The sequence below is a fragment of the Schistocerca serialis genome, chromosome 11 (assembly GCF_023864345.2).
Source record: "Schistocerca serialis cubense isolate TAMUIC-IGC-003099 chromosome 11, iqSchSeri2.2, whole genome shotgun sequence".
Taxonomy (NCBI): domain Eukaryota; kingdom Metazoa; phylum Arthropoda; class Insecta; order Orthoptera; family Acrididae; genus Schistocerca; species Schistocerca serialis.
The window spans coordinates 173,611,654-174,687,424 of record NC_064648.1 but is presented as its reverse complement, the minus strand read 5'-3'; the positions used below and the strand labels follow the sequence as shown (position 1 = coordinate 174,687,424).

Here is a 1,075,771-nt window from a genome sequence, read left to right as displayed (position 1 = left end):
GGCTGAAACTGGTACAGCTGTCTGTCTGAGAAACCAGGCTGTGAGTTCTGTTTGCAGACTTTTTTATTTCTTGGCAGGGAGTAGGCGGGGGCGCGAGGCTGCACTTGCCCCTTGCAGGCTGTGGCTTAATGGGATGGTATTTAAAATACCCCTGGGAATTATTTGTTCAGGTTTAATTCTCTCGAGAAGTCTCCAGTGGTTGTGTAAGTTACTGTATTTTCTGATATGAGAGTGGTGGAAACCCTGGAGGGAAACCAGTGTTTCTACTCACTTAGCCTCTTTATGAAAGGTACTTGCTGGGTGTGATACCACACACACACAAAGATACTTAAAAAGGAAATACTAACACTGATATCAACCTAAAGAGTGTTCTGAACACTGCAGTGATCTTCTAGGAACCTTTCATACTGTGGTTGGTATGGTATTGCCTTCCTCTGATCTCTGAACTGATTTGCCCTGCCAGTTGTAATAGGGGGGCCCACAGTATGGTGTTGACTTTGACCCATGGTGCAGCTCAGTATTTTTCAAATTGTCAGAGGTGAAAGACGTGATAAGTGACAACTAGAAACTGTAGATCTTGTGGGGAACTAACCTAAGACTTTTAGATCCGTAGTATGGCACTTTATTACTGACAAGGATACTACATAGCAGTTGGAGGACGAGGAGATTAATGTTTAACGTCCTGTCGACAACGAGGTCATTAGAGACGGAGCGCAAGCTCGGGTGAAGGAAGGATGGGGAAGGAAATCGACCGTGCCCTTTCAAAGGAACCATCCCGGCATTTGCCTGAAGCGATTTAGGGAAATCACGGAAAACCTAAATCAGGATGGCCGGAGACGGGATTGAACCGTCGTCCTCCCGAATGCGAGTCCAGTGTGCTAACAACTGCGCCACCTCGCTCGGTAGCAGTTGGATTTTCTGTATTTGCGGTAGATGAAGTTCAAAGTTGAAATCTCATTCGTACAAAAGAGTGGGATGCAACACTCAGAACTTCTCGAGAAAACCGGCTTTGTAATTATTCCTTGTGATTTAATACCTGAAAGTAACATCAGTTGTGTGACGGGCAGTGTGGCCTTTGTACGATGTCTGTGTCTTTAAATGAAGACACGTTTTCGGCATGCATTTACACGAAGGGTAAAAGACATAAAGATGAAAACCATAATTTGTTATGTTTTTCATTAATTGAAACAAACTTTAATAACAATCCCTTATAGAAGGTGGGCAATTAAGAATTTATCTTTGCAATCAAAACTAAAATTCTGCCTCTGGTACGTAATTAAAAATAAGTAGATGTTTCCCATATTCAACCAGAACAATAAGAATGAATGCGTGACCAAAACGAGACTCGAACCGGCAATTACGATTCTCGAGCACTACCAATTTTTTTTGCATCTTTATGCAGTTTATGCTTCACAGAAATGCTCTTTGAATATGTACCTTCATTTAAAAATTTGCACCAGGTGGAAATTGAACGTAGACCACCCACTTGCAGACGAACATTCTACCACGTAGCCACATTGCCAGTCGAAAAATCGAACCACAGTTCAGGGGAGGTGTGGACAAATAGCAGCCCTCCGACGCTTTTTGTGCAGCCTACTGAGACAGCAGAATTTTTATGTAACAATTCATACCTTTTCTGAAATGAAATGCAAAGTTAACTAATTTATGCAATCATGTTAGAAGGTACAGCCCTTGGCTGATCTCCGCTTTCAAAAACTGGTGTTCGAATCAGATCTGTTGCCCATCTGTGCTTTAGGGCAGTAAAGACACTCGGAAAACGTAAGGGGGGTAGGACGTCAAACGGGCCGACTTGGAGCAGGGGAGGCATCATAGGACATTTTAATTTCCAGTGTCTATACCTTTACAAATAAATTCATAAAACTCGAAAACATAACAAAATAATTTTTTTTTTGCGTGTGAAAATTCATCATTTTTTCAGTTACTAATGGCTGCATTTGTTGCTACAGGTACACTTTTCTTCATAAGCTAGAGAGATTCTTCGATGAATTTTGCACCGCATACATACCATACTCACAGGTGCATGAAACTCTAGAATTTATTTAATTTATGAAAAAACGAATGAGCTGTTGTATTTTAAACTTCGTGTTTAGAAAAAAAAAACACAAATTTTTGTGTTAATTACCTCAATTTTTACCACAGTTTTTAATAGATTTGGAAAATTCTAGAGTTTCATACACCGTTAAGTATGGTTTGTTTGCTGTGCAAAATTAATCGAAGAATCTCTCTTATTTATGAAGAAAAGTGTACCTATAGCAATAAATGCTGGCATTAGTAAGTGGAAAAAAGTGATGAAATTTCACATCTAAAAAAATTATTTCGTTATGTTTTACAACTTCCACTGCTAAGAGTGTTAATTCTGAATCCTTCCTGATCATGCTGGCAAAGTTTTATGAATTTATTTGTAAAAGTATAGACAGTGGAAATTGAAATGTCCTGTGGTGCCTCTCCTGCTCCAAGTCAGTCTGTTTGACGTCCTACCCACCTTAAAAACTTCAAATCAGTTTTCTGCAGAATTTTTGAGAGTTGCATCTTGCGGCTTTAAATACAAAAATCCAGTTGTCGAGACACACAAACAGTTCAGGAGTCGGCGACACTTGTCACGCAGAGGGAACAGGCGAAGACAGCTCGTCCTCACGGTGGACACCTCCCTCTTTCAGACGCAGTTCTCGCGCCTGGAGCAGGAGCACGAGAGCCTGACCAAGCGGCACGGCGAGGCGCTGGCGGAGGTGCGCTCGGGCGCCGCACGGCTCAAGGAGAAGCAGCGTGACGTCGACCGCCTCTCCCAGGACAGGGAGCTGCTGCAGGTGCGGTGCGCCACGCCCACTGCCGAGCCGAATAACTCCCTCCCCCACACTTCTCCACACATTATGTTCACTAGCTACGTGCATCGCTGACTCCTGCACGTGATGTCACCTCCCCACCTACCGCCCATTCGTCATCTCGGTCGTTCCCAACCTCTGGAAATCCGGCAGAGAACTCCCCCTCTCTGACTGACACCTCCTCTCATACCTACACGCCTCTCCCCCCTCCCCCCCCCCCCCCCCCCCACCTCTCATTGTCATTGTGACTAGTGTCTGTTCCCTGACTCATTTTTCTGTTTCTCCGTCTCTCCTGGTAATTCCCATCACGTGTCATTCTAATGTCTACTGAGCAACCCTCAGTTTGTGGGTTGCTTTTCCATTAATAGTCCACATCTCACTGCCACAGTATTGCTAATACACGTGGATTGCGGACATCCCTTTCCACACACACATACACCGTCAGGACCTAATTGTGAAAATTCTATTTAGATTACCAAAAGCACTGTAGGACATTTTTACTTCTTGATTTTGCAGCTCCCTACAGTCATTTTCACTAACTACTCTAAATACCAAACCTCTTGACTGGTTGTATAACTCGGTTGTTACTTGTCATCCAAAACATTACTACCACCTGCTTAATGGTTTGGTGGTCAACCATGTGATTCTGAGTAGTGTGGTTTTGACAAATCTTTAGTGCATTTCTGGAGGTGTGTGTCACTTCGTGTGTACGACAGGTCGTGTTATTCCCACAAGACGTATTCTGTCGTGTTTAGATCAGTCGAATTTGGTGACCGAGGCATCGATATTAATTCACTATCGTGCTTCACAAACCAGTATAGCCCAATTCTGGCCTTTTGATACAGTCGGTCAATCTGCGGAAGATGCCATCGCCGTTGAGGAAGGTGGCGGGCGTGAAGGGATGCAGGTGGTCCACAGTTCCCAGCTATCACAGTCTTTGATTACTACTGTAGGCCTCACGGAAGTCCAGGTGAATATCTCCCGTAGCATAATACTGCCCCCGATCGTCCGTGTCCGTAGTACGGCCGTGTTTTGAGCAGTTATATTCCTGGATGACAGTGTAGCCAGATGAGACAGTCGACCTGGTGTGACGAGAAATGTGATTTGTGATTCATCTGACCAGGCAACACGTTTCCATTGATCTGCAGTACAATCTGAGTGATCCGCTGTCCTCTGCAATTGTAATAGACAATTTCATCAGTGTGACCGGAGTGGTGTGCCTTGACAAACACTGTACTCTGAAGTCAGATCTGCCAGAAGATCGCCGCCTATCCTGCTTTGCTGAGTGGACGAGCCTCCGACGTCCATTTTGTGTGATGAAATGTGTACATCAGACACCTTTTCGGCTATCCGTACCCACTATTCTCCACCCAATTTCCACTGCTACTTTCAACAGTACCATGTGATTAGCCACCCAGCTTCACTGTTTCCTATGTGCTCATTCTGAAGTGCTGGGCCATAATGACCAGCCTTCTTTCGAGATTGTTCATGCCAGTGGGTTTTTGCATTTGTGACCCGTATCGTCACTAGAATAATTCTGCGTTCTTCTCTGCTGCACTTACATTTTTTCCATACTGTGTCACATGGGTGCAGCACGACTGTGTGGCATTTGATCTGGTGACGGGTAGTGGTCATAATGCTTTGCTTCATCAGCGTATTTTAGTCTTATTATAATTGGTATTAAGTACAACTTTCATACTTGGTGTATTAAATCTTTCTCTTTGTAGCCAAACTGTGTCTGTAATAGAGAGAGACAGTAAAATACCATTAGTTTTGTGGTGATGGTTCAGATATGTTCCATTAACACACACTGCTTCTTCACTTTCCCTGTTACAGAACATCACAGTTTCCTGTATGACTGTCGTGAATAGTTTTGACGTTACAGAATCTCCTTTCCTGACTCTGAACTAAACACTGAATTTTCCACTGTTCTAATGAAGTGAAATGGAAGCTCTAATTGTTACCTTTCACATATTCTGACTCTTAAGATTTCAGTCTGGTTTCTGTACAAGTTGTAGATCTAATTTTTCGCTCCCTGTCTCATTTTCCTGATAATTTTAGGATTTCAAATACTGTATATCGAGTCAACACTGTTAAAGATTTTTTTCTGAATCCCATACATGTAGATTTGGATTTCTTCAGTCTATCTTATTAAGACAAGCTATAGAATCGTTACTGTCCACATGTTCCTACAATTCACATGAACTGAAATTAATTTTCTCTGTGGTTACCTTTTACTTGTCTTTCTATTCTTCAGTGAATAATTGTTGTCAGCATTTTGCAGCCACTGCATAATAAACTTACAGTTTGCTAATACTCTTTACTTGTCAGTACATTTTGTCCTTGGAATTTGAATTATTACATTCTTCTTGAAGTTTTGCAGATATTTCACCTGCCTCGTGCCAGGTGTTACGGTTGGCTATCCCGAGCACCTCAGTAATTCTGTAGGGATGCTTTCTATTCCAGGGACTTTGTTTCACCACAGATGTTCCAGTGCTCTGTCGAGTTCTTCTCACAGTGTCGTATCTCCCATATTATCGTCTGCACCTCTGTCCTCTACTCTTTTTGTAATATTGTCATCCGCTTTGAGTCCCATATATCCCTCCCTTCTTTGCGTGGTTCTGAATTGCTGTCTGACCTCTTGATGCTCATATAGCTGCTTCTCTTTCTCTGTAGGCATCTATGTTTCCCATAAACATTTGTGTTTCTATAGTCTTGCATTTACGTCCTAATCACCCATTTTCCCATTCTGAATTTTGTCAGTCACATTTTTTGGATTTCAGTACTTGCCTTTGCCTACTTTCTTGGCTGCATTTTCAAATCTATTCCTTTCATTCAGTTAACCTGGTATCTAGTGTGTGACTCAAGGGTTTCTCCTGGGTGTTGTTTGTTTGCCTTGTTGATCTTGAGCTGCCTTCACTATTTCATCTCTGAAAGGTATGCAGTTGCCTGTGAGGAACTATTGCAGACAGTCATTGCCTAATGCTCACTTTGAAACTGTCAATGATCTCTGGTTCTTCAAATTTATCTAGTTCCTGACTTCTTAATTTCTTACATTTTTATAAATTTGTCAGATGTGTTCTGCAGGTCCTAACAAATAAATTATGGTTGGACTCCACAAATTCTCCCTGAAATGTTTTGTTGTTAAAAATCTGATTTCTAAATATGTGGCACACAATTACATAATCTACCGGAAATAATCCATTGTCTACGTATCTACCATGTGTACAATCTTATTGCATGGTTCTTAAACCCAAGTGTTTGCAATCACTTTACTTCTCATTCCATTCCTTCAGTCAGCCAGCCAGTTTCCTCCCACTATTATTTCTGTTTTACCTTTTCATACTATAGAATTAAAATCTACAATCAAAATTAAATTTGTAGCTCTATTTTTGAACTTGATACTTTCTCTAAACTAATGACAAATTTTTCAGTAATTTGGCACACTTTGTGTGTGTGTGTGTGTGTGTGTGTGTGTGTGTGAGAGAGAGAGAGAGAGAGAGAGAGAGAGAGAGAGAGAGAGAATGCATTCTGTTGTGCATGATGGATTTGTATCTTGGTTGTGATAAACCGTTCACTATGCTATTCATAGCAGCTTACCCACATTCTTATTTTCTCATTCATTATTACACCTACTTTTCCATTAACCCTATTTGATTTTGTATTTATAATTCTGTACTCGCCTGACCAGAAGTTCCGTTCCCCATGTCACTCCACTTCTTTAGTTCCCACTTCACCTAACTTCAACCTATTCATTTCCCTTTTTAAATTCTCTAACTTACCTACCAAGTTACAGGATCTGTCATTTCACTCTCAGACCTGTTAACACCAGTTTTGTTTTTCCTGATGAGTAGCCCCTTCTGTAGGTCCCGATTGTGGCTATTTTACCTCCAGAATATTTTACTTGAGAGAATGCTATCATCATAAAGCCGTGCTGGAGATGCATATTGCCACAAAAAAATAACAGCTTTAGTTACCCCTTTTTTCAGCTGTTTGCAGTATCAGCACAGCAAGGCTATATTGGCTGATGTTACAAGACCAGATCTCTCAATTGTTCAGTGTGTGTCGCCTGCAACTACTGAAATGGCTGCCACTCCTCTTCAGGAACTGTTGTTTAATCTGGCCTCTCCACAGATACACCTGTAACGTGGTTGCCCCAGCTGTACAACTATCTGCTACAAACTCCTCCTCGCTCTATTCCTGCCAATCTTGTGTTTGACAGCTCATTGTGGGAAGCAATTTCTTGCCAGATAGGAATAGCTGAGTCACCCTCTATTTTCTTTTAACACCAGTAAACCCTGTTGTCTTCACTCGAGCTTCCATATATAAAACAACTTCAAACCTCTAATTACTTTACAGATGAGTTAAGGCAGGGATTGACAAATAGCAGCCCATGGGCAACCTACTGACAGTTTTTTTGTGGCCCGCTAAGACTCAAAATTTTTATGTTGCAGTTATACCTTTTCTGAAATGAAAAGTTAACTAATGTATACAACCGTTTTAAAAGGTGCAGCCCTCTGTTAACCTTTGCTTCCACAAAGTGGCCCCAGAGCCAATACTAATATTCGCTTCTGAGAGTTAAGGTGTTGAATGATGAATTTGTTTGTGTGGCCATCCTCAACAGCAAGCACAGAAATATTTGTTTTGTAAATATAAAACGTCCTATCAGTAATAGAAGGTGTTTCTTATTTACAAAACAAATATAAGGTGTTAAATATTTGACATTAAGCAAGGAACCATTTGAAAAAGTTTTGAAATTATCTGTAAAGTTTGTTTGACGTTGCTAAGTGCTTTCCGGGTCAAATGCTGGATGAATATAATCTGGGAATATGTGCACAGTGAGTTACAATGGCTTGAGACAAATACAGAAAATCTAACTGTAATTACTTGTTTTACTGTGTTAGACCTGTAACCTGCAGTTTATCTTTTAATGAGTGATTACCGTATTTACTCGAATCCAAGCCGCACTTTTTTTCCGGTTTTTGTAATCCAAAAAACCGCCTGCGTCTTACAATCGAGTGCAAAGCAAGCGGAGGTTCTTAAAAATGTTGGTAGGTGCCGCCACAACTAACTTCTGCCGTCGAATATATGTAGCGCTACACAGGCATGCTTTACAGGCTCAAAGATAAATACTGGCACCAAAACCTCTGCGTCAGTAAATAAATTAAAAAAAAAAGGTGGAAGACGAGCTTTTTTTTCTCCGCCCCGAGTTTCGACCACTGCATTTTCATACATTATCCAACGAAGTAAATACAAATTTCGTATTGTTCATCTTCGAATGTAGCAGAATTTCAATTTAATACGAAAATCCAACTGGTAAGATTGTTTGGGATGTTTGTCAATATGACCAACTCTACGTTCAGAATTTTTTCCTACCTGCGAGAAGAGGTGGTTGCTAATAGGAACCTGATGAAATGTGAATCACATGCAGTATTCTTTTCACCATAAGAATAATACGAATATGAACAGTTTGCCATGTATTCTTTCGTGTTTGCTGCTATCTTATTTAAATTCTGTCTGCCCAATAAACTACAAAACTAGAGTGAGACAACAGCAACGCGGAAGAATATACGTATCGTGTCATGTTTATATTCGTATTATCCTTATGCGTAATAGTGATACTGTCAGAAATGAAGCACGGTAACTGACTAGATTTTTAAATCTAAGATGACTAATCTCTGTGCAGAATTTCATGTACTAAAGAAGCGGCCGCAAAGATTTTCAAACGGAGAAAAATTTTCGCTAAACTCTCATTCAGAACATCCTCTATCATTTGGTTCTTGTTGATCGTTATCAAAGAAAGCAGCAGTGTAAGTAACAACAAATAGCAGTCTCTTGCCATTGTTTCGCTAATGAGACGATTGCTCTCTCTCTCTCTCTCTCTCTCTCTCTCTCTCTCTCTCTCTCTCTCTCTCTCTCTCTTTTTTTTTTTTACTGTAAGCGGCGGTAGCGCGCACAAAAGCGAGCGGCGACAGGCCGTAAACACGCACTATCAGAATGCGACAAACAATTCATGACACAGTACAGTAACGCATTTTCAGCTTAGAGTGACGTAAACACGTATAACAAAGAAAACGGCACTTATCAGATCAAAATTAAAATAAGGAAATCGATTCAAACCAGACGAAGCACGTGAAAAAGGAAGGGTACCCATATAAATACGGACGGGGCGCCTGACGCATAGCAATGGCTACCTGGTAAAGCTTAACTGCTGAGCTTACGACTCGAACCGAACTACTGTAGCTGTATCGTCATTCATTCGACCAAAATTGTGTCTCATATTACAATGGATCAACTTTGTTTCGATTTGGAGGTGCGGCCTAAAACTTTTCTCTCCCCTTGAATTTCGAGTCTCAAATTTCAGGTGCGGCTTAGATTCGGGAAATTTTTTTTTTCCTTTATTTCAAGTATCATTTTTCAGGTGCGGCTTAGATTCGAGTGCGGCTTAGATTCGAGGAAATACGGTATAGCAGCATTTTGGCAAATAATTGTCTGAAATACTGGAAATCAAATTTGGTTGCCCCTGGGAGTCATTAGGTAGGCAACCTGTACAGCATGGACCGGGTTATTCATCATAATATTTTCTAAGTACCTGAAGGATTTACTGCATTCCCAATGATATTTTGAAGAAAGTATCACATTTGCTGATTCTCTTCACTTTAGAAAGTGGCCCCAGAGCCAATACTGTGTGAACAGTATTAGTTAAGAAAAGTAATGTCATTATGCCAGCACTACTTGCTCGCCTGCACACTCAATTGTCTCTCCTACTACTATTATCCCTCTTGTTATGATTTGTCTGCTGCTTCTAAGTATAAATATTGAAAAGCTACTAGTCTGGTTTCTTTTTTTAAAAAAAAGTTGAGAATTACTGACTTAATGAGACTGTATTGTAGAAGACAGATATGTGAGATATTTGCTGCAGCTATAGAGACATGTCATTGCTGAGTAGCACTGTCCAAACTTTTGCCAAGTGTCACATTATGCAGCAGTTTTCCCTGTGTAGCAGTGTTTGGCTGGCACAATCTGTTTTACATCTTTATCAAAACAACTGCGATCACTAATTTTATTCATTTGTTGATTTAAACTGTTTTTTCATTTCTAATCCATTTGTGCATCATTTTAATCATTGTATGAACTTTTCTGTTCACAATAAGTATTGTTCAGTATTTGACAGTGAACTTTGTTATAAAAGTGTAGGATGAATAAATAACAGAAGATAAAGAACAACTGCATATAACTTTGCAGCTGCTGTTTGTGTGTGGCTGCCTGCATATTTAGTTTCACCACTTGTGCTGCTAGTTGCTCCGCGGTGGCTTCGGCTGATGGATGCTGTCGGTGAGAAGTATTTGTGCCCGTTACAGAACCAGTGGCTCAGCTTGCCCCTCTCTGCTTGTCCCTGCACCGTTGTCTCGACTGTTACTGATATTTGCTCACGTGGAAACCTCACTAAAGCCGGTTTGCAACAGTACGTAAAGTTTTGAGCGCTTGTGATGGATTCTTATTGCCTACGTTTTCATCTGTGAAAATCTTATGTAATCACAGTTCCGGTGACAGCGTGTAGTGCCGAACGAGAGCGTCCTTTAATTCTGCCTTCTTTGCTACGTCTTGCAATGGCACGTCCATTTGTGTCGCAATGAAGACGTAAGTGGTGCATGGAAGTTTACGGAGCCGTAACACGTGTATAGACTGTTCAATTATAAATTCCTGGCCAACTGATGTACGTAAAGTTTTGAGCGCTTGTGATGGATTCTTATTGCCTACGTTTTCACCTGTGAAAAACTTACGTAATCACAGTTCTGGTGACAGCGTGTAGTGCCGAACGAGAGCTTCCTTTAATTCACTGTAGCTTTGCCGTGATAAGGTTATATCAGTTTTCTTAGTCGCTCCTAAATCCAGATGCTAAACCTCAATATTAAATCTGTCAGTGTTATTGAACACCCAATGTTGATTAAATATGCATTCAGCTTGAATGAACCAAAGCTGAGGTCAAGTTGACCAGAATGCGTATATACTCCCTTGTTTCGTATTTATATCTGTTGAGTGGTTTTGTGGTGAAATGTCGTGGATGGTGATCTGTGGTAAAGTGGTAAGCCTTATTCTGTTCCGATTCCTGTTTCCAGCACTTGCATCATTTGATCCATTGCTTCTGATGGCGCATTTCCCTTTGGTGCTCTATTTTTTCCCCTGAGATCAAGGATCACCACTATGGGAACTCTTGTATTATTATCGTGTTTTCAGTAAACGTTGTTCAATATTCTATAATGCATTCATTATGCGTGCATAGGATGAACAGAAGATAAACGACAATTGTGAATAATCAGTCACTGTGCAGACAGTGACAAAGACACTTATTTTCGTCCATGACGGTTTCGTTCAATTATTGCAGTGCATTGTATTCTGATGTAAGTGCAAATTATTAAATACTTTCCACCATTTTATATTTTTGTCTGTGTTATTTCTATTACTTATTTTGCTGGAATGTTGTTTTATTTGTAAAACCTCCTTTCGTTTCAGTCTTCTTCTGTGTTATTTTGTCCTTCGTGTGAGAAAAATTTGTTATTAATGTGTGTTGGGCGGATTACTATCCAGAAACAAGTATATCTTGTAACAAAAAATAAATTTTTGAGACTGATTCACAGCCTCTGTAAATAGATTATTTTCTCTTATTTTTAACTGATCGATGAATATTTTTACATGTTAAAATATTTCAAGATGTAAAAAAAAAAACTTAAATCACTTGGGCAAACATTCCAAATGAAAAATAATAAAACAATTTATAAAATAAGAGCAAATAATAAAGTTAACAGAAACAAAATGATTAAAATTATGCAACACTCGCACGCACACTCTCTCTCTCTCTCTCTCTCTCTCTCTCTCTCTCTCTCTCTCTCTCTCCCCCTCCCCCCCCCCCCCCCCTCTCGCCACCACCCTCCCCCCTACTGAATAGGGGATTTAAAAAGTTAATACTTGCTTGTATACTATATTCAAGATGCTAAGACTATTTAATTGAATATTTGTCCATAAAATTGAAGGAGTTTGAGAAAATAGTTTTTCACGGCAATAGTGTTGGATAAGTGTTTCTCAGTTTTCTTGCTGTGTTACATTTGTTTGTGTACTTTTGCACTGAACAACTTCCACTGTCCTCAACGTCAGGACTTAACTGTTGTTCAATTGGACCACACGGTACCCTCGTATGTAGGTGCCGAATTATGCAAAGGAGACGTGACAAAGTTATGGAACATTTGTATGCTAGCAGAGATTGTGTCAGTGTTTGCAGTGGAAAAAACACTGATAGCAGTACTGGTTCCATTTGGCACTGTTGCCGACATTCTTTAGTCGTAGGCCTCTGCACAATCTCTGGTAGCGCACGGAAGTTCTGGAAGTTGGTGATGTCTTCGCGACATAATTCTGGCACGTAGCATACCTAACAGCCAACTGAAATGTAATCACTTGACGACAGTGACGGAGGAAATCTTCGGAGAGCTCGAGATTGCGAAATACGAGAACTGTGAGAAAGTAACTGTCTGAGAGTTTTTTTGACGGTCCACTCTGTTTCCACAGGAGCGTCTGGCCCAGTGTGAGCACCGGCGGGAGGCGGGCGAGGGGGTGGGCCCCGCCCCGCGAGCCGCCCCCTCGGAGCGGGGCGCGCCGCAGCGCCAGCTGTCGACGCGGTCCACGGCGAGCGCGCGCGGCGGTGCGGACCGGCAGGCGCCCGGCGGCGGCGTGGGCGCCAAGCCGCCCCCGGCGCCGTCTCCGTCTGCCGCCGTGCCAGTTGTCGCTGCTGCAGATAAGGTCGGGTCTCGTGTCGGCTAATAAGCCGTGTCTGCCCGCCCCTCGTGTAACGACGCCGACTGACTGTTTGCCGCAGACAGATTGTTAGAGTATCCCAATCTCGTATTAGTTAAGAAAAGTAATGTAGAAGTAGATTTTGTTTTACGTGTTCTTACAGTAACTGATCCATATACCGAGTTAGACTGGAATTGCTCCAGAATTCCAGGGCTATACCAGATTATACTGTGTGTCCCACAAATTTCACTGTTAGAACTTCAATAACTCGAAGAAAAGTAACAAAAATTGTGAATTTTTAAGCCACTCAGATGGTCACGATGTTATTGTTGGTGTTTGACTGTTGAAAGCGTTCAAAATGTCCTGCATCCGTGTCACAGGTATGTGCGAGATGAACAGTCTTGTAGTTTTCGACATATCTCTCGTGGTGACAACTTCCTCCGTACTTAGTGGAACTCTTTTTTATTCCACACATTAATTCTTTATGTTCCGTGCATCTACTTTTGTTAAGAAAATGAGTGTGACACATACAGAAATGTCTATCAAACTTACTTCTGTTAGTGTGATGTATTAATTGTAATCCCTATATATAAAATCAATATCCTGACTGGCTGACTCATCAACCCAAACGGCTCAAGTATAGAAACTTGGAGAAGATGTGGGACTTGTACTGTAGGCTTCGTTTAAAATGGGATTTTTCCAAATTAAAACCCTAAGGGAGTGAAATAGGGGATGAGATTTTTTATCAAGTATTTTTAAAGCAAAATCTATGAAAATTGAAATTTGGATTCTCAGTTACAAATTTAAAAGATACGTGTTTTGGTGCTTCTGTAGATTCCATCCCTGAGGAAGTTCAATAGGCGATGAAAATTTTTGAGGAAATGCATCGTTACATTAAAAGAATTTTTAAAACTAAATTTGTGAAAATTGGTGTGTCGCTTCTTGGTTAGATATAAAGAAATATTTTTCAGGGGATGAAAGTTGCCGTGGAAATAACGCCACAAGAACACCGAAGATACGAGTGACAGAAATTGTGGACTCAGGCCAGCAGAATTTCTTCTTGGTCAGAAGTACATTAGGAAAAGACCATGCCTATATGGCCTTAATTAGACTGAAAAGTTTAGAAAGTGTCGTAGTTTTTGAGCCATATAAAAATTCATTCAAATAAAAATAAAAAAATCTTTGCAGGCCATATAGTCCGTGGAAGTGAAGCAGTGGGTGCTGAGATAGTTACACGTAAAAAGTAAAGCTGTCCACGCACACCAAACTCTGTCTGACATTAGGTATTGATGGAAGAGGAAGTTGTGTTAACTGCCGGGGGGAGAGGGAGCGGGGAGGCGGGGGGGGGGGGGGGGGGGCTGGTTGGCCATGTGTGTGACCACAAATCTCAGGAATTGTAATCCGATGTTTACACACTAATCCACATTCTCTGAGGCTGGCTAAATCAGTACCGTATTTACTCGAATTTAAGCCACACTTTTTTTCTGGTTTTTGTAATCCAAAAAAGTGCCTATGGCTTAGAATCGAGTGCAAAGTAAGCGGAAGTTCTGAAAAATGTTGGTAGGTGCCGCCACATCTAACTTCTGCCGTCGAATATATGTAGCGCTACACAGGCATGCTTTGCAGGCACAAAGATAAATACTGGTGCCAAAACCTCTGCGTCAGTAAATAAATTAAAAAAAAAAAAAAGGTGGAAGACGAGCTTTTTTTCTCCACCCCGCCACTGCATTTTCATACATTATCCAACGAAGTAAATACAAATTCCGTATTGTTCATCTTCGAATGTAGCAGCATTTCAATGTACTACGAAAATCCGACTGCCAAGACTGTTTGGGGTGTTTGGCAATATGGCCAACTCTATGTTCTGAATTTTTTCCTTCCTATGAGAAGAGATGGTTGCTAATAGGAACTTTTATGTATTGTGAATCACATGCAGTATTCTCTTCACCCTAAGAATAATACGAATATAAACAATTTGCCATGTATTGTTTCGTGTTTGCTGCTATCTCATTTACATCCTGTCTGCCTAATAAACTACGAAACTTGAGTGAGAGAACAGCAAAGGAGGAAGAATATACGTATCGTGTCGTGTTTATATTCGTATTATTCTTATGCCTAATAGTGATACAGTCAGAAATGAAGCACGGCAACTGACTAGCTTTTTAAATCTAAGATGACTAATTTCTGTGCAGAATGATATGTACTAAAGAAGCGTCTGCAAAGATTTTCAAAAGGAGAAAAATTTCTGCTTAACTCTCGTTCAGAACTTCTATCATACGCAGTATATTATTTGGTTCTTGTTGATCATTATCAAAGAAAGCAGCAGTGTAAGTAACAACAAATAGCAGTCTCATGCCATTGTTTCGCTATTGAGACGATTCCTCTTTTTTATTTTATTTATTTATTTTTTTTTTATTGTAAGCGGCAGTAGCGTGCACAAAAGCAAGCCATGCCGCGAGCGGCGACAGGCCGTAAACACTCATTATCAGAATGCGACAAACAGTGCATGACACAGTACAATAATGCATTTTCAACTTAGAGTGATGTAAACACCTATAACAAAGAGAATGGCACTTATCAGATCAAAGAAAAATAAGCAATCAATACAAACCAGACGAAGCACGTGAAAAAGGAAGGGTACCTGTATAAATACGGACGGAGCGGCTGACACGTAGCAATGGCTACCTGGTAAAGCTTAACTGCTAACCTTACGACTCGAACCAAACTACTGTAGCTGTATTGTCATTCATTCGACCTAAATTGTGTCTCATATTACAGTGGACCAACTTTGTTCTGAATTAGAGGTGCGGCCTAAAGCTTTTCTCTCCCCTTGAATTTCGAGTCTCAAATTTCAGGTGCGGCTTAGATTCGAGCAAATACGGTATTCATGTTTGAAGACAGATGCCACTGCTAATGTAAAGTGACTTTCACAGTCAAGTTCCGTCATTCGTTAGGCGATACTAAAATGAAGATGGCACTGGTTCCTGATTTTGTTTGGATTTGGTAGCCATTTCAGTAAATAGCCTTATGTGGATTTGACTGAAACCGAAAAAGTGCATATTGTTCAGTGATAATCGTTTTGCCTTTCGATGGGAAAAATTTGAAATGATAAAAGAAAAATTAGATTGTATTCTTGGTGATCCTTTGCTCTCGGTGACAACATTTACGTATCAGTTCAGTGAATTTAAACGTCGTTGAACATTCACCGTTTTAGATGAGTCATCGAGGATGCCCTGCAGGTGTGACGGCCGAAGAAAATCCCCACAGTGGGATTCTTTCTAACGGCCAAACAAACCTGTACGACGTGGCAGAGGCCATAAGTATGTCATTGTTGACAGTAGTTAATATTTTACACAATAAGCTCGATGTGAAAATTGTCTATGCAGAGGGTGCCCTGATTGCTGACACTGAATGAGAAGTGTGTGAGGCTTTCAAGTTGGAAGCTGAGTTTGCAGCTACGGAGCCATTTAACTTGTTGCGATGTATATATATCCATCACAACTGCGGGAACAACGTATACATATACCAGGAGTACAAATGTCAGATCGGAACATGAATATGTGACTCGGTCAGAAGCACTGCAGGAAGTTGTTAGTCGTACTAATAAACTGCATTGATATTGCTTATAGGTGGAATAAGTAGCTTTCTCAGTTGTTTTGTGCCCCTGTTGTTGGGATTGCAAAACGGGGATTTTTTATGAAACGGTCTGGAGGTGTGCAGTTGTGCATTATCAGATGTGGAAGTGTTACTAATGAAAAGTTGAACTCTAGATGAATTTGATTTTCCACTGTTGTCAATCCTGGTCTGTCTCTGTCAAAGGCGAAAAAGTTGTCGTTCACATTTCCCACATTCACCTTCCAGGAGTGCAACTGATGATGGTGATGAGAAAGAAGAGGATGATGGTAGACAGCTCCCCTCTGTGCCAGTGAAATAGAAGAAATGGTGAACACAGTGTAGCACGAGGCACGCCCCACCACTCACCTGCCGTGGAGTCGGCAGCAAAATAGTTCAGCCAGATCTGAAGAACTTTGTGTCGGGTTGTCACTGTTGATGAAACGTGGCCCTGTAAACTGAGAAACGATTGGGACGATGTGCTGTTCCCTGTGAATCTGCCCTATGGAAGGCGAAGGCTCTCCCTTCAGCTGGAGAATCTGTGGGGACCCTATTTTGGGATGTGAATTGTGCTGTAATCGTATATTTCTCAGAAAAAGGGAACAAGAGCACAGAACAATGTAACAGTGAGATATTAGACCACTTTAACATGAGATTTAGCGCAGAAGGAAGTGCAGTTTAACCAACATTACGTGCCAGTAGGTGCATCTGGAGTTGTTGATGCAAAATTTCACCAATTGTGACACGGATTGCAACCACACCTCCTGTATTCACCTGACCTGGCTCTTCACAGTTTCTTCTCAGTTACAAATATGAATAAATCGCTCACAGGTGAAAATAATTGGCTCAAATTGAGCTGGTCATCGTTGGCTCAAAATGAAGGATTCATTGTTGAGACAGAGGAATGCTTTTGAAAGCTTGATAATTTCTATTTTTGGGAAGGGTAAAAAAAAAAAAAAAAAAAAAAAAAAAAAAAAAAAAAAAAAACTATGTTGTTCTGAATAGTGTATAACTCTAAAAGGAACCTGCCAAAAAAGAAATAATTTATTTTAAAATATTGCTTCCACATTCATAACACAGGTACTGATTTAATGACTATTGTAAGCTCCACATTTGGTAGTATGGATTGATGGGACTTTATGGTAAGATTCAGCCCCTCAATTCAACCTGGTATAAAGAAAAAGGAGGTAACAGATGGCGTGTTGGTATGAGAAGGGTTCACCAAGAGGCCCCTGTGACAGTAACTTTTGGTAGAATGCCCACCCTCCTCACGTCAATAGCAAGCACGGATTGTCGTGAGGGAAAAACTGACGGTTAGCTCAAAACATGGTTGAAAGAGAGGCATTGACTGGGGTTTTTGTGATACCGTGAATGGAAAAAAGTTTTATGACATAAAGTTATCGTCCTCTTGTCTAAATAACGCATTTTGAGACAAGATTAGAACAAAGAGACAAGGAAGAGTAGAAAGTACAATAAAGGAACAAGTAAGAGTCTAGGACAGCAGTAGTCAACATTTGAAATGTAGTGTCACAGGGAGCCCCAAATGCTGTTGGCTACTCTGGACTGTTGTATCTGAAACTAAATTCAATTTCCTGACATGGAATTAGATCTTATCAGATTTGATGTTCAATAATTGCTAAATTAACTTTTCCAAACTCCAGCACATTGCAACTTACATCATTGTTACGTGTGTCATCCCACATTTGTAGTTCTGGATCTTTCTTGGCATATATGTATATGCTTAAAATAGGATTACATTGAAGAATAAATAATTTTTTGGACATAGGAGGAGGTACTTCATATCTAAACTAAGTAGTTATTGAATCACAATTGTATTAGCCATTTTTTTTGTAAGCGGGCGACATACATAAATAAGAACTGGGTAAACATTCCTACAAATTCACTCGCTTAACACAATTCTGGTTTACATAATGCATCGCTAATTAAGCTGAAGAGAACGTGAGCCTTAAGATGTTATCAAAGGTCCTCTTTGTTCAGACTAGGTTGTTTGTACTTGGAAGGCGCACCCAGTGCATCCCACTTGCCATTCATAATTTTTGCAAAGACTGCAACAGAGAGAAACGCCCAATAGAAAAGCATAAGTTTGAGGGTGAGGCCCAGTGAACTTTCACTCGAGACATCTTCAATCTCTGGTGTGATGACATCTGGAATTTCTGCCGGCTCTAGACTCGTCAGTGAACACCAGTGGTCGCTGTCCCCCTCTCTATTCCAGTCATCAGTTCGGTCGCCGTTCACCGACAGATTTGGGAGCGCAGCGCTGACTCCTCTGTTGTGATTGTCTTGCTCCACAGTTTGCACTTTTAGGTTGCAGTCTCTCTTTCTAATGACCATTTTGGAAAAAATTGTTTTAATCAGCTTCTCTTTATCAACATACGTAGTCCTGGAAGAAACATAAAATAGCGATTTTTATTGGCTGCGTTCTTTTGTGTCTGCAAATGGTGGAGAATCACACACAACATTGAACATGTGTGGAGAATGTAACATAGAATACGTGGGGAAAATTTTAGGTCGAGTAAGTAGTACAAAAGTCAGAAATAAAGAAACAGTGATTAACTATTTCAAAATATATAAAAAAACTAATGGAAACAATGGGCAGTAATACAGGATGAGTGGCAGTTGACTGGAGGGGAAAAAATCTTGTAATACCTCTGGAAAAATAAATTAACAAGAAGCTGGATTCGAAATTTAGAAATGTAAAACATGAAAAGAGCAGAAAGAGAGATTTTCATAGGAAAAGTGTTGAATATTGAATGATCCAAGGACATAAGCAGTTGGAGGACAGATGTGGAATATTCAGAAAAAGGAGTGAGAAAGTAGTGAGAGTGACTGCAAGGTGTGGGTCGGTTAACTTGGGGGAGGGCAGGGGGTGTCACGAGTAAGTGCTGGGACCATTACTGTTTCTTATATAAATAAACAAAATGCCTTCAAATATGACAGGTGATTCTAAAATATTTCTGTTTGCTGATGATACTAATTAGCTAGAGAACGATGTCGAGTGCGACAGGTTTGTGGTTTGTAGAAAATAAATTGATGCCAAATGGCAGTAAGATTCAGTTTTTGTGGTTTCTGACACACAATTTAACTAAAACTGACATTTTGAGTGCACTGAATGGGTATATAATTAATGAGACTAAAAAACCCAAGCTGTCACGGAAAACTCACGTTAAGGTTTTTGTTCAGAAACTACACAAGAATTTAAAAAATTGTAGCAGTAATCCTTGCACTTTAGAGTCTGAATCGGAGGATTTCCTCATAGCTCACTCCTATTCTGTTGAGGAATTTCTGAAAAAATAAAGCAGAATCCCTTGTTGTGTTGTCGGTTACGCTAATATGCGAACGCTGTTCAAAAAGTGTCCAACTTTTGTTTATAAAATCAGTCTTTATTCAGATACAGTTGTTTGACACTAGCAACCTCGAAAGTAGTTGCCTCCAGCTTCTACACACCTCTCCCAACGCTTCTGCTGCTGCCGGAAGCATCGCCGGAAAGCCTCTTTCAGTACGGTGCGCAGCTGCCTTGTTGAATTCTGCATAATGTCTTCCTCGTTCTGCAATCTGGTCCTTTTTGAAGTCTCTTTCAGCTGAGAAAAAAAGCCAGAAGAGACTCTGTGCTAGATCAGGGGAATAGGAAGGCCGAAAAACTGCAGCCGTGTCATGTTTGGCAAAGAACCTCTGAATGACGAGTGGGTGCATTGTCGTGGTGAAGCTGCCATCTGCCCAGTGTGCCCAAGTTTGGCTGTTTGCACGTCACTGCTTCACAGTGGCAACACAAAACTCTTGGCAATGCTCGTTGATATCAGTGCCTTCTGGGGCTTACTCGTGGTGGACCACAGCACTCGAGTCGAGAAAGGTGGTCAGCACGATTTTCACATTGCTGCAGCCTGATCCATATTTGGATGTCGGGTACGACAGACGGTTCGATTGCGATGACTGGTTCTGGGTTGTATTTGTAAAACCGAGACGCATCACCATTGACAACTGGTTTTTAGATCTCTGAATGAAGTTGCTTTTGCTCAGTTGTTGACTTCGAGACGAATTTTGTCGAGGTCCTCCTGAGGGCTAAATGTTCTCATTAAAGTGAAGTGAATGGATCCAGTACTAACTTCAACACTGTCTACAAGTTCTCTGGTGGTGATTCATTTATCCCGCATCACCGGGGTCGTCACGTGATCAGTAACGACCTCATTGGCAAATATTGTGGGCCTACCTGAATGTGCTTCACTCTCCACTGACGAGTGGCCACCTTTGAACTGGTTGTACCACTCCTTTAACTGTGTGGTACCCACTTTTTCATCCCCAAACACTGACACATCTTGCAGATTGTTTCAACTTGAGAATCACTCAGCTGAAAACAAAATTTGCTGCAATAACATTGTTCCACTTTTTCCGTCATTTTTCCCACAGCACAAAATCTGAGGACTATCAGTTACTCATATTTTTTTGTCAATGGCTTGCCAGTGACTGCTTGTTTCCACAGTCGTGGAAAAAATCTGTTGTTTGCCTTACGTATGCCTACACACGTAGAAACTGCATACGCCCCGATACCATTGCCGGTTTCAGCAATAAAATATAAGGTCGGATACTTGTAGCACAGCTCTCGAATACTCGGCAGCTTGCCGACTGCATAGGATTTGTGTAAATTTTATTTTATTTATTATTAACTTTTCTGCTGTAATTTCATTTACTGACTCGTTCCGTTACCACAGAGAATGGCTCCTCATCAATGTGGTCCTACAAAATTAGACATGTTACTAAAAATAAATGAATAAAATGAAATAAACAAAAGAATTTTGGAGGAAAAGAAACATAAAAAAGTAAGAATTGAATTTGTCACACGGTCCATAGTAGACCAAATGGAAAGACAGAAAAAGTAAAATACACGTGATTTCGCGGCACCTTCATTATCTGTGCAGAGCTGGTAGAGATCAGAAGTGAGCTCCAGATGTTTGCCTTAGACTCACCAGTGGGTTATGTTACATGGTCTCCGAGCTTGCTGCCTCTGTAATGGCAGCTCGAACTGCCAATCTCTGCCAGTGCCCGTTTAACCAAAAGCTCATCATCTGAGTCTGTTGTCAGGCACTAATGGACTATACTGGTGTATAAAGGAGAGCAAGTACACAAGTTTGCAAGCCCAACTGAGGGTTCACTGCATTGTTGCTACATAAGAAACTGTTGGATGTGACGATTATTATACAGGAGTCCCAGGAGGTATGATCTGTATGCGGGGATATGACAGAAATGGTAATTTGAAGTGAAAAACTTCATACTGACGTACGCCCTATTCTGAATGGTTTCCTTTTAATGTTACTTTTGTATGTTTTCTTGAATAACATGAAAATTGCAACATGTAGCAAAAACATTGTACAGTACAGAATTAAACTACATCAAATTTCCTGTAAAAAAGTTCCTATTAATTTTTTCTCTAGGACAAAGATAGTGAGCCAATATTAAAGATTTTGTGTGACACACATGCACTGTAGTTTAAGTTGTTTTTGTAGGCCAGTTGAGGGTAGTTTCCTAACTTGATACACCACAAGTGCTCATCATCAAATTGTTCACCTTGACATCCTGCAGTGACAGATCGGTTAGTAGTGAATATTGTTCTGTGTATATATATGCATTTATATCTAAAAACAAAGATGATGTGACTTACCAAACGAAAGTGCTGGCAGGTCGATAGACACACAAACAAACACAAACATACACACAAAATTCTAGTTTTCGCAACCAACGGTTGCTTCATCAGGAAAGAGGGGAGGAAAGGGAAAGACGAAAGGATGTGGGTTTTAAGGGAGAGGGTAAGGAGTCATTCCAATCCCGGGAGCGGAAAGACTTACCTTAGGGGGAAAAAAGGACGGGTATACACTCGCACACACACATATATCCATCCACACATATACAAACACAAGCAGACATATTCAAAGACGAAGAGTTTGGGCAGAGATGTCAGTCGAGGCGGAAGTGCAGAGGCAAAGATGTTGTTGAATGACAGGTGAGGTATGAGTGGCGGCAACTTGAAATTAGCGGAGATTGAGGCCTGGTGGATAACGGGAAGAGAGGATATATTGAAGAGCAAGTTCCCATCTCCGGAGTTCGGATAGGTCGGTGTTAGTGGGAAGTATCCAAATAACCCGGACGGTGTTACACTGTGCCGAGATGTGCTGGCCGTGCACCAAGGCATGTTTAGCCACAGGATGATCCTCATTACCAACAAACACTGTCTGCCTGTGTCCGTTCATGCAAATGGACACACACACACACACACACACACACACACACACACACACACACACACACACACTACTAGATTGGTGATCCCTTGATGTCTCCAAATGTAGACCATCTGCTGATACCTTCTTTTAGCCAAATTGTGCCAGAAGTTTCTTTTTTCCCTGATTATATTCAACAGTTCCTCACTAATTACATAATCTATCCATCTCAGTCTTCAGGATTCTTCTGTAGCACAGCATTTCAAAAGCTTCTGTTCTGTTCTTGTATGTACTAGTTATTGGCCATGTTTCACTTCCACATTACACTTTGTAACAGGTACAGCCCAGTATATTGATTGATTTACTTCAAAAACTAGCAGTTACATGAAGAACAGAAACTGATTATTGACTAGATTTAATTAAACATTATATATTGTCTAGTCTGAGGTTCAAAAGCATAATGTGTGAATAGAGTTCCTCAAAAATGTAGTATTGTATTTCTGTGTATATTTTTGCAGCAGTCGAGTGTGGAGATGAGGGCAGTTGCTACAAAAATACATTTGCTCGGTGGGAAGCTGTACAATAATACAGAGGAGGAGCTTCAGAAGCAGACGTAGTAGGGAGTAAGAACTAAATAATGAAAGTACTGGCTGATGGTGACACAGAGGTGGTGAAGCATGTTTGGGCTTCAGAAAGAACTATTATGTGCGTAATTGATGAACCCAAATTCCCATAATCTTGATTAACTTGGTCGTTTGAGCAGGTCAGTAATCCGTTTCTTCCTGTTCAAGTTTTCTTACCAGCAGGAGTGGTGTGAGAATAAATGAGATGCAGTGTTGGCCTTCTTCAGTGGGTAGCTTGACCCACACTGTCATTAAAGAAGATACACAGAGAAGTATCGGCCGGTGACTGTTTCACTCAAATCTCTTGTGTGGTGAGCGGTGCCTGTTTGAGTCTAACTAGCACCTCCTCGGAGTGTGTACTGTTGCACGATGTGTGTGAGCTGCCTTGTTTACGAGGCTCGCAGGAGTTTGTGCAAATAAGAGATAACCCTGGCAGATGCGTTTATCTCGGAAAAGGGAGTCTCATTATGTCAGGTGTGTTGTGGCTGGTCCTTTGTTTACTGCTGTGAGTTGCCTCCACAGGCACTTTATTTAGCCGTGCCTAGCGCCTCACTGGCTGTGGGCGAAGGCTCAGGGAGACAGAGTAATTCAGAATATTCCTTACTGAGGCGTGCAGCAGTGCTATACTTGCAACACAGCTACATAATTAACAAACACAAAAATGTTCGTGTTGGAAGTGCCATCCGTATACGTGTGAAGTGGCTACCTCTTTACATCAATTGATCTCCAGAATGAGATTTTTACTCTGCAGCGGAGTGTGCGCCGATCTGAAACTTCCTGGCAGATTAAAACTGTGTGCCAGACCGAGACTCGAACCCGCGAGCAAGTGCTTCTGTGTAGTTTGGAAGGTAGGAGAGGAGGTACTGGCAGAAATGAGCTGTGAGGTCAGGGCGTGAGTCGTGCTCGGGTAGCTCAGATGCTAGAGCACTTGCCTGCGAAAGGCAAAGGTCCCGAGTTTGAGTCTCTGTCTGGCACACAGTTTTAATCTGCCGGGAAGTTTCAGGTCGATTGATATGTCCAACTGAGATGGAGATGAACAGCAACAAGGAGATCATCAAACAAAGACCAACCCGTTTTCTGAAGGTCATTAATTACTGAGAAACAGGTTTTCAACTTTTTAAAAATATAACTCCATGTGAAATTTTCTCCCCTTCCCTCCCCTCCCCTCCCCTTGCCTATCCCCAACAGAGTATCAGATCTACCTAAGAGAAATTCAGTGGTATAACTTCTTTGTAGGTCTGACAAGCAATTACAGAGGAAAAATACATTGAATATGTAAGTTTGTGTTGTTCTCACCACTATTTGAATGGCACACTATCCGGAAGTTAACATTTAATTTAAATGTGTTATATGTTGTGAAAAAACCAGTAAACCCCAAATTCCTTAAATAACAAAACTCCTGTGTACAATACAGCTTTAAATGTGTGATTACTTTACAATAGTTGGGTAAATGGTGGCTTTTAAGAGTGTAAATGCGTAAAAGTTTAGAAAAGATTTGAAATCAGGGTTAAAGTATGTTGGAAGTTGCAGAGTGCTCTCATTGTGAAACACCAGATGTATACAAACTGAGTAATGTGCATTCTGTTTTAAGCAAAAGCTAGTTTTCCACACATTTCAGTGTTCATAATGTCATATCTCCCGAACTGTGTGTCGAACGGTATATAACTTTGCGTGTACATTCGGATGTGTCAGTGGATACAGTCTGCAAACTGTGTTGCAAATTGAGTTGGTAGTAACGAAGTAGTAAATTAAAACGTTACGTCTGGTGATGAAGTCTACTGCACGAACAGCAAAAATGTAGTAAGCGATAGATTTTCTTCATTTTTTGGGGAGTGTCAGCGAGATGTTTTGTAAAGGTATGAAATTATTTGTAAACTTTGATGTTAGTTCCCGAGTGCCCTCATTCTGAAATACCGAACGAATGTCGTCTGCATACTTGGACACCGTCAGTTACTCCGTATCGTGACGTGTAGTTTCCGAATGTAATACTCGTCTTATTGTGTTAAACTTTTAATGTAAGATTATATCTGTTAACCAGTAGAATACGACAGTATTTTAAATTTTTGAATCCGGGCAGCAATCGTGCATAGTACTGAAAATAGAATTTTTGTTCCCCCTACGCTCCAACTGCAGTCAGCCACAGTGCTAACAGCTCCGGAAGCACAACTCACAACTCACAAGGAACGCCGCGTCGTCAGCTCGGCCGGACGTGCACAGGCAGCATTACTGACAGCTGAAATAGTGGAAACTCGAACTGCCTCGCTACACTCTGGTTCGTTGTGTACCTAATATGTATGACTTGGGCATTACAGAATGGAATGTGTATTCAATATTTCACAACCATTACGTTAAAAGGAAACCAGTGATACAGATTCTGTCTCTGCAGAATGGATTCTGTAGTAAATTGCACCTTATAGAATGCATTACACATTCGGTCGTCTCCTACTTTATTAATGAAATGACGAAAGAACAGATTCTAAAATAACCACAGCAGGATTATCAGCATTTTAAACTGTGTTGCATTGTAGTCGAGATAGTGAGATAAGTAAACTAAAATTTCCATTACGGAACAAGTTGTGCTCTGAAGTACTTGCTGCACTGTAGACAGCTTCACATCAGAGTAAATGGCCCATGAAAATTATAAAATAAGTTTACTCTCAACTCTCATTTGTTTTTATTCCAGTGTTCCACCGTCACTGACAGTGCCCTCAGACCTCGGGTCGCTGGATGTGGTTGCCAGCTCGACAACTAGCGAATCCATTATTTTGTCTCTTAACAACCTTTTTCTGATGATCTCCTTGCAGTTTGTCAGTGTGATGTACGCACTTCACAACTGGCAATGGTAATTTTGTCTGTCGCTTCTCGGATCAGTCTTTCGGTGTGTGCTACTTTAAATGAAGTATTTTCGTCTGTCACATATCTCTTCACTTGTGCCCCAGCCAGTTCCCTCAGATTACAGTGGGGTGACGAAAGTCGTGGGATCACAGTAAGCGCGTGCACAGTTGACAGTAACATTGTGTACACAAGGTATAAAAGGACAGTACCTAGGTAGTTCATGTGAAAAGGTTTCTGACACGATTTTGACCACGCGACGGAAGTTAACAGACTTTGAACGTGGAATTGTGGTCGGATCTAGACACACGGGACATCCTGTTTCGGAAATCGGCGAGAAATTTGACATTACAAGATCCACAGTTTCGAGAGTGTGCTGAGAATACAACTGCTTGTAATAATCCCAGAAATCAATGTGGGACGCAGACGAATGTATCTGTTAGGCCCGTCAGGTGAAATTTGACATCAAGGGGGTGTGGCAGCAGACAGGTGACACAGGTGCCTGCACTAACAGCACAACTTCACCTGCGGCACCTCTCCTGGGCTCCTTCAAGACTGCGGCCCGATCAGATGAGTCCCTATTTCAGTTGGTGAGAGCTGATTGTACGGTTTGAGTGTGGGGCGGAACACGTGAAGCCACAGACCCAGGTTGTCAGTCAGACACTGTACGAGCTGGTGGTGGCTCCATAATGGTGTATGCTTGGTTTACACGGAATGGACTGAATCCTCTGGTTATGTTCAGCTACTGGGAGACCATTCGTAGACGTCCACAGGTCGCGGTCTAGTGGTTAGCGTCGCTGCCTCTGGATCGCGGGGTCCCAGGCTCGATTCCCAGCCGGTTCGGAGGTATTCTTCACCCGGGTACCGGGTGTTTGCGTCGTTCTCGTCACTTCGTCACCACTCGGGAAAATGGCGAGACTGGACAGGGAACAGGATTGGGAATTTGCACGGGCACTGATAACCGCACTTTTGAGCACCGCACAAAGTAAAATTGTCATCAATAGTAATAATCATCATCATCATTTGCAGTCATTCGTGAATTTCATGTTCCAAAACGATGATGGAATTTTTGTGGATGACAGTGCACCACAGTTGTTCACGATCAGTTTGAAGAACATTCTGGACAATTCGAGTGAACGATTTGGCTGCCCGGATCGCCGGACACGAATCTTGTCGAACATTTTTGAGACAGAATTGAGAGGTCAGTTTGTGCACAAAATCCTGCACTGGCAACATTTTTGCAATTGTGGACGCCTATAGAGGCAGCACGGCCCAGTATTACTGCAGAGGACTTCACTACGCCGGGCAAAAGGAGGTCCGACACGATATTAGGAGGTATCGCGTGACTTTTTGTCACCTCAGTGTATAATGGCAGTGATGAAAAGGTACTTGCGTCACCCTTTGATCTTGTTGCAGAGCTGTGGAATCAGTTTCGTGTTTTTTACTACTGGCTTCAAAATCTTAACGAGCCCCATCTGCCCTGCTCAGTATGTATAATATTATTAGTTTGCAGCCGTGGAACAAGGCCACTTTCTTGTATTTGTGGTGGGAAGCCTTTAAAAATAACAGTGTGATAGCTTGTACTGTCCATAACAATGACAGAGCTTGGATGCAAAGAAGGCAATAGCTAATTCTGAAGCCGTTCTCAAAATATATCTCCATTCATTTTGGAATAGTAGTCACAAGTGTTTTCCAGTTTTGATGGGAATACACGCTTACTTTAAGGCACGAATCCGGTAGCAGCAAAACTGGCGTGATATATTATAAGGTGCCCTCCTTTTCCCACTGGGATTTTTAAGCCGTCTTTTCCCTCTGTTGTTTGCCAAATAAAATTTTTTTGTGTGGTTTTGACTTACCTGAGCTTCGTCCAAGTAATACACAAGTACGTCACTTCGGTCCATAAAAATTTTCTGTCTGTCATTAGATGTTACGTATTTAAATCTGACGTTCTTCAATATTGTTTGCATTGATCTTTCACTTCCTTCAGACTCTGTATTACGCAAACAGTATATCGTGGCAGTTAGTCGTGACTGTAAACAGACTAGAACTCGGATTGCTCGAGGGGAGAAGAGTGGTGTGGTGGGGTTAGCCCTGCCCCTCTCGAAGGGATGCTATCCTACGTCCACGTTCTGTGCTTCCGTGAAAGCAGAACTGACATAACAGTGATAGAGATCGCCAATTCCTTTCGTTGCAGTCAGAGACGCATTCGAATCGCTTTATGCTCCAAGATTAGTCTCTCCACTCGTTTCAAAATAAGATCACAAGCAAATGAAATGAGTGTACGGCATTGTTGGCCGGGAGGCCCCAACCGGGGAAGTTTGGCCGCCGAGTGAGAGTCGTATTGCAGTCTACGCCACATTGAGCAACTCGTGTGCCGGTGATGAGGACGAGACGATGATGAGGACAACACAACACCCAGTCCACGAATGGAGAAAGATCTCTGAAATGGCCAGGAATCGTACCTGGGCCCACTGCACGGATGGCGAGCACGTTACCACCCAGCTAAGCAGATGGACAGAACAGAAGCAATCCACAACACAAAGCATTTGGTAGTGCCTACAGCGCAATTGTTTGCTGTGGTTGGCAGTGGTAGTTCAGGCCCGACCTCTACAGGTATCTTACGCAACCGTAGTTCAAAACACTCCCTCCCTAAAACTGCCACGATGCAGTGTCCGTATAGTAGCTTCATACACAACAGTGAGCAGTTTTGCACGGATACTGTAAGCAGGGTGAAGTGTATGTAGGCTGCAGTAATTGTGCAGGATGAAGAGGCTTTCTAAGCATAGACAGCTACGGAGGGCTGCACCGAACCTGTCTGTGGACCGAAGGTAATAGAAGTAGCATCGAGGAGAACAGTAGCAACTACCACTACTACTAAAAGCTGGTTTGTGAAATGTACAGTGACATCCAGTCCTTTTAAGTGACACTGGAACTGTCGTATAACTACCGAGTAAAGATTTTTTCCTCCCGATTCATTGGCACGAATATTTACCGCACCATACCTCATAGTTACGGACCAGAAAAATTTGCATTTTGCGATAAATGCGAATTCTCTCTCAATATGCAAAAAATGAGAGACTTCTTGATAGACGCTATTCAATAGCAATTTGTATCCACGTGAACTATTTTACCAGCGATAGTTTGAAGTAGCTTTACTTTCTCCATATAAATCTCTGTCCGAACAGGCCTCGGAAGGCCCAACAGTACTGACCGGCCACCGTGTCATCCTCGGCCTACGGGTGACAGTGTTTGCGGATACGGAGGAGCACGAGGTCAGCACACCGCTCTCCCGGCCGTATGTCAGTTTACGGGATCGGAGCCCCTACTTCCCATTCGAGTAGCTGCTCAGTTTGCCTCACGAGGGCCGAGTGCACCCCGCTTGCCGACAGCGCTCGGCAGACTGGACGCTCACTCGTCAGAGTGCTAGCCCAGCCCGACAGCGCTCAGCTTCGGTAATCTGACGGGAACCGGTGTTATCACCGCGGCAGCGCCGTTGGCACTTTCTCCGTATAAATATTGAGAATGAAGCCTATTTTCAGTTACTAGTATTGTACACCATCTGGCAAAACCCAGTTTGGGGAGACAATGTGCGTAAGAACCTGTTCGCAAAATAAAAAGTGTGCGAATGCGACAGTGTATCCGTGTGCTCGATGATATGGGACGATGCCAATTGTGGACAGTTGAATGGTCTATTTAAGAACACACCGTGTAATGCAGTGTAGTTGTACTCAGCCGTGGGACCTAGCATTTTACAACAAAGAAATGTTTGTCTGTTAGCTAACACTCAAAAGATGTTATATTGCGGACACTTTAAACTGGCAAGTTAGCTGGCAGTTGTTTTGAACTGTGATCACATCCAACACGACCAGAGTTTGGGCCTAAAGTACTGTTTGTTAACAGTACCCTGTGCTAACCTCAACAAGAAGTCGCACAGTATCCATCCCCGAATGACTTGTTGTTTTCTTTTCTAATGTTGAAATAAGTGAGGTGACTGACTGTGGTCTATCACAGATTTGGATTACCACCACCCTTCTGACACCAGAAGAGGTTGCTCATCCCTGTAACAGTGTGTCATTTCTGCTGTAGGCTGCTGAACTGCTATAGAAATGTGCGTCTTGTTCCCTTACTTCTGACTTCTGACCCTCCCCCGTGTGTTGGTCGGTCAAAATTGTGGTTTGTTTACACTCGTGGCCATCTGCCACTGTAGTCTATAGTGCCCGCACTCTGCACTATAACAAATGGAAACTAAATCTGTGTACCTGTTTTTGACTGCGCTGAAATTCTTCCCGTAACATAAAATAATAGAATTACTGTACGTTCGGTTCTACTTCTATAGTAAGTACCTTGTCAGTTCAGTCTGCACTGTTGTCAAGAAAGAGTTGCACAGCTATGAATACCCCCAAAAGGTCAAAATGAAGTCTGCAGATTTTGTGATCATCGAATTGGGCGGGAAAAGACGAGTAATGTCCAGGAACACCTTAATTCGGCAACACATTCAGTTCACTGGCAGGAAAATGCTGCCACTTTCCAACAGAACAATCATTCTTGAATGCTGAAATACTGCCAAATGAAGAAGACAATGGCCATTTCGAAACAAAAGGTTGTTGAAGTTTTTGCAGATCCAAACAGTCCAGTCAGTAAGTTATCAGCACTTTTTTTAACAGTCAGTTTCAAAGAATGAAGCCTTTGTTCGTCTTCATTCGTGTAGCGTGAGAACCTTTTATACTAGTGCATCTAATCATTAAAAAATGTGAATTTTGCCACAAATATATTCTACATTTTCCAGTCCCTACAGTCATATTAGACAGAAATAAGCTGCCAGCTGTTGCGACCGAGCAGTTCTAGGCGCTTCAGTCTGGAACCGCGATGCTGCTACGGTCGCAGGTTCGAATCCTGCCTCGGGCACGGATGTGTGTGATGTCCTTAGGTTAGTTAGGTTTAAGTAGTTCTAAGTCTAGGGGACTGATGACCTCAGATGTTAAGTCCTATAGTGGTCAGAGCCATTTGAATCATTTTGAAAAGAAATAAACAACAAATTGAACAGTTTTACTCATTAATATTACTGAAGAGTAGTTGCTGACACACACATTTCATTGTTAGGCTGGCAAAAATATTTTTCCACTTAAAGTGGTTAATCCCTAAGGTTAGGAGTGATGAGAGGAAAGGATGCCACGAAAGGCATAACTGTGGAATTTCAACCACCCTCGGTACAGATATGACTTGGTGTCTAGAGGAGGAAAAAAGGAAAGGCTGTGCATTTTACTGTGTAGCACTGAAATGCCTCTGAGAAGTTCCACCAAACTTGGTGTGCGTGTGATACTTGCAAACAGTTTTCATGCATTGTATAGAGTGCCCAGAAATTAATTATCAGTTTGGTGAAATAATTATTGTATTCTTATTATTTACAGTAGCACTCGTTTATCGGATGTCACATTCGACACGAGCACCATTCACATTGTGATGCAACTCCCACTGCCATGCTTATTGTTCTGCTAGACATCAAGGTTTGCGGTGGGGGACACTGTAACGCGTGTGGCAAACTTGTACTCAATGCCAACCGCCACGGGTTTAGAAAACATTAATCGTGGAAAGCCCAACTCGCACTTCTCTCACATGGCATACTGAAAGCTTTGGATCGAGGCATTTGGGTACGTGCTGTATTTCTGGATTTCCGAAAAGCATTTGACTCGGCACCACACCTACACTTATTGTCAAAAGTACACTCGTATGTGCTATCAAGTGAAAATTGTGACTGGATTGGGGACTTTTTTGTGGGGAACATAGCATGTTGTCTCTGATGGAGAGTCGTCTTCAGATGTAGAAGTAACTTCCAGTTTGCCCCAGGGGAGTGTGGTGGGATCCTTGCTCTTCGTATTGTATATTCGTGACCTTGCAGAAAATATTAATAGAAATTCCAAACATTTTGCAGATGATGCAGTTATCTATGAAGAAGTACTATCTCAAAGATCTCGATAAGATTTCAACGAGGTGCAGAGATTGGCAACTTGCTCTAAATTTTGATAAATGTAAAATTGTGGACTTCACAAAATGAAAAAAATGTAGTATCTTATGTCTATAATACCACCGAGTCAATGTTGGAATCGGCCAACTCGTGCAAATACCTGAGTGTAACACTTTGTAGGGATATGAAATGGAGTGCACATATAGGTTCAGTAGTTGGTAAAGCAGGTGGTAGACTTTGGTTTATTGGTGGAAGACTGGGGAAGTGCAGTTAGTCCACGAAGGACAGTGGCAGTTTGCAGAGTGTCGATGTAGATGTTCTGGGTCTATATACGCTGCCTGACAAAATCTGCGAATCACTCAGTAGTAAAAGAGGAAACGAAATGAAACTTCATGGGCTGGGAGAGAGAGGGGCTGTGATGTTTTTACGGGGCATTCAGAATGGTATCAAACTTACAAACAGCTCGGCAGTACGAGCCTGCTTAGCCGTATAATGTAGCACCCGTCTGGCGTGGATGCGGGCGATGATTTGCCCGTGAATGGTGTCGTGAAACCGTTACACCCCCTCCTGAGGTAAGCTGGCCGACAACTGTTGCAACTGGTCCACGAGATCCTAGATATTGGCACTGAAATGGAATTGACACCCGAGCAGCTCCCACACGTGTTCTGTCGGGGGCAGATCTGGGTGTCTGAGTACCTCGACGTGGGGCAGACACTTCGTAGAGACAGGTACCGTGTGTAGACGAGTACTGTCCTGTTAAAAAGTGGCACCACGATACTCTCGCACGAGAGACGACGGGTGAGGACCCGGGGCGTCTGTCACGCACCGTTTTGCTACCGCAGTACCCCCGATTGCTACCGGCCGCGATCTGAAGTCGCACTCGACGGCCCCCCCGTGCCGCGACACGAGGAGTAATTCTGCCGTATCTCTCCAAAACGGGGTAAGGGCGAGACCTCTCCCCAGGTGACCGCCATATTCTCTGATGACGGTCGTCCAGGGTAATGCTGAACTGCAGTTTGTTGCCGAGCACAGTGCAACGCCATTTTGTGACAGTCGGTGCCTGCCGGTTACGACTCCACTCCGAATGTATCCGTCCGTGGTGTGGTGTTAACGGCAACCCGTGCGTGGGATCGTAATTCCCTAGTCCGTTTGTTGCCGGTCTCTGACTCGAGACAGTGGGTGGCACAGAATGCCGCAGGGAGACAGTTACTCGTCATCGGTCGAAAGGCGCAGGTGTGCAGCGGTTACGTATTGCTCGGTGCGCAGAACGGCTGCCCCCCTCTGTGGCAGTCGGGTGCGGTCGACCGGAGCCTCGGCAAATGTCTCTGTCCTCACGTTCCCGTGTCGTGCGGTCAGACTTCGGAACACTGCGATATCTGCGTGTCCTGCAAATACGGGTACTGCACGACTCGACTGACTGGTCTAATGGTGACCTGACGTGAGGACCTTCCGAACTGTCTGGTACTGATAATGCCGTCTCACACGAGTATGTGCCACCTCTGTGTCCTCCACAGTGCCCACCCGGCATCCGACTTTGTTCGTGCCCTTTATAAGCCCTTCCGGGCGTGGTAAGAACACTAAACGAGAACAGCACCTGTGCACTCTAGAGGCCGTTCTACCTCAACAGAGAACTGTAACTCTAATTGTTTACATACTCACTGACAGTCTGTATGTGAACAAAGATCTGTAGACGCCCGACGGTGTCTTCTCGGTCTACTTCTTTAACATTAACATTGTTGACAGACACTGAGGAATTCGGCAATTTCTGTGGTGGAAGACTAAATCCGTAATGCTTCTATAGCCACACCAGACCAAGTGATTTAATTTTGAAGTACCCTTCCAGATGATGTGACGTCTACTGAGAGGAGAAGAAGTGTGTCATCCTTAATGTTCTCGTAATATGTGTGAGGATAAGAAAATAACGTTTACAAAAACCAACACTTCTGTTTCTGTCGATAAATGTGCACCGACTCTACTAATTCTTTAAGTGCTCCACACTTACCATTGTATGGCAGTAAGAGATCACGGAACCTCCACGCTGGCATTGTAGTGAGAGGTGTGGATCAGTACCGACGGTGGGTAACTCATAAACGTATCTGCTTCATCATTGGGAGCTCCACATAGTACTGTACGAAGGGACGATATTCATTTTATATCTTACTTTGTGGTTAAACAAAAAGAGGAAATGCTATATTGCTGTTCTGCAGCTAGTATTTACATATTCGAATACCAGTTTTCAGCTTCTGAGGCCGTTGTCGGCTGAGAACTGAATGTTTCCGTATACTGTTACGTCCCGGATTACCCTCGTAAGTGCACTTTGTCTGGCATTCTGACACACCACGAAACCCCGAGACTCCTTCCAGTACTTCGAACCATCCGTAAAGCTGACGTACGCGCTCGCCGTACTTGTACGTGTGACGTAACCGCCAGTTTCGGTTTTCCTGCAGCAGTCGAAGCCGTCGACGCCGCAGATCAACCCTATGGCAGTGCTGAGCCGAGAGAGGGTGGCGCAGCCGGCGGCCGCGGCTCCTCCCCCGCTGCAGCACGAAGGTGACGGGGAGGCGGAGGCGGACAACGAAGAGCGGGAGCACGCGCCGGCTGCCGACACCCGGCCGCGACACGAAGAGGTGAGCCAGTCCTCGACGAACTAACCTTATTTTCTCACTTATTCGTTTATATTTTGTAGTCTTACTGCGGATCGTGTCGTACATTACAAGTTGTATCGTAGCTTTACGAATTATTATAAAAGTTGAGTTTTGTACTGGACAAAATAATACTTGTCAGGGCAGTGGTTGGTTCTTAGCTTTATTTCTGGAGGAGCCCAAGTTCATATTACAACACATATAATAGATTTGTTCACTTCATTATAGCTGAGTAGTTTTAGGCGCTTCAGTCTCGAACCACGCAGCTGCTGCGGTCGCAGGCTCTAATCCTGCCTCGGGCACGGATGTGTGTGTTGTCCTTAGGTTAGTTTGGTTTAAGTAGTTCTAACAAGGGTACCTCCCCATCGCACCCCCCCTCACATTTAGTTATAAGTTGGCACAGTGGATAGGCCTTGAAAAACTGAACACACATCAATCGAGAAAACAGGAAGAAGTTGTGTGGAACTATGAAAAAAATAAGCAAAATATACAAACTGAGTAGTCCATGTGGGAGATAGGCAACATCAAGGAGAGTCATAACAGGGTCAACCAATTTCTTTAAATTTCAGGAATGGTTATTAAAAACACAGTTTAAATTAAAGTTTCATGCTGTACAGAAGTAAATTTACTATAAGAAAGTCTTACCTAGTGGCTGTAGGCTCGGGTGTGGTGAACAGTTATGGCGCCTACACTACCCACAGTACGGCCGGCAAGTATCTTGCAGTACGGGCTCAATTCTTCTCCTTCACGTCGTTCAGTTCTACGTACGTTAGTCCGACAACTCACAGCTGTGCCGTAAGCTGTTTGCAGTCTCCACCTGAGGCATTTCTCTACAAATTTGCAGGCAATGCTTCTCGTGCTCCACAAGGGTGTTGCCTCAGTCACAGCTGCCTACAGACCGTGTGACTGACTTCCCGTGCTCGCTCTAGGTAGTGCGCCAATTTGCCTTTGCCACGTTTTCCACTCTCAGGAGCCACTCTCGTTTTAAACAAAAGCACACTGGCTTTTACATAACACCAATTTCTTATATTGTTCCTAAGTGTGACCATTCTTAAACTGTCAAATTTACATTAACTTGAGCAATTTATACACACAAATATTTTTAAATATGAAAGGTCATCAGAAAATTATCTAACATAATAAACGATTTACATACCATTTTACATACATTACTCACGTGCAATGCAGTCTACAGTATAGTACACTTTTCTACATAGACAGAAAATATAGTACCAATATGTGAAAATAAAAAGCAAAAACAATTATAAAAAAATTAAATGAACTGTAAACAAATATTGTTATAACTGACAACACGATACTCCCTGTCTGCCTCTCGCGGTGGTCATTTCTGCATTACTTAGGGGTGTCTCGGTACTTCTGATGAGGTCGTGTGTAACAGTATACGCGAGCTTTCAGAGGTACTAGATCCTTCCTCGAGGACAGCAGGAGGTTAAAGAGCAAGTACGTGTCACTAGGACCCCAGTCTATCAACCTCTCCTCCACAAAGGAACTAATATTTCTAACAGTTGGGATCGTGTATATATTTTTCTTTCGTACGTTTCTGTCAGCAGTACTGACGTTTCTGCCGTAGGTAAGGACTGGCCGACAATTCTGTCTCATAAAAATGGCTCCGTGTGACATTTGTTGATAAAAATATGTTTAGGTGATGCCTGACCGTAGAATGTACGTCGGAGAGATCAGTATTGAGAAATAGTAGTTATTCATTCTCTCATATTTTTTTGTTTCAAAGCCCTCCCTGAAGGTCATGTTGGTGTCTGTATTGACTGAAAAGTAACTCGGTCGCTTAAATAAGTTTTATTTTATTTCTTTTCTCTTCTTTTATTTTTTATGCCTTATTTTTTGAGGCAAGTGACCAATATAAATTTTGAACAGTATTATAAAGGATTGTTCCACTACTTTCCTGTACCTTGTGTTTCTTGCTTTTCAGCAGTGCATACAATTATAAAAGAATGGCCCTGATTAAAGTGTTACTATTGATGTCATGCCATCTTGAATACAGTGATTTAATTTTTTTGCAAATCTATCATGCCAGGAGGAACATAACATTTTGTACATTTTTAAGACAAAATATTTAGTTGATGCTTTCTTGTTATTGGTCAGTGACCATATGATGAACCGTGTGGTTGATATTGGTAGTTTTTGAAGAAGAGTGGCACCGTGGACCCACCAAATGTCGGTGGGCTAACATGTGTTCACAGACTGTCAAATTCGACCAGACTGAACTGGCTGGCTGTGAATAAATATTATTGCAGTGGCTTTTGGTTGTTAAATGGTGACACTCTTACAATACATTGAACTTGTGTTTCACTGTCTACAGAAAATAATTTATTTTATTCAAGCAGCAGATTATTTTTGTCACGACATTCCTCAGCTTCTGTTGTTTCTTATTTATTTATTTATTTGTTTACATTTGAACTGAGTCACTGTGGATTAACTGTTAACAGTGAATATTGTTCATCATTTTTAGCTATTGCGGGCCTGCCAGATTTGCTGTCCTGCCAGTTTCTCCTGAGCCATCACTCTGTGTCTTCTTCAGGTCCTCTGACAGAGCCCAACTTCATCGAAATGTTGAGTTCTTATCCCAGTTTAAAACAACATCAGTTTCCACCATTTGTCTAAATTCATCCATATTCATGATTTTTTTCCTTTGTGGTACTGACTACTATAAGATCTTTTTCACATTCATGGAAACATCCCTATCTTTTCACCTTAGCCCATGTGAAGTTCTAGATTTTCTTTGTTAGGCGACCGTCAGACATTCAGAAGATGTCCCCTTAGAACTACTTTTTCTGTGTAATCAGTTAGTGTCACAGGCTCGGTCTTTCTGTAGATTTCCACACGTTACCTTATAACGTTCACTGTGATGATAAAAGTCGTGGGATATCGATATACGAGTATATAGACGGTGGTAGTGTTGCATACGTAAAGTACAAAAGGGCAGTGCATCGGTGGAAGCTTCATTTATTTTCAGGTGATTCGTGTGAAAAGGCTTCCGATGCGATTACGACTGCATTAACAGACTTCGAAAGCGGAACGATAGTCGAACTTTGACGCGCGGGTCATTCTGTTTCGGAAATTGTCAGAAAATTCCGTATTCTGGGATACAGAGTGACAATACGAAATTTCAGGCATCGACTCTCACCACAGACAGAACAGTAGCCGACGGTCTTCGTGTTATGACTGAGAATAGCAACATTTCTGTAGAGTTATCAGTGCTCACAGACAAGCAACACTGCGTCAAATAAGACAGATATCAATGCGGAAATATGACGAATGTATCCGTCAGAACAGTACGACAAAATTTATTGTTAATGGGTAGTAGCAGCAGACGAGCGGCCCAGGTGCCTTTGCTAGCAGCGCGACGCAAACTGTTGTGCCTCTCCCGGGCACGTGACCGTATTGGTTGGATCGTAGATGACTGGAAAACCGTGGCCCGGTCAGACGAGTGCCGATTTCAGTCGATAAGAGTTGATGTGAGGGTCAGTGTGTGGGGCAGACACCTCGAAGCCGTGGAAATGGGTTGTCAGTGAGGCACTTTGTAACTTGGTGGTGGCTCCTTAACGGTGTGGGTTGTGTTTACACGGAATGGACTGTGTCCTCTGGTCCAAGTCAACCAATCATTGGCTGGAGATGGTTGTATTTGACTATTATTTGCAGCCATTCATGAAGATCGTATTCCTAACAACAGTGGAATTTTTTTGGATTTCAGTCCGTTGTCACCAGGTCACAATTGTAAAAGATTGATACAAAGGACATTGTGGACAATTTGAGTGAATGATTTGGCCATCCGTATCGGTGGACGTGAATCCCGTCGAACGTGAAGGGACGATCGAGAGGTCAGTTCTTTTACAAAATCCTGCACCAGTAACACTTCTGCAATTGTGGATTGCTAAGAGACAGGACGGCTCAATTTTCTGCACAGGGCTTTCAGTGACTTGTCGATTGCACACCACTTTGAGAGTATTACGCCAGACAAAAGAAGATCCGGAACTGTATTGGGAGGTATCCCGTGACTTTTTTCACCTCAGTGTATGTGCCCAGTAAATCCATCTCTTGGCTGAAATTTTCCTTAATATCCTGTGTGCTCTTCTGACTAGCATATCAACTAGTTCCCACGTATTTATAGTCAAAGTTTCTGAAGCGTGTAATCCTTCTGGTCCGACAATTGTACCACAGTGTCCAATGCTCAGCTACTTCTTATTAAGGAATTTGTTCATCGGTTGATATGCTCGGCCCATTTTCCAGATCCAATGGTTGATAGCTTAGCTTCCTGTTCTTAGCCATTCTGTCGGATTACCTCACACACATATATCTAAATTTCATCGCATGCTTAATCTTGCCTCCATTTAAAATAATCCATTTTGGTCTATCATTGACTTTTGTCTTCCCAAATGAGACCTGTAATCTTACTTTCTCGACCAGTCGATCAGTCTTTACGATTGACGAGTTAATATTGTTGCCAAAATGGCTGTCATCCACATAGGCTAAGCTATCAATTTACAGCCCTAGTACGAACTGGTCACCATTCCTCTTTTTTCGGCCGAGTGTCCTCCTCCGTTCTCCGAGACACAGTTAAAAAGGAGTGGGGACGGTCAATCACCTCATCCGTCGCCAGTCTTTACTTCGAAGTGGTCGGAGATCTCGCCGACCAATTTCATTTTTCGTAGTGTGTCGGCCGGTCTGCCGAATCAGATTTCTGGCTTGTCGTCCACCTCAGATTGTTCTGGGACATTCAGTTATGACTCACAGTCGACAGAGTAGTACACTTTTTTAAAATTGAGGAATACACCCACACAGTCATACCTACCAGTAGTCTTGTAGATGCTGCTGTTTTACGGGTTGAAACTTGCTCTGGGCAAAAACAGCCTTCCAGAAGTCAGCCTTGTAATCACCAATCTATTTATGTTCTTTTTTAATTTTCTGTGAGTGCTCAGGATAAATTCAGCTCACGAGTACTTTTCGAAAGATGCTCGCGGTAACGGACCGGTGTGACAGAGTTGTCGATATCGGACAGGGGCCGGCGCTGGCAGCGCCGCCGGACGAGGGGACAAACGTGGGGGCGGCGCCCCCGCTGGGGCCGGCGGACCACGCCGTGGGGCCGGCACCGCCCCAGCAGAAGGACGGGGAGCGGCAGAAGGACGGGGGCGGGGCCCGCGAGCGGGAGGAGGCGGCGGAAGCGGAGGCGGAGGCGGAGGCGGGCCGCCACTACGACGTGCCGCAGGGCGTCGTGCCCGCCCCGCACGGCTACGTCCTGCAGAGGGAGGTGAGCCCGGCCCGGCACCGCCACTGCTTTCCTTTCACTCTGTTCCCACCTCCGTCCTGCGAAAGCCTTCGGGCGTGGCACTTTTAGTGTTGCCCGTTGCTTATTTCAGAGTTAAGATTTATTTCAACCGTGTACTACTAAAAATATTATTCTGTTTTCTCGTCAGTTGCTCAGTGGACTGTGAATACAGAAATCTCAGACTTCTTTTCTTTATTCTGCCGTACGTGTGGAAGCCGGTGATTGAGCACAGTATTATTCAATCCGTATATTGAGGAATCAGTAAACGACATCAAAGAAAAATTTGGAGTAGAAATTAAAATCTGTGGAGAAGAAATTGAGGTTTGCTGATGACATTGTAATTGTGTCAGAGACAGCAAAGTAGTTGGAAGAGCAGTTGAACAGAATGGACACTGAAACTTCCTGGCAGATTAAAACTGTGTGCCAGACCGAGACTCGAACTCCGGACCTTTGCCTTTCACAGGCAAGTGCTCCGCCGAAAGGCAAAGGTCTCGAGTTCGAGTCTCGGTCCCGCACACAGTTTTAATCCTCCAGGAAGTTTCATATCAGCGCACACTCCGCTGTAGAGTGAAAATTTCATTCTGGAAACATCCCCCAGGCCGTGGCTAAGCCATGTCTCCGCAATATCCTTTCTTTCAGGAGTGCTAATTCTGCAAGGTTCGCAGGAGAGCTTCTGTAAAGTTTGGAAGGTAGGAGACGAGGTACTGGCAGAAGTAAAGCTGTGAGGATGGGGAGTGAGTCGTGCTTGGGTAGCTCAGTTGGTAGAGCACTTGCCCGCAAAAGGCAAAGGTCCCGAGTTCGAGTCTCGGTCCAGCACACAGTTTTAATCTGCCAGGAAGTTACATATCAGTGCACACTCTGCTGCAGAGTGAAAATCTCATTCTGGATTATTCTGTTTGCTCGTCAGTTGCTCAGTGGACTGTGGATACAGAAATCTTAGACTACTTTTCTTTATTCTGCGGAAGCCAGTGATTGAGCACAGTAGTATTCAATCCATATATTGAGGAATCAGTAAACGACACAAAAGAAAAATTTGGAGTAGAAATTAAAATCCGTGGAGAAGAAATAAAAATTTGAGGTTCGCTGATGACATTGTAATTCTGTCAGAGACGGCAAAGTAGTTGGAAGAGCAGTTGAACAGAATGGACATTGTCTCGAAAGAAGGATTTAAGATGAACAACAAAAGCAACATGAGAATAATGGAATGTAGGCAAATTAAATCTGGCGATGTTGAGGAGTTTTGCTGTTTGGGGAGCAAAATAACTGACGTCACTCGAAGTAGAGAGGGTACAAAATGTGGAATGGCGATAGCGAGGAAAACGTTTCTGAATACGAGGAATTTATTAACATCAAATGTAGACGTTAGTCTTATAATTAAATGTTTCCCTGAGACATTTAAGTCTCTTTATTTATTATGTACCGTCACAATCGAAGCAGACGAAATGAATTAAAATTTGTGCTGCGGCCGGTACTCGAACCCGGGTCTTCCCGCCTGTTAGGCAGAAATGCTAACCGTTACACCACTGCAGTACTACAGTCACCGTTGCTGCACGAACTACCTGAGCCGAGTGTCCTCCCCGACGCAAACTTCAATTCATTGTTCCCTTGCATTTTGTCACCACTGCCAGGGCTCTCCGATATTGGCAAGCACCCCAGCATTGTACGTAATGGGACATCCTTCTACCACTGGTGATCTTACAGATCTTATAATTAAATGTTTCCCTTAAGTCTCAGGGTACAGAAAACTTCGTTCCTCTAATGCTTGTGGGAAAAACTCTCAATTTAATGCTGGAGAAATTGTTTACCCTCACAAGATTCACCAGCGTTACATACTGTGTCATTGTGAGGGCATTAACAGCGAATGCCTTACTGCACCCTGGCATCTCCTTCGGGAATGTAGTGAAAGATTTTAATGAAGAGCAAACTGTGATTAAATTTTAAACCGTGATGTGTAACAAAATATACAGCAGTGGAAAATCCAGGATGTAATAATGAGAATACCGTGAAAAGGAGAGATTGCTACTCACCGTACAGAGGAGACGTCGAATCGTAAATGTGCGCGACGAAAAGACGGCGAGACGAGTGATGTTTTGGCCGCAAGGCCTCCTTCTGAGTTAGTCGACGTACACACACAATCTGGGTGTGGGGGATGAGGAGGGGGTGGGGGGTCCTCCTCCCCCCCCCCCCCCCCCAGCTTCCTTCTGAACCCCTCACCACCATCACCCACCCAGATCACTTTTCCCCACCCTGTGTGTACAAAACTGGCCAAAAGCTTACTTGTCTAACAGTCTTTCTGTTGTGCACGTTTGCAACTCTACATCTCCACTGTACGGTGAGTAGCAATCTATCCTTTTTGTAATATTGTCAAAATAAGCAGATGCAGTTTTGCGAGTGGGACGACACACGTGCAGTCTCACTGCTGAATCACTTGTGTGGCATACTGTCACGTTATGCGTGCCTCAAAACTAAGCCTACAGAATTAACATTTCAAGGTTTTTCCAATCTCTCTCTCTCTCTCTCTCTCTCTCTCTCTGTCTCTGTGTCTCTGTGTGTGTGATTTCAGCCATATAGCCACACGAGGTAACTAAGTGTTTTCCGTTTCTCTGTTGAAGGAGCCGGCAGCGGGTGAGGACGAGAACGACGAGGGTGGCGGGGTGGGCATACACCCCCTGGCGAGGGCCGGCTACCCCTGGCGGCCGCCCTTCATGGTGGGCCCGGGCCCGCAGCCCAGGAGACCGCAGGCGCAGGCGCAGCCGGCCCCACGCGGCCTGCGGTGAGTGGGGCGGCACGCCCCCGCGTCGGCACGGCGTGACTTGCCACTCCCCTCCCCTGCCGCCCTCCCGTCCTTCCCCCGACCCCCGTACACCCCGCTCGGCCGTCCGATGTCCGGCACGACGCGGTACCGTTTCCCGACCTCCTGTGTAGCCCGGGCAGAGGGAGGCGACCCTCAAATTGAGTTAAGATTTTTCTAAAAAAGAGTTTAGTGGAGGGTGCAACAATTCCGGGTCGAGGCTGTGGGGAGGAGGTCATTGAAAGGTTTTAGAAAATTGGAAAAGGATTAGTTATTAAAAAAAAAATTAAGCAATTCTATTTTTTTGAAAATACTTCCCTTTAAACGAGAATAGATTTTTGCGTTTGTTGAAACTGGTACTCGGAGCAGTGATGTCCGACACGTCAGAACCCGGTGTTTTATAATGTTCTGCTGCTTTGCCTGGTGATGTAAAAGTGATTCCACACATTTTATCTTCAATTTTTGGTAAATAAAAGAAATCACTAGGTCCTAGGTCAGGGTTGTACGTTGGAGGACCTGTGGTGCTGATTTTTAGGCAAGCAGATACTCAGTTGTTAGTTTTGCTGTATGTGTTGCTGCACTGCCATGCTGGATTTTCTTTTACTTCTTGTCCTTCTCCTTCTTCTTCATGCATTTTTCCCCTTACTAGCTCTCTCAAAAATTTATGGTGGACATATATTTGTACCAATCGGCCGTAACGGTACACCTGTCTTTTAATTCTATACTACTGAGCTGGCGTGACCATTTTCTTTTTTTCCCCAGGATCTTAACAGTGAATCCAAGATTCATCACCAGTATATTTGCTGGCGTGCAATATTTACACAGTTTTGGATTTGATTCGTGCCACTACTCAGTATTGCTCTAGTAAATTCATCGGATGTCTGTCGGTCTCCTTTGCACATTGCTCAAACTGCAGCAGAATTTTTGTCAGTAATGACACTTCCTGGTCGTCTGTCACGAAATTCGTCACTGAAAAAAAGAAAAAAAAAAAAAAAAAAAAAAAAGAAGAAAGAAAGAAATATCTCTTCTCCTTGTTCTTGTTCTTCTTCTTCTTTTAATTTGCTGTGCCAAGTATAAATGGTTGCCTTAATTGGGGCCAGTTTGCCAGGTGCGTTTCTTAGCTGATCTACACATTGTTTAGGCATTACTGATGATTTTAAAATCTTGAGAAATTGTAGCCCAGTAATATTCCCTAGTTGCATTCGTGTTTCATTGCACACAGAATCTTTAAATGATAATAAATAACATACTGTTAGAGTGAATCGACCAGACTACATTTCGATCAACTCGCGCAACGTTAGAAAGTAGCTGTCAGATACAAACAAATTTCATTTGTTTTTACATTGTCAGGGTCTCCCTTGTAAGTGGTAGCAGTATTTGTAGTGAAATGTCATTTGTATGTTATTCACTAAAATTTGTGATCACTTAAATATCCTAGTCTGAAAGCTTCACATTGTAGTTAAAAATGTTATTTATGCAGACAGGGCATAACGCTTTAGAAAAACACCATGAACTCTTTAGAAAATGTGTTTATTGTACCGGGCTACAGTTCCCGATTAATTCATTTTCAGAGTTCTGTATTTTACAAAGAATTAGGTGTGCAAATATTATCGACGCACGAACTCGCCGAGTTTTCATTTTGCAGTCTCTTGCCGTACAAAATGCACGCGAGGGTGCACTCGGGTCCCGTCGTAGCCAATCGCCTTACAGTTCTGATCCTCGCTACCCTGTATCTCGTGCCTTTTACAGCACAAAAGTTTCCAGGTTGTATATGACTCACAAAGACAACACAGACCTGTGTCCTCACAATTCTGTTCATTCGGTTGCTTCACTATTACAAATATTCATATGTCACATACTCAGCACACACGTGCTTTCTTCATCCAAATAATAACATAAATGCAACTGACATTATTTAAAAAAAAAAAGAAAAGAAAAGAGAGAGAAACATAATACCACTGAAAACAAAGTGTTTTACATAAAACCATGTTTCTTATTGCTGAAAAGATAGATATACTATCAAAGTCCTTTACAGTTAGTTAGCTGACACTTATGTGCTTGACAAGAAGTTACTGGCTCATGTAAGCTTTAAATACTGTATTCTAGTTATTTTTCATCTCTCTTAAAGTCTGACATACTTTAGACTGAAGTTTACACTACTGTTAGCTATCATCATACGGAGATGTAGCACGAAGTTTTGTTCCATTCAGTAAAATTCAAATGTTGCATTTCATTTTACAACATTGTACTCAGTATTTTGTCGCCTGTGCGGTAGTGACACTTCTCGAGTGAAGCTGCCGGCTGGCACACGCCAGACCACCTGTTGCAGCTGAGGCTTTACTCGTTGCCTGTACAAAGCTACTAGCTGTCACGAAATTTCTGTAGGGGAGACGTAGGGCACGACGCCACGAGAGGCGGTGGCGTTTTGTCGATAAACGGTTAATACATTCCTGGAGGTTAGTGTGAAGATGCAACGCAATTAAAAGAAAAGTTGTGTCTCCATTACTGAACTGGCTTTGACATAGATGTGATCTCTCCACAAATGCATTATCTCTATCGCACGCAGATTAATAATCTGTTGCTGCTTTCCTCGAAGTGTCGTATTTATATAATTTAAAGTCTCCTGGTACGAGTGAGAGGTGCCGTGCGCGCACAGCGGGGATAGGCCCGCCGGGTGTCCTATCCGTGCCCTGCGGGACGCTGTGGTAAACAGCTCTGTTATGTTGCTTTACGAAAGAAACGATGATTCAGTATTTTTTAATTAGCGTTTCTGTTTGTTAATTAATATATAATTTAAATAGAGTAAATTTCTGCTACCGAGATTCGAACCGGCTACTTTGCGATTACAGGACCTCGACCCGACGTATTTGGCTACCACCGACAATTCTATTTATTGATTTTAAATGTTTTGTGTTTAATAGTAACGGGAAACCTTCTAACATTTAATGGCAATTTTTTTTGAGAGAGAAAATGGAAGATGCCGGAGCATTCCCTTATTTCCATTATTTGGCAAAAGTGGCCTACATTTCTACCTTTATCACAGTTAGGGTTTTTCAATATTCTGTATTTTCTTCAGAGTTTTAACAGTTTCAATTAATGGTAATGACAGGTAGAAGTCTGTAAAAAGGTGCAATAAAACTTCGAATTTGTACTTCTGTTTGTTGCATTATAGCCTGTCAGTGGACCTTTCACTCAACAATTCTAATTATGACCGAGGTTTTTCTTTATTTCTTACCAGTAGAGTGTTTTTTCTTAGCTGTCTTCACTTATAATGGGGGTGAGGTGTCTTATCTTTTTCACCTTGGGCAACTTTTAGTTCGTTGATAAAAAAATTAGTAGTCTCTTTTCACCTGGAGGAACTGTAAGTGGTGGCTCACAAAATGAAGACCAACTAAGTATCGCAACTTTGGTAACACCTCTTTTATTTGTGGGACTGCTGTATCCTTTTGTGCGGGAATAGTGCTTCTGCACGAGACGTAAGTCTTTTATGGGACTAGCGAGACATTTCAGAGTAAGGAACACTATTATGGGACTTCTGAGCTGTTTTTGCAGCTGTTTGTATGCCACACCACCTGGAAGTTGAAAACTAGTGCTTGTAGTTTTAGTGATCTGAGAAAGACATTTAGCGTTATTTATATCCTGGTGTCTCAACGGTGCACGTTTTTGTCAAGAGCGACATAAGCATCACGTAATGTTTGCCTCTGTGCACAGTGGAGTAAACTTCCAGGTTGTTCACCATTCCAACAACAACAACAGCAAAAAAATCTCCATATTCTGTGTATTTTTATTTTGTAACTTCTCGTTAGGCTTACAAAATACTTACATCACTGAATTTGTCTTGTACAGATCTGCTGCTGTTGCAGAAAAAAATATAATAGATCAGTTAAGAAACCAAACGTTTTGCCCGTCTCTCGGCGATTAATGAAGCGGCTCGCCAGTTGCTCGGTAAAAAGAGATTACAGGTATTTGTATAGAGTCAAAAGTCTGTTTGGTGCGGCAAAAGAATCTAGTGCCTACAGTGGAAAGGTGGTTGTAGTTGTAGCGTTGGGGATAGAAGTGGGGCTGTAGGGGAATTGTGCATCACAGTTGGTACGAAGAGTTGCACCTTCCACATCTTGTTACTTAAATGTAAGGCTGCAGCGTCTTGCTGCCCTCTGCCCTCTGCCCTCCCCGCACATTCCGTACGGCCGGTGGCTGCTCCCTTCTGGCAATGCACACCGGCCCCAGGTGTATGTTTCCCTTCCTAGAGCTGCAGCTGCCTCTTTGCATTTTGTCTTCCTGTCACTGTCTGCCAACTCCTTCCTACTGTTTCAGACTTTTTAGGTGTGAATTATGCTTTAAAAACTGTTCATATGGTGTTCAGTGTTATGTCTTTCATATACAAGTAGCTGTTCTTAGGCTAGGATTCAGAGCTGAAAGAAATATTTATGTGTGTGAAGTAGAGTTTATATGTATAAGAAAAATATGGTTGTCAAATATCTGGGTAAAAAGAAAAAAATAAATTTTATTCTCAATGTTTTACAACATGTTTCATTATTTTTTTTGCCCAAGGTCATGGATATTAGATTGCAGTGGGTCACTATTGAGGATCTGAAGTACCTATTGCCCAAATGAGAAAAATATTGTGCAAATCGAATCAGAAAAGGCAATTGTTCCCTATATAGGACAGATTCCTCGCAAAAAAAGTGAGGAAAAGTCCGTATAAACTGAAGCGTCAAAATGGTTCATCGTTCGAATTAGAACTCGGAACCACGAGATGGCTCGCACTCGTCGGGTCGCAGTGTGTGCCGGCGCATCCCCGAGAGGTCCGTCGGTGGAGTGTTGTCGCATTAGGAATGCGTGCTGCTGTGTAACCTCTTGTCCGGGGTGTCTCCGCAGGTCACTATCGAGAGGATCTGTGCGGGGAATGGTGGAGACGAAACAGAACTGATCTTTCACAATTATCCACCTGACACTGTACACATTGTCCACAGAATACCGTGGCCGGTAGACGAAACAGGTGGCAGGGCACGCTCGGAGAGAGCGGTAGGGACGGGGGTCGCGAGAAGGCGACGTGAGAGAGCTGCCGAGCACCGGAGGGGAAGCGCCATTCTGAACTGTCAGGTAGGTCCCCTCCACACACACACTTGTACGGTGACCGTTCGAAAAGGTCCGTCACCTCTACTTTGGTCAGTACCTCAAAACAGTTCCAAAAATGTAGCAGTTTATTTTCGGTTAGCGTGTTAATTTGTAACTTTCAGATGAGCGTCACGAGTGGTGATTTTTGAGTAAAACTTACACATTTTTCTGGTCTCCATTTTAAAGTTTGTTTCTTTTAGCAAACTGTAACAGAGTTTACAGTGTCACACCTCACTGACGTGTCGTACGGATGCAGTTGTGAGAGAATTCTGAAACGGTGGCATATTAAGTTTATTAAGTGAGGCACTGAGGAATAGTAACATTAGTATCTTGTGAAAAAGCACATCTTCAATACAAAACAATCGTGTAGTGTATTTACATACGCTGTTCCGAACCCGTAACATTTTTCATTTCGCCGTCTATAGGTGACCGTCTTCAAATTACGTTCTTTCACCGAAAAAGTCCATAGTTAGTGGAATGACACAGTAAATAATAAGTTTTGCATAATAACCGTATGGCAAAATACTCTCCTATCTCAAACTGTTTACGAAATACGAAGAATGTTGCGGATATTTCGTTCGGGCTTTGTCACCGGCGTGGCACGACCGCAAATGACTGTGCTACATCGGATCGGTTGTCTCTAGATTGGTGGGAGGTAGAGACCTCCACCCGAGTCTAAAGAAAACTGCAATACATTATCTAAATTTTGTACGCAGTAATGATTACGAAATATGTACTGAATGCAAAATCGTAGGGACCCCCATTTTTGATCTGAACTTTCTCGAATTTTACAGTGTCTTACTTCCACACAAGTGTCACAATAACTACAGCCATTAACAAAATGACGGGCACGTAATCTCGAACCTGACACGTAAAACGACAAGTAAAGTGAGAACAAAATTTTCTTACCGAATATTTTCTGTAAAATGGGCGGAGAAGGATTGCGAGGCGCACACCTCGATTCTGTCGTCGCCGACTGGCTGAAAGGCGGCAGACAGTGTCGGCATTCCCTTCCGAAGAAACGAGCGAACTGGCCGGGCGCTTCAGTGGAAAACTGGTCGCTGCGCGTCGCCCACCGTGGCCCGTGTGGTCTCTGCCTGCGGTCTGTCCAAAAAGGCAAACGTGGCGGGCACTTCTGATACGGACACACCGTGTAACTGTGAGGAACCACTCGACGCTATCGGAGTCCGTTTAAGAATACGGCCACGCGTGCAACTTTTCCAGTGGCATTTTAGCTGAAAACGAGTGGTAGAAATAAAAGTGCAGCTCGTAAGTGAGGGTGGCCGGTCGGTACCGGAATTGGTGCCGCCACTGCGCCGGCGTGGTGCACCTTCTGGGTCACACGCGGCAGAATGCGCACTGGCCGGTCGACACTTCTGTGCAGCAGTTTCGGCTACTCGAGTGAATACTGACCGGCAGTTTTTCACACCTGACCAGAATGTTCCAGTGTCGATGTGCGACGTGGATTGTGTGGGCACTGAGCTGTTAATCCTGGAGGTATAAAAATGTCCGTTTATTTACGATAAAAGGTGCCGAGGCTATAAAAAACGAGTAATAAAGGTGGAGCTGTGCCTAACTATTAATGTGGCCCTTTTGGTGGAGAGTTGGAGAAATGGAGCTGGAAGGGAGATATAAAGTCGATTGGTATGAAAACGTCAAACGACGTTTTATTTTTTATTTCACATATATTTACAAACAACTTCCTCTTCGTGTTCCAGGTAGGACAACTATTTAAAATTTTACTCTGTAAAATAGTCTTGCCGAGGTACCGATTTGTATATAGAGCAGAAACTGTGCACAAAGTGGTCTCTGGCAAATTTTTCAATTGTGCTGCCTTTGGTTCCTCGTGCAGGTCTACCGTGTCACTGCCCTTGAAGTTGAAACTATTGACAATTGTCACATAGTTACAAGGTTTGCCACTTGTTGTTTTAAGTACTGAAATCAACTAATTCGACACTCACAGCTATCGGAGAATGCAAAATCTTCCATTTATTTCCTAAAATGACAAAATGCACATTCAGTAAAATTCTGTTCTTTAATAACCTTTAGTTAAAAATGCTTTTTGAGGTATCAGGTTTCTTGCCAAAAAAGGTCTCGGAGTTTTGACATAGGGTAAATGTGTCGTCAGCTGTTAACACGAATGGAAGAGGTGTGAAGGCAGTGCAGAACTGAATTGGTGTGTAACGAAACACTATCCCTCGTTTTTCTCGAGAAGTTGCCTCGCTGGTGATTGCATTTGGCCATCCGACTCTCGACAACGACCAGTTTTTCCTGCTGTTTGTGGCCGGCACAGTTGCCGAAATTCCTGTCGCGTTTTCTGCAGCTCGAATCGGACTGGAAAAAACACTGCTCTCTTGTGTGTCCTCCCGTACTGAGGCGTTTGTTTGCCCCGGTGACCAGCAGAGCTGCCAGCATACGTCTTCAGTATCTGCTCGATGCAATTAACCATTTTTTGAAAAACTGTTCTTATTTCCAAGTACAATGTAGAAAGTGTCGGTGTCACTCCTGAAAGCAGGTAATATGTATTCCTGGAAACAGAATCCAATTAAAGCCAACAAAAACAAATTGTCGTGACACTTGACTTCCATCTATTTATCAGAGGAGGTCGTCGAGAGTTCATTTCAGTTCTGCCTAGGCTGTGCGTGCTGCCTAAGATTCACAAAGGAGATGCGCTTTCACTACCTGTCGAGAACAATTGTGGAGTGGCCACCTACGATTTGTTCGAATACTCCTTTAGACGGATCCGTCGTCAGCAAGCGTCCGTACCGTATTCGTAAATCTGTTGATTTTATCGGCAGACGTAACGAGTTTTGAGAGGGTTGCCCTTTTACGAAAGTTCCTCTCTACATCACGTCGGCATCAGGTTTAGGGCCGACACAACAGTCTTGTACGAATACAAACTCTCCTCGATGTGCTCATCCTTTAACAACAAACTTTTTAACAATCTCACGATGTTGCCGTGTGGAGTCTTTTGTCTTCCACGGTAGAGAATCATTTTATGGAACATTTCGAGGAACGGGCAATCCACTTGAGAGTTTTGAAAGGGACAGCAATTTGGTGATACATTGGCAATACGTTTGTAGTTTGGACTCACAGTGTGGACAGTCTGTGAAACCACCTTCGACGTCTCAACCCCTCGCATATTTCGAGATCTTATCGGCAGGCACAGTGGTTTCCAGTTGGGTGCTGCACAGAATCCTCTCATTTGAAATATTTGTGCCCCGTGTACCTCACACTGGTTTACATTCGATCCGGTATCGACGAGGTCAGCTTTTGCCGCAGTCCGCGGACTTGCGGCAGAAGTGCGTGTGTTGTAGCCTCACGTGCGCTGTGACAACCGGGTACACCACGTGTGTGCCATGTGGTTTTAAGTAGCAGAGGTGCATTTCCACCAATGCACTCCTGAAGACAGCCAGACGACTCCATGCCGAAATAACGTGGTGGCAAGTCGTTGACATGTGGCAGCTCGGCTGAATTCTTGCAACCTATAATAAGTATTTTTGGTAAGTAGCAAGTAGTTTAAGTCTGAACACTTCCTTAGTGGATAATCTAAAGCCGATAAAAAAAAAAATAAAAAAACACAGGAAGACAGAACTTGAATTATTCCTTTACGAATATTAGTTCCATTATGCAAAAGTACTACTACTGTTCCACTACACAACACTTATTATTACTTAACAGATCATACTAGCACAGTAGTGATCGAAACACTGGTTGAAATTGTTTGGCAGATCCTGAATTTCTGGCTGTGGCAAAGAGGACCGATTGGGGGAGAAATTGCTAGCGAGATAGCTGGTGGTAGATTGTGCTTCTGTGGAGTCTGATCAAAATATGATTGTTTTTAGTGTTGTTTAAAACATTTGGGTTGTGTGTATTTTGTTCAAAAGGGTCAACTGGAATAGTATGCTAACACGCATTCTCTCTCTCTCTCTCTCTCTCTCTCTCTGTCTCTGTCTGTCTCTCTCATATCTATGTTTTTTGCATTGCTTATCATGGACAGAAATTGAGGTTGGTTGGTAATGCTGCTTCTTCATTTCCAACACTATAAAAAATATGCGGCTGGATTCAGATATAGCAGAATTTCATTAGAAGGTGATCCATACGAAGGACATTGGAAAACTGCAGTGTGAAATGAAAGTGAAAGGTGCACGATATGGCATTTGATGATCAGCGGCTTTAGATGTAGGAAATAACGGAGACCAGATACAAATAAGAAGAAAAAAGTGTAGTCCATTTTACATGGAGAATTAATCGTGATCTTCCTGCAAGATGATGCCGCAAATACTGAATGGTATAAGAAATGTTCTGCTCAGTTGTTAGTTTCTTATTCACTTAATGTATGCGTTGTGAAATGTTGTAATGATGTAGAAATGTCAGATTGTCGATTATTATTATTATTATTATTATTATTATCATTATTATTTTTATTTCTTTCCTTTCTCAGACATTATGTCTGGTTAAAAATGGAAAGTGTCGCGGACCTTGATCAAGCGTGACTTCCTTTTAACTGTACGGTATATGTTACATTGCATTTAGGAACTTTCGGCTAATTGAACATGTATCAATAATTACATATTTCTGTAGTTATTATTATTATTATTATTATTATTATTATTATTAATATTTGCATTTAAATATGACTTTGTGGTCATTTTTTCCAGACAACTTTACACAATAAAAAAGTGTATTTAGTTTGCTAACAGTAATAAGTATGTGCTACTTTGATACTAAATAAGCTGCAAGTTTCTGAATAACAATACATCTACAGAATACGAGGATATGCCTGGAAGGAACTTTTTCACATTACTTTAAGAATTTGGGTAAGTGAACAAAGATTTTTGGTAGCAGCATTATGAACCTCTTTCGGAGATAAAGTGAATTTTAATGACGAGTAAAGGCGGTTGCTTTCTCTTTTAGTATTGTAATTATGAATGACTTTTGTCCTTCTGAACTATGAAAGATTTATCAACAGCGAAGTTCATGTTAATAAATATGTACTGCAAAGCTGCTGCTAAAATCCCTGACTCGTTAAGCAGGAGTGTAGAATACGATTGAGGGTGAGCAATACATTTTATTCTTACTGAACACACTTTTTTGTCACAAAAGTTTTCTTACTTAAATATTTGTTATCCCACAATGCAATTCCATACGAATTTATCACTGTTGTCGTCATTATAATCGTCAGTAATCGTGGATTCATTTGTAGACCTGTTCTTCCAAACACATGTAGCTGCAGTTCATCAACTGTCATGATGATATAGTTTGTCCTCTGCCTCACTTATACCAACCATTTGACTCTTTCATTCATTACAGGTAGTGGTTCAGATCCCGAGGCACTTCCACCAGGTGACAGCGGTACTTGCAGCCGTTGGAACTTCGTTTGTGCATTGCTGCTGTTTCATTACACAATGTGAGCTTTTGTGTCTGGTAATTCCACCCTCAGCAATTTTTTGTTTATCGGCACGAGGCTCTGGTCTGAGATGTGTTTCTGTGCCCTACGTTTAATCTCCTAATTCTGGAGACATTGTGAGGCAGCAGTTTCAAACTGAAACAGCCCAGCAAGCCGAACTGTTCCTACGTATCTGAGCTACAGTCAATTTGTGGAGTCGTCAGATCGTCGAGTCACTGCAACATTTGTTGTGGATCGTGTAGTGGGAAAGAGTAGGTGTTTCTTACTTTATTTAGCAGTCCCTACAACTTTTCTGTTCTCAGTCATTTTTCTGTTACATTGAGTTGTTTTTATGGTTTCGAATTCTTGTGGCTTCTCTGTACATCCTGTCATATTAGTGATTGGATTTTGATAAAACTGTGGTATCTGAGCAACAGATTTGTAGGTGGCCCGGACCCGGTGCACGATCTGCTACTTCAGATTTACCCACGTTTCCCACACAGTAGTTGCTCTCGTGTTCCCTAACCCAATTGCTGTCAGTTCTGTTTGTAGTTCCTACGTACAATTGACGACATTTGCGAGGGATTTTTTTTATACTCGCGCTGTGGTGACTGTCACTCATTCTCAGTGTTTCAGTATTTACCCACCTCTCTCGTCAGTTTCCACACACTATCAGTACCATTCTTCTCAGTTCTCTCCCCGTGCGATAGGAGACTATTTCTGCGAACGGGAAGAAAATTTCCCCTTCAGTTTGTTCTTCTTCGGTCGAAGTTCCTGATCTTTTAGGACGTAGTGCCGCGAATACGATCGAACACAGTGCTACGCTATTTGTCGGCACTCTGCGGTTCCCAGTCGCGGCACCGCTTTAAAACGCAACTGTTTGTCGATCTGATGGAATTACAGTTTCCTGGACTGACAGATTGAAGAAGGGGAAAAATGGGCCGGAGATGTGTATTGAAGCTCGTATTAGGGAGGGCATCGGACTAGCCTAGTCCGTGTAGTTGTGGTAGCCACAGTGCTTCAGTGGTGTAGTGGTTAGCACAGCTGCCTAGTAAGTGGGAGGCCCGGGTTCGAGTCCCAGCAGTGGCACAAATTTTAATTCATCGCTTCAGCTTCTGTCCGTACCGAGAACAAAGTTGGAACCTTTCGTGTCATCTCGACGAGAGCTTACACGTGGGACAGTAATTCTCTAGGCCGGCTACAGCTAGTCTCCGGCCAATAATGCAGTACGATACAGAATGTTGTGGGACGTCCATTATTTGTTCTCAGACGGTAGCTGCACGTGTGGAGGTGTCAGTGTGCCGTGATCCCCCCTCACGGTGCCCGGACGAGGTCATCCGTTATCCCGACAGTGAGTAGGCACAGTCTTGTAGTCCTCTGCGGCGATCGTTCACCGTCTGGTGCTGTTCGCGCCCCTCGTATACCATACTGGGCCCGTTAACGACAGTTAACATAAAAAATACTAATGCACTGTGTCGTTTGTTGTACTTATCACCGAAAATTACAGGTCTAATAATTTACACGGGTACTGACCGTGTGTACGTGTACAAAGTTTCACCGACGTCGGTCCTCGTCTTCTGCGTGCTCCACTTTTTCTGTCGATCAGTGTGTGCTGTACACAGGGGACCGGGTGTGAGGCCTACGAGAAAGACGGGTCGTGGTGCGTACGTCACACCACGTGTCACTGCAGGTTTCGAGAGTGCCGGCAGCCATCTACGACGGGTCGAATAATCCTTGACCTTGTGTTTAAATGCGTGCAAGTTCTTGATAGCACGTGACAGAATTAAAATCTTTAGTTGTACCTTTTCCATTAAACACCGATTCCAGTGGACCCTGCCACAAGCCGAGCATTCCCGACGAGCTGACTGGTGTGGCGTCACAAGTTTGTTAGGGAGCCTGTGTATCTCGTCAGTCCTGACTGCTCGTTAGCGGCTGTGAACGATTAGATTTGTATTGTTGTTGTAGTCTTCAGTCCTGAGACTAGTTTGATGCAGCTCTCCATGCTACTCTATCCCGTGCAAGTTTCTTCATCTCCCAGTACCTACTGCAGCCTACATCCTTCTGAATCTGCTTAGTGTATTCATCTCTTGGTCTCCCTCTACGATTTTTACCCTCCACGCTGCCCTCCACTACTAAACTGGTGATCCCTTGATGTCTCAGAACATGTCCTACCAACCGATCCCTTCTTCTAGTCAAGTTGTGCCACAAACTTCTCTTCTCCCCAATCCTATTCAATACTTCCTCATTAGTTATGTGATCTACCCATCTAATCTTCAGCATTCTTCCGTAGCACCACATTTCGAAAGCTGCTTCTTGTCCAAACTATTTTTCGTCCATGTTTCACTTCCATACATGGCTACACTCCATACAAATACTTTCAGAAACGACTTCCTGACACTTAAATCTATACTCGCTGTTAACAAATTTCTCTTCTTCAGAAATGCTTTCCTTGCCATTGCCAGTCTACATTTTATATCCTCTCTACTTCGACCATCATCAGTTTTTATGCTCCCCAAATAGCAGAACTCCTTTACTACTTCAAGCGTCTCATTTCCTAATCTAATTCCCTCAGCATCACCCGACTTAATTCGACTACATTCCATTATCCTTATTTTGCTTTTGTTGATGTTCATCTTATATCCTCCTTTCAAGACACTGTCCATTCTGTTCAACTGCTCTTCCAAGTCCTTTGCTGTCTCTGACAGAATTACTCTGTCATCGGCGAACATCAAAGTTTTTATTTCTTCTCCACGGATTTCAATACCTACTCTGAATTTTTCTTTTATTTCCTTTACGGCTTGCTGAATATACAGATTGAACAACATCGGGCATAGGCTACAACCCTGTCTCACTCCCTTCCCAACCACTGCTTCCCTTTCATACCCCTCGACTCTCATAACTGCCATCTGGTTTCTGTACAAATTGTAAATAGCTGTTCGCTCCCTGTATTTTACCCCTGCCACCTTCAGAATTTGAAAGAGAATATTCCAGTCAACATTGTCAAAAGCCTTCTCTAAGTCTACAAATGCTAGGAATGTAGGTTTGCCTTCCCTTAATCTAGCTTCTAAGATAAGTCGTAGGGTCAGTATTGCCTCACGATTTGTATTAAAAAATGAAAAAAGGATTGGCACACTGCTGCAGTGACTTTTATTTTCATTTTTGGTATGTGTTTCATTGCTCATGCCACCATCATCAGGTGGATTAAGATACTTTTACATCATTAAATTTGTATGTGACAAACACATTTGTTCATATGGTATCTATTTATCGGACAACACTGTGACGGGGTCGTTGCGTGTCATCTTGCACACGTCTGGGCAAATATATGCGATGTACACTGCTAGAGCAAATTGCACTCGTTTTTAAGTTTTATCCATCCGTAGATTCCTTTTATGAGGATATTGTGTATGTCACGGTATTGCACGAAAGAAGAAAAGATACATAATTCCGTAGGTAATAGTATTTACATAATAACAGTTGTAGTGTGACAAGGATGGGAAAGAAGAGGTAGCTGGCTGTGGTGTTTCATAGGAACCGTACTGAAATTTCCCTGAAGTAATTCAGGGGAACCAAAGAAAGTCTACATGCTGATAGTGAGTCAGAGACCGGAGGCTCCACGCTCCCAAATATGAGGCCATTCTAACTACAGCGAAAACCCGTTTGCTTTATCCCTAGGGTACAATACATTTTTGAAATTATTTCATATTATAAATGCAAAGCAGAAAACTGCAGATGCTCCACAGTACCAATCTACCGGCTAACTATAGAACCACTACTTTAATTCTCTCATGTAATAATTATGAAGTTGCTCTAAGAAACAGCAACAGAAAAATCAATCAGTAGTTATTTAATGGTGTAAAAACCTGGAACTACACTGTTCATTCATTCCTTATTACCAGTCAGCACACACACTATACACACATTATGTCATAATGTAACACTACACACACTATCCGAGCACAGGACGCTAGTGACAATGTTTGGTTTGCATTGTGTGTGCCAAAGCTTTCTGTTTGATTCCCTGAAAAACTGAGTCTGCGTCCGTCCGTATAGAGTGAGATGTTGAGCTCACAAAGGTGGTAAGGTGTTAGTGTTATATACACCGTAGAGCTCTGTGGTAAAGTATTCCAGAAAGGAAGAAAAAGAAAAAGCAGTATGGTGCAAAAGTCGGTTGTCGAGATAGAGGTGTTTTGTTATTATTATTATTTACTCATTATATATAAAAACAAAGATGAGGTGACTTACCGAACGAAAGCGCTGGCAGGTCGATAGACACACAAACAAACACAAATATACACACAAAATTCAAGCTTTCGCAACAAACTGTTGCCTCATCAGGAAAAGGGAAGGAGAGGGGAAGACGAAAGGAAGTGGGTTTTAAGGGAGAGGGTAAGGAGTCATTCCAATCCCGGGAGCGGAAAGACTTACATTAGGGGGAAAAAAGGACAGGTATACACTCGCGCACACACGCACATATCCATCCGCACATACAGACACAAGCAGACATATTTAAAGGCCATTGTCATTCTCAGATCGTTCCTGCGGGACATCTCAGTTGTCGAGAATAAATGTCGACAGTGATGGTTACACCTCGGGGAAGCAATTCGTAGTACACACTCCGTCATCATTCCACCAGATGCGTAACATTATCTTTTGTGGATGCACGCAGGCCTCTGTAAGGGTAGTTGCTGCTTTCTTTGGGCTCTTCCTTTCTTTTCTGTATATTATCATAAAGACACCATTCCGCGTCACCAGTAAAGATACAGGATAGAAATGGTCGGTGTTGTTCACGAGTCAATTGATGACTAGCAAGCAGAGATGCATATGGTGGCCACTGCTATATTTTTGTGATTGCCGTAGAGCGTGTGGTACTCGTGGGTGCAAATGTCACCCAATGGTGGGATGATCGCAGTTCATCACATTTGCCAGTTTTTCGGTATACTGATGTGCACTGTCGTGGATTAATGCGTTTAAACGATCTTCGTCAAATCTCTAAAGTCTTCCTGAACATAGAGTGTTAGTAACGTTGAAACGATGCTCCATAAACCAATAAAAACATTTTCTTGCTGTGCTCTGTCCATACAGAGTGCGAATGTTCCCGGCTGCCTCTGCTGCTGTCACCCCTACCCATCCAATGAACTTGAACAGTAGGATGTGTCAGAAATATTCACGTCCCTCCACTCGCCACTCTAGCATGCACAGCTCCACTTACTATGCCCAAATGACAATATGAAAACTCGAGTAGCAACATTGAACTACAAATAACAACTAGCAATTGACAAATAAAGCCGAAGGGACTGGAATACCGACAGGCAAAACAAAATGGTAAAGACTTATGGACCGACCTAATATTAGCATATTCAGTGCTGAACTGGCATACATTTTTAGTACCTTACACTTAGCCACTCACACGAGCTTTGTGACCGGCATACACACTATATTGGAAGCAGCTATGACTATGGTCTGACAATGGACTAAGGTCTGAAGGTGGTTGCCATTCAAATAAAAACAAACTTCTTTGCAGCTTCGATAGTTTCATAAATTTGTTGAATTATAATTATTGTTATTATTATTATTATTTCTTTTAGTAATCTCTCTGATTTCTTTAGTAACTTATTGTACAGTTTTATTCCTTGGTAGAAAATGCTAACTTGAGATTTGTGTACTCTTTTGTAGCAAATGTAAGTTCAGTCTGTATCTAGTTCCATCCTCATATAAACAGCTGTTTGTGCAGTAATTATTAAGGTAATTCTGACATGTACAACAGATTGGTTAATGTATCGATGTGGTGTAGCTAGAGTCGCCAATACTTCGAAGAGGTATCTCCAGTGAGCCCAGTTACTGTTTTGGTTGTTATTCTGATGGTCTGTTTCTGTAGTCTGAAAACTGTGTTCATATCTTGTGCATTTGTTTCCCAGAAAAGAATTCTGTAGTTAAAAACTGAGTATGCATGTGAATACTGTGTAACTAAAAGACGCTCATGACATGACACAAAGGGCATAATGTGCTGATAACATCCTGTCTAAAGTATCTATGTGTGCGCATGCCATTTCAACTGAGAATAGGCAGCTGTTCGTACACATTTTATGTTTGCTATGAAGTGTGTAGAGGTACAATCTACTTTAAATTGAACAGTGACTTCAAACAGAAATTCCTAGCACTTGTTTTCTTTATGCTGAATTTAACTTAATGGCATGATCACTAATGGTAATCCTCCTTGAGCGTTTCATTTGCTTTCCCTGTAAGAAATTGTCAGTAAGTTTAGTACTGCTGTCATCAGCGGAAATACTTTATTTCCTCAAGATTTAAGTCATTATTATTATTATTATTTCTTTACTTTCTCAGACATTAAGTCTGGTTAAAAATGGAAAGTGATGCGGACCTTGATCAAGCGTCACTTCCTTTTAACTGTATGGTATGTGTTATATTGCATTTAGGAACTTTCGGGTAATTGAACATGTATCAATAATTACAGATTTCTGTAGTTGTATATATAAGTTTGGATGTAGCTGTATTGCATTGATGTACTGGTGGATATTGTGTGGTATGACTCCTGTAGTTGATAGTATAATTGGTATAATGTCAACTTTATCCTGATGCCACATGTCCTTGACTTCCTCAGCCAGTTGGATGTATTTTTCAATTTTTTCTCCTGTTTTCTTCTGTATATTTGTCGTATTGGGTATGGATATTTCGATTAGTTGTGTTAATTTCTTCTTTTTATTGGTGAGTATGATGTCAGATTTGTTATGTGGTGTTGTTTTATCTGTTATAATGGTTCTGTTCCAGTATAATTTGTATTCATCATTCTCCAGTACATTTTGTGGTGCACACTTGTATGTGGGAACGTGTTGTTTTATAAGTTTATGTTGTTAGGCAAGCTGTTGATGTATTATTTTTGCGACATTGTCTTGTCTTCTGGGGTATTCTGTATTTGCTAGTATTGTACATCCGCTTGTGATGTGATCTACTGTTTCTATTTGTTGTTTGCAAAGTCTGCATTTATCCGTTGTGGTATTGGGATCTTTAATAATATGCTTGCTGTAATATCTGGTGTTTATTGTTTGATCCTGTATTGCAATCATGAATCCTTCCGTCTCACTGTATATATTGCCTTTTCTTAGCCATGTGTCGGATGCGTCTTGATCGATGTGTGGCTGTGTTAGATGATACGGGTGCTTGCCATGTAGTGTTTTCTTTTTCCAATTTATTTTCCTCGTGTCTCTTGATGTTATGTGATCTAAAGGGTTGTAAAAGTGGTTATGAAGTTGCAGTGGTGTAGTCGAAGTATTTATATAAGTGATTGCCTTGTGTATTTTGCTAGTTTCTGCTCGTTCTATAAAGTATTTTCTTAAATTGTCTACCTGTCCATAATGTAGGTTTTTTTATGTCGATAAATCCCTTCCCTCCTTCCTTTCTGCTTAATGTGAATCTTTCTGTTGCTGAATGTATGTGATGTATTCTATATTTGTGGCATTGTGATCGTGTAAGTGTATTGAGAGCTTCTAGGTCTGTGTTACTCCATTTCACTACTCCGAATGAGTAGGTCAATATTGGTATAGCATAAATATTTATAGCTTTTGTCTTGTTTCTTGCTGTCAATTCTGTTTTCAGTATTTTTGTTAGTCTTTGTCTATATTTTTCTTTTAGTTCTTCTTTGATATTTGTATTATCTATTCCTATTTTTTGTCTGTATCCTAGATATTTATAGGCATCTGTTTTTTCCATCGCTTCTATGCAGTCGCTGTGGTTATCCAGTATGTAATCTTCTTGTTTAGTATGTTTTCCCTTGACTATGCTATTTTTCTTACATTTGCCTGTTCCAAAAGCCATATTTATATCATTGCTGAATACTTCTGTTATCTTTAGTAATTGGTTGAGTTGTTGATTTGTTGCTGCCAGTAGTTTTAGATCGTCCATGTATAGCAAATGTGTGATTTTGTGTGGGTATGCTCCAGTAATATTGCATCCATAATTTGTATTATTTAGCATGTTGGATAGTGGGTTCAGAGCAAGGCAGAACCAGAAAGGACTTAATGAGTCTCCTTGGTATATTCCACGCTTAATCTGTATTGGTTGTGATGTGATATTATTTGAATTTGTTTGGATATTAAGTGGGGTTTTCCAATTTTTCATTACTATGTTTAGGAACTGTATCAATTTAGGATCCACTTTGTATATTTCCAGTATTTGTAGTAACCATGAGTGGGGTACACTATCAAAAGCTTTTTGGTAATCAATGCATGCATAGTGTAGTGACCTTTGTTTAGTTTTAGCTTGATATGTCACCTCTGCATCTTTTATCAGTTGCTCTTTACATCCTCGTGCTCCTTTGCAGCAGCCTTTTTGTTCTTCATTTATAATTTTGTTCTGTGTTGTATGTGTCACTAGTTTCTGTTTAATGACTGAAGTTAATATTTTGTATATTGTTGGTAGGCATGTTATGGGGCGATATTTAGCTGGGTTTGCTGTGTCTGCTTGATCTTTAGGTTTCAGATAAGTTATTCCATGTGTAAGTGTATCAGGGAATGTGTATGGGTCTGCAATGTAACTGTTAAATAATTTATGTCTAAAAAGAAAGATGATGAAACTTACCAAACAAAAGCGCTGGCAGGTCGATAGACACACAAACAAACACAAACATACACACAAAATTCTAGCTTTCGCAACCAATGGTTGCCTCGTCAGGAAAGAGGGAAGGAGAAGGAAAGACAAAAGGATATGGGTTTTAAGGGAGAGGGTAAGGAGTCATTCCAATCCCGGGAGCGGAAAGACTTACCTTAGGGGGAAAAAAGGACAGGTATACACTCGCACACACACACATATCCATCCACACATACACAGACACAAGCAGACATTTGTAAAGGCAAATGTCTGCTTGTGTCTGTGTATGTGTGGATGGATATGTGTGTGTGTGCGAGTGTATACCTGTCCTTTTTTCCCCCTAAGGTAAGTCTTTCCGCTCCCGGGATTGGAATGACTCCTTACCCTCTCCCTTAAAACCCATATCCTTTTGTCTTTCCTTCTCCTTCCCTCTTTCCTGACGAGGCAACCATTGGTTGCGAAAGCTAGAATTTTGTGTGTATGTTTGTGTTTGTTTGTGTGTCTATCGACCTGCCAGCGCTTTTGTTTGGTAAGTTTCATCATCTTTCTTTTTAGACATATTTTTCCCACGTGGAATGTTTCCCTCTATTATATTCATATGTTAAATAATTTAGTTAGATGTGAATGTGTTGAGGTGAACTTCTTTAGCCAGAAATTTGCTATTTTATCTTTTCCAGGGGCTTTCCAATTGTGAGTAGAATTAATTGTTTGGGTGACTTCATGTTGCAAAATTATCACTTCAGGCATTTGTGGTATCATCGTGGATGTGTCTGTCTGTTTCTGCTTGTATCCACCGTGCATGCCTGTTATGTTGTACCGGGTTTGACCATATGTTGCTCCAGAAGTGTTCCATGTCTGTTATGTTTGGTGGATTGTCTATTTTAATGTGTGTGTTATCTATTGTCTGGTAAAATTTCTTTTGGTTTGTGTTGAATGTTGGGTTTTGTTTCCTTCTATTTTCACTTTTTTTGCATCTTCTAAGTCGTTTGGCCAATGCTTGTAATTTCTGCTTCTTTTCATCAAATTGCTCTATCGCTTCTTGTTGTGAGATTTTACCTAATCTTTTTCGTTTTTTTCTGACATTTCATTTCTTATAAATTGTGTTAGCTGTCCGATGTCTTTTCTCAGTTTTTCTATTCTGATCTGTAGCCTGTGTTGCCATGCTGGTTTTGTGGGTTTCTTCTGTGTGTTGGTTGGTTCTGATCTCTGCCTAGTGTGTATATTTAGTGTAGTGAGTGCTCCTATATATACCAGTAGTTGTAACTCTTCCATAGTTGTGTTTTCATTTATTTTGTTGTGTATGATTGCGTTGATAGTTTTTATTGTTGTTTCGACTTGTGGGTTATTTGGCGGTCTTTGCAAGAATGGTCTAATGTCTGTATTTGTGTCTTTGTATTCTATATATGTCAGCTGAAATTTTTCTTCTATATCTAACATGTGTGTCACTTTGTGTTCTATTTGTGCTTGTTCTGGTGGCTGTCTTAAGATTTCGTTTTCCTCTGATTGTTTAATTGATGCGTGTTGTTCTTTGTTTGCTCTGGGATGTTTGAGTCCATTACTGTATGTTCTTCTTCTTCTGATTGCACATTATTTCGTTCCAGTATTTGTTGTACTTGTTGTTTGATGTTTTCTAATTCTGACTGGGGTATCCTGCTATTTTTGATTATTACACGGATCTGATCAGCTAGTCGTTGTTCCGTTAAAAATTTTAATTCTGGGTATCTGGTAATAAATGTTGTGTATACTTGTGATCTGTATCCAGTTGTGTTGGTTCCTAGGTTTGTTGCTTGGTAATAACAGAACATGAGGTGTCGATTAACTTCATCTGACCATCTCATCCTCTGTCTTTGTTTTCCTTCTAGGGTGGTTGCAGGAGGCATATCCTGCAAAACACCTCTATTTGGATTTAAATCATTTTCCAGTTGGCTAGCAGTGTCGTTACCATTGTGGGCGGGCATAGGGTTCAAGCGTCGTCCCCGACCATGACCGCGCTTGTCCGAGGCTTCTTTAGTTCTGTCCTGAACCAACTAATCACACTAAAAGGGGGGTTAGCCCTATTAGTGGTTTGTTCTTTTCGTCGCCTTTTACGACTGGCAGAACATACCGGAGGCCGATTCTTTTCCCGGGCCTCCACGGGGTTGTTTTTTCAGATATAATTTTACTTTATATTGATTATGTCATTAAATTATATACATTTCCCTTCAATAAATGGTCATTTACATACTTTTACATTGTATGTGTGTCTAGTGTCATACCATTTTCCACGTATACATTATTGCAATCTGCCATGATTCTTAGCTTCATAAGATATTAACAGAAAACTACTTCGTGTTCTTAAGTCATTTGTGATGGCAATTATACATTTTACACGTAATGTAATGTAATATTAGCAAAAATTGATGATATTAATGGTGATGATGATAACAAACATTTGTACAAAGTAAACATAATCTTCTGAATTATTTACATTATGTGCAATATCACAATGATCTAACTACACTTCTTTATACTTTGTTCAGTATAGTTTCAAAAGCAACTAAACAGCTGTAGCCCAGAAGTTTAACAAACTTCTGTCATGGTCTTGCGCTCCCAGTGCTTGCATCAGATTGGTGACATCCTGTGTTGTTATTATTATTATTATTATTATTATTATTATTATTATTGTTTCTTTACTTTCTCAGACGTTAAGTCTGGTTAAAAATGGAAAGTGACGCAGACCTTGATCAAGCGTCACTTCCTTTTAACTGTATGGTATGTGTTATATTGCATTTAGGAACTTTCGGGTAATTGAACATGTATCAATAATTACAGATGTCTATAGTTGTATATATAAGTTTGGATGTAGCTGTATTGCATTGATGTACTGGTGGATATTGTGTGGTATGACTCCTGTAGTTGATAGTATAATTGGTATAATGTCAACTTTATCCTGATGCCACATGTCCTTGACTTCCTCAGCCAGTTGGATGTATTTTTCAATTTTTTCTCCTGTTTTCTTCTGTATATTTGTTGTATTGGGTATGGATATTTCGATTAGTTGTGTTAATTTCTTTTCTTAGCCACATGTCGGATGCGTCTTGATCGATGTGTGGTTGTGTTAGATGATACGGGTGCTTGCCATGTTTTCTTTTTCCAGTTTACTTTCTTTGTATCTGTTGGTGTTATGTGATGCGGCAAGTTTCACGAGATCCCCACCAGTTTACGAAATATAGTGAAGTGGTACAAAGAATTCGGGGATGACGATCAGACAATGCCAAACATTCCGGCCAACTGGGCAATTCGGAACAGACAGTGGACATGATTTCTCAGTCCCACTAAGTCTATTTATTGAGATAGTGCAGGCAGTGTGGAAAATCCTTGGTAGGTGATTAAAACTGAAGTCATTCAAACTGCAGTGCCTCAAAGCTTAGAAGCCTCAATGACAAATTGTCTGTCTGAAGTTCTGCACTGGTGCACTGCGCTTTTTCAGAAATCACGACTTCACAAGCAAATTGGTCTTCAGTGATGGAGCCACTTTCCATTTTTTGGGAAAGATTAACAGGTACAACTCTCGCATACGGGAGACAGAGATTCTGCATGCAACTGTCGGACACGTCTGGGATTCCGAGAAAGTTAACGACTTCTGCGCCCTGTCCTACAAAACAGTCAATGGCCCCTCCTCCTCCACTGACAGAACTGTCGACGGTATCATCTGTTTTGACACGCTACATCATCTTTCTGGGATTGCGTCATTAAGGAAGCAATACATATCTGTACAGCTGATAATCTCATCAATGAGGATGCAGGATTTCAACTGAGCACAGCCTGGAACCCTTCATTGGCTGCCATGAAATTGCACTGTGAAAATCGAGATTCTTCGATAACAGACCCGTCGTAGCACTGCCCTAGTACGGCTGTTGGTGAGTAATGTCTGGCTGCACTGTTGACAAACGCAGCGTACAGCACACGTGCGGGAGAGCTGCTCTGTGCTTTTTGGCGGAGGTAGTTAGAATACGGCAAATCACTGTGCACGCGCGATTTCCGCGGATGCGCATTCTTCCCGTGTGTTCTAAAAACGGGGGGGGGGGGGGGGGGGGGGGGTCGGTGTGCGATTATCATCAGTCGTACCTAGCCACGAGCGACGTGGAACGACCTGAAGATGTTGGACAGTTGCTCCGAGGAAATATTGTGGAATTTGCACAACGTGATCAGGCAGCGAGCTCGTGAAGACTGTTTACGACACATCCGCCGGGAAAGCTTGAAGAGTCACATTGTTAAAAACCTTTGAGAGTTCTCTCTCACATCCTGTATTGTCTGTTATATTGTTCTTGACCATTTGTCTGTACAGATTTTTTGAAATGTTTCATGTATTTTATACTTACCCTGTGTTACTGAATGAAAATAGGTGAGGTATCTCAAAAACAGGGATACAGACTAGTTTTACCTATATTTACTTCCAGGGGCAAAATTCCAAGTACTGCCAGTAGACAGTTAGAATGTAGAAAAAGCAATTTGTTAGTCTCATTGTCCCCACTACAGTTGAGTGCGAGTAACCTGCCCTGATGCTCCTCCCTCTTGAGAAAAGTTCCAATAGCTTTGTTTCTGCATGCAGTAAGGGAAGTTTCCCTATTTTTTATGTGCTGCACATCTGAACTCGGATTGTTGAGGTTTTTCTGTAGCAGTCATCACTCTGTAAGGCTTACAGCGTATCCACCTTGCCTGCCTACCTACGCATTCCTATCAGAGGCTGTAATAGGGTGGGAATATCGGTACGAATCCCTGTTAGCCATTCGACAGTGTTTTCTTTGAAATTGGTACCAGATATGTTTCTTTCCCATTTCACGATAAATGTGCACATTTACTAGGCTTGTGACAATTGATATTTCTGTGGCAACTTTCTGGTACCAGTTTACTCCCGGTGTCAAGTCATAACTGTAACTCGTCTTCCAGTCTGCCAAAACAACAAAAGTTTTGCATTTATTATATTCTGTTGCATTTTTAAAATTATGTTTATTTTTCTAGCTGGTTCTTCATTCTTGAAATATTTTTAATGGGGGACATGTTTGTACATACCATCAGCTGCTGTGTAAACTTAAATGAAACGTACTATTAAGTTTATAATAGAGGGAAACATTCCACGTAGGAAATATATATCTAAAAACAAAGATGATGTGACTTACCAAATGAAAGTGTTGGCAGGTCGACACACACACAAACAAACACAAACATACACACAAAATTCAAGCTTTCGCAACAAACTGTTGCCTCATCAGGAAAGAGGGAAGGAGAGGGAAAGACGAAAGGATGTGGGTTTTAAGGGAGAGGGTAAGGAGTCATTCCAATCCCGGGAGCGGAAAGACTTACCTTAGGGGGAAAAAAGGACGGGTATACACTCGCGCGCACACACACACATATCCATCCACACATATACAGACACACAGACTGTGTGTGTGTGTGTGTGTGTGTGTGCGCGCGTGCGCGTGATGAGGCAACAGTTCGTTGCGAAAGCTTGAATTTTGTGTGTATGCTTGTGTGTCTGTCGACCTGCCAGCACTTTCATTTGGTAAGTACTATTAAGTTTCATTTATGTGGACTGTCTTCTGATACAATATGTTGCATATGTGCAATTAGGAACATACTAGACAAAAAGTCATTTTGGCATGTATGCAATGGATTATAGGAATCTTTATAACTTTTCTACAATTTGATATTGACGGCATTGTGTGTTTTGTTTGTAATTATCAGGTACTAGACTATGCTTCACAGGCTAATAGCACGTTTCAGTACAGACACACAGGAATTACAGACCTCGGTTGTGAGTGGACATCGATTGAAATCGACAGGGAAAGCTGAAAATTTGTGCCGGACTGGGATCCGAACCTGGGTCTCCTGGTTACCGGGCAATTGTTCTGGTCAGTGAAGTTTGTACAGCAACAGGTGGTGTATACTGTACAGACACGTCCCTCGTTAAACGCCGTTCTGTGCTGAGGCGAGTGCAGATGCACCTAGGAGGGATAAACCGTGTCGTCACGTTGTCTGACTAGCTACGTGGTTACATCAGGCCGTCGAGACAGACGGGCCACGGGTCACGCCAGTTCGAGCACAACAGTTCCACCCAAATTCTTCACCAGAAAAAACTGAACTATTTTTTTTTTTTTTTTTTAATCCTGGACTGAATGAACCTTTTTTCTCGTAGAAGCACTTCAGTTAAATTTTCAACAGTGTCGTAAGCTCAGACGTGCAGAATCGGAAACGCGACACGAGTGACGGGTCGCCGTGTGCCGCAGGCCCCGAGACGGGAGGCGCGAGGAAGCGGAGGAGGAGCCGCTGCAGCAGCAGCAGGAGGAGGAGGACGAGGACGCCGGGGGCGGCGGGGGCGGTGACTACCTGCAGGAGCCGGTGCGGGGGGGCCGCGGCCCGCCCCCGGGCGGGAACGTCGACGCCGCCGTGGACGGGCCGCGGGACGACCCCGCCGCCCTGGAGGAGGGGGAGGAGGAAGGTGCGTACACAGCGGCTCGCGTGCTGCCAGTCGGCAAAATTGCGACACCTTGGAGGCGGCGTGTGGTACGGTACTCGTTTGTGATCCATTTCCAGTGGCCTCACTGAGAGCGGAATGTTAACTACCTTTTCCTTTTCGAGATTTTCAAATGTGACGTTTAACAAAATTAACGACAAACTAAAGAGGGTCTACCTTGTTCCGAGATAACAATTTTTGCTTTGTTTATTCCAGAAATGAGTTTCACCACGGCTGTGCCGACCTCAGTGGGATATTTTCATTTACGGTTTCCGAAAAATATACGTACAAATTGGATGTAGGTAGCATTTAGATCATATATATAGTTCACTTTTTTTTCTTTGTGTGTGCTCTGTAACTGCCAGCAGAAATCAGCCACAAGTATGAATTAATAGAGCTTGACATCTGCAAAGCAGGGATGTTAGGATGACGTCTGACTTGAATATTTTTTTTGGAATACAACCTAGCTTACCATTCGTGTAGCTGATGTATCATTACTTCCACTTCTTGTTTGTCTAATAAAAGTAAAATTTTGTGAGGTTTTGATTTGGAAAACTATTTTGTGTCATTTGCTATTGATTATGCTGGGAATTTTTAAAAAGATTTGCTTCTTTTCCTTGTGCTCTCTGGTGAATTCTGGATGATACTGCATTGCTATCGGCTGTCGCTTAGACACACTTTTCACTGCACGTTCACATTTCAGATAAGCCTCAACATTTGTTTGTTTAACAATTTTGTTTTCGATTGGCAGCCACCGAGTTTTCACACGCGAGTTTTATTGTGTGTCGAGTGTTTCTCTGAAGTACTAAATAGTATCCTCAGAGTACTGTTTGATCACTGATGACTTTCTGTGTGTTGTTTGATAATGTATTCAATAATACTCTGTTGCAGAGTACTGCTTGATGATTGATAACTTCCTTGCTCTATGTGATAGCCATTTGGATGTGGTAATTTTCTTATATTGTTAATAAGAAGTGCAGAGATAAGTAGTAGATTTTAAAACCTTGAGGTCTGTTTCTATGCCACTAGAGTGATGTTGTTTTCAATTATATCTACAGGTCATTTCAAACATAAAACACCACCACAATTGGTAGGCAAATAAAAAGCAAGTACAGCTTAGGACAGGTCAACTACAGCAACAGTAAGAAATGGGGCATATGCTACTATTTCACTAGAACACATAGTGTCAGGATTGTATTCTAAACAAAAATTCAGTTCAGACATTGCCCTTATATTGCTGTGTTGCAAATGACACGCTGTATTACTGGTGGCTGATTTCTTTTGGAAGCAACAGAGCACACACAATGTAACAAAAATAATAAAATACACGTGTAATCAAAACGATGATATTAGATATCACTGTATTCCTAACCTACACAAAATTTGCATGCATATATTTTCAGAAACAAAAAAGAAGAAAACTGACTGAGGTTGAGGTTGCCACAACTGTGATGAAACTCGTTTCGGGATTAAATGAAGCAAAAATTGTGTTCTTGCAAGTAGGTGGACTCTCTTTAATTTAATGTTATTTATTATTAGTTAAAACTTCCAGCTGAGAGACTGTGGTCGATCTGTAAAAATACTTCGTCTTGACGTTTCATTGCTAACTGCGGGCAACATTTTTCGACGTGAGTCGACGACTGACAGCCGGGCCGTTGAGGTCCCATTTATGTAGAGGACAGCACTGTACTATTATTTTCTGCTAGCTCTGGAACTGAGCTTAAAATTTTATTATGGTGATTCAACAAAAGCAGCACCATCTTGCAGAAACTTTCCTTGTAGTTAAACCTTCATCTAAAAATTACCACAGTCTTTATTTTAATATGTCTGTGGCATCAGATATTTTGTTCATCTCTAATCACTGTTTGCCCAATACCATATTCTGCATTTTCTCTGTTTCCATCTCCAGCTGCAGTTTTATGACTCCATATAAGTAGGCTATTTACAATTTGTACAGAAACCAGATGGCAGTTATAAGAGTCGAGGGACATGAAAGGGAAGCAGTGGTTGGGAAGGGAGTGAGACAGGGTTGTAGCCTCTCCCCGATTTTATTCAGTCTGTATATTGAGCAAGCAGTAAAGGAAACAAAAGAAAAGTACGGAGTTTGAATTATAATCCACGGAGAAGAAGTAAAAATTTTGAGGTTCGCCGATGACATTGTAATTCTGTCAGAGACAGAAAAGGACTTGGAAGAGCAGTTGAACGGAATGGACAGTGTCTTGAAAGGAGGATATAAGATGAACATCAACAAAAGCAAAACGAGGATAATGAAATGTAGTCGAATTAAGTCGGGTGATGCTGAGGGAATTAGATTAGGAAATGAGACACTTAAAGTAGTAAAGGAGTTTTGCTATTTAGGGAGTAAAATAACTGATGATGGTCGAAGTAGAGAGGATATAAAATGTAGACTGGCAATGCCAAGGAAATCGTTTCTGAAGAAGAGAAATTTGTTAACATCGAGTATAGATTTAAGTGTCAGGAAGTCGTATAGAGTGTAGCCATGTATGGAAGTGATACATGGACGATAAATAGTTTGGACAAGAAGAGAATAGAAGCTTTCAAAATGTGGTGCTGCAGAAGAATGCTGAAGATTAGATGGGTAGATCACATAACTAATGAGGAGGTATTGAATAGAATTGTGGAGAAGAGAAGTTTATGGCACAACTTGACTAGAAGAAGGGATCAGTTGGTAGGACATGTTCTGAGGCATCAAGGGATCACCAATTTGGCGTGGAGGGTAAAAATCGTAGAGGGAGACCAAGAGATGAATACACTAAGCAGTTTCAGAAGGATGTAGGCTGCAGTAGGTACTGGGAGATGAAGAAGCTTGCGTAATTTTACGAACAAAACATCAGTATTTCCCACCGAGACTGATGTTGCACAACATTTTACGGGAAATCGAGTGACAGAATTATTTTGATGGATACGGAACAATTTCTTCTGTTCTCAGTGATAGAGGGACTACTTCCCTTAGTGAAACCGTATGAAGATTAATTGTTTATTCACCCAACAACTGTTTTACAGAGATAAGAAATCTCCACGTAATCTGACAACAAGATATAGTTAAAAGTTAATAAACTTGCAGGCATATAATTACTTACTGGTATAGCTAATTTCAAAACTTACGTTGCACTATTCGTTCACTCGTCATTGTGAGCCTCTGACGTATGGACCGTGGTGATACCCCTGCCTCTCTATTGTATGTGTCTGAAAAACAGTCTCCGGATGAGCCTACCTACCTGTGCTGGTAGCTTATCCCTCTGTAATCGGCAAATGCAAGTTTGCCACACTTCTAAAGCTGAGGCGAGTTCATGCAGATATGTGACATTGCCGGTCATGCGTGCTCGCATTTACACCCATATCTACGCCAACGAATGGTCGATTGTTCAAAATGTGTACGTGCACATTAATGGTAGGTGAATGAATCCCAGAGGATTTATAGTAGTGCCATGAGCCATGAGTGTTGAAGTATGTTTAAAGATATTAATGATTTATTAGTATAATTGTCAGAGAGTAATGACTTTAAGGTATGGATTCTATGTTACTGGGCCTCCGTCGACCCCTAAACACACACACACACACACACACACACACACACACACACACACACACACACAGAGAGAGAGAGAGAGAGAGAGAGAGAGAGAGAGAGAGAGATATGTCTAATAAAATATGCATATATTATTTAATGTCTGAAATGTCTGGGGAGGCGCTACATTTTCACGTAAACTGAAAGGTTTAATATTGTTTGTCATTAAAAATAAGTAGCACAAAATAAATATCAATTCCATGTGGTGCGCCAGAAACTATCACAGACTGCAGCGGATAATCTTCGAATCCAAAGCTCCACATGTTCACGAATGTGCGGAAGTTGACATCCTAACGAGCACTCGAAATCAATCACCAATCAGCCTGGAAAATGTGTCAAGTCCCTCACCTGTGTGGCCAACTTTCCACTCAAAGTTCAAACTTCTGAATGTTACCTGTAGTAACTCTAAAATTAGAAGGAAGATCAACATTGGCTGTAATTTTGATATTTGTTAACAGCAAAATCGATTTTCGATCACATATTGATCATTTTCAGTGCTGGAAGTGAAACATTTCACATAGCGATCAGTGAATAAGAAACGAGAGACCACAAATACACCTGAGTATAAACCGTTGGTAAGAACGTACCTTTAGCGTACAAATTAAATCTCATCGGCTCTGGTGTCTGGTTATTAGCAGAAACAGAAGCTATGAAACGATCACAATAACTGAAGCTGCTGTTTACATTCACCTATACGTCAGATCTCGGTGTGACAGGGACTTGGAACACCCTCTATGTGACGTGTCACATGAAGACTTAAAATTACTTTATTTGGCAAGAGATTACCACAAAATACCAAATGTGCACTTGCAAATCATTAATTGAATATTTCAAATTTAAAATTGTACATTAAAAATGCATATGAACAAGGGAGGGGAAATGCACATCTTGCCAACATAACACTGGCGTGTTATTTTCAAAACAACTTAAAAAAAACGTGCAAGAATAAAAATCAACAGGTAAATTATAAGGTGTCAGATTGCAGGACTAGTAAAAAAGAAAAACATACAAATAACACTACATCAAATATAACAGAATTTGTTATACCACAGTAACCGCCATCTGGCGTGGGAAGTCAGAGGTGCAAAGTTCTTAATGTACGTAAAATATTACATTGAAACCAAGAAATCAAATACATAAATAGTGGTGATTGTACAATATGCCACAATTTAACAGGCCAAAATGTCAAGAAACACAATATTCTTTATAATTTTTTTTATTTTCTAAAATTTTTTTAGAGTGCAGACTAACAATTTTTTATCGTATTTAACGGCATGATGATACCCACATCTCATTCGTCCCATTTAGACACGTTAACTCATTATAACTCTATGGAGTCACCAGTCAGTGTAGTAACTCTGATCCTGCCCCTCTGAGTGTCTCCAGCAAACTCACTGTGAGCATTTAGACCCTCTTGTGCTGTCTCAGTGATTTCAGATTCTAATGAACGAACACTTTTAATGAAAGTGACCACCATTAAGATTTAACAATAACAACAAGTATAAACAGCACACCTAAAGAAGTGCCTTACTCTGCTGGTAACTTTATGGTGTCACATGACAGTGTAAATATAACCAAACATGAATTATCAATTAAAATGTAAATTGTACACATAAATAGAAATCCGCTAATAAAACAGAAAAAGTGGACAACTCCCTACACACTATTAATTGGCATGTCAGGATTATACATTACTTGCACAATTTTTGAATTTTTTATCTTCTTTATTCGTGGCTGTTTTAATAATCAGTAAAATAGGCTCCAAACTGATTTAATCTTTAAACTTACATTATGTTATGTGAGTGGTTTTTTAAATCAGAATAGCCCTTCTCCTAGTCATTTTCCAATGTCGACATATATTACTTTCCTCGATGGTTCTTCCGGAACCACTTCATTCGTTGTCTTATCGGTCCACCTAATTTTCAACATCCTTCTATATCACCATATTTCAAACACTTCAGTACTCTACTTTTCTGTTTTCCCGCAGTTCACGATTCACTTTCAGACAATAGTGTGCTCCAAATGTACGTTTTTAGAAATTTCATCTGCAAATTAAGACCAGTGTTCAAAGCAAGTAGACTTTTCTTGTCCAGGAGTGCCCTCGTTGCCTGTGCTAGTCTGCTTTCTGTGCCCTACTTACTTTGTCCCACACTTATCACTTTGCTTCCAAGAATTGCTACACTTCTTGTACTTCGTGATCCCTAATTTTATGTTAAGTTTATCACCAGTCTCATTTCTGCCACCCCTCATTACTTTCCTCTTTACTCAGTTTATTCCCAGTTCACAGTGTGTGCTAGTTAGACTGTTCGCTTCATTGAATAATGCCTCCAATTTTCCATCACTTTCACTGAGTGCAGAAGTGACGTCTGCAAATCTTATCACTGATATCCTTTCTCCCTCAATTTCAGTCCCACTCGAGTTCTGTCAGAGCACAGGAATAGTGTACGGGCACCTCGTACTGTACGTAAGCGTGGCGGAGCCCGAGTGCTGGCACACGTGTGTACTCGTGCTTTAATTAAATTTGCTATAATTTTTGTTATTGGCAAGTTTGTAAAGAGTGACACTCTGTGCTGCTAGCTGACATGTTGAGCTACAGTTCAATGCTGTAGCTTAAAGAGTATTGCTTTATTAATTTTTAATTTATATTCAATAATAATCATAATTGCAAATGCGTGTATGTACTGTAATAAGTGTTGTGTAATCATCAATTGGACTGCAATTAACTAACCTAACCATTGCAATCTATTTGCTGCCTTTTGTTGTCACGTACAGTGATCGAAAGCTGTGGAACGGAATTTCGAGATTATTCTTTCGACCGTAATTTGATCTCCACTAAGTGTCCACTATTGTAGTCCCTTCATTTCCAGTGCTGGCTTCTGAACAGATGTGTTACCCCTTCTACAATGTGCAAATCTGTGTCCATTCCAAGATGCTGTGTGTCATCTAAACCTACCAGTACCAGATGTCAGCTTTGTTCCGTATCATAATGATAATGTGGCTTATAAAGTCATATGCACACAAACTGGACACTGGTAGCATTGGTTTTGTGCCTGTATTAAATTTTGGAATGAAGATTGTGGTGACAGAGTGAAATCTACATCTACATCTACATTTATGCTCCTCAAGCCACCCAACAATGTGTGGCAGAGGGCACTTTACGTGCCACTGTCATTACCTCCCTTTCCTGTTCCACTCGCGTACGGTTCGCGGGAAGAACGACTGTCTGAAAGCCTCCGTGCGCACTCCAATCTCTCTAATTTTACATTTGTGATCTCTTTGGGAGGTTTAAGTAGGAGGAAGCAATATATTCGATACCTCATCCAGAAACGCACCCTCTCCAAACCTGGACAGCGAGCTACACCGCGATGCAGAGCGCCTCTCTTGCAGAGTCTGCCACTCGAGTTTGCTAAACATCTCCATAACGCTATCACGCTTACCAAGTAACCCTGTGACGAAACGCGCCGCTCTTCTTTGGATCTTCTCTATCTCCTCCGCCAACCCGACCTGGTACGGACCCCACACTGGTGAACAATACTCGAGTATAGGTCGAACGAGTGTTTTGTAAGCCACCTCCTTTGTTGACGGACTACATTTTGTAAGGACTCTCCCAATGAATCTCAACCTGGCACCCGCCTTACCAACAATTAATTTTATATGATCATTCCACTTCAAATCGTTCCGCACGCATATTCCCAGATATTTTACAGAAGTAACTGCTACCAGTGTTTGTTCTGCTATCATATAATCATACAATAAAGGATCCTTCTTTCTATGTATTCGCAATACATTACATTTGTCTATGTTAAGGGTCAGTTGCCACTCCCTGCACCAAGTGCCTATCCGCTGCAGATCTTCCTGTAGTTCGCTGCAATTTTCTAATGCTGCAACTTCTCTGTATACTACAGTATCATCCGCGGAAAGCCGCACGTAACTTCCGACACTATCTACTAGGTCATTTATATGTATTGTGAAAAGCAATGGTCCCATAACACTCCCCTGTGGCACGCCAGAGGTTACTTTAACGTCTGTAGACGTCTCTCCATTGATAACAACATGCTGTGTTCTGTTTGCTAAAAACTCTTCAATCCAGCCACACAGCTGGTCTGATATTCCGTAGGCTCTTACTTTGTTTATCAGGCGACAGTGCGGAACTGTATCGAACGCCTTCCGGAAGTCGAGGAAAATGGCATCTACCTGGGAGCCCGTATCTAATATTTTCTGGGTCTCGTGAACAAATAAAGCGAGTTGGGTCTTGCACGATCTCTGTTTCCGGAATCCGTGTTGATTCCTACAGAGTAGATTCTGGGTTTCCAGAAATGACATGATACACGTGCAAAAAACATGTTCTTAAATTCTACAAATCTATGTTTGGCTGAAAGACGGTGAAATGATATCGGAAGCTATGCTTAATCTGTTGGTGCAGCCACTCTCTAACCTCTGTCCAGTTGCCGCTGTCTGTTCTCTTCTTCTTCTTCTTCTTCTTCTTCTTGGCGTTTTGTCATTTTACAGTCTCTTCGTAATGGAGGTGGTGTGCAGATCGGGAAGTAGAGAGGAGGCTAGAGTTTTGCATCACATACGTAGGGCATACAGTTTTCTAGTAACACGTATTTATTTTGGCATACCCAAAAAAAAGTAATTATTTTTTAAAAGGTACATGTTTTCAAATAGTTTACTAGACCATCTTACTCGCTTCAAAATACTCTCCTTTACAACTAATACATTTGTCCCACCGGTGTTTCCAAAGTTCGAAACATTTTTTGTTTTTTTTCTTGACTACTTCAGTGTTGCCAAATTGGAGTCCTTTCTTGCCCATTTTCATGTGTAGAAATAAGAAATAGTCACACAGAGCCAGGTCAGGTGTGTAAGGTGCATGGGGCAGTGGAACTGTGCCATTTTTAGCCTTAAACCGTCTAGCAGAGAGGTGTGTGTGTGTGTGTGTGTGTGTGTGTGTGTGTAGGGGCGTTGTTGTGGTGGAAGAACCAGTCTTTTCATTCCCAAATCTTCCATTAAAATTCGTTGAACTAAGCTCCAAGACAACCACTAATCTGTGACAGTTGATCAGTTATGTCGACAGTCTGTGAGCACGAGCCCTTGGAATTTTTCCAATATTTTCGTCGATTCGGGCAGTTGACGGATGTACAGAACGAGGGTTGTCATCAATCGACATGTTTCTATTTTTAAATCGATCAAACCAGTCGTACACTTGAGTTTTTCTCATAACGTCATCTCGGTAAGCTGTTTTTGACATGAAAACAGTTTCAGCAGCATTTTTACCGAACAGAGAACAAAATTTCACATCTACAGGTTGTTCACCTATACTTACCACCATAAAAAATGAAACAAGGACAACACAGCACTAGCAAAAAGAATCACTGTGGGTGAACAGAACGAGCCAGGTTGACGACACAGCGGCACTGAACTGGCAGTGAGCTGTGTGATACATGCCTAACAGCAGAAATGCGTGCTACATGAGCTCCTCACACGGCAATTTTTTTTTTTTTTTACACACTCTTACTCAAAAAGTATATTGTGCTATGACAGTGTGTTTTGCCTTCTATTTCTTGCCAACCACTTATTTAACAATGAAAACAATCAATTATTGACAAAATTATTTAACTGGATAGATAAAAAGTCTACTCACCAAGTGGCAGCAGAACACACACACGTAAAAGACGGTTGTAATTGGCAAGCTTTTGGAGCCAGTGGCTCTTCTTCAGGCAGAAGGTTGTAGGGGAAGGAATGAAGGAAAAGGACTGGAGAGGTCTAGAAAAGGGGTAGATATTGGGAAAGTCACCCAGAACTGCGGTCAGGGGAGAGTTACCGTACAGGATGAGAAGGGAAGACTGATTGTCGGGCACTGCCTACTTTATGTAGTATGTACCAGGTATGCTTTAACTGTCCTTTTAAACGTGTTGGTTTTCATCACCTCTTTTGGCTCCATGGACAATTTATTTTACTGTCTGATTCTATAGTAAAAAAACATTGTTTAAGACTTTTTCTTAATTCTTTTTCCAGTATACATTAATTACACCCGGTTTTCCTTCCACGGTAGCAAATATGGTTGTTAGAGTAATAGATTGATAGAAGTACTCAGACGGTGCAGTCGGAATCCCCGACTCTTCGAGCAGTTTTGTTAAATCGACCTGATTATTTTTTCAGCCCCTTTCTATAGTTTTAATATTGTGGCCAAATATTTTGCACTGACTCTCTGCAAAATGATACTGCAGCTGAGGACCGCGCTTATATAATACGTGAGAGAAACTGGCATTAAGTGACAGCTGCCGGCTTCTCATTCGAGAGCAGCAACGGAAACAAAAATATTACCGTTTCAGAAGATGACGACATGGACCACATCGACTACAACGAGGGTGCCCAGCAGCGACAGGGCGCGAGGGGCGGCGCGGGGCGAGCGGGGGCGCAGCACGCGGGGGCGGCCGTCGCCGGCGTGCGCGAGCCGCCGCTGCCCGTGGGACCCCGCGACTCCGTCATGGTCAACCCGAAGAAGTAGGCGACTGCGACTGTGGAGGTGACGGAGGACGTCTTCACGTTTCTGACTGCTAGCCTGAAGAGTGTGAAATGAGTTTCTGAATATTTTTATAGAACTATTCCGTGTGTTAAGCTGGTTGTGTGTAACTGGTCCGTGTTAAGATAACTGTGAAATTGATTCTGTGTAAAATCAGTTCTTCTATTTTCCGAGAAAGAGTTTGTCACAGTGCGGGTTGTTGCGGGAGAGGTTCGGTACGGCCAGCCGACCCTCCCGCAGGTGACGGTGGGAACGGTGGCATACGGACTCCGCGCTGCTCTCTAGTTAGCCTCTGGTGGGTTGTGAGGTGTCTCACACATCACGCTTTTGTACTCGAGTGGTTTCTTTCGCTTCGGTATAAAATTTTCTCGGCGTCCGAGCTGGGTCACGCTCGAACCGATACTGGATCTTTCCGTGTGTATTCGGCATCCTCACCTCCTGACGAACACGGTGAAGGACGTATTCGAAGGCTCGAATCAGAAGTGGTGTGGCTGTAACACTGAGAAGACTTCGTGGAGGATTCTGTCACTGTCAGCTTCGGAGCTGAATCGTTTCGTCAGCGTTTGCGAGCTACACTGGAAAGAAGTGCCAATATAGAAGTAATTATCTGTGGGTGTTCCTGTCCATTCTGCAGCTGGTATTTCAATGATTTCACGTATTAAGTGAATTTCTTGTTAATCCAGCACGGAAGACCCTAATTTTTAACTGAATCCTCCATCTGTACGTGTTTCTTTCTCTTAAGAAAACAACAAAAGGGGCAGCAACAGTTGACACTATTTCTCATTTTGTACTGTTTTTTGACACATCTACAATTTTTGTGTCTTATAGCTTATAAGTTTGTGTCAAACATTTCACAATTTTGAGCAAATTAAAGGATTTGAGCTCAGAAACTAGCCCTTATTGAGTCTTTGAGTTGTGCAAATGGGAGTAAGTAAGCCATTAATATTGGTGTGTGTCCTGGGCAGATGTTTTTGTTACTTACCTTCTTCCCTGGATTACTTACTACCTTACATTTCTACTCTAAACTGTTTTTCTTGTTACAGGGATAACTTTTTAACTAACTTTTTGGGCTTCGAGCTCTTGTGTACCAGCCAGACAAACATATTTGAGTTGTACCTGTGCACAAAATCTTACCTCTGTGCCACTGACATTAACGAAAATAGATTCCGACATTTGTTACCGTCTTCCAAAGAGGGAACGTCATAATGGGTGTTGCACTCTGGTGGCATCTTCTAGGGTTCGGTTCTTTACTCAGACGAGTGTCTACGATGACAATCAGTTGTTCTGACTGTATGTGCTGCTAAGCAATGTTACCTCAAATCCTGTTCACCCATCTCTCTCCTGTGTTTTGTGCAATTTCGAATATTTCTTGTCACTCTCTCACATGTCTTTCTAAAGAACCCTCAGAACTGTACAGAATTCCATTAGAAATACTGCTTTTGCTACTTATTTCACTTATTGTTGCTCCAGCTTATCACTATAGCTTATCTGATCAAAGCCGTAGGTACTTCGAGTAAAGGTACTCTTAACTGGCAGGCTTTCCAGCGAGTGAAAGTAATTGTAGGTGGTGCTCTCAATGGACCACGAACTACTTTATCTCTTACTGGAGTTCAAAAAATGAGATGACTTTGTGGGAAAATCATTAACAATGGGAACATGATGCACTGGTCCTCTTAGATTTTCTCTGTACTTACTAGAATTGAAGCTGAGTGTTTGAACATCAATTTCATAAAGCAGTATGATGCAACTGTCAAAACAATTCAAAAAATTACTTTGGAGATTATAAGATTTTGAGCCCAGTCGAGTATAAAATGCACTGTCTGCTTACACTAATGCGACCACCTGTCGAAAGTCGACTGCGAGACGTGCGGGAAAAGAGTCGGTCAGGTTCTGGAAGGCACCGACAGGAATGTGCAACCGTACCGACTCCAGTGCCGTGTCCAGCTGTTGGCGCGAACAGCCCGAGTGAGGTACTCCCACAAGTTGTCAATTGGGTTTAAATCCAGGGAGTTTGGTGGCCACGGGAGTACGGTAAGCTCGCGTCGGTGCTCTCTGGACCAGGTAGGTACTCTGCGAGCTGTGTGACACGTCGCACTGTCCTGCCGGTAGATGCTGTCGTGCCGAGGAAACCCTAAGTGCACGTAACGGTGACGAGGTTAGGTGGACACTTGGGTCAACCCGTTGCGCCACGAAAACATTCCCCAGACTGTAATACTGCGTCCTCCGGCCCGACCCTCGGGACGATTGTTGCTCGGTGTTTGTGTTCAAACATTTCACTCTGTATATGCTTACGGCCATCTGTTGGAGCGTAAAACGTGATTTACCTGAAAAGACTACCTGTCGCCACGCAGTGGGCGTCCAGTTTTAGTGCTAACGGCGAACGGTCACCGAGGAGATACTGTGGGTAGCCCTTCGGTTCGTCTGGGCAATCAATACCTCGACATATAATCAAAAAGATTTCGGGCTAGCAGCCGGTCGTCGTCAGCTCCCATCCGCGATATTTCGACTGGACAACTGCCGGCCATCCTCAGGTGAGCAATCGAAGACTGACGAAGACGGCTTCCATCCCGTAATACATAGCGTGCAGCGTGCGTGCGTCAAAATCGTGTGGACAGACAAACACCGCCCACCAGCAGCGCCCTCGCTGGTGGAACTGCAGAACTCGGCTGTCTTCGGCATTGTCAATTGCCGCGGCCAACGGAGTACTCTGACGTCTTCGTCTGGAGCAGATCTTAGAGATGACTGGGTTCCACGCATTATCTTGCTGGTAGCCATTGTGGCGGTTGATAAGATTGTCTGTCATGTGAATTTCCACCGATTCTTTTATGACGGAGTCTCAAAAGGATGTCGCTGTGGCCAAAATTGTTGTCTTGTCACACTCCATTCGTCAGTCTTCGATGGATCACCTGAGGGTGGCTGGCAGTTGTCCGGTCGAAATATCGCGGATGGGAGCTGACGACGACCGGCTGCTAGCCCGAAATCTTTTTGAATATTTAGTTCGCCGGGAAAACTTTAAATTTCACAATTCCTCGACAGTTGTACGTCTGTTCACCCGTACACATTTCTGCAGCTCTGTAACGCCCCTGTCATCTGTGGCCCACAGCGCACCACACCTGCTTCGGTGCCAGTTGCGGTTATCACAGTTTTACCTCACTCGGTATACTTTAACCGCAGCGGTATGCGAACAGTTCACGTACTTAGCCATTTTGGAAATGCTTCCACCCTCGGCCCGAAAGCTGATAATCGTGTTCTTTTGGATGTCGGATACGTTGCTCTGTTTCTGCATGACGATGACGACTGTACTATTTTCCTGTGCTGCCGCCTGCTGTCTCCGAGTGGTTACTGCACGTTAATATCGAGCGTAGGCTGTGGTCGCATTGGTGTGACTGGACCGTGTATTTCTAGCTAATTAACGTAACTTCTGGTAGTTTGTATATCTCCTGATTGTGAAGGTGCTGGTTTGAATCTGATTAGTACCACTGCTTTTTATTTAGTAAATTCACTGTTTATTAACAGTTGGGAATATTAAGAAATATGGAATCCTACTTTTTAATAGAAGAAAAAATTTGATGTTAATTTCATGATGGTATGAAAAGAGAAATATTCACGACAGTTGTACTTTATTTCCTATTTGATGTTTCACAGATTCAGTATTTCTCAATTAATATTTCAAATTGTTGATAAATACGGTATTTAACAAAAGAAAAAAAGCAATGGTACTAATTGGATTCAAACCAGCAGCTTCAAAATTAGAAGACATATATGCTATCAGAGACTACGTTAATTGGCCAGAAATACTGGTCACAGAAAAATAAATTGAAGTTTGATAGACAGATGTGAAATACTCATTTAACCGTAGGACATTTCACATACATCTACGAATCTCTAATTTATTTTCATATGATCAGTAATTAATAATAAAAGTACATTATTTTTGTTAGCAAATTATGACTGACTATTCTTACTTAACATTTCCATTTGATGATAAATCTTGTTTTTCTTCATCTTTTTCTCGCATCTATGTCTCGCAGCGGCACAGGATCGGCCCGGCTATTAAAGGATTCCGCGCGGTCGCTATCGCGGGTGGCCGGATGACATTCTTGTCACTACCCCCTTACCCCCTTGATGGAATGTGTGTTCCTCATCTGTCTGTGTGTAGTTATTCGTGTGAAAGTGAGCAAAAGTCTTCTAAATGTTTGCAAATTGTGTAACTGAGGAGCAACACGGATACTGGGCCAGTATCCTACGGGGGTTGGAAACAGCCTAAAAGCCAGATTTGGCCAGCCGGACTCGCCGACCCTCGCCGTCAGTCCGCCGGGTGGACTCCTTCCTGGGCTGAAACAACACCTCCCCGTACCAGATGTGGTGCTCTAACGTGCACAGCTATCTTAGAGCATTGCATTTGATGATAAACGTGGAGTTTAAATAAAACTGAAAAGTACAGTGCTGTTAATCAGATTTGAACTATTGACTACGCGATTAGAAGACTTGGACGCTACACACTCGGATACTGGAGAATAAACCTTCCTTCGAGCATGGCACCCTCTCCAGGGGGATGAGCTGAATTGTGTCTCACTGATTGCACTGCTTATTCACTTGTTTTGTCATAAGATCTCACTACTTAAACACATTATAAATGGTGTCTAGCTTCGCAGAAAGACGTTTGTGACATAAAATCACAACAATAGAAATATTGTTCTGTTCTCTCATTACTACTGTAGGGCTTCGTAGTAAATGAAGAATTCTGTTGCAATCGGAGGAAAATGTTATGCTCTGCCTTAAATGGAATGGCTTTTGACTGGAGATCCATCTGAATTCCTGAGGTGTCTAGACTTCTTTGAACCGAGTGAGGTGAAACTAATGCGTCAGGTAGTTGTTTTGGGAATGCTTTCCTTCTATACAGTTTTCATCTTTGCCAAAATATATTACTTGGGCATTGGTTCTACTCATGGGTACCGTTGCAGAAAATATTACTATCTCCGACGGGGCACGTTTAGTCCGACATTGTAATGGACGAGTGTTCTCACTGCTTTGGCAGAGCTTTAGGTCGAGGGAACTTTATCACATTTTGTCTTTTTTTTCTTTCCACTAAAGCGACGGTCATTTCCGTCAGTTCCTGGCAAACATCAGCTCCGTCAGCAAAATCTTCATCTCCAGAACCATCTCAAATTTAAGGTTCGCAGGAGAGCTTCTGTAAAGTTTGGAAGGTAGGAGACGAGGTACTGGCAGAAGTAAAGCTGTGAGTACCGGGCGTGAGTTGTGCTTCGATAGCTCAGATGGTAGAGCACTTGCCCGCGAAAGGCAAAGGTCCCGAGTTCGAGTCTCGGTCGGGCACACAGTTTTAATCTGCCAGGAAGTTTCATATCAGCGCACACTCCGCTGCAGAGTGGAAATCTCATTCTGGCGTCTCAAATTTCATTATTATCCCCTTCAAACATCCTTTGGATTTCTTCAACACGTCTTCTGTGGAGTAGATTGTGTGTCTTGGTCCAACCTGCCACAGTCGAGTATAGCCCACCTAAAATACTAAAATTGCTATAAAATTCCACAATCGTATCCAGTGTATCAGTTTTGTACCCGATATTCGGACAACCTAACAATCAATCAGCGGTCCAAAAAAGAAAATAAATGCATTCTGCTTTTAAAGTAGCTCTGTACTTCTTACAAATGAGGGTGAAATCTAATTAAATGTGCTGTCGAAATGAAACTGGAATGGGTCCAGTGCGTCAGATTCAGTAGTCACCACATATATCAACAATGCAGTTCTTCTGATTCCGAAGCAAATGACAGTGGAAAGGGTTCGCAGCAGTGAATCTGGAAGCAACACGATGTCACTGCTGTCTGTCATTAACGAGTAATTGACAGAAAATTAAGACAGCCACCAATTTGATCAGCTGTGTCTGACGGAATGTTTTTTTGGAGAATTGTGTCGTACTGCTTTAGGAAATGTGGTGGCCGGTTAGTGACCGTCTGAGCCGGTAACTACGAATAAAATTGAAAAGGGCTGGTGTGTTAGACCTGCTGGTAAATTACAAAAGTCGTTGAAAGTGGCGTTCATTATGCTGCTCACATAATCGAATAAAATACTGCATGTTCTTAAACGTGTGTTGGAATTTTTAGTGAGGAGCTGATATGACACTCTGTTAGAATTTCTTTCTGCAATAAGGGGACAATTAGTTTCGTAAGTACCGTAGGAAACAATCAAATGAGGAGAAATCGAGAGGTGAATGGTGCCGCACCTCCTTTAAACGTCTTTGAAATTACTTGTCTGTGAAAGTGAAACTCTCCAGAAAGTTGTGGCACCGGCTTCTGAGCCGCAGCATTGCCATGCTGAAACCACAGGTGTTGTGTCTTGTCTTCAAGCATATTGTTGCACTGATAGCAGTAATGCTGCTACAGTACTTTGTATTTATCGTTTGGGAATACAGGGTGTACATAAAGTCTGGGAACACTTTCAATTATTTACTGCACAAGAACATTGTACAGATGTCATACATATTGCTTTTTGAAGAGAAACTGTGAAAGTTTTTTTTTTTTTTTTTACAAACATAAAATATGTGAACCACAAGTGACTTGGCAGATGACAGTACAGTAATATAATTCTTGCCATACCCGTCCCAGCATGGCATCGGTGACTGTGGCAGTCGCTTCCCCTATTCTCTCCCGGAGCTCTGCTACATCACATGGTCGAGGCGATACACACACCAGATCTTAAACGTATCCCCACAGAAAAAAGTTGCACCGAGTGAGATCTGGTGGTCGGGGAGACCATTTCGTGAAACAGCTGTCCCCTTTGGCTCGTTCCGCACCTGAACTCGCCACGTTTGCGACTAGCGCTGACTGTCGGCAAATTACCAAAGTACGCAGTGGCGGTATATGTGGAAAAAAAGCTTTCAGGTTTTCTCTTCAAAATGAAATATGCACAATAGCTGTACAGTGTTTGGTTCTTGTGCAACAAATAACTGAAAGTGTTCCCGGACTTCGTGTACACCGTGTAGTAGTTCTTAAAATCTGGCCTTCTCGCCTACAAATAAACGGCTGTAGTACCGAAGCAGAACTTCTGCATCAGTTACGTCTCAACTGTATGCAAGACAAAATGACAAACCTGTATTCCTCCCTTCCGCGGGCCTCAAACTACTGACCACACGGGTCAACTTTTCGCATCCCTCTCTTTCTCTCGGAGCAGTGACAAGTTGGGACAGAAATATTTGCTACGGCGGCCAGTCCCAATACATTTGTAGTACACAGTCTTACTTAATCTGTAAACTTTATGAAATAACTGGCTCCTGATGTCTAGCACAGATATTCCAGTTTCTTACTGTGAGTCATCCCCTTAAGTTGCTGACATTAATGTAAAACTCTACAAGAAATCTGCTTAAATTTTACTGAGTTAGCACAGAAGACAGACATAAATGCACACAAAAGCTTCTGTTGTGGCAACTGTGGGCAGCTGTTAGCTGTAGGTGGTACTTACTAAAAGACAACACACACTGAAACTTGATGCACAGAATGGAAACGTCATTGCTTCTCGAGCTCTACCGGATAAACAATCATCTGGAAATTGATTTCAGGCATACAGACAGAGAAATGCCTTGAGTCATCAACTGTCCGTGTACTCCCATGTACGTCAGTTACTTACCTTGAGACCACAGATAATTTCGGCCAAAAATTCTTGAATCAGCATTACAAGAGTGACACTTTTAAGAGTAATTCTGACATTAGGTAAGAAAGTGCGTTAACAATCAAAAATGTTGTTGCAGTGCTGTGTGTCTGATAAGACAACAATTTGCCTAACAGCCTGAAGGTACTCTGAATGCTAAGCACCCTCCAGCATTTACTATCTCATAGCATGCCTATGGACAGTGCCTCACTGCTCTAACTTTTGTAACCCCTGGCAGGAACTTTCTAATTATTACACTTTTTTCTGATAGTCAGTTTCATGTTCCATGGATCATTTTGACAATAAATTGTAATTATGTGGAATGAGTCATTTTACATTCACATCACAAACTAATTGGTAAATGTTGCAACATGCTTTTTTAAAAAGAAAAGAAAAAAAAGATAGACACACAGATGTGAGTTAGTAATTCCTGGCCACCACCTTTTACACATTACAATAATAGAAATTCTTCTGTGGACAGGGTGGGTTATCAATGAGAAACATTTTCAATTTATTTTCAAATTTTAGTTTCCTATTTGTCAGTGATCAAAAATGTAACAGTTGTTTACAAGCTGATCACGGGTGGGCACCATGTTACTCTCGCAGCATGTCTTCGAGCACTGAAGACGTCCTTTCTTAAGTACGAGTTACCCCAGAACATTATTCTGTATGACATTATTGAGTGAAAATATGTCCTGTTACCGATTTGTCTCTCCACAAGAATTGCAATGATTCAGAGTGCAAATGTGGCTGAACTGAGTAATTTTAGGAATTCCAAAGTCTGCTTCCTCTAGTTTCAATGTTCACCAATGTGGAAACCTAAAAATTTTGAAGTTTCCATCTTACTTACTGTTTTTTTCAACATGCAGGAAAAGCTAGATTGTTACTTATCATAAAAGAGACACATTAAGTGCAGCTGAATGTGTCCTACATTGTTGATATTCCTACATGGATTTCCCTGTGCTTGCTTTCTTGAACATGTGTTAGTCTTACCACTGGTCTAGTACCTCTAGAAGTGCACAAGTGAGCGTATTGTGTCTTTTTAAAATTGAGAATGAGACCATATGCAAAAAACCAGACAGTGCCACTTCTTAAGAATATTGTTTACCCTTTCCTCTGTTTCAGCTGTCCCATTTACTGAATATGCACTTACACAGCCGGGCAACATCATTACGAGTCTTAATATTTGTACTGTCGTCAGATACTTTCGAGGGGGGGAATTTGAAATTATGACATTGTAAGGGACTTCTGAGGGCTCTGTACTTACCAGTTTTCACAACAGTCTCAATCTTCAAGGAACTGGTATTCTGTTTGTAAAATATAGCCTTATTTCTTCACTCTAGCTTATTTTTATTCCTTTTGTTATTTTAAACATATTTAAGTTATTATTTGCTGTTCAAATAAGTAATTGTATTGAATCCTGCAAGTTTATTTTGTACGAATACTTGTTTGTTTGTCGGAATACGTTATTTTGTACCGCTTCTGTACTTAAAGTGTGGCAGCACCTCGAGCATACGTGTTGATGTAATGTGTGAATCACATTTAGACTTTGTCTTGTGGTCTTTTTTATACTGGCTTGTACCTTTTCAGTGTTATGTAGCGGTTTAATAAAAAAATTACTCTCTTCTAACTTGTGCGTTTTATTCCTCTCAGAAAATATAAAAGTCCTAGTGTGAAAGATCAACAACCAATGATGGCAGAAGCATCTTTTGCATTGACATTTGTATGCTTCTGAAAGTTCCAGGGAGAAAAATTTGTGGAAAGAAATCAGCATTTAGATAAATGGCACTTCTCAAAAGTGAGAACTAATCATAAAAAATATGACTGCCTCAAGTAATAGTCTTTTGCAGTATCATAATCATTTGTTTATTAATTCATTCATTCTTTTATTCACTCATTGATTCATCCATTCACTCATTCATTCCCACGTAAGGTTCCTCGAAGCTAACCACGAATGAGAGCATTTAGGAGTATGGAATGACGCAAATTATTCATTGACAGGCAGCTGCAGTTACCGGAGGCTATTTCTGTGAAGTAGACCAACAACAAACTGTGACCAGTGTTGTTCTGCTGTCACAGTTATTAGTGGGAGTTTCTTTGAGATTACTTTACGTATGTATTTGTATATTAAGAGAAATATGGCAACTTCAGAAATAACCAGTACTCCTGCTGTTACACTTCTAGGCTTGTATTTGTATCCCATGCTTTGTGTGGCCTGGTAAAAGCACGTGCCTAGAAACCAAAAGGTTACGGGATAGAATCCCAGTCAGACTGTGGAATATCTCACTCTGTCTTTAACGTAGTCTTCACCTCGTGATAAAATTCTGCGGAACTCGGTGCCGTTTTCGTGAATTCGATATTGATTGTGACCACTTAATCTTTTGAAAATAGATAGCTTCAGACAAAAACTGCTTTGTTAACTGTAGCCTAAAATTCTATATAATAAGAGTGACACACGCTGAAGGTGGTGTGGGGGTGAATTGGGAGGGGCTGGCAGGAAGAGGAGGAAACTGTCGGACGGAGGGTCCGGGGACACCGTGTTGCCCGAGACCGAGTCCGGGACGATTACGGAGGCAGAGGTTGTGTCGTAAGGATAGTAGCTCAGAGGAGCTGGTACGGAGGGAAGGATCCAAAGGGCTCAGGTTGTGAAGCAGATGATGAAATTGAACGTGTTGTGCTCAGCTGCGTGTTGGTCCACTTTGTTCCTGACTACTGTTTGCCAGTGACCACTCATTCTGATGGACAGTCATACCAACATACGAGGCTTTGGACCAGAGATGGTATATGACGTGGCTGCTTTCACAGGTGGTCTGGCCTCTGATAGGGTAATTATCCCCCTCAGTTTCAGTCGATCCATTGTCCCCAAACCCTCCACGTGACAGTTGCCTCTTCCGCTGTTCTGTCACCCCCTCCCAATTCAGATCCCAACATTGCCTTCAGAGTGTGCCACATCCTACCAGCCCTATAATTATACCTACCACCACTCCCTCCCTCATTCCTAGCCAGTAGACTGGCAGCCTCCCTCTGACTCGCTAGCCAGCCAACCACCTCGACCCACCCCACCCGACAGCTAGTCCACCAGTGAAAAAATGGCATTAGCACTATTAATCAGTGTGTGTCTGTGTGTGTGAGAGGTCAACAAGGTCAAGCGATAAGTGTATTAATAGTACAAAACTGTTGCGTCCTTGAGCCCCCCGGTTCGTGATGTACCCGTGTCCGGTTAATGGCTGACGCTACAGATCAGTTTCCATACAGATGAATTTATTTATGAAAATAGAAAGTACAGTCACCAACAAACTTGACATACTCACATACTTCTTTACCCTTAACCCAAATGAATACAGACTCATTTACAGATATTTTTCTCTTATTACGAGTATACAAAGACAATGCAGAAGGCGACATATAAGCAGATTTACCAAAGTCGTTATTAGCAAGTTCTGCCATATGGTAGGTACGATAGGCAATACTGTCTCTATCGACAAAACTTTCGAGTCCAGGAACACTACGTACTCCTGTACCTCCACGTACAATGGCTGCAGTGAACCAACCATTACCACGATCGAAAGTATCATTAATATCAGTACTAAAATTAAGTCTACAACCACAGAAAACACAAGGTCCGTCGACAAGTGCAGTAGCAGCAACACTCTTAACTGGAATGCAGTTCTTCTCGTCTCCAGCAGTTGTGGCGAACTCGATGTTCTCAATGGTTTTATAAACTGTCTGTTTAGAACAGCGACGAAATCTCCTTTAAGGCATCGTGGCGCGCGCGTGTTTTAGGCTAGCAAATCAAAGGATAGTTCTTCTTTGTTTTGTATGTGCCTACTGACAACTTGACCTTCTGCTTTTTGGTGAGTGGTCTTCTCTAATACAGAAATATTTACATTATGCAAGAACTTTCCTGCAAATTGTAAAGCTGACAAACCTTGTCTCACAGAACTACTACATTTACCCCACCTTCCAAAATCCCCTCCCACCACCACCACACAGAATCCAGAACCTCCCCCCAGGGGGTCCACAACTCCTTTGTGGATATGTGTGTAGCGAGCACGGGACCCCGAGCTAATGTGGCCTTCCTTCCTTTCCGGGCTGCGTACCTTCCCTTTCCGCATCCTTCTCCATCCTCCACCTTCGCTCCCCCCCCCCCCCCCACCCCTCACCTCTGGCTCTTTCCTTCCCTTTCTTCCCCTCTGGGAGTATGGTTTGTGCCTACGTCCGGAGATGGACGCTCGTAAATGTACCGCATTCTTCGCCTTCCTTGCTTGTATGTCTTCATCCTTCCTTTGTCCTTCCCTTTTCCTTACCTCTTCTCTTTACCCTTTTCTCCGTTGCAGCGTTTGAGACCTCTCTTCTTTCCTTTCCCTTTCTCTTTCTTCCTCCCTGTGCGTGTCTGAAGGCCGACCCACGCCTTTTTGTGCGTAGCCGGTGACGGAGTAACGCGTAATTCCCCGCCCTGGGTAGACAGGTAGGACACGTACGTACCCCCAGGTAATGGCCAGGCCCAGGGAGGGGTGATTACCCGAGCTGATACCTTCCGAAAGTGCCGATTGGTCCCTCCGTCCGTTTGTCGGGAGGTGTGACCTGAGGTGTGAACAATCACCTAAGGCGGGAGTGCCCTCAGAGAGGACCCCCACAAGGGAGGAGCGCGCCATCGGAGACGCCGGTAATCGTGGGGGATTCTTCCGCAATGGTTTCCTCACCATCCACTATGTCTGCTCACAAACGTAAGTTCACTGAGTCTCAGCCACAGTCAGTTCTTCCATCGTTGCCGCAGTTCCTTGTTGTTTCTTGGTCTGACGAAGGTCACGACTTCTCCACGGTCAACCCTTTCATTATTCAGAAAGGTGTCGACGCAATTGCAGGTCCTGTAAAGTCTTGTTCCTGATTACGGAATGGCACCTTGTTGTTAGAAGCAGTCAGTGCCGTCCAGGCACAAAAATTGCTGCGTACTTCACTGCTCCACACCTTCCCTGACCGGGTGGAACCGCACCGTACTTTAAATTCCTCGCGTGGAGTCGTTTATACACGCTCCCTCGATGGATTGTCTGACGAAGAAATTCAGCAGTACCTGTCTGACCAGGGCATACATAACAGCTGTTCATAGGGTTATGAAAAGGGTTGACACGAACATCATTCCAACCCGCACTGTCTTCTTGACATTTGACAAAGTTCAACTCCCATCGAAAATCAAAGCAGGCTATGAGATAATTTCCGTTTGCCCTTACGTCCCGAACCCTACGCGTTGCTACCGGTGTCAGCAGTTCAATCACACTGGCCAGTCCTGTTCCAATCCGGCCAAATGTGTTACGTGTGGCAAGGATGCCCATGAGGGTGCTTGTCCATCTCTGTCCCCTCGCTGCATCAACTGTATGGGTGACCACGCTGCTTCCTCTCGAGATTGCCCTGTTTTGAAGGACGAAAAGCTCATCCAGGAAATCAGAGTGAAGGAAAAGGTGCGACCTTTGCTGCTCGAAAATTATTCGCCAGTCGACAGATTACCGTGCCTCAGACAGGAAAATACAGCACTGTCCTTGCTTCTCCTCAGCCAACAAAGGAGGCGGCCACGCAGACTTTCGACCTCACCTTTAGTGCCACGGTCGTCAGATCTGCCAGCGCAAAGATCGCCCGTTCAACCTCACCACTTTCGCCTGCCCACTCTCTGGCTCACCCTTCGTCGGGTTCTGCTAAATCTCGAGCCCAAAAGTCAGACACCAAGACTTCGAAAAAAGAGCATACTCGTGAAGAGTTTTTACGTACCGCAACTTCCCAACCGTCGGTTCCTCCTTCATCTAAACATCTTACTTTCAAGAAGGCTACAAAGAAACCCAGTTCATCTCCTTCTCCGCCAAGGCGTGTCCCATCTACAGCACCACCTAGCGGAAATCGCCCTCGGCCGTCTTCTATGTCGCCGAGGCGCACTGCTGGCGGCCGATCACCCGGCCGATCGCTGGTGGCAGGAGCTGCTCCTGAACAACCTATGGATCAGGATCTTCTGCCTTCGGCTGAATGCCACTCCATGCTGTCGGTCGCAAGCTCTGAGCAGTCGTTGAGTTGACAGCAACTTTGGTCACAATCCTCCATTTTCTGTTCACCCTATGTCCATTATCCACTGGAATATCCGCGGCATTCGAGCCGATCGGGATGAATTGTCGATCCTCTTAAGATCCTACTCGCCGGTCATCTTCTGTCTTCAGGAAACAAAGCTGCGTCCCCAAGACCGCTTTGTTCTCCCTCATTTTCAGTCCGTCCGATATGATCTCCCCTCTGTTGAAGGCACTCCAGCCCATGGAGGACTCATGATTCTTCTCCATGGTACTCTCCACTATCACCCAATCCACTTAAACACTTCCTTCCAAGCTGTCGCCGTCCGTCATTCCCTTTCTGGATACACGTTCTCTCTTTGTACTGTATACATTCCATCGTCCACACCAATGGCACGAGCTGATCTCCTTCATCTTCTTGGTCAGCTTCCACCCTCCTATTTGCTGGTTGGGGACTTCAATGCCCACCACCCGCTTTGGGGATCTCCACATCCTTGTCCACGTGGCTCACTATTGCTAGACGTCTTCCACCAAGCGGATCTAGTTTGCCTCAACACTGGGGTCCCTACATTTTTGTCTGCCTCCACGACAAATTTCTCTCATTTGGACCTTGCGGTCGGTACTGTTCCGCTAGCTCGGCGCTCCGAATGGTTCGACCTTGATGATACACACTCGAGTGACCACTTCCCATGTTTCCTTAGACTGCAGCCTCAACTGCCACATATGCGGCCGCGACGCTGGAAGTTTGCCCAAGCCGATTGGACACTTTTTTCGTCTCTAGCGACATTCGATGACCGTCACTTTCCCAGTGTCGACGATGAGGTCACACATATTACTGACGTTATTCTTACAGCTGCGGAACATTCAATACCACGCACCTCCGAATTGCCCCGGCACACCCCAGTTCATTGGTGGAACGAGGCATGCCGTGACGCAATACGTGAGCGGCGACGTGCTCTTCGCATTTTCCGCCACCATCCTACTTTGGCCAACTGTATCCGCTATAAGCAGTTCCGTGCGCGATGCCGTCGCGTCATCCGCGATAGCAAGAAGGCAAGCTGGTAATTCTTTATTAGCTCATTGAACACATTCACTCCCTCCTCGGAAGTTCGGAGTCGGCTTCGACGGTTCTCAGGCGCGCCTAGTTTCTCCCCGGTCTCTGGGCTCACTGTCACGCATGATACATTAGTGGACCCCGTCGCAATTTCTAACTCATTGGATCAGCACTTTGCTGAGATTTCGAGCTCTTCAAATTACCCGCCAGCGTTTCTCCCGAAGAAACGTGCAGCGGAAGTGCGACATCTTGCTTTCTCCTCTCAAAATCACGAAAGCTACAATACTGTTTTCTCCATGCGGGAACTCCAACATGCCCTCTCTTCTTCTCGCTCCTCCGCCCCAGGACCGGATGGTATCCATGTCCAAATGTTGCTGCATTTATCCACCCATAGTCTGCGTTTCCTCCTTCGCCTTTATAATCGAATTTGGACCGACAGTACTTTTCCCAGACAATGGCGGGAAGTTATCGTCGTTCCCGTTCCGAAACCTGGAAAGGACAAACATCTCCCCTCTAGCTATCGCCCCATTTCTCTCACGAGTAGTGTCTGTAAGGTTTTAGAGCGTATGGTGAATTACCGTTTAGCTTGGTGGCTGGAATCCCGCAGTCTTTTAACACCTGCCCAATGCGGATTCCGAAAGCATCGTTCTGCAGTTGACCATCTTGTTGCTCTCTCCACTTATATCATGAACAATTTTCTCCGGAAACGCCAAACGGTAGCAATATTTTTTGATCTGGAGAGAGCATACGATACCTGTTGGAGGACAGGCATCCTCCGCACACTGTTCTCTTGGGGCTTTCGAAGCCGGCTGCCCCTTTTTTTTCGCGAATTTATGGCGGAGCGCACATTTAGGGTGCGAGTGAACACTACTCTCTCCCGTACTTTCTCTCAAGAAAACTGGGTGCTGTAATGGATCTGGGAGATGTTATTTTTTTACCGTATTTGTCGATACTGAATTGAAAATGTTTTCTTATATTTTTGTCAGAATTTATTATAATTTGTCTTATTATATGTTAATTTACTTCTGTTTTTGAGAGTAAAAGCATATTGATTACTATTAGAAAATGTATCGAAGAATAGCAAAGAAACTGATTGTGTAAAATATCTTTGACGTTGGAGTAGTCTTTGACCATAGTCAGTCCGAGTCGGAAGCTAACTCTTGGTGTGTGTTGACGGAAGAACAATGTGAAGGTCGCCGTCATAAATAATTTTGAATTATGTTAGTATTATTTTTGTATTAACTAAAAAGAAGAAACTACATTTGAAGAAACTGTATTTGAAACACCAAAATGAGAGAAACACGCTGAACCACGTCATTTTCTGCAGCCGACAACGATGCATTGTGGAATCATACATAGACAACTGAAGCCAAGACTTATATTTGCTTGCAGACGTCTAATGGAAAAGGTACTGTCACGAAATATGGCAAATTTAAGTTTATAAAAAAATAGTGACCTTATTTTCAACTTGTGTAATAGCCGGGAAGCCATATTTCAGTACCCCAGGGCTCCGTGCTGAGTGTTGTACTGTTTGCCATCGCCATAAGTCCAATTATGGATTGTCTCCTTCCTGATGTCTCGGGCTCCCTCTTTGTGGACGATTTTGCGATCTACTACAGCTCTCAACGGACCAGCCTTCTTGAACGACGTCTTCAAGGATGTCTCGATCGCCTCCTCTCTTGGAGCATCGAAACCGGCTTCCGTTTTTCTCCCAGTAAGACCGTTTGTGTTAATTTTTGGCGACGAAAGGAGTTTCTTCCATCCTCCTTACATCTAGGACCTGTCAACCTTCCGTTTTCAGACGTCGCTAAATTCTTGGGTCTTACGTTTGACAGAAAACTGTGCTGGTCCTCCCACGTTTCCTATCTTTCGGCTCGCTGTCTGCGATCCCCCAACACCCTCCGTGTCCTGAATGGTACCTCCTGGGGAGCGGACCGAGTGGTCCTTCTCCGCCTCTATCGCACCTTAGTGCGCTCGAAATTGGACTATGGAAGCATAGTCTACTCCTCTGCTCGGCCGTCTATTCTTCGGCATCTCGACTCTATCCACCACCGTGGTTTACGTTTAGTGTCTGGAGCTTTTTACACCAGCCCTGTGGAAAGCCTTTATGCTGAGACTGCTGAACCTCTGCTGCCCAATCGGCGAGCAGTCCTTCTGAGTCGTTATGCTAGCCATCTGTCTTCTATGCCTGCTAATCCAGCCCATGACATTTTTTTCGACGCCTCCTTTGATGTAAGGTATGCAGGCCGCCCCTCCTCCCTACTACCACCGGGAGTCCGCTTCCGTCAACTGCTCCATTCTCTTTCCTTCCGCTATCCTAAAACCTTCTTGACAACTTGGGGTACAGCACCGCCTTGGCTCCGTCCCCGGATCTGCCTGCTCCGTGACCTTTGTCGATTTCCCAAGGATGGTACCCCTTCACTTGTTTATCATCGGGCATTTGCTGCTCTATGTGCACAAATGACGGACGCCACATTTATTTACACCGACGGCTCAAAAACATCGTTAGGTGTAGGGAGTGCCTATATTGTTGGCGACACCCCAAATCACTTTCGGCTTCCCGACCAGACTTCGGTTTATACTGTGGAGCTTTACGCTGTTCTCCAGGCTGTCCACTACATCCGCCGCCATCAGCGGATACAATACGTTATCTGCTCAAATTCCTCAGCTCTCTCCTCAGTCTCCAAGCTCTTTATCCTGTGCACCCTCTGGTCCACCGGATTCAGGACTGTCTGCGCTTGCTCCACCTGGGGGGCGTCTCGGTGGCATTCCTCTGGCTCCCGGGACACGTTGGTATCTGTGGAAATGAGACGGCCGATATTGCAGCCAAGGCTGCAGTCTCTCTTCTTCGGCCAGCTATTCGATCGATTCCCTTCGCCGATCTACGGAGTGTTTTATGTTGTCGTGTTGTTCATTTATGGCACGCGCATTTCTCGACACTTCCCCATAATAAATTGCGGAACGTGAAAGCTCTTCCTTGTGCTTGGACCTCTTCCTCCCGAACGCGTTGTGGGGAGGAGGTAATTTTAACTAGACTCTGGATAGGGCACTGTCTTTTTAGCCATCGACATCTTTTAAGCGGCGATCCTCCCCCACTCTGTCCCCACTGCTCTCAGCTGTGGACGGTAAGACACCTTTTAATTGAGTGCCCCTATTTTGATCCGTTACGCTCCCGTCTACAGCTATCGCCTGATATATCATCGATTTTAGCAGATGACACGCGCTCAGCCTATCGCGTTCTCGAGTTTATTAGTGCCAGTGAAATGACATCAGTCATTTGAAGCTTTTTTTGGGGACACCCAACCCCTTTCTGTAGTGGATTTTTAAGCCTTCCTTCTGCTTTTAGTTCCTCGAATTTTATGACTTTCGTTCCCATTGCTGCTGGTTTCCATTTTCGGTTTTTTACTGTTTCCTAAATCTCGGACCGGGCACTAATGACCATAGCAGTTTTGCGCCCTAAAACCAAAACAAAAAAAAAAAGTCCAGAACCTAAACAGACTCGAAACACAATCATGAACCTTTCCTCCGGAAACCTTAGCCCCACAGAAATTTCAGCCCTTTCCAAAGGCCTCACCTTTTACCCCACTCCCAAATTTAATCATGCAGGACTTATTAAAGGCCTTCTCTCCTTCTCCCAGTCCCTACAGTGGAAACACTTTTTCCTCCACCAACCCTACCCCAGATTGAGCCCTGTTAACTTTCCAGAATTTCTTATCCTCCAACCTTGCATCACCGTCGTTCCCCAAATCCCTCAACATGCCAGCTAACCTTACACCCACAGTGCACCATCTAATAGCTGATCCTGCCCTTATAATACTACCTGCGGACAAAGGCTCTGCCACTGTTGTTTTGAACTGCAAGGATTACTTGGCAGAAGGACACCGCCAGCTTTCAGATACTTCCACCTACAAACCTTGCCACACTGACCCCATTCCAGTAATCCAGCAGGATCTCCAATCGCTACTCAGATCCTTAGGCCCATCCCAGAATCTCTGCCCAGAGTCCACCTCTCTGTTCACCCCTACCATTCCCCACACTCCTGCCTTCTACACGCTTCCTAAAGTCCGTAAGCCCAACCACCCAGGAAGCCCCATCGTGGCCGGTTACCGCGCCCTCACTGAGAGAATCTCTGCGCTTGCAGACTGACATCTGCGACCTATTACCCGGAACCTACCCTTCTGTACAAAAGATACCAACCATTTTTCCTCTACTGTCTCTCCACGGTTCCTGTACCTTTACCACACGGTGCCCTGCTTGTCACTATTGATGCCACCCCCGTTACACTACAACCTCCTTCGCAGTCTCCGTGACCGACTATATCCTCACCCACAATTTCTTCTCCTTTGGAGGCGTTACCTACAAACAAACCCGGGGTTCGGCCACGGGCACCTGTGTGGCACCACTCTGTCCCAACCTACTCGTGCGCTATCGAGAGGAATCCTTCCTAAACACCCAGGATCCTAAACCACTCGCACAGTTCATATATTCATTGATGACATCTTTGTGATCTGAATTGAAGGTGAGGACACCTTACCCACATTCCTCCAGAACCTCAACAACTTCTGCCCCATTTGCTGCACCTTGTCCTACTCAACCCAACAAAGCATCTTCCTAGATGTTGACCTCCACCTCAAAGATGGATACATCAGTACCTCTGTCCACATCAAACCTACGAACCAGCAGCAATACTTCCACTTCGACAGCTGCCGCCTGTTCCGTACCGAGAAGTCCCTTCTGTACAACCTAGCCACGCGTGCTTGTCACATCTGCACTGACTAGCATTCCCTCTCAAAATATAGCGAGGGTCTCACTGATACCTTCACAGACCATTATAATCCTCCCAACCTGATGCAAAAATAAATCTCCTGTGCCTTTTCTTTCCGGTCTCCAACCACCTCCTGAAGTCTCTCTGTCCAGCCACATAGGAGCACTCCCCTTGTAACTCAGTACCACCCAGGACTGGAGCAACAGGGTTTAAACTACCTCTCATCACACCCTGAAATGAGAAATGTCCTGCCCACTCTCCTTCTCACACCTAGCACAGTGGTATTCCGCTGTCCACCAAACCTACACAATATCCTTGTCCCTCTCTACATGTACCCTGCTCTCAATCCCTTTATTTTGTGGCTCATACCCCTGTAATAGACCTAGATGCAAGACCTGTCCCATACCTCCTTCCACCACCACCTAATCCAGTCAAGTCACAAACATCATCTACCCCATCAAAGAGGCAGGGCTACCTGTGAAACCTGTCACGTAATCTACAAGCTAAGGTGCAACCACTGTGCTGGATTCTATGTGGGCACGACAACCAGCAAGTTGTCTGTCCTCACGAATGTGACGGAGGAGGAAATGGACGACCCCGTCGCTGAGCGTGCTGTCCGACACGACATCCCTCATTTCGATGACTGCTTCACAGCCTGTGCCGTATGGAACCTTCCCGTCACCACCAGCTTTTCTGAATTGTGCAGGTGGGAACTCTCCCTTCAGTATATCCTTCTTTCCTGTAACCCTCCTGGCAGTGTGTAACGTAACTACGCCACTGTGTGCGAGAGCCTTTAGAAAACTGAAAGCACCTTCAGCACGACAATGCCAGACACACACAAGTGATGCAACATCTAGAACAATACGACGCCTCGGGTTCCCTGTTCGTCAGTCATCTTCTGTACGGTCCTGACTTGTCCCAATTCAATTTTCATCTATTTTGAAAACTTAAAAACACCTTCGAGGACTTCACTTCGATAGTGATGGAGTGGTGCAAGCAGACACGAGGTTGTAGCTCCGACAGCAAAGTCAAACATTCTACAGTTGCCAGGGTGACTGTGTTGAGAAATAAATATGTAGACATGAAGAATAAAGATGGAGAATGTTAGTAAAGTTTGTTTCATATAAAAATCTTTAAGAGATTTCACATAAAAAATTTGGAGGCTTTACTTTTGAGAGTGCTGTTGCATGTAGGTACATATGGGAGACATTCAATAAGTAGCACAAACTTCGGCTAGTTTCAGTTGAAAAACTGAAGAATTTCATGTGGGACATCGTGAAATATTCTCGCTTCAGCTCTTATAATTTTGCGAGTGCTGACAGACGGGGAAGCTATACGTAGTCTCCAAAATGACGTCTGTAAGAGAGGTGCGTTCCGAGCAGAGAGCTGTCATCGAGTTTATTTAGCCAGATCTTCATAGGTCCTTGCAGAACGTCTAGAGAGACCTGGCGTCAAACGAAAGCACTGCGAGTCGTCAGTCGGATCGCGCAAACCTGTCCGGTCACCTGCATTCCGGCGGCCACAGTCAGCTGCGACTCCTGCAGTGCTGGAACGTGCGGACACTCTCGCTCGAGCCGATCGACAGATCACCGCCAGACACCTCACTGCACAACTGGTCGCCTCTGTTGGCAGTCCTGGCACATTCGTCTACCAGTTGAGCTACTCAAAGGTGTGTACCTGCTGGGTTCCTTGGTGCTTAGCAGAAGACCGTAGAAAGCAACAGAGGATGCAATTGCTTGCATGTTATGTGATGGTCTTTTGGCTTAACATCATCACAGGTGACGAAACATGGGTTCATCGCTCCAAACCAGAAACGAAACGGCAATCCACAGAGTGGTACCAGCCCACCTCACCTCCGAAGAAAATGTGCAGAGCCACGCTCTCGGTCAGCAAAGTAATGGTGACAGTCTTCCAGGACTCTGAAGGTGTTAACCTGTTTAAAGTCCTGCCTCACGATGCAACAATCGACTTTGAGGTGTACTGTACTACCGTCAGGAATTTGAAGTAGGGCGTTAGTTGCCACAAAATTGCAAACAAACTCCTCCTTCTCCACGACAGTGTGCGGCGTCACAAGAGTCTGTGCACCTCGGAGCAGCTCACAAAGCTTCATTGCACAGTCATTCCCCGTCCACCGTACAGGTAGTATCTCTCCACTTCCGACTCGAATGTGTTTGGCCCAATGGAGGATGCAGTCCGCAGCAAGTAGTACGGGGATGACGCGATGTTATTGGTGCCGGAAGATGTTGGCTCCGATATCAACCTGTACAGTGGTAACCTGCAGACATTCGGGCTCTTCCTGTAAGACGGCATAAGGCCTTCGCACTGAAGAGAGGTCATCTTGAAAACTAGGGTTTTGTAGCCAAAAGAGTGGAGAATGATATGGTGCATTGGATTCCTGGATAAAACCAACTTGCTTTCAGGGGAAAAAAGTGATGCATTACTTATTAAATGCCCCTTGTAGGAATAGGACTCTCTTCTTTATTTTTTATTATTATTTTTTTAATTATCAGTTCATTCTACCAAAGAGGGACATTATGGTAGCAAAGAGTAACTGCTATTCAGTTGGACAGTTTTTTGAAAATACAGTGAGGCTAAAACAATATACGAGGGTTGGAACTCACATAATAAACTATTTATTTACAACCTATACAAAAGAGTTACATGCTTGCACCTGTTACTGTCCTTCAAAGTAGTCTCCAGCATTGTGTAGAACCTGAAACTTCCTGGCAGATTAAAACTGTGCGCCGGACCGAGACTCAAACTCAGGACCTTTGCCTTTCGTGGACAAGTGCTCTACCGACTGAGCTACCCAAGCACGACTCACGCCCCGTCCTCACAGCTTTACTTCTGCCAGTACCTCGTCTCCTACCTTCCAAACTTTACAGAAGCTCTCCTGCGAACCTCCGCTGTAGAGTGAAAATTTCATTCTAGAAACATCCCCCAGGCTGTGACTAAGCCATGTCTCCGCAATATCCTTTCTTTCAGGAGTGCTGGTTCTGCAAGGTTTGCAGGGGAGCTTCTGTAAAGTTTGGAAGGTAGGAGACGAGGTACTGGCAGAAGTAAAGCTCTGAGGACGGGGCGTGAGTCGTGCTTGGGTAGCTCAGTTGGTAGAGCACTTGCCTGCGAAAGGCAAAGGTCCCGATTTCGAGTCTCGGTCCGGCACACAGTTTTAATTTGCCAGGAAGTTTCATATCAGCGCACACTCTGCTGTAGAGTGAAAATTTCATTCTATTGTGTAGAACCTGTTGGCAGTGACATGGAAGGCATAGTATACCATTATCAGAGCCTGTTCTGTTGATGGCGCTAATGGAGCGGTCTAAAGTTACAGTTGTAATTCATAGTGTAATTAATTTTGCTCACTGACATGTTTTGCATTCAATTTCAAAATAAAACCATGGTACCAGTCATTGTTTGGGTATCAGACTGGAAAGTTACAGTTTTAAGACACCCCAACCTTAAAATTAATAGCTGTGATCAATATTATTTTCAACAAGTTCCTTCACTTCCTACATCATCATGGATCAGTCCAATATAATGTTATTACTAGACTTAACTTCCAAATGATACAAGTCATGCTTTTAAGAGGAGCCTTCACGATGGCCTTTGTGTTTGTCTGATTTAAATTTATTTCTTGTCTCGTATCAAAGACTGAAACACTGTCAAAAACTGGTGCTTCTACCTTGTCACTCAGTTAAAATACACCATGGCACATACAGGCGTTAATAAAATCTTGGCATTTAAATATCTGATCAAAGAGAGAGCCAAATTCCTAAGTGCATGTTGTAATTACAGTGTCAGCATATATGCAGATCGGTAATGCATCACTTCAGATAAAGAAAAATAACAATTTGTTCCGTTTATACGTAAGTAATACTTTAATAGTTCAGTTGTAATTTCTGTTGTCAGGAAAGATACCCCTAAGCAAACGATGTCAACTTGTTTTCAAGAGGCGTTTTCACTGTTTTCCACACTTGATTTTCTGAATTATACCCGTTGTTAAAAGCTTTGGCAAGTAAGGTAATTTGTTGATCTCCACTGAATCTTAAATAGTATTTTAAAACGGGCAAATAAGTAAAGCACTCATAAAATTAATAGTAAACAATTTAAAGGTCAGCTTGTCAAACTTCCAAAACACACTCGAATTTAGGAATTTCATAGCAGAACTGTCACTGCTTTTTCTCGCTAGATTAGGAACACTTAATTATGTTGATGTGTACATATCTAGAACATCCAATATAAAAGACTTATGAGGGCGCAGAACGAAACACATTTTCATCCATGTTTTGACACTTCGTTTTTTGCCAAATTCAGATTTGGCGGACACCAGTGATCTCTGGCGGACACTCAATGATATGATCTTTGGCCGGCACGCGCTAGAGCCATCTATCGGTCGGTCCGGTAGAACAGCATCTCTCATTTCGCTAGCTTTAGACGCCTGTCAGTTGCTACGGACACTTTTATAGACGTTCCTATTAACATGGTTGTGTTTTGACTGTCCTTACGTTACATTCGATCTGTGCATGTTAATAAAACCATTTATGTTCACTTTCAAGCCGTAACCGCGTGTTTATTTCAAGTTCGATAACAACAGGTTACGGGCACAGTCACCAGCAGTTTATTTGAAGTGAATAAAGAACTACGTTTTTTTCGTCACATCAGATCGCAGATACAGAACGCCGATATCATGTCCGTGCTAATTCGTTGCCGTTAATTGAAAGACTGAAAGAAAGAGAAAATTACAATACATGACAATTTGCAATGAAAACTTATTTACAGCACGTAAAGTTGTGGCAGTGTATAACAGACGAGATCAAAGATGAAGCCAAGATATGCACTGCAAGGGCCAAAATAATCTTATCAGTTGATCCTGCTATTTATGTGCATCTGCAGAGCACGTCATCCGCAAAAGAAGCGTGGGATAAATTAAAACAAATTTACGAGGATTCAGGACTTTATCGAAGAATAGGCTTGTTGAGAACGCTTTTAACAACACGATTAGAACTGTTCGTCTGTGGAAGAATATGTGTCGAGAATAATTTCAGCGTCAAATAGATTGAATGATCTTAACTATGAAGTGAAAGACGACTGGGTGCTTACTTTCCGTAAGCAAAATAGTGCAACAGGGTCACTCAATCATTTTTGACAATAGACGCGGTCGCATTCGAAATACAGAGACGAAATTGATAGTTACAGCATCGTTAATCAAAGGAATGTATAGGCTGGTCCAACCACGTGATCGCAGTGTAGAAACAAAATGTGCGTTCTTGTTTATTGTTGTGAATCTATGGCATAGAAGATTAGGCCACCTACACTCAGATGCGATGGAAGAATTGCGAAACGGTTGGGCTAATGGCATCAAATATAAAGGAGCCGTCGACACTCCGTGTGTTACGTCTATAGAAGGTAAGCAAACTAGGTTTTCGTTTCCTCACTACACTTCTAGAGCTAAAAGAATTTTGCAGTTAGTGCATTCAGATTTGTGTGGTCCAATGCACTTCGATTGGCGGAGCTAAATATTTTCTAACTCTGATCGATGATTTCTCTAGAAATTTTTTTTGGTATATTGTCAGCAATAAATACCAAGTACCTGACATTATATGCAATTTTGAAAAGTTCATAGAGAATCAGACAGCCGAAAGGCTTTTTATCTCGCAAACTGATAATGGAAAATAATATGTAAACAAAAGACTGATGAAATTTGTAAGGGAAGGAGTTAAACATGAAACCACTATTCCATACACTGCAGAACAAAATGGTGTTGCAGAAAGGTCCAATGGAACAATCGCAGAAAAGGCAAAATGGTATGTTATTTGAAGCGAAATTGCCTTCGAATTTTTGGGGAGAAGCAGTTTCCACTGCAGTTTATCTCATTGAAGGTCATCAACAAAAGCTTTGAACAACATAACGCCAGAGGAAGCTTTTTCAGGAAAGAAACCTGTCCTCTGACATCTAAGATTATTGGGCAATAAGGCATTTCTCCGCATACCAAAAACCATTAGGCACAAATGGGACAAGAAATATGTTCATTATATACTCGTCGAATACTGTGAAGACATCAAGGCATTCTGGTTGTTCTATCCGGTTCAACAAAGAATCATTAAATCCAGAGATGTGATATTTAAAGAAGTAATAATTCAAGAGAATAATAACAAGCCAGGAACATGTGATCATTTGCTGGAACCAAATCAAATATCTATTCTGTTCGCAAATAAGGAGGAGAACATTACTATTCAAGATGCCTCAAGGGACAACAGATCAGATAACAGCATTTCAGAAGAAACAGGCTCAGTCGAAATAGAAGAAGAATCTGAACTGCCTCAACGAGTGCTCAAGATCTTCCAGAATACCCATACCAAAGAAGATGGATGATTATGTGGCCTATTGTACTAAAGAAGATTCACAAGAATCAGAACCATCAACTTTGGAAGAAGCTTTGCAATCCAAGGATTCAGAGAAATGGTTTCAAGCAATAGAAAAAGAATTGAAGTCACATGCGGAAAATAAAACTTGGGAATCAGCTATCCTGCCTCAAGGCAAAAAAGCGATTGATGCTAGGTGGGTCTTTAAGATAAAAAGAGACTTAGAAGGACAGATAATTCGCCATAAAGCTCGACTTGTAGTTGAGGAATGTTCACAAGTTATGAAGAAACATACTCACCAGTGATACAATACAATTCACTCAGATATTTGTTTAGTCTAGCTGCTAAATACGACGTGGACATTGATCATTGTGATGTGGTGACAGCGTTTTTGCAAGGTGATTTTATGTTAAAATTCACACAGTTGACTACGTCACAAAAACAGTCAAATATGAAGGCATTAAGAGACTCAAGAAAGCAGTGTATTGGCTTAAACAGGGAAGTCGCTGTTGGAATGTCAAATTGGACAAAGTTCTACTAACTTTAAATTTCAGCAGGTCCACTGCTGATCCATGTCTTTATCACAGAAACCAAGTAAGTGATATATTAATTGAAGCTGTTTACGTAAATCACATGGTGATATTTTGTAACAATATGCAACAGAAAATTGCATTTAAAGAACAACTAAAATAACAACTTAAGCTAAAGGACCTCGGAGAAGTATCCAATTGTCTAGGGGTCAGAGTGACAAGAGATTATAAGCTTGGACTATTGTGGATGGATAAGACTGATTATATAAATCAGATTTTACAGAAGTATAAAGTGGAAGACTGTAATCCAGTATCCACTCCGCATGACAATAACCAAGTATCAACTCATGAAATGTGCCCAAAAACAGAGAGAGAAAGATATGCCATCTAGGAAGTTCCATATAAAGAAGCCGTAGGTAGCTTAATGTATGCACAACTAGGTACTAGACAAGATGTACTGTACGCAATTAGAGTTGTGAGTCAGTTTAATAATAACCCTGGAATATCCCACTGGCAAGCTGTAAAGCGAATCCTAAGGTATATAAAGGGAACTAATGTCTTCAAGCTACAGTTTTCCAAAGAAGATCATGGCATCACAGGTTACACTGATGCTGGGGACATAGGAGATAGAAAATCAACCACTGGTTTTTTACTTATGTCACGAGGTGCAGCAATTTCATGGAATAGTAAAAAACGACCAACAGTAGCCTTCTCGACGACAGAAGCAGAATATATGGCTTTAACTTCTACATGCCAGGAACCACTTTGGCTGCAACGTCTGCAAAGAGAGATATCCCCCTTTCCCAAAAGAGGGCTTGATAAGATTGTTTTGTGACAACAAAGGTGCAATTGATCTGTCAAAGACAAGTGGGTACAAAGGTCGCACTAAACACATTGAGATCAGGCGTCCTTTCATCACGGAAAAGATAGATAGAGGAGAAATCACAGTGGAGCAAATTTCCACAAATGGAATGCTTGCACCTATGATGGCGAAGCCACTGCCGAGAACCAGACATCAGCAACTGACACAAGAATTTGGACTCTGAGACTGAAGTACTGAGAGACATCACTTCTAGTGGGGGTGTTCGAATTCAGAATCGATGCCTCTGCTACATACACTCCAAGAAATGGAAAAAAGAACACATTGACACTGGTGTGTCATACCCACCATACTTGCTCCGGACACTGCGAGAGGGCTGTACAAGCAATGATCACACGCACGGCACAGCGGACACACCAGGAACTGCGGTGTTGGCCGTCGAATGGCGCTAGCTGCGCAGCATTTGTGCACCGCCGCCGTCAGTGTCAGCCAGTTTGCCGTGGCATACGGAGCTCCATCGCAGTCTTTAACATTGGTAGCATGCCGCGACAGCGTGGACGTGAACCGTATGTGCAGTTGACGGACTTTGAGCGAGGGCGTATAGTGGGCATGCGGGAGGCCGGGTGGACGTACCGCCGAATTGCTCAACACGTGGGGCGTGAGGTCTCCACAGTACATCGATGTTGTCGCCAGTGGTCGGCGGAAGGTGCACGTGCCCGTCGACCTGGGACCGGACCGCAGCGACGCACGGATGCACGCCAAGACCGTAGGATCCTACACAGTGCCGTAGGGGACCGCACCGCCACTTCCCAGCAAATTAGGGACACTGTTGCTCCTGGGGTATCGGCGAGGACCATTCGCAGCCCTCTCCATGAAGCTGGGCTACGGTCCCGCACACTGTTAGGCCGTCTTCCGCTCACGCCCCAACATCGTGCAGCCCGCCTCCAGTGGTGTCGCGACAGGCGTGAATGGAGGGACGAATGGAGACGTGTCGTCTTCAGCGATGAGAGTCGCTTCTGCCTTGGTGCCAATGATGGTCGTATGCGTGTTTGGCGCCGTGCAGGTGAGCGCCACAATCAGGACTGCATACGACCGAGGCACACAGGGCCAACACCCGGCATCATGGTGTGGGGAGCGATCTCCTACACTGGCCGTACACCACTGGTGATCGTCGAGGGGACACTGATTAGTGCACGGTACATCCAAACCGTCATCGAACCCATCGTTCTACCATTCCTAGACCGGCAAGGGAACTTGCTGTTCCAACAGGACAATGCACGTCCGCATGTATCTCGTGCCACCCAATGTGCTCTAGAAGGTGTAAGTCAACTACCCTGGCCAGCAAGATCTCCGGATCTGTCCCCCATTGAGCATGTTTGGGACTGGATGAAGCGTCGTCTCACGCGGTCTGCACGTCCAGCACGAACGCTGGTCCAACTGAGGCGCCAGGTGGAAATGGCATGGCAAGCCGTTCCACAGGACTACATCCAGCATCTCTACGATCGTCTCCATGGGAGAATAGCAGCCTGCATTGCTGCGAAAGGTGGATATACACTGTACTAGTGCCGACATTGTGCATGCTCTGTTGCCTGTGTCTATGTGCCTGTGGTTCTGTCAGTGTGATCATGTGATGTATCTGACCCCAGGAATGTGTCAATAAAGTTTCCCCTTCCTGGGACAATGAATTCACGGTGTTCTTATTTCAATTTCCAGGAGTGTATTTATCTTTACCACAGTTGCTACAGACACATTTATAGATGTTACTATTAACATGGTTGTGTTTTGTCTCCCCTTGTGTTACATTCGTTCTGTGCATGTTAATAAAAACATTTATGGAAGGTAGGAGACGAGGTACTGGCAGAATTGAAGCTGTGAGGACGGGGCGTGAGTCGTGCTTGGGTATCTCAGATGGCAGAGCACTTGCCCGCAAAAGGCAAAGGTCCCGAGTTCGAGTCTCGGTCTGGCACACAGTTTTAATCTGCCAGGAAGTATCAAAAACATTTATGTTCACTTTCAAACCGTAGACGAGTGTTTATTTCAATTTCGATAACAACACTTACCACAGAATTTTTCTGTCTCAGTGGAGTTTTTAATGTCATTTTAGATGACAGGGCAATTGCCTGTGAGGATGTTTTTCGTAGGACGATTTTCAAATGTTTTTACACGTGATGGGCACATACACAGTGTGACAGCTTATATAAGTGATTATTTGAGTCGAAATTTATACGAAAATGACATTTATTGGTCTCAAACTGTTTGCAGCTTGCAGGTATAACTTTCACTTCAGAGAAGGAAGACAGAAGTGCAACAACACAAAAAAGTGTGGGTCCGAATAAAAATCATTACTTAGTACACAAAGGAACTCTCACACATTATACAAGAAGGTTGAGGAAGAGGAATCTTCATTTTATATTTTTGAAAGTCGAAGCATCAGTTTTTTATTTGTTGCATCAAACTGCACCCAGAATTACTAAAAGAAATGCAGTGTTACGATCTGCCACCACAATGCGTGAAAAACTGGTTTGTTTAAGTTTAAGATTCGCTGTCACTCCAGTGCAAATATTTGGGCAATAGTCATATCTCCCTCAATACCTTTGCTTTCAAGATTTGTAGGTTTTCTTTACCTCTTCTATGTGGCTTTTAATAGTTGCAGTGCCTTATTTGTACTGGGGACTACCAGTGAAACAACATACGCATTGACCGCTGATGCCTGCAACACTGTTTCACACCACTACCAGAGAGCTACTTAGCAATTAATAAGCTTGTCACAAACATACATTTAAACAAACAACTTGCAGTGTCTGAAGGTTTCAAACCATTTCTTTACGAATCGCTACAAATGCCTAACAATATACAAATAAATTCCACCTACTAATCAGTATGATTCTACCCACAGTACTTTTTCACTTCAAGTTACAGATATATTGCTTGCATGTCATAGCTAAATGTTAAATACCACACCAGTATGTATAAAAATCCACTTTATAAATGTAGTAAAGGGCAAGTAATTAGTATGTTCATGAAATACAATTCATATTGCCTCACTGTATGAATTACTCTTTCATCATTTATTATGAGGTTTAACAAAAGAAATAACAAGACAATTTTATAATATATAATAAACAAAAAGCGACTGATATTAACCACTAAAATTACAATGAAACAAAATACAGAGATCTCCAGATGGCAATGTATTGGGAGAAAATGAGCTTGGGGATCATGTGATCAACAATGAACAGATGTCAAAACTTTCTTGTTGAGGATCCTTGGTGGTGCCGTGACGTGATGTGATGGGATGGAATGCCCAGTGTGGATGCCGCCATTTGAAATGCACTGCAGAATGTTTTGATGGGACAGATGTGATGTGATGTAATGGCCAGTTTGAATTGGCCTTTAGGATCTACTGAGTGTTTGCCAGACGTCAGAGACAGATAAAGATAACAAATTGACCCACATTGTCTGCTTGTGAGAGCACTTTCCAAAGTGTGAAGTATAAAACAAGTTTCTGGTACATGAAAGAAATTGGGAGTGTGTCACAACTACTCCCAATTCCCTACTGCCCATGAACCCACAGATACCACCGTCCCACCCTTGACTCCTAGCTTTGGTACTTGAACGACCTATCACAGCACAAAATATAAAACAAGTACTTCATGGAAAACACAACACATCCCCTGGTCACGACCATATTCTCTATCAACAAATAAAAGAATACCCTGTTTCCTTTCTCATCGCCCTTGCAGTTCTGTACAACACTACCCTCTCCACAGGCTACTATCACAATGTGTACAAAACCTCCAAAATCCTACTTTTTCTCAAACTGAACAAACCACCCACTGATACCTCCTCATACCACCCCATCTGCCACAGTTCAATGTTTAGCAAGGCCTTCCAATCCATCATCTCTCAATGTATCCACTGCCATCGGCACCAACACCATCTACTTCCTCTTACTCGGTGTGGTTTCTGTCCCTCCTTCTCTGTCAATGATAAATTCCTGAACCTCACCCATTTCCTATCATGCAGCTCAACGACCATAAATCCACCATCTTTGTCTCCCATGACCTAGAGAACTATGCAAACATGTATGGCATTCCGATTTCCTATTCAAACACTAGACTTACATAGTTGCAACCAACTATGTCTGCCTTATTGCATTCTTCTTCTGCAGTCACCCATCCTGCATCATTATTACCTATAACAATTCCAGGACCTTTCAGCCCTCCCCTTATATCTTATACACTGCCAGTACAACCAGACCACCTTCTCCCATTCACCTGCTTCAGTATGCTGATGACACTGCTTTCCTCGCCTTCTACAGCATACTCTAGAAATCCCAATGATCCCACGAAATCCGCCTCAATCAGTTTATCTCCTGATGTAACCAATGACTCCTTAAAATTAACCCCTTCAAAATCCAGGCAATAATTACAGGATGCAGCACCCACATCTTCTGTCTTCACGACTTCTACCCCACCATTTACAACCGTCCTGTCCAGCTAACACACTCAAATACCTTGGACTAAACTTCAACTGACAACTGTTGTGGAAACCTCACCTACTAATCATCCAACAGAGAGCCCACAATAGAAGAAAACTACTAAAACTATTAGCTGGCTGAATATGGGGTCTACACACCTCCACTGACGTTCACACGTACAAATCCCTGATCTGCCCCATTCTTTGGTACGCAAATGTTGCACAGATATCTGTCCGACCCAAGTTCTATAAGTGTCTCCAGGTCCTTGAACACCGTGCTTTGTGCCTCGTTTTTCACATCCGCTTACCTTTCCCTGCAAGAATCCTTTACCAACTCATCAAATTTCCACGTCTCCTCACTCACTTTGAACACGAATAACCTGCATAATACGCAAACTCGACCCCAACAATCCTAATATTCACCCTCTCGTTTCCAATCGTAGCGTGCTGCTGCACAATTATCAGCACAACTTCTGCGTCCTCTCCTAAAGAAATTTCGACTGTCTTCCTCTCCCAGACCACAAACTCCACTGTGACATACACATCCTACCAACTCTGAATCGACCCCACCCTCTCCATCCCGCCCAAGGGCTCCTTGCTTGCCTCTCCCCGTTCCATATGGCCTCCTTCCCCACTACCTCTCGCACCCCACCTCCTTTTTCTGCAAATCTTCCAATACCAGCTACTCCACTCTCCTTGCTCATATGTCATCACCACCATTCTCCCGTCTCGCTCCATACCCACCTTGCTTTTCATCAACAATCTGCCATTCCAGGACAGGTCCTTTTCCAGTTTTAGTGTTCAGTGTTTTTTTCAAATGTTAATGTTGTTGAAGGTTTTTTTCCTTTAACTGTGCTGCTTACCCATATTCTTTCACTGTTTTTTTAATTATTCGTAAAGACAGCATTATTTATTACATTTTCCCACTAATATCACCTTTTAAAAGTAATTTTATATTCTTGGTAAATATGTCTCCTTGTTTTGTGTTTAGCATCTAGGTTAGGGAATAATGTCTACCGGCTGAAACGTGGGTTGACTGTACAACTGTCAGTCCACCTCCCCTTTCACAGTAGTTGAGGTAGGATGAAATAATAAATAAGGAAAAGAAAGAAAGTACTGCGCCACTCAGGACTCGCATTGTCACTCAGTAAAGCAATATAGATTAAACTTTATTAGCCATTAAGCATGTCTTCCATGGAATTGGCATCGTCAGTGCAAATTCTACATTAACGTAAGTACATTTACATGCAAACACATGACTTTACAAATACCGTGAACCAGGTTTATGCTGGCCCAATATTTGCCTATCTTTTTGTATATACCAGTACAAAGAAAATTTTTCGGGTATTTGCAAAGTCTCATACCACCAATCATGTGGTTATTAAACAAAATATCCGGATAAGTGCGAAGAGGACTCGTGCACTGAAGTTTCTGTGTGAATTTAGTTGTGTATATGGATAGTTTATGCATGCGGTGGATCCAGAATTTCAACGATTTTTGCTTGTTGTGGATACTTCCAAGGTATAAAAATATGCGACATAGATGGCCGTGTCTTTTGATTACACTGACATAGAAGATTAAAAGTTTTTACACCACTAAAACACCGTGGGCGTCAGCTTGCTTTCTCCAGTCAAATCGATCAACGTTCTCACTCACGAAATAAATACTGTGGGAAACAGAAGATTTTAGAGCGAATTGAAGGGGTCTGCTGAAGAAGGTGCTGACCAAAAGGAGGGTATTTTGAGTTGCTGCGTATTATATGTTTGATGAAACTGAAAGTCAGGAACAAAATTTCAGAGAGGCAAAACAAATTAGTAGATAGCAGAGATTTCTTTCTGGTGGTACATGTGGGAAAAGTGTTGCCAACATGGGATGCATTCGTAAACACATCAGACAGTGTGATCAGACTAATCCTTACTAAATTAAGCGTTAAGTTCATCATATTTTTCCTGTTTCTGTGAAGTGCATTTTCCGTCTAGCTCAGCCACCGCCTGCTATGTAAGTGACATTCCGGCAATCGTCGTTCGAAACGAAATCGGCGGTTACCTTCTTGTCTTTATGTCAGGTAAATCTGATGTGAAGATCTCACACACACCTCCATCTCATAATTTATTGTGTTTTAGTTATGCTTTGAACAGATTGGAACTGATATTACAGAATTTCTTAAATGTGTTCTACAAAGTGCATGCAGTAGTGAATGTTTGAGAACTGTATACTTTAGTTATGTTCATTCAATAATCAGTTATGGTATTATTTTCTGGGGAAACAGTGCTTAGAATTTACAAACAGTGTTTAAAATGCAAGAGAGAGCAGTAAGAATTATAACAAAAAGCAGTAAGCGGGACCATTGCGGAGAACTTTTCAAAATGTTAGAAATTCTAACTGTTCCTTTTGAATTTATATTCCAAACCACAGTGTACATCAAGAAAAATATAGAAAATTATAGTACAAATATCAGTTTTCATAACTATAGTACAAGTCACTGTCTTCACCTAGACAGGAAGAATAAACACAAGACTCAAAATAGCTTCTTGCATGAAGGTGTAAAAGTGTATAATAAACTGCCGCAGAAAATAAAAGAAGCAGATAAAATGTACCGCTTTAGGAAAAATCTTAAATTGTTTTTGCAGGAACACTGCTTTTACGCTATAAGCGAATTCCTTAGTAGAAAATGATTGTAAAAAACTTTTGTTTCATAATATTTTGATAAGGAGCAAAAATGATTGTAAATAACTTATATGTCACAATGTTTAACTACGTGTAACAACAAACTGTATAAATAGATGAATATACGCAACTGACAACATCTATACATTTTAAAATGTCCACGGATGGCTTATTAAATAAATAAAAGTGTACAAGTTTATCTTACATACTGAAATGCATTGTAAACGGCGCCAAATTCGAAGGGTTTATGAAAAACGAAAACGACTGAGTCGACCAAATCAGACAGACGAAATATGCATCTGGCACAGGTTACAAAAATACAAACAAGTTGAACAATTTATTCATTACTAAAGGAATGCGAAAAGCTTTCTTGTAAATTTTCATATTCCAGGGAAAGCACGAAGCAGTTTACGTAATTTGCTTACGCTTAGCACCTAATAACAGCAACGGTGATTTGCATGTCGACGACGTTATTAACGCCGAAAACTGTGTCGTAAGCCATTATGTTTTGTTGTAAGCTTAATTTAAATTGCCGATGGTCACGCGATTCGATTATAGCTTTGGCCGGCATCTATTCATACGAACATCGTTGCCAACGTAACGGCGTGTAAGTCAGCTAAGTCAATATGGCGTTCAGTGTAGTGTTTGTGTTGGTATCGTGAAGTACCAACAGCTGTGAACTTGTTTCTCGTTTAATATATTCCTCGCCCCGCCAGCAAATAATGATGTTTGCTGGCTATGATGCGTTGCGGTGATTGTGGGTAACGAACGAACACTTCTTCAGACGTAAAGTGTAGCTAGGTGTTCGTTAGCGCGTGACGTGTGTGCAGAGCTACTATTTCGTGGTAAGTACTAGTGTGTAAAGTGCTAACAAAACAGTGTGTTGAATGGAACATAGATCAAGGCACTGGTTCCTTGGGAGGTTCAAACACGAGTCAAGACTGAGTATGCAAGAAGATAACACGAAGTCAGCCCTTCGTCTTCAAAGCCCATGTTGTAGTCTGTTTACTAAACGTGCTGCGAGAGCGGTCATTCTCTCTTTAGTTGTAATTTCTTAAGTGCATATAATAATGGGTATGATGCAGCTTCAGTAAGATGAACTGCATATTTTCAATGTCGTTTTTAATACAACCGGAAACACTTGTAGTAAATGATTTAACTTTGCTCCGGCATGTAGCCGTGTATAAGTTTCTCTGCAGCCTTTCTTCAGTTACACATTCTAAGTAATGTTTATTGTGAATGTGATTTGTATTCATAATAGTTATACCCCACTGATCATGTACATAAGACGGATTTCGTCAGTTGTATACAGAAAAAGTAACTACATACGGATTCAAAAATAAGTGACACGTGCGTACAGTAATATAGGGTCGACAGAAGCGACCGATCCCACGCGCCGGCTTTGACCCGTGACGTAAAGGTGTTGTCGTGTGTGACGTCATGACGGCGCGGAGTTTGGTTTGAGTGTGGCTGTCTCCAGTTCTGTTTTATCTTATTTTATTTACTTTTCTGATCTTTTCGTTCTATCTCGTGAGATTTTTTTTTTTTTAATTTAAAAACACTTATTACTTATTTTAATTATGTTTCCTCCTATTTCTGTTTTAGTTTATTATATTTATCTTTCTGATCTGTTCGTTCTGTCCCGTGAGATTTTTTTTTAAAAAGACAAAAAACACTAATCAGCTACTGAAGCATCTTTATCTCCTATGGGTTGCAGGGGTTACGACCCCTGGGGAGGTGGGTGGGTATTCATGCAGGGCTGCCTTCACTTACACGTTTGCCCCCCCCCGACCCCCCCCCCCCCCCCCACCCAAAACACCCCATTTCCCGCGCTTGTCCCGTTAGTGTCATTAGGCTTCTTGTGGAAAGTGGGTGTGTTTGTTTTTGTTTCCGCCATATTTGTGACGTCATGGGTCAAAGTAGACGGGTGGGATCGGACGCTTCCGTATTTCCCTACTTACTGTAATACATAATATTTAAGTACTTTTAGATATTTGCATATGTGACAAGTATGTGTAACTCACTATACAGTATTAATAACTCACTTGAGAAATTAAGGGAATGAAGATATTCAACCCCATATACTAGGCTACTTATGGAGTATGTCACTTCCAATTCAACGAAAAAATTCAGAAGGGCCACTTATGTTTTGCATGTTGGTGCTAATTGTTAATTTAACATTTCGTTTTTAACGTAATCTTTACTGTGCGGTATGATGTGCCTTACCACGGTTTGCGCGGCACCCCCGTCGGAGGGTCGAGTCCCCCGGGGCAGAGAGAGAGAGAGGGGGGGTCCCATAGAAACTTACCACAATTTTCCAAAAAGCAATCTTTCACTGTCACCGTGTAATAATTTTTTTCTGTGGAGATAATGCTTTAACAGTATTTTTGAATATGTCCTTTTCCAGTGCTTCATTAATGTCTTTGGGTAATTTATTATATAGCTCTAAATCCTGGTTTTCTTCTTTCTGGGTGTGACATTTACTGTTTCTTGTGTTATGTTTGTGTATAGAGGTATTTGTGGCATATCTGTTTTCTGTGATTGGGAAAAGATATTTGTACGGAGTATAGTTAAGGCCAGTAGCTGTTTAAATTATTCCAGGCACTGATTTGTTTGCTATCATAATTGTATGTTGTCTCCACTTCAGTTAGTTACCTAGTACATCTGCAAAAGCTATGTGTTGTTTACACAGCTTACCGATTCACATTTTATATTTAGTTTAGTGTTTGTTATTATTTTTGATTCTATAGAAATTTGGGAAATACGGAAGCGTCCGATCCCGCCCGTCTGCTTTGATCCATGACGTCACAGATATGCCGGAAACGACCATAAACAACGATTCCAATATGGCGCATATGAAGTCGTTATGTACACATTGTGAGGACGAAAATACATCGAAAAACAAACACACACACTTTCCACAAGAAGCGTAATGACACTAACGGGACAAGCGCGGGAAATGGGGTGTTTTGGGTTAGGGCAAACTAAATATAAACTAATTTAGACACCCACCCACATACAAAACAACACAAAAAGACGAAAAAAACCGACATCACAAAACTCCCCAAATACCACTAAACAGTATCATCTGGAATCGGACACTTCCCTTGGCCTATATAGCTCAAAAACATCTCCTGATACCAACATACACAGCCACACATCGGGATCGAACACTTCCCTTGACCTGCGCACTTAATTTTATCCGTCGTATCCATTCCTGAACAAAAACAACCGATTAATTTTACTACAATTACCACACGATGTACAGCGAACACTAAATTAACCTTCACACAAAATCGTTATCTCACTGAAACGAATTCCACTACAAACACAGCCGACACTCGAACAATTCTGGATAATGAGCAAAAGCAAACTGAGCCCATTACACCACACGAACGAAAACCCTGAACATACCACCAGAGAGCACAACAAACCACAACATGACGACATCTAGAAACACGCCACACTCAAACCAAACTCCGCGCCGTCATGACGTCACACACGACAACACCCTTATGTCACGGGTCAAAGCCGACGCGTGGGATCGGACGCTTCTGTCGACCCGAAATTTGTATGGTTTTTCTTTATCTTAAATGTTACTTTATTTTCATCTGACCACTATGGTAGAGATAGCCACCGAAAGCCCGAGAACTTTACTCAAATTCAGGAGGCCTGAAAACCGAGATGATTTTATTCAGACATGCTGCTAGAAAAGACTCTGAGGACACCTGATGACGATGGCAGAGATAGCTATCAAAAGCTCAAGAATTAATCAAATTGATGCAGCTTGAAAACTGAGAAGATTTTATTCAAATTCTCCAATCATAATGTACAAATCATAAGCAATAAATTCTGGTCAGAGTTCACATCTGCCCCTGGAAATGTCTCACAGTTTAAAACATGGTTCCAAGATGTATGTCTCACCGTTATATAATCAATGTAAAACCTACCATTGTGTCAGTCTTATCCACGTATGTAACATACGTCGAAATCCACATACATACTCCACCAGCCACTTCATTGTACCATTACTGATCGTTTTCTGTCCTGATTCACTTATAAATGAAGTCCATTCATTGTCTAAGTGGGGTGGTAAAATTTGTGCTCATCCTCTTTTGTGATTGTTGAACCAAGTGTTAACAATGATTGAATCGTGCTCTAAGTAAAATTCTACTGGGTGGTTGCCCCCTTTACTCCTTCCTATCAGTTGATATTCTCCTACTATTTTTCCTTCTCTTTTTCTTCCTTCTACTGAGTGGCAGTCACGCTTCGCAATTAAATTTTCCTGTTTCTAAACCACCTGAATATTTTATTTATTTATTTATTTTTTTTTTCAATCATTCATTCTTTCAATCTCTTTATGTGAAGAGCTAGTTGACATGTAAACTACTACCTGTTGTGGATGTTGGCTTTGTGTATATCTTGGCTACGATAATGTGTTCACTGTGCTGCTTATGGTAGCTTATCCACATGTCTCTTTTCTTATTCCTTATTAGACCTACTCTTTCAGTACCTCCATTTGATTCTGTATTTATAACCCTGTACTTACCTGACGAGAAGTCCTGTTCATCCCAGCAGTGAGCTTCATTAATTCCCACTATATCTGATTTCAACCTGTCCACTTCCCTTCACAAATTTTCTACCCTACCTACCCAATTAAGATGTCTTTATCATTCCACGGTCCTACCTGTAGAATGCTGAAAAGGCTGCAGCCCCCCCAACAGGAACCACAGGTTGGCCTGACCTCTCCGCAAATACTCCATTGTGAATGCACCTGCTGTATGGCTACCTGTATCTTTGAGCCACGCATTGTTTAAGGTTCGTATGGAGACCAAACTTGGTACACTTATGAAGCAGAACCGGGAAATAAGTACTATGGAGAAAAGATGCCTCTAGAAGTGTACAGAAGGGAATAATAAATGAAATATGATGTTCGTGAAAGTCTAAGGTTAAGTATGATTTTTGTTGATGTGCTATACTAAATCAGGGAAATACGGAAGCGTCCAATCCCGCCCGTCTGCTTTGACCCATGACGTCACAAATATGGCAGAAATAACCATAAACCACGATTCCAATATGGCGCATATAAAGTCGTTACGTACACATTATGAGGACAAAAATACATCAAAAAACAAACACACACACCTTCCACAAAAAGCCTAATGACACTAACGGGACAAGCACGGGAAATGGGGTGTTTTTGGGTGGGGGCAAACTAAATATAGACAAATTTAGACACCGACCCCCATACAAAACCACACAAAACGACGAAAAAAACCGACATCACAAAACTCCCCAAATACCACTAAACACAATCTCACCTGGAATCGGACACTTCCCTTGACCTATATAGCTCAACAGCTGCTCTAGATCCCATAAATTAGGATCAAACACTTCCCTTGGCCTATACAGCTCAAAAACATCTCCCGATACCAATACCGAGATACACAGCCACACATTGGGATCGAACGCTTCCCTTGACCTACACACTGTTAATTTTATCCATCATATCCATTCCTGAACAAAAACAACAACCGATTAATTTTACTAAAATTAGCACACACATACAACAAACAACACTAAATTAACCTTCACACAAAATCGTTAACTCACTGAAACAAATTCCACTACAGACACAGCTGACACACTAACAATTAATGTATAATGAGCAAAAGCAAACTGAGCCCATAACACCACACAAACGAAAACCCTGAACATACCACCAGAGAGCACAACTAACTACAACACGACGACATCTACAAACATGCCACACTCACGAACCAAACTCCGCGCCGTAATGACGTCACACACGACAACACCCTTACGTTACGGGTCACAGCCGACGTGTGGGATCGGACGCTTCTGTCGACCCTAAATCAGTGGTGTTTACTTGTTAGAATACTAATGTAAAGGTGATCTCTTGTGAAATGCAATTTGATAAATACTGTTGACAAGGGACACGAATGTCCTCGAGAGTTGGTCAATGGCTACAGGGATCAGACATTTGTCCAACACAATTCATATCTGACTATACGTCAAAACAAAGGTAGGCTACTGTGGTATTTTGCTGCATCATTTAGAACTGTGTGTGAATTCTGACTACAGTATCTGCTGTGGTATAGCCAAATAATTTCCATCCAAACTGATCTACAGCCAAGTTAAGTGAGAGTCCTCTGTGTAAATGGCAGTACTCCTAGAAGCTACTGATTGCAGACTCTGCAGTTTCCTCAACTCTCTATCCTTTCCAAGAAGCTATATACATAGATGAGGAAATTTCAAAATTTTGTTTTCAACTGGCATCGTGGTGTTTCTTTGGTTCAGTATCCTTTCAGTGCTTGGGGATGTTGTCGGAATTGATTCAATCTAGCACATTTTTCAAATTAGATTTTGTGCATCATTTTTATTATTGCATATTCTACATTTTCTGACATCAGCATCAGAAGTCACTGAATCACAATCAATCGGTGATTTTTAGGAACTCGGAGAGTGGCAGGGTTTCTTCTCTTCATTTCATGTCACAAAAATTTTTATACCACGTGTGAGAATGACACGGTTAATACGATAAATAGGAGTACCGGTTATTATGGAATACGAAACACATAATCGAGGTGCTGACAATTCACCACTGATATGGGATTATTCGGCGTGACTGCTCCTTATGCTCATTTTTCGAAAGTGGCTTTTTTGTATTGTTACAGAATTTGCTGCATTAACAATGCCTTTAAAGAAACGTAAGGCAATTGGTCAAGTGCATCCGGCAGCAAAAAAAAAGAAACAACAACGCAGACGAGAAAGGGACGCAAGACTAGCAATGCTGCACCAGAGAGCTTCTTCAGCCAGAGCGTCCGGGACCGAGAAACTGTGTGAGGCCAGATTGCTCTACATACACAGCTCATTCTTTTTCCCTTTTCTAATGGAAGACAGGAATAAATACAAACCTGGACAGTTCTGGGTATTCAGTTACATTTAACAATTTGAATGCTGTTCTCGTGAATATGTGTAATTGAAGTTTCTTTGCTCGTACATTACAAACATAGCCTAGTCAGTTTACTTTCCTTTCTAATAGAAGATTCAAAAAAATAAATAGTTACTCTGATGCCGGTATATAAGCACCGACACGTACGCAAGTGAGTAGAGTGGCATTCGTGTCTTTCCAACGTGCTTGTGGAAATGTGAATGACGGTGATGTTATTACCAAATGCGTTCAAACGGGGTCAGTGTGCTGGGATTCCTTTCTCGGCTGCCGAAGGACAAACACGTGGAAACATCGGTCGGGGAATGAAGAACGTATACGGGGCAGTAGGTCTGTCGAAAACCAGTGTGCCGGAACGGTGCGCAGAATTCCGTGCCGGTCACGATTCGACACGAGATGTCGATTGTTCTGGGAGGCCCGAGCTGGCAGTTGATGGTGTGGTTAGGACAGTCAGTCACATAACCACTATGTGCTAGGAAAGGACCTCGTCATCAGCTTCAGTGGTGTGCAACACATTATCTGGCAGAGTTAATCTGCTGTAAGATCTGCAACCGGCGGATACCCCGGGCACCGAATTCCGAACCAAAAGCAGACTGGATGGCTGTTTTCCTGAAGCAGCCGATGTGTTTCAGTGTTGAAGATAACACATTCTTTGAGTGCATTGTTGCAGGCAGTCAAAGTCTGTACTGCCTGTGGGAACCAGAGGTCAAAAGCTTTGACTACCGCAGTGGTGTTAACCGTCATCCCCCTCCCTCCCCCCTCTTCCCACCCGGCGGGTCTGAGGTTAAGAATCGGCCCGAGGTATTCCTGCCTGTCATAAGAGGCAACTAAAACGAGTTTCACACGTTTTGGCCTTTATGTGATGGTCCCCTGTAGGGTTTGACCTCCATGCTTCAAAATTTTCCCGGAGAGCGCAAGCCAATTGGGGAAGGGCACCTTACACGGTGCATCGTGTCTGTAGTGCTTTGAGGTCTTTAGCCCACTCTCTTGTCATCGCATTTCAGTCCAGCTCATTCTCCACCTCTTGGGCGATGGCACCTTCCTGGGTGCATTTTCCACCGTGACACTGTACAGTGTCACTTTTTGCGTCAACGATGACCGTGGACGAGCACCCGATATCCGGCACGGTAGCCAGTCCGTTGTGGTGGGGCCGCCCTGTACCCTGGCCATCCTGCCACGTGGTCTTTGCTGCGGCTGTGTGGCGCCCGTCGGGAGGGCCCCTGGCCGGAGTGGGTGACATGCCGTGAAGCGTAGTGAATCGTCTCGTGCTGGTGGTGAAACACCAGCAGTCTCTAACCATTCACGAGCTCAGTTCAACGCACAGAAGTACAACCCCAAATCATTCCCCTCCCTGGTCACACCACGGGAGGAACGTCAGGCTGATTATGGCAGCAGATCTTATTTGCCCCGGTACCTTCTATGTTCGAGAGCTGATGGGGAATCTTTTGTGGTGATGAAGCCTCAGTTTTTTTGTTGAGCATTTAGAGGACAAGTTTGGGGAGGTGGAGGGATTGTCCAAAACGAGATCTGAGTCAGTCTTGATCAAAACAGCATCCTCTGCCCAGTCACGGACGTTACTCGCTTGTGACAAGCTGGGGGATGTTTCTGTCACCATCACGCCCCATAAGAGTTTAAATGTGGTCCAGGGTATCCTATTTCACAGGGACCTTCTTTTGCAATCTGATGATGAGCTGCACGCCAATTTAGAGCGGCGAGGTGTACATTTCGTCCGGCGTGACCACCAGGGTCCGAGGGATAGTCGGGTTGCTGCCAGTGCCTTCATCTTAGCCTTTGAGGGTGACACATTGCCCAAGAAGGTCTAGGTGGTGACCTACCGCTGCGATGTAAAGCCCTGCATCCCTCCCCCGCTGCGGTGCTTTAAGTGCTGGCAGTTTGGCCATATGTCTTCCCGCTGTACTTACAGCATCACGTGTCGAGGTTGCAGGCGTCCGTCACATCCCAGTACTCCGTGTGCCCCGCCTCCTGTCTGTGTCAACTGCGGAGAGCACCATTCGTCTTGCCTGCCAGATTGCAGGATTCTCCAGAAAGAAAGGAAAATCGTGGAGTACAAGATCCTGGACCGACTGACCTACACTGAGGCTAAGAGAAAATTTGAATGCTTGTATCCTGTACCTATGACATCGTCTTACGCCACCACTATAACAGTTGTGGCACCGTCAGCTCTGCCGACCCCAATCACCTCTCTCAGAGCCGGAACACTACATTTCCCTCTTTGCTGCTCCTGCACCACCTACTTCGGGAACAACCACCTCCCTCCCCGACCATCGTGGACATCCGTCCCCACTTCTAAGCCGGAGAAGCCTAAGTTTTCTTCGGCATCTCTCGCCAGGAAGGGGTCCCTCGGGTCACTCCCTTCCCAGGTTTCTGCTAGTGGAAAAGATGACACCCGCCAGTGGCTGAAGAGTCCTAAAGCAGCTGGTCGTAGGGCTTCACGCTCGTCCTCAGTGCCGGAGACTGAGCCAGTGAAGTCCTCCTAGCCAGGGAAACCCCAGGAGCAGCGAGAGAAATCTAAAAAGAAAACCCTTAAGACCGAGGAAATTGTGGTGGCACCCACACCACCACTACCTGCAAGCTCTGCAGCTGAGGATGGGGTGGAGATTTTGGTGTCCGCTAAGGACCTAGATCTCGCCAGACCCTCGGACACGACGGATACAGACTGCTCGGGCAATAAATCGGTGGCCGCCGGTGACTCTGAGACGTAAACTGCCTCATCGAATGTCCCGTGTCTTCCCAGTCCCACGATGTGATCCGCCTGTGAAATTGCGGCGGTTTTTTCCACTGCCTGGCTGAGCTGTTAAGCTTTACACCTGCTGTCTGCACTGCCCTCCAGGAAGCCTGGTTCCCGGCAATGCGGACCCCTGCCCTCCGTGGTTATAAGGGATATTACAGGAACCGTAGCAACTGTAATAGAGCGTCAGGTGGAGTTTGTGTTTATGTCCTAAACTCAGTCTGTAGTGACACCCTGCCCCTTCAAACCCCTCTTGAAGCTGTGCCTGTCAGAATAAGGATGATGCAGGAAATAACTGTCTGCAATGTATATCTTCCTCCAGATGGTGCAATACCCCTGAATGTATTGGCTGCACTGGCTGATCAACTCCCTAAACCTTTCCTACTTTTGAGAGATTTTAACACCCATAGCCCCTTGTGGGGTGGCACCTTGCTTACTGGCCGAGGTAGAGATGTCGAAACTTTACCCAGTTCGACCTCTGCCTCTTAAATACTGGGCCGCCACACGTTTCAGTGTGGCTCGTGGTAGTTACTCGGCCATTGATTTGTCAATTTGCAGCCCAGGACTTCTCCCATCTATATACTGGAGAGCACAATACGACCTGTGTGGCAGTGACCACTTCCCCATCTTCCTGTCATTGCCCCTGCATCAGGTGCATGGACGCCTGCCCAGATGGGCTTCAAACAAGGTGGACTGGGAAACTTTCACCTCTGCTGTCACCGTCGAATCTCCTCCACGTGGTAACATTGCTGTGATGGTTGAGCAGGTGACTACAACAATTGTTTCTGCACCAGGAAACACAATCCTTCGCTCTTTAGGGTGACCCCGGGCAAGGCAGTCCCTTGGTGGTCATCGGAAGTCGCTGAAGCTCCCTGGAGCACCTCATAGCCTTTAAACCACTCCGTGCCCGCATTCGCCATCTTATCAGATGACAGAAGCGGGAGTGTTAGGAGAGATATGTCTTGACCATTGTGTGCCATACGTCACCTTCCCAAATCTGAGCAAAGATCTAACGTATTTTCGGGTACCAGACCGCAACAGGTGTTCCCGATGTTACCATAAATGGCATGTTATCTACCGACGCAAATGCGATTGCCGAGCATTTTGCTCGAGCCTCTGCATCGGAGAATTACCGTCTAGCCTTTTGCACTCTCGAACGGCGGCTGGAAGGGAAAGTCCTCTCATTCACTGCATGCCACGGTGAATCCTGTAACACCCCATTTACAAAGTGGGAGCTCCTCAGTGCTCTTGCTCATTTCCCCGGCACAGCTCCCGGGCCTGATCGGATCCACAGCTCATCTGACTACAAGTGACATATCCTCGTCATCTTCAATCGGATCTGGTGCAATGGCTTCGTTCCATCGCAATGGGGGGGGGGGGGGAGGCGAGGGGGAGGGGCACCATAATTCTGTTGCTGAAACCAGGAAGAAAACCACTTGATGTGGATAGCTTTCGGCCCATCAGGCTGACCAACGTTCTTTGTAAGCTGCTGGAATGTATGGTCTGTCAGCGGTTGGGTTGGGTCCCGGAGTCACATGGCCTACTGGCTCCGTGTCAGAGCGGCTTCCGCCAGTGTCACTCTACCACTGATAATCTTGTTCCCCTCGAGTCTGCCATCCGAACAGCCTTTTCCCGATGCCGAGACCTGGTTGACATCTTTTTGACTTAACATAAAGCAGAACAGAAGAGAACCGAAGCATTTGAGATGTGGTGCTATAGACGAATGTTGAAAATTAGGTGGACTGATACGGTAAGGAATGAGGTGGTTCTACGCAGGATCGGAGAGGAAAGGAATATGTGGAAAACACTGATAAGGAGAAGGGACAGGATGATAGGACATCTGCTAAGACATGAGGGAATGACTTCCATAGTACTAGAGGGAGCTGTAGAGGGCAAAAAGTGTAGCGGAAGACAGAGATTGGAATACGTCAAGCAAATAATTGAGGACGTAGGTTGCAAGTGCTACTCTGAGATGAAGAGGTTAGCGCAGCAAAGGAATTCGTGGCGGGCTGCATCAAACCGGTCAGTAGACTGATGGGGAAAAAAAAAAAAAAAAAAAAAAGCATACGACACGACCTGGTGACATCATATCCTTGCCACATTGTAAGAGTGTTGTCTCTGTGGCCCGCTCTCGATTTTTATCCAAAACTACCTGTCACTCCGTACTTTCCGTGTCCAAGTTGGTGCCTCCCATAGTTCCATCCATATCCAGGAGAATGGAGTCCTGCAGGGCTCTGTATTGAGTGTCTCTCTATTTTCAGTGGCCATTAACGGTCTAGCAGCAGCTGTCGGGCCCTCCCTCTCACCTTCTCTGTTGCAGACGAATTCTGCACTTCGTACTGCTGCTCCAGTACTGGTGATGCCGAGTGTCACCTACAGGGAGCCGTACACGACGTGCAGTCACGGGCTGTAGCCCGCGGCTTCCAGTTTTCCACCGTGAAGACGTGTGTCGTGCATTTCTGTCGGCGTCGTACCGTTCGTCCGAAACCGGCACTTTACCTTAATGACGATCCACTCACTGTAGTGGAGACGTATCGATTCTTAGGTCCGGTTTTCGACACTAGTTTGACTCGGTTTCCTCACCTTCGTCAATTTAAACGGAAGTGTTGGCAGCACCTCAGTGCCCTCCGCTGCCCGAGCAACACCGACTGGGGCTCAGACCGCTCCACGCTGCTGCAGCTCTACAGAGACCTCGTTCAATCCCGCCTCGACTACGGGAGTGTTATTTACGGTTCGGTGGCACCCTCGGCATTGCATTTGCTCGACGCATTGCACTGTCGCGGAGTTCGACTAGCGACAGGAACCTTTAGGACGAGTCCGGTAACGAGCGTACTGGTGGATGCCGGAGTCCCTCTGTTGAAGATCAGACGTGCACAATTGCTTGCCAGTTATGCTGCACACATTCGTAGCTCTCCTGAACATCTTAATTACTGTCTTCTTGTCCCAACGACGGCTGTTCACCTACCGCATAGCCGGCCCAGGTCAGGGCTGACGATTGCAGTTCACGTGCGATCGCTTCTGTCCGAACCGGACTCCTTGCCCGTACCACCTCTCCTCGAGGTCCATTCCCGTACACCTCTGTGGTGTAGCTGTAGGCCGTAGCTTAGCCTGGACCTTTTGTGTGGCCCTGAGGACTCCGTTAACCTGCAGCTCTCCGCTGTCACTTCTTTTCGATTCTCGAAGTGTTCCGGGGCTCTGAAGTGGTTTACACCTACGGCTCGATGACTGACGGTAATGTTGGCTAGCCTTTGTCCACAGAGGCCGTATTGAACAGCATTCCTTGCCCGATGGCTGCAGTGTATTCACTGCAGAGGTGGTGGCCGTATCTCGTGCACTTCAGTATATCCGTTCGTGATGCGAGGAATTGTTTCTTCTGTGTACTGGCTCTTTGAGCAGCCTACGAGCTATCGACCGGTGCTACCCTCGCCATCCTTTAGTGGCGTCCGTCCGGGAGTCCGTCTGTGCCCTGCACCGGTCCTGTCGTTTAGTGGTGTTTGTGTGGATCCTGGGACACGTCGGAACCCGGGAAATTAACTTGCCGACAGGCTGGCCGAACGGGCTACACCGAAACTACTTCTGGAGATGGGCATATCCGAAGCTCACCTGCGTTCTGTCTTACACCGCAGGGTTTTTCGGCTTTGGGAGATGGAATGCTATAACAGTACGCACAACAAACTGCGTGTCATTAAGGAGACTACGAATGTGTGAAAGTCTTCCGTGCGGGCCTCTCGCAGGGAATCGGTTGTCTTCTGCCGGCTCTGCATTGGCCACGCTTGGGCGACCCACGGTTACCTCTTGCACTGTGAAGACCCACCTCAGTATCATTGCGGTGCCCGGTTGACAGTGGCCCATATTATTTTGCACTGCCCTAGACATCATCTTCGGTTACCGGACTGGTTATCACTAATTTTAGCACACTACACCCTATCGGCTGATTTGGTTAAATGTTTTATACGTGAGGGTGGGTTTTATCATTTGATCTAAGTTTTTGCGCATGTCCTTTGCCCCTCTGTGTTCTCCACACCAGTGCTTTTAGACTAGATATTTTAATGTTTCGTCTAGTGGCTGGCTTCTCCTTTTTATTCTCGTGGTTGGCCAGGCACGGTCATCTGCTGTCATGTTTTTATCCCTTCTACCTGTTTCTTGTGCGTCTCTGTGGTTTTCTTGTCCTCTTTTGCTCCTTTTAGTGTTCGTTGCCCTTCCTTTGTTCTTGTGGTTTTCCTTTCTTTCCATTTTGTGTTAAATGTCTCTTCTGTTTTATTCTCACACTTGTGGCGTTGTTTTAGCAGGAAAAAGGGACCGATGACCTTGTAGTTTGGTCCCTTCTCCCCTCTTTTTAAGCGACTGACCAACCAACCAACCAACCAACCAGCCAGCCATCATTGCCTTGTCCCGAGAAGTGAAAGAGCCAGCGATCTGCTGGAAAGGTGATGCTCACATTTTTCCTCGATTTCCAGGGCTTATTGGAATTGATCTCATCATCACTGGGGAACATTACCGCACAACACTAAAAAAGTTACGGCACGCAATTGACACGCGAAACATCCAGGAAAACTGCAATGAGGGGTGTTGCTGTTTCATGATAACGCACGTCCCATTTCGTGAATGTCGTAACACAGAAGTTTAGTCAATTCAGGTGGGAGACACTGGGAGCACCTGCCATATCCTTTCTTGTAAAAATAAAATTTTTGTTTGAAAAAAAATGTTTTGGGCTTTATCCAAAACAGTAGCTACTTTCCAGATATGCGTGATACATGCTAGACACTGCAAATACCTGGAGTGACATTCATCCTGCTCTCTCAGTTGAGTGGCTGGAGTGAGTGAAAGTGGGTGTGAATTTTTTACCAACTTTAACACTTCAACGCGCGTGAGTTCCACGAGTGACAGTATCCGATAAAATTTTGTGTTCGTCCTAGCAGAAGCGCGCCTGTGACCTACGGTAAATTGGAGACAGAGCTTTCGGTGAGCCTCCTGTCGAGCCTGTTTTAATCGGCAGGAGGTGTTTAGAGGGGGCTGGGAAATTAGTCGATTGCGAGGAGGAGACCCTACGGAGATGACAGTCTCTTCTCGGTCACTGTTATTACGAGTGCTACACGTGCCACCATCGGACAACTAGCACACGGTCTGAAGATGCTGTATCAATTGGATGTGTTCACATTTGTTTCAAAGGAACATTTACAAATATTGACACACCTTTAGTGCACGATCTCAGTCGATGCTGGCGTTGCGTACTCCAGAGCGAAAGCAGAATCGTGCTTGTGTGTGCTACTATTGCAAAGTCTGTGCTGAAGGTGGTGAAGAATTGTGGCAAAACTTCATCACTGCAGCTGAAATAAGGGTGTGTTGTTACGACTGAGAAATGGAACTGAGTCACACAGAGTGGTCGCTACACAGTCACCCCAAAACCGGGCGCACTTGCGAGACTCGCCACGGTGCACACTTCTACTAGCCGGAGAGGTACGGCAGTCGCCGAAGTTTACTACGGACAGTCTCTGACCTGACTGACGAGGGACCGTGCATTCGAAAGAAAAGGAAATAACTTGTTAGGCGTGAAAGCTTTGTCGGGCTAATGTCGGGTCACAGTGGCTGTTTCCAACTGTGAAAGGCATTTTTATGACACTCCTTACGCGTTACAGTCCAGACCTCACACTTTGCAACTTTTTCCTGTACCACAGTGCTTAAAATGACCTGTTTGGCTGCTGCAGATGTGCTCGTCAAGTCGCGAGTTGAGGGCTACATCATTGTGGCCCGATGTGTCTGCTTGCACTAAGTAGTCTGTGTTTGGGACCGTATGTGGACAGGAGTTATCGGAGCTGCCTGTCGCACTATCTGACAAATATTTACGGAGTGCTTTCTGTGACGGATCGTCCCTTCACTCTAAAATTTGTTGCAACTGAGATGAACATTATCTTAGGCCTAAAAATTAGTTTCTGAGTTTGGAGCTTCTCTGTGAATTTAGAATTGTTACAGATCTGCAGAGATAGTTTTACATCAGTAGTTTCTGGTCCATTTTAGGTAACTCATGCCAAAAGTTACTGTCTCTTTCATATTCTACCACCCAATCAGTGGTGTAGTCAGGATTTGAAAGAAGTGGGGGCTCGTAATTAATATATGGTACTCAGTTTAGAAAAAGAAACCGTATCAGTTTATTTGCTTGTGTGACTTACATGGTAAGGGTTGCTGGAGGGGAGGGGAGGGGGGGGGGGGGCGAGATAGGCCATCTCTCATAGCCCCAGACACATCTTGAAGGAGAAGGGAAAAATGCTGCAGATGTCAAGGAATTATGTTGTTTAGTGTCTGTTCTAGGCAACAGTTCTGAACAGAGCAGAGGGACTTTTTTTGGTCACAGCTCCGAGAGCTGTCTGTCTCGAGAGTCGGCTGATCGTGTGATGTGATTTGATTAGTGAGGCATCTTTGTCAATGGCGGTTCGGCCTATTCTCTTGTGAACCAGTTGAGTATTGTCGCGTCAGCTGAAAGGTGGCAAACAAGAAAGGCAGCCTCTGTGTAAAATTTATTACTCGTGTTTGGGGCTTGGGGAACCTTGTACAACTATCAATTACATTTTTTGACAAAACATAAGACTGTAGTTTCTCACTCGCTTATGTAGATACGTTAAGACTGCTACTGGCAGAACATGTAAAGAAGATATTCCTTATGTGGAGGCCCGAGTCGACTCGTCGATAGAGCTGTAAGAAAACTCAGACAGGGAGCGTGACGAGTTAACTCATCCACAGTAGCCAAAGGTTCGATGGATGTCATTTTGATAACGAAACCCTGGCTGTGAAAGCTTTAGAGGCGATTGAAAAGTGGACCACATCTTGGAGGGGTGACATCTGTGATGAGGAGTATACTGGAGCCACCAGAATTTTAATTTGTGGACTCTGGATGGAAGTAGAGTTTTTAGAAAATGAGTGCCAGTGTATGTTGGACTTCCCTCACATATCTGTCTGTAGAATTTATCAATGAAAGTAATGAATTTTTGAGTTTTCTCTTGCCGCTGCTTACAAGGAGAGGTCCCCAGTGGTGGGAGCAACTTCTTGAAAAAATCCCTGCATTGATGTAGGTTAAGGTTCAAGGAATCTCACCCTGGTGGGCCCTCTTTTGGAATTTACCAGAAAATTTTGGAATTTTGTGAGACACTCAGTACTTTTAAGTATAGTAACAATTTACAGACTGGTTGCGTAATGTAATGATTAAGGTACTGACCTCACTTGCAAAAGGTTTCCGGTTTGAATCTTTTCAGGTTATTTGCATTTTTTTATTTTTAAATCTTTGTTGAAATGACTTTGATGATTATTTTTATTCAGTTAATCAGTTTAAATGTAATTTTTTTCTGTTCATTTGTCGCATCATGTCAGTCGTCATATGAAATACATTATTTGCTCTCATTTTACTTCCAATCATTCTTTTTTCACTTGGAATTTTTGTGCTTGTGAATTTAATTATTTTTGTTTCTCTATCATAATGTTTAAGCATTTGAAAATGCTGGTCCGCCAGTTAAAAAGATGACAGATGAAATATTCTATTTATATTAACTGTGCAGAGGTGTCAACAATGTATTTTTCGTTTCAAGATGTACGTCTTTTTTTATGGCAATCAGCATACAAACATTTAAAACAAATTATTATTGCACTATGGACAAAATAGCATGGATGATGATTTAAACTAAAGCAGAGATTATAAATAAAATGAGATTCAAGTGAAACGAGAAATAAAAGTTACGAATGCAATAATACGGGCAAAAATGTCAGATGATAAAATGGAAGCAATTAAACTGAAGTTAATACGTAACGATAATCAAAATCTAATGAAGTAGGATTCGAAGTGGATAAAGACTGATAGGAAGAAAAATGAGAGCAAATGATGTATTTCATAGGACAATCATATTGTGTAACGAATGAATGGAAAAAAATTACATTTAAACCAATTGATTGAATAAAAATAATCAGCAAAGTCATTTCAATAAAGATTTCAAAATAAAAAATGCAAAGAACGTGAAAAGATTCAAACCGGAAACCTTTTGCAAGTGAGGTCAGTACCTTAATCATTACATTACGCAACCAGTGTGTAAATTGTTACCATTTTTATATCTCTAGAGCATCATGTGAAATTCCGACATTTTTGTGTCGGTCGATCACAAATGAGGCCCCACAAGGGTGAATGGCTGCAGGGTGGTATTCTCGGGACCCTAACCTGTGTCACCGTATAGATAACTTGGAAAAGTCGAGCCCACCCCCGGTGCCTTCTCCTCATTAGTTGACAGTATTTGACTTACGGTGTTACGACCATTACAGTGCCACCACAGGTGGGGCTGTGGCCAGACACGGACTGCACTCCGTGGACGTCGGACGGTACCCCGATGCTGCGGCCGCCGACGGAGACCCGGGGCTGCTGGGACGACGGGGCGGAGGTGCGGTGTGACGCGTGGGGGCGGCCGCCGCAGCCCGGCTGGGAGCGCGAGAGCGGCACTGGCCTTTACTCGTTCGTGGACTCCTTCAGCCAGGTGAGCAGGTCTATCCTGTTTAGGTTGCTACTGCTTTGAGCAGCGGAACGTGCCGTGGCTAGTCTGGCCACTTAAATAACTTCGGTCCCATCTGTTGCTTATCACCGAGAAATGTGTCACTTTCATTTTTCTTATACTTTGTGTATAATAGACCTCTAATGATTAAAAATAGAATCAGATTCACATGAAAACATTTCAGATAGTCGTAGAACAGTTTTCAACTTTAGACTATTTTAGTAACTTAACACTATGAAACAGCTGCATTTTATTGCTGTGAAACACACTCCCTTGAAAAATTTAAGGTTATATTTAGCAGGGGAACAAGTTGCATCTTGGGTTTTGAACACTGTGATTTTGCTATTGGTAACCTTTTACCTTTTGTGGCTGCACATGAAAATCATGTTTTGATGTGCAATGTGTAAGACTGTACATGCAATGTAAGAATTGATCCTCCCGTGTTTCCGCTCATTGGATAATGCTGGGACTTCAGATGTGGTAAGAGTGTGATACACTTCTTTTTTGCCAAAACAAAATGTTTGCCTTTGTTCTGTGCCCAAGGCACATTTTGGCCCTTTCATATCTTTTTCAGCAAGTCTGAGTTTTGTTTACTATGTGGAAATGGGTGGTTCAATTTGAAAAGTCAAACTTTTGTTGTAGTGGAGAAATTATGCTTTCACTACCATTATTACTGCTATATTGTAGGCTTTGCTTTTTGTTTTTGCACAGACAATTTTTACTTATTTGCCTGATCGGCCTATCAATTGCGAGGTGGGTGTAGGTAAAATGAAAGATGAACCTGACTGTGGCAATGTAAATCAGGTGCAGCTGATTGCTTGTTGTAATTTTGTTGTCACATCTGTTATCATATTTACTGTAGTCTTCCCTCGACCATGCTTTAAACAAATAACTTTTCCATCTAAATAAACTGCTTGTTGTGAGGGGGTATTACAGGCCAGTGAGTCGCCAGTCACACAGCGCGTGGGTCGAGTATAGATTTCTGGAGTCCTGAACATACTGAAGACTGGGTGCGTGTGCAGAAATGGAGCTGATGGCTTCCTCTGCTGTTCGAAGTTTGCTCATAATTGAGAGTATCCCCTAATGAGTTAATCCCATCTCACACAGAGTAAGATTCTCCGTAAGTTAGCTAGGTGGCGCATACGGCTGCCGGCAAGCATGTGGGGTGACAGCCACATCGTGCACTTGAACCTCTCACAAGGTGTAAGATTCGGTGCAGACGGGTGCAGATGCTAGCTTGCTGGCTTGACACCTTGAACAGTAGGGCACGTGAGTCGGCCCAAACTGCAGTCTTTCTCAAACAACTGTAAAGAAACAATTTGGTAAAAAAGTTTGATTCTCATAGGTCTCATACCTTCGTTCATCAGCTTCACAATGAACTGCCTACTATTTTGTCAATTATAATATTTAGTGTGATATTTTAGGATTAAGTAAGAATTTGGGAAACTTTGAATTTGCGTTTGGTTTATGTTAGCTCGTATGTTTCTGCATGTCAAATATACTGAATTTTTCTTTAAACTTTGAAGCATAGTGCTATCTATTACCTGTCTCGAGAAAATAGGTCGTAAATAAAGCACTTGTCCTGAACACTCGCACCAGCAAAGAAGCCAGAATGGAAAAAAAAAAGAGAGATTTTGGCAAATGTCAGAACGCAAAGAGTCATATGTTTAATACACGAAACTTCCATATATATCGTGATATTCGAGCGGGTACAGATTTTTTTTAGTGAGATGTGTATATTTCAGTAGAGTCACTAGCTGTTGCAACAAGAATTACTGTGGGTTTGGAAAAACGAATGTGAGGAAGTTTCCACTTTATTTTTATACCAGTAAAGGGCATCTTCATAAACTATTGAGACCTCTTGCCATCAGTTCTGTTTTACGACTCTGCTCCAATTTCAACTGCGTCAAAATGTTAGTGACACGTATATTACAAACTCTGCTGTGTTTTGGCAAAAGAATCAGATTTGAACACTGTATTGAGGAAACTTAACTTATTACTCACAACTAGCCACTCGTAATGTATCTCTGAAGGAAATGAAAGGAAATAAGAAATGTAGCGAAAATAAATCGATACTTCTGTTGACATTTTAATGAAATCCTGTACCCCAGTGTGTTTTTAATAGTGAATGATGTGGCTTGACACTGGCCAAAGAATTTCGTTTTTGTATCTCAGTGATCTGTGAAGTATGAACTCCCAATCCCAAACCCTTGCCACAGGCATTGTATCTCTGTGGAAGACCCGGGTGCAAGACCTGCGCAATCCACTCGCCCGGCATTTTGTACTCCAGTCTTGTCGCAAGCTTCTCCTACCCGTCAGAGACCGGCCCACCTGTCAAAGTAGCCGTGTCGTTTAGCAGCTCTTCTGCAATTATTGCACAGGCTTTTTATCTTTTCATGTTGGTGGGAGTACCAGCCAGCTGTCCACCAGAATGAACAGCCAGAATGTGGCCAACGGCAATGTGTACTGCCCTGTAAAACACAGTGCAGCTGAACATAACGTGCTCAAAGGATTCTTGGAATTACTGCAACCATTTGGCTTTTGTTCTATTCTTCAATTTTTTTATTACTATTCCGTTACCAGTTTTGAACCGCCTAGCAATTTATCAGCAGATGGTATATATTTATTAATTGTCTGGATGTTGATGTAGACAGTATTGTGGAAAACATAATGAACATTTTTCAGTGACAGTAATTGCACTACACTTTACACACTCGGCCACATGTAACACCTAGGGAATGTTCTCCTCTCCCCGCCCCTGCAGGCTCCTGTCGCTGCACACGGCAGTCTCGTGCGGCCACCATTTAGTCCCCGCACGCTCCGCCAGGCAGTGCCGACTTCTCAGCCTCCAACTGTAATCTGCTATCTCCCTCCCTCTTTCTCGCCTCACTCCGTATCAATCTTCTCGTTCGGCACAACAGTTGCAATCTGGCTGTGGTGGCCGGAGGTGCGTGAGGTTGAAATATGTTCACTATTTTTATATATACTCGAATTTAGCATATTTCGTGACAGTACTCACTTTTCCGTGGATGTTTACCATATTTACTCGAATCTAAGCCCCACTCCAATCTATGCTGCACCTGAAAAATGAGACTCGAAATAGAGGAAAAAAAATTTTCCCGAATCTAAGCCGCACCTCAAATTTGAGACTCGAAATTCGAGGCGAGAGAAAAGTTTTAGGCCGCAACTCCAAATCGGAACAAAGTTGGTTCATTGTAATATGAGACACAATTTAGGTCGAATGAATGACGATACAGCTACAGTAGTTTGGTTCAAGTCGTAAGATAGCAGTTAAGCTTTACCAGGTAGCCATTGCTATGTGTCAGGTGCTCCGTCCGTACTTATACGGGTACCCTTCCTTTTTCACATGCTTAGTCTGGTTTGAATTGATTGCTTATTTTTCTTTGATCTGATAAGTACCTTTCTCTTTGTTATAGGTGTTTACGTCACTCTAAGTTGAAAATGCATTACTGTACTGTGTCATGCATTGTTTGTCGCATTCTGATGAGTGTTTACGACCTGTCACCACTCGCGGCACGGCTTGCTTTTGTGCGCGCTACCGCCGCTTACGATAAAAAAAAAACGAGAGAGTAATCGTCTCATTAGCGATACAATGGCAAGAGACTGCTATTTGCTGTTACCTACACTCCTGCTTCCTTTGATAATGATCAACAAGAACCAAATAATAGACTGCGTATGATAAAAGATGTTCTGAACGAGAGTTTAGTGAAAATTTTTCTCCGTTTGAAAATATTTGCAGACGCCTCTTTAGTACATTACATTGTGCACAGAAATTAGAGTCATCTTAGATTTAAAAATGTAGTCAATTGCCGTGCTTCATTTCTGACTGTATCACTATTAGGCATGGGAATAATACGAATATAAACATGACACGGTATGTGTATTCTTCTGCGTTTGCTGTTGTCTCACTCCAGTTTCGTTATTTATTAGGCAGACAGGATTTAGCGGCAAACACGAAAGAATAGATGGCAAAATGTTTGTATTCGTATTATTCTCATGGTGAAGAGAATACTGCATGTGATTCACAATTCATAAAAGTTCCTATTAGCAACCATCTCTTCTCACAGGTAGGAAAAAATTCAGAACATAGAGTTGGCCATATTGACAAACATCCCTAACAGTCTTGCCAGTCGGATTTTCGTAGTACATCGAAATGCTGCTACATTCGAAGATGAACAATGCGGAATTTGTATTTACTTTGTTGGATAATGTATGTAAATGCAGTGGTCAAAACTCGGGGCGGAGAAAAAAAGCTCGTCTTCCACTTTTTTTTTAAATTTATTTACTCACGCAGAGGTTTTGGCGCCAGTATTTATCTTTGTGCCTGCAAAGCGTGCTACATATATTCGACGGCAGAAGTTAGTTGTGGCGGCACCTACCAACATTTTTCAGAACTTCTCCTTACTTTGCACTCGATTCTAAGCTGCAGGCAGTTTTTTGGATTACAAAAACTGATAAAAAGTGCGGCTTAGAGTCGAGTAAATACGGTATAAGATGATATTTGACTTTTTTGTGTTGGCTTCAGTCGTCTAGTGAAAGTATGATTCCATAATGCCGTTTCGTCGGCTGCGGAAATGTCCTGGTTCAATGCGTTTGCCTCAGTTTTGGTGCTTCAAATACCATTTTCCCGAATGTGCTTCCATCTCAATCTTTATATAAAAAAGTAGTGCAATAACTCATTTTTTTATAACGGGGACCTGTACATTGTTCCACCGTCACACACAGAGTGTTCGCTGCCAACTGACTACGGTCAAAGACAACTCTACCGTATCTTCCTTCGCCGTCGGCGTTGTCGTGGTTACCGTGAGACACCGTTATACCAAGAGGAAAGGCGCGTCGATCTTAGAGCATGAGATATGATGACCTTAAGCCATTGACAACACACAACGGTCACGTTAGCACCTGATTCCAGAATAGCTGCAGTAGTTAAGATCTACGAACTATCCCCTGTTGACCAGGTCCCCAAAACTTAACTCGTAACGAGATCCCTTCAAAGCAAATTGTCATAACCATTGTCTATAAAGGCTTCATACAACGAGAATAAATGTTACAATTTATGGAATAATAACAGATACGACCAAACTGTCTTGTCTCTTCTGCTTTATTTAACATAACTTCGTTCACAGTTTCATTTCGCATTCAACACTCATTCACCGAAACCCTTTGATGAACAGTTTTGGTTGCTTAACACCAACAGTCAATGATAATGATACAGCTTTTCTCCTTTTTATAAATTGAAGCCCGCTCTCCGTGATATAATAAAAAAAAAACGGTCTCAATACCGCATCCCTCGTGAGACGCGAATAGACTTATCCTGGAATTGACCGCCCTGTAGGTGTACTCAATTTAATGACCACACTTCACTGTCGGCTATTTCGCGTAACTGAATGTCCATTTGTTAATCTGATTTTACACTGTAGCTATTTAAAATTCGCCCCTATATTTTTCACAACGCACAATTAGCACTTCGTTACTTGTTTTCTTTTTTTTTCTTCTAAGAGTAAACGGAAAAAAAAGACGCCGTATCATCGGCTTAGTCGATATAAAGCAAAACACCTTAATATGCCCAATTTTACCTCTTCATATAGGATCGGCTACCTTACTCATTAATTTATTACATATTATTTCCAATAACGCTAAGCAGGTATCGCCGTTATATTTTAATTGTATTCAAAAGCATGTTACTACTATTATGACCGACCAAATCATAACAAATTGCGCGGCGTGCATTTTTAACGATAACTTTACGCTATTCAAGTTCCGTTATAGCTGTCTTGACTCGTAATGTTACACGGCCCCCCAGACTGTGATGTCTTGAAGAGGGTTCCAGACAGAACAGGCCTTTTTTTTTTTTTTTTTTTTTTTGTGTGTGTGTGTGTGTGTGTGTGTGTGTGTGTGTGTGTGTGTGTGTGTGTGTGTGTGTGTGTACTGTGACAGGAGAGGGTATTTGTTTCGGCGAATACACTCACTCTCAGATTCACTCAACAAGTCAGTACATACATTCTACAATATTTAAGTTGAGTTAATGGGCCTAGGCAAAATGCCCTTAACTAAATTTCACATTTGTTTATAGGTTGTCTTAGAAACACTTCACACTAATCACTTCATATTCACACCACATTTTTTTTCTGGGATGAAGCCCTCAGTTCTTCAACCGACTGTGCAAGGCAGGGATCACAGCCGGGTTCGACAATTGGCATCCTAGGCCAAAACCCTTATCAGGCCACTTGTTTAACCAGAGAGGATTTGGTCCTTTTCTTTTCCTCTTAATTCCACTTTTAAATCATCCATCCTCGCTGTTCGGTGAGACGATAAATCGTATTTCAGCGTCGTCATTGTTGCTGATACCAAGAAGGTATCTCATGGAAACCGTCGGTACATTCTTTAATTTTCCTTGTAAGTTAGTATAAGTACGTATTTATCCACTGGTGCTTTTATTTAGTCCACTGAGTGTAGTCTTGGTATCATTCAGTGTTTCTTGAATCTATATTTTGCTCATTATTGATAATACTTCTTCAGGTCTATGTGAGGGAACAAGCCTTTAATTACATCAGTATCACAATCTGCCAGGCGGTAGCTCCCCTCATGAGGTATTTTCATTATTTTATATGGACCTGTATATAAATATTGCCATTTCTTATTCAGTCTTTTCCTGGTTGATGCTTTTGGGTGATTTCTCAATAAAATTTCTTCCCCTACATCATATGTGACTACTTTCTTCACATTTTTATCAAAACGGGTTTTTCTCAATTGTGCTCGATGCTTCAGGTTTTCGTAGACCTTCTTCACCATATCTTCTTTCTTGGTAATCTTTTGTTCTATTGCAGGTAATTTCTTCATCCATTCTGGCACAATACTTTCACCAAATACTATTTGGTTAGGTGAATAACCTGTCGATAAGTGTGGTAAGTCATTATACACTTTCTCCAATTCATAAATCCAATCGATCCATTTATAATGTTGTTTGGGTATGTACGTCCGTAAAAATCGTTTCAACTCTCGGAAGATTATCTCAACCGGATTTCCACAAGGGTAAAATCTTGAGATGTAAATGTGCTGGATTCCTTGTTCTTTCATAGTGTCTCTCCATACTTTGCTTGTATAATAAGCAGCATTGTCTGTCAAGATCATTATAGGTTTGCCAAGCTCAGTTATATAGTTGTTGATAAATTTGCGTAACATGGGTCGAACGTGGAGATTTTTCAAAGGATATAATTTCACATATTTTGAAAAGAGATCATAGAAAGCCAATACATATTTGAACCGTCCACGTGTCATGGGACATGGCCCACAGACGTCACATGACACCAACATTAAAGGTTGTTGTGGGATGATAGGATGTAATTCTATCTTCCGACAATAGTTTATGGGTTTCGCCTTCTGACATATTTTGCACTTCTTAATAATATTTGTAGCTATACGTCCCAAATTTGGATGATAGCAGTATTGTGCTATTTTGGCTGTACATTTAGCGGAACCAAAATGACCCCAATTCAAGAGAGTGTACCATACTAGTGATTCTAAATATTTATTTGGAACACAAACTTTCCAAACATCTTCTTCATCCTTCCTCCGATACAATATTCCGGATTTTAATTGATACTGTTCTTGAGAGTGACTTAGCGTTTTGCTTTCAACAGCATGCCTAATGGCTTTCCACAACTTATCATCTTCTTGCAGTTGTGGAAGACTTCGAGATAGCTGTGAAATCTGCCTCTCACAATATTGCCTTGATAAATTCATGACTTTAAAGTCAATAGTCCGTTCTTCACACTCGTCGTCATTCTTTCTTTTCGGTAATCTTGAAAGAGCATCGGCTATGATGTTGTCTTTCCCTCTGATGTATTTGAGCGTAATATCATATTCTTGCAGTAGCAAGGCCCACCGGGTTAAACGTGAATGGAACATCCTTCCTGTTAAAATAAAAGATAAAGCTTTGTGGTCGCAGAATACAATGATCTTCTTTCCATATACAAAATAGCGAAACTTTCTAAGTGACCAGACCACGGCCAGTACTTCCAATTCAGTAGTACAATATGCACGTTCACAGCTAGAGAGTGTTCTGCTGGCAAACCCAATTATCTTGATGGTACTGATATCTTCTGGATTGTCCATCTGGAAAAGAGTGGCACCCAATCCTGTTTCAGAAGCATCCGCAGCAATATAAAAATCTTGATCAAGTCTTCGATGATGTAACAGTGGAGCATTAGTCAAAGCATTGCGGATGTTATCAATAGCTTGCGTGCATTCGGAATTCCACTCCCACATGACATTTTTTCTTAACAACCGTAAGAAACAGTCTTGGCTTCCTAACTGATTGGGTAAAAATTGTCGAAAAAAATGAAACTAAGCCGATAAATGACTTTAATTCCGTTCTATTCTTTGGATAAGCACATCTGTTAATCGCATCCATCTTTTTAGGATTTGGTTTTATCCCTTCAGGAGTGATTATATGTCCAAGAAATTTCAATTGGTTATGAGCAAACTTGGATTTGCTCAAATTTACAGTAACTCCGTATTCCAAAAATTTCGCAAAAACTCTTCTTAATAAGTCCAAATGTTCCTCCCAAGTTTCAGAAGCAATTAGCAAATCATCCACATATAAAGTAACTTCATTCAAAAGGTCTCTGCCCAGCACGGTATCTAATGCCGATATGAAAACACCACCGCTTATTTTCAACCCAAATGGCATGACAGTAAACTGGTAACTTCGGCCCAGAAAAACGAATGCAGTATATTTCCTAGATTCTTTCGATATTCTAGTTTGCCAATATGAACTACGCATATCCAAAGAAGTTAAGAAGCGGGCACCATAAAACTTTTGTACTAACTCTTCTAGGTTCTCCGGTCGCGTTTGTACAGGTATAATGATCTTATTGATCTCTCTGGCATCCAACACCAATCTGATGTCACCATTGGGTTTAATTACCGCCACAAGAGGGTTACAATATTCAGAATCTGAGGGCTCAATAATACCCCATTCTAACATTTTATTGATTTCCTTTCTGACTACTTCTTTCTTTGTCCATGGGATAGAATAGGAAGTACGACAAAAGGGTTTATGTGCATACGTCTTTATATGGTATTCAAAGTCTTTTATTATACCCGGACGTTTACTAAAAATTGACTGATATGCTTCCAACAAGTAGTACAGTTCATCCCTTTGGATAACAGATAAATATTCTGATTCTAACACCTTTTCCTGCAATGACATTTTATCCATCATTTCTTCAGAACATTCAATACGGCATATATCATACACATTTTCATCATCAATACTGACATATTTTACTATTAGATTCATACACAATTGATTTGGAATTACTCGGCCCTTTCTCAAGGTGGCTGTCAAAACATTACCATTTGAATTAAATATACGTTCACCTTTCTCTAAATTAATGATTGCACCGGTCTCACATAAAAAATCCAAACCCCAGATACATGGTACTGTCATTTTAGGAACAACCAGGAATGTACTTTCTATTTGAGCCCCCTGTATTGTAACGTCAACACGTACCTGTTTCACAACTTTTTGCATTTTTGCGCTGAACGCGCCAGACACGGTACATCCTGTGATAGGAAAAGTGGGCATTTTTACCCCTCGGCTTATCTGTTTTAAACAGTCCAACGTCATGACACTAATAGTTGCTCCAGTATCAATTAATATTTCAACATCAACATTATTTATACTTGTTGGAATTATTGCCTGTAAAATTTGTCCACATTTATTAGAAACTTCAGGTTTTTCTTTAATTAACTCATTCCTTATATCCTGATCTACCTCAGGGACCCCCCATGAACCATGGACCTTGCCGTTGGTGGGGAGGCTTGTGTGCCTCAGCGATACAGATAGCCGTACCGTAGGTGCAACCACAACGGAGGGGTATCTGTTGAGAGGCCAGACAAACGTGTGGTTCCTGAAGAGGGGCAGCAGCCTTTTCAGTAGTTGCAAGGGCAACAGTCTGGATGATTGACTGATCTGGCCTTGTAACAATAACCAAAACGGCCTTGCTGTGCTGGTACTGCGAACGGCTGAAAGCAAGGGGAAACTACAGCCGTAATTTTTCCCGAGGGCATGCAGCTTTACTGTATGATTACATGATGATGGCGTCCTCTTGGGTAAAATATTCCGGAGGTAAAATAGTCCCCCAGTCGGATCTCCGGGCGGGGACTACTCAAGAGGATGTCGTTATCAGTAGAAAGAAAACTGGCGTTCTACGGATCGGAGCGTGGAATGTCAGATCCCTTAATCGGGCAGGTAGGTTAGAAAATTTAAAAAGGGAAATGGATAGGTTGAAGTTAGATATAGTGGGAATTAGTGAAGTTCGGTGGCAGGAGGAACAAGACTTCTGGTCAGGTGACTACAGGGTTATAAACACAAAATCAAATAGGGGTAATGCAGGAGTAGGTTTAATAATGAACAGGAAAATAGGAATGCGGGTAAGTTACTACAAACAGCATAGTGAACGCATTATTGTGGCCAAGATAGATACGAAGCCCACACCTACTACAGTAGTACAAGTTTATATGCCAACTAGCTCTGCAGATGACGAAGAAATTGAAGAAATGTATGATGAAATAAAAGAAATTATTCAGATTGTGAAGGGAGACGAAAATTTAATAGTCATGGGTGACTGGAATTCGAGTGTAGGAAAAGGGAGAGAAGGAAACATAGTAGGTGAATATGGATTGGGGGACAGAAATGAAAGAGGAAGCCGCCTTGTAGAATTTTGCACAGAGCACAACATAATCATAACTAACACTTGGTTTAAGAACCATGAAAGAAGGTTGTATACATGGAAGAACCCTGGAGATACTAAAAGGTATCAGATAGATTATATAATGGTAAGACAGAGATTTAGGAACCAGGTTTTAAATTGTAAGACATTTCCAGGGGCAGATGTGGACTCAGACCACAATCTATTGGTTATGACCTGTAGATTAAAACTGAAGAAACTGCAAAAAGGTGGGAATTTAAGGAGATGGGACCTGGATAAACTAAAAGAACCAGAGGTTGTACAGAGATTCAGGGAGAGCATAAGGGAGCAATTGACAGGAATGGGTGAAATAAATACAGTAGAAGAAGAATGGGCAGCTTTGAGAGATGGAGTAGTGAAGACAGCAGAGGATCAAGTAGGTAAAAAGACGAGGGCTAGTAGAAATCCTTGGGTAACAGAAGAAATACTGAATTTAATTGATGAAAGGAGAAAATATAAAAATGCAGTAAGTGAAACAGGCAAAAAGGAATACAAACGTCTCAAAAATGAGATCGACAGGAAGTGCAAAATGGCTAAGCAGGGATGGCTAGAGGACAAATGTAAGGATGTAGAGGCCTATCTCACTAGGGGTAAGATAGATACCGCCTACAGGAAAATTAAAGAGACCTTTGGAGATAAGAGAACGACTTGTATGAATATCAAGAGCTCAGATGGAAACCCAGTTCTAAGCAAAGAAGGGAAAGCAGAAAGGTGGAAGGAGTATATAGAGGGTCTATACAAGGGCGATGTACTTGAGGACAATATTATGGAAATGGAAGAGGATGTAGATGAAGATGAAATGGGAGATATGATACTGCGTGAAGAGTTTGACAGAGCACTGAAAGACCTGAGTCGAAACAAGGCCCCCGGAGTAGACAATATTCCATTGGAACTACTGACGGCCGTGGGAGAGCCAGTCCTCACAAAACTCTACCATCTGGTGAGCAAGATGTATGAAACAGGCGAAATACCCTCAGACTTCAAGAAGAATATAATAATTCCAATCCCAAAGAAAGCAGGTGTTGACAGATGTGAAAATTACCGAACTATCAGCTTAATAAGTCACAGCTGCAAAATACTAACACGAATTCTTTACAGACGAATGGGAAAAACTAGTAGAAGCCAACCTCGGGGAAGATCAGTTTGGATTCCGTAGAAACACTGGAACACGTGAGGCAATACTGACCTTACGACTTATCTTAGAAGAAAGATTAAGGAAAGGCAAACCTACATTTCTAGCATTTGTAGACTTAGAGAAAGCTTTTGACAATGTTGACTGGAATACTCTCTTTCAAATTCTAAAGGTGGCAGGGGTAAAATACAGGGAGCGAAAGGCTATTTACAATTTGTACAGAAACCAGAAGGCAGTTATAAGAGTCGAGGGACATGAAAGGGAAGCAGTGGTTGGGAAGGGAGTAAGACAGGGTTGTAGCCTCTCCCCGATGTTGTTCAATCTGTATATTGAGCAAGCAGTGAAGGAAACAAAAGAAAAAATCGGAGTAGGTATTAAAATTCATGGAGAAGAAATAAAAACTTTGAGGTTCGCCGATGACATTGTAATTCTGTCAGAGACAGCAAAGGACTTGGAAGAGCAGTTGAATGGAATGGACAGTGTCTTGAAAGGAGGATATAAGATGAACATCAACAAAAGCAAAACAAGGATAATGGAATGTAGTCTAATTAAGTCGGGTGATGCTGAGGGAATTAGATTAGGAAATGAGGCACTTAAAGTAGTAAAGGAGTTTTGCTATTTGGGGACCATAATAACTGATGATGGTCGAAGTAGAGAGGATATAAAATGTAGGCTGGCAATGGCAAGGAAAGCGTTTCTGAAGAAGAGGAATTTGTTAACATCCAGTATTGATTTAAGTGTCAGGAAGTCATTTCTGAAAGTATTTGTATGGAGTGTAGCCATGTATGGAAGTGAAACATGGACGATAAATAGTTTGGACAAGAAGAGAATAGAAGCTTTCGAAATGTGGTGCTACAGAAGAATGCTGAAGATTAGATGGGTAGATCACATAACTAATGAGGAAGTATTGAATAGGATTGGGGAGAAGAGAAGTTTGTGGCACAACTTGACCAGAAGAAGGGATCGGTTGGTAGGACATGTTCTGAGGCATCAAGGGATCACCAATTTAGTATTGGAGGGCAGCGTGGAGGGTAAAAATCGTAGAGGGAGACCAAGAGATGAATACACTAAGCAGATTCAGAAGGATGTAGGTTGCAGTAGGTACTGGGAGATGAAAAAGCTTGCACAGGATAGAGTAGCATGGAGAGCTGCATCAAACCAGTCTCAGGACTGAAGACCACAACAACAACAACCTCAGGGAGTCACACCTAGTGATACGTGGCTGGCGACCACGGGGCCCCGAGCTGAGTCCTGGCATTGCTTCCACTTACTTATGCCAGGCTCCTCACTCTTATCTTTCCTATCTGGCCACCCTCGGCCAGCTCTTGTTCTTTTCCGACCCTGACACTATTAGGTTTCGAGGGCTAGGGGTCTTTCATTTTCCAACCTATACTTCTCATGCAGCGTCTGACCCGGAGCGGGCGGCTGCAAAAGGCGTCTGTATCCCATGTTAGGGGCGGCCTCCAGAACTGCGGAAGGCAACGGAATACCACCGCAGATTATCTTCCCTGCATAATGCAGTCTCCATTTTATGCACAAAAAATGGCTTCCTCTCATGTTAAATCAGTGTCCGGAGGTAAAATAGTCCACCATTCGGATCTCCGGGGGGGACAACTTGAAAGGAGGCAAAAAATCAAAACGAGAATTGGTATCTGGAATGTCAGAACTCTGCTACAAGCAGGAAAATTAGAAAACCTTAAAAGAGAGATGGAAAAGAATCATATGGACCTCATAGGATTTGCTGAAGTAAGATGGAATGGACATGGAGAGTTGCAGTCAGATGAATATGTATTCTACTACTCAGGAGGAGAAGTAAAAGGAATTAATGGAGTAGGAATGATTATGACAAAGGAATTGGCTAAATGTGTGGAATATGTAGACTATGCAAATGACCGGGTTATTGGTGTAAGGCTGAAAGGAGCACAAAAAGATTTACTGATTGTCCAGGTGTATATGCCAACTTCAGAACATGATGACCAAATTGTAGAGGAAACGTACAATGTAATAGAGAGAATAATGGACGAAAATAAAAAATGCTGCAAAATAGTAATGGGAGACTGGAACGCCATTGTGGGAGAAGGGAAAGAGGGAAACATAGTAGGCAGTCATGGTCTTGGAAAGAGAAATGACAGAGGTGAATGGTTAATTGACTTCTGCAGGGAAAGGCAGCTGATAGTGGCAAACACATGGTTCAAGAACCATAAGAGGAGGCTCTACACTTGGAAATCACCAGGGGATAAATATAGAAACCAAATCGATTTTATACTGGTAGAAGAAAGATACAGGAATGGAATCAAGAAGGTGCACACATTACCAGGTGCAGATATTAATAGTGACCACAACTTACTTATGGCAGAAATAGAAATAAGAATGAAAAAACTGAAAAAGGCGACAATGGTGAAGAAATGGGATCTAGAGAAGATAAGGTCCAACAAAGAACAAATTACAGAAATGCTGTCTTGGGACTTTCTAAACACATTACGAGACAAAGAAGCACCTGATAATGCCAACGAGTACTGGAATATGCTGAAAGAAGGAATCATTAAAGCAGGACAGCAAAATATAGGATATGTAAAAGGGAAAAGGTCAAAAAAACCATGGGTCACACAAGAAATGATTTCCAAGATGGAGGAGAGAAGAAAATTGAAAAACAAGAACACTGAAGATGCAAGAAAGATATACCGAAGGTTAAATAACGCACTGCGAAGAGAAACAGAGCAGGCTAGGAAAAAATGGCTAAAAGAGGAATGTGATGAAATTGAAGAACTGGACAGGAAAGGAAGATACGACTTACTATACAACAGAGTAAAGACTATGACACGGGAACAAAACAGAGCAGGAAGTGCTACTATGGAAATTTTGAGTAAAGACGAAGAGGTAGTGTATAAATATCGTGACGATGTTCTCCAGAGATGGGAAGAATATATAAAAGAGCTATATGACACAAATAGCAAACCAGAAACTCTGGAACTTGAATCACACAACAGTGTAAGTGATGAAGAGAAAGGACCGACCATCATAATGGAAGAAGTAAAGTCTGCCATTGATGCAATGAAAAATGGCAAAGCAGTAGGTACAGATACAATACCGGGAGAAATACTAAAATGCTTGAACCACAATGGAATAAGAGAAATATTGAGGTTATGTAATAAAATATATGACAGTGGTGAATGGCCTGAGGACTTTTTGACAACAGTAATGATTCCATTGCCGAAAAAACAAGGAACCAAGAAATGCAGCGAGCACAGGACAATCAGCCTCATTTCACATGCAGCCAAAGTGATGTTAAGAATAATTAATAAAAGACTTGAAAAAGTAATAGAGGAGAATCTCGGCGAGGAGCAGTTTGGCTTTAGACGGAATACGGGCACCAGAGATGCAATAGGGCTCCTACGAATCTTAGGAGAAAGGTTTATTGAAAAAGGAAGAGACCTATATATGTGCTTCATCGATTTAGAAAAGGCATTTGACAATGTGGTGTGGGACAAGCTGGCGACTATTATGAGGGAAAAGAGAGTGGACTGGAAAACCAGAAGACTTATAAACTCATTGTACCTTAATCAAAAAGTTTCAGTTAAAGTGAGAGGAGAAAGTACAAACTGGATCAGACTAGGGAAAGGAGTAAGACAAGGATGCTGTTTATCACCTACTCTTTTCAACCTGTACTTGGAAAATATGATTGACCAATGCTCATTAGATGACAAAGGAGTAGAAATTGGAGGAAGAAGAGTAGGGTGCTTGAGATTTGCTGATGACATGGTCCTTCTAGCCACAGGGGAAAAAGAATTACAGGATTTGGTGGACACCATTGCAACTAACGGAAAAAAATATGGAATGAAAATTAACACAAATAAAACAAAAGTATTGGCAATAGGAGGAAATAAGGAACTAAAAATTGTGCTGAATGGAGAAAAACTAGAACAGGTGCAAAATTTTAAGTATCTTGGAAGCAGGATAGACACCGACTGGAAGTGCACCACAGAAATTAAAACAAGGATAGCAATGGCAAAAGAGGCGTTTTATAAGAAAAGGAGAATCTTCTGCAGCGGTATGGACAGAGAACTCAGAAAGAGACTCATAAAATGTCTTGTATGGAGTGTTCTTCTATATGGCGCTGAAACATGGACTATGAGGAAAAAAGACAGAGAAAGGCTGGAGGCTTTTGAGATCTGGACATGGCGGAAGATGGAAGGAATAAGTTGGATGGACAGAGTAAAAAATGAAGAGGTACTGAGAAGAGTGGGAGAGAAAAGGCAGTTACTAGATGTAATAAAGAGAAGAAAAAGAAATTGGATTGGGCATATATTAAGAAAGAATGACGGACTGATAAAAACAGTTTTAGAAGGTTATGTAGAAGGGAAAAGGAAGCGAGGAAGGAAGAGATTCCAGATACTGGATGACATGATGGACGGTACAACATACAGCAGCCTTAAGAAGGAAGCAATGGATCGCAGAAAATGGAGAGGCAAAGGACCTGCTAATATAGCAGATAACTGATGATGATATATCCTGATCATTATTGTACCTTAATACTCTCACTTCAAATTGATGCCTGCCTTCCTTCTCCTTTCCAGTCATCCTAGGAAGGCATTTGGTGACTGGTATTAGTTTAATCTATCTCGTTGAGTCATCGGTGGGGGTTCATGAACTTCCACAATCCGTACAGTATGATCCGAGTTATGGTATTCACCCCGTCGCACATTGGAGGCTCCTTCGCCCATTGGTATAACTCCTTGTGCTGGATGAGGACTCGAGGCATTTGTTCCATCCCGCCGATGAACATTATGCTTCGAATTATCTTCCCAAGGTCGAATACAATTGGGTTCATCACTTGGGTACCTGTTACTCTTATTAATATCACTACTATGCACATTTGCGTCACCATATCGAGGTTTACCTCTAGCACAGTAAGTATCTCTTCTATATTTATTATAATCATTGTTTTTATTGCAACCATAGGATGAAGATTGTCCACGCTCCTGTGATGCGGGTTTGACCTGGTTTTCGGTATTATTATTATCATACGTTAAATTATTATTATAATTATTCGTATTACTATGAGTGTGAGTCGACATTTGATTACTACTCATTTGTCTTGCGTCTTCCATAATCATATCTATAGAGTCAATCACCGACAAGAATTGTTCTACATCGTGGTCAGGAACATTTATTAACTTTTCACGTATATTTATGGGCAACCTTCCCTTCAAAATTCTGATCACTTCCTTGTGAGAAATTGGATCACTCCAATAACGTGTCTTATTTATGTACTTTTCAAAATATTGCCTTAAAGTACTCCTTTCACTGTTAAAATACTCAGGTTGGTAAACCTCTTTTCTTAATTTCTCTTGTTTACTCGACGACCAGTATTTAGTCAAAAAAAGTTGTTCGAACTCAGCGCAAGTATGGCAACTTTCACATACTTCGGCGGCCCATAATGCGGCTTCTCCGGTAATTTTGGATACTATAAATTGAAGTCGGTCGTGTTCTGACCAGCTACGCTGAAATATTCTTTTGAAATTATTGATAAAGATTTTCGGATGCAGGTTGTTCTTTTCAGTGGAGAATGTTGGGAATTGTCTACTTTTAAAAATGCTGTTCTCCACCTTTAAAGAAGACAAATATCCTCGCTGACCAAAAGAATCATCATCTTTACCAACCGAATCATCAACTTCCCAATGCAATTTTTCACCACAATTATACTTCGTATTATCACATGTTCGGTTGTTTTTCGACCTATTCTCCGAACGTTCGTCCTCTGTCAACAAATTTTGTGATGACTTTCGTTCTAACTCCGCCAATTTATGATTGGTTTCCTTTTGCCATTTAGGTAACTCATCAACTATTTTCTCTTTTATTTTCTGAATTTCGCTAGTGAAGAGCTTAATTAATTCATCATTTCTACTTAGGTGCTCATTGATATTTTCATTTGGCTGGGATCCAATAGTAGTCTTAACCTTGTCTACAATTTCATTTCCTTTTATTTCTATCCATTCAGTTAGATCTTCGTCAAGTCTTTTAGTTTGATCTACTAAATACTTGTCAATCTCCTTACGAGCATCAGACTCAAACTCGACTATTTGTTTCGAAAGCTCTTCTATCTGTGCGCTAGCATTGAAACAGCTGCTTTCACACTTAACCATCCTATTGAACAGGCCATCATAACTCTTCGAAACTACCTCATATTTCTTTTCTACGTCATGAAGTTTTCGCATTAAATTATTATATTGCCTTTCTTAGGTGTTAGAAAACTCTACATCTAGTTCTCCAAACTTCACATTTAATTGAGTCTCCCAGTCTGCCTTTAATTCTTTCTTTGTATTTTCCAGTTTATAATCAAAGGTGTTCAGTTTGCTTTCCAAAGAATCCATTTTAACTTCTAATGAACCAAATTTGGCCTCAAATTTTTCATTTAACTTTTGATTGTCCTCTTTTAATTGCTTATTATCTTTTTCTAGTGAACAAAGTCTTCCATTCATTACACCCATTTGAGTATTTATTGATACCAGCATATCAAACATTTTTTGATTAATATTTCCATTTTGAGGATAAACTTGCTGATCTACTTCCGAAACCTCAAGATCTTTATTTTCTCCCACGCTGCTTACCTTACTTATCATTGTATTTCAATCTCCTAACGGCTCTAAATCAATAACTGTATTATTATCTGTACATGTCTCCTGTCCCACATTGAGCTCATGGGATGCATCATCCCTATCCTCTTCGCTTTCCTCTCTCTCTCTACTCATTACTCTACTCAACTGCACATTATCATGTATTCTTTTCGTTCGTTTTGACATGATTATTCACTACCAAGACATACACTTATTTTCACTATGTATTTATATATATTTATCTACCGAAATCACAAGTCTCAGCTTCCTTTTTTTTTATAATTATACAGTTATTTTAATCATACCTGGTAGTATCGCTCACTTTTAGCGATTATTGAAGAATACCTCTTTCATTGGACAGACTCACTGGCTACTACAATATTTTCCAACTCTAGGGTTCGTGAATCCGGATGACAGTCGACTCGATGCAGCAATCATCCTCGATCGAGCCGCACGTTGTGGCGCCACTTCTACCGTATCTTCCTTCGCCGTCGGCGTTGTCGTGGTTACCGTGAGACACCGTTATACCAAGAGGAAAGGGCATCGATCTTAGAGCATGAGATATGATGACCTTAAGCCATTGACAACACATAACGGTCACGGTAGCACCTGATTCCAGAATAGCTGCAGTAGTTAAGATCTACGAACTATCCCCTGTTGACCAGGTCCCCAACACTTAACTCGTAACGAGATCCCTTCAAAGCAAATTGTCATAACGATCGTCTATAAAGGCTTCGTACAACGAGAATAAATGTTACGGTTTATGGAATAATAACAGATACGACCAAACTGTCTTGTCTCTTCTGCTTTATTTAACATAACTTCGTTCACAGTTTCATTTCGCATTCACCACTCATTCACCGCCCCCTGCGGGTTCGGGGGTAAGAATAGGCCCGCGGTATTCCTGCCTGTCGTAAGAGGCGACTAAAAGGAGTCTCCAACGTTTCGGCCTTCTGTGATGGTCCCCTCTTGGGTTTGACCTATTTTTTTTTTCCAAATTTCCGTTGTTAGTGCGTGCCATTTGGGGAAGGACACCTTACGTGGTGTTTTTCTATTGGTCCATCTTGCTCCACCATCTTGCATGTTACCTATTGTCGTGTGGGGGGGGGACTACGCCCAACATCTTCTGGGTTGTCTCCTTCTCGCCTTCTGCGCACTCTTCTTCTTAGCGCCCACGACAACTGTGGACCCTTTCAACACCTAAAATCCAGCACGGTAGCCAGTCCGTTGTGGTGGGGTCGTCATGTACCCTCTTGGTGGTAGCCCCCTGACCACGCAGGGATTGCACTACAGATGCCAGAGCTGTTTCCTCCCCATGCATGCCAAGGAGTTTGTGCCCATCTTGTCTGGGGCACGGGGACTCCGGGCAACGGGATATCGGCCAGGTACCCGTTGCTTTGGCTGGGTGGCGCCCTTGGGGAGAGCCCTCGTTCGGAGTAGGTGGCATCTGGGTGGATGTGGCGCAATGAAGCGCAATAAATCACACCAAGCTGGTGGTCGCACGGCCACCAGCGTCTCTAAGCAAGGTAGAGTCGACTTCGATGCTGCGCAATATGACCCTCAGACGTTCCCCTCGTTGGCTGCGCCATGGGAGGGACGCCGATCTAGTGCCAAGCGGGAGCCTTACGTACCACAATACCTTGTCTGCAGCAGGACTGATGGTGACTCCTTTCTTCCGACGAAGCGTATGTTTTTTGTGGAACACCTGGAGGATAAGTTTGGGGAAGTGGCAGGGTTGTCAAAAATGAGGAATGGGCCCATCCTCCTCAAGACGTCCTCCCCAGCCCAGTCACGAGCATTGCTCTTGTGTGATAAGCTGGGTGACGTCCCTGTTACCGTCACTCCCCACAGTAGCTTAAATATGGTCCAGGGGATTATTTACCATCGTGACCTCTTGTTGCAATCCGATGACGAGCTGAGAGCCGATTTGGAACGACGTGGTGTGCATTTTGTCCGTCGTGTCCATCGAGGACCCAAGACAAACAGGGTAGCCACCGGTGCCTTTATCTTGGCCTTCGAGGGTGATGTCTTGCCCGAGAAGGTCAAGGTGATGGTTTACCGTTGTGACGTCAAGCCATACGTGCCTCCCCCGATGCGGTGCTTCCAGTGCTGGAAGTTTGGGCATATGTCCTCCCTTTGCCCATCCAGCGCTACATGTCGAGATTGCGGACGCCCCTCTCATCCTGATTCTCCATGTGCGCCCCCGCCTGTATGTGTCAACTGTGGGGAGCACCACTCTCCATGCTCGCCGGATTGCCCCGTTCTTCATAAGGAGCGGAAGATAATGGAATTTAAGACCCTGGACCGGCTTACTTATCGAGAGGCTAAACAGAAATATGAAAGGTTGTATCCTGCTTCCATTCGAACATCATATGCTGCAGCCACGTTATCGTCGCCCACGCGAGCGACGGTTGTCGCTTCATCTGTGCCGCCTTCAGTGGGCCCTCGGGGCCATGTATCTCTGTCTGCCCCCCTCGTGCCTGGGGGCAAGCCTTCCTCTGTTGCCCCCTTAGCAGTTGGGGGCAAACCCTCTTCTGTCGCTCCCCCCACGCTTACTTCGGGAGTGACATCTGCTCCACAACCGGGAGGCTCGATTCCTCCCCCTCCTTCTCCGCCGGCGTTGCCTCCGCCAGTTCCTCTCTCGCGGAAGGGGTCCCTCGGGGCTCTCCCTTCCTCCGTTTCTTCTCTTTCCCTGCCAGATGTCAGCCAGTGGCTGAAGGTTCCGCCACCTGCTGGTCGTAGGGCTTCTGTGTCGTCGTCAGCCTCCGACGCTCCTTCAGAGAAGCTCTCCCAGCCCTCTCACCCTAAGGGCCGACGTGAGAAGAAGGAACGGCATGTGTCCAAGAAGGACGTTCCGGCGGTTTCAGCACCGCCTGCTGTACATAGTCCTGGCTCCGGGGATGAGGTGGAGATCCTCGCCTCTGCCGCGGATCTCGCCCTCACGGAACCCTTGGGGGTTGACGAGGTGGTCCGTGTTTTAACCACATCCATCATTTCAGCGGCCGAGGCTGCCATCCCCCGATCTTCTGGCCTCCCTCGGAGGAAGGCTGTACCCTGGTGGGCGCCGGAGATTGCCGAGGCTATTCGCGACCATCGGCGGGCTCTCCAGCGTCATAGGCGGCACCCGTCTCTCGAGACCCTCATCGCCTTTAAGAGGCTCCTTGCCTTGGCCCGTCGTCTTATTGCACGGCGTAAGCAGGAGTGCTGGGAGAGGTATGTTTCATCCTTGGGCTCCCATGTCTCCCCCTCACTCGTGTGGTCCCGAATCCGGCGGATTTATGGATACCAGACCCCTATGGGTGTCCCTGGGCTCTCCTTGGACGGCGCTGTCTGCACGGACGCTGCCGCCATTGCTGAACGGCTTGCCGCGCACTTTGCTCAGAGCTCTGCGACTGCATCCTATCCCCCCGCCTTTCGCTCTCTCAAGGAGCGAGCCGAGCGGACGCTGTTCTCATTCCACACGCGTCGTTCTGAAACATACAATGCTCCTTTCAGCGAGAGGGAATTCCTCGCTGCCCTCGCCGATTGCCCTGATACAGCACCAGGCCCAGACTGTATCCACGCGCAGATGCTGAAGCATCTCTCCAGGGACTGCCAGAGACACATTCTCGCGATATTTAATCGCATTTGGAGCGAAGGCGTGTTCCCGTCGCAATGGCGAGAGGGTGTTATTGTCCCCATCTTGAAGCCCGGTGCGGACCCACTGGTGGTGGACAGCTATCGTCCCATTACCCTCACCAACGGTTTGTGCAAATTACTCGAACGTATGGTGGGGCGGCGTTTGTGTTGGGTCCTTGAGTCGCGCGGTCTCCTCGCTCCATCCCAGGGTGGCTTCCGTCGGGGCCGGTCTGCAGTGGACAATTTGGTGCGGCTGGAATCTGCTGTCCGTACGGCTTTTGCCCGACGTCAGCATCTCGTTGCTGTCTTTTTCGATCTGCGGAAGGCGTATGACACCACATGGAGGCATCACATCCTCGCCACGTTGTATGAGTGGGGTCTTCGTGGTCGGCTCCCGGCTTTTCTTCAAACCTTTCTATTGCACCGCTCTTTCCGGGTGCAAGTCGGTGCCGCCTCTAGTTCTTCTTATACGCAGGAAAATGGGATCCCGCAGGGCTCGGTGTTGAGTGTGTCCTTATTTCTAGTGGCCATTAATGGTCTGGCTGCAGCCGTGGGGTCGTCGGTGTCTCCTTCTTTGTATGCCGACGACTTCTGCATCTCATTTAGCTCCACGACTACGGGAGTCGCCGAACGCAGGCTGCAGGTAGCCGTTCGGAAGGCAGCATCATGGGCTCTGACTCACGGTTTTCAGTTCTCTGCAGCCAAGACTCGAGTTATGCACTTCCGCAGGCGTCGGACGGTCCACCCTCATCCTGAACTTTACCTCGACGGCCACGTGCTTGAAGTGGTGGACACTTGCCGCTTCTTGGGACTCGTGTTTGATTCCCGGCTCACATGGGTTCCTCATGTTACTCAGCTGAAGCAAAAATGCTGGCGGCACCTCAACGCCCTCCGCTGCCTTAGCCACACGTCTTGGGGTGCAGATTGCTGCACGCTGCTGCGATTGTACAGAGCCCTTGTGCAGTCCCGGCTTGATTATGGGTGCCTGGCCTATGGGTCTGCATCACCCTCAGTGTTGAAGTTGTTATACCCCATACACCACTGTGGGGTTCGGCTTGCAACTGGCGCTTTTCGCACCAGCCCCGTGGATAGTCTACTGGTGGAGGCCGGGGTTCCCCCGCTGCGGATTCGCCGCCATCGCCTGCTCGCCGACTATGCTGTCCACGTGCATTGCTCGCCAGGCCATCCCAATCGTCGCCTGCTTTTCCCTGCCATGGTCCTCCATCTGCCCGAACGGCGACCTAGGTCTGGGCTTTCCGTCGCTGTCCGCGTTCGGTCCCTGCTGTCGGAATTGGGTTTATTCCCTCTTCCGCCTCCCTTCCGGGTCCGTGCACCTACGCCTCCCTGGTGTTTGTCCCGGCCGTCCGTCCGTCTGGACTTGGCACAGGGACCCAAGGACTCGGTTCCGCCTGTGGCCCTCCGTCGCCGTTTTCTTGCGCTCCTCGCCTCATTTTCGGACTGTGAGACTGTCTACACTGATGGTTCCCTGGTTGATGGTCGCACTGCCTACTCTTTTGCTCATGCTGCCCATGTTGAGCAGCGCTCCTTGCCGGCTGGCTGCAGTATTTTTACTGCAGAGCTGGTGGCCATATTGCGCGCTCTTGAGCATATGCGTTTCTGCTCAGGTAGGTCCATCGTGATCTGCAGTGACTCCCTGAGCAGCCTTCAGGCCATCGACCGCTGCTATCCCTCCTCTCCTCTGGTGTCCTCCATTCAGGAGTCTGTTTCCGCCATTGCCCGTTCTGGTCGTTCAGTGGTCTTGGTTTGGACGCCCGGTCATGTTGGCATCCCAGGGAACGAACGTGTAGACAGGCTGGCCAAAGGGGCGATCGACGCCCCGGCTTTGGAGATCGGCCTTACGGCTCGCGACCAGCAGCTGGTGTTGCGCCGTAAGCTGATTGGGATGTGGGCTGCTGAGTGGCGTGGCATGACAGCCCCGAATAAACTGCGGGCTGTCAAGGGGACGACCGATGTGTGGCGTTCCTCCCTGCGGGCTTCTCGCAGGGACTCGGTAGTCCTGTGTCGGCTGCGCATCAGCCATACATACCTGACGCACGGCCATCTGTTGCGTCAGGAGGATCCCCCCTTGTGTCGGTGTGGGTCCCGGCTGACGGTCGGCCACATTTTGCTGGAGTGTCCTCCACTGCGCACACTCCGGCAATCTTTTAATCTCCCGGGCACTTTGGCTTTGGTTTTATCCGACGATGCCTCCATGGCTGACAATGTTTTACATTTTATCCGTAGTAGTCCTTTTTATGGTTCGATTTAGGGAGGTCCTGCGCCTTTCCCTTTCTGTGTCTTTTGTCCTTGTGTCTGTTGCTGTTCTGGTGTGCCGTCAGATGGTTGACTCCCTTTTTTTTTTCTCGTGGTCAGTCACCCAGTCTCCGGCCATCCTCCTTTCTTCTGTTTCTTTCTGTCTGGTGTTCCTCTGTCCTGTTCTTGTCTGTAGTGTTTGTTGCTGCATTTGTGTTCTTTTAGCGCCTGGGGGGACGTCTCCTCCCCCTTTTGTTTTTACCTGCTCCGTAGATTTTCGGCTCGCCTGATTTTGGAATGGGGGACTGATGACCTTCGCTGTTTAGTCCCCCCTTAAACATCCCAACAACCACCACCACCACTCATTCACCGAAACCCTTTGATGAACAGTTTTGGTTGCATAACACCAACAGTCAATGATAATGATACAGCTTTTCTCCTTTTTATAAATTGAAGCCCGCTCTCCGTGATATAATAAAAAAAAACCGGTCTCAATACCACGTGCCTCGTGAGACGCGAATAGACTTATCTTGGAATTGACCGCCCTGTAGGTGTACTCAATTTAATGACCACACGTCACTGTCGGCTATTTCGCGTAACTGAATGTCCATTTGTTAATCTGATTTTACACTGTAGCTATTTAAAATTCGCCCCTATATTTTTCACAATGCACAATTAGCACTTCGTTACTTGTTTTTTTTTTTTTTTTTTTTTTTTTTTTTTTTTTTTTTTTTTTTTTTTTCCCCCCCCTCTAAGAGTAAACAGAAAAAAAAAAGACGCCGTATCATCGGCTTAGTCGATATAAAGCAAAACACCTTAATATGCCCAATTTTACCTCTTCATATAGGATTGGCTACCTTACTCATTAATTTATTACATATTATTTCCAATAACGCTAAGCAGGTATCGCCGTTATATTTTAATTGTATTCAAAAGCATGTTACTACTATTATGACCGACCAAATCAAAACAAATCGCGCGGCGTGCGTTTTTAACGATAACTTTACGCTATTCAAGTTCCGTTACAGCTGTCTTGACTCGTAATGTTACACAACTCCAGCGTCAAAGACATTTCACACGAGCTTCCACTTGTAACCAGTCTCTTTGACATTATTCGTCACATCTACTAATATTAATCAATACGCTGTCACTCTCGAGCATATAAGCAAATTAGCATAAAATAAGGCAAATTACAATTCACAAAAAATATTCTGACAAAAATATAAAAGAACATTTACGACCTTCCTCATTAGATTTGGTATCGACGAATCTGGTAGAAAATAACACATCTCCTAGATCCATCACAAGGTGTGGCTGCTTGTCTGCCTCTTCGTGTTTTTTCCTTTCTTTCCTGAAGAACGCTTTGGCCGAAAGTTCAATGTGTAACAGTCTTTTTCATTTTCCCTGTCGTCAATTCGATGTGTCATCTTTACGTTGTTGTCGGTGTTGCGGATGTTATGGTCTTCAGTCATAAGACTTGTTTGAGGTAGCTCTGCATGCTACTCAATCCTATGCAAACCTCCTCAACTCTGAATAGCTACTGCAGCCTACATGCTTCTGAACTTGCTTACTGTATTCATCTCTTGGTCTCCCTCTACAATTTTTACCCCCCACATTTCCCACCAGTACCAAACTGGTGGTCCCTTGATGTCTCGGTATGTGTCCTATCAACCTATTCCTTGTTTTGGTCAACTTGTGCCACAAATTTCTTTTCTCCCCAGTTTATTCAGTACCTCAACATCAGTTATGTGATCTACCCATTTAATCTTCAGTATTCTTTTGTAGCACCACATTTCAAAAACTTCTCTCTTTTTGTCTAAACTGTTTATCGTCCACGTTTCACTTCCCTACATTACTACACTCTAGAAAAATACCTTCAAAAAAGACTTTCTGACACTTAAATCGATATTCGATGTTAACATATTTTTTTTCTACAGAAATGTTTTTTTTGCCATTCCCAGTCTCCATTTTATATCCTCTGCTTCAGCCATCGTCAGTTATTTTGCTGCCCATATAACAGGACTCAGTTACTACTTCAATTGTGTGATTTCCCAGTCTAATTCTTTCACCACCACTTGACTTAATTCACCCACATTACATTTTCGTTCTTTTGCTTTTGTCGATGTCCATCTTGTGTCATCCTTTCACGACAATGCCCATTCCATTTGGTTGCTCTTCCGAGACCTTTGTTGTGTCTGACACATTTACAGTGTCATCGGCAAACCTCAGAATTTTTATTTCTATTCCCTGGACCTTAATTCCTACTAAAAAATTTTCTTTTGTTTCCTTTCCTGCTTGTTCACTGTACAGATTGAATAATGTCAGGGATACACAACTACCGTGCCTCACTCGCTACTCGACCAATGCTTCCCTCTCGTGCCCATCGACCCTTATTACTACTGTCTCGTATCTGTACAAGTTGCAAATAGCCTTTCGCTCCCTGTATTTTCAGGGTTACCACAAGTCAGGGAAATCGGGGAAATATCAGAGAAATTTGGAAAAAAACATTGGAATAGTCTCATCTTTGTCTCGGTAGACGGAACGGTTTGTTTACTGAGGTGTCGTACATCATCGCTGGCTGGGTGCAGCTGATTAGCTGATTACGTGCACACTTCCCTACTCTCTCATTCCTACTGCTTCTCCCCTTCCACCGTTCCCATCAGCTTGCAGTCGGTGCTGCCACCACATCCTACAGCTAGCCTAGCAGCTGCTGACGAGAGGCAGGGAGGCGTGAGGAGTGGTTCCTTTCGATCTGATTCTCAGAGACCGTCGACGCAGCGGCCGGAGACGGCGGTCGTGTGTGCACGAGTTGTGACTGTGTGAATGTGTGTATGCTCTCATTTTCTGACAAAGGCTATGGCTGAAAATTTAGTCGTGAGACTTTGATTGTCTTTTCTATGTTCTTTTTGCGGCTCAGCAATCGTCTTTACAATGAGTTGTTACCTATCCTCATTAGCATTGATTCTCGGAGTATTTCTGCAAGTTATCTGTTGCACTGATTGATCACTGCAGCCTTATTTCATGGATACAGTGTTTGCGACACGTGAATAGGTGGCCGCACGAGTGGACTTCCACGACGGGCCAAAATCGCAGGCCATTTCTGCCGGTATCTCTAACAGATGGGGCCTGCCGATCTGAAGCCCACTGTTTCCCACAAATGTGAAAACACTGCCCGTCTGATCTAGTCTCGCCGATCTGCCTGCGGGCTGGGTCTGTTCGCGTGTGGGATAATGCGGATGATTTTTGTGGTTTATCCGAGAACCTGGGGTTGTGGTGCTCCTTGGCAGGCCACGGGCAGCGGATTTCAGGAATTGTGACTGCCTCACCACAAGTACATTGTACAGTGCGGTGTTTTATAGACATTTATTCTAGTACATTTTTGCTCTTTCAAAATAATTTATGTTTGAGAAAGTATGGACGATAAGAAGAAAAAATTGTGGTAGTTTCTGACGGTGTGTACGCTATCTACTCATATGTTTCTCGAAAGGAAAATCACACAATATCTATAAAATAATAGATGTAACGCAGTGACGAATAACCGACAATAACGAATATAGTAGAAAGTATGGACGATAAGAAGAAAAAATTGTGGTAGTTTCGGACGGTGTGTACGCTATCTACTCATATGTTTCTCGAAAGAAAAATCGCACAATATCTATAAAATAATAGATGTAACGCGGTGACGAATAACCGACAATAATGAATATAGTAGAACCAATATTTTAATGCTGGTCACCTATAATGTTGGTGTACACAACTCTGCCCTGCTTTGTACACTTGTTTTGAGAGGCCTATTTTTTTTTTTCTGAGGTTATTTTTGAAGTCGGTGAAGGAATTTTAAATCTGTCTTGCGACTCCAAGGAAATGCTTATTTTGTCACCAGAAGAATTTTTATTTTATTGAAATAAAATAACAGTGGTTTTAATGACTCACACGTACCATTTGACTTTCTTTCTCCATCTAAAAACAGTTCATTACAAAAGATGTTGGTGTGGGTGCTCACTCACACGGGAGAGAAATATGGAGGTCCTTACATTTTTTTGTCAAATTGTGTCTTTACTGACCCTTGAGATCTCAAAATTTGTCAGGGAAAAAATGCTAAAACTTGTCTTGAAATCGGGGCGATTTCAGGGAAATTTTCTGACAACCCTATTTTATACCTACCACCTCCAGAATTTCAAAAAGTGTGTTCCAGTCAACATTGTCAGAAGCCTACAAATGCAAAATGTAGGTTTGCCTTTCCTTAACCTATCTTCTAAGATAAGTTGTAGGGTCAGTATTGCCTCGCGTGTGCGTACATTTCTCCAAAATCCAAACTGATCTTCCCCGAGGTCACCTTCTACCAGTTTTTTCGTTCATCTGTAAGGAATTCGTGTTAGCATTTTGCATCCATGACTTATTAAACTGGTAGTAAAGTATTTTTCATAGTTGACAGCAACTGCTTTCTTTGGAGTTGGAATTATTAGATTCTTCTTGAAATCTGAGGTATTTCGCCCCTCTCGTACATCTTGCTCACCAGATGGTAGAGTTTTGTTAGGCCTGGCTCTCCCAAGGCTATCAGTAGTTCTAATGGAATGTTGTCTACTGCCAGGGCCACAGTATTATATATCCCATCTCATCTACGTCCACTTCCATTTCTATAATAATGTTTCCAAGTCCATCTCCCTTGTATAGACCCTCTATATCCTTCCACTTTTCAGTTTTCCCTTCTTAGCTTAGGACTGGTTTTCCATCTGAGCTCTTGATAGTCATACAGCTGTTTCTCCTTTCTCCAAAGATCCCTTTACTTTTCTTGTAGGCTGTATCTATTTTTCCCCTAGTGAAATATGCTTCTAAATCCTTAAATTTGTTCTGTAGCTATTCCTTCTTAGCCATTTTGCTCTTACTGTCAGTCAGATTTTCTAGATGTTTGTATTCCTTTTTGCCTGCTTCATGCACTCCATTTTTTATAATTTCGCCTTTCATCAATTAAATTCAGTATCTCTTGTGTTATCCAAGGATTCCTACATGATTTTGCCTTTTTACCTATTTCACCCTCTGCTGCCTTCCCCATTTCAGCTCTTAAAGCTATCCCTTCGTCTTCTGCTGTATTCCTTTTCCCCTGTCGTAGTCAACCATTGCGTAATGCTGCCTCTGAAGCTGTCAGCAACCTCTGGTTCTTTGCGTTTAACCATGTCCTTATGTTCGTACCTTTTTTCCAATTTCTTCAATTTTAATCTACAGTTCATAAGCAATAAATTGTGGTCAGAGTCCACATCTGCCCCTGGAAATCACTTACAATGTAAAACCTGCTTTCTAAATCTCTGTCTAACCATTATATATTCAGTCAGATACCTTTTGGTGTCTCCAGGTCTCATCCACATATGTAATCTTCTTTTATTATTCTTAAACCGAGCATTAGTGACAATTAAAGTATGTTCTATACAAAATCCTACCAGACGGCTTCCTCTTTCATTCGTTTCCCACTGTCCATATTTACCTACTGTTTCTCCGTCTCTTCCTTTTCCTGCTATCGAATTCCGGTCCCCCACGACTATTAAATTTTTGTCTCCCTTAACTATCTGAGCAATTCCTTTCATCTCATCACACACTTCTTCAATCTCTTTGTCTGTGGAACTAGTTGGCATTTAAACACGTACTTCTATGGTGGATGGTGGCTTTGTGTGTATCTCGGTGACAACAGCGCATTCCCTATGCTGTTCGTATTAGCTTACCGCGTTCCTATTGTTTTTATTCATTATTAAACCTACTCCTGCATTACCCCTATTTGATTTTGTCTTTGTAACCCCGTGTTCACCTGACGAGAAGTCCCGTACAACCTGCCACCGATCTTCACTAATACCCACGGTATCTAAGTTTACATTGATATTTGCAAGTGTATGTTGTATGACTGTTGCAGACCTGTGTAGGTATCTGATATAGGGAGTATATGACGGCCAGTCCTACTGAGGGGTTTTTTTTTTTTTTTTTTTTTTTTTTTTTTTTTTTTTTTTTTTTTTTTTTTTTTTTTTAAAAATGTTGAACCATGATTTATTTTCAAAGAATATTCTTAAGAATTTATGTTATTTAGTAGTGATTCATCAACACATTTAATAACACTATGTAAGCATGGAAGTAGTTGCTAGGGAGTAACTGATGAAATCATAACCAAATTCCTTTTAACAAATGGGAATTTTATTCACTTTAATAGTGCCTAGAAGCATTTTTTAAAAGAAACAGATTTAAAATTATAATCAGAAGGCACCTTCTAAATATCAAAGTTAGAATTTATTCAGAGGCAGAAAAAAAAAAGTTTTGGCTGTATGAGCTTTCGGGCAGAGAATCTTGCCGCTCCCTTTTGACACGGCCGTAGTTATGACTGCTCACAACGGCCTCTGAAAGACTACACTGGTGCAAATCTGCAACACACCAGATAACTTTAAACTAAGAGTTTTAACAATTGACACAAGCACACAAACTATGCACCCCCGTATGAGGGATGGAAATGGTACAAAACACTAACAATTAAAATATTAACCTTGCCACTGAAGGTGCAACTTGATTTTAACTTCTAAGAAAAGTCTTACTGTGAAAGGGTGGCAACTTTATATACTAAAAAGATCGTTTGAATAAAAGCCCATGATAAACAATCTTATATAAAATTCTACAAGGTTGGCCAAACAACAGATGCTCCACAGTACACAGATACCTCCTCTGAAGATCATAGACAATAATATCAAAGTTTCCAAAGATCAAAACATATTTCATGTATTAGGCCGTTGCACTCCAAGCAATAAATTTGTTAACACAGCAAATCCAACAAACATGGCAGAGGCAGCTACTAACGTACGGTAGATCAATAGGAAGATTACCGAACTACCCGAACTGCAGGTTCCTCTAACCCGCCCCTACTCCACAAGGGAAAAACGGACCACCCAATTTATAAACAACCTCCTTCTCGCGGGTGGGCAAACGAAGAATGGTGGGACGACCCCAAAGCAAAACGGCTGGTGAACTCACCAAGAAAACAAGTAGAATTTAAGAAGAGTAAATCAAACAAGATATCACCAATCACTTAACTTCTAATAAAGTGCGGTTTCTCGAAGACCTGGCTCAGCACCCCCAAATCGTTGTCCCGAACCGTCCGCTGCCAGCCGCTTCAACGGACGCAGGAAGGCGCGCCAATCTCCTGTCTCACGGCGTCATAGCTCGCACCGGCCAGACTGATGTCGTGGGTTGACTCCTGTTGCTCTCGTTTTGACCGCAAAGTCACTACCCCTCACTATACGGTGCGGCCCACTGGACTCACGTGGTGACCTCACGTGCACCGACGCTCAAGGCGGACAAGTCATCTTGTGTCTCAGTGCGCGACCGACCAACCGATCGATCCAACCGCCAATGACCGTTGCCTGAGCAAACTCAAGCAGACTGGCGGCCTAAAGCACAGACTCAGATGCAGGAACTAAGCCCCGACCGGGCGACCACTCACTTAGTTCTCTTACTGGCGGAGTGGAAAGATTCTCATTTGATCCGAACGACAGACATACTAGCACTCCGAACAACAGACAGACACTAACTGCCTAACAGATGCAGACAAGAGACAGACTAGCAAGCTGGGGACAAGAGACTGACCCATTGGAGAGCTCATAGTGCCCCTTAAATGCATGTGAACAGGCAGCCTTTCCCCTTTCCCACCAGAGGGAGACACCAAAGCTGTGATTGCCACAGTGACGCCGCCGTCAGAAACGGAGGGTGACTGCTTACACTACGTGCTACGGCGCGCTCTTCAAAACAGCAATTTTTACCACGGTTAAAATATGTTTTTACGAAACAGTATGTTTGAAACCTGCAGCAAAAGTGTGCAGCAAAAAGTGAATATACCCTCCTCATCTTGTTAAATGAACCCAATATTCCACAGTAATGGTGAATATGTGAATGTATGCAAAACTGTGTAAGATGTGAGACTTTATTTATTGTGCGGTTCTAGATATATTTGTGCACATTGCTTCCAGATACCCAAATACCACTCTGGTCAGCACTGTCCCCCTCCTGTCAGTTTGATTTTGCTCGCACATTCCACACGTAAATTTATATAAGGGCTGTGTCGCTGACGGTAGCTCGTGTTGGACAGTCGATGCAGGTCCTGGGCAGCCGTACTGCGGACGACGCGGTGGGTATCGGTGCGGATGAAGTGCCCCCGGATGCGTCTCCTGTCGGATTGCTGGCGGTGCCGTACCCCGTGGCCGACTCCGTGGGGCTGCAGGAGCTGCAGAACGCAATGGGGGCCACGGACGAGGAGATGGCCATCCTGCAACAGCTGGGGGGCGAGGGGCCCATCTGGGTACCTGGCAAGGGCGAGGCTTCGGACCTGCTGTCTGCACCCAAGGTAACCTGACTGCTTTGATTGTGTAGCACGCATGCACTTTGTGTGTGTGTGTGTGTGTGTGTGTGTGTGTGTGTGTGTGTGTGTGTGTGTGTGCGCGCGCGCGCGGCTATGACAAATGAGACCTTGCCAGAGGACTCACTGTTTTTGTTGTGTGGGAATATTTTATTTTATGGTTAGTCAGTCAAAGCAGTCACCACTAATTTCTGCAATAATTGGTTTGTTTTCTGTTTGGCAAAATTTCGTAAAAGGTTTTGTTTAAGCAAATTTATTTTTCTCTCGCTTTAACATCAGTACTAAGGAATTCTAATTTTCTAAAATAAATACATAAATAGTTTATCAACTAAATTTAAGAAAATTCTGTTCTAATACTGTTTTGTTAACAGACTTGTCAGATCACACTGTATTCATCTTCTGTTTACAAAGAATTGCTGTAGCCAACTCATCAGCACAATATTTATCATTTGCAGGGATGAGAAATTCTGACCTTTCCTTTACATTACAATAGAGACCTGGTTTGCAATGAACAGAGAACAGATATTGTGTTGTTCCTGCCATAAGGCCCAAAGGAAATTGTAACAATGTGGATGCCACCTTCTGGTGGTTGCTGACTGTCAGTTAGAAGGTGCTCATCCTCATGTGAAAAAGCTGGTATTGCATTGTCACGGACAAAGAATACATATGTGTAAATAAATTGCTACATAAATGCCATAAATACACCGAAATAGGGACCGATGGCCTTTGTAGTCTGGTCCCTTCGATCCTCACAAACCGACCGACCGACACCAAAATACCGATATTTACCTTTTGTTGCTAAGGTGGGAAAGACAGCTATTCTACCAGCAGTAATGTGCAGCTTTAAAATTTTCAGTTACGTTATTGAAATGTGATGATGTAAACTAGATTAAAACCGTGTTGTTTTGACAGCACGTTAATACTGAGCTTAATATAAAACAACAGTTCTATTCACAGTGTTACAGTGTGAAATATTTTCTTATTTTTAAATTTTGTGTAGCAATGCGCATTAAACAGGATGTTTGTCTTCCGTTTCATATTGTCAACAAGTCTACACTACAAGTGTAGGAATCTTAAAGAGATGCCGTGTATCGATGTCTTTTGTGATGTGATTCTGACAAAACTTCAGCTGAACTGTGTTAAATTAATTCATCTGTGTACGTGGGTATGGAGTGGAAACTGATTGACACAGAATGTTGTATTAATTATGAAGGCAGTAAAAAGGATAGTGGCAACTGAGATGAAAACATCAGGGAAGTAAGCAATAAATTGTGACAAAGGCGTATGAGCAGCTTGCACACCCACTCTTATTCTTCATTGTTTGCTCCTAAAACAGAAGTTAATGCATCACGGACAGTGCTGGAATTGCCACTATTTCGAAATTGTATACACTTTTTTCATTTTGATTATATTTCATTACACGCTTTACTCCATTAGTGTTTATCATTATGATGTCACTCAGTTGAAATACACTCTAAGACAAAAAAAGGACACATCACAAAGAAATTATCCGAATGGGATGGATATCAGTAGGTGTTATGTATATGTACAGACAAATAATTACAGTTTCAGAAAAATTGGATGATTATTTAAGAGAAAGAGCTTCACAAATTGAGCAAGTCAATAACGCACTGGCCCACCTCCGACCTTGGGTAATCAATTATTTAGCTCGGTATAGATTGACACAAATGTTGGACGACCTGAGCGATATGGTGCCAAATTCTTTCCAATTGCTGTGTCAGATTGTCAGAATCTCAAGCTGGTCGGAGGACCCTGCCCCTAATGCCCCGAACGTTCCCAATTGCGGAAAGATAAGGCAATCTTGCCGGCCGATGTAGGGTTTGGCAAGCAGGAGAAACTCTCGCCGTGTGCGAACGGGCATTATCTTGCTGAAATGTTAGCTGGGATGGCTTGCCTTTGGGGGCAAGAAAACAGGCTGTAGAATATCGTCGACATACCGCTTTGTTGTAAGGGTGCCACAAATGGCGACCAAACGGGTCCTGCTGTGAAAAGTAATGGCACTTTGGAGCATTAATCGTTGTTGTTGGGCAACAGTGAGGTTGATATACCAGTGCAGTCCTGGATGTCTCCACATACATCTTCGTGGTCATTGGGGCTCAGTTTGAAGCGGTACTCATTGTCGGAGGCAGTTCTACTCCAGTGAGTGAGATTCCGGGCCGAGTGTGCTCGATACGACTGCAGATGGGCTGCTCGGTGTACAGCAGAAGTCAGTGGTAATCGGCACAAGGGGTGCTCTGAGTTCAGACCACTTTCTGTGACCTGCCTATCAGTTATCCTCGAAGCACGAGTTGCAAGTCCGATTGACGATAATGACGAATCTGGGGCCGAGAGTGCCTCGCTGACGATTGCTCAGTCCTCGTATTCTGTCATCTCTGTAGGTCGACTGCTTCTTTCTCGATGCTGTCTGACCCCGGTTCATACACGGCTGCCCACACTGTCGAATAGTATCCTCGCTCCCGTTTAAATGTCGAGTGATTGGCTGATTACTCCAATTGGCATCTGTGACCCTCTTCTTCTCTTCTCTGAAATGCTGGCATCTGCATACATTGTAGTTAACTGTAGTTAAAATCTTCTGGGTTATTAGGCCGCGTCATATATATATATTGTTCGTGCTCCTATCTGCCTATGAAATGTGTTGTTAAAATACAGTGCCTGACAAAAAAAAAAGCACTCTGAAAGGGAGAAGGAAACAAAATGAAATGAAATGTAACAGAAATAATGGAAGCTAAAGAAATGAATTAAAATTAGTACCACGGCCGGGATTCAAACCCAGTTCTCCTTGCTTACTAGGCAGATATGCTAGCCACCACACCAGCACAGCTGCAAGGATGGCCCTAGTCCAATGGCCTCCCTAACACGAGCTTCAGTTCATACCTTCTGCTTGCTTTCCCCTTTTTAGATCATCACTATTGCCGAGGCTCTTCAGTATACCACGTGAGTGTTGCACATAATGGGGGAAATCGTGCCTCGAGCGTAGCTGATCTATAGGTCTCGTACAATTAAATTTTCTTTGAGACCTGGGTTTGAGTCCTGGCCACAGCACAAATTTTAATTCATTTCTCCATCTTCCATCACCATTGTAAATAAAGACGAGACTAAAGTGTCTTGAGGAAAATTTAATTGTATCAGAAACTTAGCGGATTTAGAGGGTATGTGGTGTGATTTTGGCAATTGCAAATTTGATTCAGATATACGAGCAGCTTGGCAATATGAACCCACTTACCAGTATGGTGTTCCACCACCTACACACAGCTGTCTGAAATTCCGTCTCAAAACAGGTAGTAGTAAACATTCCAGAATTCGAACCAAGAACACGAGTAACTTAGAAGTACATATCCTTAGAGTAGTGAGGCATCTGAAATCGCTTAATAAAATAAAGTCTTGTGCTCCAGCCGGTATACCAATTAGGTTCGTTTCAGAGTACGCTGATGCATTAGCTCCATACTTAACAATCCTATACAACCGTTTGCTCGACAAAAGATCCGTACCCAAAGACTGGAAAGTTGTACAGGTCACACCAATATTCAAGAAAGGTATTAGGAATAATCCACTAAATTACAGGCCCACATTGTTAACGTCGATATGCAGCAGGATTTTGGAACATATATTGTGTTCAAACATTATGAATTATCTTGAAGAAAACTGTCTATTGGCACACAGTCAACATAAGTTTAGAAAACATCGTTCTTGTGAAACACAACTAGCTCTTTACCTGCATGAAGCGCTGAGTGTTATTGAGATGGGATTTCAGATTGATTCTGGATTTCTGGAAGGCTTTTGACACTGTACTACACAAGCGGCTTGTAGTGAAATTATGTGCTTTTGGAATATCGCATCAGTTATGTGACTGGATTCGTGATTTCCTGTCAGAGAGGTCACAGTTCGTAGTAATTGACGGAAAGTCATCGAGTAAAACAGAAGTGATTTCTGGCGTTCCCCAAGGTAGTGTTACAGGCCATTTGATGTTCCTTATCTATGTAAACGATTTGGGAGACAATCTGAGCAGTCATCTTAGGTTGTTTGCAGATGGTGGTGCCATTTATTGCCTAATAAAGTCAGAAGAAGATCAAAACAAATTGCAAAACAATTCAGAAAAGATACCTGTATGGTGTGAAAACTGGCAATTTACCCTCTGTGAGGTCCTCCAGAACAATGCTAAAATGAATCTGTTAAACCTCTGTTACATGATAAATCAATCAAATCCGAAGGTCATAAATTCGACTAGAGACCTAGGAATTACAGTTGTGAACAATTTAAATTGGAAAGGACATATAAAAAATGCTTAAGCGAAAGTGAACCAGAGACTGCATTTTATTGGCAGAACACTTAAAAAATGTGACAGATCTACTCAAGAGGCTGCCTGCAATATGCTTGTCCGTCCTCTTCTAGAATACTGCTGCGCGTTGTGGGTTCCTTACCAGGTAGAACTAACGGAGTATGTCGAGCAAGTTCACATTTCGTATCGTCGAGAAATAGGGGAGAGTGTGTCACGGACACGATACAGGATTTGGGCTGGACATCTTTAAAACAAAGGCATTTCTTATTCCGGAAAGATTTTTTCGTGGAATTGTAGTCACCAGCTTTCTCCTCAAAATGCAAAAATATTTTATTGATGCTGACCTACATAGGGAGATATGATTACCTTAATAAAATAAGAGGAATCAGAATTCACACGGAAAGTTGTAAGTGCTAGTTTTTTCTGTGCACTGTTCGAGAGTGGAATAATAGAGAATTATTGTGAAGGTGGTTCGGTGGACCGTCTGCCAGGCACAGAAGTGTGGTTTACAGAGTACCTGTGTAGATGCAGGTGCGCTAGACACAGACACCGATTCTGTTGAAAATGGGCTAAGGAAGCTGTTTTATCCCAACCTGAGGGAAGCTGTCTGACAACTGTTCTAATTATATTTTAATATCCCAAATACTGTCACTGGGACCAAATTGACATCCAATATGGTCTCATACGTGTTCTATTGGAGTCGGACATGGGGATGTTAATGACCACGGGAGTATCCCAACGTCACACAGACAATTCAAAAAGTTATGTTTCATTGCCACATTGAAAAGTGTTTCCACAACTGTCACACAAGATGTAATATGTGACGATTTAGGATGTATTTGACATACCATTGTGCTGTCGGGTTCCCTCGATCGCTAGCGGCTGTGACGCGAAGTCGTACCCGACGGCTCCCCGGACTGTGACACCGGGAGCAACGACACTGTCTCTCTCCTAAACATCAGAAGAACGGGACCTCGCCTCGGGTCACCACTGTACTTGCCAACAGTGGGCATTTGGGCTAGTGCAGAATCGTAATTCATCTGTAGCTATGGTGTGACGACAGTCGTCAGTAGTCGATACGAAAACCCGTAACCTTTCGCCCTGTGAAGTTTCATTTCATTCCCCCTCTTCTGGGTGCTTCAGTGTCTATCAGGTGGCATATTTGAATTTTGTCGCTCAGCTAGCAAAGATAACGGTGTGACCGAAAAGTGTGTCGCACTACATCGTGTGGTCTTTACTCCAGGTAGAGGAGGAGGAGGAGGAGGAAGAGGCGGACATTGTGGACCTGGACTGCCAGCGGAGCACCCCAGACGTGTCGTCCGTAGGAGTCTCCTGCGGGGGCGGCGAGGGTGCGGCTGAGGCAGCGGTGCGTACCAGCGGGGCTCCGGCGGAAGTCGGCGAATCGGTTCCGGACGCCTCCGGCCGGCACGCCGTGTCTGCGCCTAGAGCTGCCGCACCTGCTGCGAAGGTTTCTGCTAAAGTAAGGATACTGGCAGCTCTCCGCACTAGTCTGTCCCGGGCTTGCCGCCTCGTCTCTGCCTAACTACTGCAGCCTATGCCTACTTTGAACCCGTCTCCTTACACAATTCTTATCCCCACACTTCCATCTATTACCAAATTGACAATTTCTTGACACACAGGGGCTCATCCCATCCGAAATTTGTTACTTCCTTGTTCGATTCGGCACCCCTGTGAGTTCCTCGATCTACCGATCTGATCCTGAGCATTCTCTTGTAGCACCTCTTATATCTCGCCCGAACTGATTATCATTCACACTTCACTTCCGTGCGAGACTACACTCCCCATAAATACACTACTGGCCATTAAAATTATTACACCATTAAGATGGTGTGCTACAGACGCGAAATTTAACCGACTGGAAGAAGATGCTGTGATATGCAAATGATTGGCTTTTCAGAGCACTCACACAAGGTTGGCGCCGGTGGCGACACCTACAACGTGCTCACACGAGTAAAGTTTCCAACTGATTTCTCATACACAAACAGCAGTTGACCGGTGTTGCCTGGTGAAATGTTGTTGTGATGCCTCGTGTAAGGAGGAGAAATGCGTACCATCAAGTTTCCGACTTTGATAAAGGTCGGATTGTGGCCTATCACGATTGCAGTTTATCGTATCGCAACATTGCTGCTTCCGTCGATCGAGATCCAATGACTGTTGGCAGAATATGGAATCGGTGGGTTCAGGAAGATAATATGGAACTCCGTGCTGGATCCCGGCGGCCTCGTATCACTAGCAGTCAAGATGACAGGCATCTTATCAGCACAGCTGTAACGGATCGTGCAGCCACGTCTCAATCCCCGAGTCAACAGACGGCGGCGTTTGCAAGACAACAACCATCTGCACGAACAGTTCGACGACGTTTGCAGCAACACGGACTATCAGCTCAGAGACCGTGGCTGCGGTTACCCCTGACGCTGCATCAGCGACAGGAGCGCCTGTGATGGTGTACTCGATGACGAACCTGGGCGCACAAATGGCAAAATGTCATTTTTTCAGATGAATCCAGGTTCTATTTACAGCATCACGATGGTCACCTCCGTGTTTGGCGACATCGTGGTGAATGCACGTTGGAAGCGTGTATTCGTCATCGCCATACTGGCGTATCACCCGGCGTGATGGTATGGGGTGCCATTGGTTACACGTCTCGGTCACCTCTTGTTCGCATTGACGGCACTTTGAACAGTGGATGTTACATTTGAGATGCGTTACGACCCGTGCCTCTACCCTCCATTCGATCCCTGCGAAACCCTACATTTCAGGAGGATAATGCACGACCGCATGTTGCAGGTCCTGTAGGGGCCTTTCTGGATACAGAATATGTTTGACTGATGCTCTGGCCAGCACGTTCTCCAGATCTCTCACCAACAGAAAACGTCTCGTCAATGATGGCCGAGCAACTGGCTCATCACAATACGCCAGTCACTACTCTCGATGAACTGTGGTATCGTGTTGAAGCTGCATGGGCAGCTGTACCTGTACACGGCATCCGAGCTCTGTTTGACTCAATGCCCAGGCGTATCGAGGCCGTTATTACGGCCAGAGGTGGTGGTTCTGGGTACTGATTTCTCTGGATCTACGCACCCAAATTGTGTGAAAGTTTTTACTTCTGTCGATACTCGTAACGTGTTCTCGAGGTACTACCCGAACTGTTCAACTGATGTTCCGAGTCATTTGCCATCTCGGACAGAAGTAATATGTTGTCAGAAAACCTCGGGGTTTTTATTTCCTGTCCATGATCTTTAATTCCCTTCTCAAATTGCTTGTTGTTTTTGGGTGGATGCGGGAAGGGGGACGGCGCATCATTGTCGCACTCCCTCTATAACCGATGCTTCCCTTTGATTCTTTGTAACTGTCTGAAGGAGCACTGCACTGTTCTTCTGAAGAACACAGGCACTGCAATATTGTATTTATCCGGAAGCATCAGCAAGCGTCATTCACCTAAAATGTCTCCCGTGTACAGGAATATACGTAACGGATGTATGGGTAGACGAGTGGGAAATTTGGTTTCGAGTCCTGGTCCGGCACAAATTGTCATTGTCATCATCTGTAATTCTGTCAGAGACAGTTAAGGACTTGGAAGAGCAGTTGAATGGAATGGACAGTGTCTTGAAAGGAGGATATAAGATGAACATCAACAAAAGCAAAACAAGGATAATGGAATGTAGTCTAATTAAGTCGGGTGATGCTGAGGGAATTAGATTAGGAAATGAGGCACTTAAAGTAGTAAAGGAGTTTTGCTATTTGGGGAGCAAAATAACTGATGATGGTCGAAGTAGAGAGGATATAAAATGTAGGCTGGCAATGGCAAGGAAAGCGTTTCTGAAGAAGAGAAATTTGTTAACATCCAGTATTGATTTAAGTGTCAGGAAGTCATTTCTGAAAGTATTTGTATGGAGTGTAGCCATGTATGGAAGTGAAACATGGACGATAAATAGTTTGGACAAGAAGAGAATAGAAGCTTTCGAAATGTGGTGCTACAGAAGAATGCTGAAGATTAGATGGGTAGATCACATAACTAATGAGGAAGTATTGAATAGGATTGGGGAGAAGAGAAGTTTGTGGCACAACTTGACCAGAAGAAGGGATCGGTTGGTAGGACATGTTCGGAGGCATCAAGGGATCACCAATTTAGTATTGGAGGGCAGCGTGGAGGGTAAAAATCGTAGAGGGAGACCAAGAGATGAATACACTAAGCAGATTCAGAAGGATGTAGGCTGCAGTAGGTACTGGGAGATGAAAAAGCTTGCACAGGATAGAGTAGCATGGAGAGCTGCATCAAACCAGTCTCAGGACTGAAGACCACAACAACAACAACATCATCTGTTATACAGCTAATGGTTATCTGTATTTGTAACTGTGAATACATTCCACCTACTTTGTAACTGCAGTCTGGTTTCTGTACAAGTTGTAGATAACTTTTGCTCTTTGTATTTTATCTTTTTTTTCCTAAGCATTCCAGAGATTGGAGATGTACCAGGTGATCAAAAAGTCAGTATAAATTTGAAAACTGAATAAATCAAGGAATAATGTAGATAGAGAGGTATAAATGGCATGTGGTTTTATTAGGAAAAAAAAAAAAAAAAGGTTCACAAAATGTCCGACAGATGGCGCTTCATCTGATCAGAACAGCAATAATTAGCGTAACAAAGGAAGACAAAGCAAAGATGATGTTCTTTACAGGAAATGCTCAATATGTCCACCATCATTCCTCAACAACAGCTGTAGTCGAGGAATAATGTTGTGAACAGCACTGTAAAGCATGTCCGGAGCTATGGTGAGGCATTGGCGTGTTGGATGTTGTCTTTCGGCATCCCTAGAGATGTCGGTCGATCACGATACACTTGCGACTTCAGGTAACCCCAAAGCCAATAATCGCACGGACTGAGGTCTGGGGACCTGGGAGGCCGAGCATGACGAAAGTGGCGGCTGAGCACACGATCGTCACCAAACGACGTGCAAGAGATCTTTCACGCGTCTAGCAATACTTTTTTTTTCATAATAAAACCCCATGTCATTCCAAGCATGTGTGTCAATTTTTATCTCTCTATCTACATTACTCCATGGTTTATTTTCTTTTCAAATTTATACTGACTTTTTGATAATCTAATAAGTGTTACTGTTAACTGTTCAGATATTGTGGGAACAATAGCTTTGGTTTTACACCATCGACAGTATTACAGGCAGAGTGAGTTGGTGCAGTTGTTATTACACTGGACTCACATTAGGGAGGACGGCAGTTCGAGCTTGCATCCGGCAATCCTGGTTTAGGTTTTCTGCGATTTCCGTAAATCGCTTCAGGCAAATCCCGGGGTGGTCCCTTTGACAGGGCACGGCTGACTTCCTTCCCCACCCTTCTGTAATCCGATGGGACCGATGACTTACTGTTTGATCCCTCTTCTGACCAACAGAATTGCAACTGTTCTTAGCCGCACCCGTTCCCGTTGACTGCCGAATCGTGTCCTCACCTTAAATCCATCAGGTAGCCAAAAATGGAATCACAGAGTGCGAGATACAAAATGTGTAATGACATCTTATCTGCAATTATTTGATGTTATTGATTTTTGAGTACACTCTAACAAAAGGTTAGATTCCTCTGGTCAGTGCCGATATTAATTTAGCCCGAGGTACACAAAATCCCATTTTGTACTGTCTTGCCTTCCTGAAAGTAAAAATTAAAAGTTTTCCAACGTAAACATTTATTTATTTTAACATGCCATACACAGATGTAGAATTTCTTTGCTCATGAGGACTTAGTCAATTTAGCACACTAACGGGTCCAACTGTATTTGTCTCCCGCCAGTAAAAATTATCTCCCTGCACCCCTCTGCCTTCGCACTTTTCGTCCGGTTCTCATACCTCGATACGTCTGTCTGGTAGATGTGCCGGATGTCTAAATGCTGAACTCCGGCAGGAGACTCTCGAATGGACGGATAAATTTTGCCTCCTCAGAAGTTAGACAGATAAATCTGTAAGATGGATATAGAAGCAAGGATTGCACAAAGCAAAAGGGCATACTATAAAAAGAAACAGTAGCTGACAGAAAAAATATTCAAGAATATCCGTGTCGGAAGCACAATTCTCTGTCGGTGCTATTACGGGAGACTTTTGAAGACGAGAAGCGTAAATCGAATAGGGAAAGAGGAAGACGCGCAGTGATTCAGTGGGAACAAGAATTGATTAACAGTGTTGTGGATTCAGTAGAGAGAACCAGTAGCGCACGTTTTAAATTATTTGCAAAGTTTGTTGAAGGTCACCAGTCCTCTCATTATCAAACACTGGATACGTATAGTTTGGATAATGTGCATGCCACGAGTTTCGCCACTTAGAGGTGTACGCACAGTTTGTAATTGCATTACTTGTGTTATTGTGGTAAACATGTAGTGTAAGATTATGCACTGAAGGGAGTAGATTACAATAGCATTTTAAAATTTTAAATTCGTGGAGTAGTGAAATTATATATTGAAAATCAAATTTTTGTTGGTGCTGGAAGCTGTTAGGCATCCTGCCACTTGGGCAGTGCACTGGGTCAACCATTAAGTGATGTAGACGGTTTGTGACATATTACGGGAATCAGTGCTGGAAACTGTAGTTCAAGGGAAGCTCGAGGGGAGGGACCGCAAGAGCAGCTACTGGTGAGGATATCCTACTCAGTTGAGTTTTTTTTCTTTCTTTTTAGCTGGAGGGGGGGACAAAGTGACACAACATACCAAAGCCTGACAAATCAAGTGTGGGGAGACAGTTGCTGTGATTTTTTTTTTTTTAGGGGAAACGGGGAGGGGGGGGGGGGCATAGGGGGCGTGTCAAACGGCAGTTTGCTCTTGCTCTTCTGACACTAGACGTGTAACTACTGGTTTGGCATTACAGTCACTTCCAGCAGCTATGTTACGTGCAGGAAGTGTACTGTCAGATCACCATTGTTGGCAGCAGCTCGATACGAAACACTTGTGGCTCGAAGACAACTAACTTCCGCCAGCTCTAGCTGATCTGGAACTACAGGGACACTGTTCAGGATGGTGTGAACAAACTTGAGCAAACTCTGCACAGTAAATAACGTGTGATGCAACGGCTGTGAGAGGTTGTCTGGCATGTGGAGAACTGCATTGAGCTATAACAACAATATTTAAAGTTGAAATGGCCTTCAGTTTCTAAAGAAAAGTTACAGTTTAGGAAATCTCTTGCTTGTCCCAGTATTCTAGTATTTGCTGCCATTTGGGAAAGTAAGTTTTTTTTTAGAATGAAATTTTCACTCTACAGTGGAGTGTGCGCTGATATGAAACTTCCAGGCAGATTAAAACTGTGTGCCGGACCGACACTTGAACTCGGGACCTTTGCCATTCACAGGCAAGTGCTCTACCAACTGAGCTACCCAAGCACGACTCACGCCCTGTCCTCACAGCTTTAATTCCGCCAGTACCTCGTCTCCTACCTTTCAAACTTTACAGAAGCTCTCCTGCGAACCTTGCAGAACTAGCACTCCTGGAAGAAACGATATTGTGGAGACATGGCCTAGCCACAGCCTGGGGGGTGTTTCTAGAATGAAATTTTCACTCAACAGCATAGTGTGCGCTGATATGAAACTTCCTGGCAAATTAAAACTGTGTGCCTGACCGAGACTTGAACTCGGGACCTTTGCCGTTCGCGAGCAAGGTTCTCAGGAGAGCTTCTGTGAAGTTTGGAAGGTAGGAGAAGAGGTACTGGCAGAATTAAAGCTGTGAGTACTGGGCGTGAGTCGTGCTTGGGTAGCTCAGCTGGTAGAGCACTTGCCTGCAAATGGCAAAGGTCCCGAGCTCGAGTCTCGGTCCGGCACACAGTTTTAATCTGCCTGGAAGTTTCAAGTTTTTTTTGTCTTATTTTTGCAAATTTCATATAATTTTACCAACCGACAGTAGCAGATTCCCGTACCGTACTGTCGGACCGAACGGCCGTCGTGCAATTTCAGAGGAAGAGGCAGCGCCGGACGCGGCCGGCAAAAGCGGCCGGCAGCGGCGGGGAGAACCTGCTGGCGGCGTACGAGGAGAAGGAGATGGTGTGCCCGTCCTGCCACCGCTTCTTCCTGGGCATCTCCGCCCTCCAGCAGCACGTGCGAGTGGCGCACGACGGCCGTGTCGACCCCGTCAAGAGTGAGTGCCCTCGTCCGCATCTGCGGACGCGTTTAGTCGTTTGACTGCACGCACGACTGCAGTAGTGAGAAACTAAAGTTTCGAACACAATATCTACCTCTTTACCCACGACACACTCCACGAGCCATAATATGGTGCGCAGCAGAGGATATCTTGTAACTCCGCTAGTCACTGTCTTTCTCATTATGCTCGCAAATGGCACGAGGTAAAGACCTCAACTTCAACCCTAATTTTTCTTACGTCACCTATTCGGTATCTGTGCAGTGTATATATTGGAGACAGGATTGTTCTTCATTCTGTTGGAAATGTCAGTTCTCCAAACTCCCTCAAAAGTGTTTTACAAAAACAGTGTCTTCTTACCTTCAGGAGTTCCCATTTGAGGTTGTGGAGCTTTTCTGTAATACTCGTGTCTCAGTCACGTGGCACGCCTCTGCATTGCTTCGATGTCTCTGGGGTTCGGAACACTCGAACACTTCTCGAGAATGGGTTGCACGAGTGCCCTGTCGCGGCCCCCTTTCTAGAGGAGACTTCCCTCAAATTCTCTTAACAGATCCGAGTCGATCGTCTGCCTTCCCTAAAACAGTTCCGTTCCGTTCCGTGTCGCTTTGCAGTTCTACACCTAGACGTTTAATCGGCGCGATTTACGAGTGTCGCACCACTTTTGCTCTATTCGAACACTGTAATTTCCGGGTTTGCAGCCGAGATATTGTCATTGTTCACCTTCTGTGAGATTTTGGAGACCTCCTTCGTCGTCTTTGCCGGGTGTCGATTGCAGATTTCGTCAGTCGCCGTTTGTTCTTAAAACTGTGTGGCTGTGTGAGTTGTTGGATTATAATTCCGTGTTGCGGTCAAAAAATTCTTTTAATTCATAGGAGGGGTTGGTAACAAGCCATTTATATAATGTTTTTCTAAATTCACACTCTGGAAGGTCTTGTACCGTCTGTGGAAGCTTATTAAATAATTAATGCCCTAGTAGCTCGTAGCTATTGATCGACTTTTTGATAATCTATGGTGTGAGATTGTATAGTGTTATTTTTTCTTGCGTTGTAACCGTGAATATTATATCTACATTTTATTTCATGTAGATTATATTTTGTATAGTTTAACACTTGGTGTATATATACAAATTTATAACAGTCATTATTTTGCAATCAGAGAACAATGGCTTACAATGGGCTTTATGCTGAGAACATGTAATGACTTTCTCCTGCAGAAGTAATATGTTTTGAACACTGCTCGAGTTTCACCAGAGGATAAGTCCGTACGACATAATATGAACTGAATATTTTTGACGTAATTTTTAACGTACTCGGAAACACTTTTAGTAAATGGTTCTATTCAACATTGGCACTTAGCCACGTATGATTCTGTCTGTAATCTTTTGTTCAATTGTACACCATAAAGTTTATCTCAAATGTGATTTGTGCTACACATAACATGCCAACTGGGAGCCCCGGTTTTCTCCCGTGATTTGTGAATGTAAAGTCTGGGCTGTTCACTTCAGTTGTGACGCAACAAATTGAGCCCTTCTAAGTTTTGATGGAACACTCTCTCTCTCTCTCTCTCTCTCTCTCTCTCTCTCTCTCTCTCTCTCTCTGTGAGTGTGTGTGTGTGTGTGGGGGGGGGGGGGGGGGGGGCGGTGCACACACGGGCTCGTGGGTGCTCGCGGTGGTGTACGCACTGGTGCAGGTAGGAGCGGAGTGCACTTGTGCATGAGCGCTAATGTGTGTGCGTGCACCATTTGTGAGATAGGAAGAGAGCTAAATGCCTGCATGGTTTCTATTTCAGGAGAAGGACCATATTTTAGCAGTCACTTTCATTGTGACTGTCTGTGACTCTGCTCTTTGACTCAGTGCCTCCTCTTTGTGGTGAGGATTAATTAATTGGCTCTGAGCACTATGGGACTCAACTGCTGAGGTCATTAGTCCCTAGAACTTAGAACTAGTTAAACCTAACTAACCTAAGGACATCACAAACATCCATGCCCGAGGCAGGATTCGAACCTGCGACCGTAGCGGTCTTGCGGTTCCAGACTGGAGAGCCTTTAACCGCACGGCCACTTCGGCCGGCTTTGTGGTGAGGAGCAAAACGTAACCTTACCATATTGGTGTTATTCCATCTGGCTTTTTCCATTCTTTTAAAGCCAAGGACTGCAATCATAATTGTAGAAATGATACATGCTTTTTTTTTTTATTAATTAATACAGAGTATCTGGCACTACACAAATGTACAGGGTCTTTACGACCTGGGACAGCTGGGAGCTCCGGGAAAAACCCGGGAATTTTTTCATCCAGAAGAAAACTGGGAAAAATGTGGGAATTTTGAGAATTCCAGGAATTTTTCATTGTTTCAGTTTTCAGTTAATTTTTTGTAATTTTGACTGGTAAGAACCGATACTCTAACAAAGGATATTACTGTATCCTGCTACTGCAGAGTAATACTGCAGCAATAAAACATGAACTGGGGGGAAAAAACGAAAATGAAACTTAAATTGCAAAGGAAATGGGCCACATACAACAACAAAAACACAGTGCTCATTCAAGCGTCTGCCAACAGCAAAATGTGTGAAAACCTTTAGGGATACTACGCAATGCTTTGTAACAACAAATTGCTTTCAATGATCATGACGTCACGACTGTTTACATTTAGATTCGTTTCCTGATGTTGTTTGTGATTCCAAATGAAACTAAATTTGTCTTCATTAAATTAAGAATTTTCTAATTTTTTTGTACTGAGTAATTTTAGAAGTCCATCTAATTACAAAATGGAAACAGGAAAGTAAAATATTGGAATATAATGTAAAAGTTTTACAGTAAACCTATTTTGTTGAGAAACCTTACTCACACAGTAAGGTACTTACTCCTTCTTTACTCGCTACACTGACAGAAATAAGTAGTATCGGCTACAGTAAACAATACGTGAACTAGATTTAGAATGCTTTAAACATTATTTCTCGAGAAGTGTTAGTGATCTAACTGAATAAAGTGCAAATTATTGAACGATCAGTTGTGCATTACGAACTTGAGCTACATTTTGTCAGGAAGGAAAAATCACTGTTCCACGGTCAGCGGCCCGTCCGAGTGCGTTGCGGCCTCCGCGCTGGGTACGCCTGCCGACTCGCCGCCCCGGCTGGTCTGCCCGCACTGCCGCGAACTGCTGGTCGGGAGGGACGCGCTGGTGGCTCACGTCGCTGAGGACCACCCGGGCAGGTGAGGCGCCGAGGCTGGGGGGGCTGTCGACCGAACGGATAGTTTACGGACAGGGTGTAACTGGAGAGAGGCGGAGGTAGCGGTAACGAGGTTAAAGACAGTTGCGACCCCGTGTAGGGGTTGCCGACTCTCGGACTGGAAATCCCTACTGTTTCTCGGGATGAAATCCAAAGAACCTTTCTGGGGTTGCCAGGTGCAATAAAGGAGTAAATATTCCTTCATTTATTCCTTCAGATACGTGACGTAGCCCTGTGCTGACGTCTGTGTCTTCTCGTAAGTGGATTGCCACTCTTGGTGTGGAAAGTGAAGTGCAGCCTGTCAGGAGTTCTACCGGGAGACGGCAGTGGGCGCTGTACTCGTGTATTGTCTGTGCCCAGACCGGAACGGTGTCGTCGGGCTCCCGGACCCTCGCCAGTGCCGACCGGTACCGGAGGTCATCTCGTACCGTCTGTGGCTACGCATCGGTGGTAACCTCGTCGGGCAGTACCGAAATAATCTCGGACACGAGCTATTACTATACGGTACTCGGAGAACCGAATACGAACGACACGAATGCCGTCGATCCTACTCGTCGACGACTCTGTCTCGGTGAAGTGGAGTATCTGTGGTCTCGAGGAGAGGCTCTGCTTTCTGACGTCGTTTGCCACGGCCGAATCATTTCTGCTCTTTACGAGTTGTCAATGACCTTCCATTCTGCCCGTGTCAAAATGTTTGTGCCTCGCAGCTGACTCGTGTTGATACCAATGCTGGGCTGTAGGAACTGAGAAAATTTCACTTTCCCATTCCCTTACTTTCTCAATACATAATGTAATACTCGGAAGCAAAATGACAAGTGGTGGATGAAGCGAGGGGAGCATAAGAAATCAGAGTAGCGTAGGCAAAGATAGGACGTTCTACAATAGAAATCAAACATACGAATTAATATGAGAAATAAATTTCTGAGAATGTATGTCTGGGGCACATCCCCTCCACCTCCAGCCCCCCTCCCTCCTGCCCCTTCCATATCTATTTCCTCCTCCCTCTCTTTCTGTCCATCACCCCTGCTTCGACTCTGAGTTTTCTTTATTGAAACTTTCATTGAGAACTAAAGTTGATTAAAATTAGTGGATAAATTTGTTGGGATCATTGGTAACACGGTATGAGAGAGACCTATCCAGGTGCTGGGTCTGTGAGGATACTATCTTCAGTGACAATATTTTGCATAGTTTTAATTTGCGAACAGGTAGGATTACAAAGTTTTGGATGACTCGAATACCACAGTAGCAGCTTCCTGACAGATTAAAACTGTGTACCGGACCGAGACTCGAACTCGGGACCTTTGCCTTTTGCGGGCAACTGCTCTACCATCTGATACCTTCCAAACATTACAGAAGCTCTCCTGCGAACGCTGCAGAACTAGCACTCCTGAAAGAAAGGATATTGTGGAGACATGGCTTAGCCACAGCCTGGGGGGTGTTTCCAGAATGATATTTTCACTCTGCAGCGGAGTGTGCACTGATATGAAACTGCAAGGTTCACAGGAGAGCTTCTGTTAAGTTTGTAAGGTAGGAGACGAGGTACTGGTGGAATTAAAACTGTGAGGACGGGTCGTGAGTCGTTCTTGGGTAGCTCAGTTGGGAGAGCACTTGCTCATGAAGGGCGAAGGTCTCGAGTTCGAGTCTCGGTCCGGCACGCAGTTTTAATCTGCCAGGAAGTTTCATATCAGTGCACACTCTGCTGCAGAGTGAAAATCTCATTCTGACCACAGTAGCAGTGTAATCATTAGCCGATAAGCCCTAAGAACAGCTTTTCTACTTTCTGTTAGAACTGCTTGCAAGGAAGAAAATAAAACAGCACATTGTTGTGTATACATTTTTTTAAGAGTTGTGTATATGGAAAAAGAATATATGTGGGGGAGAAACAATTTGTCTAATGGTTTAAATGCCATGCTATCGTAATTAAAACTGAATGTGAGAAAGAAAACAAAACTGCAGTTTTCACAGCATTTCTCACAATCTATTTTAACAGAAAACTCGTGCATTTTTGTTTTAAAGAATATATGGCTTTCATCTACATGAGTGTTTGTTAGAGTATTGTGGAAAAATTTGAAGCAAATTGAGGAAGAACTTTTTGATATATTTGGGGATGACATCTCCACTTTACATCTATATTGATGCTACTGTATAAAGACAATATCACCAAAAAACTGGAAATGTTCTCGACCGATGTACACCAAAATTTTTACACGATGACGGAAGTAGGGTATATGTAATTTACAAAAAATGTCAAAATTTGCTTGACTGACTAACTTCAGATTTTTACATGATTAATAAATGTTCAGATGGATGTAGGTTGTATATTTTCTTAAACAAAAGTGTACTTATTTTCTCTTAAAACCAACTGTGAGAAAGAATATGCTGTGCTGTGAATGTGTGTAGTTTCATTTTTTTTCTCGCAGTCCACTTTAACACAAAACGGGAAAGTTGTATTTATGGCTTTACATATTTATCAGCTTACGATTAGAATATTACTGCAGGATCTGAATCATTGGAAACTTCATAATCCTATCTATTTGCAGATTGAAACTGTGCAAAGTACTGCCATTGAAGCTACTATGCTCACAGGACTGAGACGGTATATTTAAAGGACAAGGAAGGAAATCATGGAAAACCTAAATCTGGATAGTAAGATGTGGATTTGAACCGTCGTCCTCCAGAATGAGTGTCCAGTAGGCTACTTTGCTCGAATCACAGGGTTAGCGGCAGGAGATGCCTCTCATACTACTGACGATTCCGACCAGTTTACCCATTCATTTTAAGCGACTTCTGTTCCCAATCAAGATTTTGTTCGCAATGGGAATAAAAAAAGGCTCAATGTCAGAGAGAGCAGGAAAGAGGAAATGGATTGAGAGGGTTGATTGGACAGGGGAAAATTGGACACAGATAGGAGCAAGAAGGAGGTGGACAGAGAGAGTGAAGAGAGAGAGAGGGAGTGGGGTGGGGGTTGGGTGGGTGGGGGGGAGGAGAGAGAGAGAGAGAGAGAGAGAGAGAGAGAGAGAGAGAGAGAGAGAGAGAGAGAGAGAGTTAGTTAGTTGTGAAGCATTGTTGGATTCAGTAGTATTACAGATATTTACATCTTATGTATATTTTAAAAAAATGTGTAGGCCATGTCTGTCCAAATGTTTATTAGAGCATACTGTGTGAAAAACAGGAGTAAATTCGTCAAGAAATTGTCTAGATTTTAGGTAACAACATTAAACATCTTATCTTTATATAGTAGTATAGATTACTGAACGATGGTGAAAGTTTAGTGGCTCTGTAAGATTAGAAGTGTGGAGATTCTCCCAGGGAAGGAAGGAGGGTGGGGAATGTTGACTTGCAGAAGAAACAAGGTGTCAGGGTGTGTGAGTAGACACCAGGGAATAACTTCCATGCTAGAGGATCTGCAAAGAGCAAAAACTGTAGGGGAGTGAGACATCGGAACGGAGCGGACTTGTCTCCCATTGCTGACTATGCCCTTTGATGCTCTACTGTTCTTCAGACCTCAAAATGATATTCCATGAAACAAAAGTCATCTCAGTGTTTCCTACCTCTGGATTTACTCGTCGAAATATTGTGAATAAAAAGAAATTGACAGCTTGGTGGAGCACACAGAAGCACACTGTTAATGAATCACTAAGAAAACAATTTATGTGTAATATTTACTTTAAGCTATGTTCCACAGCTTTGATGAAAAGCTTTATTAAATATACAATTAAAAAGTGTGTATAAAACTAGTTGATACAGCACAGTTTTCTATCAGATTTTTGAGGGTACATAGAAATTTCGTACAGTTTTTATGTTTTGCCACTCTGTTGATATTTCATCTTCTTCAGATCTGCTACTCTTTCCTCTATTCCCCATTCTCTTTCTTCTGACAGGTCTAGTATACTCGGTGCCAGAATTTTTTCTCAGCACATCGCAGCAAAATCAGTCTTGCCGTGTTTCAGCGCGGTGCCGACCGACTTCGCCACGTTGACGGCGCCGCCGAACGGCAGCAGTGAATCGGTGGGACTGAAGACGCACATCTCGACAGCTCTCGGAGGGCTGCTGGACCGAGCCCTCAACAACCGGCCGGAGAAGGGACCCGGCTCAGGGTAGGTAGAGCAGTGCATCACTCCACGTGTGTACACACTTCCGCATTGCCCACACAATCAACTGTATGGTTCGAGATGCGTAAATTTGATTATTGCAGTAGATGTGTAGCGTGTGTCGTTTGTTCAGTAAGCATTTCAATCACATTGCATTTTTAAGTGTGGATTTCTATTTATCATCACATTCCCATATCACTTGTTTCAATACGCTGTTGCTATTGGTAGATGTGGTGCCATTATTCCCCAAAAAATGCTTCATCCATAGCTGAAAAAATATGTTTGTGTGTACACCCATCAGCCATTCTTGACAAAATAATTACACATTTCTTTATGCAATATGATCCTACTGTGCAGTGAAATATACTTCTATTTTAGTAGAGAGTTGTCGACACAAACATATGCGTAACTGTACTCTTTACCTTTTGTCAAAACTTTGTTTTTCTTTTCATATTTATATGAGATGATGATGTTGATGAAAATAATGCATGAAATTCAGTATTGGTGATCCTGACTTAGAAAAAATTGAAGGAAGACAATGTGAGAGAAATGACAATGTGTCACTCCCTATAATTCTATAAATTCTGCTTTTGGTCAGTGGCTTTTTATCCACTAAAATTCTTCTTCTTCTTCTCTTCTCCTCAAACAACAATATTGTCCCATTCATAGTAGTTCCCTCTGGCAGCTGTACACTCGTGAAGTCATTTTTCCCAGTCTCGGTAGCAGCGCTGAAAGGCTTCAACTGCCAGAGCCTTCAACATGTAGGTCACATTCTTTCGAATATTCTGCAGAGTGCCAAAATTACATCAGGACTCAGATCAGGTGAAGAGGGTGGCTGTGGAACAGCAGCAATGCCTTTCGAGGTAAAAAATTCTGTGATAGAAGTAACCGTGTGACACGGAGTGTTGTCACGTTGTAGCACGCACTCGTCTGAAATGTCCGGTCTCACTGGTTCCCCACTTTTCCCAATTCTTTCGAGAACATCTTTCTAAAACACCTGGTTGACAGTTCGACCTGGAGGAACGAATTCTTGTGCACAGTACCTCTGCTATCAAAAAATCAAATCGGCATTGTCGTTATCTTTGAGGGTTTCCCTGAACGAGATTCGTCTTCAACCTATTCTTGCCCTTCCAAAAATAATTTTTGCCAGTGGAAACTTCTGCTCTTGATAAGGAATGTTTCCCATAGGCCTGTTTCAACTTATCAGAGGTCATACTTTCTGATTCCCCAAATTTAACACAATTTTGATGGCATAACATTGCTGTAAATTCCACAGTCCCTTTATCGTAATGCACAACAAAAAACAACGTCACTGGTGGCACTCTCAAAAATCTCGTGAGGATCGTGCGGAACTGAAGCTCGGATCGATTTTCTGGCACGGATCGGCACACCGGTCTGTGCTGACAGATCGCTCTCAGCATTGTTAGTCTCGTTACTTTTTTCATGCACCTCGTATTTGCTTAGTGATAAAAATTGTTCAGCTGGGGCATAATGTAAAACCGAAGTGACTAGCCGGTAGCTGTAACTGACAGTTTCTTCGTGCCGAAAATGATTGCCCTCGCCAGTTCGCAGCCTAGTTGCTGCTGGACAATCCGACCTAGGCCTAGAGTCTGTCGGTATAGTCCACTTTGTCACCACAATCCTTCTCGTCTTAGAAAATATCTTCACATCACAATACACTTGTTTGTCAGTACTGTGTTGAGGCTGTTTTGACAAGAATTTGAAGTAAATAGGGCTCCATTTGATGAATGAGAAAGTATTTTTTGGAATATGAGAATGAGAATGTAGTAACATTCACAAAGAAATGATTTGCAGGTCAGAAATCCTGTTTGATAAATGAGGTGGTCATTGTTGAAACTTTTGTCCTCACCCCTCCCACTTCCTCCAGAATGCTGGTCAGTGGCTATGTTGTAAAATAAGTAATTGAAAGGTTTGCTGCAAAAAACAGGCAAGTCACAAAATACACATTCTGAGAAAACTGAAAAGCAAAGTTTGACATCTTCAGAAGGTGTGTATTTTGAGAAATTATATAAGACAATGTTACTGACTTATAGCCCTGTATTTTATGTGCAATATATAAAATTTTGAAATTAAAAATACACACATGTTGTTGTTATGGTCTTCAGTCCAGAGACTGGTTTGATGCAGCTCTCTATCCTGTGCAAGCTTCTTCATCTCCCAGTACCTACTGCAACCTACATCCTTCTGAATCTGCTTAGTGTATTCATCTCTTGGTCTCCCTCTACGATTTTTACCCTCCACGCTGCCCTCCAATACTAAATTGGTGGTCCCTTGCCGCCTCAGAACATGTCCTACCAACCGATCCCTTCTTCTAGTCAAGTTGTGCCACAAACTCCTCTTCTCCCCAATCCTCTTCAATACCTCCTCCTTAGTTATGTGCTCTACCCATCTAATCTTCAACATTCTTCTGTAGCACCACATTTCGAAAGCTTCTATTTTCTTCTTGTCTAACCTATTTATAGTCCACGTTTCACTTCCATAGATGGCTACACTCCATACAAATACTTTCAGAAACGACTTCCTGACACTTAAATCTATACTCGATGTTAACAAATTTCACTTCTTCGGAAACGCTTTCCTTGTCATTGCCAGTCTACATTTTATATCATCTCTTCTTTGACCATCATCAGTTATGTTGCTTCCCAAGTAGCAAAACTGCTTTACTACTGCAAATGTCTCATTTCCTAATCTAATTCCCTCAGCATCACCTGATTTAATTCAACTACATTCCATTATCCTCGTTTTGCTTTTGTTGATGTTTATCTTATACCCTCCTTTCAAGACACTGTCCATTCCGTTCAACTGCTCTTCCAAGTCCTTTGCTGTCTCCGACAGAATTACAATGTCATCGGCGACCCTCAACATTTTTATTTCTTCTCCATGAATTTTAATACCTACTCCTAATGTTTCTTTTGTTTCCTTTACTGCTTGCTCAATATACGTATTGAACAACATCGGGGAGAGGCTACAATTCTGTCTCACTGCTTTCCCAACCGCGGCTTCCCTTTCATGTCCCTTGACTCTTATAACTGCCATCTGGTTTCTGTACAAATTGTAAATAGTCTTTCGCTCCCTGTATTTTACCCCTGCCACCTTCAGAATTTGAAAGAGGGTATTCCAGTCAACATAGTCAAAAGCTTTCTCTAAGTCTACAAATGCTAGAAACATAGGTTTGCCTTTCGTTAATCTTTCTTCTAATAATCTAATAAATCAAAATTGCAATTATAAATATTTGAACTTGTGTGGTTTTTGCACCAAAGACTTTAATTGTTCTTGTGAAAAAGGACAAACTTGGTACATACTAAAAGGGGTGTAAACGATCGGTTCTTTTTACGTAAGTGTGCACTCAGGTAAGATCTGTGATTGCAGTGACTCCGCCAGCCACCACCGTCGGAGCCGACAGACACCAGTCGTGCCGCCGAAGCCGACGGCCCCGCGATCCGAACCCGAGACCGAGGCCGGGTCGTCGTCGTCGGGCCGGCCGCGACGCGTGTACGACACGGAGCTCGCCAGGCGGGTGTGGCAGCAGCTGAGTTCGAGGCAGCCCCCCACCGAGTTGGAGCTGCAGCGCGCGACCGCGAGTGCCGACGGCAAGTTCGTCCTGTACCCCTACGTCTGCTTCTACTGCGAGTGCCGGTGAGTGGTTCTGCGGGGATACCTAGCTGTCGTGTGCGTTCGAAAAGATTCGAAACTACGGGGGACCCGAACTCTGTCGGGCGTGTATCGGAGATAGTGTCTGAGTGACTCACAGTCTGTGATGGCTTTTTACAGAGTAATTGCATTTTGTTTGACCTCTCACCTCCCTTTATCTCCGTACCTGCACAGCACCGAATGTTCCCAAAGTGTCGAAAGTACGTGCCGTTCCATCTGCTCGCGGCACTCTTCGACGGCAGTACTGCCCGCCTTACCTCTTCGCACTCGAGCTCGCGTTCGTTACTGCTCGGTTCCGTCTCCGGTTTGTTTTTCCAGCTAATAGTGACGAACGGCAGTGTGGGTAGGTTTACCGGTGGTCGGTGTGCACCTCGTGTACGTCTTCGCAGAATGCGCAGGGTAAGCCGTGCCGAGTTGTTCCCACACCGCTCTGCCTTTGCACCGGCTGAGGGTCATCGTGTTGTATTTTTTGGTACACAAACAAAAGATAACTGGGCCGACAAACTGGCTAAATAAGAATCACATTTTTACTTTGTAACGAGTCACAGGAATGTGGATTCTTATACCAAAATATGCAGAAAATATCCCCGAATGACCTCCATAATTTTGCCGGTGAAGTGACACAGTTTCAGAGACTTTACTGGTCTCGTACCAATACGATTTTATGTAGGGGAAGGCGGGGCAATATGGGGAAGCTAACTTTAAACCCTTACAAAAGGGTCAAAAATAAACAAATTCAAGTAGATTTCATTATCATAAGTTTACTTAACCATTGAATTACAATAGCATGCAAAGAAACCTGCAAACTTGTTACATTTAGTTAGAAATATCTCGATTTGAAACATTAACTACCAATTCCCCATCTTGCCCCCATATGCGGGGTAAGATGGGGAACTAGCATGAATTCATCTCTAAAGCTTAAATAAGGACTGGAATAACAATATCATGTGACGATAAGGTTTCGAAACGTGGTTCTGCAAATTGTAGGATCAGGTATTACGTTTTATTTAGGCCTCTTACTTTCACATAGTACACAAGTGTGGACAGCCTCGTCATCATCACTTTCTATCCCTGCACAAGTGTCGTGGGCCCAGTGTCCGCAGCTAATACACTGTATCCAGCCTCCTTCAGAGAGGTCATAGCAGTATAAACATTATTCACTCTCTTCCTTGTTGTCATTCGACCTCAGTTTATTATCCCTTGAGCATGAAGGGGTGGTTAAGACGTCAGTAACGTTTGTCTCTTTTACGTTGTCATTATGTCCTTTTGATGGTATCCCAGGTTTATTAAACGTCTTTGAGAAGAGTTTTTGTTTACATGCAGCACGTTTGGGGACTCCTATTCGTTTAATTTCTTCAGATAGTTCACTCCTATAAGGAGATTCAGTTAAAACAATGGGTTTTCCACGCCTGTTAGATGGTTTCCTTTTGGTTTTTTTATCAACCTTTGGAATAGCTAACACCATTTCAGGGCTGGTAACCTGAAAGTTAGATGAAACAGAGGCTTGACCATCAGTTGTTAATTGTTCAGGTGTTTTACATATTGACAACATCCCTGGTATTTGGTCTTCCGTTTCTGTAATTTCAGATGTGTGAGCTTTATGAATGTCTGTAGTTGAACAGGGAGGTAATCACTTTCCTGAAACACATTTCTGTTTACAGGCCAAATGTCTGTTTTCCAAAACCTGTTCACTGCTGTGGACATTATAGCTGAATGGCTCTGAGCACTATGGGACTTAACATCTGAGGTCATCAGTCCCCTAGACTTAGAACGACTTACACCTAACTAACCTAAGGACACCACACACATCCATACCCGAAGCAGGATTCGAACCTGCGACCGTAGCGGTCACGCGGTTCCAGACTGAAGCACCTAGAACCGCACGGCCACACCGGCCGCCGTAGCTGAATGAATGAAGGCTTTGCCGAATAAACTTCATATTATAATTTACGTGTTCAAAACCCGCAGCGAGGTAAACACATGAGACGATAAGAACGTAATGGTTCGACAAATAGTAGGAGCAAGACGGGGAAGTTCCGCATCTTGCACCCTACCATGCTGTTAGGTTATGTTATGTCTACATGATCACTATTTAGTGAACATTGACTACTGACACAGCAGTTTACTGTTAATAAGACGTACTGTTCAGTGCTATATATGCAGTCTGGACAAATGTTCACGAAAGACATGTTTTAGGATCTCGAAAGGTGTAAAACATTGCAAATCAGTATAACAATTGTACGTACCTTGCAAAGCTCACAGAAACCGCTGCGAAACTAAGGTTCAGCAATGTCGACACACTGAGACCTGTGTATTGAACATGTTGGCGTAGCTATCCACAGATGGCAGCACTCTAACTGTAGCTTATAGCCCTTCCATGTCTTACCCCACCTCCCCGTCTTGCCCCGCCTTCCCCTATATAGACTGAAGCGGTGCCTCCTCGGGGGACTCCGCCTTAACGTAACACTGTCCGTGTGGGCGAGGAGGTTTGCGTGTTCTGGATCCAGAGGGCTGTGCCGACAGTAGTGTTGCTACCGGCGGGGTCACGCTTGCCGGATAGGCCGAAGTGGAGGAGCCGGACGAGGTGTGTCCCACGACGACTTATCGATTCTGTTTCCTGTCCTGTCCTATCCTGAGTCCTTTCTTTTTCCTTGCCATTTTCAATTCCCTACAACACAGGGCAGGGCTCTAGAGGCACAGTGAAGCCAATCTCCCTGAGGGAGTAAACCCGGTACAAACCTGGGTCCTCCAGGTTGGGGATTGAACGTGGTGCTGACGCCCTTGTATCTGAAAAAATCTCATTGTTCGGCAACCGATTCGCAGAGAGAAGTGGACTGTCTCAGACTTACGACAACCGAGGCACGTCAGATGGCAACAATTTTGGTGTATAGGAACACTGATTGTGAGAAGAATCTTTCAGGCGAGAGCCAGTAGGGAGCTCGAGGAGGAATTATCGACAGACCGAATTGGTGTTACAGCAGTGCGAGAGGTAAGATGGGAACAGACGGAGGTTCTCGGAGAAAGAGGAAAACGGAAAAGAAACTGACGGTCTGACGAGGAGACGTCAAAGGCGCTAGATGATAGAAACGGACCTCGACAAAGAATGTTACGGAGACCTTAACGAAATAATGTGGCAATGTTTTAAGAGAAGAGAAGGGTAGCTAAGAATTTAGTGTGGATTAAAAAGAGAATAGAGGAAAGGGAAAGGATGGATGAAATACAGAAGAACTTTGAAAATAAGCAGAGGAGGAAATTCTTTTATAGGGTGGGATAAATAAAGAGGATATCAGCCAAGGATGGATGTACTGAAAGATGAGTCAGGAAATTTGATAGTTGGAAAGGAAAAATAATAGAAACATTGGCACAACATTTTGAAGTGTTACTGCCAAACAGACACATTATCAGTGAAGAGAGAAGTGTAGGGGCTAGAGAAGAAACTGAAGAAGAACAAGAGGTGGATGGAGATGGTGATGCAGTGGACACAGAACCACCATCTATAGAAGAGTTAAGAGTAATTATAAAGTGTCTCGGGAATAACAGAGCTCCCGGACACGACCCTGTAATGGGGTAGATGATAAAACACGGAGGTGGAATATTAGTTTGGAGGATACGTAAAATAATTACAATGGCCTGGGAAACAGAGAAAATACCAGAGGACTGGACATTAGCAACCATCTACCCTATACATAAGAAAGGATCATGCGTGCAGTGTAAGAACTACCGAAGAATATCTCTGCTCAGTATTGTCTGTAAAATCCTTTCTATGGCTGTAACGAGGAGTGTAAGTAGAAGAGCAGAAAAGATTCTAGGCGAGTTGTTGCTGTTGTCGTTGTCGTTGTCGTTGTCGTTGTCTTCAGTCCTGAGACTGGTTTGATGCAGCTCTCCATGCTACTCTATCCTGTGCAAGCTTCTTCATCTTCCAGTACCTACTGCAGCCTACATCCTTCTGAATCTGCTTAGTGTATTCATCTCTTGGTCTCCCTCTACGATTTTTATCCTCCACGCTGCCCTCCAATACTAAATTGGTGATCCCTTGATGCCTCAGGACATGTCCTACCAACCGATTCCTTCTTCTTGTCAAGTTGTGCCACAAACTCCTCTTCTCCCCAGTTCTATTCAATACCTCATTAGTTATGTGATCTGCCCATCTAATCTTCAGCATTCTTATGTAGCACCACATTTCGAAAGCTTCTATTCTCTTCTTGTCCAAACTATTTATTGTCCATGTTTCACTTCCATACATGGCTACTCTCCACACAAATACTTTCAGAAACGACATCCTGACACTTAAATCTATACTCGATGTTACCAAATTTCTCTTTTTCAGAAACGCTTTCCTTGCCATTGCCAGTCTACATTTTATATCCTCTGTACTTCGACCATCATCAGTTATTTTGCTCCCCAAATAGCAAAACTCCTTTACTACTTTAAGTGTCTCATTTCCTAATCTAATTCCCTCAGCATCACCTGATTTAACTCAACTACATTCCATTATCCTCATTTTACTTTTGTTGATGTTCATCTTATATCCTCCTATCAAGACACTGTCCATTCAGTTCAACTGCTCTTCCAAGTCCTTTGCCGTCTCTGACAGAATTACAATGTCATCGGCGAACCTCAAAGTTTTTATTTCTTCTCCGTGGATTTTAATTCCTACTCCAAACTTTTCTTTTGTTTCCTTTACTGCTTGCTCAATATACAGATTGAATAACATCGGGGAGAGGCTACAACCCTGTCTCACTCCCTTCCTAACCACTGCTTCTCTTTCATGCCCCTCGACTCGTATAACTGCCATCTGGTTTCTGTACAAATTGTAAATAGCCTTTTGCTCCCTGTATTTTACCCCTGCCATCTTTAGAATTTGAAAGAGAGTATTCCAGTCAACATTGTCAAAAGCTTTCTCTAAGTCTACAAATGCTAGAAAAGTAGGTTTGCATTTCCTTAATCTTTCTTCTAAGATAAGTTGTAAGGAATCGAAACTGATCTTCCCCGAGGTCGATTTCTACCAGTTTTTCCATTCGTCTGTAAAGAATTCGCGTTAGTATTTTGCAGCTGTAACTTATTAAACTGATAGGTCGGAAATTTTCACATCTGTCAACACCTGCTTTCTTTGGGATTGGAATTATTATATTCTTCTTGAAGTCTGAGGGCATTTCGCTTCTCTCGTACATCTTGCTCACAAGATGGTAGAGTTTTTTCAGGACTGGCTCTCCCAAGGCTGTCAGTAGTTCTAATGGAATGTTGTCTACTCCCGGGGCCTTGTTTCGACTCAGGTCTTTCAGTGCTCTGTCAAACTCTTCACGCAGTATCGTATCTTCCATTTCATCTTCACCTACATCCTCTTCCATTTCCATAATATTGTCCTCAAGTACATCGCCCTTGTATAGACCCTCTATATACTCCTTCCACCTTTCTGCTTTCCCTTCTTTGCTTAGAACTGGGTTTCCATCTGAGCTCTTGATGTTCATACAAGTGGTTCTCTTTTCCCCAAAGATCTCTTTAATTTTCTTGTATGCAGTATCCATCTTACCCTAGTGAGATAAGCCTCTACATCCTTACATTTGTCCTCTAGCCACTTTACAGTACATATGATGCTGGAGAAGTCTTACGAATATAACGTAAGATTAGTACTTCTCTTTATAGACTAGGCCTGTGACAGAGTTAAAAGATCAGCACTATGGAAGACAATGCGGACATTCAAATTTCCTGAGAAGCTAATAATATTAACAAAGATGACCCTGGAAAACAGCAAAAGCCAGGTTAAAGTTCGGGGATGTCTGTCGAGATCGTTCCGGCGGGTGGAGGAATGAGATGGGGAGATCCGTTACCTCGGTACTGTTCGACCTGGTATTAGAGAATGGAGTAAGATCAGTAACCACAAATACAGGAGGCATATTTACAATAGACTTCTGCAAATTTTAGCCTATGCAGACGATGTAGTAATAAGTGAGATGTAGTAATAAGTGATAGAAGTACGGAGGCATTCACATCGTCCTTCAAAGAGTTGGGAGCTGCTGTCGAGAACTTCGGTTTAGAAACTAGTGAGACAAAATCTAAGTATATGGTAACTGAGAGAGATAGAAGAAACACAGATGATCTACAGTTAGAAGGATACAACTTTGAAAGAGTAGATAGGTTTATTTATCTCGGCTCAGCAATAACATCAGAAAACAAAGTGGAGGCAGATATAACGAACTGAATCGAGGCTGCCGACAGATCGTATAGAGCACTGTATACAGTGCTCCAAAGTAAGAACCATTGTAGGAAACTAAAGCTGACACTCTACAATACAGTGATCAAACCAGTTCTCGTGTATGGCGGCGAGGCACGGGTTCTGGCAGAAGTTTTGGGGAAGAAACTGAATATATGGGAAAGGATAGTGCTGAGGAAGATTTTTGGTCCTGTAAAAGGAGGAGAGATATGGATAATTAGGACTAATGAAGAAATAAGGGCTCTGTACAAGGAACCTGATTTGGTAACCTCAATCAAAATGGGAAGGCTAAGATGGTTAGGAGATGTCCAGTGTATGACAGAAGAAACGCTCCCAAACAAGAAGACGGTGATGGGACATCCTGGTAGTAGAAGGAGAGGACGATCACGTGTGAGACGGCCGGATGTGGAAGGTGACCCGAGAGCAGTGGGAGCGAGAAGGTGGCACAGGCGTGCCGAAGGCAGAGACGATTGGAAATCTGCGATTGAGGAGGCCGAGGTCCTCGGAGGACCGTAGTGTGACGGAGTCAGTCAGTCGGACTGAAGCGGCGAGCCTCGGTACAAATTTTCACTCTCTGCTTCAGTCTGTATACGTAAAATCGTATTTTTGTGAGACAAGTAAAGTCTCTGAAACTGTGTCACTTCATTTGTATAAGTGCCTGCTCCTGAGTTTCAGGCCGGAGGCCCCATTTACGTTCGATGCTGTGGTGCTATTCCAGAACGTGCAGAGCCTCAGTAAATCTCTTTGTGTGTAAGGATGAATTCAAAGTAGACTGGCACGGCAGTGAGAATTTGGGCCGAGGAGGAAGGAGTTCCGGGCTGATCCGTGCAGTCGCGTGAACGGCTGTGCCGAGGTGACTCGGTGGCTAGCAAACCTGCCTAGTAAACGGGAGAGCTGGATTCGATTCTCGATCTTGGTACAAATTTTAACTCACCGCTTCAGTATGTATGCATAAAATCTCCATAATTTTGTCTGTAGATTTGGAGTTGACCCTGTATACCTAGCTTGTCTAAACTGTTAGTGCCTTCCTTCCTCATACCGAGCGAGGTGGCGCAGTGGTTAGCACACTGGACTCGTATTCGGGAGGACGACGGTTCAATCCCGCGTCTGGCCATCCTTATTTAGGTTTTCCGTGATTTCCCATAATCACTCCAGGCAAATGCCGGGATGGTTCCTTTGAAAGGGCACGGCCTACTTCCTCCCCCGTCCTTCCCTAATCCGATGAGACCGATGACCTCGCTGTTTGGTCTCTTGCCCCCAAACAATCCAATCCACAACCAGAAATCACAGGGAATGAGATCAGGTGATCGTGCCAGCCGAGCATTTGGAAATGATTGACTGATAATTTGATTGTTTCCGTATGTGTTTTGGAGAAGCAGGTGAACTTTGTGAGCAACAAGCAGTTGGGCCGCACCTCGCCCAAAAACTGTCGAGTTCGGTGCGTCTGTCTCCTGTAGGGTGGGTATGACGTGCTAGCGAAGCGTATCACAGTAACGCCGGCCGGTCACACTGCACGTCTCTGACACTCGAGCACCGACCTGTTCGAAAAAGAACGGGCCGACGGTGAATGTAGCCGTGAAGCTGCGCCGTAGGGTGACACATTCACTGTACAGAGGAACTTCGTGCACAGTGACCGGAGGTGAAAATCCCCACACTCGGCAGTTGTGTGTGTTCACCTCACCTGTCGGAGAAAAACGAGCTTCGTCTGTCCGTAAGACAGTCTGGGGCCAGCCCTCGTCAACTTCAATCCTCGCGATAAACTGGAGAGCGAATTCGAAACGTCGTCGTGCGTCCTGTGGTGCGAACTGCCGTACAGTACGGATCTCGTACGAACGACGTTTGACAGAGGTCGGAAGCATATTCCGTACAGTGGACCACGGGACGTTCTACTGTCGTGACACGGCACGCGCACTGCCCGACGATCGGGAATTGCACGCACTGTCGTCTGCCGTAGCGACGGCGATTTCGTCGACCACCTGTGGTGTGACCGGTCGTCGGCCTATTCCCGGAGCGACTGCCAGCTTTCAGAGTTGATTCGAATGTCTACGTCGTGCTCCAAATGGCACGTGGAGAAAGAGGGCTCTTACGTAATCCTTTCAGCTGGTGATATTCCCGAAGTGCAGCTGCAGTATTACTGTTGTTTTGATAATAGAACTTCACCGATAATGCCCTGCTCCTTTCATCCGAGCTCATGGCGACAAGTGCTCTGCGACTGTTCAGGTGTGTGTGAGACTGTGAATCACGATGACTGACCGCGGCACCTGGTGGCTGTAGTTAGGAACTGGACAGTGGCGCTATGGCGCGTGGCAATTGTGCAACCTATACTGTGGACATTAATGCTACCAAGTTTGGTCCTCGTACGGTAATTAGTTTCCATTTTATAACATGTTAAATACGAAAAGTTTAATTATAACCACCTGGTATTTTACTTTTGGAAGATGATAGTCCCACTTTCTCCTTTTTTTGGTTCCGATACACTTTTTTACTGATCCTAGTTCACATATTCCTGAGTGTCAGAACAGTGATATAGCCAAAGACTTTTTGCCCTGTATTCTGTGATAACACGTGAGTGCAGTCCAGTGCATCAGTGTGCGTGGTAATCGCGTTCCTCGATGACTGTTTGTGTGCTTATCCCACAGTTGTGATAATGTTTTATTGCAGATTCTCCCTTTTCTAACTATTAACAACTTGTAATTTGTTCTCAGTAATTGGAACAGTACTTCTGTGTTTGCGTCAACTTAGAACAGCTAGAAGTTTGATAGAGCTTATTACTGTTTGTCAGTGATTGATTTTACAGACGACAGCGTTACTGAGTTCTGTAGGGTGCTAGAAAAGTACAATCAGTAATGTATTCCTCTTGGTGATGTTCAACAGTTTGGTTTCATTTCTTATCAACACACAGAAATAATTCTGGAGGGAACCGGTCCAGAAGAAAATCTAAATCATTTTCTTTTACTGACAGTATTAAGTGAGTTGAAAATTGACCGCGGTAATGCTACAGAGTTATAGATTCTTTGCATTTACTTGAAGATAAGATGACGGGGGAAATGAAAAAATATTTTAGGGGTATCTGGATGGCAATTTGTGCTCGAATTGTCTCCTGGTGGTAAAACATGAGCCACATGAGTAATTGTGTATACCAAATGAAAATATTTCACCTAATTGTAACAGAGTACTTTAGGTTACCCAATTTGTAAAAAATTTTTGAAAATATGGGTAGATAATGTGCAAATCGAGCAATACTGAGGCCAGTATCTCTAGCCTGTGTGAGAAAAGTTTTCATATTCTTTGATAGAATATTGATTTGGAAAACTGATGTATTATGATGTGACCTTTCAGTTAGAAGCACTAGCACAGAAAGTTTAGGGTAATTGTTGTGTACATAGTTCCGTGTAGTCAACGTGTACACAACTTTCCCACTAGAGCGCGCCCCGCTAAGCACAACAGCACAGGTGCAGCGCTCATCCGTCTCCGCACTACGAGATGGCGCTGTCTTAGAGACGGACCAAATTCTGCTTCCGCCGATCCGCGTATTAATATGTCTCGCAGCCAATGAGATTGCTGCTAACGTAGAACCTTTTCTCCTCACGGATCACACTCGCGCAGTGATACCTCGACGTGCGAGGTATTATAACGAGTGTACAGATCTCCGATTAGTCAGTCTGCATTACTCTGCAGTCAAGTTTCAGTCTGTGCCTAATAAGATTATCATATTACTGTACATAGCCATGAAGAGAAATGTATAGACACTTTGTCAAGTATCAGAGATATGTGAGAATAAGATGAACGTACCAAGACCAAAGGAATTTCAGATTGTCAGTTGTAAATATGCTTGTTATTATTTTAATAAATGTGTGTGAAAATTAATAAAGTTCTGTTTAAAGTTGGTCACCGTCAATCTGCTACTCTACGCGTGCAAGTGGCATTTCTATTGCCTGACCTAACGGCAGAAGATAAACATGCCACGGTAGACCACGAGACCTATTGCTGACACTCGCCTAGAGCGACAAGTCAAATAATCCGATGGTGTGTGTACAGTACACACACCACAGTAATAAATATGTTAAATAGTAATAAGATGGCCCAAGGTGTTTTGTGTTTCATATATTTCAGCCATAATTATTGCATTACCATTATTTAAGTATTGCAGGAGCCACAAATTTCACCGGTTGCATGCAAATTAAATAAACGAACGAATGAATAAATAAATAAAAAGTAACAGAACTTTCCGGTTGTGCCTCAGGTTCGAGCAGCAGAGTGTTCGCAACAGGCACATGGTGCAGGCACACAAGAACGATATCATCACCTCCAAGGCGACGCAGTTGGAGCCCGACGCCAACCCGGATGACGTATCTGCCAGTGAAGACTCCGACCACAGTGAGTGTCTCTTCTGTAGGCTTTACGTTGTCGCAACTGTCCGTTCCCGTCGCTTCACCGTGTTCTCACCTTTGTTTCGGCATAACTGCCACCTCCCGACTGTAGACGATCTGCCGCAGCAATTCCTTCCTTCGACCGTCTTTTCGGCTACAATTTCTGGTGACGGGTCATGCCCTAAAATGTGGTCCACGATTCTCTTTTTTCATTTTTCTTTATTATACAATTTTTCATTTACTGGCTACGAGACACATCCATTTTTTACTGTGTAATCCTGCATGACGTACGGTCTCCCGTAACACGACATTTCAGTGAAATGTAATCTTTTCATTTCTGCCACCCCAGTTGTCCGTATTTCACCCCTGGACACAATTGTTCTCCGAACAGCTTTTCATGCGATGTCTCAGATTTTCTCAGTGCGGACTATTAAGTGTTCAGCTTACTTGTCGTCGGTGTCAGATTGACAGATTTAAGTGCTGTAGGTGCCGGGCTAGTACTCGCGCGGGTGACCGTCCGGTCTGCCGAGCGCTGTCGGCGAGCGGGGTGCGCTCGGCCCTCGTGAGGCAAACTGCTGAGCTACTCGACTGAGAAGTAGCGGCTCTGCTCTCGTAAACTGACGTATGGCCGGGAGAGCGGTGTGCTGACCACGTGCCCACATTAAAAGGTGAACCGGATTCGTGAAAGCCAGGTGTGTACTGCATTCTGTGTGAATGTGTCGTGTCTTACACGGGACGTACTGTTAGAACAATTTTGGAGAAACGTGAGGAACGTCAGTGACAGACATGATTAAAATAATTGATCAAATAGACTGTTCCCAAATATTACCTCAGATGTTGATATTGGTTCAGGGGTACAATGCCAGTTTTAGGGACAGTGCACCAAAATAAAGGTGTCAGGAAGCCTAATAAACTGGGACTGAAGTTCCACTTTAGATAAGGCGTAGGGTCCGGTACTAAGTTTATTAAGATTGTAGTACCTGTAACAGCTCGCCATGTGGCATCTGACCTTGTTGTCAAAATATTGTGCGTAAAATGAAAACAACATGACCGAACATCAGGAAACACACCAATAATTAGCTTTTCACGAATTAGTTTCCCGATCTTAAAGTATATATTTTCAGATATTTGCTACTGTTACTTTTTATAGAATGTCAGTGTTCTCTGTGCAGTCGTCGCTACGACATCTCTCTCGCATCTTCCTCCTTCATTAATTTTATTTCCGAGATAGCAAAATTTGGGCACCTCTAAAAGTTTCTCTCGTCGAAGTCGACTCTTTGGGTGTGTGGCGTGCCCGTCTGCTCCATTCGCTGCTAGCTGAGTATTATATTTGTATGTGTTCATTTTGTAACGTGTAGTGCTGTCTGTGACAGACACATCCCAAATTGAAAATATAATGTGATTGGATAGATAAAAAATCTATATGCCAAGTGGTGGCAGAAGAACACGTGTGCAGAGGTATTTAAATTAGCGAGCTTTCAGAGCCAGTGGCTCCTTCTGAGAGGAGGGAAAGGATGAGGGGTGTAGGTAAAGTACCGGACAGGTTCAGTGTAGTGGGACTTTGAATTTCGCAGCGCTACACTCGTTCCCTCAGATAAAAATTATACCGTCGGAGCGGTATGAGCGCTCGACGGCAGAGAAAATACTAAAATTGTAATTCTTTTTTTTTGTTTTTCTATCTGTTTCTTTATTGTCTCTCGAGAACGGAAGCTTAATGCGGACGTGATCTGATGAAGACGTAAAAAACTTATTAGCTAGTCTTCATCTGATTTTAATGTGTAGACATATTGTGGAAGTTATGAAATTCGGAGGATGGAAGTAGCAAAGTAAATTAAATTTCATTCAGTATCAAGATGATTTTCATTTGTATAAATTAGTGATTCCTGGACGATTGCAAGATTTCGGAGCAGACTTTTCACGCAGAAATGAAGTAGGAGATTTTTGAAGACCTGGAAGCCGCACGAAAGAAGACATGGTAAAGGATGAACTCTTCTTTTCCGAATCACGAAGTCTGATAGCTATTCTGTAATACGAAGCCGATTTACATTTCATTCTTTCACTTTTTCACGGTCATTTATGATTTTAAAACCCCTTTTTTTTTTTTTTATTCACCATTTCTTCCCACATTTTCAACCTTTTCTTTTTCTTTTTTCTCATTTTCTTTTGTATTAACCACTACATCAGGTCACGGGGACAGTTCGGAAAAGTCACCCGGAGCCCCAGGTCAGGGGAGACTTGTCGGACAGGATGAGAAGGAAACACTATTTCCACTGGCCACTTCACAACCGGTGCTATCCGGATCATGCCATCCGCCACCAGTTTTTCTTAACTACGCAGACGGGAGTTATCCCCGTGACGCGTCCTTCGCTCTCGTAATTGTCCCAGCAGCAGTCTCGGGTAGTGCAGTGTCCCACACCCACCAGCTGACAGTTTCCCCTGCTCCGTCCTCTCAGCTTCTCCCAGATCCCGGCCCACACCACCACTATCCAGCTGTTCTGACAACTGTATACCTTGTGCCTAGTACGTGCCTAGCTGTGCACCTGCCACCTCTCTCTCTCTCTCTCTCTCTCTCTCTCTCTCTCTCTCTCTCTCTCTCTCTTGCATTCCTAGCCGCCTAAGTGGTTGCCTGCCTGTTAGCCACCCACCCTCAACCTCTCTACCTACCCCACTTGGAACAACCCCCACCACAACCTAGCCCGGCTGTCGAAATACGACACTGGCTCTGTGCATCCACATAGCACTGTGTAGATGTCTGCTTGTGCACCCTTCTGTGTGTGTGTGTGTGTGTGTGTGTGTGTGTGTGTGTGTGTGTGTGTGTGTGTGTTTTACTCTAGTTCAGAAAAGGACTACTCCAAAAACTAGCAAGTTTTCCTTCTGTAGGTGCCCCGGTGGTCCCGGTCGCCTAGGGTGGACTGGAGGCCGAGCGGTGACCTCTCCAGTTGTCAGGATGTTAGTAAATGGCTGTGGACGCATCAGAAATGCCAAAGAAACATTATTAATTCATAAGACCTTTATTCCTGCCTATTATAATGTGGCTCGGTGATATCGACGACCTTCCCGAGTCCTCGCAGACTCGTAGCAATGACACCAGCTCCGGGCCGCACAGTCTTGCTAGCGCAGCGCCACGTGCTGTGACGTAGCGAAGAAATGTCCTTACTTCGTACTTCGGCCGCGCGTGGCTGGTGGCGCCCGGCTCGGCTACGGACAGCAGGAGGCTCTGGGTTGGAGTCCCGGCGCTGTCGGCACGAGAGGCGTTCTTGTAGTGCGGTGTGTACTCTGTCCCACCCCGTCTTCTTCCCTGCTCCTCCTGGTGGCTCTTTCGCAGTGGACAGGTGGAACGGGCTGCAGTCTCCCGGCGTCGTCGGCTCACCCGGTTGTGACGGCGGACGCCTAGGGCCTAGGCCCCGCACGATCTCGACGACGGCTCATCGGTGTGGTCGGCATCGGCGACGAGCGAGTCTGCCGCGATGTCTGCTAATCTTGGGTCAGTGATTGACAGCGGCAGCAGAGAGGACCAGAGCTGGTACTGTCCCCTCACGTCTGCTGCTGGATGGGCCGCCTTTACTGCAACGTCTCCTTAATAAAGATTAAACATTAACGTGTCGATCACCGAGCTGAGCGCTATGCAGCGCTACACATCTAACTGCAAGTCTGACTGCGAGTGCCGTGTTGCTATCAGAGCGCGCGTATTTAAAGGAAGCACGAGCGACGTTCTGACGTCGTGCTCGTTTGTAACGAACGCATTCGTTCCACTTATACTGCCGATTCATCTGTCGTACTCGCCCCTTAGGTGTTCTTGCGACAGAGTTACTTGTTGTTGCGGCAGACTTACGCATAGTTGTGAAATGCAGTACAGCTGACGCTATACCTCTGTCTTTCACTCTACAGAAGTCTCCGTCTTAACACAAATCCCGCGTGCTAAGCAATTGTCTCTCGCCTGTTGTGTGTAATCAGGCCATTGCCCCTGCGTGACGACACATTCTGATACATGTGCAATCCTCTTGGCTTACCTACTGCCTCAGGCTCTCGGCATAGGCAACGAAACTTTGACAATATTCCACGTTTCCAACTTTTTACTATTCCGCGACACTACATTTCTTTTTGTGTGTGCCTATTGTCACCTCGACACTTCTGTTTTTCACTGAACTGTCACGTTTAACCCAAACTTATTATATTTAACCCAAAATTATTTGCATTCTACCAGAACATTTTGACAACATTCGAGAATGAGCCTATTGTTCTCCGTACTCACCTGCAGGAGTGCCGACTTTAACCACAATCCTCGCCTCATTTGCAACTGTGATAATTTGTTCGCAACAGTAATATTTAACTGTTGTAGGGTCAGAAAACTGTGACGTAAATTTTAAAAATGGAATAAAAATAAACCTGAGGCTCAGTTTGACACGGGCTCGTCTCTTTTGAGAACACTTTCCAGATTGGAGTGACACGACTAGAAAGTATCGTTCGTCTAAAATTCTTATTCTCCTTTCCTACCTTCTTTTTGGAGAGGGTCAAGTAAATACAGTGACATCAAATTCACAGTGCACCGTAGGCAACTTCAGAAGTTGAATTTCCTTATCCACTAAGTGCGGTAAACTTTCCAAAAGACATTCTTAGGAACTGAAGTATGGCCATGGGTGTTCCTGTAGCCTTGCTTTACTAAATTCTTCGTATGCTGTGGTACTATATGAAGTTCTAATTACTGTTTTCCATCCATTCAATTACAGAAACCTTAGTCTATATCACAGACGTATTTTGTGATACTGGATTTATCGTAGTGTGTTACGGAACCGATTTAGAACAATCGCACACCTGTTTGGTAATTATTCGAGAGTGCTCCTAAACCACTCTCCGTAGTGTGTGACATTCGTCTCAGAATAATGATCTGAATCTTCTTTTTGCCCAGTAAAACATAAGCCAGGGTTTTGTCAAACCTGTCTTTGATGTCAGTGTGGCACATTATAACCCTTTTTGCATAATCAGGCTGTGTTTGAATTCCTCTTTTTCAGTGTATTCCACTCCAGAATACGCAACTATGATAATTGTATACATTTTCTGTTGCATAAGGCTTGCCTCGTTGCCACCGTAGATGGCACTGACGAACGGAAGTTCCTCTGACCGTGTGCCATGTGTCCCTTTTGTGTTGAAGGGTGTGTGATTCACACAGTGTACTGTAAGAAGCTGTATTTGTGTGAGGAACAAGCTGAGACAGTGCTTGTGAATGGCAAAGCAGATGGTAACGCTCGAGATCCAGGACCCGATTCTCCGTCACCCTACAGATTTGTCTGTCCGAAAGGATTCGCGATCACACAAACACCCAAAAAGCGCTCGAAATGTTTGATGTGGTCCGTGTCTGTGAGGGTACGTATTTTGGTACAGCTGTGCCGCCTCTAGACTATTTCTGTACACTCGGCCGTACCCACCTTTCGGCATCTCGGCGTGTTCCTGACGTTGGTACTGGACTGTTCAGCTGCTTGCAGTACGCTGCGTCAATCTGCAACACCCGAGGAACGTACGACACTCGGTAAGATCAACTTTTGTTCGACATCACCATTTGTGGTGGCAACGGTGCATTTCGGGACACACATTCGTAGGACCTCTTCCCTCCATTTTTGGTCAGGAATCTGTCCCTGCAGTTTTGTTAATGTGCACCCTGTATTTTCTCCAGATTCATTTCGCTATACATTACTTAATACGGAGACACGGATAAGTTCTCTTTACTGGCTGTGGTGTGGAACTACTTGTGCCCAACTCTTTTGCAGCCTCGGAGTATGCGTACGCACAACAGAGACTTTACACGAGTCCGTAAATAATGCACAGTTTCGCAACTGTACAAGGCAACTAATTATATTACAAGGACTGTCTTGCTTGAGTATGCAATGAGTAGCAGCACTGTTGTTTCCTGTGTGATGGAATTGCCTATGTAAACACTGCAGCAGTGAACATTGAAGTTGAAGTACTGTTCAGAGGTCCTGCAATGTTGCACCTGTGAGCACATGAAGCATAAAGACATGAAAGCAAATAAATTAAACACGTGATATTAGTGTTTATGTAAATTTGTGTGTGTGAAAATGTGTGAAAGGGAAAAATGGTGTTTGCATTTACACTTTTTGTTGTGTTACACGTATCACCATTAGGCGAATTGTGGCACTCTTCATCTGCTATTATTACCACAAAATGCCTAATTGTTTTCGTAATTGTGGAGCTCTGCTGACCTGCTTTCTGATGGCCTCACCCTCTGTGCTCGGCGACCGAATGTACTCCTGTCGACCGCAGAAGCTGAGTAGACACCACACGAACATTTGTGCATATGTCTCTCAGTTTCTTTCTCTGTAATGAGAAAGTAAATGATGGTGCACTGCTTGCAACTACGAGGGCTATTCGGAAAATAAGGAACATTTCCATTTGACGTCGCTAGGCGCGTGCCGATTGCGTATATTTTGGTATGTGTGTGCTCGGCAGCTCAGCCGGCATCTGTCTGTGACAGCAGGAATGTCTCTGCGTGTCTGATTTGTTCAGTATTCAAATTTGAAATGTGCGCTGCAGTTGAAAATCCTGCCAGTTGTGAGGTGCGGTCTGTGATACAGTTTTTGTTGGCAAAAAACCTAAAACCTGCAGAAATTTATCATGAAATGTGCGGAAACAACATACTGAGTGAATTTTCTGTCCGAGAATGGTGAGAGAGAGAGAGAGAGAGAGAGAGAGAGAGAGAGAGAGTGTCTGTGTGTGTGTGTGTGTGTGTGTGTGTGTGTGTGTGTGTGTACTGCTGACACAGGCCTTAATGGCTGAAAGCTTTAATTGTGTGAATCTTTCTGTTGTGCCTATCGCGACTCAGCATCTCCGCTATATGGTGAGTAGCAACTTCCCTTCTCTGGTATTGTTAATTGAAAATGAATGTTTGTTTGTACGTTTGTCCTCTCGTTCCTAGACCATTCGTCTGATTGCACTGAAACTTTGGTGAGTTGTTCTCTGTACACGTGGAAAGGCTCCTAGCCGGCCCAAGACAAGAGCACGAGGCGTAGTTCAGGAGATATGGTGTCATAAACAGTGAGATGGAACTACGTGAAAACACCCAGGTTTATGCGTCAACTTTTTCAGAATGACAGCACTTAGTATTTGGCAACAAACTTTACATAATTTATAATTTTGAAGATTTATGAAAATTTATCTCTCTGTCACCCCCACAAAATGACAAAAGGAAGAAAGGTTATCGTTTATTACATTTGTCATTCATGCCGTAAAACTGCTGCATCGGGCATGCTGTTTTAATGTATTACTTTGCTACTACTAACTGTATTTGTAGCACGTTTTGCTTACAGTATCCAATATATCGCTAAATGTGCTGACAAATATAGTTAAAATGTGGCAAATATGGTTCAGAAAACATAATGTCATACACGTTAAGATGGGTGAGAAATTGCCACAGCTATTTGCAACACATTTTGCAAATGTATTTAAAAAAAGTATATAAATATATGTGTCGAAATTTCAAATCAGTCGACTAAGGGATTTTCTACATTTGTGGTTAATCAGATTCACATTTTCTATTTCTTTGTTCCTAAAAGCAAACTTCGGAAAAGATTCCGACAAGTACGCCATTAGGGTTCCGTCACTTGCACTTTCCGGTACAGTTCACATTTGGAATGACCGTCAGCAGTGTGCAGGGACAGTCATTACACGAGTGTGTGGACTAAATATAGAAAAATCCGTGCTTCTGGCACAGACAGTTGTACAGTTGTACGTGCCTCGGTCACCCGTCAGGAAACTGTCTGACTTATTTGTGAACACACCAGGTGGGAAAACCAAAAATATTATGTATCCAAAAGTACTTTAGTAAGCAGATTATAAAACCGAATACATTTTTTTCTTTCCGTGGCATCGGAACATGTGCCGGTAGATATTATTTCACGGATGAAAATGTTTCCACAAAAACTAATTATACTGTTATCACTAGTAATCTAAAAACTATACATTTAACAATGAAATCTAGTAGAATAAAGCACGAATAAGACTTTAGAAATTTCCATTATTGACAGTACACATCTGCTGTGTAGAACAGAAAAAAATGAGGAAAAAGGAATTATTTAAGGAACGGATCCGTTCCATCTGTAGCGGGACTTTGAATTTCGCCGCGCTACACTCGTTCCCTCGGATATAAATTATACCGTCACAGCTGTACGAGCGCTCGACGGCAGAGAAAATATTTATAAGAAAATGAAGGTACTAAAATTGTAACTCTTTTTGTTTTGTACCAGCTTTTGTCTTTGAGAGTGGAAGCTTAACTTAATTATTACCTAGTCTCGGTCGGATTAAGACGAAAAAACTTATTGATGTGCAGATGTATTGTGGAAGTTTATACGAAATTTGGGAGGATGGAAGTAGCAACGTAAAATAAATTGCATTCAGTACCAAGACGATTTAATTTGTATACATTAGTAATTCCTGGACAATGAAATTTATTGCAAAATTTCGGAGTAGCTATGACTTTTCACGCAGAAATGAAGCAGGAGATTTTTGGAGAACAAGACCTCGACGCCGCACGAGAGAAGACGTGTTAACACGGTAAAGGATGAACTCTCATCTACGCCATTTCCCCCTGTTAATCACATTTTGTTATTCTCTGTTCTTTTTCAAATAATTTTCCTAGTGGAAATTGGTTTGACTTTTGCTCAGAAACGCCACAAGGACCACCCCAACAATAGCTTTACCGAATCACGAAGTCCGATAACTTTGATGTAATACGAAGTCCGACTTGCATTTCGTTCTTTCCCTTTCTCACGGTCATTAACAATTTTTAAAACCCCCTTTTTATTCACCATTTCTTCCCACATTTTTAATCTTTTCTTTTCTTCTCTTCTCTTTTTCATTAACCACTACACATCTCACTGTCGCAGGGTGCATCTGTTTTCAGATGCTGTTCGCGATCGCAGTTCAGAAGTTTGCGGTGTAACCGTTTCAGACTGCGGCACCGGCTTCGGCACGTCACGAGGACTACCCGCGCGCAGCGTAGCGGAACGCGGCAGGCCGGATCCCCTGCCGCGGGAGTCATCGCCCGCGCTGCACGGGGGCCGCGACGGGGGAGTCTCCGCACCCGCGTCTCCGTCCGGCGAGGAGACTGTAAAGCAGAAGGCGATGGCGGCTCTGCGCGAGCTCGGCGTGTGGGACCGCCGGCGCAGGGGCTGCCGGGACCAGAGTGTGGGCGTGGGCGGGGGCGGGGGCAGGGGGAGAGGGAGAGGCAGGGGTAGGGGTAGGGGAAGGGGCAGGGGGAGGGGGAGGGGGAGAGGCCGCGGCCGGCAAGCGCTGCGGGACGAGTGGGGGCCGCAGTTCTCTCCGGCACCGGCAACCGCCGCAGAGTGCACCGTTGACACACCGACGCTGGTGAGTTCTCGCCACACCTCTGTCTCGTCTTTTCTCACTTCCGCACTGCTGAAGCGTCTCGTATAGGAATCCCGTCCTGGCTGCAATTAACAGGGCACAAATACTCAGAGATAACTGGGAAATCCGGGGAAAACTCGGGAATTTTTTCGTGTGTGAAAAACCCCAGAATTTTTTAGAATTCTGGGAATTTTTGGTTTTCAGTTAAATTAGAGAATAACACAAAAATGAAACTATAGCTGCAAAGAAAATGCACGATTTACAAGAGCAAAACACAGTGCACATGTAAGTGTCTGCCGACAGCAAAACGTGTCGGAGACTTTCGGGAGAAGAGTGTGAAATACTTCAAATGCGAACTGCTTTCGGTGAGGATGTCATCACAGTTGTTTACATTTGTAACAGATCTTTGAAAAATATTGGAGTTTTGGTTTGACAAATGTTACTTTCGAAGCAAATTTCCTTTTATACGAGATGAATTATGTTATGTGACAGAATGTGTGATGAATTTCTTAAATCTCAGAGCATTTGACTCTCATTCAAAACTTAACGCATTGAGGACCAGATACTTAGAAATATTTTGTCCCCAGGAAGCCAGCCATTTGTGCCATTATTTAAAATTTCGCAAGCACATTTGTGTTTGATATATTTCCGAAGGGCAACGTGCCCTTAAAAATGACCAGGCTTTAAGGTTCATTTTTCATATTTGTTTAGTTTCTTCGTAGACTACAAATTGTGCAATAACGGTGGCAAAAAGTATAATTATTCTTAAAAAAAAAAAAAAAAAAAAAAAAAATTGTGGGTCGAATTCTGGAGTAATTTCACACACAATTGGCTTTTCAATGGAATAGTCGAATTGCTCTACAGGACGTGTATTTGGCCAGGTAATCTGCAAAATTTTTGGTGCACGACAGTGAAATTTGTAATTGTACTCGTTAGAAATATTCACCTGCTGCAATTGAAGCTGTGCTCTTAGGATCCTGCTCAACCACACCCTCAGGGAAAGAAGTTAATAATTTTTGACAGCCAATATTATATATAACTATACTGTATGTAAATTAATTTAAACTATTAACTTTTCCTGTTAGTGTGTTTCCGTTACTGACCAGTGATGTTGCTATTGGCTGACTACAACACGTGTCCTTAGCTCTGAATATATGCTTTCATTATCTGCCAAAATAGCTTTGCACAAGCTACGAGGGGTGAAAGTGCGTCGCAGTCTCGATTTCAGTGTTTCGGAAGCTATCGCACTCTACTAGATGGAATATGTGTTTGTACTTTTGTGATATGAAAATATACAGTGGACAGTGTTGCCGCACATCTGAGGTCTTTCCAAAACGCTTTGTTCATTTGCTGAGTTTTGTTTTCTAAATTGCCAGGAAGTTCTATGGCAGTGTATAAGACCTTAAGCATTCAAAAGACTGATAATTTTTAAAATCCTGAGGGAAAGTATACTGTCAGTTAACACAAAAAAAATGTGTTTTCACCTGAAGTACAGTGTATTTTCATGCAGAAGAAACTGCATTTTTAATGGGGGAATCTGTGAAAAATACAGGATTTTTTTTTGCATTGTCCGCTAATGCAGGCACATTGTTAATTAAAATCTTGTTAAATAACTGACAAAGTTCAGATACAATTGTGTCAGAAATTTTTGGACATAGACTTGATTAAAGTTACTTGCAGGACAAGGAACCCACAACATTTTTTACTAACACTACTCATTGTAGAATGTCAAAAGCGGAAACAGTACTCACCTTTCTGTTCGGTGCCATAGTTGCTGCTGGTGCTGTTGTTGTTGTCGTTGTTGTTGTTGTTTTAGCTCATTGTCCTAAAAAAAATAACAGGATACGATCTTGCCGAGAGGTTTCTCAGGTCTCGTAAGTGTTACTCTTCTTCTACCAGTCACCACAGTATAAACATAAACCACAGCTACATTTATATCAACAGAATGTGATTCTGATAAATTCTTAATCGTGGGTAATATGTGAGGTGTTCAATAAGTAATGCAACATATTTTTTTCTGAAAGTAGTTCGGTTTTATTCGGTTCAATGCGACGGCCTTCCACCACTGTACTGGGTGGGGACGTATGCCCACACAGTACCACTCTACTGGTAGACATCGGAGCTGACATCGTGTCACATCAATATCTTCCCCACCATCTGTGTACTCCTCGCTGCAGAGTGCATCCTTTATTGGGCCAAACAGAAGTTGTGAGATCCGGGCTGTAAAGTGGATGAATAGGAACAGTCCAATGAAGCTTTGTGGGCTCCTTCAGGTGCACGAACTTGTGAGGCCTTGTGTTGCCACAGATAAAGTTTGTTTGCATTTTTGTGGCAACAAACATGCTGAATTCATTTCTTCAGTTTCCTGAAAGTAGCAGAACACACTTCAGAGCTGAGGAAGGACAGAATAACCTCTTCGAAGTCCCAGTCCAGTTGCACTGTGAGGTGTTTGTCATCCGTCGATCACCTCGAATGAGTGTGTCCGCACATTCTGACATTGCAGGAGTCAAAGTTGTGTGCGGCTGCATGACAGGAGGGAGATGGGACAGTTTTGTGTGACCTTCATTCTGATTACGATACGCACCTCACCCGCCAACTCACCGTGCTTTCGTGCGGCTGCCCGACACGTGGGAGATTGGACAGGTTTGCACGACCTTCCTCATTATAACAGACGCCTCGCTTGAAAAATCGCCGTGCTTTTGTTTGTTGTCAGCCCTCTGTACACATTCTGCAAGTACCAGTAAATATCTGCCGTGCCCCGGTCTTCTGCCAAAATAAAAATCAGTGACAGCCTTATGCTGGGAAAGCACCTCTGTTACGGCAGCTGTATTGACGGCTACATATAGAACGACCACCTATTGGAACCTCGTGCAAGTATAGGGGCTGAAGTGGGAATATTCCACGACGTCGCACAATAAATTCTGCATTTTTTCAACTGAAATTGGTTGAGAAAAAGATATGTTGCATTATTTATTGAACACTCATCATGTTTATGTAGAATAAACACATCAAGATATAATTAAATGCTCATAAGTTTGAATATTAGATAGTTTTTGGAATGTTTTAGAATAAAAGATAATAAATAACGTGACATAAAAGAATACAGGTCTCCAGACACGGATATTAGTTGATACTCTCACATAAAAAACATACGTTGGTAAAGCTACAAAATATAACAGGAGTAGGCGATGTACAATTCACTGTTGCTCTATTGCCATCTACAATACTTCAGTGTTACATAGGTATAGTATCATTATAGTCTGTACAGTAAAACATAAAGGAAGATATGAATGACCTACTAGTTTGTAAGTTTGTTTATAAGTGAATAGTAAGTGCATAGAAATTAAAGTGGAAAATATTAATTAAGAGACACTCCAACTGTACCACCGTGTACTTTACAGGTCAGTAAATATGTCATTGCTCAACAGTGGCAAGAACAACTCCGACTTTAGAGATTTAAGCACAGAATATGATTTAGTGAAAACTAATGTATAGTAGCTTTCCGTAATGCCGAATTACTCTTCTTTCAGCCAATAGTATCACTATTCCACGTTCAGTGCATTGATATCTAGATAACGAGTTGCAGGGGGCGGGCAAAAATGTGGAAATAGCAAAAACACAACACATTAGCATGCCTGATATGGTGTAGGAAACTCACTGGCATTCAAAGCAGCTTCCAGTCATCTCAGAATGGATAAATACAGGTCATGTTTGGTTTTCAAGGAGATCTTATACCATTCTTTCTCCAAAATAGTGGCAAGTTAATGTAATAATGGGTAAATGGATATCAGAAAGGCTCAATAATATTTAGATCTTCTGACTGGTGGTCTAGGGAAAAGTGACAATACTAAAAAATGTTAACCGTGTTAAAAATGGCTCAGTTATCTCAGAATACAGCATACAATTAGGAAACAAACATTGTACGAGGGTGATCTAAAAAGTTCTCAGAAAGGAATAGGAAAAAAGTTCTCACACGTGGTGCATATGTTCCGTGACAACTTGGAAATCCGGGAAAAACCTCAGAATTTTTTCATCCAGGAAAAAAAAATTGGGAAAAACCTGGGAATTTTTCATTGTATTGGTTTTCAGTTAAATTTTTGTACTTTTTACTGGTAAGAACTGATACTCTAACAAAGAATTTTGCTTTAGTTCATTACTGCAATATAATACTGCAGCAATAAAACATAAATGAGGAAAAAATACAGATAAAACTTACGTTGCAAAGAAAATGCACCATTTATAGCAACAAAACACAGCTCGCACACAAGCGTCTGCCAACAGCAAAATATGTCAAAGGGGGACGAAGACTAGGGAATACTTCATAACGACAAACTGCTTCCGATGACTGTTACGTCACAACGGTTAACATTAGGTTTGTTCGAGCAGTTGCCAGCGGGCTTGTGTGCGTGTGCAGTTTAGTCGAGTACGAGCAGTAGCTTTTCCCGCTTCTGGCTACTTCAAGTGTGACTGTTGGCTGTATCTGAGGTAACTAGACACGAGCTGTGTCAGCAGTAGCAACAGGCAGCCAGATGCTCCCCGGAAACATTTTTCTGGTGCACCCAAGCTGCCAGATTTGCGCGTGCGCCGAACAGTCTGAATTGTAGTGGGATGAGGGGTAGTCTCCACATGAGCCGTGTTTACTGTATTTACTCGAATCTAAGCCGCACCTGAAAAATGAGACTCAATATCAAGGAAAAAAAAAATTCCCGAATCTAAGCCGCACCTGAAATTTGGGACTCGAAATTCAAGGGGAGAGAAACGTTTTAGGCCGCACCCCCAAATTGAAACAAAGTTGGTGCATTGTAATATGAGACACAATTTAGGTTGAATGAATGACGATACAGCTACAGTAGTTAGGTTCGAGTAGTAAGCTTAGCTGTTAAGCTTTACCAGGTAGCCATTGCCATGCATCAGGCACTCCGTCCGTATTTATACAGGTACCCTTCCTTTTTCACATGCTTTGTCTGGTTTGAATCGATTGCTTATTTTTCTTTTATCTGATAAGTGCCATTCTCTTTGTTATAGGTGTTTACGTCAGTCTAAGGTGAAAATGCATTACTGTACTGTGCCATGCATTGTTTGTTGCATTCTGATAATGAGTATTTCCAGCCTGTCACCACTCGCGGCATGGTTTGCTTTTGTGCACGCTACCACGGGTTACAATAAAAAAAAAAGGGGGGGGGGGAATTGTCTCATAAGCGAAACAATGGCAAAGAGACTGCTATTTGTTGTTACTTACACTGCAGCTTTCTTTGATAATGATCAACAAGAACCAATAATAGAGTGCGTATGATAGAACATATTCTGAACGAGAGTTTAGCGAAAATTTTTCTCCGTTTGAAAATCTCTGCAGACGCCTCTTTAATACATTACATTCTGCACAGAAATTAGTCATCTTAGATTTAAAAATCTAGTCAATTGCCGTATCACTATTAGGCATAAGAATAATACAAATATAAACTTGCATGATATGTATATTCGTCCGTGTTTGCTGTTGTCTCACTCTAGTTTCATAGTTTATTAGGCAGACAGGATTTAAATGAGACAGCAGCAAACACGAAAGAATACATGGCAAAATATTTATATTCGTATTATTTTTATGGTGAAGAGAATACGGCATGTGATTCACAATTCATAAAAGTTCCTGTTAGCAACCATCTCTTATCACAGATAGGAAAAAATTCAGAACGTAGAGTTGGCCATATTGATAAACATCCCAAACAGTCCTGCCAGTCGGATTTTCATAGTACATTGAAATGCTGCTATATTCGAAGATGAACAATATGGAATTTGTATTTACTTCGTTGGCTCATATATGAAAATGCAGTGGTCGAAACTCGGGGTGGAGAAAAAAAGCTCGTCTTCCATCTTTTTTTAATTTATTTTTGGCGCTAGTATTTTTCTTTGTGCTGCTAAGTATGCCTGTGTAGCACTACATATATTCGACGGCAGAAGTTATTTGTGGCGGCACCTACCAACATTTTTAGAACTACCGCTAACTTTGCACTCGATTCTAAGCCGCTGGCGGTTTTTTGGATTACTAAAACCGGAAAAAAAGTGCAGCTTAGATTCGAGTAAATACGGTACTCAACTGCTAAACAATGAACGAAATGCAGCGTAATTAACCACAGCAACACAAGAAAAATAGCCAAGTGAAGATGCACTCACCTCTTCCTCGATGCTCAGGGGATCCCGCGTGGTATCGAGGCTGTCGGGCAGCTCACACTTGTGCAGAAACTGATGTTGACTACATCACGTGTCCTGTGCTCTGAATCACTATGTTTACATGCGACACATCTTCCAAAAGACAAAAACCGACTTTCGGAAGCCATTTTTTGCTCTCGTGTGTACACATTAAGGTCTGAAGTGGATTTGCTAGTGCAGCTAACAACAGCGCCTGGAAAACAGCTGTTACAATTTCTGATTTTGTCAGTACAGTCGCTATTTCTCTTCAGTTAGACTAGTTGTAAATAGTTAGTCTAACATTCCTGCTTATCGTTCGCTGTACAAAAGGCCCCTACATCCGTATTACCCAAAAATTTTTAAAAATAAGACAAAACCTGACAGCCCAAGCACATTTCAAAGCCAGTTGCATTTACACGGGAGCGGAAATCGATTGCGAGATTGGAAAACTGGCAACCGGAAGGTTTCCAGAATCGATTCTGAAATGTTTAAATGACCACCCAGGAGCAGTACTGGGAGATCGGTTTACGAAATCCAGTTTGGGGAGCCTATGTAAATGCGATGAATATCTACTATCATCGGCTGGCGAGATCTCGCGATATATGATTGGATTACAAAAGCGCCTCGCGATCTCAATTTCAATGCTTCTGAAAGTAACATTCTGTGTTTGGTGGACTTCGACTATATACTTCTGGAATACGAAAATATGCAGTGTACATGTTGGTTCCCCTTAAAAATTCTTTTCAAAAAGCATTTTTTTTTCTGGGGTTCATTTCCTAAATTGGTGGGAGGCTCTATGCCGGTGTGTAAAACCTTAACCATTCAAAGGATTGAAAAGTTTTACCATCCCGAGGGGAAAGTATATTGCCACTTGACACGGAAAAGTGTATTTTTTAACTGGGAAAAACCTGGGATTTTTTTTTTCCTTGTCTGTGTGTACACCCTGTGACATCACTGTAGCATTTTTTATTTTTCAATGTAGTCTCCTGGTACATTAATGCACTTGATCCAGCGATGTTCCAGTGTCTCGATCCCATGTCGAAAATGAGTTTCCTCCAGGCCTGCAAAATAGTTGTCAACTCTGGCTATCAATTCTTCGTTTGAAGTGAATCTTCGTCCACCAAGAAAAAGTTTCAGTTTTGGGAAGAGATGGAAGTCTGACGGAGCCATACCAGGCGAATAAGGTGGGTGTGGCAACAATTCATATCTCAGTTCATGTAATTTTGCTGTGGCGATGGCACATGTATGGGGGTGTGCATTGTCTTGATGGAAGATGACTTTCTTCCTTGCTAAACCTGACCCTTTTTTGGTTTTTTGTTGCAGTTTGTCCAGGAGGTTAGCATAGTATTCTCCAGTGGAGACATAATGTACAAACAGAATCCCCTTCGCATCCCGGAACACTGAAGCCGTGACCTTTCTCACCGAAGGAATTGTCTTTGCTTGTCCTAAAACGTCAACATCAAGAGTTGCAGCACCCTTCTTGCAGATAATTTTTTCATTTATAATTCTTCAGTTAAAATGTGACGACATCTGGCAAGCGTGAGCAATTTCATGCACTTTCAATTGGCAATCCTCCGTGATCATTTTGCGCACTTTAGTAATGATTTCTGGAACAGTGACACGCCGACCACTACAGGGATCATCATCTAAGCTCCCCTGACCAAATTTAAATTCATTTGTCCACTTAGCAACAGTTGAATATGAGGGAGCAGAGTCCCCCAGTGTATTCTGGAAATCGGCACGAATGTCCTTTGCTTTCATACATTTCTTTACGAAATACTTAATCACTGCTTGAATCTCAATTATTTTTTAAAATTTTTTAAAATTTTTTCCATCTTCGCGAAACGCTACATGGGAACAACAGAGCCACGTCACCGCCATAGCTCTCTTCCGAGAGCACTGATGTAGCACATGTTTACAGGCAACAGTCCAATGAATATCACACGAACAATTAGTTGCACTAGCGATGACCTCTCGAGGTGATTCCAAGAACTTTTCAAACCACTCTCTTACCACGAGGTGGACCTGATCAGCCCATTGTTGTTGTTGTTGTTGTTGTTGTCTTCAGTCCTGAGACTGGTTTGATGCAGCTTTCCATGCTACTCTATCCTGTGCAAGCTTCTTCATCTCCCAGTACCTACTGCAGCCTACATCCTTCTGAATCTGCTTAGTGTATTCATCTCTTGGTCACCCTCTACGATTTTTACCCTCCAAATTGCACTGCAATGCTAAATTGGTGATCGCTTGATGCCTCAGAACATGTCCTACCAACCGATCCCTCCTTCTACTCAAGTTGTGCCACAAACTCCTCTTCTCCCCAATTCTATTCAATACCTCTTCATTAGTTATGTGATCTATCCATCTAATCTTCAGCATTCTTCAGTAGCACCACATTTCGAAAGCTTCTGTTTTCTTCTTGTCCAAACTATTTATCATCCATGTTTCACTTCCATACATGGCTACACTCCATACAAGTACTTTCAGCCCATATCATTACATAATTTGTGGCTGTAGTGTGACCTTGCTGAGTAACCATCGGGTCCACAAATTACCACGATATGGCTGCCCAAATCGTCAGCATACCCCCACCGTCTTTCACTCTTGGGACAGGAACTTGCCCAGAAGTTGGAAATAGTGCAAAACGAGACTCCTCTGACCAAATAACAGACTTCCATTGCTCTGTCATCGAGGTATTCCGGCTTCGGCATCACGTCTCCCTGTTACGGGTATTTGCGTCACCGACGAGTGGTCGTGGGATTGCAGTTCTCTCTGCACTTCACAGTTTACAGAGCTCCCTCCGTATCGGTTTGGTGCCGACACAATTCGAGAGTGCGACATTCGGTTCTGCAGTGACTTTTGCAGCTGTCGCTGTCTTATTTTTTGCCACAATCCTCTCGGGAGACTGTCCGTCACAATCACTCGGCACACACTTCCACCTGCATTGTGATGTAGCGGATGATGTTTTTCCACTTTTCCTGTACGGGGGATAAATCTTCATACGGTGCCTCTCGAAACACCGAACACTTTGTCTACCTCGGTTACAGAAGCACCGGCAATCTGCCGACGTTTGAATTCACTTAGGTGTGACACGACGCTATCACAACTACACGGGACACTGTTCTTACCATGACTTAAACTTAAAATGTATTGAGAACACTGCACGTGCTGTTCGTGGTCAAATACAACAGCGTAACCTGCAGGCTTAACTAGCATATGCATTTGTATTGCAGTGAGCATTTCTCACTGTGTTTCTGTATTTTTGTCTAACCGATATACATCAGAGAAGTTATGAAGCTGGAGTTTCTCCTGTGGGCAACTTGAAATTCAATCAGAAAGAATACGTATTCACCATATAGCAGATGTACAGGGTGTTACAAAAAGGTACGGCCAAACTTTCAGGAAACATTCCTCACACACAAATAAAGAAAAGATGTTATGTGGACATGTGTCCAGAAACGCTTAATTTCCATGTTAGAGCTCATTTTAGTTTCGTCAGTATGTACTGTACTTCCTCGATTCACTGCCAGTTGGCCCAATTGTAGAAAGGTAATGACTTCGGTGCTTGTGTTGACATGCGACTCATTGCTCTACAGTACTAGCATCGAGCACATCAGTACGTAGCATCAACAGGTTAGTGTTCATCACGAACGTGGTTTTGCAGTCAGTGCAATGTTTACAAATGCGGAGTTGGCAGATGCCCATTCGATGTACGGATTAGCACGGGGCAATAGCCGTGGCGCGGTACGTTTGTGTCCCGACAGGAAGACGTTCGAAGCAATCGATCGGCGTCTTAGGGAGCACGAAACATTCCAGCCTGTGACTCGCGACTGGGGAAGATCTAGAACGACGAGGACACCTGCAATGGATGAGGCAATTCTTCGTGCAGTTGACGATAACCCTAATGTCAGCGTCAGAGAAGTTGCTGCTGTACAAGGTAACGTTGACCAAGTCACTGTATGGAGAGTGTGCTACGGGAGAACCAGTTGTTTCCGTACCGTGTACAGCGTGTGCAGGCACTATCAGCAGCTGATTGGCCTCCACGGGTACACTTCTGCGAATGGTTCATCCGACAATGTGTCAATCCTCATTTCAGTGCAAATGTTCTCTTTACGGATGAGGCTTCATTCCGATGTGATCAAATTGTAAATTTTCACAATCGACACGTGTGGGCTGACGAGAATCCGCACACAATTGTGCAATCACGTCATCGACACAGATTTTCTGTGAACGTTTGGGCAGGCATTGTTGGTGATGTCTCGATTGGGCCCCATGTTCTTCGACCTACGCTCAGTGGAGCACGTTATCACGATTTCATACGGGATACTCTACCTGTGCTGCTAGAACATGTGCCTTTACAAGTACGACACAACATGTGGTTCATGCACGATGGAGCTCCTGCACATTTCAGTCGAAGTGTTCGTACGCTTCTCAACAACACAACAACAGATTCGGTGACCGATAGATTGGTAGAGGCGGACCAATTCCATAGCCTGCACGCTCTCCTGACCTCAACCCTCTTGACTTTCATTAATGGGGCATTTGAAAGCTCTTGTCTACGCAACCCCGGTACCAAATGTAGAGACTCTTCGTGCTCGTATTGTGGACGGCTGTGATACAATACGCCATTCTCCAGGGCTGCATCAGCGCATCAGGGATTCCGTGCGACGGAGGGTGGATGCACGTATCCTCGCTAACGGAGGACATTTTGAACATTTCCTGTAACAAAGTGTTTGAAGTCAAGCTGGTATGTTCTGTTGCTGTGTGTTTCCATTATGTGATTAATGTGATTTGAAGAGACGTAATAAAATGAGCTCTAACATGGAAAGTAAGCGTTTCCGGACACATGTCCACGTAACATATTTTCTTTCTTTGTGTGTGAGGAATGTTACCTTAAAGTTTGGCCGTACCTGTTTGTAACACCGTGTATAAGGTGAAAGAAACCAAAGCTACCTGCATTCAGAAGTGTCGTATCTCTTCCTGCCGTTGAACTATAGGAGGACCATTACGGTACAGACTGTCTTTGATAATTTTGTAAAGTTTGGCCTTCCTTCACAATGTTTTAAAAGCAAAGTTGCAACACCCTCCAACCGAGCTGCCCACTGTTCACATGAATTTTGTTACGGCAGTTCGTGTCGAAGTCTGCTTCCGGTCTTTCTACAACACCGTCGTAACATTCACACGCCGGTGCTGCGTGAGCCTGAACGTTGTGGAAATTTAAGTCTACCCTCATGTGGTTTATCTGGGCTAAATTCTGGAGTATGGCACATAACAGCTTGTGCGAAATAATTCAGAGGTATGTAACAAATGATTCAGAGGTATGTAGCAGCATAAGATTTGTGCAGTCATTGTAGTTTGAACTGTGCCACTTTGGCATCTAGCTGTAGCAGTTGTCATCAGAGTTCCTAAGCCTGTTGCAAAATTGCTAATGCCCAGTGTATGGGAGCTCAGTATTAGAGTGTACAGTAAAATCTGATAAAATCTATGATCTAAAACTCTCACAGATTGCTATACGGATTCCAACTTAAATGAGATGAACAGCTCCATTTTCGACACGTATCACTCTTCTTATTTGTCACCATTATCGTTGTCTTGCTTCCTCCACAGACTTGCAACAACTCTGAATTCTGAGTTAAGAACTGCAGCTAAAAAGGTTTCACGATGCTCTCGGCAATTTGTTTTGGCTAGTATCAGCCTCTTCAGTTTATCGCAAGAGGGTATCAGTAAGTTCAGTTTATCATGTTTGTACACAAACTGAAGACAGAACTATTAGATTTACTTTTGGAGTAGATACGACATAAATAACAAATATGCTGTAACATAAAACAAACACGATTGTGAGGTTTTTTGTTTATCCTTTCTAACTAAAACATAGAATGAAAGAATATTTCAAAATAATTATTTAACTTTAGAAAATCAGTTTACAAAATCTTAAATTGTCATGATCTGAATGATTACTAGAGACCTGAAAAAATTCACATTTTGCAATAAATGTAAATATGAAGTTGAATTCTGCATCAGAATCTGAAAATGCAAAATTATTCAATGAATGCATAGCAAATAATATCACAATAAAATCGCAGATAGTTTGAAGTAGCTTTATTTTCTGTGTATAAATATAAAAAATATGACCAAGTTTCGGTTACTGGCATTGCATATCAATTTGGAAAAGAATACAGTTAAGAACTCTATTTGCGAAACAAAAAGCGCACGAGCCACTGATGTATCTGTATGCTCAGTGCTTAAGTGTTGCATCAGTTGTGGGGAGTTGAATGGTTTCTGTGAAACTGTAAAGCAACATAGAACTCAGCCATGGGAACTAGTATCTTATGACAAAAAAACTTGTACATTTATCTGCTAGCCACAGTTAAAAAGTCTATATAACGCAGACGCTTTTAACGTGGCAGTTTTAGGTGATGAGCGTTTCGAACTGTCGCACGAAGTGCCCGTAGAGGTCGGGCGTGAACTGCACCGTTTACGACACCGCCAATCTCTACAATCTTTCGTGGTGGAGCCGTTATCGAATGTTTTGTGTTACCTGTGGCTCGTCGTTTCCCCTTTGTATTTTGAAACGACCAAAGAGACTAATACTGGGCCGTCACGAAGTTTGATTACGATCTTCACAACACCCGAACGGGTCAACAGTTGCTACGACTGTGTGTCGTTTGTACTTTTGTAGAGGCGGTGTAGGCTGGCTGCCCTGTGACACACAGGCACGGCTATTTTCCTCGCACCTCTCCTCTCCCACCTGTCACTCTTAATCCTAGTTTGCTTACACTCTTAGCCGATTGTCAGTCTATAGCGTACACTTTCTGCACTATAGCAACTGAGAAACAAAAACTACATATTTCGGCCACACGGAAAGTCCTTACATAATGGTGGAATACAGTTTTTTTGGTCCTACTTCTATCTGTAGCATTGTCAGCAGCAGTCGGTCGGATGGCTACGAATACCCAAAAAAGGTCAAAATCAATATTCTGCCGATGCTGTAATTACTAAATTGGGTGGGAACAGAAAAATAATGTCAAGAGACGTCTTAAGCAGTGAAGAACTTTGTTTACTGGTGGGAAAGTGATGCTTCGTCTCAACAGAGTGAGTCATCTGTTGGAAGCTTATATAGAGCCAGAAGAAGAAAATGAGCAAAGACCATTTCGGAAGGAAAAAACTTTTGAACCTTTTGCAAAAGCAAACTCCAGTCATAAAAGTTCCCAAATCGCCAATTCTTTTAACAGTCAATTTCGAAGCCCTGGCCGGCCGGAGTGGCCGTGCGGTTGTAGGTGCTACAGTCTGGAACCGAGCGACCGCTACGGTTGCAGGTTTGAATCCTGCCTCGCGCACGGATGTGTGTGATGTCCTTAGGTTAGTTAGGTTTAAGTAGTTCTAAGTTCTAGGGGACTGATGACCTCAGATGTTAAGTCCCATAGTGCTCAGAGCCATTCAAACCATTTTTCAAAGCCCTGTCTCCATATATGTGAAGTATTTTTCTTCTTGTCGGTTTAGGCTTTCGTGTAGCTATTGGCTTGCTCATTGTAGCTGAAGCAGAGTCGGAACACTTCACGAGATCTGTCACTCCACATAAATCTGACGTATTTATCTTTTTCTTTCTTGACTTCTTCACATTCTGCAGCCATTATTGGAGCAAAAGGAGGTAACTTCTTTTTATATCACGAAAAAGCACATCCACTGCTTGCCTTGTAGAAACACATACTTCTTCGAACGAGTATAATGTGCGAAATACGCCTCGAAAGCTCGACGCGACCGTCGAGGTTACAATATATTTCATTTGTCACAAAATCATCTCGTCTTTTGTTTTCGTTCTCGGAGAGTGCGGTTGCCCTCTGACTGTTAATTCACCGCCGAGCCGTGACACCGAAACGTAAAAAGCCCGCCCACAGCAGGTGAAGCCATTTACAATTCGCCACAGGGTGGTTACGTTTTCTCGTATTCCACACCTCCCTGCACACAGTGTATGTTCCACGAAGTACTCCCTACTTAATGTTATTCTGTCACGATCGTGTTTCCTCGCACTACACGAGGAACGTGGAATATCGTCTGCTTAAACAGCATGTAACACTTCCCACATAGTGTGACAGCGTTTTAAATTTGTATGGCCAATCATTTATGAACAAACAAAAATTAGACGCAAATTTCAACATAAATCAATGCAATATTTTCAGCTCCCTAGTGACTACCAGTTGTTAACTTATAGGGTAGTTATAATCTAAATTTTGCTACTTGAGCCAGTCTAGATGGAAAACTATTTACTGCTTGGGTACCCAACTGAACAGCAGTGATGTTCAGAATGTGCACTTCAGGATTTGTGTTGTTACTAGTCTAAGTGTCGTGACTTGCCGTTTGCCAGCAGTACGATCGAAACACGAGCGTCAGTGTGTGTTACGGTTGCACTCGGGTCTGGACGAGTTGAGCAGAGTTTTAATCACAAAGCTGTTTTATCAAAACAGCGCTAGTGCTGCTACTCTTCACGAGTATCGACGTGTGGAAAGGAATACGGAGAGGTCCACTTTCCACACCGGGGCGGAAGAATGTGACTCGAAAGTTCGAATTAACTGGCAGTTTGTGAATTAACCCGCCCCCCTGCCCCCGGAGAGACCAACGGCCAGTTACGCCCCAAATTGTAGAAGAAGTTACCGTCGCTGTAGCCGATAATTCTGGACACACTGTGCGAACTCGACACAGTGCACGAGCTGTTACGACATTTGAACAAGCTGTTACGACACTCGAGCATTCTGTGGCCCACCGTTCAAAAAACTGCAAACAGTTGTGGAATGCTACCTCTAGTGCGGTTCGAGTCTGTCGCGGCTGCAGATAGGCGACACATTGAGCGACGTTTGTAACCCGTAAGGAGCTGCCTCTGGGTGTGACGCAAACTTTCATTGGCTCCTGTGATTTCACAACACTACTAGCAGTGGTTCTCTCGGGATGGGGTTTGTGGGAACAGAACAGACCGGCAGCACCGTGGGAACAGAGTCGGTGGTGGGATGTTGCTTAACCTGACACGAAGTATACACTGTAGGAAACGAGTTAAATGGTTTGATCCATGGGGATGAAATCAATACTGTGCACATTAAATATTCTTGTTTCAGTTGAATATATGTAGGATTTAACCAGAAATGAAGTTCAGTAAAACAAAGGGTACTTTATTGCAACATATTTAAAATTATTCAAGAGGGGGAAGCTTTACATTCATTTTACTTTTCTTTATAAGTTGATGGTTTGGTGTATTGTTGATCTTAGTCATTCCCTTATTTGCATAAAGTGATGAATTTTATTATTTTGTATGCATCCTGTGGAACTGGTGGTTTGTGAGTTAATCCGTACACCCATTTTTTCTACTTCTTACATTTACTCACATCTTCTTGATGACAAAATGCTACACAATGAACAACTACTGTGATGTAATAACATCTTTCCCAAAAGCTCGTGACAAAAAAAGTAAACAGAGAGAGATATTTTACATACAAAGAAATTACAAACAAAGATTTCTGTACTGGGTGTTTATAACTGAACTTTCACTACTCGACAGACCCCCGTGAAAAACAAGTGACGAGAGGGTGACATTTGTTAACTGCAGACCGTGTTACAGGTAAGGAGGAAATCCGGGTCCGTCAGAGATTTTCGATTGACATTTACGTCGTGTGGACCGGTTTCTTATGTGTCGGTTGCACTGTGTGTTGTGCCTGCACTTACTCATTTCCTTTCTTTCAGGTGGGAACTGACCGACTCACATCTCCAAAGCGGGAGATCGAGGCCGTATTTGTTGAAGAAGCAGCTCCGGTAAGTACAGATGTATCCTGTGGAAGCCATCATTTACAGCACAGTGGAAGGTGATTCGTACCAGCTGTGCTATTACGCTCAGAAATATTAGATTAGACTCAGTTTTGTTCCGTAGACCCAAAAGTGAGACGTTTCTTGTGGGTGTGGAACATGTGGGATGGTTAAAAAGTTTTTAGTTTAGTCTTAACTTAGTCCACCAATGCAACAATGACCTGAAAACTAGTCAGATAGTAAACTTAAAAATAGTCATAACAAGTTACTTACAGTCCGTATTCTGCTTCCGAATCTTATCGACAGTAGTTTTGCTTTCGTAAAAAGTGGAAAGTGTAATGCTCTGTCTACCGTGTGGATTTTTAATGAAAATCAGACACAGTTGTGTCTTAACTGTAAATACCTCAAATCCCGCCCCCGCCCCTGCCCCCCTACGTGCAGCCACCCGAGGCTCGCACTCGCGGCTAGGACTCGCAGCTTCCATTATGGAGTGAACATCTCGAGGGACTCTTGCAGGATGGTCAGTGGTGCTGCTTTTATTTTTTTGGTACAGATGAGAAAGGGAACACTTAGTTTGTGACTGCTATTTCCTTACTGATTTTTTTTTTCTACACTAAAATATTAATACAATACGCTGTTTAAATTTGTATTCTCTGTTCAAATAAATGTGACTTGTGCAGCTTTTTAAATTGAAATCTCAGACATCTTCGTCCTCTGCATTGGTCTCTTCCTCATCTCTACCACCTAATATTGCACGGATGTTCCTAGAAATTCGCAAGAAGAATATGGTACTGAAATTTAATGTTATATTTATATATAAGAAGAAGATAATCAGTGACATTATAATTAACTGTAGTCCAAAATTCAGACTTACCAGGAAAACTTTAAAAAATGTGAAATGTGTGCAGCAGAAATTTCAGTGTGATGTTTTTAAGCTGTGGTACAGTTTAAGACAAGGAAACAATGCACCACAAGGGAATTATCCAAATGGATGGAAATAGGCAGGTGCTATATACGTGTACAGTCAAACAAATAATTATAGTTGCAGAAAAATTGGACGTTTGGTCTACCTCTGGCTCTTACACGAGGAGTTATTCAGAGTTCTCGGACGTCCTGAAGCATATCGTGCCAAATTCTGTCCAGTTGGTGCATTAGATCATCAAAATCCTGAGCTGCTTGGAGGGCCCTGCCCGTAATGTCCAAACATAGCCAACTGGGGAGAAATCCGGTGACGTTGGTGTCCAGGGTAGGGTTCGGCAAGCACAAAGGCGAGCAGTAGAAACTTTTGCCACTTGCGGGCGGGTGTTATCTTGCTGAAATGTAAGCCCAGAATGACTTGCCACGAAGGGCAACAAAATGGGCCGTAGAATATTACTGACCTACTGCTGTGTTGTAAGGGTGCTGCAAATGACGACCAAAGGTGTCCTGCTATGAAAAGAAACGTCACCCCAGATCATTACTTCCAGTTGTTGGGCCGTACGACGGGCGACAGTCAGGTCGGTAACCCACCGATGTCTGGGGTGTCTCCGAACATGTCATTGGTCTAGAATCTCGTCGACTGTAGTAGAATAGTCTTGAGCAACGAGTCCCACTTCAAACTGAGCACCACTGACGGTTGAGAAAGTGCCTGCCCACACACGGTGAGAGTTTTTACTGCTTATCTTCCTGTTTGCCAAACCTTAACCTGGACAGCAAGGTGACCAGATATCTCTCAAGGAGAGAACGTTTGAAGCGCAGTGGGCCAGGTCATCGAGCCATCTCGGGAATTTGACGATCCGATGCACCGATGCGAATAATTCCTTTGTGGTACATCGTTTTTTATTATTTTTATTTATTTATTTATTTTTATTGAAACCACTGTTCTTATTAAAGTCAAACTCAGGATTACATAGTTTCATATATCTCTGAACAATTTTATGAATATAATAGAGGGAAAGATTCCACGTGGGAAAAATATATTTAAAAACAAAGATGATGTAACTTACCAAACGAAAGCGTTGGTATGTTGATAGACAACCACACACACACACACACACACACACACACACACACACACACACACACACACACAAAATTCAAGCTTTTGCAACCCACGGTTCCTTCATCAGGAAAGAGGGAAGGAGAGGGAAAGACGAAAGGATGTGGGTTTTAAGGGAGAGGGTAGGGAGTCATTCCAATCCCGGGAGCGGAAAGACTTACCTTAGGGGGAAAAAAGGACAGGTATACACTCGCACACACACCCATATCCAACCGCACATACACAGACACAAGCAGACATTTGTAAAGGCAAAGAGTTTCGGCAGAGATGTCAGTCGAGGCAGAAGTACAGAGGCAAAGATGTTGTTAAATGACAGGTGAGGTATGAGTGGCGGCAACTTGAAATTAGTGGAGGTTGAGGCTTGGTGGGTAACGGGAGGAGAGAATATGTTGAAGGGCAAGTTCCCATCTCCGGAGTTCTGACAGATTGGTGTTAGTGGGAAGTATCCAGATAACCCGGACGGTGTAACACTGTGCCAAGATGTGCTGGCCGTGCACCAAGGCATGTTTAGCCACAGGGTGATCCTCATTACCAACAAACACTGTCTGCCTGTGTCCATTCATGCGAATGGACAGTTTGTTGCTGGTCATTCCCACATAGAATGCGTCACAGTGTAGGAAGGTCAGTTGGTAAATCACGTGGGTGCTTTCATACGTGGCTCTGCCTTTGATCGTGTACACCTTCCGGGTTACAGGACTGGAGTAAGTGGTGGTGGGAGGGTGCACAGGACAGGTTTTACACCGGGGGTGGTTACAAGGGTAGGAGCCAGAGGGTAGGGAAGGTGGTTTGGGGATTTCATAGGGATGAACTAACAGGTTACGAAGGTTAGGTGGACGGCGGAAAGACACTCTTGGTGGAGTGGGGAGGATTTCATGAAGGATGGATCTCATTTCAGGGCAGGATTTGAGGAAGTCGTATCCCTGCTGGAGAGCCACATTCAGAGTCTGGTCCAGTCCCGGAAAATATCCTGTCACAAGTGGGGCACTTTTGGGGTTCTTCTGTGGGAGGTTCTGGGTTTGAGAATCCGTTTTCCGTATTGCATCGAGGGAGGAAGATTGGGGGTCAACGTCTAGGATGACGGCAGTTCAAATTCCCGTCCGGCCTTATCTAGATTTTCTACAGTTTCCCTATACTGACTGGACGAGATACCGGCATAATCCTACAAAAATTATGCATTCGATTTCCTTTGACGTTTTTGTCATGCGCCTCATCTGTAATGTTCTTTTTACTGGTGAGGTGTTAAGCACGGATCTGTGTTTCTTCCTTCCCTCCGTCTTCTCTTTTAATCTGGCAGGAGGCCCGATAAAATGACATACGTATTTAATTGTATCGACGAATATCAGGTTTTGGATTGTCGACTCGTTGCTGGAGATTTTGAGCGTATTTAAATTGCAATGTTGTATTACGTTAATAGACTAGAGGTGAAAGATTAATCCTCTTTTCATTGCACAGTTTGAACGTGATTCGTCATTCGATTAATCCCGTTTTGTGTCAAAGAGTTTGTTACATCTTCGTATCGAGTGACCGCTGCTGCTGCGAGGGAGATGTGACGTATCGGATGTTCGTTCTCGCACACGAGCGGACTTGAGAGTGCAGATCTGTGTGTATAGTAAAGAAAATAAAATTGTAAGAGAAATTAAAATCTGAAAACTGTAATTCAACTATTTACTCTTCTTTTATTACGCGTCCATTTCCATTTGAATTATCAGCATATAGTTATTTTAATTATTATTATTAAATACATCCCAAACTTTGTACCACGAATAATCCGATGTAAATGAGACTCGCTATATACTGACGTAGGTAAATATGTTAGTGAAAAATACTAGTGTAATCGAGAAGTATTACGCCGACAGTAGGATACGAAAAGTAGCCGTGTAGTAAAGTCGGGTCGGTCGGTCGGTTTCGGGGAGGGGACCGAACACCGAGCTATTCGTTCCCGTCGGATTAGGGAAGGAAGTTGGGCGTGCCCTTTCGGCATTTGTCTGAAGCGATTTAGGGAAATCGTGGAAAACCTAATTCGGGATGGCCGGATGTGTGTTTGAACCGTCATCCTCCCAAATGCGAGTCCAGTGTGCTGAGTGAAGATGTAGCAGCTGTGGCAGCTTTCTTTCTGATTTAATTGATTAAGTGTAACTGGGACAAGCACAATAAAAATAAACAGTGGAGTGATAGTTTAACAGAGTACACAGATGAACGCGTTTCGTGTCCGTGTAGGTTCTCCTCCCCGATTAGACGTAGGGAGCGAGTGAGTGGATGAATGACTGGCGGACTGAGTTGGCTGTTCCCAGACACTGGCACCACTGCTGATGCACTTCACTCAGCCTACTGCACATACCTTTGCAGCTGAAATTACTGTCACACCTGGCAGTATCTCACCTCTTTCTGCACAGTGTATTGTCATTCCTACTTGTGGCTGCCTCAGTCTGGGTCACGTCATATTGAGCCCCTCCGATTACCTGACGGCGAAACTCGTTCCTCGTCAGCTGAGCTATCTGTTTCTCCCCTCCGACAGTTCCCTTTGTACTCCTCCGTTTGTTTTTTCTCCGTTCTCACTGTAGTACCGACTTACATCTGCCGTAAGTTCACGGCGTTCTGTACATTCCTGCTTTTTTACGAATTCGGTGAACGTCTTTGGCTGCCTTTGAATGTGCCTTTATCTGCTTGTAGGTTTGTCTACTACAGTAATTTACCTCTTTCTTTTCCTATATAGCCAGTCACATCCTTAACGGACAGTATAATGATCTCAAATTTTGCAGGTGGCTTGTGATATTACTGATCGTAATATGCTGTAGAAACTCCTATTGCTTGCTCAGTATAACACATTGGTGCTCGGAACAATTTTAAATAATGAAGATGGCACTTTGGATGTTTAAATTTTTGGTATTATACATTTATTTTCACAGTGACCACCTAGCTGCTACTGAGCTCCATTACTTTCACAAAATATGTCAGCCACATACGTAGCGTCACAAAGTCTAGCGTCAGTAGACGAGTGTCACTGAAAGTAGCTTTTGTGACGATTTGAATGCGTGTGTTTGTATGTAAATATATCTAGTGGCGACTGACTGTGCTTGTTAATTACTGAATGACTGTTGCGAACTGTAAGAACATTACTGAATGCGTGCTTAACAGCAACTGAAAGTACTTTACAGTGGCTCACTATTAAAACGCTTAGTGTCTGTACAGATGTAACTCCATAAAGACTAAATGGAGACCAACAGGAGTGTAGTTTACAGAGCCAGTTTATACTTGAGTATAATTTGTTTTACATAATATTGAAATATAGAAGAATTACATTTTTAATAATGATGTGTTGTCTGTCCCTTTGTTGCCTGTCAGTACTTCTAAATTCCACCCCTTTCTATCCTTGTTTATTCTGTTTACACACTCATTTTTCACTTCACTGGGCTGAAGGTGCGTGCAAGTATAAACACTTTGATTTCTAGATCTCCTTTGTTGTTCAAAGGCTAAGTTTATATAATCTTTGGTGACAGCCGAAGGTTTTCTTTGGACAGACTGTATTTGCTTTTCCTTACTGTTGTACAGTTGTTAGGTTAGCAATTTTTTGTGTTTTCTAGTGTAGGTATGATGGTTAGGTCCTGTTTTATTGTCATGCACCCATTTTTGCTAAATCTGTGATCTACACACTCTCACCTGACTTAGGTAGACATTATGATTGTATTACCCTATAACAAATGTAGCAGTTACTTAGGTTGGGGTGTGGGGTACCCAACATGTCAATTACTGTGGGCATCAAATTATGTTGAGCCAAATCTGGGTATCTGATATGCTGCACGTTGTAGACAAAACATTCGAGTGTGGTCACGACACGATTTAAGTATGTATATGCAAAAATGAGAGCAACTCTGTTTACTTCTTTTCAGTTTCTGCACAAGTGTGAGCTGCCCGACAGCCTCGATACCACGCGGGATCCCCTGAGCATCGAGGAAGAGGTGAGTGCATCTTCACTTGGCTGTTTTTCTCGTGTTGCTGTGGTTAATTACGCTGCATTCTGTTCATTGTTCAGCAGTTGAGTACCGTATTTACTCGAATCTAAGCTGCACTTTTTTTCCGGTTTTTGTAATCCAAAAAACTGCCTGCGGCTTAGAATCGAGTGCAAAGGAAGCGGAAGTTCTGAAAAATGTTGATAGGTGCCTTCACAACTAACTTCTGCCGTCAAATATATGTAGCGCTACACAGGCATGCTTTGCAGACACAACAATAAATACTGGCGCCAAAACCTCTGTGTCAGTAAATAAATTAAAAGAAAAGGTAGAAGAATGTAAACATTATGCCGTGTATTCTTTCGTGTTTGCCGCTATCTCATTTAAATCCTGTCTGCCTAATAAACTACGAAACTGAAGTGAGACAACAGCAAATGCGGAAGAATATACATATTGTGTCATGTTTGTATTTGTATTATTCTTATGCCTAATAGTGATACAGTCAGAAATGAAGCACGACAACTGACTAGATTTTTTAAATCTGAGATGACTAATTTCTGTGCAGAATGTAATGTACTAAAGAGGCGTCTGCAAAGATTTTCAAATGGAGAAAAATTAAAGCTGAACTTTCGTTCAGAACAACTTCTATCAAACGCAGTCTATCATTTGGTTCTTGTTGATCATTTATCAAAGAAAGCAGCAGTGTAAGTAACAACAAATAGCAGTCTCTTGCCATTGTTTCGCTTAAGAGACAATTCCTCTCTCTCTCTCTCTCTCTCTCTCTCTCTCTCTCTCTCTCTCTATTGGAATCCCCTGTAGCACACACAAAAGCAAACCGTGCCACGAGTGGCAACAGGTCATAAACAGTCATTATCGGAATGCAACAAACAATGTGTGACGCAGTGCAGTAATGCATTTTCGACTTAGAGTGACGTAAACACCTATAACAAAGAGAACGGCACTTATCAGATCAAAGCAAAATAAGCAATTGATTGTGTCCGCACACTACTCCTCTTGCCGCTGGCGGTCAAAATTCTAGTTTGTCTACGCTCGTGCTGTGTGTTAGCACGTAGTGTCCACACGCTACAGTATAACGATTGGGAAAGAAACCCCGTCATGTATTTCAGCTGTGCTACAATTCCTCCCCTAACCTTTGAATAGAGTTATTTTCTGTTCCGAGTGGCTTGTCGGTTTTGTCTGCAGCAGTGTCAGGTGTGGGTCGTGTGACTATGACGGTTCACAAAATGTCGACCTTAATATTCTGCAGATGTTTTAATTATTGAATTGTCCGGGAAAAGAAAAATAATGTTACAAACACATTAGTTAAGAGAACAACTCTGTTGACTGGTGGGAAAATGCTGCCGCTCCGTAACAGATTGTCATTTGTTGAAAGTATGAATACAGCCAAAAGAAAAAACAAAACCTGATGAAATTTCGGCAAAAGCATATGTTCCAATCAACAGTCGATTGTTTTAACAGTCGATTGTAATTGTCTTCACTTGTGTAGTGTGGCAACCTATTAAATTTGTCCATCAAATCATTTACTACTACTACACTTACTACTACTACTACTACTACTACTAATAATAATAATAATAATAATAATAATAATAATAATACATGGATGATCTAAAACTACTGGCAGCAATAAATCGACAACTCAACCAATTACTAAAGATAACAGAAGTATTCAGCAATGATATAAATATGGCTTTTGGGACAGACAAATGTAAGAAAAATAGCATAGTCAAGGGAAAACACACTAAACAAGAAGATTACATATTGGATAACCACAGCGACTGCATAGAAGCGATGGAAAAAACAGATGCTTATAAATATCTAGGATACAGACAAAAATAGGAATAGATAATACAAATATTAAAGAAGAACTAAAAGAAAAATATAGACAAAGACGAACAAAAATACTGAAAACAGAATTGACAGCAAGAAACAAGACAAAAGCTCTAAATACTTATGCTATACCAATATTGACCTACTCATTTGGAGTAGTGAAGTGGAGTAATACAGACCTAGAAGCACTCAACACACTTACACAATCACAATGCCACAAATATAGAATACATCACATACATTCAGCAACAGAAAGATTCACATTAAGCAGAAAGGAAGGAAGAAGGGGATTTATCGACATAAAAAACCTACATTATGGACAGGTAGACAATTTAAGAAAATTCTTTCTAGAACGAGCAGAAACTAGCAAAATACACAAGGCAATCACTCATATAAATACATCGGCTACACCACTGCAATTTCATAACCACTTCTACTACCCTTTAGATCACATAACATCAACAGATACGAAGAAAGTAAATTGGAAAAAGAAAACGCTACATGGCAAGCACCCGTATCATCTAACACAGCCACACATCGATCAAGACGCATCCAACACACGGCTAAGAAAAGGCAATATATACAGTGAGATGGAAGGATTCATGATTGCAATACAGGATCAAACAATAAACACCAGATATTACAGCAAGCATATTATTAAAGATCCCAATACCACAACAGATAAATGCAGACTTTGCAAACAACAAATAGAAACAGTAGATCACATCACAAGCGGATGTACAATAGTAGCAAATACAGAATACCCCAGAAGACATGACAATGTAGCAAAAATAATACATCAACAGCTTGCCTTACAACATAAACTTATGAAACAACACGTTCCCACGTACGAGTATGCACCACAAAATGTACTGGAGAATGATGAATACAAATTATACTGGAACAGAACCATTATAACAGATAAAACAACAACACATAGCAAACCTGAAATCATACTCACCAATAAAAAGAAGAAATTAACACAACTAATCGAAATATCCATACCCAATACAACAAATATACAGAAGAAAACAGGAGAAAAAAATTGAAAAATACATCCAACTGGCTGAGGAAGTCAAGGACATGTGGCATCAGGATAAAGTTGACATTATAACAATTACACTATCAACTACAGGAGTCATACCACACAATATCCACCAGTACATCAATGTATATACAACTACAGAAATATGTAATTATATATCTAAAAACAAAGATGATGTGTCTTACCAAATGAAAGTGCTGGCAGGTTTTTGGTTATGGTTTGGAAGTGGGTTACGTATTATAGAGTATATATAGGTGGGATAAAATTGTATTACGGTAAAAAGGGGAAGGTGAATACAAAGTAAGACTACTGGTAAAAACAGAAATAGAAAATAAAGAGAAAGTAAGACGACAGGAAAGATTTCGAGATGCAACAGCGACAATAACATACGTAATTGTTGGGTTCAAATTAATGATATGGTTATAATAGAGGGAAACATTCCACGTAGGAAATATATATCTAAAAACAAATTACGTGGAATGTTTCCCTCTATTATAACCATATCATTAATTTGAACCCAACAATTACGTTTGTTATTGTCGCTGTTGCATCTCGAAATCTTTCCTGTCGTCTTACTTTCTCTTTATTTTCTATTTCTGTTTTTACCAGTAGTCTTACTTTGTATTCACCTTCCCCTTTTTACCGTAATACAATTTTATCCCGCCTATATATACTCTATAATACGTAACCCACTTCCAAACTATAACCAAAAACCTGCCAGCACTTTCATTTGGTAAGTCACATCATCTTTGTTTTTAGATATATATTTCCTACGTGGAATGTTTCCCTCTATTATAACCATATCAGAAATATGTAATTATTGATACATGTTCAATTACCCGAAAGTTCCTAAATGCGATGTAACACATACCGTACAGTTAAAAGGAAGTCACGCTTGATCAAGGTCCGCATCAGTTTCCATTCTTAACCAGACATAATGTCTGACACTGGAAAGAGAAATAATAATAATAATAAATAAATAAATAAAAGTTAATAAAGAAATAAAAAATAAATAAATAATAATAAATAAGTAAATAAATAAATAAATAATAGATGCAAATTTTACCAAAAATAGATTCTACATTTTCCAGTCCCTAATTATTACTCTGTAACAAGCCACTGGAGATGAAAATACTCAGAGGATATCTCTAAATAACCTTCAAAATTTTGTCAGTGGGGTTTAGGTGGAACCTAGATCATCAGTTATAATTAGTTGCAGATCCTGTGTTGCCTATGCTAGATAATTGTAGAACAGCCTTTTGTGTGACTTCTTCTTTCTTTCTTTCTTCTCCCCACCCTCCCCTGTCCCCCCTCCCTCATGGGGTTATTTTGTAGGTTATTTTGAATGCCAAAATAGACTCATAAAATGGATGCTATTATTAATGCTTTCTATATAGCTTGAGGCATTGTAGGACATTTGAAATATTAAACTCCCATGCGGAAAGTGTCTGCTTATCGATAGCCAATTCGCAAGTAAATAGTTTGGAACTATAGCAAACAAGAAACAGTATTATTTACTACTTTAAAAATAGGGGACTTTGAGCACCCATCACTGTTTGTGATCAGTTATTTGGCATATTTACTAGTACTGAGAAACTGACTCCTGACGTACGGAATTTTATTTCGGCTTCAGTGTTTAAGAAATAGGATAAAGTGGCAGTTGTCTTAGGAAGCGATGATATTTATTTAAAGGAAAATTGTAGGAGGGATGATTTAATTCAAATATTATGGGGAAATTAAACTCGGAAAGAGAGCAAGAGAAAAATGATCGTCTGTCTGCCTCTGTACGAGCCCGAATTTCTGTTACCTTATCTCCGTGATCTTTACACAGAATGTATGTCAGTGCCAGTAAAATCGTTCTGCAGTCAGCTGCAAATGCCAGTTCTCTAAATTTTGTCACTAGTGTTCCTCGAAAAGAACATCACTTTCCCTCCAGGGATTTCCACTCCAGTTCCCGAACGATCTCCATAATATTTGCATGTCGATCGAATGAAGTGATAACAGACCTAGCATCCTGCCTCTGAATTGCTTCAATATTTTCCTTTAATACGACCTGGTGGGGACCCCAAACACTCCAGCAGTTCTCGAAAATGGTTTGTACTAGTGTCCTATACACTGTCTCCTTGACGGGTGGACCACACTTTCCTAAAATTATCCCAATAAGCTAAAGTCAACCATTCATCCTCTACTACCATCCTTATTTGCTCATTCCTTTTCATTGTGTTCCGTAAGGTTACAACTAAATATATAATCGACGTGCTGTGTTTTAACATTATGAGATTCTTTTTTCTATTCATCTGCATTTACTTACATTTTTCTACATTTAAAGCGAGCTGCCGTCCATCACGTAACTAGAAATTTTTCCGAGGTCATCTCGTATCCTCGTACAGTTCCTCACTGAAGATACTGTCCCGTATACCACAGCATCGACAGGAAACAGCTGCAGATTTGCAGCTCACCCTGTCTATCAGATCACTTAAGTAAAATCGAATAGTGGAAAATCCGGTACAAGCTGACAGTCGGTCTGTCGACCGAGTAGCCCGGAGTGGAGCTGCGACTACGGCCGGGTGCCGGAGGTCGGGAAATGGCTCGCGTATCTCGCTGCAGACAAATATCTGCGGGCTCTCGACAACCGCGTGACCTGCGGACGCGAGCTAGTGCCAGACGGCAGTGCGGTGCCGTTACTGTACGGGCTGCCCACAGGCGGTGACAGTGGTTCTCGTTAGCACCCGGTAGCATTAATCCTGCGAACGTAATATTTGTAATCGGCACCGAACCCGGACACGCGATATACCGGCTCGGTGCAAAAACGGTCTCCGAACGAGTCGTGTCGCAGGCCGCGGGGCGGCAACTCGCGGGATACGCGCGTCGTGTCGGAACGGTCGCGGTCCGACGCGCGGGGGCCCGGCTCTGTATATACTACACTGGCAGATGCTTGTCTGCTCTTTGTAGCAAAAAATACGTTCCCAGCCTTCTCGATGGATTTATTAATTTGAGTAACGGTCGTCACTACAGTGACATTTTGATCACTAATCCCTATTTCTATACTGACACCTCCAGTAATGTGTATGACATAATATCTCCTGAAATGCGCCTCATATTTTGCAGGTACATTCAGTTATATATGCAGATACTGTCTGAAAAGTATTATGGGAGTGGGATTGGTACTAAAAAAGAATAATAAAATAAAAAAATATGTCTGATGCCGCAGTTTTATTGCACGAACAGCAAAAATGTAGTAAGCGATAAACTTTTTTCTTTTCATTTTGTGTGGTGTGTCAGTGAGAAGTAGTTTTGTAAATTATGTTTAAAGTGTGTTGGAAGTTAGTAAGTAGTCTTACTGTGAAATACTGGCTGAATCGAGTCTGGGTATTTGCACACCACTAGTTATGCTGCCTCGAGGCAGGCTGACAGTTTCTGTAATACTTGGCCTATTCTGTTAAACATTTAACATAAGAAGTGTGGATTATGATAACATTTAAAATTTTTTAATTTGGCCAGTAATCGTATGAAATATTGGAAATCAAATTTTTGTTGTCCCCGGAATGCACTAGATATGCAGCTGCAAGTGGTACCGTGTTCCAGCTTCTGGGACAATCACTCGGCAATACAGATACGTCGCTGGCCGATACACACAGTCGACTCCGAACACGGAGCCCTCGTGTCCCAAAAAACTGTTCTGATCATTAGTACAAACTGTAACAAAGCGAGGTAACATTATTATTTGCACTTTTAATCAATTCTGGATTGTATATTACAATTGTCAGTCACTTCTGCAGTGGCCGTATTTGATGCTGTGCACGTCCTCTGGCATTCGTGGGCTGCTCTCCAGCATTTAAATGATTAATGGAAAATCTCATATAAAGATGTGAAACAAATACTAACAAAGAGATAGAGGGGCTGGCCAGTACTTACCTCAGCTCAGTACAGCTGATAGACACACAAAAAACAGAACAGAAAATTTACGTTCCTAGCTTTCGGAACTTTGTTCCTTCGTCAGGGTGGAGAGAGGGGAAAGAAAGGGAAGAAGGGAAAGTGGATTCAGTAACTCACAACCAGGGTTATGAAGCAACAGGGAAAGGTTTTACCTTTTTACCTTTCCCTGTTGCTTCATAACCTGGGTTGTGAGTAACTGAATCCACTTTTCCTGCACGCACGCGCGCGCGCGCGCCCACACACACACACACACACACACACACACACACACACACACAGTGTGCTGATGTTAGTCATACTTCAACAGCATGAATGCAATTAGTGCATGCATCAAAGCTTAGACTGCCATTAGATAGAAAGACAGAAATCTCCATGTCATGACCATAGTTTTTACATATACATTCACTGAAGAATCACAGTGATCAAAATTAATTTCATTAAATGATTTTTTGTTATTGGCTTGTTACAGGGTGGTGCACTTGGTAATGATCCTCTTCCCATTTGTGATCTGCAGAGAATTAAGAAAGAGGTATGTGGCTGCTAACATCAAGTTCTGTTAATTCTTTGCTTGCCTCACAATCAGTAATGTTGCTGGTTGCTACTTAGCTTCGAGATACCTGCGCGGATGTCAGTGTTGATAATGTTGTCTGTGACGAGTACGTTCCTCACTCGACACACGACACTGTTTGTGCCTTTTGTATACCCTGCCGGGCCTGGTAGCAACACTAATGCACTCTAGTGGCTGTTCTTCCTGTCACAGAGGATTGCAGCTTTTAATCATTTGCAGACCCTCCAATGGTGCACAAGCGGACGAAGTTACTAATGTAGACACGAGCCGTGTCTTCCAACTGCTTCACATTTGGTCATGCAGTGTAGTTTCCAATTCTAAATGAACAACAGAAAAGCACACAGACATTCACCAAGTGAAACGTCCATTGAGATTTATGTTCTTTGCATTTAAGGGTACTGAGATACTTTTAACCACTGGCATCCATTTCTGAAATGATTTTTTTAAATTGGACCAAAGAATGTGTTTTTTTAACATTTTTTTATGTGACTGCACTGAAGCATCATATGAGAATAAGTCAATTATTATCCTTAATTTAGTTATAGTTTTGTTTATTTTGATAGTACTGTAGTTTTCGTCGATGACGCTTACTTTATTTGTTGTTATATCTTTGCAATTTTCAAGCTGCTATGTTAGTTTCTTTATAACTGTCGTGCTGTTAATCGTGGCTGCTCCGCTGTCTGTTTGCACCAAAGAAGTGCAACGTTCAGTGATCCATCTTTTGTTGTCAGAAGGCGTGTCAGCGACCGAAATTCATTGAAGACTTTCGGTACAGTAGGGTAACAGTGTTTAGCCACAACGGAGTGTCCACGAACGGATTGAAAAATTCCGAAATGATTGCACAGGGATTACGCACGATGAAGGAGCCGGACGACCGTTTACCACCACAAACGAAGAAACCACTGAGCATTCACACGAAATGATTCTTTTAGACAGATGATTAACTGTTGACACACATCGTCTGCAAATTAGTCAACGGTTCTGCCTACAAAATCATCCACAACAGACTTGGGTTTCGTAAAATTTGTGCAAGATGGGTCCCAAAACAACTCACACAGTTGCATAAATAAATGCACTTAGAAATCTGCAAAAAACATTTGGATCGCTACGGTAACTTCTTAGACGGGATTGTTACTCGTGTCAGAACACGGACCCGTCATTACGAGCAGGAGAGTAAATGGCAGGATATGGAAGGAAAACTGATGCTTACGGTATTTTGGGACGTATGAGGTCCAATGCTGGAACATTAAGGAGAGAGAGAGACAACAATAAACAATGTACGAGGGCAGTTCAATAAGTAATGCAACACTTTTTTTTCTGAAACAGGGGTTGTTTTATTCAGCATTGAAATACACCAGGTTATTCCCCAATCTTTTAGCTACACAACACTATTTTTCAACGTAATCTTCATTCAATGCTACGGCCTTACGCCACCTCGAAATGAGGGCCTGTATGCCTGCACGGTACCATTCCACTGGTCGATGTCGGAGCCAACGTCGTACTGCATCAATAACTTCTTCATCATCCGCGTAGTGCCTCCCATGGATTGCGTCCTTCATTGGGCCAAACATATGGAAATCCGACGGTGCGAGATCGGGGCTGTAGGGTACATGAGGAAGAACAGTCCACTGAAGTTTTGTGAGCTCCTCTCGGGTGCGAAGACTTGTGTGAGGTCTTGCGTTGTCATGAAGAAGGAGAAGTTTGTTCAGATTTTTGTGCCTACGAACACGCTGAAGTCGTTTCTTCAATTTCTGAAGAGTTGCACAATACACTTCAGAGTTGATCGTTTGACCATGGGGAAGGACATCGAACAGAATAACCCCTTCAGCGTTCCAGAAGACTGTAACCATGACTTTACCGGCTGAGGGTATGGCTTTAAACTTTTTCTCGGTAGGGGAGTGGGTGTGGCGCCACTCCATTGATTGCCGTTTTGTTTCAGGTTCAAAGTGATGAACCCATGTTTCATCACCTGTAACAATCTTTGACAAGAAATTGTCACCCTCAGCCACATGACGAGCAAGCAATTCCGCACAGATGGTTCTCCTTTGCTCTTTATGGTTTTCGGTTAGACAACGAGGGACCCAGCGGGAACAAACCTTTGAATATCCCAACTGGTGAACAATTGTGACAGCACTACCAACAGAGATGTCAAGTTGAGCACTGAGTTGTTTGATGGTGATCCGTCGATCATCTCGAACGAGTGCGTTCGCACGCTCCGCCATTGCAGGAGTCACAGCTGTGCACGGCCGGCCCGCACGCGGGAGATCAGACAGTCTTGCTTGACCTTGCGGCGATGATGACACACGCTTTGCCCAACGACTCACCGTGCTTTTGTCCACTGCCAGATCACCGTAGACATTCTGCAAGCACCTATGAATATCTGAGATGCCCTGGTTTTCCGCCAAAAGAAACTCGATCACTGCCCGTTGTTTGCAACGCACATCCGTTACAGACGCCATTTTAACAGCTCCGTACAGCGCTGCCACCTGTCGGAAATCAATGAAACTATGCGAGACGAAGCAGGAATGTTTGAAAATATTCCACAAGAAATTTCCGGTTTTTTCAACCAAAATTGGCCGAGAAAAAAAATGTGTTGCATTACTTATTGAACTGCCCTCGTACATTACAGTAAGATGCTTACTGCCAGGCTGAAGCCTGCAATTCGAAGAAATGCCAAGGATTACTGTCACTGCTGCCCACACTGCTGAAACGCTCCAGAAACTCAAATCTGAAGTACTGGATCATCCTCCGTATAGTCCTGATCCTGCCCCCTTCTGACTATCACCCGTTCGGTCCATTCAAACAGGCATTAAGGGGCCGTCGATTTGCCGCGGACGAAGCAGTGATCAGCTGAGAACCTTCTTCTGTGACATCATCAGGAAGCTCGTTCAATGATGGACCGAATACATTGAAATATGAGGAGAGTATGTCGAAAAATGATGTTCTTGTAAGTTTCCTATTTGATTACAAAAAAATTTTGTAACTACTTTGCGGATGATAATTGACTTACCCTCATATTTGCGTAGTTTTCATACAGGACCTGCAGTGTGTCTCTCAGCTTAAGTAAACTACGCTGAGATGACAAAAGTCATGGGAGACCTCTTAATGTGGTGTAGGACCTCTTCGTGTCTGCCACAGGGCAACATTTCACGGATTCGGCAAGTCATCAGAAGTCCCGCGCGGAAATACTGAGCCGTGCTGGCTCTGTAGTCGTCCATAATTACGAAAAGTGTAGCAGCTGCAGGATTTTGTGTGTAAACTGACCTCTCAGTTGTGCCCCGTAAATGTTTGACGGGATTCGCATCGGGCGATCTGGGTAGCCGAAGCGTTCGCCCAAATTCTCCTCGACTCGCCTCGATCGCAAACAGTTGTGGCCTGGTCACGTAGTGCTCGGCCATTTGTAAAAATTCCATTGTCGTTTTGGAACGTGAAGTCCGTAAATGGCTGCAGATGGTCTACAAGTAGTTCAGTCGGACCAGAGGACTCTGTGCATTCCGTGTAAACACGGCCCACGACATTACGGAGCCACCACCGGCTCGCACCGGTGCCTCGTCGACAACTCGGGCCCACGGCGTCGTGAGGTCTTCGCCTCAATCTGACGCTACCGTCAGCTCTTACCGACTGAAATTGGGACTCGTGTGATTAGGCCACCATTTTCTAGTCTTCTACGATCCGAACGATACGGTCACGAGCCCGGGAAAGGTGCTGCAGGCGATGTCGTGCTGTTTACAGAGGCACTCGTGTCAGTCGTCTGTCGCCGTAGCCCACCGCTGCCAAAGTTCGCCACAGTGTCCTAACAGGTACATTCGTTGTACGCCCCGCATTTGTTTCTGCAGTTATTTGACACAGTACGGCTTGTCTGTTAACACTGACAACACTGCGCAAATGCCGCTGCTGTCAGTCGTTACGTAAAGGCTATCAGCCACTGCATTGTCTGTGGTGAGAGGTAGTATCTGAAATTTGGTATTCTCGGCACTCTCTCGACACTGTGGATCTCGGAATATTGAACTGCGTAACGATTTTCAAAATGGAATGCCCCGTGCGTCTAGCCACAACTACCGTACTGTGTTCCGAGACTGTCGGTTTGTGTCGTGTGGTCGTAATCGCGTGAGAAACCTCTTCGTGTGAATCACCCGAGTACAAATGACAACTCCACTCGTGCACAACTCTTTTATACCTTATACTACTGTCATCTGTATATCTGCATATTGCTATCCTGTGACTTTTTTCACGTCAGTTTGTATTCCGATGCAGTGTCGGCTCGTTTTAGAGTATGACGTAGAAAGTAATTTTGCGTCATTTTTGTTCACATTTTGTAACACATTCCCAAAATTTGAGAGATCTTAATGTGAATGATTAACATCATTAAATTTCATGTAGTAAAATCCATTCTGTGTATGTAGTACCCTTCATTCCACGTCAGGATTGCTTGGGAAAAGAAACTAACTGCTCACCCACCAATGCAGATTTTTACCATTTAAAGAAGTTTTGAATTGGATGTGTTTTTTCTCTGTGTATAGTATCTCCTGCCCCTTTCCTTGGAAATGAGAACCAAAAATTGTGTGGAAATATGTGGAAAAATGCACTTATAGCTTCAGTTAACAGTAACTATTTTCCTTTTTCCAGGTTCTTGAAGAAGATCCAGTAGCAGTCTCAGGGTTCGGTGTCCTTATTAAACAGGACCCAGACTTATATTTAGGAGTGGATGCAACTGAGAATAAAGTAAGTTTTCACATATTTATGAGATTTTCCCAAAGAACTGTAATTGGGGAATGTAATTATTACTGCTTGCATAATGACACACCTGCCTCCACGGTAGCTTTGAGTGGCAGACACACCGGGTAACTCCGACAGACTCAGTAGGGTACAGCTTTGGCTTTCTGAAGCTGTGGACTGCTGGGTGTCACGGGTCCTTCGGGACTGTAAGCTTTGGATATGCTTTAGTAACAAATATACAGAGCTGTGGAACATTGTGTTTCCCAGTAGCAGAGATTTTTTTCTTAAGTAAGAAAGGAGTAGAAAATGTGAAGAATGTTTTGAAAAGAACAAATGGGAATTTTGAGAAGACTAACATGTTCTTATTGACTTCCATTCGTTTTGTCACTTTCCGATGGTGGAACAGTTTGTTAGCTTTAGGGTAAAATCCATGAATCTTTGACCTGATGATTGTGAACTCACCTTCTCGGCACTCGTATTCACTCGATCTCAAAGAATTTGAACACATCTAGGACGCTAATAGGCACCAGATCCGTCCCCACAAACCATCAGCCTGTAATTTCGAGGTACTGTGTGACCTATGTATAGACATTTAGTGCCACAGTACTCTGGAAACTTATTGTGACTTGCCGAATCCGTACCACGCAAAACCACTGCCGAAGTGTAGTCCAGAGTTGGACAAGCGTGCTACAAAAGGAGATGGTGATAATGTTTTGGACCGTCAGTGTACAGTTATATTGCTAGTCTCATTCAGATCACCAACAAAGGTTGCAGACAAATGTATTTCGCAGAAAAGTTGATCCCTTCGAGTCGGCCAAGAGCCGTCTGACATGACACAACTAATGAAATCGTCACTTTGAAAAAGAAGCTCGTGATAAGGTGGGGGATGGGTTGCCAGTCTTTCTTACTGTGCTGCACTGGTTCCGAGAGGCAAATCAGACGACAACACGAGCAGACACTACAGGGTTATTAAAGTCTACCCACAGGCAACGAGTAGCCCCAAATCAGCTTCACAACAATTGCCGTATCAACTCTTTGGTGCAAGAAAAAGAGGTGAGAAATTGAATGAAAACTCTCCGCTAAGGATGTTTCCATTTTACAGTGAACAAAAATGGGTTCAGACTGCTTGGAGCACAGAGCTTTTTGCTTCTGTTTACCAAAATGCATTGCAAGTATCTGATACCTCTGTGTTAAGGTGCTCTGTTTAGCCTCCACAAGGACAACTTTAGTGAGCAGAAGCCTAAAAGCGTGGTTCCCATCTTTGTAGATGGTGCTAGCCCCTCTTTTTCTCCCACCTTCTTGCAGCTAAGATCCCAGCAGTGACTGGAATACCCCAGTGAGTTAGAAGACAGCTGGCTGTTCCCTCTGCCTGTTGCATTGTAAAGAGGCTCTCTCCCTAGATTCGTCACGCAGCTACCTCTCCCATTTCTCAGCCGGGGTCGGGGATTCAATTGCAGCCCGTGCGATGTGCCCCATTGGCCTAAACTGTTCGAGAGCCCCTTCTGGACAGTGTCTCAGAATGCCCCGCACACGGAGCGGCACTGCCAGGGGTAGATGGCCACGTATTGTTCCACGGTCTTATCCTCGCTCACAGACACACTACTCGTTGCCAAAAGATTGACTATTTACACTCCGATGCTCACTTCCTTATCTGTATATACTACTAGATGTATCCAAAAGAAAGCCAACAGATACTGAACCAAATTGGGCAGCAGCCTGATATGTGCCGGAGTGGAATCCAAATTTGGTCGGATCGCTTTGCGTCAGACTCCACCCCACTGTCGACCTGTCTGTGGCAGAGTCTTCCGAACGCAGTCGGGCCTACGCGCTCTGTGAAAGTTTGTCACAGCCGTCTGCCGAGGGTCGTGCAGCACTCCGATAGATCGGTGGCACCGTCGTCGACATCGGTACGTGGCCTGAGGTTTTCCTCTATCAGAGAACAGGAAAACGTAACCTTTCGACCTTTAAATCATTAATGTGCACACTGTCTTCGTACAAGCTAAACAATCGTACATAGTTATGCACCATTTTTGCAATACGTTGCGCATATGCGCATCTTCGTGACGTGAGGCGTGTTCAGAAAGTAAGTGTGCAGGACTTTTATATTTGTTTCAAAATAAAGTATTTGAAAAAATATAACAGGATACTGTTGATTATTTTTCCAATCCCAATCAAAGCACTCAGTGAGCCCCGTCACAAACTTTGTAACGCTCTCCTCGAAAAATTCTGCCGCCAGCTCCTTCCCCACTTCAGAATGTCTTTCTGAACCTGCTCGTCAATTGAAAATTTAATTCCACTCGTGTGTGCCTTCGTGTAGGTGAAAGGACGATAATCTGAAGCTCAGGTGGCTGAAGCCGTGTGAGGATGGGCGCTATCGTGCAGCGAGTGTACTCGTCTCGTCGGCGTCCCTCACTCCTTGTTTTCAATGTGCTCCTTTTGAGATTTGTTTTTTAGGGTCTCAGAATATCACTGTGCATTGATGGTCTCACTCTGAGGCAGAAATTTGACCAAAATGTTGCCTTTTCAGTCCCAAAACACAGAGGAGACTGTGGTGTTTCTTTGCCCAAAATTGTGGTTTTGAATTTTCTGGGAGATGGGAAATTCGTGTGATGCCACAGTGATGACTGTCTTTTTGCCTAAGGTGTGCAATGAGCTGCCCACATTTCATATCCAGTCAAGCTCAGAAAATCCTCATCTTCCAGTTCAAGTCACTTGAGAAACTCACAGGCGTTATTGACTCGATTTGTCTCGTACTGCTCTGTCAGCTGTTTTTGGGAGCCATCTTGCACACAGCTTCTGGTGTCCCAGTGTTTCTGTGAGCGTCTCGTACAAGAGAGTTGTGAAAATGTCACAAGATACTTCATCCACAGTCAGTGGCTGGTATTCGTGAACAGTTTGCTCAATTTTTTGCACAGACGCGTCAGTCGAGTGGAAGGTCTTCCGTTGCTTCATTTGTCGTGGACATTTATTCTGCCTCCACTAAACTCCTTATCGCACTGACACACATTTTTTCTTTTCATAACAACTTCACCAGAAACTGTTTTGATTTGTGAAAAAATTTCGGTCGGTGTTATTCCTTCTGCGAGAAGGCGGGGTTTCTTACCGACATCTTTCGTGCAACTGGACACCGAAACGTGAGTTTGCGAACTATCGCATTCCTGCGGTCCTCACTGTGGTCAGAGGATCTCCCCCCGCCCCATCCCTTTACCACTCAGTACTGCCAGCCCTCAAAAAACAAAAAAACCACAGCCCGTTACGGTGCCCTGTACAAAGGCAGCACATCGCTGTTGCAGATTAACCCAGATGTGTACGATGGTGCTGATCAAATTGGCCTTGCCCTATGAGACACATCTGGCTGATATACACCAGTCCACACTCTCGAGGAAGCTCATATATACCCTTTTTACTGGGGCCAAGATGGTTTTGGACAGGAGCTAACAAATTCCCCAGTTTTGCTGGAGGGTGAAAGACATTTAATGCTGTGTATTTGAGGACTGTGCAGATATACGGACAAAGTATTGGACAGCAAGAAAGTTGTGATAGTGGGTACTCCGGCTCCTTCATTTTGTTCCCTCAGCTCGACTCATCTTTGCTGCGGTACACGATAAATTCGTTTTTCAGAATAGCCATTATATAAGGAAACAGTTGTAAAGTGTTGCAGCTCGTACAACAGGCTATCGAGATTGGACGTGATGCGTGCTGTGGGAGTCAGGGTGCACACTGCTACATTTTCTATGGAGGTGACAACTTGTAGAGGGTTTATCGAACCACCTTCACAACTCTCTATTATTCCAATCTCGTATAGCGCCCGGAAAGAACGAACACCTATATCTTTCCGTACGAGCTCTGATTTCCCTTATTTATATCTTTGTGATCGTTCTGCCCTATGTAGGTCGGTTTCAACAAAATATTTTCGCATTCGGAGGAGAAAGTTGGTGATTGGAATTTCATGAGAAGATTCCATCGCAATGAAAAACGCCTTTCTTTTAATGATGTTCATCCCAAATCCTGTATCATTTCTGTGACACTCTCTCCCATATTTCATGATAATACAAAATGTGCTGCCCTTCTTTGATCTTTTTCGATGTACTCAGTCAGTCCTATCTGGTAAGGATCCCACACCGCGCAGCAGTATTCTAAAAGAGGACGGACAAGCGTAGTGTAGGCAGTCTCCTTAGTAGGTCTGTTACATTTTCTAAGTGTCCTGTCAATAAAACGCAGCCTTTGGTTAGCCTTCCTCGCAACATTTTCTATGTGTTCTTTCCAATTTAAGTTGTTCATAATGGTAATACCTAGATATTTAGTTGAATTTACAGCTTTAAGATTAGACTGATTTATTGTGTAACCGAAGTTTAAGGAGTTCCTTTTAGCACTCGTGTGGATGACCTCACACTTTTCGTTATTTAGGGTCAACTGCCACTTTTCACACCATTCAGATATTTTTTCTAAACCGTTTTGCAGTTTGTTTTGATCTTCTGACGACTTTATTAGTCGATAAATGACAGCGTCATCTGCAAACAACCGAAGATGGCTGCTCAGATTGTCTGCCAAATTGTTTATATAGATAAGGAACAGTAAAGGGCCTATAACACTACCTTGGGGAAGGCCTGAAATCACTTCTGTTGACTTTCCCTTCTACCAAAATGTCCAGGAAGGGTGACGTGCATCTCTCTGCCTCCGTCGTCACATTCAGAATGCATTGCATCTGCACGGCCAGGCTGTAGTGAAATGACTGCCGTTAATCCTAGCATTTCCGAAATGCTGCTGTGGCAACCGCTTCACTGGTTGTACAGTGTGTGGAAGACCACAGTCTCGCACAAAAATGACGCTTATCCACACTTCCAAATGGTCGGAGGGTCGGAATGACATCGTCGTGCTAAAGCCTCTCGTAGCATTTGCTGGAGACGGTACAGATAACGGAACCTGCAGGCCTCACCTCCTCAAAGCCCCGTGATAAACAGTGCCGTCGACACGCACCACACATCCGGGTTTCTAGAACGAAATGGTACTTATCGACACGCGTGCAAATTTTCCGTTGCTGTATTCTTCAGTTCGGTGATTGGCGTGTCCTCGGAGATGGACGTGGGCTTCATCTGCGCACAGAATGTTTTGTGGCCATTTATTGTCTACTTCCGTGCAAGCGAGAAATTCCAGAATGAATGTTTGAGTTGCTGGCAGGTCAGCAAGAAGCGTATCTTGAATAGTCGATTTCGTGTGGATAGCAGTGCAGGGTGTATCGTAGAATGTTATGCACTGCACTCGTAAGTGTCTCCAACGTTTACGTAATTCCCCGTGCACTCCCCACTCGACCCCTTCTGCAGTGCCGTGCCATATCTGCGACAGATGTCAGATGAACTGCTTTCCTCGCTTGCCACACTGCACTTCAGAAGAGCTTATATTTTCAAATTTTGTAATAATTTTCTGTAGACCCATGGCAGACATTGGACCAGTGCCTTTTTTCACACCCTCGAGTGTCCGGAACTTCTGCAGGGCTATCGACGCACTGTCACTGTTCTTCTAAAGGAGCTTTACCAGTAGCACGGGCTCCTTCGTGAAGATAATTTATTTTGTGCGTCTCGGATACGAATTGAGGAATTGCCATTTGTCGTGTGTCTGTTGGTGTGCGTATTCTGACACTTATAGCTCCGTGTATTGGCCAGATTTTCATAAACTTTTATTTGTATTTATTTATTTTATGTTTTCCCCTCTCTCCATTTCCCAACGTGTCAATAATATGGTTTTAAAATTTGATGTTATTCTGATCAGTTGTTCTCTTTCTACTGCGTTTTAAAACTGAAGCTTTAATTATGGACACCCTGCATAATACAAGTGGAAAAGTGTGGGCTTTTCTTTAAAATAGTTTTGTTCTCAGATATTGTTTTTATATTGGCCCATGTAAGGCAAAAATAAGTTAGTTAGTAATTTAGTTATATATTTGCACAGCAGAATTAGCTTTTGAAATTTTCGTCCCTTTGCTAATGTAAAACGGGACTTGTTCCACGGTCTTAAATATTTTCTTAGCACAGCAGATGTATCAGCTGTCACTAAGAGCTGTTAACAGAGGGAGTAAAATCTGAGTTTCTCTCGTGGAACCAACTTTAAATCCAGATTGAACTGTTTGGATCTGCATTTTTCCAAGTACGTTCTGAACCATTAGAGTGAAATGTGCTATACCGTGGTAAATTCACATCTGTTTTCTTCCTGTGACTCCCTCAGAATCATATTTTTTTTCCTGTGTTTAAATATGTATAATTGTATATCTTTAGTTTGGTGAAGTAACTAAATCCTTTTTGATAAAAGTCTTAATTTATTGACCTAATTCTTTTCTTCATGTGACTTTATATGATTATTTTAGGTCTACTCAAATTTCTGATAGGAACAACAGTGCTTCATTCGAAGAAAGTTGTCTACAAAATATTGCCCGTGACGAGCTGGCGACGGAAGTCGACACACTTCATCACTTGCCGTGTTCCGACACAAAGAATTGTCTCGCCAGAGGATAATTCCTTCTGCAGTACAGATTGTATTAGCGTGATGGACAGTAGCTTTTCTGTCTCCAGCCGCAGTTCGTGCCTGCAGAGCTTTTCACCAAATACAGCCTCCTAATGCGTGTACTCATTCACATTGATAAGGTAGAGTTACTGTTACTCGTCTGTAGCTACTGTGTGAAGTTTTTCTCACTGCACTCGAGGATGTAAAACACAAGACAGGACATCATTGCAATATTTGTAATGGTGTGGTTTGTTGTGTGTGGTGAATCTACCACTCATTGCAACAATAAGAAAATATATTTATATTGTCGAACTCTAGTTTTGTATCGAGTGTTTGATTTTGTTATCTTTGTTTTGTGGGCAATAATATGATGATATTAGAATAATGGTTACCACGAATGCTTGAGCTCTTAACCCCTAGCTTGCATGTGCGCGCATAGAGGGTGAATTGAATTAAACTGGAACATTTATTTGAGAAAAACACTGTACTGCCCAAATTAAGTCCCAGGACATTTCCTGGGTGCTTTCGGTAAATAAAATATGTTTCTTGTATTACATGAAGTATAATAATAATTCTTTCTTTCTCAACTCATGTGGTAAGTCTCACCTGACACGCTGTTCTGGGTGACTTTTTCCGAAATGTGTCCCTTTTTTTAGACCTCTCGTGTCCTTTCTCGTCACCCTTCTTCTTTCCCTTTCAGTCCTTCTGCCTGAAGGAGGAGTCACTGGCTCTGAAAGCTTGCTTAATTATAACCTTCTTTTATGTGTGTTTTCTGCTGCCACTCGGTGAGTAGATTTTTCGTCTATTCCATTACATTATATTGTCAAAAATTGTTTTCATTGTTAAATAAACAAATGAGTACTAATTCGTGCTATAAGCTCCTCACATATTTGGATTTCGTCTGGTCAAATAACCCGTTTTTCTTGCATAAATTATGTAATTGGTTTCATTTCCTCAACAACATTATGATGAGTTGTATTGAAGATGTGTAGAGACCACATTTAGTTAAGTTCACCCTTATTTGGTGCTGCATGTTGTAACACCTCCGATTTATGTATCCTGCTCGATCGGGATCTGAATAGCAGCCCAAATAAATATTAATTAATGTGACCGTGTACCTAATGGGGCTGGCAATCGGATTTGACTGCTATGGATTTGACTGCTATGGAGTTGTTACATTCCATTTTGTCCTTCTCGAATGCTGTAATAATGAAATGTCTGGTGACAAGAAGAACGCCAACACAGCTTCATTAATCAAGAACCTATATTCATCTCTAAAACACAAGAAAAAGGAGACAGCCACTGCCTTCGTCATAGATAATTAATTACGGCTAATCTCAGCACAGGCCTCTTCGTTATTCATTATTGTCACACACAAATGCAATCACTGCAATCCAACACTGCAATCCAAATGATGCCGGCGCGGTAGATGCGAAACCATAAATATCGGCACAGAAATATCACTGATTACTCTTGTAATTGTAAGTCTTCACTTTCTCGTATTATTCTAACACAAAGGGGTTAAACCGCGGCAATGGCCACTCCCTTTGTCGGTCAGCCTCGTATTACCGCAACAGACCTCCACACGGCTCGGTCCGCAACCTGAGAACTCACTCCTCTCTACTCTCGCTCTCGCAACCCGACACTATCGATTGTTTGCCCTTTCGACTTGTGCCGAGTGCAAACGGACCCCTTACAATGTGCATCCAATACAGTGAAATAAATTGATTGATACTTAAACAAGTACGGAAAAAATAGTGTTAGGTTTATGTTTTCTTTTTTTAAAATTACATTCGTTGTAACTGTTATCGACATTGAATGTTTCGAAGGTATCTTTGAAACTAATCTTGTTATTGCTCACTTTAAGCTGTAAATGTTATTTGTAAAGTATTTCTGTACAAACAGTTTAATTTTGCAAAAGATTTTGCACTAATAGGACTGATTTTTGTAATTTTCTTCTTTATGTAGAATGAGTAAATTGGTTGTTACATTATTATGGATATTATGGGCATTACTTGAGTAAAATTAAGGTTTTATACAAAGTGATTCTTATACAATCAGTAAATTTCTGACAGCTCAAGACACACAGCCTTCCTCGGCCTTGTCCCAAATCCTGACACATACTCACAAGAAAGCCAAAGACTTCCCAGCACCAGCCAAAAGTTCTGAAGATGGCTTGCACATAAGCCGAAACTGGTTAATAAAGAAGTGTTATTGCGATCGCAACTGCTTATTTTAATTTAAATTCCTTCACTTTACCATCCTATCAGCTGCAGTTACCTTTACTTACTACAGGGTGTAATGTTAATAAACATTAGATTTTGCACGTCTGTATTTCTGAAACTAATAAACATATACAGTGAATTTTGTTTTTTGATAAACAGGAAACAGAAAAAGTTTTTTTCATATCTTTTTATAGGATTTCAATATGCAACCCTTGAGATGTACGGCAAATGTCAGTGCAATATTCAAATTGTTCCCACACAGCAGGGAGCATGTCTCGAGTTACAGCTTCCACAGCTGCTGTTATGTGATCTCTCACTTCATTGATTGTTGTTGGTAATGGAGGCACATAAACAAAGTTTTTATAAACCCCCACAGGAAATAATCACATACAGTCAGGCCTGGTGACCAGAGACCAGTAATGTAAGACTGAATCATTTGGTCCAGTGCGATCGATACATCATTCGGTAATCATTTGATTTAAAAATTCCTGCACATGCCAGTGTCCCATCCTGTTGGTAAATGAAGTAGTTTAAATCAGTTACCAACTGTAGGAAAAGAAAGTACGAACGGATTTCTGCGGACTCCTTGTGAAACTACGGCGGACGTGTTCGATGTCTGTGTCGGACACTCTGGGACCGCCCAGCAAATTGCCTTTACACAAAAACCCTGTTTCTTGCAATTGTTTGTGCCATCGTCTAATGCTTCATGCTGTAGGAGGATCCACACCGTAGCCGGTACAAGGGTCATGCCGAACAGTTACTATTGACCCGCGCTGCGCAAAACGTGGAACACAAAACACTTTCTGTTGTTCCGACACCATTTTTACTAGAACCGAAATGGGCTCACACAGCTGCTACCTAGTGGGAACCGTGTAAAAGTCGAGAGTTTGCTCTTTCTGACAGTACGTTGTTCACACACGTCTCAAATAACACAATAGTTATGAATTTTTTAAATCGGATGATTCTTTTTGATGCACCCTGTATATTGGCAGAGCATTTTCACAAAGCACAACACAAACTGCGCACAGGTGATATCAAACAAAGGAAGTCAAACTCTGACGTTCAAATTCTGAGGAACTGGAGATTTTTACACATACCTGCTCTCCTCTGCAGTTCAGCAGGCACTGTGTGTCAGGTTGCTCCTGACATCTATGTTGCCATATGCTAAGCAGTCAAGGATTCTATTCACCCAAGTGAGATAATGTCAACATAGTTCACACAATCTAAAATTATGAAAACGATCTTGGACATTGTAGCATATATTGCATGATCACTGAAGATTTATTTGGTCTTGTGACACATTTCTAAAGTGACTGTGATAGTGTGGAGTAATTACAGCTACATTTGAAAAATGTCACGAGAATAATGCAATCCACTGCATATTTTTAATTATAGATTATTAACAGAATAAGTTCTTAATTGTATTGTCATATTCATTTACTTTCAAGGAAATTTTTGTACTTCTATATTAAAAAAACAATACAAAATAAAATAAGCAAACAATGAATTAGAAACTAAGATTCAAGACCCTGCACCAAGTCAACCAAATCATTTGAAACGTGTGTTGCAACACATGATGATGATTATTTCAACTGACTGAATATACTCAGGTAAGCAGTTTGTATAATCCGTATCGGCTTGTTGCCACAGCTGCACCATTTTAATCTGCAAAGTTGTTTGACATTACTTTTTTATCCTTTATTCTTAATCCTACTCATTCTCCAAATGTACGAGAGGATGATTTTGTCACAGCATATAGTAATGCTGGTGTTCACTTTTTCAGTTATATGTAAATAGTGTTCAGTTAACTTTTTTCCTCGATTTTTCTCAGTGGCGGCTTGTGATGGCAAAGTGACATCACTGTCATCAGATTTGCCTCGTCTTTCACAACCTCTTCAGCTGTTGTAATTGTTTCTTAGACCAACACGGTATTTATTAATTTAGGTATTTAATTTGAGATGAGGTGTCTTTTATTCGGTACATGGAAAATACTTTCTCCCTACACAAATTCGGCCATAGTGGGATATTAATGTATTAATATTATTTCCTAAATCTAATGTAACACATCTGACCAACTAATGGATTGTTTTGCTGCAATCTGTTCCAGTGAAGAAGGCATTCCACTAGGCACCCATTTATTATGAGAAATGGGTGCTCTTAACTGTTCGAGTCACTCGGTTCAGTCAAATTTATCAAAAAATTATAGTTGCTCACACAGGTACTGTTTTAAAAAATGTTCACGCAGGCAAGTGCTCAATCAGCTGTAAGCACAAAAGGCACATTCCTGGTTCTCTCTGTGACGGCTTCTGTGTTAGACTTGAAACTTTGATATCCACGTGTTTCCAGAATGAAGTGTGTCGTTGCACTTTACCATTTGACTTATGTAATTGCCATTAACAGTTGGAAACAGGATTGGCAACCTATTACAGCATAATGCTGAAAACCCCTCAAAATAATGAAGATCCGTTGTACTTAACATGTGCAATAGTTACACAATGCTTCCATCCACAACTCCAAGGCACTGTGGGAAGATCCACTTGTCAACAAGCCCCTTTCCAATTTGTAGCTATTCATTAGTTTGCTGTGGAAACTGAAACAACAGAAAACATTCATTAATATTTCTCCTAAGAAATGAGTGCCTGGATAAATGTTTCTCAATTTTCTTTTTGTTCCCGATACATTTATCACGTCTCGTGTCGTCAACATCAGGAGTCAACAATCATACTGCCACAGCCATACGAGGGTCATTCGCAACCACACAGATTTGCCACTGCTTCACTGTGAATTTGCAGTGTACGCACGTGCGATGCGTTTCACTTACCACTAGATGTGAGTGACATTTATGTGAATGATGAGTAACAAATGCGGGCATTAATTTTATTTGTCATTTATGAATAACAAATATTATTCGAAACATTACTCAATACATGAATAAAAACACTTATTTGTGATATTCGGATAAAATGTGTTAAGAAATCCGATGCCATTTATTACTCCAATTCATTGTCATTTATTATATGAATGTACTTTTTGTTTCTTTTGTATTAGTTTTCAGAACAACTTCTTTTTCCAAACATGTCAGCAGAAACTTACTTCAATTTTTCGAGGTTAACTGTTGTTACACTAAAGAAAATACAGTCTACACATGTAATGGACTCCCGAATTCGACTTTAATTGTAATAACGATATACGGTTTCCAATTCGCAATCTTCCTGAGTGGAAACTGAGAAATTAAAAATTCCACTGTAGTTTTTGGCAGATAATTTGGTGTGACTACACTTTGACACTTGTCAAATCACATTTGAAATAAAATTTTCCACATCATAATGTCATCTGAAACTCATTACCCGATTTCTTTGGCAATGTAAGTCTCTCCGGTCACGGATAGCAATAAAGGTGAACTACTTGTTTTTAAATCGTGAGTAAAACATTTCCGATGTTCACTGTACAAAAGTCGCAGGTGTTCTGTAATATTTTAAACTCCTACGTACTCGAACCCAGTACCTCTTCGGAAATTTTTGAATCTCAAAGCTCGACGTAACTGCACAGATCGATGTCGAATTGAAAAAACTATTCCGTATTCTAATAGCGAGCTTACTCGGTGTTAATCCTAAAACTGGACACCCAACAGCATTCTGTAGACGTTTTAGGAAACACCGGATTAAAAGTCCGATGAAGCTGTCATAAGGAATGACTTAGTTTGTGCTCAGTTTACTCACTTTGTAGGATTATTTTGTGGAGATGCACATACACGATAGTGTTAGCAGTCTAAGAAAGGGGTCGGAAGATCGGTCTGTAACGCACTCGGCAGCACGTTTGCACGACATCGAGGCTGAGGGAACCGATAAGATGACGACAGGGCATTGCAGCCTCCACACAGGGCAGCTGTGACAGCCGGGTGGCTTCGCACAGCCAGCTGTGAGCCGTCTGTCTCTGGAGAATGTGTACGGCTGCCTTCAGTGTTCACTCACTTGTCAGAGCAGGCAGACCTTGCAAGCATGCTGAAACAAAATTCGCAATGACTTTAGACAGTTTGTAGGACTCGAGGCAATTTCTGGTTCTGGAGTGATGTAATATGTGTTCAAATTTATTGCTATCTCTTTCTGGCACGTAGTTTTGTAAAACACAGTGCGCTTTTATTATGGCAATTGCAAGTTGTTCTCAAACATTCTTCGGGTGGTCAAAAGTACTCCATTTATTCGACAGAGAACTAAACGCACATTCTATAAACCGCTTAGTCTGAAGTAGTCGGTAGTTGACGATTCTTTTGTTGTTCGTAAGGATGCATTAAATTTTCAGATAAAGCAAATGCCTCGTCTCTGACAAAGATGTCCTGCATCCGTACTCTGTTGTTTGATTTGGGGCATTTGTCTAAGTGGGTGTTTCGTGCAAAATTGATTGTAAAAAAAAAAAAAAAAAAAAAAAAAAAAAAAAAAAAAAAAAAAAAAAAAAAAAATGGCGAGTCACATCATTTGCAATATGGTCCAACATCTACTGTAAGTAAGTCAACTTGTAATCCGCATCACATAAAGCCAGTAAAACAGTGGAAAAAGAATTTTTTATAATTATAGTAGAGTGAACCGGAATAACGTGGCATTGCCCTCGTCACGCGGAAAAAAGACAAGACATATTCCACATCCACCTCACTCGGCTGCCTCAGCCAGGCTGTCCAGTGTGTTACAGCTACGTAACTGCTCACACCGTCGGCCCAATGTATTCTTGTTTTATTTGTTACATTGTAAATTAAGTAAAGCCGTGCTCCATTGGAAGGTCGGTTCGAATACTACAGTGGTTTACGATGCATAGTGACATCCTCCTACGTCTGAATAGACTTGTTCCACCAATTAGAAGGATATGTACATCTCAACATTTCCTCTGAAATACGGTAAACTTGACTCTGCGTTATTGCCATTGTTCTAGGCGAAAGAAGCGACAAGTAAAAGAGGAAATCATAGGACTGACTGCAGATAGAACCAAAAGCTTTAGTTTTGTGACCTGGAATTTAAGCCACAAAGCCACATTTCTAAACGAACAATTAATAACTTATTTATCACACAAACTGCAATGAGCCAAGAAAACAAATACTGATTCTTACAAGAAGCAAACAAAGAAAATAAGGTGGCATTCTGTTATTCATTTTTACGCTCGTCGGTTGGTCGGTTGGCTGATTTGGTGTCAGGGAATCACAGAAACCCTAAATCAGGATGGCCGGATTTGGGTTTAAACCGTTGTCCTCCCGAATGCGATTCCAGTGTGCTAACCATTGCGCCACCTTGCTCGGTCGTTTTTAAACTACAAATAATTTATTGGCAACTAAATTTGTATCAGTGAGCTACTTATTTGAATAAGTAGGTAGGTAGAAATTTATTTGAATGATACCCTTTCGTGCTCACCACTGCACATTACGCTTCCTTTCTCTCTCTCTCTGTACATATTATTAATTGTAACAAATGATATTCATTTGCTCAATTTCCTAGCGAAATGTGATAGTATAGCTGGACTGAGGTTTCTTTCGTTACTTACAAACACAGTCTACAATTATAATCTGTTGTCACACTCATCAACATAAATCTCTAATTTGTTCTGATCAGAATATGTCTGAATGTCGGTGCAATTTTTGCAGCTGACTGAAAGCGAGCATTATTTCATCAGATATTGCAAATACACTTCTCGGGTTGTCTGTCAGATGGTATTGTGTAAATCCCACAGTACTTCATAGAAGCAACTGCTCGACACGTTCAGCTGACGGTAGTTGCTGCGGTCACTGCTGCAAGATGCGACCGATAACGACCGCGACTCGTCGTCGAAATTTTTTACAGCAGGAGTAGGCGATACGAGAGTGAGAGAAGAAGCTCGCAGTTAGAGGAAAGCGGCAATCCTAGTGACCCCTGCTGGGAGCCACACAAAGACCTTCTGCAAGCGGTGACTGTGTTGCCGGATGGCCCCGTGTTCAAAAGATGAATTAAATCTCAGCAGTGCATTGTGTCCAAGTTCTCGTTCTCCCTGTTTCGATTTAATGGCAGCTAGTGCTGGATTCCAGGTGGCACTTAATTGAACACCTGCATCCCCATCGATAAGATTGTCCACCGTACAAATATGTATGGCATTCTCGACAACACAGTCCCAGAAAGATGATGCTAGGGATGACATTTCCGTATTTTTGTATAACGTGCAATACCCGAGTCCAGGAGATGCACCGCTACTTGTGACGTCCGTTGAGATTCGTTACGTCACATACAAAAAAATTATTACTATATATATTTTAATTTTTTTAAAATTTATCAGCATGCTTCTTTCTCTCGGGGATATTGTCTTTTCTTATCACTTTTACTTAAGTGCATAAGTAAACATGAAACGGGTTCTTGAAGGGCCTCAGTTATTCGTGCACCAACTTAAGATTTTGAACGTGATGACTAAAATATAGTTGCCGTTAACTGAATTGAATGAAATTTTGTTAATTTCTATTTATTGATTGCAAAGCAAGGCTTAGAATTTCGATTGTTGCCGTGGAGGGGCCAGGATAAAACTTACTGAACTCGTGGAATCTGTATAGTTTAAAAACATGAACTTTAACTTAAATTAATTATCTGTTGCAATTTAAAAAGGGTCTAATAACGAAATCTATCGCATTTACAGTTACTGTTAACACTGAAAAATAAATTAATACTTCGGCGCGTAATGGCCGACCAGAGGCTGCATAGGAAGATGAGCTTCTCGCAGCGCAAATTGCTGAAGAAATGCTTATTAAAAATAGTTAGCCACTGCGAGCATTTGAGGTGACAACTATTACAAAGAAATTCATTTTGTAATAAAAATAAATTTATTTAAGCAGAAATACGAATAACTTACATAAAATATGTGTAGCCGCTCAATGGCTCGTGATGACTGGGTGTTGTGTGATGTCCTTAGGTTAGTTGGGTTTAAGTAGTTCTAAGTTCTAGGGGACTGATGACCATAGATGGCAAGTCCCATAGCGCTCAGAGCCATTTGAACCATTTTTCGCTCAATGGCTGCCTTCCGTATAGCGAAACAAAACAGTGTGTCTACCACAAAATACGTCCTTCCCCCTCGGGCGTAAAATCGCGTCTCTTTCGATCCTTTTTTATTTTCATATACATTAAATAAAGATGCTATCGCTGCATATCAGTTGTTTCAAGAACATTAACTATATCTTTTACACTAATTATATTGATAAAATACGTAAATTATGATTTACAACCGTCAGATACTGCTGATTTGTCATGTTGCGCCAGGTGTGTATGACAAAGGTGTTCAAGGTGACGCGACATTTTTGCATAGTTCAGCACATCTCCCAAACAAAAGTTTTTCACGTTGGCAGAGCACCTTACACATGCCGTGTTTCCTAAGGTCAGTGTCATCTTTCAGTGAGCACAATAAAATCATCAATTTTGCTGGTGGCCAAAGAAACACTTGATGTGCCTTCTGAGGATTCTATTCTTTAGGACATGCTGCCAAAATAGGACAAGAATGCTGCTGCAATGGGTGCCGCCTCATCTTCATTTACATCCCTGCTTTGAATTTGCTCGGAATGGAATGCGTAGCGTATCTGTCTATCAGAATAGCCACTCTGTTGGAATACCGTTCTTAGGTGGTGTAGCTCACCTTGTTAGATTGTTGGCATCTGAGACCACACGTGCTGTACGTACCAAAGAGTGTAAATCACTACTGCATTGTGCACGGTGATGACAACTTGTGGTCATCGGTTTGTGACAGACACTAGGTCCCAGTGTACTGTCGACTTTTGTTCTGACAGTGACATCATTTTCCACTTCCATTATGAACTGCATATTCGGATGCCAGAGAAACACAGATAATGTCTCTATTCCGTGAGGACACTCCGTAACTATCGTCTACATACCGTCAGAAGCAGGAAGGTTTGAGACTTGCTGGCGGCAGTCGTCCGTAAAATAGTTAGCCACCGCGGGAGATGGGGGACTTCCCGTTGCAACACCATCCACTTGTTCGAAATACTGGTCATCGAATAAGAAATAAGTTGAGACAAGCACACGTTCAAACAATGCCACAATGTCCTCCTCGAACTAGCTGCCGATACGCTCTAACAATTTCCGCAGAGGTACTTTCGTAAATAGAGATACGAGATTCGACGGTTGTAGCTTAAGTGCATTCAGACATCCTATGGAGTCTTCTGAATTCTGGATATGGTGGCCACACTTGCCTATGAGAGGTCCCAACATCATAGTAAGACGTTTGGCCAGAAAATAGGTAGCAGCTCCAATGTTGCTCACTATTGGGTGGAGTCGAGTCCCATCTTTGGTAGGCTGTACAGTGTCGGGGGGGACTGCAGCATGTTGGCGTAAGCTCTTAATGACTTCAGAAGGAATAGAACTCTCCGTGAGAAAGTCTAGTGTTTTTCTCTGGGTCTCATGAGTCGGATTCTCTCTCAGCTCGCAATAAGTGCGATCGTCGAGCAGCGCCCGAATCTTGCTGATGTATTCACCTCGTGAGAGAAAGACGGCGGCATTCCCCTTGCCAGCAGGTAATGTCCACTTTCAAGTCTCACAGAGCCTTCCTTCCTGCTGAGCTGATGTTAAACCTTCTCTGTGCAGCTCGTGTTAAAATTCGGCAGGTGTCCCTCCTACAACAACACTAGGAAGCTCCAAAATTGCCTGTTCTATGGCAGCTACGACACCTCGGGTCGGAGCTGTCCGTGATGCTGGTGCGTAGTTCAAACCTTTCTCGAGCACTGCAACTGCTGCATCGTGCAGGAGACTATCCCCTTCTTGCGGCTGGGTCTCGGGACGAGTATACTGTGACATTGGCAAACCTTGGCTTGTTGGTTTGACCAGTGAGCTAGTGCCCAGGTGGCGCTATCCACTCAGTCCCAGGATGCAGCTGAGAGTTTCCAAGATATCTTCAGATAAAGCGATAGTAATTTCATGGACACCGTGTGCAGTTCCCACTCCGTATAAAGTACTCTCTCTCTCTCACTAGTACTGCACTTGCCCATCATTTAATTCTAATGACAGCTGCGGAGTCAATACGATGTTTAAATTTAGCAAACACTGGGACAGTTTACATGTCACGGCATCTCAATAACAACGCCATAGTGCACTGCACTCCGTGTCTCTTATTATGTAAGTTGTCAAACTCGCGTATGTCACTGACCATTGGGCAGACGTGGCGAGCTGTGCGAGAACGTTGAGTCGAACACCGTCGCCGTGTAGACGCCTGGGGCAACCTGATAAATGAGAGGTAGCAAAGCTGGATTCGGGGCATCGCATGTTTACGAAAAAACGGAAATTTTATCTCCAGTGTCATCTTTCTGGGACCGTGTTGTGAACATGACCATACATATTCACACATCTTATGAACGGGGATGCAGGTTTCAATTAAGTGCCACCTGGAATCCAGCACTGGCTGCGATTAAATCGAAAAGGGAAAACAAGAACTTCCGATTCGCGATTCGGCGCAACGCACTGCTGTGATTATAGTTGAATTCTTTTATCTTGGCGGCTCGCGCACACCCGCCCAGACGCGGGAGATTCCTGCGTTGCCAGTTGTACGCGCCAAGAGAAGCAGCGCCATAGTATAGTATAGTATGCTAACTTACGTTTAGGGGGGAGTGCGCAGTTTATGAAGTAAAGCCACCACGGCCGCATTAACCCTTTCGCTGCTACAGAGACGTGCTCCCCGCATTTTGTCATCACTGCACTGCTCGCCTGTGCAGACACACGGTGTTCCGACTGCTTAGACACACTTATCATTCGACTTCACAAAAACTATTTGGCCCAAAAATTTGATTTTTACACATCTTCTTGGCTGATACCTTCCCCCCATAAATGACTTAATTTTGTTTTGATGATCTACGCAGTTATAGTGCAGCATTAAATGTAGTAAACCGTTGCACGAAATTTTGAAGAGTTTGCAGAGGTAAAAGTCCATAGCGTATACTTTCCGTATGGTCGATTTTAGTTGCCACAATGTTGAGAATGAAATGTGGACAAGATACCTAAATTTCACATAAAATTTACTGTATAACAATATCTCATTTAAGTACCAGATAGGTGTCGTATGTAATATTGAGAAATATTCCATCTTTCGCGACTGTAAAAAAAGTTTTATTTACACCGGGCGCGTTTGGCTTTATTTTAAAGGACTTCAATCAATGAAAGGTATGGCACATACACAATGGTACTCATGTTCTCTTTCTTGTTTTTGTTCCACAGTCGCAGTTTTACCAATGCTATTGAAATATATTCCTCTTCTGCAACTGTAATAAGCGTCTTATTTAGACCAGACGCGTTTTTCTCTTTTGAAGCATCTTGAGTGACAGTATTTTGTCTCCTCCATTGCCAAGTCACCTTTCGTAGTTTTGTGCTGTGGTAACACAATATTCAACGTTTGTGTCGGCTGATCAGTGTTTTAGTAAAATAGATGCTGTTTGTGTGTGCCACACACAAAAGTTATATTTCACATAGCTCAGAGCACTTCTCTGATAGACAGTATATTCAAGTCCTTGTGATTGACTGAAGTGCTTTAAAATAAAGTCAAACGCGCCTGGTGTAAATAAAACTTTTGTTACAGTCGCGAAAGATGGAATATTTCTCAATATTACATACGACACCTATGTGGTACTTAAATGAGATATTGTTATACAGTAAATTTTATATGAAATTTAGGTATCTTGTCCACATTTCATTCTCAACATTGTGGCAGCTAAAATCGACGATATGAAAGTATACGCTACGGACTTTTACCTCTGCAAACTCTTCAAAATTTCGTGCAACGGTTTACTACATTTAATGCTGCACAATAACTGCGTTTAACATCGGAACAAAATTAAGTCATTTATGGGGAAGGTATCAGTCAAGAAAATGTGTAAAAATCAAATTTTTGGGCCAAATAGTTTTTGTGAAATTGAATGATAAAGTGTGTCAAAGCAGTCGGAACACCGTGTGTCTGCACAGGCGAGCAGTGCAGTGATGAATGCGGGGAGCACGTGTCTGCAGCAGCGAAAGGGTTAATGAAGAGACAAAGCACTAGAAATTTCAAAATTAATTGCATTCAAACGAATATAAATCATAAAGTAAGGCACTTTGATATTGTTTTTAATGCCTTGAGGACTATAACACGTCACGCAAAATACTGACGAACACTGTTGGTATTACTATGAATTACTCACGCTTCGTCGAAGTACAATAGGAAATAAACAATTATCGCTGTTCTTTATTGCAAAAAAGCGGTTCGTGAGAATGATACAAACACCTTTCCTTGCTATCGCCTGAATTAGGAGGCTTATTGGTTGTTTGGTTTAATTAATTAATAGAATATGAAGCAACTGGTATAAACAATGCTTTTTCCAAACTTTCTATAAAAAAAGTCTGCTATCAAGACATTGGTTTTGTTCAATTACTTTATTTGTGACTGAACGTTTCTAAAACTGAAGACACTCGTCCGTGCTCTGCACTGCAGTCGAGCTCTGGCAACATTGTTCTCTGTTCATTGGCTGACTGTGTTTTGTGACGTCAGATGCACAGAACGAACCTAAACTCGGCCGCCGTCGTAAATGACGCGCACTTTAGTCACTGCCCGCAGCTCACGCGTGGATCACTTCTCTGCAGCTCCCAGCAGGAGTCACTACAAACCCCACTTTCCTTCATGTGTGTGCATCTTCCTGTGCACGTGTATTGCCCACTTCCGGCCTGTTAAATTTCGACACTGGCACATAATTATCAGCAGTTGCGTCTTGCAGCAATGACATCAGCAAATACCACCACCTGAATATGTTGAGCAGTTGCACTGATGAAATAGTGTGGAATTTGCCCAATAAGATCTAGTGTCGAACCTGAGAAGTTTTGTTTGTTTTCGAATCCTGCCTCGGGCATGAGTGTGCGTAATGTCCTTAGGTTAGTTAGGTTTAAGTAGTTCTAAGTTCTGGGGGACTGATGACCTCAGAAGTTAAATCCCATAGTGCTCAGAGCCATTTTTTGTTTGTTTGTTTTGTTTTGCTTTGAGGTACAAAAAACAACTAGGATCACATGCGCCCAAGTTAAACTTACAAAACACGAACACAGAGAGGAGTTAAATGACTACGTCAGTCCCAATGGACAGAATAGGAGACAGCTAAAAACAGGCACGTGGAAAAAGGGCTAAAAAACACCAGACAGAAATGGAGATCCAGAACTAAAAATTAAATGGCCTTCGCCATATTCCTTTGGCGGACAAAAGGTAAAACACGTTCGACATGTAAGACATTCGCTGTTGTTGCTGTGTTCTTCAGTCCAGAGACTGGTTTGATGCAGCTCTCCATGCTACTCTATCCTGTGCAAGCATCTTAATCTCCCAGTACTTACTGTAACCTACATCCTTCTGAATCTGCTTAGTGTATTCATCTCTTGGTCTCCCTATACGATTTTTACCCTCCACGCTGCCCTCCAATACTAAATTGGTGATCCCTTGATGCCTCAGAATATGTCCTACCAAGCGATCCCTTCTTCTAGTCAAGTTGTGCCACAAATTTCTCTTCTCCCCAACTCTATTCTATATCTCCTCATTAGTTATGTGATTTACCCATTTAATCCTCAGCATTCTTCTGTAACACCACATTTCGAAAGCTTCTATTCTCTTCTTGTCTAAACCATTTATCGTCCACATTTCACTTCCGTACATGGCTACACTCCATACAAATACTTTCAGAAACGACATCCTGACAGTTAAATCTATACTCGATTTTAACAAATTTCTCTTCTCCAGAAACGCTTTCCTTGCCATTGCCAGTCTACATTTTCTATCCTCTCTACTTCGACCATCATCAGTTATTTTGCTCCCCAAATAACAAAACTCATTTACTACTTTAAGCGTCTCATTTCCTCATCTAATTCCCGCAACATCACCCGATTTAATTCGACTGCATTCCATTATTCTCGTTTTGCTTTTGTTGATATTCATCTTATATCCTCCTTTCAAGACACTGTCCATTCCGTTCAGCTGCTGTTCCAGGTCCTTTGCTGTCTCTGACAGAATTACAATGTCATCGGCGAACCTCATTTGCTAAAACGGCTGATAAATCAGACGGTAAACCCAAGCTGGAAAGTAAATTGTTAAAAAAAGGACATCCCACCAGGAAGTGGCGGACAGTTGAAACTTGGGCGCAATGTGTACAAAGTGGTGGGATAGTGCCATTTAGCAAATGACGATGGCTAAAAAGGCAGTGCCCAATAGGCAGCCGAATTAAAATAATCTCCCAGCAGGAGGGCCGGGAGCAGGTCGTCCAAGGCGCTGGGAGAGGCTTAATAAGCTGGAGCTTATTCCTGTGAAAAGAGGACCATTGGCGATGCCAAAGGGGGGGGGGGGACACCACCTCCTGACAGAAGCAACGCAGAGATCATCGAAGGCAATGTAGTTGGGATGAGGTACGAGGACTGCAGCCTCGGCAGCAGCCTCATTTCCTGACAGACCAACATGACCAGGAACCCACAGAAACATCACACTGGTTCCACCAAGAGTGAGCGAGTCACAGTTTTCCTGGACCCACTGCGCTATGGGATGGGCGGTGTAGAGCGCAAAAAAACTTTGGGGGGCACTGAATGACTCTGAGCAGAGGTCACAATTGGAAAGGCTGCGTCGCCGGATGTACTCCGTGGCCTGGTACAAGGCGAAGAGCTCGGCTGTAAATACTGAGGAGTGTGCCTTGACTTGCCATTCTATATTCACAAAGATGCAAAGCTGGTACTTTTTGCAGATGGTACAAGTATAGCTATCACACCTGACAGTCAAGAATTAACTGGTGAAACTGTAAACGATGTTTTTCAGAAAATCATTAAGTGGTTCTCTGCAAATGGGCTCTCATTAAACTTTGACAAAACACAGTATATACAGTTCCCCACAGTAAATGGAATGACACCATTAATAAATATAGACTTCGATCAGAAATCGGTAGCTAAGGTAGAATATTCCAAATTTCTAGGTGTATGCATTGATGAGGTGTTGAACTGGAGAAAACACACTGAGGATCTGCTAAAACGTTTGAGTTCATCTACTTATGCTATTAGGGTCATTGCAAATTTTGGTGATATACATCTGAGTAAATTAGCTTACCACGTCTATTTTCATTCTCTGCTTTCGTATGGCATCATATTCTGGGGTAACTCATCATTGAGTAAAAGAGTGTTCATTGCACATAAGCGTGTAATCAGAATAATTGCTGAAGTTCATCCAAGATCATCCTGCAGACAATTGTTCAAAGAGCTGGAAATCTTCACTGTAGCGTCACAATATATATATTCACTTATGAATTTTGGTATTAAGAATCCGAACGAATTCAAAAGTAATAGCAGTGTACATGGCTACAACACTAGGATAAAGGATGATCTTCACTACTCGAGGTTAAATCTAACTTTGGCTCAGAAGGAGGTAAATTATGCTGCAACAAAAGTCTTTGGTCACTTACCTAATAGCATAAAAACTCTGACAGATAGCCATGTAGCATTTAGAGGAAATTAAAAGAATTTCTTAGTGGCAACTCCTTATACTCATTAGATGAATTTTTGTATATAGTAAGTGCGTAGTTTCCCCATGACCCACCAAAGAAAAGAGTATTATGTGTCACTTAATATTTGGTGTAATGTAATATCTTGTGTAGACACCTTTTATTAACCTGACACATTCCACATCATTACGAAGTGTCGTATTCATGATCTATGGAACAAGTACTAATCTAATCTAATCGAAAGACACAGGTCACAATGACGAAGTCACACCCGACCCCACGGCCAGTCCGAGAGCCGTCAGTGTAGACAAAGCTACTATCGCGAAATTATGTGCGAAGGACGGGAGACTGGAGGCGATAGACCGAGGCTGGAGTAGTGTCCTAAGGAAGAAGCTGAGAAGTGTATTTCCGTTGGCAAAGCCTGAAAAGTCTCATCAGAAGTGTGTGGTCTCAGCTCTCTGAGACAGCAGACGTGTGTGCAAGTTGCGTTTATGTGAGTGTGTGTGTGTGTGTGTGTGTGTGTGTGTGCGTACACTGCTGGCAAAGGCCTTAATGGCCGAAAGCTTTAACTGTGTGAATCTTTTTGTTGTGCCTATCGCGACTCAGCATCTCCGCTATACGGTGAGTAGCAACTTTCCTTCTCCGGTATTGTTTCATCAGAAATTCTTTTATACAAATATGATGTTCCACAGTAAAATGAAGACCTTCAATAATAGTAAGTATTCGACTGTCAATTTAATTTTCATCATACTGTGATCACTCTTGGTGAATCAAATTGACAGCTAAAAATAAAATCTAATACTAATGCATTCGTTCGCTTGCCTGGCTAATTAGTGGTGTTTCGCTGTGAGGAAGCTGTGCCGTGTCTGCGTCTCGTTACCCGCGAGCGAGTCCGTCATTAATGGGAGACTGAGCGCCGCATGTTACCGACTGATTGGACTGCCATTCGCGTGTATAACGAGTGATGTAGGCTAGCAGTATTCGCATGGATTCACCTTGTTGTAGCGGGACTTTGAATTTCGCCGCGCTACACCCGTTCCCTCAGACATAAATTATACCGTCGCAGTGGTATGAGCGCTCGACGGCAGAGAAAATACTAAAATTGTAACTCTTTTTTTTCGATCAGTTTTTTTATTGTCTCCCGAGAGCGGAAGCTTATTGCAGACGTCATCTGATTAAGACGAAAAAACTTATTAATGTGTAGACAATTGTGGAGGTTGTTATGAAATTCGGAGGATGGAGAGAAGCAACTAAAATAAATTGCATTTAATATCAAGACGGTTTTGCATACATTACAAATTCCTGAACAATGAAACTTATTGCAAGATTTCGGAGCAGACGTTTCACGCAGAAATGAAGGAGATTTTTGAAGACTTGGACGCCGCACGAAAGAAGACATGTTAACCTGGTAAAGGATGAACTCTTATCTACGCCATTTCCCCCTGTTAGTTACATTTGTTATTCTCTGTCTTTTTTCAAATAATTTTTGTAGTGGAAATTGGTTTGACTTTTGCTCAGAAACGCCACAAGGACTACCCCAGCAATAGCTTTTCCGAATCACGAAGTCCGATAACTTTTCTGTAATACGAAGTCCGATTTGCATTTCATTCTCTCCCTTTTTCACGGTCATTTACGATTTTAAAACCCCCCTTTTGTTCACCATTTCTTCCCACATTTTCAACCTTTTCTTTTTCTTTTCTTCTCATTTTCTTTTTTTTATTAAACACTACATTGTGGATGCAGTGCTCTGGCGTGTTGTTGGCGGAATTATGTTACGTAGATACAATAGTCACGGAACATCACTACTCTACCAGAGATTATGTCAATGCAGGGTGTACATAAAGTCCAGGAACACTTTCAATTATTTATTGCACAAGAACTAAACATTGTGCCGCTGTCATGCATATTGCACTTTGAAGAGAAACTGTGAAAGTGTTTTTTACAAACATTCGATATGCGACCCACGAGTGTCCCAGCAGATGTCAATACGGTAATGGAATTCTTGCCATACCCAACGTCGACTGCGGCAGTCGCTTCGCGTAGTCTCTCCCGGAGCTCTTCTGCTACATCACGTGGTACAGGCGGTACATACACCAGATCTTTAAAGTGTCCCCAAAGCTGTTCGTGAAACAGCTGCCCCCTTCCGTAGCACGGCCAATTTGTCGATGTGGCAGCTGCATGTTCAGGTAGCCGTGAAGTTCACGTTGAAAATGGGGTGGAGCACCATCCTACTGAAAGATGAATGGAGAGTCCGATTGAATTTGAGGCATCAGCCATTGCAGCAACATGTCCAAGTAGGAATATCCAGTGACAATGCTCTCGGCGAAGAAGAATGGCCCATACAATTTTCGACGTTGACAAGGCACAAAAAACATTTACCTTTGGGCAATTTGTTATGCCGGTGGTAAATAAATGGCCTTCCTTGTTGGTGGATTCTTAGCGTACTTGGTTCTAAATTTTGTCAAATTCCAACACAACTTGTTTTTGTCGAACTCCAACACACGGAAAACTCGCTCCACAACCGAACTCGCCACGTTTGCGACTAGCGCTGACTATTGGCATATAACCAAACTATGCTGTGGCGGTATACACGAAAAAAAAAATCTTTCAGAGATTTCTCTTCAAAATGGCGTATGTATGATATCTGTACAATGTTTGTTTCTTTCCAATAAATAATTAAAAGTGTTCCCGGGCTTTATGTACAACCCTGTACTAGTGATGGATGAACTTCAGCAGTGATGCTAGTTCCATTAGATGGTGGATCACTCATCTTATTTGTGTCTAGGTTTTCAGGACTGCACACCTGTTTTCGAGGACCACCAATGCTGCTGCCAGTCCCCAGTTTGAAGTAGTTGCACATTTCCCAACAAATTGAATTCATTCACTCTCTCTATTTTCTGGCTCTCTATTAGAATATTGCTTTGGATTGGGTTTCCTCTTTTCAAAGCCACGATTTGTATATTCTGTAGTGATTGTTATGTTATAGCTCTTGGCAGTTATATTCAGGGCTCGTTCAAGAAAATTTTTCCACACAGCGACTCATCATTTGGTACCCTCCTCCCTCCCACTTTTCACTCGTTAGAGTCTGTTTTCACTAACAATTGTGATACGTACTGTACAGATATCTCACGTTTGTGGTGGCTTGTGTTTTAAGCCAACCCTGATCATATTTAAATTATAAATTGATTTTTGAAGGATGTCCTCGCTGTCAGCTATAAGAAGTAGGCTGTCAGCAGAAAAAAGTTGTCATCAGATGCTGGGTGAAGCATATCTTTAAATTTCTTGCACTGAATACCTGGCCTGCCCAGGACTCTATTTTAGCTCCAAAGGAAGAAGCAGTGCTATGCATTGATCATCTAATGGTGACTAACTAGCTGTTTGTTTTTGCTTCATAGAAATGGGTAACTTAATATCTCATTCGCTATGACCTTACTTCCCGAAAACTTTTTCAGGATATCTGAACACAGTTCATCTCAGGGGTGAAATTGATATTAGTTTGTGTACTATTAATATGATCAAAGAATGGCGAAGATACGTGATACAAATTGACCAGATCATAAAAGTGTTGTCAACATAATAAGAGGTGCAAAACTGGTGAAGGGGAGCTGAATTTAACCTATTTTCTTCAAAATTTTCCATAAAGAAATTATCAGCTATTGAAGAGATGGAAAACACACAAGTCTCAGTCATTTAATGAAATTTACCTCTACACAAAAAATTGTATGCCATTATAGCTAAAAGCGGAAGAAATATGATTAAGTCAGAAACAAAGCAGATCTACAAGAAGAAAGACTTTCAAACAGACCACCAGGAGACATACATTTGCAAATGGTCAACAACGTGGATCTTAACATGTGGAATTTTGTATGAGAACGTTACTGGTGCCAAAAGTTGGTGCAAATGGCAATTTGTGAAAGGAGCACAACAGAAACTGCCTTCTTGCACTCAAGTTTGGATCGTGATATGTGACTACCCCACTACTATCTCCTGTATTGTGCAGCTATTGCATTGTGAAACAGCCTCATTTAGTGCCAACATCAACCGATGGATCGAGAACAGTCTTCAGAACAAAGAAACACACAGTGCATACCCGCCCCACCTGTTGGCCTGCCTCTCGATCGCCTTGTGTGTAATGTTGGTGCACTCTGACTTTGCAATATATTCAGTGTGATGTCTTGCCTAGTGCAACTTTAGACCAAAGCAATAAATCGATGAGTTACACATTCGTATTGTTTTTGTTGTTGTCTTCAGTCCTGAGACTGGTTTGATGCAGCTCTCCATGCTACTCTATCCTGTGCAAGCTTCTTCATCTCCCAGTACCTACTGCAATCATCTTAGTGCATTCATCTCTTGGTCTCCCTCTACGATTTTTACCCTCCATGCTGCCCTCCAATGCAAAATTTGTGATCCCTCGATGCCTCAGAACATGTCCTACCAACCGGTCCCTTCTTCTCATCAAGTTGTGCCAAAAACTCCTCTTCTCCCCAATTCTCTTCAATACCTCTTCATTAGTTATGTGATCTACCCATCTAATCTTCAGCATTCTTCTGTAGCACCACATTTCGAAAGCTTCTATTCTCTTCTTGTCTAAACTATTTATCGTCCATGTTTCACTTCCATACATGGCTACACTCTATATAAATACTTTCAGAAACGACTTCCTGACACTTAAATCTATGCTCGATGTTAACAAATTTCTCTTCTTGAGAAACGCTTTCCTTGCCATTGCCAGTCTACATTTTATATCCTCTCTACTTCGACCATCATCAGTTATTTTGCTCCCCAAATAGCAAAACTCCTTTACTACTTTAAGTGTCTCATTTCCTAATCTAATTCACTCAGCATCACCCGACTACATTCCATTATCCTCGTTTTGCTTTTGTTGATGTTCATCTTATATCCTCCTTTCAAGATACTGTCCATTCCGTTCAACTGCTCTTCCAAGTCCTTTGCTGTCTCTGACAGAATTACAATGTCATCGGCGAACCTCAAAGTTTTTATTTCTTCTCCATGGATTTTAATACCTACTCCGAATTTTTCTTTTGTTTCCTTTATTGCTTGCTCAATATACAGATTGAATAACATCGGGGAGAGGCTACAACCCTGTTTTACTCCCATCCCAACCACTGCTTCCCTTTCATGTCCCTCGACTCTTATAACTGCCATCTGGTTTCTGTACAAATTGTAAATAGCCTTTCGCTCCCTGTATTTTACCCCTGCCATCTTTAGAATTTGAAAGAGAGTATTCCAGTCAACATTGTCGAAAGCTTTCTCTAAGCCTGCAAATGTTGGAAACGTAGGTTTGCCTTTCCTTAATCTTCCTTCTAAGATAAGTCGTAAGGTCACATATTCGTATACATTCGTATACATTAGCCAAATAAAATGAATTTTAGCCATACGATCCGGAGCGGTGTGACCACAGGCGAGAATGTGTATGTCATACTTTTTTTCATCTTTTCCACAGCTGTATTGGGCGCACGTTGCTACAGAAAAAACTGAAAACTGAATGTGACGACATACAATGGGAGAGGATTGACGAATAAGAGAAGAGGGAAACAATGATTATACTGCACCGGAAGTCTGAAGGATCTTTCAGTGTAACGCATCATTTCCTATCCGCCCACGTGTGCTAGCCCTGTCCAGTATTGTAGGGCCTGGAGCTGATCGGCTACTCAGTCCTCAATCCTCTTAAACAGGTTGCGAAGCGGTGACGAATTCGGGAAATATAGGAATCGGCCGGCAGCCCTCGTGTGGTTGAAGGAATTTGTGGGCCGGCAGAGACTGAGTTTGTGTTTTCAGGTGATTAGAATTTTGGAACTGTGAAGTTAGTGATCGTTCATGTCCATTGAAGTTATTTTTCTGGTTCAGAAAACTTACACAGCATTTCGGAAGTACATTCCCTAGCATGGGCATTTATTTCTGCATAGTCACTTTGCTTTTTTTGCGTGTGAGTGCTGCAGACTGGTAAAAAGTAGCCCCTGTTCAGAATGTGGAGACATTAGCTCGCTGGAGGTAGTATTAGAAAAAAGTGACCGACTTGGCGAGGGCTAGTTGACAACAGTGAACTTCCTTTGTTTCCATGAAAATCTGAGAGTGACGTTTTATATGCTTATTTCACTGTTGTCTTTTAACTGTATTCGTGTTATTTTTTGTTGTGATTATCGGTGAGTGTTAGTAATAACCAGTTGAATGTGGAGTATTGAATCGTCAGGGATGCACATATTCCAGCACAGTGGTCACAACTTGGAATCTTATCCGAAAGTTAGGTAGCTACAAGCCTTTAAATCGACTTTGCAGTTATGAGAAGTATAACCAGAGTCTAATATATACAGTCGTGACACTCCCGCTGATTTTTGTTATACACTGCGACAACAGCGCCCCAAGCGGTGGAGAAGCTACGCTGCTGAATACGGTATTCAGTAAATGTAAACAGTATCGTTTATATTAATTTTTAACATGGTTTTTACGAAAGGCAGCGTATGTAGTGCAATCAGTTGCAGTAATAATAGGAAGGAGACACCACATTCGTCGTTCTTCAGGTTTTCCTAAGAACCCTGAGAGAAATGAAACATCACATTAGAGCGCTCTTTATTTACGATGTTTTTTCTAAACTGTATTGAATTACTGAATTTGTTTTTCTTTTTTAGGAACAAGAAATAGTTATTAAAAAGTGGAAGACAGGACCTGCTGCAAAAAGATGTCCTTTATTTGCACAATAACGTGATGTTTTGTGCGTTACATTTCGAGTCAAACCAGTTCATGAGTGCGGAAAAGAAGACATTGCTATGGAATGCAGTTCCTACGTTATTTGACGTGCCGAATAAGCCACAACTAGTGACGATGAAGTGAAAGTTGCCATACAAACGTGAAAGTGTTACTGCAAAAACAATAAAACTGTTTCCTGACACAGAAGAAACAGCTACAACAAGTGTTCCTACACGAGAGACATATATAAAATCACTAACAACGGAATCTGCAATACAGACATCTTTTGGAGATGAAATGCTTAGATTACGTGAAATTATTCGCGTGCTGGAAAATCGTGTGAAATGTAAAAACGTGCAAATCATTAGACTTCGTACAAAATTACTATGTGACAAGGAAAGTGCCAATTGTAAGAATAAACTGCAACCACAACGTCACAGGACAAAAGGACAAGCTCATTTTAAAAATTATTGGTTCCAATTACTTGAAAAAAGATGCTCTCGATTTATTGATAAGTGAAATCACATACCACTGAATGGAAAACGTGGTGCGAGATGGAAAGATGAAACTAAATTATTTGCACTTAATTTGTTGTATTATAGTACTCAGGCATATAGCTTTTTATCACACTGTTTTAGCCTTCCATCATTACATACCTTATAAAGGTATGTGGAAGATATACAATTAAATTGTGCGATAAATAATAACATATTTCATCTGTTAAAGCAGAAAGTGCAGCAGTTACCAGAAACTGATATAATTGTTAATTTGTCTGTGGGTGAGATGTCACTAAAGGAAAATTTGATATATGACAGCTCTAGAGATCGTGTTATTGGATTTGAAGACATGGGTTTCATATGTACATCTGTCGTTGCCAATACTACATTAGTTATAATGATTAACGGGATATTGTCAAATTTTAAACAGCCATTAGTATATTATTTATCCAAAAGACCAGTAGTAGCCACCCACCTGATGTGCATGTTTTTTTAAGTTGTGAAAAACTCACAGAAATTGGTTTGGTTGTAAAAACATGTGTGACTGACCAAGGCTCGAATTTTGTGGAGTGGAGGCACAGACTGGGTATCGCACCAGTTAATCCATGCTTAGTACATGAAGGGAGTGAGATCTACTTTTTTAATGACACCCCACATTTGATAAAAAGAATACCTAATAATTTATTCAGGTATAACATTATCCACACAACAGATGAAGGATGGATTGCCACTGCTTCATGGAAGGACATTTGTCAGTTGTACTCAAGTGATTGGGAAAGGATGTACAATTTGGCCCCCAAGCTCACTAAAAGAGCTGTCAGCGTTTTTAAAAATGAAGGTAAGCACTGCAGTTCGTGTGTTGAGTCATACAGTAACAACAGGCATTGAGACACTTGTTACTTGTGGCACCATATCATCATCTGCAACTGTTACTGCAGATATCCGCCAAAAAGTAAACGATATTTTTGACATATTTAATGCATATAGTGTTAAAGGGCCTGTATCCTTAAGGAACTGCATTACAAGTGCCTCAAAACATTTGGAAATATTAAAGACACTGAAGCCATGGATACAACATGGAAATTTGTAGATGTTGATGGGAAAGATTTTTCATCTAGGATTAAGTGTGTTAAAGAACTTCTGGGTAACATAAGCGCTTTGAACATGTTTGTTGATGATGTTTTGGATGGAACCAATATTAACACACAAAATTAATCAAGATCCACTGGAAAACGTTTTCTCAGTGATAAGGCATAAAGGTGGCTTTTGTAGCAACCCATCACCACGACAGTTTTGTCGTGCATTCAATAATTGTGCTTTAAGCACACTGTTGGACATCAGTGACTCGAGTTCTGTGATCAGACTACCAAAAGTGGAAGTCCGAACAGATCTCGGAGACGCAAACAGCATGAGGTATGTGTTTGGTTATGTATTAAAGAATCTGCTTACAGTTCATGACTGTTATAAATGTAGGTCAGTACTTGTACATGGCAGCCAAGACTTAGATGCAAATGACAAAAAGTTTATTGTCATTTTAAAAGTTATGAAGGCAACTTTGGAGCCCTATTCATTTGTACAGAAGATGTCAAAAATTTTTAACTCATTGTGAGACTAAGATGACTTCTACTTTTGATGAATATGCTCACATAAGTAATTGTGGTGCTTTCTTTGTGAACATGTTGATGGACATCCCCAATTTTCCACCTGGGTGCTGTGCTGAAACCAAGCTGCTGTTAATAAGACTGTTTGTGAAAGTGAGGCTCTTTTACATTATTCAATTCAGGAATCAAGACTTAGTCTGTAGGAGCAAGAGAAGAAATAAAAAAGTGATGAAGCTGGCTCATTTAGGTTGCTAAAGTGTTAGGACTGACTAAGTCATTTAATTTTATTTTCGGTAAATGTATAAATGGGGTATAATAAAGTTTTAAAACAGTCATGCTTTTTATTGAGATAACCTGATACCACAAAGAATAACATGGAAATTGTATTTTTGGGAGCAGGCTTCCTGTAAAACAGAACTTAATGAAAAGGGATATGTCGCTTCATTTTTACACAAGGAAGAGCATCTATATACTTCATATGTGGGATATACAGTGTGCATTCTCTTACTTGCAGTGGAATAAGTGTGATTGTATGCTACTTCTTAATTATTTCTTCAAGAATATCTTGCAGCTTATGTCACTTCTATCAATAGTTTGTGCTCTGTTTACTTATATTTCACGATCATTTATGTCTCTCGCTGTTCTCCTAACACTTGTGACGCAAAAATATACTATTTTGTAAATTACGTACAAAACGATTTAAAAACAAACATTATTTTTACGTCGCATCTGCCGTCAGAGGAAGGCGAGCTTTCTGGCCGCTAGGGGCGCTAGTGTCACTTGAACTGTCAAATGGTAACAAATTTCACAGCAGTGAGAGTCGCGACTGTATATATTAGACTGTGGTATAACCCTGTCTCACGGTTTAATGTTAGGGCTACTGATAAAATATCGATATTTTCCCAAGAAATATTGATATATACCAGTTTTTTCACCTATATATCTATATAAAATGGCAATACCGAGTGCCGATATTTTTATTTTACTTTTTTTTTCACAAGTTTCGATAAATATTTGAAGTTCTCCTGAAATCGTAGCAAAACATAATTTTACTTTCTCTCTGTGAAGGAGTCTTACCACTTTTTAATTTTTTTTTTTAAATTTGATCACATCCAATCTTTCCCTTTGAGTTTTTTAAGCACATACAGATGGCGCAAAGAAGAAGTCTGATTACACTGGGGGGGGGGGGGCGGGGGGGGGGCAATGTGAATGGAATAACAATATATACGATGTGAAGAAGTAGCACACAATTTTTAACGCAACTGGTAAGCTATTTCTTCACATCGGCATTCTTCAAAAACAGTTGCTGTAACCAATGAACCAAAGTCTAAGTGACAAGACTGGTCTTTGTGGTGGGTGGAGACGTGTGTTGGGAAATGCTGACGTAATCGGCACTCGACGCTACCAACAGAAACTGCAACATTTAACTTCGCTATGCAATTTTGACACTACAGCTGCTAGATTGCTGGCGTTTGCAGAAATGGAATAAAAAATAACATGGACGTCGACATGAAGTGTTCCAAAAAAATCCGATAGGTGAGGAAACCGAATCACAGACCCATCAGACATCTTTTATTGTGTCACATGCAGTCACCACTGCTCTCAAAGTGGTTATAATCAAGTGTGAAAATGCATCATTCTCCTATCAGCTCTTGCTCTAAAGAGGGTAAACAGGCTGTTAGCCTGTTTATGTACAGAATATCACAATATCTAATAATAAATTAATACTTAAATATATTTAAATATATATATATATATATATATATATATATATATATATATATATATATATATATATATGGGTAGAAGGAAGGATCCTCAAAATTACAGACCAATATCCTTAACATCAGTTTGTTGCAGGATTCTCATTTCGAATATAATGAATTTCCTCGATACAGAGAAGTCGCTGTCCATGCATCAGCATGGCTTTAGAAAGCATCGCTCCTGCTAAATGCAACTCGCCCTTTTTTCACATGATATCTTGCGAACCGTGGATGAAGGGTATCAGACGGATGCCATATTCCTTGACTTCCGGAAAGCGTTTTACTTGGTGCCCCACTGCAGACTCCTAACTAAGGTACGAGCATATGGGATTGGTTCCCAAGTATGTGAGTGGCTCGAAGACTTCTTAAGTATTCTTAAGTAATAGAACCCAGTACGTTGTCCTCGTTGGTGAGTGTTCATCGGAGGTGAGGGTATCATCTGGAGTGCCCCAGGGAAGTGTGGTAGGTCCGAGGTTGATTTCTATCTACATAAATGATTTTTTGGATAGGGTGGATAGCAATGTGCGGCTGTTTGCTGATGCTGTGGTGTACAGGAAGGTGTCGTCGTTGAGTGACTGTAGGAAGATACAAGATGACTTGGACAGGATTTGTGACTGTTGTAAAGAATGGCAGCTAACTCTAAATATTGATAAATGTAAATTAATGCAGATGAATAGGAAAAAGAATCCCGTAATGTTTGAATACTCCATTAGTAGTGTAGCGCTCGACACAGTCACGTCGATTAAATATTTGGGCGTAACACTGCAGAGCGATATGAGGTGGGACAAGCATGTAATGGCAGTTGTGGGGAAGGCGGATAGTCGTCATCGATTCATTGGTAGAATTTTGGGAAGATGTGGTTCATCTGTAAAGGAGACCGCTTATAAAACACTAATACGACCTATTCCCGAGTGCTGCTCGAGGGTTTGGGATCCCTATCAGGAGGACATAGAAGCAATTCAGGGGCGGGCTGATAGATTTGTTACTGGTAGGTTTGATCACCTCGCGAGTGTTACGGAAATGCTTCAGGAACTCGGGTGGGTGTCTCTAGAGGAAAGGAGGCGTTCTTTTCGTGAATCGCTACTGAGGAAATTTAGAGAAGCAGCATTTGAGGCTGACTGCAGTGCAATTTTACTGCCGCCAACTTACATTTCGCAGAAAGACTACAAAGATAAGATAAGAGAGATTTGGGCTCGTGCAGAGGCATATAGGCAGTCATTCTTCCCTCGTTCTGTTTGGGAGTGGAACGGGAAGGGAAGATGCTAGTTGCGGTACGAGGTACCCTCCGCCACGCACCGTATGGTGAATTGCGGAGTATGTATGTAGATGCAGATATTTGTTAATGGTAACTGGACCGTCTACATATTCTATTGTATGTGGAGATAAATGGTGAAGAGTTATGCAGCATTTAATTACTAAAATACATTTGGGAATTATACTGCCCTTGACAGGTGTATGGGTATATTTAGATGTTTATGTTACGGACTTTCAGTCATAGCAGTTGCATTTTCAAATGGAATACATCACTAACTTGAACATACTTTTTTTAAATAGCAGCTGCTATTTTTGATAGTACTTGTGGACAAGAGGCTGTAAACATGTCGTTTTGTGATGCTGTGAAGTAGCTGAGATGTTGTTGAGCCCCGTGCTGATGGTGCAACACACGTAACTAGGTCACGTGCCACATGCTAAACTCTGCGTCAGCACGATGCAGCTAGCCAGCTGGGAAATTGTTGTCACCTTGCTGACCATGTTCCTGTGCCATGTCTGAGCAATATAAAGTGTTTACTATAATACCACATTTCTCTGGGATGCCACCAGCCTGCAACTCTGCTATAACCATCTGCCACCCACCACCCTGCGCTGAAGCTAGTCCACCACCACAGTGTCGGCCTCGCAATGTACAGTGTACCAGGGATGAATAAATAAATCACACATCAATGACACATTTATTTTTATACGAACAGCGAATATATTACACACATTTTCCAATATCAATCATCGATTAACTGTGGCAGAAATACTTTAGAAATCTCGTCATTTGGAACTTTCGTAGTTTGATCTATCTTGTCCATGGTTGCATGTTACCAAAGGACTGGTTATTAGGTTCTATCATCACTGGAAATGAATGTTTTCCAATTCCTATACAGTATCAGAAAAAGCATGTTGTAATATGTCAACAGTAGGGTAATTCAGGGGTTTCTCATAACTTCACAGCACAGCTGACATTCCACAAATCTGCCACTCATGTGAACTTATCCTTCAGGTGTTTAAAGAGTTCAATATGTATCCCACTGTCCTTTTACTTTTTTCTGAGGAAGTACTACCATTCGAATAATTGTGCCAGAGAAGCCGAAGGTAATCTGAGGTAATATGAGAACATCTGTACACTGAATAATTTCCAGCACCAACTTCATAAATCTGGAAGAAAACACGTGATCATTACTGTGAACTACAGAATCTATCAAACTGTATCGCACAAACTCTAAGTGGTCACTCTGTCACTGTGGACCTCACGTCGTTATAGTGATGTTAAGCCTTAGTTTTTCTGTATTTGGACGACGTTCCCTGCATTCTGCTCTATTCTGAATTAGGCTACTGACCTCTTGATGTTAAACAGTTTCATCACAACTGGGCAAAGAATGTTAGTTCATCTAATGCTTATCGTTTAGAATAAATTATGAAATAAATCTGTATCTCTGAATATGCGGATCTAATGCTACAAAACTAATTGGATCAGAAATCAAACTGTAGTGGTTTTATTCATCATGGTTCAAACTGTATTAGTAGCTTTGACAGAGGGCATGTCAGGTTAAATCTTCTCTAAATCTTGATCAGCATTTTATAATTCAAATCCAGAATCTTGATAACTGTCTTTAGATGAAGATGGGTTATTTATATAAGTTCACTTTGGTGAGTATGGCCACAACAGTGATGGTAGAGTATTAAAAGGACACTTCTGCTTCCAGAGCCTAAACTTATACCAGAAATATGTTAAAAAATCGAGTCTTACTTCAATCATAATCTTTCAAATATTTATTATTTGATTTGGCATATCATTCAAAACATTGAGATATATATCGCATACCAAATTGGACTTGGCAATGTATGATACCACGACAGATCTAAATTATAAGCGTTAATACAGGTTTTTGTAAAATTTTCATAAATACCTATGGGTTTAGCGTGGTAGGGTTGCCGAATCCAATGATGCACGCTACACCACGTGTAATAAACACCATTTTTATTTCTCGTAAGCACACTTTACATTCTGAATTCTCGGTACACGTCCGTACACTTACACGCGCGACCACAGACTGGGGCAAAGAGCTTGCCAAAAACAAAGATATTACCCGCGACTTGGTCGATAGTCGCCACATTAGCCCCCCCCCCCCCTAGAGTGTGGAGCACAAACATAAATATTGGGGCATACATGTAAAGGGAACACCCAGGGGGGAGGGAGAGGGTGTTTAATCAGAAACCATACCTTACATTACATTAAATTAGTAATTGAAGTCTTCGAGCCAGCGAGGGGGGCGGATGGTCCTGCCTGACCGGGTGAATCCTCGTACAGCAGTTGAGGGATCTGGGGAGGGGATGGTGGGTTGTGAGGGGCCAGGATAGCGAATCTGAATGCCTGTGGCGGTACGTAGGACTTTGACCGTTGATGGGTCAGTACCAACAGGCAAGGGGACAGACTGGAGGAGATGAATGTGAGTTAAGTTGTCACTGGGGAAGCTGGCTTGTTCGTAGAAGATGTACACATTACCCGGCTGCATAACAAAAAACACATTAGAGCTGCAAATAAGATCTGTGTTGACATTCACTACCACTTCCTTATACGGGTTGACAGAATCTCCACACGAGTCGTCATCGGTGACATCACACGCTCTGAGGCTGGTCCCTGATACGTCACTGAATCCTAACAGGGGAGAGGCGAGGGGCTGCCTGTAGGAGGGTAAGTCATCACACGCATCACTCTGCATAGGAATGTCACACGCACCTGTAGCACTGTCACACGACTGGGAGTGGGGAACGTCACACGTGTGGGAATGGGCGTCGCTCATCCATGGACTGTCGGTAGATGCCTCATGCGAGGTGGGTGCAGCAGGGGATGGGGTCTGACTGGGTGGGGTATCGGGCAGTTCTCCCAGAGTCCATGCAGGTTTGAGGCGGCAGACGGATACCGTTTGAGGCGTGCTGTTAATGAGCACTTCGAACGTGTTGGTACGCCGTGATATGACTCTGTGCGGGCCCGTATATGGAGGTCTGAGTGCCGGTCGGATGGTGTCATCACGCACCATGACATGAGTGCACGACGCCAAGTCCTTATGCAGAAATATGGGAGGGGGCGTGTGTGGTCGAGGAGGCGGCACGCGGATGTTAGCAATTAGCTCCTTGACCTGCCCGACGAATGTCGAGTCGCAGATTTGATCTGGAGGAAGTGAAGGCTCGACTAACTCTGCTGGGAGTGTGAGGGGTTCTCCATACAGTACCTCTGCCAGGGATGCGCCAAGGTCCTCTTTGTACGCGGCCCGAACGCCTAACATTACCCATGGTAAGGCATCGGCCCACTCACCTCCGTGGCACATCAGGGAAGCTTTAAGCGTTCGGTGCCAGCGTTCCACAAGCCCATTGCTCTGGGGGTGGTATGCTGTAGTTCTAAATCGTTTCACCCCACACAGTTCACAAAGCTGTCGGAAGAGGGCAGACTCGAACTGGCGGCCCTGATCGGTGGTGACAGAGACTGGGCAGCCGAAGCGCGAGATCCACATTAACAGCAGGGCTTGGGCCACTGCATCGGCTGTGATAGTAGTGAGAGGAATTACCTCTACCCAGCGGGTAAACCTGTCAATTGCGGACAGTATGTAACGGAAGGGGCCTGAGGGGGGTAAGGGCCCGACGATATCGATGTGTATGTGCTGGAATCTTCTTTTTGCCACATCGAACGTACCCATGGGGGGCTGTGCATGACGTCCCACTTTTGCGCGCTGACAAGCCACACATGCTCGTGCCCAACTGCGACACTGTTTTATCACCCCGGGCCAAACAAAACGTTCAGATACCAGACGTGTGGAGGCGCGAATGCCAGGGTGTGCCAAGTTGTGGATACTATTAAATATGTCCCGGCGGAGAGGTGCAGGAATCACTGGGCGTATGCGTCCCGTTGAAATGTCACACCAGATGGGTGATGAAAACCCAGGAAGTGTCCGTAACTCTAGTTTGAGTCCTGTTTTGATATCGGAACGCAATGCTGCGAGTTCAGTATCCTCTGTCTGCAATTTAGGGAGCTCACTGAGGTCCAGTTGTGAAGATAAAACCGACACCCGAGACAGAAAATCAGCGACGACATTGTCTGCGCCTCTGACGTAACGTATGTCATTCATAAACTGACATATAAGGTCCATATGCCTAAAACGTCTCGGGGATGAGTCCTTACCTGGGTTACGGAAAGCGTAAACCAATGGCTCGTGGTCGGTAAATACCACGAGATGGCGATCTTCGATATCGTCTTGGAAATATTTGATAGCAGCGTAAATAGCAAACAGTTCCCGGTCGAAGGTCGACCATTTACGTTGGGAAGCGGTCAGTTTGTGGGAGAAAAATCTGAGCGGCTGTACAACAGAACCCACAGATTGCTGAAGTACTGCCCCCACTGCTGTATCACTTGCGTCTGTAGTAAGCGAGATGGGAGCATCAGGAATGGGGTGAGCAAGCGTAACAGCTGTCTGTAAGGCTGACTTTAGATTATCAAATGCGCGACGCATATCTGGAGTCCACGTGACCGCCCGAGACCCTGATGTGTTTTTTCCTGCGAGGGCATCCGTCAGTGGGGCTTGTATGTCGGCGGCGCGGGGAATATGTTTACGGTAGTAATTTACCGTTCCAAGGAAGCGGCGGAGGCCCTGAAAATCTTTGGGCAAAGGCACCGTACTAATGGCCTCCACCCGTTCAGTTAGGGGGCGGATGCCGTCGCCAGAAACTCTGTGGCCCAGAAAAGTGACACTGGTGCGGCGGAGTTGTGACTTAGTATTGTTCACTGTGATACCGTTTGCTTTTAATAGTTGGAACACTGTATTTAAATGTTGTTCATGTTCCTCGAGGGAGGAAGAAAAAATTAACAAGTCGTCCAGGTACGCATATGCAAAGTCCAGTTTTCCAACCAGCAAGTCGATGAACAGTTGCCACGTCTGTGCAGCATTTTTAAGGCCGAATGGCATAAACAAATACTCGAACAACCCAAACGGGGTGATGATAGCGGTCTTTTCAACGTCCTCAGGTGCCATTGGCAATTGGTGGTACGCCTTATGACAATCGACTACACTGAAAATTTGTGCCCCATGCAGCTGGGAAGCAAAGTCTTGAATATTTGGGACGGGATAATTATCTAAAATTGTTCTGGCGTTAAGCGCCCGATAGTCACCGCAGAGGCGGAAAGTGTCATCTTTCTTGGGCACCAAATGAATGGGTGACGACCAACAACTAGAAGAAGGGCGGATAGTCTTATTATCTAAAAGTTCCTGAACAATAGCTTTAGCGTGTTTAAGTTTTTCTGGATTTAAACGCCTAGCCTTTGCACGTACCGGTGGGCCTTCTGTGGTATTTAGTCTGTGGACAGTACCGTTATTGATCGCGAACACCGATGGGGATGCTGGACCCGCACCCATTGCACTGTGACTAACCTGTAATGCACACGTGTGTGTGTCCAAGGCCGGCAGTTCAGCAGCAGTGGCGGTGATCCACTGGTAGTCCTTGTCGAAGAGCTCGGTGGAGTACCTGGTAGCGTCGCGGGTACAGCTTCCGTCCGGCAGTAGAAATGTCACGCGGCGTCGGCTGCAGGTGCGAGGAAGTGGTGCGGGGGTTGGGGGCGTGGCCGTGTGCGACAGCTGGGCGGTCTGCTTACGCGCGTCCGTGAGCTTGGCTTGCACGGCGGCGATGCGTAAGCGGAGGGCCCCATTGCTGTCCCGAAGTTCGTCGTTGTGTGATCTAAGAGAAAGCACTGCAACAGCAGTTTCCGCTAGCTCACACAGCAGAATGGCGCTTTCGGATGAGAGGGGTAAGATATCTGAACCGGTGGTACGGTCTCCCGAGTTAAAGGTTAGTGTACCTCGTTGTAGGTTGGGTGACAGTGCGTGGGCTAAGAGAAAATCTACCCCAAGCACGGGTTCATACACATCCGCGATAACGAAAGTCCACTGTAAGGGCGTATTAATGTCCTGCAGTTTAAGGCTTAAATTCGTTATTCCATGAGAGCGGATCAGGGAATTATTGGCGGCTCGAAACGGGGGGCAAGGCTGAAGCTCGAATTTAATACCTGCGGACAAAGGTATCACGCTAACCTCGGCCCCCGTGTCGACTAGAAATGAAAGGCAAGACACTGCATCTTTCACGTACAAGCGTCCTGGCGCGTGAGGAGAAGAAGTATTTAGTGATAGGCGTCTGTGCGGTGCAACGCGGCCCATAGCGCCTGAATTGGGTCGCGTTATTAGTTTGGGAACGCGCATGGAGAACGACATTTCTTAGCCGCGTCGCCAAAGCGGGAGTGGAAATAACACCAAGCGGGGCGGCGCGTGGCGTCGCCCGTCGCGCTGGTTGAGGTCGAAGCAGCAGTGGAGGGGGACTTGTTTGTAGTTCCCTCCGATGGCGACACTGCAGTAGTGCTGGTAGGAGAGGAGTTACTGCGGCGGTTGCCAGGCGGCGTTGTCTCCGCGCGCATGCGTGGAGCGAGTCGTGCGCACTATGTACTGCAGGATGGGAACTGCCACGCAGGTGTGCCAACCCCTGAGGCCTGAGGGCACCCTGGGGGGGTATGCGGGGGGGGGGGGGCAGAATGTTGTAAACCTGGTCTGCGATCTTCAGTTTGGCATCTAGTGGGGCCGAAGTTACATGTAGAAGGTGAAGTTGAACTTGCGGGGGAAGTTTCAGCAACCAGATGGTCCAAAGTGTAATGTCCGGCATGTGATGCGTGTCAATCATGGCGCGGAGATGACGCCAGAGTTGCGACGGGGACCTGGATCCCAGCGATTCCTGACTGATGAGGCGGATAGCTTCCTCTGTCGATGTGGATAGTCGCTCGAGGATGGTGCGTCGGGCGAACGCATATTTGTCCGTAGTGGGGGGCGACGCCACAATGTCGCAGATCAGATCCAGTTCGTCATGGAGGTGACACAGTAAGCATAGGAACTTCGAATTGTCGTCGGCGACGCCGTGTAGCTGCAGGACGTGGTCGACCAAGGCAAACCATGTGCGTGGGTGATCCTTGCGAAGGGGTGGTAGCTTCGGCCAACGGGTGGGAAAGTCTTGACATAAATGTTTATCAGAAACTGTCTCTCCCTGTCCATAGTTCTGCAACGTAATTGTCTCGGGTGCAGTAGCGGTGCACCAGCTTCCGCCACTGTCAGTGGCACGCGGCACGGTAAGCGCGGCTGGCTCGACCTTGGTCGAGAAATCAACGAATCGAGCGGTCGACGGAGTAACGCCGACGGGCGTAGAATGGACCGGCGCGGTAGAATCGACCGTAGTCGACCGATGTGCGGCGAACGACGGAATACAGTTTCCGGGCCCCTCCCCTACAGGTGCATTAAAATAGTTAAAATCACCTAATGTTTGTGGAACACACGCGGCAGGAACGGCGTGTGCCGTCGGAAACACTCGTAAAGCGGACGCTGGTGGTGTAGGGGGGGTTGGTGCAAAATCCGGAGTTCCGGCAGAAATATGAACTCTCCTGTCTTGAGCGTCCGGCTCGATTTGTACAGTCACTGATTCGGGTGGAAAATTCACACTTGCACTTGGGAAACGTGTGAACATAGTCACTGGGGTTTGAGCACATTGCGTCGGCTGTTGAGCACTCAGAACACGTGGCTGTGGAATTGTACAAACATTGCCCTGTTGAGTACAGCTAGTCGATGTGTTCGGAAACTGCGTAGAACTATTGCGGACGCCCGGTGGATAATTGTAAAACCATGCCGAAGCGTCCGTTGGAACACTTAGTTGGCACGTGTTTGGTGTAGCAGGCGGCAAGCGATCCATTGTGTACTGCTCGATGGTATAAGATTTCGTTGTAGCACTCGCGAACAAAATTCGGGGTCACCAGTATGGGTTTAGTGTGGTAGGGTTGCCGAATCCAATGATGCACGCTACACCACTTGTAATAAACACCATTTTTATTTCTCGTAAGCACACATATACAGTTGTTTACATTCTGAATTCTCGGTACACGTCCGTACACTTACACGCGCGACCACAGACTGGGGCAAAGAGCTTGCCAAAAACAAAGATATTACCCGCGACTTGGTCGATAGTCGCCACATACCAAATGACAATAAAACCTCAGTTTTAAGATATGAATCATAATATTTACCAAGATGTTTTGTATTAAATTTTTGTCAAACTAATTTAGCATTAATAATATCACACTCACTCAGTTTATTATATAATTGATCTTTGATGGAAGACCTAATTCTTCAAATTTTTTCCAACTACCCATGTAATCACAAGGAAAAGCTCCCTTTTTTAATTACTAAATTTATTGGAAAAATTTTCAATTATTTGTCATTTGATCCTTTCATAAATTTGATGAAAGTTTGTTGACACATGAAGCCATAAATTTAACTGTATTGATAAATCTCATTCTCAATTTTTTAACAACTCTAATATATCTATCAACATTATTTGGTATTAAATGTATTTCTTTTTTGTCGTAACTGAGATCTTTCATGAACAAATGAGAATGATACCCTGATAAATTGTGTAAATAATTAATGAAAAACTTGTATGGTTTAGTTTTAAATTACAATCATTACATGGATTTTTTTATTTTCCAGTTAAATGATCATGATGATCACCAATTTATTCTTTGTGAATAATGACATTTACATAATGAATTTGATTTTGTTATATTAAGTCTTGATTGTTCCTCAGAAGTTAATGGCTCGGTTTCTTCACTTTAGAATATAAATTACCAATTTCTTCAACTGCTTTTTCCATAGATTCAATAATTTTTTTCACAGTTTAGTTCTTGATATACAACTAGATTTCTTATAAATTCCATTGATATAGGTAAAGTAATACCAGGAACCATGTGGTTCATATTTTTGATGTTTCATTGTATGACTTTTCTGGATCAGGTTGACAACTAACTATTTTTAAAGTAGTCTGTCAAAATCAACATAAATAAGGAATAGTACTTTAATTGTATGTGAAAAATTTTTGAAACTTATATGTGAAATTTTACTTCATAATTCAAATTTTGATGACTTATTAACCGAACAATGTGGAATGTGACCACCTAATTTTACCTTACTATCAAATTGCAGTAAACACATATCATAAATAAATTTCATTCCTTTATGTTTTCAGATCTGAGTGAAGTAGAAATAAATTTGTAATCCAACAATAATATTAATTTTTCATTTTCAAAATATAATACATTAATATGCTTCTCTTGTTAATATTTAGTTATTTTTAATAGATATACTTGATATTTTCTGTCAAATGAAAAAACATTAATAGATACATTAATTTTAGTCTCTGTTTCTGGAATAATGTTGACCTCAATTGAAAATTTAAATTTTTCAATGTTCTGATCAATATTGGGCCCTACATCTTTATATTTACTAATCATTTGTCGATCTTTGATGATGATGATATTGGTTTGTGGGCGCTCAACGATGTGGTTATCAGCACTGCACACCTCCCAATCTTTTCACTTTCCATTCTCACCTTTTTCTAAATTATGATGAAATGATATGGACAAGACAAACAGCTAGTTGCCAGCTGGGAATCGTACCCAGGACTCTTTTGTGATCCAGAGGTAGCAACGCTAACCACTTGCTGAGCTTTATTCATAGGATATTTACCACAAAAGTTTTTGATCACTGTTTTTAACATTGATACCAGCTTTCTTTTCCTTTATTTTTTCTGTAAATTGGAGTTAAGAGTAAACTCTTGATGGGTTATTCTGATATTCATGCTATCATTTCTGTTTTCCATCGATACAAAATCTCGATTATCGATACTGATTCACGTGCTACAAGTCCGACATCTTGTATTAAGTGCATTATGTTTACATGTATGCTCCGCTATTACACCTCTGATGCAAGTGAAGCTACAAGGCGATAAATCATAAGCTATCAACTGTCATATAAAAGCGTTTCACACGATTTTCACAACACACAACTGATGCAAAACTATCTGCATCCTGTACAGGCTGTGATGTCATACATAACTAACAACAAGGAAAACCAGCAGAAGACATCAGTGACATGGATTTCTGGCCATCCTCAGCCCCCTCCACCCCCCCCCCCCCCCCCGCCCTCCACCCAAATGCCACACCAACCACTACAGTAACAGACAATGGACAAAAGGTTTTAGGTTAATTTAGTTTAAGACATTTTATTTTAAGTAACATTTCTCTGTATGTATGTATGTATGTACGTATGTGTGTATGTATAAATGCCTGGACATGTTCAAAACGTGTTGTATTATGTTAGATTGAACATAAAACAAATAAAAGTGATAGGGTGCAGAAATGTAGACACTATGACCGAAAATAACTATTGAAAAGACTGCTACTCCTCTTCAGGAACCACACGTATGTCTCACATTTCAACAGATAGCCCTCTGCTGTGGTCCCACCTGCAGTATGGCTATCTCTATTGCTGAGGCACAGAAGCCACCTAACCAATGTCAAGGTGCACAATTCATGGGGGAGAGTGCCACAGCTCCCTTTTGGTATATGTCTGTAAACTGAGATTATCGATTTCTAAACGTCACAAATTTTAACACTTTTTAGTTTTGATGTAATCTGAAGATTGGTTGATCACTGTCATTTAATGGAAAAAACTTTATATTTAAGACACCAAACACGATTGTGATTATCCATTTAAATAGATTAAATTTCTAGAAATTAAATAATTTTTACACCCACTGGTACAGTTTCAATTGTATTTATTAATTTTACACACACACACACACACACACACACACACACACACAACTGGATACACAAACAGATCACAGATACTTCAATAATTACACTCGTAATTTGGCAATAACATTAGGTATTTTGGCAATAAAATCTGACATTCGGCAACACAAACCAAAACATTGTATCAAAATAAGTGGTCAGTTTCTAGTGCTCTGAAATGTGGGAAAAAACCACAAATGGGCATTTATAAGAAGAGGAACAACACCAAAAATGGAACAGGAGCACGACATGTAGTAAATCGTGCACCTAGTCTGTAAGTACAGTTCAAAAATATTACTATATTTTAGCAAAAGCCAACCACCATTATTGTTTATAACCTATAGATACATTGACCAAAACTGTAAACTAAATAGGAAAAATATGTACATATTCCAGGCCACTGAAGATCCCTTGCAGAAAATAAAGGCGATGCGCATATGGCATGAAAATTATGTTTCATTCAGTTGAAGTAGTATGGTCCATGAAGTAAAAATTATCAATATACCGTAACATCAAATAAAATGTGTCCTCCGCACTACAATGCAGGTGCAAACTTCGCTGAATTCTGTTAAAGACAATCTAGGTGTAAGGACACTAGGGTATATAAAATCCCGTGTCAGAGTGGGAAATAGTACAGTGGCCAGATGTTGCTGAACACACATGTCACACCAGACTGGGTCAGTTGTAAAAGTCTGCTGTGGCTGAACACTTTGTTGATATGGGACACAGCATGCTCTACAGACAGACGAAGGTCCCTTTGCCCACTTCCATGTGCTGGCACTCCATCATTAGAGAAGCACTTGAAGTTCGCATAAGTAACGACCTTGTCATCCCCCATGAACCATGGACCTTGCTGTTGGTGGGGAGGCTTGCATGCCTCAGCGATACAGATGGCCGTACCGTAGGTGCAACCACAACGGAGGGGTATCTGTTGAGAGGCCAGACAAACGTGTGGTTCCTGAAGAGGGGCAGCAGACGTTTCAGCAGTTGCAGGGGCAACAGTCTGGATGATTGACTGATCTGGCCTTGCAACACTAACCAAAACGGCCTTGCTGTGCTGGTACTGCGAACAGCTGTAAGCAAGGGGAAACTACAGCGGTAATTTTTCCCGAGGGCATGCAGCTTTACTGTATGGTTAAATGATGATGGCGTCCTCTTGGGTAAAATATTCCGGAGGTAAAATAGTCCCCCATTCGGATCTCCAGGCGGGGACTACTCAAGAGGACGTCGTTATCAGGAGAAAGAAAATTGGCATTCTATGGATCGGAGCATGGAATGTCAGATCCCTTAATCGGGCAGGTAGGTTAGAACATTTAAAAAGGGAAATGGATAGGTTAAAGTTAGATATAGTGGGAATTAGTGACGTTCGGTGGCAGGAGGAACAAGACTTTTGGTCAGGTGAATACAGGGTTATAAATCAAATAGGGGTAATGCAGGAGTAGGTTTAATAATGAATAAAAAAATAGGAATGCGGGTAAGCTACCAAAAACAGCATAGTGAACATATTATTGTGGCCAAGATAGACACGAAGCCCACGCCTACTACAGTAGTACAAGTTTATATGCCAACTAGCTCTGCAGATGATGAAGAAATTGATGAAATGTATGATGAGATGAAAGAAATTATTCAGGTAGTGAAGGGAGACGAAAATTTAATAGTCTTGGGTGACTGGAATTCGAGAGTAGGAAAAGGGAGAGAAGGAAACATAGTGGGTGAATATGGATTGGGGGAGAGAAATGAAAGAGGGCTGTCTGGTAGAATTTTGCACAGAGCATAACTTAATCATAGCTAACACTTGGTTCAAGAATCATAAAAGAAGTTTGTATACATGGAATAATCCTGGAGATACTAGAAGGTATCAGATAGATTATATAATGGTAAGACAGAGATTTAGGAACCAGGTTTTAAATTGTAAGACATTTACAGGGACAGATGTGGACTCTGACCACAGTCCATTGGTTACGAACTGTAGATTAAATCTGAAGGAACTGCAAAAAGGTGGGAATTTAAGGAGATGGGACCTGGATAAACTGACTAAACCAGAGGTTGTACAGAGTTTCAGGGAGAGCATAAGGGAACAATTGACAGGAATGGGGGAAAGAAATACAGTAGAAGAAGAATGGGTAGCTCTGAGGGATGAAGTAGTAAAGGTAGCAGAGGATCAAGTAGGTAAAAAGACGAGGGCTAGTAGAAATCCTTGGGTAACAGAAGAAATATTGAATTTAATTGATAAAAGGAGAAAATATAAAAATGCAGTAAATGAAGCAGGCAAAAAGGAATACAAACATCTCAAAAATGAGATCGACACGAAGTGCAAAATGGCTAAGCGGGAGGAGGGGGGGGGGGGCTAGAGGACAAATGTAAAGATGTAGAGGCTTATCTCACTAGGGGTAAGATAGACACTGCTTACAGGAAAATTAAAGTGACCTTTGGAGAAAAGGGAGCCACTTGTATGAATATCAAGAGCTCAGACGGAAACCCAGTTCTAAGCAAAGAAGGGAAAGCAGAAAGGTGGAAGGAGTATATAGAGGGTCTATACAGGGGCGATGTACTTGAGGACAATAGTATGGAAATGGAAGAGGATGTAGATGAAGACGAAATGGGAGATATGATACTGCGTGAAGAGTTTCACAGAGCACTGAAAGACCTGAGTCGAAACGAGGCTCTGGGAGTAGACACCATTCCATTGGGAGAGCCAGTCCTGACAAAACTCTACCGTCTAGTGAGCAAGATGTATGACACAGGTGAAATACCCTCAGACTTCAAGGAGAATATAATAATTCCAATCCCAAAGAAAGCATGTGTTGACAGATGTGAAAATTACCGAACTATCAGTTTAATAAGTCACAGCTGCAAAATACTAACGCGAATTCTTTACAGACGAGTGGAAAAACTGGTAGAAGCCGAACTCGGCGAAGATCAGTTTGGATTCCGCAGAAATGTTGGAACACATGAGGCAATACTGGCCCTACAACTTATCTTAGAAAATAGATTGAGGAAAGACAAACCTACATTTCTAGCATTTGTAGACTTAGAGAAAGCTTTTGACAATGTTGACTGGAATACTCTCTTTCAAATTCTAAAGGTGGCAGGGGTAAAATAGAGGCAGCGAAAGGCTATTTACAGTTTGTACAGAAACTGAGATGGCAGTTATAAGAGTTGAGGGGCATGAAAGGGAAGCAGTGGTTGGGAGGGGAGTGAGACAGGGTTGTAGCCTCTCCCCAATGTTATTCAATCTTTATATTGAGCAAGCAGTAAAGGAAACAAAAGGAAAATTCGGAGTAGGTATTAAAATCCATGGAGAAGAAATAAAAACGTTGAGGTTCACCGATGACATTGTATTTCTGTTAGAGACAGCAAAGGACTTGGAAGAGCAGTTGAACGGAATGGACAGTGTCTTGAAAGGAGGATATAAGATGAACATCAACAAAAGCAAAACGAGGATAATGGAATGTAGTCGAATTAAGTCGGTTGATGCTGAGGGAATTAGATTAGGAAATGAGACACTTGAAGTAGTAAAGAAGTTTTGCTATTTGGGGAGCAAAATAACTGATGATGGTCGAAGTAGAGAGGATATAAAATGTAGACTGGCAATGGCAAGGAAAGCGTTTCTCAAGAAGAGAAATTTGTTAACATCGAGTATAGATTTAAGTGTCAGGAAGTCGTTTCTGAAAGCGTTTGTATGGAGTGTAGCTATGTATGGAAGTGAAACATGCACGATATATAGTTTGGACAAGAAGAGAATAGAAACTTTCGAAATGTGGTGCTACAGAAGAATGCTGAAGATTACATGTTTAGATCACATAACTAATGAGGAGGTATTGAATATAATTGGGGAGAAGAGGAGTTCGTGGCACAACTTGACAAGAAGAAGGGACCGGTTGGTAGGACATGTTCTGAGGCATCAAGGGATCACAAATTTAGCATTGGAGGGGAGCATGGAGGGTAAAAATCGTAGATGGAGACCAAGAGATGAATACACTAAGCATATTCAGAAGGATGTATGTTGCAGTAGGTACTGGGAGATGAAGAAACTTGCACAGGATAGGGTAGCATGGAGAGCTGCATCAAACCAGTCTCAGGACTGACAACGATTTCGAGTCAACACAGATGGGGAATCAAAGTCAGCTACTTTAGTTTCCATGTACCGTAAGTAAGTTAAGGCATCAATACCTCAACAATTTTTCCTCAACTTTACGCAGAAATTCTGATCACAAATTTTTTCCTGTTGAACTACTGCAGATCTGCTACGTGATAAACTTGCCATTAAATCTTAAATATTATAAACAGTTCTTTTTGCAGATGGCACTAGTATTGTTATCAATCCAAGCATATGTACTGAAACAGAGGTAATGGTAAACTGAGTTCTTAAAAATGTTATTGACTCTTTTTTTGGCAAATGGTCTCACCCTCACTTTTAAAAAGACAGCATTTTAAGTTTTGCACATCTAGGGGTACTACCCGAACGATAAATGTAACTCATGCTGACGAAATAATAAAAAGGGTCGAAACTTCAAATTCTGAGGTGCCTATATTTAAATTAAAAAAACACATTTTTGAACTCCTAAAACAACTTAGTTCACCCACATTTGTGCTTAGAATTATTGTAAATCTTGGGGAGAGACTAATGACTAAATTGAGATTTCTGCATATTTTCACTTACTGCAGTCATATTGAATAATGTTCTTGGATAAGTCATCTTTAAGGAAGAAAGTATTCATTACGCAAATCGTTCTGTTAGAATAATATATGTTGCTCACCCACGATCATCTTGTAGACATCTCTTTAAGGAGTTGGGTATTCTGCCTTCTGTGTCACAGTGTACTTATTCCATTAAGACGTTTGTTGTAAGTAGTCTACTGCAGTGCAAAAGGAACAATGATGAGCATAATTACAATACCAGAAGGAAAAATGACATTTATTATTACGCATTAAGGTTGCTTTAGCGCAAAAAGTGGTCACAATGCTGCAACAAAAATTTTTGATCGCTTACCTAGTGATATAAAATATCTGACATACAGGAAAGTAAAATTTAAAACAAATGGAAGGTTTCTCCTTGACAACTCCTTCTGTTACGTAGAAGAATTTCTATTACTGTAACGTATAAAAGGTTGCCAGTAGCAATTACTAACTCACATCTGTATATCTCTTTTCTCTTTGTAAGATCAGAAGTCCGCAGCTCGTGGTCGTGCGGTAGCGTTCTCGCTTCCCGCTCCCGGGTTCCCGGCCTCGATTCCCGGCGGGGTCAGGGATTTTCTCTGCCTCGTGATGGCTGGGTGTTGTGTGCTGTCCTTAGTTTAGTTAGGTTTAAGTAGTTCTAAGTTCTAGGGGACTGATGACCATAGATGTTAAGTCCCATAGTGCTCAGAGCCATTGGAACCGTTTTGTAAGATCAAAATAAAAAAAAACCGCATAAATGTTCGTACTGTAACTGTATGTATAAATTAATTTGCGACGTGAATGTAAAATGATCCATGGAACATGCACCTATACCAAACAAACTAACTTACATTAACACATTAAAGCTGTACTTACCGCACATAGTCGCTGCTGGAGTGCTCTTCGTGACTTTCATCAGCCCGATTGTTATACTTGCCCTGCCTCTTGCTTCAAAAGGACGCCTGTGAAGTTTACCACTCCTCTGGTCTGAGAAACACAGCCAAAATCACGTCATTTTGGCATTATTCAGCTCAAAATTTATGAAAAAGCACAATGATTCCCACGTTAACAGCAACGTAGACCACCAATGTGGCTGCAGATAGCATGTGACTCCCTTTTAGCCAGTGTATGATGACAAGTATTGGGGGTAAAAAGATTGCCATATTTTTCAAGGCAACATGTCATACTGCCATCTGTCAGCGACTTTAACCAACAGCGCAGCATCCAAATGGAGTTTACTTTATTTTGCAATTAGAAGTTTATAGGGAAAATGTTGGAAGTAACAAACTCTAACTGTATAAATTTCTTAAGTCTACCTGGTTAATAAAACTGCTATAAGTGTGCGTACTTCTTCACTGCCTATGACAAGTTATTTTACACAGAATGTAAACGTGTAGCATTATATGGAAGATTGTTATTTTTCCATAATATTTGATATAGTACATGGCATATCTATTGCTTGTCAATGCATTTGTATTATCAAACATTTTTATATTTTGGTTTAGAAGTTTGTTAAAAAAATTATTCTGCTACTATTTGTAGGTTTTAGACATAAACTGAACCATATACTTTTTTATGTTTAAAGTATTCCTGTATTAATACACGTTCTTATTCTCTTACTGGTTCCAAGAAGGTAATAGGAATTGTTGATCAAAGAAAATTTAGTCGGTCTAAAACGAATAAAGATATTGATTTAGTTCAAAAACAGACGAGTTGGAAGAAGGCCAGCAAGTAGTTTAATGATACAAAAACTACTTTTATGCGATTGCCCAAAAAGAAGTACACTATACCTGAGGAAGCAGCAAAAAAAAAAAAAGAGAGCAAGACCAACACTTTTGAGTAAAGATCTTCAAGAAGAGCTGGTTTAATGTGTTCTTGCTATGGACGGTTCTTTCTTCATGCTTACTGGCAATGTCTTGTGAAGAATGGCTATACAACTGGCAGAGGGAGATAACATTGAACACCCTTTCATAGACGAAATTGCTGCGAAAATGTGGGTAGATCTTAAACGACACAAGACCAAACTGTCATAAATAAGTCTTACAGGAATATCCTATAGCAGAGCTCTTTTGTTCAGCAAAGAGAACACACAGCAATTCTATAACTTTGTGGAAGATGTTATAGTATACCTACTTTGCAACTAGATTATATTATCTCCAATTTAATACACATGATATGTTTAGTGCTTTTATGATTATTTGTTCTTAGGATCCAATTTTAGCATCTATTTTTAGAACTAGCTGATTGTTAAACTTTTAAAAATGTATCTCATAATATCTTTTGGTTTCCTCTTACTAAAATGTAAATGGTGCATAACATTATACAAAAAATGTTACATGCTTTGAAAACATTCTTTTTACTCTTTTTCTATTTGTTAAATAAAAACGAAATTTGGGGGGGGGGGGGGGAGGCTCTATCCTCTGTAAACGTCATGCTGCTCATTCACTCACAGCAATTTAAGCTGTAGTCTTACTTCCTGCCTAACCACACATACGGAAATCGAGACATAGTCGAAAAAGACCTTCAAATATTTGTGACAAGTGAGAATACAAATATCATCGGTGGGGCTCAGAATACGTTACAAACACAGAGAAAAAAAAAGAATTGCATACAATGAGTGGCGAACCTGTGACTATGGCTACACTGAACATACAGCAGTAGTCTCAAAGCAACTGCCTATATTTGGATCTCCTGACGACTTTTTCAATCGATGCATCGTTAATTGATATTTGATTATAAGAAACCCTACCAATAGCGATATGTTTGTGATACATCGCCAATGCGCCAAAAGCAACTTCAGTAAGAAAACGAATATGAACATGCGTGTAGATGAAGCTTAGCACTTCTCGATTGGCCTTCCAGTTCTGATTTTTCGTTGGTTAGACCTTAGATGACGTAGTGGGGATAGTTTAAAACTCTGTATCGTTTCTGTTTTCGTTTTGAAAGTTTTATGCTCGGACGTTCATTGTTGAAGTTAGTTGCCTCTAAGCTTTATATAGTTTTTTTCTTCTCAGGTAATATATTTTAAATAAGATCATTGTGCATCTAGAAACTACTTTATACCGCAAGAAATCCAGAAGACTTGCTTGCTTAGGAATGCTAAAGAATGAAACCATAGTAAAACAATTTCTCAGTAACTGCTTTTCGAAGAAGAAACTTCTGTTATTATGGATACTCGCATTTCAGGGTATTAGTAAATAAACATAGAAACATTATGATCCAGTATTTTTAATTGTCGTTACAATTCGACAAAAGGAATTAAAATAAAAGTAAAAAAAATCAGTTGCAGTGAGGATATACCACTTACTGAGCAACATGCAACATTGCGACAGACAGGCGAAATGTTTTGTAGATTACACAGGCCAGAAATTTTCGAATCGTTTTTTTTCTTCCCTAAATAAGAAATCTGTACACATAGGTTGCTATGGACTGAAACAGTTTTCCAAAAGCATTCAAAACAAAATCCATTTCCAGAAAGCACTGTGAATGTATGATACGAGATACAAGGCGAAAACATGGCGTCACAGGTCATCAGCCAAACAATAAGCCAATCACGCGCTATTTCTCTTTCTCTCTCTCTCTCTCTCTCTCTCTCTCTCTCTCTCTCTGTGTGTGTGTGTGTGTGTGTGTGTGTGTGTAGGCTCTCTAGCAGAGCCAGCGTTGTCTGTTAAACGATCTTTTGAAATGCTTACTTTTCATTATTTTAATTTTTATGGTTTATTGAATTTTGGCAATTGATTCCGCAATTACGATTTTGAGCAGCCTATATGCCAGTCTGTCCAGCCGTGGGTTTCCCCAACTTCGTTACACTGCAGCTGCGTAAATCAACTTAGGTTATGCCCCCAAATTAATCCCCTGAAGTATTGCCATATTGACTGCTTTGCATCCTACATTGTGCTCATAGATTAGTGAAAACTAGTACAGTTTACTTCTTAGCTCAGGTGAGGGCAGTGGGGTTTTATAAGGTGTTAAGTAGAGAAAATTGTGTCAATCGAAACAGAAGGAGGTTGGTTGCGGGCTTATTAATTGAACTCTGAAAGGGCTATGTAGAATATCTAACGTAACTTTTGTGTCTGAATTGGGATGTGTCTAAAAGTGAAAATCACGACAAAAAAAATGAAGGTGGTGTCATCTACAAGACAGACGATTTTGAGTACGTTGGCGAAATCAGCTACAACTGGTGTCTCTTTAGATGATAAGGCTCACATTGCTGAAATTAAATTGGCAGGATTCGTGACAGACCACAATCTTCCTTTCAGTGTTGTAGATCACGGGAGGGCATAGTTAAGAGTTGCTTTCCTGATTCCAAAATCGCTGACATTATACGTATGCGATGCACTAAATGTTCCCAGATTGTAAAGGATGTATAAAACTGTAAGTAAATTTTGGAAATTTATGAAGTTTTTAATCATGATCAATATGACGAGGCAAGTAAAAGCCTTTACTCTAACCTAATAATTTAATTTTCTGAGTGCACTGTTTCTGAAAAAAGTATTATAGCATTTGCTTCTGATGATTGTAATTCTATGTGGGGGTCGCGAAACTCTGTTGCTATTGAAAAATGACCTGTACTAATTATTCTCAGATGTATATGTCACTTGCTTGACAGTGAAGTTTGTAAAGGTCTTCCTAGATGTTGTGAAGACCTAGTTTGGAACATTCATTAGCATTTTAAAGCTAGTGCTAAGAAACAGGCACAACTGCATGAATTTTAAAGTTTTTGGATATTAAAATTAATGAATTGTTGCATCCATCAAAGACAAGATGGCTATCTTTTCAGGCCATCGTAGAGAGAATTTTATAACAATGGAATTCTTAGCATCTCTAATTTGATTACAAATACCTAGAGGAGATGCTGGTTGCAGCAGAATAAATTCGCAAATGCCACAACAACATTTTTAAAAAATTATTTTATTTATTTTTGGTCTATGTTTTTCCGAGATTCACAGATTTAAATACGTATTTCCAGAGTGGTAAAGTTTTTATTATTGACTTACGTGAAAAGATGGTAGAATGGTACAGGGAAATGCTGCTTAGGTACATGGACTGGCAGTATGTCATAACCAATAAATTGATTGAAGCTGACACCAACAGCAGGTCAAAGTTTCCAAACGTATTTAGGAACTGAATTTCTGAAGGCAATTGAGAAACAAGAAATGTGTACTGAAAGGGATGCAGTGAGAGACTTTTATTGCAGATGTAGAGATTTCATGCTGATACGATGTTCAGCACTGAAAAAGAGATATAACTCATGATGATTTACTGCCAATGCTTGCAGTTTTGACATCTAGAAGGGCTCTTTCAAACAAAGGAAGGAAAAACAACCCTCCCTTAAACCACTTACGTCAAAATTGCCAACAATACTCTCTCTAGATGATGACAAGCATCTAGAACAAATCGATGATGACTGGAGGAATCATCCTATTGTAAAAATAGACCAAAATGTTGAGAACTGCTCAGAAGTGGACGTATTTTGGGGGAGCATACTCAACATAAAAACTTTATTTGGCGATGGAGAATCCCCAGTCCTGCCAGAGTTTGTGTTCTCATGGTTATCCCTTCCACATTCAAATGCTGAATGCAAAAGAGTTTTCATTAAGAGGAGTCTTATAAAAATGAAAAATAGGAATCTGCTCATTACTTCCATGGTGAATGGATGTTTGCTCTTGCCTGTCAGTGTGTGACGGGCAGTAGCTGAAGCAAAAATTTCGTTCCTACTGGAAATATGCTCAAGTAGCATAAAGAAAACGCATTTGTATTCGCAGCCATCCGCTTTCAGTTCTTCTGTTCCTGATCCTCCAGAGGAGGATTATGATGATGATGGTAATGTATTTCATTTTTAGGTCTTCTTCCAACGTAAGCAAACAATGAAGTATTTTTTATATAATTTTATGAACCATATTTAACTGTTATAACTCGTTTCATAATAAGAAAAATTAAAAATCAGCATCATTAAAATGTGAAGAAGTGAACGTGAAATAATCGGACACGCGTATTTTTATGTGATAAGCCCTGGCCGAGGCAAGCCACAAGTTCTTCCCAATGCACTGCAACAATCATAATTGCACTCTAATTACGTTATTCTTGACAATAGGCATGTAAGTGAGAAAAAGTTTAGAAAAGGATTGAAACTATGTTTAAAGCTTGTTGGAAGTAGCTTTCATTATGAAATAGTGAATGATTATAGGGCAGGTAAATTGCGCACCATTTTCAGAAAAAGCGCGTTTTTGACGCATCTAATAATTCCTGACATCGTATCTCCTGTTCTACTTGCTGTACAGTGATGTTATGTTGCAAATGTATTCTGTGATGTATGTACCGTATTTACTCGAATCTAAGCCGCACTTTTTTTTCGGTTTTTGTAATCCAAAAAACCGCATGCCGCTTAGAATCGAGTGCAAAGTACGTGGAAGTTCTGAAAAATGTTGGTAGGTGTCGCCACAACTAACTTCTGCCGTCGAATATATGTAGCGCTACACAGGCATGCATTGCAGGCACAAACATAAATATTGGCGCCAAAACCTCTGCGTCAGAAAAAAAATTAAAAAAAAAACGGTGGAAGACGAGCTTTTTTCTCCGTCCCGAGTTTCGACCACTGCATTTTCATACATTATTCAACGAAGTAAATACAAATTCCATATTGTTCATCATTGAATGTAGCAGTATTTCAATGTACTACGAAAATCCGACTGGCAAGACTGTTTGGGATGTTTGTCAATATGGCCAACTCTACGTTCTTAATTTTTGCCTACCTGTGAGAAGAGATGGTTGCTAATAGGAACTTTTATGAATTGTGAATCACATGCAGTATTCTCTTCACCATAAGAATAATACGAATATAAACATTTTGCCATGTATTCTTTCGTGTTTGCTGCTATCTCATTTAAATCCTGTCTGTCTAATAAACTAGAGTGAGACAACACCAAACGCAAAAGAATATACATATCATGTCATGTTTATATTCGTATTATTCTTATGCCTAATAGTGATACAGTCCAGATATGAAGCACGGCAATTGAATAGATTTTTAAATCTAAGATGACTCTAATTTCTGTGCAGAATGTAATGTACTACAGAGGCGTCTGCAAAGATTTTCAAACGGGGAAAAATTTTCGCTAAACTCTCGTTCAGAACATCTTCTATCATACGCAGTCTATTATTTGGTTCTTGTTGATCAATATCAAAGACAGCAGCAGTGTAAGTAACAACAAATAGCAGTCTCTTGCCATTGTTTTGCTTCTGGGACAATTCCTCTCTTTTTTTTAATGTAAGCCGCGGTAGCGCGCACAAAAGCAAGCCATGCCGCGAGCGGCGACAGGTCGTAAACACGCACTATCAGAATGTGACAAACAATGCAAGACACAGTACAGTAATGCATTTTCAGCTTAGAGTGACGTAAACACCTATAACAAAGAGAACGGCACTTATCAGATCAAAGAAAAATAAGCAATCAATTCAAACCAGACGAAGCACGTGAAAAAGGAAGGTTACCCGTATAAATACGGACGGAGCGCCTGACGCATAGCAATGGCTACCTGGTAAAGCTTAACTGCTAAGCTTACGACTCGAACCAAACCACTGTAGCTGTATCGTCATTCATTCGACCTAAAATGTGTCTCATATTACAATGGACCAACTTTGTTTCGTTTTGGAGGTGCGGCCTAAGACTTTTCTCTCCCCTTGAATTTCGAGTCTCAAATTTCAGGTGCGGCTTAGATTCGGGAAATTTTTTTTTCCTTGATTTCGAGTCTCATTTTTCACGTGCGGCTTAGATTCGAGTGCGGCTTACATTTGAGTAGATACGGTAGATGCTGTCTGCAAAGTGTGTTGCAAACAGCGTAAATAGTAAAGAAGAAAAAAATTAAAACATCATGGCGAATGCTGAAGTTTGACCACATGAGCACCGAAAGTTTAGTAAGCGATAAACTTTTTTCCCTCCATAATTTTGTGACGGCTGTCAGCGAGAAAATGTTCAGTAGGGGTTTGAAGTTACATAGGAAGTTTGTTGGAAGCCCCTAAAGGTCAGTTTATACTGTCCGTGACGGCGGCGCCGTGTCAAGGTACAGTCACACTGTCTGTCGCGTCACAACACGTCAAGTCTAATCACGTGATTTCAACTCGCACTGCTGCCCTCAACTTATCTTTTCGCGTGAATTGCAATCTTCGCGAGATGATTTTTGACTTTTTATGCGCGAAGTGCATATACAGTGTGTTAACTGTAAGACGGCAGAGTTGTGAGGGGAGTGCGGGGAGAGGAGGAAGCGTTGGCCGGCGACGGGGAGGAGCCCGTTGGCGGGGGGGGGGGGGGGGGGGGGAGGAGGACAAGGCACGCCTACCAGTTGCAGTGCTGGCACTACAAATTACACGAAAGGCTTGGAAGTAAAACTTGCTTTAAATGTTGTTCGTAAACGAAACTGAAATCGTCATGTACAATGAAATCTATATATATATAAATGAATGTATGTATATGTTTGTCTACTGTGCGCTCACAAACCGTTCATTCGATTGCAATGAAACTTTGGTGAGTTGTTCTCCGAACACCCGGCATGCGTAGCGCAATTAATTAGGTAATGGTTTGACCCAAGTTCGATTCCCGCTGCTCGCGATTTTTTTTTTATTTTATTTCATTCCCCACAATGTTAAACTATTAATTATAAAATTTAAGTATACTTAAACAGGTCATATAGTATAACGTAACTGTCAATCTCTATATATAAAAATGAATGTATGTATGTCTGCCCTCTGTGCGTTCCCAAACCATTCATCCGATTGCGATGATATTTTGGTGATTTGTTCTCCGTACGCCCACGAAGGTTCCTAACCGAAAAAAAAAGAAATAAGACACATTCTTGAGGAGATATGACGTCATAAACAATGAGATGCCACCGCAGGAAAATACCCAGATTTATGCCTCCACTATTTGATGAGGATGATTCTTGGGAAATTGTTTGAATCTTCCAGTGCTACGCATGCTTTGTCCTGTGTATGTAGCAGCTCTCACTGAAGATTTGTAAATGGGGTGAAGCAATTTTTTCTGCTCCCTTTCCCTTTCGCAGCATTCAATCACACGCAATATAATTTTGCGAGCATCGTTACGTAATACTGGTTTCCTTCTAACCGCAGGCCTACCTGTAGGGGTTGCTGGCGACTCCCGAGATGGGCCAGCAACTGCCTCTTCACTCATTTTGATAATGTTTAGCACAAGTGCACAATAAAAACACGCAGAACAGTACAGCGCAAAACAATAACGAAGCAGACGACAATGGCTACCTCTTACAATACAGTCAGCAACGTAATGTTGGCAGCAGTCGAAACTGCGTGCCTACCGAAGCCTCCCGACGTTTACCGACTTCTACCGATTCAGGACTAGGGAGAGGTCTGCCATCTAAAAGTTTACACACTGTACACAATTTGGTAGCTTATATGCGTGGATGCTGGAGTCCACATTTGTACGAAAATGACATTTATTGGACACAAACAATGGAAAATCCAGGATGAAATGTAACAATATCGTGATAAGGAAAGTTGCTACTCACCATACGCTGGGAATGCTGAGTCGGAGGTAGGCACAACAAAAGGGCCTCAGATGCCTTAGACTGCAGTTCTGTGTGTGTGAGTTGCGTTTGCGCGAGTGTGTATGTGTTTGTCGAAGGCCTTACTCGCTGAAAGCTATATATGTGAGAGTCTTTTTCTTGTGTCTGTTTGTGACTCAGCATCTCCGCTATATAGTGAGTAGTAACTTTCCTTTTCACAATATTAATTTATTGGACTCAGATGGTTTACAGCTTGCAGGGACAGCTTGTATATTAGAGAAGGGAGACAGAAGTGCATAACAACACAAAGAAAGAGTGTGTGTCCGAAAAAATGTCATTACGTGGCACAGAAGGGGAATTTCCCAGATTACACAAGGAGTTTGAGGAGGAGGATTTTTGGAAAGCGGAAGCATAAATTTTTCGTTTGTTACGTCAAGTTTCGCCCATGGTTACTAAAAGGAACACAATGTTACGAGCTGCCAAGACATCCTGTGAAAATTTGGTTTAAGATTAACTTTAGTTGCTAGTCCAATCAAATTTTTCTTCATTATTTATGTCTCCCTGAGTGCCTTTCCCTTCAAGATATATAGGTTTTCTTTGCATGTTGTGTTTGACTTTTAGCAGTTCAAGTGCCTTATTTGTACTGGGATTAGCTAGTGAAACCACATAAATATTGGCCACTGATGCTTGCAAAACTGTCTCACACACAATTCAGAGAGCTGCTTATCAGTGAATGTGCCTGCCACGAACACATATTTAAAAAAGAACAACTTGCAGTCTCTGAACATTTCAGTACATTTCTTAATGTAACACTAAAAATGCCTGACAAGTTGCAAATAAATTCCACGTATTAATCAATCCAATTTACTCACAGTATTTACTTCACTTCAAGTTGCAGCGATGTTGCAATCCATTCCACTGTAAAATACTAAATACAGTACCAGTACCTATCAAAATCCACTTCATAAATGTAATAGAGGGCAGGTAATTTAATACACTCACGTCGCACAATATAGATTGCTGTCTCACTGCTTCCATTAATGTGTCAGCATATCTCATAAATTTTAAGAAAAGAAATAACGAAACGAAACAATTTCTAGTAGATAACAAATAACAGACGATTGATATCAACGACGAAAACCACGACGAAACGAAATATGTAGGTCTGCCTATAGCAGTGTATTGAGAGGAAATGAGCTTATGGGTCGTGTGAACAGCAACACAGCGAGTGCTCTTTTCTGCAGATTTGGTACTACAATGACGGCATGTCCAGTAGGTTTCTCCTAAAATGGGCCGATGCTCCCCTACAGCATGGATGACGTCAGCCGTCAAAAGTTTCCTCCAGAGAAACCTTGATGGTGCCATGACATGACGTGACAGGACGGCCAGTGTGAATGCCGCCGTTTGAAATGCACTGCAGAATGTTTTGACAGGATGTGACAGGACGTAACATGATACGACCAAAGCCTTCTAGATACAAGGCCTACGCATAGCGGCCATATTGGCACGTGACGTCACAAACTGTTGGCCATCTTATCTTTAGTCGGCAGTCCTGTTGGCGTGTATGGTATGTTGAAAGTGTGTGCCACGTGAAACTGATATATATTTCATACAGTACTCGCCTTCAATTCTTCGAAGTATGGGATACCTGTGTTGCGTTGCCTTTTGCCAGGGAAATTATAAATCCCAAAAAGGCATGAAAGTGCACATGTTTCGATTTCCTAAATGTGTGAAGTTGAGGAATCGCTGGATTGCAGCTATTCCTAGACACGAATTTCTGTCTACACATCATTCAAGGGTAAGCAAATGACAAAAAATTTATAGCGTGTTATTTGTTTCCCTTGCGCCACATTTGCCAATTGTTTTTAAAAGCAGTTATGCATCATGTACCAGTATAATTTGTTTCTTAATTCTGAACCATTGCTGCAAGGTTAATACGAAGCTGGCTGTGAAATGTCTCTCATATTTGCAACTATTGTCACACAGAATAGTTGTATTAATTAGTGTGGCTCGAAGCTGTTTAGTATTCCTTATCATCCCTACCAGATTATTGAGTTTCCAGTACTTTTATTTGGAAGAGCTACAAAATGATTTTGTTCGGTTTTACATTTACAGCTATTCGAAAATAATTTCTATTTGAGTAAACTACATTAGAAAATTGCTTTAATGAATTCAGTGTTCGACAGATTAAGCAATATAGAAAGCAGAATTTCGAGGTAAGTGCATTGTGATTAAGATAACAGCACTCTGTGACACGAATGTCAGTCAAGGATATAGGAGAAGCAACCTTTTCATCTTTAAGGATCTAAAGTTCTGGAGAAACAGGGAAATAAAAAAGTTTTTCGGGTATTTTGATTTATTAAACATTATGTCAGGAGGTGCTCCATTTCACGAATGATTTGAATTTCGCGTGACGTCAGCAAATTTTGAAGTGGAGAGGAAAATTTACGAAAATAACCGGGGAAACAAATTCCTAAATTCTATAGGAGCTCCAGCTGCTTTATTTAAAACCCAAAACGTCTGCTTGTTGTGCATATTGCCGATTTTTTACTGCAAGAAAATGTAGCTCCTGAGGTAAAAGACAGAATTTAAAATTACAGTTTGTATTCGAGCCTAGAAACGCGTATTTAAGGCAAATCGTCAAAATAATTTTACATCTTCAAATAACATAGGGCAGTTTTGTTCAGTTACTTTACTCAATCATATAAATTTCCATACTTTCATTACAAGGCCATGTAGAAGAGGAAAGCACGAGAATCCCTATGCGGTCTCAGCTGTAAAACTCGTAAAGTTCGTACAGCTGCAGAGTGCTTAACAGGAGCGTTCCGAGACAGACCCGACCATCAGTCTGTGACGTCACAAGTGTACGCGCAGGCCTGTAGTCAAGATGGTGTTGATACGACACGACGGCAAGTGTTAATTGGCTTTAAGTTTTCTCCTTTTACGTAATGAATGAACAAAGTTGGAATAATTGAACATCATCAGCTTCAGGACAAATACTTAGTTTCTGATTGTAATACTTATCATGCTAAACTTAACTTATTCTTAATGAGAAGATCAGAATAGCACGTTAAATTTTTCAATTCGGTCATAAGTAGCTAAATATTGAAAATAAGCTTCTTGTTGCCCTTGGAATCTGTTAGATGGGCCACCTGCAACAAAAATCGTTGATTGTAGATATGTACGATCCCTTAACGAAATGTACAACAATTTCGATGCAACTATGTGATCCAGGAACACTGCAGGTTTCGCAATCTGAGCTCATCTGACTCCAGCGAGTGTCTGCTCGCCTGGACCTCCACAGCACAATGCGGCTTTGCCAACTAATCTACAGCAAAGCGGTGAGACAGAGAAGGAGTCGTTCTCTGTTGTGTTCCCTTCCCCAGTGCGAGTGTTTCTCCAAAATCTCACGGAGAGAAACGCCTCTACAACAGCAGCATGAAGCCACACACAATTTGTATTTCAGTTCTATTACTTTAATTTTTTAACCCTTTCGTGAGCCGTGGGAAACATGCTTCCCACTACAATGAACTCGCTCCTAGTCCCGTGGGATTCACAGTTCCCACCTCTGTACAGTGCTACCACCTAGTGAACAGTATAGGGTACTACTTCCAATCGGAAGTTCCCGCCGTTTTTGCTGTACCTTCGGGCAGAGGTATTGAATAGCTGAGTGTTGCTCTGTATAGGAGCCTTTCAGTGCTGTTTGCGTGACATTTTGTGTTTTTTTTTCCCTCAAAGCTGATATACCCAAATTTACGAAGGAAAACGTAAAATTGGAACGAGGAGAATTCCAGTTTGAAACAAAAGGAGTCAATTCATGACCCATGAGAAACAGCCACAGTGAAAAGGAAAAACAAGGATGGTACTAGTACAGAGATTTCTTGTCCTGAAGTTGTGGCAGAATACAACAAAATAATTGGTGGTGTCGATAAGTTAGATCAGTTACGAGAAAGGTATGCTATTGGCAGACGTTCTGTAAAATGTTAGCACAGAATATTTTATTTCCTGTTGGACGTTGCTGCAGTGAACAGTTTTATCCTGTGGAAAATAAGTAAAAGAGAAAGTGGACACCATGATCAGCTCACATACAGGACCCATCTAGCCAGACAATTGATCGCTGGCTTCTCATCCCAAAAAAGGCGTGGACAAAAACCTGTCTTTCTGGCAAAAAGGGGAAAAGTACCTGAAGATTTTCGTCATGTGGCTGTAGGGGAGCATCGACCCATTTTAGGAGAAACCTACTGGACGTGCCGTCATTGTAGTACCAAATCTGCGGAAAAGAGCACTCGCTGTGTTTGTACATATTGTCAAATACCACTCTGCATAGACCCATGTTTCAGAAAATTTCATGGCAAGTAATTGTGAACAATCATTGTAACAAGAGAAGCAAAGTTATCAAATAAATATGACATATATTGAAAAAGATGTTTTTGTCATTTAACTTCAAGGAAGGGCAGTGGGAAGAATACTTCCCAACTTGTTGTGTGACCTCACTTTCACAGTTGGAGCAAATTTGATATTCTGTATGATAAATATACCTGTCTGTTGACTACTATCTGCTCTCCATTCATTAAAAAAAACTGCTCAATAATTTTGCCCACGAAAGGGTTAAATGACAAACATTGTTCCTCTATATTTTTGCTAAAGTGGCAGTCCCTCTCTCCCCATGTGTGAAAAAAATGAAATATTGAGTGTGGTCATGTGGAGCATAGAAAGGAGTTTGAAATAATAGTTTACGAGTGCATATTTCTATTGGATTTAAACAATGGAATCTCCTTTGTAGGAATAGCGACAATGTAGGAAAAGACAGATTGCTTCTTCCTGCAAAGAAGACACGATAATTTGCAGACAGGCACAATCAAAACACACTTTTACAACAAAGCTATCGGCCACAACCTTCATCACCAAAAGAAAACAGAGAAACACACGTAAGCCATACACACAAGCAAGCACACCTCACACAAACATGACCACCATCTCCGGCGGTGGCAGTTCAGGCCAGAATGCTACTATCACCTGGGATGGTAGCAGCAATCTGGAGGTGGCTGGTAAGGTAATGGGATAGTGGTGTATGGGCGGGGGGACAGAGGAATGCGGTCTGGCGGACTGTGCAGGGACTAGAAATGCCGGCAGGTTGTGGGGCAGGGAGGCGACGAAAAAAAAGAGTGAAAAGGAGAGGAGTGGGCACAGATGGGTGGGCGTGTTGGCCGAGGGTGGCGAACAAAGAGGCTGGGAGACAACATTGGGTTAGGAGGACAGAGTGGGTGGAAACTGTTGGGTGGAGTTTCTGGGGACAGTACATTACAGTAGGACAACTTCCATTTGCACAGTTCAGAAAAGCTGGTGGTGTAGGGGAAGATTCGAATGGCTCCCATAGTGAAGCGGCGATTAAAATCGAGCACGTTATGTTCATCTGTATATTGTGCCACAGACTGGTCTACTTTGCTCTCGACCACAGTTTGGCAGTTGTCGTTCACCCTGGCGTGCAGCCGGTCGGTAGTCGTACCGACATAAAAAGCTGTGCAATGGTTGCAGCAGAGCTGGTAAATGACATGGCTGCTTCTCTCATTAGGGCCCAGTTTATCTTTGGCAGCAGCCACATCATTAGCCGGCTCTGTTGTAACCACCGCACAGCTTTTTATATTGCTATGATTGCCAGAGGTTGTTCAAAGTTCAGGGACAGCATAAGGGAACAATTGACAGGAATGGGGGAAAGAAATACAGTAGAAGAAGAATGGGTAGCTCTGAGGGATGAAGTAGTGAACGCAGCATAAGATCAAGTAGGTAAAAAGACGAGGGATAGTAGAAATCCTTGGCTAACAGAAGAAATATTGAATTTAATTGATGAAATGAGAAAATATAAAAATGTAGTAAATGAAGCAAGCATAAAGGAATACAAACGTCTCAAAAATTATATCGACAGGAAGTGCAAAATGGCTAAGGGGTGGTGGCTAGAGGACAAACGTAAGGATGTAGAGGCTTATCTCACTAGGGGTAAGACAGATACTGCCTACAGGACAATTAAAGAAACCTTTGGAGAAACGAGAGCCACTTGTATGAATATCAAGAGCTCAGATGGAAACCCAGTTCTAAGCAAACAAGGGAAGGCAGAAAGGTGGAAGGAGTGTATAGAGGGTCTGTACAAGGGCGATGTACTTGAGGACAATATTATGGAAATGGAAGAGGATGTACATGAAGATGAAATGGGAGATACGATACTGCGTAAGAGTTTGACAGAGCACTGAAAGACCTGAGTCGGAACAAGGCCCCTGGAGTAGACAACATTCCATTAGAACTACTGACGGCCTTGGGAGAGCCAGTCCTGACAAAACTCTACCATCTGGTGAGCAAGATGTATGAAACAGGCGAAATACCCTCAGACTTCAAGAAGAATCTAATAATTCCAATCCCAAAGAAAGCAGGTGTTGACAGATGTGAAAATTACCGAACTATCAGTTTAATAAGTCACAGCTGCAAAATACTAACACTAATTCTTAAGGACAAATGGGAAAACTGGTAGAAGACGACCTCAGGGAAGATCAGTTTGTAATCCGCAGAAATGTTGGAACACGTGAGGCAATACTAACCGTATGACTTATCCTAACACATTGCATATGTATGGACCAGACGCACAGTTACAATTTTAAACATCTTACAACAGTTTCAACATTTGTTAAATTTCAATTCTATTACAATATTACTTGACATTTGACATAAACATTAATATTCACATTGATACTTATTTACAGTTTTCTTAGCATAATGGCATGAAACAAAAAAGAAATGAAATCAGAACATCAATTACACAAGTTTATCGTAAAATCAAATGACAAGAATTACTTGTATGTACAATAATACAGAGTCGTTGTTACACCTTCTTCAGGTGCTACCTGAGACTGCCGTATTGGAGGATCTTGTCCAGTATTTATGCCCAGACGTCGCTGGGTGCTCTGTTTGCTGTCCGCGCCCGCCTGGCGCTGCCTGTAATGTGTTGTCTCTTCCCTGGTACTCCCTCGGACGTCTGTGCCCTTCTTGGTCACCATCTGTGTCAACTCTCTGAGGCCCGTCCCGCATTGGGCGCTCCGTTCGTGGTCCGCGTCCGCCTGGCACTACTCCTGCAGTGTTACTACTTCTTGAGGAGTTTCTTGGTTCCTTTCGTTGGGCCCTCATAAGCTCCAGAGCCAGACTCCATGCCGAGCTGAGCTGGTAACCGCTGTCTCGGTTTATTAAGTTGTCTGTGACCTTGATCTCGATGGCCTCCTTTATGACACTGTCCCAAAATCTTGGCGTCTGTGTCACAATTTTGGTGTTGTTGTAGACCATTGAGTGACCGAGCTCCAGACAGTGCTCCGCTATGGGAGATTTGGTTGCCTGTCTGAGTCTGGTGTTCTTTGCACCTGACATCCACTGTCCTGGTTGTCTGGCCAATGTATGACTTTCCACACTGGCGCGGGATGTTGTAAATGCCTGGTTTACGTAGACCCAGGTCATCCTTCACACTCCCTAGTATCGTCCCAATTTTGGAGGGTGGACAGAAGATACTCTTTACATCATATTTTGAAAGAATTCTGCTGATCTTTGCAGAAATAGGTCCATTATGGCAGGTATGCCACCTTTTTTGCCTCCTCTGGCTCCTCTTCTCTACCCTGTGGTTGGCTGGTAGCACTGATGACCTCAGAAGTCCCATAGTGCTCAGAGCCATTTGAACCATTGGATGTCTGTGGAGGAGTATCCATTTCTTCTGAACATCAGCTGTAGATGGTCTATCTCTGTGGCTAGACTTTCCGTATCTGACAGAGCCCGAGCCCTGTGAACTAATGTTTTCAAGACTCCATTCTTCTGTGCCAGGTGGTGGCAGCTACTGGCTTGAAGTTATAAGTCAGTGTGGGTGGGCTTATGATACACACTGTGCCCCAGAGTGTCATCTGCCCTCCTCTTGACCATGACATCCAAGAATGGGAGCTATCCATCCTTCTCTAGCTCGATAGTAAATTTTATACTTTGGTGGCGTGAATTTAGATGTTCCAAAAAGTCATCTAGCTTCTCCCTGCCACGGGGCCAAATGACAAATGGGTCATCGACATACCTAAGAAAGCGCTTGGGTTGGTAAGTGGCTGATGCAAGTGCCTCCTCTTCGTACCTTTCCATGAAGAGGTTGGCTACCACTGGAGATAAAGGGCTGCCCATTGCCACTCCTTCTGTTTGCTCATAAAATTGACCCCCGTAAAGAAAATATGTTGAGGTCAGTACATGCTTGAACAGGTCGAGCAGGGCACCACCGAACAGGTATTGTGCAGTGAGGTATGTCACTGTGCCGATGTTACTGACAATAGGTCGAAGAGGGACCCCCTCCTTGTGGACCTTGGGGAGTCCGTAGAGTCTGGGTGGTACAGGTGCTCTGGGATGAAGCTTCTTGATGACCTGTTCAGGTAGACCTGTCCCCTTCAGCAACTTCCAGGTCTTCCTGTCCACCTTGTCAGTGGGGTCGCCATCTAGTGGTTTGTAAGCAGTGTCTTCCAGAAGTTGTTGCACCTTCCAATCATACTCCAACTTGTTTAATATGACCGTGGAGTTACCCTTATCAGCTGGCAGAACTACAACGCTGTCATCCTCCTGTAGCTGCCTGAGTGCCACCCTCTCCTCACTCGAGATGTTGGATCCGACATCTCGAGATGTTACATGTCAACACCAAAATTGTGTCACAGACGCCAAGATTTTGGGACAGTGTCATAAAGGAGGCCATCGAGATCAAGGTCACAGACAACTTAATAAACCGAGACAGCGGTTACCAGCTCAGCTCGGCGTGGAGTCTGGCTCTGGAGTTTATCAAGGGCCCAACGAAAGGAACAAAGAAACTCCTCAAGAAGTAGTAACACCTCAGGAGCAGTGCCAGGCCGGCGCGGACCGCGAACAGAGCGCCCAACGCGGGCCGGGCCTTAGAGAGCTGCCACAGATGGCGACCAAGTTGGGTGCGGACGTCCGAGAGAGCATCGGGGAAGAGACAACACCTTACAAGCAGCGCCAGGCGGGCGCGGACCGCGAACGGAGCGCCCGACGCGAGACGGGCCTCAGACAGCTGCCACAACTGCAGATGGTGGACGTGCCGGGCCCGGAAGTCCGTAGGAGCACCAGGGAAGGGCCAAAACCTTAGGAGCAGCACCAGGGTGGCGAGGACCGCGAACGGAACTCCCGACACAGGACGGGCCTCAGAGAGCTGCCACAGATGGCGACCAAGTCGGGCACGGACGTCCGAGGGAGCACCGGGGAAGAGACAACACCTTACAAGTAGTGCCTGGCGGGCGCATACGGCAAACAGAGCGCCCAGCGCCCTCTGGGCATAAATATTGGACGAGATCCTCCAATACGGCAGTCTCAGGTAGCACCTGAAGAAGGCAATGAGTTACGTGGCCGAAATATTGTGCCAGAGCGACACAAACATTCGGGAGTACACCCGGTTATTCCACGTGTCAACATCTCGCGGGGAAAGCCTGAAGAGTTACAAGAAATTTGTTACTTGCAAAATTAAATAGCAAAGTACATGAGTGAGCCTCGTGTGTGAAGGCTATTTCACTTTAATTCATAAGCGCAAACCGTATTCTTTTAGCAGATTTTGTCGACCAACGAGATTGTAATATCTCACACTCCATTTGTACGATAAGAGCTACCGATGAAAAATCTGATGAGAGGATGCGAAATCTGGCTTTCAGATCTACCTGACCAATAATTTTTTAGAATAATTTGTAACTGAAATTTAAAAAAATCTTAAATATGTTTCGTAACGCGTGTAAAAATTTGTCTTATGTGCAAAACAGCACTGTAAACGGCAAAAAATTCGGAGGAGGGGGTAACAGAAAAGAAAAAGACTGCTGCGATTGACTGAACCGAACCAAACAGGCGAAATATACAAATGGCAAGGGGAGCCAGAAGCATACACAAATTGAACAATTTATTGATTAGCAAGTGTTCCAGCAAATTTTTACATTCCGGAAAACGCAGCAAGCAGTGTGCATAACTTGTTTACGATTACCTTAGTGCATAGTAACTAAGTTTTCCCAGCAGTGGTGATTTGCAGCATGAATGACTTTACTGATGCCAAGAACTGACTACTTCACTCAGAGTGAACGATGCTTATTGGATATATCTGTTGAGGCACTTATGTCTTATTGCTTTGTGCATAATTTAAATTGTCAATACTCGCGCGGTTTGAATATTGATTCGTTCGGCAACTGTTTTCATGAGTATCGTTGCCAACGTAGCAGCATACAAACTTATAAATCAATATGGCGTTCAGTTCGGCTGGCAACAGCTGTGAATTTTTTTTATTTTTGTATTGATTTGGTCCTCATCCTGTTAATCAGATTATGGTTCCTACGGTCTGTTGAAGCGATTTTGGGTGACAAATCATACACTGCTTCAGTCGTAAGTTTTGTTAGGCGTCCGTCGCTGTTTGACGTGTGTGTCCCGGTAACTGATAAAGACTTCAGTGGGAAGCTGAAAAAAAGAAGAAAATAAAACCACAGAAACGGGGAACGGGCCCGACGCGGTTGCATCTGTGCCTGCGAACTTTTATTGCATATGATGACCTCTCCCACAGAACTAACCACTTCGTGATAAGTGCTCCTGTGTAAAGTGCTAATAAAAAGTGTATTGAACGAAACATGAAGCAAGGCATTAGTTTCTCCGAAGGTTATGTACATGCTTACACGAGATTGATTATGCGAGAAGATAACATGAAGTCAACACTGTGTCTTCAAATTCCATGTTGCTGGCTGTTTCCTTAGCGGGCGGTGAGTGCGATCATTCATGCAGTTTAGCTCCCAGCCCACAAATCATCATAGAGTACAGAACAGTACGTGTGAGAATGGTTATGAGGCAGATTCCGTGAGATAGACTATTTTCAACGTCATTTTTAGTATAATTGGAAAAACTTTTAGTAAGTGGATCCATTCTGCGCAGAAGTGTATAATTCTCTTTGAATAATTTTGTTCAATTGACACGTTCTACATCATGGCATGTATTGTCAATATGATTTCTGGAATAGGATACAAGGTAGCTGGGAGTCCTGGTTTTCTGCTGTGGTTAGAGAACATATAAATTGGCCTACTCATTTCAGCAGTGGCGCAACAGATGTAGCTTCACTTTAACTTTTAAAGCAAATGACTACATCTATGATTGTAGAAATGTTACACCGCCCTGGTACTACACCATTGGCATTTATTAGTTATTCCAGATGAAGCAAACAGGTGCTGGGGATATATAGGCTATTAGGACGCTAGGGACCTTTATTATTGTCAGTAAATTAAGGACTCTCAAATTTTTTGTCTGTGTGATTTTAGAAATAAATCTGATTTGAAAATGCAACAGAAATCTGTAGTAATTAGAAGATAATGTAAAAGTTTTACAGTAACCCATTTTTTTAACAAATTACATGCACACAGTGGGGCTCTGATTGTTTACACACCATACTATTCTTTTTGATGATACACTTCTCCCATAGGAAATAAGATAGCTTTATTGATTACATTCAAGAATATTTCATGTTAATTACCTAGTACAGCACCCATTTTGCGTATTTCACTATGTCTTATTCATATTTCAATTTATAAATCTTTTAAATGTTACTTAAAATTGCACCTATGCAATTTGAACCCTCAGGTTCTTGTCTTATAAAAACATTTACATTGTATTGAATACATAAAATATAACATGGCTCATTTCTTGGAACAGAGGAATTGGTGTAAGTCAGATTACTTCTGACCGACGTTAGATATCTCCACCTGTCGCCTACCATGGCTACATTAGATATTGCCATATGTTGCAAAGTGTGGCTACTAAACAGTGCAACAGACAATGAGACATGAAATGGGCAGTGAATGTAATATTGATTTGACTGCACTGTGTAATTCCTCTCTCCCCCCACCCCCCCTCCCGCCAGAGATATGTTTTTCTGTCACTTCCCTTACTATCATTGCACTATCTTTTCACAGCCTTTTGCTGCTGTGCAGATTCTCATTTACTTATTCATCCTTAGACAATTTCGTCCAACAGTATAGGATATGTCGGATTCATTACTGAAATAATAATACTTATATAAAACTTGTATATAGTAGGTTAGGCTTACATTAGGATGGGCTGGAAGTCAGCCATGCCATTATCAATGGAATCAGCCTGGAATTCACTTTACTAACTAGGAAAAACAATGGACAATCCAAGTCAGGGTGACCGTACGAGGAATGAACCCCACTGCTCCCAAATGTGAGTCCAGCGCGTTCACTTTAGCTTAACCACCTTGCTTTGGGAACTGTAATGAAAAACAGGAAAGGTTTGCGACGAATATCCAAAACACTAAAACTAACAAAAAGAAGATAGTTTTTCAAAGGAAACACCATCTCTTGGCAGTGAAGTGGAAGTCAAAACGAGAGGTTTTTTGTCTTTCCACAAAGCATAAGTCTACCAGCACTAGTATTCAAGTGAGCGCCAAAGGTGGAATAGCATAAATTGTAAAGCCAGACGTTATTATTGATTACACTAAGAATAAAGCTGGGGTTGACAGAGCAGATCAGTTCTCCAGCTATCGTCAGTTTGCCCGAAAAACATTGAAGTGGTGGAAAAACCTGTTTTTTCACTTGCTTATTGTGTCAACTGTCAACAGCTTTATTTTATATAAAGAGAAGAATAGAAAGAATGTATCCCTAGTAGACTTTATTCACAAAGTGGGGAAGAAACTGGTTGAGAAGGGCGTTTTCAGCAACAAGCCGCTTCATCCTCACAAATTGAGAGGACATTTGCAAGGCACTTTCCAGAGAAGGTCCCACCCACTGCTAACAAGGTGAATACTACTAGGTATTACAAAGTATGTTCAGACAAGGGGTAGAAAGAGATGGGTAAGCGCATCAGGAAGGAAAGTAGATGGTGGTGCAATGACTGTGGCGTTGGCCTTTGCGTCCCACAATGTTTCCAGGATTTTCACACAAAGGCTAACTACATCTGAACTATTAAATTACTCTAGTTTACAGGTATCTGTAGTTAGACAGCCAGTGATATATTGTTTTAAATTTAGATACAGTAATAATGGCATTACTCAAGAGAGAGATCATGTAAAACTTTTTTATCCACAACATTTTTGTGTTTTCTTTTTTTAATTATAACACCCATTTGTATTTTACATTGTAAAATAAACTCACATTCATGTAAAGCTCTTACTTTTTCCTTTTCAATGATGCAAGAACCATATTCCTATCATTTTTCTGTTCTTTGCAATCTAATTTCAAACATCCATTAAATATGCCAGTTCACAGCCAAGTGCCTGGTGTAAAGAGGGCAGTGTTGAAAGTGTTAAACTTTTGTCTGTAGACAATCTTGGGATAGTTTCCATCTAATCTTTAGAAGTCTGCAAGTTCAGTTGTTTTGACATCTCAGTGACACTCTCGCATGGGTCAAACTGACCTGAGACCATTTGTGCTGCCATTCTCTGTATACATTCAATATCTCCTGCTAGACCTGTATTGTGTGGGTCCCACACACTTGAGCAATATGCCAGAATGGGTTGCATGAGTGATTTGTAAGCAGTCGTTTTTTATTTTTATTTTTTTTTAAGTGCACAATTTTACAATTCTGTATTTTTAAAGCCAGCCATTGCACCACTTTGAAATCTTATCAAGGTGTGACTGAATATTTGTACAGTTTCATTCAGACTACTTTATTGTAGATAACTGCATCATCTGTGAAAAGTCTGAGGTTACTATTAAATTGTCTGCAAGGTCATTAATATATATATGAAGAGCAAGGGACCCCAGCACACTTTGCAGCGGTACACCCAAAGTTACTTCTACATCTGATGATGGTTCTCCATCCAAGGTAACGTGCTGCTCTGTCCTCGCAAACAAGGAACCCTCGATCCAGTCACATATTTTGTCTGTTACCCTATATGATCGCACTTTTGACATTAAGTGTAGGTGCGTCATTGAGTCAAATGCTTTTCAGAAATCGAGAAATACAGCACGCCTCGATCCGTGGTTTTCAGGATGTCAGCTTAGAAAAGTGCCAGTTGCGTTTCGCATGATCAGTGTTTCTGAAATCTGTGCTCGATGGTACGGAGGGGGCCACTCTGTTTGAGATACCTCATTATGCTTGAGCTCAGAATATGTTCTAAGATTCTACAACAAAGCGATGTCAAGGAAATTGGGAAAGTTGGACGTAATGGTTTTAATGCCTTCAAACTCACTTTTTGGTTTCCTTGTAGTAATTCATTAAAATTTCTGTATACTGTGAGATCTCTTATTTGAGTCCCAATGAAAATTTCTTCATTAATTTTAGCCTCAGTAACTCATGATAAACTACTCTTCGTATACACAAATGATCTTCCCAGTGTTTGCATATTTTTTGGTCAAATAAAGTTTTATATCAGTGGACACAAGAAATTTTCTTTGGATCTACAAGTGGTACATTTTTAACATTCTTCATATCAGGTTCATAGTGTTCATGCGTTGACCATTCTCTTGCACTTTTAATTCGTGCCACTTGTATATGAAGCAGCAAAACTTGGTATAACCTGCTTGTAAAAACAGCTGTAACTTTTTAATCTCCCCACATATGCCAACAATGTCTGCTGTAGTACACAAATTCAACGGAAGTTTCATGCTCTTTCATTTGCTTAGCATGGAAAATTGGCAAATGAAAGAAACTCACAGCATGAAACTTCTGTTGAATTTGTATACTACATCAGACACTGTTAGCATATATCCATTGTGACTCCTTTTTAAATTTGGTCAGTAATTATGTGAAATATTGAAAATCAAATTTTTGTTCTCCTGGGAGCTGTTAGATAGGCAACTTGCAAATTGGTTTGTGAACTGTGCGCTGGGTTATGGTATAGTTTGTTAGTAACATAGATAGAGAGCAATCAGAGATATGGTCTTTGGACAGTGAATAGCATAGCAGTTTTTGAACCGTGCAACCAACCTCTTAAGATCAGCAGCACAAGCCGAACAATACATTTGTAGTGCCAGTTACCTCCATATAGGTAATAGGGGCTATGAAACAAAACACATTGATATAATTTGTATGCTTCCAACAGATTGTTGATATTAATAAATACTTGTATCATTTGTTGTTAATGACTTGTCAGTTAACTTCTCCGATAAATTTAAGTTTATATCGGGGGAGGGGGGGGGGGGGGCGAGAGGGAATATTTGTAGCTATGGTGAGGATATTTAAAATGTTCTGTAATTACCTTTTATTATAAGATCAGCAATGAATGTTACATGACAGATTTAAGAAACTAACAGAACTAATTAACATTAGCTGTAATGCTATGGTGGGAAATTCATGTACTATATGCAGAATACCTTAAATGGCATTTCTCGAAATGTATATATAGTACATATATTCATGTACTATATGCAGAAATGTGTGTATTTTGTTGTCCTCATGCAGTACTGAGAGTGTACGAAGTTTGCAGTAAATCCGCATTCCAAACGTTGTGACCTCACCTTGTTAGAGCTCCAGCCACTTATAAAAATTTCAGACTCAGGAAACCAACCATGTATTGTGTCATTTAAAACATTACTGGTACATTTGTGTTTGATATATCTGAAAGGTCCAAGCTTCAAGGTTTATTTTCATATTTATTTTAGTTCTTCAAAATATTACAGATTTTATGTTAATGAAGGCAAAAAGTTTAATTATTCTCCCAACAAAAAATTTTTTGTGTAACTGACCTTTGTATGAAAAATTTTGAGGTATTCTAATGTATAGAGAAGTATGTTGCATTAGTTTGTTTCTTTCCTCTTTGTTTTGCCAGTGAATTGTCTCGTCTTTTCCAAACAGGTCTTGGAAACCTGTATTGGATGCTGTTGCCTTATGAGATTCATCTGTGAAAAAGACAGGATTAAGACAAATAAAACATGACTAAATTGTAATTACAGCACCTCTATCTGTTAATGACAATGTTCTAACAGACTGAATATGAATTTTCTTCAGCAGCCTGTTCCCACTGAGATATTTCTCCCTCCGATCCAGAATCGCAGAATTTCTCCTCTTGAGCTCACAAAATTTCTTGCTCACTAAATAAATGTGACATACGTGTAGCAAAATTACGGCAAACTGAAAAACCTCAAGTGCACAATCGAAACTCACGACGATGTGAGCATACGAGGGGGCGTTTGGAAAGTCTGTACAAAAATAAAAACTACTTACATGTTTGGGGTAAACCTTTATTTTTCGACATAGTCTCCTTTTAGACTTACAAACTTTGTCCAACACTGTTCTAATTTGTTGATCCCTTCCGAATAACAGGAATTGGCCAGGTCTGCAAAATAGCTATTAGTTGCTGCAATCACCTCCTCGTTTGAATAAAATCTTTGTCCCGCCAGCCATTTCTTCGAATTGGGGAACAAATAGTGGTCCGAGGGAGTCAAGTCTGGAGAATAGGGGGGGATGTGAAACGAGTTGGAATCCTATTTCCATTAATTTTGCGACCACAACTGCTGAGGTGTGTGCTGGTGCATTGTCATGATAGAAAAGGACTTTTTGCGGTCCAATCGCCGGCATTTTTCTTGCACCTCGGTTTTCAAACGGTCCAACAACGATGAATAATATGCACCTGTAGTAGTTTTACCCTTTTCCAGATAGTCTATGAGGATTATCCCTTGCGAATCCCAAAAGACAGTCGCCATTACCTTTCCGCCTTTTTTGGTGCAGATTCTCCCTTGGTAACCCATTGTTTAGATTGTTGTTTGGTCTCAGGAGTACAGTAATGTAGCCATGTTTCATCCACAGTGACAAAACGACGCTTAAAGTCCTGCGGATTCTTCCGGAACAGCTGTAAACCATCCTTGAAAACACTTCACACGATTCCGTTTTTGGTCAAGTGTGAGCAATCACGGAATCCACCTTGTGGATAGCTTTATCATGTCCAACTGTTTATGCAAAATATTATGTACCCGTTCATTGTAGATGCCCACAGGACTAGCAATCTCACACACCTTAACTCTTCTGTCATCCATCACCATATCATGAATTTTATCAACGATTTTTGGAGTGTTAACCTCCACAGGGCGTCCAGAACGTTCAGCATCACTTGTGCCCATATGGCCACTCCGAAAATTTTGAAACCACTCATAAACTGTTCTAATGGAAGGTGCAGAGTCACCGTAATGTTTATCAAGCTTCTGTTTAATCTCCTGAGGCGTTTTGCCTTTCATAAAGTAATGTTTAATCAGCACACGAAATTCTGTTTCCTCCATTTTTTGACAGTCACTCGACTTCCTTGATTCACACGAATGCCATACACAAAGAAATAGACCAATATGGCTAAAACTTGGTGTGCGTTCTTTCCAAAGATACTAATAACTAAACATGACCTTGATACGCGCTGGTGGTGCCATCTCTCAGACTTTGCACGGACTTTTCAAACACCCCTTGTACCTGGGCTGAACCAGTCAGGACAACATCTATTACATTTGTTACTACACTCCTGGAAATGGAAAAAAGAACACATTGACACCGGTGTGTCAGACCCACCATACTTGCTCCGGACACTGCGAGAGGGCTGTACAAGCAATGATCACACGCACGGCACAGCGGACACACCAGGAACCGCGGTGTTGGCCGTCGAATGGCGCTAGCTGCGCAGCATTTGTGCACCGCCGCCGTCAGTGTCAGCCAGTTTGCCGTGGCATACGGAGCTCCATCGCAGTCTCTAGCACTGGTAGCATGCCGCGACAGCGTGGACGTGAACCGTATGTGCAGTTGACGGACTTTGAGCGAGGGCGTATAGTGGGCATGCGGGAGGCCGGGTGGACGTACCGCCGAATTGCTCAACACGTGGGGCGTGAGGTCTCCACAGTACATCGATGTTGTCGCCAGTGGTCGGCGGAAGGTGCACGTGCCAGTCGACCTGGGACCGGACCGCAGCGATGCACGGATGCACGCCAAGACCGTAGGATCCTACGCAGTGCCGTAGGGGACCGCACCGCCACTTCCCAGCAAATTAGGGACACTGTTGCTCCTGGGGTATCGGCGAGGACCATTCGCAACCGTCTCCATGAAGCTGGGCTACGGTCCCGCACACCGTTAGGCCGTCTTCCGCTCACGCCCCAACATCGTGCAGCCCGCCTCCAGTGGTGTCGCGACAGGCGTGAATGGAGGGACGAATGGAGACGTGTCGTCTTCAGCGATGAGAGTCGCTTCTGCCTTGGTGCCAATGACGGTCGTATGCGTGTTTGGCGCCGTGCAGGTGAGCGCCACAATCAGGACTGCATACGACCGAGGCACACAGGGCCAACACCCGGCATCATGGTGTGGGGAGCGATCTCCTACACTGGCCGTACACCACTGGTGATCGTCGAGGGGACACTGAATAGTGCACGGTACATCCAAACCGTCATTGAACCCATCGTTCTACCATTCCTAGACCGGCAAGGGAACTTGCTGTTCCAACAGGACAATGCACGTCCGCATGTATCCCGTGCCACCCAACGTGCTCTAGAAGGTGTAAGTCAACTACCCTGGCCAGCAAGATCTCCGGATCTGTCCACCATTGAGCATGTTTGGGACTGGATGAAGCGTCGTCTCACGCGGTCTGCACGTCCAGCACGAACGCTGGTCCAACTGAGGCGCCAGGTGGAAATGGCATGGCAAGCCGTTCCACAGGACTACATCCAGCATCTCTACGATTGTCTCCATGGGAGAATAGCAGCCTGCATTGCTGCGAAAGGTGGATATACACTTTACTAGTGCCGACATTGTGCATGCTCTGTTGCCTGTGTCTATGTGCCTGTGGTTCTGTCAGTGTGATCATGTGATGTATCTGACCCCAGGAATGTGTCAATAAAGTTTCCCCTCCCTGGGACAATGAATTCACGGTGTTCTTATTTCAATTTCCAGGAGTGTATTTGTATCAAAGTAATTCCAGAAATTACTAACAGAGGGCAACACCTGTCAAGATAGGTAGCAAGATGCCCGTACATTGTTCTCATACAAAATGAGCCCAGTTATTGAGTGACAAGTGGGTCGTGTGTTGAGAAAATCATAGTTTGAGCCATATTCTGTTGTGGTCTTTTGAACACAGTGTTGTGGCCTGAGTTGTACTTGGGCACTGATGCCAAAGTGTTAATGAATCAGTGAGGAGACTTTATGTATAAGAGTTGTGCCACACAGCTTTGAAGAAATGCATTAGTAAATAAACCTCCAAAAAGATCCCATAAAAGTAGTTCTGCAAAATAAAGTTCCCTAGCAGATTTTTGATGATGTACGTAGAAAATTTTATGTCTCTTTGCTACTGTCTGTTGACCTTCTATCTTTCCCAACTCTGCTATCCTTTCCGTTATATCTGGATCACTTTCTTCTCACGGTCGTAGTGTACTTGTTAGAAGAATCTTACCACAGAACCTCACTGCAAGATGATTCTTCTCACGTTGCAGCACGAGGAAGACAGACTCTACCATGTCGACGGGACCACTGGCCCGCGGTGACGAGGCGGAGGGGCTGAAGACGCACATCTCGACAGCGCTCGGAGGGCTGCTCGACCGAGCCCTCAATAATCAGCCGGAGAAGGGACTCGGCCCAGGGTAGGTGGAGCAGTGCATCATTCCGTGTGCAAACACTTCTCTGGAGCCTACACTGTCAGCTGTGCAGTTCAACTCATGTAAATTTGTACATTACCACTGATGTGCAGTGTGTGTCATCTCTTAGACAAGTATTTCAACCACATTGAATTTTTAACTCTGGATTACTATTTACTGTAACCGATTCACTTCATTGGATTTGGTCCGCTGTTGCTGTCAACAGGCGTGGTATGAATATTCACTGAAAAAATGTTGATCCATATCTAAAGAAATAGTGCCGTACAAACATTCTTGCTACATTTCTCAGAATGATAGCACTTCTCTGACTCAACCAGATAGCTGTGCACATTAAAAGCTCTGCTTGTGGGACGGGAAGGTGCAGCGGCCCCTGGCTGAATCCGCACAGAGGACTGACGACGGGAGTGAGTGTGCTGGCCAGCGTAGATGTGGTTTTTAGGTGGTTTCCCACATCGCACTAAGTGAATACTGGGCTAGTACCCAAGTCCCACACCAGTTACACGAATTGCAAACATGTAGAAAACTTCCACTCACTTTCACACGTATAACGCTACAAGCAGACAGTTTGCGTACACACATTCCGTCCCGGAGTGTAATAAGGTGGTGACAGGAAGGGCATCCGTCGCCCATTAAGTTAACTGTGCCAAATCTTTTAACAGCTGTGCGGCCAAAGGCACAAGAAAAGGAAGATAGCACTTAGCGCTCTCTCTCTCTCTCTCTCTCTCTCTCTCTCTCTCTCTCTCTCTCTCTCTCTCTCCCTCCCCCCCCCCCCCTCCTCTCCTCTCCTCTCCCCTCCCCTCCCCTCCCCTCCTTTCCTCTCCTCTCCCCTCCCTTCCTCTCCTCACCCTCTTTAACTTCTGTTGAAATGAGTGTATCGTTGAGACTTCATCTTTTCCATCTACGTCTATATAAATGCTCCACAGGCCACATTACGGTGTTGAGAAGGTGATTTTTGTATTATTAATTCTAGAGAGATGTCCTACATTGCCCATGTATGGTTATGTTTGAGGTTCATTGTCAAATGATTAACATTGGGTTGACACATAAGTTTGTAGAATTTTTCCATAAGTTTAATAAACACAACAGATACATCTGACACAGACTTTAGTCATCAATTATATATTCTCCTTCCCTATTTACAACAGTCTGCCAATACCGGGGCAACTTTTTGATTCTGCAGGTGTAGAAATCACATGGTTTTGAGGGAAAGAACTTGTCGAGCTATGTTTGGAGTGCCTTTTCATCCAGAAAACAAATTCCTTGAAGGTTGTTCAATAGAGAGTGAAAAAGGTGAAAACCTGAGGGCAAAAGAGCAGGTGAATAAGGTGGGTGCAAAATGGATTCCTAGCCCAACTCCTGTATAGTGTTTATTTCTTCAGTCTAGCAGAATGTGGACATTATCATGGATAGCATAACTTCACGCAGTCCTGATTTTTGTTCTCAGATTGCATCCGCAAGATGTCTCAGTTGTTGACAGTAAATGTCAGTGGTGATGGTTACATTGCGAAGAAGAAATTCACAGTACACTACGCCATTGTACAACGTTATCTTTTGTAGTTGCACGCTGCTCTTTGTACAGGGAGTTATTGCTTTGGACTCGACCATTCCTTTCCTTTCCTTATGTTGGCATAAAGGCACCATATCTCATCACCAGTAACAATACAGGATAGAAATGGTTGGTGGTGTTCACGAGCCAATTGACGACAGGTGAGCAGAAATGCACATTAGGGCCACATGCTGATTTCGTGATTTTAGCTTAGAGCGCACCTGTACTTCAGATTGTTTTGATCACTCCCAGTAGCACACAAATGTCGCAAAATGGTAGAATGATCACAATCCATCACATACGCCAGTTATCGAGTGCACTGACTTGGGTCATTGTGGATTAGTGCATTTAAATGATTTTCATCCAACCTCGAACATCTTTGTGTATGTGAAGAGTAAGTAATGTCAGAACTATCCTCCTTAAAATGAGAAAACCATTTTCGTGCCGTGCTCTGTGCAGTAGCATCGTCCACATACACGGCACAAATTTTTCTTGCTGCCTCCGCTGCTGTCACCCTTCTGTGGAACTAAACCAAAAGAATATGTCAGAAACATTCCAATTTCTCCACTTAGCACTCTGTTTTCTAGCGATTGCAGCTCCACTCACTGTCTCTGAATGACAAAATCTAAACTCAGATATCAACAGTGAACAACAAATAAAAAAATGACAATTGATAAATAAACCAATAGCAACCAGAATAGCAACATGCAAAACAAAAACACTACAAACTTATGCAATAACCTAATACATAATGTTTGTGGGTTACGCAAAATAATAAAAACATTTCTTGTAAGAAATTTCTTATAAGAAATTAAGAAAGTAGAGAGGAAGATTACTAGAAAAATTCTAGGACCACAATACTGACTGCAGACCATTGACACAACAGAAAAAGTATCAAACATCGAAACTAACATCGGAAAGAGACGAATGAAGTTCTATAGACACCTATACATATTTCCTTCGAACAGACTAACTAAATGTCAATTGGACTATGTGACATCCCGTGAAGCAAGATGGATAACTGAAGTTAAGGAGGATTTGACAAAAGCAAAAAGTGACATAACAAACACGTTAGACAAGGATACATTCAAAAGCAAAATTTATAAATGGAAGTTTATTCCAGAGATGCAACCAAAACTATATCAACCAAAGTAGACCAAAGAAAGAAAGGCCTTCAGGGAGAAAATGAAATAATATTGGGAAAATAAGAAGATATTTGCTAATAATAATAATAATAATAATAATAATAATAAAAACACAACATTAAACTGACTAAAATCCACAAAAATCATTCTTTATAAGAGATTAGACACACATTTTTGTGCAAACATACCTGTGTTCTTAAAATTACTGAAATACTGCATCCCTAATTATGAACTACCTAGCAAAAGTCACATAGGACTGTCACTGTAGTTTAATTTTGTTTAGAATGTCTGGTAATTGTCTTTTGACACAAACAAATTTATTTCTCTTTGTCGCTGCTAAATCACGAATTCATCTTGGTGAAGTAAACTTACGGTATCAAACTCTGTTTTTTGAAGCATTTAAAAGTGGTTTCCTGTTCTGTTTCATATTCTTGCATTTCCTGCTGTTTGTTCATGTGCAGTATGTTTTCAACAATTTAGTCACCAAACACGATATGAATATTTTGATCATTATGGTCAAAAGAGAGCCACTCTTTCATATCATCAGCATCACATTCCTGCCATATTTGTGTGTTTGCCATTAGCTCATTTGTATCCTCCAAAACAGAATCAACCATATCGGTTGTTGAATTTTTTTGCTTCTATTTTAGTACCCTGTTCCAAACTTTATTCACAGTCTTCCTTTCTGTCAAATCCCATATGTCTGCAGCCATATAGCAACACTTCTTTAAATTCATTTGCTTGGAAAATGACAAAAACACTTGTTATCTTCAGCACCAGATAACAATCTACGTAAAAGTTGTTTTCTATAAGGTCATTTTAATGTTTCAATAACACTGTGATCTGTTGGTTGTAGTAAGGATATTATGTTAGGAGACAAAAATTTTACTTTGAAATTCCATATCTTCTCTTAACAGCTCAGCCAAAGGATGGGGTGGCATATTATGCAGTAAAAGTAGAACTGTCCCTCTTTTACCAGTTTCGTTTTGAAATCTTTTTATCTCAGGGATGAATGTGTTGTCATACCAGTAAATGAATATTTTGCTTTCCATTCCATACACCTTTTTTAGTTTTCATAAATTAAAGGAAACTCTATATTTTTGAAGCATCTGGGGTTCTTGGATTTTCCGAAGAGGAGCAAAGACGTATTGTCGGTTCTAGTAGCTTTTGCACAAATTAATTTTGTTACTCACTCTTTACTAGTTATTATACCCTGGAGCTGAACTCTCTCATCAATGAAGCTAAATATTTTGAAAGTAATTATTTCTCATTTAATTTAGTTTCAGTAGAGTTGTAAACAAAGTCCAAGTCAGTCATTTTTGTCCAATTATTTTTTAAAACCACAATTAAAATAATTCACTGCATCTGCATCAGCTGAAATTTTTTCATCTCTTATTTCTAATTCGCAGATTCTGTGACCAGATTTAAATGTGTACAACCACCTGTTACTTGCCACAAACAATTCATTGCCATCAAGTTTTTTATTTAACTGTAATATGTTGTCACAGAACAAAGGACCAGATATCGGTTGCACAGTTGACTGTTTTTTGTAAAAACCAGTTCAAAGCTTCTTCTAAAAGTGCATTTTTCTGTTTCTTCATCACTTTTTGATGTTTACTACCATCTCCCCTATCAAGTTGGAGGTGTACTTCAAAATTGAATCAGTGTACTTCTTAATATCGCCTACTTAAACTGAACTCATTGCGTAACTTACCAGTTGATCCTTTATTTTAATGAATTGATACTGTTCATTTTATCTTTAAGTGATAAAACCACTCTCTCACACGTTGACATTATTAACCACAGACACAGTGTGGTGCAAAAATGTTGCAATTGGAACTGTCTAGCTCGAATAATAATGAAACACGTGCAGTTTTGTGTGAACAGTAATGAAACACACAAAGCAGAGATCATGGGCAGGTAGTGCCACCGTGCCACGTCTGTACACACACGGACTAGACTACAGAGACAATCCGCATAATTCGAATCCGTATAACTGAGGTTCGGATAATCGAGTCTCCACTGTATGTTGTAAAATAATTTGTTTTAGGGTAATTTAAGTAAACTGGATGTAGATATGCTGATATTTTTATCGTAAATGCGAACCGCGGCAGAGAACTGTCAGTTATTTCGTTATTGCAGTGGCTCCGTCCATCTCGACCGTCCGCCGCCGGCCCGGTCGAACTCGGCGTACACCTCGGAGCTGGCCAAGCAGGTGCACCGGCTGATCACGAAGCCGTCCCCGGCGAGGCTGGTGCTGCTCCGTGCGACCGAGCGCGCCACCGGCGTGCCTGACACGCAGCCGTACTACACTTGCTTCTACTGCGAGTGCCGGTGAGTGGGCGGGCGGCTGGTTGGCTCGTGCGTTCTGTGGGACGCTGTTGTGTGTGTGCATCTGGAAGTAGTCGAACCTACAGAGTGAACCCGAGCTCCACTGGCTGTGGTTTGGGGATGTTTTCTGAGTGTTTTGCTATAAGGAACTCATGATCACTGATGGTTTGTTACTGAGTAATTTCATTTAGTTTGATGTATCTATGTACTTGACCTGCTCATGCGGTAGACGGTCCCATTGGTGACTGAAATTTCATAAATAGATCTCGCTGCGAAGAAAACCACCTTTGTGTCAGTGACTTCCACCCCAACTCGCGTATCATATCGGTGACACTCTCACCCCTGTTGCGCGATAACACGAATGCCCATCTTGGCAATCCCAGAATTTCTCGTGCCCCGTATTTATTTTTTTTTTATTAATTTTTTTGCTTCTTTAAAAAAAATTGACAAGAATCCCCAATCCACACCTTGCATAACATGGGCTTATCAAAAGGAGAGTAAGTTTGGTCTCACATTGGTATGTCGATGAGAGCCGTATTGGGGCTTTTAAGCCTCCTGGATAAACGGGAAGGAAACTGGCCCAAAATTCTTCCAATGCCACTTTTTGAAACTGTTCGTTAGCACACAAGTCACATTTTGATTCAGTTGCATCCTCTTTTCTCGTGTTTCATCAGGAAGTGTGTGCACATCCATTGTCAAGAGTGATCTTTCTGATTTTCACTGCCAGTCTTCTGAAGACAAACACGAGAAATAAAGTTTGAACTCTTCTCGGAGGTGTTACAGCTGCCCATTGTCGATAACTCTCCACTTGCTGACATTGACTGTAGCGTATCTGGGAGTACATTGAGCTGAGGGAATGCCAGAAAGCTACTATGGGAGCTTCCAGGTGATGCTTCCGTAGTCGTATCTTTTCTGAGAAGAGCCTTACAGCATCATTGGCATCCAGTATTGTGGTGTTTCTACATTTTAGTTTAAAATTTAGATTAGCCAGGGTCTCAAAGGGTCTGCAAGATATTCTAGGGAAAATATAAAGCTGTCATCAGTGAAGGAGTTGACGCAAAAGAAATAGTTCAGCCACTGGTTTCAATTCGTACAGCCTGCTGAATGTATTGCCCTTTGAAAGGCACTGAACTTGAATATGAGAAAATTAAAGACTGGTGTTCAGCATTGAAATCATTACATAGGACTTGGAAAAAATGACGATTCACAGCACTTCTCTCAATTTTATACACTTATAGACATGTCTACATCTACATCTACATCATTACTGCGCAATTCACACTTAAGTGCCAGGCAGAGGGTTCATCGAACCATTTTCATACTACTTCTCTACCATTCCACTCTCGAATGGCACGTGGGAAAAAGGAACACCATTCGAGCTCTGATTTCTCTAATTTTATTCTGATGATCAGTTCTCCCTATGTAGGTGAGTGAAAACAAAATATTTTCGCATTCGGAAGAGAAATTTGGTGACTGAAATTTCATAAATAGATCTCGCTGCAAAGAAAACCACCTTTGTGTCAGTGACTTCCACCCCAACTCGCGTATCATATCGGTGACACTCTCACCCTTTTGCGCGATAACACGAAACGGGCTGCCCTTCTTTGCACTTTTTCGATGTTCTCCATCAATCCTACCTGGTAAGGATCCCATACCGTGCAACAATATTCCAGCAGAGGATGGACAAGTGTAATGTAGGCTGTCTCTTTAGTGAGTTTGTCGCATCTTCTATGTGTTGTGTCTTTGTTTCGCCTTCCCCACAATATTAACTATGTGGTCTTTCCAATTTAAGTTGCTCATAATTGTAATTCCTAGATATTTAGTCAAATTGACAGCCCTTAGATTTGTGCGTGGTTTTTTTTTTTTTTTTTTTTTTTTTTTTTTTTTTTTTTTTTTTTTTTTTTTTTTTTTCCCCCCCTTTATCAGATTTCAGGAGCTTGGGTTTTTCTGTGAATCATACAGTGGGAGGCAATAAATTAAGATTTTTTTCTTTTTTTTCTTTTTTTTTCTTTTTTGAAGCAAACAAGCTGTCTTTCTTTGAACATTTTTGATGTCCTGTATCAATCTTACCTGATGCAGATTCCACACCACACAGCAATGCTCTAGAAGAGGTAAGTGTCCTGCCAATAAATCACAGTCTTCGATTTGCATTCCGCACAACATTATGTGTGTGACCGTTAAATTTTAAATTATTCATAATTGTAATCCCCTAAATATTTAGTTGAGTTTACAGCCTTAGGGATTGTGTGATTTATCGTGTAACTGAAATTTAGGGGATTCGTTTTGGTTCTCATTTGAAGACTTCACACTTTACACGATTTAGAGCCAGTTGCCACTTTTTGCACTGTACAGATATTTTGCAGTTCGTTTTGATAATCTCGTGGCTTTACATGATGGTAAATGACAGCACCATCTGCAAACAATCGAAGAGGGCTGCTCAGATTATCTCCTAAATCATTTACATAGAGCAAGAACAACAGAGTGCCTATAGAACATTCCTTGGGGAATGTCAGATATTACTTCTGCTTTACTCGATAACTTTCCGTCGATATTACAAATTGTGACCATTCTGACAGATGCTGTGGATGTGTATGAGTGCACTGTTCTGGTTTTCCTACAGCGTTATGGATGTCTGTTGTCCTCATTTGCCGATCTCTCACTGTTATGGACGAGTTACTTTCATATCTCAACGAATAAAGAAGTTTAGAGTATGTATCGTACAACATATGTGCCTCATTGCGTGCTACCATTTACAAAAAGCTCATTTCATTATCTCTAATCATTTACGAACTACGACCATAGGATTTGTGATGCCCGAGGATGTGAATGGGCATGTCACGCTTGACTGTCCTTCGGATATAGAACCTGATAACCGAACACAAAATGAGAGGTCATTCTGCTCTCAGTTTTAAGCAAAATTTTGATATCTTATCTACATTTGATGCAATGCAATATATGACATAAAATTGACCAAATGCAAAATTTATGTGATGCGTTTTTTACCTATGCAAAAATCTTTAAAATTTTGTGCAGTATTTTACTTGATATTGATGCAACTTAGTAACTGTGGTGTATAATGAAGAGAAATTCAGCTCTTTATTGAGCAAAGATATCAGACTGTAAGATGTGCAAAAATCAAATTTTTTTCACCTAATAGTTTTTGAAAAATGGGATAAGTATTTCGTAATGCTGTCTCTCAGCACAGGCATCAGCATTTGGTGAGCAGTACAGCCGTAACTTTCAGCACGGAATGTCTGTAGGAGCAAAAGGGTTAAGAGGGAAATTTTGTATAATGCTTCAATAACTTCATCATATCCCTGCTGGAAGATATCGATAAAATCCAGTTTCGTGTGACTTACAGAACTTCTTTTTCCAACAAAAAACTCTTTTGGTTGATTTTTCAATGGACAGTGAGCTGCTGTTAGATAATGTTCCAGAAGCACAGGCCACAATGATTCGTTACTGAGGATAATATGACAGACAACACATTGTGGCAGTTGGACATTATGTCTATCAATAAACGTGAATCTGTACTTCATATATTCTTCATTATACAATCTTCTTTTAGCCCACATGTTCACTCAGTGTACAAAACCAATAAAAGTACTGTTTACTTCTACAGAGCACAATATGAGTTAAGAATGCAGAATGCAGGCTGAAGAATGCACTGTCAGTAATAACTTGGAAACAAAGCTGATGCTGCCAACTCTACAAAAAAAAAAAAAAAAAAAAAAAAAAAAAAAAAAAAAAAAAAAAAAAAAAAAAAAGGCCTGCTAACTGCAATAAGAATATAAAATCTTTGCCTTGTCTGGTTGCTTCACCATTTAAACACCCCCCCCCCTCTCCCCCCCAACGTTGGGAACCACAGTTGTATAGCGTGGCACACGATACGTTAGTCTCTGAGACACACAGGTGAGCCAGATGCGACTCGAACCCACGATGGAGTGATGACCCTGGCTGGTGTACTGACCATCCTGAGTGTGGTTTAGGCAAATGCTTGGCTGCTCCCCAGTTTCTGCATCATACACTGAACAGAGTGAACGGGACTCCCAGACGGGTGACAGACGTGACATCGCACCCTTAACTCTTTCGCTCTCTGCATTCCGTGCTGACGGTAGTTTTTGTTACGACTGTACCGGTCGCCAAATGCTCGTGCCGGTGCCGAGAAATGACGTCACGGCCGATACGAAATATTTACCCTCCGAGGATACGAAATATTTATCTTCCGAGTTTTCGAAAACTGTTAGGAGCAGAAATTTGATTTTTGCGCATCTTACAGTCTGATACCTTCACTCGATAAAGAACTGAATTTCTTTTCGTTATCTGTCCTACTTACTGCAATGCATCCTATTAAGTAAAATGAGCTCATACATTTCAGTGAATAAGATGTGGACAAGATATCAAAATTTTATTTAAAATTGAGAGCAGAACAGTATTTCATTTAATTTTGGAGTTCTCGTGTTTTACATTTGACGAAAGGTCGCGCACGACGCACCCTTTAACTATATTTGACGGTAGTATCTGATGATGGGCAAACATCTATTAGGCACACTACGAATGTAGTGGTGTGGACATGTTGGCAATGTGGATCTCACGGGGAGCGTGCAAGGGATAAGTCCCTGCAGTCGCACTATCCTCTGTGCCCGTGGTGGCTCAGATGGACAGAGCGTCTACCATGTAAGCAGGAGATCCCGGGTTCGAGTCCCGGTTGGGGCACACATTTTCAACATGTCCCCAATGAAGTACATCAACGCCTGTTTGCAGCTAGGGTGTCCATTTAATTAGCACCCTTTCACATCACTGCGCATCGCATGTCGTAACAATTGCTGTATCTTGTAAATGATTGGTGATAGTCAAAAGAAGTTTTTTGATAATTATAGCATGCTATGAGGTACGTATGTTACCTACGCACTGTAGGGAAACCGAGCGGCCCTCGTATACGCGTCGACACTGCCTGGGCAATGGCACAGCGGGACGTGTTTGTGCACTCGCAGCGGCAAAAGTGTTAAATAACAGAGGACTGCAATGATAGGGAGTCCGTCCGGCAGCAGAGTTATATAAGTTTGTTCTGTCTCGAATACTAGATGGGATTGATCCTAAGAAGAATAAGAGGATTTATCTTCGTACTTTTATTGTGCCGAACATATCTGCCCAACAACGCAGATGTTGACTGTACGTGCTGTGTGTCCTGTTTGTATACAGATTTGTTCCATTCACTCACAGTACTTGCTGTTAACAATAGTAATATCCATTTTACTCTTCACCCAAAAGCTTGCTGCTCGATACAGTCTCCAGTTTGTTTTGCTAGCGGTACTGTAAGTTAACGCCGATATGGAGCAGTGTAGATAAGTTTTACCAGTTGTTGATTGGTAGATGACAACTCTTCTGGGGGTTCACTGAACGCAACGTAAGAGCGGCACAACGACAGTATACCGAGCTGTTCCCGTAGCAGTGGCAACAGCATTGATCTGCTTTTGCATCTGTCTGAGGATTGTTGCATTACTGTATATTTTCTGTTGCTCATTTTAGTACAGGAACAAAGTTAGCAGGCTTGACAGACCAGTAAATCACACATTACATTATTATGTGATGAGTTATTGAAGGGAGTAGGTCCCTTATACCGAAATATCTGTGAACAACCTCCATAATTTTGCCAGTGGAGTCGGAGCTGAACTGTCTGACTGTTTGCTCTTTTCTCAGGGAGGTGAGAAGAGGAGGGCGGGGAGCATTGTAAAGTAGGTGCAGCTCGTTCAGTACCCAGGTCGATACGGACTCCCTGTTGTGAGGATGAAAGGAGATGAATGTGAAGGATTCCTCTTTTGCAACATTACCAGACATATGCTTCTTTCTGGAAAGAACACTTCCAGATGCTCTGTACTGTTTTTACCTGCGGCAGTACTTAAAATTTTCCCTTACGAGCCTTTTTTTCCTTTCAGTTTTGCAGTTTTCTTCATTTAATTTTCCTTTTGCTGCCATACACAGAGAATTTAAATTGTTTCAGAAAACTAAAAATTGTAATAAAAATTACAATGGACCATATCAAGAAGGAATTAATCTCAGGAAGTGTTTAATGTGCTGTTACATTGAAACTGCATCTTTTACTTCGGTTTCACAGATTTGTTATCCACTATGGCGTCTTCTCGGTTCGCTTTTTTCAGTCTTGGCACAGAACGTAATGTCACTGTGGTGTCACACAACTGTGTGGCAGAATTTAGTTTGTGGGGTGTGTGTAGTACGACAGCTTCTTATAAAAATCATATTTGTTGTCTTCTTCAATTGGTAAGCAATTTAATCAACTTGCAACCCATCCTAGACCACTGGCTGTCCTGTAGATCAGTCTGTCACCAAAAAAAATTGTTCCGCAAAAAGTAATTTACTACATATAAGCATTATTGGTGTTATCCTTTACTACCATAAACTTGTAGGTATGCAGCAGTGTAAAAGGCAATGAGACACGTTTGTTGCATATCCCTGAGTTATTCGATATGTACAAGTAGTAAAGCAGACTGAGAAGGAATTTGAAAAAGAAATTAAAATTCAGAGAGGAGAAATGAAAACATTGAGAATTGTCGATGAGATCGTAATTCGGACAGAGACAGCAAAGGATCTAGATCAGTTGTATGGAATGGATAGTGTATTAATAGAGGTAATTAATGAAACATTGAAAGAAATAATACAAGTTATGATGTGTCATAAAATTAGGTCAGGTGGTCCTCAGGGAACTAAATTAGGAAATAGTAGAAGATGGATTTTGCTATTTGGGCAGCAAAATTACTGGTGGTGGAAATAAGATGGATATAAAATACATACTGGCAATAGCAAGAAAATAAGTTTCTGAAAAGGATAAATGTATTAACATAAAAAATAAAGCTATGTTACAGGATTCTTGCATGATGCACAAATTAATGTTTCCCTAATACCCCTATAACTAAATAAACTGATTATATTTTCAAGATTGAAAATACACTTCAACAGTGATAAGTACGCAAGGAAATGCCAAAAAACTAGGAGAATACATAAATATCATCAAAGTTAGGTCAGTAGACGAAAGAACAACGTTGAGGGTGTCCCAGCAGGAATGGTCAGTATTTGGCGTATGATGGGAACGATCATTTGAAGCAAAAGACTTCATACGGACATATGCCCTACTCCTAATGGTTTCAGAGGTAGACTGCATTTAATGTATGATGTTATTTTCTGTATTATTCAATAAATTCTTAGGTTTACACGTGTACACCATTTAGCAAACATTACAACATGTCTTTTACAAACTATAGACAGGAAAATGGGTATTTTTAACACATTCACCTCTAAGCATTATTGTATACATCACATTACAGTTGTTGTACAGTTCACGATAAAAGTTTGAATATCCGACCATCAACTTCAGTGTATTTACGCTCTCCTGTGTTTTGTTGCTTGTCTGAACGTTCACTAATGAGGGCAGCAGCGGCTGTGATGTATACCTCGGACTTCATCCGACCCCATAAACAAAAATCTAATGGTGTGAGGCCTGGCAGTCTTTGTGGCCACGAATTGTGCTGTCATGACCATTCCGATGATTAGGATAAGTGCACTTGAGACATTCCCCTCACAGGTCTGGTTAAATGTGGAGAGGCCCTGTCATGCTGCAAGTACAGGGTGACACAGAATAACGGGAATGTTTGAAGTGAGTAGTGGCAGCCACGGGCAGGTGGCAGCACTGCAGGTTCGTGACAGTTAAAGAGTAAACAGTCCGCCACTTCAGGAATGGTGGATCAGTGGAAGGGACGACTGCGTGTCAGCCATAAAAATGTTTTATAAAAACAATGATAGTTTAGTAGCAGCGCAGAGGGAGTTTTGACGTTTTTATAATTTAGGATGTTACGATGCTGTTCCGTCGAAACACCCAATAAAATGTCAGATTAATAACTTTGAAGATACTGGACGCGCCCTCGAGAAGAAACCAACAGGACGACCGAGAAGTGTGTGTTCTCCAGTGAACATTCGTGTTGTACGCGAGTCTGTCTTACGGAGCCCACGACGTTCAGTTCTTAAGCGAACAGCAGTGGTTGGAATGTCCCGGGAGAGTGTTCGCAGAATTCTTCATCTCGATGTAAAATTTCATCCGTACAAGCTACAAATGGTGCAACAATTGAAGGACAATGATTACCGGTTACGATTAGGATTCTGTCAACAAATGATAACAAAAATAAACAATGACAATGAATTTCTAAACAAGTTGTGGATGTCAGATGAGGCACATTTTCATCTCGCACATTATGTGAATAAACAGAACTAACCATGCTGGGCAAACACAAATCCTAATGACGTTGATGAGCGCCCTTTACGCACCAGTAAAGTGACAGTATGGTGTGGTGTTTCATCACATGGGATCGTCGAACAGTATTTTTTCGCAAATGAAGAGGGAAACACAATAAGTGTTAATACCGATCGTTATTTGCAGATGTTACGAACGTTTGTTACACCTGCATCGAACAACTTTCCAAACATTCAAGAAGCCCGGTTTCAACAGGACGGAGCGACATCACACACTGCATGGCAATCAGTGGCATATGTGCGAGAATTGTTTGGCAACAGTGTTACCTCATGACTTGGTAACGTTCCCTAATCCCCTAGATCACCATATATATCCGTGTGTGATTTTTTTCTTGTGGGGCTACCTCAAGAGCAAAGTCTACACGACTCGACTGAGGACCCTGGATGAGCTAAAACAGAGAATTCTGGATGCAATTCACAGTATCCCAGCTGAGATGTTGCAGAGGTCAATGAGGAATCGCAACAGCGGATTTCACGATTGTATTCGTACAGGAGGACACCATCTAATGGATGTAATTTGTAAAAAATGATAAATGCCATCAGTGTTTTGTAAATGGCAAAGTTGTAAGGTTTCAATTACTATGAATGCAATTTCTTCCCTTTATCATTTCCGGTTTTATAGGATTGCAGAAATGTTCCTGTTTTTCTCTGTCACCCTGTACATTGCAGTCTGTGTGGTGAAAGGAACATCTTCAATGTGTTTGACAAAAGAAGTTTCCAAAAAATGTAAGCAATTCTGTCCTGTCATTCACTCTTCTAAAACGACTGCACCTACCAAAAGGTAACTAATTGTGCTGCACCATTTATTGAAAAGCAGTGGTGGATGTCGGTTGCCACTGTAGTGTGTGATTTTTTCCTGCAACTGTTGATGATTATTACACGTGTTGTTGATTCTGCTCCCTGTAAATGTGGCTTCATCAGTGAACAGTGTTAATGGAAGTATATGACAATTGTGATTTGACTAGTGATAAAATTCATGTCGTGTGTCATTGTCGCCAATGTGGAGATCGTGAATGTGCCGAATGTGAAATGGGTACGAGTGTCCCGTATGTAATGTTTGCCTTACACGAGTTCGTAGGTCATCCGTATGTGCAGAAAGTCACCGTCTGGTAGTAGGACTATGCTGTGCCATTTTGACTGTTTGCTGCTGTTCCACGGAGGCTATTAAACTATACATTCAGGAAACAGTGGGAACCTGGAAGGATACAAATTTCATTCCAATGTGGTGAAAACTCCGGTAAACACTCCAAGATTGAGAATTTGGCGGAAATTGCCAACAGTATCGCTCGACAGCTGCAGGAGCACTACTGTAGCAGAAGCTGTACAGAAACAACAAATGTAGTTAACTGATGCTTCTGTCTGATGCAGTTCGTCCCTCACTACTTCACTCACAACTCGCTGTGGTGTGCTAGTTTAATGGTGGGAGAACATCCTGAGGATAGGGGATGAAAGCAACCAGGTAGGTTGGGCTACAATGAAACATCAAAGATGTCTTGTAGGAAAGACAGACACATGTGCATCACTAGCCCAAAAACAAATATACATTGTGTCCTATTTCAGAAACCATTCAGAATAGATAATTTGTTCCTGTGGATTTTTTCGCTTCATACAAGTGTTGCTGTCATATCCCAGAATATTGAGCATTCCTCCTGAGACACACTGTATAAACTTTTAATCGTAGTCACAAGTTGATACCACCCACACGGCCCCCAGCCTCCTCCCCCTCCCATTTACCTGAGGATGAAATGGGAAACGGAAAAACATTTTAGGGACAGGGAAATGAGAATTGAGGTGTGCACTGTTCTCTAGCAGCAAAACATGAATCACAACGTAATAGGTATTCCAAATAAAAATATTCTGCTTAATTACAATATGTTAGGTTTTTCATAGTGCCACAAAATTGTTGGAGCTATCCACGGATGATCTGCAACTTGATCAGTCCACACCTCGGAATTGGAAGCTTGCAGCAGTTAAGAATGATCTCGGAGATGGTCACTGTGCTTGATTAAGGCAGTGTGTCAAGTCTATGTAACAAAAATTTTCAAATTCTTTGAAAGAACATCAGGTCAGAAGGATGACTACATAATTAAAGTTCCAGTTTCAAAACACAGTTGAAAGTGAACTACTGCTCAGAGTGATGTCATATTTGAACAGCATATTATTCCTGAAGGGGGAAATGTCACATTAAAAAAAAAAAAAAAAAAAAAAAAAATAAAAATAAATAAATAAATAAATAAATAAATCGGAATACGATGGCTATGGTTTGAGTGGTATATTAAACTGTCTGTACTCTTCAATGTGTATGAGTGGAGAAGTCTGGCAGTCAGTTAAATAGGTAAGCTCAACTACCACAGCAAGGTCGTATCACATCAGTTGCAAAAAAATTGTTATTAATTGCTCTGAGGCAAAAAACCATATAAAAAACAAGCTGACCTAGGTTTTTAATTGTTGTGGGGCCAGAAACCACATGGAAAGCAAAACAGCATTGGATTTTAACTGCCCTGGGGGCTAAAAACTGCTTAAAATGTAAAATAACGTCAGTCTCTAATTATTGTGAGATTAGTACGAGACGTGTCCAGTATGCTGTCACTGTTTTCTGCCACAAGTTGAAAGCGAGAAACGGCACGTCCCACGACAGATCGGAGTGTTTCGGGCTCGACATCCGGAATGCACTGTGCAGTGTGTGCCTTCAGTTCAGTTACGTTCGGTGCCGGAGCGCCGAGTGCGACCTCTTTCGGCCGACCCCGTAGCCAGAAGTTGCACAGATTAGGAGCAGATGGTCTAGATGGTAAGGATGTAGGGAAGTGACAGCTGACAATTCCAGCATTTCCGAAATGATTCTACGCCAGCCGCTTCAGTGGTTGGTCGGTCGATTCGGGAAGAGGACCAAACTGCGAGGTCATCGGTCCCGTCGGACGACAGAAGGATAGTGAAAGAAGTCGGCCGTGCCCTTTCATAGGAACCATCCTGGCATTTGCCTGAAGCGATTTACAAAATTCACGGAAAACATTAATCGGGATGGGTGGACGTGGGTTTGAACTGTTGTCCTCCTGAATGCGAGTTCAGTGTACTAGCCACACGTGCGTGCTGTTGAAGGACTAGAATGCTGTTGGTGTGCAGAAGATTCTCACAGCATTTATAAGTGGTGCTACAACTAACAGGGCCTGCAGGACTCGTCTCCAAAAAAAAAAAAAAAAAGAAAGAGAAGAAGAAGAGAGTTATGATAAATTATGCCATCAACCCACAACAAACAGTCACATCTGCAGAATGAAGTGGTACCAGTCAATGCGCATGCAGATTTTCTGTTGCCCATATTCTGCAGCTCTGTGTAGTGATACATCCTCAGAGATGTAAATGGGCTTTGTCTGTCCACAGAATGTTCCAGGGCCATTCATTGGCCACTTCTGTGTAAGCAAAAATTTCCAGAGCAAATATTTGTCTTGCTGCAGGTCAGTAGATAGCAACTCCTGAACTCGGGTGGTTTTGTACGGATAGCAATGCGGGATGTCTTGTAGGATTTTACGCACTGTGATCGCAGGCACGTCCGACGTGTGGGCAGTGCGTGTTTGCACGTCACCTCTCGACCCGTCCTGCAATGCTGTGGCCACATCTTTGACAGATGTCGGATGAATTGCTTTCCACCTCTGCCACATTTTCGTCAGAGCGACCTGTCATTTTGAATTTTGTGATCATTTTCCCCAGACCCTTAGTAGACATAGGACCGTTGCCTTTTTTCGTACCCTCGAGTGGTCGGAACTTCTGCACGGCTGCTAATGCGCAGTCACCGTTCACGCACGGTCACCTTCCTCGTAAAAGAGCTTTACCGGCAGCGTGCAATTTTTCACGGAGAGAGTCACGTCGGGCGTCTCGTATGTGAAATGGGGAACGACCTCGTGTCTGTCTGTGTGTGTACTGTGACACTTGTAGCGCTATGTATTGGTAGAATTTTCATTAAGTTTTTTTGTTCTGTGATGTTTCTTCCCTGTGTCAGTAATATGCTGTTCAAAGTTGACCTCATTCTGAGCAGTTGCTCTCTTTGTACAGTATTTTGAAACAGGAACTTCATTTATTTATTTATTGTTATTTATTTATTTATTTATTGTTCCGTGAGACCAAATTAAGGAGAAGTCTCCATGGTCATGGAACGAGTCAATACATGAAATTATAACACGATAGTAGAAACAGATAAAATGAAATACAAGAAACATATTCAGGCGACAAGTCGTTAGTTTAAATAAAGAAAATCAACAATGTAACACTGGAATTTGCTTATTTTTTCAGCTCTTCCAGGAGCTCCTCGACAGAATAGAAGGAGTGAGCCATGAGGAAACTCTTCAGTTTAGACTTAAAAGCATTTGGGCTTCTGCTAAGATTTTTGAGTTCTTGTGGTAGCTTATTGAAAATGGATGCGGCAGAATACTGCACTCCTTTCTGCACAAGAGTCATTTATATACACCCTGTAGTATCTATTGTTGCCTGTGTTGCAAACCAATTTGAAGCAGTAGCATAAAAACTGTTGCGTAATAAATATTTATAGTAGTAATAAGACAGTATCAGGTGTTGTATGTTCCATTTATTTTATTGTATTGCCATTATTTGTTGTGTTTTGCAGGAGCTGTAAATTTCACGGCTGTGTGCAAATTAAATAAGTAAAGATAAGTAAGAGCAGTTGGTGCACGTGCCTTAGGTTCGAGCAGCAGAGCACCCGCAACAGGCACATGGGTCGGGCACACAGGAGCGAGATGATCTGCTCCAGGTTGAAGCGGGAGAAGCCAGAGGATGACCCGGACGACGTGGCCGTCGCAGTCGAGTCTGACAACAGTGAGTCTCTCTCCTGTGCTTCCTCTCCATTTTTGTTTTGTCGCTTTTGTTATCGACCCTATAGGCCAGTTTGCTGTGGCTGTCCATTCTTGTCTTTCACTCCTTTATCCTCTTCATTTCAGCGGAACTGATATCTTGTAAATCGTGGATGATCTGCCCTTGCAGCTCTTTCCCTGTTCCATTCCTTTGTCTGCATTTTCCACCAACAGCTTGTGTGCTAATACATGCTCCATGATTGCCTATTTTTGTCATTGTATTTTTATTACACTACTTCTCTTGTTTACTTATTGCAGGATGTTTTCATTTCTTCCTGATGGACAGCCTCCCACAGCACAACATTCCAAAGAACTGCAATTTTTTTTTCTTTTCTGCCCCCCTCATTATCCATATTTCACACCTGAACACAGTTGTTCTCCAAACATAGCTCTTCATGTGATGAGTCACATTTTCGGAGCTCGGCTGAGTAACAGTGTAATTCAGAGTGTTCAACCGATTTATCGTTTCCATTTTATGTGCAAAACTTTTGACAGCCCACAAATTTGTCTGCTTTTGGTGCTTTTAGTTGTTCTGTTATGTGTACTCACTTTCTGGACTCCAGAGTTTGACTCCCAACACCCTCTATGCCCTTTTATTCTGTTTTGTTGTCCAGGTTCACATTGTCTTGGCTAACCCCAAATTCTCTGAGTTTCTCCGTCTAGTGGATGTGAAGACCAGCGAGATCTCTATGAATTGAGTGTCCCACACCGAGCCTCGAGTGAAATAGTGCAGTGGTAAGCTCACTGGACATTCGGGAGGATGCCGGTTCGTATCTCTGTCTGCCCGTCCAGATTTAGGTTTTCTGTGGCTTCCCTAAATTTCACCAGGCAAATGATGGGATAGTTCCTGTGAAGGCAAAGCCTATTTCTTTACCTTTCCTTCCCTGACCTGGACTTGTGCTCTGTCTCTAATTATCTCATCTAATCTTCCTTCCCTCCTTAATGAGCCGTGTCAAAATTGAAACCTCTGTCCCAATTTATTTGGTGCCAAAGACTCTGATCCACACAGCTCGAACACTTCCAGACGGGGAGAATCTTGCCGTAGAATTCTGACAATTAGAGTCTTCGAAAGGGTCGGGTGCTCGAATTGTCAAAATTGAGAATGGTTGAGAAAGTGGTTTAGTCTGAGATAGAGACAGGGACAGAAGACAAGAATTGCTTACCTACTTTATTCTGGCTCAATACCCAGCAAGTTTGACAGACTCCTTCCCTTGTAAATGTGGTACCCACTGAAATTTCACTGCAGATTAAAACTGTGTCCTGTACTTGTGCTCGAACTCATAATCTTTGCCTTTCACAGACAAGTGCTTTACAGACTGAGCCACCCGAGTGTGACTCGTGAGCCGTCCTCACAGCTTTACTCCTGGTAGTGCCTCATCTCCTACCTTCCAAACTTCACAGACTAGTACGTGCCTGGGATATGTTCCAGAATGAAATTTTCACTCTGCAAGGGTGTGTGCACTGATAAACTTTTTGGCAGACTAAAACTGTGCAAGACTGAGACTCGAACTCAGGACCAGTGGATTTCAAGGGCAAGTGCTCTACCTATCGAACTACCAAAGCGCAACTCACAACCTGTCCTCATAGATTTATTTCCACCAGTGTCTTCTCTCTATCTTACCCACACTACAGCTAAGCTGTGTCTCCGCAATATCCGTTCTTCCAGAAGTGCTAGTCATGCATTCTTCCAGGAGTGCAAGTCATGCGAGCTTCGTAGGAGAGCTTCTGTGACGTTGCAAAGGCAGGAGGAGAGGTACTGGCTTCATTAAGCTGTGAGGATAGGTTGTGAGTTACATTCAGATAACTCAGTCGGTAGAGGACCTACCTGCGAAAAGCGAAGATCCTGTGTTCGAGTCTCGGGTTGGCACACAGTTTTAATCTGCCAGGAAGCTTCGTATCAGCACACACTCTGCTGCAGAGAGACTATTTCGGTGTATTTCACTCCCTTCAGCAAAAATAAAAAGCCGTCTTTGTAGTACTAAAGACAATCTACATCTTGGAGGCTGGGTGTGCACTATATTTGTAGCGAATCTGGCATGTTTTACTGTTGGAACAGCCAAGGAGCAATGTGCAGAACGTAGGAGCACTCAACTAAAACAGCCGAGAACTGCATAGAATGTAATCGTGAAACGAAATACGATGAGACCAGTATTGTCGAGCAGACACATACAGGGCAGCGCAATTAAGAAGTGTCTCAAAATAAAGATGTATACAAACTTAATAAACTGAGCTGGAGGTTTCAATTTAAATGAGGCTTAGTGTTCAATTTATTAAGAGCTTGCCGGACTTCATATCCCCCATAGCTGGGCAACAACGAGAGAATTTGTCTGTTGCGTGGAATATCATTGTTAGCTCTGAAAAACCAAAGAAAATTAAAGGGCATAATGGGCATCAGGAGTCGAACTCACACTTAGTTATGAAGTCGATGACTGGACCAGTTGTGGAAATATTGTGCATAAAATAAAAACAGATAACTAGGCTGAACACCCAGAAGCACACCAGTAATTAACTTTTCGTGAATTCATTTCATTTCTTGGTCTTAAGGTTATTATTTCTTCAGTGTTAGCATCTCTTACTTTTTATAGAATGCCACTGTGCCATCTTGCAAACAATGCTACAGCATCTTTCTCGTATTTTCCTTCTCTGTTATTTCTGTATCTGAGGTGGCAAAATTCATCCACCTCTTCAAGATCCTGTTGTCAAAGTTTAGTATACAACCATCTGCGTGCCTGTCTGCTCTGTTAGCTTAGCCTTATTTATGTCCTCGTGCATATTGTAACAGACTGTGACAGACAACTCCCAAATTGAGATAATTTTTCTTTCTGCTCATTTTATTCCATTCCACACTATCAGACACCTTTCCAAATCTGTGAATTTAGGTTCTATCTTGTTTTGTTCAGATTTGCACTGCTGTGCTAAAATTACTTCTGGAGTGTCCCTACTTCTCCTGTCAGCAAAGTTTTCCACTCCTGTTAGTAAAATTGCTATCTTCTAAGTTATCTTCATTGTTCTATCAATTCTATTCTTCAGTAAAGTACTCTTGAGGGTAATTGTTTTCTTTTTTTTTTTTTTTTTTTTATGCGACCAATGATAGACAGATTTTTGCACTCTTCCTTTGTCTAGAATTGCAATAACTGTTTCGGTTTTTAGAGAATGCTTAGTTGTAGTATGACACTGTTAACATATTTCTGTCACTGTCTGTAGAAATTACGGTCATGTTGCAATTCCCCTAACAGTCGGCACTCGAAGAATCTTCGAGTGTGGCTTTTCGGATTGTTATTTCATGAAACAGTGTGCTATTCCCGAGCAGCGACGGCACGAAGTCGGGTGCTCACAATTTTAGCTCTTTGGAGGGCCGCTACGTGGATGTCCCAGCTTCCACAAAGTGATACTTTACTTGTAAAATGTATCACAGGTATGATGAGTTCCCACACATTAGTTATTGCAGTGTGCTTCTTAAATGCAAAAGTTTGTCATGAGATGGGTTACAGTTTGACCAGTGAAGAAAATCCCGAGGCTGCTCAAAGAATCTGGGTGCAAAATTGATGGGGATGGTTTTAAAACTGGTGTCAGTGTTTCTAAAATGGCCAGTAATCTGCTCTTCTCCTTTATCTTATAAGCAGGGGCCATACACAAATGTCGAAAAAGTATATGACTTCAGGGGGAGTGCAACAGTCATTGGGGCCCGACTGGAACGTGTTAAAAAGAACCGTACTCCCCACCAGTAAAGTCATCTCTGAGGAATAGAAACACTCCAGTTGCTAATTCCACTGAACAACATACCCAAAATTTAATGCTGTGGGAAACTGTGATTTTCTTCTTCTTCCTCTGCTTATTTTGCCCAAATACAGTATATAAAATAGTCTAATTCCTTCCATTGTGGTCTGTGTTTCTTAATTCTGTTGATTGGTGTTTGGATAGTACTTTTGGTAGCATGTCATTATACGTCCTCCTAATGGTGCAATGTTTCCAGTTTCTCCTTATTTTTGTACCTCTTCATTTAGAGACATTAGCCCTAATCCTTCTCTAATTTTTCTATTTTTCTTTTGTTATGGCTTGTGTTTTCAGCTACACATGTGAGAAACTTGATTTACTACACTCTGGACTCTTGGTATATTCTTAATTTTATTGTTGCCCAACTGTGCGATATTGTTTTGTAAAATATTAACTATTTTTATGTCCTCATTTTCTCTTCTAAGATTTTTTCACTGTCTTATGCTAAAAATAAGTTTCATCTTCATGTGGTATACATTAAGCCACATGACTAAAGAAATATCCATTTAATGCAAAATTAAAGGTACTTTTATTTTTCCTGTAGAATGACACCCCTTTGTTTTGCTATCTGATATCTACAGTTTATATATTTATTTCTTATTCAGTAAATATGCCTTTGTTGCCATACTGTTTTGGACATCAACTGTTGCGAAACACACTGGGGGCAGTGTGTAAGCTTAATCCGCAACAGGATATCTAATACATCTATAGTCTTGTTTCTGGTTTTTCCCTATTTTGATAGTCAATTTACCTTAATTGGTATGTCCCTCTGTGAGATATTAATAATTTTATTGCACTAGCATTGTAGCAGATTGATGATGTGGAACATTATATGAAAGATTTTATCAAAAATATAATGTGCAGCTAGAAGATGAGATGTCCAAAAATTTATTCATACCTAGGTGTACACCACAGCCTTATTACAAGAAAGCCATAGTAGCTGATATCCTACCCTAGCATTGTTGAATACAAGAATTTGCTCAATCTCTCAAAGACCTGGTCACAGACATGATTTTAAACCTTCACCTTCTTTCCTTTTTTTCCCCCCTGTTAACACACAGTTGTCTTTCATTGTGTTAGGCATTCCCATATGTAAATGATGACAAACTGCAATTCTAGGAGGGTTGTAATGCTAGAGTGAGATCTGAGAGAATCGCGATTCAAAAATTAGTCTTTTGGTCCCAATTACAATTGTCAGTTGTTTCCATAACACTTCTAGCAAATGTTGGAGTAGTTATTTCATGTAGCCTGTATGAAATTTCTCCTCTACCGTCGTCGTGAGATTACACCAGTGGTGTCCGTGTGTGATCAGTAGGTGGTCTGTGTGACATTACTTATCACATGAGATTTTGCAAAAACAGACATAATGTCTGATGGGATAGCAGCAATCGGTGATTGTATAATATTACTTATAATCCATCTTGATTGCAAATTTTTTTTTATTCATATGACCGGTTTCGGTTCATTCAGAACCATCTTCAGATCTGATATTTCAGTTACAGGAGTAACCCGTCCAAATCCAGCAACTTTCACGTGCTGCGTCACATCGAAACCGGTCATATGAATAAAAAAATTGTGCAATCAAGACAGATTATAAGTAACATTGTATTACATGAGAAGCTGACTAGCACGTCTTTGTACTTGCCTATTGCTGTCTCCTTTTTATTGTGTGTGTTAGACACTATATAACTTAACTACAATCAATTAGTAGCTGCAAATACTTCCTTGTCTTTCTCTGTTAGTATCAGACCTCATCTGGTTATCTGGTTCCTCTACCACTTGTGCAATAAGCTATTGTTCTACTCATAACATGGCCATGGTGAGTTAAGGTATCCAAAAGTGTTTCTCTCTCTCTTCTCTTCCCTCCCAAATCATTTTGTGATGTGAGAGTAGAGAGATTTTCGAAATTGGTTTGAGATTGCCTGTGTCGTGACATGTACCTACTAATGTCTGGTTCATTTGAATCGTTGAATAGGAAAAGAGGTCATGTTCGAGATAAATCACAAAAAACGTTTTACTACGCTATGGGTTTAGGCACATAGTCACACGGCAGTTGGCCATGGGGGTGAAACAAAACACACCATTATAACGTACTTTAGCCGTCGACTGTGGCCAGTAATTGAGTTTGAATGTACTAGAGATGACGACCCTTTTCAAACCTGATGATGATAATAAGGCAACTATCATTACATTTGCAGTGGAAGGATTGTGTTATGTAATTTGGAAAGAAGTGGATGTGACCCCTTTTCCGATTCATCGATTCAATTACTCGTACCAGTTGAACAAAAAATTTTGACAGACGTACTTTACTGACGACACAGCTAAATTTGAAACCATCTCGCAGGTTGGCGTGAACCGAACAACACCATTTGGATGCCCGGCGTGCCGGCCGGAGACACGGGAGCTGATGGCGATTTCCTCTGCCCAGGTGCGTGTTCACGTGTCAGTTTGTTTCGAATATAACTTCTAACTGCACTTTTCTTCCTGGTGTAAGCATTGTTATATAAGTAACTAAATTATGAATCTGAAGTTTCAGTTGCACAAAAATGATAATGTAAATAACTGTGCAGAAGGGTATCTTATATAAAATCAGAAAAATATACAGAAAATGATAAGATGTCCTCCTGCATGATTGGTTTGTGTTTTGTTTTTCCCTTCACCCACACATGGCTGTAGCAACATTTCTGGAAACTCTTATCTGTAGAATATATTGCAATGAGGGGTGATCTCTTTGTTCTCCCCCCCAAGTGTTGCTCAGTATTGATACTACAACCAGTCACCTTACAGTACTTTCCTTAAAACCACTTACATTCTTCCAGTAGCCACCTTTTTGTACTGCAGCAGGCTTATTCTCAGACAGTGGGTTATTAGAGGACTTTGATTTATAGCAGGTACAGCTAACCTCTTAAAATTGCAGTAGTAGTGAAAACATTTGGAATGTATGTGAATTCTGTCGTAGAATCGTGGACACACCCTGACGGCACGGAACAATTTTGCGGGCTTCCTCGATGTGTCGGTGAAGTGTTTCTGTATCTGGGTTGTCTACTTCAGAAACCAGTTGTATATTGTGACCCCAGAGATGAAAATCTAATGGGCAGGGGTAGGTACAATATGCAGGCCGTGGAACTTGCCCTCCTCAAGCTATCCACCTGTTGTGGTGGATACCGGTGCACCTCGAACGTGACAAATCTAAACAAGTCTCCACGACACCACATCGCCATTTAGAATACAGTGCGTCAAAGCCCTTTATGAATGAGCACAACACTGTGCCATCTAGGATACAATAGATGCAGTGAGTCAAAATCTTCTTTTAATGAATGCATTGAAGTTGTTTGGTTGAATCTGGAAAGGTGTCGAATGTAACTTTTCAGTAATAATTTAAAAAACAAAGGATTTTTGGTCACATGTTTGTATGAACTAACGGCTCAATCTCCTGACGTACAATCCTCGGTACAGTGTGGAAGTTCTCTGTGGGAGTATACATTTAATTATCTGTGAAGGGTTCGATCAGTTAGAGTCTGTGACGATTTTGCAAGTTGTTTTACTTCTGGATGTGGGGATAGGCTTATAGTACAGCGAAATCTGTGTTCTGATGTGCTTGATCTCTTGCGCAGTTACTTTCTGGTTGCCATTAGCACTCAACAGTAAAGAGTGTAAAATTTCAATCATGTTCTGACCCTGAATTGCCATAAAAAAATTGGGGAATGTGTGACACCTATCATGTTTTTGTGTTGTTTTATGTACATGATTTGTAAACATCCACTATATTATGTTCTTGTATGGTTAATTTTGTGGGTGTAGTATTAAGGAAAATTTAGCTGAAATAAACTTCATCTAAAATAAGTCAGCTATAGTAACATCACTTGCTCATAATATTTAATTTTGTTCAAAAATAAATACTGGGTGATGAGGCAAAACAAGCACTGTATCATTGTAAGAGGTACCCAGGCAAATTTACCCCATTTCACTACTACCGGCGCCACATAGTCATAACTTGTCTCTGCTTAATATACAAAGGAATGCACCGTAATCTGAGAGTGAAATTAGAAATTAAAATAACTTTTCCAAACTTCACCAGTATATGCTCAAGTATATATTACTATAATAGAAGGAAACATTCCACGTGGGAAAAATTATATATTATATATATTATATATATTTAAATTATATATTATCTTTAAATATGTCTGCTTGTGTCTGTATGTGTGGATGGATATGTGCGTGTGTGCTAGTGTATACCTGTCCTTTTTTCCCCCTAAGGTAAGTCTTTCCGCTCCCGGGATTGGAATGACTCCTTACCCTCGCCCTTAAAACCCACTTCCTTTCGTCTTCCCCTCTCCTTCCCTCTTTCCTGATGAGGCAACAGTTTGTTGCAAAAGCTTGAATTTTGTGTGTATGTTTGTGTGTCTATCGACCTGCCAGCGCTTTTGTTCGGTAAGTCACCTCATCTTTGTTTTTATATACAAGTATATATTACTGTTGACATTGAAAAGTTACAGAATGATCAAATGAATAAGTTAGAGCACAACATTCTTAGGGGTTATTTTACTCATCGTATCGGGCAATCTGTCACTGCATAAGTACTGGAGACAGTTACTGTAAAATTTCAACTACAGAAAAGTTAAAATTAAAAATCGTTTTGTATCACGTTATTTTAAATACATTTATTATACTTTCAAAACAGAGTTAAAGCATTATTACAAAGGCAAACAATACTTACAATACAAGTAGAGCAGCTACATGCTCACCGCTCAAAAACTTAAAACCAGACTGTCTCCCTATGCCAACATGGCAGCCCCTATTTATAATTTCTTAACAATCCCAAACAATCCTCGGATTTGTTTAAAGTCAATTTTTGATTAATTAACAATTAAAATTTACATGTAAAACTGAAAATACATATCTAAACGTACGTCTGCTCAGAACAGTAAGTACACTACGATATTAGTACGTGTCTGTTATTTCATTTGAGAATAAACTCTCAAATAAGGAATTACAATAATACGTTTATATTTTCTATTAATTACCAGAGACTCCCTTCACAGGAATTATTCCCTTTATTTACAGAGCTTCTACACTTTGAACTGAAATAGATTAAACAGCTGTTTTCCCAGTTATAAGTTTTTCTAGGCGAGTTACATATTTTGTTTGCATGTGCGATCCTGAATTAGACTGGGAAATGTTCATTTTAAATAGACCTTAATGGACTGTTCCGTTTCAGACAACATATATGATCTTTAGAATAAAGTAAATGACACTAAATAATGAAACTAGAAAGGTAAAAATGTGACAAAATATGCAGTTCTTTGACATAATTTGCAAATGGATGTCACAATTAAAAGTTAAAAGTCTCAACTTGATCAGAGCATTATGTTGGTTAAGGTTGCCATTTTTTTAAAAAAATTGAAGCTGCTAAATATTTGACTCAGAAAGATAAAAACTGGAAATAAAAACAGTTGAAATTAAGGAATAATTACTAGCACATTATAAACTTAAGTTACATTTTGTTCTCCACTGCAACGTGCCCGCTTCTGTACGCAGAGACGAAGCCTCCGGCAGTGGGGTCTCCGGCCTCGGAGTACCCCCTCGGATCCGGCGGCTGGCCGGAGACGAACGGCACGGGAGCGGTAGGCGCCGGCAGGGGCTCGCCGGGGTCCGCTGCGCCCTCGGCTTCGGCAGCGCACGTCACTGAGTGGCAACCGGCCAGGTGAGACCGAGTCTTGCGGCATTATTTGAGGCCTCGAGCCTGCTGTCCCGTGTAAAGGTGGGGAAGGGTTGCGGGAGTTGTCGAATGGAATGAACGGTGTGAAGGTGCGCCTGCCCGATACCTTATTTGTGTTCAACTTTGCGCACGTACGTAAATTTTCAACAGTGCAACTCTGCGTGCGCATTTGAGCGTGCGTAATTTCCTGGAAATGGAGGCCGCGTGTGAACTGCATCGCTGCCTGCCTTCAGTCGGATTCTTTGCGCTTTTTGGCAGATGACAGCTAGCTGAGGTCTGTGTGCGTTTGATTGTGTAGTGTGTAGATGTTATGCTGTGAACTGAATTATGCACAGTAATGTGTGTTGACTCCAAAGGAAGCCCGCTTAAGTTTATAGATGATTAAAGACAGAGAAGAAAGTCATACAGAGTGCCCCTTCTGGAGATTATTTGAGTAAAAATTCGAGATCTGTTGTCTTGAGTGTCAAGTATTATTAAAAGGTCTCCGATTGTGTTTTTGTAAAGAATAAGATACTGTAAATTTAGAAGTAGAAAAACTGAGAAGAATATGCCAAAAATTTATGAAAACTGTAAGCCATGCTATCACGGCTTAAAAGTACAACAGGGGAACCTGACATTTGAACAAAAGAAGTGATGGGGCATGTTTAGCTCCTCAGAAAATGACTAAAATTGAAATGAAGTTCATTGATGATGCAAAAAATACAAAATTGAAAAATACAACCCCCAATTCTAGTCGATTCTGGCATCTATGAAATTTCAAATTTTTCTATTCTGAGGATGTTAATCAATGTATCATCTTTGATGATAAAAGTTGTAATATTTCTCAGTGTCAGGAATAATCACTGAAATACTTTTTCATTTGAGGAGTAAATAGTTCCAACTGGTAAATAAATCGCCATTTAGTAGCTAACAAAATTTAATTGCCAGCGTTATCGCTGTAGTTTTCTGAGCAGAAAATCTAAAAATCTTGCTGTGATCTACTTTGAAATGTGCAGACAAAACTTTGTCATCGCCTCATATCTCTCGCAGCCCTGTGACTTAAATACTTCTTTAGCTATATTCGCTTTTGCATTTTCTATTTCTGTCACCTGTTCATCACAATAAACACAACACACCCTCCCAAGCATATTGCTTCCACGATGAGGCAACACAAGAACGCCCATGTGTACTTGCTTTCTTTCCACAGGGCATATCCTTTATATTCCTGTGAGTCTGCTATTGCACACGACAAGAGAGGCATCATGTGGACATACCTGAACATGCACAATGTATGGACTGAGAGTAAACCAAAGAAAGGCGAAGGAATTGTTTGGGGGTGGGGGGAAGCATGAGATTAGTGACAACTTTAATATGAGACTTGGGGGACTATAAAGTAGATGGATGCACTAAGGAGAAAATGAGAAATTTAGTATCAAAGGCAATCACGGAGGTTTAAACTAGGGCCCGTGTGTTTGTGTGTGGAAACTGAAATGTTTCAATTTCAAATATGCTATTACAATAGGATACTGAAGTAAACCAGTATGATAAAATTAGAAGTGAGTAGGTACTCCATGATATGAGACGAATTTTGCAAAATGTTAACTAGCAGAAGGGAGAGGGTAATAGGACATGTTAAGACATCAGTGAATGACTTCCACGGTACTAGAAGGAGCCGTAGAAGGCAAAAACTGTACGTCGAGACAGAGATTGGAATATGTACAATGAATGATTGAGGATGTTGGCTACAAGTGTTGCTCTGAAATGAAAAGATTGGCACAGGAGAGGAAAAGCATAGTGTGCCTCATCAAATGCGGCAGAAGAATGACTGCCCAAAATAAGAGCTGAAAATGTTGAGAAAAACAACCTCTCTGTATTTGACAAGGTAACAGTGAATTGGGGCATTGATGGATAATGGTTGGAAACTGCTTAATGCATGTTGTTTTAAGTCATTGAATGTGTCTTGTAGGTGTAAGTCTTTGAAAGGAAAATTTATGAAGAACATATTGTGGAACTGTAAATTAGAGTAGCAGATGTGAGAAGCCCTGGCGAGGAGGATTGTAGGGATGTGAGGTCTCTCCCTTCTTCACAATAACTTGTTCGATATACGAGAGTCGGTAAAAAATTATCCAGTGTAGCAATACCTTTTATTGCAATACCAAAGGACATGTACAGTAATGTTATTTGTCAGTGGTCACCTCTCAGTTTTCAACATACTCGGTCTGCTGCTGCACGAGCTTCCCGATGCCCTCAGAAAAGGCGGTTTTCGGCCGAGCAGCGAGCCACACTCGCACCGCGTCCTTCACTTCTTAGTCTGTGGTGAGTTGACGGCCCCTTAATGACTCTCTGAGTGGACCAAACAAGGGGTGAGGTAAAGAATATGCGGATGCTGAGCTGTTCGATGAAACTTTGAGTTTCTGGAGTGTTTCAAGCAGTGTGAGCAGTGGTACACGGACGGGCATTGTCGTGCGTCGACACGACACCTTTCGACGGTATTCCTCGGGCTGTGCTTCGAATTGCAGGCTTTAGCGTGTAAGCGAGCATCTCACTGTAACCCGCACTGTTTATTGTTGTGCATCTCTCCTGATAATGACCAGTACTGGGCCTTGTGTGTCCCAAAAATGGTAAGCATTAGTTTTCCTGCAGATGGTGGGTTTTGAACTTTTTCCTGCTTGGCAGTTGTAGATTTTTTCTATTCCGTGCTCTGCCGTTTACGCTCTGGCTCGTAATGACGGATCCACGTTTTGTCACCAGTGGTGATTCGTTTAAGAAGCCATTACGTGCATTACCGTTGTGATCCAAATGTATTTGGCAGGTGTTCGAGCGTGTTCGTTCGTGCAGCTCTGCGAGTTGTTTTGGGTCCTGTTTTGCACGGACTTGAATGATTTCGTATGCAAAACTGTGACCGATTTGCAGGCAGATTGCCACTTTGTCAGTAGTTGCTCGTACCAGAACGTGTCACGTGTGCACTCGGTGTCGTTCGTGGCTGTGTACGGTCGCCTGGCGTAACAATTGTGTGAACAATTTTGCAATCCAATCGTAGACACTCTGTTGTGGCGAGACACTGTTCCCAAGTTGTGCCAAAACTCTTTGACGGATTGCGTCCCCCGATGCACTTTCTGACCACAGAAACGTGATCACAGCTCGTTGTTCCTGTTTGGTGCAAACTTGTAGTTCAGCACACGTGGTTTATCAACTACAGAAGGAGGACAAATAGTGGAATTAGGAAAAAAGCATGCATATCAGGACCATAACAGCATAGCAGTAAAATAAGAGGACAGAGGTCAGTCTGAACAATGCAAGAAGAGTTATGCAGACAATTTTTGTCTTATCCACATACAAATTAGAATTCGCAGAATGCAAGCATCCTTGCCATATGCAATTCCTGTCTTTGTTTAAATCTTCATATTGGGCACTTGCTGTTCCTCATCTGGTTTACTGGAAGATGTTTGTTTTACAGAACAAACCATAATTTTCCTATATTAACATTTTCAAGTGTGTTATTGTATCCAATTGAAATTCTCTTTAACACTCTGGATTTTATTATTTAGAATGTCCACATTAGTTATTTTTATTTGTGTGCGACTTTCCTCTAAAAAGGGCAGTTTGCACTTCTAGAGAGACGCTTTCTGTTGTTTTCCTCAATCTCAGGATTAGAATTTTTGACAGCACTGTCTGCAGCAGCAAAATACCTCTTTAATTTTCCTTTCCTCCCTTTTTCAGTGAGTGCAAGAAAGGATAGTGTCTGTTCCTCTGATACTCTGTACGAGGTGCATTCGAGTTCTAAGGCCTCCGATTTTTTTTCTGATTACCTACTCACCCGAAATCGATGAAACTGGCGTTACTTCTCGACGTAATCACCCTGCAGACGTACACATTTTTCACAACACTGATGCCACGATTCCATGGCAGCGGCGAAGGCTTCTTTAGGAGTCTGTTTTGACCACTGAGGCAATAGCAGCACGGCTGGTGAATGTGCGGCCACGGAGAGTGTCTTTCATTGTTGGAAAAAGCCAAAAGTCACTAGAAGCCAGGTCAGGTGAGTAGGGAGCATGACGAATCACTTCAAAGTTGTTATCACGAAGAAACTGTTGAGTAACGTTAGCTCGATGTACAGGTGTGTTGTCTCGGTGAAACAGCACACGCGCAGCCCTTCCCGGATGTTTTTGTTGCAGTGCGGGAAGGAATTTGTTCTTCAGTAGGATGCACCTGTTACCGTAGTGCCCTTTGGAACGCAATGGGTAACGATTACGCCCACGCTGTCCCAGAACGTGGACACCGTCATTTTTTCAGCACTGGCGGTTACCCGAAATTTTTTTGGTGGCAGTGAATCTGTGTGCTTCCATTGAGCTGACTGGCGCTTTGTTTCTGGATTGAAAAATGGCATCCACGTCTCATCCACTGTCACAACCGACGTAAAGAAAGGCCCATTCATCCTGTCGTTGCGCGTCAACATTGCTCGGCAACATGCCACAGGGGCAGCCGTGTGGTTGTCCGTCAGCATTCGTGGCACCCACCTGGATGACACTTTTCGCATTTTCAGGTCGTCATGCAGGATTGTGTGCACAGAACCCACAGAAATGCCAACTCTGGAGGCGATCTGTTCGATAGTCATTCAGCGATCCCCCAAAACAATTCTCTCCACTTTCTCGATCGTGTCGTCAGACCGGCTTGTGCGAGCCCGAGGTTGTTTCGGTTTGTTGTCACACGATGTTCTGCCTTCATTAAACTGTCGCACCCACGAACGCACTTTCGACACATCCGTAACTCCGTCACCACACGTCTCCTTCAACTGCCAATGAATTTCAATTGGTTTCACACCACGCAAATTCAGAAAACGAATGATTGCACGCTGTTCAAGTAAGGAAAACGTCGCCATTTTAAGTATTTAAAACAGTTCTCATTTTGGCCGCTGGCGGTAAAATTCCATCTGCCGTACGGTGCTGCCATCTCTGGGACGTATTGACATTGAATGCGGCCTCATTTTAAAACAATGTGCGTATATCTATCTCTTTCCAGTCAGGAGAAAAAAAATCGGAGGCCTTAGAACTTGAATGCACCTCGTATTTGTCAAATAGTCAGTGTGCTTTCAGGTATTCAGCCGAGTTGTCGATTTCTGTTTTCTGCACCATATTTTGATGCCTGACACAGCCGTCCTCTACCGGTATGTCGAGTTGCATTATCGAGCATTCTCCCTGTGTGGTGTTTAACCAGACTGTCCAGTACTGTAAGTATTGTGCTCCTGTCTGTAGCATGGTGTGCCTCCCGGACCCTGCTATGCTCTTTGATACCCTGTGAAATGCGCATTCTCTCAGCATTTCATAGCTCTTATCTAGTCATCATTGTGTTCTGTGTAACTTGGCTCAACACCCGCAAGCACGCCATTAATGAGCCACTGAGAAAACTCTACACACAATTCTGGCACACTGCACCAGTACAAACATCTGTTGATTAACACTTACAGTGCTGTTGTACTTTGTAGTTGCCGTCACCTGCGGACTAGGTAAAATCAGTGTTTTTCTGTAATTTCTTACTGCTGTACAGCTCACTGTTGTTGGAATTCCAAAACGTTTTTATGTTTATTGGACTTTTTACGTTAAGTACTCAATTTTGGGGTCAATAATTTAAAATTTGAAGGCGCTAATGAAATTTCAAGTCAGTGATATTTATTACCAGAAAAAAGTTGAAAAAGAATTTCAGTACTGTTATATACAATGAAACACGTTGTTATCCTCTAAAAAATATTTACGAAACACTTGAAATAAGGAAAAATAACAATAAGCATAAGTTCAGTACACAATTTAGTGTTCATAGTGGACTATGATGTGATAAACTTTGAAGCAGGGGCAGATACACAACCCAACATTACATTCGGTGCACTCATATGAGGTGTCCTTTCTTCCAGCCTTTCCATTTGAACAGGAGCATAATTCATAATATAAAATTCTGGGACGCTAACAAAAAAAACCATTTGCAGCAACAAAATCTGAAACAAATCTTGACTTACTGCTATTTTCAGATGACGTATAATCCGAATTGTCATCAGACAGCCCTATTTGACGATCTGAAAACTCATCAAGGACTTCATAAATCATTTGCTCCAAACGTTTATCCTATATCGAAACGAAAATCGACATGAAAACACTCAAAACGAATGAAACTGAGAGGATGCCAATGCCAAATAATGCCTATGAAATAAGCTACAATAACAAAACCTATCGTAAACAGAAAGTATTCTGCTGAGTTCGCTGCTGCCATCTAGCATTTGCGGTTGAAACTACGAAGCCTGCAGACCACTCGGACTTCGCAGGAGTCAAAAATACATGTTTGAGGCCATAGAGGAACATTGTAACTGACGAGACATAATATTACATCGGCCACACCATTCTGTTTCCTTCTGAAGACATAATATTACATTGGCCGCACGCAAAGTGTTAAAATTTTTCAGCAATCTGAAGAAATTTTCTTTTCACTCAGTTTTATGTCAGTTAATGTGACATGACAGCTGTTTTTATTGCATCAAAGTATTCAGAAGGGAAGTATACTGAGAAGTAAATGTAAGAACATTCATAAATTTTGAGTAGAGCTGCATATGGATGAGTGTGACAGAAGTAACAATATTATGAGAAGGAAAGTTGCTACTCACCATATAGCGGAGATGCTGAGACGCAGATCGGCATAACAAAATGACTCCCGCAATTAAAGATTTCAGCCATTAAGGCCTTCTTCAGCAATACACGCACACGCAAACACACACACACACACGCAAACACACACACACACACACACACACACACACATACACACGACTGCAGTCTCAGGCAACACCAGCGCATGATGGAAGTTGCGACTGGATGGCCTGATCAGAGACGTCCTGATTTCAGTTGGTAAGATCTGATGGTGAGGTTCAAATGTGGCGCAGACCCCATGAAGCCGTGGATCCAAGTTGTCAACAAGGCACCGTGCAAGGTGGGCAGGGAATGTGCTGGGTCCTGTGGTCCAACTGTACCGACCATTGACTGAAAATGGTTATGTTCAGCTACTCGGATATCATTTGCAACCATTCATGTATTTCGTGTCGTGATGACGCTCACCTGCTTTGTTTCTTTATTTGTTGTCCTTGGTGTCGACATACTGGCTGAAAAACTACGGGATGTCTACTATCAACTGTCTACTGTAAATGACGTAGCCGACAGTTGCACAGTTGCATTTCAGTCTTTTACTTTCACTGTTTACAACCCCACAGTCACACAGTCATACGGCTTGTGGACTATTGTTTAACTTTCGATAAGCCTCATTAATAGGTTGCAGGCGAACATCCACATACTGCTACAATAGTTTCCTGTTGAACATCTACGAGCAGTAAAAACGTAACCAAAAAGTCCACAGTTCTTGAAGAATAATCAAGTGCATATGGAGCAGTCACTGTCGTTGGTTTGTACACACGGCCTAATTGTTTAACACTTATTTCACAGTTACATTGAAGCATTGTTGTCATTCTAGCCAGCACAGGTTTCTCATCTGAAATTTGGCTGTGAACTGACTTTCTCGTGACCATAAATCGGGCCCTTATATATCCTCACAATAATGGGGGCCGAAACTACACATTCTTCGAAGTTAATTTTACAGAAATTACAATTAAAACTTAACTCTTTAAATTAACTGAATACATTGAAAAATTCCGTCTTTTTAACAGTTTCTTCTACCATGAGGGTTAAGCTGAATTATTTGTTTAAGTCATGAAATTAACAAATATAGTTATGCAAACAATACTTTTGACAAAACTGTTAATTACTTTGAAATTAATTAAGGGCTGGTTTTGCTAACATGTTTTCAGATAGAGACAAATAGATACTTTAAGATTACTATTAGTTGTTACTCCAAATGCTTATGAGTAGTACAGAATTTATGTTTGTTTATACATCAACAACTGAATTTAAGTTACGAAACGATTACCTATTTCACCCTATAACAAAAGATACGAACTAGGCATAGTCGGAATAAATTAGAAAATCAGTTACATACCTAAAACTAAGCACAAAATTAGGTCTGGTGTTATATTCTTTAAAACTGAGGGCCAACATTTCTCTTTTATGAAAATGCAGATTAAAACTTACTTATGTTAATGGTAATTAGTTCAAAAATGAAAAAATGACTTTTAAGGAGGCAGATGGCAAAACAAGAGGGGAAGTAAAAATATCCCAGCTCGCTTCGTCACAGTGTTTCCAAAAAGCGATGAGCCACGTCACCGTGCCACAACTGTTTGCACTGGTTTGAGTAACATTCTGCACAGTTCAAATGGATGATTTGGCTACCCAAATTCCTGACATTAATCCCATCAGAAATGTACGGGACATAATCAAGAGATCAGTTGCTCAACATAATCCCGCACCGGCAACATTTCGAAATTACAGACTGTCGTAAAGGCAGCACACATAAGTATTTCTGTAAGGGCTTCCGACGACTTGTCGAGTTCGTGCCACGTCGTGTTGCTGCACTGTGTCGGGGGGAAAAAGGCGGGCGACACGATATTAGGAGATATCCCGTGACGTCTGTCACTTCATTGTATTCCGACAGGTCTAGTGTACTACACGGCGAATTATGCCGTCGCGACTGGCTCCAGTGTCGGTCTTGCCGTGTTGCAGCACGACGACAGCAGGCTCTGCCACGTCGACGGAACAGCTGGGCCGCAGTGACCGGTCGGCGGGGCTGAAAACGCAGATTTCGACGGCTCTCGGAGGCCTCCTGGACCGAGCCCTCAACAACCGGCTGGAGAGGGGACTCAGCCCGGGGTAGGTAGAACAGTGCATCATTCTGTGTGTTCACACTTCTCTGGTGCGTGCACAACCAGCTGTGTGGTTCGCATCTTGTAAATTTCTTACAGTAGATGTGTAATGTGTGTTACCTATTGGATAAGTACATGCTTCAAAATTGTCTAAGGAAGAAACTATTTTTCTCTTAATGAAAAATCTTACAAGGGAAAATCCCCATCGCACCGCCCTCAGATTTAGTTATAAGCTGGCACAGTGGATAGGCCTTGAAAAGTTGAACACAGATCAATCGAGAAAACAGGAAGAAGTTGTGTGGAACTATGAAAAAAATAAGCAAAATATACAAACTGAGTAGTCCACGCGCAAGATATGCAATATCGAGGATAGTGCGAACACAGGAGCGCCGCAGTCCCCTGGTTAGCGTGAGCAGCTGCGGAACGAGAGGTCCTCGGTTCAAGTCTTGCCTCGACCGAAAAGTTAAATTTTTTTATTTTTAGACAATTATTATCTGTCCGTCCGTCCGTCCGATGCGAGGTAACTGCGCCGTAGTATGGGGATGCTACACCTAAACAAACATCGAATAACACGACGTCAGTCGACTACAGCGCACGGAAGAGAGAGTATTCCTACTAACGAGACTCCCTGGCTGGCAGTTGACTGTTCGCTACTTTGAACGAGAGTGCATTAAATACGTGAGATGTATTCCGTGGGCAATATGAATCCAGCAAAACACAGACACTAAACTTATTACAGTGAACAGAGACGTCAATGAACGAACGGACAGATCATAACTTTGCGAAAATAAACTTCTCACTCGAGGGAAGACTTGAACCGAGGAACTCTCGTTCTGCAGCTGCTCACGCTAACCACGGGACCACAGCGCTCCGTAGCTCACGCTCTCCTTGATGTTGCCTGTCTTGTGCATGGACTACTCAGTCTGTATATTTTGCTTATTTTTTCATAGTTCCACACAACTTCTTCCGGTTTTCTTGACCGATTTGTGTTCAGTTTTTCAAGGCCCATCCACTGTGCCAACTTATAACTAAATCTGAAGGGGGTGCGATGGGCGGGTTCCCTTGTTAGAAGATTATTTAATGTACGTTTGTTGTTGTGATCTCCGGCCCTAAGACTTGTTTGATGCAGCTCTCCATGCTACTCTATCCTGTGCAATCCTCTTCATCTCCGAGTACCTACTGCAACCTACATCCTTCTGAGTCTGCTTAGTGTATTCATCTCTTGGTCTCCCTCACGATTTTTAGGCCCCCCCCCCCACCCCGCTCCCCCCCCCCCCACCACTTTCCTACAGTACTATATACTATATTATCGATCCCTTGACATCTCGAAATGTGTCCTATCGACCTATCCCTTCTTTTGGTCAAGTTGTGCCACAAATTTCTTTTTTCCCCAATTCTGTTTAGTATCTCCTCTTTAGTTATGTGATCTACCCATCTAATCTTCAGCATTCTTCTGTAACACCACGTTTCAAAGGCTTCTATTTTCTTCTTGTCTAAACGGTTTATCATCCATGTTTCACTTCCATAAAGGGCTATACTCCATATAAGTACTTTGTAATACTTAAATCTATATTCAGTGTTAAAAAATTTTTCTTCAGAAATGCGTTTCTTACCATTGGCACTCTACATTTTAGATTCTCTCCACTTCAGCCACAATCAGTTATTTTGCTCCCCTAATAGCAAAACTCCTTCACTACTTTAAGTGTCTCATTTCCTAATCTAATTCCCTCAGCATCACCCGACTTAATTCGACTACATTCCATTATCCTCGTTTTGCTTTTATTGATGTTCATCTTACTGTCTCCTTTCAAGACACTGTCCATTCCGTTCAACTGCTCTTCCAAGTCCTTTGCTGTCTCTGACAGAATTACAATGTCATCGATAAACCTCAAAGCTTTTCTTTCTTCTCTCTGGACTTTAATTCCTATTCCAAATTTTTCTTTTGTTTCATTTACTGCTTGCTCGATGTACAGATTGAATAACATCAGGGATAGCCTACAACCCTGTCTCACTCCCTTCTCAACCACTGCTTGCCTGTTGTGCCCGCTGACTCTTATAACTGCCATCTGGTTTCTGTACAAATTGTAAATAGCCTTTCGCTCCCTGTATTTTACCCCTGCCACCTTCAGAATTTGAAAGAGAGTATTCCAGTCAACATTGTGAAAAGCTTTCTGTAAGTCCACAAACACTATAAACTTAGGTTTGCCTTTCCTTAACCTACCTTCTATGAGAAGTTGTAGGGTCAGTATTGCCTTGCATATTCCAACATCTCTGAAATCCAAACTGATTTTCCCATGGATCAGCTTGCATAAGTTTTTACATTTTTCTGTAAGGAATTCATGGTAGTATTTTTCAGCTTTGACATATTAAATTAATAGTTTGGCAATATTCACATCTGCAAGCACCAGCATTTTAGAATTGGGATTATATTCTTCTTCAAGTCTGAGGGTATTTCACCTGTCTCGTACATCTAGCACACAAGATGGAAGAGTTTTGTCAGGGCTGGCTCTCCCAAGGCTCTCAGTAGTTCTGACCGAATGTTGCCTATTGCTGGAGCCTTGTTTCGACTCAGGTCTTTCCGTGCTCTGTTAAATTTTTCTCGCAGTACGATACCTCCCATCTCGTCTTCATCTTTGTCATTCTCCCTTTTTATAATATTGCTTTCAAGTTCATCTTTCTTGTATAGATCCTCTGTATACTCCTTCCACTTTTCAGCTTACCCTTCTTTGCTTGTGGCTTGTTTTCCATCTGAGTTCTTGATATTCATACAGTTGTTTCTCTTTTCCCCAAAGGTCTCTTTAATTTTCGTGTAGACATTATCTATCTTTCCCCCAGTGATACATGCTTCTAAATACTTACTTGTGCCCTCTAGCTATTCCTGCTTAACCATTTTGCACTTCCTGTCGATCTCATTTTTTAGACGTTTGTATTCCCTTTCGCCTACTTCATTTGTATTTTATATTTTCTCCTTTTATCAGTTAAATTCATTATCTTCTGTGTTATCCAAGGGTTTCCTATTGGCCTTGTCTTTTTACCTATCTCATCCTCTGTTGCTTTCACTGTTTCGTCTCTCAAAGCTACCCATTCATCTTCTATTGTATTGTTGCATTGCTTTTGACTGTTCTTGTCCAAGGTGCCTAATGCTCCCTCTGAAATTGTCGACAACAACTGGTTCTTTCAACTTAAACATTTTAAACCATTTTTCAGAATAAATAATACAGTGTGAAAATTGTAAAGTAAGAAATGGCTCTGAGCACTATGGGACTCAACATCTTAGATCATAAGTCCCCTTGTAAAGTAACGGTTGTAGAATTGTGAAGTTCATAAAACCTTATCGCTATCAATTATCAGTACTTTTTTGACATCTAAAAGTGATGGCACTTCCTCTCGAGTTATGTACAGCTCGGCACCTCGCGTTGATGAAAACATATTGGAGAGCTCATTCTGAGAAATGTTCTGCCAGTGATATATGAGTGGAGCCTGCAGCTGAATTGGACACTGGAGGTTGTCAACATCCTCCAAAACTTTTACTTTGAAGGTTACACCAACAAGGTCTTTTTTTCTGTAAGTCATTATTCCTTCCAACAGCAAAGTTCCTTTGAATTGGTGGATTTCCTGTATCTTCCTAAACCTTTCTGTGTCAACTCGGTCACCTCCTGACGAACACTCTTCTCGAATATGACTGCAAACCAAAGTACGGTTCACCTGTAAAGAGGGCTTGTCACAATTGGTCCATTGTCCAATTTTGATGTTGTTAGCACCCGAAAACACAACGTGCATGATTTCCATAACAAATAGCTGGAAACATTAAAGGTGGATGAATACGAAGGCCTCTTTCGTGCAGTTTATTTCTATTAAATTTGGACTGAAATTATTATGTTATATACATTTTGCAGGGCATTTCTTCATATTCTGACAACTGAAATTGTCTGCAGTCTGCATTCTCAGGCAACTGAAACCACACTGCGAGCAGCAGCACCAGTGCATGATGGGAGTGGTGACTGTGTGGGGGTAAGGAGGAGGCTGGGGTGGGGAGGGGGAGGGATAGTATGGTGGGGGTGGCTGCCAGTGAAGTGCCTCAGGTTAGACGGACTGTCCAGGAAGGATTGGGGGGGGGGGGGGGGGAGGAGGAAGTGGCCGAAAAGGAGAGAAATAAAATGACTGAATGTGATGCTGGAATGAGGGCTGTGTAGTGCTGGAATGGGAACAGGAAAGGAGCTGGATGGGTAAGGACGGTGACTAACGAAGGTTGAAGCCAGGAGGGTTACGGGAATGTAGGATGTATTGCAAGGAAAGTTCCCACCTGCACACTTCAGAAAACTGGTGTTGATGGATAGGATCCAGATGGCACAGGCTGTGAAGCAGTCATTAAAATGAAGGATGTCATTTTTGGCAGAGTGTTCAGCAACTGGGTCTTGGTCATAATTTGTCAGTGCCCATTCGTGTGGACAGACAGCTTGTTGGTTGTCGTGCCTACATAGAATGCAGCACAGTGGTTGCAGCTTAGCTTGTAGGTCACATGGCTGGTTTCACAGGTAGCCCTGCCTTTGATGGGATAGTTGATGTTAGTGACCAGACTGGAGTAGGTGGTGGTGGTGGTGGTGGTGGTGGTGGTGCTGGTGGTGGTGGTGGGAGGATGTATGGGACAAATCTTGCATCGAGGCCCGTTACAGGGCTATGAGCCATGAGGTAAGGTGTTCGGAGCAGAGGTTGTGTAAGGGTGGAAGAGTATATTGTGTAGGGTTGGTGGCTGAGGGAAAACCACTGTGGGAGGGTGGGAGAAGGATAGTTGACAGGACATTCCTCATTTCAGTGCATGACGAGAGGTAATCGAAACCCTGGCAGAGAATGTAATTCAGTTGTTCCAGTCCTGGACAGTACTAAGTTACGAGGGGAATGCTCCTCATTGGCCGGACTCTGGGACTTCGGGAGGTGGTAGGAGACTGAAAAGATAAGGCATGAGAGACTTGTTTTTGTACAATGTTGGGAGGATAATTACGGTCATTGAAGGCTTCAGTGAGACCTTCGGTATATTTAGAGAGGGACTGCTCGTCACTGCAGATGCGACGACCATGGGTGGGTAGGCTGTACAGAATGGACTTGTTGTTATGGAATGGGTGGCAGCTGTCAAAGTGGAGGTACTGCTGGTGGTTGGTAGGTTCGATATGGACGGAGGTACTGATGTAGCCATCTCGGAGGTGGAGGCAACATCGAGGAAGGTGGCTTGTTGGGTTGAGTAGGACCAGGTGAAGCAAATGGGGGAGAAGTTGTTGAGGTTCTGGAGGAATGTGGACAGCGGTCCTCACCCTTGATCCAGATCGCAAAGATGTCATCAGTGAATCTGAACCAGCTGAGGGGTTTAGGATTCTGGGTTTCTAGGAAGGACTCCTCTATATGGCCCTTGAATAGGTTGGTGCTATGTGGGTCCACTAGCCAAGTTTTAATTATTTCAAGCACATCGGATTTTTAGTTCAGGATTGCTGTACGTCGTAATGTTTGGTACGCATCTGCGATCGATAGGTGTGGTGTGAGTATTAACGAAAAAAATGTTTCATCCGTAGCTAGAGAGAGGAGTTGTTTACACACGTGTTGGCCATTTTGCATTAATAACGACACTTCTCTCTGTACAATATGATCCTATTGTGCTGTGAGAATTACTTAAATTTTTAGTAAAACTGTGTTGATTATTGTCAACATTAGCATATTTGTAACTATTTTCTGTAGCTTTGGACGAAGCGTTTTGTCGATGGAAATAATGTGTCACATGTAGTAATGTGAATATTAGTGACCCTGACTTAATGTAAAAGTTGCTGAAGACAAAGTGGTTCTCATAAGTTCAATAACTATATATCAATCCTTGCAGTTTTGAGAATTATCCTTGCAGCTTTCTTTCTACTTTCCTTCTTCTGGATAAGTGCACCAACTCCCACTTTTAATGATATACGCCTAAGCGTCAGCAGATCCCCTCGATATCCCTGTTCATTAGCGAGCTGCTTCCCAGATTTGAGATGGCTTATCAGCCTCAGATTGAATCCGTCTTGTGGACTGACAATGAGGTGTGGTGTACTGGTAAGTCTGGATGTGGTTTTATAGACAGTTTGCGACATCTGACTAGGTGAATGCCAGCCTGGTACCCGTGCCCTGCCTCAGCTGTACAATTTTTCAGAAACATTTTGAAAATTTTTTCACACTTTGACACAGGATAACAAATTCACGTAGGCACATGGGGTACATCATTGCCAAATACAGATTAACATGACGTCATTGTGAAGGTATGTGATAAGGCCAGAAAAAATATGATGATTTGTTGACATCAACAGAACATTTAAGTGAAAGCTTCTTTGGCTCTTAACAATTCTAGGGATCAGAATATTTGAGTAGCAATAAAAATTGTTTTGGTAGCATGTAACACACAATCAAAATCACTACTAAAATAGTCAATTGCCGTAACTGTTTCCTTGCACTGACAATTGGTGGTCTTGCCAGCCCGCAACCAAATTATTTTTGCCAGTCTAACCTAGACCTCGAGTTTCATTATAGATCACTTTGTCACCACAGTACTACTTTTTCCAGACTGTCAGCCTGGCGTCACAACACATTTGTCAAGTTGTACTGTGTGGGACTGGTTTGACAAGAAATTGAAATTAACACAGCAGCATTTGACGAATATGAAAATGTTGTTTTAGTACTGGAATGTGCCAGCATTCGTGACAAATGGTTTACAGTTGAATGATTAAGATTAAATGAGAATCATTATCAATGACTGTGCTGTAAAATTTGGTATTTTATGAACGGGATGTAGATATATTTGTACATTTCGTGTAAGTGTAAACTGTGGTAGAGAGCTGTCAGTGGAGTCGCAATTGCAGTGCCTTTACCCACCTCCCCAGCCTCAACCGACAGACGCCGAGCCAGCTGCAGGAGCAGACGACGCACCGCCCCGCGCCCACCTCCGCGTCGGGAGGGTCGTCGACGGGCCGGTGGCGACGTGTGTACAACACGGAGCTGGCGAAAAAAGTGCGACAGCAGCTGATGCCGATATCTTCCCGCAAGTTTCCGGTCCGACGGCGTGCAGCTGTGGGCGCTGCCGGCAACTCGGACTCTCACCGCTACGCCTGCTTATACTGCGAGAGCCGGTGAGTGGCCGGGCCGCTAGTCGTTCGTCTCACTTGGGATACCTAGGTATTGTGTGCATCTGGAGGTAGTCAAAACTGCCCCTGAACGTAGGAATTTTGCTGTAAGGATGCTGTGATTGCAGGTTTTTTGTTTGATTTTTTACCTCCATTTATCTTTGTATGTGTATTGCACTGAACATACGAGGTGTGATCAAAATATAATGGAAATTTTTTAATTTTGTGGGCTTTATACATCCGATTTACAAACTTTTTCCATCTTGAATGAGATTTTCACTCTGCAGCAGAGTGTGCACTGATATGAAACTTCCTGGCAGATTAAAACTGTGTAGCAGACTGAGACTCGAACTCGGGACCTTTGCCTTTGCCTTTGCCTTTGCATTTTCGCAGGAGAGCTTCTGTTAAGTTTGGAAAGTAGGAGACGAGGTACTGGCAGAAGTAAAGCTGAGAGTACGGGGCATGAGTTGTGCTTGGGTAGCTCAGTTGGTAGAGCACTTGCCTGCGAAAGGCAAAGGTCCCGAGTTCGAGTCTCGGTCCGGCACACAGTTTTAATCTGCCAGGAAGTTTTTTCCATCTTGTTGCTTCACATGGTCCTGATGTATGTTTACGTTTTCAGCTATTTCAAATATTTAGTGTAAAGTTGACAGCCAGAAAGATTATACATGTTTTCAAGTGCCAGGCAAGTTTGTAATTTAAAAAAAGACGGATCAAAGAATGTGCATTAAATTTTGCTTGAAAAATAGAAGAAAACACAGCACTGCATTCAAAATGTTGACTGGGGCTTTTGGCGAATCTGCTTCGAGTAAGGTGAGAATTTGCGAGTGGTATAAACATTTCAAAGAGGGTCGAGAAGATGTTGAAGACAAAGACCGCACTAGTATGAGAGTATGTGGAAGAAGTAATGAAAATGGTTCTGGAAAATTGGCTGATCACCGTGAGGACAGTTACCGATGATGTCGGCATATCCTTTGTCTCGTGCCGAGCAAATTTTTTCGATATTTTGGGCACAATACATGTAGCAGCAAAATTTGTTCTGAAATTTTTGAATTTTGACCATAAACAATGTCATGTAGACACCATTCGTGTATTACGGAGTGAAGTTGACAATGCTCCATAACGTCTAAAGGAGGGTATAACAAGCAACAAAACGTGGGTACACGGGTATGACATTGAAACCGAGGCCCACTCGTCCCTGTAGGAACTTCCCCAAGGGCCAAAACCCTAAAAAATTCAACACGTTCGACCACATATGCAGGTTCTTCTCACTGTTTTCTTCCATTACAGTGGGATAGTGCATAACAGTTTCTTGCATCATTGTCATACTGTCAATAAGAAAGTTAAATGCCATTCGCGTGAAGCGATCCAAAGAAAATGGCAGAGTTGTGGTAAAACTGCTCGTGGAAATGTAATAATGATAATTCTCCTGCTCACACCTCAAAAATTGTTCTTGATTTCTTTTTGACAAAAAAAAAAAAAAGGCCACTATGCCACCTGAGCCACCCTATTTGCTGGACACGGTTCCTTGTGACTTATTTCTATTCTCGAGGCTAAAGAGAACTGTCATAATTTGGCCAGCATTGATGAGATAAAACAGAATCGCTGAAGCAGCTTGACGTGATAACTAAAAGTGAGTTCCAGAACTGCTTCCGAGATTGGAAAAAGTGCTGGCACAAGTGTATTGTATCTGAGAGGGGTTTGTTTGAATGGGTCAAAGTTGGTAATGAATAAATAAAAATTCCTGAAGGTGAAAAAAAATTCGCATTACTTTTTTATCATGTCTGCATGGTAGTGCATATGTTAACAGTATGGGCTGGGTGTTTTGTTTGAAACTCACATTTTAAATTCGTTTCACAGTATGCGCTGTTTACAACTGCGATACACACTTTACTCATTGAGCTTAAGATAGCATTGAGAAGTACTCTGTTCTATCGTGGGTTATTTTCCATCGTGTTAGTTGTACATTGACACTTATGTATGACAGTGCGAACATATTCACTGGCAGGTTATCGGTCGATGTGCACGTCATTTGTAGTTTCGCCGAATGCAGTGGAAGAATGGTGCGACAGTGCCGTGCCGAGCCGTTCCTGCAGTGACGGCAATCGCGTCGCACGTTGTTTGTGTCAGTCTGAGACTTGTCGCATTGATCTTTGTTTTGTGTTATAAGTGTGGCACAGAATCGAAGGTAAATTGTGGGAACTCCTTTATGCTGGTTCTGTGTTCGGTGGAAGGATTGGGACTGTGTGAGGATATGGCAAAGGAGATCAGTTTGTAGACTAGGTCTGGGGGTAGTACCTGTCTGTGAAGGCCTTTTGTGATCGCATCAGTGTACTGGGTGAGGAATTCTCGTCACTGTAGGTAAGCTGTGCCTGGGTGGTCAGGCTGTGTGGGAGGGATTAGGTAATGGTGTGAAAGGAGGGGGGTAAAAGTTTGGGAGAGAGATCAAAGTTTCAATACAGCAAAAGATCTGGCGCTATTTAGGTGGTTTTATATGTTGAGTAATTTGATAAGAACCGGGTGCAACTGCCTTGAAGGTTTACCATTTGGAAATAGGATGTAGCAAAGATACTGATGGAGTATGGCTCGGAACTACAGTGGTGCTGGTTGACCAGTAGGGAATGATTGTAGAGAGAGATAAATAAGAATCGACAATCAGTGAGAAGGCTGAAGACAAGTTCTGTGCAGAAATAAAACAGCATTTTGTTATAGATCAGGATTGGTAAGTGTTTGAATGCAAATTAGAGGTGAAGAGGTTATTCCATTTTTTGTGTAGCCCTATTCCATATCTGTTTAGAGACAGTTGGTGACATGTAAAGAAATTCAAAGAATTGTAGACAGTGGCCATTGGGCGGTGCCGAACTGTGCATAACAGCACTTCAGTAGTTGTGGTGAAGAAAGGTGTAGAGAGAGAGAGAGAGAGAGAGAGAGAGAGAGAGAGAGAGAGATTGTGTGAATAGTCATCAGTGGATGAATTTAGTTTGAATGAATTGTGGTATCACAGAATGTTAGACCAGGCAACATGGAGGAGATGTTATGGAAGTTCCACAGCACGTAATATTTACTGCCACCATACTTTACTTAGCATCACTCTGACACAAAGTTGCCAGAAGAGTCAGGAAAATATCCTGCTTTCCTCCATGAAGGAAAATGTTGTTTCCAGAAGAGTCAGGAAAATATCCTGCTTTCCTCCATGAAGGAAAATGTTGTTTCCCTTTGGGTTTAAACGTGCTGGTATGAGATTTTATTCAAGTAGTGGATGAAACTTTTGGTAGGGCTATGTTGAGTAGGATGGATGTTCGTGTCGGTGATTTTTTGATTTTGAGCCCAAACAGGGAAGAGCATTATAATTAATCTTCATTGATCCATTATGGATCGCGGGACAACGGCTGGCATGAACTTCTTGGTGCAATAATTTACCAACAACCGTATGATATTGTAGTGTTCCCTTATCCTCGGGGCTCTGCCGTGAAAAATATAAAATAGAAAATCTGATTGATATCTTGAATTTTGGTGGTTTCAGTTACGGATAAGGCGGACTTATTATTGATTGAGATCGTGCTGTAATTTGACCGTGCATGGCAGACCGGGTCAGCAACACTACAAAAAACGACTGTACGGAAATAGCATCAGAAACTAATTGAAATTTACCATATAATCTTGTTAGATACGCAGTATTAATTACAATATGGTCTTCATGGTTGTCCTCCTAATTCTCTTGTAGGACGACCCTTTCACTTTTCTCCGTCTGTTGAAAACTTCTTCAAGTTGTCACTGTCATGATCAATTTACAAATTTGGCGATAACCACCTCGAATCACTGTTGAAACAACCTCACTTTTGTAATGTAATTTTAATTTCCACCCAAAAGCACATTCAACACATCGCCGAAAAATACACGTCTATCGTATCAAGACAAGAGAGAGAGTCTAATCAATTAGTTGTTAAAAACAAAAACCTACGCAAAAGTGAAAAGACGAACAAAATTATTTACAAAAATCGGTCGCTGGTGCAGCACTCTTCTGCGTGCGCGATCGCAAATTATATCTTTGTATTGGCGGAGGCGCGGAAGTCAAAGTACCATTACAATATGTAGAAGTTTATTTTATTTTATGAACTTCTATGTGCTACCAGTTTTGACATACATTGATGCCATCTTCAGGCCCCACTCGTCATAGTCATAAAATCGCCTCAGTCTGTGTCGCCTGGCCACCGAGAGCTGTTGCGCGACGATTGATTCACAGATCCAGTTATACGGCTCCTTCCGTGTATAGCGATTTTACGACTGTGACGAGTGGGGCCTGAAGATGGCATCTATGTAATACCGAAATTGGTAGCACATAGAAATTCATAAAATAAAATAAACTTCTACAAATCATATGCCTGTTGGTAAATTATTGCATCAAGAAAAACCATTATAACTTGTCGAATGAAGTACTGTCTGCTTTGGACGAGGGATGACAAAGGCAGACTCAGTAAAATCAGAATTTCTCAAGAAGGCAGTGAAGCTTTGGGAAGTGTCAATAGTGGACTATGGATAGCACCAGATCCTGAGAAGTTGCAGGCTGTAGGAAAAATTAGCAGCACGTACAAACCAAAAGCAATATTGGGCTTGTTTGGTTTTTATCACAAGTTTATGAGTAGCTGTTGTTCAATGATTAGCATCTAATACAGCTATTGATAGAGGAATTTCACTTGGGTGTGTACTGAGTGGTGTGGGCAAGTGTTCAGAAGGTCGAAGGAGGAACTGTGCGGTGGCAGCGTACTATACCGTCCAGATTTTTGTACAACATTTTGTATCGCTACAGATTTGTGTGTTTACAGACTGGGGATGGAAGTGTTTCAGAATACTCTGACACCAGAGAGGTTGTAGAGCATCAGACAACTGCTTTTGGTAGTCAGACGTTGCCCGCATCAGACAGGAATTTGTGTGTCTGAATTGGGAGCCCTTCCTGTGTTGTGGGGTTTCCAAAAATTTGAACACTACTTGTTAGGAACAAAACTATAGTATTCACAGATCACACGGCACCAAGCTTTCTGTGAAAATGCTTGCCAGACTGGGATTCTAACCCCGGATCTCACGTTTACCACGCAATTGCATCGACCACCGCACCGTCCGGACGAGCATTCACTCAATCGATTTGCCTCGACGGGCAGTGAATCCGCCACCTTTGGTGCGGACGTGCAATTAAATTCGACCTCCGGTGGGAATCTGAAAGCAGCGAGCACGGAGGACGTGTACGGTGCTGTGGATAGGCGGTGCTAGGCGGGAGTTTGTGTCGGGCAGGGTGCGTGCCGAGACAGTCCGCACAGGAGATCCTCAGTTCGAGTCCCAGTCTGGCGCACATTCTCACTCTTCACCGTTAATTCTGCATAAAGTCCTGGTGCACCTGATGTCAGTAGATCCTGCACTTTTCTTTCCTTTCTCTCCCTTCCATCTCCAATTTATGTAACACAGTAGTAGATTCATGGTGTGGGTTCCTGTAGTCATGTCCTAGTTCATGAACCACGGGCAACATACGAGTGGCGAAGTAAGTGGTCCCGACAGTCGGGATACCAGTTACTTTGGAATAAGGCTGGGCATCTCGGACATATTCTGAGTCGTGGTCACCTTTGTGCTCTTACGGCAAAGACTACCAAATCCACCCGTTAGTCCCTCAGCCATTAGGGTAAAACCCAATGGGACTCGGGGCAAGTAAGGCTAGCAACCTGCTTCCCTGGTACTTTAAATATGATGCTGGCAACAATCAGAGCAAAATGCCTCGGACCTTTGGAGGTGACGGAGTCCCACCTCTAACTGACAAACCAGGGACTCCTAAGATACGACTTGGCAAACAAATGGTAATGAGATGGGGAGCTATTAATATCAATTGGCGCTACTCTGGGAAGAAGGTAGAGCTGGCAGAGGCTGCAAGTAAGATGGGGCTGGATGTTTTAGCTGTTAGTGACATTCGGGTAAGGGGTGAGAAAGAAGAAGAAGTGTGAGAATACAAGGTCTACTTGTCAGGAGTCAAAGCAGGAATAGCACAATGGGGTGTAGGGCTTTACATCAGGAAAGAAATGGAACCCAGTGTAGTTGCAGTAAGGTATGTAAATGAACGACTGATTTGGATAGATTCGACAGTGTCTAGCAAGAAAATTAGGATTGTGTCAGTATATTCGCATTGTGAAGGGACAGATCAAGATAAGATGGATAGTTTTTATGAGGCACTCAGTGATGTAGTTGTTAGAGTAAAGGACAAGGACAATGTTCTGCTCTTGGGTGATTTTAACGCCAGGATTGGAAATCGAACAGAAGGGTATGAAAAGGTTATGGGTAAATTTGGAGAGGATATGGGGGCCAACAGGAACGGGAAACAACTGTTGGATTTCTGTGCCAGTATGGGCTTAGTAATCACAAACTCCTTTTTTAAACGTAAGAATATTCACCGGTATACTTGGGAAGGCAGGGGAACCAGATCTGTCATTGACTATATAATAACAGATCAGGAATTCAGGAAGGCTGTGAGGGACACACGTGTATTCAGGGGAGTCTTTGATGACACTGATCATTATTTAATCTGCAGTGAAATTGGGATTGTGAGGCCGAAAGTGCAGGAGGTCAGGTCCATATGTAGGAGGATAAGAGTGGAGAAACTTCAGGATAAGGAAATCAGGCACAAGTACATAACAGCGATCTCAGAAAGGTACCAGTTAGTTGAATGTAGTCAATTACAGTCATTGGAAAAGGAATGGACAAGGTACAGGGACACAGTACTAGAAGTGGCTAAAGAGTGTCTTGGAACAGTAGTGTGTAAAAGTAGGAAGAAGCAAACAGCTTGGTGGAATGACACAGTCAAGGCAGCCTGTAAAGCGAAAAAGAAGGCGTATAAAAAATGGCTACATACTAGAACTCAGGTAGACAGAGAAAGTTATGTTGAAGAAAGAAACAAAGCCAAACAGATAATTGCAGCATCCAAGAAGAAATCTTGGGAAGACTTTGGAAACAGGTTGGAGACTTCGGGTCAAGCTGTTGGAAAACCATTCTGGAGTGTAATTAGCAGTCTTCGAAAGGGAGGTAAGAAGGAAATGACAAGTATTTTGGACAGGTCAGGAAAACTGCTGGTGAATCCTGTAGATGCCTTTGGCAGATGGAGGGAATATTTTGAAGAGTTGCTCAATGTAGGTGAAAATGCGTTCAGTAATGTTTCAGATTTCGAGGTAGAATGGGATAGGAATGATGATGGAAATAGGATCACATTTGAGGAAGTGGAGAAAATGGTCAATATATTGCAGTGCAATAAAGCGGTTGGGGTGGATGAAATTAAGTCGGAACTCATCAAATACTGTGGAATGTCAGGTCTTAAATGGCTACACAGGATAATTGAAATGGCGTGGGAGTCGGGATAGGTTCCATCGGACTGGACAAAAGCAGTAATCACATCAATCTTTAAACATGGAAACAGAAAAGATTGTAACAACTACAGAGGTATCTCTTTAATCAGTGTTGTGGGTAAAATCTTCTCAGGTATTGTTGAAAGGAAAGTGCGAGTATTAGTTGAGGACCAACTGGATGAAAATCAGTGTGGGTTTAGGCCTCTTAGAGGTTGTCAGGACCAGATCTTTAGCTTACGGAAAATAATGGAGAAGTGTTATGAGTGGAACAGGGAACTGTATCTATGCTTTATAGATCTAGAAAAGGCATATGACTGGGTTCCCAGGAGGAAGTTATTGTCTGTTCTACGAGATTATGGAATAGGAGGCAAACTTTTGCGAGCAATTAAAGGTCTTTACATAGATAGTCAGGCAGCAGTTAGAGTTGACGGTTAATTGAGTTCAGGGCTCAGAGTAGTTTCAGGGGTACGACAAGGTTGCAACCTGTCTCCACTGTTATTCATATTATTTATGGAACATATGTTGAAAACAATAGACTGGCTGGGTGAGATTAAGATGTGTGAACACAAAATAAGCAGTCTTGCATATGCGGATGACTTAGTTGCGATGGCAGATTCGATTGAAAGTTTGCAAAGTAATATTTCAGAGCTAGATCAGAAATGTAAGGACTATGGTATGAAGATTAGCATCTCCAAAACGAAAGTAATGTCAGTGGGAAAGAAATATAAACAGATTGAGTGCCAAATAGGAGGAACAAAGTTAGAACAGGTGGACGGTTTCAAGTACTTAGGATGCATATTCTCACAGGATGGCAACATAGTGAAAGAACTGGAAGCGAGGTGTAGCAAGGCTAATGCAGTGAGCGCTCAGCTACGATCTACTCTCTTTTGCAAGAAGGAAGTCAGTAGCAAGACTAAATTATCTGTGCACCGTTCAATCTTTCGACCAACTTTGTTGTATGGGAGCGAAAGCTGGGTGGATTCAGGTTATCTTATCAATAAGGTTGAGGTTACGGATATGAAAGTAGCTAGGATGATTGCAGGTACTAGTAGATGGGAACAATGGCTGGAGGGTGTCCACAATGAGGAAATCAAAGAAAAACTGGGAATGAACTCTATAGATGTAGCAGTCAGGCGAACAGGCTTAGATGGTGGGGTCATGTTACACGCATGGGAGAAGCAAGGTTACCCAAGAGACTCGTGGGTTCAGCAGTAGAGGGTAGGAGGAGTCGGGGCAGACCGAGGAGAAGGTACCTGGATTCGGTTAAGAATGGTTTTGAAGTAATAGGTTTAACATCAGAAGAGGCACCAATGTTAGCACTGAATAGGGGATCATGGAGGAATTTTATAAGGGGGGCTATGCTCCAGACTGAACGCTGAAAGGCATAATCAGTCTTAAATGATGATGATGATGATGATGATGATGATGATGGAGTAGTAGGTTCACTAGACGGGTACTGTATCTGCAACAATTTGAAATGGAGGTGTTATATAGAAGGTGAAGAGAATATCATAGCAGAGGCTATGTCTCGGATGCAAAGAGTGATTGGTTGTGCTGGAGACTGAGTACTTCACAAAAGTGAGATAAAAAAACAGTACTTTGGACAGGTTAAAGATGAGAACATGAGCAAACTGCTGATGCTAACTTGAATTTGTTCAAACGTTATTTGAACTCGGTTCGTTATGCGAAGGGCAAAGTCTGCTATAAACTGTACTAGTGTGTTCCTTTTTAGGGTGAAGGATAGTGGAATGGTTCCTGGACGAGCGTACAAAAAATTGATCGGCTTACTGCATGATAGTTTATGGACATTTTGGGCCTCACAACTTTACTACCAAGCTGTGAGAAAGTGTTACATTTAACAGCTAGTGGAGAAGAGTTATAAAGGAGGTAACCCTGTTCGATAAGTGCCAGAAAGTGCGGACAATTTCCACACTGATCCGAGGTTTTGAAACAAAGTGTCCTAACTACTGGACCTAAGAAACTAATGGTGGTATATTTTTGTGGCCCTTTGCTGGTGTAGTTACATTTTTGTTGCCTTAGACATATTTTCAAAATTTATCAAACTCTATCTGTTCAAGAGGGTGAACATGTGGATTCTAGTTGATAAATTGGAAAACTATTATATATCCATTTGGGTAAGCTATAACGACTACTGTTGGACAATGAACTCTAATTTGTGTCTTGAACTGTGCAGCCATGTAAAATTTTGGCTCATTTCCTACACTGAGAGCTGAGGGGAGAGTTCTATGGGAGCTGTCAAGTGGAGCTCCTGTCATAAATAATATTTCGTAGGCTCTCTATCTTCCTACATATCAGACAGACAAAAAGAATGTATGAAATCAGGCCACAAGGTTTGCTCCGAGTGAGGACTGAATGAGGAAAAGGGCAAGAGAAAGAAAGAAACAGCATGACAATGTGTTGAAACCTACTGTATTTCAAATCGGAGACATCGTTTTAAATAAGGCCGAGGATTGGTCAAAGAAAATAGACTCCGAAAAGAAGGAAATTTTAGTTTGTGTTTGATTGGTTGTTTGAAGTAGTACAGAAACCCTATGAAAATGTGTGTTTGCTGGCATATCCAAAATCCTTGATGCAGTGGAAAAAATGGAGGGAGGATGATGTGTGTCTCAATGTGGAAGTTGGTGTAAACAAGGTGAAAGAAAAAAAAATGTTTTTAGGAAGTGTCTTAGAGAGAGGAGGTAAAGTTATGGTAAATACCTGTGCGTTATATAAGGGTATTACGCAGCTGGGAGGACCACCTACATAGTGCTGGAGTGTATATTTTTTGTACATTTATGTGTATAAATTAGTGTGTAGTTGTGTAATAGGTGTAATTACTTTTATCAGTAGATTATAAGATGATTTTGTTAGCAGTATTGTGATAATCATAAGCTTTTAAACATTGATTTTGCTATCTTTTCGAAGTTGAGAAAGTTTGAAATAGCACATAACAATACCAGAGAAGGAAAGTTGCTACTCACCATATAGCAGAGATGCTGAGTCGCGATAGGGACAACAAAAAGATTCACACAATTATAGCTTTCGGCCATCAAGGCCTTTGTCATCAGTACACACACACACACACACACACACACACACACACACACACACACACACACACACAAATGTCTGCAGTATCTGAGACTGCAGACGTGTGTGCAAGTTGTGTTTGCATGTGTGTGTGTGTACCCACGTGCGTGCGTGTGTGTATGTGTGTCTACTGATGACAAAGGCCTTGATGGCCGAAAGCTATAATTGTGTGAATCTTTTTGTTGTGCCTATCGTGACTCAGCATCTCCGCTATATGGTGAGTAGCAACTTTCCTTCTCTGGTTCAAATGGTGCAAATGGCTCTGAGCACTATGGGCCTTAACTGCTGAGGTCATCAGTCCCCTAGAACTTAGAACTACTTAAATCTAACTAACCTAAGGACACCACACACATCCATGCCCGAGGCAGGATTCGAACCTGCGACCGTAGCGGTCGCGCGGTTCCAGACTGTAGCGCCTAGAACCGCTCGGCCACACCGGCCGGCTTTCCTTCTCTGGTATTGTTACATTCCATCCTGGATTTTCTATTGCTTGAAATAGTGCATAAGTTTTTTTGGGGGAGATTTGACTTATATTGGCAGTTTTCTAGGTTTGCTTTACTTGGTAGTTCCTTGATGGTTCAATTCATAAAATATTCGTGAATAATATAAAGAGTGTGTGTGTGTGTGTGTGTGTGTGTGTGTGTGTGTGTGTGTGTGTGTGTGTCGACGTGTCGTTTTGGAAACGAAAATATTCTGTTTATCGATCTAACGAAAATATTCTGTTTATCGATCTGTGCACAGTACCAATGTATTTCAAAAAGCCACACACGGAAAAGGGATTTTTTTTGTGTTCTGTTGATCACAGAGATAAGGCGTGAAGTGTTTTGGATAGCCCTCGGCCTAGTGCCCATTTGTATACCTGTTGAAAAAATGGGCATTATGATGTAATGCAACTTACAGAGGTATGTGTGATATTTCACAGTCACATTGGACCTGTCACGCTCTCGATGAACATTACCAGTCATAAATTTTTCAAATAAACGGTCGCCTTTCTCGATCATCCTTGTGGGTCAGCTAATACCTGCTATAGGCGTGTATGAACTACTTCTTCTTGTGGACTTTGTTTCTCTGGCAGGGTAGTGCTGTAAGAAAGTATTAACTGTTATGAACTACTAAATGAATTCTACTCCTCCGTAAAAACTCTTCTGTATTTGACCCCTTCAACTCGGCAATAGACAGACAACAAATTAAGTAGCGCACACAGAGCTTTACAAATCATCTTCGACCTAACATATATGTTGTCTGACTCTCAGGTTGTACACCAAAATTAATTGGTCTGATTGGGTCCTACATTTGTTTGGGGCTCCCATTGATATTTTCAGTGGCCCTCTTACTCGTACTCTGGGACATTGTCATGTCTTTGCCCCAAAGCATAAATGGCCCCAACAGCAATCTACTCTCCTACCTCACGTCACAACTTGCCGCGGACCTTTGCTTTTACTGCTTGTACGGTCTACCGTATCTTCCTTTGTCGTCGGCGTTGTCGTTGTTACCGTGAGACTCCGTTATACCAAGAGGAAAGGCGCGTCGATCTTAGAGCATGAGATATGATGACCTTAAGCCATTGACAACACACAATGGTCACAGTAGCACCTGATTCCAGAATAGCTGCAGTAGTTAGGATCTACCAACTACCCCCTCTTGACCAGGTCCCCAAAACTTAACTCGTAACGAGATCCCTTCGAAGCAAATTGTCATAACGATTGTCTATAAAGGCTTCGTACAACGATAAGAAATGTTACAGTTTATGGAATAATAACAGATACGACCAAACTGTCTTGTTTCTTTTGCTTTATTTAACATAACTTCATTCACAGTTTCATTTCGCATTCACCACTCATTCACCGAAACCCTTTGATGACCAGTTTTGGTTTCTTGACACCAACAGTCAATGATAATGATACAGCTTTTCTCCTTTTCATAAATTGGAGCCCGCTCTCCGCGATATAATAAAAAATAACCGGTCTCAATACTGCATCCCTCGTGAGATGCGTACAGATTTATCCCGGAATTGACCGCCCTGTAGGTGTACTCAATTTAATGACCACACTTCGCTATCCGAGATGTCGTGTAACTAAATGTCCATTTGTTAGTCTAATTATACACTGCAGCTATTTAAAATTTGCCCCTATATTTTCCACAATGCACAATTAGCACTTCTTTACTTGTTTTTTTTTTTCTAAGAGTAAACGGAAAAAAAAGACACCGAATCATTGGCTTAGTCGATATAAAGCAAAACACCTTAATATGCCCAATTTTACCTCTTCTTATAGGATCGGCTACCTTACTCATTAATTTACTACATATTATTTCCAATAACACTAAACAGGTATCGCCGTTATATTTTAATGGTATTCAAAAGCATGTTACTATTATTATGACCGACCAAATCATAACAAATCGCGCGGCTTGCGTTTTTAATGATAACTTTACGCTATTCAAGTTCCGTTACAGCTATCTTGACTCTTAATGTTATAATGGCATCTGGATGAACCACAGAGCGGAACACACACACTGAAAGCTTCCCACTTACATACTACTTAATAAGTTATTAAATGTCAAAATCATCTTTAGTTGTCCTGAAAGCTCATAGTGGAACAGGGTCTTCCTAAAAACACCAAATTACACTACAGAGTCAAAATTTAAACATCACACACTTCCTCCGGCCCAGACAAAGTGAGCAAATCGAAGGTTCTTTTGCATTAGGTGTGGTCTAGGGTGGACCTTAGGTGGATTATAAAAGCATTATTTGTTCATTGGTGTTTGCTGAGAAATCACCGAAAAACTGTGGTTTACGGTTACGAAAAGTACCGGTTTTGGTGATGACCACTTCTGCAATTTCTGTGCTTGGCAACTTGCCAAAATTTTTACTGTGTGTTTTTAAGGTGATGACCTTTTAGAACACTTTCTTCAGTAGCATTATCAGTTACTGAGATAAAGAGTGTCAAAGTTACTTAAACACGTAAAATATGTACGTAAATCTGGTCTGAGGCATAAATGTAGTTTTAACAGACTTAGTGAACGTTTGTGAACATGTGGCAAAGGTTCCGGGTCCTCGCAAGGATTCTGAGGTCTACGTTTTTTGTTGCCATTATTTTCACCACTAAAATTTGACACGCTATCTCTGTATAATGGGCGCTTCATACCTATATGATTTGTCTCGACACGGAAATTATTTGACGGTACCATCTAGTGGCATAAGCAGCCGACAGAAAATAGTTTTGTCATAGGAGCTTCTTCAATTGTACTTGCAAATCGTATATTGTATTTTTTGCTGCACTGTAGAGGCAGTGCAAAAATGTTGTGTATTTTTATCGAGTAATGGAAAGCGCACTTGAAGATAATTTTATATTCAATTCATATTGTGCATACTTATTTGTTGTTTTTGTGTGTGTTGAATTATACAAATAAACTGTCAAAACTTATTGACCTATAGAATTTCTTTCATAACAGTAGCACACCATGCTGCAACAGGGACAATAAGGGAATCAGTTGAAAAATGCTGTGACAGGCAAATATGCTCCTTTTTAAGAGACTCTGACAGAAAAGTGGAGAGTCAGCTGACTCGAGCCTCATTCTGTCTTCTCCAAGAAAAATTCTGGCATGTGAGTAGCAGTAAGCCAGTGATGGTGGAAGAGAGGCAAGACAGTGCCAGCGAGAGAGAAAGAGAGAGGAAACAGTGATAATGGGGGAGAGAAAATGGCAGTGAAAGAGAAAGGGAGCTGGATAAAGATAGACATAGTGGGAACAGAGGAGAGAGGAGACAGTGGAAATGAGAGAAGATGGGTGGAGACAATACATAGGCTCGGAGAGGTCTGGACCCCCAGACTGGCAAGCTCTAACACGAAAAAAATTTGCCCTTTTTTTCCCCCTCCCCTAATGTTACAAGTTTCCCGGTCTAGGGGTCAACACTACGAGCAAACTACACCGAGGACACACGGAGAGAAATAATGGTAGTTGAAGAGAAAGATGGCAGACTCTGAGCGAGAAAGAAAGGTCGGGCACGAGAGAGAAAAAGATTGGGATGAAGACAGTGGCAGAGGGACAGTGGAAGTGGCAGAGAAGAATGAGTCAGTAGTAACGAAGAGTGGGAGAAAGGGAGGACGGCAGTGACAGTGGGAGTGACAGACAGCAGAAAGTGCGAATGGGAAAGTGGGAAAGAGAGAGAGATACATACGGAGTGGCAGCGAGAGGGAGACGCTGAGTACGAGTGCTTCTCTACAGAGGGAACTGGGTAAAGGAGTTTAGAATGTTCCATTGTAAAAGAGTGTGAATATTTTCGTGTGCCAAAATGTTTTGGGAGGAAGGCGGAATGTAGATTAAGACAGCTGGTCCCGAATCTTTTAAAGAGGAAAATATTTGGCTTTCTTGTGCCCTGACAGGAGCATTTTTGAGCTGGTAACATAATACTTTAGGTTTTCCATTTTTTTCTGTGAACTGGACGATCCCCACACAAATAATTGGAAGTATATTGTAACAATATAATAGAGGGAAACATTCCACGTGGGAAAAATATATTTAAAAACAAAGATGATGTGACTTAACCGTACGAAAGCGCTGGCAGGTCGATAGAAACACAAACAGACACATACATACACACAAAATTCAAGCTTTCGCAACAAACTGTTGCCTCATCAGGAAAGAGGGAAGGAGAGGGAAAGACGAAAGGAAGTGGGTTTTAAGGGAGAGGGTAAGGAGTCATTCCAATCCCAGGAGCGGAAAGACTTACCTTAGGGGGAAAAAAGGACGGGTATACACTCGCGCACACACACACACACACACACATATCCGTCTGCTTGTGTCTGTATATGTGTGGATGGATGTGTGTGTGTGTGTGTGTGTGTGTGTGTGTGTGTGTGCGCGAGTGTATACCCGTCCTTTTTTCTCCCTAAGGTAAGTCTTTCCGCTCCCGGGATTGGAATGACTCCTTACCCTCTCCCTTAAAACCCACTTCCTTTCGTCTTTCCCTCTCCTTCCCTCTTTCCTGATGAGGCAACAGTTTGTTGCGAAAGCTTGAATTTTGTGTGTATGTATGTGTCTGTTTGTGTTTCTATAGACCTGCCAGCGCTTTCGAAGTATATTGTAATTTTTTAAAAAAATTAAGGCACTTGCTGTGCATCATTAAGGCAGTAAGCTGAGACTGTATAAGAAAAAATTTCATATTCTTCGATAGAATTTTAAGTTGCTTGTCTGATTGGTATGATGCTATACATGTTATAAATCAATTTGAAGCAGTAGCATAGGAACTGTAGTCTAATAAATATGTTAAGTAGTAATAAAATGGTGCCGGTTGTTTTACGTTCCGTTTATTTTGAACCGAAATTTTTGTATTGACACTATTTCTTATGTTTCGCAGGAATGATAAATTTGGCAGCTGTGTGCAAATTAAATAAATAAATAAGAAGTAACGGTGTTCACTGGGTGTGTCTTAAAGGTTCGACCAGCAGCTCAATCACCAGGCGCACATGATACAGGCGCACAAGGACGAGATGATCTCCACCAAGCCGAAGCGCGTGAAGCCCGAGAACGACCCGGGCGACGCGTCCGCCGGTGAAGACTCCGACCACAGTGAGTGTGTCTCTTGTGGTTTACCGAGCGAGGTGGCACAGTGGTTAGCACACTGGACTAGCATTTGGGAGGACGACGGTTCAATCCCGCGTCCGGCCATCCCGATTTAGGTTTTCTGTGATTTCCCTACATCGCTCCAGGCAAGTGCCGGGATGGTTCCATAGGGCACGGCCGACTTCCTTCCCCGTCCTTCCCTAATCCGAGCATGTGCTCCATCTCTAATGACCTCGTTGTCGATGGGATGTTAAGCACCAATATCCTCCTCCTCCTCCTCCTCTTGTGGTTTGTCTCAGTTTTCGTTTTTTGCTCCTGTCGTCAACCCTGAAGGTCTGTTCGATATGACTCTCTTTTCCTTTCGCTGTTCTCTGTTATCTTCTTAGTTTCGGCATAGCTGCTGCCTCCTATATAACTCGTGATGTGCACTTTCTATTCCTTCCCTCTGTCCTCCTTTCGGCCACAGTTTCTGGCGATGGCTCCTGTCCGAATATGTACTCTGTAATTCTCTCCTTTTTGCTGTATTCTGTATACACACATTTTCTCATTTACTCTCTGCAAGTGTTTTCATTCCTTACTTTGTAATCCCACCTGGCGAACAGTCTCTTGTAGCATTGAATTTGAGAGGAATGTAATATTTTCATTTCTGTGCTTCCCGCTGTCCACGGTTCACGACTGAACGCAGTTGTTCTCCGTTCCTAGCTTTCCGAAAGTGACGTCTCAGGTTTTCTCGATGTGGTCGATTAATGGTGTGATTCTGCATATTCTGCCAGTTTTTCATTTCCGTTTTACACACAACATTTTGACGTTGCACCGAGATGTCATCTTCGGCGACTGCATATTGTCATTTGTGTGTGCTCATTGCCTGGACTCGAAACAGGTAGAGTACTATTCTTATCGTCGTACCGATGTTTGTGACCTAGTTTGACTGCTGACACCTTCTGTGCTCTTTGATACTTTCTTACGAGCCCACTCTGATTTCTGTGTAAAGCATATTCTCTCAATTTATTTGCACCAGTTGACATGCTGCGCCGCGAGATAGTAATAAATTCGGTGCTAGACACTGAGATTTGTCAAAATTGAAAATTCTGTTGAGATCTTGTCAGCTTTCGTATCCAGCAGAGCTGGGAAAAGCTGAGAGAAGGTTCCTGTTTTGTGGACTACCAGTGCAAGATTGTGAAAAGAAAAGAACATCAAAGGACGCAGTAGACATCGGAAGTCGAACTCGCGACCGGCTGTAAGTAGCAGTGTGGGACCGACACTAGCTGAACAGTGGTTAGAGTACAGGCGGTGAATACACATAACACAACTCCCAGTCATTGAAATAGAGTGTGTAAAATGAAAACAACATTTTGGTTGAACGTCAGGTAGGACACCATTATTTAGCTCTTCAGGAAATGCATTTTTGTCTTGATATACGCTCCTGGAAATGGAAAAAAGAACACATTGACACCGGTGTGTCAGACCCACCATACTTGCTCCGGACACTGCGAGAGGGCTGTACAAGCAATGATCACGCGCACGGCACAGCGGACACACCAGGAACCGCGGTGTTGGCCGTCGAATGGCGCTAGCTGCGCAGCATTTGTGCACCGCCGCCGTCAGTGTCAGCCAGTTTGCCATGGAATACGGAGCTCCATCGCAGTCTTTAACACTGGTAGCATGCCGCGACAGCGTGGACGTGAACCGTATGTGCAGTTGACGGACTTTGAGCGAGGGCGTATAGTGGGCATGCGGGAGGCCGGGTGGACGTACCGCCGAATTGCTCAACACGTGGGCCGTGATGTCTCCACAGTACATCGATGTTGTCGCCAGTGGTCGGCGGAAGGTGCACGTGCCCGTCAACCTGGGACCGCACCGCAGTGACGCACGGATGCACGCCAAGACCGTAGGATCCTACGCAGTGCCGTAGGGGACCGCACCGCCACTTCCCAGCAAATTAGGGACACTGTTGCTCCTGGGGTATCGGCGAGGACCATTCGCAACCGTCTCCATGAAACTGGGCTACGGTCCCGCACACCGTTAGGCCGTCTTCTGCTCACGCCCCAACATCGTGCAGCTCGCCTCCAGTGGTGTCGCGACAGCCGTGAATGGAGGGACGAATGGAGACGTGTCGTCTTCAGCGATGAGAGTCGCTTCTGCCTTGGTGCCAATGATGGTCGTATGCGTGTTTGGCGCCGTGCAGGTGAGCGCCACAATCAGGACTGCATACGACCGAGGCACACAGGGCCAACACCCGGCATCATGGTGTGGGGAGCGATCTCCTACACTGGCCGTACACCACTGGTGATCATCGAGGGGACACTGAATAGTGCACGGTACATCCAAACCGTCATCGAACCCATCGTTCTACCATTCCTAGACCGGCAAGGGAACTTGCTGTTCCAACAGGACAATGCACGTCCGCATGTATCCCGTGCCACCCAACGTGCTCTAGAAGGTGTAAGTCAACTACCCTGGCCAGCAAGATCTCCGGATCTGTCCCCCATTGAGCATGTTTGGGACTGGATGAAGCGTCGTCTCACGCGGTCTGCACGTCCAGCACGAACGCTGGTCCAACTGAGGCGCCAGGTGGAAATGGCATGGCAAGCCGTTCCACAGGACTACATCCAGCATCTCTACGATCGTCTCCATGGGAGAATAGCAGCCTGCATTGCTGCGAAAGGTGGATATACACTGTACTAGTGCCGACATTGTGCATGCTCTGTTGCCTGTGTCTATGTGCCTGTGGTTCTGTCAGTGTGATCATGTGATGTATCTGACCCCAGGAATGTGTCAATAAAGTTTCCCCTTCCTGGGACAATGAATTCACGGTGTTCTTATTTCAATTTCCAGGAGAGTATTTTTGGATGTTAGCAGGTGTTACTTTTTATAGAAAGGTACTGTTTGTTGTGCAAGCCTTGCTACAGTGTCTTTCCTATTCTATTACCATGGTTCCAATGGTTCCAAAATCGTCCACCTCTTCAAGATTCCTCCTGTCAAAGTTCAACATTCACCCCACTGTTAACTTAGTTCTGTTTTTGTTCATGTGCATATTGTAACCATTATAGTATTGAGTTTATTTTGTGTCTGTAACAAACAACACCCAAACTGAGATAACCTTTTACTTCCCTCATTGCCTCTTCCCTCCACCAATGGAAAATATTTTATTCCATTCCATATTATCAAATATGTTTCCGAGTCTATAAATGAAATGTTCAAACCTTTTTTGTTCAAAATTTGCCTTCTGTTGTTAATTGCCATGTTAAAATTACTTGAAGTGTGTCCCTACTTCTCCTGTTAGCAAAATTGCTCTTGTCCAAGTCCTTTCCATTCTTCCTTCAATTGTATTCTTCAGTAAAGTGCTCATGAGAGAGTTTGTTATCTATGCAGTGCTAGATCGATCTGTGTGTTCTTTCTTTCCTCAGAATTGCAATAACTATATTCGGTTTTAGAGACTGCTTAATTGTAGTATCACATTCTTAAAGAAAAACCCATACCTGACATGTAGAAACACCCAGGTTATTAATTTCATTGCACAATGGTCTCAATATTTAATGCTGTAGGAAATGGTGATGGCAGTTTCCTCATCCTCCACCTGTTATGCCTACATGCGGTATATAAAAATATTCTAATTTCATCCATATTGTTTTGCGTTTTCTTGTGTTTCTTTGTCCTGGTGACTAGTAATTTGCCTAGAATTTAGGTAGTCCATCCTCGTGATGAAACAGTGTTTCTATTTTCATCTGTCTTCTTGTACCTCTTCATTTAAGAGGCATTAGACCTAATTTTGCTCTTATTTTTGTATTTTGCTTTTGATATCAGCTCACATTTCCAGCTACATATCTGAGAAACTTCATTTCTCGTTCCTTAGTGTAACATTATTTTATTTAATTAATTTATGTATTTATTTGTGCTAAGTTTCACTTCCCTACATTACAACTGAGTGAAAGTGCTTTGCAGAATTTTATTTATTTTTCTTTGCCCATTTTCCCCTCAGATTTGGTTTCATCTTCATTTTGTATCTAACATACTACATATATATATATTTTTAAATCAATTTTAGAGCTACTTTTATTTTGTCTATCAAATGCCACCACCTTCGTTTTGCTATTTGTCATTTACAGTTTATGTATTTATTTATTCATTTCTGATTCAGTTGGAAGTCTGTTTTCATTGTCATGTGACTTTGAACATCTCCAACCTCTGCACAAGCTCTAATTTATTGCATCTTATTCTCAAGGTCCTTACACAAAATATTGTCAGAAGCAGTGGAATTGTTTTGCAGTTGGCCTGACATGCTGGTTCCCTAAACTTGCACAGTAGTGTCTTGTGGAAATAGCATCATCATCTTTCCAGGGATTCCCATTTGAGTTCACAAACTGTCTACGTAACACGTGTTGTTTGTACCTACCGGTAACGGACGTAACAGCCTGCCTCAGAAGTGCTTCGATGCATTCCTTTAATACGATCTGCTGAGAATCCCAAACAGTCGAACAGTACTCGAGAATTGGTTGCACTAGCATTCTATATACTGTCTCCTTTATGGTTGAGGTACACTTTCCCAAAAATTTCCTAATAAAGTGAAGAACATTCACCTTCCCTACTACAAACCTGATGTGGTCATTCGGTTTTTTCGTGTCACTTTGCAACGTTATGCATAAATATTTAATTGATGTAGTTGTGTCAGGCTGCACCCTACTAATGCTGTATTCGAACATTACAGTTGTTTTTCGTGCTCACCCACACTAAATTACTTTTTTTTTTCTACATTTAGAGCTAGGTACCATTCATACACCAACTGGAAATTTTGTCGCACCAATTAGAAATTTTTGCTATTCTGTATTGAACCGGGAACCTAGAAATGATGGAGATGCTTTGAGCCCACTGTAGCCCTGTAACTCCAAATTTTTGCATGGTAGTTAATGGTGTATGCGTATGTGGAGACAGTATTTGTGCAGCAATTGCCGACATACTGTAACTGAGGCGGAATAAGGGGAACTGGCCCACATTCGCCGAGGCAGATGGAAAACCGCCTTAAAAACCATCCGGAGGCTGACCCGCACATCGGACATAGACACTAATCCTCCGAGTGGATTTGTGCCGGGGACTGGCACGCCTTCCCGTTCGGGAAGCAGCACGTTAGACCGTGCAGCTACGCGGGCGGGCTAATTTTGTCTAAGTCATGTTTATATTCCTTCAGTCGCTCGACCATGCCACCTTCTCGTAAACCACAGCATCATCAGCACGCAGCTGTAAATTGCTCCATACCCTGTCCGCCATTTGTCATGCATGTGCTGATTGGCAGCTTCGTGTATCAGATTGTAATTTCACTTCAAACCAGCTTACCGTGATTTTCCTTTATGGCACTCCTGTTACTGTTAACTTACAGTTTGAGAATGAGATTTTCACTCTGCAGCGGAGTGTGCGCTGATATGAAACTTCCTGGCAGATTAAAACTTTGTGCCAGACCGAGACTTGAACTCAGGACCTTTGCCTTTCGCGTGCAGGTCCCCGAGTTCGAGTCTCGGTTCGTCATACAGTTTTAATCTGCCAGGAAGTTTCATATCAGCGCACACTCCACTGCAGAGTGAAAATCTCATTCTGGAAACATCCCCCAGGCTGTGGCTAAGCCACGTCTCCGCAGTATCCTTTCTTCCAGGAGTGCTAGTTCTGCAAGGTTCGCAGGAGAGCTTCTGTAAAGTTTGGAAGGTAGGAGACGAGGTAATGGCAGAAGTAAAGCTGTGAGGACGGGGCGTGAGTCGTGCTTTGGTAGCTCAGATGGTAGAGCACTTGCCCGCGAAAGGCAAAGGTCCTGACTTCGAGTCTCAGTCCAGCACACGGTTTTAATCTGCCAGGAGGTTTCAACTTACAGTTGTCTTTCATTGTGTTTTGCACTCCCTGATGTAGAATAGTAATAGAAATTGCAATTCTGGAAGAGATGTAATGCTGGACTAAGGTTTGAGAGATTCATGGTTCAAAAATTAGTCTGCTGGTCCCAATTATAATTGTCAGTGGTCTTCATAACGTTTCTAGCAAATTTAGAGGTGGTAGTTATGAAATTCTTTCACACCATCCTTGGCAAATTAAGTTAGAGTTGTCTCTCCGGTGAGTCGGCATGTGTGTCATTAAGCGCCAAATGAGAAATGGGTTAACGACAGATTTGTACTTAAGCTTATTACTATTTCCTTTTTATTGTGTCTATTTCACATTTTCTAATTTTGTTACAATTTGATATTAGTTACAAATACTGAAAGAAAATTTCCTTCCTCTCAGTCAGTATCAGATCTCACAGGTTTTGCTCTACCACACGTGGATTACCAAATGCTTTCACCAGCATATCATTTTACTCAAGTCACGGTAACTTACGACAAGATTGACAAGATTGCCGAAACTTATTCGAGAGTGCCAGTGTCGTGACAGGTAAAGCGCGAATTGTCTTACAAGTGTCTATTTCGGTTACTCGTAACAGCTGAATAAAGCATGTTCACAAGCACACTTTACTGGTGGCACAACTAAATTTGGAACCACTTTGCAGGTTGGCGTGAACCGAGCCCCACCTGTTTGATGTCAGACGCACCCTGCGGAGACACGGGAGGTGGCGGCAGTTTCATCTGCTCAGGTGCGTCCTTGCATGTCAGTACATATTGAAATGAATTGTAGTATATCTCGTTCCCAATATAAGTGTATAGTTTTATAAATTACAATATTGTAAGTTAGTAATTCCAATAATATCGGAAGCGTGTTTCAAAAATACTCTAAAATTGCCATTTTTGTTGTAAGTAAATTGCTCAGTTCTGAGACGTGTCATGCCATGAGAACTAGATTTCATAGGTGACTCAAAGAACTTACAGTATCCCAGTGAACTGATGGTTATTCACTCAATATTTGTTATTGGTAGATTACTTTCATATTTAAAACCAACAACACAGGTTAAAGTGTGACATTGGGCAATAAGCACACAAAAAGTTTTGATTAATTATTTATTTTCCAACATCACTTGTCACAAAAAGATTTTGTGAGTTATCTTTGATGCCCAATCAGCTGATTTTTTGTCCACTTTTCTTCCTGCTTGCAACAAAGGACAGTTATCACAGCAGCATTGTCTTTATGATCCAAAATTCTGAACTACGGTATTATTGTGCAGTCAAGTGAGAACTTGGATATTATTGCACAGTACTGTCACACGCCGGCTCCATTCACAGACGGCAAAGTTCTACCACACAGGAATGCAGAAGTTGAACCCACGGTATGTCAGGTGTCTCAGTTCTTTTGGAGAGTATGTCGAAAAATTGTGCAAACCTTTTTGTACCTGTTTTTCATGTAACAGTGTTTCTTTTTTTTTTTTTTTTTTAAATAGGGAAAATTGTTTTTTATATCTGCTTCCTAGAAGTTACAAACTGGGGTTGCATTAGTTTTCTAGCTGTTGGAAATTTTCATTGTCATACTTTATACAGTTCCGAATCTTGGTGTCAGCTAAGACTTTCACAACAGCCAAGTCAATTTTTTTTCCCCGTGCTGTAATTACAAGGTGTAAAACTTCGCTTACGCTTTATGCTGATTTTTCCCAAACATTTGAGCCTTTAATGAAACAAATAGGTTACACTCGTATCATTCAAAGTATATTCCATCGCTGGCCACTACTTTCTCCCATCTTTCGGCCAGTGTCCGAATCCCGCATCGAAAAAATTGTTCATCTTTCGAAGCAATCCATGAATCGATCCAATTTGTGACTTCTTCGTGAGATCAGAAGTGTCGGTCAGCCAGGCCACGCGCCATTGATCTAAACAGGTGATAGTCAGAGGGAGCAATGTCTGGAGAATACGGCGGGTGGGGTAGGACTTAACCATTTTAACGTTTCCAAGTACGTTTTGACCTCTTTTGCAACGTGGAGTCAAGCGTCGTCGTGCTGCAAAATCACTTGATCGTGCCTCTCGTTGTATTGTGGCCGTTTGTCTTTTAATGCTCTACTCAAACACATTTATGCGTTTGATAACGAGCACCTGTGATTGTTTCACTCGGTTTTAACACAAAATAGTACACAGTGCCGAGCTGGTCCCACAAATGTAGAGCATGGATCTTGGAGCCGTGAATATTCGGTTTGTCCATCGTTGTGGAAGCATGGCTGGGATATCCTTATGATCTTTTGTATTTAGGGTTACCGTAACGAACCCATTTTTCGTCCCCGGTCACAATGCAATGCAGAAATCCCTTCTGTTTTTGCCTCTGAAGCAACTGTTCACAAACACACAAACGCCGTTCAACGTCTCTTGGTTTCAGCTCACACGGGATTCAAGTTCCTTCTTTCTGAATCGTGCGCATAGCCTTGCTGTGTCGCTCCCACTAATCGTGCCAATTCTTCTCGAGTTTCACGCAAGTCTTCACTTGGCAATGTCTCCAATTCTGAATCTTCGAAAACATTCTCTCTTGCACCATTGTGCCGGTCTACAATGTTTAAATCACTGTTCTTGAAGTGTTGAAACCACTCGTGACACGTTCTTTCACTAGTAGCATCCTTACCATACGGATTTGAGAGTATTCGATGAGACTCAGCCGCCGTTTTCTTCGTATTGAAACAAAACAGTAACACCTTCCACAAATGACGAGAAGTAGGCTCGTAAACTGACATTTTCAATTGAGAACAACTTGATGATGCAGACACAAATTGACAAATGTTTGAATGAGGTCCAAGCTAACTGCGAGACGTCTGCGATCTGTTTCTTTCGACTGCTTCTTACCGTTGTTGCCACCTATCGGCAAACGGCAAAAGAAAAGTTGTACACCTTGTACTATTTCTAATTTAGGAAAAATTCATTGTTGCCAACATTGCTTCGTATTTATCACTTTTCTTTGTAAATAGCTAATATTACATGGCAAATAAAGGAACGTTGTGCTATATAGCAGGGAACCTACACAGAAGTATTTTGATTTTTACTGTGTATGTTCATTGACATAACTCTATGACATACTGAGCGACTCGGCCGATCCATTGAGTGCTGTATAGATGCCTGTGATGGAGAGTCAGTTTGTACGTGTGTATGGCTGGACTGGTGGACTGGGAAGGTTTGACAGAGAACCAGACTGGGGAGAGCTCGAGGCCAACACAGCGGGCAACAGAGGAGGTGAATGCCAAGATGACGTGACAGCTGAATCTGTTACATTAAAAGTATTGTGTGTGTACTAAAATAGCTAGAACTGCTTACAGAAAAAGTAAAGACATTTTTGGAATCAGCGGAAGCTCTAGAACACAGTAAAATTATTACCACATTATACGACATCTTGTTTATAAGTTATTAATGTTTAAATGTATATTTATTTATAAGAAGTGATAACATTAGCATACACATCACTGATACGTACGACACAGCAGCAACTCGGAAAGGAACTTCAGTCACATGAGGAGCGAAGATGTCATGTGATATGCACAAAAAAAATTGTTTAAAATATTTAATTGAGCTGTGATAAAAGAGAATTCTGCATATGAACACAATTATTTAGCTTCAGCATGTTAACATTGCTGTAAGGATAAACCATAGGCATTTAGCTGTGGGATAGGATGTAAATACATTTAGATTTAAGAGTATGTTAATTGAATTTTTATAAGTAATACAAAACAGTGTAAAGCATTAGGTTGGTGCATATATTTGTAGCATTTTTCCATATGTTTAATAAACACAACAGATGTACAAAGCGGAGACTTTCAGTCATCAGTAATACATTTTCCTTTACTATTTACAACCGTCTGCCAATGCTGAGGTAACTTTTCGATTCTGCGACTGTAGCAATCACGCGAGATCTTGTGGAATGACTTCCCAGCCAAAGTCCTTTATAGCGTTTTTTGTCAGTCTAGCAGAACGTGGGTGGGCATAATCGTGGAGTAGCCTCACTTCGTACGGTCTTCCCGGTCACTGTTCTCAGACTGCATCTGCAAGACATATCGAGTGTTGACAGCAAATGTCAGCTGTGAAGGTTACACCTCGGGGAAACACTTTGTAGTACTCCACACAGTCATTGCTCCACCAGATGCAAAACATTATGTTTTGTGGATGAGCGGAGGTCTTTGTATGGCAGCTTTTTTTTTTTTTTGGGCTCAACCATTCCTTCGTTTTCCTCGTGTTAGCACAAAGACACAATTCCTCATCACCAATAATGATACAGGATAGGAATAGTCGGTGTCATTTAAGAGCCGATCGATGTCGGGCGAGGGGAGATGCACGGGTGGCCACCTGCTGACTTCTGTGATTTTGGCTCAGAGCATGCAGTACACGTACACACAATTTTTGAATCCTCTCTACCACATGAAAATGTCGCACGATGATGGAATGGTCACAGTTCATCACATATGTCAGATCACAAGTACAGTGATGTGTAACATTGTGGATTAATGCATTTATATGACCTTCGTCAAAACCTGAAGGTATTCCTGAACGTGTAGAGTCACTAATGTCAAAATGAGAAAACCATTTTCTTGCCGTACTCCGTCCAGTGGTGTTATCGCCATACTCTGTGCAAATATTTCTGATTACCTCCGCTGCTGTCGCCCCTCTGTTGAACTGAAACAGAAGAATATGTTGTAAATGTTCTGATTTGCCCACTTGACGTTACATTTTGTAGTGTCCACAGCTCCATTCGCTATCTATCAATGACAAATGATGATATGTAACCTCAGATAGCAAAAGTAACTACAAGCAAGACATGACAATTAGTAAATAAGCCTTTAGCAACTGGAATACAAACAAGCAAAACAAAACTGCTACAAACTTATGCACCAACCTAATATTATCTGCTGTGAAAGTAAAACAATGAAGTTGGAAGGAGGGGGACTAACAGAAATAATTGACATTAGACTTAATACTGTAGTAGACAGTATACGAAATGTAAGTGGCAGTCAGATGTAAACAAGACAGATGGAAAAAAGTAAGTAAAGTTTTCAAACAATGTAAAATCCAGGATGGAATGTAACAATAGTACAAAAAGGAAAGTTGCAGCTCACTATATAGTGGAGATGCTGAGTTACAGATAGTACAAAAAATAGACTGTCACAAATAAATAAAGCTTTCGGCCAGTAATCCGTACATCAGAAATAGATGACACGTACATGCACGCGTGCCCCCAAAGACAACTCGCACACATGACTGCAGTCTCAAACAATTGACTACAGTTGTGTGTGTGTGTGTGTTTATTGTCTATTTTTGATGAAGGCCTTGCTGGCCGAAAGCTTTATTTATTTGTGACAGTCTCTTTGTTGTGCCTATCTCCGACTCAGCACCTCCGCTATAAGGAGAGTGGCAACTTTCCTTTTCACAATATATTTCAAAAGTAATTGACATGACCGTTAATATGTTTATTCCACTGAGAGACAAAATTGTCAGTGGCTTCATGAAAAATGTTTGCAGTTCCCTGCAGAACAATGATTTTATCCAGCCGTGCAGCTATTCGTCCAAAGCAAATTGAGAGCCATGGATGCCTCTCTTCAGGGCTCTAAAAATACGGAAATTGCACGGCGGGAAATAGGGACTGTATACATGATGTGTGACAGCTTTCCAGGAAAATTTCTGCTGTGCGGACGGCCCCATATATTGCCATGGTTGTTTCGATTATACAGCAGAAGTTTCACTGGGAAGCCCTTACACCTACACCCGTACAGTCCCGATCTCTCTCCATGCAATTTACATAATTTTGGGTCCCCAAATAAAAACGTTTGTCACTGTCGATGTGCTTCGGTTGTAGAGGTCTACACTTGGGTACAATCAAGGTTCTATAGGCAGCTGCAAACATTTTCCCAAGAAAACATTGACTGTCTTGTCTCATAGTGGAATAAATACAGTGTGTATCAAAAAGAATCGTCCGATTTTCTATTTCTGGCACTAATAAACATATACAATAAATTTTGTTTTTTGTTGAATGGGAAACTCAAAATTTGATTTTTTTTGTACCTTTTCATAGGTTTTCAATATGCCCCCTTCGAGATTCATGGCATATGTCAGTGCGGTATTCAAATTGTTCCCACACTGCAGGGAGCATGTCTCGAGTTACAGCTTCCACAGCTGTTACACGATATCTCAGTTCATTCATTGTTGTTGGTAATGGAGGAGTCTTTTATAAACTCTCACAAGAAGTAATCACATACAGTCGGGTTTCTGTGACCTTGGAGGCCAGTAATGTAATGCTGAATCATTTGGTCCAGTGCGACCGATCCATCATTCAGTAGCCTTTTGATTTAAAATTTCCTGCACTTCCAGATGCCAGTGTGGCGGTGCCCCATCTTGTTCGTAAATGAAGTCGTTTGAATCAGTCTTCAACTGTGGGGAAAGAAAGTTCTCAAGCATAAGATATGAGCTTTCTTTAACAGTGCTCTCGGCAAAGAAAAATGGACCGTACGCCTTTTCCTGTGAAACTGCACAAAACACATTAAATTTTTGAGAGTCTTTCTCATGTTGTACAACTTCATGTGGTTGTTCCGTACCCCATATTCTCACATTATGATTGTTAACCTTTCCATCTAAATGGAATGTTGCCTCATCAATAAACACTAAGCGGCGAACAAAACTGTCATTCTCTACCTTGCCAAGAACGAAATTACTGAACTCCGCACGTTGTTGTTTGTCACCTTCATGAAGAGCTTGCAGTAGCTGAATTTTGTACGGTTTCACATGTAAACGTAAATGAAACACATGCCCGATGGACACCGGGGGCACGTTGAGCTGTGGACCTGCACGGTGAACGGATTTCTGCGGACTCCTTGTGAAACTACGGTGGATCCATTCGACAGACGCTCGGGGATGGCCCGGCGATTTGCCTTCACACGAACAACCTGTTTGTCGGAATTGTTCACGATGTTGTCTAAAGCTCTCTGTTGCAGGATGATTCACACCATACCTAGTACGAAAGTCACACTGAACAGTTGTTAATGACTGGCCATGCACAAAACGTAGAATGCAAGAAACTTTCTGTTGGCCCGACACCATTTTTACTAGAGCTGAAGTGGGTGCACACTCCTGCTACCTAGCGGGAACCATGTAAAACTTGAGAGGTTGATCTTTCCAATAGTATGTTGTTCACACGCATATCTTAAATAATAAAATAGTTATGATTTTTTAAAATCTGATGATTCTTTTTGATACACCCTGCATATTAACAGCTATGGTGATTACTTTTGAAATGATGAACAGTTTACTGTTCTTTCCATTTGTCTTGTTTTCATTTGATTTGCCCTTACGTGGTGTGTGATCAAAGAATAAGCTGAAGGAGTTCTTTTAGCAGCAACTGCTGCCTCTACGATCATTTGGTGTAATTTGTTTAATTGCCTGATCTCTTGAGGCAGGCAGCATCAAGTTGGAACACATTCTGACTTGTCAGTCAGCAGCCACAAAACACTAGAGAGAGGTGGTTCTTAGCGTGTCTGTTGTGCATCTCAGATTGCGAACTGTGCATAAGCATTAAGTTTTTTCAAATAACTTCGATAGATGCTCATGAAATGATGAAATTGGTGTATGGCGATAGTGCTGAAGACGTTAACTAAGTCATATGAATGATTAAAAAGTGGAAATGAGTCAGTTGAAGATGAAGACAAGCAACATTCCAGATATCCATTAACCTCAAAAATAGAAAGAACCATCCAAAAAGTGGCGAAATTGTTCATTCGAATAGCTGAATGGTTATTTGAGATGTTAGCAAAGTGCTTAGCACCTTGTATTGGTCCTTGCAAAGCACCTTAACCCATGATTTGAAAATGGTATGAGTGAGTGCAGAATTTGTTCTAATACTTTTGAATGAAGAATACAAGGAAAATCGTGTGTCAACTTCCACAGAGTTGAAGTATCATCTTCGTCCAGATCTGGACTTTGTGTACAAAATTGTAACTGGAGATGAAACTTGGATACTTGGATATGACCCTGAAATGAAAATTCAGAGTTCCCAGTGCATGACCAGTGAATCTTCGTGCACTAAAAAGGCACTCGAGTCAAAATTGAATACTGAAGACACGCTAATTTATTTTTATTATTTATTATTTATTTTTTCTCTGATATTGAGGGCACAGTGCGATAAGAGTTCATTTCAGAGGGAACAACTGTAAATGCTAAATTTTGTGGAACAATGTGCGGAGAGAGAGACCGGAAAAATGTTTCAGTGGCTTCCTTCTTCATCACGACAACACGCTTTGCCACACCTCAGTTTTGATTCGTGTGAGTTTTTGGTGGGAAAACGTATTCCTGTCTGTCCACATCCACCTTGCTCACCTGATTTAGTAACGTGCTACTTCTGGGTCTTCCCGAAAATCGAAGCCCTGTGTAACGGAAAATGTTTTGGCACCATTCCTGATATTGAGAAGGCCACCACAGAGCAGCTAGAAGCCCTTCCAAAACAGGTCTTCCAGTCATGGATTTGATGTCGGGATTAGTGCATTGCTAGCCGAGGACAGTACTTTGAAGAAAATCGAATCAGATTCCGTCTAAGCTTATTACATTGTTTCTAATAAAATTATTCATGTAAAATTTTTGATCACACCTCGTATATTCAAAATGCCGTAAACACTATTTTTCCAAAAGTGTGGGTGGTGGAAATGACTAGGTGCAAATTAAGAAATCGTCAGTTGTATATAAATGTTGATACGTTTTGTCAGGAAGGAAAAACTCATTCTTCCCCATTGTAACATGTCCGTTTCCATTCGCAGAGTCGACGTCTTCGGCCCCCAAGTGCCGTGGCGAATCGGACGGCCGGTCGGAGACAGACGGTGCAGGAGTGGCGGGTGGCGGCAGTGGCCTGTCAGAGTCCGCCGAGACTGCGTCACCGGACGCGACTGCCGACTCGTCGCGCGTGCTGACCTGCCCGCACTGCCTCAGACTGCTGGCGGGGAAGGACGCTCTGGCGGCACACGTCACCGAGGAGCACCAGGCCAGGTAGGACTGAGTTAGGTGGCCTAAAAAAGCTGTGTAGTGGGCAGTCAGATAAAAGTTAAAAACTGGCCAGGTGTGAGTACGACTCGCACACTGAGGGTGCCGTACAAACTTAGTTACGCATATAGACTGATCGTCCATTTGGGGAATTTGAGATTCTCGACTATTTTGCCTGTTATCGTCATTCGTATTGCCAATATATTGGTCCTAGAGGTTCAGTGTCTCTTGAGAATGTTTTAGTTTCAAATTTGAAGCTGCATAACAAATACAAAAGAAATATTTATTGTATGATAGAATTAAAATTAATTTTTTTTTTCCTCCCCCCCTCCTTTGCTTATACTGTGAAATCTTTCTTTTTGCCAAATTTCACGATTCCATATCAAGTGGAAGCACCCTACATTTTTTAATGAGTGAGTTTACAAGTATTTAAGTATCTGATGTAAATGACTATATCTTTTAGAATAAGATTTTCACTCTGCAGCGGAGCGTGCGCTGATATGAAACTTCCTGGCAGATTAAAACTTTGTGCCGGACCGAGACTCGAACTCGGGACCTTTGTCTTTCGCAGGCAAGTGCTCTACCAACTGAGCTACCCAAGCACGACTCGTGCCCCGTCTTCACAGCTTTACTTCTGCCAGTACCTCGTCTCCTACCTTCCAAACAGGAGAGCTTCTGTTAAGTTTGGAAGGTAGGAGACGAGGTACTGGCAGAAGTAAAGCTGTGAGTACCGGGCGTGAGTCGTGCTTTGGTAGCTCAGTAGGTAGAGCACTTGCCTGCGAAAGGCAAAGGTCCCGAGTTCGAGTCTCGGTCCGGCACACGGTTTTAATCTGCCAGGAAGTTTCGACTATATCTTTTGACTGCAGTGACTTCAAAGCTTCACTTTTTTATGTTGCCGAGGCACCGTAGACCTTAATATGTGGTGTAAGTTTCGACTTGATACGTCGTCCTCAGAAAAAGGGTTTTGGACCGACACCAGACAGATGACAAATTTATCGTATAAGGGCTCAGTTTTTACCGATTGTGCTGTGGAACCCTGAAAAGATGAGAGTTTTGAGCAGCAGAAGAAATCAGATTAGTGACTACCTTAATGTAAAAATTGGGGTTCACAGAAATACACTCCTGGAAATGGAAAACAGAACACATTGACACCGGTGTGTCAGACCCACCATACTTGTTCCGGACACTGCAAGAGGGCTGTACAAGCAATGATCACACGCACGGCACAGCGGACACACCAGGAACCGCGGTGTTGGCCGTCGAATGGCGCTAGCTGCGCAGCATTTGTGCACCGCCGCCGTCAGTGTCAGCCAGTTTGCCGTGGCATACGGAGCTCCATCGCAGTCTTTAACACTGGTAGCATGCCGCGACAGCGTGGACGTGAACCGTATGTGCAGTTGACGGACTTTGAGCGAGGGCGTATAGTGGGCATGTGGGAGGCCGGGTGGACGTACCGCCGAATTGCTCAACACGTGGGGCGTGAGGTCTCCACAGTACATCGATGTTGTCGCCAGTGGTCGGCGGAAGGTGCACGTGCCCGTCGACCTGGGACCGGACCGCAGCGACGCACGGATGCACGCCAAGACCGTAGGATCCTACGCAGTGCCGTAGGGAACCGCACCGCCACTTCCCAGCAAATTAGGGACACTGTTGCTCCTGGGGTATCGGCGAGGACCATTCGCAACCGTCTCCATGAAGCTGGGCTACGGTCCCGCACACCGTTAGGCCGTCTTCCGCTCACGCCCCAACATCGTGCAGCCCGCCTCCAGTGGTGTCGCGACAGGCGTGAATGGAGGGACGAATGGAGATGTGTCGTCTTCAGCGATGAGAGTCACTTCTGCCTTGGTGCCAATGATGGTCGTATGCGTGTTTGGCGCCGTGCAGGTGAGCGCCACAATCAGGACTGCATACGACCGAGGCACACAGGGCCAACACCCGGCATCATGGTGTGGGGAGCGATCTCCTACACTAGCCGTACACCACTGGTGATCGTCGAGGGGACACTGAATAGTGCACGGTACATCCAAACCGTCATCGACCCATCGTTCTACCATTCCTAGACCGGCAAGGGAACTTGCTGTTCCAACAGGACAATGCACGTCCGCATGTATGCCGTGCCACCCAACGTACTCTGGAAGGTGTAAGTCAACTACCCTGGCCAGCAAGATCTCCGGATCTGTCCCCCATTGAGCATGTTTGGGACTGGATGAAGCGTCGTCTCACGCGGTCTGCACGTCCAGCACGAACGCTGGTCCAACTGAGGCGCCAGGTGGAAATGGCATGGCAAGCCGTTCCACAGGACTACATCCAGCATCTCTACGATCGTCTCCATGGGAGAATAGCAGCCTGCATTGCTGCGAAAGGTGGATATACACTGTACTAGTGCCGACATTGTGCATGCTCTGTTGCCTGTGTCTATGTGCCTGTGGTTCTGTCAGTGTGATCATGTGATGTATCTGACCCCAGGAATGTGTCAATAAAGTTTCCCCTTCCTGGGACAATGAATTCACGGTGTTCTTATTTCAATTTCCAGGAGTGTAGATGGACACAGCAAGAGGGAAATAAGCAGAAGATCAGCACAGGCAAAGAGGGCATTCCTCACTAGTAGTGGTCTGCTAGCATTAAGTGTGGGGCTTTAATTCGAGCTCGTACAGGAGCCATGCAGAAATATGGACACTACAAAAACACAACACATTACTGTGCCAGATACGGTGTAGGAACACCATTAACATTCGTAACGGCCACCATGTATATGGGAATCGGAGACGTGACAATTCGTCGTCCTCATGCTCACACGGCCAGACGTGGACAGTGTGAGCTGTGTGAACGGGAGCCCTGTCACCTGGGAACACAGTGTTGTCAATGGGGAACACACATTCTACCATCAGACGGATACGATTGTCCGACATAGTCACATAGTGGCTTTATTCCATCGGTCCACAGTCCACATTTTATGGCTTCAGCACAACGTTTTCCCATTAGGAGCTGGAAATCCAGCTCGCCTGGCAATTCCCCGCTTCCGGAGCTCCTTTCGTGTCGTTCGGTGCTGACGGTGTTCGCGAGTGCGATATTTGGTTCTGGAGTGGCTTTTGCAGCTGTCACCCTCTTTATTTTTTGCCACAGTCTCCTTCGGTTACCGTGCACTGTGATCACTCGAAACGCAATTTTGTCTGTGTCGTGACTTGGTGGATGACGATTGTCAACTTTCCTCGTATGTGGTGTAAATCTTTGATGCGGTGCCTCTCGAAACACCAAACACTCCGACCACCTCAGTTACGTAAGCACCCACCGTACGAGCGCTGACAGTTTCCCGATTTTCAAATTCACTCGGCTGTGACGTAATGAATTCAGTACACGAAACACAATTCTGGCCACGACTGACATTTGCAACATACCGAGGACATTGTACAGGTGCCGTTCGTGGTCAAGTACGACAGCTCGACCTGCAGACTCGGCAAGCTTCTGCATTTGTGTTTGAGTGTGCAGTTCGTGCAGTGTTTCCACATTTCTGTCCAATCCTTGTATATCTGGGGAACAACACTGTACAGAAGTCGATAGTGAACTGGGAGAAATGAAATAGATTGGAATCGAAGTGGTATTACGAAAGAATGCAGGTGTGCAAAACAATGACTAGCGTAGTGCTCTGCAAACTCACCAGTCAACAGAGCCAAATATTGTCAATACTGCAACTGTTCTTCTGAGGGACATTTTTTTTAACTTAAACAATATAGGTAGGTACATTTTTACTAAATTAATTTGGGGACTCGTGAGTGGCCCTTTTTCAATGATGTCCTCAATATGATTGAAGTACACTCACTGAGGTCAGCCTATGAAAACTCTTCCGTCCACATTCACCTCGTGTACTTGTTTATCATCTCTGTAGTGGAGAGGTTTGTAGTTAGAGATGTAAGATCGTGTGGCACCAGAAAATTGCCGGAGATAACACGCAAAGATACGGGAACTGGCACTGGGAGCACGGTCAGTTTGAAGTTATAGGCTTAATTATATCGGTGGGAGTAATGTGGGACACGAGATGCCGCACCATCAGTGAGTGTGGTCTCGAGGCTGTCTGTTGCGCACAGCTTAGACGGTCGATACAGTGTGGCTCGTAAATAGAGCGTGCAAAGCCGTTCGTAAGGCGACTAGAGAAACTCGGGAAAGGAAAGAAAGAAGGATGGACATTGAGTATAGCGATGCAAAAGAAAGTAGTTACGAAGGAAAACAGCACAGGACTAGGATTGAAGAAAAGCCTTCAGGCAAAAATCAGTCAATGGAAAACCCAGGATGGAATGTAACAATACCAGAGAAGGAAAGTTGCTACTGACCATATGGCGGGGATGCCGAGTCGCGATAGGCACAAAAAAAAGATTCACGCAGTCATATCTTTCGGCCATTAAGGCCTTTGTCAGCAGTAGACACACATACACACACACGCGCAGACACAACTTGCACACACACCTGCAGTCTCAGAGAGCTGAGACTACACTGCGAGCAGCAGCACCAGTGCACAATGGGAGTGGTCACTTGGTGGGAGGCTGGGGGAGTGGGAGGGACAGTATGGTGGGAGTGGCGGACAGTGAAGTGTTGCAGTTTAGGCTGAGGGTAGGAGAGAAGGTGCTGAGGGGGAGGGGGCAAGTAGCGGAAAGGAGAGAAATAAAATAAATAATAAAAGAAATTAATAGACTGGGTGTGGCAGTGAAATTACGGCTGTGTAGTGCTGGATTGGGAACAGGGAGGGGGCTGGATGGGTGAGGACAGTTACTAGCGAAGGTCGAGGCCAGGAGTGTTACGGGAACGTAGGATGTATTGCAGGGAAAGTTCCCACCTGCACAATTCAGAAAAGCTGGTGTCGGTGGTAAGGATCCGTATGGCACAGGCTGTGAAGCAGTCATTGAGATGGGGGATATCATGTTTGGCAGTGTGTTCAGCTACAGGGTCAGGGTGTCTACGAGCCAGGACAACCGGGAGATCCGGGAAAGACCCGGGAATTTTTTCATCCGGGAGAAAACCGGGAAAAACCTGGGAATTTTTTTGAATTCGGGGAATTTTTCATTGTTTTTGTTCTCAGTTAAATTTTTGTAATTGTGACTGGTAAGAACCAATACTCTAACAAAGGATATTACTGTATCCTGCTACTGCAGAATAATACTGCAGCAATAAATCCTGAATGAGAGAAAAAACTAAAATAAAACTTAAATTGCAAAGGAAATGCGCCATATACAGCAACAAAACACAGTGCTCATATAGTCGTCTGCCAACAGCAAAATTTGTCAAAGGCTTTAGGAAGACTATGCAATGCTTCGTAACAACAAATTGCCTTTGATGAGTGTGACGTCACAATTGTTAACATTAGATAGCAGTTACGATTGGGATCGTGTGCATGTGCAGTTGAGTAATATCTTCTTCCGCTTCTGGCTACAGAAATATGGCTGTTGGCTGTGTAAGCAGTCACAGCAAAAGAAAAAAAAAAGGGCAGCTAGGTGCTACCGGGAAAAATTTTACTGGCACGCTCAAGCTGCCAGATTGGGCAGCAGCCCTGGGTCTAGGAGTGAGAGGGGGAGGGAGGGGGGGGGGGGGGGGGGCAAATTCATATAAACCTTGTTTCACAAAGCATCTAGCATCCAGCGCACGTTGGTCTATTGATTATTCGTATGACTTTGAAACGTGTCCCTGTCGGTTTTTGAACATTGTTGAACACATTCTAAGTTGATTTCTGAATGAATGATAAGTTGATTTGTGAATGCGTGCGTAGTGTACGTGATGTCTCTGTCAGTGGAATCCTCGTCACATCTAGAAATAAACTTCCCTGCAGACAAAAGGGGCTATACGAACTGAGCAGAGTATAGCCGAACGAAAGAAAGCCAACCACTCTCTGATCATGTGGTCAATTGGGTTTGCGAATGATTAGCATTGTTACGATTACCAGCGAAATCCGTAGATTCAGGCTACCAGAGTGCGAATAAACGACTAACGGGAATGGCAGGTAAGAAACATTACGTATTATCTTCTCGGTGTATCCAAGAAAATGAAATTTTGAAAGAAAATTTTTGGCCAGATCACTACACTAGCAAGGGCCAGTTGTACGGTCTCCGGCTAGCAGCCTCTTTAAGGTCTATTCTGGAAGTAGGGCGGAAAACGCGTTGTACGAACTTGTAGCGATGCCTAACCGGAGAATAATCGCGGGATAACTAAACTGGTGATTCTGGCAGAGTTAGTGCAGTTAACCGGCGAATAAGCTTTGACATTAGCAGGAATAGATACAGAATTAGTGATGACAACATTGTTTGTTAGAACGAGGAAGGAGAAGAAATGGGGACATCACACACATTATGGAAGAATAAGACTATTCCAAATTTATATAAAAATTTCGCACTACTACTTTTCAGTCTCATGCTTGAGAAACTGAAGTGTATGAATGAAGTGTAAAACTATTTCCTAATGTAAAGCTTTTTGCTTGTAGTAGGCCTAGTAGGAATTTGATATTGGTACTTTCTGAATTATATTCCTTCGTGCTATAAAAATGACCATTTCTGCCAAAACAGTCTCGTTTATTTGGTGTGTGTTACAATTGCTGCAGTATTATAAAGGCCTATTTTGTTTTATCTTGCAGACAGTGACAAAATATAGGTAATCAGGTCGAGAAACCACACCAGTCTTGGGCCTATTTGTAATTACACCTTTTTCAGTATTAGACAACGATGTTTTGATTTTTCATGTAGCAAAATGTGTGATGAACTTTGATGAGGTAATAGATCCTTTCGCAGAAAGAAAAGCACGCCATGTAAAGCTGTAGCAAGATTAGAGAGAAAAAAATTCTAGGAGCTAAGGATTGAAGAAATGTGTACTGTTTTGCTTGTCTCTTCTCTTCACTGGCTTTATGTATCCTACACTTAATTTTATGTCACACAAAGCAGCAAGTTGTTAGCTAATAGGGAATAGTGAGTGCAAATTTTCTGAAGAGTTAAAAAAATAAAAAAGAAAAAAAAAAGAGGGGCAGGATGTCAAACCGGCCGACTGGAAGCAGGAGAGGCACCACAGGACATTTTAATTTCCGCTGTCCTGAATATAGTTTGATGGCATCGAGTACAAAATATACACGTTTCAATTCCACAGACCGAAATACAATGACGTGCGATAGAAGAATGCTGTGTGAAGAGGTGTGGCGCTGCACTTTGGCACACTTAAGATCAGATAACATGTCTTACAATTCCTCGGACATGTATGTTTTATGTGTCAGAGTCTTCAGAAAGATGTGCACTACAAAATGAACATATTTTTGAAAATTCAATTTTTTTTAAAATTTTTGACCTATCTCAAACTCAAAATTCAAGCTTTCGCAACAAACTGTTGCCTCATCAGGAAAGAGGGAAGGAAAGGGAAAGACGAAAGGATGTGGGTTTTAAGGGAGAGGGTAAGGAGTCATTCCAATCCCGGGAGCGGAAAGACTTACCTTAGGGGGAAAAAAGGACGGGTATACACTCGCACACACACACATATGTATACACACATATACAGACACAAGCAGACACATTTAAAGACAAATAGTTTGGGCAGAGATGTCAGTCGAAGCAGAAGTGCAGAGGCAAAGATGTTGTTGAATGACAGGTGAGGTATGAGTGGCGGCAACTTGAAATTAGCGGAGATTGAGGCCTGGTGGATAACCGGAAGAGAGGATATATTGAAGAGCAAGTTCCCATCTCCGGAGTTCGGATAGGTTGGTGTTAGTGGGAAGTATCCAGATAACCCGGACGGTGTAACACTGTGCCAAGATGTGCTGGCCGTGCACCGAGGCATGTTTAGTCACAGGGTGATCCTCATTACCAACAAACACTGTCTGCCTGTGTCCATTCATGCGAATGGACAGTTTGTTGCTGGTCATTCCCACATAGAATGCGTCACAGTGTAGGCAGGTCAGTTGGTAAATCACGTGTGTGCTTTCACACGTGGCTCTGCCTTTGATCGTGTACACCTTCCGGGTTACAGGACTGGAGTAGGTGGTGGTGGGAGGGTGCACAGGACAGGTTTTACACCGGGGGCGGTTACAAGGGTAGGAGCCAGAGAGTAGGGAAGGTGGTTTGGAAATTTCATAGGGACGAACAGAGAGGTTACGAAGGTTAGGTGGACGGCGGAAAGACACTCTTGGTGGAGTGGGGAGGATTTCATGAAGGATGGATCTCATTTCCGGGCAGGATTTGAGGAAGTCGTATCCCTGCTGGAGAGCCACATTCAGAATCTGATCCAGTCCCGGAAAGTATCCTGTCACAAGTGGGGCACTTTTGGGGTTCTTCTGTGGGAGGTTCTGGGTTTGAGAGGATGAGGAAGTGGCTCTGGTTATTTGCTTCTGTACCAGGTTGGGAGGGTACAGGTTGTTGGTGTAATGCTTCAGGGATTCCGGACTGGAGCAGATTCGTTTGCCACGAAGACCTAGGCTGTAGGGAAGGGACCGTTTGATGTGGAATGGGTGGCAGCTGTCGTAATGGAGGTACTATTGCTTGTTGGTGGGTTTGATGTGGACGGACGTGTGAAGTTGGCCATTAGACAGGTGGAGGTCAACATCAAGGAAAGTGGCATGGGATTTGGAGTAGGACCAGGTGAATCTGATGGAACCAAAGGAGTTGAGGTTGGAGAGGAAATTCCGGAGTTCTTCTTCACTGTGAGTCCAGATCATGAAGATGTCATCAATAAATCTGTACCAAACTTTGGGTTGGCAGGCCTGGGTAACCAAGAAGGCTTCCTCTAAGCGACCCATGAATAGGTTGGCGTACGAAGGGGCCATCCTGGTACCCATGGCTGTTCCCTTTAATTGTTGGTATGTCTGGCCTTCAAAAGTGAAGAAGTGGGTCAGGATGAAGCTGGCTAAGGTAATGAGGAAAGTGGTTTTAGGTAGGGTGGCAGGTGATCGGCGTGAAAGGAAGTGCTCCATCGCAGCGAGGCCCTAGACGTGCGGGATATTTGTGTATAAGGAAGTGGCATCAATGGTTACAAGGATGGTTTCTGGGGGTAACGGATTGGGTAAGGATTCCAGGTGTTCGAGAAAGTGGTTGGTGTCTTTGATGAAGGATGGGAGACTGCACGTAATGGGTTGAAGGTGTTGATCTACGTAGGCAGAGATACGTTCTGTGGGGGCTTGGTAACCAGCTACAGTGGGGCGGCCGGGATGATTGGGTTTGTGAATTTTAGGAAGAAGGTAGAATGTAGGGGTGCGGGGTGTCGGTGGGGTCAGGAGGTTGATGGAGTCAGGTGAAAGGTTTTGTAGGGGGCCTAAGGTTCTGAGGATTCCTTGAAGCTCCGCCTGGACAACAGGAATGGGATTACCTTGGCAAACTTTGTATGTGGTGTTGTCTGAAAGCTGACGCAGTCCCTCAGCCACATACTCCCGACGATCAAGTACCACGGTCGTGGAACCCTTGTCCGCCGGAAGAATGACGATGGACCGGTCAGCCTTCAGATCGCAGATAGCCTGGGCTTCAGCAGTGGTGATGTTGGGAGTAGGATTAAGGTTTTTTAAGAAGGATTGAGAGGCAAGGCTGGAAGTCAGAAATTCCTGGAAGGTTTGGAGAGGGTGATTTTTAGGAAGAGGAGGTGGGTCCCGCTGTGACGGAGGATGGAACTGTTCCAGGCAGGGTTCAATTTGGATAGTGTCTTGGAGAGTTGGATCATTAGGGATAGGATTAGGATCATTTTTCTTGATGGCAAAGTGATATATCCAGCAGAGAGTACGAGTGTAGGACAGTAAATCTTTGACGAGGGCTGTTTGGTTGAATCTGGGAGTGGGGCTGAAGGTGAGGCCTTTGGATAGGACAGGGGTTTCGCATTGGGAGAGAGGTTTGGAGGAAACTGCTGAATTAGGGTGTTGTGGTGCCAGATTGTGTTGATTGGAATTTTGAGGTTTTGGAGGGAGTGGAGCTGGAAGTGGGAGACTGAGTAGATGGGAGAGACTGGGTTTGTGTGCAATGAGAGGTGGTTGGTGTTTGCTGGAAAGGTTGTGAAGGGTGAGTGAGTTGCCTTTCCGGAGGTGGGAAACCAGGAGATTGGATAGTTTTTTGAGGTGAAGGGTGGCATGCTGTTCTAATTTGCGGTTGGCCTCTAGGAGGATGCTCTGAACAGCCGGTGTGGATGTGGAAGAGGAAAGATTGAGGACTTTTATTAAGGATAGGATATTCTGAATGTGGCTCTCCAGCAGGGATATGGCTTCCTCAAATCCTGCCCGGAAATGAGATCCATCCTTCATGAAATCCTCCCCACTCCACCAAGAGTGTCTTTCCGCCGTCCACCTAACCTTCGTAACCTCTTAGTTCATCCCTATGAAATCCCCAAACCACCTTCCCTACCCTCTGGCTCCTACCCCTGTAACCGCCCCCGGTGTAAAACCTGTCCCATGCACCCTCCCACCACCACCTACTCCAGTCCTGTAACCCGGAAGGTGTACACGATCAAAGGCAGAGCCACGTGTGAAAGCACACACGTGATTTACCAACTGACCTGCCTACACTGTGACGCATTCTATGTGGGAATGACCAGCAACAAACTGTCCATTCGCATGAATGGACACAGGCAGACAGTGTTTGTTGGTAATGAGGATCACCATGTGGCTAAACATGCCTTGGTGCACGGCCAGCACATCTTGGCACAGTGTTACACCGTCCGGGTTATCTGGATACTTCCCACTAACACCAACCTATCCGAACTCCGGAGATGGGAACTTGCTCTTCAATATATCCTCTCTTCCTGTTATCCACCAGGCCTCAATCTCCGCTAATTTCAAGTTGCCGCCACTCGTACCTCACCTGTCATTCAACAACATCTTTGCCTCTGCACTTCTGCCTCGACTGACATCTCTGCCCAAACTCTTTGTTTTTAAATATGTCTGCTTGTGTCTGTGTATGTGTGGATGCATATGTGTGTGTGTGCGAGTGTATACCCGTCCTTTTTTCCCCCTAAGGTAAGTCTTTCCGCTCCCGGGATTGGAATGACTCCTTACCCTCTCCCTTAAAACCCACATCCTTTCGTCTTTCCCTCTCCTTCCCTCATTCCTGATGAGGCAACAGTTTGTTGTGTAAGCTTGAATTTTGTGTGTATGTTTGTGTTTGTTTGTGGGTCTGTCGACCTGCCAGCACTTTCATTTGGTAAGTCTCATCATCTTTGTTTACGCATTGCAATCTCGATTTCAATGCTTCGGAAAGTAACATGCGGTGTTTGGTGGAATTCGAATTTATACTTTCGTAATACGAAAATATGCAGCATACATGTTACTGCACATCAAAAATCTTTCCAAAAGGTGTTTCGTTTTCTAAAGCGCTGGGAAATTTTACGCCCATGAATAAAACCATAACCATTCAAAGGACTGATATGTTATACAGTTCTGAGAGAAAATATACTGTCAATAAACAGGGAAAAACTATGTTTCCACCCGGGAGAAAGTGTATGTTTAACTGGGAAATCCGGGAGAAACCCGGGAATTTTTTTTCCTTGCCCACGTATACACCCTGAGGGTGGTCCACTTGTTTTTTGGCCACAGTTTGTTGGTTGCCATTCCTACATAGAATGCAGCACAGCGGTTGCAGCTTAGCTTGTAAATCACATGATTGATTTCACATGTAGCCCTGCCTTTGGTGGGATAGATGATGTTAGTGACTGGACTGGAGCAGGTGGTGGTAGGAATATGTATGGGACAGGTCTAGCTTCAAGGAATGCGTGTCAGAAACAGAACTGTCATCTGCTACGTTGATAGTGAGATGACCATCAACAGGATCCATGAAGCCATCCGAGCTTCACATTTTCTCCTCCTCTTATAAGATGAGCTGGTCTGCATTTCGCTGACGTTCGGTAGTGTCTTGTGACAGAGCTTCATGCATAAGCCCCAGTACGTCTGGCAGCTGAAATGTCTTGTTATTTCACAGGACAGATTCCTTAACTTGTCACCAGATCAGTTCTGTTGGAATCAGACTTCAGAGTACAGTACCAACTGTAAAAAATACAGCATTTGTGCAGTTTGCTGGATGCCATGAAAAGTATTGTTTTCCGTGATTCTAAAATTCCTATCACTGTGGCTTGTGTGATACGACATCTGTGTTATAAAGCAATGGACACAGTGCAAATAAAGAGTACTTTATTTTTCATTTTTGTCCCAAAAATTTAAGTTGCAATGTCTCTTTAATTTTTAACATTCTACATCTGCATCTACATTTACATCCATACCCCGCAAGCCACCCGACGGTGTGTGGCGAAGGGTACCTTGAGTACCTCTACCGGTTCTCCCTTCTATTCCAGTCTCGTATTGTTTGTGGAAAGAAGGATTGTCGGTATGCCTCTGTGTGGGCTCTAATCTCTCCGATTTTATCCTCATGGTCTCTTTGCGAGACATACGTAGGAGGGAGCAATATACTGCTTGACTCCTCGGTGAAGGTATGTTCTCTAAACTTCAACAAAAGCCCGTACCGAGCTACTGAGCGTCTCTCCTGCAGAGTCTTCCACTGGAGTTTATCTGTCATCTCCGTAACGCTTTCGTGATTACTAAATAATCCTGTAACGAAGCGCGCTGCTCTCCGTCGGATCTTCTCTATCTCTTCTATCGACCCTATCTGGTATGGATCCCACACTGTTGAGCAGTATTTGAGCAGTGGGCGAACAAGCGTACTGTAACCTACTTCCTTTGTTTTCGGATTGCATTTCCTTATGATTCTTCCAATGAATCTCAGTCTGGCATCTGCTTTACCGACGATCAACTTTATATGATCATTCCATTTTAAATCACTCCTAATGCGTACTTCCAGATAATTTATGGAATTAACTGCTTCCAGTTGCTGACCTGTTATTTTGTAGCTAAATGATCAGGGATCTATCTTTCTATGTATTACACTTGTCTACATTGAGATTCAATTGCCATTCCCTGCACCATGCTTCAATTTGCTGCAGATCCTCCTGCATTTCAGTACAATTTTCTATTGTAACAACCTCTCGATACACCACAGCATCATCTGCAAAAAGCCTTAGTGAACTTCCGATGTCATCCACAAGGTCATTTATGTATATTGTGAATAGCAACGGTCCTACGACACTCCCCTGCGGCACACCTGAAATCACTCTTACTTCGGAAGACTTCTCTCCATTGAGAATGACATGCTGCGTTCTGTTGTCTAGGAACCCTTCAATCCAATCACACAATTGGTCTGATAGTCCACATGCTCTTACTTTGTTCATTAAATGACTGTGGGGAACTGTATCGAACGCTTTGCGGAAGTCGAGAAACACGGCATCTACCTGGGAACCCATGTCTGTGGCCCTCTGAGTCTCGTGGACGAATAGCACGAGCTGGGTTTCACACGACCGTCTTTTTCGAAACCTGTGCTGATTCCTACAGAGTATATTTCTAGTCTGCAGAAAAGTCATTATACTCGAACATAATACGTGTTCCAAAATTCTACAACTGATCGACGTTAGAGATATAGGTCTATAGTTCTGCACATCTGCTCGACGTCCCTTCTTGAAGACGGGGATGACCTGTGCCCACTTTCCAATCCTTTGGAACGCTATGCTCTTCTAGAGACCTACGGTACACCGCTGCAAGAAGGGGGGCAAGTTCCTTTGTGTACTCTGTGTAAAATCTTTTGTAACAGTCTTTTATAAAATATCGACAACTGAGAATTTATGTTTTCAATGAAAACTGGAATTTTGCATGCAGTATGTAATTATAAATACGATGATGTTCATTTTTCATTAGAAAATAAGGATGATTAGGTATGTGTTAGTTGTCAGATATTTGATGAATTTTGTATTTAATTGATGTAAACATTCAAATTGGCAAAAGAAGACCAAAGTGAGATTCCAGTCAGCGATCTGTAGGATACCTGACTACCATTCTCTAACACACCAATTCAGCCACACATCTCGTTTTCAGAAACTCCTCAACTTTTGATAAGTGTCTTGGAAAATTCCAAAGCCAACTTTCTCTGTAAACTTCTGAAAACATTAAGAACAACCTGTTTCTCAATTTTTTAAAATTGTGTCCCACACATGTGTTAAATTACGTAGCAGGAAGCACCGTCAGACATTTTCCCGGTTTGTATTAACAGCACAACAATCCGAGCATAACTTGCATTACAGAGACTGCAGCTGTACACAGTTTTTGAAATAAAAACTACATACATAAATCATGATTGAGAAAAACATTGATGACCATTAATAAATTAGAATATCTTAAAAGTTTCATTTGCAATAAGATAGTAATAATGTGACTAACACACAAGCAGGACCTACTTGCCAGACATTAATAGCATCAGCTTGTGTACAATTCAGCTGTTGATAATGTTTGTGTGTGTTTGTCAGTTTTGTGCGTACAGTAGATTAAGTATACACACAATATTCTTATGGTGGTAGCCCCTTCTGATGCTTTGCCATGCCCAACCGCATTGGTGAAAGACATTATTATGAGGGCTATTCAGAAAATAGGGAACGTTTCCATCTGATGCCGCTAGGTGCGCGCCGATCGCATGTATTTTGATATGTGCGTACTTGGCAGCTTAGTCGGTATCCATCCGTGACAGTGGGAACGTCTCTGCGCATCTGGTTTTTTCGATATTCGAATTTGAAATGTGTGCTGTAATCGAAAATCCCGCCAGTTGTGAGATGTTGTCTGTGACACGGTTTTTGTTTTCAAAAAACCTGAAACTTGTAGAAATTTATCGTGAACTGTGTAAAGTGTACAGAAACAACGCAATAAGTGAATGTTCTGTCCGGACATGGTACGTTCTGTTTAAAAATGGCTGAACCAATGTTCATTATGAAGAGAAGAGTGGACGCCCGAGCATTGTGACTGACGATCTTGTCTTTTAAGTCGATAAAATGATTCGTGAAAACTGTCGCTTCACAATAACGAAGCTTTCACTTCCTTTTCCACAAGTTTCACGGACTTTCTTGTTTGGAATTGTCACTCAAAAGCTAGACTACCACAAATTTTGTGCACGATGGGTACCCAAAATGCTTAGAGCACCATAAAGAACAGCGAATGGGGGCAATGTTGACATTTCTGGAGGCCTACTACAAACATGGTGATTCATTACTGGATCAAATCATAACTGGTGATGAGACTTGGGTTAAACACACAAATTGCGATACAAAATTACAGTCCGTGGAGTGGGGGTACACGAGGTCCCCCCAGAAACCAAGAAAATGTTTGCAAACCTTGTCAGCAAGGAAGTTGATGGCGACAGTGTTTTGGGATAGGCAAGGCGTGCTTCTTATTGATTTTCTTGAATGTGGAACAACCACAAATTCCGCCCGGTACTGTCAAACTTTGCACAGCCTTAGAAGAGCAGTTCAAAACAAATGCCGAGGAAAGCTGATGTTCAAAATTTTGCTTTTGCGCAACAATGCCCGACCTCACATGGCAAACCCCACTAAAGAACTCCTTAATTAATTAAGATAGTAAATTTTCTCTCATTCGCCCCACAGCCCCGATCGTGCACCAAGCGACTTCCGTTGTTTCCCAAGATGAAGAACTGGCTTGCAACGCAGCGCTTTGATGACGACGCGGAACTCCACATGGGAGTGAATCATTGGCTGAAGTGTCAGGCAACAGAATGTTTTCAAAGCTTGTCCACTGCTATGTTAAATGCCTCAGTGTGTTTGCTGACTATATGGAAAGTAGTGTGTCAGTCATTCTTTGAGATGTATATAATAAAAGGTATTTCTTGTATTTAGCCTTTTTTTTTTTTTAATGCCAAAACGTTCCCTACTTTCTGAATAGCCCTCGTAAATATACCATCAAGAACTATTCCGTACAAAAAGTAGGTCTCTAGACAAGTCTAGGGTACTCTGTGGCAACTCTCTCCAAGGTCAGTCCTGCTATGTTGCAGCATGACGACAGGCTCCACCACGTCGACGGGACAGTCGGGTTGTAGCGACCGGTCGTTGGGGCTGAAGACGCAGATTTCGACGGCTTTTGGTGGGCTGCTGGACCGAGCCCTCAACAACCGGCTGGAGAAGGGAGTCGGTCCGAGGTAGGTGGAGGAGTGCATCACTCCATGTGTACACACTTCTCTGGGGCCTGCACCGTCACCTGTGTACTTCAAGTCTTGTAAACTTGTGTGTTACAGTAGATGCGTAATGTGTGTCATCTGTTGAATAAGTACATACTGGGTGTATACACCCCAGGAAATCTGGGAAAAACAGAGGAATTTTTTCATCTGGGAGAAACCCGGGAATTTTTTCATCTGGGAGAAACCTGGGAATTTTTTTTAGAATTCTGGGAATTTTTTGCTGTTCTGGTTTTTGTTTAAATTTGTGTAATTTTGACTAGTAAGAACTGATACTCTAACAAAGAATTTTACTTTGGTCTGCTACTGCAGAATAATACTGCAGCAAGAAAACATAAACGAAACAATAACACCATAACAAAATCTTAGTTGCAAAGAAAATGCACAGTTTACAGCAAAACAAACTGCACAAACGAGCATCTGCTGACAGCGAAATGTGTCAAAGGTGTGAGGACAAAAACTGTGCAATACTTCACACCAACAAACAGCTTTTGATGACTGTAATATCACAACTGTTTACATTTCTAAGAAGTCATGGGAAAATATTGTGAATGGTGGTTTGAGAAGCAAAGTAGATTTCCTGTTATGCATGGTGAATTATGTTAAGAGTGAGAATGTGTGATGAATTTCTTAAATTGCGGCGCGTTTGACTCCCATTAAAAACTTAACACCTTGAGGACACCCGCTTAGACATATTTTGGGTCCATAAGACCAGCCATTGATGCCATTGTTTAAAACTTACCAGCATATTTGTGTTTGTTATATGTTAAAGGTTAATACGCTAAAACAGACTGAGCCTCGAGGTTAGTTTTCCATTACAGTATATTGATAATTTTTTACTTATGGACCGTCTGACAGCAACTAAATAAAACACAATTTTAGTGCCATACGCGTTTTGCCTTTTTTTTCTGCAAGGCATCATCAGTGGCTGGTTGCGTGGACAATTTCTCACATATTACTCTCCTGTTACATTTTTGGTGTTCTTCTTCTTCTTATGAATGCCAATTTGCAGTTTTTTCCACATTCCACAGCACTATGCACTGAACGCTTGTTTAAATGCAATGAAGAAGAACAACACCAAAAATGTAACAGGAGAGTAATATGTAAGAAATTGTCCACGCAACCAGCCACTGATGATGCCTTGCAGAAAATAAAGGCGAAACGCGTATGGCACTAAAATTGTGTTTTATTCAGTTGCTGTCAGACGGTCCATAAGTAAAAAATTATCAATATACCGTAATATTACACGCAACTGAGGAAGACAAGACTACAATTAGTTTTCCATATTTGTTTCAGTTCTTTCATAGATTTCTAGTTATGCAAGAATGATGGCAAAAAGTATAGTTATCCTCCAGAAAAAAAATGTGAGGTGAATTGTTCAGCAGTTTGCACGTGATTGGCTTTTCTATGAAAATGTCAGAACATTTATTCAGTCAGGTAACCCCCGAAACGATCAGTGCACAGCAGTGAAATTTATAATTGTGCTTGTCAGAAATATTCACCTGCTGCACACACCTCAGAAAAAACAGCAAAAAAATTTTGACGACCAGTATTATAAGTGAAAGCTTAGCTTGTCATGGATCTATATTGAATATATGTATATTAATTTAAACCATTAACGTTTCCTATTTGTGTGTTTGGGTTACTTAAAAGTGATGTTGCTATTGGCTGACTTCATTACAAGTCCCGTACTCTGAATATCTGCTGTCATTGTTTGGTAAATCACGTAACACAAGTTACGATTGGCTGACAACAGCACATAGCAATGTCGATTTCATTGCTCCGAAAGTTACTGTGCTGTAATTGGTGGAATTTGTGTTGGTATTTTCGTAATATGAAACTATGCCGTGTACGTGTTACCACGTATCAATGATCTTTCCAAAATGCATTGCTTTTGCTGTGTTTAGTTTCCTAAAGTGCTGGGAAGTTTTACACCAGCATATAATACCTTCACCATTCAAAGGATTTGTAAGTTTTACAGCTCCAAAGAAAAGTATGTTGTTGCTTAACATAGAAAAAAGTGTATTTCCAGCCAGGAAAAGTGTGTTTTCACTTGGGGGGGGGGGAATGCATATTTGACTTGGAAATCTGGGAATTTTTTTCATGTCCACATATACATCCTGACATACACCAAAACTGTGTAAGGAACAAACTATTTTTCTCGTAAACTCTTTTTCTCTTCACCATCAAGCGGGTGTGCTTATGTATAAAGTGCACCAATCACAAATAACATTGTCTTGTACCATTCCATTGTCATTTTACAGTTGCAAGCCCATACCTATTTCTTCATCATTGCTTCAGCTTACACAGTGATCAGTTATGTTGTACAGCCAAGTGAGCTGCAGTAATATAATATAAACAGTGAGATAGGTGAGAACAAATTTAAAATTGGTGTGAAATAATGTCCCAGGTTCTGAGATTACAGAACAACCCCACAATGAGGCAGTTGTCTACAAGATAATTAGTAATTGAATCAGCGGTCAGCTGGGTTTTGTTGCAGCTGCGCCGTTTAATGCTCTTAGTGGGTCATTACTGTGGGGTAACACTTGTACATGCCAACAGTGATACAGTGAAATTTTCTGTTATCGTTGTTCTATTAAACAGTGATCTAGTTCATTTGATATGTCTATTTTATCACTGTTTTATTAGCCCACATTAAACTGTGATTAATATTAAATCATGTTTTGGAATAAATAAAGCAGCATGAGAATTGTAAAGAAACAGTCATAGAATTGTGAAGTTATCACTTTCAATTATCAGTACTTTTTTGCCATCTGCAAGTGACAGCACTTCCTCTCGAGTTGTGTGCCTCAGCACCTCATTGATGTTGATGAAATGGGGTGGGAGATATCATATTGAGAAATGTTGTGCAGTGGTTTCTAAGCTGAGCTTACAGCTGATCTGAACACTGGAGGTTGTCAACATCCTCCAAAACTTTTCTTTGAAGATTGTCCCAATGAAGTCCGTTTTTCTATTGGTCAGTATTCCTTCATGTAGTCATAGAAGCTCCTTCAAATTTGTGCGTCTCTTATCTGTTCCTAAGCCTTTCTGCATCACCTGGCCACTTTATGATGAGCACTCTTCTCAAATCTGGGTGGAAACCAACAATTTTGATGTTACTGGCACCACAAAACACGATGTTCAAAATTGAAGCCCTCATGCGTGCGGTTTATTTCCTATAGTTTGGACCGAAATAATTATGTTACGTACATTTTGCAAGGCACGGTCCCTAAGGCACAGAAATCCGTCATCTTGTGCGGTGGTAACCCATGGTTCTCCTTGATGCCTTTCTTCTGGAAGGTCAAATTGTTGATAACAACTCAGCATTCTTGAAATTACACCATTTTCCATATTCAAAGCCTTTGCAGCATCAGCTCGTATTCCATAATTTTCAGTTGTGCCAGTCACCTTAAACATTTTCTCACAGTTTAAATAACAGCGTTCTGCCATCATTAAATCTCTCTTTAACTGTTTATTATGATTTTGTGCATTTATTAGTTACTTAATTCAATGTAACAGTGCTGTGCTGGTTACTATAGTAACCTAGAAGAATACAAATGACTAGTACTCAAACAGTGGAATATCCAGGATGGAATGTAACAGTATTATGAGAAGGAAAGTTGCTACTCAGCCTATAGCAACGATGGTGAGTTGCAGAAAGGCACAACAAAAAGACTGGCAGCTTCCAGAGTCTCTCTCTCTCTCTCTCTCTCTCTCTCTCTCTCTCTCTCTCTCTCTCTGTGTGTGTGTGTGTGTGTGTGTGTGTGTGTGTGTGTGTGGTGTCTATTTTTGACAAAGACTTTGTTGGCCAAAAACTGACATTCCGACAGTCTTTTTGTTGTGCCTTTCCACAACTCAGCATCTCTTCTGTATGGTGAGTAGCAATTATCCTTTACATTATAAACAACTAATACCTTTTTCATATCCTGAGGTTTGTTACATGATTGCCATCAATAGGTGTGGTATGAGTATTCAGCAAAAAAATTTTTCATCCATAGATAAAAAAAGTAGGTCTTTGTACAGATTGCCTATTCTCATTAATAACAGCACTTTTCTCCATACAGTACGATCCTGTTGTGCAGTGAAATATACTTAAAAATTTAAGTAAAATTGTGTTTATTATTGGTGACATTAGCATATACATAACTATTTTTATTAGCTCTGGATGAAACATTTTTTGTGCGCATTCGTACTACACATGTGGATGGAAATAATGTGTCATATATGGCAATGTGATTATAAGCAACGCTGGCTAAATGCAAAAGTTGCTGAACACAAAGTAGGTCGATGAGTTCGTTGATAGTATGCCAGTCATTGCGGTTCTAAGAATTCTGCTTCTGGCCTGTCTTCTACTTTCCCTTCTGTGGGAGAGCACCACCTCCCACTTTTTATCGCATATTGCTAGACGTCGTGTCGAATCCTGCCTAGTCACCGTATATGGGGTGTCTAGGAAACCTGCTGTCTCCGGTCACAAGACAAACAATTCAAGCAAATCATATTAATGAGTTTTATTACGAAAAGTAAACAACAATACTTAACTTTGAAAATTACATATACACTACTGGCCATTAAAATTGCTACACCACGAAGATGACGTGCTACAGACACAAAATTTAACTGACAGGAAGAAGATGCTGTGATATGCAAATGATTAGCTTTTCTGAGCATTCACACAAGGTTGGCACCGGTGGCATCACCTACAACGTGCTGACATGAGGAAAGTTTCCAACCGATTTCTCATACACAAGCAGCAGTTGACCGGCGTTGCCTGGTGAAACGTTGTTGTGATGCCTCGTGTAAGGAGGAGAAATGCGTACCATCACGTTTCTGACTTTGATAAAGGTCGGGTTGTAGGCTATCACGATTGCGGTTTATCGTATCGCGTCATTGCTGCTCGAATTGGTCGAGTTCCAATGACTGTTGGCAGAATACGGAATCAGTAGGTTCAGGAGGGTAATACGGAACGCCGTGCTGGATCCCAATGGCCTCGTATCACTAGCAGTCGAGATGACAGGCATCCTATCCGCACGGCTGTAACGGATCGTGCAGCCACGTCTCGATCCCTGAGTCAACAGATGGGGACGTTTGCAAGACAACAACCATCTGCATGAACAGGTCGACTACGTTTGCAGCAGCACAGACTATCAGCCCTGAGACCGTGGCTGCGGTTACCTTTGCCGGTGCATCACAGACAGGAGCGCCTCCGATGGTGTACTTGACGCCGAACCTGGGTGCACGAATGGCAAAACGTCATTTTTTCGGATGAATCCAGGTTCTGTTTACAGCATCGTGATGGTCGCATCCGTGTTTGGTGACATTGCGGTGAACGCACATTGGAAGTGTGTATTCGTCATCTCCATACTGGCGTATCATCCGGTGTGATGGTATGGGGTGCCATTGGTTACACGTCTCGGTCACTTCATGTTCGCATTGACGGCACTTTGAACAGTGGATGTTACATTTCAGACGTGTTATGACCTGTGGCTCTACCCTTCGTTCGATCCCTGCGAAACCCTATATTTCAGCAGGATAATGCACGACTGCATGTTGCAGGTTCTGTAAGGGCCTTTCTGGATACAGAAAATGATTGACTGCTGCCCAGGCCAGCACATTCTCCAGATCTCTCACCAATTGAAAACGTCCGGTGAATGGTGGCCGAGCAACTGGCTTGTCACAATTCGCCAGTCACTACTCTCGATCAACTGTGGTATCGTGTTGAAGCTGCACGGGCAGCTGTACCTGTACATGCAATCGGAGCTCTGTTTGACTCGATGCCCAGCGCTATCGAGGCCATTATTACGGCAGGAGGTGGTTGTTCTGGGTACTGATTTCTCAGAATCTATGCACCCAAATCGCGTGAAAATGTAGTCAGATTCAGTTCTAGTATAATATATTTGTCCAATGAATACCCGTTTATCATGTGCATTTCTTCTTGGTGTAGCAATTTTAATGGCCAGTAGTGTTTGTCGCTAGCAAAGGACGACATCCGAAATAAACGGGCTTCTTCAGTATATACGATTCCTAATACAAGCGAAGTAATATAGTAGACGCTTCTATTCAGGTAGCTAGCCCCGGAACTCCTCTTCGACTGGGCCGTGACCTGTCGGGCGTGCCGCTTATGTCCTCTTCACGTACAGGCTGCTGCTGTCGCGTTGCCATTCTGGAGAGGGGTCGGTCAGCATGAAGGTGGCTGACATCTCGTCACAGCCCTCTCTGCTCTATCATTCCCGACTGGCATGCCGGCACTCTACTTTGCACTGTAGCACATCGTCCGTGGATTGAATCTACCTGTCGGACTGACAGGTCTGCTGGCCAGGCTGTATGTGGTTTTTAGGTGGTTTCCCACGTCTGACCAGGTGCATACTGTGCTCCCACCAGTGTCCCACCTCAGTTACACGATCCACAAACAATTTGAAAATGTTCTCACACTTTCACACGGGATAACAAATTCACATAGACATGTGCTGTACACCATTGCCAAATATAGATTAACGTGCCTACCCTGTGAAGGTATGGGATAAGACCAGAGAAAAGATCATGATTTGTGGACACGAACAGAACATTTAACTAAAAGCTTCTTTGGCTCTAACACTTCTAGAGATCAGAACGTTTGCATAGCACTAAAAATTATTTTGGTAGTATGTAATAATGTAATATACAACCAAAATCGCTGTTAAACTAGTCAGCAGGCGTAGTTGAGTGCTTCCCCATGCCGACGGTTGATGCCCCTTCCCAGCTAGCGATCAAATTATTTTTGTCTGTCTAACGTAGACCTAGAGTTAGACTGTAAATCACTTTGTCACCACAGTACTAATTATTTCAGAATGTCATTCTCGTGACACAACACATTTGTCTATTGTACAATGTGCAACTGCTTTTACTAGGAACTGAAATTAACGTGGCACCGTTTGATGAATATGAAAGTGTTATTGTAGTACTGGAATGTGCCAGCATTGGTGAAGAATGGTTCACAAGTGAATGAATCGTTATCAGTAACTATGCTGTAACATAAGTAATTAGGCCTTGTAAAAAAGAAGTTTTGTATTTGCACATTTCGTGTAAGTGTGAACTGTGGAGGAGAGCTGTCAGTGGAGTCGAGGTTGCAGTGACCACCTCCACAGCGTCGACGGGCCGTTGCCGAGCCAGCTGCGAGAGCAGACGACTTATTGCCCCGCGTCCTCCTCTGCGTCGGAAACGTCAGCGACGGGCCGGTGGCATCGTGTGTACGACACGGGGCTGGCGAAAAAGGTGCGGCAGCAGCTGACGTCCCAACCTCCCCAGCGCGCGGTAGATGGCTCTGCCAAAAACTCTGACTCGCATCGCTTCGCCTGCTCGTACTGCGAGAGCCGGTGAGTGGCCGGGCTGCTAGTCTACTTGCGCATTCTGCGCTTCTCACATGGGGTACCTAGCTGTTGCATGCGTCTGGAAGTAGCCAAAACTGCAGTGAACCCAGGAATATTTTGAGTGTTTCACTGTAAGGGGGCTGCAACGGACCTCAGTCATCAGATATTCAAAAATTATTTTTTTATTTTGCTGCTATACATTTTCCTGACGTTTGTTTGCCCTTTAAGCTGTTGTGAATATTTAATTTAGTATTGACAGTTGAAAAGGTCTGCTATATATCTATATAAACAATTTAACAGACAATCTGAGCAGCCGTCTTAGGTTCTTTGCAGACGATGCTGTCATTTATCGTCTGGCAAACTCGGCAGAAGATCAAAACAAATTGCAAAACTATTTAGAAAAGACATCTGAATGGTGCAAAAATTGGCAGTTGACACTAAATAACGAAAACTATGACGTCACCCACACGAGTGGTAAAAGTAGTCCGTTAAACTTCAGTTACACAATAAATCAGTCTAATCTAAAAACCTAAAATTCAACTAAATAACTAGGAATTATAATTATGAACAATTTAAATTGGAAAGAACACACAGAAAATGTTGTGAGGAAGGAAAACCATGACTGCGTTTTATTGACAGAACACTTTGAAAATGTAACAGATCTACTAAGGGGACTGCCTATGCTATGCTTGTCCGTCCTCTTTTAGAATACAGCTGCCCGGTGTGGGATCCTTATCAGATAGGATTGGCGGAGTACATCAAAAAAGTTCAAAGAAGGGCAGCATGTTTTGTATTATCATGAAATAGGGGAGAGTGTGTCACTGAATTGATACTGGATTTGGGATTGATACCATAAAACAGAGGTGTTTTTCACTGCGTCAGAATCTTTTCACGAAATTTCAATCACCAACTTGCTCCTCCGAATTCAAAATCACGTTGTGAAATAAGAGAAATCAGAGCTCACATGGAAAGATGTAGGTGTTTGTTTTTCCCCGCACTATACGAGATTGGAATAATACAGAATTATTGTGAAGGCTGGTTTGATGAACACTCTGCCAGGCAGTTACGTGTGATCTGCAGAGTATCCATGTAGATGTAGATGTGTACGTGTTTTCAAGTGCTCAGTGAGTTTTTAACATCGAAAAAGATGGATCAAAGAATTTGCATTAAATTTTGCTTGAAAAATGGAATAAAATGCAGCCTCACATGTTGATTGTAGCTTTTGGCATATTTATTATGAGTAAAAGAGAAATTTACGAGTAGTGAATAAGTTTCAAAGAGGGTCGAGAAGAGACTGAAGACGATGAATGCCCCGGACGCTCTATCACGCCAGTTTCTCACATCAGTGTGGAAGAAGGAAAGAAAATAGTTTTGGAAAATTGCCGAATCACCGTCAGAAAAATTGCCAGTGCTGTCTGTATATCCTTTGGCACCTGCCGAGAAATTTCTTCAAACGGTTTGGACACAAAATGTGTAGCAGCAATGTTTGTTGAATTTTGACTACGTATGACGTCGCGTAGACGTCGCTCAGGAATTGCCGAACGAACGGATATACAGGTTCGAACAACCGGAAGGATCGAGACCGAAAAAAATTTGACAAATTTGATCACGTGGAGAGTCTTCTCACTGCTTTCTTCCATTACAGTGGTATAGTGCATCACGAATTTCTGCCTTACGGGCATACAGTCAGTAAGAAAGTTATGTGCCACTTTCATTGAAGCGATCCAAAGAAAAGATCAGAGTTGTGGTAGAACGACTCGTGGAAATTTCATCACAGTAATGCTTTCACTCGTATCTCGGTGACTGTATGCACCGGACGTGGCACGCTGAGGCTTCTCTCTGTGTTGAAGCCTGAAGAGAACTGTAGAAGGACGTCATTTCACCACCACTGTTGAGGTAAAAACAAAATCACTGAAGCAGCTGAACACCGTAACGAAAAGTGACTTCCAGAAGTGCTTCCAAGATTGTAAAAAGTGCTGGGAAAAGTGTATTACGACAGTTGCCCAGAAAGTAATGCGACACATTTTTTCTCAGCCGAAAACAGTGCTACGAATGGAAAACGTTACGTATGTATTATTTGAAGTCTCCTGAACGAGTGTGCCAAGTTTCTGTCAGTTCCGAGAGATAGCGTAGCTGCAGGACAGTTTCAAAATGGCTTCTGTAGGTGATGTACATTACAAGCAATGTGCCGTCACTGAATTTTTCACTGCAAAGAAAGAAACTGTGGGGAATATTTACAAACATGTGTGCAAAGCTTACGGAGCATCTGCTGTCGACAGGAGTACAGTTAGTCGCTGTGCACGGAGGGTGAGGTCATCCGGAAGGCGGTTAGGTGGAGGTCCACGTTTTGCGGCAGTCAGGGAGACCATCCAAGGTTGTCACACCTGACCTAGCCCTCTCGGACTTCCACTTGTGTGGGTCAATAAAGGATGCCATTTGTGGAAGACATTTTGGGGACGATGAGGAGGCGATTACACACTGAAGCACTGGCTCCGCCACCAGGACAAGGATTGTTACCGACAGGGCAGACGCACCCTCGATTCACTCTAGAGGAAGGCCAGAGAATGGGATGGAGATTACGTGGAAAAATAGGGTGTGTAGGTGAAACAACATTCTTTCGTGTGTGTGATTCTCGTTCGTGTTCGATAATGAATTGCTGAAGAAAAATAATGCGGTCTATTACTTTCGGGGCCACCCTCGTATATCTTAGGCGAAGTCGTTTGACTGGGACAGAGTTGATAATAAATAAATAAAAATTCTTGAAGATGAACAATAATTCATATTACTTTTTTATCATGTCTGCACGATACTGCATATGCGAACAGTATGGGTTGTGTGTTTTGTTTGGTAACCAACATTTTAAATTCATTTCACAGTACCTGCTGTTTACAACTGCAATACACACTTTACTCGTTGAGCTTAAGCTAGCATTGAGCAGTATTGTTCTATTGTAGGTTATTTTCCATCAGTGTCGGTTGTACATTATCAGTTATATACGACAGTACGAACATATTCACCGGTGGGTTATCGGTCGATGTGCACGTCATTTGTGGTTTCGCCGAATGCGGTGGAAGAATGGTGCGACAGTGCCTTGCCGAGCCGTTCTCGCAGCGACGGCAATCGCGTCGCACTGTGTTCTGTCAGTCTGAGACTTGTCGCATTAATCTTTGTTTCGTGTTGTAAGTGTCGGCACAGAAACAAATGTAAATTGTGGGAACTCCTTTGTAGCTGGTTCTGTGATTGGTGGAAGGATTTGGACTGTGTGAGGATATGGCGCGGGAGTTCAGTTTGCGGACTAGGTCTGCAGGTAGTACCTGTCTGTGAAGGCCTTTTGTGATCCCATTGGCCTACTGGGTGATAAGAGTTCTTGTCGATGCAGATAAAGCGTGCCTGGGTGGTCAGGCTGTGTGGGAGGAATTAGGTAATGGTGTGAAATGAGGGGGTAAGAATTTGGGAGAGAGATCAAAGTTTCACTACAGCAAAAGGTGTGTTTTGCTGTGATTTAGGTGGTGATATTTAGGTGGTTTTATATGTTGAGCGATTTGATAAGAATCGGGTGCAACTACCTTGAAGGTTTACCATTTGGAAATAGGATGTAGCAAAGATACTGATGGAGTATGGCTCGGAACTACAGTGGTGCTGGTTGACCAGGAGGGAATGATCGTAGAGAGAGATGAACAAGAAGACAATCAGTGAGAAAGCTATAGACCAGGTCTGGTAGGTATGTTTGAATGCAAATAGAGGTGAAGAGCTTATTCAAATTTTTAACCCTATTCCGTATGTATTGAGGCAGTAGGCGGCAATAAAGGAATCCAAAGAATGGCAGACAGGGGCCGTTGTGCGATACTGAAGTGTGTGTAACTGGGGTTACCACAGGTTGTGGAAATCAGTGAATTTCAAACATATCGGGAAAATCTCTTTTTTTTTGTCTCAGTAGATCAAATGATTTGTTTACTGAGGCATCGTGCTGGCTGGGTGCAGCTGAGTATGTGCGCCACTTCCCTACTCCCTGTTTCTTACAGCTTCTCCCCTTCCTACCACTCCCCTCAGCCTGCAGTCAGTGCTGCCACCACGTCTTGCCACTGGCCTAGCAGCTGCCGACGAGAGGCAGGGAGGCGTGAGGAGTGGCTTGCTCGGATCTGATTCTCAGAGACTGTAGACGAAGAGGCCGGAGACGGCGGTTGTGTGTACGTGAGACGTGTCTGAGTGATTGTGTGAATGTGTATGTACCATCGTTTTCTGACAAAACCTATAACTGAAAATTTAGTTGTAAGAATGTGTCTGTCTTTATTATGTGCTTGTGTGTGGTTCAGCGGTCATCTTTATGGTGAGTTGCTACTTATTCTCATTATTATTGATTCTCAGAGTATTTGAACAAGGTATCTGTCGCACGGGTTGATCGCTGTGGTCTCATTTTGTCAACGTGCTGTCTCTGACTCGTGAATAGACGGCCACACGAGTGGACTTCTGCGACGAGCCAAAACCGCAGGCCGTTTCTGCGGGTATCTGTAATGGATCGGGCCTGCCAGTCTGGAGCCGTTCGGTTCCACTAACGTGCAGGCGCTGCCTGTCGGATCTGATGTCACCGATCTGCCCGCGAGCCGGGTCTGTTTGTGTGTGGCGTAATACAGTGGATTTTCGTGTTTTGTCCGTGGACCCGGGGCTGCGGTGCTTTTGGCAGGACAGAGGCCGTGGGTGACAGATTTCAGGAATAGTGACTGTGTTACCGCAAGTACATTGTACAGCGTGTTATTTTATAGACATTTTATTTGTTCTAGTATGTTTTGGCACTTCAGAAGTAGATTATATGTTAGAAAAGAAGAAGAAAATTGTCAGCCGCTGGCGGTTTGTATGCTATGTACTCATATATTTCTTAAAAGAAAAATTACACAATACCTGTAAAATAATAGATATAACATAGAGGGTAATAACTGACGAGTGGTTAACCCTGTTGGGTAAGTGCCAGTTTATGGTATTTACACCCGTTACCGAAGTTAAGAGTTCACTGGATTGTTTAGTTATGAAAATGCTCGCTCAAATGTTGTGCACTCTGCTCTACACGTAATACCTGTTCCAGCCTTAGATCGCACCACACGCCACGCGGTTTTAACTGACAGTCGAAAGCAATAATTTTGATATTCCGTCCAAATTCCACACAACTTCCACTATACCGTTCACTTAAATACACTTTGTGCTACTTTGCGATCTCGTAATTAGCATTTTTCCGCGATTTTACAGAACTTTCGTCGGAGCTGCTTTCAGTGAAATGTTACTAGTTCGAACCCTCAGCCCCGACCCCCCTAGATCACACCAAAGGCTTTGTTCCCAGCATAGTTTGGCACGAGCCTGCATTTTTCTGATTGGCTGATATCACAAACAGCAAATTGGGTTGCAGTATTATCCCGCACTAACCCGCACTTTACTTCAATGACCGATCGTAGTAAAACATTTGTTTCTGTGGCAATTGCTAAATAAATAAATTTAGAAAAGCATCAAATATAAAATTACTCCTTCTGAAATTACCGATTAATTTGCGTTCTACTCACGATTTATTAGTACCGTAAACTGACTACACATTTAATTATAGTAAATCCCCTGTATAGTTTAACTGGTACTTCATGAATAAACAAAACAATTTTCATTTACTTCTGTTCTTCTTCACTCGTACAGTACTCACACTGCTAATTACTACACATATAGAACAATTAACTGCCGGCTACTAGCACAACTACGTGCAGCTCTGTAACTCAGGTCCATATCAGCCGGTGACATCTGTCGACGACTCTTGCCTATAATGATATCGTCCTAACGAGTGACAGGAGTGATTCGAATGCGCTATGACTCAGTTATATGTGGCTTAAGGAAGGGACCTAGAAATACAGACATTTCAAATATTGTTAGGAATTTTGTGGTAATGTGTAATAATTGATGAGAATGACAACTGTTTTGAGTTTTTTTTTAAATTTTTATTTTATTTTATTGCAGTTTTGTTCCAGAATAATTATGAAATATTTTTCTATGCAATGGCTTGTAAAGTGTCCTATTTACAATAATTAAAAGTAAACACAAACAGGAGTTGTGAAGCACTATGTGTTTTGTGTTGTTTAGTAGTAGCTTTCTAATCTGTAAGTTTTGAGAATTGTTCTGGCTCTCCCACAAAGTCAGTGGGTTAGTATTGTTGTCAGTTTTTAATTTCTAACAGAGAGAGAAGGAACTGTGATGTGAATGCAGCATGACCTGTCAGAAACAAATATTTTCAGAAACTTTGCATTAAAATTGTCATTAGTGATGCGAATGTTTGTTGTCGAATAGTTGAAGTTACAGAAGCTGTGTTAAATCTTAATCCTGCAGCAGGAGAGCTTCTGTAAAGTTTGGAAGGTAGGAGACGAGGTACTGGCAGAAGTAAAGCTGTGAGTACTGGACGTGAGTCGTGCTTCGGTAGCTCAGATGGTAGAGCACTTGCCCGCAAAAGGCAAAGGTCCCGAGTTCGAGTCTCGGTCGGGCACACAATTTTAATCTGCCAGGAAGTTTGAAAATATTCTGTCTGTCGGTCCATACAGAACAGTGCACAGTACCAATGTATCTCAATAAGCCACACATGGAAAAGGGATATTTCGGGTCGTGCCTTCGTGTTCTGCCGATCGCAGAGATAAGGTGTCAAGTGTTTCGGACAGCTCCTTAGCATAGTGACCATTTTTATACCTGTTGGAAAAATGGGCATTGTGATATAAATGTCACAGTCACATTGGACATGTCACTCTCTCAATGATCGATACCTGTAATAAATCGTGCAAATAGATGGTCACCTTTATTGATCGCCCTTGTGGTCCAGCTAATATGTCCCACAGCCATGTACGAACTACTTCCTCTCGGGGACTTTGTTTCCTGGCTGGGTGGTGCTGTGAGAAAGTATTAACTGTTATGAGCTACTAAATGAATTCGACCCCTCTGGAAACACTCTTCTGTATTTGAACTCTTCAGTTCAGTAATAGACAGACCCCAAATCACGTAGTGCACAAAAAGCTTTATAAATCACCAACGACATATTATATGTATGTCATCTGACTCAGTTCGTACACCAAAATTAGCTGTCTGTGATTCCATCCTGCATTTGTTGTGGGGTCACGTTGGAATTTTCAGCAGCCCTCTTACTCCTTGGAGTTCAGGATCCTGCCATGTCTTTGCCCCAAAGTATAAATGGCCCCACCAGCAAGAGACTCTCCTACCTTATGTCACAGCTTTCCTACCTTACGTTACAGCTTGCCACTGGCCTTAGCTTTACTGCTGACAAGCCATCTGCAAGAACTGCAGATCGGAGCATGCACAGTGAATGCTTCCCACTTCCATACTATTTAATAAGTTATTAAACGTCAAAATCATCTTTAGTTGTCTTGAAGTCTCATAGTGGAACAGAGTGTTTCTAAAAACACTATGTTACTCTACAGCATTCTGTATATGTCCTGCAATACAGAACCAAAATTTAAACATTACACACTTCTTCGAGCCTATACAAATGTAGCAAATGGATGGTTCTTTTCCGTTAGGTCTGGTCTAGGGTGAACCTTAGGCAGATTATAAAAGCACCATTTGTTCATGGGTGTTTGCTGAGAAATTTTTGGGCACCTCTTGTATAATTTCTGTGCGTGCATGGCAAACTGCCAAAATTTTTGCCACGTGTTTCAAGATGATGAACTAGGAAACTTTCTTCAATATCATTATCTGTTGAAGAGACGGAAAGGTGAAAGTTACTTGCGCACGTAAAATACTACGTAATGTCCGGTCAGAGATGTAAATGTAGTTAAAATCGTAATATCCGGTTTGAGGCCTAAATTTAGTTTTAACTGACTCAGTGAACATGTGGCAAAGGTTCTGAGTCATCACAAGGGTTCAGACATCACCGATCTATGGTTTTAGTTGCCATTTTTTCAGCAATAAAATTTGATACGCATGGGCTTTTGACACCTATATAAGTTCTCTCCACGTAGAAGTTATTCGGTGTTACCATCTGGTGCCGTAAGAAGCCTACAAAAAATTGTTTTGTAATACGAGATTCTTTGATTGTCCCTGAAAATCAAACACGGAATCTTTTTCTGCACCATAGAGGCAGTGCAAAAATGTTGCACATTTTTATCGACTAATGGAAATTTAAATTGCATTGGGAGGAAGACAATTTCGTGTTCACTTCATATTGTGGGTACTTATCTTTTGTTTGTATGTGTCAAAGTATCTAAATGTGTCGAATTATATAACTAACTGTCAAAACGTATTGACTTACAGAATTCCTTTTGTATAAGTACCCCCCCATGAACCATGGACCATGCCGTTGGTGGGGAGGACAACGGAGGGGTATCTGTTGAGGGGCCAGACAAACATGTGGTTGCTGAAGAGGGGCAGCAGCCTTTTCAGTAGTTGCAGGGGCAACAGTCTGGATGACTGACTGATCTGGCCTTGTAACAATAACCAAAACAGCCTTGCTGTGCTGGTACTGCGAACGGCTGAAAGCAAGGGGAAACTATGGCCGTAATTTTTCCCGAGGGCATGCAGCTTTACTGTATGATTAAATGATGATGGCGTCCTCTTGGGTAAAATATTCCGGAGGTAAAATAGTCCCCCAATCGGATCTCCACGCGGGGACTACTCAAGAGGACATCATTATGAGGAGATTCAATCTGTATATTTAACAAGCAGTAAAGGAAACAAAGGAAAAGTTCAGAGTAGGTATTAAAATCCATGGAGAAGAAAAAAAACTTTGAGGTTCGCCGATGACATTGTAATTCTGTCAGAGACAGCAAAGGACTTGGAAGAGCAGTTGAACGGAATGGACAGTGTCTTGAAAGGAGGGTATAAGATGAACATCAACAAAAGCAGAACTAGGATAATGGAATGTAGTAGAATTAATTCGGGTGATGCTGAGGGAATTAGATTAGGAAATGAGACACTTGAAGTAGTATAGGAGTTTTGCTATTTGGGGAGCAAAATAACTGATAATGGTCAAAGTAGAGAGGATATAAAATGTAGACTGGAAATGGCAAGGAAAGCATTTCTGAAGAAGAGAAATTTGTTAACATCGAGTATAGATTTAAGTGTCAGGAAGTCGCTTCTGAAAGTATTTGTATGGAGTGTAGTCATGTATGGAAGTGAAACATGGACGATAAATAGTTTGGACAAGAAGAGAATAGAAGCTTTCAAAAGGTGGTGCTACAGAAGAATGCTGAGGATTAGATGGGTAGATCACATAACTAACGAGGAGGTATTGAGTAGAATTGAGCAGAAGAGGAGTTTGTGGCACAACTTTACTAGAAGAAGGTATCGGTTGGTAGGACATGTTCTGAGGCATCAAGGGATCACCAATTTAGTACTGGAGGGCAGCGTGAAGGGTAAAAATCGTAGAGGGAGACCAAGAGATGAATACACTAAGCAGATTCATAAAGATGTAGGCTGCAGTAGGTACTGGGAGATGAAGAAGCTTGCGCAGGATAGAGTAGCATGGAGAGCTGCATCAAACCAGTCTCAGGACTGAAGACCACAACAACAACAAAACAACAACAGCAGTAATAAGATGGTGCCAATTGTTTTATGTTCCATTTATTTTCAACTGAAATTGTTGTATTGCTGCTATTTCTTATGTTTTCCAGTAATGATAAATTTGATGGCTGTGTTTAAATAAAATAAATAAAAAGTAAGTGCATTTGTTGTGATTGCCTTAGGTTTCAGCAACTGAGCACTTACAACAGACACCTGCTGCACGCGCACAGGAGCGAGGTGACCTGCTCCTGGTTGAAGCAGGAGCAGCCCGAAGACGACCCGGGTGACGTGTCTGCCGGCGAAGACTCTAATCGCAGTGAGTGTTTCTCCGTTGGTTTGATACGGCTGTCCATTTCTGTCACTTTTCTCTGTTATCCTCTCAGTTTTGGCATAGCTGCTGCCTCATAAATCGCTGATGGTGTGCACCTCTATTCCTTCCTCTGTCCTCCTTTCAGCCACAGTTTTCAGCATTACCTCGTGTCCAGATATCCCTCTATTTTTATTGTATTCTTTATTACACTTATGTTCTTATTTGCTCACTGCAAGTGTTCTCATTCCTTACTCGGTAATCCCACGTGAAGAACAGTTTCTTGTAGTGTGACACTTCAAAGAAATGTAATCTCTTCATTTCCGTGCTCCCCATTGTCCACAGTTCACCACCGAATACAGTTGCTCCTTTGTCGTTTCCATTTTATGCACAGTATTTCGACCTCCCGCGGAGTCGTCGTTTGAGGGCTGAACGTTGTCATTTGTGCTCAGACTCCGGACGGACTGAGAACTATTGACGTCATTGTGCCTATGTTAAAACCTCGTTTCACTCCTGATGCCCGCTACGCCCTTTGATATTCTTTTGCTCTTCAGAATCCTCTCTGATTTCTGTGTAAAGCACATTCTCTCAGAGTTTCCCAGCACTGGTTCAGAGGATGACCGGAGAGATTGTAATAAATTCAGTGCTGAACAGTGAGTGTTGTAGAAATGGAAAACTCTGTTAAGAACTCGTCAGCCTCGATATCCGCCGGAGCTGGGAAATGCTGAGAGAATGTGCCTGTCTCGTGGACTGTCACTACGAGAACTGAGAAGCAAAAGAACGTCAGGGGGCAGAATGGGCATTGGGAATCGAACTCGACAGGCAGCTCTAAACGGCGGCATGGGACCGGCGACAGCTGAACGGTGGTTAGAGTACAGGCAGTGAGTACACATACCGGCACAACTCCTAGTCTCAGAAATATTGTGTGTAAATGGAAAAACCAAATTTGCTGAATATCTTGAAGGACAGTATTATTTAGATCTTTATAAGCTGAATCTCTTTCTTGGCCTTAAGGGTTATATTTTTGAATGTTAACAGGTGTTCCCTTTTATAGAATGGCACTGTAGTTTGTGCAGTCCTCCGCTATGGAGTCTTTCTTCATCTTTATTAATTCAGTTTCTGAGATAGCAACATTCTTCTTCCTCTTCAGCATTCTCTTGTCAAAGTTTACCAGTTAACCATCTTCGTGCTTAGCTTAGTTTTATTCTTTTTCGTGTGCATCTTGTAACCATCAGTGCATCATGCTGATTTTTTGTCTGTGACAGACATCTCCCAAATTGAGATTCTTCTACTTCCATCTTCGCCTCTTCTGAATGCAAATGGAACGCCATTTTATTCCATTTCGTACTACCAGCACCTTTTCTGAATCTACAAATGCAATGCACATTTCCGTGTTTGTTTGGAATTTGACATCCGTTGTCAATTGCTGTTTTGAAATGACATGTAGAGTGCCCTTACTTCTCCTGTTTACAAAGTTTACCTCTCTTATTAGCAAAATTGCCATCTTCTAAGTCATTTTCCTGTCTGTATAAAACATAAGTTTGATCATCAGCTGTGAAATGTGAAATGTGAACTGCTACGTCGTAAAAGAAAGATTAATTAATGAACTAACTTGACCTTTTACTTTAATGATATGGATATAATAGAGGGAAACATTTCATGTGGGAAAAATATATCTAAAAACATAGATGATGTGACTTACCAAATGAAAGTGTTGGTATATTGATAGAGACACTAACAAACACAAACACACACACAAAATTCAAGCTTTCGCAACCCACGGTTGCTTCATCAGGAAAGAGGGAAGGAGAGGGAAAGTCGAAAGGATGTGGGTTTTAAGGGAGAGGTTAAGGAGTCATTCCAATCCCGGGAGCGGAAAGACTTACCTTAGGGGGAAAAAGGGACAGGTATACACTCGCGCACACACACATCCATCCGCACATATACAGACACAAGCAGGCATTGTAAAAGCAAAGAGTTTGGGCAGAGATGTCAGTCGAGGCGGAGGTACAGAGGCAAAGATGTTGTCGAATGACAGGTGAGGTACGAGCGGCGGCAACTTGAAATTAGCGGAGGTTGAGGCCTGGTGGGTAACGTGAAGAGAGGATATATTGAAGAGCAAGTTCCCATCTCCGGAGTTCGGATAGGTTGGTGTTGGTGGGAAGTATCCAGATAACCCGGACGGTGTAACACTGTGCCGAGATGTGCTGGCCGTGCACCGAGGCATGTTTAGCCACAGGGTGATCCTCATTACCAACAAACACTGTCTGCCTGTGTCCGTTCATGCAAATGGACAGTTTGTGGAAATGATAATTTTTGTCAAGTACTTTAAATGCCTCCAACCATACCTTTCCCTTTCACAAGAATATTTTCGTCAGATCCAAGCATTCTTTATTGCACGTTCTTAGTGTTCATGCTTGGGCAACACTCTTAGAAACTGATGACTTAACTCTACCTCGGCTGTCCCACTCACATATGAACATTAAAACTTTGTATAATGTAACTGCAGTTTTGTAAGAAGAGCTGCAACAGTTAATCTCCAATTACATATTGACAGTCTACACTGTAATGCATAGAATGTAACAGAAGTTAAGATTAAAGCCGTGCATAAAGGAAAACGTTTTGACACCATTTCTGGCATTGAGAGGGCAACGACAGAGCAACTGAATGCCATTACAAAAGAAGCCTTCGAGAAATGCATGCAGTCACACACATACGACATTGGGACAAGTACATTGCCGGCTGAGAACAGTATTTTGAAGAAGATTAAATCACACTCCATGGAAGCTTATTACTTTGTTTCTAATAAAATCATTCACTAACAGTTTTTATGGAAAGGATAGTTGCTACCCAGCACATGGCAGAGATGCTGAGTCACAGGTAGGCACATAAACTGCGCCCCCCCCCCCCCCCTCACACACACACACACACACACACACACACACACACACACACACACACACACACACACACAGAGAGAGAGAGAGAGAGAGAGAGAGAGAGAGAGAGAGAGAGAGAGAGAGAGAGAGCGCGCCTCGTTGGCTGAAAGCCCACTTTCTGACAGTCTTTTTGTCGTTCCCATCTATATCTCAGCATCTCCGCTATAAGGTGAGCAGCAACTATCCTTTTCATAATATTGTCATATTCCGTGCTGAATTTTCCATTGTTTGAAAATTAGTCACTGTGTTGTTGATCACACCTCGTACATGCAAATGCTCTAAACACTATTTCTCCAAAAGTGTCGGTGGTGGAAGTGACTAGAGTGCAAATTAACAAATTGTTAGTTATATATAAGTTTAGATAAATCTCATCATGAAGGAAAAACTCATTCTTCCCCATTTTAATGTGTCCGTTTACATTCGCAGAGTCCACACTTTCGGCCCCCGAGTGCCTTGACGAATCGGACGGCCGGCCGGAGACAGGCGGCGAAGGAGTGGCAGGTGGCGGCAATGGCTCGTCAGAGTCCACCGCGACTGCCGAGGCCTCGGCTCCGAACGAGACTGCCGACTCGTCACACGTGCTGTCCTGTCCGCACTGCCGCATACTGCTGGCGGGGAAGGACGCACTGGCGACACACGTCACCGAGGAGCACCCGGCCAGGTAGGACCGAGTCCTGTGGTGCCGTCTCGTGGCCTCGAGGTTGCCGTACTGTGTGAAGATGGGGAAGGTGTGCAGGAGCTGTCGAACGGAGTAAGTGACGTAGTGGGCAGAATCAGATTAAACTTAAAAATTGGCCAGGTGTGAGTACAACATAGACACTGAGGATTCAATAAAAACTTAGTTATGCATATAGACTGTTCGTAATTTGGGGATTCAAGGATCTCGTCTATTTTGCCCGTTATCGACATTCGTACTGCTGAGATATCGGTCTTAGAGGTTCAGAGTCTTTTGAGAATGTTTTACACACATCAAAAAAGGTTTTCCATCACCTCTGTTCTGAGAGTTCCGGAGCCTGTACAGAAAATTGGAATAGAAATCAACATAAACATCATTTCCGCCCTTTTCATTGCTCATGAAAACAACACATTGCATGTTGTTCCACCATACAGCGAGACCTTCAGCTGTGGTGGTCCAGACTGCAGTACACATCAGTACCTCTAATACCAGTACCACGACCTCTTGCATTGATGCACGACTGTAATCATCGTGGCATACTATCCGCAAGTTCATCAAGGCAGTGGGGTCCAGATTGTCCCACTCCTCAACCGCAATTCGGCGTAGATCCCTCAGAGTGGTTGGTGGGTCACGTCGTCCATAAACAGCCCTTTTCAGTCTATCCCAGGCGTGTTCGATAGGGTTCATGTCTGGAGAACATGCCGGCCACTCTGGTCGAGCGATGTCGTTATCCTAGAGGAAGTTGTTCACAAGATGTGCACAATAGGAGCACGAATTGTAGTCTGTGAAGACAAATGGCTCACCAATATGCTACCGATACAGTTGCACTGTGGGTCGCAGGGTGGCATTCACGTATCGTACAGCCGTTATGGTGCCCTTCGTGACCACCAGCGGCGTACGTCGGCCCCACATAATGCCACCCCAAAACAGCAGGGAATCTCCACCTTGCTGCACTCGCTGTACAGTGTGTCTAAGGTGTTCAGCCTGTCTAAGGTGTTCAGCCTGACCAAATTACCTCCAGACACGTCTCTGACAATTGTCTGCTTGAAGGTGTATGCGACACTCATTGGTGAAGAGAACATGATGTCAATCCTAATTGGTCTATTCGGCATGTTGTTGGGGCCCATCTGTACCGCGCTGCACATTGTCATGGGTGCAAAGACGGGCCTCGCCACGGACGTCGGGTGTGAAGTCGCACATTGTGCAACCTATTGCGCGCAGCTTAAGTTGTAACACGACATCCTGTGGATGCACAAAAAGCCTTATTCAATATGGTGACATTGCTGTCAGGGTTCCTTCGAACCGTAATCCATAGGTCGCGGTCATCCACGGCAGTAGTAACCCTCGGACGGCTATATAAATAATATAAAAGAGGGGTTACACTGTATCTTTGACAAGTAAAGCATCACTTGATGCACAGAATTATAAATTTATCTCTCGAAGTATAAGTTCGACACAAAGTAGCAGTTCCATCTGATACTTTAATTGTACTGGTGTCCTAACTATGTGACATCGACTGCTTCCCCGGAAGTCACGAACTGGGGCAGGGCGAGTGCGGTCTCTGTGCAGTGGTGCTGAGAGAGAAGGCACGTCATTAGGAACACCTCTCATTTGTCGTCGCAAATTGCAGTGACATCACCGAGGTCTGTGGTATTGATGCACGAAGCTGACTTTGGTGTGGCATGGTGGTCTTCGGACGGTACTGTAACATTACGAGTCAAGACAGCTGTAACGGAACTTAAATAGCGTAAAGTTATCGTTAAAAACGCACGCCGCGCGATTTGTTATGATTTGGTCGGTCATAATTTGGTCGGTCATAATAGTAGTAACATGCTTTTGAATACAATTAAAATATAACGGCGATACCTGTTTAGCGTTATTGGAAATAATATGTAATAAATTAATGAGTAAGGTAGCCGATCCTATATGAAGAGGTAAAATTGGGCATATTAAGGTGTTTTGCTTTATATCGACTAAGCCGATGATACGGCGTCTTTTTTTTCCGTTTACTCTTAGAAGAAAAAAAAAGAAAACAAGTAACGAAGTGCTAATTGTGCGTTGTGAAAAATATAGGGGCGAATTTTAAATAGCTACAGTGTATAATCAGATTAACAAATGGACATTCAGTTACGCGAAATAGCCGACAGTGAAGTGTGGTCATTAAATTGAGTACACCTACAGGGTGGTCAATTCCAGGATAAGTCTATTCACGTCTCACGAGGCACGCGGTATTGAGACTGGTCTTTTTTTTATTATATCACGGAGAGCGGGCTTCAATTTATAAAAAGGAGAAAAGTTGTATCATTATCATTGACTGTTGGTGTTAAGCAACCAAAACTGTTCATCAAAGGGTTTCGGTGAATGAGTGGTGAATGCGAAATGAAACTGTGAACGAAGTTATGTTAAATAAAGCAGAAGAGACAAGACAGTTTGGTCGTATCTGTTATTATTCCATAAACCGTAACATTTATTCTCGTTGTACGAAGCCTTTATAGACGATCGTTATGACAATTTGCTTTGAAGGGATCTCGTTACGAGTTAAGTTTGGCGACCTGGTCAACAGGGGATAGTTCGTAGATCTTAACTACTGCAGCTATTCAGGAATCAGGTGCTACCGTGCCCGTTGTGTGTTGTCAATGGCGTAAGGTCATCATATCTCATGCTCTAATATCGACGCGCCTTTCCTCTTGGTATAACGGTGTCTCACGGTAACCACGACAACGCCGACGGCGAAGGAAGATACGGTAGAAGTGGCGCCACAACGTGCGGCTCGATCGAGGAGGATTGCTGCATCGAGTCGAGTGTCATCCGGATTCACGAACCCTAGAGTTGGAAAATATTGTAGCAGCCAGTGAGTCTGTTCAATGAAAGAGGTATTCTTCAATAATCGCTAAAAGTGAGCGATACTACCAGGTATGATTAAAATAACTGTGTAATTATTAAAAAAAAAGGAAGTTGAGACTTGTGATTTCGGTAAATAAATATATATAAATACATAGTGAAAATAAGTGTATGTCTTGGTAGTGAATAACCATGTCAAAACGAACGAAAAGAATACATGATAATGTGCAGTTGAGTAGAGTAATGAGTAGAGAGAGAGAGCGGAAAGTGAAGAGGAAAGGGATGATGCATCCCATGAGCTCAATGTGGGACAGGAGACATGTACAGATAATAATACAGTTATTGATTTAGAGCCGTTAGGAGATTCAAATACAATGATAAGTAAGGTAAGCAGCGTGGGAGAACATAAAGGTCTTGAGGTTTCGGAAGTAGATCAGCAAGTTGATCCTCAAAATGGAAATATTAATCAAAAAATGTTTCATATGCTGGTTTCAATAAATACTCAAATGGGTGTAATGAATGGAAGACTTGGTTCACTAGAAAAAGATAATAAGCAATTAAAAGAGGACAATCAAAAGTTAAATGAAAAATTTGAGGCCAAATTTGGTTCATTAGAAGTTAAAATGGATTCTTTGGAAAGCAAAATGAACACCTTTGATTATAAACTGGAAAATACTAAGAAAGAATTAAAGGCGGACTGGGAGACTCAATTAAATGCGAAATTTGGAGAACTAGATGTAGAGTTTTCTAACACCTTAGAAAGGCAATATAATAATTTAATGGGAAAACTTCATGACGTAGAAAAGAAATATGAGGTAGTTTCAAAGAGTTATGATGGCCTGTCCAATAGGATGGTTAAGTGTGAAAGCAGCTGTTTCAATGCTAGCGCACAGATAGAAGAGCTTTCGAAACAAATAGTCGAGTTTGAGTCTGATGCTCGTAAAGGGATTGACAAGTATTTAGTAGATCAAACTAAAAGACTTGACGAAGGTCTAACTGAATGGATAGAAATAAAAGGAAATGAAATTGTAGACAAGGTTAAGACTACTATTGGACCCCAGCCAAATGAAAATATCAATGAGCACCTAAGTAGAAATGATGAATTAATTAAGCTCTTGACTAGCGAAATTCAGAAAATAAAAGAGAAAATAGTTGATGAGTTACCTAAATGGCAAGAGGAAACCAATCATAAATTGGCGGAGTTAGAACGAAAGTCATCACAAAATTTGTTGACAGAGGACGAACGTTCGGAGAATAGGTCGAAAAACAACTGAACATGTGATAATACGAAGTACAATTGTGGTGAAAATTTGCATTGGGAAGTTGATGATTCGGTTGGTAAAGATGATGAATCTTTTGGTCAGCGAGGATATTTGTCTTGTTTAAAGGTGGAGAACAGCATTTTTAAAAGTAGACAATTCCCAACATTCTCCACTGAAAAGAACAACCTGCATCCGAAAATCTTTATCAATAATTTCAAAAGAATATTTCCGCGTAGCTGGTCAGAACACGACCAACTTCAATTTATAGTATCCAAAATTACCGGAGAAGCCGCATTATGGGCCGCCGAAGTAAGTGAAAGTTGCCATACTTGCGCTGAGTTTGAACAACTTTTTTTGGCTAAATACTGGTCGTCGAGTAAACAAGAGAAATTAAGAAAAGAGGTTTACCAACCTGAGTATTTTAACAGTAAAAGGAGTACTTTAAGGCAATATTTGGAAAAGTACATAAATAAGACACGTTATTGGAGTGATATAATTTCTTACAAGGAAGTGATCAGAATTTTGAAGGGAAGGTTGCCCATAAATATACGTGAAAAGTTAATAAATGTTCCTGACCACGATGTAGAACAATTCTTGTCGGTGATTGACTCTATAGATACGATTATGGAAGACGCAAGACAAATGAGTAGTAATCAAGTGTCGACTCACACTCATAGTAATACGAATAATTATAATAATAATTTAACGTATGATAATAATAATACCGAAAACCAGGTCAAACCCGCATCACAGGAGCGTGGACAATCTTCATCCTATGGCTGCAATAAAAACAATGATTATAATAAATATAGAAGAGATACTTACTGTGCTAGAGGTAAACCTCGATATGGTGATGCGAATGTGCATAGTAGTGATATTAATAAGAGTAACAGGTACCCAAGTGATGAACCCAATTGCATTCGACCTTGGGAAGATAATTCGAAGAATAATGTTCATCGGCAGGATCGAACAAATGCCTCGAGTCCTCATCCAGCACAAGGAGTTATACCAATGGGCGAAGGAGCCTCCAATGTGCGACGGGGTGAATACCATAACTCGGATCATACTGTACGGATTGTGGAAGTTCATGAACCCCCACCGATGACTCAACGAGATAGATTAAACTAATACCAGTCACCAAATGCCTTCCTAGGATGACTGGAAAGGAGAAGGAAGGCAGGCATCAATTTGAAGTGAGAGTATTAAGGTACAATAATGATCAGGATATAAGGAATGAGTTAATTGAAGAAAAACCTGAAGTTTCTAATAAATGCGGACAAATTTTACAGGCAATAATTCCAACAAGTATAAATAATGTTGATGTTGAAATATTAATTGATACTGGAGCAACTATTAGTGTCATGACGTTGGACTGTTTAAAACAGATAAGCCGAGCGGTAAAAATGCCCACTTTTTCTATCACAGGATGTACCGTGTCTGGCGCGTTCAGCGCAAAAATGCAAAAAGTTGTGAAACAGGTACGTGTTGATGTTACAATACAGGGGGCTCAAATAGAAAGTACATTTCTGGTTGTTCCTAAAATGACAGTACCATGTATCTGGGGTTTGGATTTTTTATGTGAGACCGGTGCAATCATTAATTTAGAGAAGGGTGAATGTATATTTAATTCCAATGGTAATGTTTTGACAGCCACCCTGAGAAAGGGCCGAGTAATTCCAAATCAATTGTGTATGAATCTAATGGTAAAATATGTCAGTATTGATGATGAAAATGTGTATGATATATGCCTTATTGAATGTTCTGAAGAAATGATGGATAAAATGTCATTGCAGGAAAAGGTGTTAGAATCAGAATATTTATCTGTTGTCCAAAGGGATGAACTGTACTACTTGTTGGAAGCATATCAGTCAATTTTTAGTAAACGTCCGGGTATAATAAAAGACTTTGAATACCATACAAAGACGTATGCACATAAACCCTTTTGTCGTACTTCCTATTCTATCCCATGGACAAAGAAAGAAGTAGTCAGAAAGGAAATCAATAAAATGTTAGAATGGGGTATTATTGAGCCCTCAGATTCTGAATATTGTAACCCTCTTGTGGCGGTAATTAAACCCAGTGGTGACATCAGATTGGTGTTTGATGCCAGAGAGATCAATAAGATCATTATACCTGTACAAACGCGACCGGAGAACCTAGAAGAGTTTGTACAAAAGTTTTATGGTGCCCGCTTCTTAACTTCTTTGGATATGCGTAGTTCATATTGGCAAACTAGAATATCGAAAGAATCTAGAAAATATACTGCATTCGTTTTTCTGAGCCGAAGTTACCAGTTTACTGTCATGCCATTTGGGTTGAAAATAAGCGGTGGTGTTTTCATATCGGCATTAGATACTGTGCTGGGCAGAGACCTTTTGAATGAAGTTACTTTATATGTGGATGATTTGCTAATTGCTTCTGAAACTTGGGAGGAACATTTGGACTTATTAAGAAGAGTTTTTGCGAAATTTTTGGAATACGGAGTTACTGTAAATTTGAGAAAATCCAAGTTTGCTCATAACCAATTGAAATTTCTTGGACATATAATCACCCCTGAAGGGATAAAACCAAATCCTAAAAAGATGGATGCGATTAACAGATGTGCTTATCCAAAGAATAGAACGGAATTAAAGTCTTTTATCGGCTTAGTTTCATTTTTTCGACGATTTTTACCCAATCAGTTAGGAAGCCAAGACTGTTTGTTACGGCTGTTAAAAAAAAATGTCATGTGGGAGTGGAATTCCGAATGCACGCAAGCTATTGATAACATCCGCAATGCTTTGACTAATGCTCCACTGTTACATCATCCAAGACTTGATCAAGATTTTTATATTGCTGCGGATGCTTCTGAAACAGGATTGGGTGCCACTCTTTTCCAGATGGATAATCCAGAAGATATCAGTACCATCAAAATAATTGGGTTTGCCAGCAGAACACTCTCTAGCTGTGAACGTGCATATTGTACTACTGAATTGGAAGTACTGGCCGTGGTCTGGTCCCTTAGAAAGTTTCGCTATTTTGTATATGGAAAGAAGATCATTGTATTCTGCGACCACAAAGCTTTATCTTTTATTTTAACAGGAAGGATGTTCCATTCACGTTTAACCCGGTGGGCCTTGCTACTGCAAGAATATGATATTACGCTCAAATACATCAGAGGGAAAGACAACATCATAGCCGATGCTCTTTCAAGATTACCGAAAAGAAAGAATGACGACGAGTGTGAAGAACGGACTATTGACTTTAAAGTCATGAATTTATCAAGGCAATATTGTGAGAGGCAGATTTCACAGCTATCTCGAAGTCTTCCACAACTGCAAGAAGATGATAAGTTGTGGAAAGCCATTAGGCATGCTGTTGAAAGCAAAACGCTAAGTCACTCTCAAGAACAGTATCAATTAAAATCCGGAATATTGTATCAGAGGAAGGATGAAGAAGATGTTTGGAAAGTTTGTGTTCCAAATAAATATTTAGAATCACTAGTATGGTACACTCACTTGAATTGGGGTCATTTTGGTTCCGCTAAATGTACAGCCAAAATAGCACAATACTGCTATCATCCAAATTTGGGACGTATAGCTACAAATATTATTAAGAAGTGCAAAATATGTCAGAAGGCGAAACCCATAAACTATTGTCGGAAGATAGAATTACATCCTATCATCCCACAACAACCTTTAATGTTGGTGTCATGTGACGTCTGTGGGCCATGTCCCATGACACGTGGACGGTTCAAATATGTATTGGCTTTCTATGATCTCTTTTCAAAATATGTGAAATTATATCCTTTGAAAAATCTCCACGTTCGACCCATGTTACGCAAATTTATCAACAACTATATAACTGAGCTTGGCAAACCTATAATGATCTTGACAGACAACACTGCTTATTATACAAGCAAAGTATGGAGAGACACTATGAAAGAACAAGGAATCCAGCACATTTACATCTCAAGATTTTACCCTTGTGGAAATCCGGATGAAAGAATCTTCCGAGAGTTGAACCGATTTTTACGGACGTACATACCCAAACAACATTATAAATGGATCGATTGGATTTATGAATTTGAGAAAGTGTATAATGACTTACCACACTTATCGACAGGTTATTCACCTAACCAAATAGTATTTGGTGAAAGTATTGTGCCAGAATGGATGAAGAAATTACCTACAATAGAACAAAAGATTACCAAGAAAGAAGATATGGTGAAGAAGGTCTACGAAAACCTGAAGCATCAAGCACAATTGAGAAAAACCCGTTTTGATAAAAATGTGAAGAAAGTAGTCACATATGACGTAGGGGAAGAAATTTGATTGAGAAATCACCCAAAAGCATCAACCAGGAAAAGACTGAATAAGAAATGGCAATATTTATATACAGGTCCATATAAAATAATGAAAATACCTCATGAAGGGAGCTACATCCTGGCAGATTGTGATACTGATGTAATTAAAGGCTTGTTCCCTCACATATACCTGAAGAAGTATTATCAATAATGAGCAAAATATAGATTCAAGAAACACTGAATGATACCAAGACTACACTCAGTGGACTAAATAAAAGCACCAATGGATAAATACGTACTTATACTAACTTACAAAGAAAATTAAAGAATGTACCGACGATTTCCATGAGATACCTTCTTGGTATCAGCAACAATGACGACGCTGAAATACGATTTATCCTCTCACCGAACAGCGAGGATGGATGATTTAAAAGTGGAATTAAGAGGAAAAGAAAAGGACCAAATCGTCTCTGGTTAAACAAGTGGCCTGATGAGGGTTTTTTGGCCTAGGATGCCAATCGTCGAACCCGGCTGTGATCCCTGCCTTGCACAGTCGGTTGAAGAACTGACGGCTTCATCCCAGAAAAAAAATGTGGTGTGAATATGAAGTGATTAGTGTGAAGTGTTTCTAAGACAACCTATAAACAAATGTGAAATTTAGTTAAGGGCATTTTGCCTAGGCCCATTAACTCAACTTAAATATTGTAGAATGTATGTACTGACTTGTTGAGTGAATCTGAGAGTGAGTGTATTCGCCGAAACAAATACCCTCTCCTGTCACAAAAAAAAAAAAAAAAAAAAAAAAAAAAAAAAAAAAAAAAAAAAAAAAAAACCCTCTTCAAGACATCACAGTCTGGGGGGCCGTGTAACATTACGAGTCAAGACAGCTGTAACGGAACTTGAATAGCGTAAAGTTATCGTTAAAAACGCACGCCGCGCGATTTGTTATGATTTGGTCGGTCATAATAGTAGTAACATGCTTTTGAATACAATTAAAATATAACGGCGATACCTGTTTAGCGTTATTGGAAATAATATGTAATAAATTAATGAGTAAGGTAGCCGATCCTATATGAAGAGGTAAAATTGGGCATATTAAGGTGTTTTGCTTTATATCGACTAAGCCGATGATACGGCGTCTTTTTTTTCCGTTTACTCTTAGAAGAAAAAAAAAGAAAACAAGTAACGAAGTGCTAATTGTGCGTTGTGAAAAATATAGGGGCGAATTTTAAATAGCTACAGTGTATAATCAGATTAACAAATGGACATTCAGTTACGCGAAATAGCCGACAGTGAAGTGTGGTCATTAAATTGAGTACACCTACAGGGCGGTCAATTCCAGGATAAGTCTATTCGCATCTCACGAGGCACGCGGTATTGAGACCGGTCTTTTTTTTATTATATCACGGAGAGCGGGCTTCAATTTATAAAAAGGAGAAAAGTTGTATCATTATCATTGACTGTTGGTGTTAAGCAACCAAAACTGTTCATCAAAGGGTTTCGGTGAATGAGTGGTGAATGCGAAATGAAACTGTGAACGAAGTTATGTTAAATAAAGCAGAAGAGACAAGACAGTTTGGTCGTATCTGTTATTATTCCATAAACCGTAACATTTATTCTCGTTGTACGAAGCCTTTATAGACGATCGTTATGACAATTTGCTTTGAAGGGATCTCGTTACGAGTTAAGTTTGGCGACCTGGTCAACAGGGGATAGTTCGTAGATCTTAACTACTGCAGCTATTCTGGAATCAGGTGCTACCGTGACCGTTGTGTGTTGTCAATGGCTTAAGGTCATCATATCTCATGCTCTTAAGATCGACGCGCCTTTCCTCTTGGTATAACGGTGTCTCACGGTAACCACGACAACGCCGACGGCGAAGGAAGATACGGTAGAGTACCACACGTGCCATTGTCGATTTCTTCTTCAGTTGCATTACTGCGTACAGAAACGTTTCTCTTTGATGCTCCAAATTTTTTTCCTTCACTTGTTTTCCTCGGTATCAATATTTTATCTCTGTGTGACTTTTTAATGAAAAGCGCTCTTCACTCTTCTAGCAGGAAGGTTTGCATCGATTTCCTCATTCTCAAACTTAGGTTTTGAATATGCTTTTTGTGGCAGAAAAACTACTTTTTAATTTTCACTGGATAGTTTAATTTTCAGTGGGTAGTCTTCTCTTCCTCTGGTATTTTACATTTTGTCCAACATTTGTTAAATAGTTAATTTTTGTGCTTCCGGTTGTTCGGTGGAGTTGTGGATTCCATTTTCCATATCGAAAATTTTTGTGTCCAACTTGCCTCTTCGTCAGCTGCAGTGAGGTAAATTCTTACGTGTACTAGGTGTGTGTCCCCTGATCGGACTTGGAGTATTGTAGCAGTTGTGCTTATATTTATAACACAGTTAGACTCCCGGCACCCGCTTCATCCTTCTACGCTCGTTTGTTTCAAGGTGCCCGCACTTACTTTCCACTAGACACAAACTCCCACAGCATTTCCTAGTTCTGGATTAGCTATCAAAATATTGTGCTCAAAATGGAATTTACGACTTTGCCGAACACTCGAAAGAACACCATTAATGAATTGCAGAGAAAACTTGATGTACAAAGAGTACTCTAGAGCCCCACAGCTTTGCCGAAAGGCATTATTAAATATACCACCGAGAAGTTTCTGTTAAACCACTTGTCACAAGATAAAATTCTCTAGCAAGTTTTGAGTGATACGTGTACAAAACTGTGTACAGTTTTTCTCTGTTTCACTGCTCCACTGCTTGCTGTCACTTTTTATCTTTCTCAGTTCTGTTACTCTTTTCTCTGTTTCTCAGTACTTTCTTCTGCTGGGTCTAGTTTACCTCACAGTTCAGTTTTGCGTAGCACCTCACACAGGGGTCATTCTGGCCGTGTTGCAGTGTGGCGACAGACGACTCCGCCGAGTCGACGGCGACGCCGGGCTGCGGTGACGATTCGATAGGGCTGAAGACGCACATTTCGTCAGCTCTGGGAGGTCTGCTGGACCGGGCGCTCGACAACTGGCCGGAGAGGGGACTCGGCCGAGGGTAGGTGGAGAAGTGCACACTTCTCTAGGGCCTACACAACCGGCTGCGTAATTCAAATCTAGTAAATTTGTATGTTCAAATTGATGTGTAGCGTATGAAATCTGTTGAATAATTATTTAAAGAGCGTTAAATGTTTGTCACGGTTTCTATTTATTACTAGATATTCGTGTCTCCAGTTTTGGCATGCTATTGCCACAAATAGATGCGGTGTGAGCATTTACCGAAAAAAAAGTTTCATCCGTAGCTAAAGGAAGTAGTTCTATACTCAGGTTGGCTATTTTGGCCATAATAATACCACTTTTCTCCTTACAGTATGATCCTATTTTGTAGTGAAGTATACAAGGACATTTAGTAAGTAAACCAACACAATTTTTTTTTTCTCAAAGCAGGTTGTTTTTTATTAAGGATTCCAATACACCATTTTATTCCTCACTCTTTTTGGCTACAAACCTCAATTTTTCAACACAATCTCCTTCAGCACGACGACCTTACTACACCTTACGTGGAGTGATACACACACGGTACCACTCCACCGATCAGCGTCGGAGCCGAAGCCTCGCTGCGTCGATAACGTCACACGTACTGCTTGCTGTTGACTGGATCCTTCATCGGACTAATCAGGCGGAAGTTGGAAAGTGCGAGATATTTGCTGTAGGGAGGATGAGGAAGAACACTCCAATAAAGTTTTTTTTGCTCCCCTCTGGTGCGCAGACTTGGGTGAGGCCTCGCATTGTCTTGGGAAAGGAGACGTTTGTTTCCATTTTTTGGCCTACGAATATCTGTGGTGCTTCGGTTTTCCACAAAAAGAAACTCGGTGACCCCTCCTTGTTGGGAACGCACCTCCATTACAGAACCATTTTCAAGGCTTCGTGGAAGTATAGGAACTGAAGCGGGAGTATTTCGTTGTTTCCACAACACATTATGCATTTTTTTCAAGTGAAATTGGCTGAAACAATAATTGTGTTGCATTAACAAAACTGTTTTCCTTAACCTCTGGATGAAACATTTTTTTTTTCACATTCATCCGACACCCCTCAGTGGAAATAGTGTGTCACATTCAGTAATGCGAAGATCGGTAACCCTGACTTAATAGAAAAGTTACTGAGGACGAGGTGGATTGCACGAGTTCAGTGACAGTACGTCAGCCCTTGCACTTCTAAGAATTATGGCTTCAGTCGGCCTCCTACTTTTCCTTCTATTGGAGTGCACTGCATCCCACTTTTAGTCATATATCGATAGACATCAGCAGAGTATTTAAGTGAAAGCTCATTACGTGCTAGCAATTCTAGAGATCACAATATTCACATAGTGATAAAAAAAATTTGATGGCACATAATATACAACTGAAGGCACTACTGAAACTAATAAGGTGCTATATTTGACAGTTTTGTCATGCTGTCAGTCACTGGTTTCACCAACTTGCAACCTGCCATTCTAACCTAGACCTCAAGTTATATTAAAAGTTACTTTGTCACCACAATCCTTTGAAGAGAACAAATGCCGAAGATGTCTGTTAGGCAGAAGTAGTGTAAAACTGCTTGCACAAGAAATTGAAGCAAACAGTGAACAATTTGATGATTAAGAATGTATTATACAGACTGAAGCGACAAATGAAAATTTATACGAGCGTGTGGTGTCTGAAAGAACAGAAACCACACATTTGTATAATTGATTCGCTTAGATAGGCAATGGATCCACCTTTTTCAGTGAGAACGCACGAGTACTACTGAATTCCTGTGGGAATCTCGGTGAAGCGAGCACAGAGGAAATGGACATGTACTGCGGATAGGTGGCACTCGGTGGGAATGTGGGTCAGCCGTGAGGCGTACTGAGATTGTCCACACAGTTGCAGTAAAACTGTGTCCTGGGTGGTGCAGTGGTTAATGCACCAGCCTATTAAGCAGGAGATCCTGGGGTCGAATCCCGGTCCAGTACACATTGTCACTCGTCGCCGCTGATTCTGCAAAATGTCCGATGCAGCTGAAATCGGTAATTCCTTCTCTTTCCTTGCCGGTTGTCTATCCAAACGCCATCATCTGGGTGAACAGTGACACGAAGTGTGCAGCGTGCCACGGTCGCAGGCTGTTGGGAACAGTATCGTTCTGTGGGACATATTCTCCTCTGTTTGCACGGGACCTGTGGTAGTAATCGAGGACACGCTGACAGCTTCGAACCACCTGCATTCCTTCGTACTCGATGTCTTTCCTGACAGCAGTGTCATCTGTCAGCAGTTTAATTCTACATGTCATGGAGCCAGAACTGTGCTACAGTAGTGTAAGGAGTCCTATAGTGAACTCACGTCGATGTCTCGGCGACTAAATTCGCCTGATGTAAATCCGGTGGAACCCATCTCAGTTGCTATTGGGCACAGTCACAACATACGCAAATCAGCAGCTCGTTACTTAGGTGAATTACACGTCTTGTGCGTACCTCCACAGACCTATCGACAAACTGTCACATCCCTGATATGCAGAATCGGTGATTATTTTGTTCTAAAGACAGACAAATAAGCTGTTACGCAGGAGGTCACAATGTTTTGGCTCATCAGTGTATACTGGGTGGAGAAAAATTGTGTCGAGAAAATTTAACCCTGGTTAGCTGATGCCAGTAGGAACCAAAGTTACTGATGTTGTGTAGGTTGACAACGCACAATTTTTAAACTACGGAAACTTGGCACCACTTGCTCCGATTGGCCGTGGGATTGCCCTGTTGCCAGATGCTCTGGACTACGCACGACTCCGAATGCTTTGCCTGCTGGATATCGTGATGCATCGGAGGCACGCTCGGTGGTAGTGCGCCGGCCGTCCACTGTGGGGGGCCTGGGGGCGAATCCACCGGGATCCCGACACGTCCATTGTACTTTCACGATATGACGTACTGGGAACAAACACGTCAACAGGTGTCAGTTCGTGTACAGAAAGTCTTTTACAAATTGTGTCAGCCCTGAAAAGGGCCTTTTTTGTAGCTAGGACATTGTTTACTTAAACCATTTTCCAGAACTGGCGACCCTCTGACGTGACACGAGCTCGGTAACGTCAAATGGTGTTTTGCTGAATTCTTTGAAAGATTCCTAGCATTGCACTGATGTGATTGGTGGCATGTTGAATGCGTTTCATGTCCAGGTGGTTGAACTAGCACCTTGGAGAAGGAAAAAATCCAGTAATGTGAGGTTTGGTGATTGCGGGGGCCTTGTACTACGAGCACTTCTGCCAATTACCCCACCATCGAAGAGTTCATTCAAATATCTGCACAAAGCACCGTGGTGCAACCACGTGCGTAGCCATGCGTCTGGGGAACGTCTTCCAGCAGGCCGGGTAGAGCTTCTTGCTAGAAGTGAAGGTAATTTGAAATGGTAAGTAGAGGAGGTAGACGTACCGGCCCAATGAGACGGTCACACCGCAATGCCTGCCCAAATGTTGAGCGAAAATCGTTCCTGGCGTCTGTGGACGTACACGATCCGAGGGTTTCCCCTTGCCCAGTAATGAACACTTAGAGTGTTGTAAAGCCCCTCCCTGTGGAAGGTGCACTTATCGGTAAACGACACAATGGCGGGGAAGTCGGGATCTCGGGCAACGTGTCGCAGAAACCCCCAGCAAAACCCTAGCCTGTGTTCATAGTCCGCCACAGGATTTAGGTCTCCGACACGGTGGAAACTGAATGGACGGTGGCCATCAATCATCAAAACCTCCCAGATTAACTGATGAGTGACCCCCAAGTCATGCCCAATCGCTTGAGTACTTGTCGTAGACGCTTCCTCGAAGCATTTGAGAACAGTCTCTTCAAATGCAGCATCCCGTTGTGTTCGACGTCTTCCAGCATCACTATAATATCCCGCTAACGAGCCTGTTTCACCAAGTTGCCGGTGAATTGTTGTAAATGTTTGCAGGTGTGATTGGTGTATTGCTGCGTACTGTTCCTCATACAAATGTCGAGCTTCGTGCATATTACTGTCGATTAGCCCGTAAACGAAAACTGTATCTCGTTCTTCAAACGAATACTGTGCCGCCGTGCTTACTGTATGACTAAATCGCAGGTGACGTGTCTGTGCTTTAAAGCAAAGCTTACGTGTGAATTCCTCTGACGTGAGGTGGAGACAAACAGCAAAACCTATTCGACACATTTGTGTACCATGTCAGGACAGTGACGGGGTGAGGGACATTCGTATGTGTGAAGCGACAACCGTAGTGCTGTTCGTCAACCCACGATCGGCAACAGGGCAATCATGTGGCAAAGTGGAGGGCACGGTGCCAAGTTTCTGTAGTCTAAAAATGGCGCGCTGTCGGCCTACACGACATTAGTAATTTTGGTTCCTACTGGCATCGGCTATCCGGGGTTAAAATTTTGTGACATATTTTTTCTCCACCCTGTGTATATGCAAACTGAAGTAAGTAATGAAAATTTGTATCGAGGCTGTTCAGGTTTAGGAGGAATACCAAGTGGGCTGAGGTATGACTGGAAATTTGTTCTGAAGAGGGGTGTGTGCTCGGGTAGTCCGTGCACTTGCGCAAAGCCACTGTGCTGGCGTGATGTAGTCGTTAGCACATCTGCCCCGTGATCAGGAGACCTGGATTCAAATTGTGGCCTCGGCACAAGTTTTCGTTTGTCGCTTCAGTGTGCATATATACAGTGCCGTTTTTCTGGGGGAATGCTGGGGGATACGTACCCCTAAGCTTTTTCGTCGACAAAGTAATTTTTTTACAATGTTGAGAACTTGGAAGAGTGCCAAAGATTTATTTCACGGACGTAAATGTTTTATTTCATTTTTTCATGTTGTTAATTGCAATACGAACAGGACCAGGGCAGTTTCTGGTGGGAAAAGCGATGTCATTGACTCTTTCAAGCATTTGGAAACTGCGGCAACCGTTCCGGACAACTGAATCGCTGGCAGCCAGTTCGGCAAGCGTGTAGTGCCCTCGCCCCCTAATAGTGGCCGATGGTAGTGCTAAACGGATATGCGTATGCTCAAACACCGAGCTACCGATAGATGTCTCTAAGGTCCCGCTACCGTCATCCTTCGAAATTCACTGCTGTCTTTGTTTCGTTATTCTTTATTTGTTTGTGTTTGCTGTTACGTTCTTGTCGGTTGTGCGAAGTTTTAGTGTGTGTCCTGTCTTTCGTTGCAACTGAAGTTGGAGGTGAGAGATGAGCAGAAAACTAGGGATTGACGGGAATCGCATGCTTCATTTGAGGTTATGTAAACTGAAGTGTTCGATACCACATTCTCTTGTATGTTTGGGTGTTTCTCAGTATCGCCTGATTCATCTGAACAGCATTTCAACTGAAGAGTCCGATACAATTTTTTTGTAGTTCGACATGTTGATGACATTCTGGCTAAAAGCAGGTGGGTGGTATCCCGTGTTTCAGTTATAAGTAATTTTCGCTGCATTATATCGAATGTCGGAGTACCCTCAAACTTTTTTTTAGAAAAAAAGCACTGCATATATACATCACAGATGTTTGAGACTTGAAAAGGCCTCAGGAACCGTATAGTTTTGTTTAAATAAGAATGTGTTTTCCCATATGAGAATGTGCTAGCATTCGCTAAGAAATGGTTCACAGGTGAATAATTCTGTTTAAATGGGAGTCCTTGTCAGTGGGTATGTTGTAAAAGAAAGAGATTTTTTTTTTAAATAAGGAGATAGTGGATAAGTACTGTGGTTATTGCAGATGTATTGGTAGTTTCTGTGTAAATGTGAAGTACGGCAGAGAGCTGTGAGTGGAATTGTGATTGCAGTGGCTCCGCCCACCTCTCCAGCCCCGACCGGCCGACGCCGAGCCACCGGGGACCCGCCGGACAGACCCAGCCGCGCAAGGCCGACTCGCAGCGCTACGCCTGCTTCTACTGCGAGTGCCGGTGAGTGCGCGAACCGCCGGTCGGCTCGCACGTTTTTGGGATATCTAGGTGTTGTGTACATCTGGAAGCTCTCGAAACTACGAGGTGAGCTCAAACTCCACCGGATGTGGTTCGGAGATATTATTTTACTGTTTTGCCGTAAGAGAGCCGTGATCTCTGGTGGCTTGCTACGGAATAATTGCTATTAGTTTGATTCCTTACCCTGATTTACCTTTGCACCTATATTGCACAGAATATACCAGCAAGATAGTGCAAATTTCAACGATATGACTCAGCGATGTGGTGCAGTGGTTAGCACACTGGACTCACATTTGGGAGGACGATGGCTCAATCCCGCGTCTGGCCACCCTGATTTAGGTTTTTCGTGATTACCCTAAATCTCTTCAGGCAAATGATAGGATGGTTCCTACGAAAAGAGCACGGCCGACTTCCTTCCCCATCCTTCCGTAATCTGACGAGACCGATGACCTCGCTGCTTGGTCTCCTCCCCCAAAATAAACCCAACCCGATCGATGATATGCGTCGTGTGTCTGTTTGGACACACAGTTTTTCATTCATTCTTTCACAATAGTAACACTCAGTCTGCTCTTTGTCCTCAAGCTAGGGATAGGACTCAGTACTGGTCAGTCCTATCTCAGGTCCGTTTTTTCGGCAGTGTTAGTTACACATTAATAGTGATACACAGCAGTACGTATAGGCATGTCGGTGGAGAATTGGTAGATCCGCACATCACGTACGGGTTCACCGAACACAGTGGAGGAGCGGCGTGACGGAGTCGTGCCGAGTTGTTCGCACAGTGAGGGCAGTCACATCGTACCGCTGTTGCACGAGTCTGAGGGATGTAGCATTAACATCTGTTCCGTGTTGTACGTTTTGATGCAGAAACGAAGGTACCTCGGGTAACAAGGCGAATAAGTCATACTCGCGGTATTACTCTGTAACGAGCCACCGGAGACGACTGGTCCTTATACCGAAATACTCGGAAAGCATCCCTGAACGACTGAAGTTTTGTCAGTGGAGGTTGAGTTGACCCTGTGTAGCTTGCTTGTTTAAACTGTTAGTTTTTCTGGGAGGGTCGAGGGAGAGGTTGAGGAGGGTCATAAAGTAGGTGCAGGTCACTCAGACACCCTGTTGTAAGAATGAGAGGGGAGGAAGCTGAAGAACTCCTCTTTTGCAGCATTCCTCAACCTGGTGCCCCTTTCTGGAAGGAACAGTTCCGAAAGCTATATATTCTTTTTTCCTAATTTTAAATGTTACTGTTGGTAGGATTTGAAATTTTCCCTTACAAGATTTTTCTCTCATTCAATTTTCCTTTTGCTGCAATACATAGACCATGTATATTGTTTCAGTAAGTTAAAACTGGCAGCATATGAAACGGACCAAACCTCAGTAAGTGTTTAATACGTCACTACATCGAAACTGCATATTTTCCTTGAGTTTCACAGGTTTGTTATCCAGTACGGTGTCCGCTTGCTTTTGCTTTTGTCAGTCAAGGCACATGACAAGACATCACTGTGTTGTCAAACTATTGTGTGGCAGAATTTAGTTTGCGGGGTATGCATAGTATGATAGCTTCTTATAAAGATCACGTTTGTTGGCTCCGTCAACTTGTAAACAATTTAATTGACTTTCGATCGAACCTAGACCACTGTCTGTCTAATAGATCAGTCTGTATCCAAAAACTCATTGTTCCACAAAATATTATTGAATAAACATAAATATCATCAGTGTTCTATTTTACTGCCAGAAACTCTTTTTTACTGCCAAAAACTCTTAGGGATGCAGTAGCGGAAAAGCTAATGAGACAAGTTTGTTGCATGTGTCTTATGTTAATCAATCTGTACATTTAGCAAGCAGTGAAGCAAACTGAGGAGAAAATCTGAAAAGCAATTAAAACCTCAGTAAGATGAAATGAAAACTTTGAGTATTACCTATAGGCTATAAGACTGTAACTCGGCTAGAGACTGGAGGAAACATTGACAAAAATGAAACGAGCATAATAGATTGAAGTAAAATTAGGTCAGCCGATTCTAAGCCAATTGAATTTATAAAGACAATAGTCGAAGTCTGCTATTTGGCTAGCAAAATAACTGATGATTGTTGGAATAGAGAGATTGTAAGATGCAGACTGGCAATAGCATGAAGGACATTTATAATAAGAGAAATTTATTTAAATAAAAAATAATTTAAATGTTAGGCAGTCTTTGTCAGAAGGTATTTGTCTGCAGTAGATATTTCATGGAAGTGAAATGTGGATTTAAAAAGTTCATACGCAAAGAAAGTAAAAGCTTTTGGAATGTTGTGTTACTGATGAATGCTGAAAATAATATAGGCACATCATATGACTAATAAGGAGGTACTGAATATAACGGGGGAAGAAAGTAATTAATGGTACAACTCTACTAAAAAAAGGGATTAGTTGACAAGATTCATCCTAAGATGTCAAGAGATAGTTAATTTGGTAATGGTGTGAAGTGCAGGAAGTAAAAATTTTAGAGAGAGATCAAGGTTTCACTACAGCAAACATATTAAAGTGAATGTAGATAGCTATAATGGCACCTAACTAGTCTTGGGAATGAAGATGACCTCAACAGTTTATCATTACTGCATCTCTTTTCAGTTCAGAAGTGGTCTTCTGTTTAAACAGTTGCTCGTATTTTGGCAAAGAATCTGAAATGAAAATTGTATTTGTTCTGGACTTCAGTTTGCTCTGTGAGCTGTTTTTGCTGTAGATTTCAGCACAAACTAAATCTCTGTGATGTGTCACAGATAGGCTATAAATAACTCTAACGCGGTGTTCTTGTGCAGCTTAAATTTTTAACAATATATTCTTTATGTCTGTTTAAAAAAAATACATTTCTCCTTACCTAAGGAATGAAGCAGATAAATGTTACAATGTACACAATCACAATACTAGAACAAGTGAGCGTACTTAAAAAAGTGTAGGTCATAGGCTGTTTATATGTAATACAATTAACACACCTGAAGCTGAAATATATACATCTACCTTCACGTTCTCTGAGCTAAAATGGATCCAAGACTTCATAGATAACCAAAAGACAATAATAATCAAAATTACACATTTTTACCAGAAATGGAAACATACTGCACTTGCAAAATTTACTGTGTGTCACAGTTGGACACACCTTTATTTTCACAGTTACACTTAAAAACACATTACATTGTGTATCACATTCATCTAGTTCACTTTCAGGAAATATTAGCCCCATTTTTCTTAGTTTTGGGTTTCATTCACATTTTTACTAGTCCCTGTTCACATATTTGTGAGTGCTAAAACATTGGTATTGTCAAGCAAATTTACAGGATACGTGATGACATTCTTTCTAGTGCACGGGTGTACACCGTGAAGGGTTCCTCGATCTCTGTTTGTACGCTTATTCCACAGACGTGATAGAGTTTGTTGCAGATTCTTCCTTTTCTAACTTCTTAATTTGTTAAAATTGAAACAAATGAGCCCCCAGTCACTATTATTTTTAGTCTTATTGTCCAGGTTTCAACACTTGTAAGAGTGCCTTCATCAGAATTAAAACAATTAAAATGGCCTATAACATAGTCACAAATTTATAGGAAAATACATTTCTTGTACAAAAAGTGTAAGTACTGACTAACAATAAAAGAAATACTTAACAGGCCAGAAGGGCTTTAGTCGCAAAATATATCAAAATGAATGCGTGAAGGCGAGCCACTGGGCTGCTCGTACCTGTACAGCCACAGGTTGCTACGGACTTAATTTGTTCTCAGTCATTAGAACAATACATTAGTGATAGTGTGTCGTCTTCCTAGCACGTGTAAACTGTCAGTAACTTGAGCAACAACAAGAAATGTGATACAGGTTATCACTCTTTGTCAGTGCTCCATTTTAGAAGCTACAGCATTAATGAGTTGTTTCGACGGCTAGAAAAATACGAGCGACGGTGCATTCCCCCTAGCGACCTGTAACACTGTGCCGTCATTAGTCGTCAGTACAGAGCAGTAATTCTGAAACGAACTCTGATATCCCGAGCCGGTGAGTTTGGAAGCCCACCAGCAGCCACGGGCCTCGACGGTGGCCGCCCGCACCACCGTCCACCCGCGTGTTACCCGTCGCCCGCGGTTCTCACCTCTGCCCTCTCCCGATTGGCCAGTCCCGACAACTTCACGAGTCATTTCTGGTCTTGTCAGATTCCTATCACTGTAGGAACCGTCTCACAAGAAAACGTACATAATTTTCTTACTCGGTGTTGAGTAAGTTGCAAATTGGCCACAGACAACCTTCAAGGGGGGGGGGGGGGGGATTATGGGTCTCTAAATTGGAACTGCGGCCTGTATTGTGCGCTGGCAGTTCAACATGAGTCACATACATAACAGCAAATTTCTAATGCAAATATTCCACCTAATTATGAGATAATAATGTAAAGTTTCCAGTTTTCTAAAAGCTTGGCAAATTGTGCACGGATAATCTGAAAACCGGACAATCCACATTCAGATAATCTGAAACTTTCTATAACTTGGAGGAAAAGATAGTCTCTGTGTTTCACTAAGGCAGTGAACCAAGTCTGTGTAAGAAAACTTTTTATATTCTTCAAACAATGTTAAGTCGGAAGTCTGGATTATTATATGGTATTGCCTGTGTTTTGAATAAGTTTGAAGCTGGAGCATAGATACTATAGTGTAATAATTGTGTAAAGCAGTCATAACACGAGTTGTTTTACGTTCCATTTATTTCAACTGTTATTATTGTATTGATACTATTTCTTACATTTTGCAGGAGACATAAATTTGACAGTTGCAGGCAAATTAAATAAATGAATTGTAAATAACAGTACTCGCCGGGTCTGTTGCAGGTTCGAAAACCTGAGCGCTCACAAGTGGCACACGATTCACACGCACACGAACGAAATGATCTCTTCCGAGTCGAAGGGAGTGAAGCCCGAGGATGACCCGGCTGACGCGTCTGCCGGTGAAGACTCCAACTACAGTGAGTCTCTCTTCTATTATTTCTCTCAGTTTTTGTTTTGTCACTTCTATTGTCCACCCTTAAAGTTACTGTCAACCTTTAAAGTATGTCGAATGCGGCTGCCTGCTCCTGTCGCTTCTCTCTGTTACCCCTTTGTTGCGGCATAACTGCCGCCTCCTATATTGACGACGGTGGCTCGTGTCCTAATGTGTGCCTCACAACTAAATTTTTCTAAATTTTTATTAATTTCTTTTTATTAGACATCTTTTCTCATTTACTCACTGTAACTTGTTCTCATTCCTTGCTTTGCAATCCCACCTGATAAACAGTCTCTTGTACCACTGAATTTGAAAAAAGTGTAACCTTTTCATTCCTGTCCTCTCCATTCTATTCTCCAAGTTCCACCTGTGGACACAGTTGTTCTGCGGCTGTAGCTTTCTGTGTGGTGTCGCAGGTTTTTTCAGCACGTCTGACTAATAGTGTGTTTCCAGGTATTATACCAGTTTGTCAAATCCATTTTATGCACAATATTTCGATCTTCCACTGCGTCGTCTTCGGGGTCTGCACACTGTCATTTGTACATTCTCGCCGCCTAGACTCCGAACAGATGGAGAACTGTTGTCATCGTTGCGCCGATGTTCGTAACCTAGTGTGACTCCTGCTGCCCACTAGGCCCTTTGATATTCTTTTGTTCTTCATAGCCCACTCTGACTTCTGTGTAAAGCACAATCTCTCAGAGTTTCTCAGTACCAGGTGACATTATGCCTGGCGAGATTGTAATAAATTCGGTGCTGGAAGTGGAGCCCTGATGAAATTGAAAACTCTCATCAGCCTTCATATCCACCAGAGGTGGAAAATGCTCGGAGAATGTGCCTGTCCTGCAGACTTACCAATGCGAGAACTGAAAAGTTGGGGTTGGGAATCAAACTCAAAATCAGTTATAAACAGTGGCATGGAACCGACAATAGTTTAGAGACTGAGTACATGGAACATCCACATCTACATCAATACTCTGCAAGCCACCTTGAGGTGCATAACGGATGGTACATCCCATTGTATTAGTTATTAGGGCTTCTTCCTGTTCCATCCACGTTTGGAGTGTGGGAAGAATGATTGAATTCCTTTGAGTGTGAAGTGATTATTCTAATCTTATCCTTACAATCCCTGTGTGGACAATACGTAGGGGGGTGTAGTATATTCATCGAAAAATCATTTAAAGCTGGTTATTGAAACTTTGTTAATAGACTTTCTCGGGATAGTTTACGTCTATCATCAGAGTCTTCCAGTTCAGTTCCTTCAGTATCTCTGTGACACTCTGCCACGGGTTAAACGAACCTGTGCCCATTTGTGCTGCCCTTCTCTGTATACGTTCAGTATCCCCTGTTAGTTCTATCTGGTACATGTCCCACACACTTGAGCAATATTCTAGAACCAGTCGCACAAATTGATTAGTAAGCAATCTCCTTTGTAGACTACTTGCACTTCCCCAGTATTCTATCAATAAAAACCGAAGCCTACCACCTACATCTACATCTATGTGATTACTCTGCTATTCACAATAAAGTGCCCGGCAGAGGGTTCAGTGAACCACCTTCAAGCTGTCTCTCTACTGTTCCACTCTCGAATGACAAGCGGGAAAAACAAACGCTTAAATTTTTCTGTGTGTGCCCTGATTTCTCTTATTTTATCATGATGATCATTTCTCCCTATGTAGATAGGTGCCAACAAAATGTTTTCAAAATCTGAGGAGAAAATTGGTGATTGAAATTTCACGAGAAGATCCCGTCGCAACGAAAACCGCCTCTATTTTAATAATTGCCACTCCAATTCACGTATCATGTCTGTGACACTATCTCCCCTATTTTGCGATAATACAAAACGAGCTGCCCTTCTTTGTACTTTTTCGATGCCATCCGTCAGTCCCACCTGATGCGGATCCCACTCCGCACAGCGGTACTCCAGAATAGGGCGGACAAGTGTGGTGTAAGCAGTCTCTCTAGTAGATCTGTTGCACCTTCTAAGAGTTCTGCCAATGAACCGCTCTACTGACAACATTATCTATGTGATCACTCCAATTTAGTGTATTTGCCATTGTAATCCCTAAGTATTTAGTTGAATTTACAGCCTTCAGATTTCTGTGACTTATCACGTATTCGAAATTTAGCGGATTTCTTTTAGTACTCATGTGGATAACTTCACAGTTTTCTTTATTTAGGGTCAATTGCCACTTTTTGTACCATACAGATATCTTCTCTAAATCATTTTGCAATTCGTTTTGATCATCTGATGACTTTACAAGACAGTAAATGACAGCATCATCTGCAAACAGTCTAAGACAGCTACTCAGATTGTGTCCTATGTCGTTAATATAGATCAGGAACAATAGAGGGCCTAAAACACTTCCTTGGGGAACGCTGCATATTACTTCTGTTTTATTCGATGACTTTCTGTCTATTACTACGAACTGTGACCTTTCTGACAGGGAATCACGGATTCAGTCGCACAACTGAGGCGATACTCCGTAGGCACGCAGTTTGTTTAGAAGACGCTTGTGAGGAACGGTGTCAAAAGCCTTCTGGAAATCTAAAAATATGGAATCAATTTGACATCCCCTGTTTAAAGCACTGATTACTGCACGAGTATAAAGAGCTAGTTGTGTTTCACAAGAACGATATTTTCTGAATCCGTGCTGACTATGTGTCAATAAATCGTTTTCTTCAAGGTACCACATAATGTTCGAATACAATATATGTTCCAAAACCGTACTGCAAGCAAATTGATGTTAGTGATATAGGCCTGTGATTCAGCGGATTACTCCTATTTCCCTTTTCGAGTATTGTGTGACTTGAGCAATTTTCCAGTCTTTAGGTATGGATCTTTCTGTGAGCATTTGTATACAATTGCTAAATATGGAGTTGTTGTATCAGCGCACTGTGAGAGGGACCTGACTGGTATACAATCTGGACCGGGGCCTTGCCTTTCTTTATTAAGTGATTTAAGCTGCTTCGTTACTCCGAGGATATCTGCTTCTACGTTTCTCATCTTGGCGGTTGTTCTTGATTGGGATTCAGGAATATTTACTTCGTCTTCTTTGGTGAAGGAGTTTCAGAAAACCGTGTTTAATAACTCTGCTTTGATGGCACTGTCATGAGCGACTTCACCGTTGTTATCGCGCAGTGAAGGTATTGATTGCGTCTTGCCACAGGTGTGCTTTATGTAAGACCGGAATCTCTTTGGGTTTTCTGCCAGATTTTGAGACAGAATTTTGTTGTCGAAATTATTAAAAGCATCTCACATTGAAGTGCACGCCATATTTCAAACTTCTGTAAAACTTTGCCAATCTTGGGGGATTTTGTGTTCTTTTAAATTTGGAATGCTTTTTTCGCTGCTTCTGCAACAGCGATCTGACCCGTTTTGTGTACCGTGGGGGATCAGTACTATCACTTATTAATTTATGTGGTATATATCTCTCAATTGCTGTCGATACTATCTCTTTGGAAACATTCCACAACTTTTCTACACTTACATGATCAGATCGGAAGGAGTGAAGACTGTCTCTTAAAAAGGCATCAAGAGCATTTTTACCAGCTTTTTAAAATAGATATACTTTGCGTTTCTTTTTGATGGTTGTGGGTGTTAAGGTATTCAGCCTAGCAGCAACTGCTTTGTGGTCGCTAATCCCTGTATTCGTCACAATACTCACTATTTGTCCAGGATTATTTGTTGCTAAAAGGTCAAGTATGCTTTCGCAATCATTTACGCTTCGAGTGGGCTCGTGGACTAATTGTTCAAAATAATTTTCTGAGAAAGCATTCAGTACAATTTCGGATGACTTTTACGCCTGCTGCCAGCTTTAGACGTATAATTTTTCCAGCATATCGAGGGTAAATTAAAGTCACCACCGACTATTCTACTTCAATTTCGCTACAAGGCAAACTACTTCTGACAGCAATAAATACTCCACCACCAACTGTATTTAATCTATCCTTTCTGAACACTGTTAGATCGTTTGAAAAAATTTTGACTGAACTTATTTTGGCTGTAGCCAGCTCTCTGTGCCTACAACTATTTTAGCTTCAATGCTTTGCATTAGTGCTTGGAGCTCTGGTTCTTTCCCAACACAGCTACGACAATTTACAACTACAATACCAATCGTTTCTACAACTACCTTACTGTGTTTTACCTGCCCACTTTTAGACGGACGTCCCTTCTGTGGTTCCCTGAGACCCTCTAACTTAACAAACCGCCCAGTCCCTTCCACACAGCCCCCGCTACCCATGTAGCCGCCTCCTGTGTGTAGTGGACTCCTGACCTATTAAGCGGAACCCGGAAACCCACCACCCGATGGCGCATGTCAAGGAATCTGCACCAAATCTGAGCCTCTGATTCAGACCCTCCACTCGGCTCTGCACAAAAGGACCACAGTCGGTTCTATGGACGATGCTGCAGACAGTGAGCACCGCCTTAATCTCGGAAGCAAGACTGGCAGTCTTTGCCGTTTCCACTAGCTGCCCGAAACCAGACAGAATCTGCTCCGATCCAAAGTGACACACGTCATTGGTACCGACATGAGCCACCACCTACAGTTGGCTGCACCCTGTACTCTTCACGGCATCCAGAAGCACCCTTTCCACATCCGGAATGACTTCCCCCGGAATGTGCACACAGAGTGCACACTGGTTTCCTTCCCCTTCTTGGCAGCCGTGTTCCTAAGGAGCCCCATTACGTGCCTAACGTTGGAGATCTCAACTACCAGCAGACCCACCCTCTGTGAATGCCCAGACCTTGCGGGCCCGAGAAACTTCCTCTGGAACAGGGTGGACGACTGCATCCAGCTCAGAGACATCGTCAGCCACAGATAGCGCCCGAAACTTATTCGTCAAACGAACCGGGGAGGCCCTACGATCGGCCCCTCAGAAAGTTTTTCGCTGCCTGCCAGACTTTGGGATGATCTCCCGCTCGACCACAGGTGAGGGGTCAACCTCAGTGCAGGCAGTACCCGGGGCAGCCACAGCAGCGGACCGATCGGAGGACACGCGGGACGTGCTCGACGTCCCTCGCATCCCCGCGTTCGATCCGACACAGTGACGCCCCTCGGCAGCAGCCTCAAGCTGTGTGACGGAAGCCGAAGCAGCCTGGAGCTGTGAGCGAAGGGTCGCCAACTCGGCTTGCATCTGTACACAGCAATCACAGTTCCTATCCATTACTGCAGTCGCTCCTATTTGAAGTTCGTAAAAATATGTAACAAGCGAACGGTGTACTCCCCTTATTTGTAGCAGGAACTTGTGGTGCTGCTCTTGCTGATGGACTAACCGACAGTGAGCTGTTCTAACCAAACATACAAGAGCCTGTATGATACGAGGGTCCATAAAAACGGTGGTACTGTACGCAACACTGTTACTCAAATAAAAGGCTGTGCCGAGTAAATACTCAAACACACAAGAAAATTACAAAAATAAGCTAGTAACTTCTGAGATAACTGAAAATAAGTCACTCCTGTTCGAAGCTCGTAAAAATATGTAAAAAGCGAATGGTGTACTCGCCTGCTTTTCCCAAAACTGTGCCTATGTGATCATTCCATTTCATATCCCTACACCCAGGATTTGCCTGAGTTGGGCGATTCGTACAGTGACTCATTGTTATTATTAGTCATAGGGTACTACGTTTCTTCATTTTGTGAAGTGCACAATTTTACATTTCTGAACATTTAAAGCAAGTTGCCAATCTCTGGACCACACTGAAGTGTTATGAAGATCTGACTGAAAGGTTATGCAGCTTATTTCAGACAGTACTTCATTACAGATGATTGCTTCATCTGCAAGAAACCTGAAGTTACTATTAATATTGTCTGCAAGGTCATTAATATACGACATGAACAGCAAGGGTCCCTACACACTTCTCTGCGGTACACCAGAAGTTACTTCTACATCTGATGATGGAGCTCCATCCAAGATAACATGCTGTCTCGTCCCTACCAAAATGCTACAATCCAGTCACTAATTTCACTTGATACCCCACACGATTGTGCTTTTAACAATAAATGTAAGTTAAGTGCGGTACTGAGTCAAATGCTTTTTGGAAATTGAGAAATACTGCATCTACCTGGTTGCCTCGATACATAGCTTTCAGTACACCATATGAGAAAAGTGCTAGTTGGATTTCACACGATCGGTGTTTTCGAAATTCTGTGTGAGGTACCACATTATGTTTGATCTTTGAATATTTTCTAAGATTTTACAACAAATCAGTGTCAAGGATATTGGACAGTAGTTTTATGGATCACTTCTAACCTAACCTAACCTAACCTAACCTAACCCTACCTTTGTTGTGGACGGGTGTGAACTGTGGCTTTTTCCGAGAACTGGACACAACTTTTTGTTAGAGGGGTCTACGATAGATTATCGTTAGGACAGAGGCAGATTCAGTATATGATCTGGTTGGGCCCTGGAGCTTTGTTCAGTTTTAATGATTTCAACTGTTCCTCAACACCACTGACACTAATACCAATTTCAGTCATCTTTTCAGAGATACGAGGATTACACTGGGGCGATACTCCTGTGTTTTCTTTGTAAAGGAGCATTTGAAAAAGGAGTTACCATATTTACTCGAATCTAAGCCGCACTTTTTTCCTGGTTTTTGTAATCCAAAAAACCGCCTGCGGCTTAGAATCGAGTGCGAAGTAAGCGGAGGTTCTGAAAAATGTTGATAGGTGTCGCCACAACTAACGTCTGCCGTCGAATATATGTCGCGCTACACAGGTGTGCTTTGCAGGCACAATGATAAATACTGCCGCCAAAACCTCTGCATCAGTAAATAAGTTAAAAGGGACAAGAATATAAACATTATGCCATGTATTCTTTCATGTATGCTGCTATTTCTTTTAAATCCTGTCTGCCTAATAAACTACGAAACTAGAACAGCAAACGCAGATGAATATACGTATCATGTCATGTTTATATTCGTATTATTCTTATGCTGAATAGTGATACAGTCAGAAACTAAACACGGCAACTGACTAGATTTTTAAATCTAAGATGACCCTAATTTCTGTCCAGAATGTAATGTACTAAAGAGTCGTCTGCAAAGATTTTCAAACGGAGAAAAATTTTCGCTAAACTCTCGTTCAGAACATCTTCTATCATACGCAGTCTATTATTTGGTTCTTGTTGATCGTTATCAAAGAAAGCAGCAATTTAAGTAACAACAAATAGCAGACTCTCGCCATTGTTTCGCTTATGAGAGAATTCCTCTTTTTTTAAAAAAAAAAAAAAAAAAAGGGCCGTGGTAGCGCGCACAACGAGCGGCGACAGGTCATAAACACGCATTATCAGAATGTAACAAACAATGCATGACACAGTACAATAATGCATTTTCAGCTTAGAGTAACATAAACACCTGTAACAAAGAGAATGGCACTTATCAGATCAAAGCAAAATAAGCAATCGATTCAAACCAGACGAAGCACATGAAAAAGGAAGGGTACCCGTATAAATATGGATGGAGCGCCTGACACATAGCAATGGCTACCTGGTAAAGCTTAACTGTTAAGCTTATGACTCGAACCAAACTACTGTAGCTGTATCTTCATCCGTTCGACCTCAATTGTGTTTCACGTTACAATGGACCAACTGTTTTTCAATTTGGAGGGGCAGTCTAAAACTTTTCTCTCACCTTGAATTTTGAGTCTCAAATTTCAGGAGCGGCTTAGATTCGGGAAATTTTTTTTTCCTTGATTTCGAGTCTCATTTTTCGGGTGCAGCTTAGATTCGAGTGCGGCTTAGATTCGAGTAAATACGGTAATCATTTCAGCTTTTGCTTTTCTACTCTCAATTTCTGATCCTGTCTCATTCACCAGGGCAGGACACTAACATTTGTGCCACAAACAGCATTTACATACGACTAGAATTTGTTTGGGTTTTGTGAAAAATCACTTGACAATATTCTGCTACAGTGGTCATTGAAGGCGCTGCGCATTACTCTCTTGACAGCCAAAAGCGTTTTATTAAGCATCTCAGTACAATTTGCATCACCTAAAGAAGTCAGCTGGGTTGGTGCTTGAAATATTGTGTGTGAAATGGAAACAACAAACCGGCTGCACACCCAGAAGCACACCATTAGTCAGCTCTTATTGAAATGAATTCTTTTCATTGTTGTAAGGTTTATATTTTTTAAGTAGGCAGATTCTACTTTTATAGAACATCATTGTAGTTCGTGCAGTCCTTGCTAAGACATTTCTTTTACATCTTAATTCTTTATTAATCCTGTTTCTGAGATACCAAAATTATTCTCGTGTCAAAGTTGACCTTTCAGCCACATTGCATGCTCACCTGCTGCACACACTGTTAGCTTAATTTTAATATTTGTTCTTGTCATATTGTAACCATCATAGTAAGAAGTTGATTTCTACACAATTGGAAAATATTTTATTCCATTCCACTCTATCAGACATCTTTCCAAATCTGTGAATCTAATGTTCTGTCCATTTTTATTCAAACTTTGCTGTCTGTTTTTAATTGCTGTGCAAAAATTATTTCTGGAGTGCTCCTACTTCTCCTGTTAGGAAAGTTTGCCTCTCCTATTAGCAAAATTGCCCTCTTCTAAATCATTTCTATGTATCGTTCAATTATATTCTTCAGTAAAGCAATGATGACAATATTTTTTATGAATGTGATGCTAGACTGATCTCTGTACTCTTCTTCTCTTCAGAATTTCTGTAACTACGAGGGGTGCCCAAAAAAAATTAAAAGCTATATTTTTCCAAATTGTCTATGAAACAATCTTATCCCCTTCAAAATACTCTCTATTACAGCTAATACATTTGTCCCACTGGCGCTTTCACTGTTTGAAACATTTTTTGTAGTCATCTTTAGAAATGACTGACAACTCCTCCCTGGTTTTTCTTCCCCCCGCCGCCCCTTGATTTCTTCAGTGTTGTCAAATTGGTGTCCTTTCGTGTCCCGTTTCGTGCATGGAAATAAGAAAAAGTGACACGGAGCCGGGTCAGGTGAATAAAAAGTTCGTGGGGCAGCTGAACCGTGCCATTTTTAGCCAAAAGCAGTTTAACAGAGATGGCTGTGTGTGCAGGTGCATTGTCATGGTGGAAGAAGCAGTCACCTATCCTCCACAAATAGGGTCTTTTTTGACGAACACTGTTGTGTAGTCATCTTATAACTTCAAAAGAAAATGTTTTTTGACAGTCTGACCTGGGGAAGAAACTCTGAATGAACTACGCAGTTGACATATGTCCAGAACGATATGTGACATCGGTCAACATGTCGCCATTTTTAGATTGAGCAGAGCTGAAAATCAGTTTCATCTTCATGTGGTGTACTATGCTGCAGGTCTAAAAATTCCATTTCTTACACGTCTAAAGCTCCTTTTTTCCCCTAGTATGACAATTTCTTTGTTTTGCTATCTCATGTGTATAATTTATTCATTACTTATTAAGTAAGTGTGCTTTTATTGCCGCATTGTTTTAGACACCTCCAACTGCAGCAAAACACATTCGGGGCAGTTTGTCAGCTTTATCCACAACAACTGCTCTAATTCATCATACGGTCTCATTTCTGTTGCATCCCTGGTGCAACAGCCAGTTCATCGTAAGAAGTATGTCCTTCATTGAGACAGAAATAAGTACATTATACTGACATTTCAGCAGATTACTGATGCAGAACATTGTAGAAAAGATGGTACAATTTTATTGAATGTAATCTCAAGCTAGAAACGGAGACGTCCAAAAATTAATTCATCTCCAGCGGGTATAACAGTTTGTACCCTAGCTCTGTTACAAAAAAGTCATAGGTCGGGGTGGGCAAGAATTCTGCACACGTGCAGAGCAATGGCACCTGACTCCACGCGTCTCCCATTACCGCACCTCGCTGTCTGACCAGTTGAAGGGGGAAGAGGGGAAGTCTGATCACACCACATTAGGTGGCAATGCAGTCGCGCAAGAAATGTCAAATGCGTTGTGTGCTGCTCAGTTTTGTATTTAACAAAAAAATATTGTAAACAAAATAAATTTTCATTATTATGTAATTATGTATGGTGCACTGAAGACTATAAAATTTATATCGGGCACATATTATTGGTGTACGGGCAGATGCAGATAAATTCATAGATTTTTGCCACTCAGGGTGCCGTGCAGTAATGACTTCATTAGTTTCGTAATCAAAACGAGCCCTTCACACACACGTGCCGATCAGAACATTGTATCACATTTGCAGTCTCACACGGGGAAGGCCTCAGACACGGCCAACCGATTCGGCTCAGATTTGGCAGGTCACTTGTGTACAACCTAAAACGAAGGAATCTAAGATATTTTGGGTCAACACCCCCGCAATTTTGAGAAAATCGCCCCTAAAGGTTATGATGAGCAATCGACTCAAAATTGGCAGGATCGATACATAATTGTAAATAGAGCATTTTTCATCATCTGGTATGGGGGTACGAAAATGCATACTTTTCCAGAAATCGAGGTAAGAAACTTTTACAACTGCAGCTTCTGTACCCACACGGTAAACGCTTTTCGCCGACAGCACGGATAGTGCAACAGCAAAGGGAACTGGCTGGGACTTGGAGAACCCGGATTCGAATCTCGAAGAAACCTAGCGGATGATGTTCTTTTCGTTTGTATTTTTCCATATCTCAATAGGGATAGGAGGGTTAATAAGGTAAGTATTATTATCATTCCTTATTAATTTACTTACCTTATTAACCCTCCTATCCCTATCAATTGAGATATGGAAAAATACAAACAAAAAGAATAACATCCGCTACGTTTCTTCGAGATTCGAACCCAGGTTTTCAGTTTCCTAGACAGTTACCTTGGCCATTGCGCTATCGGCGAAAAGCGTTTACCATGTGGGTACAGAAGCGGTAGTTGTAAAAGTTTCTTACCTCGATTTCTGGAAAAATATGCATTTTCGTACCCCATACCTGATGATGAAAAATGCTGTATTTACAATTATGTATCAGTCCTGCCAATTTTGAGTCGATTGCTCATCATAATCTTTAGGGGCGATTTTCTCAAAATTGTGGGGGTGTTGACCCAAAATATCTTAGAGTCCTTCGTTTTAGGTTGTACACAAGTGACCTGCCAAATTGGAGCCGAATCGGTTGGCCGTATCTGAGGTCTTCGCCTTGTCAGTATGAAGATGTGGAAACTCTTCCCAAGGTAAACAGTAGAATTCTTGGGCAGTTTTAACATGAAAGAACTTAGGTTTAAACAGGAATTGCATCGCAGATCAGTCAGTTCAAGCTGCACTGAAAAACAGATGTAAGACTGGCTATGTTCTCAAAAAAATTTAGAAAACCCTTCTTCTAAGTCTTCCAACGCATAATGAATTCTTCAAAATTTGTGTTTCCCTTAAAGCCATTTAGCTTAGGGAAATGGACCATGTTTTTTGTCAAAAGTTGGCCCTTCCACAGAGAGATTTTCTTTCTAAATGCACTCCCAGTAAATCGGAAATAAGTTATTTCCCACCTTGCAGCATCTTGCTGTGGGTAGTCAGGTCCACTTAAAATTAAAGGTGTGCAGTCCATTCCTTCCAGATGTTGTTGTTCTTGTTCCAGCTTTTATTTTGAACTTAGAAATTAAACAGCAGCAGGTCTTAAATTTAAAAATCACTCCAGAGGTGCCCTTTGAGTTAACTGACGTACTTTGCAGTAATATCTGACATTTCTGTACTCTCCTGTCCGGCCCCGGTAGCCGAGTGGTCAGCATGACAGCTGTCAATCCTAAGGGCCCGGGTTTGATTCCCGGCTAGGTCGGAGATTTTCTCTGCGCAGAGACTAGGTGTCGTGTTGTCCTAATCATCATCGTTTCATCTCCATCGACGCGCCAGTCGCCAGAGTGGCATCAAATCGAAAGACTTGCACCCGGCGAACGGTCTACCTGACGGGAAGCGCTAGTCACATGACATCTATTTGTACTCTCCATTCAGTTCCATCAAAAACTGTTGTAACTAATGGTGTAAAAATGTGTGCAACTCCACAAATTTACTATTTGTGCCACGAATTTCTGCAAGTGCTCCATGCTAGCAAATTTACACAAAGTACTTCTTGATGTACACAGTTGTGAATCTCATACACATCTGTTGATCATTATAATTTTTGTTCTTCCATCAACAAGTAAACATCTTAATTTTTATGGATGTTTTTGAAGTACTGTTCTGTAACAAATTTGCAGTACCTGTCGATCGTGCAACTGCATAATGAATATTAATAATTCTAACCCTTCTTTTTGAAAAATACTTGTGATACTCATTTGATTTGAAAGATTTGTGACAGTAGATGGCTAGACTGCCTCTCCTGGTGCAAACTGCCAGAGGACCTTTGAGCTTCCTTTATACCACAAGCAAATAGCGGAAGTTAAACGGTACTGCCACTACGATTCTGCTGAACTAAAAAAAGTTGTGGCGTCCAGAAAATGTCGGGAGAAACGGGGTCACGTCGCATGGCTAAGTGAAATGTCACACTCTACCGAATAGCTCTTAAGAAGAACTGACCAAAGCTGAGAGAAAGTTAGCAGAGCCGAGACCGGCCGAGGCTCAGACTGCACGCTTGCAGCACATTTTGTGTGACATTGCACTGCAACCAGTAGCACCCATATAATCTCTGATTTACTGGGCCTGTGAAGGAGGCGTTCAGCCAGCAAACATGTACATCACATGTCTTGTCAAAACAGACTGTATGTTGAAGCCCCATGTAGTCTACAGTGTATGTAAGGTTTTATTGTGACTCGTGTACCTTATGTTCTGCTGTTAGTGGAAATGAGACATTGAATTCAAAGATTGATTCCAACCAATAGATGATAGATAATTACTACCTCATGGCTATACCTGTTATTATGTAAAGTGATCTAAATGTAAAAAATGGTAATAAATTAAAGTTCATTATAGTTAGCCACAATTTTGAATGCCGAAATTTGGTTTGAGTAAATTTATATGGCAGAATAAAATGTTCCCCAGCTCCAGTAACTAGCAAAAGTTAATTTTGGTAAAGGATTGTAATGACTTTAAAATCACACAAATATTGTGTTTGAAAGACAAAGCAGCAACCTGATAAAATTTACCTGCACTAACTTACACGTAAAAGGTGTATGACATGAACTCAAAAAATATTAGTTAGGAAAGTGATTAAGTTAGTTACTACCATGACCGTCAGTGATAATGAATGACTAGCAACACTTCATGAAAACCATACTGTGTTACATAATGCACAATAATACTATCAGTCTGTAAATATGCTTAATCGTGACAAAAACTGACTGTTACTTTTTACTTGTTGCTCTGCAAATGATTGCTTTTCAGGTTAATGCAGTAAAAACTTTCATTCGTGGCAACGACCATGTACAGTGCTGATGTTACATAAATGTATGCTCATAATACCATTTACAAATTACTACCCAATTTTTAAAAACTACTTTGACAACTAGACAGCCAGCAAGTTTTTGTCACAGAACATGAAACTCTTTTAAATCACTTTTAATTTAAACTGATTATATTCAGTGCAATATTGTTTGAACCACTGTAGTTAACTATTGCCTCTGAGCACCACATAAGTACTTATGTGCAAAAGAAGTTGACCTTAGCGCGGTGCTGATGGGGGAGACCGTAAAGGCATTTCCCGTTGAGTGACCGTAAACTTATTTCCCATTTACAGTTGCCCTCACCAGCCACCGCACCGAGTGTCAATTTTGTTCGTGTGGAAATTACTTGATTGAAAATCAACTAGATTTGGCTTCCTTCTGTAACAAAACTTTCATTACGTGGTGGGGCGAAAATTTTCAACATCGAAAAGAGGTTATTTGATTTAAACAAAAAACCTCAAAAATTTGTTGTTTTTCTTGTGCTCCATAGACAGCGAGAAACGTGTGATCGTGTGGGTGTTTGTTAATGACCTCATTGGCCTCCACCACTCAAAGAATTACTTTGAGACAAATGCAAATATTTACTGCTAGAACAGTTTCCAAAACATTACACTTTAGTAATTAGTTCTGCAGTGCCACTTATATACTTCAGTTGATATCTTATACACACCTTAGTTCGGTATAACTCGGAGTGATCTGCTTCCTGCTGCTGCTACTGAAGTAGTCATTTCCTCGGTCCATTTAATCTCCTAACTGGATCTAGTTACGTGAATTCCGTGAAATAATCCAGGTACCAAGTCGTTCTTATAGTGGTTTATTTATGACAAGCCACACCATTTCTTCTTAGTGGGAGCCCACTCCACACAACAGGCTACATAGTAACAATACTGTATTACAACAATTACATTATTGCACAGACGTGCAACACAGTGGTTGCGTCTCAAAACTGTCTCCAATTGACCATTCTCGAGTCTCTTGCTCCTCCTATTTATACATTTGTTGACAATTATAAGTTTAACATTTTTATGAGTAACTATCCACAAAACCTTACATATTTTATGCTGAAGCTGGTGTATACAATAAAAAAGACTTTTTCATGGGATATACATCATATTATATAAAATACTGAAAGTTAACAATGCTAACCCAAATTTTCTTAATTTTGGCTTCATTTTTAAATGCAAAATATTGAGAACATATATTGGACAAGAGTGACTTATTAGTAACCAAATGGAATAATTAATTTTATGAGATTTAGTGTATTACGCAAAATCACTTATTAGGTACTATTGGAATTAAAGAACTTTCAAAACATGAATGTAAAACAAAAGGGTTGTTTTATTTCACTTCGAATATTTCTTTCACTTGTGACTTTCTTGGAATTTATGGTGAACGGATAGGACTCTGCTAATACTTAACAACTCAGGTCAGTGAAGTTTCTCTTGACAAATTTGTTGATTAGGAGTTAATTCTGCTTCCATTGTGCAGTGAGTGTAAGGTGTGTCGATCCAGTCGCTCTTGTCACTGGGCTCGACAACCTCTCGTAAAGGCAGCATCCTGTGTTTATGTTTAGTTGTTGTCATAACTGAGTTTTACACACTTTAATATATAAGAGGAACACTGTCACTAATTTATAAAACAAATGCATGCACAGTAACACTTATTGATCCAGTTATGAACAAGTTGTTTCTTACTAAAAGTGATAGAGCTGTCGCATTTAGCTATGGTCTCCTCTCTAATGTTCCATTTCCCAGACAGTGAGCTGTCGACAGTTCGAGTCCTGACTATTGCGTGGCACGTGTAGGTAAACAAATACCAGAAATGGGATGGTTGGACGAAGTGGGGAGTCACATTGGCAGAAGTTGGATTAGCGAGGTTATACTGTAGTTGCAAATACTGAAAGAAAATGTCTTAACACTCTACCACTGTCACATACCTGGGTTTGCTGTGTTAGTAGTGGGTGAGGCTACTGTTCTACCAGCACACTGCCCCCCCCCCCCCCCCCAAGCTTCCAGCCCTCATTCTCCTCTCCCAAATCATTTTTAATGGCGATATTGACAAATGTCAAAATTGATTCAGTGTGGCCAGTGTTGTGCCAGGTAAACAGCAAATGCGTTTACTAGTCTCTCATTGAGTTACTTGAAGAGTTGAACAAAAGATTTTTGACAGACACACTTTGCTGCTGGCCCAGCTAAATTTGAAACCACCTTGCAGGTTGGCGTGACCTGAGTCCCACCATTTGGGCATCGGACACACCTGCTGGAGGCACGGGAGGTGATGGCGATTTCATCTGCTCAGGTGCGTGCTCACGTGTCGGTACACATTGAAAGTAATATGTTCGCTTTCTGTAAGTCTTTTATCCAATGTAAGTTTACAATGTTATCGATTATAAGTTTCCGATGCACAAAAATTTTCACATGAATAATCATAGAGTGAGACTTGATCACTTTCTGTATGTTTGACAGTATTTTTACGTGCCAAGATGGCTCCTAACAGCCAAACCCAGCAATCGCTTGTGTTACGTCACAAGTGTGGCTATAGTCAAATTAAAATTACTCGATAATTGGCTTCTGTTACTTGTCACTGCAGTGTCGCCACATTGTCTGCTGGCTACGACTCTCTTGTAGTCGACACACAGACGTGGCGGGAGTGACCACCGTGAGGTAATCCAGAAATGGAAGATGTTCCGTCAGCAGCTGATTTTAAGTGACCGATGACTGAACTGCGGCAGGGGATGGCTTTTGTACCTCTAAATTTAAACACGTGTTCTAACATCGCCAAAACATTGTGATGTGCAGTATGTCTGACAAAAAGACGATCGGCAACCTGCAGCAGAACTAAGATTGCATCGATTTGTTCGTGGCATTTAGGGCTAACCTCCAGGACAAAACACGAGACAGAAAATTTCGTAATATTTTTTTTTTGCATAGCCATATTCCACAACAAAATTTCAGTTTTAGTGTTAAGAGCAAATGGTAGTTTCTCACTCTCATTGTGGAACTATCCTCACAATAGCTACACAGGATGCCACATTGCCAACTGACAAGCAACGCAGATTGGCACTCTGTTTCAGATTATAGGCATCACAAGCAGATTCCAAATGAAAAAAAGAATGATAGAAAGAAAAATAATGATGACATTACATTTAAACCAATTAATTGATTAAAAATGATAATCAATCAGAATCTCTTGATTCGATTTAGAAAAATTAAAAAATTTTACTAGATATGACAAGATTCAAACCGTTGACCCTCTACACGCTGGGTTTCTACACCAGCCATTACACTATACCATTACAGTGCAAAATGGTGTTGCATTTATGACTCTGGTGTCCCTGTTGCAACGATTATTTGACAGCCTTCAAAAATTTGGCTCCACTCAATTGAAGATTCTCTAATGCTAGCTGATCTCTCTGATTATAATAACTGTACAAATGTCATTGAATCGCGTCTTGTGCAGACAGGCATTATCCCCCAGACCTAGTCTGCAAACACAAAGGAGTGTCCCCTTCATCACAAAGTACCGCCCCTGAGTGGAACAAACAACTGAACCACATCCTTCGCCAGGGCTACCCGAGAGACTTCCCACTTCTCATAAAGTGGTGTTTCGTCACCCACCCAACCTCCACAACATCCTAGACCATCCCTGTGCCACTCCCAATCCCAACCCCTTTGGAAGAATCAGGTGCGAAACCTGCCCAATCCAACCACTGAGCACTTGGTATTCCAGTCGTGTCACAGGTTTGTCCTACCCCATCAGGGGCCAGACCACCTGTGGAAGCAGCTGTGTGATTTAACAGCTCTGCTACCATCATTGCGCAGCTTTCTATATTGGTATGACTGCCAATCATCTGTCCACCGGGATGAACTCTCACTACCAAATCGTAGCCGAGAGCAAATTAGACCACTCTGTGGCACAATATGCAGCTCGAAATAACACACCGGATTTCAGTGGCTGCTCCACTACCTGAGCCATCTGGATCTTGCACTCCACCACCGAGTGTAGCATTTGGTTGGTGCTGTGTACGAAACATGTATTTCATTAGCATTGTTTGTGTGTGTGTGTGTGTGTGTGTGTGTGTGTGTGTGTGTGTGTGTGTGTGTGTGTGTGCGCGTGCATTCAGCTTACAAACACATCAATTAAGAAAGCCAGACATGGGACTGGAAGTAAGTAATTGTTGTGGCAGTTTGGCTGTGCTGAATGGCTTCAACATTTTAAGAATGGTGACTTTGACATCAAAGCCTGGCACGGTGGGAAAATGTTACAGATCTCCTAAGTAAGCACTTGTATGAAATTTACATGTGCCTGTCTCAACTAAAAGACTATACTTCTCCTTCTAAACCCGGTACTGGAGTTAGACTTGCATCATTGGAAAGATAAAGAGTAGAAGTTTACATTGAAAGGCAACATGGCAGCTTTCTAAGAATTTTCATAAACAAGGTACAGACCTTAACATTGACCTTGAATATCTGAAAAACGCCACCTTCAATATAGTGTATTGTTCCATTATGTTAGTATAAATATGGTAAGTATGAGAATATCACACTGGGGACATGTCCAGACATGTATTTCATATACATCACTCCAGTATCAAAATCCAGTAAGTAGCACATAACTATGAAACACAAATTATTGAAAAGTACAATTCATAAGCAGTAGATAAAATAATGGAAAATAAACCACTCACCTATAGCAGACTGATGTGTGGTGTATTGACATATGTAACAGAATACAGTATTCACTAACTTTCAAGGTTGGCTCTTCATCTAGCAGAAACGACACACATTTCTGCACGCAGCCATACATACACTCAAACAAACACTACTATGGACACAGTGATCCACATAATTAGTAGTGTTGTACAAATATATGATTTATATCATTGTAGTGGTATTAAAAACCATTTACAGTTGTAGCTTCAATGAGTAAGCATGAAAAAATTGTTAAAATTTGTCTTAAAAGCCTCCAATGAAATTGTCAATGCTCAAGAGATATATTGCATGGAGGATATATGTCCTTCTAGTTGGTGTCACTGGATCCAGTCTTGTGAGAATATCAAATCTGATAGCACAGACAACTAGTTTGGCAGGAAACACAAATTATGGAGATGAACCATGTGGAACCAAGAAACTGGCCTGTAATTCATTTGTATCTTTGTATATTTTTTACGCCACGTGCAATTGGTGGCTGTCATACATAACATGCAGCAAGTCCACGTTTGTCTGTTCACAGTATTTTATTCACCATTGCAAACGCTGACTCTTTTTTGCTCACTAATGAACTGGAATATGTCTCTGTCTTTGCTATACCTTTGTTAATATGTATTATATAATGGAGCTTATGGTTTCTTGGACATGTCATTGTATTCTTAAAACACTGATTAAGCTTAACAATGTCATCATCATAATGGGAAGCCAGTGTATAGTGGAAGACTTCTATTTGCATCACTGAAGCAACTACTGTGGTGCCAAAATACAGTTTTCATCAGGTTGCTTGATGCTGGCAAGTGCAACTAATCTCTACAGTTGTGCAATGCCACCACCAAGTCCGTTACCATTTGCTACAGCAAAACCACTTCTTTCTACAACAGCATCAAAATCTTCCTGATAGTAGGGGGGGGGGGGGGGGGGGGGATATATACAGGGTGAGTCACTAACTATTGCCACCTAGAATAACTCCGAAAGTATGATTAGTAACTGAAAAGTTTGTGGGACAAATGATGCATGGGACAATGGGGACCATAATATGACGTTGGTTTTTTGTTGCTAGGTGGGATCACATCAGAAGTATGAAAGTCAACTTTGTTTTCTGAAATGGGATGGTATAGTGTGCTACTTATTTTCTGATAGCAGCTATCGAGGCGAATCCAGTGATGTGTAACAGTAAGGTCTTTGAAGGCCAACAAAGGTGGCACGAACGTCCATTTACAGGAAGTTGTTCGAAGTGGTGACCTTAGGTATCAAAGCAGTGCTGCAATCTACTTCTCGTGGGTCGAGTGGTATTCATTATCACTTCGGCACATATCGAAGCACGTGCTCTGACAATTCTCACCCCTATATCGTGCAAATAGTATATTCGACAAATACGGCATGTCCGTCTAACGTGCCATTGACGTGTAAACACCATTTGGCAGTTTTGCAACACAACAATAATAGGAATGGTAAGACTAGTATTGTCGAATCGAGTGAATGATAATGATATATTCCTTTGAAGAACAAGTCGATATGCCTCTCATTTACGGAGAATGCAAACTAAATTCAGTGACAGCTAGAGAGTTATACACTGCAAGATATCCTCAACGTACTCACTCTACATGTCGTATACATTTGAATGTGTGTATGATAAATTGAGAACAACTGGATCTTTACTGCATCAGAAGCATATCCAGCAAAGGAAAGTTACTAATGAGGAAACGGAAAGGGGTACTCTTTCTTGCCACTGTGGTTCAAGATCCTTGCGTTAGTTCGCGTCAAATCTCGAGGGAATCTGGCATCAGCCACAGTAGTGTTGTTCGTGTTCTATATCACCTAAATATCATCCTTGCCATATCGGTCTCCACCGAGAATTAACTGGTACGGATTGTATCCGTCGCATTGAATTCTGCCGCTGGGCTCAACTTCAGATCCAGAGGGATGAGACATTTATTAATTTGATTTTATTTACTGACAGGGGTACATTCACAAACCGTGGCAATGTTAATTTGCATAACACGCATTACTGGACAACTGAAAATCCGTGTTGGCTGCGGCAAGTTGTACACCAAAAACCGTGCTCGGTGAATGTACGGTGTGGGATTCTGGAGGACAGAATTATAGGCCCCTATTTCATTGAAGGCAGTCTTAATGGTAGGAAGTACACCACATTCCTGAAAGAAACATTAGGTATGTTACTGGAAGAAATACCTTTAGGAAAAAGGTATCGACGCGATCAGTGTCGGGCACATTTTTCGCAGTTAGCTAAAAATGAGTTGCAGACAAAATTCCCAAATCATTGGATTGGATGCGCAGGAGATGTGTCGTGGCTGACAGGTTCACCAGACTTGACGCCTCTGGATTGTTTCTTGTGGGGATTCGTAAAAGACATTTATAAAGACATTCCAACTACACCTGAAGATATACAAGAGAATTGTCAGAGCATATGATAAGTGCCGATGTGATAAGAAATACCACTCAATCCATGATAAGAAGATTGCAGCACTGCATTGATACTAGTGGTCATTCTACATCTACATCTACATTGATACTCCGCAAGCCACCCAACGGTGTGTGGCGGAGGGCACTTTACGTGCCACTGTCATTACCTCCCTTTCCTGTTCCAGTCGCGTATGGTTCGCGGGAAGAACGACTGTATGAAAGCCTCCGTGCGCGCTCTAATCTCTCTAATTTTACATTCGTGATCTCCTCGGGAAGTATAAGTAGGGGGAAGCAATATATTCGATACCTCATCCAGAAACGCACCCTCTCGAAACCTGGCGAGCAAGCTACACCGCGATGCAGAGCGCCTCTCTTGCAGAGTCTGCCACTTGAGTTTATTTAACATCTCCGTAACGCTATCACGGTTACCAAATAACCCAGTGACGAAACGCGCCGCTCTTCTTTGGATCTTCTCTATCTCCTCCGTCAACCCGACCTGGTACGGATCCCACACTGATGAGCAATACTCAAGTATAGGTCGAACGAGTGTTTTGTAAGCCACCTCCTTTGTTGATGGACTACATTTTCTAAGCACTCTCCCAATGAATCTCAACCTGGTACCCGCCCTACCAACAATTAGTTTTATATGATCATTCCACTTCAAATCGTTCCGTACGCATACTCCCAGATATTTTACAGAAGTAACTGCTACCAGTGTTTGTTCCGCTATCATATAATCATACAATAAAGGATCCTTCTTTCTATGTATTCGCAATACATTACATTTGTCTATGTTAAGGGTCAGTTGCCACTCCCTGCACCAAGTGCCTATCCGCTGCAGATCTTCCTGTATTTCGCTACAATTTTCTAATGCAGCAACTTCTCTGTATACTACAGCATCATCCGCGAAAAGCCGCATGGAACTTCCGACACTATCTACTAAGTCATTTATATATATTGTGAAAAGCAATGGTCCCATAACACTCCCCTGTGGCACGCCAGAGGTTACTTTAACGTCTGTAGACGTCTCTCCATTGATAACCACATGCTGTGTTCTGTTTGCTAAAAACTCTTCAATCCAGCCACACAGCTGGTCTGATATTCCGTAGGCTCTTACTTTGTTTATCAGGCGACAGTGCGGAACTGTATCGAACGCCTTCCGGAAGTCAAGAAAAATAGCATCTACCTGGGAGCCTGTATCTAATATTTTCTGGGTCTCATGAACAAATAAGGCGAGTTGGGTCTCACACGATCGCTGTTTCCGGAATCCATGTTGATTCCTACATAGTAGATTCTGGGTTTCCAGAAATGACATGATACGCGAGCAAAAAACATGTTCTAAAATTCTACAACAGATCAACGTAAGAGATATAGGTCTATAGTTTTGCGCATCTGCTCGACGACCCTTCTTGAAGACTGGGACTATCTGTGCTCTTTTCCAATCATTTGGAACCCTCCGTTCCTCTAGAGACTTGCGGTACACGGCTGTTAGAAGGGGGGCAAGTTCTTTCGCGTACTCTGTGTAGAATCGAATTGGTATCCCGTCAGGTCCAGTGGACTTTCCTCTATTGAGTGATTCCAGTTGCTTTTCTATTCCTTGGACACTTATTTCGATGTCAGCCATTTTTTCGTTTGTGCGAGGATTTAGAGAAGGAACTGCAGTGCGGTCTTCCTCTGTGAAACAGCTTTGGAAGAAGGTGTTTAGTATTTCAGCTTTACGCGTGTCATCCTCTGTTTCAATGCCATCATCATCCCGTAGTGTTTGGATATGCTGTTTCGAGCCACTTACTGATTTAACGTAAGACCAGAACTTCCTAGGATTTTCTGTCAAGTCGGTACATAGAATTTTACTTTCGAATTCACTGAACGCTTCACGCATAGCCCTAGATACGCTAACTTTGACATCGTTTAGCTTCAGTTTGTCTGAGAGGTTTTGGCTGCGTTTAAACTTGGAGTGGAGCTCTCTTTGCTTTCGCAGTAGTTTCCTAACTTTGTTGTTGTACCACGGTGGGTTTTTCCCGTCCCTCACAGTTTTACTCGGCACGTACCTGTCTAAAACGCATTTTACGATTGCCTTGAACTTTTTCCATAAACACTCAACATTGTCAGTGTCGGAACAGAAATTTTCGTTTTGATCTGTTAGGTAGTCTGAAATCTGCCTTCTATTACTCTTGCTAAACAGATAAACCTTCCTCCCTTTTTTTATATTCCTATTAACTTCCATATTCAGGGATGCTGCAACGGCCTTATGATCACTGATTCCCTGTTCTGTACATACAGATTCGAAAAGTTCGGGTCTGTTTGTTATCAGTAGGTCCAAGATGTTATCTCCACGAGTCGGTTCTCTGTTTAATTGCTCGAGGTAATTTTCGGATAGTGCACTCAGTATAATGTCACTCGATGCTCTGTCCCTACCACCCGTCCTAAACATCTGAGTGTCCCAGTCTATATCTGGTAAATTGAAATCTCCACCTAAGACTATAACATTGCTTCAAACACCTTCTGTAAATGGACGTTTGTGCCACCTTTTTTTTACTTCCGTTGACCTTCAAAGACCTTACTGTTACACATCATTGGATTTGTCTCGATAGCTGCTATCAGAAAATAAGTACCAAACAGTTAACCAAAACTGAACACTTGTAAGTGTCAGTGTCATTCATACTAAGAAGTCAGACTCATCAAACTTGCAATGATAAGAACACGCACCTAAGAAACACATTGGCAATGCAGCATTGCATGTAACAAATGCTACACAGTGCTTTCATGATGGCAATGTGTGTTCTTCACACTTTGATAGCTTTTATTTTACTACCCTCAACATTAACTTAAAATTTTGGTGCGAGACACCATGGGATCCACTGGCTTTGGCAAGGGCACATTTCTTTGACTGCAATTCAAAAAATGTTGGGAATCCAGCTTTTTACATCAGACTGTAACATTACGAGTCAAGACAGCTGTAACGGAACTTGAATAGCGTAAAGTTATCGTTAAAAACGCACGCCGCGCGATTTGTTACGATTTGGTCGGTCATAATAGTAGTAACATGCTTTCGAATACAATTAAAATATAACGGCGATACCTGTTTAGCGTTATTGGAAATAATATGAAATAAATTAATGAGTAAGGTAGCCGATCCTATAAGAAGAGGTAGAATTGGGCATATTAAGGTGTTTTGCTTTATATTGACTAAGCCGATGATACGGCGTCTTTTTCTTTCCGTTTACTCTTAGAAGAAAAAAAAAAAAAGAAAACAAGTAATGAAGTGCTAATTGTGCGTTGTGAAAAATATAGGGGCGAATTTTAAATAGCTACAGTGTATAATCATATTAACAAATGGACATTCAGTTACGCGAAATAGCCGACAGTGAAGTGTGGTCATTAAATTGAGTACACCTACAGGGCGGTCAATTCCAGGATAAGTCTATTCGCGTCTCACGAGGGACGCGGTATTGAGACCGGTTTTTTTTTATTATATCACGGAGAGCGGGCTTCAATTTATAAAAAGGAGAAAAGCTGTATCATTATCATTGACTGTTGGTGTTATGCAACCAAAACTGTTCATCAAAGGGTTTCGGTGAATGAGTGGTGAATGCGAAATGAAACTGTGAACGAAGTTATGTTAAATAAAGCAGAAGAGACAAGACAGTTTGGTCGTATCTGTTATTATTCCATAAACCGTAACATTTATTCTCGTTGTACGAAGCCTTTATAGACGATCGTTATGACAATTTGCATTGAAGGGATCTCGTTACGAGTTAAGTTTTGGGGACCTGGTCAACAGGAGATAATTCGTAGATCTTAACTACTGCAGCTATTCTGGAATCAGGTGCTACCGTGACCGTTGTGTGTTGTCAATGGCTTAAGGTCATCATATCTCATGCTCTAATATCGACGCGCCTTTCCTCTTGGTATAACGGTGTCTCACGGTAACCACGACAATGCCGACGGCCCTTCAACATTAACTTAAAATTTTGGTGCGAGACACCATGGGATCCACTGGCTTTGGCAAGGGCACATTTCTTTGACTGCAATTCAAAAAATGTTGGGAATCCAGGTTTTTACATCAGACTATACATATGTCTTTGAAATAAGCATTCAATTCCTTAATATCATGCAATCGTAGCTGTTTCTACTTGTGTGTCCTAACTCTATTTTCTTTCACGTACATACACTTTTTTCTTCCATGCATCATATGGCTCGTATTACGATTATAGTAGAAATAATGTACACGTTGAACAATCACGTACACATTGAACTATTTTCTCACACAGTCCCTTACCTGGCTTTGGATTTGGTGTTAGAGATAAACCATGTTCTGCCACTAGTTGTTTTGTTCTCTATACTGTATGGTTGGAAGTGCAAAATTGTTTCATTGTTTTCCTCATATTCCAGCTCTTTGGAAGTACAGCCAGAATTTGTATTTTATCACACACTGCTTCCACTACGAAACTTATCTTTCAACTGGGCTATGATTTTTCTTTCTGCATTTTTCATATTCATCTTTTTTCCAGTATTGTCACATAAGTGTGATCCAACAGTGATGTCTTTAGATGGGTACTTTTTCTCATACTAAAGCTGCCTTTTCTTCCCGGGAGATTCATGTAAATACTGAAGGACAGTATGTAGAGAATCTAGTGCCAGTTCAGATCCCATTTCATCTTCACTTACATCTCCTGTGGAAGTACCTAGCACATCTGATGCTTCACTTGCAAGGCTTAATGGTTTTTTTAATATTTGTGTTCTATATTTGCTGCAAATATTTCCACCTAGCAATACAGTGCGACACTTGTTTGGTCTCCTCTCGTGAACATTCCTGAAATTCTTCTGTACTCTTGCGTGACCTCCTTTTGGAAATGGATTGCAACAAGTCACTTTTGACTTGAAACCCATTTTTTACAAAGTACCACTAAAATATTACTTCACAGAGTAAACTAAACACATCCAGGAAAAAGAGCCAACGATGGTCGTTTAGAGTAAAAGTCTATTTGACTGACTGTTCACAGTAACAAATGATCAGCAGTCGGTCAGACTAATAGTGACCGGTATCGGATGCTGTTTTCAGCCTCTGATCGAGTGAGCCACAATCAAACTTGACAAGATTGCAAAATGTTTGATTGTGCCACTCGAGTATCATTTGTAACATGGTGCCAGATTGGGACTAACAGTGGTCTCACAGTTGTAGTTAATCACAAGAAATTTTATTCAAATATTGGGTTGTACAGTGTTTTTCTGTTGCGAGTGTGAAATGAAACAAATGGTTGAGAAGCATAATGTATTATAATACACTGCCTGACAAAACTGTGAAGCATCCAGAAGAGGAGGAGGAAAGGAAATGAAACTTCATGGATCAGGAGAGAGGGTACGTGGCGTTATTTCAGTGATTATGATATCGAGTTAAATTTATTTCTAGTTAGTGTGATGAATGGCAGCTGGCACTGAATGTGGAAAAATGCAAGTTAGTGCAGATGAGCAGGAAATACAAACCCGTAATGTTTGGATACAGCATTAGTAGTGTTCTACTTGACACAGTCGTGTCATTTAAATATCTGGGTGTAACGTTGCAGAGCGGTACAAAATGGAATGAGCACGTGAAGGTTGTGGTACGAAGCCAGGAGTGAGACTGCTGTGCCTTTCCAAATTATCAGATGATCGGGACCTCTTCCTGTGTCGCCGACATACCGCTCACAGAATGTTGTCTGCAGTGGTGCAGAACTTTGATTTGTCGCCGAGCGTGCCGTGCCATCCGTCAACAGTTTACGCCTCCCAGTCACGGCACCACTCTGAATGCGGCTGTTTGTCTCGTGGTGTTAACGGCAGCTTACGGGTGAGACACTAATTCTCGAGACTGGCTACTGCCAGTCTCCGAATGGTGGTGTGGGTTGACAGAATGTTGTAGGAGTCCTTTACTCGTCCGATGCCGGATGCGGACGTGAAGGGGCCGTCATGTACTCGACACGTGGTACGGCGATCTTCCCTCGTGGTGGAGGAATGCGGTCGATTAGAACCTTAGTGACGAATGTACAGTGCAGATTTGCCTGGATTTGGTATGTGATGGATGTTAAAATAATGTTCTCCAACACAGTGATGAATCGTTAGCCGAACTGGACTGATTGCGAGGGCTTTGCATTGCTCAGTATATGCCCTGTCTTAACAGTATATGTTCTTTGGCCTGTTGTCAAAAAGAGTTACATTTACTGATTTATAATGAAAACTTAATGATTTACAACAAACTGTTAGTACAGTTTTAAAGATAATGAACGACGATTCATTCTCAGTACATATTTAAATATTTCTTTTGACTTTTGTGTGGAAATTTGGTTTTGAAGTTACAATAACAATACCTATCGTGAAATCATTCCTCGCATCTTGATTTAGTGTCTGATTTTATTCCAGACATTTACTGAGGTGCAGTAGAAAATGCCAAAATTGACTTCCAGGTTTAAGTTCTGTATGATAATTTCATAGTATCAAAGTGACTGAAAATCAATAGTGTTTACATCAGAATGTTCAAGAATCGTTAATGAAAAAGTTAATCACAACTGATCCAATTGGTTTTTCGTTATTGGCATGATACGTAAAGTGCACAAGTTAAATTAAATACATCTGGTGACTGATAGTGGTTCCAAAAGTCTGTCTTTAGGTATGCCGAAATTTACAAACTTTGCTTGTTAGTTATTGGTTTAATTACAACTTGGATATTTCTCCTAACATTTCTGTGGGAATGTAGTAATGCAATCGTGAGGCTGAAATTTATGAGAGTATATCTGTGGTGCCACCGCCAGACACCACACTTGCTAGGTGGTAGCCTTTAAATCGGCCGCGGTCCATTAGTATACGCCGGACCCGCGTGTCGCCACTGTCAGTGATTGCAGACCGAGCGCCGCCACACGGCAGGTCTAGTCTAGAGAGACTCCCTAGCACTCGCCCCAGTTGTACAGCCGACTTTGCTAGCGATGGTTCACTGACAATCACGCTCTCATTTGCCGAGACGATAGTTAGCATAGCCTTCAGCTAAGTCATTTGCTACGACCTAGCAAGGCGCCATTATTCTTTGCTATGTATCTAATGAAGCATGTACAGTAACGAGAGATGTTCACCAATTGTGGATTAAAGTTAAGTAGTCTACCAGTTACCTCCTGTTTTGCTAGTCTTATTTCTCTGACCTGTTCCAGACCTCACGACAGTTTGCGTGAGCTTTAACAGCGTGCATTTCGGCTACCTTACAGTGGCTTGGCTGTCTAGCCACGCCACTACAATATCGAGTCACAACATGAGGTTTTTCAACTATTTGTAACTTAAATGATCCAAAACAATGTTAATGATGTTGACTAAGTGTATAATTGAACCAAACAATTTCATTTGCTGATAGAAATTAACAGTCTTTCTAACTTCTGTCCATTACATGTTGTGGATTGGCTAATGTACGATCTGATAAAACTTTTAGTGGTATCAAAGCATCTATCAACTACCCTGTAACTAGTCCTATTACACCACGCAGTCTGACAGTGAACCACTGTCGTATCTGAATGCACCGCTAGTCTCGATATTGCAAGATTTGACCAGCTGGCCAATTGGAAACCCACGACGACACCCTTTGCAGCTGAGTCCTGATAACACTGCCCTATACGAGTATGCGGCATCTCTTCGTACTTCACAGTAATCACTCAAATATCTGACATCCTACCAGGACCACTTATAACACTAAACACGAACAACGCTAATTCACCTGGTCGCCGTTCTACCGGTCACAGAGAATTGCAACTGTAATTGTTTACATAACTGCCAGTGGTGTATAGGTGTACTGAGTTACATCAATACTGTACCATGTCTTCTGAGTGCTTCATCCTCCTCCTCCCCCTTCCCCCCCCCCCTCCCCCCCCCCCCCCCTGTACAAATAATATTTAACAGAAATGGCTTTCCCATGTGACCGTTTTTGAAGGAATAGCTATTAGTTAAGTGTGATTTGAAGGACTGTTAAACTGTGGATACATAGCTGGTTTTCTGCATTTTCTTAATGTAGTGTTGTAGAAGAAATATATTTTTGGACACGATGCCCTCGGTGTGCCATCTTTATATTTATCACATTTGTACAGTCAGGCCACCGGAATAATGTCACCGACACTTCACGCACACGGAACGCGTCGTGTGGAGGGGACACTCTTGCGATAATCCGATCTCTGGAATTTGTAAACATTGCATTGTGGTGGCGGTCCTGCATTGTCACCCCTACAACTAGAGGTCAAACTCAGCTGACGGATGGACAACTGACACGATGTAATGACAAACAGCTGCAGAGTAGCATTGGTGACATAGCTGGTGGCTGTCACAGACATCCTTTTGGCAATAATTTGTTCATGTACAAGTGCACAGCCCCAGTGTATTGGCTAAATGATGGAATCATTTTAACCACCGTAGGCTGTCGGTTTTATTCCTTTATATGCAAGGTGCATTAAAGGAATGAAACTGACAGCCTACAGTGGTTAAAATTGTTCCCTCATTTAGATATTTGCACAGCTGTGTAACTGTAGTATCATAACAGGGCAATAAAACATTTATTTATATATTGTTTATTTATTTCCAACCAAATTGTATGTAGGAGACCACTCACCGAAAAGCAGAAGCACTGAGGTGTCGACAGGCACACACAAAATAAAGAAAACTTGTCGGGTTCTATCTGGAAAGCTGTTAAACATAACTTTTCAGTAGTAATTGAAAATTGAAGGTATTTTGGATGTATCTTTAAATGAACTTTTTTCCTGTTTTGATGGAAGGGACGTGTGTCTAAAGTTCATAAAAGTTGTTTTGAATCACCCTGTATTCGAGGTTAAGCTGGCCGGAGTGGCCGTGCGGTTCTAGGCGCTGCAGTCTGCAGCCGAGCGACCGCTACGGTCGCAGGTTCGAATCCTGCCTCGGGCATGGATGTGTGTGATGTCCTTAGGTTAGTCAGGTTTAACTAGTTCTAAGTTCTAGGCGACTGATGAGCTCAGAAGTTAAGTCGCATAGAGCTCAGAGCCATTTTTATTCAAGGTTATATAAACAGATATCTTACATGACCGACATAGCATGTGTCGGGCATTTACAATCAGATTAATGACATCGTGATAGATAAGGTAAATTTAAGTGCCTTTGACATTGTAGACCGATTGTAAAGTTACTGATCTGGTACTGTGCCTCTTATATCTCTGTTTTACAAGTGGCAGCAGAAGTAACTAACATTTTTTATATATTTTCATAAAAGAACAGACAAAATCTTCGATAGATGGTGTAGTTATTTTAACTAACAATTAACTGTAAAAAAAAAAAAAAGGGCTAAGTGATAGGTATTTTTTATGAACGGAAGTTTCTGAAGCCCACAGAGAATTTTCTGGCTATTTAAATTTCCTGGCTTGAAGGATATTTCCCAAAGTAATTTGTTATTTTATTAAAAGGATGTAGTTTTGGAAACAGACAAATTGGGGCTACAGAACAATAACAGTGCAATTTGGACCTTGTTATTTTAACATTTGGACTTTCAAAAGCATGGTAATTTTGAGTAAGTATAACTTTTTAAATATTAAGTTTTAGGAGAAAGTGAAATATTTGTTCGAAAGAGAATAATGAGAGCTTTCGTATAAGTTATGTCAATCTAGAAACAAACAGTAGAAAATCCAGAATGGAATGTATTAGGTGGGGGTCGAATTTTTAAAAGCACACGTTTTAGTGAGTCGTAAATTTAGGATATTTTGTGAAATAAAATGTTCCCATAAAACTAATACTGTTATCAGTAGTCTCAAAACAGTACATTCAATAATGAAGTGTAGAGAAATAGACAGTGGATAAGAAACTTCCTGGCAGATTAAAACTGTGTGCCGGACCGAGACTCGAACTCGGGACCTTCGCCTTTCGCGGGCAAGTGCTCTACCAACTGAGCTACCCGAGCACGACTCACGCCCCGTCCTCACCGCTTTACTTCCTCCAGTACCTCGCCTCCTACCTTCCAAACTTTACAGAAGCTCTCCTGCGAACCTTTCCCCCACGCTGTGGCTAAGCCGTGTCTCCGCAATATCCTTTATTTCGGGAGTGCTAGTTCTGCAAGGTTCGCAGGAGAGCTTCTGTAAAGTTTGGAAGGTAGGAGACGAGGTACTGGCAGAAGTAAAGCTGTGAGGACGGGGCGTGAGTCGTGCTTGGGTAGCTCAGTTGGTAGAGCACTTGCCCGCGATAGGCAAAGGTCCCGAGTTCGAGTCTCGGTCCGGCACGCAGTTTTAATCTGCCAGGAAGTTTCATATCAGCGCACACTCTGCTGCAGAGTGAAAATCTCATTCTAGAATGGATAAGAATTTAGCAATTTCAGTCAGTCACAGTATATGCGTTACTTGTAGAGTAGAAAACAGACGAGAAAGAATACGTAAGAAGTGGACGCGTTCCACCTCGCCGTGTCTCAGAGGGGATTCGAACCTGTAGATGCTTTAGCAGGTGTATCTATTTTGAAAGTCAGTTTGCAGTCACAGTTTGCAGGTTCGTGTTGTAATTTTTCCAGATTGCGGCATGAGCTTCAGAACTCTGCCGGAAGTAGATGCACACCGCGAAGCGGAGCACGGTCGGCCCGAGTCCCCACTGCGGGATTCGTCGGCCGCGCGGGATACGGTCCGCGACGGCTGCACGGAGGGAGACGCCGAATCCGGTTGGGCCGCTCCTGCCTCTCCGCCCGAGGGAGAGCTCGTAGAGCGGCAGGTGACGGAGGCGCACAGGCAGGACACGCGGGCCGCGTTCGACCTGACAGTGGTGAGTGCTCGCCGCTGCTCTGTGTGACTCTCCCGTCGCATTTACCTGGCTGCAGATGTGTACCTGTTGCAATACGCCTACTGTGTGAGATTTGTTTTGGATTTCCCAGTACTTACAATGGTTATTTACTGAGGCTTCACTTGAAATTGCCAAAAACTTTGCCACAATTACCGTTTTGCTAATTGTTCCAGAGTTTGTGCATTACCAGCTGAGTTCACAGGTAATACAGATAAAAGTGAGAAAGTTCTTTGGAGAATATCCTCAGACCAAAACAACATTTACTGAGAAACTTCTCAACTTTACTCAAAGCTTATTCTGTGTCCGAGTTCTCTAGACCGACGAGCCCTGTGACAGCACGAACACGAATTATTCCGGTACAGTCAATCCCTCGAAATCGTCCGGGGTATTCTATAAATCTGATGTGAATTGGCAGGATAGGAGAGGTGCTTTCTGCGGGCAGTGCCGTCCTTCCACAGAAAGTGTAGCGGCGCAGAGCGTTGTTGGCAGCACTGTTTTCGGTATCTGCGTGTAGAGCTGCCGTTCTCACTGCCTCCCCTTCCCCTCCACGAGGTTCTCACTGTGTATCTTATGCCACATCTGGCACAGGACACACGCATAATCTTACGTTTCATTCAGCCTGCTCACTAGGGAGAAAAATATTCAGTGTACAGATACGGAAATGGCATTGCCCTGTTCTGGAAGAGTCGCACTTTTATTTGGTTTTACTTTTATGTGTGGCAACAAATTATTAAGACAGTTATGGACAGATTACAATAATGCATTTTCTAACCGTGTTACTGAATTTTCATCATGCAGGAAACTTTTTTGTTATTGAAGTTGGGTGAACACAATATGTGGACAAAATCTTGACAATACATCACATTTTCATCTTTTCAAAACAGAAACTCTTATGTCACATAATTTTGACAATATTAGGAAAAGGATAGATTACCACTCGCTGTAAGGGGTGACAAGTTGAGTTGTGGAGAGGCCCAGTGGGAAGACTGTTATCACATTCAGCTTTCGGCCAAAACCTTTTTTGGGAAACAAAACACACACAATCAAGCTCACCTCATGCACAGGTGACCGTTGCTCTATCTGCTGGGAATGGCAGGCCCCTCTCTCTCTCTCTCTCTCTCTCTCTCTCTCTCTCTCTCTCTCTCTCTCTCTCTCTCTCTGTCTCTCTGTGTGTGTGTGTGTGTGTGTGTGTGTGTGTGTGTGTTTGTGTGTGTTTGTGTGTGTGTGTGTGTCGTATTTTCTGAAGAAGGTTTTGGTTGAAAGCTAAATGTGTAACAGTATTTCCATTGTGCCTGTCCACAACTCGGCATGTCATCCTTATGATGAGTAGTAATCTATTCTTTTCCTATTAATCGTGGTATTCCAGCCTCCAGTTTCCACTGTTGGGTGATAATTTTGGTTAAATATGGCTCATAATGGTCCACTTATGCATCAAGTACTTAAGCGGTTGCCCGTGCAGATTTGTTACAAGAAACAGATCACTAGGTGTGTAATAACCCAGTTATTAATCTTTCTGATCTACCTGCTTATTTGTAACGTATCAAAATATAAGTTTTACCCTGTGAGAAAATGTGAGACTGAACATCTGAAAATGTTAGTGACACTGTTGTCTGGTGCATACTTAAGTCATCTCGTAAATCAGTCTGGAAACTTGAGTCTGCTAAATAGTGCATAAATGTTTTCTTTTTTGCTTTGTTTGAAAGGTGCCCCCCGCCCCCGCCTCCCACCTCTTCCTTCACGATCATCAGGAAGAAAGCTCACCACCCAAACAATGTTTTTATTTTTAAACCCATATCCGCTACTACAGTTTCTGTCTTGATTATTTCTTTGGTCTACGTATATCTTTTTTTCCCTACTTAGCAACATAAATTCTGCCATTTTGCTTAAAAAAAACAAACTTCATCTAATCAGAAGCTACTCAGCTCGAAGTATGCTACAGAGCTCACTTCAAAAAACAGAGAATGTTGTCCGCTTGTGAGAAACTCGTCTAGTTTAATTCGTACGAAACTGGAGTATGTTCTTCGTGCAGAGCAACTTCGCCCACCCTTTTACTCGGGGTAAAAACTTCTCAGGTGAAGTACATTCTCTGACTCACTTTATTTGTGTGAACTTGAAAATTTTCTCCGAAGTTCTGAAAATAAAATACATTCTTCATTTTATTTGTGCGACCAAGTGTTATCATTTTGTCCCCACAGTATTGTGACATCTTTGTAACTCTCTATCAGGTGTGTAGTTACGACCTAATTCTGCTGAACTCTCCACTCTTTTCACAAATCAGAGGTCAACTGTAACCACTCGATCTATGCCAGATACGTTCCTTCAGTTTGTTGCTACGTGACCACGGGAGGGCCCCACACAGTGTATTAATTCAGTGCCTAATTTGCTAACCTAGGGATGTGGTTGTGCGCTGTTGCATTGTGCCCTAATAAATTTTTTAAATGATGAAATCCCGTCTTAATGAACAGTCGATGACTAAAGAGCAAAGCACAAATAAATGTGAAATATTAAACAAGGTGATGTAGGAATAGTCCGTTTAGGCAAGGATGTGCCCTGACATTCTCAGTTTTATTTAGCACAAGAAAACAACCCCTATTAAATGGTGACTTTACACAGGCAAATAAAAAAAATAAACTTTGACGATTCATATAAGGATAATCTTAACAAATTGAACAAGTCAATAACGCACTGATCCACCTCTGGCCCTCGTGCGAGCATTTGTTCGGCTCGGTATCAGACAATAGAGACGTCGGACGTCCTCCGGGAAGATATCGTGCCGAACTCCGGCCAGTCGACACGTCGGATCGTCAAAATCCTGAGCCGATTGTACATCCCTGCTCGTAATGCTCCAGACGTCCTCGGTGGAGATTTCCGGCAACCTCGCCAGCCGAGATAGGGTTTGAAGAGCACAGAGACGAGCAGAACCGTGTGCGAGTGGGCATTGTCTCGTCAAACTGTAAGCCCGTGGTGGCCCAACCCAGAAGGCAACAAAATGGGATGTAGAACAACGTCAAAGTACTGCTGTGCCGTGAGGGTACTACGAATAACGACCAAATGGGACCTGCCACTGTAAGCGACGGCACTCCCGGTCGTCATTCCGCCACTGTCCGAGGCACATCTGTGCCGGTCGTCAGGGCTCAGTTTGATGTGGTACTGATCACTGAAGACAATTCTACTTCAGTCAGAGTGAGTCCAGGCCGAAGACGTGTCTGGAGACACTGCGGACGGCAGTGGGATTCCGACCCGACTGTCACCTGCCGTACGGCCTGATAACCGGGACTGACGGCTGGTGATGCCATTTCTTTTTATAGTGGGACCCATTGGCTGTTATTCGTAGCACCCGCACAACCCAGCAGTATGTCGACAATACTTATTTAGCAGTCTCGAAATATTGCCGGGTTTGCTAGTTTTGTATATCGTCGTGACTGTGGACCGTAAAAGACGCATCCTACACAGTGGTTTGATGTTTGCTGGGATCCTTCAGTGTAGATGAAGAATTAATCTGGCAATTTAATGAGCATCTTCCCATACAGTTTTGAATAAATATTGACGGATCATTCTCCACACTGACAATTAGACTTGTAGGTAAGTGGTAAATTAGTAGCTAAGTGGTAAATTATAGTGGAATAATCGTGTTCGTAGATTGGAGGGTTCTTCGTGACGGTAATTTTTATTTTTAAGTAATACCCTAACTTATAACCTTGGTATAAGCCCAGTGTGATTGTTGTTCTACATAAATCTTTCTGTTGTATTTTCTTTCCATGTAAAATGCATCTCTATTTTTACTTTGTGACAAGAATTTTGGCGAAAGCTTGTGTTATATCGCAGTATTTGTTCGTCGGGTAGTATGGAAGGCAGTAGCAGCGTGGCTAGCAGTGTGTGAAGGGGTGGCTGAGCAAACCGAGTGGAAAGATGTGTGTAAAATGTTACGAGTTCGAGAAAATGTGAATAAATGTAAAAATTACAAAAGTTGGATTGAATTAAAAAATTAACCATTTGCACCTGATGCTCACAAAACCCAGATCTTTTGCAAATAATGTAGTAATTACAATCATCAGTAGACTAGGGTGTTGATCCATGCTCCTGAATAATTTTAAGTACATTGCAATAATCTCTTATCTCTCTCTCTCTCTCTCTCTCTCTCTCTCTCTCTCTCCCCCTCTATCTCCCTTGGTGATTTAATCAAAGCAGGAATGTCTTAAGTGTGATACACTGATTTCATCCCCGTTGATCAATTCTTTTAACTCGCTTCAAACTGTATTCCTCTCGTGAGACTGGCTGAGCCACAGCTCCGCTGTCCTTTTCTGTCCCCGTGCGGCCTGTGACAGGAGAACCTCTGGTGGTAATGTTGCAAAATCATTGGAGGAAATGTAAGTGGCAGTGAAAGCTCGAGTCAAGTTTCGAGGCGATTGCTGACAGGTAAGCGGAAAATCTAGGTTTGAGTCTCAGTCTGCCACAGATTTGTAGTTGTCACAACATATTTATTTATGTCGTGTACACTACAGCACCAAATCCACATGCCGAACCTGCCGAGTGGCGTTCTCACCACTCTACGTGCGCTGCAGAAAAACTCGTGGCTGGCAGTTTCGTTATTTGTCATCACACAGGTGCACACTTCACTGATTGCGGTGCAGTGGGCAGGTGCCCCTGTCACACAGCTAAGGAAACTCGGACTTGTCGCCACTTGGTGGTGCCGACAGGCCCAACAAGTGAAAGTTTGAATTTCTTTTTAGCTATCAACTTTCTGTGTTTGTGGAGATAGTGTGCACTGTACACTGTACATTAATAAGCAAAAACGTTGTGCCCACTGCCCACTGCAACATTGCATGTCGTCTTGTGGCATTGCGGGCATGTTATGTGGTAACAGAAGTACGTAAGCAGAGCAGACACGGATGGGGGATCACCCTAGGGAAGATATGGCCTTAGAATGGGGAAATCCGTTGACACACACAGGAAACGGCTACAAGGGTAGCAGAGTACGTGTGGAGTGCACATGTGGGTCTTTTAGGTTAGGGAGGTTAGAGAATTCCCTCCCTAGACTCGACAAAATGCCTCCTGAGAAGCGGAAAGGTAGGAGTAGGCAAAATGCAACAGGGAATAACAATATTAATGTGCTAATAGTAAACTGCAGGAGCGTCTATAGAAAGGTCCCAGAACTGCTCTCACTAATAAACGGTCACAACGCCCATATAGTACTAGGGACAGAAAGTTGGCTGAAACCAGATGTAAACAGTAATGAAATCCTACACTCAGATTGGAATGTATACCGCAGAGACAGGCTGGACAGTGAAGGGGAAGGCGTGTTTATAGCGATAAGAAGTGCAATAGTATCGAAGGAAATTGACAGAGATCCAAAATGTGAAATAATTTGGGTGAAGGTCACTGTTGAAGCAGGCTCAGACATGGTAATTTGATGTCTCTATAGGCCCCCTGGCTCAGCAGCTGTTGTGGCTGAGCACCTGAAGGATAATTTGGAAAATATTTTGAGTAAATTTCCCCACCATGTTATAGTTCTGGGTGGAGATTTTAATTTGCTGGATATAGACTGGGAGACTCAAACGTTCATAACGGGTGGCAGGGACAAAGAATCCAGTGAAATTTTTTTATGTGCTTTATCTGAAAACTACCTTGAGCAGTTAAACAGAGAACCGACACGTGGCGATAACATATTATACCTTCTGGTGACAAACAGACCTGAACTATTTGAGACAGTTAACGCAGAACAGGGAATCAGCGATCATAAAGCGGTTACTGCATCGATGATTTGAGCCGTAAATAGATATATTACAAAAGGTTGGAAGATTTTTCTGTTTAGCAAAAGTGACAAAAGGCAGATTACAGAGTACCTGACGGCTCAACACAAAAGTTTTGTCTCAACTACAGATAGTGTTGAGGATCAGTAGACAAAGTTCAAAACCATCGTACAATATGCGTTAGATGAGTATGTGCCAAGCAAGATCGTAAGAAATGGAAAAGAGCCACCGTGGTACAACAACCGAGTTAGAAAACTGCTGCGGAAGCAAAGGGAACTTCACAGCAAACATAAACATAGACAAAGCCTTGCAGGCAAACAAAAATAACGCGAAGCAAAATGTAGTGTGAGGAGGGCTAAGCGAGAGGTGTTCAATGAATTCGAAAGTAAAGTTCTGTGTACTGACTTGGCAGAAAGTCATAAGAAATTTTGGTCTTATGTCAAAGTGGCAGGTGGATCACAACAAAATGTCCAGAGACTCTGTGACCAAAATGGTACTGAAACAGAGGACGACAGACTAAAGGCCGAAATACTGAATGTCTTTTGCCAAAGCTATTTCACAGAGGAAGACTGCACTGTAGTTCCCTCTCTAGATTGTCGCACAGATGACAAAATGGTAGATATCGAAATAGACGACAGAGGGATAGAGAAACAATTAAAATCGCTCAAAAGAGGAAAGGCCGCTGGACCTGATGGGATACTAGTTCGATTTTACAGGGAGTACGAGAAGGAACTTGCCCCCCTTCTTGCAGCGGTGTAGCGTAGGTCTCTAGAAGAGCGTAGCGTTCCAAAGGATTGGAAAAGGGCACAGGTCATCCCGGTTTTCAAGAAGGGACGTCGAACAGGTGTGCAGAACTATAGACCTATATCTCTAACGTCGATCAGTTGTAGAATTTTGGAACACGTGTTATGTTTGAGTACAATGACTTTTCTGGAGACTAGAGATCTACTCTGTAGGAATCAGCACGGATTTCGAAAAAGACGATTGTGTGAAACCCAGCTCGCACTATTCGTTCACGAGACTCAGAGGGACATAGACACGGGTTCCCAGGTAGATGCCGTGTTTCTTGACTTCTGCAAGGCATTCGATACAATTCCCCACAGTCGTTTAATGAGCACAGTAAGAGCATATGGACTATCAGACCAATTGTGTGATTGGATTGAAGAGTTACTAGATAACAGAACGCAGCATGTCATTCTCAATGGAGAGAAGTCTTCCGAAGTAAGAGTGATTTCAGGTGTGCCGCAGGGGAGAGTCGTAGGACCGTTGCTATTCACAATATACATAAATGACATTGTGGATGACATCGGAAGTTCACTGAGGCTTTTTGCGGATGATGCTGTGGTACATTGAGAGGTTGTAACAATGGAAAATTGTACTGAAATGCAGGAGGATCTGCAGCGAATTGACACATGGTGCAGGGAATGGCAATTGAATCTCAATGTAGACAAGTGTAATGTGCTGCGAATACGTAGAAAGAAAGATCCCTTATCATTTAGCTACAATATAGCAGGTCAGCAACTGGAAGAAGTTAATTCCATAAATTTTCTAGGAGTACGCATTCTCTCTCTCTCTCTCTCTCTATTCGTTTAGTCGGTTCCGACTCTTCGTGACCCCATGAACCAAATCACGCCACTTTTTCCTGTCTTGCACTTTCTCCCGTAGACCTTCCAGGTTGGAACACATTGCTTCTGTGATGCCATCGATCCATCTCATCCTCTGACGTCCTCTTCTTCTAGTTCCTTCAATCTTCCCCAGCATTAATGTTTTTTCCAGCGAGGCATGCCTTCGCATTGTGTGTCCAAAGTAGGTCAGCTTTTGTTTTAAGATTAGACCTTCCAGGGAGAAATCTGGTTTAATTTGCTCCAAAACTGATCTGTTGGTTCTCTTTGCACTCCATGGAACTCTAAGAAGTTTCCTCCAACACCACAATTCGAAGGAGTCAATTCTTCGCCGTTCAGCCTTTCTAATGGTCCAGGTCTCACATCCATACATCACAACTGGAAAGACCATAGCCCTCACAATACGGATCTTTGTACGCATTAGAAGTGATTTAAAATGGAATGATCATATAAAGTTGATCATCGGTAAAGCAGATGCCAGACTGAGATTCATTGGAAGAATCTTAAGGAAATGCAATCCAAAAACAAAGGAAGTAGATTACAGTACACTTGTTTGCCCACTGCTTGAATACTGCTCAGCAGTGTGGGATCTGTACCAGATAGGGTCGATAGAAGAGATAGAGAAGATCCGACGGAGAGCAGCGCGCTTCGTTACAGGATCATTTAGTAATCGCAAAAGCGTTACGGAGATGACAGATAAACTGCAGTGGAAGACTGCAGGAGAGATGCTCAGTAGCTCGGTACGGGCTTTTGTCGAAGTTTCGAGAACGTACCTTCACCGAGGAGTCGAGCAGTATATTGCTCCCTCCTACGTATATCTTGCGAAGAGACCGTGAGGATAAAATCAGAGAGATTAGAGCCCAGACAGAGGCTACCGACAATCCTTCTTTCCACGAACAATACGAGACTGGAATAGAAGGGAGAACCGATAGAGGTACTCCAGTTACCCTCCGCTACACACCGTCAGGTGGCTTGCGGAGTATGGATGTAGATATAGATAAGTGACTTTGACGAAGGACAGATTATTATTATCCACAGCTTGTGAACGAGTATCTCGAAAGCAGTAAAGCTTGTCAAACGTTTACGTGCTACTGTTGTGAACAGCTACAGAAAGAGGTAGACAGACAGTCAAACGGCCATTAGGCACTGAATGGTAGGATGTTACAGAGTGTAGTGTTTGGAGGCTCATCTGCTGTGCAAAGTTGGCTAGTCGGTGATCTGTGGTATCTCTGCCGAGAGAGCACAACACTGCTGCATGTACAAGTCATTTGGAGCACACTGTTCAGCGTACATCGTCGAACACGTAGCTCCACAGCAGACCACCCCTGTATGTTCGCACGTCGACTCGACGACACCGTCAATTAAGATTGCAGTGGGCACGGGACCGTCGGAATTAGACAGTCGATCAACGGACACGTGTTGGTGGCTCTTCAGGTGAATTACATTTTTGCTACACTAGTTTGACGGTTGTCTCCACAAGTGCCATCATTGAGGTGAGTGGTGGCACGGAAGCTCTGGTACGCAATAGATGCACTCTGTATCACACCTGTACTTACTGGTTTTTTTTTTCCCCATTCAGGTGGAAGCTGACCCACTCGTGCCTCCACAGCAAGAGATTGAGACCATATTCGTCAAGGAAGAGACTTCGGTAAGTACTATAACTAATCTGTCTTCACATTCATATGTATTCTCTGCGAGGCAGTGTGTACATCAAGGCGGAAGGTACTTTGTACAGTATTAGCCCTTTAAGTGCTGCGGAAAGCACTGTTGACACATTTATGTGTCCCATTTCACTGACTTCTCACTGCTGCCCTATCTCTGTGAATAAAAAAAAAAATTGAGTGTTTATCATCCAACATGTGGCCCTCTTCTGGTGATATCATTTGCAAAAAACAATGTTTCGGCATTTGAAGCAATTGTGAAATATGATGATTGTTATGACCACAGGATTCATAATGCCCAAAGATAGAAATGGGCACGTTGTGCGGGACTGTCTGTCAGATATAAAACTCATGAAGTGACTGAGGTATCATTCTGTTCTCAATTTTAAATAAAATTTTGATGTCTTATCTACATTCTGTACACTGCAGTGTATGAGCTAAAAACAACCAGATGCAAAGTTCATGCAATGTGTTTTTACCACTGCAAAACCTTTAAAATTTCTTGCTATGTTTTGCTTGATTTAATGCAGCGCAGTAACTGTGACGAATAACAAAAAGAAGCTCAGTCCTTTATAGGATGCTTTTTCCTTATTAATAAAATTAATAATAAACTTGTCTCTGATATATTACTCAGAAAATAAAGCAATGTTAGGTTGATCATATGAACAGCTAGTTCAAATAATGCACCCCAATTGCAAGTGATTAAGCTTAACAAATATAGTTCATTGTTCATAAATTCACACAATAACTAATAGGGTGACAATAAGCTACAGCACGATTAAGTGAATTGAAAGTAGATCACATCTGCAGTATAATGCTTAAAAACACACTATATAGGAATAAAATAACTAAAAATTGGTCAGAGTTAAACTCCACACCAACTCAGAGAATCAGAAGTGTAATCAATACACAATGTATTAATCCTAAGTGCCAGAGTCCCCCACTGGCAAACTGTGTTAAAATTCAGACTTAGTGCAACTAATTCAAAGTTCGGATCAGCTTCTCATACAAAAATGCAAGTTCTTGTGAACAACTGGCAGCAATAAAATAAAAAATTCCCGACCACTGCAGAAAATCTCTAAGTCCCCACTGAGCTGACATAAAACATTTCAGAGCATCACGATGGATGATGCGAAAATTTCTTCCACCAAAGAGTGTGTGGCGGACTTCCTTTTCAGTCAGTCATCTCCCTAGCATTTGCAACTCCATCCAGAATAGTGTGAACAAGCAAGCTGCCCGCCATGCTTTTAACCCCTCTGCAGTCTCCTTCACAGAAAAACTGTGCATATACTCCACTTAATGTTTTTTATGCTATCACTAACCTTACTTACAACTTTTTATGTATTAATATAATTAAAAATCTGAATGCATCACTAGGTGCACACTAAAAATATAAACGAAATAAATTAAACTGTGTCATATTCCAATTCGTGTGTGGTAGTTTGCCCACAGATTAATGTTAAACAAATGTAAGTCTTTTTGTTGCGTCAATCAAAACAATTCACAGAGTCTGTGACTTAATTATTACAATACATATCAATATGGCTTCTCTTTCTTACAGGGATTTTTCCTGCTCGTTTCACTGCCACGACAACAGTCAGAAGTGGCATAGCTGTTTTTTTAATTACAGGCAAAACAATACGGATTTGTAAATTATGAGTTAAAAAGGACAATTTAAATATAGTCTTACAAACTAAGTGTTGTATGCGGTGTGTAATCGTGTCTGTCGATGCTTACTACCTTTCAAAATTGTGTAGGTATCTCAGCTAAATGATATATCAATTTTAATTAAAAGTTGAAATAAATTGTTTCTTGCAGATAAGTCAATTACATTACGAAACTTTGTTCTGTCGACACGCATTAATGAGCACTACAAATTGATAGGTCAGGGTCATTGGTGCCATAAAAATTGTGAAAGTTATTAATTATTCATTAAAATTCAGTTAATTAAAACTTTGCAGTGCTTTTAACTTTCCCTAGTCACAGGACATTATACATCTGTGAAATGTGCTGTGAATAGAGTCATTAGTAAAGAAGTAATAAATTGAAACATCATACATGATGCAGCAGTTTCCCATGCACCTCAGGATTTATGTCATCATATCTCCTGAACTGTATCGTGTACAATGATATATTTTTGTAGGTACGTTCAGCAGCAAATGTGAATATTTATGACGTTGTATCTCATGAACCAAGTGTTGTACAGTGATATAATTTTTGTGGTACATTCATTGGTATACGTGAATACTGTCTCGTGAATACATTGGTAGTAAAGAAGTAATAAATTAAAACGTCACGCTTCATGTGGCAGTTTCTCTGCACGGACAGTGAAAAATGTGGTAAATGACAAACTTTTTTCCTTTCATCATTTTGTGGGGCGTGAGGGTCAGTGAAGAAAAGATTTGTAAAGGTCTGAATTATGTGTAAAGTTTGTTTGCAAGTCTCCAAGTGTTCCCATTCTCAAATACTGGATAACTAAAGTATTCTCATGTCATGTGCCACACTGCTTTTTCACACCCACCCCTTTGATAGGTAGGTGGTTCCTAACCCCACAATGATTCTTTGTAGTAAATAATATGTATACTACATTTTGTTGAAATTGCTCCAGTGGTTTAGGCGATGTGGAATGTACATACATACATACATTTTTAAAATTTGGATCGATATAATTGTTGTGGCATTATTTTATGAATTAAAGCTATTTAAAATTATAATAAAATATTTAATTGATCAATTCCCACTGCATCCCATGACACTGTCCTGCATAACAGTGAAATGAATCATCTAGCATAAGTGGAAACATAGCTGGAATATTTTTATGGTTGTCCAGTGAATGTTCTGATCACACTTTATTCACATGATACACTTGAACTGCACCATTTTTTTACCAATTTTGAAACATTTTACTTGCCGCTTCTCCGGCAACCTGGACTTCGGCTGCACTAGATTTATATGGGCACAAGACAGGAAAGTATTTTCTGTTTACTTTCTGGTGACACTTTGTTCTTTGGCCTGCACGCTCACAGTCGAATTTCAGCATCCAGTTTTGGTAGAGATGACTATATTCCCCCCTAAGAAATTTAATGTTAAAACGTAGTGTTGTAGGTAGGGTAGACAGTACCAATTATATTAATTGTTGTGGGCACCAAATTATTTAGTGTCCGCTCTGCATATGCAATTTGCAACACATTGTAGACAATACATTTGAGTGATGACGACGTCACGACTTAACACACATATATGTGCACGTGAGAGTTAACTCTGTTCACTCTTTTTCAGTTTCTGCACGAATGGGAGTCACCTGACGGCCTCAGTATTGCACGGGATCCCCTGAGCTTCGAGGAAGAGGTGAGTGCGTCCTCATTTTTCTATTATTCTCGTGTCGCTTTGAATAATTGCATTGCATAGCATTCATTGTTTGAAATCTGAGTAGTGGAAGCTGGAATTTAATCGAAGGCAGGTACGAACTGCGTTCCCGAGCAGGCTTCGATCCTAGAGTCTCACCTTTCACGTGCAGTGACTCCTTAATAGTGCTGTCTGTCTCTGTAAAATTAATGGTTTACAGGCTCAATAAACTGCTGCAAGTTGTGGAATCAGGTAACAGCCACAAAGTAAAGAGTGTAGATTATCGTATTGAGAAATGTGCACAGTGAAAAGACTGCTAAATGTTTAAGCTTTTGGACAAAAAAGTCCCTCGTCCAAAATACGAATCACTCACGTGAACTCAGCCCGCAAACACGTTGCCACTGTCTCCGGCCGTCGACCCGTTATAGCGAGAAACGTGATTGGTCTCACCGGGTGATACATGTCCGTCGATCTGTGTTCCAATCTCATTGACCGTGTCCTCACTACGATTGCAGTTGATGGTGTCGGATCAAAATGGGCACGTTTTGTGGTCGTCTGCTGTGGAGTCCCACTTTCAACAATGTGAGATTGACACTGTTTTCCAAAGCACTTGTGCCTACACCAGCATTGTAGTCTGTCGTCAGATTTGCGACATATTGCTGTCTGTTCTCACAGAGCAGGCGAGCCTCCAGTGTTTATGTTTAGTTACAAGTGGTGGATGCAATGTTTAGTGACAAGTCGTGGATGTAAAATAAGTCCTTGCCTTTCTCAGTTTCACCGTCTGACACTTCCCACATGTTCCACAGCGGCCCTTAAGTCAGTAGATTTCCCCATTTGTATTGTTGATAGAGTGATTCCCCATTTGTGCATTTGATGCTGAAAACGCCAATAGAGTGAGCAATTTTGTTGAAACTGATTCACATTTAACGGTAGTATATCATCGAAATGGATGATGTTTCTTGCTACCTAGGGTGCAGATACTGATGATAATTTAGGACACCTTAAATCCTGTACAACGTCCCTCTCACTTTGGGTGATGTCAGCACTCGGAACAAAATAGAGGAATGGCCAGTTCTCATGTAGCACAGATCAAATAAGGCAGGTACTTCCTCTCTGATATATCCTCGCATCTCACTGTCATTGGCTTAACCTCTGTTTTGTGTGTTCATTTATTCTCTGCAAGCTACTGTACAGCTCATGTTGGAATGTACATTGACCAATATTATCAGTTTACTTCCTATTCATGTACTGAGCATGGGAAAATGACAGCCAGTATGCCCCCTAATCTCTTCTATGCTGATCTCTTCATCCCCACGCAAAATGTATAATTGTGGCAGCTTACTGACCATGGAGTCTACTTCAAGTAAAAGTCTCTGTAAATTTACCTGATTGGGTTTCTCAATAACTGTATCATCTTTCTTTTGAAGATTCCCATTTGAGTCCCGCAGGCATTTCTGTTACATTTTCGAATTTATTTTCGTGAGAACTTTGAACACTGGAACAGTATTTTTTTATGGAATTTATTTATTTCTTCTGTCATTTTTAATTTTTTTGTCTTCATTCCCCCTCCTCCCCTCCCCCCCACCTCTGTTTCCCCCCCTCTCCTTTTCCACTCTTCTCAAAGGATTTAATTGTAATATTCACACGACTTTACTTTTCTGTCTTTCATCTATCTTTGCTCCCCACTTTACTCTTCAATTGTCTTTTCAGTTGGTGCAGTGTACTGTTTTTGATTTCCTACTCTCTGACACCTCTCACTTTATCTTTGTCTCCCCTCATACTCTGGACAGCTTTGTTTCTCTTGGCCAGGAATCTGAAGGACAGGCCCTTAATTTCCAACCTCTTCCAATCTATTCCTCTTCATCCTTGAAGAAGAAACTTCAAGTATCAAAACTATTAATTTTTATTACTTTTATTTTGAAGTCTTTCTATCAGTTAGTACTTGGAATGTTGCAAATATTCCTGAAGAATTTTTCTGTATCTACTATATTGCACATTTTGAATCTCTTTAATAAGTCATTTGTGTAGCCGTAGGATCAGGCTGTAATTCTTTTTACATCATCTTCTGATATAAATGGCAATACAGAGTAATATCCTTATGTGGCTGTCCTCTCTTTCTTTTTGTAATTTTAACAGTGCTCTCAAAGATGTGAGTTGAAATTTCCATATACAAAGCAACATCCTTTGTATAGAAGTGCATGTTCCACGCAGGCATATATAAAAAGCAAAAGAAAACACTACATGTGCACAAATCAAAATTTCTGTATGAATTTTACATACAAGTCTGTAGAATTTCAGAATAAAAAGCTAATTTTACAGTTTCATCTATATCTACATGGATGCTCTGCAAATCACATTTAAGTATTGGCGGAGGGTTCATTAAACCACCTTCACAATAAATATCTATTATTCCAATTTTGTATAGCGCGCAGAAAAAATGAACACCTATATCTTTCAGTGCGAGCTCTGATTTCCGTTATTTTATTATGGTGATGGTTTCTCCATATGTTGGTGGGCGTCATCAAAATATTTTCGCATTTGGAGGAGAAAATTGGTGATTGAAATTTCACAATAAGATTCTGCCATTCTGCTGCAGTGGAAAACACCTTTGTTTTAGTGATGTCCACCCCAAATCCTGTGTCATTTCAGTGACACTTTCTCCCCTATTTCGTGATAATACAAAACGTGCTGCTCTTTTCTGAACTTTCTTGATGTACTCTGTCAATCCTATCTGGTAAGGATCCCACACCGCAAAGCAGTACTCTAAAAGAGGGCGGACAAGCATAGTGTAGGCAGTCTCTTTAGTGGATCTGTTATATTTTCTAAGAGTCCTGCCAATAAAATGCCTTCTTTGGTTAGCAAAGAATTTACGGCTCTTTGATTCGACTGGTTTATCGTATAACCGAAGTTTAACAGATTTCTTTTAGCACTCATGTGGATGACCTCGCACTTCTCGTTATTCAGGGTCAGTTGCCAATTTTCACACCGTACAGATAGCTTTTCTAAATCGTTTTGCAATTTGTTTTGAGCCTCTGGGGCCTTTACTAGAAGATAAACAACAGCATCATCTGCAAACAATCTAAGATGACCACTCAAATGATCTCCTAAATAGTTTATATAGATGAGGAACAGCAAAGGGCCTATAACACTAACTTGAGGATTGCCAGAAATCACTTCCATTTTACTTGATGACTTTCTGTCAGTTACTACGAACTGTTCCTATTCTTCATGTAACAAGGGGCACTGTAATTCTGATACCTGTGAGCAGTCCAGTATGGGTAGAATTTTGATATGCTGGGCATGTGTGTGCCCCCCCCCCCCCCTTCCCACACACACACACACACACACACACACACACACACACACACACTCACACTCACTCTACATATTTTACCACCCTTTTTGTGATACAGATTCTGCATTTATGTTACCTGAAAAATCCCAGTGATTAAAATGTATTTCATCAAATGTGGTTTTGTTTTATTTTTATTATTGGCTTGTTGCAGGTTGAAGGACCTACCGATGATCTGATTCCTATTTGTGATCTGCAGACCATTAAGACAGAGGTAATGTAGCTGCTACATGACAAGTTAATTCTTTGCGTGTCTCAGTAATGTTGCTGGCTGTTATTTAGTTTCAAGCTACATATATGGATGGCTGTGGATGTGTAGGGCTGCAGTACCCCCTACATACATGTGTTATTTCCTCTTATAAATAGAAAATAATTTTGTAGAAATTACCTGATTGTCGATGTTACGACGACAAGTATTGTACGGTATCAATATTGAACAAAAATGCAGAAGGACAATCTCTCACATGTTGTGACGGGTGCATGAAATAAAAAAATACTAACATCGTCAGAGCCATTTTTAGCCTTCAAATCGCTGCTCTTTTTGTTGTGTAACGGCACACCCTCACACACATGACCACACAGACACCTAAATACACCAGTCTGCGACGAGTAACAGAGCCTGCCGTGAACACGTTGTCGATGCCAGTCGGTTGGTGATGCTCGAGTCCTGTGGTTACTGTGAATTTAAACATCAGTCTAATTACAAACATTATAAAGAAAATAATATTTATAGGCAAGCTAAGGAGTGGTAAACTGTCAGTTTGGGAAACATGGCAGAATCGTTGAATTTATTTTTCTGTAGCTATTGTTGCATATCTTTCTGATGAAGTTGCTGTTTGAAGATGTTGACATTTGTGTGTGGCACAAGTGCAATGGTTAATTTGACTTGTACCAACTGTGTTGTCCTCCTGTTGCTAGGTCATTAAATCTTGACTATACGAAGCAAGACTATTGAGAGAGTTAGGCAGAGTAACAGCTTTCCCCTCACAGGACGTGTGTAAAAAGTTGACACAAAAGACACACGCCATTGTTGCGATGTCAAGTAATTTATCTTGCATTCAATCTTGCGTTCAAAAATATCCTCCATAGGATTATGTGTGAGGAAAGCTGATGTATAAAATACACTAAAATGACTTTTGTTGAGTATTGTTTGCGTATTTTTCTCATATTGTTAATTACAGAAGTATCAGAAACATATCAACCACACACTGATGCACAGCAGTCTATTTACGTGTCAATTTCGAAGGAAATTAATGAGTGGTAACTGGACACTCAGTGTTCTCTTTACATTAAGGCAATTATTGGTTCGCTGAAATTGAGAATGTATACCAAACTTAAAATGTAGAGTATTACATGTAGCCACGGGTATTTTCCAAGTGTGCCACAGTGTGATCTCGCTAACAAAATGTTACCTGGGATATAACTCCACACATATTAATTGTGGTACAATTTACTTGCAGATATTGTTTGGAGTGAAGGGTAGGACAAATATTATGTCAACAGTTTGCGTGATCAGTTGGGAACTGTGTCATTGCTGATTTGGAAACAGAACTGTAGAAAAGTCGATGACAGTTGTGTAATATATGTAAAAATGAAAAACATTTGTCAAGTTACTTCTTTGTATAAAATTGTTTGTGAGATTACATCTTTCTGTCAGTAAGCCACCTTTCATCAGAATCAACATTCCTGGGTAGCATTTTTAGCTAAAATATTCAATGCTCAGGACATGATTCCTCCTGCCATTACAGCAGTATGGTTGCTGTGGAAGACTCTTACTGTTCTGAGCTCAGCTGCTCCTTCATAGAGTCACATTTGGGAGACATGACACTTTTCTCATATCCAGCTAAACAGTTCATATTTTTTATACCTTTTACACAAATTGCTGTAAGGTGTATCAACTGTGTTTCAGCGCCACGGCTTTTTGTTCCATGATTGAGGGTTTTTTGATGGGAACATGGTGGCCCTAAAAATTAGGTCATTCAGTAAGTTTGCAATGCACTTTATTAAAAGTTAATTACCTCGTTAACTATGTTGAATAGAGACAGTTTCCTGCATGAGCTACTGTTTGTTCAAAATAAATAATCACCTCATATGAGTGACTATAGAGAGATCTACTATTTAGTTGTACTTTGACATATCCCACAGTCTGTCCCGATAAGGAAGAGTCTGCAACCGTTTGCCGATGACGTTGTAGTGTATGGGAATGTGTTGTTTAGTGACCATACAGACGTACAGGGTGACCTGGACAGAATTGCTATTCCTTATGAAAAATGGGAGCTTGCTCTGAATGTCAGAAACTGTAAACTAATGCAGATGAGTAAGGGAAACAGTTGTGTGATGATCAAATACAGAATTAGTGGTGTGCTGCATGATGGTCACATTGCAAATCAATGGAATAATCACATGAGGACAGTAATAGGGAAGGCAAATGGTCAACTCTGATGTAATGGGAGAATTCTAGGCAAGTATAGTTCATGTATAAAGGAAACAGTGTATAGAAAACTGTTGTGACCCCTTCTCAAGTAGTACTGAGTGTTTCGGATCCCCACTAGGCTGCATTAAAGAAAGACATCCAGGCAATTTAGAGGTGTGTTGCTAGATTTGTTACCACTAGCTTTGTGAGGATTATGGAGACAATACGGGAACTCGAATGGGAATCCCTGGGGCTGATGTGATGTTCGTCTTACAATACATAAGGGAAGAATGAGTTGAAGTTTGAGTTGGGGAGGGCACTCAGCTTAGGTAGTTCGTGCAGCAGTGGTGACCATTGTGCTGTGGTAGTGTAATGGTTAGCATTTCTGCCTAGCAAGCAAGAAGCCCCGGGTTCGAGTCCCGGCCACAGCACAAATTTTAATTCATTTCATCTGCTTCGATCATTACTGTCGAGTAAGTGGAGAGAACGGGCGTTTGCGGCTGACTGCAGAATGATTCTGCTGCCGTCAGTGTACGTGTCACTGAAGGACGGTGAAGACCAGATAAGAGAAATTGGAGCTCGCGGGAGTACACACTTTTCCCTAGGTTCATTTCTGAGTGGAACGTTGAAGGGAATTATTAGTGTCGGTAACAGATATTTTCCGTCACAAGCATATGGGGGATTGCGGAGTATGTAAGTGTGAAAGGTAATGTAGATGTGGTCACGGCTTCCAGTTTATTTGGTGAATGTTTAGAAACAGTCAAACTCTGTGTGCTTGCTTATGTTACCTGTGACCATAACACTCTTCAAAGACACTTGTCACCTTGATCTGGTGCACTAACCGCAAACATTTTCCTACCGAAAATCGATACACAGAAATAGCTGAGTTAACGTCATTAAAGATTCTTAAAGATGGACAGAGAAAATCTTTTGGAAGCACCAGTGGATTCAGAAATGCTTAATGCATTTAAGGGAGAGCTACAAAAGTATTCAGTTTTCTCACAGAAAAAATGTTATTTCTCAACATATTTTAACAAACAAAGTTTTGAACATTTATGAACAGTTAAATTTTGTGTCCATGTTTGTTCTGAATAAAGAGCACAAGGTTTTGAAAGCAATAGGCTACCAAATATTGTATGTCTACAAATATCACTAAACGCATTAAAATTTATGTTACAACTTATTTGTCTCCACATCTTCCAGGTTAATCTAAAATAGTTTTCATTTCCAGATAACCAGTGGACAAACACACAGACATTTGTCGAGTAAAACATATGTGGAGGTTTACATTCCAGTCCCGTCCTTTTGCACTAAAAGGCATGTTAGGACATGTGACCTCTTGCATAAGTTCTAAAAATTTTTTTCTTTTTTTTTCCGAATTTTGCCAGAAGAAAGTGTTTCCTTTTTTACATATTTTCTGCTTGTGCCTTAAAATAGCACATTTGCGCAGTTTTTTAAGTTGTCCGGCAGCTATGGTTAAGGAAACTTTGTTCCTATACGGCACAGGATTGTTTCAATGTGTGGGATAGAAATTTGTCCTGCATTGTTTTTATCCTCATTTTGTAGCACATTTCTGATTGTCGATGAGACTTAATGCATGTGTTATGCATGTCAGTGATTGACCTCGTGAAATTTTATGTAGTGAAGTAACAAAATATATTCCAGTCAATGTCCACATTAGCTTTTTGGTCCATATAGTGTTGACTGAAGATAGTTCAAAAATATTTTGGACAAAGGAACTGGATGCTCAGTGTTGAAAATGCAGAATTTTCCCAATTAAAGAAGTTCAGTAATGCAGGAATTAGATTTTGTACTTTTTTCCCCACGAGAAGTATTTCCTGGGCCTTTCCCATAAAACAATGGCCCAGTACTGTACTGGAACACATGCTTATAACTTCAGTTAATACTGGCTATTTTCCTTTTTCCAGGTTGTTGAAGATCCATTAGCAGTCTCGGGGCTCATCGACTGTATTAATGAGGATCAAGACTTAGGTTTAGGAACGGATACAACTGACGAAGTAAGTTTTCACATATCCTTCAAATTCCCATAGTTCTATAGTTGTGGGAGGTGATGTTGACTGTGTGCATAGTCTGTGATCAGCCACACAGGCCTCCTGTGCAAGCATGCCAGGCAACTCGGACGGTCTCGGCAGGGGTTTGGGTTCGCTTCAGTGAGAAACCTACAAATATGGAGTTGTGGAATACTGTAATGCTGAACTGCTTAGAGAATCGCCAGTGAAACAGAACTTTATATCAGCCTCAGTTCTAGCAATATTATTGTTTACTGCAGTCATTTAGTGATGATTGCATTTAAGAACTCAAAGAACACAGTAAAGGAAAGGAATATCAAATGTGAAGAACATTAAGAAGAGAACAAGTGGCAAGTTCGAGAAGACAGTTGGGTTGATATTGTTTGCCATTTGTTTTGACATTGCCCAAACACGAAACAGTTTTTAGAGCAAAGCCATACATTCTTGACCTGATGAATTGTTTGAATATCAGAAAAACCTGCAAGAGACGTGCAATCTGGTCAGAATGCAACAACCACCTCATGTAAATTGAACCATATGTTCAGCGTCACCAACTGTTACGAACAGTGTTGACAGTCACACATTTGGCATTTGAGGCTGTACAACTTCAACACAGCAAAGGAAAGCCCAGGAGATCAGTATTACTAGGTGAATATCACATTCTGACATGAAGTAGCTCTACGTCACTCAAAAACGACGTCTGTTGGCCTCACTGTTCTCATTGATCGTGCAGTGTTACGTGGCTTTATGCTTAGTTACAGACTTACTATTTTGTCAGTTGATTTGTTTTCACCACGTAACGCCCGCTGTTTACGTCCTCCTTCGTTGCCGAGCGATGTATCACTTTTCGTTCTGACGCCGCAACTCTTCCTTTCCTATATCTTTACTACTTTTTATCTGTATAAATGATGAACTATTGGTTTTGCCGTTTAACAACTTTTTAATAACTGTGGAAGTATTACAGGCATCGGGTCCCACCTAATGTGTCACCCGCCTACACGTTTTTCATGAACCTTTAAGAGACTCGATCGATCTGTCTACAAAGAGAAAGCAGAATATCTTTTCCTTTGAAGTCGTCCGACAACGACCTAGGAAGCTTGATGCCCTCGCGGCCCGGGCTCTTCCGTGGCTCGCAGTAGTTTGCGGCATTCGTTTTATTCCTCGCCCACTTGCCGCTACGTCGAACTTTCGTGGTGATCGTCGGGCAACGTCTTCCACGTTATCTGCAACATAAATAAACTTTCTTCCCACAGTATTTCTGAAAACCCTAAAACAGACTTAAAGAACATGATAATAATAACTGTTCTTACTATTATTCGTGTAAGTCTTGGTCGATTTAATGAGGGGTGGGACAGGCCTAAGCCTTGTGACACCACAATGGCTAGGTCAGTATCACAGAAAATGGCTTCCCCTCTACAGGTCTCAGAAGTGGAGCCATCGTGAATACTTGTACCTGCAAATGCACGTGCCATTATGGACTTACACTGGTGAGACAAAACATTACGGCCACTGCACAATACAAGACGGTGAAGTGCTTTTCGTGTTTGGCTCTTTGTGGTTGAAGCCGAGTCAGAACACATCACGAGCTCTGTCACCTGACGTAATATCTGATGTATTTACCTTTTTCTTTTAATCCGTAGCCGTAGTTGATTCTTACGAAGTACAGGTCCTGCTACTCGGTGTCTCTGAAATACTGTTTGCAGCTGAGGAAAGGCTCGACTTCTTCACGTTCTGCAGACATCTGCTCAGATCACAAAAAAGCACATCCACTACTTTGCTTCTACAAACATGTATTTCCTTGAGTGAGTGTACAGATCAGAAGAGTGACTCCTGAATTAGAGTAGAACACAACTTTACATACGACGTGCCGTGAAGGCTCGGCATGACATTCAAGAGTAGAGTATATTTTATTTGTCACAAAATTGTCTTGTATTTTGATTTCATTCTTTGAGAGTGTGGTTGCTGCTTGATAGTCAAGCCGCTGCTAAGCCACACTGCCAAAATTTAAAAGTTCCCACACACAGCAGGTGAAGCTGTTTATTGGTTGTCACACCTTGCTGTTTTCTCGTATTTCAGAGCTCCCGTTTAATGTCTGCACGTACAAAAACAAACACGTACGCACAGAGTATGTTCTGCAACTTACTCCCTGCTTATAATAGAGGGAAACATTCCACGTGGGAAAAATATATCTAAAAACAAAGATGATGTGACTTACCAAACGAAAGCGCTGGCAGGTCGATAGACACACAAACAAACACAAACATACACACAAAATTCAAGCTTTCGCAACCAACGGTTGCTTCATCAGGAAAGAGGGAAGGAGAGGGAAAGACGAAAGTATGTGGGTTTTAAGGGAGAGGGTAAGGAGTCATTCCAATCCCGGGAGCGGAAAGACTTACCTTAGGGGGAAGAAAGGACAGGAATACACTCGCGTGTGCACACACACATATCCATCCGCATGTATACAGACCCAAGCAGACATATGTAAAGGCAAAGAGTTTGGGCAGAGATGTCAGTCAAGGCGGAAGTACAGAGGCAAAGATGTTGTCGAATGACAGGTGAGGTACGAGCGGCAGCAACTTGAAATTAGCAGAGGTTGAGGCCTGGTGGGTAACGGGAAGAGAGAATATATTGAAGGGCAAGTTCCCATCTCCGGAGTTCTGACAGGTTGGTATCAGTGGGAAGTATGCAGATAACCCGGACGGTGTAACACTGTGCCAAGATGTGCTGGCCGTGCACCGAGGCATGTTTAGCCACAGGGTGATCCTCATTACCAACAAACACTGTCTGCCTGTGTCCATAATAGAGGGAAACATTCCACGTGGGAAAAATATATCTAAAAACAAAGATGATGTGACTTACCAAACGAAAGCGCTGGCAGGTCGATAGACACACAAACAAACACAAACATACACACAAAATTCAAGCTTTCGCAACCAACGGTTGATTCATCAGTTTTGTTGCTGGTCAGTTTGTTGCTGGTCATTCCCACATAGAATGCGTCACAGTGTAGGCAGGTCAGTTGGTAAATCACGTGGGTGCTTTCACACGTGGCTCTGCCTTTGATCGTGTACACCTTCCGGGTTACAGGACTGGAGTAGGTGGTGGTGGGAGGGTGCGTGGGACAGGTTTTACACCGGGGGCGGTTACAAGGGTAGGAGCCAGAGGGTAGGGAAGGTGGTTTGGAGATTTCATAGGGACAAACTAACAGGTTACGAAGGTTAGGTGGACGGCGGAAAGACACTCTTGGTGGAGTGGGGAGGATTTCATGAAGGATGGATCTCATTTCAGGGCAGGATTTGAGGAAGTCGTATCCCTGCTGGAGAGCCACATTCAGAGTCTGGTCCAGTCCCGGAAAGTGTCCTGTCACAAGTGGGGCACTTTTGGGGTTCTTCTGTGGGAGGTTCTGGGTTTGAGGGGGTTAGGAAGTGGCTCTGGTTATTTGCTTCTGTACCAGGTCGGGAGGGTAGTTGCGGGATGCGAAAGCTGTTTTCAGGTTGTCGGTGTAATGCTTCAGGGATTCCGGACTGGAGCAGATTCGTTTGCCACGAAGACCCTACTTAAAATTATTATGTTGCGATTGTCTTTCCGTGAACTACATGAGGAGGGTGAAACGTAACACTTCAACTGAATGCTGTCTAGAGGTGCTGCAGGCATACGGAAATGACTGATAAAGGGCACCTAGAAATGTACATCTCAGCAATAGCAGAGGCAGTCGATTATTGACGGTACTAATGTTAAGAGCACCGACGGGAAGTGGTCGAAGGGCAGTGCAACCGTCAGAAGGTGAGAAGGTGTCAGACGTCTGCACTCAATGTAGAATGTAGAAGTGAGAGGCATTCCTGCTTCCAAATTCAGGATAGGTACAATCTGAGGCAGATGTAGTGACAAACAACAATGGTGGTGCAGGCACGAGTGTTTCGGAGCACAGCATTTAGTCCACATTAATGAACAGGGGGTAAGTGGTCTTCACGTGTTCCCAAGTTGAGCCAGTGGGGCAAATTACGATCGCAGTGGGCCACGTCGTCATTTTGATCGGACTGCAGGTGAACGGACGCGCGGTTGTACGAATGACGTTTCTCGCGATCCGGGTTGACGGTCGTGTCCAGATACACTGTTATCCGTGTGACGGCTGCTCGGAACGTGCACTGTGCCACAGATTCTGGATGGTGAAAGCGGTTTGTGCCGTGCCGTACGTACACCTGTCCTTCCAAAAGATCTGCGGCAGTGACTGAAAGCACCGTAACAGCTGTGTAATACATGAATGTTATTACGGATCGTCTGCATCCCCTGATGCTTCACATCCTCCCCGAGGGTGATGCCATCTTCCAGCAAGATTACTGTTTGTCATAAGGCCAGAATCGCACTGCAGTAATTTTTTAGGAACACGACAGCGAGCTCGCATTTATGTCTCCGACACCAAATTCGCTGAACCAGAAAAGATAAAACCCAGTCGAAGCAGTAATAGGCACCAGCTTTACAATCGCAAACCACCATCCTGTAATTTACGGGAATCACATTACCTGTTGTGTATACACCTGGTGCCGAGGTGCTCTGCAAACCTGATGTGACTTGTCAAATACGTGCCACAACTTGTCAAATACGTGCCATGCAGAACCACGGTTGTACGGGCTTCCAAAGTCGGACCGACGTGCCGTAAAAGGAGGTGGTGATAATATTTTGGACCACCAGTGTACAGTTATGTTGCTAGCGGCCTTCAGATCACCGACAAGGGTTGCCTCGAGTGTATTTCTCAGGAGAACGGAGAACAGTCTGACAGGTGTTTAGCAACATACGAAATCGTCAGAGCTGCCGATAAGATTATACTGCAAAAGGAAAGACTGCAAATCTTTCTTATCGTGCTGCACGGGTCCCGAGAGGCAAATCGGACGATCACACGGGCATACACGATACGGTTATAAAAGTCTGTCCACGGAAACCGAGTAATCTCGAATCGACTTCCCGACCGTCGCCGTATCGACTCTTCGATGCTAGAGAAGTAGGCGAGAAGTTAAATGAAAGCTCTCCACTAAGAATGTACCGTTTTAAGGAGAACAAAAATAGGTTCAAAATGTGCTTGACTTTGTGCTTGTGTTTACAAAAACACATTAAAAGTATATGATACCTCAGCATTAAGGGACTATAGCTTCCACAAGAACCACACAAATGAACAGAGGCCTATGAGAGTGGTATCCATCTTTCTAGATGATGCTCGCACTCTTTACTTTCCTCACCTCGCCGATAATGTACCAGCAGTGACAGTAATATCTCAGTGCATCAGAAAACAACTGTCTGTTCCTTCTATGTGCCCCTTTATACAGTATTTCAATGTCGTGGAGCAGCACTGCTAGGGGTTAGCCACCTTTCGTTTGACTCTCCTGTCCGTACTGACTGACACACTGCTCAGTGCCAAGATACTGACTGTTTACGCTCCAGTGTCCAATTCCTCGTTCGGGTAAACCCACGAGATGTAGCAGTATCCAAATGGGAGCTGACAGATGGGTACTCAGTGGCGCAAAGTGGACAGTGTACAGCTGACTGGCTGTGACTGAATGTAGACGCAAAGGCCAGATTTGGTCAGGGCTCCGTCCCACTGTTGACACACCCACGTCAATATCTTCCCAACAACCTGAGGGATGCAACCGTAGGTCTCTAGAAGAGCGTAGCGTTCCAAAGGATTGTAAAAGGGCACAGGTCATCCCCGATTTCAAGAAGGGACGTCGATCAGATGTGCAGAACTATAGACCTAAATCTCTAACATCGATCAGTTGTAGGATTTTGGAACACATATTATGTTCGAGTATAGTGACTTTTCTGGAGACTAGAAATCTACTCTGTAGGAATCAGCACGGGTTTCGAAAAAGACGGTCGTGTGAAACCCAGCTCGCGCTGTTCGTCCACGAGACTCAGAGGGCCATAGATGCAGGTTCTCAGGTAGATGCCGTGTTTCTCGACTTCCGCAAGGCGTTCGATACAGTTCCCCACAGTCGTTTAATGAACAAAGTAAGAGCAATTGTGTTATCGGATTGAAGAGTTCGTAGATAACAGAACGCAGCATGTCATTCTCAATGGAGAGAAGTCTTCCGAAGTAAGAGTGATTTCAGGTGTGCCGCAGGGGAGTGTCATAGGACTGTTGCTATTCATAATATACATAAATGACCTTGTGGATGACATCGGAAGCTCACTGAGGCTTTTTGCAGATGATGCTGTGTTATATCGAGAGCTTGTAACAATGGAAAATTGTACTGAAATGCAGGAGGATCTGCAGCAAATTGACGCATGGTGCAGGGAATGGCAATTGAATCTCAATGTAGACAAGTGTAATGTGCTGCGAATACACAGAAAGATAGATCGTTTATCATTTAGCTACAATATAGCAGGTCGGCAACTGGAAGCAGTTAATTCCATAAATTATGTGGGAGTAGGCATTAGGAGTGATTTAAAATGGAATGACCATATAGAATTAATCGTCGATAAAGCAGATGCCAGATTGAGATTCATTGGAAGAATCCTAAGGAAATGCAATCCGAAAACAAAGGAAGTAGGTTACAGTACGCTTGTTCACCCACTGCTCGAATACTGCTCACCAATGTGGGTTCCGTACCAGATAGGGTCGATAGAAGAGAGAGAGAAGATCCAACGGACAGCAGCGCACTTCGTTACAGGATCATTTAGTAATCGCGAAAGCGTTGCAGAGATGATCGATAAACTCCAGTGGAAGACTCTGCAGGAGAGACGCTCAGTAGCTCGGTACGGGCTTTTGTTGAAGTTTAGAGAACATACCTTCACCGAAGAGTCGAGCAGTATATTGCTCCCTCGTACGTATATCTCGCGAAGAGAACTTGAGGATAAAATCAGAGAGATTAGAGCTCACACAGAAGCATACCGACAATCCTTCTTTCCACGAACAATACGAGAGTGGAATAGAAGGGAGAACCGATAGAGGTACTCAAGGTACCCTCCGCCACACACCGTCAGGTGGCTTGCGGAGTATGGATGTAGATGTAGATTATGTTGTGCGCTACTGTGTAGTCAGAGCCAGGTGTGTGGCTCTGTGGAAGTTGCAGGTGCAGCCCAGATGCTAATGTCCGACAGCATTCAGATAGCTTAACACTATGGGTCCTGAGCCATTGCGCGTGGGTGTCTACCATAAAGCCTGGCTGATTTTAACGTATTTTAAACTACAACTACTCATGAAAGGTTTCAGTTATAGCAATAAAATTACTCTTATTGAAAGACCTAGACTTTCTTGTTTAAAACCATATATAATACCTTTCTCTTCAATTAATACATACTTTTGACAAGCGTTATTATTATAACATTGTTTTTGAAAAAAGGAAAAATTGGTCAAAGATATATTCACTGTATTTTCTAGAAGGAATTTTTTTTATTTTACACAAACATTATAATTATGATGGATACAGTATGTCTTATCTACAGTAACTTCTTGTAACTATTTTAGGATGCAATTTTGCTCTTTGTGTGGTAAATTTTGAAGCGCGGCATTTTGCACAATACTACTTTACATTCACTACACTGGTAGCTTGTGTCTTTTCGCCACACTTTTCCAGTCAGCTTTTTTTCCTCTCAGAGAACACACTACACACTGTTTTTGTTTCTGTTTCTTACCTACTTCTGTCTCAATCTTTCCCAGGAAATGATTTCCAGTTGATAGTCTTGAGAGTCCAGCTGGACCAGGTCGGGGTTCAAGATCTTTGCTTTGTGCAAGATCTGCACAGATAACTGTCACGAAGTGAGATGTTGTGAGGTGTTTGCAGTAACCTTATTGTATAATATGCAGGAATTTACAATCACCATTAGTATAACATGGAATGCCAACTTTCTCCACCACTTCACAGTTCGATGTTCAAATGCGCCGTATGAGAATCGCTGATCTGAAAAGTCCACACCAAACTTGTTTTTATTGTAGTCCACTACACAGGCTGGCTTTGACTTCTCTCTTCCTCTCTGATCAGTGAAAGTGACCATCTCAGCAGAGTGCCTTGTACTTATCATATGCACATTTCTTTTGTCCTTCCAACACAGTGCTAACATATTTCCTTTACGCCTGAAAATAAGTTCACCTCGCTGAAGATTCGGATCTTTTATAGCGCGAGGCAATCCCTGCCAAGGTTTTCTTGTTGTTCCCACGAGAGCAGTTTCTGCAGCTTCCAGTTCTGAAGCAAGTATTGGACTTGTGTAGAATCTGTCCGTAAACAAAGTGTAGCCTTTTCCTGACAGATTTGCAAGCAATGTCTTTACCAGAGTCACTGTGTCAGACCTTTCACCCGCGTAAACAGAAATTCCAGATGTAACCCGTGTCAGATTCGGATAACATGTACAGTTTGATACCGTATTTATTTGGTTTTTGTGGTATGTACTGTTTGAAATATACACGACCTCGAAATTTACACGTGCCTTCATCTATTGTAATTTTTTGAGACGGTGTATACGCACACTGGAAATTAGCACACACATTATCTAGGAGGGGTCTCACCTTGTGCAGTGGGTCATAGCCAGTTTCTCCTTTCCTCTTCGCTAAGGAATTATCATTAATGTGGAAGTTTCTCAAAATAGAAAGAAATCTGTCACGGCTCAAGATGTTTGGACAGAAATTACACGACACGACAGGGTTCTTGCACCAGTGCTCTCGTATACGTGGCCTCACACTTACACACGTACGGACTACAATTGCCAGAAACTTCCTTATTTCCATAAGTGTAACTCCTTTCCACTTTGATAATGAGCAGGTGGGTGAAAGGGAATTTGTGCTTCATAATTTCCTGATGCATTGTTGAGCATACAGATTAGTTTGTTCCTTTATATGTTTCATCATACTGTCTGTCAGGAAATTTGAGAAAAATTCTAGAGGTGCACTGTTCTGGTCTAAACTGACAACACTGCATATTCTGGATTGTCCTGAGAATAGATCGATATCTGATGCACGATCAGTAGTCATCCCAACCGTCCTCAGAATCGGTGCAATTTCTTCGTCTGTCAAGCCACGCTTAGCCGTGTCGACGCTACTGAGACCGCGCGGGAAAAAATCGCCGCTCACAAAGCACGACAGATGAAAATGGAAGCACACCCTTCCACAGCATACCCGCCCCATCTAGTGACCGATACTCGAACTACAGTCCGTGCAGCGTCTCCCAGACAAGTGGGAGCCGTAAGAACACACAAAGGAAGGAAGGGAAAGAACGAGAACCCGCGACCATAAAATTACGGGTGCCGGACTTTCAGGCAGGCCGCGCACGCCCGTATTTTTACGGGCATCGGCGCCTAAGTGTTAATGATGCCAGTGTCAACGTAAGATGCAGATGGTGTTCCTTTATCAGTGTATAGGAAAACATCAACTTTCAACATTTAAATCATCAACATGCATGCTGTTTTCGTATAAGCTAAACAATCTTTTGTTGTAACAAAGCAGTTGTCTGTTACGTCATGCATTGGCATATCTTCACAGTATTAATTGTACTGAGATGAAATGGAAGTAGGTACTATGGAGAAAATCTATTAAGGTACAGTAATATGAAATAATATCAGTGAAGAAATGCTCAGAAATCCTAAAATCTCATGTAATAAAAGTGTTGTGACCGACGAAAATTTGTCAGATTGGGACTCCGAGCCGATGTCCTGCTTTTCGTGAGCAGTTGCCACAAAAATTAAGTTATCTGAGCATGCCACCAGCCCTGACTCAAGTTTTATTTTTCTCTTGTTTCTGAGCTTTACATTACTGATATTTGATGCAATAGCATCTTTGTTGATAACATAACCGTTAATTTTATTCTGTGGCAGTAAACTTAACTCAGTCTATATATATTTCTGTTGCAGCAGGGCAAGTCACGACTTCCATCATACGTGATACTCGAGTGTTCCTGTTCTGAAATCACATGTGGTTTATGAAAAAACACTTTTCATGAAAGTAATAGATTAAAAACTGATGACAATTAAAGTTTTAGTCAGGCTCGGTTATGTGCTCAGATAGACCGACGGTTTAGCCAACTGCTCGTGAAAGGCAGGAAATTAAATTTTGAGTTCCTGTTTGACAAGGAGAGGTGCCCACGGGCGGGATCGAGTTTTTGAAACTGTCTATAAGGTGATGTAGGTCACGGTTCCAGGTATTTCACCCTGCAGCCATTCACTCCCGTGGGTCCTCATTTACAAGTAATCAATGAAGAAAAAAACAGTTATAGTTTTACCTGATGTTCTAGAACTTTATAATAGGCAGTTCCACTGCGGGAGGCATTGTAGCATAGTAGTTAGCATACGAGTATAACACACAGAAAGTTGTGAGCTCAGATCTCGTCAGGTGCTTCAAAAATTTTTATTTTTGTTCAGTTTATTGCTTAGTACATAACTTCTTTTAAATTTTTAGTCTTTTGTCACATTGCTTTATCATCATATTAACTTTTTCCTTTGCTCTTAATTTTTTTTCCTAGCTCTCTGTTATCTTTTGGAACCACTGTTTCATTTGGAACCAACAGTGATTTTAATTTTTCTGTCACATTTGAAAATGTGGGTCTGTTGGTTAGAAAACAACATACAAAATAACAACAATATTTGAACCCCAGCCTTCTACACATTGTGCTCGTATCTTAACCACTGCACTACACCACCTCCAAAAGTAGGACTGTCTGTTTCAGTGATCAAGCACATCACGCAAAATTACAAAAAAAAATTTCATCAATTAATAAAAAACGAGGGCCGGCTGGGATGAATGGCTGTAGGATGTGATACCTCTGACTCTTAACCTACTTCACAGTATAGACGGTTTCAAAAACTCGATCCCACCACTGCAGACCTCTCTTCGTAGACAAACTTTCATTAGTCACTATATATTCATGCCTTCAGTAAGTTATTAAGATAACAAAAAAGAAATTCTATAAATTTGCTGGTTTATTTGCCATTTAGAAGAAACAGTCCTAGCTTTCCAAAACCCCAACTCTGGTTCGGGTTCATTGATGATATCATCACGATCTGAACGCAGCACCGAGACACTTTCTCTCCTACTTGCTCATTTGTTGACCTCTGCACAGAGTGATCTCTTACTGGATGTTGACCTCCATCTCTGTGACCAAATTGAACCCACTAACCACCAAAAGTACCTGCACCTTGACAGTCATCACCCCTTTCACACCCAATCAGCTCGGCCAACTACAGACGGAAGTCCCTCGGCCAGTATGCCGAACATCTCGCGTAGACCTTCACAGACGGGCACCGACCCAAAACACAGTTGGCTAACTGATTTCCCACACTACATCCTCACACATCACTAATCCTCACGCCACCACCGGGAACTGGCTGCGAAGGAGAACTTCCTCGTCATCTGGTACTGTCTCGGACCGGAGGGACCGAACCACGTCCTTTGCCACGGTTTCAACTGTCTGTCATTGTGCCCGGAAATGGGATACGTCCTACTCACAGTCCTACCACCTGATCTTCTCGACATCCCGGTCCACACTTACGCAACTCCCACTCCCGACCACTCACCACACGGGTCACGTGCCCGTGGGAGGTTCGGGTGTGAGACCTGTCCGATTCTCCTACTCGGCACGTCCTACTCGAGTCCCGTCACGGGGTTATCCTGTCCTGTCAGAGTCGGGGCCTCCTGTGAAACCGACTGTATTGTATACCATTTCTGCACAGCATTTTATGTGGGTGTGACCACCGACCAGATGTCGAGCAGAATGAATGTGACCGTAAAATAGTGGCCGAGAGCAGGTGTGACCACCCAGTGGCAAAACACACTGCTTCACAGCCTGTGCCGTGTGGATGCTTCCAGCCAGGTACCAGCTTCACCGATCTACACGGACGGGAGTTATCCTTTGGCACATTGTCCGTTCCCGTCAGCCTCCCAGTCTCGATCTTTGCTAACCAATTGCACCTACATTGTATTGCCGAGTCTCCCATTACTCTGTTCTAGCTCCCCCTCTCAATCCACTCCCTCGTGTCGTCATTGTGCTCTGCACAAACTAAGTGGGTCCACTGCCCCTGTGTCACATTCGTATCCCACCAACTGGCTGCCTCCCTATGACCTGTCACCGCCTTTCCTGAACCTACCCTTCTGCTCCTCACATCTTTTTTCCCCTCACCCTTTCCATCTGACACTACTCCCCATCCCAGTCTACCAGCTGAACTGCAGGACTGGCATTATGTATGCTGTGTGCAGTGTAGAGAGAGAGAGAGAGAGAGAGAGAGAGAGAGAGAGAGAGAGAGAGAGTGTGTGTGTGTGTGTGTGTGTGTGTGTGTGTGTGTGTGTGTGTGTGTGTGTGTGTCCTCCAGTTGAAAAAAAGCATTCATCCAAAAACTAGTGATGCTTTCAATACACTGAAGTGAAGTGACAGAAGTCCTGGAATAGTGATATGCAGATATACAGATTGTGGTAGTACCGTGTACGGAAGGCATAAAAGGGTAGTGCATTGGCGGACTGTCATTTGTACTCAGGTGGTGCATGTGGGGAGGTTTCCAATGCAGTTATGCACACACAACAGGAATTAACTGACTTTGAACGTGGAATGGTAATTGGAGCTAGACACGTGGGACATTCTGTTTTGAAAATTGTTAAGGGAATTCAATATTCTGACATCCGCAGTGTCAAGAGCGTGCTGAGAATACCAAATTTCAGTCATTAACTCTCACCACGGACAGTGCAGTGGCCGACAGCCTTCACTCGATGACAGAGAGCAGCGGCATTTGTGCAGAGTTGTCGGTGCTAACAGACGAGCAACCGTGCGTAAAATAGCTGCAGAAATCAACGTGGGGCGAATAACGAATGTATCCGTTAGGACATTGCTGCCGAATTTGACATCATCACCCACAGAGCCTCTCCTGACCTTGTGACAGTATCGGTTGGACCCTGGACAACTGGAAATCCGTAGTCAGGTTAGACGAGTCCCAATTTCAGTCGGTAAGAGCTGACGGTAGGGTTACAGTGTGGAGCAGACCCCACGAGGCTGTCGACCCGAGTTATCGACGAGGCACTGTGCAGACGTAGAGCCGGCGTGACTCAGTATTTCTGCAGGGGACATCCGATGACTCGTTAAATCCGTGCCACATTGAGTCGCTGCACTGAGCTGGGCGAAAGGAAGTCTGACACCGTATTAGGGGGTACCCCACAACTTCAGTCACCTCAGTGTATCTCTAGAACTTTCTGTACCTGACTTGTAACAGAAATGGTTGAAATCAATCTGCCACTTTTGTGCGCGTTTGTTTGGTTTAAGCCATATTTCTTGACCGAGCAAGGTGGCGCAGGGCTAGCACACTGGACTCGCATTCGGGAGGACGACGGTTCAATCCCGCGTCCGGCCATCCCGATTTAGGTTTTCCGTGATTTCCCTAAATCGATCCAGGCAAACGCCGGGATGGTTCCTTTGGAAGGGCACGGCCGACTTCCTTCCCCGTCCTTCCCTAATCCGATGAAACCGATGACCTCGCTGTCTGATCTCCTCCCCCAAAAAATCCAATCCAATCCATATTTCTTGCTCCACTGTCGTTGATTTCCTTCAGTAATTTCTGTTAGTTAGTTTTAATGATGTATGTTAACTGTAATTTAATGATTGCATGTTGCAGGGACAATTGTGTGTGACAAAGACTTGCCCTTGTGGCTTTGTGAAGTAAAATATATCTGCTTAAAATATTTTCACTGTCTTTTTGTAGTCTTCGCGGTAAGAGTTTTCTACAGCCTTGCACATAGTGTCCCACGTCAATAGTATCGGGTGTTGTATCGTGAGGGATCGTGTCTAACATTTATTGTTCTGTATTCAAGTTGTACCGTGTATAATCCTACCAGTACATAGGGTGGTATGAAATGCTGGAAAAAATGTTTCATTATGAATTAAAAATGCCAAATGAAGTTACAACAAATTGAAATGTGTATCTTTCTAACAAGGAGTTTTCACCAGTGGACAAATATTTGTTGTTGTTGTTTCTATTATTATTATTATTATTATTATTATTGTAGTAGCAGTAGTAGTAGTAGTAGTAGTAGTAGTTTTATATAATGTCCACAGTGTGCAATATACATGCTTTGCCACCTTTGATACACATAATCAGTAAAAAATCTTATAGGAGTAATCATTTGTCTCCCAAGTGTTATTATAGCTTCTTTTATTAACTGCAATATCTCTCTGCATCTTTGATCTGAAACCACCTCCAATTGTTCCAGGAGGCAGCCACCAGAGGGCATACTTCAGCTATTACACGGTAAAAGCTTCATTATTCCTGTGTGAAAAAAAAAGAAAAAAAAAACCATGGCCGTGTTCTTCCACATACCTCCCAAACCCAAACTTCTGCTACTTCTCTAGTGGCGATGTTATCGAAAGTTTGTTGAACTATCTTCCGTCCTTTAGATGTAGACTTTACATGTAACTTTTTTGTGTGTAGAAAATAAATATTTAATAATGGCAAACATTCTTATTTAATGTTGTCCATTAACACATTGGAGACTGGCCACTTAGTAGAGTATAGGGCCTAAAAGTTGGCCATTTATACCATTATTTGAAGCATTATCAACGCACATGTAATTGGTGTATCTTGAAGAGTAATATGTACTAAAAAGGGTCAAACTTCAAGATTTATTTTTCATATTTACTTTCGTTCTTTGATGAATTACAAATTTTGAAATAATGATGACAGAAAGTGTTGTTATCCTCCCAGGACAAAAATGTGAGGTGAGTTATGGAGCCAACTGTGAAACCTAATGAGTGCGCATATGAAACTACATCAGTGTGATCGTTTGTTACTTTCGAGGTAAATTAAGTCGACCAGTCGAGGGGCAGGTCACGAGATGTCCGTACATTGTTCTCGTACACAGTGAGTCCAGTTTTCGGGTGATAGATGGCTCGCATATTGAGAAAGTTGTAATCTGACCTGTACTCGAGCGTCGTCTTTTGAACATGGCGTTGTGGCCCGGGCTGGGTTGGGCTCGGTCTCCGACGTGTTAAGAATGTGAGTAATAATTGGTAGTATTCGAGAGTATTTCCGTCCTACACACAGCTGAACAATATGCTTAGACAGACAGTGTTCTTATCGTGAAGTTAACATCTTGAGCTAAGCTTTAAACTCTGACAATGAGCCCATCGTCTCTCAAAGTTGTTGAACTATGTGTAGGACAAAAATACACTGTACTGCTAGCAGTTATTACTGTAAACATTTTAATATCACCATTAACTTTCTTCTTGGTAAGTGTGGCTCTATTTTTATGTGATCCATTGCTTTCTCCTCCATTTCACTGTGTTTGCAATTTCCTTTCCAGTCACACAGGAGCCGTATCTTGGTTTTCCCTTTCCTATTACGTATTCATAAATAACGATCTGTAGTCTCATTTCCCCTTAAAATAATGAAATCTACTCTTTGTCTCTCGCTTTCTTCACTGCAGTAATTAGCAGTGGTGAGGGGGGAGGGGGGGGGGATGGAGGCCTGGCTGTCGCCTAGATAAAATGTTCACTCGCCTTTAGATGATATTCTGCAGCACTTACCTTCCCTGAAGCAACAAGTACAGCTGCTTACCAAGTGAAGTGTAACCACACTACTAAATGTAGCAACAGGGCACATACAGTGTTTGTTTTGGGCTTGCCTAACTATCAAATGAAAGTAAGTCATAGGATGAAATCTGCGGTGTATTGTCACTGTGGATTACATATGTGACTATCACGTCCATACTGTATAAATTTATAAGATCACTCTTGGGAGCCATTGTAGGTATTCACCCAGACATGCTACCAAAAAGTCTGCAGATTGAACACGCACTCAGTACTTTGCAAAATACACTTTGGACTGTCAGTTCTAAGTTACAGTTTTATGGAAAGTATACAGTGAAGATGTTGAGTCGCAGAGAGGCAGAACGAAACGACTGCTGAACAAGTGTTTGTTTGCCCAAAAGGCCTTCTGCCTAAGTAGGCAAAACTTCTTTGTACAATTAGGAAACTAACTTTTAACTCCTAGACCCTAACCCACTAACCGACTACACTGCCTGACAGTGAAGGACCCAGAAGGGGAGGAGAAAATGAAAGGAAATGTCAACGGTGGAGAGGGTACGTGATGTTATTTCGGTGAATATGAAACAGAGTTAAATTTACGAAGCACTCGGCAGTGTGATTCGACTTATCAGTACGGCGTTACGCCGCCTCTGGCCCGGATACGGCACATATTCGGTCGGGAAGGGTGTCACGGACCCACCGTATCCCCTCCCACGTCAGCCCGGCCCACGATTGCGGTAGCCGGCCCTCGTTATCCCAGATAGTGGCACCGAGGCAGAGTTCACGTGTGACGTATCCCTCGGATTTCTATCGGGGACAGAGCTGGGGATACGGTTGCTCACAGTTGTATCTCAACTTCTCGGAAACGGTCCGTACAGGAATGTGCCGCACGAGGACGTGTAGTGCCGTGCCGGAAAATGGCGTCGCGATACTTTCAAATGTTGTCTGAATTGTTACAATCTGTGGCCTGCAGTTGTATACCGTTTCCCTCCCTACTGTGATGCTGGGAGTAACACTGCCGTGCCTCTCCGAAGTAGTGTACATAGAGGATTTCTCCTGAGGCCGCCACCGTGGTCGCCTGGGGTAGTACGAATTGGCAATTCGTCACAGAATGCAGTGTGATGCCGTTTGTTGGGGATCTGTGCTTCCCAGTCTAATACACTAATTTGTGCTTCCCAGTCTCGGCACCACTCCGAATGCAGCCTACTTACGGGAAGGTAATTCCCGAGTCCAGCTGCCATTGCTGCCTGGCCGAGAGTGTACGACAACCACAAAATGTTGCAGGTGATCCGCAATTTGTTTGCCGACAGGAGGTGTAGGTGTGAAGGGTGGCAGTATGCTCGGTGCGCAAAATGGCGATCCTCCCGTGCTGCGGTCGGATGCTTTCGCCCGGAACCTTGACGGTGAGAGCGCCTGCTCTCGAATTCCCGTGGAGCCCGACATTGGCCGACTGTAACGCCTAAATGTTCCGCAGATCTGGATACTGACCAGCTGGCCAAAAGGAGACTGACAGCGAGACCCTTTCAAATTCTGTCGGGTACCGATAACCTGGTGTCACACTAGTCCGTGGCAGCTCGAAATGGAACGTGGACGGTTTGTCAGTATGCCACCTCCGGTGTTACATTTTCTTTGTGTGATCTGTAACCCTTCAGTGTCAGATGTCAGTAGGTTTATGTAGTAAATTTCTGTCGGTCACCTTTCTTGATGTTTGCCGAGGTGGCCCTGAAAAGACAGTTCCACCAAACCACGTTACAGCAGTCTTCACTGTGCTTGTGCACGTACGGATGCCAAAAGAGACCGTTAGTTGTCTTCCGAGCCAGGTTTTTTCTCTCCTTGTCTTCTAAAGGCATTCAAACCGTGACATCGAGGAACGATCGGCACCACTCGGCAGTTGGAGACTTGTACTCACCGTCCCACCTTGTAGACGTGACGGGTTCGAGACGTTCTTCCGTCAGTATCTCCCGCAGTGCAATGTCCCGACACTTACTAACTTCGGAATGTCTCGAACATCTTTTGTCATCACAGAAGACTGGAAGAGGTATATGTCATCCTAAAAATGTCACGACATAGAAGGGCGAAGGGCGAATCAGAAAGTTCCTATTTTTTTTAGCCACATTACAGCTGTAAATGGAAAGTCAGTATATCCATTGCCAGCATTGGACCTTTCCCAGTTCGTGCCGACCTTATCTGCCGGTAGCTCTGCCATGTGGCGGTGCTGTCATTTGTTAAAGATGGCAGATGTGCTTCACACGTCCACAGCATTAAAACGACAAAGTGTGCTTCGTTTTCTATGGAGCGAGGGACAGACACCTGTCAGGCTGGACGGGAAAATGCAACCCACACGTGGGGAAAACTGTCCCACTTTGAGAACTTTGAAGCGGTGGAGTTGTGAGTCCGAAAAAGGCCGCGAAGCCTCGCACGGTGACGAGCGTTCGGGGAGGCCGTGTTCGTCGCTGACAGATGACGACACTTCCTGCGTGGATGCAATAGTGAAAGCAAATCGGTGTGTGCGTGTCACAACTGTTTCCTGTGAGCCTGGCATATCGTACGGGAATGCTTATGACAATGTTCACGGGTCTTCAGGGTACCAGAACGTTTTGTGTCGGTGGGTGCCTAAGCAGTCGGACTACACGATGAAAGGCGAGCGAATGGTGTCTTTACTGAATCGTCTGGAACGGTACTCCGAGGATGGTGAAGGTTTCCTGGACTGCATTGTTACTGGTGATGAAATATGGATACTGTATTTCACACCAGAGTCCGAGCAGAGGAGCACAGTGTGGAAATATCCCGATTTGCCTGTTACAAAAAAAATTCCATATTTCGTGAAAATGATGTTAACGGCCTTCTGGGATAGCCGTGGACCGTTCCTTCTGGATTTTGTGCCAACTGGTGCAACCATCAATGCCGACAGTTCCTGTTCCACACTGTCACGTCCGAGCGCTGCCACCGGAGAAAGCGACGAGGGATTCTCGATGTGGACGACGTGATTGTGCTCTGCGACAAAGTGAGACCACACGTGGGAATCGGAACTGCCGAAAAGCTCCGGGCATTTCACTGGGAGATTCTGGACCGCCCACCTTACAGTCCAGACCTCGCCCATAGTGATTTCCAAATTTTCGGACTGCCGAAGAAGTTCCCGACAGGACAGCAATCACAAGTAACGGTAAAGCCGAGACGGCAATCCGACAGTGGTGCCATAGTCAGCTGCTGAATTTTGCTGTAGGGTAATCGCAGATTTAATGGTGTGACGGGGACAAATGCATTAACCGATGTGGGGTCTGTTTGGAAAGTTTGTGTAAGGTATGTAGAATGGGGTGTATATTTGTCATCACCTCTATGTACGTTAGTTTTGCTAATCAAAAATAGTTTCTGATTTGTCTGTGTATTTCAGTTTCCATGAAATTTCAGTGTGTAATGCTGTTCATGTCCATTACGTACCTTACTGTGCCTGGGAATGACACTACACATTGACAACACTCTTGCACTCTGGTGACCATTCTAAGTGTCACAAGGAATTGAAACTCCTAATCGTTTAAAAATCCACCGATGCTTCTTACGTGTGCAAAGTCACAGTCACATCCGACCACGTCTTTCAGGTACTTAACCTGCTTAAAAATTAAAAGAATATAAAAATCAATCCGTGTAAGTTCATTTATTAGTGTACATCTGAACTGTAGAAAATGGACTCTAATACGGGATCTGTCCTAAAACCTTCCCTGATCGGCAGCCGTTGTCTGACAGATTTCTCAGGCATAGACACTGTTTTCCCTGTGGAAATCAATTGCACCAATCACTGTAACTTAACGGAGCCCACATTACCGTAGTCACTCACACTGACACAGTGGAATTCTCGAAAACCACTCCGTTTGGCGATTGCCGATCTCATTTGCACCACGTCCACACGTACGCCGCATTGTCTCGCCTGGATGTCGGCACGCTGACTCGTGGTCGAATTCCTCGTGACGTTCTCGGCCTTCTCAGTTTCCGTGGCTGCAGTAGTGTCAGAGGTGCTCCAGCTCAACTCGTTGCTCAGTGTAGTGTGCGACCCGCCATCCCCAGTGCATGTAGACTGTTTACCCACTGCACGGTCCCACAGTGTGTGCTCCAGAGTGCCCACACTGCCACTGGTGTAACTGTCATTCATGTGGCTTTTGATATTGTACTGATTTGGCATGTAGTCCGTGACTGATCCATTTCATGTTTCACTCTGCTTGACGGATGGAAAACACTGAAAAAAAAAACTCGTTTTTAGTCTCTCCCTGATCTTAGGGACAAATCTGTGTGTTCTCCTTCCTGTGTTGGTTTTCCATTCATTTTGCCATCTGTTATTAACTTTTTCATGTTGGCCTTAGTTCCGTGTATCCTCTGTACAGTTTCTGACAGAATGAAAAGTGTGATATAGAAGGACAGAACTTTGAAACAAATTGACAAATTTATTGAAATGTAGATTGGAAACGAGAAAAAATATCCACCATTACGTATCATAAATGCCCTTCACCTGGTTTTCTATAGAACGCCGTACGGGTGGTCACCGTTCCGTTGCGTACATTTCTCACAAACAAAAGCTCCCACTACGCGATCCAATGTGTTCGGTGGGATCTCCTCGACAGCTGTACGTACCCTTTTGTCGAATTCGGCCACGGTACGAGTACGGGTTACGTACACTTGACTCTGCTAGTACCCCCACGAGATGTCGGGGGCAGTGAAATTGGGCTACTGTGCTGGCCAATGAATGTCTCCAAATTGGGGAAACCAGTTGACTAGGAAAATGATGCCGCAAGACGTTCACAGAGTGGCAGGTCGTACGAACTGTTGTCTCCTCCTGTCGGAAGCACGTGTCACGATCTCTGGTAACCTTTACTGCACGACCGTGAAGATACTCGAAAGAAAAGAACTGGACGGATTGTGTCAAATGAAGCCGAGCCACGCCACACTACAGGGGGGACACGTTCTCAACGAAGGTGTTCCTCGTGCATACTCCAGCTGCCTCGGTTACGTGGTGCCTCTATTTCTGTTTATTTGTACCACTTTGTACACGAAAATGGAGCTCATCTGAAATCGGTAGTTTCGCAGTTTCGGGCCACCCGCCAAAGGTTCCAGGTAGAGGTTAGTAGGGCAAGTTCATCTCGTACACTTAGTTTCAGTACGACCTGCTATTTTTACGGGTGGAAGTGCAGGTTGTCACTGGCGGGGCAGTGCAGGGAACGATCTGGCTCCGTTGGCGCCGAGGCACGCCTGGCGTCAGTACGGTGAGGACTCGGGGTGAGTGCTCGATGCACCTCACGACTTGCGTGTTCTCCGTTGCCGTGGACTTTACTCCTCCGCACAAAATGCAGTAGTGCCGAGTAGCTGCACCCACTGTACATTTACCCGATTATCCAGAATTTTATCGTGTCATTTCGACTCGAAATGGCAATAAGAGTCACCGACGTGACGAGACTCGTTACGTCTGAAATACACCTCGGCGGCAAGTGCTCGGAGCTGTGTACTCTGCGAGGCTGTAATTACAAATGGCCGTCCTGCCTCAGTGCATCTCACGCGTACTTATTTCGGGCAGGCGCAATAGTGACTGCGTGCTGCCTGATTAGAATTGTGCCGTTCATTATGTCACACCCTGTACTTCCTTTTGAATGTCCTTCTGTACCCGTATAGAGCACCAAAATCTGTAACTCCCAAAACTGTCTCTGTTTCACCGAAACAGTACCACCGTCCCGTCTTCGACCGGCCCGTCGGTCTCCGAGGTCGGCGGCGGCGGACGTGACGCCCCCGACTCGACCCACCTCGGCTCGGCACCGGACGCGGTACCGGTGATGGGCGACACTACTGCTCCGGCCTCGACGTCCGGTGGCAATTCTGACAGTGGTAAAGGCGCCACCGATACTTGTAGAGGGGGAACCGTCACGGGCAGTGTCGAAAATGGTTCGGGAGAGGAGCGGCACTCTGGCGGTGCCGGCTCACCCGGTACTGCCCACGTGAAGCCACCATTTTCCTATGCGGAGCTCATCGCGACGGCCATAACCCATTCGCCGCACAGGTTGGTACTACTGCTACAGTTGCTAAATTCTTTAGTTAAAATACGCTACAACATCCTCAATACTTGCCACCACAGATTGGCATTACCCGTGGTATCTTATACTTATTACCGTGCGAGTTACTCCCGGATGTCTTAACACAAGTGCTGTCATCTTGTCCCTACTTCCTGCCAGTATTTTCCACATTTCTCTCTTCGCTGATTCTGTGGAGAAATTCTTCGCTTCTCATCTTACCCTTCCACATAATTTTGAACGTATTTCTATAGCTCTGTGTTCCAATTGCATCCATTCTCTTATTCTATTTCACAAAGTCCGCGAATCAGCTGCTTGCTTGATGTGCTCCAAACATACGTTCTCAGAAATTTCTACCTCAGATTAAAGCACGTGTTTGATCGTATCGGACTTCTTTTGACCACGATTGCACCTTTTGCTTCTGCTAGCCCGCTTTTTATATCCTCCTTTCTCTCTCGTATCTTTTTTCATTTCTAGTTTTAGCAGAGTTGCTTCAATTCATCTAATCTGTGGTCCCCAACTTTGACGTTAAATTTATCGCTGTTTTCACATTTCGTACTCCTCGTTCCTTTCTGCCTGCCTCATATTTGTATATTTAGGCCTAACCGTATGATTCTTTTCGTACACCATCCCATCGACTGCCATTTTCACCAATTATCTGTGTCGCAATATGTACCCGACTATTGCAGCTCTCCATTTCTTTCCGTCCTTCAGCAGGCATTCTTTCCTTGATTTTTAGAGGGCTTGGTCAATGCACCTGTTCATCAGCACTCCCTGTAAGACACTGTTCTTCATGTTTCACACCCATATAGCTCACATCTCCAAGATTAAGAATTTATTAAACTATTTCTGCTATATGTTGGCAGGTGTTATCTTTTACAGCAGGTCCTCTTGCTGGAAGAGCTATTTTGGCACTTCTTGCAGTAATAGTTCTTTTCCTATGTATATATATTGAAATAATACTGCTTCTGAAGTTCATTCACAATCACTGACAAATGTCTCCGTTACTAGCTATTTTGAAAATTTTTGTGAAAGCAGTATACAAGAGAACTGTGGAACGCCTCGGTGCACATGACTTGTGCTCAGAATTGCAGTTTGCCTTCAGGAAAGGAGTATGCTCAAAAGATAACATATTCTTCTTTTGTTTGTAAGGCCCAAGCAGGACTACAGTAAGTTGCAAAGAGTATGAGGCTTGTCGAGAAAGTGAGAGCACTTGTGCTCTAACAAACAATGGAAAATCCAAATTGGAATAACGATAATATTAAGAAAAGGATAGACTGCTTCTCACCGTGTAGTGGAAATGTTGAGTCACAGACAGGCACAACATAAGCTTCCGGCCAAAAAGCATTCTTAGACATCACTCACTCACACACACACACACACACACACACACACACACAAATGCAAGTCTCACTCACATGACCACTGTCTCTGGCTACTGAGACCAGACTTAACCTCAGCAGCCAAAGACAGTGGTCATGTGAGTGAGACTTGCATTTGTGCGTGCGTGCGTGTGTGTGTGTGTGTGTGTGTGTGTGATGTCTAAGAATGCTTTTTGGCCGGAAGCTTATGTTGTGCCTGTCTGTGACTCAACATTTCCACTACATAGCAAGTAGCAATCTACCCGTCGCCGTTCTCCTGGTGCACCCGACATGTTTAAGTGCGGCCCTCGGGTTTTCCCTAAAGTGCTAAGGATGTGTTGATGCTTACCGTGCCACTGGCCTTGTAACCTCTAGGAATGAGTTTAGGCGCACCGAGTCACAGCTACCTGAGCGCGACAGACGTGTAAACACGCAGACCTGTCTTTCCGCGCTGCTCTACCAGTAGCTGTTCGGCGGTCTGACTGTATAGTTCGAGTGTGCATATACGTTTGTTGCAGTGTTTTCGCTTTGCAGAATTAGACTTCGCTTCCCATGTTTTCGTCAGTTTTCTTGTTTTCTACGGGAGAAGTGTCACTTCGCCGTGGTTGCACAGATTGAGAGATCCTGGATGTGCTCCCAAGGAGCGACAGTGATTGTGAATTATCTGACGTTGCTAGCAGTGACGAGTCTTTGACAGAATGTCTGAGCTGTAGTCCTCGGCCTTTTACGTCGGAAGGGAGAGCAGGAATTACAGTCACCGGTTCCTCTCAAACTGAGGAATCAGAAAGTAGCAATGAAACAGTTTGGAAAAGAGCGCGCTTAAACTGTTAATTTGATGACACGAGTTCAGGACACAAATGTCAACTAGATACTGACCCAAGCATTCTTTCATTTTTTGCGATATTTATGTCTGAAGATCTGTTGCAATTTATTGCAGGCAAAACAAATCATTTTTATGTTTACACCACAGAATCTGTGAATTCTCGACTGACAAAGTGGAAGGACACTGGATTTGAGGAAACGTATTGTTTAGTTGCTATTTGCCTTCTAGTAGTCCAAGTTAAGAATTTAAAATTAAGTGATTATCGGTCCAGAGATACACTTTTGAACACACCACTTTTCAGTGAAATTATGTCCCGGGACCGTTTTTGTGTACTTCTGAGAATGCTACACTTCAGTGATAACTCTGCTAGTACTGGAGGTGACAGTCTATTTAAAATTAGGATGATTGTTGACAAAGTAATTCATTTCGTCCACATCGTAGGTTGTGTTCCAAAAATAAACAGCATAGAGACAGAAGTGATCCCCTAGGCTGTGGCTAAGCCATGTGTCTGCAATATCCTTTCTTTCCGGAGTGCTAGTTCTGCAAGGTTTGCAGGAGAGCTTCTGTAAAGTTTGGAAGGTAGGAGACGAGGTACTGGCAGAAGTAAAGCTGTGAGGATGGGGAGTGAGTCGTGCTTGGGTAGCTCAGATGGTAGAGCACTTGCCCGCGAAAGGCAAAGGTTCCGAGTTCGAGTCTCGACCCGGCAGACAGTTTTAATCTGCCAGGAAGTTTCTTATCAGCACACACTTCGTTGCAGAGTGAAAATGTCATTCTGGTAACTCTAGCATTACTTAGCACCATTTTAGATATATGATTTTTATATGTCTTATATTTTTTGTATATATGTTTTTTATGTTTTTACTCGTTTAATATACTTTTCAATCAAGGACTAGGACTTCAGTTGAGTTCTGTTATCTCATTGTGGATGTAACCAAGTAGTTCAATTTCCTCAGCTGTAAGTATTTTTAAGTGTATCTTATTTCTCCTGAGTGTAATTGTTAATATTTTCTGTCTCTTGTACTGGATTGTTATTTAACACCGAGATCCATTTTTTTACTGCAATTTCGGAGGTCTAGTCCACGTGTCATTTAATTTGGCGTCTACCGCTAGACGTCACAATCTTCGACCTGCGACAGGGTGGCGTGTGCTCGGCTCCACAGAATTCAGTGTGTGGCCATTGGTGTAATGTGCAGTTCTATTTGACACCTGCCGATATATTTTAGTACGTTGACGACTCCCGAGGATTGTGTGTCTTTCAATTTTTCGTTTCCCCCACGGATATTGACTACGGTTTTATCCTATCGTACGTGGACTGTCACGTGCTGTCTGGGCTCGTCTTTCGACTGAGTTGTGGAGATATTTTCCTGATCACACACGGTATGGATCGGATGCCCATCTGCCATTTTATCCGAGGTTTTACCGAGGAGTGACACATTTTTATGTGCACTTGCACCTTGGGAGTGGTGCAACACGAAATATTAGTTTTGTGAGTACATTGCTTTACTGTCTACTTTGTTCGGCACGTGACGTTGTGACTATTAGCGCTTTTACTTACGTAGTTTCATTCTGTATGCAGACATGACCTGAAGATTCACCTCCAGAGTACGACACTGTTCATCACACAATAAACAGCTATTGCAGATTTGTACTTTCACTCAGTTTAATGTAGACTATTTTACCATCTCTGATCTTACGTTATTTGATTGTCCTTCACATTATGTACAACTTCTTTAGCTGTGGTTGCCTGACCTATAAGGTTTTTCTTTTTTTCTTGTTTTATCGATCAACCCAATTTTCAACTTCCTTCTATAGCACACATCTCAGATGGTTCAGTTCTCTTCTTTTTTTGATTTTCCCATGGTCCATTATTCACTTCTGTACACCGCAGTCCTCCAGCTGCCTCTGTGGCCGAGGTCACTGACACACACTTCTGCAGTGGTGCTCGACCGGAGGATAAGCCGGTTCAAATCCCAGTGTTGGAAAAAATTTTCACTACCAGTATTTGACCAGCAGGAGTAGGAGAGGTAGTGGCGTATAGTTCTCGATCACCGTACTTTGTGCTAATGCCATTGTTTAAATAGCAAACCTCTGCACAGTATCTGTGAAGTGAAGGCCTGTGACACTGTCGGCAGTGATCCATCTGTCGAACGGGAACGCTATTTGCAAGGAGTGGGCTGTTCGCCAGCAACGAGTCTGCTTCTTATGTCTTCGGGTTGTCCATCGTGCATTATTTTGCTTTGACGGTAGGAGTATTTCATAACAACTGGGCTCCAAAATTCTAAATGAACAAAATAAGGCAACAGAGTATTGACAGATGCGATTCTCGTGAGCTTCAAAGCAGAAAAACCTATAAACTAACCCCGTATTTTTTCCAATTGTAGAAATTCGAGAGGGGTACAGGGACTTGTCGGACACCCACAGTAAAGTGCCAGAAAGTGCCCTGCGACCCCAGTTCCGATTCGATACGGACTGAGCCGTGTACTTTTGTCTGTCCGGCAGGAGGGCGACGCTGTCGGAGATCAACGCCTACATCGTGAGTCGCTTTCCCTACTACGAGCACAAGAAAGGCTGGCAGAACTCGATTCGCTACAACCTCTCGCTGCACAGGTGCTTCGTCAAAGTGCCGCCGGAGGGCGGCAACAGCAGAGGCAACTACCGGAGTGGCTGTCGCAAAGGCAACTACTGGATGCTCGGTGAGTGTTTGGCCGGTACCTGGGAGACCGGTAGTCACGTGGCCACCTTCTCATTTTCTAGACTCCTCGGTGGTAAGAAAAAAAAAGTCCTCCAGTTTCCGAGTGTGTCGGGTGGTTAAAAAGCCACGAGTTTTTGACGGTGGCTTGCCAGTGCGTCCAAATATAGTCTAGCAGCTGCCAGTCACGTGACTCGTTGCCACTGTAGTGCCGTTTACGGGCCTATGTCGACTCGGTGCTCATTGTGCTCGCTTTGGCTTCAGTGATTGGCTGTTGTTTTATGGTCACAGCTCCACAGTGGTGTGTTTCTAACCGACAGTTAGCCGGAAGTTTTTGCTCGAATCGACAGAAATGGAAGCTTTTATATCGTAAACACCTTCACCAAATGGTATCAGACAGATACTCCAGTACTTCTATCCCTATGTTATTTGTTGTTTAAATTTTTGTTCTTATATACACTTATTCTCAGAATAGAAAAAAGCCCTTCTTTCACGTGACGAATGGCGTAAGTAGTTAGTGGCTCTTGTGTGTAATGTTACTGGAACTTTTCAGGTGGAGATGGCAACACATCGTGCCCAGAAGACGTGCGTCTGTAGACTGTAGCCACGTTTCAGACTTCGAGAAAAGGAGAATCGTTGACACGAGGGTCAGGGGAGCCTCGTATCGACAGACAGACAGTTGCCTGCAGCACAGTGACTGCAGAATGAGTGGTGGTGAGATGGACTCGGGACAACAGTGTGGCGACAAGAGTAGGCACGAGTCCTACACGAAGGGCTACACCCCCAGAAGATTGTAAGATCTTCCAGCTGGCTGTGACGAATACACGGATGACGACAGCTGAAGTCTGGACAAAGGCAACAGGCAGTGCGTCACCACGAACCACCGGGAACAATTTACTGGAAGCTGACACGTAATGTCAGTTGTCGTTTACTGCCGACATCGTACTGCAGACGACAAAACGTAGCACGGTGTAGAAACAGGGAGTGGTACTGTGCAGTGTTCGGTGACGTGTGTCGCTTCCCTCTGTGGCAGACAGATTGATGTTAATGTGTCTGTAGTAACCTGGTGACAGGAACACCTTCAGTAAACGCTATAGGACTGATGCTGCAGTACTTGTGTGCCTCTGGTACGTGTTGTTTTAATTTTCATTCTCGCAACCAATAACTGTTAACTCCTGTAATTATGGTTGGGGGGGGGGGGGATCTATTTTATAGAACAACAGGCCTGATTTGGTTATTGTTGAAGGGAGGACCATATTCTGCAAAATCTGGCAAGAATGGTGAGCACTGTTGTCATATGCATCATCACCAGGTGTATTCCAGCAGGATACTGCAAGACCACACACTGCAGTTCTCAACACGGACACCTCGAGGAATGTACATATCTCAGATTGTATTTTCCAGTTCCGTAATTTGTCACCCACAGAGCACATTTGCAACGCAGGTAAGGTTCCGTATCGATGTTGTCTACAGACATTAGTTCCGAACAGAATGAAAGTTAAATTGTCTTAATACCCATTATACGGTGAATACTTCCAGAAACTTTGACAGTTAGTGGCCCGGTCCTTCGTGGTGTAGCATATTCCATTTCTATCAGTATAATTGGTTCGTATACGAATGCGCCGTGTGTGTTCCGAAAGAACAGACACCGCACATTCGTACAATTATTTCACCTCGACGGGTAAGAATCCACCTTCTTCAATGCAGGCGCACATTATGTCTGACCTCCTGCGTGAATCTGAAAGTAGCGAGTGTGGAGGACACGGACCGGGACTGCAGACAGGTGGTGCCGGATGGAAGGGTGGGTCAGCCGAGACAGTCCACGCAGGTGCGATAAACACTGTATTCGGGGTGGCGCAGTAGTTAACACAGTAGGGAGCAGGAGATCCCGGGCTCGAGTCACGGTCTTGGAGACATTTTCAGTCATCGCCACTGATTCCACATAGTCCTGATGCAACAGACGTTAGTAGTTGCTTTTGTTTCTTTTCTCCCCCCTCCCTTTCTCCTTCAATTTACACACAGTTGTTTTTATTAAATCTTCACTTCATATAGTAATTTCATTCTTCTGCTATTTTAAGTTATTTGTCATTAGATTGAAGAGTTCCAGCAAAGACATCACAACACGTCATTGTCAGTTGAGAGAAATTTCAGACACGGAGAACTTCGAAGTCGTTCCCTAGAGGAGTGTGTAAGGATTGTTGCTTTTCAGCATACGTACAATTGACTTTACGCGTAACAGAGAAAGTGCCGTGAAGCTTTTGCCAAAGATTGTTGTATACAGAGAATTCACAGTGCTAGAAAATTGTAGCAGAATGTTGCAAGGCCTACAGAGGATTGGCACTTGTTATGAAAAATTGCTGTCGGACCTCAGCGTAAACAGACGTATACATATTACGAATAAATAGACTCGAAGAGTCGGTGTCGAACGATTACACTGGCGACGAACAGTCACCGAAAGCTGTTACGCTCACTAAATACCTGGAAGTATGGGTACTGCGCGATAGAGAGTGAATGGCCACGTTAAAATAATTGCAGGTGAGGTAGATGCGAGACTGAGATTCGTCGGGATGTGCAGTCCACTCACAGAGAACGCATATTGTATGAATATCAAGAGCTCAGATGGAAACCCAGTTCTAAGCAAAGAGGGGAAAGCAGAAAGGTGGAAGGAGTATATAGAGGGTCTATACAAGGGCGATGTACTTGAGGACAATATTACGGAAATGAAAGAGGATGTAGATGAAGATGAAATGCGAGATACGATACTGCGTGAAGAGTTTGACAGAGCACTGAGAGACCTGAGTCTAAACAAGACCCCGGGAGTAGACAACATTCCATTAGAACTACTGACGGCCTTGGGAGAGCCAGTCCTGACAAAACTCTACCATCTGGTGAGCAAGATGTATGAAACAGGCGAAATACCCTCAGACTTCAAGAAGAATGTAATAACTCCAATCCCAAAGAAAGCAGGTGTTGACAGATGTGAAAATTACCGAACTATCAGTTTAATAAACCACAGCTGCAAAATATTAACGCAAATTATTTACAGATGAATGGAAAAACTAGTAGAAGCCGACCTCGGGGAAGATCAGTTTGGATTCTGTAGAAATGTTGGAACATGCTAGACAATACTGACCCTACGACTTATCTTAGAAAATAGATTAAGGAAAGGCAAACCTACGTTTGTACCATTTGTAGACTTAGAGAAGGCTTTTGACAATGTTGAGTGGAATACTCGCTTTCAGATTCTAATGGCAGGGGTAAAATAGAGGGAGCGAAAGGCTATTTACAATTTGTACAGAAACCAGATGGCAGTTATAAGAGTCGAGGGACATGAAAGGGAAGCAGTGGTTGGGAAGGGAGTGAGACAGGGTTGTAGCCTCGCCCCAATGTTATTCAATCTGTATATTGAGTAAGCAGTAAAGGAAACAAAAGAAAAATTCCGAGTAGGTATTAAAATCCAGGGAGATAAAATAAAAACTTTGAGGTTCGCCGATGACATTGTAATTCTGTCAGAGATGGCAAAGGACTTGGAGGAAGAGCAGTTGAACGGACTGGACAGTGTCTTGAAAGGAGGATATAAGATGAACATCAACAAAAGTAAAACGAGGATAATGGAATGTAGTCGAATTAAGCCGGGTGATGCTGAGGGAATTAGATTAGGAAATGAGACACTTAAAGTAGTAAAGGAGTTTTGCTATTTGGGGAGCAAAATAACTGATGATGGTCGAAGTAGAGAGGATATAAAATGTAGACTGGCAATGGCAATGGCAATGAAAGCGTTTCTGAAGAAGAGAAATTTGTTAACATCGAGAATAGATTTAAGTGTCAGGAAGTCGTTTCTGAAAGTATTTGTATGGAGTTTAGCCGTGCATGGAAGTGAAACGTGGACTATAAATAGTGTGGACAAGAAGGAAATAGAAGCTTTCGAAATGTGGTGCTACAGAAGAATGCTGAAGATTAGATAATAGATCATGTAACTAATGAGGAGGTATTGAATAGGATTGGGGAGAAGAGAAGTTTGTGGCACAACTTGACTAGAAGAAGGGATCGGTTGGTAGGACATGTTCTGAGGCATCAAGGGATCACAAATTTAGCATTGGAGGGCAGTGTGGAGGGTAAAAATCGTAGAGGGAGACCAAGAGATGAATACACTAAGCAGATTCAGAAGGATGTAGGTTGCAGTAGGTACTGGGAGATGAAGAAGCTTGCACAGGATAGATTAGCATGGAGAGCTGCATCAAACCAGTCTCAGGACTGAAGACCACAACAACAACTTGTCTGTGGTGTGGGTGATTTGCTCAGTTAGATTAGGAGTTTTGGAATATGGAAAGTAGTTGAGAAGTACAAGGGAAAATAAATCTGCGAGACTGGATCTCGCATTGTGTCCAGGTAGTTCAGTCGCCGATATGATTAGTGTACGGGGACAGAGGTTCTGGGTTCGAGAGCTGGTCTGCAAGACGTTTTTGATCTGCCGACTGAAAGCTCGTTATGAACATCTGTGTGACGAGTATGCTTCCTGCGTGACAACAGGCACGTGTATGAGGCTCGGTGTGACGATCATTAATGCACCGTATCGCACCGTGTCTGGCCCACCGGATCACTCGATCTTAATCCTGTAGGAATTATTTGGTAGTTTTTGGGACAGTGGGTGAAATGTTGCAGTCAACATTCCTATTATTTCACGAATGCGACGAATCTGATCGTAAATTAGTTGAACACAGCATATCCGAAGAAAATTGTGGACCCTCTCACTTGTCGAATTATGTCCATTATCAATGGCAGAGTTGATGTTACACAGTGTTAAAACGATGTCACCTGTGAGTGACAAATTTTTTGTCTGTTTTGGATATTTTGTTTTGTCGGACTGTGCCAGTGAGAATGTGAGTCGCAGGGTTTCGTGGCCACTATTAAAGGTATAATCTCGTAAGTTGTCAGGCCGTCCCGTGTTCCTCTTCATTTTCTTCTTACAGAGTCCACATTTTGACCCCTCACCTGGAATCATCTTCAGGAAGTTCCAGTTTCCACAGTTAGCTGGACACTGTCAAAGACCAGTTTGATGTTCACTAGTGAAAGGGAGTTTTCTGGAGCTTATTCTGAATAACAGCAGGATAAAGGCCACATTTTTAAATTTGTGGAAAATAACATAGTTTTTGTGGTGTCACCGCCAGACACCACACTTGCTAGGTGGTAGTTTTAAATCGGCCGCGGTCCATTAGTACATGTCGAACCCGCGTGTCGCCACTGTGTGATCGCAGACCGAGCGCCACCACAAGGCAGGTCTCGAGATACGGACTAGCACTCGCCCCAGTTGTACGGACGACGTAGCTAGCGACTACACTGACGAAGCCTCGCTCCTTTGCCGAGCCGATAGTTGGAGTAGCCTTCAGCTAAGTCAATGGCTACGACCTAGCAAGGCGCCATTAGTAACATTGCATGTATCTAAAGAATCTCACTTGTATCGCCACAATCACCAGATGTACCAAAAGGATGGATTAAAGTTGAGTATTCCAGAAGCTACGTACTTTTCTTTATAGCATTCATTACGTATCCTGTTTCAGACCTCGCGCCCATCTGCGTGGGCGTAGCGCGTGCCTTTCGGCTTCCTCTCATTGTGTCTAGGCTGTCTTGTCTAGACACAACAGTTTTTCCATTGGGAAATGGAAGCACCAGATCACCTCCAACTGCACGAGTCTCTGAAGTGATGTATATCTGTGGCAAAGTGTGCATAGACGAACTCAGCAGACAGTAAGTGTGAAATCTGTGGTAGGAGAACATCATGAGAACTGTGCTCTTAGATACGGATACTGGCAATGTGTAGACTCTAGTTAAGAAATGCAATATTTATGGTAGGGAATCCCAAAAGCAGCCTAGCTATCTAATGTATCTGTCTATGGTAGATCTCTGGAACAAGAAGCTGTGCAAGTTCTTGGAAAAAGGCACAGGTCGCACCCATCTACAATAAGGGTAGTAGAAGTGATCCACAAAACTACCGTCCAATATCCTTGACGTTTGTTTTGCAGAATCTTAGAAGATACTCTTAGTTCAAATGTAATGAGGTATCTCGGGCCGAAAGACCTCCTCAATGCGAACCAACACGGAGTCTGAAAACGTGCATCACGTGAAACCCAACTCACACCTTTCTCACGTGGCGTACTGAAAGCTTAGGATCGAGGCAACCAGGTAGATATTAATGTTTTTTTAATTCTGAAAAGCATTTGACTCAATACCGCACCTACACTCATTGTCAAAAGTACGATCCTGTGGGGGAATAGTGAAATTTGTGACTGGATTGAGGACTTTGTAGCAGGGAGGACACATCATGTTATTTCGGATGGGAAGTCAGATCTTGCATGCAATATTAATTGTAAAATCAGGCTGTTTGCAGATGATGCAGTTATCAACGCTGAAGAGCCAAAGAAACTGGTAAGCCTGCCCAATATCGTGTAGGGCCCCCACTATCACGTAGACGTGCCGCAACACGACGTGGCACGGACCCGGCTAATGTCTGAAGTATTGCTGGAGGGAACTGACACCGTGAATCCTGCAGGGCTGTCCATTAATCCGTAAGAGTACGACGGGGCGGAGATCTCTTCTGAACAGCACATTGCAAGGCATCCCAGATATGCTCAATAATGTTCATGTCTGGGGAGTTTGGTGGCCAGCGGAAGTGTTTGAACTGATAAGTGTTCCTGGAGCCACTCTGTAGCATTTCTGGACGTACAGGGTGTCACATTGTCCTGCTGAAATTGTCCGAGACCATCAGAATGCACGATGGACACAAATGGGTGCAGGTGATCAGACAGGACGCTTATGTACGTGTTACCCGTCACGAGTTGTATCTACACATGTCAGAGATCCCATATCACTCCAACTGCACATGCCCCACACCATTACAGAGGCTCCACCAATTTGAGCAGCTCCCTACTGACATACAAGGTCCTGTAGTGGTTAATAAAAAAGAAAAGGAGAAGAAAAGAAAAGGTCGAAAATGTGGGAAGAAATTGTGAATAAAAAGGGGTTTTTAAAATTGTTAATGACGGTGAAAAAGGGAAAGAATGAAATGCAAGTCGGACTTCGTATTACAGAAAAGTTATCGGACTTCATGATTCGGAAAAGCTTTTGTTGGGGTGGTCCTTGTGGCGTTTCTGAGCAAAAGTCAAACCAATTTGCACTACAAAAATTATCTGAAAGAGAACAGAGAATAACAAAATGTGATTAACAGGGGGAAATGGCGTAGATAAGAGTTCATTCTTTACCATGTTAATATGTCTTCTCTCGTGCGGCGTCCAGGTCTTGTTCTCCAAAAATTTCCTGTTTCATTTCTGCGTGAAAAGTCGTAGCTGCTCCGAAATTTTGCAGTCGTCCAGGAATCACTAATTTATACGAATCAAAACCGTCTTGGTATTGAATGCAATTTATTTTACGTTACTACTTCCATCCTCCAAATTTTGTACCAACTTCCACAATACGTCTGACATCAATGAGTTTTTTCGTCTTAATCTGACCACGACTAGCTAATAAGTAAGTTAAGCTTCCGCTCTCAAAGACAAAAGTGGGTAGAAAAACGAAAAGAGTTACAATTTTAGTACCTTCATTTTCTTATATATATTTTCTCTGCCATCGAGCGCTCGTACAGCTGCGACGGTATAATTTATATTCAAAGTCCCGCTACAGTCCCCAGATCCGTGAGGTTGTCTCCATACCCATTCACATCCAACTGCTCGATTCAATTTGAAACGAGACTCGTCTGACCGGGTGACATTTTTCCAGTCATCAACAGTCCAATGTTGGTGTTGACAGGCCCACGTGAGGCGTAAAGCTTCGTGTCGTGCAGTCATCGAGGGTACACGAGTCGGCCTTTGGCTCCGAAAGCCCGTATCGGTGATGTTTCATTGAATGGTTCACACATGCTGAAACTTGCTGATGGCCCGGCATTGAAATCTACAGCAATTTGCACAAGGGTTGCACTTTCCTCACATTGAATGATTCTCTTCCATCATTGTTTGTCCCGTTGTTGCAGGATCTTTTTCTGGCAGCAGTGATGTCGGAGATTTGATGTTTTACTGGATTCCTAATATTCACAGTAAACTCGAGAAATGGTCATTAGCTGCCTCGGAGATGCTGTGTCTCATCGCTCGTGGCCGATTGTAACCACTTTCAAACTCACTTAAATCTTGATAACCTGCAATTGCAGCAGTAGTAATTGATCCAAAAACTGCACAGACACTTGTTGTATTCTGCCTGTTTACATATCTCTGTACTTTAATTCAAATGCCTACACCAGCTTCTTTGGCGCTTCAGTTTGTATTGAAGTACTGTCTGGACGAAGCTTCATAAATATTCAGTCAGATCTTGATAAGATTTCAGAGTGGTGAAGAGATTGGCAACTAAATGTTCAGCAGTGTAAAATAGTGCACTTCACAAAATAAAAAAAATGTGGTATCCTATGACTATAATATCAATGAGTCACTGTTGGAATTGGCCAACTCGTACAAATACCACGTGTAACACTTTGTATGGATATGAAATGGAATGATCATATAGATTCAGTTGTACGTTGTAGACTTTGGTTTGTTGGTAGAATACTGGGGAAGCACAATCAGTCGTAAAGGAGATGGCTTACAAATCACTCGTGCGGCCGCTTGTAGAATATTGCTCAAGTGTGTGGGACTCGTACCAGATAGGACTGAAGGAGGATATTGAATGTATACAGTGAAGCGCAGCACGAATGGTCACAGGTTCGTTGAATCCGTGGGAGAGGTCACAGCTACTGAAAGAACTGAAATGGTACTCCCTTGAAGACAGACATAAACTATCCCAGAAAGTCTATTAACAAAGTTTCAAGAACTGACTTTAAATGATTACTATTGGGATATACTACAACCCTATTGTATCGCACACACAGGGGTTGTGAGGATAAGATTAGAATAATTACTGCACGCGCAGAGGCATCGATACAATCATTCTTCCCGTGCTCTGTAAGTGAATGAAACAGGAATAAACCCCAATAACTGGTACAGTGGGACCTCTCAATGGTTTTCAGAGTATAGATGTCGATGTAGATGAAGTAATTTTAAGAGATACGATGACTAGAGGCTTCCAAAGCTTCCCGACTTCACCCCCATCGGAGAAGTGAACACTCGGCTGTAGTGTGTGAGGAATAAAAACAATCTTGAGGCCACCTCCACAGGAAAACAATAATATTTGATAAACACGTTCCCCCTTTTTCGTTCTGTTATTACTACCTATTCAGTGTCAGTGGCCCGGCAATAGTAGCCAGATAAATGTCTCTGCATTTCTGCAGAATAAACTTGTGAACATTATTTTTTACAAGCAAATGTAACACTGGTCTCTGGCAGTGTTCAGGCAACCGGGGACAGTAGAAGATCCTGAACGAGATCACACTGTAGAGGTTGAAACTTTGACAGTATAAACCTCGGTTAACAGGAGAGCAGCTAAAAGTGAACAAACGTCGGCAAACGAGAATTGGACGAGTGATATGCATTTGGTAAGATTTGTATTGCATTCACTAGTATTTGCTCCTGTTCCACTTCTCTTCAATCTTTTAGCAAATTACCAAAGGAGGTTTGTGCCCTCTCCACTTCAAGACCAGCACTACAAGAACTACTGTCTTCTGTCTCGTACACATCTGTTGTCGACACGAGTTGCACGAGTGATCCGAAGAGAATATAATGTTGCTAATTGAAGAATATACGTATTGTAGGTCTTTCCGAGTTCCAAAAGTTCAGTATTCAGGTGTCAAAAGAAAAGAAGTGCCAGTGGTAAAAAATTGCCAAAGCACTCGAAGGTCCGGGTAGGAACATAAAAAGATAATAAATTCATTAGATCCTTATACCGGAATGAAGAGTGAATGAGTTCGGTATTGCTTTTTAGAAAGCAAAAGCACAGTAAATGTCCTTGGAAGTAAGGAAGTGTCAATATGTATCTAGTATGCTGGTTAAAATTAAAATTATACTAAAGACTTGAACATCCCCATTGCTTATGCTCATGGTATTTGTAATTATGTGGCTGATGTGTTAATGTTATGTTAGAGGTCTTTGATGACAAATAAAAATGATTTACTCGGGCTCATGCTATCTGCCGTGTAACTTACCCTCTGCATTGCACCTCGTACTGGTTTGCAGAGTATAATGTAGATGTAAATAACAGATTTTATCAAGGGGTCTTTGTGACAGTGTAACAATACGAGTCAAGATAGATGTAACGGAATTTGAATAGCGTATTTGACTCTATTGGTTACGGTAGAGAGATCGATCTTTTGGTCCTTTCTGTATATTTATATATAATATTGCACGAATAAAGACTGGGCGGGTGTAAAGCTATCGTTAAAAATGCCCACCGCGCGATTTGTTAAGATTTGGTCGGTCATAATAATAATGCTTTTGAATTCAGTTAAAATATAACACCGATACCTGTTTAGTGTTATTGGAAATAATATGTAGTAAATTAATGAGTAAGGTAGCCAATCCTATAAGAAGAGGTAAAATTGGGCATATTGAGGTGTTTTGCTTTATATCGACGGAGCCGATGATACGGCGTCGTTTTTTTCGTTTACTCCTAGAAATAAACAAGTAAAGAAGTGCTAAGTGTGCGTTGTGAAAAAATATAGGGGCGAGTTTTAAATAACTACGGTATACGATCAGAGTAACAAAAGGATAGTGAAGTGTGGTCATTAAATTGAGTACACTTACAGGGCGGTCAATTCCGGGATAAATCTATACGCATCTCACGAGGGACGCAGTATGGAGACTGTTTTTTTAATTATATCGTGGAGAGCTGGCTCTAATTTACGAAAAGGAGAAAAACGTTAACTTTTACGCGAACCCTTAATAATAGCGGACCGGAGAGAAAAGTGTGTAATTGTCTTACACCTAACAAACATTCGTGGAGGGCGGTGGCTACACTAGAAGAGTCAATTACAAAATACTGTACCATTATCATTGACTGTTGGTGTCGAGCAACCAAAACTGTTCATCAAAGGGTTTCGATGGAACTTGGGAGTAGGGTTCAGGCACTCGCATATACTCCACATCAGAGTGTGACTGAGTGGTGAATGCAAAATAAAACTGTGAACAAAGTTACGTTAAATAAAACAGAAGAAACAAGACAGTTTGGTCGTATCTATTGTTATTCCACAAACTGTAAAATTCCTTATCGTTGTACGAAGCCTTTATAGATGATCGTTACGACAATTTGCTTCCAAGGGATCTCGTTACGAGTTAAGTTTTGGGGACCTGGTGAAGAGGGGGTAGTTGGTAGATCCTAACTACTGCAGCTATTCTGGAATTAGGTGCTACCGTGACCGTTGTGTGTTGTCAGTGACTTAAGGTTACCGTATCTCATGCCCTAAGATCGACGCGCCTTTCCACTCGGTATAACGGTGCCTCACGGCAACAACGACAACGCCGACGACAAAGGAAGATATGGTAGAACAGGTCACATGTATGTTTCAGATTCCATTAATTACATTTTATTAGCATTGTCTTCCGTATGTACTTGAATAAATCCTGTTAGTATTTTGCGTATGTTACTGCAGACATCAAATACTATCTGATATATAATAGTTATTGAAATGAGAAACAATAACCAATGTAAATTTCACTTGAAAAATGCATGCCACAAAGCTACATTGTATTCATTTATTATTACTACCAGCGTCCATCATAAACCACCATCTGGAATAAAAGAATAAACAGTACTTCTCACACGTCATACAAACTGAGACAGGGAACCACATTTACTGATAATTCATTAAAATTGTGCACATATAACATAACAGAAATTAAAAAAATTCAGCTGAGACCCATTCGACAGTAACTGATAATGAGAAAATATTTTGTCAACCTGTAAGCTTTTATGTTCAGTGACGGCGAGTGTCACGGTGCGTGCTAGTACGACCTGCTCACCAAACGATTACTGTGTTCGCCGGTTGCAGACCCGAAATATGAGGCCATGTTCGAGAACGGCAACTTCCGACGTAACGGGCGCGTGAAGTGGTCGCCTTGGAGGTGTCCCGGGGCGGCGACCTCCTCCGCACTGCCCTCGGGCACCGGTGCCGTCTACCGCCGACACTACGCGCCCCGGAACGACCGCCAGCAACCGGTGGCCCCCCAGTTGCAGGGCGCCTCCGTCGCGTTACTCTTGGGGCCCGCGCAGCTCCGGGCAGCAGCTCCTGCCGAGAGTGGAGGCGGAGACTTCGGCACCGGAGACGTAGCCGTATCACCTCACGCGACCCTGCCAAACGCGGCGTACGAGCAGAGGTCAGTATCCTGTAAGGTCACACAGCCTCAGATGTCGCCTCATACAAATCTACGAGTGATTAAAATTCTTTGTCCCCCATCTGTCCAAAAAGTTTTGAGACCGGATTGATAAAAAAAAATGCTTCATGTGTCATACACAGTCTCCTTCCACTTGATCACACAAGGAATATTCGTACTACTGCACGAAACTCTCAGAGAAGCCCATCTGTGGGATGTCGTTCAACTCGCGCATTAATTGGCTCGAATGTAACTGGCTAGATGGAAAAATCTACTCACCGAGTGGCAGCAGGAGAACACACACGTATAGAGGTTAAGGAAATTTGCGAGCTTTCTTCTTCTGGCAGAAATTTTGAAGGGGACGGAAGTGGGATGAAGTAAAAGGACTAGCGAGGCTCAGGAAATGGTTAGAGTAAGGAAAAGTCGGCCAGAACACCGGAACAGGGGAGACTCACCGGCGACGAGAAGGAAAAACTGACTGTCAGAGACTGCACCGGACAGGATACGAAATCCTCAGTGGTTAGACGGGCGAGGTAGGGTTATAAGAAAGACTGAGATAATGACAAAACATCGTGCAGGAGTTAATAAGAATGAAAAAGCTAAGTGCAAAATATGTAGTAAAGTTGACAGATGGGAATTATAGGCAGGTCACAAAATAAAAGGTACAGAAAACTAAAAGGGATTGAAGAAAGGAATAGTTACTGAGAATAATTGCTGAGACTGAAGAAATTAACATAAATTAACACCAGATTGGTGGCAAGAAATGAGGACATGTTGTAATGCCAATTCCCACCTGCACAATTCTGCGAAGGTGGCGTCTGGGGGCACATGTGGTGAAGCGGGCACCGAGGTCGAGACTCTCGTGTTGTAGAGCGTGCTCTGCTACAGGATATTGCGTATTGCCAGTATACACCCTCTGACTGTGTCCGTTCGTCAAAACTGATAACTCGGTGGTGGTCGAGCCGATGTAAAAGGCCGCACAATGTTAACCTGTCAGCTGGTACGTGACGTGGCCCTCAGTACGACAGTGTGCGTCTTGCCAGTTACTGGACTCGTATAGGTGGTGGGACAACCTCACAGGGTTAGGAACCATAAGGTAGGGAGATGGGTGCAGAAAGAGCATAGGGCCTGATTTTGGTATTGCAGAGATTAGTCATGCTGAAACAGCTGAATAATACATTCAAGACCTGGTTAACATTTAGTCATAAGTCTCTGTGTTGCATCTTCCACCTCTAAGTTCCCACGTTTTCAAATCTCGTCCGGTGCAGTCCCCAACAATCAGTCTTTCCTTCTCATCCCCTGACCTGGCGGACTTTCCCAAACTCTCCCTATTTCCTAAAACTCACCAGTCCTTTTTCTTCGGCCGTCTTCATTCCCTTTCAACCCTCCTACTAGAAGAACGAGCCACTGCCTCTGAAAGATTGCAAATTACTTTAATCTGTATATGTGCGAGTGAGTGTTCTCCTGCTACTACTTGCTGAGTAGTTTTTTTGTTTGTTTTTTTCCTATCCAGTTACATTATATTTTCAAAAATTGGAAATTGTTTATTTTCAATGATACATTGTTTTGAAAGTTGGTTACATTGTTAAAGTTCTGACCCTTCGTGTGAATTTCAGCACTTTAATAACACTGAGTCTTGTCACAGATAATGATTTTTTTCCAGTATTTGGCAGTTTTATCAATTTCTGGCAGGCATCGACACACAGTTGTTTTTGTTCTGAAGTGAAAGTATGTGAGACAAACTTTGCACATTCTTTTCTCTTCTTCCAAAGCTTCTGGAGAATTTCTCAAACACTCCAGTTAGAGAGGTCGCTTCATTTCGATCTGCGACACAACAGTGTGTACACACTACAGCCGCAGTTACTTTACTTAACTCTGCGTGCTCACATCCGTTGTTTACGATCGGTAGTTCGAGCTGCCACTTTAGTTACTGCGTCGGCATCACTTGTACGCCCGGAATAAAATTAGTCTCGGAACTTTTTTGACAGTCGATGTACGTTAATACTCGGTACCTCGTGGCACGGCCGGATAGACCGAAGGCTCCTCGACTTCCTTTCAAAGTGGGCACATTATTAAAGAAACATCCAGTGGAAAGCTGTTAGACACTGCCATAGGCAACCGAAGAAAGTGACATATAACGATCCTCGATATCTCATTTCTGTGGGAAATTAGGTTGAGGGACTGACTGTGCAATAGTAGCACTGCACAAGTTCGTATAGTTGCAAGAGGGGAGCAGCATTTTTACGTAGATATATCTCCAGTGCCCGAAGGCATCTCGAGAGAATTATTGACTTACTAATATTGGTAAATTTATCTGGACGTGTCATCTTCAAAGGCAGAGAACTCATTGAAGCATTCTGTGGTTGTTTTAATGTTTCAAGTATTTTTGTAAAGATGGTCTGTAGAATTTTAAGGCTAGTTGAAGCATGGAATAATGTAACTGAAACCTTCTAAAGTGCACGGATGTAAATCAGGAGACACACAAGCTTCTGTGAAGACGTCCATTAATATAGGGATCATCTCGGGTATGTCTGTCTACACAACTGCTCCTTCCGTGCGACAGGCTGAGGTGGTGCGGTGGTCACTGCACTCGACTCGTTCAGGGGGATGACGGTTCAGATCCCCATCTAGCCATTTCTCGACATCGCTCCGTACAGTTGCCTGGGCGGTTCCTTTTTAAAGAGCACAGCCGATTGCCTTCCCCGCCCTTTTGTAATGTGAGCCCGCGCTTCGTCTCGAATGGTGGTGCTGTCGACACAGTGTTAAATTCTAATCTTAGTCCTTCTTCCCGTGTGTGATGCTGGATTAGCACCAAAAGAAGACAAAGCAAGGGGCAGAATATTCCTAATTGATAACTCAAATGTGTTGAGATAGAAGCTGATGATCTCGAAGATAAAGCAGATCGATGTGAGATGTCAGAGCTTTATCAGCTATAACCCTTTTTAAATTTCTACTGATCAGTAAAAAATTCTTTCTCGCTTATGGATGAAAATCCTAGAATGGAAATGTGGATATACATAAATATATAATAATGTGACAGGATGTAGTTGTTACTAGTTGTGACAGATCTTTATAATACAGCATATTCAAAAACTGTTGGGAGTCTTAATGTCAGTATAAAGACATTTGCACATGTAGTAAATAGCACAAGGGCTAGTCGAACCAGTCACTGTGTTATAAATAGGGAAAGGAAAGTTTTGCATTGACAGTAATTGCAAAATTGGGTACTGTACTGTCATATCTGAAAATCTGCAGTTTTTATGAAAATAGCAAAATGTGGCATTATGCCTGTTCCAGCGTAAAAGTGTCATAAATATAAGTGCAGCGAGTTAATAATATTCGTAATGATAGTTATTGAATGTCGAAATTAGATTTTTAGTTTTTCCCGAGGCTGAGAAAAATGATTTCTTGCATAAAGACTTCTGGCTCTAAACATCAAACAAAAATATTGTAGTTCGAACAAGTTCCATTCTGACAACAGTTTTACCTGTCACTGTCACATATCCTAGCAGTTTTGTACAACAAATTGTACTGCAGTTTTCAGGGATCCTTGAATATGCTTCAATTAAACCACACATTTTCGTAACACCCAGTTGTAATTTCAGAATCCACCAAACAGGGCTTCACAAACACGTAGATGGTATCTGTCGGTTTACTTCTGTGGGCTATCCACAGCAAGAGATAAGTGATGTCATACACAGTCGTCATTTACAGTAGACGGAAGAATTTAAATCGTGCTCCACGAGCAGTACGATCGATAAATATACGGCTTTCGGGTCTGGTGCCGGATTGACTTTCGTATATCCCGGAACACGTCCTAGAGGCGACTGCTCGACACTAGCAGCCGGTGGCCGCGTGTTACGGCTGTCAGGCAACAACTGCTACTGTGTACAGAGATCTTATTTAAAATCGGTGCGGGCACGATCGAGTTGCTCGCAGAGGGACGAGTGTAGGGTGTCCGGAGCCCCCTACCGGGAGCCGAGCTCTGGCCTTCCGGGTGACCGGTGCAGGCACTAGCTGTCGCTGCGGCCGAGAGTCGAGCCAAAATTATCGACTAGGTGAATCCTCGGGTTTGTTGCCGAGTAACTGTAGTCGGAAATTCTCATTTCCTTGTATATCTAATGGCAGCAAGTGCAAGGCTCCAGGCAGCACTTAATTGGAATCCCGAATCCCTATTTATTAGGTTACCTGCTGAATGTTTGTCGCCTCCTTTATCAAATTCTCCCAGTGAGAGGAAACTGAGGATACAATCTTTGTGTGCTTATACATCGTGTTGTGTCCTATACTGAGAAAGTGCTCTTCTATTACGGACTTACGGGGTGACGCAGATGTGTACGGCGGTGGACCTCGTCACACTGCTCTCACACTGTATGTCGCATCCGGTCAGTATACATCTCATTTCACACACTCTAGGAATCTCGTACGTGCCTCGTTTCCCGGTGCCGAGGTAATCCTTGCAGGAGCTAATACATTCCGCAGTTTTGCCGAGGGACAAAAGACTTACGTGATGCCGTGTATAACGAGAACTCGGGAAGTATCACCGAAGTAAGGTGAAACGGCTGAGATGGTGGGTCCTCTGTTTCTTCATTTCAGTCACTCATCTGGATTTGTTTTGCTGGAATGTGTAATAAATTTGTCTTTCAGGATAACCGTCACGTAAGAAAACTGTCGTAAGGTGTCGGAGCTCACACGACAGTCTGTCAGTGTCGGACTTGACGCGTGCCCTGCGAATCGGCGTGCGCAGTACAGTCACATTGTGTAGGGTCGTGACCCTGCGAGCAGGAGATAACGCTGTGCCCAAGTGTTCTGTCTACTTTCCCTTCTACTGAAACACCTGGGAAGCGTGACGGATGCCATCCTTCTCCATCTTCAACTCGATTCTAAACTGAATAGTCAGATTTACCAAATTTAAATGTTAAAGAAATGCTGGTAACTTTTCAGTTCCACGAGGACACACCACACACACATTATGTACACAGACCAAAAGCGGGAAGATTTTAAAGAAGCCGACTGTCTTGCTTCCGCTTCAGAATTTTCTGTGTAATAGGAGGAGGAGGAAGAGAAGGGCGTTAGTGTTTAATGTCCCGTCGACAATGAGCTCATTAGAGACGGAGCACGAGGTCAGAGTCGGGAAGGACGGAGAAGGAAATCGACCGTGCCCTTTCAGAGGAACCGTCCCGGCATTTGCCTTAAGGGGTTTAGGGAAATCGTGGAAAACCTAAATCTGGATGGCTGGACACAGGTTTGAACCGTCGTCCTCCCGAATGCGAGTCCAGTGCACTAACCACTGCGCTTCCTCACTCGGTCACTGTCTGTAATAGTTGACCACCACCGGAGACAGGAGTTTTCCCGTCAGTGACCCCATCTACTTGTTCTCAAAGTACTTGTGTTAAATCTGCAACAGCAGAGCATTACCTCAGTACTAGACACAGAATGATGTTCGAGAAGGCAAAGATTATGTACTCGTATTTGTATTTCTTGGGCAGTGTGATCAAGCAGACAATACACTGTTGCACAACAGGTAATCTAATAGGGATTCAAGATTCCAATTAAGAATGGTGCCCCTATAGTGTGCTGGCTGTTGTTGTTGTTGTTGTTGTTGTTGTTGTTGTTATATCCCCTCGGCACCTGCCGGGCGACATCCCTCAACGCGTCACGATGCTACCAGCAGTCTAGCACACAGGCGCGGCTACTCTGCAACGGATATGTCGAACAGAACGATGTAGCTCGGATCCCAGTAGGGCCTACAGACACGTTATCATCCTGTGACTACGAGTAGCTCGACAGTGCGAGCGCGACTTTCAAACGAGGCCTCCGTAACGAACTGTTGCGATGTCGGCATTGGCAGTTGCTGCGTGCCAGCCGTAGCAAACAGCCACCGCCTGCCACGATTGTTCGAGGCCGTAAAACTTCTTCGGCAGTGTGACAAGAACAATGTTCGATGTAGAGGCCTCTCTCCTTTGGCTTGTAGGTAACTTATGCTGTATTATAAATTGCAATGTAGTATTGTGGGTATTAAAGTAGGAAAGGGAGTCTCGTGAAGATGAAATATTATTAATTTATTTTTATTTTATTATATATGATATTATAAGGGAGACCAAGAGGTTCAGAGGGATGTAGGCTGCAGTAGGTACTGGGAGATGAAGAAGCTTGCACAGTATAGAGTAGCGTGGAGAGCTGCATCAAACCAGTCTCAGGACTGAAGACCACAACAACAACAATAACAACAACAATATATGATATAAATGAAAAAGCAGGGTCTTTTCCTAAAATTAGTGTTGGTTTCAAACCTTGTTGCTTTTACATTAATCTGTTGTGTAAGGTCCAAATAACAGTAATTTAGTTGTAGACATTTTGTTAATTTTTGACATTTTCATTCTCTTACCAATGTGAAACTGGGCTCATTCAACATTCCTAAGTATGATCTTCCATAACAGTAATTTAGTTATAGACATTTTGTTAATTTTTGACATTTTCATTCTCTTACCAATGTGAAACTGGGCTCATTCAACATTCCTAAGTATGATCTTCCATAACAGTAATTTAGTTATAGACATTTTGTTAATTTCTGACATTTTCATTCTCTTACCAATGTGAAACTGGACTCATTCAACATTCCTAAGTATGATCTTCCATATTGGATTGTAAGGCAAGTAGTTTGTGAATGATTTCATTAATTAGTTCTTGAACATTCAGTGTTGGCCACAAGTATGTATTAAGTAAAGGGAGTTGTCTAAATATTCACCATCCCATGCTGCATTTTATTTACAAAGTCAGAACCGTTGGTGATGAATTCACACATTTATATGTGTTGCAGTAGTCAATGTAAGTAGTTCATATCAAGCATTGCTAAAAGCTGTTAACATAAACAGAGAAATTTGAGTTTATCTTTCTCTCCTGATGCTGAATTCAAATCTAGATCAAACTTCTCTGGTCTACATTTTCCATTTACATTCTAAACCACTGAAGTGAAATATCTTCTTATAACATGCTGAATTAATTATTTATGTACCGTTGACTGAACTGTTTTGTCCATCTCTGTGTGTTTGTCTTGGCATTTCAGGTCTATTCAACCTTCTGATGGGAATGACAGTGCTTCATTTGAAGAAAGTAATCACCAAGATGTGGCACCTGATGATGTGGTTGTGGAGCAAGAGAAGCCAACACCCTTCACCAGTTGTAATGTTCCGACACAAGGAATTGTCTCACCTGAGGACAATTCCATCTGCAGTGCAGACAACACGAGCACTGCAGACAATAACGTTTCCGTCTTCACCTGCAGTTCGTGCCTACAGAGTTTTTCGTCAAAATACAGCCTCGTAATGCACGTGTTCCTCCACGTCGACGGTGTGGAGCCGCCGTCACACGTGTGTAGACACTGTGGAGAAGTGTTTCTCACTCGTCGCGGCCTGAATAAGCATTTGAGGACGAAAGACGGTGACGAGACTGTGAGTGCACACACGTTTTCTGACACTAGAAAAAAGGTATGTAGCTCTAGTCATATGTGCAAAGATGTATTCACTTCAAAAGATCACACACCCATCGGTTTCAGTGCAGTCACAGATAACAAGTCACACGACACTGGTCCTATATCACAGAGACACCGTTGTCAATCCGATGACTGCTCTCTTTGTCAAAAAAAATCTAAATCAGTTTCTACATCACGTGCACCTACAAAGCGGTACAAATGTAACGTATGTAGCCAATCCTTCGCTTTTGCGTGTTATCTCGAGAAACGTGGTATCATGGACTCCGGGGTGAAGCCACACAAATGTGAAGTTTGTGGAAAATTGTTTGCTAGAGTTTACGATCTTAAGGTCCATTTATTAGTTCATTCTGGGTTGAAGTCACTGAAGTGTGACGTTTGTGATAAGTTGTTTGCTACAGTCGAGGAACTCAAATCCCATTCAGTACAGCACTGTGGGCTAGAATCACACAGATGTGAGATCTGTGGCAAATCGTTCGCTTCACTCGTTTCTCTCAAATCCCACGTCGTAGTGCACTCTGTTGTGAAGTCTCGCAAATGTGACGACTGTGGCAAACTGTTCGCCAGAGTCGGTAAGTTCGAACTCCACCTGTCGGTGCATTCCGGGTCGAAGTCGCTCACGTGCAGTGTGTGTAGTAAAGTGTTTAAGAGTGCTCTTCATCTCGAGAGGCACATGGGAGTGCACTCTTCACTGGACGTGTAACTTTACATACTAAAAAGTGTCAATAGTAGTTTGGTGTACAATTAATTTTTCCATTTGTTCCTTGTTGGAATACCTTTACAGTATTTGTAATATCTGTGTGTGCGTGAATCTACCTGTCATTTCAATAATAAATATATTCAGTTCTTTCGGTAGTTACTGAAACTCCCCCTGTGACTCCTGCAGAGTATTAGTTTGAAATGTCTGTTGACGTACGCACGAAGACAGACTGTAGTACTGCCCGCTTTCACCCGACGGTGTCGCCACTTGCCACTAGTGGCACACTGCAGTGGCACTCGTTCCGGCTCGTGTGTACGCCGATGGGCACGGAAGCAGTCGAGTGCGGGCGCTGTCGGAAAGTGTACTTCTCCCGAGGGAGGTAGTGACTGCTCGAAAGAGTCTCGTGAGGTCGGTAGCCACGTGTGTGGCGAAACGCAGAGTCACAGGTCCCTATTTTGTCGGGTATCGGAGCTCGGAGACGACAGGGACCGTGCCGAAAAACGGAAGAGTACTGGGTGTCCGGCAACTTTGCACAAACTGAGGCCGGGCTCGTCGGTGAACCCGATAGGGGAGCACGGGCGAATCGCGTCAGTTTGACAAAATAGAGAAAGCGACAGGTCTTTCACGGGGACCCGTTCCCACCGTCATCCCTGAGGATTTGAAGATGCAGTAGGTGTGTGCACAGTGGGTGCTCCACTCCGGCAACATTGCGCAGAAACGGAAGCGCGTGTAGATATGTCGACAGTCGGTGCGACAGTACCGCGCGAGTCCGGTGGAGTTCTTCCGAGTGTCCGGTCACCGTCGACGAGTCAGTTTTTCTTCGAGACTCCGGAAAAGAAAAGCCCGTCTGTGGAGAGGTAGCGAACCGGGAGCACTCGTCCCGAGAAGTTGCGCGTGTGACTGTTTGCACAGAAACGAGGGGTGACTGTATTCTGGTATCGGGAAGGGAGACTGCAGGTGGATCGGCTCCCTCCCAGTACGGCCCTGAACTGTGACTGGCACTGTAGTTTACTACAGCGACTCCACCGACGCCTCCGACAGTGTCGACACGGTAAAAGGGGCTCCGACACGACACTGCGTGGCCACGTGCCGGTCGCTAGACCGTCGTCACTGTGCGTAAGCTGAGGGTTACTGTGGTGTCGCATACTCCGCATTTGCCAGATCCGGTTCCTAGAAACTTTGCCCTATTCGGTGTGACGAAACGGGTCGCACCGAATGAGGAGTCCGCCACCGGTGACGAACTTCGTGCAGTGCCGGGATTCGTCAGAAGAATTGTTTGCTACGCAATTGAGGAACCTGCCAGAACGGAGGCAAAAGTGTATAGACACTGGTGGGGAATACCTGTATTACAATGTGTATTTCTTTTGTCAGTAAATGATTCGTGTGAACACAAACAGTTGTAATGTCAATCAGTTTTGGATGCATCGAGTACATGTTTTTATTATTTTATTTGCATTGCTTTGTGTGCAATAATAAGAAGATAATAGAATAATGCTAATCGTGAATATTTCAGCTCGTCTAATCATCTAGGAGAGGGATGTGTTTGTACAGGGGGTGAGTTACACTGAAGCATTTACTAAGTCAAGAAAAACAACTACCGCCCAAAGTAAGTCCCGGGAATTTCTCCTCCTGCTCTCAGTAAATAAAATATTTTTGTTTTATTCCATAAATTACGTAAATAACTGTATATTAATTCACGGCAAACCTCTTCAGCTTTGAATATTGCCTGGTCAAATAATGTGTTTGTTTGTATTATATAAATTTTGTAATTAGTTTAAGTTTGCTCAGTAATGTTGGATGAGTTGATTTGTAGATATGGAGATACTTTATTTAAATTCATATGTATTCAGTGCCGCATGTGTGGCAGATACAGTGAAACAAGTTGAATGATACTTAAATATATACTGAAGAAATTGTGTTAAGTTTATGTTCTTAAGTAAGTTACATTCATTGTAATCTTTAAAGATGTTGAATATTTTGAAGATATTTTTGAAACTATTACCTTCTTGTTAATACTCATGTCAAGCTGTAAATGTTACCTGTGAAATATAGTATGTATTTATGTGTCAGCAGTTTCATTTCTCAAAATGTGACTGACTTAAGTGATAATTTTCTAATGAGTCAATTTCTTTTACATATTTATGAATGCTGTGTGCATTACATGAGGGAAATAAGGATTCTACCACATGAAGTCACACTTATAAAAGCAGTAAAGTTCAGAATCTCGTGGCCCAGCTTTCCTCGGCCTCATTTGAAATACGTACACATATATTGGGGGAGCATTTTCACAAAGTGTGACACAAACTCTCTGCGAGTAATATGAAATTAAGGTGGTCAAACATTTAAATTTTTGTTCTCGTGAATTGGAGTATGTCATGTGTATCTTAAGTACCTACGCTGTAGTTGAGCAGGTATGTGTCTCAGATTGTTCCTGACATCTATATTACCATATACAAAACAGTCAATGATTTTGGTAATGTACAGTTAATGTAATGAAGAATAGGAAAATGATCTGACATATCATAAGTTAGTGAAATTTATTTGCACTTTCAAAACACTCCTCGATTGATGGTGATAATGTTGTACAATTACTGTGACAATTGACAAATGCTGTGAGAATAACACAATCTCCTGCATATTTTTAGTTTTACCTTACTAACACAATAAGTACACAATTCTATTGACAAATTCATTTACTTCCAAGGAAAGCTGTTGTATTGCTGCATTACAAAAATGAAATAAAAGATAAACTAAATGCAACATTGGCAAAAACTTAGGTTCAAAACGGTGCACTAATTCAACTTAATTATTCAAACTGGATTTTGTAGCACAGGAAGACGATGACTACATATGAATTACTTCAACTGGTTGAACTCGGACAGGTTCTCAGTTTATAAGTATCCACATCTGCTTCGTGCAATGCCTGGATAATTTTGATCTACACACATATTTTACATTGCTTTGTAACCATTTATCATCGTCTCATATCCTCTGAAGGTATGACAGTATGACTTCGTCAGCTGTTTGTTGCAAGTTGAAGTAATGCCGTGAAGTCTCCAATAATATTTAAACAAAATTATGTACTTTTTTCTTTCTGCTGGCTTGTGGTGCAACAGTGGTGTCAGTAGCCCTCCAGCTACATCCATCAGATTGCTTCTTCACGCAGCACATTTCTTGATTGAGGAATTATTTTTTAAATATGAGACTTATTTTGCTGAATGTACAGAGAATTACTTTCTACCTGCACAAATTCAGGTGTAATGTTATATTCGTGTAGTGTTGATATTTTCTTTCTGGTGGCTTGTGGTGCAACAGTGGTGTCAGTAGCCCTCCAGCTACATCCATCAGATTGCTTCTTCACGCAGCACATTTCTTGATTGAGGAATTATTTTTTTAATATGAGACTTATTTTGCTGAATGTACAGAGAATTACTTTCTACCTGCACAAATTCAGGTGTAATGTTATATTCGTGTAGTGTTGATATTTTCTACAGCTAATGCAACACGTTTGACGCGATCTGTTCCAGCTAAGAAAGCATTTCGCTAGGCGCCCTTTTAACGTGAGAAACGGTTATAGATTTTCCCTGTCATTTCAGTTTCCTCAGCAAACGAGAGTTGGATACAGGTTACAAAGGGCTTTGAAGTACGAAGGAACTTCATTTAGATAGCCTGAGCAACAGCTGCCAGCAATAAGACATTAATCTTTAGTTCTTATCTAGTTTACCTTTTGATGTGTAGAGGTCCTTCCTTAGTCTTAGAAAATTGTTGAGACACTTACAGGATTGCACAACTATTGCAGAACTGGCTGTGTCTTATAATACTGGTTTTGTCAGAACCTGCAAACTGAAGAAAGATTACAAAAGTGTGTTCACTGTCCAAGTCTCTGTGCTCAGTCTGTAACTGAACACTCATTCATCAGAAAGCTGTGGTTGTTCAACGGGATATGGTTTCGATAAATGTTCACACGGGACAAATGCTTTTGACCGACAGTAAACACATATGGTACATTCAGCTTTATTCCTCTTTGTGGTGCCTTCTGTGGTATATTTAAAACTTTGCTGTCTTTTCTGTGGCACTATGTCTCTTATCTGAAGAATTGTTTCCAGACTGGTTGACTATTAATTAAGCAGTTTCACCGTGCTCGGTTTCGTATAATGAGAGCACACACCCCATCAAATTCTTATAGCATATTAGTGAAATTCAGTTTAAGAACAGCTGCTGACAATGTGTTTCATTGTTACTAATGAGAGAATTTCTGTTCAGTGAATATTGTTTCATGTTACGCAGAGTTAAGCGTAGTAATATATTTCTTTAGTTAGGGTTCATTTGGCAAATGAATTTTATTCACTTAAGTCATTGAGAGACTCTGTGCCTAAGATATAAACCACACAAAATACACTGATGGAAAAAAGGATCAAAACACCACGAAGTTGTCGTGCAATGTAAACAAAAGTGGGTAGACGTGTATCTACATCTGTAAGATGATGCCTGTTCACATTTTGAGCAAGTTGCACAACAGTGCCACTACGAGGATGCAAATCAGGTTTACTTTAAATACATACCGTAACAGTCTCGAGCGTCAGTTACATTCGAGACCGGACTCGGCGAGTCGACGTTCGTCGAGAATGTCCGTAAGGGGACAAAGGTGTCAGTGTCTGCACCTCAGTGACTCTGTCGAGTTCACGTAATAGGGCAGCCGGATGTACCTCCTTCAATATTGCGGGAAGACTCGGCAGGAATGTAGCCACTTTACACGACTGCCGGTAGTGGTTGTCACGAGAAGGTACAGTCTCGAGAATACGGGGCTCGGGACGGCTGCACGGTACGACCGTAGTGTTCGGCACTAGCTCTGGTGCATCGTACTGCATCCACAGTGTCTCAGTGAACTGTTACAAATCGCTTACTTCGAGGACAGCTGCGAGCCGGGCGCCTTACGGCGTGCATTCCGGTGACCCCGAACCGCCGCCATTTGCGACTTCAGTGGTTTTGAGCGAGAGCTCGCTGGAGGGCACGGTGGAGGTGTATTGTGCTTTGTCGTTAAAGTTGGTTACGCCTCAGTGCCAGTGACGGCCACGTTTTGGTTAGGGCGAAGCCAGTGAGGGCTTGCAACCAACCTCTCTGCATGCTACATACACTAGACCTATAACTGGAGTTGTGGTCCGGGGTGTGCTTTTGTATGACAGCAGGAGCATTCGTATCACTATTTCGTGCACCCCGACTGCAAATTTGTCTGTCAGTCTGGTGATTCGACCTGTTGTGCTGCCAACCACAAACGACATTCCGTGGGGTGTTTTCCGGCAGGATAATGCTTGCCCACGTACCGCCGGCATAACCCGACACGCTCTACAGTGTGTCGATATGTTGCCTCGGCCTGCTCGATTGCCAGATTTGTCTCCACTCGTGCACGTACGGGCACGATCTGATAACAACTCTGGTGTCGTCCACAACTGGCATTAACCATCCCTGTATTGACCGTGAGAGAGTGACAGGCACGGAACTGCATCTCACTGACTGATACGTGGTACCAGTAAAACACGATGTGGTACCAGTAAAACATGATGTGTGCACATTTGCATGTATGCATTCAACATTGTGGCAGTTGTACCAATTAGTAATGTACAAGCTTTCCACATTTGCAGTGGCTTATCTCGTGATTTCATTTATCCGTGATCTCACTGTGTAATCATTAAAGACAAAATGTACTTCTGAAATGTCATTACTCTACATTAATGTGTGTGTGTGTGTGTGTGTGTGTGTGTGTGTGTGTGTGTGTGTGTTGCAATTTTTTTCCGTCAGTGTAGTTTTCTTGAGGAGGTACTGTGTCTAACCTTAATGGCAGCATTAGAGGTATGTCTCAACGAACCCACAGGGATGGTCTGAGCCCAGGAGGAGGGGTATTCCAACACAGTTAAAATGTACCCCAGGGATGTATAAGTAAGTTATTTCCACAGTGATAGAACAATACGTGCAGGGAAAGTTCTTTTCCATTAGAGTTGGATAATATGATGTGACCTTACAAAAGAGATCTTGTAAACTAAACTAAACTAAACTAAACTGGAGTGAGGAAGAAAATGATAAGGCCATGAACACATTTAAAGATAACATGTCTGTTAGAAGGGTTCTGTTGTATATAAGATGAATTATTTTGCTATATTTTACAGATTAATAAAAGTACTGTGCTCGATATGAACTTATTATTAATCACACGAAAGCACCACCGAGTTGTTATCGTCCCAAGCGTACATTCCTGCGAGATTTCAGTGCAAATGTAGAATGTAGGTGAGAAGGAGGAATATATGTAAACACAGCCCTGTATCAACAGACAAAGTTAACTATTTTCTACAAAAAATTCCAGTGTCGTCAAGTGAGCATTGAGCTGCCAGTATGAGATAAATGACAGCTATTTATTATAACTGAGGAAGCAGCAGCAGCATTTTTTGAAGTAGCAGCTGTCTTTCAAATAAAATGGGTCTCACTTAGCCACTGTGAGCACGAATAGGATTAAGCAATTGCTAATAGAGAGTTGTCCAACACATTATGTTTCTACGGTGAGCTGCTTTTGTGTTAATACCTCGACTGTTTTCACGTTCGTGAGGGCTCTTCGTATCGATGATATCTGCAGAACATACTCGTAACTCATAAATGGGGAATGTGTTCCTTCTGTATATGCCTAAACATAATGATTTCCTCCAACATAACCGTGAGTTTTGAAACTGCATCCAGAGATTGTAAATTAATGCATCATATTCATAACTTTCCCTTTCTTTGCGTTTATTTTCAAGTACTATAAACTATCAAATTTTTTGCACTGTTGTACACAAAGACGACAAAAGTCATGGGATACCTCCTAATATTGTTAATTAATTGAAACCCTCAGCTGCCGACAGGTGTACGATATACCTCGATGTGGACAGCTGAAAATGTGCGCCCCGACTGGAACTCGAACCCGGGATCTCCTTCTTACACGGCAGACGCTCTATCCACCTGAGCCACCGAGGAAACTGAAGAGCGCAGTTGCACGGTCATCAATGGTATCTGTTCTTTTGAGAACAGTTACTATCTTCATATATCCTAATATTGTGTCGGATCACGATTTGCACAGCGTAGTGCAGCAGCTCGACATGGCACGGACTTGACAAGTCGTCAGAAGTCCCCTGCAGAAATACGTAGCCCTGCTGCTCCTATAGCCGTCCGTAATTGCGAAAGTGTTGCCGGTGCAGAATTTTGGGCACAAACTGACGTCTCGATTATGTCCCATAAATGTTCGACGGGATTCGTGTCGTACGATCTGGCTGGCAAAACCGTTCACTCGAATTGCAGCCTGGCAATGTGTAAGATTTTCATGTGTAAAAATTGTGGTCACATGATATTGTCATCATTGTTTGGGAACGTGAAGTTCACGGACGGCTGCAAATGGTCTCTAAATAACCAAATATAACCATTTCCAGTCACTGACCAATTCAGCTGGACCAGTGGACCCTGTCCATTCCATGTAAACACAGCCCACACCACCCCAGGTTGCACAGTGCCTTGTTACCAGCTTGGGTCTGTGACTTCACAGGGTCTGCACCACACTCAATCCCCACCGTCAGCTCTTACCGTCTGAAATCGGGACTCGTCTGACCGGGCCAGGTTTTCCGATCGTCCGGGGTCCGACCGATACGGTCATGAGCCCGGGAGAGGCTACGTAGGCAGTGTTGTGCTGTCAGCAGAGGCATTCGCATCGGTCGTCTGGTGCCGTATCCCGTCCGTGCCAAACTTTGTCGCACGGAATATTGAATTCGCTAATGATTTCAAAACTGGAACGTCCCGAGCGTCTTGCTCCGACTGCCATTCCCCATTCGGAGTCTGTTAATTCCTGTTTTATGGTCGTAGTCGTGTCTTTTCAAATGAATCATATGAGTAGAAATGACAGCTTGACCAATGCACTGTCTTTTTGTACCTATTGTACACAATACTGATGTAGCGTTGCAGCTATTACGCAACTGCTGATTTTTGCAGTAAGTTTGTTACGTTATGGCAAGCTTTTTTGGGAGCCTGCAGTATAGCAGCGTTTGGTGGAGGCCGGCACGTTGGCTGCCGTATGCATCGAAGCCTCACCTGTCGCTAAAGCGGACTGTGAGAATGCTCACTGTGGCACATACTAAAATCACTTATTCACCTCACCTGAAAAACTAAATAACTACATTAAATAGTAACTGTTTTATTCCAAATTTGGTTCATGACATTTTGTTATTCAGGCGAGCTTTGTGTCAAAATTTGATACCTGTAACAGTTACAGAGATATAAAAAAATCTATTAAAAAAAGTACTTAACCGACACTTAAAAGCATAAATTCAGATAGTAATAATAACAGTTTGTATTTCTTATGTTATTTAGAAACAGTAATAGCACTCTTAGTGTGCTGATTTATTTTATAAAGATTTTTCAATTCTAAACGTTTCGTAATTTTTCATTTGTAATGGAGATAACAGTTTAAAAGTTAATATTTATATTTTGCGTAAAGGTGAGAGTAAATGAGAGTGAATGTGATTGTATATGTGGGACATATGTCGAATTTCAATTCTATATCACATTACACTTTACATAACTAGCAAGTGTTACACCACCCGTATGTCATGAAGAAACTACGAATCCCCCTAACTGGTGGATGACGTATGTCTATGAGTGTTTGCTTTTGTAATAACGCAGCCAGAAAGGTAGTAAGAGGATGATCAGTTCTAAACTATATTTCAAGCATAGTTTTCTCATAGTTTCCGTTTCGTTTGATTCGGTGGAACTTTTTGTTAATACTTGCAGCATGAAATGACGTAGATGCATCTGCGAATGTCGATTGAAGTAAAGCAGTTTGAGTGTGAATATGATCATGAAGGAGGTCATGTTAGACATGTCTGAAAAAATTATTTGTAAGATGAAGAAATGACTGTTATATCACATTCAGTTTATATTGCGTTCAAGCAAATGCAGTTATGGACAGTTCCGTGAAGTTAGGAAGATATTGAAGTGTTTGTTGTAGAGAAAACTGCATGTGAAACTGTCGGCCTTGGTAAAGAATTCTGTGTGGCGTGTATCTTCTTTTGAAGAATCCACTGAAAAGGACCGAGTGTGAAACTCATTTCGTAGTAGAGTATTGATTGACTGTATTAATTACCAAGGGCGTACCTAGGATCTGAACGGTGGGGAGGGGAGGGGGGGGGGGGGAAGGTCATACTAGTCTCAGGAAACAAGGACTCGAGACAACATACAGCACTTCTTATTAAATAAAACAGTAAACTAGTGAAAAACTGCTTTCAATAAACATTTTAAATATAAGAATGCACTTCTTTAAAAATACAACTTTTTAATTCAGTAATAATCTTCTAGGATTTGCCGACAGTAACGTGCCGAAGACGAAAAAATTACTCCCGGATCTGCACAAACGAGTTCGAATATCTGTTGGGGGGGGGGGGGGGGGGCGCAGCTGCCATAACTAAAAGACAATAAAAAACATTAGTATCGATAAGCGGACATTTTCAATGAAGGAAAGAAGCATCCATTTTTGCCCATTAGTAATAGAGATTTACAGGTTTATTTTGTTACCTGAGTTGCGCGGACTTTGCAATCATCAGTATGGACAATGGTTTTCTACAATGCTGCTTTTAACATCGTCTACATTGTACCAACGAATGCAGAGCAACAGGTGGTGAACGAATGCTATACTGAGGTAGGTTGACATTATTTTTGCACTTGCTTCACAGTGCTATCGAACATTGAAAACCCGCGCTGCCACATTTCCACCATCTGTATATGTGCATATCACAGCCCCATGGCTTTCATCACTTCAGTGGATATTGGCTCAAACAAATTAAGATATGAAACTCCAAAAATTAAATATTTCTTTACATGTGGTTACAGGAGAGCTTCTGTTAAGTTTGGAAGGTAGGAGACGAGGTACTGGCAGAAGTAAAGCTGTGAGGACGGGTCGTGAGTCGTGCTTCGGTAGCTCAGTTGGTAGAGCACTTGCCCGCGAAAGGCAAAGGTCCCGAGTTCGAGTCTTGGTCCGGCACACAGTTTTAATCTGACAGGAAGTTTCATATCAGCGCACACTCCGCTGCAGAGTGAAAATCTCATTCTGTATACATATCTAGTTTTTGTTTGTGTGTCTATCGACCTGCCAGCATTTTTGTTTGGTAAGTCACATCATCTTTGTTTTTAGATGTATCTAGTTTTTTAAAATTTAAATATATTATTAAGTCAGTAGTTGGTGGTTTTGCTATAAAATTATTATTTTATAAGATTCTTAGTAAATACATTTCTTTCAAAAATTGTGCTAATAACATTACGATATGTGGTAAATGAAGAAATAAGGACAGCTTGTAACGCTTCCGCCCTGCTCGGACGTACGTTATCTCTATAAAGCCTGTACTGCAATAAGTTCACGGGCTTCACCTTATAAACAAGGATTTTAGTACATAAGTTGACCGCGTGTACCTAATAGAAGCAAGATCGGACTTATACTCAGTCAATAACTACAGTGATGCATCAAGCAAATGTAAAGTATAATTACTCTTTCGCATGGACAAGAAGTACACACAGTAGATGCTACCTGTAATTAACAATTCGGTCGCCAGCCTACTTAGGCAATGAGTGAGTTTTTCCTTGTACAAGTGGGTGCATGTACAAGCGTAACTACACGTAGTAAAGTTGCGTTATACGGCAAAGTTTGGAACCAGAAAAATCCACTGAACTAAAGTTTTCTCTTTTAGTATTAATTTGAACGAGCTATAAATACACAACACCACACAGCAATGATTACTACGAACTACATTTTGTATTTTGGTCAGACTGAAATCGGGCATAGATTGCCCTAGCATTAGCAATCTCGAAAGTACACACACTACGTCACTATTAAGGATGGACAAACACTAATACACTTAGGATTAATATATAATTTAGCTTTACTGGTCAAATCTGATCAACACATTTCAAGGTTTGCAAGAATGGACAAGAGAAGGGGGGGGGGGGGGCCTGAAACTGTTATAGTCGTTATACTGAAACTGTTAAGTACTGAAGGCAAATTAACACTCAAAATTATCAATCTATGGATAACTACTCTTTTGTCTTACTTCTGAATAATTTAACTGTCATTATTTCTGTCTCAAATTAATTAAATAACATCGCTAACTCAATCCAACAAAAACTCTCTTCCAATTTAGTCACACTTTTGTTCTTTCTCAACATTTGCAATGACACATAGAAATTTTAGGCTCCTTTATGGCATAGATTAATCTGCTGATAATTTTCATTAACACTAACATTAAACTTTCAGTTTAGGATACTCGGGTTGCACAATACGAGGTAAGGATCCTGTCTAGGTCAGTGATCAGGATCAGTAATGGCTAAGGCAATTCTGGTAAAAGTCACGTTATTATTGAACAGTTAGAAACATTTTCGACACTGGTCCACACAGATACACTTCTAAAGATGAAATAAATGTTTGACCTGTGCAAGTCGGTGCGGCGGTTGGCGGGCAGCGAGATAGCGGGCAGCACAGCACACATACAAGCACGGCTAAGGCTCTCACTGCAGCGGCACTTTCCATCTTCTTAGCGTCGTAATCTTTCCAATTTCGTGCCTCAGAATACAGCCATGCCAAGTAGTCGTCGGAATCGGTTCATCCGAGGCTCAATGGAATCCACTTTTCCTGGGTAGCCTCCTCGGTACAGTACGTGTACTTCCGACTGTTGCTCGCCTTCGACTGTAATACTGTGCCCGTTGTGCCGAACCGCGCCAGTGTGCGTTTTCCCGCCTCGCCTGCCTCCACCTTTTCCCGCTCCCCTACAGGTAGGGTATTCACCACAGGTTTTCTACTACACATATCCTAATGCATTACCTACGTATGGACCAAGTGTATAAATTACAATTTTCACATCTTACAATAGTTTTAACATTAAATACACTTTCCTTTGATTACCACATTATTTGAAATCTAACATAAATAATAATATTCATTTCAAAAGTTGCTCACAGTCTCTTTAACATAACGATACTAACCGAAAAAAAAAAATTTTAAAACCTTGCTTATATTAATTTATCTAAATTCATAAAGAAAAAAAAATTATTATATGTACAGTTGTCGTTACAAGCTATGCTGTTTTCCATTTGACAGTGTAATATTAACTTCTGTTGCCTATTACGATCTTCTGCAGCTGACATTGCAGTAGACCCAAATGGGTGATAGTGTGTCCTCAGAGGACTTCATTGCACAGAATTAGAAGAATGGACAATTTCTTTGCTACCTGAAATGTGTTTAGTAAAAGTCAGGCAGGTGTTTCATTTATTTGTATATACATGTTTGTAGAGTGGTGCTGCTCCAAGAGATGAGCTTGTTGTGATCCTGTAGCAATTCTAGCAGCTGGTATCATCAGATGGTGCATAGATTTCAATTTTGGATACCGTTGCTGGCTTTTCTTGTTTTGAGAATGAGAACCTGCCAGCTTCATACTCATTGTTTACATATTTATTACGAAAAATACCTAACAATAAGCTCCCTCAATGGTAAACAAGATAGTCCTAGGATTGGAAAACAGAGATGAGCACTCCATAGGCAACAGGACCCTTCCATCAGCAGCTGTACTCCCTTAATACACTGCCCTCCATGTGTACGTTCTTGCGCACTTATTTTGGAATGTGGAGAGATTAGTTCCGGTCCATTGAAGAGGACGAGTATGACTCTCACAAAAACGGAAGGGATTACAATGCCTGTGACATCATGTCACTTCTGCTTTCACAGAAGTGCAGCCCTGCGAGTTTATGAATGCTGGCCCCCCAATCCCAATCACCACCGCTCTCTCCTCAAATAAAGATTTGCCTCATTCATTTAAAAGCAACAGAAAATAGTGATTATGGTGGAACAGAGTACCATATTTGCTTGTTTATTTGCACATTCGTCCAGGATTATCCCACAGCGATGTAGGATTTGTCATCATAATAAAATGAAAATAAATTGCGCCTTTAGACATACAAATAGAATATTTAAATTTATGAAGTGATCAAAAAGTCCGGGAAATTTATAATTTCGCGAGCTTTATACGTCCAATTAAAAAAAAAATTATCTTGTTGGTACATATGTTCATGACATACGTTTGCATTTTCAATAGTTTTCAATATTTTGTTTATTGTTGACAATCGAGAAGGTTACAGGTGTTTTCGAGTGCTAGGCAAATAGTTTCTTATGAAGAAGATGGCTCAAATAAGGTGCATTAAATTTTGCTTGAAAAATGGAATACAATTAAGCACCAAATTCGAAATGCTGACTGTGGCTTTTGGCGAATCTGTTATCAGTTAGAAAAGAGTTTATACGAGTGGTATAAACGTTTCAAAGAGGTTCGAGTATACACGTTGAAGACGACTACTGCCGGGCACATTAATTACCGATGACATTGTGTGAGAAATAAATGATTATGGAAAATTGATGAAGCACCATCAGAGAGGTTGCCACTGATGTCGGCATATCCTCCGGCTCGGACCAAGTAATTGTTCCACAATTGTTGAATTTTGAACACAGACAATGTCGCGTACACATCGCTCAGGAATTGCTGAATGAAGTCAACAACGATCGGCAAATTTTAGAGAATATAATATGGGTGACGAGACATGCGAATACAAGTGTGATGCCCGCATCTCGTGGTCGTGCGGTAGCGTTCTCGCTTCCCACGCCCGGGTTCCCGGGTTCGATTCCCGGCGGGGTCAGGGATTTTCTCTGCCTCGTGATGGCTGGGTGTTGTGTGCTGTCCTTAGGTTAGTTAGGTTTAAGTAGTTCTAAGTTCTAGGGGACTGATGACCATAGATGTTAAGTCCCATAGTGCTCAGCGCCATACAAGTGTGATGTCAAAAGCAAAACCCATCCGCCCCAATGGAAACATGCTGAAGATCTAACACCGAAAACAATTTGAGAAATTCGATCACATTCGAAGGTCCTCATCACTGTTTTCGGTAATTTCCAAGAATGATTGCGTATCGAAATCGCGGGGTCCAAACGATATATATATATATATATATATATATATATATATATATATATATATATATATATATATATATTGCGATCGTAAATCGATCATGCGACTCTGGTGGCGAGTGTCATGATCAATTATTTGTGATCGTCATTTTTGTGTGTTTTCCTTCGTTTCCTTAGTTGCTGTAAATTACGTACGTCCGCGGCGAATTATTTGTGAGTTGCTATGGAATCCCAGACGATTTATGTCGTTACTGAGTGGGATGTCTGGTGTTCTTGACGTTTCTTCGGCTGATTCTCTCACATGGAAAAATCCAGTTCCATGTTTATTCAGTGTAGAAAATTGTTCAACTTTTTGACCGAACGAGGAAAGAAGGGACCACGTAGACTGTGGTGGTGCAAAATGTCTAAAACTACGCAAGAACAGTTTCGAAGCTGAAATACCGTTTACAATTTCAGCGCGGAAAACGAATGAGTATCAGGAAGAATACATGGTTCCACTCTTCCAAATTATCCATCCAGACCACTGCAATTGACTTTCACATGATGACAACACTGACAACGAGTAAGGTAAATCGTCTCCTTTGCAATTACAAGTGTTTTAATTACGCTCTTCTTTTGTCGTTGCTGTAAACATACTCATAACGCCCGCCACCGGAGTCGCATGATCGATTCACAATCGCACGTTCGATAGGTATCGTTTGGACTCCGTGACTTCGATAGGCAATTATTCTTAAAGGCCCGTCCACACGCAACGATCTGTCTGCGCACATCACATCTGCGCAGACAGATCGTTGCGTGTGTACAGAAGATTTGCACCAACCTGAGGTGTGTGCAAACCTGGAAGTTGGAGGTTTGAGCGAAACCTCTCAAATCTGTGGGTTCAAACCACATCTGCGCAGACAAGTTGGAGCGTGTGGACAGGAGATCGCCGCAAATCTGGCGCGAAACAGCTGTTTGCTCAGTATTTGTACGCACAGGGCATTAAAATGGCTGATACTCGTCAGTGTTCTCGAGAGTTTATAAGCGAATTCATTGAAATATATAGAAACCACCCATGTTTGTGTGAGATTAAAAGTAAAGAATATAGTGACCGAGACAAAAAGACAGCAGCATACAATGCTCTAATTGAAAAATTGCGGGCAGTTGACGCCTCGGCAAACAGAGAAACAGTAACAATAATAAAAAAAAAAAAAAATTCGTTGCGAACTCTGTCTAGAATTCAGAGTGGAGTTTTGTATCCTGTAACAGGTTGCTTCTACACAGTAGCGAACTGAAAATGCCTACTCAGAAACAAAGTAAACCATAGTTCATTGGACATGTAGGTATATAATCTCTAATAATATAGGCCTACTGTGTTTCAAACACGTCTACAACACCAAAAATATTATCTGTAACTTGGCAGACTTAATTTACTTGACTTCCCTTCATGAACTCATCCTTCAGGACAGCGTAAATAGCTTCACATGTGTTGGGTATTATTTCACTCAACGCTTGTTTCGATATTGCAGTTGAAAATTCCAAATCCTTGTAACTCCTTCCCGTTGCTAGGAATCTTAATGTTACCGCCAGCCGTTCATGAGGAGAAATTGCCCTTCTCATACAAGTATTTTTTCTCATAATATGAGGCATTACAAGCTTTAAGAGATAATTATAAGTTTCGACATCCATCTTAATGTTACCGCCAGCCGTTCATGAGGAGAAATTGCCCTTCTCATACAAGTATTTTTTCTCATAATATGAGGCATTACAAGCTTTAAGAGATAATTATAAGTTTCGACATCCATCCGCAAATAATTTCGCCAGTCGTTAGGTTCGCCCTGCAGCTCTCGCAGTAAATTTACGTGAGAAAACTGCTTTCGCTTTAGCAGCCACTGTCTACACCATTTTTACCACTTTCTCTGTTTCCTGCGGTTAGTCTGAATGTTTTTTGCAACACAAGTTGCGAACACAGACCACAAAAGAACTTCCTCCATTTCTGTATTTTAAAATAACTGAATTAAATTGTTGACGTTTATGGGGAGCGTAGTCGCTTGCCACTGATATTTCTTTTCTACACCGACAGATGGCGGGCGAGTGGTAGATTGGGGTTTGTGTCGTGTGAATACTCCACATTTGCAGCGATCTTTTGCATGTAGAGACATCTGCGCCGATGTCTGCGCAGACAGATCGTTGCGTGTGGACCGGGCTTTAGAAATTACCCTTCGACCATAGATACGGCGAAGAAATTACCCCGTTTTCTTCGATTATATCGAATGTTCACTGTTGAACAGTTGCAAACATAGACAACAAAAGCCGAACGCATTGTGAAGTAAGGCAAATTTTCAATAGAAGCATAATATTATTCGTTAGAGTTGCACTGATGTAGAAAAGAAAAGGAGTGATTTTACTTACATCAAGGGTATAGTGAAGCAGGGGATACAAACCGTCGGCTTTGACCAATGACGTCAGAATTGGCTGGAGAGCATTTATTACAGAGATGAAAGAGGTGACAAGATGTTCAGAAACAAAGGACTACGAGGGTCGAAAAATATAGTTGACATGTATTAAGGCAAGTAGTATTTTCATGTTAAGGATATCGCGTGTTTGTATCGTATTATTTCTGTGGAAAATGAAGGGGAAGATATGGATGGAAATATTGGAGAATACCTCACGTCACATATACAGGGTGAAGCGAAATTCGCGCACTCGGGCTTCGCAGCGCGACTCCTTACATGTCAGCAATAAAAAAAATGTCTCTCTCAAAATTTCGTCCGGTGAGTACATCCAACAGAAAAAGGACGTTAAAGAGTGGCAATCTGGCAACACTATAACCACATGTATGGTAATTACCTCTGTCAGCAAGTATTACTTGTGCTATACAGTGGATAGAGTTTTGGGTTAGCACTTACATACTACAATCGTAGAAATGGAAGATTGGTCAGCTTTCAAAGCAGCCCTTTCTGCTTCGTAGGCGTGAATTTATTCGCACTACTTCATTTACTAAATTCGCAAAAACCTGTTTTCTTGGTATCCTCCTCCAATGGTACCATAAATTAGTACCAAGTATTATTCTTGCCTCGTTTAGGTCCATTACATTTCATTAGGGCCTTACGTTACCAGTAGGGCTAGTAACGTGCCTTGCGAATATTATGAATGGTTCCAACAAGAACAGGAAGCCAACGACGACTTCGTGGACACCATAATATGGTCGGACGAAGCAGCATTCACTCTTGAGCGTGTCTTCAATATGCACAGTGCCTACCATTGTTGTGAAGTTAACCTGTACGTCACCTGCGACCGTGGATATCAAGTTCACTTTGTTATCAACGTCTGGGCCGGAATTTTGGGCGACATGTGTTTGGGCCCCTACATAATGCCTGACCAATTGACTGCACGAAGGTATCGTGCATTCCTCCCAAAATACTCGAATTTGCCTGATGCGCTGGAAGGTGTTCCACTACATGTTTGCACACTGGACTCGCATTCGGTAGGACGACGGTTCAATCCCGTCTCCAGCCATTTTGATTTAGGTTTTCCGTGATTTCCCTAAATCGTTTCAGGCAAATGCCGGGATTGTTCCTTTGAAAGGGCACGGCCGATTTCCTTCCCCATCCTTCCCTAACATGAGCTTGCGCTCCGTCTCTAATGACCTCGTTGTCGACGGGACGTTAAAACAACACTAACCTAACCTAAACAGTACGTGTTTGGCAGAGGATATGGTTCCAGCATGATGATACACCTCCACACTCCGGAATTAATGTGCTACAGTATTTGGACAGAACATTTCTAGGGATATGGCTCGGACGTGGAGGTTAAGTTGTACGGCCACCGCATTCACCTGACCTAAATCCCCTGGATTTCTTCCTGCGGGGTCACCTAAAGGAGCACGTGTACTTTACTCTGCCGACGAATATGGAAGAATTGGTAGTGCGTGCTCATGCTGCTCTTTTTACTGCGGATGCAGATTTTCTGCAAAGGGTCCGGAGCTGTATGATACGGCGGGTTGCGCAGCGTTTGGACGTACATGGAGGTCGCTTTGAGCATCTGTTGCTCTGTGGATAACGTATTCTGTAGTGAAGGTCATGCGGTCATTAATTTGGACATTATTACTGTCACTGGTTGCTAATGTCCGACATCCGAGTGCTCATATTACGTGTAGTATAAATGTTAAGTAGATGTTGTGTTATTGTATTGTGCTATCATCTTTAGCATTTTGTAATTATTCTGTCCTATGACAGGTCATTTGTTTCAACTGTCTATTTCTTATTTGTCTAACCACGTATTTGTTACGTTCAGTGCTACAAAATGTTGTAAATTTAGGGTACATGTGACCTAAGAAACGGTGTATATTACAGTATGAAATGTCAGAATGAAATAAGCAAATTCAAAAAATGCGCCCCAACCCAGGGTTGCATGCTAACCCAAACTCTATCCATTTCACCAATTGTACAGCACGATTAACATATGCTGTTAGATGTGTTTACAGTGTTGCCAGATTGCCACTCTTTAACGTGCATTTTCTGCCGGAAGTAATCGCCGGACCCAATTTGGTGACAGACATTTTTTTATTGCTTGTGTGCAAGGAGTCGTACTGCGAAACCCGAGTGCGCGAAATTCGCTTCACACTATATATGGGTCGTATCTCGAACCTCATTCGAACTGTATTGGTTAACTGCAATACTGTATACAAGTTTCGTCAACTGAAGCACGAGATACAAATTTTACATGTGGTGTTTCTTTTTCCTCTGCTACCACTAACAGTCTGTTCTTAGGAATACGGGATACCGCTTGTTTGTATCGTATTATTTCTGTGGAAAATAAAGAGGGAAAATGGATGGTAATGGCGGTAGCATAGAATACCCCAAGTCACATATATATGTGTTGTATTTCGAACTTCATAGCTTAACTGCAGTGCGGGATACAAGTTTAGCGTATGTCAGTTTCTTTGTGTTCCTTAGCATTAGTATCCTCTTGTTCAGTTGAACTATGTCGATCTTTTCGCCTTTAGTAGATCTAGTACAGACTTGAAAAAATCGTACTGGTACTAGTGCTATGAAAGGAAAGGAGAACGACAGCTGAAAAATTTTTTATTACATACTGCAGTAGATGAAAAAATATGTAACGGTGTAGTGAAATATGGCAAAATATTCAAATGCAGTAAAACAAAAAAATGGATAACTGAACTTACCACACGGGAACTTCTACACACACACACACACACACACACACACACACACACACACACACACACACATTTGCCCTAAGTGTTTAACAAAACATGTAAATGGGTAATATATATGGGGAACATTACGCCTCCTTGTGTATTCGTCTAAGTGACTTTGTAGTATGGAAATACGGCGTTTCCCCCTCCCTACAAAAGATTTAACAGCTGACCAATAACCTTCAATGCTATTTGTACAAGCTCCTGTGGATAAAGACCTGAACTCAATATTGTGATCAACAACGGGAAGCTGATAACCCCTTTCCACTAAATCCCCTACAAGAAGAAAAACCATCTGAAATTACTGTGGAACCCTCTGCAACATGATATTCAATTAATGTGACCAAAACTTCTTTCCTTCGTTGGGGAACTGCTTTAAACACTACATAGTCACAATCTTGACCTGAAACTACAGCCCCCCAAACCCATAATCCCGCCGGGGTTCCCCCCCCCCCCCTTCCCTGTTGTATTCCCATTTGCCAAAATGTGACTCATCAATATCGACTATAACACCCCCCCCCCCCTCCAATGGTCCCCTATATTTTATGTATTACCCACAAACTTCCCTACAAAAATAGTACCAATCTGCCACTGTATGCTGGCTCACAGAACATTCATGGACACACAGCCACACAGGATATCTCAAACACCAACAGTGCGTCATTTTTATGTCTCTCAAGGCGAGCTTAGATTTCTCGAACCACGTCCCTCATCTAATGGAGCACTACAACCGATCTTTGCTGAAGCGCCATACAAATAAGTCGTGAATACGGCGAGGAGATACACTTGTGAGGCGCATATATTCGCCGCACTCGCGACATTGAACATATTCGGCAATGACACCACACATTTGTAGAAATCGAATCGTGGACATGTCTGCACCCATAGCTTCTTTCATGTTTTGTCAGGATTAAGGGATACCAGAAATATGTAGCTCCAGAAAACGCGAAAATCTGTTTTACAACAAACGTTATTCGGTAACTATTTATTTAGACTAATTTTCAACGCAGCCTAAGGGTATAACAACTAACGGTACGTAATACAAAACCCCTAGCATAATATATCGCGAACCAATTTACTTAACGTCCGTGGCATCTTTGTGTGGTTGGTGGTACCCAGAAGATATAACAATTATTAGCAGAGAACGTTGTACGTATAAACGTTATTGGTAGTATACATTGTGAGAACAACTGTATCTTTTCTAAATTCTTTAACAAAATCATCCCTTTTTAACCTGCCACAGGTTGTACTTTATACAGAATTGTAGATTTCTTTAAATTGTGTAACAATCTGTCATTACTGTGAGTTTGTTTAACAAGTATATACACAAGTAAAGTAAGATCACATGAGGTTATCTGGCGGCATTTAAGTTAACCTCTAACCTATTCTTCCACGTCGCCGGCAGATGGCAGCGCGGACACTCCAGGCTGGAGGTCAGCGGCGTTCAATGTTTTCTGAGAGCTGTGACTGGTAAATTATCATACCCAATACACACAAATATTTTAGTGCGTATCGACCAAGTCTAACTGCATTATAGACCAGAGAGAGCCTGTCGTATCAAAGAGAAACCCTGATGTTAGCTGGGACCCCATTCTAGATTCGGTGTAGTTACACAGTGCATTTCGTGTTCAAGGAGGAGGCGCTAAAGTTATCTTGAGCTACCTTCACTTTTACCGTAAAAAAATAAGCAAAGTCACATGCAAAGTTTAGGAAAGTATTATTTACAGTCCCTGGACAAATTATTAGACGTACTGCACATTTTTAATGTTATTTGTAATAATTACGTGTTGAGTACTATATTTACTGCAATTAATAGGAAAATTTATGACAGTTATTCAGGACACTTTTTTATATTGCTGCATCTTGTATCTATTGTTGCTACGTGACATTCGATTGTTGACGTATTGTAGGTACCAATGTTAAAGAGTACAGCGTTCAGGAAAGGACCTGTTTAGTGTTTAGTGACGTTCTCGCGGGTAACTGGTGTAATACTTTGTTCGCTTTGATTATCAATTTCGTAACATTACAATTGATTGTTTAACAGCCAGATACTAGTATCTGTGACCTTTAAAAATGGGTAAAAGATGGGACATTTCACCACGTGAAAAAGCTGAGTTGCTATCGTTAATACGAAAATGTATTCCAATCGGGGAAATTCACGAAGCTTGGAAATGTTAACAGCTAGCTTGAGACACTTAAGAAGAAAACTGATTCGGGTGAAGAACTGAGCCCCATAAGGAAGAATAAATGTGGAAGAAAACCAATTTCAACCCCAAGGTCAGAACAATTTCTCAAAAGGATTTGCCTAGAAAACAGATTTGCAACAACGAAGCAGGCTAATGTGAATCTGAACTCATTGTTCGTAGAGAGTTGAAGGATATTGATTTCAAGGTCTGCCGACCCGCTAGAAAACCAAAGTTAACAGCCACCATGAAGCAAAGCGTCTGAAGTGGGCTAAACAGTGGTGTGATAAGGATGTGGACTTCTGGAGATCGGTAATTTAACTTCAAAATTATTATCTACGATATGATATAGCCTACTTACATTTATTCCTAGTGTATTAATTATGATTCTTGATTTTTAAATGTATGCTTCAGCGATGAAAGCACGTTTGAAATTTTAAATAACAAATCTCACTCTATGTGCCGTCGAACAGGAGGAAAATATCATCCCGACTGCATTATTCAGATTGTAAAACACGCAACTAAGGGATTTAGTCTGTCATCTGTGGCAAGAGTCTTTACTTGGTAAGAGGCATAATGAGGCAAGACCGGCAAAAGGAATCCCTGCAGAAACGGTTAATTCCACAGCTCAGAGAATGGTTCACGAAAGGGGAACCATTCATTTTAATGCAGGATGGAGCTCCCTGTCACAGCCAGGAGTTAAATGCTTTCTGAAGGAACAAAATATCCCTCTATTGAGAATGGCCAGGTAGTAGTCCGAACATTGAACCCCACAGAAAATGTGTGGGAACTAATGAGCCAGCCGCCGTAGCCTGGCAGTTCTAGGCGCACGAGTCTGGAATCGCGGGACCGCTACGGTCGCAAATTCGAATCCTGCTTCGGGCATGGATTTGTGTGATATCCTTAGGTTAGTTACGTTTAAGTAGTTCTAAGTTCTAGGGCTCAGAGCTATTTGAACCATTACAATAATGCAGGACACAGAACAGTCCTGCACCGACAGCACAGCTCTACAAAAGGAGGCTCAACAAGGTATTAAATTTAATGTTTTCACTTACACAATATTTTAATTTTTGGTGTAATTATTGAAACAAAATATTTTCAACAAATACTACATTTTATTTATTTGTTATATCACCTTAGTTGTGACATATACTACAGTTAATCATTTTATCACAATTTATCTATTGTTGTTGTTGCTGTGGTCTTCAGTCCAGAGACTGGTCTGATGCAGCTGTACAAGCTTCTTCAACTCCAAGTAACTACTGCATCCTGCATCCTTCCAAATCTGCTTAGAGTATTCATCTCTTGGTCTCCCTCTAAGATTTTTACACTCCGCACTGCCCTGCACTACTAAATTGGTGATCCCTTGATGCCTCACAACGTGTCCTACCAACTCCCTTCTTCTAGTCAAGTTGTCCTGCAAATTCCTGTTCTCCCCAATTCTATTCAGTACCTCCCCATTAGTTACATGATGTACCCATATAATCTCCAGCATTCTTCTGTAGCACCACATTTCAAAAGCTTCTGTTCTCTTCTTGTCTAAACTAGTTATCGTCCATGTTTCACTTCCATACATGGCTACACTCCTTACTAATACTTTCAGAAAAGACTTCCTGATACTTAAATCTGTACTCGACGTTAACAAATTTCTCTTGCTAGTTTACATTTTATATCCTCTCTACTTCGAAAATCACCAGTTATATTTTGCTCCCCAAATAGCAGAATGCATCGACTACTTTATAAGTGTCTCATTTCCTCAGCATCACCTGATTTAATTCGACTACATTCAATTATCTTAGTTTTGCTTTTGTTGATGTTCATCTTATATCCTCCTTTCAAGACACTGTCCATTCCATTCAACTGCTCTTCCAGGTCCTTTTCTGTGTCTGACAGCATTATGGTGTCATTGGCAAACCTTAACATTTTTATTTCTTCTCCATGGATTTTAATTCCTACTTCAAACTTTTCTTTTGTTTCCTTTACTGCTTGTTCAATATACAGATTGAATAACATCGGGGAGAGGCTACAACCCTGTCTCACTCCCTTTCCAACCACTGATTCCCTTTCATGCCCCTCGACTCTTATAACTGCCATCTGCTTTCTGTACAAATTGTAAATAGCCTTTTGCTCCCTGTATTTTACCCCTGCCACTTTCAGAATTTGAAAGAGAGTATTCCAGTCAACATTGTCAAAAGCTATCTCTAAGTCTACAAATGCTAGAAATGTAGGTTTGCCTTTCTTTGACCTATCTTCTAAGGTAAGTCATAGAGTCAGTATTGCCTCATGTTCCAACATTTCTAGGGAATCCGAACTGACCTTCCCCAAGGTTGGCTTCTAACAGTTTTTCCATTCTTCTGTAAACAATTCATGTAAGTATTTTGCAGCTGTGACTTATTAAACTGATAGTTCGGTAATTTTCGCATCTGTCAACACCTGCTTTCTTTGGGATTGGAATTATTATATTCTTCTTGAAGTCTGAGGGTATTTCGCCTGTCTCATACATCTTGCTCACCAGATGGTAGAGTTTTGTCAGGACTGGCTCTCCCAAGGCTGTCAGTACTTCTAATGGAATGTTGTCTACTCCCGGGGCCTTGTTTCGACTCAGGTCTTTCAGCGCTCTGTCAGATTCTCCACGCAGTATCATATCTCCCATTTCATCTTCATCTACACTCCTTCCACCTTTCTGCTTTCCCTTCGTTACTTAGTACTAGTTTTCCATCTGAGCTCTTGATATTCGTACAAGTGGTTCTCATTTCTCCAACGGTCTCTTTAATTTTCCTGTGGGCAGTATCTATCTTACCCTTAGTGATATATGAGTCTGCATCCTTGCTTTTATACTCTACCCATCCCTGCTTAGCAATTTTGCATTTCCTGTCAATCTCATTTTTGAGACGTTTGTATTCCTTTTTGCCTGCTTCGTTTACTGCATTATATTTTCTCCTTTCAGCAACTAAATTCAATATCTCTTCTGCTACCCAAGGATTTCTACTAGCCCCTGGCTTTTTACATACTTGATCCTCTGCTGCCTTCCCTATTTCATCTCTCAAAGCTACCCATTCTCCATTCTTCTGCATTTCTTTCTCCTGTTCCTGTTAATCGTTCCCTAATGCTCCCTCTGAAGCTCTCTACAACCTCTGGTTTTTTCAGTTTATCCAGGTCCCAGCTCCTTAAATTCCCACCTTTTTCCAGTTTCATCAGTTTTAATCTACAGTTCATAACCAAGAGGTTGTGGTCAGACTCCACATCTGCCCCTGGAAAGGTCTTACAATTTAAAACTCGGTTCCTAAATCTCTGTCTTACCATTATATGATCTATCTGAAGCCTTCCAGTGTCTCCAGGCCTCTTCCATATATACAACCTTCTTTCATGATTTTTAAACCAAGTGTTAGGTGTGATCAAGTTACTCTCTGTGCAAAATTCTACCAGGCGGTTTTCTCTTTCATTTCTTATCCCCATTCCATATTCACCTACTGCTTTTCCTTCTCTTCCATTTTCTACTATCAAATTCCAGTCCCCCACAACTATTAAATTTTCGTCTCCCTTCACTATCTGAATAATTTCTTTTATCTCATCATACATTACTTCAATCTCTTCGTCATCTGTGGAGCTAATTGGCATATAAACTTGTACTACTGTGGTAGGTGTGGGTTTCATGTCTGTCTTGGCTACAGTAACGTGTTCACTATGCTGTTTGTAGTAGCTGACCCATGCTCCTATTTTTTTATTCATTATTAAACCTACTCCTGCATTACCCCTATTTGATTTTATATTTATAACCCTGTATTCACCTGACCAGAAGTCTTGTTCCTCCTGCCACCGAACTTCACTAATTCTCACTATAGCTAACTTTATCCTATCCGTTTTCCTTTTTAAATATTATAACCTACCTGCCCAATTAAGGGATCTGACATTCTACGCTCTGATCCGTAGAATGTCAATTTTGTTTTTCCTGATAATGATGTCCTCCTGAGTAGTCCCCACCTGGAGATCTGAATGCGGAACTATTTTACCTCTGGAATATTTTACCCAAGAGGACGCCATCATCATTTAACGATACAGTAAAGCTGCATGCTTTCAGCCGTTCACAGTACCAGCACAGCAAGGCCGTTTTGGTTAATGTTACAAGGCCAGATCAGTCAATCATCCAGACTGTTGCCCCTGCAACTACTGAAAAGGCTGCTGCCCCTCTTCAGAAACCACACGTTTGTCTGGCCTCTCAACAGATACCCCTCCATTGTGGCTGCACCTACGTTACGGCTATCTGTACTGTATCACTAAGGCACTAAAGCCTCCCTACCAATGGAAAGGTCCACTGTTCTTGGATTGATGTATAAAAAAAAAATCTTTAAACGTAAATCAAAATTTGCTTAAAAACTGTAGTGCATCTAATAAATTGGCCTGGGACTATTAATTAATTATACTCTCATATGAGACAATGCCATCTTATGATATGAAGGGCTTATTTCAATAGTGGTACAAGTCCATTTTTTTCATTGAGAGATTCAGAGTGCTAAAGTTAAATGAGCGCTCAAAAACCTGCAGTTGAGATACCTGAAATATTCAAGCATATGTCCTCTTGCTAGAAATGAACCTTTCTTTCTATTTGTTTTGATCATTAATTTCAGAAGCATTATAGGCAGAAAAGTGGAGGTAATGGACTTGTACCACTACTGAAATAAGCCCTTCATATAAAAAAGTTACAATTGTGATTCTCTTCCTTAAATTATGAATTCTATGCGCCTATTCTTCCTGGCAAATTGATTAATTTCATTGTCAATAGGACGATCAATGTGAGTGTTCAACAGAGCTAAGCCATTAAGTCGATCCTCCTCCATTGTCGACCTCAGCCATGTCTTTGTACGCCGCAGTGTTGAAAATTGTGTAGCATTGGATGCAGGTAGACAAGCAAATATTTTGTACAGCATGTGCAAAAATAGGATAGTCAGATGTAGGAGAAACTGAAGACGCTTGCGTAACAGAATAACGATCATTAAGTGCGTTTATGCCCATTTGCTTGCGTTGAAGAATCTCTCCCATTAGTCTCTTTTTAATCACAAAGAGCGATTCTTCTTCAAAAATTCAGTTTATGTGACAGGTCATTGCCGTCTGGTTTCAGTAGTCGTGAGGGCAAAAGTGTGTTGAATTTTAAATGATAAATATTTTCTTCAGCAAAACGTTCTCTCACGTCAGTTGTAACATGGTCTGGTGTTGGAATAAAAACCGTTATTTTCCAATATATCATAGCTTCATCATTACGATCGCAGTTTTCCCTGTGCCTTTGTCTGCCCGTAAGACGAGAAACACTCATCTCCACGTCCAACTCTTCCATAACTGCCTTCGCCTCTTCAACAATACGAGCGAAGTGGCTGTCAGCATCGGCTCTCGTGCCGTCGTACGTCTTGAGCGTCGAATCTAACTTTGTTTTTCACATCGCGACATCTGAGCTAGGGTCTTGTAAGATTTTGCTGACTGGATATGTTAAACTCGTAATGTCATTCAGCGTAAACAGAGTGATAATAAACTCGCAATTAGAAACAGCTCGAAGGAGAATATTGGCTTTGGCAGCCGTTGCAGGTGGCCCCAAAAGGGGGAGGGCGGAGCGTGTCACCCGTATGTATCTGCCACTGCAGAGAAGTAGCGAACCAGACAATGCTTCACTATCGCTAAATGTGTAAGGTAATTGACCAATGCTGTTTACCAGTCATCGAGAGAGATTAACCGAGGTGCTGAGTTCCAGTTGCTACAAAACTTATTGCACCTTCGGCTTTAACTAGAACAAAATATGTAACCATTAGCTAATGAAGTATATATAAATTACAACAGTTGTCCATATAAGACATATTCTGACATATTCCAAAGGTGTGGGTGAACAAAATAAACTTGTCTCTATTAAGTCATAAATTTAATCACTGATTGGAAAAAGGGAGAAAGTCCAATAGCCTCTGTTTAGGGAAAACAAAAAAAATCTTGTTAACACTTACAATATTGTTCCTAAAGTTTTGTGATCCATTACATACTTTTAGATCTAGGTTACGTCCTGTTACGGCAGACTTACGCGAAGTTGTGAAATGCAGTACAACTGACGCTATACCTCTGTCCTACACTCTACGAGAGTCTCCGTCCAACACAAACCTGCGTGCTAAGCGATTCTCTCTCGCCTGTTGTGTGTAACCAGGCCATTGCACCTGTGTGACGACACATTCCGATACATGTGCAATCCTCTTACCTCTCGGCTAACCTACTGCCTCTGGCTCTCGGCATAGGCAACAAAACTTTGACAGTATTCCACGTTTCCAACTCTTTACTATTCCGCGACACTACACCTCTAACAGTCTCCTCACCTCCAAGGGAGGGGGAGAGCTGTCTTCGCAAGAAAGGTACACTGAGGCCGAAATAATTTCTCTCGTGATACCTTCTTCACATTGCTTCATTTTAATGGTCACTTAGTCCTTAGAGCAGAAGTCCATCATTGGCACGAAAGAAATGCCATTTCTTACATAGATGCATGTTCTGGAGTTTTTTAGATTCGTAGAACAGATCAGCTTATCTCCAGTGCCTCCGAGGCCCAATACACCCCCTCTGTATAAATAGGGTTCTCGTACCGGGGCCACGTCCAGGCAGCGGCTCAGGGCAGCAGAGGCCGACTTACTGTGCTGCAGATTAATCTGCAGCACCTCCAGGCTCCGTCTCGCTGCCGTCTCTGAGGTCTTTGAGAACCCTGACGGTGACCCTGAAAACAGTTTCAGGTCCTGCTCCCGCATCGCCTTCAGGGATTTCTCATCGATCTCCACCACCAGGGTTCATCCTTCCAGAGCGACCTTCCGGTTAATCATTCTCCAGTCTTCTGTTGGGAGTTTTTGGTTCTGGGCCCCTATTTTCCCAAACAGAGTCTCGGGAGAGACTTCCTTAAGTTTCTCAGGCACCCATAGTGATATTTTTGCGGTCTCGAGAAGCTCCACTGCCGTCTCTACCAGCAGCTTTGCACCTTCCCACGGGGATATCGTGGGCACCTCGTCCTCGAGCCATTCCAGCGCGTGCACCCCCTCACAGACGAGTGAGTGCACACGATCTAGATATCTAGATAGACCCTACTCGAGTTGGGACCTGGGCCAGCGTCCCCCCCCCCCCCCCAATCTTTTCAAAGAGGGCCATCTGTACTATTTCCTCCTGCTGTGAGGTGATGGCCACCGGTGGAGAACCTTCCTGGATAACTGCCATCCTAAAAACCCAGACTGCAATACTATAGGTCTGTTTTCCTATTTCTTGCCTCGTTTTTTTCTGGACTCGCTTATCCAGGGAGGAGGGAGTCCTCCCTTCGCCGCTTACTACCTGTCTTTGACGTTGCGTATCACCTTCAATCTGAGACAGTTTCTTCCTGGGGGTCTTAGGTTCTAGTCCCTTTAATTTCCTCCACTTGTCTTTAGGAAGCCATTCTTTCCCTTTCTTTTTCCTCTGTTCCCTGAGTCGCTTCCTCCTCGGGGCCCCAGACAAGCCTTTGATCTTAATCTGGTCTAGCTTCTCAGTTACAGTTCCCCCCCCCCCCCCCCCAATTCAGAAGTGGGAATGCCTTCCATCAGTTCTGTCCCCGATGTTTGGGTATCTGAGGTCTCAATTTGCCCTCAGTTCATTTTTCTTTATTTTCTATATTGTGTCCATATTGGTCCCACGAGATTAGGGGATCTAGAAGGTACACACCACGAATACCCCACGCGGTGTAAGGCTAATTACTTAAGGAGGTCGCCCGCTATCCCTGAGGCTCCATTTGCAACACATCTTCCCGTGTGCCACGCACCCCTCGGCATGGGTCACATCACACCTTGGGTTGGATCAGGGAATAGGGTAGGACTAGAAATGGATGGGGAAGATGGGACATTGTGGGACACTCTCAGTCTGATCCATCGGCTCAGGCCTTCCCTGCAATAGGTCCTCTACCTTCGGCACAGCCCTCAACTTCCGCGGATACGCAAGCCTCTCCACCCGCCCGGACAGTGCTTCGTCGAGCCGGTGTCCGCCGGAGAGGAACTGTTGGCGGTTTCTGTTGTTATCCTCTGGCAGGCTCTTAAGTGTGATGTGCTGAGTATCCGTGCAGATGTAGATGTCCACTGGCTCTAGTGTGTTTTATGTCAGTTGATCTTTGTATTGTCTCATAAATGATTCCACAAAATCAAGACTGGGGATATTATGCTTAAATCTTTTCACTTCCATCCCCTTTCTGTTCAGAAAGTCCTTTACTAGAAGTTGTAAGTACCTTCTCTTCAGTAGCAGAATTTTTAGAACTTTTGAGATACCAGAGACTTGAAACAAGACAGTGCAGCTGCTACATGTAGTGTAAGACGAGGGAAGGAGATGAGGTTGTAAGGAGGATTGGGGAACATGAAATACGCTATAACTATACTTAATCGAGAATGGGATTCCAGGTAGCATCAGGGTTTCTCTCCTTCGGCTGTATAATTCACTGAACAGTGACTTGCTTGGTACCTACTAAAATGTGTGTTTATTCAGTGTGATAATGTACATACCAGAGCTCTGAATGGGAAACATTTGCTACATTTACACATGACACATCTTCCGGAACACGAAAACCGAATCTCTTAAACCGTTTTTCGGTGTCGCGTTTACGTGTGCGGGTCGAATCGGTTTTGCTGTCCCTGCCGAAAATCGGATTTCCGATCGTCATTTGTTTTACACGAGTGGCCGCTGGCAGTCAGCTGTTGTGTTTGTCACTTGCACTGGTACGATAGCTGGATGGCAGCTTCGGCATTCGTAACTGATACGATCGGTGCATTCGTTACGTTTTTGATAAAGAGGGAATATGAATATGAAATAAACGCGAGTGAACTTGTGCGGAGGAGGAAGTGGTTGTTTAAAAGGCGATGTCTCCGCATATTATCAACACAATATATTCCACCAAAAACGTATATTTTGCACCCACCGAGATCGCGCAGTGTGTGGAAGAAAGTGCGAAGTGATCACTGGTGGAATGTAATTCTATTGCATCATTTTGGGAGATCCGAGTGGCTTAAAAATTTCTGCATGAGAAAAGAAACATTCCGATAGCTTTGCTTCGAATCATCGAGTACATTATCACGCGCTGCGGATTTTGTTCGTGAACCACTGCCACTAGAGAAGAGAGTGGCAATAGCTCTTTATAAATTGGCAAGCTGTACAGAGTACAGAGCAGTTGCAAGTCAGTATGGAGTGCATGAAAGCTTTGTGCACGAGTGCTTGTATTCGTTTATTAAGGTTGTGAATACTGCTTTGGTGACAAAAATTATGAAAATGGCAGACGCTGAGGAAGCAGAGAGAATCAGTAGTGAGTTCTCCGATATGACAGGCTTCCCCCAGATCGTAGGAGCAATCGATGGCACTCACATTCCTGTGTCAGCTCCTCAGGGGGGATAATCAGATTTTGTGAACAGGAAGGGATGATCATCACATGTTCTTCAGGCATTTGTTGACTGTCATAATTGGTAGATGAATGTGAGCTAATGTGAATGATATTGATATTACCGTTGTCCAAAAGCAATATACAAAATTTTGTCTTTTTACAGTTTTAGGATCCTCAGTATCAGCCATACCGGAAATGTTCATGAAGCATCAGTACTGAAGGATTCACAGCTGTACAAAATGGCCAACAGGCTGATGCCAGAAGTAAGATATAGTTAACGTAGCAATCAGTGTAATTTCGTCAGTGGCTATAACATGCAGTTTCATGAACTTACTTCCTTGTGAATGACTTACATTTGTTCAGTCAAGTGATAAGATTCTATTGCATGTTTCCAAAACATATAAATATTAACTCATGAATTATTTCATATCAAATTTAAACTATTAAAAAAAATAGTAGTTATAGGTTTTGCAGGGTGCTGAAAAGGGCAGCTGCTCAAACTACACATCTGGAGAACTTGTTTCAAAAATAAAATTGTAAAAATAACTGCACGTCTTGAGCATACGTAATTTACAGTAATCCCATATAAAGTAGCAGCAGTTGTTACATATAGGCCTAAAGCACTTGCCATTCCAACTGCAATAGTGAAACTATTAACTTTTAAATCAGCAAACCTACTGAAATTTTTGAATAATGTTTCACACACAGTTCCGTAGAAACACCATAAAAATGAAAGAGAGTGAAAAATAAAGGTTAAATTTAACTTAATACACTTCGAACACTTCAGAAAACATTCTTCAAAGATAACAGTGCAGAAAGGATATGTCTTGTTTCTGTGCTTTAGTGGTTAGTTTGTAACAATTCATTTAAATTGTCCCATCAGTCACCATTTTTCATACATAAACAATATGAATTAAAATATATTTTGTGGACTTCTGTAGTTCTTAAGCATGACGCAATGAAATTAATGTATTTCGTTCCTATAGTTACAAAAAACTAAAAAAAACTGAGCGTACAAACAAAATTAATGTAAGATTTTAGTGACAGGCAGGACAACTTGGAATGTAAAAGAGAAATCTTATGCAAAATAGAAATTCTTACCAGCTTTCAGATTTTCTAGAGAGTTATTAAAACGAAACAAGTCTTAACAATAAACTATTTTGCAATGGTGGAAAATCATTGCTAACTTGACAAAAACTTTCTACTAGCTATCACAAGTGTAACTTGTCTAAGCTCGTGGTGCTAAATGAAAGAACTAAAAAGATTACCCAATGCTTGTCCTCTCGATGCCTCAGGATTTCATTAAAATTACTCACGGCCATGACTTTCGTATTTTGAAATTTCACTCATAGGCAGGCACACTAGTGGAATGCGTGTATTCCAAATAGAAGTAATATGTGTTATATCAGTAATTCAGTATATACCAAGTAATTATTTTTCACATACAACACGATAATTTATGATAAGTTGAAATTTATTACTCTTTTGAAGTATTTAAACAAATTCTATTGTAATATTGTCTATTAAAGTAACTTTTTTTTTCTTAGGTACCATGCACAATCAATGGGACTGTTGTGCCAAAATTTCTGCTCGGAGATGCAGCATATCCCCTACTGCCGTGCCCCACGAAACTGTACACGGGGACTGTATCACCCGAAGAAGAAAGTTTCGGTGTTTGTTTGAGCTCCACCAGAATTGCTGTCGAGAATGCTTCCGGTAGGCTCAGAGCTCGATGGAGGTGCCTTGCCAAATGCATAGATATAAACTGTCAATTTGTGCCTCAACTTATTGCTACATGTTGTGTATTCCATAACATCATTGAAATGCACGAAGATCACTTCAGGGAAAACTGGCTAAATGATGTGGACAGGGGAAGAAATGTTCCCTCAACCCAATGAATATACTTGCACAGAAGCTAACCAAGATGCTGAAAGGATAAGAAACTGTCTAAAAACATATTGCGTTTCCAGTTATCCATTAAGGAGATCTCAATTAAGATTTCAATAAGCACATTGTAATTAAGTGTGTATAAATCAGATCAAATTTGGTAGTTATGAAATGAAAATGTAAAATTTCAAGAACTTTTTTTAATTTGCTGTACTTCAATTTACAGTGTACAGAAAGCTCACTGTCTGTAACCAGAGGTGGATGGGGAAGGGGATCGGGTTGGAGAAAACCAGTCTGTGGAAGGAACTGTGGTGTTTGCTGGTAGGGCATGAAGTGGGGTCGAGTGTTCTGCCCACTAATGGTGTGAAGGCCACTTAAAAATGAGTTTACTAATTGTTTTGTCTCTTCCGCATGCCTACTTTGGATATTCTCCGACAGCTGCTTCTCACACTGTCTGTCTTTCTCAAATTCTTCTGATAACCTGTAACATTTTACAGAAATTAGCGCAGTATCAATGATGAACTTTTTAATGTTAAAATTTTACTATAAACAAATGCACAGTAATGATGGCAATAAACAAAAATTTACTTATTTTGTAAGCAATTTGGAATGTATAAAGGGACAATTCCATATCAAACAGGCATACAGTTTTCAAAATTTAATTTGTTTTCTGAATCTACAAAAGTTATATTTTACTGTACTGCAAAAATTATTAAAAAATCACTAAATTTATTGTAATGTAGTTAAGCTTGGGACTTTTGTAGATGAGGATGGAGAACACAATTGGCTTTTACATTGCATTCATAGTTGTTTCAATTAAAAAAAAAAGTATTAAATATGCAGCAAATTCACAATAATAACTATGCATTTAATTTAGTTTTTCCATCAGTGACACAAAACACAAAAAAGTTTGTTCTCTGTCTCAACAATATTAGTTGTGTTTATTTTAGGTTACAAATAAGGAAAACGAATAAAGACATCCAGTTGCCAATAAAACAATAGGTAATATGTAAATGACCATGTTTAAATGTTGAAAATGTCAGTGGATCATATGGGAAAACTAAGGAGGATGACTGCACATAGACTGAAAGAAAGATAAGACAGAAGGAGATGGAGATTGAGATTGTGAGTACGAGTTAGTGGGGAACTCAGCAGAGGTGTTCAGAATTGAAGAGCCAGCTATATCCTAGATTGAACTTTAAGTCTTTACCTCACAAACATATTAACACCAGAAGTAGACATTAATGGTCAAACATTGAATGATATAAAGTGTGTAAAATTCCTTGGGGGTACAGCTGGATAACAAGTTAAAGTGGAGTCAGCACATAGATAAACTAATCAAGAAATTTAGTTCAGCATATTAGCTCTTAGAAGCATCTCCAATTGTGTTGACCTAAAGACAAGAGTGTTGGCTTTTGCATATTTTCATTCCCCATTGTCGTATGGAATTATCTTCTGGGGAAGTGCACCTAAAGTAAATAAAGTTTTTTTGCAACAGGAGCGAGTGGTAAGAATATTGTGTAAAGTGGATAACCGTACATCTTGCAGAAGCCTTTTTAAAGACCTAGGAATACTTCCACTCAGTTCCCAGTACATATAATCCACAATGCACTTTGTTGCTGACAATAAAGATTTTTCTACCGGTATTGTGTCACACACAGTCATAATACAAGAATGGAGAGGTACTGGGCACTAGGGGAAGATCATCACACAAAGAAGTGTGAGTCAACATACCCCAAGGAGGGTGAAACAGAAGAAGAAGTGACATTCATAGATATTTTCATCATGAAGAGAACTGTCTTGTTAGAGCAAATTCAATGTTTTCAAAATAAAATATGAGCAAAATTCAGAGTTCTTTTAAAATGTTTGCTGTCCCTTCTGTGACAAAGTTTTAATGATGATTAACAACTCACTTTGAAAACTTTAGTTATTTATATTTTAACAGAAGGTGCACCAATAAAATTCTTTATTTCTATGTTTACTTTTTATTTTTCACCTTTTGACTGTTGAAAAATGTAGTGCAACTATCCCAACTCTGATGGTGAAATTCCACATGGGTACTTCCTTCAGGGTCATTCCATGCCAAGTTGTCTACAGGCTCCCACATGACCCTCATGGATTTTGATGAAATTTTGTATGAACATTCACACATGTTCTCAATGAACACTGGTAAAGTTTCAGTTTCAGAAATTCAATACTTTTGAAGATACAGGCACTTGTTTAAGACCATAGCACAGCTTTCTATAGTGCGTCCTTGAATTTTCAGCAACTTTGAGATGAGATACCTCTGTAAGTATTTGCATGAAAGAAACAAAACTTGGCCATCTTATACAACTTTTAGAGCTCTTTAAAGTAAAATATTAAGAAAAGGATTTCTGAGCAATTTTCATATAGATAATTTGAAGCAAAGTTGGGCGAAAAAATAGTTGTTTAAAAAAAATGCAAACTTTAGTTTTTTATATCTCCAAAAGTAATTGTGGGATGTACATGAAACTTTGCACACCATAACGCACCAATACAAGGTCTTAGAATATAAAATTTCATTCTCCTATTGCTTTCCATTATTTCACAAATCTAGGGTAAAGTTGACGATTTTTCAAAAAGTGCTAAAAATGGGTATTTTTAGTCAAATTTTTCAAAAAAGTGTTTTCTCCAAACTCTTCCAAAGTATGGTCTTTAGAAAGAGCATATTCTAAACTATCTAGAAAAGTGGATTTGGTTTTACAATGCAAGCATATAAGGCCCTAAAAAGTAGCATCATCAAAGAATCGCACTGGAAGTTTGAACACATTTTTCTGGCACTCAAATTATACCTGAAATCTTTTATTTTTTTTCTCTCTCTCTCTCTCTCTCTCTCTCTCTCTCTCTCTCTCTCTCTCTCTCTCTCTCTCTCTCTCTCTCTCTCTCTCTCCCACACAATTATTATTAAGAATGAATGTAAATTGTAAAATTTATTTGCATAATCATCTAATTATTAGTTGCCTGTTTAATGAACAGCAGCAGCTTACTGATGGAAAATAAGTGTATAAATGAGTTGCTATGGTCCATGGTGGCTTAACCGCTGCTAGTTCCATTTCACCTGAGAAAACGAGCATTGCCATTACAATAGGGGCCACGCCCGATTTCTTAGCAACAACAGCCACGGGTGGGTTTCTTTACCACAGGATCCCAAGCCTGATAAGGGTTTCTTTACACAGGTTCCCAAGCCTGATAGTAAAATTATTCAAGTGCCCTGTGTAAAATTAGAAGGCACTCTTGGGCTCCTTAGAGTGTTTCCTCTAACCTATTCCAATTTTTGATATGCTACATTAATTTTGACCTAAAGGATATAAGATGAACATCAACAAAAGCAAAACGAGGATAATGGAATGTAGTCAAATTAAATCGGGTGATGCTGAGGGGATTAGATTAGGAAATGAGACACTTAAAGTAGTAAAGGAGTTTTGCTATTTAGGGAGCAAAATAACTGATGATGGTCGAAGTAGAGAGGATATAAAATGTAGACTGGCAATGGCAAGGAAATCGTTTCTGAAGAAGAGAAATTTGTTAACGTCGAGTATAGATTTAAGTGTCAGGAAGTCGTTTCTGAAAGTATTTGTATGGGGTGTGCCATGTATGGAAATGAAACATGGACGATAACTAGTTTGGACAAGAAGAGAATAGAAGCTTTCGAAATGTGGTGCTACAGAGGAATGTTGAAGATTAGGTGGGTAGATCATGTAACTAATGAGGAGGTTTTGAATAAGACTGTGGAGAAGAGAAGGTTGTGGCACAACTTGACTAGAAGAAGGGATCGGTTGGTAGGACATGTTTTGAGGCATCAAGGGATCACAAATTTAGCATTGGAGGGCAGCGTGGAGGGTAAAAATCGTAGAGGGAGACCAATAGATGAATACACTAAGCAGATTCAGAAGGATGTAGGTTGCAGTAGGTACTGGGAGATGAAGAAACTTGCACAGGATAGAGTAGCATGGAGAGCTGCATCAAACCAGTCTCAGGACTGAAGACCACAACAACAACAACAACAACATTAATTTTCTGATGAATATCAAGAGGAATGGTGTATTGCTGGCCAGACGAATTTACTGATGGAGCTGGAATAACTGCAACAATGTGGTGTTCCTGAACCCAGCACTTGTCACTTCTTGGTGGCCAATAAAATGAATTTGCTGGACCATGTGGGTGCATCAAGTTTATTAATGCATCCCTTTGCTCTGTGGAGGTCTCTCAGATATTCCCAATCCACCACACGTTTTCATAGATGCATGCAACATATTGTCCTGGTTGGAGAGCAGACATTAATATGCCTCCTTCATTACTGTGACCCATTTTATCTAGAAAAGATGAACAATCATTTGAAACTCTGCTGACCAGAATTGTTGTTTCATCAATAGGTAAAAAGTGATGATTTTCTCTAGTGCCTTCTACAGTTTGTCCAAGTTTAAACCTCTCTTCTTGTGACACAATATTTTTTTCAGTTTCATCTTTACTGACGAAAACAAATTTAATTCCATTAATGTTTTCAGAGCAGAAGTGAAACAGATCTAGGGGAGTAAGAATTTGTCCATTAAGCGGCCGTTGCAAGCTTGCTCTTGCTGCTAACCGCTTTGTTGTACCTCCAATCCCATCACAAGGTGATTTCCCGTGACCAGTAGCAAAAAAATTCCATTCGGCTGTCATTCCAAAATCACTCTTACGATAGCACAAATGTAGGAAATTCTTGAAATTTTTATATTGAGCACTGGAGCCATCACTGAAATAATGAATGTGGGATATCGGTGCAAACCGTGCTTTTATGTATTTGATGAACTCCTTGATAAAAACGTGAACTGTAATAGTGTCATGCCGCAAACAATCACTGATAATGCAGAAACTTAAAGATTCTACTTTCTCATTTTGACGAAAGTAGATAACAAATGGATGAATTGTTGCTTGACTATTGTCCCACTGGAAGCCTTGCACAGCATCCTGAATGATAAAAGAATAATTTTCTGCAAAATCCATTAGGACAACAAGCTCTTTGTCTTTCAGATGACATTTAAGGCCTTTAAGATGCAAGCTTTGAAGCTTGGCAATGTAATGATGGAATGACAGACTCCATATTTTATTTTTTACATCTTCAATAAATTCATCCACTACCATTTGCTTCATGTCCACTGTGGCCCAATCGGTATGTATCCATTGGTTAAAGACAATAACTTCCTGTGGCTCATGATCTAGGAAATAGCTGGCAATTTCAGATGCTATAGCTTCGGGCCCAGGACACCTTTCACAGCGATGTAGCATGCACTGTTTAGAGTTCAAACTGCAAACTGCCTTGCTGAGAATCTCCTTATAATTTTCACATATACCAGCTCCGCTAAGCATAAGCTTAACATTTTGGTGAATTGCACAGACGCAAACTGCATGCATTCCAACTGATCCTACTGTTACACACCATTTGGGTCTAAGTTCACAAAACTTTGAGAACCCTATTTCTGGACCATTTATATTCTTATAGATAACATACATTTCCCGTAAATTGCAAAGTAACAATCTTTCCTGCATGTATGTCTTTCTATCTAAAAGTCTAACTGAAATACTATCTTTTTTTCCAGGGCACACCCTACTATACTCATGATCTTCAAAAAAATTTCGCACTCTACTAGCAACTTCTGCTGGTAATTTCCTGCTTTGCCTATTTTCGGGAAGTGCCAGAATGCCCTTCTCTGCCTTAAGCTTCCGAGCATTCTTCACCATTCTTTCGGACACACCGAACTGAGCTGCTGTTTGTCTGACTGTCCAGCTTACAGGTGCCAAGGTTAAAATTTGCATTTGTTCTTTATAAATTGCATTCTGCATCTTGGCTTTCAGTTCAGTCAGCACATGTGCATAGTCGGCACAGTTTCCACATTCCTTAATTTCACTAGCATCTTCAATTTGTCGGTTTACTCCCATTGCATTTACAATTCTGTTTTTATCACATTTTGAGCCTTTTGAATTTTCTTCTTCGCATATTGGGGCTTATCTCTGTAGCTTACTGTTCTCTTCAGGGGTGAAATACCGATAGACAATAAGCTACTATTTAATTATTCTTTTGGTGTAAAGTCCTCATCAAAATGTGATGATGAGGCTGATAAAGCTTCGTCCAAGTGTTTATTTAAGGTAGTCCTGCAAGCCGGACAAATTTTCTGACCTGGCTTTATGTTATTAGCAAGCTGCTGCTTCAACATATCAGAAGCCTTATTAGCTGTTTCAGTATCAAGAGTGCGAATTCCTGCCTTAACATAGTGATTCACCTTCCCAAAGGGATTGAAGCATTTTTTTTTTTTTTGTAACCCCTCATATTGTGTCAATAACAGGGCTTCATCGTGTAGGCAAACTTGAGAGGTATTGTCCAGCTTTGCTTCAGAACGTCGGACCAGCAACTCTTTTTCCTCATCACTAAAATCCGCAAACCATTTTAAAGCAGCTATTTTGGCAAAGAAAGTGACATGACACTTTGTTCCACTATCTCCTTGCCCAATTGAGCAGGAAGGTATGCTGTTCCCTTCTGCATCCATCTCTAATCAGTAACTAAATAATGTATTTGGCCTCTAAGTGCAAATTATAATCAGCTTAAATGTCAGACAAATCGCTACTGAATGAAATTATACACAATGTATAATACCAATGAAAAAATCTAATAAGAGATATATGCTATAAAAGACACAATCAAAACAATTTTTTGTAAATTAGATTACAAACCTTGATGGTCTTACGGATCACTTAACAAGCCACACTCAGTCAAGAGAACCCACTCACTATGCTGCAAACACACCACTGAAATACTGGTTGTTCAAACAAGGCTCACAATAATGAGACAATCTGATTGTTAAAGTAATTGTTGCCATTATATTTTCTATAAACAGTGAATCTTGTGAATTTTCTCTGTGAAACTAGTGGTTACATATTTACAAAGGTAGTAGGCTGCATTTAAGTGTGATTAAATACAAAATTAAAACTCTTAGATGTTTAACCAACCAATTTCACATGTTTCCCTAATAACTGTAAGACAAAAATTCACAGGGTACAACACCTAGGTATTAAAATCTCTGCAATATTGATTGGAAAATTTACATCACTTGATGCATGATTCAAGCAAACAGATTCTTTTTTGGAAAAATGTTGTATACAATTGAATCCAAAAATTGGGTCTTCATTTTCCACTTGTAAATACTTTTGAGAAGTACAAAAAATATGAAGCTATTATTCATTGAATTCTAACATTTATTAGGCATAATAAAAGGTTTCAGGTATAATTTGAGTGCCAGAAAAATGTGTTCAAACTTCCAGTGCGCCTCTTTGATGATGCTACTTTTTAGGGCCTTATATGCTTGCATTGCAAAACCAACTCCACTTTTGTAGATAGTTTACAATATGCTCTTTCTAATGACCATACTTTAGAAGAGTTTGGAGAAAACACTTTTTTGAAACATTTGACTAAAAATACCCATTTTTAGCACTTTTTGAAAAATCATCAAGTTCACCCTAGATTTGTGAAATAATGGAAAGCAATAGGAGAATGAAACTTTATATTCTAAGACCTTGTATTGGTGCGTTATGGTGTGCAAAGTTTCATGTACATCCCACAATTACTTTTGGAGATATAAAAAACTAAAGTTCGCATTTTTTTTAAACAGCTATTTTTTTTGCCCAACTTTGCTTCAAATTATCTATACGAAAATTGCTCAGAAATCCTTTTCTTAATATTTTACTTTAAAGAGCTCTTGAAAAGTTGTATAAGATGGCCAAGTTTTGTTTCTTTCATGCAAATACTTACAGAGATATCTCATCTCAAAGTTGCTGAAAATTCAAGGACGCACTATAGAAAGCTGTATAGCACAGCACAACAAGTGACTATCTCCGAAAGTATTGAATTTCTGAAACCGAAACTTTACCAGTGTTCATTGAGAACATGTGTGAATATTCATACAAAATTTCATCAAAATCCGTGATGGTCATGTGGGAACATTTCTCGATATTAAACCACTTGGCATGGAATGGCCCTTCATTGATTTGTGCCATGTAAGTTAAATACACATTCATCCCAATTTCCGACTACATTAATGCTTTGTACAATTTATTGCAATGAACAGGGAACTACCTCCCAAAAATATATATAAATTTTTTTGTGAAACCAATAGTATGGCTTTGCACCAAAATGTGAATGAATACTAAGCAAGCGTGACAACTGGAGTATGATATCCCAATCTCCCTCAACCTGTCCCACTGAAACCTTGGTTTTGAAACCAGTGTCGCTTGTAATGTAGCCCGAGATCTAGGTTCGTTCAGAATGTGCGAATTTGGCTTTGAGTTAGAGAAATAAATGTACAATACTGTCAACAGAAAAATTATAATAGGTAACGGTCACATAAATTATGATCATTTTATGGTTATTATGTACATACACTATACAAAAACAACGAAAAATGCAAGTCGGGGGGCATCGTAATACAATATGAGCACCGTGTAATTATAATAAGCCACTACAAGCAACAGATATACAGTGACACCATGAAGACGGGTCGACAGAAGCGTCCGATCCCACGCGTCGGCTTAGACACGTGACGTAAGGGTGTTGTCGTGTGTGACGTCATGACGGCGCGGAGTTTGGTTTGAGTGTGGCTGTCTCCAGTTCTGTTTTCTTATTTTATTTACTTTTCTGATCTGTTCGTTCTATCTCGTGAGATTTTTTTTAAATTTAAAAACACTTATTACTTATTTTAATTATCTGTTTCGTCCAATTTCTGTTTTAGTTTATTATATGTATCTTTCTGATCGTTCTATCCCGTGAAATTTTTTTTTTTAAAAGACAAAAGACCCTAATCAGCTACTGAAGCATCTTTATCTTCTCTGGGTTGCAGGCGTTACGACCCCTGGGGAGGTGGGTGGGGTATTCATGCATGGCTGTCTTCACTTACACGTTGTAGCTACGCAAGGCGTCTAAATTTGTTTATATTTAGTTTGCCCCCACCCAAAACACCCTATTTCCCGCGCTTGTCCCGTTAGTGTCATTAGGCTTCTTGTGGAAAGTGTGTGTGTTTGTTTTTGTTTCCGCCATATTTGTGACGTCATGGGTCAAAGCAGACGGGCGGGATCGGACGCTTCCGTATTTCCATGAAGACATCCACTTCTATCACTCACAAAACTCATTTTCAACAGGCAGCCTTTCAAATGTAAGCAGCACTCACTTTTTGCTCGTTGCAGACACCGTAATATTCGGCGAGTCATCTGGAGAACTGTAAATGCAACCTCATCTTGCGGTTCTGATGTTGAAGTTTGTCCGTGTCTGCAGATTCTGTACAATAAACAAATGTACGGTGTAGCGTTTTATTTATGATATTAAATATAAAATTAACGAAACTGCTGTACCTTCTCCACATGGTGTAGAATCTACACTGCGTTCTAGCAATCAAGCTGACAGCCTCTCGTCAAGGGTACTTGCCATTTCATGGTACAACGGAAAATCCGAACGATCATTACCGCTTATAGCATTTCGCCACTTGGCGTCGTTGAAGTCTCTGCAGAGATTTCCACTTCGATATGAAATACAGTAACATTGCGCGTTACATCCAATTTAAACGCAAATAAAGTTTTTAGATTTAAATCACGCATATCATCATCTAAAAAGTAAACCAACCTTTAGTGATCTGATGTATGTATATATCAGCCATGGCTTTCACCAGAAAAGCAAAAATATCCGCATTCCTGAATCTCTTGCCATCCAACAAATGTCATGTGATTTTCTTTTATCAGAGCATATGGATCGCCTGCTACTCTGTCCATTATTTCTTCTTCGGTCACATTTTCCCGACATTTCGCAGATAACAAGAAATGCAAGCCCAATACCGCTTCAAAACCGGTTGAGCGTTTACAAAAGTCGTGAAAACCGCCTACGGAACTGGAAACCTACCAACTAGAAGCGGATTTCCAGATTCGATTATGGAGTGTTTACATGACCAACCAGAAGCGGTACTCGGAAATCGATTTACGAATTCCGGTTTTGGGAGCCCATGTACGTGCTGCTATCTGACACCGACGTAGAAGATACTTGAGGTTACATTAAACGCCGCCAGATGTCCTCATCAGTTACCATACTTTACTTCTGTATATACTTGTAGAATAAAGTCATAAGAGTGACTGAATGTTATATAATGTAACATTGTTAACAATTGTTTATAAAATACAATCTGTGACAGGTTGAAAAGAGCAGATTTTATGTAAGAATTTAGAAACGTTGTAACTGTTCTTGTAATGTGTATTACGAATAACATTTTTAAGTAGAACGTTCTCACCATGTAACGTATACATTCGAGGGTTGGATTCCCTTTCTTCTTCATCGAAGTGTTTCACTGCCTGGGCTACTCTCAGGGTGCGCCTTCGACGTGGAAGATCCCTGCCGTGTCGTCTGTTTGCCGCCGCCGCCGCTTGGTCGCCGCCTTCCGGTCCTTGCAGCCGCCGCCGCCGCCGCCGCCGCCGTCGCCACCTGCCGGGGCTCGCCCCCCCGCCTGGTCGCCGCCTGCCGGTGCTCGCCGCCGCCGCCGCCGCCGCCGCCTGCCGGTGCTCGCCGCCGCCGCCTGCCGGTGCTCGCCGACGCCGCCGCCATCCGGTGCCGCCTGGTCGCCACCATCGCCGCCGTCCTGACCCTGGTCTACGGCCGTCTTCGTCTTCATCCGTCTTCGTCTTTGTCTGTCCCCGGTTTCTGTCCTCTCCTCTTCGTTCTGTTCGTTCTTGTTTCTCTCTCCCGTCATGTCCGCCCCCACCACCACTGTCACTACTACCACCACCGCCATTGTCTATACCTCCCCTTCCGCCGCCACCACCACTATAACTTGGTGTGCCCAGTCCCACCTCCCTCCTTCCATTCCACCTCTCCTCACTCTCCCTTCACCCTCTATCTTTGTCGCCCCCTCTCCCGCTTCTTCCTCCCGCTCCTCTCGTTCTGATCCCTTCCCCCCACTCCCCCAGCCTGTCACTGCAGCTCCAGCTCGGGTGGTGGCCCGTCGGGCCACTGCCCACGCCCAGCTCTCCCCGTCACCTTCGCCATCACCGCCGCCACTGCCACCGTCATCGTCATCGTCGCCTTCACCGTCACCGTCACCATCTCCGGCGCCGACTCCGGCCCCGGGACCTGCCCCTCCCCGCCACATTCCCGTTGTTCCCATCCCCCACACCTCCTCCACCGCCGTCAAGCGCCCCGGTGGCACCCCTGCTTCCTCTGCTTCCACAAAGGCTGCGCCTCGTCCTCCTTCCCCCACCCATGATGCCATGGAAGTCTCCCCACCTGTCCCTGCCCCCTCATCCTCCTCCTCTCCACCTTCCTCCTACCGCTACCTCCTCTCCTGTCCTGATCCCTCTCTCCTTGAAGCCCGGAACCTCACCCTCTTCCTTCGCCAGCATTGTCCTGGTGCCCCCATCTCCCTTCTCACTCCTCACCGAGATTCTGTTCTCATCTCCTCCCCCAGCCCAACCCTCCATACTGACATCCTCTCCCGTCTCCCCATCACCCGTTTTGGTCCCAACGCCTCCCTTACCCCTGCACCTTCTCCATCTCCTACCCGCCAACCCCAGCCCCCGCGTCGCCCGCCGACCCTCACCGCCGTGATCACGCGGCTCAGTCCGTCGATCACGGAGGAGGAGGTGTTGGCGGAGCTCCAGGCCCATCCCACGCTGGAGGTGCGGGCGGTCCGCCGCATTTTCAACTCGGCCGGCCCCACCCGCCTTATGCGGGTTTTCTCTGAGGACGCCCCCTCCATTGACCGTCTCTTGAAGGAGGGTGCCCTCCTCTTCCACCAGCGGCACAAGGTCGACCCTTCCCGTTCCCCTCCTCAATCCCTGCGCTGCCAGAGGTGTCTGCGCTATAATGCGCACCCCACAGCTGAGTGCCGCGAGGCCCCCACCTGCCCGCATTGTCGGCAGGCGCACTTCCTCCGGCAGTGCCCTAACCTCCAATCCCCTCCCTCCTGTAATACCTGCAATCTCCCTCATCCCACCTACTCCCAAAAGTGTAAAGCCCGACCCCCTCCAACCACTCCTGAACTCACCGTACCTGTCCGTCCTCTGGACGCCCCCACCCCTCCTGGCAATTCCCTTCGTCCCCCACCCACCGCTGAGGACATCATCAGGTTCCTCACCATCGTCCTCCAGAATGTTCATCCCTTTCAGCGCCCTCACACCCTCCAGCAGATCTCCCTTGCTGCCCGTTCCATCTTCCAACTCAAGATGTACGCCACCTACTCCAACAACCAGGCCCATTTCACCTTCTCCCGTCTTGACACCCTCGTTTAAATCCCAGTCATGGCGCGACAGCAACGTATCCTTTTCAACAACATACGCTCCCTTCCCGCCAACAAAAACCTGTTCCTGCACACCCTTGCCACCCACCGCGTGGATGCCTTCCTCCTCAATGAAACCTTCCTGCAACCCCACCACACAGTCCACACTTCGCCCTACCTCCTCCACCGCTCCGATAATCCCCTCCCGATTGCGCGTGGCGGAGTTGCCATTGGTCACCTCCGCCAGATCCCCGTTTGGCTCCAACCTCTCCTTCCCGACCCCACCGAACACCTGATCCTTAGTCTCTTCTTCCCCGGCCTTACCGTTACCTGCGCCACCATATATGTCCGCCCCAACGCTCCTATTCCCTTCGACTTCCTCTCCCACGTCGATCGTACCTTTTCCTCCTACGTGATCGCCGCCGACCTCAACATCCATAGTCGTTCCGCTGCCCAGTTACGGCGATGGCATCGGTTCCTCTCCACCCTTCAAGGTGACCTCGTCCCCATCCCCCGGCATACCCGTCCTGAATCCAACTCCACTCCTGATGTTATCCTCTCCTCCCCCAACCTCCTTGGCCGCATCACGGTGGATGTCCTGGAGCCTATTGGTAGCGACCATCTCCCTGTCCTCCTCACCATTTCAGACGGTCGTCGCCCTCGCCCCGACCCTCGTACTGACCCTCCCCCTAAGTATGTCCACGACTATTCCCGAGCCGACTGGAATGCCTACCGGGATACCCTTTCCACCCAGGTCGATAGCCACCCTCTCACCTACCACCACCCTGACGATGTCACCCATGCCGCCTCCTTTCTCCAGCGGACCTTGTCTGAGGCCGTGGAGGCCCACGTTCCTACTGTCGCCATCCACCCCCACCGTCCTACCTTACCCCCACAGGCCGTTCTCCTCCTCCGTGAATCCCGTCGTCTCTACCGTGCCTTCCTCCGCACGCGTGACCCGGACACACTACGACGCCACCGGCAACTCCAGCGACACGTTCGTAATTTGCTCGCGGCCAAGAAACGCCGGGACTGGCGACAGACATGCACCCGTTTAAATGCAACCCTACCAATCAACTCGTCCAAGTTCTGGTCGGCCTTCCGTCGCCTTACCGGAACTAAACCCTCCCCCTACTATCCTCTTCTCCATGATGATCACCCTTTCCCTGACTCCCTTAGTAAGGCCAATCACTTTGCCTCCTACCTCTCCGATGTATTTTCCGTCCCCGATGATCCCCAGTTCGATTACTCCCTCTTCCCAGATGTCCGCGATCGAACTGACACCTCTTCCCCTCCCCTCGCTCCTGGCTTCCAGTACTTGGACAACATTACACACACGGAACTCAATGCCTCTATAACTACACAGGATCTCATTGCTACACTCCGCACAAAACGCAACACCGCTCCTGGTCACGATCGTGCCACCTACCGTCACCTTCGTGAAGCTCCTGTCTCTTTCCTCTCCACCCTGGCCAGGCTCTACAATGTAGTCCTGTCCACCGGTTACTACCCCGACCTGTGGAAAACCTCCCGTATCCTCATGTTCCTTAAACCTGGCAAACCGCCGTCCGCCGTCTCCTCCTACCGTCCCATCAGCCTTACCTCGGTCTTCAGCAAGGTCCTAGAATCTATCCTCACCCGCCGCATCCACCAGCATCTCCGCCAGCACCGCCTCCTTCCCGTCACCCAGTGTGGCTTTCGGCCATCCTTCTCTTCCGACGATCTTCTCCTTCACCTCACTCATCTCCTTTCCGAACAGCTTAATTCCCGTCGCTCCGCCATCTTCCTCTCACTTGACCTCGAACGCGCTTATGACCGCGTCTGGCATTCCGGTCTCCTCTTCAAGCTCCAAACCTTTGCCCTTCCCATTAACTACGTCCGTCTGATCGGTTCCTTTCTCTCCCGCCGTCCTTCCTATGTCACCATCCATAACACCGATTCCTACACCTTTTTCCCCTCCGCCGGTGTGCCCCAAGGCTCCGTCCTCTCCCCCCTTCTGTACCTTTTGTACACGGCGGACATGCCGCCGCCGTCGCCCCCCGTCCACCTTCTCCAGTTTGCCGATGACACCGCCTTCCTCGCCCTTGCCCCCACCCTGCAACGCTCCCAACGCCTTCTCCAATCCCATCTTGACCGGTTCACCGCTTGGTGCAACCAGTGGTTGCTCAAGGTCAATCCCTCCAAAACCCAGGCGATCATTGTAGGCAAAACCACCCCTTCCTTCCGCCTCCTTGATTTCTATCTCACCGTCTATGGCCGTCCTCTCGCCCTCACTCCCACCCTTAAGTACCTTGGCGTCACCCTCGACCGTCGCCTCTCCTGGACTCCCCATCTCCAGACAATCCAAGCCAAGGCACGTTCCCGACTCCGTCTCCTCAAGCTCCTTTCCGGCCGCACGTGGGGTCTGGACCCCTCCACAATCCTCCACACCTATAAATCCATCATCCGCCCTATCCTTTGTTACGCCCATCCAGCCTGGATCTCCGCCCCCCCTACCTTCTATAAATCCCTCCAAATCCTTGAACGCCATGCTCTCCGCCTTGCCTATCGCATCCGTCTCCCCTCCCCCACACGGATCCTGTATGATCTCATCCCATTCCCCCACCTCCTCCTTTTCCTTGAAAGGATACGTATCCTGTACACCTCACGTAAACTTGATCCTCCTCACCCGCTCGTTTCCTCGCTCCTCTCCCACCCCCGCCCGCTGCCGCGCCTGTATTCGCACGTCCCACCCGGTCTCCATCTCTCCACCCTCCATACCCTCTCCCAAGGTGGCTTCCGCCAGCTCCCTCTCCCTGATGATGTCCTCGTCCCCTCCATCTACCCCTCCTATCAACTTTGACCCTGCCCCACCCCCCACTTCCCGTGTCCTTTCCTTTCGGCACCCTCCCTCCCTTCTCTTCTCTTCCCTTCTTTTTCCATCTCCCTGTCCCCTCCCTTCCCCCTCTTCCCCCGGGCTTCCTCTCCCCCTTCCTCCCTCCCCCCTATCTCCCCTGCCCGTGGCATCTCTGCTCTTCCCTCTCGCTCTCCCACTCCCCTTCCTCCTCCTTCTCTCTTGGCAGGTCCCCGGACTCGCACACGTATAGTGAACATTCGCGCGCCGGAGATCGTCGCCTGTTGTGCTTCGTGTGTGTGACGTCATATAGTGTTTTTGGTGTCCGCCATCCCACTCCTACGTTCACTTGTGCCGTCGGACTCACCAGTGTTTTGTGCGCCGTGCCGACGTGTTTTCCGTGTTGTTATCGTCACATGTGAACGACTCCGTGTTTTTTTTTTTATGTCTCTGTGACCTCTCTCTTTTGCCCGTCACTTTGTTCATTGTCATTCACCATGTTTTATACTCTTGTAAAACGCTATGGCTGAAGAGCGGCGTAGTGTGCCGCTGCCAGCCTACCTGAATTGTACAGGTTTTAAAATAACAATAAAGTAAAAAAAAAAAAACATGTAACGTACACATTCGAGGGTTGGATTCCCTTTCTTCTTCATCGAAGTGTTTCACTGCCTGGGCTACTCTCAGGGTGCGCCTTCGACGTGGAAGATCCCTGCCGTGTCGTCTGTTTGCCGCCGCCGCCGCTTGGTCGCCGCCTTCCGGTCCTTGCAGCCGCCGCCGCCGCCGCCGCCGCCGTCGCCACCTGCCGGGGCTCGCCCCCCCGCCTGGTCGCCGCCTGCCGGTGCTCGCCGCCGCCGCCGCCGCCTGCCGGTGCTCGCCGCCGCCGCCTGCCGGTGCTCGCCGACGCCGCCGCCGCCGCCGCCGCCGCCGCCACCGCCATCCGGTGCCGCCTGGTCGCCACCATCGCCGCCGTCCTGACCCTGGTCTACGGCCGTCTTCGTCTTCATCCGTCTTCGTCTTTGTCTGTCCCCGGTTTCTGTCCTCTCCTCTTCGTTCTGTTCGTTCTTGTTTCTCTCTCCCGTCATGTCCGCCCCCACCACCACTGTCACTACTACCACCACCGCCATTGTCTATACCTCCCCTTCCGCCGCCACCACCACTATAACTTGGTGTGCCCAGTCCCACCTCCCTCCTTCCATTCCACCTCTCCTCACTCTCCCTTCACCCTCTATCTTTGTCGCCCCCTCTCCCGCTTCTTCCTCCCGCTCCTCTCGTTCTGATCCCTTCCCCCCACTCCCCCAGCCTGTCACTGCAGCTCCAGCTCGGGTGGTGGCCCGTCGGGCCACTGCCCACGCCCAGCTCTCCCCGTCACCTTCGCCATCACCGCCGCCACTGCCACCGTCATCGTCATCGTCGCCTTCACCGTCACCGTCACCATCTCCGGCGCCGACTCCGGCCCCGGGACCTGCCCCTCCCCGCCACATTCCCGTTGTTCCCATCCCCCACACCTCCTCCACCGCCGTCAAGCACCCCGGTGGCACCCCTGCTTCCTCTGCTTCCACAAAGGCTGCGCCTCGTCCTCCTTCCCCCACCCATGATGCCATGGAAGTCTCCCCACCTGTCCCTGCCCCCTCATCCTCCTCCTCTCCACCTTCCTCCTACCGCTACCTCCTCTCCTGTCCTGATCCCTCTCTCCTTGAAGCCCGGAACCTCACCCTCTTCCTTCGCCAGCATTGTCCTGGTGCCCCCATCTCCCTTCTCACTCCTCACCGAGATTCTGTTCTCATCTCCTCCCCCAGCCCAACCCTCCATACTGACATCCTCTCCCGTCTCCCCATCACCCGTTTTGGTCCCAACGCCTCCCTTACCCCTGCACCTTCTCCATCTCCTACCCGCCAACCCCAGCCCCCGCATCGCCCGCCGACCCTCACCGCCGTGATCACGCGGCTCAGTCCGTCGATCACGGAGGAGGAGGTGTTGGCGGAGCTCCAGGCCCATCCCACGCTGGAGGTGCGGGCGGTCCGCCGCATTTTCAACTCGGCCGGCCCCACCCGCCTTATGCGGGTTTTCTCTGAGGACGCCCCCTCCATTGACCGTCTCTTGAAGGAGGGTGCCCTCCTCTTCCACCAGCGGCACAAGGTCGACCCTTCCCGTTCCCCTCCTCAATCCCTGCGCTGCCAGAGGTGTCTGCGCTATAATGCGCACCCCACAGCTGAGTGCCGCGAGGCCCCCACCTGCCCGCATTGTCGGCAGGCGCACTTCCTCCGGCAGTGCCCTAACCTCCAATCCCCTCCCTCCTGTAATACCTGCAATCTCCCTCATCCCACCTACTCCCAAAAGTGTAAAGCCCGACCCCCTCCAACCACTCCTGAACTCACCGTACCTGTCCGTCCTCTGGACGCCCCCACCCCTCCTGGCAATTCCCTTCGTCCCCCACCCACCGCTGAGGACATCATCAGGTTCCTCACCATCGTCCTCCAGAATGTTCATCCCTTTCAGCGCCCTCACACCCTCCAGCAGATCTCCCTTGCTGCCCGTTCCATCTTCCAACTAAAGATGAACGCCACCTACTCCAACAACCAGGCCCATTTCACCTTCTCCCGTCTTGACACCCTCGTTTAAATCCCAGTCATGGCGCGACAGCAACGTATCCTTTTCAACAACATACGCTCCCTTCCCGCCAACAAAAACCTGTTCCTGCACACCCTTGCCACCCACCGCGTGGATGCCTTCCTCCTCAATGAAACCTTCCTGCAACCCCACCACACAGTCCACACTTCGCCCTACCTCCTCCACCGCTCCGATAATCCCCTCCCGATTGCGCGTGGCGGAGTTGCCATTGGTCACCACCGCCAGATCCCCGTTCGGCTCCAACCTCTCCTTCCCGACCCCACCGAACACCTGATCCTTAGTCTCTTCTTCCCCGGCCTTACCGTTACCTGCGCCACCATCTATGTCCGCCCCAACGCTCCTATTCCCTTCGACTTCCTCTCCCACGTCGATCGTACCTTTTCCTCCTACGTGATCGCCGCCGACCTCAACATCCATAGTCGTTCCGCTGCCCAGTTACGGCGATGGCATCGGTTCCTCTCCACCCTTCAAGGTGACCTCGTCCCCATCCCCCAGCATACCCATCCTGAATCCAACTCCACTCCTGATGTTATCCTCTCCTCCCCCAACCTCCTTGGCCGCATCACGGTGGATGTCCTGGAGCCTATTGGTAGCGACCATCTCCCTGTCCTCCTCACCGTTTCAGACGGTCGTCGCCCTCGCCCCAACCCTCGTACTGACCCTCCCCCTAAGTATGTCCACGACTATTCCCGAGCCGACTGGAATGCCTACCGGGATACCCTTTCCACCCAGGTCGATAGCCACCCTCTCACCTACCACCACCCTGACGATGTCACCCATGCCGCCTCCTTTCTCCAGCGGACCTTGTCTGAGGCCGTGGAGGCCCACGTTCCTACTGTCGCCATCCACCCCCACCGTCCTACCTTACCCCCACAGGCCGTTCTCCTCCTCCGTGAATCCCGTCGTCTCTACCGTGCCTTCCTCCGCACGCGTGACCCGGACACACTACGACGCCACCGGCAACTCCAGCGACACGTTCGTAATTTGCTCGCGGCTAAGAAACGCCGGGACTGGCGACAGACATGCACCCGTTTAAATGCAACCCTACCAATCAACTCGTCCAAGTTCTGGTCGGCCTTCCGTCGCCTAACCGGAACTAAACCCTCCCCCTACTATCCTCTTCTCCATGATGATCACCCTTTCCCTGACTCCCTTAGTAAGGCCAATCACTTTGCCTCCTACCTCTCCGATGTATTTTCCGTCCCCGATGATCCCCAGTTCGATTACTCCCTCTTCCCAGATATCCGCGATCGAACTGACACCTCTTCCCCTCCCCTCGCTCCTGGCTTCCAGTACTTGGACAACATTACACACACGGAACTCAATGCCCCTATCACTACACAGGATCTCATTGATACACTCCGCACAAAACGCAACACTGCTCCTGGTCACGATCGTGCCACCTACCGTCACCTTCGTGAAGCTCCTGTCTCTTTCCTCTCCACCCTGGCCAGGCTCTACAATGTAGTCCTGTCCACCGGTTACTACCCCGACCTGTGGAAAACCTCCCGTATCCTCATGTTCCTTAAACCTGGCAAACCGCCGTCCGCCGTCTCCTCCTACCGTCCCATCAGCCTTACCTCGGTCTTCAGCAAGGTCCTAGAATCTATCCTCACCCGCCGCATCCACCAGCATCTCCGCCAGCACCGCCTCCTTCCCGTCACCCAGTGTGGCTTTCGGCCTTCCTTCTCTTCCGACGATCTTCTCCTTCACCTCACTCATCTCCTTTCCGAACAGCTTAATTCCCGTCGCTCCGCCATCTTCCTCTCACTTGACCTCGAACGCGCTTATGACCGCGTCTGGCATTCCGGTCTCCTCTTCAAGCTCCAAACCTTTGCCCTTCCCATTAACTACGTCCGTCTGATCGGTTCCTTTCTCTCCCGCCGTCCTTCCTATGTCACCATCCATAACACCGATTCCTACACCTTTTTCCCCTCCGCCGGTGTGCCCCAAGGCTCCGTCCTCTCCCCCCTTCTGTACCTTTTGTACACGGCGGACATGCCGCCGCCGTCGCCCCCCGTCCACCTCCTCCAGTTTGCCGATGACACCGCCTTCCTCGCCCTTGCCCCCACCCTGCAACGCTCCCAACGCCTTCTCCAATCCCATCTTGACCGGTTCACCGCTTGGTGCAACCAGTGGTTGCTCAAGGTCAATCCCTCCAAAACCCAGGCGATCATTGTAGGCAAAACCACCCCTTCCTTCCGCCTCCTTGATTTCTATCTCACCGTCTATGGCCGTCCTATCGCCCTCACCCCCACCCTTAAGTACCTTGGCGTCACCCTCGACCGTCGCCTCTCCTGGACTCCCCATCTCCAGACAATCCAAGCCAAGGCACGTTCCCGACTCCATCTCCTCAAGCTCCTTTCCGGCCGCACGTGGGGTCTGGACCCCTCCACAATCCTCCACACCTATAAATCCCTCATCCGCCCTATCCTTTGTTACGCCCATCCAGCCTGGATCTCCGCCCCCCCTACCTTCTATAAATCCCTCCAAATCCTTGAACGCCATGCTCTCCGCCTTGCCTATCGCATCCGTCTCCCCTCCCCCACGCGGATCCTGTATGATCTCATCCCCTTCCCCCACCTCCTCCTTTTCCTCGAAAAGTTACGTATCCTGTACACCTCACGTAAACTTGATCCTCCTCACCCGCTCGTTTCCCCGCTCCTCTCCCACCCCCGCCCGCTGCCGCGCCTGTATTCGCACGTCCCACCCGGTCTCCATCTCTCCACCCTCCGTACACTCTCCCAAGGTGGCTTCCGCCAGCTCCCTCTCCCTGATGATGTCCTCGTCCCCTCCATCTACCCCTCCTATCAACTTTGACCCTGCCCCACCCCCCACTTCCCGTGTCCTTTCCTTTCGGCACCCTCCCTCCCTTCTCTTCTCTTCCCTTCTTTTTCCATCTCCCTGTCCCCTCCCTTCCCCCTCTTCCCCTGGGCTTCCTCTCCCCCTTCCTCCCTCCCCCCTATCTCCCCTGCCCGTTGCATCTCTGCTCTCCCCTCTCGCTCTCCCACTCCCCTTCCTCCTCCTCCTCTCTTGGCAGGTCCCCGGACTCGCACACGTATAGTGAACATTCGCGCGCCGGAGATCGTCGCCTTTTGTGCTTCGTGTGTGTGACGTCATATAGTGTTTTTGGTGTCCGCCGTCCCACTCCTACGTTCCCTTGTGCCGTCGGACTCACCAGTGTTTTGTGCGCCGTGCCAACGTGTTTTCCGTGTTGTTATCGTCACATGTGAACGACTCCGTGTTTTTTATGTCTCTGTGACCTCTCTCTTTTGCCCGTCACTTTGTTCATTGTCATTCACCATGTTTTATACTCTTGTAAAACGCTATGGCTGAAGAGCGGCGTAGTGTGCCGCTGCCAGCCTACCTGAATTGTACAGGTTTTAAAATAACAATAAAGTAAAAAAAAAAAAAAAAAAACATGTAACGTAATCCCGTCGCTCCGCAATCTTCCTCTCTCTTGACCTCGAACGCGCATATGACCGCGTATGGCATTCCGGTCTCCTCTTCAAGCTCCAAACCTTTGCCCTTCCCATTAACTACGTTCGTCTGATCGGTTCCTTTCTCTCCCGCCGTCCTTCCCATGTCACCATCCATAACACCGATTCCTACACCTTTTTCCCCTCCGCCGGTGTGCCCCAAGGCTCCGTCCTATCCCCCCTTCTGTACTTGTTGTACACGGCGGACATGCCGCCGCCGTCACCCCCTGTCCACCTTCTCCAGTTTGCCGATGACACCGCCTTCCTTGCCCTTGCCCCCACCCTGCGACGCTCCCAACGCCTTCTCCAATCCCATCTTGACCGGTTCACCGCTTGGTGCAACCAGTGGTTGCTCAAGGTCAATCCTTCCAAAACCCAGGCGATCATTGTAGGCAAAACCACTCCCTCCTTCCGCCTCCTTGATTTCTATCTCACCGTTTATGACCGTCCCATCGCTCTCACCCCCACCCTTAAGTACCTTGGCGTCACCCTCGACCGTCGCCTCTCCTGGACTCCCCATCTCCAGACAATCCAAGCCAAGGCACGTTCCCGACTCCGTCTCCTCAAGCTCCCTTCCGGCCGAACGTGGGGTTTGGACCCCTCCACCATCCTCCACACCTATAAGTCCCTCATCCGCCCTATCCTCTGTTACGCCCATCCAGCCTGGATCTCCGCCCCCCCTTCCTTTTATAAATCCCTCCAAATCCTTGAACGCCATGCTCTCCGCCTTGCCTATCGCATCCGTCTCCCTTCCCTCACGCGGATCCTGTATGACCTTATCCCCTTCCCCCACCTCCTCCTCTTCCTCGAAAGGATACGAATCCTATACACCTCCCGTAAACTCGATCCTCCTCACCCGCTCGTCTCCCCGATCCTCTCCCACCCCCGCCCGCTGCCGCGCCTGTACTCCCATGTCCCACCCGGTCTCCATCTCTCCACCCTCCTTACCCTCTCCCAAGGTGATGTCCTCGTCCCCTCCATCTACCCCTCCTATCAACTTTGACCCTGCCCCCCCTCCCTCCTGGTGTCCTTTCCCTGCGGCACCCTCCCTCCTTTCTCTTCCCTTCCCTTCTCTCTCCTTTTCCCCCATCCCCTCCCTCCACCCCTCTTCTTCCGGGCTTCCCCTCCCCCTTCCTCTCTCCCCCCTCTTTCCCCTGCCCGTGGCGTCCCTGCTCTCCCCTCTCGCTTTCCCTCTCCCCCTCCTCCTCCTCCTCCTCCTCCTCCTCCTCCTCCTCCTCCTCCTCTCTTGGCAGGTCCCCGGACTCGCACACGCATCGTGAACTTTCGCGCGCCGGAGATCATCGCCCTCGGTTTAGTGTCTGTGCCGTCGTGTCTGTGCCTCAGTGTTTTTCGCCGTCCACGCTCCTTCGTTCACGTGTGTCATCTACCTCGTCAGTGTTTGTGCCCAGTGCCGACGGTTTTTCTTGTTTGCTTCGTCAAGTGTGAACGGCTTCATGTTTTTTAACTATTGTATCTCCTGTTTTTTAACCGCCATTCTGTTACTTGTCTGTCTCCCTTTCTTTTTTCTTGTACTGCTTATGGCTGAAGAGCGGAGTACACTGTTCCGCTGCCAGCCCACCTTGTATGGGGTGTCCAAATTACAATAAAGAAAAAAAAAAAAAAAACATGTAACGTAATTCTGTCTGTAACTTGCGCTCCCCCGAACCCGAACGTTTTGTTTGGGCGGGGTGACCAACCACGTCTCCCCACATAGGATGTTGGTGTTTGATACGCTGAGTGAAGATGTGTATGTAATGCAGTCCTGCCATATATCTGTTCAGGCGTCTAAAGCTATCGAAATGAGGGATGCTCAACTACCGGACCTACCGATAGATGGCTCTAGCGTGTGCCGGTCTAGAGATCATATCATTGAGTGTCCGCCATATCTGAATTTGACAAAAAGCGAAGTGTCAAAACACGGATGAAAATGTTTTTCGCCGGCCGCGGTGGTCTAGCGGTTCTAGGCGCGCAGTCCGGAACCGCGAGACTGCTACGGTCGCAGGTTCGAATCCTGCCTCGGGCATGGATGTGTGTGATATCCTTAGGTTAGTTAGGTTTAAGTAGTTCCAAGTTCTAGGGGACTGATGACCATAGATGTTAAGTCCCATAGTGCTCAGAGCCATTTGAAAATGTTTTTCGTTCTGCGCCCTCATAAGTATTTTATGTTGGATGTTCTAGATATCTACACATCTACATAATGAAATATTTCTAATCTAGCGAGATAAAACAGTGACAGTTCTGCTATGAAATTCCTAAATTCGAGTGTGTTTTGAAAGTTTGACAAGCTGACCTATAAATTGTTTACTGTTAATTTTACGAGTGCGTTATTTATTTGCCCGTTTTAAAACACTATTTAAGATTCAATGGAGGTCAACAAATTACCTTACTTGCCAAAGCTTTTAACTACAGGTATAATTCGGAAAGTCAAATGTGGAAAATAGTGAAGACGTCTCTTGAAAAAAAGTTGACATCGTTTGCTTAGGGGTATCTTTACTGACAACAGAAATTACAACTGAACTATTAAAGTATTACTTACGTAAAAACGGAAAAAAATCATAATTTTTTTCTTTATCTGAAGTGATACATTACCGATCTGCATATATGCTGACACCTGTAATTGCAACACGCACTTACGAATTTGGCTCTCTCTTTGATCAGAAATTTGAAGTGCCATGATTTTATTAACGCCTGTACATGACACGGTGTATTTTAACTGAGTGATAAGGTGGAAGCACCAGTTTTTAACAGTGCTTCAGTCTTTGATACGAGACAAGAAATACATTTAAATGAGACAAACACAAAGGCGAACGTTAAGGCTCCTCTTAAATGCATGACTTGTATCATTTGGAAGTTAAGTCTAGTAATAATATTATATTGGACTGATCCATGATGATGTAGGAAGTGAAGGAACTTGTTGAAAATAACCTCGATCACAGCTGTTAATTTTAAGGCTGGGGCGTCTTAAAACTGTAATTTTCCAGTCTGACACCCAAACAATGACTGGTACCATTGTTTTATTTTAAAATTGAATTCAAAACATGTCAGTGAGCAAAATTAATTACACTATGAATTCCAACCATGGAATTTTATTTCTGTGAATGTTGGTTCCAGTCTTTGACATGGTGTCAATCACTGGAATGACTGGTTGTCAGTATAGGGCCCAAGCAAAAAACAAACCTGGAAATGAAAGCTGCAGAAGCTGGCCAGACAGACATCCCAATGGCTGCTACAATCTGTGTGAGACAAGGGTGACATTATATTGCAAATTTAGTGTAAAAAGTTCCGTATTGTCTGAATTTGTCCTATACTGACAGGACATTCTAGTCCAGTCGATTTTCTTATCTGCAAAAGTACACTAGCCAATACCAGTGGCACAAAGGTAGTGCCACATTACAAACTATCCGGTAACAACAGAATTATTGGTGAACAATGTACAGTAAATAATATGTAATAACCTGAGAAATTCAAAATTGGTTTGAAGAAATAGAACAGTATTTGGAAAGAGAGTAACATTTCGAAAATAACAAATGACACAAGTAGAGTTTTCAGTTTTTGTGAAAGCTCACTTAATTTTTTTTTTTTCTCCCACTCTCTCTTCTCCATTATCAAGGGAAAAATGTGATAACATAAAAGTGCAAGAAAGTTGTGTACAATGTTGGAAATGATGAAAAAGAAAATCTCACTATGCTTCCTCCTCCATGTGAAGAGTATTCTTGTAATAATAGCTAATAGCATACCAAGAACGTGAGGGCGTCACAGTGGAGATTTGTTTTCTGGTACAGACATCTGATACAACTATTCCACAGCAAAATATACTTTCAATAGGTGTGGTACCAGTGCACTCCCGTAGGATAACAGCATATTATGTCCTCCAGGAATCACATTGGGTACACCACATACAGCATAAACTGTACAGCAACTACAATGCTTTGTGAGCAAATAATAACAGTCAGTATCTTTAATTTTAACGTAACTCTTAACTCCCATAATTACCTGCTTATAGGTGTGCTAGTACTACAGGTTATTGGTAAAGCAAATACTAATTGAATAGGTCTTCACACTTTTAATACTTAGCAGAAATTCTGAAAAAAGTAAATTGTTTTATTACTTTGTCACCTCTATGGCGAATGAAGAGGTACTGACTGGTTTCTTTGAACATTTAATAGAAGTCTTCTTTTTACCTCTTTATCAGAGCCATTCCAAGTTCTGTACAGAACAATCTCTCACATTTTTTCATGAGGTTTGTTATTCTGTACACTAATATTTCTTCTTCTAAATGGTAAATAATGCATTCACATAGTGTTGGTATTAAAGGTAATTCATGAAATAAATTATATTTAAACCAGAAAATTAAAGGTTCCACATGGCACATGAAAAGTACCATGCTACACACATGTATGTACAGATTCCAAAATGTCTGTGAATTTGAGTTACAAACTTTTTTAAATAGAAATATGAAGATCACAATACTTTGGGTCTGCAATAACACAAATGTAAAATACTTTAGTTCCCTATGGGAAGCTTTGTTCTTCACGTGACTCGTGCAACTGCTTTCACTCTTAATGGAAAACTAAATGGTTTATGTTAAAGTTAACTAGCAAAAAGTGTAACCAATTTGCACAATTTCTGTGAAGTAAGATTCCTTAATGTTATTTCCTTCCGTTGTCATCATAACTTGATAATTTCAGTTCCGTATGGGACATATGAACTAACAAAATGAAATGCTTTTATTACTATGACCAAACAGAATCTTTTTAACATGTAGTACACAGTTCAAATCAGCAAAAAGTGTAACTGTATAATTAAGGTAAATGTTGATGAAAATTAGACATGTAACATGAATACTGAAATTTCCTAGATTTCCAAGTGTACCTGTAATCACTGTATTCTGTACTTTGTAGTGCTAGAAAGATATTTGCATTCTCCCCCCACCCCCTTTCCTCAACACAGCAAAATATAATAGAAAGACATCCTAGCAGAATAAAGACAAAATTCAGAAAATTAGGTTCTAAAGTAATAAGAATGCTTACGATCAATTGGAACATTGTGTTCGTTCTAGGAAGTATTAAAACAAGAATTAACAGAGTAACAATTTTATTGCTCTTATGTTGCAGAGTATCCACAAACATTACTGTTTGAAACATAGGGCCACTCCATACTCCACTAGATTACACCCAGCCTGTGATTAAACTGTTCTTAAAGTGAAAAATTGAAGTTGAAATAGCTATTGAGGGAAACATTTTGTCACACTTAAAGCCATCTGTCAAATAAGTCTCAGAACATTTTTTTTTTCATTAATTTCACACAAATCACCTGTTTTTAATGCAAGTGCATATTTTGTAACACCAAACATCTTAATATAAGCTTGTATAATAAACAATTATAATTTGGTTACAATATCTACACAGGACGTAAAGAGTTAATTTTACTTCAATGTGATTCATCTTTTGAAGTTCATCATTACACAACAACAAATCTATGGACAAAATAGTTCTAAAAAATCTGTCAAAATGTCACACCCATCTGCATGGAATGTCCCATTGCATAATATTTTCCAATTTTAGCACTATACATGATTAAACAATATGAGTTTATTTAAATTCTACCTTATACTTGATTTGTTGTTTAAAATTTTCTCAGCTGCTTTTTTCTTCATATGTTTTTAAGCGTATGCGGGAGTATAGGGATGCAATCTTACAAACAAGTTGAGCCTGATGTAAGTTCCTCAATCCTAATTTCATAATGGTAATCATGACGAAGAGCAGGAAATGGGTAATCTACAAATTTATTTTTAACACAATGCAAAATCCTTGGCCTGTACATATTTCTGTCGCATATCCCCAGCAATCAGAAACATCTGAAACAGTTTCTGAGTATTCTACAACGGAGTACACACAGTCACTTGTTTTAACCAGTTTTCCCCGGTTAACAAAATTTACAAATGCATTTTTATTGGCCATATTGGGAAAAGCATAGAGAGAATCACATTCTAATGCAGATTTAACTACTGGTGGCTTCAGTATGTGAAGACAGTCTTTGCATGTGATCTCCCTTGAAAGGCGCAATGACACATACCCTGCAATATAATACAGTATGTTTTGCTTGTAAAATGAGAACTTAATCATCAACTTATCGTCAAGAAGTGCACACCACTCCTCTACTTCATTTTCTGCAGCACTTTCATCACTTTCTACTACATGCTTTCTTGCACGAAAATCATAAACGGGTGGCGAACAACACACATTAAAATTTGAGCAATTCCCATTCATTGCAGTGACACTGTTACCCAGGAGCAACTTTCTCATGGCACATTTGAACTGGTATGCATTTGTATTGTTCCAAACACCTCTGGACCGAATGCAGGAAAAAAAAGCTCTATGTGGTCTTGTGACAGTTTATATGTTAGAAAATACTTCAGAGGAGATTCAACACAAAGCATACTTGCCAGAGCTATGTGCCTGACTGATTGCATATCGAAAATTATCCCAAAAGCAAAAGTATTTCTTGCATGGGGCAGCAACGGAACACCAATGATTTTGATATAATTTTCAGTGTGTGTGAAAATAGCAAGCCAATAAGATTTGTTGTCATCCCTCAGGAGGCTCTTATACCCTTTACCTAATGGATTTCTGGAGTTCAGAATATCAAAAATCCTATCAATATTATACAAGAATTCTACTGTTGCTTCACTTCCTTTAAAATTTGGATCACCAACCCTCCTCAAAAACTTTATACTATCTGCCACACTAGAACTCAAAGTCTGTGGAGCTAATGAAACAGTCATTTTTCTATTTACATAACTTATATGTTGTCCTAATAGTTTGTTGGCAAATGTCATACCTTCTTCTTGTTGTACCTTGTTCAATTGCTGAATGAAATACCATCTAATAATGCCAGTTGGAGAGTCAATAGCAGATACTTCTGCTAGAGCATTTCTGGCAAACTTAATCATATGACACATGTCCAAGATACAATAAACATTGTATTTTTCCACAGGATGAGGAAAGTAGCTTTTAAAATCATCCTTGGAAAAATTTAAAGTACAGCCAAGTGAACGTGAAGTGCTTATATTTACCTTGCAGCCATCACATGTAACACACCAAACCCTAATGCCAGAACTATGCAGCCTCTCTACAGCAGATTTTATCAATGTGGCCTGATTATTTGCCTGTACACCGTTGATAAAGAAATATGCAATCGGGCATTTAAATTTGCCTTTATAGAGACAAGCATGAAAACCAGAGCCTAAGATGCCTCTATTACTTCTTTTGACTGAGGCACTTCCCTACCAAAGTCTAAAAAACCTGTGTATTGCTTAGTTCCTTGGTCCCAAAGTACTTGCTTCCTAATTGCCATACTGTCTACAATTAGACATGAATCGCTGAACTGCTCCCTTACAATTGGGTTCAAATCAATGTACTTAAAAACATCTTTTAAGAAGCCAGTTTCACAGTCTACACTTGCTACCCATTTGGAAATTAATGATTTATGGGGCAGAGGCATTAATTTTTGCAGGTATTCATATGGTTCTGGTGAATAAAAGTACACAGTCATCGCGAACATTTTCACATTTGTTGTGTATCTATTACCCTTTGACGAGAGAGAGTTGTTCACTAAATTGCACACTAATTCCACTTGTGTTCCTTTCTGATGATTGAGGAAGTTATGTAACTTCTCAGGAAGATGCCCCTTCTCCTTCAATGAACTTATGATGTCATCCTTGGAAAACACTTTCTTCTCTCTTCTTCGAAGTTTTTCACGGGCGCACTTCAGTTTACGTTTTAATTCGTGCACAATGTCTGAGAAAAAATTGCAAGTTTCGGTCGCCTTGTCTTCCATTTCTACTTTCGACTGCATACCACAATCAATTACTTAAGAACCAACTGCACTCTGAAATAAACAAATAATTTCGTTATATATGATTGAAATAACTCAAGGCTTGATGAAAAAATATTATAAGAAAACTTTGGGGATGTGAAAACATCCTTATACTAACGTTTTCGACACAATTCGCAGCTTCTGCATTGTATAAATGGGTCATGCTTTCCACAGAAGAATTTTCATTGACAACATTCTCCATGCAATCAGTAGCTTCTGCAGTGGGCAAATCGAGCACGGATTCCAGGACAGAACGCTAAAAACAAAAATATGGACCTGTATTACAACACTGCTTAGACCTATGTAGCCCATTTGTGTCCGTACGAAATAAATTCACAAAAGTCAAAAAGCACACACATAGCAAGGAAATTCATTAGCTACCTCAAATGGAGAAGCATCGTTGTCACTCAAAATCCTAACAACATGTCGTCGTGGCTGTTTATTTGGTGGCATCAAATGTGCCGGAAAGTCAAAAACTGATGGCACTGCTTCGGGTCAAACGTTTCTTCCATGTTCCAGGACTCACTACGTAATCATCTTGCCGGAAAAGGTTTCCACAAAGAAAACTGCAAGCCATAGGATTAAAATCTTTCCACTTCACGGAAGTAATCCACTTCTTTAGCGGCTCTGGGTGCTTCAGAGGAAACCTGTTCAAAAACATCGAATTAGCAAACGCACTAAGTCTGTATTATTATCGTATTGTATCGGTAGTCCTATTACCTGTGAAATGGTAAGTCACTTTCCTTACTCCATCGCTTCATACAATTGAAAGCGGAACAAGAAATCGCCATTTCGATAATCCTTAATTCCTTATACACCGTACAGACCGAGAGAAACTTCTTGGCAAATTCGAATATGGCGGGCAATACAGACGACAGTAATCAGCTGGTAGAGCCATCTATCGGTAGGTCCGGTAGTTGAGCATCCCCCACTTCGCTAGTTTTAGACGCCTGTTATTTTCGCAGGCAGTGACACTTCGTGCTGCCGCCCGCAGCTGCTGCCCTCTCGCGCCGCTCCTCTACACTACGTGCAGCCGGCCAGGTGCGGATTCTCCGTCATTAAACGTCGCGCAGTTTTCTCCATTGGTCCACCGTAGCAGCAACACAACAGTAACGCAAAAGCAACAAACAGATAAAAGCTAAGGATGAGTTTTTACATTAACGGAAATTGAAGATGGTGATTGTCGACTGATTGGGCATGCAAGGACATAATTAGGAGAGTAAGAAACTTGGGCTAAACGGTAGTGTTTCCAACACTATACGATATTTCATTTCATTTTATTTTATTATCGTCCTGTATATCATTTACATGATGTAGGAATTGTCACAGCAAAGTTGTCATACTAGTACAAGTACTACAGACATAATAATGGAATATCACTTTCAAGGCAATTTTTAAAAGTACAAATTAGACATATAAATTAAAATTTTTGGCAATAAATTTACACACAATCAAAGTCATAGGTTTGCTTAAAAGGTAATTTTTAAGCTCAGTCTTAAATTTTACTTCATCTATTATTGCCTTCATGTACACTGGCAGAGCATTGTAGAGTTTTATTCCAAAATAACTTACATGCTTTTGGGTTTGTGCTGTCCTTACCCTTTCTACATACAAATTCTTACGAGTTCTAGTATTATAATTATGGCAGTCCTCATTTGTACGTAGATTTTTCATATGTGCTCTTGTACACAGAATGCTTTTAAAAATGTACAGTGATGGTATTGTGAGTATTTGCAGTTCTTTGAAAAGGGGCCTACAATGAGTTCTTGGAGAGTTATGTGTTATGATTCGTAGAGCTCTTTTCTGAAATTTGAAGATATCTGCTAAGCTTGATTTACTTTTATCCCACAACACTATGCCGTAAGACACGATGGACTGAAAGTAAGCAAAATACACTAGTCTAGTACAGTCTGTGCTGCATACTCTAAATAATATCCTCAATGCAAAACATGCCGAATTGAGCCTTTGGGATAAATACTTGAGATGGTCTTTCCAGCTTAAGTTTTGATCAATGTGCATGCCCAAAAACTCTGTGGATTGTACACTCACTATCTTCTTGTCCATTAGTTTTAACTGGAGGTCCATATCTTGAGTTGCTTTGCCGTACTGTATATAATCGTACCAAACCTCCGCTTTGTCCGAAAGGGAAGCACTACGATTGTCTGTTCAGACTTGCAGCAGTGCAAGAACTGTTCAGAATCTGTGTCCACGTGCACACTATGAGTTGCTGTGGTGAGACAGGCATATGCACGAATGAGTCTGAGAACTTAGTTCAGTGGTGGTCTTCTTACCCCATTACCACTAGGCCCATCTGTAATTCATTCAATCCATAGACATGAATATACGTTACCGTGTCCCTCAAAGATTGGTATACTGTCAATATTCCGTAATTCATAAATGCTTTTAGTGGTGGGCAGGAAATCGCGTATCTGTTAGAAATCACAGTGACTGAGAAGTCACAGATATCACAGTAGCAACTTTACAGAATCTAACTGCGATTTCAGTCACAGTTAGCAGTCGCAAGTAGTATTTCACATTGAAAGACGTGAGCCATCTATTGGTCGAATTTAGCACTGCTTTCTGCGATTTCAGTGACAAGTCGCAACTAAGAGTCGCAAGTAGCAACTAAAAAGCGCGGTTAACAGTGGCATCTGTTGGCCAAAGTTCGTACTACGTCCATCTCTGCGGTACGCTATGGAGTCTAACTGCGATTTCCGTGACAAGTCGCAACTAAGAGTCGCAAGTAGCAACTAGAAAGCGCGGTTAACAGTGCCATCTGTGGGTCAAAGTTCGTACTACGTCCATCTCTGCGATACGCTATGGAGTCTAACTGCGATTTCCGTGACAAGTCGCAACTAAGAGTCACAAGTAGCAACTAAAAAGCGCAGTTAGCACTGCCATCTGTTGAGCAAAGTTCATACTACGCTATTCGCTACAGAGTCAAACTGCGATTTCTGTGACAAATCGCAACTAAGAGTCGCAAGTAGCAACTAAAAAGCGCAATTAACATACTTCTCCTAGTGTCATCTGTTGACCGACGTATGTACGTTATGAGAGCCTTGTGCCTCACGAGATCGATGTGCTGTGTGTGCATGTGAAGGGCTTATTTCAATAGTGGTACAAGTCCATTTTTGTTAATTTTGAGATATAGAGTCGTAAAGTTAAATGAGTGCTGAAAAATCTGCAGTTGAGATACCAGAAATATTCACCATATGGCTTCTTGCTAGTGATGAGCCTTTATTTATGTTTGTTTGGATCACTAATTTCAGAAGCATTATAGACAGAAAAGTGTAGGTAATGGACTTGTACCACTATTGAAATAAGCTCTTCATATTATATGACGACATGCACATTCAGCATCAGTTATGGTTGGTCAAATACTGCTGTGACTCTGAATGTATTATATTAATAAGAAGCGACATTGCCTTTTTCTCCTGAAAATATCGAGTAACGTAACAAATGTGTTTGATTCTGCTTCCAATATGACAGTTTTGGTTAATACTCCACATGCCTACAGGACTTTGCAATGTTAACACAGCAGAACTCAGACATCTGTATAAGTGTAGAGAAATGAAAACAGTCATATGAATGCCTCACAGTTCAGGACTCGGGAGAAAAGTTTTACACCTGGTGTTCTACATGGCAACTTCACACACAAGAACTTTTTGCCGACACTACTACCACCTACATAAGTAAGCTTTTCCTGTGTCACTTTCAAGTAATGCACTTAAGGTATTCCTGATTTAACTGGAAGATCTGTACTTCCCACTTTCATATCAACAGCCTCAAAATGCATATTGTAGACTTCGGGATATGTTACAGGTCAGTGTCACACCAAGATTGTGGAGAAAGGGGGGGGGGGCGGCATGTCACTCTCCAACAAGTGTTTACCAATAAATAAGTGGCGGAAAATTACGGGTATAGGACGGCTTAACATGTGGAAAATGAGATTTTTATTATTCACTCAATGTATTTAACATTTATTATTCCTTTAAAATCGCACAACAACTTCAATAAAACACTTTAATCAGTCATACACTTATTTCATAATTATTTCACTTTTAAACTGCAAATCCTCTAAGAGCTGTCTTGAATCTTCACGAGTCTCTCTCAACAGCCTTGATGTGGATAGATATGTACAGCAACCAGTAATCAGTCAGAGCTGCGTCTGCAAAAACACAAGGATTATTAAACAATTTTTGCTGTCACTAATTACTAGCAATATAATTGACAGAGTAGATTGCTAATATTTGCTATATCACATTTGCTAATATTTGCTATATCACATTCGCAAGAACGATCTCACTGAAGTAATTAAGTCCATCAAAACGCTTAGAAACTAACCTGTCGTCTGACGAAAACGGTCTAAAGACTGGCAATTTCTTCAGATCTGTTGACAATGATATTTTGAATTATCACTTTACTGAGTGACTGAAATGTAGTTCAGGTACCTATGAACATAACAATATGTTAGAATTCATTTTCTAAACACCAACTATTACGGTACTGTGCGGCTACTTACATATTAATTACACTATTAATATTTTCACAGTTGTTTCTTTAATACAAAATTAAAGCCAACGGAAGAATAAACGTAAAACATACTTACCAATGACAGGTTTGTTGAGATGCAATTTTCTGTGTGGACAGATGTAACTTTTTCATACGGTGGTACGTCGCAGCAATCGCAGGAGTCACAGAAATCGCAGAAGTAGCAGAAGTCACAGAAATCGCAGAAGTAGCAGAAATCGCAGAAGTCGCAGAAATCGCGGAAGTAGCAGAAGTAGCAGTGGCGGAGGGATACGCGACTTAGGTTCCTTAACTGCGACTCTTAACTGCGACAAATCACAGTTAAGAATAACAGATACTGAAAAGTAGCATTCACAGAAATCACTGATATCAGAAAATCGCAGTTTAGCCCATCACTAAATGCTTTCATCCTCTTCGAAAATTAAGTTTACTAAATCTCTGTACTTCAATCAGATTCATAGACACAGACCTACATTTCCGTGTCTTGCAAAAATTGTCAATCATTTAACACCTGAACAATATGATAATTGTATGCACAAGTCAGTGAATATGAAATATGTAGAATGTGTTACCACAAACATTGGTGAGTATGAAATATTTTCGCCCGAAATAATGAGGAGGTATTGGCGCTTCTAGCAATCCCATTAATAAAATATGTTCAAATAGTTGATATCGCGCAGGAAATGTTTGTTATTTCTGAGATGTTCTTGTGAAACTTCCAAATGCGAAATGGGTGAAGTAATATGCGAGAGGCTCTCGATCGCACTTGTTGGTTGGCGTTGCCGACAGATGGCAGGCCAACACGTTGGCTTCGTACTCACGCAAAAACTCCAGAGCGCAAAGCAGAATGCATCTCAACTCACCATGCTGCCAACTTCTGACTTTCCAGCAAAACGGCTTATGTGTTTTAAACCCTCATTTATGCAGCATGTTAGATCGGCAAAGTTTCACGAATGGGCAGACAGAAAGAGAAGTGTAGGCGGGACAGAGTCTGTAAGGATTCAACGTTCACCTTTTGCATTATAAACAACACACACACAGTACTTGATAGTACATCCCGCAGCAGTCTAGAATTTTGTACATTTATTTAGCAGCTTATGATGTACATCTATGGAGTAAGTCCAAGACATATTTGCTTTGTCAGCTTTCCAATAAACTACATTACTCTTACTGGTTCTAACTATAGTTTTGCTAAGATAACTAATAAATTTTAGTCACAACATTCCTGGAAATTAACATCATAGTTACAAAATTTTAGATACTGTAAACTGAACGGATTTTATGAGGCATACGTAATTTATGTACCTAAATTACAGAACATTTAATTGCAATAATTCTGTACTATTGGTCCATTATTTTGTATATACGGTATAATCCAGCCAAACAGCACATACATATTCTAGATTCTCTTTTGTTTACAGTTATAAAAAAATTTAACAGCAATAATACTGTAGAAAAACGAAATCTTTAGATAAATAAATGCTGTTAAGAAGTTAAGACATTTTACTTTCTCTTTTTCTCTACACTTGTGTACATTTTTTTTTTTTTTAGTGTACTATGCCTGTTTGCTCCAGTTATTTTCGTTTGAAATAAGTTCTGTGATTGAATATAAAGGGGTTTGTGATAGCAGTTGTTTGATTGACTGTTTAAACTTATCCTTTGATTTGGCATTAATGATGTGTGCCATGTAACCACTGCTTCTCTCGTATTGAGTTGTGTTATGCTGCGGAATTCTTAATTTCTTTCTGTTTCTGTTCTGTAAACATAACTAACTTAGGTACAAGATTCCACACTGCTCACTGTCTTCATCTGAATCAACTCGGAAAGAAGCATGTGAGTAATGAAATCATATAAGTAGCCAATGAGTTAGACATAGCAAAAATCGATAGCTCTAAGTCAATACCACTTAGATTTAGGAAAAACTCTTTTTTAGAGGTAGCAAAGAAGGGCCGAGAGTAACAGGTTTGCCCAGATTCACACTGGACGACCAGATTAAAGATACGAGTAATATAATAAATGTCAGTAACACTAGAAAGAAGAATAGTAGTAATGACGATTGCCCCCATAAAAAAAATTACTCACCAGCTTTGTCTCTCAAGATAGATTATCTCAATATTGAAAGTATAAGAGACAAACAAGTAATTTTAAACGAATTTGCAAATGAGAACTTATTTGATGCGTTATGCCAAAGTGAGCACTGGTGTAAAGGAAATGAAATATCTTTTCATGTACTAGATGATTTCCTCTTAGCAAATAGCTTTAGCACAGAGCAGCATATTCATGGGGGTGTATCAATTTACATTAAGAAAGAATTAATAAATCGTACTAATGAACTAGATCTATGATTTCTGTGCAGTGAGATACATTTTGAAGCCACAGGTGTTTATCTGGATCATTTAAAAATTGCTGTTGTATCTCTTTATAGATCACCAGACGGAAGTCTACTAATATTTTTAGAAAAACTTGAGATTTTACTACATTTCTTTCGTAGCCCTCACTGGAAGAAATATAGTATAGTGATTGATGGTGACATCAATGCTGCATTTGATATAAACAAAGATGTGCACAACGTAAATGAATTTAAAAACCTGTTAGGACAATTCAACTTCATTTTTACAAACTGCAAACCCACAAGACAGTCTGCTTGTCTCGACAACATACTTAGAAATGTCAATAGAGAGTTACTCTCTTCAGATGTAGCTGTCTTCGATTTCTCGGACCATGACTCAGTGTGGGTAAAAATAGGTACAGATAGGTGCAATATGGACTATAAGGAGTTTAAAGAGCCTGAAATAGTCATCACAAGACCGATAAAACAAGAAAAATTGTCTAATTTCATGGTCTGACTCAGTAATTGTGACTGGTCACATATGTTTAACAATAATGCCCAGGGCTCCGCCAATACATTGTTCGATAGATTTTTTCATTCTTTCTTAAATATATTCGAGACCAACTGCCCTCAATATAAATGTGAAGTTAACACTAAAAATAACAGTAATAGACATAGGGATAAGAATCCATGGTATACCGCTCAACTAGCCAATATGAAAAGGAGGTTGTTGTTGTATGGAGATTCTTACAGACTTCAGAAAACTAATATGACTAAACAAAGGTACTCAAGAGCACAAAAGGAATATAAGTATGCTTTAAATGAGGCCAAAAAACAACATAATCTAGTCAGCATTGAGTCGTCAAAAAATAAATGCATAAAAAGCATGGACTATAATAAATTCAGTGGCCAAAAGCAAGCAGAAAGCTGTGGTAGAAATTTCAGCAGATGAATTTAATAACTACTGTATAAAATCTGTTTACCAAATGAGGGAAAGCGTTGGGAGGCCGCAAGAAACTGTAGCTGATCTCATTAAATATCATAATGTAGACTACACCCTGAAAGACAGATTCCTTTTAACAGATGTCTCACCAGATGTTGTTTGAACTATTGTAAATAATTTTAGGCCCTCTGGTAGTGAAAATATATATGGTATTTCTTGTAATATGTTAAAAAAAGATAATTTGACACATATTATACCCTCTTACTAAATGTATAAACAGATGTTTAATTGAAGGAGTATTCCCAGATGTATTGAAATTATCCAGGGTAATGCCCATTTCCAAGAAAGTAGAGAAAAACTGCCCATCTAGCTATCGCCCAATATCTCTGACACCTATTTTATCTAAAGTTTGGAATCCATCATCAACTCCCAGTTGTGTGATTATCTGACATGTAATAACATTATTACTGCGGTACAATTTGGCTTTAGGAAGGGCAAATCCACAGTCCATGCCATTTATTCGCTAACTTAAAAGGTGCTTAATCCTTATGAAGGAAAAAAATTTTGCTCAGGTTAACTTTTGTGATCTTAGCAAAGCCTTCGATTGTGTGGAGCGTATTTCACTCCTCAGCAAACTAGTTTATTATGGAATCACAAACAGTGAAGTTGGCAACATCTTCGAATCCTTTCTCAGCAACCATAAACAAATTGTTTGTATTGGTAAACAGAGATCACAGCTAGCTGAAGTTAAGTGCAGTGTGCCACAAGGCTCAGTGTTAGGACCTCTGCTATTTATCCTAAGGACAAATAATCTACCATTTTACATAAATACTCACTGCATTCTCTATGCAGATGATACCACTTTTTTTCAATATCAGCTCAGACATGGATATGATCCAAACTGTGGCAAATGACGCAATATCGCAGGCATCAGTCTGGTTTTGAGCTAATGGGTTCCTGATTAATGAGAGTAAAACTAAAAAGATTGTATTTAGTTTAAGAGATCTGCCAGTAGCAGATGTCATGGATAGTGTTAAGTTCTTAGGTATTGTTATAGATAATAAATTGACTTGGGAGCCACACATTAAATACATTATAAGGCTGTCTAGATTAGTGTATTTGTTAAGGAATTTAAAAAAAAACTGTGTACCTATAAACCTGTATATTTACACTGCCCTACTGCATACAAAGAGCAACTTATCAGAATACCAGCGTAGAAGAGATGTACACTGTCATGGAACCAGAAATAGTAGCCATCTTGACATACCTTACTACAGATTATCCGTCACTGAACAGCTACGAAGTGGTGGGTATGAAGATGTTTAACAAACTGCCACTAGAATGGGTAGAAGCTCCATTTGATTTATTTAAAGACAAATTATTCGGTTGGTTAGCTGGAAATCCTTGCTACTCACTTCAGGAATTTTATGATTGTAAAATATCATACTGGTACCAGTTTGGAGAGTACAGCATAATTTCTTTAACTGAGTAATTTATGTTGCAATGTTATTATATTTTATGGAAAATCAATAGTGACATATTGATCTTCATGTATATATGCTGCATAACTTGTATATATGTAACTTGACTTTGTCAATTGCTGTAATAGCTAAACGACAATAAAATTTCATTCATTCATTCATACATCTTCATTTTTAATGGATTTATCTTTATGATCCCGAGCAAGGAGCAGAATTTTATATATGTACAAGCTGTAGAAGGTCAGAATGTTATATTTTTTGAAAAGAGGCTTGCAACTATCTCTTGTTCTTTTGTTTCCTATTATTCTAATCGCTCTCTTTTGTAATTTGAATACTTTACTTGCCTCAGTCGAGTGGCCCCAGATTTCTATACCATAGCTCTTTACGGCATTGAAGCTCGAAAAATACACCATGCACACATCATCTTCGGTTATTAGTGGCTTAATTTGTCTTAGAGCAAAAGCGGCACTGCTAAGTTTATTGCTTATATTGGAAATATGATCTTTCCACCCTAAATTGCGTCAAAATGTAATCACATATCAGTTCCAGTATAATATATTTGCTCAATGAATATCCGTTTATCATCTGCACTTCTTCTTGGTGTAGCAATTTTAATGGCCAGTAGTGTACGTTTCAATTCCACAGAGCGAAATACAGTAAAGTGTGATAGAAGAATGTTGTTTGAAGAGGCATCGCACTGCACTTTGACACACACTTAACAGCAAATGACATGTCTTACATTTCCTCGAATATTTGTGTTTTATATACGAAACTCTTCAGAAAGATTTGCGCTACAAAATGAACATATTTGTGAAAAATTGACTTTTTTAATATTCGACGTGCTGTCCCCAACGCTGGAGGGGGAGGGGGGAGATGGCGCCACTATAAAGTTTTTGCCTCGGCTGGGAAATATCGCAGATCCGGGGCTGCCACAGAGGACAACCAGCCGAGTCTTGTCGTCTCCTCTGTCACCAGACTTTACTTCTGGGCACTGTTAAAGCGGAGAGTAGGTGTCTATACGGAACAAACCCACACACAACTGAAGAACTCGAGACCAGGATCCAGGATGTTATCAGTAGCATCACAAAACAAGAACTGACAGGGGTATGAATCTCCTCAAGAATGCCCACAGATGTACTGATATGGGTGGAGGACACTTTCAGCACCTACTGTCAGGTGAGTAATCATATTCAGTACATTACGTCTCATTTTATGTTCATGCATTGACCTTACATGCCAGCTTCAGGTGTCACGCCCTGTACATTAATCGAATTTCTCTGCTGACCTCCGATGAACGAAAATCTGGTATCTGCTTTACTTGCGACACAACGCGAGTGTTGATTCCATACTACACGGAAGAGACAAAGAAACTGGCGCAGTACACGTGCATAACATTGCATAACAGAGCACGCAGTAGTCCCGCAGTAAGACGTGCCATAGACTCGACTGATGCCTAAACTAGTGCTGGAGAGACTTGACGCCATGAATGCTGCAGGGCTGTCCATAAATCCGTAAGAGTACAAGGGGGTGGAGATCTCTTCTCGACACCACATTGAAAGGCATCCCAGATGTGCTCAATAATGTTCATGTCTGGGGAGTTTGGTGGCCAGCGGACCTGTTTAAACTCAGAAGAGTGTTCCTGGAGCCACTCTGCAGCAAATCTGGACGTGTGGGTTGTCGCATTGTCCTGTTGGAATTGGCTATGTCCGTTGGAATGCACAATAGACACGAATGGATGAAGGTTATCAGACAGGATGCTTAGGTATGTGCCACCTGCTGGAGTCGAATCTAGACGTATCAGGGGTCCCAACTTCACACACCCAACGCCATTACAGAGCTTCTACCAGCTTGAACAGTCCCATGCAGACATGCAGGGTCCATGGATTCCTGAGGTTGTCTCCATACCTGTACACGTCTATCTGCTCGATACAATTTGAAAAGAGACTCGTCCGACCAGGCAACTTGTTTCCAGTCGTCAACAGTCCAATGTCGGTGTTGACCGGCCCAGGCGAGGCAGAGAGCTTTGTGTCGTGCAGTCATCAACCATACGCGAGTGCGCCTTTGGTTCTGAAAGCCCATATCAATGATGTTTCGTTGAATGGTTCGCATGCTGACACTTGTTGATGGCCCAGCATCAAAATCTGCAGCAATTTGCGAAAGGGTTGCAATTCTGTCACTTTGAGCGCTCCTCTTCAGACATCGTTTGTCCTATTCTCGCAGGATCTTTTTCCGGCAGCAACGATGTCGGAGATTTGATGTTTTACTGGATTTCTGTAATTCCTGGTACACTCGTAAAATAGTCGTAGGCATACAAAGGGGCCGTAAGAGTACAAAGGGGTGGAGATATCTTCTCAACACCGCATTGAAAGGCATCCCAGATGTGCCCAATAATGTTCATGTCTGGGGAGTTTGGCGGCCAGCGGAAGTGTTTAAATTCAGAAGACTGTTCCTGGAGCCACTCTGCAGCAATGCTGGGCGTTTGGGGTGTCGCATTGTCCTGTTGGAATTGCCCAAGTCCGACGGAATGCGGAATGGACACGAATGGATGCAGGTGATCAGACAGGATGCTTACGTACGTGTCACCTGTCACAGTCGTATCTAGACGTATCAGGGGTTCCATATCACTCCAACTGCACACGCCCCACACCATTACAGAGCCTCCACCAGCTTGAACAGTCCTCTGTTGGCATGCAGGGTCCATGGATTACTGAGGTTGTCTCCATATCCGTCCACGTCCATCAGCTCGATACAATTTGAAACGAGACTCCTCCGACCACGCAACATGTTTCCAGTCACCAAGAGTCCGACGTCGGTGTTGACAGGCCCAGGCTATGCGTAAGACTTTGTGTCGTGCAGTCATCGAGGGTACACGAGTGGTTCTTCGGCTCCGGAAGTCCATATCGATGATGTTTCATCGAATGGTTCGCACGCTGACACTTGATGGCACAGCACTGTAATCTGCAGCAATTTGCTGAAGGGTTTCACTCCTCTCTCGTTGAACGATTCTCTTCAGTCGTCATTGGTCCAGTTCTTGCAGGATCTTTTTCCGGCCGCAGCGATGTCGGAGATTTGACGGTTTACCGGATTCCTGTAATTCATGGAACACTCGTAAAATGGTCGTACGGGAAAATCTCCGCTTCATACCTACCTCGGAGATGCTGTGTCCAATCGCTCGTACACTACGTTCAAACTCACTTACATCTTGATAACCTGCCATTGTAGCAGCAGTAACCGATCTAACAACTGCGCCAGACACTTGTTGTCTTATATAGGCGTTGCCGGCCGCAGAGCCGTATCCAGCCTGTTTACATATCTCTGTATTTGAATACACATGCCTATTCCAGATTCTCTGACGCTTCAGTCTATGTTCATGTGTTTACTTTATGGGCCGGTTTCACGTGCCGCGCCGGCCGCTGTGGCCGAGTAGTTCTCGGCGCTTCAGTCCGGAACCGCACTGCTGCTATGGTCGCAGGTTCGAATTCTGCCACGGGCGTGGGTGTGTGTGATGTCCTTAGGTTAGCTAGGTTTAAGTAGTTCTAAGTCTAGGAGACTGATGACCTCAGATGTTAAGTCCCATAGTTCTTGGAGCCGTTTGAACCTTTTTCTATTTTTTTTACAGGCCGCGCCCTGTACATTAATCGCATTTCTCTGGTCTAATATCAGCTTCACCTGCGACAGAACGCATGTATTGATTCCATTTTATATCCCAGCAATTTGTTAATCATTCGGTAGGTGATCAATATGTCAAATTTCCCCCTGCCTGTCAAATTATTTGGCAGTGTGCTACCTCGTTTCAGATCTCTGTTAACGTGTTTGAGAAAAACTTGGACTGAAAGGCTGTTTGACCAACAAGTTCGTCCATTTACACATGCGTTTGTCGAATAGCCAGTTGCTTGCCAGATTATTACCAATAAAGAGTTCTATTTATGCATCAGCTGCAACTGTAGAAGTCCATTTTTTAAATGGTTCAAATGGCTCTGAGCACTATGGGACTTAACATCTGAGGACATGAGTCCCCTAGAACTTAGAACTACTTAAAGCTAACTAACCTAAGGACATCACATACATGCTCAAGGCAGGATTCGAACCTGCGACCGTAGCAGTTGCGCGGTTCCGGACTGAAGCGCCTAGAACAGCTCGGCCACCGCGGTCGGCCTCCATTTTTTAAGATGAAGAAACTGTGCAACAGTTGCTTAATCCACAAACTTTTATTGTGTGCACGATCGTTTTCGAAACAGTTGTAGTTCCGTCATCTGGTGTAACAAAAAAACATCGCTTAACACTCCAGAGGTCATCGTCCCCTCAATGGTATCGTGGAAGCACAAGTCAAAAAGATAAAAGTCTCATAAATTCGATAAAAACTGTTCCTCAATGTTGCGCGATGGGAAGACCAGATGATAAGGAACTTGTAAGTGTTCCGAAACCGGCCTTGTACGCAATAAGATATTGTCGATTAAGCAACTGTTGTGCAGTTTCCTCAATTTACGAAATATTGTCTATAACTCTGAGATATGTGGCAACTGGAGCAGATACTGATCGTTTAGAGTTTCACTGGTACCAAGTAACTTCTCGACACGATACGCACAATATTGCAGCTGCTTGAGAAGTGGGGTTAAGTTTGACAAACACGGCCGGTGCATATGTGCGCACTTTTGACACAAAACCTTCGATAGCTAATGCCGAATTTGAAGCAACACATTGATGGGCTGCTGAAACGTCTGAGCTCAGCTACGTATGCTAGTAGGGTTATTGCAATTTTTGGTGATAAGAATCTCAGTAAATTAGCTTACTATGCCTACTTTCATTCACTGCTTTCGTATGGCATCATATTCTGGGGTAATTCATCGTTGAGTAGAAAAGTATTCATTGCTCAAAAACGTGTAATCAGAATAATTGCTGGAGCCCACCCACGGTCATCCTGCAGACATCTATTTAAGGATCTAGGGATCCTCACAGTAACAAAAATAATAGCGGTGTGCATAGCTATAACACCAGGAGAAAGGATGATCTTCACTATGCAGGGTTAAATCTGACTTTGGCACAGAAAGGGGTAAATTATGCTGCCACAAAAGTCTTTGGTCACCTACCAAACAGCATCAAAAGCCTGACAGATAGCCAACTAACATTTAAAAATAAATTAAAAGAATTTCTAGATGACAACTCCTTCTACTCATTGGCTGAATTTTTAGATATAAATTAAGGAAAAAAAACAACTTAAACATAAGTGACATGCAACATTTTGTGTAATGTAATATCTTGTACAGACATCTTTTATTAACCTGACACGTTCCACATCATTACAAAGTGTCGTATTGATGATCTATGGAACGAGTGTTAATCTAATCTAATCAAGTTTGGCCATTTACAGGGACCTTCACAGTCAGGTGCACTGTTATCGTAGAAAAATGCATTTTTTGATTTCTGTAAGTACAAATTTTACTTTTCTGCTCGCACAAATTTGAACTGCCACTCTCGGAACCAGTTTGGAAGCTTATCGAGATTATTCATTTCGTCTGCTTCCATCATTCTCGCAGATAATAAAAAGAGACTTAAGTGTCTCAGGCAAACATTTAATTATAAGATTTCGAAAATCTTTAGGGAATTGAATATTCCGAGATTCACTGCGTCAAGAGTTTGCCGAGAATACGAAATTTCAGGCGTTACCTCCTGTCACCACTGGCGACGCAGTGACCGACGGCGTTCACTTAACGACCGAGACCAGCGCCGTTTGCGTAGAGTTGTCGGTGCTGACAGACAAGCAATACTGCCTGAAATAAGCAAAGAAATCAAATGAACGTATCCGTTAGGATAGTGCTGCGAAATAGGACGTTAGTGGTGCTATGGCAGCAGACGACCCACGCGAGTCCCTTTGCTAACGTCACGACATCGCCTGCAGCGCATCTCCTGGGCTCGAGACCATACCGGTTGAACGCTAGACCACTGTAAAACTGTGGTCTCGTCAGATGAGTCCCGATTTCAGTTGGCAAGTGCTGATGGGAGGGTTTAGGAAAAGCAAAGGGACGAGAGAGGCAATTCTGACGTTACGGCTAATAATGGAAGCAAGGCTAAAGAAAAATCAAGACACTTTCATAGGATTTGTCGACCTGGAAAAAGCGTTCGACAATGTAAAATGGTGCAAGCTGTTCGAGATTCTGAAAAAAGTAGGGGTAAGCTATAGGGAGAGACAGGTCATATACAATATGTACAACAACCAAGAGGGCATAATAAGAGTGGACGATCAAGAACGAAGTGCTCGTATTAAGAAGGGTGTAAGACAAGGCTGTAGCCTTTCGCCCCTACTCTTCAATCTGTACATCGAGGAAGCAGTGATGGATATCAAAAAAAATGGCTCTGAGCACTATGGGACTTAACAGCTGTGGTCATCAGTCCCCTAGAACTTAGAACTACTTATACCTAACTAACCTAAGGACATCACACACATCCATGCCCGAGGCAGGATTCGAACCTGCGACCGTAGCAGTCGCACGGTTCCGGACTGCGCGCCTAGAACCGCGAGACCACCGCGGCCGGCGATGGAAATAAAAGAAAGGTTCAGGAGTGGAATTAAAATACAAGGTGAAAGGATATCAATGATACGATTCGCTGATGACATTGCTATCCTGAGTGAAAGTGAAGAAGAATTAAATGATCTGCTGAACGGAATGAACAGTCTAATGAGTACACAGTATGGTTTGAGAGTAAATCGGAGAAAGACGAAGGTAGTGAGAAGTAGTAGAAATGGGAACAGCGAGAAGCTTAACATCAGGATTGATGTCACGAAGTCAATGAAGTTAAGGAATTCTGCTACCTAGGCAGTAAAATAACCATTGACGGACGGAGCAAGGAGGACATCAAAAGCAGACTCGCTATGGCCAAAAAGTCATTTCTGGCCAGGAGAAGTCTACCAATATCAAATACCGGCCTTAATTTGAGGAAGAAATTTCTGAGGATGTGCGCCTGGAGTACAGCATTGTATGGTAGTGAAACATGGACTGTGGGAAAACCGGAACACAAGAGAATCGAAGCATTTGAGATGTGGTGCTATAGACGAATGTTGAAAATTAGGCGGACTGATAAGGTAAGGAATGAGGAGGTTCTACGCAGAATCGGAGAGGAAAGGAATATGTGGAAAACACTGATAAGGAGAAGGGACAGGATGATAGGACATCTGCTAAGACATGAGGGAATGACTTCCATGGTACTAGAGGGAGCTGTAGAGGGCAAAAACTGTAGAGGAAGACAGAGATTGGAATACGTCAAGCAAATAATTGAGGATGTAGGTTGCAAGTGCTACTCTGAGATGAAGAGGTTAGCACGGGAAAGGAATTCGTGGCGGGCCGCATCAAACCAGTCAGAAGACTGGTGACCAAAAAAGATGGGACAGTTCGAGCGTGGCGCAGAATCCACGAAGCCGTGTACCTAAGTGGTCAACAACGCAGTGAGCAAGCTGGTGGAGGCTCCATAACGCCGGCCGGGGTGACCGAGCAGTTATAGGCGCTACAGTCTGGAACCGCGCGACCGCAACGGTCGCAGGTTCGAATCCTGCCTCGGGCATGGGTGTGTCTGATGTAGTTAGGTTAGTTAGGTTTAAGTAGTTCTAAGTTATAGGGGATTGATGACCTCAGAAGTTAAGTCCTATAGTACTTAGAGTCATTTGAGCCATTTTGAACCAAGCTCCATAACGGTGTGGGTTGTGTTTCCATCGAACGGACTGCTTCTTTCGTTCCAACTGAACCGATCATTGAGTGGAAGTGGGTATGTCCAGCTACATGCAGACCTTCTGCAGCCGTTCATATTCCCAAACAACGATGGGGAGACCTGGGTGAAGATTTTAAATTTGCCGGATATAGACTGGAAGACTCAAACGTTTATAACGGGTGGCAGGGACAAAGAATCCAGTGAAATCATTTTAAGTGCTTTATCTGAAAACTACCTTGACCATATTAGAACAAATAAGCCCGTAGTCACAAATATGAAGTCAAAATTGACCAGGTTTCGACGCTACTATGAGCGTCGTCATCAGAATTAAACTAACTGTTCTAAAACATATTAGGTATATAATACATTAATAAAAGTAAAGCTTGTACTGACTGGAAAGAGATGCAGTACTTACAAGTCACATTTAAAAAATATCTAAGCCGGAAAGGCGATGTCATTAAAAGTTGTAAATAAGATGGTGAGCCGCTAAGGGCTGCTCGTACTTTAGTGAATAAGGGTTGCAACAAGAGTCGTTCCCGTACGCAGTTGATGGCCGTTGGTAATCGCAACAGCGAATACGTTTCATGTACACTACTGGCCATTAAAATTGCTACACCACGAAGATCACGTGCTACAGACGTGAAATTTAACCGACAGGAAGAAGATGCTGTCATATGCAAATGATTAGCTTTTCAGAGCATTCACGCAAGGTTGGCGCAGGTGGCGACACCTACAACGTGCTGACATGAGGAAAGTTTCCATCTGATTTCTCATACACAAACAGCAGTTGACCGGCGCTGCCTGGTGAAACGTTGTTGTGATGTCTCGTGTAAGGACGAAAAATGCGTACCATCACGTTTCCGACTTTGATCAAGGTCGGATTATAGCGTATCGCGATTGCGGTTTATCGGATCGCGACATTGCTGCTCGCGTTGGTCGAGATCCAATGACTGTTAGCAGAATATGTAATCGGTGGGTTCAGGAGGGTAATATGGAACGCCGTGCTGGATCCCAACAGCCTCGTATCACTATATTCGACGACGTCTGCAGCAGCACGGACTATCAGCTCGGAAACCGTGGCTGCGGTTACCCTTGACACTGCATCATAGATAGGAGTGACTGCGAAGGTGTACTCAACGACGAAATGGGAGCACGAATGGCAAAACGTCATTTTTTCGGATGAATCCAGGTTCTGTTTACAGCATCACGATGGTCGCATTCGTGTTTGGCGACATCGCGGTGAACGCACATTGGAAGCGTGTATTTGTCATCGCCATAATGGCGTATCGCCCGGCATGATGGTATGGGTGGCATCGGTTACACGTCTCGGTCACCTCTTGTTCGCATTGACGGCACTTTGAACAGTGGACGTTACATTTCAGATATGGTACGACCTGTGGCTGTACCATTTATTCGATCCCTGCAAAACCCTACATTTCAGCAGGATAATGCACGACCGCATGTAGCAGGTCCTGTACGGGCCTTTCTGGATACAGAAAATGTTCGACTACTGCCCTGACCAGCACATTCTCCAGATCTCTCACCATTTGAAAACGTCTGGTCAATGGTGGCCGAGCAACTGGCTCGTCACAATGCGCCAGTCACTACCCTTGATGAACTGTGGTATCGTGTTGGAAGCTGCATGGGCAGCTGTACCTGTACGTGCCATGCAAGCTCTGTTTGACTCAATGCCCAGGTGTGTCAAGGCCGTTATTACGGCCAGAGGTGGTTGTTCTGGGTAGTGATTTCTCAGGATCTATGCACCCAAATTGCGTGAAAATGTAATCACATGTCAGTTCTAGTATAATATATTTGTCCAACGAATACCCGTTTATCATCTCTATTTCTTCTTGGTGTAGCAATTTTAATGGCCAGTAGTGTAGTTTTCACTTAATATATGTCTACAGTTTTTTGTTTTGTTTATTCTTTTGTCAAGAACAATGCCCAGTTCAATAACCTGTTAGCCATTAGCCACCGGGATTATATCTTCTGCCTGCACAGTGTTTTCAGATCGTAAGGAGGACAGACGATTCACCGTGAGGATAGTGACTAAGGAAGTACGGAATATTATAAGATCATGTGATCTAGAAGCAAGACAGGAAAAGTGTGGTGTCACCGCCAGACACCACACTTGCTAGGTGGTAGCCTTTTAAATCGGCCGCGGTCCATTAGTATACGATGGACCCGCGTGTCGCCACTATCAGTGATTGCAGACCGAGCGCCGCCACACGGCAGGTCTAGAGAGACTTACTAGCACTCGCCCCAGTTGTACAGCCGACGTTGCTAGCCATGGTTCACTGAGAATTACGCTCTCATTTGCCGAGACGATAGTTAGCATAGCCTTCAGCTAAGTCAATTGCTACGACCTAGCAAGGCGCCATTTATCTTTTGCTATGTATGTAATGAAGCATGTACAGTAACACGACCAATGTTCACCAATTGTGGATTAAAGTTAAGTATTCCAGAAGCTACGTACTTTTCTTTATAGCATTCATTACGTATCCTGTTTCAGACCTCACGCCAGCCTGCGTGAGTTTAAGCGCGTGCCTTTCGGTTACCCGTCACTGTGGACTGGCTGTCTTGTCAGTCCACAACAAAAAGTATAACAAGGTCATGTACTTCCTGCCTGTTATCTTCCGGTCTGTTGGAAAACGTCGAAGAGGCGCACTTTCCACAGGTTCGACCCCTCCGTGCTCCTGGTAAAAAGCGTCCATGATATGAAGTACATAAGTTTCAGTATCATTACTTGGATATAAATGTAATAAGAGACATTATACGAGGCGTGTTTTTTAGGGAAGTGCCGTTTTGAAATTAAAATAAAAAGACGTGCTAAGATATCTCACTAATTATATTTTTACATCAAAGCCTGTACCTTAATCTACGCACTGGCGCCATTACAGTCTGGTCCTTCCTTGTTTACGCTGTGTACTGAGTGTTTAAGATGCCTCCGATAATCGTGAGTCCCGCCAACTGTGAAGTACGGGCTGTTATAAGATTTCTTAGAGCTAAAGGCCTAAAAGCGATCGATATTCATCGTTGAGATCTGTGCAGTTTACGGAGAAAACATTATGAGTGACGGAATGTTAAGAAAGTGGGTGAGAGGATTTAAAGATGGCCGCACAAATGTGCACGACGAACAACGGAGTGGGCGTCCTTCGGTTGTTAATGAAACTTTGATGCTGGAAGTGGACAATAAGGTGAGAGAAAACAGACGCTTTACGATTTCCTCCTTGCAGGATGACTTTCCTAATGTTTCTCGTAGTGTTTTGTACGGCATTGTGACCGAGCACTTGAATTACCGAAAATTGTGCGCACGTTGGGTACCTAAAATGTTGACGGATGTGCGCAAAACCAACGTTTAGACAGTTTCCTTGAGCGGTACCACAACGACGGCGATGATTTCTTAAGGCAAATTGTTACGGGCTATGAAACGTGGGTGGCCCACGTCACACCAGAATCAAAGCAACAGTCCATGGCGTCAATAAACTAATTACAGAACAGCGTACACAAATGAAGAAATCTACATCTACATCCATACTCCGCAAGCCACCTGACGGTGTGTGGCGGAGGGTACCTTGAGTACCTCTATCGGTTCTCCCTTCTATTCCAGTCTCGTATTGTTGGTGGAAAGAAGGATTGTCGCTATGCCTCTGTGTGGGCTCTAATCTCTCTGATTTTATCCTCACGGTCTCTTCGCGAGATATACGTAGGAGGGAGCAATATACTGCTCGACTCCTCGGTGAAGGTATGTTCTCGAAACTTTAACAAAAGCCCGTACCGAGCTACTGAGCGTCTCTCCTGCAGAGTCTTCCACTGGAGTTTACCTATCATCTCCGTAACGCTTTCGCGATTACTAAATGATCCTGTAACGAAGCGCGCTGCTCTCCGTTGGATCTTCTCTATCTCTTCTATCGACCCTATCTGGTACGGATCCCACACTGCTGAGCAGTATTCAAGCAGTGGGCGAACAAGCGTACTGTAACCGACTTCCTTTGTTTTCGGATTGCATTTCCTTAGGATTCTTCTAATGAATCTCAGTCTGGCATCTGCCTTACCGACGATCAACTTTATATGATCATTCCATTTTAAATTACTCCTAATGCCTACTCCTAGATAATTTATGGTATTAACTGCTTCCAGTTGCTGACCTGTTATTTTGTAGCTAAATGATAAGTGATCTATCTTTATATGTATTCGCAGCACATTACACTTGTCTACATTGAGATTCAATTGCCATTCCCTGCACCAGCGTCAATTTGCTGCAGATCCTCCTGCATTTCAGGACAATTTTCCATTGTTGCAACCTCTCGATACACCACAGCATCATCTGCAAAAAGCCTCAGTGAACTTCCGATGTCATCTACCAGGTCATTTATGTATATTGTGAATAGCAACAGTCCCATGACACTCCCCTGCGGCACACCTGAAATCACTCTTACTTCGGAAGACTTCTCTCCATTGAGAACGACATGCTGCGTTCTGTTATCTACGAACTCTTCAATCCAATCACACAATTGGTCTGATAGTCCATATGCTCTTTGTTCATTAAACGACTGTGGGGAACTGTATTATTCCGGAAGAGCGGTATTATTCCTGAAAGGGCGTGTTGATTCGATAAATTTAATTTGTTGAAACCTATTGCTGACAAAGACTGATCTACTTTCATGACAGTGTTTTTCGAACAATGTGAAGTCCCGCTCACAATGCTTGTCCGTCCTCTTTTCGAAAACTGCTGCACTGTGTGGGATCGTTGCCAGATAGGATTAATGGAGTAAATCGAAAAAGTTCAAAGAAGGGCAGCACGTTTTGTATTATCACGAAATATGGGAGAGAGTGTCACTGAAATGATACAGGATTTGGTCTGGACATCATTAAAAGAAAGGCGTTTTTCGTTGCTACGGAATCTTCTCACGGATTTCCAATCACCAACTTTCTCCTCCGAATGCGAAAATATTTTGTATACACCGACCTACATAGGGAGAAACCATCACCACGATAAAATAAGGGAAATCAGAGCTCGTACGGTTCTTTCCGGGTGCTATACGAGATTAGAATAATAGAGAATTGTGAAGGTGGTTCGATGAATCCTCGGCCAGGCATTTAGGTGTCATTTGCAGAGTATCCATTAGGTGTAGATATCTACGAGAAAATTCGCGGCCGTTCTAGTGATCTCGATACGTCGTTATTCTGTCTCTATTTGTTCGAAAAAAGTTGTGTATATTCTACTGTTTTGTGATTAAAAAGAGACTAATGGGAGAGATTCTTGAGCACAAGCAAACGAGCATAAACGTCCTTAATGCTCTAGATTCTGTTATGCAATCGTCGTCTGTTTGTCCCAGATATGGCTATCCTACTTTGCACACGCTGTACAAAATAGTTGCTTGTGTACATTAGTATGTCCATTTTATTTTCATTGAAAAAGGGGACATTTAAAATAAATATGAGAAAAACCAGGAACAATGAAGAAAAAAAAACGGGACATAAATATTGTATTGACTAAATTTAATACATATACAAGTTTACCTTTACAACGTGCACTCATATGATCCCAAATCACTTTTTACAATTATTCTGCCACACTATCTCTGTGCTTCTCACTTTTATGTACTTTATCAAGAAGTGCAATTTCGTTGAAATTGTATCATAAAAATCAATACACGATACACCATTAAAGTGTGTTTTGACAAGGACCAAGGCCCTCACTGTTTCAACTTTCATTCTGTTTTTTTTTTTTTCATCTGACCACAAAGAGTTCACCAACGAAAACACGCATTCCACGGCAGCATTTGACCCAGAAATTGCCAGACAAAACTCCACCAAATGAATCGTGTTTTTCATGTTAATGATTTTACTTTTGAACTAAGCAAATATTTTACACCACGTTGCACTAACACTTTCTTTGTCTCCTTCTTCACTTTTTATGAAGTTCTGTGCACATGAAAATTCATCAAACAGTTCGTCTTCATCAACAGGAAAATTTGGTACAATACTTTTAACAAAAACACAACAGTCCTGAATATCCTTCCACTGTAGCTGCTCCTTTTCAGTATTAACCCAGTCAAATGCTTTAAAAGGTGTGAGAAATGGTAAACACCATTCTTTAATATACTCAGTGCAAGAGTCGTAGAAGATGTCAGTAGAAATATGAAATTGTTCACCAGTAACTGCACCCTCTTCTTCCAGCTTCCTTACAGTCTCATGCACAAAGGATGTGAGAAATCTTTCAGATTTTCTACATTGTAACTTGCCCAATAATTTGTATATTTCTTGATAAACTTCCACTATTGTGATTTCTTGTTTCTCAATCCATTTAATTGTTGTGGAGAAAGATTTTAGCTGGCTAACAAAAAAATGTAGAAGACCAATAGACACAGGGTTATCAAACAATTGTTTAAGGATAACAGGACACTTTTCAAGGGAAATGAAATATGATTTCAAAGCAGGAAACATCTCTACAATTCATTCCAATGCTGGTAGCAGAGATTGCCAAATTGTCTTGCTGTGCCCAAGTACAGTTTTGTATTCAGTTTCAGTAAACTTACAGAATTACTTCAGAGATTCACCCCTTACTGTATATATGTGGAAATGCTGGTAGATTTTGTTTACTATTAATTGGCAGTCGATGGGTAGGCAATCTAAGCCAGTTTGTAAGGAATTGAGCACCACATGTGCTGGATAGCCAACACTTACTATATTATTCACTGCATTCTGTTGCAGTTTATAGAACAAATTGATTTTTCCTTTCCTCTGCTTACCACCAAAATTGGTGTTAGTCTTGTCTGCAGAAACTGCAATCACCTTTCCCTCAAGCTCATATTTCTTTAAAACCTCCAGCACATATTTCTGAAATAAATCTGAAGTTTCTCCAGTTAAATTAACCAATTCGAGCACTTTCACCGTGATGCCTTTTTCAGGGTGAAAATATCTGATAAGGAGAGGAACCAACTTCAAATCCAGATGACTCCATGTATCAGTCATTACAGAAATGAATCGAGCAGTTTTGAGTTCATTTAAAACCTGCTGAGCTGCATACGGTGCAATAACATGTGAAATGATTGCATTACATTTTGTGTGTCCACATGTGAATTTAGGATTGAAAAGTTTTTTAACAACTGCTGTAGTACAGTCCATTGAATTAAAGCTATGGTTACGCATTGCACTGCGGTATGCAAACGTAGCTTCTTGTGCTGCCAACTGCCTATCCATTTCTGTTACTGATTTTAAGTTTACATAGTAGTCACTCACGCATTTATTTGCTCTTTTCGTTTGATCACTCATGCGATGTTTCTTCATCTTAATGTGATTCACAATGTCAGACCTTCCACCATGACCAATAGCTTATTTTGATCTGCACAACGTAAATTCTACAGTTTCGCCACTACCAGTGATGAAAGGAAACTCGCTTTTTATATTGCTGTTAAAATTACACTTTCGTTTCGGCATAATGAAACAGTGATTACACAGTGCAAAACATTAACAGAGTGGTGGCGATGGCCAGAGAGCAAGTATCAGTGGTGTAGAGTATCTCTGGATCGAAAGGACGGATTCAGTGGATCGATTTAGAAGAGAAGAATCTTCGTTGTTATTCGTAACCTATAGTGCGTTTAAAATTAACTTGCGATTTTTGACAGTGCGGTACATGTTTCGGGTATGCTGAAAGTCGTCACACGCTTCCTAGCGTAAATAATTGCGCAGTTAATAGCAAGTCAAACAACCAGTACCGTAAAAAACTCTAGCCAAGCGGAATCATAAAAAAAACGGGACATATGAGTGTCCCCAAAAAAACTTTCGGGACAGCGGGACATTTTGGTAAAAAACGGGACTGTCTCGGGAAAAATGGGACGAATGGACACCCTAGTCTACATGCGTCTATTGATACATTAGAAAGAAGTTTTTTCAACATTGCGGCGTGCAGAGACATGGCTGGAGTCGACAATGAGGGGGGATCGACGTAACAGCTTAGCTCTGTTCAACACTCACCCTATCACTCATTGTTCTATTGACGATGTAATAAACCAGTTCGACAGGAAGGATAGGCGCATAGAATTCATCATTTAAGGAAGAGAATCACAATTGCAACTTTTTTATATCATAAGACATCATTGTCTTGTATATGTGTATAATCAGTTTAAATAAAACTTTCCTAAACTTTGCATGTGACTTTATTTTTTATTACGGTGAAAGTAAAGGTAGCTCAAGATACCTTTAGCGCCCCCTCGATGTTTTTCTGTATCCCCCATTGCAGTCATGCGGCCATATGGCTATCGACGCTAGATGACAAAGGCATAGGATTCACACCTCAGCCAATTAGCACCAGATATCCGTAAATTAAACATACGAACCTACCCTGTGAATCAAGTCACCTATTACAGAAAAACCGATCAAAATCCCTACCGCAGTTACTGATATTTTTGACAGATTGCAAGTGTGATGTAAGTTTGTAATGGCAAAAAATGTTTTTTTACATGATATAATTATAGTTTAACAATATTCGGATTTTTCCCTTTACTTTTACAGTGATGATGATGATGAGCGTTTGGCGTCATTGGCCGGGAGGCCCCTCGCGGGGCAGGTCCGGCCGCCATATCGCAGGCCTTATTACATTCGGCGCCACATTGGGCGACCTGCACGCCGGATGGGGATGAAATGATGATGAACACAACACAACACCCAGTCCCCGAGCGGAGAAAATCTCCGACCCAGCCGGGAATCGAACCCGGGCCCAGAGGACGGCAATCCGTCACGCTGACCACTCAGCTACTGGGGCGGACACTTTTACAGTGAAACCTTGCTTCTTGCCAAAATTGATGATTCTAGATCAAGCGGAAGTGCCCGATAGGTTTTGATGGTGAGTTTGAAAAATATCAAAATATGTGACACTGTTCTTGTTGTGGTCTTCATTCCAGAGACTGGTTTGATGCAGTTCTCAATGATACTCTGTCCTGTGCAAGCTTCTTCATCTCCCAGTACGTACGACAACCTACATCCTTCTGAATCTGCTTCGTGTATTCATTTCTTGGTCTCCCTCTACGATTTTTACCCTCCACGCTGCCCTCCAGTACTAAATTAGTGATCCCTTGATGCCTCAGAACATGTCCTACCAACCGATCCCTTCTCCTAGTGAAATTGTGCCACAAATTTCTCTTCTCTCCAATTCCATTCAATACCTCCTCATTAGTTATGTGATCTACCCATCTAATCTTCAGTATTCTTCTGTAGCACCACATTTCGAAAGCTTCTATTCTCTTCTTGTCTAAACTGTTTATCGTCCACGTTTCACTTCCATACATGGCTACACTCCATACAAATACTTTCAGAAACGACTTCCTGACACTTAAACCTATATTCGATGTTAGCAAATTTCTCTTCTTCAGAAACGCTTTCCTTGCTATTGCCAGTCTACATTTTATATCCTCTCTAATTCGCCATCATCAGTTATTTTGCTCCCCAAATAGCAAAACTCCTTTACTGCTTTAAGTGTCTCATTTCCTAATCTAATTCCCTTAGCATCACCCGATTTAATTCGACTACATTCCATTATCCTCGTTTTGCTTTTGCTGTCTCTGACAGAACTACAATGTCATCGGCGAACCTCAAAGTTTTTATTTCTTCTACATGAATTTTAATTCCTACTCCAAATTTTTCTTTTGTTTCCTTTACTGCTTCGTCAATATTTGGATTGAATAACATCGGGGATAGGCTACAACCCTGTCTCACTCCCTTCCCAACTACTGCTTCCCTTTCATGTCCCTCGACTCTGATAACTGCCATCTAGTTTCTGTACAATAAATGGCAGTATCTTTTGATTAAACTGAGTTAGGAGCTTAAAATTTTAACACTGCCAATGGACCGTAGACCGTAGTGTGTCATATGAATTTCAACCTGATACGTCTGTCCATTTCTCAGAAAAAGAGGTCTTAACAGTCAGATAGACAAACGGATAGCACAATGATAAGAGTTCTCACTTTACCGATTGGCTTAACGAACCTTAAAAACTCTCTCTCTCTCTCTCTCTCTCTCTCTCTCTCTCTCTCTCTCTCTCTCTCTCTCGCACACATACACACAAACCTAATCTATTGTTTTCCCTCTATATTTCCACATCATCCCCACCCTTCACACAATCGAGATAGCTCGGTCAGCGTACTGCGTAGTACAATAAAATGCATCTCTCAGATAACAAGACGTGCGGAATTCACTGATAAAGAGATAAGACCATTTAAAGTACCTTTTCAGACTTAATAACGTGGAAAAAGAGTCCATTTCCTTATGATGGACGGCGAATTGTCAACACCACGATAGCTAACATCCAGGATTCACAACGCTCCGTCTAGTCGATGGTCACAAAGTGTCCACACAATCAGTGTCTGATGATCAGACTGTTCTTTAGAGGAAAGGTGTTGTTTTTGATTAGTCGTAGGAAATTTCAGAACTACATCTGCATCTACATCAACATACATACTCCGCAATCCAGCATACGGTGCGTGACGGAGGGTACCTCATACCACAACTAGCATCTTCTCTCCCTGTTCCACTCCCAAACAGAACGAGGGAAAAATGACTGCCTATGTGCCTCTGTACGAGCCCTAATCTCTCTTATCTTTGTGGTCTTTCCGCGAAATGTAAGTTGGCGGCAGTAAAATTGTACTGCAGTCAGCCTCAAATGCTGGTTCTCTAAATTTCCTCAGTAGCGATTCACGAAAAGAACGCCTCCTTTCCTCTAGAGACTTCCACCCGAGTTCCTGAATCATTTCCGTAACACTCGCGTGATGATCAAACCTACCAGTAACAAATCTAGCAGCCCGCCTCTGAATTGCTTCTATATCCTCCCTCAATCCGACCTGACAGGGATCTCAAACGCTAGAGCAGTACTCAAGAATAGGTCGTATTAGTGTTTTATAAGCGGTCTCCTTTACAGATGAACCACATCTTCCCAAAATTCTACCAATGAACCGAAGGCGACCATCCGCCTTCAACACAACTGCCATTACATGCTTGTCCCACTTCATATCGCTCTGCAATGTTACGCCCAAATATTTAATCGACGTGACTGTGTCAAGCGCTGCACTACTAATGGAGTATTCAAACATTACAGGATTCTTTTTCCTATTCATCTGCATTAATTTACATTTATCTATATTTAGAGTTAGCTGCCATTCTTTACACCAATCACAAATCCTGTCCGAGTCATCTCGTATCCTCCTACAGTCACTCAACGACGACACCTTCCCGTACACCACAGCATCATCAGGAAACAGCCGCACATTGCTATCCACCCTATCCAAAAGATCATTTATGTAGACAGAAAACAACAGCGGACCTACCACACTTCCCTGGGGCACTCCAGACGATACCCTCACCTCCGATGAACACTCACGATCGAGGACAGCGTAGTATTTGGAGAGAGCAGAGCGAAAGCACCTCATTACCCCGCACCAGGATTTCAAGTACCTCTTATCTACAAAAACAATTGAAACGCGACGTCTCACATCGCAGCAGTCCTGGCTGTGCCCGTCCACAAAACACTCTCATCTGCATCTGCATCTACGTCTACAGTTACTGGCGACCCTGCAGTTCTCAACCAACTGCGTGGCTGAGTGTTCATGGAAGCACCTTCTAGCTGTTTCTCCACTGTCCCACTCTCCAACAGCGTGCTGGAAAACGAACACTTAAATCTTTCTCTTATTTTATTATGATAGCTTTTTTCTCTGCGTAGGTGGGTGCCAACTTTCGGAGGAGCAAGTTGGTGATCGAAATTTCGTGGGAAGATTCCGCCGCAACCATAAACACCTTTGTTTTAATGAAGTCCAACCCGAAATAACGTATCATGTCAGTGACACTCTCTCGCCTGTTTCGCGACAATACAAAACGTGCTGCTCTTCTCTGAACTTTCTCGATTTACTCCATTAATACTATCTGGTAACGATCCCACACAGTGCAGCAGTTTTCCAAAAGAGGACCGACAAGCGTAGTGTAAGCAGTCTCTTCAGAAGTTCTGTTACACTTTCCTAAGTGCATCGCCAATAAAACGCATTCTTTCGTTTGCCTTCCCCACAACATTTTCTGTGTGTTGTTTCTAGTTTAAATTGTTCGTAATTGTAAATGCTAAGCTTTAGACAATGTTGACTGGAATACTCTCTTTCAAATTATGAAGATGGCAGGGGCAAAATATAGGGAGCGAAAGGCTATTTACAATTTGTACAGAAACCAGATGGCAGTTATAAGAGTCGAGGGACATGAAAGGGAAGCAGTGGTTGGGAAGGGTGTGAGACAGGGTTGTAGCCTCTGCCCGATGCTATTCAATCTGTATATTGAGCATGCAGTAAAGGAAGCAAAAGAAAAGTTCGGAGTAGGTATTAAAATCCAGGGAGAAGAAATAAAAACTTTGACGTTCGCAGATGACATAGTAATTCTGTCAGGGACAGCAAAGGACTTGGAAGAGCAGTTGAACGAAATGGACAGTGTCTTGAAAGGAGGGTACAAGATGAACATCAACAAAAGCAAAACGAGGATAATGGAATATAGTCAGGTGATGCTGAGGGAATTAGGACAGCAAATGAGACGCTTAAAGTAGTAAAGGAGTTTTGCTATTTGGGGAGCAAAATAACTGATGATGGTCGAAGTAGAGAGGATATAAAACGTAGACTGCCAATGGCAAGGAAAGCGATTCTGAAGAAGAGAAATTAGCTACTATCGAGTATAGATTTAAGTGTTAGGAAGTCGTTTCTGAAAGTATTTGTATGGAGAGTAGCCATGTATGGAAGTGCATACATACTGCAGCCTACATCCTTATGGATCTGCTTAGTATATTCATCTCTTGGTCTCCCTTTACGAGTTTTACCCTCCACGCTGCCCTCCAATACTAAATTGGTGATCCCTTGATGCCTCAGAACATGTCCTACCAACCGATCCCTTCTTCTAGTGAAGTTGTGCCACAAACCTCATCTCCCTAATTCTATTCAATACCTCCTCATTAGTTATGTGATCTACCCATCTAATCTTCAGTATTCTTCTGTAGCACCACATTTCGAAAGCCTCTGTTCTCTTCTTGTCCAAACTATTTATCGTCCACGTTTCACTTCCATACATGGCTACACTCCATACAAATACTTTCAGAAACGACTTCCTGACAATTAAATCTGTACTCGATGTTAACAAAATTTCTCTTCTTCAGAAACGCTTTCCTTCCCATTGCCAGTCTACACTTTATATCCTCCCTACTTCGACCGTCATCAGTTATTTTCCTCCCCAAATAGCAAAACTCCTTTAGTACTGTAAGTGTCTCATTTCCTAATCTAAGAGACGCCCATAATAGGAGACCAATATCCTTAACATCGGTTTGCTGCAGATTTCTTTGACACATTCTGACTTCGAATATCAAAAAGTTTTTCAGACCGAAAAATGTTTGTCCACAAATCAGAAAAAAATTAGTAAGCATCACTGATGCGAAACTCAACTTTCCCTTTTCTCACATAATGTCCTACAATACGTGGATAGAGCGCAACAGGCTGATTCCATATTTCTAGGTTTCCGAAAAGCATTTGAGGCCGTGTCCCGTTGCAGGCTGTTGGCGAAGGTCCTAGCATACGGTTCAAAATGGTTCAAATGGCTCTGAGCACTACGGGACTTTACATCTGAGGTCATCAGTCCCCTAGAACTTAGAACTACTTAAACCTAACTAACCTAAGGACATTACACACATCCATGCCCGAGGCAGGATTCGAACCTGCGACCGTAGCGGTCGCGCGGTTCCAGACCGAAGCGCCTATAACCGCTCGGTCACAGCGGCCGGCCTCCTAGCAGTCGGAATGCGTTCCCAGATGTGTGAGTGGTTCGAAGATCTCACGTAACAGATCCCAGTATGTTGTCCTCGACAGCGAGTGTTCATCAGAGACAAGGAGTGCCCCAGGAAAGCGCTATAGGATCGCTGTTATTTCGTACGTACATTAAGTAGGTTAGCGCCCACTGCTTCGCTCCGATACACTGTATGGCCGGCAGAGAATTTTTTTGTTTTGTTTTTATTTAATCGAATTTTCATGTTGTTCGCAAATTGCAACACCTTGAAAGCCTTTAACGCTAATTATGATCTTTTAACCATGGTCTTTTCAGAATATACTTCTGAGCAAAAAGCAATTTTCGTTAATCATGCCTTATGCTTTCTTGTGGAGATATTTACATAAGAACTTCCATTCCTTACACACACAGTGGTTACGGTTACTACAAGCGACACCAGAAGTTGGGAAACGGGGCCAAATTTCTAGTAGTTTACTGTCGAGTTGAGATTTTCACATATGTTTTATTCGTATCTTACAGAATCTAGCAGTACGGCAATAAACAGCCTTTTAAACACGCCGCTAACGGCAACCAAGTAATTTATAGCAATGCAACAGTTTAAAAATTTCTTTTAAAAAAAACGGCAATCAAGTCATTTATAGCAATACAACAGATTAAAATTAAAAAAAATAAAGAAAAGAAAACACAGAAGCTAGCAGTACGGAAATAACAGCCTTCCAAAACACGCCGCTAACGGCAAACAAGTAATTTATAGCAATACAACAGTTTATAAAATCTAAAGAACATTAGTAAACAGGCTACTAAAGTAAATACAGAACTTTGTTAATAAGGTATGGTGAGGTAGTAAAGCTACCAACACCGCCATTTAAAAAAAAAAAAAAAATCAAAGGTCTCAGCAAACACACGATTAATAGCAATAAAGGAATGGAGGAATTTTAAAAAAGTTTTTAAACCAAAGAGTCCTGGAATATGATTAGAACATAACAGACATGACGGACCCCTGTAAGGCAGCCACAAGTCACCCACTCAGGGATGCTCAGGTCAGACAGAATACTGACCAGTTTAAATACGCCCGTAAACACAATGGCCACTCTCAGGCTGGTCACTGCACAGACTTTTAGCCAGCGAAAAGTTGTAATAAGATGGCTTAACTTGCTGACAGAATTAGAGCTAACCTCGTGCAAGGAAACATTACACCACACAGTCCTGAATGAGCGAACACACGATCGACCAACAAGAAGCACGAATTTACTCAAAACCCACGACAGAACAGCGAAACAATTAAACTGCTCAGAACTACACCTCCCATCGGACAGTAACGAGAAGAGGAGAAAAGATCACTGTCTTCAATTACACCGGTGCCGGGGACAGGAAATCCGATCACCGGAGGCCACAAGGCAGAAGAGACGCTGGTTAAGCAAAATTATTACTTAATGATTAAACCTTCCACGAACTTAACCTGCAATTATGCTCGAACAGGCAGCACACGACCTCTGATGGCGAGCATCCACACATCCGACCTCGCACGCGTCGCCAGCGTACCCAACCAACACCGACTCAAAGGAAGGCCTCAGCACTTGTTGGTGACGTCACGGCAGCTAGGCACGGCGAACGCCACGTCTGTTGCAGGCAGAAACGCCTGAGCGTTTGGTTTGGTATTGTTTTGAATTCCGCAGTTTTATTTAGATGAAAGATTTTATTACTGTCGTAAAGCTACAAATGAAGATCATAGTTCTGTATTACTGAATCCTGTCGAAACAACCGTAGATCAATATGAGAAGATGCTTTGCCACATTGCAAGCTTCGGAAATTTTACATTCAAGAAACTATATTTACTTGATCCATTTTGTTATCGAAACTTACCCCAACCCCCTTACAATTAACTCGTTTCTTTTGTTTATTTATTTATTTTTGTTTGACATCGTCACTGGAAATGTGAACTAATTTACATGTGTAAATGTCCAACTTTTGCCAGTCATTAGATTACAGTCGTTTTCAACGAAAGGAATTCTAAACAGGAAACAAAATAGCTTCATACATCGAAAATACTGCTGAGCTTAAACTTTTTTAAACATGCACATGAGAAAAGATAAATGTTCCCCTGTTGCAACTGAAAGGAGAAACTTTATAAGATAAAAAAATTTATTTGATAAAACAAGTATCTCTCTTTTGCCTCTTCTTCTGTCCCCCACCCCTTCCACCAAGTGTACAATCGCAAGATATTTCACTAACATTCAGTGCTCCTCAGCCCATAGTCAACCAAGATACCTAAAGAAGAGCACCAATATGTTCACTGTTTCTTGTAAAAGCAACCCAGTAGAAACGTAACTTCCTCAGATTTACAAATAAGGTAAAGAAGCACGACTTCTGTTGCTGCTGGACCATGAAGTTGTTTTTGTATCTCAATCGTTAAAACAGATGGAAATTTAAGTTCAGGAGTACACTATTTGTTAAGAAGTGTAATGTATTGCACAATTAATTGATTGCAGAAATCTCTCAGAACAATGTGTGTTGGTCAACTACCGCCAATAGTTTCACATTTTCCTGTGTCAGGGAGGGAGACAGCACCATTATGAGTATGCCTGCAACAGACCTGGCGTTCGCCGTGCCTAGCTGACGTGACGTCACCAACAAGCGCCGGGTCCTTCCTTTGAGTCGGTGTTGACCCGACACGCCACGGTCGCGCGACAACACGCTCTGTCACCACAGTTCACGTCTTCTCTGCAACGTTGACGGGTAGTGACCACTCCTTCGTGTTAGGTGTCTCCTTTTTAAACTCCAGTGTCGAAACGGTGGACTTAAAGAAGCTCGTTAACGTCCCACCGAGGCGAAACGAACAGCAACTACTCGTGGGGCGATTCTGTATACAACCAACCCGCCGGGCGCTCTTCCGTCAACTCGACCCGCTCGTTACACGCAGCCGACACACATCACGTGGCGACTCGGTACAGCCGACCACGCCTGCTTCTCGCTGGAGAGCCACACTGCCCTCCCGTGTCCACCACACTCTCTCTGCGCGCAACGCCCCTACTTCCGCACCACCACACGAAGTTACAACCGGTCAAAGATCTCACTTCCTCCATAGCAGTTTCCCGGAAGCAAACGCAGATATCGATAGCAGAGGGAAAAGACGACCAGGAAGCCACTTAATGACACACCACGTATCAAACAAACATGCCAGGGGAAGGAAAGGAAAACCAATGCAATCTAATTACAAGGTGTAGCACGAGTCGACACACAGCTCAGTTACGGTTGGGTGGGAACAATATTTAAGAGTTAGGCAGGTGCTTCGGGAACTCGAAACAGAATCCCCAAAGGGAAGGCGACATCCTTTTCGCGAAGCACTGTTGGGAATATTTAGAAAACCGGCATTTGAAGTTGCATAAAAGTTCTCGGTTTACTTGCCGCGTCAAATTTGGATAAAATCCCAAGCTTTCGATGACTACCTCCGTCATCTTCGTCAGGGGTAAAACTGACTGTCATGGACCTTTTTTTTTTTTTTTACTTTATTGTAATTTTGATACCTGAACAACCAGGTAGGCTGGCAGCAGCACAATACGCCGCTCTTCAGCCGAAGAGAGTACACGGAGATAAACAAAGAAGAGACATCACTTAGAAAAACGGCGGGAAAAAATAGGAGACACAAGAACATAAAAGCACAAGAAGCCGTTCACACTTGATGACAATCCACACTACGAACTGGAGACCCGACGCACAAACACTGAAGAAGACGATGTCACTGGTGGACAAAGGAGCGTGACGGCGAAACTGAACACTAAACATGACGGCACACACGATACACCGATGGCGGTGATCTCCGGCGCGCGAATGTCCACTGAGCGTGTGCGAGTCCGGGGACCTGCCGAGAGAGGAACAGGGGTGAGGTGGGGGAGAGGGGAGGAAAAGAGGATGCCAATGGCTGAGGAGACGGGGGCAGGAGGATAGGGACAGGGGAGGGGAGGCCCGCGAGAAAAGGAGGAGGGAGGGAAAAGGGAGAGAAGGGAGGGAGGGTGCCCAGAGGAGTAAGTACAGGAGGAGGGCGGGAGGATCAAAGTTGGTAGGAGGGGTAGATGGAGGGGAGGAGGGCATCATCAGGGAGAGGGAGCTCGCGGAAGCCACCTTGGGAGAGGGTAAGGAGGGTGGAGAGATGGAGACCGGGCGGGACGTGGAAATACAGGCGCGGCAGCGGGCGGGGGTGGGAGAGGAGCGGGGAGACGAGCGGGTGAGGAGGATCGAGTTTACGGGAGGTGTACAGGATCCGTATCCTTTCAAGGAAAAGGAGGAGGTGGGGGAAGGGGATGAGATCATACAGGATCCGTGTGGGGGAGGGGAGACGGATGCGGTAGGCGAGGCGGAGAGCATGGCGTTCCAGGATTTGGAGGGATTTATAAAAGGTAGGGGGAGCGGAGATCCATGCTGGATGGGCATAACAAAGGATAGGGCAGATGAGGGATTTATAGGTGTGGAGGATGGTGGAGGGGTCCAGACCCCACGTGCGGCCGGAAAGGAGCTTGAGGAGACGGAGGCGGGAACGTGCCTTGGCTTGGATTGTCTGGAGATGGGGAGTCCAGGAGAGGCGACGGTCGAGGGTGACGCCAAGGTACTTAAGGGTGGGAGTGAGGGCGATGGGACGGCCATAGACGGTGAGATAGAAATCAAGGAGGCGGAAGGAAGGGGTGGTTTTGCCTACAACGATCGCCTGGGTTTTGGAAGTATTGACCTTGAGCAACCACTGGTTGCACCAAGCGGTGAACTGGTCAAGATGGGATTGGAGAAGGCGTTGAGAGCCTTGCAGGGTGGGGGCAAGGGCAAGGAAGGCGGTGTCATCGGCAAACTGGAGAAGGTGGATGGGGGGTGACGGCGGTGGCATGTCCGCCGTGTACAACAGGTACAAAAGGGGGGAGAGGACGGAGCCTTGGGGCACACCGGCGGAGGGGAAAAAGGTGTAGGAATCGGTGTTATGGATGGTGACATAGGAAGGACGGCGGGAGAGAAAGGAACCGATCAGACGGACATAGTTAATGGGAAGGGCGAAGGCTTGGAGCTTGAAGAGGAGACCGGAATGCCATACGCGGTCATAAGCGCGTTCGAGGTCAAGAGAGAGGAAGATTGCGGAGCGACGGGAATTGAGCTGTTCGGAAAGGAGATGAGTGAGGTGAAGGAGAAGATCGTCGGAAGAGAAGGACGGCCGAAAGCCACACTGGGTAACGGGAAGGAGACGGTGCTGGCGGAGATGCTGGTGGATGCGGCGGGTGAGGATAGATTCCAGGACCTTGCTGAAGACCGAGGTAAGGCTGATGGGACGGTAGGAGGAGACGGCGGACGGCGGTTTGCCAGGTTTAAGGAACATGAGGATACGAGAGGTTTTCCACAGGTCGGGGTAGTAACCGGTGGACAGGACTACATTGTAGAGCCTGGCCAGGGTGGAGAGAAAAGAGACAGGAGCTTCACGAAGGTGACGGTAGGTGGCACGATCGTGACCAGGAGCGGTGTTGCGTTTTGTGCGGAGTGTAGCAATGAGAACCTGTGTAGTGATGGGAGTATTGAGGTCCGTGTGTGTAATGTTGTCCAAGTACTGGAAACCAGGAGCGAGGGGAGGGATAGAGGTGTCAGTTCGATCGCGGATATCCGGGAAGAGGGAGTAGTCGAACTGGGGATCATTGGGGATGGAAAACACATCGGACAGGTAGGAGGCAAAGTGGTTAGCCTTACTAAGGGCGTCAGGGAAGGGGTGATCAGCATGGAGAAGAGGATAGTAGGGGGAGGGCTTAGTTCCGGTAAGGCGACGGAAGGCGGACCAGAACTTGGACGAGTTTATAGGGAGGGTAGCATTTAAACGGGTGCATGTCTGTCGCCAGTCCCGGCGTTTCTTAGCCGCGAGCAAATTACTAATGTGTCGCTGGAGTTGCCAGTGGCGTCGTAGTGTGTCCGGATCACGCATGCGGAGGAAGGCACGGTAGAGACGACGGGATTCACGGAGGAGGAGGACGGCCTGTGGGGGTAAGGTAGGACGGTGGGGGTGGATGGCAACAGTAGGGACGTGGGCCTCCACGGCCTCAGACAAGGTCTGCTGGAGAAAGGAGGCGGCACGGGTGACATCATCGGGAAGGCGATAGGTGAGAGGGTGGCTATCGACCTGGGTGGAGAGGGCATCCCGGTAGGCATTCCAGTTGGCACGGGAATAGTCATGGATGTACTTAGGGGGAGGGTCATTACGGGGTCAGGGCGGGGGCGACGACCGTCTGAAACGGTGAGGAGGACAGGGAGATGGTCGCTACCAATAGGCTCCAGGACATCCACCGTAATGCGACCAAGGAGGTTGGGGGAAGAGAGAAGAACATCGGGAGTGGAGTTGGATTCGGGTCGGGTGTGCTGGGGGATGGGGATGAGGTCGCCTTGAAGGGAGGAGAGGAACCGATGCCACCGCCGTAACTGGGCAGCGGAGCGACTATGGATGTTGAGGTCGGCGGCGATCACGTAGGAGGAGAAGGTATGGTCGATGTGGGAGAGGAAGTCGAAAGGAAGAGGGGCGTTGGGGCGGACATAGATGGTGGCACAGCTAATGGTAAGGCCGGGGAAGAAGAGACTAAGGATCAGGTGTTCGGTGGGGTCGGGAAGGAGAGGTTGGAGCCGAACGGGGATCTGGCGGTGGTGACCAATGGCCACTCAGCCACGCGCAACTGGGAGGGGATTATCGGAGCGGTGGAGGAGATAGGGGGATGTGTGGATGGAGTGGTGGGGTTGGAGGAAGGTTTCATTGAGGAGAAAGGCATCCACACGGTGGGTAGCAAGGGTGTGCAGGAAGAGGTTCTTGTTGGCGGGAAGGGAGCGGATGTTGTTGAAAAGGTCGTGGACCGGTGAGGCTTCCGCTTTTATGAGCAGTGGACGGTTTCTCATTGGCTGGATGACGTCATGGTGAAACCAATGCGTACTGAGGTGGCGGCCTCTATATCCTTAGATTTTGTTTGGGCGCTTTATCCAGCGTTGCTTGCAGCGCCATCCATCACAACAGGCGGAGAACTGCGAGGACTGTAAGAAGTCTCCCTTTTTTTTTCATTTATTGAATTTCAATTCCCCCCGAAGGGGGCGGGCTGGCAGCAGCTTAGTATGCCGCTCTTCAGCCGACAGATTTTGTGACAAAGATCAGGAGAACAAATAATAAAAAACAGGCGATAAAATCGGAGACTTAGAGAGTAACAAGGCGAAAAGAAATCGTGGAACTTAAAACAACAACACAGGGATGATGACGCTAATAAAAATACATACGAAGCAGACAGGGAAAACAATAGACAATTAAAAAAACACGGCGACAGTCTGGATTCTGTTCGCAAAGGACATAAAATTCACACCTAGCGACAGCATGGTTTCTGTTCGCAACACGAGAAAGACAAACAACACTGAATAGTCACTGGAACACTGCACTAAAAGGTTGGCAAATGTGACACCACAGTCGAGAGCAGGTGGGGGGAAACTGGACAGAAGATGGGAAAACAAAAAAAGGGGGGAAAGGAGAGTAAAAGCGAAGGGGGGAGCTGGGAAAGGAGCTGATGGAGGAGGAGGACCCATAAGAGGGGTGGGGGGCAGACGCGACAGGGAGTGGGGTAGGCAGAGGAGGGGAATACAAAAGGACTGGGGGGGAGAAGGGAGGTAGGGAGAGGTTTAGTGGGGAGAAAACGGGACGGAAGGGGGGAGAAGTCTCCCTCTGCGCTCTTTCTATATCAATTGCGCGCTTCCATGCATTGCTGAGTGCATAACCGGAATCTCTGTTGAAATTATTTTCACAGAATCTAATTTCAACTGCTTCCCTGATGACAGAGTCCCAATAGTTTGAAGCGTGAGCAAGTAGTCTTGTTTCATCGAATAAAATCTTATGTTTATTTAACAAACTGTGCTCGGCCACCGCTGATTTTTCTAGATACCTGTATTTCAGGTGACGCTGATGTTCCACACAGCGATCGGCGACAGTTCTTATAGACTGGCCCACATAACTTTTGCCACACTCCCAAGGAATGCTGTAAATTCCCGGTACTCTCAGGCCAAGATTATCTTTCACGGGTCGCAGCATTTCCTTAATCTTCCTGGGTGGCCAGTGGAGGTGGAGAAGGATGGAAAGTTACCCTTCTCAGATGTACTGGTGGAGCGAAAATCAGATGGACGTCTCGGACATTCTGTGGACGGAAAACCGACGCATACAGATTTATATCTAAACGCGCGTAGTTTTCACCACCCAGCTCAGAAGAGAGCTATGCTGAACACCTTGGTACACAGAGCAAGGACTATTTCGGACAAGGATCATCTCGGCTCCGAGATTAACCATCTGACAACGGTATTCATAAAAAATGGTTATTCTGTTCGTGATATCAGACCTACTCTGGCGAAGAAACCAAGAAAGGACGCTGTTCGAACAGATCAAGAGGACCAACACATCGCGCGGCTACCATTCTGCGGTGCAACGACCAGCAAGATCGGCAGAGTCCTGAGCCGGCAAGGAATCAGACCAGTCTTCCGGCCACCCAGGAAGATTAAGGAAATGCTGCGACCTGTGAAAGATAATCTTGGCCTGAGAGTACCGGGAATTTACAGCATTCCTTGGGAGTGTGGCAAAAGTTATGTGGGCCAGTCTATAAGAACTGTCGCCGATCGCTGTGTGGAACATCAGCGTCACCTGAAATACAGGTATCTAGAAAAATCAGCGGTGGCCGAGCACAGTTTGTTAAATAAACATAAGATTTTATTCGATGAAACAAGACTACTTGCTCACGCTTCAAACTATTGGGACTCTGTCATCAGGGAAGCAGTTGAAATTAGATTCTGTGAAAATAATTTCAACAGAGATTCCGGTTATGCACTCAGCAATGCATGGAAGCGCGCAATTGATATAGAAAGAGCGCAGAGGGAGACTTCTCCCCCCTTCCGTCCTGTTTTCTCCCCACTAAACCTCTCCCTACCTCCCTTCTCCCCTCCAGTCCTTTTGTATTCCCCTCCTCTGCCTACCCCACTCCCTGTCGCGTCTGCCCCCCACCCCTCTTATGGGTCCTCCTCCTCCATCAGCTCCTTTCCCAGCTCCCCCCTTCGCTTTTACTCTCCTTTCCCCCCTTTTTTTGTTTTCCCATCTTCTGTCCAGTTTCCCCCCACCTGCTCTCGACTGTGGTGTCACATTTGCCAACCTTTTAGTGCAGTGTTCCAGTGACTATTCAGTGTTGTTTGTCTTTCTCGTGTTGCGAACAGAAACCATGCTGTCGCTAGGTGTGAATTTTATGCCCTTTGCGAACAGAATCCAGACTGTCGCCGTGTTTTTTTAATTGTCTATTGTTTTCCCTGTCTGCTTCGTATGTATTTTTATTAGCGTCATCACCCCTGTGTTGTTGTTTTAAGTTCCACGATTTCTTTTCGCCTTGTTACTCTCTAAGTCTCCGATTTTATCGCCTGTTTTTTTATTATTTGTGCTCCTGATCTTTGTCACAAAATCTGTCGGCTGAAGAGCGGCATACTAAGCTGCTGCCAGCCCGCCCCCTTCGGGGGGAATTGAAATTCAATAAATGAAAAAAAAAAGGGAGACTTCTTACAGTCCTCGCAGTTCTCCGCCTGTTGCGATGGATGGCGCTGCAAGCAACGCTGGATAAAGCGCGCAAACAAAATCTAAGGATATAGAGGCCGCCACCTCAGTACGCATCGGTTTCACCGTGACGTCATCCAGCCAATGAGAAACCGTCCACTGCTCATAAAAGCGGAAGCCTCACCGGTCCAAGACAGTCAGTTTTACCCCTGACGAAGATGACGGAGGTAGTCATCGAAAGCTTGGGATTTTATCCAAATTTGACGCGGCAAGTAAACCGAGAACTTTTTATGCAAGGACTCCGTCGCGAAAGACTTCGTAGGCGTTTGAAGTTGACTGCAGAACGAGTCTGCTGACGCCAACATGCATTTTGCGTAACAACCAGCAAGGTAAGACGAGAGAAATTAGAGTCGTTAAGCAGGCTTACAGACAGTCTATTTCCTCTCGTTCTGTTTGCAAGTGGAAGGGGACAGCAAATAAGTAGTAGTCGTACGTGATACGAACATCGTGAGACAGCAGAATGGCGCGTTCCGCGGAACTCACGGACTTCGAACGTGGTCAGGTGACTGGCTGTCACTTGTGTCATACGTCTGTGCTCGATATTTCCACACTCCTAAACATCCCTAGGTCCACTGTTTCCGATGTGATAGTGTAGTGGAAACGTGAAGGGACGCGTACAGCACAAAAGCGTACGGGCCGACTTCGTCTGTTGACTGACAAAGACCGCCGACAGTTGAAGAGATTCGTAATGTGTAATAGTCGGACATCTATCCAGACCATGACACAGCAATTCCAAACTGCATCAGGATCCATTGCAAGTACTATGACAGGCGGGAGGTGAGAAAACTTGTTCGAGCCGCTGCTCATAAGCCACACATCACGCCGGTAAATGCCAAACGACGCCTCGCTCGGTGTATGTAGCCTAAACGTTGGACGATTGAACAGTGGAAAAACGTTGTGTGGAGTGACGAATCACGGTACAGTGTGGCGATCCGATGGCAGGGTGTGGGTGTGGCGAATGCCCGGCGAACGTCATCTTCCAGCGTGTGTCGTGCCAATAGTATAATTCGGAGAAGATGGTGCTATGGTGTGGGATGGAGGGAGCTTGCACCCCTTGTTTTGCGTGGCACTATCACAGCACAGGCTTACATCGATGTTTTAAGTACCTTCTTGCTTCCCACTCTTTGAAGAGCAATTCGAGGATGGCTATTCCATCTTTCAACTTGATCCAGCACCCTGTTCATAATGCACGGCCTTTGGCGGAGTGGTTACACGATAATAACATCCCTGTAATGGACTGTCCTCCACAGAGACCTGACCTGAATCCTACAAACACCTTTGGGATGTTTTGGAAGGTCGACTTCGTGCCAGTCCTCGCTGACCGACATCGATACCTCTCCTCAGTGCAGCACTGCGTGAATAATGGGCTGTCATTCCCCGGGAAACCTTCCAGCACCTGATAGAACGTATGCCAGCGAGAGTGGAGGCTGTCACCAAGACTAAGGGTGGGTCAACACCATATCGAATTCCGGCATTACCGATGGAGGGCGCCACAAACTTGTAAGTCATTTATTGCTGGGTGTCCGGATACTTTTGTCCAGATAGTGTATGTAGATGCAGATTTAGTTACATTTGTGAGTCACAACTTTTTAAACAGAACGTTGTTTATTCTGTTTCGTAGCTGTTAAGATGGTTATGTTGAACTTAAGGGTGAAAATAACTTTCGCATGATTCTTCGTTGGCAAGCACAAGCTTGATGAAACGTGGACTGCAGATAGAAAGAACTGCTGTAGTATAGTACAGAATAGCACATTCGAAGAAATATGGAATGGGTCGAAGCGAAATGACACTTTTATGCAAAGACAATAGCTACACTGAAGTCATTGCGATTTCTGATGCTCTCACTGCTGACTGGGGTTTTTCCAGACATGTCTTTGGCCGGAGTCTCATTGCATGGGGTAGAACTGTTTTCAGTTATGGTCACCGTTGACCAGCAAAGAAGTGTGTGGATACGCCCCGGACAGTGATGGGGTGGCAATTACACTGCTGCCCGCCATATGGCCCGAGAAACAGGAATGATGGTCTGAAGTGGCGCTTCCTTTCGTCGTGGGACCCCTTTGTTGACCATCCGCTGCACGCATACAAAACAGTCGTATGTCCACGGTATTCTACGTCTCGTTTTGTTTGCCCCTGATGGCAAGCCATTCTGGGCTTACATTTAATCAAAGTAATACCTGCCCACCGGCTCTGTCCCCAGTTGACAACGTCAAGAGCATTATGGGCAGGGCTCAATAACTGGCTCGAGATTTTTACGTTCTAACGTACCAGTTGCACGCAATTTGGTATGATATCCCTCAGAAGGCCTTCAACAACTTTATCAATCAATAAAAAACTAACCTCTATCTAATCAGGACTTGAAGACCCAACGGTACCGACCGGCCGCCGTGTCATCCGCTCCCCACAGGCGTCACTGGATGCAATATGGAGCGGCATATGGTCAGTATACAGCTCTTCTGGCCATTCTCAGTTTTCGTGACCGGAGTCGTTATTTACCAAGGCCTTGAAGGCTCAACGGAACCGACCGACCACCGTGTCACCCTAATCCCACAGGCGTAACTGGATGCAATATGGAGGGGCATATGGTCAGCACACAGCTCTCCCAGCCATTGTTAGTTTTCGTGACCGTAGTCGCTATTTAGAAAGGCCTTGAAGGCTCAACGGGACCGACTGACCGCCGTGTCATCCTCATCCTACAAGGAGTCACTGGATGTAATATGGAGGGTCATATCGTCAGCACACAGCTCTCCCGGCGATTCTCAGTTTTCGTGACCGGAGTCGTTATTTACCAAGGCCTTGAAGTATCAACGGGACCGACGGACCACCGTGTCACTCTCATCCCACAGGCATCACTGGATGCAATATGGAGGGGCATATGGTCAGCACACAGCTCTCTCGGCCGTTCACAGTTTTTGTGACCGGAGTCGTTATTTACACAGGCCTTGGAGGCTCAACGGAACCGACCGACCGCCGTGTCATCCTCATCCTTCAAGCGTCACTGAATGCAATATGGAGGGGCATATGGTCAACACACAGCTCTCCCAGCCATTATCAGTTTTCGTGACCGGAGTCGCTATTTAGAAAGGCCTTGCAGGCTCAACGTGACCGACTGACCGCCGTGTCATCCTCATCCTACAAGGTGTCAGTGGATGCAATATGGAGGGGAATGTGGTCAGCACACAGCTCTCCCAGCCATTGTCAGTTTTCGTGACCGGTGTCGTTATTTACCAAGGCCTTGAAGTCTCAACGGTATCGATCGACCGCCGTGTCATCCTCATCCTACAGGCATCACTGGATGCAATATGGAGGGGAATGTGGTCAGCACAGCACTCTCCCGGCTATTCTCAGTTTGCGTGGCCGTAGTCGTTATTTACCGAGGCCTTGCAGGCCAAACGATACCGACCGACCACCGTGTCATCCTCATCCCACAGGCGTCACTGGATGTAATATGGAGGGGCATATGGTCAGCATACAGCTCTTCTGGCCATTCTCAGTGTTCGTGACCGGCGTCGTTATTTACCAAGGCCTTGAAGTCTCAACGGTATCGACCGATCGCCAGTTCATCCTCGTCCTACAGCTGTCACTGGATGCAATATGGAGGGGCATATGGTCAGCATACAGCTCTTCTGGCCATTCTCAGTTTTCGTGACCGTAGTCGTTATTTACCGAGGCCTTGCAGGCCAAACGGTACCGACCGACCACCGTGTCATCCTCATCCCACAGGCGTCACTGGATGCAAAATGGTGGGGCATATGGTCAGCACACTGCTGTCCCGGCCATTCTCAGTTTTCGTGACCAGAAACGCCACTCACCAATCGAGTAGCTTCTCAATTGGCCTCACGAGGGATGTGGACGCCCTGCTTGCCGACGGCACTTGGCAGACCCAGACAGTGTCCCCGTCCTAATACCAGCCAAGATCGACAGCACTCAACTTCGGTGATCTGACGAGGTCGGGTGTTATCACTGCGGCCAGCCCGTTGGCTCTGGCAGGCATAACAACCAGAGACGGACCAAACCCTTTCTGACTCGCTCCGTTTGTGAAGCTCTCTCTCTCTATCTCTCTCTCTCTCCCTCTCTCTCCCTCTCTCTCTCGAATAAAACATTCAGCTTTTCTGTGATTTTAATTAAACTGGAGCATCCAGCAGACCGGAAAAGGCATGTGTATCCAAATACAATCAAATAGGCAGAATACGGCGCTGCGGTCGGCAACGCCTATATAAGACAACATGTGTCTGGCGCAGTTGTTAGATCGATCACTGCTGCTACAGCGTCAGGTTGTCACGATTTAAGTGAGTTTGAACGTGGTGTTATAGTCGACACACGAGCGAAGGAACACAGCATCGCTGGGGTAGCGGAGAAATGGGGAGTTTTCCGTACCACCATTTCACGAATATATCGTGAATATCAGGAATTCGGTAAAATATCAAATCTCCGACATGACTGTGGCCAGAGAAAGATCCTGTAAGAGCGGGACCGACGACGAGAGAATCGTTCAACGTGACAGAAATGCAACGCTTCCGCAAATTGCTGTATATTTCAATGTTGGGCCATCAACAAGTGTCAGCGTGCGAGCCACTCAACGAAACATCATTGAAATGAGCTGTCGCAACCGAAGACCTACTAGTGTACCCTTGATGACAGCATGACACAAAGCTTTATGCCTCACCTTGGCTTGTCAACACAAACGTTAGATTGTTGATGATTGGAAACGTGTGTCCTGGTCAGACAAGTCTCGTTTAAAACTGTATAGAGCAGATCGACATGTATGGATATGGAGACAACCTGCTGAATACGTGGATCCTGCATGTAAGCAGGGGACTGTTCACGCTGGTGGAGGCTCTGTTATGGTGATATGGGACCCCTGATACGTCTAGATACGACTCTGACAGGTGACACGTACGTAAGCAAACTGCCTGATCACCTGCATCCATTCACATCTACATCTTCATCTATATGGTTACTCTGCAATTCACATTCACCAGGTGTACCGGTATGAAATGAGTGTTTTTTTTATGAAAATGAAACACTAATTTTGAATTGAAAAGTAAAAAGCATTTTATTCGAAGTACTGACCATTGCTTTCTATACATTTTGACCACCTTTCTGGTAATTTGTGAACACCACGCCAATAGAAATGTTCGTCTTTTGAATCAAACCAATCAGACACCCAATTTTCGACTTCTTCGTAGGAATCGAAGTGTTCCTCAGCCAATGCGTGTCCCATTGATGAAGACAAATAGTAGTCGGAAGGGGCCAAGTCTGGTGAATACGGCGGGTGAGATAGCAGCTCCCAGCCAAGTGTTCTGATTGTATACTGAACCAGTTTTACTTTGTGTGCAGGTGCATTGTCGTGTAAAAAAGTTACTTTGCCATGTCTTCTGGCCCATTCCGGTCTTTTTTCGACCAATGCACTACCGCAGACATTAGTGTAGTCCATGCCGCACTTCTACATGCTTGCGAGAGCCCTACACGATATTAGGCAGGTGTACCATTTCCTTTGACTCTTCATTGTATTTGTTTGTCTGTACACGTGTATGAAACTATACCGATTTGTGTCCCATTCGGATAGTCCCTTTGTGGTCCGTCCCTTTTTTAATCACCGTGAAAATGACCATGGAAATGGAAATGGTCGTTTGGGGTCAGTGGGCGGGAGTTCCCAGTCGGGACGTTTTGTCGCCAGTTGCAAGTCTTACTGAGTACGACGCCACATTGGGCGACTTGCGCGTCGGCAATGGGGATGAAATGATGAGGAGGACAGCACAACACCGAGTCCGTGAGGGGAGAAAATCTCCCGCCCCAGCCGGGAATCGAACCCGGGCCCCCGTGCGTGGCATTCCAACGCGCTGACCATTCAGCTAATGGGGCGGACGCCTGGAGCGTATCAGCAACGGCAGGCGGTCCTGCTGATGACCACTACGTGAGCAACAGGTGGTGTCACTAGTCGGGTCCCCGGACCGTGCGTCTGTTGTTTCTACGCACGCGTGTGGCCGGCGACATTACGGAGACAAGAGACGCGGACCGCCGTGTGACGTCAGACGGCGCGTGTGGGGCCAGATAACAGCGGGCCGGCTGCCGTCGTCCTGGATTAGTGTCAGACGCCGGCGGCAGCTGATCCGTGCTGCTCTGCGCCTGGCGATAAGGCACAGGCGGCCTGCCAAGTCGCGAGGTCTGGAGGCGGCGGCAGCGAACACAACCAGCCGCGTCTGCATCTACAGGTTCTCAGGAGCGCCGGCAACGGTGAGTACACCCTGCCCGACAGCTGCATCCAGTCTACGCCGACTCAAAGGAAGGCCTCGGCTCTTGTCGGTGACGTCACGTCAGCTAGGCACGGCGAACGCCAGGTCTGTTGCAGGCGTACTCGTAATGGTGGTGTCTCCCTCTCTGACACAGGAAAATGTGAAACTCTTGGCGGTAGTTGACCAACACACATTGTTCTGAGAGATTTCTGCAATCAATTAATTGTGCAATTCATTACACTTCTTAACAAATAGTGTACTCCTGAACTTAAATTTCCGCCTGTTTTAAGGATTGACACACAAAAACAACTTCATGGTCCAGCAGCAACAGAATTCGTGCTTCTTTACCTCATTTGTAAATCTGAGGAAGTTACGTTTGTACTGGGTTGCTTTTACAAGAAACTGTGAACATATTGGTGCTCTTCTTTAGGTATCTTGGTTGACTATGGGCTGAGGAGCACTGAATGTTAATGAAATATCTTGCGATTGTACACTTGGTGGAAGGGGTGGGGGACAGAAGAAGAGGCAAAAGAGAGATACTTGTTTTATCAAATAAATTTTTTTATCTTATAAAGTTTCTCCTTTCAGTTGCAAGAGGGGAACATTTATCTTTTCTAATGTGCATGTTTAAAAAAGTTTAAGCTCAGCAGTATTTTCGATGTATGAAGCTATTTTGTTTCCTGTTTAGAATTCCTTTCGTTGAAAACGACTGTAATCTAATGACTGGCAAAAGTTGGACATTTACACATGTAAATTAGTTCACATTTCCAGTGACGATGTCTAACGAAAATAAATAAATAAAAGAAACGAGTTAATTGTATGGGAGTTGGGGTAAGTTTCGATAACAAAATGGATCAAGTAAATATAGTTACTTGAATGTAAAATATCCGAAGCTTGCAATGGGGCAAAGCATCTTCTTATATTGATCTACGGTTGTTTCGACAGGATTCAGTAATACAGAACTATGATCTTCATTTGTAGCTTTACGACAGTAATGAAATCTTTCATCTAAATAAAACTGCGGAATTCAAAACAATACCAAACCAAACGCTCAGGCGTTTCTGCCTGCAACAGACGTGGCGTTCGCCGTGCCTAGCTGACGTGACGTCACCAACAAGCCCCGAGGCCTTCCTTTGAGTCGGTGTTGGTCCACTGCCGCGTAGGCTGACCACATTAGGACCACCTGCTAGTAGTACGCTAGCGGCAAGTTACAGTCGATGCCTTCAGTGCGCGATAGCGATGGAAATACTATCGATGACAGTGCTGCCAAAGCAGAGTTACTAACCACAGTCTCCCGAAATTCCTTCACCAGAGAAGACGAAGTAAATATTGCAGAATTCGAATCGAGAACAGCTCCAAACGTGATTAACTTTCAAATACCAGTCGTGTTTTTTTAAAAGTAAGTACTGTTTTGAAATTAAAAAAAGACGTGCTAAGATATCTCAATAATTTTATCTTCACATGAAAGGCCGTACCTTAATCTACGCACTGGCGCCATTACAGTCTGGTCCTTCCTTGTTTACGCTGTTTACTGAGTGTTTGAGATGCCTCCGATAATCGTGAGTCCCGCCGACTGTGAAGTACGGGCTGTTGTAAGATTTCTTAGCGCTAAAGGCCTAAAAACAATCGATATTCATCGTGAGATCTGTGCAGTTTACGGAGAAAACATTATGAGTGACAGAATGGTAAGAGAGTGGGTGAGAGCATTTAAAGATGGCCGCACAAATGTGCACGATGAACGATGGAGTGGGCGTCCTTCGGTTGTTAATGAAACTTTGGTGCTGGAAGTGGACAATAAGGTGAGAGAAAACAGACGCTTTACGATTTACTCCTTGCAGGATGACTTTCCTAATGTTTCTCGTAGTGTTTCGTATGGTATTGTGACCGAGCACTAGAATTTCCGAATATTGTGCTCACGTTGGGTACCGAAAATGTTGACTTCTTAAGTAATAGAACCCAGTACGTTGTCCTCGATGGTGAGTGTTCATCGGAGGTGAGGGTATCATCTGGAGTACCCCAGGGAAGTGTGGCAGGTCCACTGTTGTTTTCTATCTACATAAATGGTCTTTTGGATAGGGTGGATAGCAATGTGCGGCTGTTTGCTGACGATGCTGTGGCGTACGGGAAGGTGTCGTCGTTGAGTGATTGTAGGGGGATACGAGATGACTTGGACAGGATCTGCGATTGGTGTAAAGAATGGCAGCTAACTCTAAATATAGATAAATGTAAATTAATTCAGATGAACAGGAAAAAGAATCCTGTAATGTTTGAATACTCCGTTAGTAGTGTAGCGCTTGACACAGTCACTTCGATTAAATATTTGTGCGTAACATTGCAGAGCGATATGAAGTGGGACAAGCATATAATGACAGTTGCGGGGAAGGCGGATAGTCGTCTTCGGTTCATTGGCAGAATTTTGGGAAGATGTGGTTCATCTGTAAAGGAGACCGCTTATAAAACACTAATACGACCTATTCTTGATTATCGCTCGGGCGTTTGGGATCCCTATCAGGTCGGATTGAGCGAGGACATAGAAGCAATTCAGAGGCAAGCTGCTAGATTTGTTACTGGTAGGTTTGATCATCACGCGAGTGTTACGAAAATGCTTCAGGAACTCGAGTGGGAGTCTCTAGAGGAAAGAAGGCGTTCTTTTCGTGAATCGCTACTGAGGAAATTTAGAGAACCAGCATTTGAGGCTGACTGCAGTACAATTTTACTGCCTCCAACTTACATTTCGCGGAAAGACCACAAAGATAAGATAAGAGAGATTAGGGCTCGTACAGAGGCATGAGGCATATAGGCAGTCATTTTTCCCTCGCTCTGTTTGGGAGTGGAACAGGGAGAGAAGACGCTAGTTGTGGTACGAGGTACCCTCCGCCACGCACCGTATGGTGGATTGCAGAGTATGTATGTAGATGTGGAAGACGGATGTGCGTAAAACCAAACGTTTAGACAGTGCATTGACTTTGCTTGAGCGGTACCACAACGACGGTGATGGTTTCTTAAGCCAGACTGTTACGGGCGATGAAACATCGGTGGCCTACGTAGCACCAGAATCAAAGCAACAGTCCCTGGAAGTTGAGCAAGGGCATCGTTTTGCTGTAAGACAATGCCCGTCCACATGTGGCGAATCACATCTTTTCGATGGGAAACTCTAGATCATCCTCCGTACAGCCCCGATCTTGCGCCCAGTGACTACCATCTGTTCCTGCACTTGAAGAAACACCTGGGCGGTCAGCGTCTTCGAGACGATGACCAAGTCAAAACTGTGGCGATGCAGTGGTTAACAAGTCAGCCGTCAGACTTCTATGAGGAGGGTATTTAAAAACTGGTACCACGTTATGACAAGTGCCTCAATATTGACGGAAATTGTGTAGAAACGTAGGTTCCTTTCAGAGCACGCTGATGCAATAACTCCGTACTTAACAATCATACACAACCGCTCGCTCGGCGAAAGGTCGGTACCCAAATGCTGGGAAGTAAGTATTCCAGAATTCAAATCAACAAAACCTGCCGATACGAGCAACTTAGAAGTAGAAATCCTTGGAGTAAGGAAGCATCGGAAATCACCTAATACCAGAAGATCTTCCGGTCCAGACTGTATATCAGTTAGCTTCATTTCAGAGTACGCTGATGGTCCGTTGTTAAGAATCGTATACAACCGATAGCTCGACGGAAGATCCGTACCCAAAGACTGGAAAGTTGCACAGGTCACACCAATATTCAACAAATTTAGAAGGAGTAATCCACTTAATTACAGGCCCACATCGTTAACGTCCATATGAAGCAGGACTTTCGAACATACACACGGTGGGCCACTGATAGTGACCGGGCCAAATATCTCACGAAATAAGCGTCAAACGAAAAAACTACAAAGAACGAAACTCGTCTAGCTTGAAGGGGGAAACCAGATGGGGCTATGGTTGGGTCGCTAGATGGCGCTGCCATAGGTCAAACGGATATCAACAGCGTTAATTTTTTTAAATAGGAACCCCCATTTTTATTACATATTCGTGTAGTACGTAAACAAATGTGAAAGTTTTAGTTGGATCACTTTTTTCGCTTTGTGATAGATGGCGCTGTAATAGTCACAAACTTATAAGTACGTGGTTATCACGTAACATTCCGCCAGTGCGGACGGTATTTGCTTCGTGTTACATTACCCGTGTTAAAATGGACCGTTTACCAATTGCGGAAATGGTCGACATCGAGTTGCTGTATGGCTATTGTGATCAAAATGCCCAACGGGCGTGTGCTATGTATGCTGCTCGGTATCCTGGACGCCATCATCCCAGTGTCCGGACCGTTCGCCAGATAGTTACGTCATTTAAGGAAACAGGAAGTGTTCAGCCACATGTGAAACGTCAACCACGACCTGCAACAAATGATGATGCCCAAGTAGGTGTTTTAGCTGCTGTCGCGGCTAATCCGCACATCAGTAGCAGACAAATTGCGCGAGAATCGGGAACCTCAAAAACGACAGTGTTGAGAATACTACATCAACATCGATTGCACCCGTACCGTATTTCTATGCACCAGGAATTGCGTAGCGACGACTTTGAACGTCGTGTACAGTTCTGCCACTGGGCACAAGAGAAATTACAGGACGATGACAGATTTTTTTGCACGCGTTCTATTTAGCGATGAAGCGTCATTCGCCAACAGCGGTAACGTAAACCGGCATAATATGCACTATTGGGTAGCGGAAAATTCACGTTGGCAATCTAAATGGTGCCATGTGTACTGATTTCCTACGTAATGTTGTACCGATGTTACTACAAGATGTTTCACTGCATGACAAAAAGGCGATGTACTTCCAACATGATGGATGTCCGGCACGTAGCTCGCGTGCGGTTGAAGCGGTATTGAATAGCATATTTCATGTCAGGTGGATTGGTCGTCGAAGCACCATACCGTGGCCCGCACGTTCACCGGATCTGACGTCCCCAGATTTCTTTCTGTGGGGAATGTTGAAGGATATTTGCTATCGCGATCCACCGATAACGCCTGACAACATGCGTCAGCGCATTGTCAATGCATGTGCGAACATTACGGAAGGCGAACTACTCGCTGTTGAGAGGAATGTCGTTACACGTATTGCCAAATGCATTGAGGTTGACGGACATCATTTTGAGCATTTATTGCATTAATGCAGTATTTACAGGTAATCACGCTGTAACAGCATGCGTACTCAGAAATGATAAGTTCACAAAGGTACATGTATCACATTGGAACAACCGAAATAAAATGTTCAAAAGTACCTACGTTCTGTATTTTAATTTAAAGAACCTACCTGTTATCAACTGTTCGTCTAAAATAGTGAGCCATATGTTTGTGACTATTAGAGCGCCATCTATCACAAAGCGAAAAAAGTGGTCCAACTAGAACATTCATATTTCTTTACGTACTACACGGACATGTGATAAAAATGGGGGTTCCTATTTAAAAAACGCAGTTGATATCCGTTTGACCAATGGCAGCGCCCTCCACCGGGCCAATCATAGCGCCATCTGGTTTCCCTCTTCAAGCTAGACAAGTTTCGTTCTATGTAGCTTTTTCGTTTGACGCTTATTTCGTGAGATATCTGGCCCGGTCACGTTCAATGGACCACCCTGTATTGTGATCGAGTATTATAAATTACCTCGACACCTAGTCAACACAGATTTAGAAAACATAGTTCTCATGAAACACAACTAGCACGAAGTGCTGAGTGCTATTGACCTTGAATTTCAGATTGATTCCGTACTTCCAGATGTCCAGAATGCCGTGTACTGAGTGACTGTCTCGGGACCAAAAATCGGTCCTTTATACACCCCCACAATAATAGGCCCTGAAACTATACATTGTTCGATGTTTTAAGTTACAGAAATTACAATTAACCCTTGAATGCATAGTGTAGCTGGTCAGCTACAGACTTCATTTCTTCGATGTATCCTATACTGAGCAACATTTCGTATCAAATTCGTTATATAGTTAAGTGTATAGCCTACACTCTACTGCAGCTGCTAGTAATTCTTCACACCGATCGTAAATGGCAGGATGAACTGGCCCTGTTCGACAATCAGCTGTGTGAATGTACTGCTGTGCTTGTGTTTTCTGGCGGAAAGTAGAGACTTTTTTTTTGTGTTTCTGCACTGATTTGTGGGTTTGAAAATAACTTTTTTATTTTGAAAACGTAAGCAGATATGGTGTAGACAGTTAATTCGAGTGTCTTTACGGTAGATTTGAGATCAGACCTGTTTTTGTGTTTGTAGCGATTGTCAACAATAATGCTTTGTTAATTTAATTAAAAAATTTTATCAATATTTTTTCGTAATGCAGGAAATATCACTAAACGTGGTAATTTTTACAGCTTGAAATAAGAAATCATGCATTTAAGGGTTAAAACATAACTCATTCATCTTCAACTTTTGTGGTCCTTTCTTCCTCAGTTGCATGTAATATCACGGTATATTGATAATTTTTGCTTATGGACCGTCTGACACCCCAAAATACACACAGACACACAAAAGAACAGCCAAATATATATATATTACACACACACACACACAAATGCATACAGGAACAGATCACAGATACTTCAATAATTACACTCGAAAGTTTGGCAATAACATTCGATCTTTGACAAAAACATTTGACAGTCGATAACAGAAACCAGAACGTTGCATTGAAACAAGCGTTCAGTTCATAGTGCTGTGGTATGTGGGAAAAAAAAACGCAAATTGGCATTCATAAGAAGAAGAACAACACCAAAAATGCAACAGGAGCGTAATATGTAAGAAATTGTCCACGCAACCTGTAAGTACAGTTCAAAACATTACTACTTAATAGGAAATACCACCCACCAGAACTGTTTATAACCTATAGGTACAGTGACAAAAATGTAAATAAAATAGCTAACATATGCACATATTCCAGGCCACTGATGATGCCTTGCAGAAAATAAAGGCGAAACGCGTATGGCACTAAAATTGTGTTTTATTCAGTTGCTGTCAGACGGTTCATAAGTAAAAATTATCAATATACCGTGATATAACTCATTCAATTAACTGAATACATCGAGAAATTCCTTCGTTTCAACAGTTCCTTCTACCACAAAGGCTAGGCCGAATTATTTGTTTAAATAACGAAATTAACACATCTAGTTATACAAACAAAGCTTTTGACAAACGTGGTAATTATTTTGCAATTAATTAAGGACTGGCTTTGCTAATATGGTTTCAAATAGGGCCAAATAAATACTTTCAGAATCCTAGTAGTTCTTCTTCCAAATGTTTATAATTAGTAGGGAATTTATATTCGTTTGTAAGTCAAAAACAGAATCTATGTATCCGCCTGCTTAGCTGGGTGGTAACGTGCTCGCCTCCCATGCAAGTGGGCCCGGGTTCGATTCTCGGCCGGGTTGGAGGTTTTCCCCGCTCGGGGACTGGGTGTTGTGTTGTCCTCATTTCATCCAAACCACCGGGTAAGTCGCCCATTGTGGTGTCCAATGAAATAAGACTTGCACTTGACGGACGAACTTCCCCGAAAGGGGCCTCCCAGTCAACGCTGCCATACGCTCATTTCCATTTTAAGAAGTCCGCCGCCGCTGAGTGGTCAGCGTGGCGGAATGGCCCGGCTGGGGCAGGAGGTTTTCTCCGCTCGGGGACTGGGCGTTGTGTAGTCCTCATCATCATTTCATCCCCATCTTCGACGTACGTCCATTTCCATTAGAATCTAAGTCATGAAACAATTACTGATTTTAGCCCAGTGTTCGTTTTGTGATTTTACCAGTGGGGAGGGGGATGTCTTAGGGGGTTAGTATAATTACATATGTTACTAGCTTGGACCGTGGCGTTACCTATGGTTAAACAGTTATTTATAAATACACTCCTGGAAATGGAAAAAAGAACACATTGACACCGGTGTGTCAGACCCACCATACTTGCTCCGGACACTGCGAGAGGGCTGTACAAGCAATGATCACACGCACAGCACAGCGGACACACCAGGAACCGCGATGTTGGCCGTCGAATGGCGCTAGCTGCGCAGCATTTGTGCACCGCCGCCGTCAGTGTCAGCCAGTTTGCCGTGGCATACGGAGCTCCATCGCAGTCTTTAACACTGGTAGCATGCCGCGACAGCGTGGACGTGAACCGTATGTGCAGTTGACGGACTTTGAGCGAGGGCGTATAGTCGGCATGCGGGAGGCCGGGTGGACGTACCGCCGAATTGCTCAACACGTGGGGCGTGAGGTCTCCACAGTACATCGATGTTGTCGCCAGTGGTCGGCGGAAGGTGCACGTGCCCGTCGACCTGGGACCGGACCGCAGCGACGCACGGATGCACGCCAAGACCGTAGGATCCTACGCAGTGCCGTAGGGGACCGCACCGCCACTTCCCTGCAAATTAGGGACACTGTTGCTCCTGGGGTATCGGCGAGGACCATTCGCAACCGTCTCCATGAAGCTGGGCTACGGTCCCGCACACCGTTAGGCCGTCTTCCGCTCACGCCCCAACATCGTGCAGCCCGCCTCCAGTGGTGTCGCGACAGGCGTGAATGGAGGGACGAACGAAGACGTGTCGTCTTCAGCGATGAGAGTCGCTTCTGCCTTGGTGCCAATGATGGTCGTATGCGTGTTTGGCGCCGTGCAGGTGAGCGCCACAATCAGGACTGCATACGACTGAGGCACACAGGGCCAACACCCGGCATCATGGTGTGGGGAGCGATCTCCTACACTGGCCGTACACCACTGGTGATCGTCGAGGGGACACTGAATAGTGCACGGTACATCCAAACCGTCATCGAACCCATCGTTCTACCATTCCTAGACCGGCAAGGGAACTTGCTGTTCCAACAGGACAATGCACGTCCGCATGTATCCCGTGCCACCCAACGTGCTCTAGAAGGTGTAAGTCAACTACCCTGGCCAGCAAGATCTCCGGATCTGTCCCCCATTGAGCATGTTTGGGACTGGATGAAGAGTCGTCTCACGCGGTCTGCACGTCCAGCACGAACGCTGGTCCAACTGAGGCGCCAGGTGGAAATGGCATGGCAAGCCGTTCCACAGGACTACATCCAGCATCTCTACGATCGTCTCCATGGGAGAATAGCAGCCTGCATTGCTGCGAAAGGTGGATATACACTGTACTAGTACCGACATTGTGCATGCTCTGTTGCCTGTGTCTATGTGCCTGTGGTTCTGTCAGTGTGATCATGTGATGTATCTGACCCCAGGAATGTGTCAATAAAGTTTCCCCTTCCTGGGACAATGAATTCACGGTGTTCTTATTTCAATTTCCTGGAGTGTAGATGTTAATGCCGAAACTCACTATTCACGCGTAAGCACTACCAGAAAAGCCATCCCTTGTTATATCTTTAAAAGTACATTATAGGTAAAGCTTATTTACAAAATCATCTACATACAGGTATACGAGGCCAATTCAAAAAGTAAAGGCGCATTTGTGAAAAGCTGTACTTATTCTGATGATACAAAACTGAAACATGCGTTATTTTTCTACGTAACCTCCCTCGACTTCAGTGCAGTTTTCCCGATGTTTTACGAGTTTTTTTTATTTCATCAGAAAATACATTTATCGGTTGCATCTGTAACCAATTTTGCACCGCAGCAATGGCGTCTTCATCACTTTCAAATCTTCTTCCCTGTAGTGCTTCCGTTAAGGGCTCAAACATGTGAAAATCGCTTGGAGCCAGGTCTGTACTGTATGGTGGATGTTCCAGCACCTCGAATCTCAACTCCTTTATTGCGTCGGCTGTCCGTTTGGCAGAATGTGGGCGAGCGTCATCTTGCTGCAGGATGACACCTCTTCACAGTTTTCCACGACGTTCGGATCTGATCGCAGGTTTTAGTTTCGTACGCAACACATCACATCCGCCGTACAATACAGACCTGGCTCTAAAGCCTCGTTTACACTGGGGCGACTTCTTGCAACATTGCGGCATGCTACGGAAATGTGGCGTGCGTCCTCTTGTCGTTTAGTTCTAAATGTTTTGAAATGCTTACCTACTACATAACACTTTTTCAAAATTAATAAGCAAACATATTAATAGTAAAACTGAATTAAAAACTTTCAGTGTTAGGCTCCACAAATTTAAATTATGTGTGAAGTTTTACTCCAGTGCGCGGGAAATAAAAATCCCAGGTTGGGATGCATAAACTAAAACCAGATGAGGGGATGGTCTGATGCAGAGGGGGGGAAATCCCCGCCATCCTCCTCTGCAAATCTCACTTTTTTTACCCTATCTGTAGCATAAGATATTAACTAGGAATGGTCAAAATAATGTAGGAAATCAATTACATTGAAAAAACTAAGCACAGAATTAGACCTGGTGCTATATTCCTTAAGACTGAGGACCAACCTTACACGTTTGTGGAAATGCAGATTATACTCATGCATGTTAATGGTAATGACCCAAAAATGAAAACAAAATGAATTTAAGGAGGCAGATGGCGAAACAACAAAGTAAAGAGATGCCAACCTGCTTCGTCACAGCTGATTTCCTGTCAGAGAGGTCACAGTTCGTAGTAACTGGCGAAACGTTGTCGAGTAAAATAGAGATGATTTCTGGCGTTATCCAAGGTAGTGTTATAGGTCCTCTGCTGTTCCTTATCCGCACAGACGATTTAGGAGACAATCTGAGCAGCCATCTGAAGTTGTTTGCAGATGACGGTGTAGTTTATCGTCTAGTAAAGTCATCAGAAGATCAAAGCAAATTGCAAAACGATTTAGAAAAGATATCTGTATGGTCAGAGAATTCGTTTTTGACCCAAAATAACGAAACGTTTGGGGTCATCCACATGATTGCTAAAAGGAATCCGTTAAACTTCACTTACGTGGTAAATCGGTCGAATCTGTTGTTGTTGTTGTTGTGGTCCTCAGTCCTGAGACTTGTTTGATGCAGCTCTCCATGCTACTCTATCCTGTGCAAGCTTCTTCATCTCCCAGTACTTACTGCAACCTACATCCTTATGAATCGGCTTAGTGTATTCATCTCTTGGACTCCCTCTACGATTTTTACCCTGCACGCTGCCCTCCAATACTAAATTGGTGATCCCTTGATGCCTCAGAACATGTCCTACCAACCGATCCCTTCTTCTAGTCAAGTTGTGCCACAAATTTCTCTTCTCCTGATTCTATTCAATACCTCCTCATTAGTTATGTCATCTACCCATCTAATCTTCAGCATTCTTCTGTAGCACCACATTTCGAAAGCTTCTATTCTTTTCTTGTCCAAACTATTTATCATCCACGTTTCACTTCCATACATGACTACACTCCATACAAATACTTTCAGAAACGACTTCCTGACACTTAAATCTATACTCGATGTTAACAAATTTCTCTTCTTCAGAAACGCTTTCCTTCCCATTGCCAGTCTACATTTTATATGCTCTCTACTTCGACCATCATCAATAATATTGCTCCCCAAATAGCAGAACTCCTTCACTACTTCAAGTGTCTCATTACCTTATATAATTCCCTCAGCATCACCCCACTTAGATCCTCCTTTCAAGACACTGTCCATTCCTTCCAACTGCTCTTCCAAGTCGTATGCTGTCGAATCTAAGGGCCGTAAATTTAGCTACAATACGAACAACTTAAACTAGAACGAACATACAGAAAATGTTGTGGGGGAGACGAAGCAGAGAATGGGTTTTATTGACAGAGCACTCAGGAAATGTAACATAGCTACTAAGGAGACTGCCTACACTGCGCTTGTCCGCCCGGCTCAGAAATACTGCCGCGCGGTGTGGGATGCTTACCATATAGGATTGACGGAGTACATCGACAAAGTTCAAAGAAGGGCAGCTCGTTTCGTATTATCCAGAAATAGGTGAGAGAGTGTCACCGACAGGATATATGATTTGGGGTTGACATCATTAAAACAAAGGCGTTACTCGTTGCGGTGGTATCTTCTCACGAAATTTCGGTATCCAACTTTGTTCTCTGAATACGAAAATACACTACTGGCCATTAAAATTGCTACACCACGAAGATGACGTGCTACAGACACGAAATTTAACCGACAGGAAGAAGATGCTGTGATATGCAAATGATTAGCTTTTCAGAGCATTCACACAACGTGCTGACATGAGGAAAGTTTCCAACCGATTTCTCACACACAAACAGCAGTTGACCGGCGTTGCCTGGTGGAACGTTGTTGTGATGCCTCGTGTAAGGAGGAGAAATGCGTACCTTCACGTTTCCGACTATGATAAAGGTCGGATTGTAGCTATCGCGATTGGGGTTTATCGTATCGCGACATTGCTGCTCACGTTGGTCGATATCCGATGACTGTTAGCAGAATATGGAATCGATGAGTTCAGGAGGGTAATACGGAACGCCGTACTGGATCGCAACGGCCTCGTATCACTAGCAGCCGAGGTGACAGGCATCTTATCCGCACGGCTGTAACGGATCGTGCAGCCACGTCTCGATCCCTGAGTCAACAGATGGGGACGTTTGCAAGACAACAACCATCTGCACGAACAGTTCGACGACGTTTGCAGCAGCACGGACTATCAGCTCGGAGACCGTGGCTGCGGTTACCCTTGACGCTGCATCACAGACAGGAGCGCCTGCGATGGTGTACTCGACGACGAACCTGGGTGCACGAATGGCAAAACGTCGTTTTTTCGGACGAATCCAGGTTCTGTTTACAGCATCATGATGGTCGCATCCGTGTTTGGCGACATCGCGGTGAACGCACATTGGAAGCGTGTATTCGTCATCGCCATACTGGCGTATCACCCGGCGTGATGGTATGGGGTGGCACTGGTTACACGTCTCGGTCACCTCTCGTTCGCACTGACGGCACTTTGAACAGTGGACGTTACATTTCAGATGTGTTACGACCCGTGGCTCTACCCTTCATTCGATCCCTGCGAAACCCTACATTTCGGCAGGATAATGTACGACCGAATGTTGCAGGTCCTGTACCGGCCGTTCTGGATACAGAAAATGTTCGACTGAAGCCCTGGCCAGCACATTCTCCAGACCTCTCACCAACTGAAAGCGTCTGGTCAATGGTGGCCGAGCAACTGGCTCGTCACAATACGCCAGTCATTACTCTTGATGAACTGTGGTATCATGTTGAAACTGGTTGAAGCTTCATGGGCAGCTGTACCTGTACACGCCATCCAAGCTCTCTTTGACTCAATGGCGAGGCGTATCAAGGCCGTTTTTACGGCCAGAGGTGGTTGTTCTGGGTACTGATTTCTCAGGATCTATGCACCCAAATTGCATGAAAATGTAATCACATGTCAGTTCTAGTATAATATATTTGTGCAATGAATACCCGTTTATCATCTGCATTTCTTCTTGGTGTAGCAATTTTAATGGCCAGTAGTGTATTTTGCTGACACCGATCTATATAAGAGAAATCAGAGATCGCACGGAAACATATACAGTAGGTGTTCATTTTTACCGCGCGCTGTTCGAAATTGGAATAATAGGGAATTATTTTGAAGGTTGTTCGACGAACCCTCTGCCAGGCACTTACGTGTGGTTTTCAGATATCCATGTAGATGTAGATGTTAATAGCGATCTGGTCTGAGTGTCCAAAACAGAACAGCAGCCAACCTGCGTGGCTATCTATTCCGCAAGACGTCTCGTTACCTTTCGGAAGATATGTGCTACCACATGCCTATGTACAGGCCACGCTATCCCTGGAAGATACCATACTCCGTCAATCCTATGTGGTAAGGATCCCAGACCGCGCAGCAGTACTCCAAATGAGGACGGACAAGTGTAATGTAGGCAGTCTCTGTAGCAGATCTGTTGCATCCTCTAAGTGTTCTGCCAATAAAAAGGTCTTTGGTATGCCTTCTGCATAACATTTTCTGTGTTTTCTTTCCAATTTAATTGTTTGTAATTGTAATTACTAGCTATTTAGTTGAATTTACCACGTATAGATTGGTGTCGTTTATAGTGTAACCGAAGATTAACGGATTCGTGTGGATGACTTCACACTTTTCATTATTTAGGGTCAACTGCAATTAACACACCTTACATACCATCAGAATCGTATTTGATCAATGTAACTCCATCTTCCGATGGAGTATGGGACTACGGCTGTTCAGTGTTTAATAAAAACAATACCAGTCGCCGTTGTATAGGTTTATTTCTAGGCAACCAGTTCAGGCCTAAACTGTGGAAGATATAACAGATAAATAATCACATATTGAAATACGGACCATATTGACTAAAAGAATCAAGTGCTGCTCATTACTTTACGTAATTAGAATTATACAGCGATGTTTTATCAGAGCAATAAATGATATTGAAATACAGTGTGTTACATGTAAATTTCCTTAATTACAAGATCTCGGTCTTAATAAAACTCCATAATACACCATAATATACATTATCAGATTTAATTAGTTTTCGTACATATTGTAAAATCTTCAGTATCGTCATGTATTGATAAAACAGAAGTGTAGCCATCAGTCCAGCATATTTACTGTCTTCAAAACGTATGACTCTACGTGGCAGACGCCTTGTTTAGTCAAAAGGCGAAAGACAGGTAAGAGGGACCAACAAATCACATGTAAAACAGACTGATGGTTACATTACAAGGTTACATTTTGAGCATTTATTGTATTAATGTGGCGTTTACAGGTAATGACGCTGTAACAACATGCATTCTCAGAAATAATAAGTTCACAAAGGTATACGTATCACATTGGAACAATGGAAATAAAATGTTCAAACGTACCTATGTTCTGTATTTTAATTTATAAAACCTACGTGTTACCAACTGTTCGTCTAAAATTGTGAGCCATACGGTTGTGACTATTAGAGCGCCATCTATCACAAAGCGAAAAAAGTGGTCCAACTAGAACAGGGCTTTACAACATACGTGCTCGCGTAGCAAGCTGTGTGCAGCAAGGCGCGAGCACGGAGCAGCAAGGCGCGAGCACGCTACCCCCACTACCGGACCAGAGCGGAGAGTGGGGAGGGTCACGTGGGGCACACAACAGCTGCCGCCAGTCAATGTAAATCCGCGGCCACCTGCAGGGATATCACTCACGAATTATTACTGCGAAAATAAAGGAGAATGTGCACGTGCCACATAATTTTATTAGCTTAGTGTATGCCTCTACATTCACATTAATTTGTGAACTGTTACACAATAAAAGATGTCACTGAAGTGTGGGATTCTCGGTTATCTTGTACTTTTTGCCCTTTACAATTGCGTCTAAGTTCGGAGTAATTGTTCTTGTGCACTGTAGGCGCAGCGTGCAGTTTAAATTTCGATCAGACAATGCGTTTCTCAGGCGCGTCTTGTTACATTTCATTGCAGAGAACAGTTGTTCACAGACATACGTGGAACCGAACATTGATATTATTGTAGCCGCCAATTTGTGTAAACGAGGAAATCTATTATGAGGGAAGTGTCTGTAGAATTCCAAAATGTTTTTCTTGTGCCGAAATTTGTCTCTGTATTCTCTGTCACACTGGAGGTCAATAATTTCTAGTTGCAGCTCACGACGAATCTCTTCAATATACGCTGAATACGGAGAGGAGAAGAGATCAAAATCACTGTCTAGTGCTGTCAGATCTTGAAAGCGTTGATCAAATTCTTCCTTAAGGGCAACTAAACTATGTGAATAACGTTCACAGTCTTTGTGAACATCTTGCACGGATGATAATTTAGGAAAATGAGCTAGATGTCTTGTTCCCAGTTGACTCACCCAAAGCATCAATTTCATTTTAAAAGTTCGTGTTCGATCTATGAAATGAGTAATTAGCAGATCTTTAATCTTGTAGTGAAATGTTCAAAGCATTCAGATGGCTAGTTAAATCTGCTAAGAACGCGAGATCACATTTCCATGAAGGCTCTTTCAATTCAGGAACACACGTTACGAGGGCAGTTCTATAAGTAATGCAACACATTTTTTTTTCTCGGCCAATTTTGGTTGAAAAAACCGGAAATTTCTTGCGGAATATTTTCAAACATTCCCGCTTCGTCTCGTATAGTTTCATTGACTTCCGAAAGGTGGCAGCGCTGTACGGAGCTGTTAAAATGGCGTCTGTAACGGATGTGCATTGCAAACAACGGGCAGTGATCGAGTTTCTTTTGGCGGAAAACCAAGGCATCTCAGATATTCATAGGCGCTTGCAGAATGTCTACGGTGATCTGGCAGTGGACAAAAGCACGGTGAGTCGTTGGGCAAAGCGTGTGTCATCATCGCCGCAAGGTCAAGCAAGACTGTCTGATCTCCCGCGTGCGGGCCGGCCGTGCACAGCTGTGACTCCTGCAATGGCGGAGCGTGCGAACACACTCGTTCGAGATGATCGACGGATCACCATCAAACAACTCAGTGCTCAACTTGACATCTCTGTTGGTAGTGCTGTCACAATTGTTCACCAGTTGGGATATTCAAAGGTTTGTTCCCGCTGGGTCCCTCGTTGTCTAACCGAACACCATAAAGAGCAAAGGAGAACCATCTGTGCGGAATTGCTTGCTCGTCATGTGGCTGAGGGTGACAATTTCTTGTCAAAGATTGTTACAGGCGATGAAACATGGGTTCATCACTTCGAACCTGAAACAAAACGGCAATCAATGGAGTGGCGCCACACCCACTCCCCCACCAAGAAAAAGTTTAAAGCCATACCCTCAGCCGGTAAAGTCGTGGTTACAGTCTTCTGGGACGCTGAAGGGGTTATTCTGTTCGATGTCCTTCCCCGTGGTCAAACGATCAACTCTGAAGTGTATTGTGCTACTCTTCAGAAATTGAAGAAACGACTTCAGCGTGTTCGTAGGCACAAAAATCTGAACGAACTTCTCCTTCTTCATGACAACGCAAGACCTCACACAAGTCTTCGCACCCGAGAGGAGCTCACAAAACTTCAGTGGACTGTTCTTCCTCATGCACCCTACAGCCCCGAGCTCGCACCGTCGGATTTCCATATGTTTGGCCCAATGAAGGACGCAATCCGTGGGAGGCACTACGCGGATGATGAAGAAGTTATTGATGCAGTACGACGTTGGCTCCGACATCGACCAGTGGAATGGTACCGTTCAGGCATACAGGCCCTCATTTCGAGGTGGCGTAAGGCCGTAGCATTGAATGGAGATTACGTTGAAAAATAGTGTTGTGTAGCTAAAAGATTGGGGAATAATCTTGTGTATTTCAATGCTGAATAAAACAACCCCTGTTTCAGAAAAAAAATGTGTTGCATTACTTATTGAACTGCCCTCGTATTTATTTCCATGAACATATTTATCCCATCTAATAGGCAAAAAAATCGATTTAATAATTCGCCACGACTAAGCCAGCGGACCTCGCTGTAATAAGGCAGCCTACCATACTGGCTTTCATGCTCAAGAAAGCTTTTAAATAGCCTGTGTTGTAGCCCATGCTTCCTTATATAATTGGTTGTACGAACAACCACACTCATCACATTTTTTAGAGTGATACGCTTTGCACATAAGTTTTCCTGGTGGATCACAAAGGTATCGTCGTTATATTTTAATTGTATTCAAATGCATGTTATTATTATTATGACCGACCAAATCGTAACAAATCGCGCGGCGTGCGTTTTTAACGATAGCTTTACACTCGCCAGCCTTTATTCGTGCGATATTATATATAAATATACAGACAGGACCGAAAGATCGATCTCTCTACCGTAACCAATAGAAGCAAATACGCTTTTCAAGTTCCGTTACCTTTATCTTGACTCGTATTGTTACATTAGGTTTAAATAGTTCTCAGTTCTTGGGGACTGATGACCTCAGATGTTAAGTCCCATAGTGCTCAGAGCCTTTTTTTTTTTTTTTTTTTTTTTTTTTTTTTTAGGTGTTCCAGGGTGGTCAGCTATCCACGAAACGACGTTCTGTTTTTTGAGTGGCGTAGCGCACAACGCGTTACGCACTACACGCCGTAAACACGTTCAGCCGTGTACAAGTAAATAGGAAGCTAAACTGAAACAATGGACGTGAGACTAACAGCTTGCGTAGTTTTATTCAATTGTTGCCGACGCGTTCAGTGTGACAGCGGAAGGAAGAAACCGGGGGCGAGGGAGCAGGAGCATTAACTCTCTCTGCTTGTTCCTCTTCTGTAACGATTTCGCTACGCAGTTGCTTCACGGTTATCGATTACACGCAGTTGTGCGGTCAATCAGTGAGACATCATAACTAGATAGAGCTAGAGACCGCCAGTCTAAATTTTTAAAATATTGTAAACATAAAGCGAAAATACGTATCGTCACTAGTTTTTAGTTATAATACGCAATAACCGTAGAAAAGGAGCCAAATATGCAGATGCGTATGCAACATGCAAATGCATATAATCTGGTCTCTAATTATAACACTTAAGCTCATGAAATCATCGAGGATGACTGCAATGTAGGAACCAAAATTACTAATGTTGTGTAGGTCGACATCGCACGATTTTTAAACTACGGAAACTTGTCGTCACGTTTGGCAGTTAACAGTACACCTTGAGGAAGGCGTCTTCCAATAGTCGCCGAAACGTCGGAATTTTATAGTTGACGCTGCGGCCTCAAACCCAGAAGAATTTTATTGACTGTGACAACGAAGATTAGATGGGTAGATCACATAACTAATGAGGAGATACTGAATAGAATTGGGGAGGAGTTTGTGGCACAACTTGACGAGAAGAAGGGACCGGTTAGTAGGACATGTTCTGAGGCATCAAGGTATCACAAATTCAGCATTGGAGGGGAGCGTGGAGGGTAAAAATCGTAGAGGGAGACCAAGAGATGAATACACTAAGCAGATTCAGAAGGATGTAGGTTGCAGTAGGTACTGGGAGACGAAGAAGCTTGCACAGGATAGAGTAGCATGGGGAGCTGCATCAAACCAGTCTCTGGACTGAAGACCACAATAACAACGTGACAACGGCCGCGGAAGCCTACATTTACAAATGTAGTGTTGATTTCACAGTTTCAGAACGATCGCGGGAAGGAATTACTTGCATAAAATATCAGGAAGTGTGGGTAGGGAGCGGTTTAAAGTGGAACGACCACATAAAATTCACCATGGGTGAAGCAGATACAAGATTCATATTGACTGGAAGAGTCCTCAGGAAGTGTAGTAGACATACGAGGGTCACTCCGAAAGAAAAGCACACTATTTTTTTTTTAAATCCATCTTTTATTGTACATGTTTGAAAGTTAAACAATGTGTAGATACATCCTTTAGGAACAATATTTTCATTTCTCCACATAATTTCCATCCCTCTCAGCTGCCTTACGCCATCTTGGAACCGGCGCCTGTATACCCGCACGGTACAATTCTGGACCAACCTGTTGGAGCCACTGTTTGGCAGCGTGCACAAGGGAGTCATCATCTTCAAACCTTGTTCCACGAAGAGAGTCTTTCAGTTTCCCAAAGAGATGATAGTCACATGGAGCCAGGTCAGGACTGTAAGGCGGGTGTTTCAGTGTTGTCAATCCGAGTTTTGTGATCGCTTCCACGGTTTTTTGACTGACATGTGGCCGTGCATTGTCGTGCAACAGCAAAACACCCTGCTTTTGCCGTTGTGGTCGAACACGACTCAGTCTAGCTCGAAGTTTCTTCAGTGTCGTCACATATGCATCAGAATTTATGGTGGTTCCACTTGGCACGATGTCCACAAGCAAGAGTCCTTTGGAATCGAAAAACACCGTAGCCATAACTTTTCCAGCAGAAGGTGTGGTTTTGAATTTTTTTTCTTGGGTGAATTTGCATGATGCCACTCCACTGATTGCCTCTTCGTCTCTGGTGACAAATGATGGAGCCATGTTTCATTACCTGTCAGAATTCTTCCAAGAAATTCATCTCCAACATTCTCGTACTGTTCCAAAAGTTCGCTGCATACTGTTTTTCTTGTTTTTTTGTGAGCCACTGTCAACATCCTGGTAACCCACCAGGCACAAACCTTTTTTAACGCCAACACTTTCAGTATTCTGCAAACACTTCCTTCCCCTATCACAACGTAGTGTGACAATTCATTCACTGTGATGTGTCTGTCAGCAGTCACCATCTCATTAACTCTCTGTACAGTGTCTGGAGTGTGTGCAGTACGAGGCCTGCCGCTGCGAGGATAATCCTCAATATTGCCGTGCCCACTTTCATCCCGTAACCTGCTCGCCCACCGACTAACTGTACTGCCATCGACAGCAGCATCTCCGTACACCTTTTTGAACCGCTTGTGGATGTTTCCCACTGTCTTCTTTTCACAGCACAGGAATTTTATGACAGCACGTTGCTTCTGACGAACTTCAAGTGTAGCAGCCATCTTGACGGCATGCTGTGACGGCGCCACTCACGGGAACATGTTGAACTAAGTTTGAAAACAAGCAGGAAGGATGTATCTGCACATTGTACGCTTTCACACATGCAGAATGAAAACTGTATTTTTACAAAAATAGTGTGCATCTCTTTTAGATTGGATTGGATTGTTTGGAGGAAGAGACCAAACAGCGAGGTCATCGGTCTCATCGGATTAGGGAAGGAAGGGGAAGGAAGTCGGCTGTGCCCTTTCAAAGGAACCATCCCGGCATTTGCCTGGAGCGATTTTGGGAAATCACGGAAAACCCAAATCAGGATGGCCGGACGCGGGATTGAACCGTCGTCCTCCCGAATGTGAGTCCAGTGTGCTAACAATCGCATTTTTTTGGAGTGACCCTCGTATGAAGGAGGTAGCTTATAAAAGCCTCGTTCAACCAAAGCCTGAATATTGCTCGTCATTCTCGGTTCCATACCAGACAGGACAAACAGAGAAGATCCAAAGAAGAGCAGTGCATTTCTCTACAAGCTCATTTACTGAGCGCGAAAGTGCCACAGAGAGGCTCAGTGAACTCCTGTGGCAGACGCTGCAAGAGAGGCATTCTGCATCACGGTGTGCTCTACTGCTAAAGTTTCGAGTCCTTACAAGAGTTAATCAATATATTGCTTACTCCTACACTCATCCTCATAAATTAAGAATAATTGCAGAATGTGGTGCCACACAACGTGGCACTACACAAAACTGGCGCTAATAGCATAGGCGCGGTATTGGTGATAAGTTGAGAAAACCGTCCCAAAACACATGTGCTACAAAACGCCACTGCTTCCTGCACATGTACCGCGACATGAATGTGGGATATGATCACCATGCACACGTACACTGACCACACAATGGGTTGGCATACTCTGGATCAGGTGGTCGAGCAGATGCTGGGGTATAGGTTCCCATTCTTGCACCAGCGCCTGTCAGAAATCCTGAAGTGTCGTGGGGGTTTGAAGACGTGCAGCGATACGTTGACCGAGAGCATCCCAGATGTGCTCGATGGGGTTTAGGTCTGGAGAAGAGGCAGGCCACTCCATTTGCCTGTTTCGCCTGTTTCAAGATACTCTTCCACAAAGACAGCTCGGTGGGGCTGTGCATTATCATCCATCAGGAGGAAGGTGGGACCCACTGCACCCCTGAAAAGGTGGACATGTGCAAAATGACATCCCGATACACCTGACCTGTTGCAGTTCCTCTGTCAAAGACATGCAGGGGTGTACGTGCACCAATCATAATCCCATCCCACATCATCAAACCACGATCTCCATGCAGGTGCCTTTCAAGGACATTAAGGGGTTGGTATCTGATTCCTGGTGCACACCAGATGAAAACCCGGCCACAATCACTGTTCAGACTATACACGGACTCATCCGTGAACATAACCAGGGGACCACTGTTCCAATGTCCACGTACTTTACGGGCTCTCCTGTGACCATGGGTCAGTGGACTGCGTCTTGCAGGTCTCCAGCTGAATAAACCGTCTCTGTTCAGCCATCTGTAGACTGTGTGTCTGGAGACAACTATTCCAGTGGCTGCGGCAAGGACCCGAGCGAGGCTACGTGCAGTACTCCGTGGCTGTCTGTGGGCACTGATGGTCATATATCGGTCTTCTTGTGGTGTTGTACACTGTGGACATCCCGTACTGTAGCGCCTGGACACGTTTCGTGTCTGCTGGACTCGTTGCCATAATCTTGAGATCACACTTTGTGGCACACGGAGAGCCCGTGCTATGACCTGCTGTGTTTGACCAGCCTCCAGTCGCCCTAGTATTCTACCCCTCATAATGTCATCAATATGTGTTCTTTGAGCCATTTTCAACACACAGTCACCATTAGCACGTCTGAAAACGCCTGTACACTTACTCGCTTCACCGTGCTCTGACATGGACTGACACACCTCTGCATACGTGGACTGCTGCCAGCGTCACCATGTGACGACCGCAGGTCAAATGCACTGCATGGCCGTACCGCAAGGTAATTTAAACCCGCAAACCGTCCACCAGAGCGCTGTTTCACCATGTATGAGCATTATCCTTAATTTATGAGCATGAGTGTACATACAGGGTAGAAAAAAAATTGTGTTATAAAATTTTTACCCAGGATGGCTGATGCCAGTAGGGACCAAAATTACTAATGTTGTGTAGGTCGACAAGCGCCATTTTTAAACTGCAGAAACTTGGCGCCATGCACTCCGATTGGCTGTGGGATTGCCCTGTTGAAGTTCATCGGTTGACGGGCAGCGCTATGGTTCTCAGTCCACACACACACAAATTTGCCTCACCCCGTCACTGCCCTAACGTGATACGCACACGTGTCCAATAGACCTTACCATTTGTCTCCACCTCATGTCAGAGGCATTCACACGCAAGCTTTGCCTCAGAGCACACACACGTCACCTGCAATCTAGTCACACAGTAAGCACGGTGGCACAGTATTCATTTGAAGAACACCGAGATGTGGTATTTGTTTTTGGACTAGCCGACGGTAATGAGCATGAAGCTGGACGGTTGTATGAGGAACGGTACCCAGCAGGACGCCACCCACACTCGCAAACGTTTACAGCAGTTCACCGGTGACTTGGCGAAACAGGCTCGTTAGCAGGATATCACGGTGATGCTGGAAGACCTCGAACACGACGGGATGTTGCATTTGAAGCGACAGTTCTGGAGCGCATCGAGGAAGCGTCTACAAGTAGTCGAGTGGTTGGAAACGATGTGGGGGTCACTCATCGGTTTGAGGGATGACGGCCAGCATCCATTTAGTTTCCGCCCTGTCCAAGACATAAAACCTGTGGCGGACTATGAACATGGGCTAGGGTTTTGCCAGTGGTTTCTACAAAGTGTTGCATGAGATCCCGACTTCCTCCCCATTGCATTGTTTACTGACGAGAGCACCTTCCATCGGGATAGCCTTTACAACACTCGAAACATTTATTACTGGGCAAGGGGAAATCCTCATGTCACGTACGTCCACGGACACCAGGAACGATTTTTGCTCAACGTTTGGGCAGGCATTTTGGCTGACGATCTGATTGGGTCGGTCTATCTACCTCCTCGACTTACCGGGGCAAATTACTTTCACTTTTTGCAAGAAACTCTACCCAGCCTGCTGGAAGATGTTCCCCTGGACATACGGCTACGCATGTGGCTGTAGTACGATGGGGTGCCCACACATAACATTTGTGCTGTGTGTGGATACTTAAATGGACTCTTCGACGGCCAGATAATTGGGCAGAGGTGCTCGTAGGCCCCCGCGATCACCAGACCTCACGCCACCAGATTTTTACCTGTGGGGATTTTTCGAGGTTCTAGTTCACCCACCCGGACTCTAAATACTTAGGAACATTGAGTAATTAATGGATCGCATTCAGCATGCCACCAATCTTTGAAAGAATTCGACAAAACACCGTTCGACATTACCAAGCTTGTGTCGCATCAGGGGGTCGCCAGTTCGGGCAACTGCTTTAAGTAAACATGTCCTGCTACAAAAAAAAGGCCCTTTTCAGGGCCGACACAATTTGTAAAAGACTTTCTGTATGCGAACTAACAGCTATTAATGGGTTTGTTTACAGTACATCTTATCATGAAACTATAATGGATGTGTCGGGACCCTGGCGGATTCACCCCCAGGCCCCCTGAGTGGAAGGCTGGAGTGGTACCACCGAACATGCCGGCTATCTCGGATACATTGCAATCTCTGGCAGGCAAAGCATTCGAGGTCATGCCTTGTCCAGAGCATCTGGCAACAGGGCAATCCAGCAGCCAATTGGAGAGTGTGGTGCCAAGTTTCTGTAGTTTAGAAATTTTCCACTGTCGACCTACACAACATTAGTAATTTTGACCCATACTGGCATCAGGTATCCAGGATTAAAATTTCGTAACATAATTTTTCTCGCTGGCTGGAGTGGCTTTGCGGTTCTAGGCGCTACGGTCTGGAACCGAGCGACCGCTATGGACGCAAGTTCGAATCCTGCCTCGGGCATGGATGTGTGTGATGTCCTTAGGTTAGTTAGCTTTAATTAGTTCTAAGTTCTAGGCGACTGATGACCTCAGAAGTTAAGTCACATAGTGCTCAGAGCCATTTGAACCATAATTTTTCTCCATCCTGTATATCTCGCGAGAAGGACAGGAGGGTAAGATTTGAGAGACCCAAACTCACATGGAGGCTTACCAGCAACCGTTCATCGCATGAACTGTTCGCGAATGGAACTGGAAAATGGGAAAGTGACACTGCTGCACAAAGTACCCTCCGCTACACACTGCAACGTAGCTTCCTAAGTACAGATGGAGCTGATGATGTAGATCCAGATGTATATGTCATTTTCAAAGGAACCATACCTGCATTTGCCTTGTTGATGATGGATATTACTCCCGAATGGAATAAAAGTTTAGTCAGATAATTACTGTAATGTGATTAACAACTTTTCCTATTTTGAAGGATCACTATGCAACATGTCCCTTTCACATTAGTATACTAATACACATTGCTTTTACTATTGACACATGCATGTTAGCAATGAATCGTTTTGTTTTTACAGCAGGCAGTACATCACGACCATTTCTGTCGAGCTGGAGATGAAGCCGCCTCCTGAACATGCAGCTGAAGGAAGCCGAAGAGCCAGCAGACTGAGGCAGCACCTGGCCGCCATTGCTAGTGAGTACAAGTCTGACAACTGCCTTACACACGGCTGGTCCAATGTGATTGCTCAACACCATACCCCTAAAAATAGTTACACCTAGCAGTAGTGGAGCTGTACTGGCACAAAGACAGTCTGCATTGTTGCCAGATCCTCCAAAATTCAGGGGTCAAGCTTACACTGTTGCCAAATCTCCCAAAAGGGTCAATGTCCTAAGGCCATTATCCTCTGTATCTTCAAGGTCGTGGGCCAATGTCCTACTTTGTCAGAGTCCTCTAAGACTGGTGACAGAAGACTTGTATGCAGTCCACTTTGTGCAATTACTGTGTTTTCCTAATGTTCTACCAATGAATCACAGTCAGTGATCTGACTTACCTATAAATAGGCCAACTGGTCACAACATTCCACATCCTTAGAAACTGCTACTCCCAGGTATTTCTATGAGCTGACCTGTACCAATTGTGACTCATTGATATAGTAGTCGGAGAACTCTACGTTTACGTGTCTTTCGCAAAATAAAACAAAAATTTCACTCTGCTCAGCAGTGATAATTTTTGCACGAATCTGGAATCTCAGAAAGCTCTCATGGGATACCTGTCCAGGTTTGGTTTCCAGCTAGCTGCCATGTAAGACCTTGTACACTTCAAAAGTGAGGAGAAAAATGTGCAGTACACATGATGATGAACTCGCACCATATGCAATAGCATCTAAATTAATTTATTTAATAATCATCAGTACACCTCTACATTTGAACCATTTGAAACAGAAAGGACATCGAGACTGTTTTCAAATTCTTGCCATGTTCTTTGTAACACATGCTCTGGCACTGTTGCAATCCCATCAGATGTCTCAACATAGTCATGTTATCCGCTATGATTGCATCCACACAGTCCTCTACGAGTCTCAACAAACGAAAATATGGCTGACATCGAAATAAGTGTGCAAGGAATAGAAAAGCCACTGAAATCACTCAACAGAGGAAAGTCCACTGGACCTGACGGGATACCAGTTCGATTCTACACAGAGTACGCGAAAGAACTTGCCCCCCTTCTAACAGCCGTGTACCGCAAGTCTCTAGAGGAACGGAAGGTTCCAAATGATTGGAAAAGAGCACAGGTAGTCCCATTCTTCTAGAAGGGTCGTCGAGCAGATGCACAGAACTATAGACCTCTATATCTCTGACATCGATCTGTTGTAGAATTTTTTAACATGTTTTTTGCTTGCGTATCATGACGTTTCTGGAAACCCAGAATCTACTCTGTAGGAGTCAACATGGATTCCGGAAACAGCGATCGTGTGAGGCCCAACTCGCTTTATTTGTTCATGAGACCCAGAAAATATTAGATACAGGCTCCCAGGTAGATGCCACTTTCCTTGACTTCCGCAAGGCGTTCGATACAGTTCTACATTGTCGCCTGATAGACAAAGCAAGAGCCTACGGAATATCAGACTAGCTGTGTGGCTGAATTGAAGAGTTTTTAGCAAACAGAACACAACATGTTGTTCTCGATGAAGAGACGTCTACAGATGTTAAAGTAACCTATGACGTGCCACAGGGGAGTGTTATGGGGCCTTTCTTTTCACAGTATATATAAATGACCTAGTAGATAGTGTCGGAAGTTCCATGCGGCTTTTTGCGGATGATGCCCCAGTATACAGAGAAGTTGCAGCATTAGAAAATTGCAGCTAAATGAAGGAAGATGTGCAGCGGATAGGCACTTGGTGCAGGGAGTGGCAACTCACCCTTAACATAGACAAATGTAATGTATTGCGAATACATAGAAAGAAGGATCCTTTATTGTATGATTATATGATAGCGGAACAAACACTGGTAGCAGTCACTTCAGTAAAATATCTGGGAGTATGCGTGCGTAACGATTTGAAGTGGAATGATCATATAAAATTTATTGTTGGTAAGGTGGGTACCAGGTTGAGATTCATTGGGAGAGTCCTTAGAAAATGTAGTCCATCAACAAAGGAGGTGGCTTACAATACACTCGTTGGACCTATACTTGAGTACTGCTCACCAGTGTGGGATCCGTACCACAGGAGATAGAGAAGATCCAAAGAAGAGCGGAGCGTTTCGTCACAGGGTTATTTGGTAAGCGTGATAGCGTTACGGAGATGTTTAGCAAACTCGAGTGGCAGACTCTGCAAGAGAGGTGCTCTGCATCGCGGAGTAGCTCGCTGTTCAGGTTTAGAGAGGGTGCGTTTCTGGATGAGGTATCGAATATATTGCTTCCCCCTACTTATACCTCCCGAGGAGATCACGAATGTAAAATCAGAGAGATTCGAGCGCGCACGGAGGCTTTCTGGCAGTCGTTCTTCCCGCGAACCATACGCGACTGGAACAGGAAAGGGAGGTAATGACAGTGGCACGTAAAGTGCCCTTGGCCACACACAGTTGGGTGGCTTGCGGAGTATAAATGTAGATGTAGATGTAGATGTAGAAACTGAGCGTAGTAAAGTCAGGGGAACGTGACCAGGCATTGGGTCCTCTGCATCTGATCCAGCGAGTAGGAAATTTCTTAGCCATTAACTTGTGAACAGGTATTGACCAATGCAGAGGAACTTAGTCCTGTAGGATGATGGTTTTGCGTTGCCAGCCTCGTATCTGACAGTATGCAAACTGCTCCAACATGTCCAGACACACTGACCCGTTCAGTGTGTTCTCTGCAAAGAAGAACAGTCCAGCAATGCAAGACGTTCAGTTTAGCGCCATTATGAACATGTTCAGTGATAGTGTCCAGATTTTGCAAGTCCCAGATCTGAATGTTATACCGATTAATCGTTCCTGATACATGAAGGATTGCCTCATCCGAGAACAGCCGTCTTTCCAGGAACTGGGTGTTCATGCCAGTATGCTGCAGCATATCCGTAGAAAACTATTGTCGCCTCGGTTTGTCATTCGCCATCAAATGTTACAGACCGTGCACTTCGTAAGCATACAAACAAAGATGTTGTTGTATTACAGGATGTAATGTCGCCTGGAGCACATTAACTTGCCTAGGTGCCTGCGGAATTCGTACACGGTGTAACACCTCGGTTCAGATTACAGTGATAAAAGCTATAGAAAGAATAATTTAACATTAAGAATAGAATTTTTAGAGAGGAAAATAGTGTAGAATCAGAGTTCGGTAATTGCAGATCAAAATTATAGTATATCAGCAACTAGTTTAACGTCTAAGTACAGCAAAGCCACGGAAGCTCCGTCATGGAGAAGGCGGCGACGTTAAACTCTTGTGATGAAAAACCTATAAAAAGGCCTGATCGTCATTATTGCCGTCTTTTTTCCTTGATCGTTTCGTTAAAGGGCGGGAACCCGTGTCAGTCAGCGAGACAATAATTAGATTGGTCTTCATCGTGTTGAGATTCACGATAAACTGTTCGAATATTACGGAGATTAAAAGTGATGTAGTGTACGATCTCTGACTGTTGGTAGCAACGGAATATTAAGGGGATTTTAGGACTTTAGTGCTAGATTGGAACTTTACGGACATATAGATGACAGAAACTCAAATTATCTGCTGATACGAGTGAATTCAGAGGTACCGGTATTCAGATATTAACGCGTGGACTTTTGAAAGTGTCGTGTGTCGTTATTTGCGAATCTGGACGTAGAGCGCGCGCATATCGGCATTTGCGGACTATTTAGATTCCTCCAGGCTAGGAACCTTTTAAATAGACCTTCATCCATCACCATCTTAATCCTCGAATATAGAGTGAAAGTGAAATACAAGAGTGTTGTACTTATTTCATCTACCTAGTAATAATCAGTGGAGGTTTTACGGAACCAAAGCTATTCAGCAGTAAGTCAGCACCATCTAGCGGAAAGCGTAGGCATTAACTGATACGCTAACTGAAGTGAAGGTTTACGTGTTGTACGGACTGCTTAATACGAACTTCTGTGATTCTTTGACATCCCCACTCCCTCTGAAAGGTGGCGCAGGCTGTCTTAATCATAAAAGGGGAGAGTTTTAGCCGGGCAAATTACTAAATAAAAGCGATATTTACGAGACTCGTAGTAATAGCGAAACACAGGGCCCGCACCTCATCGGAGAGTCGTCGCTGTCGGGAAGTAAAGCCGGAAAACCTACCGACGATATTATAAATCCCTCCAAATCCTTGAACGCCATGCTCTCCGCCTCGCCTATCGCATCCATCTCCCCTCCCCTCCCCCACGTGGATCCTGTATGATCTCATCCCCTTCCCCCACCTCCTCCTTTTCCTTGAAAGGATACGGATCCTGTACACCTCCCGTAAACTTGATCCTCCTCACCCACTCGTATCCCCGATCCTCTCCCATCCCCGCCTGCTGCCGCGCCTGTATTCCCACGTCCCACCCGGTCTCCATCTCTCCACCCTCCTTACTCTCTCCCAAGGTGGCTTCCGCCAGCTCCCCCTCCCTGATGATGTCCTTCTCCCCTCCATCTACCCCTCCTATCAACTTTGACGCTGCCCCACCACCCACATCCGGTGTCCTTTCCTTTAGGCACCCTCCCTCACTCCCTTCTCTTCCCTTCCCTCCCCTTCTCTTTCCTTTTCCCCCGTCCCCTCCCTCCACCACTCTTCCCCCCGGGCTTCCCCTCCCCCTTCCTCCCTCCCCCCCTTTCTCCCCTGCCCGTGGTATCTCTGCCCTCCCCTCTCCCTCTCCTACTCCTCTCTTGGCAGGTCCCCGGACTCGCACACGCATAGTGAACATTCGCGCGCCGGAGATCATCGCCATCAGTGTCTAGTGTGTGTGCTTCGTTTTGTGTTTCGTGCAGTTACAACTCAACTGTTCACATGTGCCGTCGCAGTTCTCCGTGTTTTGTGCGCCGTGTCAACAAGTGTTAGTGTTTTTGTCGTCCAACGTGAACGGCTTCTTGTTTTTTGTTTTTTTGTAACTACTTTCTTTGCCCGCCATTTTTTGTATTTTCTGTGTCACCTATCTCATATTATTGTACCCCATAAGGCTGAAGAGCGGCGTATTATGCTGCTGCCAGCCCGCCTTGTATGAGGTGCTGAAAATTACAATAAAGGAAAAAAAAAAAACCGACGATACGTATCTACGAGCAGACGTCTACGTGGAGTACCTAAAAAGGGGACCACAAGAGAGCTGGGGACGCTTCAAGGGGCTTTTGAGAAATGCTTTTCTCGTGTCCTCCGCTGTCTCTTATGAAACATTACGATGTGCACCACCCAAATGATTCAGAACACTTCCAGTTGCCAGAAACCTATATAATACTAGTCTTTAATTGTTTTCACAGCAGCTGCCTCACATCCATACTGCCGGGCTGGGATGGCTGAGCAGTTCTAGGCGCTACAGTCGCGCAGGTTCGAATCCTGCTTCGGGCATGGATGTGTGTTATGTCCTTAGGTTAGTTAGGTTTAAGTAGTTCCAAGTTCTAAGAGACTGATGACCTCAGAAGTTAAGTCCCATAGTGCTCAGAGCCATTTGAACCATTTGAACATCCATACCACGATAATTTATTTGCTTAGTAATCGGCGATTATCTTTCTGAAAATCACACTACTCCTTGTGCGCATTGCTACACTCTGGCGGCAGTTGTTGGCAGAACTGATGTGGGGTTAGAAATTCTTTGAGATTGTCTAGCCTGCGGAGTAATTTCACTATCATATCTATTGTAGTTTGGTCTTTGAAATGTCAAAGGACTGAGAGAGACAAACCATAGACTGCCTGGCAGAAAAAGTGGAGCACCCAGAAAGGGGACAGGAAACGAAATGAAAATTAACGAATTGAGAGTGCATGTGAAGTTACTTCAGTGATTACAAAATGGAGTCAAATTATGTGTAAATTTAAGAGTGCAGGAAATCTGTGGCCCACTGTTGTGGCATCAGGATTCACTCAGTCCCCAACAGCTGTGACCTGAAGCCATAATCGATGGCTTCGCGCACTTCTTCACCAGGAGTAACACTAATGTGGCTCTCTAAAACATTTTAAGGATGGGAACTCTCCCTAAAAATGGTTCAAATGGCTCTGAGCACTATGGGACTTAACATCTGAGGTCATCAGTCCCCTAGAACTTAGAACTACTTAAACCTAACTAACCTAAGGACATCACACACATCCATGCCCGAGGCAGGATTCGAACCTGCGACCGTACCGGTCACGCGGTTCCCGACTGAAGCGCCTAGAACCGCTCGGCCACCGGGCCGGCTGGACCTCTCCCTGTGTCGCCACAATACTCACTGCAATGGTCATCTGCGGTAGTGCCGAACCGTGATTCATTCCAAATACAAACGCTTTCATCAGCACACCATCATTCCCAGGCACAGCATTATATTTCAACAAGTTACATAAATGGGTAACTGATGGAGACTTTTGAAACAGTGCAGGGGCACAGTCAAAATAGAAAATGTCCATTCCTCTTGGAGTGCTAGTCTTGCAAATTTCACACGAAAACGTCTTTGAAGTTTGGATGGTAGCAGCTGTATTCGCGGAAGTAGAGCTGTGGGGAAGAGGCGCGGGTCGTGCTCGAGTAGATCAACCGGTAGAGCACTTTCCAACGAAAGGCAAAGGTCCCGAGTTCGAGTCTCTATCCAGCACACAGTTTTAATGTGCCAGCAACGTTGAAAAAGTATACTTCAGTAAAACAAAAAAATATCTCCATGCATAGCCTAGGTATTACAGCATGTATACCTTCCTGACTGGATAATGTGTCCTCGATGTCAGCATTTGTTCTTGTAGTGGGCACTGATCATAATGCTTTGGTTAGTCAACGTATACCTATGGGAGATATGAATTTGATAACCTATAAAGAGGGACTTGACTACAAGCCAAGAAGTAAACACACTATATGAGGAAAATTATCCAGACACCTGGCTGATTACCTACAAGTTCATGGCGCCCTCCATCGGTAATGCTGGAATTCGGTATGCTGTTGGTCCACCCTTAGCCTTGATGACAGCTTCCACTCTCGCAGGCACACTTTTAATCAGGTGCTGGAAGGTTTCTTGGCGAATGGCAGCCCATTCTTCATGGAGTGCTGCGCTGAGGACAGGTATTGATGTCATTCAGTGAGGCCCGGCACGAACTCGGCGATACAAAACATTCCAAAGGTATCCAGAATGAGATTTTCACTCTGCAGCGGAGTGTGCGCTGATACGAAACTTCCTGGTAGATTAAAACTGTGTGCCCGACCGAGACTCGTACTCGGGACCTTTGCCTTTTGCGGGCAAGTACTCTACCAACTGAGCTACCCAAGCACGACTCACGCCCCGTCGTCACAGGTCTACTTCTGCCAGTACCTCGTCTCCTACCTTCCAAACTTAACAGAAGCTTTCCTGCGAACCTTGCAGGACTAGCAGTCCTGAAAGAAAGGATATTGCGGAGACATGGCTTAGCCACAGCCTGGGGGATGTTTCCAGAATGAGATTTTCACTCTGCAGCGGCGTGTGCGCTGATATGAAGCTTGCTGGCAGATTAAAACTGTGTGCCAGACCGAGAGAGTTTCATATCAGCACACACTCCGCTGCAGAGTGAAAATCTCATTCTGGATATTCTACTGTATGAGAGCCATCAGCAGACACCCAGAGTCCCAGACCGACCTCGGCCCCGCCCGGACCCGTCCGCAGTGAGCATCGGGGCGCTGGGCACGGGCACGACACTGGGCTGGACCAGCGTGGCCATCCCGGAGCTGCAGTGCGGCTACGCGTCTGCGGCCGGAGCGCAGTGCTACCAGTCGTGGCAGCTGTCCTGGGTCTCGGGCTGCATGTCGCTGGGGGCGCTGGCGTTCTCGCTGCCCGTGGGGCGGCTGGCCGACGTGCTGGGCCGCAAGCGGGCCGGGCTCTGCCTGGGCCCCCTCTTCCTGGCCGGCTGGGCGTTCCTCATCTGGGGAGACTCGGTGAGTCCTGCTGTACTCCTCTGCACCACCACACCGCACACCGCTCTTGTTGAACTACACTACTGGCCATTAAAATTGCTATACCACGAACATTACGTGCTACAGACGCGAAATTTAACCGACAGGAAGAAGATGCTGTTATATGCAAATGATTAGCTTTTCAGAGCATTCACACAAGGCTGGCGCCGGTGGCGACACATGCAGTGTGCTGACATGAGGAAAGTTCCCAACCGATTGCTCATACGCAAACAGCAGTTGACCGGCGTCGCCTGGTGAAACGCTCTTGTGATGCCTCGTGTAAGGAGGAGAAATGCGTACCGTCACGTTTCCGATTTTGATAAAGGTCGGATTGTAGCCTATCGCGACATTGGTGCTCGCGTTGGACGAGATCCGATGACTGTTAGCAGAATATGGAATCGGTGGTTCAGTAGGGTGATACGGAACGCCGTGCTGGATACGAACGGCCTCGTAACGAAATGACAGACATCTTATCTGCATGGCTGTAACGGATCGTGCAGCCACGTCTCGATCCCTGAGTCAACAGATGGGGACGTTTGAAAGACAACAACCATCTGCACCAACAGTTGGACGACGTTTGCAGCAGCACGGACTGTCAGCTCGGAGACCGTGTCTGCGGTTACCCTTGACGCTGCATCACAGACAGGAGCGCCTGCGATGGTGTACTCGACGACGAACCTGGGTGCACGAGTGGCAAAACGTCATTTTTTCGGATGAATCCAGTTTCTGTTCACAGCATCATGCTGGTCGCATCCGTGTTTGGCGACATCGCGTCGAACGCACATTGGAAGCGTGTATTCGTCATCGCCATACTGGCGTATCACCCGGCGTGATGGTATGGGGTGGCATTGGTTACACGTCTCGGTCACCTCTTGTTTGCATTGACGGCACTTTGATCAGTGGAGCTTACATTTCAGATGTGTTACGACCTGTGGCTCTACTCTTCATGCGATCCCTGCAAAACCCTACATTTCAGCAGGATAATGCACGATCGCATGTTGCAGGTCCTGTACGGGCCTTTATGGATACAGAAAATGTTCCACTGCTGCCCTGGCCAGCACATTCTCCAGATCTCTCACCAATTGAAACGTCTGGTCAATGGTGGCCGAGCAACTGGCTCGTCACAATACGCCAGTCACTACTCTTGATGAACTATGCTATCCTGTTGAAGCTGCATGGGCAGCTGTACCTGTACACACCATCCAAGCTCTTACTCAATGCGCAGGCGTATCAAGGTCGTTATTACTGCCACAGGTGGTTGTTCTGGGTACTGATTTCTCAGGGTCTATGCACGCAAATTGCCTGAAAATGTAATCGTATGTCAGTTCTAGTATAATATATTTGTCCAATGAATACCTGTTTATCATCAGCATTTCTTCTTGGTGTAGCAATTTTAATGGCCAGTAGTGTATATCAAATAACGGTTTGCATAATGACATTCAAACTGCACAGTTGGCCTCAGGGCACCGTGGAAATTAGTATGTGCATGGTTTTCTTTAATTCGTTTGGTTTAGCAATGAAGCCCTCTTTCATTTGGACGGGTTTGTCAATAAGCAGAACTGGCGCATTTGGGGAACTGAGAATTCGCATTTCACAATCGCGAAGTCTCTTCACCCTAAACATGGGATTGTGTGGTGGACAGTATCCAGTCACGGAATAATCGGTGCGATATTCCTCAATACCATGGTAACTACCAAACTCTATGTGAAGGTTTTGGAAGATGATTTCATCCCAGTTTTCCAAAGTGCCTCTGATTTCGACGAGATGTGATGCATGCGAGACGGAGCTCGACACCATCAAAGCTGGACAGTGTTTGATGTCCTGGAGGAGCACTTTGGGGACCGTATTCTCATTCTGGGCTACTCAGAGGCTACTGGCGTGGGCCTCCATTGTCTGCCATATCCTCTGGATCTGAACACGTGCGACTCATTTTGTGCGTCTGTACTAAAGGCAGGGTGTACAACAACAATCCCAATACCATTTCTGAGCTGAAAACAGGTATTCGGGAGGTCACCGACAGTATCAACGTTCTGACACTTCAGCCGTCACGTAGAATTTCGCTATTCGTCTGCGCCACATCATCGCTAATGATGGTGGGCGTACCGAATATGTCATAACCTAAATCCGAACATCTGTAGTGACGTTTACATGTTGAATAAAATGTGTGCACGCCGTAGTTTCTAACTAATTTACGTTTTTGTTCATACAGTTCAATAAGTGTCACCGTGTAGCATCACGTCTAGGCACGGCGAGGTCCAAAGCGATTTTGCGATGGTGTAAGCTGAGGGTATCATTCGGAGTGCTATACTGTTTTATGGTAGCGTGTGCAGACTGCATAACCTGTGGAATTGACTGGACTGAGACGTGCTTTGTAAACTTCCAGCACCACTGTTCACAGCCTATACTACCACTTCTGCTGCCTGTCGCACAATGAATACACTCTGATGTCCTTAAAACGTCCTTATGTCTTAGGGACATGTGTTCATCTTTTATTTACCAACGTAAGCCTGCTTTTAGTAAATACGACGGGATCCTATGATTATTTAATGATCTGTTACCATTTTAAATCTGACATTTCGTGGGGAACCAATATTTTTCTTAATTTTTGGCCAACATTGAACTTGACAACATGCTGAGTGTCTTGTAATGTATGTTAAAGGCATAAAATCAAATACCTCAAAATAACATGAAAGACCGAAACCTGGGTTGTACTTAAACGAACAGCACAAGACACAAGTGGTGGTGTATTGCTCCAAAAAGAAATTGCCTTAAGGGGACATTGTACCAGGTGATCAAAAAGTCAGTATAAATTTGAAAACTTAATAAACCACGGAATAATTTAGATAGAGAGGTAAAAACTGACACACATGCTTTGAATGACATTGAGTTTTGTTAGAACAAAAAAAAAAAAAAACAAAGCTCACAAAATGTCCGACAGATGGCGCTGGATAGCAAAACGTCAGTGACTGCGCATGACAATCGTGTATAAAAGGAGCTGTAATGAGAGAGAGAATCAGATGCGCCAGCAGTCGCAGCGTGTTGACGTTACCTGAAAAGGAGCCTTTACTGAAGCTGTATTATCAGAATGGGGAATGTGCTAGTTCAGCATTACGATCCTATCGCCATAGGAAGGGGATTGGAACAGGTAAAGGTCCGTTGACAAATGCAGCTGTGGCGAGAATGATTTCGAAGTTTGAAGCCACGGGTTGTTTACACGATAGACCCCATAGTGGCCGACCGAGCACAAGGCGTAATGCTGCTGAGACAGTTCAGGAAGAAATGGATACTGTAGCGGGTTCGTCTATGCACGGAGAAGTCAGCGCTCGTGCAGTCGCATGTCGCACTGGCTTTCCATACACTACTGTTTGGTTGGCACTTAGGCGTACCCTCCGATGCTATCCGTACAAAATCCATCGGAATCGTGAACTGTTACCTGGCGATTTAGTGAAGCGGAGGGCATTTGCGGTGTGGGCGTTTCAAAACATGGCGGAAGATGACGATTGGTTGAGTAATGTGTTGTGGACCGATGAAGCTCATTTCACGCTCCGAGGGTCTGTCAACGCCCACAACTGCAGAATTTGGGCTACCTAAAATCCTAGAACTGTCGTGGAAACTCCATTGCACGACGAGAAAGTCACGGTATGGGTTGGATTTACCACATCTACCGTTATCGGGCCTTTTTTCTTCGAGGAAATGCGTGATTCTGGTTTTGTAACTGCTACAGTGAAGGGTGAGAGGTACGCCAATATGTTACACAACCGCATCATCCCCAGCGTGGCTGATAAACACCTGCTGGAACGTACGATGTTTATGCAGGATAGCGCTCCATCCCATACTGCTAGACGCGTGAAAGATCTCTTGCGCACGACGTTTGGTGATGATCGTGTGCTCAGCCGCCACTTTCGTCGTGCTTGGCCTCCCAGGTTCCCAGACCTCAGTCCCTGCGATTATTGGCTTTGGGGTTACCTGAAGTCGCAAGTGTATCGTGATCGACCGACATCTCTAGGGATGCTGAAAGACAACATCCGGCGCCAATGCCTTGCCGTAACTCCGGACATGCTTTTCAGTGCTGTTCACAACATTATTCCTCGACTAGAGCTATTGTTGAGGAATGATGGTGGACATATTGAGCATTTGCTGTAAAGAACATAATCGTTGCTTTGTCTTACTTTGTTATGCTAATCATTGCTATTCTGACCAGATGAAGCGCCATCTGTTGGACATTTTTTGAACTTTTGTATTTTTTTGGCTCTAATAAAACCCATGTCATTCCATGCATGTGTGTCAATTTGTACTTCTCCATCTACATTATTCCGTGATTTATTCAGTTTTCAAATTTATATTGACTTTTTGATCACCCAGTTTCTCCTTTGCTGCCAATGTTAAATTTTATCTAATTTTGTGACCCATTATCGTGGAAACTCTTTAAGAGACAAACTTACAGTTTTCCATAATTATTGAATGCACTTTTCTAGATATACTGGACTAGAATTATTACTAAAATTGTATTGTGGGGCATGTCCTCTTTTTTTTTCAAACACTCATTTTTTGACAGATTTTGTAAATAAATGAACAAAAACAAAACAACTTAGGATATTTTAATCATTCTAGTTCCATATGTGTTGAATATCACTCTTGGCATGCTGTGAAAATTTCATGCCTCTACCATGAGTACTTTTTTAGAAAATGGGTTATTTATTGCAAAAGAATGTAGTTCAGAGATATTGAGGTTTAAAACTTTTTTATTACAAATTCTTATACTGACTTACATTTCTGCGTCTTTTATGCTCTAGAATTGCCCTGGCCCATAGCCTGTGTCTTCTTCAGTGTCACAACAGCCCAGTGCTTGCCTCCTCCTCTTCTTTCTGGTTTCTTTTGTCATTTGCTGAGCAGCTAACTCTGCTTCACGTACATGAAGCTCATCCACTTCCTGCAGTCCTTTAGCTGTGTTCTGTCCCAATCTTACCCCTAACTTCTCCAGAACCTTAATTCTTTCATATTTCCCACCATTAAAAGTTATTTCAGCTTGAGGCACTGCTAACTTTAGAGTCACAAAGCCAACAAATACATTTTTACGCACATGCCGCCACACAACATAATTGAAAGATTCATTTACATTCTGGGTCTTCCTATGTAAAGATTTGTTTAGTAGCTCAGGATTTGCCAAATCTCTGTAAATATCTTTGATTGCCTCCATTACTGCTGAAGGAAGAGAATTTTTATGTGTAAATTCATGCAGGGTGTCAGAAAATTCAGCTCGCCTATATTTACACCAAGTGTTTTGTGGAGGTGGACACAAAGCATGACATGGCTTTTCATCGGTTGATATTCGATGAAAGAAAGTGCTCCACACAGCTCTTTTCATCTTCTCTAAATTGTCATAGTTATCTCTAATGGTCTTCGCATAATATTGCTGTAATTCATCAATTACTTTGTCTGCTACTTTTCCAGCACATTTTATTGTCTTGCAATCAGACACGACACTACTTTGAACGAAAATTAGTATCAGAAACAAAGGACTGATTTGTTTATTATTAATGCGAACGTCTGAGACGTAGCAGTAGGCACAGAACAAAGCAATTCACAGCCTTCTAGACGGTGTAGTTCCCAAGATATGACTGCTCAACTGTGCCAGTATATGCGTAACCGCGAAATTTGACAGTCACACGTCAACATTCAAAATACTATTTGAAGGTCCCACAATTGTCTGATTTTAATGTATTATGTACCGAAATGTTCAGGAAACTCCAAAGTACATTATGGAGTAGAAAACAGAAAATGTCAAATTTCAACAAATTTCACGTACAATGTCCCCTTAAAGATGCTGTCGTAAAAACGGGACAGTGTCGTCCTTATACAATCATCATCTCCCAAATGTTCCTCTACTGTATGCAGTGAAAAATCCTGTAAAACATGTTTGTATGCCTCTGCAAGTACAATAAGGAAACCACGCCCTAGACACGAAAGATTCCGTAACACCGTCTTCTCCATACTTCACTGCTGGTATTACACTTTATGGCGGGCAACATTCTCAAGGCATTCGAGAGACACAAATCCTTCCACCGGATTGGTACACGGTACAGCCTTCCTCGTCACTCCAAACCACGTGTATACAGTCATACACTGTGCAGTGCCATCGCTTTTTACACCGTCTCGAGCGCCGCTTACTAAATGAAGACCGGCTCGACTATTGTACCACATGATTCTTAACGCCTTTTTGCACAATCACTGTGCAAGCCGAACTGCTGGTAGAACTTTGGTACTCACTGGAGATTCCGTCCTCTCTTAACAGTCGATCTTCACAATGCACGACAGTTTCTCTCCTTCAGTACACGAGGTCTGTTCTGGTCTCGGTTTAGTCGTGGCTGTCCCTTCACATTTCCACTTCACAACAACGTCACCAACAGTCGACTAGGGTAGCTTTAGAGGGCCTGGAACGTTCCTGATGATTGTCACTCAGGGGATAGCCAATGAGTAGTCCACATTTGAAGTCACTGATTTCTGATGTAATCTGTGAGACCTGATTTTCTCCTGATCTATACAATTTTCAAACTACTTATGGCAATTCAGCCAGGTAATATTTACAGCGACCGCCGATATCTCAGCAGGGGTACTCCCCGCCATTTTCAAGGCACAAACTGCAACGGACAGGCGATGTACGGGCAAATTTAAAGCCTCGTTTCCTGGAGCAATTCAGGAAAGATTACATACACACACACACACACACACACACAGACGCTGAACACTAGTGCCACAAGGGTGACCAGAGCCAGAGGTATCGATAGTGAAAGACTACGAACTAGCAGGTGAGGTAACATTGACTTTGTCCCTCTGTTTTTTGACTTGGAAGAGGGCAGGATTCATAGCAGAGTTCAAACAAAAGCCTCCATCCCTGTTTACAAGGTTGCTCGCTAATTTAATCTCAACAGCTTCCTTAATAACACTGTCCCAATAGCTGGACTTGCATGCCAATATCTCGGTATTGTTACATAACATAAACAAAAATCTCCATCCCTGTTTACAAGTATCAGGAACTCAGATGATTTCTTATGTCGTTTGGAGCGAATGCACTTCAATGACTGATATTCTAGTAAGTTTTGATGTGGTCTCTCTGTTCACTCGTGTTCCTCTGTCTGATTCGTTGCGGTTAATTGAGTTTAGGTTTGGTGTTGAATTAACTAGTGTCTTTCGACACTTGTTGACATCCGCTTACGGTACTTTTTATTCAGTGACCAGCATTACGAGCAGACAGATGGAGGTGCTATGGGTAGCCCGTTGTCTCCTGTGATTGCAAATTTGTTTATGGAAGACCTCGAGCAACGTGCATTGGAGTCAGCGCCTTTCAAACCCGCCTGTTTCTTCATATATGTTGATGATACTTTTGTTGTTTGGTTTCATGGTACGGAGAATTTGAAAACCTTTCTAGAACATCTGAACTCGATCCACCCGAACACTCGTTTTATGATGGAGGTGGAAGAGGATGGTTGCCTTCCCTTTCTTCACGTTTTGATTAGGAGTAAGATTAATAGATCATTGGGAAATGTAGTTTACCGGAAACGTACTCACACTGACTTCTATTCACAGGCTGATATTTGTCACAATCCAGCTTAATTTGAAGGGGTACTCCGTACCTTGGTACACAGGGCACATGTCATTTCCGGCACTGACACTTTGCCAGCTGAGCTGGCCCATCTTCAAACTACATTCCGTCAGAATGGTAATAGTGATAGATTGAACGTGCGTTGCGCTATCGACCAACAGTGCATCGGGTGACTGATGATAATACTGAGTCTACTGCCTTTTGGCCTTACGCAAGAAGAATTTCCAACAAGATCGGTCGTATTTTACGGAAATACGATGTGAAATGTGTTTTCAGACCTCCATCTCAAATTAGAGTGTTTTTGGGTTGGTCTGCCTAAGACGGTTGTATATAGCATTCCTTGTAACTGCAGCTTGGCATATATTGGTCAAACTATCAGGACCGTGGAGAACCGATGGACTCAGTGTAAAAGGCAGACACGATTACAGCAGCCAACTAGATCTGCTACTGAAACTTCCTGGCAGATTAAAACTGTGTGTCGGACCGAGACTCGAACTCGGGACCTTTGCCTTTCGCAGGCAAGTGCTCTACCAACTGAGCTACCCAAGCGCGACTCACGCCCCGTCCTCACAGCTTTACTTCTGCCAGTACCTCGTCTCCTACCTTCCAAACTTTACAGAAGCTTTCCTGCGAACCTTGCAGAACTTGCACTCCTGAAAGAAAGGATATTGCGGAGACATGGCTTAGCCACAGCCTGGGGGATGTTTCCAGAATGAGATTTTCACTCTGCAGCGGAGTGTGTGCTGATATGAAACTTGCTGGCAGATTAAAACTGTGTGCCGGACCGAGATTCGAACTCGGGTCCCGAGTTCGAGTGTCGGTCCAGCACACAGTTTTAATCTGCCAGGAAGTTTCATATCGGCGCACCCTCCGCTGCAGAGTGAAAATCTCATTCTACATCTGCTACTGCTGAACATTGTTTGGATACTGGTCACCCTATGTTATATAACAATACCGAGATAACGGGACAGTGTTATTATGGGAGCTGTTGAGATTAATGTAACGAGCAGCGTTGGAAACAGGGATGCAGGTTTTTGTTTAAAATCTGCTTGCAATCCTGCTCTTTCCCGTGTCAGAAAACAGAAGGACAATGTTACCTCACCGAGCGAGGTGGCGCAGTGGTTAGCACACAGGACTCGCATTCGGGAGGACGACGGTTCAATCCCGTCTCCAGCCATCCTGATTTAGGTTTTCCGTGATTTCCCTAAATCGATTCAGGCAAATGCCGGGATGGTTCCTTTGAAAGGGCACGGCCGATTTCCTTCCCCATCCTTCCCTAACCCGAGCTTGCGCTCCGTCTCTAATGACCTCGTTGTCGACGGGACGTTAAACACCACTAACCTAAGACAATGTTACCTCACTTGCTAGTTCTTAGTCTTTTACTGTCGATGCCTCTCACTTTGGTCATCCTTGGTGGCACTAGTGGACAGTGTGTGTGTGTGTGTGTGTGTGTGTGTGTGTGTGTGTGTGTGTGTGTGTGTTATCATTCCAGAATTACTCCGAGAACTGAGCTTTTAAATTTGCTTGCACATCGCCTGTCTGTTGCAGTTTGTTCCTTGAAAATGAAGGGGTATACTCCAGCCGAAATACACTATCAAAAGTATCTGACCAACCCAGAAACATACGTTTTTCATATTAGTTGCATTGTGCTGCCACCTACTGCCAGGTACTCCGTATCAGCGACCTCAGTTTGTCGTTAGACAGCGTGAGAGAGCAGAATGGGGCGCTTCACGGAACTCATGGACTTCGAATGTGGTCAGGTGACTGGATATCACTTGGGTCAAACGTCTGTACGCAAGACTTCCACACTCCTAAACGTCCGATGTGACAGTGAGGTGGAAACTTAAAGGGACACGTACAGCACAAAGCATACAGGCCGACCTCATCTGTTGACTGACAGAGTCCGCCGGCAGTTGAAGAGGGTCGTAATGTGTAATAGGCAGACATCAATACAGACCATCACACAGGAATTCCAAACTGCATCAGGATCCACCCAAAGTACAATGACAGGTGGGGGTTTACAAAACTTGGATTTCATGGTCGAGCAGCTACTCATAAGCCACACATGACATTGATAAACGCCAAACAATGCCTCGCTTGGTGTAAAGAGCATAAACATTGGACGGTTGAACAGTGGAGAAACGTCGTGTGGAGTGATGAATCACGATGCACAATGTGGCGATCCGATGGGAGGTTTGTGAGTATGGCGAATGCCCAATGAACATCATCTGCCAACAATAAAATTCGGAGGTGATGGTGTTATGGTGTGGTCGTCTTTCTCATTGAGGGGCTTGCACCCCTTGTTGTTTCGCGTGGCACTATCACAGCACAGGCCTACACTGATGTTTTAAGCGCCTTCTTGCTTCCCACTGTTGAAGAGCAATTCGGGGATGGCGATTACATCTTTCAACACCATCGACCACACATTCATGATTCACGGCCTGTGGCGGAGTGGTCACACGATGATAACATCCCTGTAATGGACTGGCCTGCACAGAATCCTGACCTGAATCCTACAGGACACCCTTGGGATGTTTTCGAACGCCGATTTTGTGCCAGGCCTCACCAACTGACATCAATACAGCACTCCGTGAAGACTCAGCTACCATTCCCCATGAAACCTTCGAGCACCTGATTGACCATAGACCTGCGGGAGTGGAAGCTGTCATCAAGGCTAAGGGTGGGCCAACACCATATTGAATTCCAGCATTACTGATGGAGGGGCCGGCCATTGTGGTCGAGCGGTTCTACGCACTTCAGTCCAGAACCACGTGACTGCTGCAGTCGCAAGTTCGAATCCTGCTTCGGGCATGGATGTATGTGATGTCTTTAAGATAGTTAGGTTTAAGTAGTTCTAAGTTCTAGGTGACTGATGACCTCAGAGCTTAAAGTCCCATAGTGCTCAGAGCCATTTGAACCGATGGAGGGCGCCCTGAACTTGTAAGTAATTTTCAGTCAGGTGTCCGGATATTTTTGATCACATAATTATAGGTGGTCGCTGTAAATATTATCTGGCTGGATTCCCTGAAGTGGTTTGAAAAGTCACGTAAAAATTACTGCTTCTCTGCTGACAACACAATACTCCTCACCCCGTTTTATACTGTAGGGGCCCACCTCTGTTGATATCTAGTGGTGAATTCCGCATTACATAGGACTGACTCGGTTCTTATGATCAGAGAGTATAAATTGGAGACCGACAAGAACAACAAAGTGGCTGCTGATGTCTTTTAAATCATCTATATTGTTCCGCTCAATTAGTGTTCTCATTTGAAGGGGTGACCAATTGTGAGTCCAGACATACCTGTAAGATTACATGGGCAACCTCTATCCGCAGCTGGCATTGCTGTGCGTGGGCCGCCTGCTGACCGGAGCTGCGGGCGGAGCCTTCAACGTGCTGGCGCCGGTGTACATCGCCGAGGTGGCCCAGAAGGAAGTCCGGGGAGCACTGTGCAGCTACTTCCAGCTGCTGCTCACCGTCGGCACCCTCTACGTCTACATGCTGGGTGCGGTGACCGGCCTGTTCTGGACCTCCGTGGGCTGCGCCGTGGTGCCCGCGGTCTTCCTGGTGGCACTCTCGCTGGTGCCCGAGACTCCCCCCTACCTGCTGCAGGGTGGCCAGGAGGACGAGGCCCGGGCGACCCTCCGCTGGCTGAGGGGACCGCGCTGGGACGTGGAGGCGGAGCTGGCCGAGGCGAGGGCGGCTCTGGAGGAGGACTCCGGGAACGGGAGGTCCGGGCCCTCCGGGAGGGGCTGAGCACCCCTGCTGCCGGTCGGGGAATCGTCGCGGGGCTGGGGCTCGTCACGTGCTTCCAGCTCTGTGGCATCAATGCTGTGCTTTTCTACGCGTCCGATATCTTCCTGGTGAGCAAAATCTGCCAGCGACTCTTGTGACGATTCACAGTGAGGGACGTTTGGCCAAGAGAATGCGCCATCTAAGATAGTCCTCACTAGTACAAATCTAGCTTAGTTGGTTTGTGGGATTAAAGGGACCAGACTGCTACGGTCATCGGTCCCTTTGTCCAAAACTGAAAACACCCACAGAGAATAAAAACGACTATGGAAAAGACGACAGACAACACAAGACAAGAAAGACATACACAGAGACCAGACAAAACGAAATAAAATCACACAGAGTGTGACAGTGGTTGGCTGACCATAGAGATAATAAAGGAAAAGCCAAACACCGAGAAACACTCGAAAACCCAGTCTATAATCGTAGGCCAAAGGCCAGACTCAAAACAAAAAAGACATAACTAACACTCAGATTACGTGATAAAAACCCCCTGCCTGAATAAAACGCAGAACTAAGCCTGCCATGACAGTGTCATTTGTTAAAAGGTCAGGGAGCGTGTCAGGTAGCGCTAACGTCTGCCTGAGCACAGCTAAAAGGGGACACTCCAACAAAATGTGGACCACCGTCAAAGCGGATCCGCACCGACGTAGAGGTGGGCCCTCACGGCGCAATAAGCGGCCGTGCGTCACCCCTGTGTGCCCAATGCGCAGCTGGCACAGGACAACGGACTCCTTGCGAGAGACCCGCATGGATGACCGCCACACACTCGTCGTCTCCTTGATAGGACGGAGGTTGTTTGGCGTGGTCAGGTTGCGCCATTCAGTGTCCCAAAGTTGGAAAACTTCGCTCGCAAATCAATCTCCGGGAGGCCAATGTCCAGAGATGGTTTACTGGTGGCCTGTTTGGCCAGGCTGTCAACATGTTCATTGCCGGGTATCCCAACATCGTCTGGGGTCCACACAAAGACCACAGAGCGGCCATAATGGGCAAGAGTACAAATCTAGTTTTAATGTTATTTTTACAATCTAGTGCCCCTTCTTATTGGGTTAAAATTTCATCTATGGCACCTTGAGAAGCTGTGGTCATGAACATTGCTTGTATTGTTATCTATCCCTTCATATTCACCCGTGAATGTGACACATTTTTCCCAACAGTGCATCACTTAGTTGTACAAGACTGAATTTTGGCTGTTGAAGAAACATTCCACCTTGAAAATCACTGTGTCCTGGTTCTGGATACGCAAGAAGGCCATGGGTGCCGTATCAGGAGAATAAGGGAGATGAGGAAAAATTCTGCACGGCAAAGAGACACGCTGTGTGACTGTGACCTGTCCAGGGCAATCTGGGGCACTGAAGTTAAAATGTTCTGGGTTGTTTGATCGTGTCAAAAAATGGTTCAAATGGCTCTGAGCACTATGGGACTCAACCTATGAGATTATCAGTCCCCTAGAACGTAGAACTACTTAAACCTAACTAACCTAAGCACAGCACACACACGTCCATGCCTGAGGCAGGATTCGAACCTGCGACCGTAGCGGTCTCGCGGTTCCAGACTGTAGCGCCTAGAACCACACGGCCACTCCAGCCGGCCTGATCGTGTCATATTTCTTGGAGTGATCGACATTTCAACCCCTCTGCTGGGATCTACTTCAGGATCTTTTACTGTCCGTTGTAGACTGAGCACAATCTGCAGCATAAGATCTTGAGGAAGATCCAAGCAACAGGGTCGAAACGGCGATCATGCGAAGAAAAATGATGTGGCCTAACAACTCAGCAGATTTCAACTTCAGTGACAACGGTCACAGAATTCTACAGACTGCGCATTTTCATCGACCAGTGGCACCAAGTTGGACAGCTTCTCGCTACACTTCATCATCACAACCTCCCATAACCTTGCAAGAGATTTCAGTTGTATGCTCCTGTGACTGATTTACACTTACGAGTGTAATTGCTAGTAGACCAACCACACTGTAGCAGTCATGAACACACACATCATCAGCTTCTCCAATGTTGGTTGAGTTTTCGAGTTTTCTGATAGTGATGAATGCACATGTTCTTGCTTTGCTCTTTTGTCTCAGTGTCCCTGTAATACACCCAGTACTTCGGCCATGGAGATCAGGCAGCTAAAGAAGTCCTCTGGACTGGCCTGAGAGAGTTGCTGCATCTTCACAGCTGCATCGATTTGGTGGGCTTTACAATGGGCATAAGCAGTCAGGAAGCCATTGGGTGGCGGCCTTTGCCGTGCCCAATGTGCCATCCAAGATACTGAAAACTGATCTGTGACTAATTCTGACATTTCTCACTATCAGATTGACAGTGATACCCCTGGTCTCCGAACATTGGTGCCTCCACCACTCTTCCACTTTCTTCTCCATCACACAGATATAGTTCTTTCTCATTCAGCTTTTTTTTTTTTTTTTTTTTTTTTTGCAGCACTAAAAGCATTCCTCCCAGCTAACCACATTTCATATGGTGGTTTACTGTTGGTGTACGCTTCTACCAATTCACCATCGATTGTTGTCACATTGTTAACCTACTAATGCAGGAAAGTAATGAACCCCACCAATCTCAAATCTGGCAATCGGCAGCGCCATTTTATTTTGGCTCATCTAACAGCATGCTGTGGTACTGTGGTGGAGGCATTTCAATCAGAACAAGAGATATGTAACTATGAACAAACGAAAAATTAATTATGTAACTTTGTTGCTGTGCAGCTTCGAATTTGGGGCAGCATAGTGTGGAAGACTGCAACAACAGATCCACAGTTCAGTTCTGGTGTTGGTTTCTCACCATATCCCCCCCCCCCCCACCACTCCTCCCCAATATCACATATTGCGAAACTCACATTTAATACCGAGTGATGTGGCGCAGTGGTTAGCACACTGGATTCGCATTTGGGAGGATGGTGGTTCAAACCCGCTTCTGGCCATCCTGATTTACGTTTTCTGTGATTTCCCTAAATTTCTTTGGGAAATGCTGGGATGGTTCCCCATCCTTCCATAATCCAATGGGACTGGTGACCTTCCTGTTTTGTTCCTTCCCCTCAAGTCAACCAACCAACCAACTACATTTAACACTCTACAGATTACTAGAATTTAAATAATAGTAACAATACACTGCCTGACAAAAAGCCGAACACCCAGGGGAAGGAAAAAACGAAGAAACTTGACGGGGTGGAAGGATGTGTGACGTTACTTCAGTTATTTCAAATTCAATTCAAATTGAAAAAGAAATTGACAGTATGAGCCCACTTACTAGTACGGCGTTACCCTACCTGTGGCCTGGATGTATGTGCTTATTTGGTTGAGAAGAAGCCATGAAACAGTTATACCGTATTCTGAGGCAAGCTGGCCCACAAGTGTTTCACCTGACCCTTAATATCTGGATGCCGACACTAAGACAATTGACATTTAACGTGGTTCCACACATCTTCTGTTGGGAATAGATCTTGGGATCGTGCTGGCCATGTGATTACCTCAACATGCTGCACAAATTTCATGAAGAAATTTGGCACGTGTGAACGACCAGTGTCCTGTTGACAAATGGCACATGAGACTGTCACATGAGAGGGAAGAGATGAGGATGTCCTTGAAGTGCTGTTGTACCACCAGGATTCACTCAATCCCCACCAGCTATGACATGAGGTGATATCCAAACACTGATCATATCATGACTCCAGGAGTGTCTGTCTCTTCAAAACAATGGAAATTGGGACTTTGATAACAATGATCAAACAGTGTACTCCAGAACTACTGAGCGATTCAAGTGTGTGATCCAGGCCTAGCGCCATGCGATTATCATGTGTTCAGCAAGATGAAAGACGATCTCGGTAGACGACGATTCCGAAACAATGACGAAGTGAAAGCAGCTGTATCCAGGTGGTCACATTGCGCTGGGGGTGATTTCTCCGCATCTGGAATCGAAAACTTGGTTGCTCATTCCGAGGAATGTTTACAGTCTGTTGGAGACTATATGGGGAACTGAACTTACATTGCATATTGCCGCAGCTGTGTTCCCTATGTGTATGTGGTTTAATAAATGGGCAGAACTTGGAAGTGTAACATACTGTTTGATTTGCCCTTGTATCAATATTTCTCCATCACCTTCACCTTCACCATCATCATTCTGAGACACCATCCGTGTGAGTGGGCCCGTGTGGTGCTCGCACAGTGAACTGTGTCCTAGACACAGCGCCAGCCGCGGTGGTCTAGCGGTTCTAGGTGCTCAGTCCGGAACCGCGCGACTGCTACAGTCACAGGTTCGAATCCCGCCTCGGGCATAGATGTGTGTGATGTCCTTAGGTTAGTTAGGTTTAAGTAGTTCTAAGTTCTAGGGGACTGATGACCACAGATGTTAAGTCCCATAGTGCTCAGAGCCATTTGAACCATTGAACCACAGCGCGGCCCACGTAGAAGTGGGCACATGCTGCCCTGCCCTACCCTTTGTCGACTGCATCCCAGTGTGCTACCCGCCTTACTGTTTCTGTTATCTACATTGCCTTCCAAAAGCAGGGACATGAGACGTTTCGAAATGTCGGTGTCGCAGAGAGCGTCGGGCGGAGCCCTGGAGGCGGATACGTCTGCCGTGGTGGTGGGCGCCATGCAGGTGGTGGCGACGCTGGTGGCGTCACTGGTGGTGGACCGCGCGGGCCGCAGGCCGCTGCTCGTGGCGTCCGCCGCAGTGGTGGGACTGTGCGCTCTGCTCCTGGGAGCCTACTTCCAGCTGGACTCCAGTGGCGAGGCCGAGGGCCTGGACTGGCTGCCCCTCGCCAGCCTCTGCCTGTTCGTGGTGGCCTTCTCGCTGGGGCTCGGGCCCGTCACCTGGGTGCTGCTCGGAGAGCTGTACGCCCCCGAGGTGCGCGCCTTTGCGGGCTCCCTCTGCTGCCTCGTCAGCTGGACCTTCTCCTTCCTGGTCACCACCTTCTTCAGCGAGCTCAGCTCCGCCGTCGGCGTCCAGGGAACCTTCTGGATCTTCGGCTCCGTGGCAGTCGCCGGCGCCCTGTTCGTGTTCTTCGTGGTTCCCGAGACGAAGGACCGGTCGCTGGAGGAGGTGCAGAGGCAGCTGTCTGGCGGGGCCCGAGTATGGAGTTTGTCCTGCACCTGCAGATGAGCCTCCTCACCTAGACAAATCTGGATGTTACAGTGATCACCATTCCTCTGGATGAACCCACATTCGTACACGAATCAGCGAATGGTAGTAACACGGTCTCACTTTTTCTAACATCAGACATTCACTTGATCACTTGGAACAATCTATTGGACCACAACAGGAACCCAGGCCCTCATCTGCCACCAGTAATGCTCTTCCAACTGAGCCACTACCTTTTTTCCATAAAATGATACAAGTTTCCAGCTCATGGACTTTATCACATTCATTAGCTGATTTAAATAGTGCTCCAGATCACGATTCATGACTTTTCTCAAGTACAGCAGTTACCATATACGTACCATACACTTACATACCATCCTGTATGTCTTATTGGACCCGCTACAGCTGCAGGTTCGAATCCGGCCTCGGGCATGGATGTGTGTGATGTCCTTAGGTTAGTTAGGTTTAAGTAGTTCTATGTTCTAGGGGACTGATGACCTCATATGTTGAGTCTCATACTGCTCAGAGCCATTTTGAACCTTATTGGACCAACACTTCTGGAACAACCGAATTAGCATAAAATGGCTTGACCATTGTATAATGACTGTCGCCATAGTCGAATTGAGAATACATAACTAAACTGTTCCCATATAACTCATCCCCTCTCCCCTTTCTTCCCCTCTCCAAACCTATACAATTCCCTTCCACACCTGAAGATGTAAAATGCCTGACCACTATCCAACAAATTTGGTGGACTTCCCTCTAGTTTACCTTGTCAGCCGGCCAGTGTGGCCAAGCGGTTCTAGGCGCTTCAGTCTGGGGATGTGTGTCATGTCCTTAGGTTAGTTAGGCTTAAGTAGCTCTAATTTCTAGGGGACTGATGACCTCAAATGTTAAGTCCCATAGTGCTCAGAGCCATTTGACCGTTTTTTACCTTATCGCCTGTTCCATATACCACCTTGATCTCTTAGCCACCTGCTGTTCCAACCCAGTACGCTTCTGTGTGAATAAAATGGTCCCTGGTGTAAGCTACTAATGACATATTGTTTCCAGCTGAATGGTACTGTCGAGATAATCTGACACGCCACACTCATAACTTTCTGATATAGTGACTTTGCCTGAAAATGGTTTGGGCGAGTCTGGGGGATGTCTCATGGTATCTCAACACTGCCATCCAACTGGATACCTGAGAGCCATTCATCAAGTACACGTCGTTTACAACCATCTCAGTTCCCTTCCGTAAGCCTTATCACACTCCCCTTAACCTGAATACTACTCCCTAACGTTAAGTAAACTACGACACTGCTGAAATCTCCTTTCCCACAAGATCTCGTGTTTCTGCAAACCACGATTCTGTTCATGAGGACACTCAGTGAACACAAACTTCAAATCCTTGTCCTCAATGTGACCTTCTTACAGGCTTACAAAGTGAAGACACAGTCCACAATCTGTGTGTTGAGATGAAGTTCTCAGTGCTCGACTTAGGTACACCACTGTTCATCAACAATCCCTAAAGCATTCACCATCTTACCCAATCACTTTCCTGTAAGCTGTGAAACCTTTTTCCAGTCATTCTAATCCTCTTGACTTCCTCACAGGCACAGCTAAGACCTTCCCTATCTCTAGCACTACCATCACTCTCAATGCTCACAGTAACTTCCCCGTGTCAGAATCAAGTGCTGGTGTCTAATGACTCTTTCCATGGTCACACAATCACTATCCCACTTTTAACCTATCATTACAGCTAAATCACTGCAGAAAACATCATCACTGGAATCAAGTATCAATCGGTCTATCCGATTGTCGCTCTATAGACCCTACCTGGATGCCTTAATCCCAATAGCCTACCTGTTCACATCCTGTACTACCTCCACGTATGACTGTAAACCTATTGGGAAGCCTTAGGTATAAAACTTTGAAGCCGATCAGTACTATCGTAACAGTCTAATAGCGTGCCTTTCTTTCTTCAGAAGACTTTCCCCATTTGTCATATCGAGCCACAATGCAGCAAAGCCTATCTGTTCCCAATGCTATCTGCTATCTGCTACTCCCTCTACCGAACAATGTCTCCAAAATTAAAAACTTTGCAATCTATCCTAATGACATCACCCACAACGATGCGAACTTTGATCAGTCCCTACTCCAAAAAGTTTAAAACTACCCAATCTCTCCCACCCCAGACTCTTGGCTCGCTGCACACGTAAAAGAATTAGCCAGCTACACTTCAGGAATGAAGCTTCCCCACCATTATTTACATCTTCAAACCTTGGTGTATAAAGTGCATACCTTTTTAAATGTGACTTAGCCACCTGAACCCCAAAATTGTACAAGTATTTTAAGTCTTCAAACAGCATTCACTTCTCGTTCTCTGTCCCTTTCTTGTCCCGCAGGTGAGTCAATTAGCCACTCATCAAATTATGTCCTCTCTTCACTGTGAATGAACACATAAGAATATCCTACAGCTCCAAAATACCTGATACCATCCAAAGTATCTTTTCTTGTCTAACCTCCTGCCTTTACACACTGCCGCGTCTGTAACAGCTCATACCTCTACCTTATACCTACATAATTTTCACATCATCTCCTAGAACATTTTCATTGAACCCCTTTTGACTCTGGCTTATACCTGTGCCACCAGCTGTCACGGGCCCTTTCTTTCTTTCTCCATGTCCATACTCGCCTCTTTCTCTTCTATGTCCTAATCTTTCATTTATTACCCATTATCCCTATTTTTATTATCCCTCCATTCAGCTCTCCAGAAAAACCTTCACAACTTCACGCCCAATATCCATTCCACACCTAATTCACTACCTGTTTACTAAAGTACTTAACTTCCATATTCATTTGTTCCAGACTCCAAAAATCTTTAAGCAAAGGCCCACCACATAGAATCGACAGTTTGTGTGTTTTTATTCCTTCACTTCATATTGGTCTCTTTGCATTGCTCACGTTACATAATTACAATGAATCGTTTCATTCAGTTTATAGATTGTGAAATAACTATCATGTTGTACCTAAAATCATGTATTTTAAGGACTCTGTCGATATATTAAGATAAATTTTTGTATACCTCTAAAATTTTTGATAGTATAAACGTTATAATTTTGTACCACTATTATCCCTCACTAACCGTATTGAGTGAAGGGTAAGAAAAGATAATAAAAGAAAAATAACCATCGCTTCTGTATGTCATAGATGATGGAAATCCCATTGATGAGATGTATTCAAAGAATGCCGATATTTCCATGAGTGTCAATAAGTGTCTGCATTGTTTAACTCAAGTAAAAATGTTTCGAAAAAGCTTTTTCTGCTACACAGACAATATCAACACGAAAATACAATTTCACTCCTAGGTTCCTTTCACTCAGTGTGTAACATCGACTTCTTTGGCTAAATGAGCAAACTGCTTCCAGAAGACTTTTAAAAAAGAATTTTATTTATATTTCACGTCCGTGGTACCATGCTATCCTAAGCTACTTGGTCATGGAATGAGTCTATATACACAGTAATTATAAAGTCTGTGAAACATTTCAGAAATTTGGTAGAGATAAACAGCCAAGAATAACGTAATAAATGATACAGTATATGAAAGACGGACCTCACAGTATTTTTTACAATGTTTATAAATGTTCTATGTGTCCATCCTTCCTCATACTGTACACATAATCGGTAGTCCAACTCTGCTCATACCCAACATATCTGAGTAGACAGTAAGAACAGCTGCTCCACTGTGGTGTCGCAAGTATTGGAGGTTCTGCCGTAGAACTGGGACAGAAGTGCAGACCTCGATGTTACTCCACAGGAAAAAAATCTGAAGGTGTCAAGTCCGGCGACCTCTGTGCTCTGTGGACACTCGAGTAGCACCTGGAGAGTGCCCGCATCACGGCCTATCCTGAGATGTGGCAACATCTCGTTCCGGTTATCTCATATACACAGTTGTGTAGGTGTGCTGGGGGGGGGGGGGCGCCGTAGTGTTAAAAGATGCTTTCAGTTTCAAGTTGTGGCACGATTGACAATTGCAGCACTTCGAGACAGGTGATACTATTGGCAGTTCTCTCGGCAAAGAAGCAGTCCGTAGACTGTCTTGTTGGAAACGGCACAGGTGGTATCACGTCAAAGGCCTTTGAATAGTCACTGACGATTGGCAGCGGGCAAATTCCAGCACACAAAATGCTTTAGCTGCCTTGTAAGCCGACATTTTCAGCAACTACACTCTGTGGCGCCCCTGTCGACAGTTCTCAAAACTAACTGGCAGGTACCTCATTCACAATATAAGAGACTGCCTTTCACTTTTTTTTTCCTTTATTGAATTTCGATTCCCCCCATAGGGGGCGGGGGCGGGCTGGCAGCAGCTTAGTACGCCACTCTTCAGCCTACAGACTTTGTTTTGAAAAGGTGAAGATAATATAGAATAAAAAACAGGCGATAAAAACTGAGACTGAAAGGGAAACATGGTGGAAAAATCGTGGAACTTAAAACATACAACAAAGGGATGATCATGCTAATAAAATACATCTGAAGCAGACAGGTAAAATAATAGGCAATTAAAAAAAAAACACCGCAACAGTCTGGTTTCTGTTCGCAAAAGACATAAAATTCACACCCAGCAACGGCATGGTTTCTGTTCACAACACTTGTAAAGACGAAACAACACTGAACATTCACTGGAACACTGCACTAAAATATGACATACCACAGCCGAGAGCAGGTGGGGGGAAACTGGGCAGATGATGGGAATATAAAAAAGGGGGGAAGGTGAGGAAAAGCGAAGTGGGGGAAGGAGCCAATGGAGGATTAGGACTCATAAACGGGGTCGGGGGTGTTGGGCAGATGCAACAGGGAGTGGGGAAGGCAGAGGATGGGAATACAAAAGGACTCGGGGGGGGGGGGGGGAGAAGGGACGTAGGGAGAGGTTAGGTAGGGAGAAACACAGGATGGAATGGGGCAAGAGGGAGCCCAGGGAAAGGACGGAGGAAAGGAGGGGGTGTGGGGTGGTACTGTATCGTTTTTTACGTTGTCTTCAGCCATTTTTGCATACTGTTAATCGTATTTTAAATGTTTAATTAATTTTACAATTAACACACACACACAGACACGACCAGACTAAACATCTCACGAAATAAGCGTCAAACGAGAAAACTACAAAGAACGAAACTCGTCTAGCTTGAAGGGGGGAAATCAGAAGGCGCTATGGTTGGACCACTAGATGGCGCTGCCATAGGTCAAACGGATATCAACAGCGTTTATTTTTTTAAATAGGAACCCCCATTTTTATTACATATTCGTGTAGTACATAAAGAAATATGAATGTTTTATTGGACCACTTTTTTCGCTTTGTGATAGATGGCGCTGTAATAGTCACAAACGTATAAGTACGTGGTATCACGTAACATTCCGTCAGTGCGGACGGTATTTGATTCATGACACATTACCCGTGTTAAAATGGACAGTTTACCAATTGCGGAAAAGGTCGATATTGTGTCGATGTATGGCTACTGTGATCAAAATGCCCAACGGTGGTGTGCTATGTATGCTGCTCGGTATCCTGGACGACATCATCCCAGTGTCCGGACCGTTCGCCCGATAGTTTGTGTTATTTATGGAAACAGGAAGTGTTCAGCCACATGTGAAACGTCAACCACGACCTGCAACAAATGATGATGCCCAAGTAGCTGTTTTAGCTGCTGTCGCGGCTAATCCGCACATCAGTAGCAGACAGAATCGGGAATCTCGAAAACGTCGGTGTTGAGAATGCTACTCAACATTGATTGCACCCGTACCATATTTCTATCCACCAGGAATTGCATGGCGACGACTTTGAACGTCGTGTACAGTTCTGCCACTGGGCACAAGAGAAATTACAGGACGATAACAGATTTTTCGCACGCGTTCTTTTTTTGCGACGAAGCGTCATTCACCAACAGCAGTAACGTAGACCGGCATAATATGCACTATTGGGCAACGGAAAATCCACAATGGCTGCGACAAGTGGAACATCAGCTACCTTGGTGGATTAATGTATGGTGCGGCATTACGGGAGGAAGGATAATAGGACCCCATTTTATCGGTGACAATCGAAATTGTGCAATGTGTGCTGATTTCCTACGTAATGTTGTACTGATGTTACTACAAGATGTTTCACTGCATGACAGAATGGCGATGTACGTCCAACATGATGGATGTCCAGCACATAGCTCACGTGCGGTTGAAGTGGCATTGAACAGCATATTTCATGACAGGTGGATTGGTTGTTGAAGCACCATACTGTGGCCCGCACGTTCACCGGATCTGACGTCCTCAGATTTCTATCTGTGGAAAAAGTTGAAGGATATTTGCTATCGTGATGCACCGAGAAGGCCTGACAGAATGCATCAGCGCATTGTCAATGCATGTGCGAACATTACGGAAGGCGAACTACTCGCTGTTGAGAGGAATGTCGTTACACGTATTGCCAAATGCATTGAGATTGACGGACATCATTTTGAGCATTTATTGCATTAATGCGGTAATTACAGTTAATCACGCAGTAACAGTATGTGTTCTCAGAAATGATAAGTTCACAAAGGTACATGTATCACATTGGAACAACCGAATTAAAATGTTCAAACGTACCTACGTTCTGTATTTTAATTTAAAAAACCTGGCTGTTACCAACTGTTCGACTAAAATTGTGAGCCATACGTTTGTGACGATTACAGCGCCATCTCTCACAAAGCGAAAAAAAGTGGTCAGACTAGAACATTCATATTTGTTTACGTACTACACGAATATGTAATAAAAATGGGGGTTCCCATTTTTAAAAAACGCAGTTGATATCCGTTTGACCTATGGCAGCGCCATCTAGCGACCCAACCATAGCGCCATCTGGTTTCCCCCTTCAAGCTAGACGAGTTTTGTTCTTTATAGTTTTTTCGTTTGAAGATTATTTCGTGAGATATTTGAACCGGACACGATCAATGGACCACCCAGTACCTGTGTGTGTGTGTGTGTGTGTGTGTGCGTGCTACCCAAAAATGGGCCTAATTCGTTTCCATATAAATCGATTCCGCATCAACGCATTAGCATACCTACCAGGTTTCGCTAGCATATGATAATTACAGCCCACACTGGACCTGTGCGATTCTGTGTGGGCTGTCACTATTTCCTCTCGTGTTGCAGTTTCGTTTTTGCAGTGAGTAGCTGTCAGCCAAAACAAATACTGGCCATCAAATGTGTCTTGTGACGCGCCATAACAGACAAAATGACTTTTAAAGTGAATTTTACGAGTTCATTCGATAGAGCTGACGCAAATTAGTCTAGTACAGCATCTGTTCTCTAGGTATGTATTAAAAGTTACAGTGATGGATGAAGAATAACAGACCGCATTCTAATCTCTACACCCTCCATCTCCTTTCCCAAGGTGGCTTCCATCAACTCCCCCTCCTGGATGATGCCCTCTCTCCCTCTGTTTACGCCTCCTATCAACTCTGATCCTCATCCCCTCCTTTCCTCTGTCCTTTTCCTGGGCTCCCTCTCTCCCCCCTTCCATCCTCTTTTTCCCCCCACCTACCCTCTCTCTGCCCCACTTCTCTCCCCCGAGTCCTTTTGCATTTCCCTCCTCTGCCTCTTCTCATTCCCTCTGGTGTCTGCCCTGCCCCACCCCCCCCCCCCCCTTATGAGTCCTCTGCCTCCTTTGGTTCCCCCCCCTTTCGTTTTTACTCTCTTCCCTCGTTGTTCTCCCCTTCATCTGTCCAGGTCCACCTCCCCCCCCCCCCCCCCATCTGCCCTCGGCTATGGTGTGTTATCTTTGTGCCGCCATTTTAGTACAGTGTTTACAGTGAGTGTTCAGTGTTGCGAACAGACATCATACTGTCGCTGGGTGTGATTTTATGTCTTGCGAACAGAAACCACACTGTCGCCATGTTTTTTTAAATTGTCTGTCTAGTATGTTACCTGTCTGCTTCCTGTGTATTTTATTAGCTTTGCCAGCCCTTTGCTTTATGTATTAACTTTTCTCAATTTTCCACCCTTTTACAATTTCAGTCACCGTTTTATCGCCTGTTTTTATTGTTTCTTATTTTCTTTCTTACGTTTTAAAAAGTCTGTAGGCTGCAGAGCAGCGTAATAAGCTGCTGCCAGGCCGCCACTTTCAGGGGAAATCGAAATACAATAAAGGGAAAAAATTGCATTCTAGCAGCGAGTGAGCACCGCTACGATGAACACCCCTTACAAAAGACGTCTGCGATCCATTCTAGAATACTGCTCAAATGTGTGGCATCTGTTCCAAATATGACTAACAGTGTGTATGATGTGTGTCCGCAGAAATTCACCCAAGAGACGTCAAGATTCTCAAATAACCACTTTTAATGTAACTGATCCGGTGAGTTTTTGAACGTATAGCGCTTGAAAACCCAAAGATGACCGAAATTACTCGAACAGTATTGCATCTGAAACGGATGATAGGCATCCAGTAAACGCTTATAGGTAGAATATTATGACACTGAAATGGTACGACATTTCATTTCTACATATTTCATCGTATTAATATGAGTGTCACTGAAGAGCCAAAGAAACTGGTACACCTGCCTAATATCGTGTAAGGCCACCGTGAGCACGCGGAAGTGGCGCACACGACCTGGCATGGTCCGAACTAACGTCTGACGTAGTGCTGGAGGGAAGTGACACCATGAATCCTGCAGGGCTGTCCATTAATCCATAAGAGTACGAAGGGGTGGAGATCTCTTCTGAACAGCACGTTGCAAGGCATCCCAGATATGTTCAACAATGTTCATGTCTGGGAAGTTTGGTGGCCAGCGGAAGTGTTTAAACTCAGAAGGGTGTTCCTGGAGCCACATGGCAGCAATTCCGGACGTTTGTGGGGTCGCATTGCCCAGCTGGAAGTGCCCAAGTCCGTCAGAACACACAACGGACGTGAAAGGATGCAGGTGACCAGACAGGGTGCTTCCTTACGTGTCACCTGTCAGATTCATATCTAGACGTATCAGGAGTCCCATATCACTCCAACTGTACACGCCCCACACCATACACAGCCTCCACCAGCTTGAACAGTCCCCGGCTGACATGCAGGGTCCATGGATATGTTCGTACACCAACATTTTTGGTAAAATTTTTAAAGGTGCTAAGGATGCCAGAATGAGGCAGCTCGTACTCCACTTTTCAGAGTCTCTTAAATAAAGAGCACCATATTCGCCTTTTTTCCGATAGGAGCATTTTTCCGCCGGTTCCCTTCTTTTCCCTGCTACAGGAAGGCATATGAGGGTGGTGTGAAAAGTTCTCAGAACGGAATAGAAAAAACTACTTATATCACTGAAACTTTTTTTATTCTTCAATGTAGTCTCCTTATAGATTAATGTACTTGGTCCAACGATGTTCCAGTGCCTTGAGCCCATCTCGAAAATGAGTTTCCTCTAGGCCAGCAAAATAGTAGTTAACTCCAGCTATTAATTCTTCGTTTGAAGTGAATCTTCGTCCACCAAGAAAAATTTTTAGTTTTGGGAAGAGGTGGAAGTCTGAAGGAGCCATATCAGGTAAATAAGGCGGGGGTGGCAACAGTTCATACCTTAGTCCGTGTAATTTTGCCATAGCGACGGCACATGTGTGCGGGCGCACATTGTCTTGATGGAATATGACTTTCTTCCTTGGTAAACCTGGCCTTCTCCCGCGTATCTCTAGCTTCAATTTCTGCAGGAGGTTAGCATAGTATTCTCCAGTAATTGCTTGCCCAGCGGAGAGACAATCTACAAACAGAACACTGATACCGTGACCTTTCCCACTGTAGGAATTGTCTCGGCTTTCTTTGGTGGCAGAGAATCAGCATGTTTCCACTGTTTTGACTGTTGTTTTGTCTCTGGACTATAGTATCGCACACAAGTTTCAGCTGTAGTCACAAATGGGAGCAAAAAAGCTTGCTCATTTCTCCTAAGACAGGCCAAACATTGTTCCAATATGTCCATTCTCACGCGTTTTTGATCCATCATGAAGCATCACGGCACCCCGCTTGCAGATAATTTTTCATTTCTAATTCTTCAGTTAAAAAGTGATGATATACTCTTTCAGATGACATCTGGCAAGCGTGAGCACTTTCACGCACTTTCAGTCGGCGATCCTCCGTGCTCTTTTGCAGTGATTTCTGGAGTAGTGACACATCTTGGCCGACCACTCAGCAGATCATGGTCTACGCTCTCCCGACCAAATTTAAATTCATTTGTCCACTTGGCAACAGTGGAATATGAAGCAGTAGAGTCCCCCAGTGTACTCTGCAAACCGGCATGAATGTCCTTAGCTTTCATACGTTTCTTTATGAGGTACTTAATCACTGCTCAAATCTCGATTTTTTCCATCTTCGCAAATCACTGCGTGGGAACAACAACAGAGCCACGTCACAGCCACAGCTCTCTGACGTGGCACGTGTTTACAGGCAACAGTCCAGTGAATATCACGTGACGAACTCGTTGCGCTAGCACTGACCTCCCGTGGTGCTTCCGAGAACTTTTTAAACCACTCTCATATGCCACCATGTACCTTGTATAAGTACGTGTCTGAATCCTAATGTACCGTACGTGTGGCTGTAATACCCAAATCTCGTACCTGTAAACTGTTCTCCAGTCTAGACGGTGCTGATAGACAAAAACAAATATTCAATTCTCTGGCTGCAGCTTTTGAAAACAGTTCTTGTGTAACATACAAAAAGAACATTTTATTGCTAGTTTAGATACATAGTCATTAATATGGATTGAATTGGGAATGTCCCAATTGTGTACGAACACCGATTTATCACGTGTTATTGTATGTATATGAGCAGCCATCTTAAGTTATTTGCAGATGATGCTTTCGTTTTTAGTCTAGTAAAGTCATCAGAAGATCAAAACAAATTGCAAAACGATTTAGGAACGATATCTGTATGGTGGGGAAATTGGCAATTTACTCTAAATAATGAAAAGTGTGAGGTCATCCACATGAGTGCTAAAAGGAATCCATTAAACTTCGGTTACACGATAAATCAGTCAAATCTAAAAGCCTTAAATTCAAGTAAATACCTAGGAATTATAATTACGGACAACTTAAACTGGAAAGAACACATACAAAATGGTATGGGGAAGCTAACCAAAGACTGCATTTTATTGGCAAACAGAAAATGCAACAGATCTACTAAAGTGCTGCCTACACTACGCTTGTCCGTCCTCTTTTGGAATACTGCTGCGTGGTGAGGGATCCTTACCAGATGGGACTGACGGAGTACATCAAGAAAGTTCAAAGAAGAGCAGCAAGTTTTGTGTCATCGACAAATAGGGGAGAGAGTGTCACTGGCATGATACAGAATTTGGGTTGGACATCTTTAAAATAAAGGCGTTTTTCTCAGGAAATTTCGATCACCAACTTTCCCCTCTGAATGCGAAAATATTTTGCTGACGGCGACCAGACATGGGGAGGAAGTATAACCATGATAAAATAAGGGAAATCAGAGCTCGCACACAAAGACATTGGCACTCTGTTTTTTCCATCCGCTGTTCGGGATTGGAATGACAGAGAATTATTGTGAAGGGAGTTCGACAAACCCTCTGCCAGACACTTATGTGTGATATGCAGGGTATCCATCTAACTGTGGATGTAGGAGTAGGCTGTGTTACCAGTAGCATACAATACTACCCCTGTGTTTCCTGCGCTACATTTCGCCCTGTTAAATGGTTTCAGTATACTGAGGAAGTAGAAACTGTTCTATCTCGGTATTTGTCCTATGTTGAGCCTATGTAACATCGTAACAGCTTACGACTTAAAACAATGTATACTCTGAGCTGTCTCAACAAATTACACTATAATGCTTCCAGTTTTGAGATGGCTGTGTGGGCAATTTCCGAAACCCAATAAATGAAAAAAAGGTCTTCACTCACATATTTGGGAACCTAGTCTGTACGCTCGGACTTTTGATAGCAGTCTGCAGTGGACACCGTGTCAAACACTTTCTGGTAGCCTACACTGTGTGATCAAAAGTATCCGGACACCCTCGAAAACATACGTTTTTCATATTAGGGGCATTGTGCGGCCACCTACTGCCAGGTACTCCATATCAGCCACCTCGGTAGTCATTAGACACCGTGAGAGACCAGAATGGGGTGCTCTGCAGAACTCACAGACTTCGTACGTGGTCAGGTAATTGGGTGTCACTTGTGTCAAATGTCTGTACGCGAGATTTCCACACTCCTAAACATCCCTAGGTCTACTGATTCCGATATGATGGTGAAGTGGAAATATGAAGGGACACGTACAGCACAAAAGCGTACAGGCCGACCTTGTCTGTTGACTGACAGAGGCCGGCCGAAGTGGCCGTGCGGTTAAAGGCGCTGCAGTCTGGAACCGCAAGACCGCTACGGTCGCAGGCTCGAATCCTGCCTCGGGCATGGATGTTTGTGATGTCCTTAGGTTAGTTAGGTTTAACTAGTTCTAAGTTCTAGGGGACTAATGACCTCAGCAGTTGAGTCCCATAGTGCTCAGAGCTATTTGAACCATTTGAACTGACAGAGAGTGAAAACAGTTGAAGAGGGTCGTAATGTGTAATAGGCAGACATCTTTCCAGGCCATCAAACTGCATCAGGATTGATGACATGACAGTTAGGCGGGAGGTGAGAAAACTTGGATTTCGTGCTCAAGCCACTGTTGATAAGCAACACATCGCGCCGATAAATGCCAAACGACGCCTCGCTTGTTGTAAGGAGCGCAAACATTGGACGACTGAACAGTGGAAAAACGTTGTGTGGAGTGACGAGTCACGGAACACAATGTGGCGATCCGATGGCAGGATGGGGATATGGCTAACACCCGGTGAAAGTCATCTTCCAGCGTGTGTAGTGACGACAGTAAAATTCGAAGGCGGTGGTGTTATGGTGTGGTCGTGTTTTTCATGGAGGGGGCTCGCTACATGTACAGATTGAATGACATTGGGGATAGGCTACAGCCCTGCCTCACTCCCTTCTCAGCCACTGTTGCCCTTTCGTGCCCCTCGACTCTTTTAACTGCCATCTGGTTTCTGTACAAATTGTAAATAGCCTTTCGCTCCTTGTATTTTATGCCTACCACCTTGAAAATTTGAATGAGCTTGTTCCAGTCAACACTGAAAAAAGCTCTTTATGCCTACAAATGCTATAAACGTAAGTTTGTCTTTCCTTAACTTAGCTTCTAAGTACTAGGGTTAGTATTGGCTTGCGTTTTCCTACATTTGTGCAGAATGGAAATGCATCTACCCTGGGTTCATCGTCCACCAGATTCTTCCATGCATGTGTTTTGCAATGGTAACTCATTAAACTTTCAGCACGGTACTTTTCACATCTGTCAGCAGCAGCTTTATGTGGAACTGGAATTATAATACTCTTCTTGATGTCTGAGGGTATTTCGAATGTGTCACCCATCTTTCTCACCAGGTGTAAGAGTTCTGTCATGGCTTGCTTACCCAAGGATATCAGTAGTTCTAACAGAACACTCAGGGCCTTGTTTCAACTTTGGTGTTTCAGTGCACTGTCGAATTCTTCATGCAGTATCATACCTACCACCTCATCTTCATTTATGTCCTCTTCCATTTCCATAACACTGCCATCAAGTACATCACCACTGTGCGGAAACTCTACATACTCCTTCCACCTTCTTGCTTCCCCTTCATTGCTTAGGACTGGTTTTCCATCTGAGCTCTTGATAATCATACAGGTGGATCTCTTTCCTCCAAAGGTCTCCGTAATTTTTCTGTAGGCGGCACTTATCTTTCCCCTAATGATTTATGCTTCTATGTCCTTACATATGTCCTCTAATTATTCACACTTAGACATTTTGCGGTTCCTGTTGATCTCATGTTTGAGATGTTCGTATTTCATTATGCCTGCTTGATTTGCTGCATTTTTTATATTTTCTCCTTTCATCAATTAAATTCAATATCTCTTTTGTTACCCAAGGATTTCTACTAGATCTCGTCTTTTTACCCACTTTATCCTCTGCTGTCTACACTATTTCATCTCTCAAAGCTACCCATACTACTTCTACTGTTCTCCTTTCCCCTGTCCATGTCAACTGTTCTCTAATGCTCTCTCTGAAACTCTGTACAATGTCTGGTTCTTTCAGTTTATCTGGGTCCCATCTCTTTAAATTGCTACCTTTTTGCAGTTTCTTCAGTTTTAATCTATAGTCTGTAACCAATAAATTGTGGTCAGAGTCTACATCTACCTCTGGAAATGTCATACAATTTAAACGATTTATTGCAGCAAAATAGCCATTATAGTTATACATTAGATTACAATCATTTGAGAGTGAGTTACAAGGATGTATTGAGTGTCTGCATAATTCTTAGTAGGTTAGATTCAGTGCAGGTATTATAACATATTATCATTTGAATCATTTATTGCATAGTCTCTAATTGATCTGGTCCTCTTGTTGCATATTTCTATATGGTATCTCTCACAAGACTGTCCACATAGTGTACACTTGCAAAGGTTTGACAGTTCATGGTATGTTGTATTTGCACAAATTTCATGGTGGAATCCGTGTACTGCGAGTCTTGTAAGTACGTGTCTCATCTCAAAATTTGCTGCTGTCCAAGTGCGGTCGATCATGGCCCCGGATCCATAGAATTCCGTTGGTACTTCCTCTCTTTTCTTGAGTAGTGATCTTAGTAGGTTCTCCGATGCTGATGTGTTGGGAAGTAAGAACATTGTCCTTAGATCCTCGATGAGGAAAGATTCTCGGGCGAGAAGGTAGACTAATCTTGATCTTGTGGTTTTTGCTACCCCTAAAGCTCTTTTGATATAGGTTGCTTTTACTCTTTCCAATGTTTCTAAGTTCTTTTCATTTAGGTGTATCCATATGATTTCTATCCCATAAGCCAGTATCGGTATTATTTTTGATTTGAAGAGTGCCATAGCTGTGTCTAGATTTAGTGTTCTGATGGAACTTATTTTGTTTATCGCTCTGATGGCATGTGTCACTTTCTCTGTTGTGTGTTTAGTGAAGCACTTTGCGGAAGGCTGGAGTGTTATCCCTAGATATTTGTAATCTTTTGTGATAGATATTTGCTTTCCTTGTAGTGCAATTCTTGTCGTTTTTGGGATTTACCCGCTTGGTCTGAATACCATCATTTCCGTTTTGTCGGTGTTGATCACAAACTTGTGTTTTCTGCACCATTTTTCCACGTCTTCTATAGTCTCCTGTAGTTTCTTTAAGTTTTTTGAGCCTATAACAATGCCGTCCGCGTAGGCATATGCTTCGACCTGGTTCCCAACCCTCTGTCTTACCGTTATCTAATCAATCTGAAAATTTTCAGTGGCTCCAGGTATTTTTCACATATACAGCCTTCTTTCATGATTCTTAAACATCCATATTCACCTACTACTTTCATCCTCTTCCTTTTCCCACTACCAAATTCCATTCCCGAGCAACTATTAAATTTTTGTCTCCCTTAACTATCTGAATAATTTCTTTTTTCTCACCATACATTTCTTCAATCTCTTCATCACCTGCAGAGCTTGTTGGCATATAAACTTGTATTACTGTGGTAGGCATTCACTATGACGTTCATAGTAGCTTTCTGCATTCCTAATTTTTATTCATCATTAAACCTATTCAAGCATTACGCCTATTGATTTTGTATTTATAGCCCATAAGTCCAGTTTGTCCTGCCACTGAACTAATTAACTCTCACTATATCTAACATTAACCTATCCATTTCCCTTTTTAAATTTTCTAACCTACCTGCCCAATTAAGGGACCTGACATTCAACGCTCTGATTCATAAACCCCAGTTTTGTTTCTCCTGATAATGCTGCTCTCCTGATTAGTACCTGAACGGAGATCGAAATGAGGAAATATTATACTTCTGTAATATTTTGCCCAAGAGGATGCCATCATTTAACCACACATCAAAACTGGATGCTCTCAGGAAATCTTACAGGTGTACTTTCCCCTTGTTTTCAGTGGTTTCCAGTATGAGCACAGCAAGGCCATTTGGTTGATGTTGAAAGGCCAGTTCAGTCAGTCATCCAGACTGTTGCCCCTGCAACTACTGAAAAGGCTGCTGCCCTTCTTCAGGAACCACCCATTTGCCTGACATTGCAGTTGCACCTATGGTACAGCTACCTGTATCGCTGAGACACACAAGCTTTCCCACAAGGATTTAATTCATTTCCAAGATAGAAATCTAATTTCATTTAAATAGTGTGCGCACATGTAACATACACAAAATTTATTGATGTGCTACTGTAGTCTTGGTCTATGCCTGTTAATAGTTTTCATAAACTGTTGCCAGATATTTTATGAAACTGCCCACATTACCATTATCATTTTATTTCAGGGTATCTGCAAGTAGTTGCACTGCACGACAGTAGCCATCTTCAGTCTCCTTAGATTTTGTTGGTGTTGAAGATCTGGGTGTAGCAGATCCTCCTGATTCCATATTGTTTGTGGTGGCAGTTGCTGTTCCAGTATTTATTTGTTTATTCTCCATGGACAAATACAAGGTTCTGTTTTGGATAGTTTGCATATAGATTATTTCCCCTTATAATACTGTGAGAAACAGTTATATACAAAAGACCTACAGATAAAAAATTATGTTGCTTTTTTTGTACATGTAAACACTATTTATACAAATGAAAGTATTCTACTCATCTGAGAGGAATTCCTTAATGCTATAAAAACAATTATTGCTGAGGAACTCCTTCAAGGCAATTTCAAAGCAGCTTCCACTTAAGCTTTTTAACTTTTTTTGGGAGTTTGTTATGAAATTTGATCCCCATGTAATAGGGGCTCTTGTCTGCAATTTCTGTATTATTTCTTTCCAGGTGATAATCAGTAGCCCTCCTAGTATTGTAAATGTGCACTTCTCTATTTAGATGATTGTACTGCTTGTATTTTAGCATCAGCTGAATAGTTTTATAAGTATATGGTAATGGGAGTGTTAGTAGTTTCTTAATTTTGAAAGTTTCTTTTCAGGACTCATTATATCTAAGCTTGCACATGATCCTAACTGTCTTTTTTTGAAGGAAGAATACCCTATTTACATGTTTCGCAGCAGCACATCCCCATGCTTCAATTCCATATGTGAGGTATGGAGACACTAAAGCACAGTAGATTATACTCATTTGCTCATATTTAAGAACTTGTGATATTGTCCACATTGCATAAATTGATTGGCTTAGTTTTTAGCATAATAAATCGATATGATGCCCCCAAGAGAGATGCTGATCTAACATTACACCAAGGAAGGAATTTTTATCATTCAATTTCGTTTCTGAACCATCATCAGACACAGCACTCCATTGTATTTCATCTTGTTTGTGGTGTATTTGAAATTCCATTAGATTTGTTTTATTGATGTCTAAGCTTAAGTGATTGTTTTGGAAGTAATTCTTCAATCCAAATAAGACGCTAGAACAATTTTGGCCCAAAACATTCTTGTTGGTTCCCCAGTTAACAACAGTTGTGTCATCCGCTTAATTAAGTATCTTGTTGTTGTGTTCTGTGGGCACATCATTAACATATAGTATGAACAATAAAGGACCCAGAACTGACCCTTGGGGTACACAATACTTTACTATAGCTGGACTAGAGCTGCACTTATTAATAACGCTGCCCACTTTGTGTGTGACTTGTGTGACCTGATTTCTGTCTTGTAGGTATGACTGTATGAGACTTTTGGCTATTCCTCTGATACCATAAGTTTCCAGTTTCTCAAGTAGCAGTTCATGAGGTACAGTGCCGAATGCCTGTGATAAATCTAGGAACAAACATGCCACCAGAACAAACATGCCACCCTTTCTTTTTCATCTAATTTCATAAGTATCACATGTACTATATCACATATGGCAGATGGTGTTGAATAGCCTTCCCTAAAACCATGTCGGGTTTCTAGTTGCACTTTTTCTTTGACATGAAAGTTTCCTAATTATAGTGAAATAATCTTTTGCTTAGGATTGGAATTAAGCTAATGGATTGGAAGTTTTTGACTTTGTTAGATACTACGTTTTTGTGCAATGGCTTGACTATTGTATATTTTAATTCGGATGGAAACACACCTTTATTCAAACGTTCATTGAAGAAGTGGACCAGAACAGGTATGAGTGAATGTTTGCATTGTTTTAATATAATGGTGGAGATTTCATCCCATCCCGTAGAGAATTTGTTTTGCATTTCATTTATGATTCCCTCACTTCAGTTGTATCTTTTTCATACATATACACTGATTTTTGTGCCTGGTAAAGAGTTCTGTATCATCAGTGTCAGAGGTAACACGCATGTTACCTGAATCTATCAAGTGGGTAATAAAAACATTGCTGATCGTATATGGATCTGAAATATTTACATTATCAGTCATTAGTTGGATATTGTTGACACTGGGCTTTGGTTTTCTGCTGATTATCTCATTTACACAGTTCCATACTGATTTGCTTATGTTATCTGAGATAGCAAATTTTTGCTGTACAATTTCCTTTGTGTATACATGTAGTGCTTGTTTATAGGTTTTTCGACATGTTTGGTAGTTGTCCCTAGTTGTGTCCGGGAACTCTTTATAGATTTTCCAAGTAATAAACTTTTTCTTCTTCAGCTGTTTTACTTCTGAAGGAAGTCTTATGTGGTTTTGAGTATATTTCTTTTTGAAAGGAACTGGACATGTTTCATTGAAATGGGCAAAGAGAGTGTTATAAAAGTTATTCCATTTGTCTGCAACATTTTCTGCACAATATATGTCATTCCATGTCTCAGACTGCAGTGCTGACTCCAATTTCTCTAAACGTTTTTCATTTGTACATCTTATTTCCATCGTGTCACATGTACTTTGTGAATCTTACATGTTCAGTATTTTCATTATCTGGCAAAGATGATCACAGAGATGAAGGTTTATTATGTCAACTCTGCAGTTATCTAAGTTGGTGTAAAAGTCATCTATACAGCTAGAGGAGTCTTTAGTTAGTCTGGTTGGCCCATTAACTCTGTCTCACAAATTATAGCTACACAGAATTACATTTACTTTTTCAAAATCTTTAGTATACTTCAAAGAATCTATATTAAAATCACCAGCTATAACAATACTTATGTTCTTATACTTATTACACACAATTTCTATCTTTTCTCCATGTTTTGTAAGAAACTGCCCACAATACTACTAGGAGATCAGTACAGACCTATAACAATCAGGGGCACTTTGATTACCAACAGCTTTATTGCTGAAATTTCAAATGTCATTTCCCCACTAAGTTCTGTGATAACATCCAGTTTTGTGACATGTAGATGGTCTTTACAATATATGGTAATTCCCCCCCACTTATTCATGCAGCAACTCCACGTCATTTCCTTCTGTAGGCTCTGCAGCACTATTGGTGGAAGCTGCTACAGCATCACTTTCATGTCATGAGCTTCCACCTCTCTGAAATGTACAAAATAATGATTTAGATGTAGGAGGAAGAGATCAATGTATAACGTCTCTACAAAAATGAGGTCATTACAGATAGGTCACAAGCTCAGATTAGCAAAGTATGGCGAAGGAAATAAGGTCATGCACTTTGAAAGGAACCATCCCGGCATTTCGCTGAAGTGATTTAGAGAAATGACCGAACATCTAAACTAGGATGCTTGGACGCAGGTTTGAACCACTATCTTTCTGAATACAACCGAATTGTGCTATCCACTGCTCTACCTCGTTCAGTATGATTTAGATATAGTAGCCTGTTTGGTGTTCTGGGTAGTGTAGACAAAAAATTAATTATTTAGTATCTGCATGTCACAATAAATGCACACATAAAGTTCTAATATCTTTGGTTCTATAACTTGTCGCTGCAGCAGTAGATTTAGTGGTAGTACTAGCAGAGGCAAAAATTGCATTTCTATAAATTATATTTAGCGTGAAATATCCAAACAGTAATAAACTAAGATATGGAGAAGTTAAGTTGAATCGAGTAATCTGTACATTCCTGCTGCTAGTAATTATTAAAATCATTGCACAAACCTACTGCCATCTACTAAAGGTTGTTTTTCTTAATAGGTCACAAAGAGACCTACGCAAATATGAAAACTTATCAGAGAAATACAGATACTGTGACAGCAGAAGTGAAGAGACATATGAAGTTTTCACTTCGACACAGTAATTGCTGTTTCAGGCAGCAAGGTTGGATGAGATATCTGGATGAAGTGGGGGAAAAGTGGAAACAGTGAGGTACAAAATTTGAAATCCAAATTACACTTTTAAAAAATCTTTATTGGTTTAATATCTTATGGTAACCATGTATACTGTGCTTAAGAATGTTCTAAATGGTACAATAATATTTTAATGTATTGTCTTTCCTTTTTAAAAAATTAACCATGAAAGTGTCTCACTGTACCCATGAATTTTTAATGGTGGATACAGTGAGAAAGTGCCTCAAATTCTAACGAACATCATAAGGAGCAAAGTTGATCTCAAATGAAACAGCAGATTGTTGTATTTTTGTCTTGCTATGTGTTGTAGTAGGGTTAGGCAATAACACTTTTATGCATTTTGTGTCAATAAACGAAATATTTGGAATTACAGGCATCACAAATTTGTTATCTACACTCCTGGAAATTGAAATAAGAACACCGTGAATTCATTGTCCCAGGAAGGGGAAACTTTATTGACACATTCCTGGGGTCAGATACATCACATGATCACACTGACAGAACCACAGGCACATAGACACAGGCAACAGAGCATGCACAATGTCGGCACTAGTACAGTGTATATCCACCTTTCGCAGCAATGCAGGCTGCTATTCTCCCATGGAGACGATCGTAGAGATGCTGGATGTAGTCCTGTGGAACGGCTTGCCATGCCATTTCCACCTGGCGCCTCAGTTGGACCAGCGTTCGTGCTGGACGTGCAGACCGCGTGAGACGACGCTTCATCCAGTCCCAAACATGCTCAATGGGGGACAGATCCGGAGATCTTGCTGGCCAGGGTAGTTGACTTACACCTTCTAGAGCACGTTGGGTGGCACGGGATACATGCAGACGTGCATTGTCCTGTTGGAACAGCAAGTTCCCTTGCCGGTCTAGGAATGGTAGAACGATGGGTTCGATGACGGTTTGGATGTACCGTGCACTATTCAGTGTCCCCTCGACGATCACCAGTGGTGTACGGCCAGTGTAGGAGATCGCTCCCCACACCATGATGCCGGGTGTTGGCCCTGTGTGCCTCGGTCGTATGCAGTCCTGATTGTGGCGCTCACCTGCACGGCGCCAAACACGCATACGACCATCATTGGCACCAAGGCAGAAGCGACTCTCATCGCTGAAGACGACACGTCTCCATTCGTCCCTCCATTCACGCCTGTCGCGACACCACTGGAGGCGGGCTGCACGATGTTGGGGCGTGAGCGGAAGACGGCCTAACGGTGTGCGGGACCGTAGCCCAGCTTCAAGGAGACGGTTGCGAATGGTGCTCGCCGATACCCCAGGAGCAACAGTGTCCCTAATTTGCTGGGAAGTGGAGGTGCGGTCCCCTACGGCACTGCGTAGGATCCTACGGTCTTGGCGTGCATCCGTGCGTCGCTGTGGTCCGGTCCCAGGTCGACGGGCACGTGCACCTTCCGCCGACCACTGGCGACAACATCGATGTACTGTGGAGACCTCACGCCCCACGTGTTGAGCAATTGGGCGGTACGTCCACCCGGCCTCCCGCATGCCCACTATACGCCCTCGCTCAAAGTCCGTCAACTGCACATACGGTTCACGTCCACACTGTCGCGGCATGCTACCAGTGTTAAAGACTGCGATGGAGCTCCGTATGCCACGGCAAACTGGCTGACACTGACGGCGGCGGTGCACAAATGCTGCGCAGCTAGCGCCATTCGACGGCCAACACCACGGTTCCTGGTGTGTCCGCTGTGCCGTGCGTGTGATCATTGCTTGTACAGCCCTCTCGCAGTGTCCGGAGCAAGTATGGTGGGTCTGACACACCGGTGTCAATGTGTTCTTTTTTCTATTTCCAGGAGTGTAGTTTCAAACTTTTCCTAAGAAATGTAACTTCACATCTGGGTGACTCTCCTACAATTGAAAGAATTTTTCCTACATGATATATTTCCTTTATTGCCTCAAACTCTACTAAAACAAAGTCACCCACTTTGGGTGAGCGCTGTAAGTTTTCAAAGTTTACCATTTCCGGTTCTGGAATCAGTTGTGTCTGATCAAAGGTCTCATCATCGCAAAATTAATTCGCTTTCGTCAGCATCAGTTTCATCAACTAGGAATAAAGCTCTCTTAGCTTTAGGTCCCTTAATGTCTTTTCGTTTCTTTTTCATTTGTAGTTCATTCCTTTCTGGTGTGTCGGTCGCAATCATCCTCCTTCCTTTAGGCCATCGGCGACTGCAACTTTTTCTTGGTTTTGCCTTTGGGAAACCTCGTATGTTTTCTGAAGAGAGATAAGACATTGTTGCAGATCTTCCGTGTGACTGTGAAGAACTGGATGCTACAGACTATGGTTCACTTTCATCATGTGGTGGGTGTCCCACATCAGTTTCAGGTTTAAGGTCTTTTTCGGGTGGTATGTGTGTTTCCAGGCTTTCATTTAGAGGTCTGTCGGTATCAGAGGATGGAAGAAAATCATCCTCATTGAACGCATGGCGATCTAAAGGAAATATTCCTGTCTTGTTATATCTGGCAATGATACTGAGAGGAGTCATTCCTCGGGGATATGCTATCCCCACACAGTGAGCAACATTGTAAATTGAAAATGTTTCACCCGGATTTGACATCATCCACGTAGCTACAGCAGCATCATAAAATGTATGGAAAGATTTCATGACGCTGACATCAAGAGGCTGCAGTTTATTGGCGCAATGAGGTGGAATTGTCAGAATCGTTATCCCATTTTCATTGCACAGATCTATTGCCTCTATTGAGTGGTGGCTCTCATCATTATTCATCAGTAACAAATGTGGATTTGACTTTGAGCTGGCAGAGAACTTGATGAAGTGATGAATGACTTTCACAAAACATTCTGAGTTCATCCAGCCTCCTTTAACGGCAAGACCCAATGTGCCAGCAGGTGCTCGTAATATCAGATGTTTTTTAAAATTCACACATGGAATTATGACAGGGGGTAGGCTGTTACCGAGAGCATTTACACTACTGGCCATTAAAATTGCTACACCAAGAAGAAATGCAGATGATAAAAGGGTATTCATTGGACAAATATATTATACTAGAACTGACATGTGATTACATTTTCACGCAATTTGGGTGCATAGATCCTGAGAAATCAGTACCCAGAACAACCACCTCTGGCCGTAATAACGGCCTCGATACGCCTGGGCATTGAGCCAAACAGAGCTTGGATGGCGTGTACAGGGACAGCTGCCCATGCAGCTTCAACACGATACCACAGTTCATCAAGAGTAGTGACTGGCGTATTGTGACGAGCCAGTTGCTCGGCCACAATTGACCAGATGCTTTCAGTTGGTGAGAGATCTGGAGAATGTGCTGGCCAGGGCAGCAGTCGAACATTTTCTGTATCCAGAAAGACCCATACATGACCTGCAACGTGTGGTCGTGCATTATCCTGCTGAAATGTAGGGTTTCACAGGGATCGAATGAAGGGTAGAGCCACGGATCGTAACACATCTGAAATTGAACGTCCACTGTTCAAAGTGCCGTCAATGCGAACAAGAGGTGACCGAGACGTGTAGCCGATGGCACCCGATACCATCCCGCCGGCTGATACGCCAGTATGGCGATGACGAATACATGCTTCCAATGTGCGTTCACCGCGATGTCGCCAAACATGGATGCAAACATTATGATACTGTAAATAGAACCTGGATTCATCCGAAAAAATAACGTGTTGCCATTCGTGCACCCAGGTTCGTCGTCGAGTACACCATCGCAGGCGCTCCTGTCTGTGATGCAGCGTCAAGGGTAACCGCAGCCGTGGTCTCCGAGCTGATAGTCCGTGCTGCTGCAAACGTCGTCGAACTGTTTGTGCAGATGATTGTTGTCTTGCAAACGTCCCCGTCTGTTGACTCAGGGATCGAGATGTTGCTGCACGATCCGTTACAGCCGTGTGGATAAGATGCTTGTCATCTAGACTGCCAGTGATACGAGGCTGTTGGGATCCAGCACGGCATTCCGTATTACCCTCCTGAACACACCTTTATCAAAGTCGGAAACGTTATGGTACGCATTTCTCCTCCTTACACGAGGCATCACAACAACGTTTCACCAGGCAACTGCTGTTTGTGTATGAGAAATCGGTTGGAAACTTTCCTCGTGTCAGTACATTGTAGGTGTCGCCACCGGCGCCAACCTTGTGTGAATGCTCTGAAAAGCTGACCATTTGCATATCACAGCATCTTCTTCCTGTCGGTTAAATTTTGCGTCTGTAGCACGTCATCTTCGTGGTGTAGCAATTTTAATGGCCAGTAGTGTATGATACAACATGTCCTAACCAGTGTTCCATGTTCTGCACTGGTTGCCTTGTTAACTTGTTTCATACCCTTCAAGGCCAAAACATTCTGTGACTTCTGAACCATTGTTCTTCCAGTTTCATCAAGACTGAAAATACGTGATCCATCAGCAAAATTTGGATGACGTTTGATTATTTCTTCCAGTTTATCAAAGAAATTTGAGACATTAAATTTATTAAAGCCTTTATTTCTAGATAAGCTGCGTCCTTCTGGGGTTCGAAGAGACAGTTGAGGGAACCTCTGTCGAAAGCCTTTCATCCAATCGATGGATGCTTTCTCACTTTCAGTTCAGGTTTTGGGTAAAACAGTGTTATTTTTAATACCTAATTCATAAGCTAAAGTGGGCAGTTGTTCATAGTAAGTCCATAGAACACACAACTAGATATTTACACAAACTAAGCTCCAATTCTGGTGGAAAAATGCGGTTCACTGAACAGTTGGGACACATGTTTGAAGTGTTATCCTCACGATATTTCTTAACGTATCGACTAACTGTTTCAAAGGATAAGCCTTTCAGCTTAGAAGCACTCCTGATGCTCATTTTATTTTCGATCACCAGCATGACAGCTTTCGTCATTGAAGATTCTGAAAAACTTCCTATTTCCTTACCAGTCTTCTTTCTCCTGTCCGTTTTATAACCTAAAAGAAAGGTTTGCACACTTAAATCTATAGAAACTACTGTTTTATACAGCAAGCACGCATTGTCAGGCACCATCAACAAGCACTGGGAACTGTGAGCCACGTCTCACTGTTCCCAGTTGCAAACTTTTTTAAAAATGGCTCCAAACACATTCAGCTTAAAGCAACATTTCAATGAAGGGGATTTTTTTATGTCTTGGAAAAACTATAGTTTTGAGTGACTAATGAAATGATTTGAAAATACCAATGGTCTACTCAGAAACCAGCTACGTAAATTTAGTATAAATATACTTTTCTTACCTCTGAGCATAAATATACCAACAACGAAATCACAACAAAAATGTCAAGTACGAAACATGGAAATCCATAGACTAAATAATAGTGGTTACCACATTCACAGTAGGTAGCAACAACTGAAACCAAAATTCCAGAGATAAAACTAATGTCTCACTGTTCCCACTCTTCCCCTACTGTTCCCATCCTCATTACTTTTATGTAAAGACACACAAAATATCTCATTTACGTGTTACATACAAGCCTGCTGTATAAATCCACTCAGTACTTGTGGTGTGCCAGAATGCATATCGACATATGCTACATGTAAGACACTTATTTCTAAAAGCTGCAAACAATCCGCAACCTAAATGTAACAAAAATAACCGAAGGATACATGCATGTAATCAACTGATACCAAATGGAAGGACAAAAACCGTTTTAAGTAGGTAACTGGAATTACATTCAATAGGTGTTGATGAAATTGCCTTGCTCTTTTAGAAATTCAATTTCTGATGATGGTGTACAGCTTGCGCAAACAGTAGAAAATCATTAGTACCTAGCGGCAGCAAGTGCGAGAATTCATTTCGATACTGGTGCGGGGTTTACCATCAAGTTCTTTTTTTTTTTTTTTTTTTTTTACTTTATTGTTATTTTAAAACCTGTACAAATCAGGTAGGCAGGCAGCGGCACACTATGCCGCTCTTCAGCCATAGCGTTTACAAGAGTATAATAACGGAGAAGGAAAGTGAACAAAGTGACGGGCAAAAGAGAGAGGTTACAGAGACACAAAAACACGGAGTCGTTCACACGTGACGATAACAACACTGAAAACACATTGGCACGGCGCACAGAACACTGATGAATCCGACGGCACAAGTGAACGTAGTAGTGGGACGGCGGACACCAAAAAACACTAAACGACGTCACACACACGAGACACAGAAGGCGATGATCTCCGGCGCGCGAATGTTCACTATGGGTGTGCGAGTCCGGGGACCTGCCAAGAGAGGAGGAGGAGGAAGGGGAGTGGGAGAGCGAGAGGGGAGAGCAGAGAAGCCACGGGCAGGGGAGAGAGGGGGGAGGGAGGAAGGGGGAGAGGAAGCCCAGGGGAAGAGTGGGGAGGGAGGGTACGGGGAAAAGAAAAAAGAAGGGAAGAGAAGAGAACGGAGGGAGGGTGCCGAAAGGAAGGGACACCGGAAGTGGGGGGTGGGGCAGGGTCAAAGTTGATAGGAGGGGTAGATAGAGGGGACGAGGACATCATCAGGGAGAGGGAGCTGGCGGAAGCCACCTTGGGAGAGGGTAAGGAGGGTGGAGAGATGGAGACCGGGCGGGACGTGGGAATACAGGCGCGGCAGCGGGAGGGGATGGGAGAGGATCGGGGATACGAGCGGGTGAGGAGGATCAAGTTTACGGGAGATGTACTGGATCCGTATCCTTTCAAGGAAAAGGAGGAGGTGGGGGAAGAGGATGAGATCATACAGGATCCGCGTGGGGGAGGGGAGACGGATAGACGGATGCGATAGGCGAGGCGGAGAGCATGGCGTTCAAGGATTTGGAGGGATTTATAAAAGGTAGGGGGAGCGGAGATCCATGCTGGATGGGCATAACAAAGGATAGGATGGATGAGGGATTTATAGGTGTGGAGGATGGTGGAGGGGTCCAGACCCCACGTATGGCCGGAAAGGAGCTTGAGGAGACGGAGGCGGGAACGTGCCTTGGCTTGGATTGTCTGGAGATGGGGAGTCCAGGAGAGGCAACAGTCGAGGGTGACGCCAAGGTACTTAAGTGTGGGAGTGAGGGCGATGGGACGGCCATAGACGGTGAGATAGAAATCAAGGAGGCGGAAGGAAGGGGTGGTTTTGCCTACAATGATCGCCTGGGTTTTGGAAGGATTGACCTTGAGCAACCACTGGTTGCACCAAGCGGTGAACCGGTCAAGATGGGATTGGAGAAGGCGTTGGGAGCGTTGCAGGGTGGGGGCAAGGGCAAGGAAGGCGGTCTCATCGGCAAACTGGAGAAGGTGGACGGGGGTGACGGCGGTGGCATGTCCGCCGTGTACAACAGGTACAGAAGGGGGGAGAGGACGGAGCCTTGGGGCACACCGGCGGAGGGGAAAAAGGTGTAGGAATCGGTGTTATGGATGGTGACATAGGAAGGACGGCGGGAGAGAAAGGAACCGATCAGACGGACGTAGTTAATGGGAAGGGCGAAGGTTTGGAGCTTGAAGAGGAGATCGGAATGCCATACGCGGTCATAAGCGCGTTCACGGTCAAGAGAGAGGAAGATTGCGGAGCGACGGGAATTGAGCTGTTCGGAAAGGAGATGAGTGAGGTGAAGGAGAAGATCATCGGAAGAGAAGGACGGCTGAAAGCCACACTGGGTAACGGGAAGGAGGCGGTGCTGGCGGAGATGCTGGTGGATGCGTTGGGTGAGGATAGATTCCAGGACCTTGGTGAAGACCGACATCAATTTATTTTTTTTTTGTTTTTTTTTTTCTTTATTGAATTTCAATTCCCCCCGAAGGGGGCGGGCTGGCAGCAGCTTAGTATGCCGCTCTTCAGCCGACAGATTTTGTGACAAAGATCAAGAGAACAAATAATAAAAAACAGGCGATAAAATCGGAGACTTAGAGAGTAACAAGGCGAAAAGAAATCGTGGAACTGAAAGCAACAACACAGGGATGATGACGCTAATAAAAATACATACGAAGCAGACAGGGAAAACAATAGACAATTAAAAAAAAAAAAAAAACACGGCGACAGTCTGGATTCTGTTCGCAAAGAACATAAAATTCACACCTAGCGACAGCATGGTTTCTGTTCGCAACACGAGAAAGACAAACAACACTGAATAGTCACTGGAACACTGCACTAAAAAGTTGGCAAATGTGACACCACAGTCGAGAGCAGGTGGGGGGAAACTGGACAGAAGATGGGAAAACAAAAAAGGGGGGAAAGGAGAGTAAAAGCGAAGGGGGGGGAACTGGGAAAGTAGCTGAAGGAGGATGAGGACCCATAAGAGGGGTGGGGGGCAGACACGACAGAGAGGGGGGTAGGCCGAGGAGGGGAATACAAAAGGACTGGGGGGGAGAAGGGAGGTAGGGAGAGGGTTAGTGGGGAGAAAACAGGACGGAAGGGGGGGGGAAGAGGGAGCCCAGGGAAAGGACAGAGGAAAGGAGGGGGATTGAGGATCAGAGTTGATAGGAAGGATAAATGGAGGGAGAGAGGGCATCATCCGGGAGGGGGAGTTGACGGAAGCCACCTTGGGAAAGGAGATGAAGGGTGTAGAGATGGAGGGTAGGGGGGACACAACGGTGAAGACGTGGCAGGGGGCGGGGGTGGGAGAGGAGAGGAGCAACCAGGGGGTGAGGGGGTTCAAGACGGCGGGAGGTGTAGAGGATGCGGATATGTTCGAGGAATAGGAGCAGATGGGGGAAAGGAATGAGATCAAAGAGGATCCGCGTGGGGGACGGGAGGCGGATACGGAAGGCGAGGCGGAGTGCATGACGCTCAAGGATCTGGAGGGACTGATAGAATTTGGGGGGGGGGGCAGATATCCAGGCAGGACTGGCATAACAGAGGATGGGACGGATGAAGGATTTGTAGGTGTGGAGGATGGTAGAGGGGTGCAACCCCCATGTCCGGCCAGAGAGTAGTTTGAGGAGTCGGAGGCGGTTGTGGGCTTTGGATTGGATGGAGCGGAGATGAGGGATCCAGGTGAGGTGACGGTCAATGGTGAGGCCAAGGTAGGTGAGGGTGGGGGTGAGGCGGACAGGATGTGCGCAGACAGTAAGGGAGAAATCCAGGAGCCGGAAGGAGCGAGTGGTACGACCAACGATGATTGCCTGGGTCTTGGAAGGATTGAGTTTCAGGAGCCATTGGTTACACCATGCAGCAAAAGGGTCAAGGTGATTCTGGAGAAGGCGTTGGGACCGTTGGAGGGTAGGAGCGAGGGCGAGGAATGCGGTGTCATCAGCATATTGCAAGAGGTGTACTGGAGGGGGGGGGTTGGGGCATATCTGCCGTGTACAGGAGGTAGAGGAGAGGGGAGAGGACAGAGCCCTGGGGCACACCGGCAGAGGGGTAGAAGGTGTGGGAATTGGCATGATGGATGGTAACATAGGAGGGGCGGTGGGAGAGGAAGGAGGCCACCAGACGGATGTAGTTGATAGGAAGGGCGTAGGTTTGGAGTTTAAACAGGAGACCGGGATGCCAGACACGGTCGTAGGCCTTTTCGAGGTCAAGTGAGACAAAAATGGGGAGCGACAGGAGTTAAGCTGGAGGGAGAGGAGATGAGTGAGGCGGAGGAGTTGGTCATCAGCAGAGAAGGAAGGTCGAAAGCCACATTGGGTGTTTGGGAGGAGGTGGTTTTGGTGGAGGTGGAGATGGATGCGCTGGGAAAGGATGGATTCCAAGAGCTTGCTGAACACCGATGTGAGACAGATAGGACGATAGGAAGAGGCATCAGATGGAGGCTTATTGGGTTTGGAGAACATCAGGATATGGGAGGTTTTCCACAGGTCGGGATAGAAGCCAGTGGCAAGGATGACATTGTAGAGGGTGGCAAGGAGGGAAAGGAAGGAGGGAGGGCAGTGTTTGAGGTGGCGGTAGGTAATGCAGTCGTGGCCGGGAGCAGTGTTGCGTTTATTTCGGAGTGTGAGGCTGATGTCCTGTGTAGTGATGGGAGTGTTAAGTGCAGAAGGTGGGGTGTGGCCCAAGTACTGGAAGCTAGGAGCAAGGGGAGGAACAGAGGTATTCGTACGGTCCATGACATCAGGGAAGAGGGAATAATCAAAGTGGGGATCATCTGGGATGGAAAAAACATCAGAGATGTGGGAGGCAAAGTGGTTGGCCTTACTGAGATTGTCAGGAAAGGGACGGTCATTAAGGAGGAGAGGGTACTGGGGGGTGGGGCGGTTCCCAGTAAGGCGGTGGAAAGCAGACCAATACTTGGAAGAGTTGATGGGGAGTGTGGTGTTGAGTTGTGTACATGTCTGGCGCCAGGCTCGGCGTTTCTTCGCAACAAGCAGGTTGCGGATGTGTCGCTGCCGGTGGCAGGTAAGTGTATCCCGGTCACGAGTGTGGAGAAAAGAGCAGTAGAGGCGGCAGGACTCTCGAAGGAGAAGGACGGCCTGTGGAGGCAGGGCGGGGCAGTGAGGGTGGATGGCTTTGGTGGGGATATGGGTGGCGACGGCGTCAGACAATGTCTGGTGCAGGAAGGCAGCAGCGCGAGCGATGTCATCAGGAGACTGGAGGGTAAGGTCGTGGCCGTCAACCCTGGGTGTGAATGGAATCCCGGTAGGCATCCCAGTTGGCACGGGAGTAATCATGGACAAGTTTAGGAGGGACGTCAGGGCGAGGAGCATGGCGGGGATGGCGACCGTTAGAGGTAGTGAGGAGGACAGGAGCATGGTCACAGCCAATGAGGTCAAGGACGTCCGCGGTGATGCGCCCAAGGAGGTTTGGAGAGGCAAGGACCACATCAGCAGTGGTGTTGGATTCGGGCCGAGTGTGCTGAGGCAGGGGAACCAGGTCTCCCTGGAGAGTGGTGAGAAACTGATGCCACCGCCGGAGGTCGGCAGGATCACAGCTGTGGATATTGAGCTCGGCGGCAATCATGTAGGTGGAGAAGGTGCGGTCAATGTGGGCCAGGAAATCGTACGGGATGGGGGTGCGAGGGCGGACATAAATGGTGGCACAGGTGATGGTAAGGGTGGGGAAGAAGAGGCTGAGGGTGAGATGCTCGGCAGGATTCTTAAGGAGAGGTTGGGGCCGGACTGGGAGGTGCTTGAGGTGGCCTATAGCAACTCCGCCACGCGCGAGAGGGTACGGGTTATCGGTGCGGTGTAGAGTGTAAGGAGCTGTGGAGACGGAGATACGGGGTTGAAGGAAGGTTTCATTTAGGACGAAGGCATCCACGCGGTGCTGACGTAGGGTGTGGAGGAAGAGGAGTTTAACTTTCACCGTTGCTGGAAGCCAGGACTGGTGATCGAAGTGTTTCCTAATTTCCCGTTTCGGACAAATCGGAGGCTTGGTACTCTCGTTTAGTGTTGGAAACACTACCGATTAGCCTATGTCATTTTTACTCTCCTAATTATGTCCTTGCCTGCCCATCACTATCTTCAATTTCCGTAAATGTAAACGCTCAGCCTTATTTTCTATGAGTTTTACCTGTTTGTTGCTCGTGCGTTACTGTTGTGTTGCTGGTACGTTGCGTTCACGACGGTGGTCCAGGGGTGGAGAAGGCAAGATGTATAATGGCGGAGAACCCACACCTGGCCGGCTGCACCTAGTCTAGAGGAGCGGCGCGAGAGGGCAGCAGCTGCCGGCGGCAGCACAAACTGCCCCTGCCTGTGAAAGTCATTGCGTACGTACGGCTTATGGCTGATTGCACTTTGTGGTATTTGTAGCCACGTTGGTCATGGACGTTGTTCGCTTAAAATAGCAAGTATTGTGTATTTTTGTGTTGAATAAGTCAAACAAAGCTGTGCTTTTAGCTGCACTTTCGAAGCCAAGAAGAGAGGGAAGCAGCAAGAAGAAGAATATGACTGACGAACATCTGCAGAGCAAGTTGGCAGAACACAAAAGCAACTGCATTGTGTGGAGTAATTGCAATTTTCACGCATTAACGTAGATTAGAAAATGTAAGATTCCCCGCCTAGTGTATCACGTAGCAAAGACGTGCAGTATTTTTACTTGTACAGCTCGTGACGTAACTAGCTGCAGAATGTTGAGGTTAAATTCGTAACGTACATTGTAGGTGCTTTTACTGGTGAACACTTGTTGGAAAAACACAAAATAATGTCACCAGTAACTGAGCCAGCGAAACGAAATCTCGTTTCAACTTGTAGCGTGCAGTTCCTGAAGCATGCTTTTCTCATTTGTTTATTTCTGCGTATTCGAGGGTTGGATTCCCTCTCTTCTTCATCGAAGAGTTTCACTGCCTGGGCTACTCTCAGGGTGCACCTTCGACGTGGAAGATCCCCGCCGTTTCCCTGCCGTGTCGTCTGCTTGCCGTCCATACTGCCCGCCGCCGCCGCCGCCATCCTGTGCCCGCCACCGCCGCCATCCGGTGCCGCCTGGTCGCCGCCGTCTTCGTCTTCATCCGTCTTCGTCTTCGTCTGTCCCCAGTTTCTGTCCTTTCCTCTTCGTTCTGTTCGTTCTTGTTTCTCTCTCCCGTCATGTCCGCCCCCACCACCACTGTCACTACTACCACCACCGCCATTGTCTATACCTCCCCTTCCGCCGCCTCCACCACTATCACTTGGTGTGCCCAGTCCCACCCCCCTCCTTCCATTCCGCCTCTCCTCACTCTCCCTTCACCCTCTATCTTTGTCGCCCCCTCTCCCGCTGCTTCCTCCCGCTCCTCTCGTTCTGATCCCTTCCCCCACTCCCCCAGCCTGTCACTGTAGCTCCGGCTCGGGTGGTGGCCTGTCGGGCCACTGCCCACGCCCAGCTCTCCCCGTCACCTTCGCCATCACCGCCGCCACTGCCACCGTCATCGTCATCGCCGCCGTCGCCTTCGCCTTCACCGTCACCATCACCGTCTCCAGCGCCGACTCCGGCCCCGGGACCTGCCCCTCCCCGCCACATTCCCGTTGTTCCCGTCCCCCACACCTCCTCCTCCGCCGTCAAGCGCTCCTGTGGCACTCCTGCTTCCTCTGCTTCCAAAAAGGCTGCGCCTCGTCCTCCTTCCCCCACCCATGATGCCATGGAAGTCTCCCCGCCTGTCCCTGCCCCCTCATCCTCCTCCTCTCTCCCTTCCTCCTTCCGCTACCTCCTCTCCCGTCCTGATCCCTCTCTCCTTGAAGCCCGGAACCTCACCCTCTTCCTTCGCCAGCATTGTCCTGGTGCCCCCATCTCCCTCCTCACTCCTCGCCGAGATTCGGTCCTCATCTCCTCCCCCAGCCCAACCCTCCACACCTACCTCCTTTCCCGCATCCCTGTCACCCGCTTTGGCCCTCATGCCTCTCTCTCCCCAGCTCCTTCACCACCTCCCTCCCGCCAACCCCAACCTCCGCGTCGCCCGCCAACTCTCACCGCCGTGATGACTCGGCTTAGTCCAGTGATCACGGAGGAGGTGTTGGAGGAGCTCCAGGCGCATCCCCATTTGGAGGTGCGTGCGGTTCGCCGCGTACATAATGCAGCCGGCCCCACCCGCCTTATGCGGGTTTTTTTCTGAGCACGCCCCCTCCATTGACCGTCTCCTGAAGGAGGGTGCCCTCCTTTTTAACCAGCGGTACAAGGTCGACCCCTCCCGTTCCCCTCCTCAATCCCTGCGCTGCCAGAGGTGTCTGCGCTATAACGCGCACTCCACAGCTGAGTGCCGCGAGGCCCCCACCTGCCCGCATTGTCGGCAAGCGCACTTCCTCAGGCAGTGCCCTAACCTCCAACCCCCTCCTTCCTGCAATACCTGCAATCTCCCCCATCCCACCTACTCCCAAAAGTGTAAAGCCCGACCCCCTCCAACCACTCCTGAACTCACCGTCCCTGTCCGTCCCCTGGACGCCCCCACCCCTCCTGGCAATTCCCTTCGTCCCCCCCCCCCCCACCGCTGAGGGCATCATCAGGTTCCTTACCATCGTCCTCCAGAATGTTCATCCCTTTCAGCGCCCACACACCCTCCAACAGATCTCCCTCGCCGCCCGTTCCATATTCAAACTCAAAGATGTACGCCACCTACTCCAACAACCAGGCCCATTTCACCTTGTCCCGCCTCGACACCCTCGTCTAAATCCCTATCATGGCGCGACAGCAACGTATCCTTTTCAACAACATCCGCTCCCTACCCGCCAACAGGAACCTCTTCCTGCACACCCTTGCCACCCACCGCGTGGATGCCTTCCTCCTTAATGAAACCTTCCTCCAACCCCACCACACCATTCACACTTCGCCCTACCTCCTCCACCGCTCCGATAATCCCCTCCCAATTGCGCGTGGCGGAGTTGCCATTGGTCACCACCGCCAGATCCCCGTTCGGCTCCAACCTCTCCTTATCGACCCCACCGAACACCTGATCCTTAGTCTCTTCTTCCCCGGCCTTACCGTTACCTGCGCCACCATCTATGTCCGCCCCAACGCTCCTATTCCCTTCGACTTCATCTCCCACGTCGATCGTACCTTTTCCTCCTACGTGATTGCCGCCGACCTCAACATCCATAGTCGTTCCACTGCCCAGTTACGGCGTTGGCATCGGTTCCTCTCCACCCTTCAAGGTGACCTCGTCCCCATCCCCCGGCATACCCGTCCTGAATCCAACTCCACACCTGATGTTATCCTCTCCTCCCCCAACCTCCTTGGCCGCATAACGGTGGATGTCCTGGAGCCTATTGGTAGCGACCATCTCCCTGTCCTCCTAACCGTTTCAGACGGTCGTCGCCCTCGCCCCGACCCTCGTACTGACCCTCCCCCTAAGTATGTCCACGACTATTCCCGAGCCGACTGGAATGCCTACCGGGATACCCTTTCCACCCAGGTCGATAGCCACCCTCTCACCTACCACCACCCTGACGATGTCACCCATGCCGCCTCCTTTCTCCAGCAGACCTTGTCTGAGGCCGTGGAGGCCCACGTTCCTACTGTCGCCATCCACCCCCACCGTCCTACCTTACCCCCACAGGCCGTTCTCCTCCTCCGTGAATCCCGTCGTCTCTACCGTGCCTTCCTCCGCACGCATGACCCGGACACACTACGACGCCACCGGCAACTCCAGCGACACGTTCGTAATTTGCTCGCGGCTAAGAAACGCTGGGACTGGCGACAGACATGCACCCGTTTAAATGCAACCCTACCAATCAACTCGTCCAAGTTCTGGACGGCCTTCCGTCGCCTTACTAACCCCTCCCCCTACTATCCTCTTCTCCACGATGATCACCCCTTCCCTGATACCCTTAGTAAGGCCAATCACTTTGCCTCCTACCTCTCCGATGTCTTCTCCATCCCCGACGATCCCCAGTTCGATTACTCCCTCTTCCCGGATATCCACGATCGAACTGACACCTCTGTCCCTCCCCTCGCTCCTGGTTTCCAGTACTTGGACAACATTACACACACGGAACTCAATGCCCCTATCACTACACAGGATCTCATTGTTACACTCCGCACCAAACGCAACACCGCTCCTGGTCACGATCGTGTCACCTACTGTCACCTTCGTGAAGCTCCTGTCTCTTTCCTCTCCACCCTGGCCAGGCTCTACAATGTAGTCCTGTCCACCGGTTACTACCCCGACCTGTGGAAAACCTCCTGTATCCTCATGTTCCTTAAACCTGGCAAACCGCCGTCCGCTGTCTCCTCCTACCGTCCCATCAGCCTTACCTCGGTCTTCAGCAAGGTCCTGGAATCTATCCTCACCTGTCGCATCCACCAGCATCTCCGCCAGCACCGCCCCCTTCCCGTCACCCAGTGTGGCTTTCGGCCGTCCTTCTCTTCTGACGACCTTCTCCTTCACCTCACTCATCTCCTTTCCGAACAGCTTAATTCCCGTCGCTCCGCAATCTTCCTCTCCCTGGACCTCGAACGTGCATATGACCGCGTATGGCATTCCGGTCTCCTCTTCAAGCTCCAAACCTTCGCCCTTCCCATTAACTACGTCCGTCTGATCGGCTCCTTTCTCTCCCACCGTCCTTCCTATCTCACCATCCATAACACCGATTCCTACACCTTTTTCCCCTCCGCCGGTGTGCCCCAAGGCTCCGTCCTCTCCCCCCTTCTGTACCTGTTGTACACGGCGGACATGCCGCCGCCGTCACCCCCCGTCCACCTTCTCCAGTTTGCCGATGACACCGCCTTCCTTGCCCTTGCCCCCACCCTACAGCGCTCCCAACGCCTTCTCAAATCCCATCTTGACCGGTTCACCGCTTGGTGCAACCAGTGGTTGCTCAAGGTCAATCCTTCCAAAACCCAGGCGATCATTGTAGGCAAAACCACCCCTTCCTTCCGCCTCCTTGATTTCTATCTCACCGTCTATGGCCGTCCCATCGCCCTCACTCCCACCCTTAAGTACCTTGGCGTCACCCTCGATCGTCGCCTCTCCTGGACTCCCCATCTCCAGACAATCCAAGCCAAGGCACGTTCCCGCCTCCGTCTCCTCAAGCTCCTTTCCGGCCGTACGTGTGGTCTGGACCCCTCCACCATCCTCCACACCTATAAATCCCTCATCCGCCCTATCCTTTGTTATGCCCATCCAGCATGGATCTCCGCTCCCCCTACCTTTTATAAATCCCTCCAAATCCTTGAACGCCATGCTCTCCGCCTCGCCTATCGCATCCGTCTCCCCTCCCCCACGCGGATCCTCTACGATCTCATCCCCTTCCCCCACCTCCTCCTTTTCCTTGAAAGGATATGGATCCTGTACACGTCCCGTAAACTCGACCCTCCTCACCCGCTCGTCTCCCCGATCCTCTCCCACCCCCGCCCGCTGCCGCGCCTGTATTCGTACGTCCCACCCGGTCTCCACCTCTCCACCCTCCTTACCCTCTCCCAAGGTGGCTTCCGCCAGCTCCCCCTCCCTGATGATGCCCTCCTCCCTTCCATCTACCCCTCCTACCAACTTTGATCCTCCCGCCCTCCTCCTGTACTTATTCCTCCGTGCACCCTCCCTCCCTCCTCTCCCTTTTCCCTCCCTCCTCCTTTTCTCCCCCCCTCCTCCCCCGGGCCTCCCCTCCCCTGTTCCTCTCCTCCTGCCCCCGACTCCTCAGCCATTGGCATCCTTTTTCTCCCCTCTCCCCCACCTCCCCCTTCTTCCCCTCTTGGCAGGTCCCCGGACTCGCACACGTTACGTGGACATTCGCGCGCCGGAGGTCGCCGCCATCAGTGTTTTGTGTGTTTAGTGTTTAGTGTTTAGTGTTCACCGTCCCCTCCATCGTTCACCAGTGCCATCATCATCTTCAGTGGTTGTGCGTCGTCTCATCAGCTAGCAGTGTGGATTATCGACGAGTGTGAACGGCTCCGTGATTGTCTCTATGTGTCTCCTGTTTTATTGCCCACCGCTCTGTGACTTATGTGTCTTCTCACTGTTTTTGCTGCTTGTGTCTTCTATGGCTGAAGAGCAGCGTAGTGTGCTGCTGACAGCCTGCCTGTTGTATAGGTTTTAAAATAACAATAAAGTAAAAAAAAATTGTTTATTTCTGTTCAGTGTAACATCACGGGAAGTGACGAATTAAAACAAAACGAGACAAACGTGAAAGGAAAACAAATACAATGAGAACAGTATAGTTGATTTCTTAATTCCTCGTTATTTTACAGGTGTTGTGTAAGAGACTGTTGCAGTAAACGATCTCAAGTGCAAATAGAGCTTCAACATGTGTGTAAAATATTGCGGTACCGGAACACATACCAAGTAATGAACGTTACATAAGAGGAGATGTTAAGTTTTTCAATTAAAAATTAAATTGCTTTCGAGCAATTCAGTTAGTGGAATGCCACATATGAGAAGATATCATGTGTATTACTCCAGCACGTGCACTTTGTGTGTTGTCAGTAACAGTAATATTTCTAAATTTTTTTTTGTTTTGTAGGTGAATATGTTTATTTCCAAATATAATTGTAATGGTTAGTTACGAAATTTCGTCACCTTTAATACACAGCAGACGTTAATGAGATCAGCCACTTAGAGTTTCACTGATTAATCGAATCATTATGTTCCAGAGCTATTTTAAACCAAAGGAACAAATGGATTTGTGATAGGCCTACTTAAACCAGGGTCGACAGAAGCGTCCGATCCCACGCGTCGGCTTTGACCCGTGACGTAAGGATGTTGTGTGTGACGTCATGACGGCGCGGAGTTTGGTTTGGAGTGTGGCGTGTTTGTAGATGTCGTCGTGTTGTGGTTTGTAGTGGTCTCTGGTGGTATGTTCAGGGTTTTCGTTTGTGTGGTGTAATGGGCTCAGTTGGCTTTTGCTCATTATCAAGAATTGTTAATGTGTTGGCTGTGTCTGTAGTGGAATTCGTTTCAGTGAGTTAACGATTGTGTGTGAAGGTTAATTTAGTGCTGTTCGCTGTACGTCGTGTGGTAATTTTAGTAAAATTGATCGGTTGTTGTTTTTGTTCAGGAATGTATACGACGGATAAAATTAACACTGCGCAGGTCAAGGGAAGTGTCCGATCCCAATGTCTGGCTATATATGTTGATTTTGATATCGGGAGATGTTTTTGAGCTATATAGGCCAAGGGAAATGTTTGATCCTAATTTATGGGATCGGAAGCTGCTGTTGAGCTGTATAGGTTAAGGGAAGTGTCCGAGTCCAGATGATATTGTGTTTAGTGGTATTTGGGGAGTTTTGTGATCTCGGTTTTTTTTTCGTCGTTTTGTGTGGTTTTGTATGTGGGTGGGTGTCTAAATTTGTTTATATTTAGTTTGCCCCCCCCCCCTCCCCACACACACACACCCAAAAACGCCCCATTTCCCGCGCTTCTCCCGTTAGTGTCATTAGGCTTTTTTGGAAATTGTGGGTGTTTGTTTTTCGATGTATTATCGTCCTCATAATGTGTACGTAACGACTTTATACGTGCCATATTGGAATCTTGGTTTGTGGTCGTTTCTGCCATATTTGTGACGTCATGGGTCAAAGCAGACGGGTGGGATCGGACAATTCCGTATTTCCCTGCACCAAACTCTTTTTGTCATTGTAAACCAATACTTGTACCCAAGACCGTTGCTGAGAGGAAGATATTTTTGAAATATGCCCCTAGGAGATAGGTCGCACGCAAAAATTAGTTTTATAGCTTCAGTAACATGCACCTTGTATTCATACTATCGTTTGCTGCCGAATCACACTGCCTGAAATACAATAGGAATACCTACTTCCGATTTTATGGTTTAATTAACAGGATTCTGACCCACCAGCCTGGTGATTGTAAACTGACCACTACAAGATACTTAAGTATTCCAGGGGAAGAAGTGAGTGTAATTACCTGGTATATGCCGTGGAAGAAAAACTAGGTTCAGTAACTATTTAAAGAAAAATGCCTTTTTATTGTACTGTATTTTTTTAAATTGGACAATAAGTATAAAATAATTTCATCCAACCCCATACAGATACCCTTGAAAATGAGTGATTGTGAAACGGTGATAGCTATATAAATGCTTGTAAGACTTAAAATGAGAAGTGTGGTGTGCATTCAGTAGATAGTCGATGCATGAATAGTTCACCTCTTTGGTATCACCTTAAGCATGCAATTATTCCATAATACATTACTGTGCAGAAATATGCTAAAGACATCTGCATTATTAATTTGTCAGAATATGTGTATTTCTGGATATGTTTTAGACTTTCATTAAAATGCAGTAGTTTTGTTCAATACGAACTTAAACTATAATGGACTTTAAATAAATTTCCCTTTTCCATTAACAATTTGTTGCACATCAGTTGTTTCAGCCTGAGCTGTGTCAATAAATATGTTTTTAATCAGCATCTTACTATCTTCCTGCTCACAAGTTGCAAAATTCACTACTAAAATCAGATTCAAACACCAAAATAATGGTGCTAGTACTTTTGACCTCTCGGAATCCTCCAAGAAATGCATTAAAATCCTCACAAATTAATAACTGGTTCAGCTTCTTTGACATATAGCTCAATAATTCATGTAGATGTCTCTTAAATCACTGAAAGTCTCATAGACCACCTGAGGAGTGTTATAATTAGAAGTGTATTATTCTTAGTAACAACTGACAAGCACATGCTTTTACATTGTGATCTGAGGAGAAAGTGCTTGTTTCTGTATTTTTGCTTTTGTGTTAAAACTCTTTTTTCCAAGTTAACTGTACACATAAATGATGCTAGCCTGTAATCACACATACACGATGCTGGCCTGTAATCCCGTACACCTTATTTCTCCATCAGTGTGCGTACATGGTGTAGAGAGAGGCACAAAACACACATCTGAATTTCACACACCTTCCTGACATAAAAGATGATCTACCTCTTTATTCAACATCCAAATGTTTTGACGGACGAAACATTTAACTTTTCTGGAAACTATTCCGTATTTTATGGTTCTGTGCAGTTCTAATTCCTATCAAATCTGTCTCTCTAATCTGACTAACCAAAAGATGGGTTGCCTTACACATCCTGCAAGATGCTCCTCTAGTATCTCTCCCTGCACACCCTATTCAGATGCAGGCCATAATTAGCATATCCACATCTGCAAATTGGAGCGACAGTAACAGCACATACGAGATATTGATTCAATCGAAATCAGTACACTCAGCACCCAGATTACATGGCTGATAGCTGTTTTACATCACGGCTGGTTGTGTTGCCGCAATATTTAAATATTAGTGTGTGCTGTTACTTCCTGTATTTTCTCCAGATCAGCTTCCATTCTCTGCTCTAAGTTGACAGAACTATTTAAGTGAAACAAGTCCAAAACGCATTCTAGACTCTGTTCCTTTCTCTGTGCCTCTGTGCATTTGTGACTTTTGTATAAGGTTTGTTATTTGAAAGAATGTAACACTTGTTGAAATTTTCAGGCAGAATAGACGTATACAAATTTGGTGGACCCAAAGGCTGCAGTTGGACTCTTCACTGATGATGAAAAATGGAAAGTAAGAGACAAACAGGAGAAGAACAAACACCTGTTTGGAATTCAAAGAGGGTCAGCCAGCATGCGGCTTTTCTTGCCTGTGGTCTATCTACATTACTGCTGCTTGGATATTGTTGTGGTCATCACTCCCAAGACTGATTTCGTACGTATCTCCAATCTAGTCCATCATGTGCAAGCCTCTTCATCTCTGAATAACTACTGCAACCTACATCCATGTGAACCTACCTACAGTATTCAAGGCTTTGTCTCTCTCCAAAATTTTTACTGCCAACACATCCCTCCAGTACCCAATTGACTGTTACTTTTAACCTCATGATGTTTCCTGTTAACGTGACTGTACATTTAGGCTGGGGGTGCTATAAATTTCTATACTCCCAGATTATATACCTCTTTATCGATAATGATCTTCTAGATTATTTTCATTGGAGAATTTTAATTGTGGGTCAGCAAATGATAAACTATTTGTGATAGTATAGTGCCTTGGGCATACTATATTGTTTTTATTTTATTTGTTTATATTCCAGTCTTTGCCATTAATTTTGGGATCCGCCACATTAATGATCTGGAATGGGGCATTGTCATGGGTCGCAGCTGGCAAAACTAGTCACAAACATGAAATTGGTAATATAAAAGGATTGAGTGTACATGTGGGACATTGTTCAAAAACAAATCCTTTTCATTGGTGATTCAGACTACCCACTAGATCTTTAGCATTCTTCTGCAGCACTACATTGAAACGGCTTCTAATCTCCTCTTGTCTATATTGTTTATTGTCCAAGTTTCACTTCCATATAAAGCTACAGTCCAGACAAACATTTCAGTCAACAGGTGAATTTATTTGTGTTAATGCGAGGTGTGTATTGTGTTAGGATTTTAGGGTTACCCTAGGAACTGTGTGTAAAGAAACAAATCCATATTTTAGAACATGGCTGTGTGGAGGTCACTGACTAAAACCTGAACATAAATCTAAACATGTGAATAAAATAACTGAAATGTAATATGTCCAGTGGCCACAGGCTCCTTTCCATGTCATACACATCACAATAAACTAGCAATGATTTATCTATTTGTTCAGCACCTTCCATGAAAGTATAAAGTTCACAGTTGAGAAACAAGTAGGCGACATTGTAAACTTATTAGACTTGACCCTTAGATTAATGAATAATAGACATCAAGTTGAAATGTATTGGAAATCTACAGCAACACTCCGCCATCCACAACTCCTCTTGTCTACCCACAGCCCCAAAATGGCAGCATTCTGTTATGTTGTCAGCAGGAACAGCAACCCAATTCAACACACTGATGATAAATGTAAACAATAAATTGAAATAATAAAACACCTCCATAGTATACTCCTTGACAAACTTAAATGATTGCAAAAGAATCACAGTACAGAAAACAAACATAAAATAAGATCTTCCACACAGTACCATTTGTATACTCTCAGTACATGTTAGATCTACTTGAAATGACAAAACAGTTTGGATCCCATGTTAACCTAGTTTGTTAAAAGATGCAACAGATGGAAGCCTAGCAAACCCACAGCTCTGGGATAACCAATATTTCACTCTTCTTCTGTCACTCCTTTCATCCTCTGAATCCCAAACCAAATTGTTATTTATGTATAATTATACCAATTTTAGCAGTATAGTTATCACATTTCATGTTTTCAACAGGACACCTGAAAACACAAATGTGTTCAAAGTTTAAGTTATGTAAATTTAAAAGAAAAGAGTCATGTACTACTTTAAATTTTTTTATTTTTATTTTTTTTATTTTATTTTATGGCCTTCATAGGACCACTGTAGTCAAAAATACAAAGTTCTAAACAAGTTGTTACAAATGGATACAATTTGGTTCGACAATAACTTAATATATTTAGGTAATATAATTATTAGAGGCTATTCCTATATGAAAGGTGTTTTGCTCTTCCGTCTGCCCAATATTTCTTCATTCTTTCAGATATTTTCTTTCTTTCCTCATCTGAGACAACTCTTCCTGTACTCCTTTTATTGATTTTCATTTGTAGTCTGGTTTGCGGGTCTTGCAGTATTCTGGTTTTCTCTGTCTTGTTTTTTAGGTCATCTACTGTAATTTGAAGTTCTTTTATATCTTCCTTAATTTCTGTGACTCATTTAATGTCGCTCTTGCTATTCCACAATTTTTGTATTATTTTTGTACTAATTCTGTTTTCTGGAATTCTCATCAGATGTCCAAAGAATGAGATGCGTTTCTTCCTGATTGTGCTCATGAATTGTTCTATTTTCTTATATACTGTTCCATTTGATGCTATTCTCCAATGTCATTTATTTTATACTGTTTATTTATACGTGTCCTAATTATTCTTCTTTCTATTTTTAGTATTCTGTCAATTTCTGCTGTATTAGTTGTTTTGAAGATAGTTTCAGCTGCATACGTTATTTCTGGTTGTGTAACTGTTTTATAGTGTTTTAATTTTGCATCTATAGATAGGCTTTTTTAGTTGTATGTAGTTTTGGTAATGTAATTTGCGTAGTTCAGTTTTTTATTCTATTTTGCCATGATGGCTTCTCATTTAGATTGTATGTTATTATTTCGCCTAAATACTTAAATTTATCAACAATTTTTATTTCCTGTTCTCCTATTGCAATTCTGTTTGCAAGTGGTGGATCAGTTAGCATAATCTCCGTTTTTTCAAATGATATTCTAAGGCCTACTTTCTCTGCTATTTCTTGTAGTGATTTCACTTGTTGCCTGGCTTCTTGAACGGTGTTGGCTAGGAGAGCAAGATCATCAGCGAATCCCAAGCAGTTTAAGCTAATATCATCTTTTGCACTTCCAATTCTTATCCTCTTTGGATTGTCCTTGTACCATTCTCTCATTATGTATTCCAGTGCACAGTTGAAAAGTAATGGTGATAGGCAGTCACCTTGTCTTAAGCCTGTTTTTATGAGGAATGGTTCCGAAATTTCTCCTCTAAACTTCACTTTTGATTTGGTGTTGGTTAGAGTGAGTTGTATTATTTTAATTAGTTTTGGATGGAGTCCTAGATTTCTTAAATTTTTTAATACTGAAGGTCTGTGGAGGCAGTCATATGCCTTCTTAAAATCTACAAATGTTATTGCCAGAGGTTTGTTCCGTTTCTTGTAGTATGCCATAATCAATTTTAAACTAATTATCTGCTCTGCACAGCTTCTCCATGGTCTGAAACCTCCCTGATATTCCCCTAACTCCTGTTCTAATTGCTCCTTGATTCTTTCATATAGGATCTTGGATAGAATTTTATATGTGCAATCTAGGAGAGAGATTCCTCTTTAGTTGTCTGGGTTGCTCTTATCTCCCTTTTTGTGTAGTGGGTGGATGATAGCTGTGGTCCAATGTTCGGGAAATTGTTCTGTTACCCAAATTTTTGTTAGAGCCATGTGTAAGGAGGTCTTGACTGTGTCACTTGCATATTTCCACATTTCAACAAAAACCTGATCTTCTCCACATGCCTTATAATTTTTTTGTTCTTTAAGAATTTCTTCTACTTCTTGGAAAGTTGGAGGGTCTAGTTTGTTAGGTTTGGTTTTTATTGGGCTATTTATGTTGATTTGTAAAGGTTCTTTGGGTTCCTTGCAATTCAGAAGTTTGTAAAATGCTTTTGCCATGATGTCTGCATTTTCCTTGTTACTGTGTGTCATTCTTCCATCTTCATCTTTCAGTATTAGTGTAGGGGCCTCATATTGTTGTAGTTGTTTCCCAAAGATTTTGTAGTAGTTCCTGGAGTTGGTTTTATGATAATTACCTTCTATAGACTTTATAATATCTTTATGAAACCCTCTCTTGATTCTTCTAATATTTTGAGTGAATTTTTTTCTTTCATTTTTTAGGTTGATGGCATTTTCTTCAGTTTTATGTGTTTGAAACTTTAACCGTGCTTGGTGTCTATCTTTTTGGAATTTGTCACATTCTAATGTCCACCATGCATGTTTCCTTCGTGGGTTCTAGGGAGCTAGATTATCTGCTTCTTTTTTAAGTTTAGGCACTAGTTGTTCTAGATCATCTGTTAATTTGATGGTTTGTGTTATTTGTTGGTACTTATTATTTTTAATTAGCTGATGTGGGTCAAACCTCCTTTTTATTTTATTAGTTTTTCCGGTCCTCTTCTTTAACGGTGTGAATTTGATTTTAATTTTAACCATATAATTTTCTGAGCCTGTGTCTACTCCTCTCAGTACTGTAACATTGTGGGTCTCCTTATGAAAATTTTTGTCCATACAGACATGGTCTAGCTGCCACTCGCCCTTCCTCCAGTCTGGATGTTTCCATGTTTTAAGTTTACTTGGCTTCCTCTTAAAGTATGTTGATTTAGATATAAGGTTGTGTTCTCTGCAGAGTTCTACAAGTCTTTGACCGTTTTTGTTTGTGAATTTATGTGGACTCTATTTTCCAATTATATCTTTATATTTCCTTTCTTTTCCCAACTGAGCATTGAAATCTCCCAATAAGATTTCTACATTCTTTTTATTTACTCTGTTCACAGTTTGTTCTAGAAGGTCCCAAAATTTATCTACCTCTTCCTTTGTTTTTGTTAGACAATTTTTTTCATTTGTTGGGGCATGAGCATTTATTATTGTATAGGTTTTATTCATTGTTTTAAAGCTTAGAGTCGCAATTCTTGGTGATACTGCTTGGAAATCCGTTACTGAATCTATTATTTTTATGTTTACTAAAAACCCTGTTCCAAACTAGGGACATTGTTTCATTGCCCTCAGTCCTGGTTTCCCATTATAAATTCTGTATCCTTGTGATTCGAACGGGTCCTCTGTGGTGTTTCTCATTTCTTGGATCCGTGTTATTAAAATTTTTTGTTTATGTAGTTCATCTGTGAGCTCCTTGAGTTTTCCGGTCTGAAGTAATGAGTTTATGTTGTGTGTTGCTATATAATTTATTTGCTCATGTTTAATCTTCTTTTTGTGTTTTAGTGTGCATTTGGATGGTTGCAAACGCTCCGATTCGTTGCTGTCTTCTAGTTGACTACCCACCGAATCCGATGTAGCCTTTTCCTGCCTTTTTGAGCAGGACGGTGGAATTTTTTTCCTAAAAGACCTTTCCATTTTTGACTGTCGAAGGTTGTCAACCTTAGTTGGATCAAGCTCCGATTTACAACTCCGGTTGTTAACCGCAGAGGGTGTGTTTGGTCCGCGAGAGCTATTTTTTTTCACTTAAGTCCGCCAGCAAACCGGTGAGGACTTCCCTATCCGCCACCTGGGACGCGCCACGTAGGAGTATCACCTCTCCTCCTACTATGACAGCATAGTGGGTTCGTGGGTACTACTTTAAATACTAAATCTAACATATCTATTGATGTACTCAACCACTGATATGCACAATGCTTTAACGCTTACTCAGAAATAATGGTCTGTTTTACTGTACACACTTAGTATTTTGAAATAGTGTTTCTGCTGTACGTTCTTTGTACCTATCAGTTTCTAAATATTGTCTTTGTTAACAAACTGTGTTGGTTTATTGTGATGTATAGTGACACAGAAATGAGCCTGTGGCAAACAGTGGTATTCTGTTGTAACTGTTTTGTTTGTACATTTAGATTTACGTTTAGGATTTAGTCAAAGATATCTACAGAGCCGCGTTCTAAATACTGATTTGTTTCCCTACATACAGTGCTTCAGGTTAGCCAAAAATCGTAACACAATACACACATCATATTATTACAAATAATCCACCTGATAATGGACGTTTAAAAATTTGAAACACATTGAGGAAATAAACTGTGACTGGTAAGAGTAAACACATTGTTTCATTTGCATTAATGTAGTTATGTGTAGTGGCTTCAGAAGTATTGAGGTGAAGAGCTTAGCTGAATCATTAAACATGTCCTCTAGGACCCTGGATGCAAGTAAACAGAAACCACTGGAAAATGTAAAGCAAGGTAAAGGCAGGTAGTCAAATTGCAGCAGGTAATGCACAAGGAATTAAGAGTGGGAAATGGGAAATATGGAAGCGTCCGATCCCGCCTGTCTGCTTTGACCCATGACGTCACAAATCTGGCAGAAACGACCATAAACCATGATTCCAATATGCCGCATATAAAGTCGTTACGTACACATTATGAGGACGAAAATACTTCAAAAAACAAACACACACACGTTCCACAAAAAGCCTAATGACACTAAGGGGGCAAGAGTGGGAAATAGGGTGTTTTTGGGTGGGGACAAACTAAATATAAACAAATTATATATAAAAACAAAGATGAGGTGACTTACCGAACAAAAGCGCTGGCAGGTCGATAGGCACACAAACAAACACAAACATACACACAAAATTCAAGCTTTCGCAACAGACTGTTGCCTCATCAGGAAAGAGGGAAGGAGAGGGGAAGACGAAAGGAAGTAGGTTTTAAGGGAGAGGGTAAGGAGTCATTCCAATCCCGGGAGCAGAAAGACTTACCTTAGGGGGGAAAAAAGGACAGGTATACACTCGCACACACGCACATATCCATCCACACATACAGACACAAGCAGACATATTTAAAGACAAAGAGTTTGGGCAGAGATGTCAGTCGAAGCAGAAGTGTAGAGGCAAAGAAGTTGTTGAAAGACAGGTGAGGTATGAGTGGCGGCAACTTGAAATTAGCGGAGATTGAGGCCTGGCGGATGACGAGAAGAGAGGATATACTGAAGGGCAAGTTCCCATCTCCGGAGTTCGGATAGGTTGGTGTTGGTGGGAAGTATCCAGATAACCCGGACGGTGTAACACTGTGCCAAGATGTGCTGGCTGTGCACCAAGGCATGTTTAGCCACAGGGTGATCCTCATTACCAACAAACACTGTCTGCCTGTGTCCATTCATGCGAATGGACAGTTTGTTGCTGGTCATTCCCACATAGAATGCATCACAGTGTAGGCAGGTCAGTTGGTAAATCACGTGGGTGCTTTCACACGTGGCTCTGCCTCTGATCGTGTACACCTTCCGGGTTACAGGACTGGAGTAGGTGGTGGTGGGAGGGTGCATGGGACAGGTTTTGCATCGGGGGCAGTTACAAGGATAGGAGCCAGAGGGTAGGGAAGGTGGTTTGGGGATTTCATAGGGATGAACTAACAGGTTACGAAGGTTAGGTGGACGGCGGAAAGACACTCTTGGCGGAGTGGGGAGGATTTCATGAAGGATGGACCTCATTTCAGGGCAGGATTTGAGGAAGTCGTATCCCTGCTGGAGAGCCACATTCAGAGTCTGGTCCAGTCCCGGAAAGTATCCTGTCACAAGTGGGGCACTTTTGTGGTTCTTCTGTGGGGGATTCTGGGTTTGAAGGGATGAGGAGGTGGCTCTGGTTATTTGCTTCTGTACCAGGTCGGGAGGGTAGTTGCGGGATGCGAAAGCTGTTTTCAGGTTGTTGGTGTAATGATTCAGGGATTCCGGACTGGAGCAGATTCGTTTGCCACGAAGACCTAGGCTGTAGGGAAGGGACCGTTTGATGTGGAATGGGTGGCAGCTGTCATAATGGAGGTACTGTTGCTTGTTGGTGGGTTTGATGTGGACGGACGTGTGAAGTTGGCCATTGGACAGGTGGAGGTCAACGTCAAGGAAAGTGGCATGGGATTTGGAGTAGGACCAGGTGAAACTGATGGAACCAAAGGAGTTGAGGTTGGAGAGGAAATTCTGGAGTTCTTCTTCACTGTGAGTCCAGATCATGAAGATGTCATCAATAAATCTGTACCAAACTTTGGGTTGGCAGACTTGGGTAACCAAGAAGGCTTCCTCTAAGCGACCCATGAATAGGTTGGCGTACGAGGGGGCCATCCTGGTGCCCATGGCTGTTCCCTTTAATTGTTGGTATGTCTGGCCCTCAAAAGTGAAGAAGTTGTGGGTCAGGATGAAGCTGGCTAAGGTGATGAGGAAAGAGGTTTTAGGTAGGGTGGCAGGTGATCGGCGTGAAAGGAAATGCTCCATCGCAGCGAGGCCCTGGACGTGCGGAATATTTGTGTATAAGGACGTGGCATCAATGGTTACAAGGATGGTTTCCGGGGGTAACAGATTGGGTAAGGATTCCAGGCGTTCAAGGAAGTGGTTGGTGTCCTTGATGAAGGATGGGAGACTGCATGTAATGGGTTGAAGGTGTTGATCTACGTAGGCAGAGATACGTTCTGTGGGGGCTTGGTAACCAGCTACAATGGGGCGGCCGGGATGATTGGGTTTGTGGATTTTAGGAAGAAGGTAGAAGGTAGGGGTGCGGGGTGTCGGTGGGGTCAGGAGGTTGATGGAGTCAGGTGAAAGGTTTTGCAGGGGGCCTAAGGTTCTGAGGATTCCTTGAAGCTCCGCCTGGACATCGGGAATGGGGTTACCTTGGCAAACTTTGTATGTGGTGTTGTCTGAAAGCTGACGCAGTCCCTCAGCCACATACTCCCGACGATCAAGTACCACGGTCGTGGAACCCTTGTCCGCCGGAAGAATGACGATGGATCGGTCAGCCTTCAGATCACGGATAGCCTGGGCTTCAGCAGTGGTAATGTTGGGTGTAGGATTAAGGTTTTTTAAGAAGGATTGAGATGCAAGGATGGAAGTCAGAAATTCCCGGAAGGTTTGGAGAGGGTGATTTTGAGGAAGAGGAGGTGGGTCCCGCTGTGACGGAGGACGGAACTGTTCCAGGCAGGGTTCAATTTGGATGGTGTCTTGAGGAGTCGGATCATTAGGAGTAGGATTAGGATCATTTTTCTTCGTGGCAAAGTGATACTTCCAGCAGAGAGTACGAGTGTAGGACAGTAAATCTTTGACGAGGGCTGTTTGGTTGAATCTGGGAGTGGGGCTGAAGGTGAGACCTTTGGATAGGACAGAGGTTTCGGATTGGGAGAGAGGTTTGGAGGAAAGGTTAACTACTGAATTAGGGTGTTGTGGTTCCAGATTGTGTTGATCGGAATTTTGAGGTTTTGGAGGGAGTGGAGCTGGAAGTGGGAGATTGAGTAGATGGGAGAGACTGGGTTTGTGTGCAATGAGAGGAGGTTGAGGTTTGCTGGAAAGGTTGTGAAGGGTGAGTGAGTTGCCTTTCCGGAGGTGGGAAACCAGGAGATTGGATAGTTTTTTGAGGTGGAGGGTGGCATGCTGTTCTAATTTACGGTTGGCCTGTAGGAGGATGCTCTGAACAGCCGGTGTGGATGTGGGGGAGGAAAGATTAAGGACTTTTATTAAGGATAGGAGTTGACGGGTGTGTTCATTGGCTGAGTTGATGTGTAGGTGAAGGATTAGGTGGGTGAGGGCAATGGATTGTTCAGTTTGGAACTGGTATAGGGACTGATGGAAGGAAGGGTTGCAGCCAGAGATGGGAACTTTGAGTGTGAGGCCTTTGGGGGTAATGCCAAATGTCAGACAAGCCTGAGAAAATAAAATATGCGAGCGTAATCTGGCTAGGGCGAAGGCATGTTTGCGGAGGGAATGTAAATAAAACTTAATGGGGTCATTGTGGGGGTGTTGTGAGGGTGACATGGTATTAGAAGGTGGAAAGTGTAACATGAGGTGAAATGAAAATGAAAATAAAAATATATGGGGAGAGATAAAGGTGAACCGGAAAGAAACTGGAGATCTGGAATGAAAAAAGGCGAAAAGGTGTTGGTTACAGCTGGGCTATGTTGGACTTCGGTTGGTAGACAACGATGTGCATAAAGGTTAGGTGGTTGTGTTGCCGCCAAAACACGTTAAAGGACGGAGAAATTCGGGAAAATTTCGAAAAAACTGCGTGTAGTATATTAAAAGGAGTGGTATTGTGGTGGCAGATTATGAAAATGAGGCTAACAATTGTCTGACGAAGAAATAATGGCGTTAAAACCTGTGGGAAGCGGCTAAAAATGATCAGTGATGTGGGAAAAACGGAAATGGAAATAAAGCGAAAGTTATTAGAACTGGCCGAAATGGTTGTTTAAAAGGTGAAAGGAGCTGTTTGTGAACTAGAAACGGTGGATATTATAGCGGCGGTAGTGCTGAAAGCGGCAAAAAAATATTTTTTTGGTTATGGTTTGGAAGTGGGTTACGTATTATTGAGTATATATATAGGCGGGATAAAATAGTATAGCAGATTACGGTAAAAAGGAGAAGGTGAATACAAAGTGAAACTACTGGCAAAAACAGAAAGAGGAAAATAAGACGACAGAAAAGATTTCGAAATGCAACAGTGACAATAACAAACGTAATTGTTGGATTCAAATTTATGATATCAATATAATGCAAGGAAACATTCCACGTGGGAAAAATTATATATAAAAACAAAGATGAGGTGACTTACCGAACAAAAGCGCTGGCAGGTCGATAGACACACAAACAAACACAAACATACACACAAAATTCAAGCTTTCGCAACAGACTGTTGCCTCATCAGGAAAGAGGGAAGGAGAGGGGAAGACGAAAGGAAGTAGGTTTTAAGGGAGAGGGTAAGGAGTCATTCCAATCCCGGGAGCAGAAAGACTTACCTTAGGGGGGAAAAAAGGACAGGTATACACTCGCACACACGCACATATCCATCCACACATACAGACACAAGCAGACATATTTAAAGACAAAGAGTTTGGGCAGAGATGTCAGTCGAGGCAGAAGTGTAGAGGCAAATGTGTTGTTGAAAGACAGGTGAGGTATGAGTGGCGGCAACTTGAAATTAGCGGAGATTGAGGCCTGGCGGATGACGAGAAGAGAGGATATACTGAAGGGCAAGTTCCCATCTCCGGAGTTCGGATAGGTTGGTGTTGGTGGGAAGTATCCAGATAACCCGGACGGTGTAACACTGTGCCAAGATGTGCTGGCTGTGCACCAAGGCATGTTTAGCCACAGGGTGATCCTCATTACCAACAAACACTGTCTGCCTGTGTCCATTCATGCGAATGGACAGTTTGTTGCTGGTCATTCCCACATAGAATGCATCACAGTGTAGGCAGGTCAGTTGGTAAATCACGTGGGTGCTTTCACACGTGGCTCTGCCTCTGATCGTGTACACCTTCCGGGTTACAGGACTGGAGTAGGTGGTGGTGGGAGGGTGCATGGGACAGGTTTTGCATCGGGGGCGGTTACAAGGATAGGAGCCAGAGGGTAGGGAAGGTGGTTTGGGGATTTCATAGGGATGAACTAACAGGTTACGAAGGTTAGGTGGACGGCGGAAAGACACTCTTGGCGGAGTGGGGAGGATTTCATGAAGGATGGACCTCATTTCAGGGCAGGATTTGAGGAAGTCGTATCCCTGCTGGAGAGCCACATTCAGAGTCTGGTCCAGTCCCGGAAAGTATCCTGTCACAAGTGGGGCACTTTTGTGGTTCTTCTGTGGGGGATTCAGGGTTTGAGGGGACGAGGAAGTGGCTCTGGTTATTTGCCTCTGTACCAGGTCGGGAGGGTAGATGCGGGATGCGAAAGCTGTTTTCAGGTTGTTGGTGTAATGATTCAGGGATTCCGGACTGGAGCAGATTCGTTTGCCACGAAGACCTAGGCTGTAGGGAAGGGACCGTTTGATGTGGAATGGGTGGCAGCTGTCATAATGGAGGTACTGTTGCTTGTTGGTGGGTTTGATGTGGACGGACGTGTGAAGTTGGCCATTGGACAGGTGGAGGTCAACGTCAAGGAAAGTGGCATGGGATTTGGAGTAGGACCAGGTGAAACTGATGGAACCAAAGGAGTTGAGGTTGGAGAGGAAATTCTGGAGTTCTTCTTCACTGTGAGTCCAGATCATGAAGATGTCATCAATAAATCTGTACCAAACTTTGGGTTGGCAGACTTGGGTAACCAAGAAGGCTTCCTCTAAGCGACCCATGAATAGGTTGGCGTACGAGGGGGCCATCCTGGTGCCCATGGCTGTTCCCTTTAATTGTTGGTATGTCTGGCCCTCAAAAGTGAAGAAGTTGTGGGTCAGGATGAAGCTGGCTAAGGTGATGAGGAAAGAGGTTTTAGGTAGGGTGGCAGGTGATCGGCGTGAAAGGAAATGCTCCATCGCAGCGAGGCCCTGGACGTGCGGAATATTTGTGTATAAGGACGTGGCATCAATGGTTACAAGGATGGTTTCCGGGGGTAACAGATTGGGTAAGGATTCCAGGCGTTCAAGGAAGTGGTTGGTGTCCTTGATGAAGGATGGGAGACTGCATGTAATGGGTTGAAGGTGTTGATCTACGTAGGCAGAGATACGTTCTGTGGGGGCTTGGTAACCAGCTACAATGGGGCGGCCGGGATGATTGGGTTTGTGGATTTTAGGAAGAAGGTAGAAGGTAGGGGTGCGGGGTGTCGGTGGGGTCAGGAGGTTGATGGAGTCAGGTGAAAGGTTTTGCAGGGGGCCTAAGGTTCTGAGGATTCCTTGAAGCTCCGCCTGGACATCGGGAATGGGGTTACCTTGGCAAACTTTGTATGTGGTGTTGTCTGAAAGCTGACGCAGTCCCTCAGCCACATACTCCCGACGATCAAGTACCACGGTCGTGGAACCCTTGTCCGCCGGAAGAATGACGATGGATCGGTCAGCCTTCAGATCACGGATAGCCTGTGCTTCAGCAGTGGTAATGTTGGGTGTAGGATTAAGGTTTTTTAAGAAGGATTGAGATGCAAGGATGGAAGTCAGAAATTCCCGGAAGGTTTGGAGAGGGTGATTTTGAGGAAGAGGAGGTGGGTCCCACTGTGACGGAGGACGGAACTGTTCCAGGCAGGGTTCAATTTGGATGGTGTCTTGAGGAGTCGGATCATTAGGAGTAGGATTAGGATCATTTTTCTTCGTGGCAAAGTGATACTTCCAGCAGAGAGTACGAGTGTAGGACAGTAAATCTTTGACGAGGACTGTTTGGTTGAATCTGGGAGTGGGGCTGAAGGTGAGGCCTTTGGATAGGACAGAGGTTTCGGATTGGGAGAGAGGTTTGGAGGAAAGGTTAACTACTGAATTAGGGTGTTGTGGTTCCAGATTGTGTTGATCGGAATTTTGAGGTTTTGGAGGGAGTGGAGCTGGAAGTGGGAGATTGAGTAGATGGGAGAGACTGGGTTTGTGTGCAATGAGAGGAGGTTGAGGTTTGCTGGAAAGGTTGTGAAGGGTGAGTGAGTTGCCTTTCCGGAGGTGGGAAACCAGGAGATTGGATAGTTTTTTGAGGTGGAGGGTGGCATGCTGTTCTAATTTACGGTTGGCCTGTAGGAGGATGCTCTGAACAGCCGGTGTGGATGTGGGGGAGGAAAGATTAAGGACTTTTATTAAGGATAGGAGTTGACGGGTGTGTTCATTGGCTGAGTTGATGTGTAGGTGAAGGATTAGGTGGGTGAGGGCAATGGATTGTTCAGTTTGGAACTGGTATAGGGACTGATGGAAGGAAGGGTTGCAGCCAGAGATGGGAACTTTGAGTGTGAGGCCTTTGGGGGTAATGCCAAATGTCAGACAAGCCTGAGAAAATAAAATATGCGAGCGTAATCTGGCTAGGGCGAAGGCATGTTTGCGGAGGGAATGTAAATAAAACTTAATGGGGTCATTGTGGGGGTGTTGTGAGGGTGACATGGTATTAGAAGGTGGAAAGTGTAACATGAGGTGAAATGAAAATGAAAATAAAAATATATGGGGAGAGATAAAGGTGAACCGGAAAGAAACTGGAGATCTGGAATGAAAAAAGGCGAAAAGGTGTTGGTTACAGCTGGGCTATGTTGGACTTCGGTTGGTAGACAACGATGTGCATAAAGGTTAGGTGGTTGTGTTGCCGCCAAAACACGTTAAAGGACGGAGAAATTCGGGAAAATTTCGAAAAAACTGCGTGTAGTATATTAAAAGGAGTGGTATTGTGGTGGCAGATTATGAAAATGAGGCTAACAATTGTCTGACGAAGAAATAATGGCGTTAAAACCTGTGGGAAGCGGCTAAAAATGATCAGTGATGTGGGAAAAACGGAAATGGAAATAAAGCGAAAGTTATTAGAACTGGCCGAAATGGTTGTTTAAAAGGTGAAAGGAGCTGTTTGTGAACTAGAAACGGTGGATATTATAGCGGCGGTAGTGCTGAAAGCGGCAAAAAAATATTTTTTTGGTTATGGTTTGGAAGTGGGTTACGTATTATTGAGTATATATATAGGCGGGATAAAATAGTATAGCAGATTACGGTAAAAAGGAGAAGGTGAATACAAAGTGAAACTACTGGCAAAAACAGAAAGAGGAAAATAAGACGACAGAAAAGATTTCGAAATGCAACAGTGACAATAACAAACGTAATTGTTGGATTCAAATTTATGATATCAATATAATGCAAGGAAACATTCCACGTGGGAAAAATTATATATAAAAACAAAGATGAGGTGACTTACCGAACAAAAGCGCTGGCAGGTCGATAGACACACAAACAAACACAAACATACACACAAAATTCAAGCTTTCGCAACAGACTGTTGCCTCATCAGGAAAGAGGGAAGGAGAGGGGAAGACGAAAGGAAGTAGGTTTTAAGGGAGAGGGTAAGGAGTCATTCCAATCCCGGGAGCAGAAAGACTTACCTTAGGGGGGAAAAAAGGACAGGTATACACTCGCACACACGCACATATCCATCCACACATACAGACACAAGCAGACATATTTAAAGACAAAGAGTTTGGGCAGAGATGTCAGTCGAGGCAGAAGTGTAGAGGCAAAGAAGTTGTTGAAAGACAGGTGAGGTATGAGTGGCGGCAACTTGAAATTAGCGGAGATTGAGGCCTGGCGGATGACGAGAAGAGAGGATATACTGAAGGGCAAGTTCCCATCTCCGGAGTTCGGATAGGTTGGTGTTGGTGGGAAGTATCCAGATAACCCGGACGGTGTAACACTGTGCCGAGATGTGCTGGCTGTGCACCAAGGCATGTTTAGCCACAGGGTGATCCTCATTACCAACAAACACTGTCTGCCTGTGTCCATTCATGCGAATGGACAGTTTGTTGCTGGTCATTCCCACATAGAATGCATCACAGTGTAGGCAGGTCAGTTGGTAAATCACGTGGGTGCTTTCACACGTGGCTCTGCCTCTGATCGTGTACACCTTCCGGGTTACAGGACTGGAGTAGGTGGTGGTGGGAGGGTGCATGGGACAGGTTTTGCATCGGGGGCGGTTACAAGGATAGGAGCCAGAGGGTAGGGAAGGTGGTTTGGGGATTTCATAGGGATGAACTAACAGGTTACGAAGGTTAGGTGGACGGCGGAAAGACACTCTTGGCGGAGTGGGGAGGATTTCATGAAGGATGGACCTCATTTCAGGGCAGGATTTGAGGAAGTCGTATCCCTGCTGGAGAGCCACATTCAGAGTCTGGTCCAGTCCCGGAAAGTATCCTGTCACAAGTGGGGCACTTTTGTGGTTCTTCTGTGGGGGATTCAGGGTTTGAGGGGACGAGGAAGTGGCTCTGGTTATTTGCCTCTGTACCAGGTCGGGAGGGTAGATGCGGGATGCGAAAGCTGTTTTCAGGTTGTTGGTGTAATGATTCAGGGATTCCGGACTGGAGCCGATTCGTTTGCCACGAAGACCTAGGCTGTAGGGAAGGGACCGTTTGATGTGGAATGGGTGGCAGCTGTCATAATGGAGGTACTGTTGCTTGTTGGTGGGTTTGATGTGGACGGACGTGTGAAGTTGGCCATTGGACAGGTGGAGGTCAACGTCAAGGAAAGTGGCATGGGATTTGGAGTAGGACCAGGTGAAACTGATGGAACCAAAGGAGTTGAGGTTGGAGAGGAAATTCTGGAGTTCTTCTTCACTGTGAGTCCAGATCATGAAGATGTCATCAATAAATCTGTACCAAACTTTGGGTTGGCAGACTTGGGTAACCAAGAAGGCTTCCTCTAAGCGACCCATGAATAGGTTGGCGTACGAGGGGGCCATCCTGGTGCCCATGGCTGTTCCCTTTAATTGTTGGTATGTCTGGCCCTCAAAAGTGAAGAAGTTGTGGGTCAGGATGAAGCTGGCTAAGGTGATGAGGAAAGAGGTTTTAGGTAGGGTGGCAGGTGATCGGCGTGAAAGGAAATGCTCCATCGCAGCGAGGCCCTGGACGTGCGGAATATTTGTGTATAAGGACGTGGCATCAATGGTTACAAGGATGGTTTCCGGGGGTAACAGATTGGGTAAGGATTCCAGGCGTTCAAGGAAGTGGTTGGTGTCCTTGATGAAGGATGGGAGACTGCATGTAATGGGTTGAAGGTGTTGATCTACGTAGGCAGAGATACGTTCTGTGGGGGCTTGGTAACCAGCTACAATGGGGCGGCCGGGATGATTGGGTTTGTGGATTTTAGGAAGAAGGTAGAAGGTAGGGGTGCGGGGTGTCGGTGGGGTCAGGAAGTTGATGGAGTCAGGTGAAAGGTTTTGCAGGGGGCCTAAGGTTCTGAGGATTCCTTGAAGCTCCGCCTGGACATCGGGAATGGGGTTACCTTGGCAAACTTTGTATGTGGTGTTGTCTGAAAGCTGACGCAGTCCCTCAGCCACATACTCCCGACGATCAAGTACCACGGTCGTGGAACCCTTGTCCGCCGGAAGAATGACGATGGATCGGTCAGCCTTCAGATCACGGATAGCCTGGGCTTCAGCAGTGGTAATGTTGGGTGTAGGATTAAGGTTTTTTAAGAATTATTGAGATGCAAGGATGGAAGTCAGAAATTCCCGGAAGGTTTGGAGAGGGTGATTTTGAGGAAGAGGAGGTGGGTCCCGCTGTGACGGAGGACGGAACTGTTCCAGGCAGGGTTCAATTTGGATGGTGTCTTGAGGAGTCGGATCATTAGGAGTAGGATTAGGATCATTTTTCTTCGTGGCAAAGTGATACTTCCAGCAGAGAGTACGAGTGTAGGACAGTAAATCTTTGACGAGGGCTGTTTGGTTGAATCTGGGAGTGGGGCTGAAGGTGAGGCCTTTGGATAGGACAGAGGTTTCGGATTGGGAGAGAGGTTTGGAGGAAAGGTTAACTACTGAATTAGGGTGTTGTGGTTCCAGATTGTGTTGATCGGAATTTTGAGGTTTTGGAGGGAGTGGAGCTGGAAGTGGGAGATTGAGTAGATGGGAGAGACTGGGTTTGTGTGCAATGAGAGGAGGTTGAGGTTTGCTGGAAAGGTTGTGAAGGGTGAGTGAGTTGCCTTTCCGGAGGTGGGAAACCAGGAGATTGGATAGTTTTTTGAGGTGGAGGGTGGCATGCTGTTCTAATTTACGGTTGGCCTGTAGGAGGATGCTCTGAACAGCCGGTGTGGATGTGGGGGAGGAAAGATTAAGGACTTTTATTAAGGATAGGAGTTGACGGGTGTGTTCATTGGCTGAGTTGATGTGTAGGTGAAGGATTAGGTGGGTGAGGGCAATGGATTGTTCAGTTTGGAACTGGTATAGGGACTGATGGAAGGAAGGGTTGCAGCCAGAGATGGGAACTTTGAGTGTGAGGCCTTTGGGGGTAATGCCAAATGTCAGACAAGCCTGAGAAAATAAAATATGCGAGCGTAATCTGGCTAGGGCGAAGGCATGTTTGCGGAGGGAATGTAAATAAAACTTAATGGGGTCATTGTGGGGGTGTTGTGAGGGTGACATGGTATTAGAAGGTGGAAAGTGTAACATGAGGTGAAATGAAAATGAAAATAAAAATATATGGGGAGAGATAAAGGTGAACCGGAAAGAAACTGGAGATCTGGAATGAAAAAAGGCGAAAAGGTGTTGGTTACAGCTGGGCTATGTTGGACTTCGGTTGGTAGACAACGATGTGCATAAAGGTTAGGTGGTTGTGTTGCCGCCAAAACACGTTAAAGGACGGAGAAATTCGGGAAAATTTCGAAAAAACTGCGTGTAGTATATTAAAAGGAGTGGTATTGTGGTGGCAGATTATGAAAATGAGGCTAACAATTGTCTGACGAAGAAATAATGGCGTTAAAACCTGTGGGAAGCGGCTAAAAATGATCAGTGATGTGGGAAAAACGGAAATGGAAATAAAGCGAAAGTTATTAGAACTGGCCGAAATGGTTGTTTAAAAGGTGAAAGGAGCTGTTTGTGAACTAGAAACGGTGGATATTATAGCGGCGGTAGTGCTGAAAGCGGCAAAAAAATATTTTTTTGGTTATGGTTTGGAAGTGGGTTACGTATTATTGAGTATATATATAGGCGGGATAAAATAGTATAGCAGATTACGGTAAAAAGGAGAAGGTGAATACAAAGTGAAACTACTGGCAAAAACAGAAAGAGGAAAATAAGACGACAGAAAAGATTTCGAAATGCAACAGTGACAATAACAAACGTAATTGTTGGATTCAAATTTATGATATCAATATAATGCAAGGAAACATTCCACGTGGGAAAAATTATATATAAAAACAAAGATGAGGTGACTTACCGAACAAAAGCGCTGGCAGGTCGATAGACACACAAACAAACACAAACATACACACAAAATTCAAGCTTTCGCAACAGACTGTTGCCTCATCAGGAAAGAGGGAAGGAGAGGGGAAGACGAAAGGAAGTAGGTTTTAAGGGAGAGGGTAAGGAGTCATTCCAATCCCGGGAGCAGAAAGACTTACCTTAGGGGGGAAAAAAGGACAGGTATACACTCGCACACACGCACATATCCATCCACACATACAGACACAAGCAGACATATTTAAAGACAAAGAGTTTGGGCAGAGATGTCAGTCGAGGCAGAAGTGTAGAGGCAAATGTGTTGTTGAAAGACAGGTGAGGTATGAGTGGCGGCAACTTGAAATTAGCGGAGATTGAGGCCTGGCGGATGACGAGAAGAGAGGATATACTGAAGGGCAAGTTCCCATCTCCGGAGTTCGGATAGGTTGGTGTTGGTGGGAGGTATCTAGATAACCCGGACGGTGTAACACTGTGCCAAGATGTGCTGGCTGTGCACCAAGGCATGTTTAGCCACAGGGTGATCCTCATTACCAACAAACACTGTCTGCCTGTGTCCATTCATGCGAATGGACAGTTTGTTGCTGGTCATTCCCACATAGAATGCATCACAGTGTAGGCAGGTCAGTTGGTAAATCACGTGGGTGCTTTCACACGTGGCTCTGCCTCTGATCGTGTACACCTTCCGGGTTACAGGACTGGAGTAGGTGGTGGTGGGAGGGTGCATGGGACAGGTTTTGCATCGGGGGCGGTTACAAGGATAGGAGCCAGAGGGTAGGGAAGGTGGTTTGGGGATTTCATAGGGATGAACTAACAGGTTACGAAGGTTAGGTGGACGGCGGAAAGACACTCTTGGCGGAATGGGGAGGATTTCATGAAGGATGGACCTCATTTCAGGGCAGGATTTGAGGAAGTCGTATCCCTGCTGGAGAGCCACATTCAGAGTCTGGTCCAGTCCCGGAAAGTATCCTGTCACAAGTGGGGCACTTTTGTGGTTCTTCTGTGGGGGATTCTGGGTTTGAGGGGACGAGGAAGTGGCTCTGGTTATTTGCCTCTGTACCAGGTCGGGAGGGTAGATGCGGGATGCGAAAGCTGTTTTCAGGTTGTTGGTGTAATGATTCAGGGATTCCGGACTGGAGCAGATTCGTTTGCCACGAAGACCTAGGCTGTAGGGAAGGGACCGTTTGATGTGGAATGGGTGGCAGCTGTCATAATGGAGGTACTGTTGCTTGTTGGTGGGTTTGATGTGGACGGACGTGTGAAGTTGGCCATTGGACAGGTAGAGGTCAACGTCAAGGAAAGTGGCATGGGATTTGGAGTAGGACCAGGTGAAACTGATGGAACCAAAGGAGTTGAGGTTGGAGAGGAAATTCTGGAGTTCTTCTTCACTGTGAGTCCAGATCATGAAGATGTCATCAATAAATCTGTACCAAACTTTGGGTTGGCAGACTTGGGTAACCAAGAAGGCTTCCTCTAAACGACCCATGAATAGGTTGGCGTACGAGGGGGCCATCCTGGTGCCCATGGCTGTTCCCTTTAATTGTTGGTATGTCTGGCCCTCAAAAGTGAAGAAGTTGTGGGTCAGGATGAAGCTGGCTAAGGTGATGAGGAAAGAGGTTTTAGGTAGGGTGGCAGGTGATCGGCGTGAAAGGAAATGCTCCATCGCAGCGAGGCCCTGGATGTGCGGAATATTTGTGTATAAGGACGTGGCATCAATGGTTACAAGGATGGTTTCCGGGGGTAACAGATTGGGTAAGGATTCCAGGCGTTCAAGGAAGTGGTTGGTGTCCTTGATGAAGGATGGGAGACTGCATGTAATGGGTTGAAGGTGTTGATCTACGTAGGCAGAGATACGTTCTGTGGGGGCTTGGTAACCAGCTACAATGGGGCGGCCGGGATGATTGGGTTTGTGGATTTTAGGAAGAAGGTAGAAGGTAGGGGTGCGGGGTGTCGGTGGGGTCAGGAGGTTGATGGAGTCAGGTGAAAGGTTTTGCAGGGGGCCTAAGGTTCTGAGGATTCCTTGAAGCTCCGCCTGGACATCGGGAATGGGGTTACCTTGGCAAACTTTGTATGTGGTGTTGTCTGAAAGCTGACGCAGTCCCTCAGCCACATACTCCCGACGATCAAGTACCACGGTCGTGGAACCCTTGTCCGCCGGAAGAATGACGATGGATCGGTCAGCATTCAGATCACGGATAGCCTGGGCTTCAGCAGTGGTAGTGTTGGGTGTAGGATTAAGGTTTTTTAAGAAGGATTGAGATGCAAGGCTGGAAGTCAGAAATTCCCGGAAGGTTTGGAGAGGGTGATTTTGAGGAAGAGGAGGTGGGTCCCGCTGTGACGGAGGACGGAACTGATCCAGGCAGGGTTCAAGTTGGATGGTGTCTTGAGGAGTCGGATCATTAGGAGTAGGATCATTAGGATCATTAGGAGTAGGATTAGGAAGCCTTCTTGGTTACCCAAGTCTGCCAACCCAAAGTTTGGTACAGATTTATTGATGACATCTTCATGATCTGGACTCACAGTGAAGAAGAACTCCAGAATTTCCTCTCCAACCTCAACTCCTTTGGTTCCATCAGTTTCACCTGGTCCTACTCCAAATCCCATGCCACTTTCCTTGACGTTGACCTCCACCTGTCCAATGGCCAACTTCACACGTCCGTCCACATCAAACCCACCAACAAGCAACAGTACCTCCATTATGACAGCTGCCACCCATTCCACATCAAACGGTCCCTTCCCTACAGCCTAGGTCTTCGTGGCAAACGAATCTGCTCCAGTCCGGAATCCCTGAATCATTACACCAACAACCTGAAAACAGCTTTCGCATCCCGCAACTGCCCTCCTGACCTGGTACAGAAGCAAATAACCAGAGCCACTTCCTCGTCCCCTCAAACCCAGAATCCCCCACAGAAGAACCACAAAAGTGCCCCACTTGTGACAGGATACTTTCCGGGACTGGACCAGACTCTGAATGTGGCTCTCCAGCAGGGATACGACTTCCTCAAATCCTGCCCTGAAATGAGGTCCATCCTTCATGAAATCCTCCCCACTCCGCCAAGAGTGTCTTTCCGCCGTCCACCTAACCTTCGTAACCTGTTAGTTCATCCCTATGAAATCCCCAAACCACCTTCCCTACCCTCTGGCTCCTATCCTTGTAACCGCCCCCGATGCAAAACCTGTCCCATGCACCCTCCCACCACCACCTACTCCAGTCCTGTAACCCGGAAGGTGTACACGATCAGAGGCAGAGCCACGTGTGAAAGCACCCACGTGATTTACCAACTGACCTGCCTACACTGTGATGCATTCTATGTGGGAATGACCAGCAACAAACTGTCCATTCGCATGAATGGACACAGGCAGACAGTGTTTGTTGGTAATGAGGATCACCCTGTGGCTAAACATGGCTTGGTGCACAGCCAGCACATCTTGGCACAGTGTTACACCGTCCGGGTTATCTAGATACTTCCCACCAACACCAACCTATCCAAACTCCGGAGATGGGAACTTGCCCTTCAGTATATCCTCTCTTCTCGTCATCCGCCAGGCCTCAATCTCCGCTAATTTCAAGTTGCCGCCACTCATACCTCACCTGTCTTTCAACAACTTCTTTGCCTCTACACTTCTGCCTCGACTGACATCTCTGCCCAAACTCTTTGTCTTTAAATATGTCTGCTTGTGTCTGTATGTGTGGATGGATATGTGCGTGTGTGCGAGTGTATACCTGTCCTTTTTTCCCCCCTAAGGTAAGTCTTTCTGCTCCCGGGATTGGAATGACTCCTTACCCTCTCCCTTAAAACCTACTTCCTTTCGTCTTCCCCTCTCCTTCCCTCTTTCCTGATGAGGCAACAGTCTGTTGCGAAAGCTTGAATTTTGTGTGTATGTTTGTGTTTGTTTGTGTGTCTATCGACCTGCCAGCGCTTTTGTTCGGTAAGTCACCTCATCTTTGTTTTTATATATAATTTTTCCCACGTGGAATGTTTCCTTGCATTATATTGATATCATAAATTTGAATCCAACAATTACGTTTGTTATTGTCACTGTTGCATTTCGAAATCTTTTCTGTCGTCTTATTTTCCTCTTTCTGTTTTTGCCAGTAGTTTCACTTTGTATTCACCTTCTCCTTTTTACCGTAATCTGCTATACTATTTTATCCCGCCTATATATATACTCAATAATACGTAACCCACTTCCAAACCATAACCAAAAAAATATTTTTTTGCCGCTTTCAGCACTACCGCCGCTATAATATCCACCGTTTCTAGTTCACAAACAGCTCCTTTCACCTTTTAAACAACCATTTCGGCCAGTTCTAATAACTTTCGCTTTATTTCCATTTCCGTTTTTCCCACATCACTGATCATTTTTAGCCGCTTCCCACAGGTTTTAACGCCATTATTTCTTCGTCAGACAATTGTTAGCCTCATTTTCATAATCTGCCACCACAATACCACTCCTTTTAATATACTACACGCAGTTTTTTCGAAATTTTCCCGAATTTCTCCGTCCTTTAACGTGTTTTGGCGGCAACACAACCACCTAACCTTTATGCACATCGTTGTCTACCAACCGAAGTCCAACATAGCCCAGCTGTAACCAACACCTTTTCGCCTTTTTTCATTCCAGATCTCCAGTTTCTTTCCGGTTCACCTTTATCTCTCCCCATATATTTTTATTTTCATTTTCATTTCACCTCATGTTACACTTTCCACCTTCTAATACCATGTCACCCTCACAACACCCCCACAATGACCCCATTAAGTTTTATTTACATTCCCTCCGCAAACATGCCTTCGCCCTAGCCAGATTACGCTCGCATATTTTATTTTCTCAGGCTTGTCTGACATTTGGCATTACCCCCAAAGGCCTCACACTCAAAGTTCCCATCTCTGGCTGCAACCCTTCCTTCCATCAGTCCCTATACCAGTTCCAAACTGAACAATCCATTGCCCTCACCCACCTAATCCTTCACCTACACATCAACTCAGCCAATGAACACACCCGTCAACTCCTATCCTTAATAAAAGTCCTTAATCTTTCCTCCCCCACATCCACACCGGCTGTTCAGAGCATCCTCCTACAGGCCAACCGTAAATTAGAACAGCATGCCACCCTCCACCTCAAAAAACTATCCAATCTCCTGGTTTCCCACCTCCGGAAAGGCAACTCACTCACCCTTCACAACCTTTCCAGCAAACCTCAACCTCCTCTCATTGCACACAAACCCAGTCTCTCCCATCTACTCAATCTCCCACTTCCAGCTCCACTCCCTCCAAAACCTCAAAATTCCGATCAACACAATCTGGAACCACAACACCCTAATTCAGTAGTTAACCTTTCCTCCAAACCTCTCTCCCAATCCGAAACCTCTGTCCTATCCAAAGGCCTCACCTTCAGCCCCACTCCCAGATTCAACCAAACAGCCCTCGTCAAAGATTTACTGTCCTACACTCGTACTCTCTGCTGGAAGTATCACTTTGCCACGAAGAAAAATGATCCTAATCCTACTCCTAATGATCCGACTCCTCAAGACACCATCCAAATTGAACCCTGCCTGGAACAGTTCCGTCCTCCGTCACAGCGGGACCCACCTCCTCTTCCTCAAAATCACCCTCTCCAAACCTTCCGGGAATTTCTGACTTCCAGCCTTGCATCTCAATCCTTCTTAAAAAACCTTAATCCTACACCCAACATTACCACTGCTGAAGCCCAGGCTATCCGTGATCTGAAGGCTGACCGATCCATCGTCATTCTTCCGGCAGACAAGGGTTCCACGACCGTGGTACTTGATCGTCGGGAGTATGTGGCTGAGGGACTGCGTCAGCTTTCAGACAACACCACATACAAAGTTTGCCAAGGTAACCCCATTCCCGATGTCCAGGCGGAGCTTCAAGAAATCCTCAGAACCTTAGGCCCCCTGCAAAACCTTTCACCTGACTCCATCAACCTCCTGACCCCACCGACACCCCGCACCCCTACCTTCTACCTTCTTCCTAAAATCCACAAACCCAATCATCCCGGCCGCCCCATTGTAGCTGGTTACCAAGCCCCCACAGAACGTATCTCTGCCTACGTAGATCAACACCTTCAACCCATTACATGCAGTCTCCCATCCTTCATCAAGGACACCAACCACTTCCTTGAACGCCTGGAATCCTTACCCAATCTGTTACCCCCGGAAACCATCCTTGTAACCATTGATGCCACGTCCTTATACACAAATATTCCGCACATCCAGGGCCTCGCTGCGATGGAGCATTTCCTTTCACGCCGATCACCTGCCACCCTACCTAAAACCTCTTTCCTCATCACCTTAGCCAGCTTCATCCTGACCCACAACTTCTTCACTTTTGAGGGCCAGACATACCAACAATTAAAGGGAACAGCCATGGGCACCAGGATGGCCCCCTCGTACGCCAACCTATTCATGGGTCGCTTAGAGGAAGCCTTCTTGGTTACCCAAGTCTGCCAACCCAAAGTTTGGTACAGATTTATTGATGACATCTTCATGATCTGGACTCACAGTGAAGAAGAACTCCAGAATTTCCTCTCCAACCTCAACTCCTTTGGTTCCATCAGTTTCACCTGGTCCTACTCCAAATCCCATGCCACTTTCCTTGACGTTGACCTCCACCTGTCCAATGGCCAACTTCACACGTCCGTCCACATCAAACCCACCAACAAGCAACAGTACCTCCATTATGACAGCTGCCACCCATTCCACATCAAACGGTCCCTTCCCTACAGCCTAGGTCTTCGTGGCAAACGAATCTGCTCCAGTCCGGAATCCCTGAATCATTACACCAACAACCTGAAAACAGCTTTTGCATCCCGCAACTACCCTCCCGACCTGGTACAGAAGCAAATAACCAGAGCCACTTCCGCGTCCCCTCAAACCCTGAATCCCCCACAGAAGAACCACAAAAGTGCCCCACTTGTGACAGGATACTTTCCGGGACTGGACCAGACTCTGAATGTGGCTCTCCAGCAGGGATACGACTTCCTCAAATCCTGCCCTGAAATGAGGTCCATCCTTCATGACATCCTCCCCACTCCGCCAAGAGTGTCTTTCCGCCGTCCACCTAACCTTCGTAACCTGTTAGTTCATCCCTATGAAATCCCCAAACCACCTTCCCTACCCTCTGGCTCCTATCCTTGTAACCGCCCCCGATGCAAAACCTGTCCCATGCACCCTCCCACCACCACCTACTCCAGTCCTGTAACCCGGAAGGTGTACACGATCAGAGGCAGAGCCACGTGTGAAAGCACCCACGTGATTTACCAACTGACCTGCCTACACTGTGATGCATTCTATGTGGGAATGACCAGCAACAAACTGTCCATTCGCATGAACGGACACAGGCAGACAGTGTTTGTTGGTAATGAGGATCACCCTGTGGCTAAACATGCCTTGGTGCACAGCCAGCACATCTTGGCACAGTGTTACACCGTCCGGGTTATCTGGATACTTCCCACCAACACCAACCTATCCGAACTCCGGAGATGGGAACTTGCCCTTCAGTATATCCTCTCTTCTCGTCATCCGCCAGGCCTCAATCTCCGCTAATTTCAAGTTGCCGCCACTCATACCTCACCTGTCTCTCAACAACACATTTGCCTCTACACTTCTGCCTCGATTGACATCTCTGCCCAAACTCTTTGTCTTTAAATATGTCTGCTTGTGTCTGTATGTGTGGATGGATATGTGCGTGTGTGCGAGTGTATACCTGTCCTTTTTTCCCCCCTAAGGTAAGTCTTTCTGCTCCCGGGATTGGAATGACTCCTTACCCTCTCCCTTAAAACCTACTTCCTTTCGTCTTCCCCTCTCCTTCCCTCTTTCCTGATGAGGCAACAGTCTGTTGCGAAAGCTTGAATTTTGTGTGTATGTTTGTGTTTGTTTGTGTGTCTATCGACCTGCCAGCGCTTTTGTTCGGTAAGTCACCTCATCTTTGTTTTTATATATAATTTTTCCCATGTGGAATCTTTCCTTGCATTATATAAATGTAAACAAATTTAGACACCCACCCCCATACAAAACCACGCAAAACAACGAAAAAAACAGACATCACAAAACTCCCCAAATACCACTAAACAAAATATCATCTGGAATCGGACACTTCCCTTGACCTATATAGCTCAAAAACATCTCCCGATACCAATACCAACATTCACAGCCACACATTGGGATCAAACACTTCCCTTGACCTGTTAACCTGAAGACATCTCCAAATACAACCGTCCCTGGTCCGAGACGCCGGAACTTTAAATAAGCCTCATTTCTTCACGACATACTGAACTCTTCACGACTTCATCCAAAAATCCGAATAGTTGAAGAAATTTTGTTAGAGACAACGCACTGTCCCGTACCATAGCCGACAACCGAAAACCGTTGACCCTGTCAGTCATATCCATACCTACCAAAGACATAAAAAAAGCAATTTACCAAAATTCACACACGACGTCACACTCGCAAACTAAACCTAAAACATCACCTAACACACCACCAGAGAGCACCACCAATAACATCAAAACAACACCTACAAACACGCCACTCTTACAAACTAAATTCCGCACCATCGTGACGTCACACACAACAACAGCCGCCTTATGTTACTGGTCAAAGCTGACGGGTGTGATCGGACGCTTCGGTCGACCCGGAAAATGGCACACTAAAAGGATTGGGCGAATTTTGCTAGAAGGTGTAGAACTTCACTTCCGCCGTTTTTTCCCCAACATTTGAGGCTTTAATGGAAGAAATTGGTTACAGATGTATCATTCAAAGTATTATCCATCACTAGCCACTACTTTCTCCCATATTTCAGGTAGTGTACAAATCCCGCGTCGAAAAAATTTTCATCTTTTGAAGCGATCCACAAATTGATCCAGTTTGTGACTTCTTCATGAGATCGGAAGTGTTGGTCAGCCAGGCCACGCTCCATTGATCTGAACAGGTGATAGTCAGAGGCAGCAATGTCTGGAGAATACAGCAAGTGGGATAGGACTTCCCATTTTAAAGTTTCTAAGTACTTTTTGACCTCTTTTGGATTGTGGAGTCGAGTGTTATTGTGCTGCAAAATCACTTTATTGTGCCTCTCGCTGTATTGCAACCATTTGTCTTTTAATGCTCTGCTCAAACGCATTAATTGCATTTGATAAAAACACCTGTGATTGTTTCACTTGGTTTTAACACTGGTCGCAATGCGATGCAGAAATCCCTTCCGTTTTTGCCTCTGAAGCAACTGTTCACAAACACCGTTCAACATCTCTTGGTTTCAGCTCACACGGGACCCAAGTTCCTTCTTTCTGAATCATGTCCATAGCCTTGAGATGTTTTGAAATGGCTTGCTGTGTCACTCTCACTAATCGTACCAATTCTTCTTGAGTTGATGTGAGTCTTCACTCTGCACCTTCAAAAACTTGCTCTCTTTCACCACTATGCTGGTGTAAGACATTCTTGAAGCGTTGAAACCACTCACGATACATTCTTTCACTAATAGCGTCATTGCCACACGTACTCGAGAGCATTCGATGAGACTCAGTCGCTGTTTTCTTCATATTGAAACAAAACAGTAACACCTCCCAAATGACGAGAATTAGGCTTGTAGACTGACATTTTCAATCAAGAACAACTTTATGATGCAGACACAAATTGACTAATTTTTGAATGAGGTTGTGTTGGCCGAGGTCCAAGCTAACTGCGTGACGTCTGCAATCTGTTTAGACTGCTACTTACCGTTGTCGCCACCTATCGGCAGACGGCAGAAGCAAAGTTGCACACCTTGTATTTTGGCAGCAACGTGTCTGACAATGGGCAAACTACAGAGGATATAAAATGCAGTACAGCAGTATAGAAAAAAAAGCTTTTCTGAAAAAAAAGAGAAATGTTTACATTACGTAATTATAAATTTGAGTACTGCAAAGCCGTTTCTTGAAAGTACTTGTCTGGAGTGTAACTGGATATGGAAGTTAACCATGGACAACAAATAGCATACATAGGATGAAAATGGTAGTTGTGTAAATGTGGTGCTGCAGAAGAATGCTGATCAGGTGTGTAGATTGGACAACCTATGAAGAGGTATTTGTTTCTGAATTGAAATCCCACAGGAACTCCTCACGTCCATATTTTCACTGTGTGTCTTTGAATGCAAGGAAACCTTCCTTGTTCAGTCAACCATCAATACCTTGGCTACATGTCCTGTCCACATGCAATACTTTCCCATTACAGCCATAATTACGTCCACCCCGCCAGTCTGCTCCCTAACCTATTTTTACTCTTCTATATAATTAGACTCTACTCTTTAGTCCATTAGTCCAGAAAAAATACACACAAAAGCTCTCCATATCAGAGATTGGAAATATTTTTTATGCTCACTTAACTTGAAAGAAGTGCGTACAACCCAGAATGACATGTTAATTAGCAACACACATAATGCTCGTTTCACTATTATTTAAGTTAGATTCTTCTCATGCTACTCAAAACTGCTCCTGCTCAACCATAGAATGCTTACAACTATTATAAAGACCTCACTTACCTGTACAAATATATCAAGAGAGCCAAGAATTTCTCTCTCTAACTGCCTGGGAAGAAGATTAGTATATTATGACTGTACCTTATAAATGATTCACTGAAATGTTTATATTGTTATAAATATTTCTAGCTGCAAACTGTAAACCCGGTCTTTCCGTGACACATCACACATGACAACTCATCAATCGTGTATACAATGAAATGGATGATGATAAATGAAATGTTTTAAAATCGCTATTTATACTAACCAAAAATATATCATTGTACTTATAGCTACAGATATCACATGCTAGTACATCTGAATCACAAACATATAATTAAGAATGCCAACTGTTCACAGCAAATTAGGAGGTTGCGGTTCAAAACCCAGAGTTGTCAAGTATCATCTTCGTGAGCACGGACATGCAATATTTGACACCAGTGCAAGAAAATGTTTGCACTTCTAAACTATCATTTGAAAGTCTTGCATTTTATACCACACATCACCTAATTGCAGCGGTGGGTGAATGTGCCACGCTTAACACAAATGATGCTAAAATGTCTATAAACTGTTTTTTTCCATGTCAAATAGTATAATTTAATTTCCTATGAATGATTTCCAGTTACAGAAACCAGACTTGCGTAGTATGATGGCGCGGACTTTCGGTGGAACTCAAATGAAGGAAAGACAGTGAGAAGTTCCTTTGTAACGTACGGTACTGCTAAGCGTGTGAAAGGTAGCATTAAAATCGTATACGTGCGTGTCACAGAACTGCAATATTCACACCTCCGGCTGAAGGCTGCTGAAGTCACAAAGGCAGAACAAGACGGGAGGCCATTGCAATACTGCCAGGGAGCTCAACTGAGATAAAAGTGGAATTTGTTATTGTTGTTTATTCCAAAACACATTTCGGCCCTGAACTGATCTTCCCTCCTATTTTACTACTCAGATGACTCCATCGGTTTTCCCACAAATGCAAATGTGCATGCGCATGTTCACACTCACTCTCTCTCTCTCACTCTCTCTCTCTCTCTCTCTCTCTCTCTCTCTCTCTCTCTCTCTGCATTCCCACATGTAACCATCTGCTCCTTTGCAGATGACATCTTTCCAGACCGAACTACAGCTCCATTGCCAGTGCTGCCAACACTGCCAACTGTACCAGCTGTGACACTTGCACCAGTCAGCTATGCCTTCACCCTGACTCTTGCTCCATTTCCACATCACCATCACTACATCTGGATCCAGAAGCAGCTTCCTAGCATCCCCACCTACTCCAGCAACAACAAACCAACACCTGCAACCTGTGCCATAGTTGTCACGCACTGGCTACATCTGCATTGGCCTGAACCTACTTGGTAAAGGTAAGAAAAGTTAGAAAAGGCATTCAAAATCTTGTCCCACTCCACAGTCAATATCCTCTGACACCCCGTCCTGAAATGATCCCAGTAACCCACCTAAGACAGGTACCCCACTTATCTGTGACCCCCCCCCCACCCCGCCCGCACTACATTTGCTCAACACACTCGAACCTATGTGGCCAAATCCCATCCCATCCCGCACATATCCTACATCACATTCCTTCATCCTCTCACATTCTGATTTCGGATTCCTCAGTCCTGAAACACTTTTCCCAAAAAAAAAAAAAAAAAAAAAAAAAGAGAGAGAGGAGAGAGAGAGAAGTACCATCCAAACTTCAACATATCACAACTCATACCCTGCAAAGAACCAGTAATCATCAAATCCACTAATTCTGATTTGTAAACCCACCTACTGCAATGCCTACCAGCCATCACCTTTGGTCCACATGCCTCCCTCCTCAAAAAAACAGTCCACCATGACCCAGATGACCCCAACAACCCGCCTCCTGCCAACTTTTATTGCTGCGATTGATGGGGGTGGACCCAGGGATCTCAGTGGGGGAAGTTTGTGGAAGCTAAGACCCAATCCCGTCATGCAGATACAAAAAGCCCTTTGAATTCGCCGCAATTCTGGCCCTGTATTCCTCATTCACATCTTTTCCAAAGACACCTCAACCGTAGATCAACGCCATCATAATGCAACGTTCATCTATTACTGTGAACCCGAAGTAGAGCCTTCCTGGTCCCTGAGACCACCATTGCCACAAATTCCTTATATACAATGATCATTTAACCCCCAACTGCAGAAACCATCCTGCCTATAGCTACTGCAAAGCTAGCCACCTGTACCAGCACTTCCAATCCTTAGTCCCCACCCACTTGCAACATCTGCAAGCAATCCAATTCCAGCTATGCCTATGTATCCAGCCAAACCTGCTCCCACCAAATCTGACCTGACTGTCACACTCTGCCCTATTGACACACCACTCCATCCAATTTGCTACTTCCTACTTTTACTGCCGAAGGAGCATCCACATACCCTCCTTGAGCTCACATTCTCAGTTTCTTATGTATTTCATTTATATGCCACTGCTACATATTCGCAAGCCCACGTCCAGTTCCTCTTTTCCCGAGTAAGCATCCTCGCCTAATAAATTACCACTTAACTCAGCAATTACAGGCAAAAGAGGAGTACCTTTTCTTGAAAACACCTTCTTTTCTGATAATAATGATAGGACATCACACAAATTGGATGGCTGAATTTTTACTCTGTTATGTTTGTTAGAAAAGAACTTTTGGACTTAATTTTAAGCCTGTTGAAAGCCTAAACAGATTTTCACAAGCTTTTTGTACTGAGGGCTATCCACAAAGTACATTACGTTTTGGAATTAAAAATAAATAAATTATTGGAAAAATTTTTTATTATATGCAGATGAAAACCACACTTAAATACTACTTTTCTACATAGTTGCCATTTAAATTAAGGCACTTATCGTAGCGATAGACGAGCTTGGAAATTCCTTCGTCGTAAAATTCGGCCGCTTGCGCCTTCAACCACGCAGTTACCTCTTCTTGAAGCTGTGCGTCGTCATCAAAACGCTGCATAGCCAACCACTTCTTCATTGCTGGGAATAAGTGGAAGTCGCTCGGTACCAGGTCGGGACTGTACGGCGGATGAGGAAACAACTCCCACTTAAAAGATTCGAGAACCTCACGAGTGGCATTTGCCGTTTGGGCCCGGGCGTTGTCGTGAATCGGCAAGATCTTTGAGCCCAACTTTCCCCTGCGCTTGTTTTGTATTGCTCTTCTGAGGTAGTGCAGAGTTTGGCAATACCTTTGAGAGTTAATTGTAGTGCCTCTTTCCCGGAAACCCACAAAAATCACACCTTTTCTGTCCCAAAAGACAGTCTCCATGTGGTTGAAGGCGCAGGCGGCCGAATTTTACGACGAAGGAATTTCCAAGCTCGTTTATCGCTATGATAAGTGCCTTAATTTAAATGGCAACTATGTAGAAAAGTAGTATTTAAGTGTGGCTTTTATCTGTATATAATAAAAAAAATTTCCAATACTTTATTTATTTTTAATTCCAAAACATAATGTACTTTGTGGATAGCCCTCGGATAATAAAGCTTATTAGTCATAATGTTTGTACATACAGCGTTCTCATTTATTTCCTGTTACACTTGCTAATGTAACGGTAGTCGCATTAAAGTAACAACAGTTCGTTGCTGCTGGTTACAGAGATGACAGCTTAACTTTAGGCATTAAGTCTGGGTACTGACGTTGCTAATGGATAGCACATTTCTCTACATGTAGGGGATTAGTTTTAAGCTCTACAGTAAACACCAATCAGTTCAAACCTTCTCATGTGCAGCAGTAATGAGAATGTGGCTGCTCAAAGGGTAAGAGTAACACATCCCTCTACGAGTGAAGTGCCAACTAACAAATTAACTGAGCTGCTTCAAAATCTGCACCGCAAGCCAGAGCTGTGGTGCGTGTACACACAGTTCATACAGCTGTGTTTTGTTTCACTTGTGCCAGTTTTCGATTTGAGCTTTTACCAGTGGGGGGGATGTCTTAGGGGGTTAGTATAATTATATATGTTACTAGCTCGGACCGTGGCGTTACCTATGGTTAACCAGTTACTTATAAATAGATGTTGATGCCGAAACTCACTATTCACGCATAAGCACTATCAGAAAAGCCATCCCTTGTTATATCTTTAAAAGTACATTATAGGTAAAGCTTATTTGCAGAATCATCTACATACAGGTATACGAGGGGAATTCAAAAAGTAAAGGCACATTTGTGAAAAGCTGTACTTTTTCTGATGATACAAAACTGAAACATGCGTTATTTTTCTACGTAACCTCCCTGGACTTCAATGCAGTTTTCCCGAAGTTTTACGGGTTTTTTTATTTCATCAGAAAATACGTTTATCGGTTGCATCTGTAACCAATTTTGCACCGCAGCAATGGCGTCTTCATCACTTTCAAATCTTCTTCCCTCTAATGCTTCCGTTAAGGGTCCAAACATGTGAAAATCGCTTGGAGCCAGGTCTGGACTGTATGGTGGATGTTCCAGCACCTCGAATCTCAATTCCTTTATTGCGTCGGCTGTCCGTTTGGCAGAATGTGGGCGAGCGTTATCTTGCTGCAGGATGACACCTCTTCACAGTTTTCCACGACGTTTGGATCTGATTGCAGGTTTTAGTTTGGTACGCAACACATCACATCCACCATACAATACAGACCTGGCTCTAAAGCCTCGTTTACGCTGGGGCGACGTCTGGCAACATTGTGGCATGCTACGGAAATGTGGCGTGCATCGTCTTGTCGTTTAGTTCTAAATGTTTTGAAATGCTGAACTACTACATAACACTTTTTCAAAATTAATAAGCAAACATATTAATAGTAAGACTGTATTAAAAACTTTCAGCATTAGGTTCCACAAATTTAAATTATGTGTGAAGTTTTACTCCAGTGTGTGGGAAATAAACATCCAAGGTTGGGATACATAAACTAAAACCAGAGGAGGGGATGGTCTGATGCAGGGGGGGGGGAGGGGGCGGGAGTGGGGGGGGGGGGGAATACCCCCATGCTCCCCTGCAAATCGCACACTGACTTGTGCACTTCTAAAATCTGGTTCCCATAGAGTTACTCAGATCTACAAATAATATAGCATTTTTGGACACCAATGTAGCATATAGTACTTCACCATGCACTACTACAAGAGAGTATAACCTAATGAAGCTGTATCCATAAATGTATGCCATATCACACAGTCTTCAGACTGGCCAGGCATATTACGATTTGGTAGTACAGAGGCGTTGTTGTTGTTGTTGTTGTTGTTGTCGTTGTTGTTGTCATCGTTGTCTTCAGTCCAAAGACTTGTTTGATGCAACTCTCCATGCTACTCTATCCTGCACAAACCTTTTCATCTCACAAGGGAACCTCCCCATCGCACCCCCCTCAGATTTAGTTGTAAGTTGGCACAGTGGATAGGCCTTGAAAAACTGAACACAGATCGATCAAGAAAACTGGGAGAAGTTGTGTGGAACTATGAAAAAAATAAGCAAAATATACAAACTGAGTAGTCCATGCGGAAGATATGCGACATTAATGATTGTATAAGCTAAGAAGTGCCGTGGTCCCGTGGTTAGCGTGAGCAGCTGTGGAACGAGAGGTCCTTGGTTCAAGTCTTCCCTCGTGTGAAAATTTTACTTTATTTTCTCAAAATTATGATCTGTCCATTCGTTCATTGACGTCTCTGTTCACTGTAATAAGTTTAGTGTCTGTATTTTTCGACTGCACCGCAAAACTGTGCGATTAGTAGACATGCCTCTCCAATGGAAACCGAAAACATTTGATCGCAAGGTCATAGGTCAACTGATTCCTCCACAGGAAAACACGTCTGATATATTCTATACGACACTGGTGACAGCATGTGCGTCACATGACAGGAATATGTTGTCGACCCACCTAACTTGTACACTTGGCGAATGGGTAAAAAGATTCTTCTACCTTGCCCCATTTAGGTTTTCTTGTGGATGTGATAATCACTCCCAAAAAAGTGATGAAAACATAAGAGTTTGTCACATAAACTGCAACAAATTAATGCAACAGTTTCACAATTGCACAGTTTTCCCTGTGCTCTGTCAAAACATATGTTTTTAACGTTTTCAAATTTTTCCGTGTGTGGACCGTCAAATCCTGCTTATGTCCAAGCAAATCTGAACATGTCCTGGAATTTTGGAGAGCGAAGTTGATTAAGTTTGAGTGCATGAACTTTGATAATTGTCTGAAAATAAAAAATTGAACTTTTCACTCAAGGGAAGACTTGAACCAAGGACCTCTCATTCCGCAGCTGGTCATGCTAACCATGGGACCACGGCGCTCTTTAGGTCACATTATCCTTGATATTGCCTATCTTACGCATGGACTACTCACTTTGTATATTTTGCTTATTTTTTTCATACTTCCACACAACTTCTTCCTGTTTTCTCAATTGATCTGTGTTCAGTTTTTCAAGGCCTATCCACTGTGCCAACTTATAACTAAATCTGAGGGGGGTGCGATGGGGAGGTTCCCTTGTCAGAGTAACTACTTCCGAGTGTGCTTAGTGTGTTCATCTCTTGGTCACCCTCTACGATTTCTACCCTCCACGCTTTGCTCCAGTTCTAAATTGGAGATTGGTTGATGCCTCAGAACGTTCCTACCAACTTACCTCTTCTTCTAGTCAATTTGTTCCACACATTCCCTTCTCCTCAATTGTATTCAGTCCCTCCTCATTAGTTACGCCATCTACCCATCTAATCTTCACCATTATTTTGTAGTGCCACATTCCAAAAGCTTCTGTTCTCTTCTTGTCTAAACTTTTATCACCTATGTTTCACTTCCGTACATGGCTACATTCCATACAAATACTCTCAGAAAATACTTCCTGACACTTAAATCTATACTCTATTGTAACAAATTTCTATTCTTCACAGTTGCTTTCCTTGTCATTGCCTGTCTACATTTTATATCTTCTCTACTTTGATCCTCATTTATTTTGCTGGCCGAATAGAAAAACATCTCTACTACTTTAATTGTCTGATTTCCTAATCTGATTCACTCCGCATCACCTGATTTAATTAGACTACATTCCATTATCCTCATTCTCCTTTTGTTGATGCTCATCATCCTAGACACTGTTGACACTGTTCAGCTGCTTTTCCAGCTCCTTTGCTGTCTCAGATAGAATTACAGTGCCATCAGTAGCATTGTAAAACTCCCGGGAATTTAAAATCAAAGAAATATTCCCAGAGAATATTGCCAGCAATAATCCCAAAATTCATAAATTTCTGAGAATTTATGGTTAATTAGCAAGATAGCTCAAAAAACTGTTATTAGGTAAAAGCAGTAATAATACGGATCTGGACTTAACCTCCTTGTTAGAAATAAACAAATTTTTTGGTTTCAAATGTTTTGAATACCGAAGAACTAGCCCTATAACTGAGAATCATTGACATTTATGACTCTTACATTTCCTAGAACTGCTGATATCTAAATAATCAACCTTTAGAAAAACAGAGTTTATAGTATTGATGTGCCATCTAGTGAATAACTAATAATACTAAAATACACAGGGGGGTTTGTTTATTCAGTTTGTTTTCTGTTGTGTTAGAGGCATTTTAGGCTATAAAGTTTAAAATAAACTTGCAAATTTTGTAAACATTAGTAATTGAAAATGACATTTTGGGGAAAGAATTATGCGAATAAACAGTCCGAGAATTATGATTTACTTGAAAATACAAGTAATTTTATTGACATAGAACATGGTGAAATATTAATTAACAATTCTAAAAGTGAAAGTGTTTGCGATATTTTGGAGAATAATTTTAGAAATCATCATTCGTCAAAGGAAATGAGGAGTCTTTGCATTCTGAAAGTGAAACCCCTCTAGACATTCATTTGGAAAAATTGATAAATACTACAGATAGCGGCTGGCTGAAAATTATGCGTCCAGAGAAATATTTTGTAAGTTAAGGTTTCATTCATAGAAATGTGGGGTTTCAAATTGGCTAAAAATAGTAGGCCTAGCGAATATTTTAAATTATTTTTTCCACCAGACTTAAAGTAAATGATGTTTTGGGTGGAATTTGCAAGGAAATTAATACATGGAATGGTAAATCTTGGTTTAAAAGGTATGAATTTACTTAGTTAACCTAGTTTTAAGGTTCCTTAACTGTTAATAAGTGTTAAAACATTCAAAATCTAAAAATTTTCATAAATTCCCAGTTTTTGGGACTCTTCCCAGGCCAAAGAAATATTTCCAGCAATATTCCCATTTTATAAGTTCCCTCCCACTGGGAATATACCCAGCCCACATCACTAACCTTCAACAAACCTTTTTAATTGCTACTCCAAATTTTTCTTTCGCTTCCTTTACTGCTTGCTCAATATACAAATTGAATAACATTGGGGATAGGCTACGGCCTTGTCTCACTCACTTCTCAATCACTGCTCCTCGTGCTCCTCGACTCTTTATAACTGCCATCTGGTTTCTGTACAAATTGTAAATAGCCTTTTGCTCCCTGTATTTTATGGCTGCCACCTTGAGAATTTGAAAGAGCTTGTTCCAATCAACATTGTCAAAAGCTTTCTATGCCTATAAATGCTAGAAGCGTAGGTTGCCTATAAATGCTAGAAGCGTAGGTTGGTCTTTCCTTAACTTAGGCTCTAAGATAAGTAGTAGGGTCAGTATAGGTTGCTGTTCCTACATTTCTACAGAAACCAAACTGATATCCTGAGGTCATCTTCTACCAGTTTTTCCATTCATCTGTTTGGCAACAGTGACTTATTAAATGCATAATTCGGTAATTTCCACCCCTGTCGCCAACTGCTTTCTGTGGAACTGGAATTATTATATTCTTCTCGAAGTCTGAGGGTATTTCGCCTGTCTCAGACATCTTGCTCACCAGATGGTAGAGTTTTGTCATGGCTGGCTCACCCAAGAGTATCAGTAGTTCTAGTGGAATGTTGTATACACTCAGGGCCTCGTTTCAACTTTAGTGTTTCAGTGCGCTGTCGAATTCTTCATGCAGTATCGTATCTCCTATCTCTTCTTCATCTATGTCCTCTTCCATTTCATAATACTGCCATCGAGTACATCGCCATTGTGCGGAACCTCTATATACTCCTTCCACCTTCGTGCTTTCCCTTCTTTGCTTAGGGCTGGTTTTCCACCTGAGCCCTTCATATTCATACAGGTGGTTCTCTTTTCTCCAAAGGTCCTTTAATTTTTCTTTAGGTGGAACCTATCTTTCCCCTAGTGATTTATGCTTCTATATCCTTACAATATGTCCTCCAGTCACACACACTTAGCCATTCGCACTTCCTGTTGATCTCAATTTTGAGACGTTTGTATTCCTTTTTGTGTGCTTCATTTCCTGCATTTTTATATTTTCTCCTTTCATCAATCAAATTCAATCTCTCTCTTGTTACCCAAGGATTTCTACTAGATCTCGTCTTTTTACCTACTAGATCCTCTGCGCCCTTCACTATTTCATCTCTCAAAGCTACCCATGCTTCTTCTACTGTATTCCTTTCCCCTGTTTGTGTCAATTGTTTTCTAATGCTCTCTCTGAAACTCTGTACAGTGTCTGGTTCTTTCAGTTTATCTGGGTCCCATTTCATCGTACCGTGGGCATATAAACGTGTACTACTGTGGCAGGTGTTCACTGTGCTGTCCATAGTAGCTTATCTGCATTCCCAATTTTTATTCATTGTTAAATCTACTCCTGCATTACCCCTACCTGATTTTGTATTGATAACCCTGTATTCACTTGATCAGAAGTCCAGTTTGTCCTGCCACTGACCCAATTAATTATCACTATATCTAATGTTAACCTATCCATATCCCTTTTTAAATTTTTTAGTCTACCTGCCCAATTAAGGGATCTGACATTCAACGCTCCAATCCCTAAACCCCAGTTTTCTTTCTCCTGGTAATGTCCTCCTGAGTAGTTGCTGAATGGAGATCGAAATGAGGGAATATTATACCTAAGTAATATTTTACCCAAGAGGATGCCATCATTTAACCGTACAGTAAAGCTACATGCCCTCAGGAAAACTTACGGCCTGTAGTTTCCTCTTGCTTTCAGCCATTTGCAGTGTGAGCACAGCAAGGCCGTTTTGGTTAAAAGCCCAGACCGTTGCCCCTGCAACTACTGAAAAGGCTGCTGCCCCTCTTCAGGAACCACACGTTTGTCTGGCCTCTCAACAGACACCCCTCCGTTGTGGTTGCACCTACAGTACAGTTACCTGTATCGCTGAGGCACACAAGCCTCCCCACCAATGGCAAGGTCCATGGTTCATGGTGGGGGAGGGGCAGTAGAGAGCTACATAATTACAATCACTGACAGTAGTCATTTAAAACAGAGCCAAGTGTCATGTGAAAGCACACACATTCAGTATTCTCAGGAAGTAATAAGGGTTTAGTTCATTTCCAAGATAGAAATCAAATTTGATTTAAATAGTGTGCACACATGTAACATACACCGAATTTATTGATGTACTACAGTAATCTTGCTCTATAATTGTTTTCACAAACTGTTGCCATATATTTTATGAAAGTGCCCACATTCCCATAAACATTTTATTTCAGGGTATCTGCAAGTAGTTGTGCTGCATGAAAATAGCCATCTTCAGTCTCCTTAGATTTTGTTGGTGTGGAAGATCTGGGTATAGTACATCCTCCTGATTCCACATTGCTTGTGGTGGTGGTAGCTGTTCCATTGTTCAGAAACTCCATGGCATTTCCCTCTGTAGGCTCTGCCGCACTATTTCACTATTGGCGGAAGCTGCTACAGCATCACTTTCATATCATGAGCTGCTATCTTTCTGAAATGTACAAAACAAGGATTTAGACATGGAAGGAGATCACTTAACTTCTTGTCAAAAACAAGGTAATTAGAGATAGACCACAAGCTCAGATTAGCAAAGGGTGCTGGAGGAAATACGGACATGCACTTTGAAAGGAACCATCCTGGCATTTCATTGAAGTGATTTAGGTCAATGACAGAATACCTAAATGAGGGTGCCTCAACATATGTTTGTATCACTGTCTTTCTGAATAGAATCGTATTGTGCTATCCACTGCTCCACCTCGTCCAGTATGATTTAGAATTAGTAGCCTGTTTGGTGTTCTGGGTAGTGTAGACAAAAATTAATTACTTGGTATCTGCATGTCAATAAATACCCACAGAGTTCTGATATCTGTGGCTCTATAACTGCAGCAGTAGATTTAGCAGTAGTACTAGCAGATGCAAAAATTGCATTTCTGTAAATTATATTTAGCCCAAAGTATCCAAACAGCAATGAACTAAGATATGGCGAAGTTAATTTGAATCGGGTAATCTGTACATTCTTAAAGCTGGAAATTATTAAAATCTTTGCTCAAACATACTGCTTCACTTAATAAGTCACAAAGTGACCTATCCAAATATGAAAACTTATCTGAGAAATACAGATAATGTGGCAGAAGAAGTGAAGAGTCATATGAAGTTTCGACTTTGACACAATAACTGCTGATTCACATAGCAAGGTTGGCTGAGGTTTCTGGATGAAGTACTGTTGCCATCCTCACTATTTTTATGTAATGACACTTCCATCTTGAATTAAGATCACAAAATATCTCGTTTATGTGTTACATACAAGCGTGCTGTATAAACACACTCACTAATGGCAGGGGATCAGAATGCAAATTGACATATACTACACGCAGAACACTTATTTCCAAAAGCTGCAAAGAATCCACAACCTGAATAGTACAAATATAACTGAAGAGTACATGCATGCTATTAACTTACAACAAATGCAAGGGCAAAAACTGTTTTAGTAAGTTAAACGTAGCAACTTATAAACTGGAATTACGTTCAATAGCTGTTAATGAGGTTGCCATGCTATTGAGATAAAAGTATTGCTCTTTTTAAAATTCAAGGTCTGATGTTAGCATACAGCCGGCGCAAACAGCTGAAAATGATTAGCAGCTAATTGTGCAAGTGCGAGAATTTATTCGGAGACTGCTGTAGGATATACTATCAAGAACTGTACGTGGGTTGTTCGTAATGCAACAGGTGAATGCTGAATCCTCACAGAATCTGTTCCACCTACACGTCTCGTACTATCTTCCCATTTGTGAAACTTTGCCGATTTATTCGGTAGCATAATTGAGGGTTTAAAACACACCTGTTTGTCCTTCCATGAGGAAGCCATTTTGCTAGGAAGTCCAAAGTTGGCAGTTTCGTAAGTTGAGATGCACTTCACTTTGCGGCGTTGGAGTTGTGGTGTATTTACCAAGGTAGTAAAGCTCTGTGTAAAGGGAAGTATGGCTGTGCTATTCCCCTGTGTTTGCCGCCATCTGCAGTTCAGGATTGGCTGAAACCGCATCACGTTTCATTAGCACCCCTTGTGGATCCCAAGTCTTACGTGGGACGTTGGTATTTCGAAGTTTTAGGTAGAATAATACCTCAGTGCTGTGCTTCTGGCTTTTTGTTTCGAGGCAAAAAGGGAGGAAAACGGTACAGAATTCCTTATGAAGGGAGAGATGAAACAAGAAGGTGAATATGGCTGATGAAAATCAACAGAGCCAACTGGCAGCCCACGAGGAACTCTAGTCTGTGTCCGTAAAGTACAGTTTTTATTCATTAGTGCAAATCATCTCAAGGTTTAAGATTACCTGTGTAACAAACTTGCTGTACCTTGACTCACTTCGTGATCAGATTTGGTGCATCATTATACGCAGTTAGCCTCAAACTTGTCAACTTTGTTTTTAAAAGGTACGTCATTTGCAAGCCTATTTTTTTGGACAAACCGTAGTGAAATCTACATATTTCTAGTAAATCTGTAATGTACCGACTGCTACAAAGGCGTATTTTTTGTTGCACGAAAGATGTAATAAGTAAACGTTGTTTCTCATTTTGTAGTTAGTGTGTAGGCCCAACTGTTGAAGCTGGAAATTGCAGTTTTTGCATGGTTTAGTGTATGTTATTGCGTACTCCAAAAAATATGCCATTATGGCTATCTGTACTTCAATGCTACATTTTCTGTAAGTTTTGTGAAAATAATTGACGTGTTAAGGACGTGCTTCTTTAAAGTACCAATTACTTGCATTTAGTTGTGTAGGCTAACCGTTTCGACAACAATTGAAATAAATGACAAGAATAGCATAGTTGGATTGCAACGTGAGTCATAACAGTACAGTATATTATTCTTTTAATACAGCTTCTTGTGTACTCAGCAGTCTGGTGCAAATACTAGGTAGGCCTACAATATGTGCATCATACAATATTTGTTGTTACACAGGAAACCTAAATGTAATGAAAATTAAACTTGAATGAAGATACATTACCTAAAAGATGATAGTTATCTCATATAAAATGAAATTTTTCAATTAGTTTGCATTCAGAAGCTGAGAGATTGATACGTGTTAAAATGTTTGTCTATAGCTACTGTACCTAATTCATAGGCACTGAGCTTCACGTACCGTATGTAGTTACAAGTAGCATGTGCTCTGTTCTATTTATATCACAGATTTACATATGTTATATTACAAAATATAGTTATCATGTATAGTTTTGAAATTTTTATATTGCTTAAATAACAAAGTTGGTAATTAAATTGGCTGATGGTACTGTTTCTGTTTACCAGAATCACTTCACTCCAGACCAGTTTCAAACAAATTGAGCTGGTGGAGTGATAAAACTTAAACCAGATGCTGTGCCAACCAGTTTTGTTGATCGTAAGCTACCAGAGGGATGTAAAGCTCCTGCTGAGAGGAAACCTGTCGGCCTACTAGAGAAACGAACTGAGGATACCGGTAACTGGAAAATAACGTTCACAGCTTCAAAAGCTTTTTACATACGTAAAGCTGTCACTTGCTGCTGAATTATGACGCTCTGAAATTCTTGTGTGACAGCTAACAGATGACATTTGTTGTTTTGATCAGTAGGACGCACAGAATTCCCCTTTACAGCATTATGCTTGCAAACAGTATGCTCACTTCTATCATAGAAGTTGTTGTAGGAAATCCTTTGTCAATTAAGTACAATAAGCATATACTTTTTAAAGGTTGTTGTAAATACGGAGCTTAGAGTTTATTCTTTTGAAGTTATATTTCATACTATCATTTTAACCCTCCGTTGTGTACAGAAGTAGACTCAAACATTTCATTTATAACAGCTGCATATTTTTCAAACTGGCATATCCAGGGTCTGTTGAGGTTGAGAATAAAATACTTTGTCACAAATTAATTTAGCAAACAGGACCACATCTCTTACATACACACTCCACTTCTATTGCTATCTGGTGAAATAAACAGTGATGTCTTTTCTCATACCTTTCAGCTATATTGTTTCTACTGTTAGTCATTGGATACTGTATATACAGTATTCTAATTTACAGTTAAACATTATGCCTAAGTGAGAAAATTGATGCTTTGATTTGTTACCACAGCTGTTTAAATTTTACGTCAAAGTGTATGGCTTTTCCTTACCATTTATGTTTTTTAAACACTGTATACAGAGCTTTGCATTTGTTGCCAATACGTGGCACAACAGGTACTACGATGTGTAATGTTGTGGTTAGTTTTGTTCCTGATTAAATAATCTTTTATTGTAAATAATATTCACTTGCACTTAACTGTAATCCACATTAAAACCCACATCAGAAGTACCCCTGGCCTCACAGCTCTTACAATTTTAAGTATTCAGGCCTCACATGCTCTGTTATTATTGAACTTGGTATAGTGAAGGTCTGTTGAATTCCATTGCTGTCGGATTTCTGTGTTGCTAAGCAAACAGCTAAGGATTTTTGTAAACACTGTGGTAGTGTTTGTTGGGAATTAAATATAATTGGTCACCTATAATTTCACTTCATATATGGGATTACTTTCCCATTTCATAGAGTCACTCATATTGTTGTAGATTTGCCTCTGTCCCTTGAAACTAAGATTTTTGCATCTTACGAATCTTTAAATCACATACCACAGCCTACTGAGAAACAATTTCTGGCCGCTTGACAACATATTATAGTATTAAATGCTTTTTATTTTTGACGATTGTAATATTGCAAATTTGTGTTCCAGAGGTTGGAGAGCCTTCAAATGTGACCAATGACATCAGTCCTGCGGAGAACTTGGACACTACAGAAGATGATGTCCCCACCCTGAAGAACCTAGTACAACAGCTTCAGGCTGGAATTGAAGCTTTAGAGGGAAAACTCAACCTCTCTCAGAAAGAGAAATGAGAGTGTGTTTAGAAAAAGACAACCTCCTTGCCAGTCTGCATGGTGTATTTGGTACAGATTGGTTTGCAGTATTAACAAAGGGGACTTGTAGAGGTAGCAAATGGTCAGTGGAAACACTGCAGAAGTGGCTAAAAATTAGACTAGCTTGTGGTGGTATGGGGAACAAACCCCTGTCTTGTGTCACACGAATGCACGTCGGAGCACTTAGTTGCATTATTTTTATGGCCCACAAAGAATGTTAGTAATTTGTACAGATAAAAGGAATATACTGTTAGATAATTATGTTGTACAAAGGTTTCCCTACATGAATTGTGAGGCAATACTGACCTTACGACTTATCTTAGAAGAAAGATTAAGGAAAGGTAAACCTACATTTCTAGCATTTGTAGACTTAGAGAAAGCTTTGGACTATGTTGACTGGAATACTCTCTTTCAAATTCTAAAGGTGGCAGGGGTAAAAGACAGGGAGTGAAAGGCTATTTACAATTTGTACAGAAACCAGATGGCAGTTATGAGTCGAGGGGTGTGAAAGGAAAGCAGTGGTTGGGAAGGGAGTGAGACAGGGTTGTAGCCTCTCCCCGATGTTATTCAATCTGTATATTGAGCAAGCAGTAAAGGAAACAAAAGGAAAATGCGGAGTAGGTATTACAATCCATGGAGGTTCGCCGATGACATTGTAATTCTGTCAGAGACAGCAAAGGCCTTGGAAGAGAAGATGAGCGGAATGGACAGTGTCTCGAAAGGAGGATATAAGATGAACATGAACAAAAGCAAAACGAGGATAATGGAATGTAGTCGAATAAAGTCGGGTGATGCTGAGGGTATTAGATTACGAAAAGAAACACTTAAAGTAGTAAAGGAGTTTTGCTATTTGGGGAACAAATAACTGATGATGGTCGAAGTAGAGAGGATATAAAATGTAGACTAGCAATGGCAAGGAAAACTTTTCTGAAGAAGAGAAATTTGTTAATATCGAGTATAGATTTAAGTGTCAGGAAATCGTTTCTGAGAGTATTTGTATGGAGTGTAGCCATGTATGGAAGTGACACATGGACGATAAATAGTTTGGACAAGAAGAGAATAGAAGCTTTCGAAATGTGGTGCTACAGAAGAATGCTGAAGATTAGATGGGTAGATCATGTAACTAATGAGGAGGTATTGTATAGAATTGGGGAGAAGAGGCGTTTATGCCACAACTTGACAAGAAGAAGGGACCAGTTGGTAGGACATGTTCTGAGGCATCAAGGGATCACAAGTTTAGCATTGGAGGGCAGCGTGGAGGGTAAAAATCATAGAGGGAGACCAAGAGATGAATACACTAATCAGATTCGGAGGGATGTAGGTTGCAGTAGTTACTGGGAGATGAAGAAGCTTGCACAGGATAGAGTAGCATGGAGAGCTGCATCAAACCAGTCTCAGGACTGAAGACAACAACAACAACAACAACAACAACATGAATCTCTGTATCCCCAGCGATGCATGGTCCTGATTGCTCTTTTATTCAGTGTTAGGATTCTGTTCATGTGTCTATCAGCAGCACATCCCCATACCTCAATTCCGTAATTAATATATACAAATATTGTCCCATAATAAGCAGTATTTAATGTTCAGAGCCTAATATTAATAGTTTGCTAATTAAGTGCAGTGAACTGCTGATTTTATTGCATACAATATTGATATGGTCTACCCATCTAAGATTTACGTCTAGGTATATCCCCAAAAATTTACATTTGTCAGTGTCTACTTTTTTGATGCCACTTATATTATCAATACAGATTTGGTATGAATTACCAAGTTCAAATGGTAATAGCTGGGATTTGCTAATATTGACTTTTAGACCTTGATCGTGGAAGTTAGTTATTTGACTTAAGCCGTCACTTGCAGCCAATGTCAAGTCATTAGTTTGTTTGCAAGAGAACAAAAGTGAGGTATCATCTGCATAACTTACTAATTGGGAGTACAGAGGTGCCTCTAAATCACTAATCTACACCAGGAAAAGGAAAGGGCCCAATACGTAGCCCTGAGATAACACTTTGTTTTGCTGTTTCATAGCTGGATTGGAAATGTTTGATCTGATCATTAATTTCATAACGTAGTTTTGTACACAGCTTACGATTGGTTAGATATGTGATCAGTAGTTGTATGGATGTGGCATTTATATTGTAAGTTTCCAGTTTGCTTAGTAGTAGCTCATGGTTCACTGAGTGAAATGCTTTCATAAGGTCTAGAAATATCCCTGCTGTCTGCATTCCCTCATTCTGGGCATCATACACCTTGTGGAGAAATTTGGTAATTGCTGTAATGCTTCCTGAAGTCGTGCTGTGTTTCTGCTAGTAAATTATTCTTTGTGAAATAATCAGTGGGTCGTGCCAACAAAACAATTTCAAATATTTTACCAAAAATTGGTATTAGTGATATGGGCCTGAAGTTTGATAGCTCTTCTTTCGATCCTTTTTTATGCACAGGTTTAACTGTACTTTTCTTCAATAAATTTGGAAATGTGTGCTCCCTGATACTTCTGTTGATGATATGGGTTATTATTCGAACTTTATTCTACACTCACTAACTTGAAAAGCAGTTTCCAGCTTAGGGTAAGGCTTTGCCATTGGAATCAAACCTTTGTTATTAAATGGATTTACTGCTGTAGATATACAATATACATTAAATGTATTGCAGATTTTATCTGGATCATTAATATAGTTTCCTTCATGTAGGATTCTGTCAATTTGAGCATCTAACTTGGGGGCAGCTTTGCGATATCTATTTATCAAATTTCATGAAGTCTTCCCTATATTTGTGGACTGAGCTATTTCCTTATCTAGGATATGTTTTCCTACATTTGAGAGCTGTTCCCAAAATTGTTTTTTAGCTTGATTGTACTTATCCTTAAATATTTGCAATTTAGTTGACTTATGTAGCACACTCAGTATTTTGCCTGAGGTTAATCATGTAAGCTGGAAGAGTCAATCTGCTGTTTTTTACATTTTGGTTGTGAGTTACTACTTTCTTAATTTCTTACACTGGGCAGCAAAAATTAAGATGCTGAAAACAACATCATAAAATTTGTCCCATTTGTATTCGGACCCTTTTTGCTGAGAAACTAGTTGCCATTCCTCAGATGCTAGTTTACTTTTAAGAACATTAATGTTTTTCTCTTTAAGCATTCTTTTATGTACTACGTCCTGAGTCTTTTCTTGGCTGCTTGTGTGTTCTACTACGTCCTGAGTCTTTTCTTGGATGCTTGTGTGTTCATAGGTTACAAATTAACATCTGAGTAGTGGAAGTCCACATTCCAGCATCTAATACTAAGTATTATGTAGTCTATTCTTCTAGAAGGAGACTGAGTTACTCTTGTATCCGAGTTTACTGCATTCATAAGATTATAGGAGTTAAGGGTATCTGTTAGCCTCCTGTTACGGTTATTGCAAGATGTTGCCCCTGTATTAAAGTCACCAAGTATTGTTACCTTGTTTGGGTCAGTGTCCCACTATTCTACTAAAAATATATATGAAACGCCCTACCTCTGATTTTGGTGGACGATAAATCTCAATAATTTTCAGTTTCACTGTGCCCTTTCCGCAACCTTTGATAAGTAGTTCAACGCCGGCCGAAGTGGCTGTGCGGTTAAAGGCGCTGCAGTCTGGAACCGCAAGACCGCTACGGTCGCAGGTTCGAATCCTGCCTTGGGCATGGATGTTTGTGATGTCCTTAGGTTAGTTAGGTTTAACTAGTTCTAAGTTCCAGGGGACTAATGATCTCAGCAGTTGAGTCCCATAGTGCTCAGAGCCATTTGAACCATTTTTTTTGTAGTTCAACGACTGTCACATCAATCAAGCCTTCATTATTAATTTATTTACTTTGAGCTGCTCTGTAACAAATACTGCTACACCTCCACCTTTATGATGCTGTCTACAGTAGCTATTTCCTAGGAAATAGCCATCTAGTCTAAAGTAAATAATTTCCTCAGATTTCAGACCATGCTCGGTTAACACAACTACATGAGGTGAATGATCATTTACAAAAGTCTGCAAAACATTGAGCTTATTTCTAAGATATTGTATATTTAAGTGCATGAGCCTTAATGGTACTTTCAGTTTGTCACTCTGAATTTCCCCCCGTTCTGGATAGTTTATATTGGGCCAAATCCGGTTGGAGTTGGTCCTTTCCACTTGATTCACTGCGTGTTGGGATTTAGGGCAATAGTCCGTCTGTTTTCACAGCTGTTTTAATGAATTATTACGTCAACAGCTTTGTTTATGTCTGATTCAAGTCTCTTTTTACCAGTTAGATTTAAATGTTGACCATGTGTTGTGAAACTAGTGTTTTTGTATCTGTTGACATCAAGAAGTCTTACATTTTTAAACTTGGAGCAGAGATGTTATAATTTTTGATTTGTTCGTCAAATTTCATTATGTACACAGCACCAGTCCGCCAGATCAAATCTCAGAGTTAAATTTCCTACTATCACATTTGTAGTCGACAGCAACTGAAGGATAATGATCAGATTTCTTATAAATGCACTGGTCTCATAGCAGTAACATTGTTTGATCCTGCTATGAGAACAACACAGTCACTTTTAGTGGAACTGGCAGATTCTTTTTGTATATATTGCTGATTACATTTCTGAATTTTGCTCCAGGCCTAACAACAGCTGACGCAGAGTTTGATACAAAGTTTGAAACGTTGCGTGCATGGCTGTCTTCAAATATTTTTAATTTGAATCCATGATGTATTTGTTTTTACATGGCTGAAGAATTGTTCTTTGGAGATTTCGTGTTTGTTTTTGTGATTTTTAACACTGTAAAGCTGTCTTCAACATTGTCAGACACAAGCTTTTTTTTTGTTCTGGTTTTGAATATTTATGAAATGTTGGTGCTCGTCTGCTATTCTTACACTATTTTTACGTGAATTATCCTGTTCTATTTTTTTTGGCTGCAGCACATTTCTTGGGTACACATGATTTAACAGTTACAGTACATTTGTTTTCATTTACTTTTAAATTATTGCTGCTCCCCAGGATTTTGCATTTGTGTTCTAAAGCAGCACACTTTATTTGTAGGGCTTCAATATCACATTGCAACATTTCAATTATTGAATCCTTGTCTCTGATGATGTTTGTATACTTCTTTTCACACGTTTCTGTTACACACACATCGCACGACCACAAGTAGTCCACAGTTATTAATTTTACGCTTATTTTGCAACAGTTTTCATGAAACTACCCCGAAAGTCAAGCTTGATCTCCTGCTACCAGATGATGGATGAGAGTAGTATCATTCCATCATTGGAATATGATTGAAGCATTAGTTGTTATGCTGGGTGGTATTACCTGAAAATGGAAACAAAGAATATGTTGCCATTACACAGGCCATCATCTTCCAGTTCTCATGTCAAAAGCATCACTATAAGCATTTAGTGAATCTGAGTCACTCGGTATCAATGTTCGCTACGTCATGTCAGATACAGGAGGGCAAAATCAAGCTGTATGGTGAGAATTTGGAATTGTTATTGTTAGGTTTTGAAAATCAGTCAAATTTTGCCAGTGTCCTTGTGGTGATAACAGGAAGCTATTTTCGCCAGAGATACACCACACATTTTGAAAATATGAGGAACCACTTAGTCAGTGAGCAGTCAGTCTTCCTTTCACAAAATGTTGTCAGGGAACAATATCTACCTTGTAATGAGGTACATATAAATCGTGTAAAGCAGTCGCTTGAGATAGACAATGGTTGAAGTCTTAAACTGGCTCCACAACTGCGTGAGAGGTGTTTGATGCCAAACCTTTATGATAAAATGAAAGTTGGCTTGGCTACTGCCCTAATTATCAGCCAGACTGCAGCAGCCATTGAGTATGGTGTCAGGACAGAGAAACTGCAGAAAAATGCTTTAACCACAGCACGGTTTCTAAAGCACGTTCATAAGTAGTTTCGCCTCATGACATGTAGAGCTCCAGTTATGGCTCCGAGTCGTTCTGATGAACAAACATACAGTGAGGCTTTCTGTCATCTTAAGGACACCCTGTGTTTATTTTGGAATTGCAGGACAAATTCCTGAATGAGAAGAATTTGAAATTTGCTCTAACAATTAGATTTGCACAAGATGCCTTAGAAAATCTGTTTTCAATGGTCCGTTTCAAAAATCCAGAATTAGCGCGGTGAGAACTGAAAACAGCACTGATGGTTATTACTCTTTCTTAATTCTTTACTTCTACCACTGATAATGAAAATTAAGACAGTAGTTTCCTGGCAGAATTAGTGGGCTAATCTGTAAGTGAAGATGGGGATAATTGTGCCGAGGAAGTTGACGAGCCACTTGTAACATGGTGTTTGATGATGAGCACCAGTCTCTCTACTATTTATGTTGTCACAATGTTAGGCAAGCTATGAAGCGCCATGCGCTTTGGAAATTTTGCGAGGAGAGCCTAATCACATCTAAAGAAAATTCCTGTACGTGTGTGAACATGCTTTTACATCTGAAGTCCTTTACAGATACCTCAGTTATTCAGCCATCAAGTGTGAAATTACTCACAGGTGAATTTTTGCTCTCTGATATAGCCACTTCTGTGTTTGCATCAGTGGAGGAGAAAGTAGTTTTCCCAGCCAACCACTTTATACAGAAGAAAATAATTCACTTTGTTGGCAACAAGAGTACATATGCTTCTGAATGAGGAAAATAAAAGATACCAGGGTGTAGTGACACAGGGCAGTAGAAGCATGGCCATGAGAAAATTATTGCAGAATCTGTGACTTCCAAAATTATGTTTTAGTAAATAATTTGGAAAATTGACATTCAAACTTCTGTAGGTTATCTTTAATATATTGAGGCACAAAATCTGTGGTAACATTTTCTCTTTAAATAATCTCATTTTTGTTTGACTTAGAGATTTTTATAAAATTTTTGTTCCACGTTTCTTTCTGAGTGTGTAATGTTATTGTTATCTCATGTAATATTTGTTACATTTTGCAAGCAGACTCTGTCCCTGTCAAGGGTTAAGAATGATACATAGATAAATAAAAACTTCATCCTTCAACCTGTGTACGTATTTGGCATTTGTGCTGTACAATCCCTTTGTTTCTTCCTTATGCTTCATTTGCTTTCTTTAATTTCTTTCTCTTGATTTTAATAGGCTTTTATACATACAGTGTATCTACATTTTATGTAATATTGTAGAGAGGGAAAAAGTATAAATACTTCCAGGAAGAAATTAGCTTGTACTCCATACTCTTTCCTAGCCCAGAATGAAATAGCACGTACAAAATCTGGTGATGGTTCACAGGTAGGCCACCCTTTTTGAAGAATACTTGTTTCGAAACATGCTGAAATTTGAAGGTTATTTCATGTAAATGTCATGTACATTTTGTATTGTAACTGCTATTTTTATTTCTCTTCATAATCTGACAATTTATGTTGAAATCACGAATGTGTGAGCGGAAATGCAGTCAACTGTGGTACATGCTGTAGTTAAAGTTACTGAATGCTTCTGATAGTGAAAATAGACAAGTTAACCTATTGCTGTAATATTTTAATATTTATACTGATAAAGTTACACTGCCATTCTGGTTAAGTTTAGCTTAGTCTTAGACAACACTTATTTTATCTACATGGAATTCCGTGGGTAACTTTTTAGCCATCAAAAAAGTAAATCGGTGGTTAGTAAGTAGTTTAAACAAATTGTTCTAGTTCAGTAATGCAGGTTTCCTTTGAAATTTAAAGATATTTGTATAGACCTGTTATTAACAGTTTTAATTTAAGTGAATATAAATGTAAAAATAAGATTTCTTCAGGATATTTTTAACAACATGTATTACAAATAATAGTGCAGAGATTGTCTTCAGAGTAGAACAACACTATTCAGCAATACTATATAGTAAATACATTCCCTCAAACATTTTCAGATACTTAGTGTAGATGTTCACTTCTGTTATGGACCATTCCCCTTTCTGTTACAGTTATTGGCTGAGATTTATCTTTTCTATTGATAAACTGTCTTTACACTACAAAACTCCATCTTAGCCTTCAGGTCCAAAACCTGTTTCTTTTTTCCTTTCTTGGTCCTGTAAATGCAACTTATTTAAAAAAAACTTGTTTTATATATCTGCTGCAGTGACTTTTCCAGCATATGATTTACCCTCATATAGTGTAATGACAACCATTTATTTGAAAACCATATTCAAAAACTAATTTAAATTTGGTGACAAAGTCCCCCAGCAAACTTGTTCCCATGTTCATTATTGGTAGTGCAGAAATGATGTTCACACGTTCCCATGATCGTGAGCATGCAACTGCTGTTTACACCTAATTCAGCTAATTTCAGTCTACTACCAGGAGCATTATTTTAATTTCAGTGTCTGACCACTGCAGCAAAAGTCCTTATACATTTGCTTGTTTTTGGGTTTATCTTTGTCACAATGGGAAAGGTTGCAGGAACTTGACTTAATGATTCAGTTAAATTTATTTATTTATTGCCTTTTGTCTTTCTACATTTCTGTTACTTCGTTTCCAGTCCATTCGAACAGCAAAAAAAAGTCAGAAGAGCTAATAGGATGGTTTGATTGTAATTTAATCACAAAATAGAAATTTTAGAGATAAAACTGACACTGTTAAAGCATAAAACGAGAAATAGTGAGTGGTGCCATAGAAAGTTATCATGACTGGTAAAAAAAAAGACCCTATTGACCGTAAAGTAGGGTTTAAACTCATATTTAGGATGCTCATAATAATAAATTGTACTTTGTTCAAGACAATATAATATACAAAAAGTAAATTTATGCACTACACAAGTATTGAATCTATGACCTTTTATTTAGCAACGATTGTTTCCAGGAGACTATTATTACAATTACCACCTGGTTGCTAAAAAGAATTTATTAAGACAAATACAGTTATTACTGTTTCCTACATACTCATTTTGATCGTAGACCTTGTTTTGTTTGAACACATTTTAAAAATATTGTATTCTTAATCATTTTTCTAATGTCATAGGACAATTGCACACAAAATTTTATAGCATACATCTGACAAAAATAAAAGGAATGTGTAATCATATAGGCATGTTTATCAGTTCTATTTACTAACGTACGATGCATAAATATTTGAATCCAATGCTTTATTTTGTATCAAAAAAAGACATTGGTCGTATTTTCGTAGTACCAAGGAGCAGGAACAAGAAGTCGATATAGAGCTTTACATTAGCGATAGATTTTTCCTTGCACTTGGAAAGTATTGGTTCCCCTGACACCTATGAGTATTTGATAATAATAATAATGATTTTACTGTCTTTAGGCCATTACAGCAATTGACAATGCCAAATGAAGATACAATTTATAATACAGTGTGATAAGGTATTGACTATTGAAATATTTTAGCTTATATTACAATAAATGTACAGTGGGTCATCTGTTAGATTACTGCAGTTTACAGTTGAAGAATTCATTGATATCATAGAACAGGTGGGCAATAAACCATTCATGCAGTCTTTCTTTCAATGTATGTTCAGCAAGATCCTGTATAGCATGTGGCAGCTTATTAAATAGTTTGTGCCCTGTGACTTCATAGCTATTTATTGATTTTGATAATCTGTGGTAAGCCGTGTATATGTGCTTGATGCTTATTGTGTTGTAGCAATATACATTTTCTCTACGTTCCACGTCTTGTAGGTTCTTCTTTGTAAAGATTAAGACGTTGTGTATATATGTATAGAGGTTTATTACTGTCATAATTTCTGGTTAGTAAATAAGGGTTTGCAGTGAGCCCTATGTGAAGAATTTGTAATTATCCTAATGGCTTTCTTCTGCAATAATAGGCTGTCATGTATATGACTACAGTTACCTCACAAGATAATGCCATAGGATATTATACTTTGGGAAAATGCAAATTAAGATAATCTGATGTATGTTTCAGGTACACAATTTCTGAATTGTCTTAATAAATAAATGACTTTAGATAGCTTACTACTAATATAGTTTACATGTTGGCCCCAGGATAACTTTTCATCTAAATAAACTCCCAGGAATTTAACAGAACTAGGGTCATCAGATAGTGGCTCGTCTCTTAGAGTGAAGATTATCTGCTGCGTTTTACTTCCATTTAGCAGGAAACCATTTGCTCTGAACCAATATGCTGCGTGAGCGAGTGTATTTTCAACACAGGTTTTAAGATTGTTACTGATATGAAGAAAAGTCATATCATTTGCATACAATACAGTGGTGGATCTAATAAACGAGGGGAGGTCATTGATCATTATCAGAAACAGGAAGGGGCCCAGTACAGATCCCTGGGGCACACCTACTTTAACATATTCTATGTTTGACATTTCCTTACCAACACAAACTACCTGTTTACAGTTGTTGAGATAAGCTTTTAATAGTCTGAGGCAGTTTCCTTTGATGCCGTAGAATTATAGTTTCTGTAGTAGGGGCGTGTGCTCGACACAGTCGAAGGCCTCGCTTAGGTCACAGAATGAGACCTGAGCAAAGCCTTTGTTCTCAAAAACTTTGAGAATGTAACTGACTACCGTGTCGATTGCATCGATGGTCGACAGATTCTTCCTAAACCCGTATTGTGTAGCATTAATTATTCCCAGATTCTCAAAGTGAGATGATAATTGTTGGTACATCATGCATTCTATTACCTTGGAGAATGCGGGTACTATTCAAATAGGCCTGTAACTAGATGGAGAGTCTTTATCTCCCTTTTTGTATACAGGGACGATCCTAGACAGTTTTAACTCATCAGGAAATATCCCTCAAGTAAGTACTTGTTTATGCAATGGTTAAAGGGTACAGAATGCAATCACACATTTTTTTTAGCAGGTTGCAAATGCCATATATATATCTAAGCCATCAGATGATTTCAGTTGTTTTATGACCCCTTGTACAAATCTCGGCGATACTTCAGAGTAGGTTAGTGTGCTTGTATTTAGTGACTGTCCACCCCAATTTTGGGAGAGTAACTCTGATGGACTAGTGTCTGGTTTGATAATTGTGTCTCCTATTTCTTTCACTGAATTAATGAGAAACTCATTGAGTGTTTGAGGTGGGATATTAATTTTGTCTTTTTTAGTATATGTGGCAGCACTGTTAATTACTTTCCAAGTGGTTTTGCATTTACTGGTGGAATTATGTATGCTGTTGGCATTGTAGGTTTTTTTGGCTTGCAGGATGGCTTTTTTGTATTCATTCCTGCATTCCACATAGGCTGATTTGGCATAGCCAGACTTCATACTATTGAATATGTTGCACAGTAACAAAACTTGTTTCTTTAGATCTGTCAACTGTTTAGTTTACCACGTAATTTGTCTGTTTTGAGATCTGGATTTGTGGCTGCTGTCCATTTTCTTTATGGAAATACTATGGTTAATTGGCGTCAAGAATGCATTAAAAAGATCTAGCAAATATTATTTTGGCTGGCAGTTCATTACTTGATGTGAAATGTCCATTGACACTACAATGGCCAAACCAGTCTCTGTCTGCAAGGGAATTACGAAATGTGTTAATTTTATCCTCAGTTACGGGTCTGGTATTCACAACTGTTGGGACAGGTCTGTTTGCATTGCTCCTATTGAGGGGAATTTTACTTGCATAATTTAGAGATACGGAGTCATGGTCAGAGAATGGGAACACTACAACTTCGCATGTGTTTTCAGTGATCTTGAAGTTTACAAAGGTATTTAAACATGCTTTGTTTCTTGTGGGCCTGTTACTGATGTGATGTAAATTGTATTGTCTTCGTAAGTTTTCCAGATCTGCGACACTACCCTTACATTTAGTAACATCAAAATCAGCATTCAAATCGCCTCCTATTGCAATATCATAGTGTAGCCATTTAATATTACTTAATTCACTCAGTAGCATGTCCATTTTTTCTAAAAAATATGTTAATGCTTCCCTTTGGTGATCTGTGCATGGATACTACTATTAGCTTATGACTATTAATGATTATACCCGTAACTTCAAAGTGCTGTTCATCACACAAGGAATTTAGGTCTGGTTTGGTTATTGTACAATTGAGTGACTGGTTGGAATAAATTGCCACACCACCTCTAATGTGCTCTATCCTACAGTAGCTATTTACTATACTAAAATTGTCAAATTTGGTAACTGCAAGTTCATTCTCATTAGTCCAGTGTTCACTCAGACAAAAAATATCAAACTGGTTATCAAGACCAACCTCATTTATGATAAGTTCTTTATCTTTCAGTCCTTGAATGTTAAGATAACCTATTTTAAGATCCACACTCCTATTGCTTACACACTGAACACTATGGCGATTGGTTTTCAAACCTTTTACAAGGCTTATCTTTTGGATTTCTGCCTCTTGTTGCCTTTTACTAAAAAATTTTGTTCACTTGGAGTGGTAGCACATCTACTGTTGTATGCCTACCTCTTCCCTCCTTGTGGTGATATTGTAGATGAGGCTGCTACTATAGGAATGGATGGAACTGCTGTTATGGTGTGTGGAGGAACTGTTGTGGAATCTGGTGACTGAGGAGATAAGGTTGTTGCTTCTTCTTCTTCTGCTGCTGTTGAATCTTGCAGATGAAGTGTAGTAGGTACTGCTTGATTGATTGATTTTTATCGTTGTAGAGACCTCAGAGATCAACTGAGGCATTGCAAAATCAATATTACACAGTCTAAATGTTACACAAATAATTACAAAAACAAGAAAAATATTACACAAATAATTTTGGTACCTTCACACAAATACAAAACAGAGAAACTTCTGGAACAAATCGATATTGCATAATAAATGTAGCCAATTACAGACTTACTCATATATAGAAGCATATAAAAACTGATCACAAAGTGTAGTCATACCATATTCTTTGCCTCCCTTAAATATTCATCAGTTTCATAAATGCTGAGCTCAAGAAGAAATTCTTTTACTTTTTTTTTTGAATTGTTGAATTGGAAGATCCCTGATATGTTGGGGTATGGCATTAAAAATTTTTATGGACTTTTATAAGAAGCACTTTTGTGTTTTTTTTATAGTTACATCAGTAAGAAACTAGGTCCTGCTTGTTTCTTGTGTTATAATTATGTCTCATGTCATACTGTCGATAACTCGGATAGTTTTCCTTAATATGCATTACACACTGTAGTACAAATATTGACGGCAGGGTCATAATCAGTAATTTTTTAAAGCTTGGCCTACAGTGAACTCTGGGTGCCAAGCTACATATCAGTCTTATTGCCTTCTTTTGTAGTTTGAAGACAGTAGCTGCCATGCTTTGATGTCCCCACAGTATTGTACCATAGGAAATGTGACTGTGTATTAAAGCAAAATAAACCACTTTAAGTACTGGCACGTTTATACAAAGACACAGCTTTCTTAGAGCAAATATTCCTTTGCAAATGCTGCTTCCCACATTTTCTATATGGCTACCGCAGGATAATTTTGATTCAATTGAGATTCCAAGGAAATTAACATCATTTGAGCTCTGCTCAAGTTCAGTGTTATTATTCCACGATACATACAGGTATTGTATTTTTTTTTCTGTTGACACAAAGGGGATTAGCTTTACACCAATTTTCAACTTTGACAGTGCACTGGTCTGCTTCATATTTCACCTTCTGGGCTGTTTCTGCAGTTACCTGCTGCAGTGTTTGTTATGTGTGTAGGCACAATTGCTGCTTCCGCCTCTACTGCTGCTATAGAAGTAACCATTTCTTCAGGCTCTGCTTGCGTCAAGCAAGGAACTGGAAGAGCAGCAATTACTTCTTGGTTGCAAAAAATGCAAGCCTTTGAGTATTGCCTGTTTGCTTTTATGATTTCCACGTTCACACAGGACCATTCCGAAAGGTCATGCCTATGTGGAATTCTGACTACAAAAACTGATTTCTCTCCTGTTGAATTTAGTATTGCCTTAAGGTTTCGTGTTGCACTGTGGAGATCGTTTTTATATACATTACTGGCTCCAGCTATGAGGACAATATGACGATCATTTTCAGTTTCTATTGAGTTCTTGGACGGGTGCACCTGGTTTGACATGACTAGTTGCTTTTATACAATGACTGTAACGTATTTTTGCAATTTCAGGTCCATAGCTATCAGAGAATATTTTCACTTTGAGTTTGTCTTCACGTTTATTGCGGAAGTTTCTGCTCAGGTGCTTGTCACTATATAGATTCGGCGAGTTGTCGTCGTCGTCGCCACAGTTTTCGGTGGCCTAATTTAATGTTAATTACGAAAAGAGGTGTTGAAACTCGATACCACAACAAGAACTGCGAACTCTGTTTTCGATATTAATAAAGGATAGCAGGGGGAAAACTGTTTCATGCTCGCCACAACAAACACTTATCGACTCATTTACCTTGAATTTGTCGCTAAATATCTGACATGCTTCATTTGAAGCTACTAACCAGTTTTAGCAGTACAACAGACGGCTGAGTGCACTTGTTTAATATACACGGCTAAATGTGCTGCAGAAGTCACTGTATCACCAGGGCCATACTTTCACTATGCAAAGCCTTATGCTTTGCACGCTCGCGCATGCCATCTGTCGGCGGCAGTCCGTACTATGTAAGGCCGGCTACTCTGACACACAGGCTGGTGCATCACTTTTAGCATTCAACCGCGATTCTTATACATATGTTTTAACAAGGTTGTAAAATCTATGTCATGAAATTTAACGGACTAAAAAGACAAAATACCATCACAAATAGTTGGGAAGTCCATAGAGTAAAACAGAATTAAAAGTATATTGGGCTGTGGGTCCTCGTCTTCCATTTAAGTTGTTGACACAAGTCAATGGCCGTCCCATAGCTACCTGATATGCAGTCGCACTGCGCCGGCTCGGGAGCTATTGTGGGCTGCCGTGCCGCTCTCTCTCTCTACAATACGAGCAGGTGGAGGAGTTAGAATCGCCTCCATTACACCACCTGCCGTCTTCTGGTAGCCTGGATTTCCAAAACTGAGAGCAATGGACAGGCTGACGCCGTACACAAAGAAGAAGATTGTCATAGCGCTACTGGGAGTGAGGGAAGACTAATCCCGAACCAGTTGGTACGAAAGCATATATTCGTGTCATTTAACTAGCACTTTTCGTCATAATTCACGAGATCCACTGGGTGAGACGAAACGCGGGAAGTATTTTGACGTGAAGCACCCCGCTTTGGATGGCAGCATTGTGCTACTTACACTTGATCCACATAAAGCTGCAATCTAAAACAAAGATTGAAAGATGCTTGTAACTCGATACAAAAAGCTAAACTAACATGCAAAGAGCAAGTGGATTAAGTTGCAAGTTGGACAGAGAAGAAAAATAAACAGGAAAGTAAAAGTAACCTGGGTTGCACTACAGTAAACTCGATACAGGCTTTCCAAAATTGTTTGTGACTTGTTCGAAAGGCAAAGACTAGAAATACAACCAGATTTGACTTTAAACAACGACATATGCCGGAGATCTTAAAAATGCAATTCTTGTAGAGGAGATGCTTGTTGGTGGTTACTGGAGAGGATGGGGGTATACTGAGTTGCGGCAGCCCCACAGCGTGCTGGCACACGTAAATTCCAGCTGTGATGGACATGGATTGTAAGCTGAAGGCAACCATATGCTATACCGTCACAGCGCCTCATTGTAACCAGCTTTCAGGCACGGAATATTTAATCCGTACCCTACAAAAATTGATATGTTCTGAACTACAGTGCATGTACACTTATGTCACTTTACAATTGGCAGGTACAAATCTAAATAAAACCTTGCCAGAAAAGCTTACGAGTACGACTTCAATTCTTCACAGATAATCAAAAGAGATGGGTACTTATTGCTATTTTATTAGCATACTAGATATAAATTATTGATGTAGCTGCGGAGATGTTTGTTACATGCAATATTATGGTGCTAAAATTGCCAATGCGAACTGAAATAAAAAAAAAACATTGGAGTATTGCGGTGTTCCTCGGTGTTGCCAACAGATGGCAGCTCGAGACGCTGCCTCAGAACTTATGGCGATCATTTAATCCCCGTCACTTATCGCCGTCCTCAGTTCGTGATTGGCCGAAAACGAGTCGTTTTGGCGGTTGTTTGTATTTCGTCATTATTGGAAGTGGCAAGTCCTAATTATTTGAGTCGCACTATTAACCTTTTTGTCTATGACGCGAAAAAGTGTTCTGCTAGCAATACATTGTAGATTCGTTCACCGCGGAACTATTGTGTGTTTACGAAAGTGTAAATGCCCTAAGTGTAAGAAAATGATGTTAGCTGTAATGCGTTTGCATTAAGGCATTTCTTTCATATGTAATATGTAATGGACCCCCTTGCGTTTTTCGTAGTTAGTGCAATTTACGTACATTATATGGGTAGAAATAGTCGTTGAGGTCACGTCCTGTATTTAATGTCAATTTTCCGATTTTACCACATATGTTTTTTGACAAAAATGTTTTAAATGCGGTGCGAAGCACAACATTAGGCTACAGCTCAGAATAGTCTACTACTCCTACTACCACTATTGTATATATTTCGTTTTGGTGAGAGGGGCGGGAGTAACATCACTGTAGCTCACATGCTGAAAGTGCTGCCTCGTTACTTGCAGACTGTATTGGAGCCCACTAGTGATACAGTGTATCATGCACACTATTAGCAGCTATGGTTCTGTATTCTTTTGTAATTCAGAAGTAATTTAACGAATCATCCGTGTGTGCTAATATAGCTATCGTAAGGGGTTGTGTTTCACTATCGCTTATAGTGAGATCTTTGTTGAAATTTGTGGTTATTCAGGTAGTACAAAAAATGGTAAATTTTGTGCAGGTAGGCTATAGTCTACAAAGATCCTTTTCAATGTCGTATAATCTCACCCCCCCCCCCCCCCCCGAAATTAATGGGAGGTGTGAGAACTAGTGTTACTGCCAAGGATACAAAATATACAAGGTAACATTGGAAATCCCAATGTGAGTACTCGAACATCCGAAGGCATAAAAATACGCCAAGAATTCAGGGAGTTTATGAAAAATATATTCCCTAATACAGCCTATACGCCTATATTTAGTTGCCGGAAATTCGGCTCGAAACAAGATTAATAAACTTTAACATTTTTTTTTCACTGTTTGCTATGTATGCATAGACTGCCATTGTCCGGATACTAAACAGAGCTGTTAATTTCCTATTGTAGACCTCGGCATTATGATGTTGGTAGAAATACTGATTGAAAGTGGTTGTTAAATGGCTCGTGTGAGGTAGAGGCGTCGACAGTTTGCACTTGAAACCTTTACTGAAACTGCCAGCACTATGTTGCTGGTATAAGGGGCTGTTAAACGCTAGTTTGCTGTTATCTTGTGTGTGTGTGTGTGGGGGGGGGGGTGCAGTATGCAGTATAAGGTTTTGCATTTGTCGTCAACTGGTATCTCTGTTTGTTAGTTAATTAAAGTATTCGATGGTTGTAGTACATTGTTCTGATAGAGATGGCAGGGAGGGGGGGGGGGGGTGGTTGGAATAATGGTGATTGTACGTAAATGCCCCAAAAATGTTGCCAGGTTATTGATTCAGGAATATTGATCAAATAGATAATGCGTGTCACTTCAGCAAGTATTGTCACCATAGCTGTGGCATGCACTGACCGTGTGAATTGTGCTGCATTAGTGCTAGAGCAAGAAGTCTGTGTTATGATCTGAAGGCTGGTTGCATACAGCTCTCCATGCTAATCTCTCTATTCATCATATATAACTATAAAGAGAGAGAGAGAGAGAGAGTGTGTGTGTTACATCTTTAAATGGTTCCACCCCATCATTTAGAATCTAAATAACTAGACCTACTTGTAGTATCATGTGATTCATTTTCTCTTGGTGTGTTTGTTGATTGAATAGCCCCCCATGTATACTGCTGGTTCACAGTGACTTTAGTGCTTCTGGGACAGTCAGTAACCCATAGACTGTTCAGTCATACTTGTAGTTTCAGTATTTCCAATATTATGTAAAAAAAAGTCCTTGGGGTTTGTTATATTAATAATTTACACTTAGTGTTTTTCACTACTATTTCAGTAAATATTTTTGCTGTATAACAGTACCAACATGAAGTTAAATGAATAATGATATAAGTAAATATTGCAGGTACTTGTCTTTTAGGCTCCTTATGTTTCATAATAGTTTTACTGTCTCTAGGGGCACATCAGTGGTCCCGTTTTTAAAAACCAAGTGACACTGCCTCTTCACACAGTCACTGCACAAGGTATATTACACATTTATTTATTTATTCTTTGCCCATGGACTCCAGCTGAAAATCCAGCTGAGAGTATTGGGTGTGTCATACAATAGCCTTTTAACATCAAACTTGATTTCAATATATATATATAAATGAAACAAATGATTAAACAGAAATAGTCCATAATCATACAAAGGTTTTACATATTTCACATTATACGTACACACAAATCAAAAAAACATACAGAAATGATAATTTTTACAGGTACATTTCAGTAATGATATATTTAAACACCATCTTAGTATTCACTCAAACTGTATATACATTTCTCTGTGAGATATAGTTTCAAATGATTTTTAAAACATTTTAGATCTGTTTCTTTTTTAATGATTTTGGGGAGTTTATTAAAAAACCTTTTGCCTGCTTCTTCTGGGGCAGTCATAGACAGTTTTAGATTTCTTTTTATCATGTAGTAATTTTCATTTCCTCTTGTACTGTGTTTGTGTACATCTTTATTTAGGAGGTGTTTATCACTTGACCTTACCACCATTATGCTTTGGTATATATACAGTGAATATACTGTCATCATATTATAGTCTACAAAAGCTTGCCTACAGGTCTGTCTTGGTGGTATTTTTGCAATGCATCTCACTGCCCTTTACTGAATTGTGAATATTCTTTTTAGGTAGCCAGCTTGTGCATTTCCCCATATATGAACTGAATAAGACAAATGTGGGAAGACAAGTCCATAATACATTGATCTGAGCACTTTATCATCCACAGTCTTAGCTGTTTTATGCATGATGAAGATCTGTTTGTTTATCTTTTTACACAGTGCATCTATGTGCTCCCCCCATGCCAAATGTTTGTCAATTATAGTTCCTAGAAAATTTGTGCTGGTTACTTCTTTAATAGTCTTTCCATTTATATTAACATTTATATTATAATTTTCACTATGCTTGGTCTGAAATACTACATTCATTGTTTTAGACTGATTCATAAACAGGTTGTTTTGTGTTAAATATTTATTTGCATTTTCAATAGTCAGGAGTGCTTCCTTCTCGAGCTCCTCCTTTGTGTCAGCTGTGCAAATGATTGTTGTGTCATCAGCATACGTTACAAGTTTCTGATTTATATAGCTAGGGAAGTCATTTACGTAGAGTATAAATAGTATTGGCCCAAGCACAGGTCCTTGCGGCACACCCTGTTTAACTGTTTGTAATTCTGATATGTAGTTTGTTATAATTCCCCCACTAGTATGTCTGATTTCTGTGCATTGTTTCCTATTTGTAATGTATGATTTAAGTATGTCATAGCATTTTCTTCTAATTCCATACTGATATAATTTCATCATTAATTTTGAGTGGTTCACACAATCAAATGCCTTAGATAGGTCCATAAAAATCCCACAAGTCTTTTGTTGCCTGTCAAGTAAATTAAGAATGTGCTCAATTATGTCTGTTGATGCTGTTTTTGTTGACTTCCCTTCTCTGAAACCATGTTGTGATGAATGCAGTATACTGTACTTTGTTATAAAACTTACAATTCTATTCTTTATTATCATTTTATAGATTTTAGCAAATGTTGAGATCAATGATATTGGCCTGTAATTTCCTAATTCAACCCTGTTCCCTTTCTTAAATATTGGCTTCACTTTACTTACTTTCAGTGAATCTGGAAATATACCTTCTTCTATCGCAGCATTCAGCATGTGTGTCAATGGTTTTAATATACATTCTATGCATTCCTTTATGAGATGTGATGTAACACTATCCAAGCCAGAAGAGTGTTTAATTTTAAGTTGTTTTATTAGGTTTGACACTTCTGCATCTGTTGTAGATATGAAAACCATAGTATGATTTGTATGTGGGGGGTTTAACAATTTACTTACTGCATTTGTTTTATTTTGACTTATTAATTCGTCTGCTACAGTAATATAATATCTGTTAAAAGTATTGGCTACTTCTAGAGGGTTTGCGTTGCTTTTCCCACTCATCAGTGGGCAGATGTCCTCTGCCCGATTTGTTACTTTTCCTCTCTCTCCATTAATGAACGACCATAAACCTTTTGAGTAGTTCTTTCCCTTATCTATAGACATCCTGATGAATGATGCTTTAGTTTCTCTGATAAAACTACAGTACTCTTTCTTTTTTATTTTATACAGTGTGTTGTAGGCCTCATTATTTTTTTGTTTGGAGAGGTCATAATACACTCTCAGATTATTTCTGGCATGGATTACTTCTCCAGTCACCCAGCTTTTCTTTTTTTGGTGCTGTTTGACAAGCCATTTACTAACAGGACAAATAACATCATAATAATAATTTAATAAAGAATAAAACTGGTTCCATTTGGTGTTTGCATCTTTAGCTGCATATATTGTTTCCCAGTTTTCTGCCTCTAACATCTTTTTTAGCAGATTTATGTTATGTGGGTAGTTCTGTCTTCTCATCTCCCATATCTTCTGCACTGAATCACTAGTCTTTATATTTATGTCTATCATGATTGCAAAATGGTCTGCTAATGTGGAGTTTATTACCTGTGTGTCACAATAGCATGTAGGAATATTTGTTATTACATGATCAATAATAGTTTCACTATGCTTTGTTACTCTGGTTGGTTTATCTATTTTTATTTTTAGATTGTATATGCACAATAAGTCCAATAGGGTCTTAGTATTGTCTGTATTTTTACTCGTGTCTATGTTCAGATCTCCTATAATGATCAAATAAGCATATGTTTTTGAGAGGTGTTGGATTATATCTTCCAGCTGTTCAAAGAAGGTTTTAATTATACCATTTGGTGATCGATACAAACCTAATACACAACATAAATTCCCAGCAATTTTAGTTTCCAGTGCTGTAGCTTCAAAGCTCAATTCTATAGCATATTTTGTTATATTTATGGCTTTAGTTGATTTATAGTTAGAAAAAATGGCAACCCCACCACCTTTATAGGAAGTTCTGCAAAAACTGGCTACTTTCACATAATTCTTCAAGTTGTAAATTCCTATGTGATTTTCTTTTAGCCCACGTTCTGTAACTACTAGAATGTTTGGCCTATACTCCTGTAATATTACCTCTAGTTCCTCTGTTTTATTGTTTATGTATTGAACATTTTGGTGAAGTATTCTAACAGTTGGCTTTAAATGTAATAGTTCCCCTTCCTGTAATATACTAAGCACTTCACTTGCTCCCTTTGCTTCTGGCACTATGCAGTGATTTTTTTCGGTTTGTGTCATTAAACCTGGATCGTATCTTTGTCCGTTGTTTATATTCCTCTCACTATTGTCACACTGGTATTTAAGATGGACAGTTTTACTTACATCTTTTTCCACGTTCTCTTTCTGCTTACTCGGTACATTAAAAAATCCTCACTTAGAGTAGCAGGTCTCCTAGTTCTCAGGCATCTGTCTTGATTGGAAGCTGCTTCTACTGTTGATCTTCCAGGCCTCAGGCACCTCTTCTGTGTGGTTGCTGTTGCTGGTGGCTCCTGTGCTCCCCGACTTGGTGACTGCCCTTCTTTGTTAGCTGCTGCAGCTAATGACCTTTGTATGTTTTCCTCACATGCATTTTCATTGCCTTGAGGTAGTATTATGGGGTCTGCTGTTCTGGATGCTGTTGCTGATGACAGCAGCTCTGCTGATGATTGTGGTGATTCTGCTGCTATTGGTTTATCTGACACTGCTGCTGAGAATATCTGAGCCTTTGCTGCTGCTACTGGTGTTTGTTGTAGCTCTACTGCGGATAATGATGGTTCCACTGTTACAGACAACTCTTGTTTTGGCGGAATTGGAGACACTTCCATTACAGATGACTCATTAATAAATTTAAGTATTTCGGCACTAATAATCTTTTTCCCTTTTACGTTCATGTGGAGACCATGTCTTGTGAAGTGCTGTCTTTGAACACTGTTTATCTCTACGAAAGTCGTATTCTGGAAACCTCTACATATTTTCTCAAATAGCCTGTTTGCTGTAACAATCTCGATGTTTACGCACGAGTTTTCCATCAGATCGTGCCTCCTGGGGATACTAACAATGTAGAAATGCACTCGAGGCATCCTTTTGATCGTTTCCTTTAGGATTCTCGTTGCACGCCAAGTTTCATTACAGTAAACATCATTTGCGCCTCCTATTATGATGCAGCTTTTACCCGCCGTTAATATGTTGTCACTGTTTTTCAGAATTTCGCGTAATGGCGCGCCTGGTTTGATGATTCCTGTTACATTAAGGTTGGGTGATTTCTTCTCATAATTTCCGTAACTCCTCTCCCATGACTATCTGCAAAAATATATGTCTGTTGCTTGTATCCTTGCTTATGCATAACGTGGTTGTTTACTTTTTTTCCCTTACGAATATTTACCTTGTGTTTTTCTCCGTTTAATCCACTTGTATGTTTTTGTGTGGATAGTTTGTTCATATTTTTATCCATAGATGCACTATTAACACTTTCTTTTCTTGCGTTTAATTCAGTTGTGTCTTTTAGAGTGATCAGTTCGTTCATATTTCTAGTTACAGTCGTACTGTTTACACTTTGTACATTTGGTTGTGCATACCTACGAATTTTATGGCTAGCATTAACGAGATCTTGTTGCCTTGACGATTCAGACAGTTCCCGTGTGGTTAGTACCAAATTTTCCATTGTTTTTATATATTTTTTTATAATGTCAAGTTCTTTTTGAAGTTCGTAATGCACGCTGTCTTCTATTCCCGCGTAGCACTTTTCACTCGCGATCTCGCGGCCGTTACACTGTATGTCACATTTACACTGTATTTGTAAATCTCCTTGAGCATAACAGCGTGAATGGCACCATTTATGTTTAAACACGCATATTCTAACTCCATTTAGCACTGTAAAAAACCTTCTTCGTTCCAGGAGCATGTGGAAGCTTCTCAAGCAATTTCTGCTTTTAAGGATACAAATTGAATTGGAATTCTTTTTGTGATTACAAACTAATCAGAGATATAATATAAACAAGTTATTTATACAGTTATGAAAATAAATTTAATAATTTTTAGATATACCACTTTCTACAAAATACAACTACGTATATTTGAAAAAGTTAAGCATGTTTTTGAAACACAACAATAGCATTCTATCTGTTTCATAGAAAATTAAAGTAAATTAAATTTAGGAAAAAATTTTAATAAGTGCCTTGTACCTTGTATTAAGTGAACTCCACAGGATAATTTACACGGCAAAAAAGTTTTTCTATTATGGAGTTTCTTGTGGGAGTATGACACTTTCATAAACATTTTTATTTATTGTATTAATCTTTAGACATGCCTATTGTATTTTATATCCACAATTGCAGTGAACATACCTGGTAAAAAGAGATGGGATTGCAAATTCCACTAAACTAGAATGGTACTGCAAACTTGGGTTGCCATAGGAACCTGATGATCTTAGATTGTTGTCACACACACACACACACACACAGACACACACACACACACACACACACACACTCAAAAACCAACTTGATGCCATAGGATGGATTCTTTTTTTCTCCTGAGTTCAATTCAGTGCCTCATTACCTATTCTTCTACTTGTCTAAACTTCAGCATACTTCAATAACACCCCAAATTCAAAATCTTCTAGTGTTTCTTGTCTGAACTAATAATTGTCTTCGCCTTACATCTGTGAAAGGCTATGCTACTGTCAAAAAATCTCCAGAAAGCATTTGTTAACCCATACATTTTTATTTTTTCTGCCTGAACTTCTGAATTGTTGCCCCCTGTTCATGTCCTTTGATTCTTACATCTGCGATCTGGGTTCAGTACCTTTAGCTCTCTGTATTTTAGCAATTTTTAGAACATTTATTTTGGAGAACAACAGTTTTTCGTTACTTTAAAGTGAACAGTAACTCCAGACTGCAACAAACCTTTATTTTTGTTTTGAGGTTACCGGTTTTGGTCTGTTGGACCATCTTCAGACCTCATATTGAATTATGAAAACAGAATTATAGGGATATACTAATATATAAAATATATTACAATTGATATACAAATTATACCTATGATGATGGCAGGTGGTAGCAGTGGACAGACCAGGCGTTAAGACTCTATGAACGTTAACTGCTAAGGAGAGGAATGCAGGTGTTGCTTAAATACCCAATGCATTGCCCACAGCATTCTGATTTACATCAGCGATAGCAAATGTCAAACATTTGTTACAGTAGTGTGTACAGAATGGTTACACAAAAGCTAATAACAAATGAAGAAATTAGTGCTTGTATAATATAAAGAAAACACAATTTTGTCAATCTGAGATAAAAATCTGTACAAAAGAGATAATCAGTCATTGGTTGTGAGAATACTGATAGCCCTATGTGGAGATTTATTGCAAACTAGTTGATTGTAGGGCAGCAGAGATGGTGGGTAAATGACAGTAATGGTTCCCATGGAGATGGCATGGTCACATCAATATGTTTCATACAGTAGTAGTGAATGTCAGGGCTGCTGTTTGCTTCAGTTCGTATGTATTCCTCTGTTATTTCTCCAAATGATGACTGTAACTTTGTGCTTATTATTGTTTGATTGGCATTTTGTGACTAATCTAGAATCACAGTACCTCTTAACTTGGCTGCTTATGCATTTGTTTTATGTTTGTCACTACTGAAATTATATGTATAACAGTACAATATATTATATATTTAACACTATCATATATTATATTGTAGCGTTGTAACCGATATTTTTGTACACCTGACATTTTGTATGCTTGTTTTGTGGAATGACGGTAATCAACTAAGTTCATTTTTTTTACACTTCAGTTTTCTTATGCTTGTTTTATGTATTTGACTGCCTCGATGGCTCACTGAGAGTTTGATGTAACTTCATATAATGTCTCTTTCATGCTTTAGATATTTTTACCCTGCATCAGTGTCACTGTTAGTTACATGGTTAGTTAGTTAGTTGCGTGTTCCATTGATCAATCGCATGGTACATTAGCCGTTACGATGTGAATATTTTACCCCTTTCTGTGCCAAAGATAAGTTGAGCAAAGAATAGTGTAGGTCTTTCTTTTTTCTGGTATTATAATCATGAATGTCACTGTTGTTTTTAAACTGGTTCATGTTGTTGAGAACAAATTTCATTAGTGAGTAGATGTATTTTGAGGCTGTTGTGAGAATTCCCAATCTTTTAAAAAGATGCCTACAAGATGTGAGACTATCAACCCTACACATTATCCTAACCACTTTCTTTTGAGCGGTGAATACTTTTTGTCTAAATGTTGAGTTACCCCAAAATATTGTTCTGTAAGACAGTAGAGTGAAAGTATGCAAAGTATGTTAGCTTACTAATGTCTATATCCTCAGAATTGGCAATTATTCTGATCGCAAAAGTTGCTGAACCTGGTCGCTTTAGGAGATCTAAAATATGAATTTTCCAATTAAGATTCTCATCCATATTTACACCCAACCCTGTCTATTGTCTACTTTCTTCTGTTGATGTGTTATATTTATTGAAGGAACTGTACTTTTTGCAGTAGAAAATTGGATGTACTGTGTTTTTTCAAAGTTTAGAGCAAGTCCATTTGCCAAAAACGGATTAATGACTTTTCCAAAGGTCTTATTTGTATCATTTTCAATTGGAGTTTCTTTTACTGGATTAATAATTATGCTTGTATCATCAGCAAACAGTGTCAGTTCAGCTGCCTGTTTCAGATAGGGAGGGAGGTCGTTCACATATATGACCCATGACCCAACCCTGTGGAACACCTAATGTAATTTCACCTCAGTCAGATGAAGTGGCAAACTTATTTAAATCACTTGACCCATATAAGGAAACTTTTTGCTTTGTGTTCTGTGAGTAGACTTAAACCACTCATACGCTATTCCATTTATACCATAAAATTGTTATTTCTGTAACATAATGTCTTGGTTCACACAATCAAATGCTTTGGACAAGTCACAGAAAATTCCTATTGGTGACATTTTAGTATTTAAAGACTCTGTTATGTGGACAGTGAAATTGTATATTGCTGTCTCATTGGAACAGCATTTTTGAAATCCGAACTGTGATTTACTAAGTATCCCATTACTGTTGAGATGGCTAACCACTCTTGAGTACATTACTTTCTCGAAGATTTTTGAGAATGCTGTAAGCAAGGATGCTGGCCAATAATTATTGACATCTGTGGAGTCCCGCTTCCTGTAGAGAGGCCTGACAATGGCATATTTTAACCTGTCTGGGAAAATACCCTGAGTCAGTGATGCATTACATATGTGACTCAGAACATCAGCTGTAATTGCTCCACATTGTTTTAATATTTTATTAGAGATGTCATCTACTCCAACAGAACATTTATTTATCAGAGATTTAATCATCTTAATTATTTCACAAGACATTGTTAGGTGAATCTTCTTCTTCTTTTTTTTTCTTCTTCTTCTTCTTCTTCTTCAGTAGCTCTACAGCCCTTGGTGAGCCTTGGCTTCTTCAGCAATCTTCCTCCACACTTCTCGGTTATTTGCTGCTCTTTTCCACACCCAGACTCCCATATTGCTGATATCCATTATTACCTCATCGATCCATCTTCTTCTAGGTCTCCCTTTTCGCCTGACTGAATGGATCATACCTTTCATCATTTTCTTTGGAATTCTATCCTCTGCCATTCTCTCAAAGTGTCCTAGCCATCGTATTTGCTGTGATTTCACAAATTTTACCATGTCCCTGCCTTGTATTAACTCTCGTAATTCAGCATTGTAGCGTATTCTCCAGCCTCCTTCCTCCCTTATTGGGCCATAGATTTTGCATAGTATTTTCTGCTCAATGTTTCTTAGAGCATTTTTATCATGTTCTGTCAACGTCCATACCTCTGAGCCGTATGTGATAATTGGGCGGACTAGGGAATTATATATTAGCAGTTTAGTTTTTCTTGTAACAAGGCTATTTTTGAAAAGCTGCATATTTGCAAAGTAAGCTCTGTTTCCTGCTTGTATTCTTTCCCTTATAGCCTTTCCAATACTGTTATCATTTGTTATTAGGGCTCCCAAGTAGTTAAAAGAGGACACTCCATTGAAGCATTTCCCATTGATGTTTAGGTTTTTAGGGGTTCTTCTGGCCTCAGATTGTGACATTACCATATATTTTGTTTTGTTTTCGTTTACTATGAGGCCAATTTTTAAGGCTTCTGTTTCCATTGCCCGGTATGTTTCTAGGAGTGTATTGGTATTTCTTCCTACTATAGCAATGTCATCAGCGTATGCACATATCTGGCTAGTTTTCATGAATATGGTGCCCCTTTTGTTGATTTTATTTACTGCACTATGCAGGGCTATGTTGAATAGGACAGTAGAGAGACTATCCCTTTGCTTCACACCTTTATTAAAGTCAAAGCTTTCACTTGTTCTGCTAAGGACCTTTACTTTTGCTCTTGTCTCTGTCATTGTCATTCTGATTAGTCTTATTAATTTAGCACATATACCAACTTCTTTCAGTACTCTGTATAGTTCTTGCCGATTTATGCTGTCAAAGGCTTGTTTGAAATCGATGAATAAGAAATGCAGATCTATATCATATTCATAGAACTTTTCCATCATTTGCCTTATCACAAATATTTGATCAGTTGTTCCTCTGTCTGGTCGAAAGCCACACCGATATTCCCCTAGTATGCCTTCTGCACACTTCCGTATCCTTTCGTTTAGTATATTTGTGAAGATCTTATAAGCTGTACTTAGGAGTGTTATACCTCTATAGTTTTCACATGCTGTTCTGTCCCCTTTCTTACAAATGGGGACTATTAATCCAATTTTCCAATTATCTGGTATAGTTTCTGTTTCCCATATATCTGATATTAATGTGTGCAGTTCCTTTATTACAGCCTCACCACCAGTTTTTATTAATTCAGCAATTATGCTGTCTTCCCCAGGGGCTCGATTGTTTTTTGACTTGTGCACAGCCTGGGAAACCTCTTGTAGTGTTGGCTTTCTTGCCTAATTGGTTTCATTGTCTACTTCCAAATCCACTCTTCCCTCCTGTGCAGCTGCCTCTTCATCTTCTAGGCTGGTGCTTAGTGTAGCTTTGAAATACTCTGCCCATCTTCCCACTATCTGTTCTTCCTCCCTTATCATTTTCCCATCTTTACTGGAACAGGCCGTTGTTTTTGGTTGGAATCTATTCTTCATTTTGCCTATGGCATGATAGAACTTTCTTATTTCACTCTGTTCCTTTAGTTCTTCTAGTTCTTGAAATTTCTTCTTATTCCACTCTCTTTTCTTTCTCTTGCACAGTCTGTTAGCTCTTCTCCTTAATTCTCTATATTGTTCTACATTATTTCTGGTTTCTCTCTGTAGCACTTTTGTTCTTGCCCTGTTCTTTTCCTCTATTGCTGACCTGCAATCTTCATCAAACCACTCCTGGGTTCTTCTGTTCCTTCTTATGTCTATTATTTCCTCTGCAGCATCCTTAATGGCTTTTTCAAACCTGTTCCACCTTTCATCTACTCCTACTGTGGTCTCTTCATTGCTCAGCTTTCTGCTTAGTGTTACTTGGTATTTTTTTTTACTTCATCAGTGATGTTCAGTTTGTCTGTATTCCGTTTCGTCATCTTTCCCATTCTGTTGCCATTTGTTAGTGACAGTTTCTCTCTCAAGACTGATTTTATCAAAAAGTGGTCTGAATAGCAGTTTGGTCCTCTGCAGCTCTGCACATCCGTAACTGACGTGGAGTGGCATGCAATCACTAAAATATGGTCAATCTGATTGACTACTCCATTGGCTGCAGACTTCCAAGTACCCAGATGGATCCTTTTATGTGGAAAGCAGGTACTTTTAATAATCATATTATTCCTTGCTGCGAATTGGCATAGTAAGTCTCCATTCTCATTGTTTTTTCATGTAGTGAATATTATCCAGACGCTCCATACAGATGTTCATTCCTCCCTATTTTTGCATTAAAATCTTCTATTACTAGCATCAGGTCATATTTAGGTACTGCACAGTATACTTTTTCCAAGTCTTCGTATAAATGTTCTTTAATTATATTCTCTTTTTCCTCTGTTGGTGCATGTGCATTAACTATTGATATATTCCTAAATTTACCTTTTAGTCTGAGTCTGCACATCCTTTCATTTATGGGTTCAAATTCTAGAAGGCTTTTCCTAACTTCCCTAGTTATTATAAACCCTGTTCCAAGTTAGCCTCTTCTTTCTTCTGGTCCACTATATACCAATGAGTACTCAGGTTTATCTATCTCCCCATTCCTCTGCCATCTTGTTTCCTGTAGCCCTACAATATCATATTTGAATTTTAAAATTTCATTGGCTATTTATTTAATTTTTCCAGGCTGAAGCATTGTCCTCACATTCCATGATGCTACTGTTAGATCCTTTATCCGTTTCCTTTGCCGGTGTCGAGATACATGCTTTCCATCCAGTTTCCGAGGCTTCTGTTGAATTTCCGTAATATTATTATTTTTTTTTTTTTTTTTTTTTTTTTTTTTTTTTTTTTTTGCAGTATGGGATTATTAGCCCCATGCCCAACCCCCAACCTGGAGGACCAGGATTTGTACGAGGTTTACTCCTCTAAGGAAGCTGGCTTCACTACGCCTCTAGAGCCCTCCCTGCCCTATGTTGTGGGAGACACTTTGTCTGGCTCCTCTGTCGAGACCAATTCGGCTTGGGTGACCCTGCCAGTAGCTATGCTACCGCCAGCATAGCTCTCGACTTCACCAAAGCACGCAAACCCTCCTGCCCGGCACTGAAGGTGCCTACTATAAGGAGGTGTCTCCTGGGAGGGTAGGTGAAACTTAATCTGACTAAATTTTTTCAACACACTCTCTTCCGTGTACTGCCTAGCTTTTTCTTTTGAACTGTTCTCATCAATTTTTTCTCCTACACTTAAGAAATGATTGCTAAATACATTTTCTACTTGTGTACTGTTGGTTAGGCTGGTGTCGCTCTCTTTAACAGTAATACTGCCTACCCCAGTAGTTACTTTTCCTGTCTCCCTTCTAACAGTGGACATCGATTTCAACGACAAAAGAACTACTGTTCCTCATCATCCAAATATTATTTTAGATGAAAATAAGAAAAACGAGAAGGCTCCAAGTTCACAAGGAAACACAGCATTAGTGGCAGAACCAACATTTGAAGCGTCAGAAACAGCATCACCATCGACAACAACAAATAGAAGGCTGTTGGACAGAAGAAATGCTGAGTCTCCTTCTCATCTCAGCGATTTTTTATGTGTGAGCCTGAAGAAAAAAGGGGACAACAGTAGGTAGTGTCAAGTGTCTCCTCTCTCCTGTCTCAAGACAGACTCCAATGGATTCTCAGTCAGGTAACAGCACTAATAGAATGAAAAAGCAAGAGGAAGGCATCTCTTTCTTTCATCAAAATATAAGGGGCCTCTTAAACAAAACGGATCAACTCCTTATTAACATTTGTGAAAAGGACAGTATAAATAATGCTCAGATTTTGTGCTTAACTGAGCACCATGTTACTGATAAATGTGCCTTGCCATCTATAGTAAGTTATAGTTTAGTAACATACTACTGTAGGGAAAGTAAAGATAAAGGTGGAGTAGCATTTTATGTTAAGGGCAGCTACAGATATTAAGAAATATTGTGTGGAACAACAATTTGAGGCATGTGCCACAGAAATAATAACTAAATTCCACCCAATAATAGTGTTGGCTGTCTACAGGTCTCCTTCAGGTGATATAAAAACTTTTCTGCATTCAGTGGAACTCCTTCTGTCAGGTTACTTTCAAAAGTGAAGGATATTGTAGTTTTAGGTGATTTTAATATAAACTTTGACTGAAAATAAGAATAAAATAGACTTTGAGATTGTGATGACCTTACATAATCTGACATCAGTAATAAACTTCCCAACAAGAATTACATCAGAGTGCCAAACTGTGATAGACAGCATTTTTTTAGATGTAGGTAGACATCAGAATTATATTGTCAGCCAGGTTATAAGTGGGCTTTCAGATCATGATGGACAAATTCTCACTCTTTATGATGTTAATGTGTTCAAAAAAGAACAGAAATTCATAAGAGTAATGAATGAAGAGGCAAAAGGAACTTTCAACCACAGGTTGCAGCAAATGGATTGGTCTTTAGTATATAGCCATGATGATGTTGATACTAAATTTAACTGTTTTATAAATGAATTCTGTGCTCTTTTTGAAGAAATATTTCCCATGAAATTGGTCAGAAACAGTACTTCCAATTCTGTAAGTAAGCCTTGGATTACAAAAGGTATAAAACAGTCATGTAAAACCAAAAGGGAAACTTATGCTACAATAAGATTCTGTAAAGATGTAGAAAAATGAGAACACTATAGATTGTACTGAAAAATTTTGAAGCAACTAATATGGAAATCAAAAGCCCTTTATTATGAGACGAAAATAGATAATTCTAATAATAAAATAAAAACAGTTTGGAGCATTGTTAAAGAAGAAACAGGAAGAGATACAACAAGCAAAGAATATGTAAATAAAATCAGATATGAAGGTACCCTAGTAGATAACCCCAAAACGGTGCCTGAGATTTTTAATAAACACTTTCTATCAGTAGCTCAACAGATTGGTTGCAAGCCCAATGTTGATGAAGTTGTAACTCTTTGTCAAGCAGTATATTCAAACACAATTTCAGAAATGCACCTTAATCCTGTCACTGTAGAAGAAATTCAAAAAATCATCACGTCTCAAAAAAGTACGAACTCTGCAGGGGTTGATAATATATCTAGTAAATTTATTGAAATATTCTTGTGTGTGGATAAGGGACATTCTCTGTCATATTTTCAATGCTTCCCTTCAGAAAGGTGTTGTTCCCATTAGACTTAAGTATGCCATTGTGAAGCCCCTGTACAAAAAGTGCGATAAAACTGAACTAACTAACTATCGACCTATCTCTTTGCTGACAGATTTCTCCAAAATTCTAGAAAAGCTAATACATGTAAGAATTACTGATCATCTCATGAAGCATGGAGTTCTCAGCAAAAGCCAATTTGGCTTTCAAAAGGGCCGCTCAACAGAAGACGCAGTCTACGCATTTGCAAATGAAGTCCTAGAAACCCCTAATGAAAAAATGCTAGCACTTGGTGTCTTCTGTGATTTATCCAAAGCGTTTGACTGTGTTCATCACCAGATTCTCTTGCAAAAAGCTAAATTGGTAGGAATAAGTGGTGTTGCAGGCAACTGGCTACAGTCGTACCTCCAAGACAGAAAACAAAAAGTTGTCTTGAATAGCTCAGATGGAGTATGTGATGCTTCCTCAGATTCTGAATGGAGTTCCATTACATGTGGAGTGCCTCAGGGCTCAATTCTTGGGCCACTATTAATCCGGATTTTTATAAATGATCTACCATCATGTACAAGCGTGCCGCGTAAATTTACATTATTTGTTGATGATAATTTTTATGAGTAGTAGAACAGACAACAATCTTGAGGAACTCATTAATCACATACTCTCAGATGTGGTTAATTGGTTCAAGGTGAATGGTCTCTCATTAAATTCCAGTAAGACCAGTTTTATACAATTCTGTACAATAACAGAAAAAGAGAGAGAGTTAAGTGTGACATGTAATCAACCAATAGTAAGAATAGAAACAACAAAATTTCTGCGAGTGCATATTGACAAGAAAATAAACTGGTCTCCACATATTATTGATCTCTGTAAGAGGTTTAGCTCTGCTACCTATGCTTTACAGGTTGTCACTACATGTGTTGAACCTAACACTGCAAAAGTGGCATATCTTGGCTATTTTCATTCTCTCATTGAGTATGGAATTATTTTTTGGGGCAACCAGCCATTAGCAAGGAAAGTGTTCATTGCACAGAAGTGAGCTTTAAGAATTATATGTGGATTGCACCCAAGAGACTCGTGTAGAAATAGTTTTCGTAAACTTAAAATATACACAACTACATGCCAATATATTTTTTCTCTCATGTATTTTGTTTGTAAAAATATAGAGATATTTCAACCAAACAGTAATTATCATGAGCATAACACACGGAGGATGAATGACATACACAGCAAGCTCAGAAATTTGAGCTTGGCGCAAAAGGGTGTCCACTACACTGGAGCAAAACTCTTCAATGCTCTTCCTCCCGAAATAAAGACAGAGATTCATAACAAGAGTAAGTTTAAGAAAGCGCTAGAAAAAGCTTTTTACAGTCTAGATGAATTTTTAACTAAATAAATTGTAATATTTTAATATTATATAATACAAGTTGACATAATGCCACTAAGAATGTTATTTAACCTGAGCTCTGTGTATCTGTTTTCTTTAGTGTTTTAATGATTCTAAGAAAATATGTATTTTCTTTTTCTGTATTGCTGCCCAAAGAATTTACTGTATAAATTTTTATATAATTATGTACTCAAATTTCTGTATATGCTATCAGATTGTATTTGTAAAAAACTGACTCATTCCATGTCCTTGTGTATCCAACACAGTTGGACCTATGGAACACGAAATAAATCAAATCAAATCAACAACATTCCATACTGATCTGATTTTATTGCTGGGGTTGTTAATTTCTTCTCTAACATAGGTTTCCTTGAAAAGTGTGTGGTGTTACACGTAGTAATTTTCTTTGGGAAACAATGTTTAAAGAGGGATATAAATTTATCAAGAAATATGTTGCACTTAGCATTTGGCTCATTATATACATCTCCCCAATTAGCATTTCTTAAGCTTTCTCTGAAGTGCTGTATAGATACCGGGTTGAGCGACCTCAAACTTTTACTTAATGGTTTCTGAACTATACACCGTGTTAGGTTTTGTAAGTTAATCAGTTGTGCATCATGGTCTGACAATCCATTTACCACAGGGAAAGCATGTGTTTGTTTTGCTTCATCTTTCTTTACAGATACATTATCTATTATTGTGCTACTGCCCTGAGCTATATGTGTAGGGAAATTGATCACTGATTCTAAGTTATATGTTGTTAATAACACTTCTAGTTCACTTTCCCTATCAGAATTATTTAGAAAGCTTACATTGAAATCACCACAGTTTAATAATTTTTTTCTTTTTGTCTGACATACAGCATAATAGGGAGTCATACTTTTTTATGAACTGCTCCCAGTCTCCTAATGGGAACCTGTACACTATTGCTAATATCAATACTACATTATCTAGCTAAAGTTCACATGCACAAACCTCAAAGTGCTGATCAACACAAAATTTGCTTATATCTACAGTTTTGCATTTATACCCTTGTTGTTGTTGTGGTCTTCAGTCCTGAGACTGGTTTGATGCATACCCTTGTTTTATGAAAATGACAACTCCTCCTTTATCCATCCTAGATGTACAAGTGTAAGATGCTAAATTATACCCACTTACACTGACACTATCCATGCCCACAGTTACATGGTGTTCAGTCAGACAGATCATATAAATCTCATTCTCATTTTTGAGATCATCTAAACACACTGATAGTTCGTCTACTTTATTCCCCCCCCCCCCCCCCCCCCCGATATTTTAATTAAGTATGCTGATACTGCCCTTAGCTTTATCCCAATTAACTGTACATGCAGTTTCTTTTATTCTGTTTATCTTGATTGTCATCTATCTGGATTTTGGCTTCAACCTAAAAAACCTGTCTGCCTGGACCCATTAACCACAGGGATCACCCCTTGTGTGACTGTGGACCCCCTTGCAGTTTCTGCTAATAGAGAAGCTAACTTACTTTTCCCCATCCTATTCAGGTGCAGGCCATGTGTAGTTTATCCCCACCTACCAATTGCATTTACTGGAACAACACTTATGTGAGATTTTGCCGGTGTCTGGAGCATCCAGTTCAGCTCATTTATTTATTTTTTATTTATTTTTATTTATTTATTTATTTATCCATCTTTAAGCATCTACATGCAATCGATGTTGTCATGAGTAATGTACAATTTACATATTAAGAAATATAACTATTGTGAGGTATCACACAAAGCTAAAGTATACATTTTAAAAGAACATACATAGTAAAGGAATACATTTGATACATAAAGGTATCCCACATAACTAAAGTGTGCATTTTAAAGAATGTGCATAATAAAAAAATACATTTCATACATAAGGATTTCTCCACATGTTTAACAATTAAATGTGGAACTCCAGAGACAAAAAAAGCTTAGAAAGAGGTTCAAACAGAGTTGCAAGTTGTTTCGTAAGTCAGGTCTATTTTTGAACAGTGTTCAAATTCTTTAACACTGAAAAAAGCTTTGTCTTTCAGCCATTTTTTAGTCTTACTTTTAAATATATTAAGAGAGGCACAATGTGCCTGCACAGGTAATGTATTGAAAAGCCTTATTCCCATGTATTCATTACTGTCTTGTGTTTTCTTGAGTTGAGTTGTTGGTATGTCTATCTTAAATGTTTGACGAGTGTTATGATTATGAACGGACTGCCTAAGGTTGTAACTGTTAAAGTTTTCTTTTATGTAAAAAAGGCAGCTGTATATAAAAAGAAAAGGGACTGTCATTATCTGTAATTCTTTGAAGTATGACCTACATGATACATTATTTTTGGTAATCCCAGAGATGCTCCTGATGGCTTTCTTCTGCAAAATAAAAATTTTCCTTGACCATGGAGAATTACCCCATAGAAGAATACCATAGCTAATATGACAGTGAAAGAATGCATAATAGGAATTAATCAGTAGGCTTTCAGAAACACAGGTGCGTAATTTTTTCAGTAGATAGATAACTCACGAAAGCTTTCGAGATATGTTGTCTATGTGACTCTGCCAGGTTAATTTCGTATCTAAGTATATGCCAAGAATATATACAGACACAAGCAGACATATTTCAAGAAGTTTGGTAGAAGTGTACTCAACATCAGCATTGGATAAGCTGAAGGATATATTTACAGTCTTTTCATAGTTAATAGCTAACTCATTTGCTTCGAACCACATATTGGATAATCTGAGAAAATCTTTACTTTGCTCCTTCAGTTTATTTATGTCCTTCCCTGAATTGATGAAAGTTGTATCATCTGCGTAAAGCACAGATTTGTGTGGCATATTGCTGGGCAGGTCATTTATAAATATTATAAACAGTAATGGCCCAAGCACTGCTCCTTGGGGTACACCTCTAGTGACATTCAGTAGCTGTGACTTTTGACCGTTGTAGCTTACAGTTTGCTTTCTATTACTGAGATATGATTTAATGAGGGAGAGTTCCAGATCCATAATGCCATAACACCATAGTTTTTCCAGCAGTATTGTGTGGTTTACAGAATCAAATGCTTTGCTTAAGTCCACTAGTGTGGCTTCAGCAGATAATTTGGATTCAAAAGAAGATTGCACAATAGAAACAACATTTTCAACAGCATTAATTGTTGGTAACTGGGCCCTAAAACCATATTGAGACTTAGTCAGTACATTGTTTTATGACAAAGCATGTTAATTTTCTTTTGTATACAATATTCTATTATTTTTGAAAAATAGGTATCAGAGAAATTGGACAATAATTATTAGTGCAGTGTTTACCCAGGGCTGATCTTGGCAAACCTCACATTTGTGTGCTCAGGTACTGCTCCAATTTTATACAGATCACTCCTAATACTGTATCTTGGATTCATAGCAAGGCTGTTTCCTGCTCCCCTAACTATAATTACCTGATCTTCCTTGGTTAATGCCATGGGGTGGATCTGACACATATTAAGACATTTGTCTTACTTGCATGCCGGTATCTTGTAAGAGCTAGTCGCTGTCGCTACTTTGAAATTGACTGTGGTGAAACGTGCACGTACATCTCCACACCGCTTTGACAGGAAATAATGGCAACAGTCGAGCAGTATTTTCCTTGGCACTACAATCTAAGAGAAATACGTGTTAACTTGAATGCATTTCTACATGTTGACCTGCATGCCAGTAGATATTTGACATCTAGCCGGTGACACAGCTCTGAAACCCTCCTCTGCTAGATGGTGCATATCAAAATGTCCACACCATCTCCTCGGGAACCATTAGTGTCATATAACCACCATCTTTGCTGCCATACAGTCTAAGAGTTCGCGATAAATCCTCACAGACGGCTATCTGTATTCTCATAACCAATTGTGATTGGTTCTTTCTTATACATATTATTATCAAAAACTGACGAAGTGCTGTTAGTAGCGGTTATTTTATGTAATATAAGGGTCCTGTTTCTTCATTTATTAGCTTTCTCATAACCATTGTGCATATACTTTATAGCAACAACCGTTTTACGTCCTGTATGCCTGATCTGCAAATGCAGATGTAATTCAGGGTGCAATGGGCAGAGCATTGTGTATTTGAGCAACAGCTGCCTTGCTGTCTTTAGCAGTTAGTGTTGGAGTCGTAATGACGGCTCTGTTCACCAGCACTGCATACCGTCATGCGTGGAAGTTCTTCTTCCATTGCGTGTTCTGTAAGATGTGTTTCATATATTACTACATCCGTCTAATGCTATTATATGTTCAAATATTTCAACATCAGGTTTGAAGATGACGTAAAACATACAAAAACAGGTAACCTCCAAAAAAAATCTTGTGGTCAAGAGTGTTCCCGTTCAGTCCCCATATTTTATCCCTACAATGTTCAGTATTTCAAACATTCTGAAAGAAAAGCTTTTTCTAAATCTGAATGTTGTACAAAGAGTAGTTTGCCTTTCTTCAGCTTAGGTGTTCCCACATTGCTACAAAACCAAAACTCATTTCCCTTGAAGTTGGTGTCTTCCAGGTTTTTCATTCTTCTCAAAGTAGTTTGTCAGTATTTTGCAGTTGTCGTTTAGGTAATTTGAATAGGAATTACTACATTCTTCTTGAAGCCAGAGGGTATTCGTCTGGTCTCTTACATCTTGTATGAAGGGGGGGGGGGGAGGGAATGTGCCCATTGCTATCTGGATTGTAGCGGGAGTATCCTCCACATAACCAGCTTTTTACTTTCTGTCATTTTGCTGTTTGTGGTTATTATTTCATGCACAGCTCACTTCAAATGAAAACATTTTCATGTGACTGGGAGTGATGAATTTAAACTAAATTTAGCAATTGTGGATGACTGACCTAATGTTACTAGTTTCAGTTTTTTATTTCCATGTTATTGACAATTGAGCATTAATTGTTGGGCAGAACATTGTTCATTTTGACAGTTTGCTGAGGAAATGTGGCCAGTTAAAATTATCTGTTTTCGAAACTGGACATACAAATGTCCTCCAGAAGTTGAATAATGCTTGTCAGTGTGGTTTACAAAATTTTGATGTCTTGTTTTTGTGATGCATTGTAAGACCTCTTAATACTAAACATACAAACATAAAATGGTTCTTTTGCAAAACTACTTTCTGTGAAACACAATCTCTTCCTACAAGAAGATGTGTTTCCACACCAAACTGCTACCTTCTCTAGGCTTCAATATTTCATGATTCAAGTTACTTAACATCTTAGATTTAGAGAACATTATTTGTTGGTAAGTTACAGATTGGCAACAGTTTCTCTGTAACTTCTCACATGGCTTTGTATTCTACTATGGTAATAAACTGCCAGTTGCTATGATGACACAGCCTTCCCCAAAAGTCATTGGAAATGACTGATTACTTTGGTAATTTTTTTATAAATTTTCTAATTTTCATGAAATAACTTGCCTGTTGGTCTGGCATATACAAATAGCTGTTTTTATTATTACTGTTGCAAGATATTTTTAATTTTTCTTGATGGACCATTTGTCTTGGTGCTGTGCAGATGTAAACTTGGTTTGAAGTGTTACAATGTAGCTGTGTTGTAGTTTACCCATTAAATCATCTACCTTAAGCTGTGTTCTCACGTGCAATTAAGGATGCGGCATCTTGCGAATTTCTGTAGTTGCACCATGAGTTATGATTCACACGAGATTCCACAAATTCTGTATAATTGCATAGCTTTTGACGTGGCATCAACTGAAATTGTATGGGTCTGTACTAATGTCACAGTGCAGGTTATGGCATTAGAAAAGAGTTAAATACAAGGAAGACAAGACCCAAGTGTTAGCTGTGATAACGAATTTAGTGCTGGGATAAATCAGGGGCTATACACACACATTTTATAAAAAAAATACTCAAAAATGAAAATGCTTTCTGCTATGGCAAACTAACACAGGTGCTATGCAAACATTATCTGCAATTGTGCCACTATTCCAAGATTTTAGAATCTATTGTTTGCCGATGTAGGTATTTTTAATAAATGATTTTAACAGCTGCCACATCAGTCAGGAGCTGTTTCCTGTAAATAATCAACTAGTTACACAGTGATTGGTCTCACAAATGACGAAGTGTATGCAACTCCCTTTTTTGGCTATGTAATAACTTTATTCATCAAAACATCTTTCAGTATTGTGGGGTAGGCATTAACTATAGGTTGCTGCTGTAGTAATTCCACAAGCTCTGAAAGTGTACTTGCCAACCACTGTATTGTCTTTTTCAGTAATAAAATGAAAACATACTGAAATTGAATAGAGCACGGCAGTAACTACTCAAAAATGTGACAGAAAGTTCAATTTTAGAAATGCAAACACCAGTGGATAGTGGTGGAAGGAAAGCGGCATAACAGTGTACAACTGATTTGAACTTTTTGTGGCATGAGAAAAGTTGTGCTACAGAAAACTAGGAGTTAATACTGGCAACTGCAGTGTGCCATTGTGATGACACTTGTTGAGTGTGTGGATCTGGCTTTACTGTCAACAACCCAGGCACTGTAAACACAGCTCTGGCGAAATTTATGGGGTAAATGTTTGAAAGTTGTAAATTTGTTCTGGTTGCCCCCAGATGCCAATTTTTTATACAAGTATGTGTGTCTGCTTGTCTTTGTTTGGCACAACTATATTAAATACCAAACAGTAATGATTGGGTATACCATTAAAAATACTAGTTAATGTGCATAATGGTACAATGGTATTAACAACGAAGCTGCCAGTGGCAGAGGAACTAGTAGTCTGTGGTCCTTGTTCCTGCCAATATTGTAAATAATAATAATAATAATAATAATAATAATAATAATAAACCCCGTGAAGGCCCGGGAAAAGAATAGGTCTCCAGTATGTTCTGCCAGTCGTAAAAGGCGACGAAAAGAACAAACCACTGATAGGGCTAACCCCTCTTTTAGTGTGATTAGTTGGTTCAGGACAGAACTAAAGAAGCCTCGGACAAGCGCCGACATGGTCGGGGACGACGCTTGAACCCTATGCCCGCCCACAATGGTAATGACACTGCTAACCAACTGGAAAATGATTTAAATCCAAATAGAGGTGTTTTGCAGGATATGCTTCCTGCAACCACCCTAGAAGGAAAACAAAGACAGAGGATGAGATGGTCAGATGAAGTTAATCGACACCTCATGTTCTGTTATTACCAAGCAACAAACCTAGGAACCAACACAACTGGATACAGATCACAAGTATACACAACATTTATTACCAGATACCCAGAATTAAAATTTTTAACAGAACAACGACTAGCTGATCAGATACGTGTAATAATAAAAAATAACAGGATACCCCAGTCAGAATTAGAAAACATCAAACAACAAGTACAACAAATACTGGAACAAAATAATGTGCAATCAGAAGAAGAAGAACATACAGTAATGGACTCAAACATCCCAGAGCAAACAAACAAAGAACAACACGCATCAATTAAACAATCAGAGGAAAACGAAATCTTAAGACAGCCACCAGAACAAGCACAAATAGAACACAAAGTGACACACATGTTAGATATAGAAGAAAAATTTCAGCTGACATATATAGAATACAAAGACACAAATACAGACATTAGACCATTCTTGCAAAGACCGCCAAATAACCCACAAGTCGAAACAACAATAAAAACTATCAACACAATCATACGGAACAAAATAAATGAAAACACAACTATGGAAGAGTTACAACTACTGGTTTATATAGGAGCACTCACTACACTAAATATACACACTAGGCAGAGATCAGAACAAACCAACACACAGAAGAAACCCACAAAACCAGCCTGGCAACACAGGCTACAGATCAGAATAGAAAAACTGAGAAAGGACATCGGACAGCTAACACAATTTATAAGAAATGAAATATCAGAAGAAAACGAAAAAGGTTAGGTAAAATCTCACAACAAGAAGCGATAGAGTAATTAGATGAAAAGAAAGAGAAATTACAAGCATTGGCCAAACGACTTAGAAGATACAAAATAAGTGAAAATAGAAGGAAACAAAACCAAACATTCAACACAAACCAAAAGAAATTTTACCAGACAATAGATAACACACACATTAAAATAGACAATCCACCAAACATAACAGACATGGAACACTTCTGGAGCAACATGTGGTCAAACCCGGTACAACATAACAGGCATGCACGGTGGATACAAGCAGAAACAGACACATACAAGATGATACCACAAATGCCTGAAGTGATAATTTTGCAACATGAAGTCACCCAAGCAATTAATTCTACTCACAATTGGAAAGCCCCTGGAAAAGATAACATAGCAAATTTCTGGCTAAAGAAGTTCACCTCAACACATTCACATCTAACTAAATTATTTAACAATATAATAGAGGGAAACATTCCACGTGGGAAAAATTATATATAAAAACAAAGATGAGGTGACTTACCGAACGAAAGTGCTGGCAGGTCGATAGACACACAAACAAACACAAACATACACACAAAATTCAAGCTTTCGCAACAGACTGTTGCCTCATCAGGAAAGAGGGAAGGAGAGGGAAAGACGGAAGGAAGTGGGTTTTAAGGGTGAGGGTAAGGAGTCATTCCAATCCCGGTAGCGGAAAGACTTACCTTAGGGGGAAAAAAGGACAGGTATACACTCGCACACACACACATATCCATCCACACATACAGACACAGGCAGACATATTTGTAAGAAAAATAGCATAGTCAAGGGAAAACACACTAAACAAGAAGATTATATACTGGATAACCACAGCGACTGCATAGAAGCAATGGAAAAAACAGATGCCTATAAATATCTAGGATACAGACAAAAAATAGGAATAGATAATACAAATATTAAAGAAGAACTAAAAGAAAAATATAGACAAAGACTAACAAAAATACTGAAAACAGAATTGACAGCAAGAAACAAGACAAAAGCTATAAATATTTATGCTATACCAATATTGACCTACTCATTCGGAGTAGTGAAATGGAGTAACACAGACCTAGAAGCACTCAATACACTTACACGATCACAATGCCACAAATATAGAATACATCACATACATTCAGCAACAGAAAGATTCACATTAAGCAGAAAGGAAGGAGGAAAGGGATTTATCGACATAAAAAACCTACATTATGGACAGGTAGACAATTTAAGAAAATTCTTTATAGAACGAGCAGAAACTAGCAAAATACACAAAGCAATCACTCATATAAATACTTTGGCTACACCACTGCAACTTCATAACCACTTCTACAACCCTTTAGATCACATAACATCAACAGACACGAGGAAAATAAATTGGAAAAAGAAAACACTACATGGCAAGCACCCGTATCATCTAACACAGCCACACATCGATCAAGACGCATCCAACACATGGCTAAGAAAAGGCAATATATACAGTGAGACGGAAGGATTCATGATTGCAATACAGCATCAAACAATAAACACCAGATATTACAGCAAGCATATTATTAAAGATCCCAATACCACAACAGATAAATGCAGACTTTGCAAACAACAAATAGAAACAGTAGATCACATCACAAGCAGATGTACAATACTAGCAAATACAGAATACCCCAGAAGACATGACAATGTAGCAAAAATAATACATCAACAGCTTGCCTTACAACATAAACTTATAAAACAACACGTTCCCACATACAAGTATGCACCACAAAGTGTACTGCAGAATGATGAATACACATTATACTGGAACGGAACCATTATAACAGATAAAACAACACCACATAACAAACCTGACATCATACTCACCAATAAAAAGAAGAAATTAACACAACTAATCGAAATATCCATACCCAATACAACAAATATACAGAAGAAAACAGGAGAAAAAATTGAAAAATACATCCAACTGGCTGAGGAAGTCAAGGACATGTGGCATCAGGATAAAGTTGACATTATACCAATTATACTATCAACTACAGGAGTCATACCACACAATATCCACCAGTACATCAATGCAATACACCAAACTTATATATACAACTGCAGAAATCTGTAATTATTGATACATGTTCAATTACCCGAAAGTTCCTAAATGCAATATAACATACACTGTACAGTTAAAAGGAAGTGACGCTTGATCAAGGTCCGCGTCACTTTCCATTTTTAACCAGACTTAACATCTGAGAAATTAAAGAAATAATAATAATAATTGTATGTGAAAGTCATCACATAGCAAAATATTAGTTTACTTTGAGCTGTACCCCTTCATTGTTATGATTAGCCATCCTGTGTCCCTTTTTGTTAGTTCTGCAAATATAATTAAGAGTGGCAGTCTGAAACAGAAAAGCAGTCAACTTCATCTGTGAACCAGTGTTTTGCTACGCAAGCGACATCTGCAGGTTCTCAATAGTTTTCTGTGAATATTTAAAGGTCTGAACTTTTTCGGCTTTTGGAAGAAAGCACAAAATTGAATTTTTGTGTGTGTTTATGGAAGAGGGATTGTTTTGTGCCCTAATGCTAAATTTGGATTTTTTGGTTTTCACTGCTGATCCAGTAGAAAGCAGCCCATTTAAACAGTTTCTTTGTGACATAGTACCCAGCACTATTACAGGCTTGAGTCTGCAGAGTATTTCTGCTTTACAGTAGCTTGCAATGAGTTTGTTCTGTAAAACACACATAGACTTGAAAAGATAATATAAGTAATTTTTGACATTAATTTCCAGAGGTATTAACATCTAGAGACCTCAGTTGTAGAAAAATATGAAACAGTATTTCATTCAGCAGTCCCAAAGTGAGAACATAGAGAGATTCTTCAGGCCCCTCCATATCTTTACAATGGGGACAGTGAGGAAAATAACTGCGGCACACAGTCATGTAAACAGCCAGTCTTCCCTTAGTCTATTTGTGGAGGGACCAGGAAGAAACCATATCATATGGTACCATGCTGGGTACTGTTTGTCATAAACTTCACAGCAGTTCTTGTTGCATCTGTTTAGATTAAAACATCACAGAAGAGTAGCAGTGACTGTTGTGCATCTCGTAGTGAAGAAATATCTAAGAAACAGGTGTTACGGAGTACACTAGAACTACATCTATGTTACAGTTTGTTCACTGCCCAATTCCACTGCCATGTGTGCTTGTGCATTTTTCTGGCATATCTAAAGTATGACAATTTGAAGATGCATTGTTGACATTCCGATTTTTTCACTGATGTCCAGTTATCAGTTCAGGTGCATTTGTATGTGTTTAAATTGAACTTCATATCAGAAAAGTAATGAGAACATGGGGAAAAAATCTTGTTGCATTATTACAGTGTGAGCCTTCAGTGTGTGTTGAGTCAGGATAGCACTATGCAACAATGTTTAAGGGTTGCATGCTCCATTTTAGTACAGATAGTTGTATTTTCAATTTATTCTAGAGGCTAGTAAAGTTACAGGGTGCCACTATTTGTACATGTAGTTCTAATTCTGATGGACTGTAATTTGGCTTTTATCAGTTTAGTACTATAACAGAATTATGTGGCATTGCTGGAAGAAATAAATGAATGGCTTGGAAGATGCAAATTCACATTATTAGGGAATAGTCCGTAAGCAAACATTCAAAACGAAGAAATATCACAGTAGGTAAAGGTTAACATGAAATGGGCACATCGTGTGTGATGGAAGTAGATCTAACTTTGTTGGTCTAACATTTAAGCAAAATTCTTCCGTTGTCACTGTCTTGCTTCACATTCTTGTGGTGTTTGTAACAATACTGCTTAAGTGGCTAATTAGGCGAACACTGGTTTAAATTTAAGAAATTGAGCATTAGTGCCTCCAAAATGAATCCATACAGTGTAACATGTGAATTTCCTGGAAGGGCATTGTTTAACTCTCTCTAGTACTTTATTCAAAGAACTGCTCCCTTATTTTGTATTCCTCATCTGGATAGGATTTGATAAAACAATTTCCTCAAGCTCATTAACTCCATATGTCCCCTCTGAACAACGTGATGCAGTGCTGCACGTGGTCACATGGTCACATTAGGCTCCAGGACACAGGAAATCCCCAGCAGGATTGAGACAAGAAGTATTTGAGCAGAGCCAACATACAAGCATGAGCTGCGTATGTCATTGCATTTGTGCGTGTGTTGTAACGCCCATTTTCTGAAGTTTGAAAGTAACACTCTGGCAGCTGCTCATCCGAACCTGTAGTCACTGTCGCCCACTCGATAGCACGTCAGTCTGTTGTCACAAAGCTGAAATCTTACCAAGTATTTGACGGAAATATAATAGAGGGAAACATTCCACGTAGGAAAAATATATCCAAAAACAAAGATGATGTGACTTACCAAATGAAAGTGCTGGCAGGTCGATAGACATACAAACATACACACAAAATTCTAGCTTTCGCAACCAACGGTTGCACACACACACACACACACACACACACACACACACACACACACACACACACACACAGTACTCCATAGTATTTGATGGAATGTACAAGAAAAGTGTACCAGTTGAAAATGTTTTTCAGATTTAGCTTGCATAGTGTTTTCTCGAAATAATTATATATATGAAAATTGATGCAGCTAATAGTTAATAACAAACATTGCATTCTTTGACAACCCGAAAATTAGAAATTTTCAGTCTTTGTAAAATATCGACTTTATTCTCAAAAATAAAATTAGAACAATTGTAAACAAAAACAGAATTTTTGTATATGTGAAAAACTGAAGCATAATAAATTTATATAAATTGTTGATGGTGTACAGCAACCTGCCACAAACTGGGTTAAGGTTACTTTAACCCACTTAAAATTTTGAACAGTTCATCATGAGCCACTTATTCATGCTTTCATCAATACAGATGTGGAATGGAAGCTTGAAAAAACATAAAAAAAAGGTCTGGTGAACTAAAAAATTCTAGACTGATCACAGTACTTTTTGAATAAAGTAACCTGATACCAATTTGTGGCAGTTTGTTGTACATCGTCAACAATATATTTTATATAATAACCAAGATCTCCAATTATGTCTATATATAACAAAATTGCAATAATAATATCTTCACTGTAAAGTGGTTTTTGATTCATTTAAGTTTACATTTGTGGTCACTAATTTTCGTGGTTCAGGGTAGATGTTGTGAAAAGGATCGATACGAAAAATAAATATACATTATCAGGAAAATGTCGGGCCGTAATTTACATTGGACGATGATTTCAATTGATGTGCGAAAAATCAAAGAAAACAAGATTTATTACACAGTCGAAACAAAAAAGGAAAGTTAATTGAAACATGTTATGCACGTCCTTGAGAATGTATTATCTAATATTACAAGTGCCACATTGAATATTAGTGTCAGTTGTGGAAATATCTTAATGCTCAATCAATTAATGAAGTGTCATCTAATGCACAAAATTCAGGTCTAAAGAAGTATAATGACAAAGGCTAGAATTTAAGACCAGAGGAAATATCTGCAAGAGAACATGGAGCTATTTCTGAGATTGATTATTATCATGTAAATTAATGAGTCTAACATAATTTGGAAAATGTTATTTAGAAGTTGAACTGTTAGTCTTAATAGCTAATATTCTCTCCCCCGAAATGCATATTGGTTTGTTTCCTTATTATGTCATGCACTAGATTTTCATCTAGGTTTAACTTTTAAGTAACTGATGTCTTAACTAAATTGACATCAGAATTAGAATAAGCACATCAAAAATATTATCTTGAACAGTGAATCTAAGTGGGAAAACGGTTTCAAATTTCAGAGTATTTGGACGCGTTCTTCTTGTATTTATTTATTTATTATCATCCTAATTATCACATTTGTGATATAGGATTTGTCAGGGTACATTTTAACAACTATGTAATATCTTTACAAAATTTGTATCTGTGCTGAATTCATATTAATCTATCTTATGTTTAATACAATATACAACTAATAAGTGTTTTTATAACATAATTTATTATGCACTGATGTGATTTCATTTGTCACATTAACTTAAACATATATTTTATACAGTTACGCAGAGATATTCACTTATGCTGTAATAGCATTTGTCAAGCATGTGGTTCTTTAGAACAGTTTTAAATTTATCCTCATTTTCCAGCTCTTTGATATGTTTTGGTAGAACATTAAAAAGTTTGATGCCTTGATTACATACATGTTTCTGGCTTCGGGTCTTTGTTACAGCTTGTATGTGGAGATCTTTACATTGCCGTGTGTCGTAATTATGGAAGTCTGTATTGGTTTTCATTTTGCCCTGATTTCTTTTGATCACCAACAGACATTTCAGAATGTATAATGATGGAATTGTTAAAATTTTCAATGCTTTGAAAAGGGGTCTACAATGTGTTTGAGGTGGGCTGTGGGTCATTATCCGAATAGCACATTTTTGCAATTTGAAAATCTCATTTAGACGACAATTTGTTTTTCCCCAGAATACTATCCCATAGGATGCAATGGACTGAAAATACCCAAAATATACTAATCTGGTACAGTCATTACTACAAACTCTTGAAATTATTCTAAGCACAAAACATGCTGAATTTAGTTTTAGTGCTAAGTTCACCACATGGTTCTTCCAATTAATCTTCTCGTCAATGTGCATACCCAGGAATTTTGCACACTGTACTCTTTCAAGTTGTTTGCCCTCCATGGTGGGATTTAGGTCGTCCTGTTCACTTATTTTTCCATATTGCACATAATTAGTTTTTTTTGCATTCAGTGTTAGCTTGTTAGCACTAAACCATTTTTGTATATCTTGTAGGACATGGTCCACAGTACTGTGCAATGACTGCTTCATATCACTAACTATTAAACTAGTATCATCAGCAAATAACATGATTCTAGCTTTTCTCTCTGACACCTGAATATCATTCATGTAAATGAGGAACAGCAAGGGGCCTAATACACTTCCTTGGGGTACTCCTACTGTGACCTCCCTTGGATCTGATCTTAGTTTAATTTTTGGATTAATATTTGGTGCTGTAATTTCAACCACCTGCATCCTCTTTTCCAGATAAGACTCAAACCACTTTTTTACCGGTCCTCTGATACCTATAGCTTCAAGCTTTTTCAAAATTATGCTGTGGTCAACGGTGTCAAAGGCTTTTGACAAATCTAGATTTATCCCAACTACACTATTTCCCTCTTCCAATTTAGTGATTATTTCTTTTGTGTATTCTAGTACAGCTGTTTCGGTACTTCTCCCAGCTTGAAATCCATGCTGATTACTGTTTATCAGATTGTGCATATTAAGATAATGTGTGACTCTATATTTAGAGAAAGTTGGGAGGAGTGAGACAGGTCTGTAGTTTTCTATTTTAAGTTTATCACCCTTTTTCAACAGGGGAATGACTTTGGAAATTTTCAGTTTTTGTGGAAACATGCCCTCAGCCATTGACAAGTTTGCTATGTGCACCACTGGTTTTGCTATCTGATTAGCTGTTTTCTTTACTAATATTATTGGCACCTCATCTACTCCAGCTGACATCTTGGACTTCAGACTTTTAATCACTTTTAAAACTTCCTTTTCGTTTGTTGGAACTGCCGTCACACTGCTGGCTGCCTTGGTGCTTCCATCTTAATCTGCTCCCCAAGATTCCTGCTTAATGTCTGGGGTAAATTTAAAAAGTAATTATTTATATAATTAGGCATGGCATATTTATCTACCATTTTATTCTCCTCATCTTTTAGAATAATTTCCTTGTCTTTGGTAGGTACCCCGGTTTCTTTTCTCACAATTTCCCATGCTATTTTAGTTTTATTTCTGGACTGTTTTATTTCCATATTATTACTTAATAACTTTGCATTTGCAATTACTCTGCGGTATATTTTCCTATACCTCTCTACATATTCTATAAAATCAATATTTGTACACTTCCTCAACTCTGAATTCAGTTTTTTCATGTTTTCACATGATTTCTTAATTCCAAGAGTCATCCAAGAACTTGACTTTATGTATCCAGTAGACCTGACTCTGGTCAGTTTCTTTGGAAAACACATCTCAAAGTTCATCATATAAATCGATGCAAATATACTATATGCCTCATCTGTACTTGACTGTTTCATAACATCTAACCAATTTTCAATTTCTAAGATAATTATGAACTGATGACAGCTGTCCACAGAGAAGTTTCTTTTGTAAATATTATTTACACCTTTATCTTCCTTTGACCTTAAAGGGATTTCAATGGTGAGAGCATTGTGGTCAGACAATCCTAAATCTATGTTTGTTACCTCTATGTCAGTTTCTGACATATTTGAGAAAATGTTATCTATGAGGCTATTGGAGGTGTTTGTTATTCTAGTTGAATTGTTTATGTGTGGTGACATGTTGAAACTCTTTAATATGTCCAAAAATTGCCGTTTTTGTTGACTTTCCACTAGAAGATTAATATTGAAATCACCACAAAGAATAATCACAGTTTCGTTTTTGTAAATAGTATTTAGCAACAATTCTAATTTATCAAAAAAGACTTCTATGTTTCCACATGGTGACCTATACACTGTTATGACTATGACTTTTTTCATCAGGCCATATAGCTGGACAGCACCTGCTTCAAAAAACTTTTCAATACTTAAGTTCTCTGCTTCACATCTCTTTTTAAATTCTAACTCTTGTCTAAGGTAAATACTGACTCCACCTTTTGCAATTTTCCTACTATAATTATTTGCTAGTTTAAATGGATTAATATGAATACTATTACTTTCTTGGTCCTTACACCAATGTTCAGTAATACACAAGACATCAGGTTGGGTGTTACTTACTGCTATTTCAAGTTCACAATATTTGTTCTTGAGGCACTGCACATTTAGAGTCATAATCTTTAGAACAGGGAAGTGAGCACTGGTGGTATTTCTCCTTTCCTTTAACACATTATTTAGAAAATACACAAACTTTCAGAAATAAACAAAGGAAGAAAGAAAATGTAGACATTCTCGGGAGCTAAAGTCCTGAAAGATGGAAGAGCCTCAGCTTGATTTCTCACATTGCTTATCCCTAAGCTGCCAATAATTCTGAGGGAATGTCATCTACTCCAGGGGACTTGGTTCGACTGAGGTCTTTCAATGTTCTCTGATGTTCTTGCAGTATCATGTTTCCTACTTCATGTTAACCTGTGGTGCCGATGAGGTTGTTGACACCAGCATCGATATACGTTTGTCTCTAGACTCCAAGCATCATCCTTGGACGATAAGCTAAAATTATCTTTGCTCTCTTCCGCCATGGCCAGTTCTTTATAAGCCTTGCTTGTGTAAAGAGGTAAATAAATGAACTGCTGTTAAAAAGGTGTTGTTTGGTGTAACTGACCCAAACATCCAACTCACTGGTGACCCCGAGTTGTAACATCTTCAGTTTTCACCATTTTACTGTGTCCGCAGCCTCTGCGCCGGTTATTTTTGCTTGTATTACGTTGATACAGCATTCAAACAATGACTTCGGCTCCACGCCAAAAGCCCGATTTTGTGACAAATGTGCACCATGTTGCTGGCGATGTACACCCGCCAGGATTGCAACACGGTGTTTCTCCTTCGACAACTCCTCTGGTGTCGCTCGATATTTTCGAGCCTGTAACAACAAGTGAGGTTAGGAACACACACGACTCTGGTTACCGAATGCCTACGTTCCTGCCACCTCATGTGCCTACCTCCACCATTCGTGCCACCACGACTTACGGCTCTCGATGGAGTGCGGTACCAACATCAAACTCCATTAATGTTTCATTGGACAACTTTCCACTGCCGGAGCAACGATTCTCGATGCCCTTCTCCATACAACCCCACGTTAGCTACAGCCACATGGTCGGCTCTGCCAGGCTCACGGGCCTTTCACCTCAGCTTCCAACCACGCTTGCTGCTACTTCTGTCCCACATCAATGTGTGTCTTACGACTTCGGCACATCAGCCTGCAACACAAACAACAAGTGGTCTAGTGCGCCTAATGACAACCTACGTTCTACTACTACGCCCCAATGCTCTGTGCCACGGCACTCACCTTATCCGAATGTGATTTCGAGTGGAGTGACTACGAACCACTCACTCCATGTTCGGCATCACTATACACACAGTGCTTCGGTTGAGCCCACACCTCCCCCGCCCCCCTGCCACACAGGTGATTACGGCTCAGCTCTCTTGTCGAGCTATCAGTGTGTGAACATGCGCCAACAGTTCACGAATTATTTCTCACCTGTCGCACCGGCTCCAGTCGAGCTTCCACAACCGTTTCCAGCACAGCCGGGTACCTCTCCTGCGTCGGCCATCCGCGACGTGACACATCGTCCTCCACCGCAATGTGCCACCTTCAGTCTACCGCAGGGCCAGTTTGCAGCTCCATCGAGCTCCGTGGCCGCGCCACGAAGGCTCGAGAATGCTCCTGCCGCCCACACTTTGGACTTCACATCTGCTTCCACACTTCACCTCCAGGCTCCTTCCAGGCCGCCACCACTCACAAAACTACCGAAACTGCCTGCGTTCTCCATCGAGAACCCCAATTTCTGATTCGCCTTAGTCGAGCAGATCTTTCAATATTATTCGCTTGATGGCCACTCGTGGTATATTTGTCTCGTGAACAGTCTCCACGACCGTGCTGACTTGATTCGTGATTTAGTCACCACACCACCTCAGGTAGATGTATACACTTCTGTCAAGAGGGCGATACTGGGACGTGTTACACGGACGTCGACTGAGAAGGTCCAGCAGCTCATCTATGAGGAACAACTCGGCGACTCGACTCCATCACAGCTGTGGCGCCGACTCTGACTCCTCGTTAACAATCAGGCCATGCCCGATAACACGCTCTTGCCAATCTGGATCAAGTAACTTCCTCTTTCTGTCCAAACTGCCATCTCTTGCCTTGAAGATCGAGCAACTGACGTACTTATCCGCGCCACTGACCGGGCTCATTCTGCACTACAGTGGAAGCTTCGCACCCGGCAAATTGAACCCGCCTCCCGCCAATGGCTTCGACCTCCCCCTGCACGCCACGGATGCCGCATTAATTTGGACACCGGTAACCACTCGCCAGCACTGCCGATGGCCTCGCCCCCTCCTGTAGTCAACTCCTCGGCAGGCACGGACCCTCGTCCTTCCCCCTCGGCTACGGGCTCTCTGCAGGATGCACATCCACATTACCCCTATTGCTACTTCCACACACGTTTTGGTGATGCAGCAAGGAACTGCAGACCACCTTGCTGTTTCCCAAACACCGGTCGCAGGTAGGTTCGGGTGCCACCTCCTCCACACAAGACAGGCACCTCCCAGTGCTTCACTCAATTTGTGAACGACCTAACATTTGTGGACGCGTATCTGTCAGAGACATGTCTTCGGGACAACTGTTCCTCCTTGACACAGGTGCTGCTGTGTCCCTACTGCCCACATCCTTAGAATCCGAGAACATTCGTTCCCACCACACCTCACTGCAAGCTGTCAACTCCACTAAACTGCAGTGCCTTGGTTCGGCATCCCACTCTGTTATGCTCTCCCCGAACTGCAAGCTCGAGTGGACTTTCCTAATCTGTGATATTGATGAACCTATCATAGGCATTGATTTCTTGCGCCACCACAAATTTTTCCCAGACATAGTGCACAATATCATGTTTCATCACCCAACAAACACTCAGTTTCCCTGTGCTCCTTCGAGCCCTCGCTCCCTGGATGCACCTGTTCGTGCTCAACTCAAACTCGGCTCCAGCTCTCGTACGCAGCAAAGGAATTACAGACACTACAGCAAGGTCAGTAAGTGCGCCGAATCTGCTTGTAGTTCCAGCAATCGAGCCTCCGTGTACTTACCTCCCGCTACCCCTCCCAACTGTGCTATCAAGTCTGCCATAATGTGTATTGACAGTTCCACAGAGCCACACCCCCCTAACACGGCAGCATTTGACACTCGGCCGGACACGAGTGCGCATGTGCGACAAGCGTCACGTGTTTCTGAACTGACAGCTCCTAGCCCTCCCCTTGCGGACAGCACCTCAAACTATGCAACTTCTGCTCTTGAGGGCCACCGTGTGACCGCCACGGACAACACAAACAGTGCACTCGCGCCTAGCGTTTCACCCACGACCGTGCTGCCACACGCCGCGCTCTTGGACAGTGGACTCACTAATGGCTCACGAGCTCTACTGAGCTCGCCTCACCTTGGTGCCAGTGCTTCGGGCCAGCGGCCATCTTGACTTTGCCGCCTCGGCTCCTGTCGAATCTGCCAAGCGGCTCCGAACACCGTGACTATGCCTCACCCATCCCGCCCACCACACATTGTAAACAAACCACCTCCCGCGCCTCCGGCAACATTTCCATTGTCACCAATGGCACGGTTCACAAACTTCGCTTCACGCCAGGTCCCTCAATCTCCAGTAAACCACGTCGACTTTGTCCCGAGAACCTCACTGACCTTAAAAAGCAGATTTCTGAACTTCTAAGCTCTGGCGTCATTAAACCCTCTGCCAGTAGCTGGTCTATGCCCATTCATATGACACCCAAGAGACGGGTCCTGGTGCATGTGCGGAGACTACTGTCGACTAAACAGACAAACAATTATGGACACCTACCCCATACCCAACATTGCCGACTTTACCAGTTCCCTCGCAGGTGCGACCACATCCTCTGTCATTGATTGCAAATGGGCCTACCACCAGATCCCCATGGCACCTGAAGACAGCAGTCATCACCCCAATCTGATTATTTCAGTTTCGATTCATGCCCTTCAGTCTGAAAAACGCAACCCAGACCTGGCAACGCTTAATCAACGAAGTGCTATTCGACGTAAAATTCTGCTTTGCTTATCTTGATGACATTTTTGTGTTCGGCTCCTCCATCGAGGACAACGTTCGATATGTGCAAACTGTTATGAACACTTTTGTGGCAGCAGGCATCGAAACCAACCAGGACAAATTGCAGCTACATCAACCTGCTGTCACTTTCCTTGGTTTTCGGGTCTCTGCCGCTGCCATTTCACCACCCCCTGAGAAAGTACAAACAATACTAAACCTACCCAGACCTGCGTCATTCAAAGAGCTCCGGAGCTTTCTGGGGACGGTTAATTATTATCGCAGACATCTACCTCGGGCTGCGGAGATTCAGGCTCCACTGACGGACACCTTGGCAGGCACCCACACTTCTGGATCTCAGCCCGTTCCATATCCCCTGCTTTGGCTGACTCTTTCACCACCCTCAAAAGTCTTCTTGCCGAGGCCTGCACCATCGCGCATCCTCATCCCAATGCGCAGCTTTTCATCACCACAGACGCAAGCGATACTGCCATCGGCACTGTCCTTAGCCAGACAATCGATGGCCAGACTTCGCCTCTGCAGTTCTTCTCACGCAAGCTCACCAGCGCACAACAGAAATATTCCGCGTTTGACAGGGAGTTGCTCACTGTCTATGAAGTGATCAAGCATTTTAAGACTGACATTGAGGGATGCCCTTTCTATATTTCAATGGACGACAAACCCCTGACTGCGGCCATTACAAACCTGCCAGCTGACCTGCCTCCTTGCCGCTTCAGATACATGGCCTTCATATCTCAGTTCACCACCGATGTCAGACACATAAAGGCTGCTGACAATATAGTTGCTGATTTCCTTTTATGAGTCGACGCCATCCATTCGCTGTTAAAACTCTCTGAACTGCCTAACCTCCAACCCGCCAACAAGGAAACACAAAACCTGATTTCAGACTCTACTTCTTCACTACACTTCGTCTGCACCATCTTCACTGGCATTTCTGGTGAGAGCTAGTGCGATGACAGTACAGGCACATTATGCCCCCTCATCCCAACCACACTCCATCGAGCTATCTTCGACACATTGCGTAATTTAGTCCACCCCGGTGTTCGTGCATCCACCTGCCTCGTAGCGGAGCACTTTGTGTGGAGAAATGTCAATAAGGACTGCCAGCAATGGGCACACTCCTGCATCGCATGCCCACGCTGCAAAGTACACAAACACACTTCACCCCCCCTCGGCGTCTTTTTGATCCCTCCTGGGCGTTTCCAGCATATTCATACTGACATTGTCGGCCCTCTCTCCCCCTCTAACGGCTTTCATTACGTTCTCTCATCTATCGACCGTCGAGTCACGGGTATCGCATTTTGGATGTCCAGCTATCATCACGACTGACCGGGGCAGGCAATTTGAGTCAGCCCTGTTCAACAGGATTTGTAACAATTGCGGCATCCGGTGCATCCGTACCACAGCACATCACCCACAAAGTAACGGGCTAGTCGAGTGCTGGCACCGCACTTTCAAGGCAGCTCTTCGATGGCACGACTCTCTATAGACTGAGGCCCTTCCTCTTGTGCTACTCGGCATTCGTGCTATTTATAATGAAGACCTCAAAGGCACAATAGCTGAGTTTGTATACAGCTAGAACATTGTTCTCCCTGGCGAACTTGTGAGCCCTTCCACTTCTCTCCCTCAGTCTGACTTACCTTCCTTCGTGCACCGTGTCAGATGCCACTTCATCAACCTCCGTATCCCTTCACCTGCCAGCCATTCCCGCCCTAAAGTTCACGTTCCAAAATCTCTGAACAATTGCGAGTACGTCATGCTCCGAGATGACACTGTCCGTGCTCCCCTCCAGCCCCTGTATACCGGCCAGTACCGAGTTCTCCGGCACTCGGCCAACACCTATGACATCCAGATGAAAGATTCAGCTGTTACAGTCTCTCTCAACAGACTTAAGCCTGCTCATGTCGAGCCTTCTTCTACCCCCCTTCAGGCCACGACCACGCCACTCACTGTCGTTGCTCACGACACTCCCTCCACGTCGGACTGACACACTGGATCGAGTGACTTCCAGTTCCAATTGTCGAGCTCTCCTCCAACCTCGCCCTCTACTCCGGCCTCACGCACTCCATCGAGTCACCACATGTTCCCCACTTCCAGCTTACCTACGATCACACTCTCGCCGCCAGGCCCTCGCCTGTCCCTTCGACCTCTCCACCGTCGCCTGCCTCGCCCTGTCGAGGTTTCTCGTGCCACCCCGTCTTGAACGTGCCCTCGCTTGAGGTGTTTGTTCCTGTCCCCCTGGACATAATCCGTGACATCTCAATAATACTGCATGATTATACACTGTTCATCGTGTGTTTCTCTTCATCCAGTGCTCGTGACACAACTTCCGCTATTCCCTGATACCTTGGGAAATGTGTTCCCCTCCCACCTGTCACCCTGGACGTGCTTCGTGTGTTCGCCACGCCCACCAGAGACATCGTCGTCGTCGTCGTTCCGTTCCACCCGTGAACCGCCGGCCGACCTGTCGCCGCGCTATGTGGCACCGATGAAATCGACACCAACATCGATTGGCTGTTCCGCCGTGTTCAGTTCAGTTCTTTGTGATCATTGTATGTGTTAAGGTTAATAAATGAACTATTGCTAAATGGGTGTGATTACTGGTGCAACCAACCTGGTAATCCTCCTCAATCAATATCGTATCATTAGTGGTGCTGGATACACTTGTAATTCTAGTAGGGGAATTTATAATTGGGAGCAGGTTGTATGTTGCACAAATAGCCATAAGATCATGTGTATCTTTTGAAACTTTGTTAAAGTCAATGTTAAAGTCTCCACATATTATAACTGTTTTGTTTAGGTCCCTGATACTGTCAAGACTACCTTCAAGTTGGTGAAAGAATATTTTTATGTTTGAGTTTGGACTTCTGTACAGGCAAATGATGATTATTTTTATTGAGGTTAGTTCTACAGCAGAAATTTCAAAATCTCCTTCTTTTCCTAGCTTTTCGAGAGATTTTAGGCAGCAATAGCTGATACTGTCTTTCACAAATATACGTGTTCCTCCATGTGTAGATTTTTTTCTACAGAAATGAGATGTCATAACATAACCATTTATACATGTGATTGCTAACATCTCATCAATTAGCCAATGTTCACTAAAACACATTACAGATCCTTCTTTTAATTGATCTGACAGTAATACTTATAGCTCATTAATTTTGTTTCGCAATGACTGCTCATTTTGATGGACTATCATAAACTTGGGGTTTCTGCCTGGCATATCTGATTCATCACTTACCTCTATTTGTCACTGCCTTCCCTTCATTTTAATCTGACAAACACTTCTGTGATGAGCTATGGAGGTGCTGTCTTCATCTGTGGACAGTAAAAATCCTCACTTCTTGATAGTGGTTGTCTTGCTCTTGCAGGTTGTGTCCTTGTGGATATTTTTACTGTTGTATCTGATGATGTAGTTGTTTCTGTAGCTGAATATGTTGTCACTCTTGCTGTTTATTTGTTCTCTGGTCCTGACTGTGTTGTTTTACCTGCTACCACTGTTATAACTTCTTTCTCAACACTTTGCACTACAATCGATTGTTTTTGTTCTAGTACTGCTGTAGCAGGATTTATTTGTAGGAAAGATATTTTGCACATCTCCTTTACAGTTGGCAGTGAAATTTTGTCACATTTCTGACTGTCATAAAAAACACTTTTCACTAAGGCCTTGATTTTTTGGCAAATTTGTGATTTGCCCCATTTATTTAGATGCATTCCGAGTGTTGTGAAATGCTGTCTTTCTAAATAATCAACAAGGAGAAAAAAAGCATTTGAATTGGTCTTGCAGATCTTTCTGTAACCCCTGTTTGCTTTTTGACTCTCACGCTGCGAATATTATGTTTCAAATTCATTTGGTAATTGACCTATTTAAGGTATGACATGGGTGCTTATGAGCTCAGCTATTTTGGACCCTAAAGCCACAACAAAGAAACTTTTTCCTCTCCTTCTAACAGTGGAATTTCTTTCTTACTCTTAATAACTGACACCTTTGCTTTTTTTATCGACTTTTCTATTAGCTGAACCAGTCCTTTTGAAAACATTTTTCTTTCCTATTTTGTAGCATATTTCCTGTAGCCATTCCACCATATCTTCATTTCTCTTTGCATTCACTTATTTCTCGGTTTTCTTTTGTGTTGAGCAGGCAGCTGAGTATAAATGATGGGATTCTTGAGATCCTCGATTTTTTGAAAAGTGACCTACAAGATGCATTATGTTTGAAAACACCTGATTTACAGATGAGTGACTTTCTATGCCATATGAGAACCCGTTTGGGACCAGAGGAGCTCCCCCAAAACAGTATGTAGTATATAATGTGCCAGTAAAGCACTCGTAATAGGACTGAAGCAGCATGTTTTCACTCATACATACTTTTAAGTTTGTGTAACAAGTATATAAATCTTTAAACATTGTAAAATCCAGAATAGAATTCTGGCACTATTATGAAAAGGATAGATTGCAACTCACCATATAGCAGAGGTGTTGAGTTGCAGACAAGCACAATGGAAAACAGACTTTTTGTTGTTCCTATCTGCACCTCGACATTTCTGCAATATGGTGAGTAGCAATCTAACTTTTTCATAGTATTTAAATCTTTATAATTTATTACATTTAAAGTATCTGTGATGGTTCTGTGTCAGTTTGGAATCTGAGTGTACACCCAGCAGTGTAACAGACATATAATCAGTGTTAGAATTAAGTTAAGATTAAATTTTCAGTTTTATTTTGATTTACAGCTAATTATGTAATTATTTTTAGACCAGATACTGGAAATTCTGAAACTGGCTGTTTTGTTCCTGTAGGTTTGCGCTGCCATTTCCAACTGCAATGAGGATAGGTATTAACTGAAACCTTCAATACTGTTTTGTCAACTCAAGACTAAATCGTCACCTTTCGCTCTAACTTAAGTGTCAGTCTGTGCTACAGATCAATATGCCACCACACCCTACATTCCAAAAAATAACATGTAGTGGCAGTCTTCAGTCCGAAGATTGGTTTGCTGCAGCTCTCCATGCTACTCTATCCTGAGTGAGCATCTTCATCTCCCAGTACCTACTGCAACCTACATCCTTCTGAATCTGCTTACTGTATTCGTCTCTTGGTATCACTCTATAGCTTTTATCCCCCCATGTCCCTCCAGTACTAAAGGGGTGATCCCTTGATGTCACAGAATGTATCCTGTCATCCACGATCTCTTCTTTGAGTCGATTTATGTCACAAAAATCTATCCTTCCCCGGTTCTGTTCAGCACCTCCTCATTAGGTACATGATCTACCCATCTAATCTTCAGCATTCTTCTGTAGCACCACATTTCGAAAGCTTCTATTCTCTTCTTGTCTAAACTTTTTTTCAACAATGTTTCACTTTCATACATGGCTACACTCCATACAAATACTTTCAGAAACGACTTCCTGACACTTAAATCTATACTCGATGTTAACAAATTTCTCTTCTTCAGAAACGCTTTCCTTGCCATTGCCAGTCTACATTTTATATCCTCTCTACTTCGACCATCATCAGTTATTTTGCTCCCCAAATAGCAAAACTTCTTTACTACTTAAAGTGTCTCATTTCCTAATCTAATCCCCTCAGCATCACCCGATTTAATTCGACTACATTCCATTATCCTCGTTTTGCTTTTGTTGATGTTCATCTTATACCCTCCTTTCAAGACACTGTCCATTCTGTTCAACTGCTCTTCCAAGTCCTTTGCTGTCTCTGACAGAATTACAGTGTCATCGGCGAACCTTACAGTTTTTATTTCTTCTCGTGGATTTTAATACCTACTCCGAATTTTTCTTTTGTTTCCTTTACTGCTTCCTCAATATACAGATTGAATAGCGTCAAGGAGAGGCTACAACACTTTCTCACTCCTTTCTCAACCAGAGCCTCCCTTCCATGCCCTTCTATTCTTATTAAGTGCTGTCTGGTATCTGTACAGGTTGTAAATAGCCTTTTGCTCCCTGTATTTTACCCCTCCCACCTTCCAAATTTCAAAGAGTGTATTCCAGTTGACAATGAAAATGCTTTCTGCAAATCTACAGAAGTTATAAACATAGCTTTGCCTTTCCTTAGCATGTCATCGAAGATAAGTCACAGAGTCAGTACTGCCCCACGTGCTCCTATATTTCTCCAATCCAAATTGACATTTCCTAACGTTAGCATCTATGAGGTTTTTTTTGTCAATTCTTCTGTAAATAATTTATTACTATTCTGCAACTATGGCTTATTAAATTGATATTTTGGTAACATTCACTCCTGTCAGTTCCTGGTTTCTTTGGAACTGGAATTGTTACATTCTTTTTGAAGTGTGAGAGTATTTTAGCTGTCTTGTATATCTTGCACACCAGGTGGAATAGTTTTGCTATGGCTGGCTCTCAAGAGGATATCAGTAGTTCTGAAGAAATTTTGTCTGCTTCTTGCGTCTTGTTTCAACTTAGGTCTTTCAGTGATCCCTCAAAATCTTTTCACGATATCATATCTCCTATCTCATCTTCATCTGTGTCCTCTTTTCTTTCTATAATATTGCTTTCTAGTTAATTTCCCTTGTACAGCTTATCTATACACTCATTCCAACTATCAGCTTTCCCTTCTCTGCTTAGTGCTCATTTTCCACATGAGCTCTTGATATTCATACAGCTGCTTTTCTGTTTGGCAAATATCTCTTTAATTTTCCTTTAGGCTGTATCAATCTTTCACCTTGTTACATATGCTTCTGTATCCTTTCATTTGTTCTCTAGTCATTTTGCATTTCCTGTCGCTCAGTTGTTAGACACTTCTATTCTCTCTTGCCTGTTTTATTTACTACATTTTTATACTTTTTCCTTTCAGCAATTAAGTTCAGTATCCCCTGTGCTATCCAAGAATTTCTACTATGTCATGTCTTTTTACCTATTTGATCCTCTGCTGCCTTCACTATTTCATTTCTCAAAGCTATTCATTCATCTTCTACTGTATTCCTTTCCCCTGTTCTAGTTAACCATTACCTAATCCTCCCTCTGAAACTCTCAACAGCCTCTGGTTCTTTCAACTTAAATGGGTTTCATGCCTTCAAGTCCCTACATTTTGGCAACTTATTCAGTTTTAATCTATGGCTCATAACCAATAAATTGTGGTTAGAGTCCACATCGTACTTGGAAATGTCTTAGATTCAATGTCTGAAATCTGTCTATTACCATTATATAAACAATTTGAAATCTTCCGATATCTCCAGGTGACTTCCACATATACATCCTTATTTCATGATTCTTAAACAAAGTGTTAGCATTGGTTAAATTATGCTCTGTGGAAAATTCTATTCTTTTGTTCCTTTCCCCAAGCACATACTGACTTTCTATGTTTTTTTCTTTTCTTCCTCTTCCCGCTACTGAATTCCAGTCCCCCTCACAATTAAATTTTCCTCTCCACCCTAACTGTCTGAATATTTTTTTTATCTGATCATAAAGTTCTTAAAATCTCTTTATCTGCAGTGCTAGTTGGCAAAAAATCACATACCATAGCATCATTATGTCTCACGATGAGTCTGCTATCTGGTATCGGTAGGTTCAGTTGATCGAAATATGGTATCATGAGTACAAAGAACAGATTTGCACAGCATGATACTAGGCAGGCCCTTCACATGAACTACAAATTTTAAATATTTAGTAATCCAGAGCTCTTAACAGTCAAGTCCACCTTCTATAGCATGATGCAATTACAGGTTGATTTTTTCCACCATGTACAAACCCTATGGATTGATCCATGAGAGGATATGGGACAAAAAAGTTCTAATGAACTTATGTCCAGAAGTCATGGTTTCCATGCTAGAGACCATTTATTCATACTTTGTTACAGAGACTGTGGTCTAAAACACACTGTATCATGCAGCCACAGTTACAGTATGCATGGTTTCCTACTAGAGGGTGGTACTGTTCCTCATACATCATGTCCTAGCGACCTCTCCTGCCTTAGTAATTGGTAATGTTGTGTCTGATTCACTTCTCTTGCAGAATCACATTATAGTGGACATGATACAGCGTTGTACAGAATGGTTTCATATTCAAATCGAGAGCTTGCTCATCTCAGGGACAGTATGCAATACCCCCATGGTATGGTTACAGTGAATCATCAACGTCAGTTCAGCCAGAATGTGTGGGCTGGGATAATTGATGACTGTATTTGGGGACCAGTCTTCCTTCCATGATGCCTAACAGGCCGGAACTATCGGCATTTCTTGTGGTTGACTTTGCCTCCTCTGCCGGAAGGAGTGCCAGTGATAGTTCAAAGGATTATGTGGGTGCTGCGTGATGATGCTCCAGCCTGCTTCACCGTTAATGTCTGAACATATCCTCTCGAGTAGTCCCCGCCCGGAGATCCGAATGGGGGACTATTTTACCTCCGGAATATTTTACCCGAGAGGACGCCATCATCATTTAACCATATAGTAATGCTGCATGCCCTCGGGAAAAATTACGGCTGTAGTTTCCCCTTGCTTTCAGCCGATTCTTAAACATCCATATTCACCTACTACTTTCGTTCTCTTCCTTTTCCTACTGCCGAATTCCAGCCCCGAACGACTATTAAATTTTAGTCTCCCTAAACTATCTGAATAATTTCTTTTTTCTCATCATACATTTCTTCAATCCCTTCATCATCTGCAGAGCTAGCTGGCATATAAACTTGTACTACTGTGGTAGACGTTCACCCTGCTGTTCATAGTAGCTTACCCGCATTCCTAATTTTCATTCATTATTAAACCTATTCCTGCATTACCCCTATCTGATTTCGTATTTATAACCCTGTATTTGCCTAACCAGAAGTGCAGTTTGCTCTGCAACTGAACTTATTAATTCTCACTATATCTAATGTTAACCTATCCATTTCCCTTTTTAAATTTCCTAACCTACCTGCCCAATTAAGGGATCTGACACTGAATGCTCCGATCCGTAAACCCCAGTTTTGTTTCTCCTGATAACGATGTTCTCCTGAGTAGTTTCTGAATGGAGATCCAAATGAGAAAATATTTTACCTCTGTAATATTTTACCCAAGAGGACACTATCATCATTTAACCATAGAGTAAAACTACATGCCCTCAGGAAAACCTACAGCTGTAGTTTCCCCTTGCTTTCAGCTGTTTGCAGTACGAGCACAACAAGGCCATTTTGCTTGATGTTACAAGGCCAGTTCAGTCAATTGACCAGACTTTTGCCCCTGCAACTAGCTGCCCTTCTTCAGGAACCACACGTTTTTCTGACATCTCAACAGATACCCCACTGTTGCAGTTCCACCTACAGTAAGACTAACAAGCCTTCCCACCAACGGCAAGGCCCACGGTTCGGGGGGGTGGGGGGGAGGAGTACAGAGGTACATAATTACAATTCCTGACAGTAGTCATTTTGAACACAGCCAAGAGTCATGTGTGAAAGCACACACATTCAGCTCTCTCGGGAAGTAATAAGGATTTTTTTCATTTTCAAGATGGAAAACAAATTTCATTTATATAGAGTGCACACATGCAACATACACACAATTTATTGATGTACTACAGTGGTCTTGCTCTATGCTTTTCAATTGCTTTCACAAACTGTTGCTAGATATTTTATGAAACTGCACACATTATCATTATCATTTTGTTTGAGGGTATCTGCAAGTAGTTGCGCTGCACGAAACTAGCCATCTTCAGCCTCCTTAGATTTTGTTGGTGTGGAAGATCTGGGTGCAACACATCTTCCTGGTTCCACATTGTTTGTGCGGGGGGGGGGGGGGGGGGGGGGGGAGGTGAGCTGCAGCTGTCCAATATTGTCTGATGCACGCAGGAACTCCACGTCAATTCCTTCTGTAGGCTCTGCAGTACTGTTAGTGGAAGTTGCTACAGGGTCACATTCATGCCATGAGATTCCATCTCTCTGAAATGTACAAAAATAAGTACTTGGACATGGGAGGAGGAGATGGCTGTTTAATGTCTCATCAAAAACGACGTAGTTAGAGATGGACCGCAAGCTCAGATTAGCAGAGGATGGTGAAGGAAATAAGGCCATTCACAATGAAAGGAACCATCCCAGCGTTTCACAGAAGTGATTTAGGGAAATGACGGAACATCTAAATCAGTATGTCTGGGCATAGGTTTGTATCACTGTCTTTCTGAATATCATTCCACTGTGATATCCACTGCTCCACCTCGTTCAGTATGATTAGAAATAGCAGCTTGTTTGGTGTTCTGGGTACGTGTGTGTGTGTGTGTATTGTGTATTGAACTGGGGACCTAGAAACAATAGAGAGGCTTCGTCCCGCCATAGCCCTCAGTGGTTCACAATCCTACAACAGGCCACAGCAGTCCATCCAACTCACCACCACCCCACACCAAACCCAGGGTTACTGTGCAGTTCAGCCCCAGCCAGTGGACCACTCCCCCCCGCCCCCCCTGGGAACGTCTCATACCAGACGAGTGTAAACCCGATGTTCGCGTGGTAGAGCAATTATGGTGTATGCTTATATGGAGACAGTGTTTGCGCAGCAATCGCCGACATAGTGTAACTGTGGCAGAATAAATGGAACCAGCCTTCATTCGCCGAGGCAGATGGAAAACCGACTTAAAAACCATCCACAGGCTGGCAGGCACACCGGACCCATACACTAATCCACCAGGCGGATTCGTGGCGGGGAACTGTACGGCTTCCCGCTCGGGAAGCAGCGCATTAGACCTCGTGGCTAGCCGAGCAGGTGGTGTTCTGGGTAGTGTTGACAAAAATTAATTACTTAGTATCTGCATGTCACAATAAATGCACGCATAAAGTCATGATATCTATGGTTCTGTAACTTGCAGCTGCAACAGTAGATTTAGCAGTAGTACTAGCAGATGCAAAAATTGCATTTCTACAAATTATATTTAGCCTGAAATATCCAAACAGCAATAAACTAAGATATGGAGAAGTTTAGTTGAGTCGAGTAATCTGTACATTCCTGCAGCTGGTAATTATTAAAATCACTACTCAAACATATTGCCATCAACTAAAGGTTGTTTCACTTAATAGAGCACAAAGAGACCTATGCAAATATGAAAACTTACCTGAGAAATACAAATGCTGTGGCGACAGAAATGAAGAGGCATTTTCACTTTGACACAGTAAGTGCTGATTCACTTAGAAAGGTTGGATGAGATTTCTGGGTGTGGTACTGTTCCCATCCTCACTATTTTTATGTAATGACACTCCCCTGTTGAATTAAGATCACAAAATATCTCCTTTATATGTTACATACGAGCCTGCTGTACATCCACTCACTAATGGCGGGGCGGAAGAATGCAAATCGACATATACTACATGAAGACACTTAGTTCCAAAAGCTGCAAACAATGAGCAACCTAAATGTAACAAAAATAACCGAAGGATACATGCATGCAATTAACTTATACCAAATGCAAGAGCAAAAACCGCCCTAAGTAAGTAACTGGAATTATGTTCAATAGATGTTAATGAAGTTGCCTAGCTATTTACAGATAAGTAATTTCCTTTTAGAAATTCAAGTTCTGTTGTTAGTGTACAGCTGGCACATACAGCTGAAAATGGTTAGCACCTAATTGCAGCCAAGTACGAGAGTAAAAGAAGTAGGGAAGTTAGATTCACTCAGCTTTATCCCTTACAGAGATATGAGAAGTTCTAACACAACAGGCCTAAAGATAAAACTACAAAATGAAAAGTGGCCAGAAATGTACTTATCTAATAGTGTTAATGATAAATATAACAGTCCCCTAGATACCTATTTGAAAATCATTAAAGAGTGCCAACCAAAACCAAACCATGGAAATCTACCATGGCTAACAAAAGGTCTATTAGTATCCTGTAAAAAGCTGAAACTTCTTCATGCAATTTGGAAAGCTCCATGTAGGCCTATTCATTTTGTTGAATATTATAGAGGCTATAAAAAGATTTACAATAAAACTTTGATAACTGCAAAAAAACTGTATAATGGAAATGTTATAACACTAGCTCCCAACAAAGTCAGAAGCACCTGGAAGATAATAAACAGAGAAACAGGAAAGTCATCAGGAAATAACAATAAAAGTTTTAGCCTAACAATCAATAATGTTGTAACAAAAGATCCAATAATCATTAACAACACTTCCAACCAATATTTTACCAGCATCTGCCAACAACTTTCACAGGGTAACAATAGTAATTCTCTGCAAGCCCAAAAACTAGTTGAGAATAAACAAAAGTCACCCAGTAACTCATGTTACCTGTATCCGGCAACTGAACAAGAGATAAGAAAAATAATAGAGAAACTACAATATTAAGCATCCACAGACATAAACGGCATGTCAAATAAAATTTTGAAGCTAACTACTAGGGAAATTGCTAAACCCCTCTGTCACTTAGTCAACTCATGTCTCGAAAAAAGAATCTTCCCAATTAGAATGAAGATTGCCAGAGTAATACCACTATTCAAAAAAGGTGATCATATGTGCCCAGATAATTACAGACCAGTTAGCCTCCTCCCCACTTTGTCAAAGATCCTAGAAAGAACAATATTTGTTAGGTTAAGGGCATTTTTTGATAAAAACTGTACCGGTATCATAAATGGTACACAGTTTGGGTTCCAGAAGGAAAAATCTACAGTGTCAGCTGCATTTGTACTTATTAATATAATCTCTGCCTGCCTAAATCAATGCCAAATCTTGGTTGGTGTTTTTTGTGACTTATTTAAAGCTTTTGATCTTGTCAATCACTGCATGTTAATAATGAAGCTACACCACTGTGGAATTAGAGGAACTGCTCTTGATATCATAAAGTCATTTCTGCAGAACAGAAAACAAGCGGTGGAAGAGTCACACAATCAAGGGAAACAGATATCGGAACTACAAGATATAAAGCATGGGGTGCCACAGGGTAGTATTCTAGGACCCCTCTTTTCCTTATATACATGAATGATTTACCTTGTAACATAGACAGTGAATTGACACTCTTTGCAGATGACACAAGAAGCATAACTGTGAGACCGAGCTTACAAGAGACCATAAGTAAAAGTAATCAAACAGTTGAAATGATCACCAACTGGCTTGAAGTGGATAGGTTAGTTCTGAATTATGAGAAAACTAGTGCAATCCTATTTAGGAACAACAAAAGAAAAACAATTGAACTGACAAATTTGCAAGAGCTACATGAAAGAACAGTTGAAAGTGCTAAATTTTTAGGGATCACCGTGGACAGTTGTTTAGGGTGGAAAGATCATATTTCCAATATAAGCAATAAACTTAGCAGTGCCGCTTTTGCTCCAAGAGAAATTAAGCCACTAATAACTGAAGATGATGTGTGCATGGTGTATTTTTCGAACATCAATGCCGTAATGAGCTATGGTATAGAAATCTGGGGCCACTCGGCTGAGGCAAGTAAAATATTCAAATTATAAAAGAGAGCGATTAGAATAATAGGAAACAAAAGAACAAGAGATAGTTGCAAGCCTCTTTTCAAAAAATATAACATTCTAACCTTCCTGAGCTTGTACGTATATAAAATTCTGCTCCTTGCTCGGGATCATAAAGATAAATTCAACAAAAATGAAGATGTATGAATGAATGAAATTTTATTGTCGTTTAGCTATTACAGCAATTGACAAAGTCAAGTTTCATATATACAAGTTATGCAGCATATATACATGAAGATCAATATGTCACTATTGGTTTCCCATAAAATACAATATATAAAATCAAATAATATGAAAACATTGCAACATAAATTACTCAGTTAAAGAAATTATGCTGTACTCTTCAAACTGGTACCAGTATGATTTTTACAGTCATAAAATTCCTGAAGTGAGTAGCAATGATTTGCAGCTAACCAACCGAATAATTTGTCTTTAAATAAATCAAATGGAGCTTCTACCCATCCTAGTGGCAGTTTGTTAAACATCTTCATACCCACCACCTCGTAGCTGTTCAGTGATGGATAATCTGTAGTAAGGTATGTCAAGATGGCTACTATTTCTGGTTCCATGAGAGTGTACATCTCTTCTACGCTGGTATTCTGATAAGTTGCTCTTTGTATGCAGTAGGGCAGTGTAAATATACAAGTTTATAGGTACACGGTTTTTTTTAAATTCCTTAACAAATACACCACTCTAGACAGCCTTATAATGTATTTAATATGTGGCTCCCAAGTCAATTTACTATCTATAACAATACCTAAGAACTTAACACTATCCGTGACATCTGCTACTGGCAGATCTCTTAAACTAAATACAATCTTTTTAGTTTTACTCTCATTAAGCAGGAACCCATTAGCTCAAAACCAGACTGATGCTTGTGATATTGTGTCATTTGCCACAGTTTGGAGCATATCCATGTCTGAGCTGATATTGAAAAAAAGTGGTATCATCTGCATAGAGAATGCAGTGAGTATTTATGTAAAATGGTAGATTATTTGTCCTTAGGATAAATAGCAGAGGTCCTAACACTGAGCCTTATGCCACACTGCACTTAACTTCAGCTAGCTGTGATCTCTGTTTACCAATACCAACAATTTGTTTACGGTTGCTGAGAATGGATTGGAAGATATTTCCAACTTCACTGTTTGTGATTCCATAACAAACTAGTTTGCTGAGGAGTGAAATACGCTCCACACAATCGAAGGCTTTGCTAAGATCACAAAAATTAACCTGAGCAAAATTTCCTTCATAAGCATTAAGCACCTTTTAAGTTAGGGAGTAAATGGCATGGACTGTGGATTTGCCCTTCCTAAAGCCAAATTGTACCACAGTAATAATGTTATTATATGTCAGATAATCACACAACTGGGAGTTGATGATGGATTCCAAACTTTAGGTAAAATAGGTGTCAGAGATATTGGGCGATAGCTAGCTGGGCAGTTTTTCTCTCCTTTCTTGTAAATGGGTACTATCCTGGATAATTTCAATACATCTGGGAATACTCCTTCAATTAGACATCTGTTTATACATTTAGTAAGAGGGTATACTATGTGTCCAATTATCTTTTTTTAACATATTACAAGCAATACCATATATATCTTCACTGTCAGAGGGCCTAAAATTATTTACAATCGTTCAAACAACATCTGGTGAGACCTCTGTTAAAAGGAATCTGTCTTTCAGGGTGTAGTCTACATTATGATATTTAATGAGATCAGCTACAGTTTCTTGCGGCCTCCCAACGCTTTCCCTAATTTGGTAAACAGATTTTATACAGCAGTTATTAAACTCATCTGCTGAAATTTCTACCACAGCTTTCTGCTTCCTTTTGGCCACTGAATTTATTATAGTCCATGCTTTTTTTTGCATTTATTTTTTTATGACTCAATGCTGACTAGATTATGTTGTTTTTTGGCCTCATTTAAAGCATACTTATATTCCTTTTGTGCGCTTCATTACCTTTGTTTAGCCATATCAGTTTTCTGAAGTCTGTAAGAATATCTACACAACCACCACCTCCTTTTCACATTGGATAGTTGAGCGGTATACCATGGATTCTTATCCCTATGTCTATTACTGTTACTTTTAGTGTTAACTTTACATTTATATTGAGGGCAGTTGGTCTTGAATATATTTAAGAAAGAATGAAGAACTCTGTCGAACAATGTATTGGCAGAGCCCTGGGCATTATTGTTAAACATATGTGACCAATCACAATTACTGAGTGAGACCATGAAATTAGACAATTTTTCTTGCGTTAACTGTCTTGTGATGACTATTTTAGGCTCTTTAAACTCCTTATAGTCCATATTACGCCTATCTGTACCTATTTTTACCCAAACTGAGTCATGGTCCGAGAAATTGAAGACAGCTACACCTGAAGATAGTAACTCTCTATTGACATTTGTAAGTATGTTGTCGAGACAAGCAGACTGTCTTGTGGGTTTGCAGTTCATAAAAATGAAGTTGAATTGTCCTAACAGGTTTTTAAATTCATTTATGGTGTGCACGTCTTTGTTTACATCAAATGCAGCATTGATGTCACCATCAATAACTATACTATATTTCTTCCAGTGAGGACTATGAAAGAAATTTAGTAAAATCTCAAGTTTTTCTAAAAATATTAGTAGACTTCCGTCTGGTGATCTATAAAGAGATACAACAGCAATTTTTAAATGACCTGTGGCTTCAAAATGTATCTCACTGTACAGAAATCATAGATCTAGTTCATTAGTACCATTTATTAATTCTTTCTTAATGTAAATTGATACACCCCCATGAATATGCTGCTCTGTGCTAAAGCTATTTGCTAAGAGGAAAACATCTAGTACATGAAAAGATATTTCATTTCCTTTACACCAGTGCTCACTTTGGCATAACGCATCAAATAATTTCTCATTTGCAAATTCGTTTAAAATTACTTGTTTTCCTCTTATACTTTCAATATTGAGCTAACCTATCTTTTGAGACAAAGCTGGTGAGTAATTTTTTTTTTATGGGGGCAATCGTCAGTACTGCTACATTTCTTTGTAGTGTTACTGACATTTATTGTATTACTCGTATCTTTAATCTGGTCGTCCAGTGTGAATCTGGGCAAACCTGTTACTCTCGGCCCTTCTTTGCTACCTCTAAAAAAGAGTTTTTCCTAAATCTAAGTGGTATTGACTTAAAACTATCGACTTTTGCTATGCCTAACTCATTGGCTACTTATATGATTTCATTACTCACATGCTTCTTTCCGAGTTGATTCAGATGAAGACCGTGAGCAGTGCGGAATCTTGTACCTAAGTTAGTTATGTTTATAAAACAGAAACTGCAAGAAATTAAGAATTCCGCAGCATAACACAACTGAATATGAGAGAAGCAGTGGTTACATGGCACACATCACTAATGCCAAATCGAAGGATAAGTTTAAACAGTCAATGAAACAACTGCTATCACAAACCCCTTTATATTCAATCACAGAACTTATTTCAAACGAAAATAACTGGAACAAACAGGCATAGTACACTAAAAAAAATGTACACAAGTATAGAGAAAAAGAGAAAGTAAAATGTCTTAACTTCTTAACAGCATTTATTTATCTAAAGATTTCGTTTTTCTACAGTATTATTGCTGTTAATTTTTTTATAATTGTAAACAAAGCAGGATCTAGAATATGTATGTGCCGTGTGGCTGTATTATACCGTTGTTGTTGTGGTCTTCAGTCCTGAGACTGGTTTGATGCAGCTCTCCATGCTACCCTATCCTGTGCAAGCTTCTTCATCTCCCAGTACTTACTGCAACCCACATCCTTCTGAATCTGCTTAGTGTATTCATCTCTTGGTCTCTCTCTACGATTTTTACCCTCCACGCTGCCCTCCAATACTAAATTGGTGATCCCTTGATGCCTCAGAAAATGTCCTACTAACTGGTCCCTTCTTTTTGCCATGTTGTGCCACATACTCCTCTTCTCCCCAATTCTATTCAATACTTCATCATTAGTTACGTGATCTACCCATCTAATCTTCAGCATTCTTCTGTAGCACCATATCTCGAAAGCTTCTATTCTCTTCTTGTCCAAACTATTTATCGTCCACGTTTCACTTCCATACATGGCTACACACCATACAAATAGTTTCAGAAACGACTTCCTGACACTTAAATCTATACTTGATGTTAACAAATTTCTCTTCTTCAGAGAAATACCGTATATACAAAATAATGGACCAATAGAACAGAATTATTGCAATTAAATGTTCTGTAATTTAGGTACATATATTACGTATGCCTCATAAAATCCGTTCAGTTTACAGTATCTAAAATTTTGTAACTATGATGTTAATTTCCAGAAATGTTGTGACTAAAATTTATTAGTTATCTTAACAAAATTATAGTTAGAATCAGTAAGTAAAATGTAGTTTATTGGAAAACTGACAAAGCAAATATGTACTTGGACTTACTCCATAGATGTACATCATAAGCTGCTAAATAAATTTAAGAAATTCTAGACTGCCGCGGGATGTACTTTATTGAGTTTCGATTCCCCCTAAAGGGGCAGCAGCTTATTACGCCGCTCTTCAGCCTACAGAATTTGTTTTACAAAGATGAAGATAATTAAAAAATAATAGCAGTTGGCGATAAAATCGGTGGCTTAAAGGTAAAATGGCAGAAAAAACTGGAGCTTAAAACATAAAACACAGGGTGGATGATGCTAATAAAATACAGAGGAAGCAGAAAAATAATAGACAGACAATTAAAAAACATGGCAACAGTCTGGTTTCTGTTTACAAGAGATATAAAAAGCACACCCAGCGACAGCATGATTTCAGTTCGCAACACTGTGGAAAGACGCACAACACTGAACACTCCCTTAAACACTGCACTAAAAAATTGGCACAAATATGACATACCACAGAGCAGGTGGGGGGGAAACTGGTCAGATGACAGGAAAAAGGGGTGGGGAAAGGAGAAGAAAAGTGAAGGGGGAGGGGGAGGGGGGAAAGGAGCCAATAGAAGATGAGGATACATAAGAGGGGGGGGGGGGGAGGGGGGGAGTGCTGAGCAGACGTGCCAGGGAGTGGTGAAGGCAGAGGAGGGGAGTACAAAAGGACGCGGGGGGGGGGGGGGGGGATCAAGTACTGTATGTGTGTTGTTTATAATGCAAAAGGTGAACGTTGAATCCTTACAGACTCTGTCCCGCCTACACTTCTCTTACTATGTGCCCATTTGTGAAACTTTGCCGATCTAACCTGTTGCATAAATGTGGGTTTAAAACACATAAGTTCGTTCTTCCGCGCGGAAGCCGTTTTCCTGGAAAGTCAGAAGTGGGCAGCATGGTAAGTTGAGATGCATTCTGCTTTGCACTCTGGAGCTTTTGCGTGAGTATGAAGGCGATGTGTCGGTCTGCCATCTGTCGGCAACGCCAAGCAAGAAGTGCGATCGAGAGCCTATCGCATATTACTTCACCCATTTCGCATTTGGAAGTTTCACAAGAAAAAATCAGAAATAACTAACATCTCCTGCGCTACATGAACTGTTTGAACACATTTTATTAATGGAATTGCTATAAGAGCCAATACCTTTACATTATTTCGGTTGAAAATATTTCATATTCACAAATGTTTGTGGTAACCTATTCTACATATTTACCAACCGCAGCATCACAAGGTGATTTCGAGGGTTGGATTCCCTCACTTCCTCATCGAGGACTCGCACTGCCTGGGCTACTCTCAGGGTGTATCTTCGACGTGGAAGAGCCCCAACCGTGCTTGTCACGTTGTTGCCCGTCTGCACGCCGTCACTGCTCCCCGCCGCCGCCGCCGTCGTCTGTTTGCCGCCGCCGCCGCCACCGCTTTGTCGCCGTCTTTCGGTGCTCGCCGCTTCCTCTTCTGCCGCCGCCACCTGGTCGCCGCTTCTTCAGCCGCTGCTGCCGCCGTTGTCACCGTCTCCTGGTGCTCGCCGCTTCTTCTGCCGCCTTCTCTCGGTGCTCGCCACTTCTGCCGCCGCCGCCGCTGCCGCCGTCTCTAGGTGTTCGCAGCCGCCTGCGATCATGGACGCCCCAACTACCACCATCATCTACACCTCTCCTTCACCTGCCCCCACTGTAACGTCATGGAGTGCTTCCTCTGGGATTCACCCGTCTCATGCACCTCCCCTACTCACAGTCTCCTCCCCATCTATCTTCTCTCCATCGATGTATCCCCACCTGTACGTCACTCCTGCTCCTACCCCTGCTACTGCCCCTGCTGCTTCTCCCGCTCCTGCCTCTGTCCCTGCTCCCAACCCCCCTCCTGCTCCTGTCGCCCGCCGAGGCGACTTTCCCCCTCTCCCCCCTGCGACTACCACTGCCTCCCCTGCCAGAGTCTCCGCCCGCCGCCCCACAGTCGCCGCCACAGAGCGCCCTACCCTCTCATCCGGTGCTACTGCCTCACAGGTGGGCCCTGCCTCCCACCACCTCCCCATCCATCCAGTCCCTCATCCCTCCTCCCAGGCAACACCTGCCAAAAAATCTTCCAAACGGCCCAGTGGCGACCTCTCCTCTACTCCTTCCTCCAAAAAGCCACTGCCCGCCCCACCTCACACTGACCCCGCTATGGATACCACCCCACCTCCCTCCTCTCCAGCCCCCTCCCTGTATACCTTTGTCCTAGCCAACCCTGATCCGAAATTCCTGGATGCCTGCACCCTCACCCTTGAAATCGGGAAGTACATCCCCAGTGCACCCATCACCCAACTTATCCCTCGCAGAGACTCTGTTCTCATCAAGTCTCCCTCTCCGTCCTTCCATATTGATCTCCTCCGGCGCCTTCCCCGCATCACCTTTGGGCCCCATGCATCTCTCACCCCATTCCTTACTTCCTCCTCTCCTCGTCAAACCCAACCGCCTCATCGTCCGCCGACCCTCACTGCCGTAATCACAAATCTCAGCCCTGTGGTCACGGAGGCTGAGGTGTTGGCAGAACTGAATGCCCACCCCTCCCTGGTAGTCCGCTCTGCCCGCCGTATTTACAACTCCTCTGGCCCTACTTTCCTCATGCGTATCTTTACAGAGTCCGCCTCCTCCATCGACCACCTCCTCACGCAGGGAGCCCTGATTTTCAACCGCCGCCACCCTGTTGACCCGTCCCATTCCCCTCCTCAATCCTACCACTGCCAGCGTTGTCTTCTGTACAATGACCACCTCACCCAACACTGCAAGAACCCACCCACTTGCCCCCATTGTAAAGCCTCCCACTTCCTCAAACAGTGTCCCAACCTCGCCTCCCCCCCCATCCTGCAACACCTGCAATGAACCTCACCCCACCTATTCCTCCAAATGCAAAGCCAAGCCCCCTCCCACCAACCCTGAACTCACTGTCCCCGTTCGCCCCATTGACCCACCTATCCACCCTAACAATTCCCTCCGCCCTCCCCCTACAGCAGAAGACATCATCCGGTTCTTCACCGTCGTCCTGCAGAACATCCACCCCTTCCAGCGCCCCCACACACTCCAGCAGATTTCCCTCGCTGCCCGCTCTGTTTTCCACTTAAGCACCTACGCCACATACTCCCACAACCAGGCCCACTTTACCTTCACCCGCCTAGACACCCTCGTTTAAGCCCCTCTCTCCCCTTCCCACACCCAACGCCATGGCTCGTCAACAGTATCGTCTCCTCTACCTCAACATTCGCTCCCTCCCTGCAAACAAATGCCTCTTCATGCACACCCTCTCCCAGCACCAGGTTGACTCCTTCATCCTTAATGAAACCTTCCTCCAACCCCACCATGTGGTCCGCATCTCCCCTTATCTCCTTCACCGCACTGACAATCCCCTTCCCCTAGCTCGAGGCGGGGTCGCTATCGGCCACCTCAGGCATCTCCCTGTCCGGCCACAACCCCTCCTCAATGACCCAACCGAACACCTTCTCCTCAGCCTCTTTTTTCCCTCCCTCACTGTCACCTGTGCCACTATCTATATTCGCCCCGCAGCTCCTCTCCCCTTTGACTTCATTTCCCATGTTGACCGTACCTTCTCCACCTATGTGGTCGCCGCTGACCTCAACATCCACAGCCGTGACCCTGCCACCCTTCGGCGGTGGCATCAGTTCCTTGCCACCCTCCATGGTGACCTTGTTCCTCTCCCACAGCACACCCGTCCTGAAAGTAATTCCACCCTCGATGTTATCCTCGCTTCCCCCAACCTCCTTGGTCGCATTGCCGTTGATGTCCTCGATCCCATCGGTAGTGACCATCTCCCTGTCCTTCTCACCATCTCCTCTACCCGTCCTGCCACTGCAGCCACCCGCCCACCTGCCCCTCCAAAATCTGTCCATGACTACCACCGTGCCAATTGGGATGCCTACCGGGAATCCATTGCCTTACAGGTCGAAAGCCACCCCCTCACTTTCCACCACCCTGATGACATCACCCATGCCTCTTCCTTCCTTCAGAAGGACTGCAACTGCTGTGTTCGGATGCAGGCTGAGTTGGTATCCCTTCGCTCCCAGCTTCAGGCAGTGTTGGCTTCGGTCACACAGCTTGAGGCTGTTGCCAATGGGCATCACTGTGGGGGCCCGGATGGGTGTTTGTCGGGGACGGCCAGCTCGTCCCACGCAACCCCTGATCGGACTACGACTGTGGTTGCCCGGGATACTGCCCGCATTGAGGCTGATCCCTCACCTGTGGTAGAGTGGGAGGTCGTTTCAAGGTGTGGCAGGGGGCGAAAGACATTCCGGAGGGCTGAACGGAAAGCCTCTCCAGTTTGTCTGACGAACCGGTTTCAGGCTCTGTCTCAGGCTGATACTGATCTTCGGCCTGACATGGCTGCTTGTCCTGTTCAAGAGGTTGCCCCTCAGTCTGCAAGATCCGGGCAGTCGCAGAGGGTGGGCTTACTGGTAGTTGGGAGCTCCAACGTCAGGCGCGTAATGGGGCCCCTTAGGGAAATGGCAGCAAGAGAGGGGAAGAAAACCAATGTGCACTCCGTGTGCATACCGGGGGGAGTCATTCCAGATGTGGAAAGGGTCCTTCCGGATGCCATGAAGGGTACAGGGTGCACCCATCTGCAGGTGGTCGCTCATGTCGGCACCAATGATGTGTGTCGCTATGGATCGGAGGAAATCCTCTCTGGCTTCCGGCGGCTATCTGATTTGGTGAAGACTGCCAGTCTCGCTAGCGGGATGAAAGCAGAGCTCACCATCTGCAGCATCGTCGACAGGACTGACTGCGGACCTTTGGTACAGAGCCGAGTGGAGGGTCTGAATCAGAGACTGAGATGGTTCTGCGACCGTGTGGGCTGCAGATTCCTCGACATGCGCCATAGGGTGGTGGGGTTTCGGGTTCCGCTGGATAGGTCAGGAGTCCACTACACGCAACAAGCGGCTACACGGGTAGCAGGGGTTGTGTGGCGTGGGCTGGGCGGTTTTTTAGGTTAGATGGCCTTGGGCAAGTACAGAAAGGGCAACAGCCTCAACGGGTGCGGGGCAAAGTCAGGACATGCGGGGACCAAGCAGCAATCGGTATTGTAATTGTCAACTGTCGAAGCTGCGTTGGCAAAGTACCGGAACTTCAAGCGCTGATAGAAAGCACTGAAGCTGAAATCGTTATAGGTACAGAAAGCTGGCTTAAGCCAGAGATAAATTCTGCCGAAATTTTTACAAAGGTACAGACGGTGTTTAGAAAGGATAGATTGCATGCAACCGGTGGTGGAGTGTTCGTCGCTGTTAGTAGTAGTTTATCCTGTAGTGAAGTAGAAGTGGATAGTTCCTGTGAATTATTATGGGTGGAGGTTACACTAAACAACCGAACTAGGTTAATAATTGGCTCCTTTTACCGACCTCCCGACTCAGCAGCATTAGTGGCAGAACAACTGAGAGAAAATTTGGAATACATTTCACATAAATTTTCTCAGCATGTTATAGTCTTAGGTGGAGATTTCAATTTACCAGATATAGACTGGGACACTCAGATGTTTAGGACGGGTGGTAGGGACAGAGCATCGAGTGACATTATACTGAGTGCGCTATCCGAAAATTACCTCGAGCAATTAAACAGAGAACCGACTCGTGGATATAACATCTTGGACCTACTGATAACAAACAGACCCGAACTTTTCGACTCTGTATGTACAGAACAGGGAATCAGTGATCATAAGGCCGTTGCAGCGTCCCTGAATATGGAAGTTAATAGGAATATAAAAAAAGGGAGGAAGGTTTATCTGTTTAGCAAGAGTAATAGAAGGCAGATTTCAGACTACCTAACAGATCAAAACGAAAATTTCTGTTCCGACACTGACAATGTTGAGTGTTTATGGAAAAAGTTCAAGGCAATCGTAAAATGCGTTTTAGACAGGTACGTGCCGAGTAAAACTGTGAGGGACGGGAAAAACCCACCGTGGTACAACAACAAAGTTAGGAAACTACTGCGAAAGCAAAGAGAGCTCCACTCCAAGTTTAAACGCAGCCAAAACCTCTCAGACAAACAGAAGCTAAACGATGTCAAAGTTAGCGTAAGGAGGGCTATGCGTGAAGCGTTCATTGAATTCGAAAGTAAAATTCTATGTACCGACTTGACAGAAAATCCTAGGAAGTTCTGGTCTTACGTTAAATCAGTAAGTGGCTCGAAACAGCATATCCAGACACTACGGGATGATGATGGCATTGAAACAGAGGATGACTCGCGTAAAGCTGAAATACTAAACACCTTTTTCCAAAGCTGTTTCACAGAGGAAGACCGCACTGCAGTTCCTTCTCTAAATCCTCGCACAAACGAAAAAATGGCTGACATCGAAATAAGTGTCCAAGGAATAGAAAAGCAACTGGAATCACTCAATAGAGGAAAGTCCACTGGACCTGACGGGATACCAATTCGATTCTACACAGAGTACGCGAAAGAACTTGCCCCCCTTCTAACAGCCGTGTACCGCAAGTCTCTAGAGGAACGGAGGGTTCCAAATGATTGGAAAAGAGCACAGATAGTCCCAGTCTTCAAGAAGGGTCGTCGAGCAGATGCGCAAAACTATAGACCTATATCTCTTATGTCGATCTCTTGTAGAATTTTAGAACATGTTTTTTGCTCGCGTATCATGTCATTTCTGGAAACCCAGAATCTACTATGTAGGAATCAACATGGATTCCGGAAACAGCGATCGTGTGAGACCCAACTCGCCTTATTTGTTCATGAGACCCAGAAAATATTAGATACAGGCTCCCAGGTAGATGCTATTTTTCTTGACTTCCGGAAGGCGTTCGATACAGTTCCGCACTGTCGCCTGATAAACAAAGTAAGAGCCTACGGAATATCAGACCAGCTGTGTGGCTGGATTGAAGAGTTTTTAGCAAACAGAACACAGCATGTTGTTATCAATGGAGAGACGTCTACAGACGTTAAAGTAACCTCTGGCGTGCCACAGGGGAGTGTTATGGGACCATTGCTTTTCACAATATATATAAATGACCTCGTAGATAGTGTCGGAAGTTCCATGCGGCTTTTCGCGGATGATGCTGTAGTATACAGAGAAGTTGCTGCATTAGAAAATTGTAGCGAAATACAGGAAGATCTGCAGCGGATAGGCACTTGGTGCAGGGAGTGGCAACTGACCCTTAACATAGACAAATGTAATGTATTGCGAATACATAGAAAGAAGGATCCTTTATTGTATGATTATATGATAGCGGGACAAACACTGGTAGCAGTTACTTCTGTAAAATATCTGTAAAATTAATTGTTGGTAAGGCGGGTACCAGGTTGAGATTCATTGGGAGAGTGCTTAGAAAATGTAGTCCATCAACAAAGGAGGTGGCTTACAAAACACTCGTTCGACCTATACTTGAGTATTGCTCATCAGTGTGGGATCCGTACCAGGTCGGGTTGACGGAGGAGATAGAGAAGATCCAAAGAAGAGCGGCGCGTTTCGTCACCGGGTTATTTGGTAACCGTGATAGCGTTACGGAGATGTTTAATAAACTCAAGTGGCAGACCCTGCAAGAGAGGCGCTCTGCATCGCGGTGTAGCTTGCTCGCCAGGTTTCGAGAGGGTGCGTTTCTGGATGAGGTATCAAATATATTGCTTCCCCCTACTTATACCTCCCGAGGAGATCACGAATGTAAAATTAGAGAGATTAGAGCGCGCACGGAGGCTTTCAGACAGTCGTTCTTCCCGCGAACCATACGCGACTGGAACAGGAAAGGGAGGTAATGACAATGGCACGTAAAGTGCCCTCCGCCACACACCGTTGGGTGGCTTGCGGAGTATCAATGTAGATGTAGATGTAGATGTAGAAGACCATCACTGACGCTGTGGAGGCTCATGTCCCTACCAAACTCATCCACCCTCACCGCCCTACGCTTCCTCCACAGGCCGTCCTTCTTCTGCGTGAATCCCGCAGGCTCTACCGCTCCTTCCTCCGCACTCGTGACCGGGATACTCTCACCCGCTACCGGCAATTACAGCGACATATCCGGAACCTCCTTACAGCAAAGAAACGCCGGGACTGGCGTCAGACATGCACACGCCTCAACTCCACCCTCCCTGTCAACTCCCCCAAGTACTTGTCAGCCTTCTACCGCCTTACTGGTAGCCGTCCCACCCCACATTACCCCATCCTCCATGACGATCGACCCTTTCCCGACACCCTCAGTAAGGCTAACGATTTTGCTTCCCACCTGTCCGAGGTCTTCTCCATTCCTGACGATCCCCATTTTGATTACTCCCTCTTCCCCACTGTCCTTGACCGCACCGACACCTCTGTCCCCCCGCTCGCCCCTAGCTTCCAGTACTTGGATCGGCTACCCCCCTCCGACATCAACACTCCCATCACCACGCAAGACATCACACTCGTCCTCCGCTCCAAACGCAACACCGCCCCTGGTCATGATGGCGTCACCTACCGTCACCTCAAGGAATCCCCTCCATCCTTCCTGTCTGTCCTTACTACCCTGTACAATGTCCTCCTCTCCACTGGATTTTACCCTGACCTGTGGAAGACTTCCCGTGTCCTGCTGTTCCCTAAGCCTAACAAACCCCCCTCTGCTACCTCTTCCTATCGTCCCATCTGCCTCACCTCCGTGTTCAGTAAGGTCTTTGAGGCCATCCTCTCTCGCCGTATCCACCGCCACCTTAACCAGCACCGCCTCCTTCCTCTTACCCAAAGTGGCTTCCGGCCTTCCTTCTCTGCTGACGACCAGCTCCTTAACCTTACCCATCTTCTTTCCCTCCAACTTAACTCCTGTCGCTCTGCTATCTTTGCTTCCCTTGATCTCCAGAACGCCTATGACCGTGTCTGGCATCCCGGGCTCCTTTTCAAACTCCAGACCTATGCTCTCCCCATCAACTTCGTCCGTCTCGTTGCTTCCTTCCTCTCCCATCGTCCCTCCTATGTGACTATCCACAATTCCAACTCCCGTACTTTCTACCCCTCTGCCGGCGTGCCCCAAGGTTCCGTCCTTTCCTCTCTCCTCTATCTCCTGTACACTGCTGATATGCCCAAACCTCCCCCTCCTGTTCATCTTCTCCAGTTCGCTGATGACACCGCCTTCCTAGCCCTTTATCCTACCCTTCAACGGTCCCAACGTACCCTCCAAACCCACCTTGACCAATTCACCGCTTGGTGCAACCAGTGGTTCCTCCGTGTTAATCCCTCCAAGACCCAGGTGATCATCATAGGCCGCACCACCCGCTCCTTCCGCCTCCATGATTTCTACCTCACCATTTACGGCCGTCCTATCCACCTCACTCCTACCCTCAAATACCTTGGCCTCACTCTCGACCGCCACCTCACCTGGACTCCCCATCTCCTTACCATCCAACACAAAGCCCACAACCGCCTCCGCCTCCTGAAACTCCTATCTGGCCGGACGTGGGGTCTGCATCCTTCCACCATCCTTCACACCTACAAATCCATGATCCGCCCCATCCTTTGTTATGCCAGCATCGCTTGGATTTCCGCCCCTCCCCGGTTCTATAAAGCCCTCCAAATCCTCGAACGCCATGCACTCCGCCTCGCCTTCCGCGTCCGCCTTCCGTCCCCCACGCGCATCCTCTATGACCTCATCCCCTTCCCCCACCTTCTCCTTTTCCTTGAACACATCCGCACACTATATATTGTCCGCCGCCTTGATCCCCCTCACCCCCTGGTGTCTCCCTTCCTCTCCACTCCCAACCAGTTGCCGCGCCTTTACCGTTGTGTCCCTCCCTCTCTCCATCTCCACACCCTCCATCTCCTTTCCCAACACAACTTCCACCGTCTACCACTCCCGGATGATGAGCTTCGCCCTGACATCTACCCTTCCTACTCTAACCCCCTCTTCCTGCCTCCTCCTCAGGGCTCCCTCTCCTCCCCTCCCTCCTTCTGAGCGGATTTCCCCTCCTACTCCCCGTCCATCTCTTGTACCTTCTTTCAGTGTCTCTGCGCTCCCTCCTGCCCTGTCTTCCCTTTTCCTCTCCCCGCCCCATGTGTCTCCTGCCTCTTCGTGAACCCACGGTTGCCCCTCCTTTCTTCATCCCGCCGCTTCCCCAGCTGCCCCATGCTCTCCCCTCCTTTTCCATCCTCTCTGACCTTTCCCTCGGCAGGTCCCGCCTGGTAGTTTTATTCTTCGTCGTGTGTGCTCCCAGTGGGTTTTAAGTGTGTTGTTTCGGAGTGTTTTTAATACTGTGGCCAACTTTTAACCTGTGCATGCGCATCCAGTGTCTTCTCTGTGTTTTAAGAATCGCCAACTGTGTTTTTTTAACTTTCTGGTGACTTTTTTGACTGTCCCCAATGAACGTCTACATGTCAGTGTATTTTTACCTCCATTTTCTCCCCTTACTCTGTTTTATGTTCCCCTTTTTTACCTCCTTATGTATGTGTTATTTAATTCTTGTTTTAGTTGTCATGTCACTCGGCTGAAGAGCGGCGGATTGTGCTGCTGACAGCCCTCCCCTGCCCATATGGGGAGGCATGAAATCACAATTTAAAAAAAAAAAAAAAAAAAAACCAAATATATCGGCTAAAATTATATGAGTTTCTTGGTTAACTAATTAATTTTTGCAAGACGCAGAAGCTTAAGTCTGTGTCTATGAATCTGATTGAGGCACAGAATTTTAGGAAGCAATAAATTGTGGAAGAATAGGGAAACGTTTATAAAGTACGGTATATTAACAGTATACCAATTTTTGAGGGACACCGTAACGTATATTCGTGTCTAAATGTCTATGGATTGAATGAACTACAGATGCAAGCGATGGACCTAGTGGTAATGGGGTAAGAAGACCACCACTTAACTAAGTTCTCAGACTCATTCGTGCATATGCCTGTCTCACCACAGCAACTCATAGTGTGCACGTGGACACAGATTCTGAACAGTTCTTGCACTGCTGCAAGTCTGAACACACAATCGTAGTGCTTCCCTTTCGGACAAAGCGGAGGTTTGGTACGATCGTATAGTGTTGGAAACATTACCGATTACGCCACGTCGTTCTTACTCTCCTAATTATGTCCTTGCCTGCCCATCCAGTCGACAATCACTATCTTCAATTTCCGTTAATGTAAAAACTCACCTTAGCTTTTATCTGTTTGTTGCTTTTGCGTTACTGCTACGGTGGACCAATGGAGAAAAGTGCACGGCGTTTAATGACGGAGATTCCACACCTGGCCGGCTGCACGTAGTATAGAGGAGCGGCGCGAGAGGGCAGCAGCTGCGGGCGGCAGCACGAAGTGTCACTGCCTGCGAAAGTATGGCTGTCATTACATAGGCACAGCGTACAGCTGCCTGCACTTCATGGCATTTGTAGCCACGTTGGTCGTGTACGTTGTTCGTTTAAAATAGCAAGTACTGTGTATTTTTGTCTTGAATAAGTCAACAATGCTGAGCTTTTAGCTGAACTTTCGAAGCCAACAAGAGAGGGAAGCAGCAAGAAGAAGAATATGGCTGCAGAGCAAACTGGCAGAACACAAAAGCAACTGCATTATGTGGAGTAAGAGCAATTTTCACGCATTGACGTAGATTGGAATATGTAAGATTCCCCGCCTAGTATGTCACGTAGCAAAGATGTGAAGTATTGTACTTGTACAGCTCGTGACGTAACTAGCTGCAGAATGTTGAGGTTAAATTCGTAAGGTACAGTATTGGTGCTTTTACAGGTGAACACGTGTTGGTAAAACACAAAATTATGTCACCAGTAACTGAGCCAGCAAAACAAAATCTCGTTTCAACTTGTAGCGTGCAGTTCCTGAAGCATGCTTTTCTTATTTGTTTATTTCTGTTCAGTGTAACATCACGGGAAGTAACGAATTAAAACGAAACGAGACAAACGTGAAAGGAAGACAAATATAATGAGAACAGTATAGTTGATTTCTCGTTATTTTACAGTTGTTGTGTAAGAGGCTGTTGCAGTAAACTATCTCAAGTGCAAATAGACCTTCAACATGTGTAATATATTGCGGTACCGGAACACATGCCAAGTAATGAACGTCACATTAGAGGAGATGTTAAGTTTTTAAATTAAAAATAAAATTGCTTTCGAGCAATTCAAGAAGTGGAATGCCACAGATGAGAAGGTGTCGTGTGTATATTACTCCACTCCAGCATGTGCATTTTGTGTGTTGTGATTAACAGTAATATTTCTAAAGTGGTTCATGGTGTGGGTTCCTGTAGCCATGTCCTAGTTCGTGAACCACGGGCAACGTATGGGTGGCCAAGTAAGTGGTCCCGACAGTCGGGATACCAGTTACTTTGGAATAAGGCTGGGCATCTCGGACATATTCTGAGTCGCGGTCACCTTTGTGCTCATACGGCAAAGACTACCAAATCCACCGGTTAGTCCCTCAGCCGTTAGGGGTAAAACCCAATGGGACTCGGGGCAAGTAAGGCTAGCAACCTGCTTCCCTGGTACTTTAAATATGATGCTGGCAACAATCAGAGCAAAATGCCTCGGACCTTTGGAGGTGACGGAGTCCCACCTCTAACTGACAAACCAGGGACTCCTAAGATACGACTTGGCAAACAAATGGTAATGAGATGGGGAGCTATTAATGTCAATGGGGGCTACTCTTGGAAGAAGGTAGAGCTGGCAGAGGCTGCAAGTAAGATGGGGCTGGACGTTTTAGCTGTTAGTGACATTCGGGTAAGGGGTGAGAAAGAAGAAGAAGTGGGAGAATACAACAGGAGTCAAAGCAGGAATAGCACAATGGGGTGTAGGGCTTTACATCAGGAAAGAAATGGAACCCAGCGTAGTTGCAATAAGGTATGTAAACGAACGACTGATGTGGATAGATTTGACAGTGTCTAGCAAGAAAATTAGGATTGTGTCAGTATATTCGCATTGTGAAGGGACTGATCAAGATAAGATGGATAGTTTTTATGAGGCACTCAGTGATGTAGTTGTTAGAGTAAAGGACAAGGACAGTGTTCTGCTCATGGGTGATTTTAACGCCAGGATTGGAAATCGAACAGAAGGGTATGAAAAGGTTATGGGTAAATTTGGAGAGGATATGGAGGCCAACAGGAACGGGCAGCAACTCTTGGATTTCTGTGCCAGTATGGGCTTAGTAATCACAAACTCCTTTTTTAAACATAAGAACATTCACCGGTATACTTGGGAAAGCAGGGGAACCAGATCTGTCATTGACTATATAATAACAGATCAGGAATTCAGGAAGGCTGTGAGGGACACACGTGTATTCAGGGGATTCTTTGATGACACTGATCATTATTTAATCTGCAGTGAAATTGGGATTGCGAGGTCGAAAGTGCAGGAGGTCAGGTCCATATGTAGGAGGATAAGAGTGGAGAAACTTCAGGATAAGGAAATCAGGCACAAGTACATAACAGCGATCTCAGAAAGGTACCAGTTAGTTGAATGTAGTCAATTACAGTCATTGGAAAAGGAATGGACAAGGTACAGGGACACAGTACTAGAAGTGGGTAAAGAATGTCTTGGAACAGTAGTGTGTAAAAGTAGGAGGAAGCAAACAGCTTGGTGGAATGACACAGTCAAGGCAGCCTGTAAAAGGAAAAAGAAGGCGTATAAAAAATGGCTACATACTGGAACTCAGGTAGACAGAGAAAGTTATGTTGAAGAAAGAAACAAAGCCAAACAGATAATTGCAGCATCCAAGAAGAAATCTTGGGAAGACTTTGGAAACAGGTTGGAGACATTGGGTCAAGCTGCTGGAAAACCATTCTGGAGTGTAATTAGCAGTCTTCGAAAGGGAGGTAAGAAGGAAATGACAAGTATTTTGGACAGGTCAGGAAAACTGCTGGTGAATCATGTGGATGCCTTGGGCAGATGGCGGGAATATTTTGAAGAGTTGCTCAATGTAGGTGAAAATACGGTCAGTAATGTTTCAGATTTCGAGGTAGAATGGGATAGGAATGATGATGGAAATAGGATCACATTTGAGGAAGTGGAGAAAATGGTCAATAGATTGCAGTGCAATAAAGCAGCTGGGGTGGATGAAATTAAGTCGGAACTCATCAAATACAGTGGAATGTCAGGTGTTAAATGGCTACACAGGATAATTGAAATGGCCTGGGAGTCGGGACAGGTTCCATCAGACTGGACAAAAGCAGTAATCACACCAGTCTTTAAACATGGAAACAGAAAAAATTGTAACAACTACAGAGGTATCTCTTTAATCAGCGTTGTGGGTAAAATCTTCTCAGGTATTGTTGAAAGGAAAGTGCGAGTATTAGTTGAGGAGCAATTGGATGAAAATCAGTGTGGGTTTAGGCCTCTTAGAGGTTGTCAGGACCAGATCTTTAGCTTACGACAAATAATGGAGAAGTGTTATGAGTGGAACAGGGAATTGTATCTATGCTTTATAGATCTATAAAAGGCATATGACCGGGTTCCTAGGAGGAAGTTATTGTCTGTTCTACGAGATTATGGAATAGGAGGCAAACTTTTGCAAGCAATTAAAGGTCTTTACATGGATAGTCAGGCAGCAGTTAGAGTTGACGGTAAACTGAGTTCATGGTTCAGAGTAGTTTCAGGGGTAAGACAAGGCTGCAACCTGTCTCCACTGTTGTTCATATTATTTATGAATCATATGTTGAAAACAATAGACTGGCTGGGTGAGATTAAGATATGTGAACACAAAATAAGCAGTCTTGCATATGCGGATGACTTAGTTGTGATGGCAGATTCGATTGAAAGTTTGCAGAGTAATATTTCAGAGCTAGATCAGAAATGTAAGGACTATGGTATGAAGATTAGCATCTCCAAAACGAAAGTAATGTCAGTGGGAAAGAAATATAAACGGATTGAGTGCCAAATAGGAGGAACAAAGTTAGAACAGGTGGACAGTTTCAAGTACTTAGGGTGCATATTCTCACAGGATGGCAACATAGTGAAAGAACTGGAAGCGAGGTGTAGCAAAGCTAATGCAGTGAGCGCTCAGCTACGATCTACTCTCTTCTGCAAGAAGGAAGTCAGTAGCAAGACTAAGTTATCTGAGCACCGTTCAATCTTTTGACCAACTTTGTTGTATGGGAGCGAAAGCTGGGTGGATTCAGGTTACCTTATCAATAAGGTTGAGGTTACGGATATGAAAGTAGCTAGGATGATTGCAGGTACTAGTAGATGGGAACAATGGCAGGAGGGTGTCCACAATGAGGAAATCGAAGAAAAACTGGGAATGAACTCTATAGATGTAGCAGTCAGGGCGAACAGGCTTAGATGGTGGGGTCATGTTACACGCATGGGAGAAGCAAGGTTACCCAAGAGACTAATGGGTTTAACAGTAGAGGGTAGGAGGAGTCGGGGCAGACCGAGGAGAAGGTACCTGGATTCGGTTAAGAATGATTTTGAAGTAATAGGTTTAACATCAGAAGAGGCACCAATGTTAGCACTGAATAGGGGATCATGGAGGAATTTTATAAGGGGGGCTATGCTCCAGACTGAATGCTGAAAGACATAATCAGTCTTAAATGATGATGATGATGATGATGATTTCTAAAGTTGTGTTGTTTTGCAAATGAACATCTTTTTCATTTCCAAATGTAATTGTAATGGACAGTTACGAAATTTATTCACCTTTAACACACAGCAGACGTAATAGCGTCAGCCAATTATAGTTTCACTGATTAATCGAATAGTTTTATTCTAGAGCCATTTTAAACCAAAGGAACTAATGAGTTTGTGATAGTTAAACCAGCTTTTGTTATTGTAAACCAATACTTGTACGCAAGGCCATTGCTGAGAGGAAGATGTTTTTGAAATATGCCCCTAGGAGACAGGAGAAGTGAAAAATTAAGTTTATAGCTTCAGTAACTTGCACATCTTATTCATACTATCGTTTGCTGCTGAATCACAACAGCCTGAAATACTATAGGAATACTTATAATTTTATGGTTTAATTAATAGAATGTTAAACATTCTGACCCACCAGCTTGGTGATCATAAATTTACCACTACAAGATACTTAAGTATTCCAATAAAAGAAATGAATGGAATTACCTGGTGTATGCTGTGAAAGGAATACTAGGTACAGTAACTATTAAAATAAAAATTAATTTTTATTGTAGCTACTGTAATTTTTAAATGGGACAAAAAGTAAAAATAATTTCATCTATCCCCATACAGATAGCAATGAAAATGAGTGAGTGCGAAACTGTTGTAGGTACATAAATGCTTTGAAGACTTAAAATGAGAAATGTGGTGTACATTCAGTAGATAATCGATGCATGAATAGTTCACCTCTTTCCTACTAACTTAAGCATGCAATTATTCCATAATACATTACTGTGCAGAAATGCGCTAAAGATGTCAACATTATTAGTCAGAACATACGTGTTCCTGGGAATATTTTAGACTGCCATTAAAATGTAGTAGTTTTGTTGAATATGACCTTAAACTATTATGGACTTTAAATAAATTTCCCTCTTCAATTAACAATTTGTTGCACATCAGTTGTTTCAGCCTGAGCTGTGTCAATAAATGTGCTTTGATTCGGGTTCCTACTATCTTCCTGCTCACAAGTTGCAAAATTAACTACGAAAATCAGATTCAAACACCCAAATAATGGTTATAGTACTTTTTACCTCTCGGAATCCTTCAAGAAGTGTATTAAAATCATCACAAACTAATGACTGGTTCAGCTTGTTTCACAGATAGCTCAGTAATTCATGTAGATTTCTCTTAAATCACTGAAAGTCTCATAGACCTCTGAGGAGTGTTATAATTAGAAGTGTATTATTATCTAGTAACAACTGACAAGCACACGCTTTTACATTGCGATTTACAAAGAAAGTCCTTGTTTCCATATTTTTGCTTTTGTGTTAAAACTCCTCCTTTTTCCAGGTAAACTGTACACATATATGATGCTAGCCTATAATCCCTTATATCTTATTTCTCCATCACCGTGAGTACATGGTGTTGAGAGTGGCACAAAACACTCATCCAAATTTCACACACCTTTCTAACATAAAAGAAGCTCATGTAACTCTTTATTCAGCATCCTAATGTTTTGACGGACCAAACATTTAACTTTCCTGGAAACTATTCCATAGTTTACGATGCTATGCAGTTCTAATTTCTCTCAAAGCTGTCTGTCTGTAATCTGACTCTAACCAAAAGATGTGTTGCCTTACACTTCCTGCAAGATGCTCAACTAGTTTCTCGGGCTAACGGAAACGTCCGATTCCACCTGTGTGCTTTGACCAATGCCATCACCAATATGGCGGAAACGACCATTCACAGCAACTCCCATATCGCTACTAAAATGTCATTACGTAAACATGACAACAAACACGAAAATAGATCGAAAAACCATCAAATACATATTTCTCCGATAATATAATGAAACTAGCAGGACAAGGGGTGGGGGGGAATCTGTGTTTTTTGGGTAGGGACAAACTAGAAATAAACACAAGCCACTAAAACAAACGATAAAATAAAATGACTACAACCTTTCCAAAATCAACTAGAAACAATATCCACTCGAATCGAACATTTCCCTTGACCTATATAGCTCAACAGATACTACCAATACCAATTCATACAACCCAAACCTACAACCGCCTCAACAATCATCACTGCCTCAAAAACCACAAGAAAACACCAAATTTGGAACTAAACACTTCCCTTGACCTTACAGGTCATCAAAAACACACAAAACCTACTCACCAATATCAGCAGCACCACCACCCACACACATGATCCAGAAATTATCTAACCAGATAAAAACATGAACAGACAACTCACCACACACACACACACACACACACACACACACACACACACACACACACACACACACACGCAAAACTATACACACAACCTCATAAACATAATAAACCACAACCAAATAAAATTCCCCCCCCCCCCCACCACCCCCGAAAATCAAAACCAAAGAAACAAATACTAATCAAAAACAAAAAAAAGCCATACACACCCTAGAAGTAAAAAAAAAACACAACAAAACAAATACCAAAATCTACAACCACCCCCACCCAACTACCTCACCAAACTCAACCCCGCCCAAGAGCCAGAGCTGACACCCCACCAAAAAAAAAAAAAGAAAAAAAAAAAAACCTAACTAACCTTCGGCCTGTAGATCTTACTAACAGCCCTTAAGAACAATAGTAATCCAAAGAATTCAGACACGACAAACCACACATGACACTACATTAACTTAGAAATAACCAAAAACCAAACCGTCAGCTCACTGCAGAATATTCCACTAGAAATTCACTAATAACCAGAACAACACCCGACAATGTCAACAACTCAAATGAACCCAGTTCAACACACAACCCACAAACACCAGCAGAGAGCACCACCAACCGCAACCGTATGGCACTTACAAACACATCACAAGCAGACACTAACCCAACAACAAAACCATACCCACAACCCACAAACACGCCACCAGAGAGCACCACTGACAGAACGAGAAGACATCTACAAACACTAACAAACTAAACTTCACACCATCGTGACGTCACACACCACAACAGACTTAGGTCACGGGTCGAAGCCGATGGGTGGTATCGGACCCTTCTGGTGACCCAGTTTCTCTCACTACCCACCCTATTCGGATGCAGGCCATAATTAGTGTATCCACATCTGCCAACTGGAGCGACACTAACAGCACACACACGAGAGATTGATTCAATCGAAATCAGTTCACTCAACACCCAGATTACATGGCTGACAGCTGTGTTTAGATTAGATTAGTACTTGTTCCATAGGTCATGAATACGACACTTTGCAATGATGCGGCATGTGTCAGGTTAATAAAAGGTATCTATACAAGATATTACATTAGACAAAATATTACATGACACTATATATATATATATATATATATATATATATATATATATATATATATATATATATATATATATAATAGAGGGAAACATTCCACGTGGGAAAAAATATATCTAAAAAGAAAGATGATGAAACTTACCAAACAAAAGCGCTGGCAGGTCGATAGACACACAAACAAACACAAACATACACACAAAATTCTAGCTTTCGCAACCAATGGTTGCCTCGTCAGGAAAGAGGGAAGGAGAAGGAAAGACAAAAGGATATGGGTTTTAAGGGAGAGGGTAAGGAGTCATTCCAATCCCGGGAGCGGAAAGACTTACCTTAGGGGGAAAAAAGGACAGGTATACACTCGCACACACACACACATATCCATCCACACATACACAGACACAAGCAGACATTTGTAAAGGCAAAGAGTTTGGGCATTTTTTGGGCAGAGATGTCAGTCGGGGCGGATGTACAGAGGCAAAGATGAAGTTGAAAGACAGGTGAGGTATGAGCGGCGGCAAATTGAAATTAGAAATTAGCGGAGATTGAGGCCTGGCGGATAGCGAGAAGAAAGGATATGCTGAAGGGCAAGTTCCCATCTCCGGAGTTCTGACAGGTTGGTGTTAGTGGGAAGTATCCAGATAACCCGGACGGTGTAACACTGTGCCAAGATGTGCTGGCCGTGCACCAAGGCATGTTTAGCCACAGGGTGATCCTCATTACCAACAAACACTGTCTGCCTGTGTCCATTCATGCGAATGGACAGTTTGTTGCTGGTCATTCCCACATAGAACGCTTCACAGTGTAGGCAGGTCAGTTGGTAAATCACGTGGGTGCTTTCACACGTGGCTCTGCCTTTGATCGTGTACACCTTCCGGGTTACAGGACTGGAATAGGTGGTGGTGGGAGGGTGCATGGGACAGGTTTTACACCGGGGGCGGTTACAGGGGTAGGAGCCAGAGGGTAGGGAAGGTGGTTTGGGGATTTCATAGGGATGAACTAAGAGGTTGCGAAGGTTAGGTGGACGGCGGAAAGACACTCTTGGTGGAGTGGGGAGGATTTCATGAAGGATGGATCTCATTTCAGGGCAGGATTTGAGGAAGTCGTATCCCTGCTGGAGAGCCACATTCAGAATCTGATCCAGTCCCGGAAAGTATCCTGTCACAAGTGGGGCACTTTTGGGGTTCTTCTGTGGAAGGTTCCGGGTTTGAGGAGATGAGGATGTGGCTCTGGTTATTTGCTTCTGTACCAGGTCGGGAGGGTAGTTACGGGATGCAAAAGCTGTTTTCAGGTTGTTGGTGTAATGGTTCAAGGATTCCGGACTGGAGCAGATTCGTTTGCCACGAAGACCTAGGCTGTAGGGAAGGGACCGTTTGATGTGGAATGGGTGGCAGCTGTCATAATGGAGGTACTGTTGCTTGTTGGTGGGTTTAATGTGGACGGACGTGTGAAGCTGGCCATTGGACAGGTGGAGGTCAACGTCAAGGAAAGTGGCATGGGATTTGGAGTAGGACCAGGTGAATCTGATGGAACCAAAGGAGTTGAGGTTGGAGAGGAAATTCTGGAGTTCTTCTTCACTGTGAGTCCAGATCACGAAAATGTCATCAATAAATCTGTACCAAACTTCGGGTTGGCAGGCCTGGGTAACCAGGAAGGCTTCCTCTAAGCGACCCATGAATAGGTTGGCATACGAGGGGGCCATCCTGGTACCCATGGCTGTTCCCTTTAATTGTTGGTATGTCTGGCCTTCAAAAGTGAAGAAGTTGTGGGTCAGGATGAAGCTGGCTAAGGTAATGAGGAAAGAGGTTTTAGGTAGGGCGGCAGGTGATCGGCGTGAAAGGAAGTGCTCCATCGCAGCGAGGCCCTGGACATGCGGTATATTTGTGTATAAGGAAGTGGCATCAATGGTTACAAGGATGGTTTCCGGGGGTGACAGACTGGGTAGGGATTCCAGGCGTTTGAGAAAGTGGTTGGTGTCTTTGATGAAGGATGGGAGACTGCATGTAATGGGTTGAAGGTGTTGATCTACGTAGGCAGAGATGCGTTCGGTGGGGGCTTGGTAACCAGCTACAATGGGACGGCCGGGATGATTGGGTTTGTGAATTTTGGGAAGAAGGTAGAAGGTAGGGGTGCGGGGTGTTGGTGGGGTCAGGAGGTTGATGGAGTCGGGTGAAAGGTTTTGTAGGGGGCCTAAGGTTCTGAGGATTCCTTGAAGCTCTGCCTGGACATCAGGAATGGGATTGCCTTGGCAAACTTTGTAAGTAGTGTTGTCTGAAAGCTGACGCAGTCCCTCAGCCACATACTCCCGACGATCAAGTACCACAGTTGTGGAACCCTTGTCCGCCGGAAGAATGACGATGGATCGGTCAGCCTTCAGATCACGGATAGCCTGGGCTTCAGCAGTGGTGATGTTGGGAGTAGGATTAAGGTTTTTTAAAAAGGATTGAGAGGCAAGGCTGGAAGTCAGAAATTCCTGGAAGGTTAGGAGAGGGTGATTTTGAGGAAGAGGAGGTGGGTCCCGCTGTGACGGAGGACGGAACTGTTCCAGGCATGGTTCAATTTGGATAGTGTCTTGGGGAGTTGGATCCTTAGGAGTAGGATTAGGATCATTTTTCTTCGTGGCAAAGTGATATTTCCAGCAGAGAGTACGGGTGTAGGACAGTAAATCTTTGACGAGGGCTGTTTGGTTAAATCTGGGAGTGGGGCTGAAGGTGAGGCCTTTGGATAGGACAGAGGTTTCGGATTGGGAGAGAGGTTTGGAGGAAAGGTTAACTACTGAATTGGGGTGTTGTGGTTCCAGATTGCGTTGATTGGAATTTTGAGGTTTTGGAGGGAGTGGAGCTGGAAGTGGGAGATTGAGTAGATGGGAGAGACTGGGTTTGTGTGCAATGAGAGGAGGTTGAGGTTTGCTGGAAAGGTTGTGAAGGGTGAGTGAGTTGCCTTTCCGGAGGTGGGAAACCAGGAGATTGGATAGTTTTTTAAGGTGGAGGGTGGCATGCTGCTCTAATTTGCGGTTGGCCTGTAGGAGGATGCTCTGAACAACAGGTGTGGATGTGGGAGAGGAAAGATTGAGGATTTTTATAAAGGATAGGAGTTGATGGGCGTGTTGATTGGCTGAGTGGATGTGTAGGTGAAGGATTAGGTGGGTGAGGGCAATGGATTGTTTGGTTTGGAACTGGTATAGGGACTGATGGAAAGAAGGGTTGCAGCCAGAGATGGGAACTTTAAGTGTGAGGCCTTTGGGGGTGATGCCAAATGTCAGACAAGCCTGAGAAAATAAAATATGGGAGTGTAATCTGGCTAGGGCGAAGGCATGTTTGCGGAGGGAATGTAAATAAAACTTAATGGGGTCATTGTGAAGGTGTTGTGAGGGTGACATGGTACTAGAAGGTGGAAAGTGGAACACGAGGCTGAAATGAAAATGAGAATAAATATGAAAAAATATATGGGGAGAGATAAAGGTAAAATTAGAAAGCAAATGGAGATCTGGTGTGAAAAAAGGCGAAAAAGGGTTGGTTAGGGCTGGGCTATGTTGATCCTGTGGTGAACTTGTGTAGGTAGATAATGATGTGCATAAAGGTTAGGTGGTTGTGTTGCCGCCAAAACACGTTAAAGGGTGGAGAAATTCGGGAAAATTTCGAAAAAACTACGTGAGGATGTATTAAAAGGAGTGGTTTGGTGGTGGCAGATTATGGAAATGAAGCTAACAATTGTTTGATGAAGAAATAATGACGTTAAAACCTGTGGGAAGCGGCTAAAAATGATCGGTGATGTGAGAAAAACGGAAATGGAAATAAAGCAAAAGTTATTAAAACTGCCGAAAGGGTTGTTTAATAGCTGAAAGGAACTTTTTGTGGACTGGAAACGGTGGATTTTATAGCAGCAAAGCGGAAAAAAAATTTTTTTGGTTATGGTTTGGAAGTGATTTACGTATTATTACGTATTATTGAGTGTATATCGACGGGATAAAATTGTATACTGGATTACGGTAAAAAAGGAGAAGGTGAATAGAAAGTGATGGCAAAAACAGAAGGAGGAAATAAGACGACAGAAAAGACTTCGAAATGTAACAGTGACAATAACAATAACGATAACAATAACAAACGTGATTGTTGGCTTCAAATTAATGATATGAATATAATAGAGGGAAACATTCCACGTGGGAAAAAATATATCTAAAAAGAAAGATGATGAAACTTACCAAACAAAAGCGCTGGCAGGTCGATAGACACACAAACAAACACAAACATACACACAAAATTCTAGCTTTCGCAACCAATGGTTGCCTCGTCAGGAAAGAGGGAAGGAGAAGGAAAGACAAAAGGATATGGGTTTTAAGGGAGAGGGTAAGGAGTCATTCCAATCCCGGGAGCAGAAAGACTTACCTTAGGGGGAAAAAAGGACAGGTATACACTCGCACACACACACACATATCCATCCACACATACACAGACACAAGCAGACATTTGTAAAGGCAAAGAGTTTGGGCATTTTTTGGGCAGAGATGTCAGTCGGGGCGGATGTACAGAGGCAAAGATGAAGTTGAAAGACAGGTGAGGTATGAGCGGCGGCAAATTGAAATTAGAAATTAGCGGAGATTGAGGCCTGGCGGATAGCGAGAAGAAAGGATATGCTGAAGGGCAAGTTCCCATCTCCGGAGTTCTGACAGGTTGGTGTTAGTGGGAAGTATCCAGATAACCCGGACGGTGTAACACTGTGCCAAGATGTGCTGGCCGTGCACCAAGGCATGTTTAGCCACAGGGTGATCCTCATTACCAACAAACACTGTCTGCCTGTGTCCATTCATGCGAATGGACAGTTTGTTGCTGGTCATTCCCACATAGAACGCTTCACAGTGTAGGCAGGTCAGTTGGTAAATCACGTGGGTGCTTTCACACGTGGCTCTGCCTTTGATCGTGTACACCTTCCGGGTTACAGGACTGGAATAGGTGGTGGTGGGAGGGTGCATGGGACAGGTTTTACACCGGGGGCGGTTACAGGGGTAGGAGCCAGAGGGTAGGGAAGGTGGTTTGGGGATTTCATAGGGATGAACTAAGAGGTTGCGAAGGTTAGGTGGACGGCGGAAAGACACTCTTGGTGGAGTGGGGAGGATTTCATGAAGGATGGATCTCATTTCAGGGCAGGATTTGAGGAAGTCGTATCCCTGCTGGAGAGCCACATTCAGAATCTGATCCAGTCCCGGAAAGTATCCTGTCACAAGTGGGGCACTTTTGGGGTTCTTCTGTGGAAGGTTCCGGGTTTGAGGAGATGAGGATGTGGCTCTGGTTATTTGCTTCTGTACCAGGTCGGGAGGGTAGTTACGGGATGCAAAAGCTGTTTTCAGGTTGTTGGTGTAATGGTTCAAGGATTCCGGACTGGAGCAGATTCGTTTGCCACGAAGACCTAGGCTGTAGGGAAGGGACCGTTTGATGTGGAATGGGTGGCAGCTGTCATAATGGAGGTACTGTTGCTTGTTGGTGGGTTTAATGTGGACGGACGTGTGAAGCTGGCCATTGGACAGGTGGAGGTCAACGTCAAGGAAAGTGGCATGGGATTTGGAGTAGGACCAGGTGAATCTGATGGAACCAAAGGAGTTGAGGTTGGAGAGGAAATTCTGGAGTTCTTCTTCACTGTGAGTCCAGATCACGAAAATGTCATCAATAAATCTGTACCAAACTTCGGGTTGGCAGGCCTGGGTAACCAGGAAGGCTTCCTCTAAGCGACCCATGAATAGGTTGGCATACGAGGGGGCCATCCTGGTACCCATGGCTGTTCCCTTTAATTGTTGGTATGTCTGGCCTTCAAAAGTGAAGAAGTTGTGGGTCAGGATGAAGCTGGCTTGGTAATGAGGAAAGAGGTTTTAGGTAGGGCGGCAGGTGATCGGCGTGAAAGGAAGTGCTCCATCGCAGCGAGGCCCTGGACATGCGGAATATTTGTGTATAAGGAAGTGGCATCAATGGTTACAAGGATGGTTTCCGGGGGTAACAGACTGGGTAGGGATTCCAGGCGTTTGAGAAAGTGGTTGGTGTCTTTGATGGGAGACTGCATGTAATGGGTTGAAGGTGTTGATCTACGTAGGCAGAGATGCGTTCGGTGGGGGCTTGGTAACCAGCTACAATGGGACGGCCGGGATGATTGGGTTTGTGAATTTTGGGAAGAAGGTAGAAGGTAGGGGTGCGGGGTGTTGGTGGGGTCAGGAGGTTGATGGAGTCGGGTGAAAGGTTTTGTAGGGGGCCTAAGGTTCTGAGGATTCCTTGAAGCTCTGCCTGGACATCAGGAATGGGATTGCCTTGGCAAACTTTGTAAGTAGTGTTGTCTGAAAGCTGACGCAGTCCCTCAGCCACATACTCCCGACGATCAAGTACCACAGTTGTGGAACCCTTGTCCGCCGGAAGAATGACGATGGATCGGTCAGCCTTCAGATCACGGATAGCCTGGGCTTCAGCAGTGGTGATGTTGGGAGTAGGATTAAGGTTTTTTAAAAAGGATTGAGAGGCAAGGCTGGAAGTCAGAAATTCCTGGAAGGTTAGGAGAGGGTGATTTTGAGGAAGAGGAGGTGGGTCCCGCTGTGACGGAGGACGGAACTGTTCCAGGCATGGTTCAATTTGGATAGTGTCTTGGGGAGTTGGATCCTTAGGAGTAGGATTAGGATCATTTTTCTTCGTGGCAAAGTGATATTTCCAGCAGAGAGTACGGGTGTAGGACAGTAAATCTTTGACGAGGGCTGTTTGGTTAAATCTGGGAGTGGGGCTGAAGGTGAGGCCTTTGGATAGGACAGAGGTTTCGGATTGGGAGAGAGGTTTGGAGGAAAGGTTAACTACTGAATTGGGGTGTTGTGGTTCCAGATTGCGTTGATTGGAATTTTGAGGTTTTGGAGGGAGTGGAGCTGGAAGTGGGAGATTGAGTAGATGGGAGAGACTGGGTTTGTGTGCAATGAGAGGAGGTTGAGGTTTGCTGGAAAGGTTGTGAAGGGTGAGTGAGTTGCCTTTCCGGAGGTGGGAAACCAGGAGATTGGATAGTTTTTTAAGGTGGAGGGTGGCATGCTGCTCTAATTTGCGGTTGGCCTGTAGGAGGATGCTCTGAACAACAGGTGTGGATGTGGGAGAGGAAAGATTGAGGATTTTTATAAAGGATAGGAGTTGATGGGCGTGTTGATTGGCTGAGTGGATGTGTAGGTGAAGGATTAGGTGGGTGAGGGCAATGGATTGTTTGGTTTGGAACTGGTATAGGGACTGATGGAAAGAAGGGTTGCAGCCAGAGATGGGAACTTTAAGTGTGAGGCCTTTGGGGGTGATGCCAAATGTCAGACAAGCCTGAGAAAATAAAATATGGGAGTGTAATCTGGCTAGGGCGAAGGCATGTTTGCGGAGGGAATGTAAATAAAACTTAATGGGGTCATTGTGAAGGTGTTGTGAGGGTGACATGGTACTAGAAGGTGGAAAGTGGAACACGAGGCTGAAATGAAAATGAGAATAAATATGAAAAAATATATGGGGAGAGATAAAGGTAAAATTAGAAAGCAAATGGAGATCTGGTGTGAAAAAAGGCGAAAAAGGGTTGGTTAGGGCTGGGCTATGTTGATCCTGTGGTGAACTTGTGTAGGTAGATAATGATGTGCATAAAGGTTAGGTGGTTGTGTTGCCGCCAAAACACGTTAAAGGGTGGAGAAATTCGGGAAAATTTCGAAAAAACTACGTGAGGATGTATTAAAAGGAGTGGTTTGGTGGTGGCAGATTATGGAAATGAAGCTAACAATTGTTTGATGAAGAAATAATGACGTTAAAACCTGTGGGAAGCGGCTAAAAATGATCGGTGATGTGAGAAAAACGGAAATGGAAATAAAGCAAAAGTTATTAAAACTGCCGAAAGGGTTGTTTAATAGCTGAAAGGAACTTTTTGTGGACTGGAAACGGTGGATTTTATAGCAGCAAAGCGGAAAAAAAAATTTTTTTGGTTATGGTTTGGAAGTGATTTACGTATTATTACGTATTATTGAGTGTATATCGACGGGATAAAATTGTATACTGGATTACGGTAAAAAAGGAGAAGGTGAATAGAAAGTGATGGCAAAAACAGAAGGAGGAAATAAGACGACAGAAAAGACTTCGAAATGTAACAGTGACAATAACAATAACGATAACAATAACAAACGTGATTGTTGGCTTCAAATTAATGATATGAATATAATAGAGGGAAACATTCCACGTGGGAAAAAATATATCTAAAAAGAAAGATGATGAAACTTACCAAACAAAAGCGCTGGCAGGTCGATAGACACACAAACAAACACAAACATACACACAAAATTCTAGCTTTCGCAACCAATGGTTGCCTCGTCAGGAAAGAGGGAAGGAGAAGGAAAGACAAAAGGATAGGGTTTTAAGGGAGAGGGTAAGGAGTCATTCCAACCCCGGGAGCGGAAAGACTTACCTTAGGGGGAAAAAAGGACAGGTATACACTCGCACACACACACACATATCCATCCACACATACACAGACACAAGCAGACATTTGTAAAGGCAAAGAGTTTGGGCATTTTTTGGGCAGAGATGTCAGTCGGGGCGGATGTACAGAGGCAAAGATGAAGTTGAAAGACAGGTGAGGTATGAGCGGCGGCAAATTGAAATTAGAAATTAGCGGAGATTGAGGCCTGGCGGATAGCGAGAAGAAAGGATATGCTGAAGGGCAAGTTCCCATCTCCGGAGTTCTGACAGGTTGGTGTTAGTGGGAAGTATCCAGATAACCCGGACGGTGTAACACTGTGCCAAGATGTGCTGGCCGTGCACCAAGGCATGTTTAGCCACAGGGTGATCCTCATTACCAACAAACACTGTCTGCCTGTGTCCATTCATGCGAATGGACAGTTTGTTGCTGGTCATTCCCACATAGAACGCTTCACAGTGTAGGCAGGTCAGTTGGTAAATCACGTGGGTGCTTTCACACGTGGCTCTGCCTTTGATCGTGTACACCTTCCGGGTTACAGGACTGGAATAGGTGGTGGTGGGAGGGTGCATGGGACAGGTTTTACACCGGGGGCGGTTACAGGGGTAGGAGCCAGAGGGTAGGGAAGGTGGTTTGGGGATTTCATAGGGATGAACTAAGAGGTTGCGAAGGTTAGGTGGACGGCGGAAAGACACTCTTGGTGGAGTGGGGAGGATTTCATGAAGGATGGATCTCATTTCAGGGCAGGATTTGAGGAAGTCGTATCCCTGCTGGAGAGCCACATTCAGAATCTGATCCAGTCCCGGAAAGTATCCTGTCACAAGTGGGGCACTTTTGGGGTTCTTCTGTGGAAGGTTCCGGGTTTGAGGAGATGAGGATGTGGCTCTGGTTATTTGCTTCTGTACCAGGTCGGGAGGGTAGTTACGGGATGCAAAAGCTGTTTTCAGGTTGTTGGTGTAATGGTTCAAGGATTCCGGACTGGAGCAGATTCGTTTGCCACGAAGACCTAGGCTGTAGGGAAGGGACCGTTTGATGTGGAATGGGTGGCAGCTGTCATAATGGAGGTACTGTTGCTTGTTGGTGGGTTTAATGTGGACGGACGTGTGAAGCTGGCCATTGGACAGGTGGAGGTCAACGTCAAGGAAAGTGGCATGGGATTTGGAGTAGGACCAGGTGAATCTGATGGAACCAAAGGAGTTGAGGTTGGAGAGGAAATTCTGGAGTTCTTCTTCACTGTGAGTCCAGATCACGAAAATGTCATCAATAAATCTGTACCAAACTTCGGGTTGGCAGGCCTGGGTAACCAGGAAGGCTTCCTCTAAGCGACCCATGAATAGGTTGGCATACGAGGGGGCCATCCTGGTACCCATGGCTGTTCCCTTTAATTGTTGGTATGTCTGGCCTTCAAAAGTGAAGAAGTTGTGGGTCAGGATGAAGCTGGCTTGGTAATGAGGAAAGAGGTTTTAGGTAGGGCGGCAGGTGATCGGCGTGAAAGGAAGTGCTCCATCGCAGCGAGGCCCTGGACATGCGGAATATTTGTGTATAAGGAAGTGGCATCAATGGTTACAAGGATGGTTTCCGGGGGTAACAGACTGGGTAGGGATTCCAGGCGTTTGAGAAAGTGGTTGGTGTCTTTGATGAAGGATGGGAGACTGCATGTAATGGGTTGAAGGTGTTGATCTACGTAGGCAGAGATGCGTTCGGTGGGGGCTTGGTAACCAGCTACAATGGGACGGCCGGGATGATTGGGTTTGTGAATTTTGGGAAGAAGGTAGAAGGTAGGGGTGCGGGGTGTTGGTGGGGTCAGGAGGTTGATGGAGTCGGGTGAAAGGTTTTGTAGGGGGCCTAAGGTTCTGAGGATTCCTTGAAGCTCTGCCTGGACATCAGGAATGGGATTGCCTTGGCAAACTTTGTAAGTAGTGTTGTCTGAAAGCTGACGCAGTCCCTCAGCCACATACTCCCGACGATCAAGTACCACAGTTGTGGAACCCTTGTCCGCCGGAAGAATGACGATGGATCGGTCAGCCTTCAGATCACGGATAGCCTGGGCTTCAGCAGTGGTGATGTTGGGAGTAGGATTAAGGTTTTTTAAAAAGGATTGAGAGGCAAGGCTGGAAGTCAGAAATTCCTGGAAGGTTAGGAGAGGGTGATTTTGAGGAAGAGGAGGTGGGTCCCGCTGTGACGGAGGACGGAACTGTTCCAGGCATGGTTCAATTTGGATAGTGTCTTGGGGAGTTGGATCCTTAGGAGTAGGATTAGGATCATTTTTCTTCGTGGCAAAGTGATATTTCCAGCAGAGAGTACGGGTGTAGGACAGTAAATCTTTGACGAGGGCTGTTTGGTTAAATCTGGGAGTGGGGCTGAAGGTGAGGCCTTTGGATAGGACAGAGGTTTCGGATTGGGAGAGAGGTTTGGAGGAAAGGTTAACTACTGAATTGGGGTGTTGTGGTTCCAGATTGCGTTGATTGGAATTTTGAGGTTTTGGAGGGAGTGGAGCTGGAAGTGGGAGATTGAGTAGATGGGAGAGACTGGGTTTGTGTGCAATGAGAGGAGGTTGAGGTTTGCTGGAAAGGTTGTGAAGGGTGAGTGAGTTGCCTTTCCGGAGGTGGGAAACCAGGAGATTGGATAGTTTTTTAAGGTGGAGGGTGGCATGCTGCTCTAATTTGCGGTTGGCCTGTAGGAGGATGCTCTGAACAACAGGTGTGGATGTGGGAGAGGAAAGATTGAGGATTTTTATAAAGGATAGGAGTTGATGGGCGTGTTGATTGGCTGAGTGGATGTGTAGGTGAAGGATTAGGTGGGTGAGGGCAATGGATTGTTTGGTTTGGAACTGGTATAGGGACTGATGGAAAGAAGGGTTGCAGCCAGAGATGGGAACTTTAAGTGTGAGGCCTTTGGGGGTGATGCCAAATGTCAGACAAGCCTGAGAAAATAAAATATGGGAGTGTAATCTGGCTAGGGCGAAGGCATGTTTGCGGAGGGAATGTAAATAAAACTTAATGGGGTCATTGTGAAGGTGTTGTGAGGGTGACATGGTACTAGAAGGTGGAAAGTGGAACACGAGGCTGAAATGAAAATGAGAATAAATATGAAAAAATATATGGGGAGAGATAAAGGTAAAATTAGAAAGCAAATGGAGATCTGGTGTGAAAAAAGGCGAAAAAGGGTTGGTTAGGGCTGGGCTATGTTGATCCTGTGGTGAACTTGTGTAGGTAGATAATGATGTGCATAAAGGTTAGGTGGTTGTGTTGCCGCCAAAACACGTTAAAGGGTGGAGAAATTCGGGAAAATTTCGAAAAAACTACGTGAGGATGTATTAAAAGGAGTGGTTTGGTGGTGGCAGATTATGGAAATGAAGCTAACAATTGTTTGATGAAGAAATAATGACGTTAAAACCTGTGGGAAGCGGCTAAAAATGATCGGTGATGTGAGAAAAACGGAAATGGAAATAAAGCAAAAGTTATTAAAACTGCCGAAAGGGTTGTTTAATAGCTGAAAGGAACTTTTTGTGGACTGGAAACGGTTGATTTTATAGCAGCAAAGCGGAAAAAAAATTTTTTTGGTTATGGTTTGGAAGTGATTTACGTATTATTACGTATTATTGAGTGTATATCGACGGGATAAAATTGTATACTGGATTACGGTAAAAAAGGAGAAGGTGAATAGAAAGTGATGGCAAAAACAGAAGGAGGAAATAAGACGACAGAAAAGACTTCGAAATGTAACAGTGACAATAACAATAACGATAACAATAACAAACGTGATTGTTGGCTTCAAATTAATGATATGAATATAATAGAGGGAAACATTCCACGTGGGAAAAAATATATCTAAAAAGAAAGATGATGAAACTTACCAAACAAAAGCGCTGGCAGGTCGATAGACACACAAACAAACACAAACATACACACAAAATTCTAGCTTTCGCAACCAATGGTTGCCTCGTCAGGAAAGAGGGAAGGAGAAGGAAAGACAAAAGGCCTCTCCCTTAAAATCCTTTTGTCTTTCCTTCTCCTTCCCTCTTTCCTGACGAGGCAACCATTGGTTGCGAAAGCTAGAATTTTGTGTGTATGTTTGTGTTTGTTTGTGTGTCTATCGACCTGCCAGCGCTTTTGTTTGGTAAGTTTCATCATCTTTCTTTTTAGATATATTTTTTCCCACGTGGAATGTTTCCCTCTATTATATTCATATCATTAATTTGAAGCCAACAATCACGTTTGTTATTGTTATCGTTATTGTTATTGTCACTGTTACATTTCGAAGTCTTTTCTGTCGTCTTATTTCCTCCTTCTGTTTTTGCCATCACTTTCTATTCACCTTCTCCTTTTTTACCGTAATCCAGTATACAATTTTATCCCGTCGATATACACTCAATAATACGTAATAATACGTAAATCACTTCCAAACCATAACCAAAAAAATTTTTTTTTTCCGCTTTGCTGCTATAAAATCCACCGTTTCCAGTCCACAAAAAGTTCCTTTCAGCTATTAAACAACCCTTTCGGCAGTTTTAATAACTTTTGCTTTATTTCCATTTCCGTTTTTCTCACATCACCGATCATTTTTAGCCGCTTCCCACAGGTTTTAACGTCATTATTTCTTCATCAAACAATTGTTAGCTTCATTTCCATAATCTGCCACCACCAAACCACTCCTTTTAATACATCCTCACGTAGTTTTTTCGAAATTTTCCCGAATTTCTCCACCCTTTAACGTGTTTTGGCGGCAACACAACCACCTAACCTTTATGCACATCATTATCTACCTACACAAGTTCACCACAGGATCAACATAGCCCAGCCCTAACCAACCCTTTTTCGCCTTTTTTCACACCAGATCTCCATTTGCTTTCTAATTTTACCTTTATCTCTCCCCATATATTTTTTCATATTTATTCTCATTTTCATTTCAGCCTCGTGTTCCACTTTCCACCTTCTAGTACCATGTCACCCTCACAACACCTTCACAATGACCCCATTAAGTTTTATTTACATTCCCTCCGCAAACATGCCTTCGCCCTAGCCAGATTACACTCCCATATTTTATTTTCTCAGGCTTGTCTGACATTTGGCATCACCCCCAAAGGCCTCACACTTAAAGTTCCCATCTCTGGCTGCAACCCTTCTTTCCATCAGTCCCTATACCAGTTCCAAACCAAACAATCCATTGCCCTCACCCACCTAATCCTTCACCTACACATCCACTCAGCCAATCAACACGCCCATCAACTCCTATCCTTTATAAAAATCCTCAATCTTTCCTCTCCCACATCCACACCTGTTGTTCAGAGCATCCTCCTACAGGCCAACCGCAAATTAGAGCAGCATGCCACCCTCCACCTTAAAAAACTATCCAATCTCCTGGTTTCCCACCTCCGGAAAGGCAACTCACTCACCCTTCACAACCTTTCCAGCAAACCTCAACCTCCTCTCATTGCACACAAACCCAGTCTCTCCCATCTACTCAATCTCCCACTTCCAGCTCCACTCCCTCCAAAACCTCAAAATTCCAATCAACGCAATCTGGAACCACAACACCCCAATTCAGTAGTTAACCTTTCCTCCAAACCTCTCTCCCAATCCGAAACCTCTGTCCTATCCAAAGGCCTCACCTTCAGCCCCACTCCCAGATTTAACCAAACAGCCCTCGTCAAAGATTTACTGTCCTACACCCGTACTCTCTGCTGGAAATATCACTTTGCCACGAAGAAAAATGATCCTAATCCTACTCCTAAGGATCCAACTCCCCAAGACACTATCCAAATTGAACCATGCCTGGAACAGTTCCGTCCTCCGTCACAGCGGGACCCACCTCCTCTTCCTCAAAATCACCCTCTCCTAACCTTCCAGGAATTTCTGACTTCCAGCCTTGCCTCTCAATCCTTTTTAAAAAACCTTAATCCTACTCCCAACATCACCACTGCTGAAGCCCAGGCTATCCGTGATCTGAAGGCTGACCGATCCATCGTCATTCTTCCGGCGGACAAGGGTTCCACAACTGTGGTACTTGATCGTCGGGAGTATGTGGCTGAGGGACTGCGTCAGCTTTCAGACAACACTACTTACAAAGTTTGCCAAGGCAATCCCATTCCTGATGTCCAGGCAGAGCTTCAAGGAATCCTCAGAACCTTAGGCCCCCTACAAAACCTTTCACCCGACTCCATCAACCTCCTGACCCCACCAACACCCCGCACCCCTACCTTCTACCTTCTTCCCAAAATTCACAAACCCAATCATCCCGGCCGTCCCATTGTAGCTGGTTACCAAGCCCCCACCGAACGCATCTCTGCCTACGTAGATCAACACCTTCAACCCATTACATGCAGTCTCCCATCCTTCATCAAAGACACCAACCACTTTCTCAAACGCCTGGAATCCCTACCCAGTCTGTTACCCCCGGAAACCATCCTTGTAACCATTGATGCCACTTCCTTATACACAAATATTCAGCATGTCCAGGGCCTCGCTGCGATGGAGCACTTCCTTTCACGCCGATCACCTGCCGCCCTACCTAAAACCTCTTTCCTCATTACCTAGCCAGCTTCATCCTGACCCACAACTTCTTCACTTTTGAAGGCCAGACATACCAACAATTAAAGGGAACAGCCATGGGTACCAGGATGGCCCCCTCGTATGCCAACCTATTCATGGGTCGCTTAGAGGAAGCCTTCCTGGTTACCCAGGCCTGCCAACCCGAAGTTTGGTACAGATTTATTGATGACATTTTCGTGATCTGGACTCACAGTGAAGAAGAACTCCAGAATTTCCTCTCCAACCTCAACTCCTTTGGTTCCATCAGATTCACCTGGTCCTACTCCAAATCCCATGCCACTGTCCTTGACGTTGACCTCCACCTGTCCAATGGCCAGCTTCACACGTCCGTCCACATTAAACCCACCAACAAGCAACAGTACCTCCATTATGACAGCTGCCACCCATTCCACATCAAACGGTCCCTTCCCTACAGCCTAGGTCTTCGTGGCAAACGAATCTGCTCCAGTCCGGAATCCTTGAACCATTACACCAACAACCTGAAAACAGCTTTTGCATCCCGTAACTACCCTCCCGACCTGGTACAGAAGCAAATAACCAGAGCCACATCCTCATCTCCTCAAACCCGGAACCTTCCACAGAAGAACCCCAAAAGTGCCCCACTTGTGACAGGATACTTTCCGGGACTGGATCAGATTCTGAATGTGGCTCTCCAGCAGGGATACGACTTCCTCAAATCCTGCCCTGAAATGAGATCCATCCTTCATGAAATCCTCCCCACTCCACCAAGAGTGTCTTTCCGCCGTCCACCTAACCTTCGCAACCTCTTAGTTCATCCCTATGAAATCCCCAAACCACCTTCCCTACCCTCTGGCTCCTACCCCTGTAACCGCCCCCGGTGTAAAACCTGTCCCATGCACCCTCCCACCACCACCTATTCCAGTCCTGTAACCCGGAAGGTGTACACGATCAAAGGCAGAGCCACGTGTGAAAGCACCCACGTGATTTACCAACTGACCTGCCTACACTGTGAAGCGTTCTATGTGGGAATGACCAGCAACAAACTGTCCATTCGCATGAATGGACACAGGCAGACAGTGTTTGTTGGTAATGAGGATCACCCTGTGGCTAAACATGCCTTGGTGCACGGCCAGCACATCTTGGCACAGTGTTACACCGTCCGGGTTATCTGGATACTTCCCACTAACACCAACCTGTCAGAACTCCGGAGATGGGAACTTGCCCTTCAGCATATCCTTTCTTCTCGCTATCCGCCAGGCCTCAATCTCCGCTAATTTCTAATTTCAATTTGCCGCCGCTCATACCTCACCTGTCTTTCAACTTCATCTTTGCCTCTGTACATCCGCCCTGACTGACATCTCTGCCCAAAAAATGCCCAAACTCTTTGCCTTTACAAATGTCTGCTTGTGTCTGTGTATGTGTGGATGGATATGTGTGTGTGTGTGCGAGTGTATACCTGTCCTTTTTTCCCCCTAAGGTAAGTCTTTCCGCTCCCGGGATTGGAATGACTCCTTACCCTCTCCCTTAAAACCCATATCCTTTTGTCTTTCCTTCTCCTTCCCTCTTTCCTGACGAGGCAACCATTGGTTGCGAAAGCTAGAATTTTGTGTGTATGTTTGTGTTTGTTTGTGTGTCTATCGACCTGCCAGCGCTTTTGTTTGGTAAGTTTCATCATCTTTCTTTTTAGATATATTTTTTCCCACGTGGAATGTTTCCCTCTATTATATTCATATCATTAATTTGAAGCCAACAATCACGTTTGTTATTGTTATCGTTATTGTTATTGTCACTGTTACATTTCGAAGTCTTTTCTGTCGTCTTATTTCCTCCTTCTGTTTTTGCCATCACTTTCTATTCACCTTCTCCTTTTTTACCGTAATCCAGTATACAATTTTATCCCGTCGATATACACTCAATAATACGTAATAATACGTAAATCACTTCCAAACCATAACCAAAAAAATTTTTTTTTCCGCTTTGCTGCTATAAAATCCACCGTTTCCAGTCCACAAAAAGTTCCTTTCAGCTATTAAACAACCCTTTCGGCAGTTTTAATAACTTTTGCTTTATTTCCATTTCCGTTTTTCTCACATCACCGATCATTTTTAGCCGCTTCCCACAGGTTTTAACGTCATTATTTCTTCATCAAACAATTGTTAGCTTCATTTCCATAATCTGCCACCACCAAACCACTCCTTTTAATACATCCTCACGTAGTTTTTTCGAAATTTTCCCGAATTTCTCCACCCTTTAACGTGTTTTGGCGGCAACACAACCACCTAACCTTTATGCACATCATTATCTACCTACACAAGTTCACCACAGGATCAACATAGCCCAGCCCTAACCAACCCTTTTTCGCCTTTTTTCACACCAGATCTCCATTTGCTTTCTAATTTTACCTTTATCTCTCCCCATATATTTTTTCATATTTATTCTCATTTTCATTTCAGCCTCGTGTTCCACTTTCCACCTTCTAGTACCATGTCACCCTCACAACACCTTCACAATGACCCCATTAAGTTTTATTTACATTCCCTCCGCAAACATGCCTTCGCCCTAGCCAGATTACACTCCCATATTTTATTTTCTCAGGCTTGTCTGACATTTGGCATCACCCCCAAAGGCCTCACACTTAAAGTTCCCATCTCTGGCTGCAACCCTTCTTTCCATCAGTCCCTATACCAGTTCCAAACCAAACAATCCATTGCCCTCACCCACCTAATCCTTCACCTACACATCCACTCAGCCAATCAACACGCCCATCAACTCCTATCCTTTATAAAAATCCTCAATCTTTCCTCTCCCACATCCACACCTGTTGTTCAGAGCATCCTCCTACAGGCCAACCGCAAATTAGAGCAGCATGCCACCCTCCACCTTAAAAAACTATCCAATCTCCTGGTTTCCCACCTCCGGAAAGGCAACTCACTCACCCTTCACAACCTTTCCAGCAAACCTCAACCTCCTCTCATTGCACACAAACCCAGTCTCTCCCATCTACTCAATCTCCCACTTCCAGCTCCACTCCCTCCAAAACCTCAAAATTCCAATCAACGCAATCTGGAACCACAACACCCCAATTCAGTAGTTAACCTTTCCTCCAAACCTCTCTCCCAATCCGAAACCTCTGTCCTATCCAAAGGCCTCACCTTCAGCCCCACTCCCAGATTTAACCAAACAGCCCTCGTCAAAGATTTACTGTCCTACACCCGTACTCTCTGCTGGAAATATCACTTTGCCACGAAGAAAAATGATCCTAATCCTACTCCTAAGGATCCAACTCCCCAAGACACTATCCAAATTGAACCATGCCTGGAACAGTTCCGTCCTCCGTCACAGCGGGACCCACCTCCTCTTCCTCAAAATCACCCTCTCCTAACCTTCCAGGAATTTCTGACTTCCAGCCTTGCCTCTCAATCCTTTTTAAAAAACCTTAATCCTACTCCCAACATCACCACTGCTGAAGCCCAGGCTATCCGTGATCTGAAGGCTGACCGATCCATCGTCATTCTTCCGGCGGACAAGGGTTCCACAACTGTGGTACTTGATCGTCGGGAGTATGTGGCTGAGGGACTGCGTCAGCTTTCAGACAACACTACTTACAAAGTTTGCCAAGGCAATCCCATTCCTGATGTCCAGGCAGAGCTTCAAGGAATCCTCAGAACCTTAGGCCCCCTACAAAACCTTTCACCCGACTCCATCAACCTCCTGACCCCACCAACACCCCGCACCCCTACCTTCTACCTTCTTCCCAAAATTCACAAACCCAATCATCCCGGCCGTCCCATTGTAGCTGGTTACCAAGCCCCCACCGAACGCATCTCTGCCTACGTAGATCAACACCTTCAACCCATTACATGCAGTCTCCCATCCTTCATCAAAGACACCAACCACTTTCTCAAACGCCTGGAATCCCTACCCAGTCTGTTACCCCCGGAAACCATCCTTGTAACCATTGATGCCACTTCCTTATACACAAATATTCAGCATGTCCAGGGCCTCGCTGCGATGGAGCACTTCCTTTCACGCCGATCACCTGCCGCCCTACCTAAAACCTCTTTCCTCATTACCTAGCCAGCTTCATCCTGACCCACAACTTCTTCACTTTTGAAGGCCAGACATACCAACAATTAAAGGGAACAGCCATGGGTACCAGGATGGCCCCCTCGTATGCCAACCTATTCATGGGTCGCTTAGAGGAAGCCTTCCTGGTTACCCAGGCCTGCCAACCCGAAGTTTGGTACAGATTTATTGATGACATTTTCGTGATCTGGACTCACAGTGAAGAAGAACTCCAGAATTTCCTCTCCAACCTCAACTCCTTTGGTTCCATCAGATTCACCTGGTCCTACTCCAAATCCCATGCCACTGTCCTTGACGTTGACCTCCACCTGTCCAATGGCCAGCTTCACACGTCCGTCCACATTAAACCCACCAACAAGCAACAGTACCTCCATTATGACAGCTGCCACCCATTCCACATCAAACGGTCCCTTCCCTACAGCCTAGGTCTTCGTGGCAAACGAATCTGCTCCAGTCCGGAATCCTTGAACCATTACACCAACAACCTGAAAACAGCTTTTGCATCCCGTAACTACCCTCCCGACCTGGTACAGAAGCAAATAACCAGAGCCACATCCTCATCTCCTCAAACCCGGAACCTTCCACAGAAGAACCCCAAAAGTGCCCCACTTGTGACAGGATACTTTCCGGGACTGGATCAGATTCTGAATGTGGCTCTCCAGCAGGGATACGACTTCCTCAAATCCTGCCCTGAAATGAGATCCATCCTTCATGAAATCCTCCCCACTCCACCAAGAGTGTCTTTCCGCCGTCCACCTAACCTTCGCAACCTCTTAGTTCATCCCTATGAAATCCCCAAACCACCTTCCCTACCCTCTGGCTCCTACCCCTGTAACCGCCCCCGGTGTAAAACCTGTCCCATGCACCCTCCCACCACCACCTATTCCAGTCCTGTAACCCGGAAGGTGTACACGATCAAAGGCAGAGCCACGTGTGAAAGCACCCACGTGATTTACCAACTGACCTGCCTACACTGTGAAGCGTTCTATGTGGGAATGACCAGCAACAAACTGTCCATTCGCATGAATGGACACAGGCAGACAGTGTTTGTTGGTAATGAGGATCACCCTGTGGCTAAACATGCCTTGGTGCACGGCCAGCACATCTTGGCACAGTGTTACACCGTCCGGGTTATCTGGATACTTCCCACTAACACCAACCTGTCAGAACTCCGGAGATGGGAACTTGCCCTTCAGCATATCCTTTCTTCTCGCTATCCGCCAGGCCTCAATCTCCGCTAATTTCTAATTTCAATTTGCCGCCGCTCATACCTCACCTGTCTTTCAACTTCATCTTTGCCTCTGTACATCCGCCCTGACTGACATCTCTGCCCAAAAAATGCCCAAACTCTTTGCCTTTACAAATGTCTGCTTGTGTCTGTGTATGTGTGGATGGATATGTGTGTGTGTGTGCGAGTGTATACCTGTCCTTTTTTCCCCCTAAGGTAAGTCTTTCCGCTCCCGGGATTGGAATGACTCCTTACCCTCTCCCTTAAAACCCATATCCTTTTGTCTTTCCTTCTCCTTCCCTCTTTCCTGACGAGGCAACCATTGGTTGCGAAAGCTAGAATTTTGTGTGTATGTTTGTGTTTGTTTGTGTGTCTATCGACCTGCCAGCGCTTTTGTTTGGTAAGTTTCATCATCTTTCTTTTTAGATATATTTTTTCCCACGTGGAATGTTTCCCTCTATTATATTCATATCATTAATTTGAAGCCAACAATCACGTTTGTTATTGTTATCGTTATTGTTATTGTCACTGTTACATTTCGAAGTCTTTTCTGTCGTCTTATTTCCTCCTTCTGTTTTTGCCATCACTTTCTATTCACCTTCTCCTTTTTTACCGTAATCCAGTATACAATTTTATCCCGTCGATATACACTCAATAATACGTAATAATACGTAAATCACTTCCAAACCATAACCAAAAAAATTTTTTTTTCCGCTTTGCTGCTATAAAATCCACCGTTTCCAGTCCACAAAAAGTTCCTTTCAGCTATTAAACAACCCTTTCGGCAGTTTTAATAACTTTTGCTTTATTTCCATTTCCGTTTTTCTCACATCACCGATCATTTTTAGCCGCTTCCCACAGGTTTTAACGTCATTATTTCTTCATCAAACAATTGTTAGCTTCATTTCCATAATCTGCCACCACCAAACCACTCCTTTTAATACATCCTCACGTAGTTTTTTCGAAATTTTCCCGAATTTCTCCACCCTTTAACGTGTTTTGGCGGCAACACAACCACCTAACCTTTATGCACATCATTATCTACCTACACAAGTTCACCACAGGATCAACATAGCCCAGCCCTAACCAACCCTTTTTCGCCTTTTTTCACACCAGATCTCCATTTGCTTTCTAATTTTACCTTTATCTCTCCCCATATATTTTTTCATATTTATTCTCATTTTCATTTCAGCCTCGTGTTCCACTTTCCACCTTCTAGTACCATGTCACCCTCACAACACCTTCACAATGACCCCATTAAGTTTTATTTACATTCCCTCCGCAAACATGCCTTCGCCCTAGCCAGATTACACTCCCATATTTTATTTTCTCAGGCTTGTCTGACATTTGGCATCACCCCCAAAGGCCTCACACTTAAAGTTCCCATCTCTGGCTGCAACCCTTCTTTCCATCAGTCCCTATACCAGTTCCAAACCAAACAATCCATTGCCCTCACCCACCTAATCCTTCACCTACACATCCACTCAGCCAATCAACACGCCCATCAACTCCTATCCTTTATAAAAATCCTCAATCTTTCCTCTCCCACATCCACACCTGTTGTTCAGAGCATCCTCCTACAGGCCAACCGCAAATTAGAGCAGCATGCCACCCTCCACCTTAAAAAACTATCCAATCTCCTGGTTTCCCACCTCCGGAAAGGCAACTCACTCACCCTTCACAACCTTTCCAGCAAACCTCAACCTCCTCTCATTGCACACAAACCCAGTCTCTCCCATCTACTCAATCTCCCACTTCCAGCTCCACTCCCTCCAAAACCTCAAAATTCCAATCAACGCAATCTGGAACCACAACACCCCAATTCAGTAGTTAACCTTTCCTCCAAACCTCTCTCCCAATCCGAAACCTCTGTCCTATCCAAAGGCCTCACCTTCAGCCCCACTCCCAGATTTAACCAAACAGCCCTCGTCAAAGATTTACTGTCCTACACCCGTACTCTCTGCTGGAAATATCACTTTGCCACGAAGAAAAATGATCCTAATCCTACTCCTAAGGATCCAACTCCCCAAGACACTATCCAAATTGAACCATGCCTGGAACAGTTCCGTCCTCCGTCACAGCGGGACCCACCTCCTCTTCCTCAAAATCACCCTCTCCTAACCTTCCAGGAATTTCTGACTTCCAGCCTTGCCTCTCAATCCTTTTTAAAAAACCTTAATCCTACTCCCAACATCACCACTGCTGAAGCCCAGGCTATCCGTGATCTGAAGGCTGACCGATCCATCGTCATTCTTCCGGCGGACAAGGGTTCCACAACTGTGGTACTTGATCGTCGGGAGTATGTGGCTGAGGGACTGCGTCAGCTTTCAGACAACACTACTTACAAAGTTTGCCAAGGCAATCCCATTCCTGATGTCCAGGCAGAGCTTCAAGGAATCCTCAGAACCTTAGGCCCCCTACAAAACCTTTCACCCGACTCCATCAACCTCCTGACCCCACCAACACCCCGCACCCCTACCTTCTACCTTCTTCCCAAAATTCACAAACCCAATCATCCCGGCCGTCCCATTGTAGCTGGTTACCAAGCCCCCACCGAACGCATCTCTGCCTACGTAGATCAACACCTTCAACCCATTACATGCAGTCTCCCATCCTTCATCAAAGACACCAACCACTTTCTCAAACGCCTGGAATCCCTACCCAGTCTGTTACCCCCGGAAACCATCCTTGTAACCATTGATGCCACTTCCTTATACACAAATATTCAGCATGTCCAGGGCCTCGCTGCGATGGAGCACTTCCTTTCACGCCGATCACCTGCCGCCCTACCTAAAACCTCTTTCCTCATTACCTAGCCAGCTTCATCCTGACCCACAACTTCTTCACTTTTGAAGGCCAGACATACCAACAATTAAAGGGAACAGCCATGGGTACCAGGATGGCCCCCTCGTATGCCAACCTATTCATGGGTCGCTTAGAGGAAGCCTTCCTGGTTACCCAGGCCTGCCAACCCGAAGTTTGGTACAGATTTATTGATGACATTTTCGTGATCTGGACTCACAGTGAAGAAGAACTCCAGAATTTCCTCTCCAACCTCAACTCCTTTGGTTCCATCAGATTCACCTGGTCCTACTCCAAATCCCATGCCACTGTCCTTGACGTTGACCTCCACCTGTCCAATGGCCAGCTTCACACGTCCGTCCACATTAAACCCACCAACAAGCAACAGTACCTCCATTATGACAGCTGCCACCCATTCCACATCAAACGGTCCCTTCCCTACAGCCTAGGTCTTCGTGGCAAACGAATCTGCTCCAGTCCGGAATCCTTGAACCATTACACCAACAACCTGAAAACAGCTTTTGCATCCCGTAACTACCCTCCCGACCTGGTACAGAAGCAAATAACCAGAGCCACATCCTCATCTCCTCAAACCCGGAACCTTCCACAGAAGAACCCCAAAAGTGCCCCACTTGTGACAGGATACTTTCCGGGACTGGATCAGATTCTGAATGTGGCTCTCCAGCAGGGATACGACTTCCTCAAATCCTGCCCTGAAATGAGATCCATCCTTCATGAAATCCTCCCCACTCCACCAAGAGTGTCTTTCCGCCGTCCACCTAACCTTCGCAACCTCTTAGTTCATCCCTATGAAATCCCCAAACCACCTTCCCTACCCTCTGGCTCCTACCCCTGTAACCGCCCCCGGTGTAAAACCTGTCCCATGCACCCTCCCACCACCACCTATTCCAGTCCTGTAACCCGGAAGGTGTACACGATCAAAGGCAGAGCCACGTGTGAAAGCACCCACGTGATTTACCAACTGACCTGCCTACACTGTGAAGCGTTCTATGTGGGAATGACCAGCAACAAACTGTCCATTCGCATGAATGGACACAGGCAGACAGTGTTTGTTGGTAATGAGGATCACCCTGTGGCTAAACATGCCTTGGTGCACGGCCAGCACATCTTGGCACAGTGTTACACCGTCCGGGTTATCTGGATACTTCCCACTAACACCAACCTGTCAGAACTCCGGAGATGGGAACTTGCCCTTCAGCATATCCTTTCTTCTCGCTATCCGCCAGGCCTCAATCTCCGCTAATTTCTAATTTCAATTTGCCGCCGCTCATACCTCACCTGTCTTTCAACTTCATCTTTGCCTCTGTACATCCGCCCCGACTGACATCTCTGCCCAAAAAATGCCCAAACTCTTTGCCTTTACAAATGTCTGCTTGTGTCTGTGTATGTGTGGATGGATATGTGTGTGTGTGTGCGAGTGTATACCTGTCCTTTTTTCCCCCTAAGGTAAGTCTTTCCGCTCCCGGGATTGGAATGACTCCTTACCCTCTCCCTTAAAACCCATATCCTTTTGTCTTTCCTTCTCCTTCCCTCTTTCCTGACGAGGCAACCATTGGTTGCGAAAGCTAGAATTTTGTGTGTATGTTTGTGTTTGTTTGTGTGTCTATCGACCTGCCAGCGCTTTTGTTTGGTAAGTTTCATCATCTTTCTTTTTAGATATATTTTTTCCCACGTGGAATGTTTCCCTCTATTATATTCATATCATTAATTTGAAGCCAACAATCACGTTTGTTATTGTTATCGTTATTGTTATTGTCACTGTTACATTTCGAAGTCTTTTCTGTCGTCTTATTTCCTCCTTCTGTTTTTGCCATCACTTTCTATTCACCTTCTCCTTTTTTACCGTAATCCAGTATACAATTTTATCCCGTCGATATACACTCAATAATACGTAATAATACGTAAATCACTTCCAAACCATAACCAAAAAAATTTTTTTTTCCGCTTTGCTGCTATAAAATCCACCGTTTCCAGTCCACAAAAAGTTCCTTTCAGCTATTAAACAACCCTTTCGGCAGTTTTAATAACTTTTGCTTTATTTCCATTTCCGTTTTTCTCACATCACCGATCATTTTTAGCCGCTTCCCACAGGTTTTAACGTCATTATTTCTTCATCAAACAATTGTTAGCTTCATTTCCATAATCTGCCACCACCAAACCACTCCTTTTAATACATCCTCACGTAGTTTTTTCGAAATTTTCCCGAATTTCTCCACCCTTTAACGTGTTTTGGCGGCAACACAACCACCTAACCTTTATGCACATCATTATCTACCTACACAAGTTCACCACAGGATCAACATAGCCCAGCCCTAACCAACCCTTTTTCGCCTTTTTTCACACCAGATCTCCATTTGCTTTCTAATTTTACCTTTATCTCTCCCCATATATTTTTTCATATTTATTCTCATTTTCATTTCAGCCTCGTGTTCCACTTTCCACCTTCTAGTACCATGTCACCCTCACAACACCTTCACAATGACCCCATTAAGTTTTATTTACATTCCCTCCGCAAACATGCCTTCGCCCTAGCCAGATTACACTCCCATATTTTATTTTCTCAGGCTTGTCTGACATTTGGCATCACCCCCAAAGGCCTCACACTTAAAGTTCCCATCTCTGGCTGCAACCCTTCTTTCCATCAGTCCCTATACCAGTTCCAAACCAAACAATCCATTGCCCTCACCCACCTAATCCTTCACCTACACATCCACTCAGCCAATCAACACGCCCATCAACTCCTATCCTTTATAAAAATCCTCAATCTTTCCTCTCCCACATCCACACCTGTTGTTCAGAGCATCCTCCTACAGGCCAACCGCAAATTAGAGCAGCATGCCACCCTCCACCTTAAAAAACTATCCAATCTCCTGGTTTCCCACCTCCGGAAAGGCAACTCACTCACCCTTCACAACCTTTCCAGCAAACCTCAACCTCCTCTCATTGCACACAAACCCAGTCTCTCCCATCTACTCAATCTCCCACTTCCAGCTCCACTCCCTCCAAAACCTCAAAATTCCAATCAACGCAATCTGGAACCACAACACCCCAATTCAGTAGTTAACCTTTCCTCCAAACCTCTCTCCCAATCCGAAACCTCTGTCCTATCCAAAGGCCTCACCTTCAGCCCCACTCCCAGATTTAACCAAACAGCCCTCGTCAAAGATTTACTGTCCTACACCCGTACTCTCTGCTGGAAATATCACTTTGCCACGAAGAAAAATGATCCTAATCCTACTCCTAAGGATCCAACTCCCCAAGACACTATCCAAATTGAACCATGCCTGGAACAGTTCCGTCCTCCGTCACAGCGGGACCCACCTCCTCTTCCTCAAAATCACCCTCTCCTAACCTTCCAGGAATTTCTGACTTCCAGCCTTGCCTCTCAATCCTTTTTAAAAAACCTTAATCCTACTCCCAACATCACCACTGCTGAAGCCCAGGCTATCCGTGATCTGAAGGCTGACCGATCCATCGTCATTCTTCCGGCGGACAAGGGTTCCACAACTGTGGTACTTGATCGTCGGGAGTATGTGGCTGAGGGACTGCGTCAGCTTTCAGACAACACTACTTACAAAGTTTGCCAAGGCAATCCCATTCCTGATGTCCAGGCAGAGCTTCAAGGAATCCTCAGAACCTTAGGCCCCCTACAAAACCTTTCACCCGACTCCATCAACCTCCTGACCCCACCAACACCCCGCACCCCTACCTTCTACCTTCTTCCCAAAATTCACAAACCCAATCATCCCGGCCGTCCCATTGTAGCTGGTTACCAAGCCCCCACCGAACGCATCTCTGCCTACGTAGATCAACACCTTCAACCCATTACATGCAGTCTCCCATCCTTCATCAAAGACACCAACCACTTTCTCAAACGCCTGGAATCCCTACCCAGTCTGTTACCCCCGGAAACCATCCTTGTAACCATTGATGCCACTTCCTTATACACAAATATTCCGCATGTCCAGGGCCTCGCTGCGATGGAGCACTTCCTTTCACGCCGATCACCTGCCGCCCTACCTAAAACCTCTTTCCTCATTACCTTAGCCAGCTTCATCCTGACCCACAACTTCTTCACTTTTGAAGGCCAGACATACCAACAATTAAAGGGAACAGCCATGGGTACCAGGATGGCCCCCTCGTATGCCAACCTATTCATGGGTCGCTTAGAGGAAGCCTTCCTGGTTACCCAGGCCTGCCAACCCGAAGTTTGGTACAGATTTATTGATGACATTTTCGTGATCTGGACTCACAGTGAAGAAGAACTCCAGAATTTCCTCTCCAACCTCAACTCCTTTGGTTCCATCAGATTCACCTAGTCCTACTCCAAATCCCATGCCACTTTCCTTGACGTTGACCTCCACCTGTCCAATGGCCAGCTTCACACGTCCGTCCACATTAAACCCACCAACAAGCAACAGTACCTCCATTATGACAGCTGCCACCCATTCCACATCAAACGGTCCCTTCCCTACAGCCTAGGTCTTCGTGGCAAACGAATCTGCTCCAGTCCGGAATCCTTGAACCATTACACCAACAACCTGAAAACAGCTTTTGCATCCTGTAACTACCCTCCCGACCTGGTACAGAAGCAAATAACCAGAGCCACATCCTCATCTCCTCAAACCCGGAACCTTCCACAGAAGAACCCCAAAAGTGCCCCACTTGTGACAGGATACTTTCCGGGACTGGATCAGATTCTGAATGTGGCTCTCCAGCAGGGATACGACTTCCTCAAATCCTGCCCTGAAATGAGATCCATCCTTCATGAAATCCTCCCCACTCCACCAAGAGTGTCTTTCCGCCGTCCACCTAACCTTCGCAACCTCTTAGTTCATCCCTATGAAATCCCCAAACCACCTTCCCTACCCTCTGGCTCCTACCCCTGTACCCGCCCCCGGTGTAAAACCTGTCCCATGCACCCTCCCACCACCACCTATTCCAGTCCTGTAACCCGGAAGGTGTACACGATCAAAGGCAGAGCCACGTGTGAAAGCACCCACGTGATTTACCAACTGACCTGCCTACACTGTGAAGCGTTCTATGTGGGAATGACCAGCAACAAACTGTCCATTCGCATGAATGGACACAGGCAGACAGTGTTTGTTGGTAATGAGGATCACCCTGTGGCTAAACATGCCTTGGTGCACGGCCAGCACATCTTGGCACAGTGTTACACCGTCCGGGTTATCTGGATACTTCCCACTAACACCAACCTGTCAGAACTCCGGAGATGGGAACTTGCCCTTCAGCATATCCTTTCTTCTTGCTATCCGCCAGGCCTCAATCTCCGCTAATTTCTAATTTCAATTTGCCGCCGCTCATACCTCACCTGTCTTTCAACTTCATCTTTGCCTCTGTACATCCGCCCCGACTGACATCTCTGCCCAAAAAATGCCCAAACTCTTTGCCTTTACAAATGTCTGCTTGTGTCTGTGTATGTGTGGATGGATATGTGTGTGTGTGTGCGAGTGTATACCTGTCCTTTTTTCCCCCTAAGGTAAGTCTTTCCGCTCCCGGGATTGGAATGACTCCTTACCCTCTCCCTTAAAACCCATATCCTTTTGTCTTTCCTTCTCCTTCCCTCTTTCCTGACGAGGCAACCATTGGTTGCGAAAGCTAGAATTTTGTGTGTATGTTTGTGTTTGTTTGTGTGTCTATCGACCTGCCAGCGCTTTTGTTTGGTAAGTTTCATCATCTTTCTTTTTAGATATATATATATATATATATATATATATATATATATATATATATATATATATATATATATATATATAAAAACAAAGATGATGTGATATATATATATATATAAATATATATATATATAAATGCCATACAAATGTCTGCTTGTGTCTGTGTATGTGTGGATGGATATGTGTGTGTGTGTGCGAGTGTATACCTGTCCTTTTTTCCCCCTAAGATAAGTCTTTCCGCTCCCGGGATTGGAATGACTCCTTACCCTCTCCCTTAAAACCCACTTCCTTTCGTCTTTCCCTCTCCTTCCCTCTTTCCTTATGAGGCAACAGTTTGTTGCAAAAAAAAATATATATATATATATATATATATATATATATATATATATATATATATATATAAAATCTGTGTTTGTGTGTGGGGGGGGGGGGGGGGGGGGGAATTACCCACTTACTGTATCCAAAAATTCATCTATTGAGCAGAAGGAGTTGCCATTAAGAAATTCTTTTAATTTCCTTTTATATGCTATACGGCTATCTGTCAGACTTTTGATGCTGTTAGGTAAGTGACCAAAGACTTTTGTGGCAGCATAATTTACCCCCTTCTCAGCCAAAGTTAGATTTAACCTTGAGTAGTGAAGATCATCCTTTCTCCTAGTGTTGTAGCCATGTACACTGCTATTAGTTTTGAATTCGTTCGGATTGTTAATAACAAATTTCATAAGTGAACATATATATTGTGAGGCTTCATTGAAGATTTCTAGCTCTTTAAATAAATGTCTGCAGGCTGATCTTTGATGAGCTCCAGCAATTATTCTGATTACATGCTTTTGTGCAACAAACACTCTTTTACTCAATGACGAGCTACCCCAGAATATGATGCCGTACAAAAGCAGAGAATGAAAATAGGCATAGTAAGCTAATTTACTCAGATGGATATTGCCAAAATTTGCAATGACCCTAATAGCATAAGTAGCTGAACCCAAACGTTTCAGCAGATCCTCAGTGTGTTTTTACCAGTTCAGCCCCTCATTAATGCATACACCTAGAAATTTTGAATATTCTACCTTAGCTACCGATTTCTTATCAAAGTCTATATTTATTAATGGTGTCATTCCATTTACTGTGTGAAACTGTATATACTGTGTTTTGTCAAAATTAATGAGAGCCCATTTGCAGAGAACCACTTAATGATTTTCTGACAAACATCGTTTACAATTTCACCAGTTAATTCTTGTCTGTCGGGTGTGATAGCTATACTTGTATTATAGGCAGAAAGTACCAGCTTTACATCTTTGTAAATGTAGAATGGCGAGTCATTAATATATATTAAGAACAGCAGAGGACCCAAGACCGAACCATGCGATACCCCATTCTTGATTTTCCCCAGTTTGACAAATCACCAGTTTTTTGCACATTATGTGAACTGTTTATTTCAACTTTCTGCACTCTTCCAGTTAGGTATGATTAAACCATTTGAGCACTGTCCCATTCACACCACAGTACTTGAGCTTATCTAGAAGTATTCCATGATTTACACAGTCAAAAGCCTTTGATACATCACAAAAAATCCCAACGGGTGACTTCCAGTTACTCAGAGCATTTAATATTTCATTAGTGAAAGTATATATAGCATTTTCCGTAGAAATCCCTTCTGGAAACCAAACTGACATTTTGTTAAAACTTTATTTTTACAAAGGTGTGAAGCTGCTCTACAATACATTACTTTTTCAAGAATTTTGGATAAGGCAGTCAGAAGGGAGATTGGGTGGTAGTTGTTGACATCAGACGTATCCCCTTTTTTATGCAGTGGTTTAATAGTGGCATACTTCAGTCTATCTGGGAAAATACCCTGCTTCAGAGAGCTATTACATATGTGGCCAAGAATCCCACTTATTTCTTGGGAACAAGCTTTTATTATCCTGCTGGAAATGCCACCAATTCCATGTGAGCTTTTATTCTTGAGAGAGTTTATTATCTTCCTAATTTCAGAAGGAGAGGTGGGTGGAATTTCAGTTGTGTCAAATGGTGTTGGTATGGCCTCTTCCATTAACTGCCTTGCTTCTTCTAATGAACATTTAGATCCTATTTTCTCTACAACATTTAAAAAATGATTATTCAAAATGTTTTTGACTTCCAGCTTGTTGTTTATCAAGTTTCCATTCACTTCGATGGTGATGCCATCATCCTGTACTCTTGGTTGTCCTGTCTCCGTTGTAATAATATTCCAAATTGTTTTGATTTTGTTATCAGAGGTATTAATCTCAGACATGATGCACATGCTTCTGGACTTTTTAATAACCTTTCTTAATGCAGCACAGTAGTTTTTATAATATTTGGCTGTTTCTGGGTCATTACTCTTTCTTGTTGTTAGATACAGTTCCCTTTTGTGGTTACAAGATATTTGTATTCCTTTAATAAGCCAAGGTTTTTTGCACGGTTTCTTATAATTAGATTTAACTACTTTCTTGGGGAAACAGTTTTCAAATTCTCTTACAAGTGTATCATGAAATAAGTTATATTTTAAATTAGCATCGGGTTCCTTGTACAACTCATCCCAGTCTAACTGTTGAAGATTTTCTCTGAAATTTCTAATTGTTGAGTCATTAATTGAACGCACAACTTTGGAGGGCAGTTTTGAATTACTGTATGGAGCTATGTCATATACTGTAACTAGCTGAGCACCATGACCAGAAAGGCCATTCTCAACAGGACAAGAATTTATGTTATTAAACCTATCTTGGTCTATAAAAGTGTTATGTATCAATGTGCTGCTGTCCTTTACTACCCGAGTAGTGAATCAACAGTGAAGTCCCCACAAATAATAATTTGCTTTCCCCTATCTGACAGATAACACAACAAGGCATCCAAGTTTTCCAGGAATAAATGAAAGTTTCCTGAAGGGGACCTATATACTGTTACAAGAGCCCTCCTTCAGTTTAAGTTGACAGGCACATGCTTCTATACATTGCTCTAGACAAAACTTTTTAGTATCCAAGCTTTCTACACAGTGATAACTTTTGACATATATGGAAACTCCTCCTCCCACCTTATTCTCTCTACTCACTTAAATCACGGCTGGTTGTGGTGCTGCAATACTTAAACATGTGTGCTGTTACTTCTTGTATTTTCTCCAGACTGGCTTCCATACTCTGCTCTAAGTTGACAGAACTATTTAAGTGAAACAAGTCCAAAACTCCTTTAGACTTTGTGTTCCTTTCTCTGTGGCTTTGTGCATTTGTGACTTCTGTATAAGTTTCGTTATTTGAAGGAATGTAACAGTTGTTGAAATTTTCAGGCAGAATAGACACATACAAATTTGGTGGACCCAAAGGTTGTAGTTGGATTTTTCACTTACAATGAGAAACGGAAAGTAAGAGATAAACAGGAGAAGAACAAGCACCTGCTTGGAATTCAAAGAGGGTCAGCCAGCATGCGGGTATTCTTGCCTTTGGTCAGTCTGATGGCTTTTCGTACCTAAATTACTGCTGCTTGGATATTGCTGTGGTCATCACTCCTAAGACGGATTTCGTACATATCTCCAATCTAGTCTGTCATGTGCAATCCTCTTCATCTCTGAATAACTACTGCAACCTACATCCATTTGAACCTACTTACAGTATTCAAGGGTTTGACCCTGTATAAAATCTCTACTGCCAACACATTCCTCAAGTACCCAATTAACTGGTCCTTTTACTTCTTGATGTTTCCTGTTAAAGTGACTGTACATTTAGGCAGGTGGTGCCATAAATTTGTGTCCTCTCAGATAATATATCTCTTTATCGATCATGATCTTCTCCATTATTTTCATTGGAGAATTTTATTTGTGGGTCGGCAAGTGATAAACTGTTTGTGATAGTATAGAAGTGCCGTGGCCATACTATATTGTTTTTATTTTGTGTGTTTATATTCCAGTCTTTGTGATTCATTTTGGGATCTGCCTCATGTCAATCTGGAATGAGGCATCATTGCTGGTTGCAGTGGTCAAAACTAGTCTCAAACATGAAATTGGTAAAATAAAGCGATGGAGTTGTTCAAAAACAAATACCTCTTCATTGGTGATTCAGACTACCCACCACATCTTTAGCATTCTTCTGCAGCACTACACTGAAACGGCTTCTAATCTCCTCTTGTCTATGCTGTTTATTGTCCAAGTTTCACTTCCATATAAGGCTACAGTCCAGACAAATATTTCAGTCAACAGGTGGATTTATTTGTGTTAATGCGAGGTGTGTATTGTGTAAGGATTTTAGGGTAACCTGAGGTACTGTGTGTAAAGAAACAGATCCCTATTTTAGAACATGGCTGTGTGAAGGTCACAGACTAAAACGTGAACATAAATCTAAATATGTAAATGAAATAACTAAAATGTAATACCTCCAGTGGCCACAGGCTCCTTTCTGGGTCATACGCATCACAATAAACTAGCAATGAGTTAACTAATCATCCAGCACCTCCGATGAGGGTATGAAGATCACAGCTGAGAACCAAGTAAGTGACACTGTAAACTTATTAGACGGGACCATTAGAATAATGGATAATAGACATCAAATTGAAATTTATTGGAAATCTTCAAAATTGCTCTGCCACCCACAATTCCTCCTGTCATCCCACGGCCACAAAATGGTAGCATTCTGGTGGGTTGTCAACAGGAACAGCAACCCAACTACAACACTCTGAAGATAAATATAAACAATAAATTGAAATGATAAAACACCTCCTCCATAGTATACTCCCTGAAAAACTCAAATAATTGCAGAAGAATCACAGCACATAAAACAAACATAAAATGAGATCTTCCACACAGTACCATTTGTGGTTAGTATTTCATATTTGATTATTTATATCTCGATATGTAAAGGCATAAACATATCTTTCGTCATGTGCAACATGATTGGGCAGATAATTAGGTATCCTTGAAACACTGCAGATATACAAATACACTACTGGCCATTAAAATTGCTACACCACGAAGATGACATGCTACAGATGCAAAATTTTACCGACAGGAAGAAGATGCTGTGATATGCAAATGATTAGCTATTCTGAGCATTCACCCAAGATTGGCGCCGGTGGCGACACCTACAACGTGCTGACATGAGGAACGTTTCCAACCGATTTCTCATACAAAACAGCAGTTGACCGGCGTTGCCTGGTGAAACATTGTTGTGATGCCCCGTGTAAGGAGGAGAAATGTGTACTGTCACGTTCCCGACTTTGATAAAGGTCGAATTGTAGCCTATCGTGATTGCGGTTTATCATATCGCGACGTTGCTGCTAGCGTTGGTCGAGATCCGATGACTGTTAGCAGAATATGGAATCGGTGGGTTCAGGAGGGTAATACGGAATGCCGTGCTGGAACCCAATGGCCTCGTATCACTAGCAGTCGAGATGACAGGCATCTTATCCATACGGCTGTAACAGATCGTGCAGCCATGTCTCGATCCCCGAGTCAACATATGAGGACGTTTGCAAGACAACAACCATCTGCACGAACACTTCGACGACGTTTGCAGCAGCATGGACTATCAGCTTGGGGACCATGGCTGTGGTTACCCTTGACGCTGCATCACAGACAGGAGTGCCTGCAATGGTGTACTTGATGATGAACCTGGGTGCACAAATGGCAAAACGTCATTTTTTTTGGATGAATCCAGGTTCTGTTTACAGCATCACGATGGTCGCATCTGTGTTTGGCGACATCGCGGTGAATGCACATTGGAAGCGTGTATTCGTCATCACCATACTGGCGTATCACCCGGCGTGATGGTATGGAGTGCCATTGGTTACACGTCTCGGTCACCTCTCGTTTGCATTGAGGGCACTTTGAACAGTGGACGTTACATTTCAGATGTGTTACGACCCGACGCTCTACCCTTGATTCGATCCCTGCGAAACCCTACACTTCAGCAGGATAACGCATGACCGCATGTTGCAGGTCCTGTACGGGTCTTTCTGGATACAGAAAATGTTCGGCTGCTGCCCTGGCTAGCACATTCTCCAGATCTCTCACCAATTGAAAACGTCTGGTCAATGGTGGCCGAGCAACTGGCTCGTCACAATACGCCAGTCACTACTCTTGATGAACTGTAGTATCGTGTTGAAGCTGCATGGGCAGCTGTATCTGTACACGCCATCCAAGCTCTGTTTGACTCAATGCCCAGGCGTATCGAGACCGTTATTACGGCCAGAGGTGGTTGTTCTGGGTACTGATTTCTCAGGATCTATGCTCCCAAATTGCGTGAAAATGTAATAACATGTCAGTTCTAGTATAATATATTTGTCCAATGAATACCTGTTTATCATCTGAATTTCTTCTTGGTGTAGCAATTTTAATGGCCAGTAGTGTATCAAAGAAAACAGACTGAGTCCATCCTAATTGCCAAAATATACAACAGTGTCTGTCATCTCTGGTTTTAACAGCACCCTACACCATTAGATTTGCGATGCACTTGCACAAGCTTGCTCTCTCTCTCTCTCTCTCTCTCTCTCTCTCTCTCTCTCTCTCTCTCTCTCTCTCTCTCTCTCTCTCTCTCTCTCTTACACATATACACTGCCTTTATCTTCCACTTCATATTTACCATGAATTTCGTAATTTTCATGTTTCATTAATATTTTCTGTATGAACATTTGACTAGCATACTTCCAGTACTCACTAGATCTACTTAAAATGACAAAACAGTTTGGATCCCTTGTCATCCTAGTTGGTTATAGCATGCAACAGATGGAATCCTAGCAAACCCATAGCTCTAGGATAACCAGTATTTCTCTCTTCTTCTGCCACTCCTTTTGTCCTCTGTCTCCGAATCCCAAACCAAATTGTTATTTATGTATAATTATACCATTTTTAGCAATATAATTATCACATTTCGTTTTTGTAACAGGTCACCTGAACACACAAATGAGTACAAAGTTTAAGTTATGTAAATTTAAAAGAAAAGATTCATGTACCATTTGAAATACTAAATCTAAAATATTTATTCATGTACTCAACCACAGATATGCACAATAAATACTTTAACGCATACTCAGAAATTCTGGGCGTTTTTACTGTATGCTCTTAGTATTTTGAAATAGTGTTTCTGCTGTACAGTCTTTGTGTCTATCACTCTCTAAACATCATCTTTGTGAAAGAAGTGTGTCAGTTTATTGTGATGTATAGTGACACAGAAACTAGCCTGTGGTAAACGGGGGTATTCTAAAACAACAGTTTTGTGTGTACATTTAGATTTACGTTTAGGTTTTAGTCAAAGATCCCCACAGTGTCATGTTCCAAATAGTGATTTGTTTCCCTAAAGGCAGTGCCTCAGGTTAGCAAAAAATCATAACACAATACACACATCATATTAATACAAATAATCCACCTGATATTGAGGTTTAAATCTTTGAAGCACATTGAGGAAATAAATTAAACAGTGACTGGTTACTGTAAACACATTGTTTCATGTGAATTAATATACTTCCATATAGTGGCTTCAGAAGTACTGAGGTTAAGGGCTTAGCCAAATCACTCAGCATGCCCTGCATGAGTCTGGATGCAAGTAAACAGAAACCACTGGAAAATGTAAAACAAGGTAAAGGGATGTAGTCTTACAGCAGGTAATGCACAAGGAATTAAGAGGGGGAAATGACACACTACTAGTATTGGACAAATTTTGCTGTTTTGGCAGCAACATACCTGACACCGGCCAAACTAGAGAGGATTAAAATGGAGTGCGGCAGTATATAAAAACGTTTCTCTGAAAAAGAATGAGGTATATTTACATCACGTAATTATAATTTTGACTACTGGAAAGTCTTTGTTTGAAAGTATTTGTCTGGAGTGTAACCGAATGTGGAAGTGAACCATGGACAACAAATAGCATACATAGGATGAAAACAGTAGTTGTGTAAATGTGGTGCTACAGAAAGGTGCTGAATTAGATGTGTAGATTGGACAACCTGTGAAGAGGTATTTGTTTCTCAATTGAAATCCCACAGGAAGTCCTCATGTCCATATTTTCACCGTGTGTCTTTGAATGCGAAGAAACCTTCCTTGTTCAACCAACCATTAATTCACTTGGCTACCTGTCCTGTCCACTTGCAATACATTCGCATTACAGCCATAATTACGTCCACCCCGCCAGTCTGCTCCCTAACCCACTTTTACTCTTCTATATAATTAGGCTGTAGTCTTTAAGTCCAGTAGTCCAGAAAAAATACACACAAAAGCTCTCCATATCAGAGATAGGACATATCTTTTATGCTCACTTAACTTGAAAGAATTCAGAAGAAATGACGTTTATATGAAGTGCCTACAGAACTGAATGACATGTTAATTAGCAACACACACACAATGCTCGTTTCATTATTATTTAAGTTAGAATCTTCTCATGCTGCTCAAAACTGCATCTGCTGAACCATAGGATGCTTACAGCTAGTATAAAGAAAGACCTTACTTATCTGTACAAATATATCAGGAGAGGCAAAAATTTGTTTCTTTAACTGTGTGGCAAGAAATTTTGTTTAATATGACTGTAACTTATAAATGATTCACTGAAATGTTTATGTTGTTATAAATATTTGTAGCTCAAATTGTAAACTTGGTCTTTCTGTGTCTCCACACTTCACATCACACGTGACAACTCAATCAATCACGTATACAATGAAATAGATGATGATACATGAAATCTTTCGAAATTGCTATTTATATTAACCATAAATTTATCATTGTACCTATAACTACAGATATCGCATGCTAATATATCTGAATCACAAACATATCATTAAGAATGCCAACTGTTTGCAGCAAATTTGGAGGTTACAGTTCAAAACCTAGAGTTGTCTTAGCTTTATATAAAAAAGAAAAAATTAAAAATAACAAAATCTATGTTGCTATTGTCCTCTTGACTGGCAGGTTCTACTCAATTAATAAATAAGATACAAAGTTGGTGTATCATCTTCATGGGCACGGGGCATGGAACATTTGACACCAGTGCAAGAAAAAGTTTGCACTTCTAAACTCTCATTTGAAAGTTTTGCGTTTTACATCACAGATCATAGTTTTCCTCTCACCCTTTCTAGAACATGGTGTTGTTGTTGTGGTCTTCAGTCCTGAGACTGGTTTGATGCAGCTCTCCACGCCATACAGTAAAGCTGCATGCCCTCGGGAAAAATTACGGCCGTAGTTTCCCCTTGCTTTCAGCCGTTCGCAGTACCAGCACGGCAAGGCCGTTTTGGTTAATGTTACAAGGCCAGATCAGTCAATCATCCAGACTGTTGCCCCTGCAACTACTGAAAAGGCTGCTGCCCCTCTTCAGGAACCACACGTTTGTCTGGCCTCTCAACAGATACCCCTCCGTTGTGGTTGCACCTACTGTACGGCCATCTGTATCGCTGAGGCACGCAAGCCTCCCCACCAATGGCAAGGTCCATGGTTCATGGGGGAGGGGGGGGGGGGGGAACATGGTGGGTGAATGTGTAATGCTTCATACAAACGATGCTACAATATCTATAAACTGTTTTCTTTTTTCGTGTCAAATAGTATAGGCTAGTTTGATTTCACTATGAATGATTTCCAGTGACAGAAACCAGACTTATGAGTAATCTACATCTACATTTATACTCCGCAAGCCACGCAACTGTGTGTGGCGGAGGGCACTTTACGTGCCACTGTCATTACCTCCCTTTCCTGTTCCAGTCGTGTACGGTTTGCGGGAAGAACGACTGCCAGAAAGAATCTGTGCGCACTCGAATCTCTCTAATTTTACATTTGTGATCTCCTCTGGAGGTATAAGTAGGGGGAAGCAATATATTAGATACATCATCCAGAAATGCACCCTCTCGAAACCTGGCGAGCAAGCTACACCACGATGCAGGGGGGCCTCCCTTGCAGAGTCTGCCACTTGAGTTTGCTAAACATCTCCGTAATGCTATCACGCTTACCAAATAACCCTGTGATGAAATGCGCCACTCTTCTTTGGATCTTCTCTATCTCCTCTGTCAACCCGACCTGGTACGGATCCCACACTGATGAGCAATACTCGAGTATAGGTCGAACGAGTGTTTTGTAAGCCACCTCCTTTGTTGATGGACTACATTTTTTAAGGACTCTCCCAATGAATCTCAACCTGGCACCCGCCTTACAAACAATTAATTTTATATGATCATTCCACTTCAAATCATTCTGCACGTATACTCCCAGATATTTTACAGAAGTAACTGCTACCAGTGTTTATCCCGCTACCATATAATCATACAGTAAAGGATCCTTCTTTCTATGCGTTCGCAATACATTACGTTTGTCTATGTTAAGGGTCATTTGCCACTCCCTGCACCAAGTGCTTATCCGCTGCAGATCTTCCTGCATTTCGCTGCAATTTTCTAATGCTGCAGCTTCTCTGTATACTACAGCATCATCCGCGAAAAGCCGCACGGAACTTCCGACATTATCTACTAGGTCATTTATATATATTGTGAAAAGCAGTGGTCCCATAACATACGATGGTACAGACTTCGAGTTGAACTCAAAAGAAGGAAAGTCAGTGAGAAGTACCTTTGTAACATACGGCAGTGCTGTGAACGAGACGGGAGGCCATTGCAATACTGCCATGGAACTCAATTGAGATAAAAGTGAAATTTGTTATTGTTATTTGTTCCAAAACATGTTTCGGCCGTGAACTGATCTTCTCTCCTATCGTACTACTCAGATGACTCCATCCGTCTTCCCACAAATGCAAATGCGCATGCGCATGTTCACTCTATCTCTCTGTCTCTCTGCCTTCCCACATGTCTGCTCATTTGCATATGACATCTGTCCAGCATGGACTACAGCTCCATTGCCAGTGCTGCCAACACTGCCAACCATGCCAGCTGTGACATTTGCACCAGTCTGCCGTGCCTTCACCCTCACTCTTGCTCCATTTCCACGTCACCATCACTACATCTGGGTCCAGAAGCAGCTTCCCGGCATCCCCACCTACTCCAGCAACAACAAACCAACACCTGCAACCTGTGCCATTTCGCGGTCGCCTCCCTCTTTTTATTCGTGCCTTTTTAATGGATCGACAGTTCAGGGTACGTGTGGGTTCTGTCCTGTCAGACACCTTTCGCCAGGAGAATGGGGTGCCACAGGGCTCCGTTTTGAGCGTCGCTCTCTTCGCCATAGCGATCGATCCAATAATGGATTGCCTCCCAGCTGATGTATCAGGCTCCCTTTTCGTGGACAATTTTACCATCTATTGCAGTGCGCAGCGTACGTGTTTCCTGGAGCACTGTCTTCAGCATTGTCTTGACCGTCTTTACTGCTGGAGTGTCGCCAGTGGCTTCCTTTTTTCTGCCGAGAAGACGGTCTGTATTAACTTCTGGCACTACAAATAGTTTCTCCCACCGTCCTTACATGTTGGTCCTGTTGTGCTCCATTCGTGGAGACAACAAAATTTTTAGGTCTTACATTTGACAGGAAACTTAGCTGGTCTCCACATGTGTCATATTTGACTGCCCGGTGTACCCGTTCCCTAAATGTCCTCCGTGTTCTCAGTGGTACGTCGTGGGGAGCGGATCGAACCGTCCTACTTCACCTATATTGGTCGATCGTCCACTCAAAGCTGGATTATGGGAGCTTTGTGTAGTCCTCTGCACGTCCGTCCATCTTACACCGCCTCAACTCTATACAACATCGGGGGTTACGTCTTGCGATCGGAGCGTTCTATACTAGTCCCGTCGAGAGTCTTCATGCTACCGGCGCGTTATACTGCTTTGTCGGTAGGCCTGTCGGCTACTGTCAATGCCCGACCACCCGTCTTATCGTTCCTTTTTTGACGACTCTCTCGACTGTCAATACGGGTTGTATGTATCTACCCTGCTACCCCCTGGAGTTCGCTTTCGTTGCCTCCTTCAGCAACTTGATTTTCCACTCCCTGCAACCCTTAGAGTGGGCGAGAGCCAAACGCCACCTTGGCTCCAGGCTCAGGTTCGCATTCACCTTGACCTCGGCTCGCTCCCAAAGGAGGTTACCCCAGCTTCGGAATACCGCTCGCAGTTTGTCGAACTTCGTCCGAGGTTCATTAATATGATCTTCATTTATACAGATGGCTCTAAGACCAATGACGGTGTCGAGTGTTCTTTTATTGTTGGGACGCACAGTTTCAAATACCAGCTCCGTGGCCATTGTTCGGCCTTCACAGCTGAGCTATTTGCCCTCTACCAGGCCGTTCTTTACATCCGCCGCCACTGACATTCTGCTTATGTCATCTGCTCCGATTCCCTGAGCGCCATCCAGAGCCTCAGTGATCCGTATCCGGTTCACTCTTTCGTGCACCGGATCCGACGCTCTCTTCGGCAGCTGGCAGACGACGGTTCTCCGGTTCGCTTTATGTGGGTTCCTGGCCGTGCCGGTATCCCTGGGAATGAAGCTGCAGATGCTGCGGCCGAGGCTGCGGTCCTCCAGCCTTGAACAGCTTCTCGTCGTGTGCCTTCATCTGATTGTAGCAGGGTCATTTGTCAGCACATTTTATCACTGTGGCATGCCGATTAGTCTCCACTTACTGGAAACGAGCTTCGGGGCTCGAAACCTCTCCCCACGGCTCGGACGACCTCTTCACGCTGTTCTCGGTGGGAGGAGGTCGTTTTGGCCCGGTTACGCATTGGACACTGCCGGTTCAGCCACTGCCATCTGCTGACGGCTGTGTCAGTGCTGTTCTGCCATGTGGGCAATTGCTGACGGTGCGCCACATTTTAACGTCCTGTCCGAATTTTAATACACTGTGCATTGATCTCGGCCTGCCATGTACTCTGGGTGAAATTTTAGCGGATGACCCAGGAGCAGGTTCTCACGTTCTTCGTTTTATCCACTTGACAAACTTGTCTGAGGACATTTGATCATGCTGTTTTCTTTTCATCCCTTGCCTGTTAATGTGCCTTTTATAGTGTTGTCCTTTTTAGTTGCTGTTTTAACCTTGTGCCTCGCAGTGCATTCATAATTTAGTCTGGGCGCTAATGACCACTGTAGTTGTGCGCCCTAAAACCACAAAAAAAACCCTCTCTCTCTGCACCTCCACACCCTCCATCTCCTTCATCAAGGCTATTTCCAGCACCGCCCCCTTTCGGATGTTGAACTTGGCCCTGACATCTACCCTTCCTTCCAACTGTAACCCGACCTTGTTCCCTCCCCCTATCCACAGCTCGTGGTCTTGCGGTCACGTTCTCGCTTCCCGAGTGTGAGGTCCCGGGTTCGATTCCCGGCGGGGTCAGGGATTTTCACCTGTCTCGAGATGGCTGGGTGTTTCTGTTGTCCTGAACATTTCATCATCATTCATGAAAGCGGAGAGTTTGGAGTGAGCAAAAGTTGGGAATTTGCACGGGTGCTGATAACCGCGCAGTTAAGTGCCCCACAAACCAATCATCATCATCATCATCATCATCCCTCCCTCCCCCCCTCCCCCCCCCCCTCTTCTGTCGCAGCTGTATATACTAAAGTAATTTTGAATAGACTATAGGTAGACTTAGACTATGTGCATCATACAATATATGTTATGAATATAGAGAGGGAAACATTCCACGTGGGAAAAATATATCTAAAAACAAAGATGATGTGACTTACCAAACGAAAGCGCTGGCGCGTCGATAGACACACAAACACAAACGTACGCTGTGTGTGTGTGTGTGTGTGTGTGTGTGTGTGTGTGTGTCTATCGACGTGCCAGCGCTTTCGTTTGGTAAGTCACATCATCTTTGTTTTTAGATACAATATATGTTGTTACACAGGAAACCTAAATCTCATGAAAATTAAACTTGAACAAAAATACATTACCTAAAAGATGTTAGTTATCTCATGTAAAATAAAATCTTTTTTCAATTATTTTGCAGGTAGGAGCTGAGAGATTGATCAGAACGACAGTGTTTGTGTATAGCTGCTGTACCTAATTCATAGGCCTCTGACCACCTTGCACTGCATGTAGTTTTAGTAATGTGTGTTCAGTTCTATTGATATTGCAGATTCATATATTTTATATTATAAAATATAGTTATAATGTACAGTTTTGAAATTTTTATATCGCTTAAATAATGAAGTTGGTAATTAAACTGCCTGATAGTACTGTTTCTGTTTACCAGAATCACTTCACTCCAGACCAGTTTGAAACCAACAGAGCTTGTGGAGTGGTAAAACTTAAACCAAATGCTGTGGCAACCATTTCTTGTCATCATAAACCAGCAGTGGGATGTAAAGCTCCTTCTGAGAGAAACCTGTTGGCCCAACCAACTGAGGATACTGGTAACTGGAAAATAACATTCACTACTTCAGTAGCTTTTTATATATGTCATGCTGTCACACGCTGCTGAATTGCAGTACTGTGAATATCTTGTGTAACTGCTAACGGTTCACATTTGTTGTTTTGATCAGTAGGACACACAGAATTTCCCTTCACAGCATTATGCTTGCAAACAGTGGGCTTACTTGTATCGTAGAAGTTGTCGTAGTAAATACTTTGTCAATTGAGTACAATAAGCATTTACTTTTTAATAGGTGTTGTAAATACATAGCTTAGAGTTTCTTCTTTAGAAATAGGAGATGGAGTTTATCTACGTCATTTATTATTTGCTGATGATCAAGTAGTCGTAGCACAAGATGGGGAGGATGTTAACTATATGTGCAATCAACTAACAGTAGCATACAAAACTTGGGGTTTGAAGATTAATTACCAAAAAACAGAATACTTGACTAATGATTCAGATGAGCTATACATTGAAGGAAAGAAAATCAAAAAGATAAACACTTTCAGTTATTTGGGATCCATTTTAGAAATGGAGGGAAAATCAGAGTCAGAAATCAATAAAAGAATTAGTAGCGGATGGAGGGTCATTGGGATGCTTAACTCAGTCTTATGGAGCAGGAATGTAATGAGTAGAACTAAAAAATTAATATACAAATCCATATTGGAGAGTGTGGTTCTGTATGGAACGGAGACCTGGACAATTAATATGAAGCACATTAAAAAATTACAAGCTCTAGAGATGGACTTTTGGAGAAGATCGGCGAGAATCTCCAGGAAAGAAAAGATAAGGAACACCGAAGTAATAAGGAGAATGGAAATAAAAGAAAGAATATATGACGTAATGGATAGGAAGAAATCACAGTGGTATGGGCATGTACGACGTATGGAGAAAACCAAAATACCAAAATTGATACTGGAGTGGGAACCGGAGGGGAGGAGAAGACGACGACCTATGACCACCTGGCTTCAAAATGTACAGCACACAATGAGGAGAATGGGTGCAGAGGAAGAAGACACACAAGATCGAAACACCTGGAGGAATATTTTGAGAATATAGTTTAAGAACATTGATTGTTTGTATTGTAATTTCCGAGTAAATTATCATGTTGGAGATAAGCCTCTGTAATGAGGAAAAGCTCAAAATAATATAATAGAGTTTCTTCTTTTGAAGTTATATTTAATACTCTCATTTAAACTCTCAGTTGTGTACAGAAACAGACTCAAACATTTAATTTACAACAGCTTTATATTTTTCAATCTGGCACGTCCAGGGTCTGTTGGTGGTGGGAACAAACTACTTTGTCACAAGTTAATTTAGCGAGCGCGACCACATCTCTTACACACACAGTCCAATTCTATTGGTATCTGATGAAATAAGTCTTTTCTCCTACATTTTAGCCTGTGGCTTTTCTGTACCATTTTTTAACTCTGCATACAGAGCTTTACATTTGTTGGCAATACGTGGCACAACAGGTGCTAAGATGTCTAATGTTGTGGTTGAGTTTGGTCACTATTTAATCTTTTATTGTAAATAATATTTACTTGCACTTAACTGTATTCCGCACTACAACCCACATCAGGAAGTATGACTGGCCTCACAACTCTTGTAATTTTAAGTATTCGGGCCTCACATGCTCTGTTCTTATTGAACTGTGGTATAGTGAAGGTCTGTTAAATTACAGTGCTGTCAGATTTCTTTGGTGCCTTAGCAAAGAGCTAATGATTTTTGTAAACACTGTGGTAGTGTTTATTGGGAATTAAATATAATTGGTCGCCTACAATTTGACTTTAGTATATGGCATTACTTTTCCATTTCAGAGTATTAAGAACCCACCTCCAGAATATTTTGGGCTCTTAATACTATGAAATGGAAAAGTAATGACATGGAGAAGAAATAAAAACTTTGGGGTTCGCCGATGACATTGTAATTCTGTCAGAGACAGCAAAGGACTTGGAAGAGCAGTTGAATGAAATGGATAGTGTCTTGAAAGGAGGATATAAGATGAACATCAACAAAAGCAAAATGAGGATAATGGAATGTAGTTGAATAAAGTCGGGTGATGCTGAGGGTATTAGATTAGCAAATGAGACACTTAAAGTAGTAAACGAGTTTTGCTGTTTGGGGAGCAAAACAACTCATGTTGTTCGAAGTAGAGAGGATATAAAATTTAGACTGGGAATGGCAAGGAAAGTGTTTCTGAAGAAGAGAAATTTGTTAACATCGAGTATAGATTTAAGTGTCAGGAAGTCGTTTCTGAAAGTATTTGTATGGAGTGTAGCCATGTATGGAAGTGAAACATGGACGATAAATAGTTTAGAAGAGAAGAGAATAGAAGCTTTCGAAATGTGGTGCTACAGAAGAATGCTGAAGATTAGATGGGTAGATCACATAACTAATGAGGAGGTATTGAATAGGATTGGGGGGAAGAGAAGTTTGTGGCACAACTTGACTGGAAGAAGGGATCAGTTGGTAGGACATGTTCTGAGGCATCTTTATTAGAAGATGCTAGGCTGTTAATGGAAGAGGCCATACCTATGCAATTTGATACAATTGAAATCTCACCCACTTCTCCCTCTGAAATTAGGAAAATAATAAACTTGCTTAAAAGCAAAAACTCACATGGAATCGATGGCATTTCCAGCAAAATACTAAAAGCTTGTTCTCATCAGATAAGTAAGATTCTCAGCCACCTGTGTAATAGCTGTCTGGAACAGGGCATTTTCCCTGATAGACTGAAATGTGCTATTGTTATATCTTTGCATAAAAAAGGGGATAGATCTGATGTCAACAATTACCGTCCAGTCTCCCTTCTAACAGCTTTATCCAAAATTTTTGAGAAAGTAAGGTATTCAAGAGTAGCTTCACATATCTGTAAAAATGAAGTACTAACAAAATGTCAGTTTGGTTTTCAGAAAGGTTTTTCAACAGAAAATGCCATATATGCTTTCATCAATCAAATTTTGCATTATCTGAATAATCGAACACCACCCATTGGGATTTTTTGTGATCTCACAAACGCTTTTGATTGTGTAAATCATGAAATTCTGCTAGACAAGCTCAAGTATTGTGGCATGAGTGGGACAGTGCACAAATGGTTTAATTCGTACCTAACCAGAAGAGTGCAGAAAGTTGAAATAAGCAATTCTCATAATATGCAAAGATCAGCACATTCCTCAAACTGACAACGCCTTCTACCCCATAGAGGAATTTTTAGATATAAATTAAGAAAAAAGAAAGAAAAAAAACCAAACAAAAAAGTTGTTATATTAACTTAATTAAGTTGTTAAATTAACTTAACTATGTCATGTATTGGAAAATTTGACTCGTTCCACATCATTACGAAATATTGTATTCGTGATCCATGGAACTAGTATTAATCTAATCTAATCTAATCTAAGGGATCACCAATTTAGTATTGGAGGGCAGCGTGGAGAGTAAAAATCGTAGAGGGAGACCAAGAACGAATACACTAAACAGATTCAGAAGGATGTAGGTTGCAGTAGGTACTGGGAGATGAAGAAGCTTGCACAGGATAGAGTAGCATGGAGAGCTGTATCAAACCAGTCTCTGGGCTGAAGACCACAACAACAACAACAACAACAACAAAAAGAGCCCACCTGGAATTTTACCACTCATATTGTCACAGATTTGCCTCTGTCCCTTGAAACTAAGATTTTGGCATCTTATGAATCTTTAAATCACATACCACGTCCTACTGAGAAACAATTCCTGGCTGCTTGAAAGCATATTGTAGTATTAAATACTTTTTCATTTTTGAAGATTGTAATATTGCAAATTTGTGTTCCAGAGGTTGGAGAGCCTTCAAATGTGACCAGTGACATCAGTCCTCCAGAGAACCTGGACGAAGAGTGTGTTTAGAATAAGACAACTTTCTTGCCAGCCTCCATGGTTTATTTGGTGCTGATTGGTTTGCAGTATTAACAAAGGGGACATGTAAAGGTAGCAAATGGTCAGTGGAAAGGGCTGAGAATTAGACTAGCTTGTGGTAGTATGTGGTAGAAAATAAATTTCCGTTTCCTTCAGACAGAACCCCGAGATGTTTGCTACAGAATGTGAAATTTAGACCTGGTGTGCTGAGGGAGGTAATGAGTTTTCCTGAAAGTTAAGTTTGACCTCATGGTGCCAGATGAAAAATGTGCTCCTCTCCTCATGGATGAGGGTCGTATCATTCCATCATTGGAATATGATTGGAGCATTAGTTGTTATGCTGGGTGGTATTACCTGAAAATGGAAACAAACAATAAGTTAGCATTACACAGGCCATCTTTTTCCAGTTCTCATGTCAAATGCATCACTATAAGCATTTAGTGAATATAAGGCACTCGGTATCAATGTTCACTGCATCGCGTCAGATACGGGAGGGCAAAATCGAGCTGTATGGTGAGAATTTGGAATTGTTGTTGGCAGGTTCTCAAAATTAGTCAATTTTTGCCAGTATCCTTGTGATAACAGGAAGCTAATTTTCCTCAGAGATACACCACACATTTTGAAAATATGAGGAACCACTTAGTCACCGGGCAATCAGACTTCCTTTCACAAAATGTTGTCGAGGAACGATATCTACCTTGTAATGAGGTACATATAAATCATGTAAAGCAGTCGCTTGAGATAGACAATGGTTGAAGTCTTAAACTGGCTCCAAAACTGCGTGAGAGGTGTTTGATGCCAAACCTGTATGATAAAATGAAAGTTGGCTCGCCTACTGCCCTAATTATCAGCCAGACTGCAGCAGCCATTGAGTATGGTGTCAGGACAGAGAAACCGCAGAAAAATGCTTTAACCACAGCACGGTTTCTAAAGCACGTTCATAAGTGGTTTCGCCTCATGACATGTAGAGCTCCAGTTATGGCTCCGAGTCGTTCTGATGAACAAACATACAGTGAGGCTCTCTGTCATCTGGAGGACACACTGTGCTTATTTGAAAACTTGAAAATTGGCCTGAAGGGTGCCTGGAAACCAGTTCAGTCTTTGTAGTTTTGTCAACTGTAGGTATTTTGGAAATGCAGGACACATTCGTGAATGAGAAGAATTTTAAATTTCTGCTAACAAGTAGATTTGCACAAGATGCTTTAGGAAATCTGTTTTCAATGGTCTTCTTCAAAAATCCAGTATCAGCACCATCAGAACTGAAAACAGCACTGATGATTATTACTCTTTCTTAATTCTTTATTTCTACCACTGATAATGAAAATTAAGACAGTAGATTCCTGGCAGAATTAGTGGGGTAATTTGTAAGTGAAGATGAGGATAAGTGTGCTGAGGAAGTTGACGAGCCACTTGTAACATGGTGTGTGATGATGAGCACCAGTCTCTCTACTATTTATGTTGTCACAATGTTAGGCAAGCTATGAAGCGCGTTGCACTTTGGAAATTTTGCGAGGAGAGCCTAATCGCATCCAAATAAAATTCCTGTACGTCTGAACATGGTTTTACATCTGAAGTCCTTTAAAGATACCTCACTTATTCAGCCACCAAGTGAGGTTTTCAGTGTATTGCAAATGTCAGAGGTTTATTTTAGAAGCAACAAGAAGAAATTACTCACAGGTGAATTTTTGCTCTCTGATATAGCCACTTCTGTGTTTGCATCAGTGGAGGAGAAAGTAGTTTTCCCAGCCAACCACTTTATACAGAAGAAATTAATTCACTTTGTTGGCAACAAGAGTACATATGCTTCTGAATGAGGCAAATAAAAGATACTAGGGTGTAGTGACACAGGGCAGTAGAAGCATGGCCATGAGAAAATTATTGCAGAATCTGTGACTTCCAAAATTATGTTTTAGTAAATAATTTGGAAAATTGACATTCAAACTTCTTTAGGTTATCTTTAATATCTTGAGGCACAAAATCTGTGGTAACATTTTCTCTTCAAATAATCTCATTTTTGTTTGACTTACAGAGATTTTTGTAAAATTTTTGTTCCATGTTTCTTTCTGAATGTGGGATGTTATTGTTATCTCATGTAATATGTGTTACATTTTGCAAGCAGACTCTGTCCCTGTCAAGGGTTAAGAATGATACATAGATAAATAAAAACTTCATCCTTCAACCTGTGTACATATTTAATATTTGTGCTTTACCATCCCTTTGTTTCTTCCTTGTGCTTCATTTGCTTTCTTTAATTTGTTTCTCTTGGTTTTAATAGGTTTTTATTCATACATATGAAGACAGTAACTGTTCTCGAAAGAACAGAACACTGTTCACGACCGTGCAGCTTTTCCCTGGATTAAATGATGACTAACTGAAACCCTCAGCTGCCGACAGGTGTTGTTGATATACCTCGATGTGATAGCTGAAAATGTGTGCCCCAACCAGCACAGTTACTGTCTTCATATATATAGTTAAAGGCTACCCACCCATTGACCTTCGTCTGTGTGAATGCGCACAGGTTGCCCAAACTCATACGGGAATCGCCAAAGCGTGCGCCAGTAATGAGTGAATGGGCAAATGTCTATAAGGTACATTACATATGTAGAATTGTGGACAGTTGGGAATGTGAGTCTCACGGGAAGCGTGCAATGGGTAAGTCGCTGCAGTCGCGCTATTCATCTGTGTCCTCGGTGGCTCAGATGGATAGTGTGTCTGCCACGTAAGCAGGAGATCCCAGGTTCAAGTCCCGGTCGGGCCACACATTTTCAGCTGTACACATCGAGGTATATCAACACCACCTGTCGGCAGCTGAGGGTTTCAGTTAGTCATCTTTTATACATACGGTGTATTTACATTTTATGTAATAATGTAGAGAGGGAAAAAGTATAAATACTTCCAGGAAGAAATTAGCTTGTACTCCATACTCTTTCCTACCCCAGAATGAAATAGCACGTGCAAAATCTGGTGATGGTTTACAGGTAGGCCACCCTTTTGAAGAATACTTGTTTCAACACATGGTGAAATTTGAAGGTTATTTCATGTAAATGTCATGCACATTTTGTATTGTAATTGCTATTTTTATTTCTCTTCATAATCTGACAATTTATGTTGAAATCACGAATGTGTGAGCGGAAATGCAGTCAACTGTGGTACATGCTGTAGTTAAAGTTACTGAATGCTCCTGATAGTGAAAATATAGACAAGTTAACCTATTACTGTAATATTTTAATATTTATACTGATAAAGTTACACTGCCATTCTGGCTAAGTTTAGGTTAGTCTTAGACAACACTTATTTTACCAACGTGGAATTCCGTGGGTAACTTTTTAGCCATCGAAAAAGTAAATCAGTGGTTAATAAGTAGTTTAAACAAATTGTTCTAGTTCAGTAATGCGGGTTTACTTTGAGATTTAAAGATATTTGTATAGACCTGTTAAAAACAGTTTTAATTTAAGTGGATATAAATGCAAAAATAAGATTTCTTCAGGATATTTTTAACAACATGTATTACAAATAATAGTGCACAGATTGTCTTCAAAGTAGAAGAACAACACTTTCAGCAATACTACACTCCTGGAAATTGAAATAAGAACACCGTGAATTCATTGTCCCAGGAAGGGGAAACTTTATTGACACATTCCTGGGGTCAGATACATCACATGATCACACTGACAGAACCACAGGCACATAGACACAGGCAACAGAGCATGCACAATGTCGGCACTAGTACAGTGTATATCCACCTTTCGCAGCAATGCAGGCTGCTATTCTCCCATGGAGACGATCGTAGAGATGCTGGATGTAGTCCTGTGGAACGGCTTGCCATGCCATTTCCACCTGGCGCCTCAGTTGGACCAGCGTTCGTGCTGGACGTGCAGACCGCGTGAGACGACACTTCATCCAGTCCCAAACATGCTCAATGGGGGACAGATCCGGAGATCTTGCTGGCCAGGGTAGTTGACTTACACCTTCTAGAGCACGTTGGGTGGCACGGGATACATGCGGACGTGCATTGTCCTGTTGGAACAGCAAGTTCCCTTGCCAGTCTAGGAATGGTAGAACGATGGGTTCGATGATGGTTTGGATGTACCGTGCACTATTCAGTGTCCCCTCGACGATCACCAGTGGTGTACGGCCAGTGTAGGAGATCGCTCCCCACACCATGATGCCGGGTGTTGGCCCTGTGTGCCTCGGTCGTATGCAGTCCTGATTGTGGCGCTCACCTGCACGGCGCCAAACACGCATACGACCATCATTGGCACCAAGGCAGAAGCGACTCTCATCGCTGAAGACGACACGTCTCCATTCGTCCCTCCATTCACGCCTGTCGCTACACCACTGGAGGCGGGCTGCACGATGTTGGGGCGTGAGCGGAAGACGGCCTAACGGTGTGCGGGACCGTAGCCCAGCTTCATGGAGACGGTTGCGAATGGTCCTCGCCGATACCCCAGGAGCAACAGTGTCCCTAATTTGCTGGGAAGTGGCGGTGCGGTCCCCTACGGCACTGCGTAGGATCCTACGGTCTTGGCGTGCATCCGTGCGTCGCTGCGGTCCGGTCCCAGGTCCTGTGGAGACCTCACGCCCCACGTGTTGAGCAATTGGGCGGTACGTCCACCCGGCCTCCCGCATGCCCACTATACGCCCTCGCTCAAAGTCCGTCAACTGCACATACGGTTCACGTCCACGCTGTCGCGGCATGCTACCAGTGTTAAAGACTGCGATGGAGCTCCGTATGCCACGGCAAACTGGCTGACACTGACGGCGGCGGTGCACAAATGCTGCGCAGCTAGCGCCATTCGACGGCCAACACCGTGGTTCCTGGTGTGTCCACTGTGCCGTGCGTGTGATCATTGCTTGTACAGCCCTCTCGCAGTGTCCGGAGCAAGTATGGTGGGTCTGACACACCGGTGTCAATGTGTTCTTTTTTCCATTTCCAGGAGTGTATATAGTAAATACATTCCCTCAAATATTTTCAGATACTATAAAGTGTAGATGTTCACTTCTGTTATGGACCATTCCCCTTTCTGTTAACAGGTATTGGGTGAGATTTATCTTTTCTATTGATAAACTGTCTTTACAGTACAAAACTCCATCTTAGCCTTCAGGTCCAAAACCTATTTCTTTTTTCCTTTCTTGGACCTGGAAATGCAACTTATTTAAAAAACTTGTCTTATATATCTGCTGCAGTGACTTTTCCAGCATATGGTTTATCTTCATGTAGTGTAATGACAACCATTTATTTGAAAGCCATATTCAAAAACTAATTTAAATTTGGTGACCAAATCCCCCAGCAAACCTAGAACCATGCTCATTATTGGTAGTGTAGAAATGATGTTCACAAGTTCCCATGATCATGAGCACGCAACTGCTGTTTACACCTAATTCAGCTAATTTCAGTCTACTATCAGGAGCATTATTTTAATTTCAGTGTCCGACCACTGCAGCAAAAGTCCTTCTACATTTTCTTGTTTTTGGGTTTATCTTGGTCACAATGGGAAAGGTTGCAGGAACTTTACTTAATGATTCAGTTAAATTTATTCATTTATGGCCTTTTGTCTTTCTACATTTCTGTTAGTTTCCAATCCATTCGAAGAGCAAAAAAACGTCAGAAGAGCTAATAGGATGGTTTGATGGTAATTTAATTACAAAACAGAAATTTTAGAGATAAAACTGACACTGTAAGGGCATAACATGAGAAATAGTGAGTGGTACAATAGAAAGTTATCATGACCGGTAAAAAAATTGACCTTATTGACTGTAAAGTAGGGTTTAAACTCATATTTAGGGGCCTCATGATAATACATTGTACTTTGTACAACACAATATATTGTACAAAAAGTAAATTTCATGCTATGCAAGTATCGAATCTATGATCTTTTATTTGGTAACCATTGTTACCTGGAGACTATTATTACAATTGCAACCTGGTTGCTAGAATGAGTTGTATTAAGACAACTACATTTGTTGCTGTTTCCTACATACTCATTTTGATCGTAGACGTAGTTTTGTTTGAACACATTTCAAAAATATTGTACTCTCTTGTGCTTTTTTAATGATTCTAATAATGTCATAGAACAATTGCAGACAAAATTTTATAGCATACATCTGACAAAAATAAAAGGCATGCGTAATCATATAGGCACATTTATCGATTCTATTTACTAAGGTAGCGTGCATATATATTTGAATCCAATGCTTTATTTTGTATTAAAAAAAGACATTGGTCGTATTTTCGTAGTACCAAGTAGGAGGAATAAGAAGTCGATACAGATCTTTAAATTAGCGATAGATTTTTCCTTGCACTTACAAAATATTGGTTCCTCTGACCGCTGTGAGTATTTGATGATAATAATAATAATAATAATAAAGATTTTATTGTCTTTAGGCCATTACAGCAATTGACGTCAAATGAAGATACAATTTATAATACAGTGTGATAAGGTATTGACTACTGAAATATTTTAGCTTATATTACAATAAATGTACAGTGGGTCATCTGTTGGATTACTGCATTTTACAGTTGAAGAATTCATTGATATCATAGAATGGGTGGGCAATAAACCATTCATGCAATCTTCCTTTGAATGTATGTTCAGGAAGATCCTGTATAACATGTGGCAGCTTATTAAATAGTTTGTGCCCTGTGACTTCATAGCTATATATTGATTTTGATAATCTGTGGCGAGGCGTGTATATGTGTGTGATGCTTATTGTGTTGTAACAATATACATTTTCTCTACGTTTCACATCTTGTAGGTTGTTCTTCGTAAAGATTAAGATGTTGTATATATAGAGGTTTATTACTGTCATAATTTTTTGTTTAGTAAATAAGGGTTTGCAGTGAGCCCTATGTGAAGAATTTGTAATTATCCTAATGGCTTTCTTCTGCAATAATAAGATGTCATGTATATGACTACAGTTACCCCACAAGATAATGCCATAGGATATTATAATTTGGGAAAATGCAAAATAAGATAATCGGATGTATGTTTCAGGTACACAATTTCTGAGTTGTCTTAATAAATAAATTACTCTAGATAGTTTACTACTAATATAATTTACATGTTGGCCCCAAGATAACTTTTCATCTAAATAAACTCCCAGGAATTTAACAGAACTAGGGTCATCAGATAGTGGCTCGTCTCTTAGAGTGAAGATTATCTGCTGCGTTTTACTTTCATTTAGCAGGAAACCATTTGCTCTGAACCAATATGCTGCGTGAGCGAGTGTATTTTCAACACAGGTTTTAAGATTGTTACTGATATGAAGAAAAGTCATATCATTTGCATACAATACAGTGGTGGACCTAATAAACGAGGGGAGGTCATTGATCATTATCAGAAACAGGAAGGGGCCCAGTACAGATCCCTGGGGCACACCTACTTTTAACATTTTCTATGTTTGACATTTCCTTACCAACACAAACCACCTGCTTACAGTTGTTGAGATAAGCTTTTAATAGTCTGAGACAGTTTTCCTTTGATGCCGTAGAATTCTAGTTTCTGTAGTAGGGGCGTGTGCTCGACACAGTCGAAGGCCTCGCTTAGGTCACAGAATGAGACCTGAGCAAAGCCTTTGTTCTCAAAAACTTTGAGAATGTAACTGACTACCGTGTCGATTGCGTTGATGGTCGACAGATTCTTCCTAAACCCGTATTGTGTAGCATTAATTATTCCCAGATTCTCAAAGTGAGATGATAATTGTTGGTACGTGATGCATTCTGTTACCTTGGAGAATGCGGGTACTCTTGAAATAGGCCTGTAACTAGATGGAGAGTCTTTATCTCCCTTTTTGTATACTGGGATGATCCTAGACAGTTTTAACTCATCAGGAAATATCCCTCAAGTAAGCACTTGTTTATGCAATGGGTTAAAGGGTTGTTGTTGTTGTTGTGGTATTCAGTCCTGAGACTGGTTTTATGCAGCTCTCCATGCTACTCTATCCTGTGCAAGCTTCTTCATCTCCCAGTACCTACTGCAGCCTACATCCTTCTGAATCTGCTTAGTGTATTCATCTCTTGGTCTCCCTCTACGATTTTTACTCTCCACACTGCCCTCCAATTGGTGATCCCTTGATGCCTCAGAACATGTCCTACCAACTGATCCCTTCTTCTAGTCAATTTGTGCAACAAGCTCCTCTTCTCCCTAATTCTATTCAATACCTCCTCATTAGTTACGTGATCAACCCGTCTAATCTTCAGCATTCTTCTGTAGCACCACATTTCGAAAGCTTCTATTCTCTTCTTGTCTAAGCTATTTATTGTCCGTGTTTCACTTCCAGACATGGACACACTCCATACAAATACTTTCAGAAACGACTTCCTGACATTTAAATCTATACTCGATGTTAACAAATTTTTCTTCTTCAGAAACGCTTTCCTTGCCATTGCCAGTCTACATTTTATATCTTCTCTACTTCGACCATCATCAGTTATTTTGCTCCCCAAATAGCAAAACTCCTTTACTACTTTAAGTGTCTCATTTCCTAATCTAATTCCCTCAGCATCACCCGACTTAATTCGACTACATTCCATTATCCTTGTTTTGCTTTTGTTGATGTTCATCTTATACCCTCCTTTCAAGACACTGTCCATTCCATTCAACTGCTCTTCCAAGTCCTTTGCTGACTCTGACAGAATTACAATGTCATCCGCGAACCTCAAAGTTTTTATTTCTTCTCCATGGATTTTAATACCTAATCCGAACTTTTCTTTTGTTTCCTTTATTGCTTGCTCAATATACAGATTGAATAACATCGGGGACAGGCTACAACCCTGTCTCACTTCCTTCCCAACCGCTGCTTCCCTTTCATGCCGCTCAACTCTTATAACTGCCATCTGCTTTCTGTACAAATTGTAAATAGCCTTTCGCTCTCTGTATTTTACCCCTGCCACTTTCAGAATTTGAAAGAGAGTATTCCAATCTATATTGTCAAAAGCTTTCTCTAAGTCTACAAATGCTAGAAATGTAGGTTTGCCTTTCCTTAATCTTTCTTCTAAGATAAGTCGTAGGGTCAGTATTGTCTCACGTGTTCCAACATTTCTGCAGAATCCAAACTGATTTTCCCCAGGTCGGCTTCTATCAGTTTTTCCATTCGTCTGTAAAGAATTTGCGTTAGTATTTTGGAGCTGTGACTTATTAAACTGATAGTTCAGTAATTTTCACATCTGTTAAACGGTACAGAATGCAATCACACACTTTTTTTAGCAGATTGCATCATCATCATCATCATCATCATCATCATGATATCATCATCATTTAAGACTGATTATGCCTTTCAGCGTTCAGTCTGGAGCATAGCCCCCCTTATACCGTTCCTCCATGATCCCCTATTCAGTGCTAACATTGGTGCCTCTTCTGATGTTAAACCTATTACTTCAAAATCATTCTTAACCGAATCCAGGTACCTTTTCCTCGGTCTGCCCTGACTCCTCCTACCCTCTACTGCTGAACCCACAAGTCTCTTGGGTAACCTTGCTTCTCCCATGCGTGTAACATGACCCCACCATCTAAGCCTGTTCGCCCTGACTGCTACATCTATAGAGTTCATTCCCAGTTTTTCTTTGATTTCCTCATTGTGGACACCCTCCTGCCATTGTTCCCATCTACTAGTACCTGCAATCATCCTAGCTACTTTCATATCCGTAACCTCAACCTTATTGATAAGGTAACCTGAATCCACCCAGCTTTCGCTCCCATACAACAAAGTTGGTCGAAAGATTGAACGGTGCACAGATAACTTAGTCTTGGTACTGACTTCCTTCTTGCAGAAGAGAGTAGATCGTAGCTGAGCGCTCACTGCATTAGCTTTGCTACACCTCGCTTCCAGTTCTTTCACTATGTTGCCATCCTGTGAGAATATGCATCCTAAGTACTTGAAACCGTCCACCTGTTCTAACTTTGTTCCTCCTATTTGGCACTCAATCCGTTTATATTTCTTTCCCACTGACATTACTTTCGTTTTGGAGATGCTAATCTTCATACCATAGTCCTTACATTTCTGATCTAGCTCTGAAATATTACTTTGCAAACTTTCAATCGAATCTGCCATCACAACTAAGTCATCCGCATATGCAAGACTGCTTATTTTGTGTTCACATATCTTAATCTCACCCAGCCAGTCTATTGTTTTCAACATATGATCCATAAATAATATCAACAACAGTGGAGACAGGTTGCAGCCTTGTCTTACCCCTGAAACTACTCTGAACCATGAACTCAATTTACCGTCAACTCTAACTGCTGCCTGACTATCCATGTAAAGACCTTTAATTGCTTGCAAAAGTTTGCCTCCTATTCCATAATCTTGTAGAACAGACAATAACTTCCTCCTAGGAACCCGGTCATATGCCTTTTCTAGATCTATAAAGCATAGATACAATTCCCTGTTCCACTCATAACACTTCTCCATTATTTGCCGTAAGCTAAAGATCTGGTCCTGACAACCTCTAAGAGGCCTAAACCCACACTGATTTTCATCCAATTGCTCCTCAACTAATACTCGCACTTTCCTTTCAACAATACCTGCGAAGATTTTACCCACAATGCTGATTAAAGAGATACCTCTGTAGTTGTTACAATCTTTTCTGTTTCCATGTTTAAAGATTGGTGTGATTACTGCTTTTGTCCAGTCTGATGGAACCTGTCCCGGCTCCCAGGCCATTTCAATTATCCTCTGTAGCCATTTAACACCTGACATTCCACTGTATTTGATGAGTTCCAACTTAATTTCATCCACCCCAGCCGCTTTATTGCACTGCAATCTATTGACCATTTTTTCCACTTCCTCAAATGTGATCCTATTTCCATCATCATTCCTATCCCATTCTACCTCGAAATCTGAAACATTACTGATCGCATTTTCACCTACATTGAGCAACTCTTCAAAATATTCCCGCCATCTGCCCAAGGCATCCGCAGGATTCACCAGCAGTTTTCCTGACCTGTCCAAAATACTTGTCATTTCCTTCTTACCTCCCTTTCGAAGACTGCTAATTACACTCCAGAATGGTTTTCCAGCAGCTTGACCCATAGTCTACAACTTGTTTCCAAAGTCTTCCCACGATATCTTCTTGGATGCTGCAATTATGTTTGGCTTTGTTTCTTTCTTCAACTTAAATTTCTCTGTCTACCTGGGTTCTGGTATGTAGCCATTTTTGATATGCCTTCTTTTTCCTTTTACAGGCTGCCTTGACTGTGTCATTCCACCAAGCTGTTTGCTTCCTCCTACTTTTACACACTACTGTTCCAAGACATTCTTTAGCCACTTCTAGTACTGTGTCCCTGTACCTTGTCCATTCCTTTTCCAATGACTGTAATTGACTACATTCAACTAACTGGTACCTTTCTGAGATCGCTGTTATGTACTTGTGCCTGATTTCCTTATCCTGAAGTTTCTCCACTCTTATCCTCCTACATATGGACCTGACCTCCTGCACTTTCGGCCTCACAATCCCAATTTCACTGCAGATTAAATAATGATCAGTGTCATCAAAGAATCTCCTGAATACACGTGTGTCCCTCACAGCCTTCTTGAATTCCTGATCTGTTATTATGTAGTCAATGACAGATCTGGTTCCCCTGCTTTCCCAAGTATACCGGTGAATGTTCTTACGTTTAAAAAAGGAGTTTGTGATTACTAAGCCCATACTGGCACAGAAATCCAAGAGTTGTTTCCCGTTCCTGTTGGCCTCCATGTCCTCTCCAAATTTACCCATAACCTTTTCATACCCTTCTGTTCGATTTCCAATCCTGGCGTTAAAATCACCCATGAGCAGAACACTGTCCTTGTCTTTTACTCTAACAACTACATCACTGAGTGCCTCATAAAAACTATCCATCTTATCGTGATCTGTCCCTTCACAATGCGAATATACTGACACAATCCTAATTTTCTTGCTAGACACTGTCAAATCTAACCACATCAGTCGTTCGTTTACATACCTTATTGCAACTACGCTGGGTTCCATTTCTTTCCTGATGTAAAGCCCTACTCCCCACTGTGCTATTCTTGCTTTGACTCCTGACAGGCAGACCTTGTATTCTCCCACTTCCTCTTCTTTCTCACCCCTTACCCGAATGTCACTAACAGCTAAAACGTCCAGCCCCATCTTACTTGCAGCCTCTTCCAGCTCTACCTTCTTCCCAGAGTACCCCCCCATTGATATTAATAGCTCCCCATCTCATTACCATTTGTTTGCCAAGTTGTATCTTAGGAGTCCCTGGTTTGTCAGTTAGAGGTGGGACTCCGTCACCTCCAAAGGTCCGAGGCATTTTGCTCTGATTGTTGCTAGCATCATATTTAAAGTACCAGGGAAGCAGATTGCTAGCCTTACTTGCCCCGAGTCCCATTGGGTTTTAACCCTAACGGCTGAGGGACTAACCGGTGGATTTGGTAGTCTTTGCCGTATGAGCACAAAGGTGACCACGACTCAGAATATGTCCGAGATGGCCAGGTTGCATGATATGCCATATATATATAATTTATCAGATGATTTCAGTCGTTTTATAACCCCTTGTACAAATCCCGGCGATACTTCGGAGTAGGTTAGTGTGCTTGTATTTAGTGACTGTCCACCCCAATTTTGGGAGAGTAACTCTGATGGACTAATGTCTGGTTTGATAATTGTGTCTCCTATTTCTTTCACTGAATTAATGAAAAACTCATTGAGTGTTTGAGGTGGGATATTAATTTTGTCTTTTTTAGTATATGTGGCAGCACTGTTAATTACTTTCCAAGTGGTTTTGCATTTATTGGTGGAATTATGTATGCTGTTGGCATTTTAGGTTTTTTTGACTTGCAGATTGGCTTTTTTGTATTCATTCCTACGTTCCACATAGGCTGATTTGGCATAGCCAGACTTCATACTATTGTATATGTTGCACAGTAACAAAACTTGTTTCTTTAGATCTGTCAGCTGTTTAGTGTACCACATATATTCTGTCTGTTTTGAGATCTGGATTTGTGGCTGCTGTCCATTATTTTGATTTTCTTTATGGGAATACTGTGGTTAAATAGGGTCAAGAATGCATTAAAAAATCTATCAAATATTATTTTGGCTGGCAGGTCATTACTTGGTGTGTAATGTCCATTGACACTACAATGGCCAAACCAGTCTCTGTCAGCAAGGGAATTACGAAATGTGTTAATTTTATCGTCAGTTACGGGTCTGGTAATCACAGCTGTTGGGACAGGTCTGTTTGCATTGCTCCTATTGAGGGGAATTTTACTTGCATAATTTAGAGGTACGGAGTCATGGTCAGAGAATAGGAACACTACAACTTCGCATGTGTTTTCAGTGATCTTGAAGTTTACAAAGGTGTTTAAACATGCTTTGTTTCTTGTGGGCCTGTTATTGATGTGATGTAAATTGTATTGTCTTCGTAAGTTTTCCAGATCTGCAACACTACCCTTCCATTTAGTAACATCAAAATCAGCATTCAAATCACCTCCTATTGCAATATCGTAGTGTAGCCATTTAATATTACTTAATTCACTCAGTAGCATGTCCATTTTTTCTAAAAAATATGTTAATGCTTCCCTTTGGTGATCTGTGCATGGATACTACTATTAGCTTGTGACTATTAATGATTATACCCATAACTTCAAAGTGCTGTTCATCACACAAGGAATTTAGGTCTGGTTTGGTTATTGTACAATTGAGTGACTGGTTGGAATAAATTGCCACACCACCTCTAATGTGCTCTATCCTACAGTAGCTATTTACTCTACTAAAATTGTCAAATTTGGTAACTGCAAGTTCATTCTCATTAGTCCAGTGTTCACTCAGACAAAAAATATCAAACTGGTTATCAAGACCAAACTCATTTATGATAAGTTCTTTATCCTTGAATGTTAAGGTAACCTATTTTAAGATCCACACTCCTATTGCTTACACACTGAACACTATGATGATTGGTTTTCAAACCTTTTACAAGGCTTATCTTTTGGATTTCTGCCTCTTGTTGCCTTTTACTAAAAAATTTTGTTCACTTGGGAGTGGTAGCACATCTACTGTTGTATGGCTACTCTTCCCTCCTTGTGGTGATATTGTAGATGAGGCTGCTACAATAGGAATGGATGGAACTGCTGTTATGGTGTGTGGAGGAACTGTTGTGGCATCTGGTGACTGAGGAGATAAGGTTGTTGCTTCTTCTTCTGCTGCTGCTGTTGAATCTTTGCTGATGAAGTGTGGTAGGTACTGCTGCAGCAGCGTTTGTTATGTGTGTAGGTACAATTGCTGCTTCCGCCTCTACTGCTGCTATAGGAGTAACCATATCTTCAGGCTCTGCTTGCGTCAAGCAAGGAACTGGAAGAGCAGCAATTATGTTTTGGTTGTCAGAAGCTTTCAGTATCATTATGGTGTTTTGGCACAGAATCTTCTTGCCTCTATTATTAAGGTGCATGCCATGTCTCGTGTAACAGTCTCTTTGCAAGGAGTCCGTATTTATAAAATACGCATTTTGGTAGGCACCGCAAATCTTTGAGTATTGCCTGTTTGCGTTTATGATTTCCACGATCACACATGACCATTCCGAAAGGTCATGCCTATGTGGAATTCTGACTACAAAAACTGATTTCTCTCCTGTTGAATTTAGTATTGCCTTAAGGTTTCGTGTTGCACTGTGGAGATCGTTTTTATATACATTACTGGCTCCAGCTATGAGGACAATATGACGATCATTTTCAGTTTCTATTGAGTTCTTGGACGGGTGCACCTGGTTTGACATGACTAGTTGCTTTTATACAATGACTGTAACGTATTTTTGCAATTTCAGGTCCATAGCTATCAGAGAATATTTTCACTTTGAGTTTGTCTTCACGTTTATTGCGGAAGTTTCTGCTCAGGTGCTTGTCACTATATAGATTCGGCGAGTTGTCGTCGTCGTCGCCACAGTTTTCGGTGGCCTAATTTAATGTTAATTACGAAAAGAGGTGTTGAAACTCGATACCACAACAAGAACTGCGAACTCTGTTTTCGATATTAATAAAGGATAGCAGGGGGAAAACTGTTTCATGCTCGCCACAACAAACACTTATCGACTCATTTACCTTGAATTTGTCGCTAAATATCTGACATGCTTCATTTGAAGCTACTAACCAGTTTTAGCAGTACAACAGACGGCTGAGTGCACTTGTTTAATATACACGGCTAAATGTGCTGCAGAAGTCACTGTATCACCAGGGCCATACTTTCACTATGCAAAGCCTTATGCTTTGCACGCTCGCGCATGCCATCTGTCGGCGGCAGTCCGTACTATGTGAGGCCGGCTACTCTGACACACAGGCTGGTGCATCACTGTTAGCATTCAACCGCGATTCTTATACATATGTTTTAACAACGCGTTTCAAGAGACAATGCTCTCATCATCAGGTTGTAAAATCTATGTCATGAAATTTAACGGACTAAAAAGACAAAATACCATCACAAATAGTTGGGAAGTCCATAGAGTAAAACAGAATTAAAAGTATATTGGGCTGTGGGTCCTCGTCTTCCATTTAAGTTGTTGACACAAGTCAATGGCCGTCCCATAGCTACCTGATATGCAGTCGCACTGCGCCGGCTCGGGAGCTATTGTGGGCTGCCGTGCCGCTCTCTCTCTCTACAATACGAGCAGGTGGAGGAGTTAGAATCGCCTCCATTACACCACCTGCCGTCTTCTGGTAGCCTGGATTTCCAAAACTGAGAGCAATGGACAGGCTGACGCCGTACACAAAGAAGATTGTCATAGCGCTACTGGGAGTGAGGGAAGACTAATCCCGAACCAGTTGGTACGAAAGCATATATTCGTGTCATTTAACTAGCACTTTTCGTCATAATTCACGAGATCCACTGGGTGAGACGAAACGCGGGAAGTATTTTGACGTGAAGCACCCCGCTTTGGATGGCAGCATTGTGCTACTTACACTTGATCCACATAAAGCTGCAATCTAAAACAAAGATTGAAAGATGCTTGTAACTCGATACAAAAAGCCAAACTAACATGCAAAGAGCAAGTGGATTAAGTTGCAAGTTGGACAGAGAAGAAAAATAAACAGGAAAGTAAAAGTAACCTGGGTTGCACTACAGTAAACTCGATACAGGCTTTCCAAAATTGTTTGTGACTTGTTCGAAAGGCAAAGACTAGAAATACAACCAGATTTGACTTTAAGCAACGACATATGCCGGTGATCTTAAAAATGCAATTCTTGTAGAGGAGATGCTTGTTGGTGGTTACTGGAGAGGATGGGGGTATACTGAGTTGCGGCAGCCCCACAGCGTGCTGGCACACGTAAATTCCAGCTGTGATGGACATGGATTGTAAGCTGAAGGTAACCATATGCTATACCGTCACAGCGCCTCATTGTAACCAGCTTTCAGGCACGGAATATTTAATCCGTACCCTCCAAAAATTGATATGTTCTGAACTACAGTGCATGTACACTTATGTCACTTTACAATTTTTTTTTTTTTTTTTACTTTATTGTTATTTTAAAAACCTGTACAATTCAGGTAGGCTGGCAGCGGCACACTACGCCGCTCTTCAGCCATAGCGTTTTACAAGAGTATGAAACATGGTGAATGACAATGAACAAAGTGACGGGCAAAAGAGAGAGGTCACAGAGACATAAAAACACGGAGTCGTTCACAGGTGACGATAACAACACTGAAAACACGTTGGCACGGCGCACAAAACACTGGTGAGTCCGACGGCACAAGTGAACGTAGGAGTGGGACGGCGGACACCAAAAACACTATACGACGTCACACACACGAAGCACAAAAGGCGACGATCTCCGGCGCGCGAATGTTCACTATACGTGTGCGAGTCCGGGGACCTGCCAAGAGAGGAGGAGGAGGGAGGGGAGTGGGAGAGCGAGAGGGGAGAGCAGAGATGCCACGGGCAGGGGAGATAGGGGGAGGGAGGAAGGGGGAGAGGAAGCCCGGGGGAAGAGGGGGAAGGGAGGGGACAGGGAGATGGGAAAAGAAGGGAAGAGAAGAGAAGGGAGGGAGGGTGCCGAAAGGAAAGGACACGGGAAGTGGGGGGTGGGGCAGGGTCAAAGTTGATAGGAGGGGTAGATGGAGGGGACGAGGACATCATCAGGGAGAGGGAGCCGGCGGAAGCCACCTTGGGAGAGGGCATGGAGGGTGGAGAGATGGAGACCGGGTGGGATGTGCGAATACAGGCGCGGCAGCGGGCGGGGGTGGGAGAGGAGTGGGGAAACGAGCGGGTGAGGAGGATCAAGTTTACGTGAGGTGTACAGGATACGAATCCTTTCAAGGAAAAGGAGGAGGTGGGGGAAGGGGATGAGATCATACAGGATCCGCGTGGGGGAGGGGAGACGAATGCGATAGGCAAGGCGGAGAGCATGGCGTTCAAGGATTTGGAGGGATTTATAGAAGGTAGGGGGGGCGGAGATCCAGGCTGGATGGGCGTAACAAAGGATAGGGCGGATGAGGGATTTATAGGTGTGGAGGATTGTGGAGGGGTCCAGACCCCACGTGCGGCCGGAAAGGAGCTTGAGGAGACGGAGTCGGGAACGTGCCTTGGCTTGGATGGTCTGGAGATGGGGAGTCCAGGAGAGGCGACGGTCGAGGGTGACGCCAAGGTACTTAAGGGTGGGAGTGAGGGCGATAGGACGGCCATAGACGGTGAGATAGAAATCAAGGAGGCGGAAGGAAGGGGTGGTTTTGCCTACAATGATCGCCTGGGTTTTGGAGGGATTGACCTTGAGCAACCACTGGTTGCACCAAGCGGTGAACCGGTCAAGATGGGATTGGAGAAGGCGTTGGGAGCGTTGCAGGGTGGGGGCAAGGGCGAGGAAGGCGGTGTCATCGGCAAACTGGAGGAGGTGGACGGGGGGCGACGGCGGCGGCATGTCCGCCGTGTACAAAAGGTACAGAAGGGGGGAGAGGACGGAGCCTTGGGGCACACCGGCGGAGGGGAAAAAGGTGTAGGAATCGGTGTTATGGATGGTGACATAGGAAGGACGGCGGGAGAGAAAGGAACCGATCAGACGGACGTAGTTAATGGGAAGGGCAAAGGTTTGGAGCTTGAAGAGGAGACCGGAATGCCAGACGCGGTCATAAGCGCGTTCGAGGTCAAGTGAGAGGAAGATGGCAGAGCGACGGGAATTAAGCTGTTCGGAAAGGAGATGAGTGAGGTGAAGGAGAAGATCGTCGGAAGAGAAGGATGGCCGAAAGCCACACTGGGTGACGGGAAGGAGGCGGTGCTGGCGGAGATGCTGGTGGATGCGGCGGGTGAGGATAGATTCTAGGACCTTGCTGAAGACCGAGGTAAGGCTGATGGGACGGTAGGAGGAGACTGCGGACGGCGGTTTGCCAGGTTTTAGGAACATGAGGATACGGGAGGTTTTCCACAGGTCGGGGTAGTAACCGGTGGACAGGACTACATTGTAGAGCCTGGCCAGGGTGGAGAGGAAAGAGACAGGAGCTTCACGAAGGTGACGGTAGGTGGCACGATCGTGACCAGGAGCGGTGTTGCGTTTTGTGCGGAGTGTATCAATGAGATCCTGTGTAGTGATAGGGGCATTGAGTTCCGTGTGTGTAATGTTGTCCAAGTACTGGAAGCCAGGAGCGAGGGGAGGGGAAGAGGTGTCGGTTCGATCGCGGACATCTGGGAAGAGGGAGTAATCGAACTGGGGATCATCGGGGACGGAAAATACATCGGAGAGGTAGGAGGCAAAGTGATTGGCCTTACTAAGGGAGTCAGGGAAAGGTTGATCATCATGGAGAAGAGGATAATAGGGGGAGGGTTTAGTTCCGGTAAGGCGACGGAAGGCCGACCAGAACTTGGACGAGTTGATTGGTAGGGTTGCATTTAAACGGGCACTTTACAATTGGCAGGTACAAATCTAAATAAAACCTTGCCAGAAAAGCTTACGAGTACGACTTCAATTCTTCACAGATAATCAAAAGAGATGGGTACTTATTGCTATTTTATTAGCATACTAGATATAAATTATTGATGTAGCTGCGGAGATGTTTGTTACATGCAATATTATGGTGCTAAAATTGCCAATGCGAACTGAAATAAAAAAAAACATTGGAGTATTGCGGTGTTCCTCGGTGTTGCCAACAGATGGCAGCTCGAGACGCTGCCTCAGAACTTATGGCGATCATTTAATCCCCGTCACTTATCGCCGTCCTCAGTTCGTGATTGGCCGAAAACGAGTCGTTTTGGCGGTTGTTTGTATTTCGTCATTATTGGAAGTGGCAAGTCCTAATTATTTGAGTCGCACTATTAACCTTTTTGTCTATGACGCGAAAAAGTGTTCTGCTAGCAATACATTGTAGATTCGTTCACCGCGGAACTATTGTGTGTTTACGAAAGTGTAAATGCCCTAAGTGTAAGAAAATGATGTTAGCTGTAATGCGTTTGCATTAAGGCATTTCTTTCATATGTAATATGTAATGGACCCCCTTGCGTGTTTCGTAGTTAGTGCAATTTACGTACATTATATGGGTAGAAATAGTCGTTGAGGTCACGTCCTGTATTTAATGTCAATTTTCCGATTTTACCACATATGTTTTTTGACAAAAATGTTTTAAATGCGGTGCGAAGCACAACATTAGGCTACAGCTCAGAATAGTCTACTACTCCTACTACCACTATTGTATATATTTCGTTTTGGTGAGAGGGGCGGGAGTAACATCACTGTAGCTCACATGCTGAAAGTGCTGCCTCGTTACTTGCAGACTGTATTGGAGCCCACTAGTGATACAGTGTATCATGCACACTATTAGCAGCTATGGTTCTGTATTCTTTTGTAATTCAGAAGTAATTTAACGAATCATCCGTGTGTGCTAATATAGCTATCGTAAGGGGTTGTGTTTCACTATCGCTTATAGTGAGATCTTTGTTGAAATTTGTGGTTATTCAGGTAGTACAAAAAATGGTAAATTTTGTGCAGGTAGGCTATAGTCTACAAAGATCCTTTTCAATGTCGTATAATCTCACCCCCCCCCCCCCCCCCCCGAAATTAATGGGAGGTGTGAGAACTAGTGTTACTGCCAAGGATACAAAATATACAAGGTAACATTGGAAATCCCAATGTGAGTACTCGAACATCCGAAGGCATAAAAATACGCCAAGAATTCAGGGAGTTTATGAAAAATATATTCCCTAATACAGCCTATACGCCTATATTTAGTTGCCGGAAATTCGGCTCGAAACAAGATTAATAAACTTTAACATTTTTTTTTCACTGTTTGCTATGTATGCATAGACTGCCATTGTCCGGATACTAAACAGAGCTGTTAATTTCCTATTGTAGACCTCGGCATTATGATGTTGGTAGAAATACTGATTGAAAGTGGTTGTTAAATGGCTCGTGTGAGGTAGAGGCGTCGACAGTTTGCACTTGAAACCTTTACTGAAACTGCCAGCACTATGTTGCTGGTATAAGGGGCTGTTAAACGCTAGTTTGCTGTTATCTTGTGTGTGTGTGTGGGGGGGGGGGGGGTGCAGTATGCAGTATAAGGTTTTGCATTTGTCGTCAACTGGTATCTCTGTTTGTTAGTTAATTAAAGTATTCGATGGTTGTAGTACATTGTTCTGATAGAGATGGCAGGGAGGGGGGGGGGGGGGGTGATTGGAATAATGGTGATTGTACGTAAATGCCCCAAAAATGTTGCCAGGTTATTGATTCAGGAATATTGATCAAATAGATAATGCGTGTCACTTCAGCAAGTATTGTCACCATAGCTGTGGCATGCACTGACCGTGTGAATTGTGCTGCATTAGTGCTAGAGCAAGAAGTCTGTGTTATGATCTGAAGGCTGGTTGCATACAGCTCTCCATGCTAATCTCTCTATTCATCATATATAACTATAAAGAGAGAGAGAGAGAGAGAGTGTGTGTGTTACATCTTTAAATGGTTCCACCCCATCATTTAGAATCTAAATAACTAGACCTACTTGTAGTATCATGTGATTCATTTTCTCTTGGTGTGTTTGTTGATTGAATAGCCCCCCATGTATACTGCTGGTTCACAGTGACTTTAGTGCTTCTGGGACAGTCAGTAACCCATAGACTGTTCAGTCATACTTGTAGTTTCAGTATTTCCAATATTATGTAAAAAAAAGTCCTTGGGGTTTGTTATATTAATAATTTACACTTAGTGTTTTTCACTACTATTTCAGTAAATATTTTTGCTGTATAACAGTACCAACATGAAGTTAAATGAATAATGATATAAGTAAATATTGCAGGTACTTGTCTTTTAGGCTCCTTATGTTTCATAATAGTTTTACTGTCTCTAGGGGCACATCAGTGGTCCCGTTTTTAAAAACCAAGTGACACTGCCTCTTCACACAGTCACTGCACAAGGTATATTACACATTTATTTATTTATTTATTTATTCTTTGCCCATGGACTCCAGCTGAAAATCCAGCTGAGAGTATTGGGTGTGTCATACAATAGCCTTTTAACATCAAACTTGATTTCAATATATATATAAATGAAACAAATGATTAAACAGAAATAGTCCATAATCATACAAAGGTTTTACATATTTCACATTATACGTACACACAAATCAAAAAAACATACAGAAATGATAATTTTTACAGGTACATTTCAGTAATGATATATTTAAACACCATCTTAGTATTCACTCAAACTGTATATACATTTCTCTGTGAGATATAGTTTCAAATGATTTTTAAAACATTTTAGATCTGTTTCTTTTTTAATGATTTTGGGGAGTTTATTAAAAAACCTTTTGCCTGCTTCTTCTGGGGCAGTCATAGACAGTTTTAGATTTCTTTTTATCATGTAGTAATTTTCATTTCCTCTTGTACTGTGTTTGTGTACATCTTTATTTAGGAGGTGTTTATCACTTGACCTTACCACCATTATGCTTTGGTATATATACAGTGAATATACTGTCATCATATTATAGTCTACAAAAGCTTGCCTACAGGTCTGTCTTGGTGGTATTTTTGCAATGCATCTCACTGCCCTTTACTGAATTGTGAATATTCTTTTTAGGTAGCCAGCTTGTGCATTTCCCCATATATGAACTGAATAAGACAAATGTGGGAAGACAAGTCCATAATACATTGATCTGAGTACTTTATCATCCACAGTCTTAGCTGTTTTATGCATGATGAAGATCTGTTTGTTTATCTTTTTACACAGTGCATCTATGTGCTCCCCCCATGCCAAATGTTTGTCAATTATAGTTCCTAGAAAATTTGTGCTGGTTACTTCTTTAATAGTCTTTCCATTTATATTAACATTTATATTATAATTTTCACTATGCTTGGTCTGAAATACTACATTCATTGTTTTAGACTGATTCATAAACAGGTTGTTTTGTGTTAAATATTTATTTGCATTTTCAATAGTCAGGAGTGCTTCCTTCTCGAGCTCCTCCTTTGTGTCAGCTGTGCAAATGATTGTTGTGTCATCAGCATACATTACAAGTTTCTGATTTATATAGCTAGGGAAGTCATTTACGTAGAGTATAAATAGTATTGGCCCAAGCACAGGTCCTTGCGGCACACCGTGTTTAACTGTTTGTAATTCTGATATGTAGTTTGTTATAATTCCCCCACTAGTATGTCTGATTTCTGTGCATTGTTTCCTATTTGTAATGTATGATTTAAGTATGTCATAGCATTTTCTTCTAATTCCATACTGATATAATTTCATCATTAATTTTGAGTGGTTCACACAATCAAATGCCTTAGATAGGTCCATAAAAATCCCACAAGTCTTTTGTTGCCTGTCAAGTAAATTAAGAATGTGCTCAATTATGTCTGTTGATGCTGTTTTTGTTGACTTCCCTTCTCTGAAACCATGTTGTGATGAATGCAGTATACTGTACTTTGTTATAAAACTTACAATTCTATTCTTTATTATCATTTTATAGATTTTAGCAAATGTTGAGATCAATGATATTGGCCTGTAATTTCCTAATTCAACCCTGTTCCCTTTCTTAAATATTGGCTTCACTTTACTTACTTTCAGTGAATCTGGAAATATACCTTCTTCTATCGCAGCATTCAGCATGTGTGTCAATGGTTTTAATATACATTCTCTGCATTCCTTTATGAGATGTGATGTAACACTATCCAAGCCAGAAGAGCGTTCAATTTTAAGTTGTTTTATTAGGTTTGACACTTCTGCATCTGTTGTAGATATGAAAACCATAGTATGATTTGTATGTGGGGGGTTTAACAATTTACTTACTGCATTTGTTTTATTTTGACTTATTAATTCGTCTGCTACAGTAATATAATATCTGTTAAAAGTATTGGCTACTTCTAGAGGGTTTGCGTTGCTTTTCCCACTCATCAGTGGGCAGATGTCCTCTGCCCGATTTGTTACTTTTCCTCTCTCTCCATTAATGAACGACCATAAACCTTTTGAGTAGTTCTTTCCCTTATCTATAGACATCCTGATGAATGATGCTTTAGTTTCTCTGATAAAACTACAGTACTCTTTCTTTTTTATTTTATACAGTGTGTTGTAGGCCTCATTATTTTTTTGTTTGGAGAGGTCATAATACACTCTCAGATTATTTCTGGCATGGATTACTTCTCCAGTCTTTTTTTGGTGCTGTTTGACAAGCCATTTACTAACAGGACATGTAACATCATAATAATAATTTAATAAAGAATAAAACTGGTTCCATTTGGTGTTTGCATCTTTAGCTGCATATATTGTTTCCCAGTTTTCTGCCTCTAACATCTTTTTTAGCAGATTTATGTTATGTGGGTAGTTCTGTCTTCTCATCTCCCATATCTTCTGCACTGAATCACTAGTCTTTATATTTATGTCTATCATGATTGCAAAATGGTCTGCTAATGTGGAGTTTATTACCTGTGTGTCACAATAGCATGTAGGAATATTTGTTATTACATGATCAATAATAGTTTCACTATGCTTTGTTACTCTGGTTGGTTTATCTATTTTTATTTTTAGATTGTATATGCACAATAAGTCCAATAGGGTCTTAGTATTGTCTGTATTTTTACTCGTGTCTATGTTCAGATCTCCTATAATGATCAAATAAGCATATGTTTTTGAGAGGTGTTGGATTATATCTTCCAGCTGTTCAAAGAAGGTTTTAATTATACCATTTGGTGATCGATACAAACCTAATACACAACATAAATTCCCAGCAATTTTAGTTTCCAGTGCTGTAGCTTCAAAGCTCAATTCTATAGCATATTTTGTTATATTTATGGCTTTAGTTGATTTATAGTTAGAAAAAATGGCAACCCCACCACCTTTATAGGAAGTTCTGCAAAAACTGGCTACTTTCACATAATTCTTCAAGTTGTAAATTCCTATGTGATTTTCTTTTAGCCCACGTTCTGTAACTACTAGAATGTTTGGCCTATACTCCTGTAATATTACCTCTAGTTCCTCTGTTTTATTGTTTATGTATTGAACATTTTGGTGAAGTATTCTAACAGTTGGCTTTAAATGTAATAGTTCCCCTTCCTGTAATATACTAAGCACTTCACTTGCTCCCTTTGCTTCTGGCACTATGCAGTGATTTTTTTCGGTTTGTGTCATTAAACCTGGATCGTATCTTTGTCCGTTGTTTATATTCCTCTCACTATTGTCACACTGGTATTTAAGATGGACAGTTTTACTTACATCTTTTTCCACGTTCTCTTTCTGCTTACTCGGTACATTAAAAAATCCTCACTTAGAGTAGCAGGTCTCCTAGTTCTCAGGCATCTGTCTTGATTGGAAGCTGCTTCTACTGTTGATCTTCCAGGCCTCAGGCACCTCTTCTGTGTGGTTGCTGTTGCTGGTGGCTCCTGTGCTCCCCGACTTGGTGACTGCCCTTCTTTGTTAGCTGCTGCAGCTAATGACCTTTGTATGTTTTCCTCACATGCATTTTCATTGCCTTGAGGTAGTATTATGGGGTCTGCTGTTCTGGATGCTGTTGCTGATGACAGCAGCTCTGCTGATGATTGTGGTGATTCTGCTGCTATTGGTTTATCTGACACTGCTGCTGAGAATATCTGAGCCTTTGCTGCTGCTACTGGTGTTTGTTGTAGCTCTACTGCGGATAATGATGGTTCCACTGTTACAGACAACTCTTGTTTTGGCGGAATTGGAGACACTTCCATTACAGATGACTCATTAATAAATTTAAGTATTTCGGCACTAATAATCTTTTTCCCTTTTACGTTCATGTGGAGACCATGTCTTGTGAAGTGCTGTCTTTGAACACTGTTTATCTCTACGAAAGTCGTATTCTGGAAACCTCTACATATTTTCTCAAATAGCCTGTTTGCTGTAACAATCTCGATGTTTACGCACGAGTTTTCCATCAGATCGTGCCTCCTGGGGATACTAACAATGTAGAAATGCACTCGAGGCATCCTTTTGATCGTTTCCTTTAGGATTCTCGTTGCACGCCAAGTTTCATTACAGTAAACATCATTTGCGCCTCCTATTATGATGCAGCTTTTACCCGCCGTTAATATGTTGTCACTGTTTTTCAGAATTTCGCGTAATGGCGCGCCTGGTTTGATGATTCCTGTTACATTAAGGTTGGGTGATTTCTTCTCATAATTTCCGTAACTCCTCTCCCATGACTATCTGCAAAAATATATGTCTGTTGCTTGTATCCTTGCTTATGCATAACGTGGTTGTTTACTTTTTTTCCCTTACGAATATTTACCTTGTGTTTTTCTCCGTTTAATCCACTTGTATGTTTTTGTGTGGATAGTTTGTTCATATTTTTATCCATAGATGCACTATTAACACTTTCTTTTCTTGCGTTTAATTCAGTTGTGTCTTTTAGAGTGATCAGTTCGTTCATATTTCTAGTTACAGTCGTACTGTTTACACTTTGTACATTTGGTTGTGCATACCTACGAATTTTATGGCTAGCATTAACGAGATCTTGTTGCCTTGACGATTCAGACAGTTCCCGTGTGGTTAGTACCAAATTTTCCATTGTTTTTATATATTTTTTTATAATGTCAAGTTCTTTTTGAAGTTCGTAATGCACGCTGTCTTCTATTCCCGCGTAGCACTTTTCACTCGCGATCTCGCGGCCGTTACACTGTATGTCACATTTACACTGTATTTGTAAATCTCCTTGGGCATAACAGCGTGAATGGCACCATTTATGTTTAAACACGCATATTCTAACTCCATTTAGCACTGTAAAAAACCTTCTTCGTTCCAGGAGCATGTGGAAGCTTCTCAAGCAATTTCTGCTTTTAAGGATACAAATTGAATTGGAATTCTTTTTGTGATTACAAACTAATCAGAGATATAATATAAACAAGTTATTTATACAGTTATGAAAATAAATTTAATAATTTTTAGATATACCACTTTCTACAAAATACAACTACGTATATTTGAAAAAGTTAAGCATGTTTTTGAAACACAACAATAGCATTCTATCTGTTTCATAGAAAATTAAAGTAAATTAAATTTAGGAAAAAATTTTAATAAGTGCCTTGTACCTTGTATTAAGTGAACTCCACAGGATAATTTACACGGCAAAAAAGTTTTTCTATTATGGAGTTTCTTGTGGGAGTATGACACTTTCATAAACATTTTTATTTATTGTATTAATCTTTAGACATGCCTATTGTATTTTATATCCACAATTGCAGTGAACATACCTGGTAAAAAGAGATGGGATTGCAAATTCCACTAAACTAGAATGGTACTGCAAACTTGGGTTGCCATAGGAACCTGATGATCTTAGATTGTTGTCACACACACAGACACACACACACACACACACACACACACTCAAAAACCAACTTGATGCCATAGGATGGATTCTTTTTTTCTCCTGAGTTCAATTCAGTGCCTCATTACCTATTCTTCTACTTGTCTAAACTTCAGCATACTTCAATAACACCACAAATTCAAAATCTTCTAGTGTTTCTTGTCTGAACTAATAATTGTCTTCGCCTTACATCTGTGAAAGGCTATGCTACTGTCAAAAAATCTCCAGAAAGCATTTGTTAACCCATACATTTTTATTTTTTCTGCCTGAACTTCTGAATTGTTGCCCCCTGTTCATGTCCTTTGATTCTTACATCTGCGATCTGGGTTCAGTACCTTTAGCTCTCTGTATTTTAGCAATTTTTAGAACATTTATTTTGGAGAACAACAGTTTTTCGTTACTTTAAAGTCAACAGTAACTCCAGACTGCAACAAACCTTTATTTTTGTTTTGAGGTTACCGGTTTTGGTCTGTTGGACCATCTTCAGACCTCATATTGAATTATGAAAACAGAATTATAGGGATATACTAATATATAAAATATATTACAATTGATATACAAATTATACCTATGATGATGGCAGGTGGTAGCAGTGGACAGACCAGGCGTTAAGACTCTATGAACGTTAACTGCTAAGGAGAGGAATGCAGGTGTTGCTTAAATACCCAATGCATTGCCCACAGCATTCTGATTTACATCAGCGATAGCAAATGTCAAACATTTGTTACAGTAGTGTGTACAGAATGGTTACACAAAAGCTAATAACAAATGAAGAAATTAGTGCTTGTATAATATAAAGAAAACACAATTTTGTCAATCTGAGATAAAAATCTGTACAAAAGAGATAATCAGTCATTGGTTGTGAGAATACTGATAGCCCTATGTGGAGATTTATTGCAAACTAGTTGATTGTAGGGCAGCAGAGATGGTGGGTAAATGACAGTAATGGTTCCCATGGAGATGGCATGGTCACATCAATATGTTTCATACAGTAGTAGTGAATGTCAGGGCTGCTGTTTGCTTCAGTTCGTATGTATTCCTCTGTTATTTCTCCAAATGATGACTGTAACTTTGTGCTTATTATTGTTTGATTGGCATTTTGTGACTAATCTAGAATCACAGTACCTCTTAACTTGGCTGCTTATGCATTTGTTTTATGTTTGTCACTACTGAAATTATATGTATAACAGTACAATATATTATATATTTAACACTATCATATATTATATTGTAGCGTTGTAACCGATATTTTTGTACACCTGACATTTTGTATGCTTGTTTTGTGGAATGACGGTAATCAACTAAGTTCATTTTTTTTACACTTCAGTTTTCTTATGCTTGTTTTATGTATTTGACTGCCTCGATGGCTCACTGAGAGTTTGATGTAACTTCATATAATGTCTCTTTCATGCTTTAGATATTTTTACCCTGCATCAGTGTCACTGTTAGTTACATGGTTAGTTAGTTAGTTGCGTGTTCCATTGATCAATCGCATGGTACATTAGCCGTTACGATGTGAATATTTTACCCCTTTCTGTGCCAAAGATAAGTTGAGCAAAGAATAGTGTAGGTCTTTCTTTTTTCTGGTATTATAATCATGAATGTCACTGTTGTTTTTAAACTGGTTCATGTTGTTGAGAACAAATTTCATTAGTGAGTAGATGTATTTTGAGGCTGTTGTGAGAATTCCCAATCTTTTAAAAAGATGCCTACAAGATGTGAGACTATCAACCCTACACATTATCCTAACCACTTTCTTTTGAGCGGTGAATACTTTTTGTCTAAATGTTGAGTTACCCCAAAATATTGTTCTGTAAGACAGTAGAGTGAAAGTATGCAAAGTATGTTAGCTTACTAATGTCTATATCCTCAGAATTGGCAATTATTCTGATCGCAAAAGTTGCTGAACCTGGTCGCTTTAGGAGATCTAAAATATGAATTTTCCAATTAAGATTCTCATCCATATTTACACCCAACCCTGTCTATTGTCTACTTTCTTCTGTTGATGTGTTATATTTATTGAAGGAACTGTACTTTTTGCAGTAGAAAATTGGATGTACTGTGTTTTTTCAAAGTTTAGAGCAAGTCCATTTGCCAAAAACGGATTAATGACTTTTCCAAAGGTCTTATTTGTATCATTTTCAATTGGAGTTTCTTTTACTGGATTAATAATTATGCTTGTATCATCAGCAAACAGTGTCAGTTCAGCTGCCTGTTTCAGATAGGGAGGGAGGTCGTTCACATATATGACCCATGACCCAACCCTGTGGAACACCTAATGTAATTTCACCTCAGTCAGATGAAGTGGCAAACTTATTTAAATCACTTGACCCATATAAGGAAACTTTTTGCTTTGTGTTCTGTGAGTAGACTTAAACCACTCATACGCTATTCCATTTATACCATAAAATTGTTATTTCTGTAACATAATGTCTTGGTTCACACAATCAAATGCTTTGGACAAGTCACAGAAAATTCCTATTGGTGACATTTTAGTATTTAAAGACTCTGTTATGTGGACAGTGAAATTGTATATTGCTGTCTCATTGGAACAGCATTTTTGAAATCCGAACTGTGATTTACTAAGTATCCCATTACTGTTGAGATGGCTAACCACTCTTGAGTACATTACTTTCTCGAAGATTTTTGAGAATGCTGTAAGCAAGGATGCTGGCCAATAATTATTGACATCTGTGGAGTCCCGCTTCCTGTAGAGAGGCCTGACAATGGCATATTTTAACCTGTCTGGGAAAATACCCTGAGTCAGTGATGCATTACATATGTGACTCAGAACATCAGCTGTGATTGCTCCACATTGTTTTAATATCTTATTAGAGATGTCATCTACTCCAACAGAGCATTTATTTTTCAGAGATTTAATCATCTTAATTATTTCACAAGACATTGTTAGGTGAATCTTCTTCTTCTTTTTTTTTCTTCTTCTTCTTCTTCTTCTTCTTCTTCTTCTTCTTCAGTAGCTCTACAGCCCTTGGTGAGCCTTGGCTTCTTCAACAATCTTCCTCCACACTTCTCGGTTATTTGCTGCTCTTTTCCACCCCCAGACTCCCATATTGCTGATATCCATTATTACCTCATCGATCCATCTTCTTCTAGGTCTCCCTTTTCGCCTGACTGAATGGATCATACCTTTCATCATTTTCTTTGGAATTCTATCCTCTGCCATTCTCTCAAAGTGTCCTAGCCATCGTATTTGCTGTGATTTCACAAATTTTACCATGTCCCTGCCTTGTATTAACTCTCGTAATTCAGCATTGTAGCGTATTCTCCAGCCTCCTTCCTCCCTTATTGGCCCATAGATTTTGCATAGTATTTTCTGCTCAATGTTTCTTAGAGCATTTTTATCATGTTCTGTCAACGTCCATACCTCTGAGCCGTATGTGATAATTGGGCGGACTAGGGAATTATATATGAGCAGTTTAGTTTTTCTTGTAACAAGGCTATTTTTGAAAAGCTGCATATTTGCAAAGTAAGCTCTGTTTCCTGCTTGTATTCTTTCCCTTATAGCCTTTCCAATACTGTTATCATTTGTTATTAGGGCTCCCAAGTAGTTAAAAGAGGACACTCCATTGAAGCATTTCCCATTGATGTTTAGGTTTTTAGGGGTTCTTCTGGCCTCAGATTGTGACATTACCATATATTTTGTTTTGTTTTCGTTTACTATGAGGCCAATTTTTAAGGCTTCTGTTTCCATTGCCCGGTATGTTTCTAGGAGTGTATTGGTATTTCTTCCTACTATAGCAATGTCATCAGCGTATGCACATATCTGGCTAGTTTTCATGAATATGGTGCCCCTTTTGTTGATTTTATTTACTGCACTATGCAGGGCTATGTTGAATAGGACAGTAGAGAGACTATCCCTTTGCTTCACACCTTTATTAAAGTCAAAGCTTTCACTTGTTCTGCTAAGGACCTTTACTTTTGCTCTTGTCTCTGTCATTGTCATTCTGATTAGTCTTATTAATTTAGCACATATACCAACTTCTTTCAGTACTCTGTATAGTTCTTGCCGATTTATGCTGTCAAAGGCTTGTTTGAAATCGATGAATAAGAAATGCAGATCTATATCATATTCATAGAACTTTTCCATCATTTGCCTTATCACAAATATTTGATCAGTTGTTCCTCTGTCTGGTCGAAAGCCACACCGATATTCCCCTAGTATGCCTTCTGCACACTTCCGTATCCTTTCGTTTAGTATACTTGTGAAGATCTTATAAGCTGTACTTAGGAGTGTTATACCTCTATAGTTTTCACATGCTGTTCTGTCCCCTTTCTTACAAATGGGGACTATTAATCCAATTTTCCAATTATCTGGTATAGTTTCTGTTTCCCATATATCTGATATTAATGTGTGCAGTTCCTTTATTACAGCCTCACCACCAGTTTTTATTAATTCAGCAATTATGCTGTCTTCCCCAGGGGCTCGATTGTTTTTTGACTTGTGCACAGCCTGGGAAACCTCTTGTAGTGTTGGCTTTCTTGCCTAATTGGTTTCATTGTCTACTTCCAAATCCACTCTTCCCTCCTGTGCAGCTGCCTCTTCATCTTCTAGGCTGGTGCTTAGTGTAGCTTTGAAATACTCTGCCCATCTTCCCACTATCTGTTCTTCCTCCCTTATCATTTTCCCATCTTTACTGGAACAGGCCGTTGTTTTTGGTTGGAATCTATTCTTCATTTTGCCTATGGCATGATAGAACTTTCTTATTTCACTCTGTTCCTTTAGTTCTTCTAGTTCTTGAAATTTCTTCTTATTCCACTCTCTTTTCTTTCTCTTGCACAGTCTGTTAGCTCTTCTCCTTAATTCTCTATATTGTTCTACATTATTTCTGGTTTCTCTCTGTAGCACTTTTGTTCTTGCCCTGTTCTTTTCCTCTATTGCTGACCTGCAATCTTCATCAAACCACTCCTGGGTTCTTCTGTTCCTTCTTATGTCTATTATTTCCTCTGCAGCATCCTTAATGGCTTTTTCAAACCTGTTCCACCTTTCATCTACTCCTACTGTGGTCTCTTCATTGCTCAGCTTTCTGCTTAGTGTTACTTGGTATTTTTTTTTACTTCATCAGTGATGTTCAGTTTGTCTGTATTCCGTTTCGTCATCTTTCCCATTCTGTTGCCATTTGTTAGTGACAGTTTCTCTCTCAAGACTGATTTTATCAAAAAGTGGTCTGAATAGTAGTTTGGTCCTCTGCAGCTCTGCACATCCGTAACTGACGTGGAGTGGCATGCAATCACTAAAATATGGTCAATCTGATTGACTACTCCATTGGCTGCAGACTTCCAAGTACCCAGATGGATCCTTTTATGTGGAAAGCAGGTACTTTTAATAATCATATTATTCCTTGCTGCGAATTGGCATAGTAAGTCTCCATTCTCATTGTTTTTTCATGTAGTGAATATTATCCAGACACTCCATACAGATGTTCATTCCTCCCTATTTTTGCATTAAAATCTTCTATTACTAGCATCAGGTCATATTTAGGTACTGCACAGTATACTTTTTCCAAGTCTTCGTAGAACTGTTCTTTAATTATATTCTCTTTTTCCTCTGTTGGTGCATGTGCATTAACTATTGATATATTCCTAAATTTACCTTTTAGTCTGAGTCTGCACATCCTTTCATTTATGGGTTCAAATTCTAGAAGGCTTTTCCTAACTTCCCTAGTTATTATAAACCCTGTTCCAAGTTAGCCTCTTCTTTCTTCTGGTCCACTATATACCAATGAGTACTCAGGTTTATCTATCTCCCCATTCCTCTGCCATCTTGTTTCCTGTAGCCCTACAATATCATATTTGAATTTTAAAATTTCATTGGCTATTTATTTAATTTTTCCAGGCTGAAGCATTGTCCTCACATTCCATGATGCTACTGTTAGATCCTTTATCCGTTTCCTTTGCCGGTGTCGAGATACATGCTTTCCATCCAGTTTCCGAGGCTTCTGTTGAATTTCCGTAATATTCTTTTTTTTTTTTTTTTTTTTTTTTGCAGTATGGGATTATTAGCCCCATGCCCAACCCCCAACCTGGAGGACCAGGATTTGTACGAGGTTTACTCCTCTAAGGAAGCTGGCTTCACTACGCCTCTAGAGCCCTCCCTGCCCTATGTTGTGGGAGACACTTTGTCTGGCTCCTCTGTCGAGACCAATTCGGCTTGGGTGACCCTGCCAGTAGCTATGCTACCGCCAGCATAGCTCTCGACTTCACCAAAGCACGCAAACCCTCCTGCCCGGCACTGAAGGTGCCGACTATAAGGAGGTGTCTCCTGGGAGGGTAGGTGAAACTTAATCTGACTAAATTTTTTCAACACAGTCTCTTCCGTGTACTGCCTAGCTTTTTCTTTTGAACTGTTCTCATCAATTTTTTCTCCTACACTTAAGAAATGATTGCTAAATACATTTTCTACTTGTGTACTGTTGGTTAGGCTGGTGTCGCTCTCTTTAACAGTAATACTGCCTACCCCAGTAGTTACTTTTCCTGTCTCCCTTCTAACAGTGGACATCGATTTCAACGACAAAAGAACTACTGTTCCTCATCATCCAAATATTATTTTAGATGAAAATAAGAAAAACGAGAAGGCTCCAAGTTCACAAGGAAACACAGCATTAGTGGCAGAACCAACATTTGAAGCGTCAGAAACAGCATCACCATCGACAACAACAAATAGAAGGCTGTTGGACAGAAGAAATGCTGAGTCTCCTTCTCATCTCAGCGATTTTTTATGTGTGAGCCTGAAGAAAAAAAGGGACAACAGTAGGTAGTGTCAAGTGTCTCCTCTCTCCTGTCTCAAGACAGACTCCAATGGATTCTCAGTCAGGTAACAGCACTAATAGAATGAAAAAGCAAGAGGAAGGCATCTCTTTCTTTCATCAAAATATAAGGGGCCTCTTAAACAAAACGGATCAACTCCTTATTAACATTTGTGAAAAGGACAGTATAAATAATGCTCAGATTTTGTGCTTAACTGAGCACCATGTTACTGATAAATGTGCCTTGCCATCTATAGTAAGTTATAGTTTAGTAACATACTACTGTAGGGAAAGTAAAGATAAAGGTGGAGTAGCATTTTATGTTAAGGGCAGCTACAGATATTAAGAAATATTGTGTGGAACAACAATTTGAGGCATGTGCCACAGAAATAATAACTAAATTCCACCCAATAATAGTGTTGGCTGTCTACAGGTCTCCTTCAGGTGATATAAAAACTTTTCTGCATTCAGTGGAACTCCTTCTGTCAGGTTACTTTCAAAAGTGAAGGATATTGTAGTTTTAGGTGATTTTAATATAAACTTTGACTGAAAATAAGAATAAAATAGACTTTGAGATTGTGATGACCTTACATAATCTGACATCAGTAATAAACTTCCCAAGAAGAATTACATCAGAGTGCCAAACTATGATAGACAGCATTTTTTTAGATGTAGGTAGACATCAGAATTATATTGTCAGGCAGGTTATAAGTGGGCTTTCAGATCATGATGGACAAATTCTCACTCTTTATGATGTTAATGTGTTCAAAAAAGAACAGAAATTCATAAGAGTAATGAATGAAGAGGCAAAAGGAACTTTCAACCACAGGTTGCAGCAAATGGATTGGTCTTTAGTATATAGCCATGATGATGTTGATACTAAATTTAACTGTTTTATAAATGAATTCTGTGCTCTTTTTGAAGAAATATTTCCCATGAAATTGGTCAGAAACAGGACTTCCAATTCTGTAAGTAAGCCTTGGATTACAAAAGGTATAAAACAGTCATGTAAAACCAAAAGGGAAACTTATGCTGCAATAAGATTCTGTAAAGATGTAGAAAAATGAGAACACTATAGATTGTACTGAAAAATTTTGAAGCAACTAATATGGAAATCAAAAGCCCTTTATTATGAGACGAAAATAGATAATTCTAATAATAAAATAAAAACAGTTTGGAGCATTGTTAAAGAAGAAACAGGAAGAGATACAACAAGCAAAGAATATGTAAATAAAATCAGATATGAAGGTACCCTAGTAGATAACCCCAAAACGGTGCCTGAGATTTTTAATAAACACTTTCTATCAGTAGCTCAACAGATTGGTTGCAAGCCCAATGTTGATGAAGTTGTAACTCTTTGTCAAGCAGTATATTCAAACACAATTTCAGAAATGCACCTTAATCCTGTCACTGTAGAAGAAATTCAAAAAATCATCACGTCTCAAAAAAGTACGAACTCTGCAGGGGTTGATAATATATCTAGTAAATTTATTGAAATATTCTTGTGTGTGGATAAGGGACATTCTCTGTCATATTTTCAATGCTTCCCTTCAGAAAGGTGTTGTTCCCATTAGACTTAAGTATGCCATTGTGAAGCCCCTGTACAAAAAGTGCGATAAAACTGAACTAACTAACTATCGACCTATCTCTTTGCTGACAGATTTCTCCAAAATTCTAGAAAAGCTAATACATGTAAGAATTACTGATCATCTCATGAAGCATGGAGTTCTCAGCAAAAGCCAATTTGGCTTTCAAAAGGGCCGCTCAACAGAAGACGCAGTCTACGCATTTGCAAATGAAGTCCTAGAAACCCCTAATGAAAAAATGCTAGCACTTGGTGTCTTCTGTGATTTATCCAAAGCGTTTGACTGTGTTCATCACCAGATTCTCTTGCAAAAAGCTAAATTGGTAGGAATAAGTGGTGTTGCAGGCAACTGGCTACAGTCGTACCTCCAAGACAGAAAACAAAAAGTTGTCTTGAATAGCTCAGATGGAGTATGTGATGCTTCCTCAGATTCTGAATGGAGTTCCATTACATGTGGAGTGCCTCAGGGCTCAATTCTTGGGCCACTATTAATCCGGATTTTTATAAATGATCTACCATCATGTACAAGCGTGCCGCGTAAATTTACATTATTTGTTGATGATAATTTTTATGAGTAGTAGAACAGACAACAATCTTGAGGAACTCATTAATCACATACTCTCAGATGTGGTTAATTGGTTCAAGGTGAATGGTCTCTCATTAAATTCCAGTAAGACCAGTTTTATTCAATTCTGTACAAAAACAGAAAAAGAGAGAGAGTTAAGTGTGACATGTAATCAACCAATAGTAAGAATAGAAACCACAAAATTTCTGCGAGTGCATATTGACAAGAAAATAAACTGGTCTCCACATATTATTGATCTCTGTAAGAGGTTTAGCTCTGCTACCTATGCTTTACAGGTTGTCACTACATGTGTTGAACCTAACACTGCAAAAGTGGCATATCTTGGCTATTTTCATTCTCTCATTGAGTATGGAATTATTTTTTGGGGCAACCAGCCATTAGCAAGGAAAGTGTTCATTGCACAGAAGTGAGCTTTAAGAATTATATATGGATTGCACCCAAGAGACTCGTGTAGAAATAGTTTTCGTAAACTTAAAATATACACAACTACATGCCAATATATTTTTTCTCTCATGTATTTTGTTTGTAAAAATATAGAGATATTTCAACCAAACAGTAATTATCATGAGCATAACACACGGAGGATGAATGACATACACAGCAAGCTCAGAAATTTGAGCTTGGCGCAAAAGGGTGTCCACTACACTGGAGCAAAACTCTTCAATGCTCTTCCTCCCGAAATAAAGACAGAGATTCATAACAAGAGTAAGTTTAAGAAAGCGCTAGAAAAAGCTTTTTACAGTCTAGATGAATTTTTAACTAAATAAATTGTAATATTTTAATATTATATAATACAAGTTGACATAATGCCACTAAGAATGTTATTTAACCTGAGCTCTGTGTATCTGTTTTCTTTAGTGTTTTAATGATTCTAAGAAAATATGTATTTTCTTTTTCTGTATTGCTGCCCAAAGAATTTACTGTATAAATTTTTATATAATTATGTACTCAAATTTCTGTATATGCTATCAGATTGTATTTGTAAAAAACTGACTCATTCCATGTCCTTGTGTATCCGACACAGTTGGACCTATGGAACACGAAATAAATCAAATCAAATCAACAACATTCCATACTGATCTGATTTTATTGCTGGAGTTGTTAATTTCTTCTCTAACATAGGTTTCCTTGAAAAGTGTGTGGTGTTACACGTAGTAATTTTCTTTGGGAAACAATGTTTAAAGAGGGATATAAATTTATCAAGAAATATGTTGCACTTAGCATTTGGCTCATTATATACATCTCCCCAATTAGCATTTCTTAAGCTTTCTCTGAAGTGCTGTATAGATACCGGGTTGAGCGACCTCAAACTTTTACTTAATGGTTTCTGAACTATACACCGTGTTAGGTTTTGTAAGTTAATCAGTTGTGCATCATGGTCTGACAATCCATTTACCACAGGGAAAGCATGTGTTTGTTTTGCTTCATCTTTCTTTACAGATACATTATCTATTATTGTGCTACTGTCCTGAGCTATATGTGTAGGGAAATTGATCACTGATTCTAAGTTATATGTTGTTAATAACACTTCTAGTTCACTTTCCCTATCAGAATTATTTAGAAAGCTTACATTGAAATCACCACAGTTTAATAATTTTTTTCTTTTTGTCTGACATACAGCATAATAGGGAGTCATACTTTTTTATGAACTGCTCCCAGTCTCCTAATGGGAACCTGTACACTATTGCTAATATCAATACTACATTATCTAGCTAAAGTTCACATGCACAAACCTCAAAGTGCTGATCAACACAAAATTTGCTTATATCTACAGTTTTGCATTTATACCCTTGTTGTTGTTGTGGTCTTCAGTCCTGAGACTGGTTTGATGCATACCCTTGTTTTATGAAAATGACAACTCCTCCTTTATCCATCCTAGATGTACAAGTGTAAGATGCTAAATTATACCCACTTACACTGACACTATCCATGCCCACAGTTACATGGTGTTCAGTCAGACAGATCATATAAATCACATTCTCATTTTTGAGATCATCTAAACACACTGATAGTTCGTCTACTTTATTCCCCCCCCCCCCCCCCCCCCCGATATTTTAATTAAGTATGCTGATACTGCCCTTAGCTTTATCCCAATTAACTGTACATGCAGTTTCTTTTATTCTGTTTATCTTGATTGTCATCTATCTGGATTTTGGCTTCAACCTAAAAAACCTGTCTGCCTGGACCCATTAACCACAGGGATCACCCCTTGTGTGACTGTGGACCCCCTTGCAGTTTCTGCTAATAGAGAAGCTAACTTACTTTTCCCCATCCTATTCAGGTGCAGGCCATGTGTAGTGTATCCCCACCTACCAATTGCATTTACTGGAACAACACTTATGTGAGATTTTGCCGGTGTCTGGAGCATCCAGTTCAGCTCATTTATTTATTTTTTATTTATTTTTATTTATTTATTTATTTATCCATCTTTAAGCATCTACATGCAATCGATGTTGTCATGAGTAATGTACAATTTACATATTAAGAAATATAACTATTGTGAGGTATCACACAAAGCTAAAGTATACATTTTAAAAGAACATACATAGTAAAGGAATACATTTGATACATAAAGGTATCCCACATAACTAAAGTGTGCATTTTAAAGAATGTGCATAATAAAAAAATACATTTCATACATAAGGATTTCTCCACATGTTTAACAATTAAATGTGGAACTCCAGAGACAAAAAAAGCTTAGAAAGAGGTTCAAACAGAGTTGCAAGTTGTTTCGTAAGTCAGGTCTATTTTTGAACAGTGTTCAAATTCTTTAACACTGAAAAAAGCTTTGTCTTTCAGCCATTTTTTAGTCTTACTTTTAAATATATTAAGAGAGGCACAATGTGCCTGCACAGGTAATGTATTGAAAAGCCTTATTCCCATGTATTCATTACTGTCTTGTGTTTTCTTGAGTTGAGTTGTTGGTATGTCTATCTTAAATGTTTGACGAGTGTTATGATTATGAACGGACTGCCTAAGGTTGTAACTGTTAAAGTTTTCTTTTATGTAAAAAAGGCAGCTGTATATAAAAAGAAAAGGGACTGTCATTATCTGTAATTCTTTGAAGTATGACCTACATGATACATTATTTTTGGTAATCCCAGAGATGCTCCTGATGGCTTTCTTCTGCCAAATAAAAATTTTCCTTGACCATGGAGAATTACCCCATAGAAGAATACCATAGCTAATATGACAGTGAAAGAATGCATAATAGGAATTAATCAGTAGGCTTTCAGAAACACAGGTGCGTAATTTTTTCAGTAGATAGATAACTCACGAAAGCTTTCGAGATATGTTGTCTATGTGACTCTGCCAGGTTAATTTCGTATCTAAGTATATGCCAAGAATATATACAGACACAAGCAGACACATTTCAAGAAGTTTGGTAGAAGTGTACTCAACATCAGCATTGGATAAGCTGAAGGATATATTTACAGTCTTTTCATAGTTAATAGCTAACTCATTTGCTTCGAACCACATATTGGATAATCTGAGAAAATCTTTACTTTGCTCCTTCAGTTTATTTATGTCCTTCCCTGAATTGATGAAAGTTGTATCATCTGCGTAAAGCACAGATTTGTGTGGCATATTGCTGGGCAGGTCATTTATAAATATTATAAACAGTAATGGCCCAAGCACTGCTCCTTGGGGTACACCTCTAGTGACATTCAGTAGCTGTGACCTTTGACCGTTGTAGCTTACAGTTTGCTTTCTATTACTGAGATATGATTTAATGAGGGAGAGTTCCAGATCCATAATGCCATAACACCATAGTTTTTCCAGCAGTATTGTGTGGTTTACAGAATCAAATGCTTTGCTTAAGTCCACTAGTGTGGCTTCAGCAGATAATTTGGATTCAAAAGAAGATTGCACAATAGAAACAACATTTTCAACAGCATTAATTGTTGGTAACTGGGCCCTAAAACCATATTGAGACTTAGTCAGTACATTGTTTTATGACAAAGCATGTTAATTTTCTTTTGTATACAATATTCTATTATTTTTGAAAAATAGGTATCAGAGAAATTGGACAATAATTATTAATGCAGTGTTTACCCAGGGCTGATCTTGGCAAACCTCACATTTGTGTGCTCAGGTACTGCTCCAATTTTATACAGATCACTCCTAATACTGTATCTTGGATTCATAGCAAGGCTGTTTCCTGCTCCCCTAACTATAATTACCTGATCTTCCTTGGTTAATGCCATGGGGTGGATCTGACACATATTAAGACATTTGTCTTACTTGCATGCCAGTATCTTGTAAGAGCTAGTCGCTGTCGCTACTTTGAAATTGACTGTGGTGAAACGTGCACGTACATCTCCACACCGCTTTGACAGGAAATAATGGCAACAGTCGAGCAGTATTTTCCTTGGCACTACAATCTAAGAGAAATACATGTTAACTTGAATGCATTTCTACATGTTGACCTGCATGCCAGTAGATATTTGACATCTAGCCGGTGACACAGCTCTGAAACCCTCCTCTGCTAGATGGTGCATATCAAAATGTCGACACCATCTCCTCGGGAACCATTAGTGTCATATAACCACCATCTTTGCTGCCATACAGTCTAAGAGTTCGCGATAAATCCTCACAGACGGCTATCTGTATTCTCATAACCGATTGTGATTGGTTCTTTCTTATACATATTATTATCAAAAACTGACGAAGTGCTGTTAGTAGCGGTTACTTTATGTAATATAAGGGTCCTGTTTCTTCATTTATTAGCTTTCTCATAACCATTGTGCATATACTTTATAGCAACAACCGTTTTACGTCCTGTATGCCTGATCTGCAAATGCAGATGTAATTCAGGGTGCAATGGGCAGAGCATTGCGTATTTGAGCAACAGCTGCCTTGCTGTCTTTAGCAGTTAGTGTTGGAGTCGTAATGACGGCTCTGTTCACCAGCACTGCATACCGTCAAGCGTGGAAGTTCTTCTTCCATTGTGTGTTCTGTAAGATGTGTTTCATATATTACTACATCCGTCTAATGCTATTGTATGTTCAAATATTTCAATATCAGGTTTGAAGATGACGTAAAACATACAAAAACAGGTAACCTCCAAAAAAAATCTTGTGGTCAAGAGTGTTCCCGTTCAGTCCCCATATTTTATCCCTACAATGTTCAGTATTTCAAACATTCTGAAAGAAAAGCTTTTTCTAAATCTGAATGTTGTACAAAGAGTAGTTTGCCTTTCTTCAGCTTAGGTGTTCCCACATTGCTACAAAACCAAAACTCATTTCCCTTGAAGTTGGTGTCTTCCAGGTTTTTCATTCTTCTCAAAGTAGTTTGTCAGTATTTTGCAGTTGTCGTTTAGGTAATTTGAATAGGAATTACTACATTCTTCTTGAAGCCAGAGGGTATTCGTCTGGTCTCTTACATCTTGTATGAAGGGGGGGGGGGGGGGGGGGAGGGAATGTGCCCATTGCTATCTGGATTGTAGCGGGGGTATCCTCCACATAACCAGCTTTTTACTTTCTGTCATTTTGCTGTTTGTGGTTATTATTTCATGCACAGCTCACTTCAAATGAAAACATTTTCATGTGACTGGGAGTGATGAATTTAAACTAAATTTAGCAATTGTGGATGACTGACCTAATGTTACTAGTTTCAGTTTTTTATTTCCATGTTATTGACAATTGAGCATTAATTGTTGGGCAGAACATTGTTCATTTTGACAGTTTGCTGAGGAAATGTGGCCAGTTAAAATTATCTGTTTTCGAAACTGGACATACAAATGTTCTCCAGAAGCTGAATAATGCTTGTCAGTGTGGTTTACAAAATTTTGATGTCTTGTTTTTGTGATGCATTGTAAGACCTCTTAATACTAAACATACAAACATAAAATGGTTCTTTTGCAAAACTACTTTCTGTGAAACACAATCTCTTCCTACAAGAAGATGTGTTTCCACACCAAACTGCTACCTTCTCTAGGCTTCAATATTTCATGATTCAAGTTACTTAACATCTTAGATTTAGAGAACATTATTTGTTGGTAAGTTACAGATTGGCAACAGTTTCTCTGTAACTTCTCACATGGCTTTGTATTCTACTATGGTAATAAACTGCCAGTTGCTATGATGACACAGCCTTCCCCAAAAGTCATTGGAAATGACTGATTACTTTGGTAATTTTTTTATAAATTTTCTAATTTTCATGAAATAACTTGCCTGTTGGTCTGGCATATACAAATAGCTGTTTTTATTATTACTGTTGCAAGATATTTTTAATTTTTCTTGATGGACCATTTGTCTTGGTGCTGTGCAGATGTAAACTTGGTTTGAAGTGTTACAATGTAGCTGTGTTGTAGTTTACCCATCAAATCATCTACCTTAAGCTGTGTTCTCACGTGCAATTAAGGATGCGGCATCTTGCGAATTTCTGTAGTTGCACCATGAGTTATGATTCACACGAGATTCCACAAATTCTGTATAATTGCATAGCTTTTGACGTGGCATCAACTGAAATTGTATGGGTCTGTACTAATGTCACAGTGCAGGTTATGGCATTAGAAAAGAGTTAAATACAAGGAAGACAAGACCCAAGTGTTAGCTGTGATAATGAATTTAGTGCTGGGATAAATCAGGGGCTATACACACACATTTTATAAAAAAAATACTCAAAAATGAAAATGCTTTCTGCTATGGCAAACTAACACAGGTGCTATGCAAACATTATCTGCAATTGTGCCACTATTCCAAGATTTTAGAATCTATTGTTTGCCGATGTAGGTATTTTTAATAAATGATTTTAACAGCTGCCACATCAGTCAGGAGCTGTTTCCTGTAAATAATCAACTAGTTACACAGTGATTGGTCTCACAAATGACGAAGTGTATGCAACTCCCTTTTTTGGCTATGTAATAACTTTATTCATCAAAACATCTTTCAGTATTGTGGGGTAGGCATTAACTATAGGTTGCTGCTGTAGTAATTCCACAAGCTCTGAAAGTGTACTTGCCAACCACTGTATTGTCTTTTTCAGTAATAAAATGAAAACATACTGAAATTGAATAGAGCACAGCAGTAACTACTCAAAAATGTGACAGAAAGTTCAATTTTAGAAATGCAAACACCAGTGGATAGTGGTGGAAGGAAAGCGGCATAACAGTGTACAACTGATTCGAACTTTTTGTGGCATGAGAAAAGTTGTGCTACAGAAAACTAGGAGTTAATACTGGCAACTGCAGTGTGCCATTGTGATGACACTTGTTGAGTGTGTGGATCTGGCTTTACTGTCAACAACCCAGGCACTGTAAACACAGCTCTGGCGAAATGTATGGGGTAAATGTTTGAAAGTTGTAAATTTGTTCTGGTTGCCCCCAGATGCCAATTTTTTATACAAGTATGTGTGTCTGCTTGTCTTTGTTTGGCACAACTATATTAAATACCAAACAGTAATGATTGGGTATACCATTAAAAATACTAGTTAATGTGCATAATGGTACAATGGTATTAACAACGAAGCTGCCAGTGGCAGAGGAACTAGTAGTCTGTGGTCCTTGTTCCTGCCAATATTGTAAATAATAATAATAATAATAATAATAATAATAATAATAAACCCCGTGAAGGCCCGGGAAAAGAATAGGTCTCCAGTATGTTCTGCCAGTCGTAAAAGGCGACGAAAAGAACAAACCACTGATAGGGCTAACCCCTCTTTTAGTGTGATTAGTTGGTTCAGGACAGAACTAAAGAAGCCTCGGACAAGCGCCGACATGGTCGGGGACGACGCTTGAACCCTATGCCCGCCCACAATGGTAATGACAATGCTAACCAACTGGAAAATGATTTAAATCCAAATAGAGGTGTTTTGCAGGATATGCTTCCTGCAACCACCCTAGAAGGAAAACAAAGACAGAGGATGAGATGGTCAGATGAAGTTAATCAACACCTCATGTTCTGTTATTACCAAGCAACAAACCTAGGAACCAACACAACTGGATACAGATCACAAGTATACACAACATTTATTACCAGATACCCAGAATTAAAATTTTTAACAGAACAACGACTAGCTGATCAGATACGTGTAATAATAAAAAATAACAGGATACCCCAGTCAGAATTAGAAAACATCAAACAACAAGTACAACAAATACTGGAACAAAATAATGTGCAATCAGAAGAAGAAGAAGAAAATACAGTAATGGACTCAAACATCCCAGAGCAAACAAACAAAGAACAACACGCATCAATTAAACAATCAGAGGAAAACGAAATCTTAAGACAGCCACCAGAACAAGCACAAATAGAACACAAAGTGACACACATGTTAGATATAGAAGAAAAATTTCAGCTGACATATATAGAATACAAAGACACAAATACAGACATTAGACCATTCTTGCAAAGACCGCCAAATAACCCACAAGTCGAAACAACAATAAAAACTATCAACACAATCATACGGAACAAAATAAATGAAAACACAACTATGGAAGAGTTACAACTGCTGGTTTATATAGGAGCACTCACTACACTAAATATACACACTAGGCAGAGATCAGAACAAACCAACACACAGAAGAAACCCACAAAACCAGCATGGCAACACAGGCTACAGATCAGAATAGAAAAACTGAGAAAGGACATCGGACAGCTAACACAATTTATAAGAAATGAAATATCAGAAGAAAACGAAAAAGGTTAGGTAAAATCTCACAACAAGAAGCGATAGAGTAATTAGATGAAAAGAAACAGAAATTACAAGCATTGGCCAAATGACTTAGAAGATACAAAATAAGTGAAAATAGAAGGAAACAAAACCAAACATTCAACACAAACCAAAAGAAATTTTACCAGACAATAGATAACACACACATTAAAATAGACAATCCACCAAACATAACAGACATGGAACACTTCTGGAGCAACATGTGGTCATGGCTAAGAAAAGACAATATATACAGTGAGACGGAAGGATTCATGATTGCAATACAGGATCAAACAATAAACACCAGATATTACAGCAAGCATATTATTAAAGATCCCAATACCACAACAGATAAATGCAGACTTTGCAAACAACAAATAGAAACAGTAGATCACATCACAAGCAGATGTACAATACTAGCAAATACAGAATACCCCAGAAGACATGACAATGTAGCAAAAATAATACATCAACAGCTTGCCTTACAACATAAACTTATGAAACAACACGTTCCCACGTACGAGTATGCACCACAAAATGTACTGGAGAATGATGAATACAAATTATACTGGAACAGAACCATTATAACAGATAAAACAACACCACATAACAAACCTGACATCATACTCACCAATAAAAAGAAGAAATTAACACAACTAATCGAAATATCCATACCCAATACAACAAATATACTAAAGAAAACAGGAGAAAAAATTGAAAAATACATCCAACTGGCTGAGGAAGTCAAGGACATGTGGCATCAGGATAAAGTTGACATTGTACCAATTATACTATCAACTACAGGAGTCATACCACACAATATCCACCAGTACATCAATGCAATATACCAAACTTATATATACAACTGCAGAAATCTGTAATTATTGATACATGTTCAATTACCCGAAAGTTCCTAAATGCAATATAACACATACGATACAGTTAAAAGGAAGTGACGCTTGATCAAGGTCCGCGTCACTTTCCATTTTTAACCAGACTTAACGTCTGAGAAATTAAAGAAATAATAATAATAATTGTATGTTAAAGTCATCACATAGCAAAATATTAGTTTACTTTGAGCTGTACCCCTTCATTGTTACGATTAGCCATCCTGTGTCCCTTTTTGTTAGTTCTGCAAATATAATTAAGAGTGGCAGTCTGAAACAGAAAAGCAGTCAACTTCATCTGTGAACCAGTGTTTTGCTACGCAAGCGACATCTGCAGGTTCTCAATAGTTTTCTGTGAATATTTAAAGGTCTGAACTTTTTCGGCTTTTGGAAGAAAGCACAAAATTGAATTTTTGTGTGTGTTTATGGAAGAGGGATTGTTTTGTGCCCTAATGCTAAATTTGGATTTTTTGGTTTTCACTGCTGATCCAGTAGAAAGCAGCCCATTGAAACAGTTTCTTTGTGACATAGTACCCAGCACTATTACAGGCTTGAGTCTGCAGAGTATTTCTGCTTTACAGTAGCTTGCAATGAGTTTGTTCTGTAAAACACACGTAGACTTGAAAAGATAATATAAGTAATTTTTGACATTAATTTCCAGAGGTATTAACATCTAGAGACCTCAGTTGTAGAAAAATATGAAACAGTATTTCATTCAGCAGTCCCAAAGTGAGAACATAGAGAGATTCTTCAGGCCCCTCCATATCTTTACAATGGGGACAGTGAGGAAAATAACTGCGGCGCACAGTCATGTAAACAGCCAGTCTTCCCTTAGTCTATTTGTGGAGGGACCAGGAAGAAACCATATCATATGGTACCATGCTGGGTACTGTTTGTCATAAACTTCACAGCAGTTCTTGTTGCATCTGTTTAGATTAAAACATCACAGAAGAGTAGCAGTGACTGTTGTGCATCTCGTAGTGAAGAAATATCTAAGAAACAGGTGTTACGGAGTACACTAGAACTACATCTATGTTACAGTTTGTTCACTGCCCAATTCCACTGCCATGTGTGCTTGTGCATTTTTCTGGCATATCTAAAGTATGACAATTTGAAGATGCATTGTTGACATTCCAATTTTTTCACTGATGTCCAGTTATCAGTTCAGGTGCATTTGTATGTGTTTAAATTGAACTTCATATCAGAAAAGTAATGAGAACATGGGGAAAAAATCTTGTTGCATTATTACAGTGTGAGCCTTCAGTGTGTGTTGAGTCAGGATAGCACTATGCAACAATGTTTAAGGGTTGCATGCTCCATTTTAGTACAGATAGTTGTATTTTCAATTTATTCTAGAGGCTAGTAAAGTTACAGGGTGCCACTATTTGTACATGTAGTTCTAATTCTGATGGACTGTAATTTGGCTTTTATCAGTTTAGTGCTATAACAGAATTATGTGGCATTGCTGGAAGAAATAAATGAATGGCTTGGAAGATGCAAATTCACATTATTAGGGAATAGTCAGTAAGCAAACATTCAAAACGAAGAAATATCACAGTAGGTAAAGGTTAACATGAAATGGGCACATCGTGTGTGATGGAAGTAGATCTAACTTTGTTGGTCTAACATTTAAGCAAAATTCTTCCGTTGTCACTGTCTTGCTTCACATTCTTGTGGTGTTTGTAACAATACTGCTTAAGTGGCTAATTAGGTGAACACTGGTTTAAATTTAAGAAATTGAGCATTAGTGCCTCCAAAATGAATCCATACAGTGTAACATGTGAATTTCCTGGAAGGGCATTGTTTAACTCTCTCTAGTACTTTATTCAAAGAACTGCTCCCTTATTTTGTATTCCTCATCTGGATAGGATTTGATAAAACAATTTCCTCAAGCTCATTAACTCCATATGTCCCCTCTGAACAACGTGATGCAGTGCTACACGTGGTCACATGGTCACATTAGGCTCCAGGACACAGGAAATCCCCAGCAGGATTGAGACAAGAAGTATTTGAGCAGAGCCAACATACAAGCATGAGCTGCGTATGTCATTGCATTTGTGCGTGTGTTGTAACGCCCATTTTCTGAAGTTTGAAAGTAACACTCTGGCAGCTGCTCATCCGAACCTGTAGTCACTGTCGCCCACTCGATAGCACGTCAGTCTGTTGTCACAAAGCTGAAATCTTACCAAGTATTTGACGGGAATATAATAGAGGGAAACATTCCACGTAGGAAAAATATACCCAAAAACAAAGATGATGTGACTTACCAAATGAAAGTGCTGGCAGGTCGATAGACATACAAACATACACACAAAATTCTAGCTTCACACACACACACACACACACACACACACACACACACACACACACACACACACACAGTACTCCATAGTATTTGAGTATTTGATGGAATGTACAAGAAAAGTGTACCAGTTGAAAATGTTTTTCAGATTTAGCTCGCATAGTGTTTTCTCGAAATAATTATATATATGAAAATTGATGCAGCTAATAGTTAATAACAAACATTGCATTCTTTGACAACCCGAAAATTAGAAATTTTCAGTCTTTGTAAAATATCGACTTTATTCTCAAAAATAAAATTAGAACAATTGTAAACAAAAACAGAATTTTTGTATATGTGAAAAACTGAAGCATAATAAATTTATATAAATTGTTGATGGTGTACAGCAACCTGCCACAAACTGGGTTAAGGTTACTTTAACCCTCTTAAAATTTTGAACAGTTCATCATGAGCCACTTATTCATGCTTTCATCAATACAGATGTGGAATGGAAGCTTGAAAAAACATAAAAAAAAGGTCTGGTGAACTAAAAAATTCTAGACTGATCACAGTACTTTTTGAATAAAGTAACCTGATACCAATTTGTGGCAGTTTGTTGTACATCGTCAACAATAGATTTTATATAATAACCAAGATCTCCAATTATGTCTATATATAACAAAATTGCAATAATAATATCTTCACTGTAAAGTGGTTTTTGATTCATTTAAGTTTACATTTGTGGTCACTAATTTTCGTGGTTCAGGGTAGATGTTGTGAAAAGGATCGATACGAAAAATAAATATACATTATCAGGAAAATGTCGGGCCGTAATTTACATTGGACGATGATTTCAATTGATGTGCGAAAAATCAAAGAAAACAAGATTTATTACACAGTCGAAACAAAAAAGGAAAGTTAATTGAAACATGTTATGCGCGTCCTTGAGAATGTATTATCTAATATTACAAGTGCCACATTGAATATTAGTGTCAGTTGTGGAAATATCTTAATGCTCAATCAATTAATGAAGTGTCATCTAATGCACAAAATTCAGGTCTAAAGAAGTATAATGACAAAGGCTAGAATTTAAGACCAGAGGAAATATCTGCAAGAGAACATGGAGCTATTTCTGAGATTGATTATTATCATGTAAATTAATGAGTCTAACATAATTTGGAAAATGTTATTTAGAAGTTGAACTGTTAGTCTTAATAGCTAATATGTCTTAACTAAATTGACATCAGAATTAGAATAAGCACATCAAAAATATTATCTTGAACAGTGAATCTAAGTGGGAAAACGGTTTCAAATTTCAGAGTATTTGGACGCGTTCTTCTTGTATTTATTTATTTATTATCATCCTAATTATCACATTTGTGATATAGGATTTGTCAGGGTACATTTTAACAACTATGTAATATCTTTACAAAATTTGTATCTGTGCTGAATTCATATTAATCTATCTTATGTTTAATACAATATACAACTAATAAGTGTTTTTATAACATAATTTATTATGCACTGATGTGATTTCATTTGTCACATTAACTTAAACATATATTTTATACAGTTACGCAGAGATATTCACTTATGCTGTAATAGCATTTGTCAAGCATGTGGTTCTTTAGAACAGTTTTAAATTTATCCTCATTTTCCAGCTCTTTGATATGTTTTGGTAGTGCATTAAAAAGTTTGATGCCTTGATTACATACATGTTTCTGGCTTCGGGTCTTTGTTACAGCTTGTATGTGGAGATCTTTACATTGCCGTGTGTCGTAATTATGGAAGTCTGTATTGGTTTTCATTTTGCCCTGATTTCTTTTGATCACCAACAGACATTTCAGAATGTATAATGATGGAATTGTTAAAATTTTCAATGCTTTGAAAAGGGGTCTACAATGTGTTTGAGGTGGGCTGTGGGTCATTATCCGAATAGCACGTTTTTGCAATTTGAAAATCTCATTTAGACGACAATTTGTTTTTCCCCAGAATACTATCCCATAGGATGCAATGGACTGAAAATAGCCAAAATATACTAATCTGGTACAGTCATTACTACAAACTCTTGAAATTATTCTAAGCACAAAACATGCTGAATTTAGTTTTAGTGCTAAGTTCACCACATGGTTCTTCCAATTAATCTTCTCGTCAATGTGCATACCCAGGAATTTTGCACACTGTACTCTTTCAAGTTGTTTGCCCTCCATGGTGGGATTTAGGTCGTCCTGTTCACTTATTTTTCCATATTGCACATAATTAGTTTTTTTTGCATTCAGTGTTAGCTTGTTAGCACTAAACCATTTTTGTATATCTTGTAGGACATGGTCCACAGTACTGTGCAATGACTGCTTCATATCACTAACTATTAAACTAGTATCATCAGCAAATAACATGATTCTAGCTTTTCTCTCTGACACCTGAATATCATTCATGTAAATGAGGAACAGCAAGGGGCCTAATACACTTCCTTGGGGTACTCCTACTGTGACCTCCCTTGGATCTGATCTTAGTTTAATTTTTGGATTAATATTTGGTGCTGTAATTTCAACCACCTGCATCCTCTTTTCCAGATAAGACTCAAACCACTTTTTTACCGGTCCTCTGATACCTATAGCTTCAAGCTTTTTCAAAATTATGCTGTGGTCAACGGTGTCAAAGGCTTTTGACAAATCTAGATTTATCCCAACTACACTATTTCCCTCTTCCAATTTAGTGATTATTTCTTTTGTGTATTCTAGTACAGCTGTTTCGGTACTTCTCCCAGCTTGAAATCCATGCTGATTACTGTTTATCAGATTGTGCATATTAAGATAATGTGTGACTCTATATTTAGAGAAAGTTGGGAGGAGTGAGACAGGTCTGTAGTTTTCTATTTTAAGTTTATCACCCTTTTTCAACAGGGGAATGACTTTGGAAATTTTCAGTTTTTGTGGAAACATGCCCTCAGCCATTGACAAGTTTGCTATGTGCACCACTGGTTTTGCTATCTGATTAGCTGTTTTCTTTACTAATATTATTGGCACCTCATCTACTCCAGCTGACATCTTGGACTTCAGACTTTTAATCACTTTCAAAACTTCCTTTTCGTTTGTTGGAACTGCCGTCACACTGCTGGCTGCCTTGGTGCTTCCATCTTAATCTGCTCCCCAAGATTCCTGCTTAATGTCTGGGGTAAATTTAAAAAGTAATTATTTATATAATTAGGCATGGCATATTTATCTACCATTTTATTCTCCTCATCTTTTAGAATAATTTCCTTGTCTTTGGTAGGTACCCCGGTTTCTTTTCTCACAATTTCCCATGCTATTTTAGTTTTATTTCTGGACTGTTTTATTTCCATATTATTACTTATTAACTTTGCATTTGCAATTACTCTGCGGTATATTTTCCTATACCTCTTTACATATTCTATAAAATCAATATTTGTACACTTCCTCAACTCTGAATTCAGTTTTTTCATGTTTTCACATGATTTCTTAATTCCAAGAGTCATCCAAGAACTTGACTTTATGTATCCAGTAGACTTGACTCTGGTCAGTTTCTTTGGAAAACACATCTCAAAGTTCATCATATAAATCGATGCAAATACACTATATGCCTCATCTGTACTTGACTGTTTCATAACATCTAACCAATTTTCAATTTCTAAGATAATTATGAACTGATGACAGCTGTCCACAGAGAAGTTTCTTTTGTAAGTATTATTTACACCTTTATCTTCCTTTGACCTTAAAGGGATTTCAATGGTGAGAGCATTGTGGTCAGACAATCCTAAATCTATGTTTGTTACCTCTATGTCAGTTTCTGACATATTTGAGAAAATGTTATCTATGAGGCTATTGGAGGTGTTTGTTATTCTAGTTGAATTGTTTATGTGTGGTGACATGTTGAAACTCTTTAATACGTCCAAAAATTGCCTTTTTTGTTGACTTTCAACTAGAAGATTAATATTGAAATCACCACAAAGAATAATCACAGTTTCGTTTTTGTAAATAGTATTTAGCAACAATTCTAATTTATCAAAAAAGACTTCTATGTTTCCACATGGTGACCTATACACTGTTATGACTATGACTTTTTTCATCAGGCCATATAGCTGGACAGCACCTGCTTCAAAAAACTTTTCAATACTTAAGTTCTCTGCTTCACATCTCTTTTTAAATTCTAACTCTTGTCTAAGGTAAATACCGACTCCACCTTTTGCAATTTTCCTACTATAATTATTCGCTAGTTTAAATGGATTAATATGAATACTATTAATTTCTTGGTCCTTACACCAATGTTCAGTAATACACAAGACATCAGGTTGGGTGTTACTTACTGCTATTTCAAGTTCACAGTATTTGTTCTTGAGGCACTGCACATTTAGAGTCATAATCTTTAGAACAGGGAAGTGAGCACTGGTGGTATTTCTCCTTTCCTTTAACACATTATTTAGAAAATACACAAACTTTCAGAAATAAACAAAGGAAGAAAGAAAATGTAGACATTCTCGGGAGCTAAAGTCCTGAAAGATGGAAGAGCCTCAGCTTGATTTCTCACATTGCTTTTCCATAAGCTGCCAATAATTCTGAGGGAATGTCATCTACTCCAGGGGACTTGGTTCGACTGAGGTCTTTCAATGTTCTCTGATGTTCTTGCAGTATCATGTTTCCTACTTCATGTTAACCTGTGGTGCCGATGAGGTTGTTGACACCAGCATCGATATACGTTTGTCTCTAGACTCCAAGCATCATCCTTGGACGCTAAGCTAAGATTATCTTTGCTCTCTTCCGCCATGGCCAGTTCTTTATAAGCCTTGCTTGTGTAAAGAGGTAAATAAATGAACTGCTGTTAAAAAGGTGTTGTTTGGTGTAACTGACCCAAACATCCAACTCACTGGTGACCCCGAGTTGTAACATCTTCAGTTTTCACCATTTTACTGTGTCCGCAGCCTCTGCGCCGGTTATTTTTGCTTGTATTACGTTGACACAGCATTCAAACAATGACTTCGGCTCCACGCCAAAAGCCCGATTTTGTGACAAATGTGCACCATGTTGCTGGCGATGTACACCCGCCAGAATTGCAACACGGTGTTTCTCCTTCGACAACTCCCCTGGTGTCGCTCGATATTTTCGAGCCTGTAACAACAAGTGAGGTTAGGAACACACACGACTCTGGTTACCGAATGCCTACGTTCCTGCCACCTCATGTGCCTACCTCCACCATTCGTGCCACCACGACTTACGGCTCTTGATGGAGTGCGGTACCAACATCAAACTCCATTAATGTTTCATTGGACAACTTTCCACTGCCGGAGCAACGATTCTCGATGCCCTCCTCCATACAACCCCACGTTAGCTACAGCCACATGGTCGGCTCTGCCAGGCTCACGGGCCTTTCACCTCAGCTTCCAACCACGTTTGCTGCTACTTCTGTCCCACATCAATGTGTGTCTTACGACTTTGGCACATCATCCTGCAACACAAACAACAAGTGGTCTAGTGCGCCTAATGACAACCTACGTTTACTACTACGCCCCAATGCTCTGTGCCACGGCACTCACCTTATCCGAATGTGATTTCGAGTGGAGTGACTACGAACCACTCACTCCATGTTCGGCATCACTATACACACAGTGCTTCGGTTCAGCCCAGACCTCCTCCGCCTCCCTGCCACACAGGTGATTACGGCTCAGCTCTCTTGTCGAGCTATCAGTGTGTGAACATGCGCCAACAGTTCATGAATTATTTCTCACCTGTTGCATCCGCATCGGCTCCAGTCGAGCTTCCACAACCGTTTCCAGCACAGCCGGGTACCTCTCCTGCGTCGGCCATCCGCGACGTGACACATCGTCCTCCACCGCAATGTGCCACCTTCACTCTACCGCAGGGCCAGTTTGCAGCTCCATCGAGCTCCGTGGCCGCGCCACGAAGGCTCGAGAATGCTCCTGCCGCCCACACTTTGGACTTCACATCTGCTTCCACACTTCACCTCCAGGCTCCTTCCAGGCCGCCACCACTCACAAAACTACCGAAACTGCCTGTGTTCTCCATCGAGAACCCCAAATTCTGATTCGCCTTAGTCGAGCAGATCTTTCAATATTATTCGCTTGATGGCCACTCGTGGTATATTTGTCTCGTGAACAGTCTCCACGACCGTGCTGACTTGATTCGTGATTTAGTCACCACACCACCTCAGGTAGATGTATACACTTCTGTCAAGAGGGCGATACTGGGACGTGTTACACGGACGTCGACTGAGAAGGTCCAGCAGCTCATCTACGAGGAACAACTCGGCGACTCGACTCCATCACAGCTGTGGCGCCGTCTCTGACTCCTCGTTAACAATCAGGCCAAGCCCGATAACACGCTCTTGCCAATCTGGATCAAGTAACTTCCTCTTTCTGTCCAAACTGCCATCTCTTGCCTTGAAGATCGAACAATTGTTGTACTTATCCGTGCCACTGACCGGGCTCATTCTGCACTACAATGGAAGCTTCACACCCGGCAAATTGAACCCGCCTCCCGCCAATAGCTTCGACCTCCCCCTGCACGCCACGGATGCCGCATTAATTTGGACACTGGTAACCACGCGCCAGCACTGCCGACGGCCTCGCCCCCTCCTGGAGTCGACTCCTCGGCAGGCTCGGACCCTCGTCCTTCCCCCTCGGCTACGGGCTCTCTGCAGGATGCAGATCCACATTACCCCTATTGCTACTTCCACACACGTTTTGGTGATGCAGCAAGGAACTGCAGACCACCTTGTTGTTTCCCAAACACCGGTCGCAGGTAGGTTCGGGTGCCACCTCCTGCACACAAGACAGGCACCTCCCAGTGCTTCACTGAATTTGTGAACGACCTAACATTTGTGGACGCGTATATGTCAGAGACATGTCTTCGGGACAACTGTTCCTCGTTGACACAGGTGCTGCTGTGTCCCTACTGCCCACGTCCTTAGAATCCGAGAACATTCGTTCCCACCACACATCACTGCAAGCTGTCAACTCCACTAAACTGCAGTGCCTTGGTTCGCCATCCCACTCTGTTATGCTCTCCCCGAACTGCAAGCTCAAGTGGACTTTCCTAATCTGTGATATTGATGAACCTATCATAGGCATTGATTTCTTGCGCCACCACAAATTTTTCCCAGACATAGTGCACAATATCGTGTTTCATCACCCAACAAACACTCAGTTTCCCTGTGCTCCTTCGAGCCCTCGCTCCCTGGATGCATCTGTTCGTGCTCAACTCAAACTCAGCTCCAGCTCTCGTACGCAGCAAAGGAATTACAGACACTACAGCAAGGTCAGTAAGTGCGCCGAATCTGCTTGTAGTTCCAGCAATCGAGCCTCCGTGTACTTACCTCCCGCTACCCCTCCCAACTGTGCTATCAAGTCTGCCATAATGTGTATTGACAGTTCCACAGAGCCACACCCCCCTAACACGGCAGCATTTGACACTCGGCCGGACACGAGTGCGCATGTGTGACAAGCGTCACGTGTTTCTGAACTGACAGCTCCTAGCCCTCCCCTTGCGGACAGCACCTCAAACTATGCAACTTCTGCTCTTGCGGGCCACTGTGTGACCGCCACGGACAACACAAACAGTGCACTCGCGCCTAGCGTTTCACACACGACCATGCTGCCACACGCCGCGCTCTTGGGCAATGGACTCACTAATGGCTCACGAGCTCTACTGAGCTCACCTCACCTTGGTGCCAGTGCTTCGGGCCAGCGGCCATCTTGACTTTGCCGCCTCGGCTCCTGTCGAATCTGCCAAGCGGCTCCGAACACCGTGACTACGCCTCACCCATCCCGCCCACCACACATTGTAAACAAACCACCTCCCGCGCCACCGGCAACATTTCCATTGTCACCAATGGCACGGTTCACAAACTTCGCTTCACGCCAGGTCCCTCAATCTCCAGTAAACCACGTCGACTTTGTCCCGAGCACCTCACTGACCTTAAAAAGCAGATTTCTGAACTTCTAAGCTCTGGCGTCATTAAACCCTCTGCCAGTAGCTGGTCTATGCCCATTCATATGACACCAAAGAGACGGGTCCTGGCGCATGTGCGGAGACTACTGTCGACTAAACAGACAAACAATTATGGACACCTACCCCATACCCAACATTGCCGACTTTACCAGTTCCCTCGCAGGTGCGACCACATCCTCTGTCACTGATTGCAAATGGGCCTACCACCAGATCCCCATGGCACCTGAAGACAGCAGTCATCATCCCGATCTGATTATTTCAGTTTCGATTCATGCCCTTCAGTCTGAAAAACGCAACCCAGACCTGGCAACGCTTAATCAACGAAGTGCTATTCGACGTAAAATTCTGCTTTGCATATCTTGATGACATTTTTGTGTTCGGCTCCTCCATCGAGGACAACATTCGACGTGTGCAAACTGTTATGAACACTTTTGTGGCAGCAGGCATCGAAACCAACCAGGACAAATTGCAGCTACGTCAACCTGCTGTCACTTTCCTTGGTTTTCGGGTCTCTGCCGCCGCCATTTCACCACCCCCTGAGAAAATACAAACAATACTAAACCTACCCAGACCTGCGTCATTCAAAGAGCTCCGGAGCTTTCTGGGGACGGTTAATTATTATCGCAGACATCTACCTCGGGCTGCGGAGATTCAGGCTTCACTGACGGACACCTTGGCAGGCACCCACACTTCTGGATCTCAGCCCGTTCCATAGACCCCTGCTTTGGCTGACTCTTTCACCACCCTCAAAAGTCTTCTTGCCGAGGCCTGCACCATCGCGCATCCTCATCCCAATGTGCAGCTTTTCATCACCACAGACGCAAGCGATACTGCCATCGGCACTGTCCTTAGCCAGACAATCGATGGCCAGTCTTCGCCTCTGCAGTTCTTCTCACGCAAGCTCACCAGCGCACAACGGAAATATTCCGCGTTTGACAGGGAGTTGCTCACTGTCTATGAAGTGATCGAGCATTTTAAGACTGACATTGAGGGATGCCCTTTCTATGTTTCAATGGACGACAAACCCCTGACTGCGGCCATTACAAACCCGCCAGCTGACCTGCCTGCTCGCCGCTTCAGATACGTGGACTTCATATCTCAGTTCACCACCGATGTCAGACACATAAAGGGTGCTGACGATATAGTTGCTGATTTCCTTTTATGAGTCGACGCCGTCCATTCGCTGTTAAAACTCTCTGAACTGCCTAACCTCCTACCCGCCAACAAGGAAACACAAAACCTGATTTCAGACTCTACTTCTTCACTACACTTCGTCTGCACCATCTTCACTGGCATTTCTGGTGAGAGCTGGTGCGATGACAGTACAGGCACAGTGTGCCCCCTCATCCCAACCACACTCCATCGAGCTATCTTCAACACATTGCGTAATTTAGTCCACCCCGGTGTTCGTGCATCCACCTGCCTCGTAGCGGAGCACTTTGTGTGGAGAAATGTCAATAAGGACTGCCAGCAGTGGGCACGCTCCTGCATCGCATGCCCACGCTGCAAAGTACACAAACACACTTCACCCCCCCCCCCCCCCTCGGAGTCTTTTTGATCCCTCCTGGGCGTCTCCAGCATATTCATACTGACATTGTCGGCCCTCTCTCCCCCTCTAACGGCTTTCATTACGTTCTCTCATCTATCGACCGTCGAGTCGTGGGTATCGCATTTTGGATGTCCAGCTATCGTCACGACTGACCGGGGCAGACAATTTGAGTCAGCCCTGTTCAACAGGATTTGTAACAATTGCGGCATCCGGTGCATCCGTACCACAGCACATCACCCACAAAGTAACGGGCTAGTCGAGTGCTGGCACCGCACTTTCAAGGCAGCTCTTCGATGGCACGACTCTCTGTAGACTGAGGCCCTTCCTCTTGTGCTACTCGGCATTCGTGCTATTTATAATGAAGACCTCAAAGGCACAATAGCTGAGTTTGTATACAGCTAAAACATTGTTCTCCCTGGCGAACTTGTGAGCCCTTCCACTTCTCTCCCTCAGTCTGACTTACCTTCCTTCATGCACCGTGTCAGATGCCACTTCATCAACCTCCGTATCCCTTCACCTGCCAGCCATTCCCGCCCTAAAGTTCACGTTCCAAAATCTCTGAACAATTGCGAGTACGTCATGCTCCGAGATGACACTGTCCGTGCTCCCCTCCAGCCCCTATATACCGGCCAGTACCGAGTTCTCCGGCACTCGGCCAACACCTATGACATCCAGATGAAAGATTCAGCTGTTACAGTGTCTCTCAACAGACTTAAGCCTGCTCATGTCGAGCCTTCTTCTACCCCCCTTCAGGCCACGACCACGCACCTCACTGTCGTTGCTCACGACACTCCCTCCACGTCGGACTGACACACTGGATCGAGTGACTTCCAGTTCCAATTGTCGAGCTCTCCTCCAACCTCGCCCTCTACTCCGGCCTCACGCACTCCATCGAGTGACCACATGTTCCCCACTTCCAGCTTACCTACGATCACACTCTCGCCGCCAGGCCCTCGCCTGTCCCTTCGACCTCTCCACCGTCGCCTGCCTCGCCCTGTCGAGGTTTCTCGTGCCACCCCGTCTTGAACGTGCCCTCGCTTGAGGTGTTTGTTCCTGTCCCCCTGGACATAATCCGTGACATCTCAATAATACTGCATGATTATACACTGTTCATCGTGTGTTTCTCTTCATCCAGTGCTCGTGACACAACTTCCGCTATTCCCTGATACCTTGGGAAATGTGTTCCCCTCCCACCTGTCACCCTGGACGTGCTTCGTGTGTTCGCCACGCCCACCAGAGACATCGTCGTCGTCGTCGTTCCGTTCCACCCGTGAACCGCCGGCCGACCTGTCGCCGCGCTATGTGGCACCGATGAAATCGACACCGACATCGATTGGCTGTTCCGCCGTGTTCAGTTCAGTTCTTTGTGATCATTGTATGTGTTAAGGTTAATAAATGAACTATTGCTAAATGGGTGTGATTACTGGTGCAACCAACCTGGTAATCCTCCTCAATCAATATCGTATCATTAGTGGTGCTGGATACACTTGTAATTCTAGTAGGGGAATTTATAATTGGGAGCAGGTTGTATGTTGCACAAATAGCCATAAGATCATGTGTATCTTTTGAAACTTTGTTAAAGTCAATGTCAAAGTCTCCACATATTATAACTGTTTTGTTTAGGTCCCTGATACTGTCAAGACTACCTTCAAGTTGGTGAAAGAATATTTTTATGTTTGAGTTTGGACTTCTGTACAGGCAAATGATGATTATTTTTATTGAGGTTAGTTCTACAGCAGAAATTTCAAAATCTCCTTCTTTTCCTAGCTTTTCGAGAGATTTTAGGCAGCAATAGCTGATACTGTCTTTCACAAATATACGTGTTCCTCCATGTGTAGATTTTTTTCTACAGAAATGAGATGTCATAACATAACCATTTATACATGCGATTGCTAACATCTCATCAGTTAGCCAATGTTCACTAAAACACATTACAGATCCTTCTTTTAATTGATCTGACAGTAATACTTATAGCTCATTAATTTTGTTTCGCAATGACTGCACATTTTGATGGACTATTATAAACTTGGGGTTTCTGCCTGGCATATCTGATTCATCACTTACCTCTATTTGTCACTGCCTTCCCTTCATTTTAATCTGACAAACACTTCTGTGATGAGCTATGGAGGTGCTGTCTTCATCTGTGGACAGTAAAAATCCTCACTTCTTGATAGTGGTTGTCTTGCTCTTGCAGGTTGTGTCCTTGTGGATATTTTTACTGTTGTATCTGATGATGTAGTTGTTTCTGTAGCTGAATATGTTGTCACTCTTGCTGTTTATTTGTTCTCTGGTCCTGACTGTGTTGTTTTACCTGCTACCACTGTTATAACTTCTTTCTCAACACTTTGCACTACAATCAATTGTTTTTGTTCTAGTACTGCTGTAGCAGGATTTATTTGTAGGAAAGATATTTTGCACATCTCCTTTACAGTTGGCAGTGAAATTTTGTCACATTTCTGACTGTCATAAAAAACACTTTTCACTAAGGCCTTGATTTTTTGTCAAATTTGTGATTTGCCCCATTTATTTAGATGCATTCCGAGTGTTGTGAAATGCTGTCTTTCTAAATAATCAACAAGGAGAAAAAAAGCATTTGAATTGGTCTTGCAGATCTTTCTGTAACCCCTGTTTGCTTTTTGAATCTCACGCTGCGAATATTATGTTTCAAATTCATTTGGTAATTGACCTATTTAAGGTATGACATGGGTGCTTATGAGCTCAGCTATTTTGGACCCTAAAGCCACAACAAAGAAACTTTTTCCTCTCCTTCTAACATTGGAATTTCTTTCTTACTCTTAATAACTGACACCTTTGCTTTTTTTTATCGACTTTTCTATTAGCTGAACCAGTCCTTCTGAAAACATTTTTCTTTCCTATTTTGTAGCATATTTCCTGTAGCCATTCCACCATATCTTCATTTCTCTTTGCATTCACTTATTTCTCGGTTTTCTTTTGTTTTGAGCAGGCAGCTGAGTATAAATGATGGGATTCTTGTGATACTCGATTTTTTGAAAAGTGACCTACAAGATGCATTATGTTTGAAAACACCTGATTTACAGGTGAGTGACTTTCTATGCCATATGAGAACCCGTTTGGGACCAGAGGAGCTCCCGCAAAGCAGTATGTAGTATATAATGTGCCAGTAAAGCACTCGTAATAGGACTGAAGCAGCATGTTTTCACTCATACATACTTTTAAGTTTGTGTAACAAGTATATAAATCCTTAAACATTGTAAAATCCAGAATAGAATTCTGGCACTATTATGAAAAGGATAGATTGCAACTCACCATATAGCAGAGGTGTTGAGTTGCAGACAAGCACAATGGAAAACAGACTTTTTGTTGTTCCTATCCGCACCTCGACATTTCTGCAATATGGTGAGTAGCAATCTAACTTTTTCATAGTATTTAAATCTTTATAATTTAATACATTTAAAGTATCTGTGATGGTTCTGTGTCAGTTTGGAATCTGAGTGTACACCCAGCAGTGTAACAGACATATAATCAGTGTTAGAATTAAGTTAAGATTAAATTTTCAGTTTTATTTTGATTTACAGCTAATTATGTAATTATTTTTAGACCAGATACTGGAAATTCTGAAACTGGCTGTTTTGTTCCTGTAGGTTTGCGCTGCCATTTCCAACTGCAATGAGTATAGGTATTAACTGAAACCTTCAATACTGTTTTGTTTATTTAGATGCATTCCGAGTGTTGTGAAATGCTGTCTTTCTAAATAATCAACAAGGAGAAAAAAAGCATTTGAATTGGTCTTGCAGATCTTTCTGTAACCCCTGTTTGCTTTTTGAATCTCACGCTGCGAATATTATGTTTCAAATTCATTTGGTAATTGACCTATTTAAGGTATGACATGGGTGCTTATGAGCTCAGCTATTTTGGACCCTAAAGCCACAACAAAGAAACTTTTTCCTCTCCTTCTAACAGTGGAATTTCTTTCTTACTCTTAATAACTGAGACCTTTGCTTTTTTTTATCGACTTTTCTATTAGCTGAACCAGTCCTTCTGAAAACATTTTTCTTTCCTATTTTGTAGCATATTTCCTGTAGCCATTCCACCATATCTTCATTTCTCTTTGCATTCACTTATTTCTGCCATTTCCAACTGCAATGAGTATAGGTATTAACTGAAACCTTCAATACTGTTTTGTCAACTCAAGACTAAATTGTCACCTTTCGCTCTAACTTAAGTGTCAGTCTGTGCTACAGATCAATATGCCACCACACCCTACATTCCAAAAAATAACATGTAGTGGCAGTCTTCAGTCCGAAGATTGGTTTGCTGCAGCTCTCCATGCTACTCTATCCTGAGTGAGCATCTTCATCTCCCAGTACCTACTGCAACCTATATCCTTCTGAATCTGCTTACTGTATTCGTCTCTTGGTATCACTCTATAGCTTTTATCCCCCCATGTCCCACCAGTACCAAAGGGGTGATCCCTTGATGTCACAGAATGTATCCTGTCATCCACGATCTCTTCTTTGAGTCGATTTATGTCACAAAAATCTATCCTTCCCCGGTTCTGTTCAGCACCTCCTCATTAGGTACATGATCTACCAATCTAATCTTCAGCATTCTTCTGTAGCACCACATTTCAGAAGCTTCTATTCTCTTCTTGTCTAAACTTTTTTTCAACCATGTTTCACTTTCATACATGGTTACACTCCATACAAATACTTTCAGAAACGACTTCCTGACACTTAAATCTATACTCGATGTTAACAAATTTCTCTTCTTCAGAAACGCTTTCCTTGCCATTGCCAGTCTACATTTTATATCCTCTCTACTTCGACCATCATCAGTTATTTTGCTCCCCAAATAGCAAAACTCCTTTACTACTTAAAGTGTCTCATTTTCTAATCTATTTCCCTCAGCATCACCTGACTTAATTCGACTACATTCCATTATCCTCATTTTGCTTTTGTTGATGTTCATCTTATACCCTCCTTTCAAGACACTGTCCATTCTGTTCAACTGCTCTTCCAAGTCCTTTGCTGTCTCTGACAGAATTACAGTGTCATCGGCGAACCTTACAGTTTTTATTTCTTCTCGTGGATTTTAATACCTACTCCGAATTTTTCTTTTATTTCCTTTACTGCTTCCTCAATATACAGATTGAATAGCGTCAAGGAGAGGCTACAACCCTTTCTCACTCCTTTCTCAACCAGAGCCTCCCTTCCATGCCCTTCTATTCTTATAAGTGCTGTCTGGTATCTGTACAGGTTGTAAATAACCTTTTGCTCCCTGTATTTTACCCCTGCCACCTTCCAAATTTCAAAGAGTGTATTCCAGTTGACAATGAAAATGCTTTCTGCAAATCTACAGAAGTTATAAACATAGCTTTGCCTTTCCTTAGCATGTCATCGAAGATAAGTCACAGAGTCAGTACTGCTCCACGTGCTCCTATATTTCTCCAATCCAAATTGACATTTCCTAACGTTAGCATCTATGAGGTTTTTTTTGTCAATTCTTCTGTAAATAATTTATTACTATTCTGCAACTATGGCTTATTAAATTGATATTTTGGTAACATTCACTCCTGTCAGTTCCTGGTTTCTTTGGAACTGGAATTGTTACATTCTTTTTGAAGTGTGAGAGTATTTTAGCTGTCTTGTATATCTTGCACACCAGGTGGAATAGTTTTGCTATGGCTGGCTCTCAAGACGGATATCAGTAGTTCTGAAGGAATGTTGTCTGCTTCTTGTGTCTTGTTTCGACTTAGGTCTTTCAGTGATCCCTCAAAATCTTCTCACAATATCATATCTCCTATCTCATCTTCATCTGTGTCCTCTTTTCTTTTTATAATATTGCTTTCTAGTTAATTTCCCTTGTACAGCTTATCTATACACTCATTCCAACTATCAGCTTTCCCTTCTCTGCTTAGTGCTCATTTTCCACATGAGCTCTTGATATTCATACAGCTGCTTTTCTGTTTGGCAAATATCTCTTTAATTTTCCTTTAGGCTGTATCAATCTTTCACCTTGTTACATATGCTTCTGTATCCTTTCATTTGTTCTCTAGTCATTTTGCATTTCCTGTCGCTTAGTTGTTAGACACTTCTATTCTCTCTTGCCTGTTTTATTTGCTACATTTTTATACTTTTTCCTTTCAGCAATTAAGTTCAGTATCCCCTGTGCTATCCAAGAATTTCTACTATGTCATGTCTTTTTACCTATTTGATCCTCTGCTGCCTTCACTATTTCATTTCTCAAAGCTATTCATTCATCTTCTACTGTATTCCTTTCCCCTGTTCTAGTTAACCATTACCTAATCCTCCCTCTGAAACTCTCAACAGTCTCTGGTTCTTTCAACTTAACTGGGTTTCATGCCTTCAAGTCCCTACATTTTGGCAACTTATTCAGTTTTAATCTATAGCTCATAACCAATAAATTGGGTTAGAGTCCACATCGTACTTGGAAATGTCTTAGATTCAATGTCTGAAATCTGTCTATTACCATTATATAAACAATTTGAAAGCTTCCGATATCTCCAGGTGACTTCCACATATACATCCTTATTTCATGATTCTTAAACAAAGTGTTAGCATTGGTTAAATTATGCTCTGTGGAAAATTCTATTCTTTTGTTCCTTTCCCCAAGCACATACTGACTTTCTATGTTTTCTTTTCTTCCTCTTCCCGCTACTGAATTCCAGTCCCCCTACCAATGAACAGAATGAATAATGTGGTAGACAGATTACAGCCATATTTCACCCCCTTCTCAACTATTTTTTTCCCTTTCATGCCTTCAGCTCTTGTAATCACACTGCTTTTCGTACGAGTTGCAAATTAGCTTTCTCTCCCTGTATCTTACCCATGCTACCTTCAGAATTTCAAACAGTGTATTCCAGTCAATATTATTGAAAGCTTCCTCAGAAGCAGAAGTTACTGTATATATTGCTTTTCCTTACTTTAACCTATCTTGTAAGGTAATTCTTTTGATCAGTATTACCACATGTGTTCCTACATTCTTCTGGAATCCAAATATATATTTGCCGAGGTAGGCCTTTTCCAGTTTTTTCCATTCTTCTGTAAATTGTCTGTGTCTGAATTCTGTAACAAAGGCTCCTAGTTCGGTAATGTTCACACCTTCAGCACCTGTCTTCTTTGGAATTGGAATTATTACATTCTCTCAAGGTGAACATATGTTTGTATGTATCAAAAATTACTGCTTTTTGTGATTTTTTCCCACATAAAAAAAATGGTAAATTCGAAGATATAGTTTTATTTCATACACTTTTGTTTGTAAAAAAATCAATTTTGCAGCCACATCAGATGCTCCTGTAACCACTGCACCAGGTGGAAGGACCCCTTGCAGCTGGAACATTGATCACGAGTGGGAAGTTGTGAAGCCCTCAACAAAATAATTTTAAGTCATTTTCAGTTTATTTTTTGAGCATACATAGGCCACTTGAAAAATATGAAGTTCTAACTAAATGCTGACATATTAAAACAAATGTCATTTTCTTCACACACAAAATCAGGCAAAAACCAAGCACTGTAAGTAGACTTTTGAAGATATCATGAAATGATTACATACGCTGATAGAGAGAATTTAATTTAGGATGCTGGCATCAAAGTCCAATCAAAATCATATGTACAGTTCTCAAGTTATGTTTCCCACCAATCTGAAAAATACAGGTTTGAGAGCAATGCGTTATTGTTTAGGGTTGCATTTCTTTGTAGTTAAGTTATACGTATGTGTAGTCAGTGATCCCTGGGCCATAGAGCATTCCTTCCAAATCCAAAATGAGGTCCTCGTCCATCTTCTTCATGGCTGTGGTGCTCCTGTAGGCCTCTTCGGCAGCTTCCGTCATTCACTGCTCTGCTTGCTTGATATGGTTTTCGTCTGCTTTTGTGCCAGCATTATAACAGGCTGACCCAATCTCAAGTTAAAGCATGTTCATAATTTCCAAATACAGTTGTTGTACCTAAAACCAGTGCTGGTATTTACAATTATACATGGTAGTAATTGCTGCACACTTTATAACTGAACATAGTTTAACAGTACAAAACATCATTGTTTAAAATACCTAAGTTCTACATCTACATTTACATTCACATGACTACTCTGCAAATCACACTTAAGGGCCTGGCAGAGTGTTCAACGAACCACGTTCACAACAATTCTCTGTTATTCCACTCTCGAACAAAACACGGAAATAAACGAACACTGGAACCTTTCCGTGGGAGCTCTGATTTCCTTTTTTTTATTATGATGATTATTTCTCCCTACGAAGGTCAGCATCAACAAAATATTTTCGCATTTCGAGGAACACCTTTGCTTTAATTACCAATTACCAGATTACCCAATTCTGTATCATGTCCATGACAATCTCTCCCTTATATCTTGATAATACAAAATGTGCTGTATTTTCTTTGAGCCTTCTCGGTGTACTCTGTTAAGCCTATCTGGTAAGGAACCCACACCACGCAGCAGTACTCCAAAAGAGGATGACCAAGCATAGCGTAGGCAGTCCCTTTACTAGATCTGTTGTATGTTCAAAGTCTTCTGCCAATAAAATGCAGTCACTGGTTCACCTTCCCTACAACATTTTCTATCAACAGTTTATGCTGGGAAAACTTACAGTCACATAAACATTTTCTATGTTTTCTTTCCAATTTAAGCTGTTTGTAATTGTAATTCCTGGGTATTTCATTGAATTTATGGGCTGTAGATTTGATTGAGTTATTGTGTAACTGAAGTTTAATGGATTCCTTTTAGCCCTTGTGTGGATGACCTCACAGTTTTAATTTTTTGGGTCAAATGCCAATTTTTGCACCATACAGATAGCTTGTCTAAATTGTTTTCCAGTTGGTTGCTTTTATTAAGTGATTTAAGTTGCTTTACTACTCTGAGGATATCTACTTCTAAGTTACTCATAGTTGCTTCAAATTCTGGAATCTTTACTTCGTCTTCTTTGGTGAAGGAATTTCAGAAGGCTGTGTTTAGTAACTCTTCTTTAGCAGCACTGTCATTGATAGTATTGCCATTGCTCTCACACAGAGAAGGCATTGATTGTGTCTTGCCACTAGCATACTTTACATACGAACAGAATCTGTTTGAATTTTCTGCCACGTTTCAAGACAAAGTTTTATTGTGGAAATTATTATAAACATCTTGCATTGAAGACCATGCTAAATTTCAAGCTTCTGTAAAACATCACCAGTCTTGGGGGTTTTGTGTCCATTAAAATTTGGCATGCTTTTTTTGTTGTTTCTACAGCAGTATTCTAACCTGTTTTTGTTAATATTTTTTTTTTTTAACCATGTAACCAGTTGAATTAGTTGGAACAGACAAGAGGGGTGCTGTACTGATCGTATTGGCAGTGGTATGTCAGAAGTCTTTCTGCTTTCAAATGACTTCTCTCACAAGTTTCACATAAAAACACATTACAATTTATACACTTTGATGATAAAACTAATAAACTTTCTGCTACATCATGCAGTAATATGAGAGAGACATTACATTTGTCTCCATGTGGCGGCGCGATTCCTTCCATCCCTTTACTACGAACCTGCACCTACCTGTGAACATTGTCTCAGCATATCATCAGTAGGGAAGCTGTGCAAAACCTACTGTACTTCAACGTGAACCAGGCTGCAATTAAAGTCACTAATCTATGTTTCTGGAGAAAATTTTCACACGAAATGAAAGGTTGGAAATGAACCAGGCTGCAATTAAAGTCACTAATCTATGTTTCTGGAGAAAATTTTCACACGAAATGAAAGGTTGGAAATTTTGTCCTTAATTAATATATTCTGAAACTTAGGTGAACAAGTATCACTGCCAAGCCCGTGTTAGTCTTAACACAGTCACTCACAATCCCTTTCACTCATGTTAGCAAGTTTATGGTGTTGCATTTCCCGAAAACGTAATAGCTACAAAACTACAGATTGTTTTTGATTGAGAGTGTTCGCCAAATATTAAGTATGTCGGTACCAAATGCAGTCACAGTTTTTAGCCACCGACCTGCTCAATACACCACACGGAATATATGTCTTTTCTCATCACAAAATTCACTTAAAAATTCCGAAATTTCTACACACCCATCGGAATAATTATGCCGTCACTTTCCCACACTTTTGATGTATGAAACACTTTGGTAGAGCACTTGCCTGCAAAAGGCAAAGGTCCCGAGTTTGAGTCTCGGTCGGGCACACAGTTTTAATCTGCCAGGAAGTTTCATATCAGTGCACACTCCGCTGCAGAGTGAAAATCTCATTCTGGAAACATCCCCCAGGCTGTGGCTAAGCCATGTCTCCGCTATATCCTTTCTTTCAGGAGTGCTAGTTCTGCAAGGTTCGCAGGAGAGCTTCTGTAAAGTTTGGAAGGTAGGAGACGAGATACTAGCAGAAGTAAAACTGTGAGTACCGGGCGTGAGTCGTGCTTCGGTAGCTTAGTTGATAGAGCACTTGCCTGTGAAAGGCAAAGGTCCCCAGTTCGAGTCTCGGTCGGGCACACAGTTTTAATCTGCCAGGAAGTTTCATATGAAACACTGCTAGATCCGGCAACTTATCATTTCCATCAGAACTACTACTACACATGTCCGAACTGTTTCATGGCTAGGCTGTGACTCCTCTCTGGAATACTCCAAGTCCTCTCTACCTGCAGAGAAAGGCGCGCGAAGAATATTGCTTTACTATTGGTCAGTTTACTCAACAGCCAATAGCAAAACAACACTCTCCTGTGTCAGTCCGCACTTTTCATCAATAACCAATCGCAAAATAGTAAACCTAATGACTGCACTTTTTACCGACGTAATTATCTAATATGCTTAAGTTTTGTTTATGCATAAAGTAATTTACTATTGTTATTTATACCTGAATTAACTTTCCCTTTACCATAAACGTACTTTACAAATCTATTCTACAAAAATCCCCTTTGTCCGTATCCATACTTCTTCGAAATGTTCCCACACTAAATGCCACTACATAACTCGTTAAACAATTATCTTCATTTTAACCTTAAACCACACTCACGCATCATTCATACTGCTAAAACACATTCATAACATTTTACCTACACAAAAAGACATAATAACACTTTATGAAAATACTAGAACAGTTTACAAAACACATTCTATTACTTTAGTGCACTCTGGTGGGCACAGTCGAAACTAAATCAGTCCCCTATCCAATATTGTCCTCTATCAGCTGATGCATAAACTACATTTGCATCCAGTCTTGCATCACCATCTCCCACTTAACTGCCTCCAAGGCAGGATCGGTATATGGCGCTACGCCTCATCCAGTACCTTTGTACTCATATGCAATCTAGAAGGAGTGCTATCATAGCTAGATAATTATTATGTAATAAAATCCACCAGCTCAACTTAATGATTGGCATTCAGGGCATCATTTCTCAAATTTTTATTCAAATAAAGTGGCGTTCCATAGGAATTATTTATAAATTTCTTTGTAGTCAACAGGCATGATTCCATACAAAACGCCTTAAAGCATAACTTCAACACACAACATGATCAAACACACACGGGTACCATCTGTCTGCCATCTGCTAGACAGTGCACAAGATTCCCACCTAGCCCGGGAAGTAATGCAAAGTGAATCATGGATTCCATTCTGAACAAATTATGCATGCACAAATACACATGCATGCACAAAGTTGAACAGACAAAAAGCATTGTGTGGATGTACCTTTACATCTTGCATACTGTTCACTATACAACAGCGTGGAGATGTACCAAATTGCTTCTGGTAGTTGAGGAATGTTGTACCAACCCAGCTGCTTCTGTGCACTGATTCCTGGTTGTCAGGGATGAGCAACAAGAACTGAGATTGACACAGTACTTGCTTGCAGAACCTCTGTCAATTTTGGCAGGATTTTTTTCCCTTCAGGAAGGTCATCTCATGTGCATGAAATGTGTTTTGTACTTTGGAAACCGGTGGACGTTGGCAGTGTAAGACCATAGGTATATGCGCAACTGAAACAAGCATTCTTTCAAAATGTTAGTCACTTGCACTTATTCGAGACTGCTTGGATTGCTTTATTCTACATCTACATCGATACTCCACAAGCCACTATACGACGCATTGCAGAGGGTACCCTGTACCACTGCTAGTCCTTTCCTTTCCTGTTCCTCTTGCAAATGGAGCTCGGGAAAGACAACTTTCTCTATACCTCTGTACGACCCCTGATGTCTCGTATCTTATTTTCGTGTTCCTTACGCAAAATGTGTGTTAGCAGCAATAGAATCGTACTGCAGTCAGTTTCAAATGCTGTTTCTCTAAATTTTCTCAGTAGTGTTCCTCAAAAAAATCTTCACCTTCCCACCAGGGATTCCTGTTTGAGTTCTTGAAGCATCTCTGTAACACCTGCATATTGTTCAAACCTACTGGTAACAAATTTAGCAGTCCGCCCATGAATTGATTCAATGTCTTTCTTTAATCTGACCTGGTGCAGATCTCAAACACTTGAGCAGTACTCAAGAATAGGACACACCAGTGTCCTACATGCGGTCTCCTTTACAGGTGAACCCCTCTTTCTTAAAATTCTTACAAATTACACCCAGATATTTAAACGACTTGACTGTGTGAAATTGAATACTACAAATACTGTATTCAAACGTTACAGGTTTGATCTTCCTACTCATCGACATTAACTTACAATTTTCCACATTTAGGGCTAGCTGCCATTCATCAGAACAACTGGAAATTTTGTCTAAGTCATCTTGTATCCTAGTCAGTCAGTCAGTCAGTCAACACCTTCCTCTACACCAAGGCATAATCAGCAAACAACCACAGATTGCTGCCCATGCTGTCCACCAAATTGTTTATGCATACAGAGAAAAACAGCGGTCCTATCACACTTCCCTGGGGCACTCCTGACGATAATCCTTGTCTCTGATGAGCAATCGCCATTGAGGACAACATACTGGGGTCAAGAAATCTTTGAGCCACTCACATATTTGTTGAATCTGTTTCACATATTCGTACCTTCTTTAACAGCATGCAATGGAGCACAGTCTCAAATGCTTTCCAGAAATCTGCAAATATGGATTCTGCCTGTTGCCCTTCATCCATAATTCTGTGTACTATGTGAGAAAGAGGCAAGTTCAGTTTCACATGGGCGATGCTGTCTGAAACCTTGTTGATTCATGGATTATATTCAAACTGAGAATATGTTCAAGGATTCTGTAGAGCAAACAGATGTTAGAGATATTAGTCTGTAATTTTTTGGGTCCTTTCTTTTTCCCTTCTTATATACATACATACGTCACCTGCACTTTCTCCAATTGCTTGGAACTTTGCACAGGGAGAGAGAGATTTGTGATAAATGCTAGCTAGGTATGGAGCCAATGCCACAAAGTACTCTTCATAAAACTGAATTGCATCTGGACCGGGTGACTTATTTGTTTTCAACTATTTCAGTTGTTTCTCTATACCAGGGGTGCTTATTGTTATGTCAACAATATAGGAAAGTGTTTGGTCAAATGATAGTATGTTTACATGATTCTCCTGCATGAACAGTTTCTTAAACATGAAATTTAAAACTTCGACTTTCGTTTTGCTATCTTCAAGTGCCGTACCAGGCTGGTCAATAAGTGAGTGGATGGAAGACAAAGACCTGCTTAGCTGTTTTACATAAGACCAGAATTTTTTTGGGTTCTTTGCCAGATCTTTTTCTAAGGTAAGATGATAGTAGTTGTTACTTGCTTTGCACTTAAATCTTTTCACACATACACAAATCTGTCCAACTTTTGCCTGTCGTCATTAGTGTGTGCTCTTTTATACTGAGAGTGCAACAACCTCTGCTCCCTCATAATGTTCCGAATTTTGTTGTTAAACCATGGCCTTTTATGTCCTTAATCCACTTACTAGCCACATAGTTGTCCAGACCATGATTTACAGTCTGCTTAAACTTTACCCATAATTCCTATTCATCTCTCTTAGTGGAACTATGTAATGTCAGTTCACTGTCTAAGTGGGATGTTAACAACTGCTTATCTGCTCTTTCTAGCAGAAACATTCTCATAGCCATAACCATAGTTGCTATAGTGGCACCATGTTTGCTAATCCCCGTTTATATACCGACATTCTCAATAAGATCTGGCGTATTTGTAGCTACAAGGTCTAAGATATTTCCATGGCACATGGGCTGCCAAACTAGCTGCTCAAGACATGTTTTCAGAAAACGTGTTCAAAAGTACTTCATACAGCTTTCGGTCTGTACCCCCCTGCAATGAATCCGTTGATGTCCCACTCTGTACTCAGTAGTTTACAATTTCCTCCAACTAGCATTGCATGATCTGGGCATTTGCACACTACTGGCCATAGACCTTCTTTGAATAACTCTGGGATTGTCACAGCAGAATCAGGTGGCTGTTAAAAATATCCAGTAACTAACTTGGTTTCACCTGGACCTGTTATACACAAGCAGGTAACTTCAGTCACACTCGACTTCGATCTCAATAGAGACAATTGCAATGAACTGTCCCCTCCAGCCAACTGTGATAAGTTGCTGGTAGCAGAGTGATGTATTCCTTGGACTAACCTATTTTGAACTGAGCTGGTTTGCCATCAAATCAAATGGTCTTTACTCTACTGCTTCAACTGATTTTCAGTAAAGTGATTCTTTGTCCCTATAGCTGTCATTCCAGACCTGTGTGACAATTGGTGAGGAAATCTAGTGGCTATTTTCTTCATTGGGATAATTCCATGAGTCAGAATTCATTGTGTTGTTTGACCTACTCTTTATCACCATCTGCCTCAGACTCAGAGTGTGGCTGCATGAGTTTGACATATGAATTGGCTCTGTTTCTGACCAAAAACTTTTTTTTTTGCCAGTTTGTTATAGAAAATGGTGATTTTCAATTCCTTCAACAACTGTGCAAGGAAAACTTCAAAGCTTGTCAGTTTCATGGATTTCTGCCATGACATTATAAAACAAAAAACACTTTGCTGTAAGCTTTGTATATTTGGGATATGTGGGCCGGCCGGTGTGGCCGAGCGGTTCTAGGCACTTCAGTCTGGAACCGCACGACTGCTATGGTCGCAGTTTCGATTCCTGCCTCGTGCATGGACGTGTGTGATGTTGTTAGATTTGAGTAGTTTTAAGTTGTAGGGGACTGATGATCTCAGATGTTAAGTCCTATAGTGCTCAGAGCCATTTGAACCATTTTTTTTTTTTTTGGGATATATGTGGCTTTGTAAATTAATATCAATCGGAGCAAACAAATGCAAATATCATCACTGGGAAGTTGCAGATGGTAGTATTACACATGTTGTGGAATAGGAAATGGAATTGGGTGCAGCTTGTGTTTGATATTTTGTATTTGATTCAGAGGGCCCACAAAATGAAATTCGTGCAAGAATATGGTATTTGCTGAACTCAAACTTACAGTCTTTCAGTGCTGTACATGTATTTTATTTGAAGGAGCTCCTGGCATGAGAAAATTAAATAAGTTTGCTATTAGACAAGATGGATAACATATACTTTACATAATTTTCAGAGCATAAGCACAAGAAATGAGAGAGAGAAACAATGGCTGTAAACATAATTTTTTTACACAGAAGTGTTAAAAAACTATGTAACTAGATTTAGACAACTTTTTTACTTCTTTTTCAGATTCTCAAAAATCTATTTGGAATCTCAAAGGCAAGTAATTGTGTAACGGAAGATCCAGAAGTAAAAGTTGAAGTGGGAGCCAGTTAGAACAATGTATTTATGTAAATGCAAAAATAGGTAAGTGGCTAAATGTGAAATAAAACTCGTGCAAAAAGTTTTGCCCAGTTAATGCGGATGCAACATAATGTGACGCAATTTTTGTATGCTCTTCGTTTCTTCTAGTTTTGTAGCTACTGATGTTCTCTCTTCTCATATCAGCAGGAAATAGGAGTAATCCGCTGAATTACAGACCCATATCCCTAACGTCAATTTTCAGGAGGATTTGGAAGATATATTGTGTTTGATCATTATGAATTACTTTGAAAGTACTGGTCTGTTGACACACAGCACGGATTCAGGAAATACTGTTCTCCTGAAATGCAACTAACTCTTTATTCTCACGAAGTAATGAGCGCTATCTGCAATGGATTTCAAATTGTTTACATATTTCTAGATGTCCAGGTTTTTGACACTGTTCGTGACAAACTTTTGCATGCATATGGAGTATAGCTTCAGCTGTGTGACTGGATTCAACATTTCCTCTCAAAGTCTACAGTACATAGTAAAAGAGGAAAATAAAGTAAACCAGAAGTGTATTGTATTGTATTTATTGGTCCTATTGTCTACATAGCAGCTTATGCATAAGACATTGCACAAGTCAAGTTATACATATACAGGCTGAAAGTCATTTCAAGTCATACATATTTAAGGTTACAATAATATACAGATTGAATAGCATCGAGGAGAGGCTACAACCCTTTAGAGGAGTACAGAGGTACATAATTACAATTCCTGACAGTAGTCATTTTGAACACAGCCAAGAGTCATGTGTGAAAGCACACACATTCAGCTCTCTCGGGAAGTAATAAGGATTTTTTTCATTTTCAAGATGGAAAACAAATTTCATTTATATAGAGTGCACACATGCAACATACACACAATTTATTGATGTACTACAGTGGTCTTGCTCTATGCTTTTCAATTGCTTTCACAAACTGTTGCCAGATATTTTATGAAACTGCACACATTCCCATAAACATTTTATTTCAGGGTATCTGCAAGTAGTTGTGCTGCACGAAAGTAGCCATCTTCAGCCTCCTTAGATTTTGTTGGTGTGGAAGATCTGGGTACAACACATCTTCCTGGTTCCACATTGTTTGTAGGGGGGGGGGGGGGGGGGCTGCAGCTGTCCAGTATTGTCTGATGCACGCAGGAACTCGACGTCAATTCCTTCTGTAGGCTCTGCAGTACTGTTAGTGGAAGCTGCTACAGGGTCACATTCATGCCATGAGCTTCCATCTCTCTGAAATGTACAAAAATAAGTATTTAGACATGGGAGGAGGAGATGGCTGTTTAATGTCTCATCAAAAACGACGTCGTTAGAGATGGACCACAAGCTCAGATTAGCAGAGGATGGTGAAGGAAATAAGGCCATTCACAATGAAAGGAACCATCCCAGCGTTTCACAGAAGTGATTTAGGGAAATGACGGAACATCTAAATCAGTATGTCTGGACATAGGTTTGTATCACTGTCTTTCTGAATATGATTCCACTGTGATATCCACTGCTCCACCTCGTTCAGTATGATTAGAAATAGCAGCTTGTTTGGTGTTCTGGGTACGTGTGTGTGTGTATTGTATATTGAACTGGGGACCTAGAAACAATAGAGAGGCTTCGTCCCGCCATAGCCCCCAGTGGTTCACAATCCTACAACAGGCCACAGCAGTCCATCCAACTCACCACCACCCCACACCAAACCCAGGGTTACTGTGCAGTTCAGCCCCAGCCAGTGGACCACTCCCCCCCGCCCCCCCTGGGAACGTCTCATACCAGACGAGTGTAAACCCGATGTTCACGTGGTAGAGCAATTATGGTGTATGCTTATATGGAGACAGTGTTTGCGCAGCAATCGCTGACATAGTGTAACTGTGGCAGAATAAATGGAACCAGCCCTCATTTGCCGAGGCAGATGGAAAACCGCCTTAAAAACCATTCACAGGCTGGCAGGCACACCGGACCCATACACTAATCCACCAGGCAGATTCGTGGCGGGGAACTGTACGGCTTCCCGCTCGGGAAGCAGCGCATTAGACCTCGTGGCTAGCCGAGCAGGTTATGTTCTGGGTAGTGTTGACAAAAATTAATTACTTAGTATCTGCATGTCACAATAAATGCACACACAAAGTCCTGATATCTATGGTTCTGTAACTTGCAGCTGCAACAGTAGATTTAGCAGTAGTACTAGCAGATGCAAAAATTGCATTTCTACAAATTATATTTAGCCTGAAATATCCAAACAGCAATATACTAAGATATGGAGAAGTTTAGTTGAGTCGAGTAATCTGTACATTCCTGCAGCTGGTAATTATTAAAATCACTACTCAAACATATTGCCATCAACCAAAGGTTGTTTCACTTAATAGAGCACAAAGAGACCTATGCAAATATGAAAACTTACCTGAGAAATACAAATGCTGTGGCAACAGAAATGAAGAGGCATTTTCACTTTGACACAGTAAGTGCTGATTCACTTAGAAAGGTTGGATGAGATTTCTGGATGAGGTACTGTTCCCATCCTCACTATTTTTATGTAATGACACTCCCCTGTTGAATTAAGATCACAAAATATCTCCTTTATATGTTACATACGAGCCTGCTGTACATCCACTCACTAATGGCGGGGCGGAAGAATGCAAATCGACATATACTACATGAAGACACTTAGTTCCAAAAGCTGCAAACAATGAGCAACCTAAATGTAACAAAAATAACCGAAGGATACATGCATGCAATTAACTTATACCAAATGCAAGAGCAAAAACCGCCCTAAGTAAGTAACTGGAATTATGTCCCTAAGTAAGTAACTGGAATTATGTTCAATAGATGTTAATGAAGTTGCCTTGCTATTTACAGATAAGTAATTTTCTTTTAGAAATTCAAGTTCTGTTGTTAGTGTACAGCTGGCACATACAGCTGAAAATGGTTAGCACCTAATTGCAGCCAAGTACGAGAGTAAAAGAAGTAGTGAAATTAGATTCACTCAGCTTTATCCCTTACAGAGATATGAGAAGTTCTAACACAACAGGCCTAAAGATAAAACTACAAAATGAAAAGTGGCCAGAGATGTACTTATCTAATAGTGTTAATGATAAATATAACAGTCCCCTAGATACCTATTTGAAAATCATTAAAGAGTGCCAACCAAAACCAAACCATGGAAATCTACCATGGCTAACAAAAGGTCTATTAGTATCCTGTAAAAAGCTGAAACTTCTTCCTGCAATTTGGAAAGCTCCATGTAGGCCTATTCATTTTGTTGAATATTATAGAGGCTATAAAAAGATTTACAATAAAACTTTGATAACTGCAAAAAAACTGCATAATGGAAATGTTATAACACTAGCTCCCAACAAAGTCAGAAGCACCTGGAAGATAATAAACAGAGAAACAGGAAAGTCATCGGGAAATAACAATAAAAGTTTTAGCCTAACAATCAATAATGTTGTAACAAAAGATCCAATAATCATTAACAACACTTCCAACCAATATTTTTCCAGCATCTGCCAACAACTTTCACAGGGTAACAATAGTAATTCTCTGCAAGCCCAAAAACTAGTTGAGAATAAACAAAAGTCACCCAGTAACTCATGTTACCTGTATCCGGCAACTGAACAGGAGATAAGAAAAATAATAGAGAAACTACAAAATTAAGCATCCACAGACATAAACGGCATGTCAGATAAAATTTTGAAGCTAACTACTAGGGAAATTGCTAAACCCCTCTGTCACTTAGTCAACTCATGTCTCTAAAAAAGAATCTTCCCAATTAGAATGAAGATTGCCAGAGTAATACCACTATTCAAAAAAGGAGATCATATGTGCTCAGATAATTACAGACCAGTTAGCCTCCTCCCCATTTTGTCAAAGATCCTAGAAAGAACAATATCTGTTAGGTTAAGGGCATTTTTTGATAAAAACCGTACCGGTATCATAAATGGTACGCAGTTTGGGTTCCAGAAGGAAAAATCTACAGTGTCAGCTGCATTTGTACTTACTAATATAATCTCTGCCTGCCTAAATCAATGCCAAATCTTGGTTGGTGTTTTTTTGTGACTTATCTAAAGCTTTTGATCTTGTCAATCACTGCATGTTAATAATGAAGCTACACCACTGTGGAATTAGAGGAACTGCTCTTGATATCATAAAGTCATTTCTGCAGAACAGAAAACAAGCAGTGGAAGAGTCACACAATCAAGGGAAACAGATATCGGAACTACAAGATATAAAGCATGGGGTGCCACAGGGTAGTATTCTAGGACCCCTCTTTTCCTTATATACATGAATGATTTACCTTGTAACATAGACAGTGAATTGACACTCTTTGCAGATGACACAAGAAGCATAACTGTGAGACCGAGCTTACAAGAGACCATAAGTAAAAGTAATCAAAGAGTTGAAATGATCACCAACTGGCTTGAAGTGGATAGGTTAGTTCTGAATTATGAGAAAACTAGTGCAATCCTATTTAGGAACAACAAAAGAAAAACAATTTTGACAAATTTGCAAGAGCTACATGGAAGAACAGTTGAAAGTGCTAAATTTTTAGGGATCACCGTGGACAGTTGTTTAGGGTGGAAAGATCATATTTCCAATATAAGCAATAAACTTAGCAGTGCCGCTTTTGCTCCAAGACAAATTAAGCCACTAATAACTGAAGATGATGTGTGCATGGTGTATTTTTCGAACATCAATGCCGTAATGAGCTATGGTATAGAAATCTGGGGCCACTCGACTGAGGCAAGTAAAATATTCAAATTATAAAAGAGAGCGATTAGAATAATAGGAAACAAAAGAACAAGAGATAGTTGCAAGCCTCTTTTCAAAAAATATAACATTCTAACCTTCCTGAGCTTGTACGTATATAAAATTCTGCTCCTTGCTCAGGATCATAAAGATAAATTCAACAAAAATGAAGATGTATGAATGAATGAAATTTTATTGTCGTTTAGCTATTACAGCAATTGATAAAGTCAAGTTTCATATATACAAGTTATGCAGCATATATACATGAAGATCAATATGTCACTATTGGTTTTCCATATAATACAATATATGAAATCAAATAATATGAAAACATTGCAACATAAATTACTCAGTTAAAGAAATTATGCTGTACTCTTCAAACTGGTACCAGTATGATTTTTACAGTCATAAAATTCCTGAAGTGAGTAGCAATGATTTGCAGCTAACCAACCGAATAATTTGTCTTTAAATAAATCAAATGGAGCTTCTACCCATCCTAGTGGCAGTTTGTTAAACATCTTCATACCCACCACCTCGTAGCTGTTCAGTGACGGATAATCTGTAGTAAGGTATGTCAAGATGGCTACTATTTCTGGTTCCATGAGAGTGTACATCTCTTCTACGCTGGTATTCTGATAAGTTGCTCTTTGTATGCAGTAGGGCAGTGTAAATATACAAGTTTATAGGTACACGGTTTTTTTTAAATTCCTTAACAAATACACCACTCTAGACAGCCTTGTAATGTATTTAATATGTGGCTCCCAAGTCAATTTACTATCTATAAATATACCTAAGAACTTAACACTATACGTGACATCTGCTACTGGCAGATCTATTAAACTAAATACAATCTTTTTAGTTTTACTCTCATTAAGCAGGAACCCATTAGCTCAAAACCAGACTGATGCTTGTGATATTGTGTCATTTGCCACAGTTTGGAGCATATCCATGTCTGAGCTGATATTGAAAAAAAGTGGTATCATCTGCATAGAGAATGCAGTGAGTATTTATGTAAAATGGTAGATTATTTGTCCTTAGGATAAATAGCAGAGGTCCTAACACTGAGCCTTGTGGCACACTGCACTTAACTTGAGCTAGCTGTGATCTCTGTTTACCAATACAAACAATTTGTTTACGGTTGCTGAGAAAGGATTGGAAGATATTTCCAACTTCACTGTTTGTGATTCCATAACAAACTAGTTTGCTGAGGAGTGAAATACGCTCCACACAATCGAAGGCTTTGCTAAGATCACAAAAATTAACCTGAGCAAAATTTCGTTCATAAGCATTAAGCACCTTTTAAGTTAGGGAGTAAATGGCATGGACTGTGGATTTGCCCTTCCTAAAGCCAAATTGTACCACAGTAATAATGTTATTATATGTCAGATAATCACACAACTGGGAGTTGATGATGGATTCCAAACTTTAGGTAAAATAGGTGTCAGAGATATTGGGCGATAGCTAGCTGGGCAGTTTTTCTCTCCTTTCTTGTAAATGGGTACTATCCTGGATAATTTCAGTACATCTGGGAATACTCCTTCAATTAGACATCTGTTTATACATTTAGTAAGAGGGTATACTATGTGTCCAATTATCTTTTTTTAACATATTACAAGCAATACCATATATATCTTCACTGTCAGAGGGCCTGAAATTATTTACAATCGTTCAAACAACATCTGGTGAGACCTCTGTTAAAAGGAATCTGTCTTTCAGGGTGTAGTCTACATTATGATATTTAATGAGATCAGCTACAGTTTCTTGCGGCCTCCCAATGCTTTCCCTAATTTGGTAAACAGATTTTATACAGTAGTTATTAAACTCATCTGCTGAAATTTCTACCACAGCTTTCTGCTTGCTTTTGGCCACTGAATTTATTATAGTCCATGCTTTTTTTTGCATTTATTTTTTTATGACTCAATGCTGACTAGATTATGTTGTTTTTTGGCCTCATTTAAAGCATACTTATATTCCTTTTGTGCGCTTGATTACCTTTGTTTAGCCATATCAGTTTTCTGAAGTCTGTAAGAATATCTACACAACAACAACCTCCTTTTCACATTGGCTAGTTGAGCGGTATACCATGGATTCTTATCCCTATGTCTATTACTGTTACTTTTAGTGTTAACTTTACATTTATATTGAGGGCAGTTGGTCTTGAATATATTTAAGAAAGAATGAAAAACTCTGTCGAACAATGTATTGGCAGAGCCCTGGGCATTATTGTTAAACATATGTGACCAATCACAATTACTGAGTGAGACCATGAAATTAGACAATTTTTCTTGCGTTAACTGTCTTGTGATGACTACTTTAGGCTCTTTAAACTCCTTATAGTCCATATTATGCCTATCTGTACCTATTTTTACCCAAACTGAGTCATGGTCCGAGAAATTGAAGACAGCTACACCTGAAGATAGTAACTCTCTATTGACATTTGTAAGTATGTTGTCGAGACAAGCAGACTGTCTTGTGGGTTTGCAGTTCGTAAAAATGAAGTTGAATTGTCCTAACAGGTTTTTAAATTCATTTATGGTGTGCACGTCTTTGTTTACATCAAATGCAGCATTGATGTCACCATCAATAACTATACTATATTTCTTCCAGTGAGGACTACGAAAGAAATCTAGTAAAATCTCAAGTTTTTCTAAAAAATATTAGTAGACTTCCGTCTGGTGATCTATAAAGAGATACAACAGCAATTTTTAAATGACCTGTGGCTTCAAAACGTATCTCACTGCACAGAAATCATAGATCTAGTTCATTAGTACCATTTATTAATTCGTTCTTAATGTAAATTGATACACCCCCATGAATATGCTGCTCTGTGCTAAAGCTATTTGCTAAGAGGAAAACATCTAGTACATGAAAAGATATTTCATTTCCTTTACACCAGTGCTCACTTTGGCATAACGCATCAAATAATTTCTCATTTGCAAATTCGTTTAAAATTACTTGTTTTCCTCTTATACTTTCAATATTGAGCTAACCTATCTTTTGAGACAAAGCTGGTGAGTAATTTTTTTTTTTTTTTTTATGAGGGCAATCGTCATTACTACTATTCTTCTTTCTAGTGTTACTGACATTTATTATATTACTCGTATCTTTAATCTGGTCGTCCAGTGTGAATCTGGGCAAACCTGTTACTCTCGGCCCTTCTTTGCTACCTCTAAAAAAAGAGTTTTTCCTAAATCTAAGTGGTATTGACTTAAAACTATCGATTTTTGCTATGCCTAACTCATTGGCTACTTATATGATTTCATTACTCACATGCTTCTTTCCGAGTTGATTCAGATGAAGACCGTGAGCAGTGCGGAATCTTGTACCTAAGTTAGTTATGTTTATAAAACAGAAACTGCAAGAAATTAAGAATTCCGCAGCATAACACAACTCAATATGAGAGACGCAGTGGTTACATGGCACACATCACTAATGCCAAATCGAAGGATAAGTTTAAACAGTCAATGAAACAACTGCTATCACAAACCCCTTTATATTCAATCACAGAACTTATTTCAAACGAAAATAACTGGAACAAACAGGCATAGTACACTAAAAAAAATGTACACAAGTATAGAGAAAAAGAGAAAGTAAAATGTCTTAACTTCTTAACAGCATTTATTTATCTAAAGATTTCGTTTTTCTACAGTATTATTGCTGTTAATTTTTTTATAATTGTAAACAAAACAGGATCTAGAATATGTATGTGCCATGTGGCTGTATTATACCATTGTTGTTGTGGTCTTCAGTCCTGAGACTGGTTTGATGCAGCTCTCCATGCTACCCTATCCTGTGCAAGCTTCTTCATCTCCCAGTACTTACTGTAACCCACATCCTTCTGAATCTGCTTAGTGTATTCATCTCTTGGTCTCCCACTACGATTTTTACCCTCCATGCTGCCCCCCAATGCTAAATTTGTGATCCCTTGATGCCTCAGAAAATGTGCTACTAACCGGTCCCTTCTTTTTGTCATGTTGTGCCACATACTCCTCTTCTCCCCAATTCTATTCCATACTTCATCATTAGTTACGTGATCTACCCATCTAATCTTCAGCATTCTTCTGTAGCACCATATCTCGAAAGCTTCTATTCTCTTCTTGTCCAAACTATTTATCGTCCACGTTTCACTTCCATACATGGCTACACTCCATACAAATAGTTTCAGAAACGACTTCCTGACACTTAAATCTATACTTGATGTTAACAAATTTCTCTTCTTCAGAGAAATACCGTATATACAAAATAATGGACCAATAGAACAGAATTATTGCAATTAAATGTTCTGTAATTTAGGTACATATATTACGTATGCCTCATAAAATCCGTTCAGTTTACAGTATCTAAAATTTTGTAACTATGATGTTAATTTCCAGAAATGTTGTGACTAAAATTTATTAGTTATCTTAACAAAATTATAGTTAGAATCAGTAAGTAAAATGTAGTTTATTGGAAAACTGACAAAGCAAATATGTACTTGGACTTACTCCATAGATGTACATCATAAGCTGCTAAATAAATTTAAGAAATTCTAGACTGCTGCGGGATGTACTTTATTGAGTTTCGATTCCCCCTGAAGGGGGCGGGCTGGCAGCAGCTTATTACGCCGCTCTTCAGCCTACAGAATTTGTTTTACAAAGATGAAGATAATTAAAAAATAATAGCAGTTGGCGATAAAATCGGTGGCTTAAAGGTAAAATGGCAGAAAAAACTGGAGCTTAAAACATAAAACACAGGGTGGATGATGCTAATAAAATACACAGGAAGCAGAAAAATAATAGACAGACAATTAAAAAACACGGCAACAGTCTGGTTTCTGTTCACAAGAGATATAAAAAGCACACCCAGCGACAGCATGATTTCTGTTCGCAACACTGTGGAAAGACGCACAACACTGAACACTCCCTTAAACACTGCACTAAAAAATTGGCACAAATATGACATACCACACCCGAGAGCAGGTGGGGGGGAAACTGGTCAGATGACGGGAAAAAGGGGTGGGGGAAGGAGAAGAAAAGTGAAGGGGGAGGGGGAGGGGGGAAAGGAGCCAATAGAAGATGAGGATACATAAGAGGGGGGGACGGGGGGGGAGTGCTGAGCAGACGTGCCAGGGAGTGGTGAAGGCAGAGGAGGGGAGTACAAAAGGACGCGGGGGGGGGGGGGGGGGGGGGGGGGGAGATCAAGTACTGTATGTGTGTTGTTTATAATGCAAAAGGTGAACGTTGAATCCTTACAGACTCTGTCCCGCCTACACTTCTCTTACTATGTGCCCATTTGTGAAACTTTGCCGATCTAACCTGTTGCATAAATGTGGGTTTAAAACACGTAAGTTCGTTCTTCCGCGCGGAAGCCGTTTTCCTGGAAAGTCAGAAGTGGGCAGCATGGTGAGTTGAGATGCATTCTGCTTTGCGCTCTGGAGCTTTTGCGTGAGTATGAAGGCGATGTGTCAGTCTGCCATCTGTCGGCAACGCCAAGCAAGAAGTGCGATCGAGAGCCTATCGCATATTACTTCACCCATTTCGCATTTGGAAGTTTCACAAGAAAAAATCAGAAATAACTAACATCTCCTGCGCGACATGAACTGTTTGAACACATTTTATTAATGGAATTGCTATAAGAGCCAATACCTTTACATTATTTCGGTTGAAAATATTTCATATTCACAAATGTTTGTGGTAACCTATTCTACATATTTACCAACCGCAGCATCACAAGGTGATTTCGAGGGTTGGATTCCCTCACTTCCTCATCGAGGACTCGCACTGCCTGGGCTACTCTCAGGGTGTATCTTCGACTTGGAAGAGCCCCAACCGTGCTTGTCGCGTTGTTGCCCGTCTGCACGCCGTCACTGCTCCCCGCCGCCGATTCCGTCGTCTGTTCGCCGCCGCCGCCGCTTTGTCGCCGTCTTTCGGTGCTCGCCGCTTCCTCTTCTGCCGCCGCCACCTGGTCGCCTCTTCTTCAGCCGCCGCCGCCGCCGTTGTCACCGTCTCTTGGTGCTCGCCGCTTCTTCTGCCGCCGTCTCTCGGTGCTCGCCACTTCTGCCGCCGCCGCCTCTGCCGCCGTCTCTAGGTGTTCGCTGCCGCCTGCGATCATGGACGCTCCAACTACCACCATCATCTACACCTCTCCTTCACCTACCCCCACTGTAACGTCATGGAGTGCTTCTTCTGGGATTCACCCGTCTCATGCACCTCCCCTACTCACAGTCTCCTCCCCATCTATCTCCTCTCCATCGATGTATCCCCACCTGTACGTCACTCCTGCTCCTACCCCTGCTACTGCCTCTGCTGCTTCTCCCGCTCCTGCCTCTGTCCCTGCTCCCAACCCCCCTCCTGCTCCTGTCGCCCGCCAAGACGACTTTCCCCCTCTCCCCCCTGCGACTACCACTGCCTCCCCTGCCAGAGTCTCCGCCCGCCGCGCCACAGTCGCCACCACAGAGCGCCCTACCCTCTCATCCGGTGCTACTGCCTCACAGGAGGGCCCTGCCTCCCACCACCTCCCCATCCATCCAGTCCCTCATCCCTCCTCCCAGGCAACACCTGCCAAAAAATCTTCCAAACGGCCCAGTGGCGACCTCTCCTCTACTCCTTCCTCCAAAAAGCCACTGCCCGCCCCACCTCCCACTGACCCCGCTATGGATACCACCCCACCTCCCTCCTCTCCAGCCCCCTCCCTGTATACCTTTGTCCTAGCCAACCCTGATCCGAAATTCCTGGATGCCCGCACCCTCACCCTTGAAATCAGGAAGTACATCCCCAGTGCACCCATCACCCAACTTATCCCTCGCAGAGACTCTGTTCTCATCAAGTCTCCCTCTCCGTCCTTCCATACTGGTCTCCTCCGGCGCCTTCCCCGCATCACCTTTGGGCCCCATGCATCCCTCACCCCATTCCTTACTTCCTCCTCTCCTCGTCAAACCCAACCGCCTCGTCGTCCGCCGACCCTCACTGCCGTAATCACAAATCTCAGCCCTGTGGTCTTGGAGGCTGAGGTGTTGGCAGAACTGAATGCCCACCCCTCCCTGGTAGTCCGCTCTGCCCGCCATATTTGCAACTCCTCTGGCCCTACTTTCCTCATGTGTATCTTTACAGAGTCCGCCTCCTCCATCGACCACCTCCTCAAGCAGGGAGCCCTGATTTTCAACCGCCGCCACCCTGTTGACCCGTCCCATTCCCCTCCTCAATCCTACCACTGCCAGCGTTGTCTTCTGTACAATGACCACCTCACCCAACACTGCAAGAACCCACCCACTTGCCCCCATTGTAAAGCCTCCCACTTCCTCAAACAGTGTCCCAACCTCGCCTCCTTCCCATCCTGCAACACCTGCAATGAACCTCACCCCACCTATTCCTCCAAATGCAAAGCCAAGCACCCTCCCACCAACCCTGAACTCACTGTCCCCGTTCGCCCCATTGACCCACCTATCCACCCTAACAATTCCCTCCGCCCTCCCCCTACAGCAGAAGACATCATCCGGTTCCTCACCGTCGTCCTGCAGAACATCCACCCCTTCCAGCGCCCCCACACACTCCAGCAGATTTCCCTCGCTGCCCGCTCTGTTTTCCACTTAAGCACCTACGCCACATACTCCCACAACCAGGCCCACTTTACCTTCACCCGCCTAGACACCCTCGTTTAAGCCCCTCTCTCCCCTTCCCACACCCAACCCCATGGCTCGTCAACAGTATCGTCTCCTCTACCTCAACATTCGCTCCCTCCCTGCAAACAAATGCCTCTTCATGCATACCCTCTCCCAGCACCAGGTTGACTCCTTCATCCTTAATGAAACCTTCCTCCAACCCCACCATGTGGTCCGCATTTCCCCTTATCTTCTTCACCGCACTGACAATCCCCTTCCCCTACTAGCTCGAGGCGGGGTCGCTATCGGCCACCTCAGGCATCTCCCTGTCCGGCCACAACCCCTCCTCAATGACCCAACCGAACACCTTCTCCTCAGCCTCTTTTTTCCCTCCCTCACCGTCACCTGTGCCACTATCTATATTCGCCCCGCAGCTCCTCTCCCCTTTGACTTCACTTCCCATGTTGACCGTACCTTCTCCACCTATGTGGTCGCTGCTGACCTCAACATCCACAGCCGTGACCCTGCCACCCTTCGGCGGTGGCATCAGTTCCTTGCCACCCTCCATGGTGACCTTGTTCCTCTCCCACAGCACACCCGTCCTGAAAGTAATTCCACCCCCGATGTTATCCTCGCTTCCCCCAACCTCCTTGGTCGCATTGCCGTTGATGTCCTCGATCCCGTCGGTAGTGACCATCTCCCTGTCCTTCTCACCATCTCCTCTACCCATCCTGCCACTGCAGCCACCCGCCCACCTGCCCCTCCAAAGTCTGTCCGTAACTACCACCGTGCCAATTGGGATGCCTACCGGGAATCCATTGCCTTACAGGTCGAAAGCCACCCCCTCACTTTCCACCACCCTGAGGACATCACCCATGCCTCTTCCTTCCTTCAGAAGACCATCACTGACGCTGTGGAGGCTCATGTCCCTATCAAACTCATCCACCCTCACCGCCCTACGCTTCCTCCACAGGCCGTCCTTCTTCTGCGTGAATCCCGCAGGCTCTACCGCTCCTTCCTCCGCACACGTGACCGGGATACTCTCACCTGCCACCGGCAATTACAGCGACATATCCGGAACCTCCTTACAGCAAAGAAACGCCGGGACTGGTGTCAGACATGCACACGCCTCAACTCCACCCTCCCGGTCAACTCCTCCAAGTACTGGTCAGCCTTCCACCGCCTTACTGGTAGCCATCCCACCCCGCATTACCCCATCCTCCATGACGATCGACCCTTTCCCGACACCCTCAGTAAGGCTAACGATTTTGCTTCCCACCTGTCCGAGGTCTTCTCCATTCCTGACGATCCCCATTTTGATTACTCCCTCTTCCCCACTGTCCTTGACCGCACCGACACCTCTGTCCCCCCGCTCGCCCCTAGCTTCCAGTACTTGGATCGGCTACCCCCCTCCGACATCAACACTCCCATCACCACGCAAGACATCACACTCGTCCTCCGCTCCAAACGCAACACCGCCCCTGGTCATGATGGCGTCACCTACCGTCACCTCAAGGAATCCCCTCCATCCTTCCTGTCTGTCCTTACTACCCTGTACAATGTCCTCCTCTCCACTGGATTTTACCCTGACCTGTGGAAGACTTCCCGTGTCCTGCTGTTCCCTAAGCCTAACAAACCCCCCTCTGCTACCTCTTCCTATCGTCCCATCTGCCTCACCTCCGTGTTCAGTAAGGTCTTTGAGGCCATCCTCTCTCGCCGTATCCACCGCTACCTTAACCAGCACCGCCTCCTTCCTCTTACCCAAAGTGGCTTCCGGCCTTCCTTCTCTGCTGACGACCAGCTCCTTAACCTTACCCATCTTCTTCCCCTCCAACTTAACTCCCGTCGCTCTGCTATCTTTGTTTCCCTTGATCTCCAGAACACCTATGACCGTGTCTGGCATCCCGGGCTCCTTTTCAAACTCCAGACCTATGCTCTCCCCATCAACTTCGTCCGTCTCGTTGCTTCCTTCCTCTCCCATCATCCCTCCTATGTGACTATCCACAATTCCAACTCCCGTACTTTCTACCCCTCTGCCGGCGTGCCCCAAGGTTCTGTCCTTTCCCCTCTCCTCTATCTCCTGTACACTGCTGATATGCCCAAACCTCCCCCTCCTGTTCATCTTCTCCAGTTCGCTGATGACACCGCCTTCCTAGCCCTTTATCCTACCCTTCAACGGTCCCAACGTACCCTCCAAACCCACCTTGACCAATTCACCGCTTGGTGCAACCAGTGGTTCCTCCATGTTAATCCCTCCAAGACCCAGGCGATCATCATAGGCCGCACCACCCGCTCCTTCCGCCTCCATGATTTCTACCTCACCATTTACAGCCGTCCTATCCACCTCACTCCTACCCTCAAATACCTTGGCCTCACACTCGACCGCCACCTCACCTGGACTCCCCATCTCCTTACCATCCAAAACAAAGCTCACAATCGCCTCCGCCTCCTGAAACTCCTGTCCGGCCGGACGTGGGGTCTGCATCCTTCCACCATCCTCCACACCTACAAATCCATGATCCGCCCCATCCTTTGTTATGCCAGCATCGCTTGGATTTCCGCCCCTCCCCGGTTCTATAAAGCCCTCCAAATCCTCGAACGCCATGCACTCCGCCTCGCCTTCCGCATCCGCCTTCCGTCCCCCATGCGCATCCTCTATGACCTCATCCCCATCCCCCACCTTCTCCTTTTCCTTGAACACATCCGCACACTATATATTGTCCGCCGCCTTGATCCCCCTCACCCCCTGGTGTCTCCCTTCCTCTCCACTCCCAACCAGTTGCCGCGCCTTTACCGTTGTGTCCCTCCCTCTCTCCATCTCCACACCCTCCATCTCCTTTCCCAACACAACTTCCACTGTCTACCACTCCTGGATGATGAGCTTCGCCCTGACATCTACCCTTCCTACCAACTCTAACCCCCTCTTCCTGCCTCCTCCTCAGGGCTCCCTCTCCTCCCCTCCCTCCTTCTGAGCGGATTTCCCCTCCTACTCCCCGTCCATCTCTTGTGCCTTCTTTCAGTGTCTCTGCGCTCCCTCCTGCCCTGTCTTCCCTTTTCCTCTCCCGCCCCATGTGTCTCCTGCCTCTTCGTGAACACACGGTTGCCCCTCCTTTCTTCATCCCGCCGCTTCCCCAGCTGCCCCATGCTCTCCCCTCCTTTTCCATCCTCTCTGACCTTTCCCTCGGCAGGTCCCGCCTGGTAGTTTTATTCTTCGTCGTGTGTGCTCCCAGTGGGTTTTAAGTGTGTTGTTTCGGAGTGTTTTTAATACTGTGGCCAACTTTTAACCTGTGCATGCGCATCCAGTGTCTTCTCTGTGTTTTAAGAATCGCCAACTGTGTTTTTTTAACTTTCTGGTGACTTTTTTAACTGTCCCCAATGAACGTCTACATGTCAGTGTATTTTTACCTCCCCTTTTTTACCTCCTTATGTATGTGTTATTTTATTCTTCTTTTAGTTGTCATGTCACTCGGCTGAAGAGCGGCGGATTGTGCTGCTGACAGCCCTCCCCTGCCCATATGGGGAAGCATGAAATCACAATTTAAAAAAAAAAAAAAAAAAAAAAAAAAAAAGCCAAATATATCGGCTAAAATTATATGAGTTTCTTGGTTAACTAATTAATTTTTGCAAGACGCAGAAGCTTAAGTCTGTGTCTATGAATCTGATTGAGGCACAGAATTTTAGGAAGCAATAAATCGTGGAAGGATAGGGAAACGTTTATAAAGTACGGTATATTAACAGTATACCAATTTTTGAGGGACACCGTAACGTATATTCGTGTCTAAATGTCTATGGATTGAATGAACTACAGATACAAGCGATGGGCCTAGTGGTAATGGGGTAAGAAGACCACCACTTAACTAAGTTCTCAGACTCATTCGTGCATATGCCTGTCTCACCACAGCAACTCATAATGTGCACCCGGACACAGCTTCTGATCAGTTCTTGCACTGCTGCAAGTCTGAACACACAATCGTAGTGCTTCCCTTTCGGACAAAGCGGAGGTTTGGTGCGATCATATAGTGTTGGAAACACTACCGATTACGCCACGTCGTTCTTACTCTCCTAATTATGTCCTTGCCTGCCCATCCAGTCGACAATCACTATCTTCAATTTCCGTTAATGTAAAAACTCACCTTAGCTTTTATCTGTTTGTTGCTTTTGCGTTACTGCTACGGTGGACCAATGGAGAAAAGTGCACGGCGTTTAATGACGGAGATTCCACACCTGGCCGGCTGCACGTAGTGTAGAGGAGCGGCGCGAGAGGGCAGCAGCTGCGGGCGGCAGCACGAAGTGTCACTGCCTGCGAAAGTATGGCTGTCATTACATACGCACGGCGTACAGCTGACTGCACTTCGTGGCATTTGTAGCCACATTGGTCGTGTACGTTGTTCGTTTAAAATAGCAAGTACTGTGTATTTTTGTCTTGAATAAGTCAACAATGCTGAGCTTTTAGCTGAACTTTCGAAGCCAACAAGAGAGGGAAGCAGCAAGAAGAAGAATATGGCTGATGAACTTCTGCAGAGCAAACTGGCAGAACACAAAAGCAACTGCATTATGTGGAGTAAGAGCAATTTTCACGCATTGACGTATATTGGAATATGTAAGATTCCCCGCCTAGTATGTCACGTAGCAAAGACGTGAAGTATTTTACTTGTACAGCTCGTGACGTAACTAGCTGCAGAATGTTGAGGTTAAATTCGTAAGGTACAGTATTGGTGCTTTTACAGGTGAACACGTGTTGGTAAAACACAAAATTATGTCACCAGTAACTGAGCCAGCAAAACAAAATCTCGTTTCAACTTGTAGCGTGCAGTTCCTGAAGAATGCTTTTCTTATTTGTTTATTTCTGTTCAGTGTAACATCACGGGAAGTAACGAATTAAAACGAAACGAGACAAACGTGAAAGGAAATCAAATATAATGAGAACAGTATAGTTGATTTCTCGTTATTTTACAGTTGTTGTGTAAGAGGCTGTTGCAGTAAACTATCTCAAGTGCAAATAGACCTTCAACATGTGTAATATATTGCGGTACCGGAACACATGCCAAGTAATGAACGTCATATTAGAGGAGATGTTAAGTTTTTAAATTAAAAATAAAATTGCTTTCGAGCAATTCAAGAAGTGGAATGCCACAGATGAGAAGGTGTCGTGTGTATATTACTCCACTCCAGCATATGCATTTTGTGTGTTGTGATTAACAGTAATATTTCTAAAGTGGTTCATGGTGTGGGTTCCTGTAGCCATGTCCTAGTTCATGAACCACGAGCAACGTATGAGTGGCCAAGTAAGTGGTCCCGACAGTCGGGATACCAGTTACTTTGGAAGAAGGCTGGGCATCTCGGACATATTCTGAGTCGTGGTCACCTTTGTGCTCATACGGCAAAGACTACCAAATCCACTGGTTAGTCCCTCAGCCGTTAGGGTTAAAACCCAATGGGACTCGGGGCAAGTAAGGCTAGCAATCTGCTTCCCTGGTACTTTAAATATGATGCTAGCAACAATCAGAGCAAAATGCCTCGGACCTTTGGAGGTGACGGAGTCCCACCTCTAACTGACAAACCAGGGACTCCTAAGATACAACTTGGCAAACAAATGGTAATGAGATGGGGAGCTATTAATATCAATGAGGAGTACTCTGGGAAGAAGGTAGAGCTGGCAGAGGCTGCAAGTAAGATGGGGCTGGACGTTTTAGCTGTTAGTGACATTCGGGTAAGGGGTGAGAAAGAAGAGGAAGTGGGAGAATACAAGGTCTGCCTGTCAGGAGTCAAAGCAAGAATAGCACAATGGGGAGTAGGGCTTTACATCAGGGAAGAAATGGAACCCAGCGTAGTTGCAATAAGGTATGTAAACGAACGACTGATGTGGATAGATTTGACAGTGTCTAGCAAGAAAATTAGGATTGTGTCAGTATATTCGCATTGTGAAGGGACTGATCAAGGTAAGATGGATAGTTTTTATGAGGCACTCAGTGATGTAGTTGTTAGAGTAAAGGACAAGGACAGTGTTCTGCTCATGGGTGATTTTAACGCCAGGATTGGAAATCGAACAGAAAGGTATGAAAAGGTTATGGGTAAATTTGGAGAGGATATGGAGGCCAACAGGAACGGGCAGCAACTCTTGGATTTCTGTGCCAGTATGGGCTTAGTAATCACAAACTCCTTTTTTAAACATAAGAACATTCACCGGTATACTTGGGAAAGCAGGGGAACCAGATCTGTCATTGACTATATAATAACAGATCAGGAATTCAGGAAGGCTGTGAGGGACACACGTGTATTCAGGGGATTCTTTGATGACACTGATCATTATTTAATCTGCAGTGAAATTGGGATTGTGAGGCCGAAAGTGTAGGAGGTCAGGTCCATATGTAGGAGGATAAGAGTGGAGAAACGTCAGGATAAGGAAATCAGGCACAAGTACATAACAGCGATCTCAGAAAGGTACCAGTTAGTTGAATGTAGTCAATTACAGTCATTGGAAAAGGAATGGACAAGGTACAGGGACACAGTACTAGAAGTGGCTAAAGAATGTCTTGGAACAGTAGTGTGTAAAAGTAGGAGGAAGCAAACAGCTTGGTGGAATGACACAGTCAAGGCAGCCTGTAAAAGGAAAAAGAAGGCATATAAAAAATGGCTACATACTAGAACTCAGGTAGACAGAGAAAGTTATGTTGAAGAAAGAAACAAAGCCAAACAGATAGTTGCAGCATCCAAGAAGAAATCTTGGGAAGACTTTGGAAACAGGTTGGAGACTATGGGTCAAGCTGCTGGAAAACCATTCTGGAGTGTAATTAGCAGTCTTCGAAAGGGAGGTAAGAAGGAAATGACAAGTATTTTGGACAGGTCAGGAAAACTGCTGGTGAATCCTGTGGATGCCTTGGGCAGATGGAGGGAATATTTTAAAGAGTTGCTCAATGTAGGTGAAAATACGGTCAGTAATGTTTCAGATTTCGAGGTAGAATGGGATGGGAATGATGATGGAAATAGGATCACGTTTGAGGAAGTGGAGAAAATGGTCAATAGATTGCAGTGCAATAAAGCAGCTGGGGTGGATGAAATTAAGTCGGAACTCATCAAGTACAGTGGAATGTCAGGTGTTAAATGGCTACACAGGATAATTGAAATGGCCTGGGAGTCGGGACAGGTTCCATCAGACTGGACAAAAGCAGTAATCACACCAATCTTTAAACATGGAAACAGAAAAGATTGTAACAACTACAGAGGTATCTCTTTAATCAGCGTTGTGGGTAAAATCTTCGCAGGTATTGTTGAAAGGAAAGTGCGAGTATTAGTTGAGGAGCAATTGGATGAAAATCAGTGTGGGTTTAGGCCTCTTAGAGGTTGTCAGGACCAGATCTTTAGCTTACGACAAATAATGGAGAAGTGTTATGAGTGGAACAGGGAATTGTATCTATGCTTTATAGATCTAGAAAAGGCATATGACCGGGTTCCTAGGAGGAAGTTATTGTCTGTTCTACGAGATTATGGAATAGGAGGCAAACTTTTGCAAGCAATTAAAGGTCTTTACATGGATAGTCAGGCAGCAGTTACAATTGACGGTAAACTGAGTTCGTGGTTCAGAGTAGTTTCTGGGGTAAGACAAGGCTGCAACCTGTCTCCACTGTTGTTCATATTATTTATGAATCATATGTTGAAAACAATAGACTGGCTGGGTGAGATTAAGATATGTGAACACAAAATAAGCAGTCTTGCATATGCGGATGACTTAGTTGTGATGGCAGATTCGATTGAAAGTTTGCAGAGTAATATTTCAGAGCTAGATCAGAAATGTAAGGACTATGGTATGAAGATTAGCATCTCCAAAACGAAAGTAATGTCAGTGGGAAAGAAATATAAACGGATTGAGTGCCAAATAGGAGGAACAAAGTTAGAACAGGTGGACGGTTTCAAGTACTTAGGATGCATATTCTCACAGGATGGCAACATAGTGAAAGAACTGGAAGCGAGGTGTAGCAAAGCTAATGCAGTGAGCGCTCAGCTACGATCTACTCTCTTCTGCAAGAAGGAAGTCAGTACCAAGACTAAGTTATCTGTGCACCGTTCAATCTTTCGACCAACTTTGTTGTATGGGAGCGAAAGCTGGGTGGATTCAGGTTACCTTATCAACAAGGTTGAGGCTACGGATATGAAAGTAGCTAGGATGATTGCAGGTACTAGTAGATGGGAACAATGGCAGGAGGGTGTCCACAATGAGGAAATCAAAGAAAAACTGGGAATGAACTCTATAGATGTAGCAGTCAGGGCGAACAGGCTTAGATGGTGGGGTCGTGTTACGCGCATGGGAGAAGCAAGGTTACCCAAGAGACTCGTGGGTTCAACAGTAGAGGGTAGGAGGAGTCGGGGCAGACCAAGGAGAAGGTACCTGGATTCGGTTAAGAATGATTTTGAAGTAATAGGTTTAACATCAGAAGAGGCACCAATGTTAGCACTGAATAGGGGATCATGGAGGAATTTTATAAGGGGGGCTATGCTCCAGACTGAACGCTGAAAGGCATAATCAGTCTTAAATGATGATGATGATGATGATGATTTCTAAAGTTGTGTTGTTTTGCAAATGAACATCTTTTTCATTTCCAAATGTAATTGTAATGGACAGTTACGAAATTTATTCACCTTTAACACACAGCAGACGTAATAGCGTCAGCCAATTATAGTTTCACTGATTAATTGAATAGTTTTATTCTAGAGCCATTTTAAACCAAAGGAACTAATGAGTTTGTGATAGTTAAACCAGCTTTTGTTATTGTAAACCAATACTTGTACGCAAGGCCGTTGCTGAGAGGAAGATGTTTTTGAAATATGCCCCTAGGAGACAGGAGAAGTGAAAAATTAATTTTATAGCTTCAGTAACTTGCACATCTTATTCATACTATCGATTGCTGCTAAATCACAACAGCCTGAAATACTATAGGAATACTTATAATTTTAGGGTTTAATTAGTAGAATGTTAAACATTCTGACCCACCAGCTTGGTGATCATAAATTTACCACTACAAGATACTTAAGTATTCCAATAAAAGAAATGAATGGAATTACCTGGTGTATGCCGTGAAAGGAATACTAGGTTCAGTAACTATTAAAATAAAAATTAATTTTTATTGTAGCTACTGTATTTTTTAAATGGGACAAAAAGTAAAAATAATTTCATCTATCCCCATACAGATAGCAATGAAAATGAGTGAGTGTGAAACAGTTGTAGGAACATAAATGCTTTGAAGACTTAAAATGAGAAATGTGGTGTACATTCAGTAGATAATTGATGCATGAATAGTTCACCTCTTTCCTATTAACTTAAGCATGCAATTATTCCATAATACATTACTGTGCAGAAATGCGCTAAAGATGTCTGCATTATTAGTCAGAACATACGTGTTCCTGGGAATATTTTAGACTGCCATTAAAATGTAGTAGTTTTGTTGAATATGACCTTAAACTATTATGGACTTTAAATAAATTTCCCTCTTCAATTAACAATTTGTTGCACATCAGTTGTTTCAGCCTGAGCTGTGTCAATAAATGTGCTTTGATTTGGGTTCCTACTATCTTCCTGCTCACAAGTTGCAAAATTAACTACGAAAATCAGATTCAAACACCCAAATAATGATTATAGTACTTTTTACCTCTCGGAATCCTTCAAGAAGTGTATTAAAATCGTCACAAACTAATGACTGGTTCAGCTTGTTTCACAGATAGCTCAGTAATTCATGTAGATTTCTCTTAAATCACTGAAAGTCTCATAGACCTCTGAGGAGTGTTATAATTAGAAGTGTATTATTATCTAGTAACAACTGACAAGCACACGCTTTTACATTGCGATTTACAAAGAAACTCCTTGTTTCCATATTTTTGCTTTTGTGTTAAAACTCCTCCTTTTTCCAGGTAAACTGTACACATATATGATGCTAGCCTATAATCCCTTATATCTTATTTCTCCATCACCGTGAGTACATGGTGTTGAGAGTGGCACAAAACACTCATCCAAATTTCACACACCTTTCTAACATAAAAGAAGCTCATGTAACTCTTTATTCAGCATCCTAATGTTTTGACGGACCAAACATTTAACTTTCCTGGAAACTATTCCATAGTTTACGATGCTATGCAGTTCTAATTTCTCTCAAAGCTGTCTGTCTGTAATCTGACTCTAACCAAAAGATGTGTTGCCTTACGCTTCCTGCAAGATGCTCAACTAGTTTTTCGGGTTAACGGAAACGTCCGATTCCACCTGTGTGCTTTGACCAATGCCATCACCAATATGGCGGAAACGACCATTCACAGCAACTCCCATAACGCTACTAAAATGTCATTACGTAAACATGACAACAAACACGAAAATAGACCGAAAAACCATCAAATACATATTTCTCCGATAATATAATGAAACTAACAGGACAAGGGGCGGGGTGGGGGGGGGGGGGGGGGGGGGGAAATCTGTGTTTTTTGGGTAGGGACAAACTAGAAATAAACACAAGCCACTAAAACAAACGATAAAATAAAATGACCACAACCTTTCCAAAATCAACTAGAAACAATATCCACTCGAATCAAACATTTCCCTTGACCTATATAGCTCAACAGATACTACCAATACCAATTCATACAACCCAAACCTACAACCGCCTCAACAATCATCACTGCCTCAAAAACCACAAGAAAACACCAAATTTGGAACTAAACACTTCCCTTGACCTTACAGGTCATCAAAAACACACAAAACCTACTCACCAATATCAGCAGCACCACCACCCACACACATGATCCAGAAATTATCTAACCAGATAAAAACATGAACAGACAACTCACCACACACACACACACACACACACACACACACACACACACACACACACACACACACACACACGCAAAACTATACACACAACCTCATAAACATAATAAACCACAACCAAATAAAATTCCCCCCCCCCCCACCCCCGAAAATCAAAACCAAAGAAACAAATACTAATCAAAAACAAAAAAAAAAAAAAAACCATACACACCCTAGAAGTAAAAAAAAACACAACAAAACAAATACCAAAATCTACAACCACCCCCACCCAACTACCTCACCAAACTCCCCCCTGCCCAAGAGCCAGAGCTGACACCCCACAAAAAAAAAAAAAAAAAAAAAAACCTAATTAACCTTCGGCCTGTAGATCTTACTAAATGCCCTTAAGAACAATAGTAATCCAAAGAATTCAGACACGACAAACCACACATGACACTACATTAACTTAGAAATAACCAAAAACCAAACCGTCAGCTCACTGCAGAATATTCCACTAGAAATTCACTAATAACCAGAACAACACCCGACAACGTCAACAACTCAAATGAACCCAGTTCAACACACAACCCACAAACACCAGCAGAGAGCACCACCAACCGCAACCGTATGGCACTTACAAACACATCACAAGCAGACACTAACCCAACAACAAAACCATACCCACAACCCACAAACACGCCACCAGAGAGCACCACTGACAGAACGAGAAGACATCTACAAACACTCACAAACTAAACTTCACACCATCGTGACGTCACACACCACAACAGACTTAAGTCACGGGTCGAAGCCGACAGGTGGTATTGGACCCTTCTGGTGACCCAGTTTCTCTCACTACCCACCCTATTCGGATGCAGGCCATAATTAGTGTATCCACATCTGCCAATTGGAGCGACAGTAACAGCACACACACGAGAGATTGATTCAATTGAAATCAGTTCACTCAGCACCCAGATTACATGGCTGATAGCTGTGTTTAGATTAGATTAGTACTTGTTCCATAGGTCATGAATACGACACTTTGTAATGATGTGGCATCTGTCAGGTTAATAAAAGGTGTCTATACAAGATATTACATTAGACAAAATATTACATGACACTATATATATATAAAACAAAGATGATGTGACTTACCAAACGAAAGCGCTAGCACGTCGATAGACACACAAACAAACACAAACATACACACAAAATTCAAGCTTTTGCAACAAACTGTTGCCTCATAAGGAAAGAGGGAAGGAGAGGGAAAGACGAAAGGAAGTGGGTTTTAAGGGAGAGGGTAAGGAGTCATTCCAATCCCGGGAGCAGAAAGACTTACCTTAGGGGGAAAAAAGGACAGGTATACACTCGTACACACACACATATCCATCCACACATACACAGACACAAGCAGACATTTGTATGGCATTTACAAATGTCTGCTTGTGTCTGTGTATGTGTGGATGGATGTGTGTGTGTGTGTGTGTGTGTGTGTGAGTGCGCGCGAGTGTGTACCCATTCTCTTTTCCCCCTAAGGTGGGTCTTTCCGCTCCCGGGATTGGAATTACTCCTTACCCTCTCCCGTAAAACCCACATCCTTTCGTCTTTCCCTCTCCTTCCCTCTTTCCTGACGAAGCAACCGTTGGTTGCGAAAGCTAGAATTTTGTGTGTATGTTTGTGTGTCTATCGACGTGCCAGCGCTTTCGTTTGGCAAGTCACATCATCTTTGTTTTATATATATATATATATATATATATATATATATATATATATATATATATATATATATATATATATATATATATATATATATATATAATGGAAGGAAACATTCCACGTGGGAAAAATTATATATAAAAACAAAGATGAGGTGACTTACCGAACAAAAGCGCTGGCAGGTCGATAGACACACAAACAAACACAAACATACACACAAAATTCAAGCTTTCGCAACAAACTGTTGCCTCATCAGGAAAGAGGGAAGGAGAGGGGAAGACGAAAGGAGGTGGGTTTTAAGGGAGAGGGTAAGGAGTCATTCCAATCCCGGGAGCGGAAAGACTTACCTTAGGGGGAAAAAAGGACAGGTATACACTCGCACACACGCACATATCCATCCACACATACAGACACAAGCCGACATATTTAAAGACAAAGAGTTTGGGCAGAGATGTCAGTTGAGGCAGAAGTGTAGAGGCAAAGAAGTTGTTGAAAGACAGGTGAGGTATGAGTGGCGGCAACTTGAAATTAGCGGAGATTGAGGCCTGGTGGATGACGAGAAGAGAGGATATACTGAAGGGCAAGTTCCCATCTCCGGAGTTTGGATAGGTTGGTGTTGGTGGAAAGTATCCAGATAACCCGGACGGTGTAACAGTGTGCCAAGATGTGCTGGCCGTGCACCAAGGCATGTTTAGCCACAGGGTGATCCTCATTACCAACAAACACTGTCTGCCTGTGTCCATTCATGCGAATGGACAGTTTGTTGCTGGTCATTCCCACATAGAAAGCTTCACAGTGTAGGCAGGTCAGTCGGTAAATCACGTGGGTGCTTTCACACGTGGCTCTGCCTCTGATCGTGTACACCTTCCGGGTTACAGGACTGGAGTAGGTGGTGGTGGGAGGGTGCATGGGACAGGTTTTGCATCGGGGGCGGTTACAAGGATAGGAGCCAGAGGGTAGGGAAGGTGGTTTGGGGATTTCATAGGGATGAACTAACAGGTTACGAAGGTTAGGTGGACGGCGGAAAGACACTCTTGGTGCAGTGGGGAGGATTTCATGAAGGATGGATCTCATTTCAGGGCAGGATTTGAGGAAGTCGTATCCCTGCTGGAGAACCACATTCAGAGTCTGATCCAGTCCCGGAAAGTATCCTGTCACAAGTGGGGCACTTTTGTGGTTCTTCTGTGGGAGGTTCTGGGTTTGAGAGGATGAGGAAGTGGCTCTGGTTATTTGCTTCTGTACCAGGTCGGGAGGGTAGTTGCGGAATGCGAAAGCTGTTTTCAGGTTGTTGGTGTAATGATTCAGGGATTCCGGACTGGAGCAGATTCGTTTGCCAAGAAGACCTAGGCTGTAGGGAAGGGACCGTTTGATGTGGAATGGGTGGCAGCTGTCATAATGGAGGTACTGTTGCTTGTTGGTGGGTTTGATGTGGACGGACGTGTGAAGTTGGCCATTGGACAGGTGGAGGTCAACGTCAAGGAAAGTGGCATGGGATTTGGAGTAGGACCAGGTGAAACTGATGGAACCAAAGGAGTTGAGGTTGGAGAGGAAATTCTGGAGTTCTTCTTCACTGTGAGTCCAGATCATGAAGATGTCATCAATAAATCTGTACCAAACTTTGGGTTGGCAGACTTGGGTAACCAAGAAGGCTTCCTCTAAGCGACCCATGAATAGGTTGGCGTACGAGGGGGCCATCCTGGTGCCCATGGCTGTTCCCTTTAATTGTTGGTATGTCTGGCCCTCAAAAGTGAAGAAGTTGTGGGTCAGGATGAAGCTGGCTAAGGTGATGAGGAAAGAGGTTTTAGGTAGGGTGGCAGGTGATCGGCGTGAAAGGAAATGCTCCATCGCAGCGAGGCCCTGGACGTGCGGAATATTTGTGTATAAGGACGTGGCATCAATGGTTACAAGGATGGTTTCCGGGGGTAACAGATTGGGTAAGGATTCCAGGCGTTCAAGGAAGTGGTTGGTGTCCTTGATGAAGGATGGGAGACTGCATGTAATGGGTTGAAGGTGTTGATCTACGTAGGCAGAGATACGTTCTGTGGGGGCTTGGTAACCAGCTACAATGGGGCGGCCGGGATGATTGGGTTTGTGGATTTTAGGAAGAAGGTAGAAGGTAGGGGTGCGGGGTGTCGGTGGGGTCAGGAGGTTGATGGAGTCAGGTGAAAGGTTTTGCAGGGGGCCTAAGGTTCTGAGGATTCCTTGAAGCTCCGCCTGGACATCGGGAATGGGGTTACCTTGGCAAACTTTGTATGTGGTGTTGTCTGAAAGCTGACGCAGTCCCTCAGCCACATACTCCCGACGATCAAGTACCACGGTCGTGGAACCCTTGTCCGCCGGAAGAATGACTATGGATCGGTCAGCCTTCAGATCACGGATAGCCTGGGCTTCAGCAGTGGTGATGTTGGGTGTAGGATTAAGGTTTTTTAAGAAGGATTGAGATGCAAGGCTGGAAGTCAGAAATTCCTGGAAGGTTTGGAGAGGGTGATTTTGAGGAAGAGGAGGTGGGTCCCGCTGTGACGGAGGACGGAACTGTTCCAGGCAGGGTTCAATTTGGATGGTGTCTTGAGGAGTCGGATCATTAGGAGTAGGATTAGGATCATTTTTCTTCGTGGCAAAGTGATACTTCCAGCAGAGAGTACGAGTGTAGGACAGTAAATCTTTGACGAGGGCTGTTTGGTTGAATCTGGGAGTGGGGCTGAAGGTGAGGCCTTTGGATAGGACAGAGGTTTCGGATTGGGAGAGAGGTTTGGAGGAAATGTTAACTACTGAATTAGGGTGTTGTGGTTCCAGATTGTGTTGATCGGAATTTTGAGGTTTTGGAGGGAGTGGAGCTGGAAGTGGGAGATTGAGTAGATGGGAGAGACTGGGTTTGTGTGCAATGAGAGGAGGTTGAGGTTTGCTGGAAAGGTTGTGAAGGGTGAGTGAGTTGCCTTTCCGGAGGTGGGAAACCAGGAGATTGGATAGTTTTTTGAGGTGGAGGGTGGCATGCTGTTCTAATTTACGGTTGGCCTGTAGGAGGATGCTCTGAACAGCCGGTGTGGATGTGGGAGAGGAAAGATTAAGGACTTTTATTAAGGATAGGAGTTGACGGGTGTGTTCATTGGCTGAGTTGATGTGTAGGTGAAGGATTAGGTGGGTGAGGGCAATGGATTGTTCAGTTTGGAACTGGTATAGGGACTGATGGAAGGAAGGGTTGCAGCCAGAGATGGGAACTTTGAGAGTGAGGCCTTTGGGGGTAGTGCCAAATGTCAGACAAGCCTGAGAAAATAAAATATGCGAACGTAATCTGGCTAGGGCGAAGGCATATTTGCGGAGGGAATGTAAATAAAACTTAATGGGGTCATTGTGGGGGTGTTGTGAGGGTGACATGGTATTAGAAGGTGGAAAGTGTAACATGAGGTGAAATGAAATTGAAAATAAAAATATATGGGGAGAGATAAAGGTGAACCGGAAAGAAACTGGAGATCTGGAATGAAAAAAGGCGAAAAGGTGTTGGTTACAGCTGGCCTATGTTGGACTTGGGTTGGTAGACAACGATGTGCATAAAGGTTAGGTGGTTGTGTTGCCGCCAAAACACGTTAAAGGACGGAGAAATTCGGGAAAATTTCGAAAAAACTGCGTGTAGTATATTAAAAGGAGTGGTATTGTGGTGGCAGATTATGAAAATGAGGCTAACAATTGTCTGACGAAGAAATAATGGCGTTAAAACCTGTGGGAAGCGGCTAAAAATGATCAGTGATGTGGGAAAAACGGAAATGGAAATAAAGCGAAAGTTATTAGAACTGGCCGAAATGGTTGTTTAAAAGGTGAAAGGAGCTGTTTGTGAACTAGAAACGGTGGATATTATAGCGGCGGTAGTGCTGAAAGCGGCAAAAAAAAAATATCTTTTTGGTTATGGTTTGGAAGTGGGTTGCGTATTATTGAGTATATATATAGGCGGGATAAAATAGTATAGCAGATTACGGTAAGAAGGAGAAAGTGAATACAAAGTGAAACTACTGGCAAAAACAGAAAGAGGAAAATAAGACGACAGAAAAGATTTTGAAATGCAACAGTGACAATAACAAACGTAATTGTTGGATTCAAATTAATGATATCAATATAATGGAAGGAAACATTCCACGTGGGAAAAATTATATATAAAAACAAAGATGAGGTGACTTACCGAACAAAAGCGCTGGCAGGTCGATAGACACACAAACAAACACAAACATACACACAAAATTCAAGCTTTCGCAACAAACTGTTGCCTCATCAGGAAAGAGGGAAGGAGAGGGGAAGACGAAAGGAGGTGGGTTTTAAGGGAGAGGGTAAGGAGTCATTCCAATCCCGGGAGCGGAAAGACTTACCTTAGGGGGAAAAAAGGACAGGTATACACTCGCACACACGCACATATCCATCCACACATACAGACACAAGCAGATATATTTAAAGACAAAGAGTTTGGGCAGAGATGTCAGTTGAGGCAGAAGTGTAGAGGCAAAGAAGTTGTTGAAAGACAGGTGAGGTATGAGTGGCGGCAACTTGAAATTAGCGGAGATTGAGGCCTGGCGGATGACGAGAAGAGAGGATATACTGAAGGGCAAGTTCCCATCTCCGGAGTTCGGATAGGTTGGTGTTGGTGGAAAGTATCCAGATAACCCGGACGGTGTAACAGTGTGCCAAGATGTGCTGGCCGTGCACCAAGGCATGTTTAGCCACAGGGTGATCCTCATTACCAACAAACACTGTCTGCCTGTGTCCATTCATGCGAATGGACAGTTTGTTGCTGGTCATTCCCACATAGAATGCATCACAGTGTAGGCAGGTCAGTCGGTAAATCACGTGGGTGCTTTCACACGTGGCTCTGCCTCTGATCGTGTACACCTTCCGGGTTACAGGACTGGAGTAGGTGGTGGTGGGAGGGTGCATGGGACAGGTTTTGCATCGGGGGCGGTTACAAGGATAGGAGCCAGAGGGTAGGGAAGGTGGTTTGGGGATTTCATAGGGATGAACTAACAGGTTACGAAGGTTAGGTGGACGGCGGAAAGACACTCTTGGTGGAGTGGGGAGGATTTCATGAAGGATGGATCTCATTTCAGGGCAGGATTTGAGGAAGTCTTTGTCTTTAAATATGTCTGCTTGTGTCTGTATGTGTGGATGGACATGTGCGTGTGTGCGAGTGTATACCTGTCCTTTTTTCCCCCTAAGGTAAGTCTTTCCGCTCCCGGGATTGGAATGACTCCTTACCCTCTCCCTTAAAACCCACCTCCTTTCGTCTTCCCCTCTCCTTCCCTCTTTCCTGATGAGGCAACAGTTTGTTGCGAAAGCTTGAATTTTGTGTGTCGAATGGCGCTAGCTGCGCAGCATTTGTGCACCGCCGCCGTCAGTGTCAGCCAGTTTGCCGTGGCATACGGAGCTCCATCGCAGTCTTTAACACTGGTAGCATGCCGCGACAGCGTGGACGTGAACCGTATGTGCAGTTGACGGACTTTGAGCGAGGGCGTATAGTGGGCATGCGGGAGGCCGGGTGGACGTACCGCCGAATTGCTCAACACGTGGGGCGTGAGGTCTCCACAGTACATCGATGTTGTCGCCAGTGGTCGGCGGAAGGTGCACGTGCCCGTCGACCTGGGACCGGACTGCAGCGACGCACGGATGCACGCCAAGACCGTAGGATCCTACGCAGTGCCGTAGGGGACCGCACCGCCACTTCCCAGCAAATTAGGGACACTGTTGCTCCTGGGGTATCGGCGAGGACCATTCGCAACCGTCTCCATGAAGCTGGGCTACGGTCCCGCACACCGTTAGGCCGTCTTCCGCTCACGCCCCAACATCGTGCAGCCCGCCTCCAGTGGTGTCGCGACAGGCGTGAATGGAGGGACGAATGGAGACGTGTCGTCTTCAGCGATGAGAGTCGCTTCTGCCTTGGTGCCAATGATGGTCGTATGCGTGTTTGGCGCCGTGCAGGTGAGCGCCACAATCAGGACTGCATACGACCGAGGCACACAGGGCCAACACCCGGCATCATGGTGTGGGGAGCGATCTCCTACACTGGCCGTACACCACTGGTGATCGTCGAGGGGACACTGAATAGTGCACGGTACATCCAAACCGTCATCGAACCCATCGTTCTACCATTCCTAGACCGGCAAGGGAACTTGCTGTTCCAACAGGACAATGCACGTCCGCATGTATCCCGTGCCACCCAACGTGCTGTACAAGGTGTAAGTCAACTACCCTGGCCAGCAAGATCTCCGGATCTGTCCCCCATTGAGCATGTTTGGGACTGGATGAAGCGTCGTCTGACGCGGTCTGCAGGTCCAGCACGAACGCTGGTCCAGCTGAGGCGCCAGGTGGAAATGGCATGGCAAGCCGTTCCACAGGACTGCATCCAGCATCTCTACGATCGTCTCCATGGGAGAATAGCAGCCTGCATTGCTGCGAAAGGTGGATATACACTGTACTAGTGCCGACATTGTGCATGCTCTGTTGCCTGTGTCTATGTGCCTGTGGTTCTGTCAGTGTGATCATGTGATGTATCTGACCCCAGGAATGTGTCAATAAAGTTTCCCCTTCCTGGGACAATGAATTCACGGTGTTCTTATTTCAATTTCCAGGAGTGTATATATTGTGAGGCTTCATTGAAGATTTCTAGCTCTTTAAATAAATGTCTGCAGGGTGATCTTTGATGAGCTCCAGCAATTATTCTGATTACATGCTTTTGTGCAACAAACACTCTTTTACTCAGTGACGAGCTACCCCAGAATATGATGCCGTACAAAAGCAGAGAATGAAAATAGGCATAGTAAGCTAATTTACTCAGATGTATATTGCCAAAATTTGCAATGACCCTAATAGCATAAGTAGCTGAACCCAAACGTTTCAGCAGATCCTCAGTGTGTTTTTACCAGTTCAGCCCCTCATTAATGCATACACCTAGAAATTTTGAATATTCTACCTTAGCTACCGATTTCTTATCAAAGTCTATATTTATTAATGGTGTCATTCCATTTACTGTGTGAAACTGTATATACTGTGTTTTGTCAAAATTAATGAGAGCCCATTTGCAGAGAACCACTTAATGATTTTCTGACAAACATCGTTTACAATTTCACCAGTTAATTCTTGTCTGTCGGGTGTGATAGCTATACTTGTATTATATGCAGAAAGTACCAGCTTTACATCTTTGTAAATGTAGAATGGCGAGTCATTAATATATATTAAGAACAGCAGAGGACCCAAGACCGAACCATGCGATACCCCATTCTTGATTTTCCCCAGTTTGACAAATCACCAGTTTTTTGGATATTATGTGAACTGTTTATTTCAACTTTCTGCACTCTTCCAGTTAGGTATGATTAAACCATTTGAGCACTGTCCCATTCACACCACAGTACTTGAGCTTATCTAGAAGTATTCCATGATTTACATAGTCAAAAGCCTTTGATACATCACAAAAAATCCCAACGGGTGACTTCCGGTTACTCAGAGCATTTAATATTTCATTAGTGAAAGTATATATAGCATTTTCCGTGGAAATCCCTTCTGGAAACCAAACTGACATTTTGTTAAAACTTTATTTTTACAAAGGTGTGAAGCTGCTCTACAATACATTACTTTTTCAACAATTTTGGATAAGGCAGTCAGAAGAGAGATTGGGTGGTAGTTGTTGACATCAGACGTATCCCCTTTTTTATGCAGTGGTTTAACAGTGGCATACTTCAGTCTATCTGGGAAAATACCCTGCTTCAGAGAGCTATTACATATGTGGCCAAGAATCCCACTTATTTCTTGGGAACAAGCTTTTATTATCCTGCTGGAAATGCCATCAATTCCATGTGAGCTTTTATTCTTGAGAGAGTTTATTATCTTCCTAATTTCAGAAGGAGAGGTGGGTGGAATTTCAGTTGTGTCAAATGGTGTTGGTATGGCCTCTTCCATTAACTGCCTTGCTTCTTCTAATGAACATTTAGATCCTATTTTCTCTACAACATTTAAAAAATGATTATTCAAAATGTTTTTGACTTCCAGCTTGTTGTTTATGAAGTTTCCATTCACTTCGATGGTGATGCCATCATCCTGTACTCTTGGTTGTCCTGTCTCCGTTGTAATAATATTCCAAATTGTTTTGATTTTGTTATCAGAGGTATTAATCTCAGACATGATGCACATGCTTCTGGACTTTTTAATAACCTTTCTTAATGCAGCACAGTAGTTTTTATAATATTTGGCTGTTTCTGGGTCATTACTCTTTCTTGTTGTTAGATACAGTTCCCTTTTGTGGTTACAAGATATTTGTATTCCTTTAATAAGCCAAGGTTTTTTGCATGGTTTCTTATAATTAGATTTAACTACTTTCTTGGGGAAGCAGTTTTCAAATTCTCTTACAAGTGTATCATGAAATAAGTTATATTTTAAATTAGCATCGGGTTCCTTGTACACCTCATCCCAGTCTAACTGTTGAAGATTTTCTCTGAAATTTCTAATTGTTGAGTCATTAATTGAACGTACAACTTTGGAGGGTAGTTTTGAATTACTGTATGGAGCTATGTCATATACTGTAAGTAGCTGAGCACCATGACCAGAAAGGCCATTCTCAACAGGACAAGAATTTATGTTATTAAACCTATCTTGGTCTATAAAAGTGTTATGTATCAATGTGCTGCTGTCCTTTACTACCCGAGTAGTGAATCAACAGTGAAGTCCCCACAAATAATAATTTGCTTTGCCCTATCTGACAGATAACACAACAAGGCATCCAAGTTTTCCAGGAATAAATGAAAGTTTCCTGAAGGGGACCTATATACTGTTACAAGAGCCCTCCTTCAGTTTAAGTTGACAGGCACATGCTTCTATACATTGCTCTAGACAAAACTTTTTAGTATCCAAGCTTTCTACACAGTGATAACTTTTGACATATATGGAAACTCCTCCTCCCACCTTATTCTCTCTACTCACGGCTGGTTGTGGTGCTGCAATATTTAAACATGTGTGCTGTTACTTCTTGTATTTTCTCCAGACTGGCTTCCATACTCTGCTCTAAGTTGACAGAACTATTTAAGTGAAACAAGTCCAAAACTCCTTTAGACTTTGTGTTCCTTTCTCTGTGGCTTTGTGCATTTGTGACTTCTGTATAAGTTTCGTTATTTGAAGGAATGTAACAGTTGCTGAAATTTTCAGGCAGAATAGACACATACAAATTTGGTGGACCCAAAGGTTGTAGTTGGATTCTTCACTTACGATGAGAAACGGAAAGTAAGAGATAAACAGGAGAAGAACAAGCACCTGCTTGGAATTCAAAGAGGGTCAGCCAGCATGCGGGTATTCTTGCCTTTGGTCAGTCTGATGGCTTTTCATACCTAAATTACTGCTGCTTGGATATTGTTGTGGTCATCACTCCCAAGACTGATTTCGTACATATCTCCAATCTAGTCTGTCGTGCAATCCTCTTCATCTTTGAATAACTACTGCAACCTACATCCATTTGAACCTACCTACAGTATTCAAGGGTTTGACCCTGTATAAAATCTCTACTGCCAACACATTCCTCAAGTACCCAATTAACTGGTCCTTTTACTTCTTGATGTTTCCTGTTAAAGTGACTGTACATTTAAGCAGGTGGTGCCATAAATTTGTGTCCTCTCAGATAATATATCTCTTTATCGATCATGATCTTCTCCATTATTTTCATTGGAGAATTTTATTTGTGGGTCGGCAAGTGATAAACTGTTTGTGATAGTATAGAAGTGCCGTGGCCATACTATATTGTTTTTATTTTGTGTGTTTATATTCCAGTCTTTGCGATTCATTTTGGGATCTGCCTCATGTCGATCTGGAATGAGGCATCATTGCTGGTTGCAGTGGTCAAAACTAGTCTCAAACATGAAATTGGTAAAATAAAGCGATGGAGTTGTTCAAAAACAAATACCGCTTCATTGGTGATTCAGACTACCCACCACATCTTTAGCATTCTTCTGCAGCACTACATTGAAACGGCTTCTAATCTCCTCTTGTCTATACTGTTTATTGTCCAAGTTTCACTTCCATATAAGGCTACAGTCCAGACAAATATTTGAGTCAACAGGTGGATTTATTTGTGTTAATGCGAGGTGTGTATTGTGTTAGGATTTTAGGGCAACCTGAGGCACTGTGTGTAAAGAAACAGATCCCTATTTTAGAACATGGCTGTGTGGAGGTCACTGACTAAAACCTGAACATAAATCTAAATATGTAAATGAAATAACTAAAATGTAATACCTCCAGTGGCCACAGGCTCCTTTCTGGGTCATACGCATCACAATAAACTAGCAATGAGTTAACTAACCCTCCAGCACCTCCAAAGAGGGTATGAAGATCACAGCTGAGAACCAAGTAAGTGACACTGTAAACTTATTAGATGGGACCATTAGAATAATGAATAATAGACATCAAATTGAAATTTATTGGAAATCTTCAAAATTGCTCTGCCACCCACAATTCCTCCTGTCATCCCACGGCCACAAAATGGTAGCATTCTGGTGGGTTGTCAACAGGAACAGCAACCCAACTACAACACTCTGAAGATAAATATAAACAATAAATTGAAATGATAAAACACCACCTCCATAGTATACTCCCTGCAAAACTCAAATAATTGCAGAAGAATCACAGCACATAAAACAAACATAAAATGAGATCTTCCACACAGTACCATTTGTGGTTAGTATTTCATATTTGATTATTTATATCTCGATATGTAAAGGCTTAAACATATCTTTCGTCATGTGCAACATGATTGGGCAGATAATTAGGCGTCCTTGAAACACTGCAGATATACAAATACACTACTGGCCATTAAAATTGCTACACCACGAAGATGACATGCTACAGATGCAAAATTTTACCGACAGGAAGAAGATGCTGTGATATGCAAATGATTAGCTATTCTGAGCATTCACCCAAGATTGGCGCCGGTGGCGACACCTACAACGTGCTGACATGAGGAACGTTTCCAACCGATTTCTCATACAAAACAGCAGTTGACCGGCGTTGCCTGGTGAAACATTGTTGTGATGCCCCGTGTAAGGAGGAGAAATGCGTACCATCACGTTCCCGACTTTGATAAAGGTCGAATTGTAGCCTATCGCGATTGCGGTTTATCGTATCGCTAGCGTTGGTCGAGATCCAATGACTGTTAGCAGAATATGGAATCGGTGGGTTCAGGAGGGTAATACGGAATGCCGTGCTGGAACCCAATGGCCTCGTATCACTAGCAGTCGAGACGACAGGCATCTTATCCATACGGCTGTAACAGATCGTGCAGCCATGTCTCGATCCCCGAGTCAACATATGAGGATGTTTGCAAGACAACAACCATCTGCACGAACACTTCGACGATGTTTGCAGCAGCATGGACTATCAGCTTGGGGACCATGGCTGTGGTTACCCTTGACGCTGCATCACAGACAGGAGCGCCTGCAATGGTGTACTGGATGTTGAACCTGGGTGCACAAATGGCAAAACGTCATTTTTTTTTTGATGAATCCAGGTTCCGTTTACAGCATCACGATGGTCGCATCTGTGTTTGGCGACATCGCGGTGAATGCACATTGGAAGCGTGTATTCGTCATCACCATACTGGTGTATCACCCCGCGTGATGGTATGGAGTGCCATTGGTTACACGTCTCGGTCACCTCTCGTTCGCATTGAGGGCACTTTGAACAGTGGACGTTACATTTCAGATGTGTTACGACCCGTGGCTCTACCCTTGATTCGATCCCTGCGAAACCCTACACTTCAGCAGGATAACGCATGACCGCATGTTGCAGGTCCTGTACGGGTCTTTCTGGATACAGAAAATGTTCGGCTGCTGCCCTGGCTAGCACATTCTCCAGATCTCTCACCAATTGAAAACGTCTGGTCAATGGTGGCCGAGCAACTGGCTCGTCACAATACGCCAGTCACTACTCTTGATGAACTGTAGTATCGTGTTGAAGCTGCATGGGCAGCTGTATCTGTACACGCCATCCAAGCTCTGTTTGACTCAATGCCCAGGCGTATCGAGACCGTTATTACGGCCAGAGGTGGTTGTTCTGGGTACTGATTTCTCTGGATCTATGCTCCCAAATTGCGTGAAAATGTAATAACATGTCAGTTCTAGTATAATATATTTGTCCAATGAATACCTGTTTATTATCTGAATTTCTTCTTGGTGTAGCAATTTTAATGGCCAGTAGTGTATCAAAGAAAACAGACTGAGTCCATCCTAATTGCCAAAATATACAACAGTGTCTGTCATCTCTGGTTTTAACAGCACCCTACACCATTAGATTTGCGATGCACTTGCACAAGCTTGCTCTCTCTCTCTCTCTCTCTCTCTCTATCTCTCTCTCTTACACATATACACTGCCTTTATCTTCCACTTCATATTTACCGTGAATTTCGTAATTTTCATGTTTCATTAATATTTTCTGTATGAACATTTGACTAGCATACTTCCAGTACTCACTAGATCTACTTAAAATGACAAAACAGTTTGGATCCCTTGTCATCCTAGTTGGTTATAGCATGCAACAGATGGAATCCTAGCAAACCCATAGCTCTAGGATAACCAGTATTTCTCTCTTCTTCTGCCACTCCTTTTGTCCTCTGTCTCCGAATCCCAAACCAAATTGTTATTTATGTATAATTATACCATTTTTAGCAATATAATTATCACATTTCGTTTTTGTAACAGGTCACCTGAACACACAAATGAGTACAAAGTTTAAGTTATGTAAATTTAAAAGAAAAGATTCATGTACCATTTGAAATACTAAATCTAAAATATCTATTCATGTACTCAACCACAGATATGCACAATAAATACTTTAACGCATACTCAGAAATTCTGGGCGTTTTTACTGTATGCTCTTAGTATTTTGAAATAGTGTTTCTGCTGTACAGTCTTTGTGTCTATCACTCTCTAAACATCATCTTGTCAGTTTATTGTGATGTATAGTGACACAGAAACTAGCCTGTGGTAAACGGGGGTATTCTAAAACAACAGTTTTGTGTGTACATTTAGATTTACGTTTAGGTTTTAGTCAAAGATCCCCACAGTGTCATGTTCCAAATAGTGATTTGTTTCCCTACAGGCAGTGCCTCAGGTTAGCAAAAAATCATAACACAATACACACATCATATTAATACAAATAATCCACCTGATATTGAGGTTTAAATCTTTGAAGCACATTGAGGAAATAAATTAAACAGTGACTGGTTACTGTAAACACATTGTTTCATGTGAATTAATATACTTCCGTATAGTGGCTTCAGAAGTACTGAGGTTAAGGGCTTAGCCAAATCACTCAGCATGCTCTGCATGAGTCTGGATGCAAGTAAACAGAAACCACTGGAAAATGTAAAACAAGGTAAAGGGATGTAGTCGAATTACAGCAGGTAATGCACAAGGAATTAAGAGGGGAAAATGACACACTACTAGTATTGGACAAATTTTGCTGTTTTGGCAGCAACATACCTGACACCGGCCAAACTAGAGAGGATTAAAATGGAGTGCGCCAGTATATAAAAACGTTTCTCTGAAAAAGAATGAGGTATATTTACATCACGTAATTATAATTTTGACTACTGGAAAGTCTTTGTTTGAAAGTATTTGTCTGGAGTGTAACCGGATGTGGAAGTGAACCATGGACAACAAATAGCATACATAGGATGAAAACAGTAGTTGTGTAAATGTGGTGCTACAGAAGGGTGCTGAATTAGATGTGTAGATTGGACGACCTGTGAAGAGGTATTTGTTTCTCAATTGAAATCCCACAGGAAGTCCTCATGTCCATATTTTCACCGTGTGTCTTTGAATGCGAGGAAACCTTCCTTGTTCAACCAACCATTAATTCACTTGGCTACCTGTCCTGTCCACTTGCAATACATTCGCATTACAGCCATAATTACGTCCACCCCGCCAATCTGCTCCCTAACCCATTTTTACTCTTCTATATAATTAGGCTGTAGTCTTTAAGTCCAGTAGTCCAGAAAAAATACACACAAAAGCTCTCCATATCAGAGATAGGACATATCTTTTATGCTCACTTAACTTGAAAGAATTCAGAAGAAATGACGTTTATATGAAGTGCCTACAGAACTGAATGACATGTTAATTAGCAACACACACACAATGCTCGTTTCATTATTATTTAAGTTAGAATCTTCTCATGCTGCTCAAAACTGCATCTGCTGAACCATAGGATGCTTACAGCTAGTATAAAGAAAGACCTTACTTATCTGTACAAATATATCAGGAGAGGCAAAAATTTGTTTCTTTAACTGTGTGGGAAGAAATTTTGTTTAATATGACTGTAACTTATAAATGATTCACTGAAATGTTTATGTTGTTATAAATATTTGTAGCTCAAATTGTAAACTTGGTCTTTCTGTGTCTCCACACTTCACATCACACGTGACAACTCAATCAATCACGTATACAATGAAATAGATGATGATACATGAAATCTTTCGAAATTGCTATTTATATTAACCATAAATTTATCATTGTACCTATAACTACAGATATCACATGCTAATATATCTGAATCACAAACATATCATTAAGAATGCCAACTGTTTGCAGCAAATTTGGAGGTTACAGTTCAAAACCTAGAGTTGTCTTAGCTTTATATAAAAAAGAAAAAATTAAAAATAACAAAATCTATGTTGCTATTGTCCTCTTGACTGGCAGGTTCTACTCAATTAATAAATAAGATACAAAGTTGGTGTATCATCTTCATGAGCACGGGGCATGGAACATTTGACACCAGTGCAAGAAAAAGTTTGCACTTCTAAACTCTCATTTGAAAGTTTTGCGTTTTACATCACAGATCATAGTTTTCCTCTCACTCTTACTAGAACATGGTGTTGTTGTCGTTGTGGTCTTCAGTCCTGAGACTGGTTTGATGCAGCTCTCCACGCCATACAGTAAAGCTGCATGCCCTCGGGAAAAATTACGGCCGTAGTTTCCCCTTGCTTTCAGCCGTTCGCAGTACCAGCACAGCAAGGCCGTTTTGGTTATTGTTACAAGGCCAGATCAGTCAATCATCCAGACTGTTGCCCCTGCAACTACTGAAAAGGCTGTTGCCCCTCTTCAGGAACCACACGTTTGTCTGGCCTCTCAACAGATACCCCTCCGTTGTGGTTGCACCTACTGTACGACCATCTGTATCGCTGAGGCACGCAAGCCTCCCCACCAATGGCAAGGTCCATGGTTCATGGGGGGGGGGGGGGAACATGGTGGGTGAATGTGTAATGCTTCATACAAACGATGCTACAATATCTATAAACTGTTTTCTTTTTTCGTGTCAAATAGTATAGGCTAGTTTGATTTCACTATGAATGATTTCCAGTGACAGAAACCAGACTTATGAGTAATCTACATCTACATTATTTATACTCCGCAAGCCACGCAAGTGTATGTGGCGGAGGGCACTTTACGTGCCACTGTCATTACCTCCCTTTCCTGTTCCAATCGTGTACGGTTTGCGGGAAGAACGACTGCCAGAAAGAATCCGTGCGCACTCGAATCTCTCTAATTTTACATTTGTGATCTCCTCTGGAGGTATAAGTAGGGGGAAGCATTATATTAGATACATCATCCAGAAACGCACCCTCTCGAAACCTGGCGAGCAAGCTACACCACGATGCAGGGGGGCCTCCCTTGCAGAGTCTGCCACTTGAGTTTGCTAAACATCTCCATAATGCTATCACGCTTACCAAATAACCCTGTGATGAAATGCGCCGCTCTTCTTTGGATCTTCTCTATCTCCTCTGTCAAACCGACCTGGTACGGATCCCACACTGATGAGCAATACTCGAGTATAGGTCGAGCGAGTGTTTTGTAAGCCACCTCCTTTGTTGATGGACTACATTTTTTAAGGACTCTCCCAATGAATCTCAACCTAGCACCCGCCTTACAAACAATTAATTTTATATGATCATTCCACTTCAAATCATTCTGCACGTATACTCCCAGATATTTTACAGAAGTAACTGCTACCAGTGTTTATCCCGCTACCATATAATCATACAATAAAGGATCCTTCTTTCTATGTGTTCGCAATACATTACGTTTGTCTATGTTAAGGGTCATTTGCCACTCCCTGCACCAAGTGCTTATCCGCTGCAGATCTTCCTGCATTTCGCTGCAATTTTCTAATGCTGCAGCTTCTCTGTATACTACAGCATCATCCGCGAAAAGCCGCACGGAACTTCCGACATTATCTACTAGGTCATTTATATATATTGTGAAAAGCAGTGGTCCCATAACATACGATGGTACAGACTTCGAGTTGAACTCAAAAGAAGGAAAGTCAGTGAGAAGTACCTTTGTAACATACGGTAGTGCTGTGAACAAGACGGGAGGCCATTGCAATACTGCCATGGAACTCAATTGAGATAAAAGTGAAATTTGTTATTGTTATTTATTCCAAAACATGTTTCGGCCGTGAACTGATCTTCTCTCCTATCGTACTACTCAGATGACTCCATCCGTCTTCCCACAAATGCAAATGCGCATGCGCATGTTCACTCTATCTCTCTGTCTCTCTGCCTTCCCACATGTCTGCTCATTTGCATATGACATCTGTCCAGCATGGACTACAGCTCCATTGCCAGTGCTGCCAACACTGCCAACCATGCCAGCTGTGACATTTGCACCAGTCTGCTGTGCCTTCACCCTCACTCTTGCTCCATTTCCACATCACCATCACTACATCTGGGTCCAGAAGCAGCTTCCCGGCATCCCCACCTACTCCAGCAACAACAAACCAACACCTGCAACCTGTGCCATTTCGCGGTCGCCTCCCTCTTTTTATTCGTGCCTTTTTAATGGATCGACAGTTCAGGGTACGTGTGGGTTCTGTCCTGTGAGACACCTTTCGCCAGGAGAATGGGGTGCCACAGGGCTCCGTTTTGAGCGTCGCTCTCTTCGCCATAGCGATCGATCCAATAATGGATTGCCTCCCAGCTGATGTATCAGGCTCCCTTTTCGTGGACAATTTTACCATCTATTGCAGTCCGCAGCGTACGTGTTTCCTGGAGCACTGTCTTCAGCATTGTCTTGACCGTCTTTACTGCTGGAGTGTCGCCAGCGGCTTCCTTTTTTCTGCCGAGAAGACGGTCTGTATTAACTTCTGGCACTACAAATAGTTTCTCCCACCGTCCTTACATGTTGGTCCTGTTGTGCTCCATTCGTGGAGACAACAAAATTTTTAGGTCTTACATTTGACAGGAAACTTAGCTGGTCTCCACATGTGTCATATTTGACTGCCCGGTGTACCCGTTCCCTAAATGTCCTCCGTGTTCTCAGTGGTACGTCGTGGGGAGCGGATCGAACCGTCCTACTTCACCTATATGGGTCGATCGTCCACTCAAAGCTGGATTATGGGAGCTTTGTGTAGTCCTCTGCACGTCCGTCCATCTTACGCCGCCTCAACTCTATACAACATCGGGGGTTACGTCTTGCGATCGGAGCGTTCTATACTAGTCCCGTCGAGAGTCTTCATGCTACCGGCGCGTTATACTGCTTTGTCGGTAGGCCTGTCGGCTACTGTCAATGCCCGACCACCCGTCATATCGTTCCTTTTTTTGACGACTCTCTCGACTGTCAATACGGGTTGTATGTATCTACCCTGCTACCCCCTGGAGTTCGCTTTCGTTGCCTCCTTCAGCAACTTGATTTTCCACTCCCTGCAACCCTTAGAGTGGGCGAGAGCCAAACGCCACCTTGGCTCCAGGCTCAGGTTCGCGTCCACCTTGACCTCAGCTCGCTCCCAAAGGAGGTTACCCCAGCTTCGGAATACCGCTCGCAGTTTGTCGAACTTCGTCCGAGGTTCATTAATATGATCTTCATTTATACAGATGGCTCTAAGACCAATGACGGTGTCGAGTGTTCTTTTATTGTTGGGACGCACAGTTTCAAATACCAGCTCCGTGGCCATTGTTCGGCCTTCACAGCTGAGCTCTTTGCCCTCTACCTGGCTGTTCTTTACATCCGCCGCCACCGACATTCTGCTTATATCATCTGCTCCGATTCCCTGAGCGCCATCCAGAGCCTCAGTGATCCGTATCCGGTTCACCCTTTCGTGCACCGGATCCGACGCTCTCTTCGGCAGCTGGCAGACGACGGTTCTCCGGTTCACTTTATGTGGGTTCCTGGCCGTGCCGGTATCCCTGGGAATGAAGCTGCAGATGCTGCGGCCGAGGCTGCGGTCCTCCAGCCTTGAACAGCTTCTCGTCGTGTGCCTTCATCTGATTGTAGCAGGGTCATTTGTCAGCACATTTTATCACTGTGGCATGCCGATTAGTCTCCACTTACTGGAAACGAGCTTCGGGGCTCGAAACCTCTCCCCACGGCTCGGACGACCTCTTCACGCTGTTCTCGGTGGGAGGAGGTCGTTTTGGCCCGGTTACGCATTGGACACTGCCGGTTCAGCCACTGCCATCTGCTGACGGCTGTGTCAGTGCTGTTCTGCCATGTGGGCAATTGCTGACGGTGCGCCACATTTTAACGTCCTGTCCGAATTTTAGTACACTGTGCATTGATCTCGGCCTGCCATGTACTCTGGGTGAAATTTTAGCGGATGACCCAGGAGCAGGTTCTCACGTTCTTCGTTTTATCCACTTGACAAACTTGTCTGAGGACATTTGATCATGCTGTTTTCTTTTCATCCCTTGCCTGTTGCCTGTTAATGTGCCACTGTAGTTGTGCGCCCTAAAACCACAAAAAAAACCCTCTCTCTCTGCACCTCCACACCCTCCATCTCCTTCATCAAGGCTATTTCCAGCACCGCCCCCTTTCGGATGTTGAACTTGGCCCTGACATCTACCCTTCCTTCCAACTGTAACCCGACCTTGTTCCCTCCCCCTATCCACAGCTCGTGGTCTTGCGGTCACGTTCTCGCTTCCCGAGTGTGAGGTCCCGGGTTCGATTCCCGGCGGGGTCAGGGATTTTCACCTGTCTCGAGATGGCTGGGTGTTTCTGTTGTCCTGAACATTTCATCATCATTCATGAAAGTGGAGAGTTTGGAGTGAGCAAAAGTTGGGAATTTGTACGGGTGCTGATAACCGCGCAGTTAAGTGCCCCACAAACCAATCATCATCATCATCATCCCTCCCTCCCCCCTCCCCCCCCCCTCTTCTGTCGCAGCTGTATATACTAAAGTAATTTTGAATAGACTATAGGTAGAGTTAGACTATGTGCATCATACAATATATGTTATGAATATAGAGAGGGAAACATTCCACGTGGGAAAAATACATCTAAAAACAAAGATGATGTGACTTACCAAACGAAAGCGCTGGCGCGTCGATAGACACACAAACACAAATGTACACTGTGTGTGTGTGTGTGTGTGTGTGTGTGTGTGTGTGTGTGTGTTTTGTGTGTTGTGTGTCTATCGACGTGCCAGCGCTTTCGTTTGGTAAGTCACATCATCTTTGTTTTTAGATACAATATATGTTGTTACACAGGAAACCTAAATCTCATGAAAATTAAACTTGAACAAAGATACATTACCTAAAAGATGTTAGTTATCTCATGTAAAATAAAATCTTTTTTCAATTATTTTGCAGGTAGGAGCTGAGAGATTGATCAGAACGACAGTGTTTGTGTATAGCTGCTGAACCTAATTCATAGGCCTCTGACCACCTTGCACTGCATGTAGTTTTAGTAATGTGTGCTCAGTTCTATTGATATTGCAGATTCATATATTTTATATTATAAAATATAGTTATAATGTACAGTTTTGAAATTTTTATATCGCTTAAATAATGAAGTTGGTAATTAAACTGCCTGATAGTACTGTTTCTGTTTACCAGAATCACTTCACTCCAGACCAGTTTGAAACCAACAGAGCTTGTGGAGTGGTAAAACTTAAACCAAATGCTGTGGCAACCATTTCTTGTCATCATAAGCCACCAGTGGGATGTAAAGCTCCTTCTGAGAGAAACCTGTTGGCCCAACCAACTGAGGATACTGGTAACTGGAAAATAACATTCACTACTTCAGTAGCTTTTTATATATGTCATGCTGTCACACGCTGCTGAATTGCAGTACTGTGAATATCTTGTGTAACTGCTAACGGTTCACATTTGTTGTTTTGATCAGTAGGACACACAGAATTTCCCTTCACAGCATTATGCTTGCAAACAGTGGGCTTGCTTGTATCGTAGAAGTTGTCGTAGTAAATACTTTGTCAATTGAGTACAATATGCATTTACTTTTTAATAGGTGTTGTAAATACATAGCTTAGAGTTTCTTCTTTAGAAATAGGAGATGGAGTTTATCTACGTCATTTATTATTTGCTGATGATCAAGTAGTCGTAGCACAAGATGGGGAGGATGTTAACTATATGTGCAATCAACTAACAGTAGCATACAAAACTTGGGGTTTGAAGATTAATTACCAAAAAACAGAATACTTGACTAATGATTCAGATGAGCTATACATTGAAGGAAAGAAAATCAAAAAGATAAACACTTTCAGTTATTTGGGATCCATTTTAGAAATGGAGGGAAAATCAGAGTCAGAAATCAATAAAAGAATTAGTAGCGGATGGAGGGTCATTGGGATGTTTAACTCAGTCTTATGGAGCAGGAATGTAATGAGTAGAACTAAAAAATTAATATACAAATCCATATTGGAGAGTGTGGTTCTGTATGGAACGGAGACCTGGACAATTAATATGAAGCACATTAAAAAATTACAAGCTCTAGAGATGGACTTTTGGAGAAGATCGGCGAGAATCTCCAGGAAAGAAAAGATAAGGAACACCGAAGTAATAAGGAGAATGGAAATAAAAGAAAGAATATATGACGTAATGGATAGGAAGAAATTACAGTGGTATGGGCATGTACGACGTATGGAGAAAACCAAAATACCAAAATTGATACTGGAGTGGGAACCGGAGGGGAGGAGAAGACGACGACCTATGACCACCTGGCTTCAAAATGTACAGCACACAATGAGGAGAATGGGTGCAGAGGAAGAAGACACACAAGATCGAAACACCTGGAGGAATATTTTGAGAATATAGTTTAAGAACATTGATTGTTTGTATTGTAATTTCCGAGTAAATTATCATGTTGGAGATAAGCCTCTGTAATGAGGAAAAGCTCAAAATAATATAATAGAGTTTCTTCTTTTGAAGTTATATTTAATACTCTCATTTAAACTCTCAGTTGTGTACAGAAACAGACTCAAACATTTAATTTACAACAGCTTTATATTTTTCAATCTGGCACGTCCAGGGTCTGTTGGTGGTGGGAACAAACTACTTTGTCACAAGTTAATTTAGCGAGCGCGACCACATCTCTTACACACACAGTCCAATTCTATTGGTATCTGATGAAATAAGTCTTTTCTCCTACATTTTAGCCTGTGGCTTTTCTGTACCATTTTTTAACTCTGCATACAGAGCTTTACATTTGTTGGCAATACGTGGCACAACAGGTGCTAAGATGTCTAATGTTGTGGTTGAGTTTGGTCACTATTTAATCTTTTATTGTAAATAATATTTACTTGCACTTAACTGTATTCCGCACTACAACCCACATCAGGAAGTATGACTGGCCTCACAACTCTTGTAATTTTAAGTATTCGGGCCTCACATGCTCTGTTCTTATTGAACTGTGGTATAGTGAAGGTCTGTTAAATTACAGTGCTGTCAGATTTCTTTGGTGCCTTAGCAAAGAGCTAATGATTTTTGTAAACACTGTGGTAGTGTTTATTGGGAATTAAATATAATTGGTCGCCTACAATTTGACTTTAGTATATGGCATTACTTTTCCATTTCAGAGTATTAAGAACCCACCTCCAGAATATTTTGGGCTCTTAATACTATGAAATGGAAAAGTAATGACATGGAGAAGAAATAAAAACTTTGGGGTTCGCCGATGACATTGTAATTCTGTCAGAGACAGCAAAGGACTTGGAAGAGCAGTTGAATGAAATGGATAGTGTCTTGAAAGGAGGATATAAGATGAACATCAACAAAAGCAAAATGAGGATAATGGAATGTAGTTGAATAAAGTCGGGTGATGCTGAGGGTATTAGATTAGCAAATGAGACACTTAAAGTAGTAAACGAGTTTTGCTGTTTGGGGAGCAAAACAACTCATGTTGTTCGAAGTAGAGAGGATATAAAATGTAGAGTGGCAATGACAAGGAAAGTGTTTCTGAAGAAGAGAAATTTGTTAACATCGAGTATAGATTTAAGTGTCAGGAAGTCGTTTCTGAAAGTATTTGTATGGAGTGTAGCCATGTATGGAAGTGAAACATGGACGATAAATAGTTTAGAAGAGAAGAGAATAGAAGCTTTCGAAATGTGGTGCTACAGAAGAATGCTGAAGATTAGATGGGTAGATCACATAACTAATGAGGAGGTATTGAATAGGATTGGGGAGAAGAGAAGTTTGTGGCACAACTTGACTGGAAGAAGGGATCAGTTGGTAGGACATGTTCTGAGGCATCTTTATTAGAAGATGCTAGGCTGTTAATGGAAGAGGCCATACCTATGCAATTTGATACAATTGAAATCTCACCCACTTCTCCCTCTGAAATTAGGAAAATAATAAACTTGCTTAAAAGCAAAAACTCACATGGAATTGATGGCATTTCCAGCAAAATACTAAAAGCTTGTTCTCATCAGATAAGTAAGATTCTCAGCCACCTGTGTAATAGCTGTCTGGAACAGGGCATTTTCCCTGATAGACTGAAATGTGCTATTGTTATAGCTTTGCATAAAAAAGGGGATAGATCTGATGTCAACAATTACCGTCCAGTCTCCCTTCTAACAGCTTTATCCAAAATTTTTGAGAAAGTAAGGTATTCAAGAGTAGCTTCACATATCTGTAAAAATGAAGTACTAACAAAATGTCAGTTTGGTTTTCAGAAAGGTTTTTCAACAGAAAATGCCATATATGCTTTCATCAATCAAATTTTGCATTATCTGAATAATCGAACACCACCCATTGGGATTTTTTGTGATCTCACAAACGCTTTTGATTGTGTAAATCATGAAATTCTGCTAGACAAGCTCAAGTATTGTGGCATGAGTGGGACAGTGCACAAATGGTTTAATTCGTACCTAACCAGAAGAGTGCAGAAAGTTGAAATAAGCAATTCTCATAATATGCAAAGATCAGCACATTCCTCAAACTGACAACGCCTTCTACCCCATAGAGGAATTTTTAGATATAAATTAAGAAAAAAGAAAGAAAAAAAACCAAACAAAAAAGTTGTTATATTAACTTAATTAAGTTGTTAAATTAACTTAACTATGTCATGTATTGGAAAATTTGACTCGTTCCACATCATTACGAAATATTGTATTCGTGATCCATGGAACTAGTATTAATCTAATCTAATCTAATCTAAGGGATCACCAATTTAGTATTGGAGGGCAGCGTGGAGAGTAAAAATCGTAGAGGGAGACCAAGAACGAATACACTAAACAGATTCAGAAGGATGTAGGTTGCAGTAGGTACTGGGAGATGAAGAAGCTTGCACAGGGTAGAGTAGCATGGAGAGCTGCATCAAACCAGTCTCAGGACTGAAGACCACAACAACAACAACAACAACAAAAAGAGCCCACCTGGAATTTTACCACTCATATTGTCACAGATTTGCCTCTGTCCCTTGAAACTAAGATTTTGGCATCTTATGAATCTTTAAATCACATACCACGTCCTACTGAGAAACAATTCCTGGCTGCTTGAAAGCATATTGTAGTATTAAATACTTTTTCATTTTTGAAGATTGTAATATTGCAAATTTGTGTTCCAGAGGTTGGAGAGCCTTCAAATGTGACCAGTGACATCAGTCCTCCAGAGAACCTGGACGAAGAGTGTGTTTAGAATAAGACAACTTTCTTGCCAGCCTCCATGGTTTATTTGGTGCTGATTGGTTTGCAGTATTAACAAAGGGGACATGTAAAGGTAGCAAATGGTCAGTGGAAAGGGCTGAGAATTAGACTAGCTTGTGGTAGTATGTGGTAGAAAATAAATTTCCGTTTCCTTCAGACAGAACCCCGAGATGTTTGCTACAGAATGTGAAATTTAGACCTGGTGTGCTGAGGGAGGTAATGAGTTTTCCTGAAAGTTAAGTTTGACCTCATGGTGCCAGATGAAAAATGTGCTCCTCTCCTCATGGATGAGGGTCGTATCATTCCATCATTGGAATATGATTGGAGCATTAGTTGTTATGCTGGGTGGTATTACCTGAAAATGGAAACAAACAATAAGTTAGCATTACACAGGCCATCTTTTTCCAGTTCTCATGTCAAATGCATCACTATAAGCATTTAGTGAATATAAGGCACTCGGTATCAATGTTCACTGCATCGCGTCAGATACGGGAGGGCAAAATCGAGCTGTATGGTGAGAATTTGGAATTGTTGTTGGCAGGTGCTCAAAATTAGTCAATTTTTGCCAGTATCCTTGTGATAACAGGAAGCTAATTTTCCTCAGAGATACACCACACATTTTGAAAATATGAGGAACCACTTAGTCACCGGGCAATCAGACTTCCTTTCACAAAATGTTGTCGAGGAACGATATCTACCTTGTAATGAGGTACATATAAATCATGTAAAGCAGTCGCTTGAGATAGACAATGGTTGAAGTCTTAAACTGGCTCCAAAACTGCGTGAGAGGTGTTTGATGCCAAACCTGTATGATAAAATGAAAGTTGGCTCGCCTACTGCCCTAATTATCAGCCAGACTGCAGCAGTCATTGAGTATGGTGTCAGGACAGAGAAACCGCAGAAAAATGCTTTAACCACAGCACAGTTTCTAAAGCACGTTCATAAGTGGTTTCGCCTCATGACATGTAGAGCTCCAGTTATGGCTCCGAGTCGTTCTGATGAACAAACATACAGTGAGGCTCTCTGTCATCTGGAGGACACACTGTGCTTATTTGAAAACTTGAAAATTGGCCTGAAGGGTGCCTGGAAACCAGTTCAGTCTTTGTAGTTTTGTCAACTGTAGGTATTTTGGAAATGCAGGACACATTCGTGAATGAGAAGAATTTTAAATTTCTGCTAACAAGTAGATTTGCACAAGATGCTTTAGGAAATCTGTTTTCAATGGTCTTCTTCAAAAATCCAGTATCAGCACCATCAGAACTGAAAACAGCACTGATGATTATTATTCTTTCTTAATTCTTTATTTCTACCACTGATAATGAAAATTAAGACAGTAGATTCCTGGCAGAATTAGTGGGGTAATTTGTAAGTGAAGATGAGGATAAGTGTGCTGAGGAAGTTGACGAGCCACTTGTAACATGGTGTGTGATGATGAGCACCAGTCTCTCTACTATTTATGTTGTCACAATGTTAGGCAAGCTATGAAGCGCGTTGCACTTTGGAAATTTTGCGAGGAGAGCCTAATCGCATCCAAATAAAATTCCTGTACGTCTGAACATGGTTTTACATCTGAACTCCTTTAAAGATACCTCACTTATTCAGCCACCAAGTGAGGTTTTCAGTGTATTGCAAATGTCAGAGGTTTATTTTAGAAGCAACAAGAAGAAATTACTCACAGGTGAATTTTTGCTCTCTGATATAGCCACTTCTGTGTTTGCATCAGTGGAGGAGAAAGTAGTTTTCCCAGCCAACCACTTTATACAGAAGAAAATAATTCACTTTGTTGGCAACAAGAGTACATATGCTTCTGAATGAGGCAAATAAAAGATACTAGGGTGTAGTGACACAGGGCAGTAGAAGCATGGCCATGAGAAAATTATTGCAGAATCTGTGACTTCCAAAATTATGTTTTAGTAAATAATTTGGAAAATTGACATTCAAACTTCTTTAGGTTATCTTTAATATCTTGAGGCACAAAATCTGTGGTAACATTTTCTCTTCAAATAATCTCATTTTTGTTTGACTTACAGAGATTTTTGTAAAATTTTTGTTCCATGTTTCTTTCTGAATGTGGGATGTTATTGTTATCTCATGTAATATGTGTTACATTTTGCAAGCAGACTCTGTCCCTGTCAAGGGTTAAGAATGATACATAGATAAATAAAAACTTCATCCTTCAACCTGTGTACATATTTGATATTTGTGCTTTACCATCCCTTTGTTTCTTCCTTGTGCTTCATTTGCTTTCTTTAATTTGTTTCTCTTGGTTTTAATAGGTTTTTATACATACATATGAAGACAGTAACTGTTCTCGAAAGAACAGAATACTGTTCACGACCGTGCAGCTTTTCCCTGGATTAAATGATGACTAACTGAAACCCTCAGCTGCCGACAGGTGTTGTTGATATACCTCGATGTGACAGCTGAAAATGTGTGCCCCAACCAGCACAGTTACTGTCTTCATATATATAGTTAAAGGCTACCCACCCATTGACCTTCGTCTGTGTGAATGCGCACAGGTTGCCCAAACTCATACGGGAATCGCCAAAGCGTGCGCCAGTAATGAGTGAATGGGCAAATGTCTATAAGGTACATTACATATGTAGAATTGTGGACAGTTGGGAATGTGAGTCCCACGGGAAGCGTGCAATGGGTAAGTCGCTGCAGTCGCGCTATTCATCTGTGTCCTCGGTGGCTCAGATGGATAGTGTGTCTGCCACGTAAGCGGGAGATCCCAGGTTCAAGTCCCGGTCGGGCCACACATTTTCAGCTGTACACATCGAGGTATATCAACACCACCTGTCGGCAGCTGAGGGTTTCAGTTAGTCATCTTTTATACATACGGTGTATTTACATTTTATGTAATAATGTAGAGAGGGAAAAAGTATAAATACTTCCAGGAAGAAATTAGCTTGTACTCCATACTCTTTCCTACCCCAGAATGAAATAGCACGTGCAAAATCTGGTGATGGTTTACAGGTAGGCCACCCTTTTGAAGAATACTTGTTTCAACACATGGTGAAATTTGAAGGTTATTTCATGTAAATGTCATGCACATTTTGTATTGTAATTGCTATTTTTATTTCTCTTCATAATCTGACAATTTATGTTGAAATCACGAATGTGTGAGCGGAAATGCAGTCAACTGTGGTACATGCTGTAGTTAAAGTTACTGAATGCTCCTGATAGTGAAAATATAGACAAGTTAACCTATTACTGTAATATTTTAATATTTATACTGATAAAGTTACACTGCCATTCTGGCTAAGTTTAGGTTAGTCTTAGACAACACTTATTTTACCAACGTGGAATTCCGTGGGTAACTTTTTAGCCATCGAAAAAGTAAATCAGTGGTTAATAAGTAGTTTAAACAAATTGTTCTAGCTCAGTAATGCGGGTTTACTTTGAGATTTAAAGATATTTGTATAGACCTGTTAAAAACAGTTTTAATATAAGTGGATATAAATGCAAAAATAAGATTTCTTCAGGATATTTTTAACAACATGTATTACAAATAATAGTGCACAGATTGTCTTCAAAGTAGAAGAACAACACTTTCAGCAATACTACACTCCTGGAAATTGAAATAAGAACACCGTGAATTCATTGTCCCAGGAAGGGGAAACTTTAATGACACATTCCTGGGGTCAGATACATCACATGATCACACTGACAGAACCACAGGCACATAGACACAGGCAACAGAGCATGCACAATGTCGGCACTAGTACAGTGTATATCCACCTTTCGCAGCAATGCAGGCTGCTATTCTCCCATGGAGACGATCGTAGAGATGCTGGATGTAGTCCTGTGGAACGGCTTGCCATGCCATTTCCACCTGGCGCCTCAGTTGGACCAGCGTTCGTGCTGGACGTGCAGACCGCATGAGACGACGCTTCATCCAGTCCCAAACATGCTCAATGGGGGACAGATCCGGAGATCTTGCTGGCCAGGGTAGTTGACTTACACCTTCTAGAGCACGTTGGGTGGCACGGGATACATGCGGACGTGCATTGTCCTGTTGGAACAGCAAGTTCCCTTGCCGGTCTAGGAATGGTAGAACGATGGGTTCGATGACGGTTTGGATGTACCGTGCACTATTCAGTGTCCCCTCGACGATCACCAGTGGTGTACGGCCAGTGTAGGAGATCGCTCCCCACACCATGATGCCGGGTGTTGGCCCTGTGTGCCTCTGTCGTATGCAGTCCTGATTGTGGCGCTCACCTGCACGGCGCCAAACACGCATACGACCATCATTGGCACCAAGGCAGAAGCGACTCTCATCGCTGAAGACGACACGTCTCCATTCGTCCCTCCATTCACACCTGTCGCGACACCACTGGAGGCGGGCTGCACTATGTTGGGGCGTGAGCGGAAGACGGCCTAACGGTGTGCGGGACCGTAGCCCAGCTTCATGAAGACGGTTGCGAATGGTCCTCGCCGATACCCCAGGAGCAACAGTGTCCCTAATTTGCTGGGAAGTGGCGGTGCGGTCCCCTACGGCACTGCGTAGGATCCTACGGTCTTGGCGTGCATCCGTGCGTCGCTGCGGTCCGGTCCCAGGTCGACGGGCACGTGCACCTTCCGCCGACCACTGGCGACAACATCGATGTACTGTGGAGACCTCACGCCCCACGTGTTGAGCAATTGGGCGGTACGTCCACCCGGCCTCCCGCATGCCCACTATACGCCCTCGCTCAAAGTCCGTCAACTGCACATACGGTTCACGTCCACGCTGTCGCGGCATGCTACCAGTGTTAAAGACTGCGATGGAGCTCCGTATGCCACGGCAAACTGGCTGACACTGACGGCGGCGGTGCACAAATGCTGCGCAGCTAGCGCCATTCGACGGCCAACACCGCGGTTCCTGGTGTGTCCGCTGTGCCGTGCGTGTGATCATTGCTTGTACAGCCCTCTCGCAGTGTCCGGAGCAAGTATGGTGGGTCTGACACACCGGTGTCAATGTGTTCTTTTTTCCATTTCCAGGAGTGTATATAGTAAATACATTCCCTCAAATATTTTCAGATACTATAAAGTGTAGATGTTCACTTCTGTTATGGACCATTCCCCTTTCTGTTAACAGGTATTGGGTGAGATTTATCTTTTCTATTGATAAACTGTCTTTACAGTACAAAACTCCATCTTAGCCTTCAGGTCCAAAACCTATTTCTTTTTTCCTTTCTTGGACCTGGAAATGCAACTTATTTAAAAAACTTGTCTTATATATCTGCTGCAGTGACTTTTCCAGCATATGGTTTATCTTCATGTAGTGTAATGACAACCATTTATTTGAAAGCCATATTCAAAAACTAATTTAAATTTGGTGACCAAATCCCCCAGCAAACCTAGAACCATGCTCATTATTGGTAGTGTAGAAATGATGTTCACAAGTTCCCATGATCATGAGCACGCAACTGCTGTTTACACCTAATTCAGCTAATTTCAGTCTACTATCAGGAGCATTATTTTAATTTCAGTGTCCGACCACTGCAGCAAAAGTCCTTCTACATTTTCTTGTTTTTGGGTTTATCTTGGTCACAATGGGAAAGGTTGCAGGAACTTTACTTAATGATTCAGTTAAATTTATTCATTTATGGCCTTTTGTCTTTCTACATTTCTGTTAGTTTCCAATCCATTCGAAGAGCAAAAAAACGTCAGAAGAGCTAATAGGATGGTTTGATGGTAATTTAATTACAAAACAGAAATTTTAGAGATAAAACTGACACTGTAAGGGCATAACATGAGAAATAGTGAGTGGTACAATAGAAAGTTATCATGACCGGTAAAAAAATTGACCTTATTGACTGTAAAGTAGGGTTTAAACTCATATTTAGGGGCCTCATGATAATACATTGTACTTTGTACAACACAATATATTGTACAAAAAGTAAATTTCATGCTATGCAAGTATCGAATCTATGATCTTTTATTTGGTAACCATTGTTACCTGGAGACTATTATTACAATTGCAACCTGGTTGCTAGAATGAGTTGTATTAAGACAACTACATTTGTTACTGTTTCCTACATACTCATTTTGATCGTAGACGTAGTTTTGTTTGAACACATTTCAAAAATATTGTACTCTCTTGTGCTTTTTTAATGATTCTAATAATGTCATAGAACAATTGCAGACAAAATTTTATAGCATACATCTGACAAAAATAAAAGGCATGCGTAATCATATAGGCACATTTATCGATTCTATTTACTAAGGTAGCGTGCATATATATTTGAATCCAATGCTTTATTTTGTATTAAAAAAAGACATTGGTCGTATTTTCGTAGTACCAAGTAGGAGGAATAAGAAGTCGATACAGATCTTTAAATTAGCGATAGATTTTTCCTTGCACTTACAAAATATTGGTTCCTCTGACCGCTGTGAGTATTTGATGATAATAATAATAATAATAAAGATTTTATTGTTTTTAGGCCATTACAGCAATTGACGTCAAATGAAGATACAATTTATAATACAGTGTGATAAGGTATTGACTACTGAAATATTTTAGCTTATATTACAATAAATGTACAGTGGGTCATCTGTTGGATTACTGCATTTTACAGTTGAAGAATTCATTGATATCATAGAATGGGTGGGCAATAAACCATTCATGCAATCTTCCTTTGAATGTATGTTCAGGAAGATCCTGTATAACATGTGGCAGCTTATTAAATAGTTTGTGCCCTGTGACTTCATAGCTATATATTGATTTTGATAATCTGTGGTGAGGCGTGTATATGTGTGTGATGCTTATTGTGTTGTAACAATATACATTTTCTCTACGTTTCACATCTTGTAGGTTGTTCTTCGTAAAGATTAAGACGTTGTATATATAGAGGTTTATTACTGTCATAATTTTTTGTTTAGTAAATAAGGGTTTGCAGTGAGCCCTATGTGAAGAATTTGTAATTACCGTAATGGCTTTCTTCTGCAATAATAGGCTGTCATGTATATGACTACAGTTACCTCACAAGATAATGCCATAGGATATTATACTTTGGGAAAATGCAAATGAAGATAATCTGATGTATGTTTCAGGTACACAATTTCTGAATTGTCTTAATAAATAAATTACCTTAGATAGCTTACTACTAATATAGTTTACATGTTGGCCCCAGGATAACTTTTCATCTAAATAAACTCCCAGGAATTTAACAGAACTAGGGTCATCAGATAGTGGCTCATCTCTTAGAGTGAAGATTATCTGCTGCGTTTTATTTTCATTTAGCAGGAAACCATTTGCTGTGAACCAATATGCTGCGTGAGTGAGTGTAATTTCAACGCAGGTTTTAAGATTCTTACTGATATGAAGAAAAGTCATATCATTTGCATACAATACAGTGGTGGATCTAATAAATGAGGGGAGGTCATTGATCATTATCAGAAACAGGAAGGGGCCCAGTACAGATCCCTGGGGCACACGTACTTTTAACATTTTCTATGTTTGACATTTCCTTACCAACACAAACCACCTGCTTACAGTTGTTGAGATAAGCTTTTAATAGTCTGAGACAGTTTCCTTTGATGCCGTAGAATTCTAGTTTCTGTAGCAGGGGCGTGTGCTCGACACAGTCGAAGGCCTCGCTTAGGTCACAGAATGAGACCTGAGCAAAGCCTTTGTTCTCAAAAACTTTGAGAATGTAACTGACTACCGTGTCGATTGCGTCGATGGTCGACAGATTCTTCCTAAACCCGTATTGTGTAGCATTAATTATTCCCAGATTCTCAAAGTGAGATGATAATTGTTGGTACGTGATGCATTCTGTTACCTTGGAGAATGCGGGTACTCTTGAAATAGGCCTGTAACTAGATGGAGAGTCTTTATCTCCCTTTTTGTATACTGGGATGATCCTAGACAGTTTTAACTCATCAGGAAATATCCCTCAAGTAAGCACTTGTTTATGCAATGGGTTAAAGGGTTGTTGTTGTTGTTGTGGTATTCAGTCCTGAGACTGGTTTTATGCAGCTCTCCATGCTACTCTATCCTGTGCAAGCTTCTTCATCTCCCAGTACCTAATGCAGCCTACATCCTTCTGAATCTGCTTAGTGTATTCATCTCTTGGTCTCCCTCTACGATTTTTACTCTCCACACTGCCCTCCAATTGGTGATCCCTTGATGCCTCAGAACATGTCCTACCAACTGATCCCTTCTTCTAGTCAATTTGTGCAACAAGCTCCTCTTCTCCCTAATTCTATTCAATACCTCCTCATTAGTTACGTGATCAACCCATCTAATCTTCAGCATTCTTCTGTAGCACCACATTTCGAAAGCTTCTATTCTCTTCTTGTCTAAGCTATTTATTGTCCGTGTTTCACTTCCAGACATGGACACACTCCATACAAATACTTTCAGAAACGACTTCCTGACATTTAAATCTATACTCGATGTTAACAAATTTTTCTTCTTCAGAAACGCTTTCCTTGCCATTGCCAGTCTACATTTTATATCTTCTCTACTTCGACCATCATCAGTTATTTTGCTCCCCAAATAGCAAAACTCCTTTACTACTTTAAGTGTCTCATTTCCTAATCTAATTCCCTCAGCATCACCCGACTTAATTCGACTACATTCCATTATCCTTGTTTTGCTTTTGTTGATGTTCATCTTATACCCTCCTTTCAAGACACTGTCCATTCCATTCAACTGCTCTTCCAAGTCCTTTGCTGACTCTGACAGAATTACAATGTCATCCGCGAACCTCAAAGTTATTATTTCTTCTCCATGGATTTTAATACCTAATCCGAACTTTTCTTTTGTTTCCTTTATTGCTTGCTCAATATACAGATTGAATAACATCGGGGACAGGCTACAACCCTGTCTCACTTCCTTCCCAACCGCTGCTTCCCTTTCATGCCGCTCAACTCTTATAACTGCCATCTGCTTTCTGTACAAATTGTAAATAGCCTTTCGCTCTCTGTATTTTACCCCTGCCACTTTCAGAATTTGAAAGAGAGTATTCCAATCTATATTGTCAAAAGCTTTCTCTAAGTCTACAAATGCTAGAAATGTAGGTTTGCCTTTCCTTAATCTTTCTTCTAAGATAAGTCGTAGGGTCAGTGTTGTCTCACGTGTTCCAACATTTCTGCAGAATCCAAACTGATTTTCCCCAGGTCGGCTTCTATCAGTTTTTCAATTCGTCTGTAAAGAATTTGCGTTAGTATTTTGGAGCTGTGACTTATTAAACTGATAGATCAGTAATTTTCACATCTGTTAAACGGTACAGAATGCAATCACACACTTTTTTTAGCAGATTGCATCATAATCATCATCATCATCATCATCATCATCATGATATCATCATCATTTAAGACTGATTATGCCTTTCAGCGTTCAGTCTGGAGCATAGCCCCCCTTATACCGTTCCTCCATGATCCCCTATTCAGTGCTAACATTGGTGCCTCTTCTGATGTTAAACCTATTACTTCAAAATCATTCTTAACCGAATCCAGGTACCTTCTCCTCGGTCTGCCCCGACTCCTCCTACCCTCTACTGCTGAACCCATGAGTCTCTTGGGTAACCTTGCTTCTCCCATGCGTGTAACATGACCCCACCATCTAAGCCTGTTCGCCCTGACTGCTACATCTATAGAGTTCATTCCCAGTTTTTCTTTGATTTCCTCATTGTGGACACCCTCCTGCCATTGTTCCCATCTACTAGTACCTGCAATCATCCTAGCTACTTTCATATCCGTAACCTCAACCTTATTGATAAGGTAACCTGAATCCACCCAGCTTTCGCTCCCATACAACAAAGTTGGTCGAAAGATTGAACGGTGCACAGATAACTTAGTCTTGGTACTGACTTCCTTCTTGCAGAAGAGAGTAGATCGTAGCTGAGCGCTCACTGCATTAGCCTTGCTACACCTCGCTTCCAGTTCTTTCACTATGTTGCCATCCTGTGAGAATATGCATCCTAAGTACTTGAAACCGTCCACCTGTTCTAACTTTGTTCCTCCTATTTGGCACTCAATCCGTTTATATTTCTTTCCCACTGACATTACTTTCGTTTTGGAGATGCTAATCTTCATACCATAGTCCTTACATTTCTGATCTAGCTCTGAAATATTACTTTGCAAACTTTCAATCGAATCTGCCATCACAACTAAGTCATCCGCATATGCAAGACTGCTTATTTTGTGTTCACATATCTTAATCTCACCCAGCCAGTCTATTGTTTTCAACATATGATCCATAAATAATATCAACAACAGTGGAGACAGGTTGCATCCTTGTCTTACCCCTGAAACTACTCTGAACCATGAACTCAATTTACCGTCAACTCTAACTGCTGCCTGACTATCCATGTAAAGACCTTTAATTGCTTGCAAAAGTTTGCCTCCTATTCCATAATCTTGTAGAACAGACAATAACTTCCTCCTAGGAACCCGGTCATATGCCTTTTCTAGATCTATAAAGCATAGATACAATTCCCTGTTCCACTCATAACACTTCTCCATTATTTGCCGTAAGCTAAAGATCTGGTCCTGACAACCTCTAAGAGGCCTAAACCCACACTGATTTTCATCCAATTGCTCCTCAACTAATACTCGCACTTTCCTTTCAACAATACCTGCGAAGATTTTACCCACAATGCTGATTAAAGAGATACCTCTGTAGTTGTTACAATCTTTTCTGTTTCCATGTTTAAAGATTGGTGTGATTACTGCTTTTGTCCAGTCTGATGGAACCTGTCCCGACTCCCAGGCCATTTCAATTATCCTCTGTAGCCATTTAACACCTGACATTCCACTGTATTTGATGAGTTCCAACTTAATTTCATCCACCCCAGCCGCTTTATTGCACTGCAATCTATTGACCATTTTTTCCACTTCCTCAAATGTGATCCTATTTCCATCATCATTCCTATCCCATTCTACCTCGAAATCTGAAACATTACTGATCGCATTTTCACCTACATTGAGCAACTCTTCAAAATATTCCCTCCATCTGCCCAAGGCATCCACAGGATTCACCAGCAGTTTTCCTGACCTGTCCAAAATACTTGTCATTTCCTTCTTACCTCCCTTTCGAAGACTGCTAATTACACTCCAGAATGGTTTTCCAGCAGCTTGACCCATAGTCTACAACCTGTTTCCAAAGTCTTCCCACGATATCTTCTTGGATGCTGCAATTATGTTTGCCTTTGTTTCTTTCTTCAACTTAAATTTCTCTGTCTACCTGGGTTCTGGTATGTAGCCATTTTTGATATGCCTTCTTTTTCCTTTTACAGGCTGCCTTGACTGTATCATTCCACCAAGCTGTTTGCTTCATCCTACGTTTACATACTACTGTTCCAAGACATTCTTTAGCCACTTCTAGTACTGTGTCCCTGTACCTTGTCCATTCCTTTTCCAATGACTGTAATTGACTACATTCAACTAACTGGTACCTTTCTGAGATCGCTGTTATGTACTTGTGCCTGATTTCCTTATCCTGAAGTTTCTCCACTCTTATCCTCCTACATATGGACCTGACCTCCTGCACTTTCGGCCTCACAATCCCAATTTCACTGCAGATTAAATAATGATCAGTGTCATCAAAGAATCTCCTGAATACACGTGTGTCCCTCACAGCCTTCTTGAATTCCTGATCTGTTATTATGTAGTCAATGACAGATCTGGTTCCCCTGCTTTCCCAAGTATACCGGTGAATGTTCTTACGTTTAAAAAAGGAGTTTGTGATTACTAAGCCCATACTGGCACAGAAATCCAAGAGTTGTTTCCCGTTCCTGTTGGCCTCCATGTCCTCTCCAAATTTACCCATAACCTTTTCATACCCTTCTGTTCGATTTCCAATCCTGGCGTTAAAATCACCCATGAGCAGAACACTGTCCTTGTCTTTTACTCTAACAACTACATCACTGAGTGCCTCATAAAAACTATCCATCTTATCGTGATCTGTCCCTTCACAATGCGAATATACTGACACAATCCTAATTTTCTTGCTAGACACTGTCAAATCTAACCACATCAGTCGTTCGTTTACATACCTTATTGCAACTACGCTGGGTTCCATTTCTTTCCTGATGTAAAGCCCTACTCCCCATTGTGCTATTCTTGCTTTGACTCCTGACAGGCAGACCTTGTATTCTCCCACTTCCTCTTCTTTCTCACCCCTTACCCGAATGTCACTAACAGCTAAAACGTCCAGCCCCATCTTACTTGCAGCCTCTTCCAGCTCTACCTTCTTCCCAGAGTACCCCCCCATTGATATTAATAGCTCCCCATCTCATTACCATTTGTTTGCCAAGTTGTATCTTAGGAGTCCCTGGTTTGTCAGTTAGAGGTGGGACTCCGTCACCTCCAAAGGTCCGAGGCATTTTGCTCTGATTGTTGCTAGCATCATATTTAAAGTACCAGGGAAGCAGATTGCTAGCCTTACTTGCCCCGAGTCCCATTGGGTTTTAACCCTAACGGCTGAGGGACTAACCGGTGGATTTGGTAGTCTTTGCCGTATGAGCACAAAGGTGACCACGACTCAGAATATGTCCGAGATGCCCAGGTTGCATGATATGCCATATATATCTAAGCTATCAGATGATTTCAGTCGTTTTATAACCCCTTGTACAAATCCCGGCGATACTTCGGAGTAGGTTAGTGTGCTTGTATTTAGTGACTGTCCACCCCAATTTTGGGAGAGTAACTCTGATGGACTAATGTCTGGTTTGATAATTGTGTCTCCTATTTCTTTCACTGAATTAATGAAAAACTCATTGAGTGTTTGAGGTGGGATATTAATTTTGTCTTTTTTAGTATATGTGGCAGCACTGTTAATTACTTTCCAAGTGGTTTTGCATTTATTGGTGGAATTATGTATGCTGTTGGCATTTTAGGTTTTTTTGACTTGCAGATTGGCTTTTTTGTATTCATTCCTACATTCCACATAGGCTGATTTGGCATAGCCAGACTTCATACTATTGTATATGTTGCACAGTAACAAAACTTGTTTCTTTAGATCTGTCAGCTGTTTAGTGTACCACATATATTCTGTCTGTTTTGAGATCTGGATTTGTGGCTGCTGTCCATTATTTTGATTTTCTTTATGGGAATACTGTGGTTAAATAGGGTCAAGAATGCATTAAAAAATCTATCAAATATTATTTTGGCTGGCAGGTCATTACTTGGTGTGTAATGTCCATTGACACTACAATGGCCAAACCAGTCTCTGTCAGCAAGGGAATTACGAAATGTGTTAATTTTATCGTCAGTTACGGGTCTGGTAATCACAGCTGTTGGGACAGGTCTGTTTGCATTGCTCCTATTGAGGGGAATTTTACTTGCATAATTTAGAGATACGGAGTCATGATCAGAGAATAGGAACACTACAACTTCGCATGTGTTTTCAGTGATCTTGAAGTTTACAAAGGTGTTTAAACATGCTTTGTTTCTTGTGGGCCTGTTATTGATGTGATGTAAATTGTATTGTCTTCGTAAGTTTTCCAGATCTGCAACACTACCCTTCCATTTAGTAACATCAAAATCAGCATTCAAATCACCTCCTATTGCAATATCGTAGTGTAGCCATTTAATATTACTTAATTCACTCAGTAGCATGTCCATTTTTTCTAAAAAATATGTTAATGCTTCCCTTTGGTGATCTGTGCATGGATACTACTATTAGCTTGTGACTATTAATGATTATACCCATAACTTCAAAGTGCTGTTCATCACACAAGGAATTTAGGTCTAGTTTGGTTATTGTACAATTGAGTGACTGGTTGGAATAAATTGCCACACCACCTCTAATGTGCTCTATCCTACAGTAGCTATTTACTATACTAAAATTGTCAAATTTGGTAACTGCAAGTTCATTCTCATTAGTCCAGTGTTCACTCAGACAAAAAATATCAAACTGGTTATCAAGACCAACCTCATTTATGATAAGTTCTTTATCTTTCAGTCCTTGAATGTTAAGATAACCTATTTTAAGATCCACACTCCTATTGCTTACACACTGAACACTATGGTGATTGGTTTTCAAACCTTTTATAAGGCTTATCTTTTGGATTTCTGCCTCTTGTTGCCTTTTGCTAAAAAATTTTGTTCACTTGGAGTGGTAGCACATCTACTGTTGTATGGCTACTCTTCCCTCCTTGTGGTGATATTGTAGATGAGGCTGCTACTATAGGAATGGATGGAACTGCTATTATGGTGTGTGGAGGAACTGTTGTGGCATCTGGTGACTGAGGAGATAAGTTTGTTGCTTCTTCTTCTGCTGCTGCTGTTGAATCTTTGCTGATGAAGTGTGGTAGGTACTGCTGCAGCAGCATTTGTTATGTGTGTAGGTACAATTGCTGCTTCCGCCTCTACTGCTGCTATAGGAGTAACCATATCTTCAGGCTCTGCTTGCGTCAAGCAAGGAACTGGAAGAGCAGCAATTACGTCTTGGTTGTCAGAAGCTTTCAGTATCATTATGGTGTTTTGGCACAGAATCTTCTTGCCTCTATTATTAAGGTGCATGCCATGTCTCGTGTAACAGTCTCGTTGCAAGGAGTCCGTATTTATAAAATACGCATTTTGGTAGGCACCGCAAATCTTTGAGTATTGCCTGTTTGCGTTTATGATTTCCACGATCACACATGACCATTCCGAAAGGTCATGCCTATGTGGAATTCCGACTACAAAAACTGATTTCTCTTCTGTTGAATTTAGTATTGCCTTAAGGTTTCGTGTTGCACTGTGGAGATCGTTTTTATATACATTATTGGCTCCAGCTATGACAACAATATTACGATCATTTTCACTTTCTATTGAGTTCTTGGATGGGTGCACCTGGTTTAACAATACTAGTTGTTTGTTTACAATGACTGTAACGTATTTTTGCAATTTCAGGTCGATAGCTATCAGAATATTTTCACTTTGAGTTTGTCTTCACGTTTATTGCGGAAGTTTCTGCTCAGGTGCTTGTCACTATATAGATTCGGCGATTTGTCGTCGTCGTCGCCACAGTTTTCGGTGGCCTAATTTAATGTTAATTACGAAAAGAGGTGTTGAAACTCGATACCACAACAAGAACTTAGAACTCTGCTTTCGATATTAATAAAGGATAGCAGGGGGAAAACTGTTTCATGCTCTTTTTTTTTTTTTTTGTCATTTTGACACCTGAACAAGCAGGTAGGCTGGCAGCAGCACAATACGCCGCTCTTCAGCCGAAGAGAGTACAAGGAGATAAACAGAGAAAAGACATCACTTAGAAAAACGGCGGGAAAAAACAGTAGACACATGAACAAAAAAACACAAGAAGCCGTTCACACTCGGTGACAATCCACACTACGAACTGTTGACACGACGCACAAACACTGAAGAAGACGATGGCACTGGTGAACAATGGAATGTGACGGCGAAACTGAACACTAAACATGACGGCACACACGATACACTGATGGCGGTGATCTCCGGCGAATGTCCACTGAGCGTGTGCGAGTCCGGGGACCTGCCAAGAGGGGAACAGGGGTGAGGTGGGGGAGAGGGGAGGAAAAAAGGATGCCAATGGCTTAGGAGACGGGGGCAGGAGGAGAGGGACAGGGGAGGAGAGGGCCGGGGGAGGAGGGGGGAGAAAAGGAGGAGCGATGGAAAAGGGAGAGAAGGGAGGGAGGGTGCCCAGAGGAGTAAGTACAGGAGGAGGGCGGGAGGATCAAAGTTGGTAGGAGGGGTAGATGGAGGGGAGGAGGGCATCATCAGGGAGAGGGAGCTGGCGGAAGCCACCTTGGGAGAGGGTAAGGAGGGTGGAGAGATGGAGACCGGGTGGGACGTGCGAATTTCATGACTGCCACAACAAACACATATTGACTCATTTACCTTGAATTTGTCGCTAAATATCTGACATGCTTCATCTGAAGCTACTAATCAGTTTTAGCAGTGCATTAGACGGCTGAGTGCACTTGTTTAATATACACGGCTAAATGTGCTGCAGAAGTAATTGTATCGCCAGGGCCATACTTTCACTATACAAAGCCTTATGCTTTGCAGCTCGCGCATACAGGCGTCTAAAGCTAGCGAAATGAGGGATGCTCAACTACCGGACCTACCGATAGATGGTTCTAGCGCGTGCCGGTCAAGAGATCATATCATTGAGTGTCCGCCATATCTGAATTTGACAAAAAGCGAAGTGTCAAAACACGGATGAAAATGTTTTTCGCCGGCCGCGGTGGTCCAGCGGTTCTAGGCGCGCAGTCCGGAACCGCGAGACTGCTACGGTCGCAGGTTCGAATCCTGCCTCGGGCATGGATGTGTCTGATGTCCTTAGGTTAGTTAGGTTTAAGTAGTTCTACGTTCTAGGGGACTGATGACCATAGATGTTAAGTCCCATAGTGCTCAGAGCCATTTGAAAATGTTTTTCGTTCTGCGCCCTCATAAGTATTTTATGTTGGATGTTCTAGATATCTACACATCAACATAATGAAGTGTTTCTAATCTAGTGAGAAAAAACAGTGACAGTTCTGCTATGAAATTCCTAAATTCGAGTGTGTTTTGAAAGTTTGACAAGTTGACCCATAAATTGTTTACTGTTAATTTTACGAGTGCTATATTTATTTGCCCATTTTAAAACACTATTTAAGATTCAATGGAGGTCAACAAATTACCTTACTTGCCAAAGCTTTTAACTACAGGTATAATTCGGAAAGTCAAATGTGGAAAACAGTGAAGACGTCTCTTGAAAAAAAGTTGACATCGTTTGCTTAGGGGTATCTTTACTGACAACAGAAATTACAACTGAACTATTAAAGTATTACTTACGTAAAAACGGAAAAAAGTCATAATTTTTTTTTTCATCTGAAGTGATACATTACCGATCTGCATATGTGCTGACACCTGTAATTGCAACACGCACTTACGAATTTGGCTCTCTCTTTGATCAGAAATTTTATATGCCATGATTTTATTAATGCCTGTACATGACACGGTGTATTTTAACTGAGTGATAAGGTAGAAGCACCAGTTTTTAACAGTGCTTCAGTCTTTGATACGAGACAAGAAATACATTTAAATGAGACAAACACAAAGGCGAACTTTAAGGCTCCTCTTAAATGCATGACTTGTACCATTTGGAAGTTAAGTCTAGTAATAATATTATATTGGACTGATCCACGATGATGTAGGAAGTGAAGGAACTTGTTGAAAATAACCTCGATCACAGCTGTTAATTTTAAGGCTGGGGTGTCTTAAAACTGTAATTTTCCAGTCTGACACCCAAACAATGACTGGTACCATGGTTTTATTTTAAAATTGAATTCAAAACATGTCAGTGAGCAAAATTAATTACACTTTGAATTACAACCATGGAATTTTATTCCTGTGAATGTTGGTTCCAGTCTTTGACATGGTGTCAATCACTAGAATGACTGGTTGTCAGTATACGGCCCAAGCAAAAAACAAACCTGGAAATGAAAGCTGCAGAAGCTGGCCAGACAGACATCCCAATGGCTGCTACAAGCTGTGTGAGACAAGGGTGACATTATACTGCAAATTTAGTGTAAAAAGTTCCGTATTGTCTGAATTTGTCCTATACTGACAGGACATTCTAGTCCAGTCGATTTTCTTATCTGCAAAAGTACACTAGCCAATACCAGTGGCACAAAGGTAGTGCCACATTACAAACTATCCGGTAACAACAGAATTATTGGTGAACAATGTACAGTAAATAATATGTAATAACCTGAGAAATTCAAAACTGGTTTGAAGAAATAGAACAGCATTTGGAAAGAGAGTAACATTTCGAAAATAACAAATGACACAAGTAGAGTTTTCATTTTTTGTGAAAGCTCACTTAATTTTTTTTTCTCCCACTATCCATTATCAAGGGAAAAATGTGATAACATAAAAGTGCAAGAAAGTTGTGTACAATGTTGGAAATGATGAAAAAGAAAATCTCACTATGCTTCCTCCTCCATGTGAAGAGTATTCTTGTAATAATAGCTAATAGCATACCAAGAACGTGAGGGCGTCACAGTGGAGATTTGTTTTCTGGTACAGACATCTGATACAACTATTCCACAGCAAAATATACTTTCAATAGGTGTGGTACCAGTGCACTCCCGTAGGATAACAGCATTTTATGTCCTCCAGGAATCACATTGGGTACACCACATACAGCATAAACTGTACAGCAACTACAATGCTTTGTGAGCAAGTAATACCAGTCAGTATCTTTAATTTTAACGTAACTCTTAACTCCCATAATTACCTGCTTATAGGTGTGCTAGTACTACAGGTTATTGGTAAAGCAAATACTAATTGAATAGGTCTTCACACTTTTAATACTTAGCAGAAATTCTGAAAAAAGTAAATTGTTTTATTACTTTATCACCTCTATGGCGGATTAAGAGGTACTGACTGGTTTCTTTGAACATTTAATAGAAGTCTTCTTTTTACCTGCAATTGATAAAGAGCCATTCCAAGTTCTGTACAGAACAATCTCTCACATTTTTCATGAGGTTTGTTTTTCTGTACACTAATATTTCTTCTTCTAAATGGTAAATAATGCATTCACATAGTGTTGGTATTAAAGGTAATTCATGAAATAAATTATCTTTAAACCAGAAAAGTAAAGGTTCCACATGGCACATGAAAAGTACCATGCTACACACATGTATGTACAGATTCCAAAATGTCTGTGAATTTGAGTTACAAACTTTTTTAAATAGAAATATGAAGATCACAATACTTTGGGTCTGCAATAACACAAACGTAAAATACTTTAGTTCCCTATGGGAAGCTTTGTTCTTCACGTGACTCGTGCAACTGCTTTCACTCTTAATGGAAAACTAAATGGTTTATGTTAAAGTTAACTAGCAAAAAGTGTAACCATTTTTGCACAATTTCTGTGAAGTAAGATTCCTTAATGTTATTTCCTTCCGTTGTCATCATAACTTGATAATTTCAGTTCCGTATGGGACATATGACTAACAAAATGAAATGCTTTTATTACTATGACCAAACAAAATCTTTTTAACATGTAGTACACAGTTCAAATCAGCAAAAAGTGTAACTGTATAATTAAGGTAAATGTTGATGAAAATTAGACATGTAACATGAATACTGAAATTTCCTAGATTTCCAAGTGTACCTGTAATCACTGTATTCTGTACTTTGTAGTGCTAGAAAGATATTTGCATTCTCCCCACCCCTTTCCTCAACACAGCAAAATATAATAGAAAGACATCCTAGCAGAATAAAGACAAAATTCAGAAAATTAGGTTCTAAAGTAATAAGAATGCTTACGATCAATTGGAACATTGTGTTCGTTCTAGGAAGTATTAAAACAAGAATTAACAGAGTAACAATTTTATTGCTCTTATGATGCAGAGTATCCACAAACATTACTGTTTGAAACATAGGGCCACTGCATACTCCACTAGATTACACCCAGCCTGTGATTAAACTGTTCTTAAAGTGAAAAATTCAAGTTGAAATAGCTATTGAGGGAAACATTTTGTCACACTTAAAGCCATCTGTCAAATAAGTCTCAGAACATTTTTTTTTTTCATTAATTTCACACAAATCACCTGTTTTTAATGCAAGTGCATATTTTGTAACACCAAACATCTTAATATAAGCTTGTATAATAAACAATTATAATTTTGTTACAATATCTACACAGGACGTAAAGAGTTAATTTTACTTCAATGTGATTCATCTTTTGAAGTTCATCATTACACAACAACAAATCTATGGACAAAATAGTTCTAAAAAATCTGTCTAAATGTCACACCCATCTGCATGGAATGTCCCATTGCATAATATTTTCCAATTTTAGCACTATACATGATTAAACAATATGAGTTTATTTAAATTCTACCTTATACCTGATTTGTTGTTTAAAATTTTCTCAGCTGCTTTTTTCTTCATATGTTTTTAAGCGTATGCGGGAGTATAGGGATGCAATCTTGCAAACAAGTTGAGCCTGATGTAAGTTCCTCAATCCTAATTTCATAATGGTAATCATTACGAAGAGCAGGAAATGGGTAATCTACAAATTTATTTTTAATACAATGCAAAATCTTGGCCTGTACATATTTCTGTCGCATATCCCCAGCAATCAGAAACATCTGAAACAGTTTCTGAGTATTCTACAACGGAGTACACACAGTCACTTGTTTTAACCAGTTTTCCCCGGTTAACAAAATTTACAAATGCATTTTTATTGGCCATATTGGGAAAAGCATAGAGAGAATCACATTCTAATGCAGATTTAACTACTGGTGGCTTCAGTATGTGAAGACAGTCTTTGCATGTGATCTGCCTTGAAAGGCGCAATGACACATACCCTGCAATATAATACAGTATGTTTTGCTTGTAAAATGAGAACTTAATCATCAACTTATCATCAAGAAGTGCACACCACTTCTCTACTTCATTTTCTGCAGCACTTTCATCACTTTCTACTACATGCTTTCTTGCATGAAAATCATAAACAGGTGGCAAACAACACACATTAAAATTTGAGCAATTCCCATTCATTGCAGTGACACTGTTACCCAGGAGCAACTTTCTCATGGCACATTTGAACTGGTATGCATTTGTATTGTTCCAAACACCTCTGGACCGAATGCAGGAAAAAAAAGCTCTATGTGGTCTTGTGACAGTTTATATGTTAGAAAATACTTCAGAGGAGATTCAACACAAAGCATACTTGCCAGAGCTATGTGCCTGACTGATTGCATATTGAAAATTATCCCAAAAGCAAAAGTATTTCTTGCATGGGGCAGCAACGGAACACCAATGATTTTGATATAATTTTCAGTGTGTGTGAAAATAGCAAGCCAATAAGATTTGTTGTCATCCCTCAGGAGGCTCTTATACCCTTTACCTAATGGATTTCTGGAGTTCAGAATATCAAAAATCCTATCAATATTATAGAAGAATTCTACTGTTGCTTCACTTCCTTTAAAATTTGGATCACCAACCCTCCTCAAAAACTTTATACTATCTGCCACACTAGAACTCAAAGTCTGTGGAGCTAATGAAACAGTCATTTTTCTATTTACATAACTTATATGTTGTCCTGATAGTTTGTTGGCAAATGTCATACCTTCTTCTTGTTGTACCTTGTTCAATTGCTGAATGAAATGCCATCTAATAATGCCAGTTGGAGAGTCAATAGCAGATACTTCTGCTAGAGCATTTCTGGCAAACTTAATCATATGACACATGTCCAAGATACAATAAACATTGTATTTTTCCACAGGATGAGGAAAGTAGCTTTTAAAATCATCCTTGGAAAAATTTAAAGTACAGCCAAGTGAACGTGAAGTGCTTATATTTACCTTGCAGCCATCACATGTAACACACCAAACCCTAATGCCAGAACTATGCAGCCTCTCTACAGCAGATTTTATCAATGTGGCCTGATTATTTGCCTGTACACCGTTGATAAAGAAATATGCAATCGGGCATTTAAATTTGCCTTTAATAGAGACAAGCATGAAAACCAGAGCCTAAGATGCCTCTATTACTTCTTTTGACTGAGGCACTTCCCGACCAAAGTCTAAAAAACCTGTGTATTGCTTAGTTCCTTGGTCCCAAAGTACTTGCTTCCTAATTGCCATACTGTCTACAATTAGACATGAATCGCTGAACTGCTCCCTTACAATTGGGTTCAAATCAATGTACTTAAAAACATCTTTTAAGAAGCCAGTTTCACAGTCTACACTTGCTACCCATTTGGAAATTAATGATTTATGGGGCAGAGGCATTAATTTTTGCAGGTATTCATATGGTTCTGGTGAATAAAAGTACACAGTCATCGCAAACATTTTCACATTTGTTGTGTATCTATTA

General features: G+C 42.5%; 4 protein-coding genes, 1 long non-coding RNA gene and 2 other non-coding genes across 7 annotated transcripts in view; all 7 read left to right on the top strand.

Moving 5' to 3' along the window:
• LOC126426608 (Golgi integral membrane protein 4-like) overlaps positions 1-79,226 on the top strand; it is a 141,934-nt gene extending 62,708 nt beyond the window's left edge. The window contains exons 6-12 of the mRNA XM_050088500.1: positions 2,679-2,825; positions 12,402-12,632; positions 34,330-34,509; positions 39,560-39,808; positions 42,439-42,599; positions 67,995-68,206; positions 78,143-79,226. Coding sequence (XP_049944457.1) covers positions 2,679-2,825; positions 12,402-12,632; positions 34,330-34,509; positions 39,560-39,808; positions 42,439-42,599; positions 67,995-68,206; positions 78,143-78,318 — 1,356 coding nt within the window. The 3' untranslated portion in view covers positions 78,319-79,226. The remainder of the gene's footprint in view (positions 1-2,678; positions 2,826-12,401; positions 12,633-34,329; positions 34,510-39,559; positions 39,809-42,438; positions 42,600-67,994; positions 68,207-78,142) is intronic.
• Positions 40,569-40,643, top strand: Trnal-caa (transfer RNA leucine (anticodon CAA)). The gene has a single exon. It is a non-coding gene; the product is annotated as a tRNA-Leu (tRNA).
• Positions 79,227-113,353: 34,127 nt separating the features above from the next.
• On the top strand, positions 113,354-555,105 carry LOC126426758 (uncharacterized). The gene is made up of 36 exons (XM_050088747.1): positions 113,354-113,556; positions 119,410-119,574; positions 130,729-130,937; positions 163,458-163,712; positions 169,265-169,501; positions 175,982-176,162; positions 179,203-179,371; positions 183,339-183,485; positions 186,870-187,136; positions 338,702-338,835; positions 344,989-345,072; positions 348,186-348,351; positions 356,988-357,134; positions 364,018-364,263; positions 380,152-380,285; positions 386,797-386,880; positions 394,933-395,158; positions 411,007-411,150; positions 418,293-418,535; positions 428,237-428,370; positions 431,727-431,961; positions 443,269-443,415; positions 449,150-449,269; positions 454,114-454,247; positions 469,810-469,893; positions 485,245-485,489; positions 494,459-494,527; positions 497,820-497,888; positions 501,392-501,451; positions 505,579-505,668; positions 519,848-519,885; positions 526,861-527,193; positions 531,887-532,080; positions 544,033-544,357; positions 551,418-551,838; positions 554,054-555,105. The coding sequence occupies exons 2-36, from the start codon at positions 119,427-119,429 to the stop codon at positions 554,060-554,062; spliced, it is 5,928 nt and encodes a 1,975-aa protein (XP_049944704.1). The 5' UTR covers positions 113,354-113,556; positions 119,410-119,426; the 3' UTR covers positions 554,063-555,105.
• Trnaa-agc (transfer RNA alanine (anticodon AGC)) lies at positions 504,009-504,081 on the top strand. Its single transcript has one exon. It is a non-coding gene; the product is annotated as a tRNA-Ala (tRNA).
• Positions 555,106-574,078: 18,973 nt separating the features above from the next.
• On the top strand, positions 574,079-585,970 carry LOC126426760 (uncharacterized). Its single transcript, XM_050088748.1, has 3 exons — positions 574,079-574,234; positions 583,474-583,573; positions 584,858-585,970. Exons 1-3 carry the CDS (start codon positions 574,215-574,217, stop codon positions 585,206-585,208), a joined length of 471 nt encoding a protein of 156 aa, XP_049944705.1. The 5' UTR covers positions 574,079-574,214; the 3' UTR covers positions 585,209-585,970.
• A 34,628-nt stretch (positions 585,971-620,598) lies between these two features.
• LOC126426607 (solute carrier family 2, facilitated glucose transporter member 8-like) lies at positions 620,599-713,753 on the top strand. Its single transcript, XM_050088499.1, has 6 exons — positions 620,599-620,674; positions 685,760-685,872; positions 693,433-693,701; positions 704,654-704,930; positions 704,996-705,180; positions 709,657-713,753. Coding segments are annotated over exons 1-6 (1,410 nt in total). The 5' UTR covers positions 620,599-620,672; the 3' UTR covers positions 710,221-713,753.
• Positions 713,754-741,932: 28,179 nt separating this feature from the next.
• Positions 741,933-795,030, top strand: LOC126426761 (uncharacterized). Its single transcript, XR_007576408.1, has 4 exons — positions 741,933-742,158; positions 751,026-751,100; positions 793,434-793,602; positions 794,869-795,030. It is a non-coding gene; the product is annotated as an uncharacterized LOC126426761 (long non-coding RNA).
• Positions 795,031-1,075,771: the final 280,741 nt, after the last annotated feature.

Coding starts and splice junctions, on each gene's coding strand:
- LOC126426758 (XM_050088747.1), top strand. CDS start 119,427: ATGCCTTTAAAGAAACGTAAGGCAATTGGTCAAGTGCATCCGGCAGCA. Junction 497,889..501,391: donor CCCTGAGCTTCGAGGAAGAG/GTGAGTGCGTCC, acceptor GGCTTGTTGCAG/GTTGAAGGACCTACCGATGA. Junction 505,669..519,847: donor GAACGGATACAACTGACGAA/GTAAGTTTTCAC, acceptor CAATTGTTCCAG/GAGGCAGCCACCAGAGGGCA.
- LOC126426760 (XM_050088748.1), top strand. CDS start 574,215: ATGTGGACTTCTGGAGATCG. Junction 574,235..583,473: donor ATGTGGACTTCTGGAGATCG/GTAATTTAACTT, acceptor GTCTTTTTACAG/TTTTAGGATCCTCAGTATCA. Junction 583,574..584,857: donor CCAACAGGCTGATGCCAGAA/GTAAGATATAGT, acceptor TTTTTTTCTTAG/GTACCATGCACAATCAATGG.
- LOC126426607 (XM_050088499.1), top strand. Junction 685,873..693,432: donor GCACCTGGCCGCCATTGCTA/GTGAGTACAAGT, acceptor ACCCGTCCGCAG/TGAGCATCGGGGCGCTGGGC. Junction 693,702..704,653: donor TCCTCATCTGGGGAGACTCG/GTGAGTCCTGCT, acceptor CTCTATCCGCAG/CTGGCATTGCTGTGCGTGGG.